The 937,865-nt window shown below is 48.7% G+C and overlaps 22 protein-coding genes, 13 long non-coding RNA genes and 1 pseudogene across 44 annotated transcripts; 16 read left to right on the forward strand and 20 right to left on the reverse strand.

Moving 5' to 3' along the window:
• Positions 1–500: 500 nt before the first annotated feature.
• On the reverse strand, positions 501–15,339 carry LOC147648998 (uncharacterized). Its single transcript, XM_086864866.1, has 4 exons — positions 15,332–15,339; positions 13,494–14,481; positions 4,190–4,222; positions 501–577 (listed from the first exon to the last, which is right to left on the reverse strand). Exons 1-4 carry the CDS (start codon positions 15,337–15,339, stop codon positions 548–550), a joined length of 1,059 nt encoding a protein of 352 aa, XP_086720992.1. The 3' UTR covers positions 501–547.
• A 1,087-nt stretch (positions 15,340–16,426) lies between these two features.
• LOC147648999 (phospholemman-like) lies at positions 16,427–34,654 on the reverse strand. The gene is made up of 7 exons (XM_086864953.1): positions 34,526–34,654; positions 26,527–26,562; positions 26,386–26,421; positions 23,362–23,436; positions 21,222–21,258; positions 20,262–20,311; positions 16,427–16,538 (listed from the first exon to the last, which is right to left on the reverse strand). The coding sequence occupies exons 2-7, from the start codon at positions 26,549–26,551 to the stop codon at positions 16,516–16,518; spliced, it is 246 nt and encodes an 81-aa protein (XP_086721079.1). The 5' UTR covers positions 26,552–26,562; positions 34,526–34,654; the 3' UTR covers positions 16,427–16,515.
• Positions 34,655–42,026: 7,372 nt separating this feature from the next.
• On the forward strand, positions 42,027–85,597 carry LOC147649000 (leucine-rich repeat LGI family member 4-like). The gene is made up of 9 exons (XM_086864867.1): positions 42,027–42,241; positions 47,122–47,193; positions 50,580–50,651; positions 54,053–54,124; positions 54,777–54,848; positions 57,585–57,757; positions 59,825–59,989; positions 73,676–74,184; positions 79,655–85,597. The coding sequence occupies exons 1-9, from the start codon at positions 42,027–42,029 to the stop codon at positions 79,955–79,957; spliced, it is 1,653 nt and encodes a 550-aa protein (XP_086720993.1). The 3' UTR covers positions 79,958–85,597.
• LOC147649001 (FXYD domain-containing ion transport regulator 3-like) lies at positions 84,625–90,089 on the reverse strand. Its single transcript, XM_086864954.1, has 8 exons — positions 90,051–90,089; positions 88,610–88,666; positions 87,924–87,953; positions 87,027–87,050; positions 86,702–86,776; positions 85,957–85,987; positions 85,797–85,840; positions 84,625–85,722 (listed from the first exon to the last, which is right to left on the reverse strand). The coding sequence occupies exons 2-8, from the start codon at positions 88,647–88,649 to the stop codon at positions 85,703–85,705; spliced, it is 264 nt and encodes an 87-aa protein (XP_086721080.1). The 5' UTR covers positions 88,650–88,666; positions 90,051–90,089; the 3' UTR covers positions 84,625–85,702.
• Positions 90,090–90,230: 141 nt separating this feature from the next.
• LOC111945519 (uncharacterized) lies at positions 90,231–91,598 on the forward strand. Its single transcript, XR_002871693.2, has 2 exons — positions 90,231–91,186; positions 91,456–91,598. It is a non-coding gene; the product is annotated as an uncharacterized LOC111945519 (long non-coding RNA).
• Positions 91,495–92,825, reverse strand: NOP10 (NOP10 ribonucleoprotein). Of its 2 annotated transcripts, XM_086864959.1 has the most exons (3): positions 92,708–92,825; positions 92,339–92,520; positions 91,495–92,307 (listed from the first exon to the last, which is right to left on the reverse strand). In XM_086864959.1, exons 1-2 carry the CDS (start codon positions 92,759–92,761, stop codon positions 92,380–92,382), a joined length of 195 nt encoding a protein of 64 aa, XP_086721085.1. In that variant the 5' UTR covers positions 92,762–92,825; the 3' UTR covers positions 91,495–92,307; positions 92,339–92,379. The 2 variants fall into 2 exon arrangements, with proteins under 2 accessions (XP_086721085.1, XP_023803959.1); XM_023948191.2 differs by having other exon boundaries at positions 91,495–92,520; positions 92,708–92,801.
• Positions 92,801–95,962, forward strand: LOC147649002 (uncharacterized). The gene is made up of 2 exons (XR_015279652.1): positions 92,801–92,837; positions 95,490–95,962. It is a non-coding gene; the product is annotated as an uncharacterized LOC147649002 (long non-coding RNA).
• Positions 95,963–97,954: 1,992 nt separating this feature from the next.
• Positions 97,955–102,747, reverse strand: LOC147649003 (uncharacterized). Its single transcript, XR_015279655.1, has 2 exons — positions 101,985–102,747; positions 97,955–98,893 (listed from the first exon to the last, which is right to left on the reverse strand). It is a non-coding gene; the product is annotated as an uncharacterized LOC147649003 (long non-coding RNA).
• LOC147649004 (uncharacterized) lies at positions 101,655–105,119 on the forward strand. Its single transcript, XR_015279654.1, has 3 exons — positions 101,655–101,766; positions 102,883–102,961; positions 104,994–105,119. It is a non-coding gene; the product is annotated as an uncharacterized LOC147649004 (long non-coding RNA).
• Positions 105,120–147,549: 42,430 nt separating this feature from the next.
• Positions 147,550–147,876, reverse strand: LOC147649005 (uncharacterized). Its single transcript, XR_015279699.1, has 2 exons — positions 147,813–147,876; positions 147,550–147,697 (listed from the first exon to the last, which is right to left on the reverse strand). It is a non-coding gene; the product is annotated as an uncharacterized LOC147649005 (long non-coding RNA).
• Positions 147,877–147,983: 107 nt separating this feature from the next.
• Positions 147,984–151,473, reverse strand: LOC147649006 (uncharacterized). The gene is made up of 3 exons (XR_015279675.1): positions 151,383–151,473; positions 150,188–150,266; positions 147,984–148,109 (listed from the first exon to the last, which is right to left on the reverse strand). It is a non-coding gene; the product is annotated as an uncharacterized LOC147649006 (long non-coding RNA).
• LOC147649007 (uncharacterized) lies at positions 151,012–155,213 on the forward strand. The gene is made up of 2 exons (XR_015279680.1): positions 151,012–151,164; positions 154,259–155,213. It is a non-coding gene; the product is annotated as an uncharacterized LOC147649007 (long non-coding RNA).
• A 3,426-nt stretch (positions 155,214–158,639) lies between these two features.
• On the reverse strand, positions 158,640–928,289 carry LOC147649008 (uncharacterized). Of its 2 annotated transcripts, none has more exons than XR_015279683.1 (2): positions 928,129–928,289; positions 158,640–161,974 (listed from the first exon to the last, which is right to left on the reverse strand). It is a non-coding gene; the product is annotated as an uncharacterized LOC147649008 (long non-coding RNA). The 2 variants fall into 2 exon arrangements; XR_015279682.1 differs by lacking the exon at positions 928,129–928,289 and adding an exon at positions 168,014–168,268 and having other exon boundaries at positions 158,828–161,974.
• On the forward strand, positions 169,580–172,918 carry LOC147649009 (olfactory receptor 14J1-like). The gene is made up of 2 exons (XM_086864957.1): positions 169,580–170,508; positions 171,725–172,918. The coding sequence occupies exon 2, from the start codon at positions 171,748–171,750 to the stop codon at positions 172,678–172,680; it is 933 nt and encodes a 310-aa protein (XP_086721083.1). The 5' UTR covers positions 169,580–170,508; positions 171,725–171,747; the 3' UTR covers positions 172,681–172,918.
• Positions 197,606–211,880, reverse strand: LOC111943595 (uncharacterized). The gene is made up of 7 exons (XM_086865038.1): positions 211,247–211,880; positions 204,781–205,424; positions 203,004–203,357; positions 201,792–202,091; positions 200,244–200,431; positions 198,666–198,786; positions 197,606–198,024 (listed from the first exon to the last, which is right to left on the reverse strand). The coding sequence occupies exons 2-7, from the start codon at positions 205,292–205,294 to the stop codon at positions 197,954–197,956; spliced, it is 1,548 nt and encodes a 515-aa protein (XP_086721164.1). The 5' UTR covers positions 205,295–205,424; positions 211,247–211,880; the 3' UTR covers positions 197,606–197,953.
• LOC147649010 (uncharacterized) lies at positions 307,384–315,707 on the forward strand. The gene is made up of 8 exons (XM_086865020.1): positions 307,384–308,021; positions 309,445–309,798; positions 310,711–311,010; positions 312,370–312,557; positions 312,961–313,081; positions 313,720–314,375; positions 314,670–314,783; positions 315,154–315,707. Exons 1-6 carry the CDS (start codon positions 307,508–307,510, stop codon positions 313,788–313,790), a joined length of 1,548 nt encoding a protein of 515 aa, XP_086721146.1. The 5' UTR covers positions 307,384–307,507; the 3' UTR covers positions 313,791–314,375; positions 314,670–314,783; positions 315,154–315,707.
• On the reverse strand, positions 329,960–333,349 carry LOC147649011 (serine/threonine-protein kinase pim-1-like; annotated as a pseudogene).
• On the reverse strand, positions 377,517–385,851 carry LOC147649012 (uncharacterized). Its single transcript, XM_086865024.1, has 9 exons — positions 385,214–385,851; positions 383,441–383,794; positions 382,228–382,527; positions 380,680–380,867; positions 380,183–380,303; positions 378,901–379,551; positions 378,492–378,605; positions 378,032–378,121; positions 377,517–377,969 (listed from the first exon to the last, which is right to left on the reverse strand). The coding sequence occupies exons 1-6, from the start codon at positions 385,725–385,727 to the stop codon at positions 379,481–379,483; spliced, it is 1,548 nt and encodes a 515-aa protein (XP_086721150.1). The 5' UTR covers positions 385,728–385,851; the 3' UTR covers positions 377,517–377,969; positions 378,032–378,121; positions 378,492–378,605; positions 378,901–379,480.
• LOC147649013 (maestro heat-like repeat-containing protein family member 7) lies at positions 390,258–399,793 on the reverse strand. 2 transcript variants are annotated; one of them, XM_086864966.1, is made up of 16 exons: positions 396,185–399,793; positions 395,852–395,993; positions 395,409–395,473; positions 394,932–395,291; positions 394,599–394,747; positions 394,194–394,341; positions 393,802–393,992; positions 393,582–393,719; positions 393,189–393,303; positions 392,879–393,016; positions 392,470–392,646; positions 392,181–392,336; positions 391,920–392,021; positions 391,415–391,517; positions 391,080–391,136; positions 390,258–390,756 (listed from the first exon to the last, which is right to left on the reverse strand). In XM_086864966.1, the coding sequence occupies exons 2-16, from the start codon at positions 395,967–395,969 to the stop codon at positions 390,605–390,607; spliced, it is 2,169 nt and encodes a 722-aa protein (XP_086721092.1). In that variant the 5' UTR covers positions 395,970–395,993; positions 396,185–399,793; the 3' UTR covers positions 390,258–390,604. The 2 variants fall into 2 exon arrangements, with proteins under 2 accessions (XP_086721092.1, XP_086721093.1); XM_086864967.1 differs by lacking the exon at positions 391,080–391,136 and having other exon boundaries at positions 396,185–396,550.
• LOC111945958 (olfactory receptor 14J1-like) lies at positions 402,063–406,858 on the forward strand. 2 transcript variants are annotated; one of them, XM_086865126.1, is made up of 2 exons: positions 402,063–402,147; positions 405,435–406,427. In XM_086865126.1, the coding sequence occupies exon 2, from the start codon at positions 405,458–405,460 to the stop codon at positions 406,388–406,390; it is 933 nt and encodes a 310-aa protein (XP_086721252.1). In that variant the 5' UTR covers positions 402,063–402,147; positions 405,435–405,457; the 3' UTR covers positions 406,391–406,427. The 2 variants fall into 2 exon arrangements, with proteins under 2 accessions (XP_086721252.1, XP_086721253.1); XM_086865127.1 differs by lacking the exon at positions 402,063–402,147 and adding an exon at positions 404,115–404,220 and having other exon boundaries at positions 405,435–406,858.
• LOC147649014 (olfactory receptor 14J1-like) lies at positions 488,788–490,273 on the reverse strand. Its single transcript, XM_086865122.1, has 2 exons — positions 490,102–490,273; positions 488,788–489,974 (listed from the first exon to the last, which is right to left on the reverse strand). The coding sequence occupies exon 2, from the start codon at positions 489,953–489,955 to the stop codon at positions 489,023–489,025; it is 933 nt and encodes a 310-aa protein (XP_086721248.1). The 5' UTR covers positions 489,956–489,974; positions 490,102–490,273; the 3' UTR covers positions 488,788–489,022.
• LOC111945024 (maestro heat-like repeat-containing protein family member 7) lies at positions 509,494–515,798 on the forward strand. Of its 2 annotated transcripts, XM_086864971.1 has the most exons (16): positions 509,494–509,824; positions 510,016–510,157; positions 510,511–510,575; positions 510,693–511,052; positions 511,236–511,384; positions 511,641–511,788; positions 511,990–512,180; positions 512,263–512,400; positions 512,680–512,794; positions 512,967–513,104; positions 513,337–513,513; positions 513,647–513,802; positions 513,962–514,063; positions 514,467–514,569; positions 514,848–514,904; positions 515,232–515,798. In XM_086864971.1, exons 2-16 carry the CDS (start codon positions 510,040–510,042, stop codon positions 515,381–515,383), a joined length of 2,169 nt encoding a protein of 722 aa, XP_086721097.1. In that variant the 5' UTR covers positions 509,494–509,824; positions 510,016–510,039; the 3' UTR covers positions 515,384–515,798. The 2 variants fall into 2 exon arrangements, with proteins under 2 accessions (XP_086721097.1, XP_086721098.1); XM_086864972.1 differs by lacking the exon at positions 514,848–514,904 and having other exon boundaries at positions 509,497–509,824; positions 515,232–515,483.
• On the reverse strand, positions 515,877–520,245 carry LOC147649015 (uncharacterized). Its single transcript, XR_015279689.1, has 3 exons — positions 520,183–520,245; positions 517,577–517,650; positions 515,877–515,961 (listed from the first exon to the last, which is right to left on the reverse strand). It is a non-coding gene; the product is annotated as an uncharacterized LOC147649015 (long non-coding RNA).
• On the forward strand, positions 520,243–528,536 carry LOC147649016 (uncharacterized). Its single transcript, XM_086865042.1, has 8 exons — positions 520,243–520,846; positions 522,213–522,566; positions 523,479–523,778; positions 525,133–525,320; positions 525,720–525,840; positions 526,481–527,141; positions 527,437–527,550; positions 527,921–528,536. The coding sequence occupies exons 1-4, from the start codon at positions 520,333–520,335 to the stop codon at positions 525,231–525,233; spliced, it is 1,269 nt and encodes a 422-aa protein (XP_086721168.1). The 5' UTR covers positions 520,243–520,332; the 3' UTR covers positions 525,234–525,320; positions 525,720–525,840; positions 526,481–527,141; positions 527,437–527,550; positions 527,921–528,536.
• LOC147649017 (uncharacterized) lies at positions 566,819–575,078 on the reverse strand. Its single transcript, XM_086864844.1, has 9 exons — positions 574,887–575,078; positions 574,566–574,830; positions 572,789–573,142; positions 571,577–571,876; positions 570,031–570,218; positions 569,511–569,631; positions 568,210–568,870; positions 567,801–567,914; positions 566,819–567,430 (listed from the first exon to the last, which is right to left on the reverse strand). Exons 1-7 carry the CDS (start codon positions 575,076–575,078, stop codon positions 568,800–568,802), a joined length of 1,491 nt encoding a protein of 496 aa, XP_086720970.1. The 3' UTR covers positions 566,819–567,430; positions 567,801–567,914; positions 568,210–568,799.
• Positions 626,340–636,117, forward strand: LOC147649018 (uncharacterized). The gene is made up of 8 exons (XM_086865028.1): positions 626,340–626,932; positions 628,302–628,655; positions 629,570–629,869; positions 631,220–631,407; positions 632,901–633,021; positions 633,662–634,312; positions 634,608–634,721; positions 635,092–636,117. The coding sequence occupies exons 1-6, from the start codon at positions 626,419–626,421 to the stop codon at positions 633,730–633,732; spliced, it is 1,548 nt and encodes a 515-aa protein (XP_086721154.1). The 5' UTR covers positions 626,340–626,418; the 3' UTR covers positions 633,733–634,312; positions 634,608–634,721; positions 635,092–636,117.
• On the forward strand, positions 672,041–675,472 carry LOC147649019 (serine/threonine-protein kinase pim-1-like). The gene is given in 8 exon segments (XM_086864845.1): positions 672,041–672,190; positions 672,671–673,046; positions 673,350–673,415; positions 673,517–673,620; positions 673,717–673,767; positions 674,088–674,454; positions 674,852–675,028; positions 675,328–675,472. Coding segments are annotated over 8 exon segments (1,395 nt in total). The 3' UTR covers positions 675,432–675,472.
• On the reverse strand, positions 709,946–719,791 carry LOC147649020 (uncharacterized). The gene is made up of 3 exons (XR_015279696.1): positions 719,683–719,791; positions 710,516–713,206; positions 709,946–710,446 (listed from the first exon to the last, which is right to left on the reverse strand). It is a non-coding gene; the product is annotated as an uncharacterized LOC147649020 (long non-coding RNA).
• Positions 727,858–736,250, forward strand: LOC111944343 (uncharacterized). Of its 2 annotated transcripts, XM_086864988.1 has the most exons (9): positions 727,873–728,495; positions 729,929–730,282; positions 731,195–731,494; positions 732,854–733,041; positions 733,441–733,561; positions 734,204–734,861; positions 735,157–735,270; positions 735,641–735,730; positions 735,793–736,250. In XM_086864988.1, the coding sequence occupies exons 1-6, from the start codon at positions 727,982–727,984 to the stop codon at positions 734,272–734,274; spliced, it is 1,548 nt and encodes a 515-aa protein (XP_086721114.1). In that variant the 5' UTR covers positions 727,873–727,981; the 3' UTR covers positions 734,275–734,861; positions 735,157–735,270; positions 735,641–735,730; positions 735,793–736,250. The 2 variants fall into 2 exon arrangements, with proteins under 2 accessions (XP_086721113.1, XP_086721114.1); XM_086864987.1 differs by having other exon boundaries at positions 727,858–728,495; positions 735,641–736,250.
• Positions 794,086–801,907, reverse strand: LOC147649021 (olfactory receptor 14J1-like). 2 transcript variants are annotated; one of them, XM_086865118.1, is made up of 4 exons: positions 801,814–801,907; positions 799,156–800,774; positions 795,534–795,753; positions 794,086–795,407 (listed from the first exon to the last, which is right to left on the reverse strand). In XM_086865118.1, exon 4 carries the CDS (start codon positions 795,382–795,384, stop codon positions 794,452–794,454), a length of 933 nt encoding a protein of 310 aa, XP_086721244.1. In that variant the 5' UTR covers positions 795,385–795,407; positions 795,534–795,753; positions 799,156–800,774; positions 801,814–801,907; the 3' UTR covers positions 794,086–794,451. The 2 variants fall into 2 exon arrangements, with proteins under 2 accessions (XP_086721244.1, XP_086721243.1); XM_086865117.1 differs by having other exon boundaries at positions 795,534–795,756; positions 801,814–801,899.
• LOC147649022 (maestro heat-like repeat-containing protein family member 7) lies at positions 802,317–811,199 on the forward strand. 2 transcript variants are annotated; one of them, XR_015279657.1, is made up of 17 exons: positions 802,317–805,095; positions 805,287–805,428; positions 805,762–805,826; positions 805,944–806,303; positions 806,488–806,636; positions 806,894–807,041; positions 807,243–807,433; positions 807,516–807,653; positions 807,933–808,047; positions 808,220–808,357; positions 808,590–808,766; positions 808,900–809,055; positions 809,215–809,316; positions 809,720–809,822; positions 810,104–810,160; positions 810,491–810,795; positions 810,867–811,199. XR_015279657.1 is itself a non-coding variant. In XM_086864961.1 (16 exons), the coding sequence occupies exons 2-16, from the start codon at positions 805,311–805,313 to the stop codon at positions 810,694–810,696; spliced, it is 2,223 nt and encodes a 740-aa protein (XP_086721087.1). In that variant the 5' UTR covers positions 804,301–805,095; positions 805,287–805,310; the 3' UTR covers positions 810,697–811,199. The 2 variants fall into 2 exon arrangements, 1 of the variants encoding a protein (XP_086721087.1); XM_086864961.1 differs by having other exon boundaries at positions 804,301–805,095; positions 810,491–811,199.
• On the reverse strand, positions 811,283–815,641 carry LOC147649023 (uncharacterized). The gene is made up of 3 exons (XR_015279688.1): positions 815,579–815,641; positions 812,974–813,047; positions 811,283–811,360 (listed from the first exon to the last, which is right to left on the reverse strand). It is a non-coding gene; the product is annotated as an uncharacterized LOC147649023 (long non-coding RNA).
• LOC147649024 (uncharacterized) lies at positions 815,650–823,939 on the forward strand. Its single transcript, XM_086865029.1, has 8 exons — positions 815,650–816,242; positions 817,662–818,015; positions 818,929–819,228; positions 820,589–820,776; positions 821,153–821,273; positions 821,905–822,555; positions 822,851–822,964; positions 823,335–823,939. Exons 1-6 carry the CDS (start codon positions 815,729–815,731, stop codon positions 821,973–821,975), a joined length of 1,548 nt encoding a protein of 515 aa, XP_086721155.1. The 5' UTR covers positions 815,650–815,728; the 3' UTR covers positions 821,976–822,555; positions 822,851–822,964; positions 823,335–823,939.
• Positions 864,030–866,312, reverse strand: LOC111944269 (olfactory receptor 14J1-like). The gene is made up of 2 exons (XM_086865132.1): positions 866,253–866,312; positions 864,030–865,034 (listed from the first exon to the last, which is right to left on the reverse strand). Exon 2 carries the CDS (start codon positions 865,009–865,011, stop codon positions 864,079–864,081), a length of 933 nt encoding a protein of 310 aa, XP_086721258.1. The 5' UTR covers positions 865,012–865,034; positions 866,253–866,312; the 3' UTR covers positions 864,030–864,078.
• On the forward strand, positions 873,651–877,952 carry LOC111943566 (uncharacterized). Of its 2 annotated transcripts, XR_015279608.1 has the most exons (4): positions 873,651–874,157; positions 875,277–875,355; positions 877,393–877,689; positions 877,805–877,952. It is a non-coding gene; the product is annotated as an uncharacterized LOC111943566 (long non-coding RNA). The 2 variants fall into 2 exon arrangements; XR_015279607.1 differs by having other exon boundaries at positions 873,655–874,157; positions 877,393–877,952.
• LOC147649025 (uncharacterized) lies at positions 890,247–897,480 on the reverse strand. The gene is made up of 2 exons (XR_015279705.1): positions 892,985–897,480; positions 890,247–892,917 (listed from the first exon to the last, which is right to left on the reverse strand). It is a non-coding gene; the product is annotated as an uncharacterized LOC147649025 (long non-coding RNA).
• Positions 928,290–937,865: the final 9,576 nt, after the last annotated feature.

Genomic DNA, 937,865 nt, shown 5'->3' on the forward strand with positions numbered 1-937,865 from the left:
TTTTTGGGGTTCGGATTTTGGGGTCCCAGGAAAATTTTGGGGTGCAGATTTTGGGGTCCCGGGGGAGGATTTTGGGGTTCCAAGTTTGGATTTTGGGGTCTCAAGGGAGGATTTTGGGGTCCCGAGGGGTTTTTGGGGTCCCGGGTTTGGTTTTTGGGGTCCCGGCAGATTTTGGGGTGCAGATTTTGGGGTCCCGGGGGAAGATTTTGGGGGTCCCCGGGGGAATTTTGGGGTTCGGATTTTGGGGTCCCGGCTTTGGTTTTTGGGGTCCCAGGAGAAAATTTTGGGGTCCCAGGAAAATTTTGGGGTGCAGATTTTGGGGTCCCGGGGGAGGATTTTGGGGTCTCGGGTTTGATTTTTGGGGTCTAAAGGGAGGATTTTGGGTCCCGAGGGATTTTTGGGGTGCCGGGTTTGGATTTTGGGGTCCCAGCGGATTTTGGGGTGCAGATTTTGGGGTCCCGGGGGGTTTTTTTGGGGTTCGGATTTTGGGGTTCAGACTCACTGAGGGCGATCAGCACCCCCAAAACGAACATGACGATGCTCAGGATCAGCCCCGCCAGCCGCAGCGATTCGTAATCTGGGCACCCCAAAAACCCCCAAAATCAACCCAAAAACCGCCCCAAAACCCCCCAAAATCAACCCAAAAACCCCTAAAAACCCCAAAATCAACCCAAAAACCGCCCCAAAACCACCAAAAATCAACTCCACACCCAAAAAAACCCAAAATCAACCCAAAACCGCCCCAAAACCCCAAAAAACCCCAAAATCAACCCAAAAACCGCCCCAAAACCCCTAAAAATCAACCCCAAAACCCCTAAAAACCCCCCAAAATCAACCCAAAAACCGCCCCAAAACCCCCAAAAATGAACCCCAAAACCCCTAAAAACCCCAAAATCAACCAAAAAAGTGTCCAAAAAACCCCTAAAATCAACTCCACACCCAAAAAGCCCCAAAATCAACCCAAAACCCGCCCCAAAACCCCAAAAACCCCCAAAATCAACCCAAAAACCGCCCCAAAACCCCCAAAATCAACCCAAAAACCGCCCCAAAACCACCAAAAATCAACCCCAAAACCCCTAAAAACCCCAAAATCAACCCAAAAACCGCCCCAAAACCCCTAAAAACCCCAAAATCAACCCAAAAACCCCAAAAAAACCCAAAATCAACCCAAAAACCCCCAAAAACCCCAAAATCAACCCAAAAACCGCCCCCAAAACCCCAAAATCAACCCAAAAACCGCCCCAAAACCCCCCAAAATCAACTCCACACCCAAAAAACCCCAAAATCAACCCAAAAAACGCCCCAAAACCCCAAAATCAACCCCAAAACCCCAAAAAACCCCAAAATCAACCCAAAAACCGCCCCAAAAACCCCCAAAAATCAACCCAAAAACCGCCCCAAAAAACCCCAAAATCAACCCAAAAACTGCCCCGAAACCTCCAAAAATCAACCCCAAAACCCCTAAAAACCCCAAAATCAACCCAAAAACTGCCCCAAAACCCCCAAAAATCAACTCCACACCCAAAAAAACCCAAAATCAACCCAAAAACCGCCCCCAAAACCCCAAAACCCCCAAAAATCAACCCAAAACCCCAAAATCAACCCAAAATCAACTCCAAAACCCCTAAAATCCCCAAAATCAACCCAAAAACCACCCCAAAACCCCTAAAAATCAACTTCACACTCAAAAAACCCCAAAATCAACCCAAAAACTGCCCCAAAACCCCCCAAAAATCAACCCCAAAACCCCTAAAAACCCCAAAATCAACCCAAAAACTGCCCCAAAACCCCCAAAAATCAACCCAAAAACTGCCCCAAAACCCCAAAATCAACTCCAGGCCCCAAAAAAACCCAAAATCAACCCAAAACCACCCCCAAAACCCCCAAAATCAACCCAAAACCCGCCCCCAAAACCCCCAAAAATCAGCCCAAAACCCCAAAAACCCCCAAATCAACCCAAAACCCCAAAAAACCCCAAAATCAACCCAAAAACCGCCCCAAAACCCCAAAATCAACCAAAAACCACCCCAAAACCCCCAAAATCAACCCAAAACCCCAAAAAACCCCAAAATCAACCCAAAAACCGCCCCAAAACCCCGAAATCAACCCAAAAACCGCCCCAAAACCACCAAAAATCAACTCCAGGCCCCAAAAAACCCCAAAATCAACCCCAAACCGCCCCAAAACCCCCCAAAATCAACTCCACACCCAAAAACCCCCAAAATCAACCCAAAAACCGCCCCAAAAACCCCAAAAATCAACTGCACACCCAAAACCCCCCAAAATCAACCCAAAAACCGCCCCAAAAACCCCAAAATCAACCCAAAAACCGCCCCAAAAACCCCAAAATCAACCCAAAAACCGCCCCAAAACCACCAAAAATCAACCCCAAAACCCCTAAAAACCCCAAAATCAACCCTAAAACCCCTAAAAACCCCAAAATCAACCCAAAAACTGCCCCAAAACCCCCCAAAATCAACTCCACACCCAAAAAACCCCAAAATCAACCCAAAAACTGCCCCAAAACCCCCCAAAATAAACTCCACACCCAAAAAACCCCCAAATCAACCCAAAATCGCCCCAAAACCCCAAAATCAACCCCAAAACCCCTAAAAACCCCAAAACCCCCAAAAATCAACCCAAAACCCGCCCCAAAACCCCCAAATCAACCCAAAATCAACTCCAAAACCCCTAAAACCCCCAAACTCAACCCAAAAACCGCCCCAAAACCACCAAAAATCAACTCCACCCCGAAAAACCCCAAAATCAACCCAAAAACCGCCCCAAAACTCCCAAAAATCAACCCCAAAACCCCTAAAAACCCCAAAATCAACCCAAAAACCGCCCCAAAACCCCCCAAAATCAACTCCACACCCAAAAAACCCCCAAATCAACCCAAAAAACGCCCCAAAACCCCAAAATCAACCCCAAAACCCCTAAAAACCCCAAAATCAACCCAAAAACCGCCCCAAAACCACCAAAAATCAACTCCACACCCAAAAAACCCCAAAATTCATCAAAATCCCCCCAAATTCCCCCAAAATTCCCGATTTCTCCCCAATTTCCCCCTCAAATTTCCCCAAAAATCCCAAATTTCCCCCAAATCTCCCAAAATTTCCCAATTTTTCCCCCAAATATCCACAAAAATTCCAAATTTTCCCCCAAATCTCCCCAAAATTCCCAATTTTCCCCCCGAATTTCCCCAAAAATCCCAAAATTCCCTCCAAATCCCCCCAAAATTCCCCCAAAAAATCCAAATTCTCCCATAAATCCCCCAAAATTCCCAATTTTCCCCCCAAAATTCCCAAATACCCCCAAAATTCCCCCCAAAATTCCCAGATTCCCCCAAAATTCCCAAATTTCCCCCAAAAAATTCCCAAAATTCCCAAAATTTCCCCCAAAATTCCCAAATTTCACCCCAAAATTCCCAAATTTCCCCCAAAAACTTCCAAAATTCCCAAAAAAATTCCCAAATTTCCCCCAAAATTCCCAAATTTCCCCCAAAATTCCCAAAATTCCCCCCAAAATTCCCAAATTCCCCCCAAAATTCCCAAATTCTCCCCAAATTCCCACAAAATTCCCAAAAATTCCCCCAAAATTCCCCAAAATTCCCCAAAATTCCCCAAAATTCTCAAAAAAATTCCCAAAATTCCCCCCCAAAAATTCCCCAAATTCCCAAAATTCCCCCAAATTTCCCCCAAAATTCCCAAATTTCCCCAAAATTCCCAAATTTTCCCCCAAAATTCCCCCAAAATTCCCCAAAATTCTCAAATTTCCCCCCAAATTCCCAAAATTTCCCCAAAATTCCCCCCCAAAATCCCAAAATTCCCAAAATCCCCAAAATTCTCCCCAAAAATCCCAAATTTTCCCCCAAAATCCCAAATTTTCCCCCCAAATTCCCCGAAAATTCCCCAAAAAATTCCCAAAATTCTCCCCAAATTCCCACAAAATTCCCAAATTTTCCCCCAAAATTCCCAAATTCCACCAAAATTCCCCAAAATTCCCCCAAAATTCCCCCCAAAATTCCCAAACTTCCCAAAAATTCCCCAAAAATCCCAAATTTTCCCCCCAAATTCCCCCAAAATTCCCAAAATTCCCCCAAAAATTCCCAAAAATTCCCAAAATTCCCCCAAATTTCCCCCCAAATTCCCAAAATTCCCCCAAAAATCCCAAATTTCCCCATCCCCACCGTAGCTGAACGGCTCCCGGGCCCGCGCCGCCTCTGGAAAGGAAAAAATTGGGAATTTTGGGAAAATTTGGGGAATTTTGGGGAATTTTGGGGGAATTTTTTGGGAATTTTTGGGAAATCTGGGAATTTGGGGGAATTTTGGGGGAATTTTGGGGGAATTTTGGGGGAATTTGGGAATTTTTGGGAATTTTGGGAATTTTGGGAAATTCGGGGGAATTTTGGGAATTTTGGGGATTTTTTGGGGAATTTTGGGAATTTTGTGGGCAATTTGGGGAGAATTTGGGAATTTGGGGAATTTTGGGGGAATTTGGGGAATTTTGGGGAATTCTGGGAATTTTGGGGGAATTTTGGGGAATTTTTGGGAATTTTGGGAATTTTTTTAAGAATTTGAGGGGATTTTGGGGGGAATTTTGGGATTTTTGGGGGAATTTTGGGAATTTTTGGGAATTTTGTGGGAATTTGGGGGGAAATTTGGGATTTTGGGGGAATTTTGGGAATTTTTGGGGGGGAATTTTGGGAATTTTTTTTTGAATTTTGGGGGAATTTGGGAATTTTGGAGGAAATCTGGGAATTTTGGGGGGAAAATTTGGGAATTTGGGGGAATTTGGGGAATTTTGGGGAATTTTTGGGAAAATTTGGGAATTTTGGGGGAATTTTGGGAGCTTTGGGGGAATTTGGGGAGAATTTGGGAATTTTGTGGGAATTTTGTGGGAATTTGGGAATTCTGGGAATTTTGGGGGAATTTTGGGAAATTTGGGGGAATTTGGGGGAATTTTGGGAATTTTGGGAATTTTGGGGGAATTTGGGGAATTTTGGGGATTTTTTGGGGAATTTTGGGGGAATTTTGGGAATTTTGTGGGCAATTTGGGGAGAATTTGGGAATTTGGGGAATTTTGGGGAATTCTGGGGGAATTTGGGAATTTGGTAGGAAAATTTGGGATTTTTGGGGAATTTTGGGAATTTTTGGGGAATTTTGGGGAATTTTGTGGGAATTTGGGAATTTGGGAATTTTGGGAATTTTGGGGGAATTTTGGGAATTTTTGGGGGGGAATTTTGGGAATTTTTTTGGAATTTTGGGGGAATTTGGGAATTTTGGAGGAAATCTGGGAATTTTGGGGGGAAAATTTGGGAATTTTGGGGGAATTTGGGGAATTTTGGGGAATTTTTGGGAATTTTGGGGGCATTTTGGGGAATTTTGGGAGAATTTGGGGAATTTTGGGGATTTTTTGGGAAAATTTGGGAATTTGGGGGGAATTTTGGGAGCTTTGGGGGAATTTGGGGAGAATTTGGGAATTTTGGGGAATTTGGGGGAATTTGGGGAGAATTTGGGAATTTGGGGGGAAAATTTGGGATTTTTGGGGAATTTTTGGGAATTTTGGGAATTTTTTTGGGAATTTTGGGGGAATTTGGGAATTTGGGGGAATTTTAGGAATTTTGTGGGAATTTTGGGGAATTTTGGGAAAATTTGGGGGAATTTTGGGAATTTGGGGGAATTTTGGGGGAATTTTGGGGGAATTTGGGAATTTTGGGGAATTTCGGGAATTTGGGGGAATTTTGGAGGAATTTTGGGGGGAATTTGGGGGAATTTTGGGGGAATTTGGGAATTTTGGGGGAATTTTGGGAATTTTGGGGAATTTGGGGGGAATTTTGGGGAATTTTGGGGGAATTTGGGAATTTTGGGGAATTTCGGGAATTTTGGGGGGAATTTGGGGGAATTTTGGGGAATAATTTTGGGAATTTTGTGGGAATTTGGGAATTTTGGGGGGAATTTGGGGGAATTTTGGGATTTTTGGGGAATTTCGGGCCCGGGATAACGAGGGGCAGCCGTTAATTAATTGATTGTTAATGAGGGAGTGACGTCATCGAGTCCAGAGCTCGCTGGGGCCGCCCCTCCCCCACCCCGGGCCCGGAAATTCGGGAATTTGGGAATTCGAGATTTGGGATTTGGGAATTCGGGATTTGGGAATTTGGGAATTCGGGAATACGGGAATTTGGGATTTGGGAATTCGGGATTTGGGGGATTTGGGAATTCGGGATTTGGGAATTCAGGATTTGAGGAATTTGGGATTTGGGAATTTGGGATTTGGGATTTGGGGGATTTGGGGTTTGGGAATTCGGGATTTGGGAATTTGGGATTCGGGAATTTGGGAATTCGGGATTTGGGAATTTGGGGTTTGGGGTTTTGGGATTTGGGGGATTTGGGGAATTTGGGGTTTGGGAATTCGGGATTTGGAATTTGGGATTCGGGAATTTGGGAATTTGGGGAATTTGCGATTTGGGGATTCGGGATTTGGGAATTTGGGATTTGGGAATTTTGGGGTTTTGGGGAATTCAGGATTTGAGGAATTCGGGATTCGGGAATTCGGGATTTGGGGATTCGGGATTTGGGGGATTTGGGAATTCGGGATTTTGGGATTTGGGGAATTTGGGATTCGGGGAATTCGGGATTTGGGAATTCGGGGTTTGGGAATTCGGGGTTTGGGAATTTGGGGTTTTGGGATTTGGGAATTTGGGGAATTTGGGATTCGGGATTTGGGAATTTGGGATTGGGGGAATTCGGGATTTGGGGTTTTGGGATTGGGGGAATTTGGGGGGAATTTGAGAGTTCGGGAATTCGGGGTTTGAGGGAATTTGGGAAATTTGGGAAATTTGGGATTGGGGGAATTTGGGGAATTTGTGTTTGGGGATTGGGAGAATTCGGGATTTGGGATTTGGGAATTTGGGAATTTGGGAATTCGGGATTTGGGATTTGGGGGGAATTTGAGAGTTCGGGAATTCGGGATTTGGGGGATTTGGGAATGGATCCGCACCCCCACAGCACCCACAGCACCCCATAGCACCCATAGCACCCCATCCTGCACCCCATACCACCCTATAGCGCCCCATAGCACCCATAGCGCCCCACAGCACCCATAGCACCCCATAGCACCCCATAGCACCCATAGCACCCATAGCACCCCATAGCACCCATAGCACCCATAGCACCCATAGCACCCCATAGCACCCATAGCACCCATAGCACCCATAGCACCCATAGCACCCCATAGCACCCATAGCACCCATAGCACCCCATAGCACCCATAGCACCCACAGCACCCATAGCACCCCATAGCACCCATAGCATCCATAGCACCCATAGCACCCCATAGCACCCATAGCACCCATAGCACCCCATCCTGCACCCCATAGCACCCATAGCACCCATAGCACCCCATAGCACCCATAGCGCCCCATAGCACCCATAGCACCCATAGCACCCCATAGCACCCATAGCGCCCCATAGCACCCATAGCACCCATAGCACCCCATAGCACCCATAGCACCCCATCCTGCACCCCATAGCACCCATAGCGCCCCATAGCACCCATAGCACCCATAGCACCCATAGCACCCCATCCTGCACCCCATAGCACCCATAGCACCCATAGCACCCCATAGCACCCATAGCACCCATAGCACCCATAGCACCCCATCCTGCACCCCATAGCACCCATAGCACCCATAGCACCCATAGCACCCCATAGCACCCATAGCACCCATAGCGCCCCATAGCACCCATAGCACCCATAGCACCCATAGCACCCATAGCACCCCATAGCACCCATAGCACCCATAGCACCCCATCCTGCACCCCATAGCACCCATAGCACCCATAGCACCCATAGCACCCCATAGCACCCATAGCACCCATAGCACCCATAGCACCCATAGCACCCATAGCACCCAGAGCACCCATAGCACCCCATAGCACCCCATAGCACCCCATAGCGCCCATAGCACCCCATAGCACCCATAGCACCCCATAGCACCCATAGCACCCATAGCACCCATAGCACCCATAGCGCCCCATAGCACCCCATAGCGCCCATAGCACCCCATAGCACCCATAGCACCCATAGCACCCCATAGCACCCATAGCACCCATAGCGCCCCATAGCACCCATAGCACCCCATAGCACCCATAGCGCCCCATAGCGCCCCATAGCACCCATAGCACCCCATAGCGCCCACAGCACCCATAGCACCCCATAGCACCCCATAGCGCCCCATAGCACCCATAGCACCCATAGCACCCATAGCACCCATAGCGCCCCATAGCACCCATAGCGCCCCATAGCACCCATAGCGCCCCATAGCACCCATAGCACCCATAGCACCCATAGCACCCATAGCACCCATAGCGCCCCATAGCACCCCATAGCGCCCCATAGCACCCATAGCACCCACAGCACCCATAGCACCCATAGCACCCCATAACGCCCCATAGCACCCATAGCACCCATACCACCCCATAGCACCCATAGCGCCCCATAGCACCCACAGCACCCATAGCACCCATAGCACCCATAGCACCCCATAGCACCCATAGCACCCATAGCACCCATAGCACCCCATAGCACCCATAGCACCCATAGCACCCATAGCACCCATAGCGCCCCATAGCACCCCATAGCACCCATAGCGCCCCATAGCACCCCATAGCACCCATAGCACCCACAGCACCCCATAGCACCCATAGCACCCATAGCACCCATAGCACCCCATAGCACCCATAGCACCCATAGCACCCATAGCACCCCATAGCACCCCATAGCACCCACAGCACCCATAGCACCCATAGCACCCCATCCTGCACCCCATAGCACCCATAGCACCCCATAGCACCCATAGCACCCCATAGCACCCACAGCACCCATAGTACCCATAGCACCCATAGCACCCCATAGCACCCACAGCACCCATAGCACCCATAGCACCCATAGCGCCCCATAGCACCCATAGCACCCATAGCACCCATAGCGCCCATAGCACCCCATAGCACCCATAGCACCCCATAGCACCCACAGCACCCCATAGCACCCATAGCACCCATAGCACCCATAGCACCCATAGCACCCCACAGCACCCATAGCACCCATAGCGCCCATAGCACCCCATAGCACCCATAGCACCCATAGCACCCATAGCACCCCATAGCACCCATAGCACCCATAGCACCCCACAGCACCCATAGCACCCCATAGCACCCATAGCACCCATAGCACCCATAGCGCCCCATAGCGCCCCATAGCACCCCATAGCACCCATAGCACCCATAGCACCCCATAGCACCCCATCCTGCACCCCATAGCACCCATAGCACCCCAGAGCACCCATAGCACCCCATAGCACCCATGGCACCCATAGCACCCCATAGCACCCATAGCACCCATAGCACCCATAGCGCCCCATAGCACCCATAGCACCCCATAGCACCCCATAGCACCCATAGCACCCATAGCACCCATAGCGCCCCATAGCACCCATAGCACCCATAGCACCCATAGCACCCCATAGCACCCCATAGCACCCATAGCACCCATAGCACCCATAGCACCCCATAGCACCCATAGCACCCATAGCACCCATAGCACCCATAGCACCCCATAGCACCCATAGCGCCCCATAGCACCCATAGCACCCCATAGCGCCCCATAGCACCCCATAGCACCCATAGCACCCATAGCACCCATAGCACCCATAGCGCCCCATAGCGCCCATAGCACCCCATAGCACCCATAGCACCCATAGCGCCCCATAGCACCCACAGCACCCACAGCACCCATAGCACCCATAGCACCCATAGCACCCATAGCACCCATAGCGCCCCATAGCACCCATAGCACCCATAGCACCCATAGCACCCATAGCACCCCATAGCACCCCATAGCACCCATAGCACCCATAGCACCCATAGCACCCCATAGCACCCCATAGCACCCCATAGCACCCACAGCACCCATAGCACCCATAGCACCCATAGCGCCCCATAGCACCCCATAGCACCCCATAGCACCCATAGCACCCATAGCGCCCCATAGCACCCATAGCACCCCATAGCACCCACAGCACCCCATAGCACCCCATAGCACCCATAGCACCCCATAGCACCCACAGCACCCCATAGCACCCATAGCACCCATAGCACCCATAGCACCCATAGCACCCCATAGCGCCCCATAGCACCCATAGCACCCATAGCACCCATAGCACCCATAGCACCCCATAGCACCCATAGCACCCATAGCACCCCATAGCACCCATAGCACCCCATAGCGCCCCATAGCACCCATAGCACCCATAGCACCCATAGCACCCCATAGCACCCATAGCACCCCATAGCGCCCCATAGCACCCATAGCACCCATAGCACCCACCTGTGCCCCAAACCCCTGCACCAGCACCCACCCGGCACCCACCCGGGACCCCACAGCACCCCTGGGACCCACAGTACCCCTGGGACCCACACCCTGCACCCCACAGCACCCCTGGGACCCACAGCACCCCTGGGACCCACACCCTGCACCCCACAGCACCCCTGGGACCCACACCCTGCACCCCACAGCACCCCTGGGACCCACAACACCCCTGGGACCCCTGGGACCCACAGCACCCCTGGGACCCACACCCGGCACCCCACAGCACCCCTGGGACCCACAGCACCCCTGGGACCCACAGCACCCACCCGGCTCCCCCCTGCACCCCCGGGACCCACCCGGCACCTCTGGGACCCCCCAGAACCCTTCTGCACCCCCCGGGACCCCATGGCACCCCTGCAGCACCCATCACCCCCCGGGACCCACACCCGACACCCCACAGCACCCCTGGGACCCACAGAACCCCCACCCTGCACCCCACGGCACCCCTGGGACCCACCCAGCACCCCCCGGGACCCACACCCGGCACCCCCCGGGACCCCTGGGACCCACACCCGGCACCCCACAGCACCCCTGGGACCCACACCCGACACCCCACAGCACCCCTGGGACCCACAGAACCCCCACCCTGCACCCCACGGCACCCCACAGCACCCCTGGGACCCACAGCACCCCCACCCTGCACCCCACGGCACCCATCCCGCACCTCTGCCCCCACCCAGCACCCGCCGGGACCCACACCCGACACCCCACGGCACCCCTGGGACCCACCCAGCACCCCCCGGGACCCACACCCGGCACCCCTGGGACCCACCCAGCACCCCCCGGGACCCACACCCGGCACCCCACGGCACCCCTGGGACCCACCCGGCACCCTCCAGGACCCCCCAGCACCCTTCTGCACCCCTGCAGCACCCAGCCGGCACCCCTGCAGCACCCAGCCCGCAGCACCCCCTGCACCTCTGCCCCCACCCTGCACCCCCGAGCACCCCATAGCCCCCACCCTGCACCCCAGAGCCCCCACCCGGCACCCCATAGCGCCCCCGAGACCCACAGCCCCCACCCTGCACCCCCGAGCACCCCATAGCCCCCACCCTGCACCCCATAGCACCCCATAGCACCCACCTGTGTCCCCCCATAGCACCCCATAGCCCCCACCCTGCACCCCATAGCCCCCACCCTGCACCCCATAGCCCCCACCCGGCACCCCATAGCCCCCACCCGGCACCCCATAGCCCCCACCCTACACCCCATAGCACCCCATAGCCCCCACCCGGCACCCCATAGCCCCCACCCTACACCCCATAGCACCCCATAGCACCCACCTGTGTCCCCCCATAGCACCCCATAGCCCCCACCCTGCACCCCATAGCCCCCACCCGGCACCCCATAGCGCCCCCGAGACCCACAGCCCCCACCCTGCACCCCATAGCACCCCATAGCCCCCACCCTGCACCCCATAGCCCCCACCCTGCACCCCATAGCCCCCACCCTGCACCCCATAGCACCCAGCCGGCACCCCTGCAGCACCCAGCCTGCAGCACCCCATAGCGCCCCATAGCCCCACCCTGCACCCCCGAGCACCCCATAGCACCCACCCTGCACCCCATAGCCCCCACCCGGCACCCCTGCAGCACCCAGCCCGCAGCACCCCCTGCACCTCTGCCCCCACCCTGCACCTCCCGGGACCCACCAGCACCCCATAGCCCCCACCCTGCACCCCATAGCACCCCATAGCACCCACCTGTGTCACCCTCTGCACCCACCCCGCACCCCCGAGCACCCCATAGCCCCCACAGCCCCCACCCTGCACCCCCCGGGACCCACCCGTGCCCCAAACCCCTGCACCCCATGGTCCCCCCAGCACCCCGGGGACCCCCGGGACCCGCAGCACCCCATAGCCCCACCCTGCACCCCATAGCACCCCATAGCCCCCACCTGTGTCACCCCATAGCACCCCATAGCCCCCACCTGTGTCACCCTCTGCACCCACCTGTGTCACCCCATAGCACCCACCCGGCACCCCTGCAGCACCCAGCCTGCAGCACCCCCTGCACCTCTGCCCCCACCCTGCACCCCCCGGGACCCACCCGTGCCCCAAACCCCTGCACCCCCCGGCACCCCCCAGCACCCCGGGGACCCACAGCACCCCTGCAGCACCCCATAGCCCCCACCCTGCACCCCATAGCCCCACCCTGCACCCCATAGCGCCCCCAGGACCCACAGCACCCCCCCAGCACCTCTGCTGCACCCACCTGTGTCACCCTCTGCACCCACCCTGCACCCCCGAGCACCCCATAGCACCCCATAGCCCCCACCCTGCACCCCCGAGCACCCCATAGCACCCACAGCCCCCACCCTGCACCCCACAGCACCCACCTGTGTCACCCCATAGCCCCACCCTGCCCCATGCAGCACCCCTGCAGCCCTCCCTGCACCCCATAGCGCCCCATAGCCCCCCACAGCACCCCATAACCCCACCCAGCACCCCATAGCACCCCACAGCACCCCATAGCCCCCACCCTGCACCCCATAGCACCCACCTGTGTCACCCCATAGCCCCCACCCTGCACCCCATAGCCCCCCACAGCACCCCATAACCCCACCCTGCACCCCATAGCACCCCATAGCACCCACCTGTGTCACCCCATAGCCCCACCCTGCCCCATGCAGCACCCCTGCATCCCCCCCTGCACCCCACAGCGCCCCAGCACCCACCCTGCACCCCATAGCCCCCACAGCACCCCATAGCACCCACCTGTGTCACCCCATAGCCCCACCCTGCCCCCCTGCATCCCCCCTGCAGCACCCCCTGCACCCCACAGCGCCCCATAGCCCCACCCTGCCCCCCTGCATCCCCCCTGCAGCACCCCCTGCACCCACCTGTGTCCCCCTTAGCCCCCACCCTGCACCCCTGCAGCACCCTTGCAGCACCCCTGCAGCACCCAGCCCCCCCCAGCACCCACCCTGCACCCCTGCAGCCACCTGTGACCCCCCCAGCCCCCACCCTGCACCCTTGCAGCACCCCTGCAGCACCCCTGCAGCACCCTTGCAGCACCCTTGCAGCACCCCTGCAGCCACCTGTGTCCCCCCCCAGCCCCTCGCACCTCCCAGGGACGGTTCGGTGGGGGTGGCCATTCCGGCTCGGCTCGGCTCGGCTCGGTTCGGCTCGCTCCGGTTCGGTTCGGGTCCCCCCCGGTTCCGTTCGGGTCCCCCCGGTTCCGTTCGGGTCCCCCCCGGTTCCGTTCGGGTCCCCCCGGTTCGGTTCGGGTCCCCCCCGGTTCCGTTCGGGTCCCCCCGGTTCCGTTCGGGTCCCCCCGGTCCCGTTCGGGTCCCCCCCGGTTCCGTTCGGGTCCCCCCGGTCCCGTTCGGCTCCGTTCGGCTCCGTTCGGAGCCTCCCCCCCCTCCCCACCGCCCGCTTCGGAAAGGTTCGGAAAGGTTCGGAACCGTTCGGGTCCGGCCGCCGCGCTGCAGCAGAAGGGGCGGGGCCAGCGCGGGAGGCCACGCCCACCGGGGCGGGGAGACCCCAAAGCGCCAAAAAATATCCCAAAAATACCCAAAATACACCAAAATGTCCCAAAACACACCAAAATACAGCAAAACCGCCCCGAAATACCCCGAAATATCCCAAAATACACCAAAAATCCCAAAAATATCCCCCAAATACACCAAAATTCACCAAAATGCACCAAAATGCACCAAAATTCACCAAAAGACACCAAAATGCACCAAAATACCCCAAAGTACCCCAAAATACACCAAAATACAGCAAAACCGCCCCGAAATACCCCGAAATATCCCAAAAGACACCAAAAATCCCAAAAATATCCCCCAAATTCACCAAAATATCCCAAAATACACCAAAATACAGCAAAACCACCCCGAAATACCCCAAAATTCACCGAAAGACACCAAAATGCACCAAAATACCCCAAAATACACCAAAATACACCAAAAGCAACACAAAATGCACCAAAGTACCCCAAAATACCCCAAAATATCCCAAAATACACCAAAACCCCCCAAAATACAACAAAATACAACAAAATATCCAAAAATACCCCAAAAATATCCAAAAATACCCCAAAAATACCCCTAAATACACCAAAAATACCCCAAAGTACACCAAAAACACCACAAAATACGTCAAAACCGCCACAAAATGCCCCAAAAATATCCCCAAAATATCCCAAAATGCAAGAAAATATAACAAAGTACCCCAAAATATCCCCAAATACGCCAAAATATCCCCAAAATACACCAAAATATCCCAAAATGTCCCAAAATATCCCAAAATGTCCCAAAATACCCCAAAACACATCAAAATATCCCAAAATATACCAAAATATCCCAAAGTACCCCAAAATATCCCAAAATAACCACAAAATACCCCCAAATACACCAAAATATCCCAAAATACCCCAAAAATCCCCAAAATACAGCAAAAATATCCCAAAATTTCCAAAAATATCCTCAAATTGTCCCAAAAGACACCAAAAATACCCTAAAATAAACCAGAATGCACCAAAATATCCCAAAATACACCAAAATACACCAAAATATCCCCAAAATATCCCAAAATACACCAAAATATCCCAAAATATCCCGAAATGTCCCAAAATATCCCAAATACACCAAAATACCCCCAAAATATCCCAAAATATCCCCAAAATACCCCAAAATATACCAAATACACCAAAATACCCCCAAAATATCCCAAAATATCCCCAAAATATCCCAAAATATCCCAAAATAACCCCAAAATATCCCAAAATATCCCAAAATATTAAAAAAAAAATAAAAAAAATCCCTCAAATACCCCCAAAATATCCCAAAATCCCCCCCAAATCCCTCCCAGTCCCTCCCAGTTCAAACCGGTTCAAACCAGTTCAAACCGGTTCATACCAGTCCAAACCAGTTCAAACCGGTTCAATCCAGTTCAAACCGGTTCATACCAGTTCAAACCGGTTCAAACCGGTTCAAACCAGTTCAAACCAGTTCAAACCGGTTCAAACCGGTTCAAACCAGTTCAAACCAGTTCAAACCAGTTCAAACCGGTTCCCTTCCAGTCCATCCCAGTCCATCCCAGTTCCCTCCCAGTTCAAACCGGTTCAAACCAGTTCAAACCGGTTCAAACCGGTTCAAACCACTCCCTCCCAGTTCCTCCCAGTCCATCCCAGTTCAAACCAGTCCAAACCAGTTCAAACTGGTTCAAACTGGCTCAAACCGGTTCCTCCCAGTCCCTCCCAGTTCCCTCCCAGTTCAAACCAGTTCAAACCGGTTCAAACCAGTTCAAACCAGTTCAAACCGGTTCAAACCAGTTTAAACTGGTTCAAACCGGTTCCCTTCCAGTCCATCCCAGTCCCTCCCAGTTCAAACCGGTTCAAACCAGTTCAATCCAGTTCAAACCGGTTCAAACCAGTTCAATCCAGTTCAAACCGGTTCCTCCCAGTCCCTCCCAGTCCATCCCAGTCCATCCCAGTTCAAACCAGTCCAAACCAGTTCAAACCAGTTCAAACCGGTTCCCTTCCAGTCCATCCCAGTCCATCCCAGTTCCCTCCCAGTTCAAACCGGTTCAAACCAGTCCAAACCAGTTCAAACCAGTTCAAACCAGTTCCTCCCAGTCCATCCCAGTCCCTCCCAGTTCAAACCAGTTCAAACCAGTGCAAACTGGTTCAAACCAGTTTAAACCAGTTCAAACCGGTCCAAACCAGTTCAAACCAGTTCAAACCAGTTCAAACCAGTTCAAACCGGTTCAAACCAGTTTAAACTGGTTCAAACCGGTTCCCTTCCAGTCCATCCCAGTCCCTCCCAGTTCAAACCGGTTCAAACCAGTTCAATCCAGTTCAAACTGGTTCAAACCAGTTCAATCCAGTTCAAACCGGTTCCTCCCAGTCCCTCCCAGTTCAAACCAGTCCATCCCAGTTCAAACTGGTTCAAACTGGCTCAAACCGGTTCCTCCCAGTCCATCCCAGTTCAAACCGGTTCAAACCGGTTCAAACCAGTCCCTCCCAGTTCAAACCAGTCCATCCCAGTCCCATCGGAAGCGGTTCTGTGTTTATTGGGGGAGGGGCGGGGAGGATTTGGGGGAATTTTTGGGGATTTGGGGATCCCGGAACTTCCCAAATTTCATCTCAGGCGGGTGGAGAGACCTGGGGGAAAAACCGGGAATGAGGGGAAAAACCGGGAATTTGGGAAAAACCGGGAATGAGGGGAAAAACCGGGAATGAGGGGAAAAACCGGGAATGAGGGGGGAAAACCGGGAATGAGGGGGGGAAAAACCGGGAATGAGGGGGGGAAAAACCGGGAATGAGGGGGGGAAAACCGGGAATGAGGGGGGGAAAAACCGGGAATGAGGGGAAAACCGGGAATGAGGGGGGGAAAAACCGGGAATGAGGGGAAAAACCGGGAATTTGGGAAAAACCGGGAATGAGGGGGAAAAAACCGGGAATTTGGGAAAAACCGGGAATGAGGGGGGGAAAACCGGGAATGAGGGGGGAAAAACCGGGAATGGGGGGAAAAACCGGGAATGAGGGGGGAAAAACCGGGAATGAGGGGAAAAACCGGGAATGAGGGGGGGAAAACCGGGAATGAGGGGGGAAAAACCGGGAATGAGGGGAAAACCGGGAATGAGGGGGGGAAATTCCGGAATTTGGGAAGAAAATTCCGGAATGAGGGGAAAAACCGGGAATTTGGGAAGAAAATTTGGGGAAAAATCGGGAATTTGGGACAAAAATTCGGGAATTTGGGGGGGAAATTCAGGAATTTGGGGGGAAGTTTTGGGAATTTTGGGGGAAATTCGGGAATTTTGGGGGGAAATTCGGGAATTTTGAGGGGAAATCCGGGAATCTGGGGGGAAGTTTTGGAAATTTTGGGGGGAAGTTTTGGGAATTTGGGGGGATTTTGGGAATTTTGGGGAAATTCGGGAATTTGGGGGAAGTTTTGGGAATTTTGGGGAAATTTGGGAATTTTGGGGGGAAATTCAGGAATTTTGGGGGGAAATTTTGGGAATTTGGGGGGAAGTTTTGGGAATTTTGAGGAAATTCGGGAATTTTGGGGGGAAATTTTGGGATTTGGGGGGGAAGTTTTGGGAATTTTGGGGGGAAATTCGGGAATTTGGGGGAAATTCAGGAATCTGGGGGGGAAGTTTTGGGAATTTTGGGGAAAAAATCGGGAATTTGGGAAGAAAATTTGAGGAATTTGGGGGAAAATCAGGAATTTGGGAAGAAAATTTGAGGAATTTGGGGGAAAATCAGGAATTTGGGAAGAAAATTTGGGGGAAAATCGGGAATTTTGGGGGAAATCGGGAATTTTGGGGAAATTCGGGAATTTGGGGGGAAATTCGGGAATTTGGGGGGGAAATTTTGGGAATTTTGGGGAAATTCGGGAATTTTGGGGGGGAAATCGGGAATTTGGGGGGAAGTTTTGGGAATTTTGGGGAAATTCGGGAATTTTGGGGAGAAGTTTTGAGAATTTTGGGAAAATTTGGGAATTTGGAGGAGATTTGGGGAATTTTGGGGGGAAATCGGGAATTTTGGAGGGAAGTTTTGGGAATTTTGAGGAAATTCGGGAATTTTGGGGGGAAATTTTGGGATTTTGGGGGGAAGTTTTGGGAATTTTGGGGAAATTCGGGAATTTTGGGGAAAAAATCGGGAATTTGGGAAGAAAATTCCGGAATTTGGAGGAAAATCGGGAATTTAGGGGAAATTTGGGGAATTTGGGGGGGAAATTTGGGGGAAAATCGGGAATTTGGGGGGGAAATTTTGGGAATTTGGGAAGAAAATTCGGGAATTTGGGGGAAATTTTGGAATTAATTTTGGGAAATTCGGGAATTTCGGAATGAGGGGATTTGGGAATTTGGGGGAAATTTGGGAATTTTGGGGGAAATTCGGGAATTTGGGGGAAATTCGGGAATTTGGGGGGAAAAACCGGGAATGAGGGGGGGAAAACCGGGAATTTGGGGGGAAAAACCGGGAATTTGGGAAGAAAATTCCGGAATTTGAGGGAAAATCGGGAATTTGGGGGAAATTTGGGGAAAAATCGGGAATTAAGGAAGAAAACTTGAGGAATTTGGGGGAAAATCGGGAATTTGGGAAGAAAATTCGGGAATTTGGGGGAAAGTTTTGGGAATTTGGGGGGGAAATTCGGGAATTTTGGGGGAAATTCAGGAATTTGGGGGGGAACTTTCGAGAATTTTGGGAAAAAAATCGGGAATTTGGGGGAAAATCGGGAATTTTGGGGGGAAGTTTTGGGAATTTTGGGGAAATTCGGGAATTTGGGGGAAATTCGGGAATTTGGGGGAAATTCGGGAATTTTGGGGGAAATTCAGGAATCTGGGGGGGAAGTTTCGGGAATTTTGGGGAAAAAATCGGGAATTTGGGAAGAAAATTCCGGAATTTGGAGGAAAATCGGGAATTTAGGGGAAATTTGGGGAATTTGGGGGGGAAATTTGGGGGAAAATCGGGAATTTGGGAAGAAAATTTGGGGGAAAATCGAGAATTTGGGAGGAAATCAGGAATTTTGGGGAAATTCGGGAATTTTGGGGGGAAATCGGGAATTTGGGGGGGAAGTTTTGGGAATTTGGGAAGAAAATTCGGGAATTTGGGGGAAATTTTGGAATTAATTTCGGGAAATACGGGAATTTCGGAATGAGGGGATTTGGGAATTTCGGGGAAATTCGGGAATTTTGGGGGAAATTCGGGAATTTGGGGGAAATTCGGGAATTTGGAGGGAAAAACCGGGAATGAGGGGAAAAACCGGGAATGAGGGGAAAACCGGGAATTTGGGAAGAAAATTTGGGGAAAAACCGGGAATTTGGGAAGAAAACTTGAGGAATTTGGGGGGAAATCGGGAATTTGGGAAGAAAATTTGGGGGAAACCGGGAATTTGGGGGGAAATTTGGGGAAAATTCAGGAATTTGGGGGGGGAATCGGGAGTTTTGGGGAAATTCGGGAATTTTGGGGGGAAATTCGGGAATTTTGGGGGGAAATTTTGGGAATTTTGGGGAAATTCAGGAATTTGGGGGAAATTTGGGGGGGAAATTTGGGGAAAAATCGGGAATTTTGGAAGAAAATTCCGGAATTTGGAGGAAAATCGGGAATTTAGGGGAAATTTGGGGAATTTGGGGGGGAAATTTGGGGGAAAATCGGGAATTTGGGAAGAAAATTTGGGGAAAAATCGGGAATTTGGGAAGAAAATTCGGGAATTTGGGGGAAATTCGGGAATTTTGGGGGGAAGTTTTGGGAATTTTGGGGGGGAAATTCAGGAATTTGGGGGGGAAATTGGGAATTTTGGAGGGGAAGATTTGGGAATTTTGGGGAAATTCAGGAATCTGGGGGAAATTCGGGAATTTGGGGGGAAATCGGGAATTTTGGGAAGTTTTGGGAATTTGGGGGGGAAATTCGGGAATTTTGGGGGGGAAATTCGGGAATTTTGGGGAAATTCGGGAATTTGGGGGGAAGTTTTGGGAATTTTGGGGGGAAATTTTGGGAATTTTGAGGAAATTCGGGAATTTTGGGGAGAAGTTTTGGGAATTTTGGGGAAATTTGGGAATTTTGGGGAGAAGTTTTGGGAATTTTGGGGAAATTTGGGAATTTTGGGGGAAATTTGGGAATTTGGGGGAAATTCGGGAATTTTGGGGGAAATTTGGGCATTTTGGGGGGAAGTTTTTGGAATTTTGAGGAAACTGGGGAATTTTGAGGGGAAATTCGGGAATTTTGGGGGGAAATTCGGGAATTTTGGGGGGAAATTCGGGAATTTTGGGGGGAAAATTCGGGAATTTTGGGGGAAATTCGGGGATTTTGGGGGGGAAATTCGGGGATTTTGGGAATCCCGGGAATTTTGGGAATTTCGGGAGCAGCCCCACCCCCACTCACGCCGCATGGATTGGCGCAGGGGCCCCTCGGCCTCGTCCGGCTCCCCCGTCCTGGAACCAGTTCAAACCGGTTAGAGCCAGTTAGGAACCAGTTAGAACCAGTACAGACCAGTACAGACCAGTACGGACCACTAAGGACCAGTACAGACCAGTACGGACCAGTTAGAACCAGTTAGAACCAGTTAGAGCCAGTTAGGGACCAGTTAAACCAGTACAGACCAGTACAGACCAGTTAGAACCAGTACAGACCAGTCAAACCAGTTAGAACCAGTTAGAACCAGTTAAACCAGTACAGACCAGTTAAAACCAGTACGGACCAGTTAGAACCAGTTAAACCAGTTAGAACCTGTTAGCCTCAGTACAGACCAGTACGGACCAGTTTAACCAGTTAGGGACCAGTTAGAATTAGTATGGACCAGTTAAACCAGTTAAACCAGTTAAACCAGTGACCCCTCCCCAGCGCCCCTCCCAGTGCTCCCAGTTCATCCCAGTCCCTCCCAGTCCATCCCAGTCCCTCCCAGTCCCTCCCAGTCCATCCCAGTCCATCCCAGTCCATCCCAGTCCCTCCCAGTCCATCCCAGTCCATCCCAGTCCCTCCCAGTCCCTCCCAGTTTATCCCAGTCCCTCCCAGTCCCTCCCAGTCCATCCCAGTCCATCCCAGTCCATCCCAGTCCATCCCAGTCCCCTCCCAGTCCATCCCAGTCCCTCCCAGTCCCCTCCCAGTCCCCTCCCAGTCCATCCCAGTCCCTCCCAGTTCCCTCCCAGTTCCCTCCCAGTCCCTCCCAGTCCATCCCAGTCCCTCCCAGTCCCTCCCAGTCCCTCCCAGTCCATCCCAGTCCATCCCAGTCCATCCCAGTCCCTCCCAGTCCCTCCCAGTTCCCTCCCAGTCCCTCCCAGTTCCCTCCCAGTCCCTCCCAGTCCATCCCAGTCCATCCCAGTCCATCCCAGTATCCCCAGTTACTTGGGCTGTTGGTCGAACTTGCAGCGGCAGTGGCGGCCTGGGGAGGGGGGCGGGAATCAGAGTGGGAAACTGGGACAAACTGGGACAAACTGGGACAAACTGGGATGGACTGGGACAAACTGGGACAAACTGGGAGGGACTGGGATGGACTGGGATGGACTGGGATGGACTGGGATGGACTGGGAGGGACTGGGAGGGACTGGGATGGACTGGGAGGGAACTGGGAGGGACTGGGATGGACTGGGATGGACTGGGAGGGAACTGGGAGGGACTGGGAGGGAACTGGGAGGGACTGGGAGGGAACTGGGAGGGACTGGGAGGGGATTTGGGGGTCCCAGGTGGGAATTTGAGATATTTTTGGGATTATTTGGGGTGTTTTGGGGTATTTTGGGATATTTTGGGGTATTTTGGGGTATTTTGGGGTATTTTGGGATATTTTGGGGTGTTTTGGGATATTTTGGGGTATTTTTGGGTGTTTTGGGGTATTTTTGGGTGTTTTGGGATATTTTGGGGTATTTTGGGATATTTTGGGATATTTTTGGGGTATTTTGGCGTGGTTTGGGGTGTTTTGGGGGTATTTGGGGTATTTTTGGGATATTTTGGGGTATTTCGGGGTATTTTTGGGGTATTTTGGGGTATTTTGGGGTGTTTTGGGGTATTTGGGGGTATTTTGGGATAATTTTGGGATATTTTGGGGTATTTTGGGGTATTTTTGGGATATTTTGGGGTATTTTTGGGGTATTTTGGGGTGTTTTGGGATATTTGGGGGTATTTTGGGGTGTTTTGGGATATTTGGGGGTGTTTTGGGGTGTTTTGGGATATTTGGGGGTGGTTTGGGGTATTTTAGGTTATTATTGGGGTATTTTTGGGTATTTTTGGGTATTTGGGGGTGTTTTCGGGTGTTTTGGGGTATTTTGGGGTATTTTTGGGGTATTTGGGGATATTTAGGGGTGTTTTAGGGTGTTTGGGGGTATTTTGGGGTATTTTGGGATAATTTTTGGGTGTTTTGGGGTATTTAGGGTGTTTTGGGGTATTTTGGGGTATTTTTGGGGTATTTTGTGGTGTTTTGGGGTTATTTTGCGGTGTTTTGGGGTGTTTTGGGGTATTTTGGGGTGTTTTGGGGTGTTTTGGGATAATTTTGGGATATTTTGGGACATTTTGGGATATTTTGGGGTATTTTGGGAAATTTTGGGACATTTTGGCATATTTTGGGGTATTTTGGGGTGTTTTGGGATATTTTGGGGTGTTTTGGGGTGTTTTGGGATATTTTGGGGTATTTTGGGATATTTGGGGGTGTTTTGGGGTGTTTTGGGGTGTTTTGGGGTGTTTTGGGGTATTTTGGGATATTTTGGGATATTTTGGGGTGTTTTGGGATATTTGGGGGTATTTTGGGGTATTTTTGGGGTATTTTGGGGTGTTTTGGGGTATTTTTGGGTGTTTTGGGATGTTTTGGGATATTTTGGGGTGTTTTGGGATATTTGGGGGTATTTTGGGGTATTTTTGGGGTATTTTGGGGTGTTTTGGGGTATTTTTGGGTGTTTTGGGGTATTTTGGGGTATTTTGGGACATTTTGGGGTGTTTTGGGATAATTTTGGGGTATTTGGGGATAATTTTGGGATATTTTGGGGTATTTTGGGTGTTTTGGGGTATTTTGGGGTATTTTTTGGTGTTTTGGGGTATTGTGGGGTGTTTTGGGGCATTTTGGGGTATTTTTGGGATATTTTTTGGATATTTTGGGGTGTTTTGGGATATTTGGGGTATTTTGGGGTGTTTTGGGGTATTTTGGGGTATTTTGGGGATATTTTGGGGTGTTTTGGGATATTTGGGGGTACTTTGGGATATTTTGGGGTATTTTTGGGTATTTTGGGGTGTTTTGGGATATTTTGGGACATTTTGGGGTATTTTTGGGATATTTTGGGGTATTTTGGGGTGTTTTGGGACATTTTGGGGTATTTTGGGGTATTTTTGGGATATTTTGGGGTATTTTGGGGTGTTTTGGGATATTTTGGGGTGTTTTGGGATATTTTGGGATATTTTGGGGTATTTGGGGGGTATTTTGGGGTGTTTTGGGGTATTTTGGGGTGCTTTGGGGTGTTTTGGGGTATTTTGGGGTGTTTTGGGGTGTTTTGGGGTCTCTCACTGAGGATGAGGACGACGCCGAGCACGAAGAAGATCCCGGCCACGATGAGACCTCCGAGGCGCAGAGAGTCGTAATCTGGGACAGGAGAGGTGAAACACCTCAAAAACAGCTGGAAACACCCCGAAAACAGCCAAAAACAGCCAAAAACCAGCTAGAAACAGCCAGAAACACCCAAAACAGCCAAAAACAGCCAAAAACCAGCTAGAAACAGCCAGAAACACCCAAAACAGCCAGAAACAGCCCAAAACCAGCCAAAACCACCCAAAAACCAGCTAGAAACAGCCAGAAACACCCAAAACAGCTGAAACAGCCCAAAAACAGCCGGAAACAGCCCGAAAACAGTCAAAACCACCCAAAATCCAGCTAGAAACAGCCAGAAACACCCAAAACAGCCGAAACAGCCCGAAAACAGCCAAAAACACCCAAAAAACAGCTAGAAACAGCCAGAAACACCCAAAACAGCCAGAAACAGCCCGAAACCAGCCAAAACCACCCAAAAACCAGCTAGAAACAGCCAGAAACACCCAAAACAGCTGAAACAGCCCAAAAACAGCCGGAAACAGCCCGAAAACAGTCAAAACCACTCAAAATCCAGCTAGAAACAGCCAGAAACACCCAAAACAGCCAGAAACAGCCCAAAACCAGCCGGAAACAGCCCGAAAACAGCCAAAAACACCCAAAAAACAGCTAGAAACAGCCAGAAACACCCAAAACAGCCGAAACAGCCCGAAAACAGCCAAAACACCCCGAAAACCTGCTAGAAACAGCCAGGAACACCCAAAACAGCCAGAAACAGCCCGAAAACAGCCGAAACAACCACAGACAGCCCAAAACAACCACAAACAGCCCAAAACAGCCAGAAACAGCCCAAAACCAGCCAAAACCACCCAAAAAACAGCTAGAAACAGCCAGAAACACCCAAACAGCTGAAACAGCCCGAAAACAGCCAAAACACCCAAAAACCAGCTAGAAACAGCCAGAAACACCCAAAACAGCTGAAACAGCCCAAAAACTGCCAAAACAATTACAGACAGCCCAAAACAGTCGGAAACAGCCCCAAAACAGCCAGAAACACCCAAAACAGCCGGAAACACCCCGAAAACAGCCAAAAGCAGCCCGAAAACAGTCGGAAACAGCCCCAAAACAAGACAAAACAGGCAAAACCAGCCCAAAACCAGGCAAAAAACACCCTGAAAACAGCTGGAAACAGGCAAAACCAGCCCAAAACCAGCCAGAAAGAGCCTGAAAACAGCCCAAAACGGCCCAAAACAGCCCAAAACAGGCCAAAACAGCCCAAAACAGCCCAAAACAGCCCAAAACAAGGCAAAACAGCCAAAACCACCCCAAAAAGAGCCAGAAAGAATCAAAACAGCCAGAAACGGCCAAAACCAGCCCGAAAACAGCCGGAAACAGCCAGAAACAGCCAAAACCAGCCCGAAAACAGCCGGAAACAGCCAGAAACAGCCAGAAACAGCCAAAACCAGCCCGAAAACAGCCAGAAACAGCCAGAAACAGCCAAAACCAGCCCGAAAACAGCCAGAAACGGCCGGAAACAGCCCGAAAACAGCCGGAAAAGAGCCGGAAAGAGTCAAAACAGCCAGAAACAGCCAAAACCAGGCCGAAAACAGCCGGAAACGGCCAGAAACAGCTGGAAACAGCCAGAAACAGCCGGAAACGGCCGGAAACAGCCCGAAAACAGCCGGAAACAGCCAGAAACAGCCCGAAAACAGCCGGAAACGGCCAGAAACAGCCCGAAAACAGCCGGAAACAGCCAGAAACAGCCCGAAAACAGACGGAAACAGCCGGAAACAGCCCGAAAACAGCCGGAAACAGCTGGAAACAGCCGGAAAACAGATAGAAAGAGTCAAACCAGCCGGAAACGGCCGGAAACAGCCAGAAACAGCCAAAACCAGCCCAAAAAGAGCCGGAAATGGACGGAAACAGCCCAAAAACAGCCGGAAACAGCCGGAACCAGCCCGAAAAGAGCTGGAAACAGCCAAAACCAACCCGAAAACAGCCGGAAACGGCCAGAAACAGCCGAAACCAGCCCGAAAACAGCCGGAAACAGCCGGAAACAGCCCGAAAACAGCCGGAAACAGCCAGAAACAGCCAAAACCAGCCCGAAAACAGCCAGAAACAGCCAAAACCAGCCCGAAAAGAGCCGGAAAGAGTCAAAACAGCCAGAAACAGCCAAAACCAGGCCGAAAACAGCCGGAAACGGCCAGAAACAGCTGGAAACAGCCAGAAACAGCCGGAAACGGCCGGAAACAGCCCGAAAACAGCCGGAAACGGCCGGAAACAGCCGGAAACAGCCGGAAACGGCCGGAAACAGCCAAAACCAGCCGGAAAACAGCCGGAAACGGCCAGAAACAGCCCGAAAACAGACGGAAACAGCCAAAACCAGCCCGAAAACAGCCGGAAACGGCCAAAACCAGCCCAAAAACAGCCAGAAACGGCCGGAAACAGCCCGAAAACAGCCGGAAACAGCCGGAAACAGCCGGAAACAGCCGGAAACAGCCAAAACCAGCCCGAAAACAGCCGGAAACAGCCAAAACCAGCCCGAAAACATCCGGAAACAGCCGGACACAGCCCGAAAACAGCCGGAAAACAGACAGAAAGAGTCAAAACAGCCGGAAACAGCCAAAAGCAGCCCGAAAACAGACGGAAACGGCCAAAACCAGCCCGAAAACAGCCGGAAACGGCCAGAAACAGCCCGAAAACAGCCGGAAACAGCCAGAAACAGCCCGAAAACAGACGGAAACAGCCGGAAACGGCCGGAAACAGCTGGAAACAACCAGAAACAGCCGGAAACGGCCGGAAACAGCCAAAACCAGCCCGAAAACAGCCGGAAACAGCCAGAAACAGCCGGAAACTGCCAAAAATCACACCTGGACACACCTGAACCCCCCCCCCGTGCACACCTGGACACACCCGGGGACACCTGGGGACACCTGGGGACACGCCCGTACTCCACCTGTTCTCACCCGTTCACACCCGCCCCCCCCCCGCCCCTCCCCCACTCACCGTACTCAAACCGATCCCACTCGCTCGGCGCCGCCTCTGGGGGGAGTGAATGACGTCATCACCGTTCCGTGAACGCCGTCACGCTGACGTCACGTCGCTCGCGATGACGTCACCGCCCCTCCCCCCCACCCCCACTCTCACCTGTTCTCGCCGCGCTCGGCGCCATCGCGGCCGCACCTGCAGCAGGGACAGGCTCAGCCCCTCCCCCACCGCTCCCAATTCCCAACGAAACCCCCAAAGTTCCGCACCCTTTGCACCAAAATTCCCCAAATTTCCCCAATTTTCCTTCATTTCCCCCGTTTTTCCCAGAATTTCCCCCATCTTTCCCACTTTTCCCCGATTTTTCCCTTTTTACCCCCGGAATTTTCCCAATTTTTCCATTTTTTTCCCAATTTTTCCCCAATTTTCCCCATTTTTTCCCACTTTTCCCCGATTATTCCCTTTTTTCCCCCGGAATTTTCCCAATTTTTCCATTTTTTTCCCAATTTCCCCCAAATTTCTCCCATTTTTCCCCAATTTTCCCAGTTTTTCCCCAATTTTTCCCCAATTTTTCCCCAATTTTCCCCATTTTTTCCCACTTTTCCTCGATTATTCCCTTTTTTCCCCAGAATTTTCCCAATTTTTCCCCAATTTTTCCCCAATTTTCCCCTTCTCCCCAGATTTTTTCCCAATTTCCCCCAAATTTCTCCCATTTTTCCTGATTTTTCCCCATTTTTTCCCATTTTTCCCCAATTTTTCCCCAATTTTTCCCTTTTTTCCCCAGAATTTTCCCAATTTTCCATTTTTTTCCCCATTTCCCCCAAATTTCTCCCATTTTTCCCGATTTTTCCCCAGTTTTCCCCAATTTTTCCCCAATTTTCCCTTTCTCCCCAGATTTTTTTCCCAATTGCCCCCAAATTTCTCCCATTTTTCCCGATTTTTCCCCAATTTTCCCCAATTTCCCCCCAATTTTCCCCCAATTTTCCCCATTTTTTCCCATTTTTCCCTTTTTTCCCCAGAATTTTCCCAATTTTTCCATTTTTTCCCAATTTTTCCATTTTTTTCCCAATTTTTCCCCAATTTTCTCCCATTTTTCCCGATTTTTCCCCAATTTTCCCCATTTTTTTCCATTTTTCCCTTTTTCCCCCCAGAATTTTCCAATTTTTCCATTTTTTTCCCAATTTTCCCTAATTTTCCCCAATTTTTCCCCAATTCTCCCCCAATTTATCCCCAGTTTTCCCCCAATTTTCCCCATTTTTTCCCATTTTTCCCTTTTTCCCCCAGAATTTTCCAGTTTTTCCATTTTTTTCCCAATTTTTCCCCAATTTTCCCTTTCTCCCCAGATTTTTTTCCCAATTTCCCCCAAATTTCTCCCATTTTTCCTGATTTTTCCACAATTTTCCCCCAATTTTCCCCATTTTCCCCCAGTTTTCCCCCAATTTTCCCCATTTTTTCCCATTTTTCCCTTTTTCCCCCAGAATTTCCCAATTTTTCCATTTTTTTCACAATTTTTCCCCCATTTTCCCTTTCTCCCCAGATTTTTTTCCCAATTTCCCCCAAATTTCTCCCATTTTTCCCGATTTTTCCCCATTTTTTCCCATTTTTCCCCAATTTTTCCCCAATTTTTCCCTTTTTTCCCCAGAATTTTCCCAATTTTCCATTTTTTTCCCCATTTCCCCCAAATTTCTCCCATTTTTCCCGATTTTTCCCCAGTTTTCCCCAATTTTTCCCCAATTTTTCCCTTTTTTCCGGAGACTTTTCCCAATTTTTCCATTTTTTTCCCAATTTCCCCCAAATTTCTCCCATTTTTCCTGATTTTTCCCCAATTTTCCCCAATTTTTCCCCAATTTTTCCCAAATATTTCCTCAATTTTCCCCATTTTTTCCCATTTTCCCTTTTTTTCCCAGAATTTCACCAATTTTTCCCTTTTTTCCCCATTTTTCCCCAATTTCCCTTTTTTCCCCAGAATTTTCCCAATTTTTCCCCAATTTTCCCCCAATTTTCCCCATTTTTTCCCACTTTTCCCCAATTATTCCCTTTTTTCCCAAGAATTTTCCCAATTTTTCCATTTTTTTCCCAATTTTTCCCCAATTTTCCCTTTCTCCCCAGATTTTTTTCCCAATTTCCCCCAAATTTCTCCCATTTTCCCCATTTTTCCCCCAGTTTTCCCCCAATTTTCCCCAATTTTCCCCCAATTTTCCCCATTTTCCCTTTTTTCCCCAGAATTTTCCCAAATTTTTCCCTTTTCCCCAATTTTCCCTTTTTTCAAGAATTTTTCCCTTTTTTTCCCACTTTTCCCCTTTTCTTTCTTTATTTTTTCCCTTTTTTCCCCAGAATTTCCCCAGAATTTCCCCAATTTTCCTCAATTTTTCCTTTTTTTCCCAGAATTTTCCCAATTTTTCTTTTTCGTTCTTCAATTTATCCCAATTTCCCCCAAATTTCCCCCAAATTTTCCCAATTTTCCCCCAGTTTTCCCATTTTTTCTTAAATTTCCCCCTATTTTCCCCAATTTTTCCCACTTTTTCCCCAATTTTCCTTTTTTTCCCTGAATTTTTCCCAATTTCTCCCATTTTTCCCAATTTTCCCTTTTTCTCCCCCAGAATTTTCCCCCAATTTTCTCCAATTTTTCCCAATTTCCTCCAATTTTTCTTAAATTCCCCCACTTTTCCCCAATTTTCCCCCAAATTTCCCAATTTTCCCCCAAATTTTCCCAATTTTTCCCAATTTTCCCCAAATTTCCCCAAATTGCCCCAATTTTCCCCAATTTTTCCCAGATTTTTCCCCAATTTTCCCGGTTTTTGTCCAGAATTTCCCCATTTTTTCCCAATTTCTCCCTTTTTCCCCCAATTTCCCCCAAATTTTCCCAATTTTTTCCCTTTTTTTCCCAGAATTTTGCCCATTTTTTCCCAACTTTCCCAATTTTATCCAATTTTTTCCATTTTTTAACCCAGAATTTTCCCAATTTCCCCCCGAATTTTCCCCAATTTTTCCCAATTTTCACCAATTTTTCCCAATTTTTCCCCAATTTTTCCCAATTTTTCCCCAATTTTCCCAATTTTTCCCCAATTTTTCCCAATTTTTCCCCAATTTCCCCCAATTTTTCCCCAATTTTTCCCAATTTTTCCCAATTTTCCCCAATTTCCCCCCAATTTTCCCTCCAAAATTCCCAAAATTTCCCCAAAAACTTCCCCAAATTTCATCAAATTCCCTCAATTTTCCCCAGGTTTGGGGAAAAATTGGGAAAAAATTGGGGAAAATTGGGAAAAATTGGGGAGAAATTGGGAAAAATTGGGAAAAATTGGGGAAAATTGGGGAAAAATTGGGAAAATTCTGGGTTAAAAAATGGAAAAAATTGGATAAAATTGGGAAAGTTGGGAAAAAATGGGCAAAATTCTGGGAAAAAAAGGGAAAAATTGGGAAAATTGGGAAAATTTGGGGAAAATTGGGGGAAATTGGGAAAAAATGGGAAAAAATGGGGAAATTCTGGGCAAAAACCGGGAAAATTGGGGAAAAATCTGGGAAAAATTGGGAAAAATTGGGGAAATTTGGGAAAATTTGGGGAAATTGGTAAAATTTGGGGGAAAATTGGGAAATTTGGGGTAAAATTGGGGAAAAGTGGGGGAATTTAAGAAAAATTGGAGGGACTTGGGAAAAATTGGAGAAAATTGGGGGAAAATTCTGGGGGAGAAAAAGGGAAAATTGGGAAAAATGGGAGAAATAAGGAAAAATTCAGGGAAAAAAAGGAAAATTGGGGAAAAAAAGGGAAAAATTGGGGAAAATTGGGGGAAATTTAAGAAAAAATGGGAAAACTGGGGGAAAATTGGGAAAATTTGGGGGAAAATTGGGGGAAAATTGGGGAAAATGGGGGAAAATTGGGGGAAATTGGGAAAAATTGGGGGAAATTGGGGGAAAATGGGAAAAATTGGGAAAAATTGGGGAAAATGGGGGAAAATTGGGGGAAATTGGGAAAAATTGGGGAAAATTGGGGAAAAATTGGGGGAAATTTGGGGAAAAATTGGGGAAAATGGGGGAAAATTGGGGGAAATTGGGAAAAATTGGGAAAAATTGGGGGAAAATTGGGGGAAATTGGGGAAAATCCAGGCCTGGACTGGGCAGGATTGGGTTAAACTGGGTTAAACTGGGTTAAACTGGGACAAACTGGGAGGGACTGGCGCAATTGGGCAATGGGGGAGGGGCCGTTGCTGGGGAAACGCGACCTTGACCCCTCCCCCACCCAAGCGGGGAGGACTGGGACAAACTGGGAGGGACTGGGAGGGACTGGGAGCTGTTACTGGGGTTACTGGGAGCTGTTACTGGGGTTACTGGGAGCTGTTACTGGGGTTACTGGGAGCTGTTACTGGGAGCTGTTACTGGGAGCTGTTACTGGGGTTACTGGGAGCTGTTACTGGGGTTACTGGGAGCTGCTACTGGGGTTACTGGGAGCTGTTACTGGAGTTACTGGGAGCTCTTACTGGGGTTACTGGGAGCTGTTACTGGGGTTACTGGGAGCTGTTACTGGGGTTACTGGGAGCTGTTACTGGGAGCTGTTACTGGAGTTACTGGGAGCTGTTACTGGGAGCTGTTACTGGGGTTACTGGGAGCTGTTACTGGGGTTACTGGGAGCTGTAACTGGGAGCTGTTACTGGGGGTTACTGGGAGCTGTTACTGGAGTTACTGGGAGCTGTTACTGGGGGTTACTGGGAGCTGTTACTGGAGTTACTGGGAGCTGTTACTGGGGTTACTGGGAGCTGTTACTGGGAGCTGTTACTGGGAGCTGTTACTGGGGTTACTGGGAGCTGTTACTGGAGTTACTGGGAGCTGTTACTGGGGTTACTGGGAGCTGTTACTGGAGTTACTGGGAGCTGTTACTGGGAGCTGTTACTGGGGTTACTGGGAGCTGTTACTGGGGTTACTGGGAGCTGTTACTGGGAGCTGTTACTGGGGTTACTGGGAGCTGTTACTGGGAGCTGTTACTGGAGTTACTGGGAGCTGTTACTGGGAGCTGTTACTGGGGTTACTGCGAGCTGTTACTGGGAGCTGTTACTGGGGTTACTGGGAGCTGTTACTGGGGTTACTGGGAGCTGTTACTGGGAGCTGTTACTGGGGTTACTGGGAGCTGTTACTGGGAGCTGTTACTGGGGTTACTGCGAGCTGTTACTGGGAGCTGTTACTGGGGTTACTGGGAGCTGTTACTGGAGTTACTGGGAGCTGTTACTGGGGTTACTGGGAGCTGTTACTGGGGGTTACTGGGAGCTGTTACTGGGAGCTGTTACTGGGAGCTGTTACTGGGGTTACTGGGAGCTGTTACTGGAGTTACTGGGAGCTGTTACTGGGGTTACTGGGAGCTGTTACTGGGGGTTACTGGGAGCTGTTACTGGAGTTACTGGGAGCTGTTACTGGGGTTACTGGGAGCTGTTACTGGGAGCTGTTACTGGGAGCTGTTACTGGGGTTACTGGGAGCTGTTACTGGAGTTACTGGGAGCTGTTACTGGGGTTACTGGGAGCTGTTACTGGAGTTACTGGGAGCTGTTACTGGGAGCTGTTACTGGGGTTACTGGGAGCTGTTACTGGGGTTACTGGGAGCTGTTACTGGGAGCTGTTACTGGGGTTACTGGGAGCTGTTACTGGGAGCTGTTACTGGAGTTACTGGGAGCTGTTACTGGGGTTACTGGGAGCTGTTACTGAAGTTACTGGGAGCTGTTACTGGGGTTACTGGGAGCTGTTACTGGGGTTACTGGGAGCTGTTACTGGGAGCTGTTACTGGAGTTACTGGGAGCTGTTACTGGGGTTACTGCGAGCTGTTACTGGGAGCTGTTACTGGGGTTACTGGGAGCTGTTACTGGAGTTACTGGGAGCTGTTACTGGGGTTACTGGGAGCTGTTACTGGGGTTACTGGGAGCTGTTACTGGGGTTACTGGGAGCTGTTACTGGGGTTACTGGGAGCTGTTACTGGGGTTACTGGGAGCTGTTACTGGGGTTACTGGGAGCTGTTACTGGGGGTTACTGGGAGCTGTTACTGGGGTTACTGGGAGCTGTTACTGGGGTTACTGGGAGCTGTTACTGGGGTTACTGGGAGCTGTTACTGGAGTTACTGGGAGCTGTTACTGGGAGCTGTTACTGGGGTTACTGGGAGCTGTTACTGGGGTTACTGGGAGCTGTTACTGGAGTTACTGGGAGCTGTTACTGGGAGCTGTTACTGGGGTTACTGGGAGCTGTTACTGGGGTTACTGGGAGCTGTTACTGGGAGCTGTTACTGGGGTTACTGGGAGCTGTTACTGGGAGCTGTTACTGGGGTTACTGCGAGCTGTTACTGGGAGCTGTTACTGGGGTTACTGGGAGCTGTTACTGGAGTTACTGGGAGCTGTTACTGGGGTTACTGGGAGCTGTTACTGGGGGTTACTGGGAGCTGTTACTGGAGTTACTGGGAGCTGTTACTGGGGTTACTGGGAGCTGTTACTGGGAGCTGTTACTGGGAGCTGTTACTGGGGTTACTGGGAGCTGTTACTGGAGTTACTGGGAGCTGTTACTGGGGTTACTGGGAGCTGTTACTGGAGTTACTGGGAGCTGTTACTGGGAGCTGTTACTGGGGTTACTGGGAGCTGTTACTGGGGTTACTGGGAGCTGTTACTGGGAGCTGTTACTGGGGTTACTGGGAGCTGTTACTGGGAGCTGTTACTGGAGTTACTGGGAGCTGTTACTGGGGTTACTGGGAGCTGTTACTGGGGTTACTGGGAGCTGTTACTGGGAGCTGTTACTGGAGTTACTGGGAGCTGTTACTGGGGTTACTGGGAGCTGTTACTGGGAGCTGTTACTGGGGTTACTGGGAGCTGTTACTGAAGTTACTGGGAGCTGTTACTGGGGTTACTGGGAGCTGTTACTGGGGTTACTGGGAGCTGTTACTGGGAGCTGTTACTGGAGTTACTGGGAGCTGTTACTGGGGTTACTGCGAGCTGTTACTGGGAGCTGTTACTGGGGTTACTGGGAGCTGTTACTGGAGTTACTGGGAGCTGTTACTGGGGTTACTGGGAGCTGTTACTGGGGTTACTGGGAGCTGTTACTGGGGTTACTGGGAGCTGTTACTGGGGTTACTGGGAGCTGTTACTGGGGTTACTGGGAGCTGTTACTGGGGTTACTGGGAGCTGTTACTGGGGTTACTGGGAGCTGTTACTGGGGGTTACTGGGAGCTGTTACTGGGGTTACTGGGAGCTGTTACTGGGGTTACTGGGAGCTGTTACTGGGGGTTACTGGGAGCTGTTACTGGGGTTACTGGGAGCTGTTACTGGGGTTACTGGGAGCTGTTACTGGGAGCTGTTACTGGAGTTACTGGGAGCTGTTACTGGGGTTACTGGGAGCTGTTACTGGGAGCTGTTACTGGAGTTACTGGGAGCTGTTACTGGGGTTACTGGGAGCTGTTACTGGGGTTACTGGGAGCTGTTACTGGGGTTACTGGGAGCTGTTACTGGGAGTTACTGGGAGCTGTTACTGGGGTTACTGGGAGCTGTTACTGGGAGCTGTTACTGGGGTTACTGGGAGCTGTTACTGGGGTTACTGGGAGCTGTTACTGGGGTTACTGGGAGCTGTTACTGGGGTTACTGGGAGCTGTTACTGGGGTTACTGGGAGCTGTTACTGGGAGCTGTTACTGGGGTTACTGGGAGCTGTTACTGGGGTTACTGGGAGCTGTTACTGGGGTTACTGGGAGCTGTTACTGGGGTTACTGGGAGCTGTTACTGGGGTTACTGGGAGCTGTTACTGGGAGCTGTTACTGGGGTTACTGGGAGCTGTTACTGGGGTTACTGGGAGCTGTTACTGGGAGCTGTTACTGGGGTTACTTGGAGCTGTTACTGGGGTTACTGGGAGCTGTTACTGGGGTTACTGGGAGCTGTTACTGGGAGCTGTTACTGGGGTTACTTGGAGCTGTTACTGGGGTTACTGGGAGCTGTTACTGGGGTTACTGGGAGCTGTTACTGGGAGCTGTTACTGGGGTTACTGGGAGCAGCCCCCACCCCCCCCCAAGGTCACCCCGAGGACGGGGGGGCCCCGGCCCTGCCCCCCCCCAGTCCCTCCCAGTTCATCCCAGTTGGTCCCAGTTGGTCCCGGCCCCTCCCAGGACCCCCCAGCGGGTCCCAGTTTGTCCCAGTTTGTCCCAGTTTGTCCCAGTACCTGACTGGGCTCTGCGGCTCCCCCCGGCTCCAAGCGGCCCAGGCCGGGGCTATTCTTAACCGTGACGTCATCGGGGGTGGGGCCTGGCCACGCCCCTTCCCAGTACCGGACCAGTAACACCAGTAACGGACTGGGAACGGACTGGGAATGGACTGGGAATGGCCCTGAGCCCCGCCCCTTCCCAGTATCAGACCAGTAACACCAGTAACGGACTGGGAACGGACTGGGAATGGCCCTGAGCCCCGCCCCCTCCCAGTAACAGACCAGTAACACCAGTAACGGACTGGGAACGGACTGGGAATGGCCCTGAGCCCCGCCCCTTCCCAGTACCGGACCAGTAACACCAGTAACGGACTGGGAATGGACTGGGAATGGCCCTGAGCCCCGCCCCTTCCCAGTTACACCAGTACCGGACCAGTAACGGACTGGGAATAAACTGGGAATGGACTGGGAATGGCCCTGAGCCCCGCCCCCTCCCAGTAACGGACCAGTAACACCAGTAACGGACTGGGAACGGACTGGGAATGGCCCTGAGCCCCGCCCCCTCCCAGTTACACCAGTACCGGACCAGTAACACCAGTAACGGACTGGGAACGGACTGGGAATAGCCCTGAGCCCCGCCCCCTCCCAGTAACGGACCAGTTACACCAGTAACGGACTGGGAACGGACTGGGAATGGACTGGGAATGGCCCTGAGCCCCGCCCCCTCCCAGTAACGGACCAGTAACACCAGTAACGGACTGGGAACGGACTGGGAACGGACTGGGAATGGCCCTGAGTCCCGCCCCTTCCCAGTAACGGACCAGTAACACCAGTAACGGACTGGGAACGGACTGGGAATGGCCCCGGGCCCCGCCCCTTTCCAGTAACGGACCAGTAACACCAGTAACGGACTGGGAACGGACTGGGAATGGCCCTGAGCCCCGCCCCCTTCCAGTAACACCAGTAACACCAGTAACGGACTGGGAACGGACTGGGAACGGACTGGGAATGGCCCCGGGCCCCGCCCCTTTCCAGTAACGGACCAGTAACACCAGTAACGGACTGGGAATGGACTGGGAATGGCTCCGGGCCCCGCCCCCTCCCAGTAACGGACCAGTAACACCAGTAACGGACTGGGAACGGACTGGGAACGGACTGGGAATGGCCCCGGGCCCCGCCCCTTTCCAGTAACGGACCAGTAACACCAGTAACGGACTGGGAATGGACTGGGAATGGCTCCGGGCCCCGCCCCCTCCCAGTAACGGACCAGTAACACCAGTAACGGACTGGGAACGGACTGGGAATGGCCCTGAGCCCCGCCCCCTCCCAGTTACACCAGTACCGGACCAGTAACACCAGTAACGGACTGGGAACGGACTGGGAATGGCTCTGAGCCCCGCCCCCTCCCAGTTACACCAGTACCGGACCAGTAACACCAGTAACGGACTGGGAATGGACTGGGAATGGACTGGGAATGGCCCTGAGCCCCGCCCCCTCCCAGTACCGGACCAGTAACACCAGTAACGGACTGGGAACGGACTGGGAATGGCCCTGAGCCCCGCCCCCTCCCAGTAACGGACCAGTAACACCAGTAACGGACTGGGAACGGACTGGGAACGGACTGGGAATGGCCCTGAGCCCCGCCCCTTCCCAGTAACGGACCAGTAACACCAGTAACGGACTGGGAACGGACTGGGAACGGACTGGGAATGGCCCTGAGCCCCGCCCCTTCCCAGTAACGGACCAGTAACACCAGTAACGGACTGGGAACGGACTGGGAATGGCCCTGAGCCCCGCCCCTTCCCAGTAACGGACCAGTAACACCAGTAACGGACTGGGAATAAACTGGGAACGGACTGGGAATGGCCCTGAGCCCCGCCCCTTCCCAGTACCGGACCAGTAACACCAGTAACGGACTGGGAATGGACTGGGAATGGCCCTGAGCCCCGCCCCCTCCCAGTTACACCAGTACCGGACCAGTAACACCAGTAACGGACTGGGAATGGACTGGGAATGGACTGGGAATGGCCCTGAGCCCCGCCCTCTCCCAGTAACGGACCAGTAACACCAGTAACGGACTGGGAACGGACTGGGAATGGCCCTGAGCCCCGCCCCCTCCCAGTAACGGACCAGTAACACCAGTAACGGACTGGGAACGGACTGGGAATGGCCCTGAGCCCCGCCCCTTTCCAGTTACACCAGTAACGGACTGGGAAGCTCAGGGACACCCCTCCCCCGCCCAGTCCCTCCCAGTGCTCCCAGTAACCTCCCCCAGTCCCTCCCAGTCCCTCCCAGTAACCTCCCCCAGTCCCTCCCAGTGCTCCCAGTAACAAAGCCCCTCTGTCCCAGTCCATCCCAGTCCCTCCCAGTCCCTCCCAGTTCCCTCCCAGTCCATCCCAGTAACAAAGCCCCTCTGTCCCAGTCCCTCCCAGTAACAAAGCCCCTCTGTCCCAGTCTCTCCCAGTCCATCCCAGTAAAAAAGCCCCTCTGTCCCAGTGCCCCAGTGTCCCCCAGTCCCTCCCAGTCCCTCCCAGTCCCTCCCAGTAACAAAGCCCCTCTGTCCCAGTGTCCCAGTGTCCCCCAGTCCCTCCCAGTGCTCCCAGTAACAAAGCCCCTCTGTCCCAGTCTCTCCCAGTCCATCCCAGTAAAAAAGCCCCTCTGTCCCAGTGCCCCAGTGTCCCCCAGTCCCTCCCAGTCCCTTCCAGTAACAAAGCCCCTCTGTCCCAGTCCCTCCCAGTCTCTCCCAGTCCCCCCCAGTCCCTCCCAGTCCACTCCCAGTAACAAAGCCCCTCTGTCCCAGTCTGGCCCAGTCTGTCCCCCAGTCCCTCCCAGTCCCTCCCAGTGCTCCCAGTAACAAAGCCCCTCTGTCCCAGTCCCTCCCAGTCCCTCCCAGTAACAAAGCCCCTCTGTCCCAGTCCCTCCCAGTCCCTCCCAGTCCCTCCCAGTCCACTCCCAGTAACAAAGCCCCTCTGTCCCAGTCTGGCCCAGTCCCTCCCAGTCCCTCCCAGTAACAAATCCCCTCTGTCCCAGTCCCTCCCAGTCCCTCCCAGTCCCCCCCAGTCCCTCCCAGCCCATCCCAGTAACAAAGCCCCTCTGTCCCAGTCCCTCCCAGTGCTCCCAGTAACAAAGCCCCTCTGTCCCAGTCTGGCCCACCGCCCGCTCCCAACAAGCGGCGCCTTTGTACTGGGAGGGGGCGTGGTCTCCTCCATATATGGCAATAACACCCATATATGGTCACGACATCCATATATGGTATGCCGCCCCGCTGTGGGCGTGGCCTCGCCAAGCCCCGCCCACCCGCCCGGAGCCTCCAGCGCCGCCGAACGCGGGGGGGGGAGGCGGGGGGAAAATCCCGAATTTTGGGGGAATTTTGGGGGATTTTGGGGAATTTGGAGTGGGAAAAGTCGATCCCGGAGGGCTCCAGGGAGAGGGGGGAGGAGCGGAAATTTTGGGAATTTTTTTTGGAGAGTTTTTGGGGAGATTTGGGCGATTTTCGGGCGAATTTTGTTGAGATTTGCGGGGGATTTTCTGGGAATTTTTTTGGGATTTTTGGGGTTTTTTTGGGGATTTTTGGGTTTTTTTTGGGGGGGGTTTTGGGGATTTTTTGGGGGATTTTTGGGGTTTTTTTTGGGGGGGTTTGGGGGGTTTTGGGGATTTTTTGGGAGATTTTTGGGGTTTTTTTGGGGGATTTTTTGGGTTTTTTTGGGGGGGTTTTGGGGGGTTTTGGGGATTTTTTGGGGGATTTTTAGGATTTTTTTTGGGGATTTTTGGGTTTTTTTTGGGGGGGGGTTTTGAGGATTTTTTGGGGGATTTTTGGGGTTTTTTTGGGGGATTTTTGGGGTTTTTTTTGGGGTGAAGTTTAAGGGATTTTTTGGGGTTTTTGGGTTTTTTTTTGATATTTTAGGGATTTTGGGGGGATTTTTTGGGATTTTTGGGGGATTTTTGGGGGTTTTTATTTTTTAGGGGTTTTTTGGGGGATTTTTTGATTTTTTGGAGGGTTTTTGGTTTTCATTTTTTTGGGGTTTTTGGGGGTTTTTTTTTGGGCTTTTTGAGTTTTTTGGGGTTTTTTGGGGGATTTTTAGGGGTTTTTTTTGGGGATTTTTGGGGGTTTTTTTAGGGGGGGTTTTGGGGGTTTTGGGGATTTTTTGGGGAATTTTTGGGGGTTTTTTGGGGGGGTTTTGGGGGGTTTTGGGGATTTTTTTTGGGATTTTTAGGATTTTTTTTTGGGTTTTTTGGGGGGGGTTTGGGGATTTTTTGGGGGATTTTTGGGGGATTTTTGGGGTTTTTTTTGGGGGGAAGTTTGGGGAATTTTTTGGGGTTTTTGGGGTTTTTTTTATATTTTAGGAATTTTTGGGGGATTTTTGGGGATTTTTTGATATTTTAGGGATTTTTTGGGGATTTTTTGGGGATTTTTTGGGTTTTTTTGATATTTTAGGGATTTTTGGGGGATTTTTTGGGGATTTTTGGGTGATTTTTGGGGTTTTTTTGATATTTTAGGGATTTTTTTTGGGATTTTTTGGGATTTTTGGGGGATTTTTGGTTTTTTCTTTTGATATTTTAGGGATTTTTGGGGGATTTTTTTGGGATTTTGGGGTTTTTTTTGTTGTTTTTTTTATTTTTAGGGTTTTTTTTGGGGATTTTTTTGAGTTTTTGGGGGTTTTTTTTTGGGTTTTATTTTGGTTTTCTCCTCTGACCCCCGATTTCGGGGAATCTCCACCCAACCCTCAGATTTCTGAAATTTTTGGGGATTTCTTTGAGGGTTTTTTTGGGGGGGTTTCGCTTCACCCTGAGCTTTAAATCTGGGAATTTTGGAGATTTTTTGAGGGAATATTTTAAATTTTGTTCTTGGGTTGGGCTCCACCCCCAGCTCTGATTTTTTGGGGGGAATTTTAGGAATTTATTTTATATTTTTGTGGATTTTTTAGGTGGGAGTTTTGGGGGAGTGAAGTCCTAAATTCACCGATTTTTTCGCTTTTTTTTAAGGGGATTTTTGGGTTTTTTTGGGGGCATTTTGGGATTTTTTTGAGGTTTTTTTTTGAGGGAATTTTTGGGTTTTTGGGGGGAATTTTAGGGGATTTTTTTGGATTTTTTGAGGGTTTTTTTGAGGGCATTTTAGGGGATTTTTGGGGGGATTTTGGTTTTTTTTGGAGGTATTTTTGAGAGGATTTTTGGGGGTTTTTTGAGGGGATTTTGGGTTTTTTTTTGAGGGGTTTTGAGGGGATTTTTGGGGTTTTTTTTGAGGGGTTTTGAGGGGATTTTTGGGGTTTTTTAAGTTTTTTTGAGGGGATTTTTGGGGATTTTTTTTTGGTTTTTTTGGGGGAAATTTTAGGGGATTTTGGGTTTTTTTGAAGTTTTTTTAAGGGGATTTTGGGGTTTTTTTTGGTGGATTTTTGGGGTTTTTTGGGGGTGTTTCAGGGGATTTTTTGGGTTTTTTAGAGGGGATTTTGGGGTTTTGGGGGTTTTTTTTGGGTTTTTTTAAGAGGATTTTGGGGTTTTTTTGGGGGGGATTTTGGGGTTTTTTGGGTTTTTTTTGGGGAGGTTTTGAGAGGATTTGGGGAGATTTTTTTGAGGTTTTTTGGGGTTTTTTTGCAGGGATTTTTGGATTTTTTGGGATTTTTATTGAGGGGATTTTGGGTTTTTTTTGAGTGGTTTTTTTGGGGTTTTTTTTGGGTTTTTTTGAGGGGATTTGGGGGGATTTTTGGGAATTTTTTGGGTTTTTTTGCGGGGATTTTGGGGGATTTTTTGGATTTTTGTGGGGGGATTTTCAGGGATTTTTGGGGTTTTTTTTGAGGGGAGTTTCGGGGATTTTTGGGGTTTTTTTGAGGGGATTTTGGGGTTTTTTGGGGGGATTTTGAGGGGATTTTAGGGTTTTTTTGGGGGTTTTTTGGGGGTTTTTTTTGAGGAGATTTGAGGGGATTTTTGGGGTTTTTTTTTGAGGGGATTTTGGAGGAATTTTGGGGGATTTTGGTATTTTTGGGGGGTTTTTCTGGGTTTTTTTTGAGGGAATTTTGGGGTTTTTTGGGGGGGTTTTGAGGGGATTTTTGGGGTTTTTTTCTGGGGTTTTTTTGATAGAATTTTGGGGTTTTTTTGAGGGGATTTTTGGGGTTTATTGGGGTGATTTTTGGGTTTTTTTAGGGCATTTTGAGCTTTTTCTGAGGGGATTTTAAGTGAATTTTTGGGGGGTTTTAGGGGGTTTTTCTGGGTTTTTTTTGGAGAGAATTTTGGGGTTTTTTTTGAGGGGATTTTTGGGGTTTTTTTGGGTTTTTTTTGAGGGGATTTTGGGGGAATTTTGGGGGATTTTGGTATTTTTGGGGGGGTTTGAGGGGATTTTTGGGGTTTTTTTTTGAGGGGATTTTTTGAGGTTTTTTTGGGTTTTTTTGAGGGGATTTTGGGGTTTTTTGGGGGGTTTTTCTGGGTTTTTTTTTGAGAGAATTTTGGGGTTTTTTTGAGGGAATTTTAGGGTTTTTTTGAGGGGATTTTTGGGGTTTTTTGGGGTGATTTTTGGTTTTTTTTTAGGGCATTTTGAGCTTTTTCCGAGGGGATTTTAAGAGAATTTTGGGGTTTTTTTGAGAGAATTTTGGGGTTTTTTTGAGGGGATTTTTGGGGGGTTTTTTGGGTTTTTTTGAGGGGATTTTGGGGTTTTTTGGGGGGTTTTTCTGGGTTTTTTTGGGGGGATTTTTGGGGTTTTTTTTGAGGGAATTTTGGGGTTTTTTTTGAGAGAATTTTGGGGTTTTTTTGAGGGGATTTTTGGGGTTTATTGGGGTGATTTTTGATTTTTTTTAGGGCATTTTGAGCTTTTTCTGAGGGGATTTTAAGGGAATTTTTGGGGGGTTTTTGGGGGGTTTTTCTGGGTTTTTTTTGAGGGAATTTTGGGGTTTTTTTGAGGGGATTTTTGGGTTTTTTTTGGGTTTTTTTGTGGGGATTTTGGGGTTTTTTGGGGGGTTTTAGGGGGTTTTTCTGGGTTTTTTTGAGGGAATTCTGGATTTTTTTTGAGAGGATTTTGGGGTTTTTTTGAGGGGATTTTTGGGGTTTATTGGGGTGATTTTTGAATTTTTTTAGGGCATTTTGGGCTTTTTCTGAGGGGATTTTAAGAGAATTTTGGGGTTTTTTTGAGGGGATTTTTGGGGTTTATTGGGGTGATTTTTGGGGTTTTTTTTTAGGGCATTTTGGGCTTTTTCTGAGGGGATTTTAAGAGAATTTTGGGGTTTTTTTGAGGGAATTTTGGGGTTTTTTTTGAGGGAATTTTGGGGTTTATTGGGGTGATTTTTGGGTATTTTTAGGGCATTTTGAGCTTTTTCTGAGGGGATTTTAAGGGAATTTTTGGGGGGTTTTGGGGGAATTTTCTGGGGTTTTTTTCAGAGAATTTTGGGGTTTTTTTGAGGGGATTTTTGGGGTTTATTTGGGTGATTTTTGGGTTTTTTTAGGGCATTTTGAGCTTTTTCCGAGAGGATTTTAGGAGAATTTTTGGGGTTTATTTTTGATCAGATTTTGTGAAAATTTTCTTGTTTTTTTTTACAAAATGAGGAGCCCAAAATTGAACATTTCCAGCCTTTTTTGGACCCTGCTCCTTCTGGGGGGGTCCCGGCTGGTTTTTGGGGGGATCCCGGTTTTTGGGGGGGTCCCCAAAGGGGGCGGGGCCTGTCCCGGGGGCTGCGACTGCGACCGCGACGGCGCCTGGTGCCGGGGTGGGGGAGGGGGCGTCCCCCGGGGGCTCCCCCCCCGCCTGGCCACGCTGTGAGTGCCCACTTCAGCCCGCTTCAGCCCGCTTCAGCCCACTTCAGCCCACTTCAGCCCACTTCAGCCCAGTCCAGCCCACTTCAGCCCGCTTCAGCCCGCTTCAGCCCGCTTCAGCCCACTTCAGCCCACTTCAGCCCACTTCAGCCCACTTCAGCCCACTTCAGCCCAGTCCAGCCCACTTCAGCCCGCTTCAGCCCGCTTCAGCCCACTTCAGCCCACTTCAGCCCAGTCCAGCCCACTTCAGCCCTCTTCAGCCCGCTTCAGTCCACTTCAGCCCACTTCAGCCCGCTTCAGCCCACTTCAGCCCGCTTCAGCCCACTTCAGCCCACTTCAGCCCACTTCAACCCACTTCAGCCCGCTTCAGCCCGCTTCAGCCCACTCCAGCCCACTTCAACCCACTTCAGCCCGCTTCAGCCCGCTTCAGCCCACTCCAGCCCACTTCAGCCCACTTCAGCCCACTTCAGCCCAGTCCAGCCCAGTCCAGCCCATTTCAGCCCACTTCAGCCCGCTTCAGCCCACTTCAGCCCGCTTCAGCCCACTTCAGCCCAGTCCAGCCCACTTCAGCCCAGTCCAGCCCACTTCAGCCCACTTCAGCCCACTTCAGCCCACTTCAGCCCACTCCAGCCCACTTCAGCCCGCTCCGGCCCACTTCAGCCCAGTCCAGCCCACTTCAGCCCAGTCCAGCCCAGTCCAGCCCACTCCAGCCCACTTCAGCCCAGTCCAGCCCACTTCAGCCCACTTCAGCCCACTCCAGCCCACTTCAGCCCAGTCCAGCCCACTCCAGCCCACTTCAGCCCGCTTCAGCCCACTTCAGCCCAGTCCAGCCCACTTCAGCCCAGTCCAGCCCACTTCAGCCCACTTCAGCCCAGTTTGGTCCCAGTTCCCCATCCCAGTCCTTCCCACTTCCCCATTTCCCCCAATTTCCCCATTTTTCCCCCATTTATTCCCATCATTTCCCATAATTTCCCATTTTATTCCCATAATTTCCCATTTTTTCCCATTTTTCCCAATTTTCCCCCTTTTCCCCCAAAATTTCCCAATTTTCCCCCATTTATTCCCATAATTTCCCATTTTATTCCCATAATTTCCCATTTTATTCCCATAATTTCCCATTTTTTCCCAATTTCCCCCAAAATTTCCCAAATTTTCCCATTTTCCTCCCATTTAATCTCATCATTTCCCATTTTATTCCCATTTTATTCCCATAATTTCCCATTTTTTCCCAATTTTCCCCTTTTCCCCCATAATTTCCCATTTTTTCCCATTTTTCCCCCATTTATTCCCATCATTTCCCAATTTTTCCCAATTTTCCCCCAAAAATTCCCATAATTTCCCATTTTATTCCCATTTTATTCCCATAATTTCCCATTTTTTCCCAATTTTTCCCCCTTTTCCCCCAAAATTTCCCACTTTATTCCCATTTTATTCCCATAATTTCCCATTTTTTCCCAATTTCCCCCAAAATTTCCCAATTTTTCCCAATTTTCCCCCATTTATTCCCATCATTTCCCATTTTATTCCCATTTTATCCCCATAATTTCCCAATTTTTCCCATTTTTCCCCCTTTTCCCTCAAAATTTCCCAATTTCCCCCAATTTTCCCCCATTTATTCCCATCATTTCCCATTTTATTCCCATTTTATTCCAAATTTTCCCCATTTTTCCCAATCCCCCCAAAGTTTCCCATTTTATTCCCATCAATTCCCACAAATTTCCCATTTTATTCCCATTTTATTCCCATTTTATTCCCATAATTTCTCATTTTCCCCCATTTTTTCCCAATTTTTCCCCCTTTTCCCCCAAAATTTCCCAATTTTTCCCATTTTATTCCCATAATTTCCCATTTTTTCCCAATTTCCCCCAAAATTTCCCAATTTTTCCCAATTTTCCCCCATTTATTCCCATCATTTCCCGTTTTATTCCCATAAATTCCCATTTTTTCCCAATTTCCCCCAAATTTTCCCCATTTTTCCCATTTTTCCCCCAATTTTTCCCAATTTATTCCCAATTTTTCCCAGAATTTCCCATTTTATTCCAAATTTTCCCATTTTTCCCAATTCCCTCCAAATTTCCCCCATTTTTCCCAATTTTCCCCCAATTTATTCCCATCAATTCCCACAAATTTCCCATTTTATTCCCATTTTATTCCCATTTTATCCCCATAATTTCCCATTTTTTCCCAATTTCCCCCAAAATTTCCCAATTTTCCCCAAATTTTCCCAATTTTCCCCCAATTTATTCCCATCATTTCCCATCATTTCCAATTTTATTCCTAATTTTCCCCATTTTTCCCAGTTTTCCCCCAATTTTTCCAATTTATTCCCAATTTTCCCCAATTTTCCCCAATTTTTCCCCAAATTTCCCCCAAATTCCCCAAATTTTTCCCCAAATTTTCCCAATTTTCCCCAATTTTTCCCAATTTTTCCCCAAATTTCCCCCAAATTTTCCCCATTTCCCAATTTTCCCCAAATTTCCCCAAATTTTCCCAATTTTTCCCCAAATTTTCCCAATTTCTCCCCAATTTCTCCCCAATTTTCCCCAATTTTCCCCAATTTTCCCCAAATTTTCCCCAAATTTTCCCAAATTTTCCCAAATTTTCCCCAAATTTTCCCAATTTTCCCCAAATTTTCCCAATTTTTCCCCAAATTTTCCCAAATTTCCCCCAAATTTTCCCAAATTTTCCCAAATTTTCCCAAATTTTCCCAATTTTTCCCCAAATTTTCTCAATTTCCCCCAAATTTCCCCCAAATTTTCCCAATTTTCCCCAAATTTCCCCAAATTTTCCCAATTTTCCCCAAATTTCCCCAAATTTTCCCCAAATTTTCCCAATTTTCCCCAAATTTTCCCTATTTTTCCCCAAATTTTCCTAAATTTCCCCAAATTTTCCCAATTTTCCCCCAATTTATTCCCATCATTTCCCATCATTTCCCATTTTATTCCAAATTTTCCCCAAATTTTCCCAAATTTTCCCCAAATTTTCCCAATTTTTCCCAATTTTTCCCCAATTTTTCCCAATTTTTCCCCAAATTTCCCCCAAATTTCCCCAAATTTTCCCCAAATTTTCCCAATTTTCCCCAAATTTTTCCCCAAATTTTCCCAATTTTCCCCAATTTTTCCCAATTTTCCCCAAATTTTCCCAATTTTCCCCAAATTTTCCCAATTTTCCCCCAAATTTCCTCCAAATTTTCCCAAATTTTCCAAATTTTCCCCAAATTTTCCCAAATTTCCCCAAATTTTCCCAATTTTCCCCCAAATTTTCCCAAATTTTCCCAAATTTTCCCAATTTTCCCCAAATTTTCCCAATTTTCCCCAAATTTTCCCAATTTTCCCCCAAATTTCCCCAAATTTCCCCAAATTTCACCAATTTCCCCCAAATTTTCCCCAAATTTTCCCAAATTTCACCAAATTTCCCCCAAATTTTCCCCAAATTTTCCCAAATTTTTCCAATTTTTCCCCAAATTTTCCCAATTTTTCCCCAAATTTTCCCAATTTTCCCCAATTTTCCCCAATTTTTCCCCAAATTTTCCCAATTTTCCCCCAAATTTCCTCCAAATTTTCCCCAAATTTTCCAAATTTTCCCCCAAATTTTCCCAAATTTCCCCCAAATTTTCCCAATTTTCCCCAAATTTCCCCAAATTTCCCCAAATTTTCCCAATTTTTCCCCAAATTTTCCCAAATTTTCCCAAATTTTCCCAATTTTCCCCAAATTTTCCCAATTTTCCCCCAAATTTCCCCAAATTTCCCCAAATTTCACCAAATTTCCCCAAATTTTCCCAATTTTTCCCCAAATTTTCCCAATTTTCCCCCAAATTTTCCCAAATTTCCCCCAAATTTTCCCAATTTTCCCCAAATTTCCCCAAATTTCCCCAAATTTTCCCAAATTTTCCCAATTTTTCCCCAAATTTTCCCAATTTCTCCCCAATTTTCCCCAATTTTCCCCAATTTTCCCAAATTTTCCCCAAATTTTCCCAATTTTCCCCAAATTTTCCCAAATTTTCCCAATTTTTCCCCAAATTTTCCCAAATTTTCCCCAATTTTCCCCAAATTTTCCCAAATTTCCCCAATTTTCCCCAAATTTTCCCAATTTCCCCCAAATTTTCCCAATTTTTCCCCAAATTTTCCCAATTTTCCCCAAATTTTCCAATTTTTCCCCAAATTTTCCCAAATTTTCCCAAATTTCCCCAAATTTTCCCAATTTCCCCAAATTTTCCCAATTTTCCCCCAAATTTTCCCAAATTTTCCCAAATTTTCCCCAAATTTTCCCCAATTTTCCCAAATTTTCCCCAAATTTTCCCAATTTTTCCCCAAATTTTCCCCAAATTTTCCCAATTTTCCCCAAATTTTCCCAAATTTCCCCCAAATTTTCCCAATTTTCCCCAAATTTCCCCAAATTTTCCCAATTTTTCCCCAAATTTTCCCAAATTTTCCCCAAATTTTCCCAATTTTCCCCAAATTTCCCCAAATTTTCCCAAATTTCCCCCAAATTTTCCCAATTTTCCCCAATTTTTCCCCAAATTTTCCCAATTTTTCCCCAAATTTTCCCAAATTTTCCCAATTTTCCCCAAATTTTCCCCAAATTTTCCCAAATTTTCCCAAATTTTCCCAAATTTCCCCCAAATTTTCCCAATTTTCCCCAAATTTTCCCAATTTTCCCCCAAATTTCCCCAAATTTTCCCAAATTTTCCCCAAATTTTCCCAATTTTCCCCAAATTTTCCCCAAATTTTCCCGATTTTCCCCCAAATTTTCCCAATTTTCCCAAATTTCCCCCAAATTTCCCCATTTTTCCCCAAATTTTCCCAATTTTCCCTTCTTTTTCCCCAATTTCCCGATTTTTCCCCCGATTTTTCCCAAATTCCCGGTTTTTCACCCCGATCCAGCTCCCTGATCCGCTGGGACATCGAGGCCCTGCTCGAGGGGAGCTTCCGGCACCTTCCGGCCCTGACCCTGCTGTGAGTGACCCCAAAACGGCCAAAATTAACCCAAAAGAGCCCAAAATTAACCCAAAATGGCCCAAAATCCCCCAAAACAGCCCCAAATTACCCCAAAATGACCCCAAAATGACCCAAATTACCCCAAAACTGCCCCAAATTACCCCAAAATGACCTGAAATGGCCCAAAATTACCCCAAAATTACCCACAAATGACCCAAAACTGCCCAAAATGGCCCCAAAATGACCCCAAAATGACCCAAATTACCCCAAAACAGCCCCAAATTACCCCAAAATGGCCCAAAATCCCCCAAAACAGCCCCAAATTACCCCAAAATGACCCAAATTTGCCCCTAAAAGACCCAATTTCCCCCAAAACTGCCCCAAAATGACCCCAGAATGACCCAAAAGAGCCCAAAATTACCCCAAAATGGCCCAAATTACCCCAAAACGGCCCCAAAATGACCCAAAAGGGCCCAAAATTACCCCAAAATTACCCCCAAATGACCCAAAACTGCCCAAAACGGCCCCAAAATGACCCAAATTACCCCAAAACAGCCCCAAATTACCCCAAAATGACCCCAAATGACCCAAAAGGGCCCAAAATGACCCCAAAATTACCCCAAATGACCCCAAAATGACCCCAAACAACCCCAAAATGGATCAAAATGACCCCAAAATGACCCAAATTTGCCCCTAAAAGGCCCAAATTCCCCCAAAATGGCCCCAAAATGGCCCAAATTACCCTAAAAATTACCCAAAATTACCCAAAATGACCCAAATTGGCCCAAATTCCTCCTAAACAGCCCCAAAATGACCCAAAAGGGCCCAAAATTACCCCAAAATGACCCAAATTACCCCAAAACGGCCCCAAAATGACCCAAATTACCCCAAAATGACCCCAAACAGCCCCAAAATGGATCAAAATGACCCCAAAATGACCCAAATTTGCCCCTAAAAGACCCAATTTCCCCCAAAACTGCCCCAAAATGACCCCAAAATGACCCAAATTCCTCCAAAATGGCCCCAAAATGGCACAAATTACCCTAAAAATTACCCAAAATTACCCAAAATCACCCAAAATGGCCCAAATTGGCCCAAATTCCCCCAAAATGGCCCCAAAATGTCCCAAAAGCCCCAAAACAGCCCCAAAGTGGACACAAAATGGCCCAAATTCCTCCTAAACAGCCCCAAAATGACCCAAAAGGGCCCAAAATGACCCCAAAATGACCCAAATTACCCCAAAATGACCCCAAACAGCCCCAAAATGGTTCAAAATGACCCCAAAATGACCCAAATTTGCCCCTAAAAGGCCCAAATTCCCCCAAAACTGCCCCAAAATGACCCAAAATGACCCAAATTCCTCCAAAATGGCCCCAAAATGGCCCAAATTACCCTAAAAATTGCCAAAAATTGCCCAAAATGACCCAAAATGGCCCAAATTGGCCCAAATTCCCCCAAAATGGCCCCAAAATGGCCCCAAAGCCCCAAAACAGCCCCAAAGTGGACACAAAATGGCCCAAATTCCTCCTAAACAGCCCCAAAATGACTCAAAAGGGCCCAAAATGACCCCAAAATGACACAAAACTGCCCAAAACGGCCCCAAAATGACCCAAATGACCCCAAAATGACCCCAAAATGACCCAAATTACCCCAAAATTACCCCAAACAGCCCCAAAATGGATCAAAATGACCCCAAAATGGCCCAAATTTGCCCCTAAAAGACCCAAATTCCCCCAAAACTGCCCCAAAATGACCCCAAAATGACCCAAATTACCCTAAAAATTGCCAAAAATTGCCCAAAATTACCCAAAATGGCCCAAATTGGCCCAAATTCCTCCTAAACAGCCCCAAAATGACCCAAAACTGCCCAAAACGGCCCCAAAATGACCCAAATTACCCCAAAATGACCCCAAATGACCCAAAAGGGCCCAAAATTACCCCAAAATGACCCAAATTACCCCAAAATTACCTCAAACAGCCCCAAAATGGATCAAAATGACCCCAAAATGACCCAAATTACCCCAAAATTACCCCAAATTACCCCAAAATGACCCCAAAATGACCCAAATTACCCCAAAATGACCCAAATTACCCCAAAACGGCCCCAAAATGACCCAAATTCCCCCAAAATGACCCCAAAATGACCCAAATTACCCCAAAATGACCCAAATTACCCCAAAATTACCTCAAACAGCCCCAAAATGGATCAAAATGACCCCAAAATGACCCAAATTTGCCCCTAAAAGGCCCAAATTCCCCCAAAACTGCCCCAAAATGACCCCAAAATGACCCAAATTCCTCCAAAATGGCCCCAAAATGACCCAAAAGGGCCCAAAATGACCCCAATTACCCCAAAATGACCCCAAAATTACCCCAAATGACCCCAAAATGACCCAAAACGGCCCCAAAATGACCCAAATTCCCCCAAAATGACCCAAATTCCTCCAAAATTATTCCAAAATGACCCAAATTCCCCCAAAACTGCCCCAAAATGACCCCAAAATGACCCAAATTCCTCCAAAATGGCCCAAAATGGCCCAAATTACCCCAAAATGACCCAAATTACCCCAAAATGGCCCCAAAATGACCCAAATTACCCCAAAATTACCCAAAACGGCCCCAAAATGGATCAAAATGACCCCAAAATGACCCAAATTTGCCCCTAAAAGGCCCAAATTCCCCCAAAACTGCCCCAAAATGACCCCAAATTGGCCCAAATTCCCCCAAAATGGCCCCAAAATGACCCAAAAGCCCCAAAACAGCCCCAAAGTGGACACAAAATGGCCCAAATTACCCCAAAATGACCCAAATTACCCCAAAATTACCCAAAACGGCCCCAAAATGGATCAAAATGACCCCAAAATGACCCAAATTTGCCCCTAAAAGGCCCAAATTCCCCCAAAACTGCCCCAAAATGACCCCAAAATGACCCAAATTCCTCCAAAATGACCCTAAAATGGCCCAAATTACCCTAAAAATTGCCAAAAATTGCCCAAAATGACCCAAAATGGCCCAAATTGGCCCAAATTCCCCCAAAATGGCCCCAAAATGGCCCAAAAGCCCCAAAACAGCCCCAAAGTGGACACAAAATGACCCAAATTCCTCCTAAACAGCCCCAAAATGACCCAAAATGACCCAAATTACCCCAAAATGACCCAAATGACCCCAAAATGACCCAAAATGACCCAAATTACCCCAAAATTCCCCCCAAACAGCCCCAAAATGGATCAAAATGACCCCAAAATGACCCAAATTCCTCCAAAATGGCCCAAATTACCCCAAAATGACCCAAAATGACCCCAAATGTCCCCAAATGTCCCCAAAATGACCCCAAAATGTCCCCAAATCCCCCCCCAGATGTCCCCAAACGGCCCCAAATGTCCCCACGTGTCCCCTCTCTCCAGGTTGGTGACCTCGGGACGTTTGGGGACAATCGGGGACGGGGCCTTCGCTGGCCTGGGGACACTGGAGTATCTGTGAGAGCAACTGGGGACACTGGGGTGGCACTGGGGACACTGGGGACACTGGGGACACTGGGGACACTGGGGACACTGGGGACACTGGGGTGGCACTGGGGACACTGGGGACACTGGGGACACTGGGGACACTGGGGACACTGGGGACACTGGGGTGGCACTGGGGACACTGGGGACACTGGGGACACTGGGGACACTGGGGGACACTGGGGACACTGGGGACACTGGGGGGACACTGGGGACACTGGGGACACTGGGGACACTGGGGGGGCACTGGGGGACACTGGGGACACTGGGGACACTGGGGGGACACTGGGGACACTGGGGACACTGGGGACACTGGGGACACTGGGGACACTGGGGGGACACTGGGGACACTGGGGGGACACTGGGGACACTGGGGACACTGGGGGGACACTGGGGACACTGGGGGGACACTGGGGACACTGGGGGGACACTGGGGGGACACTGGGGGGACACTGGGGGGACACTGGGGACACTGGGGACACTGGGGACACTGGGGACACTGGGGGGACACTGGGGACACTGGGGACACTGGGGACACTGGGGTGGCACTGGGGACACTGGGGACACTGGGGACACTGGGGACACTGGGGACACTGGGGACACTGGGGACACTGGGGGGACACTGGGGACACTGGGGGGACACTGGGGACACTGGGGACACTGGGGACACTGGGGACACTGGGGACACTGGGGGGACACTGGGGACACTGGGGACACTGGGGGGACACTGGGGACACTGGGGTGACACTGGGGACACTGGGGACACTGGGGACACTGGGGGGACACTGGGGACACTGGGGACACTGGGGACACTGGGGACACTGGGGACACTGGGGACACTGGGGGGACACTGGGGACACTGGGGACACTGGGGACACTGGGGGGACACTGGGGGGACACTGGGGACACTGGGGGTGACACTGGGGACACTGGGGACACTGGGGACACTGGGGACACTGGGGACACTGGGGGGACACTGGGGGGACACTGGGGACACTGGGGACACTGGGGGGACACTGGGGGGACACTGGGGGGACACTGGGGACACTGGGGACACTGGGGACACTGGGGACACTGGGGACACTGGGGACACTGGGGGGGACACTGGGGAGACTGGGGAGACTGGGGACACTGGGGACACTGGGGGGACACTGGGGACACTGGGGACACTGGGGGGACACTGGGGACACTGGGGGGACACTGGGGACACTGGGGACACTGGGGACACTGGGGGACACTGGGGACACTGGGGACACTGGGGACACTGGGGACACTGGGGGACACTGGGGACACTGGGGACACTGGGGACACTGGGGACACTGGGGTGACACTGGGGACATTGGGGGGACACTGGGGACACTGGGGACACTGGGGACACTGGGGACACTGGGGGGACACTGGGGGTGACACTGGGGACACTGGGGACACTGGGGGGACACTGGGGACACTGGGGACACTGGGGGGGACACTGGGGACACTGGGGACACTGGGGGGACACTGGGGACACTGGGGACACTGGGGGGACACTGGGGACACTGGGGGGACACTGGGGACACTGGGGACACTGGGGACACTGGGGTGACATTGGGGACACTGGGGACACTGGGGGGACACTGGGGACACTGGGGGGACACTGGGGACATTGGGGACACTGGGGACACTGGGGACACTGGGGACACTGGGGACACTGGGGACACTGGGGACACTGGGGGGACACTGGGGACACTGGGGTGACACTGGGGACACTGGGGACACTGGGGACACTGGGGACACTGGGGTGGCACTGGGGACACTGGGGACACTGGGGACACTGGGGGGACACTGGGGACACTGGGGACACTGGGGACACTGGGGACACTGGGGACACTGGGGTGACACTGGGGGGACACTGGGGACACTGGGGACACTGGGGACACTGGGGGGACACTGGGGTGACACTGGGGACACTGGGGACACTGGGGGTGACACTGGGGGGACACTGGGGACACTGGGGGGGACACTGGGGACACTGGGGACACTGGGGACACTGGGGGGACACTGGGGACACTGGGGACACTGGGGACACTGGGGGGACACTGGGGGGACACTGGGGACACTGGGGACACTGGGGACACTGGGGACACTGGGGGGACACTGGGGACACTGGGGACACTGGGGACACTGGGGGGACACTGGGGACACTGGGGACACTGGGGACACTGGGGGGACACTGGGGACACTGGGGGGACACTGGGGGGACACTGGGGACACTGGGGACACTGGGGACACTGGGGGGACACTGGGGACACTGGGGACACTGGGGACACTGGGGGGACACTGGGGACACTGGGGACACTGGGGACACTGGGGACACTGGGGGTGACACTGGGGACACTGGGGACACTGGGGACACTGGGGACACTGGGGGGACACTGGGGGGACACTGGGGACACTGGGGGGACACTGGGGACACTGGGGACACTGGGGGGACACTGGGAGGGCTGGGAGGAAAAAAGGCTGAAAATGGAGGGGACTGGTCCGTACTGGTCTGTACTGGTTTGAACTGGTTTGAACTGGTCTGTACTGGTGTGAACTGGTCCATACTGGTCTGAACTGGTCTGTACTGGTTTGAACTGGTTTGAACTGGTTTGAACTGGTCCATACTGGTTTGAACTGGTTTGAACTGGTTTGAACTGGTTTGAACTGGTCCATACTGGTTTATACTGGTCTGAACTGGTCTGAACTGGTTTGAACTGGTCCGTACCGGTTTAAACTGGTCCACACTGATTTAAACTGGTCCATACTGGTTTATACTGGTTTGAACTGGTCTGAACTGGTTTGAACTGGTTTATACTGGTTTGAACTGGTCTGTACTGGTCTGAACTGGTTTGAACTGGTTTGAACTGGTCCATACTGGTTTGAACTGGTCTGAACTGGTCTGTACTGGTTTGAACTGGTTTGAACTGGTTTGAACTGGTTTGAACTGGTCCATACTGGTTTGAACTGGTTTGAACTGGTTTGAACTGGTTTGAACTGGTCCATACTGGTTTGAACTGGTCTGAACTGGTCTGTACTGGTTTGAACTGGTTTGAACTGGTTTGAACTGGTCTGAACTGGTCTGAACTGGTTTGAACTGGTCTGTACTGGTGTGAACTGGTTTGAACTGGTCCATACTGGTTTATACTGGTTTATACTGGTTTGAACTGGTCTGTACTGGTCTGTTCTGGTTTGAACTGGTTTGAACTGGTTTGAACTGGTCTGTACTGGTTTATACTGGTCTGAACTGGTTTATACTGGTTTGAACTGGTTTATACTGGTCTGAACTGGTTTGAACTGGTCCATACTGGTCTGTACTGGTTTATACTGGTCTGAACTGGTCTGTTCTGGTGTCCCAGGTTCATTGAGGACACCGAGCTCGAGGCCATCGCGCCCACGGCCCTGAGGGGGCTCCGGGGGCTCCTCTTCCTGTGAGTGACCCCAAAGTGTCCCCAAATGTCCCCAAAATGACCCCAAATGGCCCCAAATGTCCCCAAATGTCCCCAAATGTCCCCAAATGACCCCAAAATGGCTTCAAATGTCCCCAAATGTCCCCAAATGTCCCCAAATGTCCCCAAAACGACCCAAAATGGCCCCAAATGGCCCCAAAATGACCCCAAATGTCCCCAAAATGGCCCAAATGGCCCCAAATGTCCCCAAAATGACCCCAAATGGCCCCAAATGTCCCCAAATGTCCCCAAAATGTCCCCAAATGTCCCCAAAATGTCCCCAAATGTCCCCAAATGTCCCCAAAATGGCCCCAAATGGCCCCAAATGGCCCCAAAATGACCCAAAATGGCCCCAAATGGCCCCAAAATGGCCCCAAATGTCCCCAAATGTCCCCAAATGGCCCCAAATGTCCCCAGATGTCCCCAAATGGCCCCAAATGTTCCCAAATGTCCCCAAAATGTCACCAGATGTCCCCAAATGGCCCCAAATGTCCCCAAATGGCCCCAAATGTCCCCAGATGTCCCCAAATGGCCCCAAATGTTCCCAAAAATGTCCCCAAATGTCCCCAAAATGTCACTAAATGGTCCCAGATGTCCCCAAAATGTCCCCAAATGTCCCCAAATGTCCCCACAGGAGTTTGGCCAACAACCGCCTGGAGTCGCTGCCCCGGGGACTCTTCCAGGATCTGGGGACACTGACGCAGCTGTAGGTGACACCAGGGACATTTGGGGACATCTGGGGACAATTTGGGACATTGTGGGGACATTTGGGGACATTTGGGGACATTTGGGGACATTTTGGGGGTGTTTGGGGACATTTGGGGACATTTGGGGACATTTTGGGGGCGTTTGGGGGGGTTTGGGGACATTTGTGGGGGGTGGGGCCGCTTTGGCGTTCCTTCAGTGTCACTTTGGTGCCACTTGAGTGGCCTTTGTCACCATTTGTCACCGTTTGTCACCGTTTGTCACTGCTTGTCACCGTTTGTCACCGCTTGTCACCGTTTTGTCACCATTTGTCACTGTTTGTCACCTTTTGGTGCCGTTTTTTGCTGATTTGTTGCCATTTTGTCACCATTTTGTCACCATTTCTCACTGTTTGTCACCGTTTGTCACCGTTTGTCACCGTTTGGTGCTGTTTTGTCACCATTTCTCACCGTTTCTCACTGTTTGTCACTGTTTGTCACCGTTTTGTCACCATTTGTCACCGTTTGTCACTGTTTGTCACCGTTTGTCACCGTTTGGTGCTGTTTGTCACCATTTCTCACCGTTTCTCACCGTTTGTCACCGTTTGTCCCCATTTGTCACCCCTCCCCGGTGTCACCGCCGCAGGGACCTGCGTGGGAACCCGTTCCGCTGCGATTGTCACCGTTTGTCACCGTTTTGTCACCGTTTTGTCACCGTTTGTCACCGTTTGTCACCATTTTGGTGCCATTTTTTGTTGTTTTGTCACCATTTCTCACCGTTTGTCACCGTTTGTCCCCATTTTGTCACTGTTTGGCGCCATTTTTTGTTGTTTTGTCACCGTTTGTCACCATTTCTCACCGTTTCTCACCGTTTTGTCACCGTTTCTCACCGTTCGTCACCGTTTCTCACCGTTTTGTCACCGTTTCTCACCGTTTGTCACCGTTTGTTCCCATTTTGGTGCCATTTTTTGTTGTTTTGTCACTGTTTCTCACCGTTTCTCACCGTTTGTCACCGTTTTGTCCCCTCCCCGGTGTCACCACCGCAGGGACCTGCGTGGGAACCCGTTCCGCTGCGATTGTCACCGTTTGTCACCGTTTGTCCCCATTTTGGTGCCATTTTTTGTTGTTTTGTCACCATTTCTCACCATTTGTCACTGTTTGTCACCGTTTTGTCACCGTTTGTCACCGTTTGTCACCGTTTGTCCCCATTTTGGTGCCATTTTTTGTTGTTTTGTCACCGTTTCTCACCGTTTGTCACCGTTTGTCACCGTTTTTGTCCCCTCCCCGGTGTCACCGCCGCAGGGACCTGCGTGGGAACCCGTTCCACTGCAATTGTCACCGTTTTGTCACCGTTTGTCACCGTTTGTCCCCATTTGTCCCCATTTTGGTGCCATTTTTTGTTGATTTGTCACCATTTCTCACCGTTTGTCACCATTTGTCCCCATTTGTCCCCTCCCCGGTGTCACCGCCGCAGGGACCTGCGTGGGAACCCGTTCCGCTGCGATTGTCACCGATTGTCACCATTTGTCACCGTTTTGTCACTGTTTGGTGCCATTTTTTGTTGTTTTGTCACCGTTTCTCACCGTTTGTCACCGTTTCTCACCCTTTGTCACCGTTTGTCACCTCCCCGGTGTCACCGCCGCAGGGACCTGCGTGGGAACCCGTTCCGCTGCGATTGTCACCGTTTGTCACCGTTTGTCCCCATTTTGGTGCCATTTTTTGCTGTTTTGTCACCGTTTCTCACCGTTTGTCACCGTTTTGTCCCCTCCCCGGTGTCACCGCCGCAGGGACCTGCGTGGGAACCCGTTCCGCTGCGTTTGTCACCGTTTGTCACCGTTTGTCCCCATTTGTCCCCATTTTGGTGCCATTTTTTGTAATTTTGTCACCATTTCTCACCGTTTCTCACCATTTCTCACCGTTTTGTCACCGTTTCTCACCGTTTGTCACTGTTTGTCCCCATTTGTCCCCCCTCCCCGGTGTCACCGCCGCAGGGACCTGCGTGGGAACCCGTTCCGCTGCGATTGTCACCGTTTGTCACCGTTTGTCACCGTTTGTCCCCATTTGTCCCCATTTTGGTGCCATTTTTTGTTGATTTGTCACCATTTCTCACCGTTTGTCACCGTTTGTCACCGTTTGTCACCCCTCCCCGGTGTCACCGCCGCAGGGACCTGCGTGGGAACCCGTTCCGCTGCGATTGTCACCGTTTGTCACCATTTGTCCCCATTTTGGTGCCATTTTTTGTTGTTTTGTCACTGTTTTGTCACTGTTTCTCACCATTTCTCACCGTTTTGTCACTGTTTGTCACTGTTTGTCACCGTTTCTCACCGTTTTGTCACCGTTTTTGTCCCCTCCCCGGTGTCACCGCCGCAGGGACCTGCGTGGGAACCCGTTCCGCTGCGATTGTCACCGTTTGTCACCGTTTGTCACCGTTTGTTCCCATTTTGGTGCCATTTTTTGTTGTTTTGTCACCGTTTGTCACCGTTTCTCACCGTTTGTCACCGTTTTGTCACCGTTTCTCACCGTTTTGTCACCGTTTTTGTCCCCTCCCCGGTGTCACCGCCGCAGGGACCTGCGTGGGAACCCGTTCCGCTGCGATTGTCACCGTTTGTCACCGTTTGTCACCATTTTGGTGCCATTTTTTGTTGTTTTGTCACCATTTCTCACCGTTTCTCACCGTTTCTCACCGTTTTGTCACCATTTCTCACCGTTTCTCACCGTTTGTCCCCGTTTTTGTCCCCTCCCCGGTGTCACCGCCGCAGGGACCTGCGTGGGAACCCGTTCCGCTGCGATTGTCACCTGCGCTGGCTCCTGCGCTGGCTGCCCACCCGCCCCTCCCCCGCCGAGGCCGGGGGGCGCTGCCGGGGGCCCCTCCCCCACCAGGGCACCCCCCTGGCCCTGCTGAGCCCCGGGCAGCTGCAGTGCCAGCGGCACGGTAACCGGGACGGACCGGGACAAAGTGGGATGGACTGGGATGGACTGGGACAAACCGGGACAGACCGGGACAGACCGGGACAGACCGGGACAAACTGGGATGGACTGGGACAGACCGGGACAAACTGGGATGGACTGGGACAGACCGGGACAGACCGGGACAGACCGGGACAAACCGGGACAGACCGGGACAGACCGGGACAAACCGGGACAAAGTGGGACAAACTGGGATGGACTGGGACAAAGTGGGATGGACTGGGACAGACCGGGACAAACCGGGACAGACCGGGACAAACCGGGACAGACCGGGACAAAGTGGGACAAACTGGGATGGACTGGGACAAAGTGGGATGGACTGGGACAGACCGGGACAGACCGGGACAAACCGGGACAGACCGGGACAAACTGGGACAAACCAAACCGGGATAAACCAGACCGGGACAAACTGGGACAGACCGGGACAAACCGGGATAAACCAGACCGGGACAAACCGGGACAAACCAAACCGGGACAGACCGGGACAAACCGGGACAGACCGGGACAAACCGGGACAAACCAAACCGGGACAGACCGGGACAAACCGGGACAGACCGGGACAAACCAAACCGGGATAAACCGGGACAAACCGGGACAAACCGGGACAAACCAAACCGGGATAAACCGGGACAAACCGGGACAAACCGGGACAAACCGGGACAGACCGGGACAGACCGGGATAAACCAAACCGGGACAGACCGGGATAAACCAAACCGGGACAGACCGGGACAAACCGGGACAAACCGGGACAAACCAAACCGGGATAAACCAGACCGGGACAAACCGGGACAGACCGGGACAAACCGGGATAAACCAGACCGGGACAAACCGGGACAAACCAAACCGGGACAGACCGGGACAAACCGGGACAGACCGGGACAAACCGGGACAAACCGGGACAGACCGGGACAGACCGGGACAGACCGGGACAGACCGGGACGGACCGGGACAAACCGGGACAAAATGGGACAAACTGGGACAAACCGGGACAAACCGGGACAAACCGGGACAAACCGGGACAAACTGGGACAAACCGGGACAAACTGGGATGGACTGGGACAAACCGGGACAAACCAAACCGGGACAGACCGGGACAAACCGGGACAAACCGGGATGGAGTGGGACAAACCGGGACAAACTGGGATGGACTGGGACAAACCGGGATAAACCAGACCGGGACAGACCGGGACAGACCGGGACAGACCGGGACGGACTGGGATGGACTGGGACAAACTGGGATAAACTGGGATAAACTTGGACAGACTGGGACGGACTGGGACAGACCGGGACAAACCGGGATAGACCGGGATGGACTGGGACAAACTGGGACAAACCGGGACAAACCGGGACAAACCGGGACAGACCGGGACAGACCGGGACAGACCGGGATGAACTGGGAGGGGCTGGGAGGGGCTGGGGGGGGAATCTCGGTGGTTTTGGGGTGAAAAATGGGGGTTTTGGGGGGGGAATGGGACTGGGGGAGGAATGGGAGTGACCCCAAAGCTGTCCCTGTGTCCCCAGAGCTGTCCCTGTGTCCCCAGCCGTGTCCCCGTGTCCCCAGCCATGTCCCCAGCCGTGTCCCCGTGTCCCCAGAGCTGTCCCCGTGTCCCCAGCTGTGTCCCCGTGTCCCCAGCCTGTCCCCGTGTCCCCAGAGCTGTCCCCGTGTCCCCAGCCTGTCCCCGTGTCCCCAGCCATATCCCCAGCCATGTCCCCAGCCGTGTCCCCGTGTCCCCAGAGCTGTCCCCGTGTCCCCAGCCGTGTCCCCAGAGCTGTCCCCAGCCGTGTCCCCATGTCCCCAGCTGTGTCCCCGTGTCCCCAGCCGTGTCCCCAGCCGTGTCCCTGTGTCCCCAGAGCTGTCCCCGTGTCCCCAGCCGTGTCCCCAGCCGTGTCCCCGTGTCCCCAGCCATGTCCCCAGCCGTGTCCCCGTGTCCCCAGAGCTGTCCCCAGCCGTGTCCCCGTGTCCCCAGAGCTGTCCCCGTGTCCCCAGCCGTGTCCCCAGCCATGTCCCCAGCGGTGTCCCCGTGTCCCCAGAGCTGCGGCCGTTCCAGTCGCTGCCGTTCTCGTCGCTGGGGGCCGAGCCGTTCACCCTGGGGGGACAGCGGGGGGTGGCCCTGGCCCAGCCGGTGACAGGAGCCTGCGCCCTGCTGGAGTGGGAGCAGCTCGGGGGGCGCTTCCGGGCCCCCACCATCATCAACAGTGAGCAAAACGGGGCAAAAACCGGCAAAAACAGGGAAAAAATGGGGAAAACGGGGAAAAACGGGGGGAAATGGGGAAAAATGGGGAAAAATGGGAAAATAGGGAAAAAGTTGAGGCAAAAATGGGAAAAATTGGTAAAAAAAAATGTGGAAAATCAGTGAAAAAACAGGGAAAAAATTGGGAAAAAACGGGAAAAATCAGTGAAAAAATGGAGGAAAAGAGGAAAAATTGGGGAAAATGAGTGAAAAAATGGAGGAAAAGAGGAAAAATTGGGGAAAATGAGTGAAAAAATGTGAAAATTGTTGAAAAAATGTGAAAATTGGGTGGAAAAGCGGGGGTGGCTCTGGGCCAGGCGGTGACAGGAGCCTGCGCCCTGCTGGAGTGGGAGCAGCTCGGGGGGCGCTTCGGGGCCCCCACCATCATCAACAGTGAGCAAAACGGGGCAAAAACCGGCAAAAATAGGGAAAAAATGGGGAAAACGGGGAAAAACGGGGAAAAACGGGGAAAAACGGGGAAAAAATGGGGAAAAAATGGGGAAAAATGGGGAAAAATTGGGGGAAATGGGGAAAAACGGGGAAAAAGTGGGAAAAAATGGGGGAAAATGGGGAAAAATGGGGAAAAATGGGGGAAAATGGGGAAAAATGGGGAAAAATGGGGAAAAATGGTGGGAAAAACGGGGAAAAACGGGGAAAAACGGGGAAAAACGGGGAAAAAATGGGAAAAAACGGGGAAAAATGGGGGAAAATGGGGAAAAATGGGGAAAAATGGGGAAAAAATGGGGAAAAACGGGGAAAAAATGGGAAAAAACGGGGAAAAACGGGGGAAAATGGGGAAAAAATGGGGAAAAATGGGGAAAAATGGGGAAAAACGGGGAAAAAATGGGGGAAAAATGGGGAAGAAACGGGGAAAAATGGGGGAAAATGGGGAAAAATGGGGAAAAATGGGGAAAAATGGGGAAAAAATGGGGAAAAATGGGGAAAAATGGGGGAAAATGGGGAAAAATGGGAAGAATGGGGAAAAAAGGGGAAAAACGGGGAAAAAATGGGGAAAAATGGGGAAAAATGGGGAAAAACGGGGAAAAACGGGGAAAAATGGGGAAAAATGGGGAAAAATGGGGAAAAATGGGGGAAAAATGGGGAAAAATGGGGAAAAATGGGGAAAAACAGGGGAAAAACAGGGAAAAATGGGGAAAAAATGGGGAAAAATGGGGAAAAAATGGGGAAAAATGGTGAAGAAATGAGGAAAATGGGGAAAAAACGGGGAAAAATGGGGAAAAATGGGGAAAAACAGGGAAAAAATTGAGGAAAAAATGGGAAAAATCGGTTAAAAAAATGTGGAAAATCAGTGAAAAAACAGGGAAAAAATTGGGAAAAATTGGGGAAAATCAGTGAAAAAATGGAGGAAAAGAGGAAAAATTGGGGAAAATGAGTGAAAAAATGTGAAAATTGTTGAAAAAATGTGAAAATTGGGTGGAAAAGCGGGGGTGGCTCTGGGCCAGGCGGTGACAGGAGCCTGCGCCCTGCTGGAGTGGGAGCAGCTCGGGGGGCGCTTCCGGGCCCCCAGCATCATCAACAGTGAGCAAAACGGGGCAAAAACCGGCAAAAACAGGGAAAAAATGGGGAAAAACGGGGAAAAACGGGGGGAAACGGGGGAAAAACGGGGAAAAAGGGGGAAAAATGGGGAAAAATGGGGAAAAATGGGAAAAAACGGGGGGAAAATGGGGAAAAAATGGGGAAAAACGGGGAAAAACGGGGAAAAATGGGGAAAAATGGGGAAAAAATGGGGGAAAATGGGGAAAAAAATGGGGAAACGGGGGAAAAATGGGGAAAAATGGGGAAAAAATGGGGAAAAATGGGGAAAAATGGGGAAAAATGGGGAAAAACGGGGGAAAAACGGGGGGAAATGGGGAAAAATGGGGAAAAATGGGGAAAAATGGGGAAAAATGGGGAAAAAATGGGGAAAAATGGGGAAAAATGGGGAAAAATGGGGAAAAATGGGGAAAAACAGGGAAAAAATGGGAAAAAATGGGGAAAAACGGGGAAAAATGGGGAAAAATGGGGAAAAATGGGGAAAAAATGGGGAAAAAATGGGAAAAAACGGGGGAAAAATGGGAAAAAACGGGGAAAAACGGGGAAAAATGGGGAAAAATGGGAAAAAATGGGGGAAAATGGGGAAAAATGGGGAAAATGGGGAAAAATGGGGAAAAATGGGAAAATAGGGAAAAAGTCGAGGCAAAAATGGGAAAAATCGGTAAAAAAAAATGTGGAAAATCAGTGAAAAAACAGGGAAAAAATTGGGAAAAACCGGGAAAAATCAGTGAAAAAATGGAGGAAAAGAGGAAAAATTGGGGAAAATGAGTGAAAAAATGGGAAAATGGTTGAAAAAATGTGAAAATTGGGTGGAAAAGCGGGGGTGGCTCTGGGCCAGGCGGTGACAGGAGCCTGCGCCCTGCTGGAGTGGGAGCAGCTCGGGGGGCGCTTCCGGGCCCCCACCATCATCAACAGTGAGCAAAACGGGGCAAAAACCGGCAAAAATAGGGAAAAAATGGGGAAAAACGGGGAAAAATGGGGAAAAATGGGGAAAAACGGGGAAAATGGGGAAAAACAGGGGGAAATGGGGAAAAATGGGGAAAAATGGGGGAAAAATGGGGAAAAATGGGGAAAAATGGGGAAAAACGGGGAAAAATGGGGAAAAATGGGGAAAAACGGGGAAAAACAGGGAAAAACGGGGAAAAAACGGGGAAAATGGGGAAAAACGGGGAAAAATGGGGGAAAATGGGGAAAAATGGGGAAAAATGGGGAAAAAATGGGAAAAAAAGGGGAAAAAATGGGAAAAAATGGGGAAAAAATGGGGAAAAATGGGGAAAACCTGGGGAAAAACGGGGAAAAATGAGTAAAAAATGGGGAAAAATGGGGGAAAATGGTGAAGAAATGGGAAAAAATGGGGGAAAAACGGGGAAAAAATGGTAAAGAAATGGGGAAAAACAGGGAAAAAATTGAGGAAAAAATGGGGAAAAATGGTGAAGAAATGGGGAAAACCTGGGGAAAAATGGGAAAAATAGGGAAAAAATTGAGGAAAAAATGGGAAAAATCGGTAAAAAAAAATGTGGAAAATCAGTGAAAAAACAGGGAAAAAATTGGGAAAAACCAGGAAAAATCAGTGAAAAAATGGAGGAAAAGAGGAAAAATTGGGGAAAATGAGTGAAAAAATGTGAAAATTGTTGAAAAAATGTGAAAATTGGGTGGAAAAGCGGGGGTGGCTCTGGGCCAGGCGGTGACAGGAGCCTGCGCCCTGCTGGAGTGGGAGCAGCTCGGGGGGCGCTTCCGGGCCCCCACCATCATCAACAGTGAGCAAAACGGGGCAAAAACCGGCAAAAACAGGGAAAAAATGGGGAAAACGGGGAAAAACGGGGGAGAAATGGGGAAAAATGGGGAAAAAATGGGGAAAAATGGGGTAGAATGGGGAAAAATGGGGAAAAATGGGGGAAAAATGGGGAAAAATGGGGGAAAATGGGGAAAAACGGGGAAAAATGGGGAAAAATGGGGAAAAACGGGGAAAAATGGGGAAAAACGGGGAAAAAATGGGGAAAAATGGGGAAAAATGGGGAAAAATGGGGGAAAATGGGGAAAAATGGGGAAAAAATGGGGAAAAATGGGGAAAAATGGGGAAAAATGGGGAAAAATGGGGGAAAAATGGGGAAAAATGGGGAAAAATGGGGAAAAATGGGGAAAAATGGGGGAAATGGGGAAAAATGGGGGGAAATGGGGAAAAATGGGGGAAAAATGGGGGAAAATGGGGAAAAATGGGGAAAAATGGGGAAAAACGGGGAAAAATGGGGGGAAAACGGGGAAAAATGGGGGAAAAATGGGGAAAAAATGGGGGAAAATCGGAAAAACTGGGGAAAAAATGGGGGAAAATGGGGAAAAATGGGGAAAAATGGGGGGAAATGGGGAAAAATGGGGAAAACGGGGAAAAATGTGGAAAAACGGGGAAAAATGGGGAAAAATGGGGGAAAATGGGAAAAAACGGGGCAAAAATGGGGAAAAATGGGAAAAATGGGGAAAAATGGGGAAAAAATGGGAAAAAAATGGGAAAATAGGGAAAAAATTGAGGAAAAAATGGGAAAAACAGGGACAAAAATGTGGAAAATCAGTGAAAAAACAGGGAAAAAATTGGGAAAAAACGGGAAAAATCAGTGAAAAAATGGAGGAAAAGAGGAAAAATGGGGGAAATGAGTGAAAAAATGTGAAAATTGTTGAAAAAATGTGAAAATTGGGTGGAAAAGCGGGGGTGGCTCTGGGCCAGGCGGTGACAGGAGCCTGCGCCCTGCTGGAGTGGGAGCAGCTCGGGGGGCGCTTCCGGGCCCCCAGCATCATCAACAGTGAGCAAAACGGGGCAAAAACCGGCAAAAACAGGGAAAAAATGGGGAAAACGGGGAAAAACGGGGAAAAAATGGGGAAAAACGGGGAAAAACGGGGAAAAATGGGGAAAAACGGGGAAAAACGGGGAAAAATGGGGAAAAAACGGGGAAAAATGGGGAAAAATGGGGAAAAACGGGGAAAAACGGGGAAAAATGGGGAAAAATGGGGGAAATGGGGAAAAATGGGGGGAAATGGGGAAAAATGGGGGAAAAATGGGGGAAAATGGGGAAAAATGGGGAAAAATGGGGAAAAACGGGGAAAAATGGGGGGAAAACGGGGAAAAATGGGGGAAAAATGGGGAAAAAATGGGGGAAAATCGGAAAAAATGGGGAAAAAATGGGGGAAAATGGGGAAAAATGGGGAAAAATGGGGGGAAATGGGGAAAAATGGGGAAAACGGGGAAAAATGTGGAAAAACGGGGAAAAATGGGGAAAAATGGGGGAAAATGGGAAAAAACGGGGCAAAAATGGGGAAAAATGGGAAAAATGGGGAAAAATGGGGAAAAAATGGGAAAAAAATGGGAAAATAGGGAAAAAATTGAGGAAAAAATGGGAAAAACAGGGACAAAAATGTGGAAAATCAGTGAAAAAACAGGGAAAAAATTGGGAAAAAACGGGAAAAATCAGTGAAAAAATGGAGGAAAAGAGGAAAAATGGGGGAAATGAGTGAAAAAATGTGAAAATTGTTGAAAAAATGTGAAAATTGGGTGGAAAAGCGTGGGTGGCTCTGGGCCAGGCGGTGACAGGAGCCTGCGCCCTGCTGGAGTGGGAGCAGCTCGGGGGGCGCTTCCGGGCCCCCACCATCATCAACAGTGAGCAAAACGGGGCAAAAACCGGCAAAAATAGGGAAAAAATGGGGAAAACGGGGAAAAACGGGGAAAAACGGGGAAAAAATGGGGAAAAATGGGGAAAAATGGGGAAAAATGGGGGAAAATGGGGGAAAAACGGGGAAAAATGGGGAAAAATGGGGGAAAAATGGGGAAAAATGGGGGAAAATGGGGAAAAAATGGGGAAAAAATGGGAAAAATGGGGAAAAAACGGGGAAAAACGGGGGAAAATGGGGAAAAAATGGGGAAAAATGGGGAAAAATGGGGAAAAACGGGGAAAAAATGGGGGAAAAATGGGGAAGAAACGGGGAAAAATGGGGGAAAAATGGGAAAAAATGGGGGAAAAATGGGGAAAATGGAAGAAAAATGGGAAAAAATGGGGAAAAATGGGGGAAAACGGGGAAAAAATGGGGAAAAACTGGGGAAAAACGGGGAAAAATGGGGAAAAAATGGGGAAAAATGGGGAAAAACGAGGAAAAATGGGGAAAAATGGGGGGAAATGGGGAAAAATGGGGAAAACCGGGGGAAAAACGGGGAAAAATGGGGAAAAATGGGGAAAAACGGGGAAAAAATGGGAAAAAACGGGTGAAAATGGTGAAAAAATGGGGGAAAATGGAGAAAAAATGGGAAAAAACGGGGGGAAAATGGTTAAAAACGGGGGAAAACGGGGAAAAAATGGGAAAAAACGGGTGAAAATGGTGAAAAAATGGGGGAAAATGGAGAAAAAATGGGAAAAAACGGGGGGAAAATGGTTAAAAACGGGGAAAAACGGGGAAAAATTGGGAAAAAATGGGAAAAAACAGGGGAAAAATGGGGAAAAAATCAAGGAAAAAAACGAGGAAAAAATGGGAAAAATCGGTAAAAAAAAATGTGGAAAATCAGTGAAAAAACAGGGAAAAAATTGGGAAAAACCAGGAAAAATCAGTGAAAAAATGGAGGAAAAGAGGAAAAATTGGGGAAAATGAGTGAAAAAATGTGAAAATGGTTGAAAAAATGTGAAAATTGGGTGGAAAAGCGGGGGTGGCTCTGGGCCAGGCGGTGACAGGAGCCTGCGCCCTGCTGGAGTGGGAGCAGCTCGGGGGGCGCTTCCGGGCCCCCAGCATCATCAACAGTGAGCAAAACGGGGCAAAAACCGGCAAAAATAGGGAAAAAATGGGGAAAACGGGGAAAAACAGGGAAAAACGGGGAAAAACGGGGGAAAAATGGGGAAAAATGGGTAAAAAGGGGAAAAAATGGGGAAAAATGGGGAAAATGGTGAAGAAATGGGGAAAAATGGGGAAAATGGTGAAGAAATGGGGAAAACCTGGGAAAAAATGGGGAAAAAGGGGGAAAAACGGGGAAAAACGGGGGAAAATGGGGAAAAACGGGGAAAAATGGGAAAAATGGGGAAAAAATGGGAAAAATGGGGAAAAATGGGAAAAAAATGGGGGAAAATGGGGAAAAATGGGGAAAAATGGGGAAAAATGGGGAAAAATGGGGAAAAAATGGGGAAAATGGGGGGAAAATGGGAAAAATGGGGAAAAATGGGAAAAAATGGGGAAAAATGGGAAAAAATGGGGGAAAAATGAGAAAAATGGGGGGAAAATGGGAAAAATGGGGAAAACCTGGGGAAAAATGGGAAAAATGGGGAAAAAATCGAGGAAAAAATGGGAAAAATCGGTAAAAAAAATGTGGAAAATCAGTGAAAAAACAGGGAAAAAATTGGGAAAAAACGGGAAAAATCAGTGAAAAAATGGAGGAAAAGAGGAAAAATTGGGGAAAATGAGTGAAAAAATGTGAAAATTGTTGAAAAAATGTGAAAATTGGGTGGAAAAGTGGGGGTGGCTCTGGGCCAGGCGGTGACAGGAGCCTGCGCCCTGCTGGAGTGGGAGCAGCTCGGGGGGCGCTTCCGGGCCCCCACCATCATCAACAGTGAGCAAAACGGGGCAAAAACCGGCAAAAATAGGGAAAAAATGGGGAAAACGGGGAAAAACGGGGAAAAACGGGGAAAAAATGGGGAAAAATGGGGAAAAATGGGGAAAAACGGGGAAAAATGGGGAAAAAATGGGAAAAATGGGGAAAAATGGGAAAAAAATGGGGGAAAATGGGGAAAAATGGGGAAAAATGGGGAAAAATGGGGAAAAATGGGGAAAAAATGGGGAAAATGGGGGGAAAATGGGAAAAATGGGGAAAAATGGGAAAAAATGGGGAAAAATGGGGAAAAAATCGAGGAAAAAATGGGAAAAATCGGTAAAAAAAATGTGGAAAATCAGTGAAAAAACAGGGAAAAAATTGGGAAAAAACGGGAAAAATCAGTGAAAAAATGGAGGAAAAGAGGAAAAATTGGGGAAAATGAGTGAAAAAATGTGAAAATTGTTGAAAAAATGTGAAAATTGGGTGGAAAAGCGGGGGTGGCTCTGGGCCAGCCGGTGACAGGAGCCTGCGCCCTGCTGGAGTGGGAGCAGCTCGGGGGGCGCTTCCGGGCCCCCAGCATCATCAACAGTGAGCAAAACGGGGCAAAAACCGGCAAAAATAGGGAAAAAATGGGGAAAACGGGGAAAAACGGGGAAAAACGGGGAAAAATGGGGAAAAATGGGGAAAAAATGGGGAAAAATGGGAAAAAATGGGGAAAAATGGGGAAAAAATGGGGAAAAATGGGGAAAAAATGGGGAAAAATGGGGAAAAATGGGGAAAAATGGGGAAAAATGGGGAAAAATGGGGGAAAAATGGGGAAAAATGGGGGAAAATGGGAAAAATGGGGAAAAAATGGGGGAAAATGGGAAAAAACGGGGGAAAACGGGAAAAATGGGAAAAAATGGGGGAAAATGGGAAAAAACGGGGAAAAATGGGGAAAAAACAGGGGAAAAATGGGGAAAAATGGGGAAAAATGGGAAAAAATGGGAAAAAATGGGAAAAAATGGGGAAAAACGGGGAAAAACGGGGAAAAAATGGGGAAAAATGGGGGAAAAATGGGGAAAAAATGCGGAAAAATGAGAAAAAACGGGGAAAAAACGGGGAAAAATGGGGGAAAATGGGAAAAAACGGGGAAAAATGGGGAAAAATGGGGAAAAAATGGGGAAAAACGGGGAAAAATGGAAAAAAAATGGGGAAAAATGGGAAAAAATGGGAAAAAATGGGGAAAAATGGGAAAAAACGGGGAAAAACGGGGGAAAAATGGGAAAAAACTGGGGAAAATGGGGAAAAATGGGGAAAAAATGGGAAAAAACGGGGAGAAATAGTGAAAAAATGTGAAAAATGAGAAAAAATGGGGAGAAATGGGGAAAAAATGGGAAAAAACGGGGGAAAAATCGAGGAAAAAATGGTGAAGAAATGGGGAAAACCTGGGGAAAAATGGGAAAAATGGGGAAAAAATCGAGGTAAAAATGGGAAAAATCGGTAAAAAAAAATGTGGAAAATCAGTGAAAAAACAGGGAAAAAATTGGAAAAAACCAGGAAAAATCAGTGAAAAAATGGAAGAAAACGGGGAAAATTGGGGAAAATGAGTGAAAAAATGTGAAAATTGTTGAAAAAATGTGAAAATTGGGTGGAAAAGCGGGGGTGGCTCTGGGCCAGGCGGTGACAGGAGCCTGCGCCCTGCTGGAGTGGGAGCAGCTCGGGGGGCGCTTCCGGGCCCCCAGCATCATCAACAGTGAGCAAAACGGGGCAAAAACCGGCAAAAATAGGGAAAAAATGGGGAAAACGGGGAAAACGGGGAAAAACGGGGAAAAATGGGGAAAAATGGGGAAAAACGGGGAAAAATGGGGGAAAATGGGGAAAAACTGGGCAAAAATTGGGAAAAAATGGTGAAAAAATGGGGGAAAAATGGGGAAAAACGGGGAAAAATGAGGAAAAATGGGGAAAATGGGGAAAAATGGGGAAAAATGGGGAAAAAATGGGAAAAATGGGGAAAAATGGGGAAAAACGGGGAAAAAATGGGGGAAAAATGGGGAAAAACGGGGAAAAATGGGGAAAAAATGGGGAAAAATGGTGAAGAAATGGGGAAAACCTGGGGAAAAATGGGAAAAATGGGGAAAATGGGGAAAAAATGGGAAAAAATGGGGGGAAAATGGGGAAAAATGGGAAAAATGGGGAAAAAATCGAGGCAAAAATGGGAAAAATCGGTAAAAAAAAATGTGGAAAATCAGTGAAAAAACAGGGAAAAAATTGGGAAAAACCGGGAAAAATCAGTGAAAAAATGGAGAAAAAGAGGAAAAATTGGGGAAAATGAGTGAAAAAATGGGAAAATTGTTGAAAAAATGTGAAAATTGGGTGGAAAAGCGGGGGTGGCTCTGGGCCAGGCGGTGACAGGAGCCTGCGCCCTGCTGGAGTGGGAGCAGCTCGGGGGGCGCTTCCGGGCCCCCACCATCATCAACAGTGAGCAAAACGGGGCAAAAACCGGCAAAAATAGGGAAAAAATGGGGAAAACGGGGAAAAATGGGAAAAACGGGGAAAAACGGGGAAAAACGGGGGAAAAAATGGGAAAAATGGGGAAAAACGGGGAAAAACGGGGAAAAAATGGGGAAAAATGGGGGAAAAACGGGGAAAAATGGGGAAAAAATGGGGAAAAACGGGGAAAAACGGGGAAAAAATGGGGGAAAATGGGGAAAACTGGGGAAAAAACGGGGAAAAATGGGGGAAAATGGGGAAAAATGGGGAAAAATGGGGAAAAATGGGAAAATAGGGAAAAAATCGAGGAAAAAATGGGAAAAATCGGTAAAAAAAAATGTGGAAAATCAGTGAAAAAACAGGGAAAAAATTGGGAAAAACCAGGAAAAATCAGTGAAAAAATGGAGGAAAAGAGGAAAAATTGGGGAAAATGAGTGAAAAAATGGGAAAATTGTTGAAAAAATGTGAAAATCGGGTGGAAAAGCGGGGGTGGCTCTGGGCCAGGCGGTGACAGGAGCCTGCGCCCTGCTGGAGTGGGAGCAGCTCGGGGGGCGCTTCCGGGCCCCCACCATCATCAACAGTGAGCAAAACGGGGCAAAAACCGGCAAAAATAGGGAAAAAATGGGGAAAACGGGGAAAAACGGGGAAAAATGGGGAAAAATGGGGGAAAAATGGGGAAAAACGGGGAAAAACGGGGAAAAATGGGGAAAAAATGGGGAAAAATGGGGAAAAATGGGGAAAAATGGGGAAAAAATGGGGAAAAATGGGGAAAAATGGGGAAAAAAGGGGAAAAACGGGGGGAAAAATGGGGAAAAAATGGGGGAAAACGGGGAAAAATGGGGAAAATGGGGAAAAACGGGGGAAAAATGGGGGAAAATGGGGGAAAACGGGGGAAAACGGGGAAAAAATGGGGGAAAAATGGGGAAAAATGGGGAAAAAATGGGGAAAAATGGGAAAAACGGGGGAAAAATGGGAAAAGCCGGGGGAAAACGGAGAAAAACGGGGAAAAACGGGGAAAAAATGGGGAAAAATGGGAAAAAACGGGGGGAAAACGGGGAAAAATGGGGAAAAATGGGGGGAAAATGGGGAAAAATGGGGAAAAAATGGGGGAAAATGGGGAAAAACGGGGAAAAATGGGGGAAAAACGGGGAAAAATGGGGAAAAAATGGGGAAAAAATGGGGGGAAATGGGGAAAAAAGGGGGAAAAATGGGAAAAAATGGGGGAAAAATGGGGAAAAATGGGGGGAAAATGGGAAAAATGGGGAAAACCTGGGGAAAAATGGGAAAAATGGGGAAAAAATCGAGGAAAAAATGGGAAAAATCGGTAAAAAAAAATGTGGAAAATCAGTGAAAAAACTGGGAAAAAATTGGGAAAAACCAGGAAAAATCAGTGAAAAAATGGAGGAAAAGAGGAAAAATTGGGGAAAATGAGTGAAAAAATGTGAAAATTGTTGAAAAAATGTGAAAATTGGGTGGAAAAGCGGGGGTGGCTCTGGGCCAGGCGGTGACAGGAGCCTGCGCCCTGCTGGAGTGGGAGCAGCTCGGGGGGCGCTTCCGGGCCCCCACCATCATCAACAGTGAGCAAAACGGGGCAAAAACCGGCAAAAACAGGGAAAAAATGGGGAAAACGGGGAAAAATGGGGAAAAATGGGGAAAAATGGGGAAAAATGGGGAAATACGGGGAAAAATGGGGAAAAACGGGGAAAAATGGGGAAAACGGGGAAAATGGGGAAAAATGGGGAAAAATGGGGAAAAATGGGGAAAAATGGGGAAAAATGGGGAAAAATGGTGAAAAAATGGGGGAAAAGGGGGAAAAATGGGGAAAAATGGGGAAAAAATGGGGAAAAAATGGGGAAAAATGGGGAAAAATGGGGGAAAATGGGGAAAAATGGGGAAAATGGGGGAAAAACGGGGGAAAATGGGGAAAAAATGGGGAAAAATGGGGAAAAATGGGGAAAAATGGGGAAAAATGGGGAAAATGCGGAAAAACGGGGAAAAATGGGGAAAAACGGGGGAAAAATGGGGAAAAACAGGAAAAAATGGGGAAAAAATGGGGAAAAAATGAGAAAAAATGGGGAAAAATGGGGAAAAATGGGGAAAAAATGGGAAAAAATGGGGGGAAAATGGGGAAAAATGGGAAAAAATGGGGAAAAAATGGGGAAAAATGGGGAAAAACGGGGGAAAATGGGGAAAAACGAGAAAATGGGGAAAAAATGGGGAAAAACGGGGAAAAATGGGGAAAAAATGGGGGAAAAACGGGGAAAAATGGGGAAAAATGGGGAAAAAACGGGGGAAAATGGGAAAAAACAGGGAAAAAATGGGGAAAAACAGGGGAAAATAGTGAAAAAATGAGAAAAAACGGGGAAAAATGGGAAAAAACGGGGGAAAATGGGAAAAAACGGGGAAAAAATGGGGAAAAATGGGAAAAAACGGGGAAAAAACGGGTGAAAATGGGGAAAAAATGGGAAAATGGTGAAAAACCCGTGTGGGAATGGGGGAAAACAGGAATGGGGTGGGAATGGGCTGAGGAACATCAAATTAGAGCCCAAAATTGATGGTGACACCCCAAAAATGACGTCAGGGACCCCAAAATGGCCTTGGGGAGACCAAAGACCAATGTCCCCAAGGTCCCCAATGTCCCCAAGGTCCCCAATGTCCCCAAGGTTCCAAACATCTCCAATGTCCCCAGTGTCCCCAAGGTCCCCAGTGTCCCCAAGGTCCCCAGTGACCCCAGTGTCCCCAAGGTCTCTGATGTCCCCAAGGTCCCCATCACCCCAAGGTCCCCAGTGTCCCCAATGTCCCCAAGGTCCCCATCACCCCAACATCTCCAATGTCCCCAGTGGCCCCAATGTCCCCAAGGTCTCCAAGGTCCCCAAGGTCCCCAATGTCCCCAAGGTCTCTGATGTCCCCAAGGTCCCCATCACCCCAACATCTCCAATGTCCCCAAGGTCCCCAAGGTCCCCAAGGTCCCCAATGTCCCCAACATCTCCAAGGTCCCCAGTGGCCCCAAGGTCCCCATCACCCCATCCCCAGTGTCCCCAAGGTCCCCAATGTCCCCAGTGACCCCAAGGTCCCCATCACCCCAACATCTCAAATGTCCCCAAGGTCCCCAATGTCCCCAAGGTCCCCAGTGTCCCCAATGTCCCCAAGGTCCCCATCACCCCAACATCTCCAATGTCCCCAAGGTCCCCAATGTCCCCAAGGTCTCCAATGGCCCCAAGGTCCCCAGTGTCCCCAATGTCCCCAAGGTCCCCAGTGTCCCCAATGTCCCCAAGGTCCCCAGTGTCCCCAAGGTCCCCATCACCCCAACATCTCCAGTGTCCCCAAGGTCCCCAAGGTCCCCAAGGTCTCCAATGGCCCCCAAGGTCCCCATCACCCCAACATCTCCAATGTCCCCAAGGTCCCCAATGTCCCCAAGGTCTCCAAGGTCCCCAAGGTCCCCAGTGTCCCCAAGGTCCCCATCACCCCAACATCTCCAATGTCCCCAAGGTCCCCAAGGTCCCCAATGTCCCCAACATCTCCAAGGTCCCCAGTGGCCCCAAGGTCCCCATCACCCCATCCCCAATGTCCCCAAGGTCCCCAATGTCCCCAAGGTCTCCAAGGTCCCCAAGGTCTGATGTCCCCAAGGTCCCCATCACCCCAACATCTCCAAGGTCCCCAAGGTCCCCAATGTCCCCAAGGTCCCCAGTGTCCCCAGTGTCCCCAAGGTCTCCATCACCCCAACATCTCCAATGTCCCCAAGGTCTCCAAGGTCCCCAAGGTCTGATGTCCCCAAGGTCCCCACCACCCCAACATCTCCAAGGTCCCCAAGGTCCCCAATGGCCCCAGTGACCCCAAGGTCCCCAAGGTCTCCAATGACCCCAAGGTCCCCAAGGTCTCCAATGGCCCCAAGGTCCCCAATGGCCCCAATGACCCCAAGGTCCCCAAGGTCTCCAATGACCCCAGTGTCCCCAAGGTCCCCAAGGTCTCCAATGACCCCAATGACCAGAAGGTCTCCGATGGCCCCAAGGTCCCCATCACCCCCACATCCCCATCGCCCCCCTGACCCCCTCGCTGTCCCCTCTGTCCCCCTAGGCTCATCCCCAGTGGCCTGCCACCCCGTCCCGGTGGGCGACACCCTGCTGGTGGTGGTGGCCCAGCTCGGCGGCGGCTCCTGGGTCTGGCGCCGCTCGGGCGGCCCCGGCTCGTCCTTCGTGCGCCACCAAGCCCTGGGCTCGGGCCACCTGCGCCGTCCCCACGCCGTGACCGCCGCCCGCCTGGCCGGCCACCTCTACCTGGGGGTGGCCGACAGCTCCAAAGGCGGCACCAGCACCGTGTTCCGCTGGGCTTCCGGAGGCTTCTACCCGCACCAGACTCTGCGGCCGTGGCAGAGGGACACGCACCTGGAGTTCCTGGAGCTGGGCGGGCGGCCGGCGCTGGTGGTGTGCAGCGCGGCGCGGCGGCCGCTGGTTTACCGCTGGAGCGGCGGCGGCTTCGCGCCCCACACCGACATCCCCCACGTGCCGGATGTCTACGCCGCCAAGCACTTCCGGGTCAGGGGGAGCGTCTTCCTGTGCCTCACCAGGTTCCTGGGGGATGCCAAGGTGAGGGGACTGGGGGGTCAGCAGGGTCATGGGGGTCAGGTGGTCATGGGGGTCAGGTGGTCATGGGGGGTCAGCAGGGTCATGGGGGTCAGGTGGTCATGGGGGGTCAGCAGGGTCATGGGGGGTCAGCAGGGTCATGGGGGGTCAGCAGGGTCATGAGGGTCAGCAGGGTCATGGTGGGTCCATGGAGGTCCATCGAGGTCATGGGGGTCCATCAAGGTCATAGAGGGGTCAGCAGGGTCATGGAGGGTCAGCAGGGTCATGGGGGGGTCAGCAGGGTCATGGGGGTCAGCAGGGTCATGGGGGGTCAGGTGGTCATGGGGGTCCACCAAGGTCATGGAGGGTCAGCAGGGTCCGTGGGGGGTCAGCAGGGTCATGATGCAGCCATGGGGGGTCAGCAGGGTCATGGGGGGGTCAGCAGGGTCATGGGGGGGTCAGCAGGGTCATGGGGGTCAGGTGGTCATGGGGGTCAGCAGGGTCATGGGGGGGTCAGCAGGGTCATGGGGGTCAGGTGGTCATGGGGGGTCAGCAGGGTCATGGGGGGTCAGGTGGTCATGGGGGGTCAGCAGGGTCATGGGGGTCAGGTGGTCATGGGGGGTCAGCAGGGTCATGGGGGGGTCAGCAGGGTCATGGGGGGTCAGCAGGGTCATGGTGGGTCCATGGAGGTCCATCGAGGTCATGGGGGTCCATCAAGGTCATAGAGGGGTCAGCAGGGTCATGGTGGAGCCATGGGGGGGTCAGCAGGGTCGTGGGGGTCAGGTGGTCATGGGGGGTCAGCAGGGTCATGGGGGTCAGCAGGGTCATGGGGGGGTCAGCAGGGTCATGGGGGGTCAGCAGGGTCATGGGGGTCAGCAGGGTCATGGGGGTCAGCAGGGTCATGGGGGGTCAGGTGGTCATGGGGGGTCAGCAGGGTCATGGGGGTCAGCAGGGTCATGGGGGGTCAGGTGGTCATGGGGGGTCAGCAGGGTCATGGGGGTCAGGTGGTCATGGGGGGTCAGGTGGTCATGGGGGGTCAGCAGGGTCATGGGGGTCAGCAGGGTCATGGTGGGTCCACTGAGGTCATGGAGGGTCAGCAGGGTCATGGGGGGTCAGCAGGGTCATGGGGGATCAGCAGGGTCATGGGGGTCAGGTGGTCATGGGGGTCCACCAAGGTCATGGAGGGTCAGCAGGGTCATGGGGGGGTCAGCAGGGTCATGGTGGAGCCATGGGGGGTCAGCAGGGTCATGGGGGGTCAGCAGGGTCATGGTGGAGCCATGGGGGGTCAGCAGGGTCATGGGGGGGTCAGCAGGGTCATGGTGGAGCCATGGGGGGTCAGCAGGGTCATGGGGGGTCAGCAGGGTCATGGGGGTCAGGTGGTCATGGGGGGTCAGCAGGGTCATGGGGGGTCAGCAGGGTCATGGTGGGTCCATGGAGGTCCATTGAGGTCATGGGGGTCCATCAAGGTCATGGAGGGGTCAGCAGGGTCATAGGGGGGTCAGCAGGGTCATGGGGGGTCAGCAGGGTCGTGGGGGGGTCATGGAGAGTCCATGGGGGTCCACAAAGGTCATGGGGGTCAGCAGGTTCGTGGTGGGGCCATGGAGGTCCACTGAGGTCATGTGGTCATTGGGGGTCAGCAGGCTCATGGTGGGTCCACTGAGGTCATAGAGGGTCAGCAGGGTCATGGGGGCCCACCAAGGTCATGTGGTCATCAGGGTCATGGTGGGTCCATGGAGGTCCACTGAGGTCATGGGGGGTCACCAGAGTCATGGTGGTCCATGTGGGGTCAGCAGGGTCACTGGGGGTTATTGGGGGTCAGCAGGGTCATGGAGGGGTCAGCAGGGTCATGGTGGTCCATGTGGGGTCAGCAGGGTCATGTGGGGGTCAGCAAGGTCATAGGGGGTCCACCAAGGTCATGGAAGGTCAGCAGCATCATGGAGGGTCCACAGAGGTCATGTGGTCATCAGGGTCATGGTGGGGCCATGGAGGTCCACTGGGGTCATGGGGGTCCACCAAGGTCATGTGGTCATGAGGGGTCGGCAGGGTCATGTGGTCATGGGGGTCCACCAAGGTCATTGGGGGTCAGCAGAGTCATGGGGGGGTCATGGGGGGGGTCAGCAGGGTCCTGGGGGGTCATGGGGGGTCAGCAGGGTCATGGTGAGCCCATGGGGGTCAGCAGGGTCCTGGGGGGTCATTGGGGGTCAGCAGGGTCATGGGGGGTACATGGAGGTCCACTGAGGTCATGGGGGGTCCACCAAGGTCACGGAGGGTCAGCAGGGCCATGGGGGTCCGTGGGGGGTCAGCAGGGTCATGGTGGGCTCATGGAGGTCATGAGGGTCAGCAGGGTCAGGTGGTCATTGGTGGTCGCGAGGCTGCTGTAGCACCGCCGCGGGTGTGGTGGTGGTCAGCACCTGGCCGCAGGGGTCAATCGGGGTCACACAAGGCCACTGCTGACCTCCTGACCCCGAGAGCTCCAACCCAGCCCCTGGTGCCACCACCCACACCGTGAGTGACCCCAGAGTGACCCCAGAGTGACCCCAGAGTGACCCAGTGACCCCACAGTGACCCCGTGACCCCTGAGTGAGCCCAGGAGTGAGCCCAACACCCACCCCACAAGTGACCCCACAAGTGACCCCCGAGTGACCCTGTGACCCTACAGTGACCCCATGAGTGACCCCAGAGTGACCCCCTGACCCCACAGTGACCCCACAGTGACCCCATGAGTGACCCCATGAGTGACCCCATGAGTGACCCCAGAGTGACCCCCTGACCCCACAGTGACCCCACGAGCTCCAACCCATCCTATGGTCCCACCACCCACCCCATGAGTGACCCCAAAAGTGACCCCACGGTGACCCTTGTGTGACTCCCGAGTGACCTGAGTGACCCCACCAGTGACCCCACCCGTGACTCCATGAGTGACCCCTGAGTCACCCCGTGACCCCACAGTGACCCCACCACCCACCCCACAGTGACCCCACGAGTGACCCCAGAGTGACCCCCGAGTAACCCCACCACCCACCCCATGACTGACCCCAGAGTGACCCCACAGTGACCCCATGACCCCCAGTTGACCCCTGGTTGACCCCATGACCCCCAGTTGACCCTCTGACCCCTGGCTGACCCCATGACTCCCGAGTGACCCCATAGTGACCCCTGAGTGACCCCCGAGTGACCCCGTGACCCCAGTTTGACCCCGTGACCCCGGTTTGACCCCGTGACCGCTGGCTGACCCCATGACTCCCGAGTGACCCCACAGTGACCCCATAGTGACCCCTGAGTGACCCCCGAGTGACCCCGTGACCCCGGTTTGACCCCGTGACCCCTGGTTGACCCCATGACTCCCGAGTGACCCCACAGTGACCCCGTGACCCCCTGAGTGATCTCCGAGTGACCCCGTGACCCCGGTTTGACCCCGTGACCCCTGGCTGACCCCATGACTCCCGAGTGACCCCATAGTGACCCCTGAGTGACCCCTGAGTGACCCCGGTTTGACCCTGTGACCTCTGGCTGACCTCATGACTCCCAAGTGACACCACAGTGACCCCGTGACCCCCGAGTGACCCCCGAGTGACCCCATAGTGACCCCCGAGTGACCCCTGGCTGACCCCATGACTCCCGAGTGACCCCACAGTGACCCCGAGTGACCCCATAGTGACCCCCGAGTGACCCCTGGTTGACCCCATGACTCCCGAGTGACCCCACAGTGACCCCGTGACCCCTGAGTGACCCCCGAGTGACCCCGGTTTGACCCTGTGACCCCTGGCTGACCTTATGACTCCCGAGTGACCCCACAGTGACCCCGTGACCCCCTGAGTGACCCCACAGTGACCCCATAGTGACCCCCGAGTGACCCCGTGACCCCGGTTTGACGCCGTGACCCCTGGCTGACCCCATGACTCCCGAGTGACCCCATAGTGACCCCATAGTGACCCCTGAGTGACCCCCGAGTGACCCCGTGACCCCGGTTTGACGCCGTGACCCCTGGTTGACCCCATGACTCCCGAGTGACCCCATAGTGACCCCATAGTGACCCCTGAGTGACCCCCGAGTGACCCCGTGACCCCGGTTTGACGCCGTGACCCCTGGCTGACCCCATGACTCCCAAGTGACCCCATAGTGACCCCTGAGTGACCTCCGAGTGACCCCGTGACCCCGGTTTGACGCCGTGACCCCTGGCTGACCTCATGACCCCCGAGTGACCCCACAGTGACCCCGTGACCCCCTGAGTGACCCCACAGTGACCCCATAGTGACCCCCGAGTGACCCCGTGACCCCGGTTTGACGCCGTGACCCCTGGCTGACCCCATGACTCCCGAGTGACCCCATAGTGACCCCATAGTGACCCCTGAGTGACCCCCGAGTGACCCCGTGACCCCGGTTTGACGCCGTGACCCCTGGTTGACCCCATGACTCCCGAGTGACCCCATAGTGACCCCATAGTGACCCCTGAGTGACCCCCGAGTGCCCCCGTGACCCCGGTTTGACGCCGTGACCCCTGGCTGACCCCATGACTCCCAAGTGACCCCATAGTGACCCCTGAGTGACCTCCGAGTGACCCCATGACCCCGGTTTGACGCCGTGACCCCTGGCTGACCTCATGACCCCCGAGTGACCCCACAGTGACCCCGTGACCCCTGAGTGACCCCTGAGTGACCCCCGAGTGACCCCTGGCTGACCGCATGACTCCCGAGTGACCCCACAGTGACCCCGTGACCCCCTGAGTGACCTCCGAGTGACCCCGTGACCCCTGGCTGACCCCATGACTCCCGAGTGACCCCATAGTGACCCCCGAGTGACCCCTGGCTGACCGCATGACTCCCGAGTGACCCCACAGTGACCCCGTGACCCCTGAGTGACCTCCGAGTGACCCCGTGACCCCGGTTTGACGCCGTGACCCCTGGCTGACCCCATGACTCCCGAGTGACCCCACAGTGACCCCGTGACCCCTGAGTGACCCCCGAGTGACCCCGTGACCCCGGTTTGACGCCGTGACCCCTGGCTGACCCCATGACTCCCGAGTGACCCCATAGTGACCCCATAGTGACCCCATAGTGACCCCCGAGTGACCCCGTGACCCCAGTTTGACCCCGTGACCCCTGGTTGACCCCATGACTCCCGAGTGACCCCACAGTGACCCCGTGACCCCCTGACTGACCTCCGAGTGACCCCGTGACCCCGGTTTGACCCTGTGACCTCTGGCTGACCTCATGACTCCCGAGTGACCCCATAGTGACCCCCGAGTGACCCCTGGCTGACCGCATGACTCCCGAGTGACCCCACAGTGACCCCGTGACCCCGGTTTGATGCCGTGACCCCTGGCTGACCCCATGACTCCCGAGTGACCCCATAGTGACCCCCGAGTGACCCCTGGCTGACCGCATGACTCCTGAGTGACCCCACAGTGACCCCATGACCCCCGAGTGACCCCGTGACCCCCGAGTGACCCCGGTTTGACCCCGTGACCCCTGAGTGACCCCGTGTGACCCCGCAGGTGATGCGCTGGGAGGGCTCCATGTTCCGCGAGGTGCAGCAGGTGCCGGCCCGTGGCTCGCTGGTGTTCCAGCCGCTGGTCCTGGCCGGCCACCGCTACGTCCTGCTGGGCAACGACTTCGCCCCGAGCCGCGTCTTCCGCCTGGGCCCGGCCGGACGCCTGGAGCCCGGCCAGGACCTGCCCGCGCCCACCCCCCGCGCCTTCGTCCCCGTCACCGCCGGCCACCGCCACTTCCTGCTGGCCACCAGCTTCAAGGGGGCCACCCAGATCTACGCACACGTCACCGAGGACATCGGGACCTGAGGGGACATCTGGGGACAGCTGGGGATGGTGGCCACCAGGTCACCGAGGACATCGGGACATGAGGGGACAGCTGGGGATGGTGGCCACCAGGTCATTGTGGACTTTGGGACCTGAGGGGACATCTGGGGACAGCTGGGGATGGTGGCCACCATGTCACTGAGGAGATCGGGACATGAGGGGACATCTGGGGATGGTGGCCACCAGGTCATTGTGGACTTTGGGACGTGAGGGGACATCTGGGGATGGTGGCCACCAGGTCATTGTGGACTTTGGGACGTGAGGGGACACTGGAGATGGTGGCCACCAGGTCATTGTGGAGATGGGGACACTGGGGATGGTGGCCACCAGGTCACTGTGGAGATGGGGACATGAGGGGACACTGGGGATGGTGGTGTCACCAGGTCATTGTGGAGATGAGGACATGAGGGGACACTGGGGATGGTGGCCACCAGGTCACCGAGGACATCAGGATGTGAGGGGACACGGGGATGGGGGCCACCAGGTCACTGTGGAGATGGGGACGTGAGGGGACATCTGGGGACATGGGGATGGTGGCCACCAGGTCACCGTGGACACTGGGACCTGAGGGGATGTGAGGGGACACGGGGATGGTGGCCACCAGGTCACCATGGACATTGGGACCTGAGGGGACATGGGGATGGTGGCCACCAGGTCACCGTGGACATTGGGACCTGAGGGGACACGGGGATGGTGGCCACCACATCACCGAGGACATTGGGATGTGAGGGGACACAGGGATGGTGGCCACCAGGTCACCGAGGACATCGGGACATGAGGGGACGTGAGGGGACACGGGGATGGTGGCCACCAGGTCATTGTGGAGATGGGGACATAAGGAGATACGGGGATGGTGGCCACCAGGTCACTGAGGACATCAGGATGTCAGGGGACATCTGGGGATGGTGGCCACCAGGTCATTGAGGACATCGGGACATGAGGGGACATGGGGATGGTGGCCACCAGGTCACCGAGGACATCGGGACGTGAGGGGACACTGGGGATGGTGGCCACCAGGTCATCGTGGAGATGGGGACACGAGGAGACATCTGAGGATGGTGGTGCCACCACGTCATTGTGGAGATGGGGACGTGAGGGGACACGGGGATGGTGGCCACCAGGTCACCAAGGACATCAGGATGTGAGGGGACATCTGGGGACAGTGGCCACCACGTCATTGTGGACATCAGGACGTGAGGGGACATGGGGGATGGTGGCCACCAGGTCACCGAGGACATTGGGACATGAGGGGACATGAGGGGACACGGGGATGGTGGCCACCAGGTCATTGTGGAGATGGGGACATGAGGGGACACTGGGGATGGTGGCCACCAGGTCATTGTGGACATCGGGACATGAGGGGACATGGGGGATGGTGGCCACCACGTCATTGTGGAGATGGGGACACTGAGGATGGTGGTGCCACCACGTCATTGTGGAGGTGGGGACATGAGGGGACACTGGGGATGGTGGCCACCAGGTCATCAAGGAGATGGGGACACAAGAGGACACCATGGGGACACGAAGGGATGCCATGGGGACACAAGGGGACACCGTAGGGATGGTGGCCACCACGTCACTGTGGAGATGGGGACACCATAGGGACACAATGGGACACCATAGGGATGGTGGCCACCACGTCACTGTGGAGATGGGGACACAAGGGGACACCATAGGGATGGTGGCCACCATGTCACCATGGAGATGGGGACATGAGGGGACACCGTGGGGACACGAGGGGACACCGTGGGGACACGAGGGGACACCATAGGGATGGTGGCCACCATGTCACCGTGGAGATGGGGACACGAGGGGACACCGTGGGGACAGTGGTGCCACCACAGGCTGGTGCAGCTGCAGGGGTGTGGGGATATCCCCATGGGCTCGGTCACCTGAGGGACACGGCCACATCCAGCAAGGACCTGGTGCCACCATCACCCGATGTCCCCAAGGCCACCATTGACCCAGTGTCACCTCCTGGTGCCACCATCACCCAATGTCCCCAAGGCCACCACTGTCCCCATGTCACCTCCTACTGCCACCATCACCCAATGTCCCCAAGGCCACCATTGACCCCATGTCACCTCCTACTGCCACCATCACCCAATGTCCCCAAGGCCACCATTGACCCAGTGTCTCTTCCTGGTGCCACCACCCTCACCCCAATGTCCCCAAGGCCACCATTGACCCCGTGTCACCTCCTGCTGCCACCCTCACCCAATGTCCCCAAGGCCACCACTGACCCCGTGTCACCTCCTGCTGCCACCCTCACCCGATGTCCCCAAGGCCACCATTGACCCCATGTCACCTCCTGCTGCCACCATCACCCGATGTCCCCAAGGCCACCACTGACCCCGTGTCACCTCCTGCTGCCACCCTCACCCAATGTCCCCAAGGCCACCACTGACCCCGTGTCACCTCCTGCTGCCACCATCACCCGATGTCCCCAAGGCCACCATTGACCCAGTGTCTCTTCCTGGTGCCACCACCCTCACCCCAATGTCCCCACCCGTGTCACCTCCTGCTGCCACCATCACCCGATGTCCCCAAGGCCACCACTGATCCCATGTCACCTCCTACTGCCACCATCACCCAATGTCCCCAAGGCCACCACTGTCCCCGTGTCATCTCTGCCTTGGTGTCACCTCCTGGTGCCACCCTTGCCCTGATGTCCCCACCCCTGTCCCCGTGTCACCTTCTGGTGCCACTACCCCCACCCCGATGTCCCCAAGGCCACCACTGTCCCCATGTCACCTCCTACTGCCACCATCACCCAATGTCCCCAAGGCCACCACTGACCCCGTGTCACCTCCTACTGCCACCATCACCCGATGTCCCCAAGGCCACCATGTCACCAAGGCCACCATCACCCCAGTGTCCCCAGGGCCACCATTGACCCCGCGTCACCTCCTGGTGCCACCACCCTCGCCCTGATGTCCCCACCTCTGTCCCCATGTCACCTCCTGGTGCCACCACCCTCGCCCTGATGTCCCCAAGGCCACCATTGACCCTGTGTCACCTCCTGGTGCCACCACCCTCACCCCGATGTCCCCAAGGCCACCATGTCACCAAGGCCACCCTCACCCCAATGTCACCTCCTGTGTCCCCGTGTCACCTCCTGGGGCCACCACCCTCACCTCAATGTCCCCAAGGCCACCCCTGTTCCCGTGTCACCTCCTGGGGCCACCATCACCCGATGTCCCCAAGGCCACTGTGTCCCCAAGGCCACCATCACCCCAGTGTCCCCAAGGCCACCATTGACCCCGTGTCACCTCCTGGTGCCACCATCACCCGATGTCCCCAAGACCACCATCACCCGATGTCCCCAGGGCCACTATTGACCCCATGTCACCTCCTGGTGCCACCACCATCACCCGATGTCCCCAAGGCCACCGTGTCCCCAAGGCCACCATTGATGCCGTGTCACCTCCTGGTGCCACCATCAACCGATGTCCCCAAGGCCACCATCACCCGATGTCCCCAGGGCCACCATTGACCCCATGTCACCTCCTGCCACCACCCTTACCCCGATGTCCCCACCCCTGTCCCCGTGTCACCTCCTGGTGCCACCACCATCACCTGATGTCCCCAACGCCACTGTCACCGCTGTCTTGGTGTCACCTCCTGGTGCCACCATCACCCAATGTCCCCAAGGCCACCATCACCCCGATGTCCCCTCCCATGTCCCCATGTCACCTGCTGCTGCCACCATCACCCAATGTCCCCAAGGCCACCACTGATGTCACCTCTGCCCTGGTGTCATCTCCCGTTGTGACCCTCACCCCGATGTCCCCAGCCCTGTCCCTGTGTCACCTCCTGGTGCCACCACCATCACCTGATGTCCCTGTGTCACCTCCTGGTGCCACCACCCTCACCCGATGTCCCCGTGTCACCTCCTGGTGCCACCCTCACCCGATGTCCCCGTGTCACCTCCTGGTGCCACCACCATCACCCCTGTCCCCGTGTCACCTCCTGGTGCCACCACCCTCACCCGATGTCCCCGTGTCACCTCCTGGTGCCACCCTCACCCGATGTCCCCGTGTCACCTCCTGGTGCCACCACCATCACCCCTGTCCCCGTGTCACCTCCTGGTGCCACCCTCACCCGATGTCCCCGTGTCACCTCCTGGTGCCACCACCCTCACCCGATGTCCCCGTGTCACCTCCTGGTGCCACCCTCACCCGATGTCCCCGTGTCACCTCCTGGTGCCACCCTCACCCGATGTCCCCGTGTCACCTCCTGGTGCCACCCTCACCCGATGTCCCAGTGTCACCTCCTGGTGCCACCACCCTCACCCGATGTCCCCGTGTCACCTCCTGGTGCCACCACCCTCACCCGATGTCCCAGTGTCACCTCCTGGTGCCACCACCCTCACCCGATGTCCCCGTGTCACCTGCTGGTGCCACCACCCTCACCCGATGTCCCCGTGTCACCTCCTGGTGCCACCCTCACCCGATGTCCCCGTGTCACCTCCTGGTGCCACCCTCACCCGATGTCCCTGTGTCACCTCCTGGTGCCACCACTCTCACCCGATGTCCCTGTGTCACCTCCTGGTGCCACCCTCACCCGATGTCCCAATGTCACCTCCTGGTGCCACCACCCTCACCCGATGTCCCCGTGTCACCTCCTGGTGCCACCACCCTCACCCGATGTCCCAGTGTCACCTCCTGGTGCCACCACCCTCACCCGATGTCCCCGTGTCACCTCCTGGTGCCACCACCCTCACCCAATGTCCCAGTGTCACCTCCTGGTGCCACCCTCACCCGATGTCCCAGTGTCACCTCCTGGTGCCACCACCCTCACCCGATGTCCCCGTGTCACCTCCTGGTGCCACCACCCTCACCCAATGTCCCTGTGTCACCTCCTGGTGCCACCACCCTCACCCGATGTCCCCGTGTCACCTCCTGGTGCCACCCTCACCCGATGTCCCCGTGTCACCTCCTGGTGCCACCCTCACCCGATGTCCCAATGTCACCTCCTGGTGCCACCACCCTCACCCGATGTCCCCGTGTCACCTCCTGGTGCCACCACCCTCACCCGATGTCCCAGTGTCACCTCCTGGTGCCACCACCCTCACCCGATGTCCCTGTGTCACCTCCTGGTGCCACCCTCACCTGATGTCCCAGTGTCACCTCCTGGTGCCACCACCCTCACCTGATGTCCCTGTGTCACCTGCTGGTGCCACCACCCTCACCCGATGTCCCCGTGTCACCTCCTGGTGCCACCACCCTCACCCAATGTCCCAGTGTCACCTCCTGGTGCCACCCTCACCCGATGTCCCTGTGTCACCTCCTGGTGCCACCACCCTCACCCGATGTCCCAGTGTCACCTCCTGGTGCCACCCTCACCCGATGTCCCCGTGTCACCTCCTGGTGCCACCCTCACCCGATGTCCCCGTGTCACCTCCTGGTGCCACCACCCTCACCCGATGTCCCAGTGTCACCTCCTGGTGCCACCACCCTCACCCGATGTCCCCGTGTCACCTCCTGGTGCCACCACCATCACCCCTGTCCCCGTGTCACCTCCTGGTGCCACCCTCACCCGATGTCCCAGTGTCACCTCCGCTGTCCCCCGCTGCTGCCGCCCCTCCCCCAATGACCAAAATCTCCTTTTTTTGCCCCATTTTTATTCCTGCTCCTCCTTGGGGACATTTGGGGACATCCCCGAGGTCCCCGTGCCCTCCCCCCTGTCATCTCTCGGGGACATTTGGGGACACTTGGGGACAGCTCAGCGCGAGCCGGTGGCTCCTGTGGAGAGAGGGGGGCGGGGTGAGGGTGGCACTGTCCCCGCGATGTCCCCAAGGCGGGGAGGGGACACTCACCTGTCCCTGCCAGGGGTGACAGCTCCGCTGGGGGGTGGCGGCGGCTGTGGGGAGGGAGAGGGGACACCTCAATGTCCCCAAAGTGTCCCCAGGTGTCCCCAGATATCCCCAATTGTCCCCAAAGTGTCCCCAAGTGTCCCCAAGTGTCAGGAGGTCCCACCTGGCCTTGCTCCGGCACTTGCACTTCCCACCTGAGGGGACACAAAGGTGACATCAGGAACCGCCGGGTGACACCGAGGACACGCAGGGGACGGGAGGGTGACACACAGGGGTGACACACAGGGGTGACACAGGTGACACACGGGTGACAGGTGACACACAGGTGATAGGTGACATAGGTGACACAGGGGTGACACATGGGTGACACAGGTGACAGGTGACACATGGGTGAGGGGTGACACGGGTGACACAGATGACAGGTGACACACGGGTGACAGGTGACACACAGGTGACACATGGGTGACACGGGTGACAGGTGACACATGGGTCACAAGTCACAGGTGACACACAGGTGACAGGTGACACAGGGGTGAGGGGTGACACGGGTGACACAGATGACAGGTGACATGGGTGACAGGTGACACACAGGTGACACAGGTGACACACAGGTGACAGGTGACACACAGGTGACAGGTGACACACAGGTGACACAGGTGACAGGTGACACAGGTGACACACAGGTGACAGGTGACACAGGTGACACACAGGTGACAGGTGACACAGGTGACAGGTGACACAGATGACAGGTGACACGGGTGACAGGTGACACACAGGTGACAGGTGACACACAGGTGACAGGTGACACAGGTGACACACAGGTGACAGGTGACACACAGGTGACAGGTGACACAGGTGACACACAGGTGACAGGTGACACACAGGTGACACAGGTGACAGTCACTCACTGAACAGGACAATGATCCCCACCACGCTCAGCACCGCCGCCACCACGAGGCCACCGACGCGCAGGTGACACCAGTCTGGGGAGGGGACAGGGACACCTTGGGGACACCTGGGGACACCTCGGGGACCCCTGGGGACACCTTGGGGACGCTTGGGGACACCTTGGGGACCCCTGGGGACACCTGGGGACACTTTGGGACACCTTGGGGACACCTGGGGACACCTTGGGGACACCTCGGGGACCCCTGGGGACACCTTGGGGACACTTTGGGACACCTTGGGGACACCTGGGGATGTTCCCAGTCCCTCCCAGTTCCCTGCACTCACCATACTGGAAGGGACTGGTGGCATCTGTGGGGGGAGGAAGGGGGGGTCAGAGAGACCAGTACAAACCAGTATAAACCAGTACAAACCAGTATAAACCAGTATAAACCAGTACAAACCAGTACAAACCAGTATAAACCAGTACAAAGCAGTATAAACCAGTACAGACCAGTACAAACCAGTACAGACCAGTATAAACCAGTATAAACCAGTATGGACCGGTACAGGCTTCACCCGCCCAGTGTAAACCCAGATGGGTTTGCTGTCCCAGTATGACCCAGTCACTCCCAGTTCATCCCAGTCCATCCCAGTCCATCCCAGTTCAACCCAGTCACTCCCAGTTCATCCCAGTTCCCTCCCAGTCCCTCCCACTTCATCCCAGTCCCTCCCAGTTCATCCCAGTCCATCCCAGTTCCCTCCCAGTCCATCCCAGTCCAAACCAGTTCATCCCAGTCCATCCCAGTCCATCCCAGTCCCTCCCAGTCCATCCCAGTTTATCCCAGTTCAACCCAGTCATTCCCAGTTTAACCCAGTCATTCCCAGTCCATCCCAGTTCCCTCCCAGTTCCCTCCCAGTTCCCTCCCAGTCCATCCCAGTTCCCTCCTAGTTTGTCGCAGTTCAATCCCAGTTCATCCCAGTTCATCCCAGTCCATCCCAGTCCATCCCAGTCCCTCCCAGTTCATCCCAATTCAACCCAGTCATTCCCAGTTCATCCCAGTTCACTCCCAATTCCCTCCCAGTATCCCCCAGTCCCCTCCCAGTTCATCCCAGTTCCCTCCCAGTTCCCTCCCACTATCCCCCAGTCCCTCCCAGTCCCTCCCAGTCCATCCCAGTTCCCTCCTAGTTTGTTGCAGTTCAATCCCAGTCCATCCCAGTTCATCCCAGTTTGTCCCCACTTACCAGGGGGGTCCCCTCTGGCCAGGGACAGAACTGGGAGGGTGAGAGGGGACACCAGTTAAACCAGTTTGGGGCAGGCACTGGTCCCAGGCCCTCCCAGTCCCTCCCAGTCCCTCCCAGTTCCCTCCCAGTCCCATCCCAGTCCCATCCCAGTCCCTCCCAGTTCCCTCCCAGTCCCTCCCAGTTCCTCCCAGTCCATCCCAGTCCCTCCCTGTCAATCCCAGTCCCATCCCAGTCCCTCCCAGTTCCATTCCAGTCCCTCCCAGTCCCGCCCAGTTCCCTCCCAGTCCCTCCCAGTCCCGCCCAGTTCTCTCCCAGTCCCTCCCAGTCCCTCCCAGTTCCCTCCCAGTTCCATTCCAGTTCCCTCCCAGTCCCTCCCAGTCCCTCCCAGTTCCATTCCAGTTTCCTCCCAGTCCCTCCCAGTTCCCTCCCAGTTCCCTCCCAGTTTCCTCCCAGTCCCTCCCAGTCCCTCCCTGTCCCTCCCAGCTCCATCCCAGTTCCCTCCCAGTTCTCTCCCAGTCCCTCCCAGTCCCTCCCAGTTCCATTCCAGTCCCCCTCCCAGTTCCCTCCCAGTATTCCCCAGTCCCTCCCAGTATCCCCCAGTCCCATCCCAGTCCCTCCCAGCTCCATCCCAGTCCCTCCCAGTTCCCTCGTAGTCCATCCCAGTCCATCCCAGTCCCTCCCAGTACCTCCCAGTATCACCAGTGTTCCGAGCCTTTCCCGCTCCATTCCGTGACCTTTGACCCCTGGGGGAAGGAGAAATTCCAAAGGGTCTTGGGGGGGAGGGACTGGGAGGGAACTGGGAGGGAACTGGGAGGGAACTGGGAGGGACTGGGAGGGAACTGGGAGGGACTGGGAGGGAACTTGGAGGGACTGGGGGATACTGGGAGGGACTGGGAGTGGACTGGGAGGGAACTGGGAGGGAACTGGGAGGGAATGGGGGATACTGGGAGGGACTGGGGGATACTGGGAGGGACTGGGGGATACTGGGAGTGAACTGGGGGATAAACTGGGAGGGGACTGGGGATGCTGGGAGGAACTGGGAGGGGACTGGGAGGGACTGGGAGGGACTGGGAGGGAACTGAGAGGGACTGGGAGGGAACTGGGAGTGGACTGGGAGGAACTGGGAGGGAACTGGGAGGGACTGGGGGATACTGGGAGGGACTGGGGGATACTGGGAGGGACTGGGAGGGAACTGGGAGGGGACTGGGAGGGACTGGGAGGGAACTGGGAGGGGACTGGGAGGGACTGGGAGGGGACTGGGAGGGGACTGGGAGGGAACTGGGAGGGACTGGGAGGGGACTGGGGGATAAACTGGGAGGGGACTGGGGATGCTAGGAGGAACTGGGAGGGACTGGGGGATACTGGGAGGGACTGGGGGATACTGGGAGGGACTGGGAGGGGACTGGGAGGGACTGGGAGGGAACTGGGAGGGAACTGGGAGGGACTGGGAGGGAACTGGGAGGGACTGGGAGGGAACGGGAGGGAACTGGGAGGGAACTGGGAGGGAACTGGGAGCGGGTGAGTCATTGGGATTCCTGAGCAGGGCGGGACTGGGACAAACTGGGGGGAACTGGGAGGGGGGGATGAGTCACTGGGATTCCTGAGCGGGGCGGGACTGGGACAAACTGGGGGGACTGGGACAGACTGGGGGGACTGGGACAGACTGGGGGGACTGAAACTGACTGGGAGGGACTGGGGATTACTGGGATGGACTGGGGGGGGCAACTGGGAGTTACTGGGATGAAATGGGAGGTTACTGGGGGGGTTACTGGGATGAACTGGGAGTTACTGGGGAGTTACTGGGAGTTACTGGGATGAAGTGGGAGTTACTGGGATGAAGTGGGAGTTACTGGGATGAAGTGGGGGGTTACTGGGGGGTTATTGGGATGAACTGGGAGGTTACTGGGGGGGTTACTGGGATGAACTGGGAGTTACTGGGATGAACTGGGAGTTACTGGGGGGTTACTGGCATGAACTGGGAGGGACTGGGGAGTTACTGGGATGGACTGGGGGGTTACTGGGTTGGACTGGGAGGTTACTGGGATGGACTGGGGGGTTACTGGGTTGGACTGGGGGGTTACTGGGATGGACTGGGAGGTTACTGGGATGAACTGGGGCCCCACTCACCTTCCCAGAGCAGCCACGAGGAACTGGAACTGGGGGGGGGGGAGGGGGAGGGGAACCGGAGGGGGCGGGGCCAAGGGAAAGCGGTGGGGAAATGGGGGGAGGGACTGGGAGGGGACTGGGAGGGACTGGGAGGGGACTGGGAGGGACTGGGAGGGGACTGGGAGGGACTGGGAGGGGACTGGGAGGGACTGGGGGGGGACTGGGAGTGATTTGGGGGGCACTGGGAGGGACTGGGATGAACTGGGACAGACTGGGAATGGCACTGGGATAGACTGGGACATACTGGGATGAACTGGAACATACTGGGAGTGATTTGGGGGGCACTGGGACGTACTGGGAGTGGCACTGGGATGAACTGGGCTGTACTGGGAGACGCTGGGAGCACTGGGGAAGGACGCTGGGGGTACTGGAAGGGACTGGGTTGAACTGGGACATACTGGGAGTGGCACTGGCATGGACTGGGACATACTGGGAGATGCTGCGGGGGACTGGAAGGGACTGGGATGAACTGGGACATACTGGGAATGGCACTGGGATGAACTGGGACATACTGGGAATGGCACTGGGGTGGACTGGGACATACTGGGGATGGACTGGGATGAGCTGGGCTGTACTGCGGGGGACTGGAAGGGACTGGGATGAACTGGGACTTACTGGGAGTGGCACTGGGATGAACTGGGACATACTGGGGATGGACTGGGATGAACTGGGACATACTGGGAGTGGCACTGGGATGAACTGGGACATACTGGGAGTGGCACTGGGATGAACTGGGACTTACTGGGATGTACCGGGGTTGTACGGGGAAGGATTGGGGCGGGCACAAACGCGCTGTTGCCGCTTTCGCCGCCTCTCATTGGCTGAAGCTCCCGCCCCTCACCGCCCTGAGCCAATCAGCAGCCAGGCTCGGTGCCCGGGGGCGGAGCCTGATGTGATTTCAGACTACAGTTCCCGTCATGCCCCGCGCCCCTCAGAGCCCCCGGTACCCCAAAGCCTGAGGGCCGCGATCCCCCGGGACCCACCGGGACCCACCCGGGACCCTCCCCGGGACCCCCGAACGCCTCCTCGGATCCACAGCCACCCCCAAACCACGCAGCTTTGCTCTGAGGCCGCTTTGGGGCCCGCACGGAGCGCAGGTAAAACCGGGACTTCAGCCCCCGCCTCATCCCGGCCGGGCCTTCCTCCTCCATCACCGCCCTCACGAAGCGCTCCGGTCACAAAAGAATCCAAAAAACCCCAAGAAACCACAAAAAACCTCCAAAAAACCCGGCAGAGCTCCACAAGACCCCCCGAGGGCTTCCCCACCCCACAGGAACACCCAAATTGTCCCACAGAATCCCTAAAACCCTCCCGGCTCCCCGAAAATCCTCTTAAATCCTCTAAATTCTCTAAATTCCCTCCCCAGACCCAAAACTGCCCCAAAAATAGGACCAAGAACTCCGAATTTATTTGGGCAGCGGAACTCTGAGACCCTCGGCCACGCCATAATTTAATATTTCAGTTTTCCTCCTCTTTAAAACCTTTTGTTTCATCCTTTTGCAGAGTTCATTCAGGCTGGGATTTTATCTTATTTCGACTCCTTCTTCGTCCTCTCGGGGTCATTTTGGGGGTCTCAGGGTCATTTTGGGGGTCTCGGGGTCACTCCGAGGTCATTTTAGGGGTCTCGGGGTCATTTCGGGGTCATTTTGGGGTCACTCCGGGGGTCTCGGGGTCATTCTGGGGTCATTTAGCGGGTCTTGGGGGTAATTTCGGGGATCTCGGGGTCATTTTGGGGTCACTCCGGGGGTCTCGGGGTCATCCCGGGGCTCTTGGGGCCATCCCAGGGGTCTCGGGGTCACTCCGGGGTCATTTTGGGATCACTCCGGGGGTCCCGGGGTCATTTTGGGGTCATCCCAGGGGTCCCGGGGCCATTTCGGGGGTCTCGGAGTCACTCCAGGGCTCTTGGGGTGATTTCGGGGGTCTCGAGGTCATTTTGGGGTCACTTCGGGGGTCTCGGGGTCATTTCGGGGTCACTCCGGAGGTCTCGGGGTCATTTTGGGGTAATTTCGGGTGTCTCGGGGCCATCCCGGGGGTCTCGGGGACACTCCGAGGGTCATTTTGGGGGTCTCGGGGCCATCCCGGGGGTCCCGGGGCCATTTCGGGGATCTCGGGGTCACTCCGGAGCTCTCGGGGTCATCCCGGGGGTCTCGGGGTCACTCCGGGGGGTCTCTCTCGTTCACTCCGGGGGTCTTGGGATCATTTCGGGGTCACTCCGGGGGTCTCGGGATCATTTCGGGGTCACTCCGGAGCTCTCGGGTTCATTTCGGGGGTCTCGGATTTTTGGGGTCCCTCACAGCAGGGTCTGGCCTCGCTGCGTTAACAAAACCCCGAATCGTCGCTTCAGAGCCAGGCGATGCCGGGAGAATTTATCATCGGGGGAGAAGCGGGCGGGGTGTGCGGAGCGTGTGGGGATCCCGTCCGGGGACACTTTCTGTGAGGGGACAGAGCGTGAGGGAGACACCGAAACAACCCCAAACTCCCCCTCCTCACGGCACCCAAACCGCCGCGTGCCGCCGGCAAACCCCACCCCGCACACCCAGAAATCCCCAGCCCCTCCAAATATCCCCTCTAAACGTCCCCGAACACCCCAAAAATCGCTGCGAGGCGCAGCCCCGTACCCGCAGGGTGTAAACGCGCTCCCCGCGCTCGTTGGTGTAGCACTGCAGGAACATGGCGGCGGCAGCGGGACCGGAAATGGAGCGGGCGCCAAGCGGAAGGGGCGGGACTTAGAGCGGAAACCGGCGAGAGGTGTGATGGGAAATGTAGTCCCGGAAATGGGCGGGGAATAACGGTAACCCTTGGGGATCCGATGGGGCGCAGGGGGGGAAATTTGGGGAAAAACGGGAGATTTGGGATGGAAAAAGGGAGATTTGGGATAAAAACGGGAGTTTTGGCCAGGAAAAACGGGAGATTTGGGATGAAAAACGGGAGATTTGGGATGAAAAATGGGATTTTGAGCCAGAAAAAACGGGATTTTTGGATGGAAAACGGGAGATTTGGGATTAAAAATGGGAGATTTGGGATTAAAAATGGGAGATTTGGGATGAAAAACAGGAGATTTGGGATTAAAACCGGGATTTTGGGCCCGAAAAAACGGGATTTTGGGATGGAAAACGGGAGATTTGGGATTAAAAATGGGAGATTTGGGATGAAAAACGGGAGATTTGGGATTAAAACCGGGATTTTGGGCCAGAAAAAACGGGATTTTGGGATGGAAAACTGGAGATTTGGGATTAAAAACGGGAGATTTGGGATGGAAAACTGGAGATTTGGGATGAAAAATGGGAGATTTGGGATGAAAAACGGGAGATTTGGGATGAAAAATGGGATTTTGAGCCAGAAGAAACGGGATTTTGGGATGGAAAACTGGAGATTTGGGATTAAAAACGGGAGATTTGGGATTAAAACCGGGATTTTGGGCCTGAAAAAACGGGATTTTGGGATGGAAAACTGGAGATTTGGGATGAAAAACGGGAGATTTGGGGTGAAAAACGGGAGATTTGGGATGAAAAATGGGATTTTGAGCCAGAAGAAATGGGATTTTGGGATGGAAAACGGGAGATTTGGGATTAAAAACGGGAGATTTGGGATGAAAAACGGGAGATTTGGGATGAAAAACGGGATTTTGGGCCAGAAAAAACGGGAGATTTGGGATTAAAAACGGGAGATTTGGGGTGAAAAACGGGAGATTTGGGATGAAAAATGGGATTTTGAGCCAGAAAAAACGGGATTTTGGGATGGAAAACGGGAGATTTGGGATGAAAAATGGGATTTTGAGCCAGAAAAAACGGGATTTTGGGATGGAAAACGGGAGATTTGGGATGAAAAACGGGAGATTTGGGATGAAAAACGGGAGATTTGGGATTAAAACCGGGATTTTGAGCCAGAAAAAACGGGATTTTTGGATGGAAAACGGGAGATTTGGGATTAAAAATGGGAGATTTGGGATGGAAAACAGGAGATTTGGGATTAAAACCGGGATTTTGAGCCAGAAAAAACGGGATTTTGGGATGGAAAACTGGAGATTTGGGATTAAAAACGGGAGATTTGGGGTGAAAAACGGGAGATTTGGGATGAAAAATGGGATTTTGAGCCAGAAGAAATGGGATTTTGGGATGGAAAACTGGAGATTTGGGATGAAAAATGGGATTTTGAGCCAGAAGAAACGGGATTTTGGGATGGAAAACGGGAGATTTGGGATTAAAAACGGGAGATTTGGGATGAAAAATGGGATTTTGAGCCAGAAAAAACGGGATTTTGGGATGGAAAACGGGAGATTTGGGATTAAAAACGGGAGATTTGGGATGAAAAATGGGATTTTGAGCCAGAAGAAATGGGATTTTGGGATGGAAAACGGGAGATTTGGGATGAAAAATGGGATTTTGAGCCAGAAGAAACGGGATTTTGGGATGGAAAACGGGAGATTTGGGATGAAAAATGGGAGATTTGGGATGAAAAATGGGATTTTGAGCCAGAAAAAACGGGATTTTGGGATGGAAAACGGGAGATTTGGGATTAAAAACGGGAGATTTGGAATGAAAACGGGAGATTTGGGATGAAAAATGGGAGATTTGGGATGAAAAATGGGAGATTTGGGATGAAAAACGGGAGATTTGGGATGAAAAATGGGAATTTGAGCCAGAAAAAACGGGATTTTGGGATGGAAAACGGGAGATTTGGGATGAAAAACGGGAGATTTGGGATGAAAAATGGGATTTTGAGCCAGAAAAAACGTGATTTTGGGATGGAAAACGGGAGATTTGGGATTAAAAACAGGAGATTTGGGGTGAAAAACGGGAGATTTGGGATGAAAAATGGGATTTTGAGCCAGAAAAAACGGGATTTTGGGATGGAAAACTGGAGATTTGGGATTAAAAACGGGAGATTTGGGGTGAAAAACGGGAGATTTGGGATGAAAAATGGGATTTTGAGCCAGAAGAAACGGGATTTTGGGATGGAAAACGGGAGATTTGGGATTAAAAACGGGAGATTTGGGGTGAAAAACGGGAGATTTGGGATGAAAAATGGGATTTTGAGCCAGAAAAAACGGGATTTTGGGATGGAAAACTGGAGATTTGGGATTAAAAACGGGAGATTTGGGATGAAAAACGGGAGATTTGGGATGAAAAATGGGATTTTGAGCCAGAAAAAACGGGATTTTGGGATGGAAAACGGGAGATTTGGGATTAAAACCGGGAGATTTGGGGTGAAAAACGGGAGATTTGGGATGAAAAATGGGATTTTAGGCCAGAAAAAGCAGGATTTTGGGATGGAAAACGGGAGATTTGGGATGAAAAACGGGAGATTTGGGATGAAAAATGGGATTTTGAGCCAGAAAAAACAGGATTTTGGGACGGATGCTAAAAGCAATCAGCAATCACAGCGCCTGTGGAATAGCAGGCCGCGTAATTTTCTCGTTCCTGCCTGAGGAAGCATCCTGGGAAGTCATAAAGAGGAATTAAAACAATCCTCAGAGACAGAAAACAGCCTCGCGTCACCATCACTGCACAATTAGGAACAACACCCCTTGTCTGTTCCTTGCGAGGAAACAACAAGGATCCAAACAACACCTGCCAAGGTTGTTTTCCTTCCCCAAGGACTGTTTGGATTCCTCCTTATGATTTCTCAGCCCAGAGTGAGAACTTTATGGGACTCAGTTTCACACAGGCTCAAGCTAATGTCCGAAACCTAAAAATCTCTTCTTTGACCATTGTCAGTTCCCATCAAGTTGATGCAATAGAAATGGGATATAAAGGGTGTTTCCAAAACACCAGGGGTGCTCTTGGCAGAGCGCCAAGCACCCAGCCCTTTTAACCCTTTGCTTTATTGTCTTTGTTGCCTACTGTCTGTTTTATTAAACCTTTTAAAATTGACCAGGAAAGTGAACGTTGTCTTTCCCAGTGGTCCGAGTCTGTATAAAAGAATGGCCTCAAATGGCAGCTCTCAAGAAAATGTCCTAGGTTGATGTTTCCCGTGCTGGTGACACTCTTTTAAACACAGCCTGCTGCCCTAGCTCTCTGCTGCTGTTCCATGGACAGAGGTTGTTGTCTCTTACCCCTTCCCATGGGCAGGCCGCTGTTCAGCCATCTCCAGGACAGCAGGGCCCCATCCCACCTCACTGGGACCTGGGAAGGCAAAACCCAGCACTCCAAATGTCCCCCCTCCTCCTTCTTCCCACACATTTGGCCCTGGCACTGGGGTTTGCTGCTGGTTGCCGCAGGAAAAGGAGACCCCTGTGACACTCTGGGGCCCGTGAAACCAAGGCAACCCTTGTTTCCTTGAAACACTGTGGGGCCTGGTGGAACTAAGGCTCCATTGTGACACAGCAGGGCCCCTGGAGCCAAGGCACTGCTGGGACACTGCAGATCCAAGGAGACCATTGTGACACTGAGGAAGCTCATGAAGCCAAGGCTCCATCGTGACACCTCAGCAGCAAGGAGACCATTGCTGAGAGCACGGAACCTCACACAACCAAAAACACCATTCTGACACCGTGGGGCCCCAAGGAATCAAATATCCACTGTACACTCTGGAACCTCACACAACCAAAAACACCATTCTGACACCGTGGGGCCCCAAGGAATCAAATATCCACTGTACACTGTGGAACCTCACGGAACCAAAAACATTCTGACACCGTGGGGCCCCAAGGAATCAAATATCCACTGTACACTCTGGAACCTCATGGAACCAAAAACATTCTGACACCGTGGGGCCCCAAGGAATCAAATATCCACTGTACACTCTGGAACCTCATGGAACCAAAAACACCATTCTGACACCGTGGGGACCCAAGGAATCAAATATCCACTGTACACTGTGGAAACTCATGGAACCAAAAACACCATTCTGACACCGTGGGGCCCCAAGGAATCAAATATCCACTGTACACTGTGAAACCTCACACAACCAAAAACACCATTCTGACACCTTGGGGCCCCAAATAATCAAATATCCACTGTACACTCTGGAACCTCACACAACCAAAAACACCATTCTGACACCGTGGGGCCCCAAGGAATCAAATATCCACTGTACACTGTGGAACCTCATCCAACAAAAACACCATTCTGACACCGTGGGGACCCAAGGAATCAAATATCCACTGTACACTGTGGAAACTCACACAACCAAAAACACCATTCTGACACCGTGGCGCCCCAAGGAATCAAATATCCACTGTACACTGTGGAAACTCACGCAACCAAAAACACCATTCTGACACCGTGGGGCCCAAAGGAATCAAATATCCACTGTACACTCTGGAACCTCACACAACCAAAAACACCATTCTGACACCGTGGGGCCCCAAATAATCAAATATCCACTGTACACTCTGGAACCTCACGCAACCAAAAACATTCTGACACCGTGGGGCCCCAAGGAATCAAATATCCACTGTACACTGTGGAAGCTCATGAAACCAAAAACACCATTCTGACACCGTGGGGCCCCAAGGAATCAAATATCCACTGTACACTCTGGAACCTCACACAACCAAAAACACCATTCTGACACCGTGGGGCCCCAAGGAATCAAATATCCACTGTACACTCTGGAACCTCATGGAACCAAAAACACCATTCTGACACCGTGGGGCCCCAAGGAATCAAATATCCACTGTACACTCTGGAACCTCATGGAACCAAAAACACCATTCTGACACCGTGGGGCCCCAAGGAATCAAATATCCACTGTACACTGTGGAAACTCACGGAACCAAAAACACCATTCTGACACCGTGGGGCCCCAAGGAATCAAATATCCACTGTACACTGTGGAACCTCACACAACCAAAAACATTCTGACACCGTGGGGCCCCAAGGAATCAAATATCCACTGTGTGAAAAACGAGGTTCACGTAATTTTTATAGAATTTAAAAGCTTAATAAAAAAGACAATTAGGAGAAAAAAATAAAGTGAAGTATAGAGATCCAGCCGGGTGTCTCTGCATTCAGCCAAGAGAGCACACCTTACTAACAAAGGATTGTCCCTTAAAAACAGAACCCTACTACATATCCATAAATTCTCATCCATATTCATACACTCTCATCCATATTCATACATTCTTCTTAGGATCTTTGGTGTTCTTCTGGTTAGTTTTCTCTTGCCCCCTTCCCAATAGATCAATATTCTTGGTGCCATCGAGATTTATATTCTCTGATGCCAGAAATGCAATAAATTCCTCCCCCAGAGTTCTGGTCACTGCTGTCTTCATCTGGGTAAGACAGTTCACAAATGCAGGAGTTCTCCAGCTATTTCATTTTTTTCTCAGTCTTTGGGTTATACAAACAAAAGCAGTTTTTATTTTAATACTATGCCATAGCCTAACATATATGTATTATACTACTATTTCTAAATTTCATTAATAACAGAAATAAAGAAAACTCTATTAATACAACAAAATTTCTCATTCTTATACACATAACATTCATTTTAATATTTGTGAAAAGCCAACAATATAAAATGTATCTTTAACACACTGTACACTGTGGAACCTCATGGAACCAAAAGTCCATTGTGACAGAGCAAGGCCTCGTGGAACCAAGCAGTGCAAAGGTCTAGAACATTCCTTGCAGGGTTCTGCCCTAGGGCACGGGAACCTCCTTGGTGGCACCTTGGGCTTGGCACACACTTGACGAGTATCTCTGTTCCCAGCAGGAAAACTTGGGAGTTTTCCATGGCTTCAAAGGAAAGGAAAAGGAGAAAACCCCTCTTTGCCTGAGTGCAGCCAGTTCTCTGTGGGAGTTGGGCAGTCAGAGTTAAGGATTGATTGAAGGCTGTGGGAAACATCGAGTGAGGTTCTGGCAAAGAGAACAGGATTGTGGGTAGAGTTACGTTAATCTGTTAGTTCTGTATAAGGTTATGTTTGGAGTTCTCGTTAACGATTGGATAAGGATGTTTGACATCTATGGTAGTGTTTGTGGTTCTCCTTCATGACTGCTTACTTGTGTAATATATATATATATATATTTTGATTTGTGACCCATTGCCCTGTCTCCTGAGTTTGACCCCCTACCGTGTACAACTTCCACCCTTTGTTATTTTATCTGTTATTAAAGTTCTTTATTTTCAGGCAGCCCAGTCACGCCCGTCCTTATTCTTTGCCACGCAACTCCCGGCTGGTGCGGTCCTGAGGTCACCAACGCTGTATTGCAACAGTTCTGCAGCAAAGCAGGTCCCAGGGTGTCCTGATGGGACACTTGTGGTTGGCTTCTTTTTCCCCCTGGGACTGAGATTGATGAGAGAGAGGCAGTTTTCTCTTGTTGGGACTCGGTTTTTTATTCTTCTCCTCTCTACATGACATGGGTACAGGCTACAAGGAGCTACGTGCACTAAGATAGAAAGGTGCCAAATGGCTAACAAAGATCTTCAAGGTTTTTGATATGTCCATTTCCCCAATTAACAAACGCCAAGTCAATTATTTTTCTTAGTGACCCAATGACCCAACACCTGCTCACTGCACTGCGGCATTCCTTATCCAATCACTTACTACTACCCAAAAACCTCTAGAAGAAGATGAAGAAGAAAGAGGAAGGAAGAAGAGACAACACCCTAGATCCTCCATCTTGTCCTTTGTTTTCTAAACTAGTTTAAACCTTTTTTCACCCAGTGACTTAAGAAAACTCAATAATTTATACACTCACACTCTCAGTTTTTCTATTTAGCAGTTGTTTTCATGGTGTTATATGAAATTCAGAGCTTTCCTGGATGTCAGAGCCAGGAATCAGAGCTAAGGGCACACACTCTGTGTCTCTGACTCCAACACCAGGTGAGGGAGGACAGACAGGATGGAGAATGTGGAGCAAGGTTGCCCACTCTGGCTCACACCTCAAGGCACAGCTTCTCTGAGCAGGCCAGGCCTCCTGAGGAGAGACCCTGGCTCAATATCAATTCCAAATGTTGCTGTCACCTCTTCTCCAATGACAGAAGTGATAAAAGCATCCAAAGTCACTCTTTAAAATAGGAATGTGTATTTCTCAGACTATCTTAGAAGCTCTGTGAAATATTCTCCAGAGCTGCAGTAGGAAACCTTCCTGATGAACTGTCCTGGAGCAGAGGGAAATGCAGGCAGAGCCAGGCTTTGTCAGGACTTGCTGGAGCCCAGTGAGCCCCGGGGTGCATTTGGTGCTGAGCCCTTGAACCCCAGAGCCTGAGAGGAGATTGCACAAACTTTTCCAGGAGTCCAAGTCAGAAGAAAACCCCAGGTGTCTCCAAGCATTAATGGGTCCCACTGGGGTCCAGCCCCAGCCCAGGCTCCTCATGGGCTCCTTGGAGGAGAGAATTGGAGGCCTTGATTGCCCAGAAACCTCTCAGAGTCCCAGTGTGGGAACAAGAAAGGAAAGTACCTTAAAGAACTGAAGCACCCAGAGGCATTGATGAGCTCCACAGAGTGTTGTTCCTGACAAAGGCTCTCAGGAGACTAATTAAAGCAGATAATTGGAGGCCATGAGTGCACAAACCTCTCAGAGACCCCAAGGCAAGAGCAGAGCCCCAAGTCCTTTGAAAAAGCTGCAGTCCCTGGGAGCATTGAGGAGCCCCCAGGGCCATTCCTGGCCAAGGCTCCCCAGGGACTCGTCCCAGCAGATCCCTGAGGCCCCTGGGATGTGGGGGGATGCTGAGGGCAGGACAAGGGGGTGACAGTGGCCAGCCTTGCTGGGGCTGTGCCAGGAGGCCCCAGGGCCTCAGGACCAGGTGTCTCCTCACAGCCCTTGCTGGCACAGACCCTGCTGTGGCCCAGGGCACCAAGACTTGGCTTCTCTTTGTCCCCACCTGTCATCTCTGCCTCCCATTTCCTGCTCTAACTGGAACCTGGGGACACTTTCTCAGCCGTGTCCCTCACTGGGACCCATCAACGGCATCAGCAACTTTGGAGTTTGATTATGACTGAATTCTCCAGAGGTTTCGTCACAAACCCTGGCTCTGCCTTGATTTCCCTCTGCTCCAGTGCAGCTCATCAGGAAGGTTTGCAACTCCAGTTATGGAGAATGGGTTTGGGTGCCACAGCAACCGGGAGAAGTTCAAGTTTCCTTGGAATCACTGGGGAGGACTGGGACATACTGGGGAACGCTGGGAATGCTGTGGGAGACACTGGGACATACTGGGAGTGATACTGGGGAGGGCTGGGACAAGCTGAGGAATGCTGAGGGGGAACTAGGGTGGGTTGGGATGGACTTGGGGGTACTCTGGGACATACTGGGACAGACGAGGACATACTGGGAGTGACACTGGGGGATACTGGGACAAACTGGGGACACTGGGAACACTGTGGGAAAAACTGGGGGACACTGGGGAGTTGGATGGATGACAGTGGGGGCAACTGGAAGGGAATGGGAATGAACTCATGTGTATTGGGAGGGACTGGGCTCTACTGGGAGGGTCTGGAGGGGCACTTGGAATGAACTGGGCTGTACTGGGAGGGACTGGAAGGGTTGAGTTTGCCGTTCCCGCCTCTGCCATCATCCATTGGCCAAAGATCCTGCCAATCACCGCCCTCAGCCAATCAGCTCCGGGCATCAGGGACTCGGGGGCGGGGCCGACAGTCGGCGCCATTTTTCCTTTTTGCCTCTCACTCCCGTCATGCCCCGCGGCCCGATAGAGCCCCATTGGAGCCGGGACTACAACGCCCGTCATGCCCCGCGCTCCACAGAACCCCGGGATCGCCCCCATCTGTCCCGTAAGTGTCCCCCAGACCCTCCAGGATCCCTGAGTGCCCCCTCAGCGCCCATTCGGGACCCCCAAAGCGTCCCCGGATCCCCTGAATGCTCCCGACCCCACAGATACCCGTTACAGCCACTTCTGGGAATTCATCTCCTGTCATTCCCCGCGGCCTCTGAGCCCCTCAGAACACAGTCCCGAGACTAAAATTACAGCCGTGACCCTCCCCCAAAATACCTGCCAAGCCCCGCGCCGTAAAGAGCCCGCTTAGAGCTCCCCAGGCTCCCCCCAAGTGCTCCCCAGCCGTACACGTTCCCCCCGAGGACCTCCAGCCACGGCTCGGACACAAAAGTGTCCCCCAAGGGCCTTCCCGGACCCCCATGGGCCCCTTCCGAGCCACTTCCGGGACTACAGCTCCCATCATGCTCCGCGGCGTACATAGAGCGCCATTCCAGCCGTGACTCCATCTCCCGTCATGCCCCGCGCCTCACCGAGAGCCATTGGAGCTGTGCCTGGAACTCCCGTGATGCTCCGCGGTGCCGTTACACCGTATTATACCCGCGCCTACAACTCCCATCATCCCCCGCGGCCCAGAGAGCCCCGTTAGAGCCCCCCAAGTGCCCGCCCGGACCCCGAAGCGCCCCCAGATTCCCCTCCCTGACCTCCAAGTGCCCCCCTGGACCCCCAGGTGCTGCCCCGGACCCCGAATCGTCCCACAGAATCCCTAAGTGCCCCTCCCAGTGCTCACCCGGCTCCCCCAAGCGTCCTCCAGACCCTGAAGTTATCTCTGAATTCCCTCCCCTGACCCAAAACTGCCCCAAATGTGCCCCAGAAATGTCTCCATAGACCCCAAAGAAATAAAAATTGGACTAATTAGCATAAAGTGGGAGAAATAGTGGTCAATTCATTATCGAAGAGAATTTTGTTACTTAGAACCAATGAGCAATAACTGTTTAGTTGCTAAAAAGTTATGAATGCTTTTATAGAAATATAAAATTTGGTAGTGAAAACATTTAATAATTTAATTATTAAAAATATATATAGTTTTATTAAATAATTATATTTTAGTTATAAAGAAAAAATAATAAATATTTCCAGTGTTTCAAAAGTTCAAGTCCCTTTTATTCCTTTCTAGTGTTTTGTAAAGTGGTGTTCCTAACATATTAGTCCTGGACCTTGGTATAACAAAGAAGGAGGGCTGTATAATTCCTAAGGTACAAATTCCTTTCCACTTTTGGGGTAATTCACTATAAGTTCTTTGTCCACAAATCCAATATATTCCATCAGGGGCTTTCCCTTTGTTACTTGTTGTACCTGGTTGTTCCCAATAAAATTTTAGGTTACTGATGGATTGGTAAGGGTTGGCTCCAGGACTTTTATACCGACACAAATCAATATGGTTATCCCACTCACAATTAGTTTCTTTCATTATTCCCCAGTATCCAGCAGGAGTTTTTGGTTGCCAGGTTTTTGTATTGTTCTCTGAATTTGCTCCTAGGGTAGATGTACAAGGGGTATATTCTACCACTTCATTGTATTTCTTTCCTCCTCGAGTTATACAAACTGTCCCAATTACTTGGTGACTCAAAATCCATCCTCCAGGTTGTTTTAATGTCTTGCAGATTTGAGTATGGTTCCATTTTAAAAATTGCTCTGGAGCTGAACTCTCACCTCTCCATGGCCACCTCTCAGCCATCCTGAGCCCCTCACAAACCCAGCATTTGGATAATCCTAGTTCTGTAGCAATCTCTTGCATCAAATCTACAAAATGTTTTTTAGTTGTAGTTGGCAAATCCCAGTTGCTATATTGTTCTTTTAATTGTTTATACAATTGATTCAATTCTTCTAATTCTTTCTCTGGAATCTTTTTCACACTTTTCTCTATTTCTTTTTTCTCTTTTAATGCTATATTTATATTTGGCTCATTGTCATTTTCGTCTTTCTCAAAACAGAAGAATTTTTCATATTGAGGACAGATTTGATCATTATGAGGATATGGAGCTCGTCCATTAAATCCCAGATTTTTTCCTACCCAATACATTTTCCTATTTTTAACTCAGATGTCCAGAAAATTCTTGTGATTGTAACAGGCCACATTACCATATGAATGTGCTACAAACACAGACTCCATCTTATCTTTGATCCTTTGATTACATTTGTCACATGGGTCAGAATTACTGATACTTTGTTTTTGCATAGTTTGCTTCCTTGTGGCTGGCCCTTGTGCTGCTTCCCATTCAGCTTTAGAGCTTTGGCCCATCACCAAAGGTATCATCATAAACACAGTGAAAGTAATCCTCAGCACTTTTAACTTTCTACCTTCCTCAGGGCCCCTTGGGTTACAGCCAAGGGCCGAGGTGCCAGTCCTCTTGGTAGCAAAGTTTAAATCCTGGGATCTCGCCATTGACTCGTTCCATCTCACCGCTACCTTTGGTCTCATCATATTCACCTGAGCCATTTTAGTGGTTGGTTTCAAGAATGGCACAGATTTTGCAGCATCGACTTATCCCTTCCTTTGGGCTAGCCTGCTATTTATTCATTTCCTTTTAAAGCCAAAACTTACCTGTATAAACCAAATGTACTAAATTATCAAAGCTCTAGACATGTGCCAACTTCAATTTATGACCCAACTGGTCAGGTTATCTTCTTTTCTGGACGCTGGGGTGATTGTTACACCTTCATCACCACCAACAGGCACACTCACGATGCCAGTTTTTATCAGAAATGTGTCTGTGGCATGGTACACAAATCTCTTCTCCACAGCAGCTGGTAATTATGATGCTCTGGATTATAATATTATGAATTGTTCTCTCTTTTACCCATTCAAAAGCTAATACAGCAAGGATTCTTTGGTCCAAATTCTCTATTAATCAAACAGCTGCATCCAGAGATCCATCCTTGTGTCTCAAAGATATTCCTAAAAAAATCACTAAAACACTTTCCCAAAGTTAACTGATGAAGCACACGATGTAAACAAGCTGAGCATATCAATTGTCTTTCTCTTTCATTTACTCTGGTTGCTCTCCACCATGAATCAAGGCAATTATTACAAACAACAGGAATCCATGGGCGACACTCTAAACCGTGCTTAGTACAACTCCATAGTGTTATTTGTTCTTGTACCTTTCTGGTAATAGATGTTACTAGTTTCTTCCTATGGAGTTGTAATTCACTGACAAAATCTATTAATGTTATTCTCTGAGGGAGTGTTAAAATATTTTCAGTCCGTCTCAGCTGTTCCCACAGATCCAAAAAGCGTCGGATTCTTTCTCACCTGTGTTGTTCTGCATCCGGATTTAATGGAGTTCCTGTCAGCAGCCAATCCAGAATGCCTGTTTTCTCTAATGGATTAAAGTTAGTTGCAATCATAAAGCACAAACTCTTTACTGATTAATTATCAGAAGAAATCTTATTGTATCCACATCACACTTGTATTACTCTCTGTTGCTCTTGCAGTGTCCTTAAAGCCACCATTCATTCTGAGCAGTAAGCTAAATAAACAAATGCTCTCTGTGCTTGATCTTCTATTCTAAATTGCTGCAGGTGAGTGTTAATGCTAACTTGTGCTGAAGCCCAATTGCCCAGTCTGAAGTCCCTCTCCACCCTGCTAAAACATTGTATACAATTGATTACAAAAGCTCCATCTCCTTGGTCCCAGGGTAAAGCTGTCCTATACCGATGTCGTTGTCTTATCCTTTTAATTCATATCGCTTCACACCGCTCACATTTTGCCATACAGGAAGGGGCACACAAATGACCCTGTTTGCTACAACCCTGTTGAAATAAAGAAACCACTTTCTGTGGGATGACAGTTTCTGATCTTTCTGCACTAAGGGTATCTTGGATATCCTGGGGTGGTGTTATTCTTTCTACATGTGGATGGCACACTGAGCGTATTGCAGGATTACGTGAAATCCAGAGGCAAAAACGATTTTTCATGTGACCTTTGGCCTGTGGGCACCCAGCACTCTCCTCAGCCATGTGTTGATCAGTTACAAGTTCATTTTAGGCTGTTTTCTTTTCAGACTTTAGTAAAATGATTCAATTTAACTCTTTTTCAATTTTCCTTTTAGGTCTCCTGGTGTCAAAATGATTTTCCAGTTTTTATTTGGTATAGGTCCTTTTACCCGTGAATCATGAGCCCAGCCTTTTTCTGCTGTTCAAACTGCGGTTTCTGTGGTTAAAGAACAAGAAATGGTCCTTCCCACCGAGGTTCTAGACTTTCCCCTTTCCAGCATTTTATCAACACATATTGTCCTGGTTGAATAGAATGTATTGGGAAGTCGAGGGGAATTTTCTGAGCTAAAATGCCTTTTTCTCTCAACTCTCTCAAATTTCTGGCAATGGTTGTAATATATCCCTGGATGGTTTTGTCCCCGACTAGTGAAGGATTCATCATCATGCCTTGGGGATAAGGCAATCCATATAACATCTCATACGGTGAAATCCCTGTTTCAGAGTGGGGCTTGGTTCTAATATTTAACAGAGATAAAGGAAGACACCTGGTTCACAGCAATTTGGTTTCTGTAATTTTTAGTTAGTTTCTGTTTTATAGTTTGATTCATCCTTTCAACTCGTCCTGAGCTCTCAGGATGCCCCGGGGTGTGATATTACCAAGTAATTCCTAACGCCTGACTTAAACTTTTGATTACCCCTGAAGTGAAGTGAGTACCCTGATCTGAATCAGTAACTTGTACTAATCCAAATCTTGGGATAATATGTTCCAACAAAATTTCTGCTACTGTTTGAGCTGTAGCTCGAGCTGCAGGATACGCTTCCACCCACTGAGTTAATTGATCTACTATAACTAATAAATATTTCCATTGGCCCATTCTGGGTAGTTCAGTAAAATCCACTTGAATCTTTTCAAAAGGCCTGTAGGCCATCTGAGGGCCTCCAGAAAACGACTCCTTAGCGCCCTTTTATTTACTTTTTGGCAAGTTATACATCCCGGGGTAACTTGTTTTCCAATCTCAAATATTCCAATACACCCATCAAATTTTAGGAATTGATCACAAAGTGCTCTTGTTCCCCAGTGAGTTTGTCGATGTAAGTTGTCAGGGATCTGTTGGGCCAGAGACTTTGGTATCATATTCCCACCATCAGGAAGAGTCCATTGTCCTTCCTTAAGAGTGGCTCCCAGTCTCTTTATAGCTTCTACTTCTGCCTCAGAAAAAGATGGTGTTTCATTTTGTATTTCTATTTCCTGAAAAGTCATAATTACACTTTTGTTCTCCTTTAGGGATGCTTTCTTTGCCTCTTCATCAGCGAAATTATTTCCCTGTGTCTTAATATCTCTCCCCCTCTGGTGGCCTTTTACATGAACTCCTGCTGTCTTTTTTGGATCTTTCAAAGCTTCGAGTATCTGAATTATTAACCCTCGATGTATTAATTCTTTCCCCTGAGTATTTATAAGTCCTCTTTCTTTCCAGATTTTTCCAAAGGTATGCACTACTCCAAAGGCACATTTGGAGTCTGTATAAATAGTCCCTTCCCCATCTCTCAATAACTGCAATGCAGGTAACAGTGCCTAGAGCTCACAGGCTTGTGCTGACCAGGACGGGCTAAGAGGAGCCGATTCTTTTACTTCCAGTTTTTCTCCACTGATTATGGCATACCCAGATTTTCTTCTTCCGTCTATTATTCGAGATGATCCATCTATAAATAATTTATCCCCTGTTTGTAATTCTTGTTCTCTTAAGTCTGGGTGTATTTTTGTTTGCAATTCTAGAACTTCTCTGCAGTCATGTATTAATCCCTCCCCTGGGTCTCCATATAGAAACTGAGCAGGGCTTTGTACATTTGTCACTTTTCATTCCAGTTCTGGGGAAATTATCAAAATACCCTCATATTTTAATATTTGGCTATCAGTCAACCATTTTTCAGCTTTCTGAGCAAGAATTCCCCTAATATTGTGGGGGGTGTATACTTCTAGCAGTGCTCCAAAGGTTTTGGGCTTCTTCCACTAACACAGCAGTTGCTACCAGAGCTTGTAAGTGTGTTGGCCAACCTTTACTAACTGGATCTAAGAACTTGGAGTAATATCCCACAGGTTTTCAGCTTTCTGCTCAATCTTGGGTCAACACTCCATAAGCCGTTTGATTGGCTATATTAACAAATAATTGAAAAGGCTTATCTGAGTCAGAAAGGCTTAGTACAGGGGCCTGCAATAGTGCTTCTTTAACTTGCTCAAAGCTTTCCTGGTCTTTTTTAGTCCATTTCAGGTGATTTGTGGTTAATTTTTCTTATAAAAAATTCACTTTTCCACTAAACCCTTCTATCCACTGCTTACAGTACCCCAAAAGACCCAGGAACTGTCTTATTTCTCTTTTAGACTTTGGGGTCCCATGTTTACAATTTAGTAAAAAAAGATACAATTTAGTAGATATATTCAGGTATATATTTCTATATATATGTGAATATGATTGGCCAGTGGTTACAAATGGTTAAGGCATAAGCAAAACTGACCAGGGCACGGGGGGGGTCTTCTCACCCCACCTCACGTACAAAACAAAGCCCTTCAAGCTAAACTTGTATACTGTATGCTTTTACATATTCATTATTGTTTGCCAGAAGTTTCCTCCTATTTCCAATTTTTCTGACTCTAAGTCACTTTTCTTCACAACACATGCCTCACTTGTTCTAAGGGGGTCTTCAGTCTGTTTTGGGGTCTTTTGGCAAAGGCTTCTCTTCTTCCTCGTTGTCCTTTGGATAACCTTTCAGGTTTGTGTATGTGTACTAAGCGTTGTTATGTAAGTCTACTCATTAGTCTGATATTTACTGATTTTTAGGCCCAATGCCTAAAGTCATTCTAATTTTGTCCATCTCAAGGCCTTTTTCATCCTGAGACATCACTTATCTTCCAAACTACATCCTGTACCTCAGTTTTAACATGTAACATCTGTAAAGGGGTGCATCTGCCTTGTAACACTGATTCTTTTGATTGCTTCTAATAGTAACTTTAATAACAGTTACAATTTAGTGAGCACAAATCAATTCCATTTATTACACCACACTCCAGGGTACCCCAAATTTGAAAATAGATCCCTCTCTGCTGTACTGACAATTTCACACCCATTTTCCTTGATGTTAAGCTGCCAGCACAGCAAAAATCCACCCTCCCCTGCTGCAAAAGAAACAACTTAACAAACTAAAGATCAAAGTTCCAGGGCCAGTCTCAGGGACAGGCTGCTTTCCACAGCCAACTATCGTGGCCTGTAGGTTCATGGCCCCCCCTCCAGCACCCCCAGGGAGCAATGCACCCTTCCCACAACTTGTGAGCACCCTCAGCCTAACTTGGGGTACACTCACCCTCCTTTGGTCCACTGGACAGGGGCTGCAGGGAAGTCCTCCTCAGGGAAGTGCTCCTCTGGAAGTTGAGGGGGCAAGGACGAGAGGGAGGTCTTTTGCATGGGATAATAGAGGATTTATTGTGCTGGGGAATCTTGGGGGCAAAAGACAGAAAATGCGAGCGTGTAACAGCTGAAAAAGGGAGGTGGTTCAAAGGGAGGGTCCAAAGCATCAGCTAATCAGAGATATCCTGGGCAGGGTAAAAGGCAGGGTTCACAAAATCATCATCCAATTGGGGCCCAAAGCACCAAGGATCCACTGTGACACTGCAGGGCCCAAAGCACCAAGGATCCACTGTGACACTGCAGGGCCCAAAGCACCAAGGATCCACTGTGACTCCACGGAGTGTCATGGAACCGTGGAGAGCATTGTGACACTGCAGGGCCTCATGGAACCATTCTGACACCAAGCTGGCTGGGAGTGTGGATGTGCTGGAGGGCAGGAGGGCTCTGCACAGGGAGCTGGACAGGCTGGATGCAGGGCCCAAAGCCAACAAGGTGAGGTTGAACAAGACCAAGTGCCGGCCCCTGCACTTTGGCCACAACAAGGCCTGCAGTGCTCCAGGCTGGGGCCAGAGTGGCTGGACAGCGGCCAGGCAGAAAGGGAGCTGGGCCACTGATGGACAGCAGGCTGGACATGAGGCAGCAGTGTGCCCAGGTGGCCAAGAAGGCCAATGGCCCCTGGCCTGCATCAGGAATGGTGTGGCCAGCAGGAGCAGGGCAGGGATTCTTCCCCTGTGCTGGGCACTGCTGAGGCCACACCTCGAGTGCTGTGTCCAGTCCTGGGCCCCCAATTGAGGAAGGCCATGGAGGGGCTGGAGCGTGTCCAGAGAAGGGCAACAAGGCTGCTGAGGGGTCTGGAGCACAAGTCCTGTCAGGAGTGGCTGAGTGTGGTAGGTTTTAACTCCAGCTAATATCAGCAGAATACTTCCTTCTTTCTTGCTGTGAGATATGGATTAGGAGAAGGACAAAACAGGCTTACATCTGAATAGGAATAAAGAAACTTAATGATCAGGTCTATAAGAATAAGAAACAAGCATAAAAGCTTTAGAAACCTTTCCTCGCCCCAAACCCAACTGTTCCTTTCCCAAGGCAGAGACAAAACCTGGGATATTCAAGCAGTGCCAGCTATACAATAGTCTTTTCATCAGTCTGTGCAGGGAGAGGAGTTTTCTCTTCTCATGACATGGAGAGTCCTCCACAAGAAACAATTTTCTCGTGGCTTTTCATTTCTACAAATGGCAGTCACCCAGGCACAAACTCTGCCCTCTCCTCCCATTTTCACACCAGTCAGAGGAGATGTCCCCCCGAGCATCCGGCCACATCAAGAATGCTGCTTCTCAATGCTGCATTGGTGCTGAGCAGTTTTGATTTTAGGGAATTTTGGGCACACTCCCAGTGCCAAGGAAAGCTGTGTCTCCTGCTGTTCACAGACAGAGAAGGGCTGCTGGGAGATGTGGTGGTCAGAGGCTGCCTGGGGTACAGTGACCATGGAATCATCGAGTTTTCAATATTCTGGGACAGAAGGTGGGGCAGCAACAAAATTTCTACACTGGAATTATGGAGGGCAGACTTTGGCCAATTCAGGATGCAGATTTGGGGAGAATTGAATCAGGTACTGATTTTTTTAAAGGAAACAGCCCTTAAAAACAAAGAACTCCAGGAAGGATGGACACATTTCCAGAATAAACGTCTCAAAGGATCAGGAGAAGCCTGTCCCTGTGTGTCAAACAGTGAGGTAGTGAGGAAAATGCCTGGCCTGGCTGGGCATGGAACTTTTTCCAGGAACTCAGGAAAAGATGAGGGTCCATCAGCTTTGGACAGAACGACAGGCAACTCAGGAAATATTTAAAGATGTCGTTAGGTGCTGCAGAAAGGAAAGTAGAGCGGTGAAAGCTCAATTAGAGCTTAATCTTGCTGCTTCTGTGAAGGATAATAAATATGTTTTTATAAATACGTGAATGGCAAAAGGAGAGGTAAGGACAACCTCCATTTCTTACTGGGGGGATGAGGTTATCAAAGATGAGGAACAGGCTGAGAGACTTAAGCTCTTCTTTGCCTCACTTTTCAACAATAAGACAGGTTGCCCTCAGGACAAGTGTTCTCCTGAGTTGGTAGATGGCACAGGGAGCAGAACAGACCCCCTGTAATCCAGGAGGAAGCAGCTGGGGACCTGCTGAGCCACTCAGATGCTCACAGGTGTCTGTGATACCAGATGGGATCCATGCTAGGGGCATGAGGGAGCTGGTGGATGACCTCCCCATGCTGGTCTCCATCATTTACCATCAGTCCTGGCTGACCAGGGAAGCCCCAGAGGACTGGATTAGCCAGAGTGACCCCATCCACAAGAAGGGCTGGAAGGAGGGTCTGGGCAACTCCAGGCCTGTCAGCCTGAGCTCGGTGCCTGGTGAGGTTTTGGAACAGATCACCTTGAGTGCCATCACAGGGCACCTCCAGGATGGCCGAGGGGTCAGAGCAGCCAGCGTGGATTTCAGTATCTGCATTGATGGTCTGGATGGTCTGGATGGAGGTCTGCTTGACCAGCTCATAGCCAGCACCTCCTGCTCAGCAGGCCTTGATGTCTGCATGGCGGACAGAGGTGTCTTGGACTGTTGCAGGATGTACAGAGTTCCTTTGCTTTTGGTCCAGTCGGTGAGGGAATGAGTGCTCTTCTTGTGGGGAGGTCTAGTACCACTGCTCAGGGCATCACTGAGCACCTAGGAATCATTGATTCAGACATTACGGGGTGGATTTATGCCATGGTTACCATGCTCACCCCCCCAACACTGCAGGGCCCAAAGCACCAAGGATCCACTGTGACTCCACGGAGTGTCATGGAACCGTGGAGACCATTGTGACACTGCAGGGCCTCATGGAACCATTCTGACACCAAGCTGGCTGGGAGTGTGGATGTGCTGGAGGGCAGGAGGGCTCTGCAGAGGCACCTGGACAGGCTGGATGCAGGGCCCAAAGCCAACAAGGTGAGGTTGAACAAGACCAAGTGCCGGCTCCTGCACTTTGGCCACAACAAGGCCTGCAGTGCTCCAGGCTGGGGCCAGAGTGGCTGGACAGCGGCCAGGCAGAAAGGGAGCTGGGGCACTGATGGACACAGGCTGGACATGAGGCAGCAGTGTGCCCAGGTGGCCAAGAAGGCCAATGGCCCCTGGCCTGCATCAGGAATGGTGTGGCCAGCAGGAGCAGGGCAGGGATTCTTCCCCTGTGCTGGGCACTGCTGAGGCCACACCTCGAGTGCTGTGTCCAGTCCTGGGCCCCCAATTGAGGAAGGCCATGGAGGGGCTGGAGCGTGTCCAGAGAAGGGCAACAAGGCTGCTGAGGGGTCTGGAGCACAAGTCCTGTCAGGAGTGGCTGAGTGTGGTGGGTTTTAGCTCTAGCTAAAATCACCAGAGTACTTCCTTCTTTCTAGCGGTGAGATATGGATTGGGAGAAGGACAAAACAGGCTTAAAACTTAAAAGGAATAAAGAAACTTTATGGTCAGATCTACAAGAATAAGAAACAAGCATAAAAGCTTTAGAAACCTTTCCTGCCCCCCCACCCAACTTTTCCTTTCCCAAGTGACACAGCAGAGACAAAACCTGGGATGTTAAAGCAGTGCCAGCTATACAATTGTCTGATCATCAGTCTGTGCAGGGAGAGGAGTTTTCTCTTGTCATGCCATGGAGAGTTCTCCACAAGAAGTAGTTTCCTCGTGGCTTTTCATTTCTACACATGTCAGTCACCCGGGCACGAACTCTGCCCTCTCCTCCCATTTTCACACCACTCAGACGTGTGTTCATGGGCCATGAGCTAATGGGTATATTTAAAGGATGAGTTATTCAAAGGCAGAAGTCCTCTTCATCTCTGAGAACAGAGGTTTTCTTCTTCTCTCCCTGGGGACAAAGGGTCTTCATCAGCTCTCATCTCCCTCTCTCTCTGTTCAAGCTCTCATGGGATCACAGCTACTCCACATCTGCTTGGCTTCATCAATGGATACCTTTGCCCAGATCTACAGCTTGAATACTTCAATCCCCCAATACTCTTTCATGAATTAAAGGTGTTATTTTTCAGAACATTATTATTCATCTCCATGGCCCTAACAAAAGACTATTTCAGCTTATTAGAGCATCTCCTCATTCTCCTTCCATCTCAGGCTTGATTCCTTCTTTTACTGACCTTGGTGTTTCACGTTGTCTTTTTCCGTGTCACTTGGTTCTTTTCTTTTCCTGGAGAGAGGATTAAAGTCTGCAGGTCTCCTGTGTGTAGTGCAAGGGTTAAATGTGTCCCAAGCCATGGCAGGCAGTGGTGGTGTGGGATTTCAGGTGTGGCTGGTGCCAGCTCTCAGGAGCTGTCTGTGCGGGCCGGGGGGCAGGGGGGGTGTTGGCGAGTGTCATCAGCCGTGGCCTGGCCCAGCCTGGGGGCCGGGGGCTCCCCTGGGAAGGGCTTTGGCCACCCCGCTGGAACGGGACCCGGAGGGCTTCCCGGGAAAGCCAGCACCGCAGCAGAGCCTGGCCTGGCCTGGGGGGGATCCCGCAGTCTCCATCTCCCCCCGGGAGCAGCTGGGCTCCGGCCCAGGCCCCCCCAGGCCGCACAGGCCACGGGGGAGCGGGGCCAGCCACACCACAGCTCTGCTGCCTTTCAAGGCTGCAAAGAAAGAGACCAGTTCCTGGCCTTGGGTGTTTAAAAGGTGGCATTCCCAAAGGTGAAGTTCCTTTTCAGTGGTGCAGAATGCTGTCAGTTGTCAGAACTGGCCAGCTCTTGGCTTGATCTCAAGCACAGAAGGAACTCCCCACAGCCTCTCTCAGAGGAATCACTGCTGTGGGGGTTTCCCACTTCTTGCCCTAAATGCTAAACTACCACACCCTTTGACCATAACATAATTCTCATAACTCACAGTTATCAAGGCCTTATTTGAAACCAAAAGTGTTTCTCCTGTATCAGCCAAGAATTCTACTTCTTTTTCTTTTCCCCCAGTTTCATTTTTATAAACAGGGGATCTGTTGGGGTGGATTCCTTGGGTCCCCTTCAGTCTTCTTGTGGATGTGTGACTGCAACCACCCCTCCTTTCCCTTCTTTCTTTTGGCCATCTCGCTCCCACTTTGGACACTCATTTTTCCAGTGACCAAATTCTCCACAGTACACACATTGGTCTCTACCCAGTCAAGACAGGCCTTGTTTTGGTGGTCCTTGTCTGTGCTTTCCTTTCCCTTTTCCTTCCTCCTGTACCACTGCTACTAGCTTCTTCATTTCTTGCTTATATCCCTCTTCTCAATTGCTGAAAACTCTCCATGCCTCTTCCAATAAGGCTTCTAAGTTTCACCCATCTGCCCCCCAAAGCTTTTGGAGTTTCCACTTCATGTCCCCCGTGGATTGTTCCAGAAATAGATGAACTAGCTGCTGTATTCCTACTTCAGAGCCCGGCTCCAGTGGTGTGTGTCTGTGCATCGTGTCCTTCCAAGGATCTGGGAATTCCCAGCGAGATTCCCAGGGACCTTGTTTGATTGCATATAAGGCTGCCCAGTTCATGGTTTTAGGTCCAGCCCTCTCCACTCCCTTCACTCCCCACTCCTGGCAGCTTTCTGACTTTCCCCTTGCACTCGACTGATTTGGATCCCATGGTGGGTCCTGGAGAGGAATATATTCTTTTCCATCCATTTGTAATGTTTGATAATGGTCCTTTGCCAGGTCCCCTGCTGGTTTTAGAACCAATTGTTTCTCAGTTTTGGTTAATGCATCCAATAACAATTGTGTGTCACTTCAATCTGAGTTATGTTGTTTGACTATATATCGTAAACATTTGGCAGTGTTTACTGGGTCACTTTGATAATTCTTTGTGACCTTTTCTCAGGCCTCTGTGTCAAGAGGAGAAAAGGGTTCCTTAACTACCATTGTCCCTTCTGGTCCTATTGCTTCCCACAAGGGTGCCTGTAGTCCCTGCTTTCTGCTCCGGGATGCAATCGGGCTACCTGGGGGTGTTGGGGCTGATGCCCCCTTAAAGCTGTCGGGAGGAGGTGGAGGGGAAATGGAGCTTTCAGGTCTGGAGGGGGCAGAGGGTCAAATGGAGCTTCCAAGTGCACCTCTTCCTCCTGCTGCCTCCTAAAGGGAGGGCTGATTAAATGAGTACAGTTCTGTTCTTGCTGGGCTGCTGCTGGATAGGCCTTACTCAGCCTGATGCACCTCTGGCCGAGGCTGCAGCTCCAACAGCACCGTTTGAGCTTCCCTTTGTTGGCCTGATTTTCTTTCTCAAGGGCCAACACCAAAGGATCAGAGGGGGCTTTGATCCCACAGTCCCTCTGCCATTCAGGGTTATTCCAGAGGGAGAAAAACATATCACAACCCCAAAGCTCATCCCGCTTCCCCTGGTGTCTAAGGAAAAGCATGAACTGCTATAGATGTACAAAATGCTCGCGGTGAGAGACTTCTCCCGGGTCAAGCTGTTCAGGTATAAGGAATTTATTATTTGGGTAGAGGGAGGAAGAGACCCGTTTCTGCTGCCAGCCTCGGCGTACACGTGGTCAGGGAGGGAGAGATTGCAGAGGGGAGAGCAAGAGCTAGGGTGTCCTAGTTTAGGGAAAATTTTGGAGAAAACTCTAAATGGGGGTTTCCCTAGGGAAAAAAATTCAAATGACCCCACCCCCCGCAACTGATACGGGAAGGGAAAAAATTTTCTTGTATTTTCTAGTATCATAACGTCACCTCAGGACATTCCACCACTTATTTTCGAATCGTTAACTTATTATCAAAATTAATATATATATTTTAACTCTACAGCACATACATTATATACAGTCAAGGGCATTCATTTATGATTCTTATTCAACAATCAGATCTCCTGGAGGTACACATTGTGTTATTCCATCTTTCTGCATTATCCACTATGTGCAACTCAGTCTCTGAGCAAAGACAACTTTACGAATGGGTTTGTCTGCACTTGAAGTAGAATTGATCTAAACTGTCTTTCTTAATAAATCTTTGACATGTACCACTTGGACTTTGTCTCCATCTACTATATGTAGGGACTCAGATTGGGCTGGGCCTGCTCGGTTGGTGGAACCTCAGGTTTTAACTATCTATGTGGCCTTTGCTAGATGCTGCTCTTGATTTTTGAAAGACCTCTCACTCAACACTTTCAAGGTAGTCTTTAACAGTCCATTGTACCTCTCCACTTTCTCAGCAGCAGGTAGGGGATGTGGTACACCCACTCAATGCCATGGTCCCTAGCCCAGCTGTTTATAAGGCTGTTCTTGAAATGAGTCCCATTGTCTGACTCAATTCTCTCAGGGGTGCCATGCCTCCAAAGGACCTGCTTTCCAAGTCCCAGGATGGTGTTCTGGGCAGTGGCATGAGGCACAGGGTAGGTTTCCAACCATCCCATGGTGGCTTCTACCATTGTGAGCACGTAGCGCTTGCCTTGGCGGGTTTGGGGCAGTGTGATGTAGTCAATCTGCCAGGCCTGCCCATACTTGTATCTGGACCACCGCCCACCGTACCAGAGGGGCTTCAACTGCTTGGCCTGCTTGATCATGGCACACGTCTCACAGTCATGGATAACCTGGGAAATGCTGTCCATGGTTAAATCCACCCCTCGGTCTCGTGCCCACTTATAGGCGGCATCTCTACCCTGATGACCTGAGGCATCATGTGCCCATCGGACTAGGAACAATTCTCTCTTGTGTTGCCAATGTAAGTCTATTTTTGACACCTCTATCTTTGCAGCCTGATCCACCTGCTCATTCTTTCAGTGCTCTTCATTAGCCCAACTCCTGGGGACATGGGCATCTACATGACAGACCCTCACAGATAGTTTCTTTACCCTAGGTAGCGATGTCTTTATTCATCAGCAGCCCAGATTGTCTTTCCTCTGTGCTGCTAATTGGCTTTTTTCTACTTTTCTAGCCATCCCCACGGAGCATTAGCTACTATTCATGAATCAGTGTAGAGGTAGAGCTTTGGCCACCTCTCTCTTTCAGCAATACCCAAAGCCAGTTGAAAAGCCTTGAGTTCCGCAAGTTGACTTGATCCACCTTCTCCTTCAGTGGCCTCTGCGACCTGTCGTGTGGGGCTCCATACGGCTGCTTTCCACTTCCGGTTCATCCCTACGATGCAACAGGAACCATCAGTGAACAGAGCATAGCGTGTTTCTTGTGCTGGCAGTTGATTGTACAGTAGAGCTTCTTCAGCCCGTGTCACTTGTTCCTGCTCCTCTTCATCAGTGAGACCAAAGTTTTCATCTTCTGGCCAGTTTGTAATTATCTCCAAAATCCCAGGGCGATTTGGGTTTCCAATACGGGCGCGCTGCGTGATGAGGGCGATCCACTTGCTCCATGTGGCATTGGTGGCGTGGTGGATAGAGGGAACCTTTGCCTTGAACATCCACCCCAGCACTGGCAGTCGGGGTGCCAGGAGGAGTTGTGCTTCTGTGCCAATCACTTCTGAGGCGGCTTGAACTCCTTCATAGGCAGCTAAGATTTCCTTCTCTGTGGGAGTGTAGTTGGCTTCAGACCCTCTGTAGCCTCGGCTCCAGAATCCCAGTGGTCGGCCTTGAGTCTCCCCAGGCACTTTCTGCCAAAGGCTCCAGGACAGACCATGGCTCCCTTCTGCAGAGTAGAGCACGTTCTTCACATCTGGTCCTGTCTTTACTGGGCTAAGGGCTACTGCATGAGCGATCTCCTGCTTAATTTGGGCAAAGGCCTTTTGTTGTTCAGGGCCCCAATGGAAATCATTCTTTTTTCGGGTGACCAGGTAAAGAGGGCTCACGATCCGGCTGTACTCAGGAATGTGCATCCTCCAAAAACCTATAGCACCTAGGAAAGCTTGTGTTTCCTTCTTGCTGGCTGGTGGAAACATTGCAGTGATCTTGTTGGTGACATCAGAAGGAATCTGACACTGTCCATCTTGCCACTTTACTCCCAGGAACTGAATCTCTCAAGCAGGTCCCTTAACTTTGTTCTTCTTGATGGCAAAACCAGCTTCCAGAGGATCTGGATGATTTTCTCTTCTTTCTCAAACACTTCTGCAGCCGTATTTCTCCAATCAATGATGCCATCTATGTACTGTAGATGTTCTGGAGCCTCACCCTTTTCCAGGGCAGCCTGGATCAGTCCATGGCAGATGGTGGGTCTGTGCTTCCACCCCTGGGCCAGTTGGTTCCAGGTGTACTGCACTCCCCTCCAGGTGAAGGCAAACTGAGGCCTGCATTCTGCTGCCAGGGGAATGGAGAAAAATGCATTGGCAATGTCAATAGTGGCGTAGCACTTCGCTGCCTTGGACTCCAGCTCGTACTGGAGCTCCAGCATGTCCGGCACGGCAGCGCTCAGAGGTGGAGTCACTTCATTCAATGCACGATAGTCCACAGTCAATCTCCATTCTCTGTCAGACTTGTGCACAGGCCAGATGGGGCTGTTGAAGGGTGAGTGGGTTTTGCTGACCACCCCTTGGCTCTCCAGCTCTCGGATCATCTTGTGGATGGGGATCACAGCATCTCGATTTGTCCTATACTGCCGGCGGTGCACGGTCGAGGTGGCAATTGGTACTTGCTGTTCTTCCACCTTCAGGAGTCCTACTGCAGATGGGTTCTCTGACAGTCCAGGCAAGGTGTTCAATTGCTTGATGCCCTCTGTCTCTACGGCTGCTATCCCAAATGCCCACCTAAGCCCCTTTGGGTCCTTAAAATACCCGCTTTGGAGGAAGTCTATGCCTAAAATGCATGGGGCCTCAGGGCCTGTCACAATGGGGTGTTTCTTCCACTCATTTCCAGTCAGGCTCACATCAGCTTCCACTAAAGTCAAGTCCTGTGATCCCCCTGTCACACCAGCAATAGAAACAGATTCTGCCCCCACATGTCTTGATGGCATTAGCGTGCACTGTGCACCAGTGTCAACCAAGGCCTCATATTTTCATGGTTCTGATGTGCCAGGCCAACGAATCCACACAGTCCAAAAGACTCGATTTTCCCTAGCCTCTGCCGGGCTAGAAGCAGGGCCACTCTAAGCCTGGTTATCCTTCTTTCCTTGGGTATATGTCTTGGATGTTCCTTCAAGGGAATGTCATCATGTCATCATCATCATCATCATACTTGGCAGTTTGACTACAGGCTACTGGAGCGGCTTTCTTTTTGGTGGAGTATCCCCTCTGAGTCTTGCTGTCTTCTAATTCAAACATCTGTTTTGCCAGAGCAGCAGTAGATTTTCCATCCCATCTTTTCATGTTTTCTCCACAGTCACGCAGGAAGAACCACAGCTCAGCTCGTAGCTTTTTCTCCCTATCTGGAGAACTTCTGCGTTGAGTACCAGGGCTCCTGATCTGTACTGCCGAGACTGGAAGAAGGTCCTCCCTGAGTTTCTTGAATTTCTCCTCCATTTTGTCTTGGAAGTTTTGCATACGTGTTCCCACAGCTGCAATTGTTGCCTGTATGGGGCCATGCACGGTCTCTGCATATGCTCGGAGCTTCTTCACCATATCCAGCACGGTCTCCTCCCTGTCATTCCGCTTCATTTTTGCTAAAGCAGAAGTGTATTCTTGTGGCCCAAATCAAACAAGTTTTCGCCACATCACAGATGTACATGCCACATTTCTCAGGACCCGTTCCAGAGACTATAAGGGTCAGCCCCCCTCATCATTCCTTGGTCGATAACCGGATCGTGTGACAGGGACCCCAGATGCCTCGCTTCAGTGCCATCCAGAACTGTAGCCTCACCTGCAGCATCCCAATTATTGTTGGCTTGGTCTCACTGTCTGGTTTGGCTGCTGGCTTGGGCTCACTGTCTGGTTTGGCTGCTGGCTTGGGCTCACTGTCTGGTTTGGCTGATGGCTTGGGCTCACTGTCTGGTTTGGCTGCTGGCTTGGGCTCACTGTCTGGTTTGGCCTGAGTCACTGGGGTAGCTGCTGATTTATCTCCCTGCCCTACAGTATCTAGCACCATGCAATAAGCATACGCTAGGGCCCAGCTTATTGCAATGAGATTTTTCTCCTTAGAATCATCATAGCAATTCTCTTCCAGATATTTCCCTACTTCATCTGGGTTCTGAATTTGTTCATGGGAAAATTCCCAGGCTGGGAGGGATCAGAAAATTTCTTCAGAGTCCGGCCCATTCTCTCCCATTCTCTACACCACTCAGGATTTCCCACACCTGAGTCTACTTCTGGAGCAGGGGTCTCGTTGGCTCCTCTGGATATCTCAGCCCTCACTCTAGAGAAGTTGCAGACCATACAGAGGAAGCTCAACAGCTGAACTACCAGGAAAGTGAGCAGGAAAGTGGTATCCTTAACACTCAGGGGAAACTGGGTATTCTCAAAGAGGGACATAACAGATTCAAAGGAGAAGAAGGAAAGAAAAGGCTGAAAAGCCTCATCCCCTTCTCTTCCTCTAACAAACTGGGTTATTTATATATAGTTTATTGCAATTACCAATAAACTCCCAAAATGTGCTACTGGGACTGGGAGGCAGGGTCGGGTGAAGAAACCAGAAGCCAAACACACCTGGCACAAACTTCAGTAGTTTTATCAACTTCCTATAAATAATTATCACCAATCCCAGTACAATAACCATTCTAATCTGTGTCCCTCTACTGTAAAAGAGGCAAAAGAGAGGTATTAAAACCTCAAAAAATTCTAGGGACCAGATCCACATGAAGGCCTCCACCCCGAGAGATATTATGCATCCAAACAACACGGCTACTGACTGCTTGATCCCAATACAGAGTCAGTACAACCAAAATGCAATCAGTAATCACTACAGGTTTTTCCACTTTCTCTTCCCACTTGCTGGGTGCCAAGAACTGTATTTGACATAGTGTAGGGCAAATTTGGGAGAAAAACTCTAAATGGGGGTTTTTCCAGGGAAGAAAAAATTCAAATGACCCCTCCCCCTGCAAGTGGTTCGGGGAAAAAAAAAAAATTTTCCTTGGAGAGAAGTGGAAAAAGCTGTTTATTTAACAGAAATTGAATAATATTAAATAATAAAACCTTTTGCTGTTCGATGGGATGGCAAATCCAGGAAGAAAAGTCCTTTTCATGTGGTGTAGCTCGGCTTGCTCAGGTTCTTATCAGTCCCTCCAGCGCTGGAAAGTGCCGAGGCCCAGGCCCCGGTGGGCCACAGGCGTGAGCTCCCGGGGTTTGTCTGGGTGTTTTTCAGTCCAGAGCAGATTTGCACAGATCCAGGAAAAAAAAGGAAAAAAAAGTCCAGGGAACTCCTCTACCTCAGCTAGCAAAAACTAACTAAAAACCAGAGAGAAGCTCTGTTCTGCAGTGTATCCATACTGCAGACACCACAGTCCAGGAGCGGGATGTGGGGGAGTGATTTTTTTTTAATAAAAAGTACGTTTCTTCTTGCTCCCCTTCCCTGTCAGAGCCAGTCTTCAAGGTGCAGAACTTAATATATAACATAAATCAGGCTATTGGGGATACCAGTATCATAAAGTCACCCCAGGAAAAGGTTTGAGCCAGTGTGGACAACCTTGCTCCACATTCCCCAACCCCATCCTCTCTGTCCTCCCTCACCTGGGACCTGCTTTGCTTGGAGAGCTGCCTGAACTCAGGAAAGAGAGGTTTTTTCCTTTTTATTTTGAAGTAATCTGAACCTCCTAAGTTTGATTGTTGGAAACAGACGCACTCCTCAAGTGTGTGCCAGCCCAAGGTGCCACCAAGGAGGTTCCCCTTCCCCAAGGCAGAACCCTGCAAGGAATGTTTGAGACCTTTGCACTCCTTGACTGAGGCCCTGCAGTGTCACAGAGGCCCCTGGGTTGCAGGAGGTTCTGCACTGTCCCAGTGGATATTTGGCTCCCTGGAGCCCCACGGTGTCACAATGCTCTTTTTGGTTCCACCAGGCCCTGATCTGTCACAATGGGCTTTTGGTTCCATGAGGTTCCGTCCTCAGCAATGGTCTCTGTAGTTCCAAAGTGTCACAAGGGCCCCTGGGTTCCAGGAGGTTCATTGGTGTCACCATGGTCCCTTGGCTCCATCAGGCATCCCAATGTCACAAGGGCCCCTTGGTTCCAGCAGGTTCCTGGAGCAGGACTTCCCCTGGGCCACAGAAGGGCTCCTCTGCTCTGTCCAGCAGCTGGGGCCATAACTCAGGGCATCTCCCCCTCACAGCAACTGGGGAGATAACCCAGGCCGCACATCTGTCCTGTCCTGACTTCTCTCTGCTGCCAGGGAGCTGCAGTTCCCAGCTGCCCAGAAACATCTTGCCTTGAGAGCAGCCTGAAGGGAGATGAGCCTTGGATTCTGGACTGACACACACTTCACTTTACAAACTAGAAAAGCTACACAAAACTTGCACAAAGCACAACTCTTCTGCATAGCCCCTGGAAACGGGCAGGGCTTCTGTCCCAAGCCTGGATGCATCTTGGTGCTTCCTTTCTGGAAGCTGAGGGAAAGAAAGGGCTCCAGGTGTGCTCCAGCATCAATTGGGTGCTGAGTTCCATTGACTCCTAATCTGTGCCAGCTCTTCACGAGCTGTAATATAGGTAACTTGATTGTGCACTGGGTTTGTATCCACTAGCACTTCTTTGGGTTATCCTGTGGAGGAAGCAGTCTGTTTAAAGTCTCTTGTCTGTTAATCTGGAGTCCATTCAGTAAATAATTCATTTTCTAATCGACCTAATGGGCCATTGTAAAGAACTTGGGAGCAAGAGCAATTTGGGGTGCAGGTGGCCTGAAACAGAGCTCCTGCCAGAAACCTGAGCATAAGGCAGGACTTGGAAAAGCTTTCACTCCATTTGTAACAACATATTACATTAAAAAACATATAGAGAGACGATCTTTTTTCCCATTTATTCTTTTCCTGTTTATACACTGATATCAGCAATCCCCAGTTGATATTGATCCCCAGCACCTCCTCCTGCACTCTGAATGGATCTGAAAATCAAGACCCTTCATGGCTGACAATCCATCAGACTTTGTCCCTACCCCCACGCCACCAATTCCCTCATCCAAGCCCTGGCACTCAGAGCAGACTTGTGCAAATCTGAGCTCCCTCCCCTCCAGGCTGGGCCTGCAGCTTTCAGCTCCTTGGCTCCAACTCCCACCTGCTTTCCTTGCAGAAGGAGCTGCCCCAGACACAGAGGATGTTCATTCCTTGTCAGCAAACAAAGCAAGGGAAGGCACAGCTCCATCCAAACAAAAGTCATTCCTGTGCTGGATATTCAATCCACTTTGCACAGCAGACAGTCTCAGTGCAATGGAAAACACCTTCTGTGCCCAGCACAGGTGCCAAGATGCCCCAAAGCCTCCGTGCCCCGATTCTGCCCAGATTTGCTCTTTGCACACACGAGGCACACGCTGAAGTCACGAGCTGCCTCCATGGCCAGAGGGAGGAAAAGAGAGAAAGTGGCTGAAGAGCTCTCTTGTGCAGAGCCACAGCTGCACTAATCCCAAACTGCTGGGATTGCTCCCAGCAACTTGATCCAACAGCCTCTGCAGCATCTGTTCCCCGGCTCAAAATCTGTCTGGATGGGCAGGCGCGAGGAGTGCTGGGGAATGGAGCCACATCCAGGGGTGTCCCCAGGGCTCAGGGCTGGGGCCAGCTCAGTTCAATCTCTTTATTGCTGCTCTGGCCCAGGGCACCCAGGGCACCCTCAGGCAGCTGCCAGGGGAGCCCAAGCTGGGCTGTGTGGGAAATGCAGGCACAGAGAGCTCTCAGGGCCTTGAGCACACAGGCCCAGAGACAGAGATGGACACAGAGTTTGACCTGAGACCACGGGGAAGGCTTGGGGCTTTACAACAATGAAGCAATGAATGATGAACAATGAATAATGAATGGGAACCTTATCCCCCTTAATAAGGAATGGATGTTGTCATTACTTAACCTCCTTTACCATTAATGTATTGATAACATTGTTTTTATTATCCTTCACAGAAGCAGCCAGGTTAAGTCCTAATTGAGATTTCACCTCTCTCCTTTTCATTTCTGCTTACCTAAAGACATCCCTGAATACTTCGTGAGTTTCCTGCCCTTCTGTCCAAAGGTGATGGACCCTCATCTTTTCCCTGAGTTCCTGGAAAAAGCTCCATGCCCAGCCAGGCCAGGCATTTTCCTCACTCATTCATCTTTTGGCACACAGGGACAGGCTGCTCCTTCCCCCTTAAGTTTACTTTCTTGAGGTGTGTCCATCCTTCCTGGACCCCTTTGTTTTTAAGGGCTGTTTCCCTTACAAAAATCAGTACCTGATTCAGTTCTCCCCAAATCTGCATCCTGAATTGGCCAAAGTCTGCCCTCCATAATTCCAGTGTAGAAGTTTTGTTGCTGCCCCTCCTTCTGTCCCAGAATATTGAAAACTCCATTATTCCATGGTCACTGTACCCCAGGCAGCCTCTGACCACCACATCTCCCAGCAGCCCTTCCCTGTCTGTGAACAGCAGGAGACACAGCTTTCCTTGGCACTGGGAGTGTGCCCAAAATTCCCTAAAATCAAAACTGCTCAGCACCAATGCAGCATTGAGAAGCAGCATTCTTGATGTGGCCGGATGCTCGGGGGGACAGCTCCTCCCAAAGCCGGGCATGCTGAGCACAGGGAAGTTTCTGTTTCTGTTCTGTATTTTGCACACCCCCATTCATTGATTGTCCCAGACTAAACAGACATATGGTAATTATGAGCCCAAAATGATGAACATATTTCCCCTCCCCTTTCCACATGCATTCTTCTGTGCTGGGGTCTCTCTGCTGGTCCCTGCTGGGGCTGGAGCCCAATGTTCCAGTGGGCCTGGCTGAGCTGGCAGGACACTGAGGCTGGAGAACTTCCAGTTCCCCTCCTTCCACCATGGGCATTGTGTGGTGTCCATGGGCCAGTGGGTTTGGAGAAGGAGCAGTGTGTGCTCACCTGGGGTAGACAATTGATCATCTGGTGACATGAGGTGACAGAGTGGGCTGTGACATCACAGAGTGGGTTATGTGAGGTCACTGAGCAGCTATGACATCATAGGCTGTCTCTGTGACATCACAGATCTAGCTGTGACATCACAGGGTGGAGGTCTGACGTCACAGAGCAGACTGTGACATTACAATGAGGCTGTGTGACATCACAGAGTGGTTTGTGACATCAGAGACCAGTTGCGTGACATCACAGAGCAGGCTGTGAGGTTACAGAGCAGGCTGTGACATCACAGGGTGGAGGTCTGACATCATAGAGCGGGCAGTGACATCACAGAGTAGGGTGTGACATTACAATGTGGCTGTGTGACATCATAGAGTGGTTTGTGACATCACAGACCAGTTGTGTGCATAAAAGAGTGTGACATCACAGAAGAGGTTATGATATCACAGAGCAGGCTGTAATGTCACAGAGCAGGCTATGACATCACAGAAATGGCTGTGACATCACAGAATGTGCTGTGACATCATGGAGTAAATTGTGACATGACAGAATTCACTGTGACATTACAATGTGGCCGTGTGACATCACAGAGCGGTTTGTGACATCAGAGACCAATTGTATGACGTCACAGAGCAGGCAGTGACTTCACACAGATAGCTGTGACATCACAGAGTCGGTTGTGACGTCACAGAGCAGACTGTGACATTACAATGTGTCTGTGTGACATCCCAGAGTGGTTTGTGACATCAGAGACCAGTTGTGTGACATCACAGACCAGGCTGTGATATCACAGGGTGCAGGTCTGACATCATAGAGCAGGCTGTGACATCACAGAGATGGCTGTGACATCTCAGAATACGCTGTGACATCATCGTCAAGTTGTGTGATGTCACAGAGCAGGCTGTGACATCACAGGGCTGGCTGTGACATCACTGAACACACTATGACGTCATAGACAATTTGTGTGACGTCACAGAGCAGGTTGTGACATCACTGAGCAGGTTGTGACATCACAGAGTGGGTTATGTGAGGTCACTGAGCAACTATGACATCATGGGCTGTCTCTGTGATATCAGAGATCTGGCTGTGACATCACAGTGTGGAGGTCTGACATCACAGAGAAGGCTGTTATGTCACAGGTCTGTTTGTGACATCAAAGAATGCGCTGTGACATTACAATGTGGCTGTGTGACATCACAGTGTGGTTTGTGATGTCAGAGACCAGTTGTGTGACGTCAAAGAGCAGACTGTGACATCACAGAACAGGCTATGACATCACAGAGCAGGCTGTGACGTCACATAGCAGGCTATGACATCACACACCTGGCTGCGACATCACAGAATGTGCTGTGACATCATGGCGTAAATTGTGACATCACAGAGCTGGCTGTGACATCATGGGATACGCTATGACATCATAGACAAGTTGTGTGACATCACAGAGCAGGCTGTGACATCACAGAGTAGGTTGTGACATCACCAATTTGGCTGTGACATCACCATGTGGCTGTGTGACACAACAGAGTGGTTTGTGACATCACAGAACAGGCTGTGACAAAATGGGGTAGAGATCTGACATCATAAAGCAGGCTGTGACATCATAGAGCTGGCTGTGACATTATGATGTGGCTGTGTGACATCACAGAGTTGTTTGTGACATCAGAGACAAGTTGTGTCTGCTTTATGATGTCAGACAGCCACCCTGTGATGTCATAGCCTGCTCTGTGATGTCACATCCAAATCTGTGACATCATAGATCTGGCTGTGACATCACATATTTGGATGTGATGTCAGAGAGCAGCCTGTGACATCACAGGGTGGCTGTCTGATATCATAGAGCAGGCAGTGACGTCATAGAGAGGGCTGTGACATCATAGAGCAGGCTATGACATCACAAATCTGGCTGTGACATCACAGATCTGCTGTTACATCACAGAATGCTCTGTGACATCATAGTCCATTTCTGTGACATCACAGAGCAGGCTGTGACATCACAGAGTGGTTTGTGACATCATAGACCAGTTGTGTGACCTCACAGAACATGCTGTGACATCATAGAGCAGGATGTGGCATCACAGGGTGGAGCTGTGACATCACAGATTTGGCTGTGACATGACAGAGCAGGTTGTGACATCACAGAATTTGCTGGGACATTACAATGTGGCTCTGTGACATCGCAGAGTGATTTGTGACATCAGAGATCAGTTATGTGACATCAAAGGTCAGGCTGTTACATCACAGAGTTGTCTTTGACATCATAGAGCTGGCTGTGACATCACAGAATTTGCTGTGACATAACAATGCGGCTTTGTGACATCGAAGAGTGGTTTGTGACATCAGAGACCAGTTGTGTGATGTCATAGAGCAGGCTGTGACATCACAGAGCAGGATGTGACATAACAATGTGGCTGTGTGACATCACAGAGTGATTTCTGACATCACAGACCAGTTGTGTGATGTCACAGAACAGGCTGTGATGTTACAGAGCTGGCTGTGACATCACAGAATTCGCTGTGACATCACAATGTGGCTGTGTGACATCACAGAGTGGTTTGTGACATCACAGATCAGTTGTGTGACATCACAGAGCAGGCTGTGACATCACAGGGGGCTGTGTGAGGTCACTGCGTTGGTCACTCTGCCCCAGACCCCCCTCACACTGACCCCCCCAGAGAAGTCCAACACTGTCCATGCCCAGTGGGGTCCCCTGTCCCCCGCTGTCCCCCCGGTGCTCCTGGAGCCACAGCCTAAGGATGTTGCACAGGATCCAGCCCAGAGCCTGGCATGGGGACAAGGGGCCGGGGCTGTGTGAGCAGGACATCAAGGACATGCATGATCCCGGTCCCTGGGGCCTGGCTTGGGTTCCCCAGGGCAGGAAAGATGTCTGGCAGCTGCAGCAGGCTCACGCCAGGGCCTCCAAGCTGGGGCTGCAGCCCTTGGGCTGTGAGGAGAGGCTGAGGGAGCTGGGCTTGTCCAGCCCGCAGCAGGGAAGGCTCAGGGGCTCCTCATCCCAGCCTGGCAGTGCCACCCAGGAGCTGATGGAGAACACAGAGCCAGGCTCTTCACCGGGGGCTGGCCAGAGACAAAAGACAATGGGGGCAAGGGGAAAGAGGGGACAGCAGCCAGGACAGCAGGAAACCTTTGTTACCATGGCCTCAGCCACGTGCTGACATGCTGCCCCCTCCCTGTTCTTTGCCATTTGCCAATCCACACCAAATCAAGCCTTGAACCACCTGCTCTGGGCCTCTTGCTGACACCTTGGGCTGCAGACTTGCTGAGATCCTTTCCCATTCAGCTCTCTGATGATCCTGGGACAGTGCTGGTCCCTGTTTGAGACTGGAGCAGAGCAGATGGGACAGGAGCCCTCCAGGGCTGTAGGGCACCTGCAGCTTGTGAGGTGCACGAGCACATCTCATCAGCTGGGTCAGTTGAGTACTTTTAAAAAATGTCAAAGTTTTCCCACCAGGAGAGACCAGGAATTTCCTGGAATTTTACAATGACAGGAAAAGGAATACTGATCTTCCCCTTTAATTTGTGTCACCAATATTCTGTCTCTTATTTCATGTCTTTCCTCATTCAGGAGTTTCCACCGCTCCTGTTTAAATGGCCGTGTCTAAGGACATCTCTTAACGAGAGCAGCTGCATCTGTGTCCTTCCCATTGCTCCCAGACTTCCTCCTCTAGCTGCACTCTGGGCATTCCAATGGCTCTCAACTGAGTGGCTTCACACTTGGAGCTTCAGGGAGTTGCCCAGTCTTTCTTTCAGAACTTCAAATAACCCATCATGAAACATCATAATTGTGTTTAAGGCTCTTCCAATTCTCTTTGTCTTTATCTAAAAATGTTCCTGTATGGATATCCCTGGTGGATCGTGGACACGTCAGATGCTGCTGGGTTGTGTCACATTGCTGAGGGAAGAGTTTTGATGTTTTTCAAATGGTATCATGTTTCCATTTTTTCTGTGGGCCATGAAGAGAAACTTGCTGTGCCTCTGAGTGTCCCCAGTTGCTGAGCCCCAAAGGACACAAAGGCGCTGAGTTGTGGTTCCCAGTGCAGTGGTGGCACTTGGAGCTCCCTCCATGGGCACAGCAGAGCTGCCGTGTCCCACAGAGTCCCTGGCAATGCAGGGATGAAGGGAACAGGCCAGGCTGTGGGGATCAGGGCCAGGGCACGGTCAGGGATTTGGGCTGGTTGTGAGGCCAGGGCAGGACGCGGCCCTTGGCCTTGCTGAACCTCATCCAATTGTGCTGGGCCCATGGCTCCAGCCTGCCCAGATCCCTCTGCAGAGCTTCCTGCCCTCCAGCACAGCCACACTCCCAGCCAGCTTGGGCTCCCCTGGCAGCTGCCTGAGGGGGCCCTGGGTGCCCTGGGCCAGAGCAGCAATAAAGAGATTGAACTGAGCTGGCCCCAGCCCTGAGCCCCTGGATGTGGCTCCATTCCTCAGCTGCTCTGGGGGCCAGGCCTTGGATGAGAGCCCAGCCCTGAGATGGGGGGCTTTAGGGACAAAGGCTGATGGATTGTCAGCCACAAACGGTGATAGTAAAAGACTTTAAAATCATAGAAAATTTGAAGAGTGAGGAAGAAAGTTAGGCTTGGAAAGTCCTGGGAAGAGTGTTGAAAGTAGGCCCTGGGAAATGTTAGGCCTTGTGCTTGCTAAGATCCTGTGAAACTGTACCTGTGTAAGCAGTATATGGTAAATGATACAATTGATAGATGTGATTAGATATAATTATTGTTTAAAGAGTAATGAGAAACTATGTTAAAGGTTTGAGGGGTATCACAAGAAATCCATGCTTGGGTAAAAACAATGTATACAATAGAACAATGTAATTTTAATAATTAATATGTAAGTTATACAACAATAGAGTATAAAAACATGTTCAGCTCAAAACCAAGACGGGTCAGATTTGGGTATGTGTACCCCTGATACCCAGAGCTCTTTAATAAAGCACCTTCATATAATCATTCTGTGATTGTGTCCCTGAATGCTAACAAAGGGACTTGATTTTCAGATCTATTCAGAGTGATTTAGGAGGTGCTCAGGATCAATATCAACTGGAGATTGCTGATATCAATCTATAAACAGAAAAACAAAACTAAATAGAACAAAAAATAACCCTGAGCTACTTATAAATACAATATATTCTCTTTGAATACACTTCTGAAATCTGTATAATTAATCCTAGAATAATTGAAGATGTAACATTAAATGATTTCCAGGGGCTTGTCTTGTTAGAGCAATTTGAAATATTAATGAGTTTTTGGGACTGAATTCCTGGGCTGAAGAGATGAAGACTGAACAAACCTCTGGAGAAGTAAAACTCATCAGGGAACCTCCCTCCAAGTTGCTGAGGATCCATCCTCAGCAGAGCAGGAATGAACAGATCCCAGGCTTTCCAGGCTGCTGAAGAGCTGTGAGCTCACGTGCAGTCCCAGGGGCTCCTTGGTGACATCCCAGGGCTCCTTCATCTTCCCGAGGGTCGTGAGGTGACAGTCCCAGGACTCCAGGGTGACAACAGAGGTGTCTCCACGCTGCCAAGGAGCCAATTTGTCACAGGCAGTGACAGGAGTCCAGTGGTGACATCCCTGTGCTGCTAAAGAACAGTGAGGTCACCGACACTGCCGGGGGCTCCAGGGTGACATCCCAGCAGTGCCCAGGCTGCCAAAGAGCCGGGATGTCACCGACACTGCCAGGGGCTCCAGGGTGACATCCCAGCAGTGCCCAGGCTGCCAAAGAGCCGGGATGTCACCGACACTGCCAGGGGCTCCAGGGTGACATCCCAGCAGTGCCCAGGCTGCCAAAGAGCCGGGATGTCACAGACACTGCCAGGGGCTCCTGTCATGGGCACAGTGGGAGCTTCAGGCAAAGGTTATTAGAGAAGCTCCTGTTGGGTCACCAGGTGCAGAAAGGACCCCCAACACCCCAATTACACCCCAAGATCCCCCAAGCCAGGACCCCCAGGCTTTCTAAACTCCTTCTGTGAGAGGAGCCTGGGAGTGGTTGGATCCAATCCCAGCCCAAGACTTTGTCAGTGATTTCTGTATAAAGGATTATACAGGTGGAATTGAACTTTTGTAGAACTTTGTCCCTCAACATGAAGAACAGCAAACCAGAAGTATTTACATAGATATCGATATGATTGATAAGGATCATGACTTCACAAACAGGTCTTAATCAGAATTATTTACTCCACTGTATAGTGGCTATCACATCTATTTTAACATAGTGCTCTAGGAAAGAAAAAACACTGAGATGAAACAGGGCCTCAGGCTCCAGAGCTGGACAGAGCTGACCCAGGGGTTTGGACAGTTCAGAGCCTTCATCCCTGAAGACCCCTCAGTGACCACCAGAGTGAACTGTGCATGCCCAGAGGGGTGTGGAGCTCATTACCATATGGAATGGGGATGGGAGAAGCCAAGAAATGAATATGCATGAGGCAAATTGGGCAATCCTATGCATATGGAATACCTTGGGGGATGAATAGAGAATGTACACCTTGTGATGTTTGCACACGTCTTTGGAGGATCAATCCCCCGTGTGCTTGGGCACCTGTCAATAATAAATAATCAAACCTACTTGGGCTGATTGCGCGGCCGGCAGGAGGGGACCGGCTGGGGCCGGCAAAGGGGGGTTCATTGACCAAAGGGATTGGCCACTGGCAATTCTGGGGGTGGCTGAAACAAACCCCTGTGTTAATGCTGCTATTTGGTGAAGTGTGTTATGTCCAGACTTTTGGTTCTGTGTGAGTGACTGAGACAGTGGCTGAGACATGGTTAGGACAATTAGAAGTGTACTTTGTGACATTAAGAGTGTACTTTTGCTTCTTCTACTTCATTGCAAGATTTTCAGCAGTCATTGTGTATTTTTGCAGAGCTTTTAGTGATTTGTGTGTATTTCTGTAGCAATACTGCTCTCTTGTGTCAAAAGTTATAATCCCAGCACACTGGTAACTTTCCTTCGCTTTCTGTGTTGGATACGCTGGGTGTTCAATCTTATTAGTCATAACAAGCAGTGGAAGGGCTGAAAGAACGCTACAAGACTGGCAAGGCAAATTAAAGGACTACCTCTGGCCCAGAGGTTTGGCCTGGACCCTTGGGAGTTTGTAAACCCAGGGCACCACTGGACAGACAGAGGGAACGAGCGGGTGTTATTAGAGGGAGTTTATCAAACTTCTGCCGGAAAGATCACAGTTTTGGATTGGGAACAGCCCTCTCCTAAAGATCTGGAAATGCCAGAAGGGACAGAAGGGATGCCAGGAATGGTGTGTTGTGATGGATTGGCATTTAAGAAACAAAGGGAAACACCTAAGGAGGTTAAAGCTCCTGGAAGCTGATGGGAGTTTTTTCTCCTGGCCAATAACTGGCCATTTCTAAGAACTGACAGTAGTTCTGACCATTGACAAGTGAGATCAACCTTTGAACACCACCTTAAAACCTCAGCCCAGGAATTCCTTGTTCTCTTTGGTTTCCAGCTTTGAAGAGGTAACAGGGCTCCGGTTCAGCCTCCTCCCCCCAGGCCGGACAAGGCCACGGGAGGGGAGCGGGGCTGGCCAGAGTTGTGCGGGTCCCGGGAAGGATGGAGACTGTGAAGTGTCAGGAGCCCTTTCTCAGAGGGTTCTCTGAGCCTTGTACAGCGGGGCTGCCGGGCCAGGCTAGTTCCTGGCTCTGCTGCAGTTTCTGCCGCTGCTGAGTTTCACCAGAGACTGCCGAGGAAGGGGAGGGAAAGATATTGACCTGCAGCGTGCTGAGATAATGGCCACACTCTCCAGAGCAGCCATGGAAAAAGTCTTCCATCGCAGACAGCCCCAGCTGCTGCTCCAGCAGAGATCACGGGACAATCCACAAGGCCTGGGAAAGATTTTAACCCTTTTCACTACCCAGATGAGACTTGCAGATTAATGCTTTTTTCCAGAAAGAAAGAAAGAGAGAGATAGATCAACATGTAAAGAAACAACTTAAATTATCAAAGACAGTGAAGAAAGGAATTTAGCTTCAGATGGGGAGAGAAATAAGGAGATCCCTTAATAAGCTGAAATATTCTTTTGTTAAAGCTATGGAGATGGACAATAGTGTTCTGGAAAAACTCCTTTAATTCATGAAAGAGTAATTTAGGGGGAATAGAATATTTCAAAGTGTAGGTCTGAGCAAAAGGTGAAGTAGTTGTGGTCCCATGAGATACTGAAACAAAAGAGAAGTGATAGCTGTTGAATATTTGTGGCGCTTAAGAGACAAAGAGAAAACTTCTATTTCCAGAGATGCTCACAAAGACAGATGAAGAGAACTTTTGCTTTAGAATAACTCATCCTTAAAATGACACCCCTTGCCTCATTGGCCCATAACACACCTCAGATTGCTGTGAAATTAGATGAGAGAGCTGATGGCAGAGTTTTCTGGGCAGCTGGCATCAGAGAAATAGAAAGCTATGAGAAAATGATTTTCTTGTGAAAACCTCTATAGATTAGAAGAAAAAAACTTCTTTTTCTTTACAAAGACTGATGAAAAGACTGTAGCAAAGTTGAGACTGTTTTAACCACCAAGTTTTTTTTGTCTCTATGTTGTCATGTGAACAAAGAGAATGGATGAGTAGTCGGGACAAAAGGGTTTGTCGAAGATTTACACCCGTTTCTCATTCTTGTAGTTTTGTTAACTTTCTTTATTCCTTTTAAATTTTAAGCCTGTTTTGTTCTTTTTCCTAATCCATATCTCACAGCAAGAAATGAGTAAGTTTTCCAGTAATTTTTTAGTAAATGCTTTAAAACCACATTTATTTGGTGCATTGGCAGGGAAACGAAATTGGCAAATCTAAACTACTACATTTGTATTTGTGGTATTGGGGTGTTTCACTCCCAACAGGGACAACATTTTGCGTGGGTATTATTCCAGTGTAAGGTTTGTGCACCACGCTGGCACTGCTCTTCTGTCCAACAGCCCAGGGGGTGCCCGCAGTGTGAGCGAGGACAGGTTGGTCGTGAGCCTGAGATCTTAAAGCCTGTGTGTGGAAGGACCCATTTTTTGCCTCAGACTTGGGTTGTGCACAAGAAAAGAGGTAAAAGAGTGTGAGAAATTGTGAGTAAAAATTTAGGTGGAAATGGGATAAGAAAAGGAGAAGTTAATGGGGGCAGGACAGAGCAAGGAGGTACCGAGAGCCAGCCCACTGGGATGTGTCTTAGCACACTGGAAAGAAATCACAAGCACAGGGGGCACTGAGAACAAAAAGAGTTCAATAAAATATTGTTCTCACTGGGGGCTGTTGGATCACCTGGATGACGGTGCAAGGTGGCCCCCAGTAGCACAGCAGAGTACAACACCCTGCTGCAGTTCATGCTTTTCCTTAGACACCAGGGGAAGTGGGATGAGCTTTGGGGCTGTGATATGTTTTTCTCCCTCTGGAATAACCCTGAATGGCAGAGGGACTGTGGGATCAAAGCCCCCTCTGATCCTTTGGTGTTGGCCCTTGAGAAAGAAAATCAGGCCAACAAAGGGAAGCTCAAACGGTGCTGTTGGAGCTGCAGCCTCGGCCAGAGGTGCATCAGGCTGAGTAAGGCCTATCCAGCAGCAGCCCAGCAAGAACAGAACTGTACTCATTTAATCAGCCCTCCCTTTAGGAGGCAGCAGGAGGAAGAGGTGCACTTGGAAGCTCCATTTGCCCCTCTGCCCCCTCCACACCTGCAAGCTCCATTTCCCCTCCACCTCCTCCCGACAGCTTTAAGGCGGCATCAGCCCCAACACCCCCAGGTAGCCCGATTGCATCCCGGAGCAGAAAGCAGGGACTACAGGCACCCTTGTGGGAAGCAATAGGACCAGAAGGGACAATGGTAGTTAAGGAACCCTATTCTCCTCTTGACACAGAGGTGTGAGAAAACCTCACAAAGAATTATCAGAGTGACCCAGTAAACACTGCCAATGTTTACGATATATAGTCAAACAACATAACCCAGACTGAAGGGACACACAATTGTTATTAGATGCATTAACCAAAACTGAGAAACAATTGGTTCTAAAACCAGCAGGGGACCTGGCAAAGGACCATTAGAAAACATTACAAATGGATGGAAAAGAATACTTTCCTCTCCAGGACCCACCATGGGATCCAAATCAGTTGAGTGCAAGGACAAAGTCAGAAAGCTGCCAGGAGTGGAGAGTGAAGGGAGTGGAGAGGGCTGGACCTAAAACCATGAACTGGGCAGCCTTATATGCAATCAAACAAGGTCCCTGGGAATCTCCCTGGGAATTTCCAGATCCTTGGAAGGACGTGATGCGCAGACACACACCACTGGAGCCGGGCTCTGAAGTAGGAATACAGCAGCTAGTTCATCTATTTCTGGAACAATCCATGGGGGACATGAGGTGTAAACTCCAAAAGCTTTGGGGGGCAGATGGGTGAAACTTAGAAGCCTTATTGGAAGAGGCATGGAGAGTTTTCAGCAATTGAGAAGAGGGATATAAGCAGGAAATGCAGAAGCTAGTAGCAGTGGTACAGGAGGAAGGAAAAGGGAAAGGAAGGGATGGACAAGGACCACCCAAACGTGGCCCGTCTCAACTGGGTAGAGACCAATGTGTGTACTGTGGAGAATTTGATCACTGGAAAAATGAGCGTCCAAAGTGGAAGTGAGATGGCCAAAAGAAAGAAGGGAAAGGAGGGGTGGTTGCAGTCGCACATCCGCAAGATGACTGAAGGGGACTCAGGGAGTCTACCCCAAAAGACCCCCTGGTTATACAAATGAAACTGGGGAAAGAAGAAAAAGAAGTAGAATTTTTGGTTGACACTGGAGCAACTTACTTGGTGTTAAATAAGGCCTTGATAGCTGTGAGTTATGAGAATTATGTTATGGTCAAAGGGTGTGGTAGTTTAGCATTTAGGGAAAGAAGTGGGAAACACCCACAGCAGTGATTCCTCTGAGAGAGGCTGTGGGGAGTTCCTTCTGTGCTTGAGATCAAGCCAATAACTGGCCAGTTCTGACAACTGACAGCATTCTGCACCACTGAAAAGGAACTTCACCTTTGGGAATGCCACCTTTTAAACCCCCAAGCCCAGGAACTGGTCTCTTTCTTTGCAGCCTTGAAAGGCAGCAGAGCTGTGGTGTGGCTGGCCCCGCTCCCCCGTGGCCTGTGCGGCCTGGGGGGGCCTGGGCCGGAGCCCAGCTGCTCCCGGGGGGAGATGGAGACTGCGGGATCCCCCCCAGGCCAGGCCAGGCTCTGCTGCGGTGCTGGCTTTCCCGGGAAGCCCTCCGGGTCCCGTTCCAGCGGGGTGGCCAAAGCCCTTCCCAGGGGAGCCCCCGGCCCCCAGGCTGGGCCAGGCCACGGCTGATGACACTCGCCAACACCCCCCCTGCCCCCCGGCCCGCACAGACAGCTCCTGAGAGCTGGCACCAGCCACACCTGAAATCCCACACCACCACTGCCTGCCATGGCTTGGGACACATTTAACCCTTGCACTGCACACAGGAGACCTGCAGACTTTAATCCTCTCTCCAGGAAAAGAAAAGAACCAAGTGACACGGAAAAAGACAACGTGAAACATCAAGGTCAGTAAAAGAAGGAATCAAGCTTCAGATGAAAGGAGAATGAGGAGATGCTCTAATAAGCTGAAATATTCATTTGATAGGGCCATGGAGATGAATAATACTGTTCTGAAAAATAACTCCTTTAATTCATGAAAGAGTATTGGGGGAATTGAAGTATTCAAGCTGTAGATCTGGGCAAAGGTATCCATTGATGAAGCCAAGCAGATGGTGGAGTAGCTGTGATCCCATGAGAGCTTGAACAGAGAGAGAGGGAGATGAGAGCTGATGAAGACCCTTAGTCCCCAGGGAGAGAAGAAGAAAACCTCTATTCTCAGAGATGAAGAAGAGTTTTGCCTTTGAATAACTCATCCTTAAAATAATACCCCTTAGCTCATGGCCCATGGACACACCTCTGAGTAGTGTGAAAATGGGAGGAGATTGTGCCCGGGTGACTGCCAGTTTTTGAAATGAAAGGGTACGAGAAAACTGTTTCTTGTAGAGATCTCTCCATGGCATGAAAAGAGCAAACTCCTCTCCCTGCACAGACTGATGAAAAGACTATTGTACAGTTGGCACACTCAGCCACTCCTGACAGGACTTGTGCTCCAGACCCCTCAGCAGCCTTGTTGCCCTTCTCTGGACACGCTCCAGCCCCTCCATGGCCTTCCTCAATTGGGGGCCCAGCACTGGACACAGCACTCGAGGTGTGGCCTCAGCAGTGCCCAGCACAGGGGAAGAATCCCTGCCCTGCTCCTGCTGGCCACACCATTCCTGATCCAGGCCAGGGGCCATTGGCCTTCTTGGCCACCTGGGCACACTGCTGCCTCATGTCCAGCCTGCTGTCCATCAGTGCCCCAGCTCCCTTTCTGCCTGGCCGCTGTCCAGCCACTCTGGCCCCAGCCTGGAGCACTGCAGGCCTTGTTGTGGCCAAAGCGCAGGAGCCGGCACTTGGTCTTGTTCAACCTCACCTTGTTGGCTTTGGGCCCTGCATCCAGCCTGTCCAGCTCCCTGTGCAGAGCCCTCCTGCCCTCCAGCACATCCACACTCCCAGCCAGCTTGGTGTCAGAATGGTTCCATGAGGCCCTGCAGTGTCACAATGGTCTCCACGGTTCCATGACACTCCGTGGAGTCACAGTGGATCCTTGGTTCTTTGGGCCCTGCAATGTCACAGTGGATCCTTGGTGCTTTGGGCCCTGCAGTGTCACAGTGGATCCTTGATGCTTTGGGCCTCAATCGGATGATGATTTTGTGAACCCTGCCTTTTACCCTCCCCATGGTATCTCTTATTAGCTTTGTACCCTGATGCTTTGTACCCTCCCTTTGAACCACCTCTCTATTTCAGCTGTTGCACACTCACATTTTCTGTCTTTTGCCCCCAAGATTCCCCAGAGCAATAAATCCTCTATTATCCCATACAAAAGACCTCCCTCTCGTCCTTGCCTCCTCAGAGCACAGACTGACAGCCAAAAGCCGTAGAGTGAGTACTTTAGTCACACCTGGGCTCATCCTGCTCCTGGGGTGTGACCCACTCCTGTGCAGTCCCAAGTTCATAGAGCCAGATCAGCTCCCGTGAGATGTGATATATTCTCCTCCACAGAAGCAGCAATGTTAAGCTCTCATTCAGCTTTCACCTCTCTACTTTTCTTTCTGCAGGACCTAATGACATCCATAAACTTTTCCTGAGTTGCCCGTCCCTCTGTCCAAAGGTGATGCACCCTCATCTTTTTCCTGAGTTCCTGCAAAAGCTCCCTGCCCAGCCAGGCCAGGCATTTTCCTCACTAGCTCACTCTGGTGTTGGAGTCTGAGATACAGAGTGTGTGCCCTTGTTTCTAATACTTAGTTCTAGGATTCAAAGAAACACTGAATTTCATATAACATGAAATTCATGAGCATGTTTTCATGGTGATACATGAAAACAAATGTTAAAGCTAGACAGGAAAAGTATAAGTGTGTAGATTAGAAAGTTTCTTAAATCACTGGGTGAAAAAGTAGTTTAGAGAACAGGAGACAAGAAGGAAGATTTAGGGTGTTGTCTCTTGTCCTTCTTCTTTCTTCTTCATGTTCTTCTCCGAGGGGTTTTTGGGTAGTAGTAAGTGATTGGGTAAAAAATGCCGCAGTGCAGCACACAGTTGTTGGATCATTGGGTCACTAAGAAAAATAATTTAGTTGGCATCTGCTAATTGGGTAAATGGACATATAAAAGACCTTGAAGAGGATCTTTGTTAGCCATTTTACCCTTTTCTATCATAGTGCACATAGCTCCTTGTACCTTGCAATGCTGATAAGAAAAGAATGAACAACTGAGCCCGAACAAGAGAAAACTGCCTCCCTCTCGTCAATCTTCAGTTCAGAGGGAAAAAGAACCTAATCCAAAAATCCTTAACGATACAAATGGCTTCCAAACTTGGGGCACTTTGAACTGAAGGCTCCTGTTGAGGAAAAAAAACATAAAACACCAAAAAAACCAAAAACAAAAAGAAGACAGCGGAAAGCTGGAAAACTCCCTGGAAAGGGGAAAAAGAAGATCTCGGTAATCCCGGTGCTGGTGAGAGCGGACAAGCCAAGCCAGACGTCTGTGAGCTGTGGAATGGATCACAGATAGAGGAGCTGAGAGAAAGCTGACCCTCAGGTCAGATAGCCGTCAAAAGGGAGCAAAAATATGGGAAACATGTCCAAACCTGAGGGGGAGGTTTGGCTGTCTTGGAAGCTATGGTAAAGAAGCACCCGATCTCTGTATCCACGGAGGAGCTTAAAAGCCTTCTATCCTGGGTATGGGCAGAATTCCCTAACGTGGATTCACAGAAAATTTTTACCCCAAGCCTGTGGGAGAAGAGAAACGTGAGAATATATGAAAAAACCACTCTTAGAGACCAGGCAGCGACTGAACTTCTAATGGCTTCTGCAGTGCCTTATGAAGTCATGGCCAGTAAATGGGACTCTGGAACTCAGGCAAGGGACACGATGGCTCCAGAAAAACAGAAGGGTTTGTCCCAGCCAGATGCGGAATCCTTGTTCCCGCACGCTGTAAAGTCTGTGGCAGCCTTCCTGAATTCCACCGTAGCACAGGGAATGTCTAAGCCTGTTGAAAGCCCAGAGAAACAACTATAGAGAGACGAGGAGGCGATTCTAAAACGCGGGCAGAATCTGCAAAAAGGGGCCTTGGAGCTTTTGCAAGAGTGTCTGAGCTCTCTCGGAGCTGTTCCAGCGCTCGGTGCGCTGCTGCAGGCAGAAGAGGGAGGGGAAACTTCCTTGGCCGCCTGCGTGCCGGCAGCCGAGTCCCTTTCCGGCCCCAGGGGGGTGGAGGGGACAGCCCTGTCCCCCCCGGGAGGGTTCGGGAGGGTTCGGCCCGACCCAGAGCGGTCCGGGACCTCCACGGGCACGGCGGCCCCTGCGCCCCGCCTGCCAGGGCTGGGCCTGCAGCCACAGCTGTCAGTCAAAGTGACGTCAGCAGTGACGCAACCACCGCCGCAGCTCCAGACCCCGCCTGCGGCACCGCCCCCAGGCGCTGCAGCGCCGCTTTTCAAATTGAATTGGCTTTGCAATACAGCTGCAGCACAGCAACAACAGCTGGGAAAAACAACAGCTCCACCGCAGCAGATGGTTTCACTGGATACCACACAAAGCCAAGAGCCTTTGGAGCACAGCCCTGCTCATGCACAGTTCTTTCACTCTACAAATCCTCCCACAGACATGGGCTCGGGGTTACGGGACAGGGCAATACAAAGTCCAGCATCTCTGGAATGGCTTCAGAAAAATAGCCGAAAGGCAAAAATCAAAAGCATTGTAAGATGCATTGCTGGCTAATCTGCAAATGATTGCAGTCAGTTAAGCTTCAGAGAGAAGCCCCTAATGAAGTGCCTTCAAAAGTGGATCAAAAAGTTTAAAAATGTTGCATAATAGAATATATATGGATGTTGTATTTCTAATGATATCTGCTAGTTTTGTTTTTACAGAATAACAAAGAAAATGATGATACTTATGCATCCCAAAAAATTTAAAAGATTTTTCTTCTGTTTCAGTATTCCCAATACATGAAAGTTTTGAAAATGTTATCTTCTCTATACATCTACTGATAATGTAATATTGTATGATACAGAGTGATCAAGTATTATTACTGTAGTTACAGTTAATTTCTGCAAGATTTGAGTTGAAAGATCATATGATTAACCCTACAGAAAAAGGATTGAATGACAGGTTTCTTTCATTTCTAACCTTTCCTTTCATTTGAATAAGTGTATTGTGGATTTAGTTCAATACAGCTTCAGTAATTTCAAAGTGATGTTAACCATATATTACCCATTTGCTTGGTTTTTTGACAATTTTAATAAAGAAATTTTAATGTGAGTCTTTTTGTTATAAAAAAACAAACATGTATAACAGCATATATACCAATTTAGATTTTGGATTTTAGTTAAAAAGTTAGACTTAATGTTTCTGAAAAGTACTACAAAAGCTGAATAGCAACTTGCCAAATCTGTAGTGTTGTATTTTTTTTCTAGTAAAACTGCACTCTAAAAATCCTAACAAATGGAAGCATATACCAAGCAAATTCTTGTTACAAATGGATGTTTTTAAGAACATCTGCAGTTATTATGGGTTATTCTCAAAACCAGATAACATAGAATGGTGATAAATTTGTTGCATCCCTATAATCTCTATAGTGAATCAATGTTCCTGTTATATTGTGTTCAAAGAAATGTATACCAAACTTTTAGTTGTCTTTTTTTTTTATAATAACAGAGTAAGATTAAGTCATATTTTCATCTAATATAGATTAAGTGTTAATAAGATTAATCAAAGTTAAATTTCACTATGTTTAAATTTGAGTGTTTTTAGCTTAAGTTATAATTTTGGTATTTTTTGACGTTGTTTTGTTACTTATTTTTATCATAATTAATTTTTAACAAGTTTAAAATTTAAATTGCTTCATGTTTTATTGAAGACATTTGTTTAAACTGCACAGTTATTTTCCTGGGGAGATGAAGATGACTACAACTGAAACAGCTGTGACAGAACACTGATGAACACCTACTTGTGGATAGCAGTGAATGCAGTCTGTGACACCCTTGATTTCACTGTAGGTTCTATTGTTTGTTATAATCTCTGCAGTTTTGGTTTTCTATAAGTTGCACAAAAAAAATAGTGACTGTTATTTTGTCATGGGGTAGCTTTACCTTTAAGGTGGTTTTGGGAGCTAAGGAAGTTGAAGCTGCTGGTGGCTGATGGGAGTCTTTTCTCCTGTCCAATTATCGGTCATTTCTAAGAATTGACAGCAGGTTTGACCATTAAAAATTTAAGTCAACCTGTGAGCACCTCCTTAAGATACAAAGTCAGAGCTCTCTTGTTCTCTTTGTTTCCTGGCTGTGAAAGGTAACTGAGCTCCAGCTGGCTCCCGTCCCCGGCCCAGCCCATGCGGCCGGGCAGGGGCTGGGCTGGGCCTGCCGCGGCTCCCGGCCGGGAGATGGGGCCTGCGGGGCTTGCCCCGGGCTCTGGCCGGGCCAGGCCAGTCCCTGGCTCGGCTGCAGTTCTTGCCATGACAAAATTCACCAGAGACTGCCGAGTAAAGAAAGGAAAAAGCTCTTGACCTGCGGCAGGCTGAGACCGGGACCACACTTCTCCAGAACAGCCATGAAGAATCTTCCATCGCAGACAGCTCCAGCCGCTGCTCCGGCAGAGATCACAGAACCATCTACAAAAGCCTGGGCAAGATTTTAACCCTTTCTTTACCCAGATGAGACTTTCAGATTAATCCTTTTATCCAGAGAAAGAAAAAGAGAGTAATCAACATGTAAAGAGACTTTATAAACTATCAGAGACAGTAAAGAAAAGAAGCTTCAGAAAAGGTAGAGAATAAGGAGATGATTTATAAGCTGAAATATTTTTCTGTTAAAGCTATGGAGATGGCCAATAGAGTCTTGAAACAAACTCCTTTAATTCGTGACAGAGTATATAGAGAGGAATGGAGTGTTCAAAGTTTGGATTTTGAGCAAAAGGTGGAGTAATTGTGATACAGTGAGGTACTGGAACAGAGTGAGATAAAGTAATAGCTGAAGATTTGAGGCTTTAAGAGCCAATGAGAAAACTGCTTTCCAGGGAAGCTCACAGAAACAGATGAAGAGAACTTTTGCCGTTGAATAACTCATCTTTAAAAATGACATCCCTAGACTCATTGACCCATACACACCTCAGAGTGATGTGAAATGGGAGGAGTGAACTGATGACAGATTTCCAGGCAGCTGGCATCAGAAAAATAGAAAACTATAACAGAAATAGCTTTCTTGTGGAAAACTGCATAGATTTGCAGAAGAAGACTTCTGTTTCTCTACAAAGACTGATGAAAAGACTCTAGCAGGAATTGGGACTGTTTTGAACACCAAAGTTCCAAAGTTTTTTGTCTCTATGTTGTCATGTGAACAAGGGAATGGTGGGTAGTAGGGGATAAAAAGGGTTTTCTGGAAGTTTATTCTAGTGTTCTTATTCTTGTCGTTTTGTTAATAAACTTTCTTTAGTCCTTTTTAGGTTTTAAGCCAGTTTTGCTCTTCCTCAAAGCCATATCCACAGCAAAAAATTAAGTAAGTCTTCTAGTAATTTTTTAGTTACTGCTTTAAAACCACAACAGGGGGGAGGAAAGGTTTCTGGAGGTTTTGTTCTTGTTTCTTATTCTTGTAGTCCTGTTCATAAAGTTTCTTTATTCCTATTCAATTTTAAGCCTGATTTGCCCTTCTCCTATTCCATATCTCACAGCAAGAAAGAAGGAAGTAATCTAGTGATTTTAGCTAGAGCTAAAACCCACCACCCTCAGCCACTCCTGACAGGACTTGTGCTCCAGACCCCTCAGCAGCCTTGTTGCCCTTCTCTGGACACGCTCCAGCCCCTCCATGGCCTTCCTCAATTGGGGGCCCAGCACTGGACACAGCACTCGAGGTGTGGCCTCAGCAGTGCCCAGCACAGGGGAAGAATCCCTGCCCTGCTCCTGCTGGCCACACCATTCCTGATCCAGGCCAGGGGCCATTGGCCTTCTTGGCCACCTGGGCACACTGCTGCCTCATGTCCAGCCTGCTGTCCATCAGTGCCCCAGCTCCCTTTCTGCCTGGCCGCTGTCCAGCCACTCTGTCCCCAGCCTGGAGCACTGCAGGCCTTGTTGTGGCCAAAGTGCAGGAGCCGGCACTTGGTCTTGTTCAACCTCACCTTGTTGGCTTTGGGCCCTGCATCCAGCCTGTCCAGGGCCCTCTGCAGACCCCTCCTGCCCTCCAGCACATCCACACTCCCACCCAGCTTGGTGTCAGAATGGTTCCATGAGGCCCTGCAGTGTCACAATGGTCTCCACGGTTCCATGACACTCCGTGGAGTCACAGTGGATCCTTGGTTCTTTGGGCCTTGCAGTGTCACAGTGGATCTTTGGTGCTCTGGGCCCCAATTGGATGATGATTTTGTGAACCCTGCCTTTTACCCTCCCCAGGATATCTCTGATTAGCTGATGCTTTGGACCCTCCCTTTGAACCACCTCCCTATTTCAGCTGTTGCACGCTCGCATTTTCTGTCTTTTGCCCCCAAGATTCTCCAGAGCAATAAATCCTTTATTATCTCATGCAAAAGACCTCCATCTTGTCCTTGTCTCCTCAGAGCTCAGACTGACAGACAAAAGTTAAGCTGAGGGTGCTCACAAGTTGTGGGAAGGGTGCATTGCTCCCTGGGGGTGCTGGAGGGGGGCCATGAACCTACAGGCCAGGATAGTTGGCTGTGGAAAGCACCCTGTCCCTGAGACTGGCCCTGGAACTTTGATCTTTAGTTTGTTAAGTTGTTTCTTTTGCAGCAGGGGAGGGTGGGTTTTTGTTGTGCTGGCAGCTTAACATCAAGGAAAATGGGTGTGAAATTGTCAGCACAGCAGAGAGGGATCTATTTTCAAATTTTGGGTACCCTGGAGAGTGGTGTAATAAATGGAATTGATTTGTGCTAACTAAATTGTAACTCTTATTAAAGTTATTATAAGAAGCAACCAAAATAATCAGTGTTACAAGGCAGATGCACCCCTTTACTGATGTTACATGTTAAAACTGAGGTACAGGATGTAGTCTGGAAGATAAGTGATGTCCCAAGAGGAAAATGGCCTTGAGATGGACAAAATTAGAATGACTTTAGGCATTGGGCCTAAAAATCAGTAAATATCAGACTAATGAGTAGACTTACATAACAACACTTAGTACACACACACAAACATGAAAGGTTATCCAAAGGACAACGAGGAAGAGGAGAAGCCTTTGCCAAAAGACCCCAAAAGAAGACTGAAGACCCCCTTAGAACAAGTGAGGCATGTGTTGTGAAGAAAAGTAACTTAGAGTCAGAAAAATTGGAAATAGGGGGAAACTTCTGGCAAACAATAATGAATATGTATAAGCATACAGTATACAAGTTTAGCTTGAAGTGCTTTGTTTTGTACGTGAGGTGGGGTGAGAAGCCCCCCCCGTGCCCTGGTCAGTTTTGCTTATGCCTTAACCATTTGTAACCACTGGCCAATTATACTCACATATATATAGAAATATATACCTGAATATATCTACTAAATTGTATCTTTTTTTACTAAATTGTAAACATGGGACCCCAAAGTCTAAAAGAGAAATAAGATAGTTCCTGGGTCTTTTGGGGTACTGTAAGCAGTGGATAGAAGGGTTTAGTGGAAAAGTGAATTTTTTATAAGAATCATTAACCACAAATCACTTGAAATGGACTAAAAAAGGCCAGGAAAGCTTTGAGCAAGTTAAAGAAGCACTATTGCAGGCCCCTGTACTAAGCCTTCCTGACTCAGATAAGCCTTTTCAATTATTTGTTAATATAGCCAATCAAATGGCTTATGGAGTGTTGACCCAAGATTGAGCAGAAAGCTGAAAACCTGTGGGACATTACTCCAAGTTCTTAGATCCAGTTAGTAAAGGTTGGCCAACACACTTACAAGCTCTGGTAGCAAATGCTGTGTTAGTGGAAGAAGCCCAAAAGGTAACCTTTGGAGCACTGCTAGAACTATACACCTCCCACAATATTAGGGGAATTCTTGCTCAGAAAGCTGAAAAATGGTTGACTGATAGCCAAATATTAAAATATGAGGCTATTTTGATAACTTCCCCAGAACTGGAACTAAAAGTGACAAATGTACAAAGCCCTGCTCAGTTTCTATATGGAGACCCAGGGGAGGGATTAATACATGACTGCAGAGAAGTTCTAGAATTGCAAACAAAAATACACCCAAACTTAAGAGAATAAGAATTACAAACAGGGGATAAATTATTTATAGACGGATCATCTCGAATAACAGATGGAAGAAGAAAATCTGGGTATGCCATAATTAGTGGAGAAAAACTGGAAGTAAAAGAATCGGCTCCTCTTAGCCCATCCTGGTCAGCACAAGCCTGTGAGCTCTAGGCACTGTTACCTGCATTGCAGTTATTGAGAGATGGGGAAGGGACTATTTATACAGACTCCAAATATGCCTTTGGAGTAGCGCATACCTTTGGAAACATCTGGAAAGAAAGAGGACTTATAAATACTCAGGGGAAAGAATTAATACATCAAGGGTTAATAATTCAGATACTCGAAGCTTTGAAAGGTCCAAAAAAGACAGCAGTAGTTCATGTAAAAGGCCACCAGAGGGGGAGAGATATTAAGACACGGGGAAATAACTTTGCTGATGAAGAGGCAAAGAAAGCATCCCTAAAGGAGAACAAAAGTGTAATTATGACTTTTCAGGAAGTAGAAATGCAAAATGAAACACCATATTTTTCTGAGGCAGAATTAAAAGCTATAAAGAGACTGGGAGCCACTCTTAAGGAAGGACAATGGACTCTTCCTGATGGTAGGAATATGATACTAAAGTCTCTGGCTTAACAGATCCTTGACAACTTACATTGACAAACTCACTGGGGAACAAGAGCACTTTGTGATCAATTCCTAAAATTTGATGGGTGTATTGGAATATTTGAGATTGGAAAACAAGTTACCCCGGGATGTATAACTTGCCAAAAAGTAAATAAAAGGGCGCTAAGGAGTCGTTTTCTGGAGGCCCTCAGACGGCCTACAGGCCTTTTGAAAAGATTCAAGTGGATTTTACTGAACTACCCAGAATGGGCCAATGGAAATATTTATTAGTTATAGTAGATCAATTAACTCAGTGGATGGAAGCATATCCTGCAGCTCGAGCTACAGCTCAAACAGTAGCAGAAATTTCGTTGGAACATATTATCCCAAGATTTGGATTAGTACAAGTTATTGTTTCAGATCAGGGTACTCACTTCACTTCAGGGGTAATCAAAAGTTTAAGTCAGGAGTTAGGAATTACTTGGGAATATCACACCCCGGGGCATCCTGAGAACTCAGGACGAGTTGAAAGGATGAATCAAACTATAAAACAGCAACTAAATAAAAATTATAGAAACCAAATTGCTGTGAACCAGGTGTCTTCCTTTATCTCTGTTAAATATTAGAACCAAGCCCCACTCTGAAACAGGGATTTCACCGTATGAGATGTTATATGGATTGCCTTATCCCCAAGGCATGATGATGAATCCTTCACTAGTCGGGGACAAAACCATCCAGGGATATATTACAACCATTGCCAGAAATTTGAGAGAGTTGAGAGAAAAAGGCATTTTAGCTCAGAAAATTCCCCTCAACTTCCCAATACATTCTATTCAACCAGGACAATATGTGTTGATAAAATGCTGGAAAGGGGAAAGTCTAGAACCTCGGTGGGAAGGACCATTTCTTGTTCTTTAACCACAGAAACCACAGTTTGAACAGCAGAAAAAGGCTGGACTCATGATTCACGGGTAAAAGGACCTATACCAAATAAAAACTGGAAAATTATTTTGACACCAGGAGACCTAAAAGGAAAATTGAAAAAGAGTTAAAACAAATGGAATCATTTTACAAAGATCTGAAAAGAAAACAGCCTAAAATGAACTTGTAACTGATCAACACATGGCTGAGGAGAGTGCTGGGTGCCCACAGGCCAAAGGTCACATGAAAAATCGTTTTTGCCTCTGGATTTCACGTAATCCTGCAATACGCTCAGTGTGCCATCCACATGTAGAAAGAATAACACCACCCCAGGATATCCAAGATACCCTTAGTGCAGAAAGATCAGAAACTGTCATCCCACAGAAAGTGGTTTCTTTATTTCAACAGGGTTGTAGCAAACAGGGTCATTTGTGTGCCCCTTCCTGTATAGCAAAACGTGAGCGGTGTGAAGCGATAAGAATTAAAAGGATAAGACAACGACATCGGTATAGGACAGCTGGACCCTGGGACCAAGGAGATGGAGCTTTTGTAATCAATTGTATACAATGTTTTAGCAGGGTGGAGAGGGACTTCAGACTGGGCAATTGGGCTTCAGCACAAGTTGACATTAACACTCACCTGCAGCAATTTATAATAGAAGATCAAGCACAAAGAGCATTTGTTTATTTAGCTTACTGCTCAGAATGAATGGTGGCTTTAAGGACACTGCAAGAGCAACAGAGAGTAATACAAGTGTGATGTGGATACAATAAGATTTCTCCTGATAATTAATCAGTAAAGAGTTTGTGCTTTATGATTGCAACTAACTTTAATCCATTAGAGAAAACAGGCATTCTGGATTGGCTGCTGACAGGAACTCCATTAAATCCGGACGCAGAACAACGCAGGTGGGAAAGAATCCGACACTTTTTGGATCTGTGGGAACAACCGAGACGGATTGAAAATATTTTAACACTCCCTCAGAGAATAACATTAATAGATTTTGTCAGTGAATTACAACTCCATAGGAAGAAACTAGTAACATCTATTACCAAAAAGGTACAAGAACAAATAACACTATGGAGTTGTACTAAGCACGGTTTAGAGTGTCGCCCATGGATTCATGTTGTTTGTAATAATTGCCTTGATTCGTGGTGGAGACCAACCAGAGTAAATGAAAGAGAAAGACAATTGATATGCTCAGCTTGTTTACATCGTGTGCTTCATCAGTTAACTTTGGGAAAGTTTTTTAGTGATTTTTTAGGAATATCTTTGAGACACAAGGATGGATCTCTGGATGTAGCTGTTTGATTAATAGAGAATTTGGACCAAAGAATCCTTGCTGTATTAGCTTTTGAAGGATAAAAGAGAGAACAATTCATAATATTATAATCCAGAGCATTATAATTAACATTCTATAATAATATAATTATATAATAATACAATATAATAATTCTGCTGTGGAGAAGAGATTTGTGTACCGTGCCACAGACACATTTCTGATAAAAACTGGCATCGTGAGTGTGCCTGTTGGTGGTGATGAAGGTGTAACAATCACCCCAGCGTCCAGAAAAGAAGATAACCTGACCAGTTGGGTCATAAATTGAAGTTGTAGTTGGCACAAAGTCTAGAGCTTTGATAATTTAGTACATTTGGTTTATACAGGTAAGTTTTGGCTTTAAAAGGAAATGAATAAATAGCAGGCTAGCCCAAAGGAAGGGATAAGTCGATGCTGCAAAATCTGTGCTGTTCTTGAAACCAACCACTAAAATGGCTCAGGTGAATATGATGAGACCAAAGGTAGCGGTGAGATGGAACGAGTCAATGGCGAGATCCCAGGATTTAAACTTTGCTCCCAAGAGGACTGGCACCTCGGCCCTTGGCTGCAACCCAAGGGGCCCTGAGGAAGGTAGAAAGTTAAAAGTGCTGAGGATTACTTTCACTGTGTTTATGATGATACCTTTGGTGATGGGCCAAAGCTCTAAAGCTGAATGGGAAGCAGCACAAGGGCCAGCCACAAGGAAGCAAACTATGCAAAAACAAAGTATCAGTAATTCCGACCCATGTGACAAATGTAATCAAAGGATCAAAGATAAGATGGAGTCTGTGTTTGTAGCACATTCATATGGTAATGTGGCCTGTTACAATCACAAGAATTTTCTGGACATCTGTGTTAAAAATAGGAAAATGTATTGGGTAGGAAAAAATCTGGGATTTAAGGGATGAGCTCCTTATCCTCATAATGATCAAATCTGTCCTCAATATGAAAAATTCTTCTGTTTTGAGAAAGACGAAAATGAGAATGAGCCAAATATAAATATAGCATTAAAAGAGAAAAAAGAAATAGAGAAAAGTGTGAAAAAGATTCCAGAGAAAGAATTAGAAGAATTGAATCAATTGTATAAACAATTAAAAGAACAATATAGCGACTGGGATTTGCCAGCTACAACTAAAACCCTTTTTGTAGATTTGATGCAAGAGATTGCTACAGAACTAGGATTATCCAAATGCTGGGTTTGTGAGGGGCTCAGGATGGCTGAGAGGTGGCCATGGAGAGGTGAGAGTTCAGCTCCAGAGCAATTTTTAAAATGGAACCATACTCAAATCTCCGAGACATTAAAACAAACTGGAGGATGGATTTTGAGTCACCAAGTAATTGGGACAGTTTGTGTAACTCGAGAAGGAAAGAAATACAATGAAGTGGTAGAATATACCCCTTGTACATCTACCCTAGGAGCAAATTCAGAGAACAATACAAAAACCTGGCAACCAAAAACTCCTGCTGGATACTGGGGAATAATGAAAGAAACTAATTGTCAGTGGGATAACCATATTGATTTGTGTCGGTATAAAAGTCCTGGAGCCAACCCTTACCAATCCATCAGTAACCTAAAATTTTATTGGGAACAACCAGGTACAACAAGTAACAAAGGGAAAGCCCCTGATGGAATATATTGGATTTGTGGACAAAGAACATATAGTGAATTACCCCAAAAGTGGAAAGGAACTTGTACCTTAGGAATTATACAGCCCTCCTTCTTTGTTATACCAAGGTCCAGGACTAATATGTTAGGAACACCACTTTACAAAACACTAGAAAGGAATAAAAGGGACTTGAACTTTTGAAACACTGGAAATATTTATTATTTTTTCTTTATAACTAAAATATAATTATTTAATAAAACTATATATATTTTTAATAATTATATTACTCAATGTTTTCACTACCAAATTTTATATTTCCATAAAAGAATTCATAACTTTTTAGCAACTAAACAATTATTGCTCATTGGTTCTAAGTAACAAAATTCTCTTCGATAATGAATTGACCACTATTTCTCCCACTTTATGCTAATTAGTCCAATTTTTATTTCTTTGGGGTCTATGGAGACATTTCTGGGGCACATTTGGGGCAGTTTTGGGTCAGGGGAGGGAATTCAGAGAGAACTTCAGGGTCTGGAGGACGCTTGGGGGAGCCGGGTGAGCACTGGGAGGGGCACTTAGGGATTCTGTGGGACGATTCGGGGTCCGGGGCAGCACCTGGGGGTCCAGGGGGACACTTGGAGGTCAGGGAGGGGAATCTGGGGGCGCTTCGGGGTCCGGGCGGGCACTTGGGGGGCTCTACCGGGGCTCCCTGGGCCGCGGGGGATGATGGGAGTTGTAGGCGCGGGTATAATACGGTATAACGGCACCGCGGAGCATCACGGGCGTTCAAGGCACAGCTCCAATGGCTCTCGGTGGGGCGCGGGGCATGACGGGAGATGGAGTCACGGCTGGAATGGCGCTCTATGTGCGCCGCGGAGCGTGATGGGAGCTGTAGTCCCGGGAGTGGCTCGGAAGGGGCCTATGGGAGTCCGGGAAGGCCCTTGGGGGACACTTTTGTGTCCGAGCCGTGGCTGGAGGTCCTCGGGGGGAACGTGTACGGCTGGGGAGCACTTGGGGGGAGCCTGGGGAGCTCTAAGCGGGCTCTTTACGGCGCGGGGCACGGCAGGTATTTTGGGGGAGGGGCACGACAGTAATTTTTGTCTCGGGACTCTGTTCTGAGGGGCTCAGAGGCCGCGAGGAATGACAGGAGATGAATTCCCAGAAGTGGCTGTAACGGACATCTGTGGGGTCGGGAGCATTCAGGGGATCCGGGGACGCTTTGGGGGTCCCGAATGGGCGCTGAGGGGGCACTCAGGGATCCTGGAGGGTCTGGGGGACACTTACGGGACAGATGGGGGCGATCCCGGGGTTCTGTGGAGCGCGGGGCATGACGGGCGTTGTAGTCCCGGCTCCAATGGGGCACTATCGGGGCGCGGGGCATGACGGGAGTGAGAGGCAAAAAGGAAAAATGGCGCCGACTGTCGGCCCCGCCCCCGAGTCCCTGATGCCCGGAGCTGATTGGCTGAAGGCCGTGATTGGCGGGAGCTTTGGCCAATAGGTGATGGCAGAGGCGGGAACGGCAAATCCCACCCTTCCAGTCCCTCCCAGTACAGCCCAGTTCATTCCAAGTGCCCCTCCAGACCCTCCCAGTAGAGCCCAGTCCGTCCCAATACACCTGAGTTCATTCCCATTCCCTTCCAGTTGCCCACAGTGTCATCCATCCAACTCCCCAGTGTCCCCCAGTTTTTCCCACAGTGTTCCCAGTGTCCCCAGTATGTCCCAGTATCCCCCAGTGTCACTCCCAGTATGTCCTCGTCTGTCCCAGTATGTCCCAGAGTACCCCCAAGTCCATCCCAACCCACCCTAGTTCCCCCTCAGCATTCCTCAGCTTGTCCCAGCCCTCCCCAGTATCACTCCCAGTATGTCCCAGTGTCTCCCACTGCATTCCCAGTGTTCCCCAGTATGTCCCAGTCCTCCCCAGGTATTCCAAGGAAACTTGAACTTCTCCCGGTTGCTGTGGCACCCAAACCCATTCTCCATAACTGGAGTTGCAAACCTTCCTGATGTGCTGCACTGGAGCAGAGGGAAATCAAGGCAGAGCCACGGTTTGTGACGAAACCTCTGGAGAATTCAGTCATAATCAAACTCCAAAGTTGCTGATGCCGTTGATGGGTCCCACTGAGGGACACGGCTGAGAAAGTGTCCCCAGGTTCCAGTTAGAGCAGGAAATGGGAGGCAGAGATGACAGGTGGGGACAAAGAGAAGCCAAGTCTTGGTGCCCTGGGCCACAGCAGGGTCTGTGCCAGCAAGGGCTGTGAGGAGACACCTGGTCCTGAGGCCCTGGGGCCTCCTGGCACAGCCCCAGCAAGGCTGGCCACTGTCACCCCCTTGTCCTGCCCTCAGCATCCCCCCACATCCCAGGGGCCTCAGGGATCTGCTGGGACGAGTCCCTGGGGAGCCTTGGCCAGGAATGGCCCTGGGGGGCTCCTCAATGCTCCCAGGGACTGCAGCTTTTTCAAAGGACTTGGGGCTCTGCTCTTGCCTTGGGGTCTCTGAGAGGTTTGTGCACTCATGGCCTCCAATTATCCGCTTTAATTAGTCTCCTGAGAGCCTTTGTCAGTAACAACACTCTGTGGAGCTCATCAATGCCTCTGGGTGCTTCAGTTCTTTAAGGTACTTTCCTTTCTTGTTCCCACACTGGGACTCTGAGAGGTTTCTGGGCAATCAAGGCCTCCAATTCTCTCCTCCAAGGAGCCCATGAGGAGCCTGTGCTGGGGCTGGACCCCAGTGGGACCTATTAATGCTTGGAGACACCTGGGGTTTTCTTCTGACTTGGACTCCTGGAAAAGTTTGTGCAATCTCCTCTCAGGCTCTGGGGTTCAAGGGCTCAGCCCCAAATGCACCCCGGGGCTCACTGGGCTCCAGCAAGTCCTGACAAAGCCTGGCTCTGCCTGCATTTCCCTCTGCTCCAGGGCAGTTCATCAGGAAGGTTTCCTACTGCAGCTCTGGAGAATATTTCACAGAGCTTCTAAGATAGTCTGAGAAATACACATTCCTATTTTAAAGAGTGACTTTTGATGCTTTTATCACTTCTGTCATTGGAGAAGAGGTGACAGGAACATTTGGAATTGATATTGACCCAGGGTCTCTCCTCAGGAGGCCTGGCCTGCTCAGAGAAGCTGTGCCCTGAGGTGTGAGCCAGAGTGGGCAACCTTGCTCCACATTCTCCATCCTGTCTGTCCTCCCTCACCTGGTGTTGGAGTCAGAGACACAGAGTGTGTGCCCTTAGCTCTGATTCCTGCCTCTGACATCCAAGAAAGCTCTGAATTTCATATAACACCATGAAAACAACTGCTAAATAGAAAAACTGAGAGTGTGAGTGTATAAATTATTGAGTTTTCTTAAGTCACTGGGTGAAAAAAGGTTTAAACTAGTTTAGAAAACAAAGGACAAGATGGAGGATCTAGGGTGTTGTCTCTTCTTCCTTCCTCTTTCTTCTTCATCTTCTTCTTCTAGAGGTTTTTGGGTGGTAGTAAGTGATTGGATAAAGAATGCCGCAGTGCAGTGAGCAGGTGTTGGGTCATTGGGTCACTAAGAAAAATAATTGACTTGGCATTTGTTAATTGGGTAAATGGACATATAAAAAACCTTGAAGATCTTTGTTAGCCATTTGGCACCTTTCTATCTTAGTGCACGTAGCTCCTTGTAGCCTGTACCCATGTCATGTAGAGAAGAGAAGAATAAACAACCAAGTCCAACAAGAGAAAACTGCCTCTCCCTCATCAATCTCAGTCCCAGGGGGAAAAAGAAGCCAACCACAAGTGTCCCATCAGGACACCCTGGGACCTGCTTTGCTGCAGAACTGTTGCAATACAGCGTTGGTGACCTCAGGACCGCACCAGCCGGGAGTTGCGTGGCAAAGAATAAGGACGGGCGTGACTGGGCTGCCTGAAAATAAAGAACTTTAATAACAGATAAAATAACAAAGGGTGGAAGTTGTACACGGTAGGGGGTCAAACTCAGGAGACAGGGCAATGGGTCACAAATCAAAATATATATATATATATATTACACAAGTAAGCAGTCATAAAGGAGAACCACAAACACTACCATAGATGTCAAACATCCTTATCCAATCGTTAACGAGAACTCCAAACATAACCTTACACAGAACTAACAGATTAACGTAACTCTACCCACAATCCTGTTCTCTTTGCCAGAACCTCACTCGATGTTTCCCACAGCCTTCAATCAATCCTTAACTCTGACTGCCCAACTCCCACAGAGAACTGGCTGCACTCAGGCAAAGAGGGGTTTTCTCCTTTTCCTTTCCTTTGAAGCCATGGAAAACTCCCAAGTTTTCCTGCTGAGAACAGCGATACTCGTCAAGTGTGTGCCGAGCCCAAGGTGCCACCAATGAGGTTCCCGTGCCCTAGGGCAGAACCCTGCAAGGAATGTTCTAGACCTTTGCACTGCTTGGTTCCACGAGGCCTTGCTCTGTCACAATGGACTTTTGGTTCCATGAGGTTCCACAGTGTACAGTGTGTTAAAGATACATTTTATATTGTTGGCTTTTCACAAATATTAAAATGAATGTTATGTGTATAAGAATGAGAAATTTTGTTGTATTAATAGAGTTTTCTTTCTGTTATTGATGAAATTTAGAAATAGTAGTATAATACATATATGTTAGGCTATGGCATAGTATTAAAATAAAAACTGCTTTTGTTTGTATAACCCAAAGACTGAGAAAAAAAAGAAATAGCTAAAGAACTCCTGCATTTGTGAACTATCTTACCCAGATGAAGACAGCAGTGACCAGAACTCTGAGGAAGGAATTTATTGCATTTCTGGCATCAAAGAATATAAATCTCGATGGCACCAAGAATATTGATCTATTGGGAAGGGGGCAAGAGAAAACTAACCAGAAGAACACCAAAGATCCTAAGAAGAATGTATGAATATGGATGAGAGTGTATGAATATGGATGAGAATTTATGGATATGTAGTAGGGTTCTGTTTTTAAGGGACAATCCTTTGTTAGTAAGGTGTGCTCTCTTGGCTGAATGCAGAGACACCCGGCCGTGTCTGTATACTTTATTTTTTCCTCCTAATTGTCTTTTTTATTAAGCTTTTAAATTCTATAAAAATTACGTGAACCTCGTTTTTCACACAGTGGATATTTGATTCCTTGGGGCCCCACGGTGTCAGAATGGTGTTTTTGGTTGCGTGAGGTTCCAGAGTGTACAGTGGATATTTGATTCCTTGGGGCCCCACGGTGTCAGAATGGTGTTTTTGGTTCCATGAGGTTCCACAGTGTACAGTGGATATTTGATTCCTTGGGTCCCCACGGTGTCAGAATGGTGTTTTTGGTTGTGTGAGGTTCCACAGTGTACAGTGGATATTTGATTCCTTGGGGCCCCACGGTGTCAGAATGGTGTTTTTGGTTGTGTGAGGTTCCAGAGTGTACAGTGGATATTTGATTCCTTGGGGCCCCACGGTGTCAGAATGGTGTTTTTGGTTGCGTGAGGTTCCGTGCTCTCAGCAATGGTCTCCTTGCTGCTGAGGTGTCACGATGGAGCCTTGGTTTCATGAGCTTCCTCAGTGTCACAATGGTCTCCTTGGATCTGCAGTGTCCCAGCAGTGCCTTGGCTCCAGGGGCCCTGCTGGGTCACAATGGAGCCTTAGTTCCATCAGGCCCCACAGTGTTTCAAGGAAACAAGGGTTGCCTTGGTTTCACGGGCCCCAAAGTGTCACAGGGGTCTCCTTTTCCTGCGGCAACCAGCAGCAAACCCCAGTGCCAGGGCCAAATGTGTGGGAAGAAGGAGGAGGGGGACATTTGGAATGCTGGGTTTTGCCTTCCCAGGTCCCAGGGAGGTGGGATGGGGCCCTGCTGTCCTGGAGATGGCTGAACAGCGGCCTGCCCATGGGAAGGGGTAAGAGACAACAACCTCTGTCCATGGAACAGCAGCAGAGAGCTAGGGCAGCAGGCTGCGTTTAAAAGAGTGTCACCAGCACGGGAAACATCAACCTAGGACATTTTCTTGAGAGCTGCCATTTGAGACCATTCTTTTATACAGACTCGGACCACTGGGAAAGATGACGTTCACTTTCCTGGTCAATTTTAAAAGCTTTAATAAAAAAGACAGTAGGCAACAAAGACAATAAAGCAAAGGGTTAAAAGGGCTGGGTGCTTGGCGCTCTGCCAAGAGCACCCCTGGTGTTCTGGAAACACCCTTTATATCCCATTTCTATTGCATCAACTTGATGGGAACTGACAGTGGTCAAAGAAGAGATTTTTAGGTTTCGGACATTAGCTTGAGCCTGTGTGAAACTGAGTCCCATAAAGTTCTCACTCTGGGCTGAGAAATCATAAGGAGGAATCCAAACAGTCCTTGGGGTAGGAAAACAACCTTGGCAGGTGTTGTTTGGATCCTTGTTGTTTCCTTGCAAGAAACAGACAAGGGGTGTTGTTCCTAATTGTCCAGTGCTGGTGATGTGTTGGTTTAATGACCAATAAGAGTTTTACCTCTTGGACCTTCTTGGACCTGTCTATAAAAAAGATCTGGAATAATAAATCTGGCTCTCTTGTCCTGCCCAATAGAGAGTCCCTGTCATGCTTTGCTGTTCCTAATACAGTGCGATACAACCTGATGCATATTCATAGACTTTATGCATATTCAAACTTTTCCATTAACTGCTTTACATTTCCCAGGAACTGTTTAGCATGGCCACTCCTTGGGTCCACCTTTTTACAGCATGCCTGTGTCTTGGCTTGTGGTTTTAATCCTCTTCTTCTCCCCTTTGAATTTGGGCCTTGGCTCCTTCTTTGCACAGGTGCTGAGTGTTGATAGCAGCAGGGTCCCCATCATCTGTTCACTGGAGTTATCCCAACTGAGCAGACAGTTCAAACATCCTCTATCGACTGTTACAGCAAAGCCATTGGAACGTGATACACACAGCATTCATCTGAATCCTTGTGAAAAGCCAGTATTATAATATGTATTTATAACAGTGGGAATATAAATCTGGGGAGACACGTGGTGTTTTTAGTGGGAGTAGTGAATTGGAGAGCACCATTCCTAAAGCACAAGAGCCCTGTCAGAGGCAGCCCTGTCCCTGCAGTGCCCCAGCTCTGCTGCCCCACAGCTGCTGGATCAGCAAGGGCAGAGCCATGGGGGAGGGAAATGCACAGGGACTCCTCCTGGGAGGGACCTCGGGAGGTTTGCAATGGAATTCATCACAATGATCATCGATCTCCTCTGGTTTTGGCCCTATGCCCCTCCCTTTGCAAAAGACTATAAAATCACACCCTAAATTTACCTTCCTTTGAGATCTCCCCAACGGACAGAAGACTCTGCGTCGTTGGACGGCTGAGTGGACTTTGACATTGGTAGCTATAATCCCCTTACTCTCTTTTCCTTATGCTTTGCTTTCTCCTCTTTCCCCTCTATCGCATATTAGTGCTGATGAGCACTCAATAAAGTGTGTTTTGCTGTTTGAGTCCCTGGTTTGCTGATAATCTTTTGTAGTCTAAGACCAAATAAAAAAACTACATCACAAATCCCACCTTGCGAATCATGACAATTGCCCAGTCTTTCCCTTCCTGGGATCCCTTCTTAGACATCCCATGGGAAATCTTGCACATTCCCCAAATGCCCTTTGTGGATTTCCATCAGGAATCTCAGACCCTGAGGCAGAGCTCCCCATGTTCAGCTGGCAAGGTCATGCAGGAAAGATCCAGCACTGAGCCCTTTGGCAAGTCTTTAATGAGGAGGTACCAGAACTCTGCTTGAAGTAATTTTTTATCTTTTGTTTTATAAATTGTAGTGGCCCTAAAATATCATTTACTGCAGCCCCCTTGCTGTGGGAAGGCACAGCTCCCACTGGAACAGATGGTCAACGCTCCTGACCTTGAACACTTCTTGGGATGGGACATCCACTCCCATGGACAACCTGTTCCCATCTTGTCAACCTCATCATAAAATATTTCTTTCTTCTATCAAATCTGAATTTATCCTTGATCATCTTAAAGGCTATGACCTTTCCTCTGCCACTACAGGCCTGTAAAAGATTTCAATTTTTCTTGGAAAATGACCACAATGTTTCAATCTGAAAAGACCTTGAAAGGACACAAAAATCTCACAAGATCAGATCAGGAGGCCTCAAGCACATGACCCATAGAGACTGAGGGCCCTGGGCTCAGTGGTGTTGTAATAAAGAATTGAGTAAATAAAAATTCGGAATAAGAAGTTTAAATAAAGTATGTATAATTATAACTAAATGTAAGTATGGAATAAGGAATTCTCCTCCCGGTCGAGATAGAATTCCTTTTCCAAAAATCACGAATTGCAAAAGAACCCCCCCCCCAGATAACAGGTTTCAGCAGACTCATCAACTCGGAGGAAAAGACAGGACACAGGCCATCATAGAAACAAAAGAACCAGCCTAAAAGTCTACCTCCAGAGAAAGGCAACGCCCGGCCGATTTCGGCTGGAGACCATCAAGCAAGACAAAAGGGACGAGCCCCAGGAAGATGGTCGTTGCCAGAATCGAACACCACACCCGCCAAACCCATGTGAAAAACGAAGTTCACTCCTGTAAAATTTTAAAAATGTTTAATAAAGACAATAAGAGACATAAAGTAAAGCAAAGAGATACGGCCGGGTGCCTTGGCGCGCTGCCAAGAGCACACCTGGTATCTCAGGAGTGTCCTTTTTATCCCATCCTTGCTGCGAGAGGTTAATGCATATTCAAGCATGTCCCCTCCCTGGTTCCACCTTCTTGGATCATATTTTTTTTCAATTTTATTTTCTGTTGGTCAGCATAATTTTTGCTGGTCTAGCTGGTCAGCATTATTTCGGAGTTTTTGGTTTCCTTTCTGCTGCAGATGGTCACTTGTTGATAAGGGTCCAGGCCCCTTATACTTCCTCAGAGAGCAGATGGGCTTCATATCTTTCCCCCTTGCCAACGTCCTGGTACCGGCTTTTTGGTAACAGTTTGCTCTCCATTTCCTGCTGCTGATAACAGCCTGTTTTCCACAGCTTGATCCTCCCATTGTCTTGCCTGCTGGAGTTATCTTGCCTTCTCCAGATGAGACATATCCTTACCATTCAGAATTCCTATCTAAGCCTATAACTTGCTAAGAGAGAAAAGAATATAGTGAAAGCATATAATATATTTATCAGAATAATTGTGAAAAGCCAATATTTACAACATGAATTCACAACAAGCTCTCCTTTTATTTTTTTTATAAATCATTTGGCTTGAGCAATAATTCTTGTTTTCTAGCTTCTAGCACTCGTTCATTTTTCTCACAAATCAGTTTAGCTTCTTCCAATGGATCTTTCACATTATTTTGTTTTCTTAATACCATGATTTTTTGTGCCGTTCCAGATGTGGCCAATTTTGGTTCTGTAGGCATTGCTACTATTTGCATGCCCTGCACCACTTTGGTAATTAGTTGGATGAAACAGGGGATTAGACAAGGAAGGAATATTAAACCAGCTGTAGCGCATAGGAGGAAGAAACCTAGCTTCTTCCACCATTCTGTCCCCAGCAGGTTATCCCACCAATTAGTGGTCATCATTGACTCCCATTTTTGGACTGGCACATGGGCTATTTTTCTGATGTTCTTGGCGATATCTAGAACGGCATTTCCATTGTCATCAATTTGCAAACAACAATCTGATGTATTAAATTTCCCGCAAACACCCCCTTCTTCAGCCAATAGATAGTCCAAAGCCAGTCTATTCTGATATATTGCAGCTCTGGCTTGGCGTTGCTGACTGACTATTAATTCCATAGCCCCAGCTGTTTCATTGGTTATGATTTCTACCACAGCTTGGAGTCTTATAATGCGATTTAGCATGTAAATTGGGGTTCGATATCCCCAGCTTCCATCTTGTGCCCAAGTAGCTGGTCCATATGTTTCTAGTATGCGTTCAGGGGGCCATTCCTCATCTCCCCATTTTTGAGGTCCTCCAAACAATTCCCTTTTATTTCTTTTTAGGTCCTCATAAACCGGCACTCCCAATTGATCTCCATCTGGTCCTGGCAAAAGGAAGAATCCTGGTTGAATGATTCCCAGAGTACAACTCCCTTTCCATTGTGAAGGGAGCTTTGGGTATGCCCTTTTCCCACATATCCAAAATAAGCCATCTGGTGCCTTCCAATAGTCATTTTTCTGTTGATTTATATTTTCCCAAAATTTAGATATTTCTGGGATTCCAGAGTAAGGATTTTTCCCTTTACCATTACATCTGAAGAGTGTGGTTCGATTATCATAAACACAATTCTTTTCTTTTACTTTTCCTTGAGTCCAATACAGAGTTGGTTCCTCTGGGATCCACCATGTAGAAGTTCCATTGCTAACCTTATACCTTTTACAGGGAGTTTTCCCTATTTCTTTAATAAATTCCTTACCAGTTCGCCACAAACATTCCTCCCCTATCACTGTTGAACTTAGAATCCATCCTTCTGGTCGAGTCCCCCCTCTTATATTGGTCCGGTTCCACTTAAGGAGTTCCACCGGGCCTATGCTACTACCTTTCCATGGCCATTCCTCCGTCATTAAAGCTCCTCCACAGACCCAACAGTTCGTTATGTTAAGTTCTTTACTTATCCTTTCCCCTAAATCCACAAACAGGTTTTTTCCTAGTCTTGAGATATCTATTTCTCCTTTTAATTGCTGTTTGAGCCTTGCATACAAGTCCTGACGTGAGGTTAAGTTAGGTTTAGGTTGCTGTGTTGGTTTTATGTTTTTTCTTATCACTTGTTCTTTTCTCAAATCTTGGGTCTTTCCCTTGACCGCCCCCGTGAAACAAATCCATTTTTCCCCTTTTGGGCAAGTGCTTCCCAATCTAGTACCACTGACTCCTAAGTTTTCTGTGATCCAATATTTTTCTTCTTTATGTATACAGGTACTTAACTTGGATGGGTTATAGCAGTGACTATTGATATTGGTGTGGGTAATAAGAAAGAAACCCCGGCGTCTTTCCATGTACAGCTTTCGATAGCATTTGTAACATGGCTTTGCTGGTGTCCCAAAAGGGAGAAGGATAAGTGACAAAAGAAGGAATAATAGGGGTCCAGTATGGCTTACACCCCCACCCATCCTGCCTATGAGGTTGCAGCTCACAGCAGGTGTTTTATATTCTTCTTGGTGGCGAGTTATAGAGGCCAATCTGGTCTTGCCCCCTATTTCCTTGTCACTTCCTCTTTTGTAATTTCCAAGCAAATCTCTTTTGACACCTTTTAACAGTAGTATTCCACTGTTCCTCAGGTATTTCCCACTCAACAGGCACCAGTAATTCCCATCCACAGAGCAGAGTTATTATTTCAGTTGCCTGCAACTCCGTTTGGACAGAGGATCGATTTTGTGCTCGACACTCCCTACAACAAGAACGCCGATTGTGTGAGCTGCAATACCAATTTTTCCCACAAATTAAACACTTATATTTAACCCAGCTAGCATGTCCCGTATTGGGATGATTTAGACAAGGTATATGGTGTGGCACTGATGGAAGTTGTGATTCTCCCCCTTCTTTATACAGATCACAGGCCAAAGCAAAAATATGAGGATTTCCCGACTGAAACAGCCCCGATCCTCCTGTTTGGAGTGGGAGTATTCCTCCCCAAGGTGGATATCGAAGGTGTCTCAGAACTTGTCCAGGCAGGACTTGAAACCACTGATACAGGCTTGGTTTCACTTCCCAATTAGGCGTGATTCTTTGCTCATCCCTTAGATCCTGTGGATTGTCCCAGTTCATTACCACCCAGCCCCCGCTTTAGAGTCAGTTTGGTATCACCCGGTTCAGAAGTTATAGTCCATTCCTCAGGTTTCTTCACAGGTCCCTTGATTCTACTGGCGTGGATCCACCCTCGTTCCCTGGTCCGGATTGCAGCCTCCGTTGTCAGCAGTACCTGAAAAGGACCTTCCCATTGAGGAGTTAAAGATTGTTCCTTCCATGTCTTTACCAGTACCCATTCTCCTGGATGAATATTATGAATTTTGAACTCCAAAGGGGTGGTTTGAGGGATCATTCCTTTTAGCCTTAAGTTTTCAAGTGTTTTAGCAATTGTGGTGACATATTTTCTGACACTTACTTCTCCTACTTCATAAGTGGCGGTTTCATGTCGGGTGGTAAGGAAGGGTAGTCCAAACATCATTTCATAGGGTGACACTCCCAGGTCTGACCTGGGTTGTGTTCGAACCCTCAATAGAGCCAGGGGTAAACATTTTACCCAGGACATCTGGGTTTCAATCATTAATTTTGTTAAGGTCTTCTTTAAAGTTTGATTCATTCTTTCCACCCGGCCTGAACTTTGTGGGTGCCAGGGGGTATGCAATTCCCATTTTATTCCCAAGGTTTGGGTTATTTGCTGTAAGACTTTAGATGTAAAATGTGTTCCTCTATCTGAGTCTATTTTATTAATCATTCCATACCTGGGAATAATCTGTTCCAAAAGAGTTTTACACACCACATTAGCTGTGGCCCTGGCAGCGGGAATAGCTTCCACCCAGTGAGTTAAGTGGTCTACTATTACCAATAGGAACTTCCATTTTTGGACTTGGGGAAGTTCAGTAAAATCCACTTGAATACTTTGGAATGGCCGTAAAGCTAATTCACGGCCACCCAATGGTGTTTTTCTCATTATTTTTCTATTTACCTTTTGGCAAGTTATGCAGTTTTCAGTTATTTGTTTTGCTACCCCAAAAATTCCAATACATCCAAAATCCCTTAGAAAGTGATCACACAAAGCCTGAGTACCCCAATGAGTTTTCTGATGCATATCTTCTAATATTTTCCTGGTGAGTGGTTTATTAAGTAACTGTCTCCCATCAGGGAGTTTCCACTTTCCAGACTGATCCCGTTCTCCCCCTATCTTGAGTAATTCTTTTTCTTCTTTCTCATTAAATTTAGGGATTTCCAATTCTTCCCTGTCTGGGGTTAAAATTAACATTACTCGTTTGTCCCCATTTTCTGCCGCCTCTTTAGCCTCCTGATCCGCCAAGTTATTCCCTCTTATTTCAGGTGTCATTCCCTTTTGGTGTCCTTTGATATGTACTACAGCTATCTCCTCAGGCAGTTTTAACGCTTCTAAAACTTCTAAAATAAGTCCCTCATGTACTAGTCCTTTCCCTTTTGAGTTTAGTAACCCCCTTTCTTCCCAAATTTTCCTAACGGTATGGATTACTCCAAAGGCATACTTTGAATCAGTATAGATTGTCCCCTTTTTATGTGCTAAATGCTCCAGTGCTCTTTTTAAAGCATATAATTCACAAGATTGAGCAGACCAGTTTGAAGGTAGACTTCCTTTTTCGATGGTCTGCATATTTTCCCCATCAACTACAGCATATCCCGACATTCTTTTTCCTTGCAAGCATCTGGATGAACCATCAACATATATTTTTTTTTTCCCTCCAAAAGGGCTTGTTCTGCTAAATCTTCCCGAACTTTAGTTTGGCATTGTATAATTTCCAGACAATTATGTACCAAATCATCTTTTGGTTCCCCATACAGGAATTGGGCTGGATTGAGACTCCTGCTTGTTTCTATTGTCAAATCATTATTGTCAATTAAGATTGCTTCATATTTTAACATCCTGGAGTCTGTTAACCATTTCTCAGCTTTTTGATTTAGCACATTTCGAACAGCATGAGGAGTGCATACAATTAATTTACTTCCAAAGGTGAGCTTACGGCTTTCTTCCACCAACATAGCAGTAGCTGCTATTGCCTGAATACATACTGGCCAGCCATGGCTCACTGGATCCAATAATTTGGATAGAAAGGCTATTGGTTTCTTCACCCCCCCCCATTCTTGAACTAAAACCCCGTGAGCTACTCCGTTTTCCACATTAACATATAAATGAAAGGGTTTTTCTAAGGAGGGTAGGCTTAGGGCTGGTACTGAGGCTAGTTTCAATTTCAATTGTTCTAATTTATCATCATCATCTTTAGTCCATATTATATTGTCCCCTCCTGTCAATTTCTCATACAAAAATTTTACTGCTTGTGTGTATCCTTCAATCCACAATCTACAGTATCCCAGTAGTCCTAGCAGTTTCCTAACCTCTTTCTTTGAAGAGGGAGGAGGAAGGGATAGGATCCCTGCAATTCTTTCAGGATTTAATTTCCTGTTACCTTTGCTTATCAGGTGACCAAGATATTTTACCTCTGATTCCACAAACTGTAACTTTCCTTTTGATACTCTGAGTCCCTTTTCCCCAAGAAAATTCAGAAGTTTTATAGTAGCTTCTCTAACTTCAGCTTCTATTTCTCCTGATATTAGGAGATCATCCACATATTGGATGATTTGTATTCCTACAGGAGTGGGGAAAGTTTGTAGTATCTCTTCTAAGGCTTGCCCGAATAGATTTGGGGACTCTGTGAATCCTTGTGGTAATTTTGTCCATCTTAATTGTTGCTTTCTCCCAGTATTTGGATCTTCCCATTCAAAGGCAAAAATATCTCGGCTTTCTTCTGCCAGTGGGCAGGCCCAGAAAGCATCTTTAAGATCCACCACACTGAACCACTGATGTTGAGGTGGGACTTTACTTAAAAGAGTATAAGGATTAGGAACCACAGGGTAACGGGCTCGTGTTCTTTTATTAACCTCCCTTAAATCCTGCACTAATCTGTAATTTCCATCAGGTTTCTTTACTGGGAGTATAGGGGTGTTATGAGGAGATTTGCAAGGTTCCAATGTCCCATCCTTTATCAATTCTTCTATGACTGGCTTTAAGCCTTCTCTCCCCTCCAAAGAAATAGGATACTGACGTACACGTATGGGACATTCTTCCCTTTCAATAGTGACCCTTATGGGGTCAATATTCAATCCACCCCTATTTCCTTTTCCAGCCCAAACCTCTTTGTTAATTTGTTCTTCATCTTCCTGGCCAAGTTTTAACACTTTGGCTGTCATTTTCCCTTCTTCTGGGATAACCCCAATTCCTAATTGTATCTGTAAATCCCTTCCCAATAAGTTGCTGCCAGCCCCAGGAACTAGTAAAACATCTCCTATTCCTATTTTTGTTTCTCCTTCTATGACCACATTTTTAATGACAGGAACTTTAAACCCTTCCCCTTTTGCCCCTGTTACTTTTACAGTATCATTACTTATATCACATCCCTTTGGAATATTAACAACACAAGTCCTTTCTGCCCCAGTATCAACTATAAATTCTAATTTCTCCTCTTGGGGGCCCACTTTTAAAGTTATCAAAGGCTCCAGATGGTATTTGTCCCCCCAAAAATAATAGAGCCCCTGACTTCGCTGTTCTTCCTCTGGAGGTGTCTCTTGAAATATCTTTAGATCCCTCCTTAAGTGAGGGCATTCTCGTTTAAAATGCCCTTCCTTTTTGCAATAAAAACAGGTATTCCTGGGTTGCCCCGGGAATTTTGATTGTGCTGGATTTTTATTTCTTCCCTTTTCCCCACTTCTAGCCCCTGAGTGTTTAGGAGGAATTCCTGAGGGTTTTTGATTCAGATTTTTCTGGAAGGTGTTTTCCCTCATAGTGGCTATCATGATTTTTGCTTCCACTTTAGCTTTTTCTTCATCTCTCCGTACATAAACCCTTTGAGCTTCTCTTAATAAATCATTTAAGGGTTTGTCATGCCAGTCCTCCAATTTTTCTAGTTTTTTCCTAATATCTGGCCATGCTCGGGTGACAAAATTAACCCTTAGCAGGGCTTGTCCTGCTAGGGACTCAGGGTCTATTCCAGAGTATTGTTTCATATTTTTTTCGGAGCCTTTCCAGCCATTCAGTTGGGGTTTCCTCTTTTCCCTGTTGTCCCTCAAAGGCTTTTCTAACATTTTGCCCTCGGGGCGCTCCCTCCTTTATCCCTTTGATTATCAAATTACGATAATCATTCATACTTCCCCTCCCAACTTCATCATTCTGGTTCCAATCAGGAGGTGCAGTTGGCAATTTCTGTTCTCCTGGTGGGCCTTGTTGGTTTTCTCTTTCCCATATTTTTATCCCAGCAGTTCTAATCATATCTCTTTCCTCTTGGGAAAATATTATTTTCATTATTGATTGCATTTCTTCCCAAGTGAAAATATTGGGCCCTAGGAATTGATCTAATTGTTCGGCTGTACCTATAGGGTCTTCTAATAGCCCTTTAATCTCCTTTTTGAAATTCCTAACTTCTGTAGAAGTCAAAGGAGCATTCACAAATCCCGTTCCCCCCTGGACTCCCCCCATAGGTACTTCTCGTAATGGGAATAAATTGATTTCTTGGTTCCACTCTCCCTGTTTATCTGTTTTTACAGCCCCCTTCCCTTGTTTTGTATTAGTGTTGGTAACATAGAGATTATCAGGCTGCTTTTGAGCTTTAATTGCTCCCCTTGTGTTCTGATATGGTGCCCCTTCATTAAGAAGAGATGTTATCTGGGCGGCAGGCGCTGAACCCTCCAAAGGAAAAGAAGCAGAAACAGAGCCCGGCAGGGAAGCTGGAATCCCTAGTGCAGAAGGAGTGAGGGCGGGGCCTGGCAGTGAAGCCAGGGCCGCCTGTGCCGAGCTGCTGGGGTCCGGCAGTGAAGCCGGGGCTGCCAGGGCAGGGATGCTGTAGCCCGGCAATGAAGCCGGGGCCGCCAGGGCGGGTGGAGCAGAAGCCAGAGTCGGGACACCCAGCGCTCTCCCCGGTTCGAAGGGGGGAGCAGGAGTTCCCGGGACGGGTGGAATTCCCAGCATCAGCGGGGGTGGGAGGATTCCCAGCGCCATTGGAGGCGGAGGAATTCCCGGAGGCTGGGGAACCCCTGCGGCTGGCTGCAGCGGGGGGGCTCCCTGTGCCAGCGGTGGAGGTAAAGCATCCAGGGGGTCCCATTTTTTTTTTATTTTCTGTTTGCTCAACCTCTGGAGTTTTAGATACTTTAAAAACTCTGGCTCCCAGAAGTTCTGTGTTTCCTAGCCAGCAAGAGGCATATTCTCTTTCTTCTGGATTAAATGGCTCTTTTGAATTCACAAATATATTTAGAGCCTGGCAGATCCAAGCCTCAGAGGACCCGTATTTTGGCCAGTAAACATGATCAGGTCTAATTTCCTTTTTTACCCACTCCTTCATGCAAAATTGGATCATTTTTACTTTGTCTTTCCCCTTTGTATCAGGATCTGAATCCCAATTTGCTAGCTTGATCCCAAGGGGACTATCTTGAGGTATATCCTCTGGTATTTTATTAATTCTTTTTTCTCTTAATGACAGCTTACTGGTTCTCTGTCCCATTTTTCCAAGTGTTCTCTGTTTCAACCTACTCCTTTAAGCACCACTATTTAGAACACCAATTGTACTATTTTAGAATACCAATTCCACTCCTTTAAAACACCAGTTCACTTCTTCAAAACAACATACCACAAGTTCACTTCTTTAAAACACTAATTACCCTTCACAGCACCACCAACAAAAACCAACAAACCCCAAATCCTTCTTTCAATGCTCTTGTTACAGTCCACCTTCCCCCTCCTTCAAGATACAGTTATACACGATCTCTCATTCACACATGCATTCTCATTTCTTTAATAGGTTTTTCTCACTCATTTTTCACTCACACCAAGACAATACAATAATAAGGTACCTTCAATGTTGTTGGCCAACCCCCCCAGATTTTCTTGGGTACTGTATCCCACACTTCCCGTGGTTTGCACCCTCAACCTGGCAATATTCCCGGGGATTTATTATTTTTTATCCCCTTTTTGTCCCGTCTCCTAGTACACTGGACTAAGGAGAACTCCCGACTCCTTCCTTTCCAGGGGCTCAACCCCTCCCTGAGACCCCAGTCTCAGAAACCCCGGGGGGATTCTCTCACTCCTTTTTCTTTCGCTTCGTCCAATTCCCGGCCTATTTTCTCGCGAAAGATAGGAACCGCGGTACTATGGACTCTGCTCTCGCTCCGCAGGTCTGGGGTAACCAGCTTGCGTCTCATTCACACACATTCATCCCCCCGTTTCCACCCCCCCTGATCAGTACTTACCAATTCCTGTTCAGGTCCTGAAAGATTATGGGGTTTTGAAGGAGCGCTTTATTACCTTTATTTTTTTGTTTGTTTTTATTTTTCTTTGCTTTACTTGTCTCTCTCTTGTCCTCCGGGTGTTGTCCTGCTACCACCGATGACACCAGAAGAGCCAAAGCGGATTACCAAAACTGGCAGGGAGGCGCCTTCCCCCGCCTGGAATCTCCTGGTTTCCCCGGGGCGAGGTGCTTAATCCCGGACGAGCCCCCAATTTCTGTGAAAAACGAAGTTCACTCCTGTAAAATTTTAAAAATGTTTAATAAAGACAATAAGAGACATAAAGTAAAGCAAAGAGATACGGCCGGGTGCCTTGGCGCGCTGCCAAGAGCACACCTGGTATCTCAGGAGTGTCCTTTTTATCCCATCCTTGCTGCGAGAGGTTAATGCATATTCAAGCATGTCCCCTCCCTGGTTCCACCTTCTTGGATCATATTTTTTTTCAATTTTATTTTCTGTTGGTCAGCATAATTTTTGCTGGTCTAGCTGGTCAGCATTATTTCGGAGTTTTTGGTTTCCTTTCTGCTGCAGATGGTCACTTGTTGATAAGGGTCCAGGCCCCTTATACTTCCTCAGAGAGCAGATGGGCTTCATATCTTTCCCCCTTGCCAACGTCCTGGTACCGGCTTTTTGGTAACAGTTTGCTCTCCATTTCCTGCTGCTGATAACAGCCTGTTTTCCACAGCTTGATCCTCCCATTGTCTTGCCTGCTGGAGTTATCTTGCCTTCTCCAGATGAGACATATCCTTACCATTCAGAATTCCTATCTAAGCCTATAACTTGCTAAGAGAGAAAAGAATATAGTGAAAGCATATAATATATTTATCAGAATAATTGTGAAAAGCCAATATTTACAACATGAATTCACAACACCCATACTACAGAAACTCAATCAAGAAAGACAAAGAAGAGACTACTCCTCCGAGATATCCATCGGCGCTAGCCCGGATCTCTCAATCCTGCTGTGATGAAATATGTTAAAATACATACAGACTCACTTTGCATTTGAGGAGACTCTGCCCGGATACTTACTGACTCAATGTTCTAAGCCAGGAAATCCTTTCACCAGACAATCAGGGACATTTGGTGAATGGAAACTGGTTGGAATTTTAGCCTGGGGACATAAAATCCCTATAAAAACCCAGGCCAGAGAACCCTCAGACATGGATTTGGGAACACCTATACCTTGCGTATAGACCCTGTCCACCCAGCGCTGCGCTGTCCATTTATTGTGGTTTTTCCTCACTGTTTGTTGCTTTATTAATTTATAATAAATTAATCTTTGTTAATCTTTAATTTGCCGTTGCATTTATAACAGTGTGAAGACTGAGAACTGGAGTAGCCTGAGAGGGCTTGAAGGGTGGCTTCAGAGATGGTGGAGCTCTTCTTGATTATATGCAACAGCCTGAGAAAGAAATAATGCCACCCAGATCACCTGGGGAGGTATAGACTGAAAACAAAAAAAGAGGAATTTGTGTCCCAGGGCAGGGCTGTGGTGCAACACATCCCCCAGAAGGAGTTTGGAGCAGCCCAAGGCTTTGTGTGGCCAGGCAGAGGCAGGCAGGACGCAGAGCTGTCACAAAGGAAGGGCCCCGCGAGCTGGGGCAGCCGGGGGATGACGACAGCCTGCAGGGCCAGAGGCGCAGGGCATGGACACCGTAGGGCAGCCTGGGCTGGAGAGGGCACAGGGATGGGCAGCAGCTGCAAGGCCCTGCCAGAGGCAACTTGTGCAGCCCTTTGGCCATGGCTGCTGGGCCTGGGCCTGAGCCATGAGGAGGAGACAAGTGACCCTGGCAGCCCTGGGGCCTCATTGCCTCCTTGTCCCTGCTCAGCAGCCTGGCAGGGGCCGCCCCATGGTGCTGCCCTTGGCATTGCACATCCCCACATGCCAGTGGCCCGGGAAGAGCCTTGAGCAATGAGGGAGGGACAGCATCTGCCTTGCCAGGGGCTGGGGCTCAGCCCTTGGCCCTTTGCACTCCTGAAACACATCCAGCTTTGCTCAGCACCAGAGACACCTTTCCCTTGCTTGTCCCCAGCTGTCATCAGTGCCTGCAGTGTTCTGCTCTCCCTGGAACCTGGGGACACTTTCCCCACCCATTAAAACTTCAAGAAACTTTGAATTGAAACTTTAAATTGGAGTGCCAATTTAACATTGAGTTAAACTTCTTGAGAAGTTTTTTGAACACTCTCTCAGGGACTGAGTCAGGTGGAAACAACACCAAAGCCCTGAGAGGGTCATTAAAATCCTGGTGCTGTTGCTGAGCTGGGCCGAGCTCTTGGCACAGAGGCAGCTCCTGGCAACCAAGAAGAGCTTCAAAAAGGCATTTCTCCTGATGAGCAGCTTTTCTCCCAGCCCAGCAGGGCTGAGGGCGCTGCCTGCAGCTACCTGGGTGCCTTAAAGCAACTGGAAGGACAAGTCTGAGCTTCTTCATGGAGAAATGCTCCCAACTGCTGGCACAGTAAGTCTCTGGCTGCGGGGATCTCCTAAAGCTGCCCCATGACAGCACTGACATGACTGTAGGGATGGCTCTGCTGCCGTTTGTGGTTTGGGGAGGATGTGCTGCAGAGCGGGGCTGCCCTGGGCACCCTCAGAGGGACAGGGCAGGACGGCTCCTGCTGCCAGGGACGGCTGCAGGGGCTGAAGCTGGGGCTGCAGCCAGGGCTGCCCAGGGCTGTCCTGCAGAGCAGCTCCTGCAGCCCTGAGGGCTCTTTGCCAGGCCAGGGCATCTGCCACCTGCCAGGGGCAGCTCTCAGCCTGCCTGGGAGCTCCCCGTGGGTGCTGGGGAGAAGTTGGAGGGGGAAGGACCGACCCCCATCAGGGCAGATTCCTCCTGCTGTGGAGATGGTGCTGCATGGCCAGGGCTGCTCTCGGCTTTCTCCTAAAGGAAAGGGCAAGGGGCTGTCAGCTTGGTCTGTGTCACTGAGACTCCTGCACTGTCACCCTGGGCATCAGCAGAGCTGCCTCAGCTCTCCCTCCCAAAGTGCCTCCTCAGCCTCCTCTAGCCACAGCCAGCAGCAGCAGCACCTTGGCTTGCAGCATCTCTGTTTGTCTGAGCTGCACTTAAGGCCCTGCTGGCAGGGAGATGGCCCTGGGCAGTGCCTGTGCTGGGAGGGGTGTGCAGGGCAGAGCTGAGCCCCCAGGGCTGGGCTGGGCTCGGGAGCACTGGCAGGGACAAGGCTTGGATAGAGAGAAACAGCTCCCAATAGGCACAACCTCAGGCAGAGAGCCTGACCAGCCCTGGGTATCCCTCCCTATCCAGCTGCACTGAGACAAAAAGGAGTCTCGGGAAAATTGGTTTGAAATTGGAGCCTTTAAAGAGGTTCCTTTATTTTTCAAGCATGTTTTATGTTTAGCCACCCTGAAACAGAGGGAGGTGTAATGAGTAAAGGGCATCTGTGTGAGACCAGCAGGTCTGAGTGCCCTGGGCACAGGGAGCCCTGATTTTCCTCTGGGCTCCCCAGTGCTCAGGCTGAGAGCAATGCTGAAAGAGGATTTCTGCCCTTTCACAGAAAGGAACAGTAACTTAGCAGCAAAACTCAGGCTCAAAAATAAATAAAAAACCAAGCAAATTTTCCTCAAAGAAAGAGAAGTAATTTTTCGTAAATTTGTAAGAAAATAGCATAGAATTGACTCAAGAAAACCTGTCTCAGCTTTTCAATGTGTTCTTTCAACAGTCCACCATGCCCAGAGTGAAGAAATGCCCAACAGCAGCTCCTTCAGCCACTTCCTCCTGCTGGCACTGGCAGACACGCGGCAGCTGCAGCTCCTGCACTTCTGCCTCTTCCTGGGCATCTCCCTGGCTGCCCTCCTGGGCAACACCCTCATCATCAGTGCCATAGCCTGCAGCCACCACCTGCACAGCCCCATGTTCTTCTTCCTGCTCAACCTGGCCCTCACTGACCTGGGCTGCATCTGCACCACTGTGCCCAAAGCCATGCACAATTCCCTCTGGGACACCAGGACCATCTCCTACTCAGGATGTGCTGCACAGGTGTTTTTCTTTCTTTTCTTCATCTCAGCAGAGTATTTCCTGCTGACCATCATGTGCTACGACCGCTACGTGTCCATCTGCAAACCCCTGCACTACGGGACCCTCCTGGGCAGCAGAGCTTGTGCCCACATGGCAGCAGCTGCCTGGGCCAGTGCCTTTCTCAATGCTCTGCTGCACACGGCCAATACATTTTCCCTGCCCCTGTGCCAGGGCAATGCCCTGGGCCAGTTCTTCTGCGAAATCCCACACATCCTCAAGCTCTCCTGCTCCAAGTCCCACCTCAGGGAACTTGGGGTTTCCATTTTCACTACCTCCTTAGCACTTGTGTGTTTTGTGTTCATTGTTTTCTCCTATGTGCAGATCTTCAGGGCTGTGCTGAGGATCCCCTCTGAGCAGGGACAGCACAAAGCCTTTTCCACCTGCCTCCCTCACCTGGCCGTGCTCTCCCTGTTCCTCAGCACTGGCATTTTTGCCAACCTGAAGCCCCCCTCCATCTCCTCCCCATCCCTGGATCTGGCAGTGTCAGTTCTGTACTCAGTGGTGTCTCCAGCCCTGAACCCCCTCATCTACAGCCTGAGGAACCAGGAGCTCAAGGCTGCCCTGAGAAAATTGATGACTTTGTATTTTCAGAAGTATTAAACTCTCTCTTTTCTGCTGCAGAGCCTTTTGAATGTAACTCTTTGGAATCTCAGCCTTATTATTCTCTGCTTGTGCATTTATTCATTGGTAACTTTTGCTACTGTTGTTGTGTGATATACAAATACTGTAGTATTACTTATTGTATTTCTACATGAATATCTACCTTTCTTTTGAAACACAAAGACCTACAAGAGGTCTGTTCCCTGTGCATTTAAATAAAAACAAGTGCTTGCTCTGACCTGTGTGTCCAGGGTCATTCCTCAGTGCTTCTCTGGCTCTGCATTGAATGATTTTGGGTACCTTAACACCTCAAGGGTTAAAGGTTTGCAGGTTAAATGGGCTGACTTAATGCAGTTTCTGCTGTGGAAAGTGTTTTATGTTCAACTGGATGTTGTATTAAATGCTTTGCCCAAGTTCCTTGGTTCTCTGTACTTTGCCAGTAAAATTCTGTGTGGTTTTCACCTCTGAGCTCCGTTGGTCAGAGCACGGTGCTGATATCAGCGAGGCTGTGGCTTCAATCCCTGTGTGGGCCATTCACTTGACAGCTGGAATTGCTGGTCCTTGGGGGTCCCTTGCAACTAAGAATGTTCTTTGCCCCTGTGTCCCTTGAGAATATCTGCTGGGGTTTGTCCCGTGCACCAAAGGCAAGTCAAGGAGCCTTTGGCTGCCGCCATCACTGGAGTGCTGTGGGCTGTTGCAGCCCCGCAGGCTCCCAGGGGCCTCTTGTTTGCGTCAGGCCCTGCTGGCTCACGCTGGCCCTTGGTTCCATGAGGATCTGCAGGGTCCCCCAGGTTGATGGCATTTGTCCTTGCTGCCCCTCACATCCCCCTGCCCCAGGAACAGCCCCGAGCCCCCCGTGAGGGACAGGCCCTGCTGTGCCAGGCCTGGGCTCAGGGCTTGGCCTTTCTGCTGCCTCCAGCCAGCCAGGGCTTGCTCAGCATTGCAGTTCCTGCTCACAGCCTTTGGCTCCCTGCAGCCCTGGCCTCCAGGATCTGCTCTCCCCACTCCCTGGGGAGCCTTTGCCACTCCCTGCCCTCCCTGGGGCCACTGATGCTCCAAGGGACTTGCACTTTGCCTTTGGACTCCTGGAGCAGCTTCTTCACCCTTCTCTCAGTGCCTGAGGCTCCTGGGCTCAGCCCCAAATCCAGCGTGGGGCTGGTTCAAGTTATAATCATGTCCTCACTTTCATTAACATGAGTTAATGACAAGCTCCTGGTTTCATTACTCCCCATTTTGGCCCCAAATTCCCTTTTTTTTAGATCTAAACTGCCCCTTTAAGATCCAGATTGGCACATTTTGTTGCTGAAACCCCCAGTTTTGGACCAAAATATACCATTTAGGGGCCAAATTCCTCCTTCTGGGTCCATATTTCCCATCTGGGCCCCCAAATTCACCTTTTTTTGGTCCAAGTTTCTGGTTTTTGGACCCAGATTCTCCTTTTGGCATCCAAATTTTTCACCTGAGTGCTCAATTTCCCCCTTTTCAGGCCCAAATTCTCCTTTTTGGGTCCAAATGTCACACTTGAGTGCCAAAAATGTTCTTTTTTGGCCCCAAATCCCCACTTCTGAGCCCAAATTCTCACTTTTGGACCTAATTTCCCCTTTTTTCTGGGCCCAAAATCCCTTTTTCATCCCAAATCTCCTCTTTTTGTGCCAGATTTCCCCCCTGGCTGCCATTGGCTCACCTGGGTTGACCTTTTAGCATCAGACTTTAATATTTTTTTAAAACAAAATCTTAATTTTGGGTCTAAACTAACACTTTTTGTGGCTCAAAACCCCAGTTTTGGGCCAAACTCTCCATTTTGGGAGGCAAATTCCCACTTCTGGCTCCAAATTTCCCATCTGGGCACACAAATTCCCCTTTTATTGGGACCGAAGTCCCCATTTTTGGCCCCAAATTCTTCTTTTTCAGTCCAAATACCCTACCTGAGCAACCAAATTCCCCATTTTTAGGCCTAAATTCTCTCTTCCTGGCCCAAATGTCCCCATTTCAGGTACAAACTTTCCACCTGAGGACCCAAATTCCTATTTTTGGGACCCAAAATTCCCACTTTTGGACAGAAACTCCCTTTTTTTCTGGTCCCAAATCCCCTTTTTCTTTCTAAATCTTTTTTTATTGCCCCAAATTTCCCCCCTGGCTGCCGTTGGCTCACCTGGGTTGACCTTTTAGCATCAGACTCCTGTTTGTTTTTAATCCAAACTCTCATTTTTACATCTAAACTGCCCCTTTTTGCTGCTCAAACCCCCAGTTTTGGGCGAAACTGTTCCTTTTAGGAGCCAGATCTTCCCTTTTGGGTCCATATTTCCTATCTGGGCACCCAAATTAACCTTTTGTTGTGCTAAAGTTGTTAGAATGTTGTTAAGTTAGTTGATGTTAGTAGTTGATAGCTTGAAATGGATCTTTTCCCCTAGAAATAGGTCCCAAATTCCCCAGTTTTGGTCCAAACTTCCAATTTGGGCACCCAAATTCCACTTTTTTAGACCAAAACTCTCCCTTTTAACACCAAATTTCCCCTTCTGGGTCCAAATTTCCCATCTGGGCACTCAAATACCTATTTTTTCTCATTTAAATTCCACTTTTTGGGTCCAAATTTCTCACCTGAGTGCCCAAATTACCCCTCTTTGGTCCAAATTATCCCTTTTTGGTCCAAATTTCCCATCTGGGCACACAAATTCTACCTTTTTATGCCCAAATTCTCCCTTTTTGGATACAACTCTTCTATTCTGGCCGTAAATCCCCTTTTTCATCCCAAATCTCCCTTTCTTGCCACAGATTTCCCCCCTGGCTGCCATTGGCTCACCTGGGTTGATCTTTCAGCATCAGACTCCCATTGTTTTAATGCAAACTCTCATTTTTGGGTCTAAACTGCCCCTTTTTGTTGTTCAAACCCCCAGTCTTGGGCCAAACTGTTTCTTTTGGGAGGCAAATTCCCAATTTGGGGTTGACATTTCCCATCTGGGCACCCAAATTCACCATTTTTTGAGTCCAAATTTCCATTTTTTAAACCCAAATTCCCCTTTTGGCATCCAAATTTTCCACCTGAGTTCTCAATTTACCCCTTTTTAGGCCCAAATTCCCCTTTTTGTGTCCAAATGTCCCACCAGAGTGCTAAAAATGTTGTTTTTTGCCTCCAAATTCCCACTTTTGAGCCCAAATTCTCACTTTTTTGACATAATCTCCCATTTTTTCTGGCCCAAACTTCCCTGTTTCATCCAAAATCTCCCTTTCTTGCCCCAAAATTTCCCCCTGGCTGCCATTGGCTCACCTGGGTTGACCTTTTAGCATCAGACTCCCATTGTTTTAATCCAAACTCTCAATTTTACATCTCAACTGCCCCTTTTTGTTGCTCAAACCACCAGTTTTGGGCCAAACTGTTCCTTTTAGGAGCTGTATAGTCCCTTTTGGGTCCATATTTCCCATCTGGGCACTCAAATTCACCTTTTTTTGAGCCCAAATTTCCGTTTTTTAGACACAGAATCCATTTTTGGGGTCCAAATTCCCCACCTGAGCACCCCAATTCTGCTTTTTTATGCCCAAATTCTGCCTTTCAGTGCCAATACTCTCCTTTCTGGGTCCAAACTTCTCTTTTTTTGGAGCATGCCAATTCTCCTTTTTTCCACCCAAATTTCTTGGTTTTGGACCAATATTCCACTTCTTGTGTCCAAGTTTCCCACTGGATCCCAAATTTCCCTGGTTTGGTCCAAACTTCACATTTGGGCACCCAAATTTTCCTTTTTTAGGCCAAAATTCTGCTTTTTGCCCCTAAACTCCTTTTTCTTGGTCCAAACTCCCCTTTTTCATCCCAAATCTCCCCTTTTTGCCACAGATTTACCCCCTGGCTGCCATTGGCTCACCTGAGTTGATCTTTTAGTGTCAGACTCCCATTGTTTTTTTAATCCAAACTTTCATTTTGGGGTCTAAACCAACACTTTTTGTTGCACAAACCCCCACTTTTGGGCCAAACTGTCCATTTTGGAACCACATTCCCCCTTCTGGGTCCAAATTGCTCATCTTCGTAGAAGAATTTCCCTTTTCTGGGATTAAAGTCCCCATTTTGGCCCCAAATTCTTCTCTTTGGGTCCAAATACCCTACCTGAGTTCCCAAATTTCCCCTTTTTAGACCCAAATTCTGCCTTTCAGCACCAAAACTCCCATTTGGGGTCTGAATTTCCCATCTGAGCAACCAAATTCCCCTTTTCTTAGGCCCAAATTCTCCCTTCCTGGGCCAAATGTCCCCATTTCAGGTACAAACTTCCCACCTGAGGACCCAAATTCTTATTTTTGGGCAAACTGTCCTTGTTTTGGACACAATCTCCCCTTTTGTCTGGCACAAACTTCCCTTTTTCAGCCCAAATCTCCCTTTCTTGCCCCAAATTTCTGCCCAGGCTGCCATTGTCTCACCTGGGTTGACGTTTTAGCTTCAGACTCTAATTTTTTTTAATCCAAACTCTCATTTTTACGTCTAAACTGCCCCTTTTTGTTGCTGAAATCCCAAATTTTGGGCCACACTGTTCCTTTTAGGATCCAAATTCCCTCTTCTGGGTCCACATTTCCCATCCAGGCACCCAAACTCACCTTTTTTGGTTCCAATCTTCCCATCTGGGCAACCAAATTCCTATTGTTTGGCCCAAATTCTGCTTTTTGGGTCCATATTTCTCACCTGAGTACTGAAAATCTGCCCTTTTTAGGCCCACATTGGCTCACCTGGGTGGACCTTTAAAGTCAAACTCCCAATTTGTTTTAATCCAAACTCTCATTTTTACATCTAAGCTGCCCATTTTTATTGCTGAAACCTTCAATTTTGGGCCAAACTGTTCCTTTTCCAGCCAAATTCTTCTTTTTGGGTCTCAATTTCCCATCTCGGATCCTGTGAAAAATAACATTCACTTTCCTGGTCAATTTTGCAAGGTTTAATAAGAAAGTCAGTAGGAGACAAAGACAATAAAGCAAAGGGTTAAAAGGGCTGGGTGCTTGGCCCTCTGCCAAGAGCACCCCTGGTGTTTTGGAAACACCCTTTATATCCCATTTCTATTGCATCACCTGATGCACATTCATAGACTTTATGCATATTCAAACTTTCCCATTAACTACTTTACATTTCCCAGGAACTGTTTAGCATGGCCACTCCTTGGGTCTGCCTTTTTACAGCATGCCTGTGTCTTGGCTTGTGGTTTTAATCCTCTTCTTCTCACCTTTGAATTTGGGCCTTGGCTCCTTCTTTGCACAGCCGCTGAGTGTTGATGGCAGCAGGGTCCCCATCATCTGTTCACTGGAGTTATCCCAACTGAGCAGACAGTTCAAACATCCTCTATCGACTGTTACAGCAAAGCCATTGGAACGTGATACATACAGCATTCATCTGAATCCTTGTGAAAAGCCAATATTATAATATGTATTTATAACAGCTTCTAGGAAATGCACATTCCTGTTCTAAAGGATGTATTTTATTCCTGCTCTCTTTGGAGCAGAGGTGATTGCAGCATTCTGTGATTGATATTGACCCAGGGTCTCCTCAGGAGGTCTGGCCTGCTCAGAGAAGCTGTGCCTTGAGGTGTGAGCCAGTGTGGACAACCTTGCTCCACATTCCCCAACCCCATCCTCTGTGTCCTCCCTCACCTGGGACCTGCTTTGCTTGGAGAGCTGCCTGCACTCAGGAAAGAGAGGTTTTCCCTTTTTATTTTGAAGCAATCTGAAACTCCTAAGTACCATTGTTGCAAACAGAAGCACTCCTCAAGTGTGTGCCAGCCCAAGGTGCCACCAAGGAGGTTCCCCTTCCCCAAGGCAGAACCCTGCAAGGAATGTTTGAGACCTTTGCACTCCTTGACTGAGGCCCTGCAGTGTCACAGAGGCCCCTGGGTTCCAGGAGGTTCTGCACTGTCCCAGTGGATATTTGGCTCCATGGAGCCCCACGGTGTCACAATGCTCTTTTTGGTTCCCCCAGGCCCTGATCTGTCACAATGGGCTTTTGGTTCCATGAGGTTCCGTCCTCAGCAATGGTCTCTGTAGTTCCAAAGTGTCACAAGGGCCCCTTGGTTCCAGGAGGTTCATTGGTGTCACCATGGTCCCTTGGCTCCATCAGGCATCACAGGCCCAGAGACAGAGATGGACACAGAGTTTGACCTGAGACCACGGGGAAGGCTTGGGACTCTACAACAATGAACCTGTACAAACATGAAGAATAGAAGCTTGTAATTTAAGTCAAAATATGTTTGAAACATGCTTTCAGCAAGTAGAAATATGCTTTCTATAAGTGAATAAATATGTTAAGTAAGAGAATAGAGATTTTGAAATTTCACATATAACCTGTTCTAAAGTCAATAAGGAATTACAGATACAGCAATGTAAGTTTCTGTAGTGTTCTATGGTTGGATAAGAAAAGACACATTGCAGCAGCATCGTGTGAGATGAAGCAATTGATGATTGGTTTATGAAGATGCTGGTGAGCTTTTGTGTGACCTCTTGATTGGTTAAAAGGTTTATAAAAGACATTGTAACTAGAATTTTGGTGGCTTCTGAACTGATGGTGTTGAATGTAACACCTTAATTGTCTCACCCTTCCCTGAGACTGATGGACTATGCAATAAAATACCTTTTCTAACACCACTCAGTTGGCCCTGTGTGCTCTGATCCCAATAGTCCTTTTCCTCATCTTTGGGAACCTTATCCCCCCCAATAAGGAATGGGGGCTGTCCTTACTTAACCTCCTTTACCATTAATGTATTGATAACATTATTTTTATTATCCTTCACAGAAGCAGCCAGGTTAAGTCCTAATTGAGCTTTCACCTCTCTCATTTCCTTTCTGCAGGACCTAAAGATATCCCTGAATATTTCCTGAGTTTCCTGCCCCCCTGTCCAAGGGTGATGTGTCCATGGTTTATCCTGAGTTCCTGGAAAAAGCTCCATGCCCAGCCAGGCCAGGCATTTTCCTCACTCATTCATCTTTTGGCACACAGGGACAGGCTGCTCCTTCCCCCTTAAGTTTACTTTCTTGAGGTGTGTCCATCCTTCCTGGACCCCTTTGTTTTTAAGGGCTGTTTCCCTTACAAAAATCAGTGCCTGATTCAGTTCTGCCCAAATCTGCATCCTGAATTGGCCAAAGTCTGCCCTCCATAATTCCAGTGTAGAAGTTTTGTTGCTGCCCCTCCTTCTGTCCCAGAATATTGAAAACTCGATTATTCCATGGTCACTGTACCCCAGGCAGCCTCTGACCACCACATCTCCCAGCAGCCCTTCTCTGTCTGTGAACAGCAGGAGACACAGCTTTCCTTGGCACTGGGAGTGTGCCCAAAATTCCCTAAAATCAAAACTGCTCAGCACCAATGCAGCATTGAGAAGCAGCATTCTTGATGTGGCCGGATGCTCGGGGGGACAGCTCCTCCCAAAGCCGGGCATGCTGAGCACAGGGAAGTTTCTGTTTCTGTTCTGTATTTTGCACACCCCCATCCATTGATTGTCCCAGACTAAACAGACATCTGGTAATCATGAGCCCAAAATGATGAACATATTTCCCCTCCCCTTTCCACATGCATTCTTCTGTGCTGGGGTCTCTCTGCTGGTCCCTGCTGGGGCTGGAGCCCAATGTTCCAGTGGGCCTGGCTGAGCTGGCAGGACACTGAGGCTGGAGAACTTCCAGTTCCCCTCCTTCCACCATGGGCATTGTGTGGTGTCCATGGGCCAGTGGGTTTGTGTCATGGGGTGACTTTACCTTTAAGATAGCTATAAGATGAGCTATGGAGATAGACAATAGTGTTCTGAAAAAACTCCTTTAATTCATGACAGAGTATATAGGGAGGAATAAAGTAGTTCAAAGTGTGGATTTTGAGCAAAAACTCTGTTCCAGTGAGGTGCTGGAACAGAGTGAAGTGAAGATTTGAGGCCTTGAGGGGCAATGAGAAAACTGTTTCCAGGGAGGCTCACAGAGACAGATGAAGAGAACTTTTGCCTTTGAATAACTCATCTTTAACAATGACATCCCTAGACTCATTGACCCATACACACCTCAGAGTGATGTGAAATGGGAGGAGTGAAGTGATGGCAGGATTTCCAGGCAGCTGGCATCAAAGAAATAGAAAACTATAACGGAAATAGTTTTCTCGTGAGAAACCCCATAAATTAGCAGAAGAAGATTTCTGTTTCTCCACAAAGACTGATGAAAAGACTCTAGCAGGAATTGGGACTGTTTTAAACACCAAAGTTCCAAAGTTTTTTGTCTCTATGTTGTTATGTGAACAAGGGAATGGTTAGGTAGTGGGGGATAAAGGAGTTTTCTGGAGGTTTATTCTGGTTTTCTTATTCTTGTAGTTTTGTTAATAAACTTTCTTTATTCCTTTTAAGTTTTAAGCCTGTTTTGCTCTTGTTCTAATCCATATCTCACAGCAAGAAATAAGTAAGTTTTCTAGTGCTTTTTTAGTTACTGCTTTACAACCACAACATTTATTTGGTGCGTTGGCCAGGAAAAAGAAATTGGCAAATCTAAACCACTACAGTTTGGAGAAGGAGCAGTGTGTGCTCACCTGGGGTAGACAATTGATCATCTGGTGACATGAGGTGACAGAGTGGGCTGTGACAGCACAGAGTCGGTTCTGTGAGGTCATTGAGCAGCTGTGACATCATGGGCTGTCTCTGTGACATCACAGATCTAGCTGTGACATCACAGGGTGGAGGTCTGACATCATAGAGCAGGCAGTGACATCACAGGGTAGGGTGTGACATTACAATGTGGCTGCGTGACATCATAGAGTGGTTTGTGACATCACAGACCAGTTGTGTGACATAAAAGAGTGTGACATCACAGAAGAGGCTATGACATCACAGAGCAGGCTGTAATGTCACAGAGCAGGCTATGACATCACAGAAATGGCTGTGACATCACAGCATGTGCTGTGACATCATGGAGTAAATTGTGACATGACAGAATTCACTGTGACATTACAATGTGGCTGTGTGACATCCCAGAGTTGTTTGTGACATCAGAGACCAATTGTATGACATCACAGAGCCGGTTGTGATGTCACAGAGCAGACTGTGACATTACAATGTGGCTCTGTGACATCACAGAGTGGTTTGTGACATCAGAGACCAGTTGTGTGACAACACAGATCAGGCTGTGACATCACAGATTTGGATGTGATGTCACAGAGCGGGCTGTGATATCACAGGGTGCAGGTCTGACATCTTAGAGCAGTCTGTGACATCACAGGGCTGGCTGTGACATCACTGAACACACTATGACGTCATAGACGATTTGTGTGACGTCACAGAGCATGTTGTGACATCACCGATTTGGCTGTGACATCACCATATGGATGTGTGACATCACAGGATAGAGATCTGACATCATAGAGCAGGCTGTGATATCACAGGTCTGGTTGTGACATCACAGAATGCGCTGTGACATCATAGTCCATTTCTGTGACATCACAGTGTTGGCTATGACATCACAGAGCAGGTTGTGACGTCACAGAGGTGGCTGTGACATTACAATGTGGCTGTGGGACATCAGAGTGGTTTGTGATATCATAGACCAGTTGTGTGACGTCACAGAGCATGCTGTGACATCATAGAGCAGGATGTGACATTACAATGTGGCTCTGTGACATCGCAGAGTGATTTGTGACATCAGACATCAGTTATGTGACATCACAGAGCAGGCTGTGACATCACAGAGTTGTCTTTGACATCACAGAGGTGGATGTGACATCACAAATCTGGCTGTGACATCACAGTGGGGAGGTGTGACATCACAGAGCAGGCCTTCACAGAATTCGCTGTGACATAACAATGTGGCTTTGTGACATCAAAGAGTGGTTTGTGACATCAGAGACCAGTTGTGTGATGTCACAGGCCAGGCTGTGACATCACAGGATGGAGATCTGACATCACAGAAATGTCTGTGACATCACAGATTTGGATGTGACATCATAGAGCTGGCTGTGATATCACAGAACCATTACATTACATGTAACATGTGACATTACAATGTGGCTGTGTGACATCACAGAGTGGTTTGTGACATCACAGACCAGTTGTGTGACGTCACAGAGCAGGCTGTGACAGCACAGAGGTGGCTGTGACATTACAATGTGGCTGTGTGACATCACAGAGTGGTTTGTGACATCAGAGACCAGTTGTGTGATGTCACAGGCCAGGCTGTGACATCACAGGGGGCTGTGTGAGGTCACTGTGTTGGTCACTCTGCCCCAGCCCCCCCTCACACTGACCCCCCCAGAGAAGTCCAACACTGTCCATGCCCAGTGGGGTCCCCTGTCCCCCGCTGTCCCCCCGGTGCTCCTGGAGCCACAGCCTAAGGATGTTGCACAGGATCCAGCCCAGAGCCTGGCACGGGGACAAGGGGCCGGGGCTGTGTGAGCAGGACATCAAGGACATGCATGATCCCGGTCCCTGGGGCCTGGCTTGGGTTCCCCAGGGCAGGAAAGATGTCTGGCAGCTGCAGCAGGCTCACGCCAGGGCCTCCAAGCTGGGGCTGCAGCCCTTGGGCTGTGAGGAGAGGCTGAGGGAGCTGGGCTTGTCCAGCCCGCAGCAGGGAAGGCTCAGGGGCTCCTCATCCCAGCCTGGCAGTGCCACCCAGGAGCTGATGGAGAACACAGAGCCAGGCTCTTCACCGGGGGCTGGCCAGAGACAAAAGACAATGGGGGCAAGGGGAAAGAGGGGACAGCAGCCACGACAGCAGGAAACCTTTGTTCCCATGGCCTCAGCCACGTGCTGACATGCTGCCCCCTCCCTGTTCTTTGCCATTTGCCAATCCACACCAAATCAAGCCTTGAACCACCTGCTCTGGGCCTCTTGCTGACCCCTTGGGCTCCAGACTTGCTGAGATCCTTTCCCATTCAGCTCTCGGATGATCCTGGGACAATGCTGGTCCCTGTTTGAGACTGGAGCAGAGCAGATGGGACAGGAGCCCTCCAGGGCTGTAGGGCACCTGCAGCTTGTGAGGTGCACGAGCACATCTCATCAGCTGGGTCAGTTGAGTACTTTTAAAAAATGTCAATGTTTTCCCACCAGGAGGAAGCAGGAATATCCTGGAATTTTACAATGACAGGAAAAGGAATACTGATCTTCCCCTTTAATTTGTGTCACCAATATTCTGTTGTCTCTTATTTCATGTCCTTCCTCATTCAGGAGTTTCCACCTCTCCTGTTTAAATGGCCGTGTCTAAGGACATCTCTTAACAAGAGCAGCTGCATCTGTGTCCTTCCCATTGCTCCCAGACTTCCTCCTCTAGCTGCACTCTGGGCATTCCAATGGCTCTCAACTGAGTGGCTTCACACTTGGAGCTTCAGGGAGTTGCCCAGTCTTTCTTTCAGAACTTCAAATAACTCCTCATGAAACATCTTAATTGTGTTTAAGGCTCTTCCAATTCCCTTTGTCTTTATCTAAAAATGTTCCTGTATGGATATCCCTGGTGGATTGTGGGCACGTCAGATGCTGCTGGGTTGTGTCACATTGCTGAGGGAAGAGTTTTGATGTTTTTCAAATGGTATCACGTTTCCATGTTTTCTGTTGGCCATGAAGAGAAACTTGCTGTGCCTCTGAGTGTCCCCAGTTGCTGAGCCCCAAAGGACACAGAGGCGCTGAGTTGTGGTTCCCAGTGCAGTGGTGGCACTTGGAGCTCCCTCCATGGGCACAGCAGAGCTGCCGTGTCCCACAGAGTCCCTGGCAATGCAGGGATGAAGGGAACAGGCCAGGCTGTGGGGATCAGGGCCAGGGCACGGCCAGGGATTTGGGCTGGTTGTGAGGCCAGGGCAGGACGCGGCCCTTGGCCTTGCTGAACCTCATCCAATTGTGCTGGGCCCATGGCTCCAGCCTGCCCAGATCCCTCTGCAGAGCTTCCTGCCCTCCAGCACAGCCACACTCCCAGCCAGCTTGGGCTCCCCTGGCAGCTGCCTGAGGGGGCCCTGGGTGCCCTGGGCCAGAGCAGCAATAAAGAGATTGAACTGAGCTGGCCCCAGCCCTGAGCCCTGGGGACACCCCTGGATGTGGCTCCATTCCTCAGCTGCTCTGGGGGCCAGGGCTGGGATGAGAGCCCAGCCCTGAGAGGGGGGGCTTTAAGGACAAAGTCTGATGGATTTTCAGCCATAAACAGTGATAGTAAAAGATTTGAAAATCATAGGAAATTAGGAGAGTGAGGAAGAAAGTTAGGCTTGGCAAGCCTTGGGAAGAGTGTTAAAAGTAGGCCCTGGGAAATGTTAGGCCTTGTGCTTGCTAAGATCATGTGAAACTGCACCTGTGTAAGCAGTATATGGTAAATGATACAATTGATAGATGTGATTAGATATAATTATTGTTTAAAGAGTCATGAGAAACTATGTTAGGGGTTTGAGGGGGGATCATGAGAAATCCATGCTTGGGTAAAATCAATGCATGAAATAGAATAATGTAAGTTTAATAATTAATATGTAAATTATGTAATGATAGATTATAAAAACACGTTCAGCTCAAAACCAAGATGTGTCAGATTTGGGTCTGTGTACCCCTGACACCCAGAGCTCTTAAAAAAGCACCTTCATATAATCATTCTGTGATTATGTGTTCCTGAATGCTAACAAAGGGACTTGATTTTCAGATCTATTCAAAGTGACTTAGGAGGTGCTCATGATCAATATCAACTGGAGATTGCTGATATCAGTCTATATACAGGAAAACAAAACTAAATAGGACAAAAAAATAACCCTGCACTATTTAAAAATATAGTATATTCTCTTTGAATACACTTCTGGAATCTGTATAATTAACCCGAGAAGAACTGAAGACTTAACATTAAATTATTCACAGGGGCTTGTCTTCTTGGAGTGGTTTGAATTAGGACTGAATTCCTGGGCTGAAGAGCTGAAGACTGAACAAGCCTCTGGGAAGTAAAACTCATCAGGGAACCTCCCTCCAAGTTGCTGTGGATCCATCCTCAGCAGAGCAGGAATGAACAGATCCCAGGCTTTCCAGGCTGCTGAAGAGCTGTGAGCTCACGTGCAGTCCCAGGGGCTCCTTGGTGACATCCCAGGGCTCCTTCATCTTCCTGAGGCTCGTGAGGTGACAGTCCCAGGGCTCCAGGGTGACAACAGAGGTGTCTCCACGCTGCCAAGGAGCCAATTTGTCACAGGCAGTGACAGGAGTCCAGTGGTGACATCCCTGTGCTGCTAAAGAACAGTGAGGTCAGCGACACTGCCAGGGGCTCCAGGGTGACATCCCAGCAGTGCCCAGGCTGCCAAAGAGCCGGGATGTCACCGACACTGCCAGGGGCTCCTGTCATGGGCACAGTGGGAGCTTCAGGCAAAGGTTATTAGAGAAGCTCCTGTTGGGTCACCAGGTGCAGAAAGGACCCCCAACACCCCAATTACACCCCAAGATCCCCCAAGCCACGGCCCTCAGGCTTTCTAAACTCCTTCTTTGAGAGGAGCCTGGGAGTGCCTGGATCCAATCCCAGCCCCAGACTTTGTCAGTGATTTCTGTGTAAAGGATTATATAGGTCGAATAGAACCTTTGTACAACTTTGTCCCTCAAAATGAAGAACAGCAAAGCAAAAGTATTCATATACATTTAGATGTGATTGATTAGGATCCTGACTCAACAGAAATCAGAATTATTTACTCCACTATATAGTGGCTGTAACATATATCTTAACATAGTGCCCTAGGAAAGAAAAAACACTGAGATGAAAGAGGCCCTTAGGCTCCTGAGCTGGACAGAGCTGACCCAGGGGTTTGGACAGTTCTGAGCCTTCATCCCTGAAGACCCCTCAGTGACCACCAGAGTGAACTGCGCATGCCCAGAGGGGTGTGGAGCTCATTACCATATGGAATGGTGATGGGAGGGGCCAAGAAATTAATATGCATTAAGCAAATTGTGCAATCCTATGCATATGGAATACCTTGGGGGATAAATAGAGAATGTACACCTTGTGACGTTTGCACACATCTTTGGAGGATCAATCCCCCCTGTGCCCGGGTGCCTGTCAATAATAAATAATCAAACCTACTTTAAAACTCCTGCAGTTTTAGAGTCTTTCCATGTGTCAGTTTTGGGGAGCCAGGCAGGAGTCCTCTCTATCCCCCTGTGGGAGCAGACGGGGGATGGACTCCCCAAGGCGCGCCCCGGGATCTTCTCGGGGTACTCCTCAACTGGTGCGCTCAGCGCAGGGATAGACGAGGAACCTGCTGCCCGTGGATCAAAGGGTTTGTATTATAATCCAGCCTCGGGGGGTCTGGACTAAAGGGCTGCTGCTGCTGAGCCGCAGGGAGACGTCCCTGCGCGTAGCCTCGTCCCTGCTGGGGTAAGGTGGGCTTGCAAGTGACCATGGGTCAGTGAGCGGTGCAGGGACCGCTTGGGCTGATTGCGCGGCCGGCAGGAGGGGACCGGCTGGGGCCGGCAAAGGGGGGTTCATTGACCAAAGGGATTGGCCACTGGCAATTCTGGGGGTGGCTGGAACGAACCCCTGTGTTAATGCTGCTGTTTGGTGAAGTGTGTTATGTCCAGACTTTTGGTTGTGTGTGAGTGACTGAGACAGTGGCTGAGACGTGGTTAGGACAATTACGAATGTAGAGTGTGACTCAAAGACTGTAGTTTTGGGTTTTTCTCTCTTTCACTGTAAGTTTTTTAGCAGTCATTTTGTATTTTCCCAGAGCTTTTAGTGATTTGTGTGTATTTCTGTAGCAATACTGCTCTCTTGTGTCAAAAGTTATAATCCCAGCACACTGGTAACTTTCCTTCACTTTCTGTGTTGGATACGCTGGTTGTTCAATCTTATTAGTCATAACAAGTGATGGAAGGGCTGAAAGAACGCTACAAGCCTGGCAAGGCAAATTAAAGGACTACCTCTGCCCCAGAGGTTTGGCCTGGACCCTTGGGAGTTTGTAAACCCAGGGCACCACTGGACAGACAGAGGGAACGAGCGGGTGTTATTAGAGGGAGTTTATCAAACTTCTGCCGGAAATATCACAGCTTTGGATTGGGAACAGCCCTCTCCTAAAGATCTGGAAATGCCAGAAGGGACAGAAGGGATGCCAGGAATGGTGTGTTGTGATGGACTGGCATTTAAGAAACAAAGGGAAACACCAAAGGAGTTTAAAGCTGCTGGAGGCTGATGGGAGTTTTTTCTCCTGGGCAATAACTGGCCATTTCTAAGAATTGTCACTAGTTTTGACCATTGAAAAGTGAGATCAACCTTTGAACATCACCTTAAAACCTCAGCCCAGGAATTTCTTGTTCTCTTTGGTTTCCAGCTTTGGAGAGGTAACAGGGCTCTGGTTCAGCCTCCTCCCCCCAGGCCGGACAAGGCCACGGGAGGGGAGCGGGGCTGGCCGGAGCCGTGCGGGTCCCGGGAAGGATGGAGACTGTGAAGTGTCAGGAGCCCTTTCTCAGAGGGTTCTCTGAGCCTTGTACAGCGGGGCTGCCGGGCCAGGCCAGTTCCTGGCTCTGCTGCAGTTTCTGCCGCTGCTGAGTTTCACCAGAGACTGCCGAGGAAGGGGAGGGAAAGATATTGACCTGCAGCGTGCTGAGATAATGGCCACACTCTCCAGAGCAGCCATGGAAAAAGTCTTCCATCGCAGACAGCCCCAGCTGCTGCTCCAGCAGAGATCACGGGACAATCCACAAGGCCTGGGAAAGATTTTAACCCTTTTCACTACCCAGATGAGACTTGCAGATTAATGCTTTTTTCCAGAAAGAAAGAAAGAGAGAGATAGATCAACATGTAAAGAAACAACTTAAATTATCAAAGACAGTGAAGAAATGAATTTAGCTTCAGATGGGGAGAGAAATAAGGAGATCCCTTAATAAGCTGAAATATTCTTTTGTTAAAGCTATGGAGATGGACAATAGTGTTCTGGAAAAACTTCTTTAATTCATGAAAGAGTAATTTAGGGGGAATAGAATATTTCAAAGTGTAGGTCTGAGCAAAAGGTGAAGTAGTTGTGGTCCCATGAGATACTGAAACAGAAGAGAAGTGATAGCTGTTGAATATTTGTGGCGCTTAAGAGACAAAGAGAAAACTTCTATTTCCAGAGATGCTCACAAAGACAGATGAAGAGAACTTTTGCTTTAGAATAACTCATCCTTAAAATGACACCCCTTGCCTCATTGGCCCATAACACATCTCAGATTGCTGTGAAATTAGATGAGAGAGCTGATGGCAGAGTTTTCTGGGCAGCTGGCATCAGAGAAATAGAAAGCTATGAGAAAATGATTTTCTTGTGAAAACCTCTATAGATTAGAAGAAAAAAACTTCTTTTTCTTTACAAAGACTGATGAAAAGACTATAGAAAAGTTGAGACTGTTTTAACCACCAAGTTTTTTTTGTCTCTATGTTGTCATGTGAACAAAGAGAATGGATGAGTAGTGGGGACAAAAGGGTTTGTGGAAGATTTATACTCGTTTCTCATTCTTGTAGTTTTGTTAACTTTCTTTATTCCTTTTAAATTTTAAGCCTGTTCTGTTCTTTTTTCTAATCCATATCTCACAGCAAGAAATGAATAAGTTTTCCAGTGATTTTTTAGTAAATGCTTTAAAACCACATTTATTTGGTGCATTGGCAGGGAAACGAAATTGGCAAATCTAAACTACTACATTTGTATTTGTGGTATTGGGGTGTTTCACTCCCAACAGGGACAATATTTTGCGTGGGTATTATTCCAGTGTAAGGTTTGTGCACCACGCTGGCACTGCTCTTCTGCCCAACAGCCCAGGGGGTGCCCGCAGTGTGAGCGAGCACAGGTTGGTTGTGAGCCTGAGATCTTAAAGCCTGTGTGTGGAAGGACCCATTTTTTGCCTCAGACTTGGGTTGTGCACAAGAAAAGAGGTAAAAGAGTGTGAGAAATTGGGAGGAAAAATTTAGGTGGAAATGGGATAAGAAAAGGAGAAGTTAATGGGGGCAGGACAGAGCAAGGAGGTACCGAGAGCCAGCCCACTGGGATGTGTCTTAGCACACTGGAAAGAAATCACAAGCACTGGGGGCACTGAGAACAAAAAGAGTTCAATAAAATATTGTTCTCACTGGGGGCTGTTGGATCACCTGGATGACGGTGCAAGGTGGCCCCCAGTAGCACAGCAGAGTACAACACCCTGCTGCGGTTCATGCTTTTCCTTAGACACCAGGGGAAGCGGGATGAGCTTTGGGGTTGTGATATGTTTTTCTCCCTCTGGAATAACCCTGAATGGCAGAGGGACTGTGGGATCAAAGCTCCCTCTGATCCTTTGGTGTTGGCACTTGAGAAAGAAAATCAGGCCAACCAAGGGAAGCTCAAACGGTGCTGTTGGAGCTGCAGCCTCGGCCACAGGTGCATCAGGCTGAGTAAGGCCTATCCAGCAGCAGCCCAGCAAGAACAGAACTGTACTCATTTAATCAGCCCTCCCTTTAGGAGGCAGCAGGAGGAAGAGGTGCACTTGGAAGCTCCATTTGCCCCTCTGCCCCCTCCACACCTGGAAGCTCCATTTCCCCTCCACCTCCTCCCGACAGCTTTAAGGGGCATCAGCCCCAACACCCCCAGGTAGCCCGATTGCATCCCGGAGCAGAAAGCAGGGACTACAGGCACCCTTGTGGGAAGCAATAGCACCAGAAGCGACAATGGTAGTTAAGGAACCCTTTTCTCCTCTCAACACAGAGGTGTGAGAAAAGGTCACAAAGAATTATCAGAGTGACCCAGTAAACACTGCCAATGTTTACGATATATAGTCAAACAACATAACCCAGATTGAAGGGGGACACAATTGTTATTAGATGCATTAACCAAAACTGAGAAACAATTGGTTCTAAAACCAGCAGGGGACCTGGCAAAGGACCATTATAAAACATTACAAATGGATGGAAAAGAATACTTTCCTCTGCAGGACCCACAATGGGATCCAAATCAGTTGAGTTGAAGGAGAAAGTCAGAAAGCTGCCAGGAGTGGAGAGTGAAGGGAGTGGAGAGGGCTGGACCTAAAACCATGAACTGGGCAGCCTTATATGCAATCAAACAAGGTCCCTGGGAATCGCCCTGGGAATTCCCAGATCCTTGGAAGGACGCGATGCGCAGACACACACCACTGGAGCCGGGCTCTGAAGTAGGAATACAGCAGCTAGTTCATCTATTTCTGGAACAATCCATGAGGGACATGAGGTGTAAACTCCAAAAGCTTTGGGGGGCAGATGGGTGAAACTTAGAAGCCTTATTGGAAGAGGCATGGAGAGTTTTCAGCAATTGCGAAGAGGGATATAAGCAAGAAATGAAGAAGCTAGTAGCTGTGGTACAGGAGGAAGGAAAAGGGAAAGGAAAGCACAGACAAGGACCACCCAAACGAGGCCCATCTCGACTGGGTAGAGACAAATGTGTGTACTGTGGAGAATTTGGTCACTGGAAAAATGAGTGTCCAAAGTGGAAGTGAGATGGCCAAAAGAAAGAAGGGAAAGGAGGGGTGGTTGCAGTCTCACATCCACAAGAAGACTGAAGGGGACTCAGGGAGTCCACCCCAACAGAACCCCTGTTTATAAAAATGGAACCGTAAAAAAAAGAAAAAAAAAATAGAATTTTTGGTTGAAACTGGAGCAAATTAATTGGTTTTAAATAAGGCCTTGATGCCTGTGAGTTATGAGAATTATGTTATGATCAAAGGGTGTGGTAGTTTAGCATTTAGGGCAAGAAGTGGGAAACACCCACAGCAGTGGTTCCTCTGAGAGAGGCTGTGGGGAGTTCCTTCTGTGCTTGAGATCAAGCCAATAGCTGGCCAGTTCTGACCACTGACAGCATTCTGCACCACTGAAGAGTAACTTCACCTTTGTGAATGCCACCTTTTAAACACCCAAGGCCAGGAACTGGTCTCTTTCTTTGCAGCCTTGAAAGGCAGCAGAGCTGTGGTGTGGCTGGCCCCGCTCCCCCGTGGCCTGTGCGGCCTGGGGGGGGCTGGGCCGGAGCCCAGCTGCTCCCGGGGGGAGATGGAGACTGCGGGATCCCCCCCAGGCCAGGCCAGGCTCTGCTGCGCTGCTGGCTTTCCCGGGAAGCCCTCCGGGTCCCGTTCCAGCGGGGTGGCCAAAGCCCTTCCCAGGGGAGCCCCCGGCCCCCAGGCTGGGCCAGGCCACGGCTGATGACACTCGCCAACACCCCCCCTGCCCCCCGGCCCGCACAGACAGCTCCTGAGAGCTGGCACCAGCCACACCTGAAATCCCACACCACCACTGCCTGCCATGGCTTGGGACACATTTAACCCTTGCACTACACACAGGAGACCTGCAGACTTTAATCCTCTCTCCAGGAAAAGAAAAGAACCAAGTGACACGGAAAAGGACAACGTGAAACATCAAGGTCAGTAAAAGAAGGAATCAAGCCTCAGATGGAAGGAGAATGAGGAGATGCTCTAATAAGCTGAAACAGTCTTTTGGTAGGGCCATGGAGATGAATAATAATGTTCTGAAAAATAACTCCTTGAATTCATGAAGGAATATTGGGGATTGAAGTATTCAAGCTGTAGATCTGGGCAAAGGTATCCACTGATGAAGCCAATCTGATGGTGGAGTAGCTGTGATCCCATGAGAGCTTGAACAGAGAGAGGAGATGAGAGCTGATGAAGACCCTTTCAGGGAGAGAAGAAGAAAACCTCTGTTCTCAGAGATCAAGAGAACTTTTGCCTTAAAATAATACTCCTTAAGCTCATGGCCCATGAACACACCTCAGAGTGGTGTGAAAATGGGAGGAGAGGGCAGAGTTTGTGCCTAGGTGACTGCCATTTGTAGAAATGAAAATTGACGAGAAAGATGTTTCTTGTGGAGAACTCTCCATGGCATGACAAGAGAAAACTCCTCTCCCTGCACAGACTGATGAAAAGACTATTGTATAGTTGGCACTGCTTTAACATCCCAGGTTTTGTCTCTGCTGTGTCACTTGGGAAAGGAAAAGTTGGGTGTGGGGGGAGGAAAGGTTTCTGGAGGTTTTATTCTTGTTTCTTCTACTTGTAGACTGCCCATAAAGTTTCTTTATTCCCATTCAGTTTTAAGCCTGATTTGCCCTTCTCCTAATCTCCATGTCACAGCAAGAAAGTTGGAAGTACTCTGTTGATTGTAGCTGGAGCTAAACCCACCATACACAGGCACTCCTGACAGGACTTGTGCTCCAGACCCCTCAGCAGCCTTGTTGCCCTTCTCTGGACACGCTCCAGCCCCTCCATGGCCTTCCTCAATTGGGGGCCCAGGACTGGACACAGCACTCGAGGTGTGGCCTCAGCAGTGCCCAGCACAGGGGAAGAATCCCTGCCCTGCTCCTGCTGGCCACACCATTCCTGATCCAGGCCAGGGGCCATTGGCCTTCTTGGCCACCTGGGCACACTGCTGCCTCATGGCCAGCCTGCTGTCCATCAGTGGCCCAGATCCCTTTCTGCCTGGCCGCTGTCCAGCCACTCTGGCCCCAGCCTGGAGCACTGCAGGCCTTGTTGTGGCCAAAGTGCAGGAGCCGGCACTTGGTCTTGTTCAACCTCACCTTGTTGGCTTTGGGCCCTGCATCCAGCCTGTCCAGCTCCCTGTGCAGAGCCCTCCTGCCCTCCAGCACATCCACACTCCCAGCCAGCTTGGTGTCAGAATGGTTCCATGAGGCCCTGCAGTGTCACAATGGTCTCCACGGTTCCATGACACTCCGTGGAGTCACAGTGGATCCTTGGTGCTTTGGGCCCCAATTGGATGATGATTTTGCGAACCCTGCCTTTTACCCTCCCCAGGATATCTCTGATTAGCTGATGCTTTGGACCCTCCCTTTGAACTGCCTCCCTATTTCAGCTGTTGCACGCTCACATTTTCTGTCTTTTGCCCCCAAGATTCCCCAGAACAAAAAATCCCCTATTATCCCATGCAAAAGACCTCCCTCTCGTCGTTGTCTCCTCAGAGCACAGACTGAAAGCCCAAAGCCGTAGAGTGAGTACTCTAGTCACACCTGGGCTCATCCTGCTCCTGGGGTGTGACCCACTCCTGTGCAGTCCCAAGTGACAGAGCCAGATCAGCTCCCGTGAGATGTGATATATTCTCCTTCACAGAAGCAGCCAGGTTAAGCTCTCATTCAGCTTTCACCTCTCTACTTTTCTTTCTGCAGGACCTAACGACATCCTTAAACTTTTCCTGAGTTGCCTGTCCCTCTGTCCAAAGGTGATGCACCCTCATCTTTTTCCTGAGTTCCTGCAAAAGCTCCCTGCCCAGCCAGGCCAGGCATTTTCCTCACTAGCTCACTCTGGTGTTGGAGTCTGAGATACAGAGTGTGTGCCCTTGTTTCTAATACTTAGTTCTAGGATTCAAAGAAACACTGAATTTCATATGACATGAAATTCATGAGCATGTTTTCATGGTGATACATGAAAACAAATGTTAAAGCTAGATAGAAAAGTATAAGTGTGTAGATTAGAAAGTTTCTTAAATCACTGGGTGAAAAAGTAGTTTAGAGAACAGGAGACAAGATGGAAGATTTAGGGTGTTGTCTCTTGTCCTTCTCCTTGCTTCTTTATGTTCTTCTCTTAAGGGTTTTTGGGTAGTAGTAAGTGATTGGGTAAAAAATGCCGTAGTGCAGCGCACAGGTGTTGGGTCTTTGGGTCACTAAGAAAAGTAATTTAGTTGGCATCTGTTAATTGGGTAAACGGACATATAAAAGACCTGAAGAGGATCTTTGTTAGCCATTTTACCCCTTTTCTATCATCGTGCACACAGCTCCTTATACCTTGTAATGCTGATAAAAGAAGAATAAACAACTGAGACCGAACAAGAGAAAACTGCCTCTCTTTCCTCAATCTTCAGTTGAAAGGGAAAAAGAACCTAATCTAAAAGTCCCTAACGAGACACCCAACAGCAAGGGTTCTCTCAGCTGCAGATCATGATCGATGAGGACCTGCAGAGGATTGAATGATCCATCTTTCTTTTAGAGAAGTCACTGTCCTCACTCTCTGAGGTTGTCTTACAAAATAGATGTGGGCTAGATCTTCTGCTAATGCAGCAAGGAGGCCTCTGTGCCGCCCTGAAAGAAGAGTGGTGCTTTTATGCTGATCACACTGGAGCGGTCAGAGATTCTATGGCTGAACTGAGGGAAAGATTAGCCCAGAGAAAGAGAGATAGAGAGGCCCAACAAGGGTGGTTCGAATCGCTGTTTAACCAGTCTCCGTGGCTGACCAGCCTGGTGTCCACTCTGATCGGGCCAATCATAATGATCTTACTGGTGCTAAACTTTGGACCATGTTTTAAATGAGCTTGTGTCTTTTGTCAAGAGCCAACTAGAGAGGGTCAACATCCTGTTTGTAGAAAGACAGCAGATGCTCCAAGAATGCACTTGGTCACCTCCTGTGCCTTATTGTTTGTTAATGAAACACTGCGGTGTCGATTTAATAAGTCTTTAACCTTTTTACTTAAGTATAGTGCACCTTATATTTTTACTCAAGTCTATTTATCTACTTTTAAAACTTTTCATAATAGAGATAAATTAGATAAAATGATTAAAAACAGGTATACATAAAATAAAATTAGAACTTAGAAGACTAATACAACTCATATTCCAGCAAATTTAGTTAAGCATTAGGAGGGGGGAAATGTGGTCAGCCAGGGCCCGGCGGTTGGAAGATATCGGGATGTAACGGAAAGATGGAGTCACCCCCCTCCTCCATAGTTTATGGTAATGACCCCCGTAATTAGCCAATAGCACCTAGCTGTGATGAAAGCACATGGGAGTGACACTGTGAACCTAGGTTATAAAGTGTCAAATTCTCCAGCAATAAATGCCATTTTTGCCATCCATCACATTGGTGTTGGGTGCAAATGGACCGAGTGACCTGGGATTGGTCACCGTGCCATTCCTGAACCAAAGATAAAGCGATCTCTCTTTCCTGGAAGGTGTTCAGCTTTGAACAAACTAGTTTTGCTGAAGATGAGCCCAGGCAGTGCTGAGTTAGAGCATTTGATCAAACTCCCAGAGTATCCTCACATCTGTTTGGACACAATTTCTCTTTGTTTTTTCATTGTGAATGCTTTCTCCTGCCCCGCTGCCTCCTGCTTGGAGTTGTACGCGCAGCAGAGTCCCAGAGTTTTCTCAGCAGGCCTGTGCAGCGAGTTCTGAGCCAACGTGTGGCTCTGCTGCCATCCCAAATCTGCGCTTTCCTTGCCCAGCCTGAGCGCAAGTGGGGCATGTGCTGGGCGTGGCTGGAGATTTTCATCACCAAAATCCTCCAGCGTCATGGCATTTCCATCTGCCCATTGCTTTGGAGAGCACAAATCACAAACCACCCATCTCAGCTGATAAATGTCATTGCTTGCAGATTGCTGCAGCCGCACAGCTGAGCTACAAATACACATGAATCAATTTCAGTTGAAAAATGGCATTTATTACAAATTGCTACACCTGCGCTGACAATACACAACTATAAAAATCTCAATTAAGTTTAAAAAAAGTAATTTATTATATTAGCACATCAATGCCAAGTAAAAATATACAAACTTCAGTTAGCAAAAACTTCATTTATTGCTAACCTCTACAAGTCACTATAGGCAACGATTAATGAGGTGTTTAACAACTTAATTTATTACAGATTAGCACAATCTTACAGCCCATATAGAAATACAAAAATATCAGTCTCCCTCTAAATAACCCTGTACTAAGAATTTGATAGATAGAATTATACAACTATACCATTTCGTACATGTTTAAATAGAATTAAATACCTCTACAGATACATCTATAACCATCTACAGATGGAAATACAGATTAACTATTACATATTTCATACAATATATATACACATAGATATATAAAACAAAACTATTTGAAAATATACAAATGTCACTGTCCCAATTTAAATATCCATACAACTACATTTGAACAAATGAGCCGCCCCATCTTCAAAGCCTCTCCCTCAGTGTTTTCCTCCCATGCAGAGCAGCTCTCCTGGACAGGGACAGCAGATGGGACATCTGGGAGGCAAAGGGAAGAGCGAGTCAGTGCTGGGACCTTTCCCTTGGCAGCAGCTGCACTTCCAGCAGGGAAGCGAAAATCTCCGAGCCTCCCCAGGAGGGTTGGCAAGAACAAGCAGGCCGAGCGGGCCAGCGTGTGGCGAGCGCAGGCGCGGCGGGACTGTCCCGCAGCCCCCGGCAGCCCGGCACAGCTCCCGGGCCCTGCCGGCACAGCTGCCTTGCCCAAGGACAGCCCCTGTGCCGGCCGGGGCAGCAGCGCTGAGCAGCCCCAGCACGGGCAGGGGCCGCTCCTGCCCGGCCGGGCAGCGCCCACGGCCAAAGCCCACGCCACCCTCAGCCCTGCCCGGCCTCACCAGCCCTGGGGCCTCACCCAGGCTCTCGCGTGGCCCCAGCACATCCCTGCTCACTGCTCTTGCTCCAGGCCTTCAGCTTCTCCCTGCTGGCTCCTCTCAGTGTCTGCCTGTCCTCAAGCTCTTCAGCACAGCTGTGGTGGCAAAAGTGGAGGCTCTGCAATTGGTTGCAAGGCCTGGCAGAGCTGCAGTCCCTGAGCTCTGTGTGCTCCCTCCTGGCCCCCTCCATCCCCTCAGCCCCGCCGTCCTCTCGGCAAAGCCCCAGCCCCCTCTTCAGTTTCTTGGGCCTCTCCCAGGCCTCTCCCCCGGCTCAGTCCCTTCTGAGCCGCTGTGTCCCCTCAGAGCCGGCACAGCCCTCAGCCCGTGCCTCTGTCACCTCCGTGCCACCATGGCCCTCTGCTCCCCCACAGCCCTCAGTGCCCCTCACACCTCAAGGTTTGCAAGGTCCCTTCAGCATCAGCGCCTCCTCAGCCCCCTCAGTCTCAGCGTCCTTCAGCAGCTCCTCACAGGACAGTGCCTGGGGCCAGCGGCAGCTCCCACCGCTCCAGGGACAGCCAGGGCTGCAACTGCTGCTCCGCCTGGCCCGGCCCCAGCTCGGACCCAGCACAGGGGGACACAAGGGGCACAGCGGGAAAAACAAGAGATGAAAAAGGCAGCCAAGGGGGAAAGAGGCAAAAATGCAGCCTAGGCCTACACAGCTCAATCTATGCACCTATACATCCATAGAGCTCTAACTAAAGAACTATGCACATTTAGAAATGGAACTCTGTGCGCATAGAAATGTTACTCTACGCATATAGAAATGCAAATTTGAAAATCTATAAATGTAACTGTATACGTAGAAATAAAATCGTATCGTATCCAGAACTACACATACAAACTATACAGATGTAGAAATAGATACACTTAGAAATACAACTCTATCAATCTATACTTGTAAACTATATGGATAAAGAAATCAAGATAAAAAATCTCTAACTGTGTCTATAAACAGAGGAATGCCACCTGCCCGATGGTCACAGGCTCTCCCTCTGATCCTTCTTCCCACGCAGGGCAGCCCTTCTGGCCAGGTAGATCACATGGATATCTGGGAAGGAAAGGCAACTCTCAGTCAATGCTGGCCTCCGTGTAGCTTTCCCTTTGCAAGTAAACTGTCCTGCTAGCAAAGGCTGTCAAAGATGGCCTGAAAGGCACACTCTCACTTGAGAATCTGAAGCCTGCTCTTTCAAGAACCTTAATGATCCTTCCAAGTTTTCCAGTCTTGTGAAGTTTTGAAGTACGCCAATCAATTCACAACCCTCCCAGTGCAAATGGCACCCCCGAGAGCTTGAAACACAGACAGTGCCAGCTGCCACAAAGAAGCCCAGCCTTGTTCTTTCTCTGGGCTGACGCAGAGACGTCAGTCCTCACTGCAGTGGCTGAAGCTGAAGGCTGCTGTGAGCTGGGAACCAATTGGGACACGCAGCTTGGTGACACAACTGCCACCAGCTCAGGTTTATTGCCGGCTCTCTTGCCACAGCAGAGGACTCGGTGTCAGAGCCTCTGGAAAAGCATGGAGGGGCAGGGCTCAGGGAGCCTGTGCCAGTGCAGGATTTGAACTAAAGGCACCAGGAAGCACCAACCCTGCTGCAGACAAGAACTCAACTCTTCTCATCTCCCTTCCTGTCAGAGGCAGGCTCAGAGCAGCTGTCTCCCATCTCTGTAAACCACGCTGGGCTCACTCCTTACCAAGCTCCTCGGGCTCCTGTCCAACGTTCACACAGCTCCCGCAAGCAGGCAAAGCTCCCTCTGCTGCAGCCTTGTTCACAGCCTCCCCTCCTGAAGAGCCACGGGCAACACTAGGATTGACCTGAAAAGAAAAACAGAAAGAAGGAAACGCAAAGATCAGCCAATAGATTCTGCAGGGATACAATCAGAGCCTGCCAGATTTCCTTCTGTGCACCAACAAATTGCTTTTGAAAACTTGTATATACGCGGGAGTTTGCAGAAGACAAAGGCTCATCGCGCTTGGCAAGAAGATATGGGCAGTTCCAAAAAATCCCCCTCCCCACCTCCAGTCTGCCCTTCCTCAAGAATAAATCTACCCATGCAATGGGTCAGCATGTTAAATGAAATGAGAGAAATTCTTTGGCAAAGTTGTAGAATAAGATGCAAAAAGGCCTGTGCCAATGCAGAAACTGAACCCTCCAGGCCAGTCTGGGAAGAGAGAAGACTTAAGAAAAAAGGGATTCCAAAGTGCAAGAGGGAATCTGTCAAACACAAGGACTAATGGGCCCTGATTGAACTGCTCTTCAACACAGGAGGAGCCCCTGGGCTTAAAGGAGTCCTTAACCATTTCATGGCCAGCACCAACCTTATCCTTCTCACCAATCACACAAGTCATGGCGCCTCAAAACCAAGACATCTGCCCCCTGAAGACTCCACGGCTCACACACTTCATCCCTTCTTCCTAACAAGGAGCTCTGGGCCCCAGAGGCCTTCAACAGTCCAAAACACTGACTTCTCCAACACGCTCCAAGAGCTGTCAAGGCTGACAAGGCTGTTGAGCGTGGGGATGACACTCAAGCCATGGAGTGGGCGCTAAGGATGGAGTCCTGCTAGCTCCTGGCACAGGGATGTGCTCTTGCCACCACAGCCCTAAGCACAACAGTCTCATGCAGGCTGCAGCTTTGCAGGGACTGTCTGGCAACACCCATCTCTTCTTCCCACAAGGTGACTGAGCTCTGGAACATGGAGAGCAAGACGGGCCAGTTTGCCCAGCTGAGCATTTCCCAGCTGGAAACTGGACTGCAGGCACCAGGTTCCTGAGAGGGCAAGACAGCTGCAGCTCCAGCCCATCCCCACACACAGCTCTGGGAATGCCTACACGCACAGCAGGGCTCACACAGCAGCAGCAGCAGCCCTTGCTTTGCCTTGGCCTTCCAACCCAAGAGAGGCAGAGCCCACATCTGCTGCTGGCACCCTCCCACTCTGCCTTCAGTGGCAATTCTCCAAACGCTCTTCTCTTCTTTGCCATCAAACAAAGCCTGTTAGAACCCACCAAGCTTCCACCTCCTCCCCACAAATGCCCCTGCACAAGGGATTCTTCCCAGAAAAAGGAGCATCCAAACCTGGCAAACACCTCTCATCCTCACTTAAGGGCTATCCCCCCTTTTCATTCCCTCTTCCTTAGCAAATCTTGCTTTACCAAGCAAATCCTTCCGTGTCCATTCCCAGCTGAATTCAAGAAGCCTTTGCTTCTCAGCCATGCAACAACATTCAGAAGCTCTCAGTCCAGCCCCTCTCATCCCTGTCCAATGGAGTTACCTGAGCAGAGGGAGACCTTTCAGGCACAGATGGTGAAAGCATCTCCTCCAGTGTCTCCAGAACAAGGTCCAGATCCAGCGGTGGCAATTCCTCTTCCCCAGGAGTACTCCAGACCCAGCTTGGGGCTCTCCATGCTGCATAACCAGCACTGCCAGCTGGAGCACTGGGGACTGAAGTGCCTGGGGTGGCTGGAAGAATCCAAAAACATGGGTGAGGCTCCAAAATGAGGCTTTGGGACACAGAGCCTTATTGCTGCCTTGGATCAAACATCACAGGAAGCGCACAGCAACCTCAACTCCAGAAAGGTGTTAAAAACTTCCCAGGGAATTGGAAGAGTGAGCTCTTCCCCTTCAAAAGTATTATCCTAATCAACGTGTACATAGATTAAAGTATGGCTTGTGAAACCGATCTAGACATACACACAGACATAATCACCTTGAATCACAGCCTTTTGCATCTTCCCAGCAGCTTTGGCATTTGGCTGCTTGAGTTTCTCATCACAAGAGACCACAGAAAGTGCATTCACCCAGGAAGAGGCCAGAGGTGCAGACACACATGCTAAACTTCAACTGCGAGTTTATTCTAAGGAGCAGTCATGTAGGTGAGGCCATGGTCTGCAACTGCAACTGTTCTGGGGACTCCCAGCGTGCACTGAAATTTCATAGCATTATTTGTGGGAGAGACTGTTGGAAATGGAAAATCTGCAGCCTTAGAAAAAGCCTGGATTGATGGAGTGATGAAAGTACACAGACATCAGGTAGAGTAATTCTAAACCTATGTTCTTACAGTTGCAAGTAAGAATATGCCACGAGTAAGTAAGAAATTATATTAAGTAAAATAGTTGCAGGTATAAAGTGTAATAATGTGATTTATAAAGTAAGTTAGAGATCTAGGAAGTATAACAGAAGTGTGTGTGAATACGTGACCCGTTAGCTCGTTGGTTAAAAGACAGACGCAGTGTGGCAAAATCAAGTAAAGGTGATAAGAGCTTAAGAAGTGAAAACAAACTTGGTGTCAACTGTCTACTGGACTAAAAACTTATATATTGCCATGTGGAGAAGGAACTCGTAACTTCCTCAAGCTGTGGTTGACTTGTTGCCTGTAAATCTCACGCCTCGGGACTGATCTCTTATTGGGCTACTTAAGCAATAAATCATCTCAAAGCACGGTGGTGCCATCCCTTGTATTTCATCTCAACAAAAGACAATCTGTAAACTCTGCAATATCCCATCAGAGTCCTAGTTTGGCTTCATCCAAAGAAAAATGGGAGTTCACCTGACCCCGACCAGTTGTGGAGAAATGTTCTTTGCCTTGCCCTTTGACCTCTACACAGAGGCTGCCTGGAAAATGGCCAGAACATCCTCCAAATCTGCAGCAAGGACGGGAAAAGCAGACAGAGATTGTTCTGATATTCATGATCCTGCTTCCTAGTACCCTCGACACCTGATTGTCACAATCAAATGGACACATGACAGAGCACCGCGGCAAAATACTTCAGTCACTTTTTGTGCTCTTTCTGAAAAGCCAGGGGAGAGACACATTCCGTACCTGATGGGATGTTGGCTGGCAAGTGCTGCTCTGGAGAAGTGCAGCTGCTGCTCTCTGGAGAGGCCACAGAAGTGCTTTGATGGTGCGCAGGAAATGCTGGAGTCATGAGCTCTGGCTGGAATTGGAATCTGTGTGTGCCTGGCTGGCCTGATGAAACCCCAAGTCCAGATGCAGCAAACACTTTCTTGGCACGTGCTGGGGAAGCTTCACGCCCTTGAGGGTCTGGACTTGTCTTGGAAGGGCCTGGAGGCAGCTCTGAATCCTCAGGTGAGGCAGCACTGCGCTTCTGGCACCAAGGAGCTGTGCAGCAGGGAGGGAAGAAGAAAGGAAGCAAAGGGAAGGCTGGGTCACTCCTGCTCCTCAGCTGTGTTTCCCTTGGCAGCAACTGTACTTCTCCCAAGGAAGACAGAAGCTCCTATCCTCCCAAGCAGAGTGAGAAGGAGAAAATTCCCCACATCTTCTGAAGCTTTGCAACAACCAATTCCTTGTCTACTCAGCTCTCCCGTACTTATTCATCTGTCTGGGAAAAGTGTCCCGCTGCCATTCCTCGGCACGAGGCAACTGCCAGAAAGCCAGCTGCCAGCTCTTCTCCCTTCTGCTCCAAAGGCACACAAAAACTTTAGAATCACAGCCTTCCCTATCTCCCCAGCAGCTTTTAGATTTGGCTGCTTGAGTTTCTCATCACAGAAGGCCACAGAACGTGCATTCGCCCAAGAAGAGCCCGCATCTTCAGGCACACACTGAGAAATTCAACTGGGAGTTTATTCTAAAAGCAACCTTGTAGGTGAGGCCATGTTCTGCAGCTGCAGCTGTTCTGAGGCACACAGAGCTCATTTCAATGGCACGGCCCGATTTGCAGGCCAGTCAGTCTGAAACATCTGCAATATCCTATCACCGTCCTAGTTGGACTTCATTCCAAGAAACAGGGGAGTTCACCTAACACTGACCACTTGTCTGTCGGGCAATATTTTTCGCCCTGCCCTTGCACCTCAGCAGACAGGCTGTCTGAAAAATGCCCACAACAACCTCCACATCTGCAGGAAGGACAGGAAGAGCAGAGAATCCTTTGGCATTCACAGTCCCACTTCCTAGTACACTTTCTCCGTGATTCTCACTTGAGATCTAGCCATGACAGAGGACTCAGGAAAAACACTTGAAAGGCTCAGTTGCCAGGACCTATTGGAAAAGGAAGGGTAGAAACTCTTTCCCTACCTGATGGGTGGCAGGCTGGGCTGTGCTGCTGAGAAGATGAGCAGCTGTTGCTCTGTCCAAGGGCCCTGCAAGCAGCTTCAGGGTCGACTGGAGTGAGGCGAACCATGAGCTCAGGATGGCGTTTCAGGTCCAGGCGAACCAGTGGAACCGTGAGCTTGCGGAGATTAAATCTCTGGATGAGCTCTCTTGATGGTTCCACTGGTGAAGCCCCAACAAGTCCAGAGGTGGCACAGACTTTCTTGGCAGGTGCTGGGGAAGCCTCCCTCTCCTGAGCACCTGCACTTCTCCTGCAAGGGCCTGGAGGCAGCTCTGAATCCTCAGGTGAGGCAGCATCGCGCTTCTGGAGCAAGGGAGCTGTGCAGCAGGGAGGGAAGAAGAAAGGAAGCAAAGGGAAGGCTGGGTCACTACTGCTCCTCAGCTGTGTTTCCCTTGGCAGCAAGTGTGCTTTTTTCAGGGAAAACAAAAGCTCACCTCCTCCCAAAACAGGGTGAGAAAGAAAAATATCACCACATGTCTTGGGGGGTTTGATGCCTATAGAACTTAAGTCAAACTTACAAGCTGCTTCTATAGATTGACTTATAAGATGTCAATATAACCTGATAGATCTGTATCACCAGATATCAATAGGACTTGAATCATAATTTCATGGATCTATTTAACCTGATAGAGACTAGTATAACCTGTACTGGCTAGTATATGGTTAATTGGTTGCTCAGTGCTGGAGAGAGGGGAAAAAAAATGAAAATCTCACCAGGTGGTCAGTTTCAGAGAGAGGTCAGTACAGTACTAATGAAAACTTAGCAAACGTCAAGTCAATTAACCACACAATAAAGCAATTAGACTGGTTAGGACCAGACAGACCAAGGAACACCGTAGCTGTGCATGCTCTGAAAACAAAGTTCAAAAGTTCAGATGCAAAGACGACTTTGGAAGCCTTCGTCAAACACCCCCAACGACCCCCAAATTGGGGAGGCACAAGCACAGTGAAAAAGAACTATCTATAGCCATGAGATTATACTATGTAAATTCGTTCCAGAGTCTATAATATACATTATAATATATTACATACGATAAATACAATACATTATATTACATTATAATATACAGTATAATATGTGTATATTAGTTCCATATGTTATAATGACATAGTAACACCAAGCAATAATTACTAAATATATCACAGCAATTGAGAAACGTGGATGAATTAGGAGGAGAAATCCTCCTCACCTCCAGCACTGAAATAAACAACTCTACACACACGGGTGTATGGGATTTTATTCACTTTGCAACAAGCAGCTCCCTGTCTACTGAGCTCTCCCCTGTCCGTTCAAGCCTTGGCAGGAGGCAGCTGCCAGAAACCCAAGTGCCAGCTCTTCTCCCCTCTGCTCCAAATGGGACAGGAGGCTCCCTCTCCCGCTGGGGCTGAGCACGCCCAAGCCCTCGGCTCAGCCGCACTCCCGGAGAGCTCCCCGAGCGTCCCAGGGCCGCGCAATGAGCAGCGCCAGCCACGGCACAGGGCCGGGCCGGCTGCCGGCCGAGCGGGCCAGCGTGTGGCGAGCGCAGGCGCGGCGGGACTGTCCCGCAGCCCCCGGCAGCCCGGCACAGCTCCCGGGCCCTGCCGGCACAGCTGCCTTGCCCAAGGACAGCCCCTGTGCCGGCCGGGGCAGCAGCGCTGAGCAGCCCCAGCACGGGCAGGGGCCGCTCCTGCCCGGCCGGGCAGCGCCCACGGCCAAAGCCCACGCCTCCCTCCGCGCCCGCAGCTCCCACCCCGTCTCACCGGCTCTGGGCGGCTGCCCGCTGGGGAAGGCGGGCAGCGACCGCTCCGTGGGGAGCCGCTGGAGGCGGCTGGGCTGGCGGCTCCGCACCTCCAGCCCCGCCGCCAGTCTCTGCCTGTTGGCCCTGGTCAGGCGTTTGATGCGGAGCAGAAGCTCGGGGCGGTCGCGGCGGAAGTTTGGGTTCATAAAGTGGAGCCGAGCCCCGGCATCGCCCGGCACAGCTGAGCCAAGCCATGCCGGCACCTTTTGGAAGCCGTAGAGGTTGAGCTGGCGCACGAAACTGCCAAAGTGCGTGGCTTTGAAGGAGTCCGGGGCCGCCCCCGCCCCCTGGCCGCCCCCTCCGTGGGCGCCGGCCGGGCTGAGCAGCTCCCGCTCGAAGAGGAAGCGGTCGATGAGCAAGCCCTGGGCCTGGCTGTCCCAGCGCACGGAGCGGACGCGGGGGCTGTTCACCAGGCGCCACAGCTTGGCGGGGAAGGTGCTGGCATTGAGTCCGGCGGGCAGCGGCAGCTCCGCCATGGCACCGATCTGTCTCCGACTGGCGCCGCAACGGCCGCGGCGCAACGGCCTGAGGGGGGCGCTGCGTTCGGCCCCGCGCGCGCCCGGCGCGGCCCCGGCGCGGGCCGGACTCGGCGAGGACGAGCGGGGCCTGAGGGGAGATAAGGCCAGGTAAGAGCAGGTGAAAAATGCATGTGGGAAACGAGAAATTACATAGGAATTACACTAATTGACAAAGATTGTTACTGTAATAAACGGAATTGATTATTGCTAACTAAATTGTGCCTGTTCTTCAAGTTATTTTTAGAAACAATTGTCAGGAAAATTAATCCACAAACGCCAGAGGTTTATGTCCAAAAAGGAGACAGAGGAGTCCTTTTTTCTTTATTCCAATAAATATTTGACCCAATGACCCAACACCTGTGCGCTGCACTGCGGCATTTTTTACCCAATCACTTACTACTACCCAAAAACCCCTCGGAGAAGAACATGAAGGAGAAAGGAGAAGGACAAGAGACAACACCCTAAATCCTGCATCTTGTCTCCTGTTCTCTAAACTACTTTTTCACCCAGTGATTTAAGAAACTTTCTAATCAACACACTTACTCTTTTAGCTTTTTCTATCTAACTTTAACATTTGTTTTCATGTATCACCATGAAAACATGCTCATGAATTTCATGTCATATGAAATTCAGTGTTTCTTGGAATCCTAGAACTAAGTATTAGAAACAAGGGCACACACTCTGTATCTCAGACTCCAACATCTGCCCCTCTCTTTTTTTAAAAAAAACAATAAAAAAAATCAACCCAAATCTTTTCTTGGATTAATTTTCAAGAAGGGTTATTTTTCTTTCACTCATGCTTTAACAAATGAGGCTTTACAATATTAATTTTCCCACTCTCACTTGAAACCCAAAGTCCATTGCTCTTGCACGTGGGATCCAAGCTGTTCAGCTGTCAGCTGTGTCTTGATACAGTTCACATCTGCGTGCTCGCTCTTCTGCTCTTTGGGCTGTCTGCTTGTCTCTGCAGCTGAGGAGTTTCCATGTTCTTCGCTAGGAAGTTACTTCTGCTTTGAACCTGTGAATTCACAAACATAGACTTTCCTCCAAATTATTAATTGAAATGAATTTTTAATATTGCGTCTGAACTTTTGACCGGAACCAAAGAATTCTCTCTCAGCTTTGCTTGAGTACTGTTAGAACAATACCTGATAATTGATGGAATTGGCTTTGTAACAGACTTGTTTAAAAAGGACTGTTCAAGAATTATTTGTAATAGATATAAGATCTTTACGCTTTTTCCAAAAATTTAAGATATATAAGGTTTTTATACTTCTGAGGCATAGCCTTGGTCCCCCCCCCTTTTTTTTTTTTTTGTAATTAAGTACGGTATTTGTTTTTTTTGTTATGACAATGAAAAACCATCAAAGGAAAACACTTGCACATGTATACACATAGGAAATAACACCTTTACAGAAATCAAAAACTTTTGAAGAAGATGCATAATTAATATTATGCAATATTAAACTTATCTGAATAATTTGTAACATGAATTGCTGAATATACAAAATATATACTCTCATCCCAGAGTCTGCCACCGCTGATAAATCAATGGAAGATTGGAAAATCATGTCCGGATAACAATTTTCCAAGCCCACTGTAAAATCCAGCTGCTATATTAATTCACTAATTGTCAAGTTAAATTGACCTGAATATTGTTTTGATGCAGAAAACTTCGGGGTTTATTGGTAAATTCTCTATCCAGGTAAAGTCAAGGCTTGGCCAGAGCCTTAGGCCTCATCTGGAAAGATGTCTCTTAAGTCATTTTCAAAGCAAGGGGTTTAAGAATAGCAGCCATAAGATGCTTAAAACACTTAAAACACTTTTCAAAGGCATTTGTATGAAACAAATGATCAGATGTCTTAGGTAATTGACTAATTAAACTATTCAGCAATTAATTTAATCTGAAGTTTCTTTCATAACACTTAACTTTCAACCATGACACATTTTCTTAGAATCCTGGAAACTAAAATAATAAAGATACATTGGAGTAGGCAAATGCAAATCTTCTTAAACAAGGAAAAGAGTAAAAACCAACAAACAAAAAACTCTGTATAGAAGCAGCTGCATAGGTTATTTACTAAGATGCATCTGTAGTTAGAAAACAAAAAAATCTGAAATGACTCGTGTCTAAAAGGTAATTACACAAAGATATATCAAAATGTGTATAAAGCTGGCAGTAAATACGACACTTTATAGATAATGCTCACCATAGAAATCTATAAATTTACATTATACAATGAATATGTCATCAGTAAGTGTCTGAGGAAATCAAGATAATATTTTTAAAACATTCACGTCTTAGTGACTAAAAATGAATTAAAGTGAAATCTTTTAATTTTTTTGTAAATAACAATCACTATTGTTTTTTGTGCAACTTATAGAAAACCAAAACTGCAGAGATTATAACAAACAATAGAACCTACAGTGAAATCAAGGGTGTCACAGACTGCATTCACTTCTATCCACAAGTAGCTGTTCATCAGCATTCTGTCACAGCTGTTTCAGTTGTAGTCATCTTCATCTCTCCAGGAAAATAACTATGCAGTTTAAACAAATGTCTTCAATAAAACATGAAGGAATTTAAATTTTAAACTTGTTAAAAATTAATTATGATAAAAATAAGTAACAAAACAACGTCAAAAAATACCAAAATTATAACTTAAGCTAAAAACACTCAAATTTAAACATAGTGAAATTTAACTTTGATTAATCTTATTAACACTTAATCTATATTAGATGAAAATATGACTTAATCTTACTCTGTTATTATAAAAAAAAAAGACAACTAAAAGTTTGGTATACATTTCTTTGAACACAATATAACAGGAACATTGATTCACTATAGAGATTATAGGGATGCAACAAATTTATCACCATTCTATGTTATCTGGTTTTGAGAATAACCCATGATAACTGCAGATGTTCTTAAAAACATCCATTTGTAACAAGAATTTGCTTGGTATATGCTTAAATTTGTTAGGATTTTTAGAGTGCAGTTTTACTAGAAAAAAAATACAACACTACAGATTTGGCAAGTTGCTATTCAGCTTTTGTAGTACTTTTCAGAAACATTAAGTCTAACTTTTTAACTAAAATCCAAAATCTAAATTGGTATATATGCTGTTATACATGTTTGTTTTTTTAATAACAAAAAGACTCACATTAAAATTTCTTTATTAAAATTGTCAAAAAACCAAGCAAATGGGTAATATATGGTTAACATAACTTTGAAATTACTGAAGCTGTATTGAACTAAATGCACAATACACTTATTCAAATGAAAGGAAAGGTTAAAAATTAAAGAAACCTGTCATTCAATCCTTTTTCTGTAGGGTTAATCATATGATCTTTCAACTCAAATCTTGCAGAAATTAACTGTAACTACAGTAATAATACTTGATCACACTGTATCATACAATATTACATTATCAGGAGATGTATAGAGAAGATAACATTTTCAAAACTTTCATGTATTGGGAATACTGAAACAGAAAAAAATTCTTTTAAATTTCTTGGGATGCATAAGTATCATCATTTCCTTTGTTATTCTGTAAAAACAAAACTAGCAGATATCATTAGAAATACAACATCCATATATATTCTATTCTGCAACATTTTTAAACTTTTTGATCCATTTTTGAAGGCACTTCAATAGGGGCTTCTTTCTGAAGCTTAACTGACTGCAATCATTTGCAGATTAGCCAGTAATGCATCTTACAATGCTTTTGATTTTTGCCTTTCGGCTATTTTTCTGAAGCCATTCCAGAGATGCTGGACTTTGTATTGCCCTGTCCCGTAACCCCGAGCCCATGTCTGTGGGAGGATTTGTGGAGTGAAAGAACTGTGCATGAGCAGGGCTGTGCTCCAAAGGCTCTTGGCTTTGTGTGGTATCCAGTGAAACCATCTGCTGCGGTGGAGCTGTTGTTTTTCCCAGCTGTTGTTGCTGTGCTGCAGCTGTATTGCAAAGGCAATTCAATTTGAAAAGCGGCGCTGCAGCGCCTGGGGGCAGTGCCGCAGGCGGGGTCTGGAGCTGCGGCGGTGGTTGCGTCACTGCTGACGTCACTTTGACTGACAGCTGTGGCTGCAGGCCCAGCCCTGGCAGGCGGGGCGCAGGGGCCGCCGTGCCCGTGGAGGTCCCGGACCGCTCTGGGTCGGGCCGAACCCTCCCGAACCCTCCCGGGGGGGACAGGGCTGTCCCCTCCACCCCCCTGGGGCCGGAAAGGGACTCGGCTGCCGGCACGCAGGCGGCCAAGGAAGTTTCCCCTCCCTCTTCTGCCTGCAGCAGCGCACCGAGCGCTGGAACAGCTCCGAGAGAGCTCAGACACTCTTGCAAAAGCTCCAAGGCCCCTTTTTGCAGATTCTGCCCGCGTTTTAGAATCGCCTCCTCGTCTCTGTATAGTTGTTTTTCTGGGCTTTCAACAGGCTGAGACATTCCCTGTGCTACGGTGGAATTCAGGAAGGCTGCCACAGACTTTACAGCGTGCGGGAACAAGGATTCCGCATCTGACTGGGACAAACCCTTCTGTTTTTCTGGAGCCATCGTGTCCCTTGCCTGAGTTCCAGAGTCCCATTTACTGGCCATGACTTCATAAGTCACTGCAGAAGCCATTAGAAGTTCAGTCGCTGCCTGGTCTCTCAGAGTGGTTTTTTCATATATTCTCACGTTTATCTTCTCCCACAGGCTTGGGGTAAAAATTTTCTGTGAATCCACGTTAGGGAATTCTGCCCGTACCCAGGATAGAAGGCTTTTAAGCTCCTCCGTGGACACAGAGATCGGGTGCTCCTTTACTGTAGCTTCCAAGACAGCCAAACCTCCCCCTCAGATCTGGACATGTTTCCCATATTTTTGCTCCCTTTTGACGGCTTACCTGACCTGAGGGTCAGCTTTCTCTCAGCTCCTCTATCCGTGATCCGTTCCACAGCTCACAGACGTCTGGCTTGGCTTGTCCGCTCTCACCAGCACCGGGATTACCGAGATCTTCTTCTTCCCCTTTCCAGGGAGTTTTCCAGCTTTCCGCTGTCTTCTTTTTGTTTTTGTTTTTTTTTTGTTTTATTTTTTTTTTCCTCAACAGGAGCCTTCAGTTCAAAGTGCCCCAAGTTTGGGAGCCATTTGTATCGTTAAGGACTTTTGGATTAGGTTCTTTTTCCCTCTGAACTGAAGATTGATGAGAGGGAGGCAGTTTTTTCGTGTTCAGTTGTTTATTCTTTTCTTATCAGCTTTACAAGCTACAAGGAGCTATGTGCACTATGATAGAAAAGGGGTAAAATGGCTAACAAAGATCCTCTTCAAGGTCTTTTATATTTCCATTTACCCAACTAACAGATGACAACTAAATTATTTTTCTTAGTGACCCAATGACCCAACACCTGTGCGCTGCACTGCGGCATTTTTGACCCAATCACTTACTACTACCCAAAAACCCCTCGGAGAAGAACATGAAGAAGAAAGGAGAAGGACAAGAGACAACACCCTAAATCTTCCTTCTTGTCTCCTGTTCTCTAAATGGTTTTTCACCCAGTGATTTAAGAAACTTTCTAATCTACACACTTACACTTTTCCTATCTAACTTTAACATTTGTTTTCATGTATCACCATGAAAACATGCTCATGAATTTCATGTCATATGAAATTCAGTGTTTCTTGGAATCCTAGAACTAAGTGTTAGAAACAAGGGCACACACTCTGTAACTCAGATTCCAACACCAGAGTAAGCTAGTGAGGAAAATGCCTGGCCTGGCTGGGCAGGGAGCTTTTGCAGGAACTCAGGAAAAGGATGAGGGTGCATCACCTTTGGACAGAGGGACAGGCAAAGTTTAAGGATGTTGTTAGGTCCTGCAGAATGAAAAGAAGAGAGGTGAAAGCTGAATGAGAGCTTAACCTTGCTGCTTCTGTGAAGGATAACATACCGTGTCAGGCTGGAGCTGATCTGGCTCTGTCACTGGGGCCTGCACAGGAGTGGGTCACACCCCAGGAGCAGGATGAGCCCAGGTGTGACTAGAGTACTCACTCTACGGCTTTTGGCTGTCAGTCTGAGCTCTGAGGAGGCAAGGACGAGAGGGAGGTCTTTTGCATGGGATAACAGAGGATTTATTGCTCTGGGGAATCTTGGGGGTAAAAAAACCCCAGAAAATGGGAGTGTGCAACACCTGAAATATGGAGGTGGTTCAAAGGGATGGTACAAAGCATCAGCTAATCAGAGATATCCTGGGGAGGGTAAAAGGCAGGGTTCACAAAATCGTCATCCAATTGGGGCCCAAAGCACCAAGGATCCACTGTGACACTGCAGGGCCCAAAGCACCAAGGATCCACTGTGACTCCACGGAGTGTCATGGAACCGTGGAGACCATTGTGACACTGCAGGGCCTCATGGAACCATTCTGACACCAAGCTGGCTGGGAGTGTGGATGTGCTGGAGGGCAGGAGGGCTCTGCACAGGGAGCTGGACAGGCTGGATGCAGGGCCCAAAGCCAACAAGGTGAGGTTGAACAAGACCAAGTGCCGGCTCCTGCACTTTGGCCACAACAAGGCCTGCAGTGCTCCAGGCTGGGGACAGAGTGGCTGGACAGCGGCCAGGCAGAAAGGGAGCTGAGGCACTGATGGACAGCAGGCTGGCCATGAGGCAGCAGTGTGCCCAGGTGGCCAAGAAGGCCAATGGCCCCTGGCCTGGATCAGGAATGGTGTGGCCAGCAGGAGCAGGGCAGGGATTCTTCCCCTGTGCTGGGCACTGCTGAGGCCACACCTCGAGTGCTGTGTCCAGTGCTGGGCCCCCAATTGAGGAAGGCCATGGAGGGGCTGGAGCGTGTCCAGAGAAGGGCAACAAGGCTGCTGAGGGGTCTGGAGCACAAGTCCTGTCAGAAGTGGCTGAGTGTGGTGGGTTTTAGCTCTAGCTAAAATCACTAGATTACTTCCTTCTTTCTGTGAGATATGGATTAGGAGAAGGGCAAAACAGGCTTAAAATTTTAAAAAAAACAACTTTATGATCAGGACTACAAGAATAAGAAACATGAACAAAGCCTCCAGAAACTTTTCCTCCCCCCACCCAACTTTTCCTTTCCCAAGTGACACGACAGAGACAAAACCTGGGATGTTAAAGCAGTGCCAACTATACAATAGTCTTTTCATCAGTCTGTGCAGGGAGAGGAGTTTTCTCTTGTCATGCCATGGAGAGTTCTCCACAAGAAACAGTTTTCTCGTGGCTTTTCATTTCTACAAATGGCAGTCACCCGGGCACAAACTCTGCCCTCTCCTCCCATTTTCACACCACTCAGAGGTGTGTTCATGGGCCATGAGCTCAAGGGGTTTTATTTTAAGGATGAGTTATTCAAAGGCAAAGGTTCTCTTCATGTCGGTTCGATTGGGAACGGCTAGGAAGAACGACACTGGACTCTCAAGGGAGTCACAACACGAGAATTCTCTCTAGTTTATTGCTTCAGGCCTGTCTTATAGACAGATACGTGGAAAGTACAGAAAAGAAACTCTTATTGGTTAGCAAAGTGCTACATCACCATCATTGGTCAGTGGCTCACAACCACTCTGACTCCCTCCTGCAAGGAGAAACAAGAGGCTGCAAAACAACACCTGCAAGGCTGTTTAGTGTCCCTGAGAATTGTTTTAATTCCTTCTCATATTTTTCCCAGGATACTTTCTCAGGCAGCCTGAGGAGCCATGTGGCCTGCAATTTGTACAGGCACTGTGGTTCAGATTTAGCATCCATATCTCCTGTTTGTAATTCTTGTTCTCTTAAGTCTGGGTGTATTTTTGTTTGCAATTCTAGAACTTCTCTGCAGTCATGTATTAATCCCTCCCCTGGGTCTCCATATAGAAACTGAGTGGGGCTTTGTACATTTGTCACTTTTAGTTCCAGTTCTGGGGAAGTTATCAAAATACCCTCATATTTTAATATTTGGCTATCAGTCAACCATTTTTCAGCTTTCTGAGCAAGAATTCCCCTAATATTGTGGGGGGTGTATACTTCTAGCAGTGCTCCAAAGGTTACCTTTTGGGCTTCTTCCACTAACACAGCAGTTGCTACCAGAGCTTGTAAGCATGTTGGCCAACCTTTACTAACTGGATCTAAGAACTTGGAGTAATATCCCACAGGTTTTCAGCTTTCTGCTCAATCTTGGGTCAACACTCCATAAGCCGTTTGATTGGCTATATTAACAAATAATTGAAAAGGCTTATCTGAGTCAGGAAGGCTTAGTACAGGGGCCTGCAATAGTGCTTCTCTAACTTGCTCAAAGCTTTCCTGGTCTTTTTTAGTCCATTTCAAGTGATTTGTGGTTAATTATTCTTATAAAAAATTCACTTTTCCACTAAACCCTTCTATCCACTGCTTACAGTACCCCAAAAGACCCAGGAACTGTCTTATTTCTCTTTTAGACTTTGGGGTCCCATGTTTACAATTTAGTAAAAAAAGGTACAATTTAGTAGATATATTCAGGTATATATTTCTATATATATGTGAATATAATTGGCCAGTGGTTACAAATGGTTAAGGCATAAGCAAAACTGACCAGGGCACGGGGGGGGCTTCTCACCCCACCTCATGTACAAAACAAAGCCCTTCAAGCTAAACTTGTATACTGTATGCTTATACATATTCATTAATGTTTGCCAGAAGTTTCCTCCTATTTCCAATTTTTCTGACTCTAAGTCACTTTTCTTCACAACACATGCCTCACTTGTTCTAAGGGGGTCTTCAGTCTTCTTTTGGGGTCTTTTGGCAAAGGCTTCTCCTCTTCCTCGTTGTCCTTTGGATAACCTTTCAGGTTTGTGCGTGTGTACTAAGCGTTGTTATGTAAGTCTACTCATTAGTCTGATATTTACTGATTTTTAGGCCCAATGCCTAAAGTCATTCTAATTTTGTCCATCTCAAGGCCTTTTTCATCTTGGGACATCACTTATCTTCCAAACTACATCCTGTACCTCAATTTTAACATGTAACATCTGTAAAGGGCTGCATCTGCATTGTAACACTGATTATTTTGGTTGCTTTTTATAATAACTTTAATAACAGTTACAATTTAGTTCGCACAAATCAATTCCATTTATTACACCACCCTCCAGGGTACCCAAAACTGGAAAATAGATCCCTTTCTGCTGTGCTGACAATTTCACACCCATTTTCCTTGATGTTAAGCTGCCTGCACAGCAAAAATCCACCCTCCACTGCAGCAAAAGAAACAACTTAACAAACTAAAGATCAAAGTTCCAGGGCCAGTCTCAGGGCCAGGGTGCTTTCCACAGCCAACTATCCTGGCCTGTAGGTTCGTGGCCCCCCTCCAGCACCCCCGGGGAGCAATGCACCCTTCCCACAACTTGTGAGCACCCTCAGCCTAACCTGGGGTACACTCACCCTCCTTTGGTCCACTGGACAGGGGCTGCAGGGAAGTCCTCCTCAGGGAAGTGCTCCTCTGGAAGTTGAGGGGGCAAGGACAAGAGGGAGGTCTTTTGCATGGGATAATAGAGGATTTATTGCTCTGGGGAATCTTGGGGGCAAAAGACAGAAAATGCCAGCGTGCAACAGCTGAAATAGGGAGGCGGTTCAAAGGGAGGGTCCAAAGCATCAGCTAATCAGAGATATCCTGGGGAGGGTAAAAGGCAGGGTTCACAAAATCATCATCCAATTGGGGCCCAAAGCACCAAGGATCCACTGTGACACTGCAAGGCCCAAAGCACCAAGGATCCACTGTGACACTGCAGGGCCCAAAGCACCAAGGATCCACTCTGACTCCACGGAGTGTCATGGAACCGTGGAGACCATTGTGACACTGCAGGGCCTCATGGAACCATTCTGACACCAAGCTGGCTGGGAGTGTGGATGTGCTGGAGGGCAGGAGGGCTCTGCACAGGGAGCTGGACAGGCTGGATGCAGGGCCCAAAGCCAACAAGGTGAGGTTGAACAAGACCAAGTGCCGGCTCCTGCACTTTGGCCACAACAAGGCCTGCAGTGCTCCAGGCTGGGGACAGAGTGGCTGGACAGCGGCCAGGCAGAAAGGGAGCTGGGCCACTGATGGACAGCAGGCTGGACATGAGGCAGCAGTGTGCCCAGGTGGCCAAGAAGGCCAATGGCCCCTGGCCTGCATCAGGAATGGTGTGGCCAGCAGGAGCAGGGCAGGGATTCTTCCCCTGTGCTGGGCACTGCTGAGGCCACACCTCGAGTGCTGTGTCCAGTCCTGGGCCCCCAATTGAGGAAGGCCATGGAGGGGCTGGAGCGTGTCCAGAGAAGGGCAACAAGGCTGCTGAGGGGTCTGGAGCACCAGTCCTGTGAGGAGTGGCTGAGGGTGGTGGGTTTTAGCTCTAGCTAACATCAGCAGAGTTCTTCCTTCTTGCTTGCTGTGAGATATGGATTAGGAGAAGGGCAAAACAGGCTTAAAAGTTAGAAAGTATAAAGAAACTTTATGATCCAGACTACAAGAATAAGAAACAAGCAAAAAAACCTCCAGAAACCTTTCCTCCCCCCACACCCAACTTTTCCTTTCCCAAGTGACACAGCAGAGACAAAACCTGGGATGTTAAAGCAGTGACAACTCTACAATAGTCTTTTCATCAGTCTGAGCAGGGAGAGGAGTTTTCTCTTGTCATGCCATGGAGAGTTCTCCACAAGAAACAGTTTTCTTGTTGGTTTTCATTTCTAAAAATGGCAGTCACCCGGGCACAAACTCGGCCCTCTCCTCCTGTTTTCCAGACCACTCAGAGGTGTGTTCATGGGCCATATGCTCAAGGGGTATTACTTTAAGGATTAATTATTCAGAGGCAAAAGTTCTCTTCATCTCTGAGAACAGAGGTTTTCTTGTTCTCTCTGTGTGCGCAAAGGGTCTTCATCAGCTCTCATCTCCCTCTCTCTCTGTTCAAGCTCTCATGGGATCACAGCTACTCCACCATCTGCTTGGCTTCATCAATGGATACCTTTGCCCAGATCTACACCTTGAATACTTCAATAGCCCAATACTCTTTCATCAATTAAAGGAGTTATTTTTCAGAATATTATTATTCATCTCCATGGCCCTACCAAAAGACTGTTTCAGCTTATTAGAGCATCTCCTCATTCTCCTTCCATCTGAAGCTTGGATTCCTTCTTTTACTGACATTGATGTTTCACGCTGTCTTTTTACGTGTCGCTTGGTTCTTTTCTTTTCCTGGAGAGAGGATTAAAGTCTGCAGGTCTCCTGTGTGTAGTGCTAGGGTTAAATGTGTCCCAAGCCATGGCAGGCAGTGGTGGTGTGGGATTTCAGGTGTGGCTGGTGCCAGCTCTCAGGAGCTGTCTGTGCGGGCCGGGGGGCAGGGGGGGTGTTGGCGAGTGTCATCAGCCGTGGCCTGGCCCAGCCTGGGGGCCGGGGGCTCCCCTGGGAAGGGCTTTGGCCACCCCGCTGGAACGGGACCCGGAGGGCTTCCCGGGAAAGCCAGCACCGCAGCAGAGCCTGGCCTGGCCTGGGGGGGATCCCGCAGTCTCCATCTCCCCCCGGGAGCAGCTGGGCTCCGGCCCAGCCCCCCCAGGCCGCACAGGCCACGGGGGAGCGGGGCCAGCCACACCACAGCTCTGCTGCCTTTCAAGGCTGCAAAGAAAGAGACCAGGTCCTGGCCTTGGGTGTTTAAAAGGTGGCATTCACAAAGGTGAAGTTCCTTTTCAGTGGTGCAGAATGCTGTCAGTTGTCAGAACTGGCCAGCTCTTGGCTTGATCTCAAGCACAGAAGGAACTCCCCACAGCCTCTCTCAGAGGAATCACTGCTGTGGGTGTTTCCCCCTTCTTTCCCTAAATGCTGAACTACCACACCCTTTGACCATAACATAATTCTCATAACTCACAGCTATCAAGGCCTTATTTAAAACCAAGTAAGTTCTTCCAGTATCATCCAACACTTTAGCTTTGTCGCTCTGAAAATTAAACATTCTGATAATATTTTCATAGTTTTAGTTACTTTCCCATGAGAGTTTGCTAAACTTAAATTGTTTTTCATATTCCTTCTGAAAAATGTTTTTTGATGGACGTTTTGCACTACCAGTGGGTTTGGGAAGGTGGTGATTTGGTTCTCCAATCCTTGGTCATTCTCAAGAATCTATAAATACTGGAGTCAGAAAATAATGTTACTTTTTCTTTTTTGATATACCATTGAGACGTGTCCGTGTGAATCATTCTGTGTCCTTCAGCAACACTACTTCTTTTTGTTTTTTCCCCAGTTTCATTTTTATAAGCAGGGGATCTGTTGGGGTGGACTCTCCACGTCCCCTTCAGTCTCCTTGTGGATGTGTGACTGCAACCACCCCTCCTTTCCCTTCTTTCTTTTGGCCATCTCACTTCCACTTTGGACACTCATTTTTCCAGTGACCAAATTCTCCACAGTACACACATTGGTCTCTACCCAGTTGAGACGGGCCTCGTTTGGGTGGTCCTTGTCTGTGCTTTCCTTTTCCTTCCTCCTGTGCCACTGCTACTAGCTTCTCCATTTCTTGCTTATATCCCTCTTCTCAAATGCTGAAAAATCTCCATGCCTCTTCCAAGAAGGCTTCTAAGTTTCACCCATCTGCCCCCCAAAGCTTTTGGAGTTTACATCTCATGTCCCCCGTGGATTGTTCCAGAAATAGATGAACTAGCTGCTGTATTCCTACTTCAGAGCCCGGCTCCAGTGGTGTGTGTCTGCACATCGCGTCCTTCCAAGGATCTGGAAAGCCAAGGTGATCTGTGTCTTGTTGTCTGTCTGCTGTAGTCAAAATTCCCGATGCAGGGGGAGCAAGTACAGTCTCTGATAACAGACTTGGTGCTTTTTTTCCACTCACTTTTTCTCTTCAATGAAATTTTAAGAATACAAAACCTGTGTCTGGGCTGGGTGGATGAATGGGGATACAATTTAACATCATAATCAACCCAGGACATTCCACCCCTTATCTCCATTGCGTCAACTTACTGCCAAAACTAACATTCTAACTCTGCACACATTTATTTAAATAAAAACTTCTTCTCCGCTCCACCCAAAAAATGCAAGCAATATATCTATCATACTCTTGTCACGTCTCACACCAAGCTACTGAATCTAGGCCTCACGCTGGAGAGCTGCAGGATTCCCCACTCTCTCATTTCACTCACTCAAAACACCATCTTTCACTTGCTCATACCTTCAACACTTACACATTTCCTTCTGTTTCATGTCTGCTTGGTTTAATGTACAGACAATGGCAGTAACCTTTTACCCAATGATCAGGTCTCCCTGAGGTACACATCGTGTTGTTCCATCTCTCTGCATTATCCACCATGTACAACCTAGTCCTTGAGCAAGGACAACCCCACGAATGGGTTTGTCTGTACTTGAGGTAGAATTGACCCAAACTGTCCTCCCTAGCAGACATGTACCACTGGGACTTTGTCTCCATCTACTGCATGCAAAGACTCAGACTGGGCAGGACCTGCTCGGTTGGTGGAACCTCTGGTGTTGACTAACCAGGTGGCCTTTGCTAGATGTTGCTCCCAGTTTTTTAAAGATCCTCCACCCAGTGCCTTTAAGGTGGTTTTTAACAGTCCATTGTACCTCTCCACTTTCCCAGCAGCAGGTGCATGGTAGGGCATATGGTACACCCTCTCAATGCCATGTTCCCTAGCCCAGGTGTTTATAAGGCTGTTCTTGAAATGAGTCCCATTGTCTGACTCAATCCTCTCAGGGGTGCCATGCCTCCTAAGGACCTGCTTTCCAAGTCCCAGGATGGTGTTCCGGGCAGTGGCATGAGGCACAGGGTAGGTTTCCAACCATCCCATGGTGGCTTCTACCATTGTGAGCACGTAGCGCTTGCCTTGGCGGGTTTGGGGCAGTGTGATGTAGTCAATCTGCCAGGCCTCCCCATACTTTTATCTGGACCACTGCCCACCGTACCAGAGGGGCTTCAACCGCTTGGCCTGCTTGATCGTGGCACACGTCTCACAGTCATGGATAACCTGAGAAATGCTGTCCATGGTTAAATCCACCCCTCGGTCTCGTGCCCACTTATAGGTGGCATCTCTACCCTCATGACCGGAGGCATCATGAGCCCATCGGGCTAGGAACAACTCTCCCTTTTGTTCCCAATCCAAATCTAGTTTTGACACTTGTATCTTTGTAGCCTGATCTACCTGCTTATTATTTTGGTGTTCCTCATTAGCTCTACTCTTGGGTACATGGGCATCTACGTGGTGGACTTTCACTGGTAGTCTCCCTACCCTGGTAGCAATATCTTTCCACTCTTTAGCAGCCCAAATTGGTTTTCCTCTATGCTGCCAATTAGCCTCTTTCCACCTCTCCAACCATCCCCACAGACCATTGGCCACCATCCATGAATCCGTGTAGAGGTAGAGCTTTGGCCACCTCCCTCTTTCAGCAATACCCAAAGTCAGTTGAACAGCTTTGAGTTCTGCAAGTTGACTTGATCCACCTTCTCCTTCAGTGGCCTCTGCGGCCTGTTGTGTGGGGCTCCATACGGCTGCTTTCCACTTCTGGTTCATCCCTACGATGCGACAGGAACCATCAGTGAACAGAGCATAGCGCGTTTCTTCTGCTGGCAGTTGGTTGTACGGTGGAGCTTCTTCAGCCCGTGTCACTTCCTCTTCTTCTTCATCTGTGAGACCAAAATTTTCACCTTCAGGCCAGTTTGTAATTATTTCCAAAATCCCAGGGCGATTCAGTTTACCAATACGGGTGCGCTGTGTGATAAGAGCAATCCACTTGCTCCGTGCGGCACTGGTTGCATGATGGGTGGAAGGAACCTTTCCCTTGAACATCCATCCTAGCACTGGCAGTTGGGGTGCCAGGAGGAGTTGTGCTTCAGTGCCAATCACCTCTGAGGCAGCTTGGACTCCTTCATAGGCTGCTAAAGTTTCTTTTTCTGTTGGGGTCTTATTGGCTTCAGATCCTCTGTAGCTTCGACTCCAAAATCCTAATGGTCAGTCTCGAGTCTCACCAGACACCTTCTGCCAAAGGCTCCAGGACAGACCATGGCTCCCAGCTGCAGAGTAGAGCACGTTCTTCACATCTGGTCCTGTCCTGACTGGGCCAAGGGCTACTGCATGGGCAATCTCCTGCTTGATCTGAGCAAAGGCTTGTTGCTGCTCAGGGACCCAGTGGAAATTATTCCTCTTCTGGGTGACCAGGTAAAGAGGGCTCACAATCTGACTGTATTCAGGAATATGCATTCTCCAAAACCCTATGGCACTTAAGAAAGCTTGTGTTTCCTTCTTATTAGTTGGTGGAAACATTGCAGTGATCTTGTTGATGACATCAGTAGGAATCTGACGCCATCCATCTTGCCACTTTACTCCCAGGAACTGAATCTCATGAGCTGGTCCCTTAACTTTGCTCTTCTTGATGGCAAAACCAGCTTCCAGAGGATCTGGATGATTTTCTCTCCTTTCTCAAACACTTCTGCTGCTGTGTTCCCCCACACAGTGATGTCATTAATGTACTGCAGATGTTCTGGAGCCTCACCCTTTTCCAGGGCAGCCTGGATCAGTCCATGGCAGATGGTGGGGCTGTGCTTCCACCCCTGGGCCAGTCGGTTCCAGGTGTACTGCACTCCCCTCCACGTGAAGGCAAACTGAGGCCTGCATTCTGCTGCCAGGGGAATGGAGAAAAATGCATTGGCAATGTCAATAGTGGCGTAGCACTTCGCTGCTTTGGACTCCAGCTCGTACTGGAGCTCCAGCATGTCCGGCACGGCAGCGCTCAGCGGTGGAGTCACTTCATTCAATGCACAATAGTCCACAGTCAATCTCCATTCTCTGTCAGACTTGTGCACAGGCCAGATGGGGCTGTTGAAGGGTGAGTGGGTTTTGCTGACCACCCCTTGGCTCTCCAGCTCTCTGATCATCTTGTGGATGGGGATCACAGCATCTCGATTTGTCCTATACTGTCGGCAGTGCACTGTCGAGGTGGCAATTGGTACTTGCTGTTCTTCCACCTTCAGGAGTCTTACTGCAGATGGGTTCTCTGATAGTCCAGGCAAGGTGTTCAATTGCTTGATGCCCTCTGTCTCTACAGCTGCTGTCCCAAATGCCCACCTGAGTCCCTTTGGGTCCTCAAAATACCCGCTTTGGAGGAAGTCTGTGCCCAAAATGCATGGGGCCTCGGGGCCTGTCACAATAGGGTGTTTTTTCCACTCATTTCCAGTCAGGCTCACATCAGCTTCCACTAACGTAAAGTCCTGTGATCCCCCTGTCACACCAGCAATAGAAACAGATTCTGCCCCCACATGTCTTGATGGCATTAGCGTGCACTGTGCACCAGTGTCCACCAAGGCCTCATATTTTCATGGTTCTGATGTGCCAGGCCAATGAATCCATACAGTCCAAAAGACACGGTTTTCCCGTGCCTCTACCTGGCTAGAGGCAGGGCCCCTCTAAGCATGGTTATCCTTCTTTCCCTGGGTATATGTCTTGGAGGTTCCTTCAAGGGAATCAGACATGTCATCATCATCATCATCATCATCATCATCATCATCATCATCATCATACTTGGAAGTTTGACTACAGGCTACTGGAGCGGCTTTTTTTTTGGTGAAATATCTTCTCTGAGTTTTGCTGTTTTTTAATTCAAGCATCCTTTTTGCCAGAGCAGCAGTAGATTTTTTATCTTATTTTTTTATGTTTTCTCTACAGTTACGTAGGAAAAACCACAGCTCAGCTCGTAGCTTTTTCTCTCTATCTGGAGAACTTCTGCGTTGAGTACCAGGGCTCCTGGTCTGTACTGCTGAGACTGGGAGAAGGTCCTCCCTGAGTTTCTTGATATTCTCCTCCATTTTGTCGTGGAAGTTTTGCATACATGTTCCCACAGCTGCAATTGTTGCCTGTATGGGGCCATGCACGGTATCTGCATATGCTCAGAGCTTCTTTGCCATATCCAGCACAGTCTCCTCCCTGTCATTCCGCTTCATTGTTGCTAAAGCAGAAGCCTATTCTTGTGGCCCAAGTCGAGCAAGTTTTTGCCACATCACAGATGTACATGGCACCAAGTCTGGATTTCTAGTACCTAAGTCATCCACGAAGACAATGTCTACTATTGCCATTTCTCTCAAGCACTGAATCCCTTGTTCTATGGTCTTCCAACGAGTTTGCTGTATATAGAGATCGTCTGCACACAGATATCTTTGTGCCACACTTCTCAGGACCCGTTCCAGAGACTCTAAGGGTCAGCCCCCCTCATCATTCCTTGGTCGATAACCGGATCGTGTGACAGGGACCCCAGATGCCTCGCTTCAGTGCCATCCAGAACTGTAGCCTCACCTGCAGCATCCCACTGATGGACTAACCAACTAATTATAGACTCATCAGGTCATCGAGTGTAATCCTTTCTCAGGCCACGAAGGTCCGTCAGGGAGAAAGGCTCACCAGTGCCTTCTGATTTTTGGTCAGTTGCTGGTCTTGAGGGTCCTTCCCCCACATCACCATTATCATCATCTACTGGTCGATGGGTTTTGGTTTTGAATTTCATGCCTCTCGTGGTAGGAGCAGCAGACACTGGCTTAAGCTCACTGTCTGGTTTGGCTGCTGGCTTGGGCTCACTGTCTGGTTTGGCTGCTGGCTTGGGCTCACTGTCTGGTTTGGCTGCTGGCTTGGGCTCACTGTCTGGTTTGGCTGCTGGCTTGGGCTCACTGTCTGGTTTGGCTGCTGGCTTGGGCTCACTGTCTGGTTTGGCTGCTGGCTTGGGCTCACTGTCTGGTTTGGCTGCTGGCTTGGGCTCACTGTCTGGTTTAGCCTGAGTCACTGGGGTAGCTGCTGATTTATCTCCCTGCCCTACAGTATCTAGCACCGTGCCATAAGCATACGCTAGGGCCGAGCTTATTGCAATGAGATTTTTCTCCTTAGAATCATCATAGCAATTCTCTTCCAGATATTTCCCTACTTCATCTGGGTTCTGAATTTGTTCACGTGAAAATTCCCAGGCTGGGAGATCAGAAAATTTCTTCAGAGTCCGGCCCATTCTCTCCCATTCTCTACACCACTCAGGATTTCCCACACCTGAGTCTACTTCTGGGGCAGGGGTCTCGTTGGCTCCTCTGGATATCTCAGCCCTCACTCTAGAGAAGTTGCAGACCATATAGAGGCAGCTTAACAGCTGAACTACCAGGAAAGTGAGCAGGAAAGTGGTATCCTTAACACTCAGGGGAAACTGGGTATTCTCAAAGAGGGACATAACAGATTCAAAGGAGAAGAAGGAAAGAAAAGGCTGAAAAGCCTCATCCCCTGCTCTTCCTCTAACAAACTGGGTGCAATTACCAATAAACTCCCAAAATGTGCTGCTGGGACTGGGAGGCAGGGTCAGGCGAAGAAACCAGAAGCCAAACATACCTGGCAGAAACTTCAGTAGTTTTATCAACTTCCTATAAATTATTATCACCGAGCCCAGCACAATAATCATTCTAATCTGTGCCCCTCTACTGTAAAAGAGGCAAAAGACAGGTATAAAAACCTCAAAAAATTCTAGGGACCAGATCCACATGAAGGCCTCCACCCCGAGAGATATTATGCATCCAAACAACACGGCTACTGACTGCTTTATCCCAATACAGAGTAAGTACAACCAAAATACAATCAGTAATCACTACAGGTTTTTCCACTTTCTCTTCCCACGTGCTGGGCGCCAAGAACTGTATTTGTCCTAGTTTAGGGCAAATTTGCGAGAAAAACTCTAAATGGGGGTTTTTCCAGGGAAGAAAAAATTCAAATGACCCCTCCCCCCTAAACTGGTCCGGGAAAGGAAAAAAAAATTCTTTGGAGAGAAGTGGAAAAAGCTGTTTATTTAACAGAAATTGAATAATATTAAATAATAAAACCTTTTGCTGTTCGATGGGATGGCAAATCCAGGAAGAAAAGTCCTTTTCATGTGGTGTAGCTCGGCTCGCTCAGGTTCTTATCAGTCCCTCCAGCGCTGGAAAGTGCCGAGGCCCAGGCCCCGGTGGGCCACAGGCGTGAGCTCCCGGGGTTTGTCTGGGTGTTTTTCAGTCCAGAGCAGGTTTGCACAGATCCAGGAAGGGAAACAAAGATCTAGGGAACTCCTCTGCCTCAGCTAGCTAAATCTAACTAAAAACCAGAGAGAAGCTCTGTCCTGCAGTGTATCCGTTCTGCAGACACCACAATCCAGGAGCCGGGTGTGGGGGAGTGATGTTTTTTTTTAACAAAACCTGAGCGTTTCTTCTTGCTCCCCATCACTCTCAGAGCCAGTCTTAAAGGTGCAGAACTTAATATATAACATAAACCAGACAACTGGGGATACCAGTATCATAAAGTCACCCCAGGACAAGGTTTGAGCCAGTGTGGACAACCTTGCTCCACATTCCCCAACCCCATCCTCTCTGTCCTCCCTCACCTGGCACCTGCTTTGCTTGGAGAGCTGCCTGCACTCAGGAAAGAGAGGTTTTTCCCTTTTTTTTTTTTTTAAGCAATCTGACACTCCTAAGTTCCATTGTTGAAAACAAACACACTCCACAAGTGTGTGCCAGCCCAAGGTACCACCAAGGAGGTTCCCCTTCCCCAAGGCAGAACCCTGCAAGGAATGTTTGAGACCTTTGCACTCCTTGACTGAGGCCCTGCAGTGTCACAGAGGCCCCTGGGTTCCAGGAGGTTCTGCACTGTCCCAGTGGATATTTGGCTCCCTGGAGCCCCACGGTGTCACAATGCTCTTTTTGGTTCCCCCAGGCCCTGATCTGTCACAATGGGCTTTTGGTTCCATGAGGTTCCGTCCTCAGCAATGGTCTCTGTAGTTCCAAAGTGTCACAAGGGCCCCTTGGTTCCAGGAGGTTCATTGGTGTCACCATGGTCCCTTGGCTCCATCAGGCATCCCAATGTCACAAGGGCCCCTTGGTTCCAGCAGGTTCCTGGAGCAGGACTTCCCCTGGGCCACAGAAGGGCTCCTCTGCTCTGTCCAGCAGCTGGGGCCATAACTCAGGGCATCTCCCCCTCACAGCAACTGGAGAGATAACCCAGGCCGCACATCTGTCCTGTCCTGACTTCTCTCTGCTGCCAGGGAGCTGCAGTTCCCAGCTGCCCAGAAACATCTTGCCTTGAGAGCAGCCTGAAGGGAGATGAGCCTTGGATTCTGGACTGACACACACTTCACTTTACAAACTAGAAAAGCTACACAAAACTTGCACAAAGCACAACTCTTCTGCATCGCCCCTGGAAACGGGCAGGGCTTCTGTCCCAAGCCTGGATGCATCTTGGTGCTTCCTTTCTGGAAGCTGAGGGAAAGAAAGGGCTCCAGGTGTGCTCCACCATCAATTGGGTGCTGAGTTCCATTGACTCCTAATCTGTGCCAGCTCTTCACGAGCCGTAATATAGGGAACTTGATTGTGCACTGGGTTTGTATCCACTAGCACTTCTTTGGGTTATCCTGTGGAGGAAGCAGTCTGTTTAAAGTCTCTTGTCTGTTAATCTTGAGTCCATTCAGTAAATAATTCATTGTCTAATAGACCTAATGGGCCATTCTAAAGAACTTGGGAGCAAGAGCAATTTGGGGTGCAGGTGGCCTGAAAGAGAGCTCCTGCCAGAAACCTGAGCATAAGGCAGGACTTGGCTAAGCATCCACTCTATTTGTAATAATGTATTTCATTAAAAAAATACAGAGGGAGAAGTTAGTTTTTCCCATTTATTCTTTTCCTGTTTATGCACTGATATCAGCAATCCCCAGTTGATATTGATCCCCAGCACCTCCTCCTGCACTCTGAATAGATGTGAAAATCAAGACCCTTCATGGCTGACAATCCATCAGACTTTGTCCCTACCCCCATGCCACCAATTCCCTCATCCAAGCCCTGGCACTCAGAGCAGCCTTGTGCAAATCTGAGCTCCCTCCCCTCCAGGCTGTGCCTGCAGCTTTCAGCTCCTTGGCTCCAACTCCCACCTGCTTTCCTTGCAGAAGGAGCTGCCCCAGACACAGAGGGATGTTCATTCCTTGTCAGCAAACAAAGCAAGGGAAGGCACAGCTCCATCCAAACAAAAGTCATTCCTGTGCTGGATATTCAATCCACTTTGCACAGCAGACAGTCTCAGTTCAATGGAAAACACCTTCTGTGCCCAGCACAGGTGCCAAGATGCCCCAAAGCCTCCGTGCCCCGATTCTGCCCAGATTTGCTCTTTGCACACACAAGGCACACGCTGAAGTCACGAGCTGCCTCCATGGCCAGAGGGAGGAAAAGAGAGAAAGTGGCTGAAGAGCTCTCTTGTGCAGAGCCACAGCTGCACTAATCCCAAACTGCTGGGATTGCTCCCAGCAACTTGATCCAACAGCCTCTGCAGCATCTGTTCCCCGGCTCAAAATCTGTCTGGATGGGCAGGCCCGAGGAGTGCTGGGGAATGGAGCCACATCCAGGGGTGTCCCCAGGGCTCAGGGCTGGGGCCAGCTCAGTTCAATCTCTTTATTGCTGCTCTGGCCCAGGACACCCAGGGCACCCTCAGGCAGCTGCCAGGGGAGCCCAAGCTGGGCTGTGTGGGAAATGCAGGCACAGAGAGCTCTCAGGGCCTTGAGCATACAGGCCCAGAGACAGAGATGGACACAGAGTTTGACCTGAGACCACGGGGAAGGCTTGGGGCTTTACAACAATGAAGCTGTACAAACATAAAGTAAGAATAAGAGCTTGTAATTCAAGCCAAAATATGTTTGACACATGCTTTCAGCAAGTAGAAATATGCTTTCTAGAAGTGAATAAATATGTTAAGTAAGATAATAGAGATTTTGAAGTTTCACATATAACCTGTTCTAAAGTCAGTAAGGAATTACAGATACAGCAATGTAAGTTTCTGTAGTGTTCTATGTCTGGATAAGAAAAGACACATTGCAGCAGCATCGTGTGAGACGAAGCAATTGATGATTGGTTTATGAAGATGCTGCTGAGCTTTTGTGTGACCTCTTGATTGGTTAAAAAGTGTATAAAAGACATTGTAACGAGAATTTTGGTGGTTTCTGAGGTGATGCATTGAATGTAACACCTTAAGTGTCTCACCCTTGCCTGAGACTGATGGGCCATGCAATAAAATACCTTTTCTAACATCACTCAGTTGGCCCTGTGTGCTCTGATCCCAATAGTCCCTTTCCTCATCTTTAGGAACCTTATCCCCCTTAATAAGGAATGGATGTTGTCATTACCTAACCTCCTTTGCCATTATTAATGTATTGATAACATTGTTTTTATTATCCTTCACAGAAGCAGCCAGGTTAAGTCCTAATTGAGCTTTCACCTCTCTCCTTTTCATTTCTGCTTACCTAAAGACATCCCTGAATACTTCGTGAGTTTCCTGCCCTTCTGTCCAAAGGTGATGGACCCTCATCTTTTCCCTGAGTTCCTGGAAAAAGCTCCATGCCCAGCCAGGCCAGGCATTTTCCTCACTCATTCATCTTTTGGCACACAGGGACAGGCTGCTCCTTCCCCCTTAAGTTTACTTTCCTGAGGTGTGTCCATCCTTCCTGGACCCCTTTGTTTTTAAGGGCTGTTTCCCTTACAAAAATCAGTGCCTGATTCAGTTCTCCCCAAATCTGCATCCTGAATTGGCCAAAGTCTGCCCTCCATAATTCCAGTGTAGAAGTTTTGTTGCTGCCCCTCCTTCTGTCCCAGAATATTGAAAACTCCATGGTCACTGTACCCCAGGCAGCCTCTGACCACCACATCTCCCAGCAGCCCTTCTCTGTCTGTGAACAGCAGGAGACACAGCTTTCCTTGGCACTGGGAGTGTGCCCAAAATTCCCAAAATAAATGCCCAAAATCAAAACTCTTCAGCACCAATGCAGCATTGAGAAGCAGCATTCTTGATGTGGCCGGATGCTCGGGGGGACAGCTCCTCCCAAAGCCGGGCATGCTGAGCACAGGGAAGTTTCTGTTTCTGTTCTGTATTTTGCACACCCCCATTCATTGATTGTCCCAGACTAAACAGACATCTGGTAATCATGAGCCCAAAATGATGAAGATATTTCCCCTCCCCTTTGCACATGCATTCTTCTGTGCTGGGGTCTCTCTGCTGGTCCCTGCTGGGGCTGGAGCCCAATGTTCCAGTGGGCCTGGCTGAGCTGGCAGGACACTGAGGCTGGAGAACTTCCAGTTCCCCTCCTTCCACCATGGGCACTGTGTGGTGTCCATGGGCCAGTGGGTTTGTGTCATGGGGTGACTTTACCTTTAAGATAGCTATAAGATGAGCTATGGAGATAGACAATAGTGTTCTGAAAAAACTCCTTTAATTCATGACAGAGTATATAGGGAGGAATAAAGTAATTCAAAGTGTGGATTTTGAGCAAAAACTCTGTTCCAGTGAGGTGCTGGAACAGAGTGAAGTGAAGATTTGAGGCCTTGAGGGGCAATGAGAAAACTGTTTCCAGGGAGGCTCACAGAGACAGATGAAGAGAACTTTTGCCTTTGAATAACTCATCTTTAAAAATGACATCCCTGGACTCATTGACCCATACACACCTCAGAGTGATGTGAAATGGGAGGAGTGAACTGATGGCAGGATTTCCAGGCAGCTGGCATCAAAGAAATAGAAAACTATAACGGAAATAGTTTTCTCGTGAGAAACCCCATAAATTAGCAGAAGAAGATTTCTGTTTCTCTACAAAGACTGATGAAAAGACTCTAGCAGGAATTGGGACTGTTTTAAACACCAAAGTTCCAAAGTTTTTTGTCTCTATGTTGTTATGTGAACAAGGGAATGGTGGGTAGTAGGGGATAAAGGAGTTTTCTGGAGGTTTATTCTGGTTTTCTTATTCTTGTAGTTTTGTTAATAAACTTTCTTTATTCCTTTTAAGTTTTAAGCCTGTTTTGCTCTTGTTCTAATCCATATCTCACAGCAAGAACTAAGTAAGTTTTCTAGTGATTTTTAAGTTACTGCTTTACAACCACAACATTTATTTGGTGAATTGGCCAGGAAAAAGAAATTGGCAAATCTAAACCACTACAGTTTGGAGAAGGAGCAGTGTGTGCTCACCTGGGGTAGACAATTGATCATCTGGTGACATGAGGTGACAGAGTGGGCTGTGACATCACAGAGTGGGTTCTGTGTGGTCACTGAGCAGCTGTGACAACATGGGCTGTCTCTGTGACATCACAGATCTGGCTGTGACATCACAGGGTGGAGGTCTGACGTCACAGAGCAGACTGTGACATTACAATGTGGCTGTGTGACATCACAGAGTGGTTTGTGACATCAGAGACCAGTTGTGTGACATCACAGAGCAGGCTGTGAGGTTACAGAGCAGGCTGTGACATCACAGGGTGGAGGTCTGACATCATAGAGCAGGCAGTGACATCACAGAGTAGGGTGTGACATTATGATGTGGCTGTGTGACATCATAGAGTGGTTTGTGACATCAGAGACCAGTTGTGTGACATAAAAGAGTGTGACATCACAGAAGAGGCTATGATATCACAGAGCAGGCTGTAATGTCACAGAGCAGGCTATGACATCACAGAAATGGCTGTGACATCACAGAATGTGCTGTGACATCATGGAGTAAATTGTGACATGACAGAATTCACTGTGACATTACAATGTGGCTGTGTGACATCATAGAGTGGTTTGTGACATCAGAGACCAATTGTATGACGTCACAGAGCAGGCAGTGACTTCACAGAGATTGCTGTGACATCACAGAGCCGGTTGTGACATCACAGAGCAGACTGTCACAGAGTGGTTTGTGACATCAGAGACCAGTTGTGTGACATCACAGAGCAGGCTGTGATGTCGCAAAGCTGGCTGTGACATCACAGATTTGGATGTGATGTCACTGTGGAGCAGGCTGTGATATCACAGGGTGGAGGTCTGACATCATAGAGCAGCCTGTGACATCATAGAGATGGCTGTGACATCATCGACAAGTTGTGTGATGTCACAGAGCAGGTTGTGACATCACAGGGATGGCTGTGACATCACTGAACACACTATGACGTCATAGACAATTTGTGTGACGTCACAGAGCAGGTTGTGACATCACAGGGATGGCTGTGACATCACTGAACACATTATGATGTCATAGACGATTTGTGTGACGTCACAGAGCAGGTTGTGACATCACCGATTTGGCTGTGACATCACCATATGGATGTGTGACATCACAGAGGGGTTTGTGACATCACAGAACAGGCTGTGACATCACAGGAGAGAGATCTGACATCATAGAGCAGGCTGTGATATCACAGGTCTGGCTGTGACATCACAGAATGCGCTGTGACATCATAGTCGATGTCAGTGACATCACAGTGTTGGCTATGATATCACAGAACAGGTTGTGACGTCACAGAGGTGGCTGTGACATTACAATGTGGCTATGGGACATCAGAGTGGTTTGTGATATCATAGACCAGTTGTGTGACGTCACAGAGCAGGCTGTGACATCATAGAGCAGGATGTGACATTACAATGTGTCTCTGTGACATCGCAGAGTGATTTGTGACATCAGACATCAGTTATGTGACATCACAGAGTAGGCTGTTACATCACAGAGTTGTCTTTGACATCACAGAGGTGGATGTGACATCACAAATCTGGCTGTGACATCACAGTGGGGAGGTGTGACATCACAGAGCAGGCCATCACAGAATTCGCTGTGACATAACAATGTGGCTTTGTGACATCAAAGAGTGGTTTGTGACATCAGAGACCAGTTGTGTGATGTCACAGGCCAGGCTGTGACATCACAGGATGGAGATCTGACATCACAGAAATGTCTGTGACATCACAGATTTGGATGTGACATCATAGAGCTGGCTGTGACATCACAGAGCCATTACATTACATGTAACATGTGACATTACAATGTGGCTGTGTGACATCACAGAGTGGTTTGTGACATCACAGACCGGTTTGTGACATCACAGAGCAGGCTGTGACATCAGAGGGGGCTGTGTGAGGTCACTGCGTTGGTCACTCTGCCCCAGCCCCCCCTCACACTGACCCCCCCAGAGAAGTCCAACACTGTCCATGCCCAGTGGGGTCCCCTGTCCCCCGCTGTCCCCCCGGTGCTCCTGGAGCCACAGCCTAAGGATGTTGCACAGGATCCAGCCCAGAGCCTGGCACGGGGACAAGGGGCCGGGGCTGTGTGAGCAGGACATCAAGGACATGCATGATCCCGGTCCCTGGGGCCTGGCTTGGGTTCCCCAGGGCAGGAAAGATGTCTGGCAGCTGCAGCAGGCTCACGCCAGGGCCTCCAAGCTGGGGCTGCAGCCCTTGGGCTGTGAGGAGAGGCTGAGGGAGCTGGGCTTGTCCAGCCCGCAGCAGGGAAGGCTCAGGGGCTCCTCATCCCAGCCTGGCACTGCCACCCAGGAGCTGATGGAGAACACAGAGCCAGGCTCTTCACCGGGGGCTGGCCAGAGACAAAAGACAATGGGGGCAAGGGGAAAGAGGGGACAGCAGCCACGACAGCAGGAAACCTTTGTTCCCATGGCCTCAGCCATGTGCTGACATGCTGCTCCCTCCCTGTTCTTTGCCATTTGCCAATCCACACCAAATCAAGCCTTGAACCACCTGCTCTGGGCCTGCTGCTGACACCTTGGGCTGCAGACTTGCTGAGAGCCTTTCCCATTCAGCTCTCGGATGATCCTGGGACAGTGCTGGTCCCTGTTTGAGACTGGAGCAGAGCAGATGGGACAGGAGCCCTCCAGGGCTGTAGGGCACCTGCAGCTGTGGGGAAATGCGGGGAGTTAAGACTCATCGATCGGATGATTTCGTGCTGTACGAGGAGACAGGGCGCGCCTCCCTCACCCCTCTCTCCCTCCTACCCTTCTTCTCATCTCAGTCAGTTCTTGACGGGAGCAGGCAGAAGTGGCGCTGCCAACTTATGGAATAAGAAGCAGAACAGCTTCCTAATAAACGCCGTATTTCCATCCACCACATTGGTGTCTGTGTGCATATGGTCCGAGCGGGCTTGAGGGAGCCGCTGTGTCGTCCTCAAGCCAGGTCGCCCTGCTGGTTTAATGGCTTCAAATGGTGCCAAAACCCAGGACGATCACCCAGGAGACGGGAATCACCTGGACGAGTGAACGATGGCTGGAGCGGTGGGACCAGCCCGGCGGGGAGGATGCTCCCGGACCCACGGCGACAATGGAGGCGCTCGTGAAGGTTGTAACTCAGGTACATAAGCAGTGGGGGATCGACTACAAGCCCAAGGATTTTATCCTTGCAGTTACAAGATTGATGCAGGTAGGAGCTATCGATCCGGTGGATTTACTCCACCCTGAAGTATGGAGAAAGTGCACTGAAGCCCTCGCAGAGGACACTATGTCCTCGGGCAGTGGGAAATCACTCAAATCATGGGGGAGGTTTGTATACGCATTGCGGAAAGCTTTGCAGGAACAGGAAACATGGAAGGCCGTGCAAATGTGCCTCCGAATCACCCCAAAATTGGGGGTTGGGGCAGCCACGCAGGCAGCTGACTGTGACCCTACTGAGTCCCTGCCCTTGCAAGAGCAGGCGTGCTCCATACCCTCTCCAAGCCCTGGCACTCCCATGGGGCCGGAACAGGCTCGATCCCCTTGAGGCGATCAGGCTGTCAAGACTGGCCGCTCCAAAGCTGACTTGGAGTCAAAAGTTTTAGAAAGGCTTCCGCCTTACGCACCACAATATGGCGCCGAATACCAAGAGGGAGGGCGGAGTGAGAAAGCAGGTGGTGGGGGAGAGGCAGAACCGATGGACATCGCGAGCTTGCGCAAGCGACTGGAGGTGGAAATTTGCATGGTGGGGGGCGCTGAGGTCGGCTGGGCCAAGGGGGAGGATGCGTGTGAAAGAAAAAGAGCCAATCAGGGTGCCCGTTGAAAAACATACTTTTATATGGCCAGAACCCCCGTGAGCAGGAGGCGGGGCGAGTCGAGGCAAAAGAAATGCTCCACTCCCAAAAGGGGAGGTAGGCAGGGCCGGAGCCCAACAAAAAGATGATGGAGTCTGGAAATGTCGAGTCAGTCGACTTCCGGCTCTGACTCAGACACCAGTCAGGGCGGGTGGTCAGATGGCGGGTCCACAGCAAGCTCTGATTCGGAGAGGGAAGTAACAAGGACATATCGAGTTAAGAGGCAACTCCCCCTCACCTCCGCGAGTAAAGGGCGAATCATAGGAAACCCCCTTACTGATTGGAAAAAGATAAGAATCTCCTGTGCCGTTTGGGCCCTGTTGGCCCAACTGGCGTTTCCGGTCCGATTAGGAGGGCAAGGCGGAAATCAGAGAACATATTTCCAAAGACATACAGGCTGTCATTAAGGCTATTGCAGACAAAGGAATTAATTCAGCAATGGTCTCCACCCTCATTGATGGCATTTTCAGGGGAGATGACATGTTACCTTTTGACATCAAACAGACTTGCAGATTGATTTTCGATGGGGCAGGGATGATTGTTTTTAAGCAAGAGTGGGAGGAAAATTGCGAAAAAGCAGCTAGCTTTAGTAACCGGAGCAGATCACCCATTTCATGGCTCCAACCTTCAGTGCCTGATGGGCATGGACCCAAACATGCTCACCCCCCAAGTGCAAGCCGAGGGCCTGTGGGCCCAGGAATCACGGCAACAACCTGAGCCACTAGAGAAGCTATCTGTTCAGCCTGCAGAGTTGTTGCCAAACCATCCCCATGGTCTACTATAAGACAGAGCAAGAGCGAAAGTTTCACTCAATTTTCAGACCGTTTGCAGGCAGCGGTTGACTCTTCGGCCCTGCCGGCTGAAGTGAAAGGCCCGGTCGTAGCAGAATGCCTTCGCCAACAGTGCAATTCTACCGCCAAAGAAATTTTGCGGTCCTACCGGCCGGAGCCAGCGTCGCCGACATGACCAAACATGTTGCGAGGGAAGAACAACTCGCCACAATTCAGGCAGCTGTGCAGACGGCAGTCGTTAACGACATGGCTTGCTTCAACTGTGGTCAGTCGGGCCATGCTGCAATCAACTGTCCCCAATCAGGGAAACCTCCTCCTACATGCCCCTCACATCCCCCCCGCCAGACCCGACCCAGGGGGCCTTGCTGGGCTTGTGGGAAAAAGGGTCATTTTGCTAAAGACTGAAGTTCCAATTTTCAAGGAAACGGGAAGGGGAGGGAGGGGAGGGGGCAGTCAGGCTGCGTGCAGCCCCCTCCCACTTGGAATGTGAAGCGGCCCAACTACGTCGCACCCTGGGGTGGGGATCTTCCAAACCCAATGCCTCCATGAGAAGCAGCCAATTTTGCAGCGATGCCAGCGGCCCAGGCGGACCCCTTCATGCCTCAAAAGGCCAGACCAGCCCCCAACACCCCAGCCCCTGGGTGGCCATGGCTGTAAACTGTGATAACCCTCCTGTGGTTTGGGGGATTTAGTGTCTTTATGATATCCCTACACCTCCTTGGACACACTCCCCAAACCTTGTCACCATCAGCGTTCCATTTTTAATTGACACCGGGGCAGATGTCACGGTTATCTCAGAGACCCACTGGCCTACATGCTGGGAATTAGAAGAGGCTGCTATGGTGGGTGGAGTTGGGGGTACATCCTGGGCACGGAAAAGTGTTCAGCTAATTGCAATTACAATCCACGCCAAGAAAGGGCCTGAAAAAACCATCACTATCTTCCTATATGTCCTGCCAAAGACTCCGCCCCTGCTAGGAAGAGATGCGTTGAGCCAGCTGAGAGTTAAGGTGACAAATTTATCTTAAGGGCCACTGCCAAAGACCCACTCCCGCCAATCAAGCTGACATGGAAGTCGTCTGACCCAGTGTGGGTCGTGCAGTGGCCCCTCTCCAAGCCTCGAATGACCGCCCTTCTCACGTTAGTTGAGCGCGAGCTGCGACATGATCATATTGAACCTTACACAAGCCCATGGAATACCCCAGTTTTTGTCATCCCAAAGCGATCGGGCAAGGGTTTTCGCTTGTTGCATGACTTACGGGAAGTAAACAAAACAATCGAACCCATGGGCCCTGTACAGACATTGTTACCTATGAATTCAATGATACCGCAGGGACAGCCCTGCGCAGTGCTGGACATTAAAGACTGCTTTTTCTCGATACCGCTGCATGAAGAAGACAGGAAACGGTTTGCTTTCTCCATCATGTTCCCAAATGGCCAGCGTCCAAACCTGCGTTTCCAGTAGAAAGTGTTACCTCAAGGCATGGTCAACTCGCCCACCATCTGCCAGATCACAGTCGACCGAGTGCTGACACTGGTTTGGAGTAGTGACCCAGCTGCGACCATCATACAACATATGGATGACATCCTAGTCACTCACCCATCAGCGACCCAAGTAGAACAACTTATTTCAGCCATCTCAGCAGCACTGGAAGTGAAAGGATTCGGGATTGCTGCCGCCAAAATAAAAAGAGGACCATGTGTGACCTTTCTGGGGGTTGGAATTACAGACTATTACATACCCCCTCCCCCCAGATAAAAATCAAGAGAGACATTCAAACCCTCAACGACATGCAGCAATTAGTAGGATCCTTACAGTGGCTCTGCAATATTGTATTGGTACCCCCAAGGTCATGGCCCCTCTGTGCGGTCTCCTGAAAGGAAAGCACCCATGGGAATGGAAAACTTTGACACCGGAGGCAACTACAGACTACATCGAACAACAGATACACTTAAGCACGCTTTCTAGCGTTTCCCAGGAGGGGGAGTGGGAGCATTAGCCCAAGGGCCCCCCGATAAGGCTCGGCCGATACAATGGGTAGTGCTGGGAAAGCCATCATGCACGTTCTCCCCAAGAGTTGAGTGCCTCGCTAATTTGGTCGCAAGGGGCAGAAAACTTGCTCTGAGTCATCTTGGTATTGAGCCATCCACCACATACCTACCTGTTCGTAAACAGATCCCAGCACAGTCACCAGCGGTATTAGAGTGCTTTGCCCTAGCCCTTACAGGATTTGGGGGGGGAGATTCAGTATGCCATCAAACCACCTTGGACACGGTTTTTAACAATCATAGACATCGACCTTCCACAGAAAGTCAAGGACTGGCCCTTACCAGGGCCAATGGTTTTCACTGATGCATCTTCAACTACCTCGACCGCAGCCGTAGTGTGGCTGTCAAAAGAGCAGTGGCACTGTGTAAAGATGACTTATTATAATCTTTCAGTTCAACAGCTAGAGGCGTCAGCCGTGGTCCTGGCATGCAGACTGTTCACCACTGAGCACCTCAACATCAATTCAATGTCTGTGGCCAAACTTTGTCCATGTCAGGGCCAGGAGTAGCAATGTCCACAACCGCCATAATGCTGGAAAAAGCATTGTATTCCAGGAAAGGCACCATATCTGTTATCCACATTAACAGTCATGACCCAATTAAAGGATTCTTTCAAGCTGGAAATGATAAAGTGGACGCTGCCACCAAGGGGTTGTGGACCCTCAAGGACACGCACCAACTCCACGAATTACTCCACATCAGGGCCAAGGTGCTAGTCAAGAAATGTGGAATTTCTGCCACTGACGTGAAACATATAATAGCCACGTGCCCCCATTGCCAAAAAGCACTGCTATGGTCCTGTGGAATCAACCCTAGAGGCCTCATGGCCTCAGCGCTGTGGCAGACTGATTTTACACTTTGTTAACTGCTGAAGCCCCAAGCCTGGCTAGCCATAACCGTTGACAGCTATAGCGGAATGATCGTGGCTACGCAGCACCAGAAAAGCAACTCTCAAGTGACCATCCAACATTGGCTGACGGCCATGGCATGGCTCAGCATCCCGAGCTGTATAAAAACTGATAATGGAACAAATTTCGTCTCTAGTTCCACGAAAGAGTTTGCTTCTAAATAGGGCAATCACTTTAGTCCACAATATCCCTTATAACAGCACCGGTCAAGCCATAGTTGAGCGTGCCAACCAGGTGCTGAAGACAAAACTAGAGGTGCTGGCTAAGTCAGAAAATTTTTCCAGCGCCATTCCGGCCAAAGATCAAGCATGCTTGTTAGCCACTGCCCTATTAGCATTAAATCAGTTTTCTAGAGGAGACAGTAAAAGTAGCCCTGCCCAGAAACATTGGGCTACCCAAGCGCTAGAAGGCCCGCTAGTTACCATCAAAAATGAGCTAGGTCAATGGGAGTGGGGGTGGCAATTGGTCCTAGCCAGACATGGGTATGCTGCCGTTAAAAAAGACGGCGAGATTAAATGGTGTTCTCTGTAATCCGTTAAGCCAGACCTTAAATTGAATACACAAGGTGATGCTAATGGAAATGTTGAGTTTCTATTTACAGGACTACTCCCTTGGATGCCGCTATAACCTGTATTCCAGAGCGGAGAAAATGAAGAACGAGCCTGCAAACACCCTGGCCACTTCCTGGAGTTCACCCCTGGTAAAATCCATGCAACCCTGGTACTGTTGTGCAGTCCTGGTCCTGTGGCCACTGATTGTAGCACAAGCCAGGTTTGATCCCAATTTCCATCAGCCATACCGATGGGCTCTTCACGATCCCGTGAACAATAGAGTAATACAAGAAGTCACTACAGCAGGCACCCCAGGGTTTTCTGTGCTCATTCGAGATATTTTCCCCAGCGTGGTAACACATGACATCCATCCTCGTTCTGAGCTGTAGCAGTCATACTGGTGTGGTGTTCAGCCTCCAAGCCTGGCAAAGACTATTGTTACCAGCTAGGACATTGGTTTTGCTGCTATTGGGGGTGTGAAACAATAGTCCTGAGTAACAGGTGGGCACCACCAAGAGCAGATGAATTTCTGCAGGTAACTTGGGGTCCTATGGGCTGTATGCAGCCTAGTTTTAATTTCATAGGACAGGTGTTTTATGGCTTTTACGATGACCGGTCTAAGGTCTGTCATCGAATGATCATGCAGGTCTTACAGCCAACCGACGCAAGTTGGACCACAGGAAGAATGTGGTCAGTATTCTTGAATAAGCCAGGCAAAGATCCCGGCAAAGTGGTACAAATTATCCAGCTCCCAATTGTGAGGCCTAAAGCAGTTGGCCCAACATTGTAGTACCGTCAGAAAACTCACAATTCAACAATTTGTACCCATTGCCTAAACAGGAATCTTCTCCCAACGAATCTAGAGCAACCGCTTCTCATTTGCTTTACCAAATGCTAGACGCTACCTTTTTGCCTTTAAATCAATCTAACCCCAATGCTACATAGTCTTGTTGGCTATGCTATGATACACAACCCCCCTTCTATGAGGCTGTAGCTCTTAACAGTTTACCTTTGTGGTCCAGCGCTCAGGCCCCGCTCCAATGCCGCGGCGGATCACCATCTCGTAGGATCACTATTAGTCGCATGACCGGGCGGGGGGTGTGCTTGGGCGAAACAACCACCGCTGACGAAGAGGTTTGTGCAACTACCATACAAACAGACAAATCCAAGAAATGGGCAATCGCCCCTTTGTCCGGCACATGGGTTTGCCACTGCACTGGGCTGCAAAAGCCCATGTGTTTTTACCGAAAACTTGAACGCTTCGGCTGACTTCTGTGTGCTAGCTGCTGTCATCCCCAGGGTCCTATACCATTCCAGAGAAGAAATGAACCAATACCTTGAGCAGGCCAGCCGCCTTCAGAAAAGAGAGCTGCTAACAGGACTATCAATAGCAATGTTGCTCAGACTAGGAGTGACCGACACAGCCACTGGTGTCTCAGCCCTGGTAACCCAGAGTCGGAGTCTTTCACAATTACAGATGACTGTAGACGAAGATCTGCAAAGGATCAAAAAATCTATATCCTTTCTAGAAAAATCAGTCTCCTCACTCTCTGAAGTTGTCTTACAGAACAGGCGGGGTCTTGATCTTCTGTTCATGCAGCAAGGAGGCCTCTGCCTCACCCTGAAAGAAGAGTGCTGTTTCTATGCACACCACACCGGAGTTGTGAGTGACACCATGGCGGAACTACGAGAAAGACTGACCTGACGGAAGGCAGAGAGAGAAGCCCAACAAAGCTGGTTCGAATCCTGGTTCAACCAATCCCCGTGGCAGACCACCCTAATATCCACCCTGATTGGACCTATTTCAATGCTAGTCTTAGTTTGACTTTTGGACCCTGTGTGTTAAACAAACTAACAGCTTTTATCAAAAGACGCCTAGAAACAGTTAATGTTATGTTAGTCCAATGCCAGCAGTTACTTTAAGTTTCAGTTTTAAAAGTTTTGAACATTCATCACCTTTTAACTGTGTTTTAGGCTTTCAGCAACTAACAGTTCCAATTCTTATAACAGTGCTACCTGTTGCAATTTATAGTGCTAATTTTAGTCCCCTTTGTAGTTCTTAAAGTTTACCACTTTAGATAGTTTTTAATACATCATGGGAAGGGGGGGAAATGTGGAGAAGTTCAGGGAGTTAGACTCACCGATCGGAAGATTTCGTGCTGTACGAGGAGACAGGGCGTGCCTCCCCCCCCTCTCTCCCTCCTACCCTTCTTCTCGTCCCGGTCAGTGCTTGACGGGAGCAGGCAGAAGTGACGCTGCCAACTTATGGAATAAGAAGCAGAACAGCTTCCTAAAAAACGCCATTTTGCCATGCACCACATTGGTGTCTGTGTGCATATGGTCCGAGCGGGCTTGAGGGAGCCGCTGTGTCGTCCTCGAGCCAGGCCGCCCTACCGAGGAACGGCGGCATGCAGCTTGTGAGGGCACGAGCACATCTCATCAGCTGGGTCAGTTGAGTACTGCTAAATAATGTCAAGGTTTTCCCACCTGGAATTGTACGATGTCAAGAGAAGGAATACTGATCTTCCCCTCAATTTGTGTTACCAATATTCTGTCTCTTATTTCATGTTCTTCCTCATTCACGAGTTTCCATCTCTCCTGTTTAAATGGCCGTGTCTAAGGACATCTCTTAACGAGAGCAGCTGCATCTGTGTCCGTCCCATTGCTCCCAGACTTCCTCCTGTCCCTGTACTCTGGGCATTCCAATGTCTATGAAATGAGTGGCTTCACACTTGGAGCTTCAGGGAGTTGCCCAATCTTTCAGAACTTCAAATAACTCATCATGAAACATCTTAATTGTGTTCATGGCTCTTATAATTCCCTTTGTCTATATCTAAAAATGTTCCTGTATGGATATCGCTGGTGGATAGTGGGAATGTCAGGTGCTGCTGGGTTGTGTCACATTGCTGAGGGAAGAGTTTTGATGTTTTTCAAATGGTATCACGTTTCCATTTGTTCTGTTGGCCATGAAGAGAAACTTGCTGTGCCTCTGAGTCTCCCCAGTTGCTGAGCCCCAAAGGACACAAAGGCGCTGAGTTGTGGTTCCCAGTGCAGTAGTGGCACTTGGAGCTCCCTCCATGGGCACAGCAGAGCTGCCGTGTCCCACAGAGTCCCTGGCAATGCAGGGATGAAGGGAACAGGCCAGGCTGTGGGGATCAGGGCCAGGGCACGGCCAGGGATTTGGGCTGGTTGTGAGGCCAGGGCAGGACGCGGCCCTTGGCCTTGCTGAACCTCATCCAATTGTGCTGGGCCCATGGCTCCAGCCTGCCCAGATCCCTCTGCAGAGCTTCCTGCCCTCCAGCACAGCCACACTCCCAGCCAGCTTGGGCTCCCCTGGCAGCTGCCTGAGGGGGCCCTGGGTGCCCTGGGCCAGAGCAGCAATAAAGAGATTGAACTGAGCTGGCCCCAGCCCTGGGCCCTGGGGACACCCCTGGATGTGGCTCCATTCCTCAGCTGCTCTGGGGGCCAGGCCTTGGATGAGAGCCCAGCCCTGCGATGGGGGGTTTAAGGACAAAGGCTGATGGATTGTCAGCCATAAATGGTGATAGTAAAAGATTTTAAAATCATAGAAAATTTGGAGAGTGAGGAAGAAAGTTAGGCTTGGCAAGCCTTGGGAAGAGTGTTGAAAGTAGGCCCTGGGAAATGTTAGGCCTTGTGCTTGCTAAGATCATGTGAAACTGCACCTGTGTAAGCAGTATATGGTAAATGATACAATTGATAGATGTGATTAGATATAATTATTGTTTAAAGAGTAATGAGAAACTATGTTAAAGGTTTGAGGGGTATCACAAGAAATCCATGCTTGGGTAAAAACAATGTATACAATAGAACAATGTAAGTTTAATAATTAATATGTAAGTTATACAACAATAGAGTATAAGAACATGTTCAGCTCAAAACCAAGACGGGTCAGATTTGGGTATGTGTACCCCTGACACCCAGAGCTCTTCAATAAAGCACCTTCATATAATCATTCTGTGATTGTGTCCCTGAATGCTAACAAAGGGACTTGATTTTCAGATCTATTCAGAGTGATTTAGGAGGTGCTCAGGATCAATATCAACTGGATATCAATCTATAAACAGGAAAACAAAACTAAATAGGATAAAAAAACCTCTGCATTATTTAAAAATAAAGTATATTCTTTTTGAATACACTTCTAAAATCTGTATAATTAACTACAGAAGAATTGAAGATATGAAATTAAATTACTCACAGGAGCTTGTCTTGTTGGAGCAATTTGAAATGTTAATGAATTTTTGGGACTGAATTCCTGGGCTGAAGAGCTGAAGACTGAACAAGCCTCTGGAGAAGTAAAACTCATCAGGGAACCTCCCTCCAAGTTGCTGAGGATCCATCCTCAGCAGAGCAGGAATGAACAGATCCCAGGCTTTCCAGGCTGCTGAAGAGCTGTGAGCTCACGTGCAGTCCCAGGGGCTCCTTGGTGACATCCCAGGGCTCCTTCATCTTCCTGAGGGTCGTGAGGTGACAGTCCCAGGGCTCCAGGGTGACAACAGAGGTGTCTCCATGCTGCCAAGGAGCCAATTTGTCACAGGCAGTGACAGGAGTCCAGTGGTGACATCCCTGTGCTGCTAAAGAACAGTGAGGTCACCGACACTGCCGGGGGCTCCAGGGTGACATCCCAGCAGTGCCCAGGCTGCCAAAGAGCCGGGATGTCACCGACACTGCCAGGGGCTCCAGGGTGACATCCCAGCAGTGCCCAGGCTGCCAAAGAGCCGGGATGTCACCGACACTGCCAGGGGCTCCAGGGTGACATCCCAGCAGTGCCCAGGCTGCCAAAGAGCCGGGATGTCACCGACACTGCCAGGGGCTCCAGGGTGACATCCCAGCAGTGCCCAGGCTGCCAAAGAGCCGGGATGTCACCGACACTGCCAGGGGCTCCTGTCATGGGCACAGTGGGAGCTTCAGGCAAAGGTTATTAGAGAAGCTCCTGTTGGGTCACCAGGTGCAGAAAGGACCCCCAACACCCCAATTACAGCCCAAGATCCCCTAAGCCGGGACCCCCAGGCTTTCTAAACTCCTTCTGTGAGAGGAGCCTGGGAGTGGCTGGATCCAATCCCAGTCCCAGGATTTGTAAAGGATTTGTGTGTAAAGGATTATACAGGTGGAATTGAACCTTTGTACAACTTTGTCCCTCAACATGAAGAACAGCAAAGCAGAAGTATTCATATACATATAGATGTGATTGATTAGGATCATGACTCGACAAAAAGGTCTTAATCAGAATTATTTACTCCACTGTATAGTGGCTATCACATCTATTTAACATAGTCCCCTAGGAAAGAAAAAACACTGAGATGAAAGAGGCCCTCAGGCTCCTGAGCTGGACAGAGCTGACCCAGGGCTTTGGACAGTTCAGAGCCTTCATCCATGAAGACCCCACAGTGACCACCAGAGAGAACTGCACATGCCCAGAGGGGTGTGGAGCTCATTACCATATGGAATGGGGATAGGAGGGGCCAAGAAATGAATATGCATGAAGCAAATTGTGCAATCCTATGCATATGTAATACCTTGGGGGATAAATAGAGAATGTACACCTTGTGATGTTTGCACACGTCTTTGGAGGATCAATCCCCCGTGTGCCTGGCACCTATCAATAATAAATAATCAAACCCACTTTCAAACTCCTGCAGTTTTAGAGTCCTTCCATGTGTCAGTTTTGGGGAGCCAGGCAGGAGTCCTCTCTATCCCCCTGTGGGAGCACACGGGGGATGGACTCCCCAAGGCGCGCCCCGGGATCTTCTCGGGGTACTCCTCAACTGGTGCGCTCAGCGCAGGGATAGACGAGGAACCTGCTGCCCGTGGATCAAAGGGTTTGTATTATAATCCAGCCTCGGGGGGTCTGGACTAAAGGGCTGCTGCTGCTGAGCCGCAGGGAGACGTCCCTGCGCGTAGCCTCATCCCTGCTGGGGTAAGGTGGGCTTGCAAGTGACCATGGGTCAGTGAGCGGTGCAGGGACCGCTTGGGCTGATTGCGCGGCCGGCAGGAGGGGACCGGCTGGGGCCGGCAAAGGGGGGTTCATTGACCAAAGGGATTGGCCACTGGCAATTCTGGGGGTGGCTGGAACGAACCCCTGTGTTAATGCTGCTGTTTGGTGAAATGTGTTATGTCCAGACTTCTGGTTGTGTGTGAGTGACTGAGACAGTGGCTGAGACGTGGTTAGGACAATTACGAATGTAGAGTGTGACTCAAAGACTGTAGTTTTGGGTTTTTCTCTCTTTCACTGTAAGTTTTTCAGCAGTCATTTTGTATTTTCGCAGAGCTTTTAGTGATTTGTGTGTATTTCTGTAGCAATACTGCTCTCTTGTGTCAAAAGTTATAATCCCAGCACACTGGTAACTTTCCTTCACTTTCTGTGTTGGATACGCTGGTTGTTCAATCTTATCAGTCATAACAAGCAGTGGAAGGGCTGAAAGAACGCTACAAGCCTGGCAAGGCAAATTAAAGGACTACATCTGCCCCAGAGGATTGGCCTGGACCCTTGGGAGTTTGTAAACCCAGGGCACCACTGGACAGACAGAGGGAACGAGCGGGTGTTATTAGAGGGAGTTTATCAAACTTCAGCCAGAAAGATCACAGCTTTGGATTGGGAACAGCCCTCTCCTAAAGACCTGGAAATGCCAGAAGGGACAGAAGGGATGCCAGCAATAGTGTGTATTTGTGCTATTGGGGTGTTTCACTCCCAACAGGGACAACATTTTGCGTGGGTATTATTCCAGTGTAAGGTTTGTGCACCACGCTGGCACTGCTCTTCTGCCCAACAGCCGAGGGGGTGCCCGCAGTGTGAGCGAGGACAGGTTGGTCGTGAGCCTGAGATCTTAAAGCCTGTGTGTGGAAGGACCCATTTTGTGCCTCAGACTTGGGTTGTGAACAAAGAAGAGGGGGAAAAGACTCTGAGAAATTGTGAGGAAATATTTAGGTGGAAATGGGATAAGACAAGAAGGAGAAGATAATGGGGACAGAACAGAGCAAAGAGGTACCGAGAGCCAGCCCATTGGGATGTGTCTTAGCACATGGGAAAGAAATCACAAGCATTGGGAACACTGAGTGTCGAAGAATGCCTTGCTTCTCGTGGCCATTGCTCCCTGGAAGGCCTGCACAACCCTGACTTTGAGTTAGCGTGAGTCCTTGGCACAACATTGTGCTAAAGATCAAAGGAAAACTAAGTGCTAATGTGGCAACGAATAGGATGTGAATGTGAAATCTGCAAAATGGATCTTGTGAAGCCCACTAAATGTATCTTATATAGCCTGATTAATGTATCTTATGAGTTCTGCTAGAAGTACGTTATGGAGCTCGGGTGTCATGAGCTGGACCAATACTAATGTGGAAACTGATGCGTGAATAATGGCAATTATCCCATCATAATAGAACAAGTGTCGTGTGTTACCTTACTGAATACTATAAAACTGCAATAAAGTGGAACAAGTAGCTACCTCATACTGAGTTGTCTCTTGATTCCTGAACCCGTCTCCTGAAATTGAGAACAAAAAGAGTTCAATAAAATACTGTTCTCACTGGTGGCTGTTGGATCGCCTGGATGATGGTACAAGGTGGCCCCCAGTAGCACAGCAGAGTACAACACCCTGCTGCAGTTTGTTGTGGAGGATGAAACAGGGAAACCTTATGAATATGATTGTTTAGCAAAAGATTCTGAAAATATGAAGCCTAGAATGGAAATAGAAATGAAAGCTTGCTTTGAGTCATAAGATGCCGAGTACTAGTTAGTGTATAACCACAGAACAATAGCTTAGCCAGCTAAAGGAGAATCTCTGTTGATGAAACAATGTCCTTCTGCAGACAGAGAATCCAGAAGTCAAGCAGGAAGAGAGGAATTTGAAATGCTTTTACAGTTTGAAATGTAACACTGTATGGTAATGTAGTGATTCATAAAGACTATATGAAAATTCTTTAGTGGGCGTATCTTGCACTAGTTGGTTATTGAGACTTAGAACATTCACTATAGAAAAGGATATAATGTATTGTAACAAGAACTTCACTCTTTTGTTCCCCCCTCTCTCTCTTTAAGCTCTCCTCTCTTGTCCTCCCCACTCTCTTACCCCTGGCTCTTGCTCTCCCCTCTCCAGTCTCTCTCCCTCCCTGACCACGTGTACGCCGAGGCTGGCAGCAGAAACGGGTCTCTTCCTCCCTCTACCCAAATAATAAATTCCTTATACCTGAACAGCTTGACCCGGGAGAAGTCTCTCACCGCGAGCGTTTTGTACATCTATAGCAGCTCATGCTTTTCCTTACACACCAGGGGAAGTGGGATGAGCTTTGGGGTTGTGATATGTTTTTCTCCCTCTGGAATAACCCTGAATGGCAGAGGGACTGTGGGATCAAAGCCCCCTCTGATCCTTTGGTGTTGGCCCTTGAGAAAGAAAATCAGGCCAACAAAGGGAAGCTCAAACGGTGCTGTTGGAGCTGCAGCCTCGGCCAGAGGTGCATCAGGCTGAGTAAGGCCTATCCAGCAGCAGCCCAGCAAGAACAGAACTGTACTCATTTAATCAGCCCTCCCTTTAGGAGGCAGCAGGAGGAAGAGGTGCACTTGGAAGCTCCATTTGCCCCTCTGCCCCCTCCACACCTGCAAGCTCCATTTCCCCTCCACCTCCTCCCGACAGCTTTAAGGGGGCATCAGCCCCAACACCCCCAGGTAGCCCGATTGCATCCCGGAGCAGAAAGCAGGGACTACAGGCACCCTTGTGGGAAGCAATAGCACCAGAAGGGACAATGGTAGTTAAGGAACCCTTTTCTCCTCTTGACAAAGAGGCCTGAGAAAAGGTCACAAAGAATTATCAGAGTGACCCAGTAAACACTGCCAAATGTTTATGATATATAGCCAAACAACATAACCCCGATTGAAGGGACACACAATTGTTATTAGATGCATTAACCAAAACTGAGAAACAATTGGTTCTAAAACCAGCAGGGGACCTGGCAAAGGACCATTATAAAACATTACAAATGGATGGAAAAGAATACTTTCCTCTCCAGGACCCACAATGGGATCCAAATCAGTCGAGTGCAAGGAGAAAGTCAGAAAGCTGCCAGGAGTGGAGAGTGAAGGGAGTGGAGAGGGCTGGACCTAAAACCATGAACTGGGCAGCCTTATATGCAATCAAACAAGGTCCCTGGGAATCTCCCTGGGAATTCCCAGATCCTTGGAAGGACGCGATGCACAGACACACACCACTGGAGCCGGGCTCTGAAGTAGGAATACAGCAGCTAGTTCATCTATTTCTGGAACAATCCACAGGGGACATGCGGGGTAAACGCCAAAAGCTTTGGGGGCAGATGGGTGAAACTTAGAAGCCTTCTTGGAAGAGGCATGGAGAGTTTTCAGCAATTGAGAAGAGGGATAGAAGCAAGAAATGGAGAAGCTAGTAGCAGTGGTACAGGAGGAAGGAAAAGGGAAAGGAAAGCACAGACAAGGACCAACCAAACGTGGCCCATCTCAACTGGGTAGAGACCAATGTGTGTACTGTGGAGAATTTGGCCACTGGAAAAATGAGTGTCCAAAGTGGAAGTGAGATGGCCAAAAGAAAGAAGGGAAAGGAGGGGTGGTTGCAGTCACACATCCACAAGATGACTGAAGGGGACTCAGGGAGTCCACCCCAGCAGACCCTCTGGTTATAAAAATGAAACTGAGAAAAAAAATGAGAAGAAGTGGAATTTTTGGTTACTAGTACAGCAACTAACTTGGTGTTAAATAAGGCCTTGATAGCTGTGAGTTATGAGAATTATGTTATGGTCAAAGGGTGTGGTAGTTCAGCATTTAGGGAAAGAAGAGGGAAACACCCACAGCAGTGATTCCTCTGAGAGAGGCTGTGGGGAGTTCCTTCTGTGCTTGAGATCAAGCCAATAGCTGGCCAGTTCTGACAACTGACAGCATTCTGCACCACTGAAAAGTAACTTCACCTTTGTGAATGCCACCTTTTAAACACCCAAGTGCAGGAACTGGTCTCTTTCTTTGCAGCCTTGAAAGGCAGCAGAGCTGTGGTGTGGCTGGCCCCGCTCCCCCGAGGCCTGTGCGGCCTGGGGGGGGCTGGGCCGGAGCCCAGCTGCTCCCGGGGGGAGATGGAGACTGCGGGATCCCCCCCAGGCCAGGCCAGGCTCTGCTGCGGTGCTGGCTTTCCCGGGAAGCCCTCCGGGTCCCGTTCCAGCGGGGTGGCCAAAGCCCTTCCCAGGGGAGCCCCCGGCCCCCAGGCTGGGCCAGGCCACGGCTGATGACACTCGCCAACACCCCCCCTGCCCCCCGGCCCGCACAGACAGCTCCTGAGAGCTGGCACCAGCCACACCTGAAATCCCACACCACCACTGCCTGCCATGGCTTGGGCCACATTTAACCCTTGCACTGCACACAGGAGACCTGCAGACTTTAATCCTCTCTCCAGGAAAAGAAAAGAACCAAGTGACATGGAAAAAGACAATGTGAAACATCAAGGTCAGAAAAAGAAGGAATCAAGCCTGAGATGGAAGGAGAATGAGGAGATGCTCTAATAAGCTGAAATATTCTTTTGTTAGGGCCATGGAGATGAATAATAATGTTCTGAAAAATAACTCCTTGAATTCATGAAGGAATATTGGGGATTGAAGTATTCAAGGTGTAGATCTGGGCAAAGGTATCCACTGATGAAGCCAAGCAGATGGTGGAGTAGCTGTGATCCCATGAGAGCTTGAACAGAGAGAGGAGATGAGAGCTGATGAAGACCCTTTCAGGGAGAGAAGAAGAAAACCTCTGTTCTCAGAGATCAAGAGAATTTTTGCCTTAAAATAATACTCCTTAAGCTCATGGCCCATGAACACACCTCAGAGTGGTGTGAAAATGGGAGGAGAGGGCAGAGTTTGTGCCTGGGTGACTGCCATTTGTAGAAATGAAAACCCACGAGAAAACTGTTTCTTGTGGAGAACTCTCCATGGCATGACAAGAGAAAACTCCTCTCCCTGCACCGGCTGATGAAAAGACTATTGTAGAGTTGTCACTGATTTAACATCCCAGGTTTTGTCTCTGCCATGTCACTTGGGAAAGGAAAAGTTGGCTGTGGGGGGAGGAAAGGTTTCTGGAGGTTTTTTTGCTTGTTTCTTCTTCTTGTAGTCCTGTTCATAAAGTTTCTTTATACTTTCTATGTTTTAAGTCTGTTTTGCCCTTCTCCTAATCCATATCTCACAGCAAGAAAGAAGGAAGTTCTCTGGTGATTTTAGCTGGAGCTAAAACCCACCACTCTCAGCCACTCCTGACAGCACTTGTGCTCCAGACCCCTCAGCAGCCTTGTTGCCCTTCTCTGGACACACTCTAGCCCCTCCATGGCCTTCCTCAATTGGGGGCCCAGGACTGGACACAGCACTCGAGGTGTGGCCTCAGCAGTGCCCAGCACAGGGGAAGAATCCCTGCTCTGCTCCTGCTGGCCACACCATTCCTGATCCAGGCCTGGGGCCATTGGCCTTCTTGGCCACCTGGGCACACTGCTGCCTCATGTCCAGCCTGCTGTCCATCAGTGGCCCAGCTCCCTTTCTGCCTGGCCGCTGTCCAGCCACTCTGTCCGCAGCCTGGAGCACTGCAGGCCTTGTTGTGGCCAAAGTGCAGGAGCCGGCACTTGGTCTTGTTCAACCTCACCTTGTTGGCTTTGGGCCCTGCATCCAGCCTGTCCAGCTCCCTGTGCAGAGCCCTCCTGCCCTCCAGCACATCCACACTCCCAGCCAGCTTGGTGTCAGAATGGTTCCATGAGGCCCTTCAGTGTCACAATGGTCTCCACGGTTCCATGACACTCCGTGGAGTCACAGTGGATCCTTGGTGCTTTGGGCCCCGAAGTGTCACAGTGGATCCTTGGTGCTTTGGGCCCCAATTGGATGATGATTTTGTGAACCCTGCCTTTTACCCTCCCCAGGATATCTCTGATTAGCTGATGTTTTGTACCTTCCCTTTGAACCACCTCCCTTTTTCAGCTGTTACACGCTCGCATTTTCTATCTTTTGCCCCCAAGATTCCCCAGAGCAATAAATCCTCTATTATCCCATGCAAAGGACCTCCCTCTCGTCCTTGCCCCCTCAACTTCCAGAGGAGCATTTCCCTGAGGAGGACTTTCCTTCAGCCCCTGTCCAGTGGCCCAAAGGAGGGTGAGTGTACCCCAAGTTAGGCTGAGGGTGCTCACAAGCTGTGGGAAGGGTGCATTGCTCCCCGGGGGTGCTGGAGGGGGGGCCACGAACCTACAGGCCAGGATAGTTGGCTGTGGAAAGCAGCCTGTCCCTGAGACTGGCCCTGGAACTTTTAGCTTTAGTTTGTTAAGTTGTTTCTTTTGCTGCAGTGGAGGGTGGATTTTTGCTATGCCAGCAGCTTAACATCAAGGGAAATGGGTGTGAAATTGTCAGCACAGTAGAGAGGGATCTATTTTCAAATTTTGGGTACCCTGGAGGGTGGTGTAATAAATGGAATTGATTTGTGCTAACTCAATTGTAACTGTTATTAAAGTTATTATAAGAAGCAACCAAAAGAATCAGTGTTACAAGGCAGATGCTCCCCTTTACAGATGTTACATGTTAAAACTGAGGTACAGGATGTAGTCTGGAAGATAAGTGATGTCCCAAGATGAAAATGGCCTTGAGATGGACAAAATTAGAACGATTTTAGGCATTGGGCCTAAAAATCAGTAAATATTAGACTAATGAGTAGACTCACATAACAACGCTTAGTATTGTAAGAGACGGTCCGAAGATTCCCTCATCTGTCTCACAACCGTCTCAAGGACAGAGACTGAGACCCTGAATATCACAAGGGACTTGGTTTGGGGGTTTGGGCCTAGCTGAGATGGATGTTTGCTCAGTGATTGTTTGCAGGAGGTTGCACGGTACACTGCTCTCGTTCCTGCTGGTGAGCAGAGGCTTGCTAACCTGCGCAATGGGTTTTCCACAACTCATGGCTCTCATTCCTGCTGGTGAGCAGAGGCTTGTGCGTGGTACCCTGTGCAATGGGTTTTCCACAACACCTTGTCGTTGTTCCTGCTGGTGAGCAAAGACTTGCAAGACATGGATCGCTCTGTACCCTACACCTGCTCCCTGCGCAATGGAATTCATCACAATGATCATCAGTCTCATCTGGTTTTGGCCCTGTGCCCCTCGCTTTGCAAAAGACTATAAAATTATACCCCAAACTTACCTTCCTTTGAGATCTCCCCAACGGACAGAAGACTCTGCGTCGTTGGACGGCTGAGACGACTTCGACGTTGGTAGCTATAATCCCCTTACTCTCTTTTCCTTATGCTTTGCTTTCTCCTTTCTTTCCCTCTATTGCATATTAGTGCTGATGAGAACTCAATAAAGTGTGTTTTCTTGTTTAAGTCCTAGGTTTGCTGATAATATTTTATACTCTAAGATTAAATAAAAGAACCACATCACGAATCCCACCTTGTGGATCGTGACACCTTCCCACCTTGTGCTGCTGACAAAGGGCAACTGGCGGCCTTCCACAAAACACTTCTTTTGGCCAGCTCTTTGAAATGTTCCAGCCAACAACAATTCCTGCTGCTCACACCAGCCCCTTTCCAAGCAGGAGGAGTTTTTGTAGAGGCAGCCTGACAGTTCTCTCAGGCAAGAGAACAAAATCCTCAGCTGAGTGTCACCAAGTCTCTGTCAGAAGCAGCATCCTCAGTCCCTTATCTCTTATTGTCTCAGCCATGGAGGAAGTGGCAGGACATCACTGATCCTGGAAGGGAAAGCGGAAGGAGGAAAGGCAGGAGCCGTCCCTGGTGCCTTGGGAGCATTGAGAGCCATCCAAAATAGGAGCTCTGCTGGCTTGTGGAGATAGGAGTGACCAAGGCAGCAATGCTCTGTGGGAGACTGGAGCCATCTGGGAATAGGAGCATGGAAATAGGACCTTGTAAAACAAAGAAAAAGGTGTCCTTGGATATTTGCCAAAGCTTGGGCAGGCTCTGAGCCACCTGACCTAGTGGAAAGTGTCCCTGCCCATGGCAGAGGGGCTAGATCTAGAGGGTCTCCAATGTCCCTTCCAACTCAAGCTCCTCTCTGAGTCTGAATTACAAACCCATCATGACAAAGAGAACACAGCCAACTTGGCTCCCTCCACCACATTATTGGAGGTTTCTGTAGTCCCATGTTGGAGACTAGTTTGTATCTGGAGAGATTTTCATGGTCCTGCAGTATTTATGGGTGAATTTCCCTGGTTCAGTGCCCCAAAAGATGCCAGAACAGGTGATTTGCACAATAACCAAGCACAGAGCTGGTTAAGCTGCCTGTGAATCTGATGGCAGAAGTGTATTCATGGTACTGCAGTGTTTCCCCTGTACAGGTTATATTTGGTTTTCATCCTGAATATGCAATGTTCATGTACAATGCTTATAGATGCATAAAGACTGGCTTTAAATCCTTGTTCCCTCTTCACACGGGGATATGTAATCCATCAGAAATATTCAACAAGGAGCCATATTAGGTTTGGGCTTGATGGGATGGGTTGTTGAAAGTATGCGATGAGTAATGGTGTCTCTAACAAACAGCACTCTTGTTCATTCAGGTTTGTCCTTTCTCAACCCCATTGCATAGAAATCACTTCTTTACAGCAGCCTCTAAGTGAAATTCCTTCATACAGCTGAGAATTGTCAATTCAGGCTGATTCAAGGGGGAGTTTCCTGTTCTTGTGAAAAGACAATCCACATAACCTTTTGGCTGTACATCTTGGAGGAGGCTGTGCAGTTAAGAATGAAAAGACATTTCTTTGAAGAAGTATCTTGAAAGAGCTTTTTGGATTATCAGGAGCAGCTACACTGATATTGACCTCCACAACGAAAAATGCACAACCATTCATGTGTCTTCATCTGGCCACAATTCAGAGCTGCAACTCCAAAATCTCATCCAATATGTTGCTATACTGTAAACAAGGAAGGAGAGCAGGAATACCAACATTTCTCATCAGTCTTTTGGCTTGGAAAGACCATGGAATTGATGCTCCCTTAGCTGTCAGCCTAAACTCTGCTGTGCAAACCTTAGGTCTATGTTGGACCTTAGAAACTTCTTGAGCACCAACTTGGGTGCAAAGTTGGTATAAAACCCTTGAGGCATCCCCCTGATTTAGGGTGACAGAACTTCACTGTTCCAGCACAGAATTTACTTGACTTGCTCCTGCAAGTCATTTGCACGGTGGAAGTGAAATCAGTGCCGTGCTATCTGGATGTGGTGGCACTTCACACCCATCCTGATAGACAACAGGGAAACAGATTTGTTTCTATTATACCATTCTATCTAAGTCTCTGGTTTGAGAGCAAAAGGAAAGTGTCCAGTGTGCTTGGTAGAAGAAACCTCTAGAACCAGCAATTCATGAGTGGTCGCTACTAACTTGGGCATATTGGAATTCGATTCCCTGGAGTGGTATGGATTGGATCAAGAAGGGGGAAGAGGGAAACTGAGATCAAAGGCACAAGTGCTTCTAACTGAGTGTTGGCGAACAAACAATGTACCCTGTGATGCTGATGCAGTCAAAAGATCAGGGTGGGATGCCTTTAAGGGAAAATCTGCAGCTGATTCCAGCTATGGATCCCCTGAAGGATAGCCCTGCTGCCGAGAAGATGAACTCCCTCCCCGCAGGCCGCAACCCTGTGGGCATAGGCAGAGGCACAGGAGTACATGTGTGGGGAACCCTGGTGGTTCTGAGTCTGATCATGGGCAGAACTATCAGTCTGCTCTCCAGGAGTTACCCCAGCGTTGAGAAGCAAAGCTCAACCCAAGACTGTAGGCAGTGTTTTAAAGACACCCTGGAAAAACAAAGGCTCACAGAAACCCTGGCATATGGCACACACTAGGACTGCAAAATGGGCAGCAAAATAGGGGAGTGTGAGCATAACCACACTCGGTATCAAATGTGCCAAATCAAAAAAAGAGTAACCTGCCATGACCCAAGAGTGACACCTAAAAATCGGTGGTTAGAGGTGCAATCTACAGCAGAAAGGAAGAAAATCCTGGCCCATGCATGACACAAATGAGCTGCTGGATTAGAGCCTGTTGCTCCCACTTGGAACAAATGTGACCATGCAGTATGGATCGGAGGGAGAATGGAATCAATGCTTATGGCACATTCCCAAATGAGTGCAATATGCTATCAGCACAGCCAACCAAAAGTGTGTAGGATGGGAGGGAAAACGTATTGGGTTGGAGAAAATCTGAAATATGGTCAAATAGTTTCTCTCAGCAATGAGCCCGTAATAACTAACCTTCTCGACAGTAATGATGAGCGAATTCGCTTATGATACAGTGCAACTTTCTGTTCTGCAAGAGATGGAGAAGGAGTAGATCCAGAAAGTCAATGAAAACAGCTCAAGAATCAGAGAAACAAAAGGCAGAGGCAAAAAAAGAAATAGAACAAGAAGAGCTAAAAGCATTAAATGAACAATAGGAAGAGTTAGAACTCGGTAACTAGTATGGTAATTGGAACCTACCTACCTACCTCAAACAAGAACCTTTTTGTAGATCTAATACAAGAGATGGCTACAGAATTAGGATGATCTAATTGTTGGATTTGTGGAGGGCTGAATTCAGCTGGGCAATGGCCATGGAAAGGTGAGAGCTTAGCTCCAGACCAACTTCTAAAATGGAATCATCCCTAGATTTCGAAAACATTAAAATGACCCCAAGGGTGGGTTTTAGATCATCAAATAATTGGAACAGTTTGTATCAGCAGGGAAGGAAAAAGATATACTGAAGTAGTAGGATATACTCCTTGCACATTCACTTGAACAGTGAATTCAAAGAACAACACCAAAGCCTGGCAACCAGAAACCCCCACTGGACACTGGAGTCAAACAAAAAAAAAAGACAAATTGTGATTGGAATGATCAGATCAAATTATGTTGGCACAAAAGTCCTGGAGCTAATCGTTACCGATCCTTCAAAAGCTTAATTCCTGGGATAAAGCAGAAACTGTCAATGACCAATGGAAAACACCTGATGGAATATACTGGATATGTGGGGAAAAAGCATCCAGTGAATTACCCTGCAGGTAGAAAGGATCCTGCACTCTGGGAATGATTTGACCCTCCTTTTTGCTCCCAAAGTCCAAAAGTAAACTATTAAGAGCACCCCTAGATGAGAGCCTGGGCAGAGAAAAAAGAGAGCTGAATCTTGAGTTTCCAAAAGCAGGAGGGAATCAGAAGTGGGGACAAGATGAGTGGCCTGCAGAGAGGATAAGAGCTTGGCAATAGCCCAGCAACTTGGGCTCAAGATGGGAGCTGGGGATACAGGAGCCAAATTTACCTATTCAACCGACTAGGAAGACTTCAAGCCATGGTAGAAATTGTATCAAATCACACCTCTGATGCTCTCGAGTTATCAGCTAAACAGCATTCACTAATGCAAGCATTTGCGTGTCAGAAGCGAATTGCTTTGGACTACTTGTTAGCAGAAGAACGGGGAGTCTGCAGCAAGTTCAATGAATCTGAATGCTGTGTAGAAAGAGATGACGATGGAGAAACCATAAGAAACCTTGCAGCAGAAATGAAGCAAGTGGCACATGTAGCGGTTCAAAAATGGAATTCTATCCTTCAAGCTTCTTGCTGGGATCAATTGTTTGGGGGGAATTGTCTGGGGAAAGATTGGTGGAAAAAATGAGGACTTTAATACGATGTAAAAGAATGGGGCTATTATTTCGGCCTTGTCTCATCCCATGTTTTATCTGATTCATCCATTCTGTTGTCTAAGGCATGCAAATAGCAGCAATGCCCATTGATCCTGAGTTAGCTCCAATAAAAACTGGCCAATCCAAGGGAATACCCAAAATATCTAGAAGAACGGAATTGAAAGAAAAGAAAGAGAGCAGAGCTGCTGAACCTCAGGCCAGATTTAAAGCTCAGACACAACTATTTGACAAGTAGCATGAAGCTACTGCACAGCCAAAATATAGCTCAGGATACAATAGGCACCTGCATTGATGTACAATTAAGCACCCAAACAAAAGAATCAAATACTAAAATAACCAATCTTATCAAAAATTATTCCTTGTAAATACTGATTATGAAAGTAGTGAACTGTATCCAAATTTATCCTAAAAGCACAAATTAATTAATTCATAAAGAAAGCGGGGGGACTGTGATCCATAGCATGAATAAAATCGGGCAAAAGTTGTAATCTTGTCTGATAAGAATCCTGGCATATTTCCAGGAAACCTTCCCTGACGAGATTCTAGTGACATGCAGCAAGGCCAACATGAATATTCATCTGCAAGGGGCATATCTCCAAGAAACCTCCGTCCCATAAGATTAGAACAATATGCACTCATAAATATTCATCTGCAAGAAGTGTATTTCCAAGAAACCTGATGAAATGACAACATATACGCCCAAAACAGCATGAATATTTGTCGGCAAGCAGTGTATTCCAAAGGTGCCCTGAAGAGCCTGAAAACATATAAAAAGCACCTTGGGACAGTTGCAGTTTGTGAAGCAGGGTGGGGAAGTGCTGCAGAGCCTCCTCCCTGTCTCACCTGGTGCTGTTCGCCTGGCACAGCATCAAACTGATTTTTGCTTATGGTTTCCTTTTGATGATTGTAATTTGATTCTAGAATAAATTTCTTCTTTTTACTAATCAAATTGGCTAATCATTTATGACAAATGAAATTAGAATTTTGACAACTAGGTCCCTTGAGCTAAGAACAGTTTAATTAAAAATTAATACAATTTAGTAAATTGAATAGGAATTTGGTATAAAAGAATATAGTGTAGTAAAAGAATACAATTTAGTAAAAAATTATAATTTATATATATATAATTTTCCAGTAATTAAGTATGATTAAAGCATAAGCAAAAATAAACCGGGTTATGGGGAAGGCTTGTTACCCCACCTCACATACAGAACTGACCGGGGTACGGAGGCTTCCCACCCTGCCTCACCTACAAAACAAAGCACTTCAAGCGAAACTTGTATACTGTATGCTTATACATATTCATTCATATTTGCCATAAGTTTCCTCCTATTTCTGATTTATGGATGCTAGCTTTGGAGCAGGCTGCAGGCCCATGGCCTCTCAGTCCTGCCTGAGAAGCTAGCCTGGGAAATTCAAAGGAGGATTTCAAAACAATCCTCAGAGACAGAAAACAACTGCCAGGTGCTGTTTGTCTGTCCTCTTGTTCTCCTTGCAGGAGGGAGTCAGGGGGGTAGTGTGCCCCTGACCAATGATGGCAATGTAGCACTTTGTTAACCAATAAGAGTTTCCTTTCTGTACCTTCCACGTACCAGTCTATAAAACAGGCCTGAAGTAATAAACCAGAGAATTCTTGTGTTGAAACTCCCTTGAGAGTTTGTGTCGTTCTTCCTAGCCGTTCCCAATTGGAACGATATATGGTGACCCCGACGTGGTGTTGAACCGACCCGCGAGGTCCAGTAACCCGACGTAATGTGCAGCCGACCCCCGAGGTCAGAAAGCAACTGACATGATGACACCTGCTAATCCCCTTAGGGTAAGTAGCGAGCGGGAAAAAGCCAGTCCTTCCCCCTAGAGGGGTAAGTGGAATTCTCCCGGGCTTTCCTAGAGGAAGCTGGTTCTGGAAACCAACGGGATAGTAGAGCCTGCCTGTGAGTGGGTTTGGAACGGCTGTCTTGGTGAAGCAGAGCTCGAAGTCCCGGGTCAGAGCCGATAGCATCTGCATTACTGCATTCGCGGAGCCGCCAAGATAAAGTTTTCATAATGGAGAACTGTAATTTAACTAACGAGCAGCTGGTCTGCCTTGCATAGCAAAATGCCTTGCTGAGCATGAGACTCTGTGTTCCTGAATTGCTGAGCATGAGACTCTCTGTTCCTGAAGAAGATATACGCGCTTTGTTCCACTGAGTGAAAGTGCAGGAGTTTGCTATGACTGTGAATGATGTGTTTGACCTTGAGATTTGGTGGTCAGTAGGGGACCACCTGTGGACTGAGCTAGTTGCGGGAAATACCAGTGTGTGCGACTTAGCAGCAACTTGGGGAGGCGCGGGAGGGGAGAAGAGCGAACCGTGCTGCGCTCCCGATCCGAGTTCTACCAGTGCCCCCCCCCCCCCCCCCCCCCCCACCCATAAATGTGGCGGGGGAGAGAAACAGGGCAAGAAGCCCTCCAGCGACCGGAGCCAAGCCAAAGTCCTGCAACCCCTGCGGGACCCAAATTTACTCACCTTGTACCTTTTCAGTCTTGTGTTTACAGAGCTGACAACCAGCCGCGAGGAGATGGTAACTTCGAGTTCCCTGAACCTCCTGAAATTCATGAACTACTGTTATAACAGCCAAAAATCATCCTAAAACGAGTCTACATCCTATCCATCCTTAGTAAAACCTCCATAAACTTCCTCATTCAACACAATCCAGTCAAAAAACCCGACGAACAACAACAACCACCATGTAAACCTTATAAATCCCTCAAAAGCCCCTCAATTATATTTGAGAAGAAAATCTAATGGAAAAAAAAAAAAAAAGAAATGAGAAGGGGGGATCAAAGCATCATAAATTGCATTGTGCATTGTTTTTATCACTTTGGTGTTCTTTCAAACTTTTCTATTGACATGTTAGACTGTCAGTTTAAACAGACTAACAGTGTTTTATATAGTGTGTGTACTAATTCACTGAATTAGAAATATTAGACTCAACCATCAAGTCCTTGCAAGGAAGACAATTCTTAAACATCAAAACGTAAACCAAAATTCTAAATCAGCATCCATTCAAAGTTCTAGTAAAGAAACCTCTTGAGCTGTGTTTGTTCTCTCTCCTGCAAGGGCCCAGCAGGATGTAACAAACACTGCTTTTTTATTTTTTCTAACAGAAAGGGTGAATTATGGATGCTAGCTTTGGAACAGGCTGCAAGGAGCTGCAGAAACTGCAGGCCCATGGCCTCTCAGTCCTGCCTGAGAAGCTAGCCTGGGAATTTCATAGGAGGATTTCAAAACAATCCTCAGAGACAGAAAACAACTGCCAGGTGCTGTTTGTCTGTCCTCTTGTTCTCCTTGCAGGAGGGAGTCAGGGGGGTGGTGAGCCCCACTGACCAATGATGGTGATGTAGCACTTTGTTAACCAATAAGAGTTTCTTTTCTGTACTTTCCACGTACCAGTCTATAAAACAGGCCTGAAGTAATAAACCAGAGAATTCTCATGTTGAAACTCCCTTGAGAGTCCATGACGTTCTTTATAGCCGTTCCCAATCAGAACGACACTGATTTTTCTGATTTTACGACACTATTCTTCACGTCACATGCTCCACTTGCTAGGGGGTCTTCAGTCTTCTTTTGGTGGTCTTTTGGTGGTCTTTTGATGAAGGCTTCTCCTCTTCCTCATTGTCCTTTGGATAACCTTTCAGGTTTGTGCATGTGTACTAAGCGTTGTTATGTAAGTCTACTCATTAGTTTGATATTTACTGATTTTTAGGCCCAATGCCTAAAGTCGTTCTAATTTTGTCCATATCAAGGCCATTTTTCTCTTGGGACATCACTTATCTTCCAAAATACATCCTGTACCTTGATTTTAATATGTAACATCTGTAAAGGGGTGCATCTGCCTTGTAACACTGATTCCTTTGATTTTTTCTAATAATAACTTTACTAACAGTTACAATTTAGTTAGCACAAATCAATTCCACTTATTACACCACCCTGCAGGGTACCCAAAATTTGAAAATAGATCCCTCTCTGCTGTGCTGACAATTTCACACCCATTTTCCTTGATGTTAAGCTGCCGGCACAACAAAAATCCACCCTCTCCTTCAGCAAAAGAAACAACAAACTAAAGATCAAAGTTCCAGGGCCAGTCTCAGGGACAGGGTGCTTTCCACAGCCAACTATCCTGGCCTGTGGCCCCCCCTCCATCACCCCCGGGGAGCAATGCACCCTTCCCACAACTTGTGAGCACCCTCAGCCTAACTTGGGGTACACTCACCCTCCTTTGGTCCACTGGACAGGGGCTGCAGGAAAGTCCTCCACAGGGAAGTGTTCCTCTGGAAGTTGAGGGGGCAAGGACGAGAGGGAGGTCCTTGGCATGGGATAATAGAGGATTTATTGCTCTGGGGAATCTTGGGGGCAAAAGACAGAAAATGTTAGTGTGCAATAGCTGAAATATGGAGGTGGTTCAAAGGGAGGGTCCAAAGCATCAGCTAATCAGAGATATCCTGGGGAGGGTAAAAGGCAGGGTTCACAAAATCATCATCCAATTGGGGCCCAAAGCACCAAGGATCCACTGTGACACTGCAGGGCCCAAAGCACCAAGGATCCACTGGGACTCCACGGAGTGTCATGGAACCGTGGAGACCATTGTGACACTGCAGGGCCTCATGGAACCATTCTGACACCAAGCTGGCTGGGAGTGTGGATGTGCTGGAGGGCAGGAGGGCTCTGCAAAGGGAGCTGGACAGGCTGGATGCAGGGCCCAAAGCCAACAAGGTGAGGTTGAACAAGACCAAGTGCCGGCTCCTGCACTTTGGCCACAACAAGGCCTGCAGTGCTCCAGGCTGCGGACAGAGTGGCTGGACAGCGGCCAGACAGAAAGGGAGCTGGGGCACTGATGGACAGCAGGCTGGACATGAGGCAGCAGTGTGCCCAGGTGGCCAAGAAGGCCAATGGCCCCTGGCCTGCATCAGGAATGGTGTGGCCAGCAGGAGCAGGGCAGGGATTCTTCCCCTGTGCTGGGCACTGCTGAGGCCACACCTCGAGTGCTGTGTCCAGTCCTGGGCCCCCAATTGAGGAAGGCCATGGAGGGGCTGGAGCGTGTCCAGAGAAGGGCAACAAGGCTGCTGAGGGGTCTGGAGCACAAGTCCTGTCAGGAGTGGCTGAGTGTGATGGGTTTTAGCTCCAGCTAAAATCACCAGAGAACTTCCTTCTTTCTAGCGGTGAGATATGGATTAGGAGAAGGGCAAAACAGGCTTAAAACTTAAAAGGAATGAAGAAACGTTATGGTCAGGTCTACAAGAAGAAGAAACAACAATAAAATCTCCAGAAACTTTTCCTCCTCCCACACCCAACTTTTCCTTTCCCAAGTGACACGGCAGAGACAAAACCTGGGATGTTAAAGCAGTGCCAGCTATACAATAGTCTTTTCATCAGTCTGTGCGGGGAGAGGAGTTTTCTCTTGTCATGCCATGGAGAATTCTCCACAGGAAACAGTTTTCTTGTGGCTTTTCATTTCTACAAATGGCAGTCACCTGGGCACAAACTCTGACATCTCCTCCCATTTTCACACCACTCAGAGGTGTGTTCATGGGCCATGAGCTAAAGGGGTTTTATTTTAAGGATGAGTTATTCAAATGCAAAGGTTCTCTTCATCTCTGAGAATAGAGGTTTTCTTCTTCTCTCCCTGGGGGCAAAGGGTCTTCATCAGCTCTCATCTCCCTCTCTCTCTGTTCAAGCTCTCATGGGATCACAGCTACTCCACCATCTGCTTGGCTTCATCAATGGATACCTTTGCCCAGATCTACAGCTTGAATACTTCAATTCCCCAATACTCTTTCATGAATTCAAGGAGTTATTTTTCAGAACATAATTATTCATCTCCATGATCCTACCAAAAGAATATTTCACCTTACTAAAGCATCTCCTCATTCTCCTTCCATCTGAGGCTTGATTCCATCTTTTAGTGACCTTGATGTTTCACGTTGTCTTTTTCCGTGTCACTTGGTTCTTTTCTTTTCCTGGAGAGAGGATTAAAGTCTGCAGGTCTCCTGTGTGCAGTGCAAGGGTTAAATGTGTCCCAAGCCATGGCAGGCAGTGGTGGTGTGGGATTTCAGGTGTGGCTGGTGCCAGCTCTCAGGAGCTGTCTGTGCGGGCCGGGGGGCAGGGGGGGTGTTGGCGAGTGTCATCAGCCGTGGCCTGGCCCAGCCTGGGGGCCGGGGGCTCCCCTGGGAAGGGCTTTGGCCACCCCGCTGGAACGGGACCCGGAGGGCTTCCCGGGAAAGCCAGCACCGCAGCAGAGCCTGGCCTGGCCTGGGGGGGATCCCGCAGTCTCCATCTCCCCCCGGGAGCAGCTGGGCTCCGGCCCAGCCCCCCCCAGGCCGCACAGGCCTCGGGGGAGCGGGGCCAGCCACACCACAGCTCTGCTGCCTTTCAAGGCTGCAAAGAAAGAGACCAGTTCCTGCACTTGGGTGTTTAAAAGGTGGCATTCACAAAGGTGAAGTTCCTTTTCAGTGGTGCACAATGCTGTCAGTTGTCAGAACTGGCCAGCTATTGGCTTGATCTCAAGCACAGAAGGAACTCCCCACAGCCTCTCTCAGAGGAATCACTGCTGTGGGTGTTTCCCTCTTCTTTCCCTAAATGCTAAACTACCACACCCTTTGACCATAACATAATTCTCATAACTCTCAGGCATCAAGGCCTTATTTAAAACGAATTAAATTGCTCCAGTATCAACCAAAAATTCTACTTATTTTCTTTTTCACATGGTTTCTTTTTTATATCCAGGGATCTGCTGGGGTGGATTCCCCGGGTCCCCTTCAGTCTTCTTGTGGATGTGCGTCTGCAACCACCCCTCCTTTCCCTTCTTTCTTTTGGCCATCTCACTTCCACTTTGGACACTCATTTTTCCAGTGACCAAATTTCTCCACAGTTCGCACATTGGTCTCTACCCAGTTGAGACGGGCCTCGTTTGGGTGGTCCTTGTCTGTGCTTTCCTTTTCCTTCCTCCTGTGCCACTGCTACTAGCTTCTCCATTTCTTGCTTATATCCCTCTTCTCAAATGCTGAAAAATCTCCATGCCTCTTCCAAGAAGGCTTCTAAGTTTCACCCATCTGCCCCCCAAAGCTTTTGGAGTTTACACCTCATGTCCCCCGTGGATTGTTCCAGAAATAGATGAACTAGCTGCTGTATTCCTCCTTCAGAGCCCGGCTCCAGTGGTGTGTGTCTGTGCATTGCGTCCTTCCAAGGATCTGGAAAGCCAAGGTGATCTGTCTTTTCTTGTCTGTCTGTGCTGTAGTCAAAACTCCCGATGCAGGGGGAGCAGGTACAGTCTCTGATACCAGACTCAGTGCTTCTTTTCCACTCACTTTTACTCTTAGATGATATTTTAAGAATACAAAACCTGTGTCTGGGCTGGATGGATGAATGGGGATACAATTTAACATCACAATCAACCCAGGACATTCCACTACTTATCTCCATAGCGTCAACTTACTGCCAAAATTAACATTCTAAATCTGCACACATTTACATACATGAAAACTTCTCTGCTCCACCCAAAAAATGCAAGCAATATATCTATCATACTCTTGTCATGTCTCACACCAAGCTACTGAATCCAGACCCCCACGCTGGAGAGCTGCAGGATTCCCCACTCTGTCATTTTACTCACTCAAAACACCATCTTTCACTTGCTCATACCTTCAACACTTACACATTTCCTTCTATTTCATGTCTGCATGGTTTAATGTACAGACAATGGCAGTAACCTTTTACCCAAGGATCAGGTCTCCCTGAGGTACACATCGTGTTGTTCCATCTCTCTGCATTATCCACCATGTACAACCTGGTCCTTGAGCAAAGACAACCCCACAAATGGGTTTGTCTGTACTTGAGGTAGAATTGACCCAAACTGTCCTCCCTAACAGACCTCTGACATGTACCACTGGGACTTTGTCTCCATCTACTGCATGCAAAGACTCAGACTGGGCAGGACCTGCTCGGTTGGGGGAACCTCTGGTGTTGACTAACCAGGTGGCCTTTGCTAGATGTTGCTCCCAGTTTTTCAAAGATCCTCCACCCAGTGCCTTTAAGGTGGTTTTTAACAGTCCATTGTACCTCTCCACTTTCCCAGCAGCAGGTACATGGTAGGGGATATGGTACACCCACTCAATGCCATGTTCCCTAGCCCAGGTGTTTATAAGGCTGTTCTTGAAATGAGTCCCATTGTCTGACTCAATCCTCTCAGGGGTGCCATGCCTCCAAATGTGAAATCTGCTTTCCAAGTCCCAGGATGATGTTCCAGGCAGTGGCATGAGGCACAGGGTAGGTTTCCAACCATCCCGTGGTGGCTTCTACCATTGTGAGCACGTAGCGCTTGCCTTGGCGGGTTTGGGGCAGTGTGATGTAGTCAATCTGCCAGGCCTCCCCATACTTGTATCTGGACCACCGCCCACCGTACCTGAGGGGCTTCAACCGCTTGGCCTGCTTGATCGTGGCACACGTCTCACAGTCATGGATAACCTGAGAAATGCTGTCCATGGTTAAATCCACCCCTCGGTCTCGTGTCCACTTATAGGTGGCATCTCTACCCTGATGACCGGAGGCATCATGAGCCCATCGGGCTAGGAACAACTCTCCCTTATGTTCCCAATCCAAATCTATTTTTGACACTTGTATCTTTGCAGCCTGATCTACTTGTTTATTATTTTGGTTTTCCTCATTAGCTCTACTCTTGGGGACATGGGCATCTACGTGGCAGACTTTCACTGGTAGTCTCCCTATCCTGGTAGCAATATCTTTCCACTCTTTAGCAGCCCAAATTGGTTTTCCTCTACGCTGCCAATTAGCCTCTTTTCATCTCTACAACCATTCCCACAGAGCATTGGCCACCATCCATGAATCCGTGGAGAGGTAGAGCTTTGGCCACCTCTCTCTTTCAGCAATGTCCAGGGCCAGTTGAACAGCTTTGAGTTCCTCAAGTTGGTCTGATCCACCTTCTCCTTCAGTGGCCTCTGCGGCCTGTCGTGTGGGGCTCCATACGGCTGCTTTCCACTTCTGGTTCATCCCTACGATGCGACAGGAACCATCAGTGAACAGAGCATAGCGTGTTTCTTCTGCTGGCAGTTGGTTGTACGGTGGAGCTTCTTCAGCCCTTGTCACTTGTTCCTGCTCCTCTTCATCAGTGAGACCAAAGTTTTCACCTTCTGGCCAGTTTGTGATTATCTCCAAAATCCCAGGGCGATTTGGGTTTCCAATACGGGCGCGCTGCGTGATGAGGGCGATCCACTTGCTCCATGTGGCAGTGGTGTCATGCTGGATAGAGGGAACCTTTGCCTTAAAAATCCACCCCAGCACTGGCAGTCGGGGTGCCAGGAGGAGTTGTGCGTCAGTGCCAGTCACTTCTGAGGCAGCTTGAACTCCTTCATAGGCAGCTAAGATTTCCTTCTCTGTGGGAGTGTAGTTGGCTTCGGACCCTCTGTAGCCTCGGCTCCAGAATCCCAGTGGTCGGCCTCAAGTCTCCCCAGGCACTTTCTGCCAAAGGCTCCAGGACAAGCCATTGTTCCTGGCTGCAGAGTAGAGCACGTTCTTCACATCTGGTCCTGTCCTGACTGGGCCAAGGGCTACTGCATGAGCAATCTCCTGCTTAATTTGGGCAAAGGCCTGTTGTTGTTCAGGGACCCAATGGAAATCATTCTTTTTTCGGGTGACCAGGTAAATAGGGCTCACGATCTGGCTGTACTCAGGAATGTGCATCCTCCAAAAACCTATGGCACTTAAGAAAGCTTGTGTTTCCTTCTTGCTGGTGGGTGGAGACATTGCTGTGATCTTATTGATGACATCAGTAGGAATCTGACGCCGTCCGTCTTGCCACTTTACCCCCAGGAACTGAATCTCACAAGCTGGTCCTTTGACTTTGTTCTTCTTGATGGCAAAGCCGGCTTCTAGCAGAATCTGGATGATCTTTTCTCCTTTCTCAAATACTTCCACTGCTGTGTTCCCCCACACAATGATGTCATCAATGTACTGCAGATGTTCTGGAGCCTCACCCTTTTCCAGGGCAGCCTGGATCAGTCCATGGCAGATGGTGGGGCTGTGCTTCCACCCCTGGGCCAGTCGGTTCCAGGTGTACTGCACTCCCCTCCACGTGAAGGCAAACTGAGGCCTGCATTCTGCTGCCAGGGGAATGGAGAAAAATGCATTGGCAATGTCAATAGTGGCGTAGCACTTCACTGCCTTGGACTCCAGCTCGTACTGGAGCTCCAGCATGTCCGGCACGGCAGCGCTCAGCGGTGGAGTCACTTCATTCAGTGCATGATAGTCCACAGTCAATCTCCATTCTCTGTCAGACTTGTGCACAGGCCAGATGGGGCTGTTGAAGAGTGAGTGGGTTTTGCTGACCACCCCTTGGCTCTCCAGCTCTCAGATCATCTTGTGGATGGAGATCACAGCATCTCGATTTGTCCTATACTGCCGGCGGTGCACAGTCGAGGTGGCAATCGGTACTCGCTGTTCTTCCACCTTCAGGAGTCCTACTGCAGATGGGTTCTCTGATAGTCCAGGCAAGGTGTTCAATTGCTTGATGCCCTCTGTCTCTACAGCTGCTGTCCCAAATGCCCACCTAAGTCCCTTTGGGTCCTCAAAATACCCGCTTTGGAGGAAGTCTATGCCCAAAATGCATGGGGCCTCGGGGCCTGTCACAATGGGGTGTTTCTTCCACTCATTTCCAGTCAGGCTCACATCAGCTTCCACTAAAGTAAAGTCCTGTGATCCCCCTGTCACACCAGCAATAGAAACAGATTCTGCCCCCACATGTCTTGATGGCATTAGCGTGCACTGTGCACCAGTGTCAACCAAGGCCTCATATTTTCATGGTTCTGATGTGCCAGGCCAATGAATCCATACAGTCCAAAAGACATGGTTTCCCCTAGCCTCTCCCTGGCTAGAGGCAGGGCCCCTCTAAGCCTGGTTATCCTTCTTTCCTTGGGTATATGTCTTGGAGGTTCCTTCAAGGGAATCAGACGTGTCATCATCATCATCATACTTGGCAGTTTGACTACAGGCTACTGGAGCGGCTTTCTTTTTGGTGGAGTATCCCCTCTGAGTCTTGCTGTCTTCCAATTCAAACATCTGTTTTGCCAGGGCAGCAGTAGATTTTCCATCCCATCTTTTCATGTTTTCTCCACAGTCACTCAGGAAAGAACCACAGCTCAGCTCGTAGCTTTTTCTCCCTATCTGGAGAACTTCTGCGTTGAGTACCAGGGCTCCTGGTCTGTACTGCTGAGACTGGAAGAAGGTCCTCCCTGAGTTTCTTGAATTTCTCCTCCATTTTGTCTTGGAAGTTTTGCATACGCGTTCCCACAGCTGCAATTGTTGCCTGTATGGGGCCATGCACGGTCTCTGCATATGCTCAGAGCTTCTTCACCATATCCAGCACAGTCTCCTTCCTGTCATCCCGCTTCATTGTTGCTGAAGCAGAAGCGTATTCTTGTGGCCCAAGTCGAGCAAGTTTTTGCCACATCACAGATGTACATGGCACCAAGTCTGGATTTCTAGTACCTAAGTCACCCACAAAGACAATCACTACTATTGCCATTTCTCTCAAGCACTGAATCCCTTGTTCTATGGTCTTCCAACGAGTTTGCTGTATGTAGAGATCGTCTGCACACAGATATCTTTGTGCCACACTTCTCAGGACCCGTTCCAGAGACTCTAAGGGTCAGCCCCCCTCATCATTCCTTGGTCGATAACCGGATCGTGTGACAGGGACCCCAGATGCCTCGCTTCAGTGCCATCCAGAACTGTAGCCTCACCTGCAGCATCCCACTGATGGACTAACCAACTAATTATAGTTGGCTTGGGTTCACTGTCTGGTTTGGCTGCTGGCTTGGGCTCACTGTCTGGTTTAGCCTGAGTCACTGGGGTAGCTGCTGATTTATCTCCCTGCCCTACAGAATCTAGCACTGTGTGATAAGCATACGCTAGGGCCCAGCTTATTGCAATGAGATTTTTCTCCTTAGAATCATCATAGCAATTCTCTTCCAGATATTTCCCTACTTCATCTGGGTTCTGAATTTGTTCATGTGAAAATTCCCAGGCTGGGGGATCAGAAAATTTCTTCAGAGTCCGGCCCATTCTCTCCCATTCTCTACACCACTCAGGATTTCCTACACCTGAGTCTACTTCTGGGGCAGGGGTCTCGTTGGCTCCTCTGGATATCTCAGCCCTCACTCTAGAGAAGTTGCAGACCATATAGAGGAAGCTCAACAGCTGAACTACCAGGAAAGTGAGCAGGAAAGTGGTATCCTTAACACTCAGGGGAAACTGGGTATTCTCAAAGAGGGACATAAGAGATTCAAAGGAGAAGAAGGAAAGAAAAGGCTGAAAAGCCTCATCCCCTGCTCTTCCTCTAACAAACTGGGTGCAATTACCAATAAACTCCCAAAATGTGCTGCTGGGACTGGGAGGCAGGGTCGGGCGAAGAAACCAGAAGCCAAACACACCTGGCAGAAACTTCCGTAGTTTTATCAACTTCCTATAAATAATTATCACCAAGCCCAGCACAATAACCATTCTAATCTGTGCCCCTCTACTGTAAAAGAGGGAAAAGAGAGGTATTAAAATCTCAAAAAATTCTAGGGACCAGATCCACATGAAGGCCTCCACCTCGAGAGATATTATGCATCCAAACAACACGGCTGCTGACTGCTTTGTCCCAATACAGAGTCAGTACAACCAAAATACAATCAGTAATCACTACAGGTTTTTACACTTTCTCTTCCCATGCGCTGGGTGCCAAGAACTGTATTTGTCCTAGTTTAGGGCAAATTTGGGAGAAAAACTCTAAATGGGGGTTTTTCCAGGAAAGAAAAAATTCAAATGACCCCTCCCCCCCTTAACTAGTCCGGGAAAAAAAGAAATTCGTTGGAGAGAAGTGGAAAAAGCTGTTTATTTAACAGAAATTGAATAATATTAAATAATAAAACCTCTTGCTGTTTGATGGGATGGCAAATCCAGGAAGAAAAGTCCTTTTCATGTGGTGTAGCTCGGCTCGCTCAGGTTCTTATCAGTCCCTCCAGCGCTGGAAAGTGCCGAGGCCCAGGCCCCGGTGGGCCACAGGCGTGAGCTCCCGGGGTTTGTCTGGGTGTTTTTCAGTCCAGAGCAGGTTTGCACAAATCCAGGAAAAAAAAGACGAAAAGAAGGTCCAGGGAAGTCCTCTGCCTCAGCTAGCTAAAACTAACTAAAAACCAGAGAGAAGCTCTGTCCTGCAGTGTATGTGTTCTGCAGACACCACAGTCCAGGAGCCGGGTGTGGGGGAGTGATGTTTTTTTAACAAAAACTGTGCGCTTCTTCTTCCCCCTCCTTTGCTCTCAGAGCCATTCTTAAAGGTGCAGAACTTAATATATAACATAAACCAGACAATTGGGGATACCAGTATCATAAAGTCACCCCAGGAAAAGGTGTGAGCCAGTGTGGACAGCCTTGCCCAACATTCCCCAAGCCCATCCTCTGTGTCCTCCCTCACCTGAGACCTGCTTTGCTTGGAGAGCTGCCTGCACTCAGGAAAGAGAGGTTTTTCCCTTTTTATTTTGAAGCAATCTGAAACTCCTAAGTTTCATTGTAGAAAACAGACGCACTCCTCAAGTGTGTGCCAGCCCAAGGTGCCACCAAGGAGGTTCCCCTTCCCCAAGGCAGAACCCTGCAAGGAATGTTTGAGACCTTTGCACTCCTTGACTGAGGCCCTGCAGTGTCACAGAGGCCCCTGGGTTCCAGGAGGTTCTGCACTGTCCCAGTGGATATTTGGCTCCATGGAGCCCCACGGTGTCACAATGCTCTTTTTGGTTCCCCCAGGCCCTGATCTGTCACAATGGGCTTTTGGTTCCATGAGGTTCCGTCCTCAGCAATGGTCTCTGTAGTTCCAAAGTGTCACAAGGGCCCCTTGGTTCCAGGAGGTTCATTGGTGTCACCATGGTCCCTTGGCTCCATCAGGCATCCCAATGTCACAAGGGCCCCTTGGTCCCAGCAGGTTCCTGGAGCAGGACTTCCCCTGGGCCACAGAAGGGCTCCTCTGCTCTGTCCAGCAGCTGGGGCCATAACTCAGGGCATCTCCCCCTCACAGCAACTGGGGAGATAACCCAGGCCGCACATCTGTCCTGTCCTGACTTCTCTCTGCTGCCAGGGAGCTGCAGTTCCCAGCTGCCCAGAAACATCTTGCCTTGAGAGCAGCCTGAAGGGAGATGAGCCTTGGATTCTGGACTGACACACACTTCACTTTACAAACTAGAAAAGCTACACAAAACTTGCACAAAGCACAACTCTTCTGCATTGTCCCTGGAAACGGGCAGGGCTTCTGTGCCAAGCCTGGATGCATCTTGGTGCTTCCTTTCTGGAAGCTGAGGGAAAGAAAGGGCTCCAGGTGTGCTCCACCATCAATTGGGTGCTGAGTTCCATTGACTCCTAATCTGTGCCAGCTCTTCACGAGCTGTAATATAGGGAACTTGATTGTGCACTGTGTTTGTATCCACTAGCACTTCTTTGGGTTATCCTGTGGAGGAAGCAGTCTGTCTAAAGTCTCTTGTCTGTTAATCTTGAGTCCATTCAGTAAATAATTCATTTTCTAATAGACCTAATGGGCCATTCTAAAGAACTTGGGAGCAAGAGCAATTTGGGGTGCAGGTGGCCTGAAAGAGAGCTCCTGCCAGAAACCTGAGCATAAGGCAGGACTTGGCTAAACTTTCTCTCCATTTGTAACAACATATTTCATTTAAAATAAATACAAAGATGGAAGATTTTTTTTCTCATTTATTCTTTTCCTGTTTATACACTGATATCAGCAATCCCCAGTTGATATTGATCCCCAGCACCTCCTCCTGCACTCTGAATAGATGTGAAAATCAAGACCCTTCATGGCTGACAATCCATCAGACTTTGTCCCTACCCCCACGCCACCAATTCCCTCATCCAAGCCCTGGCACTCAGAGCAGCCTTGTGCAAATCTGAGCTCCCTCCCCTCCAGGCTGTGCCTGCAGCTTTCAGCTCCTTGGCTCCAACTCCCACCTGCTTTCCTTGCAGAAGGAGCTGCCCCAGACACAGAGGGATGTTCATTCCTTGTCAGCAAACAAAGCAAGGGAAGGCACAGCTCCATCCAAACAAAAGTCATTCCTCTGCTGGATATTCAATCCACTTTGCACAGCAGACAGTCTCAGTGCAATGGAAAACACCTTCTGTGCCCAGCACAGGTGCCAAGATGCCCCAAAGGCTCCGTGCCCCGATTCTGCCCAGATTTGCTCTTTGCACACACGAGGCACACGCTGAAGTCACGAGCTGCCTCCATGGCCAGAGGGAGGAAAAGAGAGAAAGTGGCTGAAGAGCTCTCTTGTGCAGAGCCACAGCTGCACTAATCCCAAACTGCTGGGATTGCTCCCAGCAACTTGATCCAACAGCCTCTGCAGCATCTGTTCCCCGGCTCAAAATCTGTCTGGATGGGCAGGCCCGAGGAGTGCTGGGGAATGGAGCCACATCCAGGGGTGTCCCCAGGGCTCAGGGCTGGGGCCAGCTCAGTTCAATCTCTTTATTGCTGCTCTGGCCCAGGGCACCCAGGGCACCCTCAGGCAGCTGCCAGGGGAGCCCAAGCTGGGCTGTGTGGGAAATGCAGGCACAGAGAGCTCTCAGGGCCTTGAGCATACAGGCCCAGAGACAGAGATGGACACAGAGTTTGACCTGAGACCACGGGGAAGGCTTGGGGCTTTACAACAATGAAGCTGTACAAACATGAAGTAAGAATAGAAGCATGTAATTTAAGTAAAAATATGTTTGAAACGTGCTTTCAGCAAGTAGAAATATGCTTTCTATAAGTGAATAAATGTGTTCAGTAAGATAATAGAGATTTTGAAGTTTCACATACAACCTGTTCTAAAGTCAGTAAGGAATTACAGATACAGCAATGTAAGTTTCTGTAGTGTTCTATGGTTGGATAAGAAAAGACACATTGCAGCAGCATCGTGTGAGACAAAGCAATTGATGATTGGTTTATGAAGATGCTGCTGAGCTTTTGTGTGACCTCTTGATTGGTTAAAAAGTTTATAAAAGACATTATAACTAGAATTTAGGTGGTTTCTGAGGTGATGGTGTTGAATGTAACACCTTAAGTGTCTCAACATTCCCTGAGACTGATGGGCCATGCAATAAAATCCCTTTTCTAACATCACTCAGTTGGCCCTGTGTGCTCTGATCCCAATAGTCCTTTTCCTCATCTTTGGGAAACTTATACCCCCCAATAAGGAATGGGGGTTGTCCTTACTTTACCTCCAATGAAATTAATGTATTGATAACATTATTTTTGTTATCCTTCACAGAAGCTGCCAGGTTAAGTCCTAATTGAGCGATCACCTCACTCATTTCCTTTCTGCATGACCTAAAGACATCCCTGAATATTTCCTGAGTTTCCTCCCCTCCCTGTCCAAAGGTGATGTGTCCATGATCTTTCCTGAGTTCCTGGATAAAGCTCCATGCCCAGCCAGGCCAGGCATTTTCCTCACTCATTCATCTTTTGGCACACAGGGACAGGCTGCTCCTTCCCCCTTAAGTTTACTTTCTTGAGGTGTGTCCATCCTTCCTGGACCCCTTTGTTTTTCAGGGCTGTTTCCCTTACAAAAATCAGTACCTGATTCAGTTCTCCCCGAATCTGCATCCTGAATTGGCCAAAGTTTTCCCTCCACAATTCCAGTGTAGAAGTTTTGTTGCTGCCCCTCCTTCTGTCCCAGAATATTGAAAACTCCATTATTCCATGGTCACTGTACCCCAGGCAGCCTCTGACCACCACATCTCCCAGCAGCCCTTCTCTGTCTGTCAACAGCAGGAGACACAGCTTTCCTTGGCACTGGGAGTGTGCCCAAAATTCCCTAAAATCAAAACTGCTCAGCACCAATGCAGCATTGAGAAGCAGCATTCTTGATGTGGCCGGATGCTCGGGCGGACAGCTCCTCCCAAAGCCGGGCATGCTGAGCACAGGGAAGTTTCTGTTTCTATTCTGTATTTTGCACACACCCATTCATTGATTCTCCCAGATTAAACAGACATATGGTAATCATGAGCCCAAAATGATGAACATATTTCCCCTCCCCTTTGCACATGCATTCTTCTGTGCTGGGGTCTCTCTTCTGGTCCCTGCTGGGGCTGGAGCCCAATGTTCCAGTGGGCCTGGCTGAGCTGGCAGGACACTGAGGCTGGAGAACTTCCAGTTCCCCTCCTTCCACCATGGGCATTGTGTGGTGTCCATGGGCCAGTGGGTTTGTGTCATGGGGTGACTTTACCTTTCATGTTGCTATAAGATGAGCTGTGGAGATAGACAATAGTGTTCTGAAAAAACTCCTTTAATTCATGACAGAGTATATAGGGAGGAATAAAGTAGTTCAAAGTGTGGATTTTGAGCAAAAACTCTGTTCCAGTGAGGTGCTGGAACAGAGTGAAGTGAAGATTTGAGACCTTGAGGGGCAATGAGAAAACTTCTGTTTCCAGGGAGGCTCACAGAGACAGATGAAGAGACCTTTTGCCTTTGAATAACTCATCTTTAAAAATGACATCCCTAGACTCATTGACCCATACACACCTCAGAGTGATGTGAAATGGGAGGAGTGAACTGATGATAGGATTTCCAGGCAGCTGGCATCAAAGAAATAGAAAACTATAACGGAAATAGTTTTCTCATGAGAAACCCCATAAATTAGCAGAAGAAGATTTCTGTTTCTCTACAAAGACTGATGAAAAGACTCTAGCAGGAATTGGGACTGTTTTAAACACCAAAGTTCCAAAGTTTTTTGTCCCTATGTTGTTATGTGAACAAGGGAATGGTTAGATAGTGGGGGATAAAGGAGTTTTCTGGAGGTTTATTCTGGTTTTCTTATTCTTGTAGTTTTGTTAATAAACTTTCTTTATTACTTTTAAGTTTTAAGCCTGTTTTTGCTCTTGTTCTAATCCATATCTCACAGCAAGAACTAAGTAAGTTTTCTAGTGATTTTTAAGTTACTGCTTTACAACCACAACATTTATTTGGTGCGTTGGCCAGGAAAAAGAAATTGGCAAATCTAAACCACTACAGTTTGGAGAAGGAGCAGTGTGTGCTCAGCTGGGGTAGACAATTTATCATCTGGTGACATGAGGTGACAGAGTGGGCTGTGACATCACAGAGTCGGTTCTGTGAGGTCACTGAGCAGCTGTGACATCATGGGCTGTCTCTGTGACATCACAGATCTAGCTGTGACATCACAGGGTGGAGATTTGACATCATAGAGCAGGCAGTGACATCACAGAGTAGGGTGTGACATTATGATGTGGCTGTGTGACATCATAGAGTGGTTTGTGACATCACAGACCAGTTGTGTGACATCACAGAGCAGGCTGTGAGGTTACAGAGCAGGCTGTGACATCACAGGGTGGAGGTCTGACATCATAGAGCAGGCAGTGACATCACAGAGTAGGGTGTGACATTACAATGTGGCTGTGTGACATCATAGAGTGGTTTGTGACATCACAGACCAGTTGTGTGACATAAAAGAGTGTGACATCACAGAAGAGGCTATGACATCACAGAGCAGGCTGTAATGTCACAGAGCAGGCTATGACATCACAGAAATGGCTGTGACATCACAGAATGTGCTGTGACATCATGAAGTAAATTGTGACATGACAGAATTCACTGTGACATTACAATGTGGCTGTGTGACATCACAGAGTAGTTTGTGACATCAGAGACCAGTTGTGTGACATCACAGAGCAGGCTGTTATGTCACAGAGATGGCTGTGACATCACAGATTTGGATGTGATGTCACAGAGCAGGCTGTGATATCACAGGGTGGAGGTCTGACATCATAGAGCAGCCTGTGACATCATAGAGATGGCTGTGACATCACAGAGCTAGCTGTGACATCTCAGAATACGCTGTGACATCATCGACAAGTTGTGTGATGTCACGGAGCAGGTTGTGACATCACAGGGCTGGCTGTGATATCACTGAACAGACTATGAAGTCATAGACGATTTGTGTGACGTCACAGAGCAGGTTGTGACATCACCGATTTGGCTGTGACATCACCATATGGATGTGTGACATCACAGAGGGGTTTGTGACATCACAGAACTGGCTGTGACATCACAGGAGAGAGATCTGACATCATAGAGCAGGCTGTGATATCACAGGTCTGGCTGTGACATCACAGAATGCGCTGTGACATCATAGTCCATATCTGTGACATCATAGTGTTGGCTATGACATCACAGAGCAGGTTGTGACGTCACAGAGGTGGCTGTGACATTACAATGTGGCTGTGGGACATCACAGAGTGGTTTGTGATATCATAGACCAGTTGTGTGACGTCACAGAGCAGGTTGTGACATCACAGAGCAGGATGTGACATCACAGAGGTGGATGTGACATCACAAATCTGGCTGTGACATCACAGTGGGGCGGTGTGACATCACAGAGCAGGCCATCACAGACTTCGCTGTGACATAACAATGTGGCTTTGTGACATCAAAGAGTGGTTTGTGACTTCAGAGACCAGTTGTGTGATGTCACAGGCCAGGCTGCGACATCACAGGATGGAGATCTGACATCACAGAAATGTCTGTGACATCACAGGTTTGGATGTGACATCATAGAGCTGGCTGTGACATCACAGAACCATTACATTACATGTAACATGTGACATTACAATGTGGCTGTGTGACATCACAGAGTGGTTTGTGACATCACAGACCAGCTGTGTGACATCACAGAGCTGGCTGTGACATCAGAGGGGGCTGCGTGAGGTCACTGCGTTGGTCACTCTGCCCCAGCCCCCCTCACACTGACCCCCCCAGAGAAGTCCAACACTGTCCATGCCCAGTGGGGTCCCCTGTCCCCCGCTGTCCCCCCGGTGCTCCTGGAGCCACAGCCTAAGGATGTTGCACAGGATCCAGCCCAGAGCCTGGCACGGGGACAAGGGGCCGGGGCTGTGTGAGCAGGACATCAAGGACATGCATGATCCCGGTCCCTGGGGCCTGGCTTGGGTTCCCCAGGGCAGGAAAGATGTCTGGCAGCTGCAGCAGGCTCACGCCAGGGCCTCCAAGCTGGGGCTGCAGCCCTTGGGCTGTGAGGAGAGGCTGAGGGAGCTGGGCTTGTCCAGCCCGCAGCAGGGAAGGCTCAGGGGCTCCTCATCCCAGCCTGGCAGTGCCACCCAGGAGCTGATGGAGAACACAGAGCCAGGCTCTTCACCGGGGGCTGCCCAGAGACAAAAGACAATGGGGGCAAGGGGAAAGAGGGGACAGCAGCCACGACAGCAGGAAACCTTTGTTCCCATGGCCTCAGCCACGTGCTGACATGCTGCCCCCTCCCTGTTCTTTGCCATTTGCCAATCCACACCAAATCAAGCCTTGAACCACCTGCTCTGGGCCTGCTGCTGACACCTTGGGCTGCAGACTTGCTGAGATCCTTTCCCATTCAGCTCTCAGATGATTCTGGGACAATGCTGGTCCCTGTTTGAGACTGGAGCAGAGCAGATGGGACAGGAGCCCTCCAGGGCTGTAGGGCACCTGCAGCTTGTGAGGTGCACGAGCACATCTCATCAGCTGGGTCAGTTGAGTACTTTTAAATACTGTCAAACTTATCCCACCAGGAGGAAGCAGGAATATCCTGGAATAGTACAATGACAGGAAAAGGAATACTGATCTTCCCCTCAATTTGTGTCATCAATATTCTGTCTCTTATTTCATGTTCTTCCTAATTCAGGAGTTTCCACCTCTCCTGTTTAAATGGCCGTGTCTAAGGACATCTCTTAACGAGAGCAGCTGCATCTGTGTCCTTCCCATTGCTCCCAGACTTCCTCCTCTAGCTGCACTCTGGGCATTCCAATGGCTCTCAACTGAGTGGCTTCACACTTGGAGCTTCAGGGAGTTGGCCAGTCTTTCTTTCAGAACTTCAAATAACTCATCATGAAACATCTTAATTGCATTTATGGCTCTTACAATTCCCTTTGTCTTTATCTAAAAATGTTCCTGTATGGATATCCCTGGTGGATAGTGGGCACGTCAGATGCTGCTGGGTTGTCTCACATTGCTGAGGGAAGAGTTTTGATGTTTTTCAAATGGTATCACGTTTCCATTTTTTCTGTTGGCCATGAAGAGAAACTTGCTGTGCCTCTGAGTCTCCCCAGTTGCTGAGCCCCAAAGGACACAAAGGCGCTGAGTTGTGGTTCCCAGTGCAGTGGTGGCACTTGGAGCTCCCTCCATAGGCACAGCAGAGCTGCCGTGTCCCACAGAGTCCCTGGCAATGCAGGGATGAAGGGAACAGGCCAGGCTGTGGGGATCAGGGCCAGGGCACGGCCAGGGATTTGGGCTGGTTGTGAGGCCAGGGCAGGACGCGGCCCTTGGCCTTGCTGAACCTCATCCAATTGTGCTGGGCCCATGGCTCCAGCCTGCCCAGATCCCTCTGCAGAGCTTCCTGCCCTCCAGCACAGCCACACTCCCAGCCAGCTTGGGCTCCCCTGGCAGCTGCCTGAGGGGGCCCTGGGTGCCCTGGGCCAGAGCAGCAATAAAGAGATTGAACTGAGCTGGCCCCAGCCCTGAGCCCTGGGGACACCCCTGGATGTGGCTCCATTCCTCAGCTGCTCTGGGGGCCAGGGCTGGGATGAGACCCCAGCCCTGAGAGGGGGGGCTTTAGGGACAAAGGCTGATGGATTGTCAGCCATAAACGGTGATAGTAAAAGATTTTAAAATCATAGGAAATAAGGAGAGTGAGGAAGAAAGTTAGGCTTGGCAAGCCCTGGGAAGAGTGTTAAAAGTAGGCCCTGGGAAATGTTAGGCCTTGTGCTTGCTAAGATCATGTGAAACTGCACCTGTGTAAACAGTATATGGTAAATGATACAATTGATAGATGTGATTAGATATAATTATTGTTTAAAGAGTCATGAGAAACTATGTTAAGGGTTTGAGGGAGGATCATGAGAAATCCATGCTTGGGTAAAATCAATGCATGAAATAGAACAATATAAGTTTAATAATTAATATGTAAATTATATAATGATAGATTACAAAAACATGTTCAGCTCAAAACCAAGATGAGTCAGCTTTGGGTATGTGTACCCCTGATACCCAGAGCTCTTAAAAAAGCACCTTCATATAATCATTCTGTGATTATGTGTTCCTGAAAGCTAACAAAGGGACTTGATTTTCAGATCTATTCAGAGTGACTTAGGAGGTGCTCATGATCAATATCAACTGGGGATTGCTGATATCAGTCTATATACAGGAAAACAAAACTAAATAGGACAAAAAAATAACCCTGCACTATTTAAAAATATAGTATATTCTCTTTGAATACACTTCTAAAATCTGTATAATTAACCCGAGAAGAACTGAAGACTTAACATTAAATTATTCACAGGGGCTTGTCTTCTTGGAGTGGTTTGAATTAGGACTGAATTCCTGGGCTGAAGAGCTGAAGACTGAACAAGCCTCTGGAGAAGTAAAACTCATCAGGGAACCTCCCTCCAAGTTGCTGAGGATCCATCCTCAGCAGAGCAGGAATGAACAGATCCCAGGCTTTCCAGGCTGCTGAAGAGCTGTGAGCTCACGTGCAGTCCCAGGGGCTCCTTGGTGACATCCCAGGGCTCCTTCATCTTCCTGAGGCTCGTGAGGTGACAGTCCCAGGGCTCCAGGTTGACAACAGAGGTGTCTCCACGCTGCCAAGGAGCCAATTTGTCACAGGCAGTGACAGGAGTCCAGTGGTGACATCCCTGTGCTGCTAAAGAACAGTGAGGTCACCGACACTGCCAGGGGCTCCAGGGTGACATCCCAGCAGTGCCCAGGCTGCCAAAGAGCCGGGATGTCACCGACACTGCCAGGGGCTCCTGTCATGGGCACAGTGGGAGCTTCAGGCAAAGGTTATTAGAGAAGTTCCTGTTGGGTCACCAGGTGCAGAAAGGACCCCCAACACCCAATTACACCCCAAGATCCCCCAAGCCAGGACCCCCAGGCTTTCTAAACTCCTCTGAGAGGAGCCTGGGAGTGGCTGGATCCAATCCCAGGCACAGGATTTGTGAAGTATTTCTGTGTAAAGGATTATACAGGTGGAATTGAACCTTTGTACAACTTTGTCTCTCAAGATAAAGAACAGCAAAGCACAAGTATTATATACATATAGATGTGATTGATTAGGATCATGACTTGACAAAAGGTCTTAATCAGAATTATTTACTCCATTATATACTGGCTATAACATCTATTTTAATATGGTGCCCTAGGAAAGAAAAAACACTGAGATGAAAGAGGCCCTCAGGCTCCTGAGCTGGACAGAGCTGACCCAGGGGTTTGGACAGTTCAGAGCCTTCATCCCTGAAGATCCCTCAGTGACCACCAGAGTGAACTGCGCATGCCCAGAGGGGTGTGGAGCTCATTACCATATGGAATGGGGATGGGAGGAGCCAAGAAATTAATATGCGCTAAGCAAATTGTGCAATCCTATGCATATGGAATACCTTGGGGGATAAATAGAGAATGTACACCTTGTGATGTTTGCACACGTCTTTGGAGGATCAATCTCTCTTGTGCCCACCTCCTGTCAATAATAAATAATCAAAGCTACTTTAAAACTCCTGCAGTTTTAGAGTCTTTCCATGTGTCAAGTTTGGGGAGCCAGGCAGGAGTCCTCTCTATCCCCCTGTGGGAGCACACGGGGGATGGACTCCCCAAGGCGCGCCCCGGGATCTTCTCGGGGTACTCCTCAACTGGTGCGCTCAGCGCAGGGATAGACGAGGAACCTGCTGCCTGTGGATCAAAGGGTTTGTATTATAATCCAGCCTCGGGGGGTCTGGACTAAAGGGCTGCTGCTGCTGAGCCGCAGGGAGACGTCCCTGCGCGTAGCCTCGTCCCTGCTGGGGTCAGGTGGGCTTGCAAGTGACCATGGGTCAGTGAGCGGTGCAGGGACCGCTTGGGCTGATTGCGCGGCCGGCAGGAGGGGACCGGCTGGGGCCGGCAAAGGGGGGTTCATTGACCAAAGGGATTGGCCACTGGTAATTCTGGGGGTGGCTGGAACGAACCCCTGTGTTAATGCTGCTGTTTGGTGAAGTGTGTTATGTCCAGACTTTTGGTTGTGTGTGAGTGACTGAGAGTGGCTGAGACCTGGTTAAAACAATTGGAAGTGTAGTGCATGATGTTAAGAGTATAGTTTTGGGCTTTTCTCTCTTTCACTGTAGGATTTTCAGCAGTCATTGTGCATTTTTGCAGAGCTTTTAGTGATTTGTGTGTATTTCTGTAGCAATACTGCTCTCTTGTGTCAAAAGTTATAATCCCAGCACGTTGGTAACTTTCCTTCACTTTCTGTGTTGGATACGCTGGGTGTTCAATCTTATTAGTCATAACAAGCAGTGGAAGGGGCTGAAAGAATGCTACAAGCCTGGCAAGGCAAATTAAAGGACTACCTCTGGCCCAGAGGTTTGGTCTGGACCCTTGGGAGTTTGTAAACCCAGGGCACCACTGGACAGACAGAGGGAACGAGCGGGTGTTATTAGAGGGAGTTTATCAAACTTCTGCCGGAAAGATCACAGCTTTGGATTGGGAACAGCCCTCTCCTAAAGATCTGGAAATGCCAGAAGGGACAGAAGGGATGCCAGGAATAGTGTGTATTTGTGCTCTTGGGGTGTTTCACTCCCAACAGGGACAACATTTTGCGTGGGTATTATTCCAGTGTAAGGTTTGTGCACCACGCTGGTACTGCTCTTCTGCCCAACAGCCCAGGGGGTGCCTGCAGTGTGAGCGAGGACAGGTTGGTCGTGAGCCTGAGATCTTAAAGTGTGTGGAAGGACCCATTTTGTGCCTCAGACTTGGGTTGTGAACAAAGAAGAGGGGGAAAAAGACTGTGAGAAATTGTGAGGAAATATTTAGGTGGAAATGAGATAAGACAAGAAGGAGAAGATAAAACGGACAGAACAGAGCAAAGAGGTACCGAGAGTCAGCCCACTGGGATGTGTCTTAGCACATTGGAAAGAAATCACAAGCACTGGGGGCACTGAGTGTAGAAGAATGCCTTGCTTCTCGTGGCCATTGCTCCCTGGATGGCCTGCACAACCCTGACTTTGAGTTAGCGTGAGTCCTTGGCACAACATTGTGCTAAAGATCAAAGGAAAATTAAGTGCTAATGTGGCAGTGAATAGGATGTGAATGTGAAATCTGCAAAATGGATCTTGTGAAGCCCACTAAATGTATCTTATACAGCCTGATTAATGTATCTTATGAGTTCTGCTAGAAGTACCTTATGGAGCTCGGGTGTCATGAGCTGGACCAATAATAATGTGGAAACTGATGCGTGAGTAATGGCAATTATCCAATCATAATAGAACAAGTGTGGCGTGTTACCTTACTAAATACTATAAAACTGCAATAAAGTGGAACAAGTAGCTACTTCATACTGAGTTGTCTCTTGATTCCTGAACCCGTCTCCTGCAACTGAGAACAAAAAGAGTTCAATAAAATATTGCTCTCACTGGTGGCTGATGGATCACCTGGATGACGGTGCAAGGTGGCCCCCAGTAGCACAGCACAGTACAACATCCTGCTGCAGTATGCTGGGGAGGATGAAACAGGGAAACCTTATGAATATGATTGTTTAGCAAAAGATTTTGAAAATATGAAGCCTAGAATGGAAATAGAAAAGAAAGCTCGCTTTGAGTCATAAGATGCCGAGTACTAGGTAGTACATAACCAAAGAACAATAGCTTAGCAAGCTAAAGGAGAATCCCTGTTGATGAAACAATGTCCTTCTGCAGACAGAGAATCCAGAAGTCAAGCAGGAAGAGAGGAATTTGAAATGCTTTTACAGTTTGAAATGTAACACAGTATGGTAATGTAGTAATTCATAAAGACTATATGAAAATTCTTTAGTGGGTGTATCTTGCATTGGTTGGTTATTGGGAATTAGAATATTCACTATAGAAAAGGATATAATGTATTGTAACAAGAACTTCACTCTTTTGTTCCCCCCTCTCTCTCTTTAAGCTCTCCTCTCTTGTCCTCCCCACTCTCTTACCCCTGGCTCTTGCTCTCCCCTCTCCAGTCTCTCTCCCTCCCTGACCACATGTACGCCAAGGCTGGCAGCAGAAACGGGTCTCTTCCTCCCTCTACCCAAATAATAAATTGCTTATACCTGAACAGCTTGACCCTGCAGAAGTCTCTCACTGCGAGTGTTTTGTACATCTATAGCAGCTCATGCTTTTCCTTAGACACCAGGGAAAGTGGGATGAGCTTTGGGGCTGTGATATGTTTTTCTCCCTCTGGAATAACCCTGAATGGCAGAGGGACTGTGGGATCAAAGCCCCCTCTGGTCCTTTGGTGTTGGCCCTTGAGAAAGAAAATCAGGCCAACAAAGGGAAGCTCAAACGGTGCTGTTGGAGCTGCAGCCTCGGCCAGAGGTGCATCAGGCTGAGTAAGGCCTATCCAGCAGCAGCCCAGCAAGAACAGAACTGTACTCATTTAATCAGCCCTCCCTTTAGGAGGCAGCAGGAGGAAGAGGTGCACTTGGAAGCTCCATTTGCCCTCTGCCCCCTCCACACCTGCAAGCTCCATTTCCCCTCCACCTCCTCCCGACAGCTTTAAGGGGGCATCAGCCCCAACACCCCCAGGTAGCCCGATTGCATCCCGGAGCAGAAAGCAGGGACTACAGGCACCCTTGTGGGAAGCAATAGGACCAGAAGGGACAATGGTAGTTAAGGAACCATTTTCTCCTCTCAACACAGAGGCCTGAGAAAGGGTCACAAAGAATTATCAGAGTGACCCAGTAAACACTGCCAAATGTTTACGATATATAGTCAAACAACATAACCCAGATTGAAGGGACACACAATTGTTATTAGATGCATTAACCAAAACTGAGAAACAATTGGTTCTAAAACCAGCAGGGGACCTGGCAAAGGACCATTAGAAAACATTACAAATGGATGGAAACGAATACTTTTCACTCCAGGACCCACCATGGGATCCAAATCAGTTGAGTGCAAGGAGAAAGTCAGAAAGCTGCCAGGAGTGGAGAGTGAAGGGAGTGGAGAGGGCTGGACCTAAAACCATGAACTGGGCAGCCTTATATGCAATCAAACAAGGTCCCTGGGAATCTCCCTGGGAATTCCCAGATCCTTGGAAGGACGTGATGCGCAGACACACACCACTGGAGCCGGGCTCTGAAGTAGGAATACAGCAGCTAGTTCATCTATTTCTGGAACAATCCACGGGGGACATGAGGAGTAAACTCCAAAAGCTTTGGGGGGCAGATGGGTGAAACTTAGAAGCCTTATTGGAAGAGGCATGGAGAGTTTTCAGCAATTGAGAAGAGGGATATAAGCAAGAAATGAAGAAGCTAGTAGCAGTGGTACAGGAGGAAGGAAAAGGGAAAGGAAAGCACAGACAAGGACCACCCAAACGAGGCCCATCTCGACTGGGTAGAGACCAATGTGTGTACTGTGGAGAATTTGGTCACTGGAAAAATGAGTGTCCAAAGTGTAAGTGAGATGGCCAAAGTGAACAAGGGAAAGGAGGGGAGGTTGCAGTCACAAATCCACAAGAAGATTGAAGGGGACCCGGGGAGTCCACCCCAACAGACCTCCTGGTTATAAAAATGAAACTGAGGGAAAAAAGAAAAAGAAGCAGAATTTTGGTTGATACTGGAGCAACTTAATTGGTTTTAAATAAGGCCTTGATGCCTGAGAGTTATGAGAATTATGTTATGATCAAAGGGTGTGGTAGTTTAGCATTTAGGGAAAGAAGCGGGAAACCCCCACAGCAGTGATTCCTCTGAGAGAGGCTGTGGGGAGTTCCTGCTGTGCTTGAGATCAAGCCAAGAGCTGGCCAGTTCTGACAACTGACGGCATTGTGCACCACTGAAAAGGAACTTCACCTTTGTGAATGCCACCTTTTAAACACCCAAGGCCAGGACCGGGTCTCTTTCTTTGCAGCCTTGAAAGGCAGCAGAGCTGTGGTGTGGCTGGCCCCGCTCCCCCGTGGCCTGTGCGGCCTGGGGGGGGCTGGGCCGGAGCCCAGCTGCTCCCGGGGGGAGATGGAGACTGCGGGATCCCCCCCAGGCCAGGCCAGGCTCTGCTGCGCTGCTGGCTTTCCCGGGAAGCCCTCCGGGTCCCGTTCCAGCGGGGTGGCCAAAGCCCTTCCCAGGGGAGCCCCCGGCCCCCAGGCTGGGCCAGGCCACGGCTGATGACACTCGCCAACACCCCCCCTGCCCCCCGGCCCGCACAGACAGCTCCTGAGAGCTGGCACCAGCCACACCTGAAATCCCACACCACCACTGCCTGCCATGGCTTGGGCCACATTTAACCCTTGCACTGCACACAGGAGACCTGCAGACTTTAATCCTCTCTCCAGGAAAAGAAAAGAACCAAGTGAGAGGTGAAAAGACAATGTGAAACATCAAGGCCAGTAAATGAAGGAATCAAGCCTCAGATGGAAGGAGAATGTGGAGATGCTCTAATAAGCTGAAATAGTCTTTTGGTAGGGTCATGGAGATGAATAATTCTGTTCTGAAAAATAACTCCTTTATTTCATGAAAGAGTATTGGGGATTGAAGTATTCAAGCTGTAGATCTGGGCAAAGGTATCCATTGATGAAGCCAAGCAGATGGTGGAGTAGCTGTGATCCCATGAGAGCTTGAACAGAGAGAGAGGGAGATGAGAGCTGATGAAGACCCTTTCCCCCACAGAGAGAAGAAGTAAACCTCTGTTCTCAGAGACGAAGAGGACTTTTGCTTTTGAATAACTCATCCTTAAAATAATACCCCTTAGCTCATGGCCCATGAACACACCTCTGAGTGGTTTAAAAATGGAAGGAGAGGGCAGAGTTTCTGCCTGGGTGACTGCCATTTGTAGAAATGAAAAGCCACAAGAAAACTGTCTCTTGTGGAGAACTCTCCATGGCATGACAAGAGAAAACTCCTCTCCCTGCACAGACTGATGAAAAGACTATTGTACAGTTGGAACACTCAGCCACTCCTGACAGCACTTGTGCTCCAGACCCCTCAGCAGCCTTGTTGCCCTTCTCTGGACACGCTCCAGCCCCTCCATGGCCTTCCTCAATTGGGGGCCCAGGACTGGACACAGCACTCGAGGTGTGGCCTCAGCAGTGCCCAGCACAGGGGAAGAATCCCTGCCCTGCTCCTGCTGGCCACACCATTCCTGATCCAGGCCTGGGGCCATTGGCCTTCTGGGCCACCTGGGCACACTGCAGCCTCATGTCCAGCCTGCTGTCCATCAGTGCCCCAGCTCCCTTTCTGCCTGGCCGCTGTCCAGCCACTCTGTCCCCAGCCTGGAGCACTGCAGGCCTTGTTGTGGCCAAAGTGCAGGAGCCGGCACTTGGTCTTGTTCAACCTCACCTTGTTGGCTTTGGGCCCTGCATCCAGCCTGTCCAGCTCCCTATGCAGTGCCCTCCTGCCCTCCAGCACATCCACACTCCCAGCCAGCTTGGTGTCAGAATGGTTCCATGAGGCCCTGCAGTGTCACAATGGTCTCCACGGTTCCATGACACTCCGTGGAGTCACAGTGGATCCTTGGTGCTTTGGGCCTTGCAGTGTTGGGGGGTGAGCATGGTAACCACGGCGATAATCCACCCTGTGATGTCTGAATCAATGATTCCTAGGTGCTCGGTGATGCCCTGAGCAGTGGTACTAGACACCCCCGCAAGAAGAGCACTCATTCCCTCACCCACTGGACCAAAAGCATCCAAAGGAACCCTGTACTTCCTGCAACAGTCCAAGACACCTCTGTCCGCCATGCAGACATCAAGGCCTGCTGAGCTGGAGGTGCTGGCTATGAGCTGGCCAAGCAGACCTCCATCCAGACCATCCAGACCATCAATGCAGATACTGAAATCCACGCTGGCTGGCTCTGACCCCTCGGCCATCCTGGAGGTGCCGTGTGATGCCACTCAAGGTGATCTGTTCCAAAACCTCACCAGGCACCGAGCTCAGGCTGACAGGCCTGGAGTTTCCCAGATCCTCCTTCCAGCCCTTCTTGGGGATGGAGTCACTCTGGCTACTCCGGTCCTCTGGGGCCTCCCTGGTCAGCCAGGACTGATGGTAAATGATGGAGAGCAGCATGGGGAGCTCATCCACCAGCTCCCTCATGCCCCTAGCATGGATCCTATCTGGTTTCACAGACACCTGTGAGCATCTGAGTGGCTCAGCAGGTCCCCAGCTGCTTCCTCCTGGATTACAGGGGGTCTGTTCTGCTCCCTGTGCCATCTACCAACTCAGGAGAACACTTGTCCTGAGGGCAACCTGTCTTACTGTTGAAAAGTGAGGCAAAGAAGGGCTTAAGTATCTCAGCCTGTTCCTCATCTTTGATAACCTCATCCCCCCAGTAAGGAATGGAGGTTGTCCTTACCTCTCCTTTTGCCATTCACGTATTTATAAAAACATATTTATTATCCTTCAAAGAAGAAGCCTAGATAAGCTCTAACTGAGCTTTCACTGCTCTACTTTTCTTTCTGCAGGACCTAACGACATCCTTAAACATTTCCTGAGTTGCCTGTCCCTCTGTCCAAAGGTGATGGACCCTCATCTTTTCCTGAGTTCCTGGAAAAAGCTCCATGCCCAGCCAGGCCTGGCATTTTCCTCACTAGCTCACTTTTTTGACACACAGGGACAGGCTGCTCCTGATCCTTTGGGACGTTTATTCTGGAAATGTGTCCATCCTTCCTCGACCTCTTTGTTTTTAACAGCTGTTTCCTTTAAAAAAATCAGTACTTGATTCAATATTCCCCAAATCTGCACCCTGAATTGGCCAAAGTCTGCCCTCCATAATTCCAGTGTAGAAGTTTTGTTGCTGCCCCTCCTTCTGTCCCAGAATATTGAAAACTCCATTATTCCATGGTCACTGTGCCCCAGGCAGCCTCTGACCACCACATCTCCCAGCAGCCCTTCTCTGTCTGTGAACAGCGGGAGACACAGCTTTCCTTGGCAATGGGAGTGTGCCCAAAATTCCCTAAAATCAAAACTGCTCAGCACCAATGCAGCATTGAGAAGCAGCATTCTTGATGTGGCCGGATGCTTGGGGGGACAGCTCCTCTGAGTGGTGTGAAAATGGGAGGAGAGGGCAGAGTTTGTGCCTGGGTGACTGCCATTTGCAGAAATGAAAAGCCACGAGAAAACTGTTTCTTGTGGAGAACTCTCCATGGCATGACAAGAGAAAACTCCTCTCCCTGCACAGACTGATGAAAAGACTATTGTAGAGTTGTCACTGCTTTAACATCCCAGGTTTTGTCTGTGCTGTGTCACTTGGGAAAGGAACAGTTGGGTGTGGGGGGAGGAAAAGTTTCTGGAGGTTTTATTCTTGTTTCTTCTTCTTGTAGACCTGACCATAAAGTATTTTTATTCCTTTTAAGTTTTAAGCCTGTTTTGCCCTTCTCCTCATACATATTTCACAGCAAGGAAAAAATAAGTACATACTCTGGTGATTTTAGCTGGAGCTAAACCCACCAAACTCAGCCACTCCTCACAGGACTTGTGCTCCAGACCCCTCAGCAGCCTTGTTGCCCTTCTCTGGACACGCTCCAGCCCCTCCATGGCCTTCCTCAATTGGGGGCCCAGGACTGGACACAGCACTCGAGGTGTGGCCTCAGCAGTGCCCAGCACAGGGGAAGAATCCCTGCCCTGCTCCTGCTGGCCACCCCATTCCTGATCCAGGCCAGGGGCCATTGGCCTTCTTGGCCACCTGGGCACACTGCTGCCTCATGTCCAGCCTGCTGTCCATCAGTGCCCCAGCTCCCTTTCTGCCTGGCCGCTGTCCAGCCACTCTGTCCCCAGCCTGGAGCACTGCAGGCCTTGTTGTGACCAAAGTGCAGGAGCCGGCACTTGGTCTTGTTCAACCTCACCTTGTTGGCTTTGGGCCCTGCATCCAGCCTGTCCAGGTGCCTGTGCAGAGCCCTCCTGCCCTCCAGCACATCCACACTCCCAGCCAGCTTGGTGTCAGAATGGTTCCATGAGGCCCTGCAGTGTCACAATGGTCTCCACGGTTCCATGACACTCCGTGGAGTCACAGTGGATCCTTGGTTCTTTGGGCCCTGCAGTGTCACAGTGGATCCTTGGTGCTTTGGGCCCCAATTGGATGATGATTTTGTGAACCCTGCCTTTTACCCTCCCCAGGATATCTCTGATTAGCTGATGCTTTGGACCCTCCCTTTGAACCATCTCCCTATTTCAGCTGTTGCACGCTCACATTTTCTGTCTTTTGCCCCCAAGATTCCCCAGAGCAATAAATCCTCTGTTATCCCATGCAAAAGACCTCCCTCTCGTCCTTGTCTCCCCAGAGCACAGACTGACAGCCAAAAGCCGTAGAGTGAGTACTCTAGTCACACCTGGGCTCATCCTGCTCCTGGGGTGTGACCCACTCCTGTGCAGGCCCCAGTGACAGAGCCAGATCAGCTCTGTTGAGATGCGAGAGCTGGTGCCCAACGTGGGGCCCTGTGAACGGACCCCACAGACCAACTGTGGATTTTATCCAACAAGTTCTGGCCCTCAGCTGCCTCCGAGTGCAGCAGAGCGGTTTTTCTCCGCTGGCTCTTGGGGGAGGAAGTGATAACCCTCGAGCATCCAGAGGAGCACTTCCCTGAGGAGGACTTCCCTGCAGCCCCTGTCCAGTGGACCAAAGGAGGGTGAGTGTACCCCAAGTTAGGCTGAGGGTGCTCACAAGTTGTGGGAAGGGTGCATTGCTCCCCGGGGGTGCTGGAGGGGGGGCCACGAACCTACAGGCCAGGATAGTTGGCTGTGGAAAGCAGCCTGTCCCTGAGACTGGCCCTGGAACTTTGATCTTTAGTTTGTTAAGTTGTTTCTTTTGCAGCAGGGGAGGGTGGATTTTTGTTGTGCTGGCAGCTTAACATCAAGGAAAATGGGTGCAAAATTGTCAGCACAGCAGAGAGGGATCTATTTTCAAATTTTGGGTACCCTGGAGAGTGGTGTAATAAATGGAATTGATTTGTGCGAACTAAATTGTAACTGTTATTAAAGTTATTATTAGAAACAATCTAAAGTATCAGTGTTACAAGGCAGATGCACCCCTTTACTGATGTTACATGTTAAAACTGAGGTACAGGATGTAGTTTGGAAGATAAGTGATGTCCCAAGAGGAAAATGGCCTTGAGATGGACAAAATTAGAACGACTTTAGGCATTGGGCCTAAAAATCAGTAAATATCAGACTAATGAGTAGACTTAAATAACAACGCTTAGTACACACGCACAAACCTGAAAGGTTATCCAAAGGACAACGAGGAAGAGGAGAAGCCTTTGCCAAAAGACCCCAAAACAGACTGAAGACCCCTTTAGAACAAGTGAGGCATGTGTTGTGAAGAAAAGTGACTTAGAGTCAGAAAAATTGGAAATAGGAGGAAACTTCTGGCAAACATTAATGAATATGTAAAAGCATACAGTATACAAGTTCAGCTTGAAGTGCTTTGTTTTGTACGTGAGGTGGGGTGAGAAGCCCCCCCCCGTGCCCTGGTCAGTTTTGCTTATGCCTTAACCATTTGTAACCACTGGCCAATTATATTCACATATATATAGAAATATATACCTGAATATATCTACTAAATTGTATCTTTTTTTACTAAATTGTAAACATGGGACCCCAAAGTCTAAAAGAGAAATAAGACAGTTCCTGGGTCTTTTGGGGTACTGTAGGCAGTGGATAGAAGGGTTTAGTGGAAAAGTGAATTTTTTATAAGAATAATTAACCACAAATCACCTGAAATGGACTAAAAAAGGCCAGGAAAGCTTTGAGCAAGTTAAAGAAGCACTATTGCAGGCCCCTGTACTAAGCCTTCCTGACTCAGATAAGCCTTTTCAATTATTTGTTAATATAGCCAATCAAACGGCTTATGGAGTGTTGACCCAAGATTGAGCAGAAAGCTGAAAACCTGTGGGACATTACTCCAAGTTCTTAGATCCAGTTAGTAAAGGTTGGCCAACACGCTTACAAGCTCTGGTAGCAACTGCTGTGTTAGTGGAAGAAGCCCAAAAGGTAACCTTTGGAGCACTGCTAGAAGTATACACCCCCCACAATATTAGGGGAATTCTTGCTCAGAAAGCTGAAAAATGGTTGAATGATAGCCAAATATTAAAATATGAGGGTATTTTGATAACTTCCCCAGAACTGGAACTAAAAGTGACAAATGTACAAAGCCCTGCTCAGTTTCTATATGGAGACCCAGGGGAGGGATTAATAGATGACTGCAGAGAAGTTCTAGAATTGCAAACAAAAATACACCCAGACTTAAGAGAACAAGAATTACAAACAGGAGATATGGATGCTAAATCTGAACCACAGTGCCTGTACAAATTGCAGGCCACATGGCTCCTCAGGCTGCCTGAGAAAGTATCCTGGGAAAAATATGAGAAGGAATTAAAACAATTCTCAGGGACACTAAACAGCCTTGCAGGTGTTGTTTTGCAGCCTCTTGTTTCTCCTTGCAGGAGGGAGTCAGAGGGGTTGTGAGCCACTGACCAATGATGGTGATGTAGCACTTTGCTAACCAATAAGAGTTTCTTTTCTGTACTTTCCACGTATCTGTCTATAAGACAGGGCTGAAGCAATAAACTAGAGAGAATTCTCGTGTTGTGACTCCCTTGAGAGTCCAGTGTCGTTCTTCCTAGCTGTTCCCAATCAAAACGACATCTGGTGACCGCCCGACGTGATGTTGAACCGACCCCTGAGGTCCGGTAACCCAAGATAAACTGCAGCCGACCCCCGAGGTCAGAAAGCAACCGACGTCACTTCTGCTAATCCCCTGAGGGTAAGCAGCGAGCGGGAAAAAGCCAGCCCTTCCCCCTAGAGGGGTAAGTGGAATTCTCCCGGGCTTTCCTAGAGGAAGCTGGTTCTGGAAACCAACGGGATAGTGGAGCCCTGCCGGTGAGCGGGCTTGGAACAGCTGTCTTGGTGAAGCAGAGCTCAAAATCCCGATTCTGAGCCGATAGCGTGTGCATAATTGCATTCACGGAGCCGCCAAGATAAAGTCCTCATAATGGGGAACTGCACTTCAGCTGATGAACAGCTTGCCTACCTTGCATGGCAGGATGCCCTGCCCCGCATAGGACTCAGTGTTTCTGAAGGTGCCATGCGCGCTTTATTTCAGTGGGTGAAAGAGCAAGGTTTTGTTATAACTATGGACAATGCCTTTGATCTCGAACTTTGGCTGTTGGTAGAGAACCATTTATGGTCAGAATTCATTAACGGAGATATCAGCGTGTGTAGCCTAGCAGCCACCTGGGGAGTGCTTTTTAAAGCGCTGAAACGGAGCCTGTCTGAGGACAGTGAAACCAGGATGAGAAACTTTGATGCCGAAAGTTCCTCCGTTGTACAAGATGAGAAACTGGGAGATAAGACCATGGATGAGCTGCATAGTGCTCTTTTAACTCTGCCCGGACCCTTGGAAGACTTTGGCGGCGAGCGAGAGCAATCTGCGGCCCAGAGATCTCCCTCTCCAGAGAGGTTTGAGCGGCCGCCATCCGCGGAGCTCGGCGCACGGGCTTTGCCAGCAGAGGGGCCTCTCTTCAGCCCCCCCAGTGCCCGGCGCGCGGGCCACCGCCGCCGGGGGGTCCGAGAGAACCAATACCCCCGGTACCAACGCGGCGGGGCGCGCGGCTCCCCCCGGCAGAGGAGCGGCGGGGGGAGGGAGAGAAACAACCTCACTCCCCCTGCGCCTGCCCGCCGCCACCGGCCGCAGCTCGGCCGGCCGCCGGCCGGCCGCGAGAACCCCGAAAAAACCCAAGCTCAAGCCCAGATCTGGGGCCGGGGCCAGGCCCGTGGCGGGCATCACCCCGCATGCGTCCGAAGTACCAGCGAAAAAGCGGCGGGGGGGGCCGGCGAACCTTGCTCGCCCCGCGCGTGCGCGGGACGCGCTAGCCCTGCGCCCACCTCGCTTCCTCCGTGCTCGGCTGCGCTCACCCTTGCGCTCCCCCCGTGCTCCAGCGGGGAGGCGCGGGAGGGAGAGAGAGCACTTGCCGTGCTGCGCTCCCGATCTGAACTCTAGCAGCGCCCCCCCCGCACCCATAAAGGTGGCGGAAAGAGAGAAAGACAGCGGCAGGCCCTCTGCCGGGTCCTTCTGCACTAACCTAAAGAAATACCTCAACAAGCCCTCCAGCGGCCTGAGCCGCGCCAAAGTCCTGCAACCCCTGCGGGACCCAAATTTACTCACTTTGCACCTTTTAAGTCTTGTGTTTGCAGAACTGACAACCAGCCGCGAAGACATGGTAACTTCAAGTTCCTTGAACCTTCCTGAAATCCATCCTTAGTTCAAACCCGATAAACAATAACAGCAACCATGTAAACTTTATAAATCCCTCAAAAACACCTCAATTATATTTGAAGAAAAAATTCAATGGAAAAAAAAAAAAAAAAAAAAAAAGCAGGATAAGAAGAGGGGATCAAAGCAGCATAAATTGCATTGTGCATTGTTTTTATCACTTTGGTGTTCTTTCAAACTACTCTATTGACATGTTAGACTGTCAATTCGAACAGACTAACAATGTTGTATATAGTGTTTTGTATAGTGTGTGTATTAATTCACTGAATTAGAAATATTAGACTCAACCATCAAGTCCTTGCAAGGAGAACAATTCTTAAATACCAAAACATAAGCCAAAATTGTAGATTAATTCTAGATCAGCATCCATTCAAAGTTCTAGCAAAGAAACCTATTGAGCTGTGTTTGTTCTCTATCCTACAAGGGCCCAGTAGGATATAACAAACACTGCCTTTTTTATTTTTTCTAACAGAAAAGGGTGAATTATGGATGCTAAATCTGAACCACAGTGCCTGTACAAATTGCAGGCCACATGGCTCCTCAGGCTGCCTGAGAAAGTATCCTGGGAAAAATATGAGAAGGAATTAAAACAATTCTCAGGGACACTAAACAGCCTTGCAGGTGTTGTTTTGCAGCCTCTTGTTTTCCCTTGCAGGAGGGAGTCAGGGGGGCAGTGTGCCCCTGACCAATGATGGTAATGTAGCACTTTGCTAACCAATAAGAGTTTCTTTTCTGTACTTTCCACGTATCTGTCTATAAGACAGGGCTGAAGCAATAAACTAGGGAATTCTCGTGTTGTGACTCCCTTGAGAGTCCAGTGTCGTTCTTCCTAGCCGTTCCCAGTCGAACCGACATGAAGAGAACCTTTGCCTTTGAATAACTCATCCTTAAAATAAAACCCCTTGAGCTCATGGCCCATGAACACACCTCTGAGTGGTGTGAAAATGGGAGGAGAGGGCAGAGTTTGTGCCTGGGTGACTGCCATTTGTAGAAATGAAAAGCCACAAGAAAACTGTTTCTTTTGGAGAACTCTCCATGGCATGACAAGAGAAAACTCCTCTCCCTGCACAGACTGATGAAAAGACTATTGTATAGTTGGCACTGCTTTAACATCCCAGGTTTTGTCTCTGCCGTGTCACTTGGGAAAGGAAAAGTTGGGTGGGGGCAGGAAAAGTTTCTGGAGGCTTTGTTCATTGAGTTTCTATTCTTGTAGCCCTGATCATAAAGTTGTTTTTTTTTAAATTTCAAGCCTGATTTGCCCTTCTCCTAATCCATATCTCACAGAAAGAAGGAAGTAATCTAGTGATTTTAGCTATAGCTAAAACCCACCACACTCAGCCACTCCTGACAGGACTTGTGCTCCAGACCCCTCAGCAGCCTTGTTGCCCTTCTCTGGACACGCTCCAGCCCCTCCATGGCCTTCCTCAATTGGGGGCCCAGCACTGGACACAGCACTCGAGGTGTGGCCTCAGCAGTGCCCAGCACAGGGGAAGAATCCCTGCCCTGCTCCTGCTGGCCACCCCATTCCTGATCCAGGCCAGGGGCCATTGGCCTTCTTGGCCACCTGGGCACACTGCTGCCTCATGTCCAGCCTGCTGTCCAGCAGTGGCCCAGCTCCCTTTCTGCCTGGCCGCTGTCCAGCCACTCTGGCCCCAGCCTGGAGCACTGCAGGCCTTGTTGTGGCCAAAGTGCAGGAGCCGGCACTTGGTCTTGTTCAACCTCACCTTGTTGGCTTTGGGCCCTGCATCCAGCCTGTCCAGGGCCCTCTGCAGAGCCCTCCTGCCCTCCAGCACATCCACACTCCCAGCCAGCTTGGTGTCAGAATGGTTCCATGAGGCCCTGCAGTGTCACAATGGTCTCCACGGTTCCATGACACTCTGTGGAGTCACAGTGGATCCTTGGTGCTTTGGGCCCTGCAGTGTCACAGTGGATCCTTGGTGCTTTGGGCCCCAATTGGATGATGATTTTGTGAACCCTGCCTTTTACCCTCCCCAGGATATCTCTGATTAGCTGATGCTTTGTACCATCCCTTTGAACCACCTCCCTATTTCAGATGTTGCACACTCACATTTTCTGGGGTTTTTTTTACCCCCAAGATTCCCCTGAGCAATAAATCCTCTATTATCCCATGCAAAAGACCTCCCTCTCGTCCTTGCCTCCTCAGAGCTCAGACTGACAGCCAAAAGCCGTAGAGTGAGTACTCTAGTCACAGCTGGGCTCATCCTGCTCCTGGGGTGTGACCCACTCCTGTGCAGGCCCCAGTGATAGAGCCAGATCAGCTCCAGCCTGACACGGTATGTTATCCTTCACAGAAGCAGCACCGTTAAGCTCTCATTCAGCTTTCACCTCTCTTCTTTTCATTCTGCAGGACCTAACAACATCCTTAAACTTTGCCTGTCCCTCTGTCCAAAGGTGATGCACCCTCATCCTTTTCCTGAGTTCCTGCAAAAGCTCCCTGCCCAGCCAGGCCAGGCATTTTCCTCACTAGCTCACTCTGGTGTTGGAGTCTGAGATACAGAGTGTGTGCCCTTGTTTCTAATACTTAGTTCTAGGATTCCAAGAAACACTGAATTTCATATGACATGAAATTCATGAGCATGTTTTCATGGTGATACATGAAAACAAATGTTAAAGTTAGATAGGAAAAGTGTAAGTGTGTAGATTAGAAAGTTTCTTAAATCACTGGGTGAAAAACCATTTAGAGAACAGGAGACAAGAAGGAAGATTTAGGGTGTTGTCTCTTGTCCTTCTTCTTTCTTCTTCATGTTCTTCTCTTAAGGGTTTTTGGGTAGTAGCAAGTGATTGGGTCAAAAATGCCGCAGTGCAGCGCACAGGTGTTGGGTCTTTGGGTCACTAAGAAAAATAATTGAGTTGTCATCTGTTAGTTGGGTAAATGGACATATAAAATACCTTGAAGAGGATCTTTGTTAGCCATTTTACCCCTTTTCTATCATAGTGCACATAGCTCCTTGTAGCTTGTAAAGCTGATAAGAAAAGAATAAACAACTGAACATGAAAAAACTGCCTCCCTCTCATTAATCTTCAGTTCAGAGGGAAAAAGAACCTAATCCAAAAGTCCTTAACGATACAAATGGCTCCCAAACTTGGGGCACTTTGAACTGAAGGCTCCTGTTGAGGAAAAAAAAAATAAAACAAAAAAAAAAAACCAAAAACAAAAAGAAGACAGCGGAAAGCTGGAAAACTCCCTGGAAAGGGGAAGAAGAAGATCTCGGTAATCCCGGTGCTGCTGAGAGCGGACAAGCCAAGCCAGACGTCTGTGAGCTGTGGAATGGATCACGGATAGAGGAGCTGAGAGAAAGCTGACCCTCAGGTCAGGTAAGCCGTCAGAAGGGAGCAAAAATATGGGAAACATGTCCAGACCTGAGGGGGAGGTTTGGCTGTCTTGGAAGCTACGGTAAAGGAGCACCCGATCTCTGTATCCACGGAGGAGCTTAAAAGCCTTCTATCCTGGGTACGGGCAGAATTCCCTAACGTGGATTCACAGAAAATTTTTACCCCAAGCCTGTGGGAGAAGATAAACGTGAGAATATATGAAAAAACCACTCTGAGAGACCAGGCAGCGACTGAACTTCTAATGGCTTCTGCAGTGCCTTATGAAGTCATGGCCAGTAAATGGGACTCTGGAACTCAGGCAAGGGACACGATGGCTCCAGAAAAACAGAAGGGTTTGTCCCAGTCAGATGCGGAATCCTTGTTCCCGCACGCTGTAAAGTCTGTGGCAGCCTTCCTGAATTCCACCGTAGCACAGGGAATGTCTAAGCCTGTTGAAAGCCCAGAAAAACAACTATACAGAGACGAGGAGGCGATTCTAAAACGCGGGCAGAATCTGCAAAAAGGGGCCTTGGAGCTTTTGCAAGAGTGTCTGAGCTCTCTTGGAGCTGTTCCAGCGCTCGGTGCGCTGCTGCAGGCAGAAGAGGGAGGGGAAACTTCCTTGGCCGCCTGCGTGCCGGCAGCCGAGTCCCTTTCCGGCCCCAGGGGGGTGGAGGGGACAGCCCTGTCCCCCCCGGGAGGGTTCGGGAGGGTTCGGCCCGACCCAGAGCGGTCCGGGACCTCCACGGGCACGGCGGCCCCTGCGCCCCGCCTGCCAGGGCTGGGCCTGCAGCCACAGCTGTCAGTCAAAGTGACGTCAGCAGTGACGCAACCACCGCCGCAGCTCCAGACCCCGCCTGCGGCACCGTCCCCAGGCGCTGCAGCGCCGCTTTTCAAATTGAATTGGCTTTGCAATACAGCTGCAGCACAGCAACAACAGCTGGGAAAAACAACAGCTCCACCGCAGCAGATGGTTTCACTGGATACCACACAAAGCCAAGAGCCTTTGGAGCACAGCCCTGCTCATGCACAGTTCTTTCACTCTACAAATCCTCCCACAGACATGGGCTCGGGGTTACGGGACAGGGCAATACAAAGTCCAGCATCTCTGGAATGGCTTCAGAAAAACAGCCGAAAGGCAAAAATCAAAAGCATTGTAAGATGCATTGCTGGCTAATCTGCAAATGATTGCAGTCAGTTAAGCTTCAGAAAGAAGCCCCTATTGAAGTGCCTTCAAAAGTGGATCAAAATGTTTAAAAATGTTGCAGAATAGAATATATATGGATGTTGTATTTCTAATGATATCTGCTAGTTTTGTTTTTTACAGAATAACATAGAAAATGATGATATTTATGCATCCCAAAAAATTTAAAATATTTTTCTTCTGTTTCAGTATTCCCAATACATGAAAGTTTTGAAAATGTTATCTTCTCTATACATCTACTGATAATGTAATATTGTATGATACAGAGTGATCAAGTATTATTACTGTAGTTAGAGTTAATTTCTGCAAGATTTGAGTTGAAAGATCATATGATTAACCCTACAGAAAAAGGATTGAATGACAGGTTTCTTTCATTTTTAACCTTTCCTTTCATTTGAATAAGTGTATTGTGGATTTAGTTCAATACAGCTTCAGTAATTTCAAAGTTATGTTAACCATATATTACCCATTTGCTTGGTTTTTTGACAATTTTAATAAAGAAATTTTAATGTGAGTCTTTTTGTTATTAAAAAAACAAACATGTATAACAGCATATATACCAATTTAGATTTTGGATTTTAGTTAAAAAGTTAGACTTAATGTTTCTGAAAAGTACTACAAAAGCTGAATAGCAACTTGCCAAATCTGTAGTGTTGTATTTTTTTTCTAGTAAAACTGCACTCTAAAAATCCTAACAAATTTAAGCATATACCAAGCAAATTCTTGTTACAAATGGATGTTTTTAAGAACATCTGCAGTTATTATGGGTTATTCTCAAAACCAGATAACATAGAATGGTGATAAATTTGTTGCATCCCTATAATCTCTATAGTGAATCAATGTTCCTGTTATATTGTGTTCAAAGAAATGTATACCAAACTTTTAGTTGTCTTTTTTTTTATAATAACAGAGTAAGATTAAGTCATATTTTCATCTAATATAGATTAAGTGTTAATAAGATTAATCAAAGTTAAATTTCACTATGTTTAAATTTGAGTGTTTTTAGCTTAAGTTATAATTTTGGTATTTTTTGACGTTGTTTTGTTACTTATTTTTATCATAATTAATTTTTAACAAGTTTAAAATTTAAATTGCTTCATGTTTTATTGAAGACATTTGTTTAAACTGCACAGTTATTTTCCTGGAGAGATGAAGATGACTACAACTGAAACAGCTGTGACAGAACGCTGATGAACAGCTACTTGTGGATAGAAGTGAATGCAGTCTGTGACACCCTTGATTTCACTGTAGGTTATATTGTTTGTTATAATCTCTGCAGTTTTGGTTTTCTATTAAGTTGCACAAAAAAAATAGTGATTGTTATTTTGTCATGGGGTGGCTTTACCTTTAAGGTGGTTTTGGGAGCTAAGGAAGTTGAAGCTGCTGGTGGCTGATGGGAGTCTTTTCTCCTGTCCAATTATCGGTCATTTCTAAGAATTGACAGCAGGTTTGACCATTAAAAATTTAAGTCAACCTGTGAGCACCTCCTTAAGATACAAAGTCAGAGCTCTCTTGTTCTCTTTGTGTCCTGGCTGTGAAAGGTAACAGAGCTCCAGCTGGCTCCCGTCCCCGGCCCAGCCCATGCGGCCCGGGCAGGGGCTGGGCTGGGCCTGCCGCGGCTCCCGGCCGGGAGATGGGGCCTGCGGGGCTTGCCCCGGGCTCTGGCCGGGCCAGGCCGCTCCCTGGCTCGGCTGCAGTTCTTGCCATGACAAAATTCACCAGAGACTGCCGAGTAAAGAAAGGAAAAAGCTCTTGACCTGCGGCAGGCTGAGACAGGGACCACACTCTCCAGAACAGCCATGAAGAATCTTCCATCGCAGACAGCTCCAGCCGCTGCTCCGGCAGAGATCACAGAACCATCTACAAAAGCCTGGGCAAGATTTTAACCCTTTCTTTACCCAGATGAGACTTTCAGATTTATCTTTTTATCCAGAGAGAGAAAAAGAGAGTAATCAACATGTAAAGAGACTTTATAGACTATCAGAGACAGTAAAGAAAAGAAGCTTCAGAAAAGGTAGAGAATAAGGAGATGCTTTATAAGCTGAAATATTTTTCTGTTAAAGCTATGGAGATGGCCAATAGAGTCTTGAAACAAGCTGCTTTAATTCGTGACAGAGTATATAGAGAGGAATGGAGTGTTCAAAGTTTGGATTTTGAGCAAAAGGTGGAGTAATTGTGATACAGTGAGGTACTGGAACAGAGTGAGATAAAGTAATAGCTGCAGATTTGAGGCCTTAAGAGCCAATGAGAAAACTGCTTTCCAGGGAAGCTCACAGAAACAGATGAAGGGAACTTTTGCCGTTGAATAACTCATCCTTAAAAATGACATCCCTAGACTCATTGACCCATACACACCTCAGAGTGATGTGAAATGGGAGGAGTGAACTGATGACAAGATTTCCAGGCAGCTGGCATCAGAAAAATAGAAAACTATAACAGAAATAGCTTTCTTGTAGAAAACTGCATAGATTAGCAGAAGAAGACTTCTGTTTCTCTACAAAGACTGATGAAAAGACTCGAGCAGGAATTGGGACTGTTTTGAACACCAAAGTTCCAAAGTTTTTTGTCTCTATGTTGTCATGTGAACAAGGGAATGGTGGGTAGTAGGGGATAAAAAGGGTTTTCTGGAAGTTTATTCTAGTGTTCTTATTCTTGTAGTTTTATTAATAAACTTTCTTTAGTCCTTTTTAAGTTTTAAGCCAGTTTTGCTCTTCCTCTAATCCATATCCACAGCAAAAAATTAAGTAAGTCTTCTAGTAATTTTTTAGTTACTGTTTTAAAACTACAACAGGGGGGAGGAAAGATTTCTGGAGGTTTTGTTCTTGTTTCTTATTCTTGTAGTCCTGTTCATAAAGTTTCTTTATTCCTATTCAATTTTAAGCCTGATTTGCCCTTCTCCTATTCCATATCTCACAGCAAGACAGAAGGAAGTACTCTGGTGATTTTAGCTGGAGCTAAAACCCACCACACTCAGCCACTCCTGACAGGACTTGTGCTCCAGACCCCTCAGCAGCCTTGTTGCCCTTCTCTGGACACGCTCCAGCCCCTCCATGGCCTTCCTCAATTGGGGGCCCAGCACTGGACACAGCACTCGAGGTGTGGCCTCAGCAGTGCCCAGCACAGGGGAAGAATCCCTGCCCTGCTCCTGCTGGCCACACCATTCCTGACGCAGGCCAGGGGCCATTGGCCTTCTTGGCCACCTGGGCACACTGCTGCCTCATGTCCAGCCTGCTGTCCATCAGTGGCCCAGCTCCCTTTCTGCCTGGCCGCTGTCCAGCCACTCTGGCCCCAGCCTGGAGCACTGCAGGCCTTGTTGTGGCCAAAGTGCAGGAGCCGGCACTTGGTCTTGTTCAACCTCACCTTGTTGGCTTTGGGCCCTGCATCCAGCCTGTCCAGCTCCCTGTGCAGAGCCCTCCTGTCCTCCAGCACATCCACACTCCCAGCCAGCTTGGTGTCAGAATGGTTCCATGAGGCCCTGCAGTGTCACAATGGTCTCCACGGTTCCATGACACTCCGTGGAGTCACAGTGGATCCTTGGTCCTTCTGTTACTATGGGGTTAAATGTCTCTGAATAATATTTCTCAAAATCATGTAGAATTAGGCCACAAGAATGTTTGGTATTAGGGATGGTCTAGCAAGCTGGAATGTTTATGGTAACAGGAACTGGTGCTTGGGGTCTCCAAGATACCCACCCAGAGATAAGATTCATACATGTTCGTACAAGGATGTGCTAACTCTTCATGAAGCAATATCGATCAAGTTAATGATGCAATATTAATGAAGCAATATTGATAAGGTTGTTATAGTGATTACTGCTACAGCTGAAATTGTATAAATATGTGCACTTTGGACAAAGACGATGGAGCTAGATTTGGGTTGCTGATACCCCTAGTTCCCAAACCCTTCAATAAAGCACCTGCATATAATCAATCTGTGATTATGTATGTTCCTGAACGCTGACATTTTGGTGACCCAGATGGGACCCTGTGAGTGCTGCTGAGCGAGTTCATGACCCGATCATGCTCCAGCTGGCACCGAGCGATTCTCGGGGAGCCCATCCGGCCGTGACCGTCTCCTCTGCTCACAACGTCCCTCCGAGAGAGGTAAGGTGCTTTTCGGTCTGCTCTGGTGCCTGCCGATAAGACGCAGCGAAATCTCCGCAGGGTTGGGCTGGAGGAATTCCTGGTATTGCCCAGGCGCCGTCTGTCAGACAAGTGCGAAAGCGTTGCAGGTTCGGCAGCAGTGGTGTGTGGTGTATTGTAACTGTAACATGGAGAAGCTTAAAGGGATTTGAGGTGGCAATGCCCCTACAGCACGTACTTCTCCTTTGGGGTGCTTATTGGCACATTGGAAACAGGGTAACTTTAGGCAAGGTTTACGTAAAGTTGATTGATTATTGTGATACATGGTGGCCAGGATATGACCTGGACAGTGGGGAAAAGTGGCCAAGAAATGGATCTTTGCAGTATAACACCATTTTACAGTTGATGTTGTTCTGTAAGTGAGAGGGAAAGTGGGATGAAGTTCCATATGTTGATTTGTTTTTCTATTTGCGAGACAAGCCAGAATGGCAGGCTGAGTGTGGATTGATGGCAGTTAAAGCATGTGGGAGTGATAAATGTGAGGTTTGTGTAAAAGGACAAAAAGTTGTTTAGAGCACCTGGCATTAAAAGAAAGTTTGCGTCAGGGGAAAGAGATGGATGCTGATTTCCAAGTGGTTTCAGCAGAACCAAAACAACCTGATTCTGTTTTGTCTGCCCCCACTTCACCCAATCCTATTTCACCCAACCCTATCTCGCCTAACCCCACTTCACCTTTCCCTCTTTATCCTCCTCTACCACCTTCACCTGATCCTTCTTCTCTGGGAGATGATCAAGATCTAACTGTGATACAAGGAAATGTGAAAAATGCTGGGGAGGAGGATAGCAGTAGCGGGGGTGATGATAATAAATCAGTGACACCGGTGTCCCATCGGACTCGGTCAAAGCTTGCTCCGGTTCTGGGTAGAACGGGAAAAGATTTGGGCAGACAAAGGCGGACTGTGATTGCCCCCTTGAGACAAGGAGTAGGAGTAGAGGGGCCAGAGTTTGTAAAAGTGCCTTTCTCCCCTGCAGACTTGATAATTTGGAAACAGTCAGCTGGAACTTGTAGAGAAAATCCTGATAAAGTAGCAGGGGTGGTAAAAATGATTATGAAAACTCAGAATGCAGATTGGGAAGATATACAAGTAATATTGGATAATTTAATGGACTCTACTGAGAAAGAGATGGTGCTTAGAGCAGCCAAGGAGAAGGTGAGAGAAGATCTCAGAACTGGGGTGGTGACAGGGACTTTAGATGAGAACTTTCTGACCGAGGATCCAGGGTGGGATCCCAATGCCTTTGGGGGCATGTGGAGGCTGAAGGGATATCAAGAGTGGCTCCAGACAGGGGTTGGGAATGCTGTACCTAAGGCTATGAATTGGTCTAAATTGTATGAGGTAAGAGAGGAAAAGAAAGAATCCCCTGCTGCATTTTTGGAAAGGCTTAAGGAGGCAATGAGAAAGTACACAGATCTTCAACTAGAAACAGAACAAGTGAAAGTTGAGCTTGCTCTCACTTTTCTTGGGCAGTCATAGGATGATATTAGGGGAAAATTGCAGAAGTTAGAAGGAGAGGACTTAAGGAATTTAAATAAATTACTTGAAGTGGCTTGGAAAGTATACAATAAGAGGGAAAAAGAAGCTAGTAAAAAGCAGTGGCAAAATCTTTTGGCAGTGATCCAAGGAAGAGAGAATCCAGGTTTCAGAGGATGCGGCAGAGGTGGTCGTGGACTGGGGAGGGGCGACTTGGTAGAGGACAAGGGAGATCGGTTTTGCCAAGATTAGGGTTAAATCAATGTGCTTATTGCAGACAAGAGGGGCACTGGAAAAATGAATGCCCGAATCGGTTTAACCAGGGCAATCAGTTCAACCAGAATCAAGACACTTTGAAATTAATGGTGCTGGGGGAGTACAGCAGCTGACTAGAATCGGAACAAAAACCAATACAGGAACCTTTAGTAACTATACAATTGGGAGATAAAGAAGTAAAATTTCTGGTGGATACAGGGGCTACATATTCTTTGCTAAATGATCTAAAGGGGCAAATGGAAGAGAAAACAGTAACAATAGTTAGAGCCACAGGGAAGGAGGAGAATTGACCATTCCTGCAACCCCTGGATTTGTGATTTGGAAACAAAGATTTAACACATGAATTTTATATATGCCTGAGTGTCAAATCCCACTTTTAAGATGAGATTTATTAGCAAAACTTGATGCAGTCATAAGTTTTGAGAACGGGGAACTTTTAATGAAAATACCTGAATCAAAGACAGGACAAATTTTAATGATAAAAGAAAACCAGTCCCTACCATCCCTTGGGAAGTAGAGGACGCAATAATTCCCTCTGTATGGGAAACAGACATACCAGGGAAATCTAAATTGGCACAACCAGTACATGTAGAATTAAAAGAAGCAGCAAAAGATGTACAAGTTAAATAGTATCCTATGAAGGCAGAAGCATGACGAGGAATAGCAAAGATTATTGAAAAGTTTTTGAAGTACCAAATTTTAAAATACGTGAATCGGAATTTAATACACCAATATTTCAAGTGAAGAAACCAAATGTTGAGTACAGACTACTACAGGATTTGAGAGCGATCAGCGGAATAACTAAAGATATTTACTCAGTGGTAGCTAATCCTTAAACATTGTTAACATCCATGAAAAAGAAATAGAAATGGTTTACTGTAATTGATTTAAAAGATGCCTTTTTCTGCATACCCCTTGACAAAGAAAGTAGGAAACTGTTTGCCTTTGAGAGGGAAAATCCAGAAAATGGAAGGAAAACTCAGCTCCCCTGGACACGACTCCCACAAGGATACAAGAACAGTCCAACCCTATTTGGAAGCCAGCTGGTTAAAGAGGTGGAGATTTGGACCGAGAATGGGAAACTTCTGAGGGAGCAATACCTGCTGTGACAGTATGTTGATGATATGCTGATAGCTACAGAGGAAAAGACAACCTGCATAAAGGTAACAATTGAAATTTTAAATCAGCTGGGAATGGGAGGATATAAGGTGTCTAAAGAGAAGGCACAAATTGCCCAGCAGACTGTGATTTACCTGAGATGTGAAATCTCACAAGGGCAATGAAAGCTGGGTACTGATCATATTCAAGCTATTTGTGCCATTCCAGAACCCCAGAACCTGCATGAGCTGCGAGTCTTCCTCGGGATGTGCGGATGGTGCCGCCTGTGGATCATGGACTATGGACTAATTGCAAAACCCCTGAATGAAGCCCACAAGACACAGCCGTTTACCTGGGGCAAACCACAGAAGGAGACCTTCCTCAAACTGAAGGAGGCATTGACAACAGCTCCAGCATTAGGATTGATCTATCAATCCTAATCCTGATCTATCCAAAGATTTTCACCTGTTTGTGCACGAAAGATCACACCTAGCTCTGGGAGTACTAACTCAGCGTTTGGGAAGCTGGAAAAGGCCGGTTGGCTGCTTCTCCAAACAACTTGACCACGTGAGTGCTGGATGGCCTTCGTGCCTGTGGGCAGTTGCAGCCACCGTGATGCTGACACAAGAAACTAGGAAACTCACCATGGGTAGACACATAGATGTCTGTGTGCCACACATGGTGAGCACTGTTTTAGAATAAAAGGGGAGCCATTGGCTATCTCCAAGCAGGATGATGAAATTCCAGGTAATCCTGACTGAGCAGGATGATGTCACACTAAAGACAACTAACGTCTTGAATCCAGCTTTGTTCCCAGGTACCACAACTGAAGAATGCCCATTAGAGCATGACTGTGTAGAAGTAATAGAGTACAGCTATTCAGCAAGAGAAGACCTGAAAGACATCCCACTGGAGCTACCAGAGTGAGAGCTATTCACAGATGGAAGCAGCTTGGTGGAGAACAGGACCAGATACGCTGGATATGCGGTAACAACAGTCAGTACAATTGTGGAGGCAAAAGCATTATCAGCAAATACATCTGCCCAGAGGGCAGAACTGGTTGCCTTAACCAGAGCACTAGAATTGACTAAAGGGAAATCAAAAAGCAGACTGGACAGCCCGACAGATTGCTCGAGAAGTGCAAACAACAATGGCATTGATACCTTTAAAAATTAATGTATCTCAATTTAATTTGCCTCCAAAACCAAAATATTCAATAGAAGATGAGAAATTGGGACATTTGCTAAATGCACAAAAGGATTCAGAAGAGTGGTATGTAACTGCATAAAGACAAATAGTGTTAACCTCCTTGATAATGAGAGAAGTTCTACAAATTAAACAGAACAAATGTCCCTGGGGTGCACAGGCATTGGTAAAATTGCTAAAGCAAAAATTAATCTCGGTACGGATGCTAACAATGGCAAAATCAACTCAGTGGCTAGACACAGGCACAGCTAGGGAAGATTAGGATAGGAATAGAATCAAGATAACACTTGGCAAGAACCCCCTAGTGAAGTGAGATTTAGGTGGGCCCTAGAGTTTTTCCTCGGTCCTATAGCAAATTATCAGAATAGAGAAACAGGTCAGGTAAATAGACTAGCAAAAGTCACCTGGGAAAGATTTAAAGAACTAAATGTACAATTACAAGCCACCACAAAAATGACTTTACAAAATCGATTTGCCTTAGATTTGCTGCTCCTGAAAGAACATGGAGTGTGTGGTTTTTTTTAAGGGGATGGATTGATCATTGCTGCATCCACATCCCAAATGTGACTGCAGATGTAGAATATGACATCAATCAGTTGCAACAAATAGAGCATGGAGCACAGGAAGAGCAAAAGGATTTGAACACATGTTGGTTAGGCAAAATCTTCAAAGGGTTAGGGTAGAATGTGAGTTTATGGATTAAATCTATCATTGAGTGTGTGATAATCTTACTAATTGTATTCTTAGCAATTTGGTTAGTTTACAGCATTTTAAAAGGATAAATACAGAAGAAAGCATCCTGGAACCAGAAAATAATAAAGGCACTGACACGAGACCCACACCCTCCATCCTCTGGTTCTCCAGTTCGTGACAACATCCAGGACAGCGTTTACATCAATCAAGGATTCAAAGAACACAAAGTATAAACTCAGAAACAAAGGACTTTATCAAGTGAAAACATTTGCACTTATAGTGAAGTGAAAATGCTTTCATAGGGGGGAATGACAGTAAAAGGTTCTAAAATCTTAGAGAAGTTGGAGACTTAGAAAGAAAGTTAGGTTTGGAAAGCCCTGGGAAAAGTAGGCCCTGAGAAATGTTAGGCCTTGTGCTTGCTAAAGATCAGGTCAAACTGCACCTGTGTAGTGAGTATATGATAAATGATACAATTGTTAGATGTGATTAGATATAATTATTGTTTAAAGAACATGAGGAACAATGTTAGGGGGGATCACAAGAAATCCATGCTTGGATAAAAACAATGCATACAATAGAACAATATAAGTTTAATAATTAATATGTCAGTTGTATAATGATAGTGTATAAAACATGTTCAACTCCAAACCGAATCGGGTCAGATTTGGGTATGTCTACCCCTGACACCCAGAGCTCTTCAATAAAGAACCTTCATATAAACATTCTGTGGTTATGTGTGATCCTGAACGCTAACAGTGTCATGGTTGAAAGTTAAGTGTTATGAAAGAAACTTCAGATTAAATTAACTGCTGAATGGTTGAATTAGTCAATTACCTAAGACATCTGATCATTTGTTTTATACAAATGCCTTTTAAAAATTTACAGTGTCTTAAGCATCTTATGGCTGCTATTCTTAAACCCCTTGCTTTGAAAATGACTTAAGAGACATCTTTCCAGATGAGGCCTAAGGCTCTGGCCAAGCCCTCACATTAGCTGGATAAAGAATTTACCAATAAACCCAGAAGTTTTCTGCATCAAAACAATATTCAGGTCAATTTAACTTGACAATTAGTGAATTAATATAGCAGCTGGATTTTACAGTGGGCTTGGAAAATTGTTATCAAGACATGATTTTCCAATCTTCCATTGATTTATCAGCTGTGGCAGACTCTGGGATGAGAGTATATATTTAGTATATTCAGCAATTCATATTACAAATTATTCAGGTAAGTTTCATATCACATTTTCTTAATAAGTTTTTGATTTCTCTGAAAGTGTTATTTCCTATGTGTATACATGTGCAAGTGTTTTAATTTGATGGTTTTTCATTGTCATAACAAAAAAACCCAAATACCTTACTTAATTACAAAACAAAAAAAAAAGCGGGGGGAACCAAGGCTATGCCTCAGAAGTATAAAAACCTTATATATCTTAAATTTTTGGAAAAAGGGTAAAGATCTTATATCTATTACAAATAATTCCTGAACAGTCCTTTTTAAACAAGTCTGTTACAAAGCCAATTCCATCAATTATCAGGTATTGTTCTAACAGTACTCAAGCAAAGTTGAGAGAGAATTCTTTGGTTCTGGTCAAAAGTTCAGACGCAAGATTAAAAATTCATTTCAATTAATAATTTGGAGGAAAGTCTATGTTTGTGTATTCACAGGTTCAAAGCAGAAGTAACTTCCTAGCGAAGAACATGGAAACTCCTCAGCTGCAGAGACAAGCAGACAGCCCAAAGAGCAGAAGAGCGAGCACGCAGATGTGAACTGTATCAAGACACAGCTGACAGCTGAACAGCTTGGATCCCACGTGCAAGAGCAATGGACTTTGGGTTTCAAGTGAGAGTGGGAAAATTGATATTGTAAAGCCTCATTTGTTAAAAGGTGAGTGAAAGAAAAATAACCCTTCTTGAAAAGTAATCCAAGAAAAGATCTGGGTTGATATTTTTTATTGTTTTTTTAAAAAAAGAGAGGGGCAGATGTTGGAGTCTGAGATACAGAGTGTGTGCCCTTGTTTCTAATACTTAGTTCTAGGATTCAAAGCAACACTGAATTTCATATGACATGAAATTCATGAGCATGTTTTCATGGTGATACATGAAAACAAATGTTAAAGTTAGATAGAAAAAGCTAAAAGAGTAAGTGTGTAGATTAGAAAGTTTCTTAAATCACTGGGTGAAAAAGTAGTTTAGAGAACAGGAGAGAAGATGCAGGATTTAGGGTGTTGTCTTTTGTCCTTCTTCTTTCTTCTTCATGTTCTTCTCCGAGGGGTTTTTGGGTAGTAGTAAGTGATTGGGTCAAAAATGCCGCAGTGCAGCACACAGGTGTTGGGGCATTGGGTTAAATATTTATTGCAATAAAGAAAAAAGGACTCCTCTGTCTCCTTTTTGGACACAAACCTCTGGCGTTTGTGGATTAATTTTCCTGACAATTGTTTCTAAAAATAACTTGAATAACAGGTACAATTTAGTTAGCAAAAATCAATTCCATTTACTGCAGTAACAATCTTTGTCAATCAGTGGAATTCCTATGTAATTTCTCGTTTCCCACATGCATTTTCCACCTGCTCTTACCTGGCCTTATCTCCCCTCAGGCCCCGCTCGTCCTCGCCGAGTCCGGCCCGCGCCGGGGCCGCGCCGGGCGCGCGCGGGGCCGAACGCAGCGCCCCCCTCAGGCCGTTGCGCCGCGGCCGTTGCGGCGCCAGTCGGAGACAGATCGGTGCCATGGCGGAGCTGCCGCTGCCCGCCGGACTCAATGCCAGCACCTTCCCCGCCAAGCTGTGGCGCCTGGTGAACAGCCCCCGCGTCCGCTCCGTGCGCTGGGACAGCCAGGCCCAGGGCTTGCTCATCGACCGCTTCCTCTTCGAGCGGGAGCTGCTCAGCCCGGCCGGCGCCCACGGAGGGGGCGGCCAGGGGGCGGGGGCGGCCCCGGACTCCTTCAAAGCCACGCACTTTGGCAGTTTCGTGCGCCAGCTCAACCTCTACGGCTTCCAAAAGCTGCCGGCATGGCTTGGCTCAGCTGTGCCGGGCGATGCCGGGGCTCTGCTCCACTTTATGAACCCAAACTTCCGCCGCGACCGCCCCGAGCTCCTGCTCCGCATCAAACGCCTGACCAGGGCCAACAGGCAGAGACTGGCGGCGGGGCTGGAGGTGCGGGGCCGCCAGCCCAGCCGCCTCCAGCGGCTCCCCACGGACCGGTCGCTGCCCGCCTTCCCCAGCGGGCAGCCGCCCAGAGCCGGTGAGACGGGGTGGGAGCTGCGGGCGCGGAGGGAGGCGTGGGCTTTGGCCGTGGGCGCTGCCCGGCCGGGCAGGAGCGGCCCCTGCCCGTGCTGGGGCTGCTCAGCGCTGCTGCCCCGGCCGGCACAGGGGCTGTCCTTGGGCAAGGCAGCTGTGCCGGCAGGGCCCGGGAGCTGTGCCGGGCTGCCGGGGGCTGCGGGACAGTCCCGCCGCGCCTGCGCTCGCCACACGCTGGCCCGCTCGGCCGGCAGCCGGCCCGGCCCTGTGCCGTGGCTGGCGCTGCTCATTGCGCGGCCCTGGGACGCTCGGGGAGCTCTCCGGGAGTGCGGCTGAGCCGAGGGCTTGGGCGTGCTCAGCCCCAGCGGGAGAGGGAGCCTCCTGTCCCATTTGGAGCAGAGGGGAGAAGAGCTGGCACTTGGGTTTCTGGCAGCTGCCTCCTGCCAAGGCTTGAACGGACAGGGGAGAGCTCAGTAGACAGGGAGCTGCTTGCTGCAAAGTGAATAAAATCCCATAGAGCCGTGTGTGTAGAGTTGTTTATTTCAGTGCTGGAGGTGAGGAGGATTTCTTCTCCTAATTCATCCACGTTTCTCAATTGCTGTGATATATTTAGTAATTATTGCTTGGTGTTACTATGTCATTATAACATATGGAACTAATATACACATATTATACTGTATATTATAATGTAATATAATGTATTGTATTTATCGTATGTAATATATTATAATGTATATTATAGACTCTGGAACGAATTTACATAGTATAATCTCATGGCTATAGATAGTTCTTTTTCACTGTGCTTGTGCCTCCCCAATTTGGGGGTCGTTGGGGGTCTTTGACAAAGGCTTCCAAAGTCATTTTTGCATCTGAACTTTTCAACTTCTTCTTCAGAGCATGCACAGCTACGGTGTTCCTTGGTCTGTCTGGTCCTAACCAGTCTACTTACTTTATTTTGTGGCTAATTGGCTTGATGTTTGCTAATTTTTCATTAGTACTGTACTGACCTCTCTCTGAAACTGACCACCTGATGAGATTTTCATTTTTTTTCCCCTCTCTCCAGCACTGAGCAACCAATTAACCATACACTAGCCACTACAGGTTATACTAGTCTCTATCAGGTTAAATAGATCCATGAAATTATGATTCAGGTCCTATTGATATCTGGTGATACAGATCCGTCAGGTTATATAGATATCTTACAACTCAACCTATAGAAGCAGCTTGTAAGTTTGACTTAAGTTCTATAGGCATCAAACCCCCCAAGACATGTGGTGATATTTTTCTTTCTCACCCTGTTTTGGGAGGAGGTGAGCTTTTGTCTTCCCTGACAAAAGCACACTTGCTGCCAATGGAAACACAGCTGAGGAGCAGGAGTGACCCAGCCTTCCCTTTGCTTCCTTTCTTCTTCCCTCCCTGCTGCACAGCTCCCTTGCTCCAGAAGCGCGATGCTGCCTCACCTGAGGATTCAGAGCTGCCTCCAGGCCCTTGCAGGAGAAGTGCAGCTGCTCAGGAGAGTGAGGCTTCCCCAGCACCTGCCAAGAAAGTCTGTGCCACCTCTGCACTTGCTGGGGCTTCACCAGTGGAACCATCAAGAGAGCTCATCCAGAGATTTAATCTCCGCAAGCTCACAGTTCCACTGGTTCGCCTGGACCTGAAACGCCATCCTGAGCTCATGGTTCACCTCACTCCAGTCGACCCTGAAGCTGCTTGCAGGGCCCTTGGACAGAGCAACAGCTGCTCATCTTCTCAGCAGCACAGCCCAGCCTGCCACCCATCAGGTAGGGAAAGAGTTTCTACCCTTCCTTTTCCAATAGCTCCTGGCAACTGAGCCTTTCAAGTGTTTTCCCTGAGTCCTCTGTCATGGCCAGATCTCAAGTGAGAATCACGGAGAAAGTGTACTAGGAAGTGGGACTGTGAATGCCAAAGGATTCTCTGTTCTTCCTGTCCTTCCTGCAGATGTGGAGGTTGTTGTGGGCATTTTCCAGACAGCCTGTCTGCTGAGGTGCAAGGGCAGGGCGAAAAATATTGCCCGACAGACAAGTGGTCAGTGTTAGGTGAACTCCCCTGTTTCTTGGAATGAAGTCCAACTAGGACGGTGATAGGATATTGCAGATGTTTCAGACTGACTGGCCTGCAAATCGGGCCGTGCCATTGAAATGAGCTCTGTGTGCCTCAGAACAGCTGCAGCTGCAGAACATGACCTCACCTACAAGGTTGCTTTTAGAATAAACTCCCAGTTGAATTTCTCAGTGTGTGCCTGAAGATCCGGGCTCTTCTTGGGTGAATGCATGTTCTGTGGCCTTCTGTGTTGAGAAACTCAAGCAGCCAAATCTAAAAGCTGCTGGGGAGATAGGGAAGGCTGTGATTCTAAAGTTTTTGTGTGCCTTTGGAGCAGAAGGGAGAAGAGCTGGCAGCTGGCTTTCTGGCAGTTGCCTCCTGCCGAGGAATGGCAGCGGGACACTTTTCCCAGACAGATGAATAAGTACGGGAGAGCTGAGTAGACAAGGAATTGGTTGTTGCAAAGCTTCAGAAGATGTGGGGAATTTTCTCCTTCTCACCCTACTTGGGAGGATGGGAACTTCTGTCTCCCTTGGGAGAAGTACAGTTGCTGCCAAGGGAAACAGAGCTGAGGAGCAGTAGTGACCCAGCCTTCCCTTTGCTTCCTTTCTTCTTCCCTCCCTGCTGCACAGCTCCTTGGTGCCAGGAGCGCGATGCTGCCTCACCTGAGGATTCAGAGCTGCCTCCAGGCCCTTCCAAGACAAGTCCAGATCCTCAAGGGCGTGAAGCTTCCCCAGCACGTGCCAAGAAAGTGTTTGCTACATCTGGACTTGGGGTTTCATCAGGCCAGCCAGGCACACACAAATTTCAATCCCAGCCAGAGCTCATGACTCCACCATTTCCTGCGCACCATCAAAGCACTTCTGCGGCCTCTCCAGAGAGCAGCAGCTGCACTTCTCCAGAGCAGCACTTGCCAGCCAACATCCCATCAGGTACGGAATGTGTCTCTCCCCTGGCTTTTCAGAAAGATCACAAAAAGTGACTGAAGTTTTTTGCCACCGTGCTCTGTCATGTGTCCATTTGATTGTGACAATCAGGTGTCAAGGGTACTAGGAAGCAGGATCATGAATATCAAAACAATCTCTGTCTGCTTTTCCCGTCCTTGCTGCAGATTTGGAGGGTGTTCTGGCCATTTTCCAGGCAGCCTCTGTGTAGAGGTCAAAGGGCAAGGCAAAAAACATTTCTCCACAACTGGTCGGTGTCAGGTGAACTCCCATTTTTCTTTGGATGAAGCCAAACTAGGACTCTGATGGGATATTGCAGAGTTTACAGATTGTCTTTTGTTGAGATGAAATACAAGGGATGGGACCACCGTGCTTTGAGATGATTTATTGCTTAAGTAGCCCAATAAGAGATCAGTCCCGAGGCGTGAGATTTACAGGCAACAAGTCAACCACAGCTCAAGAAGTTACGAGTTCCTTCTCCGCATGGCAATATATAACTTTTTAGTCCAGTAGACAGTTGGCACCAAGTTTGTTTTCACTTATTAAGCTTTTATCACCTTTACTTGATTTTGCCACACTGCGTCTGTCTTTTAACCAACAAGCTAACAGGTCACGTATTCACACACACTTCTGTAACAGTTCCTAGATCTCTAACTTACTTTATAAATCACACTATTACACTTTATACCTCCAACTATTTTACTTAATATAATTTCTTACTTACTCTAGGCATATTCTTACTTACAACTGTAAGAACAATGGTTTAGAATTACTCTACCTAATGTCTGTGTACTTTCATCACTCCATCAATCCAGGCTTTTTCTAAGGCTGCAGATTTTCCATTTCCAACAGTCTCTCCCGCAAATAATGCTATGAAATTTCAGTGCTCGCTGTGAGTCCCCAGAACAGTTGCAGCTGCAGACCATGGCCTCACCTCCATGGTTGCTCCTTAGAATAAACTCGCAGTTGAAGTTTAGCATGTGTGTCTGCACCTCTGGCCTCTTCCTGGGTGAATGCACTTTCTGTGGTCTCTTGTGATGAGAAACTCAAGCAGCCAAATGCCAAAGCTGCTGGGAAGATGCAAAAGGCTGTGATTCAAGGTGATTATGTCTGTGTGTATGTCTAGACCAGTTTCACAAGCCATACTTTAATCTATGTGCACGTTGATTAGGATAATACTTTTGAAGGGGAAGAGCTCACTCTTCCAATTCCCTGGGAAGTTTTTAATACCTTTCTGGAGTTGAGGTTGCTGTGCGCTTCCTGTGATGTTTGATCCAAGGCAGCAATAAAGCTCTGCGTCCCAAAGCCTCATTTTGGAGCCTCACCCATGTTTTTGGATTCTTCCAGCCACCCCAGGCACTTCAGTCCCCAGTGCTCCAGCTGGCAGTGCTGGTTATGCAGCATGGAGAGCCCCAAGCTGGGTATGGAGTACTCCTGGGGAAGAGGAATTGCCACCGCTGGATCTGGACCTTGTTCTGGAGACACTGGAGGAGATGCTTTCACCATCTGTGCCTGAAAGGTCTCCCTCTGCTCAGGTAACTGCATTGGACAGGGATGAAAGGGGCTGGAGTGAGAGCTTCTGAATGTTGTTGCATGGCTGAGAAGCAAAGGCTTCTTGAATTCAGCTGGGAATGGACACGGAAGGATTTGCGTGTTCAAGCAAGATTTGCTAAGGAAGAGGGAATGAAAAGGGGGAATAGCCCTTAAGTGAGGATGAGAGGTGTTTGCCAGGTTTGGATGCTCCTTTTTCTGGAAAGAACTGCCCATATCTTATTGGCAAGCGTGATGACCCTTTGTCTTCTGCAAACTCTTGCGTATATACCAGTTTTCAAAAGCAATTTGTTGGTGCACAGAAGGAAATCTGGCAGGCTCTGATTGTACCCCTGCAGAATCTATTGGTTGATCTTTGCGTTTCCTTCTTTCTGTTTTTCTTTTCAGGTCAATGCTAGTGTTGCCCGTGGCTCTTCAGGAGGGGAGGCTGTGAACAAGACTGCAGCAGAGGGAGCTTTGCCTGCTTGCGGGAGCTGTGTGAACGTTTGCCAGGAGCCCGAGGAGCTTGGTAAGGAGTGAGCCCAGCGTGGTTTAGAGAGATGGGAGACAGCTGCTCTGAGCCTGCCTCTGACAGGAAGGGAGATCAGAAGAGTTGAGTTCTTGTCTGCAGCAGGGTTGGTGCTTCCTGGTGCCTTTAGTTCCAATCCTGCACTGGCACAAGCTCCCTGAGCCCTGCCCCTCCATGCTTTTCCAGAGGCTCTGACACCGAGTCCTCTGCTGTGGCAAGAGAGCCGGCAAGAAACCTGAGCTGGTGGCAGTTGTGTCACCAAGCTGCGTGTCCCAATTGGTTCCCAGCTCACAGCAGCCTTCAGCTTCAGCCACTGCAGTGAGGACTGACGTCTCTGCGTCAGCCCAGAGAAAGAACAAGGCTGGGCCTCTTTGTGGCAGCTGGCACTGTCTGTGTTTCAAGCTCTCGGGGGTGCCATTTGCACTGGGAGGGTTGTGAATTGATTGGCGTACTTCAAAACTTCACAAGACTGGAAAACTTGGAAGGATCCCTGTTCTTGAAAGAGCAAACTTCAAATTCTCAAGTGAGAGTGTGCCTTTCAGGCCATCTTTGACAGCCTTTGCTAGCAGGACAGTTTACTTGCAAAGGGAAAGCTACACGGAGGCCAGCATTGACTGAGAGTTGCCTTTCCTTCCCAGATATCCATGTGATCTACCTGGCCAGAAGGGCTGCCCTGCGTGGGAAGAAGGATCAGAGGGAGAGCCTGTGACCATCGGGCAGGTGGCATCCCTCTGTTTATAGATAGAGTTAAAGATTTATTTATTATTATTTATTTATCGATATAGTTACCAGTGTAGATTGATAGAGTTGTATTTATAGGTGTTTCTATTTATACATCTGTAGAGTTGTTATCTGTAGTTAGTTCTGGATGCGATAGGATTTTATTTCTATGTATACAGTTAGATTTATAGATTTTCAAATTTGCATAGATATATGTAGAGAGTAACAGTTATATGCACACACAGTTACATTTATAAATGTGCATAGTTCTTTAGTTAGAGCTCTATGGATGTGGAGGTGCATAGATTGAGCTGTGTAGGCTGCATTTTTGCCTCTTTCCCCCTTGGCTGCCTTTTTCATCTCTTGTTTTTCCCGCTGTGCCCCTTGTGTCCCCCTGTGCTGGGTCCGAGCTGGGGCCGGGCCAGGCGGAGCAGCAGTTGCAGCCCTGGCTGTCCCTGGAGCGGTGGGAGCTGCCGCTGGCCCCAGGCACTGTCCTGTGAGGAGCTGCTGAAGGACGCTGAGACTGAGGGGGCTGAGGAGGCGCTGATGCTGAAGGGACCTTGCAAACCTTGAGGTGTGAGGGGCACTGAGGGCTGTGGGGGAGCAGAGGGCCATGGTGGCACGGAGGTGACAGAGGCACGGGCTGAGGGCTGTGCCGGCTCTGAGGGGACACAACGGCTCAGAAGGGACTGAGCGGGGGAGAGGCCTGGGAGAGGCCCAAGAAACTGAAGAGGGGGCTGGGGCTTTGCCGAGAGGACGGCGGGGCTGAGGGGATGGAGGGGGCCAGGAGGGAGCACACAGAGCTCAGGGACTGCAGCTCTGCCAGGCCTTGCAACCAATTCCAGAGCCTCCACTTTTGCCACCACAGCTGTGCTGAAGAGCTTGAGGACAGGCAGACACTGAGAGGAGCCAGCAGGGAGAAGCTGAAGGCCTGGGGCAAGAGCAGTGAGCAGGGATGTGCTGGGGCCACGCGAGAGCCTGGGTGAGGCCCCAGGGCTGGTGAGGCCGGGCAGGGCTGAGGGTGGCGTGGGCTTTGGCCGTGGGCGCTGCCCGGCCGGGCAGGAGCGGCCCCTGCCTGTGCTGGGGCTGCTCAGCGCTGCTGCCCCGGCCGGCACAGGGGCTGTCCTTGGGCAAGGCAGCTGTGCCGGCAGGGCCCGGGAGCTGTGCCGGGCTGCCGGGGGCTGCGGGACAGTCCCGCCGCGCCTGCGCTCGCCACACGCTGGCCCGCTCGGCCTGCTTGTTCTTGCCAACCCTCCTGGGGAGGCTCGGAGATTTTCGCTTCCCTGCTGGAAGTGCAGCTGCTGCCAAGGGAAAGGTCCCAGCACTGACTCGCTGTTCTCTTTGCCTCCCAGATGGCCATCTGCTGTCCCTGTCCAGGAGAGCTGCTCTGCATGGGAGGGAAAGACCGAGGGAGAGGCTTTGAAGATGGGGCGGCTGGGATCCCTCTGATTATACATCTATATGTATATATATTGTATGAAATATGTAATATTTAATCTGTATTTCCATCTGTAGATTGTTCTATATGTATATATAGAGGTATTTAGTTCTATTTAAATATGTATGAAGTGGTATAATTGTATAATTCTATTGATCGAATTCTAAGTACGGGGTTATTTAGAGGGAGACACTGATATTTTTGTATTTCTATATGGGTTTTAAGCTTATAATAATCTGTAATAAATTAAGTTGTTAAACACCTCATTGATTTTTGTCTATAGTGACTTGTAGAGGTTATCAATAAGTGAAGTTTTTGCTAACTGAAGTTGGTATTTGTATATTTTTACGTGGCATTGTTCTGCTAATATAATAAATGACTTTTTTAAAACTTAATGGAGATTTTGATAGTTGTTTATTGTCAGGACAGGTGTAGCAATTTGTAATAAATGACATTTTTCAACTGAAATGGATTCATGTGTATTTGTAGCTCAGCTGTGCGGCTGCAGCAATCTGCAAGCAATGACATTTATCAGCTGAGATGGGTGGTTTGTGATTTGTGCTCTCCAAAGCAATGGGCAGATGGAAATGCCCTGATGTTGGAGGATTTTGGTGATGAAAATCTCCAGCCACGCCCAGCACATGCCCCACTTGCACTCAGGCTGGGCAAGGAAAGCGCAGATTTGGGATGGCAGCAGAGCCACACGTTGGCTCAGAACTCGCTGCACAGGCCTGCTGAGAAAACTCTGGGACTCTGCTGTGCGTACAACTCCAAGCAGGAGGCAGCGGGGCAGGAGGAAGCATTCACAATGAAAAAACAAAGAGAAATTGTGTCCAAACAGACGTGAGTATACTCTGGGAGTTTGATCAAATGCTCTAACTCAGCACTGCCTGGGCTCATCTTCAGCAAAACTAGTTTGTTCAAAGCTGAACACCTTCCAGGAAAGAGAGATTGCTCTATCTTTGGTTCAGGAATGGCATGGTGACCAATCCCAGGTCACTCGGTCCATTTGCACCCAACACCAATGTGATGGATGGCAAGAATGGCATTTATTGCTGGAGGATTTGACACTTTATAACCTAGGTTCACAGTGTCACTCCCATCTGCTTTCATCACAGCTAGGTGCTATTGGCTAATTACAGGGGTCATTACCATAAACTATGGAGGAGGGGGGTGACTCCATCTTTCCGTTACATCCCGATATCTTCCGACCGCCGGGCCCTAGCTGACCACATTTCCCCCCCTCCTTATGCTTAACTAAATTTGCAAGAATATGAGTTGTATTAGTCTTGTAAGTTCTAACGTTATCTGTTTTTAATCATTTTATCTAATTTATCTATATTATGAAAAGTTTTAAAAGTAGACATAATAGACTTGAGTAAAAATATAAGGTGCACTATACTTAAGTAAAAAGGTTAAAGACTTATTAAATAGATACCGCAGTGTTTCATTAACAAACAATAAGGCACACGCGGTGACCAAGTGCATTCTTAGAGCATCTGCTGTCTTTCTACAAACAGGATGTTGACCCTCTCTAGTTGGCTCTTGACAAAAGACACAAGCTTATTTAAAACATGGTCCAAAGTTTAGCACCAGTAAGATCATTACGATTGGCCCGATCAGGGTGGACACCAGGGTGGTCAGCCACGGAGACTGGTTAAACAGCGATTCAAACCACCCTTGTTGAGCCTCTCTATTTCTCTGGGCTAATCTTTCCCTCAGTTCAGCCATAGAATCTCTGACCGCTCCGGTGTGATCAGCATAAAAGCAACACTCTTCTTTCAGGGCGGCACAGAGGCCTCCTTGCTGCATTAGCAGAAGATCTAGCCCACATCTATTTTGTAAGACAACCTCAGAGAGTGAGGACAGTGACTTCTCTAAAAGAAAGATGGATCTTTCAATCCTCTGCAGGTCCTCATCGATCATCATCTGCAGCTGAGAGAACCCTTGCTGTTGGGTGTCTCGTTAGGGACTTTTGGATTAGGTTCTTTTTCCCTTTCAACTGAAGATTGAGGAGAGAGAGGCAGTTTTCTCTTGTTCGGGCTCAGTTGTTTATTCTTCTCAGCATTACAAGGTACAAGGAGCTATGTGCACTATGATAGAAAAGGGTAAAATGGCTAACAAAGATCATCTTCAGGTCTTTTATATGTCCATTTACCCAATTAACAGATGACAACTCAATTATTTTTCTTAGTGACCCAATGACCCAACACCTGTGCGCTGCACTGCGGCATTTTTTACCCAATCACTTACTACTACCCAAAAAACCCTTAAGAGAAGAATATGAAGAAGAAAGGAGAAGGACAAGAGACAACACCCTAAATCCTGCATCTTGTCTCCTGTTCTCTAAACTACTTTTTCACCCAGTGATTTAAGAAACTTTCTAATCTACACACTTATACTTTTCTATCTAGCTTTAACATTTGTTTTCATGTATCACCATGAAAACATGCTCATGAATTTCATGTCATATGAAATTCAGTGTTTCTTTGAATCCTAGAACTAAGTATTAGAAACAAGGGCACACACTCTGTATCCCAGACTCCAACACAAGAGTGAGCTAGTGAGGAAAATGCCTGGCCTGGCTGGGCAGGGAGCTTTTGCAGGAACTCAGGAAAAAAATGAGGGTGCATCACCTTTGGACAGAGGGACAGGCAACTCAGGAAAAGTTTAAGGATGTCATTAGGTCCTGCAGAAAGAGAAGAAGAGAGGTGAAAGCTGAATTAGAGCTTAACGTTGCCGCTTCTGTGAAGGATAATATAACACATCTCACGGGAGCTGATCTGGCTCTGTCACTTGGGCCGGCACAGGAGTGGGTCACACCCCAGGAGCAGGATGAGCCCAGCTGTGACTAGAGTACTCACTCTACGGCTTTTAGCTGTCACTCTGCTCTGAGGAGGCAAGGACAAGAGGGAGGTCTTTTGCATGGGATAATAGAGGATTTATTGCTCTGGGGAATCTTGGGAGCAAAAGACAGAAAATGCCAGCGTGCAACAGCTGAAATAGGGAGGTGGTTCAAAGGGAGGGTCCAAAGCATCAGCTAATCACAGATAAGCTGGGCAGGGTAAAAGGCAGGGTTCACAAAATCATCATCCAATTGGGGCCCAAAGCACCAAGGATCCACTGTGACACTGCAGGGCCCAAAGCACCAAGGATCCATTGTGACTCCATGGAGTGTCATGGAACCGTGGAGACCATTGTGACACTGCAGGGCCTCATGGAACCATTCTGACACCAAGCTGGCTGGGAGTGTGGATGTGCTGGAGGGCAGGAGGGCTCTGCACAGGGAGCTGGACAGGCTGGATGCAGGGCCCAAAGCCAACAAGGTGAGCTTGAACATGACCAAGTGACGGCTTCTGCACTTTGGCCACAACAAGGCCTGCAGTGCTCCAGGCTGGGGACAGAGTGGCTGGACAGCGGCCAGGCAGAAAGGGAGCTGGGCCACTGATGGACAGCAGGCTGGACATGAGGCAGCAGTGTGCCCAGGTGGCCAAGAAGGCCAATGGCCCCTGGTCTGGATCAGGAATGGTGTGGCCAGCAGGAGCAGGGCAGGGATTCTTCCCCTGTGCTGGGCACTGCTGAGGCCACACCTCGAGTGCTGTGTCCAGTCCTGGGCCCCCAATTGAGGAAGGCCATGGAGGGGCTGGAGCGTGTCCAGAGAAGAGCAACAAGGCTGCTGAGGGGTCTGGAGCACAAGTCCTGTCAGGAGTGGCTGAGGGTGGTGGGTTTTAGTTCTAGCTAAAATCACTAGATTACTTCCTTCTTTCTGTGAGATATGGATTAGGAGAAGGGCAAATCATGCTTAAAATTTTAAAAAAAACAACTTTATGATCAGGACTACAAGAATAAGAAACAAGAATAAAATTCCATAAACTTTTCCTCCCCCCACACCCAACTTTTCCTTTCCCAAGTGACACGGCAGAGACAAAACCTGGGATGTTAAAGCAGTGCCAACTATACAATAGTCTTTTCATCAGTCTGTGCAGGGAGAGGAGTTTTCTCTTGTCATGTCATGGAGAATTCTCCACAGGAAACAGTTTTCTTGTGGGTTTTCATTTCTACAAATGGCAGTCACCTGGGCACAAAGTCTGACATCTCCTCCCATTTTCACACCACTCAGAGGTGTGTTCATGGGCCGAGAGCTCAAGGGGTATTATTTTCAGGATGAGTTATTCAAAGGCAAAAGTTCTGTTCATCTCTGAGAACAGAGGTTTTCTTCTTCTCTCTGTGGGGGCAAAGGGTCTTCATCAGTTCTCATCTCCCTCTCTCTCTGTTCAAGCTCTCATGGGATCACAGCTACTCCACCATCTGCTTGGCTTCATCAATGGATACCTTTGCCCAGATCTACAGCTTGAATACTTCAATTTCCCCAATATTCCTTCATGAAATCAAGGAGTTATTTTTCAGAACATTATTAATCATCTCCATGGCCCTAACAAAAGACTACTTAGGGTTATTAAAGCATCTCCTCATTCTCCTTCCACCTGAGGCTTGATTCCTTCCTTACTTACCTTAGTGTTTCACGTTGTCTTTTTCCGTGTCACTTGGTTCTTTTCTTTTCCTGGAGAGAGGATTAAAGTCTGCAGGTCTCCTGTGTGTAGTGCAAGGGTTAAATGTGTCCCAAGCCATGGCAGGCAGTGGTGGTGTGGGATTTCAGGTGTGGCTGGTGCCAGCTCTCAGGAGCTGTCTGTGCGGGCCGGGGGGCAGGGGGGTGTTGGCGAGTGTCATCAGCCGTGGCCTTGCCCAGCCTGGGGGCCGGGGGCTCCCCTGGGAAGGGCTTTGGCCACCCCGCTGGAACGGGACCCGGAGGGCTTCCCGGGAAAGCCAGCAGCGCAGCAGAGCCTGGCCTGGCCTGGGGGGGATCCCGCAGTCTCCATCTCCCCCCGGGAGCAGCTGGGCTCCGGCCCAGGCCCCCCCAGGCCGCACAGGCCACGGGGGAGCGGGGCCAGCCACACCACAGCTCTGCTGCCTTTCAAGGCTGCAAAGAAAGAGACCAGTTCCTGGCCTTGGGTGTTTAAAAGGTGGCATTCACAAAGGTGAAGTTCCTTTTCAGTGGTGCAGAATGCTGTCAGTTGTCAGAACTGGCCAGCTATTGGCTTGATCTCAAGCACAGAAGGAACTCCCCACAGCCTCTCTCAGAGGAGTCACTGCTGTGGGTGTTTCCCACTTCTTTCCCTAAATGCTAAACTACCACACCCTTTGATCATAAAATAATTCTCAGAACTCACAGCTATATAAGGCCTTCTTTAAAACAAGTTGTTCTAGTATCAACCAAAAATTCTACTTTTCTTTTCCCCCCAGTTTCATTATATAACCAGCAGGTCTGTTGGGGTGGACTCCCTGAGTCCCCTTCAGTCTTCTTGTGGATGTGTGACTGCAACCACCCCTCCTTTCCCTTCTTTCTTTTGGCCATCTCGCTTCCACTTTGGACACTCATTTTTCCAGTGACCAAATTCTCCACAGTACACACATTGGTCTCTACCCAGTCGAGACGGGCCTCGTTTGGGTGGTCCTTGTCCATCCCTTCCTTTCCCTTTTCCTTCCTCCTGTACCACTGCTACTAGCTTCTCCATTTCTTGCTTATGTCCCTCTTCTCTATTGCTGAAAACTCTCCATGCCTCTTCCAATAAGGCTTCTAAGTTTCACCCATCTGCCCCCCAAAGCTTTTGGAGTTTACACCTCATGTCCCCCGTGGATTGTTCCAGAAATAGATGAACTAGCTGCTGTATTCCTACTTCAGAGCCCGGCTCCAGTGGTGTGTGTCTGCGCATCGCGTCCTTCCAAGGATCTGGAAAGCCAAGGTGATCTGTCTCTTGTTGTCTGTCTGTGCTGTAGTCAAAACTCCCAATGCAGGGGGAGCAAGTACAGTCTCTGATAACAGACTCGGTGCTTCTTTTCCACTCACTTTTACTCTTAGATGAAATTTTAAGACTACAAAACCTGTGTCTGGGCTAGGTGGATGAATGGGGATACAATTTAACATCATAATCAACCCAGGACATTCCACCTCTTATCCCCATAGCGTCAACTTACTGCCAAAACTAACATTCTAACTCTGCACACATATACATACATAAAAACTTCTTCTCCGCTCCACCCAAAAAATGCAAGCAATATATCTATCATACTCTTGTCACGCCTCACACCAAGCTACTGAATCCAGACCCCCACGCTGGAGAGCTGCAGGATTCCCCACTCTCTCATTTCACTCACTCAAAACACCATCTTTCACTTGCTCATGCCTTCAACACTTACACATTTCCTTCTATTTCATGTCTGCGTGGTTTAATGTACAGACAATGGCAGTAACCTTTTATCCAAGGATCAGGTCTCCCTGAGGTACACATCGTGTTGTTCCATCTCTCTGCATTATCCACCATGTACAACCTGGTCCTTGAGCAAAGACAACCCCACAAATGGGTTTGTCTGTACTTGAGGTAGAATTGACCCAAACTGTCTTCCCTAGCAGACCTCTGACATGTACCACTGGGACTTTGTCTCCATCTACTGCATGCAAAGACTCAGACTGGGCAGGACCTGCTCGGCTGGTGGAACCTCTGGTGTTGACTAACCAGGTGGCCTTTGCTAGATGTTGCTCCCAGTTTTTCAAAGATCCTCCACCCAGTGCCTTTAAGGTAGTCTTTAACAGTCCATTGTACCTCTCCACTTTCCCAGCAGCAGGTGCATGGTAGGGGATATGGTACACCCACTCAATGCCATGTTCCCTAGCCCAGCTGTTTATAAGGCTGGTCTTGAAATGAGTCCCATTGTCTGACTCAATCCTCTCAGGGGTGCCATGCCTCCAAAGGACCTGCTTTTCAAGTCCCAGGATGGTGTCACGGGCAGTGGCATGAGGCACAGGGTAGGTTTCCAACCATCCCGTGGTGGCTTCTACCATTGTGAGCACGTAGCGCTTGCCTTGGCGGGTTTGGGGCAGTGTGATGTAGTCAATCTGCCAGGCCTCCCCATACTTGTATCTGGACCAACGCCCACTGTACCAGCGGGGCTTCAACTGCTTGGCCTGTTTGATCGTGGCACACGTCTCACAGTCATGGATAACCTGAGAAATGCTGTCCATGGTTAAATCCACCCCTCGGTCTCGTGCCCACTTATAGGTGGCATCTCTACCCTCATGACCTCAGGCATCATGAGCCCATTGGGCTAGGAACAACTCTCCCTTATGTTCCCAATCCAAATCTATTTTTGACACTTGTATCTTTGCAGCCTGATCTACCTCTGTCATGGAGTTACTTTACCTTTAAGGGAGTTGGAGTTGCTGGGAAGTGCTTGGAGTCTTTTCTCCTGACCAATTATCGGTCATTGCTGAGAATTGACAGCAGTTTAGGCCATTGAAAAGTAGGATCAACTTGTGAACCCTACCTTAAAGTGTAAAAGCAGAGCTCTCTGGGGGCTCTTTGTTTTCTGGCTGTGGAGGGTGGCAGAGCTCCAGGCCTCCCGTTCCCTGCCCAGGCCATGCGGCCGGGCGGGGATGGGGCCGGGCCTGCCCCGTCTCCCGGCCGGGAGATGGGGGGGCCTGGGGAAGGTTTTCCCCCGGCCTGGCCGAGCCGATCTCTGGCTCGGCTGCAGGTTTTGCTGTAACTACATTCACTAGAAACTGCCCAGTGAAGAAAGAAGGAAGCCCTGGACTTGCAGCAGGTTGGAACAGCGACCACACGCTCCAGAGCAGCCATGAGGAACCTTCCATCGCAGACAGCTCCAGCTCCTGTTCGGCAGAGATCTCCGAACCATCTACAAAAGCCTGGGCAAGATTTTAACTCTTTCATTACCCAGATGAGACTTGCGGATTAATCTTTTTATCCAGAGAGAGAGAGAAAGAAAGATCAACATGAAAAGAGACTTTATAAACTACCAGTGACAAGAAGGAAAAGAAGCTTCAGGAAAGGTAGAGAATTAAGAAGATGCTTTAATTAAGCTGAAATATCTCCCTGTTAAAACTATGGAGATGGACAATGAAGTCCTGAAAAGAACTCCTTTAATTCATGATATAGGATCTAGAGAGGAATAGTGTTCAAAGTGTAAATTTGAGTAAAGAGTAATTATAGTATAGTGAAGTACTGGGAGATTAAAAGCCTTGAGAGGCCATGAGAAAACTGTTTTCTGGTGAAGCTCACAGAAACAGATGAAGAAGACTTTTTTTTGCCTTTGAATAACTTATCCTTAAAAATGTTATCTCTAGACACATGGCCCATACTTACTTCAGAGTGATGTGAGAATGGGAGGAGTGAACTCTAATAATAGCATCTCTGGACAGCTAACATTAGGGCAATAGAAAACTATAACAAAAATAGTTTTCTTGTGAACAACTCCATAAATTAACAGGAAGAAACTTCTGTTTCTCTATAAAGATTGGTAAAAAGACTAGCAAGAATTGGGACTGTTTTAACCATCAGAGTTCCAGAGTTTTTGTCTCTGTTGTCATGTAAACAAGGGAATAGTGAGTAGATAGGGGATGGAAGGGTTTTTCTGGAAGTTTATTCTGGTGTTCTTATTATTGTGGTTTGTCAATAAACTTCCTTTTTTTTTCCCTTTTAAGTTGTATGCCTGTTTTGCTCTTATTCTAATCCATATCTCACAGCAAGAAGTAAGTAATTTTCTTAGTTAGTGGTTTAAAAAAACGACATCTCCCCTCTCCAGTCTCTCTCTCCTGCCCTGACCACGTGTACGCCGAGGCTGGCAGCAGAAACGGGTCTCTTCCTACCTCTACCCAAATAATAAATTCCTTATACCTGAACAGCTTGACCCAGGAGAAGTCTCTCACTGCGAGAGTTTTGTACATCTATAGCAGTTCATGCTTTTCCTTAGACACCAGGGGAAGTGGGATGAGCTTTGGGGTTGTGATATGTTTTTCTCCCTCTGGAATAACCCTGAATGGCAGAGGGACTGTGGGATCAAAGCCCCCTCTGATCCTTTGGTGTTGGCCCTTGAGAAAGAAAATCAGGCCAACAAAGGGAAGCTCAAACGGTGCTGTTGGAGCTGCAGCCTCGGCCAGAGGTGCATCAGGCTGAGTAAGGCCTATCCAGCAGCAGCCCAGCAAGAACAGAACTGAACTCATTTAATCAGCCCTCCCTTTAGGAGGCAGCAGGAGGAAGAGGTGCACTTGGAAGCTCCATTTGCCCCTCTGCCCCCTCCACACCTGGAAGCTCCATTTCCCCTCCACCTCCTCCCGACAGCTTTAAGGGGGCATCAGCCCCAACACCCCCAGGTAGCCCGATTGCATCCCGGAGCAGAAAGCAGGGACTACAGGCACCCTTGTGGGAAGCAATAGGACCAGAAGGGACAATGGTAGTTAAGGAACCCTTTTCTCCTCTCGACACAGAGGCCTGAGAAAAGGTCACAAAGAATTATCAAAGTGACCCAGTAAACACTACCAAATGTTTACCATATATTGTCAAACAACATAACCCAGATTGAAGTGACACACAATTGTTATTGGATGCATTAACCAAAACTGAGAAACAATTGGTTCTAAAACCAGCAGGGGACCTGGCAAAGGACCATTATAAAACATTACAAATGGATGGAAAAGAATACTTTCCTCTCCAGGACCCACAATGGGATCCAAATCAGTCGAGTGCAAGGAGAAAGTCAGAAAGCTGCCAGGAGTGGAGAGTGAAGGGAGTGGAGAGGGCTGGACCTAAAACCATGAACTGGGCAGCCTTATTTGCAATCAAACAAGGTCCCTGGGAATCGCCCTGGGAATTCCCAGATCCTTGGAAGGACGCGATGCACAGACACACACCACTGGAGCCGGGCTCTGAAGTAGGAATACAGCAGCTAGTTCATCTATTTCTGGAACAATCCACAGGGGACATGAGGTGTAAACTCCAAAAGCTTTGGGGGCAGATGGGTGAAACTTAGAAGCCTTATTGGAAGAGGCATGGAGAGTTTTCAGCAATTGAGGAGAGGGATATAAGCAAGAAATGGAGAAGCTAGTAGCAGTGGTACAGGAGGAAGGAAAAGGGAAAGGAAAGCACAGACAAGGACCAACCAAACGAGGCCCATCTCGACTGGGTAGAGACCAATGTGTGTACTGTGGGGAATTTGGTCACTGGAAAAATGAGTGTCCAAAGTGGAAGTGAGATGGCCAAAAGAAAGAAGGGAAAGGAGGGGTGGTTGCAGTCACACATCCACAAGAAGACTGAAGGGGACCCAGGGAGTCCACCCCAGCAGACCCTCTGGTTATAAAAATGAAACTGGGGGAACAAGACAAAGAAATAGAATTTTTGGTTGATACTGGAGTAACTTACTTGGTTTTAAATAAGGCCTTGATGCCTATGAATGATGAGAATTATGTTACAATCAAAGGGTGTGGTAGTTTAGCATTTAGGGAAAGAAGTGGGAAACACCCACAGCAGTGATTCCTCTGAGAGAGGCTGTGGGGAGTTCCTTCTGTGCTTGAGATCAAGCCAAGAGCTGGCCAGTTCTGACAACTGACAGCATTCTGCACCACTGAAAAGGAACTTCACCTTTGTGAATGCCACCTTTTAAACACCCAAGCCCAGGAACTGGTCTCTTTCTTTGCAGCCTTGAAAGGCAGCAGAGCTGTGGTGTGGCTGGCCCCGCTCCCCCGTGGCCTGTGCGGCCTGGGGGGAGCTGGGCCGGAGCCCAGCTGCTCCCGGGGGGAGATGGAGACTGCGGGATCCCCCCCAGGCCAGGCCAGGCTCTGCTGCGCTGCTGGCTTTCCCGGGAAGCCCTCCGGGTCCCGTTCCAGCGGGGTGGCCAAAGCCCTTCCCAGGGGAGCCCCCGGCCCCCAGGCTGGGCCAGGCCACGGCTGATGACACTCGCCAACACCCCCCCTGCCCCCCGGCCCGCACAGACAGCTCCTGAGAGCTGGCACCAGCCACACCTGAAATCCCACACCACCACTGCCTGCCATGGCTTGGGCCACATTTAACCCTTGCACTACACACAGGAGACCTGCAGACTTTAATCCTCTCTCCAGGAAAAGAAAAGAACCAAGTGACACGGAAAAAGACAGCGTGAAACATCAAGGTCAGTAAAAGAAGGAATCAAGCCTAAGGTGGAAAGTGAATGAGGAGATGCTCTAATAAGCTGAAATATTCTTTTGTTAGGGCCATGGAGATGAATAATAATGTTCTGAAAAATAACTCCTTTAATTCATGAAAGAGTATTGGGGGATTGAAGTATTCAAGCTGTATATCTGGGCAAAGGTATCCATTGATGAAGCCAATCTGATGGTGGAGTAGCTGTGATCCCATGAGAGCTTGAACAGAGAGAGAGGGAGATGAGAGCTGATGAAGACCCTTTGGCCCCAGGGAGAGAAGAAGAAAACCTCTATTCTCAGAGATGAAGAGAACCTTTGTCTCTGAATAACTCATCCTTAAAATAATACCCCTTTAGCTCATGGCCCATGAACACATCTCTGAGTGGTGTGAAAATGGGAGGAGAGGGCAGAGTTTGTGCCTGGGTGACTGCCATTTGTAGAAATGAAAAGCCACAAGAAAACTGTTTCTTGTGGAGAACTCTCCATGGCATGACAAGAGAAAACTCCTCTCCCTGCACAGACTGATGAAAAGACTATTGTATAGTTGGCACTGCTTTAACATCCCAGGTTTTGTCTCTGCCATGTCACTTGGTAAAGGAAAAGTTGGGTGGGGGGGGAGGAAAGGTTTCTGGACGTTTTTAGCTTGTTTCTTATTCTTGTAGTCCTGTTTTTAAAGGTTCTTTATTCTTTTTAAGTTTTAAGCCTGTTTTACCCTAATCCATATCTCACAGCAAGAAAGAAGGAAGTTCTCTGGTGATTTTAGCTAGAGCTAAAACCCACCACACTCAGCCACTCCTGACAGGACTTGTGCTCCAGACCCCTCAGCAGCCTTGTTGCCCTTCTCTGGACACGCTCCAGCCCCTCCATGGCCTTCCTCAATTGGGGGCCCAGGACTGGACACAGCACTCGAGGTGTGGCCTCAGCAGTGCCCAGCACAGGGGAAGAATCCCTGCCCTGCTCCTGCTGGCCACACCATTCCTGATCCAGGCCAGGGGCCATTGGCCTTCTTGGCCACCTGGGCACACTGCTGCCTCATGTCCAGCCTGCTGTCCATCAGTGCCCCAGCTCCCTTTCTGCCTGGCTGCTGTCCAGCCACTCTGTCCCCAGCCTGGAGCAGTGCAGGCCTTGTTGTGGCCAAAGTGCAGGAGCCGGCACTTGGTCTTGTTCAACCTCACCTTGTTGGCTTTGGGCCCTGCATCCAGCCTGTCCAGCTCCCTGTGCAGAGCCCTCCTGCCCTCCAGCACATCCACACTCCCAGCCAGCTTGGTGTCAGAATGGTTCCATGAGGCCCTGCAGTGTCACAATGGTCTCCACGGTTCCATGACACTCCGTGGAGCCACAGTGGATCCTTGGTTCTTTGGGCCCTGCAGTGTCACAGTGGATCCTTGGTGCTTTGGGCCCCAATTGGATGATGATTTTGTGAACCCTGCCTTTTACCCTGCCCAGGATATCTCTGATTAGCTGATGCTTTGGACCCTCCCTTTGAACCACCTCCCTATTTCAGCTGCTGCACGCTCACATTTTCTGTCTTTTGCCTGCAAGATTCCCCAGAGCAATAAATCCTCTATTATGCCATGCAATAGACTTCTCTCTCATCCTTGTCCCCTCAGAGCACAGACTGACAGCCAAAAGCCATAGAGTGAGTACTCTGGTCACACTCGGGGTCATCCTGCTCCTGGGGTGTGACCCACTCCTGTGCAGGCCCAAGTGACAGAGCCAGATCAGCTTCAGCCTAATGCGATATATTATCCTTCACAGAAGCAGCAAAGTTAAGCTCTAATTGAGCTTTAACTTCTTTACTTTTCATTCTGCAGGACTTAACGACATCCTTAATCATTTCCTGAGTTGCCTGTCCCTCTGTCCAAAGGTGATGCACCCTCATCTTTTTCCTGAGTTCCTGCAAAAGCTCTCTGCCCAGCCAGGCCAGGCATTTTCCTCACTAGCTTACTCTGGTGTTGGAGTCTGAGATACAGAGTGTGTGCCCTTGTTTCTAATACTTAGTTCTAGGATTCAAAGAAACACTTAATTTCATATGACATGAAATTCATGAGCATATTTTCATGGTGATACATGAAAACAAATGTAAATTTAGATAGGAAAAGTGTAAGTGTGTAGATTAGAAAGTTTCTTAAATCACTGGGTGAAAAAGCAGTTTAGAGAAAAGGAGACAAGATGGAGGATTTAGGGTGTTGTCTCTTGTCCTTCTTCTTTCTTCTTCATGTTCTTCTCCGAGGGGTTTTTGGGTAGTAGTAAGTGATTGGGTCAAAAATGCCGCAGTGCAGCGCACAGGTGTTGGGTCATTGGGTCACTAAGAAAAATAATTGAGTTGGCATCTGTTAATTGGGTAAATGGACATATAAAAGACCTTGAAGAGGATCTTTGTTAGCCATTTTACCGTTTTCTGTCATAGTGCACATAGCTCCTTGTACCTTGTAATGCTGCTAAGAAAAGAATAAACAACTTGGACCAAACAAGAGAAAACTGCCTCCCTCTCATCAATCTTCAGTTCAATGGGAAAAAGAACCTAATCCAAAAGTCCCTAATGAGACAGATAAGAAGCAGCTATCAGTGAGAGACAACAGAAACAATGGGATGGATTCCACTAAAAGATCAAAGAGGCACTGAAAGAACACTATGAATTCCATGAAAGTAAAGAATTAAGAAGGGATTATGCATTGAGGGGGGGGAAGGTAACCCAGGTATCAGGTGTTCTGGTACTGTCAAGTACCTCAGCCTATGGGGAAAGAGAGAAGGGACAAGCGGCCGGGAATTAGGATAAAAAGGAGGCTGCGCCCTCCAAAAATTTGAGAGACCCCAGGGGAATGCCCCATGGCCTCTCCCTTTATTCGAATAAAATAAAAAGGACTCCTATGTTTCCTTCTTGGATATAAACCTCTGGTGTTTGTGGATTAGTTTTCCTGACACCTGTTTTGGTAGGTGAGTACAGTAGACAGAAGGTGGCACAGGTTTAGTAGATGGCACCTGCCCCCAGGGCCAGGGCAGGCAACTGGGTTCTTTCCTGTGACTAGAATAGTTACTGCACTTTCCACCTCCATGAGTTGTTTTTAAGGCAGAGGAAGATATTTTGGGGAAGTGCACGGAACCCAGCAGCATGGGAGTGACTCCAGCATCTCAACATTTCCCTTGAGCTCCATGTGCATGACTTAGGTAGCTGTGAAGCCAGCTGGTCAAAGGCCCAGCCCTGCCTCCCATTTGAGGGGAAGAAAGAGGAAGAGTTCATCAGGGCTCAATCAGAAAGGAAGTTTTGATGCTTCCAGAAGCACAGCTTTGGTAGCAGAGGAACATCTCGGCTCCTGCCACCCGCTGGGCCTTGGAATGCACACACAGCCCTAGTTTCATTTCAGAAGACACCAAGAAGCTGGACAGTTTGAAAGGGCAGCTGTTGTTTCACTGTTGCACTTCTTGGCTTGTTAAACACCCTCCTAGCTGTACTACAGCCTGTGCTTGAAGACGCAAAAGTACCATCCTGGAGGAAAGGCATCCAAAGCTTGACAAAGGCTGAAGGGAGTGCCTTTGATCACCCCTTTTCCCAAGAGGTCTCTTTAGCTGAAGTTGCTAACAAGAACCAGACTTGACAGCCTAGAATATGCTTATGGTTTATGGTTTTATTTTTTGGGTCCTCAGTCCTGCATGGGATTCAGGAAGTAGGTGCTGCAGAGGCTCCAGCAAGGCATCAGACACGCCGGCCCCGCACCCAAGGGTGGCGCAAGATCTCCTCCAGCTCTGGCCTGTCCGCGGGCTGCTTGGACAAACAGCAGCGGATCAGATGTTGGCACTCTGGGGAGAGAAGCCAGAGAGTGCTGGTCATTTTCAGTCGGCTCCTGCTCAGCTGCTGACGGCGCCCACAGGGCCCGGGCCGCGCTGCGTGTGCTCAGAGCTGCGCCAGCCTCCCAAGGGACTCTGCCCTGTGTGGGAGAGTGGCACGCTGGGACACATGCACCTCCTTCAGTTGCACGGGCCACCTCCTGCAGCCAGCTCTTGAGGGCAGATCCATGTCCTGTGGAGCTGGGTGAGGGCCATGCTGGGCTGCATGCTGCCATCTGCAAGAGTCTGCCTACTTGAGGCCAGATACCGACCTGGAGAGATCTGCTGCCTGAAGAAGGGCTGCCCCAACCTGATGTCACAGTCCTCCTGGAAGGGGAGGTTACCACACACCATGACATAAAGCAGCATGCCCAGGGACCAGATGGTCGCTGAATGGCCATGGTAGACGCCAAGGCAGATCCACTCGGGTGGGCTGTACGCGTGTGTTCCTAGGGGAGATGGCTGGCGCTGTCCAGATGCAGGCTGCTGGCTTTCAGCGCCTGGTGCCCGCCTCCTGGCAGAGGCAGGAGCTGCAGCGGTGGACACAACTTCTCCCCGAGGCCAGCCCACATCCCCCAGGCAACTGGCCAAAGCCAAGAAACCATTCTGCAAGGCAAAGAAGGCCAGCAGAGCAGCCCAAGCCCTTGTGGGCCTGCTAAGCTGAGGGGCCAGGAGCTGGCTTTTGCAGCCGCCCCTGTGGGCAGGGCCAGCAGCCAGCTCCTGGGGCACAGCATCTGCTGCCAAAGGGCAGCCAGCAGCCAGCTGAAGGATGCAGCCTGCAGCCCAGGAGGGAATGGGGCCGTGCAGTGCCTGGCACTGGGAGCAGGGCCCGGGTTGTGGGCTCACAGGCAAATTGCGTGAAGACTTGCTCCTGGAGAAAGGTGCCGCAACCAAAGTCAATGAGCTTCAGCTCGCCGCTCTCCAGGTCCACCAGGAGGTTCTCCGGCTTGATGTCTCGGTGCAGGACGCCGCAGGCAGTGCAGTGCTGCATGGCCCCCAGCACCTGGCAGAAAAGCCAGCGTGCCATCTCCTCACACAGGAAGCCCTGCTCCAGCAGGAAGTGTAGGAGATCCTGAGATGGCTGCGGACGTTCCATCACCAGCAGGCAGCTGTCAGGCAGCTCAAACCAGTCGAGGAGCTGGATGATGTTGTGGCAGCCAGAGCCCACCTTCTCCATGAGCACGATCTCCAGGGAACACGGGTGCCGTCGGGCTGTGAGGAAGAGACAATGCCTTCAGCAAGCCGGATTCTGCCAAGCTGTGGCTGTGCTGCCTCCTGCCTGGGATGCCCCAGTGCCCTCTTGGGCAGACTCCCTGCTGCTTGGCATTCCTCCTGCCCAGGGGTTGCTTGGAGGTGCCCCCTGCCCGGCCCTACTGTCCATGTTTGGCATCTCTGGGCCCACAATGCCCCAATGGCTTGCACGCTGAGCCCATGCCCGCTCCCCCAGCCATCTACCGCCTCCCACTCCCGGGAGCCCGGGCTTATCCCTGCCAGCCGTGCCCCGCTCTGTCCTGCTGGCCTCGCTCACACACCAGCTCGTCCCACTGCAGGACGCTGTCCCGAGCCACGCGTTTAATAGCCACCTGCAAGCCATTGAGAGAGAGAGAGAGGCTTAGCTCAAGTCCTGCCCCTCCCCATCCCTCACCCTCCTCGCACGCCCGGCCATCACGGCCACTCACAGGGCTCCCATCCGAGAGGCGGATGCCTGAGAGAACGGTGCCGAAGCCACCACTCCCCAGCTGCAGACCCAGCTGGTACAGCTCCTGCAGCTTCTTCTTTTGCCCTGCCACCAAGAGCGAGCCATCAGCCTTGTGCCCAGGAACCTCCCCAAATGCCCGCATTGAGTGCAGCGGGCTGGGCCAGTGAGGCTCATGTTGCTCTGACCTGCTTCCTGCTGCCTGCCGAGCAGTGGCCACCGCCTTGCAGCCGTCGGGCTGTTGAGCAGCAGAGCTGGGACAGCAGAGCACGCAGAGGCTGCAGGAGCCGGAGTGCAGTGTGGCTGGATGGCACCATCACTGTCCCCGGCGTTGTGGGCTGGACTCTGCTGTTGAGAACGGCCAGGGCTACAGCCCAAGGCTTTGCACAGGGGGAGCACAGGAGCAGCTGCAAACCAGACGGGTTTTTGAAGCCGTGCCATCAGAACTGGCACTGCAAACAGCCAGGGACTGGGCTGCTCTCAGGGGCCATGGCCTGGCCTGGGGTGTCCCTCAAGAGCACTGGGCCAGCCTCAGACAGCTCCTCAGGAGATCTCACCTGCTCTTAGAAAGGCCTTGGTGGTAGTCAAGGGCCGTCTTGGGGCAGCTTCCTGGAGATGGAGGCACCTCCTTGGTGTCTTGAGGGTCGTCTCCACCACCAGGCTTAGGCTGTTGCCAGCTGGCACAACTTGCACAGCGTTCTGGCAGCTGTGGGATGACAACTGCTGCTTCCAGGATGCTTGCTGCTCCACCAGCTGCTCCTGAGAAGGCTCCCCTGGATTGGGCTGGGCTCCCACTTGGACTTCCGGGCTTTCCCTGGCCACATCAATGGTCAGGGTTGTAGCCTTCTTGTTGAAGTCTGTGAGTCCAAGGGAGCTGGAAGAACTGTCCGTGGGCTCTGCACCTTGTTCAGGCTGACAGGTCTCCCTGAGCCTCTGCGAGGGATGGAGGCTGTCAGAGATAGCAGAGGCTCCTGGCAGAATGGAGGGTCTCTGACAGCCTGACATTCCTGCCTGGATGGTGGGTCTCTGCTGGTGTGCCATCCTTGCAGGCCTTGAGGCTTTCCCAGGGCTGGAGAATTTTCCTGGGAGCAGCCTCTTGGAGGGATGCAGGCTTCTGGAGGAACCAGACGAGCCACAGCAGGCCAGGTGGCCTCGGTTCACCAGCTCCTCCAGTTCTCTCCAGAGTGCCTGCCCCATCCCAGGATAGAGTGGCACACAGGTCCCATTGCGATCCCAGAGCAGCAGCATCAGTTCCTGCAGCTCCTGGGCCACTGCCATGCAGGAGCCCCAGCTGCAGGAGCTGTCCAGAGGGATCGCGGGAGCACGTGGCCACTTGCCAGGGGCCGCCAGGGGCCTGGAGTATCTCGGAGCCACAGAGGCTCCTCGCTTCCTCCGTGAGCCTCTAGGCCAGACCCAGCAGCGCTTGCTCTGCTTTGGCTTCCATGTCTGCTGCCTCCGTGGTTGCCCGTGGCCAACAGCCCAGCAGACAGCCACAGCGGCCAGCAGCAGGACAAGCACAGTCATCAGGACAACACCGTCATTCATGACTCCGGCACGTCCCATCGCGACTGCACTGGCAGCTGTGGCTGCTGGCCCCTGTTGTAGAGCGACAAGGCAATGATGCCACAGTGCTGTGGCCAGGACAACTGTGGCACATCACAGCCACAGGAGGTGATGTTTCCAAAGTGACCAGCAATGATGGAGCCCAGCACACTCAATGACATTTTTCCTGGGGACCTTGTGTACCAGTTCCCTGAGCAGCCTGAAGTCTGCTCTCCTCATGCCGCGAGCTGAGGCTTTGCTGGCCCTTTTTCTCTTGTCCTGTTTGAACCTCAATTTATTTGTGGTTGCTGTGGCCAAGATGGCCACCAATCCCCACTTGGCTCAGGGCATGTGGGGCTCAGAAGGAGGCCTGGCTCTAGGGGGGCTGAGCTGGAGAATCCTGGGCTGTGGGGGGCTCCCCCCTTCCTGGGAGGAGGCTTCCTTGGGATGAAGAAGGGTCTGGCATGAGCCACGAGGCCCCTGGCAAGGGATGGCAGTGGGGGATGTGTCTGTAGCAGATGCTGTCTGGAAGGAGCTTTGGGAAGAAGTGGCAGTGTGTAACGTGATGGTCGTGGATGGGGAGACAAAGAATGCACAACTCACGCTCCAGGTGCTCATGAGACAAACAGCCTCATTTTTTATTTACAACTCACTTAAATACTCAGTTCAAATTTCCCAGGCTAGACAGCCATTGGCTGATGCTTCTTTCCCTGCCCAGCCTCCTGGCCAGTGGTGTGCAGTGGTTCACACATAAATGAGGCTAGCCAGACTAGATTTGTCTTATGTCTAGATTTTCTTTGGCCAGTCCAGACCAGCTGCACTGTGACACTACTGCAACAATTCACCCTTTTCCATTCAATTCAAAAAATAGAAATTGCTCTCAGTTGTTTTATCTGCAAGGGCCCTTTGCAGACATGGTAACAGGTACAGCATAGGTTTCATTTGAAGTTTTTGAATTAATTTTGAAGTGCGGAATAAAAGGAACCCTATAACTCGCAGAGTAGTTATAAGAGCAGGTATGAATTTATTCAGTGCTGAGGTGCATGGGGATATCTCCTCCAAAAGCATGCACACCTTTTTGATTGGGTTTTCCCTTTTTATCCTTTACAGACTAGATTTACACGATACGCCTAATACATATTAATTTCCTAACCCCGCCTGTCTTCACTTCTTATTACAATTAGCCCCGTTTCCCTTTCAGTCCTTTGGCCGCTTATTGGGACTTCAAATCCGTTTCTTCCGGCTTAGGGTCCGAGGAATCTCCTTTATCTTGTGGTGCCTTTGTCTTTGCATCTTGTTTGTGTATTCCAGCTCCTTATCTCATCTTGCAGTCTGGCTCTTTCTCCTGTTCTTGTGGATTAGGGTGTCAGGGTATGGTTTTTGTCAGACACTCCTTTTAGTCAAGCATTTCTTTCTAATTCTTAATTTCTCTGTTTCACAGGTGAGAAATTTGGACCCAAAAAGTGGAATTAAAAGGAGAAAAAATAGGTATTTGAGTGCCCAGATGGGAAATTTGGACCCAGAAGTGGAAATTTGGTGTTAAAAGGGAGAAATTTGGCCTACAAAATAGGAATTTGGGTGCCCAAATGGGAAGTTTGGACCAAAACAGGGGAATTTGGGAAGTTTAGACCCATAAGGGGGAGTTTCGGCGCTGAAAGGCAGAATTTGGGCCAAAAAAAGGTTGACTGGAAGCTCCCGGAGTGGCCCGGCTGGCTCAGGGATGAGGTTTCTCTTCATTCTGGTTTCCAGCCAGCAGATGTTTGTGGGGTTCACTGATTTTCTTCAGGAATTCCAGTCTTATCAAGCGAGTAAAGAAATCAGGGGGAGACTCTCTCCCTGTGTCATGAGGTGACTTTACCTTTAAGGTGGTTGTGAGAGCTAAGGAAGCTGAAGTTGCTGGGGACTGAAAGGAGTCTCTTCTCCTGACCAATTATTGGTCATTACTGGGAATTGACAGCAATTTTAACCATTGAAAAGGGAGATCAACTTGTGAACCCTACCTTAAGATGTAAAGTCAGGGCACTTTAGTTCTCTTTGTTTCCTGGCTGTGGAGGGTGGCAGAGCTCCAGGCCTCCCGTTCCCTGCCCAGGCCATGCGGCCGGGTGGGGATGGGGCCGGGCCTGCTGCGGCTCCCGGCCGGGAGATGGGGGGGCCTGGGGAAGGTTTTCCTCGGGCCTGGGCCAGGCCGGGCCGATCTCTGGCTCGGCTGCAGGTTTTGCTGTAACTAAATTCACTAGAAACTGCCGAGTGAAGAAAGAAAGGGGCTCTGAACCTGCAGCAAGCAGAGACAGCCACACTCTCCAGAGCAGCTATGAGGAACCTTCCATCACAGACAGCTCCAGCTCCTGTTCGGCAGAGATCTCCGAACCATTTACAAAAGCCTGGGCAAGATTTTAACTCTTTCATTACCCAGATGAGACTTGCAGATTAATCTTTTTATCCAGAGAGAGAAAAAGAGAGTCATCAACATGAAAAGAGACTTTATAAACTACCAGTGACAGGAAAGAAAAGAAGCTTCAAGAAAGGTAGAGAATTAAGAAGATGCTTTAATTAAGCTGAAATATCTTTCTGTTAAAACTATGGAGATGGACAATGAAGTCCTGAAAAGAACTCCTTTAATTCATGATACAGTATCTAGGGAGGAATAAAGTGTTCAAAGTGTAAATTTGAGTAAAAAGTAGAGTAATTATGGTATAGTGAAGTGCTGGGAGATTTGAAGCCTTGAGAGGCAATGAGAAAACTGTTTCTGGTGAAGCTCACAGGAATAGATGAAGAAGATTTTTTGCCTTTGAATAACTTATCCTTAAAAATGTTATCGCTAGACTCATGGCCCATACACACTTCAGAGAGATGTGAAAATGGGAGGAGTCAACTCTAATAATAGCAGCTCTGGGCAGCTAACATTAGGGCAATGGAAAACTATAACAAAAATAGTTTTCTTGTGAGAAACTCCATAAATTAACAGGAAGAAACTTCTGTTTCTCTATAAAGACTGGTGAAGAGACTGTAGCAAGAATTGGGACTGTTTTAACCATCAAAGTTCCAGAGTTTTTTGTCTCTATTGTCATGTGAACAACGGAAATAGTAGGTAGATAGGGGATGGAAAGGTTTTTCTGGAAGTTTATTCTGGTGTTCTTATTATTGTAGTTTGTCAATAAACTTTCTTTTTTTTCCCGTTTAAGTTGTATGCCTGTTTTGCTCTTGTTCTAATCCATATCTCACAGCAAGAAATAAGTAATTTTCTTAGTTATTGGTTTAAAACCACGACAGGCCCAAAGCACCAAGGATCCATTGTGACTCCACGGAGTGTCATGGAACCGTGGAGACCATTGTGACACTGCAGGGCCTCATGGAACCATTCTGACACCAAGCTGGCTGGGAGTGTGGATGTGCTGGAGGGCAGGAGGGCTCTGCACAGGGAGCTGGACAGGCTGGATGCAGGGCCCAAAGCCAACAAGGTGAGGTTGAACAAGACCAAGTGCCGGCTCCTGCACTTTGGCCACAACAAGGCCTGCAGTGCTCCAGGCTGGGGCCAGAGTGGCTGGACAGCGGCCAGGCAGAAAGGGAGCTGGGCCACTGATGGACAGCAGGCTGGACATGAGGCAGCAGTGTGCCCAGGTGGCCAAGAAGGCCAATGGCCCCTGGCCTGCATCAGGAATGGGGTGGCCAGCAGGAGCAGGGCAGGGATTCTTCCCCTGTGCTGGGCACTGCTGAGGCCACACCTCGAGTGCTGTGTCCAGTGCTGGGCCCCCAATTGAGGAAGGCCATGGAGGGGCTGGAGCGTGTCCAGAGAAGGGCAACAAGGCTGCTGAGGGGTCTGGAGCACAAGTCCTGTCAGGAGTGGCTGAGAGTGGTGGGTTTTAGCTCTTGATAAAATCACCAGAGTACTTCCTTCTTTCTTGCTGTGAGATATGGATTAGGAGAAGGGCAAAACAGGCTTAAAATTTAAAAGGAATAAAGAAACTTAATGAACAAGACTACAAGAAGAAAAAACAAGAATAAAATCTACAGAAACCTTTCCTCCCCCTACCCAACTTTTCCTTTCCCAAGTGACACGGCAGAGTCAAAACCTGGGATGTTAAAGCAGTGCCAACTATACAATAGTCTTTTCATCAGTCTGTGCAGGGAGAGGAGTTTTCTCTTGTCATGCCATGGAGAGTTCTCCACAAAAAACAGTTTTCTTGTGGCTTTTCATTTCTACAAATGGCAGTCACCCGGGCACAAACTCTGCCCTTTCCTCCCATTTTCACACCACTCAGAGGAGATGTCCCCCCGAGCATCCGGCCACATCAAGAATGCTGCTTCTCAATGCTGCATTGGTGCTGAGCAGTTTTGATTTTAGGGAATTTTGGGCACACTCCCAGTGCCAAGGAAAGCTGTGTCTCCTGCTGTTCACAGACAGAGAAGGGCTGCTGGGAGATGTGGTGGTCAGAGGCTGCCTGGGGTACAGTGACCATGGAATAATCGAGTTTTCAATATTCTGGGACAGAAGGAGGGGCAGCAACAAAACTTCTACACTGGAATTATGGAGGGCAGACTTTGACCAATTCAGGATGCAGATTTGGGGAGAACTGAATCAGGTACTGATTTTTTTAAAGGAAACAGCCCTTAAAAACAAAGAAGTCCAGGAAGGATGGACACATTTCCAGAATAAACGTCTCAATGGATCAGGAACAGCCTATCCCTGTGTGTCAAACAGTGAGGTAGTGAGGAAAATGCCTGGCCTGGCTGGTCAGGGAGCTTTTTCCAGGAACTCAGGAAAAGATGAGAGTCCATCACCTTTGGACAGAACGACAGGCAACTCAGGAAATATTTAAGGATGTCGTTAGGTGCTGCAGAAAGAAAAGTAGAGCGGTGAAAGCTCAATTAGAGCTTAATCTTGCTGCTTCTGTGAAGGATAATAAATATGTTTTTATAAATACGTGAATGGCAAAAGGAGAGGTAAGGACAACCTCCATTCCTTATTGGGGCGATGAGGTTATCAAAGATGAGTAACAGGCTGAGAGACTTAAGCCCTTCTTTGCCTCACTTTTCAACAATAAGACAGGTTGCCCTCAGGACAAGTGTTCTCCTGAGTTGGTAGATGGCACAGAGAGCAGAACAGACCCCCTGTAATCCAGGAGGAAGCAGCTGGGGACCTGCTGAGCCACTCAGATGCTCATAGGTGTCTGTGATACCAGATGGGATCCATGCTAAGTGGATGAGGGAGCTGGTGGATGAGCTCCCCATGATGGTCTCCATCATTTACCATCAGTCCTGGCTGACCAGGGAAGCCCCAGAGGACTGGATTAGCCAGAGTGACCCCATCCCCAAGAAGGGCTGGAAGGAGGATCTGGGCAACTCCAGTCCTGTCAGCCTGAGCTCGGTGCCTGGTGAGATTTTGGAACAGATCACCCTGAGTGCTATCACACGGCACCTCCAGGATGGCCGAGGGGTCAGAGCAGCCAGCGTGGATTTCAGTATCTGCATTGATGGTCTGGCTGGTCTGGATGGAGGTCTGCTTGGCCAGCTCATAGCCAGCACCTCCAGCTCAGCAGGCCTTGATGTCTGCATGGCGGACAGAGGTGTCTTGGACTGTTGCAGGATGCACAGGGTTCCTTTGCTTTTGGTCCAGTGGGTGAGGGAATGAATGCTCTTCTTGTGGGGAGGTCTAGTACCACTGCTCAGGGCATCACTGAGCACCTAGGAATCATTGATTCAGACATTACGGGGTGGATTTATGCCATGGTTACCATGCTCACCCCCCCCAACACTGCAGGGCCCAAAGCACCAAGGATCCACTGTGACTCCACGGAGTGTCATGGAACCGTGGAGACCATTGTGACACTGCAGGGCCTCATGGAACCATTCTGACACCAAGCTGGCTGGGAGTGTGGATGTGCTGGAGGGCAGGAGGGCTCTGCACAGGGAGCTGGACAGGCTGGATGCAGGGCCCAAAGCCAACAAGGTGAGGTTGAACAAGACCAAGTGCCGGCTCCTGCACTTTGGCCACAACAAGGCCTGCAGTGCTCCAGGCTGGGGACAGAGTGGCTGGACAGCGGCCAGGCAGAAAGGGAGCTGGGGCACTGATGGACAGCAGGCTGGCCATGAGGCAGCAGTGTGCCCAGGTGGCCAAGAAGGCCAATGGCCCCTGGCCTGCATCAGGAATGGTGTGGCCAGCAGGAGCAGGGCAGGGATTCTTCCCCTGTGCTGGGCACTGCTGAGGCCACACCTCGAGTGCTGTGTCCAGTCCTGGGCCCCCAATTGAGGAAGGCCATGGAGGGGCTGGAGCGTGTCCAGAGAAGGGCAACAAGGCTGCTGAGGGGTCTGGAGCAAAAGTCCTGTCAGGAGTGGCTGAGGGTGGTGGGTTTTAGCTCTTGCTAAAATCACCAGAGTACTTCCTTCTTTCTAGCGGTGAGATATGGATTGGGAGAAGGACAAAACAGGCTTAAAACTTAAAAGGAATAAAGAAACTTTATGGTCAGATCTACAGGAATAAGAAACAAGCATAAAAGCTTTAGAAACCTTTCCTGCCCCCCCACCCAACTTTTCCTTTCCCAAGTGACAAGGCAGAGACAAAACCTGGGATGTTAAAGCAGTGCCAGCTATACAATTGTCTGATCATCAGTCTGTGCAGGGAGAGGAGTTTTCTCTTGTCATGCCATGGAGAGTTCTCCACAAGAAGTAGTTTCCTTGTGGCTTTTCATTTCTACACATGTCAGTCACCCGGGCACGAACTCTGCCCTCTCCTCCCATTTTCACACCACTCAGACGTGTGTTCATGGGCCATGAGCTAATGGGTATATTTAAAGGATGAGTTATTCAAAGGCAGAAGTCCTCTTCATCTCTGAGAATAGAGGTTTTCTTCTTCTCTCCCTGAGGGAAAAGGGTCTTCATCAGCTCTCATCTCCCTCTCTCTCTGTTCAAGCTCTCATGGGATCACAGCTACTCCACATCTGCTTGGCTTCATCAGTGGATATCTTTGCCCAGATCTACAGCTTGAATACTTCAATCCCCCAATACTCTTTCATTAATTAAAGGTGTTATTTTTCAGAACATTATTATTCATCTCCATGATCCTACCAAAAGACTATTTCAGCTTATTAGAGCATCTCCCCATTCTCTTTCCATCTGAGGCTTGATTCCTTCTTTTACTGACCTTGATGTTTCACGTTGTCTTTTTCCGTGTCACTTGGTTCTTTTCTTTTCCTGGAGAGATGATTAAAGTCTGCAGGTCTCCTGTGTGTAGTGCAAGGGTTAAATGTGTCCCAAGCCATGGCAGGCAGTGGTGGTGTGGGATTTCAGGTGTGGCTGGTGCCAGCTCTCAGGAGCTGTCTGTGCGGGCCGGGGGGCAGGGGGGGTGTTGGCGAGTGTCATCAGCCGTGGCCTGGCCCAGCCTGGGGGCCGGGGGCTCCCCTGGGAAGGGCTTTGGCCACCCCGCTGGAACGGGACCCGGAGGGCTTCCCGGGAAAGCCAGCACCGCAGCAGAGCCTGGCCTGGCCTGGGGGGGATCCCGCAGTCTCCATCTCCCCCCGGGAGCAGCTGGGCTCCGGCCCAGGCCCCCCCAGGCCGCACAGGCCACGGGGGAGCGGGGCCAGCCACACCACAGCTCTGCTGCCTTTCAAGGCTGCAAAGAAAGAGACCAGTTCCTGGCCTTGGGTGTTTAAAAGGTGGCATTCACAAAGGTGAAGTTCCTTTTCAGTGGTGCAGAATGCTGTCAGTTGTCAGAACTGGCCAGCTCTTGGCTTGATCTCAAGCACAGAAGGAACTCCCCACAGCCTCTCTCAGAGGAATCACTGCTGTGGGTGTTTCTCTCTTCTTGCCCTAAATGCTAAACTACCACACCCTTTGACCATCACATAATTCTCATAACGCATAGGCATCGAGGCCTTATTTAAAACCAGAAGTGTTTCTCCAGTATCAAGCAAAAATTCTACTTTTCTTTATTTTTTTTCCCAGTTTCATTTTTATAATCAGGGGGTCTGTTGAGGTGGACCTTTCAGGTCCCCTTCAGTCTTCTTGTGGATGTGCGACTGCAACCACCCCTCCTTTCCCTTCTTTCTTTTGGCCATCTCACTTCCACTTTGGACACTCATTTTTCCAGTGACCAAATTCTCCACAGTACACACATTGGTCTCTACCCAGTCGAGACGGGCCTCGTTTGGGTGGTCCTTGTCCATCCCTTCCTTTCCCTTTTCCTTCCTCCTGTACCACTGCTACTAGCTTCTTCATTTCTTGCTTATATCCCTCTTCTCAATTGCTGAAAACTCTCCATGCCTCTTCCAATAAGGCTTCTAAGTTTCACCCATCTGCCCCCAAAGCTTTTGGAGTTTACCCCTCATGTCCCCCATGGATTGTTCCAGAAATAGATGAACTAGCTGCTGTATTCCTACTTCAGAGCCTGGCTCCAGTGGTGTGTGTCTGTGCATCACGTCCTTCCAAGGATCTGGGAATTCCCAGGGAGATTCCCAGGGACCTTGTTTGATTGCATATAAGGCTGCCCAGTTCATGGTTTTAGGTCCAGCCCTCTCCACTCCCTTCACTCTCCACTCCTGGCAGCTTTCTGACTTTCTCCTTGCACTCGACTGATTTGGATCCCATTGTGGGTCCTGGAGAGGAAAGTATTCTTTTCCATCCATTTGTAATGTTTTCTAATGGTCCTTTGCCAGGTCCCCTGCTGGTTTTAGAACCAATTGTTTCTCCGTTATGGTTAATGCATCTAATAACAATTGTGTGTCCCTTCAATCTGGGTTATGTTGTTTGACTATATATCGTAAACATTTGGCAGTGTTTACTGCGTCACTTTGATAATTCTTTGTGACCTTTTCTCAGGCCTCTGTGTCTAGAGGAGAAAAGGGCTCCTTAACTACCATTGTCCCTTCTGGTGCTATTGCTTCCCACAAGGGTGCCTGTAGTCCCTGCTTTCTGCTCCGGGATGCAATCGGGCTACCTGGGGGTGTTGGGGCTGATGCCCCCTTAAAGCTGTCGGGAGGAGGTGGAGGGGAAATGGAGCTTGCAGGTGTGGAGGGGGCAGAGGGGCAAATGGAGCTTCCAAGTGCACCTCTTCCTCCTGCTGCCTCCTAAAGGGAGGGCTGATTAAATGAGTACAGTTCTGTTCTTGCTGGGCTGCTGCTGGATAGGCCTTACTCAGCCTGATGCACCTCTGGCCGAGGCTGCAGCTCCAACAGCACCGTTTGAGCTTCCCTTTGTTGGCCTGATTTTCTTTCTCAAGGGCCAACACCAAAGGACTAGAGGGGGCTTTGATCCCACAGTCCCTCTGCCATTCAGGATTATTCCAGAGGGAGAAAAACATATCACAACCCAAAAGCTCATCCCACTTCCCCTGGTGTCTAAGGAAAAGCCTTAACTGCTATAGATGTGCAAAATGCTCATGGTGAGAGACTTGTGCAGGGTCAAGCTGTTCAGGTATAAGGAATTTATTATTTGGGTAGAGGGAGGAAGAGACCTGTTTCTGCTGCCAGCCTCGGCATACATGTGTTCAGGGAGGGAGAGAGAGACTGGAGAGGGGAGAGCAAGAGCTAGGGTGTCCTAGGTTAGGGAAAATTTGGGAGAAAAACTCTAAATGGGTGTTTCCCTAGGGAAAAAAATTCAAATGACCCCTCCCCCCGCAACTGATCCGGGAAGGGAAAAAATTTTCTTGTATTTTCTAGTATCATAAAGTCACCTCAGGACTTTCCACCCCTTATTTTTGTATCGTTAACTTATTATCAAAATTAATATATATATTTTAACTCTACAACACATACATTATATACAGACAAGGGCATTCATTTATGATTCTTATTCAACAATCAGATCTCCTGGAGGTACACATTGTGTTATTCCATCTTTCTGCATTATCCACTATGTGCAACTCAGTCTCTGAGCAAAGACAACTTCACGAATGGGTTTGTCTGCACTTGAAGTAGAATAGATCTAAACTGTCTTTCTTAATAAATCTTTGACATGTACCTCTTGGACTTTGTCTCCATCTACTATATGTAGGGGCTCAGATTGGGCTGGGCCTGCTCAGTTGGTAGAACCTCGGGTTTTAACTATCTATGTGGCCTTTGCTAGATGCTGCTCTTGATTTTTGAAAGACCTCTCACTCAACACTTTCAAGGTAGTCTTTAACAGTCCATTGTACCTCTCCACTTTCTCAGCAGCAGGTAGGGGATGTGGTACACCCACTCAATGCCATGTTCCCTAGCCCAGCTGTTTATAAGGCTGTTCTTGAAATGAGTCCCATTGTCTGACTCAATCCTCTCAGGGGTGCCATGCCTCCTAAGGACCTGCTTTTCAAGTCCCAGGATGGTGTTCCGGGCAGTGGCATGAGGCACAGGGTAGGTTTCCAACCATCCCATGGTGGCTTCTACCATTGTGAGCACGTAGCGCTTGCCTTGGCGGGTTTGGGGCAGTGTGATGTAGTCAATCTGCCAGGCCTCCCCATACTTGTATCTGGACCAACGCCCACCGTACCAGAGGGGCTTCAACTGCTTGGCCTGTTTGATCGTGGCACACGTCTCACAGTCATGGATAACCTGAGAAATGCTGTCCATGGTTAAATCCACCCCTCGGTCTCGTGCCCACTTATAGGTGGCATCTCTACCCTGATGACCTCAGGCATCATGGGCCCATCAGGCTAGGAACAATCCTCTCTTGTGTTGCCAATGTAAGTCTATTTTTGACACCTCTATCTTTTCAGCCTGATCCACCTGCTCATTGTTTCAGTGTTCTTCATTAGCCCAACTCCTGGGGACATGGGCATCTACATGACGGGCCCTCACAGATAGTTTCTTTACCCTAGGTAGCGATGTCTTGATTCATCAGCAGCCCAGATTGTCTTTCCTCTGTGCTGCTAATTGGCCTTTTTCTACTTTTCTAGCCATCCCCACGGAGCATTAGCTACTATTCATGAATCGGTGTAGAGGTAGAGCTTTGGCCACTTCTCTCTTTCAGCAATGTCCATGGCCAGTTGAACAGCTTTGAGTTCAGCAAGTTGGCTTGATCCACTTTCTCCTTCAGTGGCCTCTGCGACCTGTCGTGTGGGGCTCCATACGGCTGCTTTCCACTTCTGGTTCATCCCTACGATGTGACAGGAACCATCAGTGAACAGAGCATAGCGTGTTTCTTCTGCTGGCATCTGATTGTACAGTAGAGCTTCTTCAGCCCGTGTCACTTGTTCCTGCTCCTCTTCATCAGTAAGACCAAAGTTTTCACCTTCCGGCCAGTTTGTAATTATCTCCAAAATCCCAGGGCGATTTGGGTTTCCAATATGGGCGCGCTGCGTGATGAGGGTGATCCACTTGCTCCATGTGGCATTGGTGGCGTGGTGGATAGAGGGAACCTTTGCCTTGAACTTCCACCCCAGCACTGGCAGTCGGGGTGCCAGGAGGAGTTGTGCTTCTGTGCCAATCAATTCTGAGGTGGCTTGAACTCCTTCATAGGCAGCTAAGATTTCCTTCTCTGTGGGAGTGTAGTTGGCTTCAGACCCTCTGTAGCTTCGGCTCCAGAATCCCAGTGGTCGGCCTCGAGTCTCCCCAGGCACTTTCTGCCAAAGGCTCCAGAACAAGCCATTGTTCCCGGCTGCAGAGTAGAGCACGTTCTTCACATCTGGTCCTGTTCTGACTGGGCCAAGGGCTACTGCATGAGCGATCTCCTGCTTAATTTGGGCAAAGGCCCCAGTGAAAATCATTCTTTTTTCAAGTGACCAGGTAGAGAGGGCTCACGATCTGGCTGTACTCAGGAATGTGCATCCTCCAAAAACCTATGGCACCTAGGAAAGTTTGTGTTTCCTTCTTGCTGGCTGGTGGAGACATTGCAGTGATCTTATTGATGACATCAGTAGGAATCTGACACCGTCCATCTTGCCACTTTACTCCTGAATCTCTCGAGCAGGTCCCTTAACTTTGTTCTTCTTGATGGCAAAACCAGCTTCCAGAGGATCTGGATGATTTTATCTCCTTTCTCAAACACTTCTGCTGCTGTGTCCCTCCACACAATGATGTCATCAATGTACTGCAGATGTTCTGGAGCCTCACCCTTTTCCAGGGCAGCCTGGATCAGTCCATGGCAGATGGTGGGGCTGTGCTTCCACCCCTGGGCCAGTCGGTTCCAGGTGTACTGCACTCCCCTCCACGTGAAGGCAAACTGAGGCCTGCATTCTGCAGCCAGGGGAATGGAGAAAAATGCATTGGCAATGTCAATAGTGGCGTAGCACTTCGCTGCCTTGGACTCCAGCTCGTACTGGAGCTCCAGCATGTCCGGCACGGCAGCGCTCAGCGGTGGAGTCACTTCATTCAATGCACGATAGTCCACAGTCAATCTCCATTCTCTGTCAGACTTGTGCACAGGCCAGATGGGGCTGTTGAAGGGTGAGTGGGTTTTGCTGACCACCCCTTGGCTCTCCAGCTCTCGGATCATCTTGTGGATGGGGATCACAGCATCTCAATTTGTCCTATACTGCTGGTGGTGCATCGTTGAGGTGGCAATTGGTACTCGCTGTTCTTCCACCTTCAGGAGTCCTGCTGCAGATGGGTTCTCTGACAGTCCAGGCAAGGTGTTCAATTGCTTGATGTCCTCTGTCTCTACAGCTGCTATCCCAAATGCCCACCTGAGTCCCTTTGGGTCCTTAAAATACCCGCTTTGGAGGAAGTCTTTGCCCAAAATGCATGGGGCCTCTGGGCCTGTCACAATGGGGTGTTTCTTCCACTCATTTCCAGTCAGGCTCACATCAGCTTCCACTAAAGTCAAGTCCTGTGATCCCCCTGTCACACCAGCAATAGAAACAGATTCTGCCCCCACATGTCTTGATGGGATTAGCGTGCACTGCGCACCAGTGTCCACCAAGGCCTCATATTTTCATGGTTCTGATGTGCCAGGCCAACGAATCCACACAGTCCAAAAAACACGGTTTTCTCTAGCCTCTACCTGGCTAGAGGCAGGGCCCCTCTAAGCCTGGTTATCCTTCTTTCCTTGGGTATGTGTCTTGGAGGCTCCTTCAAGGGAATCAGACATGTCATCATCATCATACTTGGCAGTTTGACTACAGGCTACTGGAGCTGCTTTCTTTTTGTTGGAGTATCCCCTCTGAGTCTTGCTGTCTTCCAATTCAAACATCTGTTTTGCCAGAGCACCAGTAGATTTTCCATCCCATCTTTTCATGTTTTCTCCACAGTCACGCAGGAAGAACCACAGCTCAGCTCGTAGCTTTTTCTCCCTATCTGGAGAACTTCTGCGTTGAGTACCAGGGCTCCTGGTCTGTACTGCTGAGACTGGAAGAAGGTCCTCCCTGAGTTTCTTGAATTTCTCCTCCATTTTGTCTTGGAAGTTTTGCACACCTGTTCCCACAGCTGCAATTGTTGCCTGTATGGGGCCACGCACGGTATCTGCATATGCTCAGAGCTTCTTCACCATATCCAGCACGGTCTCCTCCCTGTCATCCCACTTCATTGTTGCTAAAGCAGAAGCGTATTCTTGTGGCCCAAGTCGAGCAAGTTTTTGCCACATCACAGATGTACATGGCACCAAGTCTGGATTTCTAGTACCTAAGTCACCCACGAAGACAATCTCTACTATTGCCATTTCTCTCAAGTGCTGAATCCCTTGTTCTATGGTCTTCCAATGAGTTTGCTGTATATAGAGATCGTCTGCACACAGATATCTTTGTGCCACACTTCTCAGGACCCGTTCCAGAGACTCTAAGGGTCAGCCCCCCTCATCATTCCTTGGTCGATAACCGGATCGTTGACGGGGACCCCAGATGCCTCGCTTCAGTGCCATCCAGAACTGTAGCCTCACCTGCAGCATCCCACAGACGGACTAACCAACTAATTATAGACTCATCAGGTCATCCAGTGTAGTCCTTCCTCCGGCCACGAAGACCTTTCAGGGAAAAGGACTCATTATTAGCTTCTGATCTTGTGCCAGTTGCTTTGACTCTTGGTTTTGTGTCAGGAGGCATTGAGGGTCCTTCTCCTGCATCATCATCATCATCACCATCCACTGGTTGATGGGTTTTTTCTGTGCACTTTCCACTTCTTGTGCTAGTAGCAACATCCATGGGTTGAGGCTTGCTGTCTGGTTTAGCTACCAGCTTTGTAACTGGGAGGTTGGCTGCAGCCTGAGTAATTGGGGTAACTGTTGATTTATCTCCCTGTCCCCTTTCTCCTGTTTGCTGCCCTACAGTATCCAGCAATGTACGATAAGCATATGCCAGCTTACTGCAATGATCTTTTTTTCTTTGGAATCATCCTGACACTTCTCTTTCAGGTATTTCCCCACCTCAGCTGGATTCAGAATTTGTTCATGTGGAAAGTCCCAAACTACAGGGTCAGAAAATTCCTTCAGGATTTGGCCTATATCTTCCCATTCTCCACCCCAGTCAGGATTTTCCATGCTTGGTTCAGGGGTCTCATAAGTCTCTAGAAATCTCAGCCCTCATTCTAGAGAGGCTGAAGACTGTATAGAGGAAACTTACCAGATTAAATGCCAGAAAGATGGTCTTTTTAATATTCAGGGGAAACTGAACACTCTCCAATAGTGATGTAACCGATTCAGAGGAGAAGAAGGAAAGGAAAGGTTGAAAAGCCTCATTCCCTGCTCCTCCTCTAACAAACTGGGTGCATAACCATACCCATGAATCCTTTATATTTGGAACAGACTCTAGCACCTGAATAAACTTCTTGGAAATCATAATCACTAGGCCCAGACTAATAGCTATTCTAATCCGTGCCCCTCTACTGTAAAAGCTATGTGTTAGGGACAATACCGGGGCTAGTTGTGGATAAGAAAATAAACCAAGGGTCCATAAAGGTATTAAAACCTCAAAAAAGCCTAGTGACCAGAAACACATGAAGGCCTGCACCCCAAAAGACATTATTAATTCAAGCAGCATGGCTGGATGGCTGGGGACTGCTTTATCTTATCCCAGTACAAAGTAATTGCCACTTCAATACAATCAGTACAGGGTTTTTCCACTCTCTTGTGCCACGCGCTGGGCGCCAGTGAATGTATTTGTCCTGGTTTAAGGGCAAATTTGGGAGAAAACCCCAGTGGGGCTCCCCCCGGGAAGCAAACCCACGTGGCCCTTTTCTCCCACCCCCCAACCGGTTCGGGAAGAGATTTCTCTGAGAGAAGTGGAAAAAACCTGTTTATTTCACAGGCACAGCACTACCCAGCACAAAAATGAATGATATCAAATTACAAAACCTCTCGCCCTTCAGAAGAAATGACGAACTTCAGAGGGTCTCTTTCCTGGGGGTGTTCGCTCTGTTATCAGTCCCTCTGGCGCTGGAAAATGCCGCTGCCCAGGCTGGGCTCCCGGTAGTCCACGGGTGCAAGCTCCCGGTGCTCCCCCGAGTCCCCAGTCCAGAGCAGATTCGATTCATTTCAGAAAAAGGAAAGAAAACAGTCCAGGAAGACCTCTCTGCTCCGGCTAGTTGGAAAGCCAAGGCGATCTGTGTCTTGTTGTCTGTCTGTGCTGTAGTCAAAACTCCCGATGCGGGGGCAGCAAGTACAGTCTCTGATAACAGACTCGGTGCTTCTTTTCCACTCACTTTTTCTCTTAGATGATATTCTAAAAATACAAAACCTGTGTCTGGGTTAGGTGGATGAATGGGGATCCAATTTAACATCATAATCAACCCAGGACAGGGGGCTTTGATCCCACAGTCCCTCTGCCATTCAGGGTTATTCCAGAGGGAAAAAAACATATCACAGCCCCAAAGCTCATCCCATTTCTCCTGGTGTCTAAGGAAAAGCATGAACTGCAGCAGGGTGTTGTACTCTGCTGTGCTACTGGGGGCCACCTTGCACCGTCATCCAGGCGATCCAACAGCCACCAGTGAGAACAATATTTTATTGAACTCTTTTTGTTCTCAGTGCCCCCAGGGCTTGTGATTCCTTTCCAATGTGCTAAGACACATCCCAGTGGGCTGGCTCTCAGTTCCTCTTTGCACTGTCCTGCCCCCATTAGCTTCTCCTTCTTGTCTTATCTCATTTCCACCTACATTTTTCCACCTAATTTCTCAGTCTTTTCCCACTCTTCTTTGTTCACAGCCCAAGTCTGAGGCACAAATTGGGTCCCTCACACACAGGCTTTAAGATCTCAGGCTCACGACCAACCTGTCCTCGCTCACACTGCGGGCACCCCCTCGGCTGTTGGGCAGAAGAGCAGTGCCAGCGTGGTGCACAAACCTTACACTGGAATAATACCCACGCAAAATGTTGTCCCTGTTGGGAGTGAAACACCCCAAGAGCACAAATACACACTATTGCTGGCATCCCTTCTGTCCCTTCTGGCATTTCCAGATCTTTTGGAGAGGGCTGTTCCCAATCCAAAGCTGTGATTTTTCTGGCAGAAGTTTGATAAACTCCCTCTAATAACACCCGCTCGTTCCCTCTGTCTGTCCAGTGGTGCCCTGGGTTTACAAACTCCCAAGGGTCCAGGCCAAACCTCTGGGGCAGAGGTAGTCCTTTAATTTGCCTTGCCAGACTTGGAGCGTTCTTTCAGCCCTTCCACTGCTTGTTATGACTAACAAGATTGAACAACCAGCGTATCCAACACAGAAAGTGAAGGAAAGTTACCAGTGTGCTGGGATTATAACTTTTGACACAAGAGAGCAGTATTGCTACAGAAATACACACAAATCAATAAAAGCTCTGCAAAAATGCACAAATGACTGCTGAAAATCCTACAGTGAAAGAGAGAAAAACCCAAAACTATACTCTTAAACATCATGCACTACACTTCTAATTGTTTTAACCAGGTCTCAGCCACTGTCTCAGTCAGTCACACAGAACCAAAAGTCTGGACATAACACATTCACCAAACAGCAGCATTAACACAGGGGTTCGTTCCAGCCACCCCCAGAATTGCCAGTGGCCAATCCCTTTGGTCAATGAACCCCCCTTTGCCGGCCCCAGCCGGTCCCCTCCTGCCGGCCGCGCAATCAGCCCAAGCGGTCCCTGCACCGCTCACTGACCCATGGTCACTTGCAAGCCCACCTTACCCCAGCAGGGACGAGGCTACGCGCAGGGACGTCTCCCTGCGGCTCAGCAGCAGCAGCCCTTTAGTCCAGACCCCCCGAGGCTGGATTATAATACAAACCCTTTGATCCACGGGCAGCAGGTTCCTCGTCTATCCCTGCGCTGAGCGCACCAGTTGAGGAGTACCCTGAGAAGATCCCGGGGCGCGCCTTGGGGAGTCCATCCCCCGTGTGCTCCCACAGGGGGATAGAGAGGACTCCTGCCTGGCTCCCCAAAACTGACACATGGAAAGACTCTAAAACTGCAGGAGTTTGAAAGTGGGTTTGATTATTTATTATTGACAGGTGCCCGGGCACACGGGGGATTGATCCTCCAAAGACGTGTGCAAACATCACAAGGCGTACATTCTCTATTTATCCCCCAAGGTATTACATATGCATAGGATTACACAATCCATCTCATGCATATTCATTTCTTGGCCCCTCCCATCCCCATTCCATATGGTAATGAGCTCCACACCCCTCTGGGCATGCGCAGTTCACTCTGGTGGTCACTGAGGGGTGTTCAGGGATGAAGGCTCTGAACTGTCCAAACCCCTGGGTCAGCTCTGTCCAGCTCAGGAGCCTGAGGGCCTCTTTCATCTCAGTGTTTTTTCTTTCCTAGGGGACTACATTAAAGTAGATGTTACAGCCACTATACAGAGAAGTAAATAATTCTGATTAAGATTTTTTTTGTTGAGTCATGATCCTAATTAATCACACTTACATGTATATAAATGCTTCTGCTTTGCTGTTCTTCTCGTTGAGGGACAAAGTTGTACAAAAGTTCAATTCCAACTGTATAATCCTTTACACAGAAATCCTTTATAAATCCTGGGCCTGGGACTGGGTCCAGCTACTCCCAGGCTCCTCTCACAGAAGGAGTTTAGAAATCCTGGAGGTCCTGGCTTGGGGGATCTTGGGGTGTAATTGGGGTGTTGGGGGTTCTTTCTGCACCTGGTGACCCAACAGCAGCTTCTCTAATAACCTTTGCCTGAAGCTCCCACTGTGCCCATGACAGGAGCCCCTGGCAGTGTCTGTGACATCCCGGCTCTTTGGCAGCCTGGGCACTGCTGGAATGTCACCCTGGAGCCCCTGGCAGTGTCGGTGACATCCCGGCTCTTTGGCAGCCTGGGCACTGCTGGGATGTCACCCTGGAGCCCCTGGCAGTGTCTGTGACATCCCGGCTCTTTGGCAGCCTGGGCACTGCTGGGATGTCACCCTGGAGCCCCTGGCAGTGTCGGTGACATCCCGGCTCTTTGGCAGCCTGGGCACTGCTGGGATGTCACCCTGGAGCCCCTGGCAGTGTCGGTGACATCCCGGCTCTTTGGCAGCCTGGGCACTGCTGGGATGTCACCCTGGAGCCCCTGGCAGTGTCGGTGACATCCCGGCTCTTTAGCAGCACAGGGATGTCACCACTGGACTCCTGTCGCTGCCTGTGACAAATTGGCTCCTTGGCAGCGTGGAGACACCTCTGTTGTCACCCTGGAGCCCTGGGACTGTCACCTCACGACCCTCAGGAAGATGAAGGAGCCCTGGGATGTCACCAAGGAGCCCCTGGGACTGCACGTGAGCTCACAGATCTTCAGCAGCCTGGAAAGCCTGGGATCTGTTCATTCCTGCTCTGCTGAGGATGGATCCTCAGCAACTTGGAGGGAGGTTCCCTGATGAGTTTTACTTCTCCAGAGGCTTGTTCAGTCTTCATCTCTTCACTCCAGGAATTCAGTCCCTAAAACTCATTAAGATTTCAAACCACTCCAACAAGACTAGCCCCTGTGAGTAATTTAATTTCATATCTTCAATTCTTCTGTAGTTAATTATACAGATTTTAGAAGTGTATTCAAAAAGAATATACTATATTTTTAAATAGTGCAGGGTTTTTTATCCTACTTAGTTTTGTTTTCCTGTTTATAGATTGATGTCAGCAATCTCCAGTTGATATTGATCCTGAGCACCTCGTAAATCACTCAGAATAGATCTGAAAATCAAGTCCCTTTGTTATCATTCAGGAACACATAATCACGGAATGATTATATGAAGGTGCTTTATTAAGAGCTCTGGGAGTCAGGGGTACACAGACCCAAATCTGACTCATCTTGGTTTTGAGCTGAACATGTTTTCATACTCTATCATTCTATAACTTATATATTAATTATTAAACTTACATTGTTCTATTGTATGCATTGATTTTACCCAAGCATGGATTTCTCATGATCCCCCCTCAAACCCCTAACATAGTTTCTCATGACTCTTTAAACAATAATTATATCTAATCACATCTATCAATTGTATCATTTACCATATACTGTTTACACAGGTGCAGTTTCACATGATCTCAGCAAGCACAAGGCCTAACATTTCCCAGGGCCTACTTTTAACACTCTTCCCAGGGCTTGCCAAGCCTAACTTTCTTCCTCACTCTCCTAATTTTCTATGATTTTAAAATCTTTTATTATCACTATTTATGGCTGACAATCCATCAGACTTTGTCCCTAAAGCCCCCCTCTCAGGGCTGGGGTCTCATCCCAGCCCTGGCCCCCAGAGCAGCTGAGGAATGGAGCCACATCCAGGGGTGTCCCCAGGGCTCAGGGCTGGGGCCAGCTCAGTTCAATCTCTTTATTGCTGCTCTGGCCCAGGGCACCCAGGGCCCCCTCAGGCAGCTGCCAGGGGAGCCCAAGCTGGCTGGGAGTGTGGCTGTGCTGGAGGGCAGGAAGCTCTGCAGAGGGATCTGGGCAGGCTGGAGCCATGGGCCCAGCACAATTGGATGAGGTTCAGCAAGGCCAAGGGCCGCGTCCTGCCCTGGCCTCACAACCAGCCCAAATCCCTGGCCGTGCCCTGGCCCTGATCCCCACAGCCTGGCCTGTTCCCTTCATCCCTGCATTGCCAGGGACTCTGTGGGACACGGCAGCTCTGCTGTGCCTATGGAGGGAGCTCCAAGTGCCACCACTGCACTGGGAACCACAACTCAGCGCCTTTGTGTCCTTTGGGGCTCAGCAACTGGGGACACTCAGAGGCACAGCAAGTTTCTCTTCATGGCCAACAGAAAACATGGAAACATGATACCATTTGAAAAGCATCAAAACTCTTCCCTCAGCAATGTGACACAACCCAGCAGCATCTGACGTGTCCACGATCCACCAGGGATATCCATACAGGAACATTTTTAGATAAAGACAAAGGGAATTGTAAGAGCCATAAACACAATTAAGATGTTTCATGATGAGTTATTTGAAGTTCTGAAAGAAAGACTGGGCAACTCCCTGAAGCTCCAAGTGTGAAGCCACTCAGTTGAGAGCCATTGGAATGCCCAGAGTGCAGCTAGAGGAGGAAGTCTGGGAGCAATGGGAAGGACACAGATGCAGCTGCTCTCGTTAAGAGATGTCCTTAGACACGGCCATTTAAACAGGAGAGGTGGAAACTCCTAAATGAAGAAGTACATGAAATAAGAGACAACAGAATATTGGTGACACAAATTGAGGGGAAAATCAGTATTCCTTTTCCTGACACTGTACAATTCCAGGATATTCCTGGTCTCTCCTGGTGGGAAAACTTTGACATTATTTAAAAGTACTCAACTGACCCAGCTGATGAGATGTGCACATGCACCTCACAAGCTGCAGGTGCCCTACAGCCCTGGAGGGCTCCTGTCCCATCTGCTCTGCTCCAGTCTCAAACAGGGACCAGCATCGTCCCAGGATCATCTGAGAGCTGAATGGGAAAGGATCTCAGCAAGTCTGGAGCCCAAGGTGTCAGCAAGAGGCCCAGAGCAGGTGGTTCAAGGCTTGATTTGGTGTGGATTGGCAAATGGCAAAGAACAGGGAGGGGGCAGCATGTCAGCACGTGGCTGAGGCCATGGGAACAAAGGTTTCCTGCTGTCGTGGCTGCTGTCCCCTCTTTCCCCTTGCCCCCATTGTCTTTTGTCTCTGGCCAGCCCCCGGTGAAGAGCCTGGCTCTGTGTTCTCCATCAGCTCCTGGGTGGCACTGCCAGGCTGGGATGAGGAGCCCCTGAGCCTTCCCTGCTGCGGGCTGGACAAGCCCAGCTCCCTCAGCCTCTCCTCACAGCCCAAGGGCTGCAGCCCCAGCTTGGAGGCCCTGGCGTGAGCCTGCTGCAGCTGCCAGACATCTTTCCTGCCCTGGGGAACCCAAGCCAGGCCCCAGGGACCGGGATCATGCATGTCCTTGATGTCCTGCTCACACAGCCCCGGCCCCTTGTCCCCGTGCCAGGCTCTGGGCTGGATCCTGTGCAACACCCTTAGGCTGTGGCTCCAGGAGCACCGGGGGGACAGCGGGGGACAGGGGACCCCACTGGGCATGGACAGTGTTGGACTTCTCTGGGGGGGTCAGTGTGAGGGGGGGCTGGGGCAGAGTGACCAACGCAGTGACCTCACACAGCCCCCTGTGATGTCACAGCCTGCTCTGTGACGTCACACAACTGGTCTATGATGTCACAAACCACTCTGTGATGTCACACAGCCACATTGTAATGTCACAGCCACCTCTGTGATGTCACAGCCTGCTCTGTGACGTCACACAACTGGTCTGTGATGTCACAAACCACTCTGTGATGTCACAAACCACTCTGGGATGTCACACAGCCACATTGTAATGTCACATGTTACATGTAATGTAATGGTTCTGTGATGTCACAGACATTTCTGTGATGTCAGATCTCCATCCTGTGATGTCACAGCCTGGCCTGTGACATCACACAGCTGGTCTCTGATGTCACAAACCACTCTTTGATGTCACAAAGCCACATTGTTATGTCACAGCGAATTCTGTGAAGGCCTGCTCTGTGATGTCACACCTCCCCACTGTGATGTCACAGCCAGATTTGTGATGTCACATCCACCTCTGTGATGTCAAAGACAACTCTGTGATGTCACAGCCTGCTCTGTGATGTCACATAACTGATGTCTGATGTCACAAATCACTCTGCGATGTCACAGAGCCACATTGTAATGTCACATCCTGCTCTATGATGTCACAGCCTGCTCTGTGACGTCACACAACTGGTCTATGATATCACAAACCACTCTGATGTCCCACAGCCATATTGTAATGTCACAGCCACCTCTGTGACGTCACAACCTGCTCTGTGATGTCATAGCCAACACTGTGATGTCACAGAAATGGACTATGATGTCACAGCTCATTCTGTGATGTCACAACCAGACCTGTGATATCACAGCCTGCTCTATGATGTCAGATCTCTATCCTGTGATGTCACACATCCATATGGTGATGTCACAGCCAAATCGGTGATGTCACAACCTGCTCTGTGACGTCACACAAATCGTCTATGACGTCATAGTGTGTTCAGTGATGTCACAGCCAGCCCTGTGATGTCACAGACTGCTCTAAGATGTCAGATCTGCACCCTGTGATATCACAGCCCGCTCTGTGACATCACATCCAAATCTGTGATGTCACAGCCTGCTCTGTGTTGTCACACAACTGGTCTCTGATGTCACAAACCACTCTGTGATGTCACAGAGCCACATTGTAATGTCACAGTCTGCTCTGTGACATCACAACCGGCTCTGTGATGTCATACAATCGGTCTCTGATGTCACAAACAACTCTGGGATGTCACACAGCCACATTGTAATGTCACAGTGAATTCTGTCATGTCACAATTTACTCCATGATGTCACAGCACATGCTGTGATGTCACAGCCATTTCTGTGATGTCATAGCCTGCTCTGTGACATTACAGCCTGCTCTGTGATGTCATAGCCTCTTCTGTGATGTCACACTCTTTTATGTCACACAACTGGTCTGTGATGTCACAAACCACTCTATGATGTCACGCAGCCACATTGTAATGTCACACCCTACCCTGTGATGTCACTGCCTGCTCTATGATGTCAGACCTCCACCCTGTGATGTCACAGCTAGATCTGTGATGTCACAGAGACAGCCCATGATGTCACAGCTGCTCAATGACCTCACAGAACCGACTCTGTGATGTCACAGCCCACTCTGTCACCTCATGTCACCAGATGATCAATTGTCTACCCCAGGTGAGCACACACTGCTCCTTCTCCAAACTGTAGTGGTTTAGATTTGCCAATTTCTTTTTCCTGGCCAATGCACCAAATAAATGTTGTGGTTGTAAAGCAGTAACTAAAAAATCACTAGAAAACTTACTTATTTCTTGCTGTGAGATATGGATTAGAACAAGAGCAAAACAGGCTTAAAACTTAAAAGGAATAAAGAAAGTTTATTAACAAAACTACAAGAATAAGAAAACCAGAATAAACCTCCAGAAAACTCCTTTATCCCCCACTACCTAACCATTCCCTTGTTCACATAACAACATAGAGACAAAAAACTTTGGAACTTTGGTGTTTAAAACAGTCCCAATTCCTGCTAGAGTCTTTTCATCAGTCTTTGTAGAGAAACAGAAATCTTCTTCTGCTAATTTATGGGGTTTCTCACGAGAAAACTATTTCCATTATAGTTTTCTATTTCTTTGATGCCAGCTGCCTGGAAATCCTGTCATCAGTTCACTCCTCCCATTTCACATCACTCTGAGGTGTGTATGGGTCAATGAGTCTAGGGATGTCATTTTTAAAGATGAGTTATTCAAAGGCAAAAGTTCTCTTCATCTGTCTCTGTGAGCCTCCCTGGAAACAGTTTTCTCATTGCCCCTCAAGGCCTCAAATCTTCACTTCACTCTGTTCCAGCACCTCACTGGAACAGAGTTTTTGCTCAAAATCCACACTTTGAACTACTTTATTCCTCCCTATATACTCTGTCATGAATTAAAGGAGTTTTTTCAGAACACTATTGTCTATCTCCATAGCTCATCTTATAGCTGTCTTAAAGGCAAAGTCACCCCATGACACAAACCCACTGGCCCATGGACACCACACAATGCCCATGGTGGAAGGAGGGGAACTGGAAGTTCTCCAGCCTCAGTGTCCTGCCAGCTCAGCCAGGCCCACTGGAACATTGGGCTCCAGCCCCAGCAGGGACCAGCAGAGAGACCCCAGCACAGAAGAATGCATGTGGAAAGGGGAGGGGAAATATCTTCATCATTTGGGGCTCATGATTACCATATGTCTGTTTAGTCTGGGACAATCAATGAATGGGGGTGTGCAAAATACAGAACAGAAACAGAAACTTCCCTGTGCTCAGCATGCCCGGCTTTGGGAGGAGCTGTCCCCCCGAGCATCCGGCCACATCAAGAATGCTGCTTCTCAATGCTGCATTGGTGCTGAGCAGTTTTGATTTTAGGGAATTTTGGGCACACTCCCAGTGCCAAGGAAAGCTGTGTCTCCTGCTGTTCACAGACAGAGACGGGCTGCTGGGAGATGTGGCGGTCAGAGGCTGCCTGGGGTACAGTGACCATGGAATCATCGAGTTTTCAATATTCTGGGACATAATAGAAGGAGGGGCAGCAACAAAACTTCTACACTGGAATTATGGAGGGCAGACTTTGGCCAATTCAGGATGCAGATTTGGGGAGAACTGAATCAGGTACTGATTTTTGTAAGGGAAACAGCCCTCAAAAACAAAGGGGTCCAGGAAGGATGGACACACCTCAGGAAAGTAAACTTAAGGGGGAAGGAGCAGCCTGTCCCTGTGTGCCAAAAGATGAATGAGTGAGGAAAATGCCTGGCCTGGCTGGGCATGGAGCTTTATCCAGGAACTCAGGGAAAACCATGGACACATCACCCTTGGACAGAGGGGCAGGAAACTCAGGAAATATTCAGGGATGTCTTTAGGTCCTGCAGAAAGGAAATGAGAGAGGTGAAAGCTCAATTAGGACTTAACCTGGCTGCTTCTGTGAAGGATAATAAAAATAATGTTACCAATACATTAATGGCAAAGGAGATTAAGTAAGGACAACCTCCATTCCTTATTCGGGGGGATAAGGCTACCAAAGATGAGGAAAAGGACTATTGGGATCAGAGCACACAGGGCCAACTGAGTGATGTTAGAAAAGGTATTTTATTGCACAGTCCATCAGTCTCAGGGAAGGGTGAGACACTTAAGGTATTACATTCAATGCAGCACCTCAGAAGCGACCTAAATTCCAGTTACAATGTCTTTTATAAACTTTTTAACCAATCAAGAGGTCACACAAAAGCTCAGCAGCATTTTCATAAACCAATAATCAATTGCTTCGTCTCACACGATGCTGCTGCAATGTGTCTTTTCTTATCCAACCATAGAACACTACAGAAACTTACATTGCTGTATCTGTAATTCCTTACTGACTTTAGAACAGCTTATACGTGAAACTTCAAAATCTCTATTATTTTACTTAACATTTTTATTCACTTCTAAAAAGCATATTTCTACTTGCTGAAAGCACGTTTCACATATATTTTGATTCAAACTGCAAGCTCCTATTCTTCCTTCATGTTTGTACAGCTTCATTGTTGTAAAGCCCCAAGCCTTCCCCGTGGTCTCAGGTCAAACTCTGTGTCCATCTCTGTCTCTGGGCCTGTATGCTCAAGGCCCTGAGAGCTCTCTGTGCCTGCATTTCCCACACAGCCCAGCTTGGGCTCCCCTGGCAGCTGCCTGAGGGTGCCCTGGGTGCCCTGGGCCAGAGCAGCAATAAAGAGATTGAACTGAGCTGGCCCCAGCCCTGAGCCCTGGGGACACCCCTGGATGTGGCTCCATTCCCCAGCACTCCTCGGGCCTGCCCATCCAGACAGATTTTGAGCTGGGGAACAGATGCTGCAGAGGCTGTTGGATCAAGTTGCTGGGAGCAATCCCAGCAGTTTGGGATTAGTGCAGCTGTGGCTGTGCACAAGAGAGCTCTTCAGCCACTTTCTCTCTTTTCCTCCCTCTGGCCATGGAGGCAGCTCGTGACTTCAGCGTGTGCCTCGTGTGTGCAAAGAGCAAATCTGGGCAGAATCGGGGCACGGAGGCTTTGGGGCATCTTGGCACCTGTGCTGGGCACAGAAGGTGTTTTCCATTGCACTGAGACTGTCTGCTGTGCAAAGTGGATTGAATATCCAGCACAGGAATGACTTTTGTTTGGATGGAGCTGTGCCTTCCCTTGCTTTGTTTGCTGACAAGGAATGAACATCCCTCTGTGTCTGGGGCAGCTCCTTCTGCAAGGAAAGCAGGTGGGAGTTGGAGCCAAGGAGCTGAAAGCTGCAGGCACAGCCTGGAGGGGAGGGAGCTCAGATTTGCACAAGGCTGCTCTGAGTGCCAGGGCTTGGATGAGGGAATTGGTGGCATGGGGGTAGGGACAAAGTCTGATGGATTGTCAGCCATGAAGGGTCTTGATTTTCAGATCCATTCAGAGTTCAGGAGGAGGTGCTGGGGATCAATATCAACTGGGGATTGCTGATATCAGTGCATAAACAGGAAAAAAATAAATGGGCAAAAATATCTTCTCCCTCTGTATTTTTTTAAATGAAATATGTTGTTACAAATGGAGTGAACACTTAGCCAAGTCCTGCCTTATGCTCAGGTTTCTGGCAGGAGCTCTGTTTCAGGCCACCTTCACCTCAAATTGCTCTTGCTCCCAAGTTCTTTACAATGGCCCATTAGGTCGATTAGAAAATGAATTATTTACTGAATGGACTCCAGATTAACAGACAAGAGACTTTAAACAGACTGTTTCCTCCACAGGATAACCCAAAGAAGTGCTAGTGGATACAAACCCAGTGCACAATCAAGTTACCTATATTACAGCTCGTGAAGAGCTGGCACAGATTAGGAGTCAATGGAACTCAGCACCCAATTGATGGTGGAGCACACCTGGAGCCCTTTCTTTCCCTCAGCTTCCAGAAAGGAAGCACCAAGATGCATCCAGGCTTGGCACAGAAGCCCTGCCCGTTTCCAGGGGCTATGCAGAAGAGTTGTGCTTTGTGCAAGTTTTGTGTAGCTTTTCTAGTTTGTAAAGTGAAGTGTGTGTCAGTCCAGAATCCAAGGCTCATCTCCCTTCAGGCTGCTCTCAAGGCAAGATGTTTCTGGGCAGCTGGGAACTGCAGCTCCCTGGCAGCAGAGAGAAGTCAGGACAGGACAGATGTGCGGCCTGGGTTATCTCCCCAGTTGCTGTGAGGGGGAGATGCCCTGAGTTATGGCCCCAGCTGCTGGACAGAGCAGAGGAGCCCTTCTGTGGCCCAGGGGAAGTCCTGCTCCAGGAACCTGCTGGAACCAAGGGGCCCTTGTGACATTGGGATGCCTGATGGAGCCAAGGGACCATGGTGACACCAATGAACCTGCTGGAACCAAGGGGCCCTTGTGACACTTTGGAACTACAGAGACCATTGCTGAGGACGGAACCTCATGGAACCAAAATCCCATTGTGACAGATCAGGGCCTGGTGGCACCAAAAAGAGCATTGTGACACCGTGGGGCTCCATGGAGCCAAATATCCACTGGGACAGTGCAGAACCTCCTGGAACCCAGGGGCCTCTGTGCCACTGCAGGGCCTCAGTCAAGGAGTGCAAAGGTCTCAAACATTCCTTGCAGGGTTCTGCCTTGGGGAAGGGGAACCTCCTTGGTGGCACCTTGGGCTGGCACACACTTGTGGAGTGTGTCTGTTTTCAACAATCAAACTTAGGAGTGTCAGATTGCTTAAAAATAAAAAGGGAAAAACCTCTCTTTCCTGAGTGCAGGCAGCTCTCCAAGCAAAGCAGGTCCCAGGTGAGGGAGGACACAGAGGATGGGGTTGGGGAATGTGGAGCAAGGTTGTCCACACTGGCTCACACCTCAAGGCACAGCTTCTCTGAGCAGGCCAGACCTCCTGAGGAGAGACCCTGGCTCAATATCAATCACAGAATGCTGCAATCACCTCTGCTCCAAAGAGAGCAGGAATAAAATACATCCTTTAGAACAGGAATGTGCATTTCCTAGAAGCTGTTATCAATACATATTATAATATTGGCTTTTCACAAGGATTCAGATGAATGCTGTATGTATCACGTTCCAATGGCTTTGCTGTAACAGTCGATAGAGGATGTTTGAACTGTCTGCTCAGTTGGGATAACTCCAGTGAACAGATGATGGGGACCCTGCTGCTATCAACACTCAGCGGCTGTGCAAAGAAGGAGCCAAGGCCCAAATTCAAAGGGGAGAAGAAGAGGATTAAAACCACAAGCCAAGACACAGGCATGCTGTAAAAAGGCAGACCCAAGGAGTGGCCAAGCTAAACAGTTCCTGGGAAATGTAAAGTTGTCGTTCCGATTGGGAACGGCTTTAAAGAACGACAATGGACTCTCAAGGGAGTCACAAAACGAGAATTCCTAGTTTATTGCTTCATCTCTGTCTTATAGACAGATACGTGGAAAAGTACAGAAAGGAAACTCTTATTGGTTAACAAAGTACTACACCACCATCATTGGTCAGGGGCACTTGCCCCCCCTGACTGTCTCCTGCAAGGAGCTGCAAAACAACACCTGCAAGGCTGTTTAGTATCTCTGAGAATTGTTTTAATTCCTTCTCATGAATTTCCCAGGCTAGCTTCAGTCAGGCCTGAGAGCTATGTGGCCTGTAATAACTACAGGCACTCTGGTTCAGATTTAGCATCCACATAAAGTAGTTAATGGAAAAGTTTGAATATGCATAAAGTCTATGAATGTGCATCAGGTGATGCAATAGAAATGGGATATAAAGGGTGTTTCCAAAACACCAGGGGTGCTCTTGGCAGAGGGCCAAGCACCCGGCCCTTTTAACCCTTTGCTTTATTGTCTTTGTCTCCTCCTGACTTTCTTATTAAACATTTTTAAATTGACCAGGAAAGTGAATGTCATTTTTCACAGGTGCCCAGATGGGAAATTGAGACCCAAAAAGCGGAATCTGGCTGGAAAAGGAACAGTTTGGCCTAAAATTGGAGGTTTGAGCAACAAAAAAGGGGCAGTTTAGGTGTAAAAATGAGACTTTGGATTAAAACAATGGGAGTGTGATGTGAAAAGGTCAACCCAAGTGAGCCAGTGGCAGCCAGGGGGGAAATTTGGGGCAAGAAAGAGAGATTTAGGATGAAAGGCGGAACTTGCGTGCCCAGATGGGAAATTTGGACCCAAAATGGGGAGTTTGCATTCAGGAAGAGGGAATTTAGGCCAAAGAAAATAAATTTGGGCCTAAAAAAAGGAAGAATTTGGGTGCCCAGATGGGAAATTTGGAGCCAGAAGGGGAAATTTGGTTCTGAAAGCGAGAATTTGGGCCTAAAAAAGAGAAATTTGGGTGCCCCAATGGGAAGTTTGGACCGAAAAAGGGACTTTGGGTCCAAAACCGGGGAATTTGGGCACCCAGGTTTGAAATTTGGGTCCAAAAAGGGGAATCTGGGGTTAAAAATGGGGAATTTGAGCACTCAGGTGGGAAATCTGGACCCAAAAATGGAAAGTTGGTGCCAGACGGAGATAATTTGGACTGGAAAAAGGGAAATTCAGGCCAAAACCCAGGGAGTCTGGGTTCCCAGGTGAGAAATTTGGGCCTGTCCATGGGTAACTTAAAAAGGGGAGTTTGGCTGTAAAAGGAACAGTTTGGCCTAAAACTGGGGGTTTGAGCAAAAATTTGGGCAGTTTCAATGTGGAAATGAGAGTTTAGATTAAAAAAAATGAGAGTCTGATGCTAAAAGGTCAACCCAGGTGAGCAAATGTCTGCCAGGGGAGAAATTTGGGGCAAAAAAGGGAGATTTGGGATGAAAAATGGAAGTTTGGGCAAGGATAAAGGGAGTTTAGGTCAAAAAACAGAGAATATGGACCCCAAAAGGGGAGTTTGGGTGCCCAGATGGGAAATATGGATCTAAAAAGAGGGAATTTTCCTCCCAAAAGGAACAGTTTGGCCCAAAACTGGGTGTTTGAGCAACAAAAAGGGGCAGTTTAGACATAAAAATGAGAGTTTAGTTTAAAAACAGTGGGAGTCTGAGCCTAAAAGGTCAACCCAGGTGAGCCAATGGCAGCCGGGGAGAACTTTGGGGCAAAAAAGGGAGAGTTGGGATGAAAAAAAAGAATTTGGCCCAGGAAAAAGGAGTTTTGGTCCAAAAAGGAGAATTTGGGCCTAAAAACGAAAATCTGGGTGCCCAAATGGGAAGTTTAGTCCAAAACGGGAATTTGGGATCTAGTGGGAAATTGGGTCACAAAAAGCAGAATATGGGTCCAAAACCCAGAAATTTGGGCTGAAAAAAGGAGATTTTGGGGTCCTCAGGTGAGAAGTTTGTACCTGAAATGGGGACTTTTGTCCCAGGAAGGGGGAATTTGGGTGCAGTGATGGGAAATTTGGATCCCAAATGGGAGTTTTGGTGCTGAAAGGGAGAATTTGGGCCTAAAAAGGGGAAATTTGGGCACTCAGATAGGGTATTTGTACCCAAAGAGAAGAATTTGGGGCCAAAATGGGGACTTTGGTCCCAAAAAATGGAAATTTGGGTGTCCAGATGAGAAATTTGCACCCAGAAAGGGCAATGCAGATCCAAAATGGAAAGTTTGGCCCAAAACTGGGGGTTTGAGCCACAAAAAGAGGCAGTTTGGACCCAAAAATGAGAGTTTGGATTAAAAAAACAATGGGAGTCTGATGCTAAAAGGTCAACCCAGGGGAGCCAACGGCAGCAATTTGTGGGGCAAGAAAGGGAGATTTGGGATGAAAAAGGGGATTTGGGGCAAGAATAAAAGGGAGTTTGTGTCCACAAAGGGAGAATTTGGACCTAAACAGTGGGAATTTGACTGCTGAAATGAGAAATTTGGACCAAAAAGGGGGAATTCGGAACAAAAAGGAGAAATTTGGGCACTGTCTGTGAGAAATTTGTACCCAAAAAGTGGAATTGGAGTGAGTAAAAATAGGTATTTATATGCCCAGATGGGAAATTTGGACCCAGAAGGGGAAATTTGGTGTTAAAAGGGAGAATTTTGGCCTAAAAAAAGAGGAATTTGGGTGCCCCGATGGGAAGTTCGGACCAAAAGAGGGGAATTTGGGATTTAGTGGGAAACATGGACACAGAAAGCAGAATATGAATTCAAAAGCCAGAAATTTGAACAAGAAAGTAGAATTGGCGTGCCCAAAAAAGGGAAGTTTGGACTCAGAAGGGGGAGTTTCAGCGCTGAAACGAAGAATTTAGGCCTAAAATACCAGAATTTGGGTGCTCAGATGGGAAATGTGGACCCAGAAGGGAAAATTTGGCTCCCAAAAGGAACAGTTTTGCCCAAAACTGGGGGTTTGAGCAACAAAAAGTGTTGGAGAGGATGAAACAGGGAAACCTCATGAATATGATTGTTTAGCAAAAGATTCTGAAAATATGAAGCCTAGAATGGAAATAGAAATGAAATCTTGCTTTGAGTCATAAGATGCCGAGTACGGGTTAGTACAGAACCACAGAACAATAGCTTAGCCAGCTAAAGGAGAATCCCTGTTGATGAAACAATGTCCTTCTGCAGACAGAGAATCCAAAAGTCAAGCAGCAAGAGAGGAATTTGTAAAGCTTTACAGTTTAAAGTGTAACACTGTATGGTAATGTAGTAATACTTAAAGTCAATATGTAAATTCTTTAGAGGGTGTATGTTATTGTGGTTGGTTACTGGGAATTAGAACATTGACTATGGAAAAGGCTATAATGTATTGTAACAAGAACTTCACTCTTTTGTTCCCCCCTCTCTCTCTTTAAGCTCTCCTCTCTTGTCCTCCCCACTCTCTTACCCCTGGCTCTTGCTCTCCCCTCTCCAGTCTCTCTCCCTCCGTGACCACGTGTACGCCGAGGCTGGCAGCAGAAACGGGTCTCTTCCTCCCTCTACCCAAATAATAAATTCCTTATACCTGAACAGCTTGACCCTGCAGAAGTCTCTCACCGCGAGCGTTTTGTACTTCTATAGCAGCTCATGCTTTTCCTTAGACACCAGGGGAAGTGGGATGAGCTTTGGGGTTGTGATATGTTTTTCTCCCTCTGGAATAACCCTGAATGGCAGAGGGACTGTGGGATCAAAGCCCCCTCTGATCCTTTGGTGTTGGCCCTTGAGAAAGAAAATCAGGCCAGCAAAGGGAAGCTCAAACGGTGCTGTTGGAGCTGCAGCCTCGGCCAGAGGTGCATCAGGCTGAGTAAGGCCTATCCAGCAGCAGCCCAGCAAGAACAGAACTGTACTCATTTAATCAGCCCTCCCTTTAGGAGGCAGCAGGAGGAAGAGGTGCACTTGGAAGCTCCATTTGCACCTCTGCCCCCTCCAGACCTGCAAGCTCCATTTCCCCTCCACCTCCTCCCGACAGCTTTAAGGGGGCATCAGCCCCAACACCCCCAGGTAGCCCGATTGCATCCCGGAGCAGAAAGCAGGTACTACAGGCACCCTTGTGGGAAGCAATAGGACCAGAAGGGACAATGGTAGTTCAGGAACCCTATTCTCCTCTTGACACTGAGGTGTGAGAAAACCTCACAAAGAATTATCAGAGTGACCCAGTAAACACTGCCAAATGTTTATGATATATAGTCAAACAACATAACCCAGACTGAAGTGACACACAATTGTTATTAGATGCATTAACCAAAACTGAGAAACAATTGGTTCTAAAACCAGCAGGGGACCTGGCAAAGGACCATTATAAAACATGACAAATGGATGGAAAAGAATACTTTCCTCTCCAGGACCCACCATGGGATCCAAATCAGTCGAGTGCAAGGAGAAAGTCAGAAAGCTGCCAGGAGTGGAGAGTGAAGGGAGTGGAGAGGGCTGGACCTAAAACCATGAACTGGGCAGCCTTATATGCAATCAAACAAGGTCCCTGGGAATCTCCCTGGGAATTCCCAGATCCTTGGAAGGACGCGATGCACAGACACACACCACTGGAGCCGGGCTCTGAAGTAGGAATACAGCAGCTAGTTCATCTATTTCTGGAACAATCCATGGGGGACATGAGGTGTAAACTCCAAAAGCTTTGGGGGGCAGATGGGTGAAACTTAGAAGCCTTATTGGAAGAGGCATGGAGAGTTTTCAGCAATTGAGAAGAGGGATATAAGCAAGAAATGAAGAAGCTAGTAGCAGTGGTACAGGAGGAAGGAAAAGGGAAAGGAAGGGATGGACAAGGACCACCCAAACGAGGCCCGTCTCGACTGGGTAGAGACCAATGTGTGTACTGTGGAGAATTTGGTCATTGGAAAAATGAGTGTCCAAAGTGGAAGTGAGATGGCCAAAAGGAAGGAGGGAAAGGAGGGGTGGTTGCAGTCGCACATCCACAAGAAGACTGAAGGGGACCCGGAAGGTCCACCCCAACAGACCTCTTGATTATAAAAATGAAACTGGGAAAAAAAATAAAGAAAAGTAGAATTTTTGGTTGATACTGCAGAAACGCTTCTGGTTTTAAATACGGCCTTGAGGCCTATGAATGATGACAATTATGTTATGGTCAAAGGGTGTGGTAGTTTAGCATTTAGGGAAAGAAGTGGGAAACACCCACAGCAGTGATTCCTCTGAGAGAGGCTGTGGGGAGTTCCTTCTGTGCTTGAGATCAAGCCAAGAGCTGGCCAGTTCTGACAACTGACAGCATTCTGCACCACTGAAAAGTAACTTCACCTTTGTGAATGCCACCTTTTAAAGACCCAAGGCCAGGAACTGGTCTCTTTCTTTGCAGCCTTGAAAGGCAGCAGAGCTGTGGTGTGGCTGGCCCCGCTCCCCCGTGGCCTGTGCGGCCTGGGGGGGCTGGGCCGGAGCCCAGCTGCTCCCGGGGGGAGATGGAGACTGCGGGATCCCCCCCAGGCCAGGCCAGGCTCTGCTGCGGTGCTGGCTTTCCCGGGAAGCCCTCCGGGTCCCGTTCCAGCGGGGTGGCCAAAGCCCTTCCCAGGGGAGCCCCCGGCCCCCAGGCTGGGCCAGGCCACGGCTGATGACACTCGCCAACACCCCCCTGCCCCCCGGCCCGCACAGACAGCTCCTGAGAGCTGGCACCAGCCACACCTGAAATCCCACACCACCACTGCCTGCCATGGCTTGGGACACATTTAACCCTTGCACTACACACAGGAGACCTGCAGACTTTAATCCTCTCTCCAGGAAAAGAAAAGAACCAAGTGACACGGAAAAAGACAACGTGAAACATCAAGGTCAGTAAAAGAAGGAATCAAGCCTCAGATGGAAGGAGAATGAGGAGATGCTCTAATAAGCTGAAATAGTATTTTGGTAGGACCGTGGAGATGAAAAATGATGTTCTGAAAAATAACTCCTTGAATTCATGAAGGAATATTGGGGATTGAAGTATTCAAGCTGTAGATCTGGACAAAGGTATCCATTGATGAAGCCAAGCAGATGGTGGAGTAGCTGTGATCCCATGAGAGATTGAACAGAGAGAGAGGGAGATGAGAGCTGATGAAGACCCTTTGGCCCCAGGGGGAGAAGAAGAAAACCTCTATTCTCAGAGATGAAAAGAACCTTTGCCTCTGAATAACTCATCCTTAAAATAAAACCCCTTAGCTCATGGCCCATGAACACACCTCTGAGTGGTGTGAAAATGGGAGGAGAGGGCAGAGTTTGTGCCCTGGTGACTGCCATTTGTAGAAATGAAAAGCAACAAGAAAACTGCTTCTTTTGGAGAACTCTCCATGGCATGACAAGAGAAAACTCCTCTCCCTGCTCAGACTGATGAAAAGACAATTGTATAGCTGGCACTGCTTTAACATCCCAGGTTTTGTCTCTGCCGTGTCACTTGGGAAAGGAACAGTTAGGTGTGGGGGGAGGAAATGTTTCTGGTAGTTTTATTCTTCTTTCTTATTCTTGTAGCCCTGATCATAAAGTTTCTTTATTCCTTTTAAATTTAAGCCTGTTTTGCCCTTCTCCTCATACATATCTCACAGCAAAAAATAATTAAATACTCTGGTGATTTTAGGTGGAGCTAAAACCCACCACACTCAGCCACTCCTCACAGGACTTGTGCTCCAGACCCCTCAGCAGCCTTGTTGCCCTTCTCTGGACACGCTCCAGCCCCTCCATGGCCTTCCTCAATTGGGGGCCCAGGACTGGACACAGCACTCGAGGTGTGGCCTCAGCAGTGCCCAGCACAGGGGAAGAATCCCTGCCCTGCTCCTGCTGGCCACACCATTCCTGATCCAGGCCAGGGGCCATTGGCCTTCTTGGCCACCTGGGCACACTGCTGCCTCATGTCCAGCCCGCTGTCCATCAGTGGCCCAGCTCCCTTTCTGCCTGGCCACTGTCCAGCCACTCTGGCCCCAGCCTGGAGCACTGCAGGCCTTGTTGTGGCCAAAGTGCAGGAGCCAGCACTTGGTCTTGTTCAACCTCACCTTGTTGGCTTTGGGCCCTGCATCCAGCCTGTCCAGCTCCCTGTGCAGAGCCCTCCTGCCCTCCAGCACATCCACACTCCCAGCCAGCTTGGTGTCACAATGGTTCCATGAGGCCCTGCAGTGTCACAATGGTCTCCACGGTTCCATGACACTCCGTGGAGTCACAGTGGATCCTTGGTTCTTTGGGCCCTGCAGTGTCACACTGGATCCTTGGTGCTTTGGGCCCCAATTGGATGATGATTTTGTGAACCCTGCCTTTTACCCTCCCCAGGATATCTCTGATTAGCTGATGCTTTGGACCCTCCCTTTGAACCACCTCCCTATTTCAGCTGTTGCACGCTCACATTTTCTGTCTTTTGCCCCCAAGATTCCCCAGAGCAATAAATCCTCTGTTATCCCATGTAAAAGACCTCCATCTTGTCCTTGTCTCCTCAGAGCACAGACTGACAGCCCAAAGCCGTAGAGTGAGTACTCTAGTCACAGCTGGGCTCATCCTGCTCCTGGGGTGTGACCCACTCCTGTGCAGGCCCCAGTGACAGAGCCAGATCAGCTCCGGTGAGATGTGGGAGCTGGTGCCCAACGTGGGGCCCTGTGAACGGACCCCACGGACCAACTGTGGATTTTATCCAACAAGTTCTGGCCCTCAGCTGCCTCCGAGTGCAGCAGAGCGGTTTTTCTCCACTGGCTCTTGGGGGAGGAAGTGATAACCCTCGAGCATCCAGAGGAGCACTTCCCTGAGGAGGACTTCCCTGCAGCCCCTGTCCAGTGGACCAAAGGAGGGTGAGTGTACCCCAAGTTAGGCTGAGGGTGCTCACAAGTTGTGGGAAGGGTGCATTGCTCCCTGGGGGTGCTGGAGGGGGCCACGAACCTACAGGCCAGGATAGTTGGCTGTGGAAAGCACCCTGTCCCTGAGACTGGCTCTGGAACTTTGATCTTTAGTTTGTTAAGTTGTTTCTTTTGCAGCAGGGGAGGGTGGATTTTTGTTGTGCTGGCAGCTTAACATCAAGCAAAATGGGTGTGAAATTGTCAGCACAGCAGAGAGGGATCTATTTTCAAATTTTGGGTACGTTGGAGAGTGGTGTAATAAATGGAATTGATTTGTGCTCACTAAATTGTAACTCTTATTAAAGTTATTATAAGAAGCAACCAAAAGAATCAGTGTTACAAGGCAGATGCACCCCTTTACAGATGTTACATGTTAAAACTGAGGTACAGGATGTAGTTTGGAAGATAAGTGATGTCCCAAGAGGAAAATGGCCTTGAGATGGACAAAATTAGAATGACTTTAGGCATTGGGCCTAAAAATCAGTAAATATCAGACTAATGAGTAGACTTACATAACAACGCTTAGTACGCATACACAAACCTGAAAGGTTATCCAAAGGACAACGAGGAAGAGGAGAAGCCTTCACCAAAAGACCACCGAAAGAAGACTGAAGACCCCCTAACAACAAGTGGAGTGTGTGCCGTGAAGAATTGTGACGTAAAATCAGAAAAATCAAAAATAGGAGGAATCTTATGGCAAACATTAATGAATATGTATAAGCATACAGTATACAAGTTTAGCTTGAAGGGCTTTGTTTTGTACGTGAGGCAGGGTGGGAAGCCTCCGTACCCCGGTCAGTTCTGTATGTGAGGTGGGGCAACAAGCCCTCCCCATAACCTGGTTTATTTTTTCCCTATGCTTTAATCATATTTAACTACTGGAAAATTATATATATCTAAATGATAAACTTTTACTAAATTGTATTCTTTTACTAAACTATACTCTTTTCTACCAAATTCCTATTCAATTTACTAAATTGTATTCATTTTTAATTCAACTGTTATTAGCTCAAGGGACCTAGTTGTCAAAATTCTAATTTCATTTGTTATAAATGATTAGCCAGTTTGATTAGTAAAAAGAAGAAATTTATTCTAGAATCAAATTACAATCATCAAAAGGAAACCATAAGCAAAAATCAGTTTGGCTCTGTGCCAGGCGAACAGCACCAGGTGAGACAGGGAGGAGGCTCTGCAGCACTTCCCCACCGTGCTTCACAAACTGCAACTGTCCCAAGGTGCTTTTTATATGTTTTCAGGCTCTTCAGGGCTCCTTTGGAATACAGTGCTTGCCAACAAATATTCATGCTGTTTTGGGTGTATATGTTGTCATTTCATCAGGTTTCTTGGAAATACACTTCTTGCAGGTGAATATTTATGAGTGCATATCGTTCTAATCTTATGGGACGGAGGTTTCTTGGAGATATGCCCCTTGCAGATGAATATTCATGTTGGCCTTTTTGCATGTCACTAGAATCTCGTCAGGGAAGGTTTCCTGGAAATATGCTAGGATTCTTGTCAGACAAGATTACAACTTTAGCCCGATTTTATTCATGCTATGGATCACAGTCTTTCTTTCTTAATTAATCAATTTGTGCTTTTAGGATAAATTTTGATACAGTTCACTACTTTCATAATCAGTATTTACAATGAATAATTTTTTATAAGATTGGTTATTTTAGTATTTGATTCTTTTGTTTGGGTGCTTAATTGTACATCAATGCAGGTGCCTATTGTATCCTGAGCTATATTTTGGCTGTGCAGTAGCTTCATGCTACTTGTCAAATAGTTGTGTCTGAGGTTTAAATCTGGCCTGAGCTTCAGCAGCTCTGCTCTCTTTCTTTTCTTTCAATTCCGTTCTTTTAGATATTTTGGGTAATCCCTTGGATTTTCCAGTTTTTATTGGAGCTAACTCAGGATCAATGGGCATTGCTGCTATTTGCATGCCTTAGACAACAGAATGGATGAATCGGATAAAACATGGGATGAGACAAGGCAGAAATAAGAGCCCCATTCTTTTACATCATATTAAATATCCTCATTTTTTCCACCGATCTTTCCCCAGACAATTCCCCCCAAACAACTGATCCCAGCAAGAAGCTTGAAGGATAGAATTCCATTTTTGAACCGCTACATGTGCCACTTGCTTCATTTCTGCTGCAAGGTTTCTTATGGTTTCTCCATCCTCATCTCTTTCTACACAGCATTCAGATTCATTGAACTTGCTGCAGACTCCCCGTTCTTCTGCTAACAAGTAGTCCAAAGCAATTCGCTTCTGATACACAAATGCTTGCATTAGTGAATGCTGTTTAGCTGATAACTCGAGAGCATCAGAGGTGTGATTTGATACAATTTCTACCATGGCTTGAAGTCTTCCTAGTTGGTTGAATAGGTAAATTTGGCTCCTGTATCCCCAGCTCCCGTCTTGAGCCCAAGTTGCTGGGCTATTGCCAAGCTCTTATCCTCTCTGCAGGCCACTCATCTTGTCCCCACTTCTGATTCCCTCCTGCTTCTGGAAACTCAAGATTCAGCTCTCTTTTTTCTCTGCCCAGGCTCTCATCTAGGGGTGCTCCTAATAGTTTACTTTTGGACTTTGGGAGCAAAAAGGAGGGTCAAATCATTCCCAGAGTGCAGGATCCTTTCTACCTGCAGGGTACTTCACTGGATGCTTTTTCCCCACATATCCAGTATATTCCATCAGGTGCTTTCCATTGGTCATTTACAGTTTCTGCTTTATCCCAGGAATTCTTTAAGCTTTTGAAGGATCAGTAAGGATTAGCTTCAGGACTTTTGTGCCAACATAATTTGATCTGATCGTTCCAATCACAATTTGTCTTTTTTTTTTTTGTTTGACTCCAGTGTCCAGTGGGGGTTTCTGGTTGCCAGGCTTTGGTGTTGTTCTTTGAATTCACTGTTCAAGTGAATGTGCAAGGAGTATATCCTACTGCTTCAGTATATCTTTTTCCTTTCCTGCTGATACCAACTGTTCCAATTATTTGATGATCTAAAACCCACCCTTGGGGTCATTTTAATGTTTTGGAAATTTAGGGATGATTCCATTTTAGAAGTTGGTCTGGAGCTAAGCTCTCACCTTTCCATGGCCATTTCTCAGCTGATTTCAGCCCTCCACAAATCTAACAATTAGATCATCCTAATTCTGTAGCCATCTCTTGTATTAGATCTACAAAAAGGTTCTTGTTTGAGGTAGGTAGGTAGGTTCCAATTACCATACTAGTTACCAAGTTCTGACTCTTCATATTGTTCATTTCATGCTTTTAACTGTTCTTGTTCTATTTCGATTTTTGCCTCTGCCTTTTGTTTCTCTGATTCTTGAGCTGTCTGTTTTAATTGACTTTCTGTATCTACTCCTTCTCTATCTCTTGCAGAACAGAAAGTTGTACTGTATCATAAGCGAATTTGCTCATCATTACTGTGGAGAAGGTTAGTTATTACGGGCTCATTGCTGAGAGAAACTATTTGACCATATTTCAGATTTTCTCCAACCCAATACGTTTTCCCTCCCATCCTACACACTTTTGGTTGGCTGTGATGATAGCATATTGCACTCATTTGGGAATGTGCCATAAGCATTGATTCCATTCTCCCTCCGATCCATACTGCATGGTCACATTTGTTCCAAGTGGGAACAACAGGCTCTAATCCAGCAGCTCATTTGTGTCATGCATGGGCCAGGATTTTCTTCCTTTCTGCTGTAGGTTGCACCTCTAACCACCGATTTTTAGGTGTCACTCTTGGGTCATGGCAGGTTACTCTTTTTTTGATTTGGCACATTTGATACCGAGTGTGGTTATGCTCACACTCCCCTATTTTGCTGCCCATTTTGCAGTCCTAGTGTGTGCCATATGCCAGGGTTTCTGTGACCCTTTGTTTTTCCAGGGTGTTTTTAAAACACTGCCTACAGTCTTGGGTTGAGCTTTGCTTCTCAACGCTGGGGTAACTCCTGGAGAGCAGACTGATAGTTCTGCCCATGATCAGACTGAGAACCACCAGGGTTCCCCACACATGTACTCCTGTGCCTCTGCCTATGCCCACAGGGTTGCGGCCTGCGGCGAGGGAGTTCATCTTCTCGGCAGCAGGGCTATCCTTCAGGGGATCCATGGCTGGAATCAGCTGCAGATTTTCTCTTAAAGACATCCCACCCTGATCTTTTGACTGCATCAGCATCACAGGGTACATTGTTTGTTCACCAACACTCAGTTAGAAGCACTTGTGCCTTTGATCTCAGTTTCCCTCTTCCCCCTTCTTGATCCAATCCATACCACTCCAGGGAATCGAATTCCAATATGCCCAAGTCAGTAGCGACCACTCATGAATTGCTGATTCTAGAGGTTTCTTCTAGCCAGCCCACTGGACAAAGCCCTTTCTTTTCCTTTTGCTCTCAAACCAGAGACTTAGATGGAATGGTATAATAGAAACAAATCTGTTTCCCTGTTGTCTATCAGGATGGGTGTGAAGTCCCACCACATCCAGATAGCATGGCACTGATTTCACTTCCACTGTGCAAATGACTTGCAGGAGCAAGTAAAGTAAATTCTGTGCTGGAACAGTGAAGTTCTGTCACACTAAATCAGGGGGATGCCTCAAGGGTTTTGTACCAACTTTTCACCCAAGTTGGTGCTAAAGAAGTTTCTAAGGTCCAACGTAGACCTAAGGTTTGCACAGCAGAGTTTAGGCTGACAGCTAAGGGAGCATCAATTCAATGGTCTTTCCAAGGCAAAAGACTGATGAGAAATGTTGGTATTCCTGCTCTCCTTGGCTGTTTACACTATAGCAACATATTGGATGAGATTTTGGAGTTGCAGCTCTGAATTGTGGCCAGATGAAGACACATGAATGGTTGTGCATTTTTCATTGTGGAGGTCAATATCAGTGGAGCTGCTTCTGATAATCCAAAAAGCTCTTTCAAGATACTTCTTCAAAGAAATGTCTTTTCATTCTTAACTGCACAGCCTCCTCCAAGATGTACAGCCAAAAGGTTATCTGGATTGTCTTTTCACAAGAACAGGAAACTCCCCCTTGAATCAGCCTGAATTGACAATTCTCAGCTGCATGAAGGAATTTCACTTAGAGTCTGCTGTAAAGAAGTGATTTCTATGCAATGGGGTTGAGAAAGGACAAACCTGAATTAACAAGAGTGCTGTTTGTTAGAGACACCATTACTCATTGTACACTTTAAACAACCCATCCCATCAAGCCCAAACCTAATATGGCTCCTTGTTAAATATTTCTGATGGATTACATATCCCGGTGTGAAGAGGGAACAAGGATTTAAAGCCAGTCTTTATGCATCTGTAAGCATTGGACATGAACATTGCATATTCAGGATGAAAACCAAATATCACCTGGACAGGGGAAACACTGCAGTACCATGAATACACTTCTGCCATCAGATTCACAGGCAGCTTAACCAGCTCTGTGCTTGGCTATTGTGCAAATCACCTGTTCTGGCATCTTTTGGGGCACTGAAGCAGGGAAAGTCACCCATAAATACTGCAGGACCATGAAAATCTCTCCAGATACAAACTAGTCTCCAACATGGGACTACAGAAACCTCCAATAATGTGGTGGAGGTACCCAAGTTGGCTGTGTGCTCTTTGTCATGATGGACTTGTAATTGAGACTCAGAGAGGAACTTGAGTGGAAGGGACATTCAAGACCCTCTAGATCTAGCCCCTCTGCCATGGGCAGGGACACTTTCCACTAGATCAGGTGGCTCAGAGCCTGCCCAAGCTTTGGCAAATATCCAAGGATACCTTTTTCTTTGTTTTACAAGGTCCTATTTCCATGCTCCTATTCCCAGATGGCTCCAGTCTCACACAGAGCATTGCTGCCTTGGTCACTCCTATCTTCACAAGCCAGCAGAGCTCCTATTTTGGATTGCTCTCACTGCTCCCAAGGCCCCAGGGACGGCTCCTGCCTTTCCTCCTTCCGCTTTCCCTTCCAGGATCAGTGATGTCCTGCCACTTCCTCCATGGCTGAGACAACAACAAGAGATAAGGGACTGAGGATGCCGCTTCTGACAGAGACTTGGTGACACTCAGCTGAGGAGTTTGTTCTCTTGCCTAAGAGAACTGTCAGGCTGCCTATCCCAAACTCCTCCTGCTTGGAAAGGGGCTGGTGTGAGCAGCAGGAATTGTTGTTGGCTGGAACATTTCAAAGAGCTGCACAAAAGAAGTGTTTTGTGGAAGGCCGCCAGCTGCCCTTTGTCAGCAGCACAAGGTGGGAATGTCCCCTTTGAATGCCAGCCCTGCACAAGGACAGCCTTCTCCAGTAGCCACAACACCTTTCAAGCTTTCGGGCTGGCCTTGTCCCTCACTCTGGAGGAGCAGCTTGCTGTTGGAACTCCCACAGCCACAGTTTCTGCCTGCATTACCGTGTCTTCCCACCAACAGCCCCGGAGACAGCACTACATAGAGGCTCCTTGGAGTCAGAGGCACAGAGTGTGTGCCCTTCCCTTTGATCCCTGGCTCTGACATCCAGGAAAGCACTTGGTGCATTTCATAGAACACCATGAAAACAACTGTTACAGTTCAAGAGAAAAACTAGGAGTGCAAGTGTGTCAATTAGAAAGCTTTCTTAAGTCACTGGGTGAGAAAATTCAACTTGAAGGTTGAAGCTAGTTTAAGAAAGAAGAGGCAAGATGGAGGAATTAGGGCTTTGTCTCCTTTTCCTTCTTCATCTCCTTCTTCATCTTCTTCTTCTAGAGGTTTTTGGGTAGTAGTAAGTGATTGGATAAGGAATGCCGCAGTGCAGTGAGCAGGTGTTGGGTGATTGGGTCACTAAGAAAAATAACTGACTTGGCATTTGTTAATTGGGTAAATGGACATATCAAAAACCTTGAAGATCTTTGTTAGCCATTTGGCACCTTTCTATATCTTAGTGCACGTAGCTCCTTGTACCTTGTATGCATGTAATGCAGATCAAAGAAGAATAAACAACCGAGTGCGAACAAGAGAAAACTGCCTCTCTCTCATCAGTCTCAGTCCAAGGGGGAAAAAGAAGCCAAGCACAAGTGTCCCATCAGGACAGAGGCTCAATCTCCAATCAAAGGGGACTTTGTTCCAGCTTTTCCCTTGGAGCAGCGTGCAGCAAGCACACCTGGGCCTCATTCAGGTCTCTGTGTGGGCTGGCAGGCAGCTTCTGTTGGGAATTTAAAGCTTTTCCTCTACTTTGCACAGCAAATAAGGGACCTCACCCAGCTGCACCAACCCCCAAATTTCACTCTAAAAATAACCATTTGCATTTCCCTCCATTCCAGCCCTGAAGAAAACAAACTTCACTTGCGGGAGCTGGCGGCACGGTGTCCTCCAAGCCCGTTCATGAGTAGGACAATATTGCAGGGGAAGAGCAGCAAAGCCAAAGTTCACTGATGCTTCGGAAGCTTTGCAAAACCTTCCCACCTGTGCTGGTGTTGCACCCTCCTGAGCTCCTGGAGCCCTCACTCACCTCAGGCGCAGTTTGGACAGCAAGGGGATGGTTCAGTTTGTGCCATGTGGGGACAGCAGGAGGGAAGACTTTGCACACACTGTCACCAGGGCAGGGCTCTTTTCCTTTATGGTGCCACGCGGTAGCACGTAATCTTTGATTTCATGGCAGTGAGCGAGGTGCTGAAGGGCAAAAATTCCCTGTGGGAAGGACATCTTCCACTCACACAGCAAGGCAACTGAAGGGGAAAGTGCAATCTCTCTTTCCTGGAAGGTGTTCAGCTTTGAACAAACTAGTTTTGCTGAAGATGAGCCCAGGCAGTGCTGAGTTAGAGCATTTGATGAAACTCCCAGAGTATCCTCACATCTGTTTGGACACAATTTCTCTTTGTATTTTCATTGTGAATGCTTTCTCCTGCCCCGCTGCCTCCTGCTTGGAGTTGTACGCGCAGCAGAGTGCCAGAGTTTTCTCAGCAGGCCTGTGCAGCGAGTTCTGAGCCAACGTGTGGCTCTGCTGCCATCCCAAATCTGCGCTTTCCTTGCCCAGCCTGAGCGCAAGTGGGGCATGTGCTGGGCGTGGCTGGAGATTTTCATCACCAAAATCCTCCAGCGTCATGGCATTTCCATCTGCCCATTGCTTTGGAGAGCACAAATCACAAACCACCCATCTCAGCTGATAAATGTCATTGCTTGCAGATTGCTGTAGCCGCACAGCTGAGCTACAAATACACATGAATCCATTTCAGTTGAAAAATGTCATTTATTACAAATTGCTACACCTGCGCTGACAATACACAACTATAAAAATCTCAATTAAGTTGAAAAATAGTAATTTATTATATTAGCACAACAATGCCACGTAAAAATATACAAACTTCAGTTAGCAAAAACTAAACTTATTGCTAACCTCAACAAGTCACTATAGACAAAGATCAATGTGTTTAACAACTTAATTTATTACAGATTAGCACAATCTTACAGCCCATATAGAAATACAAAAATATCAGTCTCCCTCTAAATAACCCTGTACTAAGAATTCGATCGATAGAATTATACAACTATACCATTTCATACATGTTTAAATAGAATTAAATACCTCTACAGATACATCTATAACCATCTACAGATGGAAATACAGATTAAATATTACATATTTCATACAATATATATATACATAGATATATTAAACAAAACTATTTGAAAATATACAAATGTCACTGTCCCAATCTAAATATCCATACAACTACATTTGAACAAATCAGCCGCCCCATCTTCAAAGCCTCTCCCTCAGTGTTTTCCTGCCATGCAGAGCAGCTCTCCTGGACAGGGACAGCAGATGGGACATCTGGGAGGCAAAGGGAAGAGCGAGTCAGTGCTGGGACCTTTCCCTTGGCAGCAGCTGCACTTCCAGCAGGGAAGCGAAAATCTCCAAGCCTCCCCAGGAGGGTTGGCAAGAACAAGCAGGCCGAGCGGGCCAGCGTGTGGCGAGCACAGGCGCGGCGGGACTGTCCCGCAGCCCCCGGCAGCCCGGCACAGCTCCCGGGCCCTGCCGGCACAGCTGCCTTGCCCAAGGACAGCCCCTGTGCCGGCCGGGGCAGCAGCGCTGAGCAGCCCCAGCACAGGCAGGGGCCGCTCCTGCCCGGCCGGGCAACGCCCACGGCCAAAGCCCACGCCACCCTCAGCCCTGCCCGGCCTCAGCAGCCCTGGGGCCTCACCCAGGCTCTCGCGTGGCCCCAGCACATCCCTGCTCACTGCTCTTGCTCCAGGCCTTCAGCTTCTCCCTGCTGGCTCCTCTCAGTGTGTGGCTCTCCTCAAGCTCTTCAGGACAGCTGTGGTGGCAAAAGTGGAGGCTCTGCAATTGGTTGCAAGGCCTGGCAGAGCTGCAGTCCCTGAGCTGTGTGTGCTCCCTCCTGGCCCCCTCCATCCCCTCAGCCCCGCCGTCCTCTCGGCAAAGCCCCAGCCCCCTCTTCAGTTTCTTGGGCCTCTCCCAGGCCTCTCCCCCCGCTCAGTCCCTTCTGAGCCGTTGTGTCCCCTCAGAGCCGGCACAGCCCTCAGCCCGTGCCTCTGTCACCTCCGTGCCACCATGGCCCTCTGCTCCCCCACAGCCCTCAGTGCCCCTCACACCTCAAGGTTTGCAAGGTCCCTTCAGCATCAGCGCCTCCTCAGCCCCCTCAGTCTCAGCGTCCTTCAGCAGCTCCTCACAGGACAGTGCCTGGGGCCAGCGGCAGCTCCCACCGCTCCAGGGACAGCCAGGGCTGCAACTGCTGCTCCGCCTGGCCCGGCCCCAGCTCGGACCCAGCACAGGGGGACACAAGGGGCACAGCGGGAAAAACAAGAGATGAAAAAGGCAGCCAAGTGGGAAAGAGGCAAAAAGGCAGCCTACACAGCTCCATCTATGGAGCTCTACATCCACAGAGCTCTAACTAAAGAACTATGCACATTTAGAAATGTAACTGCGTGCATATCTAAATGTTACTCTCTACATATATCTATGCAAATTTGAAAATCTATAAATCTAACTGTATACATAGAAATAAAATCCTATTGAATCCATAACTGTACATACAAACTCTACAGATGGATAAATAGATACACCTCTAAATACAACTCTATCAATCTATACCTGTAACTATATCAAAAAATAAATCAAGATAAAAAATCTCTAACTATATCTATAAACAGAGGGATGCCACCTGCCCGATGGTCACAGGCTCTCCCTCTGATCCTTCTTCCCACGCAGGGCAGCCCTTCTGGCCAGGTAGATCACATGGATATCTGGGAAGGAAAGGCAACTCTCAGTCAATGCTGGCCTCCGTGTAGCTTTCCCTTTGCAAGTAAACTGTCCTGCTAGCAAAGGCTGTCAAAGATGGCCTGAAAGGCACACTCTCACTTGAGAATGCTCTTTAAAGGGAACAGGGATCCTTCCAAGTTCTCCAGTCTTGTGAAGTTTTGAAGTACACCAATCAATTCACAACCCTCCCAGTGCAAATGGCACCCCCGAGAGCTTGAAACACAGACAGTGCCAGCTGCCACAAAGAAGCCCAGCCTTGTTCTTTCTCTGGGCTGACGCAGAGACGTCAGTCCTCACTGCAGTGGCTGAAGCTGAAGGCTGCTGTGAGCTGGGAACCAACTGGGACACGCAGCTTGGTGACACAACTGCCACCAGCTCAGGTTTATTGCCGGCTCTCTTGCCACAGCAGAGGACTCGGTGTCAGAGCCTCTGGAAAAGCATGGAGGGGCAGGGCTCGGGGAGCTTGTGCCAGTGCAGGATTGGAACTAAAGGCACCAGGAAGCACCAACCCTGCTGCAGACAAGAACTCAACTCTTCTGATCTCCCTTCCTGTCAGAGGCAGGCTCAGAGCAGCTGTCTCCCATCTCTCTAAACCACGCTGGGCTCACTCCTTACCAAGCTCCTCGGGCTCCTGGCCAACGTTCACACGGCTCCTGCAAGCAGGCAAAGCTCCCTCTGCTGCAGCCTTGTTCACAGCCTCCCCTCCTGAAGAGCCACGGGCAACACTAGGATTGACCTGAAAAGAAAAACAGAAAGAAGGAAATGCAAAGATCAACCAATAGATTCTGCAGGGATACAATCAGAGCCTGCCAGATTTCCTTCTGTGCACCAACAAATTGCTTTTGAAAACTGCTATGCGGGAGTTTGCAGAAGACAAAGGGTCATCGTGCTTGCCAAGAAGATATGGGCAGTTCTTCCCAGAAAAAGGAGCATCCAAACCTGGCAAACACCTCTCATCCTCACTTAAGGGCTATCCCCCCTTTTTCATTCCCTCTTACTTAGCAAATCTTGCTTTACCAAGCAAATCCTTCCGTGTCCATTGCTTCTCAGCCATGCAACAACATTCAGAAGCTCTCACTCCAGCCCCTCTCATCCCTGTCCAATGGAGTTACCTGAGCAGAGGGAGACCTTTCAGGCACAGATGGTGAAAGCATCTCCTCCAGTGTCTCCAGAACAAGGTCCAGATCCAGCGGTGGCAATTCCTCTTCCCCAGGAGTACTCCAGACCCAGCTTGGGGCTCTCCATGCTGCATAACCAGCACTGCCAGCTGGAGCACTGGGGACTGAAGTGCCCGGGGCAGCTGGAAGAATCCAAAAACATGGGTGAAGCTCCAAAATGAGGCTTTGGGACGCAGAGCTTTATTGCTGCCTTGGATCAAACATCACAGGAAGCGCACAGCAACCTCAACTCCAGAAAGGTATTAAAAACTTCCCAGGGAATTGGAAGAGTGAGCTCTTCCCCTTCAAAAGTATTATCCTAATCAACGAGTACATAGATTAAAGTATGGCTTGTGAAACTGATGTAGACATACACACAGAAATAATCACCTTGAATCACAGCCTTTTGCATCTTCCCAGCAGCTTTGGCATTTGGCTGCTTGAGTTTCTCATCACAAGAGACCCCAGAAAGTGCATTCACCCAGGAAGAGGCCAGAGGTGCAGACACACATGCTAAACTTCAATTGCGAGTTTATTCTAAGAAGCAACCATGGAGGTGAGGCCATGGTCTGCAACTGCAACTGTTCTGGGGACTCCCAGCGTGCACTGAAATTTCATAGCATTATTTGTGGGAGAGACTGTTGGAAATGGAAAATCTGCAGCCTTAGAAAAAGCCTGGCTTGAAGGAGTGATGAAAGTACACAGACATTAGGTAGAGTAATTCTAAACCTATGTTCTTACAGTTGCAAGTAAGAATATGCCTAGAGGAAGTAAGAAATTCTATTAAGTAATATAGTTGGAGGTATCAAGTGTAATAGTGTGATTTATAAAGTAAGTTAGAGATCTAGGAACTATAACAGAAGTGTGTGTGAATACGTGACCTGTTAGCTCGTTGGTTAAAAGACAGACGCAGTGTGGCAAAATCAAATAAAGGTGATAAGAGCTTAATAAGTGAAAACAAACTTGGTGTCAACTGTCTACTGCACTAAAAAGTTATATATTGCCATGCGGAGAAGGAACTCGTAACTTCCTCGAGCTGTGGTTGACTTGTTGCCTGTAAATCTCACGCCTCGGGACTGATCTCTTATTGGGCTACTTAAGCAATAAATCATCTCAAAGCACGGTGGTCCCATCCCTTGTATTTCCTCTCAACAAAAGACAATCTGTAAACTCTGCAATATCCCATCAGAGTCCTAGTTTGGCTTCATCCAAAGGAAAATGGGAGTTCACCTGACACCGACCAGTTGTGGAGAAATGTTCTTTGCCTCGCCCTTTGCCCTCTACACAGAGGCTGCCTGGAAAATGGCCAGAACATCTTCCAAATCTGCAGCAAGGACGGGAAAAGCAGACAGAGATTGTTCTGATATTCATGATCCTGCCTCCTAGTACCCTTGACACCTGATTGTCACAATCAAATGGACACATGACAGAGCACCGCGGCAAAATACTTCAGTCACTTTTTGTGATCTTTCTGAAAAGCCAGGGGAGAAACACATTCCGTACCTGATGGGATGTTGGCTGGCAAGTGCTGCTCTGGAGAAGTGCAGCTGCTGCTCTCTGGAGAGGCCACAGAAGTGCTTTGATGGTGCACAGGAAATGGTGGAGTCATGAGCTCTGGCTGGGATTGAAATTTGTGTGTGCCTGGCTGGCCTGATGAAACCCCAAGTCCAGATGGAGCAAACACTTTCTTGGCACGTGCTGGGGAAGCTTCATGCCCTTGAGGATCTGGACTTGTCCTGGAAGGGCCTGGAGGCAGCTCTGAATCCTCAGGTGAGGCAGCACTGCGCTTCTGGCACCAAGGAGCTGTGCAGCAGGGAGGGAAGAAGAAAGGAAGCAAAGGGAAGGCTGGGTCACTACTGCTCCTCAGCTGTGTTTTCCTTGGCAGCAACTGTACTTCTCCCAAGGAAGACAGAAGCTCCCATCCTCCCAAGTAGGGTGAGAAGGAGAAAATTCCCTTCTCATGTTCTGAAGCTTTGCAACAACCAATTCCTTGTCTACTGAGCTCTCCCGTACTTATTCATCTGTCTGGGAGAAGTGTCCAGCTGCCATTCCTGACAGGAGGCAACTGCCAGAAAGCCAGCTGCCAGCTCTTCTCCCTTCTGCTCCAAAGGCACACAACAACTTTAGAATCACAGCCTTCCCTATCTCCCCAGCAGCTTTTAGATTTGGCTGCTTGAGTTTCTCATCACAGAAGGCCACAGAACGTGCATTCACCCAAGGTGAGCCCGCATCATCAGGCACACACTGAGAAATTCAACTGGGAGTTTATTCTAAAAGCAACCTTGTAGGTGAGGCCATGTTCTGCAGCTGCAGCTGTTCTGAGGCACACAGAGCTCATTTCAATGGCACGGCCCGATTTGCAGGCCAGTCAGTCTGAAACATCTGCAATATCCTATCACCGTCCTAGTTGGACTTCATTCCAAGAAACAGGGGAGTTCACCTAACACTGACCACTTGTCTGGCGGGCAAGATTTTTCGCCCTGCCCTTGCACCTCAGCAGACAGGCTGTCTGGGAAATGCCCAGAACAACCTCCACATCTGCAGGAAGGACAGGAAGAGCAGAGAATACTTTGGCATTCACAGTCCCACTTCCTAGTACACTTTCTCCATGATTCTCACTTGAGATCTAGCCATGACAGAGGACTCAGGGAAAACACTTGAAAGGCTCAGTTGCCAGGAGCTATTGGAAAAGGAAGGGTAGAAACTCTTTCCCTACCTGATGGGTGGCAGGCTGGGCTGTGCTGCTGAGAAGATGAGCAGCTGTTGCTCTGTCCAAGGGCCCTGCAAGCAGCTTCAGGGTCGACTGGAGTGAGGCGAACCATGAGCTCAGGATGGCGTTTCAGATCCAGGCGAACCAGTGGAACCGTGAGCTTGCGGAGATTAAATCTCTGGATGAGCTCTCTTGATGGTTCCACTGGTGAAGCCCCAGCAAGTCCAGAGGTGGCACAGACTTTCTTGGCAGGTGCTGGGGAAGCCTCACTCTCCTGAGCAGCTGCACTTCTCCTGCAAGGGCCTGGAGGCAGCTCTGAATCCTCAGGTGAGGCAGCATTGCGCTTCTGGAGCAAGGGAGCTGTGCAGCAGGGAGGGAAGAAGAAAGGAAGCAAAGGGAAGGCTGGGTCACTCCTGCTCCTCAGCTGTGTTTCCCTTGGCAGCAAGTGTGCTTTTGTCAGGGAAAACAAAAGCTCACCTCCTCCCAAAACAGGGTGAGAAAGAAAAGTATCACCACATGTCTTGGGGGGTTGGATGCCTATAGAACTTAAGTCAAACTTACAAGCTGCTTCTATAGATTGACTTATAAGATGTCAATATAACCTGATAGATCTGTATCACCAGATATCAATAGAACCTGAATCATAACTTCATGGATCTATTTAACCTGATAGAGACTAGTATAACCTGTACTGGCTAGGATATGGTTAATTGGTTGCTCAGTGCTGGAGAGAGGGGACAAAAAATGAAAATCTCACCAGGTGGTCAGTTTCAGAGAGAGGTAAGTATAGTACTAATGAAAACTTAGCAAATGTCAAGCCAATTAGCCACAAAATAAAGTAATTAGACCGGTTAGGACCAGACAGACCAAGGAACACCATAGCTGTGCATGCTCTGAAGACAAAGTTGAAAAGTTGAGATGCAAAGACGACTTTGGAAGCCTTCGTCAAAGACCTCCAACGACCCCCAAATTGGGGAGGCACAAGCACAGTGAAAAAGAACTATCTATAGCCATGAGATTATACTATGTAAATTAGTTCCAGAGTGTATAATATACATTATAATACATTAAATATGATACATACAAAACATAATATATATTACATTATAATATACACTATGTGTATATTACTTCCATATGTTATGACATAGTAACACCAAGCAATAATTATTAAATATATCACAGCAATTGACAATGGTGGATGAATGAGGAGGAGAAATCCTCCTCACCTCCAGCACTGAAATAAACAACTCTACACACACGGCTGTATGGGATTTTATTCACTTTGCAACAAGCAGCTCCCTGTCTACTGAGCTCTCCCCTGTCCGTTCAAGCCTTGGCAGGAGGCAGCTGCCAGAAACCCAAGTGCCAGCTCTTCTCCCCTCTGCTCCAAATGGGACAGGAGGCTCCCTCTCCCGCTGGGGCTGAGCACGCCCAAGCCCTCGGCTCAGCCGCACTCCCGGAGAGCTCCCCGAGCGTCCCAGGGCCGCGCAATGAGCAGCGCCAGCCACGGCACAGGGCCGGGCCGGCTGCCGGCCGAGCGGGCCAGCGTGTGGCGAGCGCAGGCGCGGCGGGACTGTCCCGCAGCCCCCGGCAGCCCGGCACAGCTCCCGGGCCCTGCCGGCACAGCTGCCTTGCCCAAGGACAGCCCCTGTGCCGGCCGGGGCAGCAGCGCTGAGCAGCCCCAGCACGGGCAGGGGCCGCTCCTGCCCGGCCGGGCAGCGCCCACGGCCAAAGCCCACGCCTCCCTCCGCGCCCGCAGCTCCCACCCCGTCTCACCGGCTCTGGGCGGCTGCCCGCTGGGGAAGGCGGGCAGCGACCGCTCCGTGGGGAGCCGCTGGAGGCGGCTGGGCTGGCGGCTCCGCACCTCCAGCCCCGCCGCCAGTCTCTGCCTGTTGGCCCTGGTCAGGCGTTTGATGCGGAGCAGGAGCTCGGGGCGGTCGCGGCGGAAGTTTGGGTTCTTAAAGTGCAGCCAAGCCCCGGCATCGCCCGGCACAGCTGAGCCAAGCCATGCCGGCACCTTTTGGAAGCCGTAGAGGTTGAGCTGGCGCACGAAACTGCCAAAGTGCGTGGCTTTGAAGGAGTCCGGGGCCGCCCCCGCCCCCTGGCCGCCCCCTCCGTGGGCGCCGGCCGGGCTGAGCAGCTCCCGCTCGAAGAGGAAGCGGTCGATGAGCAAGCCCTGGGCCTGGCTGTCCCAGCGCACGGAGCGGACGCGGGGGCTGTTCACCAGGCGCCACAGCTTGGCGGGGAAGGTGCTGGCATTGAGGCCGGCGGGCAGCGGCAGCTCCGCCATGGCACCGATCTGTCTCCGACTGGCGCCGCAACGGCCGCGGCGCAACGGCCTGAGGGGGGCGCTGCGTTCGGCCCCGCGCGCGCCCGGCGCGGCCCCGGCGCGGGCCGGACTCGGCGAGGGCGAGCGGGGCCTGAGGGGAGATAAGGCCAGGTAAGAGCAGGTGAAAAATGCATGTGGGAAACGAGAAATTACATAGGAATTCCACTGATTGACAAAGATTGTTACTGCAATAAATGGAATTGATTTTTGCTAACTAAATTGTACCTGTTATTCAAGTTAGTTTTAGAAACAATTGTCAGGAAAATTAATCCACAAACGCCAGAGGTTTATGTCCAAAAAGGAGACAGAGGAGTCCTTTTTTCTTTATTCCAATAAATATTTGACCCAATGACCCAACACCTGTGCACTGCACTGTGGCATTTTTTACCCAATCACTTACTACTACCCAAAAACCCCTCGGAGAAGAACATGAAGGAGAAAGAAGAAGGACAAGAGACAACACCCTAAATCCTGCATCTTGTCTCCTGTTCTCTAAACTACTTTTTCACCCAGTGATTTAAGAAACTTTCTAATCTACACACTTACACTTTTCCTATCTAACTTTAACATTTGTTTTCATGTATCACCATGAAAACATGCTCATGAATTTCATGTCATATGAAATTCAGTGTTTCTTTGACTCCTAGAACTAAGTATTAGAAACTAGGGCACACACTCTGTATCTCAGACTCCAACATCTGCCCCTCTCTTTTTTAAAACAAAACAATAAAAAAAATCAACCCAAATCTTTTCTTGGATTACTTTTCAAGAAGGGTTATTTTTCTTTCACTCATGCTTTAACAAATGAGGCTTTACAATATTAATTTTCCCACTCTTTCACTTGAAACCCAAAGTCCATTGCTCTTGCACGTGGGATCCAAGCTGTTCAGCTGTCAGCTGTGTCTTGATACAGTTCACATCTGCGTGCTCGCTCTTCTGCTCTTTGGGCTGTCTGCTTGTCTCTGCAGCTGAGGAGTTTCCATGTTCTTCGCTAGGAAGTTACTTCTGCTTTGAACCTGTGAATACACAAACATAGACTTTCCTCCAAATTATTAATTGAAATGAATTTTTAATCTTCTTGCTTCTAAACCTTTGACCAGAGCCAAAGAATTCTCTCTCAGCTTTGCTTGAGTACTGTTAGAACAATACCTGATAATTGATGGAATTGGCTTTGTAACAGACTTGTTTAAAAAGGACTGTTCAGGAATTATTTGTAATAGATATAAGATCTTTACGCTTTTTCCAAAAATTTAAGGTATATAAGGTTTTTATACTTCTGAGTCATAGCCTTGGTTCCCCCCCTTTTTATTTTGCTTTGTAATTATGTAAGGTATTTGGGGTTTTTTGTTATGACAATGAAAAACCATCAAAGTAAAACACTTGCACATGTATACACATAGGAAATAACACTTTCAGAGAAATCAAAAACTTATTAAGAAAATGTGATATGAAACTTATCTGAATAATTTGTAATACGAATTGCTGAATATACGAAATATATACTCTCATCCCAGAGTCTGCCACAGCTGATAAATCAATGGAAGATTGGAAAATCATGTCCGGATAATAATTTTCCAAGCCCACTGTAAAATCCAGCTGCTATATTAATTCACTAATTGTCAAGTTAAATTGACCTGAATATTGTTTTGATGCAGAAAACTTCTGGGTTTATTGGTAAATTCTCTATCCAGGTAAAGTCAAGGCTTGGCCAGAGCCTTAGGCCTCATCTGGAAAGATGTCTCTTAGGTCATTTTCAAAGCAAGGGGTTTAAGAATAGCAGCCATAAGATTCTTAAAACACTGTAAACTTTTAAAAGGCATTTTTATAAAACAAATGATAGATGTCTTAGGTAATTGACTAATTCAACCATTCAGCAGTTAATTTAATCTGAAGTTTCTTTCATAACACTTAACTTTCAACCATGACACTGTTAGCATTCAGGATCACACATAACCACAGAATGATTATATGCAGGTGCTTTATTGAAGAGCTCTGGGTGTCAGAGGTACACAGACCCAAATCTGACCCGATTTGGTTTTGAACTGAACATGTTTTATACACTATCATTATACAACTTACATATTAATTATTAAACTTACGTTGTTCTATTGTAAGCATTGTTTTTACCCAAGCATGGATTTCTTGTGATCCCCCCCAGCCCCCTAACATTGTTCCTTATGTTCTTTAAACTATAATTATATCTGATCACATCTAACAATTGTATCATTTATCATATTCAGATTACACAGGTGCTGTTTGACCTGATCTTTAGCAAGTACAAGGCCTAACATTTCTCAGGGCCTACTTTTCCCAGGGCTTTCCAAACCTAACTTTCTTTCTAAGTCTCCAAATTTTCTAAGATTTTAGAATCTTAGAATAGATTTTACTATCAGCTTCACCAGGATTTAATTGAAATTTTGGAAAAGTAAAAATAGGAAATCGGCCCTCTTGATCAAGAAATTGCCTGAAATTGTTTATTTGGGTTGTATTGGATTAATTGAAATTGCTTATGCTTTGAAATAAGAAGTTGAATGTATATTTTAATTGAAAATTGATTCTTTGCTTTTGTTTTTCCTTTTTTCTTACCCTTATATTTTTCCTGCTTTTCTTTTTCTGACTGATTTTCTGTCTCTGTTTTCCAGGGTATGCTACCAACCTTTGAGGAGACCTGAAGACTTCACAACAACACTACAAAGGAGCCCTCCTGATGATGATGGTGAGTCACGGGGTGGTGTAAGAGGCGGTCTGAAGTTTCCCTCATTTGCCTCACGAGCACGGCAAGAACAGAGACTGAGACCCTGAAGAGCCCAGGGGACTTTGTGCAGGGGTTCTGGCCTGGTTGAGGTGGATGCTTGCTAAGCCATTGTTTGAAGGTGTGCTCGACCTACAGCACAAGAGTGATTGTTTGCAGGTGTTTGCTGTGCTGCCACAGAACACTGCCTTCGTTCCTGCTGCTGAGCAGGGACTTGTGAGGAGCGGGGCCTGTTCAGTACCTCACACCTGCTTGCCAGAGCAACGGGTCACACCACAATAGCCTATACATCTCCCCACCTTTTGGCCAACTGCCCCTTGCCTTGAAACTTGAGACTATAAAGGTGACTTTTCTAAGTTGCTTTTGGAGAGAGAGATCCCCACGGAAGAAGACACGGGTGACCCCATCTTGTCCATTGGTAGCTATTACCCCCCCCATTTTCTCTCTTTACTTTGCCTCTTTATTCCTGTCTCTCTTTCTCTTTCTCTCCTTCTCATCCATTGCATAACCCATGATGCTGGCACTAAAATAAAGATGCATTATTGCTGTTGTGATTTAAACTGAAATCCCTTGGTGTCCTTTTTGCACTCTGAGATCAAATGAACCTCTGACGACGCCCGCCTGTGTGAGCAGATTGTGACACATGTATACTTCAATGTGTGCACAAATGATGAATAAGACAATTTCTAGCATCTATGTTGTTCATCAGACCGGGCGAGATGTTAGGAAGGAAGAAAATTTAACAAAAATTTTACAGATATGAATGCTTACCGGAAGGTTCTCTAGAAATGAAAGCAAGCTTGGATATATAAAAAGATGTTTTTAGGGCCACTTATTGCTGAAACCACTGAGAGAACAAAGGTTTAGTCGAGTTGGAAGGTTTAGAACAAAGGTTTAGTCAGTTAGAAGGAGGTTTTATGGCTAAAGTCCAAAAGATTTAAGTGGTCTTCAAACAAAGCATGTTTTCTACCAAGTGAAAAAGCACAGGCAGACAGAAAGACATTTTTTACCAAAGCAAAAAGGATTTTCCACTACAAAACAACTTTGAAAATTTAATATGTAATTACTAACTCAAATGATTAGTTAGTCACTAACATAGTATGGTAATTTTAGCAGTTTTGATAGAATATATGTACATGTAAAGGTATTGTGTATGATGCTGATTGGTTGTTATGCAATGATACAGACAGCAAAAGAAAGTGATATAATGCACTGTAAGCAGAACTAAGTGGGCTTCAGGACACAGGGCTTGCCTGTAGCCAGCAGCTGTAGGCTGACCCACGACCCCCTGCTGTAATCTAGTCGATAGAATACACAGCATTCTAAAGAAGAGCCATCTGAAGTCCCCATCTCTCTGCTGGCTCTAACAGTTCTGCCCTCTTCCTGATCCTGTCCAGGGATGGAGCATTGCTGTGCTTTCAGGAAGCTGTTCTAGAAAGACTCAGGCATTCCAAGCTCCTTTGCCCTCTGTGCATGCTTGCCACAGAATCCCTCACAGCCGGCTTCAGGGCATACTCAGCTTGGCTCCTCCAAAATCCAAGGCCTTCAGGGTGCTCAGTTAAACCTTTAACTCCACAATGCTGTGGAACTGGACCTTCAGCACAGGGACCTTTCCAGCCTGATCTGTGCTCATTCCTCTGCGTCTCTGCACAAAACACAGCGCAGGAGAGAACGGCAGGAGGGGCCTGAGTGTCACAGTGCTCTGGATTTGTGACCCTTCAGCTCCACAGAGATGCAGGTAAAGTGAAAAAGGCAAACTGTTTATTGATGGGATGCGAAGCAAAGGGATGAGCTGAGGGGCAAAAAAGGGGATGGGCAAGGTCTGTGGGCTGGAAGAAGGGAGCTGTCTAAAGGGAGGGAGAGTGGAGGGAAAAAGAAGGAATGGGCAGTGTCTGAGGGCTGCAGGGAGGGAGCTATCAAAAGGGAGGGAAACTGGAGGGAAAGAGAAGGGATGGGCAGTGTCTTAGGGCTGCAGGGACAGAGCTATCTAGAGGCAGGGAGAGGGCTGAAGCCATGCGAGCTTCCCACAGGCTCAGCTGGGCCAGTTGCCAGCAGTGCCTGGAGCTCCAGCTGGTCTCTTCTGGTCTCAGCGTAGTCTCATCATCCGTAGCATCTTACATGAAGACTGGTTTCGTAAGCCAGCAGACGAGCGTAATTCTGCAGTTCTTTCAATAAACGTCTGCTGAAGAACTGTGTTTCTCTCAGAAGGGTTGTCATCTCTTCTTAGAGCTTGAAGTGCTGGAAGAGAGGGGAACAGAGCCACGATCAGAGCCCAGATCTGTGGGAATCCTAGGAGAAAGTCCTGCCAGAGCCATCCCAGCCTGCTCTTGCCGTGGCCACAAGAGTGAAGAGGCCAACAGGATCAGCTGCAAGGTCCTGGTCACGAATCCACACCCCACCCAAATCCCTGCCCCATGTCACTGAAATCTGTGATATTCCCACACCACCAAGGTGTCCACACAGGGAGAGAAGCCCTCTGAAGCCGGGGCACGGATTACAGCTCCCTGCCCGGGCACTGCAGATCCCCCAGTGCCAGCCCCTCACTGCCATCCCTCACTCACCCGCGATGAGGGTCTGCAGCTCTTCCTGCTGCCCCCTCAGGGGCTCCCCGGCCATCCCTGGGAACACAGAGCCTGTCAGGGCCCCAGCGGCACAGCTCCCTGCCAGCGGCGCTGCAGCCCTGTGGCCACACGGCCTCCCGCCCCGGCAGGGCTCAGCCCGGGCCCTTGCCGCATCCTGACTCAGCCCAAGGGCACGGCTGCCAGAGGCCGGCAGCAGCAGCCCCGAGGGCAGCCGGGGCTCCAGGGCGCCGGGCCCGGGTGCCGCTGCCGGGGCAGCAGCCGGGGCTGGGGCCGAGCTGTGGCGGGGAGGGAGCCAGCCCGGGTTCGTGGCTCACCGAGGAACCTGATGGCCGCCTCTCGCAGCGGCTCCTGTGGGCTGTCCAGGTACGGCAGGGCCCGGCACAGGTGCTCGGCTGCTCGGTTCTTGTCCTGTGCCAGCTGGAGAGAGCGGTAGAGGGAAGGGTTGGCGCGGGCTCTGCCCCTCGGCCGGGCGCTGCTGCCTGCGGCCAGCCCCGGCCTCCCGTGCCCGCCCAGCCCTGAGGCCCGGCCAGCAGCCGCTGGCGCCGGGCTCTGGAGGGGCAGAGAGCCGGGAGCTGCCCGAGGAGCCGCGCTGTGTCCCTGGCCCGCAGCCCCACTGGGCTGTGGCTCCATCGGCACCCGGCTCGGGGCCACAGGAGCCTGGAGACGAAGCCGTGCGGCCCAGGGAAGGGAGCAGCGTGTGGGGCACAGGCTGGCACCCCTGGGTGCAGCACTGGGCAGGGGCCACAGCTGCCAGCCCCACACACTGAGTGCTGGGGGCTGGGAGCTTCTCAAAACTGGGCTTCTCCAGGTCGTTCTTACCAGACGCTCAGCAAACTTTGACAGCTGCTCCTTCCTCACCAGCCGCTTCAGATTCCTCCTCTTGAGGAACTCGGCCACACGAAGCAGCGTTTCCCGAGAGGCCTGGAGAGCAGCAGAGATGCAGAGATGGCACTGCAGCCCAGGGCACAGGACTCTTGTCTGGGTGACAGGGCCCCGAGGAAGCCGCAGCCTGGGAGGTTCCAGGACAGGAGGAAGCCGATGCCCCTCCCAGGGATGCACCGGCATCACAGCAAACCTCACCTTCGCCACACGCCGGTTCTCATCATGGCAGTGGATGAAGAGTGGAATCAGGTTCTGGTCCAAAATCTTCTCCAGGGGCTTCTTTCCCTCGTCCACTACTAAGTCCATTGCCTTGAAGAAGAGGTCAAGGGAGAGCAACTGCACATGGCTGTGGTCCTGGAGGAAAAGAAGAGAAGAAGACCTTAATACCAATTCCTCTAGGCTCAGCTGGGCAAAGGCCCAGAAATCTGTAAGACACAAAGTTTCTGGTCAGCAGCCAATGCCCGTGGCTGGGGGCACAGAGCCTTACGTGATCAAAGAGCAGCAGGAGTGCCTGAGCCAGCTTTGGGGCAGTGGTGCTGCATATCATGATGTCTTTATTGTTGAGCATATTGATGAACACACGGAGGGCCATGCCAACTACATCTCCATCTGCATCAGCCAGCAGGTCCTGAAGGCTTTGAGAGAGGCTGCACATTCTTATGGCCTGTTTGGAACACAAGGCAGTGCTGGGAAGCCCTGAACGGCTGCAGCGCCAAGACCACCCTGGCACTGCAACCCCACCCTGCTGCTGCTAGGCCCAGAGGCCAAAGTCCTGTACCAAAGCACTCAGGCAGGTGAGGCAGGAGAGCTGGGAGCAGCTGCCTCAGCTCCTGAAGCCCAGCCAGCCCAAGGGGCTGCTTTGCCCAGCACAGCTTCAGCTGCTGCCCCGTTCTCACCATCGAGGGATCCTTGCTGAGCACCACGAGGCCTCTGAGCGCCAGGCGACGCCTCTGCCCGCACTCGCTCTGCAGGTGCCTTGACGCGATCTCAAGGACACCGTCACCGTATTTAGTCAAATCCAAGCACTCGAGGACCTGAAAGGCACCGGGCAGTGAGAGGGGAGCCGGCCGGCAGGAGCCTGGAACTGCGCAGGGCTGGGCCCAGGCAGCAGCACAGGGCGTGGGCACCGTCCCAGGCAGCTGCGGCTATGCAAGGGGACAGGGCTGGCAGGAAGCTCAGCGAGGGAGTGCTGGCCATTGGGCTCACCTCCACAAGGAATGCCAGGAAGGACAGATCACAGCATGGCTCCTCCCTTCTGAGTGACTTGAGCAGGTGGATTGCAATGCGGGAACAGAAGGGGATCAAGCCACGGCGCATCTCCCTGTCAGGGGGAAAACGGCACCAAGACTCTGATATGGGGGGAGCACAGACCTCTCCCAGGAATGACTCACAGAGATCTGGCCTTCCCCAGCATCCCTGGAGGGACCGTGGGTGCTTTGGGAAGTGGCTCCTTTTGGGCACCCTCCTCTCTCAGCCTTTTCCAGTCTGCTCAGCCATCCCTCAGTGACGAGGCCCTCTGGCCAGGACCACAGGGACTGTGTGAGACACCCCAGGCACAGGGCACAAGTTTCAGAGGCAGCTGGGAGAAGTGAGGCTCACCTGGCCAGCAGACCCACGGCATAGTGCTGGGTGTCAGCACAGAGGAGCGTGTCCCAGCCACGCTTGCGTCCCATTTCCATGACCACGTTGTCACACCGCAGTTGGCAGAGCAGAGATTTCATGACCTGCACTGCAAACCTGTGTGCAGAGCACAGCCCAGGTCACACTGGGTGCACTGGTATCAGCCACAAGGGCATGGGAAGGACAGGAGGACTGGCACCTGTTGGCATTGCTGGGAAGGCGGTGTTGCTCCCGGCAAGCTTTCCAGAAGCTGTCAGCTTCCACTGGTGGCATCTGCTGTGTGGTGATGACAACATGGAAGAGCAGAGCCACAAACAGGCGGGCGGAATAAAGCATCATCGCCTCGTGGCACTGTGGCATCTGGACAATCAGCCAGAGCACCAGAGTTGCCTGCAAAAGAATCACACCAAGACAGCGCTCAGTGCCGAGGTGTCCATGGGGCAAAGCCCGAGGGGAGACGTGCGGGGAACAGCGGGCCTGGTGTCCCCTGAGCCTGCCCCTGGCCCAGGTTTCAGCCCAGCGCCTTCGGCATGAAGAAGATGGAGAGCTCCTGGGGAAGCAAGCTCCAGGTGATCATCTCCAGAAACTCACACTCAAGGGCAAAACGTCCTTGTTGTCCCCATCAGAGGTGCAGGTGCTGCAAAGGGGCCAGTTCTCCATCACACAGAGAAGTGTTGGCAGCACTTTCTCAACTGTTGGTCCCGATGAGGCTATGGTTTGCCACATCATGGCAGCAGCTCTGTGGGATCAGAGCTCTGTGTCAGGGGCGTCTCAGTGACATTGCCATACCCTGTGTAGCTGTGGGGTCTCAGGGGACAGAGCCCCCGTGCCCTGAAGGGCAGGGAGGGAGCACTGGCAGCAGCCTCAGGAAACAGAGGGGCCTGAGGCTCCTGGACCTCTCTGCCTCTTGGGCAGAGCCCATTGGACAGGCTGTGCAGGGCGATGGGCCCTAAAGGCCAGTGAGCCCTGAGCTCTCAAGGCACGTGGGCCCCATACCTGTCACACGATGGGGCACAGCGCAGGAGGGTCAGCACCACATCGACCGGGTGTTCTTCAGCCAGCCTTATTATGTCAATTTTCTGCCTGACATCCACAGTGACATGGGACACCAGACTCTGGTGAATGTTCCTCACAGTAGATGGCACCTGGAGGAGGCATGGGGAAGACATGGAGTGCTGTCCAAGGCAGCAACTTCCCCACCTTCCCCCAAGAAGTGCTTCCCTTCCCGTCATGTTCTGCTGGCCTCAAAGGCTGACGGGGCCCTGTGGATGTGGCTTGAAGGGCCACAGGATCCTGGGAGACCTCCAGTTCTGGCCCCTGGCTGGCTACCTGCTGGTCAGAAGAAGCAGCTCTCTTGTCAACGATGTCAGAAGACACACGAGGGTCCTTGAAATAATCCCATACGAGCTCTTGGCTAATAGTGGGAGTGAGTATCCTGTTGGTATCCGCAATGCCCTGAGTCTCTCCAATGTCATCATTTGGAATGGCCGTGCCCTCAGTCCCTGCCATGTCAGCCTCTGCCCTGTCATCCTTCACTGCAGCGTCAGAGTCTTGTGAGGGCTCAGCTGAATCTGGGCTGACATCAGGCTCTGCCTGGAGCTCGGTCAGCCCGGAGTCAGGCTCAGCTGTGCCCTCAGTTGCTGCTGTGTTGTTCTTTCTACGCCCAATGCGCAGGAACTTGCGGAACCTCTGTGCAGAATGAACAAAAGACAGGGAAGAGAGGCATGTTCCATGGAGTGCTGCAAGTGCAGAGCTGGGCTGAGCAGTGACAGCAGGCCCAGCCCAGGTGGGGATGGCTGCAGGTACCTTCAGCGTTCTGCGGAAGCGGCCACGGGCAGGCTCCTGCTCTTGTGTCCCATCCATGTCTGCATCTGTCAAAGAGCAGCCAGAGCTGAGGGGCTGCGGGAGAGGCCGGAGAACACAGCCCAGCCCTGCACTCCCCAGTCAGGGACAGCCCTGGGGTGGCTCAGGGGATGGAGCACGGCCACTGGCAGGGGTCAGCCCCAGCCCTTCTTCTGTCCTGTCCTTGGGCATGTCCACATGGGATGGGATGGGCTGGGCTGGGCTGGGCTGGGATGGGATGGGATGGGATGGGATGGGATGGGCTGGGATGGGATGGGATGGGATGGGATGGGATGGGATGGGATGGGATGGGATGGGATGGGATGGGATGGGATGGGATGGGATGGGATGGTGCAGGGCCTGGCTGGCTGCAGCCATCAGCCCTGTGGCCCAGCTCTGCCACTCACCATCCTGCAGTGGTTGGAACTGCTCCGGCTCTTCAGGCTGCTGTGCTGGGGCAGCTCCAGGGGCTGTCTTTCTGTTCCCTCTGAACACTTGGAACAGGTTGAGGAATCTGCCTTCCATGACACAATCTGGCCTTGGGGGCACCTTAAAGAGAGATGCCTTGGGAAATCTCTGAGTCAACAAGTCGTGCAGTTGTGCCTTGAAGGCACCTGCGAGAGAGAAGCCTCAGGAAGCCTACAGGACAGCAAGTCCTGCAGTCGGGTCTCGAGGGCTCCTGCCACAATGACTGGAGACTCCTCGTAAATGACTGTGGTCACCAGGTCCCACAGTCTCACCTTGAGGACAGAGGCCAGAAGGATGGGAGATGCCTCAGAAAAGCTCCAGGTACCAAGTACTGGAGTCTGGCCTTGAAGGCACCTGCAAAAGAAAAGTCTTGGGAAGGCCACGGGCCACCAAGTCCCGCAGTCTTCCCCCACAGGCACCTGCAAAAGAAAAGCCTCGGGAAAGCCACGGGCCACCAAGGCCCGCAGTCTTGCCACGAGGTCACCTGTAGGAGTAAAGTCTTGGAAAAGCTCCGGGTCAGACACAATTGAGTGCGCTGTGTGGGGACTCCTCACAGCACTGCTCTGGCGCGTCCTGTCCCGTCGCGTGCACTGGGCACAGTGGTGTGACCCTGTCACCGCCAGCCCCTATGTCACCATGTGTCACAAAGGGCCCTTGGACACCCTGTCCCTTTCCTTTCCATGGTTACCATGCTGCGCCGTGTCACAAAGGGCCCATGAACGCACAGGGCCCTGCCCTGGTTCCACCCCCATCCATTTGGGAGGCCAAAGTGGCCCAGGTTTAAAGGAATCCCTTGTCCAAAGTGTCTAAGACAGCCTGACAGGATCTTTAGGAACGCCTCAAACCATCAGCGAACGCTGCCCTGCTCTGCAGGCTCAGGGCAGCAGAAGGAGCCCCAGGGCTGCCGACACAGCCGCAGCAGGAAGGGCACGGGGCCTTGTACAGAATCTGCACAGGAGCCTGGCAGCACTGAAATCAGCAATTGTGGCAGAGTCCCCACCGAGGCAGACCTGCCACCCCAGCCAAGCCCTGGCAGTGCTGGTGCCCTTCTCCTGCCCCAGAGACCTGTGCCCCTGGGGGGCTTCTGTGCCAGAGGGCAGCCAAAGCCCAGGTGCATTGGGGGCTGGGCTCCTTCCTGCAGGGGTCTTGGCAGGAGCACCTGGAACAACTGCTGGCAACGCTTAGCCTTGGTCAGATTATTACATGTTGGAATTATTTTCCCATTGAAGTCATTTCCTGCAGCTCAAAAACATCTTTGTTGGGAAGGCACAGAAGGATCTGGCATTTAAGGACCCTCAATTCATGAGAGCTTTACTTCCCCGTTGCTCAACTCAAGAAGTTCCAAAAAGTTGCAGACTTCACCAATTAATTGGAATGACCGGAGAATTTGAAAGATCTGCAAATTTGCTTCCCATCTCAAAGCAGCAAGTCCTTTGCCTTAACATCATCCATTGAGAGTCACTTTACAAAATATAACACTACACAGAGGCTAAAAAAAGGCCATTCTTTTGTTTGCAAAGCTTTGGTTTTCTATGGAGTGATGATAATATCATAATTCTCTGAAGGATTAAAGCTCTCAAGGAATGAAAGTACACTCAGCATTACAAAAGTAGTCCAGACAATTGAGTAGATTGCAAAAAGGCTAATCCTGCCCCTGTTACAGATATCTAGGTGGCCAATAAATTACAGCTCTCCCCTCTTCTTTTTTTGCATGAGAACCAGTACCACTAACAGAAAAAGTCACAGCTATTCCTTATGTCCTCCATGACCAAAGCTGTGCCAAACCACGGATGCTGCCATCAAACTGACTCAAATTCCAGCCTAGACCTCTCACTTCCAGACAACTCCTTCCCCAACACACCCACCAACACCAATGCCCCCAAAACACGCTCACAGAACTCCTCAACACCCCACCAGGACAGGAGAAGGGACAGGCAGTGGGGTTATGGCTGTCTCTTAGTTGGGGGACACAGCTCAAAGGGCAGATGGTTGAGGTTTTGGTGTTGGACTGCTGCTGCCCAGAGGATCCACTGCTACTGCAGAACTTTTCTATCACTGAGTCTCTTTAATGTGGGTGAGCCTCTGCTCACAAGTGTGGCCATGTAACTGGGTCCTTTCAATACCCAATCACTCTGGGAGGGATCCTCACCATCTGCTTGGGTGCCTCAGGGGAAAACCGGGACCCAACCACCTCTGAAAGGGAGCGTTTCACGGCTGCTTTCGGGAGCCCAGCAGCTGCTGCTGTTGCCAGGGCATTACATAGGTGACAGCCAGGGAACACCCAAACCAATCCCCCCCTCCACCTTTTTTCTCCTTCCAGGGCCACCCAGACCCTGCTGTTTCTGCCGCTGCTCTGGATTTTTAGTACACTTTTAGCTCAACATCCCTTGGTCTGCCCAGCCTCATGCTGCTCCTGCCACAGCTTCGAGCTCATTGCTAAACTGTTTGCCACCCCAGGCCTGCACTCCTCTGCTGTTCCAGCCCGGCCCCTCGAGGTTCCTGCTATAGTCCATTTCACCAACTTTATATCCCCCCACATTCGGGTGCCAAAACAACTGTAGTGGGTCAACCCTGGCTGCGTGCCAGGTGCCCACGCTGTCGCTCTGTCACTCTCTTTCCCACTGGGACGGGGAAGAGGATAAGACAGAGAACAACCAGCAGGGTGAGACAAGGCAGTTCTATTACAGTAAAATAAAGAACTAAGTAGAGATCTGGGCCTGCATGGGCTGAAGAGAAAAAAAGTCACTCTCTACTTCCCATCTGATGTTTGGACATTTTCTGAAAAGAAAGGCTTCAGCACACATAATGGTTCCTCCAGAAGGCAAACACTGAAAACTCAAAAATGCCCCCCCTTTCCTCCTCTCTCCTTGAGCTTAGCTCTCTGAGATGTTGTCATGAGGTATGGAATATCCCTCTGGCTAATTTGGGTCAGTTGGCTTGGTTGTGTCCTCTCCCAGGATCTTGCCTACTCCCATCCCCTTTGATGGGGGAAGGAATGTCAGAAGGAATGACGGCATTGCCAGGCAGTAGCCAAAACACGGGTCTGTTCTCAACACCTGTCTAGGTACTGAAATAAATTGGGCAGGACTAGAAGTCCTTTTTAATGCTTTTAATACAAGAATCAGCTTGGGTGGAGGCCCAAGGGGTCGCACACACCGCCACTGCTCCCAGATTCCACGCAGTGAAGGAGGAAGTTGACTTTGCCACACGGCAGAGTCAGAGCTTCCATCCTCACAGGAGTCCGCAGGAATGCTCGTCTTCTTCGGCTCAGAGTCTGGGATGTCACCCTGGTCGAGTTCCCCCTTGGTGCTGTCAGCTTTTGGGAGGAAGTCAGGGGACTTCTCTGGGTCTTCCTCGTTCGGTGGTGCTGTCTTGATTTCTTCTTTTTAGTGTGGCTCGTTGTTTCCGGAGTCTTATTAGTCTGTGTGCATCCTGTGTGTCTCTGGTCTCTCTCATTTACGTCCAGGCCCTTGTGTCATCCTCCTCCTCAGGGCTGGGGACACCATTCTGGGAGCAGTGGCGGTGATCTCCCAACAGGACAGGGACATGACAGCAAAGGGTAAGTACAGCTAATACATAACAAGAAAAGAGCTAATAACCTGAACTTGGGATAAACAACGAAACAATTGAACTGGTTTACAACAAAGTGCTAACCAAGGTTTAACACTTGCATCTGGGTTCTCAAAATTGTTTCTTACAGCCTAGTGCAGGTTGGGATGATGATCCACCCTCACAGCTGGCCCAGGGCAGGTCTGGAGTGCTTTTGGTGGCACCTTGGTCTGGCACACACTTGAGGAGTGCGTCTGTTTTCAACAATGAAACTTGGGAGTATTAGATTGCGTAAAAAAAAAAAAAAAAAAAGAAAAAAAGAAAATAAAAAGGAAAATCCCCTCTTTGCCTGAGTGCAGGCAGCTCTCCAAGCAAAGCAGGTCCCAGGTGAGGGAGGACAGAGAGGATGGGCTTGGGGAATGTGGAGCAAGGTTGTCCACACTGGCTCACACCTCAAGGCACAGCTTCTCTGAGCAGGCCAGACCTGCAGAGGAGAGACCCTGGGTCAATATCAATCACAGAATGCTGCAATCACCTCTGCTCCAAAGAGAGCAGGAATAAAATACATCCTTTAGAACAGGAATGTGCATTTCCTAGAAGCTCTTTTTAATACTTCTCCATAACTTTAGTGGGAAAATTTCCAAATGAGCTGCACTGGAGCATAGGGAAATGAAGGCACAGCCATGGTTTGTCAGATTTGCACAGGGCTGCTCTGAGTCCCAGGGGCTGGATGGGGGAAATGGTGGGGTGGGGGTAGGGACAAAGCCTGATTAATCATCAGTCATAAGGGGTGTTTATTTTCAGATCTATTCAGACTGTATGAGGGGGTGCTGGGGATTAATATCAACTGGGGATTAGAAACAGAAAAAGAAAACTAAACAGGACCAAACAATTATATCTCAATTGTTTTCAGTACAGTAGATTTACTTTGAATACGCTTCTGAAATTTGTCTAATTAACCACGGAAGAACTGACGACTTGAATTTTTCCTATGGGCTTATCTTGTTTGGGTGATTTGAACAAATGTTAATGAGCCTTTGTCACTGAATTTCTCAGCTGAAGCGCTCAAGAAAGAAGAGGCCTGTGGAAAAGTAAAATTCATCAGCAACCTCCAAGTGGCTGAGGATCCATCCTCGTGAGAGCAGGAATGACCAGCAATGGGCACAGCTTTGTGGCTGCCCCAGCTTTGGGATGGGCCCTGGGCCTGGAGCAGGAGCAGCTCTTGAGGGCCCCAAGGCCAGGGCTGTGGTGCTGGCCTGGGCAGATGGGATGGCAGGAGGGGCTGCAGAGCTGCCAGGATCTCCTGGAGAGGGGAGCAGGGCACCCAGGGAGCCTCCTTTTCCTTTGGCCAGGCACTTTCCCCCATGGCTGGGGCTGAGGCCTCTCTGAGCTGCAGCTGCTGCTGTGCCCTGCAGAGGGGCTGAGGCCGTGGGGCAGTGCCCAGAGCAGCCTGCCCTGAGCAGATCTGTGGGGCCAGAGCCGGCTGGGCTGTGCTGGGGAGAGGCCCTGGCTGCTGCCGAGAGCTCAGGGCAGCTGGGACAGCTTGGAGGGAGCTGGGCTGGGCTCAGAGAGCCTGCCAGAGAAACCAGCAGTGTCCATCTCAGCCTGTGTGAGCGTGAGGGACAGGACTCGGCCCAGGCCTTGTGGGGCAGGGACAGCGCCTACAGGGCAAGGAATTGGAAACAGGCAAGTGGCCAAGAGAGGAGGCTGCTCTGTGCCCTTGGTGGCATGAGCAGAGCAGAGAGGGGGTCCAGGACATTTGTCACCGCCAGGCTCTGTCCCCAGGTGCTGCCAGCCCTGGCTGCTGAGCCCAGGTTTGGCCTGGGCTGAGTTTGGCTGTGGCCCAGCTCCATCCTCCTGCAGGGCTCAGGGCCTGTTGGTGGCCATGGCCAGCCCTGCCCAGCCTCTGTGCTGGCCCAGAGCCCGGCAGAGCCTGGGGCAGGGCTGTGTGTGCAGGCCCACAGGTGCCACGGGCTCTGCAGGAGCTGGGAGAGGCTGCCCAGCAGGGAGGCCATGGGGCACAGAGCCCCAGGGCTGCTGTGGGCACCACGGCACAGGGGCCGTGCCCACCCGCAATGCTCCTGCCCTGGGCTGGGCCTGCCCAGGGGCTGGGCCACCATGGCTGGGCCACCATGGCTGGGCCAGAGGGGCACAAAGGGGCCACGGAGCCGCTGCCGGGGCTGGCAGCAAGGCCAGGCACAGACAAGGAATTGCTGTGCATGGCCTGTGCTGGCCAGGGCTGGCTGTGGCAAGGGCAGAGCTCAGCTGTCCTTGGTAGCTGCAGGAAAAGTCCAGAGCCCAAAGAGCCTCCATGGCTGTGCTGGAGACCAAGGCTGCAGGAGGGAAAGGCAGGGCTGCTGTGGGATGGGGAGGGCATTGAATTCCAGCAGACACCACAGATGGGAGGCTTAGCAAGGCTTGAAGAGAAGAGAAGCTTTACAAGCCTCCAAGGGGGGATGTTACCAGATGAAAAACCATCTCCAGCTGGTGAACACACAGTTCTTGTTCTTCAAAACCCCCTGGCCCATGGAACTGCACCATGCCCATTGTGTAAGAATTGGAAAGCGACCAGCTCCAGTTGTGCCAACTTTTACCAGCTCACCGGGCAGTCAGGTCTGACTCTGACATCACCAAGCACCAGGGACCACCAAAGAGACGCCCAGGACAGAAGAACACAGCTATGAAGGTAAGAGAAAATATATTAATGATTTCAGAGAAATGATTATCATATGTATGTTTATTCTGTGACAGTCAGTGAATATGGATGTAAAATACAGTCCATAAGCAGGAACTTTCCTGTACCCAGCACGCACACCTTTGGGAAGAGCTATTCCCCCTTGTGCATCTGGCTGAATAAAGAATGCTGCTTCTCACTGCTCCCTTGCTGTGAAGCAGTTTCTTTTATTTTTTCCCATTTTTGGTAGCAGAGTCACAATGGACCCTTGGTTCCATGATGCCCCATAGTGTCACCATGGTCTCCTTGGTTCTGCAGTGTCACCATGGGCCCTTTGTTCCATGAGGTTCTGTAGTAGAACATGGTCACCTTGGTTCCGTGCAGTTCCACGGTGTCACAATTTGCCCCAATGTGCCAAAATGGATTTTGGTTCCATGGGGCTCTGCTGTGTCAAAATGCACCCTTTGTTCCATGAGTTTGCCCAGTGTCACAGCTGACTCCTTGGTTCTGTGAGGCCCCACCATCAGCAAGGCTCTGAAACATCAGAGTAAGTCTCCTTAACACTAATTTGGTGTTTAAGAGGCACATGATTTATTCAGGCCTGAGGTCCAACATGGGATAACTCCTAACCTGACATGGACATGTGATTCTCCCAGTGTGTTGCTTTTATACAGTGGCTAAATGCATATTACAATTTACCCATTTCCACAAAACCACACCCTGAGTTCCCAGATTCAGTCCTTGTTTTTCCCATCACTGCACCCTTGAGCCAGATGTCTTCTCCTTGTCTCCCAACCATCCTTGCTGGGAAGGCAGGCCCTGCATGTTCCTGTGCTAGAAATTCACAGGCACAGTAAAAATTGAGTTAACCCTTTTGGTATCAAGGCCAAGGCTTTGTGTGGCCAGGCAGAGGCAGGCAGGACGCAGAGCTGTCAGCAAAGGAAGGGCCCAGCGAGCTGGGGCAGCCGGGGGATGACGACAGCCTGCAGGGCCAGAGGCGCAGGGCATGGACACCGTAGGGCAGCCTGGGCTGGAGAGGGCACAGGGATGGGCAGCAGCTGCAAGGCCCTGCCAGAGGCAACTTGTGCAGCCCTTTGGCCATGGCTGCTGGGCCTGGGCCTGAGCCATGAGGAGGAGACAAGTGACCCTGGCAGCCCTGGGGCCTCATTGCCTCCTTGTCCCTGCTCAGCAGCCTGGCAGGGGCCGCCCCATGGTGCTGCCCTTGGCATTGCACATCCCCACATGCCAGTGGCCCGGGAAGAGCCCTGAGCCATGAGGGAGGGACAGCATCTGCCTTGCCAGGGGCTGGGGCTCAGCCCTTGGCCCTTTGCACTCCTGAAACACATCCAGCTTTGCTCAGCACCAGAGACACCTTTCCCTTGCTTGTCCCTGTTGCTGCTGAAGATGAATAGATCACATGGACACAGGTTGAGGTGTGGTGAAAAGAAGAGAGAGTTTATTTTTCTTCCTAGGATTTATAAGCTTCTGACCACGGCCAGGGATTGGATGGTCAGGATAAAACTTTCTCACTGCACTGGCCATGAGAGATGCCCATCACAAGACGTGTAACAGAAAGAATGTACACATATCTATGTTTACAGTTCCTGTCCTGGGAAAGTCTTTAGAAAAACATGTCAGCAAGCTCAGAAGCTGAATTTTCAGGGCAACATGTCATCAGTGCCTGCAGTGTTCTGCTGTCCCTGGAACCTGGGGACACTTTCCCAGTCGTGTCCCTCAGTGGGACCCATTAAAACTTCAAGAAACTTTGTAGTGCCAATTTAACTTTGAGTTCTTGAGAAGTTTTTTAAACACTCTCTCAGGGACTGAGTCAGGTGGAAACAACACCAAAGCCCTGAGAGGGTCATTAAAATCCTGGTGCTGTTGCTGAGCTGGGCCGAGCTCCTGGCACAGAGGCAGCTCCTGGCAACCAAGAAGAGCTTCAAAAAGACATTTCTCCTGATGAGCAGCTTTTCTCCCAGCCCAGCAGGGCTGAGGGTGCTGCCTGCAGCTACCTGGGTGCCTTAAAGCAACTGGAAGGACAAGTCTGAGTTTCTTCATGGAGAAATGCTCCCAGCTGCTGGCACAGTAAGTCTCTGGCTGTGGGGATCTCCTAAAGCTGCCCCATGACAGCACTGACATGACTGTAGGGATGGCTCTGCTGCCGTTTGTGGTTTGGGGAGGATGTGCTGCAGAGCGGGGCTGCCCTGGGCACCCTCAGAGGGACAGGGCAGGACGGCTCCTGCTGCCAGGGACGGCTGCAGGGGCTGAAGCTGGGGCTGCAGCCAGGGCTGCCCAGGGCTGTCCTGCAGAGCAGCTCCTGCAGCCCTGAGGGCTCTTTGCCAGGCCAGGGCATCAGCCACCTGCCAGGGCCAGCTCTCAGCCTGCCTGGGAGCTCCCCGTGGGTGGTGGGGAGAAGTTGGAGGGGGAAGGAGCGACCCCCATCAGGGCAGATTCCTCCTGCTGTGGAGATGGTGCTGCATGACCAGGGATGCTCTTGGTTTTCTCCTAAAGGAAAGGGCAAGGGGCTGTCAGCTTGGTCTGTGTCACTGAGACTCCTGCACTGTCACCCTGGGCATCAGCAGAGCTGCCTCAGCTCTCCCTCCCAAAGTGCCTCCTCAGCCTCCTCTAGCCACAGCCAGCAGCAGCAGCAGCTTGGCTTGCAGCATCTCTGTCTGAGCTGCCCTTAAGGCCCTGCTGGCAGGGAGATGGCCCTGGGCAGTGCCTGTGCTGGGAGGGGTGTGCAGGGCAGAGCTGAGCCCCCAGGGCTGGGCTGGGCTCGGGAGCACTGGCAGGGACAAGGCTTGGATAGAGAGAAACAGCTCCCAATAGGCACAACTCCAGGCAGAGAGCCAGAGCAGCCTTGGGTATCCCTCCCTGTCCAGCTGCACAGAGACAAAAAAGACATCTCGGGAAAATTATTTTGAAGTTGGAGCCTTTAAAGAGGCTGCTTTATTTTTCAAGCATGTTTTATGTTTAGCCACTCTGAAACAGAGGGAGGTGTAATGATCAAAGGGCTCCTGTGTGGGACCAGCAGGTCTGAGTGCCCTGGGGCACAGAGAACCCTGATTTCCCTCTGGGCTCCCCAGTGCTCAGGCTGAGAGCAATGCTGAAAGAGGATTTCTGCCCTTTCACAGAAAGGGGCACTAACTTAGCAACACAACTCAAGCTCAAAGATAGATAAAAAAGTGAGCAAAATTTCCCCAAAGAAAGAGAAGTAATTTTGAGTAAATTTTAAAAAAATTAGCATAGAATTGCCACAAGGAAATCTGTCCCAGCTTTTCATTGTCTTCTTTCAACAGTCCACCATGCCCAGAGTGAAGAAATGTCCAACAGCAGCTCCTTCAGCCACTTCCTCCTGCTGGCATTGGCAGACACGCGGCAGCTGCAGCTCCTGCACTTCTGCCTCTTCCTGGGCATCTCCCTGGCTGCCCTCCTGGGCAACAGCCTCATCATCAGTGCCATAGCCTGCAGCCACCACCTGCAGAGCCCCATGTTCTTCTTCCTGCTCAACCTGGCCCTCACTGACCTGGGCTGCATCTGCACCACTGTGCCCAAAGCCATGCACAATTCCCTCTGGGACACCAGGACCATCTCCTACACAGGATGTGCTGCACAGGTGTTTCTCTTTGTCTTTTTCATCTCAGCAGAGTATTGTCTCCTGACCATCATGTGCTATGACCGCTACGTGTCCATCTGCAAACCCCTGCACTACGGGACCCTCCTGGGCAGCAGAGCTTGTGCCCACATGGCAGCAGCTGCCTGGGCCAGTGGCTTTCTCAGTGCTCTGCTGCACACGGCCAATACATTTTCCCTGCCCCTGTGCCAGGGCAATGCCCTGGGCCAGTTCTTCTGTGAAATCCCACACATCCTCAAGCTCTCCTGCTCCAAATCCCACCTCAGGGAACTTGGGGTTTCCATTTTTACTACCTCCTTAGCACTTGTCTGTTTTGTGTTCATTGTTTTCTCCTATGTGCAGATCTTCAGGGCTGTGCTGAGGATCCCCTCTGAGCAGGGACGGCACAAAGCCTTTTCCACCTGCCTCCCTCACCTGGCCGTGCTCTCCCTGTTCCTCAGCACTGCAGCCTTTGCCAACCTGAAGCCCCCCTCCATCTCCTCCCCATCCCTGGATCTGGCAGTGTCAGTTCTGTACTCGGTGGTGTCTCCAGCCCTGAACCCCCTCATCTACAGCCTGAGGAACCAAGAGCTCAAGGCTGCCCTGAGAAAATTGATGACTCTGTATTTTCAGAAGTATTAAACTCTCTCTTTTCTGCTGAAGAGCCTTTTGAATGTAACTCTTTGGAATCTCAGCCTTATTATTGTCTGTTTGTACATTTATTCATTGGTAACATTTTCTACTGTTGTTGTGTGATTTACAAATACTGTAGTATTACTTTTTGTATTTCTACATGAATATCTACATTTCTTTTGAAACACAAAGACATACAAGAGGTTTGTTCCCTGTGCATTTAAATAAAAAAAAGTGCCTGCCCTGACCTGTGTGTCCAGGGTCCTTCCTCAGCGCTTCTCTGGCGCTACAGTGAATGATTTTGGGTACCTTAGCACCTCAAGGGTTCAAGGTTTCCAGGTTAAATGGGCTAGCTTAATGCAGTCACTGCTGTGGAAAGTGTTTTATGTTCAGCTGAATGTTGTATTAAATGCTTTGCCCAAGTTCCTTGGTTCTCTGTACTTTGCCAGTAAAATTCTGTGTGCTTTTCACCTCTGAGCTCCGTTGGTCAGAGCACGGTGCTGATATCAGCGAGGCTGTGGCTTCAATCCCTGTGTGGGCCATGCACTTGACAGCTGGAATTGCTGGTCCTTGGGGGTCCCTTGCAACTAAGAATATTTCTTTGCCTCTGTGTCCCTTGAGAATATCTGCTGGGGTTTGTCCCGTGCACCAAAGGCAAGTCAAGGAGCCTTTGGTTGCCGCCATCACTGGAGTGCTGTGGGCTGTTGCAGCCCCGCAGGCTCCCAGGGGCCTCTTGTTTGCGTCAGGCCCTGCTGGCTCACGCTGGCCCTTGGTTCCATGAGGATCTGCAGGGTCCCCCAGGTTGATGGCATTTGTCCTTGCTGCCCCTCACATCCCCCTGCCCCAGGAACAGCCCCGAGCCCCCCGTGAGGGACAGGCCCTGCTGTGCCAGGCCTGGGCTCAGGGCTTGGCCTTTCTGCTGCCTCCAGCCAGCCAGGGCTTGCTCAGCATTGCAGTTCCTGCTCACAGCCTTTGGCTCCCTGCAGCCCTGGCCTCCAGGATCTGCTCTCCCCACTCCCTGGGGAGCCTTTGCCACTCCCTGCCCTCCCTGGGGCCACTGATGCTCCAAGGGACTTGCACTTTGCCTTTGGACTCCTGGAGCAGCTTCTTCACCCTTCTCTCAGTGCCTGAGGCTCCGGGCTCAGCCCCAAATCCAGCGTGGGGCTGGTTCAAGTTATAATCATGTCCACACTTTCATTAACATGAGTTAATGACAAGCTCCTGGTTTCATTACTCCCTGTTCTGGCCCCAAATTCCTTTTTTTTAGATCTAAACTGCCCCTTTAAGATCCAGATTGGCACATTTTGTTGCTGAAACCCCCAGTTTTGGACCAAAATGTCCCATTTAGGGGCCAAATTCCTCCTTCTGGGTTCACATTTCCCATCTGGGCACCCAAATTCACCTTTTTTTTGTAGGAGACGCTTTCTGGGGACGGTCAGAGACACAGCAAAGACCTCTATAATCGAGTTAAGTGTTAGAAGTTTATTTCAGGGCGTGGGGTAGAGAGATATAGAGAGAGCAAGAGACGGAAAAAGAGCAAGCAAGAGAAAAAAAGAGAGCGCAAAAAAAGAGCAAAAAAAAAGAGAGACCGAGCTCTTCTATACCACTACTTATATAACCTATACCTTTGAATATTCTATTCCTTAACTAACCAATCTTTCTAAGTATACTAATATAGTAACATTTGTGTACAACCTATAGAAATCGCTATTTTTGCATATTTTTAGTTATCTCAGGGTCCTTCAGACCTTTCCTTATAAGGCTGGGATGAGGGGTCTCAGCTTGGTTTTATTGCAGGAAAGAATGTGTTCTGGCATACCAGCCCGGTTGGTTTCTTTGAATTATTCAAACCGTGCTATCATTTGTATTTCTTCCTTAGCCTTTCTGGCTACAAAGTCATATTTATAATTTCTTTCTAATTCTACCTTCCCAACATCTCCCCCGTTTTGTCTATGAATAACTAAGATATTAGATACGGTTCTACTCATTAGTTTCTGCATGCATTGGAGTATACGAGGTATAGCTATTAAAACAATTATCACTATACAGATTAAAACAAAAAGATAAAAACAACATGCACTTGGGTAAACGACAGAACTCCATTTTTTTTTCTTGAGCTGCTTCTGGTAGATCACTTTCTTCTTGAAGATTCTGCGTAGATCAGGCTTGGGCGTCTGCTTCTTGGCTCTTTTTTGCAGGTTCACTGGCTGGTGTGGAGGTTTCAGCAGACTTCGATGTGCAGTAGGGTTTCAGTGAGCTTTTGATCTCGTGCTTCTGCTTGAGCCGCGATTACTGCAGCTTGTGATGTTTGTGCTAAAAGAGCTTTTTCCAGCTTCTCCCCTAAGGTTCTCCCCAATTCAGTTGCTTGAATTGCTGCTACATGTTGTGGACTTCCTATTTTGTTACAAGCGTCTATCATTTCTGGCACTGTTGGCTTTTCTTTTCCCAGGGCTTTGATCACCTTCTTACATTCGGCATTAGCATTATTTTCGATAATGTCCCGTATCATAATTGGACGGGCTATATCATCACCACACTGGCGTTCAGCAGCTTGAATTACACGATCCACAAATGTTGTGAATGGCTCAGAGGCTTCTTGGCTAATAAGGTTATAAGCTTTTTCAAAAGTTCCAGCAGGCTGAATTTGCAAGAAGGCTCGCCGTGCCATTTTTTTGATGTCATCTAATGCTACCCTAGGCAGGTTTATCTGATTTTCATTTCGGTCATCTGGAGGTTCACCTGTGAGCTTTGACAGGGTGAGAGCACGCAAATCTGGATCATTACTACGTCTATAATTGTCCAATACATTTCTGAGTAGTCTCTTCCATTTCAATTCCCATAGCATAAATTGCGAATCTGTAAGGGTGATGCTAGCAAGATTTTTGCAGTCATTGGGTGTGAGAGTATGCTCTTCTAGTGTACTTTTCAGCAGTTGTTTAAAATATGGAGAGCAAATGCCACTGTCCTTTATCGCTTTTCGCAGTTCTTTTATCTCCTGGGGTGGAATAGCTGTCCATGTTCTTGGACCGCCTGCCTGCTGACTAAATAACACCGGCATTGCTAGGGGGTTTATGTTTTCTTCTTTGCAAATTTGTCTTTTGACTTCCAGCCAGTTTGTAAGTTGGCTATCATCATAACATTCTTGGGAATTTATGTGTAGTGGAGGTTCGGATTTTACAATCTCACTTTGAAGTGGTAAAGTCAGGGGATCAGCTGTTGCATGCATAGAATAGTTCACTGTCTCTCCTGTATTTATTAATGCAGATACTATGTTAGAAATTCCCCCTTCCTTTTGTACCTTTTGTGTAGCCAGGTGTAGCGGCGGCCTTGTAGTTGTAGTGTCGGCTGACAGTAGCTGCGGTAGGGGACGGTCAGGGGGCAGAACGGGATGCTGCACTTGCGGATAAGCCTCTGGGAGCTGCGGCACGGCCGGGGGCAGGGAAGCAGGTTTCGGTTGTTCGCGGTTATAATGCGCGGGGGCATCTGACAGCGAAGCTGCCGTTCTTGGTGATATTACAGCCGGGTCTGGTAGAGGATAGGGGGGATACACAGGACCAGACGCTGGCGGGAGTAGCGCGGTGTTTTGTGACCGTGTGGAAACCTGTGGCTGACACTGCGTTTGTGTAAGTTCCGGTCCAGGGTCGGTGGTGGCGGCCCTCGTGGCAGACAGAACCGGGACCTGCTGCGGCTCGGGACTGCGTGGCCAGAGAGAAACAGCAGAAGGAGCTGAGGGGGCTGGGGTGGACCGGGCAGCGGAGGCTGGAACGTCTGCGGGCCGCGGCAAAACGGGAGGCGGAGAAAAATGAAACAACGAGATCGAGGCAGCAGTGGTCTGTGTCGGCTCAGGGGCCGGGGTGTGACCCGCTGCTGCCGGCGGGGCTGACTCAGCAGTGACAGGAGGTAGTGGAAGAGTTAGGGAAGAGGCTGAAGTGTGGTTTTGTAGCGCAGATAGAATATAAGCAGTAGCCGCGATGACGGCCGCAGGGTGCAGCGGGGGAGGAGCGGGAGATTCTCCGGTGGGGAGGAGGGGTGGTGGAGTTGAGGCGACAGCACCGACGGGGGGAGGAGCCACGATGACATCGCTGGGCGGAGGTGCAGGGGCGGAGTCAAGGGGCGGGGTCGCACCGGTGACGGGAGCGGGAGGGGCGGGGTGCACCGCGAGGGCAGAGCCGGGGGTGGGCAGCGCGGGGGTTGTGACAGCGGAGACGGGGTTTCTTGAGGGAGCGGGGAGCTCGCCGCTTGCCACACTGGGGGCGGGAACAGTATCGGGAGGGGGAGGGGGAGCAGGGGCGGGGGCCGCAGGGTCCGCCGAGGGGGATGGGGTCACCGGAACAGATTGCGAAATCACGGGGGCTGGGGGGGGTGGGGAAGGGACGCGCGGAACTGCGGATGCCGGAGTCACTGAGTTTCGGGGGTCCGGAACGGGCCTGGCCACGTTTCGGGTCTCCGTGGCCAGGGACAAACGCGTAGTAGGGACCGGATCCGACGCGACAGCCACTGATGGTTGTTGCTTATTATGAAAGAGTTCTACAAGGGCTCTGCACGCTGGGACCAGCTGCGCGGCTGTCATATCGCGGTGTGAGATATTATTAAAGAGTTTAATACCGACCGTGTCCCAAAAATCTCTAGTAAATACAGCTGAACGGTCAGCGTTGGGGAAGTTAAGTAGAGTCCATTCTAAAAGATCTTTTAGCTCTTGTTTCGGTAAATTATTGGACTCAGAGCGTAATAAATGTTTTAGTCGCTTATAGAGGTCTCTGTCGTGAATAGAGTAAGATTGTCCCATGATTAAAACTTGTGCGCACTAACCTCAGTACCGGAGAAAACAGCGTATCCAATCCCAGCTTCTCGTGGGGGCTGGCCAGGCTCCCCTGCTGCGGCTCCAGACGCTGCTTTTCGGGTTCCTTCACCAAGCTCCGCTTCTAGCTGTTGCTTTGCAACACTGCAGCGAGCTCAGAACCCCTTTCCAGCACAGCACCAAGCGGTGCCAGGCACCTCGCTGTGCTCCACTCCCAGGCTGAGCTTCCCAGAGCTCCAAAAGACACCGATCCTCAGCGTCTCTGGACTCAGGAACTCCCCTTGCAACTTTAAAGAGCTTCGGCCCAACTCGCTGCTAAGCAGCGTGGTCCTTGCTCACGGTACTGGGAAAGCAGGCACGACAGATAAGTGTTAGTTACCGTCCATGAGGGTCTCTTACAGCTGAAGAAAACGATCTGCTCTCCTGGCTGGCTCGCCAATCTGTAGGAGACGCTTTCTGGGGACGGTCAGAGACACGGCAAAGACCTCTATAATCGAGTTAAGTGTTAGAAGTTTATTTCAGGGCGTGGGGTAGAGAGCGAAAGAGAGAGCCTGCTATGAGCTAACAGATAGAGCTCAAAGCAGGCTCAGGAAGAGCAATACAAAAGAGGGTAAGATACGAATACATGAGTTTAAGACTTAAGATTTCTACGAAAGAGAGTTACAGAACATAACAGAAGTGAGAGAGCTGGAAAAAGAGAGAGCTGGAAAAAGAGCTGGAAAAAGAGAAAAAAGAGAACGAGCTCTTCTATACCACTACTTATATAACCTATACCTTTGAATATTCTATTCCTTTACTAACCAATCTTTCTAAGTATACTAATATAGTAACATTTGTGTACAACCTATAGAAATCGCTATTTTTGCATATTTTTAGTTATCTCAGGGTCCTTCAGACCTTTCCTTCTAAGGCTGGGATGAGGGGTCTCAGCTTGGTTTTATTGCAGGAAAGAATGTGTTCTGGCATACCAGCCCGGTTTCTTTGAATTATTCAAACCGTGCTATCATTTGTATTTCTTCCTTAGCCTTTCTGGCTACAAAGTCATATTTATAATTTCTTTCTAATTCTACCTTCCCAACATATAGTGACTTGTAGAGGTTAGCAGTAAGTTATGTTTTTGCTAACTGAAGTTGGTATTTGTATATTTTTACATGGCATTGTTGTGCTAATATAATAAATGACTTTTTTTAAACTTAATGGAGATTTTTATAGTTGTGTATTGTCAGCACAGGTGTAGCAATTTGTAATAAATGCCATTTTTCAACTGAAATGGATTCATGTGTATTTGTAGCTCAGCTGTGCGGCTGCAGCAATCTGCAAGCAATGACATTTATCAGCTGAGATGGGTGGTTTGTGATTTGTGCTCTCCAAAGCAATGGGCAGATGGAAATGCCATGACGCTGGAGGATTTTGGTGATGAAAATCTCCAGCCACGCCCAGCACATGCCCCACTTGCGCTCAGGCTGGGCAAGGGAAGCGCAGATTTGGGATGGCAGCAGAGCCACACGTTGGCTCAGAACTCGCTGCACAGGCCTGCTGAGAAAACTCTGGGACTCTGCTGCGCGTACAACTCCAAGCAGGAGGCAGCGGGGCAGGAGAAAGCATTCACAATGAAAAAACAAAGAGAAATTGTGTCCAAACAGATGTGAGGGTACTCTGGGAGTTTGATCAAATGCTCTAACTCACCACTGCCTGGGCTCATCTTCAGCAAAACTAGTTTGTTAAAAGCTGAACACCTTCCAGGAAAGAGAGATTGCTCTATCTTTGGTTCAGGAATGGCACGGTGACCAATCCCAGGTCACTCGGTCCATTTGCACACAACACCAATTAGATGGATGGCAAAAATGGCATTTATTGCTGGAGAATTTGACACTTTATAACCTAGGTTCCAGTGTCACTCCCATCTGCTTTCATCACAGCTAGGTGCTATTGGCTAATTACGGGGGTCATTACCATAAACTATGGAGGAGGGGGGTGACTCCATCTTTCCGTTACATCCCGATATCTTCCAACCGCCGGGCCCTAGCTGACCACATTTCCACCCCTCCTAATGCTTAACTAAATTTGCTAGAATATGAGTTGTATTAGTCTTCTAAGTTCTAACGTTATCTGTTTTTAATCATTTTATCTAATTTATCTATATTATGAAAAGTTTTAAAAGTAGATATAATAGACTTGAGTAAAAATATAAGGTGCACTATACTTAAGTAAAAAGGTTAAATACTTATTAAATAGACACTGCAGTGTTTCATTAACAAACAATAAGGCACAGGAGGTGACCAAGTGCATTCTTGGAGCATCTGCTGTCTTTCTACAAACAGGATGTTGACCCTCTCTAGTCGGCTCCTGACAAAAGACACAAGCTTATTTAAAACATGGTCCAAAGTTTAGCACCAGTAAGATCATTACGATTGGCCCGATCAGAGTGGACACCAGGCTGGTCAGCCACGGAGACTGGTTAAACAGCGATTCGAACCACCCTTGTTGGGCCTCTCTATCTCTCTTTCTCTGGGCTAATCTTTCCCTCAGTTCAGCCATAGAATCTCTGACCGCTCCGGTGTGATCAGCATAAAAGCAACACTCTTCTTTCAGGGCGGCACAGAGGCCTCCTTGCTGCATTAGCAGAAGATCTAGCCCACATCTATTTTGTAAGACAACCACAGAGAGTGAGGACAGTGACATCTCTAAAAGAAAGATGGATCTTTCAATCCTCTGCAGGTCCTCATCGATCATCATCTGCAGCTGAGAGAACGCTTGCTGTTGGGTGTCTCGTTAGGGACTTTTAGATTAGGTTCTTTTTCCCTTTCAACTGAACATTGAGGAGAGAGAGGCAGTTTTCTCTTGTTTGGTCTCAGTTGTTTATTCTTTTGTCAGCATTACAAGGTACAAGGAGCTATGTGCACTATGATAGAAAAGGGTAAAATGGCTAACAAAGATCCTCTTCAGGTTTTTTATATGTCCATTTACCCAATTAACAGATGCCAACTAAATTATTTTTCTTAGTGACCCAAAGACCCAACACCTGTGCGCTGCACTACAGCATTTTTTACCCAATCACTTACTACTACCCAAAAACCCTTAAGAGAAGAACATAAAGAAGAAAGGAGAAGGACAAGAGACAACACCCTAAATCTTCCATCTTGTCTCCTGTTCTCTAAACTACTTTTTCACCCAGTGATTTAAGGAACTTTCTAATCTACACACTTATACTTTTCCTATCTAACTTTAACATTTGTTTTCATGTATCACCATGAAAACATGCTCATGAATTTCATGTCATATGAAATTCAGTGTTTCTTTGAATCCTAGAACTAAGTATTAGAAACAAGGGCACACACTCTGTATCTCAGACTCCAACACCAGAGCGAGCTAGTGAGGAAAATGCCTGGCCTGGCTGGGCAGGGAGCTTTTGCAGGAACTCAGGAAAAAGATGAGGGTGCATCACCTTTGGACAGAGGGACGGGCAACTCAGGAAATGTTTAAGGATGTCGTTAGGTCCTTCAGAAAGAAAAGTAGAGAGGTGAAAGCTGAATGAGAGCTTAACGTTGCTGCTTCTGTGAAGGAGAATATATCACATCTCACGGGAGCTGATCTGGCTCTGTCACTTGGGCCTGCACAGGAGTGGGTCACACCCCAGGAGCAGGATGAGCCCAGCTGTGACTAGAGTACTCACTCTATGGGTTTTAGCTGTCACTCTGTGCTCTGAGGAGGCAAGAACAACAGGGAGGTCTTTTGCATGGGATAATAGAGGATTTATTGCTCTGGAGAATCTTGGGGGCAAAAGACAGAAAATGTGAGCGTGTAACAGCTGAAATAGGGAGGTGGTTCAAAGGGAGGGTCCAAAGCATCAGCTAATCAGAGATATCCTGGGGAGGGTAAGAGGCAGGGTTCACAAAATCATCATCCAATTGGGGCCCAAAGCACCAAGGATCCACTGTGACACTGCAGGGCCCAAAGCACCAAGGATCCACTGTGACTCCACGGAGTGTCATGGAACCGTGGAGACCATTGTGACACTGCAGGGCCTCATGGAACCATTCTGACACCAAGCTGGCTGGGAGTGTGGATGTGCTGGAGGGCAGGAGGGCTCTGCACAGGGAGCTGGACAGGCTGGATGCAGGGCCCAAAGCCAACAAGGTGAGGTTGAACAAGACCAAGTGCCGTCTCCTGCACTTTGGCCACAACAAGGCCTGCAGTGCTCCAGGCTGGGGCCAGAGTGGCTGGACAGCGGCCAGGCAGAAAGGGAGCTGGGGCACTGATGGACAGCAGGCTGGACATGAGGCAGCAGTGTGCCCAGGTGGCCAAGAAGGCCAATGGCCCCTGGCCTGCATCAGGAATGGGGTGGCCAGCAGGAGCAGGGCAGGGATTCTTCCCCTGTGCTGGGCACTGCTGAGGCCACACCTCGAGTGCTGTGTCCAGTCCTGGGCCCCCAATTGAGGAAGGCCATGGAGGGGCTGGAGCGTGTCCAGAGAAGGGCAACAAGGCTGCTGAGGGGTCTGGAGCACAAGTCCTGTCAGGAGTGGCTGAGTGTGGTGGGTTTTAGCTCCAGCTAAAATCATCAGAGTACTTCCTTCTGTCTTACTGTGAGATATGTATGAGGAGAAGGGCAAAACAGGCTTAAAACTGAATAGGAATAAATAAACTTTATGATCAGGTCTACAAGAATAAGAAACAAGAATAAAACCTCCAGAAACCTTTCCTCCTCCCACACCCAACTTTTCCTTTCCCAAGTGACACAGCAGAGACAAAACGTGGGATGTTAAAGCTGTGCCAGCTATACAATAGTCTTTTCATCAGTCTGTGCAGGGAGAAGAGTTTTCTCTTGTCATGCCATGGAGAGTTCTCCAAAAGAAACAGTTTCCTCGGGGGTTTTCATTTCTACATATGGCAGTCACCTGGGCAAAACTCTGCCCTCTTCTCCCATTTTCACACCACTCAGAGGTGTGTTCATGGGCCATGAGCACAAGGGGTATATTTAAAGGATGAGTTATTCAAAGGCAAAGGTTCTCTTCATCTCTGAGAATAGAGATTTCCTTCTCTCCCTGGAGGCAAAGGGTCTTCATCAGCTCTCATCTCCCTCTCTCTCTGTTCAAGCTCTCCTGGGATCACAGCTACTCCACCATCTGCTTGGCTTCATCAATGGATACCTTTGTCCAGTTTCATTTTTATAATCAGAGGGTCTGTTGGGGTGGACCTTCCGGGTCCCCTTCAGTCTTCTTGTGGATGTGTGACTGCAACCACCCCTCCTTTCCCTTCTTTCTTTTGGCCATCTTACTTCCACTTTGGACACTCATTTTTCCAGTGGCCAAATTTTCCACAGTACACACATTGGGGACAACCCAGTTGAGACGGGCTTCGTTTGGGTGGTCCTTGTCCATGCTTTCCTTTCCCTTTTCCTTCCTCCTGTACCACTGCTACTAGCTTCTTCATTTCTTGCTTATAGCCCTCTTCTCAATTGCTGAAAACTCTCCATGCCTCTTCCAATAAGGCTTCTAAGTTTCACCCATCTGCCCCCCAAAGCTTTTGGAGTTTCCATCTCATGTCCCCTGTGGATTGTTCCAGAAATAGATGAACTAGCTGCTGTATTCCTCCTTCATAGCCCGGCTCCAGTGGTGTGTCTGTGCATGGTGTCCTTCCAAGGATCTGGGAATTCCCAGGGAGATTCCCAGGGACCTTGTTTGATTGCATATAAGGCTGCCCAGTTCATGGTTTTAGGTCCAGCCCTCTCCACTCCCTTCACTCTCCACTCCTGGCAGCTTTCTGACTTTCTCCTTGCACTCAACTGATTTGGATCCCATGGTGGGTCCTGCAGAGGAAAGTATTCTTTTCCATCCATTTGTAATGTTTTATAATGGTCCTTTGCCAGGTCCCCTGCTGGTTTTAGAACCAATTGTTTCTCCGTTTTGGTTAATGCATCTAATAACAATTGTGTGTCCCTTCAGTCTGGGTTATGTTGTTTGACTATCTATCATAAACATTTGGCATTGTTTACTGGGTCACTCTGATAATTCTTTGTGACCTTTTCTCACACCTCTGTGTCGAGAGGAGAAAAGGGTTCCTTAACTACCATTGTCCCTTCTGGTCCTATTGCTTCCCACAAGGGTGCCTGTAGTCCCTGCTTTCTGCTCCGGGATGCAATCGGGCTACCTGGGGGTGTTGGGGCTGATGCCCCCTTAAAGCTGTCGGGAGGAGGTGGAGGGGAAATGGAGCTTGCAGGTGTGGAGGGGGCAGAGGGGCAAATGGAGCTTCCAAGTGCACCTCTTCCTCCTGCTGCCTCCTAAAGGGAGGGCTGATTAAATGAGTTCAGTTCTGTTCTTGCTGGGCTGCTGCTGGATAGGCCTTACTCAGCCTGATGCACCTCTGGCCGAGGCTGCAGCTCCAACAGCACCGTTTGAGCTTCCCTTTGATGGCCTGATTTTCTTTCTCAAGGGCCAACACCAAAGGATCAGAGGGGGCTTTGATCCCACAGTCCCTCTGCCATTCAGGGTTATTCCAGAGGGAGAAAAACATATCACAACCCCAAAGCTCATCCCACTTCCCCTGGTGTCTAAGGAAAAGCATGAACTGCTATAGATGTACAAAATGCTCATGGTGAGAGACTTCTGCGGGGTCAAGCTGTTCAGGTATAAGCAATTTATTATTTGGGTAGAGGGAGGAAGAGACCCGTTTCTGCTGCCAGCCTCGGCGTACACGTGGTCAGGGGGAGAGAGACTGGAGAGGGGAGAGCAAGAGCCAGGGGTAAGAGAGTGGGGAGGACAAGAGAGGAGAGCTTAAAGAGAGAGAGGGGGGAACAAAAGAGTGAAGTTCTTGTTACAAGACATTATATCATTTTCCATAGTGAATGTTCTAATTCGCAGTAACCAACCACTGCAAGATACACCCACTAAAGGATTTACATATAGCTTTTAAGAACTACTACATTACCATGTAATGTTACATTTCAAACTCTAAAAGCTTTGCAAATTCTTCTCTTGCTGCTTGACCTTTGGATTCTCTGTCTGCAGAAGGACATTGTTTCATCAACAAGGATTCTCCTTTAGCTGTCTAAGCTATTGTTCTTTGGTTATGTACTAACTAGTACTCGGCATCTTATGACTCAAAGCAAGCTTTCATTTCTATTTCCATTCTAGGCTTCATATTTTCAAAATCTTTTGCTAAATAATACTATTCATAAAGTTTCCCTCTTTCATCCTCCCCAACAAACTGCAGCAGGGTGTTCTACTCTGCTGTGCTACTGGGGGCCACCTTGTACCTTCATCCAGGCGATCCAAGAGCCACCAGTGAGAACAATATTTTATTGAACTCTTTTTGTTCTCAGTTGCAGGAGACGGGTTCAGGAATCAAGAGACAACTCAGTATGAGGTAGCTACTTGTTCCACTTTATTGCAGTTTCAGCTACAGTTTTACAGTAAGGTAACACGCCACACTTGTTCTATTATGATTGGATAATTGCCATAATTCACGCATCAGTTTCCACATTAGTATTGGTACAGCTCATGACACCCGAGCTCCATAAGGTACTTCTAGCAGAACTCATAAGATACATTAAGCAGGCTATATAAGATACATGTAGAGGGCTTCCAAAGATATATTTTGCAGATTTCACATCCAGAATTCACATCCATACTTCACATCCTGAATTCACATCCTATTCATTGCCACATTAGCACTTAGTTTTCCTTTTATCTTTAGCACAACCTTGTGCCAAGGACTCACGCTAACTCAAAGTCAGGGTTGTGCAGGCCTTCCAGGGAGCAATGGCCACGAGAAGCAAGGCATTCTTCTACACTCAGTGTCCCCAGTGCTTGTGATTTCTTTCCAATGTGCTAAGACACATCCCAGTGGGCTGGCTCTCGGTACCTCCTTGCCCTGTCCTGCCCCCATTATCTTCTCCTTCTTGTCTTATCTCATTTCCACCTAAATATTTCCTCACAATTTCTCACAGTCTTTTCCCCCCTCTTCTTTGTTCACAACCCAAGTCTGAGGCACAAAATGGGTCCTTCCACACAAAGGCTTTAAGATCTCAGGCTCACGACCAACCTGTCCTCGCTCACACTGCGGGCAACCCCTGGGCTGTTGGGCAGAAGAGCAGTGCCAGCGTGGTGCACAAACCTTACACTGCAATAATACCCACGCAAAATGTTGTCCCTGTTGTGAGTGAAACACCCCAAGAGCACAATTACACACTATTCCTGGCATCCCTTCTGTCCCTCCTGGCATTTCCAGATCTTTAGGAGAGGGCTGTTCCCAGTCCAAAGCTGTGATCATTCCGGCAGAAGTTTGATAAACTCCCTCTAATAACACCCGCTCGTTCCCTCTGTCTGTCCAGTGGTGCCCTGGGTTTACAAACTCCCAAGGGTCCAGGCCAATCCTCTGGGCCAGAGGTAGTCCTTTAATTTGCCTTGCCAGGCTTGGAGCGTTCTTTCAGCCCTTCCATCACTTGTTATGACTAATAAGATAGAACAGCCAGCGTATCCAACACAGAAAGCGAAGGAAAGTTACCAGTGTGCTGGGATTATAACTTTTGACACAAGAGAGCAGTATTGCTACAGAAATACACACAAATCACTAAAAGCTCTGCAAAAATACACAATGACTGCTGAAAATCTTGCAACGAAGGAGAAGAACCAAAACTACACTCTGAATGTCACAAACTACATTTCTAATTGTCCTAACCATGTCTCAGCCACTGTCTCAGTCACTCACACACAACCAAAAGCCTGGACATAACACACTTCACCAAACAGCAGCATTAACACAGGGGTTCGTTCCAGCCCCCCCCAGAATTGCCAGTGGCCAATCCCTATGGTCAATGAACCCCCCTTTGCCGGCCCCAGCCGGTCCCCTCCTGCCGGCCGCGCAATCAGCCCAAGCGGTCCCTGCACCGCTCACTGACCCATGGTCACTTGCAAGCCCACCTTACCCCAGCAGGGACGAGGCTACGCGCAGGGACGTCTCCCTGCGGCTCAGCAGCAGCAGCCCTTTAGTCCAGACCCCCCGAGGCTGGATTATAATACAAACCCTTTGATCCACGGGCAGCAGGTTCCTCGTCTATCCCTGCGCTGAGCGCACCAGTTGAGGAGTACCCCGAGAAGATCCCGGGGCGCGCCTTGGGGAGTCCATCCCCCGTCTGCTCCCACAGGGGGATAGAGAGGACTCCTGCCTGGCTCCCCAAAACTGACACATGGAAAGACTCTAAAACTGCAGGAGTTTTAAGGTAGGTTTGATTATTTATTATTGACAGGTGCCCGGGCACACGGGGGATTGATCCTCCAAAGACGTGTGCAAACATCACAAGGTGTACATTCTCTATTTATCCCCCAAGGTATTCCATATGCATAGGATTGCCCAATTTGCTTCATGCATATTAATTTCTTGGCCCCTCCCATCACAATTCCATATGGTAATGAGCTCCACACCCCTCTGGGCATGCACAGTTCACTCTGATGGTCACTGAGGGGTCTTCAGGGATGAAGGCTCGGAACTGTCCAAACCCCTGGGTCAGCTCTGTCCAGCTCAGGAGCCTGAGGGCCTCTTTCATCTCAGTGTTTTTTCTTTCCTAGGGCACTATGTTAAGATATATGTTATAGCCACTATACACTGGAGAATATAATTCTGATTAAGACCTTTCTGTTGAGTCATGATCCTAATCAATCACATCTAAATGTATATGAATACTTCTGCTTTGCTGTTCTTCATTTTGAGGGACAAAGTTGTACAAAGGTTCAATTCCACCTATATAATCCTTTACACAGAAATCACTGACAAAGTCTGGGGCTGGGATTTGATCCAGGCACTCCCAGGCTCCTCTCAAAGAAGGAGTTTAGAAAGCCTGGGGGTCCTGGCTTGGGGGATCTTGGGGTGTAATTGGGGTGTTGGGGGTCCTTTCTGCACCTGGTGACCCAACAGGAGCTTCTCTAATAACCTTTGCCTGAAGCTCCCACTGTGCCCATGACAGGAGCCCCTGGCAGTGTCGGTGACATCCCGGCTCTTTGGCAGCCTGGGCACTGCTGGGATGTCACCCTGGAGCCCCTGGCAGTGTCGGTGACCTCACTGCTCTTTAGCAGCACAGGGATGTCACCCACCACTGGACTCCTGTCACTGCCTGTGACAAATTGGCTCCTTGGCAGTGTGGAGACACCTCTGTTGTCACCCTGTAGCCCTGGGACTGTCACCTCACGACCCTCAGGAAGATGAAGGAGCCCTGGGATGTCACCAAGGAGCCCCTGGGACTGCACGTGAGCTCACAGCTCTTCAGCAGCCTGGAAAGCCTGGGATCTGTTCATTCCTGCTCTGCTGAGGATGGATCCTCAGCACCTTGGAGGGAGGTTCCCTGATGAGTTTTACTTCTCCAGAGGCTTGTTCAGTCTTCAGCTCTTCACTCCAGGAATTCAGTCCCAAAAACTCATTAAGATTTCAAATCACTCCAACAAGACAAGACCCTGGGAATAATTAATTTCTAAGTCTTCAATTTTCTGTGGTTAATTGTACCCATTTCAAAAGAATATTCAAAAAGAAAATACTATATTTTTAAATAGTGCAGGGGTATTTTTTGTCCTATTTAGGTTGGTTTTTTCTGTTTATAGATTGATATCAGCAATCTCCAGTTGATATCGATCCTGAGCACCTCCTAAGACCTTTCAGATCTGAACAGATCTGAAAATCAAGTCCCTTGATGGCTGACAATCCATCAGCCTTTGTCCCTAAAGCCCCCCATCTCAGGGCTGGGCTCTCATCCCAGCCCTGGCCCCCAGAGCAGCTGAGGAATGGAGCCACATCCAGGGGTGTCCCCAGGGCTCAGGGCTGGGGCCAGCTCAGTTCAATCTCTTTATTGCTGCTCTGGCCCAGGGCACCCAGGGCCCCCTCAGGCAGCTGCCAGGGGAGCCCAAGCTGGCTGGGAGTGTGGCTGTGCTGGAGGGCAGGAAGCTCTGCAGAGGGATCTGGGCAGGCTGGAGCCATGGGCCCAGCACAATTGGATGAGGTTCAGCAAGGCCAAGGGCCGCGTCCTGCCCTGGCCTCACAACCAGCCCAAATCCCTGGCCGTGCCCTGGCCCTGATCCCCACAGCCTGGCCTGTTCCCTTCATCCCTGCATTGCCAGGGACTCTGTGGGACACGGCAGCTCTGCTGTGCCTATGGAGGGAGCTCCAAGTGCCACCACTGCACTGGGAACCACAACTCAGCGCCTTTGTGTCCTTTGGGGCTCAGCAACTGGGGAGACTCAGAGGCACAGCAAGTTTCTCTTCATGGCCCACAGAAAACATGGAAACGTGATACCATTTGAAAAACATCAAAACTCTTCCCTCAGCAATGTGAGACAACCCAGCAGCATCTGACGTGCCCACTATCCACCAGGGATATCCATACAGGAACATTTTTAGATAAAGACAAAGGGAATTGTAAGAGCCATGAGCACAATTAAGATGTTTCATGATGAGTTATTTGAAGTTCTGAAAGACTGGGCAACTCCCTGAAGCTCCAAGTGTGAAGCCACTCAGTTGAGAGCCATTGGAATGCCCAGAGTACAGCTAGAGGAGGAAGTCTGGGAGCAATGGGAAGGACACAGATGCAGCTGCTCTCGTTAAGAGATGTCCTTAGACATGGCCTTTTAAACAGAAGAGGTGGAAACTCCTGAATGAAGAAGAACATGAAATAAGAAACAGAATATTGGTGACCCAAATTGAGGGGAAGATCAGTATTCCTTCTCTTGACATTGTACTATTCCAGGTGGGAAAACTTTGACATTATTTAGAAGTACTCAACTGACCCAGCTGATGAGATGTGCTCGTGCACCTCACAAGCTGCATGCCGCCGTTCCTCGGTAGGGCGGCCTGGCTCGAGGACGACACAGCGGCTCCCTCAAGCCCGCTCGGACCATATGCACACAGACACCAATGTGGTGGATGGAAATATGGCATTTATTAGGAAGCTGTTCTGCTTCTTATTCCATAAGTTGGCAGCGTCACTTCTGCCTGCTCCCGTCAAGCACTGACCGGGACGAGAAGAAGGGTAGGAGGGAGAGGGGGGGGGGAGGCACGCCCTGTCTTCTCGTACAGCATGAAATCTTCCGATCGGTGAGTCTAACTCCCTGAACTTCTCCACATTTCCCCCCCTTCCCATGATGTATTAAAAACTATCTAAAGTGGTAAACTTTAAGAACTACAAAGGGGACTAAAATCAGCACTATAAATTGCAACAGGTAGCACTGTTATAAGAATTGGAACTGTTAGTTGCTGAAAGCCTAAAACACAGTTAAAAGGTGATGAATGTTCAAAACTTTTAAAACTGAAACTTCAAGTAACTGCTGGCATTGGACTAACATAACATTAACTGTTTCTAGGCGTCTTTTGATAAAAGCTGTTAGTTTGTTTAACACACAGGGTCCAAAAGTCAAACTAAGACTAGCATTGAAATAGGTCCAATCAGGGTGGATATTAGGGTGGTCTGCCACGGGGATTGGTTGAACCAGGATTCGAACCAGCTTTGTTGGGCTTCTCTCTCTGCCTTCCGTCAGGTCAGTCTTTCTCGTAGTTCCGCCATGGTGTCACTCACAGCTTCGGTGTGGTGTGCATAGAAACAGCACTCTTCTTTCAGGGTGAGGCAGAGGCCTCCTTGCTGCATGAACAGAAGATCAAGACCCCGCCTGTTCTGTAAGACAACTTCAGAGAGTGAGGAGACTGATTTTTCTAGAAAGGATATAGATTTTTTGATCCTTTGCAGATATTCGTCTACAGTCATCTGTAATTGTGAAAGACTCCGACTCTGGGTTACCAAGGCTGAGACACCAGTGGCTGTGTCGGTCACTCCTAGTCTGAGCAACATTGCTATTGATAGTCCTGTTAGCAGCTCTCTTTTCTGAAGGCAGCTGGCCTGCTCAAGGTATTGGTTCATTTCTTCTCTGGAATGGTATAGGACCCTGGGGATGACAGCAGCTAGCACACAGAAGTCAGCCGAAGCGTTCAAGTTTTCGGTAAAAACACATGGGCTTTTGCAGCCCAGTGCAGTGGCAAACCCATGTGCCGGACAAAGGGGCGATTGCCCATTTCTTGGATTTGTCTGTTTGTATGGTAGTTGCACAAACCTCTTCGTCAGCGGTGGTTGTTTCGCCCAAGCACACCCCCCGCCCGGTCATGCGACTAATAGTGATCCTACGAGATGGTGATCCGCCGCGGCATTGGAGCGGGGCCTGAGCGCTGGACCACAAAGGTAAACTGTTAAGAGCTACAGCCTCATAGAAGGGGATTGTGTATCATAGCATAGCCAACAAGACTGTGTAGCATTGGGGTTAGATTGATTTAAAGGCAAAAAGGTAGCGTCTAGCATTTGGTAAAGCGAATGAGAAGCGGTTGCTCTAGATTCGTTGGGAGAAGATTCCTGTTTAGGCAATGGGTACAAATTGTTGAATTGTGAGTTTTCTGACTGTACTACAATGTTGGGCCAACTGCTTTAGGCCTCACAATTGGGAGCCAGATAATTTGTACCACTTCGCTGGGATCTTTGCCTGGCTTATTCAAGAATGCTGACCACATTCTTCCTGTGGTCCAACTTGCGTCGGTTGGCTGTGAGACCTGCATGATCATTCGATGACAGACCTTAGACCGGTCATCGTAAAAGCCATAAAACACCTGTCCTATGAAATTAAAACTAGGCTGCATACAGCCCATAGGACCCCAAGTTACCTGCAGAAATTCATCTGCTCTTGGTGGTGCCCACCTGTTACTCAGGACTATTGTTTCACACCCCCAATAGCCGCAAAACCAATGTCCTAGCTGGTAACAATAGTCTTTGCCAGGCTTGGAGGCTGAACACCACACCAGTATGACTGCTACAGCTCAGAACGAGGATGGATGTCGTGTGTTACCACGCTGGGGAAAATATCTCAAATGAGCACAGAAAACCTTGGGGTGCCTGCTGTAGTGACTTCTTGTATTACTCTATTGTTCATGGGATCGCGAAGAGCCCATCGGTATGGCTGATGGAAATTGGGATCAAACCTGGCTTGTGCCACAATCAGTGGCCACAGGACCAGGATTGCACAACAGTACCAGGGTTGCATGGATTTTACCAGGGGTGAACTCCAGGAAGTGGCCAGGGTGTTTGCAGGCTCGTTCTTCATTTTCTCCGCTCTGGAATACAGGTTATAGTGGCATCCAAGGGAGTAGTCCTGTAAATAGAAACTCAACATTTCCATTAGCATCACCTTGTGTATTCAATTTAAGGTCTGGCTTAATGGATTTCAGAGGACACCATTTAATCTCGCCGTCTTTTTTAACGGCAGCATACCCATGTCTGGCTAGGACCAATTGCCACCCCCACTCCCACTGACCTAGCTCATTTTTGATGGTAACTAGCAGGCCTTCTAGCGCTTGGGTAGCCCAATGTTTCTGGGCAGGGCTACTTTTACTGTCTCCTCTAGAAAACTGATTTAATGCTAATAGGGCAGTGGCTAAGAAGCACGCTTGATCTTTGGCCGGAATGGCGCTGGAAAAATTTTCTGACTTAGCCAGCACCTCTAGTTTTGTCTTCAGCATCTGGTTGGCACGCTCAACTATGGCTTGACCGGTGCTGTTATAAGGGATATCGTGGACTAAAGTGATGCCCCATTTAGAAGCAAACTCTTTCGTGGAACTAGAGACGAAATTTGTTCCATTATCAGTTTTTATACAGCTCGGGATGCCGAGCCGTGCCACGGCCGTCAGCCAATGTTGGATGGTCACTTGAGAGTTGCTTTTCTGGTGCTGCGTAGCCACGATCATTCCGCTATAGCTGTCAACGGTTACGGCTAGCCAGGCTTGGGGCTTCAGCAGTTAGCAAAGTGTAAAATCAGTCTGCCACAGCGCTGAGGCCATGAGGCCTCTACGGTTGATTCCACAGGACCATAGCAGTGCTTTTTGGCAATGGGGGCACGTGGCTATTATATGTTTCACGTCGGTGGCAGAAATTCCACATTTCTTGACTAGCACCTTGGCCCTGATGTGGAGTAATTCGTGAAGTTGGTGCGTGTCCTTGAGGGTCCACAACCCCTTGGTGGCAGAGTCCACTTTATCATTTCTGGCTTGAAAGAATCCTTTAATTGGGTCATGACTGTTAATGTGGATAACAGATATGGTGCCTTTCCTGGAATACAATGCTTTTTCCAGCATTATGGCGGTTGTGGACATTGCTACTCCTGGCCCTGACATGGACAAAGTTTGGCCACAGACATTGAATCGATGTTGAGGTGCTCAGTGGTGAACAGTCTGCATGCCAGGACCACGGCTGACGCCTCTAGCTGTTGAACTGAAAGATTATAATAAGTCATCTTTACGCAGTGCCACTGCTCTTTTGACTGCCACACTACGGCTGCGGTCGAGGTAGTTGAAGATGCATCAGTGAAAACCATTGGTCCTGGTAAGGGCCAGTCCTTGGCTTTCTGTGGAAGGTCGATGTCTATGATTGTTAAAAACCGTGTCCAAGGTGGTTTGATGGCATACTGAATCTCCCCCCCAAATCCTGTAAGGGCTAGGGCAAAGCACTCTAATACCGCAGGTGACTGTGCTGGGATCTGTTTACGAACAGGTAGGTATATGGTGGATGGTTCAATACCAAGATGACTCAGAGCAAGTTTTCTGCCCCTTGCGACCAAATTAGCGAGGCACTCAACTCCGGGGGAGAACGTGCATGATGGCTTTCCCAGCACTACCCATTGTATCGGCCGAGCCTTATCGGGGGGCCCTTGGGCTAATGCTCCCACTCCCCCTCCTGGGAAACGCTAGAAAGCGTGCTTAAGTGTATCTGTTGTTCGATGTAGTCTAGGGAGCTAGTTGCCTCCGGTGTCAAAGTTTTCCATTCCCATGGGTACTTTCCTTTCAGGAGACCGCACAGAGGGGCCATGACCTTGGGGGGTACCAATACAATATTGCAGAGCCACTGTAAGGATCCTACTAATTGCTGCATGTCGTTGAGGGTTTGAATGTCTCTCTTGATTTTTATCTGGGGGGAGGGGGTATGTAATAGTCTGTAATTCCGACCCCTAGAAAGGTAACACATGGTCCTCTTTTTATTTTGGCGGCAGCAATCCCGAATCCTTTCACTTCCAGTGCTGCTGAGATGGCTGAAATAAGTTGTTCTACCTGGGTCGCTGATGGGTGAGTGACTAGGATGTCATCCATATGTTGTATGATGGTCGCAGCTGGGTCACTACTCCGAACCAGTGTCAGCACTCGGTCGACTGTGATCTGGCAGATGGTGGGCGAGTTGACCATGCCTTGAGGTAACACTTTCCACTGGAAACGCAGGTTTGGACGCTGGCCATTTGGGAACATGATGGAGAAAGCAAACCGTTTCCTGTCTTCTTCATGCAGCGGTATTGAGAAAAAGCAGTCTTTAATGTCCAGCACTGCGCAGGGCTGTCCCTGCGGTATCATTGAATTCATAGGTAACAATGTCTGTACAGGGCCCATGGGTTCGATTGTTTTGTTTACTTCCCGTAAGTCATGCAACAGGCGAAAACCCTTGCCCGATCGCTTTGGGATGACAAAAACTGGGGTATTCCATGGGCTTGTGTAAGGTTCAATATGATCATGTCGCAGCTCACACTCAACTAAGGTGAAAAGGGCGGTCATTCGAGGCTTGGAGAGGGGCCACTGCACGACCCACACTGGGTCAGACGACTTCCATGTCAGCTTGATTGGCGAGAGTGGGTCTTTGGCAGTGGCCCTTAAGATAAATTTGTCACCTTAACTCTCAGCTGGCTCAACGCATCTCTTCCTAGCAGGGGCGGAGTCTTTGGCAGGACATATGGGAAGATAGTGATGGTTTTTTCAGGCCCTTTCTCGGCGTGGATTGTAATTGCAATTAGCTGAACACTTTTCCGTGCCCAGGATGTACCCCCAACTCCACCCACCATAGCAGCCTCTTCTAATTCCCAGCATGTAGGCCAGTGGGTCTCTGAGATAACCGTGACATCCGCCCCGGTGTCAATTAAAAATGGAACGCTGATGGTGACAAGGTTTGGGGAGTGTGTCCAAAGAGGTGTAGGGATGTCATAAAGACACTAAATCCCCCAAACCACAGGAGGGTTATCACAGTTTACAGCCATGGCCACCCAGGGGCTGGGGTGTTGGGGGCTGGTCTAGCCTTTTGAGGCATGAAGGGGTCCGCCTGGGCCGCTGGCATCGCTGCAAAATTGGCTGCTTCTCATGGAGGCATTGGGTTTGGAAGATCCCCACCCCAGGGTGCGACGTAGTTGGGCCGCTTCACATTCCAAGTGGGAGGGGGCTGCACGCAGCCCGACTGCCCCCTCCCCTCCCTCCCCTTCCCGTTTCCTTGAAAATTGGAACTTCAGTCTTTAGCAAAATGACCCTTTTTCCCACAAGCCCAGCAAGGCCCCCTGGGTCGGGTCTGGCGGGGGGGATGTGAGGGGCATGTAGGAGGAGGTTTCCCTGATTGGGGACAGTTGATTGCAGCATGGCCCGACTGACCACAGTTGAAGCAAGCCATTACGTTAACGACTGCCGTCTGCACAACTGCCTGAATTGTGGCGAGATGTTCTTCCCTCACAACATGTTTGGTCATGTCGGCGACGCTGGCTCCGGCCAGTAGGACCGCAAAATTTCTTTGGCGGTTGAATTGCACTGTTGGCGAAGGCATTCTGCTACGACCGGGCCTTTCACTTCAGCCGGCAGGGCCGAAGAGTCAACCGCTGCCTGCAAACGGTCTGAAAATTGAGTGAAACTTTCACTCTTGCTCTGTCTTATAGTAGACCATGGGGATGGTTTGGCAACAACTCTGCAGGCTGAGCAGATAGCTTCCCTAGTGGCTCGGGTGGTTGCCATGACTTCCTGGGCCTGCAGGCCCTCGGCTTGCACTTGGGGGGTGAGCATGTTTGGGTCCATGCCCATCAGGCACTGAAGGTTGGAGCCATGAAATGGGTGATCTGCTCCGGTTACTAAAGCTAGCTGCTTTTTCACAATTTTCCTCCTACTATTGCTTAAAAACAATCATCCCTGCCCCATCGAAAATCAATCTGCAAGTCTGTTTGATGTCAAAAGGTAACATGTCATCTCCCCTGAAAATGCCATCAATGAGGGTGGAGACCATTGCTGAATTAATTCCTTTGTCTGCAATAGCCTTAATGACAGCCTGTATGTCTTTGGAAATATGTTCTCTGATTTCCGCCTTGCCCTCCTAATCGGACCGGAAACGCCAGTTGGGCCAACAGGGCCCAAACGGCACAGGAGATTCTTATCTTTTTCCAATCAGTAAGGGGGTTTCCTATGATTCGCCCTTTACTCGCGGAGGTGAGGGGGAGTTGCCTCTTAACTCGATATGCCCTTGTTACTTCCCTCTCCGAATCAGAGCTTGCTGTGGACCCGCCATCTGACCACCCGCCCTGACTGGTGTCTGAGTCAGAGCCGGAAGTCGACTGACTCGACATTTCCGGACTCCAGCATCTTTTTGTTGGGCTCCGGCCCTGCCTACCTCCCCTTTCGGGAGTGGAGCATTTCTTTCGCCTCGACTCGCCCCGCCTCCTGCTCACGGGGGTTCTGGCCATATAAAAGTATGTTTTTCAACGGGCACCCTGATTGGCTCTTTTTCTTTCACACGCATCCTCCCCCTTGGCCCAGCCCACCTCAACGCCCCCCACCATGCAAATTTCCACCTCCAGTCGCTTGCGCAAGCTCGCGATGTCCATCGGTTCTGCCTCTTCCCCACCACCTGCTTTCTCACTCCGCCCTCCCTCTTGGTATTCGGCGCCATATTGTGGTGCGTAAGGCGGAAGCCTTTCTAAAACTTTTGACTCCAAGTCAGCTTTGGAGCAGCCAGTCTTGACAGCCTGATCGCCTCAAGGGGATCGAGCCCGTTCCGGCATCCCCATGGGAGTGCCAGGGCTTGGAGAGGGTATGGAGCATGCCTGCTCTTGCGAGGGCAGGGACTCAGTAGGGTCACAGTCAGCTGCCTGCGTGGCTGACCCAACCCCCAATTTTGGGGTGATTCGGAGGCACATTTGCACGGCCTTCCATGTTTCCTGTTCCTGCAAAGCTTTCCGCAATGCGTATACAACCCTCCCCCATGATTTGAGCGATTTCCCACTGCCCGAGGACATAGTGTCCTCTGCGAGGGCTTCAGTGCACTTTCTCCATACTTCAGGGTGGAATAAATCCACCAGATCGATAGCTCCTACCTGCATCAATCTTGTAACTGCAAGGATAAAATCCTTGGGCTTGTAGTCGATCCCCCACTGCTTATGTACCTGAGTTACGACCTTCACGAGCGCCTCCATTGTCGCCGTGGGTCCGGGAGCATCCTCCCCGCCGGGCTGGTCCCACCGCTCCAGCCATCGTTCACTCGTCCAGGTGATTCCCGTCTCCTGGGTGATCATCCTGGGTTTTGGCACCATTTGAAGCCATTAAACCAGCAGGGCGGCCTGGCTCGAGGACGACACAGCGGCTCCCTCAAGCCTGCTCGGACCATATGCGCACAGACACCAATGTGGTGGATGGAAATACGGCGTTTATTAGGAAGCTGTTCTGCTTCTTATTCCATAAGTTGGCAGCGCCACTTCTGCCTGCTCCCGTCAAGAACTGACTGAGACGAGAAGAAGGGTAGGAGGGAGAGAGGGGTGAGGGAGGCGCGCCCTGTCTCCTCGTACAGCACGAAATCATCGGATCGATGAGTCTTAACTCCCCGCATTTCCCCACAGCTGCAGGTCCCCTACAGCCCTGGAGGGCTCCTGTCCCATCTGCTCTGCTCCAGTCTCAAACAGGGACCAGCATTGTCCCAGGATCATCCAAGAGATGAATGGGAAAGGATCTCAGCAAATCTGCAGCCCAAGGTGTCAGCAAGAGGCCCAGAGCAGGTGGTTCAAGGCTTGATTTGGTGTGGATTGGCAAATGGCAAAGAACAGGGAGGGGGCAGCATGTCAGCACGTGGCTGAGGCCATGGGAACAAAGGTTTCCTGCTGTCGTGGCTGCTGTCCCCTCTTTCCCCTTGCCCCCATTGTCTTTTGTCTCTGGCCAGCCCCCGGTGAAGAGCCTGGCTCTGTGTTCTCCATCAGCTCCTGGGTGGCAGTGCCAGGCTGGGATGAGGAGCCCCTGAGCCTTCCCTGCTGCGGGCTGGACAAGCCCAGCTCCCTCAGCCTCTCCTCACAGCCCAAGGGCTGCAGCCCCGGCTTGGAGGCCCTGGCGTGAGCCTGCTGCAGCTGCCAGACATCTTTCCTGCCCTGGGGAACCCAAGCCAGGCCCCAGGGACCGGGATCATGCATGTCCTTGATGTCCTGCTCACACAGACCCGGCCCCTTGTCCCCGTGCCAGGCTCTGGGCTGGATCCTGTGCAACATCCTTAGGCTGTGGCTCCAGGAGCACCGGGGGGACAGCGGGGGACAGGGGACCCCACTGGGCATGGACAGTGTTGGACTTCTCTGGGGGGGTCAGTGTGAGGGGGGCTGGGGCAGAGTGACCAACGCAGTGACCTCACACAGCCCCCTGTGATGTCACAGCCTGCTCTGTGACGTCACACAACTGCTCTGTGATGTCATAAACCACTCTGGGATGTCACACAGCCACATTGTTATGTCACAGTGAATTCTGTGTTATCACAGCCTGCTCTGTGATGTCACAGCCAGGCCTGTGACGTCACACAACTGCTCTGTGATGTCACAAACTGCTCTGTGATGTCACAAACCACTCTGTGATCTCACACAGCCAAATCTGTAATGTCACATGTTACATGTAATGTAATGGTTCTGTGGTGTCACAGCCAGCTCTATGATGTCACATCCAAATCTTTGATGGCACAGACATTTCTGTGATGTCAGATCTCCATCCTGTGATGTCACAGCCTGGCCTGTGACATCACACAACTGGTCTCTGATGTCACAAACCACTCTTTGATGTCACAAAGCCACATTGTTATGTCACAGCGAAGTCTGTGATGGCCTGCTCTGTGATGTCACACCTCCCCACTGTGATGTCGCAGCCAGATTTGTGATGTCACATCCACCTCTGTGATGTCAAAGACAACGCTGTGATGTAACAGCAGCTCTGTGATGTCACATAACTGATGTCTGATGTCCCACAGCCACATTGTAATGTCACAGCCACCTCTGTGACGTCACAACCTGCTCTGTGATGTCATAGCCAACACAGTGATGTCACAGAAATCGACTATGATGTCACAGCGCATTCTGTGATGTCACAGCCAGATCTGTGATATCACAGCCTGCTCTATGATGTCAGATCTCTATCCTGTGATGTCACAGCCTGTTCTGTGATGTCACAAACCCCTCTGTGATGTCACACATCCATATGGTGATGTCACAGCCAAATCGGGGATGTCACAACCTGCTCTGTGATGTCACAACCTGCTCTGTGACATCACACAAATCGTCTATGACATCATAGTGTGTTCAGTGATGTCACAGCCAGCCCTGTGATGTCACAGCGTATTCTGAGATGTCACAGCTAGCTCTGTGATGTCACAGCCATCTCTATGATGTCAGACCTGCACCCTGTGATATCACAGCCGGCACTGTGACATCACATCCAAATCTGTGATGTCACAGCCAGCTGTGTGACATCACAGCCGGCTCTGTGATGTCACACAACTGGTCTCTGATGTTACAAACCACTCTGTGATGTCACACAGCCACATTGTTATGTCACAGTGAATTCTGTCATGTCACAATTTACTCCATGATGTCACAGCACATGCTGTGATGTCACAGCCTGCTCTGTGACATTACAGCCTGCTCTGTGATGTCATAGCCTCTTCTGTGATGTCACACTCTTTTATGTCACACAACTGGTCTGTGATGTCACACAGCCACATTGTAATGTCACACCCTACTCTGTGATGTCACTGCCTGCTCTATGATGTCAGACCTCCACCCTGTGATGTCACAGCTTGATCTGTGATGTCACAGAGACAGCCCATGATGTCATAGCTGCTCAGTGACCTCACAGAACCCACTCTGTGATGTCACAGCCCACCCTGTCACCTCTGTCACTTTATCACCAGATGATAAATTGTCTACCCCAGGTGAGCACACACTGCTCCTTCTCCAAACTGTAGTGGTTTAGATTTGCCAATTTCTTTTTTCTGGCCAACGCACCAAATAAATGTTGTGGTTGTAAAGCAGTAACTAAAAAATCACTAGAAAACTTCCTTAGTTCTTGCTGTGAGATATGGATTAGAACAAGAGCAAAACAGGCTTAAAAATTAAAAGGAATAAAGAAAGTTTATTAACAAAACTACAAGAATAAGAAAACCAGAATAAACCTCCAGAAAACTCCTTTATCCCCCACTATCTAACCATTCCCTTGTTCACATAACAACATAGAGACAAAAAACTTTGGAACTTTGGTGTTTAAAAGTCCAAATTCCTGTTAGAGTCTTTTCATCAGTCTTTGTAGAGAAACAGAAATCTTCTTCTGCTAATCTATGGGGTTTCTCACGAGAAAACTATTTCCATTATAGTTTTCTATTTCTTTGATGCCAGCTGCCTGGAAATCCTGTCATCAGTTCACTCCTCCCATTTCACATCACTCTGAGGTGTGTATGGGTCAATGAGTCTAGGGATGTCATTTTTAAAGATGAGTTATTCAAAGGCAAAAGGTCTCTTCATCTGTCTCTGTGAGCCTCCCTGGAAACAGTTTTCTCATTGCCCCTCAAGGCCTCAAATCTTCACTTCACTCTGTTCCAGCACCTCACTGGAACAGAGTTTTTGCTCAAAATCCACACTTTGAACTACTTTATTCCTCCCTATATACTCTGTCATGAATTAAAGGAGTTTTTTCAGAACACTATTGTCTATCTCCATAGCTCATCTTATAGCTATCTTAAGGGTAAAGTCACCCCATGACACAAACCCACTGGCCCATGGACACCACACAATGCCCATGGTGGAAGGAGGGGAACTGGAAGTTCTCCAGCCTCAGTGTCCTGCCAGCTCAGCCAGGCCCACTGGAACATTGGGCTCCAGCCCCAGCAGGGACCAGCAGAGAGACCCCAGCACAGAAGAATGCATGTGGAAAGGGGAGGGGAAATATCTTCATCATTTGGGGCTCATGATTACCATATGTCTGTTTAGTCTGGGACAATCAATGAATGGGGGTGTGCAAAATACAGAACAGAAACAGAAACTTCCCTGTGCTCAGCATGCCCGGCTTTGGGAGGAGCTGTCCCCCCGAGCATCCGGCCACATCAAGAATGCTGCTTCTCAATGCTGCATTGGTGCTGAGCAGTTTTGATTTTAGGGAATTTTGGGCACACTCCCAGTGCCAAGGAAAGCTGTGTCTCCTGCTGTTCACAGACAGAGAAGGGCTGCTGGGAGATGTGGTGGTCAGAGGCTGCCTGGGGTACAGTGACCATGGAATAATGGAGTTTTCAATATTCTGGGACAGAAGGAGGGGCAGCAACAAAACTTCTACACTGGAATTATGGAGGGCAGACTTTGGCCAATTCAGGATGCAATTTGGGGAGAACTGAATCAGGCACTGATTTTTGTAAGGGAAACAAACAGCCCTTAAAAACAAAGGGGTCCAGGAAGGATGGACACACCTCAAGAAAGTAAACTTAAGGGGGAAGGAGCAGCCTGTCCCTGTGTGCCAAAAGATGAATGAGTGAGGAAAATGCCTGGCCTGGCTGGGCATGGAGCTTTCTCCAGGAACTCAGGGAAAAGATGAGGGTACATCACCTTTGGACAGAGGGGCAGGAAACTCAGGAAATATTCAGGGATGTCTTTAGGTCATGCAGAAAGGAAATGAGAGAGGTGAAAGCTCAATTAGGACTTAACCTGGCAGCTTCTGTGAAGGATAATAAAAATAATGTTATCAATACATTAATGGCAAAGGAGGTTAAGTAAGGAAAACCCCCATTCCTTATTGGGGGGGATAAGGTTCCCAAAAATGAAGAAAAGGACTATTGGGATCAGAGCACACAGGGCCAACTGAGTGATGTTCGAAAAGGTATTTTATTGCATAGTCCATCATTCTCAGGGAAGGCTGAGACACTTAAGGTGTTACATTCAACACCATCACCTCAGAAACCACCTAAATTCTAGTTACAATGTCTTTTATAAACCTTTTAACCAATCAAGAGGTCACACAAAAGCTCAGCAGCATCTTAATAAACCAAACATCAATTGCTTCGTCTCACACGATGCTGCTGCAATGTGTCTTTTCTTATCCAACCATAGAACACTACAGAAACTTACATTGCTGTATCTGTAATTCCTTACTGACTTTAGAACAGGTTGTATGATAAGCTTCAAAATCTCTATTATCTTACTTAACATATTTATTCACTTGTAGAAAACATATTTCTACTTACTGAAAGCACGTTTCAAACATATTTTGACTTAAACTGCAAGCTTCTATTCTTACTTCATGTCTGTACAGGTTCATTTCTTTAAAGCCCCAAACCTTCCCCAAGGTCTCAGGTCAAACTCTGTGTCCATCTCTCTCTCTAGGCCTGTGATGCCTGATGGAGCCAAGGGACCATGGTGACACCAAAGAACCTGCTGGAACCAAGGGGCCCTTGTGACATTGGGATGCCTGATGGAGCCAAGGGACCATGGTGACACCAATGAACCTCCTGGAACCAAGGGGCCCTTGTGACACTTTGGAACTACAGAGACCATTGCTGAGGACGGAACCTCATGGAACCAAAAGCCCATTGTGACAGATCAGGGCCTGGTGGAACCAAAAAGAGCATTGTGACACCGTGGGGCTCCATGGAGCCAAATATCCACTGGGACAGTGCAGAACCTCCTGGAACCCAGGGGCCTCTGTGACACTGCAGGGCCTCAGTCAAGGAGTGCAAAGGTCTCAAACATTCTTTGCAGGGTTCTGCCTTGGGGAAGGGGAACCTCCTTGGTGGCACCTTGGGCTGGCACACACTTGAGGAGTGCGTCTGTTTTCAACAATGGAACTTAGGAGTGTCAGATTGCTTAAAAAAGGAAAAGGGGAAAATGTCTCTATCCTGAGTGCAGGCAGCTCTCCAAGCAAAGCAGGTCCCAGGTGAGGGAGGACAGAGAGGATGGGCTTGGGGAATGTGGAGCAAGGTTGTCCACACTGGCTCAAACCTTTTCCTGGGGTGACTTTATGATACTGGTATCCCCAGTTGTCTGGTTTATTTTATGTATTAAGTTCTGCACATTTAAGACTGGCTCTGAGAGTGAAGGGGGGGGAAGAAGAAGTGCACAGTTTTTGTTAAAAAAACATCACTCCCCCACACCCAGCTCCTGGACTGTGGTGTCTGCAGAATGGATACACTGCAGGACAGAGCTTCTCTCTGGTTTTTAGTTAGTTTTAGCTAGTTGAGGCAGAGGACTTCCCTGGACCTCGTTTTCATCTTTTTTTTCCTGGATCTGTGCAAACCTGCTCTGGACTGAAAAACACCCAGACAAACCCCGGGAGCTCACGCCTGTGGCCCACCGGGGCCTGGGCCTCGGCACTTTCCAGCGCTGGAGGGACTGATAAGAACCTGAGCGAGCCGAGCTACACCACATGAAAAGGACTTTTCTTCCTGAATTTGCCATCCCATCGAACAGTGAGAGGTTTTATTATTTAATATTATTCAATTTCTGTTAAATAAACAGCTTTTTCCACTTCTCTCCAAGGATTTTTTTTTTTCCCGAACCAGATGCAGGGGGAGGGGTCATTTGAATTTTTTCTTCCCTGGAAAAACCCCCATTTAGAGTTTTTTTCCCTAATTTGCCCTAGACTAGGACAAATACAGTTCTTGGAACCCAGCACGTGGGAAGAGAAAGTGTAAAAACCTGTACTGATTACTGATTGTATTTTGGTTGTACTGACTCTGTATTGGGATAAAGCAGTCAGTAGCCGTGTTGTTTGGATGCATAATATCTCTCGGGGTGGAGGCCTTCATGTGGATCTGCTCCCTAGAATTTTTTGAGGTTTTAATACCTGTCTTTTCCCTCTTTTACAGTTGAGGGGCACGGATTAGAATGATTATTGTGCTGGGCTGGGTGATAATTATTTATAGGAAGTTGATAAAACTACTGAAGTTTCTGCCATGTATGTTTGGCTTCTGGTTTCTTCGCCCGACCCTGCCTCCCAGTCCCAGTAGCACATTTTGGGAGTTTATTGGTAATTGCACCCAGTTTGTTAGAGGAAGAGAAGGGGATGAGGCTTTTCAGCGTTTTCTTTCCTTCTTCTCCTTTGAATCTCTTATGTCCCTCTTTGAGAATACCCAGTTTCCCCTGAGTGTTAAGGATACCACTTTCCTGCTCACTTTCCTGGTAGTTCAGCTGTTGAGCGTCCTCTATATGGTCTGCAACTTCTCTAGAGTGAGGGCTGAGATATCCAGAGGAGCCAACGAGACCCCTGCCCCAGAAGTAGACTCAGGTGTGGGAAATCCTGAGTGGTGTAGAGAATGGGAGAGAATGGGCCGGACTCTGAAGGAATTTTCTGATCCCCCAGCCTGGGAATTTTCACATGAACAAATTCAGAACCCAGATGAAGTAGGGAAATATCTGGAAGAGAATTGCTATGATGATTCTAAGGAGAAAACTCTCATTGCAATAAGCTGGGCCCTAGCGTATGCTTATGGCACGGTGCTAGATACTGTAGGGCAGGGAGATAAATCAGCAGCTACCCCAGTGACTCAGGCTAAACCAGACAGTGAGCCCAAGCCAGCAGCCAAACCAGACAGTGAGCCCAAGCCAGCAGCCAAACCAGACAGTGAGCCCAAACCAGTGTCTGCTGCTCCTACCACGAGAGGCATGAAATTCAAAACCAAAACCCATCGACCAGTAGATGATGATAATGGTGATGCGGAGGAAGGACCCTCAAGACCAGCAACTGACCAAAAATCAGAAGGCACTGGTGAGCCCTTCTCCCTGAAGGACCTTCATGGCCTGAGAAAGGATTACACTCAATGACCTGATGAGTCTATAATTATTTGGTTAGTCCATCAGTGGGATGCTGCAGGTGAGGCTACAGTTCTGGATGGCACTGAAGCGAGGCATCTGGGGTCCCTGTCACACGATCCGGTTATCGACCAAGGAATGATGAGGGGGGCTGACCCTTAGAGTCTCTGGAACGGGTCCTGAGAAGTGTGGCACAAAGATATCTGTGTGCAGACGATCTCTATATACAGCAAACTCGTTGGAAGACCATAGAACAAGGGATTCAGCGCTTGAGAGAAATGGCAATAGTAGAGATTGTCTTCGTGGGTGACTTAGGTACTAGAAATCCAGACTTGGTGCCATGCACATCTGTGATGTGGCGAAAACTTCCTCGAATTGAGCCACAAGAATATGCTTCTGCTTTAGCAACAATGAAGTGGGATGACAGGGAGGAGACCGTGCTGGATATGGTGAAGAAGCTCTGAGCATATGCAGAGACCGTGCATGGCCCCATACAGGCAACAATTGCAGCTGTGGGAACACGTGTGCAAAACTTCCAAGACAAAATGGAGGAGAAATTCAAGAAACTCAGGGAGGACCTTCTTCCAGTCTCAGCAGTACAGACCAGGAGCCCTGGTACTCAACGCAGAAGTTCTCCAGATAGGGAGAAAAAGCTACGAGCTGAGCTGTGGTTCTTCCTGCGTGACTGTGGAGAAAACATGAAAAGATGGGATGGAAAATCTACTGCTGCTCTGGCAAAACAGATGTTTGAATTGGAAGACAGCAAGACTCAGAGGGGATACTCCAACAAAAAGAAAGCCGCTCTAGTAGCCTGTAGTCAAACTGCCAAGTATGATGATGATGATGATGACATGATGACATTCCCTTGAAGGAACATCCAAGACATATACCCAAGGAAAGAAGGATAACCAGGCTTAGAGGGGCCCTGCCTCTAGCCAGGGAGAGGCTAGGGAAAACCGTGTGCTTTGGACTGTGTGGATTCGTTGGCCTGGCACATCAGAACCATGAAAATATGAGGCCTTGGTTGACACTGGTGCACAGTGCACGCTAATCCCATCAAGACATGTGGGGACAGAATCTGTTTCTATTGCTGGTGTGACAGGATCACAGGACTTTACTTTAGTGGAAGCTGATGTGAGCCTGACTGGAAATGAGTGGAAGAAACACCCCATTGTGACAGGCCCCGAGGCCCCATGCATTTTGGGCATAGACTTCCTTCGAAGCGGGTATTTTAATGACCCAAAGGGACTTAGGTGGGCATTTGGAATAACAGCTGTGGAGGCAGAGGACATTAAGCAATTGAACACCTTGCCTGGACTATCAGAGAACCCATCTGCAGTAGGACTCCTGAAGGTGGAAGAACCGCAAGTTCCAATTGCCACCTCGACAGTGCACCGCCGGCAGTATAGGACAAATCGAGATGCTGTGATCCCCATCCACAAGATGATCCGAGAGCTGGAGAGCCAAGGGGTGGTCAGCAAAACCCACTCACCTTTCAACAGCCCCATCTGGCCTGTGCACAAGTCTGACAGAGAATGGAGATTGACTGGAGGATCGTGCCTTGAAAGAAGTGACTCCACCTCTGAGCGCTGCCGTGCCGGACATGCTGGAGCTCCAGTACGAGCTGGAGTCCAAAGCAGCGAAGTGCTACGCCACTATTGACATTGCCAATGCATTTTTCTCCATTCCCCTGGCAGCAGAATGCAGGCCTCAGTTTGCCTTCACGTGGAGGGGAGTGCAGTACACCTGGAACCGACTGGCCCAGGGGTGGAAGCACAGCCCCACCATCTGCCATGGACTGATCCAGGCTGCCCTGGAAAAGGGTGAGGCTCCAGAACATCTGCAGTACATTGATGACATCATTGTGTGGAGGGACACAGGAGCAGAAGTGTTTGAGAAAGGAGAGAAAATCATCCAGATCCTCTGGAAGCTGGTTTTGCCATCAAGAACAAAGTTAAGAGACCAGCTTGTGAGATTCAGTTCCTGGGGATAAAGTGGCAAGATGGACGGCGTCAGATTCTTACTGATGTCATCAACAAGATCACTGCAATGTTTCCAATAACTAATAAGAAGGAAACACAAGCTTTCTTAGGTGCCATAGGGTTTTGGAGAATGCATATCCCTGAATACAGTCAGACTGTGAGCCCTCTTTACCTGGTCACCCAGAAGAGGAATAATTTCCACTGGGTCCCTGAGCAGCAACAAGCCTTTGCTCAGATCAAGCAGGAGAGCGCTCATGCAGTAGCCCTTGGCCCAGTCAGGACAGGACCAGATGTGAAGAACGTGCTCTACTCTGCAGAAGGGAGCCATGGTCTGTCCTGGAGCCTTTGGCAGAAGGTGTCTGGTGAGACTCGAGGCTGACCATTAGGATTTTGGAGTCGAAGCTACAGAGGATCTGAAGCCCATTCCACCCCAACAGAAAAAGAAATTTTAGCAGCCTATGAAGGAGTCCAAGCTGCCTCAGATGTGATTGGTACAGAAGCACAACTCCTCCTGGCACCTCAACTGCCAGTGCTAGGATGGATGTTCAAGGGAAAGGTTCCTTCCACCCATCATGCAACCAGTGCCACACAGAGCAAGTGGATTGCTCTTATCACACAGAGCACCCGTATTGGTAAACTGAATCGCCCTGGGATTTTGGAAATAATTACAAACTGGCCAGAAGGTGAAAATTTTGGTCTCATAGACGAAGAACAAGAGGAAGTGACAAGGGCTGAAGAAGCTCCACCGTACAACCAGCTGCCAGCAGAAGAAACACGCTATGCTCTTTTCACTGATGGTTCCTGTCGCATCGTAGGGATGAACCAGAAGTGGAAAGCAGCCGTATGGAGCCCCACACGACAGGTCGCAGAGGCCACTGAAGGAGAAGGTGGATCAAGTCAACTTGAGGAACTCAAAGCTGTTCAACTGACTTTGGCTATTGCTGAAAGAGAGAGGTTGCCAAAGCTCTACCTCTCCACGGATTCATGGATGGTGGCCAATGCTCTGTGGGGATGGTTGGAGAGGTGGAAAGAGGCTAATTGGCAGTGTAGAGGAAAACTAATTTGGGCTGCTAAAGAGTGGAAAGATATTGCTATCAGGAGAGGGAGACTACCAGTGAAACTCTGCCACATAGATGCCCATGTACCCAAGAATAGAGCTAATGAGGAACACCAAAATAATAAACAAGTAGATCAGGCTGCAAAGATACAAGTGTCAAAACTAGATTTGAATTGGGATCATAAGGGAGAGTTGTTCCTAGCCTGATGGGCTCATGATGCCTCAGGTCATCAGGGTAGAGATGCCACCTATAAGTGGGCACGAGACCGAGGGGTGGATTTAACCATGGACAGCATTTCTCAGGTTATCCATGACTGTGAGACGTGTGCCACGATCAAGCAGGCCAAGCAGTTGAAGCCCCTCTGGTACGGTGGGCGGTGGTCCAGATACAAGTATGGGGAGGCCTGGCAGATTGACTACATCACACTGCCCCAAACCCGCCAAGGCAAGCGCAACGTGCTCACAATGGTAGAAGCCACCCCGGGATGGTTGGAAACCTACCCTGTGCCTCATGCCACTGCCCATGACACCATCCTGGGACTTGAAAAGCAGGTCCTTTGGAGGCATGGCACCCCTGAGAGAATTGAGTCAGACAATGGGACTCATTTCAAGAACAGCCTTATAAACAGCTGGGCTAGGGAACATGGCATTGAGTGGGTGTACCACATTCCCTACCTGCTGCTGAGAAAGTGGAGAGGTACAATGGACTGTTAAAGACTACCTTGAAAGCGTTGAGTGAGAGATCTTTCAAAAATTGAAAGCAGCATCTATCATAGGCCACATAGATAGTTAAAACCCGAGGTTCTACCAACTGAGCAGGCCCAGCCCAATCTGAGCCCCTACATATAGTAGATGGAGACAAAGTCCAAGTGGTACATGTCAAAGATTTATTAAGAAAGACAGTTTAGATCAATTCTACTTCAAGTGCAGACAAACCCATTCGTGCCGTTGCCTTTGCTCAGAGATTGAGTTGCACATAGTGGATAATGCAGAAAGATGGAATGAGACAATGTGTACCTCCAGGAGATCTGATTATTGAATAAGAATCATAAATGAATGCCCTTGTCTGAATATAATGTATGTGTTGTAGAGTTAAAATATATATATTAATTTTGATAATAAGTTAACGATACGAAAATAAGTGGTGGAATGCCCTGAGGTGACGTTATGATACTAGAAAATACAAGAAAATTTTTTCCCTTCCCGGATCAGTTGCGGGGGGAGGGGTCATTTGAATTTTTTTCCCTAGGGAAACACCCATTTAGAGTTTTTCTCCAAAATTTTCCCTAAACTAGGACACCCTAGCTCTTGCTCTCCCCTCGACAGTCTCTCTCTCCCTCCCTGACCACGTGTACGCCGAGGCTGGCAGCAGAAACGGGTCTCTTCCTCCCTCTACCCAAATAATAAATTGCTTATACCTGAACAGCTTGACCCTACAAGTCTCTCACCATGAGCATTTTGTACATCTATAGCAGCTCATGCTTTTCCTTAGACACCAGGGGAAGTGGGATGAGCTTTGGGGTTGTGATATGTTTTTCTCCCTCTGGAATAACCCTGAATGGCAGAGGGACTGTGGGATCAAAGCCCCCTCTCATCCTTTGGTGTTGGCCCTTGAGAAAGAAAATCAGGCCAACAAAGGGAAGCTCAAACGGTGCTGTTGGAGCTGCAGCCTCGGCCAGAGGTGCATCAGGCTGAGTAAGGCCTATCCAGCAGCAGCCCAGCAAGAACAGAACTGTACTCATTTAATCAGCCCTCCCTTTAGGAGGCAGCAGGAGGAAGAGGTGCACTTGGAAGCTCCATTTGCCCCTCTGCCCCCTCCACACCTGGAAGCTCCATTTCCACTCCACCTCCTCCCGACAGCTTTAAGGGGGCATCAGCCCCAACACCCCCAGGTAGCCCGATTGCATCCCGGAGCAGAAAGCAGGGACTACAGGCACCCTTGTGGGAAGCAATAGGACCAGAAGGGACAATGGTAGTTAAGGAACCCTTTTCTCCTCCTAACACAGAGGCCAGAGAAAAGGTCACAAAGAATTATCAAAGTGACCCAGTAAACACTGCCAAATGTTTATGATATATAGTCAAACAACATAACCCAGATTGAAGTGACACACAATTGTTATTAGATGCATTAACCAAAACTGAGAAACAATTGGTTCTAAAACCAGCAGGGGACCTGGCAAAGGACTATTATAAAACATGACAAATGGATGGAAAAGAATACTTTCCTTTCCAGGACCCACCATGGGATCCGAATCAGTCGAGTGCAAGGGGAAAGTCAGAAAGCTGCCAGGAGTGGAGAGTGAAGGGAGTGGAGAGGGCTGGACCTAAAACCATGAACTGGGCAGCCTGATATGCAATCAAACAAGGTCCCTGGGAATCTCCCTGGGAATTCCCAGATCCTTGGAAGGACGCCATGCACAGACACACACCACTGGAGCTGGGCTCTGAAGTAGGAATACAGCAGCTAGTTCATCTATTTCTGGAACAATCCACGGGGGACATGAGGTGTAAACTCCAAAAGCTTTGGGGGGCAGATGGGTGAAACTTAGAAGCCTTATTGGAAGAGGCATGGAGAGTTTTCAGCAATTGAGAAGAGGGATATAAGCAAGAAATGGAGAAGCTAGTAGCAGTGGTACAGGAGGAAGGAAAAGGGAAAGGAAGGGATGGACAAGGACCACCCAAACAAGGCCTGTCTCAACTGGGTAGAGACCAATGTGTGTACTGTGGAGAATTTGGTCACTGGAAAAATGAGTGTCCAAAGTGGAAGTGAGATGGCCAAAAGAAAGAAGGGAAAGGAGGGGTGGTTGCAGTCACACATCCACAAGAAGACTGAAGGGGACCCAGGGAGTCCACCCCAACAGATCCCCTGGTTATAAAAATGAAACTAGGGAGAAAAGCAAAAAAAAGTAGAATTTTTGGTTGATACTGGAGCAACTTACTTGGTTTAAAATAAAGCCTTCATGCCCGTGAGTTATGAGAATTATGTTATGGTCAAAGGGTGTGGTAGTTTAGCATTTAGGGCAAGAAGAGAGAAACACCCATGGAAGTGATTCCTCTGAGAGAGGCTGTGGGGAGTTCCTTCTGTGCTTGAGATCAAGCCAATAGCTGGCCAGTTCTGACAACTGACAGCATTCTGCACCACTGAAAAGGAACTTCACCTTTGTGAATGCCACCTTTTAAACACCCAAGGCCAGGAACTGGTCTCTTTCTTTGCAGCCTTGAAAGGCAGCAGAGCTGTGGTGTGGCTGGCCCCGCTCCCCCGTGGCCTGTGCGGCCTGGGGGGGCCTGGGCCGGAGCCCAGCTGCTCCCGGGGGGAGATGGAGACTGCGGGATCCCCCCCAGGCCAGGCCAGGCTCTGCTGCGGTGCTGGCTTTCCCGGGAAGCCCTCCGGGTCCCGTTCCAGCGGGGTGGCCAAAGCCCTTCCCAGGGGAGCCCCCGGCCCCCAGGCTGGGCCAGGCCACGGCTGATGACACTCGCCAACACCCCCCCTGCCCCCCGGCCCGCACAGACAGCTCCTGAGAGCTGGCACCAGCCACACCTGAAATCCCACACCACCACTGCCTGCCATGGCTTGGGCCACATTTAACCCTTGCACTACACACAGGAGACCTGCAGACTTTAATCCTCTCTCCAGGAAAAGAAAAGAACCAAGTGACACGGAAAAAGACAACGTGAAACATCAAGGTCAGTAAAAGAAGGAATCAAGCCTCAGGTGCAAAGTGAATGAGGAAATCCTTTAGTAAGCTGAAATATTCTTTTGATAGGGCCATGGAGATGGATAATAATGTTCTGAAAAATAACTCCTTTAATCCATGAAAGAGTATTGGGGAATTGAAGTATTCAAGCTGTAGATCTGGGCAAAGGTATCCATTGATGAAGCCAAGCAGATGGTGGAGTAGCTGTGATCCCATGAGAGCTTGAACAGAGAGAGAGGGAGATGAGAGCTGATGAAGACCCTTTCAGGGAGAGAAGAAGAAAACCTCTGTTCTCAGAGATGAAGAGAACTTTTGCCTTAAAATAATACCCCTTAAGCTCATGGCCCATGAACACACCTCTGAGTGGTCTGGAAACGGGAGGAGAGGGCAGAGTTTGTGCCCGGGTGTCTGCCATTTGCAGAAATGAAAAGCCACGAGAAAACTGTTTCTTGTGGAGAACTCTCCATGGCATGACAAGAGAAAACTCCTCTCCCTGCACAGACTGATGAAAAGACTATTGTATAGTTGGCACTGCTTTAACATCCCAGGTTTTGTCTCTGCTGTGTCACTTGGGAAAGGAAAAGTTGGGTCTGGGGGGAGGAAAGGTTTCTGGAGGTTTTATTCTTCTTTCTTCTACTTGTAGACTGCCCATAAAGTTTCTTTATTCCTATTCAGTTTTAAGCCTGTTTTGCCCTTCTCCTAATCAATTTGTCACAGCAAGAAAGAAGGCAGTACTCTGTTGATTGTAGCTAGAGCTAAAATCTACCACTCTCAGCCACTCCTGACAGGACTTGTGCTCCAGACCCCTCAGCAGCCTTGTTGCCCTTCTCTGGACACGCTCCAGCCCCTCCATGGCCTTCCTCAATTGGGGGCCCAAGACTGGACACAGCACTCGAGGTGTGGCCTCAGCAGTGCCCAGCACAGGGGAAGAATCCCTGCCCTGCTCCTGCTGGCCACCCCATTCCTGATGCAGGCCAGGGGCCATTGGCCTTCTTGGCCACCTGGGCACACTGCTGCCTCATGTCCAGCCTGCTGTCCATCAGTGCCCCAGCTCCCTTTCTGCCTGGCCGCTGTCCAGCCACTCTGGCCCCAGCCTGGAGCACTGCAGGCCTTGTTGTGGCCAAAGTGCAGGAGCCGGCACTTGGTCTTGTTCAACCTCACCTTGTTGGCTTTGGGCCCTGCATCCAGCCTGTCCAGCTCCCTGTGCAGAGCCCTCCTGCCCTCCAGCACATCCACACTCCCAGCCAGCTTGGTGTCAGAATGATTCCATGAGGCCCTGCAGTGTCACAATGGTCTCCACGGTTCCATGACACTCCGTGGAGTCACAGTGGATCCTTGGTGCTTTGGGCCCTGCAGTGTCACAGTGGATCCTTGGTGCTTTGGGCCTCAATTGGATGATGATTTTGTGAACCCTGCCTTTTACTCTCCCCAGGATATCTCTGATTAGCTGATGCTTTGGACCCTCCCTTTGAACCACCTCCCTATTTCAGCTGTTGCACGCTCCCATTTTCTATCTTTTGCCCCCAGCATTCACCAGAGCAATAAATCCTCTATTATCCCATGCAAAAGACCTCCCTCTCGTCCTTGCCCCCTCAACTTCCAGAGGAGCACTTCCCTGAGGAGGACTTCCCTGCAGCCCCTGTCCAGTGGACCAAAGGAGGGTGAGTGTACCCCAAGTTAGGCTGAGGGTGCTCACAAGTTGTGGGAAGGGTGCATTGCTCCCTGGGGGTGCTGGAGGGGGGGCCATGAACCTAGAGGCCAGAATAGTTGGCTGTGGAAAGCAGCCTGTCCCTGAGACTGGCCCTGGAACTTTGATCTTTAGTTTGTTAAGTTGTTTCTTTTGCAGCAGGGGAGGGTGGAGTTTTGTTGTGCCGGCAGCTTAACATCAAGCAAAATGGGTGTGAAATTGTCAGCACAGCAGAGAGGGATCTATTTTCCAATTTTGGGTACCCTGGTGGGTGGTGTAATAAATGGAATTGATTTGTGCTAACTCAATTGTAACGGTTATTAAAGTTATTATTAGGGGCAATCAAAAGAATCAGTGTTACAAGGCAGATGCAGCCCTTTACAGATGTTACATGTTAAAACTGCGGTACAGGATGTAGTTTGGAAGATAAGTGATGTCCCAAGAGGAGAACGGCCTTGAGATGGACAAAATTAGAACGACTTCAGGCATTGGGCCTAAAAATCAGTAAATAACAGACTAATGAGTAGACTTACATAACAACACTTAGTATTGTAAGAGACGGTCCGAAGATTCCCTCATCTGTCTCACAAATGTCTCAAGGATAGAGACTGCAACCCTGAATATCACAAGGGACTTGGTTTGGGGGTTTGGGCCTAGCTGAGATGGATGTTTGCTCAGTGATTGTTTGCAGGAGGTTGCACGGTACACTGCTCTCGTTCCTGCTGGTGAGCAGAGGCTTGGTAACCTGCACAACGGGTTTTCCACGACTCATGGCTCTCATTCCTGCTGGTGAGCAGAGGTTTGTGCCTGGTACCCGGTGCAATGGGTTTTCCACAACACCTTGTCGTTGTTCCTGCTGGTGAGCAAAGACTTGCAAGACATGGATCGCTCTGTACCCTACACCTGCTCCCCACGCAATGGAATTTCATTACAATGATCATCAATCTCATCTGGTTTTGGCCCTGTGCCCCTCGCTTTGCAAAAGACTATAAAATTATACCCCAAACTTACCTTCCTTTGAGATCTCCCCAACGGACAGAAGACTCTGCGTCGTTGGACGGCTGAGACGACTTCGACGTTGGTAGCTATAATCCCCTTACTCTCTTTTCCTTATGCTTTGCTTTCTCTTTTCTTTCCCTCTATCGCATATTAGTGCTGATGAGCACTCAATAAACTGTGTTTTCTTGTTTAAGTCCTTGGTTTGCTGATAATCTTTTGTACTCTAAGACCGGCTAAAAGAACCACATCACGAATCCCACCTTGCGGATCGTGACAGTAATCCATCAGAAATATTTCACAAGGAGCCATATTAGGTTTGGGCTTGATGGGATGGGTTGTTTAAAGTGTGCGATGAGTAATGGTGTCTCTAACAAACACTACTCTTGTTAATTCAGGTTTGTCCTTTCTCAACCCCATTGCATAGAAATCACTTCTTTACAGCAGACTCTAAGTGAAATTCCTTCATACAGCTGAGAATTGTCAATTCAGGCTGATTCAAGGGGGAGTTTCCTGTTCTTGTGAAAAGACAATCCAGATAACCTTTTTGCTGTACATCTTGGAGGAAGCTGTGCAGTTAAGAATGAAAAGACATTTCTTTGAAGAAGTGTCTTGAAAGAGCTTTTTGTATTATCAGAAGCAGCTACACTGATATTGACCTCCACAATGAAAAATGCACAACCATTCATGTGTCTTCATCTGGCCACAATTCAGAGCTGCAACTCCAAAATCTCATCCAATATGTTGCTATACTGTAAACAACAAAGGAGAGCAGGAATACCAACATTTCTCATCAGTCTTTTGGCTTGGAAAGACCATGGAATTGATGCTCCCTTAGCTGTCAGCCTAAACTCTGCTGTGCAAACCTTAGGTGGTTTGACCTTAGAAACTTCTTTAGCACCAACTTGGGTGCAAATTTGGTATAAAACCCTTGAAGCATCCCCCTGATTTAGGGTGACAGAACTTCACTGTTCCAGCACAGAATTTACTTGATTTGCTCCTGCAAGTCATTTGCACAGTGGAAGTGAAATCAGTGCCGTGCTATCTGGATGTGGTGGCACTTCACACCCATCCTGATAGACAACAGGGAAACATATTTGTTTCTATTATACCATTCCATCTAAGTCTCTGGTGTGAGAGCAAAAGGAAAAGAAAGGGCTTTGTCCAGTGTGCTGGCTAGAAGAAACCTCTAGAACCAGCAATTCATGAGTGGTCACTACTAACTTGGGCATATTGGAATTCAATTCCCTGGAGTGGTATGGATTGGATCAAGAAGGGGGAAGAGGGAAACTGAGATCAAAGGCACAAGTGCTTCTACCTGAGTGTTGGTGAACAAACAATGTACCCTGTGATGCTGATGCAGTCAAAAGATCAGGGTGGGATGTCTTTAAGAGAAAATCTGCAGCTGATTCCAGCCATGGATCCCCTGAAGGATAGCCCTGCTGCCGAGAAGATGAACTCCCTCGCCGCAGGCCGCAACCCTGTGGGCATAGGCAGAGGCACAGGAGTACATGTGTGGGGAACCCTGGTGGTTCTGAGTCTGATCATGGGCAGAACTATCAGTCTGCTCTCCAGGAGTTACCCCAGCGTTGAGAAGCAAAGCTCAACCCAAGACTGTAGGCAGTGTTTTAAAAACACCCTGGAAAAATAAAGGCTCACAGAAACCCTGGCATATGGCACACACTAGGACTGCAAAATGGGCAGCAAAACAGGGGAGTGTGAGCATAACCACACTCGGTATCAAATGTGCCAAACCAAAAAAAGAGTAACCTGCCATGACCCAGGAGTGACAGCTAAAAATCGGTGGTTAGAGGTGCAATCCACAGCAGAAAGGAAGAAAATCCTGGCCCATGCATGACACAAATGAGCTGCTGGATTAGAGCCTGTTGTTCCCACTTGGAACAAATGTAACCATGCAGTATGGATCAGAGGGAGAATGGAATCAATGGTTATGGCACATTCCCAAATGAGTGCAATATGCTATCATCACAGCCAACCAAAAGTGTGTAGGATGGGAGGTAAAATGTTTTGGGTTGGAGAAAATCTGAAATATGGTCAAATAGTTTCTCTCAGCAATGAGCCCGTAATAACTAACCTTCTCCACAGTAATGATGAGCGAATTTGCTTATGATACAGTGCAACTATCTATTCTGCAAGAGATGGAGAAGGAGTAGATCCAGAAAGTCAATGAAAACAGACAGCTCAAGAATCAGAGAAACAAAAGGCAGAGGCCAAAAAAGAAATAGAACAAGAACAGCTAAGAGCATTAAATGAACCATAGGAAGAGTTAGAACTTGGTAACTAGTATGGTAATTGGAACCTACCTACCTACCTCAAACAAGAACCTTTTTGTAGATCTAATACAAGAGATGGCTACAGAATTAGGATGATCTAATTGTTGGATTTGTGGAGGGCTGAAATCAGCTGAGAAATGGCCATGGAAAGGTGAGAGCTTAGCTCCAGAGCAACTTCTAAAATGGAATCATCCCTGAATTTCCAAAACATCAAAATGACCCCAAGGGTGGGTTTTAGATCATCAAATAATTGGAACAGTTGGTATCAGCAGGGAAGGAAAAAGATAGACTGAAGTAGTAGGATATACTCCTTGCACATTCACTTGAACAGTGAATTCAAAGAACAACACCAAAGCCTGGCAACCAGAAACCCCCACTGGATACTGGAGTCAAACAAAAAAAAAAAAAGACAAATTGTGATTGGAATGATCAGATCAAATTATGTTGGCACAAAAGTCCTGGAGCTAATCCGTACTGATCCTTCAAAAGCTTAAAGAATTCCTGGGATAAAGCAGAAACTGTCAATGACCAATGGAAAGCACCTGATGGAATATACTGGATATGTGGGGAAAAAGCATCCAGTGAATTACCCTGCAGGTAGAAAGGATCCTGCACTCTGGGAATGATTTGACCCTCCTTTTTGCTCCCAAAGTCCAAAAGTAAACTATTAGGAGCACCCCTAGATGAGAGCCTGGGCAGAGAAAAAAGAGAGCTGAATCTTGAGTTTCCAAAAGCAGGAGGGAATCAGAAGTGGGGACAAGATGAGTGGCCTGCAGAGAGGATAAGAGCTTGGCAATAGCCCAGCAACTTGGGCTCAAGACGGGAGCTGGGGATGCAGGAGCCCAATTTACCTATTCAACCGACTAGGAAGACTTCAAGCCATGGTAGAAATTGTATCAAATCATAGCTCTGATGCTCTCGAGTTATCAGCTAAACAGCATTCACTAATGCAAGCATTTGTGTATCAGAAGCAAATTGCTTTGGACTACTTGTTAGCAGAAGAACGGGGAGTCTGCAGCAAGTTCAATGAATCTGAATGCTGTGTAGAAAGAGACGACGATGGAGAAACCAAAAGAAACCTTGCAGCAGAAATGAAGAAAGTGGCACATGTAGCGGTTCAAAAATGGAATTCTATCCTTCAAACTTCTTGCTGGGATCAATTGTTTGGGGGGAATTGTGTGGGGAAAGATTGGTGGAAAAAATGAGGATTTTTAATATTCTGTAAAAGAATGGGGCTCTTATTTCTGCCTTGTCTCATCCCATGTGTTATCCGATTCATCCATTCTGTTGTCTAAGGCATGCAAATAGCAGCAATGCCCATTGATCCTGAGTTAGCTCCAATAAAAACTGGAAAATCCAAGGGAATACCCAAAATATCTAAAAGAACGGAATTGAAAGAAAAGAAAGAGAGCAGAGCTGCTGAAGCTCAGGCCAGATTTAAAGCTCAGACACAACTATTTGACAAGTAGCATGAAGCTACTGCACAGCCAAAAGATAGCTCAGGATACAATAGGCATTACCTGCATTGATGTACAATTAAGCACCCAAGCAAAAGAATCAAATACTAAAATAACCAATCTTATAAAAAATTATTCCTCGTAAATACTGATTATGAAAGAAGTGAACTGTATCAAAATTGATCCTAAAAGCACAAATTAATTAATAAAGAAAGGAAGCGGGGGGACTGTGATTCATAGCATGAATAAAATCGGGCTAAAGTTATAATCTTGTCTGACAAGAATCCTGGCACATTTCCAGGAAACCGTCCCTGACGAGATTCTAGTGACATGCAGCAAGGCCAACATGAATATTCATCTGCAAGGGGCATATCTCCAAGAAACCTCCGTCCCATAAGATTAGAACGATATGCACTCATAAATATTCATCTGCAAGAAGTGTATTTCCAAGAAACCTGATGAAATGACAACATATACGCCCAAAACAGCATGAATATTTGTCGGCAAGCAGTGTATTCCAAAGGAGCCCAGAAGAGCCTGAAAACATATAAAAAGCACCTTGGGACAGTTGCAGTTTGTGAAGCACGGTGGGGAAGTGCTGCAGAGCCTCCTCCCTGTCTCACCTGGTGCTGTTCGCCTGGCACAGCGCCAAACTGATTTTTGCTTCTGGTTTCCTTTTGATGATTGTAATTTGATTCTAGAATAAATTTCTTCTTTTTACTAATCAAACTGGCTAATCATTTATAACAAATGATATTAGAATTTGGACAACTAGGTCCCTTGAGCTAATAACAGTTGAATTAAAAATGAATACCATTTAGTAAATTGAATAGTAATTTGGTAGAAAAGAATATAGTTTAGTAAAAGAATACAATTTAGTAAAAAATTATCATTTATATATATATTATTTTCCAGTAATTAAGTATGATTAAAGCATATGCAAAAACTAAATCGGGTTATGGGGAGGGCTTGTTACCCCACCTCACATACAGAACTGACCGGGGTACGGAGGTTTCCCACCCTGCCTCACGTACAAAACAAAGCACTTCAAGCTAAACTTGTATACTGTATGCTTACACATATTCATTAATGTTTGCCATAAGTTTCCTCCTATTTCTGATTTTTGTGATTTTACATCACTATTCTTCACGGCACATGCTCCACTTGTTGTTAGGGGGTCTTCAGTCTTCTTTTGGTGGTCTTTTGGTGAAGGCTTCTCCTCTTCCTCGTTGTCCTTTGGATAACTTTTCAGGTTTGTGTGTGCGTACTAAGCGTTGTTATGTCAGTCTACTCATTAGTCTGATATTTACTGATTTTTAGGCCCAATGCCTAAAGTCGTTCTAATTTTGTCCATCTCAAGGCCATTTTCCTCTTGGGACATCACTTATCTTCCAAACTACATCCTGTACCTCAATTTTAACATGCAACATCTGTAAAGGGGTGCATCTGCCTTGTAACACTGGTTCTTTTGATTCCTTCTAATAATAACTTTAATAACAGTTAAGATTTAGTTAGCACAAATCAATTCCATTTATTACACCACCCACCAGGGTACCCAAAATTTGAAAATAGATCCCTCTCTGCTGTGCTGACAATTTCACACCCATTTTCCTTGATGTTAAGCTGCCGGCACAACAAAACTCCACCCTCCACGGCAGCAAAAGAAACAACTTAACAAACTAAAGATCAAAGTTCCAGGGCCAGTCTCAGGGCCAGGGTGCTTTCCACAGCCAACTATCCTGGCCTGTAGGTTCATGGCCCCCCCTCCAGCACCCCTGGGGAGCAATGCACCCTTCCCACAACTTGTGAGCACCCTCAGCCTAACTTGGGGTACACTCACCCTCCTTTGGTCCACTGGAGAGGGGCTGCAGGGAAGTCCTCCTCAGGGAAGTGCTCCTCTGGATGCTCGAGGGTTGTCACTTCCTCCCCCAAGAGCCAGCGGAGAAAAACCGCTCTGCTGCACTCGGAGGCAGCTGAGGGCCAGAACTTGTTGGATAAAATCCACAGTTTGTCCGTGGGGTCCATTCACAGGGCCACACGCTGGGCACCAGCTCTCGCATCTCACCGGAGCTGATCTGGCTCTGTCACTGGGGCCTGCACAGGAGTGGGTCACACCCCAGGAGCAGGATGAGCCCAGCTGTGACTAGAGTACTCACTCTACGGCTTCTGGCTGTCAGTCTGTGCTCTGAGGAGACAAGGACAAGAGGGAGGTCTTTTGCATGGGATAATAGAGGATTTATTGCTCTGAGGAATGTTGGGGGCAAAAGAAAATGCAAGCGGGCAACAGCTGAAATATGGAGGTGGTTCAAAGGGAGGGTACAAACCATCAGCTAATCAGAGATATTCTGGGGAGGGTAAAAGGCAGGGTTCACAAAATCATCATCCAATTGGGGCCCAAAGCTCCAAGGATCCACTGTGACACTGCAGGGCCCAAAGCACCAAGGATCCACTGTGACACTGCAGGGCCCAAAGCACCAAGGATCCACTGTGTCTCCACGGAGTGTCATGGAACTGTGGAGACCATTGTGACACTGCAGGGCCTCATGGAACCACTCTGACACCAAGCTGGCTGGGAGTGTGGATGTGCTGGAGGGCAGGAGGGCTCTGCACAGGGAGCTGGACAGGCTGGATGCAGGGCCCAAAGCCAACAAGGTGAGCTTGAACAAGACCAAGTGCCGGCTCCTGCACTTTGGCCACAACAAGGCCTGCAGTGCTCCAGGCTGGGGCCAGAGTGGCTGGACAGTGGCCAGGCAGAAAGGGAGCTGGGGCACTGATGGACAGCAGGCTGGCCATGAGGCAGCAGTGTGCCCAGGTGGCCAAGAAGGCCAATGGCCCCTGGTCTGGATCAGGAATGGGGTGGCCAGCAGGAGCAGGGCAGGGATTCTTCCCCTGTGCTGGGCACTGCTGAGGCCACACCTCGAGTGCTGTGTCCAGTCCTGGGCCCTCAATTGAGGAAGGCCATGGAGGGGCTGGAGCGTGTCCAGAGAAGGGCAACAAGGCTGCTGAGGGGTCTGGAGCACAAGTCCTGTCAGGAGTGGCTGAGTGTGGTGGGTTTTAGCTCCAGCTAAAATCACCAGTGAACTTCCTTCTTTCTTACTCTGAGATATGGATTAGGAAAAGGGCAAAACAGGCTTAAAATTTAAAAGGAATAAAGAAACTTTAAGAACAGGTCTACAAGAAGAAGAAACAAGAATAAAACCTCCAGAAACCTTTCCTGCCCCTACCCAACTTTTCCTTTCCCAAGTGACACGGCAGAGACAAAACGTGGGATGTTAAAGCAGTGCCAACTATACAATAGTCTTTTCATCAGTCTGTGCAGGGAGAGGAGTTTTCTCTTGTCATGCCATGGAGAGTTCTCCACAAGAAGCAGTTTTCTTGTGGGTTTTCATTTGTACAAATGGCAGTCACCCAGGCACAAACTCTGCCCTCTCCTCCCATTTTCACACCACTCAGAGGTGTGTTCATGGACCATGAGCTCAATAGTATTATTTAAAAGATGAGTTATTCAAAGGCGAAGGTTCTCTTCAACTCTGAGAACAGAGGTTTTCTTCTTCTCTCTGTGGGGGCAAAGGGTCTTCATCAGCTCTCATCTCCCTCTCTCTCTGTTCAAGCTCTCATGGGATAACAGCTACTCCACCATCTGCTTGGCTTCATCAATGGATACCTTTGCCCAGATCTACAGCTTGAATACTTCAATCCCCAATACTCTTTCATGAATTAAAGGTTTCATTTTTCAGAACATTATTTTTCATCTCCATGGCCCTAACAAAAGACTTTGGTAATAATAATTTCACCTTATTAGAGTGAAATTATCCTCATCACTTTCCATCTGAGACTTGATTCCTTCTTTTACTGACCTTGATGTTTCATGTTATAAATGCAAAGGCAATTTCGGGTTATATAAAAGAGAAAATTTATTATCAAACAATAATAAATTCGAACAAAGAGAAAAAACCACAATAAAATAAGCAGCGCAGCCCTGGGTGGACAGGGTCTATACGCAAGGTATAGATGCTCCCAAATCCACGCCTGAGAGTCCCTTGGCCTGGGTTTTTATAGGAAGTTTTTGTCCCGAGGCCAAATTCCAAGCAGGCACCCTTTGCTAAGAGGTTCTTAATTGTTCGAAGAATAGATTTCCTGGCACTGGAGAATAGGGTCAATAGACGTTGGGCAGAGGCTCCTCATATGTAAAGAGGTCTAGGATGTCTTTTTGATATCATTTTGGTCCGGGCCATTAGGGTGGAGTGGTGGCACCCATCCTGGAGCCGATGGCTATCTCGGCTGGCTCCTCTTCCTTTGTCTAGTTTCTCCATTTCTTCAACACAGGTGGTCAGGGCGGAGATGCTCGGGCTCGGCGATATCTCGTCCGGGCCCGTTCCTTTGTTTGTTCGATGGCCCGTGTCCTGCCCATTCTTTCTGGGCTGATGTGCCTGCTTGTGATTGTTATCTGGGTGCTTGGCTGCAGTCTGTTGCCTCTCGGAGGAGAATCACGACCAGATCCGGAGAAGGACTTATTCCCATTACATGTTGTATTTTTTATGACATCGCAATCACATATATATTTTATTATACCCTTTACGAATTTTTACTCATAGATTAATTTATTACAGTCCCCCGCCTAATAATTCATCACATTAAAAATTCATATTATTTTATTTAATCTACAGAGGGAGGAGTGTGAGATTAACCACATTCACTTTTCTCCCAGTCTGATATTTTGCTTTTAGGATTTAACTCGTCTTCATCTCTGGAGAAACAGAATACTTGGTCAAATTGTAAACATACCCGGTCAACTTCACTTTTTAACAAATCTAAAATTATTGGTTCATTATTGAAGGAAGCTTTTGTTTCATGTTTCAAATTTCTATCTTCCTAATACATTTTTCCACTTATAGTGCACGTTTTCAAGTTCGCTTTATTGTAACATAGGATTGATTTTGTAATATGCTACAAAGGTGGATTGTCTTTTTCTTCTGATCTAGATGGTTTTATTACATTGACTATAAATTGAAATCGGAGGAATCCCTCCCACTTCTCTCTTGTACCTGAAGTGGGTAGTTTTGATCTTTTGTCTTTCAGGAGTTTGAAACTGCCCGTCTTTAAAACTTGCCTCTGAGCGGTAACACCAGACCTCCCCCTTTAATTTACAGATCTTATACTGAGTGCCGTTGGAAAAACACATCCCCTTTTGCAGTTCTGGAGGACAGTCAATCTTTCGTCCGGTTTCTGTGGCAGTCTGACACTGCTCACACTTCCCCAGGGGACTCTCCCCCGGAGGCGCCTCGGGAGTCGTTCCCTCGGCCAAGCACACGGCTAGGTTCAGGACTATCAGGATTCCCCACCATTGCATCCCTCTGCCTTGCCCTTCGCCCGTATAGGAACATACGGCGGGGATTATCATCTTCTCGGCAGCAGGGACTGTCTTCAGGGGCCCTTGTAGTCCTCAAGGCGTACCTTCTTTTGAAAGTAGCCCACCGAGACGATTTAGTTGGGTCTGTCCTACACAGTACTTTAAACTTTAATTGTTTTTCGGCACTCGATTTCTAAAGCCTTGGCTTTGGAATCTAACTGGCCTCTTAACCCCTTTTGGAACAATAGGAACCACTCAGGAGAGTTTAGTTCCAAGGACCCCGCCCGGGTGGCAAGTGTTAAGAAACGGCTAGTCTCCACCTGTTCTTTCTCTAGACACTTTGTGCACAATCCTTTAGGTTTGTACCCTCTTAAACAGCGGGCTACCCAAATCTGTTTACAATAAGCACACTCAAAGTGGATAAATGAAAAACAATTACAATTAGGATTAATACAACTTATCTGGTCGTCACTTGTCATTTGTGATGACGCCGGAGTTTGATTTTCAGCTCTCCCAGAGGTGTGGTGACTTTCCACTCGGAGGAGTTGTAATCTGTTACTTTTTTTCACTCGAGGTGAGTGTGTCCAGCTCCTTTCTGCAGTCCGGACAGCTGTGTCTGTGGTCAGGAGGATGAGAAACGGTCCTTCCCAGTGAGGGTTGAGGGGGAGCTCTTTCTAAGCTTTGATCAGGACTTAATCCCCAGGCTGCATTTGGTGTATGGCAAATCCCAGTGTTGTGCTTTGGGGAATCAGTCCTCTTTTCTGCAGATTGGTTAACAAAGCCGCTCGTTTTGCCTCTTTGTCCGCCAGGTTGTTACCTCGGGTGTGGAACTGCCATCCTGTTTGGTGTCCTTTTACATGGACAACTGATATTTCTTTTGGTTCTCTGACAGCCTGTAGAATTTGTCGAATGATTTCCCTATGGATTAACTCTTTTCTTTTCGTATTTATCAGACTTCTTTTTCTCAAATTTTCTTAAAAGTATGTACTACTTTAAAAGCATACCGCGAATTTGTATAGATGATCCCCTCTTTCCTTTCAACCCCTGGAGGGCTCTCAGGAGAGCATAAAGCTCGCAAGCTTGTGCAGACCAGCTTGCTTTCAGGGGGCCTGATTTCACAATGCTTCCTGATATGCCATTCACTCTAGCATATCCTGACTTTCTTTTTCTCTCAACAACTTTCGAGGATCCATCTATAAACTACTTTTCTCCTCTTTCTAACTCCTGATTTTCTAAATCTGGTCTAACTTTAGTTTGCAATTCCACAGTTTCAATGCAATTGTGTAATAGTTTCTCTGTTGGTTCCCCAAACAGGAACTGCGCAGGATTCTGCTTAGTAGTGGTTCTTAATTCTAAACCAGGCGAGCTGATTAAGATGGCTTCATGTTATAAATGCAACGGCAAATTAAAGATTAACAAAGATTAATTTATTATAAATTAATAAAGCAACAAACAGCGAGGAAAAAACCACAATAAATGGACAGCGCAGCGCTGGGTGGACAGGGTCTATACGCAAGGTATAGGTGTTCCCAAATCCACGTCTGAAGGTTCTCTGGCCTGGGTTTTTATAGGGATTTTATGTCCCCAGGCTAGAATTCCAACCAGTTTCCATTCACCAAATGTCCCTGATTGTTTGGTGAATGGATTTCCTGGCCTAGAACATTGAGTCAGTAAGTATCCGGGCAGAGTCTCCTCAAATGCAAAGTGAGTCTGTATGTATTTTAACATATTTCATCACAGCAGGATCGAGAGATCCGGGCTAGCGCCGATGGATATCTCGGAGGAGTAGTCTCTTCTTTGTCTTTCTTGATTGAGTTTCTGTAGTATGGGTTTGGCGGGTGTGGTGTTCGATTCTGGCAACGACCATCTTCCTGGGGCTCGTCCCTTTTGTCTTGCTTGATGGTCTCCGGCCGAAATCGGCCAGGCGTTGCCTTTCTCTGGAGGTAGACTTTTAGGCTGGTTCTTTTGTTTCTATGATGGCCTGTGTCCTGTCTTTTCCTCCGAGTTGATGAGTCTGCTGAAACCTGTTATCTGGGAGGGTTCTTTTGCAATTCGTGGTTTTTGGAAAAGGAATTCTACCTCGACCGGGAGGAGAATTCCTTATTCCATACTTACATTTAGTTATAATTATACATACTTTATTTAAACTTCTTATTCCGAATTTTTATTTACTCAATTCTTTATTACAGTCCCCCACCTAATAATTTGAACACATTAAAAATTCGTGTTTTCATACTTTTTCAGAGGAATATCAGGTTAAATAATGTCGTTTTCCTCTTGGTCTAACTCTTCTATGTTTTCTGTGGACAACATATGTTTATTTTCAAATTCCCTCAATGCCCTAACCGCATTTCTATTCTCTTTTTCTTCTTCTAACTTCATGATTTTTGAAAGAAGGGTAGTGTTTCCTTGTGCCTTTTCTGGGTCTATTGGGAGAGAGGCAATCTGCATTCCTTGAACGACAGAATGTATCAGTCTGATCAGACAAGGAATCAGGCAGGGTAGGAAGATGACTCCGGCAATAGAACATCCTATAAAGAATACTAGCTTTTTCCACCATGCCCCTTGCCCAAAAATTTGATCCCACCAAGAGGCTTGTAAAATCGAATTCCACTTCTGGACGGGTACATGGGCTACTTTCTTTATTTCAGCGGCTAGACCCTTTATAGTTTCTCCGAAGTCATCTATCTCCATGCAACACTCTGACTCGTTATATCTGCCACACACTCCTCCCTCCTCAGCTAGCAAATAGTTGAGAGCGAGTCTGTTTTGGTAGACAAAGGCTCTCATCTGAGAATGTTGTTTTGCTAGGAGTTCCAGGGCTTCTGAAGTGTGGTTTGAAACAACTTCTACCACAGCCTGTAACCTAATGAGCCGATTGAGGAGGTAGATTGGGGTCCTGTATCCCCAACTGCCATCATTTGCCCATGTTGCCGGTCCATAATATTGTATGATTCTTTCGGCGGGCCATTCCTCCCCCTTCCACTGGTGGTTACCTCCGGCTATTGGTAGTTCCCGTTTCAATTCCCTCTTTTGTCGGGCTAGGGTTTCAAAGAGGGGAGCACCTAAAGACCTGCTTTCATCTTTAGGTAGTGTAAAGAAGAAAGGCCGAATTATTCCGAGTGTGCATGATCCTTTCCAATTTCTGGGCAATTCACTGTATGCTTTCTTTCCGCATATCCAGTAAATCCCATCCGGTGCCTTCCAATCTCTGTTAAGTTTTGCCGGGTCCTCCCAATATTCCCTCAGGCCGAGAAAGGCATGGAAGGGATTCGCCCCGTCCTGTTTGTTCCAACATAAACCAATTAGATCTATCCATTCGCAATTATTTTCCCGAGATTGGCTCCAATAGCCCTCGGGTGATTCCGGCTGCCAAATTTTTGTCTTTTTATCTGAATTTACCGAGAGAGTTTTTACACACGGGGTGTAACCAACTAGCTCGGTGAATTCCCTTCCTTCCCGACTGACACAAAAAGTTCCAATGATTCTTTTGTCAATCACCCACCCCTCTGGTCGCCGGGTTGTTTTGGATAATTTTAATCCTGTCCACTTAAGTAATTGTTCTGGGGTTAATCCTTCTCCCTTCCATGGCCATCTTTCGGCTGATTTCAGGCCACCACATATCCAACAATTAGTCAATCCCAATTCGGTAGCTATTTCCTGCATCAGATCTATGAATAGATTCTGATTAGGGCTAGGTAGCTTCCAATTATCGTATTGTTTTTCTAGTTGTTCGTATTGCTCACTGAGAGAGTTTAACCTCTCTTGTTCGAGTCTTTTTTTCTTATTTTCCATTTCCTGCCTTTTTAGTTCAAGAGTTAATTGTTTTATTTTATTTTCAGGATCTGAACCATCCTCGTCTTTTGCGAAACAGATCACCTGATCAAACTGCAGACACACTCTATCATCGTCATTTTTCAGTAAATCTAAAACTATCGGTTCATTACTGAATGACACTTTTGTTTCATGTTTCAGGTTCTTCCCTTCCCAGTACAATTTCCCCCCCATGGCACAATATTTTAAGTTTGCTTTATTGTAACACAAGGGGTTGACTCTGTGGTACGCAATGAACGTTGACTGTTTCTTTCCTCCAATCCAGACAGTTTTATTACACTGCCCGCAGACCGAGATTGGGGAAACCCCTCCTATATCTCTCTTATTTCGTAGGTGGGTCGCTTGGACCTCTTTTTCCCCTGTGTTATGGGGTTGCCTTTTTCCAGTACCTATCCCCGGGGTGGAGCACCAAATTTTTCCTTCCAGCTTACACAGGTCCATTTGGGTACCGTTTGCCCAACATTCTCCTGCGTGCAATTCCGGAGGGCAGGCGATCCATGGCTCGGTTCGCGAAGCAGTTGGGCACTGCTCACACTTCCCCAGGGAGGTCGTCCCCGGAGGCGCCTCGGGGCCCGTTCTCTCGGTCCAGCACATGGCTAGGTTCAGGATCGTCAGGATTCCCCACAATCGCATCCCTCTGCCATTCCCTCCGCCCGTACAAGAACATACGGCGGGGATAACCATCTTCTCGGCAGCAAGGACTGTCTTCAGGGGCCCTTGACGTTCTGATGGCAAACCTCCTTTTAAAGGTTGCCCACCGAGATGCCTTGATCGTGCCGCTCCTGCACGGTACCTTTACGTTTCGGCGGCACTCTATTATTAGAGGTTCCGCTTTACAGTCCAAATGGCCTCGTAATCCTTTTTGAAAAAATCGGAACCACTCCGGAGAGTCGAGTTCCAAGATACCCACCCGGGTAGCAAGTGCTAGAAAAAGGTTGGTCTGTTCTAATTCCTCTTTGTAACACGCGGCACACAACCCTCTCGGTTTTTGCCCTCCCAAACAATGAGTCACCCACGTTTGTTTACAATATGCACACTTAAAATGTACAAAAGGAAAACAATAACATTCAAAATTGGTGCAACTTATCCTGTCTTCGTTGCTCATTTGTTGTTCCGCTGAAGCCTGATTTTCAATTCTCCCGGAGGGGTTACAATTTTCCACTCGGGGGAGTCGCGAACCGAAACTTTCTTCACTCGGGAAGAGTGTGTCCAGCCCTTTTCAGCTGTACGAACCGCGGTGTCTGTAGTCAGGAGGATGAGGAATGGTCCTTCCCAGTGGGGACTGAGGGGTTGCTCTTTCCACACTTTGATCAGTACCTTGTCCCCTGGTTGAATTTGGTGGATCGGAAATCCCAACGTGCTGCTTTGAGGAATCAATCCTCTTCTCCTTAACTCCTGTAAGTTTTTATTTATAGAAATGAGATAAGGTTGGAGTTGAACATCCTCTGTTTGAAGATGTTCAACCGGCATACCATGCTTGTACGGCATTCCATACAACATTTCAAAGGGGGACAGCCCTGTTTCTGAGTTCGGCATGGTTCTTATATTCAACAATGCCAAGGGGAGACATTTGACCCACGACATTTTTGTTTCAATTGTCAATTTGGATATTTGTGACTTCAATGTCTGATTCATTCTTTCCACTTGCCCCGAGCTCTGAGGGTGCCAAGGAGTATGATATTGCCATCTGATCCCTAACGCATCGGACAACTGTTTGATTATTTTTGAGGTGAAATGTGTACCCTGATCCGAATCAATATGGTCTATAATACCATATCTAGGAATTATTTCCTCCAGTAGAATTTTAGACACTGTTTGAGCCGTGGCCTTAGCTCTGGGAAAAGCCTCTACCCAATGTGTCAATTTATCTACTATAACTAACAAATATTTATTTCTGCCAATTTTCGGTAATTCCGTGAAATCCACTTGGATTCTTTCAAATGGTCGGTATGAGATTGGCCGACCTCCCCAATTGGTTTGCCGAAAATTCGCTCTGTTTACTTTTTGGCATATCACACATCCCTGTACCTCTTGTTTTGCAAGCTCGAAGATTCCCTTACACCCGAAGAACTTTAAAAATTGTTCAGCTAATGCCCTGGTTCCCCAATGGGTTTGCGCATGTAGTCTTTTGAGTATTCCTTTCGCTATCCCCTTCGGGACCAACTCCCTCCCGTCGGGTAACCACCATTTACCCTCTTTGAAATGTCCTCCTACCTTTTTGAAGTCTTCCTGCTCCTTTTCTGAAGGAAGCACTGAAACCTCTGGGGGTTCCCTTGGGACTAGCTCAGAAATACTTACGGTCAACAATGCCGCTCTTTTCGCCTCTTTATCCGCTAAATTGTTTCCCCTTGTATGGAATTGTCGTCCGGTCTGGTGTCCTTTTACATGAACCACAGATATCTCCAGTGGCTCCCTGACCGCTTCTAAAATTTGTCTAATTATTTCCTCATGCACCAATCCTTTTCCTTTAGTGTTGATCAGACCCCTTTCTTCCCAAATTTTCCCGAAGGTATGCACTATCCCAAATGCATATCTTGAATCGGTATAGATGGTTCCCCTTTTTCCCTTCAAGCCTTTGAGGGCTTTTAGGAGAGCAAAAAGTTCACAAGCCTGTGCTGACCAATTTGCTTTTAGGGGACCCGATTCTACAGTCTGTCCTGTTATACCATTTATGATGGCATAACCCGATTTACGTTTTCCCTCCATCATTCTCGAGGAACCATCGATAAACCATTTTTCTCCTCCTTCCAATTCCTGATCCTCCAGATCGGGTCTTACTTTAGTTTGTAATTCCACTGTTTCAATACAATTATGTAGTAGCTTTCCCGTTGGTTCCCCGTACAAAAATTGCGCAGGGTTTTGTGCAGAGGTTGTCCTTAATTCCAATCCTGGCGAACTGATTAACATGGCTTCATATTTCAGAAGCCTTGAATCGGTCAACCATTTCTCTGCTTTTTGTTGTAAGATATTTCTTACATCATGTGGAGTATAAACTATCAGGGGAGCTCCAAACGTTACCTTTTTGGCTTCCCCAACCAACAGTGCTACTGCCACAATTGCTTGCAGACACGTAGGCCAGCCCCGACTGACTGGATCTAGGATTTTGGACAAAAACCCTATGGGTTTCTTCTTTTCTGCCCATTCCTGGGTTAAAACTCCCTGTGCTGTTTGTCCACTTATGTCGACAAACAGTTGAAACTCTTTTCTGATGTCTGGTAATGTTAGAACTGGAGCAGTGACAAGGGCATTCTTTAGTTCTTGAAATTTAATTTCGTCTTGTCCTGTCCATTTTAATCGATCTGTATTTAGCCTTTCATACAGAAATTTCACCTTTTCACTGTATCCCTCAATCCACTGTCTGCAATATCCCATGAGCCCTAAAAATTGCCTAATTTGTCTCTTGGTTTGTGGGGCAGGAAGTTCAAGGATTCCCATCACCCTCTCGGGATCTAATTTCTTTTTCCCTTGTGATATCCAATGTCCAAGATATTTTACTTCGGGCTCGGTGAATTGCAACTTGGATTTAGACACTTTCAACCCCTTTTGTCCCAGAAAATTCAGCAGGGAAATGGTACATTTCTTCACCTGCTCTTCCGTGATCCCGGCGATTAGCAAATCGTCTACATATTGTAATAGTTTTGTCCCTTCCTCTGGAGTGAATTGAGTGAGTAGCTGCTCTAAGGCTTGTCCGAACAAGTTCGGAGATTCAACGAATCCTTGTGGAAGGACCGTCCACCGCAATTGCTGATTTCGATTGGTATCTGGGTCCTCCCACTGGAAAGCGAAAAAATCCCTACTCCCTTCATCTAGAGGACATGTCCAGAAAGCATCTTTTAAATCAATTACACTATACCATACATCCTCTGGTGAGAGTCTGTTTAGTAAAGTGTAAGGATTTGCTACCACCGGAAACCTGGTTCGGGTTCTAGAATTTACAGCTCTCAAGTCCTGAACCAATCGGAAGTTCCCATCGGCTTTCTTTACTGCCAGGATGGGGGTGTTATGTGGGGACATGCAGGGCTCGAGCGTGCCTCCTTTAAGCAGCTCGTCAATTATTAATTTCAAACCCTTCCTCCCTTCGGCTGGGATGGGGTATTGTCGGATCCTTATCGGATTCTCTGGATTTTCAATTTCAATTTTGATGGGAGCAATATCTAATTTTCCCACTTCCCCCTTTGAGTGCCATACTCGGGGGTCAATTTCCTTTTCATCTTTTGAAGTTAAATGCAACACCTTCACTACTAATTCTGAATTTTTCACAATGATATTTATTCCTAAAGCTATGATCATATCTCTTCCCAATAGATTGTAGTCGGCTTCTTCTACAAGCAACAAATTTCCTAAACATATCTTATTTTCTGACTCGATTTCCACCTCCTTGATTACCGAGACTTTAAATGGATCTCCTTTTGCGCCAATTACAATTACTTTTTCTTTACTCGTTTCACACCCTATAGGCAACTTCTGCAGGGTGCTTCTCTCAGCCCCGGTATCAACCAGGAAACTCATTTCCTGGCGGTGGGGACCTACCTTCAATTTTATCAAGGGCTCCTTTGCTGTTACTGTCCCCATTTGGAAGAGCCCAAGACTTCCCTAATCTTCTTTAAATATTTGTTCATCTTTTATTCGTTTCCTGCAATCCTTTTTTATGTGTCCTACTTTCTTACAGTAGAAGCACTCAGGAAGATCCTTTCGAGGAGGAGTTTCCTCCTTTTGGGATCCTTTTTGTTTTTTAGGTATCGGTTTACCCTGTTTCTGTTCGTGTTTTTGAACTTCTTTTACTGCAGCCACTAATATTTTGGCTTGAAGTTTCTGTTTTTCGTCTTCTCTCCTCATATAAACCTTCTGAGCTTCCCTTAGAAGCTCTTGGAGACTCTTCTCCTGCCATCCATCAATTTTCTCAAGTTTCTTCCTAATGTCCTCCCATGATTTAGCCACAAACTGCGTTTTCAGCAGGACCTCCCCCACCGGAGAACTGGGATCAGTCCCGGAGTAAATCTGCAGACTTCTCCGCAGCCTTTCTACCCATTCGGTAGGGGATTCCTCTTTTCCCTGACATTCCCCAAATACTTTGCTAATGTTCTGTCCTCTGGGGACCGCCTCTCTTATTCCTTGCACGATGATATTCCTCAAATCCATCATGCTTCTTCTCCCTTCTTCGGTCTGGGCGCTCCAACTTGGGCTCACGCTCGGCCACTTTTGGTCACCGGGTGTTCCCTGCGGGTGCCGCCTTTCCCAATCCCTGATGCCCGCCTGTTTAATCATTTCTCTCTCCTCCTGGCTAAACAGGGATCTCAGGATGGCCATGAGATCTTCGTAGGTGTAAATACTACTTCCTAGAAAATCGTCTAATCTTTCGGCCACTCCAAATGGGTCATCTAGCAGTCGCCCCATTTCTTTTTTGAATGCTCGTACATCCCCTGAGTTAAGGGGCACGTTTACAAATCCAATTACTCCGGGGGCGGTTGGCACTTCCCTGAGAGGGAACATTCGGTGCCCATTTTCTGTCTCTCCCCATTCTCCATTCCCTATTTTTGATTTCCACCGAGTCCTGCTTGCAGGAGGGGAACTGGAGTTTGCGGGAGGTTTTCCCCTCATTGCTGGCGGGATGTCTGCCGCAGCTACATGACTCAGAGGGTTCCCTTCTGATACTTTCGGTGGTCCCAGCTGTGGTGGCCGGACCGGGATTTGTGGAGGGGGTAAGCCCCATCCTTGCGTCAACACCGACTCCAAAGAGGGTGCGGTGGCTGGGTTTTCTGCAGGTGGGGGGGTAGTGAGGGTTTCTGGCACTACTCCCGGTGGTTGAGGGGAGCGTGCTTCTGCTAGTTGCCCCATGGAACCCTCGGGTGCTGATGGTACTACTTGGTCCATCATCGGAGGCTCTACTGGCCCGCGGTACGGAGGGGGTAAGTGATCCAGGGGTTCCCAGGTCTCTGTCTTATGTTCGTTTTTCTGTTTCACTGGAAACAGCCGCACTCTGGTATTTAACCAGAGTTTGGCATACTCTTTCTCCTCGCCGTCTGACGAGACCTTTTTCTCTACGTGTGCGAGTAATTCCCTGCACGTCCATTTATCAAATGTTCCCAATACTGGCCAAGTGAGACAGTTTCTCAATTCCTGTCCTCCCCAGATCTCGGCACAGTAATAAATCATTTTTGCCTTTGATTTTCCTCGTCTCTCGGGGCAAATTTCCCAATTTCTCAACATCCACCCTAAAGGACTTTCTGGTGGGATGTCTAGCATTTGTTTTGATTCCTCTGATGGGCTTTTCTCGTTATCTAGTTTCTGCGTTTTACTTTTTCTCTGTCCCATTTTCTTACGATTCTTACCTGCTCTGCGTTGTGTTCGTCTTTCCTTTTTTTTTCTTCGTCTGAAAGTCCTAGATCGCACCAATACTTACCTCTTGGTTAGCTGTACCGGGGTTTTCTCGATGTTCCGACTTTCTAAATCTTTTGGCTGAGAGAGTTTACCAGTTCCAGAGCTCGACTGGACGTCCCTTCCTCTCTCAGCCCCCTTTGATCGGTCCCCTGAGACTCCCTTTAGCCTCAGGCTTTACGAGTAAGGAAAGAGAGACCCTTTCACACAGAATCGCTTCCTTCGCGGCCGGCCAATTCCCTCGCGGGAGGATGGAAACGCGGCCTTAAAGTCCACACTCGCTTCGTGACCAGGTCACGTCTCTCACAAACTCGCCCGATCACCCGCTCAACCTCACAGTACTTACAGCAATTTCCTGCGAGGGCGTCTTCGTGCACGTATGACTTTTTATGAGCTACAAAGCCGCGGCTTTCCCGAAGGCTCCTGCCTTCCCGAGCTCTCTGGATCCGTTCCCCTTTTTATTATGGTTTTTCCTCAGCCTAAATTTGGTTCGGCAATCGGAGCGAACTGCGGAGGGTCTCTGCTCCCCAGGCCGCTGAAATCAGCGGGGGTACCCCCCTGGACAGCGAGATTCTCCCACAGTTTCTTCCGATCCGAGTCACGGCACCAATCTGTTATAAATGCAACGGCAAATTAAAGATTAACAAAGATTAATTTATTATAAATTAATAAAGCAACAAACAGCGAGGAAAAAACCACAATAAATGGACAGCGCAGCGCTGGGTGGACAGGGTCTATACGCAAGGTATAGGTGTTCCCAAATCCACGTCTGAAGGTTCTCTGGCCTGGGTTTTTATAGGGATTTTATGTCCCCAGGCTAGAATTCCAACCAGTTTCCATTCACCAAATGTCCCTGATTGTTTGGTGAATGGATTTCCTGGCCTAGAACATTGAGTCAGTAAGTATCCGGGCAGAGTCTCCTCAAATGCAAAGTGAGTCTGTATGTATTTTAACATATTTCATCACAGCAGGATCGAGAGATCCGGGCTAGCGCCGATGGATATCTCGGAGGAGTAGTCTCTTCTTTGTCTTTCTTGATTGAGTTTCTGTAGTATGGGTTTGGCGGGTGTGGTGTTCGATTCTGGCAACGACCATCTTCCTGGGGCTCGTCCCTTTTGTCTTGCTTGATGGTCTCCGGCCGAAATCGGCCAGGCGTTGCCTTTCTCTGGAGGTAGACTTTTAGGCTGGTTCTTTTGTTTCTATGATGGCCTGTGTCCTGTCTTTTCCTCCGAGTTGATGAGTCTGCTGAAACCTGTTATCTGGGAGGGTTCTTTTGCAATTCGTGGTTTTTGGAAAAGGAATTCTACCTCGACCGGGAGGAGAATTCCTTATTCCATACTTACATTTAGTTATAATTATACATACTTTATTTAAACTTCTTATTCCGAATTTTTATTTACTCAATTCTTTATTACACTTCATATTTCAGAAGCCTCAAATCAGTCAACCACTTTTCTGCTTTTTGTTGTAAGATATTTCTTACATCATGTAGACTATCAAGGGAGCTCTGAAAGTTACCCTTTTTTTTTTTTTTTTCTTCTCTTACTAATAAAGCCACTGCCACAATTGCTTGCAAACAAGTAGGCCAACCCCGACTAACCGGGTCTAAAAATTTTGAGAGAAACCTTATGGGCTTCTTTTTTTCTGCCCACTCTTGGGTCAGAACTCCTTGTGCTGCTTGTCTATTCACATCTACGAATAATTGAAATTCTTATTGGTATCTGGTAAAGTTAGTACGGGGGCAGTTATGAGTGCATCCTTTAATTTCTGAAAATTAAATTCATTTTGCTCAGTCTATTTCAACTTATCAGTGTTTAACCTTTCATACAGAAATTTTACTTTTTCACTAAATCCTTCAATTCATTGTCTGCAATATCCCAGGAGCCCCAAAAATTGTCTTATCTGTCTTTTTGTTTTTGGGGCAGGGAGTGCAAGAATCCCTGCTACTCTCTCAGGGTCTAATTTCTTTTTCCCTTGAGATATCCAATGACCAAGGTATTTTACTTCGGGCTCTGTGAATTGCAATTTGGATTTAGATACCTTTAACCCCTTCTGTCTCAAGAAATTCAGTAAAGAAATCGTGCTTTTCTTCACCTTTTCTTCCGTCGTTCCGGCAATTAACAAGTCATCTACATATTGTAACAATTTTGTCCCCTCCTCTGGAATGAATTGGGTGAGTAGTTGTTCCAGAGCCTGTCTGAACAGATGTGGGGATTCTACAAACCCCTGTGGGAGGACCGTCCACCTCAGCTGTTGCTTTCGGTTTGTGTCCGGGTCCTCCCACTGAAAGGCGAAGAAATTTCTACTCTTTTCATCTAGAGGGCAAGTCCAAAAGCATCTTTTAAATCGATTACACTATACCATACATCTTTAGGTGAGAGCCTGTTCATTAAAGTGTAAGGACTGGCCACCACCAGGAATCTGGTTCGGGTTCTAACATTTACAGCTCTGAGGTCCTGAACCAATCGTAAACTGCTATCTGTTTTTCTTACAGCCAGGATGGGGGTGTTATGCTGAGACATACAGGGTTCCAGGGTACCCCCTTTAAGGAGGTCGTCAATTACTTGTTTTAATCCCCTTCTCCCTTCCATCGGGATGGGGTATTGTTTGATCCTTATAGGGTCTTCAGGGTCTTCGATTTCTATTTTAATAGGCTTGATATCTAATTTCCCTATTTCTCCTTTTGAGTGCCACACTCTAGGGTTAATTTCTTCTTCGTCTTTGGGAGTCAGTTTGAATATTTTTACTACTAATTCAGAGTTTTTAACAACGATATTAATTCTTAATGCAACAATCATGTCTCTTCTTAATAAATTATAATCTGCTTCTTCTACAAGCAATAAATTTCTTAAACAAATTTTATTTTCCGATTCTATTTCTACATCTCTATTACAGATACTTTGAAAGGATCCCCCTTGATTCTAATTACAAAAACTTTTTCCTTGCTTGTCACACACTCCTCTGGCAATTTCTGCAGAGTACCTCTCTCTGTTCCAGTGTCCACTAAAAAGCTTACTTCCTGCCGTTGGGGACTCACTTTTAATTTTATCAAGGGCTCCTTGGATGTTCTTGTCCCCAAATTAAAGAGCCTCTGACAGCCCTAATCTTCTTGAAAAATCTTTTCTTTTTTTTTTTTATTCTTTGCCTTCAATCCTGCTGAATGTGTCTTACTTTCTTACAGTAGTAACATTCGGGGAGCTCTCTCCGTGGGGTAGGGGCTGCCTTGTGAGTGCTTTTCTGTTTTCTAGGTAGTGTTTTAAACTTACCTTGTGTTTGTTCTTGCTTTTGGACTTCTTTGACCGCAGCTACCAAAACCTTAGCTTACAATCTCTGTTTTTCATCCTCCCTTCTCATATATACTTTTTGAGCTTCCCTCAGAAGCTCTTGGAGGCTTTTATCTTGTTACCTGTCAATATTTTCTAATTTCCTCCTAATGTCTTCCCAGGATTTGGCAACAAATTGTGTTTTTAGTAAGACTTCCCCCACGGGAGAGTTCGGGTCAGTTCCAGAGTAGATCTGAAAACTTCGCCGCAACCTCTCTACCCATTCCGTGGGCGATTCCTCTTTCCCTTGGCATTCCCCGAACACTTTACTAATGTTTTGACCTCGGGGAACTGCCTCTCTTATTCCCTGAACAATCATGTTTCTTAAATCCACCATGCTCTGCCTGCCCTCCTCCCTGGGCATTCCAGCTCGGGCTCACGCTAGGCCATTTCTGGTCACCTGGTGTCCCCTGTGGACTGCGTCGGTCCCAGTCTCTGATACCAGCTTGTTTAATCATTTCTCTTTCCTCTTGATTAAACAGGCGATCTCAGGATGGCCATAAGATCATCGTATGTGTAAATACTACTTCTTAAAAAGTTATCCAGCTTTTCAGCCACACCAAAGGATCGTCTAACAATCGCCCCATCTCCTTTTTAAACGCTCGCACATCCCCGGAGTTAAGGGGAACATTCACAAATCCAATCACTCCCGGGGCTGTCGGTACTTCCCTGAGAGGGAACGACTGGTGCTCATTCTCACTACTCTCTCCCCCCTCCTCGCCCATCATTTTTGCTTTCAAACGAGTTCTACTTGCAGGAGGGGAACTGAGGTTTGTGGGGGTTTTCTCTTTTGTTGATTGTGGGAACTCCCCTGCCACCCGCTTACCGGTAGGGACCCCTTCAGTTAAGTGTGAGGGTCCCGGCTGTGGCGGCCGGACCGGCAAGGACGGATAGAGCTGTCCCCAGCCTTGTGCCGGAGAAACCTCTGAAGAGACTCCTGTGGCTATGGTGTTTGCAGGCGGGGAAAGGGGAAGGGCTGCCAGCATCGCTGCCGGCACCGAGTCTCCCGCTTGAGACACATGCATCCCAGTGGGTTGGTCTCGGGGGCCCGAAGGTGCTGAAGGCACCACTTGATCTGGGGACGACGGCCCAGCCAGTCCATGGTACGGGGGAGGTAAGTGGTCAAGGGGTTCCTAGGATTCAGTTTTCGACTCACGTTTTTCTTTTTGTTTCATTTGGAACAGCCCTACCCTGGCGTTTAACCAGAGCTTAGCATATTCCCTCTCTTCGGGGTCCGAGGGGTCCTTGTTCTCCACATAGGAGAACTTATTACAGGTTTATTTTTTCAGATGTGCCTAACACTGGCTAAGTAAGGTGACTTCTCAACTCCTGTCTTCCCCAAACTTCTATACAATAATGTATTAATTTTTCTTTCGATTTCCCTTTCCTCAGGGGACAATCTTCCCAGTGTTTTAACATTTACTTCAAGGGACTTTCCAGCGGGATGTCTGGTGATCTCTCTCCTCCGGATTGGAGGGATTTTTCCCTGTGCTCTTTCTTTGTAGCTTACTTTTTCTCTGCTCTATACTTCGCAAATACACTCGTTACACGTCCACCTTTCAAATGTGCCCAACACAGGCTAAGTGAGGTGGTTTCTCAGTTCTTGCCCTCCCCAGACCTCGGCACAATACCAGATCATTTTTGCCTTAGATTTCTTTATTCTCTCAGGGCAATTTTCCCAATATTTTAACATCCATCCCAAGGGACTTTCCGGTGGGATGTCTAGTGATCCCTTCTCTCTCTCAGAGGGACCCTTTTCATTACCCTTTTTCTGCATCTTACTTTTTCTTTGTCCCATATTGAAAAATATCTTACCTTTCTTGCATTGTGTTCGTTCTGCCTTTACCAGATGAATCAAAGTCTTTGCTAATACTCACCTCGCAGTTAGCTGTACTGGGGTCTCTTGTATTCAGCACTTCGATTCTCTCTTGGACCTTTGCCTAGGTCCATTGACTGAAAGGGTTTACTAATTCCCGAGCTCGACAGGACGTCCTCTTCCCCTTTCAGCCTCCTGTGATCGGTGCCCCAGGACCTCCTTCGTCCCAGGTTTTTACAAGCGTGTAAAGAGAGACCTTTCTCACCCCGAATCGCTTCCTTCTCGGCCAGCCAATTCCCTCGCGGGAGGATGGAACCGCGACCTTGAAGTCCGCACTCGCTCCGTGATCAGATCACGTCTCACACACACTGCCCAATCACCAGCTCAACCCCACAGTACTTACAGCTATTTTCCTGCGAGGGTGTCTTCATGCACAGATGACTTTTTACGAGCTACCAAGCCGCGGCTTTCTCGAAGGCTCCGCGCCTTCCCGAGCTCTCTGGATCCTTTCTCCTTTTTTATTGTGGTTTTTCCTTAGCCTAAATTTGGTTCGGATATAGGAATGTGCTGCGGAGGTTCTCAGCTCACCAGGCCGCTAAAATCAGCGGGGGTACCCGTCCTGGGTAGCGAGATTCTCCTGCAATTTCTCCTATCCGAGTCACGGCCCCAATCTGTTATAAATGCAAAGGCAATTTCGGGTTATATAAAAGAGAAAATTTATTATCAAACAATAATAAATTCGAACAAAGAGAAAAAACCACAATAAAATAAGCAGCGCAGCGCTGGGTGGACAGGGTCTATACACAAGGTATAGATGCTCCCAAATCCACGCCTGAGAGTCCTTTGGCCTGGGTTTTTATAGGAAGTTTGTGTCCCGAGGCCAAATTCCAAGCAGGCACCCTTTGCTAAGAGGTTCTTAATTGTTCGAAGAATAGATTTCCTGGCACCGGAGAATAGGGTCAATAGACGTTGGGCAGAGGCTCCTCATATGTAAAGAGGTCTAGGATGTCTTTTTGATATCATTTTGGTCCGGGCCATTAGGGTGGAGTGGTCGCACTCATCCTGGAGCCGATGGCTATCTCGGCTGGCTCCTCTTCCTTTGTCTAGTTTCTCCATTTCTCCAGCACAGGTGGTCAGGGCGGAGATGCTCGGTTCGGCGATATCTCGTCCGGGCCCGTTCTTTTGTACGTTCGATGGCCCGTGTCCTGCCCATTCTTTCGGGGCTGATGTGCCTGCTTGCGATTGTTATCTGGGTGCTTGGCTGCAATCTGTTGCTTTGGAAGAGAAATCCTGCCTCGACTTGGAGGAGGATTTCTCATTCCATATTTTCATCATTTACAATTACATATACTTTATTTAAACCTTTTCTTTCGAATTTTTATTCATCCAATTCTTTATTACAGAAGGGCTGAAAGAACGCTCCAAGCCTGGCAAGGCAAATTAAAGGACTACCTCTGCCCCAGAGGTTTGGCCTGGACCCTTGGGAGTTTGTAAACCCAGGGCACCACTGGACAGACAGAGGGAACGAGCGGGTGTTATTAGAGGGAGTTTATCAAACTGCTGCCGGAAAGATCACAGCTTTGGATTGGGAACAGCCCTCTCCTAAAGATCTGGAAATGCCAGAAGGGACAGAAGGGATGCCAGGAATAGTGTGTATTTGTGCTCTTGGGGTGTTTCACTCACAACAGGGACAACATTTTGCGTGGGTATTATTGCAGTGTAAGGTTTGTGCACCACGCTGGCACTGCTCTTCTGCCCAACAGCCCAGGGGGTGCCCGCAGTGTGAGCGAGGACAGGTTGGTCGTGAGCCTGAGATCTTAAAGCTTGTGTGTGGAAGGACCCATTTTGTGCTTCAGACTTGGGTTGTGCACAAAGAAGAGTGGGAAAAGACTCTGAGAAATTGTGAGTAAAAATTTAGGTGGAAATGGGATAAGACAAGAAGGAGAAGATAATGGGGGCAGGACAGATCAAAGAGGAACCGAGAGCCAGCCCATTGGGATGTGTCTTAGCATATTGGAAAGGAATTGCAAGCACTGGGGACACTGAGTGTCGAAGAATGCCTTGCTTCTCGTGGCCATTGCTCCCTGGAAGGCCTGCACAACCCTGACTTTGAGTTAGCGTGAGTCCTTGGCACAACATTGTGCTAAAGATCAAAGGAAAACTAAGTGCTAATGTGGCAGTGAATAGGATGGGAATTCAGGATGTGAAGTATGGATGTGAATTCTGGATGTGAAATCTGAAAAATATATCTTTGGAAGCCCTCTACATGTATCTTATATAGCTTGATTAATGTATCTTATGAGTTCTGTTAAAAGTATCTTATGCAGCTCGGGTGTCATGAGCTGGACCAATACTAATGTGGAAACTGATGCATGAATTATGGCAATTATCCAAACATAATAGAACAAGTGTCGTGTGTTACCTTACTGAATACTATAAAACTCTAGCCGAAACTGCAATAAAGTGGAACAAGTAACTAACTCATACTGAGTTGTCTCTTGATTCCTGAACCCGACTCCTGCAACTGAGAACAAAAAGAGTTCAATAAAATATTGTTCTCACAGGTGGCTGTTGGATCGCCTGGATGAAGGTACAAGGTGGCCCCCAGTAGCACAGCAGAGTACAACACCCTGCTGCAGTTTGTTGGGGAGGATGAAACAGGGAAACCTTATGAATATGATTGTTTAGCAAAAGATTTTGAAAATATGAAGCCTGGAATGGAAATAGAAATGAAAGCTTACTTTGAGTCATAAGATGCCGAGTACTAGTTAGTGTATAACCACAGAACAATAGCTTAGCCAGCTAAAGGAGAATCCCTGTTGATGAAAAAATGTCCTTCTGCAGACAGAGAATCCAGAAGTCAAGCAGGAAGAGAGGAATTTGCAAAGCTTTTAGAGTTTGAAATGTAACACTATATGGTAATGTAGTAATTCATAAAGACTATATGAAAATTCTTTAGTGGGCGTATCTTGCATTGGTTGGTTATTGGGAATTAGAACATTCACTATAGAAAAGGATATAATGTGTTGTAACAAGAACTTCACTCTTTTCTTACCCCCTCTCTCTCTTTAAGCTCTCCTCTCTTGTCCTCCCCACTCTCTTACCCCTGGCTCTTGCTCTCCCCTCTCCAGTCTCTCTCCCTCCCTGACCACGTGTACGCTGAGGCTGGCAGCAGAAACGGGTCTCTTCCTCCCTCTACCCAAATAATAAATTCCTTATACCTGAACAGCTTGACCCTGCAGAAGTCTCTCACCGCGAGTGTTTTGTACATCTATAGCAGTTCATGCTTTTCCTTAGACACCAGGGGAAGTGGGATGAGCTTTTGGGTTGTGATATGTTTTTCTCCCTCTGGAATAACCCTGAATGGCAGAGGGACTGTGGGATCAAAGCCCCCTCTGGTCCTTTGGTGTTGGCCCTTGAGAAAGAAAATCAGGCCAACAAAGGGAAGCTCAAACGGTGCTGTTGGAGCTGCAGCCTCGGCCAGAGGTGCATCAGGCTGAGTAAGGCCTCTCCAGCAGCAGCCCAGCAAGAACAGAACTGTACTCATTTAATCAGCCCTCCCTTCAGGAGGCAGCAGGAGGAAGAGGTGCACTTGGAAGCTCCATTTGCCCCTCTGCCCCCTCCACACCTGGAAGCTCCATTTCCCCTCCACCTCCTCCCGACAGCTTTAAGGGGGCATCAGCCCCAACACCCCCAGGTAGCCCGATTGCATCCCGGAGCAGAAAGCAGGGACTGCAGGCACCCTTGTGGGAAGCAATAGGACCAGAAGGGACAATGGTAGTTAAGGAACCCTTTTCTCCTCTTGACACAGAGGCCTGAGAAAAGGTCACAAAGAATTATCAGAGTGACCCAGTAAACACTGCCAAATGTTTACGATATATAGTCAAACAACATAACCCAGATTGAAGTGACACACAATTGTTATTGGATGCATTAACCAAAACTGAGAAACAATTGGTTCTAAAACCAGCAGGGGACCTGGCAAAGGACCATTATCAAACATTACAAATGGATGGAAAGGAATACTTTCCTCTCCAGGACCCACAATGGGATCCAAATCAGTCGAGTGCAAGGAGAAAGTCAGAAAGCTGCCAGGAGTGGAGAGTGAAGGGAGTGGAGAGGGCTGGACCTGAAACCATGAACTGGGCAGCCTTATATGCAATCAAACAAGGTCCCTGGGAATCTCCCTGGGAATTCCCAGATCCTTGGAAGGACGCGATGCACAGACACACACCACTGGAGCCGGGCTCTGAAGTAGGAATACAGCAGCTAGTTCATCTATTTCTGGAACAATCCACGGGGGACATGAGGTGTAAACTCCAAAAGCTTTGGGGGGCAGATGGGTGAAACTTAGAAGCCTTCTTGGAAGAGGCATGGAGAGTTTTCAGCAATTGAGAAGAGGGATATAAGCAAGAAATGGAGAAGCTAGTAGCAGTGGTACAGGAGGAAGGAAAAGGGAAAGGAAGGGATGGACAAGGACCACCCAAACGAGGCCCGTCTCGACTGGGTAGAGACCAATGTGTGTACTGTGGAGAATTTGGTCACTGGAAAAATGAGTGTCCAAAGTGGAAGTGAGATGGCCAAAAGAAAGAAGGGAAAGGAGGGGTGGTTGCAGTCACACATCCACAAGAAGACTGAAGGGGACCCAGGGAGTCCACCCCAACAGACCTGCTGGTTATAAAAATGAAACTGGGGGAACAAGACAAAGAAATAGAATTTTTGGTTGATACTGGAGTAACTTACTTGGTTTTAAATAAGGCCTTGATGCCTGTGAGTTATGAGAATTATGTTACGATCAAAGGGTGTGGTAGTTTAGCATTTAGGGAAAGAAGAGGGAAACACCCACAGCAGTGATTCCTCTGAGAGAGGCTGTGGGGAGTTCCTTCTGTGCTTGAGATCAAGCCAATAGCTGGCCAGTTCTGACAACTGACAGCATTCTGCAGCACTGAAAAGTAACTTCACCTTTGTGAATGCCACCTTTTAAACACCCAAGGCCAGGAACCGGTCTCTTTCTTTGCAGCCTTGAAAGGCAGCAGAGCTGTGGTGTGGCTGGCCCCGCTCCCCCGTGGCCTGTGCGGCCTGGGGGGGGCTGGGCCGGAGCCCAGCTGCTCCCGGGGGGAGATGGAGACTGCGGGATCCCCCCCAGGCCAGGCCAGGCTCTGCTGCGCTGCTGGCTTTCCCGGGAAGCCCTCCGGGTCCCGTTCCAGCGGGGTGGCCAAAGCCCTTCCCAGGGGAGCCCCCGGCCCCCAGGCTGGGCCAGGCCACGGCTGATGACACTCGCCAACACCCCCCCTGCCCCCCGGCCCGCACAGACAGCTCCTGAGAGCTGGCACCAGCCACACCTGAAATCCCACACCACCACTGCCTGCCACGGCTTGGGACACATTTAACCCTTGCACTACACACAGGAGACCTGCAGACTTTAATCCTCTCTCCAGGAAAAGAAAAGAACCAAGTGACATGTTAAAAGACAACGTGAAACATCAAGGTCAGTAAAAGAAGGAATCAAGCCTGAGATGGAAGGAGAATGAAGAGATGCTCTAATAAGCTGAAATATTCTTTTGTTAGGGTCATGGAGATGAATAATTCTGTTCTGAAAAATAACTCCTTTAATTCATGAAAGAGTACTGGGGAATTGAAGTATTCAAGCTGTAGATCTGGGCAAAGGTATCCACTGATTAAGCCAATCTGATGGTGGAGTAGCTGTGATCCCATGAGAGCTTAAACAGAGAGAGAGGGGGAGATGAGAGCTGATGAAGACCCTTAGTCCCCAGGGAGAGAAGAAGAAAACCTCTATTCTCAGAGATGAAGAGAACCTTTGACTTTGAATAACTCATCCTTAAAATAATACCCCTTAGCTCATGGCCCATGGACACACCTCTGAGTAGTGTAAAAATGGGAGGAGAGGGCAGAGTTTGTGCCCAGGTGACTGCCATTTTTTGAAATGAAAGGGCACGAGAAAACTGTTTCTTGTAGAGATCTCTCCATGGCATGAAAAGAGCAAACTCCTCTCCCTGCACAGACTGATGAAAAGACTATTGTACAGTTGGCACACTCAGCCACTCCTGACAGGACTTGTGCTCCAGACCCCTCAGCAGCCTTGTTGCCCTTCTCTGAACACGCTCCAGCCCCTCCATGGCCTTCCTCAATTGGGGGCCCAGGACTGGACACAGCACTCGAGGTGTGGCCTCAGCAGTGCCCAGCACAGGGGAAGAATCCCTGCCCTGCTCCTGCTGGCCACACCATTCCTGATGCAGGCCAGGGGCCATTGGCCTTCTTGGCCACCTGGGCACACTGCTGCCTCATGTCCAGCCTGCTGTCCATCAGTGCCCCAGCTCCCTTTCTGCCTGGCCGCTGTCCAGCCACTCTGGCCCCAGCCTGGAGCGCTGCAGGCTTTGTTGTGGCCAAAGTGCAGGAGCCGGCACTTGGTCTTGTTCAACCTCACCTTGTTGGCTTTGGGCCCTGCATCCAGCCTGTCCAGGTGCCTCTGCAGAGCCCTCCTGCCCTCCAGCACATCCACACTCCCAGCCAGCTTGGTGTCAGAATGGTTCCATGAGGCCCTGCAGTGTCACAATGGTCTCCACGGTTCCATGACACTCCGTGGAGTCATAGTGGATCCTTGGTTCTTTGGGCCCTGCAGTGTCACAGTGGATCCTTGGTGCTTTGGGCTCCAATTGGATGATGATTTTGTGAACCCTGCCTTTTACCCTCCCCATGGTATCTCTTATTAGCTTTGTACCCTGATGCTTTGTACCCTCCCTTTTAACCACCTCCCTATTTCAGCTGTTGCACGCTCCCATTTTCTGTCTTCTGCCCCCAGCATTCCCCAGAGCAATAAATCCTCTATTATCCCATGTAAAAGACCTCCCTCTCGTCCTTGTCTCCTCAGACCACAGACTGACAGCCAAAACTCGTAGAGTGAGTACTCTAGTCACAGCTGGGCTCATCCTGCTCCTGGGGTGTGACCCACTCCTGTGCAGGCCCCAGTGACAGAGCCAGATCAGCTCCCGTGAGATGTGATATATTCTCCTCCACAGAAGCAGCAACGTTAAGCTCTCATTCAGCTTTCACTTCTCTACTTTTCTTTCTGCAGGACCTAATGACATCCTTAAACATTTCCTGAGTTGCCTGTCCCTGTGTCCAAAGGTGATGCACCCTCATCTTTTTCCTGAGTTCCTGCAAAAGCTCCCTGCCCAGCCAGGCCAGGCATTTTCCTCACTAGCTCACTCTGGTGCTGGAGTCTGAGATACAGAGTGTGTGCCCTTGTTTCTAATACTTAGTTCTAGGATTCAAAGAAACACTGAATTTCATATAACATGAAATTCATGAGCATGTTTTCATGGTGATACATGAAAACAAATGTTAAAGCTAGACAGGAAAAGTATAAGTGTGTAAATTAGAAAGTTCCTTAAATCACTGGGTGAAAAAGTAGTTTAGAGACCAGGAGACAAGATGGAGGATTTAGGGTGTTGTCTCTTGTCCTTCTCCTTTCTTCTTCATGTTCTTCTCTTAAGGGTTTTTGGGTAGTAGTAAGTGATTGGGTAAAAAATGCCGCAGGGCAGCGCACAGGTGTTGGGTCTTTGGGTCACTAAGAAAAATAATTTAGATGGCAGCTGTTAATTGGGTAAATGGACCTGAAGACGATCTTTGTTAGCCATTTTACCCCTTTTCTATCATAGTGCACATAGCTCCTTGTACCTTGTAATGCTGATAAGAAAAGAATAAACAACTGAGACCGAAGAAGAGAAAACTGCCTCCCTCTCATCAATCTTCAGTTGAAAGGGAAAAAGAACCTAATCCAAAAGTCCCTAACGAGACACCCAACAGCAAGGGTTCTCTCAGCTGCAGATGACGATCGATGAGGACCTGCAGAGGATTGAAAGATCCATCTTTCTTTTAGAGAAGTCACTGTCCTCGCTCTCTGAGGTTGTCTTACAAAATAGATGTGGGCTAGATCTTCTGCTAATGCAGCAAGGAGGCCTCTGTGCCACCCTGAAAGAAGAGTGTTGCTTTTATGCTGATCACACCGGAGCGGTCAGAGATTCTATGGCTGAACTGAGGGAAAGATTAGCCCAGAGAAAGAGAGATAGAGAGGCTCAACAAGGGTGGTTTGAATCGCTGTTTAACCAGTCTCCGTGGCTGACCAGCCTGGTGTCCACTCTGATCGGGCCAATCGTAATGATCTTACTGGTGCTAAACTTTGGACCATGTTTTAAATAAGCTTGTGTCTTTTGTCAAGAGCCAACTAGAGAGGGTCAACATTCTGTTTGTAGAAAGACAGCAGATGCTCCAAGAATACACTTGGTCACCTCCTGTGCCTTATTGTTTGTTAATGAAACACTGCAGTGTCGATTTAATAAGTCTTTAACCTTTTTACTTAAGTATAGTGCACCTTATATTTTTACTCAAGTCTATTATATCTACTTTTAAAACTTTTCATCATATAGATAAATTAGATAAAATGATTAAAAACAGATATACATAAAATAACATTAGAACTTACAAGACTAATACAACTCATATTCTAGCAAATTTAGTTAAGCATTAGGAGGGGGGGAAATGTGGTCAGCCAGGGCCCGGCGGTTGGAAGATATCGGGATGTAACGGAAAGATGGAGTCACCCCCCTCCTCCATAGTTTATGGTAATGACCCCCGTAATTAGCCAATAGCACCTAGCTGTGATGAAAGCAGATGGGAGTGACACTGTGAACCTAGGTTATAAAGTGTCAAATTCTCCAGCAATAAATGCCATTCTTGCCATCCATCACTTTGGTGTTGGGTGCAAATGGACCGAGTAACCTGGGATTGGTCACCGTGCCATTCCTGAACCAAAGATAGAGCAATCTCTCTTTCCTGGAAGGTGTTCAGCTTTGAACAAACTAGTTTTGCTGAAGATGAGCCCAGGCAGTGGTGAGTTAGAGCATTTGATCAAACTCCCAGAGTATCCTCACATCTGTTTGGACACAATTTCTCTTTGTTTTTCATTGTGAATGCTTTCTCCTGCCCCGCTGCCTCCTGCTTGGAGTTGTACGCGCAGCAGAGTCCCAGAGTTTTCTCAGCAGGCCTGTGCAGCAAGTTCTGAGCCAACGTGTGGCTCTGCTGCCATCCCAAAGCTGCGCTTTCCTTGCCCAGCCTGAGCGCAAGTGGGGCATGTGCTGGGCGTGGCTGGTAATTTTCATCACCAAAATCCTCCAGCGTCAGGGCATTTCCATCTGCCCATTGCTTTGGAGAGCACAAATCACAAACCACCCATCTCAGCTGATAAATGTCATTGCTTGCAGATTGCTGCAGCTGCACAGCTGAGCTACAAATACACATGAATCCATTTCAGTTGAAAAATGTCATTTATTACAAATTGCTACACCTGTGCTGACAATACACAACTATCAAAATCTCCATTAAGTTTAAAAAAAGTCATTTATTATATTATAAGGTGGCCCCTTGGGTTGGCACACACATGAGGAGTGGGTCTGTTTTCAACTTAGGAGTTTAGGAGTTTCAGATTGCTTAAAAAAAAAAAAATAAGGGAAAAACCTCTTTCCTGAGTGCAGGCAGCTCTCCAAGCAAAGCAGGTCCCAGGTGAGGAAGGACACAGAGGATGGGGCTGGGGAATGTGGAGCAAGGCTGTCCACACTGGCTCACACCTCAAGGCACAGCTTCTCTGAGCAGGCCAGACCTCCTGAGGAGAGACCCTGGGTCAATATCAATCACAGAATGCTGCAATCACCTCTGCTCCAAAGAGAGCAGGAATAAAATACATCCTTTAGAACAGGAATGTGCATTTCCTAGAAGCTGTTATAAATACATATTATAATATTGGCTTTTCACAAGGATTCAGATGAATGCTGTATGTATCACGTTCCAATGGCTTTGCTGTAACAGTCGATAGAGGATGTTTGAACTGTCTGCTCAGTTGGGATAACTCCAGTGAACAGATGATGGGGACCCTGCTGCTATCAACACTCAGCGGCTGTGCAAAGAAGGAGCCAAGGCCCAAATTCAAAGGTGAGAAGAAGAGGATTAAAACCACAAGCCAAGCCACAAGCATGCTGTAAAAAGGCAGACCCAAGGAGTGGCCATGCTAAACAGTTCCTGGGAAATGTAAAGTAGTTAATGGGAAAGTTTGAATATGCATAAAGTCTATGAATGTGCATCAGATGATGCAATAGAAATGGGATATAAAGGGTGTTTCCAAAACACCAGGGGTGCTCTTGGCAGAGGGCCAAGCACCCAGCCCTTTTAACCCTTTGCTTTATTGTCTTTGTCTCCTACTGACCTTCTTATTAAACCTTTTAAAACTGACCATGAAAGTGAATGTCATTTTTCACAGGTGCCCAGATGGGAAATTTGGACCAAAAAGGGGAATTTGGCAGGAAAAGGAACATTTTGGCCCAAAATTGGGGGTCTGAGCAACAAAAAGGGGCAGTTCCAATGTAAAAATAAGAGTTTAGATTAAAAGAAATGAGAGTCTGATGGTAAATGCCAACCCAGGTGAGCCAATGTGGTCCAGGGGGAAAATTTGTGGCAAGAAAGGGAGATTTCGGAGGAAAAAGGAAGTTTGGGCAAGAATAAAGGGAGTTTAGGTAAAAAGACAGAGAATATGGACCCAAAAAGGGGAGTTTGGGTGCCTGGATGGGAAATGTGAATCTGAAAAGAGAGTATTTGCCTCCCAAAAGGAACAGTTTGGCCCAAAACTGGGGATTTGAGCCACAAGAAGAGGCAGTTTAGACCCAAAAATGAGAGTTTGCATTAAAACAATGGGAGTCTGAGGCTAAAAGGTCAACCCAGGTGAGCCAATGGCAGCCAGGGGGGAAATCTGGGGCAAGAAAGTGAGATTTGGGACAAAAAATGGAAGTTTGGGCCAGAATAAAGGGAGCTTGGGGCCAAAAAGGCAAAAAAAGAGGAATTTGTGTGCCCAGACTTTGCAGCTGGGTCTGGGGCTCTCTCCGACCCCCAGCTCTGCCACAACAAATCCCAGAGAGACGTCCCGGGCAGGAGCCGCCGTCCGGGGTTTCTAGGCAGTTTCCAGGCAGGGGGAACCCTCAGGAGCACGGGCAGAGGCTTCAGGTGATCTTTCAGCAATTTGAGAAGCCATTTCTGCTCTGTGCTCAGCTCTGCTCAGCCCAGCCAGCTCCCTGCAGGGGTTCCCCTGCCGACGCAGAGCAGAGACGCGAGGCCATGTGGCGTTCCACAGAGAGCCTTTAATGCAGGCCTCAGCCAAGGGGGCAGGGATGGGCCAAGCTGAACTGGGCAAAAGCCGGGGTTTTTATAGGGGAGGGGGCAATCGGGAAGGGGACCAAGGGTCTGGGAGCGGGATAAGATGGCCAGGAGTTACCAGGGAGATACCATGGGCTCCTGAGGCAGGAAGGGCTCCACAGCTCAGTCACCGTCACTCGGCGCTTTGGTCTCACCTGAGGGGGCAGATCTCCAGGGCGGGAGCCTGGCAGAGGACTGGGCTGCCTCCACTGCCAGGGGGGAAGTTTGGGCCACAAAGAGGGAGTTTTGGTGCTGGAAGGGAGAATCTGGGCTTAAAAAGGGGAATTTGGGCACTCGGGTGGGAAATGTGGACCCAAAAATGGGGAATTTGAGGCTAAAAAATAGGAATTTGGGTGACCAGATGGGAAATGCGGACCCAAAAAAGGGAGTTTGAATTCAGGAAGAGAGGCTTTGGGTGAGCAAAAAAGAAATTTGGGCCCAAAAAAAGGGGAATTTAGGCGCCCAGATGTGAAATTTGGAGAGAGAAGGGGAAATTTGGTGTGAAAAGGGAGAATTTTGGCCTAATAAAAAGGAATTTGGTTGTCCAGATGGGAAATTCGGACCCAAAAAGGGACTTTGCACCCAAAAAAGGGGAATTTGGGCACAAAAGCGGAATATGGGTCCAAAACCCAGAAATTTAGGCTGAAAAAAGGAGAATTGGCGTGCCCAAAAAAAGGAAGTTTTGGACCCAGAAGGGGGAGTTTTTGCCCTGAAAGACAGAATTTGGGCCCAGAAAAGCAGAATTTGGGTACTCAGGTGAGAAATTTGGAAGCCAAAAGGGAAATCTGGGTCCAAAATAATGGAAATCAGAACAAAAAAAAAAGGAATTTGAGGGCCCAAATTGGAAATGTGGACCCAGAAGGAGGAATTTGGCTCCAAAAAGGAACAGTTTGGCCCAAAACTGGGGGTTAGAGCCACAAAAAGGGGCAGTTTAGATGTAAAAATGTGAGTTTGGATTAAAACAAATTGGAGTCTGATGCTAAAAGATCGACCCAGGTGAGCCAATGGCAGCCAGGGGGGAAATTTGGGGCAAAATAGGGAGATTTGGGATGAAAAAGGGAAGTCTGGGCCAGAAAAAAGGGAAGATTGTGTCCAAAACAAGAACAGTTTGCTCCAAAATAAGTATTAGGTCCTCAGGTGGGAAGTTTGTACCTGAAATGGGGACTTCTGGCCCAGGAAAGGAGAATTTGGGCCTAAAAAAAGGGGAATTTGGTTGCTCAGATGAGAAATTTGGACCCCAAATGGGAGTTTTGGGGCTGAAAGGGAGAATTTGGCCCTAAAAAGGGGAAATTTGGGAACTCAGGTAGGGTATTTGGACCCAAAGAGAAGAATTTGGGGCCAAAAATGGGGACTTGGGTCCCAATAAAGGGGAATTTGTGTGCCCAGATGGGAAATTTGGACCCAGAAGGGGAATGTCGTTCCAAAATGGACAGTTTGGCCCAAAAGTGGGGGTTTGAGAAACAAAAAGTGTTAGTTTAGACCCAAAAATGAGAGTTTGGATTAAAAAAACAATGGGAGTCTGACACTAAAAGATCAACTCAGGTGAGCCAATGGCAGCCAGGGGGAAATGAGGGGCAAAAAGGGGAGATTTGGGAAGAAAAAGGGGAGTTCAGGCCAGGAAAAAGGAGTTTGGGGACAAAAAGGAGAAATTTGGCCTAAAAAAGGAAAATTTGGGCACCCAAATGGGAAGTTTGGACCAAACTGGGGAAATTTGGGATCCAGTGGGAAACTTGGACACAAAAAGCACAATATGAGTCCAAAACCCAGAAATCTGGGTTGAAAAAAGGAGAATTGTCATGCCCAAAACCAGAGAAGTTTGGACCCAGAAAGGGGGAGTTTTTGCGCTGAAAGTCAGAATTTGGGCTGAAAAAAGGAGAATTTGGGTGCTCAGGTGGGGAAGTTGGACCCAAAAATGGGAATTTGGGTCCAAAAAATGGAAATTTGGGCTCAAAAAAAGGTGAATTTGGGTGCCCAGATGGGAAATGTAGACCCCGAAGGGGGAATTTGTCTCCCAAAAAGAACAGTTTGGCCCAAAACTGGGGGTGTGATCAGCAAAAAGGGGCAGTTTAGATGTAAAAATGAGAGTTTAGGTTATAAAAATGGGAGTTTGATGCTAAAAGGTCAACCCAGGTGAGCCAATGGCAGCCAGGGGGGAAATCTGTGGCAAGAAAGGGAGATTTGGGATGAAAAAAGGAAGTTTGGGCCAAAGAAATGGGGAGATTAGGTCCAAAAGTGAGAATTTGGGCTCAGAAGTGGGAATTTGGGGACAAAAAACAACATTGTGGGCACTTAGTGGGACATTTGCACTCAAAATGTAGAATTTGAACCTAAAAAGGGGAAAATGGAGCGCTCAGGTGGAAAATTTAGATGCCAAAAAGGGAATCTGGGTTTAAAAAATGGAAATTTGGACCAAAAAATGGTGAATTTGGTTGCCCAGATAGGAAATGTGGACCAAGAAGGGAAAATTTGGCTCCTAAAAGGAACAGTTTGGTCCAAAACTGGGGGTTTGAGCAGCAAAAAGGGGCAGTTTAGATATAAAAATGAGAGTTTGGATTAAAACAAAAGGAGTCTGATGCTAAAATGTTAACCCAGGTGATCCAACAGCAGCTAGGGGGGAAATCTGGGGCAAGAAAGGGAGATTTGGGATGAAAGAGGGGACTTGGGGCCAGAATTAAAGGAAGTCTGTATCCAAAAAGGGAGAATTTAGGCCTAAAAAGGCCCAAAAAAATTGAGTCCCCAGATCAGAAATTTGGACTAAAAGGGGTAATTTGGACCAAAACGGGGTAATCTGGAACAAAAAGGAGGAATTTGGGCACTCAGGTGATAAATTTGGACCCAAAAATTGGAATTAAAATGAGAAAAAATAGGTATTTGAGTGCCCAGATGGGAAATTTGGACCCAGAAGAGGAAATTTGGTGTTAAAAGGGAGAGTTTTGGCCTAAAAAAGAGGAAATTGGGTGCCCAAATGGGAAGTTTGGACCAAAACAGGGGAATTTGGGATCTAGTGGGAAACAAGGACACAAAAAGCAGAATATGGGTTCAGAACTCAGGAATTTGGACCAACAAAGGAGAATGGGGTGCCCAAAAAAAGGGAAGTTTAGACCCAGAAGGGGGAGTTTTGGCGCTGAAAGGCAGAATTTGGGCCAAAAAAAGGTTGACTCGAAGCTCCCGGAGTGGCCCGGCTGGCTCAGGGATGAGGTTTCTCTTCACTCTGGTTTCCAGCCAGCAGATGTTTGTGGGGTTCACTGATTTTCTTCAGGAATTCCAGTCTTAGCAAGCGAGTAAAGAAATCAGGGGGGGACTCTCTCCCTGGTTTGCATTCCACAGTTTATTTCCGTGAAGGGGAATCCAAAGGGTGAAAGACAAAGGATTTGGGGTCTGGGGGTCTCTTTTAACAGGGTTTCTCAGAGGGAGAGAACATCAGAGATAGAAACTGGGCCTAGAAAAGCAGAATTGGGGTGCTCAGATGGAAAATTTGGACCCAAAAAGGGGACTCTGTGTCCAAGAAATGGAAATTTGGGTTCAAAAAAAGAGGAATTTGGGTGCCCAGATGGGAAATATGGACCCAAAAGGGCGAATTCTGCTCCCAAAAGGAAGAGTTTGGCCCAAAACCGGGGGTTTGAGCAGCAAAAAGGAGCAGTTTAGATGTAAAAATGAGAGTTTAGATTAAAACAATGGGAGTTTGATGCTAAAATGTCAACCCAGGTGAGCCAATGGCAGCCAGGGGGGAAATTTGGGGCAAGAAAAAAAGATTTAGGAAGAAAAACGGGATTTGGGGCCAGAATAAAAGGGAGTTTGTGTCCAAAAGTGGAAATTTTGGGCCCAAAAATAGGATTTTGGGTCCTCAGGTGGAAAGTTTGTACCTGAAATGGGAACATTTGGCCCAGGAATAGAGAATTTGGGCCTAAAAATGGGGAATTTGGGAACTCAGGTAGGGTATTTGGACTGAAAAATAATAATTTGGGGCCAAAAATGGGGACTTGGGTCCCAATAAAGAGTAATTTTTGTGCCCAGATGGGAAATCTGGAGCCAGAAGTGGGAATTGGCCTCCCAAAATGGACAGTTTGGCCCAAAACTGGGGGTTTGAGCAACAAAAACTTAGTTTAGACCCAAAAAGGAGATTTTGTTTTAAAAAATATTAAAGTCTGATGCTAAAAGGTCAACTCAGGTGAGCCAATGGCAGCCAGGGGGGAAATCTGGGGCAAGAAGGGGAGATTTGGGATGAAAATGGGATTTTGGGCCCAGAAAAAAAGGGGAAATTAGGTTCAAAAGTGACAATTTGTGCTCAAAAGTGGGAATTTGAGGCCAAAAAAGAACATTGTGGGCACTCAAGTTTCACATTTGGATGCAAAAAGGAGAATTTGGGCCTGAAAAGGGGGAAATTGAGCACTCAGGTAGAAAATTTGGATGCCAGAAGTGGAATCTGGGTCCAAAAACCAGAAATTTGAACCAAAAAAAGGTGAATTTGGGTGCCCAGATGGGAAATGTGGACCCAGAAGGAGGAATTTGGCCCCTAAATGGGACATTTTGGTCCAAAACTGGGGGTTTCAGCAACAAAATGTGTCAATCTGGATCTTAAAGGGGCAGTTTAGATCTAAAAAAAAGGAATTTGGGGCCAGAACAGGGAGTAATGAAACCAGGAGCTTGTCATTAACTCATGTTAATGAAAGTGAGGACATGATTATAACTTGAACCAGCCCCACATTGGATTTGGGGCTGAGCCCAGGAGCCTCAGGCACTGAGAGAAGGGTGAAGAAGCTGCTCCAGGAGTCCAAAGGCAAAGTGCAAGTCCCTTGGAGCATCAGTGGCCCCAGTGAGGGCAGGGAGTGGCAAAGGCTCCCCGGGGAGTGGGGAGAGCAGATCCTGGAGGCCAGGGCTGCAGGGAGCCAAAGGCTGTGAGCAGGAACTGCAATGCTGAGCAAGCCCTGGCTGGCTGGAGGCAGCAGAAAGGCCAAGCCCTGAGCCCAGGCCTGGCCCAGCAGGGCCTGTCCCTCACGGGGGGCTCGGGGCTGTTCCTGGGGCAGGGGGATGTGAGGGGCAGCAAGGACAAATGCCATCAACCTGGGGGACCCTGCAGATCCTCATGGAACCAAGGGCCAGCGTGAGCCAGCAGGGCCTGACGCAAACAAGAGGCCCCTGGGAGCCTGCGGGGCTGCAACAGCCCACAGCACTCCAGTGATGGCGGCAACCAAAGGCTCCTTGACTTGCCTTTGGTGCACGGGACAAACCCCAGCAGATATTCTCAAGGGACACAGGGGCAAAGAATATTCTTAGTTGCAAGGGACCCCCAAGGACCAGCAATTCCAGCTGTCAAGTGAATGGCCCACACAGGGATTGAAGCCACAGCCTCGCTGATATCAGCACCGTGCTCTGACCAACGGAGCTCAGAGGTGAAAACCACACAGAATTTTACTGGCAAAGTACAGAGAACCAAGGAACTTGGGCAAAGCATTTAATGCAACATCCAGTTGAACATAAAACACTTTCCACAGCAGAAACTGCATTAATTTAGCCCATTTAACCTGGAAAGCTTGAACCCTTGGGTGCTAAGGTACCCAAAATCATTCACTGCAGAGCCAGAGAAGCACTGAGGAATGATCCAGAAAACACAGGTCAGGGCAGGCATTTGTTTTTATTTAAATGCACAGGGAACAGACCTCTTGCAGGTCTTTGTGTTTCACAGGAAAGGTAGATATTCATGTAGAAATACAAAAAGTAATACTACAGTATTTGTAAAACACACAACAGTAGAAAAAGTTACCAATGAGTAAATGCACAATTAGGGAATAATAAAGCTAAGATTCCAAAGAGTTACATTCAAAAGGCTTTGCAGCAGAAAAGAGAGAGTTTAATACTTCTGAAAATACAGAGTCATCAATTTTCTCAGGGCAGCCCTGAGCTCCTGGTTCCTCAGGCTGTAGATGAGGGGGTTCAGGGCTGGAGACACCACCGAGTACAGAACTGACAGGGCCAGATCCAGGGATGGGGAGGAGATGGAGGGGGGCTTCAGGTGGGCAAAGGCTGCAGTGCTGAGGAACAGGGAGAGCACGGCCAGGTGAGGGAGGCAGGTGGAAAAGGCTTTGTGCCGTCCCTGCTCAGAGGGGATCCTCAGCACAGCCCTGAAGATCTGCATGTAGGAGAAAACAATGAACACAAAACAGACAAGAAATAAACAGATGGAAAACAGAAGAAGCCAAACTTCTCTGAGGTAGGATTTGGAGCAGGAGAGCTTGAGGATGTGTGGGATTTCACAGAAGAACTGGCCCAGGGCATTGCCCTGGCACAGGGGCAGGGAAAATGTATTGGCCGTGTGCAGCAGAGCATTGAGAAAGCCACTGGCCCAGGCAGCTGCTGCCATGTGGGCACAAGCTCTGCTGCCCAGGAGGGTCCCGTAGTGCAGGGGTTTGCAGATGGACACGTAGCGGTCGTAGCACATGATGGTCAGCAGGAAATACTCTGTTCCAAGAAAGAAGACAAACAGAAACAGCTGTGCAGCACATCCTGTGTAGGAGATGGTCCTGGTGTCCCAGAGGGAATTGTGCATGGCTTTGGGCACAGTGGTGCAGATGCAGCCCAGGTCAGTGAGGGCCAGGTTGAGCAGGAAGAAGAACATGGGGCTGTGCAGGTGGTGGCCGCAGGCTATGGCACTGATGATGAGGGTGTTGCCCAGGAGGGCAGCCAGGGAGATGCCCAGGAAGAGGCAGAAGTGCAGGAGCTGCAGCTGCCGCGTGTCTGCCAGTGCCAGCAGGAGGAAGTGGCTGAAGGAGCTGCTGTTGGACATTTGCTAAGGAAATTTTTATCTGTGGAGGAGGAAAACACAGCACAGAGTCAGGCCACAATTCTATGAGCAAAATATATTGCCTATCTTATAGCAATTTAACATTCAGAGTCTCTCTTTTTACAAACACTTTTCTGCATTCCCCTCACCTGGGCTCTGGGATTTGCAGGCACTGAGAGCAGGGACTCACAAATGGGCTCTGGAGGATTCCTTCTTCTTGTGCAGTGAGAGGCAAACGAGAACACTGACTGATCTCCAATTAACTGAAGCCGTGATACACCAAAAAGCTGTTCAGATTTCCTGTTGGCAATTTGCTCATCTGAAGAACTGAGCTGAGGAAATTCCTTGTATTTGTTCATCCAGTCACACCTGCTGCAGTTAGGAGAGGTTGTGGGTGTTTGAAATGCCTGACATTTCTAATGCACTGCAGGTGAAATGGTGTGGGTGTGAGAGGCACAGGGATGGTCTCAGTGCAGGGACAAGAGAGCAGCTCTGCCCATCAGGGCTGTTCTCACTGCTCCTTGCTGGCAGCTTAGAGCTGAAGGAGAGGCACCCAGAGGAGTTCCCTGGAGAGAAACAGGGCACTGCTGAGAGCAGAGAGCTCTGGCTTCAGAGAGCACAGTGACAGAGCCCTCGCCTTCTCTCAGGGTGTCTCTTTAGGATCTCAGCTGTCTCCTGCCAGGCTGGGGCACAGAGGGATCATTGCAGCTGCCCAGCTGCAGCTGCCCAGCAGCGTTTCCCTGGCCCTAGCACTGAGCTGTCTCCTGCACAGGGATCCCAGGCAGCCCAGAGACACCACAGGAGAGCTGTGCCCTTCTGGAGGGCACCCTGCAGCCCTGCAGGACAGCCAGGGAATCAGCTGAACGGCCCCTGAATGGCGAGAGCTGGGCACTCTGCTCCCACAGACACATCTCCACAGCAGCATCCAAAGGCTCCCTGCCCGGACAGGCACCTGCCACCCCCAAACCCTTGCACTGCCTCAGCAAACAAACTGGTGGCAACAAGGACACACAGGCACCTGGGGATGGCAGGAAAATGCCACAATGCTGCTGCCAGGGGAGGAGGGACACAGAGACTGATGGAAATCAGGGGCTTCTCCTTCCCTGGGCTCCGGCTGCTGCAGGGGCAAAGCTCACCCGAGCCCCCGTGGGCTGAGGGCAGGGGCTCTGCTTAGGCTGGGAAAGGAGCCCGGGCAGGAGTTGCTGGGGGAAGGTGTCTGAGGCACAGGGACAGCAGGGAGGTGCCCACATCCCCCTGGCCAGCATCTCTGGCAGCAGCTCCCTGTCCCTCCCTGCCCATGTCTCTGCTGAGTGGGGCTGTTCCTGCCAGCAGCGTCTCCCCGTGCCCAGCTCCGCTCCCTGCCAGGGCTCACAGAGTCCATCCCCACCCCACGGCCCCGGCACAGCTCTGCCTGTGCAGGGACCTGTCCTGTGCCTCTCAGGGAGCAGCAGGGAAGCCCCGCTCTGGAGCTTGTTCTGCTCCACACCAGGACATCCAGGAGAGCCACCCTGACAGGTCCTGTCAGTGCTGCCATTGTCACAGACACTCCCAGCAACTCACCTGCATTGCTCTGCAGCCAGAGACTCACCGTGTCCAGGGGCTGTGCAGATTTCTCCCCTGATGGGGTCTCTCCTGTTCCCCCACCTCAGGCTACCTTGAACCTCTTTCTCACTCCTGCTGCCTGCCCTTGCTGCCTGCAGGTACTGCCCTGCCTGCCCTGTGGCCACCTGCTCTGGCCACCATCCAAATGATCATGGAAACCATGGGATGTGCCAGCCTTAGGAGAAGCCTCCAGGAATGGAAGTTTAGCTTTGCTCTAGCCAGAGAATTATTCTTTCAAACACTGTGAAGATTTCTCCTCTAGCAAGAGCTCAGTCACCCTCCCAGCCCAGGCTGCCTCTCATCTCTCTGTGCCCTGTGCTGTGCCCGGGGTGGCTGCAGGCAGTGCCCCAGCCCTGCTGGGCTGTGCCCAGGAGCTGCTCCTGGCCAGAGCTGTCTCTCTGCAGTGCTGCCCTTGCCAGGAGCTGCCTCTGTGCCAGAGCCCAGCCCAGCTGAACAGCACAGACACAGCACAAGGACTTCTCTTGTGGGTTGGGCGCTGAGTCCCTGAACATCAGTCCCCCAGGGGGAGCTGAAGAAACCTCTCAAGAATTCAAAGTCACAATCCATCTCCAAAGTTTCGTGAGGTTTTAATGGGTCCCACTGAGAGACACGACTGGGAAAGTGTCCCCAGGTTCCAGGGAGAGCAGAACACTGCAGGCACTGGTGACAGCTGGGGACAAGCAAGGGAAAGGTGTCTCTGGTGCTGAGCAAAGCTGGATGTGTTTCAGGAGTGCCAAGGGCCAAGGGCTGAGCCCCAGCCCCTGGCAAGGCAGATGCTGTCCCTCCCTCATTGCTCAGGGCTCTTCCCGGGCCACTGGCATGTGGGGATGTGCAATGCCAAGGGCAGCACCATGGGGCAGCCCCTGCCAGGCTGCTGAGCAGGGACAAGGAGGCAATGAGGCCCCAGGGCTGCCAGGGTCACTTGTCTCCTCCTCATGGCTCAGGCCCAGGCCCAGCAGCCATGGCCAAAGGGCTGCACAAGTTGCCTCTGGCAGGGCCTTGCAGCTGCTGCCCATCCCTGTGCCCTCTCCAGCCCAGGCTGCCCTACGGTGTCCATGCCCTGCGCCTCTGGCCCTGCAGGCTGTCGTCATCCCCCGGCTGCCCCAGCTCGCTGGGCCCTTCCTTTGCTGACAGCTCTGCGTCCTGCCTGCCTCTGCCTGGCCACACAAAGCCTTGACCTTGATACCAAAAGGGTTAACTCAATTTTTACCGTGCCTGGGAACTTCTAGCACAGGAACAAGGCATGCAGGGCCTGCCTTCCCAGCAAGGATGGTTGGGAGACAAGGAGAAGACATCTGGCTCAAGGGTGCAGTGATGGGAAAAACAAGGACTGAATCTGGGAACTCAGGGTGTGGTTTTGTGGAAATGGGTAAATTTTAATATGCATTTAGCCACTGTATAAAAGCAACACACTGGGAGAATCACATGTCCATGTCAGGTTAGGAGTTATCCCACGTTGGACCTCAGGCCTGAATAAATCATGTGCCTCTTAAACACCAAATTAGTGTTAAGGAGACTTACTCTGATGTTTCAGAGCCTTGCTGATGGTGGGGCCTCACAGAACCAAGGAGTCAGCTGTGACACTAGGCAAACTCATGGAACAAAGGGTCCATTTTGACACAGCAGAACCCCACGGAACCAAAATCCATTTTGGCACATTGGGGCCACATTGAACCAATGGTCCATGGTGACACTGAGGAACCTCTTGGAACAAAGGGGCCCTTCTGACACAGCAAGGCCTTGTGGAACCCTGGTCCATTGTGACACCATGGAACCACATGAAACCAAGGTGACCATGTTCTACTGCAGAACCTCATGGAACAAAGGGCCCATGGTGACACTGCAGAACCAAGGAGACCATGGTGACACTATGGGGCATCATGGAACCGAGGGTCCATTGTGACTCTGCTACCAAAAATGGGAAAAAATAAAAGAAACTGCTTCACAGCAAGGGAGCAGTAAGAAGCAGCGTTCTTTATTCAGCCAGATGCACAAAGGGGGAATAGCTCTTCCCAAAGGTGTGCGTGCTGGGTACAGGAAAGTCCCTGCTTATGGACTGTATTTTACATCCACATCCACTGACTGTCACAGAATAAACATACATATGATAATCATTTCTCTGAAATCATTAACATATTTTCTCTTACCTTCACAGCTGTGTTCTTCTGTCCTGGGGCTCTCTGGTGCTTGCTGTTGTCAGAGTCAGACCTGACTGCCCAGTGAGCTGGTAAAAGTTGGCACAACTGGAGCTGGTTGCTTTCCAATTCTTACACAACGGGCATGGTGCAGTTCCATGGGCCAGGGGGTTTTGAAGAACAAGAACTGTGTGTTCACCAGCTGGAGATGGTTTTTCATCTGGTAACATCCCCCCTTGGAGGCTTGTGAAGCTTCTCTTCTCTTCAAGCCTTGCTAAGCCTCCCATCTGTGGTGTCTGCTGGAATTCAATGCCCTCCCCATCCCACAGCAGCCCTGCCTTCCCCTCCTGCAGCCTTGGTCTCCAGCACAGCCATGGAGGCTCTTTGGGCTCTGGACTTTTCCTGCAGCTACCAAGGACAGCTGAGCTCTGCCCTTGCCACAGCCAGTCCTGGCCAGCACAGGCCATGCACAGCAATTCCTTGTCTGTGCCTGGCCTTGCTGCCAGCCCCGGCAGCGGCTCCGTGGCCCCTTTGTGCCCCGCTGGCCCAGCCATGGTGCCCCAGCCCCTGGGCAGGCCCAGCCCAGGGCAGGAGCATTGCGGGTGGGCACGGCCCCTGTGCCGTGGTGCCCACAGCAGCCCTGGGGCTCTGTGCCCCATGGCCTCCCTGCTGGGCAGCCTCTCCCAGCTCCTGCAGAGCCCGTGGCACCTGTGGGCCTGCACACACAGCCCTGCCCCGGGCTCTGCCGGGCTCTGGGCCAGCACAGAGGCCAGGCAGGGCTGGCCATGGCCAGCAACAGGCCCTGAGCCCTGCAGGAGGATGGAGCTGGGCCACAGCCAAACTCAGCCCAGGCCAAACCTGGGCTCAGCAGCCAGGGCTGGCAGCACCTGGGGACAGAGCCTGGCGGTGACAAATGTCATGGACACCCTCTCTGCTCTGCTCGTGCCACCAAGGGCACAGAGCAGCCTCCTCTCTTGGCCACTTGCCTGTTTTCAATCCCTTGCCCTGTAGGCGCTGGCCCTGCCCCACAAGGCCTGGGCCGAGTCCTGTCCCTGCATGCTCACACAGGCTGAGATGGACACTGCTGGTTTCTCTGGCAGGCTCTCTGAGCCCAGCCCAGCTCCCTCCAAGCTGTCCCAGCTGCCCTGAGCTCTCGGCAGCAGCCAGGGCCTCTCCCCAGCACAGCCCAGCCGGCTCTGGCCCCACAGCTCTGCTCAGGGCAGGCTGCTCTGGGCACTGCCCCACGGCCTCAGCCCCTCTGCAGGGCACAGCAGCAGCTGCAGCTCAGAGAGGCCTCAGCCCCAGCCATGGGGGAAAGTGCCTGGCCAAAGGAAAAGGAGGCTCCCTGGGTGCCCTGCTCCCCTCTCCAGGAGATCCTGGCAGCTCTGCAGCCCCTCCTGCCATCCCATCTGCCCAGGCCAGCACCACAGCCCCGGCCTTGGGGCCCTCAAGAGCTGCTCCTGCTCCAGGCCCAGGGCCCATCCCAAAGCTGGGGCAGCCACAAAGCTGTGCCCATTGCTGGTCATTCCTGCTCTCATGAGGATGGATCCTCAGCCACTTGGAGGTTGCTGATGAATTTTACTTTTCCACAGGCCTCTTCTTTCTTGAGCGCTTCAGCTGAGAAATTCAGTGACAAAGGCTCATTAACATTTGTTCAATCACCCAAACAAGATAAGCCCATAGGAAAAATTCAAGTCGTCAGTTCTTCCGTGGTTAATTAGACAAATTTCAGAAGCGTATTCAAAGTAAATCTACTGTATTGAAAACAATTAAGATATAATTGTTTGGTCCTGTTTAGTTTTCTTTTTCTGTTTCTAATCCCCAGTTGATATTAATCCCCAGCACCCCCTCATACAGTCTGAATAGATCTGAAAATAAACACCCCTTATGGCTGATGATCAATCAGACTTTGTCCCTACCCCCACCCCACCATTTCCCCCATCCAGCCCCTGAGACTCAGAGCAGCCTTGTGCAAATCTGACAAACCATGGCTGTGCCTTCATTTCCCTATGCTCCAGTGCAGCTCATTTGGAAATTTTCCCACTAAAGTTATGGAGAAGTATTAAAAAGAGCTTCTAAGAAATGCACATTCCTGTTCTAAAGGATGTATTTTATTCCTGCTCTCTTTGGAGCAGAGGTGATTGCAGCATTCTGTGATTGATATTGAGCCAGGGTCTCTCCTCAGGAGGTCTGGCCTGCTCAGAGAAGCTGTGCCTTGAGGTGTGAGCCAGTGTGGACAACCTTGCTCCACATTCCTCAATCCCATCCTCTCTGTCCTCCCTCACCTGGGACCTGCTTTGCTTGGAGAGCTGCCTGCACTCAGCAAAGAGGGGATTTTCCTTTTTATTTTCTTTTTTTCTTTTTTTTTTTTTACGCAATCTAATACTCCCAAGTTTCATTGTTGAAAACAGACCCACTCCTCAAGTATGTGCCAGACCAAGGTGCCACCAAAAGCACTCCAGACCTGCCCTGGGCCAGCTGTGAGGGTGGATCATCATCCCAACCTGCACTAGGCTGTAAGAAACAATTTTGAGAACCCGGATGCAAGTGTTAAACCTTGGTTAGCGCTTTGTTGTAAACCAGTTCAATTGTTTCGTTGTTTATCCCAAGTTCAGGTTATTAACTCTTTTCTTGTTATGTATTAGCTGTACTTACCCTTTGCTGTCATGTCCCTGTCCCGTCGGGAGATCACCGCCACTGCTCCCCAGAATGGCGTCCCCAGCCCTGAGGAGGAGGATGACACAAGGGCCTGGACGTAAATGAGAGAGACCAGAGACACACAGGATGCACACAGACTAATAAGACTCCGGAAACAACGAGCCACACTAAAGAGAAGAAATCAAGACAGCACCACCGAACGAGGAAGACCCAGAGAAGTCCCCTGACTTCCTCCCAAAAGCTGACAGCACCAAGGGGGAACTCGACCAGGGTGACATCCCAGACTCTGAGCCGAAGAAGACGAGCATTCCTGCGGACTCCTGTGAGGACGGAAGCTCTGACTCTGCCGTGTGGCAAAGTCAACCTCCTCCTCTGCGTGAAATCTGGGAGCAGTGGCGGTGTGTGCGACCCCTTGGGCCTCCACCCAAGCTGATTCTTGTATTAAAAGCATTAAAAAGGACCTCTAGTCCTGCCCAATTTATTTCAGTACCTAGGCAGGTGTTGAGAACAGACCAGTGTTTTGGCTACTGCCTGGCAGTGCTGTCCCTCTGACATTCCTTCCCCCATCAAAGGGGATGGGAGTAGGCAAGATCCTGGGAGAGGACACAACCAAGCCAACTGACCCAAATTAGCCAGAGGGATATTCCATACCCCATGACAACATCTCAGAGAGCTAAGCTCAAGGAGAGAGGAGGAAAGGGGGGGCATTTTTGAGTTTTCAGTGTTTGCCTTCTGGAGGAACCATTATGTGTGCTGAAGCCTTTCTTTTCAGAAAATGTCCAAACATCAGATGGGAAGTAGAGAGTGACTTTTTTTCTCTTCAGCCCATGCAGGCCCAGATCTCTACTTAGTTCTTTATTTTACTGTAATAGAACTGCCTTGTCTCACCCTGCTGGCTGTTCTCTGTCTTATCCTCTTCCCCGTCCCAGTGGGAAAGAGAGTGACAGAGCGACAGAGTGGGCACCTGGCACCCAGCCAGGGTCGACCCACTGCAGTTGTTTTGGCACCCAAATGTGGGGGGATATAAAGTTGGTGAAATGGACTATAGCAGGAACCTCGAGGGGCCGGGCTGGAACAGCAGAGGAGTGCAGGCCCGGGGTGGCAAACAGTTTAGCAATGAGCTCGAAGCTGTGGCAGGAGCAGCATGAGGCTGGGCAGACCCAGGGATATTGAGCTAAAAGTGTACTAAAAATCCGGAGCAGTGGCAGAAACAGCAGGGTCTGGGCGGCCCTGGAAGGGGAAAAAAGGTGGAGGGGGGGATTGTTTTGGGTGTTCCCTGGCTGTCACCTGTGTAATGCCCTGGCAACAGCAGCAGCTGCTGGGCTCCCGAAAGCAGCCGTGAAGCGCTCCCTTTCAGAGGTGGTTGGGTCCCGGTTTTCCCCTGAGGCACCCAAGCAGATGGTGAGGATCCCTCCCAGAGTGATTGGGTATTGAAAGGACCCAGTTACATGGCCACACTTGTGAGCAGAGGCTCACCCACATTAAAGAGACTCAGTGATAGAAAAGTTCTGCAGTAACAGTGGATCCTCGGGGCAGCAGCAGTCCAACACCAAAACCTCAACCATGTGCCCTTTGAGCCGTGTCCCCCAGCTAAGAGACAGCCATAACCCCACTGCCTGTCCCTTCTCCTGTCCTGGTGGGGTGTTGAGGAGTTCTGTGAGTGTGTTTTGGAGGCATTGGTGTTGGTGGGTGTGTTGGGGAAGGAGTTGTCTGGAAGTGAGAGGTCTAGGCTGGAATTTGAGTCAGTTTGATGGCAGCATCCGTGGTTTGGCACAGCTTTGGTCATGGAGGACATAAGGAATAGCTGTGACTTTTTCTGTTAGTGGTCCTAGTTCTCATGCAAAAAAAGAAGAGGGGAGAGCTGTAATTTATTGGCCACCTAGATATCTGTACCAGGGGCAGGATTAGCCTTTTTGCAATCTACTCAATTGTCTGGACTACTTTTGTAATACTGAGTGGACTTTCATTCCTTGAGAGCTTTAATCCTTCAGAGAATTAAGATATTATCATCCCTCCATAGAAAACCAAAGCTTTGCAAACCAAAGAATGGCCTTTTTTTAGCCTCTGTGTAGTGTTATATTTTGTAAAGTGACTCTCAATGGATGATGTTAAGGCAAAGGACTTGCTGCTTTGAGATGGGAAGCAAACTTGCAAATCTTTCACATTCTTCAGCCATTCCTATTAATTGGTGAAGTCTGCAACTTTTTGGAACTTCTTGAGTTGAGCAATGGGGAAGTGTAATAAAGAATTGGGTAAATAAAAATTCGGAATAAGAAGTTTAAATAAAGTATGTATAATTATAACTAAATGTAAGTATGGAATAAGGAATTCTCCTCCCGGTCGAGATAGAATTCCTTTTCCAAAAACCACGAATTGCAAAAGAACCCCCCCAGATAACAGGTTTCAGCAGACTCATCAACTCGGAGGAAAAGACAGGACACAGGCCATCACAGAAACAAAAGAACCAGCCTAAAAGTCTACCTCCAGAGAAAGGCAACGCCCGGCCGATTTCGGCCGGAGACCATCAAGCAAGACAAAAGGGACGGTCGTTGCCAGAATCGAACACCACACCTGCCAAACCCATACTACAGAAACTCAATCAAGAAAGACAAAGAAGAGACTACTCCTCTGAGATATCCATCGGCACCAGCCCGGATCTCTCAATCCTGCTGTGATGAAATATGTTAAAATACATACAGACTCACTTTACATTTGAGGAGACTCTGCCCGGATACTTACTGACTCAATGTTCTAGGCCAGGAAATCCATTCACCCGACAATCAGGGACATTTGGTGAATGGAAACTGGTTGGAATTCTAGCCTGGGGACATAAAATCCCTATAAAAACCCAGGCCAGGGGACCCTCAGACGTGGATTTGGGAACACCTATACCTTGCGTATAGACCCTGTCCACCCAGCGCTGCGCTGTCCATTTATTGTGGTTTTTTCCTCACTGTTTGTTGCTTTATTAATTTATAATAAATTAATCTTTGTTAATCTTTAATTTGCCGTTGCATTTATAACAGATTGGTGCCGTGACTCGGATCGGAAGAAACTGGGGGAGAATCTCGCTGTCCAGGGGGGTACCCCCGCTGATTTCAGCGGCCTGGGGAGCAGAGACCCTCCGCAGTTCGCTCCGATTGCCGAACCAAATTTAGGCTGAGGAAAAACCATAATAAAGAGGAACGGATCCAGAGAGCTCGGGAAGGCAGGAGCCTTCGGGAAAGCCGCGGCTTGGTAGCTCATAAAAAGTCATACGTGCACGAAGACGCCCTCGCAGGAAAATTGCTGTAAGTACTGTGAGGTTGAGCGGGTGATCGGGCGAGTTTGTGAGAGACGTGACCTGGTCACGAAGCGAGTGTGGACTTCAAGGCCGCGTTTCCATCCTCCCGCGAGGGAATTGGCCGGCCGCGAAGGAAGCGATTCTGTGTGAAAGTGTCTCTCTTTCCTTACTCGTAAAGCCTGAGGCTAAAGGGAGTCTCAGGGGACCGATCAAAGGGGGCTGAGAGAGGAAGGGACGTCCAGTCGAGCTCTGGAACTGGTAAACTCTCTCAGCCAAAAGATTTAGAAAGTCGGAACATCGAGAAAACCCCAGTACAGCTAACCGAGAGGTAAGTATTGGTGCGATCTAGGACTTTCAGACGAAGAAAAAGACGAACACAACGCAGAGCAGGTAAGAATCGTAAGAAAATGGGACAGAGAAAAAGTAAAACGCAGAAACTAGATAACGAGAAAAGTCCATCAGAAGAATCAAAGCAAATGCTAGACATCCCACCAGAGAGTCCTTTAGGGTGGATGTTGAGAAATTGGGAAATTTGTCCCGAGAGACGAGAAAAATCAAAGGCAAAAATGATTTACTACTGTGCCGAGATCTGGGGAGGACAAGAATTGAGAAAATGTCTCACTTGGCCAGTATTGGGAACATTTGATAAATGGACGTGCAGGGAATTACTCGCACACGTAGAGAAAAAGGTCTCGCCAGACGGCGAGGAGAAAGAGTATGCCAAACTCTGGTTAAATACCAGAGTGCGGCTGTTTCCAGTGAAACAGAAAAACGAACATAAGACAGAGACCTGGGAACCCCTGGATCACTTACCCCCTCCGTACCGCGGGCCAGTAGAGCCTCCGGTGATGGACCAAGTAGTACCATCAGCACCCGAGGGTTCCATGGGGCAACTAGCAGAGGCACGCTCCCCTCAACCACCGGGAGTAGTGCCAGAAACCCTCACTACCCCCCCACCTGCAGAAAACCCAGCCACCGCACCCTCTTTGGAGTCGGTGTTGACGCAAGGATGGGGCTTACCCCCTCCACAAATCCCGGTCCGGCCACCACAGCTGGGACCACCGAAAGTATCCGAAGGGAACCCTCTGAGTCATTTAGCTGCGGCAGACATCCCGCCAGCAATAAGGGGAAACCCTCCCGCAAACTCCAGTTCCCCTCCTGCAAGCAGGACTCGGTGGAAATCAAAAATAGGGAATGGAGAATGGGGAGAGACAGAAAGTGGGCACCGAATGTTCCCTCTCAGGGAAGTGCCAACCGCCCCCGGAGTAATTGGATTTGTAAACGTGCCCCTTAACTCAGGGGATGTACGAGCATTCAAAAAAGAAATGGGGCGACTGCTAGATGACCCATTTGGAGTGGCCGAAAGATTAGACGATTTTCTAGGGAGTAGTATTTACACCTATGAAGATCTCATGGCCATCCTGAGATCCCTGTTTAGCCAGGAAGAGAGAGAGATGATTAAACAGGCGGGCATCAGGGATTGGGAAAGGCGGCACCCGCAGGGAACACCCGGTGACCAAAAGTGGCCGAGCGTAAGCCCGAGTTGGAGCGCCCAGACCGAAGAAGGGAGAAGAAGCATGATGGATTTGAGGAATATCATCGTGCAAGGAATAAGAGAGGCGGTCCCCAGAGGACAGAACATTAGCAAAGTATTTGGGGAATGTCAGGGAAAAGAGGAATCCCCTACCGAATGGGTAGAAAGGCTGCGGAGAAGTCTGCAAATTTATTCCGGGACTGATCCCAGTTCTCCGGTGGGGGAGGTCCTGCTGAAAACGCAGTTTGTGGCTAAATCATGGGAGGACATTAGGAAGAAATTGGAGAAAATTGATGGATGGCAGGAGAAGAGTCTCCAAGAGCTTCTAAGGGAAGCTCAGAAGGTTTATATGAGGAGAGAAGACGAAAAACAGAAACTTCAAGCCAAAATATTAGTGGCTGCAGTAAAAGAAGTTCAAAAACACGAACAGAAACAGGGAAAGCCGATACCTAAAAAACAAAAAGGATCCCAAAAGGAGGAAACTCCTCCTCGAAAGGATCCTCCTGAGTGCTTCTACTGTAAGAAAGTAGGACACATAAAAAAGGATTGCAGGAAACGAATAAAAGATGAACAAATATTTAAAGAAGATTAGGGGGGTCTTGGGCTCTTCCAAATGGGGACAGTAACAGCAAAGGAGCCCTTGATAAAATTGAAGGTAGGTCCCCACCGCCAGGAAATGAGTTTCCTGGTTGATACCGGGGCTGAGAGAAGCACCCTGCAGAAATTGCCTATAGGGTGTGAAACGAGTAAAGAAAAAGTAATTGTAATTGGCGCAAAAGGAGATCCATTCAAAGTCTCGGTAATCAAGGAGGTGGAAATCGAGTCAGAAAATAAGATATGTTTAGGAAATTTGTTGCTTGTAGAAGAAGCCGACTACAACCTATTGGGAAGAGATATGATTATAGCTTTAGGAATAAATATCATTGTGAAAAATTCAGAATTAGTAGTGAAGGTGTTGCATTTAACTTCAAAAGATGAAAAGGAAATTGACCCCCGAGTATGGCACTCAAAGGGGGAAGTGGGAAAATTAGATATTGCTCCCATCAAAATTGAAATTGAGAATCCAGAGAATCCGATAAGGATCCGACAATACCCCATCCCCGCCGAAGGGAGGAAGGGTTTGAAATTAATAATTGACGAGCTGCTTAAAGGAGGCACGCTCGAGCCCTGCATGTCCCCACATAACACCCCCATCCTGGCAGTAAAGAAAGCCGATGGGAACTTCCGATTGGTTCAGGACTTGAGAGCTGTAAATGCTAGAACCCGAACCAGGTTTCCGGTAGTAGCAAATCCTTACACTTTACTAAACAGACTCTCACCAGAGGATGTATGGTATAGTGTAATTGATTTAAAAGATGCTTTCTGGACATGTCCTCTAGATGAAGGGAGTAGGGATTTTTTCGCTTTCCAGTGGGAGGACCCAGATACCAATCGAAATCAGCAATTGCGGTGGACGGTCCTTCCACAAGGATTCGTTGAATCTCCGAACTTGTTCGGACAAGCCTTAGAGCAGCTACTCACCCAATTCACTCCAGAGGAAGGGACAAAACTGTTACAATATGTAGACGATTTGCTAATCGCCGGGATCACGGAAGAGCAGGTGAAGAAATGTACCATTTCCCTGCTGAATTTTCTGGGACAAAAGGGGTTGAAAGTGTCTAAATCCAAGCTGCAATTCACTGAGCCCGAAGTAAAATATCTTGGACATTGGATATCACAAGGGAAAAAGAAATTAGATCCCGAAAGGGTGATGGGAATCCTTGAACTTCCTGCCCCACAAACCAAGAGACAAATTAGGCAAGTTTTAGGGCTCATGGGATATTGCAGACAGTGGATTGAGGGATACAGTGAAAAGGTGAAATTTCTGTATGAAAGGCTAAATACAGATCGATTAAAATGGACAGGGCAAGACGAAATTAAATTTCAAGAACTAAAGAATGCCCTTGTCACTGCTCCAGTTTTAACATTACCAGACATCAGAAAAGAGTTTCAACTGTTTGTCGACATAAGTGGACAAACAGCACAAGGAGTTTTAACCCAGGAATGGGCAGAAAAGAAGAAACCTATAGGGTTTTTGTCCAAAATCCTAGATCCAGTCAGTCGGGGCTGGCCCACGTGTCTGCAAGCAATTGTGGCAGTAGCACTGTTGGTTGGGGAAGCCAAAAAGGTAACGTTTGGAGCTCCCCTGATAGTTTATACTCCACATGATGTAAGAAATATCTTACAACAAAAAGCGGAGAAATGGTTGACCGATTCAAGGCTTCTGAAATATGAAGCCATGTTAATCAGTTCGCCAGGATTGGAATTAAGGACAACCTCTGCACAAAACCCTGCGCAATTTTTGTACGGGGAACCAACGGGAAAGCTACTACATAATTGTATTGAAACAGTGGAATTACAAACTAAAGTAAGACCCGATCTGGAGGATCAGGAATTGGAAGGAGGAGAAAAATGGTTTATCGATGGTTCCTCGAGAATGATGGAGGGAAAACGTAAATCGGGTTATGCCATCATAAATGGTATAACAGGACAGACTGTAGAATCGGGTCCCCTAAAAGCAAATTGGTCAGCACAGGCTTGTGAACTTTTTGCTCTCCTAAAAGCCCTCAAAGGCTTGAAGGGAAAAAGGGGAACCATCTATACCGATTCAAGATATGCATTTGGGATAGTACATACCTTCGGGAAAATTTGGGAAGAAAGGGGTCTGATCAACACTAAAGGAAAAGGATTGGTACATGAGGAAATAATTAGACAAATTTTAGAAGCAGTCAGGAAGCCACTGGAGATATCTGTGGTTCATGTAAAAGGACACCAGACCGGACGACAATTCCATACAAGGGGAAACAATTTAGCGGATAAAGAGGCGAAAAGAGCGGCATTGTTAACCGTAAGTATTTCTGAGCTAGTCCCAAGGGAACCCCCAGAGGTTTCAGTGCTTCCTTCAGAAAAGGAGCAGGAAGACTTCAAAAAGGTAGGGGGACATTTCAAAGAGGGTAAATGGTGGTTACCTGACGGGAGGGAGTTGGTCCCGAAGGGAATAGCAAAAGGGATACTCAAAAGACTACATGCACAAACCCATTGGGGAACCAGGGCATTGGCTGAACAATTTTTAAAATTCTTCGGGTGTAAGGGAATCTTCGAGCTTGCAAAACAAGAGGTACAGGGATGTGTGATATGCCAAAAGGTAAACAGAGCGAATTTTCGGCAAACCAATTGGGGAGGTCGGCCAATCTCATATCGACCATTCGAAAGAATCCAAGTGGATTTCACGGAATTACCGAAAATTGGCAGAAATAAATATTTATTGGTTATAGTAGATAAATTGACACATTGGGTAGAGGCCTTTCCCAGAGCTAAGGCCACGGCTCAAACAGTGTCTAAAATTCTACTGGAGGAAATAATTCCTAGGTATGGTATTGTAGACCATATTGATTCGGATCAGGGTACACATTTCACCTCGAAAATTATCAAACAGTTGTCCGATGCGTTAGGGATCAGATGGCAATATCATACTCCTTGGCACCCTCAGAGCTCGGGGCAAGTGGAAAGAATGAATCAGACATTGAAGTCACAAATATCCAAATTGACAATTGAAACAAAAATGTCCTGGGTCAAATGTCTCCCCTTGGCATTGTTGAATATAAGAACCATGCCGAACTCAGAAACAGGACTATCCCCCTTTGAAATGTTGTATGGAATGCCGTACAAGCATGGTATGCCGGTTGAACATCCTCAAACAGAGGATGTTCAACTCCAACCTTATCTCATTTCTATAAATAAAAACTTACAGGAGTTAAGGAGAAGAGGATTGATTCCTCAAAGCAGCACGTTGGGATTTCCGATCCACCAAATTCAACCAGGGGACAAGGTACTGATCAAAGTGTGGAAAGAGCAACCCCTCAGTCCCCACTGGGAAGGACCATTCCTCGTCCTCCTGACTACAGACACCGCGGTTCGCACAGCTGAAAAGGGCTGGACACACTCTTCCCGAGTGAAGAAAGTTTCGGTTCGCGACTCCCCCGAGTGGAAAATTGTAACCCCTCCGGGAGATTTGAAAATCAGGCTTCAGCGGAACAACCAATGAGCAACGAAGACAGGATAAGTTGCACCAATTTTGAATGTTATTGTTTTCCTTTTGTACATTTTAAGTGTGCATATTGTAAACAAACGTGGGTGACTCATTGTTTGGGAGGGCAAAAACCGAAAGGGTTGTGTGCCGCGTGTTACAAAGAGGAATTAGAACAGACCAACCTTTTTCTAGCACTTGCTACCCGGGTGGGTATCTTGGAACTCGACTCTCCTGAGTGGTTCCGATTTTTTCAAAAAGGATTACGAGGCCATTTGGACTGTAAGGCGGAACCTCTAATAATAGAGTGCCGCCGGAACGTAAAAGTACCGTGCAGGAGCGGCACGATCAAGGCATCTCGGTGGGCAACCTTTAAAAGGAGGTTTGCCATCAGAACGTCAAGGGCCCCTGAAGACAGTCCTTGCTGCCGAGAAGATGGTTATCCCCGCCGTATGTTCCTATACGGGCGGAGGGAATGGCAGAGGGATGCGATTGTGGGGAATCCTGACGATCCTGAACCTAGCCATGTGCTGGACCGAGAGAACGGGCCCCGAGGCGTCTCCGGGGACGACCTCCCTGGGGAAGTGTGAGCAGTGCCCAACTGTCTCGCGAACCGAGCCATGGATTGCCTGCCCTCCGGAGTTGCACGCAGGAGAATGTTGGGCAAACGGTACCCAAATGGACCTGTGTAAGCGGGAAGGAAAAATTTGGTGCTCCACCCCGGGGATAGGTACTGGAAAAAGGCAACCTCATAACACAGGGGAAAAAGAGGTCCAAGCGACCCACCTACGAAATAAGAGAGATATAGGAGGGATTTCCCCAATCTCGGTCTGCGGGCAGTGTAATAAAACTGTCTGGATTGGAGGAAAGAAACAGTCAACGTTCATTGCGTACCACAGAGTCAACCCCTTGTGTTACAATAAAGCAAACTTAAAATATTGTGCCATGGGGGGGAAATTGTACTGGGAAGGGAAGAACCTGAAACATGAAACAAAAGTGTCATTCAGTAATGAACCGATAGTTTTAGATTTACTGAAAAATGACGATGATAGAGTGTGTCTGCAGTTTGATCAGGTGATCTGTTTCGCAAAAGACGAGGATGGTTCAGACCCCGAAAATAAAATAAAACAATTAACTCTTGAACTAAAAAGGCAGGAAATGGAAAATAAGAAAAAAAAACTCGAACAGGAGAGGTTAAACTCTCTCAGTGAACAATACGAACAACTAGAAAAACAATACGATAATTGGAAGCTACCTAGCCCTAATCAGAATCTATTCATAGATCTGATGCAGGAAATAGCTACCGAATTGGGATTGACTAACTGTTGGATATGTGGTGGCCTGAAATCAGCCGAAAGATGGCCATGGAAGGGAGAAGGATTAACCCCAGAACAATTACTTAAGTGGACAGGATTAAAATTATCCAAAACAACCCGGCGACCAGAGGGGTGGGTAATTGACAAGAGGATCATTGGAACTTTTTGTGTCAGTCGGGAAGGAAGGGAATTCACCGAGCTAGTTGGTTACACCCCGTGTGTAAAAACTCTCTCGGTAAATTCAGATAAAAAGACAAAAATTTGGCAGCCGGAATCACCCGAGGGCTATTGGAGCCAATCTCGGGAAAATAATTGCGAATGGATAGATCTAATTGGTCTATGTTGGAACAAACAGGACGGGGCAAATCCCTTCCATGCCTTTCTTGGCCTGAGGGAATATTGGGAGGACCCGGCAAAACTTAACAGAGATTGGAAGGCACCGGATGGGATTTACTGGATATGCGGGAAAAAAGCATACAGTGAATTGCCCAGAAATTGGAAAGGGTCATGCACACTCGGAATAATTCGGCCTTTCTTCTTTACACTACCTAAAGATGAAAGCAGGTCTTTAGGTGCTCCCCTCTTTGAAACCCTAGCCCGACAAAAGAGGGAATTGAAACGAGAACTACCAATAGCCGGAGGTAACCACCAGTGGAAGGGGGAGGAATGGCCCGCCGAAAGAATCATACAATATTATGGACCGGCAACATGGGCAAATGATGGCAGTTGGGGATACAGGACCCCAATCTACCTCCTCAATCGGCTCATTAGGTTACAGGCTGTGGTAGAAGTTGTTTCAAATCACACTTCAGAAGCCCTGGAACTCCTAGCAAAACAACATTCTCAGATGAGAGCTTTTGTCTACCAAAACAGACTCGCTCTCGACTATTTGCTAGCTGAGGAGGGAGGAGTGTGTGGCAGATATAACGAGTCAGAGTGTTGCATGGAGATAGATGACTTCGGAGAAACTATAAAGGGTCTAGCCGCTGAAATAAAGAAAGTAGCCCATGTACCCGTCCAGAAGTGGAATTCGATTCTCCAAGCCTCTTGGTGGGATCAAATTTTTGGGCAAGGGGCATGGTGGAAAAAGCTAGTATTCTTTATAGGATGTTCTATTGCCGGAGTCATCTTCCTACCCTGCCTGATTCCTTGTCTGATCAGACTGATACATTCTGTCGTTCAAGGAATGCAGATTGCCTCTCTCCCAATAGACCCAGAAAAGGCACAGGGAAACACTACCCTTCTTTCAAAAATCATGAAGTTAGAGGAAGAAAAAGAGAATAGAAATGCGGTTAAGGCATTGAGGGAATTTGAAAATAAACATATGTTGTCCACAGAAAATATAGAAGAATTAGACCAAGAGGAAAACGACATTATTTAACCTGATATTCCTCTGAAAAAGTATGAAAACACGAATTTTTAATGTGTTCAAATTATTAGGTGGGGGACTGTAATAAAGAATTGGGTAAATAAAAATTCGGAATAAGAAGTTTAAATAAAGTATGTATAATTATAACTAAATGTAAGTATGGAATAAGGAATTCTCCTCCCGGTCGAGATAGAATTCCTTTTCCAAAAACCACGAATTGCAAAAGAACCCCCCCAGATAACAGGTTTCAGCAGACTCATCAACTCGGAGGAAAAGACAGGACACAGGCCATCACAGAAACAAAAGAACCAGCCTAAAAGTCTACCTCCAGAGAAAGGCAACGCCCGGCCGATTTCGGCCGGAGACCATCAAGCAAGACAAAAGGGACGGTCGTTGCCAGAATCGAACACCACACCTGCCAAACCCATACTACAGAAACTCAATCAAGAAAGACAAAGAAGAGACTACTCCTCTGAGATATCCATCAGCACCAGCCCGGATCTCTCAATCCCGCTGTGATGAAATATGTTAAAATACATACAGACTCACTTTACATTTGAGGAGACTCTGCCCGGATACTTACTGACTCAATGTTCTAGGCCAGGAAATCCATTCACCCGACAATCAGGGACATTTGGTGAATGGAAACTGGTTGGAATTCTAGCCTGGGGACATAAAATCCCTATAAAAACCCAGGCCAGGGGACCCTCAGACGTGGATTTGGGAACACCTATACCTTGCGTATAGACCCTGTCCACCCAGCGCTGCGCTGTCCATTTATTGTGGTTTTTTCCTCACTGTTTGTTGCTTTATTAATTTATAATAAATTAATCTTTGTTAATCTTTAATTTGCCGTTGCATTTATAACAGGAAGTAAAGCTCTCATGAATTGAGGGTCCTTAAATGCCAGATCCTTCTGTGCCTTCCCAACAAAGATGTTTTTGAGCTGCAGGAAATGCCTTCAATGGGAAAATAATTCCAACATGTAATAATCTGACCAAGGCTAAGCATTGCCAGCAGTTGTTCCAGGTGCTCCTGCCAAGACCCCTGCAGGAAGGAGCCCAGTCCCCAATGCACATGGCCCTTGGCTGCCCTCTGGCACAGAAGCCCCCCAGGGGCACAGGTCACTGGGGCAGGAGAAGGGCACCAGCACTGCCAGGGCTCGGCTGGGGTGGCAGGTCTGCCTCGGTGGGGACTCTGCCACACTTGCTGATTTCAGTGCTGCCAGGCTCCTGTGCAGATTCTGTGCAAGGCCCCGTGCCCTTCCTGCTGCGGCTGTGTTGGCAGCCCTGGGGGCTCCTTCTGCTGCCCTGAGCCTGCAGAGCAGGGCAGCGTTCGCTGATGGTTTGAGGCGTTCCTAAAGATCCTGTCGGGCTGTCTTAGACACTTTGGGCAAGGGATTCCTTTAAACCTGGGCCACTTTGGGGGGGATGGGGGCGGAACCAGGGCAGGTGGCAGTGCGTGCAAGGGCCCTTTGTGACACGGTGCAGCATGGTAACCGTGGAATGGAAAGGGACAGGGTGTCCAAGGGCCCTTTGTGACACGTGGTGACATAGGAGCTGGCGGTGACAGGGCAACGCCACTGTGCCCAGTGCACGCGACGGGACAGGACGCGCCAGAGCGGTGCTGTGAGGAGCCCCCGCACAGCGCACTCGATTGTGTCTGACCCGGAGCTTTTCCAAGACTTTACTCCTACAGGTGACCTCGTGGCAAGACTGCGGGCCTTGGTGGCCCGTGGCTTTCCCGAGGCTTTTCTTTTGCAGGTCCTGTGGGGCAAGACTGCGGGACTTGGTGGCCCGTGGCCTTCCCAAGACTTTTCTTTTGCAGGTGCCTTCAAGGCCAGACTCCGGTACTTGGTACCTGGAGCTTTTCTGAGGCATCTCCCATCCTTCTGGCCTCTGTCCTCAAGGTGAGACTGTGGGACCTGGTGACCACAGTCATTTACGAGGAGTCTCCAGTCATTGTGGCAGGAGCCCTCGAGACCCGACTGCAGGACTTGCTGTCCTGTAGGCTTCCTGAGGCTTCTCTCTCGCAGGTGCCTTCAAGGCACAACTGCACGACTTGTTGACTCAGAGATTACCCAAGGCATCTCTCTTTAAGGTGCCCCCAAGGCCAGATTGTGTCATGGAGGGCAGATTCCTCAACCTGTTCCAAGTGTTCAGAGGGAACAGAAAGACAGCCCCTGGAGCTGCCCCAGCACAGCAGCCTGAAGAGTCAGAGCAGTTCCAACCACTGCAGGATGGTGAGTGGCAGAGCTGGGCCACAGGGCTGATGGCTGCAGCCAGCCAGGCCCTGCACCATCCCATCCCATCCCATCCCATCCCATCCCATCCCATCCCATCCCATCCCATCCCATCCCATCCCATCCCATCCCATCCCATCCCATCCCATCCCATCCCCTCCCCTCCCCTCCCCTCCCCTCCCCTGTGGACATGCCCAAGGACAAGACAGAAGAGGGGCTGGGACTGACCCCTGCCAGTGGCCCTGCTCCATCCCCTGAGCCACCCCAGGGCTGTCCCTGACTGGGGAACGCAGGGCTGGGCTGTGTTCTCCGGCCTCTCCCGCAGCCCCTCAGCTCTGGCTGCTCTTTGACAGATGCAGACATGGATGGGACACAAGAGCAGGAGCCTGCCCGTGGCCGCTTCCGCAGAATGCTGAAGGTACCTGCAGCCATCCCCACCTGGGCTGGGCCTGCTGTCACTGCTCAGCCCAGCTCTGCACTTGCAGCACTCCATGGAACATGCCTCTCTTCCCTGTCCTTTGTTCATTCTGCACAGAGGTTCCGCAAGTTCCTGCGCATTGGGCGTAGAAAGAACAACACAGCAGCAACTGAGGGCACAGCTGAGCCTGACTCCGGGCTGACCGAGCTCCAGGCAGAGCCTGATGTCAGCCCAGATTCAGCTGAGCCCTCACAAGACTCTGATGCTGCAGTGAAGGATGACAGGGCAGAGGCTGACATGGCAGTGACTGAGGGCACGGCCATTCCAAATGATGACATTGGAGAGACTCAGGGCATTGCGGATACCAACAGGATACTCACTCCCACTATTAGCCAAGAGCTCATATGGGATTATTTCAAGGACCCTCGTGTGTCTTCTGACATCATTGACAAGAGAGCTGCTGCTTCTGACCAGCAGGTAGCCAGCCAGGGGCCAGAACTGGAGGTCTCCCAGGATCCTGTGGCCCTTCAAGCCACATCCACAGGGCCCCGTCAGCCTTTGAGGCCAGCAGAACATGACGGGAAGGGAAGCACTTCTTGGGGAAGCTGGGGAAGTTGCTGCCTTGGACAGCACTCCATGTCTTCCCCATGCCTCCTCCAGGTGCCATCTACTGTGAGGAACATTCACCAGAGTCTGGTGTCCCATGTCACTGTGGATGTCAGGCAGAAAATTGACATAATAAGGCTGGCTGAAGAACACCCGGTCGATGTGGTGCTGACCCTCCTGCGCTGTGCCCCATCGTGTGACAGGTATGGGGCCCACGTGCCTTGAGAGCCAGGGCTCACTGGCCTTTAGGGCCCATCGCCCTGCACAGCCTGTCCAGTGGGCTCTGCCCAACAGGCAGAGAGGTCCAGGAGCCTCAGGCCCCTCTGTTTCCTGAGGCTGCTGCCAATGCTCCCTCCCTGCCCTTCAGGGCACGGAGGCTCTGTCCCCTGAGACCCCACAGCTACACAGGGCATGGCAATGTCACTGAGACACCCCTGACAAAGAGCTCTGATCCCACAGAGCTGCTGCCATGATGTGGCAAACCATAGCCTCATCGGGACCAACAGTTGAGAAAGTGCTGCCAACACTTCTCTGTGTGATGGAGAACTGGCCCCTTTGCAGCACCTGCACCTCTGATGGGGACAACAAGGACGTTTTGCCCTTGAGTGTGAGTTTCTGGAGATGATCACCTGGAGCTTGCTTCCCCAGGAGCTCTCCATCTTCTTCCTGCCGAAGGCGCTGGGCTGAAACCTGGGCCAGGGGCAGGCTCAGGGGACACCAGGCCCGCTGTTCCCCGCGCGTCTCCCCTCGGGCTTTGCCCCATGGATACCTCGGCACTGAGCGCTGTCTTGGTGTGATTCTTTTGCAGGCAACTCTGGTGCTCTGGATGATTGTCCAGATGCCACAGTGCCACGAGGCAATGATGCTTTATTCCGCCCGCCTGTTTGTGGCTCTGCTGTTCCATGTTGTCATCACCACACAGCAGATGCCACCAGTGGAAGCTGACAGCTTCTGGAAAGCTTGCCGGGAGCAACACCGCCTTCCCAGCAACGCCAACAGGTGCCAGTCCTCCTGTCCTTCCCATGCCCTTGTGGCTGATACCAGTGCACCCAGTGTGACCTGGGCTGTGCTCTGCACACAGGTTTGCAGTGCAGGTCATGAAATCTCTGCTCTGCCGACTGCGGTGTGACAACGTGGTCATGGAAATGGGACGCAAGCGTGGCTGGGACACGCTCCTCTGTGCTGACACCCAGCACTATGCCGTGGGTCTGCTGGCCAGGTGAGCCTCACTTCTCCCAGCTGCCTCTGAAACTTGTGCCCTGTGCCTGGGGTGTCTCACACAGTCCCTGTGGTCCTGGCCAGAGGGCCTCGTCACTGAGGGATGGCTGAGCAGACTGGAAAAGGCTGAGAGAGGAGGGTGCCCAAAAGGAGCCACTTCCCAAAGCACCCACGGTCCCTCCAGGGATGCTGGGGAAAGGACAGATCTCTGTGAGTCATTCCTGGGAGAGGTCTGTGCTCCCCCCATATCAGAGTCTTGGTGCCGTTTTCCCCCTGACAGGGAGATGCGCCGTGGCTTGATCCCCTTCTGTTCCCATATTGCACTCGACCTGCTCAAGTCACTCAGAAGGGAGGAGCCATGCTGTGATCTGTCCTTCCTGGCATTCCTTGTGGAGGTGAGCCCAATGGCCAGCACTCCCTCGCTGAGCTGCCTGCCAGCCCTGTCCCCTTGCATAGCCGCAGCTGCCTGGGACGGTGCCTGCGCCCTGTGCTGCTGCCTGGGCCCAGCCCTGCGCAGTTCCAGGCTCCTGCTGGCTGGCTCCCCTGTCACTGCCCTGTGCCTTTCAGGTCCTCGAGTGCTTGGATTTTACTAAATACGGTGACGGTGTCCTTGAGATCGCGTCAAGGCACCTGCAGAGCGAGTGCGGGCAGAGGCGTCGCCTGGCACTCAGAGGCCTCGTGGTGCTCAGCAAGGATCCCTCGATGGTGAGAACGGGGCAGCAGCTGAAGCTGCGTTGGGCAAAGCAGCCCCTTGGGCTGGCTGGGCTTCAGGAGCTGAGGCAGCTGCTCCCAGCTCTCCTGCCTCACCTGCCTGAGTGCTTTGGGACAGGACTTTGGCCTCTGGGCCCAGCAGCAGCATGGTGGGGTTGCAGTGCCAGGGCGGTCTTGGCGCTGCAGCCGTTCAGGGCTTCCCAGCACTGCCTTGTGTTCCAAACAGGCCATAAGAATGTGCAGCCTCTCTCAAAGCCTTCAGGACCTGCTGGCTGATGCAGATGGAGATGTAGTTGGCATGGCCCTCCGTGTGTTCATCAATATGCTCAACAATAAAGACATCATGATATGCAGCACCACTGCCCCAAAGCTGGCTCAGGCACTCCTGCTGCTCTTTGATCACGTAAGGCTCTGTGCCCCCAGCCACGGGCATTGGCTGCTGCCCAGAAACTTTGTGTCTTACAGATTTCTGGGCCTTTGCCCAGCTGAGCCTGGAGGAATTGGTATTAAGGTCTTCTTCTCTTCTTTTCCTCCAGGACCACAGCCATGTGCAGTTGCTCTCCCTTGACCTCTTCTTCAAGGCAATGGACTTGGTAGTGGACGAGGGAAAGAAGCCCCTGGAGAAGATTTTGGACCAGAGCCTGATTCCACTCTTCATCCACTGCCATGATGAGAACCGGCGTGTGGCGAAGGTGAGGTTTGCTGTGATGCCGGTGCATCCCTGGGAGGGGCATCGGCTTCCACCTGTCCTGGAACCTCCCAGGCTGCGGCTTCCTCGGGGCCCTGTCACCCAGACAAGAGTCCTGTGCCCTGGGCTGCAGTGCCATCTCTGCATCTCTGCTGCTCTCCAGGCCTCTCGGGAAACGCTGCTTCGTGTGGCCGAGTTCCTGAAGAGGAGGAATTTGAAGCGACTGGTGAGGAAGGAGCAGCTGTCAAAGTTTGCTGAGCGTCTGGTAAGAACGGCCTGGAGAAGCCCAGTTTTGAGAAGCTCCCAGCCCGCAGCACTCAGTGTGTGGGGCTGGCAGCTGTGGCCCCTGCCCAGTGCTGCACCCAGGGGTGCCAGCCTGTGCCCCACACACCGCTCCCTTCCCTGGGCCGCACGGCTTCGTCTCCAGGCTCCTGTGGCCCCGAGCCGGGTGCCGATGGAGCCACAGCCCAGTGGGGCTGCGGGCCAGGGAGACAGCGCGGCTCCTCGGGCAGCTCCCGGCTCTCTGCCCCCTCCAGAGCCCGGCGCCAGCGGCTGCTGGCCGGGCCTCAGGGCTCGGCGGGCACGGGAGGCCGGGGCTGGCCTCAGGCAGCAGCGCCCGGCCGAGGGGCAGAGCCCGCGCCAACCCTTCCCTCTACCGCTCTCTCCAGCTGGCACAGGACAAGAACCGAGCAGCCGAGCACCTGTGCCGGGCCCTGCCGTACCTGGACAGCCCACAGGAGCCGCTGCGAGAGGCGGCCATCAGGTTCCTCGGTGAGCCACGAACCCGGGCTGGCTCCCTCCCCGCCACAGCTCGGCCCCAGCCCCGGCTGCTGCCCCGGCAGCGACACCCGGGCCCGGCGCCCTGGAGCCCCGGCTGCTCTCGGGGCTGCTGCTGCCGGCCTCTGGCAGCCGCGCCCTTGGGCTGAGTCAGGATGCGGCAAGGGCCCGGGCTGAGCCCTGCCGGGGCAGGAGGGCGTGTGGCCACAGGGCTGCAGCGCCGCTGGCAGGGAGCTGTGCCGCCGGGGCCCTGACAGGCTCTGTGTTCCCAGGGATGGCCGGGGAGCAGCTGAGGGGGCAGCAGGAAGAGCTGCAGGTCCTCAGCGAGGGTGAGTGAGGGATGGCAGTGAGGGGCTGGCACTGGGGGATCTGCAGTGCCCGGGCAGGGAGCTGTAATCCGTGCCCCGGCTTCAGAGGGCTTCTCTCCCTGTGTGGACACCTTGGTGGTGTGGGAATATCACAGAGAGATTTCAGCGACATGGGGCGGGGATTTGGGTGGGGTGTGGATTCGTGACCAGGACCTTGCAGCCGATCCTGTTGGCCTCTTCACTCTTGTGGCCACGGCAAGAGCAGGCTGGGATGGCTCTGGCAGGACTTTCTCCTAGGATTCCCACAGATCTGGGCTCTGATCGTGGCTCTGTACCCCTCTCTTCCAGCACTTCAAGCTCTAAGAAGAGATGACAACCCTTCTGAGAGAAACACAGTTCTTCAGCAGACGTTTATTGAAAGAACTGAAGAATTACGCTCGTCTGCTGGCTTACGAAACCAGTCTTCCTGTAAGATACTACGGATGATGAGACTACGCTGAGACCAGAAGAGACCAGCTGGAGCTCCAGGCACTGCTGGCAGCTGGCCCAGCTGAGCCTGTGGGAAGCTCGCATGGCTTCAGCCCTCTCCCTGCCTCTAGATAGCTCTGTCCCTGCAGCCCTAAGACACTGCCCATCCCTTCTCTTTCCCTCCAGTTTCCCTCCCTTTTGATAGCTCCCTCCCTGCAGCCCTGAGACACTGCCCATCCCTTCTCTTTCCCTCCACCCTCCCTCCCTTTTGATAGCTCCCTCCCTGCGGCCCTCAGACACTGCCCATCCCTCCTTTTTCCCTCCACTCTCCCTCCCTTTAGACAGCTCCCTTCTTCCAGCCCACAGACCTTGCCCATCCCCTTTTTTGCCCCTCAGCTCATCCCTTTGCCTCACACCCCATCAATAAACAGTTTGCCTTTTTCACTTCACCTGCATCTCTGTGGAGTTGAAGGGTCACAAATCCAGAGCGCTGTGACACTCAGGCCCCTCCTGCCGTTCTCTCCTGCGCTGTGTTTTGTGCAGAGACGCAGAGGAACGAGCACAGATCAGGCTGGAAAGGTCCCTGTGCTGAAGGTCCAGTTCCACAGCACTGTGGAGTTAAAGGTTTAACTGAGCACCCTGAAGGCCTTGGATTTTGGAAGAGCCAAGCTGAGTATGCCCTGAAGCCGGCTGTGAGGGATTCTGTGGCAAGCATGCACAGAGGGCAAAGGAGCTTGGAATGCCTGAGTCTTTCTAGAACAGCTTCCTGAAAGCACAGCAATGCTCCATCCCTGGACAGGATCAGGAAGAGGGCAGAACTGTTAGAGCCAGCAGAGAGATGGGGACTTCAGATGGCTCTTCTTTAGAATGCTGTTTATTCTATCGACTAGATTACAGCAGGGGGTCGTGGGTCAGCCTACAGCTGCTGGCTACAGGCAAGCCCTGTGTCCTGAAGCCCACTTAGTTCTGCTTACAGTGCATTATATCACTTTCTTTTGCTGTCTGTATCATTGCATAACAACCAGTCAGCATCATACACAATACCTTTACATGTACATATATTCTATCAAAACTGCTAAAATTACCATACTATGTTAGTGACTAACTAATCATTTGAGTTAGTAATTACATATTAAATTTTCAAAGTTGTTTTGTAGTGGAAAATCCTTTTTGCTTTGGTAAAAAATGTCTTTCTGTCTGCCTGTGCTTTTTCACTTGGTAGAAAACATGCTTTGTTTGAAGACCACTTAAATCTTTTGGACTTTAGCCATAAAACCTCCTTCTAACTGACTAAACCTTTGTTCTAAACCTTCCAACTCAACTAAACCTTTGTTCTCTCAGTGGTTTCAGCAATAAGTGGCCCTAAAAACATCTTTTTATATATCCAAGCTTGCTTTCATTTCTAGAGAACCTTCCGGTAAGCATTCATATCTGTAAAATTTTTGTTAAATTTTCTTCCTTCCTAACATCTCGCCCGGTCTGATGAACAACATAGATGCTAGAAATTGTCTTATTCATCATTTGTGCACACATTGAAGTATACATGTGTCACAATCTGCTCACACAGGCGGGCGTCGTCAGAGGTTCATTTGATCTCAGAGTGCAAAAAGGACACCAAGGGATTTCAGTTTAAATCACAACAGCAATAATGCATCTTTATTTTAGTGCCAGCATCATGGGTTATGCAATAGATGAGAAGGAGAGAAAGAGAAAGAGAGACAGGAATAAAGAGGCAAAGTAAAGAGAGAAAATGGGGGTGGGTAATAGCTACCAATGGACAAGATGGGGTCACCCGTGTCTTCTTCCGTGGGGATCTCTCTCTCCAAAAGCAACTTAGAAAAGTCACCTTTATAGTCTCAAGTTTCAAGGCAAGGGGCAGTTGGCCAAAAGGTGGGGAGATGTATAGGTTATTGTGGTGTGACCCGTTGCTCTGGCAAGCAGGTGTGAGGTACTGAACAGGCCCCGCTCCTCACAAGTCCCTGCTCAGCAGCAGGAACGAAGGCAGTGTTCCGTGGCAGCACAGCAAACACCTGCAAACAATCACTCTTGTGCTGTAGGTCGAGCACCCCTTCAAACAATGGCTTAGCAAGCATCCACCTCAACCAGGCCAGAACCCCTGCACAAAGTCCCCTGGGCTCCTCAGGGTCTCGGTCTCTGTTCTTGCCATGCTCGTGAGGCAAATGAGGGAAACTTCAGACCGTCTCTTACACCACCCCGTGACTCACCATCATCATCAGGAGGGCTCCTTTGTAGTGTTGTTGCGAAGTCTTCAGGTCTCCTCAAAGGTTGGTAGCATACCCTGGAAAACAGAGACAGAAAATCAGTCAGAAAAAGAAAAGCAGGAAAAAGATAAGGGTAAGAAAAAAGGAAAAACAAAAGCAAAGAATCAATTTTCAATTAAAATATACATTCAACTTCTTATTTCAAAGCATAAGCAATTTCAATTAATCCAATACAACCCAAATAAACAATTTCAGGCAATTTCTTGATAAAGAGGGCCCATTTCCTATTTTTACTTTTCCAAAATTTCAATTAAATCCTGGTGAAGCTGATAGTAAAATCTATTCTAAGATTCTAAAATCTTAGAAAATTTGGAGACTTAGAAAGAAAGTTAGGTTTGGAAAGCCCTGGGAAAAGTAGGCCCTGAGAAATGTTAGGCCCTGTGCTTGCTAAAGATCAGGTCAAACTGCACCTGTGTAATCTGAATATGATAAATGATACAATTGTTAGATGTGATCAGATATAATTATAGTTTAAAGAACATAAGGAACAATGTTAGGGGGCTGGGGGGGATCACAAGAAATCCATGCTTGGGTAAAAACAATGCTTACAATAGAACAACGTAAGTTTAATAATTAATATGTAAGTTGTATAATGATAGTGTATAAAACATGTTCAGTTCAAAACCAAATCGGGTCAGATTTGGGTCTGTGTACCTCTGACACTCAGAGCTCTTCAATAAAGCACCTGCATATAAACATTCTGTGGTTATGTGTGATCCTGAATGCTAACAGTGTCATGGTTGAAAGTTAAGTGTTATGAAAGAAACTTCAGATTAAATTAACTGCTGAATGGTTTAATTAGTCAATTACCTAAGACATCTATCATTTGTTTTATAAAAATGCCTTTTAAAAGTTTACAGTGTTTTAAGCATCTTATGGCTGCTATTCTTAAACCCCTTGCTTTGAAAATGACCTAAGAGACATCTTTCCAGATGAGGCCTAAGGCTCTGGCCAAGCCTTGACTTTACCTGGATAGAGAATTTACCAATAAACCCCAAAGTTTTCTGCATCAAAACAATATTCAGGTCAATTTAACTTGACAATTAGTGAATTAATATAGCAGCTGGATTTTACAGTGGGCTTGGAAAATTATTATCCGGACATGATTTTCCAATCTTCCATTGATTTATCAGCTGTGGCAGACTCTGGGATGAGAGTATATATTTCGTATATTCAGCAATTCGTATTACAAATTATTCAGATAAGTTTCATATCACATTTTCTTAATAAGTTTTTGATTTCTCTGAAAGTGTTATTTCCTATGTGTATACATGTGCAAGTGTTTTACTTTGATGGTTTTTCATTGTCATAACAAAAAAACCCAAATACCTTACATAATTACAAAACAAAATAAAAAGGGGGGGAACCAAGGCTATGCCTCAGAAGTATAAAAACCTTATATACCTTAAATTTTTGGAAAAAGCGTAAAGATCTTATATCTATTACAAATAATTCCTGAACAGTCCTTTTTAAACAAGTCTGTTACAAAGCCAATTCCATCAATTATCAGGTATTTTTCTAACAGTACTCAAGCAAAGCTGAGAGAGAATTCTTTGGCTCTGGTCAAAGGTTTAGAAGCAAGAAGATTAAAAATTCATTTCAATTAATAATTTGGAGGAAAGTCTATGTTTGTGTATTCACAGGTTCAAAGCAGAAGTAACTTCCTAGCGAAGAACATGGAAACTCCTCAGCTGCAGAGACAAGCAGACAGCCCAAAGAGCAGAAGAGCGAGCACGCAGATGTGAACTGTATCAAGACACAGCTGACAGCTGAACAGCTTGGATCCCACATGCAAGAGCAATGGACTTTGGGTTTCAAGTGAAAGAGTGGGAAAATTAATATTGTAAAGCCTCATTTGTTTAAAGCATGAGTGAAAGAAAAATAACCCTTCTTGAAAAGTAATCCAAGAAAAGATTTGGGTTGATTTTTTTTATTGTTTTTTTTTAAAAAAGAGAGGGGCAGATGTTGGAGTCTGAGATACAGAGTGTGTGCCCTTGTTTCTAATACTTAGTTCTAGGATTCCAAGAAACACTGAATTTCATATGACATGAAATTCATGAGCATGTTTTCATGGTGATACATGAAAACAAATGTTAAAGTTAGATAGGAAAAGTGTAAGTGTGTAGATTAGAAAGTTTCTTAAATCACTGGGTGAAAAAGTAGTTTAGAGAACAGGAGACAAGATGCAGGATTTAGGGTGTTGTCTCTTGTGCTTCTCCTTTCTTCTTCATGTTCTTCTCCGAGGGGTTTTTGGGTAGTAGTAAGTGATTGGGTAAAAAATGCCGCAGTGCAGCGCACAGGTGTTGGGTCATTGGGTCAAATATTTATTGGAATAAAGAAAAAAGGACTCCTCTGTCTCCTTTTTGGACATAAACCTCTGGCGTTTGTGGATTAATTTTCCTGACAATTGTTTCTAAAACTAACTTGAATAACAGGTACAATTTAGTTAGCAAAAATCAATTCCATTTATTGCAGTAACAATCTTTGTCAATCAGTGGAATTCCTATGTAATTTCTCGTTTCCCACATGCATTTTTCACCTGCTCTTACCTGGCCTTATCTCCCCTCAGGCCCCGCTCGTCCTCGCCGAGTCCGGCCCGCGCCGGGGCCGCGCCGGGCGCGCGCGGGGCCGAACGCAGCGCCCCCCTCAGGCCGTTGCGCCGCGGCCGTTGCGGCGCCAGTCGGAGACAGATCGGTGCCATGGCGGAGCTGCCGCTGCCCGCCGGACTCAATGCCAGCACCTTCCCCGCCAAGCTGTGGCGCCTGGTGAACAGCCCCCGCGTCCGCTCCGTGCGCTGGGACAGCCAGGCCCAGGGCTTGCTCATCGACCGCTTCCTCTTCGAGCGGGAGCTGCTCAGCCCGGCCGGCGCCCACGGAGGGGGCGGCCAGGGGGCGGGGGCGGCCCCGGACTCCTTCAAAGCCACGCACTTTGGCAGTTTCGTGCGCCAGCTCAACCTCTACGGCTTCCAAAAGCTGCCGGCATGGCTTGGCTCAGCTGTGCCGGGCGATGCCGGGGCTTGGCTGCACTTTATGAACCCAAACTTCCGCCGCGACCGCCCCGAGCTCCTGCTCCGCATCAAACGCCTGACCAGGGCCAACAGGCAGAGACTGGCGGCGGGGCTGGAGGTGCGGAGCCGCCAGCCCAGCCGCCTCCAGCGGCTCCCCACGGAGCGGTCGCTGCCCGCCTTCCCCAGCGGGCAGCCGCCCAGAGCCGGTGAGACGGGGTGGGAGCTGCGGGCGCGGAGGGAGGCGTGGGCTTTGGCCGTGGGCGCTGCCCGGCCGGGCAGGAGCGGCCCCTGCCCGTGCTGGGGCTGCTCAGCGCTGCTGCCCCGGCCGGCACAGGGGCTGTCCTTGGGCAAGGCAGCTGTGCCGGCAGGGCCCGGGAGCTGTGCCGGGCTGCCGGGGGCTGCGGGACAGTCCCGCCGCGCCTGCGCTCGCCACACGCTGGCCCGCTCGGCCGGCAGCCGGCCCGGCCCTGTGCCGTGGCTGGCGCTGCTCATTGCGCGGCCCTGGGACGCTCGGGGAGCTCTCCGGGAGTGCGGCTGAGCCGAGGGCTTGGGCGTGCTCAGCCCCAGCGGGAGAGGGAGCCTCCTGTCCCATTTGGAGCAGAGGGGAGAAGAGCTGGCACTTGGGTTTCTGGCAGCTGCCTCCTGCCAAGGCTTGAACGGACAGGGGAGAGCTCAGTAGACAGGGAGCTGCTTGTTGCAAAGTGAATAAAATCCCATACACCCGTGTGTGTAGAGTTGTTTATTTCAGTGCTGGAGGTGAGGAGGATTTCTCCTCCTCATTCATCCACCTTTGTCAATTGCTGTGGTATATATTTAGAAATTATTGCTTGGTGTTACTATGTCATTATAACATATGGAACTAATAGACACAGTATGTTATACACTCTGGAATTAATTTACATAGTATAATCTCATGGCTATAGATAGTTCTTTTTCACTGTGCTTGCTCCTCCCCAATTTGGGGGTCGTTGGGGGTCTTTGACGAAGGCTTCCAAAGTCGTCATTGCATCTGAACTTTTCAACTTTGTCTTCAGAGCATGCACAGCTACGGTGTTCCTTGGTCTGTCTGGTCCTAACCAGTCGAATTGTTTTATTTTGTGGCTAAATGACTTGATGTTTGCTAATTTTTCACTAGTGCTATACTGACCTCTCTCTGAAACTGACCACCTGGTGAGATTTTCATTTTTCTTTCCCATCTCTCCAGCACTGAGCAACCAGTTATCCATATACTAGCCCGTACAATGCATAGAAAGACGTCTATATCAGGTTAAATAGATCCATCAAGTTATGATTCAGGTTCTGTTGATATCTGGTGATACAGATCTATCAGGTTCTGTTGATATCTTATAAATCAACCTATAGAAGCAGCTTGTAAGTTTGACTTAAGTTCTATAGGCATCAAACCCCCCAAGACATGTGGTGATATTTTTCTTTCTCACCCTGTTTTGGGAGGAGGTGAGCTTTTGTCTTCCCTGACAAAAGCACAGTTGCTGCCAAGGGAAACACAGCTGAGGAGCAGGAGTGACCCAGCCTTCCCTTTGCTTCCTTTCTTCTTCCCTCCCTGCTGCACAGCTCCCTTGCTCCAGAAGCGCGATGCTGCCTCACCTGAGGATTCAGAGCTGCCTCCAGGCCCTTGCAGGAGAAGTGCAGCTGCTCAGGAGAGTGAGGCTTCCCCAGCACCTGCCAAGAAAGTCTGTGCCACTTCTGCACTTGTTGGGGCTTCACCAGTGGAACCATCAAGAGAGCTCATCCAGAGATTTAATCTCCGCAAGCTCACGGTTCCACTGGTTCGCCTGGACCTGAAACGCCATCCTGAGCTCATGGTTCGCCTCACTCCAGTCGACCCTGAAGCTGCTTGCAGGGCCCTTGGACAGAACAACAGCTGCTCATCTTCTCAGCAGCACAGCCCAGCCTGCCACCCATCAGGTAGGGAAAGAGTTTCTACCCTTCCTTTTCCAATAGCTCCTGGCAACTGAGCCTTTCAAGTGTTTTCCCTGAGTCCTCTGTCATGGCTAGATCTCAAGTGAGAATCACGGAGAAAGTGTACTAGGAAGTGGGACTGTGAATGCCAAAGGATTCTGTGCTCTTCCTGTCCTTCCTGCAGATGTGGAGGTTGTTGTGGGCATTTCCCAGACAGCCTGTCTGCTGAGGTGCAAGGGCAGGGCGAAAAATATTGCCCGCCAGACAAGTGGTCAGTGTTAGGTGAACTCCCCTGTTTCTTGGAATGAAGTCCAACTTGGACGGTGATAGGATATTGCAGATGTTTCAGACTGACTGGCCTGCAAATCGGGCCGTGCCATTGAAATGAACTCTGTGTGCCTCAGAACAGCTGCAGCTGCAGAACATGGCCTCACCTACAAGGTTGCTTTTCGAATAAACTCCCAGTTGAATTTCTCAGTGTGTGCCTGAAGATGCGGGCTCTTCTTGGGTGAATGCACGTTCTGTGGCCTTCTGTGATGAGAAACTCAAGCAGCCAAATCTAAAAGCTGCTGGGGAGATAGGGAAGGCTGGGATTCTAAAGTTTTTGTGTGCCTTTGGAGCAGAAGGGAGAAGAGCTGGCAGCTGGCTTTCTGGCAGTTGCCTCCTGCCGAGGAATGGCAGCGGGACACTTTTCCCAGACAGATGAATAAGTATGGGAGAGCTGAGTAGACAAGGAATTGGTTGTTGCAAAGCTTCAGAACATGTGGGGAATTTTCTCCTTCTCACCCTACTTGGGAGGATGGGAGCTTCTGTCTCCCTTGGGAGAAGTACAGTTGCTGCCAAGGGAAACATAGCTGAGGAGCAGTAGTGACCCAGCCTTCCCTTTGCTTCCTTTCTTCTTCCCTCTCTGCTGCACAGTTCCTTGGTGCCAGAAGCGCAGTGCTGCCTCACCTGAGGATTCAGAGCTGCCTCCAGGCCCTTCCAGGACAAGTCCAGATCCTCAAGGGCGTGAAGCTTCCCCAGCACGTGCCAAGAAAGTGTTTGATACATCTGGACTTGGGGTTTCATCAGGCCAGCCAGGCACACACAAATTTCAATTCCAGCCAGAGCTCATGACTCCACCATTTCCTGCGCACCATCAAAGCACTTCTGCGGCCTCTCCAGAGAGCAGCAGCTGCACTTCTCCAGAGCAGCACTTGCCAGCCAACATCCCATCAGGTACGGAATGTGTTTCTCCCCTGGCTTTTCAGAAAGATCACAAAAAGTGACTGAAGTATTTTGCCGCGGTGCTCTGTCATGTGTCCATTTGATTGTGACAATCAGGTGTCAAGGGTACTAGGAAGCAGGATCATGAATATCAAAAGAATCTCTGTCTGCTTTTCCCATCCTTGCTGCAGATTTGGAGTATGTTCATTTTCCAGGCAGCCTCTGTGTAGAGGTCAAAGGGCGAGGCAAAGAACATTTCTGCACAACTGGTCGGTGTCAGGTGAACTCCCATTTTCCTTTGGATGAAGCCAAACTAGGACTCTGATGGGATATTGCAGAGTTTACAGATTGTCTTTTGTTGAAATGAAATACAAGGGATGGCACCACCGTGCTTTGAGATGATTTATTGCTTAAATAGCCCAATAAGATATCAGTCCCGAGGCGTGAGATTTACAGGCAACAAGTCAACCACAGCTCAGGAAGTTACGAGTTTCTTCTCCACATGGCAATATATAACTTTTTAGTCCAGTAGACAGTTGACACCAAGTTTGTTTTCACTTATTAAGCTCTTATCACCTTTACTTGATTTTGCCACACTGTGTCTGTCTTTTAACCAACGAGCTAACAGGTCACGTATTCACACACACTTCTGTAACAGTTCCTAGATCTCTAACTTACTTTATAAATCACACTATTACACTTGATACCTGCAACTATTTTACTTAATAGAATTTCTTACTTATTCTAGGCATATTCTTACTTGCAGTTCTAAGAACATAGGTTTAGAATTACTCTACCTGATGTCTGTGTACTTTCATCACTCCATCAATCCAGGCTTTTTCTAAGGCTGCAGATTTTCCATTTCCAACAGTCTCTCCCGCAAATAATGCTATGAAATTTCAGTGCACGCTGGGAGTCCCCAGAACAGTTGCAGCTGCAGACCATGGCCCCACCTCCATGGTTGCTCCTTAGAATAAACTCGCAGTTGAAGTTTAGCATGTGTGTCTGCACCTCTGGCCTCTTCCTGGGTGAATGCACTTTCTGGGGTCTCTTGTGATGAGAAACTCAAGCAGCCAAATGCCAAAGCTGCTGGGAAGATGCAAAAGGCTGTGATTAAAGATGGTTATTTCTGTGTTTATGTCTAGATCAGTTTCACAAGCCATACTTTAATCTATGTACACGTTGATTAGGATAATACTTTTGAAGGGGAAGAGCTCACTCTACCAATTCCCTGGGAAGTTTTTAATACCTTTCTGGAGTTGAGGTTGCTGTGCGCTTCCTGTGATGTTTGATCCAAGGCAGCAATAAAGCTCTGCGTCCCAAAGCCTCATTTTGGAGCCTCACCCATGTTTTTGGATTCTTCCAGCCGCCCCGGGCACTTCAGTCCCCAGTGCTCCAGCTGGCAGTGCTGGTTATGCAGCATGGAGAGCCCCAAGCTGGGTCTGGAGTACTCCTGGGGAAGAGTAATTGCCACCGCTGGATCTGGACCTTGTTCTGGAGACACTGGAGGAGATGCTTTCACCATCTGTGCCTGAAAGGTCTCCCTCTGCCCAGGTAACTCCATTGGACAGGGATGAGAGGGGCTGGACTGAGAGCTTCTGAATGTTGTTGCATGGCTGAGAAGCAAAGGCTTCTTGAATTCAGCTGGGAATGGACACGGAAGGATTTGCTTGGTAAAGCAAGATTTGCTAAGGAAGAGGGAATGAAAAGGGGAGATAGCCCTTAAGTGAGGATGAGAGGTGTTCGCCAGGTTTGGATGCTCCTTTTTCTGGGAAGAACTGCCCATATCTTCTTGCCAAGCACGATGACCCTTTGTTTTCTGCAAACTCCCGCATAGCAGTTTTCAAAAGCAATTTGTTGGTGTACAGAAGGAAATCTGGCAGGCTCTGATTGTACCCCTGCAGAATCTATTGGTTGATCTTTGCGTTTCCTTCTTTCTGTTTTTCTTTTCAGGTCAATCCTAGTGTTGCCCGTGACTCTTCAGGAGGGGAGGCTGTGAACAAGGCTGCAGCAGAGGGAGCTTTGCCTGCTTGCGGGAGCTGTGTGAACGTTCGCCAGGAGCCCGAGGAGCTTGGTAAGGAGTGAGCCCAGCGTGGTTTAGAGAGATGGGAGACAGCTGCTCTGAGCCTGCCTCTGACAGGAAGGGAGATCAGAAGAGTTGAGTTCTTGTCTGCAGCAGGGTTGGTGCTTCCTGGTGCCTTTAGTTCCAATCCTGCACTGGCACAAGCTCCCCGAGCCCTGCCCCTCCATGCTTTTCCAGAGGCTCTGACACCGAGTCCTCTGCTGTGGCAAGAGAGCCGGCAATAAACCTGAGCTGGTGGCAGTTGTGTCACCAAGCTGCGTGTCCCAATTGGTTCCCAGCTCACAGCAGCCTTCAGCTTCAGCCACTGCAGTGAGGACTGACGTCTCTGCGTCAGCCCAGAGAAAGAACAAGGCTGGGCTTCTTTTTGGCAGCTGGCACTGTCTGTGTTTCAAGCTCTCGGGGGTGCCATTTGCACTGGGAGGGTTGTGAATTGATTGGTGTACTTCAAAACTTCACAAGACTGGAAAACTTGGAAGGATCCCTGTTCCCTTTAAAGAGCAGGCTTCAAATTCTCAAGTGAGAGTGTGCCTTTCAGGCCATCTTTGACAGCCTTTGCTAGCAGGACAGTTTACTTGCAAAGGGAAAGCTACACGGAGGCCAGCATTGACTCAGAGTTGCCTTTCCTTGCCAGATATCCATGTGATCTACCTGGCCAGAAGGGCTGCCCTGCGTGGGAAGAAGGATCAGAGGGAGAGCCTGTGACCATCGGGCAGGTGGCATCCTCTGTTTATAGATATAGTTAGAGATTTTTTTATCATTATTTATTTATTGATATAGTTACCAGTGTAGATTGATAGAGTTGTATTTATAGGTGTTTCTATTTATACATCTGTATAGTTTTTATCTATAGTTAATTATAGATGTGATAAGATTTTATTTCTATGTATACAGTTAGATTTATATATTTTCAAATTTGCATTTATATATGCGTAGAGTAAGATTTCTATGCACACACAGATCCATTCCTAAATGTGCATAGTTCTTTAGTTAGAGCTCTATGGATGTAGAGGTCCATAGATTGAGCTGTGTAGGCCTAGGCTGCATTTTTGCCTCTTTCCCCCTTGGCTGCCTTTTTCATCTCTTGTTTTTCCCGCTGTGCCCCTTGTGTCCCCCTGTGCTGGGTCCGAGCTGGGGCCGGGCCAGGCGGAGCAGCAGTTGCAGCCCTGGCTGTCCCTGGAGCGGTGGGAGCTGCCGCTGGCCCCAGGCACTGTCCTGTGAGGAGCTGCTGAAGGACGGTGAGACTGAGGGGGCTGAGGAGGCGCTGATGCTGAAGGGACCTTGCAAACCTTGAGGTGTGAGGGGCACTGAGGGCTGTGGGGGAGCAGAGGGCCATGGTGGCACGGAGGTGACAGAGGCACGGGCTGAGGGCTGTGCCGGCTCTGAGGGGACACAACGGCTCAGAAGGGACTGAGCGGGGGGAGAGGCCTGGGAGAGGCCCAAGAAACTGAAGAGGGGGCTGGGGCTTTGTCGAGAGGACGGCGGGGCTGAGGGGATGGAGGGGGCCAGGAGGGAGCACACACAGCTCAGGGACTGCAGCTCTGCCAGGCCTTGCAACCGATTCCAGAGCCTCCACTTTTGCCACCACAGCTGTGCTGAAGAGCTTGAGGACAGGCAGACACTGAGAGGAGCCAGCAGGGAGAAGCTGAAGGCCTGGAGCAAGAGCAGTGAGCAGGGATGTGCTGAGGCCACGCGAGAGCCTGGGTGAGGCCCCAGGGCTGGTGAGGCCGGGCAGGGCTGAGGGTGGCGTGGGCTTTGGCCGTGGGCGCTGCCCGGCCGGGCAGGAGCGGCCCCTGCCCGTGCTGGGGCTGCTCAGCGCTGCTGCCCCGGCCGGCACAGGGGCTGTCCTTGGGCAAGGCAGCTGTGCCGGCAGGGCCCGGGAGCTGTGCCGGGCTGCCGGGGGCTGCGGGACAGTCCCGCCGCGCCTGCGCTCGCCACACGCTGGCCCGCTCGGCCTGCTTGTTCTTGCCAACCCTCCTGGGGAGGCTCGGAGATTTTCGCTTCCCTGCTGGAAGTGCAGCTGCTGCCAAGGGAAAGGTCCCAGCACTGACTCGCTCTTCCCTTTGCCTCCCAGATGTCCCATCTGCTGTCCCTATCCAGGAGAGCTGCTCTGCATGGGATGGAAAGACTGAGGGAGAAGCTTTGAAGATGGAGCGGCTGATTTGTTCTTATGTAGTTGTATGGATATTTAGACTGGGACAGTGACATTTGTATATTTTTAAATAGTTTTGTTTTATATATCTATATGTATATATATTGTGTGAAATATGTAATATTTAATCTGTATTTGCATCTGTAGATTGTTCTATATGTATATCTAGAGGTATTTAGTTCTATTTAAACATGTATGACGAGGTATAGTTGTATAATTCTGTCTATCGAATTCTTAGTACAGGGTTATTTAGAGGGGGACACTGATAATTTTGTATTTCTAGATGGGCTGTTAGCTTGTTGTAATCTGTAATAAATTAAGTTGTTAAACACCTCATTAATCTTTGTCTATAGTGACTTGTTGAGGTTAGCAATAAGTGAAGCTTTTGCTAACTGAAATTGGTATTTGTATATTTTTACATGGCACTATTGTGCTAATATAATAAATGACTTCTTTTAAACTTAATGGAGATTTTGATAGTTGTGTATTGTCAGCGCATGTGTAGCAGTTTGTAATAAATTACATTTTTCAACTGAAATGGATTCATGTGTATTTGTAGCTCAGCTGTGCAGCTGCAGCAATCTGCAAGCAATGACATTTATCAGCTGAGATGGGTGGTTTGTGATTTGTGCTCTCCAAAGCAATGGGCAGATGGAAATGCCCTGACACTGGAGGATTTTGGTGATGAAAATCTCCAGCCACGCCCAGCACATGCCCCACTTGCGCTCAGGCTGGGCAAGGAAAGCGCAGATTTGGGATGGCAGCAGAGCCACACGTTGGCTCAGAACTCGCTGCACAGGCCTGCTGAGAAAACTCTGGGATTCTGCTGCGCGTACAACTCCAAGCAGGAGGCAGCGGGGCAGGAGAAAGCATTCACCATGAAAAAACAAAGAGAAATTGTGTCCAAACAGACGTGAGGATACTCTGGGAGTTTGATCAAATGCTCTAACTCACCACTGCCTGGGCTCATCTTCAGCAAAACTAGTTTGTTCAAAGCTGAACACCTTCCAGGAAAGAGAGATTGCACTTTCCCCTTCAGTTGCCTTGCTGTGGGAGTGGAAGATGTCCTTCCCACAGGGAATTCTGGCTACAGAATTAGGATGATCTAATTGTTGGATTTGTGGAGGGCTGAAATCAGCTGAGAAATGGCCATGGAAAGGTGATAGCTTAGCTCCAGAGCAACTTCTAAAACGGAATCATACCTAAATATCCAAAACATTAAAATGACCCCAAGGGTGGGTTTTAGATCATCAAATAATTGGAACAGTTGGTATCAGCAGGGAAGGAAAAAGATATACTGAAGTAGTAGGATATACTCCTTGCACATTCACTTGAACAGTGAATTCAAAGAACAACACCAAAGCCTGGCAACCAGAAACCCCCACTGGATACTGGAGTCAAACAAAATAAAAAAAGACAAATTGTGATTGGAACGATCAGATCAAATTATGTTGGCACAAAAGTCCTGGAGCTAATCCTTACCGATCCTTCAAAAGCTTAAAGAATTCCTGGGATAAAGCAGAAACTGTAAATGACCAATGGAAAGCACCTGATGGAATATACTGGATATGTGGGGAAAAAGCATCCAGTGAATTACCCTGCAGGTAGAAAGGATCCTGCACTCTGGGAATGATTTGACCCTCCTTTTTGCTCCCAAAGTCCAAAAGTAAACTATTAGGAGCACCCCTAGATGAGAGCCTGGGCAGAGAAAAAAGAGAGCTGAATCTTGAGTTTCCAAAAGCAGGAGGGAATCAGAAGTGGGGACAAGATGAGTGGCCTGCAGAGAGGATAAGAGCTTGGCAATAGCCCAGCAACTTGGGCTCAAGACGGGAGCTGGGGATACAGGAGCCCAATTTACCTATTCAACCGACTAGGAAGACTTCAAGCCATGGTAGGAATTGTATCAAATCATAGCTCTGATGCTCTCGAGTTATCAGCTAAACAGCATTCACTAATGCAAGCATTTGTGTATCAGAAGCGAATTGCTTTGGACTACTTGTTAGCAGAAGAACGGGGAGTCTGCAGCAAGTTCAATGAATCTGAATGCTGTGTAGAAAGAGATGACGATGGAGAAACCATAAGAAACCTTGCAGCAGAAATGAAGAAAGTGGCACATGTAGCGGTTCAAAAATGGAATTCTATCCTTCAAGCTTCTTGCTGGGATCAATTGTTTGGGGGGAATTGTCTGGGGAAAGATTGGTGGAAAAACTGAGGATTTTTAATATGATGTAAAAGAATGGGGCTATTATTTCTGCCTTGTCTCATCCCATGTGTTATCCGATTCATCCATTCTGTTGTCTAAGGCATGCAAATAGCAGCAATGCCCATTGATCCTGAGTTAGCTCCAATAAAAACTGGCCAATCCAAGGGAATACCCAAAATATCTAAAAGAACGGAATTGAAAGAAAAGAAAGAGAGCAGAGCTGCTGAAGCTCAGGCCAGATTTAAAGCTCAGACACAACTATTTGACAAGTAGCATGAAGCTACTGCACAGCCAAAATACAGCTCAGGATACAATAGGCACCTGCATTGATGTACAATTAAGCACCCAAACAAGATTCAAATCTTAAAATAACCGATCTTATAAAATATTATTCATTGTAAATACTGATTATGAAAGTAGTGAACTGTATCCAAATTTATCCTAAAAGCACAAATTCATTAATTCATAAAGAAAGCGGGGGGACTGTGATCCATAGCATGAATAAAATCGGGCTAAAGTTATAATCTTGTCTGACAAGAATCCTAGCATATTTCCAGGAAACCTTCCCTGACGAGATTCTAGTGACATGCAGCAAGGCCAACATGAATATTCATCTGCAAGGGGCATATCTCCAAGAAACCTCCGTCCCATAAGATTAGAACGATATGCACTCATAAATATTCATCTGCAAGAAGTGTATTTCCAAGAAACCTGATGAAATGACAACATATACGCCCAAAACAGCATGAATATTTGTCGGCAAGCAGTGTATTCCAAAGGAGCCCTGAAGAGCCTGAAAACATATAAAAAGCACCTTGGGACAGTTGCAGTTTGTGAAGCACGGTGGGGAAATGCTGCAGAGCCTCCTCCCTGTCTCACCTGGTGCTGTTCGCCTGGCACAGCCCCAAACTGATTTTTGCTTATGGTTTCCTTTTGATGATTGTAATTTGATTCTAGAATAAATTTCTTCTTTTTACTAATCAAATTGGCTAATCATTTATAACAAATGAAATTAGAATTTTGAAAACTAGGTCCCTTGAGCTAATAACAGTTTAATTAAAAATGAATACAATTTAGTAAACTGAATAGTAATTTGGTATAAAAGAATATAGTTTAGTAAAAGAATATAATTTAGTAAAAAATTATCATTTATATATATGTAATTTTCCAGTAATTAAGTATGATTAAAGCATAAGCAAAACTAAACCGGGTTATGGGGAGGGCTTGTTACCCCACCTCACATACAGAACTGAGCGGGGTACGGAGGCTTCCCACCCTGCCTCACCTACAAAACAAAGCACTTCAAGCTAAACTTGTATACTGTATGCTTATACATATTCATTAATATTTGCCATAAGTTTCCTCCTATTTCTGATTTTTCTGATTTTACGTCACTATTCTTCACGGCACTTGCTCCACTTGTTGTTAGGGGGTCTTCAGTCTTCTTTTGGTGGTCTTTTGGTGAAGGCTTCTCGTCTTCCTCGTTGTCCTTTGGATAACCTTTCAGATTTGTGGGTGTGTACTAAGCGTTGTTATGTAAGTCTAATCATTAGTCAGCAGTGGGTCACACCCCAGGAGCAGGATGAGCCCAGGTGTGACTAGAGTACTCACTCTACGGCTTTTGGCTGTCAGTCTGTGCTCTGAGGAGGCAAGGACGAGAGAGAGGTCTTTTGCATGGGATAATAGAGGATTTATTGCTCTGGGGAATCTTGGGGGCAAAAGACAGAAAATGCCAGCGTGCAACAGCTGAAATAGGGAGGTGGTTCAAAGGGTGGGTACAAAGCATCAGCTAATCAGAGATATCCTGGGCAGGGTAAAAGGCAGGGTTCACAAAATCATCATCCAATTGGGGCCGAAAGCACCAAGGATCCACTGTGACACTGCAGGGCCCAAAGCACCAAGGATCCACTGTGACTCCACGGAGTGTCATGGAACCGTGGAGACCATTGTGACACTGCAGGGCCTCATGGAACCATTCTGACACCAAGCTGGCTGGGAGTGTGGATGTGCTGGAGGGCAGGAGGGCTCTGCACAGGGAGCTGGACAGGCTGGATGCAGGGCCCAAAGCCAACAAGGTGAGCTTGAACAAGACCAAGTGCCGGCTCCTGCACTTTGGCCACAACAAGGCCTGCAGTGCTCCAGGCTGGGGCCAGAGTGGCTGGACAGTGGCCAGGCAGAAAGGGAGCTGGGCCACTGATGGACAGCAGGCTGGACATGAGGCAGCAGTGTGCCCAGGTGGCCAAGAAGGCCAATGGCCCCTGGCCTGGATCAGGAATGGTGTGGCCAGCAGGAGCAGGGCAGGGATTCTTCCCCTGTGCTGGGCACTGCTGAGGCCACACCTCGAGTGCTGTGTCCAGTCCTGGGCCCCCAATTGAGGAAGGCCATGGAGGGGCTGGAGCGTGTCCAGAGAAGGGCAACAAGGCTGCTGAGGGTTCTGGAGCACAAGTGCTGTCAGGAGTGGCTGAGTGTGGTGGGTTTTAGCTCTAGCTAAAATCACCAGAGTACTTCCTTCTTGCTGTGAGATATGGATTAGAAGAAGGGCAAAGCAGGCTTAAAACTTAAAAAGAATAAAGAAACTTTAAGAATAGGACTACAAGAATTAGAAACAAGAAATAAAGTTCCAGAAACCTTTCCTGCCCCCTCTCAACTTTTCCTTTCCCAACTGAAATGGCAGAGACAAAACCAGGGATGTTAAAGCATTGCCAACTATACAATAGTCTTTTCATCAGTCTGTGCAGGGAGAGGAGTTTTCTCTTGTCATGCCATGGAGAGTTCTCCACAAGAAACATCTTTCTCGTCAATTTTCAGTTCTACAAATAGCAGTCACCCGGGCACAAACTCTGCCCTCTCCTCCTATTTTCACACCACTCAGAGGTGTGTTCATGGGCCATGAGCTTAGGGGTATTATTTTAAGGATGAGTTATTCAAAGGCAAAGGTTCTCTTCATCTCTGAGAACAGAGGTTTTCTTCTTCTCTCTGTGGGGCAAAGGGTCTTCATCAGCTCTCATCTCCCTCTCTCTCTGTTCAAGCTCTCATGGGATCACAGCTACTCCACCGTCTGCTTGGCTTCATCAATGGATACCTTTGCCCAGATCCACTGCTTGAATACTTCAATCCCCCAATGCTCTTTCATGAATTCAAGGAGTTATTTTTCAGAACATTATTATTCATCTCCATGGCCCTACCAAAAGACTATTTCAGCTTCTTAGAGCATCTCCTCATTCTCCTTCCATCTCAGGCTTGATTCCTTCTTTTACTGACCTTGGTGTTTCATGTTGTCTTTTTCCGTGTCACTTGGTTCTTTTCTTTTCCTGGAGAGAGGATTAAAGTCTGCAGGTCTCCTGTGTGCAGTGCAAGGGTTAAATGTGGCCCAAGCCATGGCAGGCAGTGGTGGTGTGGGATTTCAGGTGTGGCTGGTGCCAGCTCTCAGGAGCTGTCTGTGCGGGCCGGGGGGCAGGGGGGGTGTTGGCGAGTGTCATCAGCCGTGGCCTGGCCCAGCCTGGGGGCCGGGGGCTCCCCTGGGAAGGGCTTTGGCCACCCCGCTGGAACGGGACCCGGAGGGCTTCCCGGGAAAGCCAGCACCGCAGCAGAGCCTGGCCTGGCCTGGGGGGGATCCCGCAGTCTCCATCTCCCCCCGGGAGCAGCTGGGCTCCGGCCCAGGCCCCCCCAGGCCGCACAGGCCACGGGGGAGCGGGGCCAGCCACACCACAGCTCTGCTGCCTTTCAAGGCTGCAAAGAAAGAGACCAGTTCCTGGCCTTGGGTGTTTAAAAGGTGGCATTCACAAAGGTGAAGTTCCTTTTCAGTGGTGCAGAATGCTGTCAGTGGTCAGAACTGGCCAGCTATTGGCTTGATCTCAAGCACAGAAGGAACTCCCCACAGCCTCTCTCAGAGGAATCACTGCTGTGGGTGTTTCCCACTTCTTTCCCTAAATGCTAAACTACCACACCCTTTGATCAAAACATAATTCTCGTAACTCACAGCTATCAAGGCCTTATTTAACACCAATTAAGTTGCTCCAGTATCAACCAAGAATTCTACTTCTTGTTCTTTTTTCCCCCAGTTTCATTTTTATAATCAGGGGGTGTGTTGGGGTGGGGACTCCCCGGGTCCCCTTCAATCTTCTTGTGGATGTGTGACTGCAACCACCCCTCCTTTCCCTTCTTTCTTTTGGCCATCTCACTTCCACTTTGGACACTCATTTTTCCAGTGACCAAATTCTCCACAGTACACACATTGGTCTCTACCCAGTTGAGACGGGCCTCGTTTGGGTGGTCCTTGTCTGTCCCTTCCTTTCCCTTTTCCTTCCTCGTGTACCACTGCTACTAGCTTCTTCATTTCTTGCTTATATCCCCCTCTTCTCAGTTGCTGAAAACTCTCCATGCCTCTTCCAATAAGGCTTCTAAGTTTCACCCATCTGCCCCCCAAAGCTTTTGGAGTTTACACCTCATGTCCCCCGTGGATTGTTCCAGAAATAGATGAACTAGCTGCTGTATTCCTACTTCAGAGCCCGGCTCCAGTGGTGTGTGTCTGTGCATCGCGTCCTTCCAAGGATCTGGGAATTCCCAGGGAGATTCCCAGGGACCTTGTTTGATTGCATATAAGGCTGCCCAGTTCATGGTTTTAGGTCCAGCCCTCTCCACTCCCTTCACTCTCCACTCCTGGCAGCTTTCTGACTTTCTCCTTGCACTCGACTGATTTGGATCCCATGGTGGGTCCTGGAGAGGAAAGTATTCTTTTCCATCCATTTGTCATGTTTTATAATGGTCCTTTGCCAGGTCCCCTGCTGGTTTAAGAACCAATTGTTTCTCAGTTTTGGTTAATGCATCTAATAACAATTGTGTGTCCCTTCAATCTGGGTTATGTTGTTTGACTATATATCGTAAACATTTGGCAGTGTTTACTGGGTCACTTTGATAATTCTTTGTGACCTTTTCTCAAGCCTCTGTGTCGAGAGGAGAAAAGGGTTCCTTAACTACCATTGTCCCTTCTGGTGCTATTGCTTCCCACAAGGGTGCCTGTAGTCCCTGCTTTCTGCTCCGGGATGCAATCGGGCTACCTGGGGGTGTTGGGGCTGATGCCCCCTTAAAGCTGTCGGGAGGAGGTGGAGGGGAAATGGAGCTTGCAGGTGTGGAGGGGGCAGAGGGGCAAATGGAGCTTCCAAGTGCACCTCTTCCTCCTGCTGCCTCCTAAAGGGAGGGCTGATTAAATGAGTACAGTTCTGTTCTTGCTGGGCTGCTGCTGGATAGGCCTTACTCAGCCTGATGCACCTCTGGCCGAGGCTGCAGCTCCAACAGCACCGTTTGAGCTTCCCTTTGTTGGCCTGATTTTCTTTCTCAAGGGCCAACACCAAAGGTCCAGAGGGGGCTTTGATCCCACAGTCCCTCTGCCATTCAGGGTTATTCCAGAGGGAGAAAAACATATCACAACCCAAAAGCTCATCCCACTTCCCCTGGTGTCTAAGGAAAAGCATGAGCAGCTATAGATGTACAAAATGCTCGTGGTGAGAGACTTCTCCCGGGTCAAGCTGTTCAGGTATAAACAATTTATTATATGGGTAGAGGGAGGAAGAGACCCATTTCTGCTGCCAGCCTCTGCATACTTGTGGTCAGGGTGGGAGAGATAGACTGGAGAGGGGAGAGCAAGAGCTAGGGTGTCCTAGTTTAGGGATAATTTGGAAGAAAAACTTCAAATGGGGGTTTCCCTAGGGAAAAAAATTCAAATGTCCCTTCCCCCTTAATTGGTTTGGGAAAGGAAAAAAAATTCTTTGGAGAGAAGTGGAAAAAGCTGTTTATTTAACAGGAATTTAATAATATTAAATAATAAAACCTCTCACTGTTCGATGGGATGGCAAATCCAGGAAGAAAAGTCCTTTTCGTGTGGTGTAGCTCGGCTCGCTCAGGTTCTTATCAGTCCCTCCAGCGCTGGAAAGTGCCGAGGCCCAGGCCCTGGTGGGCCACAGGCGTGAGCTCCCGGGGTTTGTCTGGGTGTTTTTCAGTCCAGAGCAGGTTTGTACAGATCCAGGAAAAATGGAAAAAAAGATCCAGGGAACTCCTCTGCGTCAACTAGCTAAAACTAACTAAAAACCAGAGAGAAGCTCTGTTCTGCAGTGTATCCATTCTGCAGACACCACAGTCCAGGAGCCGGGTGTGGGGGAGTGATGTTTTCCTTTAACACAAACTGTGCACTTCTTCCCCTCCCTTCGCTCTCAGAGCCAGTCTTAAAGGTGCAGAACTTAATATATAACATAAACCAGGCTATTGGGGATAATCATAAAGTCACCTCAGGACATGCCACCCCTTATTTTCATATTGTTAACTTATTATCAAAATTAATATATATATTTTAACTCTACAACACATACATTATATACAGACAAGGGCATTCATTTATGATTCTTAACAATCAGATCTCCTGGATGTACACATTGTGTTGTTCCATCTTTCTGCATTATCCACTATGTGCAACTCGGTCTCTGAGCAAAAACAACTTCACAAATGGATTTGTCTGCACTTGAAGTAGAATTGATCTAAACTGTCTTTCTTAATAAACCTTTGACATGTACCACTTGGACTTTGTCTCCATCTACTATATGTAGGAGCTCAGATTGGGCTGGGCCTGCAGAGTTGGTAGAACCTCGGGCTTTAACTATCTATGTGGCCTCTGCTAGATGCTGCTCTCGATTTTTGAAAGATCTCTCACTCAACACTTTCAAGGTAGTCTTTAACAGTCCATTGTACCTCTCCACTTTCTCAGCAGCAGGTAGGGGATGTGGTACACCCACTCAATGCCATGGTCCCTAGCCCAGCTGTTTATAAGGCTGTTCTTGAAATGAGTCCCATTGTCTGACTCAATCCTCTCAGGGGTGCCATGCCTCCAAAGGACCTGCTTTTCAAGTCCCAGGATGGTGTTCCAGGCAGTGGCATGAGGCACAGGGTAGGTTTCCAACCATCCCATGGTGGCTTCTACCATTGTGAGCACGTAGCGCTTGCCTTGGCGGGTTTGGGGCAGTGTGATGTAGTCAATCTGCCAGGCCTCCCCATACTTGTATCTGGACCAACGCCCACTGTACCTGAGGGGCTTCAACCGCTTGGCCTGCTTGATCGCAGCACATGTCTCACAGTCATGGATAACCTGAGAAATGCTGTCCATGGTTAAATCCACCCCTCGGTCTCGTGCCCACTTATAGGTGGCATCTCTACCCTGATGACCTGAGGCATCATGAGCCCATCAGGCTAGGAACAATTCTCTCTTGTGTTGCCAATGTAAGTCTATTTTTGACACCTCTATCTTTGCAGCCTGATCCACCTGCTCATTGTTTCAGTGCTCTTCATTAGCCCAACTCCTGGGGACATGGGCATCTACATGACGGACCCTCACAGATAGTTTCTTTACCCTAGGTAGCGATGTCTTTATTCATCAGCAGCCCAGATTGTCTTTCCTCTGTGCTGCTAATTGGCCTTTTTCTACTTTTCTAGCCATCCCCACGGAGCATTAGCTACTATTCATGAATCAGTGTAGAGGTAGAGCTTCAGCCACTTCTCTTTTTCAGCAATGTCCAGGGCCAGTTGAACAGCCTTGAGTTCAGCAAGTTGGCTTGATCCACCTTCTCCTTCAGTGGCCTCTGCGACCTGTCGTGTGGGGCTCCATACGGCTGCTTTCCACTTCTGGTTCATCCCTACGATGCGACAGGAACCATCAGTGAACAGAGCATAGCGTGTTTCTTCTGCTGGCAGTTGGTTGTACGGTGGAGCTTCTTCAGCCCGTGTCACTTGTTCCTGCTCCTCTTCATCAGTGAGACCAAAGTTTTCATCTTCCGGCCAGTTTGTAATTATCTCCAAAATCCCAGGGCGATTTGGGTTTCCAATACGGGCGCGCTGCGTGATGAGGGCGATCCACTTGCTCCATGTGGCATTGGTGTCATGCTGGATAGAGGGAACCTTTGCCTTGAACATCCACCCCAGCACTGGCAGTCGGGGTGCCAGGAGGAGTTGTGCTTCTGTGCCAATCTCTTCAGAGGCAGCTTGAACTCCTTCATAGGCAGCTAAGATTTCCTTCTCTGTGTGAGTGTAGTTGGCTTCAGACCCTCTGTAGCCTCGGTTCCAGAATCCCAGTGGTCGGCCTCGAGTCTCCCCAGACACCTTCTGCCAAAGGCTCCAGGACAGACCATGGCTCCCGGCTGCAGAGTAGAGCACGTTCTTCACATCTGGTCCTGTTCTGACTGGGCCAAGGGCTACTGCATGAGCGATCGCCTGCTTAATTTGGGCAAAGGCCTTTTGTTGTTCAGGGCCCCAATGGAAATCATTCTTTTTTCGGGTGACCAGGTAGAGAGGGCTCACGATCTGGCTGTACTCAGGAATGTGCATCCTCCAAAAACCTATGGCACCTAGGAAAGTTTGTGTTTCCTTCTTGCTGGCTGGTGGAAACATTGCAGTGATCTTGTCGATGATATCAGTAGGAATCTGACACCGTCCATCTTGCCACTTTACTCCCAGGAACTGGATCTCTCAAGCAAGTCCCTTAACTTTGCTCTTCTTGATGGCAAAACCAGCTTCCAGAGGATCTGGATGATTTTCTCTTCTTTCTCAAACACTTCTGCAGCCGTATTTCTCCAATCAATGATGTCATCAATGTACTGCAGATGTTCTGGAGCCTCACCCTTTTCCAGGGCAGCCTGGATCAGTCCATGGCAGATGGTGGGGCTGTGCTTCCACCCCTGGGGCAGTCGGTTCCAGGTGTACTGCACTCCCCTCCAGGTGAAGGCAAGCTGAGGCCTGCATTCTGCTGCCAGGGGAATGGAGAAATATGCACTGGCAATGTCAATAGTGGCGCAGCACTTCGCTGCCTTGGACTCCAGCTCGTACTGGAGCTCCAGCATGTCCGGCACGGCAGCGCTCAGAGGTGGAGTCACTTCATTCAATGCACGATAGTCCACAGTCAATCTCCATTCTCTGTCAGACTTGTGCACAGGCCAGATGGGGCTGTTGAAGGGTGAGTGGGTTTTGCTGACCACCCCTTGGCTCTCCAGCTCTCTGATCATCTTGTGGATGGGGATCACAGCATCTCGATTTGTCCTATACTGCCGGTGGTGCACCGTTGAGGTGGCAATTGGTACTTGCTGTTCTTCCACCTTCAGCAGTCCTACTGCAGATGGGTTCTCTGATAGTCCAGGCAAAGTGTTCAATTGCTTGATGTCCTCTGTCTCTACGGCTGCTATCCCAAATGCCCACCTGAGTCCCTTTGAGTCCTTAAAATACCTGCTTTAGAGGAAGTCTATGCCCAAAATGCATGGGGCCTTGGGGCCTGTCACAATGGGGTGTTTCTTCCACTCATTTCCAGTCAGGCTCACATCAGCTTCCACTAAAGTCAAGTCCTGTGATCCCCCTGTCACACCAGCAATAGAAACAGATTCTGTCCCCACATGTCTTGATGGGATTAGCGTGCACTGTGCACCAGTGTCCACCAAGGCCTCATATTTTCGTGGTTCTGATGTGCCAGGCCAACGAATCCACAGAGTCCAAAAGACACGGTTTTTCCCTAGCCTCTGCCTGGCTAGAGGCAGGGCCCCTCTAAGCCTGGTTATCCTTCTTTCCTTGGGTATATGTCTTGGAGCTTCCTTCAAGGGAATCAGACACGTCATCATCATCATCATCATACTTGGCAGTTTGACTACAGGCTACTGGAGCGGCTTTCTTTTTGGTGGAATATCCCCTCTGAGTCTTGCTGTCTTCCAATTCAAACATCTGTTTTGCCAGAGCAGCAGTAGATTTTCCATCCCATCTTTTCATGTTTTCTCCACAGTCATGCAGGAAGAACCACAGCTCAGCTTGTAGCCTTTTCTCCCTATCTGGAGAATTTCTGCGTTGAGTACCAGAGCTCCTGGTCTGTACTGCCGAGACTGGAAGAAGGTCCTCCCTGAGTTTCTTGAATTTCTCCTCCATTTTGTCTTGGAAATTTTGCATACATGTTCCCACAGCTGCAATTGTTGCCTGTATGGGGCCATGCACGGTATCTGCATATGCTCAGAGCTTCTTCACCATATCCAGCACGGTCTCCTCCCTGTCATCCCACTTCATTGTTGCTAAAGCAGAAGCGTATTCTTGTGGCCCAAGTCGAGCAAGTTTTTGCCACATCACAGATGTACATGGCACCAAGTCTGGATTTCTAGTACCTAAGTCACCCACGAAGACAATCTCTACTATTGCCATTTCTCTCAAGCACTGAATCCCTTGTTCTATGGTCTTCCAACGAGTTTGCTGTATATAGAGATCGTCTGCACACAGATATCTTTGTGCCACACTTCTCAGGACCCGTTCCAGAGACTCTAAGGGTCAGCCCCCCTCATCATTCCTTGGTCGATAACCGGATCGTGTGACAGGGACCCCAGATGCCTCGCTTCAGTGCCATCCAGAACTGTAGCCTCACCTGCAGCATCCCACAGATGGACTAAACAACTAATTACAGACTCATCAGGTCATTGAGTGTAATCCTTTCTCAGGCCACGAAGGTCCTTCAGGGAGAAGGGCTCACCAGTGCCTTCTGATTTTTGGTCAGTTGCTGGTCTTGAGGGTCCTTCCCCCGCATCACCATTATCATCATCTACTGGCCGATGGGTTTTGGTTTTGAATTTCATGCCTCTCGTGGTAGGAGCAAGAGACACTGGCTTAGGCTCACTGTCTGGTTTGGCTGCTGGCTTGGGCTCACTGTCTGGTTTGGCTGCTGGCTTGGGCTCACTGTCTGGTTTAGCCTGAGTCACTGGGGTAGCTGCTGATTTATCTCCCTGCCCTACAGTATCCAGCACCATGCAATAAGCATACGCTAGGGCCCAGCTTATTGCAATGAGATTTTTCTCCTTAGAATCATCATAGCAATTCTCTTCCAGATATTTCCCTACTTCATCTGGGTTCTGAATTTGTTCACATGAAAATTCCCAGGCTGGGGGGATCAGAAAATTTCTTCAGAGTCCGGCCCATTCTCTCCCATTCTCTACACCACTCAGGATTTCCCACACCTGAGTCTACTTCTGGGGCAGGGGTCTCGTTGGCTCCTCTGGATATCTCAGCCCTCACTCTAGAGAAGTTGCAGACCATATAGAGGAAGCTCAACAGCTGAACTACCAGGAAAGTGAGCAGGAAAGTGGTATCCTTAACACTCAGGGGAAACTGTGTATTCTCAAAGAGGGACATAAGAGATTCAAAGGAGAAGAAGGAAAGAAAAGGCTGAAAAGCCTCATCCCCTGCTCTTCCTCTAACAAACTGGGTGCAATTACCAATAAACTCCCAAAATGTGCTACTGGGACTGGGAGGCAGGGTCGGGCGAAGAAACCATGAGCCAAACATACCTGGCAGAAACTTCAGTAGTTTTATCAACTTCCTATAAATAATTATCACCGAGCCCAGCACAATAACCATTCTAATCTGTGCCCCTCTACTGTAAAAGAGAAAAAAGACAGATATAAAAACCTCAAAAAATTCTAGGTACCAGATCCACATGAAGGCCTCCATCCCGAGAGATATTATGCATCCAAACAACACGGCTACTGACTGCTTTATCCCAATACAGAGTCAGTACAACCAAAATACAATCAGTAATCACTACAGGTTTTTACACTTTCTCTTCCCACGTGCTGGGCGCCAAGAACTGTATCTGTCCTAGTTTAGGGCAAATTAGGGAGAAAAACTCTAAATGGGAGTTTTTCCAGGAAAGAAAAAATTCAAATGACCCCCCCCGCTGCAACTGGTCCGGGAAAGGAAAAAAAAATTTCTTTGGAGAGAAGTGGAAAAAGCTGTTTATTTAACAGAAATTGAATAATATTAAATAATAAAACCTCTTGCTGTTCGATGGGATGTCAAATCCAGGAAGAAAAGTCCTTTTCATGTGGTGTAGCTCGGCTCGCTCAGGTTCTTATCAGTCCCTCCAGCGCTGGAAAGTGCCGAGGCCCAGGCCCCGGTGGGCCACAGGCGTGAGCTCCCGGGGTTTGGCTGGGTGTTTTTCAGTCCAGAGCAGGTTTGCACAGATCCAGGAAAGGAAACAAAGATCCAGGGAACTCCTCTGCCTCAGCTAGCTGAAACTAACTAAAAACCAGAGAGAAGCTCTGTCCTGCAGTGTATCTGTTCTGCAGACACCACAGTCCAGGAGCCAGGTGTGGGGGAGTGATTTTTTTTTAACAAAACCTGAGCGTTTCTTTCTGCTCCCCTTCACTCTCAGAGCCAGTCTTAAAGGTGCAGAACTTAATATATAACATAAACCAGACAACTGGGGATACCAGTATCATAAAGTCACCCCAGGAAAAGGTGTGAGCCAGTGTGGACAGCCTTGCTCCACATTCCCCAACCCCATCCTCTCTGTCCTCCCTCACCTGGGACCTGCTTTGCTTGGAGAGCTGCCTGAACTCAGGAAAGAGAGGTTTTTCCCTTTTTATTTTGAAGCAATATGAAACTCCTAAGTTTCATTGTTGGAAACAGACGCACTCCTCAAGTGTGTGCCAGCCCAAGGTGCCACCAAGGAGGTTCCCCTTCCCCAAGGCAGAACCCTGCAAGGAATGTTTGAGACCTTTGCCCTCCTTGACTGAGGCCCTGCAGTGTCACAGAGGCCCCTGGGTTCCAGGAGGTTTTGCACTGTCCCAGTGGATATTTGGCTCCATGGAGCCCCATGGTGTCACAATGCTCTTTTTGGTTCCCCCAGGCCCTGATCTGTCACAATGGGCTTTTGGTTCCATAAGGTTCCGTCCTCAGCAATGGTCTCTGTAGTTCCAAAGTGTCACAAGGGCCCCTTGGTTCCAGGAGGTTCATTGGTGTCCCCATGGTCCCTTGCCTCCATCAGGCATCCCAATGTCACAAGGGCCCCTTGGTTCCAGCAGGTTCATTGGTGTCACCATGGTCCCTTGGCTCCATCAGGCATCCCAATGTCACAAGGGCCCCTTGGTTCCAGCAGGTTCCTGGAGCAGGACTTCCCCTGGGCCACAGAAGGGCTCCTCTGCTCTGTCCAGCAGCTGGGGCCATAACTCAGGGCATCTCCCCCTCACAGCAACTGGGGAGATAACCCAGGCCGCACATCTGTCCTGTCCTGACTTCTCTCTGCTGCCAGGGAGCTGCAGTTCCCAGCTGCCCAGAAACATCTTGCCTTGAGAGCAGCCTGAAGGGAGATGAGCCTTGGATTCTGGACTGACACACACTTCACTTTACAAACTAGAAAAGCTACACAAAGCTTGCACAAAGCACAACTCTTCTGCATCGTCCCTGGAAACGGGCAGGGCTTCTGTCCCGAGCCTGGATGCATCTTGGTGCTTCCTTTCTGGAAGCTGAGGGAAAGAAAGGGCTCCAGGTGTGCTCCACCATCAATTGGGTGCTGAGTTCCATTGACTCCTAATCTGTGCCAGCTCTTCACGAGCTGTAATATAGGGAACTTGATTGTGCACTGCGTTTGTATCCACTGGCACTTCTTTGGGTTATCCTGTGGAGGAAGCAGTCTGTTTAAAGTCTCTTGTCTGTTAATCTGGAGTCCATTCATTAAATAATTCATTTTCTAATCGACCTAATGGGCCATTGTAAAGAACTTGGGAGCAAGAGCAATTTAAGATGCAGGTGGCCTGAAACAGAGCTCCTGCCAGAAACCTGAGCATAAGGCAAAACTTGGAAAAGCTTTCACTCCATTTGTAACAACATATTACATTAAAAAACATATAGAGAGACGATCTTTTTTCCCATTTATTCTTTTCCTGTTTATACACTGATATCAGCAATCCCCAGTTGATATTGATCCCCAGCTCCTCCTCCTGCACTCTGAATAGATCTGAAAATCAAGACCCTTCATGGCTGACAATCCATCAGACTTTGTCCCTACCCCCACGCCACCAATTCCCTCATCCAAGCCCTGGCACTCAGAGCAGCCTTGTGCAAATCTGAGCTCCCTCCCCTCCAGGCTGTGCCTGCAGCTTTCAGCTCCTTGGCACCAACTCCCACCTGCTTTCCTTGCAGAAGGAGCTGCCCCAGACACAGAGGGATGTTCATTCCTTGTCAGCAAACAAAGCAAGGGAAGGCACAGCTCCATCCAAACAAAAGTCATTCCTGTGCTGGATATTCAATCCACTTTGCACAGCAGACAGTCTCAGTGCAATGGAAAACACCTTCTGTGCCCAGCACAGGTGCCAAGGTGCCCCAAAGCCTCCGTGCCCCGATTCTGCCCAGATTTGCTCTTTGCACACACGAGGCACACGCTGAAGTCACGAGCTGCCTCCATGGCCAGAGGGAGGAAAAGAGAGAAAGTGGCTGAAGAGCTCTCTTGTGCAGAGCCACAGCTGCACTAATCCCAAACTGCTGGGATTGCTCCCAGCAATTTGATCCAACAGCCTCTGCAGCATCTGTTCCCCGGCTCAAAATCTGTCTGGATGGGCAGGCCCGAGGAGTGCTGGGGAATGGAGCCACATCCAGGGGTGTCCCCAGGGCTCAGGGCTGGGGCCAGCTCAGTTCAATCTCTTTATTGCTGCTCTGGCCCAGGGCACCCAGGGCACCCTCAGGCAGCTGCCAGGGGAGCCCAAGCTGGGCTGTGTGGGAAATGCAGGCACAGAGAGCTCTCAGGGCCTTGAGCATACAGGCCCAGAGACAGAGATGGACACAGAGTTTGACCTGAGACCACGGGGAAGGCTTGGGGCTTTACAACAATGAAGCTGTACAAACATGAAGGAAGAATAGGAGCTTGCAGTTTGAATCAAAATATATGTGAAACGTGCTTTCAGCAAGTAGAAATATGCTTTTTAGAAGTGAATAAAAATGTTAAGTAAAATAATAGAGATTTTGAAGTTTCATGTATAAGCTGTTCTAAAGTCAGTAAGGAATTACAGATACAGCAATGTAAGTTTCTGTAGAGTTCTATGGCTGGATAAGAAAAGACACATTGCAGCAGCATCATGTGAGACGAAGCAATTGATGATTGGTTTATGAAAATGCTGCTGAGCTTTTGTGTGACCTCTTGATTGGTTAAAAAGTTTATAAAAGACATTGTAACTGGAATTTAGGTCGCTTCTGAGGTGCTGCATTGAATGTAATACCTTAAGTGTCTCACCCTTCCCTGAGACTGATGGACTGTGCAATAAAATACCTTTTCTAACATCACTCAGTTGGCCCTGTGTGCTCTGATCCCAATAGTCCTTTTCCTCATCTTTGGTAGCCTTATCCCCCCGAATAAGGAATGGAGGTTGTCCTTACTTAATCTCCTTTGCCATTAATGTATTGGTGACATTATTTTTATTATCCTTCACAGAAGCAGCCAGGTTAAGTCCTAATTGAGCTTTCACCTCTCTCATTTCCTTTCTGCAGGACCTAAAGACATCCCTGAATATTTCCTGAGTTTCCTGCCCTTCTGTCCAAAGGTGATGTGTCCATGGTTTTCCCTGAGTTCCTGGATAAAGCTCCATGCCCAGCCAGGCCAGGCATTTTCCTCACTCATTCATCTTTTGGCACACAGGGACAGGCTGCTCCTTCCCCCTTAAGTTTACTTTCCTGAGGTGTGTCCATCCTTCCTGGACCCCTTTGTTTTTAAGGGCTGTTTCCCTTACAAAAATCAGTACCTGATTCAGTTCTCCCCAAATCTGCATCCTGAATTGGCCAAAGTCTGCCCTCCATAATTCCAGTGTAGAAGTTTTGTTGCTGCCCCTCCTTCTGTCCCAGAATATTGAAAACTCGATTATTCCATGGTCACTGTAGCCCAGGCAGCCTCTGACCACCACATCTCCCAGCAGCCCTTCTCTGTCTGTGAACAGCAGGAGACACAGCTTTCCTTGGCACTGGGAGTGTGCCCAAAATTCCCTAAAATCAAAACTGCTCAGCACCAATGCAGCATTGAGAAGCAGCATTCTTGATGTGGCCGGATGCTCGGGGGGACAGCTCCTCCCAAAGCCGGGCATGCTGAGCACAGGGAAGTTTCTGTTTCTATTCTGTATTTTGCACACCCCCATTCATTGATTGTCCCAGACTAAACAGACATCTGGTAATCATGAGCCCAAAATGATGAACATATTTCCCCTCCCCTTTCCACATGCATTCTTCTGTGCTGGGGTCTCTCTGCTGGTCCCTGCTGGGGCTGGAGCCCAATGTTCCAGTGGGCCTGGCTGAGCTGGCAGGACACTGAGGCTGGAGAACTTCCAGTTCCCCTCCTTCCACCATGGGCATTGTGTGGTGTCCATGGGCCAGTGGGTTTGTGTCATGGGGTGACTTTACCTTTAAGATAGCTATAAGATGAGCTATGGAGATAGACAATAGTGTTCTGAAAAAACTCCTTTAATTCATGACAGAGTATATAGGGAGGAATAAAGTAGTTCAAAGTGTGGATTTTGAGCAAAAACTCTGTTCCAGTGAGGTGCTGGAACAGAGTGAAGTGAAGATTTGAGGCCTTGAGGGGCAATGAGAAAACTGTTTCCAGGGAGGCTCACAGAGACAGATGAAGAGAACTTTTGCCTTTGAATAACTCATCTTTAACAATGACATCCCTAGACTCATTGACCCATACACACCTCAGAGTGATGTGAAATGGGAGGAGTGAACTGATGACAGGATTTCCAGGCAGCTGGCATCAAAGAAATAGAAAACTATAACGGAAATAGTTTTCTCGTGAGAAACCCCATAAATTAGCAGAAGAAGATTTCTGTTTCTCCACAAAGACTGATGAAAAGACTCTAGCAGGAATTGGGACTGTTTTAAACACCAAAGTTCCAAAGTTTTTTGTCTCTATGTTGTTATGTGAACAAGGGAATGGTTAGGTAGTGGGGGATAAAGGAGTTTTCTGGAGGTTTATTCTGGTTTTCTTATTCTTGTAGTTTTGTTAATAAACTTTATTACTTTTAAGTTTTAAGCCTGTTTTGCTCTTGTTCTAATCCATATCTCACAGCAAGAACTAAGTAAGTTTTCTAGTGATTTTTTAGTTACTGCTTTACAACCACAACATTTATTTGGTGCGTTGGCCAGGAAAAAGAAATTGGCAAATCTAAACCACTACAGTTTGGAGAAGGAGCAGTGTGTGCTCACCTGGGGTAGACAATTGATCATCTGGTGACATGAGGTGACAGAGTGGGCTGTGACATCACAGAGTCGGTTCTGTGAGGTCATTGAGCAGCTGTGACATCATGGGCTGTCTCTGTGACATCACAGACCTAGCTGTGACATCACAGGGTGGAGGTCTGACATCATAGAGCAGGCAGTGACATCACAGAGTAGGGTGTGACATTACGATGTGGCTGTGTGACATCATAGAGTGGTTTGTGACATCACAGACCAGTTGTGTGACATAAAAGAGTGTGACATCACAGAAGAGGCTATGACATCACAGAGCAGGCTGTAATGTCACAGAGCAGGCTATGACATCACAGAAATGGCTGTGACATCACAGAATGTGCTGTGACATCATGGAGTAAATTGTGACATGACAGAATTCACTGTGACATTTACAATGTGGCTGTGTGACATCCCAGAGTTGTTTGTGACATCAGAGACCAATGGTATGACATCACAGAGCCGGTTGTGATGTCACAGAGCAGACTGTGACATTACAATGTGGCTCTGTGACATCACAGAGTGGTTTGTGACATCAGAGACCAGTTGTGTGACAACACAGAGCAGGCTGTGACATCACAGATTTGGATGTGATGTCACAGAGCGGGCTGTGATATCACAGGGTGCAGGTCTGACATCTTAGAGCAGTCTGTGACATCACAGGGCTGGCTGTGACATCACTGAACACACTATGACGTCATAGACGATTTGTGTGACGTCACAGAGCATGTTGTGACATCACCGATTTGGCTGTGACATCACCATATGGATGTGTGACATCACAGGATAGAGATCTGACATCATAGAGCAGGCTGTGATATCACAGGTCTGGTTGTGACATCACAGAATGCGCTGTGACATCATAGTCCATTTCTGTGACATCACAGTGTTGGCTATGACATCACAGAGCAGGTTGTGATGTCACAGAGGTGGCTGTGACATTACAATGTGGCTGTGGGACATCAGAGTGGTTTGTGATATCATAGACCAGTTGTGTGACGTCACAGAGCAGGCTGTGACATCATAGAGCAGGATGTGACATTACAATGTGGCTCTGTGACATCGCAGAGTGATTTGTGACATCAGACATCAGTTATGTGACATCACAGAGCAGGCTGTGACATCACAGGGTTGTCTTTGACATCACAGAGGTGGATGTGACATCACAAATCTGGCTGTGACATCACAGTGGGGAGGTGTGACATCACAGAGCAGGCCTTCACAGAATTCGCTGTGACATAACAATGTGGCTTTGTGACATCAAAGAGTGGTTTGTGACATCAGAGACCAGTTGTGTGATGTCACAGGCCAGGCTGTGACATCACAGGATGGAGATCTGACATCACAGAAATGTCTGTGACATCACAGATTTGGATGTGACATCATAGAGCTGGCTGTGATATCACAGAACCATTACATTACATGTAACATGTGACATTACAATGTGGCTGTGTGACATCCCAGAGTGGTTTGTGACATCACAGAGTGGTTTGTGACATCACAGACCAGTTGTGTGACGTCACAGAGCAGGCTGTGACAGCACAGAGGTGGCTGTGACATTACAATGTGGCTGTGTGACATCCCAGAGTGGTTTGTGACATCACAGAGTGGTTTGTGACATCGCAGACCAGTTGTGTGACGTCACAGAGCAGGCTGTGACATCACAGGGGGCTGTGTGAGGTCACTGCGTTGGTCACTCTGCCCCAGCCCCCCCTCACACTGACCCCCCCAGAGAAGTCCAACACTGTCCATGCCCAGTGGGGTCCCCTGTCCCCCGCTGTCCCCCCGGTGCTCCTGGAGCCACAGCCTAAGGATGTTGCACAGGATCCAGCCCAGAGCCTGGCACGGGGACAAGGGGCCGGGGCTGTGTGAGCAGGACATCAAGGACATGCATGATCCCGGTCCCTGGGGCCTGGCTTGGGTTCCCCAGGGCAGGAAAGATGTCTGGCAGCTGCAGCAGGCTCACGCCAGGGCCTCCAAGCTGGGGCTGCAGCCCTTGGGCTGTGAGGAGAGGCTGAGGGAGCTGGGCTTGTCCAGCCCGCAGCAGGGAAGGCTCAGGGGCTCCTCATCCCAGCCTGGCACTGCCACCCAGGAGCTGATGGAGAACACAGAGCCAGGCTCTTCACCGGGGGCTGGCCAGAGACAAAAGACAATGGGGGCAAGGGGAAAGAGGGGACAGCAGCCACGACAGCAGGAAACCTTTGTTCCCATGGCCTCAGCCACGTGCTGACATGCTGCCCCCTCCCTGTTCTTTGCCATTTGCCAATCCACACCAAATCAAGCCTTGAACCACCTGCTCTGGGCCTCTTGCTGACACCTTGGGCTGCAGACTTGCTGAGATCCTTTCCCATTCAGCTCTCGGATGATCCTGGGACAATGCTGGTCCCTGTTTGAGACTGGAGCAGAGCAGATGGGACAGGAGCCCTCCAGGGCTGTAGGGGACCTGCAGCTTGTGAGGTGCATGTGCACATCTCATCAGCTGGGTCAGTTGAGTACTTTTAAATAATGTCAAAGTTTTCCCACCAGGAGAGACAAGGAATATCCTGGAATTGTACAGTGTCAGGAAAAGGAATACTGATTTTCCCCTCAATTTGTGTCACCAATATTCTGTTGTCTCTTATTTCATGTACTTCTTCATTTAGGAGTTTCCACCTCTCCTGTTTAAATGGCCGTGTCTAAGGACATCTCTTAACAAGAGCAGCTGCATCTGTGTCCTTCCCATTGCTCCCAGACTTCCTCTTCTAGCTGCACTCTGGGCATTCCAGTGGCTCTCAACTGAGTGGCTTCACACTTGGAGCTTCAGGGAGTTGCCCAGTCTTTCAGAACTTCAAATAACTCATCATGAAACGTCTTAATTGTGCTCATGCCTCTTCCAATTCTCTTTGTCTAAATCTAAAAATGTTCCTGTATGGATATCCCTGGTGGATAGTGGGCACGTCCGATTCTGCTGGGTTGTCTCAAATTGCTGAGGGAAGAGTTTTGATGTTTTTCAAATTGGATCATGTTTCCATTTGTTCTGTTGGCCATGAAGAGAAACTTGCTGTGCCTCTGAGTGTCCCCAGTTGCTGAGCCCCAAAGGACACAAAGGCGCTGAGTTGTGGTTCCCAGTGCAGTGGTGGCACTTGGAGCTCCCTCCATGGGCACAGCAGAGCTGCCGTGTCCCACAGAGTCCCTGGCAATGCAGGGATGAAGGGAACAGGCCAGGCTGTGGGGATCAGGGCCAGGGCACGGCCAGGGATTTGGGGTGGTTGTGAGGCCAGGGCAGGACGCGGCCCTTGGCCTTGCTGAACCTCATCCAATTGTGCTGGGCCCATGGCTCCAGCCTGCCCAGATCCCTCTGCAGAGCTTCCTGCCCTCCAGCACAGCCACACTCCCAGCCAGCTTGGGCTCCCCTGGCAGCTGCCTGAGGGGGCCCTGGGTGCCCTGGGCCAGAGCAGCAATAAAGAGATTGAACTGAGCTGGCCCCAGCCCTGAGCCCTGGGGACACCCCTGGATGTGGCTCCATTCCTCAGCTGCTCTGGGGGCCAGGCCTTGGATGAGACCCCAGCCCTGAGATGGGGGGCTTTAAGGACAAAGTCTGATGTATTGTCAGCCATCAAGGGACTTGATTTTCAGATCTGTGCAGAGTGATTTAGGAGGTGCTCAGGATCAATATCAACTGGAGATTGCTGATAGCAATCTATAAACAGAAAACTAAATAGGATAAAAAAAACCTCAGCCGTAATAATAATACAGTATATTCTGTTTGAATACACTTCTGAAATCTGTATAATTAACCACAGAAGAACTGAAGACTTAACATTGAATTATTCCCAGGGAATTGTCTTGTTAGAGCAATTTGAAATCTTAATGAGTTTTTGGGACTGAATTCCTGGAGTGAAGAGCTGAAGATGGAACAAGCCTCTGGAGAAGTAAAACTCATCAGGGAACCTCCCTCCAAGTTGCTGAGGATCCATCCTCAGCAGAGCAGGAATGAACAGATCCCAGGCTTTCCAGGCTGCTGAAGAGCTGTGAGCTCACCTGCAGTCCCAGGGGCTCCTTGGGGACATCCCAGGGCTCCTTCATCTTCCTGAGGGTCGTGAGGTGACAGTCCCAGGGCTCCAGGGTGACAACAGAGGTGTCTCCACGCTGCCAAGGAGCCAATTTGTCACAGGCAGTGACAGGAGTCCAGTGGTGACATCCCTGTGCTGCTAAAGAACAGTGAGGTCACCGACACTGCCAGGGGCTCCAGGGTGACATCCCAGCAGTGCCCAGGCTGCCAAAGAGCCGGGATGTCACAGACACTGCCAGGGGCTCCAGGGTGACATCCCAGCAGTGCCCAGGCTGCCAAAGAGCCGGGATGTCACCGACACTGCCAGGGGCTCCTGTCATGGGCACAGTGGGAGCTTCAGGCAAAGGTTATTAGAGAAGCTGCTGTTGGGTCACCAGGTGCAGAAAGGACCCCCAACACCCCAATTACACCCCAAGATCCCCCAAGCCAGGACCCCCAGGATTTCTCAACTCCTTCTGTGAGAGGAGCCTGGGAGTGCCTGGATCAAGTCCCAGCCCCAGGATTTGCAAAGGATTTTTGTGTAAAGGATTATACAGGTGGAATTGAACCTTTGTACAACTTTATCTCTCAAAATGAACAGCAAAGCAGAAGTATTTATATACATATAGATAAGATTGATTAGGATTATGACTGGACAAAAAGGTCTTAATCAGAATTATTTACTCCACTGTATAGTGGCTATAACATCTATTTTAACATAGTGCCCTAGGAAAGATAAAACACTGAGATGAAAGAGGCCCTCAGGCTCCTGAGCTGGACAGAGCTGACCCAGGGGTTTGGACAGTTCAGAGCCTTCATCCCTGAAGACCCCTCAGTGACCACCAGAGTGAACTGTGCATGCCCAGAGGGGTGTGGAGCTCATTACCATATGGAATGGGGATGGGAGGAGACAAGAAATGAATATTCATGAAGCACATGGTGCAATCCTATGCATATGTAATACCTTGGGGGATAAATAAGAGTATGTACGTCTTGTGACGTTTGCACACATCTTTGGAGGATCAATCCCCCGTGTCCCAGGCGCCTGTCAATAATAAATAATCAAACCCACTTTCAAACTCCTTCAGTTTTAGAGTCTTTCCATGTGTCAGTTTTGGGGAGCCAGGCAGGAGTCCTCTCTATCCCCCTGTGGGAGCACACGGGGGATGGACTCCCCAAGGCGCACCCCGGGATCTTCTCGGGGTACTCCTCAACTGGTGCGCTCAGCGCAGGGATAGACGAGGAACCTGCTGCCCGTGGATCAAAGGGTTTGTATTATAATCCAGCCTCGGGGGGTCTGGACTAAAGGGCTGCTGCTGCTGAGCCGCAGGGAGACGTCCCTGCGCGTAGCCTCGTCCCTGCTGGGGTAAGGTGGGCTTGCAAGTGACCATGGGTCAGTGAGCGGTGCAGGGACCGCTTGGGCTGATTGCGCGGCCGGCAGGAGGGGACCGGCTGGGGCCGGCAAAAGGGGGTTCATTGACCAAAGGGATTGGCCACTGGCAATTCTGGGGGTGGCTGGAAAGAACCCCTGTGTTAATGCTGCTGTTTGGTGAAGTGTGTTATGTCCAGACTTTTGGTTGTGTGTGAGTGACTGAGACGGTGGCTGAGACCTGGTTAAAACAATTGGAAGTGTAGTGCATGATGTTAAGAGTATAATTTTGGGTTTTTTGTCTTTCACTGTAGGATTTTCAGCAGTCATTTGTGCATTTTTGCAGAGCTTTTAGTGATTTGTGTGTATTTCTGTAGCAATACTGCTCTCTTGTGTCAAAAGTTATAATCCCAGCACGTTGGTAACTTTCCTTCACTTTCTGTGTTGGATACGCTGGGTGTTCAATCTTATTAGTCATAACAAGTGATGGAAGGGCTGAAAGAACGCTACAAGCCTGACAAGGCAAATTAAAGGACTACCTCTGCCCCAGAGGTTTGGCCTGGACCCTTGGGAGTTTGTAATCCCAGGGCACCACTGGACAGACAGAGGGAACGAGCGGGTGTTATTAGAGGGAGTTTATCAAACTTCTGCCAGAAAGATCACAGCTTTGGACTGGGAACAGCCCTCTCCTAAAGATCTGGAAATGCCAGAAGGGACAGAAGGGATGCCAGCAATAGTGTGTATTTGTGCTCTTGGGGTGTTTCACTCACAACAGGGACAACATTTTGCGTGGTTATTATTCCAGTGTAAGGTTTGTGCACCACGCTGGCACTGCTCTTCTGCCCAACAGCCCAAGGGGTGCCCGCAGTGTGAGCGAGGACAGGTTGGTCGTGAGCCTGAGATCTTAAAGCTTGTGTGTGGAAGGACCCATTTTGTGCCTCAGACTTGGGTTGTGAACAAAGAAGAGGGGGAAAAGACTCTGAGAAATTGTGAGGAAATATTTAGGTGGAAATGGGATAAGACAAGAAGGGAAGATAATGGGGGCAGGACAGGGCAGAGAGGTACCGAGAGCCAGCCCACTGGGATGTGTCTTAGCACATGGGAAAGAAATCACAAGCACTGGGGACACTGAGTGTAGAAGAATGCCTTGCTTCTCGTGGCCATTGCTCCCTGGATGGCCTGCACAACCCTGACTTTGAGTTAGTGTGAGTCCTTGGCACAACATTGTGCTAAAGATCAAAGGAAAACTAAGTGCTAATGTGGCAATGAATAGGATGTGAATGTGAAATCTGCAAAATGGATCTTGTGAAGCCCACTAAATGTATCTTATATAGCCTGATTAATGTATCTTATGAGTTCTGCTAGAAGTACCTTATGGAGCTCGGGTGTCATGAGCTGGACCAATAATAATGTGGAAACTGATGCGTGAATAATGGCAATTATCCCATCATAATAGAACAAGTGTGGCGTGTTACCTTACTGAACACTATAAAACTGCAATAAAGTGGAACAAGTAGCTACCTCATACTGAGTTGTCTCTTGATTCCTGAACCCCTCTCCTGCAACTGAGAACAAAAAGAGTTCAATAAAATATTGCTCTCACTGGTGGCTGTTGGATCGCCTGGATGACAGTGCAAGGTGGCCCCCAGTAGCACAGCACAGTACAACACCCTGCTGCAGTTTGTTGGGGAGGATGAAACAGGGAAAACTTATGAATATGATTGTTTAGCAAAAGATTTTGAAAATATGAAGCCTAGAATGGAAATAGAAATGAAATCTTGCTTTGAGTCATAAGATGCCGAGTACTAGTTAGTGTATAACCACAGAACAATAGCTTAGCCATCTAAAGGATAATCCCAGTTGATGAAACAATGTCCTTCTGCAGACAGAGAATCCAGAAGTCAAGCAGGAAGAGAGGAATTTGAAATGCTTTTACAGTTTGAAATGTAACACTGTATGGCAATGTAGTAATTCATAAAGACTATATGAAAATTCTTTAGTGGGCGTATCTTGCATTGGTTGGTTATTGGGAATTAAAATATTCACTATAGAAAAGGATATAATGTATTGTAACAAGAACTTCACTCTTTTGTTCCCCCCTCTCTCTCTTTAAGCTCTCCTCTCTTGTCCTCCCCACTCTCTTACCCCTGGCTCTTGCTCTCCCCTCTCCAGTCTCTCTCCCTCCCTGACCACGTGTACGCCGAGGCTGGCAGCAGAAACGGGTCTCTTCCTCCCTCTACCCAAATAATAAATTGCTTATACCTGAACAGCTTGACCCTGGAGAAGTCTCTCACTGCGAGAGTTTTGTACATCTATAGTAGTTCATGCTTTTCCTTTGACACCAGGGGAAGTGGGATGAGCTTTGGGGTTGCGATATGTTTTTCTCCCTCTGGAATAACCCTGAATGGCAGAGGGACTGTGGGATCAAAGCCCCCTCTGATCCTTTGGTGTTGGCCCTTGAGAAAGAAAATCAGGCCAACAAAGGGAAGCTCAAACGGTGCTGTTGGAGCTGCAGCCTCGGCCACAGGTGCATCAGGCTGAGTAAGGCCTATCCAGCAGCAGCCCAGCAAGAACAGAACTGTACTCATTTAATCAGCCCTCCCTTTAGAAGGCAGCAGGAGGAAGAGGTGCACTTGGAAGCTCCATTTGCCCCTCTGCCCCCTCCACACCTGCAAGCTCCATTTCCCCTCCACCTCCTCCCGACAGCTTTAAGGGGGCATCAGCCCCAACACCCCCAGGTAGCCCGATTGCATCCCGGAGCAGAAAGCAGGGACTACAGGCACCCTTGTGGGAAGCAATAGGACCAGAAGGGACAATGGTAGTTAAGGAACCCTTTTCTCCTCTCAACACAGAGGCCTGAGAAAAGGTCACAAAGAATTATCAAACTGACCCAGTAAACACTGCCAAATGTTTACGATATATAGTCAAACAACATAACCCAGACTGAAGGGACACACAATTGTTATTAGATGCATTAACCAAAACTGAGAAACAATTGGTTCTAAAACCAGCAGGGGACCTGGCAAAGGACCATTAGAAAACATTACAAATGGGTGGAAAAGAATACTTTCCTCTCCAGGACCCACCATGGGATCCAAATCAGTCGAGTGCAAGGGGAAAGTCAGAAAGCTGCCAGGAGTGGAGAGTGAAGGGAGTGGAGAGGGCTGGACCTGAAACCATGAACTGGGCAGCCTTATATGCAATCAAACAAGGTCCCTGGGAATCTCCCTGGGAATTCCCAGATCCTTGGATGGACGCGATGCACAGACACACATCACTGGAGCCGGGCTCTGAAGGAGGAATACAGCAGCTAGTTCATCTATTTCTGGAACAATCCACAGGGCACATGAGGTGTAAACTCCAAAAGCTTTGGGGGGCAGATGGGTGAAATTCAGAAGCCTTATTGGAAGAGGCATGGAGAGTTTTCAGCAATTGAGAAGAGGGATATAAGCAAGAAATGGAGAAGCTAGTAGCAGTGGTACAGGAGGAAGGAAAAGGGAAAGGAAAGCGCAGACAAGGACCACCCAAACGAGGCCCGTCTCGACTGGGTAGAGACCAATGTGTGTACTGTGGAGAATTTGGTCACTGGAAAAATGAGTGTCCAAAGTGGAAGTGAGATGGCCAAAAGAAAGAAGGGAAAGGAGGGGTGGTTGCAGTCAAACATCTGCAAGAAGACTGAAGGGGACCTGGAGAATCCACCCCAGCAGATGGCCTGCTTATAAAAATGAAACTGAGGCAAAAAAGAAAAAGAAGTAGAATTTTTGGTTGATACTGGAGAAACACTTTTGGTTTTAAATAAGGCCTTGATAGCTGTGAGTTATGAGAATTATGTTATGGTCAAAGGGTGTGGTAGTTTAGCATTTAGGGAAAGAAGTGGGAAACACGCACAGCAGTGATTCCTCTGAGAGAGGCTGTGGGGAGTTCCTTGTGTGCTTGAGATCAAGCCAATAGCTGGCCAGTTCTGACTACTGACAGCATTGTGCACCACTCAAAAGTAACTTCACCTTTGGGAATGCCACCTTTTAAACACCCAAGGCCAGGAACTGGTCTCTTTCTTTGCAGCCTTGAAAGGCAGCAGAGCTGTGGTGTGGCTGGCCCCGCTCCCCCGTGGCCTGTGCGGCCTGGGGGGGCTGGGCCGGAGCCCAGCTGCTCCCGGGGGGAGATGGAGACTGCGGGATCCCCCCCAGGCCAGGCCAGGCTCTGCTGCGGTGCTGACTTTCCCGGGAAGCCCTCCGGGTCCTGTTCCAGCGGGGTGGCCAAAGCCCTTCCCAGGGGAGCCCCCGGCCCCCAGGCTGGGCCAGGCCACGGCTGATGACACTCGCCAACACCCCCCCTGCCCCCCGGCCCGCACAGACAGCTCCTGAGAGCTGGCACCAGCCACACCTGAAATCCCACACCACCACTGCCTGCCATGGCTTGGGACACATTTAACCCTTGCACTACACACAGGAGACCTGAAGACTTTAATCCTCTCTCCAGGAAAAGAAAAGAACCAAGTGACATGCAAAAAGACAGCGTGAAACATCAAGGCCAGTAAATGAAGGAATCAAGCCTCAGATGGAAGGAGAATGAGGAGATGCTCTAATAAGCTGAAATAGTCTTTTGGTAGGGTCATGGAGATGAATAATTCTTTTCTGAAAAATAACTCCTTGAATTCATGAAAGGGTATTGGGGGATTGAAGTATTCAAGGTGTAGATCTGGGCAAAGGTATCCATTGATGAAGCCAAGCAGATGGTGGAGTAGCTGTGATGCCATGAGAGCTTGAACAGAGAGAGAGGGAGATGAGAGCTGATGAAGACCCTTTCCCCCACAGAGAGAAGAAGTAAACCTCTGTTCTCAGAGACGAAGAGGACTTTTGCTTTTGAATAACTCATCCTTAAAATAATACCCCTTAGCTCATGGCCCATGAACACACCTCTGAGTGTTGTGAAAATGGGAGGAGAGGGCAGAGTTTGTGCCTGGGTGACTGCCATTTGTAGAAATGAAAAGCCACAAGAAAACTGTCTCTTGTGGAGAACTCTCCATGGCATGACAAGAGAAAACTCCTCTCCCTGCACAGACTGATGAAAAGACTATTGTACAGTTGGCACACTCAGCCACTCCTGACAGGACTTGTGCTCCAGACCCCTCAGCAGCCTTGTTGCCCTTCTCTGGACACGCTCCAGCCCCTCCATGGCCTTCCTCAATTGGGGGCCCAGCACTGGACACAGCACTCGAGGTGTGGCCTCAGCAGTGCCCAGCACAGGGGAAGAATCCCTGCCCTGCTCCTGCTGGCCACACCATTCCTGATGCAGGCCAGGGGCCATTGGCCTTCTTGGCCACCTGGGCACACTGCTGCCTCATGTCCAGCCTGCTGTCCATCAGTGCCCCAGCTCCCTTTCTGCCTGGCCACTGTCCAGCCACTCTGTCCCCAGCCTGGAGCACTGCAGGCCTTGTTGTGGCCAAAGTGCAGGAGCCGGCACTTGGTCTTGTTCAACCTCACCTTGTTGGCTTTGGGCCCTGCATCCAGCCTGTCCAGCTCCCTCTGCAGAGCCCTCCTGCCCTCCAGCACATCCACACTCCCAGCCAGCTTGGTGTCAGAATGGTTCCATGAGGCCCTGCAGTGTCACAATGGTCTCCACGGTTCCATGACACTCCGTGGAGTCACAGTGGATCCTTGGTGCTTTGGGCCCCAGTTGGATGATGAATTTGTGAACCCTGCCTTTTACCCTCCCCAGGATATCTCTGATTAGCGGATGCTTTGGACTCTCCCTTTGAACTGCCTCCCTATTTCAGCTGTTGCCCGCCCGCATTTTCTGTCTTTTGCCCCCAAGATTCCCCAGAGCAATAAATCCTCTATTATCCCATGCAAAAGACCTCCCTCTCGTCCTTGCTCCCTCAACTTCCAGAGGAGCACTTCCTTGAGGAGGACTTCCCTGCAGCCCCTGTCCAGTGGCCCAAAGGAGGGTGAGTGTACCCCAAGTTAGGCTGAGGGTGCTCACAAGTTGTGGGAAGGGTGCATTGCTCCCCAGGGGTGCTGGAGGGGGGGCCACGAACCTACAGGCCATGATAGTTGGCTGTGGAAAGCACCCTGTCCCTGAGACTGGCCCTGGAACTTTGATCTTTAGTTTGTTAAGTTGTTTCTTTTGCTGAAGGGGAGAGTGGATTTTTGTTGTGCTGGCAGCTTAACATCAAGGAAAATGGTTGTGAAATTGTCAGCACAGCAGAGAGGGATCTGTTTTCAAATTTTGGGTACCCTGGAGGGTGGTGTAATAAATAGAATTGATTTGTGTGAAATAATTTGTAACTGTTAGTAAAGTTATTATTTGAAGCAATCTAAAGGATCAGTGTTACAAGGCAGATGCAGCCCTTTACAGATGTTACATGTTAAAACTGAGGTACAGGATGTAGTCTGGAAGATAAGTGATGTCCCAAGATGAAAATGGCCTTGAGATGGACAAAATTAGAACGACTTTAGGCATTGGGCCTAAAAATCAGTAAATATCAGACTAATGAGTGGACTGACATAACAACACTTAGTACGCACGCACAAATCTGAAAGGTTTGTCCAAAGGACAACGAGGAAGAGGAGAAGCCTTCACCAAAAGACCACCAAAAGAAGACTGAAGACCCCCTAACAACAAGTGGAGCATGTGCCGTGAAGAATAGTGACGTAAAATCAGAAAAATCAGAAATAGGAGGAAACTTATGGCAAACATTAATGAATATGTGTAAGCATACAGTATACAAGTTTAGCTTGAAGGGCTTTGTTTTGTACGTGAGGCAGGGTGGGAAGCCTCCGTACCCCGGTCAGTTCTGTATGTGAGGTGGGGCAACAAGCCCTCCCCATAACCCAGTTTATTTTTTCTCTATGCTTTAATCATACTTAATTACTGGAGAATTATATATCTATAAATAATAATTTTTTACTAAATTGTATTCTTTTACTAAACTATATTCTTTTATACCAAATTACTATTCAATTTACTAAATTGAATTAATTTTTAATTAAACTGTTATTAGCTCAAGGGACCTAGTTGTCCAAATTCTAATATCATTTGTTATAAATGATTAGCCAGTTTGATTAGTAAAAAGAAGAAATTTATTCTAGAATCAAATTACAATCAGGAAAAGGAAACCATAAGCAAAAATCAGTTTGGCGCTGTGCCACGCGAACAGCACCAGGTGAGACAGGGAGGAGGCTCTGCAGCACTTCCCCACCGTGCTTCACAAACTGCAACTGTCCCAAGGTGCTTTTTATATGTTTTCAGGCTCTTCTGGGCTCCTTTGGAATACACTGCTTGCCGACAAATATTCATGCTGTTTTGGGTGTATATGTTGTCATTTCATCAGGTTTCTTGGAAATACACTTCTTGCAGGTGAATATTTATGAGTGCATATCGTTCTAATCTTATGGGACGGAGGTTTCTTGGAGATATGCCCCTTGCAGATGAATATTCATGTTGGCCTTGCTGCATGTCACTAGAATCTCTTCAGGGAAGGTTTCTTGGAAATATGCTAGGATTCTTCTCAGACAAGATTATAACTTTAGCCCAATTTTATTCATGCTATGGATCACAGTCCCCCCGCTTTCTTTATGAATTAATTAATTTGTGCTTTTAGGGTAAATTTGGATACAGTTCACTTCCTTCATAATCAGAATTTACATGGAATAATTTTTGATAAGATTGGTTATTTTAGTATTTGATTCTTTTGTTTGGGTGCTTAATTGTACATCAATGCAGGTAATGCCTATTGTATCCTGAGCTGTATTTTGGCTGTGCAGTAGCTTCATGCTACTTGTCAAATAGTTGTGTCTGAGCTTTAAATCTGGCCTGAGCTTCAGCAGCTCTGCTCTCTTTCTTTTCTTTCAATTCCGTTCTTTTAGATATTTTGGGTATTCCCTTGGATTGGCCAGTTTTTATTGGAGCTAACTCAGGATCAATGGGCATTGTTGCTATTTGCATGCCTTAGACAACAGAATGGATGAATCGGATAAAACATGGGATGAGACAAGGCAGAAATAAGAGCCCCATTATTTTATATCATATTAAAAATCCTCATTTTTTCCACCAATCTTTCCCCAGACAGTTCCCCCCAAACAATTGATCCCAGCAAGAAGCTTGAAGGATAGAATTCCATTTTTGAACCGCTACATGTGCCAATTGCTTCATTTCTGCTGCAAGGTTTCTTATGGTTTCTCCATCGTCATCTCTTTCTACACAGCATTCAGATTCATTGAACTTGCTGCAGACTCCCCGTTCTTCTGCTAACAAGTAGTCCAAAGCAATTCGCTTCTGATACACAAATGCTTGCATTAGTGAATGCTGTTTAGCTGATAACTCGAGAGCATCACAGGTGTGATTTGATACAATTTCTACCATGGCTTGAAGTCTTCCTAGTCGGTTGAATAGGTAAATTGGGCTCCTGTATCCCCAGCTCCCGTCTTGAGCCCAAGTTGCTGGGCTATTGCCCAGCTCTTATCCTCTCTGCAGGCCACTCATCTTGTCCCCACTTGTGATTCCCTCCTGCTTTTGGAAACTCAAGATTCAGCTCTCTTTTTTCTCTGCCCAGGCTCTCATCTAGGGGTGCTCCTAATAGTTTACTTTTGGACTTTAGGAGCAAAAAGGAGGGTCAAATCATTCCCAGAGTGCAGGATCCTTTCTACCTGCAGGGTAATTCACTGGATGCTTTTTCCCCACATATCCAGTATATTCCATCGGGTGCTTTCCATTGGTCATTGACAGTTTCTGCTTTATCCCAGGAATTCTTTAAGCTTTTGAAGGATTGGTAAGGATTAGCTCCAGGACTTTTGTGCCAACATAATTTGAACTGATCATTCCAATCACAATTTGTCTTTCTTTTTTTTTTTTGTTTGACTCCAGTATCCAGTGGGGGTTTCTGGTTGCCAGGCTTTGGTGTTGTTCTTTGAATTCACTGTTCAAGTGAATGTGCAAGGAGTATATCCTACTACTTCAGTATATCTTTTTCCTTCCCTGCTGATACCAACTGTTCCAATTATTTGATGATCTAAAACCCACCCTTGGGGTCATTTTAATGTTTTGGAAATTTAGGGATGATTCCATTTTAGAAGTTGCTCTGGAGCTAAGCTCTCACCATTTCTCAGCTGATTTCAGCCCTCCACAAATCCAACAATCAGATCATCCTAATTCTGTAGCCATCTCTTGTATTAGATCTACAAAAAGGTTCTTGTTTGAGGTAGGTAGGTAGGTTCCAATTACCATACTAATTACCAAGTTCTAACTCTTCATATTGTTCATTTCATGCTTTTAGCTGTTCTTGTTCTATTTCTTTTTTTGCCTCTGCCTTTTGTTTCTCTGATTCTTGAGCTGTCTGTTTGAATTGACTTTCTGGATCTACTCCTTCTCCATCTCTTGCAGAACAGAAAGTTGTACTGTATCACAAGCAAATTCGCTCATCATTACTGTGGAGAAGGTTAGTTATTACAGGCTCATTGCTGAGAGAAACTATTTGACCATATTTCAGATTTTCTCCAACCCAATACGTTTTCCCTCCCATCCTACACACTTTTGGTTGGCTGTGCTGATGGCATATTGCACTCATTTGGGAATGTGCCATAAGCATTGATTCCATTCTCCCTCCGATCCATACTGCATGGTCACATTTGTTCCAAGTGGGAACAACAGGCTCTAATCCAGCAGCTCATTTGTGTCATGCATGGGCCAGGATTTTCTTCCTTTCTGCTGTAGATTGCACCTCTAACCACCGATTTTTAGCTGTCGCTCTTGGGTCATGGCAGGTTACTCTTTTTTTGATTTGGCACATTTGATACCGAGTGTGGTTATGCTCACACTCCCCTGTTTTGCTGCCCATTTTGCAGTCCTAGTGTGTGCCATATGCCAGGGTTTCTGTGAGCCTTTGTTTTTCCAGGGTGTTTTTAAAACACTGCCTACAGTCTTGGGTTGAGCTTTGCTTCTCAACGCTGGGGTAACTCCTGGAGAGCAGACTGATAGTTCTGCCCATGATCAGACTCAGAACCACCAGGGTTCCCCACACATGTACTCCTGTGCCTCTGCCTATGCCCACAGGGTTGCGGCCTGCGGCGAGGGAGTTCATCTTCTCGGCAGCAGGGCTATCCTTCAGGGGATCCATGGCTGGAATCAGCTGCAGATTTTCTCTTAAAGACATCCCACCCTGATCTTTTGACTGCATCAGCATCACAGGGTACATTGTTTGTTTGCCAACACTCAGTTCAAAGCACTTGTGCCTTTGATCTCAATTTCCCTCTTCCCCCTTCTTGATCCAATCCATACCACTCCAGGGAATCGAATTCCAATATGCCCAAGTTAGTAGCGACCACTCATGAATTGCTGGTTCTAGAGGTTTCTTCTAGCCAGCACACTGGACAAAGCCTTTTCTTTTCCTTTTGCTCTCAAACCAGAGACTTAGATGGAATGGTATAATAGAAACAAATCTGTTTCCCTGTTGTCTATCAGGATGGGTGTGAAGTGCCACCACATCCAGATAGCACAGCATTGATTTCACGTCCACTGTGCAAATGACTTGCAGGAGCAAATCAAGTCAATTCTGTGCTGGAACAGTGAAGTTCTGTCACCCTAAATCAGGGTGATGCCTCAAGGGTTTTATACCAAATTTGCACCCAAGTTGGTGCTAAAGAAGTTTCTAAGGTCCAACATAGACCTAAGGTTTGCACAGCAGAGTTTAGGCTGACAGCTAAGGGAGCATCAATTCCATGGTCTTTCCAAGCCAAAAGACTGATGAGAAATGTTGGTATTCCTGCTCTCCTTCCTTGTTTACAGTATAGCAACATATTGGATGAGATTTTGGAGTTGCAGCTCTGAATTGTGGCCAGATGAAGACACATGAATGGTTGTGCATTTTTCGTTGTGGAGGTCAATATCAGTGTAGCTGCTCCTGATAATCCAAAAAGCTCTTTCAAGACACTTCTTCAAAGAAATGTCTTTTCATTCTTAACTGCACAGCCTCCTCCAAGATGTACAGCCAAAAGGTTATCTGGATTGTCTTTTCACAAGAACAGGAAACTCCCCCTTGAATCAGCCTGAATTGACAATTCTCAGCTGTATGAAGGAATTTCACTTAGAGTCTGCTGTAAAGAAGTGATTTCTATGCAATGGGGTTGAGAAAGGACAAACCTGAATTAACAAGAGTGCTGTTTGTTAGAGACACCATTACTCATCGCACACTTTCAACAACCCATCCCATCAAGCCCAAACCTAATATGGCTCCTTGTTAAATATTTCTGATGGATTACATATCCCCGTGTGAAGAGGGAACAAGGATTTAAAGCCAGTCTTTATGCATATATAAGCATTGTACATGAACATTGCATATTCAGGATGAAAACCAAATATAACCTGTACAGGGGAAACACTGCAGTACCATGAATACACTTCTGCCATCAGATTCACAGGCAGCTTAACCAGCTCTGTGCTTGGCTATTGTGCAAATCACCTGTTCTGGCATCTTTTGGGGCACTGAACCAGGGAAATTCACCCATAAATACTGCAGGACCATGAAAATCTCTCCAGATACAAACTAGTCTCCAACAAGGGACTACAGAAACCTCCAATAATGTGGTGGAGGGAGCCAAGTTGGCTGTGTTCTCTTTGTCATGATGGGTTTGTAATTCAGACTCAGAGAGGAGCTTGAGTTGGAAGGGACATTGGAGACCCTCTAGATCTAGCCCCTCTGCCATGGGCAGGGACACTTTCCACTAGATCAGGTGGCTCAGAGCCTGCCCAAGCTTTGGCAAATATCCAAGGGCACCTTGTTCTTTGTTTTACAAGGTCCTATTTCCATGCTCCTATTCCCAGATGGCTCCAGTCTCACACAGAGCATTGCTGCCTTGGTCACTCCTATCTCCACAAGCCAGCAGAGCTCCTATTTTGGATGGCTCTCACTGCTCCCAAGGCCCCAGGGACGGCTCCTGCCTTTCCTCCTTCCGCTTTCCCTTCCAGGATCAGTGATGTCCTGCCACTTCCTCCATGGCTGAGACAACAACAAGAGATAAGGGACTGAGGATGCCGCTTCTGACAGAGACTTGGTGACACTCAGCTGAGGATTTTGTTCTCTTGCCTAAGAGAACTGTCAGGCTGCCTATCCAAAACTCCTCCTGCTTGGAAAGGGGCTGGTGTGAGCAGCAGGAATTGTTGTTGGCTGGAACATCTCAAAGAGCTGCACAAAAGAAGTGTTTTGTGGAAGGCTGCCAGCTGCCCTTTGTCAGCAGCACAAGGTGGGAAGGTCCCTTTTGAATGCCAGCCCTGCACAAGGACAGCCTTCTCCAGTAGCCACAACACCTTTCAAGCTTTCGGGCTGGCCTCGTCCCTCACTCTGGAGGAGCAGCTTGCTGTTGGAACTCACCCAGCCACAGTTTCTGCCTGCATTACCGTGTCTTCCCACCAACAGCCCCGGAGACAGCACTACATAGAGGCTCCTTGGAGTCAGAAGCACAGAGTGTGTGCCCTTTCCCTTTGATAGCTGGCTCTGACATCCAGGAAAGCACTGCATTTCATAGAACACCATGAAAACAACTGTTACAGTTCAATAGAAAAACTAGGAGTGCAAGTGTGTCAATTAGAAAGCTTTCTTAAGTCACTGGGTGAGAAAATTGAAATGGAAGGTTAAAGCTAGTTTAAGAAAGAAGAGGCAAGATGGAGGAATTAGGGCGTTGTCTCCTTTGCCTTCTTCATCTCCTTCTTCATCTTCTTCTTCTAGAGGTTTTTGGGTAGTAGTAAGTGATTGGATAAAGAATGCCGCAGTGCAGTGAGCAGGTGTTGGGTCATTGGGTCACTAAGAAAAATAATTGACTTGGCATTTGTTAATTGGGTAAATGGACACATAAAAAACCTTGAAGATCTTTGTTAGCCATTTGGCACCTTTCTATATCTTAGTGCACGTAGCTCCTTGTACCTTGTATGCATGTAATGCAGATAAAAGAAGAATAAACAACCGAGTGCGAACAAGAGAAAACTGCCCCTCTCTCATCAGTCTCAGTCCAAGGGGGAAAAAGAAGCCAAGCACAAGTGTCCCATCAGGACAGAGGCTCAATCTCCAATCAAAGGGGACTTTGTTCCAGCTTTTCCCTTGGAGCAGCGTGCAGCAAGCACACCTGGGCCTCATTCAGGTCTCTGTGTGGGCTGGCAGGCAGCTTCTGTTGGGAATTTAAAGCTTTTCCTCTACTTTCCACAGCAAATAAGGGACCTCACCCAGCTGCACCAAAGCCCAAATTTCACTCCAAAAAGAACCATTTGCATTTTCCTCCATTCCAGCCCTGAAGAGAACAAACTTCACTTGCGGGAGCTGGCGGCACGGTGTCCTCCAAGACCGTTCGTGAGTAGGACAATATTGCAGGGGAAGAGCGGCAAAGCCAAAGTTCACTGATGCTTAGGAAGCTTTGCAAAACCTTCCCACCTGTGCTGGTGTTGCACCCTCCTGAGCTCCTGGAGCCCTCACTCACCTCAGGCGCAGTTTGGACAGCAAGGGGATGGTTCAGTTTGTGCCAGGTGGGGACAGGAGGAGGGAAGACTTTGCACACACTGTCACCAGGGCAGGGCTCTTTTCCTTTATGGTGCCACGCGGTAGCACGTAATCTTTGATTTCATGGGAGTGAGGGAGGTGCTGAAGGGCAAAAATTCCCTGTGGGAAGGACATCTTCCACTCCCACAGCAAGGCAAGTGAAGGGGAAAGTGCAATCTCTCTTTCCTGGAAGGTGTTCAGCTTTGAACAAACTAGTTTTGCTGAAGATGAGCCTAGGCAGTGGTGAGTTAGAGCATTTGATCAAACTCCCAGAGTATCCTCACATCTGTTTGGACACAATTTCTCTTTGTTTTTTCATGGTGAATGCTTTCTCCTGCCCCGCTGCCTCCTGCTTGGAGTTGTACGCGCAGCAGAGTCCCAGAGTCTTCTCAGCAGACCTGTGCAGCGAGTTCTGAGCCAATGTGTGGCTCTGCTGCCAGCCCAAATCTGCGCTTTCCTTGCCCAGCCTGAGCGCAAGTGGGGCATGTGCTGGGCGTGGCTGGAGATTTTCATCACCAAAATCCTCCAGCGTCAGGGCATTTCCATCTGCCCATTGCTTTGGAGAGCACAAATCACAAACCACCCATCTCAGCTGATAAATGTCATTGCTTGCAGATTGCTGCAGCCGCACAGCTGAGCTACAAATACACATGAATCCATTTCAGTTGAAAAATGGCATTTATTACAAATTGCTACACCTGCGCTGACAATACACAACTATAAAATTCTCCATTAAGTTTAAAAAAAGTAATTTATTATATTAGCACAACAATGCCACATAAAAATATACAAATACCAACTTCAGTTAGCAAAAATGTAACTTATTGCTAACCTCTACAAGTCACTATAGACAAAGATCAATGAGGTGTTTAACAACTTAATTTATTACAGATTACTACAAGTTTACAGCCCATCTAGAAATACAAAATTATCGGTGTCTCCCTCTAAAAAACCCTGTACTAAGAATTCGATAGACTTCTACAACTATACCTCTTCATACATGTCGAAATAGAACTAAATACCTCTATATATACATATAGAACAATCTACAGATGGAAATACAGATTAAATATTACATATTTTATAAAATAGATATACATATAGATATATAAAACAAAACTATTTGAAAAGATACAAATGTCACTGTCCCAATCTAAATATCCATACAACTGCATAAGAACAAATCAGCCGCCCCATCTTCAAAGCCTCTCCCTCAGTCTTTTCCTGCCATGCAGAGCAGCTCTCCTGGACAGGGACAGCAGATGGGACATCTGGGAGGCAAAGGGAACAGCGAGTCAGTGCTGGGACCTTTCCCTTGGCAGCAGCTGCACTTCCAGCAGGGAAGCGAAAATCTCCAAGCCTCCCCAGGAGGGTTGGCAAGAACAAGCAGGCCGAGCGGGCCAGCGTGTGGCGAGCGCAGGCGCGGCGGGACTGTCCCGCAGCCCCCGGCAGCCCGGCACAGCTCCCGGGCCCTGCCGGCACAGCTGCCTTGCCCAAGGACAGCCCCTGTGCCGGCCGGGGCAGCAGCGCTGAGCAGCCCCAGCACGGGCAGGGGCCGCTCCTGCCCGGCCGGGCAGCGCCCACGGCCAAAGCCCACGCCACCCTCAGCCCTGCCCGGCCTCACCGGCCCTGGGGCCTCACCCAGGCTCTCGCGTGGCCCCAGCACATCCCTGCTCACTGCTCTTGCTCCAGGCCTTCAGCTTCTCCCTGCTGGCTCCTCTCAGTGTCTGGCTCTCCTCAAGCTCTTCAGGACAGCTGTGGTGGCAAAAGTGGAGGCTCTGCAATTGGTTGCAAGGCCTGGCAGAGCTGCAGTCCCTGAGCTCTGTGTGCTCCCTCCTGGCCCCCTCCATCCCCTCAGCCCCGCCGTCCTCTCGGCAAAGCCCCAGCCCCCTCTTCAGTTTCTTGGGCCTCTCCCAGGCCTCTCCCCCCGCTCAGTCCCTTCTGAGCCGCTGTGTCCCCTCAGAGCCGGCACAGCCCTCAGCCCGTGCCTCTGTCACCTCCGTGCCACCATGGCCCTCTGCTCCCCCACAGCCCTCAGTGCCCCTCACACCTCAAGGTTTGCAAGGTCCCTTCAGCATCAGCGCCTCCTCAGCCCCCTCAGTCTCAGCGTCCTTCAGCAGCTCCTCACAGGACAGTGCCTGGGGCCAGCGGCAGCTCCCACCGCTCCAGGGACAGCCAGGGCTGCAACTGCTGCTCTGCCTGGCCCGGCCCCAGCTCGGACCCAGCACAGAGGGACACAAGGGGCACAGCGGGAAAAACAAGAGATGAAAAAGGCAGCCAAGGGGGAAAGAGGCAAAAATGCAGCCTAGGCCTACACAGCTCAGTCTATGGACCTCTACATCCATAGAGCTCTAACTAAAGAACTATGCACATTTAGAAATGGAACTGCGTGCACATAGAAATGTTACGCTCTACATATAGAAATGTAAATATGAAAATCTATAAATCTAACTGTATACATAGAAATAAAATCCTATCACATGCATAACTAACTATAGATACAAACTCTACAGATGTAGAAATAGATACACCTATAAATACAACTCTATCAATCTATACTTGTAACTATATGTATAAATAAATCAAGATAAAAAATCTCTAACTGTATTTATAAACAGAGGAATGCCACCTGCCCAATGGTCACAGGCTCTCCCTCTGATCCTTCTTCCCACGCAGGGCAGCCCTTCTGGCCAGGTAGATCACATGGATATCTGGCAAGGAAAGGCAACTCTCAGTCAATGCTGGCCTCCGTGTAGCTTTCCCTTTGCAAGTAAACTGTCCTGCTAGCAAAGGCTGTCAAAGATGGCCTGAAAGGCACACTCTCACTTGAGAATCTGAAGCCTGCTCTTTAAAGGGGACAGGGATCCTTCCAAGTTTTCCAGTCTTGTGAAGTTTTGAAGTACGCCAATCAATTCACAACCCTCCCAGTGCAAATGGCACCCCCGAGAGCTTGAAACACAGACAGTGCCAGCTGCCACAAAGAAGCCCAGCCTTGTTCTTTCTCTGGGCTGACGCAGAGACGTCAGTCCTCACTGCAGTGGCTGAAGCTGAAGGCTGCTGTGAGCTGGGAACCAATTGGGACACGCAGCTTGGTGACACAACTGCCACCAGCTCAGGTTTATTGCCGGCTCTCTTACCACAGCAGAGGACTCGGTGTCAGAGCCTCTGGAAAAGCATGGAGGGGCAGGGCTCGGGGAGCTTGTGCCAGTGCAGGATTGGAACTAAAGGCACCAGGAAGCACCAACCCTGCTGCAGACAAGAACTCAACTCTTCTGAGCTCCCTTCCTGTCAGAGGCAGGCTCAGAGCAGCTGTCTCCCATCTCTCTAAACCACGCTGGGCTCACTCCTTACCAAGCTCCTCGGGCTCCTGGCCAACGTTCACACAGCTCCCGCAAGCAGGCAAAGCTCCCTCTGCTGCAGCCTTGTTCACAGCCTCCCCTCCTGAAGAGCCACGGGCAACACTAGCATTGACCTGAAAAGAAAAACAGAAAGAAGAAAACGCAAAGATCAACCAATAGATTCTGCAGGGATACAATCAGAGCCTGCCAGATTTCCTTCTGTGCACCAACAAATTGCTTTTGAAAACTGCTATGCGGGAGTTTGCAGAAGACAAAGGGTCATCACGCTTGGCAAGAAGATATGGGCAGTTCTTCCCAGAAAAAGGAGCATCCAAACCTGGCAAACACCTCTCATCCTCACTTAAGGGCTATCCCCCCTTTTCATTCCCTCTTCCTTAGCAAATCTTGCTTGACCAAGCAAATCCTTCCGTGTCCATTCCCAGCTGAATTCAAGAAGCCTTTGCTTCTCAGCCATGCAACAACATTCAGAAGCTCTCAGTCCAGCCCCTCTCATCCCTGTCCAACGGAGTTACCTGAGCAGAGGGAGACCTTTCAGGCACAGATGGTGAAAGCATCTCCTCCAGTGTCTCCAGAACAAGGTCCAGATCCAGCGGTGGCAATTCCTCTTCCCCAGGAGTACTCCAGACCCAGCTTGGGGCTCTCCATGCTGCATAACCAGCACTGCCAGCTGGAGCACTGGGGACTGAAGTGCCCGGGGCAGCTGGAAGAATCCAAAAACATGGGTGAGGCTCCAAAAGGAGGCTTTGGGACGCAGAGCTTTATTGCTGCCTTGGATCAAACATCACAGGAAGCGCACAGCAACCTCAACTCCAGAAAGGTATTCAAAACTTCCCAGGGAATTGGAAGAGTGAGCTCTTCCCCTTCAAAAGTATTATCCTAATCAACGTGTACATAGATTAAAGTATGGCTTGTGAAACTGATCTAGACATACACACAGAAATAATCACCTTTAATCACAGCCTTTTGCATCTTCCCAGCAGCTTTGGCATTTGGCTGCTTGAGTTTCTCATCACAAGAGACCACAGAAAGTGCATTCACCCAGGAAGAGGCCAGAGGTGCAGACACACATGCTAAACTTCAACTGCGAGTTTATTCTAAGGAGCAACCATGGAGGTGAGGCCATGGTCTGCAGCTGCAACTGTTCTGGGGACTCCCAGCGTGCACTGAAATTTAATAGCATTATTTGTGGGAGAGACTGTTGGAAATGGAAAATCTGCAGCCTTAGAAAAAGCCTGGATTGAAGGAGTGATGAAAGTACACAGACATTAGGTAGAGTAATTACAAACCTATGTTCTTAGAATTGCAAGTAAGAATATGCCTACAGTAAGGAAGAAATTCTATGAAGTAAAATAGTTGGAGGTATCAAGTGTAATAGTGTGATTTAAAGTAAGTTAGAGATCTAGGAACTATAACAGAAGTGTGTGTGAATACATGACCTGTTAGCTCGTTGGTTAAAAGACAGACGCAGTGTGGCAAAATCAAGTAAAGGTGATAAGAGCTTAATAAGTGAAAACAAACTTGGTGTCAACTGTCTACTGGACAAAAAAGTTATATATTGCCATGTGGAGAAGAAACTCGTAACTTCCTCGAGCTGTGGTTGACTTGTTGCCTGTAAATCTCACGCCTCAGGACTGATCTCTTATTGGGCTACTTAAGCAATAAATCATCTCAAAGCACGGTGGTCCCATCCCTTGTATTTCATCTCAACAAAAGACAATCTGTAAACTCTGCAATATCCCATCAGAGTCCTAGTTTGGCTTCATCCAAAGGAAAATGGGAGTTCACCTGACACCGACCAGTTGTGGAGAAATGTTCTTTGCCTTGCCCTTTGACCTCTACACAGAGGCTGCCTGGAAAATGCCCAGAACATCCTCCGAATCTGCAGCAAGGATGGGAAAAGCAGACAGAGATTGTTCTGATATTCATGATCCTGCTTCCTAGTACCCTTGACACCTGATTGTCACAATCAAAAAGACACATGACAGAGCACCGCGGCAAAATACTTCAGTCACTTTTTGTGATCGTTCTGAAAAGCCAGGGGAGAAACACATTCCGTACCTGATGGGATGTTGGCTGGCAAGTGCTGCTCTGGAGAAGTGCAGCTGCTGCTCTCTGGAGAGGCCACAGAAGTGCTTTGATGGTGCGCAGGAAATGGTGGAGTCATGAGCTCTGGCTGGGATTGAAATTTGTGTGTGCCTGGCTGGCCTGATGAAACCCCAAGTCCAGATGCAGCAAACACTTTCTTGGCATGTGCTGGGGAAGCTTCACGCCCTTGAGGATCTGGACTTGTCCTGGAAGGGCCTGGAGGCAGCTCTGAATCCTCAGGTGAGGCAGCACTGCGCTTCTGGCACCAAGGAGCTGTGCAGCAGGGAGGGAAGAAGAAAGGAAGCAAAGGGAAGGCTGGGTCACTACTGCTCCTCAGCTGTGTTTCCCTTGGCAGCAACTGTACTTCTCCCAAGGGAGACAGAAGTTCCCATCCTCCCAAGTAGGGTGAGAAGGAGAAAATTCCCCACATGTTCTGAAGCTTTGCAACAACCAATTCCTTGTCTACTCAGCTCTCCCGTACTTATTCACCTATCTGGGAAAAGTGTCCCGCTGCCATTCCTGGGCAGGAGGCAACTGCCAGAAAGCCAGCTGCCAGCTCTTCTCCCTTCTGCTCCAAAGGCACACAAAAACTTTAGGATCCCAGCCTTCCCTATCTCCCCAGCAGCTTTTAGATTTGGCTGCTTGAGTTTCTGATCACAGAAGGCCACAGAACGTGCATTCACCCAAGAAGAGCCCGGATCTTCAGGCACACACTGAGAAATTCAACTGGGAGTTTATTCTAAAAGCAACCTTGTAGGTGAGGCCATGTTCTGCAGCTGCAGCTGTTCTGAGGCACACAGAGCTCATTTCAATGGCACGGCCCGATTTGCAGGCCAGCCAGTCTGAAACATCTGCAATATCCTATCACCGTCCTAGTTGGACTTCATTCCAAGAAACAGGGGAGTTCACCTAACACTGACCACTTGTCTGGCGGGCAATATTTTTCGCCCTGCCCTTGCATCTCAGCAGACAGGCTGTCTGGAAAATGCCCACAACAACCTCCACATCTGCAGGAAGAACAGGAAGAGCAGAGAATCCTTTGGCATTCACAGTCCCACTTCCTAGTACACTTTCTCCGTGATTCTCACTTGAGATCTAGCCATGACAGAGGACTCAGGGAAAACACTTGAAAGGCTCAGTTGCCAGGACCTATTGGAAAAGGAAGGGTAGAAACTCTTTCCCTACCTGATGGGTGGCAGGCTGGGCTGTGCTGCTGAGAAGATGAGCAGCTGTTGCTCTGTCCAAGGGCCCTGCAAGCAGCTTCAGGGTCGACTGGAGTGAGGTGAACCATGAGCTCAGGATGGCGTTTCAGGTCCAGGCGAACCAGTGGAACCGTGAGCTTGCGGAGATTAAATCTCTGGATGAGCTCTCTTGATGGTTCCACTGGTGAAGCCCCAACAAGTGCAGAGGTGGCACAGACTTTCTTGGCAGGTGCTGGGGAAGCCTCACTCTCCTGAGCACCTGCACTTCTCCTGCAAGGGCCTGGAGGCAGCTCTGAATCCTCAGGTGAGGCAGCATCGCGCTTCTGGCACCAAGGAGCTGTGCAGCACGGAGGGAAGAAGAAAGGAAGCAAAGGGAAGGCTGGGTCACTCCTGCTCCTCAGCTGTGTTTCCCTTGGCAGCAAGTGTGCTTTTGTCAGGGAAAACAAAAGCTCACCTCCTCCCAAAAGAGGGTGAGAAAGAAAAATATCACCACATATCTTGGGGGGTTTGATGGCTATAGAACTTAAGTCAAACTTACAAGCTGCTGCTATAGGTTGAGTTATAAGATATCAATAGAACCTGATAGATCTGTATCACCAGATATCAATAGGACTTGAATCATAATTTCATGGATCTATTTAACCTGATAGAGACTAGTATAACCTGTACTGGCTAGTATATGGTTAATTGGTTGCTCAGTGCTGGAGAGAGGGGAAAAAAAATGAAAATTTCACCAGGTGGTCAGTTTCAGAGATAGGTCAGTATAGTACTAATGAAAACGTAGCAAACATCAAGCCAATTAGCCACAAAATAAAGCAATTAGACCGGTTAGGACCAGACAGACCAAGGAACACCATAGCTGTGCATGCTCTGAAGACAAAGTTGAAAAGTTCAGATGCAAAGACGACTTTGGAAGCCTTCGTCAAAGACCCCCAACGACCCCCAAATTGGGGAGGCACAAGCACAGTGAAAAAGAACTATCTATAGCCATGAGATTATACTATGTAAATTCGTTCCAGAGTCTATAATATACATCATAATATATTACATACGATAAATACAATACATTATATTACATTATAATATACAGTATAATATGTGTATATTAGTTCCATATGTTATAATGACATAGTAACACCAAGCAATAATTACTAAATATATGACAGCAATTGACAAAGGTGGATGAATTAGGAGGAGAAATCCTCCTCACCTCCAGCACTGAAATAAACAACTCTACACACACGGGTGTATGGGATTTTATTCACTTTGCAACAAGCAGCTCCCTGTCTACTGAGCTCTCCCCTGTCCGTTCAAGCCTTGGCAGGAGGCAGCTGCCAGAAACCCAAGTGCCAGCTCTTCTCCCCTCTGCTCCAAATGGGACAGGAGGCTCCCTCTCCCGCTGGGGCTGAGCACGGCCAAGCCCTCGGCTCAGCCGCACTCCCGGAGAGCTCCCCGAGCGTCCCAGGGCCGCGCAATGAGCAGCGCCAGCCACGGCACAGGGCCGGGCCGGCTGCCGGCCGAGCGGGCCAGCGTGTGGCGAGCGCAGGCGCGGCGGGACTGTCCCGCAGCCCCCGGCAGCCCGGCACAGCTCCCGGGCCCTGCCGGCACAGCTGCCTTGCCCAAGGACAGCCCCTGTGCCGGCCGGGGCAGCAGCGCTGAGCAGCCCCAGCACGGGCAGGGGCCGCTCCTGCCCGGCCGGGCAGCGCCCACGGCCAAAGCCCACGCCTCCCTCCGCGCCCGCAGCTCCCACCCCGTCTCACCGGCTCTGGGCGGCTGCCCGCTGGGGAAGGCGGGCAGCGACCGCTCCGTGGGGAGCCGCTGGAGGCGGCTGGGCTGGCGGCTCCGCACCTCCAGCCCCGCCGTCAGTCTCTGCCTGTTGGCCCTGGTCAGGCGTTTGATGCGGAGCAGGAGCTCGGGGCGGTCGCGGCGGAAGTTTGGGTTCATAAAGTGCAGCCAAGCCCCGGCATCGCCCGGCACAGCTGAGCCAAGCCATGCCGGCACCTTTTGGAAGCCGTAGAGGTTGAGCTGGCGCACGAAACTGCCAAGTGCGTGGCTTTGAAGGAGTCCGGGGCCGCCCCCGCCCCCTGGCCGCCCCCTCCGTGGGCGCCGGCCGGGCTGAGCAGCTCCCGCTCGAAGAGGAAGCGGTCGATGAGCAAGCCCTGGGCCTGGCTGTCCCAGCGCACGGAGCGGACGCGGGGGCTGTTCACCAGGCGCCACAGCTTGGCGGGGAAGGTGCTGGCATTGAGTCCGGCGGGCAGCGGCAGCTCCGCCATGGCACCGATCTGTCTCCGACTGGCGCCGCAACGGCCGCGGCGCAACGGCCTGAGGGGGGCGCTGCGTTCGGCCCCGCGCGCGCCCGGCGCGGCCCCGGCGCGGGCCGGACTCGGCGAGGACGAGCGGGGCCTGAGGGGAGATAAGGCCAGGTAAGAGCAGGTGAAAAATGAATGCATGTGGGAAATGAGAAATTACATAGGAATTCCACTGATTGACAAAGATTTTTACTGTAATAAATGGAATTGATTTTTGCTAACTAAATTGCACCTGTTATTCAAGTTATTTTTAGAAACAATTGTCAGGAAAATTAATCCACAAACACCAGAGGTTTATGTCCAAAAAGGAGACAGAGGAGTCCTTTTTCTTTTATTCAAATAAAGGGAGATGCCATGGGGCATTCCGCTGGGGTCTCTGAAATTTTTGGAGGGCGCAGCCTCCTTTTTATCCTAATTCCCGGCCGCTTGTCCCTTCTCTCTTTCCCCACAGGCTGAGGTACTTGACAGGTACAGACTGCCCGGAACGCCTGATACCTGCCATACCTTTCCCCCCCGCCCCCAATGCATAATCCCTTCTTAATTCTTAACTTTTATGGAATTCATAGTGTTCTTTCAGTGCCTCTTTGATCTTTTAGTGGAATCCATCCCATTGTTTCTGTTGTCTCTCACTGACAGCTGCTTCTTATCTGTCTCATTAGGGACTTTTGGATTAGGTTCTTTTTCCCTTTGAACTGAAGATTGATGAGAGGGAGGCAGTTTTCTCTTGTTCGGTCTCAGTTGATTATTCTTTTATAATCAGCATTACAAGGTACAAGGAGCTATGTGCACTATGATAGAAAAGGGTAAAATGGCTATCAAAGATCCTTTTCAAGGTCTTTTATATGTCCATTTACCCAATTAACAGATGCCAACTAAATTATTTTTCTTAGTGACCCAAAGACCCAACACCTGTGCGCTGCACTGCGGCATTTTTTACCCAATCACTTACTACTCCCCAAAAACCCCTAGGAGAAGAACATGAAGAAGAAAGAAGAAGGACAAGAGACAACACCCTAAATCTTCCATCTTGTCTCCTGTTCTCTAAACTACTTTTTCACCCAGTGATTTAAGAAACTTTCTAATCTACACACTTACACTTTTCCTATCTAACTTTAGCATTTGCTTTCATGTATCACCATGAAAACATGCTCATGAATTTCATGTCGTATGAAATTCAGTGTTTCTTTGAATCCTAGAACTAAGTATTAGAAACAAGGGCACACACTCTGTATCTCAGACTCAAACAAGTCATAAGTTTTGTTACATACCCACCAATTCACTTTGTCTGCTTCCATTCTACTACTGCTTTCAGTGTTCCATCCTTCTGGATCTGTTTCATTTTCAGAGCCCTCCCACTTCATGCACCAAGGGGTATCTGCCATTATGGATGCTAAATCTGAACCACAGTGCCTGTACAAATTGCAGGTCGCATGGCTCCTCAAGCTGCCTGAGAAAGTATCCTGGGAAAAATATGAGAAGGAATTAAAACAATTCTCAGGGACACTAAACAGCCTTGCAGGTGTTGTTTTGCAGTCTCTTGGTTCCTCTTGCAGGAGAGAGTCAGGGGGGCAGAGTGCCCCTGACCAATGATGGTGATGTAGCACTTTGCTAACCAATAAGAGTTTCCTTTCTGTACTTTCCACGTATCTGTCTATAAGACAGGGCTGAAGCAATAAACTAGGAATTCTCCTGTTGTGACTCCCTTGAGAGTCCCGTGTCGTTCTTCCTAGCCGTTCCCAATCAGAACGACATGCCATATATTGGAATTTCTGAAGCACGCTCACTGACCATGCACTGTCCCAAGCTTCAGCCCGATCTTTTCTTTCCTGTCTTTCATACTTCCATTTTGACACTGGAATCTTTTCTTTAATAACCTTTGCTATCTCTTCATAACACTATCCATAATCCTCTAATCTCCCACACCAGCCTAGTTTTGGTTCATCCTTTCCTACATTTTCATGACAATCCCATAGAGATGAATACTTCGGCTTCACAGCATTTTCAAACACTGTCTTCTTTTGGTACTCGTAATCTATTTGCAATACACAGCTCACATTTTCACTTTTATTCTTTTGTATTTCAGGTAATTTTGATGTTATAATTCCCCAACTTACTGGATCTCCTGCTGCCTTTGGTATTGGCAGACAGGCAGTTATTTTGCTGGTGTTTTGCATGTTGGCAAAATCTTGAATTAATCCAATCACCACATTTTCTGCCTGGATAGTATTAGAGACTTCTATCACTTGTGTTTCTGGCTGCACTGCCACATCCCTCTTCATTCTAAAATGAAGAGTTGTCAGCTGATCTTTTGCATTTCACATCTCAAGGTAACATTGATTCCAACTGATGGCACTAAAGGCCATCAAATAATCACCATTACAGTCACTAGCAACCTAGACATTTGAAACAATCAAACCCGCTTTATCTGCAGCTCTGTTGGCCCTACAGTTTGTGCAGTCCACAGTGCAGGGGAAACCTTCTTCACTCTGGTGTAATGTATGCAGGGATCCAGTCCAGCTCCTTTGACTGCTGCCAAGGTAGTTAACAGTACCTGATAGGGTCCATTCCACCTTTCTTTTCATGGTTCTTCCTTCCAGCTTTTACCGTACACTTCATCTCCCGGGGGGATGCCATGAACTGGATTCTCAAGAGTCAGCGGCCTATTCCACACAAGGGTGCTCCAAAGTCGAGCTAGAGCTTTCCCAAGAGAAAGAACATAATTCTACACCTCTTGCTTCCCTGTAACATGTACATTTGGATTAGGTTCAGGGGATTCCTAGGGTTTCCCATACAATATTTCATATGGACTGACTGACATCCCGCTTCTAGGCTTTATCCAAATCCTCAGCAGTGCTATTGGTAGAGCTTGTGGCCACTGCAATTTAGCTTCTTGGCATATTTTGCTGATTTTCCTCTTCAGTGTCTGATTCATCCTCTCTACCTGTCCACTGGATTGGGGTCTCCATGGTGTATGGAGATCCCAAGCTATTCCCACCAAACCTAGTCACCTCTCCCGCTGCTGTGGCTATGAAATGTGGGCCCCTCTCTGATGATATTCCTAGAGGCACCCAAATCTTGGAATGATTTCTTGCAGTAACCACTTGACTGTCTCCTTTGCTTGATTTGTGTGACAGGGAAGAGCTTCTGGCCATCCTGAAAATGTGTCAACTCTTACCAATAGATATTTATATCCTCGAGTTCTTGGTGATTTTACAAAATCCTCTTGCCAATAATCTCCTGGTTCTACTCTTACCCCAATTTTCCCCAATTGTGCCTGTCGTCTAGCCACTGGATTGTCCTTCAAGCAAATTTCACACTTTGACATTACTGATTTTGCCACTGTTAACATTTGTACTGAAATTAAATTTAGTTTGAACAATTTCACCAATGCCTCTGCACCCCAATGACATTTGTTATGTTTAATTTGTAGAAATTCTCTCATTATCAAGGTGGGGGGTACCACTACTTGTCCCTGTGTAGTCACCTACCACCCTTCTGAATTCTTCTGTGCATTCAGTGAGCGTCCCAATTTCTCATCCTCTATTGAATATTTTGGTTCTGGAGGTAAATTGAATTGAGATACATGAGTTTTTAAAGGTATCAATGCCATTGCAGTTTGCACTTCTCAAGCAGCTTGTCGGGCTGTCCAGTCTAATTTCTGATTTCCCTCATGAATTTTGGAGCTTCCAGATTGGTGAGCTTTACAGTGCATGATTGCTACTTGCTCAGGCTTTTGTACTGCTTTTATTAATTGCAGGACTGTATCTTGATGTTTAATGTGTGTGTTTTGGGAAGACAGCAGCCCTCTTTCTTTCCACAATGCCCCATGTACATGCATCACTCCAAAAGCATATTTTGAATCAGTCCAGATATTTACTTTCTTCCCTTCACTCAGCTCTAATGCCCTGGTTAAAGCAGCCAGTTCTGCTCGTTGGGCAGATGTGTTTGCTGGCAAGGCCTTTGCCTCCACCACTGCACCTGTTGTTGTTACTGCATATCCAGGGTATCTGGTCCTGTTCTCCACAAAACTGCTTCCACCTGTAAACAGCTCCCAGTCTGCCTGTTCCAGTGGGACATCTTTCAGCTCTAGCTGAACAGGTGTGTTCTCTCACTTCCATACATACATGTTCCAATGGGCCTTCTTCAGTTGTGGTACCTAGGAACAAAGCTGGATTCAAGAGGTTAGCTGTCTTTCGTGTGACATCATCCTGCTCAGTCAGGATTACCTGGAATTTCATCATCCTGCTTGGAGATAGCCAATGGCTCCCCTTTTGTTCTAAACCAATGCTCACCATGTGTGGCACACAGACATCTATGTGTCTACCCATCGTGAGTTTCCTAGTTTCTTGTGTCAGCATCACGGTGGCTGCAACTGCCCACAGGCACGAAGGCCATCCAGCACTCACGTGGTCAAGTTGTTTGGAGAAGGAGCTTACCAGCCTTTTCCAGCTTCCCAAACCTTGGGTCAGCACTCCCAGTGCTAGGTGTAGTCTTTCATGCACAAACAGCTGAAAATCTTTGGATAGGTCAGGCAGTCCTAATGCTGGAGCTGTTGTCAATGCCTCCTTCAGTTTGAGGAAGGTCTCCTTCTGTGGTTTGCCCCAGGTAAACGGCTGTGTCTTGTGGGCTTCATTCAGGGGTTTTGCAATTAGTCCATAGTCCATGATCCACAGGCAGCACCATCCGCACATCCCGAGGAAGACTCGCAGCTCATGCAGGTTCTGGGATTCTGGAATGGCACAAATAACTTGAATATGATCAGTACCCAGCTTTCATTGCCCTTGTGAAATTTCACATCTCAGGTAAATCACAGTTTGTCGGGTAATTTGTGCCTTCTCTTTAGACACCTTATATCCTCTCATACCAGCTGATTTAAAATTTCAATTGTTACCTTTATGCAGGTTGTCTTTTCCTCTGTAGCTATCAGTATATCATCAACATACTGTCACAGCAGGTATTGCTCCCTCGGAACTTGCCCATTCTCGGTCCAAATCTCCAGCTCTTTAACCAGCTGGCTTCCAAATAGGGTTGGACTGTTCTTGTATCCTTGTGGGAGTCGTGTCCAGGTGAGCTGGGTTTTCCTTCCATTTTCTGGATTTTCCCTCTCAAAGGCAAACAGTTTCCTACTTTCTTTGTCAAGGGGTATGCAGAAAAAGGCATCTTTTAAATCAATTACAGTAAACCATTTCTATTTCTCTTTCTCTTTCACAGATGTTAACAATGTGCAAGGATTAGCTACCCCTGAGTAAATATCTTTAGTTATTCCATTTATCGCTCTCAAATCCTGTACTAGTCTGTACTCAACATTTGGTTTCTTCACTGGAAATATTGGTGTATTAAATTCTGATTCACATTCTTCTATAATTTGGTACTTCAAAAACTTTTCAATAATCTTTACTATTCCTTGTCATGCTTCCGCCTTTATAGGATACTGTTTAACTTGTACAGCATTTGCTCCTTCTTTTAATTCTACATGTACTGGTTGTGCCAATTTAGATTTTCCTGGTATGTCTGTTTCCCATACAGAGGGAATTACTGCATCCTCTATTTCCGAGGGATAGCAAGGACTGGTTTTTCTTTTATCATTAAAATTTGTCCTGTCTTTGATTCAGGTATTTTCATTCAGATTTCCCCTTTTAGAACTTTTCCCGTTCTGCCCAGAACCAGAGCAAGCTTTGACCGAGTCCGATGGGACACCGGTGTCGCTGATTTATTATCATCACCCCCGCAACTGCTATCCTCCTCCCCAGCATTTTTCACATTTCCTTGTATCACAGTTAGATCTTGATCATCTCCTGGAGAAGAAGGATCAGGTGAAGGCAGTAGAGGAGGATAAAGAGGGAAAGGTGAAGTAGGATTAGGTGAGATAGGGTTGGATGAAATAGGATTGGGTGAAGTGGGGGCAGACGAAACAGAATCGGGTTCTTTTGGTTCTGCTGAAACCACTTGGAAATCAACATCCATCTCTTTCCCCTGATGCAAGCTTTCTTTTAATGCCAAGTGTTCTAAACAACTTTTCCTTTTATACAAACCTCACATTTATCACTCACACATGCCTTAACTGCCATCAATCCACACTCAGCCTGCCATTCTGGCTTGTCTTGCAAATAGAAAAACAAATCAACACATGGAACTTCATCCCACTATCCCTCTCACTTACAGAACAACATCAACTGTAAAATGGTGTTATACTGCAAAGATCCATTTCTCAGCCACTTTTCCCCACTGTCTGGGTCATATCCTGGCCACCATGTATTACAATAATCAATCAACTTTACGTAAACCTTGCCCAAAGTTACCCTGTTTCCAATGTGCCAATAAGCCCCCCAAAGGAGAAGTACGTGCTATAGGGGCATTGCCACCTCAAATCCCTTTAAGCTTCTCCATGTTACAGTTACAATACACCACACACCACTGCTGCCGAACCTGCAACGCTTTGGCACTTGTCTGACAGACGGTGCCTGGGCAATGCCAGGAATTCCTCCAGCCCAACCCTGCGGAGATTTCGCTGCGTCTTATCGGCAGGCACCAGAGCAGACCGAAAAGCACCTTACCTCTCTCAGAGGGACGTTGTGAGCAGAGGAGACGCTCACGGCTGGATGGGCTCCCCGAGAATCCCTCGGTGCCGGCTGGAGCGTGATCGGGTCATGAACTCGCTCAGCAGCACTCACAGGGTCCCATCTGGGTCACCAAAATGTCAGCGTTCAGGAACACACATAATCACAGATTGATTATATGCAGGTGCTTTATTGAAGGGTGTGGGAACTAGGGGTATCAGCAACCAAAATCTAGCTCTATCATCTTTGTCCAAAGTGCACATATTTCTACAATTTCAGCTGTAGCAGTAATCACTATAACAACTTTATCAATATTGCTTCATTAATATGGCATCATTAACTTGATCGATATTGCTTCATGAGAGTTAGCTCATCCTTGTACGAACATGTACGAATCTTATCCCTGGGTGGGCATCTTGGAGACCCCAAGCACCAGTTCCTGTTACCGTAAACATTTCAGCTTGCTAGACCATCGCTAATACCAAACATTCTTGTGGCCTAATTCTACATGATTTTCAGAAACATTATTCAGAGACATTTAACCCCACAGTAACAGAAGGACCAAGGATCCACTGTGACTCCACGGAGTGTCATGGAACCGTGGAGACCATTGTGACACTGCAGGGCCTCATGGAACCATTCTGACACCAAGCTGGCTGGGAGTGTGGATGTGCTGGAGGGCAGGAGGGCTCTGCACAGGGAGCTGGACAGGCTGGATGCAGGGCCCAAAGCCAACAAGGTGAGGTTGAACAAGACCAAGTGCCGGCTCCTGCACTTTGGCCACAACAAGGCCTGCAGTGCTCCAGGCTGGGGACAGAGTGGCTGGACAGCGGCCAGGCAGAAAGGGAGCTGGGCCACTGATGGACAGCAGGCTGGACATGAGGCAGCAGTGTGCCCAGGTGGCCAAGAAGGCCAATGGCCCCTGGCCTGCATCAGGAATGGTGTGGCCAGCAGGAGCAGGGCAGGGATTCTTCCCCTGTGCTGGGCACTGCTGAGGCCACACCTCGAGTGCTGTGTCCAGTCCTGGGCCCCCAATTGAGGAAGGCCATGGAGGGGCTGGAGCGTGTCCAGAGAAGGGCAACAAGGCTGCTGAGGGGTCTGGAGCACAAGTCCTGTCAGGAGTGCCTGAGTGTGGTGGGGTTTAGCTCTAGCTAAAATCACTAGATTACTTCCTTCTTTCTTGCTGTGAGATATGGAATTGGAGAAGGGCAAATCAGGCTTAAAATTGAATAGGAATAAAGAAACTTTATGATCAGGAGTACAAGAATAAGAAACAAGAACAAAACCTCCAGAAACCTTTCCTCCCCCCTGTTGTGGTTTTAAAGCAGTAACTAAAAAATTACTAGAAGACTTACTTAATTTTTTGCTGTGGATATGGCTTAGAGGAAGAGCAAAACTGGCTTAAAACTTAAAAAGGACTAAAGAAAGTTTATTAACAAAACTACAAGAATAAGAACACTAGAATAAACTTCCAGAAAACCCTTTTTATCCCCTACTACCCACCATTCCCTTGTTCACATGACAACATAGAGACAAAAAACCTTGGAACTTTGGTGTTCAAAACAGTCCCAATTCCTGCTAGAGTCTTTTCATCAGTCTTGGTAGAGAAACAGAAGTCTTCTTCTGCAAATCTATGCAGTTTTCCACAAGAAAGCTATTTCTGTTATAGTTTTCTATTTTTCTGATGCCAGCTGCCTGGAAATCTGTCATCAGTTCACTCCTCCCATTTCACATCACTCTGAGGTGTGTATGGGTCAGTGAGTCTAGGGATGTCATTTTTAAGGATGAGTTATTCAACAGCAAAAGTTCCCTTCATCTGTTTCTGTGAGCTTCCCTGGAAAGCAGTTTTCTCATTGGCTCTTAAGGCCTCAAATCTTCAGCTATTACTTTATCTCACTCTGTTCCAGTACCTCACTGTATCACAATTACTCCACCTTTTGCTCAAAATCCAAACTTTGAACACTCCATTCCTCTCTATATACTCTGTCACGAATTAAAGGAGTTTGTTTCAAGACTCTATTGGCCATCTCCATAGCTTTAACAGAAAAATATTTCAGCTTATAAAGCATCTCCTTATTATCTACCTTTTCTGAAGCTTCTTTTCTTTACTGTCTCTGATAGTTTATAAAGTCTCTTTACATGTTGATTACTCTCTTTTTCTCTCTCTGGATAAAAGGATTAATCTGAAAGTCTCATCTGGGTAAAGAAAGGGTTAAAATCTTGCCCAGGCTTTTGTAGATGGTTCTGTGATCTCTGCCGGAGCAGCGGCTGGAGCTGTCTGCGATGGAAGATTCTTCATGGCTGTTCTGGAGAGTGTGGTCCCTGTCTCAGCCTGCCACAGGTCAAGAGCTTTTTCCTTTCTTTACTCGGCAGTCTCTGGTGAATTTTGTCATGGCAAGAACTGCAGCCGAGCCAGGGAGCGGCCTGGCCCAGCCAGAGCCCGGGGCAAGCCCCGCAGGCCCCATCTCCCGGCCGGGAGCCGCGGCAGGCCCAGCCCAGCCCCTGCCCGGCCGCATGGGCTGGGCCGGGGACGGGAGCCAGCTGGAGCTCTGTTACCTTTCACAGCCAGGAAACAAAGAGAACAAGAGAGCTCTGACTTTGCATCTTAAGGAGGTGCTCACAGGTTGACTTAAATTTTTAATGGTCAAACCTGCTGTCAATTCTTAGAAATGACCGATAATTGGTCAGGAGAAAAGACTCCCATCAGCCACCAGCAGCTTCAACTTCCTTAGCTCCCAAAACCACCTTAAAGGTAAAGCCACCCCATGACAAAATAACAATCACTATTTTTTTTGTGCAACTTATAGAAAACCAAAACTGCAGAGATTATAACAAACAATAGAACCTACAGTGAAATCAAGGGTGTCACAGACTGCATTCACTTCTATCCACAAGTAGGTGTTCATCAGCGTTCTGTCACAGCTGTTTCAGTTGTAGTCATCTTCATCTCTCCAGGAAAATAACTGTGCAGTTTAAACAAATGTCTTCAATAAAACATGAAGCAATTTAAATTTTAAACTTGTTAAAAATTAATTATGATAAAAATAAGTAACAAAACAACGTCAAAAAATACCAAAATTATAACTTAAGCTAAAAACACTCAAATTGAAACATAGTGAAATTTAACTTTGATTAATCTTATTAACACTTAATCTATATTAGATGAAAATATGACTTAATCTTACTCTGTTATTATAAAAAAAAAGACAACTAAAAGTTTGGTATACATTTCTTTGAACACAATATAACAGGAACATTGATTCACTATAGAGATCATAGGGATGCAACAAATTTATCACCATTCTATGTTATCTGGTTTTGAGAATAACCCATAATAACTGCAGATGTTCTTAAAAACATCCATTTGTAACAAGAATTTGCTTGGTATATGCTTAAATTTGTTAGGATTTTTAGAGTGCAGTTTTACTAGAAAAAAAATACAACACTACAGATTTGGCAAGTTGCTATTCAGCTTTTGTAGTACTTTTCAGAAACATTAAGTCTAACTTTTTAACTAAAATCCAAAATCTAAATTGGTATATATGCTGTTATACATGTTTGTTTTTTTCATAACAAAAAGACTCACATTAAAATTTCTTTATTAAAATTGTCAAAAAACCAAGCAAATGGGTAATATATGGTTAACATAACTTTGAAATTACTGAAGCTGTATTGAACTAAATGCACAATACACTTATTCAAATGAAAGGAAAGGTTAAAAATGAAAGAAACCTGTCATTCAATCCTTTTTCTGTAGGGTTAATCATATGATCTTTCAACTCAAATCTTGCAGAAATTAACTGTAACTACAGTAATAATACTTGATCACTCTGTATCATACAATATTACATTATCAGTAGATGTATAGAGAAGATAACATTTTCAAAACTTTCATGTATTGGGAATACTGAAACAGAAGAAAAATATTTTAAATTTTTTGGGATGCATAAATATCATCATTTTCTATGTTATTCTGTAAAAAACAAAACTAGCAGATATCATTAGAAATACAACATCCATATATATTCTATTCTGCAACATTTTTAAACTTTTTGATCCACTTTTGAAGGCACTTCAATAGGGGCTTCTTTCTGAAGCTTAACTGACTGCAATCATTTGCAGATTAGCCAGTAATGCATCTTACAATGCTTTTGATTTTTGCCTTTCGGCTATTTTTCTGAAGCCATTCCAGAGATGCTGGACTTTGTATTGCCCTGTCCCGTAACCCCGAGCCCATGTCTGTGGGAGGATTTGTAGAGTGAAAGAGCTGTGCATGAGCAGGGCTGTGCTCCAAAGGCTCTTGGCTTTGTGTGGTATCCAGTGAAACCATCTGCTGCGGTGGAGCTGTTGTTTTTCCCAGCTGTTGTTGCTGTGCTGCAGCTGTATTGCAAAGGCAATTCAATTTGAAAAGCGGCGCTGCAGCGCCTGGGGGCGGTGCCGCAGGCGGGGTCTGGAGCTGCGGCGGTGGTTGCGTCACTGCTGACGTCACTTTGACTGACAGCTGTGGCTGCAGGCCCAGCCCTGGCAGGCGGGGCGCAGGGGCCGCCGTGCCCGTGGAGGTCCCGGACCGCTCTGGGTCGGGCCGAACCCTCCCGAACCCTCCCGGGGGGGACAGGGCTGTCCCCTCCACCCCCCTGGGGCCGGAAAGGGACTCGGCTGCCGGCACGCAGGCGGCCAAGGAAGTTTCCCCTCCCTCTTCTGCCTGCAGCAGCGCACCGAGCGCTGGAACAGCTCCGAGAGAGCTCAGACACTCTTGCAAAAGCTCCAAGGCCCCTTTTTGCAGATTCTGCCCGCGTTTTAGAATCGCCTCCTCGTCTCTGTATAGTTGTTTCTCTGGGCTTTCAACAGGCTTAGACATTCCCTGTGCTACGGTGGAATTCAGGAAGGCTGCCACAGACTTTACAGCGTGCGGGAACAAGGATTCCGCATCTGGCTGGGACAAACCCTTCTGTTTTTCTGGAGCCATCGTGTCCCTTGCCTGAGTTCCAGAGTCCCATTTACTGGCCATGACTTCATAAGGCACTGCAGAAGCCGTTAGAAGTTCAGTCGCTGCCTGGTCTCTCAGAGTGGTTTTTTCATATATTCTCACGTTTATCTTCTCCCACAGGCTTGGGGTAAAAATTTTCTGTGAATCCACGTTAGGGAATTCTGCCCGTACCCAGGATAGAAGGCTTTTAAGCTCCTCCGTGGATACAGAGATCGGGTGCTCCTTTACCGTAGCTTCCAAGACAGCCAAAACCTCCCCCTCAGGTTTGGACATGTTTCCCATATTTTTGCTCCCTTTTGACGGCTTACCTGACCTGAGGGTCAGCTTTCTCTCAGCTCCTCTATCCGTGATCCGTTCCACAGCTCACAGACGTCTGGCTTGGCTTGTCCGCTCTCACCAGCACCGGGATTACCGAGATCTTCTTTTTCCCCTTTCCAGGGAGTTTTCCAGCTTTCCGCTGTCTTCTTTTTGGTTTTGGTTTTTTTGGTGTTTTATTTTTTTTTTCCTCAACAGGAGCCTTCAGTTCAAAGTGCCCCAAAATTGGGAGCCATTTGTCTCTTTAAGGACTTTTGGATTAGGTTCTTTTTCCCTTTGAACTGAAGATTAATGAGAGGGAGGCAGTTTTCTCTTGTTCAGTTGTTCATTCTTTTCTTATCAGCATTGCAAGGTACAAGGAGCTATGTGCACTATGATAGAAAAGGGATAAAATGGCTAACAAAGATCCTCTTCAAGGTCTTTTATATGTCCATTTACCCAATTAGCAGATGCCAACTAAATTATTTTTCTTAGTGACCCAATGATCCAACACCTGTGCGCTGCACTACGGCATTTTTTACCCAATCACTTACTACTACCCAAAAACCCTTAAGAGAAGAACATAAAGAAGCAAGGAGAAGGACAAGAGACAATACCCTAAATCTTCCATCTTGTCTCCTGTTCTCTAAACTACTTTTTCACCCAGTGATTTAAGAACCTTTCTAATCTACACACTTACACTTTTCCTATCTAACTTTTACATTTGTTTTCATGTATCACCATGAAAACATGCTCATGAATTTCATGTCATATGAAATTCAGTGTTTCCTTGAATCCTAGAACTAAGTATTAGAAACAAGGGCACACACTCTGTATCTCAGACTCCAACAACAGAGTGAGCTAGTGAGGAAAATGCCTGGCCTGGCTGGGCAGGGAGCTTTTGCTGGAAATCAGGAAAAAGATGAGGGTGCATCACTTTTGGACAGAGGGACAGGAAACTCAGGAAATGTTTAAGGATGTCGTTAGGTCCTGCAGAAAGAAAAGTAGAGAGGTGAAAGCTGAATGAGAGCTTAACGTTGCTGCTTCTGTGAAGGAGAATATATCACATCTCACGGGAGCTGATCTGGCTCTGTCACTGGGGCCTGCACAGGAGTGGGTCACACCCCAGGAGCAGGATGAGCCCAGGTGTGACTAGAGTACTCACTCTACGGCTTTTGGCTGTCAGTCTGTGCTCTGAGGAGGCAAGGATGAGAGGGAGGTCTTTTGTATGGGATAATAGAGGATTTATTGCTCTGGGGAATCTTGGGGGCAAAAGACAGAAAATGCGAGCGTGCGACAGCTGAAATAGAGAGGTGGTTAAAAGGGAGGGTCCAAAGCATCAGCTAATCAGAGATATCCTGGGGAGGGTAAAAGGCAGGGTTCACAAAATCATCATCCAATTGGGGCCCAAAGCACCAAGGATCCACTGTGGGACTGCAGGGCCCAAAGCACCAAGGATCCACTGTGACGCCACGGAGTGTCATGGAACCGTGGAGACCATTGTGACACTGCAGGGCCTCATGGAACCATTCTGACACCAAGCTGGCTGGGAGTGTGGATGTGCTGGAGGGCAGGAGGGCTCTGCAGAGGGAGCTGGACAGGCTGGATGCAGGGCCCAAAGCCAACAAGGTGAGGTTGAACAAGACCAAGTGCCGGCTCCTGCACTTTGGCCACAACAAGGCCTGCAGTGCTCCAGGCTGGGGCCAGAGTGGCTGGACAGCGGCCAGGCAGAAAGGGAGCTGGGCCACTGATGGCCAGCAGGCTGGCCATGAGGCAGCAGTGTGCCCAGGTGGCCAAGAAGGCCAATGGCCCCTGGCCTGCATCAGGAATGGGGTGGCCAGCAGGAGCAGGGCAGGGATTCTTCCCCTGTGCTGGGCACTGCTGAGGCCACACCTCGAGTGCTGTGTCCAGTCCTGGGCCCCCAATTGAGGAAGGCCATGGAGGGGCTGGAGCGTGTCCAGAGAAGGGCAACAAGGCTGCTGATGGGTCTGGAGCACAAGTCCTGTCAGGAGTGGCTGAGTGTGGTGGGTTTTAGATCTAGCTAAAATCACCAGAGAACTTCCTTCTTTCTTACTCTGAGATATGGATTAGGAAAAGGGCAAAAGAGGTTTAAAATTTAAAAGGAATAAAGAAACTTTATGATCAGGTCTACAAGAATAAGAAACAAGAATAAAACCTCCAGAAACCTTTCCCCCCCCCATCCAACTTTTCCTTTCCCAAGTGACACGGCAGAGACAAAACCTGGGATGTTAAAGCAGTGCCAACTCTACAATAGTCTTTTCATCAGTCTCTGCAGGGAGAAGAGTTTTCTCTTGTCATGCCGTGGAGAATTCTCCACAAGAAGCAGTTTTCTTGTGGGTTTTCATTTCTACAAATGGCAGTCACCCAGGCACAAACTCTGCCCTCTCCTCCCGTTTTCCACACCACTCAGAGGTGTGTTCATGGGCCTTGAGCTCAATAGTATTATTTAAAGGATGAGTTATTCAAAGGCAAAGGTTCTCTTCATCTCTGAGAATAGAGGTTTTCTTCTTCTCTCTGTGGGGGCAAAGGGTCTTCATCAGCTCTCATCTCCCTCTCTCTCTGTTCAAGCTCTCATGGGATCACAGCTACTCCACCATCTGCTTGGCTTCATCAATGGATACCTTTGCCCAGATCTACAGCTTGAATACTTCAATCCCCAATACTCTTTCATGAATGAAAGGTGTTATTTTTCAGAACATTATTTTTCATCTCCATGGCCTTAACAAAAGACTTTGGTAATAATAATTCCACCTTATTAGAGCATCTCCTCATCACTTTCCATCTGAGGCTTGATTCCTTCTTTTACTGACCTTGATGTTTCACGTTGTCTTTTTCCATGTCACTTGGTTCTTTTCTTTTCCTGGAGAGAGGATTAAAGTCTGCAGGTCTCCTGTGTGTAGTGCAAGGGTTAAATGTGTCCCAGGCCATGGCAGGCAGTGGTGGTGTGGGATTTCAGGTGTGGCTGGTGCCAGCTCTCAGGAGCTGTCTGTGCGGGCCGGGGGGCAGGGGGGGTGTTGGCGAGTGTCATCAGCCGTGGCCTGGCCCAGCCTGGGGGCCGGGGGCTCCCCTGGGAAGGGCTTTGGCCACCCCGCTGGAACGGGACCCGGAGGGCTTCCCGGGAAAGCCAGCACCGCAGCAGAGCCTGGCCTGGCCTGGGGGGGATCCCGCAGTCTCCATCTCCCCCCGGGAGCAGCTGGGCTCCGGCCCAGGCCCCCCCAGGCCGCACAGGCCACGGGGGAGCGGGGCCAGCCACACCACAGCTCTGCTGCCTTTCAAGGCTGCAAAGAAAGAGACCAGTTCCTGGCCTTGGGTGTTTAAAAGGTGGCATTCACAAAGGTGAAGTTCCTTTTCAGTGGTGCAGAATGCTGTCAGTTGTCAGAACTGGCCAGCTATTGGCTTGATCTCAAGCACAGAAGGAACTCCCCACAGCCTCTCTCAGAGGAATCACTGCTGTGGGTGTTTCCCACTTCTTTCTCTAAATGCTAAACTACCACACCCTTTGATTGTAACATAATTCTCATCATTCATAGGCATCAAGGCCTTATTTAAAACCAAGTAAGTTACTCCAGTATCAACCAAATATTCTATTTCTTTGTCTTGTTCCCCCAGTTTCATTTTTATAACCAGAGGGTCTGCTGGGGTGGACTCCCTGGGTCCCCTTCAGTCTTCTTGTGGATGTGTGACTGCAACCACCCCTCCTTTCCCTTCTTTCTTTTGTCCATCTCACTCCCACTTTGGACACTCATTTTTCCAGTGGCCAAATTCTCCACAGTACACACATTGGGCTCTACCCAGTCGAGACGGGCCTCGTTTGGTTGGTCCTTGTCTGTGCTTTCCTTTCCCTTTTCCTTCCTCCTGTACCACTGCTACTAGCTTCTCCATTTCTTGCTTATATCCCTCTCCTCAATTGCTGAAAACTCTCCATGCCTCTTCCAATAAGGCTTCTAAGTTTCACCCATCTGCCCCCAAAGCTTTTGGAGTTTACACCTCATGTCCCCTGTGGATTGTTCCAGAAATAGATGAACTAGCTGCTGTATTCCTACTTCAGAGCCCGGCTCCAGTGGTGTGTGTCTGTGCATCACGTCCTTCCAAGGATCTGGGAATTCCCAGGGAGATTCCCAGGGACCTTGTTTGATTGCATATAAGGCTGCCCAGTTCATGGTTTTAGGTCCAGCCCTCTCCACTCCCTTCACTCTCCACTCCTGGCAGCTTTCTGACTTTCTCCTTGCACTCGACTGATTTGGATCCCATTGTGGGTCCTGGAGAGGAAAGTATTCTTTTCCATCCATTTGTAATGTTTGATAATGGTCCTTTGCCAGGTCCCCTGCTGGTTTTAGAACCAATTGTTTCTCAGTTTTGGTTAATGCATCCAATAACAATTGTGTGTCACTTCAATCTGGGTTATGTTGTTTGACAATATATGGTAAACATTTGGTAGTGTTTACTGGGTCACTTTGATAATTCTTTGTGACCTTTTCTCAGGCCTCTGTGTCAAGAGGAGAAAAGGGTTCCTTAACTACCATTGTCCCTTCTGGTCCTATTGCTTCCCACAAGGGTGCCTGTAGTCCCTGCTTTCTGCTCTGGGATGCAATCGGGCTACCTGGGGGTGCTGGGGCTGATGCCCCCTTAAAGCTGTCGGGAGGAGGTGGAGGGGAAATGGAGCTTGCAGGTGTGGAGGGGGCAGAGGGGCAAATGGAGCTTCCAAGTGCACCTCTTCCTCCTGCTGCCTCCTAAAGGGAGGGCTGATTAAATGAGTTCAGTTCTGTTCTTGCTGGGCTGCTGCTGGATAGGCCTTACTCAGCCTGATGCACCTCTGGCCGAGGCTGCAGCTCCAACAGCACCGTTTGAGCTTCCCTTTGTTGGCCTCATTTTCTTTCTCAAGGGCCAACACCAAAGGATCAGAGGGGGCTTTGATCCCACAGTCCCTCTGCCATTCAGGGTTATTCCAGAGGGAGAAAAACATATCACAACCCCAAAGCTCATCCCACTTCCCCTGGTGTCTAAGGAAAAGCATGAACTGCTATAGATGTACAAAACTCTCGCAGTGAGAGACTTCTCCTGGGTCAAGCTGTTCAGGTATAAGCAATTTATTATTTGGGTAGAGGTAGGAAGAGACCCGTTTCTGCTGCCAGCCTCGGCGTACACGTGGTCAGGGCAGGAGAGAGAGACTGGAGAGGGGAGATGTCGTTTTTTTAAACCACTAACTAAGAAAATTACTTCTTGCTGTGAGATATGGATTAGAATAAGAGCAAAACAGGCATACAACTTAAAAGGGAAAAAAAAAGGAAGTTTATTGACAAACCACAATAATAAGAACACCAGAATAAACTTCCAGAAAAACCCTTCCATCCCCTATCTACTCACTATTCCCTTGTTTACATGACAACAGAGACAAAAACTCTGGAACTCTGATGGTTAAAACAGTCCCAATTCTTGCTAGTCTTTTTACCAATCTTTATAGAGAAACAGAAGTTTCTTCCTGTTAATTTATGGAGTTGCTCACAAGAAAACTATTTTTGTTATAGTTTTCTATTGCCCTAATGTTAGCTGTCCAGAGATGCTATTATTAGAGTTCACTCCTCCCATTCTCACATCACTCTGAGGTGTGTATGGGCCATGCGTCTAGAGACATGCATTTTTAAGGATAAGTTATTCAAAGGCAAAAAAAGTAAAAAAAGTCTTCTTCATCTGTTTCTGTGAGCTTCACCAGAAAACAGTTTTCTCATGGCTTCTCAGGGCTTCAAATCTCTCAACAGTTTTCTCATGGCCTCTCAAGGCTTTTAATCTCCCAGTACTTCACTATACTATAATTACTCTTTACTCAAATTTACACTTTGAACACTATTCCTCTCTAGATCCTATATCATGAATTAAAGGAGTTCTTTTCAGGACTTCATTGTCCATCTCCATAGTTTTAACAGGGAGATATTTCAGCTTAATTAAAGCATCTTCTTAATTCTCTACCTTTCCTAAAGCTTCTTTTCTTTCTTGTCACTGGTAGTTTATAAAGTCTCTTTTCATGTTGATCTTTCTCTCTCTCTCTCTGGATAAAAAGATTAATCCGCAAGTCTCATCTGGGTAATGAAAGAGTTAAAATCTTGCCCAGGCTTTTGTAGATGGTTCGGAGATCTCTGCCGAACAGGAGCTGGAGCCGTCTGCGATGGAAAGTTCCTCATGGCTGCTCTGGAGCGTGTAGTCTCTGCTCCAACCCGCTGCAAGTCCAGGGCTTCCCTCTTTCTTCACTGGGCAGTTTCTAGTAAATGTAGTTACAGCAAAACCTGCAGCCGAGCCAGAGATCGGCTCGGCCCGGCCCGGGCCCGAGGAAAACCTTCCCCAGGCCCCCCCATCTCCCGGCCGGGAGCCGCAGCAGGCCCGGCCCCGTCCCCGCCCGGCCGCATGGCCTAGGCAGAGACGGGAGGCCTGGAGCTCCGCCACCCTCCACAGCCAGAAAAACAAAGAGAACTCAGAGAGCTCTGCTTTTACATTTTAAGGTAGGGTTCACAAGTTGATCCCACTTTTCAATGGCTTAAACTGCTGTCAATTCCCAGCAATGACCGATAATTGGTCAGGAGAAAAGACTCCAAGCACTTCCTAGCAACTCCAACTCCCTTAAAGGTAAAGTAACTCCATGACAGGAGAGCAAGAGCCAGGGGTAAGAGAGTGGGGAGGACAAGAGAGGAGAGCTTAAAGAGAGAGAGGGGGGAACAAAAGAGTGAAGTTCTTGTTACAAGACATTATATCCTTTTCCATAGTGAATATTCTAATTCCCAATAACCAACCAATGCAAGATACACCAACTAAAGAATTTTCATATAGTCTTTATGAATTACTACATTACCATACAGTAATACTCCTGCTTGACTTCTGGATTCTCTGTCTGCAGAAGGACATTGTTTCATCAACAGGGATTCTCCTTTAGCTGGCTAAGCTATTGTTCTGTGGTTATACACTAACTAGTACTCGGCATCTTATGACTCAATGTGAGCTTTCTTTTCTATTTCCATTCTAGGCTTCATATTTTCAAAATCTTTTGCTAAACAATCATATTCATGAGTTTTCCCTGTTTCATCCTCCCCAGCATACTGCAGCAGGGTGTTGTACTCTGCTGTGCTACTGGGGGCCACCTTGCACCGTCATCCAGGCGATCCAACAGCCACCTGTGAGAACAATATTTTATTGAACTCTTTTTGTTCTCAGTTGCAGGAGACGGGTTCAGGAATCAAGAGACAACTCAGTATGAGGTAGCTACTTGTTCCACTTTATTGCAGTTTTATAGTATTTAGTAAGGTAACACGCCACACTTGTTCTATTATGATGGGATAATTGCCATTACTCACGCATCAGTTTCCACATTATTATTGGTCCAGCTCATGACACCCGAGCTCCATAAGGTACTTCTAGCAGAACTCATAAGATACATTAATCAGGCTATATAAGATACATTTAGTGGGCTTCACAAGATCCATTTTGCAGATTTCACATTCACATCCTATTCACTGCCACATTAGCACTTAATTTTCCTTTGATCTTTAGCAAAATGTTGTGCCAAGGACTCACGCTAACTCAAAGTCAGGGTTGTGCAGGCCTTCCAGGGAGCAATGGCCACGAGAAGCAAGGCATTCTTCTACACTCAGTGTCCCCAGTGCTTGCAATTTCTTTCCCATGTGCTAAGACACATCCCAGTGGGCTGACTCTCGGTACCTCTCTGCTCTGTCCTGCCCCCATTATCTTCTCCTTCTTGTCTTATCTCATTTCCACCTAAATATTTCCTCCCAATTTCTCACAGTCTTTTTCCCCCTCTTCTTTGTGCACAGCCCAAGTCTGAGGCACAAAATGGGTCCTTCCACACACAAGCTTTAAGATCTCAGGCTCACGACCAACCTGTCCTCGCTCACACTGCGGGCACCCCCTGGGCTGTTGGGCAGAAGAGCAGTGCCAGCGTGGTGCACAAACCTTACACTGGAATAATACCCACGCAAAATGTTGTCCCTGTTGTGAGTGAAACACCCCAATAGCACAAATACACACTATTCCTGGCATCCCTTCTGTCCCTTCTGGCATTTCCAGATCTTTAGGAGAGGGCTGTTCCCAATCCAAAGCTGTGATCTTTCTGGCTGAAATTTGATAAACTCCCTCTAATAACACCCGCTCGTTCCCTCTGTCTGTCCAGTGGTGCCTGGGTTTACAAACTCCCAAGGGTCCAGGCCAAACCTCTGGGGCAGAGGTAGTCCTTTAATTTGCCTTGCCAGGTTTGTAGCGTTCTTTCAGCCCTTCCATCACTTGTTATGACTAATAAGATTGAACACCCAGCGTATCCAACACAGAAAGCGAAGGAAAGTTACCAGTGTGCTGGGATTATAACTTTTGGCACAAGAGAGCAGTATTGCTACAGAAATGCACACAAATCACTAAAAGCTCTGCAAAAACAATGACTGCTGAAAATCTTACAGTGAAAGAGAAAAAACCCAAAACCATACTCCTAACATAATGCACTACACTTCTAATTGTCCTAACCACATCTCAGCCACTGTCTCAGTCACTCACACACAACCAGAAGTCTGGACATAACACACTTCACCAAACAGCAGCATTAACACAGGGGTTCGTTCCAGCCACCCCCAGAATTGCCAGTGGCCAATCCCTTTGGTCAATGAACCCCCCTTTGCCGGCCCCAGCCGGTCCCCTCCTGCCGGCCACGCAATCAGCCCAAGCGGTCCCTGCACCGCTCACTGACCCATGGTCACTTGCAAGCCCACCTTACCCCAGCAGGGACGAGGCTACGCGCAGGGACGTCTCCCTGCGGCTCAGCAGCAGCAGCCCTTTAGTCCAGACCCCCCGAGGCTGGATTATAATAGAAACCCTTTGATCCACGGGCAGCAGGTTCCTCGTCTATCCCTGCGCTGAGCGCACCAGTTGAGGAGTACCCCGAGAAGATCCCGGGGCGCGCCTTGGGGAGTCCATCCCCCGTCTGCTCCCACAGGGGGATAGAGAGGACTCCTGCCTGGCTCCCCAAACCTGACACATGGAAAGACTCTAAAACTGCAGGAGTTTTAAAGTAGGTTTGATTATTTATTATTGACAGGTTCCCGGGCACAGGGGGGATTGATGCTCCAAAGACGTGTGCAAACGTCACAAGGTGTACATTCTCTATTTATCCCCCAAGGTATTCCATATGCATAAGATTGCACAATTTGCTTCATGCATATTCATTTCTTGGCTCCTCCCATCTCCCTTTCATATGGCAATTACTTCCACACCCTCTGGGCATGCACAGTTACCAGAGTTTAGGCCCTATGCCTGAAGTCATTCCAACTTTGTCTATCTCATGGTCGATTTTGTCTTGAAACATCACTTATCTTAAAACTACGTCCTGTATCCTATATTTAACATATAGCATCTACAAAGGGGTGCATCTGCCTTGTGACACTAATTCCCTTTATTGCTTTATAATAATAATTTTCCAAATAGTTACAACTTATTTCATAGGTAACATCTTCATTTATCACACCTTAATGGAAAATATTACCAAAAGTAAAGAGAAAAAAAGGGAAAATATAATACACAAATAGAATAACAAAAATGACTCATGGCACAAAACAGTCTTGGCCTGCAATGAGTTCTGTTCTGAATGCCATGCACAAAGCAACAGGCACCTGATTGTTTCTGAAAAGCACCGAGTTGTCATATTCCTCAGAGCATCCCTGAGCTCCTGGTTCCTCAGGCTGTAGATGAGGGGGTTCAGTGTTGGAGGCAGCCCTGAGTACAGAACTGGCAGTGTCAGATGCAGGGATGGGCAGCAGGGTGGCACAAGTGACCTTTAGGCTTTGCAGGGCCCAGGCACAAGGGCTGTGCCAGAGTCAGGGCTGAGGTGCCACTCTGTGGGCTGGGGCAGAGCCCAGGCAGAAATCAGCCCTGAGCCAGCAGCTCTGCAGTGCTGGCCACCAGGCCGGGGTGCCAAGGGAGCCTTCTGGCCATGGCCTGCAGGGAGCTGCTGCTGCTGCCAAGGTGCTTTTGGTGCCTCAGGCTCTCCCTGGCACAGCTCCCAGCACGGCACTCTGCACTTGTGCCCGAGCCCTGCCCTGTGCTGGGGCTGGCCTGGGGCTGTTCCTGCAGCGGGCCCTGCCCTGCTCCTGGCACAGCAAAGGCAGCTCCTGCTGGAGCAGGAGGCTCTGCCTGCAATGGGCTCAAACAACTCCAACAGGGCCCCGTTTGCAAAGCCCCCGGTGGGAAATGAAGAGGGGCTCACGCTGCTTTTGGGGTGAATCATGCTGAAAGCAGGCTGAGTCCTCCATCCCAAAGTTCAACAGGCTGAGAGGGAGCTGAAGCTGTGGCAGAGCTGGTCAAATGTCCAGAGAAAGGAACAACCAAGTGCCAGCACGGAGAGCTTCTGCAGAGCTGCTGAGCTGGCACGGCCTGGGCACATCTGACTGACAGGGCAGCACTTCAGACCACAAAAGCCCCGTCCCAAATTTTAATGGCAGCATCTCCTGACATTTCCCTCCTTAGGGCTGGTGTGGAGATTCCTCCCTGGAGTGGAGACATCCCTCAAGGTCACTGCTTGAGGCTGAGCTAAAGAGATTTGTGCATGGTCCTTGGTCTGGGGGAGTGACACCCATCTCTACTTAATAACTGCCTTTGCTTTAATACAATTGCTCCAAAACTGTTTCCCAGAGCACTATTTTAAAATAAATGTTACAGCTCCTATACAGTGGAGTAAATAATTCTGATTTCCTTGTCTAGCCCTCATCATAATTAATCATACCTATTTTTATAGAAGTACTTTTGCTTTGCTGTTCTTCATGTTGAGGGACAAAGTTGTACAAAGGTTCAATTCCACCTCTATAATCCTTTACACAGAAATCTGTGACAAAGTCTGGGGCTGGGACTGGATCCAGGCACTCCCAGGCACCTCTCACAGAAGGAGTTTAGAAAGCCTGGGGGTCCTGGCTTGGGGGATCTTGGGGTGTAATTGGGGTGTTGGGGGTCCTTTCTGCACCTGGTGACCCAACAGGAACTTCTCTAATAACCTTTGCCTGAAGCTCCCACTGTGCCCGTGACAGGAGCCCCTGGCAGTGTCGGTGACATCCCGGCTCTTTGGCAGCCTGGGCACTGCTGGGATGTCACCCTGGAGCCCCTGGCAGTGTCTGTGACATCCCGGCTCTTTGGCAGCCTGGGCACTGCTGGGATGTCACCCTGGAGCCCCTGGCAGTGTCGGTGACCTCACTGTTCTTTAGCAGCACAGGGATGTCACCACTGGACTCCTGTCACTGCCTGTGACAAATTGGCTCCTTGGCAGCGTGGAGACACCTCTGTTGTCACCCTGGAGCCCTGGGACTGTCACCTCACGACCCTCAGGAAGATGAAGGAGCCCTGGGATGTCCCCGAGGAGCCCCTGGGACTGCAGTGAGCTCACAGCTCTTCAGCAGCCTGGAAAGCCTGGGATCTGTTCATTCCTGCTCTGCTGAGGATGGATCCTCAGCAACTTGGAGGGAGGTTCCCTGATGAGTTTTACTTCTCCAGAGGCTTGTTCAGTCTTCAGCTCTTCACTCCAGGAATTCAGTCCCAAAAACTCATTAAGATTTCAAAATTGCTCTAACAATACAATTGCTGTTGGAATAATTTAATGTTACATCTTCAATTCTTCCATTGTTAATTATACAGATTTCAGAGGAGTATTCAAAAAGAATATACAATAGTTTTAAAACGTGAAGGGGTTTATTTTTGATCCATTTCATTTTGCTTTCCTGTATATAAATTGATATCAGCGATCTCCAGTTGATATTGATCCTGAGCACCTCGTAAATCACTCTGAACAGATCTGAAAATCAAGTCCCTTGATGGCTGACAATCCATCAGCCTTTGTCCCTAAAGCCCCCCATCTCAGGGCTGGGCTCTCATCCCAGCCCTGGCCCCCAGAGCAGCTGAGGAATGGAGCCACATCCAGGGGTGTCCCCAGGGCTCAGGACTGGGGCCAGCTCAGTTCAATCTCTTTATTGCTGCTCTGGCCCAGGGCACCCAGGGCCCCCTCAGGCAGCTGCCAGGGGAGCCCAAGCTGGCTGGGAGTGTGGCTGTGCTGGAGGGCAGGAAGCTCTGCAGAGGGATCTGGGCAGGCTGGAGCCATGGGCCCAGCACAATTGGATGAGGTTCAGCAAGGCCAAGGGCCGCGTCCTGCCCTGGCCTCACAACCAGCCCAAATCCCTGGCCGTGCCCTGGCCCTGATCCCCACAGCCTGGCCTGTTCCCTTCATCCCTGCATTGCCAGGGACTCTGTGGGACACGGCAGCTCTGCTGTGCCCATGGAGGGAGCTCCAAGTGCCACCACTGCACTGGGAACCACAACTCAGCGCCTTTGTGTCCTTTGGGGCTCAGCAACTGGGGACACTCAGAGGCACAGCAAGTTTCTCTTCATGGCCAACAGAACAAATGGAAACATGATACCATTTGAAAAACATCAAAACTCTTCACTCAGCAATGTGAGACAACCCAGCAGCATCTGACGTGCCCACTATCCACCAGGGATATCCATACAGGAACATTTTTAGATAAAGACAAAGGGAATTGGAAGAGCCATAAATGCAATTAAGATGTTTCATGATGAGTTATTTGAAGTTCTGAAAGACTGGGCAACTCCCTGAAGCTCCAAGTGTGAAGCAACACAGTTGAGAGCCATTGGAATGCCCAGAGTGCAGCTAGAGGAGGAAGTCTGGGAGCAATGGGAAGGACACAGATGCAGCTGCTCTCGTTAAGAGATGTCCTTAGACACGGCCATTTAAACAGGAGAGGTGGAAACTCCTGAATGAGGAAGAACATGAAATAAGAGACAACAGAATATTGGTGACACAAATTGAGGGGAAAATCAGTATTCCTTTTCCTGACATTGTAAAATTCCAGGATATTCGTGGTCTCTCCTGGTGGGAAAACTTTGACATTTTTTAAAAGTACTCAACTGACCGAGCTAATGAGATGTGCTCATGCACCTCACAAGCTGCAGGTCCCCTACAGCCCTGGAGGGCTTCTGTCCCATCTGCTCTGCTCCAGTCTCAAACAGGGACCAGCATTGTCCCAGGATCATCCGAGAGCTGAATGGGAAAGGATCTCAGCAAGTCTGCAGCCCAAGGTGTCAGCAAGAGGCCCAGAGCAGGTGGTTCAAGGCTTGATTTGGTGTGGATTGGCAAATGGCAAAGAACAGGGAGGGGGCAGCATGTCAGCACCTGGCTGAGGCCATGGGAACAAAGGTTTCCTGCTGTCGTGGCTGCTGTCCCCTCTTTCCCCTTGCCCCCATTGTCTTTTGTCTCTGGCCAGCCCCCGGTGAAGAGCCTGGCTCTGTGTTCTCCATCAGCTCCTGGGTGGCACTGCCAGGCTGGGATGAGGAGCCCCTGAGCCTTCCCTGCTGCGGGCTGGACAAGCCCAGCTCCCTCAGCCTCTCCTCACAGCCCAAGGGCTGCAGCCCCAGCTTGGAGGCCCTGGCGTGAGCCTGCTGCAGCTGCCAGACATCTTTCCTGCCCTGGGGAACCCAAGCCAGGCCCCAGGGACCGGGATCATGCATGTCCTTGATGTCCTGCTCACACAGCCCCGGCCCCTTGTCCCCGTGCCAGGCTCTGGGCTGGATCCTGTGCAACATCCTTAGGCTGTGGCTCCAGGAGCACCGGGGGGACAGCGGGGGACAGGGGACCCCACTGGGCATGGACAGTGTTGGACTTCTCTGGGGGGGTCAGTGTGAGGGGGGGCTGGGGCAGAGTGACCAACGCAGTGACCTCACACAGCCCCCTCTGATGTCACAGCCTGCTCTGTGACGTCACACAACTGCTCTGTGATGTCACAAACCACTCTGGGATGTCACACAGCCACATTGTGATGTCACATCTTGCTCTATGATATCACAGCCTGCTCTGTGACGTCACAGCCAGCTCTATGATGTCACATTCAAATCTGTGATGTCACAGACATTTCTGTGATGTCAGATCTTCATCCTGTGATGTCATAGCCTCTTCTGTGATGTCACGTAACTGGTCTCTGATGTCACTAATCACTCTGCGATGTCACACAGCCACATTGTAATGTCACAGTGAATTCTGTGATGTCACATCCTGCTCAGTGATGTCACAGCCTGGCCTGTGACATCACACAACTGGTGTATGATGTCACAAACCACTCTGTGATGTCCCTCAGCCATATTGTAATGTCACAGCCACCTCTGTGATGTCACAGCCTGCTCTGTGATGTCATAGCCAACACTGTGATGTCACAGCCTGCTCTGTGATGTCACAGAAATGTTCTATGATGACACAGTGCATTCTGTGATGTCACAGCCAGATCTGTGATGTCACAAACCCCTCTGTGATGTCACACATCCATATGGTGATGTCACAACCTGCTCTGTGATGTCACACAAATCGTCTATGATGTCATAGTGTGTTCAGTGATGTCACAGCCAGCCCTGTGATGTCACAACCTGCTCTGTGACATCACACAACTTGTTGATGATGTCACAGCCATCTCTATGATGTCACAGGCTGCTCTATGATGTCACAGGCTGCTCTATGATGTCAGACCTCCACCCTGTGGTATCACAGCCTGCTCTGTGACATCAGATCTAAATCTGTGATGTCACAGCCAGCTCTGCGACATCACAGCCTGCTCTGTGACGTCACACAACTGGTCTCTGATGTCACAAACCACTCTGTGATGTCACACAGACACATTGTAATGTCACAGTGAATTCTGTCATGTCACAATTTACTCCATGATGTCACAGCACATTCTGTGATGTCACAGCCATTTATGTGATGTCATAGCCTGCTCTGTGATATTACAGCCTGCTCTGTGATGTCATAGCCTCTTCTGTGATGTCACACTCTTTTATGTCACACAACTGGTCTGTGATGTCACAAACCACTCTATGATGTCACACAGCCACATCATAATGTCACACCCTACTCTGTGATGTCACTGCCTGCTCTATGATGTCAGACCTCCACCCTGTGATGTCACAGCCTGCTCTGTAACCTCACAGCCTGCTCTGTGATGTCACACAACTGGTCTCTGATGTCACAAACCACTCTGTGATGTCACACAGCCACATTGTAATGTCACAGTCTGCTCTGTGACGTCAGACCTCCACCCTGTGATGTCACAGCTAGATCTGTGATGTCACAGAGACAGCCCATGATGTCACAGCTGCTCAGTGACCTCACAGAACCCACTCTGTGATGTCACAGCCCACTCTGTCACCTCATGTCACCAGATGATCAATTGTCTACCCCAGGTGAGCACACACTGCTCCTTCTCCAAACTGTAGTGGTTTAGATTTGCCAATTTCTTTTTCCTGGCCAACGCACCAAATAAATGTTGTGGTTGTAAAGCAGTAACTTAAAAATCACTAGAAAACTTACTTAGTTCTTGCTGTGAGATATGGATTAGAACAAGAGCAAAACAGGCTTAAAACTTAAAAGGAATAAAGAAAGTTTATTAACAAAACTACAAGAATAAGAAAACCAGAATAAACCTCCAGAAAACTCCTTTATCCCCCACTACCTAACCATTCCCTTGTTCACATAACAACATAGAGACAAAAAACTTTGGAACTTTGGTGTTTAAAACAGTCCCAATTCCTGCTAGAGTCTTTTCATCAGTCTTTGTAGAGAAACAGAAATCTTCTTCTGCTAATTTATGGGGTTTCTCACGAGAAAACGATTTCCGTTATAGTTTTCTATTTCTTTGATGCCAGCTGCCTGGAAATCTGTCATCAGTTCACTCCTCCCATTTCACATCACTCTGAGGTGTGTATGGGTCAATGAGTCTAGGGATGTCATTTTTAAAGATGAGTTATTCAAAGGCAAAAGGTCTCTTCATCTGTCTCTGTGAGCCTCCCTGGAAACAGAAGTTTTCTCACTGCCCCTCAAGGTCTCAAATCTTCACTTCACTCTGTTCCAGCACCTCACTGGAACAGAGTTTTTGCTCAAAATCCACACTTTGAACTACTTTATTCCTCCCTATATACTCTGTCATGAATTAAAGGAGTTTTTTCAGAACACTATTGTCTATCTCCATAGCTCATCTTATAGCTACCTTGAAGGTAAAGTCACCCCATGACACAAACCCACTGGCCCATGGACACCACACAATGCCCATGGTGGAAGGAAGGGAACTGGAAGTTCTCCAGCCTCAGTGTCCTGCCAGCTCAGCCAGGCCCACTGGAACATTGGGCTCCAGCCCCAGCAGGGACCAGCAGAGAGACCCCAGCACAGAAGAATGCATGTGGAAAGGGGAGGGGAAATATGTTTATCATTTTGGGCTCATGATTACCATATGTCTGTTTAGTCTGGGACAATCAATGAATGGGTGTGTGCAAAATACAGAACAGAAACAGAAACTTCCCTGTGCTCAGCATGCCCGGCTTTGGGAGGAGCTGTCCCCCCGAGCATCCGGCCACATCAAGAATGCTGCTTCTCAATGCTGCATTGGTGCTGAGCAGTTTTGATTTTAGGGAATTTTGGGCACACTCCCAGTGCCAAGGAAAGCTGTGTCTCCTGCTGTTCCCAGACAGAGAAGGGCTGCTGGGAGATGTGGTGGTCAGAGGCTGCCTGGGGTACAGTGACCATGGAATAATCGAGTTTTCAATATTCTGGGACAGAAGGAGGGGCAGCAACAAAACTTCTACACTGGAATTATGGAGGGCAGACTTTGGCCAATTCAGGATGCAGATTTGGGGAGAACTGAATCAGGCACTGATTTTTGTAAGGGAAACAGCCCTTAAAAACAAAGGGGTCCAGGAAGGATGGACACACCTCAAGAAAGTAAACTTAAGGGGGAAGGAGCAGCCTGTCCCTGTGTGCCAAAAGATGAATGAGTGAGGAAAATGCCTGGCCTGGCTGGGCATGGAGCTTTCTCCAGGAACTCAGGGAAAAGATGAGGGTCCATCACCTTTGGACAGAAGGGCAGGAAACTCACAAAGTATTCAGGGATGTTTTTAGGTATGCAGAAATGAAAAGGAGAGAGGTGAAAGCTCAATTAGGACTTAACCTGGCTGCTTCTGTGAAGGATAATAAAAACAATGTTATCAATACATTAATGGTAAAGGAGGTGAAGTAATGACAACATCCATTCCTTATTAAGAGGGATAAGGTTCCCAAAGATGAGGAAGAGGACTACTGGGATCAGAGCACACAAGGCCAACTGAGTGATGTTACAAAAGGTATTTTATTGCATGGCCCATCAGTCTCAGTCAAGGGTGAGACACTTAAGGTGTTACATTCAACACCATCACCTCAGAAGCCACCAAAATTCTAGTTACAATGTCTTTTATACACTTTTTAACCAATCAAGAGGTCACACAAAAGCTCAGCAGCATTTTCATAAACCAATCATCAATTGCTTCATCTCACACGATGTTGCTGCAATGTGTCTTTTCTTATCCAGCCATAGAACACTACAGAAACTTACATTTCTGTATCTGTGATTCCTTACTGACTTGAGAACAGGTTATATGTGAAACTTCAAAATCTCTATTATCTTACTGAACATATTTATTCACTTATAGAAAGCATATTTCTACTTGCTGAAAGCATGTTTCAAACATATTTTGACTTAAATTACATGCTTCTATTTTTACTTCATGTTTGTACAGCTTCATTGTTGTAAAGCCCCAAGCCTTCCCCGTGGTCTCAGGTCAAACTCTGTGTCCATCTCTGTCTCTGGGCCTGTATGCTCAAGGCCCTGAGAGCTCTCTGTGCCTGCATTTCCCACACAGCCCAGCTTGGGCTCCCCTGGCAGCTGCCTGAGGGTGCCCTGGGTGCCCTGGGCCAGAGCAGCAATAAAGAGATTGAACTGAGCTGGCCCCAGCCCTGAGCCCTGGGGACACCCCTGGATGTGGCTCCATTCCCCAGCACTCCTCGCGCCTGCCCATCCAGACAGATTTTGAGCCGGGGAACAGATGCTGCAGAGGCTGTTGGATCAAGTTGCTGGGAGCAATCCCACAAGTTTGGGATTAGTGCAGCTGTGGCTCTGCACAAGAGAGCTCTTCAGCCACTTTCTCTCTTTTCCTCCCTCTGGCCATGGAGGCAGCTCGTGACTTCAGCGTGTGCCTCGTGTGTGCAAAGAGCAAATCTGGGCAGAATCGGGGCACGGAGCCTTTGGGGCATCTTGGCACCTGTGCTGGGCACAGAAGGTGTTTTCCATTGCACTGAGACTGTCTGCTGTGCAAAGTGGATTGAATATCCAGCACAGGAATGACTTTTGTTTGGATGGAGCTGTGCCTTCCCTTGCTTTGTTTGCTGACAAGGAATGAACATCCCTCTGTGTCTGGGGCAGCTCCTTCTGCAAGGAAAGCAGGTGGAAGTTGGAGCCAAGGAGCTGAAAGCTGCAGGCACAGCCTGGAGGGGAGGGAGCTCAGATTTGCACAAGGCTGCTCTGAGTGCCAGGGCTTGGATGAGGGAATTGGTGGCATGGGCGTAGGGACAAAGTCTGATGGATTGTCAGCCATCAAGGGTCTTGATTTTCACATCTATTCAGAGTGCAGGAGGAGGTGCTGGGGATCAATATCAGCTGGGGATTGCTGATATCAGTGCATAAACAGGAAAAGAATAAATGGGAAAAACTAACTTCTCCCTCTGTATTTTTTTAATGAAATATGTTATTACAAATAGAGTGGATGCTTAGCCAAGTTCTGCCTATGCTCAGGTTTCTGGCAGGAGCTCTCTTTCAGGCCACCTGCACTGGAAAATTGCTCTTGCTCCCAAGTTCTTTAGAATGGCCCATTAGGTCAAATAGAAAATGAATTATTTACTGAATGGACTCCAGATTAACAGACAAGAGACTTTAAGCAGACTGCTTCCTCCACAGGATAACCCAGAAAGTGCTAGTGGATACACAGTGCACAATCAAGTTACCTATATTACAGCTCGTGAAGAGCTGGCACAGATTAGGAGTCAATGGAACTCAGCACCCAATTGATGGTGGAGCACACCTGGAGCCCTTTCTTTCCCTCAGCTTCCAGAAAGGAAGCACCAAGATGCATCCAGGCTTGGCACAGAAGCCCTGCCCGTTTCCAGGGGCTATGCAGAAGAGTTGTGCTTTGTGCAAGTTTTGTGTAGCTTTTCTAGTTTGTAAAGTGAAGTGTGTGTCAGTCCAGAATCCAAGGCTCATCTCCCTTCAGGCTGCTCTCAAGGCAAGATGTTTCTGGGCAGCTGGGAACTGCAGCTCCCTGGCAGCAGAGAGAAGTCAGGACAGGACAGATGTGCGGCCTGGGTTATCTCCCCAGTTGCTGTGAGGGGGAGATGCCCTGAGTTATGGCCCCAGCTGCTGGACAGAGCAGAGGAGCCCTTCTGTGGCCCAGGGGAAGTCCTGCTCCAGGAACCTGCTGGAACCAAGGGGCCCTTGTGACATTGGGATGCCTGATGGAGCCAAGGGACCATGGGGACACCAATGAACCTCCTGGAACCAAGGGGCCCTTGTGACACTTTGGAACTACAGAGACCATTGCTGAGGACGGAACCTCATGGAACCAAAAGCCCATTGTGACAGATCAGGGCCTGGGGGAACCAAAAAGAGCATTGTGACACCGTGGGGCTCCATGGAGCCAAATATCCACTGGGACAGTGCAGAACCTCCTGGAACCCAGGGGCCTCTGTGACACTGCAGGGCCTCAGTCAAGGAGTGCAAAGGTCTCAAACATTCCTTGCAGGGTTCTGCCTTGGGGAAGGGGAACCTCCTTGGTGGCACCTTGGTCTGGCACACACTTGAGGAGTGCGTCTGTTTGCAACAATGGAACTTAGGAGTTTCAGATTGCTTAAAAATAACAAGGGAAAACCTCTCTTTCCTGAGTGCAGGTAGCTCTCCAAGCAAAGCAGGTCCCAGGTGAGGGAGGACACAGGGGATGGGGTTGGGGAATGTGGAGCAAGGTTGTCCACACTGGCTCACACCTCAAGGCACAGCTTCTCTGAGCAGGCCAGACCTCCTGAGGAGAGACCCTGGGTCAATATCAATCACAGAATGCTGCAATCACCTCTGCTCCAAAGAGAGCAGGAATAAAATACATCCTTTAGAACAGGAATGTGCATTTCCTAGAAGTTGTTATAAATACATATTATAATATTGGCTTTTCACAAGGATTCAGATGAATGCTGTATGTACCACGTTCCAATGGCTTTGCTGTAACAGTCGATAGAGGATGTTTGAACTGTCTGCTCAGTTGGGATAACTCCAGTGAACAGATGATGGGGACCCTGCTGCTATCAACACTCAGCGGCTGTGCAAAGAAGGAGCCAAGGCCCAAATTCAAAGGGGAGAAGAAGAGGATTAAAACCACAAGCCAAGACACAGGCATGCTGTAAAAAGGCAGACCCAAGGAGTGGCCATGCTAAACAGTTCCTGGGAAATGTAAAGTAGTTAATGGGAAAGTTTGAATATGCATAAAGTCTATGAATGTGCATCAGGTGATGCAATAGAAATGGGATATAAAGGGTGTTTCCAAAACACCAGGGGTGCTCTTGGCAGAGGGCCAAGCACCCGGCCCTTTTAACCCTTTGCTTTATTGTCTTTGTCTCCATCTGACTTTCTTATTAAACCTTGCAAAATTGACCAGGAAAATGAATGTCATTTTTCACAGGTGCCCAGATGGGAAATTGAGACCCAAAAAGCGGAATCTGGCTGGAAAAGGAACAGTTTGGCCTAAAATTGAAGGTTTGAGCAACAAAAAAGGGGCAGTTTAGGTGTAAAAATGAGACTTTGGATTAAAACAATGGGAGTCTGATGTGAAAAGGTCAACCCAAGTGAGCCAGTGGCAGCCAGGGGGGAAATTTGGGGCAAGAAAGAGACATTTAGGATGAAAAAGGGTATTTGGGGCCAGAATAAAATGGAGTTTGGCTCCCAAAAAGGGACAATTTGTGCCTAAAAAGGCGGAACTTGCGTGCCCATATGGGAAATCTGGACCCAAAATGGGGAGTTTGCATTCAGGAAGAGGGAATTTAGGCCTGAAAAAATAAATTTGGGCCTAAATAAAGGGAGAATTTGGGTGCCCACATGGGAAATTTGGAGGCAGAAGGGGAAATTTGGTTCTGAAAGGGAGAATTTGGGCCTAAAAAAGAGAAATTTGGGTGCCCAGATAGGAAGTTTGGACCCAAAAAGGGACTTTGGGTCCAAAAAAGGGGAATTTGGGCTCCCAGGTTTGAAATTCGGGTCCAAAAAGGGTAATCTGGAGCTAAAAATGGGGAATTTGAGCACTCAGGTGGGAAATCTGGACCCAAAAATGGAAAATTGGTGCCAAAAGTAGATAATATGGACTGGAAAAAGGGAAATTCAGGCCAAAACCCAGGGAGTTCCCAGGTGGGGAATTTGGACCTGTCCAGGGGTGACTTAAAAAGGGGAGTTTGGCTCAAAAAGGAACAGTTTGTCCCAAAACTGGGAGTTTGAGTAACAAACAGGGGCAGTTTAGACTTAAAAATGGGACTTTAGTTTAAAAATAATGGGAGTCTGAGCCTATAAGGTCAACCCAGGTGAGCCAATGACAGCAGGGAAAACTTTGGGGCAAAAAAGGGAGATTTGGGATGAAAAAGGGGAATTTGGCCCAGCAAAAAGGAGTTTTGGTCCAAAAAGGAGAATTTGGTCCTAAAAAGGAAAATCTGGGTGCCCAAATGGGAAGTTTGGTCCAAAACAGGGGAATTTGGGATCTAGTGGGAAATTTGGTCACAAAAAACAGAATATGGGTCCAAAACCCAGAAATTTGGGCTGAAAAAAGGAGATTTTGGGGTCCTCAGGTGAGAAGTTTGTACCTGAAATGGGGACTTTTGGCCCAGGAAGGGAGAACTTGGGCTTAAAAAAGGGGGAGTTTGGGTGCAGTGATGGGAAATTTGGATCCCACATGGGAGTTTTGGTGCTGAAAGGGAGAATTTGGTCCTAAAAAGGGGAAATTTGGGCACTCAGATAGGGTATTTGTACCCAAAGAGAAGAATTTTGGGCCAAAATGGGGACTTTGGTCCCAAAAAATGGAAATTTGGGTGTCCAGATGGGAAATTTGCACCCAGAAAAAGGAATGCAGATCCAAAATTGACAGTTTGGCCCAAAACTGGGGGTTTGAACCACAAAAAGAGACAGTTTGGACCCAAAAATGAGAGTTTGGATTAAAAAAAACAATGTGAGTCTGATGCTAAAAGGTCAACCCAGGGGAGCCAACGGCAGCAGTTTGTGGGGCAAGAAAGGGAGATTTGGGATGAAAAAGGGGATTTGGGGCCAGAATAAAAGGGAGTTTGTGTCCACAAAGGGAGAATTTGGGCCTAAAAAGTGGGAATTTGGGTGCCGAAATGGTAAATTTGGACCAAAAAGGGGGAATTCGGAACAAAAAGAAGAAATTTGGGAACTTTCTGTGAGAAATTTGTACCCAAAAAGTGGAATTGGAGTGAGTAAAAATAGGTATTTATTTGCCCAGATGGGAAATTTGCACCCAGAAGTGGAAATTTGGTGTTAAAAGGGAGAATTTTGGCCTAAAAAAGAGGAATTTGGGTGCCCTGATGGGAAGTCTGGACCAAAAGAGGGGAATTTGGGATTTAGTGGGAAACATGGACACAAAAAGCAGAATATGAATTCAAAAGCCAGAAATTTGAACAAGAAAGTAGAATTGGGGTGCCCAAAAAAGGGAAGTTAGGACTCAGAAGGGGGAGTTTCAGCGCTGAAAGGAAGAATTTAGGCCTAAAAAACCAGAATTTGGGTGCTCAGATGGGAAATGTGGACCCAGAAGGGAAAATTTGGCTCCCAAAAGGAACAGTTTTGCCCAAAACTGGGGGTTTGAGCAACAAAAAGTGTAGGAGAGGATGAAACAGGGAAACCATATGAATAGTATTGTTTAGCAAAAGATTCTGAAAATATGAAGCCTAGAATGGAAATAGAACTGAAAGCTTGCTTTGAGTCATAAAATGCTGAGTACTAGTTAGTGTATAACCACAGAACAATAGCTTAGCCAGCTAAAGGAGAATCCCTGTTGATGAAACAATGTCCTTCTGCAGACAGAGAATCCAGAAGTCAAGGAGCAAGAGAAGAATTTGTAAAGCTTTTAGAATTTTAAACGTAACACTCCATGGTAATGTAGTAATTCTTATGGGCTATATGTAAATTCTTTAGAGGGTGTATGTTGTTGTTGTTGGTTACTGGGAATTAGAACATTCACTATGGAAAAGGATATAATGTATTGTAACAAGAACTTCACTCTTTTGTTCCCCCCTCTCTCTCTTTAAGCTCTCCTCTCTTGTCCTCCCCACTCTCTTACCCCTGGCTCTTGCTCTCCCCTCTCCAGTCTCTCTCCCTCCCTGACCACGTGTACGCCGAGGCTGGCAGCAGAAACGGGTCTCTTCCTCCCTATACCCAAATAATAAATTGCTTATACCTGAACAGCTTGACCCTGGAGAAGTCTCTCACCGCGAGCATTTTGTACATCTATAGCAGCTCATGCTTTTCCTTAGACACCAGGGGAAGTGGGATGAGCTTTGGGGTTGCGATATGTTTTTCTCCCTCTGGAATAACCCTGAATGGCAGAGGGACTGTGGGATCAAAGCCCCCTCTGGTCCTTTGGTGTTGGCCCTTGAGAAAGAAAATCAGGCCAACAAAGGGAAGCTCAAACGGTGCTGTTGGAGCTGCAGCCTCGGCCAGAGGTGCATCAGGCTGAGTAAGGCCTATCCAGCAGCAGCCCAGCAAGAACAGAACTGAACTCATTTAATCAGCCCTCCCTTTAGGAGGCAGCAGGAGGAAGAGGTGCACTTGGAAGCTCCATTTGCCCCTCTGCCCCCTCCACACCTGCAAGCTCCATTTCCCCTCCACCTCCTCCCGACAGCTTTAAGGGGGCATCAGCCCCAACACCCCCAGGTAGCCCGATTGCATCCCGGAGCAGAAAGCAGGGACTACAGGCACCCTTGTGGGAAGCAATAGGACCAGAAGGGACAATGGTAGTTAAGGAACCCTATTCTCCTCTCGACACAGAGGCCTGAGAAAAGGTCACAAAGAATTATCAGAGTGACCCAGTAAACACTGCCAAATGTTTACGATATATAGTCAAACAACATAACCCAGATTGAAGGGACACACAATTGTTATTAGATGCATTAAACAAAACGGAGAAACAATTGGTTCTAAAACCAGCAGGGGACCTGGCAAAGGACCATTATCAAACATTACAAATGGATGGAAAAGAATACTTTCCTCTCCAGGACCCACCATGGGATCCAAATCAGTCGAGTGCAAGGGGAAAGTCAGAAAGCTGCCAGGAGTGGAGAGTGAAGGGAGTGGAGAGGGCTGGACCTAAAACCATGAACTGGGCAGCCTTATATGCAATCAAACAAGGTCCCTGGGAATCTCCCTGGGAATTCCCAGATCCTTGGAAGGACGTGATGCACAGACACACACCACTGGAGCCGGGCTCTGAAGTAGGAATACAGCAGCTAGTTCATCTATTTCTGGAACAATCCACGGGGGACATTAGGTGTAAACTCCAAAAGCTTTGGGGGCAGATGGGTGAAACTTAGAAGCGTTATTGGAAGAGGCATGGAGAGTTTTCAGCAATTGAGAAGAGGGCTATAAGCAAGAAATGAAGAAGCTAGTAGCAGTGGTACAGGAGGAAGGAAAAGGGAAAGGAAGGGAGGGACAAGGACCACCCAAACGAAGCCCATCTTGACTGGGTAGAGACCAATGTGTGTACTGTGGAGAATTTGGTCCCTGAAAAAATGAGTGTCCAAAGTGGAAGTGAGATGGCCAAAAGAAACAAGGGAAAGGAGGGGTGGTTGCAGTCACACATCCACAAGAAGACTGAAGGGGACCCGGGGAGTCCACCCCAGCAGACCCTCTGGTTATAAAAATGAAACTGGGGGAACAAGACAAAGAAATACAATTTTTGGTTGATACTGGAGGAACTTACTTGGTTTTAAATAAGTCCTTGATAGCTGTGAGTTATGAGAACTATGTTATGGTCAAAGGGTGGGGTAGTTTAGCATTTAGGGAAAGAAGTGGGAAACACCCACAGCAGTGATTCCTCTGAGAGAGGCTGTGGGGAGTTCCTGCTGTGCTTGAGATCAAGCCAAGAGCTGGCCAGTTCTGACAACTGACAGCATTCTGCAGCACTGAAAAGGAACTTCACCTTTGTGAATGCCACCTTTTAAACACCCAAGGCCAGGAACTGGTCTCTTTCTTTGCAGCCTTGAAAGGCAGCAGAGCTGTGGTGTGGCTGTCCCCGCTCCCCCGTGGCCTGTGCGGCCTGGGGGGGCCTGGGCCGGAGCCCAGCTGCTCCCGGGGGGAGATGGAGACTGCGGGATCCCCCCCAGGCCAGGCCAGGCTCTGCTGCGGTGCTGGCTTTCCCGGGAAGCCCTCCGGGTCCCGTTCCAGCGGGGTGGCCAAAGCCCTTCCCAGGGGAGCCCCCGGCCCCCAGGCTGGGCCAGGCCACGGCTGATGACACTCGCCAACACCCCCCCTGCCCCCCGGCCCGCACAGACAGCTCCTGAGAGCTGGCACCAGCCACACCTGAAATCCCACACCACCACTGCCTGCCATGGCTTGGGACACATTTAACCCTTGCACTACACACAGGAGACCTGCAGACTTTAATCCTCTCTCCAGGAAAAGGAAAGAACCAAGTGACAGGTGAAAAGACAACGTGAAACATCAAGGTCAGTAAAAGAAGGAATCAAGCCTCAGATGGAAGGAGAATGAGGAGATGCTCTAATAAGCTGAAATATTCTTTTCGTAGGGCCATGGAGATGAATAATTCTGTTCTGAAAAATAACTCCTTTAATTCATGAAAGAGTATTGGGGGATTGAAGTATTCAAGCTGTAGATCTGGGCAAAGGTATCCATTGATGAAGCCAAGCAGATGGTGGAGTAGCTGTGATCCCATGAGAGCTTGAACAGAGAGAGAGGGAGATGAGAGCTGATGAAGACCCTTTGCCCTCAGGGAGAGAAGAAGAAAACCTCTATTCTCAGAGATGAAGAGAACTTTTGCCTTTGAATAACTCATCCTTAAAATAATACCCCTTAGCTCATGACCCATGAACACACCTCTGAGTGGTGTGAAAATGGGAGGAGAGGGCAGAGTTTGTGCCGGGGTAACTGCCATTTGTAGAAATGAAAATTGACGAAAAATCTGTTTTTTGTGGAGAAGTCTCCATGGCATGACAAGAGAAAACTCCTCTCCCTACACAGACTGATGAAAAGACTATTGTATAGTTGGCACTGCTTTAACATCCCAGGTTTTGTCTCTGCCGTGTCACTTGGGAAAGGAAAAGTTGGGTAGGGGGAGGAAAGCTTTCTGGAGCTTTTATTCATTTTTTTTTTTTTCTTGTAGTCCTGATCATAAAGTTTATTTATTCCTATTCAGTTTTAAGCCTGTTTTGCTATTCTCCTAATCCCTATCTCACAGCAAGAAAGAAGGAAGTACTCTGGTGATTTTAGCTGGAGCTAAAACCCACCACACTCAGCCACTCCTGACAGGACTTGTGCTCCAGACCCCTCAGCAGCCTTGTTGCCCTTCTCTGGACACGCTCCAGCCCCTCCATGGCCTTCCTCAATTGGGGGCCCAGGACTGGACACAGCACTCGAGGTGTGGCCTCAGCAGTGCCCAGCACAGGGGAAGAATCCCTGCCCTGCTCCTGCTGGCCACACCATTCCTGATCCAGGCCAGGGGCCATTGGCCTTCTTGGCCACCTGGGCACACTGCTGCCTCATGTCCAGCCTGCTGTCCATCAGTGCCCCAGCTCCCTTTCTGCCTGGCCGCTGTCCAGCCACTCTGGCCCCAGCCTGGAGCACTGCAGGCCTTGTTGTGGCCAAAGTGCAGGAGCTGGCACTTGGTCTTGTTCAACCTCACCTTGTTGGCTTTGGGCCTTGCATCCAGCCTGTCCAGCTCCCTGTGCAGAGCCCTCCTGCCCTCCAGCACATCCACACTCCCAGCCAGCTTGGTGTCAGAATGGTTCCATGAGGCCCTGCAGTGTCACAATGGTCTCCACGGTTCCATGACACTCCGTGGAGTCACAGTGGATCCTTGGTGCTTTGGGCCCTGCAGTGTCACAGTGGATCCTTGGTGCTTTGGGCCCCAACTGGATGATGATTTTGTGAACCCTGCCTTTTACCCTGCCCAGGATATCTCTGATTAGCTGATGCTTTGGACCCTCCCTTTGAACCACCTCCCTATTTCAGCTGTTGCCCGCTCACATTTTCTGTCTTTTTCCCCCAAGATTCCCCAGAGCAATAAATCCTCTATTATGCCATGCAAAAGACTTCCCTCTCATCCTTGTCCCCTCAGAGCACAGACTGACAGCCTAAAGCCATAGAGTGAGTACTCTGGTCACACTCGGGGTCATCCTGCTCCTGGGGTGTGACCCACTCCTGTGCAGGCCCAAGTGACAGAGCCAGATCAGCTCCAGCCTAACGCGATATATTATCCTTCACAGAAGCAGCAAAGTTAAGCTCTAATTCAGCTTTAACTTCTTTACTTTTCTTTCTGCAGGACTTAACAACATCCTTAATCATTTCCTGAGTTGCCTGTCCCTCTGTCCAAAGGTGATGCACCCTCATCTTTTTCCTGATTTCCAGCAAAAGCTCCCTGCCCAGCCAGGCCAGGCATTTTCCTCACTAGCTTACTCTGATGTTGGAGTCTGGGATACAGAGTGTGTGCCCTTGTTTCTAATACTTAGTTCTAGGATTCCAAGAAACACTGAATTTCATATGACATGAAATTCATGAGCATGTTTTCATGGTGATACATGAAAACAAATGTTAAAGTTAGATAGGAAAAGTGTAAGTGTGTAGATTAGAAAGTTTCTTAAATCACTGGGTGAAAAAGTAGTTTAGAGAAAAGGGGATAAGATGGGGGATTTAAGGTGTTGTCTCTTGTCCTTCTTCTTTCTTCTTCATGTTCTTCTCCTAGGGGTTTTTGGGGAGTAGTAAGTGATTGGGTCAAAAATGCCGCAGTGCAGCGCACAGGTGTTGGGTCATTGGGTCACTAAGAAAAATAATTGAGTTGGCATCTGTTAATTGGGTAAATGGACATATAAAAGACCTTGAAGAGGATCTTTGTTAGCCATTTTACCCTTTTCTATCATAGTGCACATAGCTCCTTGTACCTTGTAATGCTGCTAAGAAAAGAATAAACAACTGAGACCGAACAAGAGAAAACTGCCTCCCTCTCGTCAATCTTCAGTTGAAAGGGAAAAAGAACCTAATCCAAAAGTCCTTAAAGGGACTCCCAAACTTGGGGCACTTTGAACTGAAGGCTCCTGTTGAGGAAAAAAAAAATAAAACACAAAAAAATCCAAAAACAAAAAGAAGGCAGCGGAAAGCTGGAAAACTCCCTGGAAAGGGGAAGAAGAAGATCTCGGTAATCCCGGTGCTGGTGAGAGCGGATAAGCCAAGCCAGACATCTGTGAGCTGTGGAACGGATCACGGATAGAGGAGCTGAGAGAAAGCTGACCCTCAGGTCAGGTAAGCCGTCAAAAGGGAGCAAAAATATGGGAAACATGTCCAAACCTGAGGGAGAGGTTTTGGCTGTCTTGGAAGCTACGGTAAAGGAGCACCTGATCTCTGTATCCACGGAGGAGCTTAAAAGCCTTCTATCCTGGGTACGGGCAGAATTCCCTAACGTGGATTCACAGAAAATTTTTACCCCAAGCCTGTGGGAGAAGATAAATGTGAGAATACATGAAAAAACCACTCTGAGAGACCAGGCAGCGACTGAACTTCTAACGGCTTCTGCAGTGCCTTATGAAGTCATGGCCAGTAAATGGGACTCTGGAACTCAGGCAAGGGACACGATGGCTCCAGAAAAACAGAAGGGTTTGTCCCAGTCAGATGTGGAATCCTTGTTCCCGCACGCTGTAAAGTCTGTGGCAGCCTTCCTGAATTCCACCGTAGCACAGGGAATGTCAAAGCCTGTTGAAAGCCCAGAGAAACAACTATACAGAGACGAGGAGGCGATTCTAAAACGCGGGCAGAATCTGCAAAAAGGGGCCTTGGAGCTTTTGCAAGAGTGTCTGAGCTCTCTCGGAGCTGTTCCAGCGCTCGGTGCGCTGCTGCAGGCAGAAGAGGGAGGGGAAACTTCCTTGGCCGCCTGCGTGCCGGCAGCTGAGTCCCTTTCCGGCCCCAGGGGGGTGGAGGGGACAGCCCTGTCCCCCCCGGGAGGGTTCGGGAGGGTTCGGCCCGACCCAGAGCGGTCCGGGACCTCCACGGGCACGGCGGCCCCTGCGCCCCGCCTGCCAGGGCTGGGCCTGCAGCCACAGCTGTCAGTCAAAGTGACGTCAGCAGTGACGCAACCACCGCCGCAGCTCCAGACCCCGCCTGCGGCACCGCCCCCAGGCGCTGCAGCGCCGCTTTTCAAATTGAATTGCCTTTGCAATACAGCTGCAGCACAGCAACAACAGCTGGGAAAAACAACAGCTCCACCGCAGCAGATGGTTTCACTGGATACCACACAAAGCCAAGAGCCTTTGGAGCACAGCCCTGCTCATGCACAGTTCTTTCACTCTACAAATCCTCCCACAGACATGGGCTCGGGGTTACGGGACAGGGCAATACAAAGTCCAGCATCTCTGGAATGGCTTCAGAAAAATAGCCGAGAGGCAAAAATCAAAAGCATTGTAAGATGCATTACTGGCTAATCTGCAAATGATTGCAGTCAGTTACGCTTCAGAAAGAAGCCCCTAATGAAGTGCCTTCAAAAGTGGATCAAAAAGTTTAAAAATGTTGCAGAATAGAATATATATGGATGTTGTATTTCTAATGATATCTGCTAGTTTTGTTTTTACAGAATAACAAAGAAAATGATGATACTTATGCATCCCAAAAATTTAAAAGATTTTTTTTCTGTTTCAGTATTCCCAATACATGAAAGTTTTGAAAATGTTATCTTCTCTATACATCTACTGATAATGTAATATTGTATGATGTAGAGTGATCAAGTATTATTACTGCAGTTACAGTTAATTTCTGCAAGATGCATTTTTTTAAAATTGAATTGAAAGATCATATGATTAACCCTACAGAAAAAGGATTGAATTACAGGTTTCTTTCATTTTTAACCTTTCCTTTCATTTGAGTAAGTGTATTGTGGATTTAGTTCAATACAGCTTCAGTAATCTCAAAGTTATGTTAACCATATATTACCCATTTGCTTGGTTTTTTGACAATTTTAATAAAGAAATTTTAATGTGAGTCTTTTTGTTATTAAAAAAAACAAACATATATAACAGCATATATACCAATTTAGATTTTGGATTTTAGTTAAAAAGTTAGACTTAATGTTTCTGAAAAGTACTACAAAAGCTGAATAGCAACTTGCCAAATCTGTAGTGTTGTATTTTTTTTCTAGTAAAACTGCACTCTAAAAATCCTAACAAATTTAAGCATATACCAAGCAAATTCTTGTTACAAATGGATGTTTTTAAGAACATCTGCAGTTATTATGGGTTATTCTCAAAACCAGATAACATAGAATGGTGATAAATTTGTTGCATCCCTATAATCTCTATAGTGAATCAATGTTCCTGTTATATTGTGTTCAAAGAAATGTATACCAAACTTTTAGTTGTCTTTTTTTTTATAATAACAGAGTAAGATTAAGTCATATTTTCATCTAATATAGATTAAGTGTTAATAAGATTAATCAAAGTTAAATTTCACTATGTTTAAATTTGAGTGTTTTTAGCTTAAGTTATAATTTTGGTATTTTTTGACGTTGTTTTGTTACTTATTTTTATCATAATTAATTTTTAACAAGTTTAAAATTTAAATTGCTTCATGTTTTATTGAAGACATTTGTTTAAACTGCACAGTTATTTTCCTGGAGAGATGAAGATGACTACAACTGAAACAGCTGTGACAGAACGCTGATGAACACCTACTTGTGGATAGCAGTGAATGCAGTCTGTGACACCCTTGATTTCACTGTAGGTTCTATTGTTTGTTATAATCTCTGCAGTTTTGGTTTTCTATAAGTTGCACAAAAAAAATAGTGATTGTTATTTTGTCATGGAGTGACTTTACCTTTAAGGTGGTTTTGGGAGCTAAGGAAGTTGAAGCTGCTGGTGGCTGATGGGAGTCTTTTCTCCTGACCAATTATCGGTCATTTCTAAGAATTGACAGCAGGTTTGACCATTAAAAATTTAAGTCAACCTGTGAGCACCTCCTTAAGATGCAAAGTCAGAGCTCTCTTGTTCTCTTTGTGTCCTGGCTGTGAAAGGTAACAGAGCTCCAGCTGGCTCCCGTCCCCGGCCCAGCCCATGCGGCCGGGCAGGGGCTGGGCTGGGCCTGCCGCGGCTCCCGGCCGGGAGATGGGGCCTGCGGGGCTTGCCCCGGGCTCTGGCCGGGCCAGGCCGCTCCCTGGCTCGGCTGCAGTTCTTGCCATGACAAAATTCACCAGAGACTGCCGAGTAAAGAAAGGAAAAAGCTCTTGACCTGTGGCAGGCTGAGACAGGGACCACACTCTCCAGAGCAGCCATGAAGAATCTTCCATCGCAGACAGCTCCAGCCGCTGCTCCGGCAGAGATCACAGAACCATCTACAAAAGCCGGGGCAAGATTTTAACCCTTTCTTTACCCAGATGAGACTTTCAGATTAATCTTTTTATCCAGAGAGAGAAAAAGAGAGTAATCAACATGTAAAGAGACTTTATAAACTATCAGAGACAGTAAAGAAAAGAAGCTTCAGAAAAGGTAGAGAATAAGGAGATGATTTATAAGCTGAAATATTTTTCTGTCAAAGCTATGGAGATGGCCAATAGAGTCTTGTAACAAGCTCCCTTAATTCATGACAGAGTATATAGAGAGGAATGGAGTGTTCAAAGTTTGGATTTTGAGCAAAAGGTGGAGTAATTGTGATACAGTGAGGTACTGGAACAGAGTGAGATAAAGTAATAGCTGAAGACTTGAGGCCTTAAGAGCCAATGAGAAAACTGCTTTCCAGGGAAGCTCACAGAAACAGATGAAGAGAACTTTTGCCGTTGAATAACTCATCCTTAAAAATGACACCCCTAGACTCATTGACCCATACACACCTCAGAGTGATGTGAAATGGGAGGAGTGAACTGATGGCAGATTTCCAGGCAGCTGGCATCAGAAAAATAGAAAACTACAATGGAAATAGCTTTCTTGTGGAAAACTGCATAGATTTGCAGAAGAAGACTTCTGTTTCTCTACAAAGACTGATGAAAAGGCTCTAGCAGGAATTGGGACTGTTTTGAACACCAAAGTTCCAAAGTTTTTTGTCTCTATGTTGTCATGTGAACAAGGGAATGGTGGGTAGTAGGGGATAAAAAGGGTTTTCTGGAAGTTTATTCTAGTTTTCTTATTCTTGTCGTTTTGTTAATAAACTTTCTTTAGTCCTTTTTAAGTTTTAAGCCAGTTTTGCTCTTCCTCTAAGCCATATCCACAGCAAAAAATTAAGTAAGTCTTCTAGTAATTTTTTAGTTACTGCTTTAAAACTACAACAGGGGGGAGGAAAGATTTCTGGAGGTTTTGTTCTTGTTTCTTATTCTTGTAGTCCTGTTCATAAAGTTTCTTTATTCCTATTCAATTTTAAGCCTGATTTGCCCTTCTCCTATTCCATATCTCACAGCAAGAAAGAAGGAAGTAATCTAGTGATTTTAGCTGGAGCTAAAACCCACCACTCTCAGCCACTCCTGACAGGACTTGTGCTCCAGACCCCTCAGCAGCCTTGTTGCCCTTCTCTGGACACGCTCCAGCCCCTCCATGGCCTTCCTCAATTGGGGGCCCAGGACTGGACACAGCACTCGAGGTGTGGCCTCAGCAGTGCCCAGCACAGGGGAAGAATCCCTGCCCTGCTCCTGCTGGCCACACCATTCCTGATGCAGGCCAGGGGCCATTGGCCTTCTTGGCCACCTGGGCACACTGCTGCCTCATGTCCAGCCTGCTGTCCATCAGTGGCCCAGCTCCCTTTCTGCCTGGCCGCTGTCCAGCCACTCTGGCCCCAGCCTGGAGCACTGCAGGCCTTGTTGTGGCCAAAGTGCAGGAGCCGGCACTTGGTCTTGTTCAACCTCACCTTGTTGGCTTTGGGCCCTGCATCCAGCCTGTCCAGCTCCCTGTGCAGAGCCCTCCTGCCCTCCAGCACATCCACACTCCCAGCCAGCTTGGTGTCAGAATGGTTCCATGAGGCCCTGCAGTGTCACAATGGTCTCCACGGTTCCATGACACTCCGTGGAGTCACAGTGGATCCTTGGTGCTTTGGGCCCTGCAGTGTCACAGCGGATCCTTGGTCCTTCTGTTACTATGGGGTTAAATGTTTCTGAATAATGTTTCTGAAAATCATGTAGAATTAGACCACAAGAATGTTTGGTATTAGGGATGGTCTAGCAAGCTGGAATGTTTGCGGTAACAGGAACTGGTGCTTGGGGTCTCCAAGATACCCACCCAGAGATAAGATTCGTACATGTTCCTACAAGGATGTGCTAACTCTTCATGAAGCAATATCGATCAAGTTACTGAAGGAATATTAATGAAGCAATATTGATAAGGTTGTTATAGTGATTACTACTACAGCTGAAATTGTATAAATATGTGCACTTTGGACAAAGACGATGGAGCTAGATTTGGGTTGCTGATACCCCTAGTTCCCACACACTTCAATAAAGCACCTGCATATAATCAATCTGTGATTATGTGTGTTCCTGAACGCTGACATTTTGGTGACCCAGATGGGACCCTGTGAGTGCTGCTGAGCGAGTTCATGACCCGATCACGCTCCAGCCGGCACCGAGGGATTCTCGGGGAGCCCATCCGGCCGTGAGCGTCTCCTCTGCTCACAACGTCCCTCTGAGAGAGGTAAGGTGCTTTTCGGTCTGCTCTGGTGCCTGCCGATAAGACGCAGCGAAATCTCCGCAGGGTTGGGCTGGAGGAATTCCTGGCATTGCCCAGGCGCCGTCTGTCAGACAAGTGCGAAAGCGTTACAGGTTCGGCAGCAGTGGTGTGTGGTGTATTGTAACTGTAACATGGAGAAGCTTAAAGGGATTTGAGGTGGCAATGCCCCTATAGCACGTACTTCTCCTTTGGGGTGCTTATTGGCACATTGGAAACAGGGTAACTTTGGGCAAGATTTACGTAAAGTTGATTGATTATTGTAATACATGGTGGCCAGGATATGACCTGGACAGTGTTGAAAAGTGGCCAAGAAATGGATCTTTGCAGTGTAACACCATTTTACAGTTGATGTTGTTCTGTAAGTGAGAGGGAAAGTGGGATGAAGTTCCATATGTTGATTTGTTTTTCTATTTGCGAGACAAGCCAGAATGGCAGGCTGAGTGTGGATTGATGGCAGTTAAGGCATGTGTGAGTGATAAATGTGAGGTTTGTGTAAAAGGAAAAGTTGTCTAGAGCACTTGGCATTAAAAGAAAGTTTGTGTCAGGGGAAAGAGATGGATGTTGATTTACAAGTGGTTTCCACAGAACCAAAAGAACCTGATTCTGTTTTGTCTGCCCCCACTTCACCCAATCCTATTTCACCCAACCCTATTTCGCCTAACCCCCCTTCACCTTTCCCTCTTTATCCTCCTCTACCGCCTTCGCCTGATCCTTCTTCTTTGGGAGATGATCAAAATCTAACTGTGATACAAGGAAATGTGAAAAATGCTGGGGAGGAGGATAGCAGTAGCGGGGGTGATGATAATAAATCAGCGACACCGGTGTCCCATCGGACTCGGTCAAAGCTTGCTCCGGTTCTGGGTAGAACGGGAAAAGTTCTAAAAGGGGAAATCTGAATGAAAATACCTGAATCAAAGACAGGACAAATTTTAATGATAAAAGAAAAACCAGTCCTTGCTATCCCTCGGAAATAGAGGATGCAGTAATTCCCTCTGTATGGGAAACAGACATACCAGGAAAATCTAAATTGGCACAACCAGTACATGTAGAATTAAAAGAAGGAGCAAAAGCTGTACAAGTTAAACAGTATCCTATAAAGGCGGAAGCATGAGAAGGAATAGTAAAGATTATTGAAAAGTTTTTGAAGTACCAAATTATAGAAGAATGTGAATCAGAATCTAATACACCAATATTTCCAGTGAAGAAACCAAATGGTGAGTACAGACTAGTACAGGATTTGAGAGCGATAAATGGAATAACTATAGATATTTACTCAGGGGTAGCTAATCCTTGCACATTGTTTACATCTGTGAAAGAGAAAGAGAAATAGAAATGGTTTACTGTAATTGATTTAAAAGATGCCTTTTTCTGCATACCCCTTGACAAAGAAAGTAGGAAACTGTTTGCCTTTGAGAGGGAAAATCCAGAAATGGAAGGAAAACCCAGCTCACCTGGACACGACTCCCACAAGGATACAAGAACAGTCCAACCCTATTTGGAAGCCAGCTGGTTAAAGAGCTGGAGATTTGGACCGAGAATGGGCAAGTTCCAAGGGAGCAATACCTGCTGTGACAGTATGTTGATGATATAGTGATAGCTACAGAGGAAAAGACAACCTGCATAAAGATAACAATTGAAATTTTAAATCAGCTGGTATGAGAGGATATAAGGTGTCTAAAGAGAAGGCACAAATTACCCGACAAACTGTGATTTACCTGAGATGTGAAATCTCACAAGGGCAATGAAAGCTGGGTACTGATCATATTCAAGCTATTTGTGCTATTCCAGAACCCCAGAACCTGCATGAGCTGCGAGTCTTCCTCGGGATGTGCGGATGGTGCTGCCTGTGGATCATGGACTATGGACTAACTGCAAAACCCCTGAATGAAGCCCACAAGACACAGCCGTTTACCTGGGGCAAACCACAGAAGGAGACCTTCCTCAAACTGAAGGAGGCATTGACAACAGCTCCAGCATTAGGACTGCCTGACCTATCCAAAGATTTTCAGCTGTTTGTGCATGAAAGACCACACCTAGCACTGGGAGTGCTGACCCAAGGTTTGGGAAGCTGGAAAAGGCTGGTAAGCTCCTTCTCCAAACAACTTGACCACGTGAGTGCTGGATGGCCTTCGAGCCTGTGGGCAGTTGCAGCCACCGTGATGCTGACACAAGAAACTAGGAAACTCACGATGGGTAGACACATAGATGTCTGTGTGCCACATATGGTGAGCACTGTTTTAGAACAAAAGGGGAGCCATTGGCTATCTCCAAGCAGGATGATGAAATTCCAGGTAATCCTGACTGAGCAGGATGATGTCACACTAAAGACAACTAACCTCTTGAATCCAGCTTTGTTCCTAGGTACCACAACTGAAGAAGGCCCATTGGAACACAATTGTGTGGAAGTGATAGAACACACCTGTTCAGCTAGAGCTGAAAGATGTCCCACTGGAACAGGCAGACTGGGAGCTGTTTACAGGTGGAAGCAGTTTTGTGGAGAACAGGACCAGATACCCTGGATATGCAGTAACAACAACAGGTGCAGTGGTGGAGGCAAAGGCCTTGCCAGCAAACACATCTGCCCAACGAGCACAACTGGTTGAGTTAACCAGGGCATTAGAGCTGAGTGAAGGGAAGAAAGTAAATATCTGGACTGATTCAAAATATGCTTTTGGAGAGGTGCATGTACATGGGGCACTGTGGAAAGAAAGAGGACTGCTGTCTTCTCAAGGCACACACATTAAACATCAAGATGCAGTCCTGCAAGTAATAAAAGCAGTACAAAAGCCTGAGCAAGTAGCAGTCATGCACTGTAAAGCTCACCAATCAGGAAGCTCCAAAATTCATGAGGGAAATCAGAAAGCAGACTGGACAGCCCGACAAGCTGCTCGAGAAGTGCAAACTGCAATGGCACTGATACCTTTAAAAACTCATGTATCTCAATTCAATTTACCTCCAGAACCAAAATATTCAATAGAGGATGAGAAATTGAGATGCTCACTGAATGCACAGAAGAATTCAGAAGGGTGGTAGGTGACTACACAGGGACAAGTAGTGGTACCCCCCTTGAGAATGAGAGAAGTTCTACAAATTAAACAGAACTAATGTCATTGGGGTGCAGAGGCATTGGTGAAATTGTTCAAACTAAATTTAATTTCAGTACAGATGTCAACAATGGCAAAATCAGTAATGTCAAAATGTGAAATTTTCTTGAAGAACAATCCAGTGGCTAGACAACAGGCACAATTGAGGAAAATTGGGGTAAGAGTAGAACCAGGAGATTATTGGCAAGAAGATTTTGTAGAATCACCAAGAACTCGAGGATATAAATATCTATTGGTAAGGGCTGACACATTTTCAGGATGGCCAGAAGCTCTTCCCTGTCACACAAATCAAGCAAAGGAGACAGTCAAGTGGTTACTGCAAGAAATCATTTCAGGATTTGGGGTGCCTCTAGGAATAGCATCAGATAGGGGCCCACATTTCATAGCCACAGCAGTGGGAGAGGTGAGTAGGTTTGCTGGGAATAGCTTGGGATCTCCAAGGTATTGGATGGACAGGTAGAGAGGATGAATCAGACCTTGAAGAGGCAAATCAGCAAAATATGCCAAGAGGCTAAATTGCAGTGGCCACAAGCTTTACCAATAGCACTGCTGAGGATTCGGATAGAGCCTCGAAGCGGGATGTCAGTCAGTCCTTATGAGATATTGTATGGGAAACCCTAGGAATCCCCTGAACCTAATCCAAAGGTACATGTTACAGGGAAGCAAGAGGTGTAGAATTATGTTCTTTCTCTTGGGAAAGGTCTAGCTCGACTTTGGAGCACCCTTGTGTGGAATAGGCCGCTGACTCTTGAGAATCCAGTTCATGGCATCCCCCGGGAGATGAAGTGTACGGTAAAAGCTGGAAGGAAGAACCATGAAAAGAAAGGTGGAATGGACCCTATCAGGTACTGTTAACTACCTTGGCAGCAGTCAAAGGAGCTGGACTGGATCCCTGGATACATTACACCAGAGTGAAGAAGGTTTCCCCTGCACTGTGGACTGCACAAACTGTAGGGCCAACAGAGCTGCAGATAAAGCGGGTTTGATTGTTTCAAATGTCTAGGTTGCTAGTGACTGTAATGGTGATTATTTGATGGCCTTTAGTGCCATCAGTTGGAATCAATGTTACCTTGAGATGTGAAATGCAAAAGATCAGCTGACAACTCTTCATTTTAGAATGAAGAGGGATGTGGCAGTGCAGCCAGAAACACAAGTGATAAAAGTCTCTAATACTATCCAGGCAGAAAATATGGTGATTGGAGTAATTAAAGATTTTGCCAACATGCAAAACACCAGCAAAATAACTGCCTGTCTGCCAATACCAAAGGCAGCAGGAGATCCAGTAAGTTGGGGAATTATAACATCAAAATTACCTGAAATACAAAAGAATAAAAGTGAAAATGTGAGCTGTGTATTGCAAATAGATTACGAGTACCAAAAGAAGACAGTGCTTGAAAATGCTGTGAAGCCAAAGTCTTCATCTCTATGGGATTGTCATGAAAATGGAGGAAAGTATGAACCAAAACTAGGCTGGTATGGGAAATTAGGGAATTATGGATAGTGTTATGAAGAGATAGCAAAGGTTATTAAAGAAAAGATTCCAGTGTCAAAATGGAAGTATGAAAGACAGGAAAGAAAAGATGGGGTTGAAGCTTGGGACAGTGCACGGTCAGTGAGAGTGCTTCAGAAATTCCAAGATATGGCAGATACCCCTTGGTGCATGAAGTGGGAAGGCTCTGAAACTGAAACAGGTCCAGAAGTATGGAACACTGCAAGCAGTAGTAGAATGGAAGCAGACAAAGTGAATTGGTGGGTATGGAACAAAACTTAGGACTTGTTGGAGTCTGAGATACAGAGTGTGTGCCCTTGTTTCTAATACTTAGTTCTAGGAGTCAAAGAAACACTGAATTTCATATGACATGAAATTCATGAGCATGTTTTCATGGTGATACATGAAAACAAATGTTAAAGTTAGATAAGAAAAGTGTAAGTGTGTAGATTAGAAAGGTTCTTAAATCACTGGGTGAAAAAGTAGTTTAGAGAACAGGAGACAAGATGCAGGATTTAGGGTGTTGTCTCTTGTCCTTCTCCTTTCCTCTTCATGTTCTTCTCCGAGGGGTTTTTGGGTAGTAGTAAGTGATTGGGTAAAAAATGCCGCAGGGCAGCGCACAGGTGTTGGGTCATTGGGTCAAATATTTATTGGAATAAAAGAAAAAGGACTCCTCTGTCTCCTTTTTGGACATAAACTTCCGACGTTTGTGGATTAATTTTCCTGACAATTGTTTCTAAAAATAACTTGAATAACAGGTGCAATTTAGTTAGCAAAAATCAATTCCATTTATTACAGTAAAAATCTTTGTCAATCAGTGGAATTCCTATGTAATTTCTCATTTCCCACATGCATTCATTTTTCACCTGCTCTTACCTGGCCTTATCTCCCCTCAGGCCCCGCTCGTCCTCGCCGAGTCCGGCCCGCGCCGGGGCCGCGCCGGGCGCGCGCGGGGCCGAACGCAGCGCCCCCCTCAGGCCGTTGCGCCGCGGCCGTTGCGGCGCCAGTCGGAGACAGATCGGTGCCATGGCGGAGCTGCCGCTGCCCGCCGGACTCAATGCCAGCACCTTCCCCGCCAAGCTGTGGCGCCTGGTGAACAGCCCCCGCGTCCGCTCCGTGCGCTGGGACAGCCAGGCCCAGGGCTTGCTCATCGACCGCTTCCTCTTCGAGCGGGAGCTGCTCAGCCCGGCCGGCGCCCACGGAGGGGGCGGCCAGGGGGCGGGGGCGGCCCCGGACTCCTTCAAAGCCACGCACTTTGGCAGTTTCGTGCGCCAGCTCAACCTCTACGGCTTCCAAAAGGTGCCGGCATGGCTTGGCTCAGCTGTGCCGGGCGATGCCGGGGCTCTGCTCCACTTTATGAACCCAAACTTCCGCCGCGACCGCCCCGAGCTCCTGCTCCGCATCAAACGCCTGACCAGGGCCAACAGGCAGAGACTGGCGGCGGGGCTGGAGGTGCGGAGCCGCCAGCCCAGCCGCCTCCAGCGGCTCCCCACGGAGCGGTCGCTGCCCGCCTTCCCCAGCGGGCAGCCGCCCAGAGCCGGTGAGACGGGGTGGGAGCTGCGGGCGCGGAGGGAGGCGTGGGCTTTGGCCGTGGGCGCTGCCCGGCCGGGCAGGAGCGGCCCCTGCCCGTGCTGGGGCTGCTCAGCGCTGCTGCCCCGGCCGGCACAGGGGCTGTCCTTGGGCAAGGCAGCTGTGCCGGCAGGGCCCGGGAGCTGTGCCGGGCTGCCGGGGGCTGCGGGACAGTCCCGCCGCGCCTGCGCTCGCCACACGCTGGCCCGCTCGGCCGGCAGCCGGCCCGGCCCTGTGCCGTGGCTGGCGCTGCTCATTGCGCGGCCCTGGGACGCTCGGGGAGCTCTCCGGGAGTGCGGCTGAGCCGAGGGCTTGGGCGTGCTCAGCCCCAGCGGGAGAGGGAGCCTCCTGTCCCATTTGGAGCAGAGGGGAGAAGAGCTGGCACTTGGGTTTCTGGCAGCTGCCTCCTGCCAAGGCTTGAACGGATAGGGGAGAGCTCAGTAGACAAGGAGCTGCTTGTTGCCAAGTGAATTCAATCCCATACACCCGTGTGTGTAGAGTTGTTTATTTCAGTGCTGGAGGTGAGGAGGATTTCTCCTCCTCATTCATCCACCTTTGTCAATTGCTCTGGTATATATTTAGTAATTATTGTTTGGTGTTACTATGTCATTATAACATATGGAACTAATAGACACAGTATATTATACACTCTGGAATTAATTTACATAGTATAATCTCATGGATATAGATAGTTCTTTTTCACTGTGCTTGTGCCTCCCCAATTTGGGGGTCGTTGGGGGTCTTTGACAAAGGCTTCCAAAGTCATCTTTGCATCTGAACTTTTCAACTTTTGTCTTCAGAGCATGCACAGCTACGGTGTTCCTTGGTCTGTCTGGTCCTAACCGGCCTAATTGCTTTATTTTGTGGCTAATTGACTTGACGTTTGCTAAGTTTTCATTAGTACTATACTTACCTATCTCTGAAACTGACCACCTGGTGAGATTTTCATTTTTTTTTTCCCGTCTCTCCAGCACTGAGCAACCAGTTATCCATATACTAGCCACCACAATGCATAGAAAGACGTCTATATCAGGTTAAATAGATCCATGAAGTTATCATTCAGGTTCTATTGATATCTGGTGATACAGATCTGTCAGGTTATATTGATATCTTATAAGTCAACCTATAGAAGCAGCTTGTAAATTTGACTTAAGTTCTATAGGCATCCAACCCCCCCAAGTCATGTGGTGATATTTTTCTTTCTCACCCTGTTTTGGGAGGAGGTGAGCTTTTGTCTTCCCTGACAAAAGCACAGTTGCTGCCAAGGGAAACACACCTGAGGAGCAGGAGTGACCCAGCCTTCCCTTTGCTTCCTTTCTTTTTCCCTCCCTGCTGCACAGCTCCCTTGCACCAGAAGCGCGATGCTGCCTCACCTGAGGATTCAGAGCTGCCTCCAGGCCCTTGCAGGAGAAATGCAGGTGCTCAGGAGAGTGAGGCTTCCCCAGCACCTGCCAAGAAAGTCTGTGCCACCTCTGCACTTATTGGGGCTTTACCAGTGGAACCATCAAGAGAGCTCATCCAGAGATTTAATCTCCGCAAGCTCACGGTTCCACTGGTTCGCCTGGACCTGAAACGCCATCCTGAGCTCATGGTTCACCTCACTCCAGTCGACCCTGAAGCTGCTTGCAGGGCCCTTGGACAGAGCAACAGCTGCTCATCTTCTCAGCAGCACAGCCCAGCCTGCCACCCATCAGGTAGGGAAAGAGTTTCTACCCTTCCTTTTCCAATAGCTCCTGGCAACTGAGCCTTTCAAGTGTTTTCCCTGAGTCCTCTGTCATGGCTAGATCTCAAGTGAGAATCACGGAGAAAGTTTACTACGAAGTGGGACTGTGAATGCCAAAGGATTCTCTGCTCTTCCTGTCCTTCCTGCAGATGTGGAGGTTGTTGTGGGCATTTTCCAGACAGCCTGTCTGCTGAGGTGCAAGGGCAGGGTGAAAAATATTGCCCGCCAGACAAGTGGTCAGTGTTAGGTGAACTCCCCTGTTTCTTGGAATGAAGTTCCACTAGGACGGTGATAGGATATTGCAGATGTTTCAGACTGACTGGCCTGCAAATCGGGCCATGCCATTGAAATGAGCTCTGTGTGCCTCAGAACAGCTGCAGCTGCAGAACATGGCCTCACCTACAAGGTTGCTTTTAGAATAAACTCCCAGTTGAATTTCTCAGTGTGTGCCTGAAGATGTGGGCTCTTCTTGGGGGAATGCACGTTCTGTGGCCTTCTGTGTTGAGAAACTCAAGCAGCCAAATCTAAAAGCTGCTGGGGAGATAGGGAAGGCTGTGATTCTAAAGTTGTTGTGTGCCTTTGGAGCAGAAGGGAGAAGAGCTGGCAGCTGGCTTTCTGGCAGTTGCCTCCTGCTGAGGAATGGCAGCGGGACACTTTTCCCAGACAGATGAATAAGTACGGGAGAGCTGAGTAGACAAGGAATTCGTTGTTGCAAAGCTTCAGAACATGAGAAGGGAATTTTCTCCTTCTCACCGTACTTGGGAGGATGGGAGCTTCTGTCTCCCTTGGGAGAAGTACAGTTGCTGCCAAGGGAAACACAGCTGAGGAGCAGGAGTGACCCAGCCTTCCCTTTGCTTCCTTTCTTCTTCCCTCCCTGCTGCACAGCTCCTTGGTGCCAGAAGCGCAGTGCTGCCTCACCTGAGGATTCAGAGCTACCTCCAGGCCCTTCCAGGACAAGTCCAGATCCTCAAGGGCGTGAAGCTTCCCCAGCACGTGCCAAGAAAGTGTTTGCTCCATCTGCACTTGGGGTTTCATCAGGCCAGCCAGGCACACACAAATTTCAATTCCAGCCAGAGCTCATGACTCCACCATTTCCTGCGCACCATCAAAGCACTTCTGCGGCCTCTCCAGAGAGAAGCAGCTGCACTTCTCCAGAGCAGCACTTGCCAGCCAACATCCCATCAGGTACGGAATGTGTCTCTCCCCTGGCTTTTCAGAAAGATCACAAAAAGTGACTGAAGTATTTTGCTGCGGTGCTCTGTCATGCGTACATTTGATTGTGACAATCAGGTGTCAAGGGTACTAGGAAGCAGGATCATGAATATCAAAACAATCTCTGTCTGCTTTTCCTGTCCTTGCTGCAGATTTGGAGGATGTTCTGGCCATTTTCCAGACAGCCTCTCTGTAGAGGTCAAAGGGCGAGGCAAAGAACATTTCTCCACAACTGGTCGGAGTCAGGTGAACTCCCATTTTTCTTTGGATGAAGCCAAACTAGGACTCTGATGGGATATTGCAGAGTTTACAGATTGTCTTTTGTTGAGATGAAATACAAGGGATGGGACCACCGTGCTTTGAGATGATTTATTGCTTAAGTAGCCCAATAAGAGATCAGTCCCGAGGCGTGAGATTTACAGGCAACAAGTCAACCACAGCTCAGGAAGTTACGAGTTCCTTCTCCACATGGCAATATATAACTTTTTAGTCCAGTAGACAGTTGACACAAAGTTTGTTTTCACTTGTTAAGCTCTTATCACCTTTACTTGATTTTGCCACACTGCGTCTGTCTTTTAACCAACAAGCTCACAGGTCACGTATTCACACACACTTCTGTTATAGTTCCTAGATCTCTAACTTACTTTGTAAATCACACTATTACACTTTATTCCTCCAACTATTTTACTTAATATAATTTCTTACTCTTGGCATATTCTTAGTTGCAATTGTAAGAACATAGGTTTAGAATTACTCTACCTAATGTCTGTCTACTTTCATCACTCCATCAATCCAGGCTTTTTCTAAGGCTGCAGATTTTCCATTTCCAACAGTCTCTCCCACAAATAATGCTATGAAATTTCAGTGCACGCTGGGAGTCCCCAGAACAGTTGCAGCTGCAGACCATGGCCTCACCTCCATGGTTGCTCCTTAGAATAAACTCGCAGTTGAAGTTTAGCATGTGTGTCTGCACCTCTGGCCTCTTCCTGGGTGAATGCACTTTCTGTGGTCTTTTTCGATGAGAAACTCAAGCAGCCAAATGCCAAAGCTGCTGGGAAGATGCAAAAGGCTGTGATTCAAGGTGATTATGTCTGTGTGTATGTCTAGATCGGTTTCCCAAGCCATACTTTATGTACACGTTGATTAGGATAATACTTTTGAAGGGGAAGAGCTCACTCTACCAATTCCCTGGGAAGTTTTTAATACCTTTCTGGAGTTGAGGTTGCTGTGCGCTTCCTGTGATGTTTGATCCAAGGCAGCAACAAAGCTCTGCGTCCCAAAGCCTCATTTTGGAGCCTCACCCATGTTTTTGGATTCTTCCAGCTGCCCCGGGCACTTCAGTCCCCAGTGCTCCAGCTGGCAGTGCTGGTTATGCAGCATGGAGAGCCCCAAGCTGGGTCTGGAGTACTCCTGGGGAAGAGGAATTGCCACCGCTGGATCTGGACCTTGTTCTGGAGACACTGGAGGAGATGCTTTCACCATCTGTGCCTGAAAAGTCTCCCTCTGCTCAGGTAACTCCATTGCACAAGGATGAGAGGGGCTGGACTGAGAGCTTCTGAATGTTGTTGCATGGCTGAGAAGCAAAGGCTTCTTGAATTCAGCTGGGAATGGACACGGAAAGATTTGCTTGGTCAAGCAAGATTTGCTAAGAAAGAGGGAATGAAAAGGGGGGATAGCCCTTAAGTGAGGATGAGAGGTGTTTGCCAGGTTTGGATGCTCCTTTTTCTGGGAAGAATCCCTTGTGCAGGGGCATTTGTGGGGAGGAGGTGGAACCTTGGTGGGTTCTAACAGGCTTTGTTTGATGGGAAAGAAGAGAAGAGCGTTTGGAAAATTGCCACTGAAGGCAGAGTGGGAGGGGCACACGAGAGGTACCAGCAGCAGATGTGGGCTCTGCCTCTCTTGGGCTGGAAGGCCAAGGCAAAGCAAGGGCTGGGCTGCAGCTGCTCCTGCAGCTGCTGCTGCTGCTGTGTGAGCCCTGCTATGCGTGTAGGCATTCCCAGAGCTGTGTGTGGGGATGGGCTGGAGCTGCAGCTGTCTTGCCCTCTCAGGAACCTGGTGCCTGCAGTCCAGTTTCCAGCTGGGAAATGCTCAGCTGGGCAGACTGGCCAGTTTTGCTCTCCATGTTCCAGAGCTCAGTCACCTTGTGGAATAAAGAGATGGGTGTTGCCAGACAGTCCCTGCAAAGCTGCAGCCTGCATGAGACTGTTGTGCTTCGGGCTGTGGTGGCAAGAGCACATCCCTGTGCCAGGAGCTAGCAGGACTCCATCCTTAGCGCCCACTCCATGGCTTGAGTGTCATCCCCACGCTCAACAGCCTTGTCAGCCTTGACAGCTCTTGGAGCGTGTTGGAGAAGTCAGTGTTTTGGACTGTTGAAGGCCTCTGGGGCCCAGAGCTCCTTGTTAGGAAGAAGGGATGAAGTGTGTGAGCCGTGGAGTCTTCAGGGGGCAGATGTCTTGGTTTTGAGGCCCCATGACTTGTGTGATTGGTGAGAAGGACAAGGTTGGTGCTGGCCATGAAATGGTTAAGGACTCCTTTAAGCCAAGGGGCTCCTCCTGTGTTGAAGAGCAGTTCAATCAGGGCCCATTAGTCCTTGTGTTTGACAGATTCCCTCTTGGACTTTGGAATCCCTTTTTTCTTAAGTCTTCTCTCTTCCCAGACTGGCCTGGAGTGTTCAGTTTCTGCATTGGCACAGGCCTTTTTTGCATCTTATTCTACAACTTTGCCAAAGAATTTCTCTCATTTCATTTAACATGCAGACCCATTGCATGGGTAGATTTATTCTTGAGGAAGGGCAGACTGGAGGTGGGGAGGGGGATTTTTTGGAACTGCCTATATCTTCTTGCCAAGTGCGATGAGCCTTTGTCTTCTGCAAACTCCCGCGTATATACCAGTTTTCAAAAGCAATTTGTTGGTGCACAGAAGGAAATCTGGCAGGCTCTGATTGTATCTCTGCAGAATCTATTGGCTGATCTTTGCGTTTCCTTCTTTCTGTTTTTCTTTTCAGGTCAATGCTAGTGTTGCCCGTGGCTCTTCAGGAGGGGAGGCTGTGAACAAGGCTGCAGCAGAGGGAGCTTTGCCTGCTTGCGGGAGCTGTGTGAACGTTGGCCAGGAGCCCGAGGAGCTTGGTAAGGAGTGAGCCCAGCGTGGTTTAGAGAGATGGGAGACAGCTGCTCTGAGCCTGCCTCTGACAGGAAGGGAGCTCAGAAGAGTTGAGTTCTTGTCTGCAGCAGGGTTGGTGCTTCCTGGTGCCTTTAGTTCCAATCCTGCACTGGCACAAGCTCCCCGAGCCCTGCCCCTCCATGCTTTTCCAGAGGCTCTGACACCGAGTCCTCTGCTGTGGCAAGAGAGCCGGCAAGAAACCTGAGCTGGTGGCAGTTGTGTCACCAAGCTGCGTGTCCCAATTGGTTCCCAGCTCACAGCAGCCTTCAGCTTCAGCCACTGCAGTGAGGACTGACGTCTCTGTGTCAGCCCAGAGAAAGAACAAGGCTGGGCTTCTTTGTGGCAGCTGGCACTGTCTGTGTTTCAAGCTCTCGGGGGTGCCATTTGCACTGGGAGGGTTGTGAATTGATTGGCGTACTTCAAAACTTCACAAGACTGGAAAACTTGGAAGGATCCCTGTTCCCTTTAAAGAGCAGGCTTCAAATTCTCAAGTGAGAGTGTGCCTTTCAGGCCATCTTTGACAGCCTTTGCTAGCAGGACAGTTTACTTGCAAAGGGAAAGCTACACGGAGGCCAGCATTGACTGAGAGTTGCCTTTCCTTGCCAGATATCCATGTGATCTACCTGGCCAGAAGGGCTGCCCTGCGTGGGAAGAAGGATCAGAGGGAGAGCCTGTGACCATCGGGCAGGTGGCATCCCTCTGTTTATAGATATAGTTAGAGATGTTTTATCTTGATTTATTTATCCATATAGTTATAAGTATAGATTGATAGAGTTGTATTTATACGTGTATCTATTTCTACATCTGTAGAGTTTGTATGTATAGTTCTGGATGTGATAGGATTTTATTTCTATGTATACAGTTAGATTTACAGATTTTCAAATTTTCATTTATATATGTAGAGAGTAACATTTATATGCGCACACAGTTACATTTCTAAATGTGCATAGTTATTTAGTTCGAGTTATCTGAATGTATAGGTCGATAGATTGAGCTGTGTAGGCTGCATTTTTGCCTCTTTCCCCCTTGGCTGTCTTTTTCATCTCTTGTTTTTCCCACTGTGCCCCTTGTGTCCCCCTGTGCTGGGTCCGAGCTGGGGCCGGGCCAGGCGGAGCAGCAGTTGCAGCCCTGGCTGTCCCTGGAGCGGTGGGAGCTGCCGCTGGCCCCAGGCACTGTCCTGTGAGGAGCTGCTGAAGGACGCTGAGACTGAGGGGGCTGAGAAGGCGCTGATGCTGAAGGGACCTTGCAAACCTTGAGGTGTGAGGGGCACTGAGGGCTGTGGGGGAGCAGAGGGCCATGGTGGCACTGAGGTGACAGAGGCACGGGCTGAGGGCTGTGCCGGCTCTGAGGGGACACAACGGCTCAGAAGGGACTGAGCGGGGGGAGAGGCCTGGGAGAGGCCCAAGAAACTGAAGAGGGGGCTGGGGCTTTGCCGAGAGGACGGCGGGGCTGAGGGGATGGAGGGGGCCAGGACGGAGCACACAGAGCTCAGGGACTGCAGCTCTGCCAGGCCTTGCAACCAATTGCAGAGCCTCCACTTTTGCCACCACAGCTGTGCTGAAGAGCTTAAGGAGAGCCAGACACTGAGAGGAGCCAGCAGGGAGAAGCTGAAGGCCTGGAGCAAGAGCAGTGAGCAGGGATGTGCTGGGGCCACGCGAGAGCCTGGGTGAGGCCCCAGGGCTGGTGAGGCCGGGCAGGGCTGAGGGTGGCGTGGGCTTTGGCCGTGGGCGCTGCCCGGCCGGGCAGGAGCGGCCCCTGCCCGTGCTGGGGCTGCTCAGCGCTGCTGCCCCGGCCGGCACAGGGGCTGTCCTTGGGCAAGGCAGCTGTGCCGGCAGGGCCCGGGAGCTGTGCCGGGCTGCCGGGGGCTGCGGGACAGTCCCGCCGCGCCTGCGCTCGCCACACGCTGGCCCGCTCGGCCTGCTTGTTCTTGCCAACCCTCCTGGGGAGGCTCGGAGATTTTCGCTTCCCTGCTGGAAGTGCAGCTGCTGCCAAGGGAAAGGTCCCAGCACTGACTCGCTGTTCCCTTTGCCTCCCAGATGTCCCATCTGCTGTCCCTGTCCAGGAGAGCTGCTCTGCATGGCAGGAAAACACTGAGGGAGAGGCTTTGAAGATGGGGCGGCTGGGATCCCTCTGATGATTGCTCTGCTTAGAGATGGATGGCCTTGCACATAGACAGGGATAATGACGTGAATATTTACATGTGTGTGTTGCTGTTTGTATAGGAATGTTTCTGTACCTCTGTCTTTATATCTATGGATGTATGGTATATCTATATATGTACATATATATTTGTAATTACATCTATGGTCATATATGTAGCTAAGTATACAAGTTTGGTGTTAGAACTCTCTTTAGTTCTATTTCCTGTGTATAGAGTTGTGTAGGTACCAATTTCTATTGATGTGGTTGTAGGTCTATGGCTGTTTAAATAGGTTTATTGGTATTTATGTAGAAAGATACATCTATTTTTATATGTACATTTATCTATTTCTAAATAGAATTCTTTTGACATGTGTATCCAGATGGATAGGTGTATATTTGTACCAATGCAGTTGTATGGATATTTAGATTGGGACAGTAACATTTGTATATTTTCAAATAGTTTTGTTTTATATGTCTGTATATATATTGTATAAAATATATAATATTTATTCTGTATTTCTATCTGTAGATTGTTATATATGTATATCTAGAGGTATTTAGTTCTATTTAAAAATGTATGAGGTGGTATAGTTGTATAATTCTATCTATCAAATTCTATGTACAGGATTATTTAGAGGGATACACTGATATTTTTGTATTTCCATGTGGGCTCTAAGCTTGTAGTAATCTGTAATAAATTAAGTTGTTAAACACCTCATTGATCTTTGTCTGTAGTGACTTGTAGAGGTTATCAATAAGTGAAGTTTTTGCTAACTGAAATTGGTATTTGTATATTTTTACGTGGCATTGTTGTGCTAATATAATAAATGACTTTTTTTAAACTTAATGGAGATTTTGATAGTTGTGTATTGTCAGCGCAGGTGTAGCAATTTGTAATAAATGACATTTTTCAACTGAAATTGATTCATGTGTATTTGTAGCTCAGCTGTGCAGCTGCAGCAATCTGCAAGCAATGACATTTATCAGCTGAGATGGGTGGTTTGTGATTTGTGCTCTCCAAAGCAATGGGCAGATGGAAATGCCCTGACGCTGGAGGATTTTGGTGATGAAAATCTCCAGCCACGCCCAGCACATGCCCCACTTGCGCTCAGGCTGGGCAAGGAAAGCGCAGATTTGGGATGGCAGCAGAGCCACACGTTGGCTCAGAACTCGCTGCACAGGCCTGCTGAGAAAACTCTGGGACTCTGCTGCGCGTACAACTCCAAGCAGGAGGCAGCGGGGCAGGAGAAAGCATTCACAATGAAAAAACAAAGAGAAATTATGTCCAAACAGATGTGAGGATACTCTGGGAGTTTGATCAAATGCTCTAACTCACCACTGCCTAGGCTCATCTTCAGCAAAACTAGTTTGTTCAAAGCTGAACACCTTCCAGGAAAGAGAGATTGCTCTATCTTTGGTTCAGGAATGGCACGGTGACCAATCCCAGGTCACTCGGTCCATTTGCACCCAACACCAATGTGATGGATGGCAAAAATGGCATTTATTGCTGGAGAATTTGACACTTTATAACCTAGGTTCACAGTGTCACTCCCATCTGCTTTCATCACAGCTAGGTGCTATTGGCTAATTACGGGGGTCATTACCATAAACTATGGAGGAGGGGGGTGACTCCATCTTTCCGTTACATCCCGATATCTTCCGACCGCCGGGCCCTAGCTGACCACATTTCCCCCCCTCCTAATGCTTAACTAAATTTGCTAGAATATGAGTTGTATTAGTCTTCTAAGTTCTAATGTTATTTTATGTATATCTGTTTTTAATCATTTTATCTAATTTATATTATGAAAAGTTTTAAAAGTAGACATAATAGACTTGAGTAAAAATATAAGGTGCACTATACTTAAGTAAAAAGGTTAAATACTTATTAAATCGATACCGCAGTGTTTCATTAACAAACAATAAGGCACAGGAGGTGACCAAGTGCATTCTTGGAGCATCTGCTGTCTTTCTACAAACAGGATGTTGACCCTCTCTAGTTGGCTCTTGACAAAAGACACAAGCTCATTTAAAACATGGTTCAAAGTTTAGCACCAGTAAGATCATTATGATTGGCCCGATCAGAGTGGACACCAGGCTGGTCAGCCACGGAGACTGGTTAAACAGCAATTCAAACCACCCTTGTTGAGCCTCTCTATCTCTCTTTCTCTGGGCTAATCTTTCCCTCAGTTCAGCCATAGAATCTCTGACCGCTCCGGTGTGATCAGCATAAAAGCAACACTCTTCTTTCAGGGCGGCACAGAGGCCTCCTTGCTGCATTAGCAGAAGATCTAGCCCACATCTATTTTGTAAGACAACCTCAGAGAGTGAGGACAGTGACTTCTCTAAAAGAAAGATGGATCTTTCAATCCTCTGCAGGTCCTCATCGATTGTCATCTGCAGCTGAGAGAACCCTTGCTGTTGGGTGTCTCCTTAGGGACTTTTAGATTAGGTTCTTTTTCCCTTTCAACTGAAGATTGACGAGAGGGAGGCAGTTTTCTCTTGTTCGGTCTCAGTTGTTCATTCTTCTTTTATCAGCATTACAATGTACAAGGAGCTATGTGCACTGTGATAGAAAAGGGTAAAATGGCTAACAAAGATCCTCTTCAGGTCTTTTATATATCCATTTACCCAATTAACAGATGCCAACTCAATTATTTTTCTTAGTGACCCAAAGACCCAACACCTGTGTGCTGCACTACGGCATTTTTTACCCAATCACTTACTACTACCCAAAAACCCTTAAGAGAAGAACATAAAGAAGCAAGGAGAAGGACAAGAGACAACACCCTAAATCTTCCATCTTGTCTCCTGTTCTCTAAACTACTTTTTCACCCAGTGATTTAAGAAACTTTCTAATCTACACACTTACACTTTTCCTATCTAACTTTAACATTTGTTTTCATGTATCACCATGAAAACATGCTCATGAATTTCATGTCATATGAAATTCAGTGTTTTTTTGAATCCTAGAACTAAGTATTAGAAACAAGGGCACACACTCTGTATCCCAGACTCCAATACCAGAGTGAGCTAGTGAGGAAAATGCCTGGCCTGGCTGGGCAGGGAGCTTTTGCAGGAACTCAGGAAAAAGATGAGGGTGCATCACCTTTGGACAGAGGGACAGGAAACTCAGGAAAAGTTTAAGGATGTCGTTAGGTCCTGGAGAAAGAAAAGTAGAGAGGTGAAAGCTGAATGAGAGCTTAACGTTGCTGCTTCTGTGAAGGAGAATATATCACATCTCACGGGAGCTAATCTGGCTCTGTCACTGGGGCCTGCACAGGAGTGGGTCACACCCCAGGAGCAGGATGAGCCCAGGTGTGACTAGAGTACTCACTCTACGGCTTTTGGCTGTCAGTCTGTGCTCTGAGGAGGCAAGGACAAGAGGGAGGTCTTTTGCATGGGATAATAGAGGATTTATTGCTCTGGGGAATCCTGGGGGCAAAAGACAGAAAATGTGAGCGTGCAACAGCTGAAATAGAGAGGTGGTTAAAAGGGAGGGTACAAAGCATCAGGGTACAAAGCTAATAAGAGATACCATGGGGAGGGTAAAAGGCAGGGTTCACAAAATCATCATCCAATTGGGGCCCAAAGCACCAAGGATCCACTGTGACACTGCAGGGCCCAAAGCACCAAGGATCCATTGTGACTCCACGGAGTGTCATGGAACCGTGGAGACCATTGTGACACTGCAGGGCCTCATGGAACCATTCTGACACCAAGCTGGCTGGGAGTGTGGGTGTGCTGGAGGGCAGGAGGGATCTGCACAGGGAGCTGGACAGGCTGGATGCAGGGCCCAAAGCCAACAAGGTGAGGTTGAACAAGACCAAGTGCCGGCTCCTGCACTTTGGCCACAACAAGGCCTGCAGTGCTCCAGGCTGGGGCCAGAGTGGCTGGACAGTGGCCAGGCAGAAAGGGAGCTGGGCCACTGATGGACAGCAGGCTGGACATGAGGCAGCAGTGTGCCCAGGTGGCCAAGAAGGCCAATGGCCCCTGGCCTGGATCAGGAATGGTGTGGCCAGCAGGAGCAGGGCAGGGATTCTTCCCCTGTGCTGGGCACTGCTGAGGCCACACCTCGAGTGCTGTGTCCAGTCCTGGGCCCCCAATTGAGGAAGGCCATGGAGGGGCTGGAGCATGTCCAGAGAAGGGCAACAAGGCTGCTGAGGGGTCTGGAGCACAAGTCCTGTCAGGAGTGGCTGAGTGTGGTGGGTTTTAGCTCTTGCTAAAATCACCAGAGTACTTCCTTCTTTCTTGCTGTGAGATATGGATTAGGAGAAGGGTAAAACAGGCTTAAAACTTAAAAGGAATAAAGAACCTTTATGAACAGGACTACAAGAATAAGAAACAAGCTAAAAACCTCCAGAAACCTTTCCTCCCCCCACACCCAACTTTTCCTTTCCCTAGTGACATGGTAGAGACAAAACCTGGGATGTTAAAGCAGTGCCAGCTATACAATAGTCTTTTCATCAGTCTGTGCAGGGAGAGGAGTTTTCTCTTCTCATGCCATGGAGAGTTCTCCACAAGAAACAGTTTTCTCGTGGCCTTTCATTTTTATAAATGGTAGTCACCCAGGCACAAACTCTGCCCTCTCCTCCCATTTTCACAACACTCAGAGTTTTGTTCATGGGCCATGAGCTAAAGGGGTATTATTTTCGGGATGAGTTATTCAAAGGCAAGAGTTCTCTTCATCTCTGAGAATAGAGGTTTTCTTCTTCTCTCTGTGGGGGCAAAGGGTCTTCATCAGCTCTCATCTCCCTCTCTCTCTTTTCAAGCTCTCATGGGATCACAGCTACTCCACCATCTGCTTGGCTTCATCAGTGGATACCTTTGCCCAGATCTACAGCTTGAGTACTTCAATCGCCCAATACTCTTTCATGAATTAAAGGAGTTATTTTTCAGAACATTATTATTCATCTCCATGGCCCTATCAAAACACTATTTCAGATTATTAGAGCATCTCCCCATTCTCCTTCCATCTGAGGCTTGATTCCTTCTTTTACTGACCTTGATGTTTCACGTTGTCTTTTTCCGTGTCACTTGGTTCTTTTCTTTTCCTGGAGAGAGGATTAAAGTCTGCAGGTCTCCTGTGTGTAGTGCAAGGGTTAAATGTGTCCCAAGCCATGGCAGGCAGTGGTGGTGTGGGATTTCAGGTGTGGCTGGTGCCAGCTCTCAGGAGCTGTCTGTGCGGGCCGGGGGGCAGGGGGGGTGTTGGCGAGTGTCATCAGCCGTGGCCTGGCCCAGCCTGGGGGCCGGGGGCTCCCCTGGGAAGGGCTTTGGCCACCCCGCTGGAACGGGACCCGGAGGGCTTCCCGGGAAAGCCAGCACCGCAGCAGAGCCTGGCCTGGCCTGGGGGGGATCCCGCAGTCTCCATCTCCCCCCGGGAGCAGCTGGGCTCCGGCCCAGCCCCCCCCAGGCCGCACAGGCCACGGGGGAGCGGGGCCAGCCACACCACAGCTCTGCTGCCTTTCAAGGCTGCAAAGAAAGAGACCAGGTCCTGGGCTTGGGGGTTTAAAAGGTGACATTCACAAAGGTGAATTTCTTTTTCAGTGGTGCAGAATGCTGTCAGTTGTCAGAACTGGCCAGCTCTTGGCTTGATCTCAAGCACAGAAGGAACTCCCCACAGCCTCTCTCAGAGGAATCACTGCTGTGGGTGTTTCCCACTTCTTTCCCTAAATGCTAAACTACCACACCCTTTGATCGTAACATAATTCTCATAACTCACAGCTATATATAGGGCCTTATTTAAAACCAAGTAAGTTGCTCCAGTATCAACCAAAAATTCTATTTCTTTGTGTTATAAATGCAAAGGCAATTTCGGGTTATATAAAAGAGAAAATTTATTATCAAACAATAATAAATTCGAACAACGAGAAAAAAACACAATAAAATAAGCAGCGCAGCGCTGGGTGGACAGGGTCTATACGCAAGGTATAGGTGCTCCCAAATCCACGCCTGAGAGTCCCTTGGCCTGGGTTTTTATAGGAAGTTTGTGTCCCGAGGCCAAATTCCAAGCAGGCACCCTTTGTTAAGAGGTTCTTGATTGTTCGAAGAATAGATTTCCTGGCACTGGATAATAGGGTCCATAGACATTGGGCAGAGGCTCCTCATATGTAAAGAGGTCCAGGATGTCTTTTTGATATCATTTTGGTCCGGGCCATTAGGGTGGAGTGGTGGCACCCATCCTGGAGCCGATGGCTATCTCGGCTGTCTCCTCTTCCTTTGTCTAGTTTTTCCATTTCTCCAGCACAGGTGGGCAGGGCGGAGATGCTCGGGCTCGGTGATATCTCGTCCGGGCCCGTTCCTTTGTTTGTTCGATGGCCCGTGTCCTGTCTATTCTTTCGGGGCTGATGTGCCTGCTTGTGATTGTTATCTGGGTGCTTGGCTGCAATCTGTTGCCTCTCGGAGGAGAATCACGACCAGATCCGGAGAAGGACTTATTCCCATTTTATGTTATATTTTTATGACATCGCAATCACATATATATTTTAATTATACCTTTACGAATTTTTACTCATAGATTAATTTATTACATTTGTCTTGTTCCCCCAGTTTCATTTTTATAACCAGGGGGTCTGTTGGGGTGGACTCCCCGGGTCCCCTTCAGTCTTCTTGTGGATGTGTGACTGCAACCACCCCTCCTTTCCTTTGTTTCTTTTGGCCATCTCACTTCCACTTTGGACACTCATTTTTCCAGTGACCAAATTCTCCACAGTACACACATTGGTCTCTACCCAGTTGAGACGGGCCTCGTTTGGGTGGTCCTTGTCCATCCCTTCCTTTCCCTTTACCTTCCTCCTGTACCACTGCTACTAGCTTCTTCATTTCTTGCTTATATCCCTCTTCTCAATTGCTGAAAACTCTCCATGCCTCTTCCAATAAGGCTTCTAAGTTTCACCCATCTGCCCCCCAAAGCTTTTGGAGTTTACCAGTCATGTCCCCTGTGGATTGTTCCAGAAATAGATGAACTAGCTGCTGTAACCTAATTCAGAGCCCGGCTCCAGTGGTGTGTGTCTGTGCATCGCGTCCTTCCAAGGATCTGGAAAGCCAAGGTGATCTGTCTTTTGTTGTCTGTCTGTGCTGTAGTCAAAATTCCCGATGCGGTGGGAGCAAGTACAGTCTCTGATAACAGACTTGGTGCTTCTTTTCCACTCACTTTTTCTCTTTGATGAAATTTTAAGAATACAAAACCTGTGTCTGGGCTAGGTGGATGAATGGGGATACAATTTAACATCATAATCAACCCAGGACATTCCACCCCTTATCTCCATAGTGTCAACTTACTGCCAAAAGTAACATTCTAAATCTGCACATATATACATACATAAAAACTTCTTCTCCGCTCCACCCAAAAAATGCAAGCAATATATCTATCATACTCTTGTCACGTCTCACACAAAGATATTGAATCTAGGCCTCACGCTGGAGAGCTGCAGGATTCCCCTCTCTCTCTATTTCCTCACTCAAAACACCATCTTTCACTTGCTCATACCTTCAACACACATTTCCTTCTATTTCATGTCTGCATGGTTTAAGGTACAGACAATGGCAGTAACGTTTTACCCAAGGATCAGGTCTCCCTGAGGTACACATCGTGTTGTTCCATCTCTCTGCATTATCCACCATGTACAACCTGGTCCTTGAGCAAAGACAACCCCACAAATGGGTTTGTCTGTACTCGAGGTAGAATTGACCCAAACTGTCCTCCCTAACAGACCTCTGACATGTACCACTGGGACTTTGTCTCCATCTACTGCATGCAAAGACTCAGACTGGGCAGAACCTGCTCGGTTGGTGGAACCTCTGGTGTTGACTAACCAGGTGGCCTTTGCTAGATGTTGCTCCCAGTTTTTCAAAGATCCTCCACCCAGTGCCTTTAAGATGGTTTTTAACCGTCCATTGTACCTCTCCACTTTCCCAGCAGCAGGTGCATGGTAGGGGATATGGTACACCCACTCAATGCCATGTTCCCTAGCCCAGCTGTTTATAAGGCTGTTCTTGAAATGAGTCCCATTGTCTGACTCAATCCTCTCAGGGGTGCCCTGCCTCCAAAGGACCTGCTTTTCAAGTCCCAGGATGGTGTTCCGGGCAGTGGCATGAGGCACAGGGTAGGTTTCCAACCATCCCATGGTGGCTTCTACCATTGTGAGCACGTAGCGCTTGCCTTGGCGGGTTTGGGGCAGTGTGATGTAGTCAATCTGCCAGGCCTGCCCAGACTTGTATCTGGACCACTGCCCACCGTACCTGAGGGGCTTCAACCGCTTGGCCTGCTTGATCGTGGCACACGTCTCACAGTCATGGATAACCTGAGAAATGCTGTCCATGGTTAAATCCACCCCTCGGTCTCGTGTCCACTTACAGGTGGCATCTCTACCCTGATGGCCTGAGGCATCATGAGCCCATCGGGCTAGGAACAACTCTCCCTTATGTTCCCAATCCAGATCTATTTTTGACACTTGTATCTTTGCAGCCTGATCTACCTGCTTATTATTTTGCTGTTCCTCATTAGCTCTACTCTTGGGGACATGGGCATCTACGTGGTGGACTTTCACTGGTAGTCTCCCTATCCTGGTAGCAATATCTTTCTACTCTTTAGCAGCCCAAATTGGTTTTCCTCTATGCTGCCAATTAGCCTCTTTCCACCTCTCCAGTCATCCCCACAGAGCATTGGCCACCATCCATGAATCCGTGGAGAGGTAGAGCTTTGGCCACCTCTCTCTTTCAGTAGTACCCAAAGCCAGCTGAACAGCTTTGAGTTCCTCAAGTTGGCTTGATCCACTTTCTCCTTTAGTGGCCTCTGCGACCTGTCGTGTGGGGCTCCATACGGCTGCTTTCCACTTCCTGTTCATCCCTACGATGCGACAGGAACCATCAGTGAAAAGAGCGTAGCGTGTTTCTTCTGCTGGCAGTTGCTTGTACAGTGGAGTTTCTTCAGCCCTTGTCACTTCCTCTTCTTCTTCATCTGTGAGACCAAAATTTTCACCTTCAGGCCAGTTTGTAATTATTTCCAAAATCCCAGGGCGATTCAGTTTACCAATACGGGCGCGCTGTGTGATAAGAGCAATCCACTTGCTCCGTGCGGCACTGGTTGCATGATGGGTGGAAGGAACCTTTCCCTTGAACATCCATCCTAGCACTGGCAGTTGGGGTGCCAGGAGGAGTTGTGCTTCAATTCCAATCACCTCTGAGGCAGCTTGGACTCCTTCATAGGCTGCTAAAATTCCTTTTTCTGTTGGGGTCTTATTGGCTTCAGATCCTCTGTAGCTTCGACTCCAAAATCCTAATGGTCGGTCTCGAGTCTCACCAGACACCTTCTGCCAAAGGCTCCAGGACAGACCATGGCTCCCTTCTGCAGAGTAGAGCACGTTCTTCACATCTGGTCCTGTCCTGACTGGGCCAAGGGCTACTGCATGAGCGCTCTCCTGCTTGATCTGAGCAATGGCTTGTTGTTGTTCAGGGCCCCAGTGGAAATTATTCCTCTTCTGGGTGACCAGGTAAAGAGGGCTCACAATCTGACTGTATTCAGGAATATGCATTCTCCAAAACCCTATGGCACTTAAGAAAGCTTGTGTTTCCTTCTTATTAGTTGGTGGAGACATTGCAGTGATCTTATTGATGACATCAGTAGCAATCTGACGCCATCCATCTTGCCACTTTACTCCCAGGAACTGAATCTCACGAGCTGGTCCCTTAACTTTGCTCTTCTTGATGGCAAAACCAGCTTCCAGAGGATCTGGATGATATTATCTCCTTTCTCAAACACTTCTGCTGCTGTGTTCCCCCACACAATGATGTCATTAATGTACTGTAGATGTTCTGGAGCCTCACTCTTTTCCAGAGCAGCCTGGATCAGTCTATGGCAGATGGTGGGGCTGTGCTTCCACCCCTGGGCCAGTCGGTTCCAGGTGTACTGCACTCCCCTCCACGTGAAGGCAAACTGAGGCCTGCATTCTGCTGCCAGGGGAATGGAGAAAAATGCATTGCCAATGTCAATAGTGGCGTAGCACTTCGCTGCCTTGGACTCCAGCTCGTACTGGAGCTCCAGCATGTCTGGCACGGCAGCGCTCAGAGGAGGAGTCACTTCATTCAATGCACGATAGTCCACAGTCAATCTCCATTCTCTGTCAGACTTGTGCACAGGCCAGATGGGGCTGTTGAAGGGTGAGTGGGTTTTGCTGACCACCCCTTGGCTCTCCAGCTCTCAGATCATCTTGTGGATGGGGATCACAGCATCTCGATTTGTCCTACACTGCCGGCGGTGCACGGTCGAGGTGGCAATTGGTATTTGCTGTTCTTCCACCTTCAGCAGTCCTACTGCAGATGGGTTCTCTGACAGTCCAGGCAAGGTGTTCAATTGCTTGATGTCCTCTGTCTCTACGGCTGCTATCCCAAATGCCCACCTGAGTCCCTTTGAGTCCTTAAAATACCCGCTTTGGAGGAAGTCTATGCCCTAAATGTATGGGGCCTCGGGGCCTGTCACAATGGGGTGTTTCTTACACTCATTTCCAGTCAGGCTCACATCAGCTTCCACTAAAGTCAAGTCCTGTGATCCCCCTGTCACACCAGCAATAGAAACAGATTCTGCCCCCACATGTCTTGATGGCATTAGCGTGCACTGTGCACCAGTGTCAACCAAGGCCTCGTATTTTTGTGGTTCTGATGTGCCAGGCCAATGAATCCATACAGTCCAAAAGACTCGATTTTCCCTAGCCTCTGCCGGGCTAGAGGCAGGGCCCCTCTAAGCCTGGTTATCCTTCTTTCCCTGGGTATATGTCTTGGAGGTTCCTTCAAGGGAATCAGACATGTCATCATCATCATCATCATCATCATACTTGGAAGTTTGACTACAGGCTACTGGAGCGGCTTTTTTTTTGGTGAAATATCTTCTCTGAGTTTTGCTCTTTTTTAATTCAAGCATCCTTTTTGCCAGAGCAGCAGTAGATTTTTTATCTTATTTTTTTTATGTTTTCTCTACAGTTACGTAGGAAAAACCACAGCTCAGCTCGTAGCTTTTTTTCTTTATCTGGAGAACTTCTGCTTTGTGTACCAGGGCTCCTGGTCTGTACTGCTGAGACTGGAAGAAGGTCCTCCCTGAGTTTCTTGAATTTCTCCTCCATTTTGTCGTGGAAGTTTTGCATACGTGTTCCCACAGCTGCAATTGTTGCCTGTATGGGGCCATGCACGGTATCTGCATATGCTCAGAGCTTCTTCACCATATCCAGCACGGTCTCCTCCCTGTCATCCTGCTTCATTGTTGCTAAAGCAGAAGCGTATTCTTGTGGCCCAAGTCAAACAAGTTTTCGCCACATCACAGATGTACATGGCACCAAGTCTGGATTTCTAGTACCTAAGTCACCCGTGAAGAAAATCTCTACTATTGTTATTTCTTTCAAGTGTTGAGTTTCTTGTTTTATGGTTTTCTAATGAGTTTGCTGTATGTAGAGATCGTCTGCACACAGATATCTTTGTGCCACACTTCTCAGGACCCGTTCCCAGAGACTCTAAGGGTCAACCCCCCTCATCATTCCTTGGTCGATAACCGGATCGTGTGACAGGGACCCCAGATGCCTCGCTTCAGTGCCATCCAGAACTGTAGCCTCACCTGCAGCATCCCACAGACGGACTAACCAACTAATTATAGACTCATCAGGTCATTGAGTGTATTCCTTTCTCAGGCCACGAAGGTCCTTCAGGGAGAAAGGCTCACCAGTGCCTTCTGATTTTTGGTCAGTTGCTGGTCTTGAGGGCCCTTCCCCCATATCACCATTATCATCATCTACTGGCCGATGGGTTTTGGTTTTGAATTTCATGCCTCTCATGGTAGGAGCAGCAGACACTGGCTTGGGCTCACTGTCTGGTTTGGCTGCTGGCTTGGGCTCACTGTCTGGTTTGGCTGCTGGCTTGGGCTCACTGTCTGGTTTAGCCTGAGTCACTGGGGTAGCTGCTGATTTATCTCCCTGCCCTACAGTATCCAGCACCGTGCCATAAGCATACGCTAGGGCCCAGCTTATTGCAATGAGATTTTTCTCCTTAGAATCATCATAGCAATTCTCTTCCAGATATTTCCCTACTTCATCTGGGTTCTGAATTTGTTCACGTGAAAATTCCCAGGCTGTGGGATCAGAAAATTTCTTCAGAGTCCGGCCCATTCTCTCCCATTCTCTACACCACTCAGGATTTCCCACACCTGAGTCTACTTCTGGGGCAGGGGTCTCGTTGGCTCCTCTGGATATCTCAGCCCTCACTCTAGAGAAGTTGCAGACCATATAGAGGCAGCTTAACAGCTGAACTACCAGGAAAGTGAGCAGGAAAGTGGTATCCTTAACACTCAGGGGAAACTGGGTATTCTCAAAGAGGGACATAACAGATTCAAAGGAGAAGAAGGAAAGAAAAGCCTGAAAAGCCTCATCCCCTGCTCTTCCTCTAACAAACTGGGTGCAATTACCAATAAACTCCCAAAATGTGCTACTGGGACTGGGAGGCAGGGTCGGGTGAAGAAACCAGAAGCCAAACACACCTGGCAGAAACTTCAGTAGTTTTATGAATTTCCTATAAATAATTATCACCAATCCCAGCACAATAACCATTCTAATCTGTGCCCCTCTACTGTAAAAGAGGGAAAAGACAGGTATTAAAACCTAAAAAAATTCTAGGGACCAGATCCACATGAAGGCCTCCATCCCGAGAGATATTATGCATCCAAACAACACGGCTACTGACTGCTTTATCCCAATACAGAGTCAGTACAACCAAAATACAATCAGTAATCACTACAGGTTTTTCCACTTTCTCTTCCCATGAACTGGGCACCAAGAACTGTATTTGTCCTAATTTAGGGAAAATTCGGGAGAAAAACTTCAAATGGGGGTTTTTCCAGGGAAGAAAAAATTCAAATGACCCCTCTCTCCGCAACTGGTTAGGGAAAGGGAAAAAAATTATTTGGAGAGAAGTGGAAAAAGCTGTTTATTTAACAGAGATTGAATAATATTAAATAATAAAACCTCTCACTGTTCGATGGGATGTCAAATCCAGGAAGAAAAGTCCTTTTCATGTGGTGTAGCTCGGCTCGCTCAGGTTCTTATCAGTCCCTCCAGCGCTGGAAAGTGCCGAGGCCCAGGCCCTGGTGGGCCACAGGCGTGAGCTCCCAGGGTTTGTCTGGGTGTTTTTCAGTCCAGAGCAGATTTGCACAGATCTAGGAAAAAAAGGAAACAAAGGTTCAGGGAACTCCTCTGCCTCAACTAACTAAAACTAACTAAAAACCAGAGAGAAGCTCTGTCCTGCAGTGTATCCATACTGCAGACACCACAGTCCAGGAGCCGGGTGTGGGGGAGTGATGTTTTTTTAACAAAAACTGTGCACTTCTTCTTCCCCCCCCTTCACTCTCAGAGCCAGTCTTAAATGTGCAGAACTTAATACATAAAATAAACCAGACAACTGGGGATACCAGTATCATAAAGTCACCCCAGGAAAAGGTTTGAGCCAGTGTGGACAACCTTGCTCCACATTCCCCAACCCCATCCTCTGTGTCCTCCCTCACCTGGGACCTGCTTTGCTTGGAGAGCTGCCTGCACTCAGGAAAGAGAGGTTTTTCCCTTTTTTTTTAAGCATTCTGAAACACCTAAGTTTCATTGTTGGAAACAGACGCACTCCTCAAGTGTGTGCCAGCCCAAGGTGCCACCAAGGAAGTTCCCCTTCCCCAAGGCAGAAGCCTGCAAGGAATGTTTGAGACCTTTGCACTCCTTGACTGAGGCCCTGCAGTGTCACAGAGGCCCCTGGGTTCCAGGAGGTTCTGCACTGTCCCAGTGGATATTTGGCTCCATGGAGCCCCACGGTGTCACAATGCTCTTTTTGGTTCCACCAGGCCCTGATCTGTCACAATGGGCTTTTGGTTCCATGAGGTTCCGTCCTCAGCAATGGTCTCTGTAGTTCCAAAGTGACACAAGGGCCCCTTGGTTCCAGGAGGTTCATTGGTGTCACCATGGTCCCTTGGCTCCATCAGGCATCCCAATGTCACAAGGGCCCCTTGGTTCCAGGAGGTTCATTGGTGTCACCATGGTCCCTTGGCTCCATCAGGCATCCCAATGTCACAAGGGCCCCTTGGTTCCAGCAGGTTCCTGGAGCAGGACTTCCCCTGGGCCACAGAAGGGCTCCTCTGCTCTGTCCAGCAGCTGGGGCCATAACTCAGGGCATCTCCCCCTCACAGCAACTGGGGAGATAACCCAGGCCGCACATCTGTCCTGTCCTGACTTCTCTCTGCTGCCAGGGAGCTGCAGTTCCCAGCTGCCCAGAAACATCTTGCCTTGAGAGCAGCCTGAAGGGAGATGAGCCTTGGATTCTGGACTGACACACACTTCACTTTACAAACTAGAAAAGCTACACAAAACTTGCACAAAGCACAGCTCTTCTGCATAGCCCCTGGAAACAGGCAGGGCTTCTGTGCCAAGCCTGGATGCATCTTGGTGCTTCCTTTCTGGAAGCTGAGGGAAAGAAAGGGTTCCAGGTGTGCTCCACCATCAATTGGGTGCTGAGTTCCATTGACTCCTAATCTGTGCCAGCTCTTCACGAGCTGTAATATAGGGAACTTGATTGTGCACTGGGTTTGTATCCACTAGCACTTCTTTGGGTTACCCTGTGGAGGAAGCAGTCTGTTTAAAGTCTCTTGTCTGTTAATCTTGAGTCCATTCAGTAAATAATTCATTGTCTAATAGACCTAATGGGCCATTCTAAAGAACTTGGGAGCAAGAGCAATTTGGGGTGCAGGTGGCCTGAAACAGAGCTCCTGCCAGAAACCTGAGCATAGGCAGATCTTGGATAAGCATTCACCCCATTTGTAACAACATATTTCATTAAAAAAAAAAAAAAAGAGAGAAGGATTTTTTGCCCATCTATTTTTTTCCTGTTTATACACTGATATCAGCAATCCCCAGTTGATATTGATCCCCAGCACCTCCTCCTGCACTCTGAATAGATGTGAAAATCAAGACCCTTCATGGCTGACAATCCATCAGACTTTGTCCCTACCCCCATGCCACCAATTCCCTCATCCAAGCCCTGGCACTCAGAGCAGCCTTGTGCAAATCTGAGCTCCCTCCCCTCCAGGCTGTGCCTGCAGCTTTCAGCTCCTTGGCTCCAACTCCCACCTGCTTTCCTTGCAGAAGGAGCTGCCCCAGACACAGAGGGATGTTCATTCCTTGTCAGCAAACAAAGCAAGGGAAGGCACAGCTCCATCCAAACAAAAGTCATTCCTCTGCTGGATATTCAATCCACTTTGCACAGCAGTCAGTCTCAGTGCAATGGAAAACACCTTCTGTGCCCAGCACAGGTGCCAAGATGCCCCAGAGCTTCCGTGCCCCGATTCTGCCCAGATTTGCTCTTTGCACACACGAGGCACACGCTGAAGTCACGAGCTGCCTCCATGGCCAGAGGGAGGAAAAGAGAGAAAGTGGCTGAAGAGCTCTCTTGTGCAGAGCCACAGCTGCACTAATCCCAAACTTGTGGGATTGCTCCCAGCAGCTTGATCCAACAGCCTCTGCAGCATCTGTTCCCCGGCTCAAAATCTGTCTGGATGGGCAGGCGCGAGGAGTGCTGGGGAATGGAGCCACATCCAGGGGTGTCCCCAGGGCTCAGGGCTGGGGCCAGCTCAGTTCAATCTCTTTATTGCTGCTCTGGCCCAGGGCACCCAGGGCCCCCTCAGGCAGCTGCCAGGGGAGCCCAAGCTGGGCTGTGTGGGAAATGCAGGCACAGAGAGCTCTCAGGGCCTTGAGCATACAGGCCCAGAGACAGAGATGGACACAGAGTTTGACCTGAGACCACGGGGAAGGCTTGGGGCTTTACAACAATGAAGCTGTACAGACATGAAGGAAGAACAGGAGCTTGTAATTTAAGTCAAAATATGTTTGACACATGCTTTCAGCAAGTAGAAATATGCTTTATAGAAGTGAATAAATATGTTAATTAGGATAATAGAGATATTGAAATTTCACATACAAAATGTTCTAAAGTCAGTAAGAAATTACAGATACAGCAATGTAAGTTTCTGTAGTGTTCTATGGTTGGATAAGAAAAGACACATTGCAGCAGCATCGTGTGAGACAAAGCAATTGATGATTGGGTTTTGAAGATGCTGCTGAGCTTTTGTGTGACCTCTTGATTGGTTAAAAAGTTTATAAAAGACATTGTAACTAGAATTTAGGTGGCTTCTGAGGTGATGGTGTTGAATGTAACACCTTAAGAGTCTCACCCTTGGATGAGGCTGATTGACTATGCAATAAAATCCCTTTTCTAACATCACTCAGTTCGCCCTGTGTGCTCTGATCCCAATAGTCCTTTTCCTCATCTTTGGGAACCTTATCGCCCCAGTAAGGAATGGTGGTTGTCCTTACTTAATCTCCTTTGCCATTAATGTATTGGTAACATTATTTTTATTATCCTTCACAGAAGCAGCCAGGTTAAGTCCTAATTGAGCTTTCACCTCTCTCATTTCCTTTCTGCATGACCTAAAGACATCCCTGAATATTTCCTGCCCCCCTGTCCAAGGGTGATGTGTCCATGGTTTTCCCTGAGTTCCTGGAAAAAGCTCCATGCCCAGCCAGGCCAGGCATTTTCCTCACTCATTCATCTTTTGGCACACAGGGACAGGCTGCTCCTTCCCCCTTAAGTTTACTTTCCTGAGGTGTGTCCATCCTTCCTGGACCCCTTTGTTTTTAAGGGTTGTTTCCCTTACAGAAAACAGTACCTGATTCAGTTCTGCCCAAATCTGCACCCTGAATTGGCCAAAGTCTGCCCTCCATAATTCCAGTGTAGAAGTTTTGTTGCTGTCCCTCCTTCTGTCCCAGAATATTGAAAACTCGATTATTCCATGGTCACTGTACCCCAGGCAGCCTCTGACCACCACATCTCCCAGCAGCCCTTCTCTGCCTGTGAACAGCAGGAGACACAGCTTTCCTTGGCACTGGGAGTGTGCCCAAAATTCCCTAAAATCAAAACTGCTCAGCACCAATGCAGCATTGAGAAGCAGCATTCTTGATGTGGCCGGATGCTCGGGGGGACAGCTCCTCCCAAAGCCAGGCATGCTGAGCACAGGGAAGTTTCTGTTTCTGTTCTGTATTTTGCACACACCCATTCATTGATTGTCCCAGACTAAACAGACATATGGTAATCATGAGCCCAAAATGATGAACATATTTCCCCTCCCCTTTGCACATGCATTCTTCTGTGCTGGGGTCTCTCTGCTGGTCCCTGCTGGGGCTGGAGCCCAATGTTCCAGTGGGCCTGGCTGAGCTGGCAGGACACTGAGGCTGGAGAACTTCCAGTTCCCCTCCTTCCACCATGGGCATTGTGTGGTGTCCATGGCCCAGTGGGTTTGTGTCATGGGGTGACTTTACCTTCAAGATAGCTATAAGGTGAGCTATGGAGATAGACAATAGTGTTCTGAAAAAACTCCTTTAATTCATGACAGAGTATATAGGGAGGAATAACGTAGTTCAAAGTGTGGATTTTGAGCAAAAACTCTGTTCCAGTGAGGTGCTGGAACAGAGTGAAGTGAAGATTTGAGGCCTTGAGGAGCAATGAGAAAACTGTTTTCAGGGAGGCTCACAGAGACAGATGAAGAGACCTTTTGCCTTTGAATAACTCATCTTTAAAAATGACATCCCTAGACTCATTGACCCATACACACCTCAGAGTGATGTGAAATGGGAGGAGAGAACTGTTGAAGGGATTTTTCGAGGCAGCTGGCATCAGAGTAATAGAAAGCTATAACAGAAATAGTTTTCTCATGAGAAACTCCATAGATTAGCAGAAGAAGATTTCTGTTTCTCTACAAAGACTGATGAAAAGACTCTAGCAGGAATTGGGACTGTTTTAAACACCAAAGTTCCAAAGTTTTTATCTCTATGCTGTCATGTGAACAAAGGAATTCTGGGTAGTGGGAGATAAAAAGGATTTTCTGGAGGTTTATTCTGGTTTTCTTATTCTCGTAGTTTTGTTAATAAACTTTCTTTATTACTTTTAAGTTTTAAGCCTGTTTTGCTCTTGTTCTAATCCATATCTAACAGCAAGAAATAAGTAAGTTTTCTAGTGCTTTTTTAGTTACTGCTTTACAATCACAACATTTATTTGGTGTGTTGGCCAGGAAAAAGAAATTGGCAAATCTAAACCACTACAGTTTGGAGAAGGAGCAGTGTGTGCTCACCTGGGGTAGACAATTTATCATCTGGTGACATGAGGTGACAGAGAGGGCTGTGACATCACAGAGTGGGTTATGTGAGGTCACTGAGCACCTGTGACATAATGGACTGTCTCTGTGACATCACAGATCTGGCTGTGACATCACAGGGTGGAGGTCTGACATCACAGAGGTGGCTGTGACATCATAGAGCAGGCTGTGACATCACAGAGTGGGTTATGTGAGGTCACTGAGCAGCTGTGACATAATGGACTGTCTCTGTGACATCACAGATCTGGAGGAGATTTGACATCACAGAGGTGGCTGTGACATTACGATGAGGCTGTGTGACATCACAGAGTGGTTTGTTAAATCAGAGACCAGCTGTGTGACATAAAAGAGCAGGCTGTGACATCACAGGGTGGAGGTCTGACATCATAGAGCAGGCAGTGACATCACAGAGTAGGGTGTGACATTACAATGTGGCTGTGTGACATCATAGAGTGGTCTGTGACATCAGAGACCAGTTGTGTGATGTAAAAGAGCAGACTGTAACATCACAGAAGAGGCTATGACATCACAGAGCAGGCTGTGAAGTCACAGGCCAGGCTATGACATCACAGAAATGGCTGTGACATCACAGAGTTAGCTATGACATTACAATGTGGCTGTGTGACATCACAGAGTGGTTTGTGACATCAGAGACCAGTTGTGTGATGTCACAGGCCAGGCTGTGACATCACAGAGCAGGATGTGACATCACAGAATTCACTGTGACATTACAATGTGGCTGTGTGACATCGCAGAGTGATTTGTGACATCAGAGACCAGTTACGTGACATCACAGGTCAGGCTCTGACATCACAGGATGAAGATCTGACATCACAGAAATGTCTGTGACATCACAGATTTGAATGTGACATCATAGAGCTGGCTGTTACATCACAGATTTGGCTGTGACATTACAATGTGGCTGTGTGACATCACAGAGTGGTTTGTGACATCACAGAGCAGTTTGTGACATCACAGAGCAGTTGTGTGATGTCACAGAGCAGGCTGTGACATCACAGAGGTGGCTGTGACATTACAATGTGGCTGTGTGACATCACAGAGTGGTTTGTGACATCACAGACCAGTTGTGTGACGTCACAAAGCAGGCTGTGACATCACAGGGGGCTGTGTGAGGTCACTGCGTTGGTCACTCTGCCCCAGCCCCCCCTCACACTGACCCCCCCAGAGAAGTCCAACACTGTCCATGCCCAGTGGGGTCCCCTGTCCCCCGCTGTCCCCCCGGTGCTCCTGGAGCCACAGCCTAAGGATGTTGCACAGGATCCAGCCCAGAGCCTGGCACGGGGACAAGGGGCCGGGGCTGTGTGAGCAGGACATCAAGGACATGCATGATCCCGGTCCCTGGGGCCTGGCTTGGGTTCCCCAGGGCAGGAAAGATGTCTGGCAGCTGCAGCAGGCTCACGCCAGGGCCTCCAAGCTGGGGCTGCAGCCCTTGGGCTGTGAGGAGAGGCTGAGGGAGCTGGGCTTGTCCAGCCCGCAGCAGGGAAGGCTCAGGGGCTCCTCATCCCAGCCTGGCACTGCCACCCAGGAGCTGATGGAGAACACAGAGCCAGGCTCTTCACCGGGGGCTGGCCAGAGACAAAAGACAATGGGGGCAAGGGGAAAGAGGGGACAGCAGCCACGACAGCAGGAAACCCTTGTTCCCATGGCCTCAGCCAGGTGCTGACATGCTGCCCCCTCCCTGTTCTTTGCCATTTGCCAATCCACACCAAATCAAGCCTTGAACCACCTGCTCTGGGCCTCTTGCTGACACCTTGGGCTGCAGACTTGCTGAGATCCTTTCCCATTCAGCTCTCGGATGATCCTGGGACAATGCTGGTCCTTGTTTGCGACTGGAGCAGAGCAGATGGGACAGGAACCCTCCAGGGCTGTAGGGCACCTGCAGCTTGTGAGGTGCACAAGAACATCTCATTAGCTGGGTCAGTTGAGAACTTTAAAAAAAGGTAAAACTTTTCCCGCCAGGAGGAAGCAGGAATATCCTGGAATAGTACAATGTCAGGAAAAGGAATACTGATCTTCAATTTGTGTCACCAATATTCTATCTCTTATTTCATGTCCTTCCTCATTCAGGAGTTTCCACCTCTCCTGTTTAAATGGCCGTGTCTAAGGACATCTCTTAACGAGAGCAGCTGCATCTGTGTCCTTCCCATTGCTCCCAGACTTCCTCCTCTAGCTGCACTCTGGGCATTCCAATGGCTCTCATCTGAGTGGCTTCACACTTGGAGCTTCAGGGAGTTGCCCAGTCTTTCTTTCAGAACTTCAAATAACTCATCATGAAACATCTTAATTGTGTTTAAGGCTCTTACAATTACCTTTATCTAAAAATGTTACTGTATGGATATCCCTGGTGGATAGTGGGCACGTCAGATGCTGCTGGGTTGTCTCACATTGCTGAGTGAAGAGTTTTGATGTTTTTCAAATGGTATCATGTTTCCATTTGTTCTGTTGGCCATGAAGAGAAACTTGCTGTGCCTCTGAGTGTCCCCAGTTGCTGAGCCCCAAAGGACACAAAGGCGCTGAGTTGTGGTTCCCAGTGCAGTGGTGGCACTTGGAGCTCCCTCCATAGGCACAGCAGAGCTGCCGTGTCCCACAGAGTCCCTGGCAATGCAGGGATGAAGGGAACAGGCCAGGCTGTGGGGATCAGGGCCAGGGCACGGCCAGGGATTTGGGGTGGTTGTGAGGCCAGGGCAGGACGCGGCCCTTGGCCTTGCTGAACCTCATCCAATTGTGCTGGGCCCATGGCTCCAGCCTGCCCAGATCCCTCTGCAGAGCTTCCTGCCCTCCAGCACAGCCACACTCCCAGCCAGCTTGGGCTCCCCTGGCAGCTGCCTGAGGGGGCCCTGGGTGCCCTGGGCCAGAGCAGCAATAAAGAGATTGAACTGAGCTGGCCCCAGCCCTGAGCCCTGGGGACACCCCTGGATGTGGCTCCATTCCTCAGCTGCTCTGGGGGCCAGAGCTGGGATGAGACCCCAGCCCTGAGATGGGGGGCTTTAGGGACAAAGGCTGATGGATTGTCAGCCATAAATGGTGATAGTAAAACACTTTAAAATCATAGGAAATTAGGAGAGTGAGGAAGAAAGTTAGGCTTGGCAAGCCTTGGGAAGAGTGTTAAAAGTAGGCCCTGGGAAATGTTAGCCTTGTGCTTGCTAAGATCATGTGAAACTGCACCTGTGTAAGCAGTATCTGGTAAATGATACAATTGTCAGATGTGATTAGATATAATTATTGTTTAAAGAGTAATGAGAAACTATGTTAAAGGTTTGAGGGGTATCACAAGAAATCCATGCTTGGGTAAAAACAATGTATACAATAGAACAATGTAAGTTTAATAATTAATATGTAAGTTATAGAGTATAAAAACATGTTCAGCTCAGTACAATAGAGTATAAAAACATGTTCAGCTCAAAACCAAGACGGGTCGGATTTGGGTATGTGTACCCCTGATACCCAGAGCTCTTTAATAAAGCACCTTCATATAATCATTCTGTGATTGTGTCCCTGAATGCTAACAAAGGGACTTGATTTTCAGATCTATTAAGAGTGATTTAGGAGGTGCTCAGGATCAATATCAACTGGAGATTGCTGATATCAATATATAAACAGGAAAACAAAACTAAATAGGATAAAAAAACCTCTACATTATTTAAAAATAAAGTATATTCTTTTTGAATACACTTCTAAAATCTGTATAATTAACTACAGAAGAATTGAAGGTAGGAAATTAAATTACTCACAGGGGCTAGTCTTGTTGGAGCAGTTTGAAATGTTAATGAATTTTTGGGACTGAATTCCTGGGCTGAAGAGCTGAAGACTGAACAAGCCTCTGGAGAAGTAAAACTCATCAGGGTACCTCCCTCCAAGTTGCTGAGGATCCATCCTCAGCAGAGCAGGAATGAACAGATCCCAGGCTTTCCAGGCTGCTGAAGAGCTGTGAGCTCATGTGCAGTCCCAGGGGCTCCTTGCTGACATCCCAGGGCTCCTTCATCTTCCTGAGGCTCGTGAGGTGACAGTCCCAGGGCTCCAGGGTGACAACAGAGGTGTCTCCACACTGCCAAGGAGCCAATTTGTCACAGGCAGTGACAGGAGTCCAGTGGTGACATCCCTGTGCTGCTAAAGAACAGTGAGGTCACCTACACTGCCAGGGGCTCCAGGGTGACATCCCAGCAGTGCCCAGGCTGCCAAAGAGCCGGGATGGCACAGACACTGCCAGGGGCTCCAGGGTGACATCCCAGCAGTGCCCAGGCTGCCAAAGAGCCGGGATGGCACAGAAACTGCCAGGGGCTCCAGGGTGACATCCCAGCAGTGCCCAGGCTGCCAAAGAGCCGGGATGTCACCGACACTGCCAGGGGCTCCAGGGTGACATCCCAGCAGTGCCCAGGCTGCCAAAGAGCCGGGATGTCACCGACACTGCCAGGGGCTCCTGTCATGGGCACAGTGGGAGCTTCAGGCAAAGGTTATTAGAGAAGCTGCTGTTGGGTCACCAGGTGCAGAAAGGACCCCCAACACCCCAATTACACCCCAAGATCCCCCAAGCCACGGCCCTCAGGCTTTCTAAACTTTTTCTGTGAGAGGAGCCTGGGAGTGGCTGGATCAAATCCCAGCCCCAGATTTTGTCAGTGATTTCTGTGTAAAGGATTATATAGGTCGAATTGAACCTTTGTACAACTTTGTCCCTCAAAATGAAGAACAGCAAAGCAGAAGTATTCATATACATTTAGATGTGATTGATTAGGATCATGACTCAACAGAAAGGTCTTAATCAGAATTATTTACTGCACTGTATAGTGGCTCTAACATGTATCTTAACATAGTGCCCTAGGAAAGAAAAAACACTGAGATGAAAGAGTCCCTCAGGCTCCTGAGCTGGACAGAGCTGACCCAGGGGTTTGGACAGTTCAGAGCCTTCATCCCTGAAGACCCCTCAGTGACCACCAGAGTGAACTGCTCATGCCCAGAGGGGTGTGGAGCTCATTACCATATGGAATGGAGATGGGAGGGGCCAATAAATGAATATGCATGAGATGGATTGTGCAATCCTATGCATATGGAATACCTTGGGGGATAAATAGAGAATGACTCGACAAAAAGGTCTTAATCAGACCCTCACAGGTGCCTTATGACCTTTGCACACGTCTTTGGAGGATCAATCCCCCCTGTGCCCGGGTGCCTGTCAATAACAAATAATCAAACCTACTTTAAACTACTGCAGTTTTAGAGTCTTTCCATGTGTCAGTTTTGGGGAGCCAGGCAGGAGTCCTCTCTATCCCCCTGTGGGAGCACACGGGGGATGGACTCCCCAAGGCGCGCCCCGGGATCTTCTCGGGGTACTCCTCAACTGGTGCGCTCAGTGCAGGGATAGACGAGGAACCTGCTGCCCGTGGATCAAAGGGTTTGTATTATAATCCAGCCTCGGGGGGTCTGGACTAAAGGGCTGCTGCTGCTGAGCCGCAGGGAGACGTCCCTGCGCATAGCCTCGTCCCTGCTGGGGTAAGGTGGGCTTGCAAGTGACCATGGGTCAGTGAGCGGTGCAGGGACCGCTTGGGCTGATTGCGCGGCCGGCAGGAGGGGACCGGCTGGGGCCGGCAAAGGGGGGTTCATTGACCAAAGGGATTGGCCACTGGCAATTCTGGGGGTGGCTGGAACGAACCCCTGTGTTAATGCTGCTATTTGGTGAAGTGTGTTATGTCCAGACTTCTGGTTGTGTGTGAGACACTGAGACAGTGGCTGAGACCTGGTTAGGACAATTAGAAGTGTAGTGCATGATCTTTAAGAGTATAGTTTTGGGTTTTTCTCTCTTTCACTGTAAGATTTTCAGTGGTCATTGTGGATTTTTGCAGAGCTTTTAGTGATTTGTGTGTATTTCTGTAGCAATAGTGCTCTCTTGTGTCAAAAGTTATAATCCCAGCACACTGGTAACTTTCCTTCACTTTCTGTGTTGGATACGCTGGGTGTTCAATCTTATTAGTCATAACAAGTGATGGAAGGGCTGAAAGAACGCTACAAGCCTGGCAAGGCAAATTAAAGGACTACCTCTGCCCCAGAGGATTGGCCTGGACCCTTGGGAGTTTGTAAACCCAGGGCACCACTGGACAGATAGAGGGAACGAGCGGGTGTTATTAGAGGGAGTTTATCAAACTTCTGCCGGAAAGATCACAGCTTTGGATTGGGAACAGCCCTCTCCTAAAGATCTGGAAATGCCAGGAGGGACAGAAGAGGTGCCAGGAATAATGTGTATTTGTGCTCTTGGGGTGTTTCACTCCCAACAGGGACAACATTTTGTGTGGGTATTATTCCAGTGTAAGGTTTGTGCACCACGCTGGCACTGCTCTTCTGCCCAACAGCCCAGGGGGTGCCCGCAGTGTGAGCGAGGACAGGTTGGTCGTGAGCCTGAGATCTTAAAGCCTTTGTGTGGAAGGACCCATTTTGTGCCTCAGACTTGGGTTGTGCACAAAGAAGAGTGGGAAAATACTGTGAGAAATTGTGAGGAAAAATTTAGATCAAAATGGGATAAGATGAGAAGAAGATAATGGGGGCAGAACAGAGCAAAGAAGTAGCAAGGGCCAGCCCACTGGGATGTGTCTTAGCACATTGGAAAGAAATCACAAGCCCTGGGGGCACTGAGAACAAAGAGTTCAATAAAATATTGTTCTCACTGGTGGCTGTTGGATCGCCTGGATGACGGTGCAAGGTGGCCCCCAGTAGCACAGCAGAGTACAACACCCTGCTGCAGTTCATGCTTTTCCTTAGACACCAGGGGAAGTGGGATGAGCTTTGGGGCTGTGATATGTTTTTCTCCCTCTGGAATAACCCTGAATGGCAGAGGGACTGTGGGATCAAAGCCCCCTCTGATCCTTTGGTGTTGGCCCTTGAGAAAGAAAATCAGGCCAACAAAGGGAAGCTCAAACGGTGCTGTTGGAGCTGCAGCCTCGGCCACCGGTGCATCAGGCTGAGTAAGGCCTATCCAGCAGCAGCCCAGCAAGAACAGAACTGTACTCATTTAATCAGCCCTCCCTTTAGGAGGCAGCAGGAGGAAGAGGTGCACTTGGAAGCTCCATTTGCCCCTCTGCCCCCTCCACACCTGGAAGCTCCATTTCCCCTCCACCTCCTCCCGACAGCTTTAAGGGGGCATCAGCCCCAACACCCCCAGGTAGCCCGATTGCATCCCGGAGCAGAAAGCAGGGACTACAGGCACCCTTGTGGGAAGCAATAGGACCAGAAGGGACAATGGTAGTTAAGGAACCCTTTTCTCCTCTCGACACAGAGGCCTGAGAAAAGGTCACAAAGAATTATCCAAGTGACCCAGTAAACACTGCCAAATGTTTACAATATATAGTCAGACAACATAACCCAGATTGAAGGGACACACAATTGTTATTAGATGCATTAACCAAAACTGAGAAACAATTGGTTCTAAAACCAGCAGGGGACCTGGCAGAGGATCATTATAAAACATTACAAATGGATGGAAAAGAATACTTTCCTCTGCAGGACCCACAATGGGATCCAAATCAGTCGAGTGCAAGGGGAAAGTCAGAAAGCTGCCAGGAGTGGAGAGTGAAGGGAGTGGAGAGGGCTGGACCTAAAACCATGAACTGGGCAGCCTTATATGCAATCAAACAAGGTCCCTGGGAATCTCCCTGGGAATTCCCAGATCCTTGGAAGGACGCCATGCACAGACACACACCACTGGAGCCGGGCTCTGAAGTAGGAATACAGCAGCTAGTTCATCTATTTCTGGAACAATCCACGGGGGACATGAGGGGTAAACTCCAAAAGCTTTGGGGGGCAGATGGGTGAAACTTAGAAGCCTTATTGCAAGAGGCATGGAGAGTTTTCAGCAATTGAGAAGAGGGATATAAGCAAGAAATGAAGAAGCTAGTAGCAGTGGTACAGGAGGAAGGAAAAGGGAAAGGAAAGCACAGACAAGGACCTCCCAAACGATGCCCATCTCGACTGGGTAGAGACCAATGTGCGAACTGTGGAGAATTTGGCCACTGGAAAAATGAGTGTCCAAAGTGGAAGTGAGATGGCCAAAAGAAAGAAGGGAAAGGAGGGGTGGTTGCAGTCACACATCCACAAGAAGAATGAAGGGGACCTGGGGAGTTCATGCCAACAGACCCCTGGTAATAAAAATGAAACTGGGGGAAAATGAAAGAAAAATGTAGTAGAATTTTTGGTTGATACTAGACCAACTTAACTGGTTTTAAATAAGGCCTTGATGCCTGTGAGTTATGAGAATTATGTGATGGTCAAAGGGTGGGGTAGTTTAGCATTTAGGGAAAGAAGTGGGAAACACCCACAGCAGTGATTCCTCTGAGAGAGGCTGTGGGGAGTTCCTTCTGTGCTTGAGATCAAGCCAATAGCTGGCCAGTTCTGACAACTGACAGCATTCTGCACCACTGAAAAGGAACTTCACCTTTGTGAATGCCACCTTTTAAACACCCAAGGCCAGGAACTGGTCTCTTTCTTTGCAGCCTTGAAAGGCAGCAGAGCTGTGGTGTGGCTGGCCCCGCTCCCCCGTGGCCTGTGCGGCCTGGGGGGGGCTGGGCCGGAGCCCAGCTGCTCCCGGGGGGAGATGGAGACTGCGGGATCCCCCCCAGGCCAGGCCAGGCTCTGCTGCGGTGCTGGCTTTCCCGGGAAGCCCTCCGGGTCCCGTTCCAGCGGGGTGGCCAAAGCCCTTCCCAGGGGAGCCCCCGGCCCCCAGGCTGGGCCAGGCCACGGCTGATGACACTCGCCAACACCCCCCCTGCCCCCCGGCCCGCACAGACAGCTCCTGAGAGCTGGCACCAGCCACACCTGAAATCCCACACCACCACTGCCTGCCATGGCTTGGGACACATTTAACCCTTGCACTACACACAGGAGACCTGCAGACTTTAATCCTCTCTCCAGGAAAAGAAAAGAACCAAGTGACACGGAAAAAGACAACGTGAAACATCAAGGTCAGTAAAAGAAGGAATCAAGCCTCAGATGGAAGGAGAATGGGGAGATGCTCTAATAATCTGAAATAGTGTTTTGATAGGGCCATGGAGATGAATAATAATGTTCTGAAAAATAACTCCTTTAATTCATGAAAGATTAATGGGGGAATTGAAGTATTCAAGCTGTGGATCTGGGCAAAGGTATCCATTGATGAAGCCAAGCTGATGGTGGAGTAGCTGTGATCCCATGAGAGCTTGAACAGAGAGAGAGGGAGATGAGAGCTGATGAAGACCCTTTTCCCTCAGGGAGAGAAGAAGAAAACCTCTATTCTCAGAGATGAACTTTTGCCTTTGAATAACTCATCCTTTAAATATACCACTTAGCTTATGGCCCATGTACACACCTCTGAGTGGTGTGAAAATGGGAGGAGAGGGCAGAGTTTGTGCCCGGGTGACTGCCATTTGTAGAAATGAAAAGCCACGAGAAAACTGTTTCTTGTGGGGAACTCTCCATGGCATGACAAGAGAAAACTCCTCTCCCTGCACAGACTGATGAAAAGACTATTGTATAGGTGGCACTGCTTTAACATCCCAGGTTTTGTCTCTGCTGTGTCACTTGGGAAAGGAAAAGTTGGGTGTGGGAGGAGGAAAGGTTTCTGGAGATTTTATGCTTGTTTCTTATTCTTGTAGTCTGGATCATAAAGTTTATTTATTCCTATTCAGTTTTAAGCCTGTTTTGCCCTTCTCCTAATCCATATCTCACAGCAAGAAAGAAGGAAGTACCCTGCTGATTTTAGCTGGAGCTAAAACCCACCACTCTCAGCCACTCCTGACAGGACTTGTGCTCCAGACCCCTCAGCAGCCTTGTTGCCCTTCTCTGGACACGCTCCAGCCCTTCCATGGCCTTCCTCAATTGGGGGCCCAGGACTGGACACAGCACTCGAGGTGTGGCCTCAGCAGTGCCCAGCACAGGGGAAGAATCCCTGCCCTGCTCCTGCTGGCCACCCCATTCCTGATCCAGGCCTGGGGCCATTGGCCTTCTTGGCCACCTGGGCACACTGCTGCCTCATGTCCAGCCTGCTGTCCATCAGTGCCCCAGCTCCCTTTCTGCCTGGCCGCTGTCCAGCCACTCTGGCCCCAGCCTGGAGCACTGCAGGCCTTGTTGTGGCCAAAGTGCAGGAGCCGGCACTTGGTCTTGTTCAACCTCACCTTGTTGGCTTTGGGCCCTGCATCCAGCCTGTCCAGCTCCCTCTGCAGAGCCCTCCTGCCCTCCAGCACATCCACACTCCCAGCCAGCTTGGTGTCAGAATGGTTCCATGAGGCCCTGCAGTGTCACAATGGTCTCCACGGTTCCATGACACTCCGTGGAGTCACAGTGGATCCTTGGTTCTTTGGGCCCTGCAGTGTCACAGTGGATCCTTGGTGCTTTGGGCCCTGCAGTGTTGTGGGGGGGAGCATGGTAACCACGGCAATAATCCACACTGTGATGTCTGAATCAATGATTCCTAGGTGCTCAGTGATGTCCTGAGCAGTGGTACTAGACCTCCCCACAAGAAGAGCACTCATTCCCTCACCCACTGGACCAAAAGCATCCAAAGGAACCTTGTACATCCTGCAACAGTCCAAGACACCTCTGTCCGCCATGCAGACATCAAGGCCTGCTGAGCTGGAGGTGCTGGCTATGAGCTGGCCAAGCAGACCTCCATCCAGACCATCCAGACCATCAATGCAGGCACTGAAATCCACGCTGGCTGGCTCTGACCCCTCGGCCATCCTGGAGGTGCCCTGTGATGGCACTCAAGGTGATCTGTTCCAAAACCTCACCAGGCACTGAGCTCAGGCTGACAGGCCTGCAGTTGCCCAGATCCTCCTTCCAGCCCTTCTTGGGGTCACTCTGGCTACTCCGGTCCTCTGGGGCTTCCCTGGTCAGCCAGGACTGATGGTAAATGATGGAGACCAGCATGGGGAGCTCATCCACCACCTCCCTCATCCACTTATCATGGATCCCATCTGGTATCACAGACACCTATGAGCATCTGAGTGGCTCAGCAGGTCCCCAGCTGCTTCCTCCTGGATTACAGGGGGTCTGTTTTGCTCCCTGTGCCATCTACCAACTCAGGAGAACACTTGTCCTGAGGGCAACCTGTCTTATTGTTGAAAAGTGAGGCAAAGAAGGACTTAAGTCTCTCATCCTGTTCCTCATCTTTGATAACCTCATCCCCCCAATAAGGAATGGAAGTTGTCCTTACCTCTCCTTTTGCCATTCACGTATTTATAAAAACATATTTATTATCCTTCACAGAAGCAGCAAGGTTAAGCTCTAATTGAGCTTTCACCGCTCTACTTTTCTTTCTGCAGCACCTAACGACATCTTTAAATATTTCCTGAGTTGCCTATCCCTCTGTCCAAAGGTGATGGACCCTCATCTTTTCCTGAGTTCCTGGAAAAAGTTCCATGCCCAGCCAGGCCAGGCATTTTCCTCACTACCTCACTGTTTGACACACAGGGACAGGCTGCTCCTGATCCTTTGAGACGTTTATTCTGGAAATGTGTCCATCCTTCCTGGAGTTCTTTGTTTTTAAGGACTGTTTCCTTTAAAAAAATCAGTACCTGATTCAATTCTACTCAAATCTGCATCCTGAATTGGCCAAAGTCTGCCCTCCATAATTCCAGTGTAGAAGTTTTGTTGCTGCCCCTCCTTCTGTCCCAGAATATTGGAAACTCGATTATTCCATGGTCACTGTACCCCAGGCAGCCTCTGACCACCACATCTCCCAGCAGCCCTTCTCTGTCTGTGAACAGCAGGAGACACAGCTTTCCTTGGCCCTGGGAGTGTGCCCAAAATTCCCTAAAATCAAAACTGCTCAGCACCAATGCAGCATTGAGAAGCAGCATTCTTTATGTGGCCGGATGCTTGGGGGGACAGCTCCTCTGAGTGGTGTGAAAATGGGAGGAGAGGGCAGAGTTTGTGCCTGGGTGACTGCCATTTGCAGAAATGAAAAGCCACAAGAAAACTGTTTCTTGTGGAGAACTCTCCATGGCATGACAAGAGAAAACTCCTCACTGCACAGGCTGATGAAAAGACTATTGTATAGTTGGCACTGCTTTAACATCCCAGGTTTTATCTCTATCGTGTCACTTGGGAAAGGAAAAGTTGGGTAGGGGGTGGAAAGGTTTCTGGAGATTTTATTCTTGTTTTTTCTTCTTGTAGTCTTGTTCATTAAGTTTCTTTATTACTTTTAAATTTTAAGCCCGTTTTGCCCTTCTCCTAATCCATATCTCACAGCAAGAAAGAAGGAAGTACTCTGGTGATTTTAGCTAGAGCTAAAACCCACCACACTCAGCCACTCCTGACAGGACTTGTGCTCCAGACCCCTCAGCAGCCTTGTTGCCCTTCTCTGGACACGCTCCAGCCCCTCCATGGCCTTCCTCAATTGGGGGCCCAGCACTGGACACAGCACTCGAGGTGTGGCCTCAGCAGTGCCCAGCACAGGGGAAGAATCCCTGCCCTGCTCCTGCTGGCCACACCATTCCTGATCCAGGCCAGGGGCCATTGGCCTTCTTGGCCACCTGGGCACACTGCTGACTCATGGCCAGCCTGCTGTCCATCAGTGCCCCAGCTCCCTTTCTGCCTGGCCGCTGTCCAGCCACTCTGGCCCCAGCCTGGAGCACTGCAGGCCTTGTTGTGGCCAAAGTGCAGGAGCCGGCACTTGGTCTTGTTCAACCTCACCTTGTTGGCTTTGGGCCCTGCATCCAGCCTGTCCAGCTCCCTCTGCAGAGCCCTCCTACCCTCCAGCACATCCACACTCCCAGCCAGCTTGGTGTCAGAATGGTTCCATGAGGCCCTGCAGTGTCACAATGGTCTCCACTGTTCCATGACACTCCGTGGAGTCACAGTGGATCCTTGGTTCTTTGGGCCCTGCAGTGTTGGGGGGGTGAGCATGGTAACCACGGCGTAAATCCACCCTGTGATGTCTGAATCAATGATTCCTAGGTGCTCAGTGATGCCCTGAGCAGTGTTACTAGACCTCCCCACAAGAAGAGCACTCATTCCCTCACCCACTGGACCAAAAGCAAAGGAACCCTGTGCATCCTGCAACAGTCCAAGACACCTCTGTCCGCCATCCAGAAATCAAGGCCTGCTGAGCTGGAGGTGCTGGCTATGAGCTGGCCAAGCAGACCTCCATCCAGACCATCCAGACCATCAATGCAGACACTGAAATCCACACTGGCTGGCTCTGACCCCTCGGCCATCCTGGAGGTGCCCTGTGATGGCACTCAAGGTGATCTGTTCCAAAACCTCACCAGGCAACGAGCTCAGGCTGACAGGCCTGAGTTGCCCAGATCCTCCTTCCAGCCCTTCTTGGGGATGGGATTCACTCTGGCTACTCCGGTCCTCTGGGGCTTCCCTGGTCAGCCAGGACTGATGGTAAATGATGGAGAGCAGCATGGGGAGCTCATCCACCAGCTCCCTCATGCCCCTAGCATGGATCCCATCTGGTTTCACAGACACCTGTGAGCATCTGAGTGGCTCAGCAGGTCCCCAGCTGCTTCCTCCTGGATTACAGGGGGTCTTTTCTGCTTCCTGTGCCATCTACCAACTCAGGAGAACACTTGTCCTGAGGGCAACCTGTCTTATTGTTGAAAAGTGAGGCAAAGAAGGGCTTAAGTCTCTCAGCCTGTTCCTTATCTTTGATAACCTCATCCCCCCAATAAAGAATGGAAGTTGTCCTTACCTCTCCTTTTGCCTTTCACGTATTTATAAAAACATATTTATTATCCTTCACAGAAGCAGCCAGGTTAAGCTCTAATTGAGCTTTCACCGCTCTACTTTTCTTTCTGCAGCACCTAACGACATCCTTAAATATTTCCTGAGTTGCCTGTCGTTCTGTCCAAAGGTGATGGACCCTCATCTTTTCATTGAGTTCCTGGAAAAAGCTCCATGCCCAGCCAGGCCAGGCATTTTCCTCACTAGCTCACTGTTTGACACACAGGGATAGGCTGTTCCTGATCCTTTGAGACGTTTATTCTGGAAATGTGTTCATCCTTCCTGGACTTCTTTGTTTTTAAGGACTGTTTCCTTTAAAAAAATCGGTACCTGATTCAATTCTACTCAAATCTGCATCCTGAATTGGCCAAAGTCTGCCCTCCATAATTCCAGTGTAGAAGTTTTGTTGCTGCCCCTCCTTCTGTCCCAGAATATTGAAAACTCGATTATTCCATGGTCACTGTACCCCAGGCAGCCTCTGACTACCACATCTCCCAGCAGCCCTTCTCTGTCTGTGAACAGCAGGAGACACAGCTTTCCTTGGCACTGGGAGTGTGCCCAAAATTCCCTAAAATCAAAACTGCTCAGCACCAATGCAGCATTGAGAAGCAGCATTCTTGATGTGGCCGGATGCTTGGGGGGACAGCTCCTCTGAGTGGTGTGAAAATGGGAGGAGAGGGCAGAGTTTGTGCCTGGGTGACTGCCATTTGCAGAAATGAAAAGCCACGAGAAAACTGTTTCTTGTGGAGAACTCTCCATGGCATGACAAGAGAAAACTCCTCTCCCTGCACAGACTGATGAAAAGACTATTGTATAGTTGGCACTGCTTTAACATCCCAGGTTTTGTCTCTGCCGTGTCACTTGGGAAAGGAAAAGTTGGGTAGGGGGTGGAAAGGTTTCTGTAGATTTTATTCTTGTTTTTTCTTCTTGTAGTCTTGTTCATTAAGTTTCTTTATTACTTTTAAATTTTAAGCCTGTTTTGCCCTTCTCCTAATCCATATCTCACAGAAAGAAAGAAGGAAGTACTCTGGTGATTTTAGCTAGAGCTAAAACCCACCACTCTCAGCCACTCCTTACAGGACTTGTTCTCCAGACCCCTCACCAGCCTTGTTGCCCTTCTCTGGACACGCTCCAGCCCCTCCATGGCCTTCCTCAATTGGGGGCCCAGGACTGGACACAGCACTCGAGGTGTGGCCTCAGCAGTGCCCAGCACAGGGGAAGAATCCCTGCCCTGGTCCTGCTGGCCACACCATTCCTGATCCAGGCCAGGGGCCATTGGCCTTCTTGGCCACCTGGGCACACTGCTGCCTCATGTCCAGCCTGCTGTCCATCAGTGGCCCAGCTCCCTTTCTGCCTGGCCGCTGTCCAGCCACTCTGGCCCCAGCCTGGAGCACTGCAGGCCTTGTTGTGGCCAAAGTGCAGGAGCCGGCACTTGGTCTTGTTCAACCTCACCTTGTTGGCTTTGGGCCCTGCATCCAGCCTGTCCAGCTCCCTGTGCAGAGCCCTCCTGCCCTCCAGCACATCCACACTCCCAGCCAGCTTGGTGTCAGAATGGTTCCATGAGGCCCTGCAGTGTCACAATGGTCGCCACGGTTCCATGACACTCCGTGGAGCCACAGTGGATCCTTGGTTCTTTGGGCCCTGCAGTGTCACAGTGGATCCTTGGTGCTTTGGGCCTGTTGTGTTTTTAAACCAATAACTAAGAAAATTACTTATTTCTTGCTGTGAGATATGGATTAGAACAAGAGCAAAACAGGCATACAACTTAAAATGGAAAAAAAAGAAAGTTTATTGACAAACTACAGTAATAAGAACCCCAGAATAAACTTCTAGAAAAACCTTTTCATCCCCTGTCTACCCGCTATTCCCTTGTTCACATGACAACAGAGACAAAAACTTTGGAACTTTGGTGGTTAAAACAGTCCCAATTCTTGCTACAGTCTTTTCACCAGTCTTTGTAGAGATACAGAAGTTTCTTCCTGTTAATTTATGGAGTTTTTCACAAGAAAACTATTTTTGTTATAGTTTTCCATTGCCCTAATGTTAGCTACCCAGAGCTGCTATTATTAGAGCCCGCTCATCCCATTTTCACATCACTCTTGAAGTGCGTATGGGCCATGAGCCTAGGGATAGCCTTTTTAAGGATAAGTTATTCAAAGGCAAAAAAAGCATTCTTTATCTGTTTCTGTGAGCTTCACTAGAAAACAGTTTTCTCATTGCCTCTCAAGGCTTCAAATCTCCCAGCACTTCACTATACCATAATTACTCTACTTTTTACTCAAATTTACACTTTGAACACTTTATTCCTCCCTAGATACTGTATCATGAATTAAAGGAGTTCTTTTCAGGACTTCATTGTCCATCTCCATAGTTTTAACAGAAAGATATTTCAGCTTAATTAAAGCTTCTTCTTAATTCTCTACCTTTCCTGAAGCTTCTTTTCTTTCCTGTCACTGGTAGTTTATGAAGTCTCTTTTCATGTTGATCACTCTCTTTTTCTCTCTCTGGATAAAAAGATTAATCTGCAAGTCTCATCTGGGTAATGAAAGAGTTAAAATCTTGCCCAGGCTTTTGTAGATGGTTCGGTGATCTCTGCCGAGCAGCAGCTGGAGCCGTCTGCGATGGAAGGTTCTTCATAGCTGCTCTGGAGAGTGTGGCTGTCTCTGCTTGCTGCAGGTTCAGAGCCCCTTTCTTTCTTTACTTGGCAGTTTCTAGTGAATTTAGTTACAGCAAAACCTGCAGCCGAGCCAGAGATCGGCTCGGCCCGGCCCGGCCCGAGGAAAACCTTCCCCAGGCCCCCCCATCTCCCGGCCGGGAGCCGCAGCAGGCCCGGCCCCGTCCCCGCCCGGCCGCACGGCCTGGGCAGGGAACGGGAGGCCTGGAGCTCTGCCACCCTCCACAGCCAGGAAACAAAGAGAACTAAAGTGCCCTGACTTTACATCTTAAGGTAGGGTTCACAAGTTGATCTCCCTTTTCAATGGTTAAAATTGCTGTCAATTCCCAGTAATGACCAATAATTGGTCAGGAGAAGAGACTCCTTTCAGTCCCCAGCAACTTCAACTTCCTTAGCTCTCACAACCACCTTAAAGGTAAAGTCACCTCATGACACAGGGAGAGAGTCTCCCCCTGATTTCTTTACTCGCTTGATAAGACTCAAATTCCTGAAGAAAATCAGTGAACCCCACAAACATCTGCTGGCTGGAAACCAGAGTGAAGAGAAACCTCATCCCTGAGCCAGCCGGGCCACTCCGGGACCTTCCAGTCAACCTTTTTTTGGCCCAAATTCTGCCTTTCAGCACCGAAACTCACCCTTATGGGTCTAAATTTCCCAAATTCCCCTGCTTTGGTCCAAACTTCCCATTTGGGCACCCAAATTCCTATTTTGTAGGCCAAATTTCTCCCTTTTAACACCAAATTTCTACTTCTGGGTCCAAATTTCCCATCTGGGCACTCAAATACCTATTTTTTCTCCTTTTAATTCCACTTTTTGGGTCCAAATTTCTCACCTGTGAAACAGAGAAATTAAGAATTAGAAAGAAATGCTTGACTAAAAGGAGTGTCTGACAAAAAACATACCCTAATCCACAAGAACAGGAGAAAGAGCCAGACTGCAAGATGAGATAAGGAACTGGAATACACAAACAAGATGCAAAGACAAAGGCACCACAAGATAAAGGAGATTCCTCGGACCCTAAGCCGGAAGAAACAGATTTGAAGTCCCAATAAGCGGCCAAAGGACTGAAAGGGGAACGGGGCTAATTGTAATAAGAAGTGAAGACAGGCAGGGTTAGGAAATTAATATGTATTAGGCGTATCGTGTAAATCTAGTCTGTAAAGGATAAAAAGGGAAAACCCAATCAAAAAGGTGTGCATGCTTTTGGAGGAGATATCCCCATGCACCTCAGCACTGAATAAATTCATACCTGCTCTTATAACTACTCTGCGAGTTATAGGGTTCCTTTTATTCCGCACTTCAAAATTAATTCAAAAACTTCAAATGAAACCTATGCTGTACCTGTTACCATGTCTGCAAAGGGCCCTTGCAGATAAAACAACTGAGAGCAATTTCTATATTTTGAATTGAACGGAAAAGGGTGAATTGTTGCAGTAGTGTCACAGTGCAGCTGGTCTGGACTGGCCAAAGAAAATCTAGACATAAGTCAAATCTAGTCTGGCTAGCCTAATTTATGTGTGAACCACTGCACACCACTGGCCAGGAGGCTGGGCAGGGAAAGAAGTATCAGCCAATGGCTGTCTAGCCTGGGAAATTTGAACTGAGTATTTAAGTGAGTTGTAAATAATAAATGAGGCTGTTTGTCTCATGAGCACCTGCAGCGTGAGTTGTGCATTCTTTGTCTCCCCATCCACGACCATCACGTTACACACTCCTACTTCTTCCCAAAGCTCCTTCCAGACAGCATCTGCTACAGACACATCCCCCACTGCCATCCCTTGGCCAGGGGCCTCGTGGCTCATGCCAGACCTTTCTTCATCCCAAGGAAGCCTCCTCCCAGGAAGGGGGGAGCCCCCCACAGCCCAGGATTCTCCAGCTCAGCTCCCCTAGAGCCAGGCCTCCTTCTGAGCCCCACATGCCCTGAGCCAAGTGGAGATTGGTGGCCATCATTGGTGGCCACAGCAACCACAAATAAATTGATGTTCAAACATAGGATAAGAGAAAAAGGGCCAGCAAAGCCTCAGCTCACGGCATGAGGAGAGCAGACTTCAGGCTGCTCAGGGAACTGGTACGCAAGGTCCCCAGGAAAAATGTCATTGAGTGTGCTGGGCTCCATCATTGCTGGTCACTTTGGAAGCATCACCTCCTGTGGCTGTGATGTGCCACAGTTGTCCTGGCCACAGCACTGTGGCATCATTGCCTTGTCGCTCTACAACACGGGCCAGCAGCCACAGCGGCCAGTGCAGTCGCGATGGGACGTGCCGGAGTCATGAATGACGGTGTTGTCCTGATGACTGTGCTTGTCCTGCTGCTGGCCGCTGTGGCTGTCTGCTGGGCTGTTGGCCACGGGCAACCACGGAGGCAGCAGACATGGAAGCCAAAGCAGAGCAAGCGCTGCTGGGTCTGGCCTAGAGGCTCACGGAGGAAGCGAGGAGCCTCTGTGGCTCCGAGATACTCCAGGCCCCTGGCGGCCCCTCTCAAGTAGCCACGTGCTCCTGCAATCCCTCTGGACAGCTCCTGCAGCTGGGGCTCCTGCATGGCAGTGGCCCAGGAGCTGCAGGAACTGATGCTGCTGCTCTGGGATCGCAATGGGACGTGTGTGCCACTCTATCCTGGGACGTGGCAGGCACTCTGGAGAGAACTGGAGGAGCTGGTGAACCGAGGCCACCTGGCCTGCTGTGGCTCATCTGGTTCCTCCAGAAGCCTGCATCACCCCAAGAGGCTGCTCCCAGGAAAATTCTCCAGCCCTGGGAAAGCCTCAAGGCCTGCAAGGATGGCACACCAGCAGAGACCCACCATCCAGGCAGGAATGTCAGGCTGTCAGAGAGCCTCCATTCTGCCAGGAGCCTCTGCTATCCCTGACAGCCTCCATCCCTCGCAGAGGCTCAGGGAGACCTGTCAGCCTGCAAAAGGTGCAGAGCCCACGGACAGTTCTTCCAGCTCCCTTGGACTCACAGACTTCAACAAGAAGGCTACAACCCTGACCATTGATGTGGCCAGGGAAAGCCCAGCAGTCCAAGTGGGAGCCCAGCCCAATCCAAGGGAGCCTTCTCAGGAGCAGCTGGCGGAACAGCAAGCATCCTGGAAGCAGCAGTTGTCATCCCACAGCTGCCAGAACGCTGTGCAAGTTGTGCCAGCTGGCAACAGCCCAAGCCTGGTGGTGGAGATGACCCTCAAAACACCAAGGAGGTTCCTCCATCTCCAGGAAGCTGCCCCAAGACGGCCCTTGACTACTGCCAAGGCCTTTCTAAGAGCAGGTGAGATCTCCTGAGGAGCTGTCTGAGGCTGGCCCAGTGCTCTTGAGGGACACCCCAGGCCAGGCCATGGCCCCTGAGAGCAGCCCAGTCCCTGGCTGTTTGCAGTGCCAGTTCTGATGGCACGGCTTAAAAAACCCGTCTGGTTTGCAGCTGCTCCTGTGCTCCCCCTGTGCAAAGCTTTGGGCTGTAGCCCTGGCCGTTCTCAACAGCAGAGTCCAGCCCACAACACCGGGGACAGTGACGGTGCCATCCAGCCACACTGCACTCCGGCTCCTGCAGCCTCTGCATGCTCTGCTGTCCCAGCTCTGCTGCTCAACAGCCCGATGGCTGCAAGGCGGTGGCCACAGCTCGGCAGGCAGCAGGAAGCAGGTCAGAGCAACATGAGCCACACTGGCCCAGCCCGCTGCACTCAATGCGGGCATTTGGGGAGGTTCCTGGGCACAAGGCTGATGGCTCGCTCTTGGTGGCAGGGCAAAAGAAGAAGCTGCAGGAGCTGTACCAGCTGGGTCCGCAGCTGGGGAGTGGTGGCTTCGGCACCGTTTTCTCAGGCATCCGCCTCTCGGATGGGAGCCCTGTGAGTGGCCGTGATGGCCGGGCGTGCGAGGAGGGTGAGGGATGGGGAGGGGCAGGACTTGAGCTAAGCCTCTCTCTCTCTCTCAATGGCTTGCAGGTGGCTATTAAACGCATGGCTCGGGACAGCGTCCTGCAGTGGGACGAGCTGGTGTGTGAGCGAGGCCAGCAGGACAGAATGGGGCACAGCTGGCAGGGATAAGCCCGGGCTCCCGGGAGTGGGAGGCGGTAGATGGCTGGGGGAGCGGGCATGGGCTCAGCGTGCAAGCCATTGGGGCATTGTGGGCCCAGAGATGCCAAACATGGACAGTAGGGCCGGGCAGGGGGCACCTCCAAGCAACCCCTGGGCAGGAGGAATGCCAAGCAGCAGGGAGTCTGCCCAAGAGGGCACTGGGGCATCCCAGGCAGGAGGCAGCACAGCCACAGCTTGGCAGCATCCGGCTTGCTGGCGGCATTGTCTCTTCCTCACAGCCCGACGGCACCCGTGTTCCCGTGGAGATCGTGCTCATGGAGAAGGTGGGCTCTGGCTGCCACAACATCATCCAGCTCCTCGACTGGTTTGAACTGCCTGACAGCTTCCTGCTGGTGATGGAGCGTCCGCAGCCATCGCAGGATCTCCTGCACTTGCTGCTGGAGCAGGGCTTCCTGTGTGAGGAGATGGCACGCTGGCTTTTCTGCCAGGTGCTGGGGGCCATGCGGCACTGCACTGCCTGTGGCGTCCTGCACCGAGACATCAAGCCGGAGAACCTCCTGGTGGACCTGGAGAGCGGCGAGCTGAAGCTCATTGACTTCGGTTGCGGCACCTTTCTCCAGGAGCAAGTCTTCACGCAATTTGCCTGTGAGCCCACAGCCCGGGCCCTGCTCCCAGTGCCAGGCACTGCACGGCCCCATTCCCTCCTGGGCTGCAGGCTGCATCCTTCAGCTGGCTGCTGGCTGCCCTTTGGCAGCAGATGCTGTGCCTCAGGAGCTGGCTGCTGGCCCTGTCCACAGGGGCGGCTGCAAAAGCCAGCTCCTGGCCCCTCAGCTTAGCAGGCCCACAAGGGCTTGGGCTGCTCTGCTGGCCTTCTTTGCCTTGCAGAATGGTTTCTTGGCTTTGGCCAGTTGCCTGGGGGATGTGGGCTGGCCTCGGGGAGAAGTTGTGTCCACTGCTGCAGCTCCTGCCTCTGCCAGGAGGCGGGCACCAGGCGCTGAAAGCCAGCAGCCTGCATCTGGACAGCACCAGCCATCTCCCCTAGGAACACACGCGTACAGCCCACCCGAGTGGATCTGCCTTGGCGTCTACCATAGCCATTCAGCGACCATCTGGTCCCTGGGCGTGCTGCTTTATGTCATGGTGTGTGGTAACCTCCCCTTCCAGGAGGACTGTGACATCAGGTTGGGGCAGCCCTTCTTCAGGCAGCAGATCTCTCCAGGTTGGTATCTGGCCTCAAGTAGGCAGACTCTTGCAGATGGCAGCATGCAGCCCAGCATGGCCCTCACCCAGCTCCACAGGACATGGATCTGCCCTCAAGAGCTGGCTGCAGGAGGTGGCCCGTGCAACTGAAGGAGGTGCATGTGTCCCAGCATGCCACTCTCCCACACAGGGCAGAGTCCCTTGGGAGGCTGGCGCAGCTCTGAGCACACGCAGCGCGGCCCGGGCCCTGTGGGCGCCGTCAGCAGCTGAGCAGGAGCCTTCTGAAAATTACCAGCACTCTCTGGCTTCTCTCCCCAGAGTGCCTACATCTGATCTGCTGCTGTTTGTCCAAGCACCCCGCGGACAGGCCAGAGCTGGAGGAGATCTTGCGCCGCCCTTGGGTGCGGGGCCGGCGTTTCTGATGCCTTGCTGGAGCCTCTGCAGCACCCACTTCCTGAATCCCATGCAGGACTGAGGACCCAAAAAATAAAACCATAAACCATAAGCATATTCTAGGCTGTCAAGTCTGGTTCTTGTCAGCAACTTCAGCTAAAGAGACCTCTTGGGAAAAGGGGTGATCAAAGGCACTCCCTTCAGCCTTTGTCAAGCTTTGGGTGCCTTTCCTCCAGGATGGTACTTTTGTGTCTTCAAGCACAGGCTGTAGTACAGCTAGGAGGGTGTTTAACAAGCCAAGAAGTGCAATAGTGAAACAACAGCTGCCCTTTCAAACTGTCCAGCTTCTTGGTGTCTTCTGAAATGAAACTAGGGCTGTGTGTGCATTCCAAGGCCCAGCGGGTGGCAGGAGCCGAGATGTTCCTCTGCTACCAAAGCTGTGCTTCTGGAAGCACCAAAACTTCCTTTCTGACTGAGCCCTGATGAACTCTTCCTCTTTCTTCCCCTCAAATGGGAGGCAGGGCTGGGCCTTTGACCAGCTGGCTCCACAGCTACCTAAGTCATGCACATGGAGCTCAAGGGAAATGTTGAGATGCTGAAGTCACTCCCATGGTGCTGGGTTCCGTTCACTTCCCCAGAATATCTTCCTCTGCCTTAAAAACAACTCATGGAGATGGAAAGTGCAGTAACTATTCTAGTCACAGGAAAGAACCCAGTTGCCTGCCCTGGCCCTGGGGGCAGGTGCCATCTACTAAACCTGTGCCACCTTCTGTCTACTGCACTCACCTACCAAAACAGGTGTCAGGAAAATTAATCCACAAACACCAGAGGTTTATATCCAAGAAGGAGACATAGGAGTCCTTTTTATTTTATTCGAATAAAGGGAGAGGCCATGGGGCATTCCCCTGGGGTCTCTCAAATTTTTGGAGGGCGCAGCCTCCTATTTATCCTAATTCCCGGCCGCTTGTCCCTTCTCTCTTTCCCCATAGGCTGAGGTACTTGACAGTACCGGAACACCTGATACCTGGGTTACCCCCTCAATGCATAATCCCTTCTTAATTCTTTACTTTCATGGAATTCATAGTGTTCTTTCAGTGCCTCTTTGATCTTTTAGTGGAATCCATCCCATTGTTTCTGTTGTCTCTCACTGATAGCTGCTTCTTATCTGTCTCGTTAGGGACTTTTGGATTAGGTTCTTTTTCCCTTTCAACTGAAGATTGATGAGAGGGAGGCAGTTTTCTCTTGTTCGGTCTCAGTTGATTATTCTTTTCTTAGCAGCATTACAAGGTACAAGGAGCTATGTGCACTATGATAGAAAAGGGTAAAATGGCTAACAAAGATCCTCTTCAAGGTCTTTTATATGTCCATTTACCCAATTAACAGATGCCAACTCAATTATATTTCTTAGTGACCCAATGACCCAACACCTGTGCGCTGCACTGCGGCATTTTTGACCCAATCACTTACTACTCCCCAAAAACCCCTAGAAGAAGAACATGAAGAAGAAAGAAGAAGGACAAGAGACAACACCCTAAATCCTCCATCTTGTCTCCTTTTCTCTAAACTGCTTTTTCACCCAGTGATTTAAGAAACTTTCTAATCTACACACTTACACTTTTCCTATCTAACTTTTACATTTGTTTTCATGTATCACCATGAAAACATGCTCATGAAATTCATGTCATATGAAATTCAGTGTTTCTTTGAATCCTAGAACTTAGTATTAGAAACAAGGGCACACACTCTGTATCCCAGACTCCAACATCAGAGTAAGCTAGTGAGGAAAATGCCTGGCCTGACTGGGCAGAGAGCTTTTGCTGGAAATCAGGAAAAAGATGAGGGTGCATCACCTTTGGACAGAGGGACAAGCAACTCAGGAAATGATTAAGGATGTCGTTAGGTCCTGCAGAAAGAAAAGTAAAGAAGTTAAAGCTCAATTAGAGCTTAGCTTTGGTGCTTCTGTGAAGGATAATATATCGCGTTAGGCTGGAGCTGATCTGGCTCTGTCACTTGGGCCTGCACAGGAGTGGGTCACACCCCAGGAGCAGGATGAGCCCAGGTGTGACTAGAGTACTCACTCTACGGCTTTTGGCTGTCACTCTGTGCTCTGAGGAGACAAGGATGAGAGGGAAGTCTTTTGCATGGGATAACAGAGGATTTATTGTTCTGGGGAATCTTGGGGGCAAAAGACAGAAAATGTGAGCGTGCAACAGCTGAAATAGGGAGGTGGTTCAAAGGGAGGGTCCAAAGCATCAGCTAATCAGAGATATCCTGGGGAGGGTAAAAGGCAGGGTTCACAAAATCATCATCCAATTGAGGCCCAAAGCACCAAGGATCCACTGTGACACTGCAGGGCCCAAAGCACCACGGATCCACTGTGACACTGCAGGGCCCAAAGCACCAAGGATCCACTGTGACTCCACGGAGTGTCATGGAACCGTGGAGACCATTGTGACACTGCAGGGCCTCATGGAACCATTCTGACACCAAGCTGGCTGGGAGTGTGGATGTGCTGGAGGGCAGGAGGGCTCTGCAGAGGGAGCTGGACAGGCTGGATGCAGGGCCCAAAGCCAACAAGGTGAGGTTGAACAAGACCAAGTGCCGGCTCCTGCACTTTGGCCACAACAAGGCCTGCAGTGCTCCAGGCTGGGGCCAGAGTGGCTGGACAGCGGCCAGGCAGAAAGGGAGCTGGGACACTGCTGGACAGCAGGCTGGACATGAGGCAGCAGTGTGCCCAGGTGGCCAAGAAGGCCAATGGCCCCTGGCCTGGATCAGGAATGGTGTGGCCAGCAGGACCAGGGCAGGGATTCTTCCCCTGTGCTGGGCACTGCTGAGGCCACACCTCGAGTGCTGTGTCCAGTCCTGGGCCCCCAATTGAGGAAGGCCATGGAGGGGCTGGAGCGTGTCCAGAGAAGGGCAACAAGGCTGCTGAGGGGTCTGGAGCACAAGTCCTGTCAGGAGTGGCTGAGGGTGGTGGGTTTAAGCTCTAGCTAAAATCACCAGAGTACTTCCTTCTTTCTTGCTGCGAGATATGGATTAGGAGAAAGACAAAACAGGCTTAAAACTGAATAGGAATAAATAAACTTTATGATCAGGACTACAAGAAAAAAAAAAATGAATAAAAGCCCCAGAAAGCTTTCCTCCCCCTACCCAACTTTTCCTTTCCCAAGTGACACAGCAGAGACAAAACCTGGGATGTTAAAGCAGTGCCAACTATACAATAGTCTTTTCATCAGTCTGTGCGGGGAGAGGAGTTTTCTCTTGTCATGCCATGGAGAGTTCTCCACAAGAAACAGATTTTTCGTCAATTTTCATTTCTACAAATGGCAGTCACCCCGGCACAAACTCTGCCCTCTCCTCCCATTTTCACACCACTCAGAGGTGTGTTCATGGGCCATGAGCTAAAAAGTTTTATTTTAAGGATGAGTTATTCAAAGGCCAAGGTTTTGTTCATCTCTGAGAACAGAGGTTTTCTTCTTCTCTCCCTGGGGGAAAAGGGTCTTCATCAGCTCTCATCTCCCTCTCTCTCTGTTCAAGCTCTCATGGGATCACAGCTACTCCACCATCTGCTTGGCTTCATCAATGGATACCTTTGCCCAGATCTACAGCTTGAATACTTCAATCCCCCAATACTCTTTCATGAATTAAAGGAGTTATTTTTCAGAACATAATTATTGATCTTCATGGCACTACCAAATTAATATTTCAGCTTATTAGAGCATCTCCTCATTCACTTTCCACCTTAGGCTTGATTCTTTCTTTTACTGACCTTGATGTTTCACGTTGTCTTTTTCCGTGTCACTTGGTTCTTTTCTTTTCCTGGAGAGAGGATTAAAGTCTGCAGGTCTCCTGTGTGCAGTGCAAGGGTTAAATGTGTCCCAAGCCATGGCAGGCAGTGGTGGTGTGGGATTTCAGGTGTGGCTGGTGCCAGCTCTCAGGAGCTGTCTGTGCGGGCCGGGGGGCAGGGGGGGTGTTGGCGAGTGTCATCAGCCGTGGCCTGGCCCAGCCTGGGGGCCGGGGGCTCCCCTGGGAAGGGCTTTGGCCACCCCGCTGGAACGGGACCCGGAGGGCTTCCCGGGAAAGCCAGCACCGCAGCAGAGCCTGGCCTGGCCTGGGGGGGATCCCGCAGTCTCCATCTCCCCCCGGGAGCAGCTGGGCTCCGGCCCAGGCCCCCCCAGGCCGCACAGGCCACGGGGGAGCGGGGCCAGCCACACCACAGCTCTGCTGCCTTTCAAGGCTGCAAAGAAAGAGACCAGTTCCTGGCCTTGGGTCTTTAAAAGGTGGCATTCCCAAAGGTGAAGTTACTTTTCAGTGGTGCAGAATGCTGTCAGTTGTCAGAACTGGCCAGCTCTTGGCTTGATCTCAAGCACAGAAGGAACTCCCCACAGCCTCTCTCAGAGGAATCACTGCTGTGGGTGTTTCCCACTTCTTTCTCTAAATGCTAAACTACCACACCCTTTGATTGTAACATAATTCTCATCATTCATAGGCATCAAGGCCTTATTTAAAACCAAGTAAGTTACTCCAGTATCAACCAAAAATTCTATTTCTTTGTCTTGTTCCCCCAGTTTCTTTTTTATAACCAGAGGGTCTGCTGGGGTGGACTCCCTGGGTCCCCTTCAGTCTTCTTGTGGATGTGTGACTGCAACCACCCCTCCTTTCCCTTCTTTCTTTTGGCCATCTCACTTCCACTTTGGACACTCATTTTTCCAGTGACCAAATTCTCCACAGTACACACATTGGTCTCTACCCAGTTGAGACGGGCCTCGTTTGGTTGGTCCTTGTCTGTGCTTTCCTTTCCCTTTTCCTTCCTCCTGTACCACTGCTACTAGCTTCTTCATTTCTTGCTTATATCCCTCTTCTCAATTGCTGAAAACTCTCCATGCCTCTTCCAATAAGGCTTCTAAGTTTCACCCATCTGCCCCCAAAGCTTTTGGAGTTTACACCTCATGTTCCCTGTGGATTGTTCCAGAAATAGATGAACTAGCTGCTGTATTCCTACATCAGAGCCCGGCTCCAGTGGTGTGTGTCTGTGCATTGCGTCCTTCCAAGGATCTGGGAATTCCCAGGGAGATTCCCAGGGACCTTGTTTGATTGCATATAAGGCTGCCCAGTTCATGGTTTTAGGTGCAGCCCTCTCCACTCCCTTCACTCTCCACTCCTGGCAGCTTTCTGACTTTCTCCTTGCACTCGACTGATTTGGATCCCATGGTGGGTCCTGGAGAGGAAAGTATTCTTTTCCATCCATTTGTAATGTTTTATAATGGTCCTTTGCCAGGTCCCCTGCTGGTTTTAGAACCAATTGTTTCTCAGTTTTGGTTAATGCATCCAATAACAATTGTGTGTCACTTCAATCTGGGTTATGTTGTTTGACTATATATCATAAACATTTGGCAGTGTTTACTGGGTCACTTTGATAATTCTTTGTGACCTTTTCTCAGGCCTCTGTGTTGAGAGGAGAAAAGGGTTCCTTAACAACCATTGTCCCTTCTGGTCCTATTGCTTCCCACAAGGGTGCCTGTAGTCCCTGCTTTCTGCTCCGCGATGCAATCGGGCTACCTGGGGGTGTTGGGGCTGATGCCCCCTTAAAGCTGTCGGGAGGAGGTGGAGGGGAAATGGAGCTTCCAGGTGTGGAGGGGGCAGAGGGGCAAATGGAGCTTCCAAGTGCACCTCTTCCTCCTGCTGCCTCCTGAAGGGAGGGCTGATTAAATGAGTTCAGTTCTGTTCTTGCTGGGCTGCTGCTGGATAGGCCTTACTCAGCCTGATGCACCTCTGGCCGAGGCTGCAGCTCCAACAGCACCGTTTGAGCTTCCCTTTGTTGGCCTGATTTTCTTTCTCAAGGGCCAACACCAAAGGATCAGAGGGGGCTTTGATCCCACAGTCCCTCTGCCATTCAGGGTTATTCCAGAGGGAGAAAAACATATCACAGCCCCAAAGCTCATCCCACTTCCCCTGGTGTCTAAGGAAAAGCATGAACTGCTATAGATGTACAAAACGCTCATGGTGAGAGACTTCTGCAGGGTCAAGCTGTTCAGGTATAAACCATTTATTATTTGGGTAGAGGGAGGAAGAGACCCGTTTCTGCTGCCAGCCTCGGCGTACACGTGGTCAGGGAGGGAGAGAGAATGGAGAGGGGAGAGCAAGAGCCAGGGGTAAGAGAGTGGGGAGGACAAGAGAGGAGAGCTTAAAGAGAGAGAGGGGGGAACAAAAGAGTGAAGTTCTTGTTACAATACATTATATCATTTTCCATAGTGAATGTTCTAATTCCCAGTAATCAACCACTACAACATACACCCAGTAAAGGATTTACATATAGCTTTTAAGAACTACTACAATACCATGGAATGTTACATTTCAAACTCTAAAAGCTTTGCAAATTCTTCTCTTGCTGCTTGACTTCTGGATTCTCTGTCTGCAGAAGGACATTGTTTCATCAACAGGGATTCTCCTTTAGCTGGCTAAGATATTGTTCTGTGGTTATGTACTAACTAGTACTCAGCATTTTATGACTCAAAGCAAGCTTTCAGTTCTATTTCCATTCTAGGCTTCATATTTTTAGAATCTTTTGCTAAATAATCATATTCATAAAGTTTTCCTCTTTCATCTTCTCCAGCACTTTTTGTTGCTTAAACCCCCTGTTTTTGGTCAAACTGTTCCATTTGGGAGCCATATTTTCCCTTCTGGGTCCACATTTCCTATCTGAGCACCCAAATTCTGGGTTTTTAGGCCCAAAATCTTCCTTTCAGTGTTGAAACTCCCCCTTCAGGGTCCAAACTTCCCTTTTTTGGTTGCCCGAATTCTCCTTTTTTGGTCCAGATTTCTAAGTTCTGAACACATATTCCATTTTTTGTGTCCATGTTTCCCACTAGATCCCAAATTCCCCTGTTTTGGTCCAAACTTTCAATTTGGGCATCCAAATTCCTCTTTTTTAGGCCAAAATTCTCCCTTTTAACACCAGATTTCCCATCTGGGTCCAAATTTCCCATCTGGGCACTCAAATACCTATTTTTTCTCATTTTAAATCCACTTTTTGGGTCCAAATTTCTCACCTGAGTGCCCAAATTCCTCCTTTTTGTTCCAAACTACCCCTTTTTGGTCCAAATTACCCCTTTTTGATCCAAATTTCCCATCTGAGCAACCAAATTCCCCCTTTTTAAGCCCAAATTCTCCCTTTTTGGACACAAACTTCCTTTCATTCCGGCCCCAAATCCCCTTTTTCATCCCAAATCTCACTTTCTTGCCCCAAATTTCCCCCTGGCTGCCATTGGCTCACCTGGGTTGACCTTTTAACATCAGACTCCCATTGTTTTAATCCAAATTCTCATTTTTACATCTAAAGTGCCCCTTTTGCTGCTCAAACCGCCAGTTTTGGGCCAAACTGTTCCTTTTAGGAGCCAGATTTTCCCTTTTGGGTCCACATTTCCCATCTGGGCACCCAAATTCACCTTTTTTGGTCCAAATTACCATTTTTTAAACCCAGATTTCCTTTTTGTCATCCAAATTTTCCACCTGAGTGCTCAATTTCCCCCTTTTTAGGCCCGAATTCTACTTTTTGAGTACAAATGTCCAACCTGAGTGCCCACAATGTTGTTTTTTGTCCCCAAATTCCCACTTTTGAGCCCAAATTCTCACTTTTGGACCTAATCTCCCCATTTCTCTGGCCCAAACTCCCTTTTTTCATCCCAAATCTCCCTTTCTTGCCACAGATTTCCCCCCTGGCTGCCATTGGCTCACCTGGGTTGACCTTTTAGCATCAGACTCCCATTTTTATAACCTAAACTCTCATTTTCATATCTAAACTGCCCCTTTTTGTGGCTCAAACCCCCAGTTTTGGGCCAAACTGTTCTTTTTGGGAGACAAATTCCCCCTTCGGGGTCTACATTTCCCATCTGCGCACCCAAATTCACCTTTTTTTGAGCCCAAATTTCCATTTTTTGGACCCAAATTCCCATTTTTGGGTCCAACTTCCCCACCTGAGCACCCAAATTCTCCTTTTTTCAGCCCAAATTCTGCCTTTCAGTGCAAAAACTCCCCCTTTCTGGGTCCAAACTTCTCTGTTTTTGGGCATGACAATTCTCCTTTTTTCAACCCAGATTTCTGGGTTTTGGACCCATATTGTGCTTTTTGTGTCCAAGTTTCCCACTGGATCCCAAATTTCCCCAGTTTGGTCCAAACTTCCCATTTGGGTGCCCAAATTTTCCTTTTTTAGGCCAAAATTCTCCTTTTTGCCCCCAAACTCCTTTTTCCTGGCCTGAACTCCCCTTTTTCTTCCCAAATCTCCCCTTTTTGCCCCTCATTTCCCCCTGGCTGCCATTGGCTCACCTGAGTTGATCTTTAAGCATCAGACTCCCATTGTTTTTTTAATCCAAACTCTCATTTCTGGGTCTAAACTAACACTTTTCGTTTCTCAAACCCCCACTTTTGGGCCAAACTGTCCATTTTGGAACCACATTCCCCTTCTGGGTCCAAATTTCCCATCTGGGCACACAAATTCTCCTTTATTGGGACCCAAGTCCCCATTTTTGGCCCCAAATTCTTCTTTTTGGGTCCAAATACCCTACCTGAGTTCCAAAATTTCTCCTTTTTAGGCCCAAATACTGCCTTTCAGTCCCAAATCTCCCATTTGGGGTCCAAATTTCCCATCTGAGCACCCAAATTCCCCTTTTCTTTGGCATAAATTCTCCTTTCCAGGGCCAGAAGTCCCCATTTTACGCATAAACTTCCCACCTGAGGACCCAAATTCCTATTTATTGGGCCCAAACTATCCTGGTTTTGGACACAATCTCCCTTTTTTTCTGGCCCAAACTCCCCTTTTTCATCCCAAATCTCCCTTTCTTGCCCCAAATTTCCCCCTGGCTGCCATTGTCTCACCTGAATTGATCTTTTAGCATCAGACTCCCATTATTTTTTTAATCCAAACTCTCATTTCTGTGTCTAAACTGCCCCTTTTTTTGGCTCACATTTCCAGTTTTGGGCCGAACTGTTCCATTTGGGCCCAAATTCCCTCCTTTTCAAGTCCAAATGTCCCATCTGGGCACCCAATTTCCCCTTTTTTTGGCCCAATTTCTTCTTTCCTGGATCAAAATTCCCCTTTCTGGGCATAAATTTCCCACATGAGTGCCCAATTTCCTCTTTTTTAGCCCCTAATTCTCCCTTTCTGCACCAAAACTCTCACTTTTGGGTTCATATTTTACATCTGGGCACCCAAATCCCCCTTTTTAAGGCCCAAATTCTCCCTTTCTTAATCCACACTCCATTTTCTGCATCCAAATTTCCCACCTGAGTGCCCAATATCCCAATTTTTGGACCAAATTCTCCTTTTCGGACCTAAACTCCCTTTTATTCTGGGCCCAAATTTCTCTTTTTCATCCCAAATCTCCCCTTTTTGACCCAAATTGCTGCCATTGGCTCACATGAGTTGACCTTTTAGCATCAGACTTTAATATTATTTTAAAACAAATCTCCTTTTTCTATCTAAACTAACACTTTTTGTTGCTCAAAGCCCCAGTTTTGGGCCAAACTCTTCCATTTTGGAACCACATTCCCCCTCCTGGGTCCACATTTCCCATCTGTGCCCCCAAATTCCCCTTTTTTGGGACCAAACTCCCCAGTTTTGGCCCCAAATTCTTCCTCTTTGAGTTCAAATACCCTACCCGAGTTCCCAAATTTCCCCTTTTTAGGTCTAAATTCTCTCTTTCAGCACCAAAACTCTCATTTGGGTCCAAATTTCCCATCTGAGCATCCAAATTCCCCTTTTTAGGCTCCAGATTCCCCTTTTGGCATCCACATTTCCCACCTGAGCACCCCAATTCTGCTTCTTTAGGCACATATTCTGCATTTCAGCACCAAAACTCCCCCTTCTGGGTTCAAGCTTCCCTTTTTTCTGGGCCCCCCAAATCTCCTTTTTCCAGCCTAAAATTCTGGGTTTTGGACCCATATTCCAATTTTTGTGTCCAAGTTTCCCACTAGATCCCAAATTCCCCTGTTTTGGTCCAAACTTCCCATTTGGGCACCCAAATCTTCCTTTTCAGGCCCAAAATCTCCTTTTTGGACACAAACTCTTTTTTTTCTCTGGGCCAAACTCCCTTTTTTCATCCCAAATCTCCCTTTTTTGCCCCAAAGTTCTCCCCGGCTGCCATTGGCTCACCTGGGTTGACCTTTTAGGCTCAGACTCCCATTGTTTTTAAACTAAACTCTCATTTTTATATCTAAACTGCCCCTTTCTGTTGCTCAAACCCCACTTGTGGGACACACTGTTCCTTTTGGAGCCAAATTCCCCCTTTTTTGGGTGCAAATGTCACATCTGGGCACCCAAATTCCTCTTTTTAGGGCCCAAATTATTTATTCCTGGACCCAGATTCCCCTTTCTGGGCTCAAATTTCCCACCTGAGTGCCCAATTTTCCCCTTTTTGGGCCCTAATGCTCCCTTTCAGCACCAAAACCCCCACTTTTGGATCTAAATTTCCCATCTGGGCACCCAAATTCCCCTTTCTCCTGGCCCAAATTCCCCTTTTTGGACCCAAACTCTTTTTTTTCATGCCAAATGTCTCTTTTTCATCTCAAATCTCCCCCTTTCACCGCAAATCGCTGCCATTGGCTCACCTGAGTTGTCCTTTTGGCATCAGACTTTAATTTTTTTTGAAAACATAATCTCCTTTTTGGGTCTAAACTGCCCCTTTTTGTTGCTCAAACCCCCAGTTTTGGGCCAGACTGTTCCATTTTGGAACCACATTCCTCATTTGGTCCAAATTTCCCCCCGGTCACCCAAATTCCCCTTTTTTGGGACCCAAGTCCCCAATTTTGGGCCCAAATTCTTCCTTTTTGGGCACAAACTCCCTTTCATTCTGGCCCCAAATCCCTTTGTCATCCCAAATCTCCCTTTCTTTCCCCAAATTTTCCCCCTGGCTGCCGTTGGCTCACCTGGGTTGACATTTTAGCATCAGACTCCCATTTGTTTTAATCCAAACTCTCATTTTTACACCTAAACTGCCCCTTTTTGCTGATCAAACCCCCAGTTTTGGCCCAAACTGTTCTTTTTGGGAGCAAAATTTCCAATTTGGGGTCCAAATTTCCTGAATGGGCACCCAAATTCCCCTTATTTTGTGCCAAAATTCTCCTTTCCTGGCCCAAATTCCCCTTTCTGGGCACATTTTTTTTACCTGAATGTCCAATTTCCCCTTATTTTGGCCCTAGTTCTCCATTTCTGCACCAAAACTCTCACTTTTGCATTCAAATTTTACATCTGGGCACCCAATTTCCCCTTTTTTTCCTGGCCCAAATTCTCCCTTTCTTAATCCACACTCCATTTTCTGCCTCCGAATTTCCCACCTGTGTGCCCAAATTACCCATTTTTGGCCCAGATTCCCCTTTTTAGACCCAAACTCCCTTTTTTCCTGGCCCAAATTTCTCTTTTTCAGCCCAAATCTCCCTTTTTTGCCCCAAATTGCTGCCATTGTCTCACCTGAGTTGACCTTTTAGTGTGAGACTCCAATTGTTTTTTTAATCCAAACTCTCATTTTTGGGTCTAAACTCCCCCATTTTATGGCTCAAACTTCCAGTTTTGGGCCAAACTGTTCCTTTTGGAGCAAATTTCCCCCATTTCTGGGTCCAACTGTCTCATCTGGGCACCCAATTTCTCCCTTTTTGGTCCCAAATTCTCCTTTCCTGGTCCCAAATTCCCCTTTCTGGGCCCAAATTTCACACCTCAGTGACCAATTTCCCCTTTTTAGGCCCAAATTTCCCTTTTTCAGCCCAAATCTCCCCTTTTTGAACCAAATTGCTGCCATTGGCTCACCTGACCTTTTAGCGTCAGACTAAAGGCTTTAAGACTTATTAATGACTTTAATATTATTTTAAAACATAATCTCCTTTTTGGGTCTAAACTGTAAGAGACGCTTCGGGGGTGGGCGGTCTGAGACACGGCAGAGACCTCTCTAGTCGAGTTAGGTGTCAGTAGTTTATTCCAGGGCGTGGGAGAGAGAGATCCCTGCTAGGAGCCAGCAGATAGAGCTCAAAGCAGGCTCGGAGAGAACAATACAAAAGGGGTAAAATATGAATACAGGAGCTCAGGATTTAAGATTTCTAAGAAAGAGAGTAACAGAACAGAAGTGAGAGAGCCGGGAAAAAGAGGGGATAAAGAAGAGCAGGAAAGAGAGAACAGCAAGAGTGTAGAAAGTGTGAGGCAAAAAGGCTAAGAGAGCCAAGAGAGAGCCAAGAGAGAGCCAAGAGAGACTAAGCAAGAGCGTAGCAAAAGAGTTCTCTTTTACAGTAACTTATATAATCTATACATTGAATATGCTATTCCTTTACTGACCAATCTTTCTAAGTATACTAATACAGTAACATTTGTGTGTGACCTATAGAAATTGCTGATTTTGCATATTTTTAGCTATCTCAGGGGTCCTTCAGACCTTTCCTTATAAGGCTGGGGAGAGGGGCCTCAGCTTGGTTTTATTGGGGGAAAGAATGTGTTCTGGCATACCAGACCAGTTTATTTGAATTATACAAACCGTGCTTTCATTTGTATTTCTTCCTTAGCCTTTCTGGCTAAAGAGTCATATTTATAATTTCTTTCTAATTCTACCTTCCCAACACTAAACTGTCCCTTTTTGTTGCACAAACCCCCAGTTTTGGGCCAAACTGTTCTATTTTGGAACCACATTCCACTTTCTGGATCCATATTTCTCCCCTGGGCACACAAATTCACCTTCTTTGGGATCAAAGTCCCCAGTTTTGGCCCCAAATTCTCCTCTTTGTGTCCAAATACCCTACCTGAGTTCCAAAATTTCCCCTTTTTAGGCCCAAATTCTCCCTTTCAGCACCAAAACTCCCATTTGGGTCCAAATTTCCCATCTGAGCACCCAAATTCCCCTTTTTTAGGCTCAAATTTTCCCTTCCTGGGCCAAAAGTCCCCATTTTAGGCATAAACTTCCCACCTGAGGACCCAAATTCCTATTTATTGGGCCCAAATTCTCCCCTTTTGGACACAAACTCCCTTTTATTCTGGCCCCAAATCGCCTTTTTCATCCCAAATATCCCTTTCTTGCTCCAAATCTCCCCCCTGGCTGCCATTGGCTCACCTGGGTTGACCTTTTAGCATCAGACTCCCATTGTTTTAATCCAAACTCCCATTTTTACATCTAAACTGCCAGTTTTTGATGCTGAAACCCCAAATTTTGTATCACACGGTTCCTTTGGGAGCCAAATTCCCCATTCTGGGTCCACATTTCCCATCTGGGCGCCCAAACTCACATATTTTGGTTCCAAACTTCCCATCTGGGCACCCAAATTCCTATTGTTTGGCCCAAATTCTGATTTTTGGGTCCAAATTTCTCACCTGAGTACTCAAATTCCACTTTTTTAGGCTCTCATTTGCTCACCTGGGTTGACCTTTAAAGTCAGTCTCCCAATTTGTTTGGATTCAAACTCTCATTTTTACTGAGATCTAAACAGCCCCTTTTTCTGTCTCAAACCCCCAATTTTGGGCCAAACTGTTCCTTTTCCAGCCAAATTCTTCTTTTTAGGTCTCAATTTCCCATCTGGACACCTGTGAAAAATGACATTCACTTTCCTGGTCAATTTTGCAAGGTTTAACAAGAAAGTCAGACGGAGACAAAGACAATAAAGCAAAGGGTTAAAAGGGCTGGGTGCTTGGCCCTCTGCCAAGAGCACCCCTGGTGTTTTGGAAACACCCTTTATATCCCATTTCTATTGCATCATCTGATGCATATTCATAGACTTTATGCATATTCAAACTTTCCCATTAACTACTTTACATTTCCCAGGAACTGTTTAGCATGGCCACTCCTTGGGTCTGCCTTTTTACAGCATGCCTGTGTCTTGGTTTGTGGTTTTAATCCTCTTCTTCTCCCCTTTGAATTTGGGCCTTGGGTCCTTCTTTGCACAGGTGCTGAGTGTTGATGGCAGCAGGGTCCCCATCATCTGTTCACTGGAGTTATCCCAACTGAGCAGACAGTTCAAACATCCTCTATCGACTGTTACAGCAAAGCCATTGGAACGTGATACATACAGCATTCACCTGAATCCTTGTGAAAAGCCAATATTATAATATGTATTTATAACAGCTTCTAGGAAATGCACATTCCTGTTCTAAAGGATGTATTTTATTCCTGCTCTCTTTGGAGCAGAGGAGATTGCAGCATTCTGTGATTGATATTGAGCCAGGGTCTCCTCAGGAGGTCTGGCCTGCTCAGAGAAGCTGTGCCTTGAGGTGTGAGCCAGTGTGGACAGCCTTGCTCCACATTCCCCAACCCCATCCTCTCTGTCCTCCCTCACCTGGGACCTGCTTTGCTTGGAGAGCTGCCTGCAGTCAGGAAAGAAAGGTTTTTCCCTTATTTTTTTTTTTTTTAAGCAATCTGAAACTCCTAAACTCCTAAGTTGAAAACAGACCCACTCCTCAAGTGTGTGCCAGCCCAAGGTGCCACCTTATAATATAATAAATGACTTTTTTTAAACTTAATGGAGATTTTTATAGTTGTGTATTGTCATTGCAGGTGTAGCAATTTGTAATAAATGCCATTTTTCAACTGAAATGGATTCATGTGTATTTGTAGCTCAGCTGTGCAGCTGCAGCAATCTGCACGCAATGACATTTATCAGCTGAGATGGGTGGTTTGTGATTTGTGCTCTCCAAAGCAATGGGCAGATGGAAATGCCCTGACGCTGGAGGATTTTGGTGATGAAAATCTCCAGCCACGCCCAGCACATGCCCCACTTGCGCTCAGGCTGGGCAAGGAAAGCGCAGATTTGGGCTGGCAGCAGAGCCACACGTTGGCTCAGAACTCGCTGCACAGGCCTGCTGAGAAAACTCTGGGACTCTGCTGCGCGTACAACTCCAAGCAGGAGGCAGCGGGGCAGGAGAAAGCATTCACAATGAAAAAACAAAGAGAAATTGTGTCCAAACAGATGTGAGGATACTCTGGGAGTTTGATCAAGTGCTCTAACTCACCACTGCCTGGGCTCATCTTCAGCAAAACTAGTTTGTTCAAAGCTGAACACCTTCCAGGAAAGAGAGATTGCTCTATCTTTGGTTCAGGAATGGCACGGTGACCAATCCCAGGTCACTCGGTCCATTTGCACCCAACACCAATGTGATGGATGGCAAAAATGGCATTTATTGCTGGAGAATTTGACACTTTATAACCTAGGTTCACAGTGTCACTCCCATCTGCTTTCATCACAGCTAGGTGCTATTGGCTAATTACGGGGGTCATTACCATAAACTATGGAGGAGGGGGGTGACTCCATCTTTCCGTTACATCCCGATATCTTCCGACCGCCGGGCCCTAGCTGACCTCATTTCCCCCCCTCCTAATGCTTAACTAAATTTGCTAGAATATGAGTTGTATTAGTCTTCTAAGTTCTAATGTTATTTTATGTATATCTGTTTTTAATCATTTTATCTAATTTATCTATATTATGAAAAGTTTTAAAAGTAGATATAATAGACTTGAGTAAAAATATAAGGTGCACTATACTTAAGTAAAAAGGTTAAATACTTATTAAATCGACACGGCAGTGTTTCATTAACAAACAATAAGGCACAGGAGGTGACCAAGTGCATTCTTGGAGCATCTGCTGTCTTTCTACAAACAGGATGTTGACCCTCTCTAGTCGGCTCTTGACAAAAGACACAAGCTCATTTAAAACATGGTCCAAAGTTTAGCACCAGTAAGATCATTATGATTGGCCCGATCAGAGTGGACACCAGGCTGGTCAGCCACGGAGACTGGTTAAACAGCAATTCAAACCACCCTTGTTGGGCCTCTCTATCTCTCTTTCTCTGGGCTAATCTTTCCCTCAGTTCAGCCATAGAATCTCTGACCGCTCCGGTGTGATCAGCATAAAAGCAACACTCTTCTTTCAGGGCGGCACAGAGGCCTCCTTGCTGCATTAGCAGAAGATCTAGCCCACATCTATTTTGTAAGACAACCTCAGAGAGTGAGGACAGTGACTTCTCTAAAAGAAAGATGGATCTTTCAATCCTCTGCAGGTCCTCATCGATCGTCATCTGCAGCTGAGAGAACCCTTGCTGTTGGGTGTCTCGTTAGGGACTTTTGGATTAGGTTCTTTTTCCCTTTCAACTGAAGATTGAGGAGAGAGAGGCAGTTTTCTCTTGTTCGGTCTCAGTTGTTTATTCTTCTTTTATCAGCATTACAAGGTACAAGGAGCTATGTGCATTATGATAGAAAAGGGGTAAAATGGCTAACAAAGATCGTCTTCAGGTCTTTAATATGTCCATTTACCCAATTAACAGATGCCAACTCAATTATTTTTCTTAGTGACTAAAGACCCAACACCTGTGCGCTGCACTGCGGCATTTTTTACCCAATCACTTACTACTACCCAAAAAACCCTTGAGAGAAGAATATGAAGAAGAAAGGAGAAGGACAAGAGACAACACCCTAAATCTTCCATCTTGTATCCTGTTCTCTAAACTACTTTTTCACCCAGTGATTTAAGAAACTTTCTAATCTACACACTTACACTTTTCCTATCTAACTTTAACATTTGTTTTCATGTATCACCATGAAAACATGCTCATGAATTTCATGTCATATGAAATTCAGTGTTTCTTTGAATCCTAGAACTAAGTATTAGAAACAAGGGCACGCACTCTGTATCTCAGACTCCAACACCAGAGTGAGCTAGTGAGGAAAATGCCTGGCCTGGCTGGGCAGGGAGCTTTTGCAGGAACTCAGGAAAAAGATGAGGGTGCATCACCTTTGGACAGAGGGACAGGCAACTCAGGAAAAGTTTAAGGATGTCATTAGGTCCTGCAGAAAGAAAAGAAGAGAGGTGAAAGCTGAATTAGAGCTTAACGTTGCCGCTTCTGTGAAGGAGAATATATCACATCTCACCGGAGCTGATCCGGCTCTGTCACTTGGGCCTGCACAGGAGTGGGTCACACCCCAGGAGCAGGATGAGCCCAGGTGTGACTAGAGTACTCACTCTACGGGTTTTAGCTGTCACTCTGCTCAGAGGAGGCAAGGACAAGAGGGAGGTCTTTTGCATGGGATAATAGAGGATTTATTGCTCTGGGGAATGTTGGGGGCAAAAGACAGAAAATGCCAGCGTGCAACAGCTGAAATAGGGAGGTGGTTCAAAGGGAGGGTCCAAAGCATCAGCTAATCAGAGATATCCTGGGCAGGGTAAAAGGCAGGGTTCACAAAATCATCATCCAATTGGGGCCCAAAGCACCAAGGATCCACTGTGACACTGCAGGGCCCAAAGCACCAAGGATCCACTGTGACTCCACGGAGTGTCATGGAACCGTGGAGACCATTGTGACACTGCAGGGCCTCATGGAACCATTCTGACACCAAGCTGGCTGGGAGTGTGGATGTGCTGGAGGGCAGGAGGGCTCTGCAGAGGGAGCTGGACAGGCTGGATGCAGGGCCCAAAGCCAACAAGGTGAGGTTGAACAAGACCAAGTGCCGGCTCCTGCACTTTGGCCACAACAAGGCCTGCAGTGCTCCAGGCTGGGGCCAGAGTGGCTGGACAGCGGCCAGGCAGAAAGGGAGCTGGGGCACTGATGGACAGCAGGCTGGACATGAGGCAGCAGTGTGCCCAGGTGGCCAAGAAGGCCAATGGCCCCTGGCCTGCATCAGGAATGGGGTGGCCAGCAGGAGCAGGGCAGGGATTCTTCCCCTGTGCTGGGCACTGCTGAGGCCACACCTCGAGTGCTGTGTCCAGTGCTGGGCCCCCAATTGAGGAAGGCCATGGAGGGGCTGGAGCGTGTCCAGAGAAGGGCAGCAAGGCTGCTGAGGGGTCTGGAGCACAAGTCCTGTCAGGAGTGGCTGAGGGTGGTGGGTTTTAGTTCTAGCTAAAATCACTAGATTACTTCCTTCTTTCTGTGAGATATGGATTAGGAGAAGGGCAAATCAGGCTTAAAATTTAAAAAAAAAGAACTGTATGATCAGGTCTACAAGAATAAGAAACAAGAATAAAAGTTCCAGAAACTTTTCCTCCCCCCCCCACCCAACTTTTCCTTTCCCCAGTGACACGGCAGAGACAAAACCTGGGATGTTAAAACAGGGCCCACTATACAATAGTCTTTTCATCAGTCTGTGCAGGGAGAGGAGTTTTCTCTTGTCATGCCATGGAGAGATCTCCACAAGAAACAGTTTTCTTGTTGCTTTTCATTTCTACAAATGGCAGTCACCAGGGCACAAACTCTGCCCTCTCCTCCCATTTTCACACCACTCAGAGGTGTGTTCATGGGCCATGAGCTAAGGGGTTTTATTTTAAGGATGAGTTATTCAGAGGCAAAGGTTCTTTTCATCTCTGAGAATAGAGGTTTTCTTCTTCTCCCCCTGGGGCCAAAGGGTCTTCATCAGCTCTCATCTCCCTCTCTCTCTGTTCAAGCTCTCATGGGATCACAGCTACTCCACATCTGCTTGGCTTCATCAGTGGATACCTTTGCCCAGATCTACACCTTGAATACTTCAATCCCCAATACTCTTTCATGAATTAAAGGAGTTATTTTTCAGAACATAATTATTCATCTCCATGACCCTACCAAAAGACTATTTCAGCTTATTAGAGCATCTCCTCATTCTCCTTCCACCTGAGGCTTGATTCCTTCTTTTACTGACATTGATGTTTCACGTTGTCTTTTTCCGTGTCACTTGGTTCTTTTCTTTTCCTGGAGAGAGGATTAAAGTCTGCATGTCTCCTGTGTGCAGCGCAAGGGTTAAATGTGTCCCAAGCCATGGCAGGCAGTGGTGGTGTGGGATTTCAGGTGTGGCTGGTGCCAGCTCTCAGGAGCTGTCTGTGCGGGCCGGGGGGCAGGGGGGTGTTGGCGAGTGTCATCAGCCGTGGCCTGGCCCAGCCTGGGGGCCGGGGGCTCCCCTGGGAAGGGCTTTGGCCACCCCGCTGGAACGGGACCCGGAGGGCTTCCCGGGAAAGCCAGCACCGCAGCAGAGCCTGGCCTGGCCTGGGGGGGATCCCGCAGTCTCCATCTCCCCCCGGGAGCAGCTGGGCTCCGGCCCAGCCCCCCCCAGGCCGCACAGGCCGCGGGGGAGCGGGGCCAGCCACACCACAGCTCTGCTGCCTTTCAAGGCTGCAAAGAAAGAGACCAGTTCCTGGGCTTGGGTGTTTAAAAGGTGGCATTCACAAAGGTGAAGTTCCTTTTCAGTGGTGCAGAATGCTGTCAGTTGTCAGAACTGGCCAGCTATTGGCTTGATCTCAAGCACAGAAGGAACTCCCCACAGCCTCTCTCAGAGGAATCACTGCTGTGGGTGTTTCCCTCTTCTTTCCCTAAATGCTAAATTACCCCACCCTTTGATCATAACATAATTCTCATAACTCACAGTCATCAAGGCCTTATTTAACACCAAGTTAGTTGCTCTAGTATCAACCAAAAATTCTACTTCTTTTCATTTTGTTTCTGAGTTTCATTTTTATAACCAGAGGGTCTCCTGGGGTGGACTCCCTGAGTCCCCTTCAGTCTTCTTGTGGATGTGTGACTGGAACCACCCCTCCTTTCCCTTGTTTCTTTTGGCCATCTCACTTCCACTTTGGACACTCATTTTTCCAGTGACCAAATTCTCCACAGTACACACATTGGTCTCTACCCAGTTGAGACAGGCCTCGTTTGGGTGGTCCTTGTCCATCCCTTCCTTTCCCTTTTCCTTCCTCCTGTACCACTGCTACTAGCTTCTCCATTTCTTGCTTATATCCCTCTTCTCAATTGCTGAGAACTCTCCATGCCTCTTCCAATAAGGCTTCTAAGTTTCACCCATCTGCCCCCCAAAGCTTTTGGAGTTTACATCTCATGTCCCCCGTGGATTGTTCCAGAAATAGATGAATTAGCTGCTCTATTCCTACTTCAGAGCCCGGCTCCAGTGGTGTGTGTCTGTGCATCGCGTCCTTCCAAGGATCTGGAAAGCCAAGGTGATCTGTCTTTTCTTGTCTGTCTGTGCTGTAGTCAAAATTCCCGATGCGGGGGGAGGAAGTACAGTCTCTGATAACAGACTCGGTGCTTCTTTTCCACTCACTTTTACTCTTCGATGAAATTTTAAGAATACAAAACCTGTGTCGGGGCTAGGTGGAAGAATGGGGATACAATTTAACATCACAATCAACCCAGGACATTCCACCTCTTATCCCCATAGCATCAACTTACTGCCAAAACTAACATTCTAACTCTGCACACATATACATACATAAAAACTTCTCTGCTCCACCTAAAAAATGCAAGCAATATATCTATCATACTCTTGTCACGTCTCACACCAAGCTACTGAATCCAGACCCCCACACTGGAGAGCTGCAGGATTCCCCACTCTGTCATTTTACTCACTCAAAATACCATCTCTCACTTGCTCATACCTTCAACACTTACACATTTCCTTCTATTTCATGTCTGCGTGGTTTAATGTACAGATAATGGCAGTAACCTTTTACCCAATGATCAGGTCTCCCTGAGGTACACATCATGTTGTTCCATCTCTCTGCATTATCCACCATGTACAACCTGGTCCTTGAGCAAAGACAACCCCACAAATGGGTTTGTCTGTGCTCGAGGTAGAATTGACCTGTCTTCCCCAGCAGACTTCTGACATGTACTACTGGGACTTTGTCTCCGTCTACTACGTGCAAAGACTCAGAGTGGGCAGGACCTGCTCGGTTGGTGGAACCTCTGGTGTTGACTAACCAGGTGGCCTTTGCTAGATGTTGCTCCCAGTTTTTCAAAGATCCTCCACCCAGTGCCTTTAAGATGGTTTTTAACAGTCTGTTGTACCTCTCCACTTTCCCAGCAGCAGGTGCATGGTAGGGGATATGGTACACCCTCTCAATGCCATGTTCTCTAGCCCAGGTGTTTATAAGGCTGTTCTTGAAATGAGTCCCATTGTCTGACTCAATCCTCCCAGGTGTGCCATGCCTCCAAAGGACCTGCTTTCCAAGTCCCAGGATGATGTTCCGGGCAGTGGCATGAGGCACAGGGTAGGTGTCCAACCATCCCGTGGTGGCTTCTACCATTGTGAGCACGTAGCGCTTGCCTTGGCGGGTTTGGGGCAGTGTGATGTAGTCAATCTGCCAGGCCTCCCCATACTTGTATCTGGACCAACGCCCACTGTACCAGCGGGGCTTCAACCGCTTGGCCTGCTTGATCGTGGCACACGTCTCACAGTCATGGATAACCTGAGAAATGCTGTCCATGGTTAAATCCACCCCTCGGTCTCATGCCCACTTATAGGTGGCATCTCTACCCTGATGACCTGAGGTATCATGAGCCCATCGGGCTAGGAACAACTCTCCCTTTTGTTCCCAATCCAAATCTATTTTTGACACTTGTATCTTTGCAGCCTGATCTACCTGCTTATTATTTTGGTGTTCCTCATTAGCTCTACTCTTGGGGACATGGGCATCTACGTGGTGGACTTTCACTGGTAGTCTCCCTATCCTGGTAGCAATATCTTTCCACTCTTTAGCAGCCCAAATTGGTTTTCCTCTATGCTGCCAATTAGCCTCTTTCCACCTCTCCAACCATCCCCACAGAGCATTGGCCACCATCCATGAATCCGTGGAGAGGTGTAGCTTTGGCTACCTCTCTCTTTCAGCAATACCCAAAGTCAGTTGAACAGCTTTGAGTTCAGCAAGTTGACTTGATCCACTTTCTCCTTCAGTGGCCTCTGCGACCTGTCGTGTGGGGCTCCATACGGCTGCTTTCCACTTCTGGTTCATCCCTACGATGCGACAGGAACCATCAGTGAACAGAGCATAGTGTGTTTCTTCTGCTGGCAGTTGGTTGTACGGAGCTTCTTCAGCCCTTGTCACTTCCTCTTCTTCTTCATCTGTGAGACCAAAATTTTCACCTTCAGGCTAGTTTGTAATTATCTCCAAAATCCCAGGGCGATTCAGTTTACCAATACGGGCGCGCTGTGTGATAAGAGCAATCCACTTGCTCCGTGCGGCACTGGTTGCATGATGGGTGGAAGGAACCTTTCCCTTGAACATCCATCCTAGCACTGGCAGTTGGGGTGCCAGGAGGAGTTGTGCTTCAATGCCAATCACCTCTGAGGCAGCTTGGACTCCTTCATAGGCTGCTAAAATTTCTTTTTCTGTTGGGGTCTTATTGGCTTCAGATCCTCTGTAGCTTCGACTCCAAAATCCTAATGGTCAGTCTCGAGTCTCACCAGACACCTGCCAAAGGCTCCAGGACAGACCATGGCTCCCAGCTGCAGAGTAGAGCACGTTCTTCACATCTGGTCCTGTCCTGACTGGGCCAAGGGCTACTGCATGAGCACTCTCCTGCTTGTTCTGAGCAAAGGCTTGTTGCTGCTCAGGGACCCAGTGGAAATTATTCCTCTTCTGGGTGACCAGGTAAAGAGGGCTCACAGTCTGACTGTATTCAGGGATATGCATTCTCCAAAACCTTATGGCACCTAAGAAAGCTTGTGTTTCCTTCTTATTAGTTGGTGGAAACATTGCAGTGATCTTGTTGATGACATCAGTAGGAATCTGACACCATCCATCTTGCCACTTTACTCCCAGGAACTGAATCTCACAAGCTGGTCCCTTAACTTTGTTCTTCTTGATGGCAAAACCAGCTTCCAGAGGATCTGGATGATTTTCTCTCCTTTCTCAAACACTTCTGCTGCTGTGTCCCTCCACACAATGATGTCATCAATGTACTGCAGATGTTCTGGAGCCTCACCCTTTTCCAGGGCAGCCTGGATCAGTCCATGGCAGATGGTGGGGCTGTGCTTCCACCCCTGGGGCAGTCGGTTCCAGGTGTACTGCACTCCCCTCCACGTGAAGGCAAACTGAGGCCCGCATTCTGCTGCCAGGGGAATGGAGAAAAATGCATTGGCAATGTCAATAGTGGCGTAGCACTTCACTGCCTTGGACTCCAGCTCGTACTGGAGCTCCAGCATGTCCGGCACGGCAGCGCTCAGAGGTGGAGTCACTTCATTCAATGCACGATAGTCCACAGTCAGTCTCCATTCTCTGTCAGACTTGTGCACAGGCCAGATGGGGCTGTTGAAGGGTGAGTGGGTTTTGCTGACCACCCCTTGGCTCTCCAGCTCTCGGATCATCTTGTGGATGGGGATCACAGCATCTCAATATGTCCCACACTGCCGGCGGTGCACGGTCGAGGTGGCAATTGGTACTTGCTCTTCTTCCACCTTCAGGTGTCCTACTGCAGATGGGTTCTGCACACAGTGTCAACCAAGGCCTCATATTTTCATGGTTCTGATGTGCCAGGCCAACGAATCCACACACTCCAAAAGACACGGTTTTCCCTAACCTCTGCCGGGCTAGAGGCAGGGCCCCTCTAAGCCTGGTTATCCTTCTTTCCTTGGATATGTGTCTTGGAGGCTCCTTCAAGGGAATCAGACATGTCATCATCATCATCATACTTGGCAGTTTGACTACAGGCTACTGGAGCTGCTTTCTTTTTGGTGGAGTATCCCCTCTGAGTCTTGCCGTCTTCCAATTCAAACATCTGTTTTGCCAGAGCAGCAGTAGATTTTCCATCCCATCTTTTCATGTTTTCTCCACAGTCACGCAGGAAGAACCACAGCTCAGCTTGTAGCTTTTTCTCCCTATCTGGAGAACTTCTGCATTGAGTACTAGGGCTCCTGATCTGTACTGCTGAGACTGGAAGAAGGTCCTCCCTGAGTTTCTTGAATTTCTCCTCCATTTTGTCTTGGAAGTTTTGCATACGTGTTCCCACAGCTGCAATTGTTGCCTGTATGGGGCCATGCACGGTATCTGCATATGCTCAGAGCTTCTTCGCCATATCCAGCACGGTCTCCTTCCTGTCATCCTGCTTCATTGTTGCTAAGGCAGAAGCGTATTCTTGTGGCCCAAGTCAAGCAATTTTACTCCACATCACAGATGTACATGGCACCAAGTCTGGATTTCTAGTACCTAAGTCACCCACGAAGACAATCTCTACTATTGCCATTTCTCTCAAGCGCTGAATCCCTTGTTCTATGGTCTTCCAACGAGTTTGCTGTATATAGAGATCATCTGCACACAGATATCTTTGTGCCACACTTCTCAGGACCCGTTCCAGAGACTCTAAGGGTCAGTCCCCCTCATCATTCCTTGGTCGATAACCGGATCGTGTGACAGGGACCCCAGATGCCTCGCTTCAGTGCCATCCAGAGCTGTAGCCTCACCTGCAGCATCCCACAGACGGACTAACCAACTAATTATAGACTCATCAGGTCATCCAGTGTAATCCTTTCTCAGGCCACGAAGTTCCTTCAGGGAGAAAGGCTCACCAGTGCCTTCTGATTTTTGGTCAGTTGCTGGTCTTGAGGGTCCTTCCCCCGCATCACCATTATCATCATCTACTGGTTGATGGGTTTTGGTTTTGAATTTCATGCCTCTCGTGGTAGGAGCAGCAGACACTGGCTTAGACACACTGTCTGGTTTGGCTGCTGGCTTGGGCTCACTGTCTGGTTTGGCTGATGGCTTAGGCTCACTGTCTGGTTTGGCTGATGGCTTGGGCTCACTGTCTGGTTTAGCCTGAGTCACTGGGGTAGCTGCTGATCCCTGCCCTACAGTATCTAGGTATCTCCCTGCCCTACAGTGTCTAGCACCGTGCGATAAGCATATGCTAGGGCCCAGCTTATTGCAATGAGATTTTTCTCCTTAGAATCATCATAGCAATTCTCTTCCAGATATTTCTCTACTTCATCTGGGTTCTGAATTTGTTCACGTGAAAATTCCCAGGCTGGGGGATCAGAAAATTTCTTCAGAGTCCGGCCCATTCTCTCTCATTCTCTACACCACTCAGGATTTCCTACACCTGAGTCTACTTCTGGGGCAGGGGTCTCGTTGGCTCCTCTGGATATCTCAGCCCTCACTCTAGAGAAGTTGCAGACCATATAGAGGCAGCTTAACAGCTGAACTACCAGGAAAGTGAGCAGGAAAGTGGTATCCTTAACACTCAGGGGAAACTGGGTATTCTCAAAGAGGGACATAACAGATTCAAAGGAGAAGAAGGAAAGAAAAGCCTGAAAAGCCTCATCCCCTGCTCTTCCTCTAACAAACTGGGTGCAATTACCAATAAACTCCCAAAATGTGCTACTGGGATTGGGAGGCAGGGTCGGTCAAAGAAACCAGAAGCCAAACACACCTGGCAGAAACTTCAGTAGTTTTATCAACTTCCTATAAATAATTATCACCAATCCCAGCACAATAATCATTCTAATCCGTGCCCCTCTACTGTAAAAGAGGGAAAAGACAGGTATTAAAACCTCAAAAAATTCTAGGGAGCAGATCCACATGAAGGCCTCAACCCCAGAGATACTATGCATCCAAACAACACGGCTACTGACTGCTTTATCCCAATACAGAGTCAGTACAACCAAAATACAATCAGTATTCACTACAGGTTTTTCCACTTTCTCTTTCCACTTGCTGGGTGCCAAGAACTGTATTTGTCTTCGTTTAGGGCAAATTTGCGAGAAAAACTCTAAATGGGGGTTTCTCCAGGGAAGAAAAAATTCAAATGACCCCTCCCCCTGCATCTGGTTCGGGAAAAAAAAAAATTCCTTGGAGAGAAGTGGAAAAAGCTGTTTATTTAACAGAAATTGAATAATATTAAATAATAAAACCTCTTGCTGTTTGATGGGATGGCAAATCCAGGAAGAAAAGTCCTTTTCATGTGGTGTAGCTCGGCTCGCTCAGGTTCTTATCAGTCCCTCCAGCGCTGGAAAGTGCCGAGGCCCAGGCCCCGGTGGGCCACAGACGTGAGCTCCCGGGGTTTGTCTGGGTGTTTTCCAGTCCAGAGCAGGCTTGCACAGATCCAGGAAAAAAAGGAAAAAAAAGTCCAGGGAACTCCTCTGCCTCAGCTAGCTGAAACTAACTAAAAACCAGAGAGAAGCTCTGTCCTGCAGTGTGTCTGTTCTACAGACACCACAGTCCAGGAATGGGATGTGGGGGAGTGATGTTTTCTTTCAATAAAAACTGCGCACTTCTTCTTCCTCCCCTTTGCTCTCAGAGCCAGTCTTAAAATTGCAGAACTTAATATATAACATAAACCAGACAACTGGGGATACCAGTATCATAAAGTCACCCCAGGAAAAGGTGTGAACAAGTGTGGACAACCTTGCTCCACATTCCCCAACCCCATCCTCTGTGTCCTCCCTCACCTGGGACCTGCTTTGCTTGGAGAGCTGCCTTCACTCAGGCAAGAGAGGTTTTTCCCTTTTTATTTTGAAACAATCTGAAACTCCTAAGTTTGATTGTTGAAAACAGACGCACTCCTCAAGTGTGTGCCAGCCCAAGGAGCCACCAAGGAGGTTCCCCTTCCCCAAGGCAGAACCCTGCAAGGAATGTTTGAGACCTTTGCACTCCTTGACTGAGGCCCTGCAGTGTCACAGAGGCCCCTGGGTTCCAGGAGGTTCTGCACTGCCCCAGTGGATGTTTGGCTCCATGGAGCCCCACGGTGTCACAATGCTCTTTTTGGTTCCACCAGGCCCTGATCTGTCACAATGGGCTTTTGGTTCCATGAGGTTCCGTCCTCAGCAATGGTCTCTGTAGTTCCAAAGTGTCACAAGGGCCCCTTGGTTCCAGGAGGTTCATTGGTGTCACCATGGTCCCTTGGCTCCATCAGGCATCCCAATGTCACAAGGGCCCCTTGGTTCCAGGAGGTTCACTGGTGTCACCATGGTCCCTTGGCTCCATCAGGCATCCCAATGTCACAAGGGCCCCTTGGTTCCAGCAGGTTCCTGGAGCAGGACTTCCCCTGGGCCACAGAAGGGCTCCTCTGCTCTGTCCAGCAGCTGGGGCCATAACTCAGGGCATCTCCCCCTCACAGCAACTGGGGAGATAACCCAGGCCGCACATCTGTCCTGTCCTGACTTCTCTCTGCTGCCAGGGAGCTGCAGTTCCCAGCTGCCCAGAAACATCTTGCCTTGAGAGCAGCCTGAAGGGAGATGAGCCTTGGATTCTGGATTGACACACACTTCACTTTACAAACTAGAAAAGCTACACAAAACTTGCACAAAGCACAACTCTTCTGCATCGCCCCTGGAAACGGGCAGGGCTTCTGTGCCAAGCCTGGATGCATCTTGGTGCTTCCTTTCTGGAAGCTGAGGGAAAGAAAGGGCTCCAGGTGTGCTCCACCATCAATTGGGTGCTGAGTTCCATTGACTCCTAATCTGTGCCAGCTCTTCACGAGCTGTAATATAGGTAACTTGATTGTGCACTGTGTTTGTATCCACTAGCACTTCTTTGGGTTATCCTGTGGAGGAAGCAGTCTGTTTAATTCTCTTGTCTGTTCATCTTGAGTCCATTCAGTAAATAATTCATTTTCTAATAGATCTAATGGGCCATTCTAAAGAACTTGGGAGCAAGAGCAATTTGGGGTGAAGGTGGCCTGAAACAGAGCTACTGCCAGAAACCTGAGCATAGGCAGGACTTGGCTAAGCATCCACTCTATTTGTAATAACGTATTTCATTAAAAAAATACAGAGAGAGAAGATCTTTTTTCCCATTTATTCTTTTCCTGTTTATGCACTGATATCAGCAATCCCCAGTTGATATTGATCCCCAGCACCTCCTCCTGCACTCTGAATAGATCTGAAAATCAAGACCCTTCATGGCTGACAATCCATCAGACTTTGTCCCTACCCCCATGCCACCAATTCCCTCATCCAAGCCCTGGCACTCAGAGCAGCCTTGTGCAAATCTGAGCTCCCTCCCCTCCAGGCTGTGCCTGCAGCTTTCAGCTCCTTGGCTCCAACTCCCACCTGCTTTCCTTGCAGAAGGAGCTGCCCCAGACACAGAGGGATGTTCATTCCTTGTCAGCAAACAAAGCAAGGGAAGGCACAGCTCCATCCAAACAAAAGTCATTCCTCTGCTGCATATTCAATCCACTTTGCACAGCAGACAGTCTCAGTGCAATGGAAAACACCTTCTGTGCCCAGCACAGGTGCCAAGATGCCCCAAAATCTCTGTGCCCCAATTCTGCCCAGATTTGCTCTTTGCACACACGAGGCACACGCTGAAGTCACGAGCTGCCTCCATGGCCAGAGGGAGGAAAAGAGAGAAAGTGGCTGAAGAGCTCTCTTGTGCAGAGCCACAGCTGCACTAATCCCAAACTGCTGGGATTGCTCCCAGCAACTTGATCCAACAGCCTCTGCAGCATCTGTTCCCCGGCTCAAAATCTGTCTGGATGGGCAGGCCCGAGGAGTGCTGGGGAATGGAGCCACATCCAGGGGTGTCCCCAGGGCTCAGGGCTGGGGCCAGCTCAGTTCAATCTCTTTATTGCTGCTCTGGCCCAGGGCACCCAGGGCCCCCTCAGGCAGCTGCCAGGGGAGCCCAAGCTGGGCTGTGTGGGAAATGCAGGCACAGAGAGCTCTCAGGGCCTTGAGCATACCGGCCCAGAGACAGAGATGGACACAGAGTTTGACCTGAGACCACGGGGAAGGCTTGGGGCTTTACAACAATGAAGCTGTACAAACATGATGTAAAAATAGAAGCATGTAATTTAAGTCAAAATATGTTTGAAACATGCTTTCAGCAAGTAGAAATATGCTTTCTATAAGTTAATAAATATGTTCAGTAAGATAATAGAGATTTTGAAGCTTCACATATAACCTGTTCTCAAGTCAGTAAGGAATCACAGATACAGCAATGTAAGTTTCTGTAGTGTTCTATGGCTGGATAAGAAAAGACACATTGCAGCAACATCGTGTGAGATGAAGCAATTAATGATTGGTTTATGAAAATGCTGCTGAGCTTTTGTGTGACCTCTTGATTGGCTAAAATGTTTATAAATTACTTTGTAACTAGAATTTTGGTGGCTTCTGAGGTGATGGTGTTGAACGTAACACCTTAAGTGTCTCAGCCTTCCCTGAGACTGATGGACTATGCAATAAAATACCTTTCCTAACATCACTCAGTTGGCCCTGTGTGCTCTGATCCCAATAGTCCTTTTCCTCATCTTTGGGAACCTTATCCCCCCCGATAAGGAATGGGGGCTGTTCTTACTTAACCTCCTTTGCCATTAATGTATTGATAACATTATTTTTATTTTCCTTCACAGAAGCAGACAGGTTAAGTCCTAATTGAGCTTTCACCTCTCTCATTTCCTTTCTGCATGACCTAAAGACATCCCTGAATATTTCCTGCCCTTCTGTCCAAGGGTGATGTGTCCATGGTTTTCACTGAGTTCCTGGAAAAAGCTCCATGCCCAGCCAGGCCAGGCATTTTCCTCACTCATTCGTCTTTTGGCACACAGGGACAGGCTGCTCCTTCCCCCTTAAGTTTACTTTCTTGAGGTGTGTCCATCCTTCCTGGACCCCTTTGTTTTTAAGGGCTGTTTCCCTTACAAAAATCAGTGCCTGATTCAGTTCTCCCCAAATCTGCATCCTGAATTGGCCAAAGTCTGCCCTCCATAATTCCAGTGTAGAAGTTTTGTTGCTCCTTCTGTCCCAGAATATTGAAAACTCGATTATTCCATGGTCACTGTACCCCAGGCAGCCTCTGACCACCACATCTCCCAGCAGCCCTTCTCTGTCTGTGAACAGCAGGAGACACAGCTTTCCTTGGCACTGGGAGTGTGCCCAAAATTCCCTAAAATCAAAACTGCTCAGCACCAATGCAGCATTGAGAAGCAGCATTCTTGATGTGGCCGGATGCTCGGGGGGACAGCTCCTCCCAAAGCCGGGCATGCTGAGCACAGGGAAGTTTCTGTTTCTGTTCTGTATTTTGCACACCCCCATTCATTGATTGTCCCAGACTAAACAGACATATGGTAATCATGAGCCCAAAATGATGAACATATTTCCCCTCCCCTTTGCACATGCATTCTTCTGTGCTGGGGTCTCTCTGCTGGTCCCTGCTGGGGCTGGAGCCCAATGTTCCAGTGGGCCTGGCTGAGCTGGCAGGACACTGAGGCTGGAGAACTTCCAGTTCCCTTCCTTCCACCATGGGCATTGTGTGGTGTCCATGGGCCAGTGGGTTTGTGTCATGGGGTGACTTTACCTTTAAGATAGCTATAAGATGAGCTATGGAGATAGACAATAGTGTTCTGAAAAAACTCCTTTAATTCATGACAGAGTATATAGGGAGGAATAAAGTAGTTCAAAGCGTGGATTTTGAGCAAAAACTCTGTTCCAGTGAGGTGCTGGAACAGAGTGAAGTGAAGATTTGAGGCCTTGAGGGGCAATGAGAAAACTGTTTCCAGGGAGGCTCACCGAGACAGATGAAGAGAACTTTTGCCTTTGAATAACTCATCTTTAAAAATGACATCCCTAGACTCATTGACCCATACACACCTCAGAGTGATGTGAAATGGGAGGAGTGAACTGATGGCAGGATTTACAGGCAGCTGGCATCAAAGAAATAGAAAACTAGAACGGAAATAGTTTACTCGTGAGAAACCCCATAAATTAGCAGAAGAAGATTTCTGTTTCTCTACAAAGACTGATGAGAAGACTCTAACAGGAATTGGGACTTTTAAACACCAAAGTTCCAAAGTTTTTTGTCTCTATGTTGTTATGTGAACAAGAGAATGGTGGGTAGTGGGGGATAAAGGAGTTTTCTGGAGGTTTATTCTGGTTTTCTTATTCTTGTAGTTTTGTTAATAAACTTTCTTTATTCCTTTTAAGTTTTAAGCCTGTTTTGCTCTTGTTCTAATCCATATCTCACAGCAGGAACTAAGTAAGTTTTCTAGTGATTTTTTAGTTACTGCTTTACAACCACAACATTTATTTGGTGCATTGGCCAGGAAAAAGAAATTGGCAAATCTAAACCACTACAGCTTGGAGAAGGAGCAGTGTGTGCTCACCTGGGGTAGACAATTGATCATCTGGTGACATGAGGTGACAGAGTGGGCTGTGACATCACAGAGTCGGTTCTGTGAGGTCATTGAGCAGCTGTGACATCATGGGCTGTCTCTGTGACATCACAGATCTGGCTGTGACATCACAGGGTGGAGGTCTGACATCATAGAGCAGGCAGTGACATCACAGAGTAGGGTGTGACATTACAATGTGGCTGTGTGACATCATAGAGTGGTTTGTGACATCACAGACCTGTTGTGTGACATAAAAGAGTGTGACATCACAGAAGAGGCTATGACATCACAGAGCAGGCTGTAATGTCACAGAGCAGGCTATGACATCACAGAAATGGCTGTGACATCACAGCATGTGCTGTGACATCATGGAGTAAATTGTGACATGACAGAATTCACTATGACATTACAATGTGGCTGTGTGACATCACAGAGTGGTTTGTGACATCAGAGACCAATTGTATAACGTCACAGAGCAGGCAGTGACTTCACAGAGATGGCTGTGACATCACAGAGCCGGTTGTGACGTCACAGAGCAGACTGTGACATTACAATGTGGCTCTGTGACATCACAGAGTGGTTTGTGACATCAGAGACCAGTTGTGTGACATCACAGAGCAGGCTGTGATGTCACAGAGCTGGCTGTGACGTCACAGATTTGGATGTGATGTCACAGAGCAGGCTGTGATATCACAGGGTGGAGGTCTGACATCTTAGAGCAGCCTGTGACATCATAGAGATGGCTGTGACATCACAGAGCTAGCTATGACATCCCAGAATACGCTGTGACATCATCGACAAGTTGTGTGATGTCACAGAGCAGGCTGTGACATCACAGGGCTGGCTGGACATCACTGAACACACTATGACGTCATAGACGGTTTGTGTGACGTCACAGAGCATGTTGTGACATCACCGATTTGGCTGTGACATCACCATATGGATGTGTGACATCACAGGATAGAGATCTGACATCATAGAGCAGGCTGTGATATCACAGGTCTGGCTGTGACATCACAGAATGTGCTGTGACACCATAGTCCATTTCTGTGACATCACAGTGTTGGCTATGACATCACAGAGCAGGTTGTGACATCACAGAGGTGGCTGTGACATTACAATGTGGCTGTAGGACATCACAGAGTGGTTTGTGATATCATAGACCAGTTGTGTGACGTCACAGAGCAGGCTGTGACATCATAGAGCAGGATGTGACATTACAATGTGGCTCTGTACATCGCAGAGTGATTTGTGACATCAGACATCAGTTATGTGACATCACAGAGCAGGCTGTGACATCACAGAGTTGTCTTTGACATCACAGAGGTGGATGTGACATCACAAATCTGGCTGTGACATCACAGTGGGGAGGTGTGACATCACAGAGCAGGCCATCACAGAATTCTCTGTGACATAACAATGTGGGTTTGTGACATCAAAGAGTGGTTTGTGACATCAGAGACCAGTTGTGTGATGTCACAGGCCAGGCTGTGACATCACAGGATGGAGATCTGACATCACAGAAATGTCTGTGACATCACAGATTTGGATGTGACATCATAGAGCTGGCTGTGACCTCACAGAACTATTACATTACATGTAACATGTGACATTACAATGTGGCTGTGTGACATCACAGAGTGGTTTGTGACATCACAGAGCAGTTGTGTGACGTCACAGAGCAGGCTGTGACATCACAGGGGGCTGTGTGAGGTCACTGCGTTGGTCACTCTGCCCCAGCCCCCCCTCACACTGACCCCCCCAGAGAAGTCCAACACTGTCCATGCCCAGTGGGGTCCCCTGTCCCCCGCTGTCCCCCCGGTGCTCCTGGAGCCACAGCCTAAGGATGTTGCACAGGATCCAGCCCAGAGCCTGGCACGGGGACAAGGGGCCGGGGCTGTGTGAGCAGGACATCAAGGACATGCATGATCCCGGTCCCTGGGGCCTGGCTTGGGTTCCCCAGGGCAGGAAAGATGTCTGGCAGCTGCAGCAGGCTCACGCCAGGGCCTCCAAGCTGGGGCTGCAGCCCTTGGGCTGTGAGGAGAGGCTGAGGGAGCTGGGCTTGTCCAGCCCGCAGCAGGGAAGGCTCAGGGGCTCCTCATCCCAGCCTGGCACTGCCACCCAGGAGCTGATGGAGAACACAGAGCCAGGCTCTTCACCGGGGGCTGGCCAGAGACAAAAGACAATGGGGGCAAGGGGAAAGAGGGGACAGCAGCCACGACAGCAGGAAACCTTTGTTCCCATGGCCTCAGCCACGTGCTGACATGCTGCCCCCTCCCTGTTCTTTGCCGTTTGCCAATCCACACCAAATCAAGCCTTGAACCACCTGCTCTGGGCCTCTTGCTGACACCTTGGGCTGCAGACTTGCTGAGATCCTTTCCCATTCAGCTCTCGGATGATCCTGGGACAGTGCTGGTCCCTGTTTGAGACTGGAGCAGAGCAGATGGGACAGGAGCCCTCCAGGGCTGTAGGGCACCTGCAGCTTGTGAGGTGCATGAGCACATCTCATTAGCTGGGTCAGTTGAGTACTTTTAAATAATGTCATAGTTTTCCCACCAGGAGAGACCAGGAATATCCTGGAATTGTACAGTGTCAGGAAAAGGAATACTGATTTTCCCCTCAATTTGTGTCACCAATATTCTGTTGTCTCTTATTTCATGTACTTCTTCATTTAGGAGTTTCCACCTCTCCTGTTTAAATGGCCGTGTCTAAGGACATCTCTTAACGAGAGCAGCTGCATCTGTGTCCTTCCCATTGCTCCCAGACTTCCTCCTCTAGCTGCACTCTGGGCATTCCAGTGGCTCTCAACTGAGTGGCTTCACACTTGGGGCTTCAGAGAGCTGCCCAGTCTTTCAGAACTTCAAATAACTCATCATGAAACATCTTAATTGTGTTTATGGCTCTTCCAATTCTCCTTGGCTTTATCTAAAAATATTCCTGTATGGATATCCCTGGTGGATAGTGGGCACGTCAGATGCTGCTGGGTTGTCTCACATTGCTGAGGGAAGAGTTTTGATGTTTTTCAAATTGGATCATGTTTCCATTTTTTCTGTGGGCCATGAAGAGAAACTTGCTGTGCCTCTGAGTCTCCCCAGTTGCTGAGCCCCAAAGGACACAAAGGCGCTGAGTTGTGGTTCCCAGTGCAGTAGTGGCACTTGGAGCTCCCTCCATAGGCACAGCAGAGCTGCCGTGTCCCACAGAGTCCCTGGCAATGCAGGGATGAAGGGAACAGGCCAGGCTGTGGGGATCAGGGCCAGGGCACGGCCAGGGATTTGGGCTGGTTGTGAGGCCAGGGCAGGACGCGGCCCTTGGCCTTGCTGAACCTCATCCAATTGTGCTGGGCCCATGGCTCCAGCCTGCCCAGATCCCTCTGCAGAGCTTCCTGCCCTCCAGCACAGCCACACTCCCAGCCAGCTTGGGCTCCCCTGGCAGCTGCCTGAGGGGGCCCTGGGTGCCCTGGGCCACAGCAGCAATAAAGAGATTGAACTGAGCTGGCCCCAGCCCTGAGCCCTGGGGACACCCCTGGATGTGGCTCCATTCCTCAGCTGCTCTGGGGGCCAGGCCTTGGATGAGAGCCCAGCCCTGAGATGGGGGGCTTTAGGGACAAAGTCTGATGGATTGTCAGCCATCAAGGGACTTGATTTTCAGATCCGTTCAAAGTGATTTAGGAGGTGCTCAGGATCAATATCAACTGGAGATTGCTGATATCAATCTATAAACAGAAAACTAAATAGGATAAAAAAAACCTCAGCCGTATTAATAATACAGTATATTCTGTTTGAATACACTTCTGAAATCTGTATAATTAACCATAGAAGAACTGAAGACTTAACATTAAATTATTCCCAGGGAATTGTCTTGTTAGAGCAATTTGAAATCTTAATTAGTTTTTGGGACTGAATTCCTGGGCTGAAGAGCTGAAGACTGAACAAGCCTCTGGAGAAGTAAAACTCATCAGGGAACCTCCCTCCAAGTTGCTGAGGATCCATCCTCAGCAGAGCAGGAATGAACAGATCCCAGGCTTTCCAGGCTGCTGAAGAGCTGTGAGCTCACGTGCAGTCCCAGGGGCTCCTTGGTGACATCCCAGGGCTCCTTCATCTTCCTGAGGGTCGTGAGGTGACAGTCCCAGGGCTCCAGGGTGACAACAGAGGTGTCTCCACGCTGCCAAGGAGCCAATTTGTCACAGGCAGTGACAGGAGTCCAGTGGTGACATCCCTGTGCTGCTAAAGAACAGTGAGGTCACCGACACTGCCAGGGGCTCCAGGGTGACATCCCAGCAGTGCCCAGGCTGCCAAAGAGCCGGGATGTCACCGACACTGCCAGGGGCTCCAGGGTGACATCCCAGCAGTGCCCAGGCTGCCAAAGAGCCGGGATGTCACCGACACTGCCAGGGGCTCCTGTCATGGGCACAGTGGGAGCTTCAGGCAAAGGTTATTAGAGAAGCTCCTGTTGGGTCATCAGGTGCAGAAAGGACCCCCAACACCCCAATTACAGCCCAAGATCCCCCAAGCCAGGACCCCCAGGATTTCTCAACTCCTTCTGTGAGAGGAGCCTGGGAGTGGCTGGATCAAGTCCCAGCCCCAGGATTTGCAAAGGATTTTTGTGTAAAGGATTATACAGGTGGAATTGAACTTTTGTACAACTTTGTCTCTCAAAATGAACAGCAAAGCAGAAGTATTTATATACATATAGATAAGATTGATTAGGGTTATGACTTGACAACAGGGTCTTAATCAGAATTATTTACTCCACTGTATAGTGGCTATAACATCTGTTTTAACATAGTGCCCAAGGAAAGATAAAACACTGAGATGAAAGAGGCCCTCAGGCTCCTGAGCTGGACAGAGCTGACCCAGGGGTTTGGACAGTTCAGAGCCTTCATCCCTGAAGACCCCACAGTGACCACCAGAGTGAACTGTGCATGCCCAGAGGGGCCTGGATCTCATTACCATATGGAATGGGAATGGGAGGAGACAAGAAATGAATATTCATGAAGCACATTGTGCAATCCTATGCATATGTAATACCTTGGGGGATAAATAGAGAATGTACACCTTGTGACATTTGCACACGTCTTTGGAGGATCAATCCCCCGTGTGCCCGGCACCTGTCAATAATAAATAATCAAACCCACTTTCAAACTCCTGCAGTTTTAGAGCCTTTCCATGTGTCAGTTTTGGGGAGCCAGGCAGGAGTCCTCTCTATCCCCCTGTGGGAGCACACGGGGGATGGACTCCCCAAGGCGCGCCCCGGGATCTTCTCGGGGTACTCCTCAACTGGTGCGCTCAGCGCAGGGATAGACGAGGAACCTGCTGCCCGTGGATCAAAGGGTTTGTATTATAATCCAGCCTCGGGGGGTCTGGACTAAAGGGCTGCTGCTGCTGAGCCGCAGGGAGACGTCCCTGCGCGTAGCCTCGTCCCTGCTGGGGTAAGGTGGGCTTGCAAGTGACCATGGGTCAGTGAGCGGTGCAGGGACCGCTTGGGCTGATTGCGTGGCCGGCAGGAGGGGACCGGCTGGGGCCGGCAAAGGGGGGTTCATTGACCAAAGGGATTGGCCACTGGCAATTCTGGGGGTGGCTGGAACCAACCCCTGTGTTAATGCTGCTGTTTGGTGAAGTGTGTTATGTCCAGACTTTTGGTTGTGAGTGACTGAGACAGTGGCTGAGACCTGGTTAAAACAATTGGAAGTGTAGTGCATGATGTTAAGAGTATAGTTTTGGGTTTTTCTCTCTTTCACTGTAGGATTTTCAGCAGTCATTTGTGTATTTTTGCAGAGCTTTTAGTGATTTGTGTGTATTTCTGTAGCAATACTGCTCTCTTGTGTCAAAAGTTATAATCCCAGCACACTGGTAACTTTCCTTCGCTTTCTGTGTTGGATACGCTGGGTGTTCAATCTTATTAGTCATAACAAGTGATGGAAGGGCTGAAAGAACGCTACAAGCCTGGCAAGGCAAATTAAAGGACTACCTCTGCCTCAGGGGTTTGGTCTGGACCCTTGGGAGTTTGTAAACCCAGGGCACCACTGGACAGACAGAGGGAACGAGCGGGTGTTATTAGAGGGAGTTTATCAAACTTCTGCCGGAAAGATCACAGCTTTGGATTGGGAACAGCCCTCTCCTAAAGATCTGAAAATGCCAGAAGGGACAGAAGGGATGCCAGGAATAGTGTGTATTTGTGCTATTGGGGTGTTTCACTCACAACAGGGACAACATTTTGCGTGGGTATTATTCCAGTGTAAGGTTTGTGCACCACGCTGGCACTGCTCTTCTGCCCAACAGCCGAGGGGGTGCCCGCAGTATGAGCGAGGAGAGGTTGGTCGTGAGCCTGAGATCTTAAAGCTTGTGTGTGGAAGGACCCATTTTGTGCCTCAGACTTGGGTTGTGAACAAAGAAGAGGGGGGAAAAGACTGTGAGAAATTGTGAGGAAATATTTAGGTGGAAATGGGATAAGACAAGAAGGAGAAGATAAAAGGGACAGAACAGAGCAAAGAGGTACCGAGAGCCAGCCCACTGGGATGTGTCTTAGCACATTGGAAAGAAATCACAAGCACTGGGGACACTGAGTGTCGAAGAATGCCTTGCTTCTCGTGGCCATTGCTCCCTGGAAGGCCTGCACAACCCTGACTTTGAGTTAGCGTGAGTCCTTGGCACAACATTGTGCTAAAGATAAAAGGAAAACTAAGTGCTAATGTGGCATTGAATACAATGTGAATTCAGGATGTGAAATCTGCAAAATGGATCTTGTGAAGCCCACTAAATGTATCTTATATAGCCTGATTAATGTATCTTATGAGTTCTGCTAGAAGTACCTTATGGAGCTCGGGTGTCATGAGCTGGACCAATACTAATGTGGAAACTGATGCGTGAATAATGGCAATTATCCCATCATAATAGAACAAGTGTGGCGTGTTACCTTACTGAACACTATAAAACTGTAGCTGAAACTGCAATAAAGTGAAACAAGTAGCTACCTCATACTGAGTTGTCTCTTGATTCCTGAACCCGTCTCCTGAAATTGAGAACAAAAAGAGTTCAATAAAATATTGCTCTCACTTGTGGCTGTTGGATCGCCTGGATGACGGTACAAGGTGGCCCCCAGTAGCACAGCACAGTACAACACCCTGCTGCAGTTTGTTGGGGAGGATGAAACAGGGAAACCTTATGAATATGATTGTTTATCAAAAGATTCTGAAAATATGAAGCCTAGAATGGAAATAGAAATGAAAGTTCGCTTTGAGTCATAAGATGCCGAGTACTAGTTAGTGTATAACCACAGAACAATAGCTTAGCCAGCTAAAGGATAATCCCAGTTGATGAAACAATGTCCTTCTGCAGACAGAGAATCCAGAAGTCAAGCAGCAAGAGAGGAATTTGAAATGCTTTTACAGTTTGAAATGTAACACTGTATGGTAATGTAGTAATTCATAAAGACTATATGAAAATTCTTTAGTGGGCGTATCTTGCAGTGGTTGGTTACTGGGAATTAGAACATTCACTATGGAAATGGATATAATGTATTGTAACAAGAACTTCACTCTTTTGTTCCCCCCTCTCTCTCTTTAAGCTCTCCTCTCTTGTCCTCCCCACTCTCTTACCCCTGGCTCTTGCTCTCCCCTCTCCAGTCTCTCTCCCTCCCTGACCACGTCTACGCCGAGGCTGGCAGCAGAAACGGGTCTCTTCCTCCCTCTACCCAAATAATAAATTGCTTATACCTGAACAGCTTGACCCTGGAGAATTCTCTCACTGCGAGCGTTTTGTACATCTATAGCAGCTCATGCTTTTCCTTAGACACCAGGGGAAGTGGGATGAGCTTTGGGGTTATGATATGTTTTTCTCCCTCTGGAATAATCCTGAATGGCAGAGGGACTGAGGAATCAAAGCTCCCTCTGATCCTTTGGTGTTGGCCCTTGAGAAAGAAAATCAGGCCAACAAAGGGAAGCTCAAACGGTGCTGTTGGAGCTGCAGCCTCGGCCAGAGGTGCATCAGGCTGAGTAAGGCCTATCCAGCAGCAGCCCAGCAAGAACAGAACTGTACTCATTTAATCAGCCCTCCCTTTAGGAGGCAGCAGGAGGAAGAGGTGCACTTGGAAGCTCCATTTGCCCCTCTGCCCCCTCCACACCTGCAAGCTCCATTTCCCCTCCACCTCCTCCCGACAGCTTTAAGGGGGCATCAGCCCCAACACCCCCAGGTAGCCCGATTGCATCCCGGAGCAGAAAGCAGGGACTACAGGCACCCTTGTGGGAAGCAATAGGACCAGAAGGGACAATGGTAGTTAAGGAACCCTTTTCTCCTCCTGACACAGAGGTGTGAGAAAAGGTCACAAAGAATTTTCAAAGTGACCCAGTAAACACTGCCAAATGTTTACAATATATAGTCAAACAACATAACCCAGATTGAAGTGACACACAATTGTTATTAGATGCATTAACCAAAACTGAGAAACAAATGGTTCTAAAACCAGCAGGGGACCTGGCAAAGGACCATTATAAAACATTACAAATGGATGGAAAAGAATACTTTCCTCTCCAGGACCCACAATGGGATCCAAATCAGTCGAGTGAAAGGAGAAAGTCAGAAAGCTGCCAGGAGTGGAGAGTGAAGGGAGTGGAGAGGGCTGGACCTAAAACCATGAACTGGGCAGCCTTATATGCAATCAAACAAGGTCCCTGGGAATCTCCCTGGGAATTCCCAGATCCTTGGAAGGACGCGATGCACAGACACACACCACTGGAGCCGGGCTCTTAAGTAGGAATACAGCAGCTAGTTCATCTATTTCTGGAACAATCCACGGGGGACATGAGGTGGAAACTCCAAAAGCTTTGGGGGGCAGATGGGTGAAACTTAGAAGCCTTATTGGAAGAGGCATGGAGAGTTCTCAGCAATTGAGAAGAGGGATATAAGATGGAAATGGAGAAGCTAGTAGCAGTGGTACAGGAGGAAGGAAAAGGGAAAGGAAAGCACAGACAAGGACCACCCAAACGAGGCCCATCTCAACTGGGTAGAGACCAATGTGTGTACTGTGGAGAATTTGATCACTGGAAAAATGAGTGTCCAAAGTGGAAGTGAGATGGCCAAAAGAAACAAGGGAAAGGAGGGGTGGTTGCAGTCACACATCCACAAGAAGATTGAAGGGGACCCGGGGAGTCCACCCCAGCAGACCCTCTGGTTATAAAAATGAAACTGAGGGAAAAAAGAAAAAGAAGTAGAATTTTTGGTTGACACTGGAGCAACTTAATTGGTGTTAAATAAGGCCTTGATAGCTCTGAGTTATGAGAATTATGTTATGGTCAAATGGTGTGGTAGTTTAGCATTTAGGGAAAGAAGTGGGAAACACCCACAGCAGTGATTCCTCTGAGAGAGGCTGTGGGGAGTTCCTTCTGTGCTTGAGATCAAGCCAAGAGCTGGCCAGTTCTGACAACTGACAGCATTCTGCACCACTGAAAAGGAACTTCACCTTTGTGAATGCCACCTTTTTAACACCCAAGGCCAGGAACTGGTCTCTTTCTTTGCAGCCTTGAAAGGCAGCAGAGCTGTGGTGTGGCTGGCCCCGCTCCCCCGTGGCCTGTGCGGCCTGGGGGGGGCTGGGCCGGAGCCCAGCTGCTCCCGGGGGGAGATGGAGACTGCGGGATCCCCCCCAGGCCAGGCCAGGCTCTGCTGCGCTGCTGGCTTTCCCGGGAAGCCCTCCGGGTCCCGTTCCAGCGGGGTGGCCAAAGCCCTTCCCAGGGGAGCCCCCGGCCCCCAGGCTGGGCCAGGCCACGGCTGATGACACTCGCCAACACCCCCCTGCCCCCCGGCCCGCACAGACAGCTCCTGAGAGCTGGCACCAGCCACACCTGAAATCCCACACCACCACTGCCTGCCATGGCTTGGGACACATTTAACCCTTGCACTGCACACAGGAGACCTGCAGACTTTAATCCTCTCTCCAGGAAAAGAAAAGAACCAAGTGACACGGAAAAAGACAACGTGAAACATCAATGTCAGTAAAAGAAGGAATCAAGCCTCAGATGGAAGGAGAATGAGGAGATGCTCTAATAAGCTGAAATAGTCTTTTGGTAGGATCATGGAGATGAATAATAATGTTCTGAAAAATAACTCCTTTAATTCATGAAAGAGTATTGGGGAATTGAAGTATTCAAGCTGTAGATCTGGGCAAAGGTATCCATTGATGAAGCCAAGCAGATGGTGGAGTAGCTGTGATCCCATGAGAGCTTGAACAGAGAGAGAGGGAGATGAGAGCTGATGAAGACCCTTTTCCCTCAGGGAGAGAAGAAGAAAACCTCTATTCTCAGAGATGAAGAGGACTTCTGTCTTTGAATAACTCATCCTTTAAATATACCCATTAGCTCATGGCCCATGAACACACCTCTGAGTGGTGTGAAAATGGGAGGAGAGGGCAGAGTTTTGCCCAGGTGACTGCCATTTGTAGAAATGAAAGGCCACGAGAAAACTGTTTCTTGTGGAGAACTCTCCATGGCATGACAAGAAAAACTCCTCACTGCACAGGCTGATGAAAAGACTATTGTATAGCTGGCACTGCTTTAACATCCCAGGTTTTGTCTCTGCCCTGTCACTTGGGAAAGGAAAAGTTGGGTGTGGGAGGAGGAAAGGTTTCTAAAGCTTTTATGCTTGTTTCTTATTCTTGTAGACCTGATCATCAAGTTTATTTATTCCTATTCAGTTTTAAGCCTGTTTTGCCCTTCTCCTCATACATATCTCACAGTAAGACAGAAGGAAGTACTCTGGTGATTTTAGCTAGAGCTAAAACCAATCACACTCAGCCACTCCTCACAGGACTTGTGCTCCAGACCCCTCACCAGGGGCCATTGGCCTTCTTGGCCACCTGGGCACACTGCTGCCTCATGTCCAGTCTGCTGTCCATCAGTGCCCCAGCTCCCTTTCTGCCTGGCCACTGTCCAGCCACTCTGGCCCCAGCCTGGAGCACTGCAGGCCTTGTTGTGGCCAAAGTGCAGGAGCCGGTACTTGGTCTTGTTCAACCTCACCTTGTTGGCTTTGGGCCCTGCATTCAGCCTGTCCAGCTCCCTGTGCAGAGCCCTCCTGCCCTCCAGCACATCCACACTCCCAGCCAGCTTGGTGTCAGAATGGTTCCATGAGGCCCTGCAGTGTCACAATGGTCTCCACGGTTCCATGACACTCCGTGGAGTCACAGTGGATCCTTGGTGCTTTGGGCCCTGCAGTGTTGGGGGGGTGAGTATGGTAACCATGGCATAAATCCACCCCATGATGTCTGAATCAATGATTCCTAGGTGCTTAGTGATGCCCTGAGCAGTGGTAATAGACCTCCCCACAAGAAGAGCACTCATTCCCTCACCCACTGGACCAAAAGCAAAGGAACTCTGTGCATCCTGCAACAGTCCAAGACACCTCTGTCCGCCATGCAGACATCAAGGCCTGCTGAGCTGGAGGTGCTGGCTATGAGCTGGCCAAGCAGACCTCCATCCAGACCATCCAGACCATCAATGCAGACACTGAAATCCACGCTGGCTGGCTCTGACCCCTCAGCCATCCTGGAGGTGCCGTGTGATGGCACTCAAGGTGATCTGTTCCAAAATCTCACCAGGCACCGAGCTCAGGCTGACAGGCCTGAGTTGCCCAGATCCTCCTTCCAGCCCTTCTTGGGGATGGGATTCACCCTGGCTAATCCAGTCCTCTGGGGCTTCCCTGGTCAGCCGGGACTGATAGTAAATGATGGAGACCAGCATGGGGAGCTCATCCACCAGCTCCCTCATGCCCCTAGCATGGATCCCATCCGGTATCACAGACACCTGTGAGCATCTGAGTGGCTCAGCAGGTTCCCAGCTGCTTCCTCCTGGATTACAGGGGGTTTGTTCTGCTCCCTGTGCCATCTACCAACTCAGGAGAACACTTGTCCTGAGGGCAACCTGTCTTATTGTTGAAAAGTGAGGCAAAGAAGGGCTTAAGTATCTCAGCCTGTTCCTCATCTTTGATAACCTCATCCCCCCAGTAAGGAATGGAGGTTGTCCTTACCTCTCCTTTTGCCATTCACGTATTTATAAAAACATATTTATTATCCTTCACAGAAGCAGCAAGATTAAGCTCTAATTGAGCTTTCACCGCTCTACTTTTCTTTCTGCAGCACCTAACGACATCTTTAAATATTTCCTGAGTTGCCTGTCCCTCTGTCCAAAGCTGATGGACCCTCATCTTTTCCTGAGTTCCTGGAAAAAGTTCCATGCCCAGCCAGGCCAGGCATTTTCCTCACTACCTCACTGTTTGACACACAGGGACAGGCTTCTCCTGATCCTTTGAGACATTTATTCTGGAAATGTGTCCATCCTTCCTGGAGTTCTTTGTTTTTAAGGGCTGTTTCCTTTAAAAAAATCAGTACCTGATTCAATTCTCCCCAAATCTGCATCCTGAATTGGCCAAAGTCTGCCCTCCATAATTCCAGTGTAGAAATTTTGTTGCTGCCCCACCTTCTGTCCCAGAATATTGAAAACTCCATTATTCCATGGTCACTGTACCCCAGGCAGCCTCTGACCACCACATCTCCCAGCAGCCCTTCTCTGTCTGTGAACAGCAGGAGACACAGCTTTCCTTGGCACTGGGAGTGTGCCCAAAATTCCCTAAAATCAAAACTCCTCAGCACCAATGCAGCATTGAGAAGCAGCATTCTTTATGTGGCCAGATGCTCGGGGGGACAGCCCCTCTGACTGGTGTGAAAATGGGAGGAGAGGGCAGAGTTTGTGCCTGGGTGATTGCCATTTGTAGAAATGAAAAGCCACGAGAAAATTGTTTCTTGTGGAGGACTCCATATCATGAGAAGAGAAAACTCCTCTCCCTGCACAGACTGATGAAAAGACTATTGTATAGCTGGCACTGCTTGAACATCCCAGGTTTTGTCTCTGCCTTGGGAAAGGAACAGTTGGGTTTGGGGCGAGGAAGGGTTTCTAAAGCTTTTATGCTTGTTTCTTATTCTTATAGACCTGATCATTAAGTTTCTTTATTCCTATTCAGATGTAAGCCTGTTTTGTCCTTCTCCTAATCCATATCTCACAGCAAGAAAGAAGGAAGTATTCTGCTGATATTAGCTGGAGTTAAAACCTACCACACTCAGCCACTCCTGACAGGACTTGTGCTCCAGACCCCTCAGCAGCCTTGTTGCCCTTCTCTGGACACACTCCAGCCCCTCCATGGCCTTCCTCAATTGGGGGCCCAGGACTGGACACAGCACTCGAGGTGTGGCCTCAGCAGTGCCCAGCACAGGGGAAGAATCCCTGCCCTGCTCCTGCTGGCCACCCCATTCCTGATCCAGGCCAGGGGCCATTGGCCTTCTTGGCCACCTGGGCACACTGCTGCCTCATGTCCAGCCTGCTGTCCATCAGTGGCCCAGCTCCCTTTCTGCCTGGCCGCTGTCCAGCCACTCTGTCCCCAGCCTGGAGCACTGCAGGCCTTGTTGTGGCCAAAGTGCAGGAGTTGGCACTTGGTCTTGTTCAACCTCACCTTGTTGGCTTTGGGCCCTGCATCCAGCCTGTCCAGCTCCCTGTGCAGAGCCCTCCTGCCCTCCAGCACATCCACACTCCCAGCCAGCTTGGTGTCAGAATGGTTCCATGAGGCCCTGCAGTGTCACAATGGTCTCCATGGTTCCATGACACTCCCTGGAGTCACAATGGATCCTTGGTGCTTTGGGCCCTGCAGTGTCACAGTGGATCCTTGGTGCTTTGGGCCCTGCAGTGTCACACTGGATCCTTGGTCCTTCTGTTACTGTGGGGTTAAATGTCTCTGAATAATGTTTCTGAAAATCATGCAGAATTTGGCCACAAGAATGTTTGGTATTAGGGATGCTCTAGCAAGCTGAAATGTTTACGGTAACAGGAACTGGTGCTTGGGGTCTCCAAGATACCCACCCAGAGATAAGATTCGTACATGTTCCTACAAGGATGAGCTAACTCTCATGAAGCAATATCGATAAAGTTAATGATGCAATATTAATGAAGCAATATTGATAAAGTTGTTATAGTGATTACTGCTACAGCTGAAATTGTATAAATATGTGCACTTTGGACAGAGACAATGGAGCTAGATTTGGGTTGCTGATACCCCTAGTTCCCACACACTTCAATAAAGCACCTGCATATAATCAATCTGTGATTATGTGTGTTCCTGAACGCTGACATTTTGGTGACCCAGATGGGACCCTGTGAGTGCTGCTGAGCGAGTTCATGACCCGATCACGCTCCAGCCGGCACCGAGGGATTCTCGGGGAGCCCATCCGGCTGTGAGCGTCTCCTCTGCTCACAACGTCCCTCTGAGAGTGGTAAGGTGCTTTTTGGTCTGCTCTGGTGCCTGCCGATAAGACGCAGCGAAATCTCCGCAGGGTTGGGCTGGAGGAATTCCTGGCATTGCCCAGGCGCCGTCTGTCAGACAAGTGCGAAAGCGTTGCAGGTTCGGCATCAGTGGTGTGTGGTGTATTGTAACTGTAACATGGAGAAGCTTAAAGGGATTTGAGGTGGCAATGCCCCTATAGCACGTACTTCTCCTTTGGGGTGCTTATTGGCACATTGGAAACAGGGAAACTTTGGGCAAGATTTACGTAAAGTTGATTGATTATTGTAATACATGGTGGCCAGGATATGACCTGGACAGTGTTGAAAAGTGGCCAAGAAATGGATCTTTGCAGTATAACACCATTTTACAGTTGATGTTGTTCTGTAAGTGAGAGGGAAAGTGGGATGAAGTTCCATATGTAGATTTGTTTTTCTATTTGCGAGACAAGCCAGAATGGCAGGCTGAGTGTGGATTGATGGCAGTTAAAGCATGTGGGAGTGATAAATGTGAGGTTTGTGTAAAAGGACAAAAAGTTGTTTAGAGCACCTGGCATTAAAAGAAAGTTTGCATCAGGGAAAAGAGATGGATGTTGATTTCCAAGTGGTTTCAGCAGAACCAAAAGAACCTGATTCTGTTTTGTCTGCCCCCACTTCACCCAATCCTATTTCACCCAACCCTATCTCGCCTAACCCCACTTCACCCTTCCCTCTTTATCCTCCTCTACCGCCTTCACCTGATCCTTCTTCTCTGGGAGATGATCAAGATCTAACTGTGATACAAGGAAATGTGAAAAATGCTGGGGAGAGGATAGCAGTAGTGGGGGTGATGATAATAAATCAGTGACACCGGTGTCCCATCGGACTCGGTCACAGCTTGCTCCGGTTCTGGGTAGAACGGGAAAAGATTTGGGCAAACAAAGGCAGACTGTGATTGCCCCCTTGAGACAAGGAGTAGGAGTAGAGGAGCTGGTGTTTGTAAAAGTGCCTTTCTCCCCTGCAGACTTGATAATTTGGAAACAGTCAGCTGGAACTTGTAGAGAAAATCCTGATAAAGTAGCACGGGTGGTAAAAATGATTATGAAAACTCAGAATGCAGATTGGGAAGATATACAAGTAATATTGGATAATTTAATGGACTCTGCTGAGAAAGAGATGGTGCTTAGAGCAGCCAAGGAGAAGGTGAGAGAAGATCTCAGAATTGGGGTGGTGACAGGGACTTTAGATGAGAACTTTCTGACCGGGGATCCAGGGTGGGATCCCAATGCCTTTGGGGACATGCGGAGGCTGAAGAGATATCAAGAGTGGCTCCAGACAGGGGTTGGGAATGCTGTACCTAAGGCTAGGAATTGGTCTAAATTGTATGAGGTAAGACAGGAAAAGAAAGAATCCCCTGCTGCATTTTTGGAAAGGCTTAAGGAGGCAGTGAGAAAGGATACAGATCTTCAACTAGAAACAGAACAAGCGAAAGTTCAGCTTGCTCTCACTTTTCTTGGGCAGTAACAGGATGATATTAGGGGAAAACTGCAGAAGTTAGATGGAGAGGACTTAAGGAATTTGAATAAATTTCTTGAAGTGGCTTGGAAAGTATACAATAAAAGAGAAAAAGAAGCTAGTAAAAAGCAGCAGCAAAATCTTTTGGCAGTGATCCAAGGAAGAGAGAATCCAGGTTTCAGAGGACGTGGCAGAGGTGGTCGTGGACTGGGGAGGGGCAGATTTGGCAGAGGACAAGGGAGATTGGTTTTTCCAAGATTAGGGTTAAATCAATGTGCTTATTGTAGACAAGAGGGGCACTGGAAAAATGAATGCCCAAATTGGTTTAACCAGGGCAATCAGTTCAACCAGAATCAAGACACTTTGAAATTAATGGTGCTGGGGGAGTACAGCAGCTGACTAGAATCGGAACAAAAACCAATACAGGAACCTTTAGTAACTATACAATTGGGAGATAAAGAAGTAAAATTTCTGGTGGATACAGGGGCTACATATTCTGTGCTAAATGATCTAAAAGGGCAAATTGAAGACAAAACAGCAACAATAGTTAGAGCCACAGGGAAGGAGGAGAATCGACCATTCCTGCAACCCCTGGATTTCTGTTTTGCAAACAAAGTTTCAACACATGAATTTTCATATATGCCTGAGTGTCCAATTCCACTTCGAAGGACAAGATTTATTAGCAAAACTTGATGCAGTAATAACTTTTGAGAACAGGGAACTTTTAATGAAAATACCTGAATCGAGGACAGGACAAATTTTAATGATAAAAAAAACTAGTCCCTGCTATCCCTCGGGAATAGAGGATGCAGTAATTCCCTCTGTATGGGAAACAGACATACCAGGAAAATCTAAATTGGCACAACCAGGACATGTGGAATTAAAAGAAGGAGCAAAAGCTGTACAAGTTAAAGAATATCCTATAAAGGCAGAAGCACGACAAGGAATAGTAAAGATTATTGAAAAGTTTTTGAAGTACCAAATTTTAAAATACGTGAATCAGAATTTAATACACAAATATTTCCAGTGAAGAAACCAAATGGTGAGTACAGACTAGTACAGGATTTGAGAGCGATAATTGGAATAACTAAAGATATTTACTCAGTGGTAGCTAATCCTTATACGTTGTTAACATCTGTGAAAGAGAAATAGAAATGGTTTATTGTAATTGATTTAAAAGATGCTTTTTTCTGCATACCCCTTGACAAAGAAAGTAGGAAACTGTTTGCCTTTGAGTGGGAAAATCCAGACAATGGATGGAAAACCCAGCTCACCTGGACACGACTCCCACAAGGATACAAGAACAGTCCAACCCTATTTGGAAGCCAGCTGGTTAAAGAGGTGGAGATTTGGACTGAGAATGGGCAATTTCCGAGGGAGCAACACCTGCTGTGACAGTATGTTGGTGGTATACTGATAGCAACAGAGGAAAAGACAACCTGCATAAAGGTAACAATTGAAATTTTAAATCAACTGGGAATGGGAGGATATAAGGTGTCTAAAGAAAAGGTACAAATTGCCCGACAAACTGTGATGTACCTGGGATGTGAAATCTCACAAGGGCAATGAAAGCTGGGTACTGATCATATTCAAGCTATTTGTGCCATTCCAGAATCCCTGAACCTACCTGAGATACAAGTTTTACTTGACATGGTAGAGTGGTGCCGTGGATCATGGACTATGCACTAACTGCAAAACCCCTGAATGAAGCCCACAAGACACAGCCGTTTACCTGGGACAAACGACAGGAGGAGACCTTCCTCAAACTGAAGGAGGCATTGACAACAGCTCCAGCATTAGGATTGCCTGACCTATCCAAAGATTTTCAGCTGTTTGTGCATGAAAGACTACACCTAGCACAGGGAGTGCTGACCCAAGGTTTGGGAAGCTGGAAAAGGCTGGTAAGCTCCTTCTCCAAACAACTTGACCACGTGAGTGCTGGATGGCCTTCGTGCCTGTGGGCAGTTGCAGCCACCGTGATGCTGACACAAGAAACTAGGAAACTCAAGATGGGTAGACACATAGATGTCTGTGTGCCACACATGGTGAGCTCTGTTTTCGAACAAAAGGGGAGCCATTGGCTATCTCCAAGCAGGAGGATGAAATTCCAGGTAATCCTGACTGAGCAGGATGATGTCACACTAAAGACAACTAACCTCTTGAATCCAGCTTTGTTCCTAGGTACCACAACTGAAGAAGGCCCATTAGAGCATGACTGTGTAGAAGTAATAGAGTACAGCTATTCTGCAAGAGAAGACCTGAAAGACATCCCACTGGAGCAAGCAGAGTGAGAGCTATTCACAGATGGAAGCAGCTTGGTGGAGAACAGGACCAGATACGCTGGATATGCGTTAATAACAGTCAGTACAATAGTGGAGGCAAAAGCATTATCACCAAATACATCTGCCCAGAGGGCAGAACTGGTTGCCTTAACCAGAACACTAGAATTGAGTAAAGGGAAATCAAAAAGCAGACTGGACAGCCCGACAGATTGCTCGAGAAGTGCAAACAACAATGGCATTGATACCTTTAAAGATTAATGTATCTCAATTTAATTTGCCTCCAAAACCAAAATATTCAATAGAAGATGAGAAATTGGGACATTTGCTAAATGCACAAAAGGATTTAAAAGAGTGGTATGTAACTGCATGAAGACAAATAGTGTTAACCTCCTTGAAAATGAGAGAAGTTCTACAAATTAAACAGAACAAATGTCCCTGGGGTGCACAGGCATTGGTAAAATTGCTAAAGCAAAAATTAATCTCAGTACAGATGCTAACAATGGCAAAATCAACTCAGTGGCTAGACACAGGCAAAGCTAGGAAGGATTAAGATAGGAATAGAATCAAGATGACACTTAGCAAGAACCATCTAGTGAAGTGAGATTTGGGTGGGCCCTAGAGTCTTTGCTCGGTCCTATAGCAAATTATCAGAATAGAGAAATAGGTCAGGTAAATAGACTAGCAAAAGTCACCTGGGAAAGATTTAAAGAACTAAATGTACAATTACAAGCCATCACAAAAATGACTTTACAAAATTGATTTGCCTTAGATTTGCTACTCCTGAAATAACATGGAGTGTGTGTTTTTTTTTAAGGGGATGGATTGATCATTGCTTCATCCACATCCCAAATGTAACTGAAGATGTAGAATATGACATCAGTCAGTTGAAACAAATAGAGCATGGAGCACAGGAAGAGCAAAAGGATTTGACCACATGTTGGTTAGGCAAAATCTTCAAAGGGTTAGGGTAGAATGTGAGTTCATGGATTAAATCTATCATTGAGAGTGTGATAATCTTACTAATTGTATTTTTAGCAATTTGGTTAGTTTACAGCATCTGAAAAGGAGAAATACAGAAGGAAACGTCCTGGAACCAGAAAATAATAAAGGCACTGACACGAGACCCACACCCTCCATCCTCTGGTTCTCCAGTTCGTGACAGCATCCAGGACAGCGTTTACATCAATCAAGGATTCGAAGAACAGCAAGTATCAACTCAGAAACAAAGGACTTTATCAAGTGAAAACATTTGCACTTACAGTGAAGTGAAAATGCTTTCAAACGGGGGAATGATAGTAAAAGGTTCTAAAATCTTAGAAAATTCGGAGACTTAGAAAGAAAGTTAGGTTTGGTAAGCCCTGGGAAAAGTAGGCCCTGAGAAATGTTAGGCCTTGTACTTGCTAAAGATCAGGTCAAACTGCACCTGTGTAGTCAGTAGATGATAAATGATACAATTGTTAGATGTGATCAGATATAATTATAGTTTAAAGAACATAAGGAACAATGTTAGGGGGCTGGGGAGGATTACGAGAAATCCATGCTTGGGTAAAAACAATGCTTACAATAGAACAATGAAAGTTTAATAATTAATATGTAAGTTGTATAACGATAGTGTATAAAACATGTTCAACTCCAAAGCAAATCGGGTCAGATTTGGGTATGTGTACCCCTGACACCCAGAGCTCTTCAATAAAGCACCTGCATATAATCAATCTGTGGTTATGTGTGATCCTGAACGCTAACAGTGTCATGGTTGAAAGTTAAGTGTTATGAAAGAAACTTCAGATTAAATTAACTGCTGAATGGTTGAATTAGTCAATTACCTAAGACATCTGATCATTTGTTTTATACAAATGCCTTTTAAAAGTTTACAGTGTTTTAAGCATCTTATGGCTGCTATTCTTAAACCCCTTGCTTTGAAAATGGCTTAAGAGACATCTTTCCAGATGAGGCCAAAGCTCTGGCCAAGCCTTGACTTTACCTGGATGGAGAATTTACCAATAAACCCAGAAGTTTTCTGCATCAAAACAATATTCAGGTCAATTTAACTTGACAATTAGTGAATTAATATAGCAGCTGGATTTTACAGTGAGCTTGGAAAATTGTTATCCGGACATGATTTTCCAATCTTCCATTGATTTATCAGCTGTGGCAGACTCTGGGATGAGAGTATATATTTCGTATATTCAGCAATTCATATTACAAATTATTCAGATAAGTTTCATATCACATTTTCTTAATAAGTTTTTGATTTCTCTGAAAGTGTTATTTCCTATGTGTATACATGTGCAAGTGTTTTAATTTGATAGTTTTTCATTGTCATAACAAAAAACGCAAATACCTTACTTAATTACAAAACAAAAAAAAAAGGGGGGGGAACCAAGGCTATGCCTCAGAAGTATAAAAACCTTATATATCTTAAATTTTTGGAAAAAGTGTAAAGATCTTATATCTATTACAAATAATTCTTGAACAATCCTTTTTAAACAAGTCTGTTACAAAGCCAATTCCATCAATTATCAGGTATTGTTCTAACAGTACTCAAGCAAAATTGAGAGAGAATTCTTTGGTCCTGGACAAAAGTTCAGAAGTAAGATTAAAAATTCATTTCAATTAATAATTTGGAGGAAAGTCTATGTTTGTGTATTCACAGGTTCAAAGCAGAAGTAACTTCCTAGCGAAGAACATGGAAACTCCTCAGCTGCAGAGACAAGCAGACAGCCCAAAGAGCAGAAGAGCGAGCACGCAGATGTGAACTGTATCAAGACACAGCTGACAGCTGAACAGCTTGGATCCCACATGCAAGAGCAATGGACTTTGGGTTTCAAGTGAAAGAGTGGGAAAATTAATATTGTAAAGCCTCATTTGTTAAAGCATGAGTGAAAGAAAAATAACCCTTCTTGAAAAGTAATCCAAGAAAAGATTTGGGTTGATTTTTTTTATTGTTTTTTTTTAAAAAAGAGAGGGGCAGATGTTGGAGTCTGAGATACAGAGTGTGTGCCCTTGTCTCTAATACTTAGTTCCAGGAGTCAAAGAAACACTGAATTTCATATGACATGAAATTCATGAGCATGTTTTCATGGTGATACATGAAAACAAATGTTAGATAGGAAAAGTGTAAGTGTGTAGATTAGAAAGGTTCTTAAATCACTGGGTGAAAAAGTAGTTTAGAGAACAGGAGACAAGATGGAAGATTTAGGGTGTTGTCTCTTGTCCTTCTCCTTTCTTCTTCATGTTCTTCTCCGAGGGGTTTTTGGGTAGTAGTAAGTGATTGGGTAAAAAATGCCGCAGTGCAGCGCACAGGTGTTGGGTCATTGGGTCAAATATTTATTGGAATAAAGAAAAAAGGACTCCTCTGTCTCCTTTTTGGACATAAACCTCTGGCGTTTGTGGATTAATTTTCCTGACTGTTGTTTCTAAAACTAACTTGAATAACAGGTACAATTTAGTTAGCAAAAATCAATTCCATTTATTGCAGTAACAATCTTTGTCAATCAGTGTAATTCCTATGTAATTTCTCATTTCCCACATGCATTTTTCACCTGCTCTTACCTGGCCTTATCTCCCCTCAGGCCCCGCTCGTCCTCGCCGAGTCCGGCCCGCGCCGGGGCCGCGCCGGGCGCGCGCGGGGCCGAACGCAGCGCCCCCCTCAGGCCGTTGCGCCGCGGCCGTTGCGGCGCCAGTCGGAGACAGATCGGTGCCATGGCGGAGCTGCCGCTGCCCGCCGGACTCAATGCCAGCACCTTCCCCGCCAAGCTGTGGCGCCTGGTGAACAGCCCCCGCGTCCGCTCCGTGCGCTGGGACAGCCAGGCCCAGGGCTTGCTCATCGACCGCTTCCTCTTCGAGCGGGAGCTGCTCAGCCCGGCCGGCGCCCACGGAGGGGGCGGCCAGGGGGCGGGGGCGGCCCCGGACTCCTTCAAAGCCACGCACTTTGGCAGTTTCGTGCGCCAGCTCAACCTCTACGGCTTCCAAAAGGTGCCGGCATGGCTTGGCTCAGCTGTGCCGGGCGATGCCGGGGCTCTGCTCCACTTCATGAACCCAAACTTCCGCCGCGACCGCCCCGAGCTCCTGCTCCGCATCAAACGCCTGACCAGGGCCAACAGGCAGAGACTGGCGGCGGGGCTGGAGGTGCGGAGCCGCCAGCCCAGCCGCCTCCAGCGGCTCCCCACGGACCGGTCGCTGCCCGCCTTCCCCAGCGGGCAGCCGCCCAGAGCCGGTGAGACGGGGTGGGAGCTGCGGGCGCGGAGGGAGGCGTGGGCTTTGGCCGTGGGCGCTGCCCGGCCGGGCAGGAGCGGCCCCTGCCCGTGCTGGGGCTGCTCAGCGCTGCTGCCCCGGCCGGCACAGGGGCTGTCCTTGGGCAAGGCAGCTGTGCCGGCAGGGCCCGGGAGCTGTGCCGGGCTGCCGGGGGCTGCGGGACAGTCCCGCCGCGCCTGCGCTCGCCACACGCTGGCCCGCTCGGCCGGCAGCCGGCCCGGCCCTGTGCCGTGGCTGGCGCTGCTCATTGCGCGGCCCTGGGACGCTCGGGGAGCTCTCCGGGAGTGCGGCTGAGCCGAGGGCTTGGGCGTGCTCAGCCCCAGCGGGAGAGGGAGCCTCCTGTCCCATTTGGAGCAGAGGGGAGAAGAGCTGGCACTTGGGTTTCTGGCAGCTGCCTCCTGCCAAGGCTTGAACGGATAGGGGAGAGCTCAGTAGACAGGGAGCTGCTTGTTGCAAAGGGAATAAAATCCCATACACCCGTGTGTGTAGAGTTGTTTATTTCAGTGCTGGAGATGAGGAGGATTTCTTCTCCTAATTCATCCACGTTTCTCAATTGCTGTGATATATTTAGTAATTATTGCTTGGTGTTACTATGTCATTATAATATATGGAACTAATATACACATATTATACTGTATATTATAATGTAATATAATGTATTGTACTGTATTTATCGTATGTAATATATTATAATGTATATTATAGACTCTGGAACGAATTTACATAGTATAATCTCATGGCTATAGATAGTTCTTTTTCACTGTGCTTGTGCCTCCCCAATTTGGGGGTCGTTGGGGGTCTTTGACGAAGGCTTCCAAAGTCGTCTTTGCATCTGAACTTTTCAACTTTGTCTTCAGAGCATGCACAGCTACAATGTTCCTTGGTCTGTCTGGTCCTAACCGGTCTAATTGCTTTATCTTGTGGCTAATTGGCTTGACGTTTGCTAAGTTTTCATTAGTACTATACTTATCTCTATCTTAAACTGACCACCTGGTGAGATTTTCATTTTTTTTTCCCATCTCTCCAGCACTGAGCAACCAGTTAACCATATACTAGCCAGTACAATGCATAGAAAGACGTCTATATCAGGTTAAATAGATCCATGAAGTTATGATTCAGGTTCTATTGATATCTGGTGATACAGATCTGTCAGGTTCTATTGATATCTTACAAGTCAACCTATAGAAGCAGCTTGTAAGTTTGACTTAAGTTCTATAGGCATCAAACCCCCCAAGACATGTGGTGATATTTTTCTTTCTCACCCTGTTTTGGGAGGAGGTGAGCTTTTGTCTTCCCTGACAAAAGAACACTTGCTGCCAAGGGAAACACAGCTGAGGAGCAGTAGTGACCCAGCCTTCCCTTTGCTTCCATTCTTCTTCCCTCCCTGCTGCACAGCTCCCTTGCTCCAGAAGCGCGATGCTGCCTCACCTGAGGATTCAGAGCTGCCTCCAGGCCCTTTCAGGAGAAGTGCAGCTGCTCAGGAGAGTGAGGCTTCCCCAGCACCTGCCAAGAAAGTCTGTGCCACCTCTGCACTTGTTGGGGCTTCACCAGTGGAACCATCAAGAGAGCTCATCCAGAGATTTAATCTCCGCAAGCTCACGGTTCCACTGGTTCGCCTGGACCTGAAACGCCATCCTGAGCTCATGGTTCACCTCACTCCAGTCGACCCTGAAGCTGCTTGCAGGGCCCTTGGACAGAGCAACAGCTGCTCATCTTCCCTGCAGCACAGCCCAGCCTGCCACCCATCAGGTAGGGAAAGAGTTTCTACCCTTCCTTTTCCAATAGCTCCTGGCAACTGAGCCTTTCAAGTGTTTTCCCTGAGTTCTCTGTCATGGCTAGATCTCAAGTGAGAATCACGGAGAAAGTGTACTAGGAAGTGGGACTGTGAATGCCAAAGTATTCTCTGCTCTTCCTGTACTTCCAGCAGATGTGGAGGTTGTTGTGGGCATTTTCCAGACAGACTGTCTGCTGAGGTGCAAGGGCAAGGTGAAAAATATTGCCCGCCAGACAAGTGGTCAGTGTTAGGTGAACTCCCCTGTTTCTTGGAATGAAGTCCCACTAGGACGGTGATAGGATATTGCAGATGTTTCAGACTGACTGGCCTGCAAATCGGGCCGTGCCATTGAAATGAGCTCTGTGTGCCTCAGAACAGCTGCAGCTGCAGAACATGGCCTCACCTACAAGGTTGCTTTTCGAATAAACTCCCAGTTGAATTTCTCAGTGTGTGCCTGAAGATGTGGGCTCTTCTTGGGTGAATGCACGTTCTGTGGCCTTCTGTGTTGAGAAACTCAAGCAGCCAAATCTAAAAGCTGCTGGGGAGATAGGGAAGGCTGTGATTGTAAAGTTGTTGTGTGCCTTTGGAGCAGAAGGGAGAAGAGCTGGCAGCTGGCTTTCTGGCAGTTGCCTCCTGCCCAGGAATGGCAGCGGGACACTTTTCCCAGACAGATGAATAAGTACGGGAGAGCTGAGTAGACAAGGAATTGGTTGTTGCAAAGCTTCAGAACATGTGGGGAATTTTCTCCTTCTCACCCTACTTGGGAGGATGGGAGCTTCTGTCTCCCTTGGGAGAAGTACAGTTGCTGCCAAGGGAAACACAGCTGAGGAGCAGTAGTGACCCAGCCTTCCCTTTGCTTCCTTTCTTCTTCCCTCCCTGCTGCACAGCTCCTTGGTGCCAGAAGCGCAGTGCTGCCTCACCTGAGGATTCAGAGCTGCCTCCAGGCCCTTCCAGGACAAGTCCAGATATTCAAGGGCGTGAAGCTTCCCCAGCAGCTGCCAAGAAAGTGTTTGCTCCATCTGGACTTGGGGTTTCATCAGGCCAGCCAGGCACACACAAATTTCAATCCCAGTCAGAGCTCATGACTCCAGCATTTCCTGCGCACCATCAAAGCACTTCTGCGGCCTCTCCAGAGAGCAGCAGCTGCACTTCTCCAGAGCAGCACTTGCCAGCCAACATCCCATCAGGTATGGAATGTGTCTCTCCCCTGGCTTTTCAGAAAGATCACAAAAAGTGACTGAAGTTTTTTGCCGCGGTGCTCTGTCATGTGTCCATGTGATTGTGACAATCAGGTGTCAAGGGTACTAGGAAGCAGGATCATGAATATCAGAACAATCTCTGTCTGCTTTTCCCGTCCTTGCTGCAGATTTGGAGGATGTTCTGGCCATTTTCCAGGCAGCCTCTGTGTAGAGGGCAAAGGGCGAGGCAAAGAACATTTCTCCACAACTGGTCGGTGTCAGGTGAACTCCCATTTTTCTTTGGATGAAGCCAAACTAGGACTCTGATGGGATATTGCAGAGTTTACAGATTGTCTTTTGTTGAGATGAAATACAAGGGATGGGACCACCGTGCTTTGAGATGATTTATTGCTTAAGTAGCCCAATAAGAGATCAGTCCCGAGGCGTGAGATTTACAGGCAACAAGTAACCACAGCTCGAGGAAGTTACAAGTTTCTTCTCCGCATGGCAATATATAACTTTTTAGTCCAGTAGACAGTTGGCACCAAGTTTGTTTTCACTTATTAAGCTCTTATCACCTTTACTTGATTTTGCCACACTGCGTCTGTCTTTTAACCAACGAGCTCACAGGTCACGTATTCACACACACTTCTGTTATAGTTCCTAGATCTCTAACTTACTTTATAAATCACACCATTACACTTTATACCTCCAACTATTTTACTTAATATAATTTCTTACTTACTCGTGGCATATTCTTACTTGCAACTGTAAGAACATAGGTTTAGAATTACTCTACCTAATGTCTGTGTACTTTCATCACTCCTTCAATCCAGGCTTTTTCTAAGGCTGCAGATTTTCCATTTCCAACAGTCTCTCCCGCAAATAATGCTATGAAATTTCAGTGCACGCTGGGAGTCCCCAGAACAGTTGCAGCTGCAGACCATGGCCTCACCTCCATGGTTGTTCCTTAGAATAAACTCGCAATTGAAGTTTAGCATGTGTATCTGCACCTCTGGCCTCTTCCTGGGTGAATGCACTTTCTGTGGTCTCTTGTGATGAGAAACTCAAGCAGCCAAATGCCAAAGCTGCTGGGAAGATGCAAAAGGCTGTGATTCAAGGTGATTATGTCTGTGTGTATGTCTAAATCAGTTTCACAAGCCATACTTTAATCTATGTACACGTCAATTTGGATAATACTTTTGAAAGGGAAGAGCTCACTCTTCCAATTCCCTGGGAAGTTTTTAATACCTTTCTGGAGTTGAGGTTGCTGTGCGCTTCCTGTGATGTTTGATCCAAGGCAGCAATAAAGCTCTGCGTCCCAAAGCCTCCTTTTGGAGCCTCACCCATGTTTTTGGATTCTTCCAGCCGCCCCGGGCACTTCAGTCCCCAGTGCTCCAGCTGGCAGTGCTGGTTATGCAGCATGGAGAGCCCCAAGCTGGGTCTGGAGTACTCCTGGGGAAGAGGAATTGCCACCGCTGGATCTGGACCTTGTTCTGGAGACACTGGAGGAGATGCTTTCACCATCTGTGCCTGAAAGGTCTCCCTCTGCTCAGGTAACTCCATTGGCCAGGGATGAGAGGGGCTGGACTGAGAGCTTCTGAATGTTGTTGCATGGCTGAGAAGCAAAGGCTTCTTGAATTCAGCTGGGAATGGACACGGAAGGATTTGTTTGGTAAAGCAAGATTTGCTAAGGAAGAGGGAATGAAAAGGGGGGATAGCCCTTAAGTGTGGATGAGAGGTGTTTGCCAGGTTTGGATGCTCCTTTTTCTGGGAAGAACTGCCCATATCTTCTTGCCAAGCACGATGACCCTTTGTCTCCTGCAAACTCCCGCATAGCAGTTTTCAAAAGCAATTTGTTGGTGCACAGAAGGAAATCTGGCAGGCTCTGATTGTATCCCTGCAGAATCTATTGGTTGATCTTTGCGTTTCCTTCTTTCTGTTTTTCTTTTCAGGTCAATCCTAGTGTTGCCCGTGGCTCTTCAGGAGGGGAGGCTGTGAACAAGGCTGCAGCAGAGGGAGCTTTGCCTGCTTGCGGGAGCTGTGTGAACGTTTGCCAGGAGCCCAAGGAGCTTGGTAAGGAGTGATCCCAGCGTGGTTTAGAGAGATGGGAGACAGCTGCTCTGAGCCTGCCTCTGACAGGAAGGGAGATCAGAAGAGTTGAGTTCTTGTCTGCAGCAGGGTTGGTGCTTCCTGGTGCCTTTAGTTCAAATCCTGCACTGGCACAAGCTCCCCGAGCCCTGCCTCTCCATGCTTTTCCAGAGGCTCTGACACCGAGTCCTCTGCTGTGGCAAGAGAGCCGGCAATAAACCTGAACTGGTGGCAGTTGTGTCACCAAGCTGCGTGTCCCAATTGGTTCCCAGCTCACAGCAGCCTTCAGCTTCAGCCACTGCAGTGAGGACTGACGTCTCTGCGTCAGCCCAGAGAAAGAACAAGGCTGGGCTTCTTTGTGGCAGCTGGCACTGTCTGTGTTTCAAGCTCTCAGGGGTGCCATTTGCACTGGGAGTGTTGTGAATTGATTGGCGTACTTCAAAACTTCACAAGACTGGAAAACTTGGAAGGATCATTAAGGTTCTTGAAAGAGCAGGCTTCAGATTCTCAAGTGAGAGTGTGCCTTTCAGGGCATCTTTTGACAGCCTTTGCTAGCAGGACAGTTTACTTGCAAAGGGAAAGCTACACGGAGGCCAGCATTGACTGAGAGCTGCCTTTCCTTCCCAGATATCCATGTGATCTACCTGGCCAGAAGGGCTGCCCTGCGTGGGAAGAAGGATCAGAGGGAGAGCCTGTGACCATCGGGCAGGTGGCATCCCTCTGTTTATAGATATAGTTATAGATTTTTTACCTTGATTTATTTATACATATAGTTACAAGTATAGATTGATAGAGTTGTATTTATAGGTGTATCTATTTCTACATCTGTAGAGTTTGTATGTATAATTATGGATGTGATAGGATTTTATTTCTATGTATACAGTTAGATTTATAGATTTTCAAATTTGCATTGATAGATGTAGAGAGTAGCATATAGATGCACACACAGTTCCATTTCCAAATGTGCATAGTTATTTAGCTATGAGTTATATGGACATAGAGGCCCATAGATTGAGCTGTGTAGGCCTAGGCTGCATTTTTGCCTCTTTCCCCCTTGGCTGCCTTTCTCACCTCTTGTTTTTCCCGCTGTGCCCCTTGTGTCCCCCTGTGCTGGGTCTGAGCTGGGGCCGGGCCAGGCGGAGCAGCAGTTGCAGCCCTGGCTGTCCCTGGAGCGGTGGGAGCTGCCGCTGGCCCCAGGCACTGTCCTGTGAGGAGCTGCTGAAGGACGGTGAGACTGAGGGGGCTGAGGAGGCGCTGATGCTGAAGGGACCTTGCAAACCTTGAGGTGTGAGGGGCACTGAGGGCTGTGGGGGAACAGAGGGCCATGGTGGCACTGAGGTGACAGAGGCACGGGCTGAGGGCTGTGCCGGCTCTGAGGGGACACAACGGCTCAGAAGGGACTGAGCGGGGGGAGAGGCCTGGGAGAGGCCCAAGAAACTGAAGAGGGGGCTGGGGCTTTGCCGAGAGGACGGCGGGGCTGAGGGGATGGAGGGGGCCAGGAGGGAGCACACAGAGCTCAGGGACTGCAGCTCTGCCAGGCCTTGCAACCAATTGCAGAGCCTCCACTTTTGCCACCACAGCTGTCCTGAAGAGCTTGAGGACAGGCAGACACTGAGAGGAGCCAGCAGGGAGAAGCTGAAGGCCTGGAGCAAGAGCAGTGAGCAGGGATGTGCTGGGGCCACGCGAGAGCCTGGGTGAGGCCCCAGGGCTGGTGAGGCCGGGCAGGGCTGAGGGTGGCGTGGGCTTTGGCCGTGGGCGCTGCCCGGCCGGGCAGGAGCGGCCCCTGCCCGTGCTGGGGCTGCTCAGCGCTGCTGCCCCGGCCGGCACAGGGGCTGTCCTTGGGCAAGGCAGCTGTGCCGGCAGGGCCCGGGAGCTGTGCCGGGCTGCCGGGGGCTGCGGGACAGTCCCGCCGCGCCTGCGCTCGCCACACGCTGGCCCGCTCGGCCTGCTTGTTCTTGCCAACCCTCCTGGGGAGGCTCGGAGATTTTCGCTTCCCTGCTGGAAGTGCAGCTGCTGCCAAGGGAAAGGTCCCAGCACTGACTCGCTCTTCCCTTTGCCTCCCAGATGTCCCATCTGCTGTCCCTGTCCAGGAGAGCTGCTCTGCATGGCAGGAAAACACTGAGGGAGAGGCTTTGAAGATGGGGCGGCTGATTTGTTCAAATGCAGTTGTATGGATATTTAGATTGGGACAGTGACATTTGTATCTTTTCAAATAGTTTTTTTTTATATATCTATGTGTATATATATTGTATGAAATATGTAATATTTAATCTGTATTTCCATCTGTAGATGGTTATAGATGTATCTGTAGAGGTATTTAATTCTATTTAAACATGTATGAAATGGTATAGTTGTATAATTCTATCGATCGAATTCTTAGTACAGGATTATTTAGAGGGAGACACTGATATTTTTGTATTTCTAGATGGGCTGTAAGCTTGTAGTAATCTGTAATAAATTAAGTTGTTAAACACCTCATTAATCGTTGCCTATAGTGACTTGTAGAGGTTAGCAATAAGTGAAGTTTTTGCTAACTGAAGTTTCTATATTTTTACTTGGCATTGTTGTGCTAATATAATAAATGACTTTTTTTAAACTTAATTGAGATTTTTATAGTTGTGTATTGTCAGCGCAGGTGTAGCAATTTGTAATAAATGACATTTTTCAACTGAAATGGATTCATGTGTATTTGTAGCTCAGCTGTGCGGCTGCAGCAATCTGCAAGCAATGACATTTATCAGCTGAGATGGGTGGTTTGTGATTTGTGCTCTCCAAAGCAATGGGCAGATGGAAATGCCATGACGCTGGAGGATTTTGGTGATGAAAATCTCCAGCCACGCCCAGCACATGCCCCACTTGCGCTCAGGCTGGGCAAGGAAAGCGCAGATTTGGGATGGCAGCAGAGCCACACGTTGGCTCAGAACTCGCTGCACAGGCCTGCTGAGAAAACTCTGGCACTCTGCTGCGCGTACAACTCCAAGCAGGAGGCAGCGGGGCAGGAGAAAGCATTCACAATGATAAAAAAAAGAGAAAGTGTGTCCAAACAGATGTGAGGATACTCTGGGAGTTTGATCAAATGCTCTAACTCACCACTGCCTGGGCTCATCTTCAGCAAAACTAGTTTGTTCAAAGCTGAACACCTTCCAGGAAAGAGAGATTGCACTTTCCCCTTCACTTGCCTTGCTGTGTGAGTGGAAGATGTCCTTCCCACAGGGAATTTTTGCCCTTCAGCACCTCCCTCACTCCCATGAAATCAAAGATGATGTGCTACCGCGTGGCACCATAAAGGAAAAGAGCCCTGCCCTGGTGACAGTGTGTGCAAAGTCTTCCCTCCTGCTGTCCCCACATGGCACAAACTGAACCATCCCCTTGCTGTCCAAACTGCGCCTGAGGTGAGTGAGGGCTCCAGGAGCTCAGGAGGGTGCAACACCAGCACAGGTGGGAAGGTTTTGCAAAGCTTCCTAAGCATCAGTGAACTTTGGCTTTGCCGCTCTTCCCCTGCAATATTGTCCTACTCATGAACGGGCTTGGAGGACACCGTGCCGCCAGCTCCCGCAAGTGAAGTTTGTTTTCTTCAGAGCTGGAATGGAGGAAAATGCAAATGGTTCTTTTTAGAGTGAAATTTGGGGGTTGGTGCAGCTGGGTGAGGTCCGTTCTTTGCTGTGGAAAGTAGAGGAAAAGCTTTAAATTCCCAACAGAAGCTGCCTGCCAGCCCACACAGAGACCTGAACGAGGCCCAGGTGTGCTTGCTGCACGCTGCTCCAAGGGAAAAGCTGGAACAAAGTCCCCTTTGATTGGAGATTGAGCCTCTGTCCTGATGGGACACTTGTGCTTGGCTTCTTTTTCCCCCTTGGACTGAGATTGATGAGAGAGAGGCAGTTTTCTCTTGTTTGGACTCGGTTGTTTATTCTTCTTTTATCTGCATTACATGCATACAAGGTACAAGGAGCTACGTGCACTAAGATATAGAAAGGTGCCAAATGGCTAACAAAGATCTTCAAGGTTTTTTATGTGTCCATTTACCCAATTAACAAATGCCAAGTCAATTATTTTTCTTAGTGACCCAATGACCCAACACCTGCTCACTGCACTGCAGTATTCTTTATCCAATCACTTACTACCACCCAAAAACCTCGAGAAGAAGATGAAGAAGGAGATGAAGAAGGCAAAGGAGACAACGCCCTAATTCCTCCATCTTGCCTCTTCTTTCTTAAACTAGCTTCAACCTTCAAGTTTATTTTTCTCACCCAGAGACTTAAGAAAACTTTCTAATTTCCACACTTGCACTCCTAGATTTTCTATTGAACTGTAACAGTTGTTTTCATGGTGTTCTATGAAATGCAGTGCTTTCTTGGATGTCAGAGCCAGGGGTCAAAGGGAAGGGCACACACTCTGTGCCTCTGACTCCAAGGAGCCTCTATGTAGTGCTGTCTCCGGGGCTGTTTGTGGGAAGACACGGTAATGCAGGCAGAAACTGTGGCTGTGGGAGTTCCAACAGCAAGCTGCTCCTCCAGAGTGAGGGACGAGGCCAGCCCGAAAGCCTGAAAGGTGTTGTGGCTACTGGAGAAGGCTGTCCTTGTGCAGGGCTGGCATTCAAAGGGGACCTTCCCACCTTGTGCTGCTGACAAAGGGCAGCTGGCGGCCTTCCACAAAACACTTCTTTTGTGCAGCTCTTTGAGATGTTCCAGCCAACAACAATTCCTGCTGCTCACACCAGCCCCTTTCCAAGCAGGAGGAGTTTTGGATAGGCAGCCTGACAGTTCTCTTAGGCAAGAGAACAAAATCCTCAGCCGAGTGTCACCAAGTCTCTGTCAGAAGCGGCATCCTCAGTCCCTTATCTCTTGTTGTTGTCTCAGCCATGGAGGAAGTGGCAGGACATCACTGATCCTGGAAGGGAAAGCGGAAGGAGGAAAGGCAGGAGCCGTCCCTGGGGCCTTGGGAGCAGTGAGAGCCATCCAAAATAGGAGCTCTGCTGGCTTGTGGAGATAGGAGTGACCAAGCCAGCAATGCTCTGTGTGAGACTGGAGCCATCTGGGAATAGGAGCATGGAAATATGACCTTGTAAAACAAAGAAAAAGGTGTCCTTGGATATTTGCCAAAGCTTGGGCAGGCTCTGAGACACCTGATCTAGTGGAAAGTGTCCCTGCCCATGGCAGAGGGGCTAGATCTAGAGGGTCTCCAATGTCCCTTCCAACTCAAGCTCCTCTCTGAGTCTGAATTACAGACCCATCATGACAAAGAGCACACAGCCAACTTGGGTCCCTCCACCACATTATTGGAGGTTTCTGTAGTCCCTTGTTGGAGACTAGTTTGTATCTGGAGAGATTTTCATGGTCCTGCAGTATTTATGGGTGACTTTCCCTGGTTCAGTGCCCCAAAAGATGCCAGAACAGGTGATTTGCACAATAGCCAAGCACAGAGCTGGTTAAGGTGCCTGTGAATCTGATGGCAGAAGTGTATTCATGGTACTGCAGTGTTTCCCCTGTACAGGTGATATTTGGTTTTCATCCTGAATATGCAATGTTCATGTACAATGCTTATATATGCATAAACACTGGCTTTAAATCCTTGTTCCCTCTTCACACGGGGATATGTAATCCATCAGAAATATTTAACAAGGACATAACATATTAATATTAACATATTAGGTTTCGGCTTGATGGGATGGGTTGTTGAAAGTGTGTGATGAGTAATGGTGTCTCTAAGAAACACCACTCTTGTTAATTCAGGTTTGTCCTTTCTCAACCCAATTGCATAGAAATCACTTATTTACAGCAGACTCTAAGTGAAATTCCTTCATACAGCTGAGAATTGTCAATTCAGGCTGATGAAAGAGGGAGTTTACTGTTCTTGTGAAAAGACAATCCAGATAACATTTTGGCTGTACATCTTGGAGGAGGCTGTGCAGTTAAGAATGAAAAGACTTTTCTTTGAAGAAGTATCTTGAAAGAGCTTTTTGTATTATCAGAAGCAGCTACACTGATATTGACCTCCACAATGAAAAATGCACAACCATTCATGTGTCTTCATCTGGCCACAATTCAGAGCTGCAACTCCAAAATCTCATCCAATATGTTGCTATACTGTAAACAACGAAGGAGAGCAGGAATACCAACATTTCTCATCAGTCTTTTGGCTTGGAAAGACCATTGAATTGATGCTCCCTTAGCTGTCAGCCTAAACTCTGCTGTGCAAACCTTAGGTCTACGTTGGACCTTAGAAACTTCTTTAGCACCAACTTAGGTGCAAAGTTGGTATAAAACCCTTGAGGCATCCCCCTGATTTAGGGTGACAGAACTTCACTGTTCCAGCACAGAATTTACTTCACTTGCTCCTGCAAGTCATTTGCACGGTGGAAGTGAAATCAGTGCCTTGCTATCTGGATGTGGTGGCACTTCACACCCATCCTGATAGACAACAGGGAAACATATTTATTTCTATTACACCATTCCATCTAAGTCTCTGGTTTGAGAGCAAAAGGAAAAGAAAGGGCTTTGTCCAGTGTGCTGGCTAGAAGAAACCTCTAGAACCAGCAATTCATGAGTGGTCACTACTAACTTGGGCATATTGGAATTCGATTCCCTGGAGTGGTATGGATTGGATCAAGAAGGGGGAAGAGGGAAACTGAGATCAAAGGCACAAGTGCTTCTAACTGAGTGTTGGCGAACAAACAATGTACCCTGTGATGCTGATGCAGTCAAAAGATCAGGGTGGGATGCCTTTAAGAGAAAATCTGCAGCTGATTCCAGCCATGGATCCCCTGAAGGATACCCCTGCTGCCGAGATGATGAACTCCCTCGCCGCAGGCCGCAACCCTGTGGGCATAGGCAGAGGCACAGGAGTACATGTGTGGGGAACCCTGGTGGTTCTGAGTCTGATCATGGGCAGAACTATCAGTCTGCTCTCCAGGAGTTACCCCAGCGTTGAGAAGCAAAGCTCAACCCAAGACTGTAGGCAGTGTTTTAAAAACACCCTGGAAAAACAAAGGCTCACAGAAACCCTGGCATATGGCACACACTAGGACTGCAAAATGGGCAGCAAAATAGGGGAGTGTGAGCATAACCACACTCGGTATCAAATGTGCCAAATCAAAAAAAGAGTAACCTGCCATGACCCAGGAGTGACAGCTAAAAATCGGTGGTTAGAGGTGCAATCTACAGCAGAAAGGAAGAAAATCCTGGCCCATGCATGACACAAATGAGCTGCTGGATTAGAGCCTGTTGTTCCCACTTGGAACAAATGTGACCATGCAGTATGGATCAGAGGGAGAATGGAATCAATGCTTATGGCACATTCCCAAATGAGTGCAATATGCCATCATCACAGCCAACCAAAAGTGTGTAGGATGGGAGGGAAAATGTATTGGGTTGGAGAAAATTTGAAATATGGTCAAATAGTTTCTCTCAGCATTGAGCCCATAACTAACCTTCTCAACAGTAATGATGAGCGAATTTGCTTATGATACAGTGCAACTTTCTGTTCTGCAAGAGATGGAGAAGGAGTAGATCCAGAAAGTCAATGAAAACAGACAGCTCAAGAATCAGAGAAACAAAAGGCAGAGGCAAAAAAAGAAATAGAACAAGAACAGCTAAAAGCATTAAATGAACAATAGGAAGAGTTAGAACTTGGTAACTAGTATGGTAATTGGAACCTACCTACCTACCTCAAACAAGAACCTTTTTGTAGATCTAATACAAGAGATGGCTACAGAATTAGGATGATCTAATTGTTGGATTTGTGGAGGGCTGAAATCAGCTGAGAAATGGTGAGAGCTTAGCTCCAGAGCAACTTCTAAAATGGAATCATCCCTAAATTTCCAAAACATTAAAATGACCCCAAGGGTGGGTTTTAGATCATCAAATAATTGGAAGAGTTTGTATCAGCAGGGAAGGAAAAAGATATACTGAAGTAGTAGGATATACTCCTTGCACATTCACTTGAACAGTGAATTCAAAGAACAACACCAAAGCCTGGCAACCAGAAACCCCCACTGGACACTGGAGTCAAACAAAAAAAAAAGACAAATTGTGATTGGAATGATCAGATCAAATTATGTTGGCACAAAAGTCCTGGAGCTAATCCTTACTGATCCTTCAAAAGCTTAAAGAATTCCTGGGATAAAGCAGGAACTGTAAATGACCAATGGAAAGCACCTGATGGAATCTACTGGATATGTGGGGAAAAAGCATCCAGTGAATTACCCTGCAGGTAGAAAGGATCCTGCACTCTGGGAATGATCTGACCCTCCTTTTTGCTACCAAAGTCCAAAAGGAAACTATTAGGAGCACCCCTAGATGAGAGCCTGGGCAGAGAAAAAAGAGAGCTGAATCTTGAGTTTCCAAAAGCAGGAGGGAATCAGAAGTGGGGACAAGATGAGTGGCCTGCAGAGAGGATAAGAGCTTGGAAATAGCCCAGCAACTTGGGCTCAAGACGGGAGCTGGGGATACAGGAGCCCAATTTACCTATTCAACCGACTAGGAAGACTTCAAGCCATGGTAGAAATTGTATCAAATCATACCTCTGATGCTCTCGAGTTATCAGCTAAACAGCATTCACTAATGCAAGCATTTGTGTATCAGAAGCGAATTGCTTTGGACTACTTGTTAGCAGAAGAACGGGGAGTCTGCAGCAAGTTCAATGAATCTGAATGCTGTGTAGAAAGAGATGACCATGGAGAAACCGTAAGAAACCTTGCAGCAGAAATGAAGCAAGTGGCACATGTAGTGGTTCAAAAATGGAATTCTATCCTTCAAGCTTCTTGGTGGGATCAATTGTTTGGGGGGAATTGTCTGGGGAAAGATTGGTGGACAAAATGAGGATTTTTAATATGATGTAAAATGATGGGGCTATTATTTCTGCCTTGTCTCATCCCATGTGTTATCCGATTCATCCATTCTGTTGTCTAAGGCATGCAAATAGGAGCAATGCCCATTGATCCTGAGTTAGCTCCAATAAAAACTGGCCAATCCAAGGGAATACCCAAAATATCTAAAAGAACGGAATTGAAAGAAAAGAAAGAGAGCAGAGTTGCTGAAGCTCAGGCCAGATTTAAAGCTCAGACACAACTATTTGACAAGTAGCATGAAGCTACTGCACAGCCAAAAGACAGCTCAGGATACAATAGGCATTACCTGCATTGATGTACAATTAAGCACCCAAACAAAAGAATAAAATACTAAAATAACCAATCTTATCAAAAATTATCCCTTGTAAATACTGATTATGAAAAAAGTTAACTGTATCTAAATTGATCCTAAAAGCACAAATTACTTTAATTCATCAAGAAAGCAGGGGGACTGTGATCCATACCATGAATAAAATCGGGCTAAAGTTATAATCTTGTCTGACAAGAATCCTGGCATATTTCCAGGAAACCTTCCCTGACGAGATTCTAGTGACATGCAGCAAGGCCAACATGAATATTCATCTGCAAGGGGCATATCTCCAAGAAACCTCCGTCCCATAAGATTAGAACGATATGCACTCATAAATATTCACCTGCAAGTAGTGTATTTCCAAGAAACCTGATGAAATGACAACATATACGCCCAAAACAGCATGAATATTTGTCGGCAAGCAGTGTATTCCAAAGGAGCCCAGAAGAGCCTGAAAACATATAAAAAGCCCCTTGGGACAGTTGCAGTTTGTGAAGCACGGTGGGGAAGTGCTGCAGAGCCTCCTCCCTGTCTCACCTGGTGCTGTTCACCTGGCACAGCCCCAAACTGATTTTTGCTTCTGGTTTCCTTTTCATGATTGTAATTTGATTCTAGAATAAATTTCTTCTTTTTACTAATCAAACTGGCTAATCATTTATAACAAATGATATTAGAATTTGGAAAACTAGGTCCCTTGAGCTAATAACAGTTGCATTAAAAATGAATACCATTTAGTAAATTGAATAGTAATTTGGTAGAAAAGAATATAGTTTAGTAAAAGAATACAATTTAGTAAAAAATTATCGATTATATATATATTATTTTCTAGTAATTAAGTATGATTAAAGCATATGCAAAAAATAAACCGGGTTATGGGGAGGGCTTGTTACCCCACCTCACACACAGAACTGACCAGGGTACGGAGGCTTCCCACCCTGCCTCACGTACAAAACAAAGCCCTTCAAGCTAAACTTGTGTACTGTATGCTTATACATATTCATTAATGTTTGCCATAAGTTTCCTCCTCTTTCTGATTTTTCTGATTTTACGTCACTATTCTTCACGGCACATGCTCCACTTGTTGTTAGGGGGTCTTCAGTCTTCTTTTGGTGGTCTTTTGGTGAAGGCTTCTCCTCTTCCTCATTGTCCTTTGGATAACCTTTCAGGTTTGTGCGTGCATACTAAGCGTTGTTATGTAAGTCTATTCATTAGTCTGATATTTACTGATTTTTAGGCCCAATGCCTAAAGTCGTTCTAATTTTGTCCATCTCAAGGCCATTTTCATCTTGGGACATCACTTATCTTCCAAACTACATCCTGTACCTCAGTTTTAACATGTAACATCTGCAAAGGGGTGCATCTGCCTTGTAACACTGATCCTTTAGATTGCTTCTAATAATAACTTTACTAACAGTTACAAATTATTTCACACAAATCAATTCTATTTATTACACCACCCTCCAGGGTACCCAAAATTTGAAAACAGATCCCCCTCTGCTGTGCCGATAATTTCACACCCATTTTCCTTGATGTTAAGCTGCCAGCACAACAAAAATCCACCCTCCCCTGCAGCAAAAGAAACAACTTAACAAACTAAAGATCAAAGTTCCAGGGCCAGTCTCAGGGACAGGGTGCTTTCCACAGCCAACTATCGGGGCCTGCAGGTTCATGGCCCCCCTCCAGCACCCCCGGGGAGCAATGCACCCTTCCCACAACTTGTGAGCACCCTCAGCCTAACTTGGGGTACACTCACCCTCCTTTGGTCCACTGGACAGGGGCTGCAGGGAAGTCCTCCTCAGGGAAGTGCTCCTCTGGATGCTCGAGGGTTATCACTTCCTCCCCCAAGAGCCAGCGGAGAAAAACCGCTCTGCTGCACTCAGAGGCAGCTGAGGCCCAGAACTTGTTGAATAAAATCCACAGTTGGTCCGTGGGGTCCGTTCACAGGGCCCCACGTTGGGCACCAGCTCTCACATCTCACCGGAGCTGATCTGGCTCTGTCACTGGGGCCTGCACAGGAGTGGGTCACACCCCAGGAGCAGGATGAGCCCAGGTGTGACTAGAGTACTCACTCTACGGCTTTGGGCTGTCAGTCTGTGCTCTGAGGAGGCAAGGACAAGAGGGAGGTCTTTTGCATGGGATAATAGAGGATTTATTGCTCTGGGGAATGTTGGGGGAAAAAGACAGAAAATGCGAGCATGCAACAGCTGAAATAGGGAGATGGTTCAAAGGGAGGGTCCAAAGCATCAGCTAATCAGAGATATCCCGGGGAGGGTAAAAGGCAGGGTTCACAAAATCATCATCCAATTGGGGCCCAAAGCACCAAGGATCCACTGTGACACTGCAGGGCCCAAAGAACCAAGGATCCACTGTGGCTCCACGGAGTGTCATGGAACCGTGGAGACCATTGTGACACTGCAGGGCCTCATGGAACCATTCTGACACCAAGCTGGCTGGGAGTGTGGATGTGCTGGAGGGCAGGAGGGCTCTGCAGAGGGAGCTGGACAGGCTGGATGCAGGGCCCAAAGCCAACAAGGTGAGCTTGAACAAGACCAAGTGCCGGCTCCTGCACTTTGGCCACAACAAGGCCTGCAGTGCTCCAGGCTGGGGACAGAGTGGCTGGACAGCGGCCAGGCAGAAAGGGAGCTGGGCCACTGATGGACAGCAGGCTGGACATGAGGCAGCAGTGTGCCCAGGTGGCCAAGAAGGCCAATGGCCCCTGGCCTGCATCAGGAATGGTGTGGCCAGCAGGAGCAGGACAGGGATTCTTCCCCTGTGCTGGGCACTGCTGAGGCCACACCTCGAGTGCTGTGTCCAGTCCTGGGCCCCCAATTGAGGAAGGCCATGGAGGGGCTGGAGCGTGTCCAGAGAAGGGCAACAAGGCTGCTGAGGGGTCTGGAGCACAAGTCCTGTCAGGAGTGGCTGAGTGTGGTGGGTTTTAGCTCTAGCTAAAATCACCAGAGTACTTCCTTCTTTCTTGCTGTGAGATATGGATTAGGAGAAGGGCAAATCAGGCTTAAAATTGAATAGGAATAAAGAAACTTTATGAACAGGACTACAAGAAGAAGAAACAAGAACAAAACCTCCAGAAACCTTTCCTCCCCCCTGTTGTGGTTTTAAAGCAGTAACTAAAAAATTACTAGAAGACTTACTTAATTTTTTGCTGTGGATATGGCTTAGAGGAAGAGCAAAACTGGCTTAAAACCTAAAAAGGACTAAAGAAAGTTTATTAACAAAACGACAAGAATAAGAACACTAGAATAAACTTCCAGAAAACCCTTTTTATCCCCTACTACCCACCATTCCCTTGTTCACATGACAACATAGAGACAAAAAACTTTGGAACTTTGGTGTTCAAAACAGTCCCAATTCCTGCTAGAGTCTTTTCATCAGTCTTTGTAGAGAAACAGAAGTCTTCTTCTGCAAATCTATGCAGTTTTCCACAAGAAAGCTATTTCTGTTATAGTTTTCTATTTTTCTGATGCCAGCTGCCTGGAAATCTGTCATCAGTTCACTCCTCCCATTTCACATCACTCTGAGGTGTGTATGGGTCAATGAGTCTAGGGATGTCATTTTTAAGGATGAGTTATTCAACGGCAAAAGTTCTCTTCATCTGTTTCTGTGAGCTTCCCTGGAAGCAGTTTTCTCATTGGCTCTTAAGGCCTCAAATCTTCAGCTATTACTTTATCTCACTCTGTTCCAGTACCTCACTGTATCACAATTACTCCACCTTTTGCTCAAAATCCAAACTTTGAACACTCCATTCCTCTCTATATACTCTGTCACGAATTAAGGGAGCTTTTTACAAGACTCTATTGGCCATCTCCATAGCTTTAACAGAAAAATATTTCAGCTTATAAAGCATCTCCTTATTCTCTACCTTTTCTGAAGCTTCTTTTCTTTACTGTCTCTGATAGTTTATAAAGTCTCTTTACATGTTGATTACTCTCTTTTTCTCCCTCTGGATAAAAGGATTAATCTGAAAGTCTCATCTGGGTAAAGAAAGGGTTAAAATCTTGCCCAGGCTTTTGTAGATGGTTCTGTGATCTCTGCCGGAGCAGCGGCTGGAGCTGTCTGCGATGGAAGATTCTTCATGGCTGTTCTGGAGAAGTGTGGTCCCTGTCTCAGCCTGCCGCAGGTCAAGAGCTTTTTCCTTTCTTTACGCGGCAGTCTCTGGTGAATTTTGTCATGGCAAGAACTGCAGCCGAGCCAGGGAGCGGCCTGGCCCGGCCAGAGCCCGGGGCAAGCCCCGCAGGCCCCATCTCCCGGCCGGGAGCCGCGGCAGGCCCAGCCCAGCCCCTGCCCGGCCGCATGGGCTGGGCCGGGGACGGGAGCCAGCTGGAGCTCTGTTACCTTTCACAGCCAGGACACAAAGAGAACAAGAGAGCTCTGACTTTGCATCTTAAGGAGGTGCTCACAGGTTGACTTAAATTTTTAATGGTCAAACCTGCTGTCAATTCTTAGAAATGACCGATAATTGGTCAGGAGAAAAGACTCCCACCAGCCACCAGCAGCTTCAACTTCCTTAGCTCCCAAAACCACCTTAAAGGTAAAGCCACCCCATGACAAAATAACAATCACTATTTTTTTTGTGCAACTTATAGAAAACCAAAACTGCAGAGATTATAACAAACAATAGAACCTACAGTGAAATCAAGGGTGTCACAGACTGCATTCACTTCTATCCACAAGTAGCTGTTCATCAGTGTTCTGTCACAGCTGTTTCAGTTGTAGTCATCTTCATCTCTCCAGGAAAGTAACTGTGCAGTTTAAACAAATGTCTTCAATAAAACATGAAGCAATTTAAATTTTAAACTTGTTAAAAATTAATTATGATAAAAATAAGTAACAAAACAACGTCAAAAAATACCAAAATTATAACTTAAGCTAAAAACACTCAAATTTAAACATAGTGAAATTTAACTTTGATTAATCTTATTAACACTTAATCTATATTAGATGAAAATATGACTTAATCTTACTCTGTTATTATAAAAAATAAGACAACTAAAAGTTTGGTATACATTTTTTTGAACACAATATAACAGGAACATTGATTCACTATAGAGATTATAGGGATGCAACAAATTTATCACCATTCTATGTTATCTGGTTTTGAGAATAACCCATAATAACTGCAGATGTTCTTAAAAACATCCATTTGTAACAAGAATTTGCTTGGTATATGCTTAAATTTGTTAGGATTTTTAGAGTGCAGTTTTACTAGAAAAAAAATACAACACTACAGATTTGGCAAGTTGCTATTCAGCTTTTGTAGTACTTTTCAGAAACATTAAGTCTAACTTTTTAACTAAAATCCAAAATCTAAATTGGTATATATGCTGTTATATATGTGTTTTTTTTTAATAAAAAGACTCACATTAAAATTTCTTTATTAAAATTGTCAAAAAACCAAGCAAATGGGTAATATATGGTTAACATAACTTTGAAATTACTGAAGCTGTATTGAACTAAATGCACAATACACTTATTAAAATGAAAGGAAAGGTTAAAAATGAAAGAAACCTGTCATTCAATCCTTTTTCTGTAGGGTTAATCATATGATCTTTCAACTCAAATCTTGCAGAAATTAAATGTAACTACAGTAATAATACTTGATCACTCTGTATCATACAATATTACATTATCAGTAGATGTATAGAGAAGATAACATTTTCAAAACTTTCATGTATTGGGAATACTGAAACAGAAAAAAATTCTTTTAAATTTCTTGGGATGCATAAGTATCATCATTTTCTTTGTTATTCTGTAAAAACAAAACTAGCAGATATCATTAGAAATACAACATCCATATATATTCTATTCTGCAACATTTTTAAACTTTTTGATCCACTTTTGAAGGCACTTCAATAGGGGCTTCTTTCTGAAGCTTAACTGACTGCAATCATTTGCAGATTAGCCAGTAATGCATCTTACAATGCTTTTGATTTTTGCCTTTCGGCTATTTTTCTGAAGCCATTCCAGAGATGCTGGACTTTGTATTGCCCTGTCCCGTAACCCCGAGCCCATGTCTGTGGGAGGATTTGTAGAGTGAAAGAACTGTGCATGAGCAGGGCTGTGCTCCAAAGGCTCTTGGCTTTGTGTGGTATCCAGTGAAACCATCTGCTGCGGTGGAGCTGTTGTTTTTCCCAGCTGTTGTTGCTGTGCTGCAGCTGTATTGCAAAGCCAATTCAATTTGAAAAGCGGCGCTGCAGCGCCTGGGGGCGGTGCCGCAGGCGGGGTCTGGAGCTGCGGCGGTGGTTGCGTCACTGCTGACGTCACTTTGACTGACAGCTGTGGCTGCAGGCCCAGCCCTGGCAGGCGGGGCGCAGGGGCCGCCGTGCCCGTGGAGGTCCCGGACCGCTCTGGGTCGGGCCGAACCCTCCCGAACCCTCCCGGGGGGGACAGGGCTGTCCCCTCCACCCCCCTGGGGCCGGAAAGGGACTCGGCTGCCGGCACGCAGGCGGCCAAGGAAGTTTCCCCTCCCTCTTCTGCCTGCAGCAGCGCACCGAGTGCTGGAACAGCTCCGAGAGAGCTCAGACACTCTTGCAAAAGCTCCAAGGCCCCTTTTTGCAGATTCTGCCCGCGTTTTAGAATCGCCTCCTCGTCTCTGTATAGTTGTTTCTCTGGGCTTTCAACAGGCTTAGACATTCCCTGTGCTACGGTAGAATTCAGGAAAGCTGCCACAGACTTTACAGCGTGCGGGAACAAGGATTCCGCATCTGACTGGGACAAACCCTTCTGTTTTTCTGGAGCCATCGTGTCCCTTGCCCGAGTTCCAGAGTCCCATTTACTGGCCATGACTTCATAAGGCACTGCAGAAGCCATTAGAAGTTCAGTCGCTGCCTGGTCTCTCAGAGTGGTTTTTTCATATATTCTCACGTTTATCTTCTCCCACAGGCTTGGGGTAAAAATTTTCTGTGAATCCACGTTAGGGAATTCTGCCCGTACCCAGGATAGAAGGCTTTTAAGCTCCTCCGTGGATACAGAGATCGGGTGCTCCTTTACCGTAGCTTCCAAGACAGCCAAAACCTCCCCCTCAGGTCTGGACATGTTTCCCATATTTTTGCTCCCTTTTGACGGCTTACCTGACCTCAGGGTCAGCTTTCTCTCAGCTCCTCTATCCGTGATCCGTTCCACAGCTCACAGACGTCTGGCTTGGCTTGTCCGCTCTCACCAGCACCGGGATTACCGAGATCTTCTTCCCCTTTCCAGGGAGTTTTCCAGCTTTCCGCTGTCTTCTTTTTGTTTTTGTTTTTTTTGGTGTTTTATTTTTTTTTTCCTCAACAGGAGCCTTCAGTTCAAAGTGCCCCAAGTTTGGAAGCCATTTGTATCATTAAGGACTTTTGGATTAGGTTCTTTTTCCCTCTGAACTGAAGATTGACGAGAGGGAGGCAGTTTTCTCTTGTTCGGGCTCAGTTGTTTATTCTTTTCTTATCAGCATTGCAAGGTACAAGGAGCTATGTGCACTATGATAGAAAATTGGTAAAATGGCTAACAAAGATCCTCTTCAAGTCTTTTATATGTCCATTTACCCAATTAGCAGATGCCAACTAAATTATTTTTCTTAGTGACCCAATGATCCAACAACTGTGTGCTGCACTGCGGCATTTTTTACCCAATCACTTACTACTGCCCAAAAACCCCTCGGAGAAGAACATGAAGAAGAAAGAAGAAGGACAAGAGACAACACCCTAAATCTTCCATCTTGTCTCCTGTTCTCTAAACTACTTTTTCACCCAGTGATTTAAGGAACTTTCTAATCTACACACTTATACTTTTCCTATCTGACTTTAACATTTGTTTTCATGTATCACCATGAAAACATGCTCACGAATTTCATGTCATATGAAATTCAGTGTTTCTTTGAATCCTAGAACTAAGTATTAGAGACAAGAGCACACACTCTGTATCTCAGACTCCAACACCAGAGTGAGCTAGTGAGGAAAATGCCTGGCCTGGCTGGGCAGGGAGCTTTTGCAGGAACTCAGGAAAAAGATGAGGGTGCATCACCTTTGGACAGAGGGACAGGCAACTCAGGAAAAGTTTATGGATGTCATTAGGTCCTGCAGAAAGAAAAGTAGAGAGGTGAAAGCTGAATGAGAGCTTAACATTGCTCCTTCTGTGGAGGAGAATATATCACATCTCACGGGAGCTGATCTGGCTCTATCAACTTGGGCCTGCACAGGAGTGGGCCACACCCCAGGAGCAGGATGAGCCCAGGTGTGACTAGAGTACTCACTCTACGGCTTTTGGCTGTCACTCTGTGCTCTGAGGAGACAAGGACGAGAGGGAGGTCTTTTGTATGGGATAATAGAGGATTTATTGCTCTGGGGAATCTTGGAGGCAAAAGACAGAAAATGTGAGCGTGCAACGGCTGAAATAGAGAGGTGGTTCAAAGGGAGGGTACAAAGCATCAGGGTACAAAGCTAATAAGACATACCATGGGGAGGGTAAAAGGCAGGGTTCACAAAATCATCATCCAATTGAGGCCCAAAGCATCAAGGATCCACTGTGACACTGCAGGGCCCAAAGAACCAAGGATCCACTGTGACTCCACGGAGTGTCATGGAACCGTGGAGACCATTGTGACACTGCAGGGCCTCATGGAACCATTCTGACACCAAGCTGGCTGGGAGTGTGGATGTGCTGGAGGGCAGGAGGGCTCTGCACAGGGAGCTGGACAGGCTGGATGCAGGGCCCAAAGCCAACAAGGTGAGGTTGAACAAGACCAAGTGCCGGCTCCTGCACTTTGGCCACAACAAGGCCTGCAGTGCTCCAGGCTGGGGACAGAGTGGCTGGACAGCGGCCAGGCAGAAAGGGAGCTGGGGCACTGATGGACAGCAGGCTGGACATGAGGCAGCAGTGTGCCCAGGTGGCCAAGAAGGCCAATGGCCCCTGGCCTGCATCAGGAATGGTGTGGCCAGCAGGAGCAGGACAGGGATTCTTCCCCTGTGCTGGGCACTGCTGAGGCCACACCTCGAGTGCTGTGTCCAGTCCTGGGCCCCCAATTGAGGAAGGCCATGGAGGGGCTGGAGCGTGTCCAGAGAAGGGCAACAAGGCTGCTGAGGGGTCTGGAGCACAAGTGCTGTCAGGAGTGGCTGAGTGTGCCAACTGTACAATAGTCTTTTCATCAGCCTGTGCAGGGAGAGGAGTTTGCTCTTGTCATGCCATGGAGAGATCTCTACAAGAAACAGTTTTCTCGTGCCCTTTCATTTCTACAAATGTCAGTCACCCGGGCACAAACTCTGCCCTCTCCTCCCATTTTCACACTACTCAGAGGTGTGTCCATGGGCATTGAGCTAAGGGGTATTATTTTAAGGATGAGTTATTCAAAGGCAAAACTCTTCTTCATCTCTGAGAATAGAGGTTTTCTTCTTCTCTCCCTGGGGACTAAGGGTCTTCATCAGCTCTCATCTCCCCCTCTCTCTCTGTTCAAGCTCTCATGGGATCACAGCTACTCCACCATCAGATTGGCTTCATCAATGGATACCTTTGCCCAGATCTACAGCTTGAATAGTTCAATTCCCCCAATACTCTTTCATGAATTCAAGGACTTATTTTTCAGAACATTATTATTCATCTCCATGGCCCTACCAAAAGAATATTTCAGCTTATTAGAGCATCTCCTCATTCTCCTTCCACCTGAGGCTTGATTCCTTCTTTTACTGACCTTGATGTTTCACGTTGTCTTTTAACATGTCACTTGGTTCTTTTCTTTTCCTGGAGAGAGGATTAAAGTCTGCAGGTCTCCTGTGTGTAGTGCAAGGGTTAAATGTGTCCCAAGCCATGGCAGGCAGTGGTGGTGTGGGATTTCAGGTGTGGCTGGTGCCAGCTCTCAGGAGCTGTCTGTGCGGGCCGGGGGGCAGGGGGGGTGTTGGCGAGTGTCATCAGCCGTGGCCTGGCCCAGCCTGGGGGCCGGGGGCTCCCCTGGGAAGGGCTTTGGCCACCCCGCTGGAACGGGACCCGGAGGGCTTCCCGGGAAAGCCAGCAGGGCAGCAGAGCCTGGCCTGGCCTGGGGGGGATCCCGCAGTCTCCATCTCCCCCCGGGAGCAGCTGGGCTCCGGCCCAGGCCCCCCCAGGCCGCACAGGCCACGGGGGAGCGGGGCCAGCCACACCACAGCTCTGCTGCCTTTCAAGGCTGCAAAGAAAGAGACCAGTTCCTGGCCTTGGGTGTTTAAAAGGTGGCATTCACAAAGGTGAAGTTCCTTTTCAGGGGTGCAGAATGCTGTCAGTTGTCAGAACTGGCCAGCTATTGGCTTGATCTCAAGCACAGAAGGAACTCCCCACAGCCTCTCTCAGAGGAATCACTGCTGTGGGTGTTTCCCACTTCTTTCCCTAAATGCTAAACTACCACACCCTTTGACCATAACATAATTCTCATAACTCACAGCTATCAAGGCCTTATTTAACACCAAGTATGTTGCTCCAGTGTCAACCAAAAATTCTACTTCTTTTTCTTCTTTCCCCAGTTTCATTTTTATAACCAGGGGGTCTTTTGGGGTGGACTCCCTGAGTCCCCTTCAGTCTTCTTACGGGTGTGCGACTGCAATCACCCCTCCTTTCCCTTCTTTCTTTTGGCCATCTCACTTCCACTTTGGACGCTCATTTTTCCAGTGACCAAATTCTCCACAGTACACACATTGGTCTCTACCCAGTTGAGACGGGCCACGTTTGGGTGGTCCTTGTCTGTGCTTTCCTTTCCCTTTTCCTTCCTCCTGTACCACTGCTACTAGCTTCTTCATTTCTTGCTTATATCCCCCTCTTCTCAATTGCTGAAAACTCTCCATGCCTCTTCCAATAAGGCTTCTAAGTTTCACCCATCTGCCCCCCAAAGCTTTTGGAGTTTACGCCTCATGTCCCCCGTGGATTGTTCCAGAAATAGATGAACTAGCTGCTGTATTCCTACTTCAGAGCCCGGCTCCAGTGGTGTGTGTCTGTGCATCGCGTCCTTCCAAGGATCTGGGAATTCCCAGGGAGATTCCCAGGGACCTTGTTTGATTGCATATAAGGCTGCCCAGTTCATGGTTTTAGGTCCAGCCCTCTCCACTCCCTTCACTCTCCACTCCTGGCAGCTTTCCGACTTTGTCCTTGCACTCAACTGATTTGGATCCCATGGTGGGTCCTGGAGAGGAAAGTATTCTTTTCCATCCATTTGTAATGTTTTCTAATGGTCCTTTGCCAGGTCCCCTGCTGGTTTTAGAACCAATTGTTTCTCAGTTTTGGTTAATGCATCCAATAACAATTGTGTGTCACTTCAATCTGGGTTATGTTGTTTGACTATATATCGTAACCATTGGCAGTGTTTACTGGGTCACTCTGATAATTCTTTGTGACCTTTTCTCAGGCCTCTGTGTCAAGAGGAGAATAGGGTTCCTTAACTACCATTGTCCCTTCTGGTCCTATTGCTTCCCACAAGGGTGCCTGTAGTCCCTGCTTTCTGCTCCGGGATGCAATCAGGCTACCTGGGGGTGTTGGGGCTGATGCCCCCTTAAAGCTGTCGGGAGGAGGTGGAGGGGAAATGGAGCTTGCAGGTGTGGAGGGGGCAGAGGGGAAAATGGAGCTTCCAAGTGCACCTCTTCCTCCTGCTGCCTCCTAAAGGGAGGGCTGATTAAATGAGTACAGTTCTGTTCTTGCTGGGCTGCTGCTGGATAGGCCTTACTCAGCCTGATGCACCTCTGGCCGAGGCTGCAGCTCCAACAGCACCGTTTGAGCTTCCCTTTGTTGGCCTCATTTTCTTTCTCAAGGGCCAACACCAAAGGATCAGAGGGGGCTTTGATCCCACAGTCCCTCTGCCATTCAGGGTTATTCCAGAGGGAGAAAAACATATCACAACCCCAAAGCTCATCCCACTTCCCCTGGTGTCTAAGGAAAAGCATGAACCGCAGCAGGGTGTTGTACTCTGCTGTGCTACTGGGGGCCACCTTGCACCGTCATCCAGGTGATCCAACAGCCCCCAGTGAGAACAATATTTTATTGAACTCTTTTTGTTCTCAGTGCCCCCAGTGCTTGTGATTTCTTTCCAGTGTGCTAAGACACATCCCAGTGGGCTGGCTCTCGGTACCTCCTTGCTCTGTCCTGCCCCCATTAACTTCTCCTTTTCTTATCCCATTTCCACCTAAATTTTTCCTCCCAATTTCTCACACTCTTTTACCTCTTTTCTTGTGCACAACCCAAGTCTGAGGCAAAAAATGGGTCCTTCCACACACAGGCTTTAAGATCTCAGGCTCACGACCAACCTGTCCTCGCTCACACTGTGGGCACCCCCTGGGCTGTTGGGCAGAAGAGCAGTGCCAGCGTGGTGCACAAACCTTACACTGCAATAATACCCACGCAAAATGTTGTCCCTGTTGTGAGTGAAACACCCCAATACCACAAATACAAATGTAGTAGTTTAGATTTGCCAATTTCGTTTCCCTGCCAATGCACCAAATAAATGTGGTTTTAAAGCATTTACTAAAAAATCACTGGAAAACTTATTCATTTCTTGCTGTGAGATATGGATTAGAAAAAAGAACAAAACAGGCTTAAAATTTAAAAGGAATAAAGAAAGTTAACAAAACTACAAGAATGAGAAACGAGTATAAATCTTCCACAAACCCTTTTGTCCCCACTACTCATCCATTCTCTTTGTTCACATGACAACATAGAGACAAAAAAAACTTGGTGGTTAAAACAGTCTCAACTTTGCTATAGTCTTTTCATCAGTCTTTGTAAAGAAAAAGAAGTTTTTTTCTTCTAATCTATAGAGGTTTTCACAAGAAAATCATTTTCTCATAGCTTTCTATTTCTCTGATGCCAGCTGCCCAGAAAACTCTGCCATCAGCTCTCTCATCTAATTTCACAGCAATCTGAGGTGTGTTATGGGCCAATGAGGCAAGGGGTGTCATTTTAAGGATGAGTTATTCTAAAGCAAAAGTTCTCTTCATCTGTCTTTGTGAGCATCTCTGGAAATAGAAGTTTTCTCTTTGTCTCTTAAGCGCCACAAATATTCAACAGCTATCACTTCTCTTCTGTTTCAGTATCTCATGGGACCACAACTACTTCACCTTTTGCTCAGACCTACACTTTGAAATATTCTATTCCCCCTAAATTACTCTTTCATGAATTAAAGAAGTTTTTCCAGAACACTATTGTCCATCTCCATAGCTTTAACAAAAGAATATTTCAGCTTATTAAGGGATCTCCTTATTTCTCTCCCCATCTGAAGCTAAATTCATTTCTTCACTGTCTTTGATAATTTAAGTTGTTTCTTTACATGTTGATCTATCTCTCTCTTTCTTTCTTTCTGGAAAAAAGCATTAATCTGCAAGTCTCATCTGGGTAGTGAAAAGGGTTAAAATCTTGCCCAGGCCTTGTGGATGGTCCCGTGATCTCTGCTGGAGCAGCAGCTGGGGCTGTCTGCGATGGAAGACTTTTTCCATGGCTGCTCTGGAGAGTGTGGCCATTATCTCAGCACGCTGCAGGTCAATATCTTTCCCTCCCCTTCCTCGGCAGTCTCTGGTGAAACTCAGCAGCGGCAGAAACTGCAGCAGAGCCAGGAACTGGCCTGGCCCGGCAGCCCCGCTGTACAAGGCTCAGAGAACCCTCTGAGAAAGGGCTCCTGACACTTCACAGTCTCCATCCTTCCCGGGACCCGCACAACTCCGGCCAGCCCCGCTCCCCTCCCGTGGCCTTGTCCGGCCTGGGGGGAGGAGGCTGAACCGGAGCCCTGTTACCTCTTCAAAGCTGGAAAACAAAGAGAACAAGGAATTCCTGGGCTGAGGTTTTAAGGTGGTGTTCAAAGGTTGATCTCACTTGTCAATGGTCAGAACTACTGTCAGTTCTTAGAAATGGCCAGTTATTGGCCAGGAGAAAAAACTCCCATCAGCTTCCAGGAGCTTTAACCTCCTTAGGTGTTTCCCTTTGTTTCTTAAATGCCAATCCATCACAACACACCATTCCTGGCATCCCTTCTGTCCCTTCTGGCATTTCCAGATCTTTAGGAGAGGGCTGTTCCCAATCCAAAGCTGTGATCTTTCCGGCTGAAGTTTGATAAACTCCCTCTAATAACACCCGCTCGTTCCCTCTGTCTGTCCAGTGGTGCCCTGGGTTTACAAACTCCCAAGGGTCCAGGCCAAACCTCTGGGCCAGAGATAGTCCTTTAATTTGCCTTGCCAGGCTTGCAGCGTTCTTTCAGCCCTTCCACTGCTTGTTATGACTAATAAGATTGAACACCCAGTGTATCCAACACCGAAAGCGAAGGAAAGTTACCAGTGTGCTGGGATTATAACTTTTGACACAAGAGAGCAGTATTGCTACAGAAATACACACAAATCACTAAAAGCTCTGCAAAAATACACAATGACTGCTGAAAATCTTGCAATGAAGTAGAAGAAGCAAAACTACACTCTTAATGTCACAAAGTACACTTCTAATTTTCCTAACCATGTCTCAGCCACTGTCTCAGTCACTCACACACAACCAGAACTCTGGACATAACACACTTCACCAAACAGCAGCATTAACACAAGGGTTCGTTCCAGCCACCCCCAGAATTGCCAGTGGCCAATCCCTTTGGTCAATGAACCCCACTTTGCCGGCCCCAGCCGGTCCCCTCTTGCCAGCTGCGCAATCATCCCAAGTAGGTTTGATTATTTATTATTTACAGGTGCCCAGGCACACGGGGGATTGATCCTCCAAAGACATGTGCAAACGTCACAAGGTGTACATTCTCCATTTGTTCCCCAAGGTATTCCATATGCATAGGATTGCACAATTTGCTTCATGCATATTCATTTCTTGGCCCCTCCCATCCCCATTCCATATGGTAATGAGCTCCACACCCCTCTGGGCATGCGCAGTTCACTCTGGTGGTCACTGAGGGGTCTTCAGGGATGAGGACTCAGAACTGTCCAAACCCCTGGGACAGCTCTGTCCAGCTCAGGAGCCTGAGGGCCTCTTTCATCTCAGTGTTTTATCTTTCCTAGATCACTATGTTAAAATAGATGTTATAGACACCATGCAGTGGAGTAAATAATTGTGATTAAGACCAGTTTGTGGAGTCATGATCCTTATCAATCATATCTATATGTATATAAATACTTCTGCTTTGCTGTTCCTCATGTTGAGGGACAAAGTTCTACAGAAGTTCAATTCCACCTGTATAATCCTTTACACAGAAATCACTGACAAAGTCTGGGGCTGGGATTGGATCCAGCCACTCCCAGACTCCTCTCAGGAAGGAGTTTAGAAAGCCTGGGGGTCCTGGCTTGGGGGATCTTGGGGTGTAATTGGGGTGTTGGGGGTCCTTTCTGCACCTGGTGACCCAACAGGAGCTTCTCTAATAACCTTTGCCTGAAGCTCCCACTGTGCCCATGACAGGAGCCCCTGGCAGTGTCGGTGACATCCCGGCTCTTTGGCAGCCTGGGCACTGCTGGGATGTCACCCTGGAGCCCCTGGCAGTGTCGGTGACATCCCGGCTCTTTGGCAGCCTGGGCACTGCTGGGATGTCACCCTGGAGCCCCTGGCAGTGTTGGTGACCTCACTGTTCTTTAGCAGCACAGGGATGTCACCACTGGACTCCTGTCGCTGCCTGTGACAAATTGGCTCCTTGGCAGTGTGGAGACACCTCTGTTGTCACCCTGGAGCCCTGGGACTGTCACCTCACGATCCTCAGGAAGATGAAGGAGCCCTGGGATGTCACCAAGGAGCCCCTGGGACTGCACGTGAGCTCACAGCTCTTCAGCAGCCTGGAAAGCCTGGGATCTGTTCATTCCTGCTCTGCTGAGGATGGATCCTCAGCACCTTGGAGGGAGTTTCCCTGATGAGTTTTACTTCTCCAGAGGCTTGTTCCGTCTTCAGCTCTTCACTCCAGGAATTCAGTTCAAAAAGATCATTAAGATTTCAAACCACTCCAAGAAGACAAGCCCCTGGGAATAATGTAATTTCAAGTCTTCCATTCTTCTATGGTAAATTATATAGGTTTCAGAAGTGTATTCAGAGAGAATATACTAGTTTTTAAAAATGGAGGGGATTTTTTATCCTATTTAGGTTTGTTTTCCTGTATATAAATTGATATCAGCAATCTCCAGTTGATATTGATCCTGAGCACCTCCTAAATCACTCTGAACTGATCTGAAAATCAAGTCCCTTGATGGCTGACAATCCATCAGCCTTTGTCCCTAAAGCCCCCCATCTCAGGGCTGGGGTCTCATCCCAGCCCTGGCCCCCAGAGCAGCTGAGGAATGGAGCCACATCCAGGGGTGTCCCCAGGGCTCAGGGCTGGGGCCAGCTCAGTTCAATCTCTTTATTGCTGCTCTGGCCCAGGGCACCCAGGGCCCCCTCAGGCAGCTGCCAGGGGAGCCCAAGCTGGCTGGGAGTGTGGCTGTGCTGGAGGGCAGGAAGCTCTGCAGAGGGATCTGGGCAGGCTGGAGCCATGGGCCCAGCACAATTGGATGAGGTTCAGCAAGGCCAAGGGCCGCGTCCTGCCCTGGCCTCACAACCAGCCCAAATCCCTGGCTGTGCCCTGGCCCTGATCCCCACAGCCTGGCCTGTTCCCTTCATCCCTGCATTGCCAGGGACTCTGTGGGACACGGCAGCTCTGCTGTGCCTATGGAGGGAGCTCCAAGTGCCACCACTGCACTGGGAACCACAACTCAGCGCCTTTGTGTCCTTTGGGGCTCAGCAACTGGGGAGACTCAGAGGCACAGCAAGTTTCTCTTCATGGCCAACAGAACAAATGGAAACATGATACAATTTGAAAAACATCAAAACTCTTACCTCAGCAATGTGAGACAACCCAGCAGCATCTGACGTGCCCACTATCCACCAGGGATATCCATACAGGAACATTTTTAGAGAAAGACAAAGGGAACTGGAAGAGCCTTAAACACAATTAAGATGTTTCATGAGGAGTTATTTGAAGTTCTGAAAGAAAGACTGGGCAACTCCCTGAAGCTCCAAGTGTGAAGCCACTCAGTTGAGAGCCATTGGAATGCCCAGAGTGCAGCTAGAGGAGGAAGTCTGGGAGCAATGGGAAGGACACAGATGCAGCTGCTCTCGTTAAGAGATGTCCTTAGACACAGCCATTTAAACAGGAGAGGTAGAAACTCGTGAATGAGGAAGAACATGAAATAAGAGACAGAATATTGGTGACACAAATTAAAGGGGAAGATCAGTATTCCTTTTCCTGTCATTGTAAAATTCCAGGATATTCGTAGTCTCTCCTGGTGGGAAAAGTTTGACATTTTTTAAAAGTACTCAACTGACCAAGCTAATGAGATGTGCTCGTGCACCTCACAAGCTGCAGGTGCCCTACAGCCCTGGAGGGCTCCTGTCCCATCTGCTCTGCTCCAGTCTCAAACAGGGACCAGCATTGTCCCAGCATCATCCGAGAGCTGAATGGGAAAGGATCTCAGCAAGTCTGCAGCTCAAGGTGTCAGCAAGAGGCCCAGAGCAGGTGGTTCAAGGCTTGATTTGGTGTGGATTGGCAAATGGCAAAGAACAGGGAGGGGGCAGCATGTCAGCACGTGGCTGAGGCCATGGGAACAAAGGTTTCCTGCTGTCGTGGCTGCTGTCCCCTCTTTCCCCTTGCCCCCATTGTCTTTTGTCTCTGGCCAGCCCCCGGTGAAGAGCCTGGCTCTGTGTTCTCCATCAGCTCCTGGGTGGCACTGCCAGGCTGGGATGAGGAGCCCCTGAGCCTTCCCTGCTGCGGGCTGGACAAGCCCAGCTCCCTCAGCCTCTCCTCACAGCCCAAGGGCTGCAGCCCCAGCTTGGAGGCCCTGGCGTGAGCCTGCTGCAGCTGCCAGACATCTTTCCTGCCCTGGGGAACCCAAGCCAGGCCCCAGGGACTGGGATCATGCATGTCCTTGATGTCCTGCTCACACAGCCCCGGCCCCTTGTCCCCGTGCCAGGCTCTGGGCTGGATCCTGTGCAACATCCTTAGGCTGTGGCTCCAGGAGCACCGGGGGGACAGCGGGGGACAGGGGACCCCACTGGGCATGGACAGTGTTGGACTTCTCTGGGGGGGTCAGTGTGAGGGGGGCTGGGGCAGAGTGACCAATGCAGTGACCTCACACAGCCCCCTGTGATGTCACAGCCTGCTCTGTGACGTCACACAACTGGTCTCTGATGTCACAAACCACTCTGGGATGTCACACAGCAACATTGTGATGTCACAGCGAATTCTGTGATGTCACAGCCAGCTCTGTAACATCACAGCCTGTTCTGTGACATCACACAAGTGGTCTGTGATGTCAGAAACCACTCTGTGATGTCACACAGCCACATTGTTATGTCACAGCGAATTCTGTGATGTCACAGCCTGCTCTATGATGTCACGTCCAAATCTGTGATGTCACAGCCATTTCTGTGATGTCAGATCTCCATCCTGTGATGTTACAGCCTGCTCTATGACATCACACAACTGGACTCTGATGTCACAGCCAGCTCTATGATGTCAAAGACAACTCTGTGATGTAACAGCCTGACCTGTGATGTCACATCCTGCTCTGTGATGTCACAGCATGTTGTGGGAGGTCACACAACTGGTCTATGATGTCACAAACCACTCTGTGATGTCACAGCCTGCTCTGTGATGTCACAGAAATGGACTATGATGTCACAGAGCATTCTGTGATGTAACAGCCAGATCTGTGATGTCACAGCCAGATCTATGATGTCACAGCCCTCTCTATGATGTCACTGCCTGCTCTATGATGTCAGACAGCCACCCTGTGATGTCACAGGCTGCTCTCTGACATCACATCCAAATATGTGATGTCACAGCCAGATCTATGATGTCACAGATTTGGATGTGACATCACAGAGCAGGCTATGACATCACAGGGTGGCTGTCTGACATCATAAAGCAGACACAACTTGTCTCTGATGTCACAAACCACCCTGTGATGTCACACAGCCACATCATAATGTCACAGCCAGCTCTATGATGTCACAGCCTGCTTTATGATGTCAGATCTCTACCCCATGATGTCATAGCCTGTTCTGTGACGTCACAAACCACTCTGTGATGTCACACAGCCACATGGTGATGTCACAGCCTGCTCTGTGACGTCACACAACTTGTCTATGTTGTCATAGCGTATCCCATGATGTCACAGCCAGCTCTGTGATGTCACAGCCAGGTGTGTGATGTCATAGCCTGCTATGTGATGTCACAGCCTGCTCTGTGATGTCATAGCCTGTTCTGTGATGTCACAGTCTGCTCTTTGACATCACACAACTGGTCTCTGACATCCCAAACCACACTGTGATGTCACACAGCCACATTGTAATGTCACAGCGCATTCTTTGATGTCACAAAGAGATCTGTGACATAACAGCCTTCTCTGTGATGTCAGAGCTCCACGCTGTGATGTCACAGCCAGATCTCTGATATCACAGAGACAGCCTATGATGTCATAGCTGCTCAGTGACCTCACATAACCCACTCTGTGATGTCACAGCCCACTCTGTCACCTCATGTCACCAGATGATCAATTGTCTACCCCAGGTGAGCACACACTGCTCCTTCTCCAAACCCACTGGCCCATGGACACCACACAATGCCCATGGTGGAAGGAGGGGAACTGGAAGTTCTCCAGCCTCAGTGTCCTGCCAGCTCAGCCAGGCCCACTGGAACATTGGGCTCCAGCCCCAGCAGGGACCCGCAGAGAGACCCCAGCACAGAAGAATGCATGTGCAAAGGGGAGGGGAAATATGTTCATCATTTTGGGCTCATGATTACCATATGTCTGTTTAGTCTGGGACAATCAATGAATGGGGGTGTGCAAAATACAGAACAGAAACAGAAACTTCCCTGTGCTCAGCATGCCCGGCTTTGGGAGGAGCTGTCCCCCCGAGCATCCGGCCACATCAAGAATGCTGCTTCTCAATGCTGCATTGGTGCTGAGCAGTTTTGATTTTAGGGAATTTTGGGCACACTCCCAGGGCCAAGGAAAGCTGTGTCTCCTGCTGTTCACAGACAGAGAAGGGCTGCTGGGAGATGTGGTGGTCAGAGGCTGCCTGGGGTACAGTGACCATGGAATAATCGAGTTTTCAATATTCTGGGACAGAAAGAGGGGCAGCAACAAAACTTCTACACTGGAATTATGGAGGGCAGACTTTGGCCAATTCAGGATGCAGATTTGGGCAGAACTGAATCAGGTACTGATTTTTGTAAGGGAAACAGCCCTTAAAAACAAAGGGGTCCAGGAAGGATGGACACACCTCAAGAAAGTAAACTTAAGGGGGAAGGAGCAGCCTGTCCCTGTGTGCCAAAAGATGAATGAGTGAGGAAAATGCCTGGCCTGGCTGGGCATGGAGCTTTATCCAGGAACTCAGGGAAAACCATGGACACATCACCCTTGGACAGAAGGGCAGGCAACTCAGGAAATATTCAGGGATGTCTTTAGGTCATGCAGAAAGGAAATGAGAGAGGTGAAAGCTCAATTAGGACTTAACAAGGCAGCTTCTGTGAAGGATAATAAAAATAATGTTATCAATACATTAATGGCAAAGGAGGTTAAGTAAGGACAGCCCCCATTCCTTACTGGGGGGTGATAAGGTTCCCAGAGAGGAGGAAAAGGACTATTGGGATCAGAGCACACAGGGCCAACTGAGTGATGTTAGAAAAGGTATTTTATTGCATAGTCCATCAGTCTCAGGGAAGGGTGAGACACTTAAGGTGTTACATTTCAACACCGTCACCTCAGAAACCACCTAAATTCTAGTTACAAAGTAATTTATAAACATTTTAGCCAATCAAGAGGTCACACAAAAGCTCAGCAGCATCTTCATAAACCAATCATCAATTGCTTCGTCTCACACAATGCTGCTGCAATGTGTCTTTTCTTATCCAATCACAGAACACTACAGAAACTTACATTGCTGTATCTGTAATTCCTTATTGACTTTGGAACAGGTTATATGTGAAACTTCAAACTCTCTATTATCTTACTTAACAGATTTGTTCACTTCTAGAGAGCGTATTTCTACTTGCTGAAAGTGTGTTTCAAACATATTTTGACTTAAATTACAAGTTTCTATTCTTACTTCATGTTTGTACAGCTTCATTGTTGTAAAGCCCCAAGCCTTCCCCGTGGTCTCAGGTCAAACTCTGTGTCCATCTCTGTCTCTGGGCCTGTATGCTCAAGGCCCTGAGAGCTCTCTGTGCCTGCATTTCCCACACAGCCCAGCTTGGGCTCCCCTGGCAGCTGCCTGAGGGTGCCCTGGGTGCCCTGGGCCAGAGCAGCAATAAAGAGATTGAACTGAGCTGGCCCCAGCCCTGAGCCCTGGGGACACCCCTGGATGTGGCTCCATTCCCCAGCACTCCTCGGGCCTGCCCATCCAGACAGATTTTGAGCCGGGGAACAGATGCTGCAGAGGCTGTTGGATCAAGTTGCTGGGAGCAATCCCAGCAGTTTGGGATTAGTGCAGCTGTGGCTCTGCACAAGAGAGCTCTTCAGCCACTTTCTCTCTTTTCCTCCCTCTGGCCATGGAGGCAGCTCGTGACTTCAGCGTGTGCCTCGTGTGTGCAAAGAGCAAATCTGGGCAGAATCGGGGCACGGAGGCTTTGGGGCATCTTGGCACCTGTGCTGGGCACAGAAGGTGTTTTCCATTGCACTGAGACTGTCTGCTGTGCAAAGTGGATTGAATATCCAGCACAGGAATGACTTTTGTTTGGATGGAGCTGTGCCTTCCCTTGCTTTGTTTGCTGACAAGGAATGAACATCCCTCTGTGTCTGGGGCAGCTCCTTCTGCAAGGAAAGCAGGTGGGAGTTGGAGCCAAGGAGCTGAAAGCTGCAGGCACAGCCTGGAGGGGAGGGAGCTCAGATTTGCACAAGGCTGCTCTGAGTGCCAGGGCTTGGATGAGGGAATTGATGGGGTGGGGGTAGGGACAAAGTCTGATGGATTGTCAGCCATGAAGGGTCTTGATTTTCACATCTATTCAGAGTGCAGGAGGAGGTGCTGGGGATCAATATCAACTGGGGATTGCTAATATCAGTGTATAAACAGGAAAAGAATACATGGGAAAAAAGATCGTCTCTCTCTGTATTTATTTTTTAATGAAATATGTTGTTACAAATGGAATGAAAGTTTAGTCAAGTCCTGCCTTATGCTCAGGTTTCTGGCAGGAGCTCTGTTTCAGGCCACCTGCATCCCAAATTGCTCTTGCTCCCAACTTCTTTAGAATGGCTCATTAGGACTATTAGAATATGAATTATTTACTGAATGGACTCCAGATTAACAGACAAGAGACTTTAAAAAGACTGCTTCCTGCCCAGGATAACCAAAAGAAGTGCTAGTGGATACAAACCCAGTGCACAATCAAGTTCCCTATATTACAGCTCGTGAAGAGCTGGCACAGATTAGGAGTCAATGGAACTCAGCACCCAATTGATGGTGGAGCACACCTGGAGCCCTTTCTTTCCCTCAGCTTCCAGAAAGGAAGCACCAAGATGCATCCAGGCTTGGCACAGAAGCCCTGCCCGTTTCCAGGGACGATGCAGAAGAGTTGTGCTTTGTGCAAGTTTTGTGTAGCTTTTCTAGTTTGTAAAGTGAAGTGTGTGTCAGTCCAGAATCCAAGGCTCATCTCCCTTCAGGCTGCTCTCAAGGCAAGATGTTTCTGGGCAGCTGGGAACTGCAGCTCCCTGGCAGCAGAGAGAAGTCAGGACAGGACAGATGTGCGGCCTGGGTTATCTCCCCAGTTGCTGTGAGGGGGAGATGCCCTGAGTTATGGCCCCAGCTGCTGGACAGAGCAGAGGAGCCCTTCTGTGGCCCAGGGGAAGTCCTGCTCCAGGAACCTGCTGGAACCAAGGGGCCCTTGTGACATTGGGATGCCTGATGGAGCCAAGGGACCATGGTGACACCAATGAACCTCCTGGAACCAAGGGTCTCTTGTGACACTTTGGAACTACAAAGACCATTGCTGAGGACGGAACCTCATGGAACCAAAAACCCATTGTGACAGATCAGGGCCTGGTGGAACCAAAAAGAGCATTGTGACACCGTGGGGCTCCATGGAGCCAAATATCCACTGGGACAGTGCAGAACCTCCTGGAACCCAGGGGCCTCTGTGACACTGCAGGGCCTCAGTCAAGGAGTGCAAAGGTCTCAAACATTCCTTGCAGGGTTCTGCCTTGGGGAAGGGAAACCTCCTTGGTGGCACCTTGGGCTGGCACACACTTGAGGAGTGTGTCTGTTTTCAACAATCAAACTTAGGAGTTTCATATTGCTTCAAAATAAAAAGGGAAAAACCTCTCTTTCCTGAGTGCAGACAGCTCTCCAAGCAAAGCAGATCCCAGGTGAGGGAGGACACAGAGGATGGGGTTGGGGAATGTGGAGCAAGGTTGTCCACACTGGCTCACACCTTTTCCTGGGGTGACTTTATGATACTGGTATCCCCAGTTGTCTGGTTTATGTTATATATTAAGTTCTGCACCTTTAAGACTAGCTCTGAGAGCGAAGGGGAGCAGAAAGAAACGCTCAGGTTTTGTTAAAAAAACATGACTCCCCCACACCCGGCTCCTGGACTGTGGTGGCTGCAGAACGGATACACCGCAGGACAGAGCTTCTCTCTGGTTTTTAGTTAGTTTCAGCTAGCTGAGGCAGAGGAGTTCCCTGGATCTTTGTTTCCTTTCCTGGATCTGTGCAAGCCTGCTCTGGACTGGAAAACACCCAGACAAACCCCGGGAGCTCACGCCTGTGGCCCACCGGGGCCTGGGCCTCGGCACTTTCCAGCGCTGGAGGGACTGATAAGAACCTGAGCAAGCCGAGCTACACCACATGAAAAGGACTTTTCTTCCTGGATTTGACATCCCATCGAACAGCGAAAGGTTTTATTATTTAATATTATTCAATTTCTGTTAAATAAACAGCTTTTTCCACTTCTCTCCAAGGAAATTTTTTTTTTTTCCCGAACCAGTTGCAGGGGGAGGGGTCATTTGAATTTTTTCTTTCCTGGAAAAACCCCCATTTAGAGTTTTTCTCCCGAATTTGCCCTAAACTACGAAAAATACAGTTCTTGGCACCCAGCAAGTGGGAAGAGAAAGTGGAAAAACCTGTAGTGATTAGTGATTGTATTTTGGTTGTACTGACTCTGTATTGGGATAAAGCAGTCAGTAGCCGTGTTGTTTGGATGCACAATATCTCTCGGGGTGGAGGCCTTCATGTGGATCTGGTCCCTAGAATTTTTTGAGATTTTAATACCTGTCTTTTGCCTCTTTTACAGTAGAGGGGCACAGATTAGAATGGTTATTGTGCTGGGATTGGTGATAATTATTTATAGGAAGTTGATAAAACTACTGAAGTTTCTGCCAGGTATGTTTGGCTTCTGGTTTCTTCGCCTGACCCTGCCTCCCAGTCCTAGTGGCACATTTTGGGAGTTTATTGGTAATTGCACCCAGTTTGTTAGAGGAAGAGCAGGGGATGAGGCTTTTCAGCGTTTTCTTTCCTTCTTCTCCTTTGAATCTGTTATGTCCCTCTTTGAGAACACCCAGTTTCCCCTGAGTGTTAAGGATACCACTTTCCTGGTCACTTTCCTGGTAGTTCAGCTGTTGAGCTTCCTCTGTATGGTCTGCAACTTCTCTAGAGTGAGGGCTGAGATATCCAGAGGAGCCAACGAGACCCCTGCCCCAGAAGTAGACTCAGGTGTGGGAAATCCTGAGTGGTGTAGAGAATGGGAGAGAATGGGCCGGACTCTGAAGAAATTTTCTGATCCCCCAGCCTGGGAATTTTCACGTGAACAAATTCAGAACCCAGATGAAGTAGGGAAATATCTGGAAGAGAATTGCTATGATGATTCTAAGGAGAAAAATCTCATTGCAATAAGCTGGGCCCTAGCATATGCTTATTGCACGGTGCTAGATACTGTAGGGCAGGGAGATAAATCAGCAGCTACCCCAGTGACTCAGGCTAAACCAGACAGTGAGCCCAAGCCAGCAGCCAAACCAGACAGTGAGCCTAAGCCAGCAGCCAAACCAGACAGTGAGCCTAAGCCAGCAGCCAAACCAGACAGTGAGCCCAAGCCAGCAGCCAAACCAGACAGTGAGCCTAAGCCAGTGTCTGATGCTCCTGCCACGAGAGGCATGAAATTCAAAACCAAAACCCATCGGCCAGTAGATGATGATAATGGTGATGCGGGGGAAGGACCCTCAAGACCAGCAACTGACCAAAAATCAGAAGGCACTGGTGAGCCTTTCTCCCTGAAGGACCTTCATGGCCTGAGAAAGGATTACACTCGATGACCTGATGAGTCTATAATTAGTTGGTTAGTCCATCTGTGGGATGCTGCAGGTGAGGCTACAGTTCTGGATGGCACTGAAGCGAGGCATCTGGGGTCCCTGTCACACGATCCGGTTATCGACCAAGGAATGATGAGGGGGGCTGACCCTTATAGTCTCTGGAACGGGTCCTGAGAAGTGTGGCACAAAGATATCTGTGTGCAGACGATCTCTATATACAGCAAACTCGTTGGAAACCATAGAACAAGGGATTCAGCGCTTGAGAGAAATGGCAATAGTAGAGATTGTCTTTGTGGGTGACTTAGGTACTAGAAATCCAGACTTGGTGCCATGTACATCTGTGATGTGGCGAAAACTTGTTTGACTTGGGCCACAAGAATACGCTTCTGCTTTAGCAACAATGAAGCAGGATGACAGGGAGGAGACCGTGCTGGATATGGTGAAGAAGCTCTGAGCATATGCAGATACTGTGCATGGCCCCATACAGGCAACAATTGCAGCTGTGGGAACATGCATGCAAAATTTCCAAGACAAAATGGAGGAGAATTTCAAGAAACTCAGGGAGGACCTTCTTCCAGTCTCAGCAGTACAGACCAGGAGCCCTGGTACTCAACGCAGAAGTTCCCCAGATAGGGAGAAAAAGCTACGAGCTGAGCTGTGGTTCTTCCTGCGTGACTGTGGAGAAAACATGAAAAGATGGGATGGAAAATCTACTGCTGCTCTGGCAAAACAGATGTTTGAATTGGAAGACAGCAAGACTCAGAGGGGATACTCCACCAAAAAGAAAGCCGCTCCAGTAGCCTGTAGTCAAACTTCCAAGTATGATGATGATGATGACATGTCTGATTCCCTTGAAGGAACCTCCAAGACACATACCCTAGGAAAGAAGGATAACCAGGCTTAGAGGGGCCCTGCCTCTAGCCAGGTAGAGGCTAGGGAAAACCGTGTCCTTTGGACTGTATGGATTCGTTGGCCTGGCACATCAGAACCACGAAAATATGAGGCCTTGGTGGACACTGGTGCACAGTGTACCCTAATCCCATCAAGACATGTAGGGGCAGAATCTGTTTCTATTGCTGGTGTGACAGGGGGATCACAGGACTTGACTTTAGTGGAAGCTGATGTGAGCCTGACTGGAAATGAGTGGAAGAAACACCCCATTGTGACAGGCCCCAAGGCCCCATGCATTTTGGGCATAGACTTCCTCCAAAGCGGGTATTTTAAGGACCCAAAGGGACTCAGGTGGGCATTTGGGATAGCAGCTGTAGAGACAGCGGGCATCAAGCAATTGAACACCTTGCCTGGACTGTCAGAGAACCCATCTGCAGTAGGACTGCTGAAGGTGGAAGAACAGCAAGTATCAATTGCCACCTCAACGGTGCACCGCCGGCAGTATAGGACAAATTGAGATGCTGTGATCCCCATCCACAAGATGATCAGAGAGCTGGAGAGCCAAGGGGTGGTCAGCAAAACCCACTCACCCTTCAACAGCCCCATCTGGCCTGTGCACAAGTCTGACAGAGAATGGAGATTGACTGTGGACTATCGTGCATTGAATGAAGTGACTCCACCTCTGAGCGCTGCCGTGCCGGACATGCTGGAGCTCCAGTACGAGCTGGAGTCCAAGGCAGCGAAGTGCTACGCCACTATTGACATTGCCAATGCATTTTTCTCCATTCCCCTGGCAGCAGAATGCAGGCCTCAGTTTGCCTTCACGTGGAGGGGAGTGCAGTACACCTGGAACCGACTGCCCCAGGGGTGGAAGCACAGCCCCACCATCTGCCATGGACTGATCCAGGCTGCCCTGGAAAAGGGTGAGGCTCCAGAACATCTGCAGTACATTAATGACATCATTGATTGGAGAAATACGGCTGCAGAAGTGTTTGAGAAAGGAGAGAAAATCATCCAGATCCTCTGGAAGCTGGTTTTGCCATCAAGAAGAACAAAGTTAAGGGACCTGCTTGAGTGATCCAGTTCCTGGGAGTAAAGTGGCAAGATGGATGGTGTCAGATTGCTACTGATGTCATCAATAAGATCACTGCAATGTTTCCACCAGCCAGCAAGAAGGAAACACAAACTTTCCTAGGTGCCATAGGTTTTTGGAGGATGCACATTCCTGAGTACAGCCAGATCGTGAGCCCTCTCTACCTGGTCACCCGAAAAAAGAATGATTTCCATTGGGGCCCTGAACAACAAAAGGCCTTTGCCTAAATTAAGCAGGAGATCGCTCATGCAGAAGCCCTTGGCCCAGTCAGAACAGGACCAGATGTGAAGAACGTGCTCTACTCTGCAGCCAGGAACAATGGCTTGTTCTGGAGCCTTTGGCAGAAAGTGCCTGGGGAGACTCGAGGCCATCCACTGGGATTCTGGAGCCGAGGCTACAGAGGGTCCGAAGCCAACTACACTCCCACAGAGAAAGAAATCTTAGCTGCCTATGAAGGAGTTCAAGTCGCCTCAGAAGTGATTGGCACTGAAGCACAACTCCTCCTGGCACCCCGACTGCCAGTGCTGGGATGGATGTTCAAGGCAAAGGTTCCCTCTATCCAGCATGACACCACTGCCACATGGAGCAAGTGGATCGCCCTCATCACGCAGCGCGCCCGTATTGGAAACCCAAATCGCCCTGGGATTTTGGAGATAATTACAAACTGGCCGGAAGATGAAGACTTTGGTCTCACTGATGAAGAGGAGCAGGAACAAGTGACACGGGCTGAAGAAGCTCCACCGTACAATCAACTGCCAGCAGAAGAAATACGCTATGCTCTGTTCACTGATGGTTCCTGTCGCATCGTAGGGATGAACCAGAAGTGGAAAGCAGCCGTATGGAGCCCCCCACAACAGGTCGCAGAGGCCACTGAAGGAGAAGGTGGATAAAGCCAACTTGTGGAACTCAAAGCTGTTCAACTGGCCCTGGACATTGCTGAAAGACAGAAGTGGCTGAAGCTCTACCTCTACACTGATTCATGAATAGTAGCTAATGCTCTGTGGGGATGGCTAGAAAAGTAGAAAAAGGCCAATTAGCAGCACAGAGGAAAGACAATCTGGGCTGCTGATGAATCAAGACATCGCTACCTAGGGTAGAGAAACTATCTGTGAGGGTCCGTCATGTAGATGCCCATGTCCCCAGGAGTTGGGCTAATGAAGAGCACTGAAACAATGAGCAGGTGGATCAGGCTGCAAAAATAGAGGTGTCAAAAATAGACTTACATTGGCAACACAAGAGAGAATTGTTCCTAGCCCAATGGGCTCATGATGCCTCAGGTCATCAGGATAGAGATGCCACCTATAAGTGGGCATGAGACCGAGGGGTGGATTTAACCATGGACAGCATTTCTCAGGTTATTCATGACTGTGAGATGTGTGTTGTGATCAAACAGGCCAAGAGTTGAAGCCCCTCTGGTACAGTGGGCGTTGGTTCAGATACAAGTATGGGCAGGCCTGGCAGATTGATTACATCACACTGCCCCAAACCCGCCAAGGCAAGCGCTACGTGCTCACAATGGTAGAAGCCACCACGGGATGGTTGGAAACCTACCCTGTGCCTCATGCCACAGCCCGTGACACCATCCTGGGACTTGGAAAGCAGGTCCTTTGGAGGCATGACACCCCTGAGAGGATTGAGTCAGATAATGGGACTCATTTCAAGAACAGCCTTATAAACAGCTGGGCTAGGGAACATGGCATTGAGTGGGTGTACCATATCCCCTACCATGCACCTGCTGCTGGGAAAGTGGAGAGGTACAATGGACTGTTAAAGACTACCTTAAAGGCACTGGGTGGAGGATCTTTGAAAAACTGGGAGCAACATCTAGCAAAGGCCACCTGGTTAGTCAACACCAGAGGTTCCACCAGCCGAGCAGGTCCTGCCCAGTCTGAGTCTTTGCATGCAGTAGATGGAGATAAAGTCCCAGTGGTACATGTCAGAGGTCTGCTAGGGAGGATGGTTTGGGTCAATTCTACCTCAAGTACAGACAAACCCATTTGTGGGGTTGTCTTTGCTCAAGGACCAGGTTGTACATGGTGGATAATGCAGAGAGATGGAACAACATGATGTGTACCTCAGGGAGACCTGATCCTTAGGTAAAAGGTTATTGCCATTGTCTGTACATTAAACCACGCAGACATGAAATAGAAGGAAATGTGTAAGTGTTGAAGGTATGAGCAAGTGAAAGACGGTGTTTTGAGTGAGTAAAATGAGAGGGTGGGGAATCCTGCAGCTCTCCAGCGTGAGGCCTAGATTCAATATCTTTGTGTGAGACGTGACAAGAGTATGATAGATATATTGCTTGTATTTTTTGGGTGGAGCTGGGAAGAAGTTTTTATGTATGTGTATGTGTGCAGAGTTAGAATGTTAGTTTTGGCAGTAAGTTGACACTATGGAGATAAGGGGTGGAATGTCCTGGGTTGATTATGATGTTAAATTGTATCCCCATTCATCCACCTAGCCCAGACACAGGTTTTGTAGTCTTAAAATTTCATCTAAGAGAAAATGTGAGTGGAAAAGAAGCACCAAGTCTGTGGTCAGAGACTGTACTTGCTCGCCCCGCATCGGGAATTTTGACTACAGCACAGACAGACAACAAGACACAGATCACCTTGGCTTTCCAGATCCTTGGAAGGATGCGATGCACAGACACACACCACTGGAGCCGGGCTCTGAAGTAGGAATACAGCAGCTAGTTCATCTATTTCTGGAACAATCCACGGGGGACATGAGGTGTAAACTCCAAAAGCTTTGGGGGGCAGATGGGTGAAACTTAGAAGCCTTAATGGAAGAGGCATGGAGAGTTTTCAGCAATTGAGAAGAGGGATATAAGCAAGAAATGAAGAAGCTAGTAGCAGTGGTACAGGAGGAAGGAAAAAGGCAAAGGAAAGCACGGACAAGGACCACCCAAACGAGGCCCATCTCGACTGGGTAGAGACCAATGTGCATACTATGGAGATTTTGACAACTGGAAAAATGAGTGTCCAAAGTGGAAGTGAGATGGCCAAAAGAAACAAGGGAAAGGAGGGGTGGTTGCAGTCGCACATCCACAAGAAGACTGAAGGGGACCTGGGGAGTTCACCGCAACAGACACTCTGGTTATAAAAATGAAACTGGGGGAATAAGACAAAGAAATAGAATTTTTGGTGGATACTAAAGCAACTTGTTTTAAAGAAGGCCTTATATAGCTGTGAGTTATGAGAATTATGTTATGATCAAAGGGTGTGGTAGTTTAGCATTTAGGGCAAGAAGTGGGAAACACCCACAGCAGTGATTCCTCTGAGAGAGGCTGTGGGGAGTTCCTTCTGTGCTTGAGATCAAGCCAAGAGCTGGCCAGTTCTGACAACTGACAGCATTCTGCACCACTGAAAAGGAACTTCACCTTTGTGAATGCCACCTTTTAAACACCCAAGCCCAGGAACTGGTCTCTTTCTTTGCAGCCTTGAAAGGCAGCAGAGCTGTGGTGTGGCTGGCCCCGCTCCCCCGTGGCCTGTGCGGCCTGGGGGGGCCTGGGCCGGAGCCCAGCTGCTCCCGGGGGGAGATGGAGACTGCGGGATCCCCCCCAGGCCAGGCCAGGCTCTGCTGCGCTGCTGGCTTTCCCGGGAAGCCCTCCGGGTCCCGTTCCAGCGGGGTGGCCAAAGCCCTTCCCAGGGGAGCCCCCGGCCCCCAGGCTGGGCCAGGCCACGGCTGATGACACTCGCCAACACCCCCCCTGCCCCCCGGCCCGCACAGACAGCTCCTGAGAGCTGGCACCAGCCACACCTGAAATCCCACACCACCACTGCCTGCCATGGCTTGGGACACATTTAACCCTTGCACTACACACAGGAGACCTGCAGACTTTAATCCTCTCTCCAGGAAAAGAAAAGTGACACCTAAAAAGACAGCGTGGAACACTAAGGTCAGCAAAAGAAGGAATCAAGCCTCAGGTGGAAGGAGAATGAGGAGATGCTCTAATAAGCTGAAATAGTCTTTTCTTAGGGCCATGGAGATGAATAATAATGTTCTGAAAAATAACTCCTTTAACTCATGAAAGAGTATTGGGGGAATTCAAGTATTCAAGTTGTAGATCTGGGCAAAGGTATCCACTGATGAAGCCAAGCAGATGGTGGAGTAGCTGTGATCCCATGAGAGCTTGAACAGAGAGAGAGGGAGATGAGAGCTGATGAAGACCCTTTCCCCCAGGTAGAGAACAAGAAAGCCTCTATTCTCAGAGATGAAGAGGACTTTTGCATTTGAATAATTCATCCTTAAAATAATACCCCTTGAGCTTATGGCCCATGAACACACTTCTGAGTGGTGTGGAAATGGGAGGAGAGGGCAGAGTTTGTTCCCTGGTGACTGCCATTTGTAGAAATGAAAAGCCACAAGAAAACTGTTTCTTGTGGAGAACTCTCCATGGCATGACAAGAGAAAACTCCTCTCCCTGCACAGACTGATGAAAAGAAAATTGTATAGTTGGCACTGCTTTAACATCCCAGGTTTTGTCTCTGCCATGTCACTTGGGAAAAGAAAAGTTGGGTGGGGGGAGGAAAAGTTTCTGGAGATTTTATTCTTGTTTCTTCTTCTTGTAAACCTGACCATAACGTTTCTTCATTCCTTTTAAGTTTTAAGCCTGTTCTGCCCTTCTGCTAATCCATATCTCGGAGCAAGAAAGAAGGAAGTACTCTGGTGATTTTATCTGGAGCTAAACCCACCACACTCAGCCACTCCTGACAGGACTTGTGCTCCAGACCCCTCAGCAGCCTTGTTGCCCTTCTCTGGACACGCTCCAGCCCCTCCATGGCCTTCCTCAATTGGGGGCCCAGCACTGGACACAGCACTCGAGGTGTGGCCTCAGCAGTGCCCAGCACAGGGGAAGAATCCCTGCCCTGCTCCTGCTGGCCACACCATTCCTGATCCAGGCCAGGGGCCATTGGCCTTCTTGGCCACCTGGGCACACTGCTGCCTCATGTCCAGCCTGCTGTCCATCAGTGGCCCAGCTCCCTTTCTGCCTGGCCGCTGTCCAGCCACTCTGGCCCCAGCCTGGAGCACTGCAGGCCTTGTTGTGGCCAAAGTGCAGGAGCCGGCACTTGGTCTTGTTCAACCTCACCTTGTTGGCTTTGGGCCCTGCATCCTGCCTGTCCAGCTCCCTGTGCAGAGCCCTCCTGCCCTCCAGCACATCCACACTCCCAGCCAGCTTGGTGTCAGAATGGTTCCATGAGGCCCTGCAGTGTCACAATGGTCTCCACGGTTCCATGACACTCCGTGGAGTCACAGTGGATCCTTGGTGCTTTGGGCCCTGCAGTGTCACAGTGGATCCTTGGTGCTTTGGGCCCCAATTGGATGATGATTTTGTGAACCCTGCCTTTTACCCTCCCCATGGTATCTCTTATTAGCTTTGTACCCTGATGCTTTGGACCCTCCCTTTGAACCACTTCTCTATTTCAGCTGTTGCACGCTCACATTTTCTGTCTTTTGCCCCCAAGATTCCCCAGTGCAATAAATCCTCTATTATCCCATACAAAAGACCTCCCTCTTGTCCTTGCCTCCTCAGAGCACAGACTGACAGCTAAAACCCGTAGAGTGAGTACTCTAGTCACACCTGGGCTCATCCTGCTCCAGGGGTGTGACCCACTCCTGTGCAGGCCCAAGTGACAGAGCCAGATCAGCTCCCGTGAGATGTGATATATTCTCCTCCACAGAAGCAGCAACATTAAGCTCTCATTCAGCTTTCACCTCTCTACTTTTCTTTCTGCAGGACCTAACGACATCCTTAAACATTTCCTGAGTTGTCTGTCCCTCTGTCCAAAGGTGATGCACCCTCATCTTTTTCCTGAGTTCCTGCAAAAGCTCCCTGCTCAGCCAGGCCAGGCATTTTCCTCAGTAGCTCACTCTGGTGTTGGAGTCTGAGAATACAGAGTGTGTGCCCTTGTTTCTAATACTTAGTTCCAGGATTCAAAGAAACACTGAATTTCTTATGACATGAAATTCATGAGCATGTTTTCATGGTGATACATGAAAACAAATGTTAAAGCTAGATAGGAAAAGTGTAAGTGTGTAAATTAGAAAGTTCCTTAAATCACTGGGTGAAAAAGCAGTTTAGAGAACAGGAGACAAGATGGAAGATTTAGGGTGTTGTCTCTTGTCCTTCTCCTTGCTTCTTTATGTTCTTCTCTTAAGGGTTTTTGGGTAGTAGTAAGTGATTGGGTAAAAAATGCCGCAGTGCAGTGCACAGGTGTTGGGTCTTTAGTCACTAAGAAAAATAATTGAGTTGGCATCTGTTAATTGGGTAAATGGACATATAAAAAACCTGAAGAGGATCTTTGTTAGCCATTTTACCCTTTTCTATCATAGTGCACATAGCTCCTTGTACCTTGTAATGCTGATAAGAAAAGAATGAACAACTGAGCCCGAACAAGAGAAAACTGCCTCCCTCTCGTCAGTCTTCAGTTGAAAGGGAAAAAGAACCTAATCCAAAAGTCCTTAACGAGACAAATGGCACCCAAACTTGGGGCACTTTGAGCTGAAGGCTCCTGTTGAGGAAAAAAAAAAACAAAATACAAAAAAACCAAAACCGAAAAGAAGACAGCGGAAAGCTGGAAAACTCCCTGGAAAGGAGAAGAAGAAGATCTCGGTAATCCCGGTGCTGGTGAGAGCGGACAAGCCAAGCCAGACGTCTGTGAGCTGTGTAACGGATCACGGATAGAGGAGCTGAGAGAAAGCTGACCCTCAGGTCAGGTAAGCCGTCAAAAGGGAGCAAAAATATGGGAAACATGTCCAGACCTGAGGGGGAGGTTTTGGCTGTCTTGGAAACTACGGTAAAGGAGCACCCGATCTCTGTATCCACGGAGGAGCTTAAAAGCCTTCTATCCTGGGTACGGGCAGAATTCCCTAACGTGGATTCACAGAAAATTTTTACCCCAAGCCTGTGGGAGAAGATAAACGTGAGAATATATGAAAAAACCACTCTTAGAGACCAGGCAGCGACTGAACTTCTAATGGCTTCTGCAGTGCCTTATGAAGTCATGGCCAGTAAATGGGACTCTGGAACTCAGGCAAGGGACACGATGGCTCCAGAAAAACAGAAGGGTTTGTCCCAGTCAGATGCGGAATCCTTGTTCCCGCACGCTGTAAAGTCTGTGGCAGCCTTCCTGAATTCCACCGTAGCACAGGGAATGTCTCAGCCTGTTGAAAGCCCAGAAAAACAACTATACAGAGACGAGGAGGCGATTCTAAAACGCGGGCAGAATCTGCAAAAAGGGGCCTTGGAGCTTTTGCAAGAGTGTCTGAGCTCTCTCGGAGCTGTTCCAGCGCTCGGTGCGCTGCTGCAGGCAGAAGAGGGAGGGGAAACTTCCTTGGCCGCCTGCGTGCCGGCAGCCGAGTCCCTTTCCGGCCCCAGGGGGGTGGAGGGGACAGCCCTGTCCCCCCCGGGAGGGTTCGGGAGGGTTCGGCCCGACCCAGAGCGGTCCGGGACCTCCACGGGCACGGCGGCCCCTGCGCCCCGCCTGCCAGGGCTGGGCCTGCAGCCACAGCTGTCAGTCAAAGTGACGTCAGCAGTGACGCAACCACCGCCGCAGCTCCAGACCCCGCCTGCGGCACCGCCCCCAGGCGCTGCAGCGCCGCTTTTCAAATTGAATTGCCTTTGCAATACAGCTGCAGCACAGCAACAACAGCTGGGAAAAACAACAGCTCCACCGCAGCAGATGGTTTCACTGGATACCACACAAAGCCAAGAGCCTTTGGAGCACAGCCCTGCTCATGCACAGTTCTTTCACTCTACAAATCCTCCCACAGACATGGGCTCGGGGTTACGGGACAGGGCAATACAAAGTCCAGCATCTCTGGAATGGCTTCAGAAAAATAGCCGAAAGGCAAAAAGCAAAAGCATTGTAAGATGCATTACTGGCTAATCTGCAAATGATTGCAGTCAGTTAAGCTTCAGAAAGAAGCCCCTAATGAAGTGCCTTCAAAAATGGATCAAAAAGTTTAAAAATGTTGCAGAATAGAATATATATGGATGTTGTATTTCTAATGATATCTGCTAGTTTTGTTTTTACAGAATAACAAAGAAAATGATGATACTTATGCATCCCAAGAAATTTAAAAGAATTTTTTTCTGTTTCAGTATTCCCAATACATGAAAGTTTTGAAAATGTTATCTTCTCTATACATCTCCTGATAATGTAATATTGTATGATACAGAGTGATCAAGTATTATTACTGTAGTTACTGTTAATTTCTGCAAGATTTGAGTTGAAAGATCATATGATTAACCCTACAGAAAAAGGATTGAATGACAGGTTTCTTTCATTTTTAACCTTTCCTTTCAGTTGAGTAAGTGTATTGTGGATTTAGTACAATACAGCTTCAGTAATCTCAAAGTTATGTTAACCATATATTACCCATATGCTTGGTTTTTTGACAATTTTAATAAAGAAATTTTAATCTGAGTCTTTTTGTTATTAAAAAAACAAACATGTATAACAGCATATATACCAATTTAGATTTTGGATTTTAGTTAAAAAGTTAGACTTAATGTTTCTGAAAAGTACTACAAAAGCTGAATAGCAACTTGCCAAATCTGTAGTGTTGTATTTTTTTTCTAGTAAAACTGCACTCTAAAAATCCTAACAAATTTAAGCATATACCAAGCAAATTCTTGTTACAAATGGATGTTTTTAAGAACATCTGCAGTTATTATGGGTTATTCTCAAAACCAGATAACATAGAATGGTGATAAATTTGTTGCATCCCTATAATCTCTATAGTGAACCAATGTTCCTGTTCTATTGTGTTCGAAGAAGTGTACACCAAACTTTTAGTTGTCTTTTTTTTTATAATAACAGAGTAAGATTAAGTCATATTTTCATCTAATATAGATTAAGTGTTAATAAGATTAATCAAAGTTAAATTTCACTATGTTTCAATTTGAGTGTTTTTAGCTTAAGTTATAATTTTGGTATTTTTTGACGTTGTTTTGTTACTTATTTTTATCATAATTAATTTTTAACAAGTTTAAAATTTAAATTGCTTCATGTTTTATTGAAGACATTTGTTTAAACTGCACAGTTATTTTCCTGGAGAGATGAAGATGACTACAACTGAAACAGCTGTGACAGAACACTGATGAACAGCTACTTGTGGATAGAAGTGAATGCAGTCTGTGACACCCTTGATTTCACTGTAGGTTCTATTGTTTGTTATATTCTCTGCAGTTTTGGTTTTCTATAAGTTGCACAAAAAAAATAGTGATTGTTATTTTGTCATGGGGTGGCTTTACCTTTAAGGTGGTTTTGGGAGCTAAGGAAGTTGAAGCTGCTGGTGGCTGATGGGAGTCTTTTCTCCTGACCAATTATCGGTCATTTCTAAGAATTGACAGCAGGTTTGACCATTAAAAATTTAAGTCAACCTGTGAGCACCTCCTTAAGATGCAAAGTCAGAGCTCTCTTGTTCTCTTTGTTTCCTGGCTGTGAAAGGTAACAGAGCTCCAGCTGGCTCCCGTCCCCGGCCCAGCCCATGCGGCCGGGCAGGGGCTGGGCTGGGCCTGCCGCGGCTCCCGGCCGGGAGATGGGGCCTGCGGGGCTTGCCCCGGGCTCTGGCCAGGCCAGGCCGCTCCCTGGCTCGGCTGCAGTTCTTGCCATGACAAAATTCACCAGAGACTGCCGCATAAAGAAAGGAAAAAGCTCTTGACCTGCGGCAGGCTGAGACAGTGACCACACTCTCCAGAGCAGCCATGAAGAATCTTCCATCGCAGACAGCTCCCGCCGCTGCTCCGGCAGAGATCACAGAACCATCTACAAAAGCCTGGGCAAGATTTTAACCCTTTCTTTACCCAGATGAGACTTTCAGATTAATCTTTTTATCCAGAGAGAGAAAAAGAGAGTAATCAACATGTAAAGAGACTTTATAAACTATCAGAGACAGTAAAGAAAAGAAGCTTCAGAAAAGGTAGAGAATAAGGAGATGATTTATAAGCTGAAATATTTTTCTGTTAAAGCTATGGAGATGGCCAATAGAGTCTTGAAACAAACTCCTTTAATTCGTGACAGAGTATATAGAGAGGAATGGAGTGTTCAAAGTTTGGATTTTGAGCAAAAGGCGGAGTAATTGTGATACAGTGAGGTACTGGAACAGAGTGAGATAAAGTAATAGCTGAAGATTTGAGGCCTTAAGAGCCAATGAGAAAACTGCTTTCCAGGGAAGCTCACAGAAACAGATGAAGAGAACTTTTGCCGTTGAATAACTCATCCTTAAAATGACATCCCTAGACTCATTGACCCATACACACCTCAGAGTGATGTGAAATGGGAGGAGTGAACTGATGACAGATTTCCAGGCAGCTGGCATCAGAAAAATAGAAAACTATAAGAAGAAATAGCTTTCTTGTGGAAAACTGCATAGATTTGCAGAAGAAGACTTCTGTTTCTCTACAAAGACTGATGAAAAGACTCTAGCAGGAATTGGGACTGTTTTGAACACCAAAGTTCCAAAGTTTTTTGTCTCTATGTTGTCATGTGAACAAGGGAATGGTGGGTAGTAGGGGATAAAAAGGGTTTTCTGGAAGTTTATTCTAGTGTTCTTATTCTTGTCGTTTTGTTAATAAACTTTCTTTAGTCCTTTTTAGGTTTTAAGCCAGTTTTGCTCTTCCTCTAAGCCATATCCACAGCAAAAAATTAAGTAAGTCTTCTAGTAATTTTTTAGTTACTGCTTTAAAACCACAACAGGGGGGAGGAAAGGTTTCTGGAGGTTTTGTTCTTGTTTCTTATTCTTGTAGTCCTGTTCATAAAGTTTCTTTATTCCTATTCAAGTTTAAGCCTGATTTGCCCTTCTCCTATTCCATATCTCACAGCAAGAAAGAAGGAAGTAATCTAGTGATTTTAGCTAGAGCTAAAACCCACCACACTCAGGCACTCCTGACAGGACTTGTGCTCCAGACCCCTCAGCAGCCTTGTTGCCCTTCTCTGGACACACTCCAGCCCCTCCATGGCCTTCCTCAATTGGGGGCCCAGCACTGGACACAGCACTCGAGGTGTGGCCTCAGCAGTGCCCAGCACAGGGGAAGAATCCCTGCCCTGCTCCTGCTGGCCACACCATTCCTGATCCAGGCCAGGGGCCATTGGCCTTCTTGGCCACCTGGGCACACTGCTGGCTCATGGCCAGCCTGCTGTCCATCAGTGCCCCAGCTCCCTTTCTGCCTGGCCGCTGTCCAGCCACTCTGTCCCCAGCCTGGAGCACTGCAGGCCTTGTTGTGGCCAAAGTGCAGGAGCCGGCACTTGGTCTTGTTCAACCTCACCTTGTTGGCTTTGGGCCCTGCATCCAGCCTGTCCAGCTCCCTGTGCAGAGCCCTCCTGCCCTCCAGCACATCCACACTCCCAGCCAGCTTGGTGTCAGAATGGTTCCATGAGGCCCTGCAGTGTCACAATGGTCTCCACGATTCCATGACACTCCATGGAGTCACAGTGGATCCTTGCTTCTTTGGGCCCTGCAGTGTCACAGTGGATCCTTGGTTCTTTGGGCCCTGCAGTGTCACAGTGGATCCTTGGTCCTTCTGTTACTATGGGGTTAAATGTTTCTGAATAATGTTTCTGAAAATCATGTAGAATTAGGCCACAAGAATGTTTGGTATTAGGGATGGTCTAGCAAGCTGGAATGTTTACGGTAACAGGAACTGGTGCTTGGGTTCTCCAAGATACCCACCCAGAGATAAGATTCCTACATGTTCGTACAAGGATGTGCTAACTCTTCATGAAGCAATATCGATCAAGTTAATGATGCAATATTAATGAAGCAATATTGATAAGGTTGTTATAGTGATTACTGCTACAGCTGAAATTGTATAAATATGTGCACTTTGGACAAAGACGATGGAGCTAGATTTGGGTTGCTGATACCCCTAGTTCCCACACACTTCAATAAAGCACCTGCATATAATCAATCTGTGATTATGTGTGTTCCTGAACGCTGACATTTTGGTGACCCAGATGGGACCCTGTGAGTGCTGCTGAGCGAGTTCATGACCCGATCATGCTCCAGCCGGCACCGAGGGATTCTCGGGGAGCCCATCCGGCCGTGAGCGTCTCCTCTGCTCACAACGTCCCTCTGAGAGAGGTAAGGTGCTTTTCGGTCTGCTCTGGTGCCTGCCGATAAGACGCAGGGAAATCTCCGCAGGGTTGGGCTGGAGGAATTCCTGGCATTGCCCAGGCGCCGTCTGTCAGACAAGTGCGAAAGCGTTGCAGGTTCAGCATCAGTGGTGTGTGGTGTATTGTAACTGTAACATGGAGAAGCTTAAAGGGATTTGAGGTGGCAATGCCCCCATAGCACGTACTTCTCCTTTGGGGTGCTTATTGGCACATTGGAAACAGGGAAACTTTGGGCAAGATTTACGTAAAGTTGATTGATTATTGTAATACATGGTGGCCAGGATATGACCTGGACAGTGGGGAAAAGTGACCAAGAAATGGATCTTTGCAGTATAACACCATTTTACAGGTGATGTTGTTCTGTAAGTGAGAGGGAAAGTGGGATGAAGTTCCATATGTTGATTTGTTTTTCTATTTGAGAGACAAGCCAGAATGGCAGGCTGAGTGTGGACTGATGGCAGTTAAAGCATGAGTGAGTGATAAATGTGAGGTTTGTGTAAAAGGACAAAAAGTTGTTTAGAGCACCTGGCATTAAAAGAAAGTTTGTGTCAGGGGAGAGATGGATGTTGATTTACAAGTGGTTTCAGCAGAACCAAAAGAACCTGATTCTGTTTTGTCTGCCCCCACTTCACCCATCCTATTTCACCCAACCCTATCTCGCCTAATCCTACTTCACCTTTCCCTCTTTATTCTTCCTCTACTGCCTTCACCTGATCCTTCTTCTCTGGGAGATGATCAAGATCTAACTGTGATACAAGGAAATGTGAAAAATGCTGGGGAGGAGGATAGCAGTAGCGGGGGTGATGAGAATAAATCAGTGACACCGGTGTCCCATCGGACTCGGTCACAGCTTGCTCCAGTTCTGGGCAGAACGGGAAAAGATTTGGGCAGACAAAGGCAGACTGTGATTGCCCCCTTGAGACAAGGAGTAGGAGTAGAGGAGCTGGTGTTTGTAAAAGTGCCTTTCTCCCCTGCAGACTTGATAATTTGGAAACAGTCAGCTGGAACTTCTAGAGAAAATCCTGATAAAGTAGCAGGGGTGGTAAAAATGATTATGAAAACTCAGAATGCAGATTGGGAAGATATACAAGTAATATTGGATAATTTAATGGACTCTGCTGAGAAAGAGATGGTGCTTAGAGCAGCCAAGGAGAAGGTGAGAGAAGATCTCAGAACTGGGGTGGTGACAGGGACTTTAGATGAGAACTTTCTGTCCAAGGATCCAGGGTGGGATCCCAATGCCTTTGGGGGCATGTGGAGGCTGAAGAGATATCAAGAGTGGCTCCAGACAGGGGTTGGGAATGCTGTACCTAAGGCTATGAATTGGTCTAAATTGTATGAGGTAAGAGAGGAAAAGAAAGAATCCCCTGCTGCATTTTTGGAAAGGCTTAAGGAGGCAGTGAGAAAGGATACAGATCTTCAACTAGAAACAGAACAAGCGAAAGTTGAGCTTGCGTTCATTTTTCTTAGGCAGTCACAGGATGGTATTAGGAGAAAATTGCAGAAATTAGAAGAAGAGGAATTAAGAAATTTGAATAAATTACTTGAAGTGGCTTGGAAAGTACACAATAAGAGGGCAAAAGAAGCTAGTAAAAAAACAGCAGCAAAATCTTTTGGCAGTGATCCAAGGAAGAGAGAATCCAGGTTTCAGAGGACGCAGCAGAGGTGGTCGTGGACTGGGGAGGGGCGGATTTGGCAGAGGACAAGGGAGATTGGTTTTGCCAAGATTAGGGTTAAATCAATGTGCTTATTGTAGACAGGAGGGGCACTGGAAAAATGAATGCCCGAATCGGTTTAACCAGGGCAATCAGTTCAACCAGAATCAAGACACTTTGAAATTAATGGTGCTGGGGGAGTACAGCAGCTGACTAGAATCGGAACAAAAACCAATACAGGAACCTTTAGTAACTATACAATTGGGAGATAAAGAAGTAAAATTTCTGGTGGATAAAGGGGCTACATATTCTGTGCTAAATGATCTAAAAGGAGAAATTGGAGACAAAACAGCAAGAGTTGGAGCCACAGGAAAGGAGGAGAATCGACCATTCCTGCAACCCCTGGATTTTTGTTTTGGAAACAAAGTTTTAACACATGGATTTTTATATGTGCCTGAGTGTCCAATTCCACTTTGTAGGACGAGATTTATTAGCAAAACTTGATGCAGTCATAACTTTTGAGAACAGGGAACTTTTAATGAAAATACCTGAATCAAAGGCAGGACAACTTTTAATGATAAAAGAAAAACTAGTCCTTACCATCCCTTGAGAAGTAGAGGATGCAGTAATTCCCTCTGTATGGGAAACAGACATACCAGGAAAATCTAAATTGGCACAACCAGTACATGCAGAATGAAAAGAAGGAGCAAAAGTTGTGCAGGTTAAAGAGTATCTCATTAAGACAGAAGCATGGCAAAGAATAGTAAAGATTATTGGTAAATTTTTGAAGTACCAAATTGTAGAAGAATGTGAATCAGAATTTAATACACTGGAAATAGTATTTCCAGTAAAGAAACCAAATGGTGAGTATGGACTAGTACAGGGTTTGAGAGAAATAAATGGAATAACTAAAGATATTTACCCAGTAGTAGCTAATCCTTACACATTGTTAACATCTGTGAAAGAGAAATAGAAATGGTTTACTGTAATTGATTTAAAAGATGCCTTTTTCTGCATACCCCTTGACAAAGAAAGTAGGAAACTGTTTGCCTTTGAGAGGGAAAATCCAGAAAATGGAAGGAAAACCCAGCTCACCTGGACACGACTCCCACAAGGATACAAGAACAGTCCAACCCTATTTGGAAGCCAGCTGGTTAAAGAGCTGGAGATTTGGACCGAGAATGGGCAAGTTCCGAGGGAGCAATACCTGCTGTGACAGTATGTTGATGATATACTGATAGACACAGAGGAAAAGACAACCTGCAGAAAGGTAAATTGAAATTTTAAATCAGCTGGGAATGGGAGGATATAAGGTGTCTAAAGAGAAGGCACAAATTACCCGACAAACTGTGATGTACCTGGGATGCGAAATCTCACAAGGGCAATGAAAGCTGTGTACTGATCATATTCAAGCTATTTGTGCCATTCCAGAACCCCAGAACCTGCATGAGCTGCGAGTCTTCCTCGGGATGTGCGGATGGTGCTGCCTGTGGATCATGGACTATGGACTAATTGCAAAACCCCTGAATGAAGCCCACAAGACACAGCCGTTTACCTGGGGCAAACCACAGGAGGAGACCTTCCTCAAACTGAAGGAGGCATTGACAACAGCTCCAGCATTAGGATTGCCTGATCTATCCAAAGATTTTCAGCTGTTTGTGCATGAAAGACTACACCTAGCACAGGGAGTGCTGACCCAAGGTTTGGGAAGCTGGAAAAGGCTGGTAAGCTCCTTCTCCAAACAACTTGACCACGTGAGTGCTGGATGGCCTTCGTGCCTGTGGGCAGTTGCAGCCACCGTGATGCTGACACAAGAAACTAGGAAACTCACGATGGGTAGACACATAGATGTCTATGTGCCACACATGGTGAGCATTGGTTTAGAACAAAAGGGGAGCCATTGGCTATCTCCAAGCAGGAGGATGAAATTCCAGGTAATCCTGACTGAGCAGGATGATGTCACACTAAAGACAACTAACCTCTTGAATCCAGCTTTGTTCCTAGGTACCACAACTGAAGAAGGCCCATTAGAGCATGACTGTGTAGAAGTAATAGAGTACAGCTATTCTGCAAGAGAAGACCTGAAAGACATCCCACTGGAGCAACCAGAGTGAGAGCTATTCACAGATGGAAGCAGCTTGGTAGAGAACAGGACCAGATACACTGGATATGCGGTAACAACAGTCAGTACAATAGTGGAGGCAAAAGCATTATCAGCAAATACATCTGCCCAGAGGGCAGAACTGGTTGCCTTAACCAGAACACTAGAACTGAGTAAAGGGAAATCAAAAAGCAGACTGGACAGCCCGACAGATTGCTCGAGAAGTGCAAACAACAATGGCATTGATACCTTTAAAGATTAATGTATCTCAATTTAATTTGCCTCCAAAACCAAAATATTCAATAGAAGATGAGAAATTGGGTGTACTAGTTTGAAATCAAACTAGTGAGAGATCGCAAGTCAGAATTATAATTTAATAGGAAAATGATAAAAAGAATAAATGCAATAATATCAAAAACACTGACAGAGTCAGAATACAGCCTGGAACCCTGTTAGGGTGATGGTAGTCGTCCAGATGAGGTGGTCTTGTTGAAGCGTGATCCTCTGGAAGAAAGGGGGTCTGGTCTTCAGCTGAAAGTCCAGCAGTAGCTCCTGTCCTCTGGAAGTCCCGTAGGTAAGGGCTGCTGTGGTGTTCGAATTCTCAGCTTATATCCAGTATGGAATGCTTGGCTCCTCCCTCGGGGAGGAGCATCTCACAATGGGATGGTGAGTCATGAGATAAGGCCTTGATGAGCCATTAACAGAAAACAGTCCAGGAGGAAGTTATCTCTGAGTCATGCAGCAAGGCAGTGGTGGGCCCATTAACAGGGGACAATACAGGGGGAAGTTATCTATGAGTCATGGGGCAGGGCATTGATGGGCCCATTAACAGAAGGTAGCCCGGGGGGGGGGGGGGGGAGGCAGGGAGCACTGCCTCACCTGGTTTCAACAGTACATGAGGATGGTGATAGAATATACTGCAACCCAGGACATTACCATATGTCTGTTTAGTCTGGGACAATCAATGAATGGGGGTGTGCAAAATACAGAACAGAAACAGAAACTTCCCTGTGCTCAGCATGCCCGGCTTTGGGAGGAGCTGTCCCCCCGAGCATCCGGCCACATCAAGAATGCTGCTTCTCAATGCTGCATTGGTGCTGAGCAGTTTTGATTTTAGGGAATTTTGGGCACACTCCCAGTGCCAAGGAAAGCTGTGTCTCCTGCTGTTCACAGACAGAGAAGGGCTGCTGGGAGATGTGGTGGTCAGAGGCTGCCTGGGGTACAGTGACCATGGAATAATGGAGTTTTCAATATTCTGGGACAGAAGGAGGGGCAGCAACAAAACTTCTTCACTGGAATTATGGAGGGCAGACTTTGGCCAACTCAGGATGCAGATTTGGGGAGAACTGAATCAGGTACTGATTTTTGTAAGGGAAACAGCCCTTAAAAACAAAGGGGTCCAGGAAGGATGGACACACCTCAAGAAAGTAAACTTAAGGGGGAAGGAGCAGCCTGTCCCTGTGTGCCAAAAGATGAATGAGTGAGGAAAATGCCTGGCCTGGCTGGGCATGGAGCTTTTTCCAGGAACTCAGGGAAAACCATGGACACATCACCCTTGGACAGAAGGGCAGGAAACTCAGGAAATATTCGGGGATGTCTTTAGGTCCTGCAGAAAGGAAATGAGAGAGGTGAAAGCTCAATTAGGACTTAACCTGGCTGCTTCTGTGAACGATAATAAAAATAATGTTATCAATACATTAATGGCAAAGGAGTTTAAGTAAGGACAGCCCCCATTCCTTATTGGGGGGGATAAGGTTACCCAAAGATGAGGAAAAGGACTATTGGGATCAGAGCACACAGGGCCAACTGAGTGATGTTAGAAAAGGTATTTTATTGCATAGTCCATCAGTCTCAGGGAAGGGTGAGACACTTAAGGTGTTACATTCAACACCATCACCTCAGAAGCCACCTAAATTCTAGTTACAATGTCTTTTATAAACTTCTTGACCAATCAAGAGGTCACACAAAAGCTCAGCTGCATCTTCATAAACCAATAATCAATTGCTTCGTCTCACACGATGCTGCAGCAATGTGTCTTTTCTTATCCAGTCATAGAACACTACAGAAACTTACATTGCTGTATCTGTAATTCCTTACTGATTTTAGAACAGGTTATATGTGAAACTTCAAAATCTCTATTATCTTACTTAACATATTTATTCACTTATAGAAAGCATATTTCTACTTGCTGAAAGCACGTTTCAAATATACTTCTCCTTTAACTGCAAGCTTCTATTCTTACTTCATGTTTGTGTATTTTCATTGTTGTAAAGCCCCAAGCCTTCCCCGTGGTCTCAGGTCAAACTCTGTGTCCATCTCTGTCTCTGGGCCTGTATGCTCAAGGCCCTGAGAGCTCTCTGTGCCTGCATTTCCCACACAGCCCAGCTTGGGCTCCCCTGGCAGCTGCCTGAGGGGGCCCTGGATGCCCTGGGCCAGAGCAGCAATAAAGAGATTGAACTGAGCTGGCCCCAGCCCTGAGCCCTGGGGACACCCCTGGATGTGGCTCCATTCCCCAGCACTCGTCGGGCCTGCCCATCCAGACAGATTTTGAGCCGGGGAACAGATGCTGCAGAGGCTGTTGGATCAAGTTGCTGGGAGCAATCCCAGCAGTTTGGGATTAGTGCAGCTGTGGCTCTGCACAAGAGAGCTCTTCAGCCACTTTCTCTCTTTTCCTCCCTCTGGCCATGGAGGCAGCTCGTGACTCCAGCGTGTGCCTCGTGTGTGCAAAGAGCAAATCTGGGCAGAATCGGGGCACGGAGCCTTTGGGGCATCTTGGCACCTGTGCTGGGCACAGAAGGTGTTTTCCATTGCACTGAGACTGTCTGCTGTGCAAAGTGGATTGAATATCCAGCACAGGAATGACTTTTGTTTGGATGGAGCTGTGCCTTCCCTTGCTTTGTTTGCTGACAAGGAATGAACATCCTCTGTGTCTGGGGCAGCTCCTTCTGCAAGGAAAGCAGGTGGGAGTTGGAGCCAAGGAGCTGAAAGCTGCAGGCACAGCCTGGAGGGGAGGGAGCTCAGATTTGCACAAGGCTGCTCTGAGTGCCAGGGCTTGGATGAGGGAATTGGTGGCGTGGGGGTAGGGACAAAGTCTGATGGATTGTCAGCCATGAAGGGTCTTGATTTTCACATCTATTCAGAGTGCAGGAGGAGGTGCTGGGGATCAATATCAGCTGGGGATTGCTAATATCAGTGCATAAACAGGAAAAGAATAAATGGGGGAAAAAAGATCTTCTCGCTTTGTATTTTATATAATGAAATATGCTGTTACAAATGGAGTGAAAGTTTAGCCAAGTCCTGCCTTATGCTCAGGTTTATGGCAGTAGCTCTGTTTCGGGCCACCTGCACCCCAAATTGCTCTTGCTCCCAAGTTCTTTAGAATGGCCCATTAGGTCTATTAGAAAATGAATTATTTACTGAATGGATTTAAGATTAACAGACAAGAGACTTTAAACAGACTGCTTCCTCCACAGGATAACCCAAAGAAGTGCTAGTGGATACAAACACAGTGCACAATCAAGTTACCTATATTACAGCTCGTGAAGAGCTGGCACAGATTAGGAGTCAATGGAACTCAGCACCCAATTGATGGTGGAGCACACCTGGAGCCTTTTCTTTCCCTCAGCTTCCAGAAAGGAAGCACCAAGATGCATCCAGGCTTGGCACAGAAGCCCTGCCCGTTTCCAGGGGCTCTGCAGAAGAGTTGTGCTTTGTGCAAGTTTTGTGTAGCTTTTCTAGTTTGTAAAGTGAAGTGTGTGTCAGTCCAGAATCCAAGGCTCATCTCCCTTCAGGCTGCTCTCAAGGCAAGATGTTTCTGGGCAGCTGGGAACTGCAGCTCCCTGGCAGCAGAGAGAAGTCAGGACAGGACAGATGTGCGGCCTGGGTTATCTCCCCAGTTGCTGTGAGGGGGAGATGCCCTGAGTTATGGCCCCAGCTGCTGGACAGAGCAGAGGAGCCCTTCTGTGGCCCAGGGGAAGTCCTGCTCCAGGAACCTGCTGGAACCAAGGGGCCCTTGTGACATTGGGATGCCTGATGGAGCCAAGGGACCATGGTGACACCAATGAACCTCCTGGAACCAAGGGGCCCTTGTGACACTTTGGAACTACAGAGACCATTGCTGAGGACGGAACCTCATGGAACCAAAAGCCCATTGTGACAGATCAGGGCCTGGTGGAACCAAAAAGAGCATTGTGACACCGTGGGGCTCCATGGAGCCAAATATCCACTGGGACAGTGCAGAACCTCCTGGAACCCAGGGGCCTCTGTGACACTGCAGGGCCTCAGTCAAGGAGTGCAAAGGTCTCAAACATTCCTTGCAGGGTTCTGCCTTGGGGCAGGGGAACCTCCTTGGTGGCACCTTGGGCTGGCACACACTTGAGGAGTGCGTCTGTTTTCAACAATCAAACTTAGGAGTGTCAGATTGCTTAAAAATAAAAAGGGAAAACCTCTCTTTCCTGAGTGCAGGCAGCTCTCCAAGCAAAGCAGGTCCCAGGTGAGGGAGGACACAGAGGATGGGCTTGGGGAATGTGGAGCAAGGCTGTCCCCACTGGCTCACACCTCAAGGCACAGCTTCTCTGAGCAGGCCAGACCTCCTGAGGAGAGACCCTGGCTCAATATCAATCACAGAATGCTGCAATCACCTCTGCTCCAAAGAGAGCAGGAATAAAATGCATCCTTTAGAACAGGAATGTGCATTTCCTAGAAGCTGTTATCAATACATATTATAATATTGGCTTTTCACAAGGATTCAGATGAATGCTGTATGTATCACGTTCCAATGGCTTTGCTGTAACAGTCGATAGAGGATGTTTGAACTGTCTGCTCAGTTGGGATAACTCCAGTGAACAGATGATGGGGACCCTGCTGCTATCAACACTCAGCGGCTGTGCAAAGAAGGAGCCAAGGCCCAAATTCAAAGGGGAGAAGAAGAGGATTAAAACCACAAGCCAAGACACAAGCATGCTGTAAAAAGGCGGACCCAAGGAGTGGCCATGCTAAACAGTTCATGGGAAATGTAAAGTAGTTAATGGAAAAGTTTGAATATGCATAAAGTCTATGAATATGCATCAGGTGATGCAATAGAAATGGGATATAAAGGGTGTTTCCAAAACACCAGGGGTGCTCTTGGCACCGTGCCAAGCACCCGGCCCTTTTACCCCTTTGCTTTATTGTCTTTGTCTCCTTCTGACTTTCTTATTAAACCTTTCAAAATAAACCATGAAAGTGAACATCGTTTTTCAAAAGTGCCCAGATGAAAAATTTTGACCCAAAAAGAGGAATTTGGCTGGAAAGGAACAGTTTGGCCCAAAATTGGAGGTGTTAGCAACAAAAAGGTGCACTTTAGATGTAAAAATGAGAGTTTAGATTAAAACAAATTGTGAGTCTGATGCTAAAAGGTGAACCCAGGTGAGCCAACGTCAGGCAGCGGGAACTTTGGGGCAAGAAAGAGAGATTTGGGCAGAAAAACGGGGTTTTGGGCTAGAATAAAAGGGAGTTTGTGTCCAGAAGAGGAGAATTTGGGCCTAAAAAATAGAAATTTATGTCCTCAGGTGGGAAGTTTGTACCTGAAATGGGGACTTTTGTCCCAGGAAGTGAGAATTCAGACCTAAAAAGAGGGAATTTGGATGCTCAGGTGGGAAATCTGGACCCCAAATGGGAGTTTAGGTGCTGAAAGGGAAAATTTGTGCCTAAAAAGGGGAAATTTGGGAACTCAGGTAGGGTATTTGGACACAAAGAGAAGAATTTGGGGCCAAAGCTGGGGACTTTGGTCCCACAAAAGGGAAATTTGGGTGCCCAGATGGGAAATGTGGACCCAGAAGGGAGAATGTAGATCCAAAATGGACAGTTTGGCCCAAAACTGGGGGTTTGAGCAACAAGAAGTGTTAGTTTAGACCCAAAAACGAGATTTTGTTTTAAGAAAAATTAAAGTCTCGTGCTAAAAGGTCTACTCAGGTGAGCTAATGGCAGCAATTTGGGGCAAAATGGGGAGATATGGGCTGAAAAAGAGAAGTTTCGGCCAGTAAAAAAGGGAGTTTGGATCCAAAAAGGGGAATTTGGCCCAAAAAAGGGGGAAATTGGGCACTCAGGTGGGAAATTTGGTCAGAGTAATGGGAATTTGGGACCAGAAAAGGAAAATTTGGGCCCTGAAAGGGGGAATTTGGGCAGCCAGATGGGACATTGGAACCTGAATAAGGGGGAATTTGGCTTCAAAAGGACCAGTTTGGCCCAAAAATGGGGTCTGAGCCACAAAAAGGGGCAGTTTAGATGTAAAAATGAGAGTTTAGCTTAAAAAAATGTGTCTGATGCTAAAAGGTTAATGCAGTTGAGCTAATGGCAGCTAGGGTGGAAATTTGGTGCAAAAAAGGGAGATTTGGGATGTAAAATGGAAGTTTCATGTTGGAAAGGTAGAATCAGTAAGGAATTATAAATATGACTCCTTAGCTAGAAAGGCTAAGGAAGAAATACAAATGAAAGCACGGCTTGAATAATTCAAAGAAACCAGTCTGGTATGCCAGAACACATTCTTTCCCCCAGTAAAACTAAGCTGAGACCCCTCTTCCTAGCCTTATAGGGAAAGGTCCAACGTACCCCTGAGATAGCTAAAAATATGCAAGAGCAGTGATTTCTATAGGTCGCACACAAATGTTACTGTATTAGTATACTTATGAAGATTGGTTGGTGAAGGAATAGAATATGCAATGTATAGATTATATAAGTAATTGTAAAGGACAGCTCGGCCTCTTTTTCCAGCTCTCTTTACTTCTGTTCTGTTACTCTCTTTCTTAGCTATCTTAAGTCCTAAACTCCTGTGTTCATGTTCTACCCCCTTTTGTGTTGTTCCCTTTGAGACTGCTTTGAGCTTCATCTGTTGGCTCTCAGCAGGGCTCTCTCACCCACACCCTGAAATAAACTAAGAACATCTAACTCGACTGCAGAGGTCTCTGCCATGTCCCAGACCGTCCGTGCCCGGAAGGATCTCTTACAGTTTGGGCTAGAAAAAGGGGGAGATTTGGGCCAAAAAAGGGAAGGTTTGGGCCCAAAAAGACGGTGATTGGGTGCCCACATGGGAAGTTTGGACCCATAAGGGGGAGTTTGTGTGCTGAAAAGGAGAGTTTGGGCCTAAATAGGGGGAATTTGGGCACCCAGGTAAGGTATTTGGACCCACAGAGGGGAATTTGGGTCCAAAACAAGGGAATTTGGGCCCAAAAAAGAGGAATTTGGGTGCCCAAGTGGGAAATGCAGACCAGAAGGGAATTTTGCTCCAAAAGAGATAATTCAGCTCAAAACTGGGGGTTTGAGTAACAAAAAGAAAAAAATGTGAGTCCGATGCCTAAAATGGGAGTTTGGGAAAAAAAAAACAAAAAACAAACGCATTTTGCTCCCAAAAGGGGGATTTTGAAGCCAAAAAGGGACAGTTTGGATCTAAAATAAAGGGAATTTCTTGCCAAAATGGGGAGTAATGAAACCAGGAGCTTGTGATTAACTGATGTTAATGAAAGTGAGGACATGATTATAACTTGAATCAGCCCCACGCTGGATTTGGGGCTGAGCCCAGGAGCCTCAGGCACTGAGAGAAGGGTGAAGAAGCTGCTCCAGGAGTCCAAAGGCAAAGTGCAAGTCCCTTGGAGCATCAGTGGCCCCAGGGAGGGCAGGGAGTGGCAAAGGCTCCCCAGGGAGTGGGGAGAGCAGATCCTGGAGGCCAGGACTGCAGGGAGCCAAAGGCTGTGAGCAGGAACTGCAATGCTGAGCAAGCCCTGGCTGGCTGGAGGCAGCAGAAAGGCCAAGCCCTGAGCCCAGGCCTGGCACAGCAGGGCCTGTCCCTCACGGGGGGCTCGGGGCTGTTCCTGGGGCAGGGGGATGTGAGGGGCAGCAAGGACAAATGCCATCAACCTGGGGGACCCTGCAGATCCTCATGGAACCAAGGGCCAGCGTGAGCCAGCAGGGCCTGACGCAAACAAGAGGCCCCTGGGAGCCTGCGGGGCTGCAACAGCCCACAGCACTCCAGTGATGGCGGCAACCAAAGGCTCCTTGACTTGCCTTTGGTGCACGGGACAAACCCCCAGCAGATATTCTCAAGGGACACAGAGGCAAAGAATATTCTTAGTTGCAAGGGACCCCCAAGGACCAGCAATTCCAGCTGTCAAGTGAATGGCCCACACAGGGATTGAAGCCACAGCCTCGCTGATATCAGCACCATGCTCTGACCAACGGAGCTCAGAGGTGAAAACCACACAGAATTTTACTGGCAAAGTACAGAGAACCAAGGAACTTGGGCAAAGCATTTAATACAACATCCAGTTGAACATAAAACACTTTCCACAGCAGTAACTGCATTAAGTTAGCCCATTTAACCTGGAAAGCTTGAACCCTTGAGGTCTTAAGGTACTCAAAATCATGTCAGGGCAGGCACTTGTTTTTATTTAAATGCACAGGGAACAGACCTCTTGCAGGTCTTTGTGTTCCAAAAGAAAGGTAGATATTCATGTAGAAATACAAAAAGTAATACTACAGTATTTGTAAAACACACAACAACTGTAGCAAAAGTTACCAATGAATAAATGCACAAACAGACAATAATAAGGCTGAGATTCCAAAGAGTTACATTCAAAAGGCTATGCAGAAGAAAAGAGAGAGTTTAATACTTCTGAAAGTACAAAGTCATCAATTTTCTCAGGGCAGCCCTGAGCTCCTGGTTCCTCAGGCTGTATATGAGGGGGTTCAGGGCTGGAGACACCACTGAGTACAGAACTGACAGGGCCAGATCCAGGGATGGGGAGGAGATGGAGGGGGGCTTCAGGTTGGCAAAAATGCCAGTGCTGAGGAACAGGGAGAGCACGGCCAGGTGAGGGAGGCAGGTGGAAAAGGCTTTGTGCCGTCCCTGCTCAGAGGGGATCCTCAGCACAGCCCTGAAGATCTGCACATAGGAGAAAACAATGAACACAAAACAGACAAAAGCTAAACAGCCACCAATCACAATGAGCCCAAGTTCCCTGAGGTAGGATTTGCGGCAGGAGAGCTTGAGGATGTGTGGGATTTCACAGAAGAACTGGCCCAGGGCATTGCCCTGGCACAGGGGCAGGGAAAATGTATTGGATGTGTGCAGCAGAGCACTGAGAAAGGCACTGGCCCAGGCAGCTGCTGCCATGTGGGCACAAGCTCTGCTGCCCAGGAGGGTCCCGTAGTGCAGGGGTTTGCAGATGGACATGTAGCGGTCGTAGCACATGATGGTCAGCAGGAAATACTCTGCTGAGATGAAGAAAAGAAAGAAAAAGAGCTGTGCAGCACATCCTGAGTAGGAGATGGTCCTGGTGTCCCAGAGGGAATTGTGCATGGCTTTGGGCACAGTGGTGCAGATGCAGCCCAGGTCAGTGAGGGCCAGGTTGAGCAGGAAGAAGAACATGGGGTTGTGCAGGTGGTGGCTGCAGGCTATGGCACTGATGATGAGGGTGTTGCCCAGGAGGGCAGCCAGGGAGATGCCCAGGAAGAGGCAGAAGTGCAGGAGCTGCAGCTGCCGCGTGTCTGCCAGTGCCAGCAGGAGGAAGTGGCTGAAGGAGCTGCTGTTGGACATTTGCTGCCTAAGGAAATTTTTTTCTGTGGAGGAGGAAAACACAGCACAGAGTCAGGCCACAATTCTATGAGCAAAACATATTGCCTATCTTATAGCAATTTAACATTCAGGGTCTCTTTTTTACAAACACTTCTCTGCATTCCCCTCACCTGGGCTCTGGGATTTGCAGGCACTGAGAGCAGGGACTCACAAATGGGCTCTGGAGGATTCCTTCTTCTTGTGCAGTGAGAGGCAAACGAGAACACTGGCTGATCTCCAATTAACTGAAGTCGTGATACACCAAAAAGCTGTTCAGATTTCCTGTTGGCAATTTGCTCATCTGAAGAACTGAGCTGAAGGAATTCCTTGTATTCGTTCATCCAGGCACACCTGCTGCAGTTAGGAGAGGTTGTGGGTGTTTGAAATGCCTGACATTTCTAATGCACTGCAGGTGAAATGGTGTGGGTGTGAGAGGCACAGGGATGGTCTCAGTGCAGGGACAAGAGAGCAGCTCTGCCCATCAGGGCTGTTCTCACTGCTCCTTGCTGGCAGCTTAGAGCTGAAGGAGAGGCACCCAGAGGAGTTCCCTGAGAGAAACAGGGCATTGCTGAGAGCAGAGAGCTCTGGCTTCAGAGAGCACAGTGACAGAGCCCTCGCCTTCTCTCAGGGTGTCTCTTTAGGATCTCAGCTGTCTCCTGCCAGGCTGGGGCACAGAGGGATCATTGCAGCTGCCCAGCTGCAGCTGCCCAGCAGCGTTTCCCTGGCCCTAGCACTGAGCTGTCTCCTGCACAGGGATCCCAGGCAGCCCAGAGACACCACAGGAGAGCTGTGCCCTTCTGGAGGGCACCCTGCAGCCCTGCAGGACAGCCAGGGAATCACCTGAACGGCCCCTGAATGGCGAGAGCTGGGCACTCTGCTCCCACAGACACATCTCCACAGCAGCATCCAAAGGCTCCCTGCCCGGACAGGCACCTGCCCCCCCCAAACCCTTGCACTGCCTCAGCAAACTCACTGGTGGCAACAAGGACACACAGGCACCTGGGGATGGCAGGGAAATGCCACAATGCTGCTGCCAGGGGAGGAGGGACACAGAGACTGATGGAAATCAGGGGTTTCTCCTTCCCCGGGCTCCGGCTGCTGCAGGGACAAAGCTCACCCGAGCCCCCGTGGGCTGAGGGCAGGGGCTCTGCTTAGGCTGGGAAAGGAGCCCGGGCAGGAGTTGCTGGGGGAAGGTGTCTGAGGCACAGGGACAGCAGGGAGGTGCCCACATCCCCCTGGCCAGCATCTCTGGCAGCAGCTCCCTGTCCCTCCCTGCCCGTGTCTCTGCTGAGTGGGGCTGTTCCTGCCAGCAGCGTCTCCCCGTGCCCAGCTCCGCTCCCTGCCAGGGCTCACAGAGTCCATCCCCACCCCACGGCCCCGGCACAGCTCTGCCTGTGCAGGGACCTGTCCTGTGCCTCTCAGGGAGCAGCAGGGAAGCCCCGCTCTGGAGCTTCTTCTGCTGCACACCAGGACATCCAGGAGAGCCACCCTGACAGGTCCTGTCAGTGCTGCCATTGTCACAGACACTCCCAGCAACTCACCTGCATTGCTCTGCAGCCAGAGACTCACCGTGTCCAGGGGCTGTGCAGATTTCTCCCCTGATGGGGTCTCTCCTGTTCCCCCACCCCAGGCTACCTTGAACCTCTTCCTCACTCCTGCTGCCTGCCCTTGCTGCCTGCAGGTACTGCCCTGCCTGCCCTGTGGCCACCTGCTCTGCACCAGAGGAACTGGGAGAGTCCATCCAAATGATCATGGAAACCATGGGATGTGCCAGCCTTAGGAGAAGCCTCCAGGAATGGAAGTTTAGCTTTGCTATTGCCAGAGAATTATTCTTTCAAACACTGTGAAGATTTCTCCTCTAGCAAGAGCTCAGTCACCCTCCCAGCCCAGGCTGCCTCTCATCTCTCTGTGCCCTGTGCTGTGCCTGGGGTGGCTGCAGGCAGTGCCCCAGCCCTGCTGGGCTGTGCCCAGGAGCTGCTCTTGGCCAGAGCTGTCTCTCTGCAGCGCTGCCCTTGCCAGGAGCTGCCTCTGTGCCAGAGCCCAGCCCAGCTGAACAGCACAGACACAGCACAAGGACTTCTCTTGTGGGTTGGGCACTGAGTCCCTGAACATCAGTCCCCCAGAGGGAGCTGAAGAAACCTCTCAAGAATTCAAAGTCACAATCCATCTCCAAAGTTTTGTGAGGTTTTAATGGGTCTCACTGAGGCACTCAACTGGGAAAGTGTCCCCAGGTTCCAGGGAGAGCAGAACACTGCAGGCACTGGTGACAGGTGGGGACAAGCAAGGGAAAGGTGTCTCTGGTGCTGAGCAAAGCTGGATGTGTTTCAGGAGTGCCAAGGGCCAAGGGCTGAGCCCCAGCCCCTGACAAGGCAGATGCTGTCCCTCCCTCATTGCTCAGGGCTCTTCCCGGGCCACTGGCATGTGGGGATGTGCAATGCCAAGGGCAGCACCATGGGGCGGCCCCTGCCAGGCTGCTGAGCAGGGACAAGGAGGCAATGAGGCCCCAGGGCTGCCAGGGTCACTTGTCTCCTCCTCATGGCTCAGGCCCAGGCCCAGCAGCCATGGCCAAAGGGCTGCACAAGTTGCCTCTGGCAGGGCCTTGCAGCTGCTGCCCATCCCTGTGCCCTCTCCAGCCCAGGCTGCCCTACGGTGTCCATGCCCTGCGCCTCTGGCCCTGCAGGCTGTCGTCATCCCCTGGCTGCCCCAGCTCGCTGGGCCCTTCCTTTGTGACAGCTCTGCATCCTGCCTGCCTCTGCCTGGCCACACAAAGCCTTGGCCTTGATACCAAAAGGGTTAACTCAATTTTTACCGTGCCTGGGAACTTCTAGCACAGGAACAAGGCATGCAGGGCCTGCCTTCCCAGCAAGGATGGTTGGGAGACAAGAAAAAGACATCTGGCTCAAGGGTGCAGTGATGGGAAAAACAAGGACTGAATCTGGGAACTCAGGGTTTGGTTTTATGGAAGTGGGTAAATTGTAATATGCATTTAGCCACTGTATAAAAGCAACACACTGGGAGAATCACATGTCCATGTCAGGTTAGGAGTTATCCCATGTTGGACCTCAGGCCTGAATAAATCATGTGCCTCTTAAACACCAAATTAGTGTTAAGGAGACTTACTCTGATGTTTCAGAGCCTTGCTGATGGTGGGGCCTCACAGAACCAAGGAGTCAGCTGTGACACTGGGCAAACTCATGGAACAAAGGGTGCATTTTGACACAGCAGAACCCCACGGAACCAAAATACATTTTGGCACATTGGGGCAAATTGTGACACCATGGAACCGCACAGAACCAAGGTGACCATGTTCTACTACAGAACCTCAGGAACAAAGGGCCCATGGTGACACTGCAGAACCAAGGAGACCATGGTGACACTATGGGGCATCATGGAACCAAGGGTCCATTGTGACTCTGCTACCAAAAATGGGAAAAAATAAAAGAAAATAAAAATAAAAATAAAAATAAAAATAAAAATAAAAATAAAAATAAAAATAAAAATAAAAATAAAAATAAAAATAAAAATAAAAATAAAATAAAAGAAACTGCTTCACAGCAAGGGAGCAGTAAGAAGCAGCATTCTTTATTCAGCCAGTTGCACAAGGGGGAATAGCTCTTCCCAAAGGTGTGCGTGCTGGGTACAGGAAAGTTCCTGCTTGTGGACTGTATTTTACATCCATATTCACTGACTGTCACAGAATAAACATACATATGATAATCATTTCTCTGAAATCATTAATATATTTTCTCTTACCTTCATAGCTGTGTTCTTCTGTCCTGGGCGTCTCTTTGGTGGTCCCTGGTGCTTGGTGATGCCAGAGTCAGACCTGACTGACCGGTGAACTGGTAAAAGTTGACACAACTGGAGCTGGTCACTTTCCAATTCTCCTTCTTACACAATGGGCATGGTGCAGTTCCATGGGCCAGGGGGTTTTGAAGAACAAGAACTGTGTGTGCTCACCAGCTGGAGATGGTTTTTCATCTGGTAACATCCCCCCTTGGAGGCTTGTGATGCTTCTCTTCAAGCCTTGCTAAGCCTCCCATCTGTGGTGTCTGCTGGAATTCAATGCCCTCCCCATCCCACAGCAGCCCTGCCTTCCCCTCCTGCAGCCTTGGTCTCCAGCACAGCCATGGAGGCTCTTTGGGCTCTGGACTTTTCCTGCAGCCACCAAGGACAGCTGAGCTCTGCCCTTGCCACAGCCAGCCCTGGCCAGCACAGGCCATGCACAGCAATTCCTTGTCTGTGCCTGGCCTTGCTGCCAGCCCCGGCAGCGGCTCCGTGGCCCCTTTGTGCCCCGCTGGCCCAGCCATGGTGCCCCAGCCCCTGGGCAGGCCCAGCCCAGGGCAGGAGCATTGCGGGTGGGCACGGCCCCTGTGCCGTGGTGCCCACAGCAGCCCTGGGGCTCTGTGCCCCATGGCCTCCCTGCTGGGCAGCCTCTCCCAGCTCCTGCAGAGCCCGTGGCACCTGTGGGCCTGCACACACAGCCCTGCCCCGGGCTCTGCCAGGCTCTGGGCCAGCACAGAGGCCAGGCAGGGCTGGCCATGGCCAGCAACAGGCCCTGAGCCCTGCAGGAGGATGGAGCTGGGCCACAGCCAAACTCAGCCCAGGCCAAACCTGGGCTCAGCAGCCAGGGCTGGCAGCACCTGGGGACAGAGCCTGGCGGTGACAAATGTCCTGGACCCCCTCTCTGCTCTGCTCATGCCACCAAGGGCACAGAGCAGCCTCCTCTCTCGGCCACTTGCCTGTTTTCAATCCCTTGCCCTGTAGGCGCTGGCCCTGCCCCACAAGGCCTGGGCTGAGTCCTGTCCCTCACGCTCACACAGGCTGAGATGGACACTGCTGGTTTCTCTGGCAGGCTCTCTGAGCCCAGCCCAGCTCCCTCCAAGCTGTCCCAGCTGCCCTCAGCTCTCGGCAGCAGCCAGGGCCTCTCCCCAGCACAGCCCAGCCGGCTCTGGCCCCACAGCTCTGCTCAGGGCAGGCTGCTCTGGGCACTGCCCCATGGCCTCAGCCCCTCTGCAGGGCACAGCAGCAGCTGCAGCTCAGAGAGGCCTCAGCCCCAGCCATGGGGGAAAGTGCCTGGCCAAAGGAAAAGGAGGCTCCCTGTGTGCCCTGCTCCCCTCTCCAGGAGATCCTGGCAGCTCTGCAGCCCCTCCTGCCATCCCATCTGCCCAGGCCAGCACCACAGCCCCGGCCTCGGGGCCCTCAAGAGCTGCTCCTGCTCCAGGCCCAGGGCCCATCCCAAAGCTGGGGCAGCCACAAAGCTGTGCCCATTGCTGGTCATTCCTGCTCTCATGAGGATGGATCCTCAGCCACTTGGAGGTTGCTGATGAATTTTACTTTTCCACAGGCCTCTTCTTTCTTGAGCGCTTCAGCTGAGAAATTCAGTGACAAAGGCTCATTAACATTTGTTCAATCACCCAAACAAGATAAGCCCATAGGAAAAATTCAAGTCATCAGTTCTTCCGTGGTTAATTCGACAAATTTCAGAAGCGTATTCAAAGTAAATCTACTGTATTGAAAACAATTAAGATATAATTGTTTGGTCCTGTTTAGTTTTCTTTTTCTGTTTCCAATCCCCAGTTGATATTAATCCCCAGCACCCTCTCATACAGTCTGAATAGATCTGAAAATAAACACCCCTTATGGCTGATGATCAATCAGACTTTGTCCCTACCCCCACCCCACCATTTCCCCCATCCAGCCCCTGGGACTCAGAGCAGCCCTGTGCAAATCTGACAAACCATGGCTGTGCCTTCATTTCCCTCTGCTCCTGTGCAGCTCATTTGGAAATTTTCCCACTAAAGTTATGGAGAAGTATTAAAAAGAGCTTCTAGGAAATGCACATTCCTGTTCTAAAGGATGTATTTTATTCCTGCTCTCTTTGGAGCAGAGGTGATTGCAGCATTCTGTGATTGATATTGACCCAGGGTCTCTCCTCAGGAGGTCTGGCCTGCTCAGAGGAGCTGTGCCTTGAGGTGTGAGCCAGTGTGGACAACCTTGCTCCACATTCCTCAATCCCATCCTCTGTGTCCTCCCTCACCTGGGACCTGCTTTGCTTGGAGAGCTGCCTGCACTCAGCAAAGAGGGGATTTTCCTTTTTATTTTCTTTTTTTCTTTTTTTTTTTTTTACGCAATCTAATACTCCCAAGTTTCATTGTTGAAAACAGACGCACTCCTCAAGTGTGTGCCAGACCAAGGTGCCACCAAAAGCACTCCAGACCTGCCCTGGGCCAGCTGTGAGGGTGGATCATCATCCCAACCTGCACTAGGCTGTAAGAAACAATTTTGAGAACCCAGATGCAAGTGTTAAACCTTGGTTAGCACTTTGTTGTAAACCAGTTCAATTGTTTCGTTGTTTATCCCAAGTTCAGGTTATTAGCTCTTTTCTTGTTATGTATTAGCTGTACTTACCCTTTGCTGTCATGTCCCTGTCCCGTCGGGAGATCACCGCCACTGCTCCCCAGAATGGCGTCCCCAGCCCTGAGGAGGAGGATGACACAAGGGCCTGGACGTAAATGAGAGAGACCAGAGACACACAGGATGCACACAGACTAATAAGACTCCGGAAACAATGAGCCACACTAAAAAGAAGAAATCAAGACAGCACCACCGAACGAGGAAGACCCAGAGAAATCCCCTGACTTCCTCCCAAAAGCTGACAGCACCAAGGGGGAACTCGACCAGGGTGACATCCCAGACTCTGAGCCAAAGAAGACGAGCATTCCTGCAGACTCCTGTGAGGACAGAAGCTCCGACTCTGCCGTGTGAAAAAGTCAACTTCCTCCTTCACTGCGTGGAATCTGGGAGCAGTGGCAGTGTGTGCGACCCCTTGGGCCTCCACCCAAGCTGATTCTTGTATTAAAAGCATTAAAAAGGACCTCTAGTCCTGCCCAATTTATTTCAGTACCTAGGCAGGTGTTGAGAACAGACCCGTGTTTTGGCTACTGCCTGGCAGTGCCGTCATTCCTTCTGACATTCCTTCCCCCATCAAAGGGGATGGGAGTAGGCAAGATCCTGGGAGAGGACACAACCAAGCCAACTGACCCAAATTAGCCAGAGGGATATTCCATACCTCATGACAACATCTCAGAGAGCTAAGCTCAAGGAGAGAGGAGGAAAGGGGGGGCATTTTTGAGTTTTCAGTGTTTGCCTTCTGGAGGAACCATTATGTGTGCTGAAGCCTTTCTTTTCAGAAAATGTCCAAACATCAGATGGGAAGTAGAGAGTGACTTTTTTTCTCTTCAGCCCATGCAGGCCCAGATCTCTACTTAGTTCTTTATTTTACTGTAATAGAACTGCCTTGTCTCACCCTGCTGGCTGTTCTCTGTCTTATCCTCTTCCCCGTCCCAGTGGGAAAGAGAGTGACAGAGCGACAGCGTGGGCACCTGGCACGCAGCCAGGGTCGACCCACTGCAGTTGTTTTGGCACCCGAATGTGGGGGGATATAAAGTTGGTGAAATGGACTATAGCAGGAACCTCGAGGGGCCGGGCTGGAACAGCAGAGGAGTGCAGGCCTGGGGTGGCAAACAGTTTAGCAATGAGCTCGAAGCTGTGGCAGGAGCAGCATGGGGCTGGGCAGACCCAGGGATATTGAGCTAAAAGTGTACTAAAAATCCGGAGCAGTGGCAGAAACAGCAGGGTCTGGGCGGCCCTGGAAGGAGAAAAAAGGTGGAGGGGGGGATTGGTTTGGGTGTTCCCTGGCTGTCATCTGTGTAATGCCCTGGCAACAGCAGCAGCTGCTGAGCTCCCGAAAGCAGCCGTGAAACGCTCCCTTTCAGAGGTGGTCGGGTTCTGGTTTTCCCCTGAGGCACCCAAGCAGATGGTGAGGATCCCTCCCAGAGTGATTGGGTATTGAAAGGACCCAGTTACATGGCCACACTTGTGAGCAGAGGCTCACCCACATTAAAGAGACTCAGTGATAGAAAAGTTCTGCAGTAGCAGTGGATCCTCTGGGCAGCAGCAGTCCAACACCAAAACCTCAACCATCTGCCCTTTGAGCCGTGTCCCCCAGCTAAGAGACAGCCATAACCCCACTGCCTGTCCTTTCTCCTGTCCTGGTGGGGTGTTGAGGAGTTCTGTGAGCGTGTTTTGGGGGCATTGGTGTTGGTGGGTGTGTTGGGGAAGGAGTTGTCTGGAAGTGAGAGGTCTAGGCTGGAATTTGAGTCAGTTTGATGGCAGCATCCATGGTTTGGCACAGCTTTGGTCATGGAGGACATAAGGAATAGCTGTGACTTTTTCTGTTAGTGGTACTGGTTCTCATGCAAAAAAAGAAGAGGGGAGAGCTGTAATTTATTGGCCACCTAGATATCTGTACCAGGGGCAGGATTAGCCTTTTTGCAATCTACTCAATTGTCTGGACTACTTTTGTAATACTGAGTGGACTTTCATTCCTTGAGAGCTTTAATCCTTCAGAGAATTAAGATATTATCATCCCTCCATAGAAAACCAAAGCTTTGCAAACCAAAGAATGGCCTTTTTTTAGCCTCTGTGTAGTGTTACATTTTGTAAAGTGACTCTCAATGGATGATGTTAAGGCAAAGGACTTGCTGCTTGGAGATGGGAAGCAAACTTGCAGATCTTTCAAATTCTCCAGTCATTCCAATTAATTGGTGAAGTCTGCAACTTTTTGGAACTTCTTGAGTTGAGCAACGGGGAAGTAAAGCTCTCATGAATTGAGGGTCCTTAAATGCCAGATCCTTCTGTGCCTTCCCAACAAAGATGTTTTTGAGCTGCAGGAAATGACTTCAATGGGAAAATAATTCCAACATGTAATAATCTGACCAAGGCTAAGCGTTGCCAGCAGTTGTTCCAGATGCTCCTGCCAAGACCCCTGCAGGAAGGAGCCCAGTCCCCAATGCACCTGGGCTTTGGCTGCCCTCTGGCACAGAAGCCCCCCAGGGGCACAGGTCTCTGGGGCAGGAGAAGGGCACCAGCACTGCCAGGGCTCGGCTGGGGTGGCAGGTCTGCCTCGGTGGGGACTCTGCCACACTTGCTGATTTCAGTGCTGCCAGTCTCCTGTGCAGATTCTGTGCAAGGCCCTGTGCCCTTCCTGCTGTGGCTGTGTTGGCAGCCCTGGGGGCTCCTTCTGCTGCCCTGAGCCTGCAGAGCAGGGCAGCGTTCGCTGATGGTTTGAGGCGTTCCTAAAGATCCTGTCAGGCTGTCTTAGACACTTTGGACAAGGGATTTCTTTAAACCTGGGCCACTTTGGGGGGGATGGGGGCGGAACCAGGGCAGGTGGCAGTGCGTTCATGGGCCCTTTGTGACACGGTGCAGCATGGTAACCGTGGAATGGAAAGGGACAGGGTGTCCAAGGGCCCTTTGTGACACGTGGTGACATAGGGGCTGGCGGTGACAGGGTCACACCACTGTGCCCAGTGCACGCGACGGGACAGGACGCGCCAGAGCGGTGCTGTGAGGAGTCCCCGCACAGCGCACTCGATTGTGTCTGACCCGGAGCTTTTCCAAGACTTTACTCCTACAGGTGACCTCGTGGCAAGACTGCGGGCCTTGGTGGCCCGTGGCTTTCCCGAGGCTTTTCTTTTGCAGGTGCCTGTGGGGGAAGACTGCGGGACTTGGTGGCCCGTGGCCTTCCCAAGACTTTTCTTTTGCAGGTGCCTTCAAGGCCAGACTCCGGTACTTGGTACCTGGAGCTTTTCTGAGGCATCTCCCATCCTTCTGGCCTCTGTCCTCAAGGTGAGACTGTGGGACCTGGTGACCACAGTCATTTACGAGGAGTCTCCAGTCATTGTGGCAGGAGCCCTCGAGACCCGACTGCAGGACTTGCTGTCCTGTAGGCTTCCTGAGGCTTCTCTCTCGCAGGTGCCTTCAAGGCACAACTGCACGACTTGTTGACTCAGAGATTACCCAAGGCATCTCTCTTTAAGGTGCCCCCAAGGCCAGATTGTGTCATGGAGGGCAGATTCCTCAACCTGTTCCAAGTGTTCAGAGGGAACAGAAAGACAGCCCCTGGAGCTGCCCCAGCACAGCAGCCTGAAGAGCTGGAGCAGTTCCAACCACTGCAGGATGGTGAGTGGCAGAGCTGGGCCACAGGGCTGATGGCTGCAGCCAGCCAGGCCCTGCACCATCCCATCCCATCCCATCCCATCCCATCCCATCCCATCCCATCCCATCCCATCCCATCCCATCCCATCCCATCCCATCCCATCCCATCCCATCCCCTCCCCTCCCCTGTGGACATGCCCAAGGACAGGACAGAAGAGGGGCTGGGGCTGACCCCTGCCAGTGGACGTGCTCCATCCCCTGAGCCACCCCAGGGCTGTCCCTGACTGGGGAGTGCAGGGCTGGGTTGTGTTCTCCGGCCTCTCCCGCAGCCCCTCAGCTCTGGCTGCTCTTTGACAGATGCAGACATGGATGGGACACAAGAGCAGGAGCCTGCCCGTGGCCGCTTCCGCAGAACGCTGAAGGTACCTGCAGCCATCCCCACCTGGGCTGGGCCTGCTGTCACTGCTCAGCCCAGCTCTGCACTTGCAGCACTCCATGGAACATGCCTCTCTTCCCTGTCCTTTGTTCATTCTGCACAGAGGTTCCGCAAGTTCCTGCGCATTGGGCGTAGAAAGAACAACACAGCAGCAACTGAGGGCACAGCTGAGCCTGACTCCGGGCTGACCGAGCTCCAGGCAGAGCCTGATGTCAGCCCAGATTCAGCTGAGCCCTCACAAGACTCTGACGCTGCAGTGAAGGATGACAGGGCAGAGGCTGACATGGCAGGGACTGAGGGCACGGCCATTCCAAATGATGACATTGGAGAGACTCAGGGCATTGCGGATACCAACAGGATACTCACTCCCACTATTAGCCAAGAGCTCGTATGGGATTATTTCAAGGACCCTCGTGTGTCTTCTGACATCGTTGACAAGAGAGCTGCTTCTTCTGACCAGCAGGTAGCCAGCCAGGGGCCAGAACTGGAGGTCTCCCAGGATCCTGTGGCCCTTCAAGCCACATCCACAGGGCCCCGTCAGCCTTTGAGGCCAGCAGAACATGACGGGAAGGGAAGCACTTCTTGGGGGAAGCTGGGGAAGTTGCTGCCTTGGACAGCACTCCATGTCTTCCCCATGCCTCCTCCAGGTGCCATCTACTGTGAGGAACATTCACCAGAGTCTGGTGTCCCATGTCACTGTGGATATCAGGCAGAAAATTGACATAATAAGGCTGGCTGAAGAACACCCGGTTGATGTGGTGCTGACCCTCCTGCGCTGTGCCCCATCGTGTGACAGGTATGGGGCCCACGTGCCTTGAGAGCTCAGGGCTCACCGGCCTTTAGGGCCCATCGCCCTGCACAGCCTGTCCAGTGGGCTCTGCCCAACAGGCAGAGAGGTCCAGGAGCCTCAGGCCCCTCTGTTTCCTGAGGCTGCTGCCAGTGCTCCCTCCCTGCCCTTCAGGGCACAGAGGCTCTGTCCCCTGAGACCCCACAGCTACACAGGGCATGGCAATGTCACTGAGACACCCCTGACACAGAGCTCTGATCCCACAGAGCTGCTGCCATGATGTGGCAAACCATAGCCTCGTCGGGACCAACAGTTGAGAAAGTGCTGCCAACACTTCTCTGTGTGATGGAGAACTGGCCCCTTTGCAGCACCTGCACCTCTGATGGGGACAACAAGGACGTTTTGCCCTTGAGTGTGAGTTTCTGGAGATGATCACCTGGAGCTTGCTTCCCCAGGAGCTCTCCATCTTCTTCCTGCCGAAGGCGCTGGGCTGAAACCTGGGCCAGGGGCAGGCTCAGGGGACACCGGGCCCGCTGTTCCGCGCGCGTCTCCCCTCGGGCTTTGCCCCATGGACACCTCGGCACTGAGCACTGTCTTGGTGTGATTCTTTTGCAGGCAACTCTGGTGCTCTGGATGATTGTCCAGATGCCACAGTGCTGCGAGGCGATGATGCTTTATTCCGCCCGTCTGTTTGTGGCTCTGCTGTTCCATGTTGTCATCACCACACAGCAGATGCCACCAGTGGAAGCTGACAGCTTCTGGAAAGCTTGCCGGGAGCAACACCGCCTTCCCAGCAACGCCAACAGGTGCCAGTCCTCCTGTCCTTCCCATGCCCTTGTGGCTGATACCAGTGCACCCAGTGTGACCTGGGCTGTGCTCTGCACACAGGTTTGCAGTGCAGGTCCTGAAATCTCTGCTCTGCCGACTGCGGTGTGACAACGTGGTCATGGAAATGGGACGCAAGCGTGGCTGGGACACGCTCCTCTGTGCTGACACCCAGCACTATGCCGTGGGTCTGCTGGCCAGGTGAGCCTCACTTCTCCCAGCTGCCTCTGAAACTTGTGCCCTGTGCCTGGGGTGTCTCACACAGTCCCTGTGGTCCTGGCCAGAGGGCCTCGTCACTGAGGGATGGCTGAGCAGACTGGAAAAGGCTGAGAGAGGAGGGTGCCCAAAAGGAGCCACTTCCCAAAGCACCCACGGTCCCTCCAGGGATGCTGGGGAAAGGCCAGATCTCTGTGAGTCATTCCTGGGAGAGGTCTGTGCTCCCCCCATATCAGAGTCTTGGTGCCGTTTTCCCCCTGACAGGGAGATGCGCCATGGCTTGATCCCCTTCTGTTCCCGCATTGCACTCGACCTGCTCAAGTCACTCAGAAGGGAGGAGCCATGCTGTGATCTGTCCTTCCTGGCATTCCTTGTGGAGGTGAGCCCGATGGCCAGCACTCCCTCGCTGAGCTGCCTGCCAGCCCTGTCCCCTTGCATAGCCGCAGCTGCCTGGGATGGTGCCCGCGCCCTGTGCTGCTGCCTGGGCCCAGCCCTGCGCAGTTCCAGGCTCCTGCCGGCCGGCTCCCCTGTCACTGCCCGGTGCCTTTCAGGTCCTCGAGTGCTTAGATTTGACTAAATACGGTGACGGTGTCCTTGAGATCGCATCAAGGCACCTGCAGAGCGAGTGCAGGCAGAGGCGTCGCCTGGCGCTCAGAGGCCTCGTGGTGCTCAGCAAGGATCCCTCGATGGTGAGAACGGGGCAGCAGCTGAAGCTGTGCTGGGCAAAGCAGCCCCTTGGGCTGGCTGGGCTTCAGGAGCTGAGGCAGCTGCTCCCAGCTCTCCTGCCTCACCTGCCTGAGTGCTTTGGGACAGGACTTTGGCCTCTGGGCCCAGCAGCAGCAGGGTGGGGTTGCAGTGCCAGGGTGGTCTTGGCGCTGCAGCCATTCAGGGCTTCCCAGCACTGCCTTGTGTTCCAAACAGGCCATAAGAATGTGCAGCCTCTCTCAAAGCCTTCAGGACCTGCTGGCTGATGCAGATGGAGATGTAGTTGGCATGGCCCTCCGTGTGTTCATCAATATGCTCAACAATAAAGACATCATGATATGCAGCACCACTGCCCCAAAGCTGGCTCAGGCACTCCTGCTGCTCTTTGATCACGTAAGGCTCTGTGCCCCCAGCCACGGGCATTGGCTGCTGCCCAGAAACTTTGTGTCTTACAGATTTCTGGGCCTTTGCCCAGCTGAGCCTAGAGGAATTGGTATTAAGGTCTTCTTCTCTTCTTTTCCTCCAGGACCATGGCCATGTGCAGTTGCTCTCCCTTGACCTCTTCTTCAAGGCAATGGACTTGGTAGTGGACGAGGGAAAGAAGCCCCTGGAGAAGATTTTGGACCAGAGCCTGATTCCACTCTTCATCCACTGCCATGATGAGAACCGGCGTGTGGCGAAGGTGAGGTTTGCTGTGATGCCGGTGCATCCCTGGGAGGGGCATCGGCTTCCACCTGTCCTGGAACCTCCCAGGCTGCGGCTTCCTCGGGGCCCTGTCACCCAGACAAGAGTCCTGTGCCCTGGGCTGCAGTGCCATCTCTGCATCTCTGCTGCTCTCCAGGCCTCTCGGGAAACGCTGCTTCGTGTGGCCGAGTTCCTCAAGAGGAGGAATTTGAAGCGGCTGGTGAGGAAGGAGCAGCTGTCAAAGTTTGCTGAGCGTCTGGTAAGAACGGCCTGGAGAAGCCCAGTTTTGAGAAGCTCCCAGCCCCCAGCACTCAGTGTGTGGGGCTGGCAGCTGTGGCCCCTGCCCAGTGCTGCACCCAGGGGTGCCAGCCTGTGCCCCACACGCCGCTCCCTTCCCTGGGCCGCACGGCTTCGTCTCCAGGCTCCTGTGGCCCCGAGCCGGGTGCCGATGGAGCCACAGCCCAGTGGGGCTGCGGGCCAGGGAGACAGCGCGGCTCCTCGGGCAGCTCCCGGCTCTCTGCCCCCTCCAGAGCCCGGCGCCAGCGGCTGCTGGCCGGGCCTCAGGGCTGGGCGGGCACGGGAGGCCGGGGCTGGCCGCAGGCAGCAGCGCCCGGCCGAGGGGCAGAGCCCGCGCCAACCCTTCCCTCTACCGCTCTCTCCAGCTGGCACAGGACAAGAAGCGAGCAGCCGAGCACCTGTGCCGGGCCCTGCCGTACCTGGACAGCCCACAGGAGCCGCTGCGAGAGGCGGCCGTCAGGTTCCTCGGTGAGCCACGAACCCGGGCTGGCTCCCTCCCCGCCACAGCTCGGCCCCAGCCCCGGCTGCTGCCCCGGCAGCGACACCCGGGCCCGGCGCCCTGGAGCCCCGGCTGCCCTCGGGGCTGCCGCTGCTGCCGGCCTCTGGCAGCCGTGCCCTTGGGCTGAGTCAGGATGCGGCAAGGGCCGGGACTGAGCCCTGCCGGGGCGGGAGGGCGTGTGGCCACAGGGCTGCAGCGCCGCTAGCAGGGAGCTGTGCCGCTGGGGCCCTGACAGGCTCTGTGTTCCCAGGGATGGCCAGGGAGCCCCTGAGGGGGCAGCAGGAAGAGCTGCAGACCCTCATCGCGGGTGAGTGAGGGCAGCGGGCAGTGAGGGGCTGACACTGGGGGATCTGTAATGCTCGGGCAGGGAGCTGTAATCCGTGCCCCGGCTTCAGAGGGCTTCTCTCCCTGTGTGGACACCTTGGTGGTGTGGGAATATCACAGAGAGATTTCAGCGACATGGGGCAGGGATTTGGGTGGGGTGTGGATTCGTGACCAGGACCTTGCAGCTGATCCTGTTGGCCTCTTCACTCTTGTGGCCACGGCAAGAGCAGGCTGGGATGGCTCTGGCAGGACTTTCTCCTAGGATTCCCACAGATCTGGGCTCTGATCGTGGCTCTGTACCCCTCTCTTCCAGCACTTCAAGCTCTAAAAAGAGACGACAACCCTTCTGAGAGAAACACAGTTCTTCAGCAGAAGTTTATTGAAAGAACTGCAGAATTACGCTCGTCTGCTGGCTTACGAAACCAGTCTTCATGTAAGATGCTACGGATGATGAGGCTACACCGAGACCAGAAGAGACCAGCTGGAGCTCCAGGCACTGCTGGCAACTGGCCCAGCTGAGCCTGTGGAAAGCTCGCATGGCTTCAGCCCTCTCCCTGCCTCTAGATAGCTCTGTCCCTGCAGCCCTAAGACACTGCCCATCCCTTCTCTTTCCCTCCAGTTTCCCTCCCTTTTGATAGCTCCCTCCCTGCAGCCCTGAGACACTGCCCATCCCTTCTCTTTCCCTCCAGTTTCCCTCCCTTTTGATAGCTCCCTCCCTGCAGCCCTCAGACACTGCCCATCCCTTCTCTTTCCCTCCACCCTCCCTCCCTTTTGATAGCTCCCTCCCTGCAGCCCTCAGACACTGCCCATCCCTTCTCTTTCCCTCCACTCTCCCTCCATTCTGATAGTTCCCTCCTTGCAACCCTCAGACACTGCCCATCCCTTCTTTTTCCCTCCACTCTCCCTCCCTTTAGACAGCTCCCTTCTTCCAGCCCACAGACCTTGCCCATCCCCTTTTTTGCCCCTCAGCTCATCCCTTTGCCTCACACCCCATCAATAAACAGTTTGGCTTTTTCACTTCACCTGCATCTCTGTGGAGTTGAAGGGTCACAAATCCAGAGCGCTGTGACACTCAGGCCCCTCCTGCCGTTCTCTCCTGCGCTGTGTTTTGTGCAGAGATGCAGAGGAACGAGCAGAGATCAGGCTGGAAAGGTCCCTGTGCTGAAGGTCCAGTTCCACAGCACTGTGGAGTTAAAGGTTTAACTGAGCACCCTGAAGGCCTTGGATTTTGGAGGAGCCAAGCTGAGTATGCCCTGAAGCCGGCTGTGAGGGATTCTGTGGCAAGCATGCACAGAGGGCAAAGGAGCTTGGAAAGCCTGAGTCTTTCTAGAACAGCTTCCTGAAAGCACAGCAATGCTCCATCCCTGGACAGGATCAGGAAGAGGGCAGAACTGTTAGAGCCAGCAGAGAGATGGGGACTTCAGATGGCTCTTCTTTAGAATGCTGTGTATTCTATCGACTAGATTACAGCAGGGGGTCGTGGGTCAGCCTACAGCTGCTGGCTACAGGCAAGCCCTGTGTCCTGAAGCCCACTTAGTTCTGCTTACAGTGCATTATATCACTTTCTTTTGCTGTCTGTATCATTGCATAACAACCAATCAGCATCATACACAATACCTTTACATGTACATATATTCTATCAAAACTGCTAAAATTACCATACTATGTTAGTGACTAACTAATCATTTGAGTTAGTAACTACATATTAAATTTTCAAAGTTGTTTTGTAGTGGAAAATCCTTTTTGCTTTGGCAAAAAATGTCTTTCTGTCTGCCTGTGCTTTTTCACTTGGTAGAAAACATGCTTTGTTTGAAGACCACTTAAATCGTTTGGACTTTAGCCATAAAACCTCCTTCTAACTGACTAAACCTTTGTTCTAAACCTTCCAACTCGACTAAACCTTTGTTCTCTCAGTGGCTTCAGCAATAAGTGGCCCTAAAAACATCTTTTTATATATCCAAGCTTGCTTTCATTTCTAAAGAACCTTCCGGTAAGCATTCATATCTGTAAAATTTTTGTTAAATTTTCTTCCTTCCTAGCATCTCGCCCGCATATCTAACAACATAGATGCTAGAAATTGTCTTATTCATCATTTGTGCACACATTGAAGTATACATGTGTCACAATCTGCTCACACAGGCGGGCGTCGTCAGAGGTTCATTTGATCTCAGAGTGCAAAAAGGACACCAAGGGATTTCAGTTTAAATCACAACAGCAATAATGCATCTTTATTTTAGTGCCAGCATCATGGGTTATGCAATGGATGAGAAGGAGAGAAAGAGAAAGAGAGACAGGAATAAAGAGGCAAAGTAAAGAGAGAAAACGGGGGGGGTAATAGCTACCAATGGACAAGATGGGGTCACCCGTGTCTTCTTCCGTGGGGATCTCTCTCTCCAAAAGCAACTTAGAAAAGTCACCTTTATAGTCTCAAGTTTCAAGGCAAGGGGCAGTTGGCCAAAAGGTGGGGAGATGTATAGGCTATTGTGGTGTGACCCGTTGCTCTGGCAAGCAGGTGTGAGGTACTGAACAGGCCCCGCTCCTCACAAGTCCCTGCTCAGCAGCAGGAACGAAGGCAGTGTTCCGTGGCAGCACAGCAAACACCTGCAAACAATCACTCTTGTGCTGTAAGTCGAGCACACCTTCAAACAATGGCTTAGCAAGCATCCACCTCAACCAGGCCAGAACCCCTGCACAAAGTCCCCTGGGCTCCTCAGGGTCTCGGTCTCTGTTCTTGCCATGCTCGTGAGGCAAATGAGGGAAACTTCAGACCGTCTCTTACACCACCCCGTGACTCACCATCATCATCAGGAGGGCTCCTTTGTAGTGTTGTTGCGAAGTCTTCAGGTCTCCTCAAAGGTTGGTAGCATACCCTGGAAAACAGAGACAGAAAATCAGTCAGAAAAAGAAAAGCAGGAAAAAGATAAGGGTAAGAAAAAAGGAAAAACAAAAGCAAAGAATCAATTTTCAATTAAAATATACATTCAACTTCTTATTTCAAAGCATAAGCAATTTCAATTAATCCAATACAACCCAAATAAACAATTTCAGGCAATTTCTTGATAAAGAGGGCCGATTTCCTATTTTTACTTTTCCAAAATTTCAATTAAATCCTGGTGAAGCTGATAGTAAAATCTATTCTAAGATTCTAAAATCTTAGAAAATTTGGAGACTTAGAAAGAAAGTTAGGTTTGGAAAGCCCTGGGAAAAGTAGGCCCTGAGAAATGTTAGGCCTTGTACTTGCTAAAGATCAGGTCAAACAGCACCTGTGTAATCTGAATATGATAAATGATACAATTGTTAGATGTGATCAGATATAATTATAGTTTAAAGAACATAAGGAACAATGTTAGGGGGCTGGGGGGGATCACAAGAAATCCATGCTTGGGTAAAAACAATGCTTACAATAGAACAACGTAAGTTTAATAATTAATATGTAAGTTGTATAATGATAGTGTATAAAACATGTTCAGTTCAAAACCAAATCGGGTCAGATTTGGGTCTGTGTACCTCTGACACTCAGAGCTCTTCAATAAAGCACCTGCATATAATCATTCTGTGGTTATGTGTGATCCTGAATGCTAACAGTGTCATGGTTGAAAGTTAAGTGTTATGAAAGAAACTTCAGATTAAATTAACTGCTGAATGGTTTAATTAGTCAATTACCTAAGACATCTATCATTTGTTTTATAAAAATGCCTTTTAAAAGTTTACAGTGTTTTAAGAATCTTATGGCTGCTATTCTTAAACCCCTTGCTTTGAAAATGACCTAAGAGACATCTTTCCAGATGAGGCCTAAGGCTCTGGCCAAGCCTTGACTTTACCTGGATAGAGAATTTACCAATAAACCCCAAAGTTTTCTGCATCAAAACAATATTCAGGTCAATTTAACTTGACAATTAGTGAATTAATATAGCAGCTGGATTTTACAGTGGGCTTGGAAAATTATTATCCGGACATGATTTTCCAATCTTCCATTGATTTATCAGCTGTGGCAGACTCTGGGATGAGAGTATATATTTCGTATATTCAGCAATTCGTATTACAAATTATTCAGATAAGTTTCATATCACATTTTCTTAATAAGTTTTTGATTTCTCTGAAAGTGTTATTTCCTATGTGTATACATGTGCAAGTGTTTTACTTTGATGGTTTTTCATTGTCATAACAAAAAACCCCAAATACCTTACATAATTACAAAGCAAAATAAAAAGGGGGGGAACCAAGGCTATGACTCAGAAGTATAAAAACCTTATATACCTTAAATTTTTGGAAAAAGCGTAAAGATCTTATATCTATTACAAATAATTCCTGAACAGTCCTTTTTAAACAAGTCTGTTACAAAGCCAATTCCATCAATTATCAGGTATTGTTCTAACAGTACTCAAGCAAAGCTGAGAGAGAATTCTTTGGCTCTGGTCAAAGGTTTAGAAGCAAGAAGATTAAAAATTCATTTCAATTAATAATTTGGAGGAAAGTCTATGTTTGTGTATTCACAGGTTCAAAGCAGAAGTAACTTCCTAGCGAAGAACATGGAAACTCCTCAGCTGCAGAGACAAGCAGACAGCCCAAAGAGCAGAAGAGCGAGCACGCAGATGTGAACTGTATCAAGACACAGCTGACAGCTGAACAGCTTGGATCCCACATGCAAGAGCAATGGACTTTGGGTTTCAAGTGAAAGAGTGGGAAAATTAATATTGTAAAGCCTCATTTGTTAAAGCATGAGTGAAAGAAAAATAACCCTTCTTGAAAAGTAATCCAAGAAAATATTTGGGTTGATTTTTTTTATTGTTTTGTTTTAAAAAAGAGAGGGGCAGATGTTGGAGTCTGAGATACAGAGTGTGTGCCCTAGTTTCTAATACTTAGTTCTAGGAGTCAAAGAAACACTGAATTTCATATGACATGAAATTCATGAGCATGTTTTCATGGTGATACATGAAAACAAATGTTAAAGTTAGATAGGAAAAGTGTAAGTGTGTAGATTAGAAATTTTCTTAAATCACTGGGTGAAAAAGTAGTTTAGAGAACAGGAGACAAGGTGGAAGATTTAGGGTGTTGTCTCTTGTCCTTCTTCTTTCTCCTTCATGTTCTTCTCCAAGGGGTTTTTGGGTAGTAGTAAGTGATTGGGTAAAAAATGCCACAGTGCAGTGCACAGGTGTTGGGTCATTGGGTCAAATATTTATTGGAATAAAGAAAAAAGGACTCCTCTGTCTCCTTTTTGGACATAAACCTCTGGCGTTTGTGGATTAATTTTCCTGACAATTGTTTCTAAAACTAACTTGAATAACAGGTACAATTTAGTTAGCAAAAATCAATTCCATTTATTGCAGTAACAATCTTTGTCAATCAGTGGAATTCCTATGTAATTTCTCGTTTCCCACATGCATTTTTCACCTCCTCTTACCTGGCCTTATCTCCCCTCAGGCCCCGCTCGTCCTCGCCGAGTCCGGCCCGCGCCGGGGCCGCGCCGGGCGCGCGCGGGGCCGAACGCAGCGCCCCCCTCAGGCCGTTGCGCCGCGGCCGTTGCGGCGCCAGTCGGAGACAGATCGGTGCCATGGCGGAGCTGCCGCTGCCCGCCGGACTCAATGCCAGCACCTTCCCCGCCAAGCTGTGGCGCCTGGTGAACAGCCCCCGCGTCCGCTCCGTGCGCTGGGACAGCCAGGCCCAGGGCTTGCTCATCGACCGCTTCCTCTTCGAGCGGGAGCTGCTCAGCCCGGCCGGCGCCCACGGAGGGGGCGGCCAGGGGGCGGGGGCGGCCCCGGACTCCTTCAAAGCCACGCACTTTGGCAGTTTCGTGCGCCAGCTCAACCTCTACGGCTTCCAAAAGGTGCCGGCATGGCTTGGCTCAGCTGTGCCGGGCGATGCCGGGGCTTGGCTGCACTTTATGAACCCAAACTTCCGCCGCGACCGCCCCGAGCTCCTGCTCCGCATCAAACGCCTGACCAGGGCCAACAGGCAGAGACTGGCGGCGGGGCTGGAGGTGCGGAGCCGCCAGCCCAGCCGCCTCCAGCGGCTCCCCACGGAGCGGTCGCTGCCCGCCTTCCCCAGCGGGCAGCCGCCCAGAGCCAGTGAGACGGGGTGGGAGCTGCGGGCGCGGAGGGAGGCGTGGGCTTTGGCCGTGGGCGCTGCCCGGCCGGGCAGGAGCGGCCCCTGCCCGTGCTGGGGCTGCTCAGCGCTGCTGCCCCGGCCGGCACAGGGGCTGTCCTTGGGCAAGGCAGCTGTGCCGGCAGGGCCCGGGAGCTGTGCCGGGCTGCCGGGGGCTGCGGGACAGTCCCGCCGCGCCTGCGCTCGCCACACGCTGGCCCGCTCGGCCGGCAGCCGGCCCGGCCCTGTGCCGTGGCTGGCGCTGCTCATTGCGCGGCCCTGGGACGCTCGGGGAGCTCTCCGGGAGTGCGGCTGAGCCGAGGGCTTGGGCGTGCTCAGCCCCAGCGGGAGAGGGAGCCTCCTGTCCCATTTGGAGCAGAGGGGAGAAGAGCTGGCACTTGGGTTTCTGGCAGCTGCCTCCTGCCAAGGCTTGAACGGACAGGGGAGAGCTCAGTAGACAGGGAGCTGCTTGTTGCAAAGTGAATAAAATCCCATACACCCGTGTGTGTAGAGTTGTTTATTTCAGTGCTGGAGGTGAGGAGGATTTCTCCTCCTCATTCATCCACCATTGTCAATTGCTGTGATATATTTAATAATTATTGCTTGGTGTTACTATGTCATAACATATGGAAGTAATATACACATAGTGTATATTATAATGTAATATATATTATGTTTTGTATGTATCATATTTAATGTATTATAATGTATATTATACACTCTGGAACTAATTTACATAGTATAATCTCATGGCTATAGATAGTTCTTTTTCACTGTGCTTGTGCCTCCCCAATTTGGGGGTCGTTGGAGGTCTTTGATGAAGGCTTCCAAAGTCGTCTTTGCATCTGAACTTTTCAACTTTGTCTTCAGAGCATGCACAGCTATGGTGTTCCTTGGTCTGTCTGGTCCTAACCCGTCTAATTACTTTATTTTGTGGCTAATTGGCTTGACATTTGCTAAGTTTTCATTAGTACTATACTTACCTCTCTCTGAAACTGACCACCTGGTGAGATTTTCATTTTTTGTCCCCTCTCTCCAGCACTGAGCAACCAATTAACCATATCCTAGCCAGTACAGGTTATACTAGTCTCTATCAGGTTAAATAGATCCATGAAGTTATGATTCAGGTTCTATTGATATCTGGTGATACAGATCTATCAGGTTATATTGACATCTTATAAGTCAATCTATAGAAGCAGCTTGTAAGTTTGACTTAAGTTCTATAGGCATCCAACCCCCCAAGACATGTGGTGATACTTTTCTTTCTCACCCTGTTTTGGGAGGAGGTGAGCTTTTGTTTTCCCTGACAAAAGCACACTTGCTGCCAAGGGAAACACAGCTGAGGAGCAGGAGTGACCCAGCCTTCCCTTTGCTTCCTTTCTTCTTCCCTCCCTGCTGCACAGCTCCCTTGCTCCAGAAGCGCAATGCTGCCTCACCTGAGGATTCAGAGCTGCCTCCAGGCCCTTGCAGGAGAAGTGCAGCTGCTCAGGAGAGTGAGGCTTCCCCAGCACCTGCCAAGAAAGTCTGTGCCACCTCTGGACTTGCTGGGGCTTCACCAGTGGAACCATCAAGAGAGCTCATCCAGAGATTTAATCTCCGCAAGCTCATGGTTCCACTGGTTTGCCTGGATCTGAAACGCCATCCTGAGCTCATGGTTCGCCTCACTCCAGTCGACCCTGAAGCTGCTTGCAGGGCCCTTGGACAGAGCAACAGCTGCTCATCTTCTCAGCAGCACAGCCCAGCCTGCCACCCATCAGGTAGGGAAAGAGTTTCTACCCTTCCTTTTCCAATAGCTCCTGGCAACTGAGCCTTTCAAGTGTTTTCCCTGAGTCCTCTGTCATGGCTAGATCTCAAGTGAGAATCACGGAGAAAGTGTACTAGGAAGTGGGACTGTGAATGCCAAAGTATTCTCTGCTCTTCCTGTCCTTCCTGCAGATGTGGAGGTTGTTCTGGGCATTTCCCAGACAGCCTGTCTGCTGAGGTGCAAGGGCAGGGCGAAAAATCTTGCCCGCCAGACAAGTGGTCAGTGTTAGGTGAACTCCCCTCTTTCTTGGAATGAAGTCCAACTAGGACGGTGATAGGATATTGCAGATGTTTCAGACTGACTGGCCTGCAAATCGGGCCGTGCCATTGAAATGAGCTCTGTGTGCCTCAGAACAGCTGCAGCTGCAGAACATGGCCTCACCTACAAGGTTGCTTTTAGAATAAACTCCCAGTTTAATTTCTCAGTGTGTGCCTGATGATGCGGGCTCACCTTGGGTGAATGCACGTTCTGTGGCCTTCTGTGATGAGAAACTCAAGCAGCCAAATCTAAAAGCTGCTGGGGAGATAGGGAAGGCTGTGATTCTAAAGTTGTTGTGTGCCTTTGGAGCAGAAGGGAGAAGAGCTGGCAGCTGGCTTTCTGGCAGTTGCCTCCTGTCAGGAATGGCAGCTGGACACTTCTCCCAGACAGATGAATAAGTACGGGAGAGCTCAGTAGACAAGGAATTGGTTGTTGCAAAGCTTCAGAACATGAGAAGGGAATTTTCTCCTTCTCACCCTACTTGGGAGGATGGGAGCTTCTGTCTTCCTTGGGAGAAGTACAGTTGCTGCCAAGGAAAACACAGCTGAGGAGCAGTAGTGACCCAGCCTTCCCTTTGCTTCCTTTCTTCTTCCCTCCCTGCTGCACAGCTCCTTGGTGCCAGAAGCGCAGTGCTGCCTCACCTGAGGATTCAGAGCTGCCTCCAGGCCCTTCCAGGACAAGTCCAGATCCTCAAGGGCATGAAGCTTCCCCAGCAGCTGCCAAGAAAGTGTTTGCTCCATCTGGACTTGGGGTTTCATCAGGCCAGCCAGGCACACACAAATTTCAATCCCAGCCAGAGCTCATGACTCCACCATTTCCTGCGCACCATCAAAGCACTTCTGCGGCCTCTCCAGAGAGCAGCAGCTGCACTTCTCCAGAGCAGCACTTGCCAGCCAACACCCCATCAGGTACGGAATGTGTTTCTCCCCTGGCTTTTCAGAAAGATCACAAAAAGTGACTGAAGTATTTTGCCGCGGTGCTCTGTCATGTGTCCATTTGATTGTGACAATCAGGTGTCAAGGGTACTAGGAGGCAGGATCATGAATATCAGAACAATCTCTGTCTGCTTTTCCCGTCCTTGCTGCAGATTTGGAAGATGTTCTGGCCATTTTCCAGGCAGCCTCTGTGTAGAGGGCAAAGGGCGAGGCAAAGAACATTTCTCCACAACTGGTCGGTGTCAGGTGAACTCCCATTTTTCTTTGGATGAAGCCAAACTAGGACTCTGATGGGATATTGCAGAGTTTACAGATTGTCTTTTGTTGAGAGGAAATACAAGGGATGGGACCACCGTGCTTTGAGATGATTTATTGCTTAAGTAGCCCAATAAGAGATCAGTCCCGAGGCGTGAGATTTACAGGCAACAAGTCAACCACAGCTCGAGGAAGTTACGAGTTCCTTCTCCGCATGGCAATATATAACTTTTTAGTGCAGTAGACAGTTGACACCAAGTTTGTTTTCACTTATTAAGCTCTTATCACCTTTATTTGATTTTGCCACACTGCGTCTGTCTTTTAACCAACGAGCTAACAGGTCACGTATTCACACACACTTCTGTTATAGTTCCTAGATCTCTAACTTACTTTATAAATCACACTATTACACTTGATACCTCCAACTATATTACTTAATAGAATTTCTTACTTCCTCTAGGCATATTCTTACTTGCAACTGTAAGAACATAGGTTTAGAATTACTCTACCTAATGTCTGTGTACTTTCATCACTCCTTCAAGCCAGGCTTTTTCTAAGGCTGCAGATTTTCCATTTCCAACAGTCTCTCCCACAAATAATGCTATGAAATTTCAGTGCACGCTGGGAGTCCCCAGAAAAGTTGCAGTTGCAGACCATGGCCTCACCTCCATGGTTGCTTCTTAGAATAAACTCGCAATTGAAGTTTAGCATGTGTGTCTGCACCTCTGGCCTCTTCCTGGGTGAATGCACTTTCTGGGGTCTCTTGTGATGAGAAACTCAAGCAGCCAAATGCCAAAGCTGCTGGGAAGATGCAAAAGGCTGTGATTCAAGGTGATTATTTCTGTGTGTATGTCTACATCAGTTTCACAAGCCATACTTTAATCTATGTACTCGTTGATTAGGATAATACTTTTGAAGGGGAAGAGCTCACTCTTCCAATTCCCTGGGAAGTTTTTAATACCTTTCTGGAGTTGAGGTTGCTGTGCGCTTCCTGTGATGTTTGATCCAAGGCAGCAATAAAGCTCTGCGTCCCAAAGCCTCATTTTGGAGCTTCACCCATGTTTTTGGATTCTTCCAGCTGCCCCGGGCACTTCAGTCCCCAGTGCTCCAGCTGGCAGTGCTGGTTATGCAGCATGGAGAGCCCCAAGCTGGGTCTGGAGTACTCCTGGGGAAGAGGAATTGCCACTGCTGGATCTGGACCTTGTTCTGGAGACACTGGAGGAGATGCTTTCACCATCTGTGCCTGAAAGGTCTCCCTCTGCTCAGGTAACTCCATTGGACAGGGATGAGAGGGGCTGGACTGAGAGCTTCTGAATGTTGTTGCATGGCTGAGAAGCAATGGACACGGAAGGATTTGCTTGGTAAAGCAAGATTTGCTAAGGAAGAGGGAATGAAAAAGGGGGGATAGCCCTTAAGTGAGGATGAGAGGTGTTTGCCAGGTTTGGATGCTCCTTTTTCTGGGAAGAACTGCCCATATCTTCTTGCCAAGCGCGATGACCCTTTGTCTTCTGCAAACTCCCGCATAGCAGTTTTCAAAAGCAATTTGTTGGTGCACAGAAGGAAATCTGGCAGGCTCTGATTGTATCCCTGCAGAATCTATTGGTTGATCTTTGCATTTCCTTCTTTCTGTTTTTCTTTTCAGGTCAATGCTAGTGTTGCCCGTGGCTCTTCAGGAGGGGAGGCTGTGAACAAGGCTGCAGCAGAGGGAGCTTTGCCTGCTTGCAGGAGCCGTGTGAACGTTGGCCAGGAGCCCGAGGAGCTTGGTAAGGAGTGAGCCCAGCGTGGTTTAGAGAGATGGGAGACAGCTGCTCTGAGCCTGCCTCTGACAGGAAGGGAGATGAGAAGAGTTGAGTTCTTGTCTGCAGCAGGGTTGGTGCTTCCTGGTGCCTTTAGTTCCAATCCTGCACTGGCACAAGCTCCCCGAGCCCTGCCCCTCCATGCTTTTCCAGAGGCTCTGACACCGAGTCCTCTGCTGTGGCAAGAGAGCCGGCAATAAACCTGAGCTGGTGGCAGTTGTGTCACCAAGCTGCGTGTCCCAATTGGTTCCCAGCTCACAGCAGCCTTCAGCTTCAGCCACTGCAGTGAGGACTGACGTCTCTGCGTCAGCCCAGAGAAAGAACAAGGCTGGGCTTCTTTGTGGCAGCTGGCACTGTCTGTGTTTCAAGCTCTCGGGGGTGCCATTTGCACTGGGAGGGTTGTGAATTGATTGGTGTACTTCAAAACTTCACAAGACTGGAGAACTTGGAAGGATCCCTGTTCCCTTTAAAGAGCATTCTCAAGTGAGAGTGTGCCTTTCAGGCCATCTTTGACAGCCTTTGCTAGCAGGACAGTTTACTTGCAAAGGGAAAGCTACACGGAGGCCAGCATTGACTGAGAGTTGCCTTTCCTTCCCAGATATCCATGTGATCTTCCTGGCCAGAAGGGCTGCCCTGCGTGGGAAGAAGGATCAGAGGGAGAGCCTGTGACCATCGGGCAGGTGGCATCCCTCTGTTTATAGATATAGTTAGAGATTTTTTATCTTGATTTATTTTTTGATATAGTTACAGGTATAGATTGATAGAGTTGTATTTAGAGGTGTATCTATTTATCCATCTGTAGAGTTTGTATGTACAGTTATGGATTCAATAGGATTTTATTTCTATGTATACAGTTAGATTTATAGATTTTCAAATTTGCATAGATATATGTAGAGAGTAACATTTAGATATGCACGCAGTTACATTTCTAAATGTGCATAGTTCTTTAGTTAGAGCTCTGTGGATGTAGAGCTCCATAGATGGAGCTGTGTAGGCTGCCTTTTTGCCTCTTTCCCACTTGGCTGCCTTTTTCATCTCTTGTTTTTCCCGCTGTGCCCCTTGTGTCCCCCGGTGCTGGGTCCGAGCTGGGGCCGGGCCAGGCGGAGCAGCAGTTGCAGCCCTGGCTGTCCCTGGAGCGGTGGGAGCTGCCGCTGGCCCCAGGCACTGTCCTGTGAGGAGCTGCTGAAGGACGCTGAGACTGAGGGGGCTGAGGAGGCGCTGATGCTGAAGGGACCTTGCAAACCTTGAGGTGTGAGGGGCACTGAGGGCTGTGGGGGAGCAGAGGGCCATGGTGGCACTGAGGTGACAGAGGCACGGGCTGAGGGCTGTGCCGGCTCTGAGGGGACACAACGGCTCAGAAGGGACTGAGCGGGGGGAGAGGCCTGGGAGAGGCCCAAGAAACTGAAGAGGGGGCTGGGGCTTTGCCGAGAGGACGGCGGGGCTGAGGGGATGGAGGGGGCCAGGAGGGAGCACACAGAGCTCAGGGACTGCAGCTCTGCCAGGCCTTGCAACCAATTGCAGAGCCTCCACTTTTGCCACCACAGCTGTCCTGAAGAGCTTGAGGAGAGCCAGACACTGAGAGGAGCCAGCAGGGAGAAGCTGAAGGCCTGGAGCAAGAGCAGTGAGCAGGGATGTGCTGGGGCCACGCGAGAGCCTGGGTGAGGCCCCAGGGCTGGTGAGGCCGGGCAGGGCTGAGGGTGGCGTGGGCTTTGGCCGTGGGCGCTGCCCGGCCGGGCAGGAGCGGCCCCTGCCCGTGCTGGGGCTGCTCAGCGCTGCTGCCCCGGCCGGCACAGGGGCTGTCCTTGGGCAAGGCAGCTGTGCCGGCAGGGCCCGGGAGCTGTGCCGGGCTGCCGGCAGATGCGGGACAGTCCCGCCGCGCCTGCGCTCGCCACACGCTGGCCCGCTCGGCCTGCTTGTTCTTGCCAACCCTCCTGGGGAGGCTCGGAGATTTTCGCTTCCCTGCTGGAAGTGCAGCTGCTGCCAAGGGAAAGGTCCCAGCACTGACTCGCTCTTCCCTTTGCCTCCCAGATGTCCCATCTGCTGTCCCTGTCCAGGAGAGCTGCTCTGCATGGGAGGAAAAGACTGAGGGAGAGGCTTTGAAGATGGGGCGGCTGATTTGTTCAAATGTAGTTGTATGGATATTTAGATTGGGACAGTGACATTTGTATATTTTCAAATAGTTTTGTTTAATATATCTATGTATATATATATTGTATGAAATATGTAATATTTAATCTGTATTTCCATCTGTAGATGGTTATAGATGTATCTGTAGAGGTATTTAATTCTATTTAAACATGTATGAAATGGTATAGTTGTATAATTCTATCGATCGAATTCTTAGTACAGGGTTATTTAGAGGGAGACTGATATTTTTGTATTTCTATATGGGCTGTAAGATTGTGCTAATCTGTAATAAATTAAGTTGTTAAACACATTGATCTTTGTCTATAGTGACTTGTTGAGGTTAGCAATAAGTTTAGTTTTTGCTAACTGAAGTTTGTATATTTTTACGTGGCATTGTTGTGCTAATATAATAAATTACTATTTTTCAACTTAATTGAGATTTTTATAGTTGTGTATTGTCAGCGCAGGTGTAGCAATTTGTAATAAATGACATTTTTCAACTGAAATGGATTCATGTGTATTTGTAGCTCAGCTGTGCGGCTACAGCAATCTGCAAGCAATGACATTTATCAGCTGAGATGGGTGGTTTGTGATTTGTGCTCTCCAAAGCAATGGGCAGATGGAAATGCCATGACGCTGGAGGATTTTGGTGATGAAAATCTCCAGCCACGCCCAGCACATGCCCCACTTGCGCTCAGGCTGGGCAAGGAAAGCGCAGATTTGGGATGGCAGCAGAGCCACACGTTGGCTCAGAACTCGCTGCACAGGCCTGCTGAGAAAACTCTGGCACTCTGCTGCGCGTACAACTCCAAGCAGGAGGCAGCGGGGCAGGAGAAAGCATTCACAATGAAAATACAAAGAGAAATTGTGTCCAAACAGATGTGAGGATACTCTGGGAGTTTCATCAAATGCTCTAACTCACCACTGCCTGGGCTCATCTTCAGCAAAACTAGTTTGTTAAAAGCTGAACACCTTCCAGGAAAGAGAGATTGCACTTTCCCCTTCAGTTGCCTTGCTGTGTGAGTGGAAGATGTCCTTCCCACAGGGAATTTTTGCCCTTCAGCACCTCCCTCACTCCCATGAAATCAAAGATTATGTGCTACCGCGTGGCACCATAAAGGAAAACAGCCCTGCCCTGGTGACAGTGTGTGCAAAGTCTTCCCTCCTGCTGTCCCCACATGGCACAAACTGAACCATCCCCTTGCTGTCCAAACTGCGCCTGAGGTGAGTGAGGGCTCCAGGAGCTCAGGAGGGTGCAACACCAGCACAGGTGGGAAGGTTTTGCAAAGCTTCCGAAGCATCAGTGAACTTTGGCTTTGCTGCTCTTCCCCTGCAATATTGTCCTACTCATGAACGGGCTTGGAGGACACCGTGCCGCCAGCTCCCGCAAGTGAAGTTTGTTTTCTTCAGGGCTGGAATGGAGGGAAATGCAAATGGTTATTTTTAGAGTGAAATTTGGGGTTTGGTGCAGCTGGGTGAAGTCCCTTATTTGCTGTGGAAAGTAGAGGAAAAGCTTTAAATTCCCAACAGAAGCTGCCTGCCAGCCCACACAGAGAGCTGAATGAGGCCCAGGTGTGCTTGCTGCACGCTGCTCCAAGGGAAAAGCTGGAACAAAGTCCCCTTTGATTGGAGATTGAGCCTCTGTCCTGATGGGACACTTGTGCTTGGCTTCTTTTTCCCCCTTGGACTGAGACTGATGAGAGAGAGGCAGTTTTCTCTTGTTTGGACTCGGTTGTTTATTCTTCTTTTATCTGCATTACATGCATACAAGGTACAAGGAGCTACGTGCACTAAGATATAGAAAGGTGCCAAATGGCTAACAAAGATCTTCAAGGTTTTTTATATGTCCATTTACCCAATTAACAAATGCCAAGTCAGTTATTTTTCTTAGTGACCCAATCACCCAACACCTGCTCACTGCACTGCGGCATTCTTTATCCAATCACTTACTACTACCCAAAAACCTCTAGAAGAAGAAGATGAAGAAGGAGATGAAGAAGGAAAAGGAGACAACGCCCTAATTCCTCCATCTTGCCTCTTCTTTCTTAAACTAGCTTCAACCTTCAAGTTGAATTTTCTCACCCAGTGACTTAAGAAAGCTTTCTAATTGACACACTTGCACTCCTAGTTTTTCTCTTGAACTGTAACAGTTGTTTTCATGGTGTTCTATGAAATGCACCAAGTGCTTTCCTGGATGTCAGAGCCAGGGATCAAAGGGAAGGGCACACACTCTGTGCCTCTGACTCCAAGGAGCCTCTATGTAGTGCTGTCTCCGGGGCTGTTAGTGGGAAGACACGGTAATGCAGGCAGAAACTGTGGCTGTGGGAGTTCCAACAGCAAGCTGCTCCTCCAGAGTGAGGGACAAGGCCAGCCCGAAAGCTTGAAAGGTGTTGTGGCTACTGGAGAAGGCTGTCCTTGTGCAGGGCTGGCATTCAAAGGGGACCTTCCCACCTTGTGCTGCTGACAAAGGGCAGCTGGCGGCCTTCCACAAAACACTTCTTTTGTGCAGCTCTTTGAAATGTTCCAGCCAACAACAATTCCTGCTGCTCACACCAGCCCCTTTCCAAGCAGGAGGAGTTTGGGATAGGCAGCCTGACAGTTCTCTTAGGCAAGAGAACAAACTCCTCAGCTGAGTGTCACCAAGTCTCTGTCAGAAGCGGCATCCTCAGTCCCTTATCTCTTGTTGTTGTCTCAGCCATGGAGGAAGTGGCAGGACATCACTGATCCTGGAAGGGAAAGCGGAAGGAGGAAAGGCAGGAGCCGTCCCTGGGGCCTTGGGAGCAGTGAGAGCCATCCAAAATAGGAGCTCTGCTGGCTTGTGAAGATAGGAGTGACCAAGGCAGCAATGCTCTGTGTGAGACTGGAGCCATCTGGGAATAGGAGCATGGAAATAGGACCTTGTAAAACAAAGAAAAAGGTATCCTTGGATATTTGCCAAAGCTTGGGCAGGCTCTGAGCCACCTGATCTAGTGGAAAGTGTCCCTGCCCATGGCAGAGGGGCTAGATCTAGAGGGTCTTGAATGTCCCTTCCACTCAAGTTCCTCTCTGAGTCTCAATTACAAGTCCATCATGACAAAGAGCACACAGCCAACTTGGGTACCTCCACCACATTATTGGAGGTTTCTGTAGTCCCATGTTGGAGACTAGTTTGTATCTGGAGAGATTTTCATGGTCCTGCAGTATTTATGGGTGACTTTCCCTGCTTCAGTGCCCCAAAAGATGCCAGAACAGGTGATTTGCACAATAGCCAAGCACAGAGCTGGTTAAGCTGCCTGTGAATCTGATGGCAGAAGTGTATTCATGGTACTGCAGTGTTTCCCCTGTCCAGGTGATATTTGGTTTTCATCCTGAATATGCAATGTTCATGTCCAATGCTTACAGATGCATAAAGACTGGCTTTAAATCCTTGTTCCCTCTTCACACCGGGATATGTAATCCATCAGAAATATTTAACAAGGAGCCATATTAGGTTTGGGCTTGATGGGATGGGTTGTTTAAAGTGTACAATGAGTAATGGTGTCTCTAACAAACAGCACTCTTGTTAATTCAGGTTTGTCCTTTCTCAACCCCATTGCATAGAAATCACTTCTTTACAGCAGACTCTAAGTGAAATTCCTTCATGCAGCTGAGAATTGTCAATTCAGGCTGATTCAAGGGGGAGTTTCCTGTTCTTGTGAAAAGACAATCCAGATAACCTTTTGGCTGTACATCTTGGAGGAGGCTGTGCAGTTAAGAATGAAAAGACATTTCTTTGAAGAAGTATCTTGAAAGAGCTTTTTGTATTATCAGAAGCAGCTCCACTGATATTGACCTCCACAATGAAAAATGCACAACCATTCATGTGTCTTCATCTGGCCACAATTCAGAGCTGCAACTCCAAAATCTCATCCAATATGTTGCTATAGTGTAAACAGCCAAGGAGAGCAGGAATACCAACATTTCTCATCAGTCTTTTGCCTTGGAAAGACCATTGAATTGATGCTCCCTTAGCTGTCAGCCTAAACTCTGCTGTGCAAACCTTAGGTCTACGTTGGACCTTAGAAACTTCTTTAGCACCAACTTGGGTGAAAAGTTGGTACAAAACCCTTGAGGCATCCCCCTGATTTAGTGTGACAGAACTTCACTGTTCCAGCACAGAATTTACTTTACTTGCTCCTGCAAGTCATTTGCACAGTGGAAGTGAAATCAGTGCCATGCTATCTGGATGTGGTGGGACTTCACACCCATCCTGATAGACAACAGGGAAACAGATTTGTTTCTATTATACCATTCCATCTAAGTCTCTGGTTTGAGAGCAAAAGGAAAAGAAAGGGCTTTGTCCAGTGTGCTGGCTAGAAGAAACCTCTAGAATCAGCAATTCATGAGTGGTCGCTACTGACTTGGGCATATTGGAATTCGATTCCCTGGAGTGGTATGGATTGGATCAAGAAGGGGGAAGAGGGAAACTGAGATCAAAGGCACAAGTGCTTCTAACTGAGTGTTGGCGAACAAACAATGTACCCTGTGATGCTGATGCAGTCAAAAGATCAGGGTGGGATGTCTTTAAGAGAAAATCTGCAGCTGATTCCAGCCATGGATCCCCTGAAGGATAGCCCTGCTGCCGAGAAGATGAACTCCCTCGCCGCAGGCCGCAACCCTGTGGGCATAGGCAGAGGCACAGGAGTACATGTGTGGGGAACCCTGGTGGTTCTGAGTCTGATCATGGGCAGAACTATCAGTCTGCTCTCCAGGAGTTACCCCAGCGTTGAGAAGCAAAGCTCAACCCAAGACTGTAGGCAGTGTTTTAAAAACATCCTGGAAAAACAAAGGCTCACAGAAACCCTGGCATATGGCACACACTAGGACTGCAAAATGGGCAGCAAAATAGGGGAGTGTGAGCATAACCACACTCGGTATCAAATGTGCCAAATCAAAAAAAGAGTAACCTGCCATGACCCAAGAGTGACACCTAAAAATCGGTGGTTAGAGGTGCAACCTACAGCAGAAAGGAAGAAAATCCTGGCCCATGCATGACACAAATGAGCTGCTGGATTAGAGCCTGTTGTTCCCACTTGGAACAAATGTGACCATGCAGTATGGATCGGAGGGAGAATGGAATCAATGCTTATGGCACATTCCCAAATGAGTGCAATATGCTATCATCACAGCCAACCAAAAGTGTGTAGGATGGGAGGGAAAACGTATTGGGCTGGAGAAAATCTGAAATATGGTCAAAAAGGTTCTCTCAGCAATGAGCCCATAATAACTAACCTTCTCCACAGTAATGATGAGCAAATTCGCTTATGATACAGTACAACTTTCTGTTCTGCAAGAGATAGAGAAGGAGTAGATACAGAAAGTCAATTAAAACAGACAGCTCAAGAATCAGAGAAACAAAAGGCAGAGGCAAAAATCGAAATAGAACAAGAACAGTTAAAAGCATGAAATGAACAATATGAAGAGTCAGAACTTGGTAACTAGTATGGTAATTGGAACCTACCTACCTACCTCAAACAAGAACCTTTTTGTAGATCTAATACAAGAGATGGCTACAGAATTAGGATGATCTAATTGTTAGATTTGTGGAGGGCTGAAATCAGCTGAGAAATGGCCATGGAAAGGTGAGAGCTTAGCTCCAGACCAACTTCTAAAATGGAATCATCCCTAAATTTCCAAAACATTAAAATGACCCCAAGGGTGGGTTTTAGATCATCAAATAATTGGAACAGTTGGTATCAGCAGGAAAGGAAAAAGATATACTGAAGTAGTAGGATATACTCCTTGCACATTCACTTGAACAGTGAATTCAAAGAACAACACCAAAGCCTGGCAACCAGAAACCCCCACTGGACACTGGAGTCAAACAAAAAAAAAAAAGACAAATTGTGATTGGAATGATCAGATCAAATTATGTTGGCACAAAAGTCCTGAAGCTAATCCTTACTGATCCTTCAAAAGCTTAAAGAATTCCTGGGATAAAGCAGAAACTGTAAATGACCAATGGAAAGCACCTGATGGAATATACTGGATATGTGGGGAAAAAGCATCCAGTGAAGTACCCTGCAGGTAGAAAGGATCCTGCACTCTGGGAATGATTTGACCCTCCTTTTTGCTCCCAAAGTCCAAAAGTAAACTATTAGGAGCACCCCTAGATGAGAGCCTGGGCAGAGAAAAAAGAGAGCTGAATCTTGAGTTTCCAAAAGCAGGAGGGAATCAGAAGTGGGGACAAGATGAGTGGCCTGCAGAGAGGATAAGAGCTTGGCAATAGCCCAGCAACTTGGGCTCAAGACGGGAGCTGGGGATACAGGAGCCAAATTTACCTATTCAACCAACTAGGAAGACTTCAAGCCATGGTAGAAATTGTATCAAATCACACCTCTGATGCTCTCGAGTTATCAGCTAAACAGCATTCACTAATGCAAGCATTTGTGTGTCAGAAGCGAATTGCTTTGGACTACTTGTTAGCAGAAGAACGGGGAGTCTGCAGCAAGTTCAATGAATCTGAATGCTGTGTAGAAAGAGATGACCATGGAGAAACCATAAGAAACCTTACAGCAGAAATGAAGCAAGTGGCACATGTAGCGGTTCAAAAATGGAATTCTATCCTTCAAGCTTCTTGCTGGGATCAATTGTTTGGGGGGAATTGTCTGGGGAAAGATCGGTGGAAAAAATGAGGATATTTAATATGATGTAAAAGAATGGGGCTCTTATTTCTGCCTTGTCTCATCCCATGTTTTATCCGATTCATCCATTCTGTTGTCTAAGGCATGCAAATAGCAGCAATGCCCATTGATCCTGAGTTAGCTCCAATAAAAACTGGAAAATCCAAGGGATTACCCAAAATATCTAAAAGAACGGAATTGAAAGAAAAGAAAGAGAGCAGAGCTGCTGAAGCTCAGGCCAGATTTAAAGCTCAGACACAACTATTTGACAAGTAGCATGAAGCTACTGCACAGCCAAAATATAGCTCAGGATACAATAGGCACCTGCATTGATGTACAATTAAGCACCCAAACAAAAGAATCAAATACTAAAATAACCAATCTTATAAAAAATTATTCATTGTAAATACTGATTATGAAAGTAGTGAACTGTATCAAAATTTATCCTAAAAGCACAAATTGATTAATTAAGAAAGAAAGACTGTGATCCATAGCATGAATAAAATCGGGCTAAAGTTGTAATCTTGTCTGACAAGAATCCTAGCATATTTCCAGGAAACCTTCCCTGACGAGATTCTAGTGACATGCAAAAAGGCCAACATGAATATTCATCTGCAAGGGGCATATCTCCAAGAAACCTCCGTCCCATAAGATTAGAACGATATGCACTCATAAATATTCATCTGCAAGAAATGTATTTCCAAGAAACCTGATGAAATGACAACATATACGCCCAAAACAGCATGAATATTTGTTGGCAAGCAGTGTATTCCAAAGGAGCCCAGAAGAGCCTGAAAACATATAAAAAGCACCTTGGGACAGTTGCAGTTTGTGAAGCACGGTGGGGAAGTGCTGCAGAGCCTCCTCCCTGTCTCACCTGGTGCTGTTCGCCTGGCACAGCCCCAAACTGATTTTTGCTTATGGTTTCCTTTTGATGATTGTAATTTGATTCTAGAATAAATTTCTTCTTTTTACTAATTAAACTGGCTAATCATTTATAAAAAATGATATTAGAATTTGGACAACTAGGTCCCTTGAGCTAATAACAGTTTAATTAAAAATGAATACCATTTAGTAAATTAAATAGTAATTTGGTAGAAAAGAATATAGTTTAGTAAAAGAATACAATTGAGTAAAAAATTATCATTTAGATATATATTATTTTCCAGTAATTAAGTATGATTAAAGCATATGCAAAAAATAAACCGGGTTATGGGGAGGGCTTGTTACCCCACCTCACACACAGAACTGAGCGGGGTACGGAGGCTTCCCGCCCTGCCTCACGTACAAAACAAAGCACTTCAAGCTAAACTTGTACACTGTATGCTTTTACATATTCATTAATGTTTGCCATAAGTTTCTTCCTATTTCTGATTTTTCTGATTTTACGTCACTATTCTTCACAGCACATGCTCCACTTGTTGTTAGGGGGTCATCAGTCTTCTTTTGGTGGTCTTTTGGTGAAGGCTTCTCCTCTTCCTCGTTGTCCTTTGGACAAACCTTTCATGTTTGTGCGTGCGTACTAAGTGTTGTTATGTCAGTCTACTCATTAGTCTGATATTTACTGATTTTTAGGCCCAATGCCTAAAGTCGTTCTAATTTTGTCCATCTCAAGGCCATTTTCAGCTTGGAACATCACTTATCTTCCAAACTACATCCTGTACCTCAGTTTTAACATGTAACATCTGTAAAGGGCTGCATCTGCCTTGTAACACTGATCCTTTAGATTGCTTCAAATAATAACTTTACTAACAGTTACAAATTATTTCACACAAATCAATTCTATTTATTACACCACCCTCCAGGGTACCCAAAATTTGAAAACAGATCCCTCTCTGCTGTGCTGATAATTTCACACCCATTTTCCTTGATGTTAAGCTGCCAGCACAACAAAAATCCACTCTCCCCTGCAGCAAAAGAAACAACTTAACAAACTAAAGATCAAAGTTCCAGGGCCAGTCTCAGGGACAGGCTGCTTTCCACAGCCAACTATCGTGGCCTGAAGGTTCGTGGCCCCCTGTCTTGGTTCTAGAAGACAGGTGTCCGCTAGGGAGAGCAGGAGCCTCCCTTGGGATGAAAGAATGTTGACCCTCTCCCTCCGAATTATTGTAAATTTGAAATCAAGGGGCTTTCAGGCAGAGATCTGGGGATAGGAATAACAGTTCTTTACTAGTATAACCAGGCAAACAAACAAACAATAACTACAGCAATTACAAGAAAACAGAAACAGGGACGCCGTGACAGCTTTCTCGGCTGAGACGGGATGGAGGAGAGGCTTTGTTTTCACAAACCCCTCAGGCAGTCCCGGTGCTCCTGCAGGGCTCCGAGGAACAGTCGGCTGGAACAGCAGGGATGAGCTGAGATCCTGGGCTGGTGGCTGAGGTGTATCAGCAGCTCCGCGGCGGTGGCTGGCACTGCCACACGTCCCGGCAGGGCAAGGGGTGCGAGGCCACCAACAAAGAGGGGAGAAGGAGAAGAAGCAGCCGCTCCGTCTGGGTGATGGCGAAATTCCCTTCTCTCCACCGCAGCAGCTCCGCGACCCAGCACACCAATGTCCTTCCCCGAAAAACCGAAAAAGAACCAGCCCAGAAACTGTCCCCACCCTCCTTTTCTTCCCCCTTCCCCGCCCTGGGCCCGGCCACTCATTGTCCGTTGTGGAGCACCCCTAAGTACCGGTAGTTAGGTTGTCCCAGCACATAATGGGTAAAAATTCCCCGGGCAGGCCAGAAGGACAAAACAAAAAAAAAGGACACCTAACCCTCAACACCCCCCCTCCATCACCCCCGTGGAGCAATGCACCCTTCCCACAACTTGTGAGCACCCTCAGCCTAACTTGGGGTACACTCACCCTCCTTTGGTCCACTGGACAGGGGCTGCAGGGAAGTCCTCCTCAGGGAAGTGCTCCTCTGGATGCTCGAGGGTTATCACTTCCTCCCCCAAAAGCCAGTGGAGAAAAACCGCTCTGCTGCACTCGGAGGCAGCTGAGGGCCAGAACTTGTTGGATAAAATCCACAGTTCGTCCGTGGGGTCCGTTCACAGGCCCCACGTTGGGCACCAGCTCTCGCATCTCACCGGAGCTGATCTGGCTCAGTCACTGGGGCCTGCACAGGAGTGGGTCACACCCCAGGAGCAGGATGAGCCCGGCTGTGACTAGAGTACTCACTCTACGGCTTCTGGCTGTCAGTCTGCGCTCTGAGGGGACAAGGATGAGAGGGAGGTCTTTTGCATGGGATAATAGAGGATTTATTGCTCTGGGGAATTGTGGGGGTAAAAGACAAAAAATGTGAGCGTGCAACAGCTGAAATATGGAGGTGGTTCAAAGGGAGGGTCCAAAGCATCAGCTAATCAGAGATATCCTGGGGAGGGTAAAAGGCAGGGTTCACAAAATCATCATCCAATTGGGGCCCAAAGCACCAAGGATCCACTGTGACACTGCAGGGCCCAAAGCACCAAGGATCCACTGTGACTCCACGGAGTGTCATGGAACCGTGGAGACCATTGTGACACTGCAGGGCCTCATGGAACCATTCTGACACCAAGCTGGCTGGGAGTGTGGATGTGCTGGAGGGCAGGAGGGCTCTGCACAGGGAGCTGGACAGGCTGGATGCAGGGCCCAAAGCCAACAAGGTGAGGTTGAACAAGACCAAGTGCCGGCTCCTGCACTTTGGCCACAACAAGGCCTGCAGTGCTCCAGGCTGGGGACAGAGTGGCTGGACAGCGGCCAGGCAGAAAGGGAGCTGGGCCACTGATGGACAGCAGGCTGGACATGAGGCAGCAGTGTGCCCAGGTGGCCAAGAAGGCCAATGGCCCCTGGCCTGGATCAGGAATGGTGTGGCCAGCAGGAGCAGGGCAGGGATTCTTCCCCTGTTCTGGGCACTGCTGAGGCCACACCTCGAGTGCTGTGTCCAGTCCTGGGCCCCCAATTGAGGAAGGCCATGGAGGGGCTGGAGCGTGTCCAGAGAAGAGCAACAAGGCTGCTGAGGGGTCTGGAGCACAAGTCCTGTCAGGAGTGGCTGAGTGTGGTGGGTTTTAGCTCTAGCTAAATTTACCAGAGTACTTCCTTCTGTCTTACTGTGAGATATGGATCAGGAGAAAGGCAAAACAGGCTTAAAACTTAAAAGGACTAAAGAAACTTTATGATCAGGTCTACAAGAATGATAAACAAGAATAAAAGCTTTAGGAACCTTTCCTCCCCCCACCCAACTTTTCCTTTCCCAAGTGACAGGGCAGAGACAAAACCTGTGATGTTAAAGCAGTGCCAACTATACAATAGTCTTTTCATCAGTCTGTGCAGGGAGAGGAGTTTTCTCTTGTCATGCCATGGAGAGTTCTCCACAAGAAACAGTTTTCTTGTTGCTTTTCATTTCTACAAATGGCAGTCACCTGGGCAAAACTCTGCCCTCTCCTCCCATTTTCACACCACTCAGACGTGTGTTCATGGGCCATGAGCTCAAGGGGTATTATTTCAAGGATGAGTTATTCAAAGGCAAAAGTTCTCTTCATCTCTGAGGACAGAGGTTTTCTTCTTCTCTCCCTGGAGGCAAAGGGTCTTCATCAGCTCTCATCTCCCTCTCTCTCTGTTCAAGCTCTCATGGGATCACAGCTACTCCACCATCTGCTTGGCTTCATCAGTGGATACCTTTGCCCAGATCTACAGCTTGAATACTTCAATCCCCAATATTCCTTCATGAATTCAAAGAGTTATTTTTCAGAACATTATTATTCATCTCCATGGCCCTAACAAAAGAATATTTCAGCTTATTAGAGCATCTCCTCATTCTCCTTCCATCTGAGCCTTGATTCCTTCTTTTACTGACCTTGATGTTTCACGTTGTCTTTTTCCGTGTCACTTGGTTCTTTTCTTTTCCTGGAGAGAGGATTAAAGTCTGCAGGTCTCCTGTGTGCAGTGCAACGGTTAAATGTGGCCCAAGCCATGGCAGGCAGTGGTGGTGTGGGATTTCAGGTGTGGCTGGTGCCAGCTCTCAGGAGCTGTCTGTGCGGGCCGGGGGGCAGGGGGGTGTTGGCGAGTGTCATCAGCCGTGGCCTGGCCCAGCCTGGGGGCCGGGGGCTCCCCTGGGAAGGGCTTTGGCCACCCCGCTGGAACGGGACCCGGAGGGCTTCCCGGGAAAGCCAGCAGCGCAGCAGAGCCTGGCCTGGCCTGGGGGGGATCCCGCAGTCTCCATCTCCCCCCGGGAGCAGCTGGGCTCCGGCCCAGGCCCCCCCAGGCCGCACAGGCCACGGGGGAGCGGGGCCAGCCACACCACAGCTCTGCTGCCTTTCAAGGCTGCAAAGAAAGAGACCAGTTCCTGGCCTTGGATGTTTAAAAGGTGGCATTCACAAAGGTGAAGTTCCTTTTCAGTGGTGCAGAATGCTGTCAGTTGTCAGAACTGGCCAGCTATTGGCTTGATCTCAAGCACACAAGGAACTCCCCACAGCCTCTCTCAGAGGAATCACTGCTGTGGGCGTTTCCCACTTCTTTCCCTAAATGCTAAACTATCACACCCTTTGACCATAACATAAGTCTCATAACTCATAGGCATCGAGGCCTTATTTAAAACCAGAAGTGTTTCTCCAGTATCAAGCAAAAATTTTACGTTTCTTTATTTTTTTTTCCCAGTTTCATTTTTATAATCAGTGGGTCTGTTGAGGTGGACCATTCAGGTCCCCTTCAGTCTTCCTGTGGATGTGTGACTGCAACCACCCCTCCTTTCCCTTGTTTCTTTTGGCCATCTCACTTCCACTTTGGACACTCATTTTTCCAGTGGCCAAATTCTCCACAGTACACACATTGGGCTCTACCCAGTCGAGATGGGCCTCGTTTGGGTGGTCCTTGTCTGTGCTTTCCTTTCCCTTTTCCTTCCTCCTGTACCACTGCTACTAGCTTCTCCATTTCTTGCTTATGTCCCTCTTCTCAATTGCTGAAAACTCTCCATGCCTCTTCCAATAAGGCTTCTCAGTTTCACCCATCTGCCCCCCAAAGCTTTTGGAGATTACACCTCATGTCCCCCATGGATTGTTCCAGAAATAGATGAACTAGCTGCTGTATTCCTACTTCAGAGCCCAGCTCCAGTGGTGTGTGTCTGTGCATGGCGTCCTTCCAAGGATCTGGGAATTCCCAGGGAGATTCCCAGGGACCTTGTTTGATTGCATATAAGGCTGCCCAGTTCATGGTTTTAGGTCCAGCCCTCTCCACTCCCTTCACTCTCCACTCCTGGCAGCTTTCTGACTTTCCCCTTGCACTCGACTGATTTGGATCCCATTGTGGGTCCTGGAGAGGAAAGTATTCTTTTCCATCCATTTGTAATGTTTTATAATGGTCCTTTGCCAGGTCCCCTGCTGGTTTTAGAACCAATTGTTTCTCAGTTTTGGTTAATGCATCTAATAACAATTGTGTGTCCCTTCAGCCTGGGTTATGTTGTTTGACTATATATCGTAAACATTTGGCAGTGTTTACTGGGTCACTCTGATAATTCTTTGTGACCTTTTCTCTGGCCTCTGTGTCGAGAGGAGAAAAGGGTTCCTTAACTACCATTGTCCCTTCTGGTCCTATTGCTTCCCACAAGCGTGCCTGTAGTACCTGCTTTCTGCTCCGGGATGCAATCGGGCTACCTGGGGGTGTTGGGGCTGATGCCCCCTTAAAGCTGTCAGGAGGAGGTGGAGGGGAAATGGAGCTTGCAGGTGTGGAGGGGGCAGAGGGGCAAATGGAGCTTCCAAGTGCACCTCTTCCTCCTGCTGCCTCCTAAAGGGAGGGCTGATTTAATGAGTACAGTTCTGTTCTTGCTGGGCTGCTGCTGGATAGGCCTTACTCAGCCTGATGCACCTCTGGCCGAGGCTGCAGCTCCAACAGCACCGTTTGAGCTTCCCTTTGTTGGCCTGATTTTCTTTCTCAAGGGCCAACACCAAAGGACCAGAGGGGGCTTTGATCCCACAGTCCCTCTGCCATTCAGAGTTATTCCAGAGGGAGAAAAACATATCACAACCCAAAAGCTCATCCCACTTCCCCTGGTGTCTAAGGAAAAGCATGAGCTGCTATAGATATACAAAATGCTTGTGGTGAGAGACTTCTCCAGGGTCAAGCTGTTCAGGTATAAGCAATTTATTATATTGGGAGGAAGAGACCCATTTATGCTGCCAGCCTCGGCGTACACGTGGTCAGGGAGGGAGAGAGACTGGAGAGGGGAGAGCAAGAGCCAGGGGTAAGAGAGTGGGAAGGACAAGAGAGGAGAGCTTAAAGAGAGAGAGGGAGGAACAAAAGAGTGAAGTTCTTGTTACAATACATTATATCATTTTCCATAGTGAATATTCTAATTCTATCTAATATCTATTCAATCACTATGAGACAGACTCATTAAAGAATTTACATATAGCCTTTAAGAAGTGCTACATTACGATGGATATATTTCAAACTCTAAAAGCTTTACAAATTCTTCTCTTGCTGCTTAACTTTTGGATTCTCTGTCTGCAGAAGGACATTGTTTCATCAACAGGGATTCTCCTTTAGCTGGCTAAGCTATTGTTCTTTGGTTATGTACTAACTAGTAACTATTTGCTCTGTCCTGCCCCCATTATCTTCTCCTTCTTGTCTTATCCCATTTCCACCTAAATATTTCCTCACAATTTCTCACAGTCTTTTTCCACTCTTCTTTGTTCACAACCCAAGTCTGAGGCACAAAATGGGTCCTTCCACACACAAGCTTTAAGATCTCAGGCTCACGACCAACCTGTCCTCGCTCACACTGCAGGCACCCCCTGGGCTGTTGGGCAGAAGAGCAGTGCCAGTGTGGTGCACAAACCTTACACTGGAATAATACCCACGCAAAATGTTGTCCCTGTTGTGAGTGAAACACCCCAAGAGCACAAATACACACTATTCCTGCCATCCCTTCTGTCCCTTCTGGCATTTCCAGATCTTAAGGAGAGGGCTGTTCCCAATCCAAAGCTGTGATCTTTCTGGCAGGAGTTTGATAAACTCCCTCTAATAACACCCGCTCGTTCCCTCTGTCTGTCCAGTGGTGCCCTGGGTTTACAAACTCCCAAGGGTCCAGGCCAATCCTCTGGGGCAGAGGTAGTCCTTTAATTTGTCTTGCCAGGCTTGTAGTGTTCTTTCAGCCCTTCCATCACTTGTTATGACTAATAAGATTGAACACCCAGCGTATCCAACACAGAAAGTGAAGGAAAGTTACCAGTGTGCTGGGATTATAACTTTTGACACAAGAAAGCAGTATTGCTTACAGAAATACAAACAAATCACTAAAAGCTCTGCAAAAATACACAATGACTGCTGAAAATCTTGCAATGAAGTTGAAGAAGCAAAACTACACTCTTAATGTCACAAAGTACACTTCTAATTGTCCTAACCATGTCTCAGCCACTGTCTCAGTCACTCACACACAACCAAAAGTCTGGACATAACACACTTCACCAAACAGCAGCATTAACACAGGGGTTCGTTCCAGCCACCCCCAGAATTGCCAGTGGCCAATCCCTTTGGTCAATGAACCCCCCTTTGCCGGCCCCAGCCGGTCCCCTCCTGCCGGCCGCGCAATCAGCCCAAGCGGTCCCTGCACCGCTCACTGACCCATGGTCACTTGCAAGCCCACCTTACCCCAGCAGGGACGAGGCTACGCGCAGGGACGTCTCCCTGCGGCTCAGCAGCAGCAGCCCTTTAGTCCAGAGCCCCCGAGGCTGGATTATAATACAAACCCTTTGATCCACGGGCAGCAGGTTCCTCGTCTATCCCTGCGCTGAGCGCACCAGTTGAGGAGTACCCCGAGAAGATCCCGGGGCGCGCCTTGGGGAGTCCATCCCCCGTCTGCTCCCACAGGGGGATAGAGAGGACTCCTGCCTGGCTCCCCAAAACTGACACATGGAAAGACTCTAAAACTGCAGGAGTTTTAAAGTAGGTTTGATTATTTATTATTGACAGGTTCCCGGGCATACGGGGGATTGATCCTCCAAAGACGTGTGCAAACATCACAAGGTGTACATTCTCTATTTATCCCCCAAGGTATTCCATATGCATAGGATTGCACAATTTGCTTCATGCATATTCATTTCTGGGCCACTCCCATCCCCATTCCATATGGTAATGAGCTCCACACCCCTCTGGGCATGCACAGTTCACTCTGGTGGTCACTGAGGGGTCTTCCGGGATGAAGGCTCTGAACTGTCCAAACCCCTGGGTCAGCTCTGTCCAGCTCAGGAGCCTGAGGGCCTCTTTCATCTCAGTGTTTTATCTTTCCTAGGGCACTATGTTAAAATAGATGTTACAGCCACTATACAGTGGAGTAAATAATTCTGATTAAGACCTTCCTGTTGAGTCATGATCCTAATCAATCACGTCTAAATGTATATGAATACTTCTGCTTTGCTGTTCTTCATTTTGAGGGACAAAGTTGTACAAAGGTTCAGTTCCACCTGTATAATCCTTTACACAGAAATCACTGACAAAATCTGGGGCTGGGATTTGATCCAGCCACTCCCAGGCTCCTCTCACAGAAGTTTAGAAAGCCTGAGGGCCGTGGCTTGGGGGATCTTGGGGTGTAATTGGGGTGTTGGGGGTCCTTTCTGCACCTGGTGACCCAACAGGAGCTTCTCTAATAACCTTTGCCTGAAGCTCCCACTGTGCCCATGACAGGAGCCCCTGGCAGTGTCTGTGACATCCCGGCTCTTTGGCAGCCTGGGCACTGCTGGGATGTCACCCTGGAGCCCCTGGTAGTGTCGGTGACATCCCGGCTCTTTGGCAGCCTGGGCACTGCTGGGATGTCACCCTGGAGCCCCTGGCAGTGTCGGTGACCTCACTGTTCTTTAGCAGCACAGGGATGTCACCACTGGACTCCTGTCACTGCCTGTGACAAATTGGCTCCTTGGAAGCGTGGAGACACCTCTGTTGTCACCCTGGAGCCCTGGGACTGTCACCTCACGACCCTCAGGAAGATGAAGGAGCCCTGGGATGTCACCAAGGAGCCCCTGGGACTGCACGTGAGCTCACAGCTCTTCAGCAGCCTGGAAAGCCTGGGATCTGTTCATTCCTGCTCTGCTGAGGATGGATCCTCAGCAACTTGGAGGGAGGTTCCCAGATGGATTTTACTTCTCCAGAGGCTTGTTCAGTCTTCAGCTCTTCACTCCAGGAATTCAGTCCCAAAAACTCATTAAGATTTCAAATCACTCCAACAAGACAAGACCCTGGGAATAATTAATTTCTAAGTCTTCAATTTTCTGTGGTTAATTGTACCCATTTCAAAAGAATATTCAAAAAGAAAATACTATATTTTTAAATAGTGCAGGGGTATTTTTTGTCCTATTTAGGTTGTTTTTTTCTGTTTATAGATTGATATCAGCAATCTCCAGTTGATATTGATCCTGAGCACCTTCTCAATCACTCTGAACAGATCTGAAAATCAAGTCCCTTGATGGCTGACAATCCATCAGACTTTATCCCTAAAGCCCCCCATCTCAGGGCTGGGCTCTCATCCCAGCCCTGGCCCCCAGAGCAGCTGAGGAATGGAGCCACATCCAGGGGTGTCCCCAGGGCTCAGGGCTGGGGCCAGCTCAGTTCAATCTCTTTATTGCTGCTCTGGCCCAGGGCACCCAGGGCCCCCTCAGGCAGCTGCCAGGGGAGCCCAAGCTGGCTGGGAGTGTGGCTGTGCTGGAGGGCAGGAAGCTCTGCAGAGGGATCTGGGCAGGCTGGAGCCATGGGCCCAGGACAATTGGATGAGGTTCAGCAAGGCCAAGGGCCGCGTCCTGCCCTGGCCTCACAACCAGCCCAAATCCCTGGCCGTGCCCTGGCCCTGATCCCCACAGCCTGGCCTGTTCCCTTCATCCCTGCATTGCCAGGGACTCTGTGGGACACGGCAGCTCTGCTGTGCCCATGGAGGGAGCTCCAAGTGCCACCACTGCACTGGGAACCACAACTCAGCGCCTTTGTGTCCTTTGGGGCTCAGCAACTGGGGAGACTCAGAGGCACAGCAAGTTTCTCTTCATGGCCAACAGAACAAATGGAAACATGATACAATTTGAAAAACATCAAAACTCTTCCCTCAGCAATGTGACACAACCCAGCAGCATCTGACGTGCCCACTATCCACCAGGGATATCCATACAGGAGCATTTTTAGATAAATACAAAGGGAATTGTAAGAGCCATAAACACAATTAAGATGTTTCATGATGAGTTATTTGAAGTTCTGAAAGACTGGGCAACTCCCTGAAGCTCCAAGTGTGAAGCCACTCATTTCATAGACATTGGAATGCCCAGAGTACAGGGACAGGAGGAAGTCTGGGAGCAATGGGACGGACACAGATGCAGCTGCTCTCGTTAAGAGATGTCCTTAGACACGGCCATTTAAACAGGAGAGATGGAAACTCGTGAATGAGGAAGAACATGAAATAAGAGACAGAATATTGGTAACACAAATTGAGGGGAAGATCAGTATTCCTTCTCTTGACATCATACAATTCCAGGTGGGAAAACCTTGACATTATTTAGAAGTACTCAACTGACCCAGCTGATGAGATGTGCTCGTGCCCTCACAAGCTGCATGCCGCCGTTCCTCGGTAGGGCGGCCTGGCTCGAGGACGACACAGCGGCTCCCTCAAGCCCGCTCGGACCATATGCACACAGACACCAATGTGGTGCATGGCAAAATGGCGTTTTTTAGGAAGCTGTTCTGCTTCTTATTCCATAAGTTGGCAGCGTCACTTCTGCCTGCTCCCGTCAAGCACTGACCGGGACGAGAAGAAGGGTAGGAGGGAGAGAGGGGGGGGAGGCACGCCCTGTCTCCTCGTACAGTACGAAATCTTCCGATCGGTGAGTCTAACTCCCTGAACTTCTCCACATTTCCCCCCCTTCCCATGATGTATTAAAAACTATCTAAAGTGGTAAACTTTAAGAACTACAAAGGGGACTAAAATTAGCACTATAAATTGCAACAGGTAGCACTGTTATAAGAATTGGAACTGTTAGTTGCTGAAAGCCTAAAACACAGTTAAAAGGTGATGAATGTACAAAACTTTTAAAACTGAAACTTAAAGTAACTGCTGGCATTGGACTAACATAACATTAACTGTTTCTAGGCGTCTTTTGATAAAAGCTGTTAGTTTGTTTAACACACAGGGTCCAAAAATCAAACTAAGACTAGCATTGAAATAGGTCCAGTCAGGGTGGATATTAGGGTGGTCTGCCACGGGGATTGGTTGAACCAGGATTTGAACCAGCTTTGTTGGGCTTCTCTCTCTGCCTTCTGTCAGGTCAGTCTTTCTCGTAGTTCCACCATGGTGTCACTCACAACTCCGGTGTGGTGTGCATAGAAACAGCACTCTTCTTTCAGCGTGAGGCAGAGGCCTCCTTGCTGCATGAACAGAAGATCAAGACCCCGACTGTTCTGTAAGACAACTTCAGAGAGTGAGGAGACTGATTTTTCTAGAAAGGATATAGATTTTTGGATCCTTTGCAGATATTCGTCTACAGTCATCTGTAATTGTGAAAGACTCCGACTCTGGGTTACCAGGGCTGAGACACCAGTGGCTGTGTCGGTCACTCCTAGTCTGAGCAACATTGCTATTGATAGTCCTGTTAGCAGCTCTCTTTTCTGAAGGTGGCTGGCCTGCTCAAGGTATTGGTTCATTTCTTCTCTGAAATGGTATAGGACCCTGGGGATGACAGCAGCTAGCACACAGAAGTCAGCCGAAGCGTTCAAGTTTTCGGTAAAAACACATGGGCTTTTGCAGCCCAGTGCAGTGGCAAACCCATGTGCCGGACAAAGGGGCGATTGCCCATTTCTTGGATCTGTCTGTTTGTATGGTAGTTGCACAAACCTCTTCGTCAGCGGTGGTTGTTTCGCCCAAGCACACCCCCCGCCCGGTAATGCGACTAATAGTGATCCTACGAGATGGTGATCCGCCGCGGCATTGGAGCGGGGCCTGAGCGCTGGACCACAAAGGTAAACTGTTAAGAGCTACAGCCTCATAGAAGGGGGGTTGTGTATCATAGCATAGCCAACAAGACTGTGTAGCATTGGGGTTAGATTGATTTAAAGGCAAAAAGGTAGCGTCTAGCATTTGGTAAAGCGAATGAGAAGCGGTTGCTCTAGATTCGTTGGGAGAAGATTCCTGTTTAGGCAATGGGTACAAATTGTTGAATTGTGAGTTTTCTGACTGTACTACAATGTTGGGCCAACTGCTTTAGGCCTCACAATTGGGAGCTGGATAATTTGTACCACTTCACCAGGATCTTTGCCTGGCTTATTCAAGAATACTGACCACATTCTTCCTGTGGTCCAACTTGCGTCAGTTGGCTGTGAGACCTGCATGATCATTTGATGACAAACCTTAGACCGGTCATCGTAAAAGCCATAAAACACCTGTCCTATGAAATTAAAACTAGGCTGCATACAGCCCATAGGACCCCAAGTTACCTGCAGAAATTCGTCTGCTCTTGGTGGTGCCCACCTGTTACTCAGGACTATTGTTTCACACCCCCAATAGCCGCAAAACCAATGTCCTAGCTGGTAACAATAGTCTTTGCCAGGCTTGGAGGCTGAACACCACACCAGTATGACTGCTACAGCTCAGAACGAGGATGGATGTCATGTGTTACCACGCTGGGGAAAATATCTCGAATGAGCACAGAAAACCTTGGGGTGCCTGCTGTAGTGACTTCTTGTATTACTCTATTGTTCATGGGATCGCGAAGAGCCCATCGGTATGGCTGATGGAAATTGGGATCAAACCTGGCTTGTGCCACAATCAGTGGCCACAGGACCAGGATTGCACAACAGTACCAGGGTTGCATGGATTTTACCAGGGGTGAACTCCAGGAAGTGGCCAGGGTGTTTGCAGGCTCGTTCTTCATTTTCTCCGCTCTGGAATACAGGTTATAGTGGCATCCAAGGGAGTAGTCCTGTAAATAGAAACTCAACATTTCCATTAGCATCACCTTCTGTATTCAATTTAAGGTCTGGCTTAATGGATTTCAGAGGACACCATTTAATCTCGCCATCTTTTTTAACGGCAGCATACCCATGTCTGGCTAGGACCAATTGCCACCCCCACTCCCATTGACCTAGCTCATTTTTGATGGTAACTAGCGGGCCTTCTAGCGCTTGGGTAGCCCAATGTTTCTGGGCAGGGCTACTTTTACTGTCTCCTCTAGAAAACTGATTTAATGCTAATAGGGCAGTGGCTAAGAAGCACGCTTGATCTTTGGCCGCAATGGCGCTGGAAAAATTTTCTGACTTAGCCAGCACCTCTAGTTTTGTCTTCAGCACCTGGTTGGCACGCTCAACTATGGCTTGACCGGTGCTGTTATAAGGGATATCGTGGACTAAAGTGATGCCCCATTTAGAAGCAAACTCTTTTGTGGAACTAGAGATGAAATTTGGTCCATTATCAGTTTTTATACAGCTCGGGATGCCGAGCCGTGCCATGGCCGTCAGCCAATGTTGGATGGTCACTTGAGAGTTGCTTTTCTGGTGCTGCGTAGCCACGATCATTCCGCTATAGCTGTCAACGGTTACGGCTAGCCAGGCTTGGGGCTTCATCAGTTAACAAAGTGTAAAATCAGTCTGCCACAGCGCTGAGGCCATGAGGCCTCTAGGGTTGATTCCATAGGACCATAGCAGTGCTTTTTGGCAATGGGGGCACGTGGCTATTATATGTTTCACGTCGGTGGCAGAAATTCCACATTTCTTGACTAGCACCTTGGCCCTGATGTGGAGTAATTCGTGAAGTTGGTGCGTGTCCTTGAGGGTCCACAACCCCTTGGTGGCAGAGTCCACTTTATCATTTCCGGCTTGAAAGAATCCTTTAATTGGGTCATGACTGTTAATGTGGATAACAGATATGGTGCCTTTCCTGGAATACAATGCTTTTTCCAGCATTATGGCGGTTGTGGACATTGCTACTCCTGGCCCTGACATGGACAAAGTTTGGCCACAGACATTGAATCGATGTTGAGGTGCTCAGTGGTGAACAGTCTGCATGCCAGGACCACGGCTGACGCCTCTAGCTGTTGAACTGAAAGATTATAATAAGTCATCTTTACGCAGTGCCACTGCTCTTTTGACTGCCACACTACGGCTGCGGTCGAGGTAGTTGAAGATGCATCAGTGAAAACCATTGGTCCTGGTAAGCGCCAGTCCTTGACTTTCTGTGGAAGGTTGATGTCTATGATTGTTAAAAACCGTGTCCAAGGTGGTTTGATGGCATACCGAATCTCCCCCCCAAATCCTGTAAGGGCTAGGGCAAAGCACTCTAATACCGCGGGTGACTGTGCTGGGATCTGTTTACGAACAGGTAGGTATATGGTGGATGGCTCAATACCAAGATGACTCAGAGCAAGTTTTCTGCCCCTTGCGACCAAATTAGCGAGGCGCTCAACTCCGGGGGAGAACGTGCATGATGGCTTTCCCAGCACTACCCATTGTATCAGCCGAGCCTTATCGGGGGGCCCTTGGGCTAATGCTCCCACTCCCCCTCCTGGGAAACGCTAGAAAGCGTGCTTAAGTGTATCTGTTGTTCGATGTAGTCTAGGGAGCTGGTTGCCTCCGGTGTCAAAGTTTTCCATTCCCATGGGTGCTTTCCTTTCAGGAGACCGCACAGAGGGGCCATGACCTTGGGGGGTACCAATACAATATTGCAGAGCCACTGTAAGGATCCTACTAATTGCTGCATGTCGTTGAGGGTTTGAATGTCTCTCTTGATTTTTATCTGGGGGGAGGGGGTATGTAATAGTCTGTAATTCCGACCCCCAGAAAGGTCACACATGGTCCTCTTTTTATTTTGGCGGCAGCAATCCCGAATCCTTTCACTTCCAGTGCTGCTGAGATGGCTGAAATAAGTTGTTCTACCTGGGTCGCTGATGGGTGAGTGACTAGGATGTCATCCATATGTTGTATGATGGTTGCAGCTGGGTCACTACTCCAAACCAGTGTCAGCACTCGGTCGACTGTGATCTGGCAGATGGTGGGCGAGTTGACCATGCCTTGAGGTAACACTTTCCACTGGAAACGCAGGTTTGGACGCTGGCCATTTGGGAACATGATGGAGAAAGCAAACCGTTTCCTGTCTTCTTCATGCAGCGGTATCGAGAAAAAGCAGTCTTTAATGTCCAGCACTGCGCAGGGCTGTCCCTGCGGTATCATTGAATTCATAGGTAACAATGTCTGTACAGGGCCCATGGGTTCGATTGTTTTGTTTACTTCCCGTAAGTCATGCAACAGGCGAAAACCCTTGCCCGATCGCTTTGGGATGACAAAAACTGGGGTATTCCATGGGCTTGTGTAAGGCACGTTCAATATGATCATGTCGCAGCTCGCGCTCTACTAACTTGAGAAGGGCGGTCATTCGAGGCTTGGAGAGGGGCCACTGCATGACCCACACTGGGTCAGACGACTTCCATGTCAGCTTGATTGGCGGGAGTGGGTCTTTGGCAGTGGCCCTTAAGATAAATTTGTCACCTTAACTCTCAGCTGGCTCAACGCATCTCTTCCTAGCAGGGGCGGAGTCTTTGGCAGGACATGCGGGAAGATAGTGATGGTTTTTTCAGGCCCTTTCTCGGCGTGGATTGTAATTGCAATTAGCTGAACACTTTTCCGTGCCCAGGATGTACCCCCAGCTCCACCCACCATAGCAGCCTCTTCTAATTCCCAGCATGTAGGCCAGTGGGTCTCTGAGATAACCGTGACATCTGCCCCGGTGTCAATTAAAAATGGAACGCTGATGGTGACAAGGTTTGGGGAGTGTGTCCAAGGAGGTGTAGGGATGTCATAAAGACACTAAATCCCCCAAACCACAGGAGGGTTATCACAGTTTACAGCCATGGCCACCCAGGGGCTGGGGTGTTGGGGGCTGGTCTAGCCTTTTGAGGCATGAAGAGGTCCGCCTGGGCCGCTGGCATCGCTGCAAAATTGGCTGCTTCTCATGGAGGCATTGGGTTTGGAAGATCCCCACCCCAGGGTGCAACGTAGTTGGGCCGCTTCACATTCCAAGTGGGAGGGGGCTGCACGCAGCCCGACTGCCCCCTCCCCTCCCTCCCCTTCTTGTTTCCTTGAAAATTGGAACTTCAGTCTTTAGCAAAATGACCCTTTTTCCCACAAGCCCAGCAAGGCCCCCTGGGTCGGGTCTGGCGGGGGGGATGTGAGGGGCATGTAGGAGGAGGTTTCCCTGATTGGGGACAGTTGATTGCAGCATGGCCCGACTGACCACAGTTGAAGCAAGCCATGTCGTTAACGACTGCCGTCTGCACAACTGCCTGAATTGTGGCGAGATGTTCTTCCCTCGCAACATGTTTGGTCATGTCGGCGACGCTGGCTCCGGCCGGTAGGACCGCAAAATTTCTTTGGCGGTTGAATTGCACTGTTGGCGAAGGCATTCTGCTACGACCGGGCCTTTCACTTCAGCCAGCAGGGCCGAAGAGCCAACCGCTGCCTGCAAACGGTCTGAAAATTGAGTGAAACTTTCGCTCTTGCTCTGTCTTATAGTAGACCATGGGGATGGTTTGGCAACAACTCTGCAGGCTGAGCAGATAGCTTCTCTAGTGGCTCGGGTGGTTGCCATGATTCCTGGGCCCGCAGGCCCTCGGCTTGCACTTGGGGGGTGAGCATGTTTGGGTCCATGCCCATCAGGCACTGAAGGTTGGAGCCATGAAATGGGTGATCTGCTCCGGTTACTAAAGCTAGCTGCTTTTTCGCAATTTTCCTCCCACTCTTGCTTAAAAACAATCATCCCTGCCCCATCGAAAATCAATCTGCAAGTCTGTTTGATGTCAAAAGGTAACATGTCATCTCCCCTGAAAATGCCATCAATGAGGGTGGAGACCATTGCTGAATTAATTCCTTTGTCTGCAATAGCCTTAATGACAGCCTGTATGTCTTTGGAAATATGTTCTCTGATTTCCGCCTTGCCCTCCTAATCGGACCGGAAACGCCAGTTGGGCCAACAGGGCCCAATCGGCACAGGAGATACTTATCTTTTTCCAATCAGTAAGGGGGTTTCCTATGATTCACCCTTTACTCGCGGAGGTGAGGGGGAGTTGCCTCTTAACTCGATATGCCCTTGTTACTTCCCTCTCCGAATCAGAGCTTGCTGTGGACCCGCCATCTGACCACCCACCCTGACTGGTGTCTGAGTCAGAGCCAGAAGTCGACTGACTCTACATTTCCGGACTCCAGCATCTTTTTGTTGGGCTCCGGCCCTGCCTACCTCCCCTTTCGGGAGTGGAGCATTTCTTTTGCCTCGACTCGCCCCGCCTCCTGCTCACGGGGGTTCTGGCCATATAAAAGTATGTTTTTCAACGGGCACCCTGATTGGCTCTTTTTCTTTCACACGCATCCTCCCCCTTGGCCCAGCCAACCTCAGCGCCCCCCACCATGCAAATTTCCACCTCCAGTCGCTTGCGCAAGCTCGCGATGTCCATCGGTTCTGCCTCTCCCCCACCACCTGCTTTCTCACTCCGCCCTCCCTCTTGGTATTCGGCGCCATATTGTGGTGCGTAAGGCGGAAGCCTTTCTAAAACTTTTGACTCCAAGTCAGCTTTGGAGCGGCCAGTCTTGACAGCCTGATCGCCTCAAGGGGATCGAGCCTGTTCCGGCCCCATGGGAGTGCCAGGGCTTGGAGAGGGTATGGAGCACGCCTGCTCTTGCGAGGGCAGGGACTCAGTAGGGTCACAGTCAGCTGCCTGCGTGGCTGCCCCAACCCCCAATTTTGGGGTGATTCGGAGGCACATTTGCACGGCCTTCCATGTTTCCTGTTCCTGCAAAGCTTTCCGCAATGCGTATACAACCCTCCCCCATGATTTGAGCGATTTCCCACTGCCCGAGGACATAGTGTCCTCTGTGAGGGCGTCAGTGCACTTTCTCCATACTTCAGGGTGGAGTAAATCCACCGGATCGATAGCTCCTACCTGCATCAATCTTGTAACTGCAAGGATAAAATCCTTGGGCTTGTAGTCGATCCCCCACTGCTTATGTACCTGAGTTACAACCTTCACGAGCACCTCCATTGTCGCCGTGGGTCCGGGAGCATCCTCCCCGCCGGGCTGGTCCCACCGCTCCAGCCATCGTTCACTCGTCCAGGTGATTCCTGTCTCCTGGGTGATCATCCTGGGTTTTGGCACCATTTGAAGCCATTAAACCAGCAGGGTGGCCTGGCTCGAGGACGACACAGCGGCTCCCTCAAGCCCGCTCGGACCATATGCACACAGACACCAATGTGGTGGATGGAAATACGGCGTTTATTAGGAAGCTGTTCTGCTTCTTATTCCATAAGTTGGCAGCGTCACTTCTGCCTGCTCCCGTCAAGAACTGACTGGGACGAGAAGAAGGGTAGGAGGGAGAGAGGGGTGAGGGAGGCGAGCCCTGTCTCTTCGTACAGCACGAAATCATCTTATCGATGAGTCTTAACTCCCAGCATTTCCCCACAGCTGCAGGTCCCCTACAGCCCTGGAGGGCTCCTGTCCCATCTGCTCTGCTCCAGTCTCAAACAGGGACCAGCACTGTCCCAGCATCATCCGAGAGCTGAATGGGAAAGGATCTCAGCAAGTCTGCAGCCCAAGGTGTCAGCAAGAGGCCCAGAGCAGGTGGTTCAAGGCTTGATTTGGTGTGGATTGGCAAATGCCAAAGAACAGGGAGGGGGCAGCATGTCAGCACCTGGCTGAGCCCATGGGAACAAAGGTTTCCTGCTGTCGTGGCTGCTGTCCCCTCTTTCCCCTTGCCCCCATTGTCTTTTGTCTCTGGCCAGCCCCCGGTGAAGAGCCTGGCTCTGTGTTCTCCATCAGCTCCTGGGTGGCAGTGCCAGGCTGGGATGAGGAGCCCCTGAGCCTTCCCTGCTGCGGGCTGGACAAGCCCAGCTCCCTCAGCCTCTCCTCACAGCCCAAGGGCTGCAGCCCCAGCTTGGAGGCCCTGGCGTGAGCCTGCTGCAGCTGCCAGACATCTTTCCTGCCCTGGGGAACCCAAGCCAGGCCCCAGGGACCGGGATCATGCATGTCCTTGATGTCCTGCTCACACAGCCCCGGCCCCTTGTCCCCGTGCCAGGCTCTGGGCTGGATCCTGTGCAACATCCTTAGGCTGTGGCTCCAGGAGCACCGGGGGGACAGCGGGGGACAGGGGACCCCACTGGGCATGGACAGTGTTGGACTTCTCTGGGGGGGTCAGTGTGAGGGGGGGCTGGGGCAGAGTGACCAACGCAGTGACCTCACACAGCCCCCTGTGATGTCACAGCCTGGCCTGTGACATCACACAACTGGTCTCTGATGTCACAAACCACTCTTTGATGTCACAAACGCACATTGTTATGTCACAGCGAATTCTGTGATGGCCTGCTCTGTGATGTCACACCTCCCCACTGTGATGTCACAGCCAGATTTGTGATGTCACATCCACCTCTGTGATGTTAAAGACAACTCTGTGATGTCACAGCCTGCTCTGTGATGTCACATAACTGATGTCTGATGTCACAAATCACTCTGCGATGTCACAGAGCCACATTGTAATGTCACATCCTGCTCTATGATGTCACAGCCTGCTCTGTGACGTCACACAACTGGTCTATGATATCACAAACCACTCTGATGTCCCACAGCCACATTGTAATGTCACAGCCACCTCTGTGACGTCACAACCTGCTCTGTGATGTCATAGCCAACACTGTGATGTCACAGAAATGGACTATGATGTCACAGCGCATTCTGTGATGTCACAGCCAGACCTGTGATATCACAACCTGCTCTATGATGTCAGATCTCTATCCTGATGTCACAGCCTGTTCTGTGATGTCACAAACCCCTCTGTGATGTCACACATCCATATGGTGATGTCACAGCCAAATCGGTGATGTCACAACCTGCTCTGTGATGTCACAACCTGCTCTGTGACGTCACACAAATTGTCTATGACGTCATAGTGTGTTCAGTGATGTCACAGCCAGCCCTGTGATGTCACAGCCTGCTCTGTGACATCACACAACTTGACGATGATGTCACAGCGTATTCTGAGATGTCACAGCCATCTCTGTGATGTCACAGCCTGCTCTATGATGTCAGACCTGCACCCTGTGATATCACAGCCTGGTCTGTGATGTCACACAACTGGTCTCTGATGTCACAAACCACTCTGGGATGTCACACAGACACATTGTAATGTCACAGTCTGCTCTGTGACGTCACAACCGACTCTGTGATGTCACAGCTATCTGTGTGAAGTCACTGCCTGCTCTGTGACGTCATACAATTGGTCTCTGATGTCACAAACCGCTCTGTGATGTCACACGGCCACATTGTAATGTCACAGTGAATTCTGTCATGTCACAATTTACTCCATGATGTCACAGCACATTCTGTGATGTCACAGCCATTTCTGTGATGTCATAGCCTGCTCTGTGACATTACAGCCTGCTCTGTGATATCATAGCCTCTTCTGTGATGTCACACTCTTTTATGCACACAACTGGTCTGTGATGTCACAAACCACTCTATGATGTCACACAGCCACATTGTAATGTCACACCCTACTCTGTGATGTCACTGCCCGCTCTATGATGTCAGACCTCCACCCTGTGATGTCACAGCCTGCTCTGTAACCTCACAGCCTGCTCTGTGATGTCACGCAACTGGTCTCTGATGTCACAAACCACTCTGTGATGTCACACAGCCTCATTGTAATGTCACAGTCTGCTCTGTGACGTCAGACCTCCACCCTGTGATGTCACAGCTAGATCTGTGATGTCACAGAGACAGCCTATGATGTCATAGCTGCTCAGTGACCTCACATAACCCACTCTGTGATGTCACAGCCCACTCTGTCACCTCATGTCACCAGATGATCAATTGTCTACCCCAGGTGAGCACACACTGCTCCTTCTCCAAACCCACTGGCCCATGGACACCACACAATGCCCATGGTGGAAGGAGGGGAACTGGAAGTTCTCCAGCCTCAGTGTCCTGCCAGCTCAGCCAGGCCCACTGGAACATTGGGCTCCAGCCCCAGCAGGGACCAGCAGAGAGACCCCAGCCCAGAAGAATGCATGTGGAAAGGGGAGGGGAAATATGTTCATCATTTTGGGCTCATGATTACCATATGTCTGTTTAGTCTGGGACAATCAATGAATGGGGGTGTGCAAAATACAGAACAGAAACAGAAACTTCCCTGTGCTCAGCATGCCCGGCTTTGGGAGGAGCTGTCCCCCCGAGCATCCGGCCACATCAAGAATGCTGCTTCTCAATGCTGCATTGGTGCTGAGCTGTCGTTCCGATTGGGAACGGCTTTAAAGAACGACAATGGACTCTCAAGGGAGTCACAACACGAGAATTCCCCGTTTATTGCTTCAGCTCTGTCTTATAGACAGATACGTGGAAAGTACAGAAAGGAAACTCTTATTGGTTAACAAAGTACTACACCACCATCATTGGTCAGGGGCACTTTGCCCCCCTGACTCTCTCCTGCAAGGAGAAACAACAGGCTGCAAAACAACACCTGCAAGGCTGTTTAGTATCTCTGAGAATTGTTTTAATTCCTTCTCATGAATTTCCCAGGCTAGCTTTCAGTCAGGCCTGAGAGCTATGTGGCCTGTAATAACTACAGGCACTCTGGTTCAGATTTAGCATCCATAATTCACCTTTTTTGCTTAGGAAAAAAAAATAAAAATGTACCGTGTTTGTAATTTCCTGTTGGGCCCTTCAGGAAAAGAACAAACACAGCACAAGAGGTTTCTTTTACTAGAAATTAGCATGGATGCTGATTTAGAATTAATTTAGAATTTTGGCTTATGTTTTGGTATTTAGGATTTGTTCTCCTTGAAAGGATTTGATGGTTGAGTCTAATATTTCTAATTCAGTGAATTAATACACACACTATACAAAACTATATACAACATTGTTAGTCTGTTCGAATTGACAGTCTAACATGTCAATAGAGTAGTTTGAAAGAACACCAAAGTGATAAAAACAATGCACAATGCAATTTATGCTGTTTTGATCTCCTCTTCTTATCCCGCTTTTTTTTTTTTTTTTTTTTTTTTTTTTTTTTTTTTTTTCTTTCAAATACAATTGAGGGATTTTGAGGGATTTATAAAGTTTTTATAGTTGTTCTTGTTATTGTTTGTCGGGTTTGAACAGTAGTTCATGAATTTCAGGAAGGTTTAGGGAATTTGAAGTTACCATCTCTTCACGGCTGTTTGTCAGTTCTGTAAACACAAAATTTAAAAGACACAAAGTGAGTTAGTTTTGGGTCCCGCAGGGACTGCAGGACGCTGGCACGGCTCAGGCCGCTGGAGTTGACAGACTTCGTCGAGGCATCTTCTCGGGTTGATGCAGAAGGTCCCGGTAGAGTGGCTCGCCGTTGTCTTTCTCTCCCCCCGCCACCTTTATGGGTGCGGGGGGGCCGCTGCTAGAGTTCAGATCGGGAGCGGAGCACGGCAAGTGCTCTCTTTCCCTCTCGCGCCTCCCCGCTGGAGCGCGGGGGGACCGTGAGGGCGAGCCGTCCCGCGCACGCGCGCGGGGAGAGCGAGGTTCGCTGGGCCCCCCAGCGCTTTCTCGCCGGTGTTTCGGACGCGCGGGGGGGGCGATGCTTGCCACGGGCCTGGCCCTGGCGCCAGATTTGGGCTTGAGTTCGAGTTTTTCGGGGTTCTCGCGGCCGGCGGCGGCGGGCAGGCGCAGGGGGAAGGCGAGGCCGCTGCCTCCTCTCTCCCCACCGCTCTTCCGCCCGCGGTCGGCCGGCGGCCGGCCGGACCACGGCTGGTGGCGGCAGGCAGGCCCAGGGGGAACGCGGCCGCTGCCTCCCCTCCCTCTGCCTCGGCGGCGGCGGCCCGCCGTGTTCTGGATTTGTGCTCGGACTCCTCGGCGGCTCTCCGCGCGCCGGGCGCGGGGGAGTTGAGCGCTGACTCTCTCCCCCCTCCCCCGCCGCGCTGACGGGCCGCAGCGGGGATGTCTGCGCTTCTGTTCGTGGCACAGAAGGAAGAAGCTGGGACAGCACGGAGGGGCTGGAGAAAGGAGGTTCTGCGGCGGCCGGCGGTGGCGCTTTTGGCGCCGGCGGGGGCTTTGCGGGTGGCACAGGCGGAGGCAGGCAGTCTCTGCTTTCCTGCCGCTTTCCCGTTGGCAAAGCCCGCGCACCCAGCTCCGTGGGTGACGGGCGTTCAAACTGCTCTGGAGAGGGAGATTTTCGGGCTGCAGATTGCTCTCGCTCGCCGCCAAAGTCCTCCGAGGGTCTGGGCAGAGCTAAAAGAGCACTATGCAGCTCATCCACGGTTTCATCTCCCGGTCCCTTATCTTGTACAACGGAGGAACTTTCGGCATCAAAGTTTCTCATCCCGGTTTTACTGTCCTCAGACTGGCTCCGTTTCAGCGCTTTAAAAAGCACTCCCCAGGTGGCTGCTAGGCTACACACGCTGATATCTCCGTTAATGAATTCCGACCATAAATGGTCCTCTATCGACAGCCAAAGTTCGAGATCAAAGGCATTGTCCATAGTTATATCAAAACCTTGCTCTTTCACCCACTGAAATAAAGCACGCATGGCATCTTCAGAAACAGTGAGTCCCATGCGGGGCAGGGCATCCTGCCATGCAAGGTAGGCCAGCTGTTCATCAGCTGAAGTGCAGTTCCCCATTATGAGGACTTTATCTTGGCGGCTCTGCGAATGCAATTAAGCACACGCTAACGGCTCGGACCCGGGGATTTTGAGCTCTGCTTCACCAAGATATGCCGTTCCAAACCTGCTCACCGGCAGGCTCTACTATCCCGTTGGTTTCCAGAACCAGCTTCCTCTTGGAAAGCCCGAGAGAATTCCACTTACCCCTCTAGGGGGAAGGGCTGGCTTTTTCCCGCTCGCTGCTTACCCTCAGGGGATTAGCAGATCACGTCGGTCACCTTCTGACCTCAGGGGTCGGCTGCAGTTTATGTCGGGTTACCGGACCTCAGGGGTCGGTGTAGCATCACGTCGGGCGGTCACCAGATGTCGTCACGATTGGGAACGGCTTTAAAGAACGACAATGGACTCTCAAGGGAGTCACAACACGAGAATTCCCTGTTTATTGCTTCAGCTCTGTCTTATAGACAGATACGAGGAAAAGTACAGAAAGGAAACTCTTATTGGTTAACAAAGTACTACACCACCATCATTGGTCAGGGGCACTTTGCCCCCCTGACTCTCTCCTGCAAGGAGAAACAACAAGCTGCAAAACAACACCTGCAAGGCTGTTTAGTATCTCTGAAAATTGTTTTAATTCCTTCTCATGAATTTCCCAGGCTAGCTTTCAGTCAGGCCGGAGAGCTATGTGGCCTGTAATAACTACAGGCACTCTGGTTCAGATTTAGCATCCATACTGAGCAGTTTTGATTTTAGGGAATTTTGGGCACACTCCCAGTGCCAAGGAAAGCTGTGTCTCCTGCTGTCACAGACAGAGAAGGGCTGCTGGGAGATGTGGTGGTCAGAGGCTGCCTGGGGTACGGTGACCATGGAATAATCGAGTTTTCAATATTCTGGGACAGAAGGAGGGGCAGCAACAAAACTTCTACACTGGAATTATGGAGGGCAGACTTTGGCCAATTCAGGATGCAGATTTGGGGAGAACTGAATCAGGTACTGATTTTTGTAAGGGAAACAGCCCTTAAAAACAAAGGGGTCCAGGAAGGATGAACACACCTCAAGAAAGTAAACTTAAGGGGGAAGGAGCAGCCTGTCCCTGTGTGCCAAAAGATGAATGAGTGAGGAAAATGCCTGGCCTGGCTGGGCATGGAGCTTTTTCCAGGAACTCAGGGAAAAGATGAGGGTCCATCACCTTTGGACAGAAGGACAGGAAACTCACGAAGTATTCAGGGATGTCTTTAGGTAAGCAGAAATGAAAAGGAGAGAGGTGAAAGCTCAATTAGGACTTAACCTGGCTGCTTCTGTGAAGGATAATAAAAACAATGTTATCAATACATTAATGGCAAAGGAGGTTAGGTAATGACAACATCCATTCCTTATTAAGGGGGATAAGTTTCCTAAAGATGAGGAAGAGGACTATTGGGATCAGAGCACACAAGGCCAACTGAGTGATGTTAGAAAAGGTATTTTATTGCATGGCCCATCAGTCTCAGGCAAGGGTGAGACACTTAAGGTGTTACATTCAATGCATCACCTCAGAAACCACCAAAATTCTAGTTACAATGTCTTTTATAAACTTTTTAACCAATCAAGAGGTCACACAAAAGCTCAGCAGCATCTTCATAAACCAATCATCAATTGCTTCGTCTCACACGATGCTGCTGCAATGTGTCTTTTCTTATCCAATCATAGAACTCTACAGAAACTTACATTGCTGTATCTGTAATTCCTTACTGACTTGAGAACAAGTTATATGTGACCTATTATCTTACTTAACATATTTATTCACTTATAGAAAGCATATTTCTACTTGCTGAAAGCACGTTTCAAATATATTTCTCCTTTAACTGCAAGCTTCTGTCCTTCCTTCATGTTTGTACAGCTTCATTGTTGTAAAGCCCCAAGCCTTCCCCGTGGTCTCAGGTCAAACTCTGTGTCCATCTCTGTCTCTGGGCCTGTATGCTCAAGGCCCTGAGAGCTCTCTGTGCCTGCATTTCCCACACAGCCCAGCTTGGGCTCCCATGACAGCTGCCTGAGGGTGCCCTGGGTGCCCTGGGCCAGAGCAGCAATAAAGAGATTGAACTGAGCTGGCCCCAGCCCTGAGCCCTGGGGACACCCCTGGATGTGGCTCCATTCCCCAGCACTCCTCGCGCCTGCCCATCCAGACAGATTTTGAGCCGGGGAACAGATGCTGCAGAGGCTGTTGGATCAAGTTGCTGGGAGCAATCCCAGCAGTTTGGGATTAGTGCAGCTGTGGCTCTGCACAAGAGAGCTCTTCAGCCACTTTCTCTCTTTTCCTCCCTCTGGCCATGGAGGCAGCTCGTGACTTCAGCGTGTGCCTCGTGTGTGCAAAGAGCAAATCTGGGCAGAATCGGGGCACGGAGGCTTTGGGGCATCTTGGCACCTGTGCTGGGCACAGAAGGTGTTTTCCATTGCACTGAGACTGTCTGCTGTGCAAAGTGGATTGAACATCCAGCAGAGGAATGACTTTTGTTTGGATGGAGCTGTGCCTTCCCTTGCTTTGTTTGCTGACAAGGAATGAACATCCCTCTGTGTCTGGGGCAGCTCCTTCTGCAAGGAAAGCAGGTGGGAGTTGGAGCCAAGGAGCTGAAAGCTGCAGGCCCAGCCTGGAGGGGAGGGAGCTCAGATTTGCACAAGGCTGCTCTGAGTGCCAGGGCTTGGATGACGGAATTGGTGGCGTGGGGGTAGGGACAAAGTCTGATGGATTGTCAGCCATGAAGGGTCTTGATTTTCAGATCTATTCAGAGTGCAGGAGGAGGTGCTGGGGATCAATATCAACTGGGGATTGCTGATATCAGTGTGTAAACAGGAAAAGAATAAATGGGAAAAAAAATCCTTCTCTCTTTTTTTTTTTTTATATGAAATATGTTGTTACAAATGGAGTGAACACTTAGCCAAGTCCTGCCTTATGCTCAGGTTTCTGGCAGGAGCTCTGTTTCAGGCCACCTGCACCCCAAATTGCTCTTGCTCCCAAGTTCTTTAGAATGGCCCATTAGGTCTATTAGAAAATGAATTATTTACTGAATGGACTCAAGATGAACAGACAAGAGACTTTAAACAGACTGCTTCCTCCACAGGATAACCCAAAGAAGTGCTAGTGGATACAAACACAGGGCACAATCAAGTTACCTATATTACAGCTCGTGAAGAGCTGGCACAGATTAGGAGTCAATGGAACTCAGCACCCAATTGATGGTGGAGCACACCTGGAGCCCTTTCTTTCCCTCAGCTTCCAGAAAGGAAGCACCAAGATGCATCCAGGCTTGGCACAGAAGCCCTGCCCGTTTCCAGGGACGATGCAGAAGCGTTGTGCTTTGTGCAAGTTTTGTGTAGCTTTTCTAGTTTGTAAAGTGAAGTGTGTGTCAGTCCAGAATCCAAGGCTCATCTCCCTTCAGGCTGCTCTCAAGGCAAGATGTTTCTGGGCAGCTGGGAACTGCAGCTCCCTGGCAGCAGAGAGAAGTCAGGACAGGACAGATGTGCGGCCTGGGTTATCTCCCCAGTTGCTGTGAGGGGGAGATGCCCTGAGTTATGGCCCCAGCTGCTGGACAGAGCAGAGGAGCCCTTCTGTGGCCCAGGGGAAGTCCTGCTCCAGGAACCTGCTGGAACCAAGGGGCCCTTGTGACATTGGGATGCCTGATGGAGCCAAGGGACCATGGTGACACCAATGAACCTGCTGGAACCAAGGGGCCCTTGTGACACTTTGGAACTACAGAGACCATTGCTGAGGACGGAACCTCATGGAACCAAAAGCCCATTGTGACAGATCAGGGCCTGGTGGAACCAAAAAGAGCATTGTGACACCGTGGGGCTCCATGGAGCCAAATATCCACTGGGACAGTGCAGAACCTCCTGGAACCCAGGGGCCTCTGTGACACTGCAGGGCCTCAGTCAAGGAGTGCAAAGGTCTCAAACATTCCTTGCAGGGTTCTGCCTTGGGGAAGGGGAACCTCCTTGGTGGCACCTTGGGCTGGCACACACTTGAGGAGTGCGTCTGTTTTCAACAATCAAACTTGGGAGTTTCAGATTACTTCAAAATAAAAAGGGGAAAACCTCTCTTTCCTGAGTGCAGGCAGCTCTCCAAGCAAAGCAGGTGCCAGGTGAGGGAGGACACAGAGGATGGGCTTGGGGAATGTGGAGCAAGGCTGTCCACACTGGCTCACACCTCAAGGCACAGCTTCTCTGAGCAGGCCAGACCTCCTGAGGAGAGACCCTGGCTCAATATCAATCACAGAATGCTGCAATCACCTCTGCTCCAAAGAGAGCAGGAATAAAATGCATCCTTTATCACAGGAATGTGCATTTCCTAGAAGCTGTTATAAATACATATTATAATATTGGCTTTTCACAAGGATTCAGATGAATGCTGTATGTATCACGTTCCAATGGCTTTGCTGTAACAGTCGATAGAGGATGTTTGAACTGTCTGCTCAGTTGGGATAACTCCAGTGAACAGATGATGGGGACCCTGCTGCTATCAACACTCAGCGGCTGTGCAAAGAAGGAGCCAAGGCCCAAATTCAAAGGGGAGAAGAAGAGGATTAAAACCACAAGCCAAGACACAGGCATGCTGTAAAAAGGCGGACCCAAGGAGTGGCCATGCTAAACAGTTCCTGGGAAATGTAAAGTAGTTAATGGGAAAGTTTGAATATGCATAAAGTCTATGAATATGCATCAGGTGATGCAATAGAAATGGGATATAAAGGGTGTTTCCAAAACACCAGGGGTGCTCTTGGCAGAGGGCCAAGCACCCGGCCCTTTTCACCCTTTGCTTTATTGTCTTTGTCTCCCTCTGACTTTCTTGTTAAACCTTCCAAAATTGACCAGGAAAGTGAATGTCATTTTTCACAGGTGCCCAGATGGGAAATTGAGACCTAAAAAGAAGAATTTGGCTGGAAAAGGAACAGTTTGGCTCAAAACTGGGGGTTTGAGCCACAAAAAGGGGCAGTTTAGATGTAAAAATGAGAGTTTGGATTCAAACAAATCGGGAGTCTGACTTTAAAGGTCAACCCAGGTGAGCAAATGAGAGCCTAAAAAAGTGTAATTTGAGTACTCAGGTGGGAAATATGGACCCAAAGTCAGAATTTGGGCCAAACAATAGGAATTTGGGTGCCCAGATGGGAAGTTTGGAACTAAAAAAAGGTGAGTTTAGGTGCCTGGGTTGGAAATGTGGACCCAGAAGAGGGAATTTGGCTCCCAAAGGAACAGTGTGGCCCATAATTTGGGGTTTCAGCATCAAAAAGGGGCAGTTTAGATGTAAAAATGAGAGTTTGGATTAAAACAATGGGAGTCTGATGCTAAAAGGTCAACCCAGGTGAGCCAGTGGCAGTCAGGGGGGAAATCTGGGGCAAGAAAGGGAGATTTGGGATGAAAAAGGGATTTGGGGCCGGAATAAAAGGGAGTTGTGTCCAAAAGGGGAGAATTTGGGCCAAATAAATAGGAATTTGGGTCCTCAGGTGGGAAGTTTGTACCTGAAATGAGGACTTTTGGCCCAGGAAGGATGAATTTGAGCCTAAGAAAGGGGAATTTGGGTTGCTCAGATGGGAAATTTGGACCCAGAATGGGGAATTTTGCTCCCAAAAGGAACAGTTTGGCCCAAAACTGGGGGCTTGAGCCACAAAAAGGGGCAGTTTAGATGTAAAAATGAGAGTTTGGATTAAAAACAATGGGAGTCTGATGCTAAAAGGTGAACCCAGGTGAACCAGTGGCAGCCTGGGGGGAAATCTGCGGCAAGAAATGGAGATGGGATGAAAAAGGGGATTTGGGGCCAGAATAAAAGGGAGTTTGTGTCCAAAAGTGGGAATTTTGGGCCAAACTGGAAACAAGGACACAAAAATGGGAATATGGATTCAGAACTCAGAAATTTGGACCAAAAAAGGAGAATTGGGGTGCCCAGAAAAAGGGAAGTTTAGACCCAGAAGGGGGAGTTTCAGCGCTGAAAGGCAGAATTTGGGCCAATAAAAGGTTGACTGGAAGCTCCCGGAGTGGCCCGGCTGGCTCAGGGATGAGGTTTCTCTTCACTCTGGTTTCCAGCCAGCAGATGTTTGTGGGGTTCACTGATTTTCTTCAGGAATTCCAGTCTTAGCAAGCAAGTAAAGAAATCCGGGGGGGACTCTCTCTCCCTGGTTTGCATTCCACAGTTTATTTCTGTGAAGGGGAATCCAAAGGGCGAAAGACAAAGGATTTGGGGTCTGGGGGTCTCTTTTAACAGGGTTTCTCGGAGGGAAAGAACATCAGAGATAGAAACTGGGCCTAAAAAAGCAGAATTGTGGTGCTCAGATGGGAAATTTGGACCCAAAAATGGGAATCTGGGTCTAAGAAATGGAAATTTGGGTTCAAAAAAAGAGGAATTTGGGTGCCCAGATGGGAAAGATGGACCCAGAAGGGCGAATTCTGCTCCCAAAAGGAACAGTTTGGCCCAAAACCGGGGGTTTGAGCAGCAAAAAGGAGCAGTTTAGATGTAAAAATGAGAGTTTAGATTAAAACAATGGGAGTTTGATGCTAAAATATCAACCCAAGTGAGCCAATGGCAGCCAGGGGGAAATCTGGAGCAAGAAAAGGAGATTTGGGATGAAAAAGGGGATTGGGGGACAGAATAAAAGGGAGTTAGTGTCCAGAAGTCGGAATTTTGGACCCCAAAAATAGGAATTTGGGTCCTCAGGTGGAAAGTTTGTACCTGAAATGGGAACATTTGGCCCAGGAATAGAGAATTTGGGCCTAAAAATGGGGAATTTGGGAACTCAGGTAGGGTATTTGGACTGAAAAAGAATAATTTGGAGCCAAAAATGGGGACTTGGGTCCCAAGGAAGGGGAATTTGTGTGCCCAGATGGGAAATCTGGAGCCAGAAGTGGGAATTTGCCTCCCAAAATGGAGAGTTTGGCCCAAAACTGGAGGTTTGAGCAACAAAAAATTAGTTTAGACCCAAGAAGGAGATTTTGTTTAAAAAAAATATTAAAGTCTGATGCCAAAAGGTCAACTCAGGTGAGCCAATGGCAGCCAGGGGGGGAATTTGGGGAAAAAAGGGGAGATTTGGGATGAAAATGGGATTTTGGGCCCAGAAAAAAGGGGAAATTAGGTCCAAAAGTGAGAATTTGGGCTCAAAAGTAGGAATTTGGGGCCAAAAAAGAACATTTTGGGCACTCAAGTTTGACATTTGGATGCAAAAAGGAGAATTTGGGCCTAAAAAGGGGGAAATTGAGCACTCAGGTGAGAAATTTGGATGCCAAAAGTAGAATCTGGGTTCAAAAACCAGAAATTTAGACCAAAAAAAGGTGAATTTGGGTGCCCAGACGGAAAATGTGGACCCAGAAGGGGGAATTTGGCTCCCAAAAGGAACAGTTTGGCCCAAAACTGGAGGTTTGATCAACAAAAAGTGGCAATTTGGATCTTAAAGTGAGAGTTTGGATTAAAACAAAGGGGAGTCTCTTGCCTAAAAGGGGAGTTTGGCAAAAAATAAAAAAAACAGTTTGGTCCCAAAAGGGGGATTTTGGAGCCAAAAAGGTCCATTTTGGATCTAAGAAAAAGGGAATTTGGGGCCAAAATGGGGAGTAATGAAACCAGGAGCCTGTCATTAACTCATGTTAATGAAAGTGTGGACATGATTATAACTTGAACCAGCCCCACGCTGGATTTGGGGCTGAGCCCAGGAGCCTCAGGCACTGAGAGAAGGGTGAAGAAGCTGCTCCAGGAGTCCAAAGGCAAAGTGCAAGTCCCTTGGAGCATCAGTGGCCCCAGTGAGGGCAGGGAGTGGCAAAGGCACCCCAGGGAGTGGGGAGAGCAGATCCTGGAGGCCAGGACTGCAGGGAGCCAAAGGCTGTGAGCAGGAACTGCAATGCTGAGCAAGCCCTGGCTGGCTGGAGGCAGCAGAAAGGCCAAGCCCTGAGCCCAGGCCTGGCACAGCAGGGCCTGTCCCTCACGGGGGGCTCGGGGCTGTTCCTGGGGCAGGGGGATGTGAGGGGCAGCAAGGACAAATGCCATCAACCTGGGGGACCCTGCAGATCCTCATGGAACCAAGGGCCAGCGTGAGCCAGCAGGGCCTGACGCAAACAAGAGGCCCCTGGGAGCCTGCGGGGCTGCAACAGCCCACAGCACTCCAGTGATGGCGGCAACCAAAGGCTCCTTGACTTGCCTTTGGTGCACGGGACAAACCCCAGCAGATATTCTCAAGGGACACAGAGGCAAAGAACATTCTTAGTTGCAAGGGACCCCCAAGGACCAGCAATTCCAGCTGTCAAGTGAATGGCCCACACAGGGATTGAAGCCACAGCCTCGCTGATATCAGCACCATGCTCTGACCAACAGAGCTCAGAGGTGAAAACCACACAGAATTTTACTGGCAAAGTACAGAGAACCAAGGAACTTGGGCAAAGCATTTAATACAACATCCAGTTGAACATAAAACACTTTCCACAGCAGAAACTGCATTAAGTTAGCCCATTTAACCTGCAAACCTTGAACACTTGAGGTGTGTCCTGGGTTGATTATGATGTTAAATTGGATCCCCATTCGTCCACCTAACCCAGACACAGGTTTTGTATTTTTAAAATTTCATCTACAAGTAAAAGTGAGTGGAAAAGAAGCACCGAGTCTGTTATCAGACTGTACTTGCTCCCCCCGCATCGGGAGTTTTGACTACAGCACAGACAGACAACAAGACACAGATCGCCTTGGCTTTCCAACTAGCCGGAGCAGAGAGATCTTCCTGGACTGTTTTCTTTCCCTTTTTCTGAAATGAATCAAACCTGCTCTGGACTGGGGACTCGGGGGAGCACCGGGAGCTTCCACCCATGCACTACTGGGAGCCCAGCTTGGGCAGCGGCATTTTCCAGCGCCAGAGGGACTGATAACAGAGCCAACACCCCCAGGAAAGAGACCCTCTGAAGTTTGTCATCTCTTCTGAAGGGCGAGAGGTTTTGTAATTTGATACCATTCTTTTTTGTGCTGGGTAGTGTTGTGCCTGTGAAATAAACAGGTTTTTTCCACTTCTCTCAGAGAAATCTCTTCCCGAACTGGCTGGGGGGTGGGAGAAAAGGGCCACGTGGGTTTGCTTCCTGGGGGGAGCCCCACTGGAGGTTTTCTCCCAAATTTGCCCTAAACCAGGACAAGATGTTAAAGTACCCAAAATCATTCACTGCAGAGCCAGAGAAGCGCTGAGGAATGATCCACGAAACACAGGTCAGGGCAGGCATTTGTTTTTATTTAAATGCACAGGGAACAGACCTCTTGCAGGTCTTTGTGTTTGAAAATAAAGGTAGACATTCCTGTAGAAATACAAAAAGTAATACTACAGAATTTGTAAAACACACAACAATAGTAAACAAAGTTACTGATTAATAAATGTACAAATAGGGAATAATAAGGCTGAGATTCAAAAGAGTTACATTCAAAAGGCTCTGCAGCACAAATGAAAGTTCAATACTTGTGAAAATACAGAGTCATCAATTTTCTCAGGGCAGCCCTGAGCTCCTGGTTCCTCAGGCTGTAGATGAGGGGGTTCAGGGCTGGAGACACCACCGAGTACAGAACTGACACTGCCAGATCCAGAGATGGGGAGGAGATGGAGGGGGGCTTCATGTGAGCAAATATGACAGTGCTGAGGAACAGGGAGAGCACGGCCAGGTGAGGGAGGCAGGTGGAAAAGGCTTTGTGCCGTCCCTGCTCAGAGGGGATCCTCAGCACAGCCCTGAAGATCTGCACATAGGAGAAAACAATGAACACAAAACAGACAAGTGCTAAGGAGGTAGTAAAAATGGAAACCCCAAGTTCCCTGAGGTAGGATTTGGAGCAGGAGAGCTTGAGGATGTGTGGGATTTCACAGAAGAACTGGCCCAGGGCATTGCCCTGGCACAGGGGCAGGGAAAATGTATTGGCTGTGTGCAGCAGAGCATAGAGAAAGCCACTGGCCCAGGCAGCTGCTGCCATGTGGGCACAAGCTCTGCTGCCCAGGAGGGTCCCGTAGTGCAGGGGTTTGCAGATGGACACGTAGCGGTCGTAGCACATGATGGTCAGCAGGAAATACTCTGCTGAGATGAAGAACATAAAGAAAAAGAGCTGTGCAGCACATCCTGAGTAGGAGATGGTCCTGGTGTCCCAGAGGGAATTGTGCATGGCTTTGGGCACAGTGGTGCAGATGCAGCCCAGGTCAGTGAGGGCCAGGTTGAGCAGGAAGAAGAACATGGGGCTGTGCAGGTGGTGGCTGCAGGCTATGGCACTGATGATGAGGGTGTTGCCCAGGAGGGCAGCCAGGGAGATGCCCAGGAAGAGGCAGAAGTGCAGGAGCTGCAGCTGCCGCGTGTCTGCCAGTGCCAGCAGGAGGAAGTGGCTGAAGGAGCTGCTGTTGGACATTTCTTCACTCTGGGCATGGTGGACTGTTGAAAGAAGACATTGAAAAGCTGGGACAGATTTCCTTGTGGCAATTCTATGCTAATTTTTTTTTTAAATTTACTCAAAATTACTTGTCTTTCTTTGGGAAATTTTGCTCACTTTTTTATTTATTTCTGAGCTTGAGTTTTGTTGCTAAGTTAGTGCCCTTTTCTGTGAAAAGGCAGAAATCCTCTTTCAGCATTGCTCTCAGCCTGAGCACTGGGGAGCCCAGAGGGAAATCAGGGCTCCCTGTGCCCCAGGGCACTCAGACCTGCTGGTCCCACACAGGTGCCCTTTGATCATTACACCTCCCTCTGTTTCAGGGTGGCTAAACATAAAACATGCCTGAAAAATAAAGCAGCCTCTTTAAAGGGTCCAATTTCAAAATTATTTTCCTGAGACGTCTTTTTGTCTCAGTGCAGCTGGACAGGGAGGGATATCCAGGGCTGGGCTGGCTCTCTGCCTGGAGTTGTGCCTATTGGGAGCTGTTTCTCTCTATCCAAGCCTTGTCCCTGCCAGTGCTCCCGAGCCCAGCCCAGCCCTGGGGGCTCAGCTCTGCCCTGCACACCCCTCCCAGCACAGGCACTGCCCAGGGCCATCTCCCTGCCAGCAGGGCCTTAAGGGCAGCTCAGACAAACAGAGATGCTGCAAGCCAAGGTGCTGCTGCTGCTGGCTGTGGCTAGAGGAGGCTGAGGAGCCACTTTGGGAGGGAGAGCTGAGGCAGCTCTGCTGATGCCCAGGGTGACAGTGCAGGAGTCTCAGTGACACAGACCAAGCTGACAGCCCCTTGCCCTTTCCTTTAGGAGAAAGCCGAGAGCAGCCCTGGCCATGCAGCACCATCTCCACAGCAGGAGGAATCTGCCCTGATGGGGGTCGCTCCTTCCCCCTCCAACTTCTCCCCAGCGCCCACGGGGAGCTCCCAGGCAGGCTGAGAGCTGGCCCTGGCAGGTGGCTGATGCCCTGGCCTGGCAAAGAGCCCTCAGGGCTGCAGGAGCTGCTCTGCAGGACAGCCCTGGGCAGCCCTGGCTGCAGCCCCAGCTTCAGCCCCTGCAGCCGTCCCTGGCAGCAGGAGCCGTCCTGCCCTGTCCCTCTGAGGGTGCCCAGGGCAGCCCCGCTCTGCAGCACATCCTCCCCAAACCACAAACGGCAGCAGAGCCATCCCTACAGTCATGTCAGTGCTGTCATGGGGCAGCTTTAGGAGATCCCCGCAGCCAGAGACTCACTGTGCCAGCAGTTGGGAGCATTTCTCCATGAAGAAGCTCAGACTTGTCCTTCCAGTTGCTTTAGGGCACCCAGGTACCTGCAGGCAGCACCCTCAGCCCTGCTGGGCTGGGAGAAAAGCTGCTCATCAGGAGAAATGCCTTTTTGAAGCTCTTCTTGGTTGCCAGGAGCTGCCTCTGTGCCAGGGGCTCGGCCCAGCTCAGCAACAGCACCAGGATTTTAATGACCCTCTCAGGGCTTTGGTGTTGTTTCCACCAGACTCAGTCCCTGAGAGAGTGTTCAAAAAACTTCTCAAGAAGTTTAACTCAATGTTAAATTGGCACTCCAATTTAAAGTTTCAAATCAAAGTTTCTTGAAGTTTTAATGGGTCCCATTGAGGGACACGACTGGGAAAGTGTCCCCAAGTTCCAGGGAGAGCAGGACACTGCAGGCACTGGTGACAGGTGGGGACAAGTAAGGGAAAGGTGTCTCTGGTGCTGAGCAAAGCTGGATGTGTTTCAGGAGTGCAAAGGGCCAAGGGCTGAGCCCCAGCCCCTGGCAAGGCAGATGCTGTTCCCTCCCTCATTGCTCAGGGCTCTTCCCGGGCCACTGGCATGTGGGGATGTGCAATGCCAAGGGCAGCACCATGGGGCGGCCCCTGCCAGGCTGCTGAGCAGGGACAAGGAGGCAATGAGGCCCCAGGGCTGCCAGGGTCACTTGTCTCCTCCTCATGGCTCAGGCCCAGGGCCAGCAGCCATGGCCAAAGGGCTGCACAAGTTGCCTCTGGCAGGGCCTTGCAGCTGCTGCCCATCCCTGTGCCCTCTCCAGCCCAGGCTGCCCTACGGTGTCCATGCCCTGCGCCTCTGGCCCTGCAGGCTGTCGTCATCCCCCGGCTGCCCCAGCTTGCTGGGCCCTTCCTTTGTGACAGCTCTGCGTTCTGCCTGCCTCTGCCTGGCCACACAAAGCCTTGGCTGCTCCACACTCCTTCTGGGGGATGTGTTGCACCACAGCCCTGCCCTGGGACACAAATTCCTCTCTTCTTGGGTCCTGTCTACACCTCTCCAGAAGATCTGGGTGGCATTATTTCTTTTTCAGGCTGTTTCATATAATCAAGAAGAGCTCCACCATCTCTGAAGCCACCCTTCAAGCCCCTCCCAGGCTACTCCAGTCCTCAGTCTTCACACCACTGAGCCCAGGGCCCTCAGTCTCTATGGGTCATGTGCTTGAGGCCTCCTGATCTGATCTTGTGAGATTTTTGTGTCCTTTCAAGGTCTTTTCAGATTGAAACATTGTGGTCATTTTCCAAGAAAAATTGAAACCTTTTACAGGCCTGTAGTGGCAGAGGAAAGGTCATAGCCTTTAAGATGATCAAGGATAAATTCAGATTTGATAGAAGAAAGAAATATTTTATGATGAGGTTGACAAGATGGGAACAGGTTGTCCATGGGAGTGGATGTCCCATCCCAAGAAGTGTTCAAGGTCAGGAGCTTTGACCATCTGTTCCAGTGGGAGCTGTGCCTTCCCACAGCAAGGGGGCTGCAGTAAATGATATTTTAGGGCTACTACAATTTATAAAACAAAAGATAAAAAATTACTTCAAGCAGAGTTCTGGTACCTCCTCATTAAAGACTTGCCAAAGGGCTCAGTGCTGGATCTTTCCTGCATGACCTTGCCAGCTGAGCATGGGGAGCTCTGCCTCAGGGTCTGAGATTCATGATGGAAATCCACAAAGGGCATTTGGGGAATGTGCAAGATTTCCCATGGGATGTCTAAGAAGGGACTCCAGGAAGGGAAAGACTGGGCAATTGTCATGATTCGCAAGGTGGGATTTGTGATGTAGTTTTTTTATTCGGTCTTAGACTACAAAAGATTATCAGCAAACCAAGGACTCAAACAGCAAAACACACTTTATTGAGTGCTCATCAACACTAATATGCGATAGAGAGGAAAGAGGAGAAAGCAAAGCATAAGGAAAAGAGAGTAAGGGGATTATAGCTACCAACGTCCAAGTCCACTCAGCCGTCCAACGACGCAGAGTCTTCTGTCCGTTGGGGAGATCTCAAAGGAAGGTAAATTTGGGGTGTGATTTTATAGTCTTTTGCAAAGGGAGGGGCATAGGGCCAAAACCAGAGGAGATCGATGATCATTGTGATGAATTCCATTGCAAACCTCCCGAGGTCCCTCCCAGGAGGAGTCCCTGTGCATTTCCCTCCCCCATGGCTCTGCCCTTGCTGATCCAGCAGCTGTGGGGCAGCAGAGCTGGGGCACTTCAGGGACAGGGCTGCCTCTGACAGGGCTCTTGTGCTTTAGGAATGGTGCTCTCCAATTCACCACTCCCACTAAAAACACCACATGTCTCCCCAGATTTATATTCGCACCGTTATAGATACATATTAACATATTGGCTTTTCACAAGGATTCAGGTGAATGCTGTATGTACCACGTTCCAATGGCTTTGCTGTAACAGTCGATAGAGGATGTTTGAACTGTCTGCTCAGTTGGGATAACTCCAGTGAACAGATGATGGGGACCCTGCTGCCATCAACACTCAGCGGCTGTGCAAAGAAGAGGCCAAGGCCTGAATTCAAAGGTGAGAAGAAGAGGATTAAAACCACAAGCCAAGACACAGGCATGCTCTAAAAAGGTGGACCCAAGGAGCGGCCATGCTAAACAGTTCCTGGGAAATGTAAAGTAGTTAATGGAGAAGTTTGAATATGCATAAAGTCTATGAATATGCATCAGGTTGTATCGCACTGTATTAGGAACAGCAAAGCATGACAGGGACTCTCTATTGGGCAGGACAAGAGAGACAGATTTATTATTTCAGATCTTCTTTTATAGACAGGTCTGAGAAGGTCCAAGAGGTAAAACTCTTATTGGTCATTAAACCAACACATCACCATCACTGGACAATTAGGAACAAGACCCCTTGTCTGTTTCTTGCAAGGAAACAACAAGGATCCAAACAACACCTGCCAAGGTTGTTTTCCTTCCCCAAGGACTGTTTGGATTCCTCCTTATGATTTCTCAGCCCAGAGTGAGAACTTTATGGGACTCAGTTTCACACAGGCTCAAGCTAATGTCCGAAACCTAAAAATCTCTTCTTTGACCATTCTCAGTTCCCACCAAGTTGATGCAATAGAAATGGGATATAAAGGGTGTTTCCAAAACACCAGGGGTCCTCTTGGCAGAGGGCCAAGCACCCGGCCCTTTTAACCCTTTGCTTTATTGTCTTTGTTGCCTACTGTCTTTTTTATTAAAGCTTTTAAAATTGACCAGGAAAGTGAACGTCATCTTTCCCAGTGGTCCAAGTCTGTATAAAAGAATGGCCTCAAATGGCAGCTCTCAAGAAAATGTCCTAGGTTGATGTTTCCCGTGCTGGTGACACTCTTTTAAACGCAGCCTGCTGCCCTAGCTCTCTGCTGCTGTTCCATGGACAGAGGTTGTTGTCTCTTACCCCTTCCCATGGGCAGGCCGCTGTTCAGCCATCTCCAGGACAGCAGGGCCCCATCCAACCTCACTGGGACCTGGGAAGGCAAAACCCAGCACTCCAAATGTCCCCCCTCCTCCTTCTTCCCACACATTTGGCCCTGGCACTGGGGTTTGCTGCTGGTTGCTGCAGGAAAAGGAGACCCCTGGGACACTTTGGGGCCCGTGAAACCAAGGCAACCCTTGTTTCCTTGAAACACTGCGGGGCCTGGTGGAACTAAGGCTCCATTGTGACACAGCAGGGCCCCTGGAGCCAAGGCACTGCTGGGACACTGCAGATCCAAGGAGACCATTGTGACACTGAGGAAGCTCATGAAACCAAGGCTCCATCGTGACACCTCAGCAGCAAGGAGACCATTGCTGAGAGCACGGAACCTCACGCAACCAAAAACACCATTCTGACACCGTGGGGCCCCAAGGAATCAAATATCCACTGTACACTGTGGAACCTCACGCAACCAAAAACACCATTCTGACACCGTGGGGCCCCAAGGAATCAAATATCCACTGTACACTCTGGAACCTCATGGAACCAGAAACACCATTCTGACACCCTGGGGCCCCAAGGAATCAAATATCCACTGTGTGAAAAACGAGGTTCACGTAATTTTTATAAAATTTAAAAGTTTAATAAAAAAGACAATTAGGAGAAAAAAATAAAGTGAAGTATAGAGATCCAGCCGGGTGTCTCTGCATTCAGCCAAGAGAGCACACCTTACTAACAAAGGATTGTCCCTTAAAAACAGAACCCTACTACATATCCATAAATTCTCATCCATATTCATACACTCTCATCCATATTCATACATTCTTCTTAGGATCTTTGGTGTTCTTCTGGTTAGTTTTCTCTTGCCCCCTTCCCAATAGATCAATATTCTTGGTGCCATCGAGATTTATATTCTCTGATGTCAGAAATGCAATAAATTCCTCCCCCAGAGTTCTGGTCACTGCTGTCTTCATCTGAGTAAGACAGTTCACAAATGCAGGAGTTCTTTAGCTATTTCATTTTTTTCTCAGTCTTTGGGTTATACAAACAAAAGCAGTTTTTATTTTAATACTATGCCATAGCCTAACATATATGTATTATACTACTATTTCTAAATTTCATTAATAACAGAAATAAAGAAAACTCTATTAATACAACAAAATTTCTCATTCTTATACACATAACATTCATTTTAATATTTGCGAAAAGCCAACAATATAAAATGTATCTATAACGCACTGTACAGTGTGGAACCTCATGGAACCAAAAGTCCATTGTGACAGAGCAAGGCCTCGTGGAACCAAGCAGTGCAGAGGTCTAGAACATTCCTTGCAGGGTTCTGCCCTAGGGCACGGGAACCTCATTGGTGGCACCTTGGGCTTGGCACACACTTGATGAGTATCTCTGTTCTCAGCAGGAAAACTTGGGAGTTTTCCATGGCTTCAAAGGAAAGGAAAAGGAGAAAACCCCTGTTTGCCTGAGTGCAGCCAGTTCTCTGTGGGAGTTGGGCAGTCAGAGTTAAGGATTGATTGAAGGCTGTGGGAAACATGGAGTGAGGTTCTGGCAAAGAGAACAGGATTGTGGGTAGAGTTACGTTAATCTGTTAGTTCTGTATAAGGTTATGTTTGGAGTTCTCGTTAACGGTTGGATAAGGATGTTTGACATCTATGGTACTGTTTGTGGTTCTCCTTCATGACTGCTTACTTGTGCAATATATATATATATATATATATATATATATATATTTTGATTTTTGACCCATTGCCCTGTCTCCTGAGTTTGACCCCCTACCGTGTACAACTTCCACCCTTTGTTATTTTATCTGTTATTAAAGTTCTTTATTTTCAGGCAGCCCAGTCACGCCCGTCCTTATTCTTTGCCACGCAACTCCCGGCTGGTGCGGTCCTGAGGTCACCAACGCTGTATTGCAACAGTTCTGCAGCAAAGCAGGTCCCAGGGTGTCCTGATGGGACACTTGTGGTTGGGTTCTTTTTCCCCCTGGGACTGAGATTGATGAGAGAGGGGCAGTTTTCTCTTGTTGGGACTCGGTTGTTTATGCTTCTCCTCTCTACATGACATGGGTACAGGCTACAAGGAGCTACGTGCACTAAGATAGAAAGGTGCAAAATGGCTAACAAAGAACTTCAAGGTTTTTGATATGTCCATTTCCCCAATTAACAAATGCCAAGTCAATTATTTTTCTTAGTGACCCAATGACCCAACACCTGCTCACTGCACTGCGGCATTCCTTATCCAATCACTTACTACTACCCAAAAACCTCTAGAAGAAGAAGATGAAGAAGAAAGAGGAAGGAAGAAGAGACAACACCCTAGATCCTCCATCTTGTCCTTTGTTTTCTAAACTAGTTTAAACCTTTTTTCACCCAGTGACTTAAGAAAACTCATTAATTTACACACTCACACTCTTCGGTTTCCTATTTAACAGTTGTTTTCATGGTGTTATATGAAATTCAGAGCTTTCATGGATGTCAGAGGCAGGAATCAGAGCTAAGGGCACACACTCTGTGTCTCTGACTCCAACACCAGGTGAGGGAGGACAGACAGGATGGAGAATGTGGAGCAAGGTTGCCCACTCTGGCTCACACCTCAGGGCACAGCTTCTCTGAGCAGGCCAGGACTCCTGAGGAGAGACCCTGGGTCAATATCAATTCCAAATGTTCCTGTCACCTCTTCTCCAATGACAGAAGTGATAAAAGCATCAAAAGTCACTCTTTAAAATAGGAATGTGTATTTCTCAGACTATCTTAGAAGCTCTGTGAAATATTCTCCAGAGCTGCAGTAGGAAACCTTCCTGATGAACTGCCCTGGAGCAGAGGGAAATGCAGGCAGAGCCAGGCTTTGTCAGGACTTGCTGGAGCCCAGTGAGCCCCGGGGTGCATTTGGGGCTGAGCCCTTGAACCCCAGAGCCTGAGAGGAGATTGCACAAACTTTTCCAGGAGTCCAAGTCAGAAGAAAACCCCAGGTGTCTCCAAGCATTAATGGGTCCCACTGGGGTCCAGCCCCAGCACAGGCTCCTCATGGGCTCCTTGGAGGAGAGAATTGGAGGCCTTGATTGCCCAGAAACCTCTCAGAGTCCCAGTGTGGGAACAAGAAAGGAAAGTACCTTAAAGAACTGAAGCACCCAGAGGCATTGATGAGCTCCACAGAGTGTTGTTACTGACAAAGGCTTTCAGGAGACTAATTAAAGCAGATAATTGGAGGCCATGAGTGCACAAACCTCTCAGAGACTGCAAGGCAAGAGCAGAGCCCCAAGTCCTTTGAAAAAGCTGCAGTCCCTGGGAGCATTGAGGAGCCCCCCAGGGCCATTCCTGGCCAAGGCTCCCCAGGGACTCGTCCCAGCAGATCCCTGAGGCCCCTGGGATGTGGGGGGATGCTGAGGGCAGGGCAAGGGGGTGACAGTGGCCAGCCTTGCTGAGGCTGTGCCAGGAGGCCCCAGGGCCTCAGGACCAGGTGTCTCCTCACAGCCCTTGCTGGCACAGACCCTGCTGTGGCCCAGGGCACCAAGACTTGGCTTCTCTTTGTTCCCACCTGTCATCTCTGCCTCCCATTTCCTGCTCTAACTGGAACCTGGGGACACTTTCTCAGCCGTGTCCCTCAGTGGGACCCATCAACGGCATCAGCAACTTTGGAGTTTGATTATGACTGAATTCTCCAGAGGTTTCGTCACAAACCGTGGCTCTGCCTTGATTTCCCTCTGCTCCAGTGCAGCTCATCAGGAAGGTTTGCAACTCCAGTTATGGAGAATGGGTTTGGGTGCCACAGCAACCGGGAGAAGTTCCAGTTTCCTTGGAATCACTGGGGAGGACTGGGACATACTGGGGAACACTGGGAATGCAGTGGGAGACACTGGGACATACTGGGAGTGATACTGGGGAGGGCTGGGACAAGCTGAGGAATGCTGAGGGGGAACTAGGGTGGGTTGGGATGGACTTGAGGGTACTCTGGGACATACTGGGACAGACGAGGACATACTGGGAGTGACACTGGGGGATACTGGGACAAACTGGGGACACTGGGAACACTGTGGGAAAAACTGGGGGACACTGGGGAGTTGGATGGATGACACTGTGGGCAACTGGAAGGGAATGGGAATGAACTCAGGTGTACTGGGAGGGACTGGGCTCTACTGGGAGGGTCTGGAGGGGTACTTGGAATGAACTGGGCTGTACTGGGAGGGACTGGAAGGGTGGAATTTGCCGTTCCCGCCTCTGCCATCACCTATTGGCCAAAGCTCCCGCCAATCACGGCCTTCAGCCAATCAGCTCCGGGCATCAGGGACTCGGGGGCGGGGCCGACAGTCGGCGCCATTTTTCCTTTTTGCCTGTCACTCCCGTCATGCCCCGCGCCCCGATAGTGCCCCATTGGAGCCGGGACTACAACGCCCGTCATGCCCCGCGCTCCACAGAACCCCGGGATCGCCCCCATCTGTCCCGTAAGTGTCCCCCAGACCCTCCAGGATCCCTGAGTGCCCCCTCAGCGCCCATTCGGGACCCCCAAAGCGTCCCCGGATCTCCTGAATGCTCCCGACCCCACAGATGTCCGTTACAGCCACTTCTGGAAATTCATCTCCTGTCATTCCCCGCGGCCTCTGAGCCCCTCAGAACACAGTCCCGAGACTAAAATTACTGCCGCGACCCTCCCCCAAAACACCTGCCATGCCCCGCGCCGTAAAGAGCCCGCTTAGAGCTCCCGAGGCTCACTCCAAGTGCTCCCCAGCCGTACACGTTCCCCCCGAGGACCTTCAGCCACGGCTCGGACACAAAAGTGTCCCCCAAGCGCTTTCCCGGACCCCCATGGGCCCCTTCCGAGCCACTCCCGGGACTACAGCTCCCATCATGCTCCGCGGCGCACATAGAGCGCCATTCCAGCTGTGACTCCACCTCCCGTCATGCCCCGCGCCCCACCGAGAGCCATTGGAGCTGTGCCTGGAACTCCCGTGATGCTCCGCGGTGCCGTTACACCGTATTATACCCGCGCCTACAACTCCCATCATCCCCCGCGGCCCAGAGAGCCCGTTAGAGCCCCCCAAGTGCCCACCCGGACCCCGAAGCGCCCCCGGATTCCCCTCCCTGACCTCCAAGTGCCCCCCTGGACCCCCAGGTGCTGCCCCGGACCCCGAATCGTCCCACATAATCCCTAAGTGCCCCTCCCAGTGCTCACCCGGCTCCCACAAGCGTCCTCCAGACCCTGAAGTTCTCTCTGAATTCCCTCCCCTGACCCAAAACTGCCCCGAATGTGCCCCAGAAATGTCTCCATAGACCCCAAAGAAATAAAAATTGGACTAATTAGCATAAAGTGGGAGAAATAGTGGTCAATTCATTATCGAAGAGAATTTTGTTACTTAGAACCAATGAGCAATAATTGTTTAGTTTCTAAAAAGTTATGAATTCTTTTATGGAAATATAAAATTTGGTAGTGAAAACATTGAGTAATATAATTATTAAATACATATATATAGTTTTATTAAATAATTATATTTTAGTTATATATAAAAAATATAATAAATATTTCCAGTGTTTCAAAAGTTCAAGTCCCTTTTATTCCTTTCTAGTGTTTTGTAAAGTGGTGTTCCTAACATATTAGTCCTGGACCTCAGTATATCAAAGAAGGAGGGCTGTATAATTCCTAAGGTACAAGTTCCTTTCCACTTTTGGGGTAATTCACTCTATGATCTTTGTCCACAAATCCAATATATTCCATCAGGGGCTTTCCCTTTGTTACTTGTTGTACCTGGTTGTTCCCAATAAAATTTTAGGTTACTGATGGATTGGTAAGGGTTGGCTCCAGGACTTTTATACCGACACAAATCAATATGGTTATCCCACTGACAATTAGTTTCTTTCATTATTCCCCAGTATCCAGCAGGAGTTTTTGGTTGCCAGGTTTTTGTATTGTTCTCTGAATTTGCTCCTAGGGTAGATGTACAAGGGGTATATTCTACCACTTCATTGTATTTCTTTCCTTCTCGAGTTACACAAACTGTCCCAATTACTTGGTGACTCAAAATCCATCCTCCAGGTTGTTTTAATGTCTTGGAGATTTGAGTATGGTTCCATTTTAAAAATTGCTCTGGAGCTGAACTCTCACCTCTCCATGGCCACCTCTCAGCCATCCTGAGCCCCCCACAAACCCAGCATTTGGATAATCCTAGTTCTGTAGCAATCTCTTGCATCAAATCTACAAAAAGGGTTTTAGTTGTAGTTGGCAAATCCCAGTCGCTATATTGTTCTTTTAATTGTTTATACAATTGATTCAATTCTTCTAATTCTTTCTCTGGAATCTTTTTCACACTTTTCTCTGTTTCTTTTTTCTCTTTTAATGCTATATTTATATTTGGCTCATTCTCATTTTCGTCTTTCTCAAAACAGAAGAATTTTTCATATTGAGGACAGATTTGATCATTATGAGGATAAGGAGCTCGTCCATTAAATCCCAGATTTTTTCCTACCCAATACATTTTCCTATTTTTAACACAGATGTCCAGAAAATTCTTGTGATTGTAACAGGCCACATTACCATATGAATGTGCTACAAACACAGACTCCATCTTATCTTTGATCCTTTGATTACATTTGTCACATGGGTCAGAATTACTGATACTTTGTTTTTGCACAGTTTGCTTCCTTGTGGCTGGCCCTTGTGCTGCTTCCCATTCAGCTTTAGAGCTTTGGCCCATCACCAAAGGTATCATCCTAAACACAGTGAAAGTAATCCTCAGCACTTTTAACTTTCTGCCTTCCTCAGGGCCCCTTGGGTTGCAGCCAAGGGCCGAGGTGCCAGTCCTCTTGGTAGCAAAGTTTAAATCCTGGGATCTCGCCATTGACTCGTTCCATCTCACCACTACCTTTGGTCTCATCATATTCACCTGAGCCATTTTAGTGGTTGGTTTCAAGAATGACACAGATTTTGCAGCATCGACTTATCCCTTCCTTTGGGCTAGCCTGCTATTTATTCATTTCCTTTTAAAGCCAAAACTTACCTGTATAAACCAAATGTACTAAATTATCAAAGCTCTAGAGATGTGCCAACTACAACTTCAATTTATGACCCAATTGGTCAGGTTATCTTCTTTTCTGGACGCTGGGGTGATTGTTACACCTTCATCACCACCAACAGGCACACTCACGATGCCAGTTTTTATCAGAAATGTGTCTGTGGCGCGGTACACAAATCTCTTCTCCACAGCAGCTGGTAATTATGGTGCTCTGGATTATAATATTATGAATTGTTCTCTCTTTTACCCATTCAAAAGCTAATACAGCAAGGATTCTTTGGTCCAAATTCTCTATTAATCAAACAGCTGCATCCAGAGATCCATCCTTGTGTCTCAAAGATCTTCCTAAAAAATCACTAAAACACTTTCCCAAAGTTAACTGATGAAGCACACGATGTAAACAAGCTGAGCATATCAATTGTCTTTCTCTTTCATTTACTCTGGTTGCTCTCCACCATGAATCAAGGCAATTATTACAAACAACAGGAATCCATGGGCGACACTCTAAACCGTGCTTAGTACAACTCCATAGTGTTATTTGTTCTTGTACCTTTTTGGTAATAGATGTTACTAGTTTCTTCCTATGGAGTTGTAACTCACTGACAAAATCTATTAATGTTATTCTCTGAGGGAGTGTTAAAATATTTTCAATCCGTCTCAGTTGTTCCCACAGATCCAAAAAGCGTCGGATTCTTTCCCACCTGCGTTGTTCTGCGTCCGGATTTAATGGAGTTCCTGTCAGCAGCCAATCCAGAATGCCTGTTTTCTCTAATGGATTAAAGTTAGTTGCAATCATAAAGCACAAACTCTTTACTGATTAATTATCAGGAGAAATCTTATTGTATCCACATCACACTTGTATTACTCTCTGTTGCTCTTGCAGTGTCCTTAAAGCCACCATTCATTCTGAGCAGTAAGCTAAATAAACAAATGCTCTCTGTGCTTGATCTTCTATTCTAAATTGCTGCAGGTGAGTGTTAATGCTAACTTGTGCTGAAGCCCAATTGCCCAGTCTGAAGTCCCTCTCCACCCTGCTAAAACATTGTATACAATTGATTACAAAAGCTCCATCTCCTTGGTCCCAGGGTCCAGCTGTCCTATACCGATGTCGTTGTCTTATCCTTTTAATTCTTATCGCTTCACACCGCTCACGTTTTGCTGTACAGGAAGGGGCACACAAATGACCCTGTTTGCTACAACCCTGTTGAAATAAAGAAACCACTTTCTGTGGGATGACAGTTTCTGATCTTTCTGCACTAAGGGTATCTTGGATATCCTGGGGTGGTGTTATTCTTTCTACATGTGGATGGCACACTGAGCGTATTGCAGGATTACGTGAAATCCAGAGGCAAAAACGATTTTTCATGTGACCTTTGGCCTGTGGGCACCCAGCACTCTCCTCAGCCATGTGTTGATCAGTTACAAGTTCATTTTAGGCTGTTTTCTTTTCAGACTTTAGTAAAATGATTCAATTTGTTTTAACTCTTTTTCAATTTTACTTTTAGGTCTCCTGGTGTCAAAATGATTTTCCAGTTTTTATTTGGTATAGGTCCTTTTACCCGTGAATCATGAGTCCAGCCTTTTTCTGCTGTTCAAACTGCGGTTTCTGTGGTTAAAGAACAAGAAATGGTCCTTCCCACCAGGGTTCTAGACTTTCCCCTTTCCAGCATTTTATCAACACATATTGTCCTGGTTGAATAGAATGTATTGGGAAGTCGAGGGGAATTGTCTGAGCTAAAATGCCTTTTTCTCTCAACTCTCTCAAATTTCTGGCAATGGTTGTAATATATCCCTGGATGGTTTTGTCCCCGACTAGTGAAGGATTCATCATCATGCCTTGGGGATAAGGCAATCCATATAACATCTCATACGGTGAAATCCCTGTTTCAGAGTGGGGCTTGGTTCTAATATTTAACAGAGCTAAAGGAAGGCACCTGGTTCACAGCAATTTGGTTTCTATAATTTTTAGTTAGTTGCTGTTTTATAGTTTGATTCATCATTTCAACTCATCCTGAGCTCTCAGGATGCCCCGGGGTGTGATATTCTCAAGTAATTCCTAACGCCTGACTTTAGCTTTTGATTACCCCAGAAGTGAAGTGAGTAACCTGATCTGAATCTATAACTTGTACTAATCCAAATCTTGGGATAATATGTTCCAACAAAATTTCTGCTACTGTTTGAGCTGTAGCTCGAGCTGCAGGATACGCTTCCAGCCACTGAGTTAATTGATCTACTATAACTAATAAATATTTCCATTGGCCCATTCTGGGTAGTTCAGTAAAATCCACTTTTAAAATCCAATCTTTTCAAAAGGCCTGTAGGCCATCTGAGGGCCTCCAGAAAACGACTCCTTAGCGCCCTTTTATTTACTTTTTGGCAAGTTATACATCCCGGGGTAACTTGTTTTCCAATCTCAAATATTCCAATACACCCATCAAATTTTAGGAATTGATCACAAAGTGCTCTTGTTCCCCAGTGAGTCTGTCGATGTAAGTTGTCAGGGATCTGTTGGGCCAGAGACTTTGGTATCATATTCCTACCATCAGGAAGAGTCCATTGTCCTTCCTTAAGAGTGGCTCCCAGTCTCTTTATAGCTTCTACTTCTGCCTCAGAAAAAGATGGTGTTTCATTTTGTATTCCTACTTCCTGAAAAGTCATAATTACACTTTTGTTCTCCTTTAGGGATGCTTTCTTTGCCTCTTCATCAGCGAAATTATTTCCCTGTGTCTTAATATCTCTCCCCCTCTGGTGGCCTCTTACATGAACTCCTGCTGTCTTTTTTGGACCTTCCAAAGCTTCGAGTATCTGAATTATTAACCCTTGATGCATTAATTCTTTCCCCTGAGTATTTATAAGTCCTCTTTCTTTCCAGATGTTTCCAAAGGTATGCACTACTCCAAAGGCATATTTGGAGTCTGTATAAATAGTCCCTTCCCCATCTCTCAATAACTGCAATGCAGGTGACAGTGCCTAGAGCTCACAGGCTTGTGCTGACCAGGACGGGCTAAGAGGAGCCGATTCTTTTACTTCCAGTTTTTCTCCACTGATTATGGCATACCCAGATTTTCTTCTTCCGTCTATTATTCGAGATGATCCATCTATAAATAATTTATCCCCTGTTTGTAATTCTTGTTCTCTTAAGTCTGGGTGTATTTTTGTTTGCAATTCTAGAACTTCTCTGCAGTCATGTATTAATCCCTCCCCTGGGTCTCCATATAGAAACTGAGCAGGGCTTTGTACATTTGTCACTTTTAGTTCCAGTTCTGGGGAAGTTATCAAAATAGCCTCATATTTTAATATTTGGCTATCAGTCAACCATTTTTCAGCTTTCTGAGCAAAAATTCCCCTAATATTGTGGGGGGTGTATACTTCTAGCAGTGCTCCAAAGGTTTTGGGCTTCTTCCACTAGCACAGCAGTTGCTACCAGAGCTTGTAAGTGTGTTGGCCAACCTTTACTAACTGGATCTAAGAACTTGGAGTAATATCCCACAGGTTTTCAGCTTTCTGCTCAATCTTGGGTCAACACTCCATAAGCCATTTGATTGGCTATATTAACAAATAATTGAAAAGGCTTATCTGAGTTAGGAAGGCTTAGTACAGGGGCCTGCAATAGTGCTTCTTTAACTTGCTCAAAGCTTTCCTGGGGTTTTTTAGTCCATTTCAAGTGATTTGTGGTTAATTATTCTTATAAAAAATTCACTTTTCCTCTAAACCCTTCTATCCACTGCCTACAGTACCCCAAAAGACCCAGGAACTGTCTTATTTCTCTTTCAGACTTTGGGGTCCCAGGTTTAGTATCCCTGAAACCCTTTCAGGGTCTAGTTTTTAATTCCCCTTACAAATCCAATGACCTAAGTACTGTACTTCTGACTCCACAAACTGCAGTTTTGGCTTGGATATCTTCAGCCCATTTTCTCCTAAAAAATTTAAAAGCTTAATAGTATCCTTTGTGGTTTCTTCTTCTGTTTCTCCTGCTATTAGCAAATCATCAAGATACTGTAATAACTTAATTCCTTTGGGCATTTCAAAGGACTTGAAGAGATTTTCTAACACCCTCCCAAAAAGATTTGGTGATTCAGTATAACCTTGGGGTAATACAGCCCACCTTAACTGCTCTCTCCTGCCTGTGTCAGGGTCTTCCCATTCAAAAGCAAAATAATCCCTACTGCCCTCGTCCAGAGGACAAGCCCAAAAGGCATCCTTTAAGTCTTCTACACTGTACCAGGTGTAATTAGGGGGTATTTGACTTAATAATGTGTATGGATTGGTGACTACCGGGAAGTGTGTGACGGTTCTTTGATGCACTGCTCGGAGATCCTGAACTAGTCGGTAGCTGCCGTCAGGCTGCTTTACCGGCAGAATGGGGGTATTATGTGGGGACATACGAGGTTCTAAAACCCCTTGACCAACTAAATTCTCAATTACCAGTTTCAATCCCTTCCATAACTTTCTAATGATACTGGGTATTGTTTTACTCAAATTGGAATTTCTGGGTTCTGTACTTCAATTTTGATGGGCTGAATGTTGAGTTTTCCTATTTCACCAGAATACCACACGGTGTCACTAATCTCCAATTTATCTTCCTCGGTTAAAGACTAGATTCTAAGTTTACTTTCATGAGGTTTTACTTTAATCCCTAAAGCTATTATTTAATCCCTAAAGCTATTATGTAATAATAGCTTTAATTCCTAATAAATTCCTTATAAATTATTATCAGCCTCAGGTATCAACAACAAATCATTTAACTCAAACTTTTTATCTGTTTCTATTTGCACATTCTTAATTATAGGAACTTGAAAAGCTTCTCCTTTAACACCAATGACTGGGATGCGTTCACAACTTAACTCACATCCCTGTGGTAATTTTTTTACTGTAGACCTAGAAGCTCCTGTATCAACTAAAAATGTAATTTCTTCACTATGAGGACCTATTTTTAATTTTACCAAGGGCTCTTCTGATGTTTTGGTCCTCACTAAATAAGGCCCCTGACTCTCCTAGTCCTCCTGAAACATTTTTTCATCCTGTTGTCTCTTTTTGCAGGATTTCATCAGATGTCCCTTTTTGTGGCAATAAAAACAGGTGGGTCCTGTACCCCCTGAGGCAGGACAGGAATGTTGCAAGTGTCCTTTTTGGTGACAAGAAAAACATACGGGTCTTGTATCTCCAGAGGCGGAACCCACCTTCTTCTATTGCTTAAACTTTTCTGTGAGCTTCCCTGTTTCCACAGTTACCTGTGTTTCTTTAACTGCTGCTATCAAAATCCGTGTTTCGTCTTTTGCTTTTCCTCATCCCTTCTTACATACACTTTCTGTGCTTCCCTTAACAATTCCTGAAGCCCCCTCTCTTGCCAATCTTCTAATTTCTCCAGCTTCTTCCTAATGTCCCCCAAGACTTAGCTACAAATTGAGTCTTCAAAAGGACCTGCCCTGCTGCAGGGTCAGGGTCTCTGAATATTATCACAGGTTTTTTCTCAGTCTCTCCAACCAGTCTGCTGGGGATTCATCCTTTCCTTGATGCTCATTCAAAGCTTTCCCTGTGTTTTGTCCCCTAGGCATTGCCTCTTGGATTCCTCTGATAGTCATCCACCAAAGATCCCTCATATTCTGTCTATCTCTCGCCTCCTGATTATTCCAGTTTGGATCTTGCACAGGCCATTTCTGGTCTCCCTGCTCTGGCCCCTGATGTTCCCTATCCCAGACTCGCATTCCCAAATGTCTAATCATCTCTCTTTCTTCCATGGTAAACAAGATTCCTTAGATAGACTGCAGTTCTACCCAGCTGTATATGTTCGGCCCCAAGAACTGATCTAATCTCTCTGCCACTCCACTAGGATCCTCTAACAACTTTCCCATCTCCTTCTTGAATTCTCTGACATCCCCTGTGTTTAGAGGAACACTCACATAACTGATAGGTCCCTGCTCTGGCCCCGGATTTGCCATCGGAACTTCCCTAAGGGGGTATAACTGACCTTCCCTTTCTGTCTCCCTGTCTCCTTCGTCCCTTCCTTCTCCCCGTCCCCCTCTACCTCTAGTTCTGTGCCACTGGCTCTTCCTGAATGGGGGTGCATTTGCATTTACAGGAGGGATTTTGGGGGCTTGGGGCTGAACGGGCTGATCAGATTGCCTGTAAGGGGGTGGGAGATGATCTATCAGATCCCATGGTGGTTCCTGTCTATCTTTCTTGGCTACTTGCCCTTTAGTTTGTAAAGGATACAACGAATAACCCTCACTTCCCTGTTTCCTAGTAATCACTTCATCCTTCCCCCGGGGAAGCCACAGGGCAGCATAATCACTCTCTTCCTGGTTAAAAGGCTCTCTTGAATTCACATACAGATTTAAAGCTTGACAAATCCAATCTTCAAATGATCCAAACTTCAGCCAATATAAATTATCTTTTCAGATCATTTATTTTGTCCATTTAAACATGCAATAATTAATCATTTTCTGTTTACTTTTTCCTCTCTGGGATTCCCATGTATCCCAAACTCTTAACACCATCCCCAGTGGACTGTCCTTAGGAATGCTCCCCCCTTGAGAAACCCCCTCACGGTTCTCAGATATTCTGCGCTCTTGTGAATTCCCCTTATAATTCACAGCCCCTGGGTTCAAGGACTTACTCTCCCTTGAACCCATTTCTGGCAACCAAGAAATCTCCAGTACCAGGAGAATCTTGATCCCCCTCACTCACTCTGTGGTTCAATCTTCCCACTACCTTAATATTATTCTGTTCTTTTTGCCAACTATTTGCCTCCCACCTAATTCTCTCTCGTTCTTCTTCCCCCCAGCTTTGACTCTTTCTGGCTACTTCCCTTCACAATCCCTCTTAACTACGTACTTAAATTGCCTACTATTTTCTTTTTTCCCCAAGAAAGTTGAACCTGACTCAATCACTCTCCTCCTGAGTCCCTTCACTCAGCGATCAGATCGCTCCCTCCTCCCCAAAGACTTTGCTGTAAGTTTTAAGACTGGGACTCTCCCTCCCGTCCCTCACAGGGATTTTCACTCGTTCTTCTCTTTCACTTCCCTCCTTTCCTTTCTGGTCTCCTGGCGGAGAGCCGAAAACGTGGTTCATTGGAGGTCTGCACTCCCTTTGGGGGTCCGGGCTGCCCAGTCCCGTCTCAGACCCTGCACACACACACAGGCACACAGCTCCCCCCTGCCCAGCCCCGTGGCACTCACACACTCCGTTTGCCCACCCGGTTCTTGTGCACAAGACGTTTTACAGGCACCGTTATCTCTGGCCGGCACTCTGCGGGAGCTCTTCTGTGCGCTTCCTACTGCTAGTTTCTTTTGCTAATGCTTTATCCTAATTGAAACTCCTGTTTCCAAGGGAGCACGAACTAACCTTGGGACCACCTTAAAAGACTGGTGGGGAGCTCCTTCCCATGATTAGCTGTTCTTCCCCTAGACTGGAGTTCCCAGGTTAGGGCACCAAATTGTCATGAATAACTTTCAACTTTCCAAACAATCAATCTCATTCATTGATAATATACTTTAATAAATTGGATACAAAATAATAAAATAATGCAATATAGTAAAATAATACAATTAAGTAAAAAAAGATACAATTTAGTAGATATATTCAGGTATATATTTCTATATATATGTGAGTATAATTGGCCAGTGGTTACAAATGGTTAAGGCATAAGCAAAACTGACCAGGGTACGGGGGGGGCTTCTCACCCCACCTCACGTATGAAACAAAGCAGTTTAAGCTAAACTTGTATACTGTATGCTTATACATATTCATTAATGTTTGCCATAGGTTTCCTCCTATTTCCGATTTTTCTGACTCTACGTCGCTTTTCTTCATGGCACATGTGTCACTTGTTGTTAGGGGGTCTTCAGTCTGCTTTTGGGGTCTTTTGGCAAAGGCTTCTCCTCTTCCTAGTTGCCCTTTGGATAACCTTGCAGGTTTGCACGTGTGTACTAAGCATTGTGTTGTGGAAGTCTACTAATTAGTCTGATATTTTCGAATCTTTAGGCCCAAAATTCTAATTTTGGTCCATCTCAAGGCCATTTTGGTCTTAAGACACCATTTATCTTCTAAACTACATCCTGTACCTTAATTTTGGCATGTAACATCTGTAAAGGGGTACATCTGCTTTATAACACTGATTCTTGATCATTTCTAATAATAACTTTAATAGGAGTTACAATTTAGTTAGCACAAATTTATTATCAATTCCATTTTTTAGAGCTCCAAACTGACTCCAAGCAGCTGCACAAGCTTTAACTTGAAGACAATGGAAGGAAGAGAAAGAGCCCCCGAGGTTTTCTGCATTTTAATGAACCCCAGGCTGGATTTGGGGCAGAGCCCAGGACCCTCAGGCACTGAGGGAAGAGTGAAGCTGCTCAAGGAGCAGAAACAAAACTCCAAGTCCCTTGGAGCATCCCTGTGCCCCACTGACTGCTGGCTCCTGGCACACACAGCCATGGCATTGCTATAAATGAAATTAGACTTTTGGCAGCTAGGTCCTTTGGGTCAATGGCAGTTTAAATAAAAATTAATACAATTTTGTAAATTGTATAGAAATTTGGTATAAAAGAATACAGTTTAGTAGAAGAATAAAATTTAGAAAAAAAATTTACAATTTATATATATAATTTGCCAGTAATTAAATATGATTAAAACATAAGCAAAACTCACTGGGGTATGGGGAGGGCTTGTTACCCCACCTCACATCCAGAACTGACCGGGGTACGGAGGCTTCCCACCCTGCCTCATGTACAAAACAAAGCCCTTCAAGCTAAACTTGTATACTGTATGCTTATACATATTCATTAATTTCCCATAAGTTTCATTCTATTTCCCGTTTTTCCGACTTTACGTCACTATTCTTCACAGCACATGCTCCACTTGTTGTTAGGGGGTCTTCAGTCTGCTTTTGGGGTCTTTTGGCAAAGGCTTCTCCTCTTCCTCGTTGTCCTTTGGATAACCTTTCAGGTTTGTGTATGCGTACTAAGCGTTGTTATGTAAGTCTACTCATTAGTCTGATATTTACTGATTTTTAGGCCAATGCCTAAAGTCATTCTAATTTTGTCCATCTCAAGGCCATTTTCCTCTTGGGACATCACTTATCTTCCAAACTACATCCTGTACCTCAGTTTTAACATGTAACATCTGTAAAGGGCTGCATCTGCCTTGAAACACTGATTCTTTTGGTTGCTTCTTATAATAACTTTATTAACAGTTACAATTGAGTTAGCACAAATCAATTCCATTTATTACACCATCCTCCAGGGTACCCAAAATTGGAAAATAGATCCCTCTCTGCTGTGCTGACAATTTCACACCCATTTTCCTTGATGTTAAGCTGCCAGCACAACAAAAATCCACCCTCCCCTGCAGAAAAAGCAACAACTTAACAAACTAAAGATCAAAGTTCCAGGGCCAGTCTCAGGGACAGGGTGCTTTCCACAGCCAACTATCCTGGCCTGTAGGTTCATGCCCCCCCCTCCAGCACCCCCGGGGAGCAATGCACCCTTCCCACAACTTGTGAGCACCCTCAGCCTAACTTTTGTCTGTCAGTCTGAGCTCTGGGGAGACAAGGACAAGAGGGAGGTCTTTTGCATGGGATAACAGAGGATTTATTGCTCTGGGGAATCTTGGGGGCAAAAGACAGAAAATGGGAGCGTGCAACAGCTGAAATAGGGAGATGTTTCAAAGGGAGGGTCCAAAGCATCAGCTAATCAGAGATATCCTGGGGAGGGTAAAAGGCAGGGTTCACAAAATCATCATCCAATTGGGGCCCAAAGCACCAAGGATCCACTGTGACACTGCAGGGCCCAAAGAACCAAGGATCCACTGTGGCTCCACGGAGTGTCATGGAACCGTGGAGACCATTGTGACACTGCAGGGCCTCCTGGAACCATTCTGACACCAAGCTGGCTGGGAGTGTGGATGTGCTGGAGGGCAGGAGGGCTCTGCAGAGGGAGCTGGACAGGCTGGATGCAGGGCCCAAAGCCAACAAGGTGAGGTGGAACAAGACCAAGTGCCGGCTCCTGCACTTTGGCCACAACAAGGCCTGCAGTGCTCCAGGCTGGGGCCAGAGTGGCTGGACAGCAGCCAGGCAGAAAGGGAGCTGGGCCACTGATGGACAGCAGGCTGGACATGAGGCAGCAGTGTGCCCAGGTGGCCAAGAAGGCCAATGGCCGCTGGCCTGCATCAGGAATGGTGTGGCCAGCAGGATCAGGGCAGGGATTCTTCCCCTGTGCTGGGCACTGCTGAGGCCACACCTCGAGTGCTGTGTCCAGTGCTGGGCCCCCAATTGAGGAAGGCCATGGAGGGGCTGGAGTGTGTCCAGAGAAGGGCAACAAGGCTGCTGAGGGGTCTGGAGCACAAGTCCTGTCAGGAGTGGCTGAGTGTGGTGGGTTTTAGCTCTCGCTAAAATCACTAGATTACTTCCTTCTTCCTGTGAGATATGGATTAGAAGAAGGGCAAAGCAGGCTTAAAACTTAAAAAGAATAAAGAAACTTTAAGAATAGGACTACAAGAATTAGAAACAAGAAATAAAGTTCCAGAAACCTTTCCTGCCCCCTCTCAACTTTTCCTTTTCCAACTGAAATGGCAGAGACAAAACCAGGGATGTTAAAGCATTGCCAACTATACAATAGTCTTTTCATCAGTCTGTGCAGGGAGAGGAGTTTTCTCTTGTCATGCCATGGAGAGTTCTCCACAAGAAACATCTTTCTCGTCAATTTTCAGTTCTACAAATAGCAGTCACCCGGGCACAAACTCTGCCCTCTCCTCCCATTTTCACACCACTCAGAAGTGTGTTCATGGGCCATGAGCTTAGGGGTATTATTTTAAGGATGAGTTATTCAAAGGCAAAGGTTCTCTTCATCTCTGAGAACAGAGGTTTTCTTCTTCTCTCTGTGGGGGCAAAGGGTCTTCATCAGCTCTCATCTCCCTCTCTCTCTGTTCAAGCTCTCATGGGATCACAGCTACTCCACCATCTGCTTGGCTTCATCAATGGATACCTTTGCCCAGATCCACTGCTTGAATACTTCAATCCCCCAATGCTCTTTCATGAATTCAAGGAGTTATTTTTCAGAACATTATTATTCATCTCCATGGCCCTAACAAAAGAATATTTCAGCTTATTAGAGCATCTCCTCATTCTCCTTCCATCTCAGGCTTGATTCCTTCTTTTACTGACCTTGATGTTTCACGTTGTCTTTTTCCGTGTCACTTGGTTCTTTTCTTTTCCTGGAGAGAGGATTAAAGTCTGCAGGTCTCCTGTGTGTAGTGCAAGGGTTAAATGTGTCCCAAGCCATGGCAGGCAGTGGTGGTGTGGGATTTCAGGTGTGGCTGGTGCCAGCTCTCAGGAGCTGTCTGTGCGGGCCGGGGGGCAGGGGGGTGTTGGCGAGTGTCATCAGCCGTGGCCTGGCCCAGCCTGGGGGCCGGGGGCTCCCCTGGGAAGGGCTTTGGCCACCCCGCTGGAACGGGACCCGGAGGGCTTCCCGGGAAAGCCAGCACCGCAGCAGAGCCTGGCCTGGCCTGGGGGGGATCCCGCAGTCTCCATCTCCCCCCGGGAGCAGCTGGGCTCCGGCCCAGGCCCCCCCAGGCCGCACAGGCCACGGGGGAGCGGGGCCAGCCACACCACAGCTCTGCTGCCTTTCAAGGCTGCAAAGAAAGAGACCAGGTCCTGGGCTTGGGGGTTTAAAAGGTGGCATTCACAAAGGTGAAGTTACTTTTCAGTGGTGCAGAATGCTGTCAGTTGTCAGAACTGGCCAGCTCTTGGCTTGATCTCAAGCACAGAAGGAACTCCCCACAGCCTCTCTCAGAGGAATCACTGCTTTGGGTGTTTCCCACTTCTTTCCCTAAATGCTAAACTACCCCACCCTTTGACCATAACATAATTCTCATAACTCACAGCTATCAAGGACTTAATTAAAACCAATTAAGTTCCTCCAGTATCAACCAAAAATTGTATTTCTTTGTCTTGTTCCCCCAGTTTCATTTTTATAACCAGAGGGTCTGCTGGGGTGGACTCCCCGGGTCCCCTTCAGTCTTCTTGTGGATGTGTGACTGCAACCACCCCTCCTTTCCCTTCTTTCTTTTGGCCATCTCACTTCCACTTTGGACACTCATTTTTTCAGGGACCAAATTCTCCACAGTACACACATTGGTCTCTACCCAGTCGAGACGGGCCTCGTTTGGGTGGTCCTTGTCCATCCCTTCCTTTCCCTTTTCCTTCCTCCTGTACCACTGCTACTAGCTTCTCCATTTCTTGCTTATATCCCTCTTCTCAATTGCTGAAAACTCTCCATGCCTCTTCCAATAAGGCTTCTAAGTTTCACCCATCTGCCCCCCAAAGCTTTTGGAGTTTACACCTCATGTCCCCCGTGGATTGTTCCAGAAATAGATGAACTAGCTGCTGTATTCCTACTTCAGAGCCCGGCTCCAGTGGTGTGTGTCTGTGCATCGCGTCCTTCCAAGGATCTGGGAATTCCCAGGGAGATTCCCAGGGACCTTGTTTGATTGCATATAAGGCTGCCCAGTTCATGGTTTTAGGTCCAGCCCTCTCCACTCCCTTCACTCTCCACTCCTGGCAGCTTTCTGACTTTTCCCTTGCACTCGACTGATTTGGATCCCATGGTGGGTCCTGGAGAGGAAAGTATTCTTTTCCATCCATTTGTAATGTTTGATAATGGTCCTTTGCCAGGTCCCCTGCTAGTTTTAGAACCAATTGTTTCTCAGTTTTGGTTAATGCATCTAATAACAATTGTGTGTCACTTCAATCTGGGTTATGTTGTTTGACTATATATCGTAAACATTTGGCAGTGTTTACTGCGTCACTTTGATAATTTTTTGTGACCTTTTCTCAGGCCTCTGTGTCAAGAGGAGAAAAGGGTTCCTGAACTACCATTGTCCCTTCTGGTCCTATTGCTTCCCACAAGGGTGCCTGTAGTCCCTGCTTTCTGCTCCGGGATGCAATCGGGCTACCTGGGGGTGTTGGGGCTGATGCCCCCTTAAAGCTGTCGGGAGGAGGTGGAGGGGAAATGGAGCTTCCAGGTGTGGAGGGGGCAGAGGGGCAAATGGAGCTTCCAAGTGCACCTCTTCCTCCTGCTGCCTCCTAAAGGGAGGGCTGATTAAATGAGTACAGTTCTGTTCTTGCTGGGCTGCTGCTGGATAGGCCTTACTCAGCCTGATGCACCTCTGGCCGAGGCTGCAGCTCCAACAGCACTGTTTGAGCTTCCCTTTGTTGGCCTGATTTTCTTTCTCAAGGGCCAACACCAAAGGATCAGAGGGGGCTTTGATCCCACAGTCCCTCTGCCATTCAGGGTTATTCCAGAGGGAGAAAAACATATCACAACCCCAAAGCTCATCCCACTTCCCCTGGTGTCTAAGGAAAAGCATGAGCTGCAGCAGGGTGTTGTACTCTGCTGTGCTACTGGGGGCCACCTTGCACCGTCATCCAGGCGATCCAACAGCCACCAGTGAGAACAATATTTTATTGAACTCTTTTTGTTCTCAGTTGCAGGAGAGGGGTTCAGGAATCACGAGACAACTCAGTATGAGTTAGCTACTTGTTCCACTTTATTGCAGTTTCAGCTACAGTTTTATAGTATTTGGTAAGGTAACATGCCACACTTGTTCTATTATGATGGGATAATTGCCATTATTCACGCATCAGTTTCCACATTAGTATTGGTCCAGCTCGTGACACCCGAGCTGCATAAGATACTTTTAACAGAACTCATAAGATACATTAAGCAGGCTATATAAGATACATGTAGAGGGCTTCACAAGATCCATTTTGCAGATTTCACATCCAGAATTCACATCCATACTTCACATCCTGAATTCACATCCTATTCATTGCCACATTAGCACTTAGTTTTCCTTTGATCTTTAGCACAATGTTGTGCCAAGGACTCACGCTAACTCAAAGTCAGGGTTGTGCAGGCCTTCCAGGGAGCAATGGTCACGAGAAGCAAGGCATTCTTCTACACTCAGTGTCCCCAGTGCTTGTGATTTCTTTCCAATGTGCTAAGACACATAAGACACATAAGGGCTGGCTCTCAGTACTCTTTGCTCTGTCCTGCCCCCATTATCTTCTCCTTCTTGTCTTATCCCATTTCTACCTACATTTTTACTCACAATTTCTCACAGTCTTTTCCCACTCTTCTTTGTGCACAGCCCAAGTCTGAGGCACAAAATGGGTCCTTCCACACACAAGCTTTAAGATCTCAGGCTCACGACCAACCTGTCCTCGCTCACACTGCGGGCACCCCCTCGGCTGTTGGGCAGAAGAGCAGTGCCAGCGTGGTGCACAAACCTTACACTGCAATAATACCCACGCAAAATGTTGTCCCTGTTGTGAGTGAAACACCCCAAGAGCACAATTACACACTATTCCTGGCATCCCTTCTGTCCCTTCTGGCATTTCCAGATCTTTAGGAGAGGGCTGCTCCCAGTCCAAAGCTGTGATCTTTCCGGCAGAAGTTTGATAAACTCCCTCTAATAACACCCGCTCGTTCCCTCAGTCTGTCCAGTGGTGCCCTGGGTTTACAAACTCCCAAGGGTCCAGGCCAATCCTCTGGGGCAGAGGTAGTCCTTTAATTTGCCTTGCCAGGCTTGTAGTGTTCTTTCAGCCCTTCCATCACTTGTTATGACTAATAAGATTGAACACCCAGCGTATCCAACACAGAAAGTGAAGGAAAGTTACAGTGTGCTGGGATTATAACTTTTGACACAAGAGAGCAGTATTGCTACAGAAATACACACAAATCACTGAAAGCTCTGCAAAAATACACAATGACTGCTGAAAATCTTGTAATGAAGGAGAAAGAGACAAACCTACAGTCTTTGAGTCACACACGACTCTTCTAGTATTCCTAACCATGTCTCAGCTACAGTCTCAGTCACTCACACACAACCAAAAGTCTGGACATAACACACTTCACCAAACAGCAGCATTAACACAGGGGTTCGTTCCAGCCACCCCCAGAATTGCCAGTGGCCAATCCCTTTGGTCAATGAACCCCCCTTTGCCGGCCCCAGCCGGTCCCCTCCTGCCGGCCGCGCAATCAGCCCAAGCGGTCCCTGCACCGCTCACTGACCCATGGTCACTTGCAAGCCCACCTTACCCCAGCAGGGACGAGGCTACGCGCAGGGACGTCTCCCTGCGGCTCAGCAGCAGCAGCCCTTTAGTCCAGACCCCCCGAGGCTGGATTATAATACAAACCCTTTGATCCACGGGCAGCAGGTTCCTCGTCTATCCCTGCGCTGAGCGCACCAGTTGAGGAGTACCCCGAGAAGATCCCGGGGCGCGCCTTGGGGAGTCCATCCCCCGTGTGCTCCCACAGGGGGATAGAGAGGACTCCTGCCTGGCTCCCCAAAACTGACACATGGAAAGGCTCTAAAACTGCAGGAGTTTTAAAGTAGGTTTCATTATTTATTATTGACAGGTGCCCGGGTACACGGGGGATTGATCCTCCAAAGACGTGTGCAAACATCACAAGGTGTACATTCTCTATTTATCCCCCAAGGTATTCCATATGCATAGGATTGCACAATTTGCTTCATGCATATTAATTTCTTGGCCTCTCCCATCCCCATTCCATATGGTAATGAGCTCCACACCCCTCTGGGCATGCACAGTTCACTCTGGTGGTCACTGAGGGGTCTTCAGGGATGAAGGCTCCAAACTGTCCAAACCCCTGGGTCAGCTCTGTCCAGATCAGGAGCCTGAGGGCCTCTTTCATCTCAGTGTTTTTTCTTTCCTAGGGCACTATGTTAAGATATATGTTATAGCCACTATACAGTGGAGTAAATAATTCTGATTAAGACCTTTTTGTTGAGTCATGATCCTAATCAATCACATCTATATGTATATAAATACTTGTGCTTTGCTGTTCTTCATGTTGAGGGACAAAGTTGTACAAAGGTTCAATTCCACCTCTATAATCCTTTACATAGAAATCCTTTACAAATCCTGTGCCTGGGATTGGATCCAGGCACTCCCCGGCTCCTCTCACAGAAGGAGTTTAGAAAGCCTGGGGGTCCTGGCTTGGGGGATCTTGGGGTGTAATTGGAGTGTTGGGGGTCCTTTCTGCACCTGGTGACCCAACAGCAGCTTCTCTAATAACCTTTGCCTGAAGCTCCCACTGTGCCCATGACAGGAGCCCCTGGCAGTGTCGGTGACATCCCGGCTCTTTGGCAGCCTGGGCACTGCTGGGATGTCACCCTGGAGCCCCTGGCAGTGTCTGTGACATCCCAGCTCTTTGGCAGCCTGGGCACTGCTGGGATGTCACCCTGGAGCCCCTGGCAGTGTCGGTGACATCCCGGCTCTTTGGCAGCCTGGGCACTGCTGGGATGTCACCCTGGTGCCCCTGGCAGTGTCGGTGACCTCACTGTTCTTTAGCAGCACAGGGATGTCACCACTGGACTCCTGTCACTGCCTGTGACAAATTGGCTCCTTGGCAGTGTGGAGACACCTCTGTTGTCACCCTGGAGCCCTGGGACTGTCACCTCACGAGCCTTAGGAAGATGAAGGAGCCCTGGGATGTCACCAAGGAGCCCCTGGGACTGCACGTGAGCTCACAGCTCTTCAGCAGCCTGGAAAGCCTGGGATCTGTTCATTCCTGCTCTGCTGAGGATGGATCCTCAGCAACTTGGAGGGAGGTTCCCTGATGAGTTTTACTTCTCCAGAGGCTTGTTCCGTCTTCAGTTCTTCAGCCCAGGAATTCAGTCCCAAAAATTCATTAACATTTCAAATTGCTCCAACAAGACTACCTCCTGTGAGTAATTTAATTTCCTACCTTCAATTCTTCTGTAGTTAATTATACATATTTTAGAAGTGTATTCAAAAAGAATATACTTTATTTTTAAATAATGCAGAGGTTTTTTTATCCTATTTAGTTTTGTTTTCCTGTTTATAGATTGATATCAGCGATCTCCAGTTGATATTGATCCTGAGCACCTCCTAAATCACTCTGAATAGATCTGAAAATCAAGTCCCTTTGTTAGCATTCAGGGACACAATCACAGAATGATTATATGAAGGTGCTTTATTGAAGAGCTCTGGGTATCAGGGGTACACATACCCAAATCTGACCCGTCTTGGTTTTGAGCTGAACATGTTCTTATACTCTATTGTTGTATAACTTACATATTAATTATTAAACTTACATTGTTCTATTGTATACATTGTTTTTACCCAAGCATGGATTTCTTGTGATACCCCTCAAACCTTTAACATAGTTTCTCATTACTCTTTAAACAATAATTATATCTAATCACATCTATCAATTGTATCATTTACCATATACTGCTTACACAGGTGCAGTTTCACATGATCTTAGCCAGCACAAGGCCTAACATTTCCCAGGGCCTACTTTCAACACTCTTCCCAAGGCTTGCCAAGCCTAACTTTCTTCCTCACTCTCCAAATTTTCTATGATTTTAAAGTCTTTTACTATCACCATTTATGGCTGACAATCCATCAGCCTTTGTCCCTAAAGCCCCCCATCTCAGGGCTGGGCTCTCATCCCAGCCCTGGCCCCCAGAGCAGCTGAGGAATGGAGCCACATCCAGGGGTGTCCCCAGGGCTCAGGGCTGGGGCCAGCTCAGTTCAATCTCTTTATTGCTGCTCTGGCCCAGGGCACCCAGGGCCCCCTCAGGCAGCTGCCAGGGGAGCCCAAGCTGGCTGGGAGTGTGGCTGTGCTGGAGGGCAGGAAGCTCTGCAGAGGGATCTGGGCAGGCTGGAGCCATGGGCCCAGCACAATTGGATGAGGTTCAGCAAGGCCAAGGGCCGCGTCCTGCCCTGGCCTCACAACCAGCCCAAATCCCTGGCCGTGCCCTGGCCCTGATCCCCACAGCCTGGCCTGTTCCCTTCATCCCTGCATTGCCAGGGACTCTGTGGGACACGGCAGCTCTGCTGTGCCCATGGAGGGAGCTCCAAGTGCCACTACTGCACTGGGAACCACAACTCAGCGCCTTTGTGTCCTTTGGGGCTCAGCAACTGGGGAGACTCAGTGGCACAGCAAGTTTCTCTTCATGGCCAACAGAAAAAATGGAAACGTGATACCATTTGAAAAACATCAAAACTCTTCCCTCAGCAATGTGACACAACCCAGCAGCACCTGACATTCCCACTATCCACCAGGGATATCCATACAGGAACATTTTTAGATATAGACAAAGGGAATTATAAGAGCCATGAACACAATTAAGATGTTTCATGATGAGTTATTTGAAGTTCTGAAAGATTGGGCAACTCCCTGAAGCTCCAAGTGTGAAGCCACTCATTTCATAGACATTGGAATGCCCAGAGTACAGGGACAGGAGGAAGTCTGGGAGCAATGGGACGGACACAGATGCAGCTGCTCTCGTTAAGAGATGTCCTTAGACACGGCCATTTAAACAGGAGAGCTGGAAACTCGTGAATGAGGAAGAACATGAAATAAGAGACAGAATATTGGTAACACAAATTGAGGGGAAGATCAGTATTCCTTCTCTTGACATCGTACAATTCCAGGTGGGAAAACCTTGACATTATTTAGCAGTACTTAACTGACCCAGCTGATGAGATGTGCTCGTGCCCTCACAAGCTGCATGCCGCCGTTCCTCGGTAGGGCGGCCTGGCTCGAGGACGACACAGCGGCTCCCTCAAGCCCGCTCGGACCATATGCACACAGACACCAATGTGGTGCATGGCAAAATGGCGTTTTTTAGGAAGCTGTTCTGCTTCTTATTCCATAAGTTGGCAGCGTCACTTCTGCCTGCTCCCGTCAAGCACTGACCGGGACGAGAAGAAGGGTAGGAGGGAGAGAGGGGGGGGAGGCACGCCCTGTCTCCTCATACAGCACGAAATCTTCCAATCGGTGAGTCTAACTCCCTGAACTTCTCCACATTTCCCCCCCTTCCCATGATGTATTAAAAACTATCTAAAGTGGTAAACTTTAAGAACTACAAAGGGGACTAAAATTAGCACTATAAATTGCAACAGGTAGCACTGTTATAAGAATTGGAACTGTTAGTTGCTGAAAGCCTAAAACACAGTTAAAGGGTGATGAATGTCCAAAACTTTTAAAACTGAAACTTAAAGTAACTGCTGGCATTGGACTAACATAACATTAACTGTTTCTAGGCGTCTTTTGATAAAAGCTGTTAGTTTGTTTAACACACAGGGTCCAAAAATCAAACTAAGACTAGCATTGAAATAGGTCCAATCAGGGTGGATATTAGGGTGGTCCGCCACGGGGATTGGTTGAACCAGGATTCGAACCAGCTTTGTTGGGCTTCTCTCTCTGCCTTCCGTCAGGTCAGTCTTTCTCGTAGTTCCGCCATGGTGTCACTCACAACTCCGGTGTGGTGTGCATAGAAACAGCACTCTTCTTTCAGGGTGAGGCAGAGGCCTCCTTGCTGCATGAACAGAAGATCAAGACCCCGCCTGTTCTGTAAGACAACTTCAGAGAGTGAGGAGACTGATTTTTCTAGAAAGGATATAGATTTTTTGATCCTTTGCAGATCTTCGTCTACAGTCATCTGTAATTGTGAAAGACTCCGACTCTGGGTTACCAGGGCTGAGACACCAGTGGCTGCGTCGGTCACTCCTAGTCTGAGCAACATTGCTATTGATAGTCCTGTTAGCAGCTCTCTTTTCTGAAGGTGGCTGGCCTGCTCAAGGTATTGGTTCATTTCTTCTCCGGAATGGTATAGGACCCTGGGGATGACAGCAGCTAGCACACAGAAGTCAGCCGAAGCGTTCAAGTTTTCGGTAAAAACACATGGGCTTTTGCAGCCCAGTGCAGTGGCAAACCCATGTGCCGGACAAAGGGGCGATTGCCCATTTCTTGGATCTGTCTGTTTGTATGGTAGTTGCACAAACCTCTTCGTCAGCGGTGGTTGTTTCGCCCAAGCACACCCCCCGCCCGGTCATGCGACTAATAGTGATCCTACGAGATGGTGATCCGCCGCGGCATTGGAGCGGGGCCTGAGCGCTGGACCACAAAGGTAAACTGTTAAGAGCTACAGCCTCATAGAAGGGGGGTTGTGTATCATAGCATAGCCAACAAGACTGTGTAGCATTGGGGTTAGATTGATTTAAAGGCAAAAAGGTAGCGTCTAGCATTTGGTAAAGCAAATGAGAAGCGGTTGCTCTAGATTCACTGGGAGAAGATTTCTGTGTAGGCAATGGGTACAAATTGTTGAATTGTGAGTTTTCTGACTGTACTACAATGTTGGGCCAACTGCTTTAGGCCTCACAATTGGGAGCTGGATAATTTGTACCACTTTGCCGGGATCTTTGCCTGGCTTATTCAAGAATACTGACCACATTCTTCCTGTGGTCCAACTTGCGTCGGTTGGCTGTAAGACCTGCATGATCATCCGATGACAGACCTTAGACCGGTGTCCTAGTTTAGGGCAAATCAGGAAGGAAAACTCCAAATGGGGATCTCCACAGGGATCTCCCCTCCCCCCCAACGGGTCCGGGAAAAGGGAAAAAAAAAAAAAAATTCCGTGGAGAGAAGTGTAAAAAGCTGTTTATTTAACAGAAATTGAGTAATATTAAATAATAAAATTATTAAATAATAAAACCTCTTGCTGTTCGATGGGATGGTAAGTCTAGGAAGAAAAGTCTTTTTTCATGTGGTGTAGCTCGGCTCGCTCAGGTTCTTATCAGTCCCTCCAGCGCTGGAAAGTGCCGAGGCCCAGGCCCCGGTGGGCCACAGGCGTGAGCTCCCGGGGTTTGGCTGGGTGTTCAGTCCAGAGCAGGCTTGCACAGATCCAAGAAAATTGAAAAAAACAAGGGTCCAGGGAACTCCTCTGCCTCAGCTAGCTAAAACTAACTCAAAGTCAGAGAGAAGCTCTGTCCCGCTGTCTGTCCGTGCTGCAGACACCACAGTCCAGGAGCAGGGTGTGTGGGAGTGATGTTTTCCTTAACACACTGCGCGCTTCTTCTTTCCCCTCTCTTGCTTTCAAAGACAGTCTTAAAGGTGCAGGACTTAATATATAACATAAACCAGACGATTGGGGATACCAGTATCATAAAGTCACCCTAGGACATTCCACCCTTTATCCCCATATCGTCAACTTATTATCAAAATCAATATATATATATATATATATTTTAACCCTACAACACATACATTATATACAGACAAGGGCATTTATTCATAATCTTCACCCAACCATCAGATCTCCCTGAGGTACACATTGTGTTGTTCCATCTTTCCTCATTATCCACCATGTGCAACCCGGTCCTTGAGCAAAAACAACTCCACGAATGGGTTTGTCTGTACTCGAAGTAGAATTGATCCAAACTGTCTTTCCTAACAAACCTCTGAGATGTACTGCTGGGACCTTGTCTCCATCTACTTTATGCAGGGGCTCGGATTGGGCTGGGCCTGCTCGATTGGTGGAACCTCGGGTGTTAACTATCCAGGTGGCCTTTGCTAGATGCTGCTCCCAATTTTTGAAAGATCCCCCACCCAACGCTTTCAAGGTAGTCTTTAGCAGTCCATTGTACCTCTCCACTTTTCCCGCAGCAGGTGCATGGTAAGGGATATGGTACACCCACTCAATGCCATGTTCCCTAGCCCAGCTGTTTATAAGGCTGTTCTTGAAATGAGTCCCATTGTCTGACTCAATCCTCTCAGGGGTACCATGCCTCCAAAGGACCTGCTTTTCAAGTCCCAGGATGGTGTTCTGGGCAGTGGCATGAGGCACAGGGTAGGTTTCCAACCATCCCGTGGTGGCTTCTACCATTGTGAGCACGTAGCGCTTGCCTTGGTGGGTTTGGGGCAGTGTGATGTAGTCAATCTGCCAGGCCTCCCCATACTTGTATCTGGACCACCGCCCACCGTACCTGAGGGGCTTCAACTGCTTGGCCTGTTTGATCGTGGCACACATCTCACAGTCATGGATAACCTGAGAAATGCTGTCCATGGTTAGGTCCACCCCTCGGTTCCGTGCTCACTTATAGGTGGCATCTCTACCCTGATGACCTGAGGCATCATGAGCCCATCGGGCTAGGAACAATTCTCTCTTGTGTTGTTAATCTAAGTTTATCTTTGACACCTCTATCTTTGCAGCCTGATCCACTTGCTCATTGTTTCGGTGCTCTTCATTAGCCTTACTCTTGGGGACATGGGCATCTACATGACGGACCCTCACAGATAGTTTCTCTACCCTGGTGGCGATGTCTTTCCACTCATCAGCAGCCCAGACTGGCTTTCTTCTGCGTTGCCAGTCGGCCCTTTTCTACCTTTCCAGCCATCCCCACAGAGCATTGGCTACTATCCATGAATCTGTGTAGAGGTAGAGCTTTGGCCACTTCTCTCTTTCAGCAATATCCAAAGCCAGTTGAACAGCTTTGAGTTCCGCAAGTTGGCTTGATCCACCTTCTCTTTCAGTGGCTTCTGCGACCTGTCGTGTGGGGCTCCATACGGCTGCTTTCTACTTTCGGTTCATCCCTACGATGTGACAGGAACCATCAGTGAACAGAGCATAGCGTGTTTCTTCTGCTGGCAGTTGGTTGTACGGTGGAGCTTCTTCAGCCCGTGTCACTTGTTCCTGCTCCTCTTCATCAGTGAGACCAAAGTTTTGACCTTCCGGCCAGTTTGTAATTATCTCCAAAATCCCAGGGCGATTTGGGTTTCCAATATGGGCGCGCTGTGTGATGAGGGCGATCCACTTGCTCCATGTAGCATCAGTGACGTGATGGGTAGCAGGAACCTTTCCTTTGAACATCCAGCCCAGCACTGGCAGTCGGGGTGCCAGGAGGAGTTGTGCTTCTGTGCCAATAACTTCTGAGGCGGCTTGGACTCCTTCATAGGCAGCTAAGATTTCGTTCTCTGTGGGAGTGTAGTTGGCTTCGGACCCTCTGTAGCTTCGACTCCAAAATCCTAATGGTCGGCCTTGAATCTCACCAGACACCTTCTGCCAAAGGCTCCAGGACAGACCATGGCTCCCTTCTGCAGAGTACAGCACGTTCTTCACATCTGGTCCTGTCCTGACTGGGCCAAGGGCTACTGCATGAGCGCTCTCCTGCTTGATCTGAGCAAAGGCTTGTTGCTGCTCAGGGACCCAGTGGAAATTATTCCTCTTCTGGGTGACCAGGTAAAGAGGGCTCACAGTCTGACTGTATTCAGGGATATGCATTCTCCAAAACCTTATGGCACCTAAGAAAGCTTGTGTTTCCTTCTTATTAGTTGGTGGAGACATTGCAGTGATCTTGTCGATGATATCAGTAGGAATCTGATGCTGTCCATCTTGCCACTTTATCCCCAGGAACTGAATCTCACAAGCTGGTCCCTTAACTTTGTTCTTCTTGATGGCAAAACCAGCTTCCAGAGGATCTGGATGATTTTCTCTCCTTTCTCAAACACTTCTGCTGCTGTGTTCCCCCACACAATGATGTCATCTATGTACTGTAGATGTTCTGGAGCCTCACCCTTTTCCAGGGCAGCCTGGATCAGTCCATGGCAGATGGTGGGGCTGTGCTTCCACCCCTGGGGCAGTCGGTTCCAGGTGTACTGCACTCCCCTCCAGGCGAAGGCAAACTGAGGCCTGCATTCTGCTGCCAGGGGAATGGAGAAAAATGCATTGGCAATGTCAATAGTGGCGTAGCACTTCGCTGCCTTGGACTCCAGCTCGTACTGGAGCTCCAGCATGTCCGGCACGGCAGCGCTCGGCGGTGGAGTCACTTCATTCAATGCACGATAGTCCACAGTCAATCTCCATTCTCTCTCAGACTTGTGCACAGGCCAGATGGGGCTGTTGAAGGGTGAGTGGGTTTTGCTGACCACCCCTTGGCTCTCCAGCTCTCTGATCATCTTGTGGATGGGGATCACAGCATCTCGATTTGTCCTATACTGCCGGCGGTGCACGGTCGAGGTGGCAATTGGTACTCGCTGCTCTTCCACCTTCAGGAGTCCTACTGCAGATGGGTTCTGCACACAGTGTCAACCAAGGCCTCATATTTTCGTGGTACTGATGTGCCAGGCCAACGAATCCACACAGTCCAAAAGACACGGTTTTCCCTAGCCTCTGCCTGGCTAGAGGCAGGGCCCCTCTAAGCCTGGTTATCCTTCTTTCCTTGGGTATATGTCTTGGATGTTCCTTCAAGGGAATCAGACGTGTCATCATCATCATCATACTTGGCAGTTTGACTACAGGCTACTGGAGCGGCTTTCTTTTTGGACTATCCCCTCTGAGACTTGCTGTCTTCCAATTCAAACATCTGTTTTGCCAGGGCAGCAGTAGATTTTCCATCCCATCTTTTCATGTTTTCTCCACAGTCACGCAGGAAGAACCACAGCTCAGCTCGTAACTTTTTCTCCCTATCTGGAGAATTTCTGCGTTGAGAACCAGGGCTCCTGGTCTGTACTGCTGAGACTGGGAGAAGGTCCTCCCTGAGTTTCTTGAATTTCTCCTCCATTTTGTCTTGGAAGTTTTGCATACGTGTTCCCACAGCTGCAATTGTTGCCTGTATGGGGCCATGCACGGTATCTGCATATGCTCAGAGCTTCTTCACCATATCCAGCACGGTCTCCTCCCTGTCATTCTGCTTCATTGTTGCTAAGGCAGAAGCGTATTCTTGTGGCCCAAGTCAAACAAGTTTTCGCCACATCACAGATGTACATGGCACCAAGTCAGGATTTCTAGTACCTAAGTCACCCACAAAGACAATCTCTACTATTGTTATTTCTTTCAAGTGTTGAGTTTCTTGTTTTATGGTTTTCTAATGAGTTTGCTGTATATAGAGATCATCTGCACACAGATATCTTTGTGCCACACTTCTCAGGACCCGTTCCAGAGACTCTAAGGGTCAGCCCCCCTCATCATTCCTTGGTCGATAACCGGATCGTGTGACAGGGACCCCAGATGCCTCGCTTCAGTGCCATCCAGAACTGTAGCCTCACCTGCAGCATCCCACAGACGGACTAACCAAATAATTATAGACTCATCAGGTCATCGAGTGTAATCCTTTCTCAGGCCACGAAGGTCCTTCAGGGAGAAAGGCTCACCAGTGCCTTCTCATTTTTGGTCAGTTGCTGGTCTTGAGGGTCCTTCTCCCGCATCACCATTATCATCATCTACTGGCTGATGGGTTTTGGTTTTGAATTTCATGCCTCTCGTGGTAGGAGCAACAGACACTGGCTTAGGCTCACTGTCTGGTTTGGCTGCTGGCTTGGGCTCACTGTCTGGTTTAGCCTGAGTCACTGGGGTAGCTGCTGATTTATCTCCCTGCCCTACAGTATCTAGCAGCGTGCCACAAGCATACGCTAGGGCCCAGCTTATTGCAATGAGATTTTTCTCCTTAGAATCATCATAGCAATTCTCTTCCAGATATTTCCCTACTTCATCTGGGTTCTGAATTTGTTCACGTGAAAATTCCCAGGCTGGGGGATCAGAAAATTTCTTCAGAGTCCGGCCCATTCTCTCCCATTCTCTACACCACTCAGGATTTCCCACACCTGAGTCTACTTCTGGGGCAGGGGTCTCATTGTCTTCTCTGGATATCTCAGCCCTCACTCTAGAGAAGTTGCAGACCATATAGAGGAAGCTCAACAGCTGAACTACCAGGAAAGTGAGCAGGAAAGTGGTATCCTTAACACTCAGGGGAAACTGGGTATTCTCAAAGAGGGACATAACAGATTCAAAGGAGAAGAAGGAAAGAAAAGGCTGAAAAGCCTCATTTCCTGTTCTTCCTCTAACAAACTGGGTGCAATTACCAATAAACTCCCAAAATGTGCTACTGGGACTGGGAGGCAGGGTCGGGCGAAGAAACCAGAAGCCAAACACACCTGGCAGAAACTTCAGTAGTTTTATGAACTTCCTATAAATAATTATCACCGAGCCCAGCACAATAACCATTCTAATCCGTGCCCCTCTACTGTAAAAGAGGCAAAAGACAGGTATAAAAACCTCAAAAAATTCTAGGGACCAGATCCACATGAAGGCCTCCACCCCGAGAGATATTGTGCATCCAAACAACACGGCTACTGACTGCTTTATCCCAATACAGAGTCAGTACAACCAAAATACAATCAGTAATCACTACAGGTTTTTACACTTTCTCTTCCCATGTGCTGGGTTCCAAGAACTGTATTTGTCCTAGTTTAGGGCAAATTTGGGAGAAAAACTCTAAATGGGGGTTTTTCCAGGGAAGAAAAAATTCAAATGACCCCTCCCCCTGCATCTGGTTTGGGAAAAAAAAAATTTCCTTGGAGAGAAGTTGAAAAAGCTGTTTATTTAACAGAAATTGAATAATATTAAATAATAAAACCTTTTGCTGTTCGATGGGATGGCAAATCCAGGAAGAAAAGTCCTTTTCATGTGGTGTAGCTCGGCTCGCTCAGGTTCTTATCAGTCCCCCCAGCGCTGGAAAGTGCCGAGGCCCAGGCCCCGGTGGGCCACAGGCGTGAGCTCCCGGGGTTTGTCTGGGTGTTTTTCAGTCCAGAGAAGATTTGCACAGATCCAGCAAAAAAAAGGAAAAAAAAGTCCAGGGAAGTCCTCTGCCTCAGCTAGCAAAAACTAACTAAAAACCAGAGAGAAGCTCTGTTCTGCAGTGTATCCATACTGCAGACACCACAGTCCAGGAGCGGGATGTGGGGGAGTGATTTTTTTTAATAAAAAGTACGTTTCTTCTTGCTCCCCTTCCCTGTCAGAGCCAGTCTTCAAGGTGCAGAACTTAATATATAACATAAACCAGGCTATTGGGGATACCAGTATCATAAAGTCACCCCAGGAAAAGGTGTGAGCCAGTGTGGACAACCTTGCTCCACATTCCCCAACCCCATCCTCTCTGTCCTCCCTCACCTGGGACCTGCTTTGCTTGGAGAGCTGCCTGAACTCAGGAAAGAGAGGTTTTCCCCTTTTTTTTTTTAAGCAACCTAAAAGTCCTAAGTACCATTCTTGCAAACAGACGCACTCCTCAAGTGTGTGCCAGCCCAAGGTGCCACCAAGGAGGTTCCCCCTTCCCCAGGGCAGAACCCTGCAAGGAATGTTTGAGACCTTTGCACTCCTTGTCTGAGGCCCTGCAGTGTCACAGAGGCCCCTGGGTTCCAGGAGGTTCTGCACTGTCCCAGTGGATATTTGGCTCCCTGGAGCCCCACGGTGTCACAATGCTCTTTTTGGTTCCCCCAGGCCCTGATCTGTCACAATGGGCTTTTGGTTCCATGAGGTTCCGTCCTCAGCAATGGTCTCTGTAGTTCCAAAGTGTCACAAGGGCCCCTTGGTTCCAGGAGGTTCATTGGTGTCACCATGGTCCCTTGGCTCCATCAGGCATCCCAATGTCACAAGGGCCCCTTGGTTCCAGCAGGTTCCTGGAGCAGGACTTCCCCTGGGCCACAGAAGGGCTCCTCTGCTCTGTCCAGCAGCTGGGGCCATAACTCAGGGCATCTCCCCCTCACAGCAACTGGGGAGATAACCCAGGCCGCACATCTGTCCTGTCCTGACTTCTCTCTGCTGCCAGGGAGCTGCAGTTCCCAGCTGCCCAGAAACATCTTGCCTTGAGAGCAGCCTGAAGGGAGATGAGCCTTGGATTCTGGACTGACACACACTTCACTTTACAAACTAGAAAAGCTACACAAAACTTGCACAAAGCACAACTCTTCTGCATCGTCCCTGGAAACGGGCAGGGCTTCTGTGCCAAGCCTGGATGCATCTTGGTGCTTCCTTTCTGGAAGCTGAGGGAAAGAAAGGGCTCCAGGTGTGCTCCAGCATCAATTGGGTGCTGAGTTCCATTGACTCCTAATCTGTGCCAGCTCTTCACGAGCTGTAATATAGGTAACTTGATTGTGCACTGTGTTTGTATCCACTAGCACTTCTTTGGGTTATCCTGTGGAGGAAACAGTCTGTTTAAAGTCTCTTGTCTGTTAATCTGGAGTCCATTCAGTAAATAATTCATTTTCTAATCGACCTAATGGGCCATTGTAAAGAACTTGGGAGCAAGAGCAATTTGAGGTGAAGGTGGCCTGAAACAGAGCTCCTGCCAGAAACCTGAGCATAAGGCAGGACTTGGCTAAGTGTTCACTCCATTTGTAACAACATATTTCATTTAAAAAAATACAGAGGGAGAAGATATTTTTGCCCATTTATTTTTTTCCTGTTTATGCACTGATATCAGCAATCCCCAGTTGATATTGATCCCCAGCACCTCCTCCTGAACTCTGAATGGATCTGAAAATCAAGACCCTTCATGGCTGACAATCCATCAGACTTTGTCCCTACCCCCACGCCACCAATTCCCTCATCCAAGCCCTGGCACTCAGAGCAGCCTTGTGCAAATCTGAGCTCCCTCCCCTCCAGGCTGTGCCTGCAGCTTTCAGCTCCTTGGCTCCAACTCCCACCTGCTTTCCTTGCAGAAGGAGCTGCCCCAGACACAGAGGGATGTTCATTCCTTGTCAGCAAACAAAGCAAGGGAAGGCACAGCTCCATCCAAACAAAAGTCATTCCTGTGCTGGATATTCAATCCACTTTGCACAGCAGACAGTCTCAGTGCAATGGAAAACACCTTCTGTGCCCAGCACAGGTGCCAAGATGCCCCAAAGGCTCCGTGCCCCGATTCTGCCCAGATTTGCTCTTTGCACACACGAGGCACACGCTGAAGTCACGAGCTGCCTCCATGGCCAGAGGGAGGAAAAGAGAGAAAGTGGCTGAAGAGCTCTCTTGTGCAGAGCCACAGCTGCACTAATCCCAAACTGCTGGGATTGCTCCCAGCAACTTGATCCAACAGCCTCTGCAGCATCTGTTCCCCGGCTCAAAATCTGTCTGGATGGGCAGGCCCGAGGAGTGCTGGGGAATGGAGCCACATCCAGGGGTGTCCCCAGGGCTCAGGGCTGGGGCCAGCTCAGTTCAATCTCTTTATTGCTGCTCTGGCCCAGGGCACCCAGGGCACCCTCAGGCAGCTGCCAGGGGAGCCCAAGCTGGGCTGTGTGGGAAATGCAGGCACAGAGAGCTCTCAGGGCCTTGAGCATACAGGCCCAGAGACAGAGATGGACACAGAGTTTGACCTGAGACCACGGGGAAGGCTTGGGGCTTTACAGCAATGAAGCTGTACAAACATGAAGGAAGAATAGGAGCTTGCAGTTTGAATCAAAATATATGTGAAACGTGCTTTCAGCAAGTAGAAATATGCTTTTTAGAATTGAATAAAAATGTTAAGTAAAATAATAGAGTTTTTAAAGTTTCACATATAACCTGTTCTAAAGTCAATAAGGAATTACAGATACAGCAATGTAAGTTTCTGTAGTGTTCTATGATTGGATAAGAAAAGACACATTGCAGCAGCATCGTGTGAGACAAAGCAATTGATTATTGGTTTATGAAAATGCTGCTGAGCTTTTGTGTGACATCTTGATTGGTTAAAAAGTTTATAAAAGACATTGTAACTGGAATTTAGGTCGCTTCTGAGGTGCTGCATTGAATGTAATACCTTAAGTGTCTCACCCTTCCCTGAGACTGATGGACTGTGCAATAAAATACCTTTTCTAACATCACTCAGTTGGCCCTGTGTGCTCTGATCCCAATAGTCCTTTTCCTCATCTTTGGTAGCCTTATCCCCCCGAATAAGGAATGGAGGTTGTCCTTACTTAATCTCCTTTGCCATTAATGTATTGGTAACATTATTTTTATTATCCTTCACAGAAGCAGCCAGGTTAAGTCCTAATTGAGCTTTCACCTCTCTCATTTCCTTTCTGCAGGACCTAAAGACATCCCTGAATATTTCCTGAGTTTCCTGCCCTTCTGTCCAAAGGTGATGTGTCCATGGTTTTCCCTGAGTTCCTGGATAAAGCTCCATGCCCAGCCAGGCCAGGCATTTTCCTCACTCATTCATCTTTTGGCACACAGGGACAGGCTGCTCCTTCCCCCTTAAGTTTACTTTCCTGAGGTGTGTCCATCCTTCCTGGACCCCTTTGTTTTTAAGGGCTGTTTCCCTTACAAAAATCAGTACCTGATTCAGTTCTCCCCAAATCTGCATCCTGAATTGGCCAAAGTCTGCCCTCCATAATTCCAGTGTAGAAGTTTTGTTGCTGCCCCTCCTTCTATTATGTCCCAGAATATTGAAAACTCGATGATTCCATGGTCACTGTACCCCAGGCAGCCTCTGACCACCACATCTCCCAGCAGCCCTTCTCTGTCTGTGAACAGCAGGAGACACAGCTTTCCTTGGCACTGGGAGTGTGCCCAAAATTCCCTAAAATCAAAACTGCTCAGCACCAATGCAGCATTGAGAAGCAGCATTCTTGATGTGGCCGGATGCTCGGGGGGACAGCTCCTCCCAAAGCCGGGCATGCTGAGCACAGGGAAGTTTCTGTTTCTATTCTGTATTTTGCACACCCCCATTCATTGATTGTCCCAGACTAAACAGACATATGGTAATCATGAGCCCAAAATGATGAAGATATTTCCCCTCCCCTTTCCACATGCATTCTTCTGTGCTGGGGTCTCTCTGCTGGTCCCTGCTGGGGCTGGAGCCCAATGTTCCAGTGGGCCTGGCTGAGCTGGCAGGACACTGAGGCTGGAGAACTTCCAGTTCCCCTCCTTCCACCATGGGCATTGTGTGGTGTCCATGGGCCAGTGGGTTTGTGTCATGGGGTGACTTTGCCTTTAAGACAGCTATAAGATGAGCTATGGAGATAGACAATAGTGTTCTGAAAAAACTCCTTTAATTCATGACAGAGTATATAGGGAGGAATAAAGTAGTTCAAAGTGTGGATTTTGAGCAAAAACTCTGTTCCAGTGAGGTGCTGGAACAGAGTGAAGTGAAGATTTGAGGCCTTGAGGGGCAATGAGAAAACTGTTTCCAGGGAGGCTCACAGAGACAGATGAAGAGAACTTTTGCCTTTGAATAACTCATCTTTAAAAATGACATCCCTAGACTCATTGACCCATACACACCTCAGAGTGATGTGAAATGGGAGGAGTGAACTGATGACAGGATTTCCAGGCAGCTGGCATCAAAGAAATAGAAAACTATAACGGAAATAGTTTTCTCGTGAGAAACCCCATAAATTAGCAGAAGAAGATTTCTGTTTCTCTACAAAGACTGATGAAAAGACTCTAGCAGGAATTGGGACTGTTTTAAACACCAAAGTTCCAAAGTTTTTTGTCTCTATGTTGTTATATGAACAAGGGAATGGTTAGGTAGTGGGGGATAAAGGAGTTTTCTGGAGGTTTATTCTGGTTTTCTTATTCTTGTAGTTTTGTTAATAAACTTTCTTTATTCCTTTTAAGTTTTAAGCCTGTTTTGCTCTTGTTCTAATCCATATCTCACAGCAAGAACTAAGTAAGTTTTCTAGTGATTTTTTAGTTACTGCTTTACAACCACAACATTTATTTGGTGCATTGGCCAGGAAAAAGAAATTGGCAAATCTAAACCACTACAGTTTGGAGAAGGAGCAGTGTGTGCTCACCTGGGGTAGACAATTGATCATCTGGTGACATGAGGTGACAGAGTGGGCTGTGACATCACAGAGTGGGTTCTGTGAGGTCACTGAGCAACTATGACATCATGGGCTGTCTCTGTGACATCACAGATCTAGCTGTGACATCACAGGGTGGAGGTCTGACATCATAGAGCAGGCAGTGACATCACAGAGTAGGGTGTGACATTATGATGTGGCTGTGTGACATCATAGAGTGGTTTGTGACATCACAGACCAGTTATGTGACATAAAAGAGTGTGACATCACAGAAGAGGCTATGACATCAAAGAGCAGGCTGTAATGTCACAGAGCAGGCTATGACATCACAGAAATGGCTGTGACATCACAGAATCTGCTGTGACATCATTGAGTAAATTGTGACATGACAGAATTCACTGTGACATTACAATGTGGCTGAGTGACATCACAGAGTGGTTTGTGACATCAGAGACGAATTGTATGACGTCACAGAGCAGGCAGTGGCTTCACAGAGATGGCTGTGACATCACAGAGCCGGTTGTGACGTCACAGAGGAGATTGTGACATTACAATGTGTCTGTGTGACATCACAGAGTGGTTTGTGACATCAGAGACCAGTTGTGTGACATCACAGATTTGGATGTGATGTCACAGAGCAGGCTGTGATATCACAGGGTTGAGGTCTGACATCATAGAGCAGGCTGTGACATCATAGAGATGGCTGTGACATCATCAACAAGTTGTGTGATGTCACAGAGCAGGTTGTGACATCACAGGGCTGGCTGTGACATCACTGAACACACTATGACATCATAGATAATTTGTGTGACGTCACAGAGCAGGTTGTGACATCACTGATTTGGCGTGACATCACCATATGGATGTGTGACATCACAGAGGGGTTTGTGACATCACAGAACAGGCTGTGACATCACAGGATAGAGATCTGACATCATAGAGCAGGCTGTGATATCACAGGTCTGGCTGTGACATCACAGAATGTGCTGTGACACCATAGTCCATTTCTGTGACATCACAGTATTGGCTATGACATCACAGAGCAGGTTGTGACATCACAGAGGTAGCTGTGACATTACAATGTGGCTGTAGGACATCACAGAGTGGTTTGTGATATCATAGACCAGTTGTGTGACGTCACAGAGCAGGCTGTGACATCATAGAGCAGGATGTGACATTACAATGTGGCTCTGTGACATCGCAGAGTGATTTGTGACATCAGACATCAGTTATGTGACATCACAGAGTTGTCTTTGACATCACAGAGTTGTCTTTGACATCACAGAGGTGGATGTGACATCACAAATCTGGCTGTGACATCACAGTGGGGAGGTGTGACATCACAGAGCAGGCCATCACAGAATTCGCTGTGACAGAACAATGTGGCTTTGTGACATCAAAGAGTGGTTTGTGACATCAGAGACCAGTTGTGTGATGTCACAGGCCAGGCTGTGACAACACAGGATGGAGATCTGACATCACAGAAATGTCTGTGACATCACAGATTTGGATGTGACATCATAGAGCAGGCTGTGACATCACAGAACCATTACATTACATGTAACATGTGACATTACAATGTGGCTGTGTGTCATCAAAGAGTGGTTTGTGACATCACAGAGCAGTTGTGTGATGTCACAGAGCAGGCTGTGACATCACAGGGGGCTGTGTGAGGTCACTGCGTTGGTCACTCTGCCCCAGCCCCCCCTCACACTGACCCCCCCCAGAGAAGTCCAACACTGTCCATGCCCAGTGGGGTCCCCTGTCCCCCGCTGTCCCCCCGGTGCTCCTGGAGCCACAGCCTAAGGATGTTGCACAGGATCCAGCCCAGAGCCTGGCACGGGGACAAGGGGCCGGGGCTGTGTGAGCAGGACATCAAGGACATGCATGATCCCGGTCCCTGGGGCCTGGCTTGGGTTCCCCAGGGCAGGAAAGATGTCTGGCAGCTGCAGCAGGCTCACGCCAGGGCCTCCAAGCTGGGGCTGCAGCCCTTGGGCTGTGAGGAGAGGCTGAGGGAGCTGGGCTTGTCCAGCCCGCAGCAGGGAAGGCTCAGGGGCTCCTCATCCCAGCCTGGCAGTGCCACCCGGGAGCTGATGGAGAACACAGAGCCAGGCTCTTCACCGGGGGCTGGCCAGAGACAAAAGACAATGGGGGCAAGGGGAAAGAGGGGACAGCAGCCACGACAGCAGGAAACCTTTGTTCCCATGGCCTCAGCCACGTGCTGACATGCTGCCCCCTCCCTGTTCTTTGCCATTTGCCAATCCACACCAAATCAAGCCTTGAACCACCTGCTCTGGGCCTCTTGCTGACACCTTGGGCTGCAGACTTGCTGAGATCCTTTCCCATTCAGCTCTCTGATGATGCTGGGACAATGCTGGTCCCTGTTTGAGACTGGAGCAGAGCAGATGGGACAGGAGCCCTCCAGGGCTGTAGGGGACCTGCAGCTGTGGGGAAATGCGGGGAGTTAAGACTCATCGATCGGATGATTTCGTGCTGTACGAGGAGACAGGGCGCGCCTCCCTCACCCCTCTCTCCCTCCTACCCTTCTTCTCATCTCAGTCAGTTCTTGACGGGAGCAGGCAGAAGTGGCGCTGCCAACCTATGGAATAAGAAGCAGAACAGCTTCCTAATAAACGCCGTATTTCCATCCACCACATTGGTGTCTGTGTGCATATGGTCCGAGCGGGCTTGAGGGAGCCGCTGTGTCGTCCTCGAGCCAGGCCGCCCTGCTGGTTTAATGGCTTCAAATGGTGCCAAAACCCAGGATGATCACCCAGGAGACGGGAATCACCTGGACGAGTGAACGATGGCTGGAGCGGTGGGACCAGCCCGGCGGGGAGGATGCTCCCGGACCCACGGCGACAATGGAGGCGCTCGTGAAGGTCGTAACTCAGGTACATAAGCAGTGGGGGATCGACTACAAGCCCAAGGATTTTACCCTTGCAGTTACAAGATTGATGCAGGTAGGAGCTATCGATCCAATGGATTTACTCCACCCTGAAGTATGGAGAAAGTGCACTGACGCCCTCGCAGAGGACACTATGTCCTCGGGCAGTGGGAAATCGCTCAAATCATGGGGGAGGGTTGTATACGCATTGCGGAAAGCTTCGCAGGAACAGGAAACATGGAAGGCCGTGCAAATGTGCCTCCGAATCACCCCAAAATTGGGGGTTGGGGCAGCCACGCAGGCAGCTGACTGTGACCTTACTGAGTCCCTGCCCTCACAAGAGCAGGAGTCCTCCATACCCTCTCCAAGCCCTGGCACTCCCATGGGGCCGGAACAGGTTCGATCCCCTTGAGGCGATCAGGCTGTCAAGGCTGGCCGCTCCAAAGCTGACTTGGAGTCAAAAGTTTTAGAAAGGCTTCCGCCTTACGCACCACAATATGGCGCCGAATACCAAGAGGGAGGGTGGAGTGAGAAAGCAGGTGGTGGGGGAGAGGCAGAACCGATGGACATCGCGAGCTTGCGCAAGCGACTGGAGGTGGAAATTTGCATGGTGGGGGGCGCATAGGTCGGCTGGGCCAAGGGGGAGGATGCGTGTGAAAGAAAAAGAGCCAATCAGGGTGCCTGTTGAAAAACATACTTTTATATGGCCAGAACCCCCGTGAGCAGGAGGCGGGGCGAGTCGAGGCAAAAGAAATGCTCCACTCCCGAAAGGGGAGGTAGGCAGGGCCGGAGCCCAGCAAAAAGATGCTGGAGTCCGGAAATGTCGAGTCAGTCGACTTCCGGCTCTGACTCAGACACCAGTCAGGGCGGGTGGTCAGATGGCGGGTCCACAGCAAGCTCTGATTCGGAGAGGGAAGTAACAAGGGCATATCGAGTTAAGAGGCAACTCCCCCTCACCTCCGCGAGTAAAGGGCGAATCATAGGAAACCCCCTTACTGATTGGAAAAAGATAAGAATCTCCTGTGCCGATTGGGCCCTGTTGGCCCAACTGGCGTTTCCGGTCCGATTAGGAGGGCAAGGCGGAAATCAGAGAACATATTTCCAAAGACATACAGGCTGTCATTAAGGCTATTGCAGACAAAGGAATTAATTCAGCAATGGTCTCCACCCTCATTGATGGCATTTTCAGGGGAGATGACATGTTACCTTTTGACATCAAACAGACTTGCAGATTGATTTTCGATGGGGCAGGGATGATTGTTTTTAAGCAAGAGTGGGAGGAAAATTGCGAAAAAGCAGCTAGCTTTAGTAACCGGAGCAGATCACCCATTTCATGGCTCCAACCTTCAGTGCCTGATGGGCATGGACCTAAACATGCTCACCCCCCAAGTGCAAGCCGAGGGCCTGCGGGCCCAGGAATCATGGCAACCTCCCGAGCCACTAGAGAAGCTATCTACTCAGCCTGCAGAGTTGTTGCCAAACCATCCCCATGGTCTACTATAAGACAGAGCAAGAGCGAAAGTTTCACTCAATTTTCAGACCGTTTGCAGGCAGCGGTTGACTCTTCGGCCCTGCCGGCTGAAGTGAAAGGCCCGGTCGTAGCAGAATGCCTTCACCAACAGTGCAATTCAACCGCCAAAGAAATTTTGCGGTCCTACCGGCCGGAGCCAGCGTCGCCGACATGACCAAACATGTTGCGAGGGAAGAACATCTCGCCACAATTCAGGCAGTTGTGCAGACGGCAGTCGTTAACGTAATGGCTTGCTTCAACTGTGGTCAGTCGGGCCATGCTGCAATCAACTGTCCACAATCAGGGAAACCTCCTCCTACATGCCCCTCACATCCCCCCCGCCAGACCCGACCCAGGGGGCCTTGCTGGGCTTGTGGGAAAAAGGGTCATTTTGCTAAAGACTGAAGTTCCAATTTTCAAGGAAACGGGAAGGGGAGGGAGGGGAGGGGGCAGTCGGGCTGCGTGCAGCCCCCTCCCACTTCGAATGTGAAGCGGCCCAACTACGTCGCACCCTGGGGTGGGGATCTTCCAAACCCAATGCCTCCATGAGAAGCAGCCAATTTTGCAGCGATGCCAGCGGCCCAGGCGGACCCCTTCATGCCTCAAAAGGCTAGACCAGCCCCCAACACCCCAGCCCCTGGGTGGCCATGGCTGTAAACTGTGATAACCCTCCTGTGGTTTGGGGGATTTAGTGTCTTTATGACATCCCTACACCTCCTTGGACACACTCCCCGAACCTTGTCACCATCAGCGTTCCATTTTTAATTGACACCGGGGCAGATGTCATGGTTATCTCAGAGACCCACTGGCCTACATGCTGGGAATTAGAAGAGGCTGCTATGGTGGGTGGAGTTGGGGGTACATCCTGGGCACGGAAAAGTGTTCAGCTAATTGCAATTACAATCCACGCCAAGAAAGGGCCTGAAAAAACCATCACTATCTTCCCATATGTCCTGCCAAAGACTCCGCCCCTGCTAGGAAGAGATGCATTGAGCCAGCTGAGAGTTAAGGTGACAAATTCATCTTAAGGGCCACTGCCAAAGACCCACTCCCGCCAATCAAGCTGACATGGAAGTCGTCTGACCCAGTGTGGGTCGTGCAGTGGCCCCTCTCCAAGCCTCGAATGACCGCCCTTCTCAAGTTAGTTGAGCGTGAGCTGCGACATGATCATATTGAACCTTACACAAGCCCATGGAATACCCCAGTTTTTGTCATCCCAAAGCGATCGGGCAAGGGTTTTCACCTGTTGCATGACTTACGGGAAGTAAACAAAACAATCGAACCCATGGGCCCTGTACAGACATTGTTACCTATGAATTCAATGATACCGCAGGGACAGCCCTGCGCAGTGCTGGACATTAAAGACTGCTTTTTCTCGATACCGCTGCATGAAGAAGACAGGAAACGGTTTGCTTTCTCCATCATGTTCCCAAATGGCCAGCGTCCAAACCTGCGTTTCCAGTGGAAAGTGTTACCTCAAGGCATGGTCAACTCGCCCACCATCTGCCAGATCACAGTCGACCTAGTGCTGACACTGGTTTGGAGTAGTGACCCAGCTGCAACCATCATACAACATATGGATGACATCCTAGTCACTCACCCATCAGCGACCCAGGTAGAACAACTTATTTCAGCCATCTCAGCAGCACTGGAAGTGAAAGGATTCGGGATTGCTGCCGCCAAAATAAAAAGAGGACCATGTGTGACCTTTCTGGGGGTCAGAATTACAGACTATTACATACCCCCTCCCCCCAGATAAAAATCAAGAGAGACATTCAAACCCTCAACAACATGCAGCAATTAGTAGGATCCTTACAGTGGCTCTGCAATATTGTATTGGTACCCCCCAAGGTCATGGCCCCTCTGTGCGGTCTCCTGAAAGGAAAGCACCCATGGGAATGGAAAACTTTGACACCGGAGGCAACTAGCTCCCTAGACTACATCGAACAACAGATACACTTAAGCACGCTTTCTAGCGTTTCCCAGGAGGGGGAGTGGGAGCATTAGCCCAAGGGCCCCCCGATAAGGCTCGGCCGATACAATGGGTAGTGCTGGGAAAGCCATCATGCACGTTCTCCCCCGGAGTTGAGTGCCTCGCTAATTTGGTTGCAAGGGGCAGAAAACTTGCTCTGAGTCATCTTGGTATTGAGCCATCCACCATATACCTACCTGTTCGTAAACAGATCCCAGCACAGTCACCTGCGGTATTAGAGTGCTTTGTTTGCCCTAGCCCTTACAGGATTTGGGGGGGAGATTCAGTATGCCATCAAACCACCTTGGACACGGTTTTTAACAATCATAGACATCAACCTTCCACAGAAAGTCAAGGACTGGCGCTTACCAGGACCAATGGTTTTCACTGATGCATCTTCAACTACCTCGACCGCAGCCGTAGTGGCAGTCAAAAGAGCAGTGGCACTGCGTAAAGATGACTTATTATAATCTTTCAGTTCAACAGCTAGAGGCGTCAGCCGTGGTCCTGGCATGCAGACTGTTCACCACTGAGCACCTCAACATCGATTCAATGTCTGTGGCCAAACTTTGTCCATGTCAGGGCCAGGAGTAGCAATGTCCACAACCGCCATAATGCTGGAAAAAGCATTGTATTCCAGGAAAGGCACCATATCTGTTATCCACATTAACAGTCATGACCCAATTAAAGGATTCTTTCAAGCTGGAAATGATAAAGTGGACTCTGCCACCAAGGGGTTGTGGACCCTCAAGGACACGCACCAACTTCACGAATTACTCCACATCAGGGCCAAGGTGCTAACCAAGAAATGTGGAATTTCTGCCACCGACGTGAAACATGTAATAGCCACGTGCCCCCATTGCCAAAAAGCACTGCTATGGTCCTGTGGAATCAACCCTAGAGGCCTCATGGCCTCAGCGCTGTGGCAGACTGATTTTACACTTTGTTAACTGCTGAAGCCCCAAGCCTGGCTAGCCGTAACCGTTGACAGCTATAGCGGAATGATCGTGGCTACGCAGCACCAGAAAAGCAACTCTCAAGTGACCATCCAACATTGGCTGACGGCCGTGGCATGGCTCGGCATCCCGAGCTGTATAAAAACTGATAATGGAACAAATTTTGTCTCTAGTTCCACAAAAGAGTTTGCTTCTAAATGGGGCATCACTTTAGTCCACGATATCCCTTATAACAGCACCGGTCAAGCCATAGTTGAGCGTGCCAACCAGATGCTGAAGACAAAACTAGAGGTGCTGGCTAAGTCAGAAAATTTTTCCAGCGCCATTCCGGCCAAAGATCAAGCGTGCTTGTTAGCCACTGCCCTATTAGCATTAAATCAGTTTTCTAGAGGAGACAGTAAAAGTAGCCCTGCCCAGAAACATTGGGCTACCCAAGCACTAGAAGGCCTGCTAGTTACCATCAAAAATGAGCTAGGTCAATGGGAGTGCGGGTGGCAATTGGTCCTAGCCAGACATGGGTATGCTGCCGTTAAAAAAGATTAGGCGAGATTAAATGGTGTCCTCTGAAATCCATTAAGCCAGACCTTAAATTGAATACACAAGGTGATGCTAATGGAAATGTTGAGTTTCTATTTACAGGACTACTCCCTTGGATGCCACTATAACCTGTATTCCAGAGCGGAGAAAATGAAGAACGAGCCTGCAAACACCCTGGCCACTTCCTGGAGTTCACCCCTGGTAAAATCCATGCAACCCTGGTACTGTTGTGCAATCCTGGTCCTGTGGCCACTGATTGTGGCACAAGCCAGGTTTGATCCCAATTTCCATCAGCCATACCGATGGGCTCTTCGCGATCCCGTGAACAATAGAGTAATACAAGAAGTCACTACAGCAGGCACCCCAAGGTTTTCTGTGCTCATTCGAGATATTTTCCCCAGCGTGGTAACACATGACATCCATCCTCGTTCTGAGCTGTAGCAGTCATACTGGTGTGGTGTTCAGCCTCCAAGCCTGGCAAAGACTATTGTTACCAGCTAGGACATTGGTTTTGTGGCTATTGGGGGTGTGAAACAATAGTCCTGAGTAACAGGTGGGCACCACCAAGAGCAGATGAATTTCTGCAGGTAACTTGGGGTCCTATGGGCTGTATGCAGCCTAGTTTTAATTTCATAGGACAGGTGTTTTATGGCTTTTACGATGACCGGTCTAAGGTCTGTCATCGAATGATCATGCACGTCTTACAGCCAACCGACGCAAGTTGGACCACAGGAAGAATGTGGTCAGCATTCTTGAATAAGCCAGGCAAAGATCCCGGCGAAGTGGTACAAATTATCCAGCTCCCAATTGTGAGGCCTAAAGCAGTTGGCACAACATTGTAGTACAGTCAGAAAACTCACAATTCAACAATTTGTACCCATTGCCTACACAGGAATCTTCTCCCAGTGAATCTAGAGCAACCGCTTCTCATTTGCTTTACCAAATGCTAGACGCTACCTTTTTGCCTTTAAATCAATCTAACCCCAATGCTACACAGTCTTGTTGGCTATGCTATGATACACAACCCCCCTTCTATGAGGCTGTAGCTCTTAACAGTTTACCTTTGTGGTCCAGCGCTCAGGCCCCGCTCCAATGCCGCGGCGGATCACCATCTCGTAGGATCACTATTAGTCGCATGACCGGGCGGGGGGTGTGCTTGGGCGAAACAACCACCGCTGACGAAGAGGTTTGTGCAACTACCATACAAACAGACAGATCCAAGAAATGGGCAATCGCCCCTTTGTCCGGCACATGGGTTTGCCACTGCACTGGGCTGCAAAAGCCCATGTGTTTTTACCGAAAACTTGAACGCTTCGGCTGACTTCTGTGTGCTAGCTGCTGTCATCCCCAGGGTCCTATACCATTCCGGAGAAGAAATGAACCAATACCTTGAGCAGGCCAGCCACCTTCAGAAAAGAGAGCTGCTAACAGGACTATCAATAGCAATGTTGCTCAGACTAGGAGTGACCGACGCAGCCACTGGTGTCTCAGCCCTGGTAACCCAGAGTCGGAGTCTTTCACAATTACAGATGACTGTAGACGAAGATCTGCAAAGGATCAAAAAATCTATATCCTTTCTAGAAAAATCAGTCTCCTCACTCTCTGAAGTTGTCTTACAGAACAGGTAGGGTCTTGATCTTCTGTTCATGCAGCAAGGAGGCCTCTGCCTCACCCTGAAAGAAGAGTGCTGTTTCTATGCACACCACACCGAAGCTGTGAGTGACACCATGGCGGAACTACGAGAAAGACTGACCTGACGGAAGGCAGAGAGAGAAGCCCAACAAAGCTGGTTTGAATCCTGGTTCAACCAATCCCCGTGGCAGACCACCCTAATATCCACCCTGATTGGACCTATTTCAATGCTAGTCTTAGTTTGACTTTTGGACCCTGTGTGTTAAACAAACTAACAGCTTTTATCAAAAGACGCCTAGAAACAGTTAATGTTATGTTAGTCCAATGCCAGCAGTTACTTTAAGTTTCAGTTTTAAAAGTTTTGGACATTCATCACCTTTTAACTGTGTTTTAGGCTTTCAGCAACTAACAGTTCCAATTCTTATAACAGTGCTACCTGTTGCAATTTATAGTGCTAATTTTAGTCCCCTTTGTAGTTCTTAAAGTTTACCACTTTAGATAGTTTTTAATACATCATGGGAAGGGGGGGAAATGTGGAGAAGTTCAGGGAGTTAGACTCACCGATCGGATGATTTCGTGCTGTACGAGGAGACAGGGCGTGCCTCCCCCCCCTCTCTCCCTCCTACCCTTCTTCTCGTCCTGGTCAGTGCTTGACGGGAGCAGGCAGAAGTGACGCTGCCAACTTATGGAATAAGAAGCAGAACAGCTTCCTAAAAAACGCCGTATTTCCATCCACCACATTGGTGTCTGTGTGCATATGGTCCGAGCGGGCTTGAGGCAGCCGCTGTGTCGTCCTCGAGCCAGGCCGCCCTACCTAGGAACGGCGGCATGCAGCTTGTGAGGGCACGAGCACATCTCATCAGCTGGGTCAGTTGAGTACTTCTAAATAATGTCAAAGTTTTCCCACCTGGAATTGTACGATGTCAAGAGAAGGAATACTGATCTTCCCCTCAATTTGTGTTACCAATATTCTGTCTCTTATTTCATGTTCTTCTTCATTCAGGAGTTTCCATCTCTCCTGTTTAAATGGCCGTGTCTAAGGACATCTCTTAACGAGAGCAGCTGCATCTGTGTCCTTCCCATTGCTCCCAGACTTCCTCCTCTAGCTGCACTCTGGGCATTCCAATGGCTCTCAACTGAGTGGCTTCACACTTGGAGCTTCAGGGAGTTGCCCAGTCTTTCAGAACTTCAAATAACTCATCATGAAACATCTTAATTGTGTTTATGGCTCTTACAATTCCCTTTGTCTTTATCTAAAAATGTTCCTGTATGGATATCCCTGGTGGATAGTGGGCACGTCAGATGCTGCTGGGTTGTGTCACATTGCTGAGGGGAGAGTTTTGATGTTTTTCAAATGGGATCACGTTTCCATTTTTTCTGTGGGCCATGAAGAGAAACTTGCTGTGCCTCTGAGTCTCCCCAGTTGCTGAGCCCCAAAGGACACAAAGGCGCTGAGTTGTGGTTCCCAGTGCAGTGGTGGCACTTGGAGCTCCCTCCATGGGCACAGCAGAGCTGCCGTGTCCCACAGAGTCCCTGGCAATGCAGGGATGAAGGGAACAGGCCAGGCTGTGGGGATCAGGGCCAGGGCACGGCCAGGGATTTGGGCTGGTTGTGAGGCCAGGGCAGGACGCGGCCCTTGGCCTTGCTGAACCTCATCCAATTGTGCTGGGCCCATGGCTCCAGCCTGCCCAGATCCCTCTGCAGAGCTTCCTGCCCTCCAGCACAGCCACACTCCCAGCCAGCTTGGGCTCCCCTGGCAGCTGCCTGAGGGGGCCCTGGGTGCCCTGGGCCAGAGCAGCAATAAAGAGATTGAACTGAGCTGGCCCCAGCCCTGAGCCCTGGGGACACCCCTGGATGTGGCTCCATTCCTCAGCTGCTCTGGGGGCCAGGGCTGGGATGAGAGCCCAGCCCTGAGATGGGGGGCTTTAGGGACAAAGGCTGATGGATTGTCAGCCAGAAAGGGACTTGATTTTCAGATCTGTTCAGAGTGATTTAGGAGGTGCTCAGGATCAATATCAACTGGAGATTGCTGATATCAGTGCATAAACAGAAAGCTAAATAGGATAAAAAAAACCTCAGCCGTATTAATAATACAGTATATTCTGTTTGAATACACTTCTGAAATCTGTATAATTAACCATAGAAGAACTGAAGACTTATTGAATTATTCCCAGGGAATTGTCTTGTTAGAGCAATTTGAAATCTTAATGAGTTTTTGGGACTGAATTCCTGGACTGAAGAGCTGAAGACTGAACAAGCCTCTGGAGAAGTAAAACTCATCAGGGAACCTCCCTCCAAGTTGCTGAGGATCCATCCTCAGCAGAGCAGGAATGAACAGATCCCAGGCTTTCCAGGCTGCTGAAGAGCTGTGAGCTCACATGCATTCCCAGGGGCTCCTTGGGGACATCCCAGGGCTCCTTCATCTTCCTGAGGGTCGTGAGGTGACAGTCCCAGGGCTCCAGGGTGACAACAGAGGTGTCTCCACGCTGCCAAGGAGCCAATTTGTCACAGGCAGCGACAGGAGTCCAGTGGTGACATCCCTGTGCTGCTAAATAACAGTGAGGTCACCGACACTGCCAGGGGCTCCAGGGTGACATCCCAGCAGTGCCCAGGCTGCCAAAGAGCCGGGATGTCACAGACACTGCCAGGGGCTCCAGGGTGACATCCCAGCAGTGCCCAGGCTGCCAAAGAGCCGGGATGTCACCGACACTGCCAGGGGCTCCTGTCATGGGCACAGTGGGAGCTTCAGGCAAAGGTTATTAGAGAAGCTCCTGTTGGGTCACCTGGTGCAGAAGGAACCCCCAACACCCCAATTACACCCCAAGATCCCCCAAGCCAGGACCCCCAGGATTTCTCAACTCCTTCTGTGAGAGGAGCCTGGGAGTGCCTGGATCAAGTCCCAGCCCCAGGATTTGCAAAGGATTTTTGTGTAAAGGATTATACAGGTGGAATTGAACCTTTGTACAACTTTGTCTCTCAAAATGAACAGCAAAGCAGAAGTATTTATATACATATAGATAAGATTGATTAGGATTATGACTGGACAAAAAAGTCTTAATCAGAATTATTTACTCCACTGTATAGTGGCTATAACATCTATTTTAACATAGTGCCCTAGGAAAGAAAAAACATTGAGATGAAAGAGGCCCTCAGGCTCCTGAGCTGGACAGAGCTGACCCAGGGGTTTGGACAGTTCAGAGCCTTCATCCCTGAAGACCCCTCAGTGACCGCCAGAGTGAACTGTGCTTGCCCAGAAGGGTGTGGATCTCATTACCATATGGAATGGGGATGGGAGGGGCCAAAAACGAATGTACATGAAGCAAATTGTGCAATCCTATGCATATGGAATACCTTGGGGGATAAATAGAGAATGTACACCTTGTGACGTTTGCACACATCTTTGGAGGTTCAATCCCCCGTGTGCCCAGCACCTGTCAATAATAAATAATCAAACGTACTTTAAAACTCCTGCAGTTTTAGAGTCTTTCCATGTGTCAGTTTTGGGGAGCCAGGCAGGAGTCCTCTCTATCCCCCTGTGGGAGCACACGGGGGATGGACTCCCCAAGGCGCGCCCCGGGATCTTCTCGGGGTACTCCTCAACTGGTGCGCTCAGCGCAGGGATAGACGAGGAACCTGCTGCCCGTGGATCAAAGGGTTTGTATTATAATCCAGCCTCGGGGGGTCTGGACTAAAGGGCTGCTGCTGCTGAGCCGCAGGGAGACGTCCCTGCGCGTAGCCTCGTCCCTGCTGGGGTAAGGTGGGCTTGCAAGTGACCATGGGTCAGTGAGCGGTGCAGGGACCGCTTGGGCTGATTGCGCGGCCGGCAGGAGGGGAACGGCTGGGGCCGGCAAAGGGGGGTTCATTGACCAAAGGGATTGGCCACTGGCAATTCTGGAGGTGGCTGGAACGAACCCCTGTGTTAATGCTGCTGTTTGGTGAAGTGTGTTATGTCCAGACTTTTGGTTGTGTGTGAGTGACTGAGACGGTGGCTGAGACCTGGTTAAAACAATTGGAAGTGTAGTGCATGATGTTAAGAGTATAATTTTGGGTTTTTTGTCTTTCACTGTAGGATTTTCAGCAGTCATTTGTGCATTTTTGCAGAGCATTTAGTGATTTGTGTGTATTTCTGTAGCAATATTGCTCTCTTGTGTCAAAAGTTATAATCCCAGCACGTTGGTAACTTTCCTTCGCTTTCTGTGTTGGATACGCTGGGTGTTCAATCTTATCAGTCATAACAAGTGATGGAAGGGCTGAAAGAACGCTCCAAGCCTGGCAAGGCAAATTAAAGGACTATCTCTGCCCCAGAGGTTTGGCCTGGACCCTTGGGAGTTTGTAAACCCAGGGCACCACTGGACAGACAGAGGGAACGAGCGGGTGTTATTAGAGGGAGTTTATCAAAATTCTGCCAGAAAGATCACAGCTTTGGACTGGGAACAGCCCTCTCCTAAAGATCTGGAAATGCCAGAAGGGACAGAAGGGATGCCAGCAATAGTGTGTAATTGTGCTCTTGGGGTGTTTCACTCACAACAGGGACAACATTTTGCGTGGGTATTATTCCAGTGTAAGGTTTGTGCACCACGCTGGCACTGCTCTTCTGCCCAACAGCCCAGGGGGTGCCCGCAGTGTGAGCGAGGACAGGTTGGTTGTGAGCCTGAGATCTTAAAGCCTGTGTGTGGAAGGACCCATTTTGTGCCTCAGACTTGGGTTGTGAACAAAGAAGAGCGGGGAAAAGACTCTGAGAAATTGTGAGGAAATATTTAGGTGGAAATGGGATAAGACAAGAAGGAGAAGATAAAAGGGACAGGACAGGGCAAAGAGGTACCGAGAGTCAGCCCACTGGGATGTGTCTTAGCACATTGGAAAGAAATCACAAGCACTGGGGGCACTGAGTGTAGAAGAATGCCTTGCTTCTCGTGGCCATTGCTCCCTGGAAGGCCTGCACAACCCTGACTTTGAGTTAGCGTGAGTCCTTGGCACAACGTTGTGCTAAAGATCAAAGGAAAACTAAGTGCTAATGTGGCAATGAATAGGATGTGAATTCAGGATGTGAAGTATGGATGTGAATTCTGGATGTGAAATCTGAAAAATGGCTCTTGTGAAGCCCTCTACATGTATCTCATATAGCCTGCTTAATGTATCTTATGAGTTCTGCTAAAGATATCTTATGGAGCTCAGGTGTCATGAGCTGGACCAATAATAACATAGAAATTAATGAATGAATAATGGCAATTATCCAATCATAACAGAACAAGTGTGGCATGTTACCTTACTAACTTTAACTACTGTAAAACTGTAGCTGAAACTGCAACAAAGTGGAACAAGTAGTTGACTCATACTGAGCTGTCTCTTGATTCCTGAACCCCTCTCCTGCAACTGAGAACAAAAAGAGTTCAATAAAATATTGTTCTCACTGGTGGCCGTTGGATCGCCTGGATGATGGTGCAAGGTGGCCCCCAGTAGCACAGCACAGTACAACACCCTGCTGCAGTTTGTTGGGGAGGATGAAACAGGGAAACCTTATGAATATGATTGTTTAGCAAAAGATTTTGAAAATATGAAGCCTAGAACGGAAATAGAAATGAAAGCTCGCTTTGAGTCATAAGATGCCGAGTACGGGTTGGTACATAACCACAGAACAATAGCTTAGCCAGCTAAAGGAGAATCCCTGTTGATGAAACAATGTCCTTCTGCAGACAGAGAGTCCAAAGGTCAAGCAGCAAGAGAGGAATTTGTAAAGCTTTTATAGTTTGAAATGTGACACAGTATGGTAATGTAGTAATTCGTAAAGGCTAAATGAATATTCTTTAGTGGGCGTATCATGTAGTGGTTGATTACTGGGAATTAGAACATTCACAATGGAAAAGGATATTATGTATTGTAACAAGAACTTCACTCTTTTGTTCCCCCCTCTCTCTCTTTAAGCTCTCCTCTCTTGTCCTCCCCACTCTCTTACCCCTGGCTCCTGCTCTCCCCTCTCCAGTCTCTCTCTCCCTCCCTGACCACGTGTACGCCGAGGCTGGCAGCAGAAACGGGTCTCTTCCTCCCTCTACCCAAATAATAAATTCCTTATACCTGAACAGCTTGACCCTGGAGAAGTCTCTCACCATGAGCATTTTGTACATCTATAGCAGCTCATGCTTTTCCTTAGACACCAGGGGAAGTGGGATGAGCTTTGGGGCTGTGATATGTTTTTCTCCCTCTGGAATAACCCTGAATGGCAGAGGGACTGTGGGATCAAAGCCCCCTCTGATCCTTTGGTGTTGGCCCTTGAGAAAGAAAATCAGGCCAACAAAGGGAAGCTCAAACGGTGCTGTTGGAGCTGCAGCCTCGGCCAGAGGTGCATCAGGCTGAGTAAGGCCTATCCAGCAGCAGCCCAGCAAGAACAGAACTGTACTCATTTAATCAGCCCTCCCTTTAGGAGGCAGCAGGAGGAAGAGGTGCACTTGGAAGCTCCATTTGCCCCTCTGCCCCCTCCACACCTGCAAGCTCCATTTCCCCTCCACCTCCTCCTGACAGCTTTAAGGGGGCATCAGCCCCAACACCCCCAGGTAGCCCGATTGCATCCCGGAGCAGAAAGCAGGGACTACAGGCACCCTTGTGGGAAGCAATAGGACCAGAAGGGACAATGGTAGTTAAGGAACCCTTTTCTCCTCTTGACACAGAGGCCTGAGAAAAGGTCACAAAGAATTATCAGAGTGACCCAGTAAACACTGCCAAATGTTTATGATATATAGTCAAACAACATAACCCCGATTGAAGGGACACACAATTGATATTGGAAACATTAACCAAAACTGAGCAGCAATTGGTTCTAAAACCAGCAGGGGACCTGGCAAAGGACCATTATAAAACATTACAAATGGATGGAAAAGAATACTTTCCTCTCCAGGATCCACCATGGGATCCAAATCAGTCGAGTGCAAGGAGAAAGTCAGAAGCTGCCAGGAGTGGAGAGTGAAGGGAGTGGAGAGGGCTGGACCTAAAACCATGAACTGGGCAGCCTTATATGCAATCAAACAAGGTCCCTGGGAATCTCCCTGGGAATTCCCAGATCCTTGGAAGGACGCGATGCACAGACACACACCACTGGAGCCGGGCTCTGAAGTAGGAATACAGCAGCTAGTTCATCTATTTCTGGAACAATCCACGGGGGACATGAGGTGTAAACTCCAAAAGCTTTGGGGGGCAGATGGGTGAAACTTAGAAGCCTTATTGGAAGAGGCATGGAGAGTTTTCAGCAATTGAGAAGAGGGATATAAGCAAGAAATGAAGAAGCTAGTAGCAGTGGTACAGGAGGAAGGAAAAGGGAAAGGAAGGGATGGACAAGGACCACCCAAACAAGGCCCATCTCAACTGGGTAGAGATCAATGTGCGAACTGTGGAGAATTTGGTCACTGGAAAATTGAGTGTCCAAAGTGGAAGTGAGATAGCCAAAAGTAACAAGGGAAAGGAGGGGTGGTTGCAGTCACACATCCACAAGATGACTGAAGGGGACCCGGGAAATCCACCCCAACAGACCCCCTGATTATAAAAATGAAACTGGGAAAAAAAATAAAGAAAAGTAGAATTTTTGCTTGATACTGGAGAAACACTTCTGGTTTTAAATAAGGCCTCGATGCCTATGAGTTATGAGAATTATGTTATGGTAAAAGGGTGTGGTAGTTTAGCATTTAGGGAAAGAAGTGGGAAACACCCCCAGCAGTGATTCCTCTGAGAGAGGCTGTGGGGAGTTCCTTCTGTGCTTGAGATCAAGCCAATAGCTGGCCAGTTCTGACAACTGACAGCATTCTGCACCACTGAAAAGGAACTTCACCTTTGTGAATGCCACCTTTTAAACACCCAAGGCCAGGAACTGGTCTCTTTCTTTGCAGCCTTGAAAGGCAGCAGAGCTGTGGTGTGGCTGGCCCCGCTCCCCCGTGGCCTGTGCGGCCTGGGGGGGCCTGGGCCGGAGCCCAGCTGCTCCCGGGGGGAGATGGAGACTGCGGGATCCCCCCCAGGCCAGGCCAGGCTCTGCTGCGGTGCTGGCTTTCCCGGGAAGCCCTCCGGGTCCCGTTCCAGCGGGGTGGCCAAAGCCCTTCCCAGGGGAGCCCCCGGCCCCCAGGCTGGGCCAGGCCACGGCTGATGACACTCGCCAACACCCCCCCTGCCCCCCGGCCCGCACAGACAGCTCCTGAGAGCTGGCACCAGCCACACCTGAAATCCCACACCACCACTGCCTGCCATGGCTTGGGACACATTTAACCCTTGCACTACACACAGGAGACCTGCAGACTTTAATCCTCTCTCCAGGAAAAGAAAAGAAACAAGTGACACGGAAAAAGACAACGTGAAACATCAAGGACAGTAAAAGAAGGAATCAAGCCTGAGATGGAAGGAGAATGAGGAGATGCTCTAATAAGCTGAAATATTCTTTTGGTAGGGCCATGGAGATGAATAATAATGTTCTGAAAAATAACTCCTTTCATTCATGAAAGACTATTGGGGGATTGAAGTATTCAAGCTGTAGATCCGGGCAAAGGTATCCACTGATGAAGCCAAGCAGATGGTGGAGTAGCTGTGATCCCATGAGAGCTTGAACAGAGAGAGAGGGAGATTGGAGCTGATGAAGACCCTTTGCCTCCACAGAGAGAAGAAGAAAACCTCTATTCTCAGAGATGAAGAGAACCTTTGCCTTTGAATAACTCATCCTTGAAATATACCCCTTAGCTCATGGCCCATTGTCCTGGGTTGCAGTATATTCTATCACCATCCTCATGTACTGTTGAAACCAGGTGAGGCAGTGCTCCCTGCCTCCCCCCCCCCCCCCCCCCCGGGCTACCTTCTGTTAATGGGCCCATCAATGCCCTGCCCCATGACTCATAGATAACTTCCCCCTGTATTGTCCCCTGTTAATGGGCCCACCACTGCCTTGCTGCATGACTCAGAGATAACTTCCTCCTGGACTGTTTTCTGTTAATGGCTCATCAAGGCCTTATCTCATGACTCACCATCCCATTGTGAGATGCTCCTCCCCGAGGGAGGAGCCAAGCATTCCATACTGGATATAAGCTGAGAATTCGAACACCACAGCAGCCCTTACCTACGGGACTTCCAGAGGACAGGAGCTACTGCTGGACTTTCAGCTGAAGACCAGACCCCCTTTCTTCCAGAGGATCACGCTTCAACAAGACCACCTCATCTGGACGACTACCATCACCCTAACAGGGTTCCAGGCTGTATTCTGACTCTGTCAGTGTTTTTGATATTATTGCATTTATTCTTTTTATCATTTTCCTATTAAATTATAATTCTGACTTGCGATCTCTCACTGGTTTGATTTCAAACTAGTACATATTTTTGGCGCCCAACGTGGGGCATTAACCTGAGAGAAAGTCAGAATTGCAATTTCATATTAACAGAAACCTATCCACCATGGTGGTTGGCTTGTCTATATAGGTACTGTATCTTGCTCTCTATATTTTCCCGCACATGGGGAACTACTTGCCTGTTGTATTGCTCCTGTTGAGACCAGGGAATGGTATGAGAATTGCTTTATTGGTTTATTATGCTTATGGCATGATAACCTGTGAGGCAATGAATACCATTCGGAATATATACTCAATTTTGTTTGCTTGTCCTAGTCTGGGCTGCTACATCTGGGACCTTCTCAACAATCGCACCCTGCCCTTGGTGGGAAGAGTGGAGAGTGGTTTCTTCCAGCCTTTCAGGTCAGGCACAGCAGTTTTTAAAAATATTGAGTTCTCTCTGGATGCCAAGGACAGCCTAGTCTTGCTGTTTTGTTTTCTCTGCATGGCCTGCACCATGTACACCATGCTTAGAAACAAAGCACTGTTTGGTGTGGTACAGCGTCTTCTTGAGGAGGAAGAGAAAAGAACCAAGAGCAGAGCAACAGCATCCATGACCACACAGACTGCCACAGAGGAGAAAGGAACCAAGAGCAAAGCCACAGCGTCCGTGTCTACGCAGACTGCCACAGAGGAGAAAGAAACCAAGAGCAAAGCAACAGCATCCGTGTCCACTCAGACTGCCACAGAGGAGAAAGGAACCAAGAGCAAAACAACAGCGTCCATGTCTACGCAGACTACCACAGAGGAGAAAGGAACCAAAAGGGCCATGAGCACCTCCACACAAACAGTCACCGAACCAGAGCAGCCTAAACCGGTAGAAGTTGCCCCCATTCAGAAAAAGAAATCAAAAAGCAAATCAGTCCGCATAGTGACTGATGAGGGTGAGGCAGGACCTTCACACGCAGCGGAGGAGACAGAACCAGAGATTATCACTCGCTCTCTATCCCTAGGTGAGCTGCGTGACCTGCGGAGGGAATTCACCCGCCAGACGAACGAGTCCATCCTAACCTGGCTGCTCCGCATCTGGGACGCTGCAGCAAACGACACCATCCTGGATGGAAGTGAGGCCAGGCAACTGGGATCGCTGTCCCGGGATGTGGTCATTGACCAGGGGATTGGGAGAACCCAAGAAACTCTCAGCCTCTGGAGGCGACTGCTGACAAGTGTAAGGGACAGATACCTCTGCAAAGAAGACCTCCAGGTGCACCAGAGAAAATGGAGCACAATGGAACAGGGTATCCGATGCCTGAGGGAGTTGGCTGTGCTGGAGATCATTTTTGCAGAAGATGAGAGATTTCCTAAGAGCCCAGATGGTGTCCAGTGCACGTCACAGATGTGGCTGAGATTTGCACGGCTTGGACCAGAGATGTACTCCCGTTACCTGGCAACACTGCAATGGAGGGAAGGTGAGGACAGGGTGGGTGTCCTGGCCAATAAACTAAGAATCTACGAGGACACTGTCACTGCCCCGTTTCGCACCCATGTCTCATCTGTGGAAACAAGGCTGGCTGAGCAAGTCCGGAGCTTGATTGAAGAGGGCCATCAGAAACTAAAAAAAGGAACTTAAAGAAGAAATTTACCACGTCTCCCCAGAACCAACAAGAGTCTCTGCTATTAGGAGTAGGCATTCCCCAGCCAGGGAGAAAGGATACACTCCACGAGGTAACCTCTGGTTTTTTCTCCAGGAGCATGGAGAAGACATGAGGAAGTGGGATGGAAAACCCACCTCCTCCTTAGCAGCCCGGGTACGTGAACTAAAAAGAGGGACAACTACCACAAGGAGCTCATCTAGAGCCAGCGCCGCTCCGGTCTCTCGTGGCCAGAACATCAGAAGGTATAGAAATGATGATATGAGTGATCCTCTTGAAGGGACATCAAGAGCATATTCACCGGAGGAGAGCAACGTGCACCATGACCAGGATTAGAGGGTCCCTGCCTCTAGCCAGGTAGAGGAAAGGGACAACCGGATCTATTGGACAGTGTGGATCCGATGGCCTGGCACATCTGACCCACAAAGATATACGGCTTTGGTTGATACCGGCGCTCAATGCACTCTAATGCCATCAAGGTATGTGGGAGCGGAACCCATTTCTATTTCTGGGGTGACAGGGGGATCCCAGGAGCTCACGGTACTGGAAGCTGAAGTGAGTTTAACTGGGAATGAGTGGCAGAAACACCCCATCGTGACTGGTCCAGAGGCCCCATGCATCCTCGGCATAGATTACCTCAGGAACGGGTACTTCAAAGACCCAAAAGGTTATCGCTGGGCTTTTGGGATAGCTGCTCTAGAGACAGAAGGCATCAGACAACTGAGTACCTTGCCTGGTCTCTCAGACAACCCTTCTGCTGTGGGACTACTGAGAGTTGAAGAACAACAGGTACCAATTGCCAGAGCAACAGTGCACCGTCGGCAATACCGCACCGACAGAGACTCTGTAGTCCCCATCCATACGATGATTCGTGAGCTGGAGAGCCAAGGGGTGGTCAGCAAGGCTCGTTCACCCTTTAACAGCCCCATATGGCCAGTGCGTAAGTCCAGTGGAGAATGGAGACTGACGGTGGATTACCGTGGACTGAATGAAGTCACGCCACCACTGAGTGCAGCCGTACCAGACATGCTGGAGCTTCAGTATGAGCTGGAATCCAAGGCAGCAAAGTGGTACGCGACCATTGATATTGCAAATGCGTTTTTCTCCATTCCTCTGGCAGCAGAGTGCAGGCCTCAGTTTGCCTTCACCTGGAGGGGTGTGCAGTATACCTGGAACCGATTGCCCCAGGGGTGGAAGCACAGTCCTACTATCTGCCATGGACTGATCCAGACTGTGCTAGAAAAGGGTGAGGCTCCAGAACACCTGCAGTACATTGATGACATCATTGTGTGGAAGAACACGGCAGCAGAAGTATTTGAGAAAGGACAGAAGATCATCCAGATTCTCCTGAAGGCTGGTTTTGCCATCAAGAGGAGCAAAGTCAAGGGACCTGCCCGGGAGATCCAGTTCCTGGGGGTAAAGTGGCAAGATGGACGGCGTCAGATTCCCACTGAAGTCATCAATAAGATCACTGCGATGTCTCCACCGACCAACAAGAAGGAAACACAAGCTTTCCTAGGTGCCATAGGCTTTTGGAGAATGCACATTCCTGAATATAGCCAGATTGTGAGCCCTCTCTACCTGGTTACCCGCAAGAAGAACAATTTCCATTGGGGCCCTGAACAGCAACAAGCTTTCGCCCAGATCAAGCAGGAAATCGCTCATGCGGTAGCCCTTGGTCCAGTCAGAACGGGGCCAGAAGTGAAAAACGTGCTCTACTCTGCAGCCGAGAACAATGGTCTGTCCTGGAGCCTTTGGCAGAAAGTGCCTGGTGAGACTCGGGGTCGACCACTGAGATTCTGGAGCCGAAGCTACAGAGGATCCGAAGCCAACTACACCCCAACAGAGAAGGAAATTTTGGCCGCCTATGAAGGAGTCCAAGCTGCCTCAGAGGTCATTGGTACTGAAGCACAGCTGCTTCTGGCACCCCGACTGCCGGTGCTGGGGTGGATGTTCAAGGGAAAGATTCCTTCCACGCATCATGCCACCGATGCTACTTGGAGCAAATGGATTGCCCTCATTACACAGCGTGCCCGTATTAGAAACCTGAACCGCCCTGGGATTCTGGAAATTATAACAAACTGGCCTGAAAGTGAGACTTTTGGATTATCTTCTGAAGAAGAAGAGCAAGTGACACGTGCTGAGGAAGCCCCACCATATAATGAGCTACCGGAGAGTGAAAGACGATATGCCCTCTTCACCGATGGTTCCTGCCGAATTGTAAGCACTAACTGGAAATGGAAAGCTGCTGTATGGAGCCCCACACGACGAGTTGCACAAGCTACCGAGGGAGAGGGTGGATCGAGTCAGGTCGCAGAACTTAAAGCTGTCCAGCTGGCTTTAGATATTGCTGAAAGAGAGAAGTGGCCGAGGCTCTATCTCTACACTGACTCCTGGATGGTAGCTAATGCTCTGTGGGGATGGCTGGATCGCTGGAGAAAAGCCAACTGGCAGCGCAGAGGGAAACCCATCTGGGCCGCTGAGATTTGGCAGGACATCGCCGCTCGGGTGGAGAAGCTGATCGTGAAGGTTCGACACGTGGATGCTCATGTACCCAAAAGTCGGGCTAATGAAGAGCACCGTAACAATGAGCAGGTGGATCGAGCTGCCAAGGTGAAAATATCACAGGTGGATCTGGACTGGCAGCACAAGGGAGAATTATTTTTAGCTCGTTGGGCCCATGATGCCTCTGGTCATCAGGGACGAGATGCAACGTACCGATGGGCTCGTGAGCGAGGGGTGGACCTTACTATGGACAGCATCTCACAGGTTATCCACAACTGCGAGACCTGCGCTGCAATCAAACAGGCCAAGCGGGTGAAGCCTCTGTGGTACGGTGGAAGATGGTCCAAGTACAGGTATGGGGAAGCCTGGCAAATTGACTACATCACCCTTCCCCAAACCCGCCAAGGCAAGCGCTACGTGTTGACCATGGTAGAAGCAACCACTGGATGGCTAGAGACATACCCTGTGCCTCATGCTACTGCCCGGAACACCATCTTAGGCCTGGAAAAGCAAGTCCTTTGGAGACATGGCACCCCTGAGAGAATCGAGTCAGACAACGGGACGCATTTCAAGAACAGCCTCGTAAGTACTTGGGCCAGAGAACATGGAATTGAATGGATCTATCATATCCCTTATCATGCACCAGCTGCTGGGAAAGTTGAACGGTGCAATGGACTACTCAAGACTACCCTAAAAGCACTTGGTGGAGGAACCTTCAAAAATTGGGAAGTGAACTTAGCAAAGGCCACCTGGATAGTTAACACCAGAGGATCCATCAATCGAGCTGGTCCTGCCCAGTCTGAACCCTTGCACACGGTGGATGGAGATAAAGTCCCTGTGGTACACATGAGAAGTATGTTAGGAAAGACTGTTTGGATTAATCCCACCTCAGGCAAGAGCAAACCTATCCGTGGGATTGTCTTCGCTCAAGGACCTGGTTGCACTTGGTGGGTAATGCGGAAAGATGGGGAAACCCGATGTGTGCCACAAGGAGACCTCATTTTAAGTGAGAACTGTGTGTAAGGTTCCATTGTATATATATATATATAGGTGTGTGTGTGTGGAGTTTAAGGAAGGTACTGATTTGGAATTATGTAGATGGTAATAGAATAAGGGGTGGATTATGTCCTGGGTTGCAGTATATTCTATCACCATCCTCATGTACTGTTGAAACCAGGTGAGGCAGTGCTCCCTGCCTCCCCCCCCCGCCCCCGGGCTACCTTCTGTTAATGGGCCCATCAATGCCCTGCCCCATGACTCATAGATAACTTCCCCCTGTATTGTCCCCTGTTAATGGGCCCACCACTGCCTTGCTGCATGACTCAGAGATAACTTCCTCCTGGACTGTTTTCTGTTAATGGCTCATCAAGGCCTTATCTCATGACTCACCATCCCATTGTGAGATGCTCCTCCCCGAGGGAGGAGCCAAGCATTCCATACTGGATATAAGCTGAGAATTCGAACACCACAGCAGCCCTTACCTACGGGACTTCCAGAGGACAGGAGCTACTGCTGGACTTTCAGCTGAAGACCAGACCCCCTTTCTTCCAGAGGATCACGCTTCAACAAGACCACCTCATCTGGACGACTACCATCACCCTAACAGGGTTCCAGGCTGTATTCTGACTCTGTCAGTGTTTTTGATATTATTGCATTTATTCTTTTTATCATTTTCCTATTAAATTATAATTCTGACTTGCGATCTCTCACTGGTTTGATTTCAAACTAGTACACCCATGAATACACCTCTGAGTGGTGTGAAAATGGGAGGAGAGGGCAGAGATTGTGCCTGGGTGACTGACTGGATGATTTGTAGAAATGAAAATTGATGAGAAATCTGTTTCTTGTGGAGAACTCTCCATGGCATGACAAGAGAAAACTCCTCTCCCTGCACAGACTGATGAAAAGACAATTGTATAGCTGGCACTGCTTTAACATCCCTGGTTTTGTCTCTGCCGTGTCACTTGGGAAAGGAAAAGTTGGGTGTGGGGGGAGGAAAGATTTCTGGAGGTTTTATTCTTGTTTCTTATTCTTGTAGTCTTGTTCTTAAAGTTTCTTTATTCCTTTTAAGTTTTAAGCCTGTTTTGCCCTTCCTAATCCGTATCTCACAGTTAGAAAGAAGGAAGTACTCTGGTGATTTTAGCTGGAGCTAAAACCCACCACACTCAGCCACTCCTGACAGGACTTGTGCTCCAGACCCCTCAGCAGCCTTGTTGCCCTTCTCTGGACACGCTCCAGCCCCTCCATGGCCTTCCTCAATTGGGGGTCCAGGACTGGACACAGCACTCGAGGTGTGGCCTCAGCAGTGCCCAGCACAGGGGAAGAATCCCTGCCCTGCTCCTGCTCGCCACACCATTCCTGATGCAGGCCAGGGGCCATTGGCCTTCTTGGCCACCTGGGCACACTGCTGCCTCATGTCCAGCCTGCTGTCCATCAGTGGCCCAGCTCCCTTTCTGCCTGGCCGCTGTCCAGCCACTCTGTCCCCAGCCTGGAGCACTGCAGGCCTTGTTGTGGCCAAAGTGCAGGAGCCGGCACTTGGTCTTGTTCAACCTCACCTTGTTGGCTTTGGGCCCTGCATCCAGCCTGTCCAGGTGCCTCTGCAGAGCCCTCCTGCCCTCCAGCACATCCACACTCCCAGCCAGCTTGGTGTCAGAATGGTTCCATGAGGTCCTGCAGTGTCACAATGGTCTCCATGGTTCCATGACACTCCGTGGAGCCACAGTGGATCCTTGGTTCTTTGGGCCCTGCAGTGTCACAGTGGATCCTTGGTGCTTTGGGCCCCAATTGGATGATGATTTTGTGAACCCTGCCTTTTACCCTCCCCAGGATATCTCTGATTAGCTGATGCTTTGGACCCTCCCTTTGAACCACCTCCCTATTTCAGCTGTTGCACACTCGCATTTTCTGTCTTTTGCCCCCAAGATTCCCCAGAGCAATAAATCCTCTATTATCCCATGCCAAGGACCTCCCTCTCGTCCTTGTCTCCTCAGAGCGCAGAATGACAGCCAAAAGCCTTAGAGTGAGTACTCTAGTCACACCTGGGCTCATCCTGCTCCTGGGGTGTGACCCACTCCTGTGCAGGCCCCAGTGACAGAGCCAGATCAGCTCTGGTGAGATGCGAGAGCTGGTGCCCAACGTGGGCCCTGTGAACGGACCCCACGGACAAACTGTGGATTTTATCCAACAAGTTCTGGCCCTCAGCTGCCTCCGAGTGCAGCAGAGCGGTTTTTCTCCACTGGCTCTTGGTGGAGGAAGTGATAACCCTCGAGCATCCAGAGGAGCACTTCCCTGAGGAGGACTTCCCTGCAGCCCCTGTCCAGTGGACCAAAGGAGGGTGAGTGTACCCCAAGTTAGGCTGAGGGTGCTCACAAGTTGTGGGAAGGGTGCATTGCTCCCCGGGGGTGCTGGAGGGGGGGCCACGAACCTACAGGCCAGGATAGTTGGCTGTGGAAAGCACCCTGTCCCTGAGACTGGCCCTGGAACTTTGATCTTTAGTTTGTTAAGTTGTTGCTTTTGCTGCAGAGGAGGCTGGATTTTTGTTGTGCCGGCAGCTTAACATCAAGGAGAATGGGTGTGAAATTGTCAGCACAGCAGAGAGGGATCTATTTTCCAATTTTGGGTACCCTGGTGGGTGGTGTAATAAATGGAATTGATTTGTGCTAACTCAATTGTAACTGTTAATAAAGTTATTATTAGAAGCAACCAAAAGAATCAGTGTTACAAGGCAGATGCACCCCTTTACAGATGTTACATGTTAAAATTGAGGTACAGGATGTAGTTTGGAAGGTGATGCCCCAAGACTAAAACAGCCTTGAGATGGACAAAATTGGAACGACTTTAGGCATTGGGCCTAAAAATCAGTAAATATCAGACTAATGAGTAGACTTACATAACAACGCTTAGTACGCACGCACAAACCTGAAAGGTTATCCAAAGGACAACGAGGAAGAGGAGAAGCCTTCACCAAAAGACCACCAAAAGAAGACTGAAGACCCCCTAACAACAAGTGGAGCATGTGCTGTGAAGAATAGTGACGTAAAATCAGAAAAATCAGAAATAGGAGGAAACTTATGGCAAACATTAATGAATATGTTTAGCTTGAAGGGCTTTGTTTTGTACGTGAGGCAGGGTGGGAAGCCTCCGTACCCCGGTCAGTTCTGGATGTGAGGTGGGGTAACAAGCCCTCCCCATAACCTGGTTTATTTTTCCCCTATGCTTTAATCATTCTTAATTACTGGAAAATTATATATCTATAAATGATAATTTTTTACTAAATTGTATTCTTTTACTAAACTATATTCTTTTCTACCAAATTACTATTCAATTTACTAAATTGTATTCATTTTTAATTAAACTGTTATTAGCTCAAAGAACCTAGTTGTCAAAATTCTAATTTCATTTGTTATAAATGATTAGCCAATGTGATCAGTAAAAAGAAGAAATTTATTCTAGAATCAAATTACAATCATCAAAAGGAAACCAGAAGCAAAAATCAGTTTGGGGCTGTGCCGGGCGAACAGCACCAGGTGAGACAGGGAGGAGGCTCTGCAGCACTTCCCCACCGCGCTTCACAAACTGCAACTGTCCCAAGGTGCTTTTTATATGTTTTCAGGCTCTTCTGGGCTCCTTTGGAATACACTGCTTCCAGACAAATATTCATGCTGTTTTGGGCGTATATGTTGTCATTTCATCAGGTTTCTTGGAAATACACTTCTTGCAGGTGAATATTTATGAGTGCATATCGTTCTAATCTTATGGGATGGAGGTTTCTTGGAGATATGCCCCTTGCAGATGAATATTCATGTTGGCCTTGCTGCATGTCACTAGAATCTCGTCAGGGAAGGTTTTCTGGAAATATGCTAGGATTCTTCTCAGACAAGATTATAACTTTAGCCCGATTTTATTCATGCTATGGATCACAGTCCCCCCGCTTTCTTTATGAATTAATGAATTTGTGCTTTTAGGATAAATTTGGATACAGTTCACTACTTTCATAATCAGTATTTACAATGAATAATATTTTATAAGATCGGTTATTTTAAGATTTGAATCTTGTTTGGGTGCTTAATTGTACATCAATGCAGGTAATGCCTATTGTATCCTGAGCTATCTTTTGGCTGTGCAGTAGCTTCATGCTACTTGTCAAATAGTTGTGTCTGAGCTTTAAATCTGGCCTGAGCTTTAGCAGCTCTGCTCTCTTTCTTTTCTTTCAATTTCGTTCTTTTAGATATTTTGGGTATTCCCTTGGATTGGCCAGTTTTTATTGGAGCTAACTCAGGATCAATGGGCATTGCTGCTATTTGCATGCCTTAGACAACAGAATGGATGAATCGGATAAAACATGGGATGAGACAAGGCAGAAATAAGAGCCCCATTCTTTTACATCATATTAAAAATCCTCATTTTTTCCACCAATCTTTCCCCAGACAGTTCCCCCCAAACAATTGATCCCAGCAAGAAGCTTGAAGGATAGAATTCCATTTTTGAACCGCTACATGTGCCACTTTCTTCATTTCTGCTGCAAGGTTTCTTATGGCTTCTCCATCGTCATCTCTTTCTACACAGCATTCAGATTCATTGAACTTGCTGCAGACTCCCCGTTCTTCTGCTAACAAGTAGTCCAAAGCAATTCGCTTCTGATACACAAATGCTTGCATTAGTGAATGCTGTTTAGCTGATAACTCGAGAGCATCAGAGGTGTGATTTGATACAATTTCTACCATGGCTTGAAGTCTTCCTAGTCGGTTGAATAGGTAAATTGGGCTCCTGTATCCCCAGCTCCCGTCTTGAGCCCAAGTTGCTGGGCTATTGCCAAGCTCTTATCCTCTCTGCAGGCCACTCATCTTGTCCCCACTTCTGATTCCCTCCTGCTTTTGGAAACTCAAGATTCAGCTCTCTTTTTTCTCTGCCCAGGCTCTCATCTAGGGGTGCTCCTAATAGTTTACTTTTGGACTTTAGGAGCAAAAAGGAGGGTCAAATCATTCCCAGAGTGCGGGATCCTTTCTACCTGCAGGGTAATTCACTGGATGCTTTTTCCCCACATATCCAGTATATTCCATCAGGTGCTTTCCATTGGTCATTTACAGTTTCTGCTTTATCCCAGGAATTAAGCTTTTGAAGGATCGGTAAGGATTAGCTCCAGGACTTTTGTGCCAACATAATTTGATCTGATCATTCCAATCGCAATTTGTCTTTTTTTTTTTTTGTTTGACTCCAGTATCCAGTGGGGGTTTCTGGTTGCCAGGCTTTGGTGTTGTTCTTTGAATTCACTGTTCAAGTGAATGTGCAAGGAGTATATCCTACTGCTTCAGTATATCTTTTTCCTTCCATGCTGATACAAACTGTTCCAATTATTTGATGATCTAAAACCCACCCTTGGGGTCATTTTAATGTTTTGGAAATTTAGGTATGATTCCATTTAAGAAGTTGCTCTGGAGCTAAGCTCTCACCTTTCCATGGCCATTTCTCAGCTGATTTCAGCCCTCCACAAATCCAACAATTAGATCATCAGAATTCTGTAGCCAGAATTCCCTGTGGGAAGGACATCTTCCACTCACACAGCAAGGCAAGTGAAGGGGAAAGTGCAATCTCTCTTTCCTGGAAGGTGTTCAGCTTTTAACAAACTAGTTTTGCTGAAGATGAGCCCAGGCAGTGGTGAGTTAGAGCATTTGATCAAACTCCCAGAGTATCCTCACATCTGTTTGGACACAATTTCTCTTTGTATTTTCATGGTGAATGCTTTCTCCTGCCCCGCAGCCTCCTGCTTGGAGTTGTACGCGCAGCAGAGTCCCAGAGTTTTCTCAGCAGGCCTGTGCAGCGAGTT

The sequence above is a fragment of the Cyanistes caeruleus genome, chromosome 28, assembly GCF_971803275.1.
Source record: "Cyanistes caeruleus chromosome 28, bCyaCae1.hap1.1, whole genome shotgun sequence".
Lineage (NCBI taxonomy): Eukaryota > Metazoa > Chordata > Aves > Passeriformes > Paridae > Cyanistes > Cyanistes caeruleus.

Excerpts from the sequence above, each read along its gene's own strand:
- LOC147649018 (XM_086865028.1), top strand. The coding sequence starts at position 626,419 with ATGGCGGAGCTGCCGCTGCCCGCCGGACTCAATGCCAGCACCTTCCCC. Across the intron at positions 629,870-631,219 it reads GCCAGCCAACATCCCATCAG|CTGCCCCGGGCACTTCAGTC; the intron begins GTACGGAATGTG and ends GGATTCTTCCAG. Across the intron at positions 631,408-632,900 it reads AAAAGTCTCCCTCTGCTCAG|GTCAATGCTAGTGTTGCCCG; the intron begins GTAACTCCATTG and ends TTTTCTTTTCAG.
- LOC147649017 (XM_086864844.1), bottom strand. The coding sequence starts at position 575,078 with ATGGCGGAGCTGCCGCTGCCCGCCGGACTCAATGCCAGCACCTTCCCC. Across the intron at positions 574,831-574,886 it reads ACGGAGGGGGCGGCCAGGGG|CTCAACCTCTACGGCTTCCA; the intron begins GCGGGGGCGGCC and ends TTCGTGCGCCAG. Across the intron at positions 568,871-569,510 it reads CCAGGAGCCCGAGGAGCTTG|ATATCCATGTGATCTACCTG; the intron begins GTAAGGAGTGAG and ends TTTCCTTGCCAG.
- LOC111943595 (XM_086865038.1), bottom strand. The coding sequence starts at position 205,294 with ATGGCGGAGCTGCCGCTGCCCGCCGGACTCAATGCCAGCACCTTCCCC. Across the intron at positions 203,358-204,780 it reads CGGGCAGCCGCCCAGAGCCG|CTCCCTTGCTCCAGAAGCGC; the intron begins GTGAGACGGGGT and ends CCTGCTGCACAG. Across the intron at positions 202,092-203,003 it reads CCCAGCCTGCCACCCATCAG|CTCCTTGGTGCCAGAAGCGC; the intron begins GTAGGGAAAGAG and ends CCTGCTGCACAG.
- NOP10 (XM_086864959.1), bottom strand. The coding sequence starts at position 92,761 with ATGTTCCTGCAGTGCTACACCAACGAGCGCGGGGAGCGCGTTTACACC. Across the intron at positions 92,521-92,707 it reads AGCGCGTTTACACCCTGCGG|AAAGTGTCCCCGGACGGGAT; the intron begins GTACGGGGCTGC and ends GTCCCCTCACAG.
- LOC147649013 (XM_086864966.1), bottom strand. The coding sequence starts at position 395,969 with ATGGAAGGCAGATTCCTCAACCTGTTCCAAGTGTTCAGAGGGAACAGA. Across the intron at positions 394,342-394,598 it reads TGTGCCCCATCGTGTGACAG|AGCTGCTGCCATGATGTGGC; the intron begins GTATGGGGCCCA and ends CTGATCCCACAG. Across the intron at positions 393,304-393,581 it reads GCCGTGGGTCTGCTGGCCAG|GGAGATGCGCCGTGGCTTGA; the intron begins GTGAGCCTCACT and ends TCCCCCTGACAG.
- LOC147649001 (XM_086864954.1), bottom strand. The coding sequence starts at position 88,649 with ATGGAGCGGGAAAGGCTCGGAACACTGGTGATACTGGGAG. Across the intron at positions 87,051-87,923 it reads GGCCAGAGGGGACCCCCCTG|ATGCCACCAGTCCCTTCCAG; the intron begins GTAAGTGGGGAC and ends CTCCCCCCACAG. Across the intron at positions 85,723-85,796 it reads GTCACCCCTGGCAGGGACAG|GAGCCACCGGCTCGCGCTGA; the intron begins GTGAGTGTCCCC and ends CTCTCTCCACAG.
- LOC147649009 (XM_086864957.1), top strand. The coding sequence starts at position 171,748 with ATGCCCAACAGCAGCTCCTTCAGCCACTTCCTCCTGCTGGCACTGGCA.
- LOC147649010 (XM_086865020.1), top strand. The coding sequence starts at position 307,508 with ATGGCGGAGCTGCCGCTGCCCGCCGGACTCAATGCCAGCACCTTCCCC. Across the intron at positions 308,022-309,444 it reads CGGGCAGCCGCCCAGAGCCG|CTCCCTTGCTCCAGAAGCGC; the intron begins GTGAGACGGGGT and ends CCTGCTGCACAG. Across the intron at positions 313,082-313,719 it reads CCAGGAGCCCGAGGAGCTTG|ATATCCATGTGATCTACCTG; the intron begins GTAAGGAGTGAG and ends TTTCCTTCCCAG.
- LOC147648999 (XM_086864953.1), bottom strand. The coding sequence starts at position 26,551 with ATGGCGCCGAGCGCGGCGAGAACAG. Across the intron at positions 23,437-26,385 it reads GTGGGATCGGTTTGAGTACG|ATTACGACTCTCTGCGCCTC; the intron begins GTGAGTGGGGGA and ends CTCCTGTCCCAG. Across the intron at positions 21,259-23,361 it reads CGGCGTCGTCCTCATCCTCA|GCCGCCACTGCCGCTGCAAG; the intron begins GTGAGAGACCCC and ends CCCCCTCCCCAG.
- LOC111945958 (XM_086865126.1), top strand. The coding sequence starts at position 405,458 with ATGTCCAACAGCAGCTCCTTCAGCCACTTCCTCCTGCTGGCATTGGCA.
- LOC147648998 (XM_086864866.1), bottom strand. Across the intron at positions 4,223-13,493 it reads CACCGAACCGTCCCTGGGAG|AGGCGGCGCGGGCCCGGGAG; the intron begins GTGCGAGGGGCT and ends TTTCCTTTCCAG. Across the intron at positions 578-4,189 it reads CCGGGAGCCGTTCAGCTACG|ATTACGAATCGCTGCGGCTG; the intron begins GTGGGGATGGGG and ends TGGGGTGCCCAG.
- LOC147649016 (XM_086865042.1), top strand. The coding sequence starts at position 520,333 with ATGGCGGAGCTGCCGCTGCCCGCCGGACTCAATGCCAGCACCTTCCCC. Across the intron at positions 520,847-522,212 it reads CGGGCAGCCGCCCAGAGCCG|CTCCCTTGCTCCAGAAGCGC; the intron begins GTGAGACGGGGT and ends CCTGCTGCACAG. Across the intron at positions 523,779-525,132 it reads GCCAGCCAACATCCCATCAG|CCGCCCCGGGCACTTCAGTC; the intron begins GTACGGAATGTG and ends GGATTCTTCCAG.
- LOC111945024 (XM_086864971.1), top strand. The coding sequence starts at position 510,040 with ATGGAGGGCAGATTCCTCAACCTGTTCCAAGTGTTCAGAGGGAACAGA. Across the intron at positions 512,181-512,262 it reads CTTCCCAGCAACGCCAACAG|GTTTGCAGTGCAGGTCATGA; the intron begins GTGCCAGTCCTC and ends CTCTGCACACAG. Across the intron at positions 514,064-514,466 it reads CAAAGTTTGCTGAGCGTCTG|CTGGCACAGGACAAGAACCG; the intron begins GTAAGAACGGCC and ends CGCTCTCTCCAG.
- LOC147649014 (XM_086865122.1), bottom strand. The coding sequence starts at position 489,955 with ATGTCCAACAGCAGCTCCTTCAGCCACTTCCTCCTGCTGGCACTGGCA.
- LOC147649024 (XM_086865029.1), top strand. The coding sequence starts at position 815,729 with ATGGCGGAGCTGCCGCTGCCCGCCGGACTCAATGCCAGCACCTTCCCC. Across the intron at positions 820,777-821,152 it reads AAAGGTCTCCCTCTGCTCAG|GTCAATGCTAGTGTTGCCCG; the intron begins GTAACTCCATTG and ends TTTTCTTTTCAG. Across the intron at positions 821,274-821,904 it reads CCAGGAGCCCGAGGAGCTTG|ATATCCATGTGATCTTCCTG; the intron begins GTAAGGAGTGAG and ends TTTCCTTCCCAG.
- LOC147649000 (XM_086864867.1), top strand. The coding sequence starts at position 42,027 with ATGAGGAGCCCAAAATTGAACATTTCCAGCCTTTTTTGGACCCTGCTC. Across the intron at positions 42,242-47,121 it reads CCCCCCCGCCTGGCCACGCT|CTCCCTGATCCGCTGGGACA; the intron begins GTGAGTGCCCAC and ends ACCCCGATCCAG. Across the intron at positions 54,125-54,776 it reads CTCCGGGGGCTCCTCTTCCT|GAGTTTGGCCAACAACCGCC; the intron begins GTGAGTGACCCC and ends ATGTCCCCACAG.
- LOC111944269 (XM_086865132.1), bottom strand. The coding sequence starts at position 865,011 with ATGTCCAACAGCAGCTCCTTCAGCCACTTCCTCCTGCTGGCACTGGCA.
- LOC147649012 (XM_086865024.1), bottom strand. The coding sequence starts at position 385,727 with ATGGCGGAGCTGCCGCTGCCCGCCGGCCTCAATGCCAGCACCTTCCCC. Across the intron at positions 382,528-383,440 it reads CCCAGCCTGCCACCCATCAG|CTCCTTGGTGCCAGAAGCGC; the intron begins GTAGGGAAAGAG and ends CCTGCTGCACAG. Across the intron at positions 380,304-380,679 it reads AAAGGTCTCCCTCTGCTCAG|GTCAATCCTAGTGTTGCCCG; the intron begins GTAACTCCATTG and ends TTTTCTTTTCAG.
- LOC147649022 (XM_086864961.1), top strand. The coding sequence starts at position 805,311 with ATGGAGGGCAGATTCCTCAACCTGTTCCAAGTGTTCAGAGGGAACAGA. Across the intron at positions 806,637-806,893 it reads TGTGCCCCATCGTGTGACAG|AGCTGCTGCCATGATGTGGC; the intron begins GTATGGGGCCCA and ends CTGATCCCACAG. Across the intron at positions 807,042-807,242 it reads AGGACGTTTTGCCCTTGAGT|GCAACTCTGGTGCTCTGGAT; the intron begins GTGAGTTTCTGG and ends ATTCTTTTGCAG.
- LOC111944343 (XM_086864987.1), top strand. The coding sequence starts at position 727,982 with ATGGCGGAGCTGCCGCTGCCCGCCGGACTCAATGCCAGCACCTTCCCC. Across the intron at positions 733,042-733,440 it reads AAAGGTCTCCCTCTGCTCAG|GTCAATCCTAGTGTTGCCCG; the intron begins GTAACTCCATTG and ends TTTTCTTTTCAG. Across the intron at positions 733,562-734,203 it reads CCAGGAGCCCAAGGAGCTTG|ATATCCATGTGATCTACCTG; the intron begins GTAAGGAGTGAT and ends TTTCCTTCCCAG.
- LOC147649021 (XM_086865118.1), bottom strand. The coding sequence starts at position 795,384 with ATGTCCAACAGCAGCTCCTTCAGCCACTTCCTCCTGCTGGCACTGGCA.